Below are 1,141,086 nucleotides of genomic sequence, written 5' to 3' on the forward strand. Positions count from 1 at the left end.
CGCCGGCGAGAACGAATGCAAAAGGCATACAATATGAGTTGAGAAGCGAGAGCGTGCGAGTGCAGATGCCGAAGAGGAGAGTTGTAGAGTTGCTAGCGTTGCAGAGAGATCGAGTTGTTAGAGTTATAGAGTTGCGAGAGTGATTTGAGCAGAATAAGACTTTTGTGTTTTAGTTCAAGTTGAACATTTATCGTTCTCTGTCCAATTAATCTCTGTTATTTTCATTTCTCTTAATAAATAGTATTAGGAGAATTTTACAAATCTAAATTATCCTAATCCTATCCTTTTTCCGATACTACAATAGGGACTCTGAAGTTCGTTCTGATGTGATTACGGAGGAAAGCTCGGTATGGGTATGCCCTTTGAACGAAGAACGCGGATTCGTTGCTTACATTTTTAGTTAGGAAAGTGAGAGCAATGATCCGCGATGCCGATTGGTTATGACCAATGCTGGGAATGAAGATAGGAAGAAGAAGCCTCCTACCAATGTGGTTCATGAGCGACATTGTTTATGGGAAAACTCGGATTTTCCGTTAGGTAAATCTCCGCTTTTTGCGTTAGGTCACTACCCACTTTCTCTGTAATTCTTAAGAGCGCGTAATAAATCCAAGGAACTTTCTAAAAAGCAGCCGAAAACACTTCTAGGATTATAAAGTCTTTTCGGGCAAACAGATTGACTTAAACCATATGTGCGAACAATGCAATTAGGAGTTCATGTTTATGGTGAGTCCTTGGGCCTATTGAGGGTTCGAAGGAAGGCACGTAGATCGTTGGCTGTTAATTAAGCCGCGCGGGATGGAGTGCAGATATCTTGCGCGACGTAACACTTTATTATTCAAGAAACGCCTGAGATAAAACAATTCAGGCATTTTCTTCGTTATTTCAAATCTACTCTTTGACCAATGAATCATATATAATAGTTCATCAACTTGAACCTTAACGAGTCGTCAACATGTTTAACTTTTCAGTTATGTATTTATATCCGTCCGTATATTTTTAAAGAAAAATCTACCTCGGAAGAGCACACCAAGAGTACGATAATTTCATAATACTTATATTCTAATAACAACCACTTAATTGACTTCGTCGAAGAAGATATGAGTAATTCTAATCAATACAGAACGAGAATCTTGGCAAACATATACATTATGATATATTACCATACATTATGTACATGATAAAGCTACACGTAAGGTAATGACTACATTATAACATATGCCATTATATTACAATAAATAAATAATTTCACATGAATTAAATAATAGTACTAGAATTATAAATAAAGAATATATTAATCTTAGAATAAACTGGGGAAACAAGCTCTGAGAACAGGCTTAATTAGCAGTTATAATACGGTGCTCCGTAGGATAAGGTATTCTCACTTCTAAATGTGTTTAGTTGGTTAAAATTATGCGGAAGCTTTTCTATCGTTAATTTTCGCCATTGAAAACGCTTTCAGATTCAACTGCTTTCACGTTCTATAAAGTAATCAGAATATTTAGAGAATGAAAAATTATAAGAAATAAAAGACCTAACTATAGAGAATAGTTCATTCAAATACAGGAAGTATCATTTGTTTATACGCTTCTACATTTTCATAAGCTAACATTGACAAAGCTAAAGTCAAAATATTTTTTAAACTAATCGTCTTCAGACAACTAATCTTTTCTATATCCAAACATTTGCTTCCGCGGAATATTGCAAATAATTTTATAATATATTTTACAATTACATCGTTGCGAAATATAAAAAAGTAGGTTCCCTATATCATTTAGCTGCTCCCTATAACATTCTCATTTAATTTCAGTTAAACAAAAGATACGGTTTCTTTGAGTTGTAAAAATCATTTATTCTATAAAATCGATTTACCTCGAAACAATGGAAAAAGACGTGCTTACTCTGCTCCAACGAGTCAATTCAATTTTTTTTCTCGTGCGTAGCTTTTATAAATAATTTGATTGCATTGCGCGAACAACGTACACGCGAATAATGTACAGTCATTTCGACCAGAAAACATAAATCATAATTTTTCCCGAGTATGGCGTGGAGTTCGCTCGTTTGAATATCATTAGAACCCACGTTGGCTGCGGAGCAGCCGGAGTTGAATAGTTTCGGGCGTAGAATTTGATGATGATGCTAGCTAGCCATAGGAACTCAAGGTCAATGACTTTCTATGTATGGCACTATGTCGAAAGATTGTGTTAATATTACATAATCTCGATTATGTCCATCGTGTACTGAATTTCTATTTTTAGAGAGTAGCGTCCACCACCTGACGCATTGAATGTCATTAAGTGTCATGGGAATCACGATTGCCCCAGAATCTCATGCGTTCGCAGTCAGGCGAGACGAAGTTCGCATTGAGCGCTCTGAACTCTGAGCTTCAGAGGCATCAAAGGAAACCAGAACTGCTCGTCTCCATGAAAGAATTACAGACAATGAGCAGTTTGAAGTAGAAGAAGGTTTCTTGTATAGAGCAGGAATCGTCGATTAAAAATATGTAAATATGCTGTACCATTCTATGAGTAAAATTGCCAGAAACATGTCTTAAAACTTTAAACGCATTTTTCTCGAAACTACTTTTTTCGAATTGGCGTGCACGATATCTCGAGTTCTAATAAACCGATTTATTTGAACTTTGATGTAAATGTTCCTTATATATTCCTCTATCGCTTGAACCATGCTCAGATCAAAGTTCTTAATTTTACTATTTTTAAATAATTCGGAATTGCCAAAAAACATGCGAAAACGGAAACTTTTTCTTCAAACGCCAGCCGTTTTGTGAAAAAATATTATTTTGACTTTTCCAAGGTTCAGGCTATAGCCGCATCTATACTAATTAAGAACCAATACGACTTTTTTGCTTCAGATGACTAGAAGGGTTGAAATCATAAACTCCAGGACATCCTTTTTTTGGACGCCCCACTTTGTCAGCCCATAACTTTGCGAATTTTGAGTTTTTTCGGTTAATTTTTTATGTAATCATAAAATATCAATAAACAAATGATAAAAAATGGATAGTAAAAATATTTTTTGTTTCGTTTGTACAGAGCTTCAAAACCCGTCCGAAATTCATGCCTCTAGACTAGAATACCACCTTAAATGGTTGAAAACATACAGGTTTTTTGGTAAACCTTGATCTCTAGACACAGCTTATCCGAATTAAAGATTCCGTTGTTAATGATAGCAATGATGACATATAATATTTGATATCTTTATTCTTCTTATTTCACGCTTTTGATCATTCATTGGCGATAATGATCCGTTTCATTATTTTATCATTTGGATATAATCGTTTCGCAAATAATCGTTTCTATTAATTTTACGAATAGGATTCTCTTTCAAATTTTTAATCGCCGTTCGTTTTTACTTGTTATCAGTCCAATTCTTTCGCTTCCAATCCCTTCGCTCGTATTTGCTGTACAATTTGATAATTGTTTAATATGACAATTTATAATAACGATAGTAGGAATTGGTTTATTATTAGCTAGGCCGAAGAAGAATCGCCGAATTGATACTACCGTAAAAAGGGGAGGAAATCAGAAAAAGACGATGAAGATTCTGGGAGTGAAATTCGCTCCGTTAAACGTTCCATTAAATCGAAGATTAGAAAAGCTAAGTCTAGTAATTGTTAAAATCCTTTTCCTAACTTTTCCGCCCATAGTGTCTTGCAGGCGCCCATTACTCACCCTTTGCAACTACCACCGCCCAGTCGTTCGACCAACTGGATCAACGGATTATCGATCGATCGGATCGATCAGGACTAAACTGCATCAAACTAGTTGGCATCAATTTTCAACATCTCATTCCTACAGAGAAAAAAAGGCGGAGCCTTCTCCTTTCTCGTCATTGATTCACTCCTGTTCAAAAAATGCTGCTTAGCTACCGAGAAACACGTGATTGCGTTCGCGAACTTTTGCACACGCCGCTTAGAGAACACAGTTCCTGCTCAGTGTTCTTTATTTCAACTGTGTTCTCGGTGGAAGTCTGTCTCCAGTATCGGAACGTACCATAAGTGTGTCATAAACGGAAATCGCCGACCTCCCAAATAGACAGAAGCCATTTGGCCGTCACTGATAAATCCTGCTAGGAAACGACACTCAGGTACGTTCCTTCATAGTCTAGTTTTTAGATTCGGTGGAACGGAGAACCTTACGTCGTTTCATTGACTTTTTCAAATATATTCAGACAAAATGTGATTTGGGCAGACAAAGAGATTTTTTGATTTAAAGAAACTGTGAGTAACTTTGAACATTAACATAAAGGAATTCGGATACTTCTAAATACTAAAATACCTTGGTGACTTGTAAGCATTAAAATACATCGCTGTGGCTGTAGCTACTTTTCTTGAAAACAAAAAAAATAAAATAAAATCTTGCATCGTCCATCCTGTTCGCCGTACCGTGTGATTATTTTTTGGCGTTGCGACTTTACATAATAATGCAAGAGAAACATTAAGGAAATGTTATATTCAAGACATTTGGATGATTGACGATGGATCTTCAAAGACATTATATAAAAAGAGGTGCAAAGATTATCCGATGCCTTAATTAGCAATGCAATTCATTATGTCATCGCAGAAGAAACGTGATTCAAATAAAGTAAAAAATTTTCTTCAAAATAATGCCTCTGATCTATCGTTACAAAAGTTCGGAACTAAACATTCTGTTATTTGTGATAGCAATGATGAAAAATAGGATTTCATATCTTTATTCTGCTTATTTCAGGCTTTTGATCATTCGTTGGTGATAACGATCCGTTTCATTATTTTATCATTTGGATATACATACATGTAATCATTTCTATTAATTTTACGAATACGATTCTCTTTCAAATTTTTAATCGTCGTTCGTTTTTACTTCTTTTCATCTCCAATTCTTTCGTTTCCACTTGTTTCGTATTTGTTGTACAATTTGATAATAACTTGATATGACGATTTATAATAACAATATTACGAATTCGTTTATTATTAGCGGGCCCAAAGGAGAATCGACTAATTGATACCACCGTAAAAAAGAGGAGGAACTCAGAAAGAAACGATGGAGATTCTGGGAGTGAAATTCGCTCCGTTAAACGTTCCATTAAATCGACGATTAGAAACGCTCTCAGTCGCGCTTTGGATCCTACTTTTGGGATTTGGAAACTTCATAGGATATATTCTCGCCGCCTATTTTCTTTTCTTCACCCAAACTATGCGTTACTTCATATTACTTTACTTCGTCTGGATGTATTACGATTGGAATAAATTCGATCTAGGCAAAATACGGTAAGTTCAAAACATTTATTTATTTATTTATTTATTTTATTTACCAGGTTCAGCCCTATGTTACAAAATGAACAAACAGAACTACATTTTTAAGCGTAGAAGTAAAGGAATAAATACGGAAAATAATGTAATATAATAACTTGTTAAGAGTTACATTACTGCAAAACTTGTCGATGAACATGTAGAAAGAACTAAAGAAGAATTTGAGTTGGCTAGAGATACCATTACATGTATGCGGCATCTTTTAGAAATTCGAAGATTTATATTAAGATCTTACCATTTGATAAATGTGTTTAGGCAACAAATCGATAATATTCCTTCTCGTTACATAAACGTGTAAATAGGGATTGAAACGCGATTTGATACGCACGTTGAACCGGAATCATGGAAAAAATTAATTCAGTTCAGTTATATAAAATGATTTATATTTCATTTGTTTCATTTCATTACGAATACTGAGTAAATTTACAAAACAGTAGGTTAGTTAATAAATGACTAATATCCCTAACATATGCTGTTTCAAAAGAAACTACGTGAGGTTAATACTTACGTGAACATAATGACATTATGCAATGAGCTGATAAAAAATCATTGCAATCTATCCGTATATACTTTCGCTTTATTTTCATCGGCTAAGGTTCATAAGCTACGTCTGACTTGATATGTTGGATTTTTATGTTACAGGAAAATATTCGAGCCACGTTTCAGAAACTGTGCGTGGCACCGACACTTCTGTAACTACTTTCCTATAAAATTAGTGAAAACCACTGATTTGGATCCGAACAAATTGTATTTATTCTGTACTTTCCCGCATGGGATCTTATCGTTAGGAGTTTATGGTGCATTCGCAACAGACATCATCAGTTGTAGAGAACTTTTCCCGGGTGTCGAATTTAGAATCGCCGTACTGGCCCAACACTTTAAAACGCCGCTTTACCGCGAGTATTCTCGCATCACCTGTACGTATTATCTGTTACTTTTTATTTGACCACGCAGTGCATGTACGTTTACGCCATTATTCATATGTATTGAGACATTTTGTTTCATTAACAGTATTTGAATTTCACCATAGCATACATGTGATTATTTAATTAATAATTCAGCAAACAGTATTCATTATCTTTCATAGAATCAATAGATTACAAATTTTCATTAAATATTGAGAAACATAGCAACAATGTTTCTCACTATTTGTTACATAAGGTACACATTTGCTACATTTACATTTAAATATAAATACCTCTTTTTGGAATGAACAGATGAAAAATTTATTTTACTTAGTAATATACACATATATTTTCTATTTGTTCTATACATCTACGCCATACTGCATGGTTCTACTGTTTAAATATCGTTGCTTGGATTTCATTCACAACCTATCTATCAATTTAGAAGGAACTTCTTCCTCTGATTCACAATTCAGAAATTAAAGAATCCGGAAGGAAGAAGCTTGCCAAGTAACAATATGGCTTTTACATATTTTAATGATTTCTAACGTTAATTTTACTATTGTTGCATCTTCGAATCATAATATCATTTAATACGAAGGGTAAAATCATTGCAAATATTTTGCAAATACATCTCGTCTGAGACATGTAAATATCTGTTGTTTGTTAATGACGATCATTTCTGAACGCGATGTGTATTTTTTCGAATCTGTGCAAAAGAGTGATCTCCACCGGTATAAATTATCTCTAACGTAAGAAACATATTTAATAACCGAAATGCTTTGAACAGTTTGTACAATGTACCTACTATACATCTGTTAATGCGCATACTTTATTACTGCGTAATTTCTGTTAATGAAATGACAAAGCGATAAAACACGAAGTCCAAGTTCCTAACATTTCTTAAATCGTCATATCAACTTTTCAACGATTTCTTTTTGGTTGTTGACTCTTCTAATTTTACATCTGTGCTATTCTGCTATCAAATAACTATTATGATTCAACCATTTAATTATGACTCAATTGAAATGTAGGTGCTCTTGAAAGCAGTGCAGAGTGCGTGAAACAACAACTATCGACGAGACCGTCGCCACCGTACACCGGAAGGGCGATAGTTCTGATACCTGGTGGTGCAGCAGAAGCATTCGAATGTAAACCGGGCGTTTACCGCATCCTGATAAAAAGGAGAAAAGGCTTCGTAAAGCTCGCGCTGCAAAATGGGTCGGTATAATCTTTCTTTTCGTTCACTCGAATCTTAATCTCATGAGAACTTAAAACGGTAGAAACCTCGTCTCTTTGAACATCGTGCCGGTACATAAATCTGATTTAGCGTAAATGAAGTATAGTCACTTGTACATTATTGCAATTGTTACTTCCCTATAGAGTCACAAATATTAGCGGTTTAATCAAGAGCATCTGTTACTTAAAAATCGAAGTGACACTCGCGGAATTCGTTTGTTTCAGAAACCCTCTGGTTCCTGTCTGTTTATTCGGAGAAACGGATACTTACGATCAATTGACCTGGCCAGATGGTTCGTACATGAAGAGACTACAGGAGTACATTCGTAAGAAAATCGGTATAGCGCCGGTTGTACCGGTTGGTCGAGGATTCTTCCAATACACTTTCGGTTTTATCCCTCGACGGAAGCCAATTACTGTCGTTGGTAAGTACTCAAATTTATAATTTTAGGGAGGAGACTTTGGTGTTTGGAATACGTTTGAAAATTTTTATTTTCTCATAGAGGAAATTCCAAGCTTCTTTAATGTTAATTAATTATTTTTTCTCAGTCGGTAGTCCGATGGAGTTACCAAAGATAGAAGAACCAACGAGAGAACAAGTCGAGGAATATCACGAGAAATTCGTCAAGCACCTGGTGAAATTTTTCGAGAACGAGAAACACAAGTACATCGAGAACGCGGATTCGGTGCATCTTGAGTTCGTATAGTGATATCACGAAATAATGACCATTTATAACGGACCCGCGCAGTGATTGTTCGAAGGACCAAGAAACTGCTCAATTGATGTGTAAACGTGTATTGATGTTTCACTTTTCGGCTCACGAGATGGAGAATTTGCTGTTTCCGATGAAGACATGAAGGGAAAGTAGGGCAAGATATGGAGTACAATTATTTTATCTCCGAAGATATTTATACTATTTAATGGAAAAATTATATAATATTTTAAATATTTTGTGGTACTTTGAATGTGGTTGGAGCTTGGAGACACTGTTATGGGGATGTTTATTGGTTTAATAATATTATCTATTTAATATTTTGTAGAAATTTTAGTGAAGGATTGTATAAAGAATTTGATTAGAGAGTAGTGAATGTGTCATTTTTAGCTGATATATTTTATAATTAATATTTATTAATACAGAAAAAGATAGTAATAAGTGAAAATGTTAGACCAAATTTACAAATAAACATTTACAAATAAACCAAATATATAAATAATTAATTAATCCTCAGTAATAAAAAAGATAGCAGGAGAATTCAAATTTGTATGGAACTTAAACGTATAATTTATTTTCTAAGGACCCTTTTGAAAGGATCGCCATAATATTAAACGATAATATCTTATTGCAAAAGCAATGCACACACTTGTACATCCAGGTAATGGTACACTTTATATATTTGTATTCAATAGGAAATGCTTCTTCTTCCAAATGCGTCAACTACAGGAGCCGCCAGTATTCCAAAAATCAAGAACAGTGTACACCAACCAGCCCTGCGTACGATCTATAAAAATATAATTCTTTCTTCACATATATATTTTTAACAATATTTACAACTGTTATGTATATCCCTGATATTTTTATTAATATTTCACCTTGTCTTGCCATTCCTTGTTCGCGACGCAGTCGCGAAATTTCATCCTTGAAAAGTGAACCGTATTATAAAGTGGTATCCATGTATTTGGAATTTGTCTATAAAGGAACGTGTCTAATCTTTTTCGAAGAAGGAACGATTTCCTCGTTACCAGATCCCTCATCTGAAAATTGTACACCTGTACTTAATCTTTATAATATTTGATATTGTTGAAATCAACTTTAATTAATTAACAAATTTTCTTTCCTCCGTTAAATCCTTCAAATCTTGCTACTTCTACTATAAATATGACATTATTCAAAACTACAAAACAAATACACTTTGCATTATTAAAATTGACCTTAATCGATTAAAAAATTGTATTTCCTTCATTAAGTCTTCAAGCTTTACTGTATGAAATAAACATTCGTATGATAATTAAGAATTTCAGAAAAAAGAGAATCACTGTAGAAGATAAAAATTGTTTTTCACTTCGATAGCATTTCAATACGAGAAAAATACCTCGATATAATTGTATATGGCAAGATCGGAACTAGCATGTGCGTCCTCGCATCGAAGTTCCGTGAACTTTGGAAGAATCAAACTGAAATCTGAGTCGTAGCGTTCCATTAACTCATCCAGTAATAAAATGTCCTCGAAACCCTGGCAAAGTAAGATAATAATTTATGAAAAGACTCGTGAGACCATTAATAACGACGGTTATTTAAGTAACAGGCCCAATATTATGGAAGATATCTTTTATGAAGCTAAATAGACGTGAAATCAAATGAAACTAACCGTGTTCATTCCTTGGGCGTAGAAAGGCACCATGGCGTGAGCAGCATCCCCAACGAGAAGCGTTTTTCCAACGTGATATGGTTTGCACTACAGCGTGTTTACACAAAATAGAAAGATAAGATAAATTTAATTAAGACTAAATAGATGGTTATCATTCCAAGTACATATGTACTTGATTAATTATAATTCGACAACCGATACTCATGCGTATTTAACTTGGATAAACATATATCTTATCTTCAAAATGTGGTATTACATATTTTATCCGTTATAATTTTTATACCTTTACTTATCTTTATATAGCTTGTCATGTTTCTTACTTATTTATTAATTTCATACTTATTATAGATATAAATAAATAAACGTTTCCAGTCTAACAGCAACGATACTCGAATGGAATACTATTCCATACACACACTAGATGTTATTATTTAATCAATTCCATAAATTTATCTTATTTATTCCGGGTTTGTTTGAAATAGTCCAAATGACTAGTTCGAATCACAAAAAAGAAACTGGATAAATTATTGGAACTGGAGTATTAAAAATATATAATCTTGTGTAACTTTCCATTTCAGTATCTTAATATAACGAAACAATCCAAAGCTTTGAAACGTACCTTAATAAGATAAAAATCATCTCAACTAACGTCTCCTTTCCAATTAACAACAAATCCACTCAAACTCACCTTAATAGTAATCAATGTCTTTGGTTCCTTTTCGAAATAATCCTTAACTATCTTCTCCCTTCCAATTAATTCCAGTAGGTCCGGAAATTGCTCTTCGAAAAACTCCAAGAGATCCTGTGGCGTCTTCAACTTGTCCAACGTCGAGAAAGGGGCGAATATGTCACCAGTGAATGTATGGTCGTCATTAGGCAAGGCTATCATCATGAATTGTCCCCGTGGCCAAATATGAAAATGCTGACCACTCATCGCAAACTTGCAATCCAAGCGAGGTTTTCATATATTTTCGAGGTTTCGTGAACAATGTCAAATGACTCGTATCTATTTTATTTATTCGTTTCTTTTCTTTTTAAATTATTGTACATGGGATCGAAAATTAGAAATCAAATAATATGGAAATTTCCAAGCAATATTTTTCAATTCTCTTTAGGATTAAAAATCCGTTCTCTAATTTAAATTCAATTAAATTAAATCGCATATAGAAGAAATTAATTGAGATGTGTAAAAAAAATTGTGGAAAAGAAAAATTGCAGTTACCTCGTTATTTTTCCCAATGGGGACGAATAATTCGACGTAACCATGTTCGATGTATGTTTGACTAAAGTTGAACAGCGGCCTCTTCGCCATTACTCTTCTGATAGTCGAGTAAGCACCATCGGCGCCGATTATCAAATCCGCTTCTACCTCTTCTGTTGTTTGAGTCTTCGTGCTACAAAATTCAACGAGCTATACGTAACGCAAAATAATTTTCTAAATTATTTTATGAAGATATTCTTACTCTAGTATCTTCAGCTTCCCATTATCTAAATCCGCATCCACCACTTTCTTGTTGAAGAAAAGGTTCACTTCTGGGTATTTATCGGCAGCTATTCGATGAGGTAAAATTAAAAAAAAAAAAAAAAAAAAAAAAAAAAAAAAAACGGAGAAAGAATAAATAAAGGATAATTAAATATCGAGTTTTGAAATGTTTGATTTGTAGAAAATTTAACATCATTTTCTATTCTTTATCAAATCGAATAAAAAGAATCCCTATCATGTTTATTAAATTCAAAAAATTCGTAGCGATATATTCTACTATCTCTCCCTATTTGCAAAATAGTGCTAGATAAATACTACTTCTAAAAAAAGTTTTAGATTAGTGAATTGATGACCAGATTAGTAAATAGGAAAGGTGTCATTTTTCGATGAAAACATTAAATCTTAACATTTTAATGAAAATCCAGTAAACAATATATGAAGCCATAGCTCGAATGTCCGACTCAATTCGGCTCGTTCAGAAATTTGCTTTATCATTTCATTATAATTTCTTTTAATTTTTAGAGAACATTGTTTCCACCACAAAAAATTAAATAATTCAAAATCCTGCCTGTAAATATTAGTAGAAAATATTGTTTGAAAAAGGCATATCTTTCGGAAAAACAGTCACAAAGTTACCTAAATCTACAAGATCTTTGACAACAGATGGTAGAAAATTGAAAGGTACTTGTGCAAACCAAAATAAGATAAAAAACAAGGATACAAAAGTCTAATGCCTCGCCGATTAATTTAAAGCTGTACGGATTGAAGAATAGAATGTGTAGATATTATCTTGTACGGAAAGTTTCATACGTATTCATGTACATATCAGATTAAAATGGCACTGGGGCGTTTCACGTAGAAGATCGTAAGAGGCACGAGCTAGTAGTAGCAAGAAACTTGACACGCTCGAATTCTTGTGGCTTCACGCACCACCGCGTTATCGGATATCCAGTCATTTTTCTTTCAACATAAGAGCATCTAGTGTTCGTTCGCGATTCTTTTAAATCAAGATCCGATTTTTATCAAAATGATCGATCCTACAAAATCTTTTAGTTAAATTTAGATTAGAGTTTTGACTGATTTGCCGACTATCCGATTAATCGGTTCTCAAAAAATCTACACATCGGCTGATTAATAATCCGTGACGATCATTTTCAAACGCCGCTGCAAAACCATCTTTATGATTGTATAATATTGCGAAACGAAAGCGAGAACTTTTTCATATTTTTTGTTATACTTATCTTATTACGTCTTGTTTTTCGTTTTAAGCAGCTTTTTCTTATTATAAAATTGAGAAATAACGAACAAAGTTCCTAATTAATTGGTACTTATTTAGATTATTTCAATAAATGTTAGTTATTATCTTTATCTAATTATTTGAGAGAGAACAATGTACGTCAACGAATTTCTGAATATTTACTTACCATTTAATAGAACTATGTTTAAGCGTCGTCTGCTGACTGAGTAAATGCACTGCAATGAAGAGAGAAAGAGAGGATGCCAGAAACATTCAAAAGTGACTATTGCCTTTTAAATATTATACATAGAAACTTTCATAGAAGAGTAGAAGTTCTAAAAAAATACTCACATTTCCGTTTACAATATCGTAAGGTATGTCCTTCAAGGTACCATCCTTGTTATGGATCATTCTACCATGCATAGCAATGCCATGACCATCGATCACTGCCTCTTCAAGACCAACTGCCCTTAAAGCTTCCCGCCCTCTGACCGACACAGCCAAGTCAATGCTCTGACCTCGAGAATACTCCACTCTGATGTCTAAATGATGACAAGCGAATTTTAATCTTTACATCTCTATTATCTTTCTAAAAAACAAAAAAAAGGAAAAAAAAATGGCAAACACACGATATTTATTTATCGTAAAAGTGAATACGCGTATGGAAGAATATGAAGGGATTTTAGTGCTCCGAAGTCACTTCTATCACAGCAACTGAACATTGAATAACAAGAATACAAAAGCTATACAAATACAAAAAGCTTCTCTGAAGCATCGTAATTGTGGGAAATATATGTTTAGAATTCAAAGTTATTAAACAATCCTTGTGAAGTAAAAAAAAAAAACCGGAAATTATCTTAAATACATAAAAAAGCAAGTTATATGCTAATTTAAAATGAAAAAGAAGACACAACAGAATATATATATATATAAATAGTGAAAATTCTTAAGAAGTTACCTGCGCGATACTCGTAAATGTTCACAGAATGGCCTCTTTTTGCGAAATAGCAAGCTGCCAGAGAACCAACCTAAAAGATCGAAGACTCACTATATCAATTTTCCGCACGAGCTATGTTTGAAATTTCTAGTAAAAGTTTTTCGAAATATTATTTCTTTCGCAAAAAAATTATTTTCGAACGTCAAAACACGTACCAAACCACCCCCGACGATAGCGATTCGCGACTTTCGATTGGTGGCCGCCATGGTATACCGTTCTGCACCGAAGCCGCTGACCAACTACCTATCCTAGCAAGATCCTCGTCTTACCGTACACATTTACTAGCGTACATGGCGAGCTACTTAATACTAATCTCAGATATCGTTGTAATTTTTCGACAATTCCAAGAATTTTGGGAGAAACGCAACTTTTTTTTGGAGGTGTAGAAGATGCAAGAATCGATTAGATTTACCGTGGATCAGAGTAGATTTTTATCAGAGACAATTTTTAAGTTTCTGAATTTTGGGAAATATTTGAAAGTTTAAAATAACTCGTTAACGGAAAAATAGTATCTTGAAGTGTATCTTTGGAAGAGATAAGATAGAAGAAACTTTTGATCTTCGCCAGCGTATTTTGCGACGGTATGATTAAAAGCAGGTGTGTATATCTGAAGGTATCTTTACATCGATATTTATATCGTTCTAATATCTTTCTCTTGTAATATCTTTAAAATTTAAAGATCTCGTTGTCTTGCATTTCATAATTCTTGCATTTCATAATTCTTGCATTTCATAATTCTTGCATTTCATAATTCTTGCATTTCATACATTTATCGTATAAATTATTTTATAGATTGATATCTCCTCTTTCTCTTCGTTAAATGCATTGAGAGGTATTAACGGATTATCCGGAGATCATATTTTAATACGACTTGAATTCTGACACCGTTCTCAGTGGAAACTAGTTGGTTCAATCTGACCTTCGCGTATCTATTCAACGGAGATACTATGGTTTTATATACGTAGCGTAGTTAAATCACGAAACACAGAAATTCTCGAATGTTTTTATGAATCTTTCACAGAATCTCACAACGCAAGAGAAAATGGAAAAAATCAGAGACTTATTCGACGAAGAAGATAAGCGAGATCATCGTAGGAACTCCGAACGCAAAAGGAAAGAAGTATCATCATAGATCATTCAACTCAAGAAGACCAACAACCCACCCAATAATTTCCTATAAAACTGAAGAAAGAAAGATAAGAAATTATTCCAATAGGAGAAGAACGAAAAATTCTAAAAAATCATCCCAGAATAAAGAAACTTCTTAAGAATCGTAAGGAATTATCCCAATGCAAGGAAAAAAGAAAAATCCAAAGAAATTATCCGAAATCCAAGAAGGAAGAAAAGTCCTGCTATAGTACGCTACATTTTATATAGTATACGGTATAGCATAATGATAATAACGTAAGCTTTGACCGAGTGCGTGGTCCATGACGATTGATCGCAGGTCACAATTCCCTTGAACATACCCACTCGCTTATTGATGCGAGATTTTTATTTCTGCTTGCATTCCGACTTTACGTTGACTTCCATTTACACTATACGGTAGAATAATAACCATAGAACTTATACATAATCAAAAAATAACATACATGTTACACGAGAACAATAGACATAAACCTACTCATAAATTAAAACGCATACGTAATAATCGGTATAAGTAGAAGCGCAAATCCACTTTGACCAATCTTTTCCTTTACGATTACCCCTATTCCTTTTGTTTTCTGCTCTGACCAACCGCTCCTTTGCGTGGACAGCTAACCGGACGGAAAAGTTCCCTGCTTCGATGCGCTCCCTTGTGGACCAACTGGACAGAGACTCCGAGGATAGGCCAATGGTTAACCCGAGTTCCGTGCATAGTGTCACTCGGTCGACATCCGCCGGCCAAGTCTCGCATAATCTAACCTTGTATCGCTTGCACATAATTGTACATAAAACTACAAGAATAAAAGTTCTTGCCACAATACTAAATTACCTCAACGCAGAAGAAAAGAAAAATCCTTAAAAGACCATCTCAACGCGAAGAATAAAAAGGGAGAACCCTCACCCAGCGAAACGCAACAAGCCCAAAGCTCAAACAGAAATGTAAACCATAATAAAGGAATAGACGCGCGAAAAAGATTCTCGCTGGCTCATAGCAGAGATTCGAGGTGCTCCTGGCCGGTCGCGCCAGGGGGTAGCGCGATGAAGCTGAAAACGGCGACGAACGTGGCGTGCTCGTCGTCGTCGTCGTCGTCGTCGGTTTGCTCTGCGGCGCTGTCCGAAAAATCAAAAATAGCCGGTGTGCCAGTCAGTGCGGCGATGTCGACGGCGAACGACGTTTCGACGGTACGGTTCGGCCGGTGGTGGTGGTGCTGGCGGAGACGAAGGAGGAATACTACCTACGGGCCAACGACGATGCCGACGGGATACGCGAAGACGATCGTCCTTCTCGGTGTTTTCGCGGTGTTATGCGCCCTCCTAGGCACCGTGGACGCCGTCGCGAGGACGAAACCGGACGAGCCTCGGGCCAAGGGTGGCCACAAGGACGCCGAGCCTGTCATCGAGGAAGTTAATGCCAAACAGCTCGAGCGACTCCTCAACGAGAAGGACTTTGTTGCCGTGTATTGGTGTAAGTGTTCCTCTCATCCTGGGGCTGTGGATGTTTTCGTTTTGATTGGTATTCTTTTCTAATAAGAAATTTCGTGCCAATTTCATTCTAATTTGGTTCTAATTTAGTTTGAATTGCCCTTTTCCAACGGCAGAAGTTTCATGGAGCGACTTGGATTCTCTGCTTTGGCAAGAGGGTGGAGCAAGGCGATGACGATGGTTGCTGTCCCTCCTTCGTTCTAGCGCTATTTTCTTAGTTTCTGGATTCGTAAAATAGTTGATTCTGAGGATTTGTCTTGTAGATGCTTGTTGAGGTTTTGCGGAAGTTTTAATAGTTCTGACTTCGATAATTGGAGAGTGTTTGTTGGAGTTTTAAAAACACATAATTATGAATTCTAAATCGATGGTTAATATCTTGTATTTAGGTCCTGTTTTTTAGCTCCAGTATTTTAAGCTGATATTTAGGTACTATAGTTTCGGTTCTCTATTTGTGATTCATACATTTGTGGGTGTAAACATTTGCAGGAAGAAATATTTGTATAATTCTGACTTTCATAATATGACATTTTAGATTCTATATTTTACGATTATGTCGAATATTGCATTGTTAAAGAGATGTTTAAAGTATTTCAAACATAATATGGACTAGAATGTATTTCACTATAAACACGCGTTACCTCATACACACCATCAATAATTCATGAACAACCACAACAGAATTAATGAGAATAAAATACTACTTCAAACTTAACTTTGAAGTATTCACTCTTTATTACTTTAGTCACATGCTAAACTGATAAACTTCATCATTTAGTTCCTAAACTATAGTCATTTAATCTCTTTTAATTAAGATATAATATAGGTGAAATATCACCAGATTAATTAACATTGAAAAGATTTAAGCAATCCTATTGGCTATATAATCCTCGAAAATCATAGTTGTCAGTGAACAATATTTTCAACAATGTTCCATTCATTTTCAAAGACTATTTAAAGAAGAATGACGGATTACAGACTTTAAAAATTGGAAGATTTTGACGTTCCAGACTTTTGGAAAGGCATTAGGTCTGTCGATTGCGAAAGTGAATTCAGGAAGTGCAGAAGCAATGCGACGTCCGCCGACACGTGGCAGCTACTCAATCTTACATAACCCGTTTATAGCCTCAGCCCTTTTGCTTCTGGTACAGCCACCAAATTCTTCGGAGTACCTCGTGCTGTGTGCTCCATCCCTCTTTCTCTTGCCTTCGCTATTTCACTCTCCATTTTCACTCTTGCATTCCTCTCGGTTCAGCGACTCTAAGGCGAAGCTGGCTCTCGATCCTCCTCCATCGTCTTCCAACTTTTTCGCTCCTCTAAAAGAAATCTGGGTTAGAATCGAAATTCTTCGAGGAAAGATTATATTAAATTAAGAAACTACATGCTTAACGTAGATATTTTATTCTCAGAAATTGGGTTAGATATGTCCGAGGCATTTAACGTGACAGTGAAATCACGTGACACACAAATAATTGCTCTATATTGATAATAATATCTCGAAATTCAATGAACATAATTTGGAATCATCTTCTACGAATTTTCAACTGTCTTTGTTATCAATTAGACAGTACAGTCAATCGATAGAAATTTCCTTTACTTTTGTAAATTATTATTTGAAGACATCTGTAACATATCAAAATTCTAAACTGACTTCTTCTATCAATTATTACATTTAAATGCCAGATACTTGACCAACAGCGTATTTTTAAAGATTGATGGAATTTATCAGACCATCGCACGAATATTTGTAAAATTTTCTTGGCTGCAAGACGCCTGTTCCACCCTTCCACGTTCTTCGTCCTCTTCATCTTCTTCTTATTCTTGTTCTTCTTCTTCTTCTTCGAATTACATAATCCGTGGTGGTGCCGTAGTGGGTGTCGATGAAAGCCAGAACTGCAGCACGCGATTCGTCATTGAGATCGTTTTGCGTGCAAAAGACGACAAGTGAGACGTCAATACGTGCACGGTTTAATGTACCAAGGCGGGGACGCGCGTTCACGCGTTATAAATAAATCTCTCGGCAGGAGTTTGACGCCTCTGTTTCTCGTTGAAATCGTTGGTCTCGACCATCTTCTTTACCTTTTGTCCTCGACAAATCTCCAGAATGAACGATCATGCCATTCCTGACGATCCAACCCGTTGCTGACTCCATTTTGCTGACTCCATTGCAGCGACGTTAATAATCTGCAAATTGTTTCTTGCGTTATTTTTACCGATAAAAAGTAAAAAATCGAGGAACGTTATTGCACAAATAAATTTAAAAATATTTAGACTCTTGTTTGTTTCTTTCCGAATGAAAAGTCCTCGTTTCAAGTCTTCGACTTCATTGTGCAAGTGTGTTGGGGTTGTTGATAGATCATAGTATTCGACATAATCAAAATCAATGTTTAAAAAATCAATTTGTCGTAATAAGTAATTTGCAAAGTAATATTAACTTTTCGTTTAATATTATTTTTACGCAAAATTCTTCGCAAGGGGTTAACAATGGATGAAATAGATTTTCGAAGAAAACGATTGGATATAAATTCAGTAGTTTCTTTTCAAGGCAATTTTTCATAAGTTCGGTGATAGAGACATTTTCAAGGAAGTAATAGATAAATTCGATATTTTCTTTTGGTCTCGAATTTCAATTTGGGACAACGACGTTGATGGAGTGTACAATTATATATAGGAGGTAATATACGCGTTATTCACACGGATTGCATTCGTATGACAATTAACAAGTATTAAATTCTCTCCCTTTGCCAAGTGGGGTCGACTCAGTAGGACAAGCCGTCTCGAGGTAAACGCGAATCTTCGCAAGCGTCTGCGTCTACAATTGAAATAATGTGACTTTAATAATAATTCTCTATCAAACTGTACGTTATTGTTTTTCCATCATTCGCCGTTTCGTGATTACGTCATTCTCTGTTATTTTTAAGAAAACAAATGTCAAAACAACGGAAGAATTTTTGCTGTGAATCAGAAAATTATTCCCGCGGTCGAAATATACAGGTTGACGAAAATGTATGAGGCAATAAGACAGGAAAGAATTTTCTAATATTTTTCTATCTAGAAATATATATATTTTTTATTTGTAAATCGTCGAGGCTCTAAAAATAATAAAATCGTAAGAGAATCTTGAAGAATTACGACTTATAATAGTAGAAAAACAAATTATAACTCCTCACATGTTTTAACATCAGAAAGTTATCCTATGTATTTTCAAAAATCCTTATCATAGTAAAATGATTATTTAATAGGACGCAATTTTTATGTTGTAACTTTGACCTGTTCTTTTGCGAATCTTTTGCCAATTATTTTCTAACTCTGTGAAAATATGTAAAAGTGTAAATTTACAAACACTCTTACTATTTTGTTATCTCAGAATCTTAACTCTATATATATATATATTTCTAAATTTAAAGTATCGAAAAATTCTTCTCATCCTATGATTTCATAGATCTTCGTTACATCTTCTGCTATACAAATAATTTTGACTTCACACGCTGACTTATTTATCTCTGAGGATAAAATGTACCCAACAGGCGCCGAACGAATTGTTGATCCTACAAAATTTTTGGATACAGCATGTAAATATAGAAGCTGGGAACAGAAGCTGGCACAATAGAACGTTTATCAGAACATGAACAAACAAAATCGTTTGCACTTTCTATAGAACACGAAACGCAAGGTAAAACGTTTACATAAAATTTCCAATGCGGCATCCAGTGGATCTTTTCACGTGGATGAAACTGGTGTAACGATTAGACGATGAACGTATCGATTTTGACATTTGGTTCGAGGACAACCGCAGAATCTTTCATTGATACTCCGTCTGCAGTACGAGAACGTAAATTTAGACGCTCGCAAGGTGGCTCGGTGCAATGGAAGTTTAACGAATGCATTAATCACAGAATCATTTAAAATCGTAGTTAAACGCGTAAATATAGAAGCCAGGGTTACCTCGGTACAATACGTGAAGCCTGTATCGAAGCATTGAAACGTGGGATATAAACAGAGCATATGAAAATAGCTGGCACATTGCGTGGATGACCATAAAGTTTTATGACGTTTTAAAGAGAATACTATGTATAATGTGATAATTCTAAAAACAGAGAAATATTTGATAGAGTTGCTTTATGATGTTTTAAATAGAATACTACATTCATATAGGTATACACATGTTAGAATAATTTTGAAAACAGGAAGAACTTTATAGCAAATATGATAAGATACATGATGACATAATGTGTGATTAATTAACTGAAAAATGGAAAGATAGAAATAAGAATCTATTAACCATCGCTTGTTAGACAATTATGGCACGAAAGCGGAAGTGAATGGCAAATGGGTTAACCTTATACGAGAAATTGAGTGAAAGATAGTGTTACAGCTGAGGCGAAAGCCGATGGGAGTTTATGAAGTTGGTCTGGCTATGATTTTGTTGCTCCAATGCAAGAAATACACCGGCCACTGACTCACAGTGTCGTGACGCACACAAATGTGAACGGGTGGCGATCGTGACATATCAAGATGTGTTGCCAGCCGTTCGTTTAATTCAATCGATAGAACTCGCGTACATCGTGCTCATAATTCAACGACGAGACGACGAAAATCGTCGGGTCAAGGAGCTTTTTCACGTATGTAATTGCAAAACAATTCGTTGTAACATGGAGTATGACAATTTAATTAACATTGACAGACGAGATATTTCAAGAAGATGCGTAAACGTTGAGTTTAAGTTTAGAGAATTATTCATCTCTCTGAAGAAATCGAATAATTAGAAATGATTAATCAGTCAAATTATAAGTCAAAGCTCTCATTATAAATTCAGAACAAGTATTCTTTGCTCCATAAGCTTAATCTACCCGCTATAAACGGAACTTCGAGGAACAAATCGTAATTTCTTATAAAAAGAAAATTAAATTTTCTAAAATATTATATATTTCTTAAAAAATAAATCCAACAAATTAGGAACTAAAATGTAATTAATACACCGGTAACACGGGTTCTATGATGTGGTGTAACAGTTATACAAGATCGACGTTCTAAGGAAGCTCCCAGTTCTACGATTAATTTTAGTAATTTATCTCGAATCATCTTGCTTTATTTTTTATCGCTATTTTCACATTCAAGATCGAAAAGCTCAGACAAAGAACATTAGAAGGAAAGAAACGAAGATTTAAAGGCACTGGCTGGTAAAATGGCAAAGTGGAGCATGACGAAGTGGCACATGTAAAGATAAACTGTCACCTGGTCTAACAAGGGTTAAAGCCTTTCGAAGGCACGAGGTCACTGGTTATCCTCCTCTTCGCCTCTTGACAACCTGTTCTTAGTGTATACTCGTGTGTCGCGTCTCTCACGTATGTCGCGTTCTTCTCGAGACTCTCCCCTGAATCACGTTTTCATAATACCTCCTGACGTAATAGCTAACACGCTAAAAGACGAACAAAATAACCAACAGCAACGATTCACGTCGAAATATCTCGGACGATTGCTATCGCTCTTTGCCAACAGCGAATGATCATACGAAATCGGATAAAACAGCAGTTTTTAATTGTAGAACTGCGATAAAGTATACAACTTAACGGATAGGATTTATCAACTCTTTTGCTAGGAAAGATATATACAAAGTATCCCATGTAATTAGGACAAGCTATATCTGTAAAATATTCGAAATGACAGAAAATTTTGATAAGTGAAAAAGCATTTCATTTTGAAGAATATCATAACAATTTTATTAACCCCTTTGCTTTATCAAATTTCACCAAATCGCAACTATGAGAAACGTAGCAAGACGTACCCCAGCCAGAAAGCAAATTCCACTAATTAAGTAGAAAAAGAAGCACAATCGAAAGAATCCAAGCCTAAACCCGATTATTTCTTTTCCATCTGAAAAACGGGGCTTCTTTGGCTTTTTCCTCGACGATCTTCGACGTCGTTTCCGTGACGTAACGGAGTTACTCTGAAAATACACCGGCGCGAAGTCGAGGAGGAACGTTTCGTTGCGGTTCATCCTCGCCTCTGTTAGCCTCCTGTAAAAATAGTCTCTCGAACATCACAAAATCTCTCCCGCACTCTCCCTCTTCTTTTTTCTTTCTTTTTTCTTTATTTTTCTCGTGACGTGGACGCGTAATTATTTATTCGGTGAACTTTTATAGAAAACTCCATTGGCCGGGGTTCTGGTCGATCGGTAGGGAAGGAAGAACGACACCTCTCCCGAAGCTTACCGTAGCAAGGCCGGCGCTCCGGTAGCCGCCACTTTTAGCACACGTTCGAGTTATTTTAGCGCTTGCCGCCAAGCCTATCACTATCGTCTCGGCTGAAAACATACCGTCCTCGACCACCCTACAACCGAGATCGTCCTCGAGTTAACAGTGTTGAGATCGTGCAACTGGAACCACCTCCAGGTAGATGAAAATCTTAATTGGTTCGAGGGATAACATGGTTAAGATGGGGGATAAAGAGCGAGACTTTTTTAACAGAGTCGCCGTGAAGACCCGGACGACGAGCTCGAGATGCGGGCCTATTTCCAGCCGCCGTGTTCTCGCGGCTTCTTTGCCACGTGCACGCCGCTTTTTCTTCTGGTTATTTCATTAAGTTTGACAAGATAAAGGAGATAGGGAGAGCGAGAGATCGTATTCGGAGATTTTTCGATAGAAAACTGAATTTTCGAATTTTGTTTCTGTTTTTCGAGTTTTGCTTCGACAGAGTTGATTTGGGTTACAGGTTCACTGTGCATTTTTATACATTTTTAGGAGATTGAAATGTTGCGATGATGCAAAAATGTGTAAAAATACACAAAATATCTCAAATATTGTAGAATGCCCATTGTTGCATGTAACAGGTAAAACAAATCGCTGATTAGAATTTACTTCTCTAAAATAGAAGCACGTAAAAATATCGATTCGCATAAACATTCACAGTGTAATTATAGTTGTCTATTTATAGTTGTTTTTTTGCACAGTCTATTAAGTCGGTATTCTATTCGTTGCTCGTGTCAAACATAATTACATTCCATAAAATCATAAGGTTTACGTGCCACTCTTGCATACCAAACTTTCTTTCTACTTAGTTGCAAAACGATACTTCTGATTTATTCTTGTGCAAGGTATCATTATTTTCTATCCTTTCTGTGCAGATTTCATCCGGATCTTATATATTACGTTTACTTTTTGGTGTTTAATGTAGTAGAATTGTTTAGGTTCTTTGGTAGAGGTTGTTACGAGTTCTTTGATGAAGTACTCTATAATCGAGTGATGTTAACAAATAAGCGTCATATAATCTAATAATAATAATCTAATAAAGAAGTTATTTCGCGTAAGATGAAAATATTCTATTAAAAATACGCGATTTTTACCAATGGATGTATCTAATAAGCGAAAAGGGTTTCGAAGCGAGTAGAAACGATTATGAAAGATCAGACGCGTACCAGAAGACAAGGGCAGTGGAAGAGATATTTCCAGCCGCACTGGCTCGTTTTGAACTTCCTGAAAGACGAGCTCTTTCCGCCCCATCAATTAAGGAGAAGATTCCTTGTCCAGTCATGTCAATCGTTTCTGTCGCGTCATTAACATGGAACAATTACCCTTTGATCCTCCTCTTCGACAAGGTACCATTCTATAAATAAATGTTACAACCACGTAAATGGTGATTTATGTGCAAATGGTATGAAATCTCGCAATTCATCGATGATTTAGTAGGAATCCATCGAATGAAGAAGGAAAGGTCGGACTAGAAACAAGTAACATTGGCTTAGAAACACTGTTCGCTGAAGAATATGGCTTTGCTATAGCTTTCGTTCCACTAATAAACTGTTCTGTTTTCTCAGCCGCGTGCAACCGATTCGACTGTCGTCTCGAATTTCACTCTCATTAACCTCGAAATTGCACGAGGAATCTGAAAATTTTCGTTCCGTAGTAACATTCTGTTAGTTTAATGGATTTACGATTAAGAGAAACGTGAGAATTGTATCTCTGCGCGATTTACGGCCGCTGAGGCTAGGTCATCGTTTTCAAGGCCGAATATCGCGCAAAGATCGCTAGAAAGGAACGTGGAGCATCTTTCGAAGATTCGACTAGGATCTAAAATTGTTTCACATGACGGTGCTTCGATGATTTTCCTCTTCCGCGTCATTTGGCAGCGCGAGACAGTTGAAGTAATATTTTCACCTGTACGACTATCCTCTCTTTCATGAAAATAGGAAATAAAGTGGCAGGAATTTACTAGAATATTGTATTCAAGGAACATATTTATTCAAGATGTAGATATTATCGTGTAACATTTTTTTAATCCCGCGGTGGACGAAGAGAGAAGTAACCGGAAAATTGATCCTCTCGCGAAAGAGAAGAAAACAAAAATGTGTAAGTTAGTTAAAAATTCCGACACTTTTTATTTGGAGAAGCGATACAAAATATCATTGTGTAGCATTTTTATAATTCTTTGGTGAAAAAGAAATACAATAGCTGGCCTAATTGACAAATAATCTAAGCAATCTAGCTAAACGTCTAAAGTTGGAAAAGTGACAGATCTAAAGGTAAAAAATCAATCACCACCCAAAGGAAAGGACATTTAATCGACATACGTATAGATAAGATAGCCCATTGCTTGTTACCCCTAAGAAATAAATAAAACAGCAGGGAAGGGAATTATAAGTTAGATTTTGATCATCTGAAGGTATCGAATAGTTGGCCACCTGTTCTGCCGGTTAATTTAATTATCGGGCTGCCAGGAAAAAGTGAGAATGAGAAAATTGCTAATTCAATGATAAGCACCGCTGATCCTTTGCCAACTATTCGCGTTGCTTGGATATATATATATATATATACGTGCGATACTATAGGTTGTTTATTCAGGAGTATAGATAGTCGGTGGTGTGTTTGCTTGAGCATGTCGTCGCTACTTTAATCATAGACTTACCGCACAGTTACGTTTTCCCTGTAATAGCTTTATAGCCTACTCTTGAAGAACGACCGCGCTCTCCTCCGCGTTGTTGCCTTGAAACCTCATTTAAAAATAATTCCACTCAATCATTTTGTCCAAAACTATTCCTCTCGAATCATCGTCCCGATCTGTGAGAGGTTCGGCATGGTAAAAGTAGAATTAGAAAAAATGTACACCATAATCGAATATCTTAAAGGATACTTAAAAGGATGGGAAAATGAAAAGAAATGTGTAATTTAAATGATTCTTAAATTAAAGGAAGGGTAGAAAGGAAAACGTAACCTGGATACTTCAAGACATGCTTCGAGGCTTCGAAATGAAAAGGAAGAGAAAATATTTCGCTATATAGGAGAACTATGAAATTTATGGTCTTGATGAAAATGTTGCTTTGTAGCAGGTAATTCCATGTTTATCCGACTCATTTATGATTCTCCGAGATTATTTAATGTCTAGTACAAATCGGTAATAAAACGATCGCAGACATGCAAAAGATTCATTCGAAACCACATGCTATGAAGGAAAACAGACAGAAATTGATAAAAAAACAGAAATGTGCCAAACTTGACTATAAAATATGGCGCGATAGCCGTAAAAAGAATTGTTGGGTAACATTGTTCCTTTGCGCTGGTCAGAGACCATATTGCTTGTACAGGTCACTGCACCTGGTTATTATAGAACTTGACCACGAAATTTTCCATTGATTCATACTCCAGATTTTTACAATCTTTTTTTAATTGCAGTTCCACTAAAATCAAACAGCAATTAAAAAATCCAGAAAGATATTAAGAGCACACATTCATTTATAGAATTTAGTTTTTAAATACTAGTTACAAATAAATCTGTTTTCTTTCTTCTTATATATATATACATGTATTAAAGTCCTGATTTCGTAAAATTTCACAAAGAAAGTAAAAATGGTAGTTAGAGTTTTTTAAAACCCTCGTCTTATTCTACTTCAGAGTTTACAAAAAGGTCTGTTTCTATATAAATCAAAGTCCCTTAATTTAATAATAAAATTTTTTAGCGCACTTATGCTTCTTCGCTCTTTTACTTGTTCACTAAGTAAAATAAATAAAATATCAACTATAGAGGCATTTAGCCTAACTCTTTCAAAACATTCACAACTCGACCTTGCTCCAATTCAAATACAAATAAGACAGCTCCCCAATTAGAATCTCAATCCATTCTCGATTTTATCTCAGCGAGAAAAAAAAATTAAACGAATAATTTCACACGTGTGTACCACGGTATCAAAGGAAAATAATCGCGGCACGTGCTGGAAGAGCCCCAATGGTGGATACTCGTCCGACGATCGTGCATGGGTTTAACTGTTCTGTGGCGCAAACTCGAAGCACCCACGCAATGTCCCAAATCGTTGGTTCATCAAAAGCTCACCAATACCAACACAATCGCGACCCACGCGTCTACGCGAGACAAGAAATACGGCCGATTGAGTAACTATCTTTAGAAGCGGACTGGGACCCTGAAGATATGCTTCGAATGCTTCTTCCGGTATAAATAAAACCATCGACTGCACGCTTCTTTCCCCTTTGCTCGACTAAGATCATTATCGAAAGGATCTTTAAATTTTCTATATACGTTTCTCCCTATCAACTGTTCCCTTTAGTATTTTTACGTATTTCTTCTCTTAAAAAATGGTTATGTATGTAATTTATAATTTTATACAATAAAATATCATATAGGTACTTCCAATTCATTTCTACATTAGATTGAAAATTATTTAATTCTTCTGTAAATCACGTTACTCGCTTTTGAAAATTTCCCAAAGGCCTTTAGTTATTTATGATCTCTTAAATTTCAATATTCTGTAATTTTCGAGTTATCAGACTTCTATAATTTCATCTTCTATTATTTTCCAAAGTTTCATTTTTCTCCACTTTGAATTTTCTATTTATTTCTTACCCATTTTTTAAATTTTAATTCATTTAACGTCCTACGACTTTTCATCAATTTGGAATTTTCTGTTATTTTCAAGCTTGCAATTCGCACCATCTCGTCATTTTTAACGATCCATCTAACATGTTAATCCTTAACTTTTCCCACCATCCACCACGAAACTAAAAGGATCACCATCGCGGTTCATAAAGTATCTACTAAACTCCAGAAATAAAAGCCATGAAAACCTGCTTCGAAACAGTACAAAACACATGTTAACTTAAAATTAACCTAATCTCCAGTTTAAAGTCTCTCTCTTCCGCAACGAGGCACTCGTACGAATCGCAGCGGTTGTCCATCGTAATCAATTTCGCCTAATCGTTGAGAACAACACATCTGGCTGAAGCACGTCGATCTACATACAGTTGCTCGCTAAAAAGTTCAAACACCCGTAGAAATCTTTTATAAATATACATGTTTTAAATTTTATACAAAACATTGCGGAATCCTAATAACATTATGATAAAGTCCGATTATCACGATTATAGCGACAAAGCTTGAAACAAATGTAAAGACGTACATAAAGGCTACGAGATATTTAGTACAAATATAATCACAGAGTAGTACGTATATATCACAGAGATCAGAAAAGTAATTTAAACAGTCAATTATTCGTTGTACTGGTAAGCCATAATACTTAGCGAGCCACTCAAACTGTATATTAATTTTTTACTAAATATATGTCGTCAATAAATATCTTGTAGCTTCTATATACATCCTCAGACTGATTTCAAATGTTTTCAATATTATCATGACGATCGTATTTCATTACTGGACAGAGAGATATTTATGCAAAATCATATTTTTATGAATATATTTTTAAAAATTGAGCCTAAGCAGAGAATCATTTTACTCACTAAAAATTACAACCAGTACTATACTTTCGATGTTTCACATATTGTTTTATATTCTGTGCATTCTTGCACCATCAGATTTTTCATAAATGTATAAAAATCCATAGCCTATTCGTTACAGTGCAATGAAATTTCAAATTAGTTTATATATACAACACATATGATATATATAATTTTTCTATAACAAGTGTCCACGTACTTTCGTACTCGATCAAAGCTACATATCTGTACCCTAAAAATACTTGTACATATCAGCATTACAACACTTGATCTTTATTCGAATGGAAATTTCTCCGATATAATCGCGTCTGGTCCACGTGCCACGTTCTTCGACGTTTCAAGGTGGCGAAATCGCGGAGACACTTAAGAGAGCGCGCGCGTGCGATTCTTCGCACGCAAGAAAAGATAACCCCTGCTACAACGAGAAACAGAGACGACTAGATCGAACGGCGGCCAGTGCCTAGTTTACGAGCCACTAAAAATACAAGAACGAGCGGCCTCGCCGTCCATCGCGACGTTTTACTTTACATTTCGTCTGTGGACGTCTTTTCGCGAGCACTTCTCGCCTTGGGGTGTAAATGGGAAGAAAATTGATGGGTGAAACATGAGAAGGAAATCTGAAGTAAAAAACAGGATAAGTGTCGTACAGGGTCGACAGAAGTATAGTAGAAAATTCAGAGTCAGAAAATGGCAAGGAATTAATGGAAAATTGGGGCGAACAGAAATTGCATTCGCGGGAATAATAAAAACTTACATTATAGAAATCTGATAATTTAGAATTTCGAGAAACCACGAAAAATTGGAAGTTAAAGAATTACGAAGAATTAGAATTGGGAAGACAATAGACAACTGAGAATTAATCAGAAAACTTCCAAAAGTGCTGAATAATGCGATAAAAAAGAGATTAGATAATATTTAGTATATGGAATTTTATACGAGTGTTGTTGTAGAAAATCTAGGAGCATGCCCAATTACAAAATCTTTACGATTACGTCTTTCCAATTACAGCACATAATTGGGTTCAATAAGTTATTGAAATAATTGAATATTAATCTATGATTGTTTCTCTTTGTCGTAGAAGAAATTAGATAGAGGAAAATGTGCTAGAATTTCCAGGGCGATAGTACCGATGATTCATGATGAGCGAACCGCGATCATCGATACGGTGAGCGTGAAATCGAATTCTAGCATATCGCTTATTTTTCGTTCTCGATTCGACGATTCGTTTAGGAGTAGAACGAGTGGGTGGACACGATAGGAAATAAAAATAGAATTGTTTTGTGTCGCTCTATTTATATTTGTTTGCAAGTCTCTGCTTCACCGGGAAAATCAGTTCGAGATAGCTTTCGTATTCGACGAATCAGAGAGGATTATCGTAACTCTGCATTATAATTCAAACAAACGATTTATCCAAAGGCAAAGCTTAATTCACTATAACCATTATTGGCCTCTTCTTTCGTATTCACGATTATTTAATTAATTCGGAAATCAAATAAGAGTTTAATACGACGGATTAATCTTTAAAAGTTTCAGATTGCATGTAAAAGTTCTAAGCAATTCAATTTATTTCTATTCAACATTTATTTCAACAAATTTAATACGCTGACTAACCAGCAAGAAATTCTCTAATGTAACCATCGTCGTAACTATTACCGCACAATTTCTCCCAACTTTCCACCAATGTAGAGACGTAGCGAGTGGAATAGGTCCAATTTAATTGGCACATGTACCTCAACGTCTCGGCTGCTCTTTCTTTCTCGCTCTCTCTCTCTCTCTCTCTCTCTGTCTTTATTTCTCGCTCAGACTGCATTCTGCCAGGTTTGTACGCGGAGGTGTCTGCAACCAGCCTTTAAATCTGCTCATCTTAACGACATGGATCTAACGTCCCAACGAAAAGGAAACGTAAAAGGACAAAAGTAAATAAAACAAACGAAAATAAATAGAAGCAGACAAACGAGGGTGAATCGACCGAGAAAGACAAAGGTAACTTTGCTTCTGCCGTTGCTTTAGATAAGCCCTGCTAGCCACCGCAAAAATAGAATCGAACACGAGAACACAGTAGCGTATTCAAGCCGCGTGAGAAGAAGCAGCCAGAGCAAAGAAAGAGAAAGAATGAAGAAGAGAGTCGAATCCACCTCTCACAGTCTTTGTAGCTCTATTCTGAGGACGTGGTCGCCAAAAATGGCGACGTCCACCTGTTCGTTCGCTTCCTTCTTTCACATTTCTCGTGATCCTTTTTGTTTGGACGAGTTTAAATCGAGATCTTGATCTCCTTAAGCGTCAAGATCGGTGAGAATAGATGGAGAAACCATGCGATGGGATACCTTGGTGTCCATATCCAATGATTGTAACCCAACACTCGCGTAAGTTGGTCGCTGCGACGACGAACAGAACGAATCAGAGCCGGCCAAGAACGCTTGGAACTGGCGAGCCAACGCACGGCGATAAGCATAAAACTCGCGCGCGAAGGATTAATTTTCCTTCTTCTGTAACACAAGGCCACTACCCAAGGATTTGTACTGTCCGCAGGGAAATGATTTTTTGAATTTTTGGTGAAATGAATTTTTTGGTGAAATTATTTCGACTGTCGATGTTGCTTCGAGGAGAATAAAATGATACACGTTTTACCAGGCCAATTTCTTTGCAGGTGGTGAATCGGACGACTTCAATGCTATTTGAAATGTTTAAATGTATCTTACTATGAAAGAAGTTCATAAATATTCAATCTTTGCAAATTGGAAATCTAACCATTCGGGTGACCTCTTAACTTTCTAATAAAGGTTTCGATAACCCTTCGTTTATAGGAAGATACGATACAGGTGTTTTTAAATAAATATATGTATATGATAAGAAGTATATTGTTCAAGTTAAATATTGAACCTTCGGGCGATCTTCAAATTGCAAGTCTACTGTCTCAACTTTCCATTCAACGACCCATATCTTAATTGTTTATCTCTCGGAAAAAAGATTCTTCGTGTAAAAATAAATATTAAGTTTCACGATAAACGAAGGATCTTCGAGTGAAGCCTTCAAAATACCAATCGAATTAAGAATAAGTAGATACAATTGTCTTTCAGATGCGAGAAGTTGCTTAACATGCGACAAGGTGCTGGCCGAGCTGGAGAAGATTGACGACGACACCGACCACTTCGGAGTAGACTTCGTCAAGATCAACGATAAACGATTGGCCAAGCAATATGGCATCAAAAACTTCCCAGCCCTCACATATTTCCGCGAGAGAGAACCGATCATCTATGAAGGTTAGATCTTTAATCATACGTTTTCCACATAAAATATTAAATTATTTAAGAAAAACTAAAAGAAAATAAAAAACGGAAGCTCCTTTTACAAAATGTTCACGCGTACGACGAACAAAAGCGGATAGTAATGATTCCTAATGGCTGAAAGTTCGCCAAACTTTTATTGGAATCCGGCCGCGATCTCGGTAACCTTGCCAGGTATGAGAAACAAGGTTCGAGACTCGCCGCAGTATAGTACTTGACCCAGAATTCGCAGAACAATCGTCGGGGTTCTCGAATTTTCGCGATTTAAACATTCTGTCTGGTTCCAGTAGAACAAACCCGCTATAGTCAGGCGTTAACGTCCTATTTTACCGCCTACTCTTTCTTCGCTTTAAATTTAGATTTCTACTAATTCTAACCCATAATTCTTTATTGTTATTATAATAATATTCCAATAAGTAAAAAAAATTACTAATATAATGCTACTTCCAAAAGAATTCGTATGAAAAGTATTACAAAAATATAAAGAAAAGCAGAAAGAGTTCATTCTACTATTTTTATCCTCTTGCTGTTTTAATCTAAATTTCTACCAGTTCTAAACAACAATTCCTCATGCTACAATATTAAAATATACTAAATACTATAGTAACCTCTTAAGTGTAACATTTATAATACTGAAATACCATATATAATGCTATATATATATACAATTCTATGCGATCTATATTTCCACATTTTCACAATCACACCTCTGCAATAATATCAAAATTCTGTAACAATAAACTAGAAATAGGAACCAAGAAATAACGATCGCAGTTGCATTAAGTTCGCAATGAATCAGATTTTCGCGAAGTCGAGTAGTGAAACGTTGCACTGGTCAGACCACTTTCGTGATCTGGCACTAATCCCACGCGTTGGTATTTGGTGAGGTTAGTCTTTGTAGAACGGCGATGGCCGTATGCTCGACTTTTGTTCGACATAACCACCCCCTACACAATGCGAAAACCGCTAATGTCGATTCGCGGAGATCGCCGGCTGGGAACGCGATTCCGGTTGGCCGGTGACGCGAGAACAGCCAGCTAAGAGAAATTAATAGGATACAACAAGGAATGCGCGTGTTACGTAACCAACCCGATTACAACGTCGGCGCGTACTGTGACTCGCAGTTTCATTGAGCCGCTCGCTATCTCGAAATCGGTTCGAACGTCATTAAAAATTAGTCAATTGTGTCGAAATTTGTCGCAGGATATGATTCTCTTCTGGAGACATTGCTAAGGATTCGGATCGAATAGAAGCGAGAAATCAGTTCCAACAACACGACCATAATTGTGTCAGGAAATTTTGTCGCACAGGATGATTCTGAAAATATTATTAGGGGATGATACAAACGTTATATCTTTGATGTAAAATTGATTTTTCAAGGAGACGCGGCTTGTAGGGTCTTTTTTCTGTTAATTTTTCTGGTAATTAAGAAATTTAGTTACCAGGGATGATGTTGATGATTTTTATTAGAGACTTTCAACGAAATTTTCTAACACTTTTGTATATTTCTTGTGATGTCGTGCGTTATAAGTTACACATTGTGTAATGCATGTATTATACATTCAGTGAGTTGTTATTATAATTGCATATGTACGCTGTAATCTATAAGTCTTCAAGCACTCGGTACATTTAGGATGGAAATAACTAGCTGTTGTTCTACTATGTTATAGTAGATAAGCCGAACTGTAACTTTCTATAATTACTTGCATCGAGTTTATTACGAAAATGACGCGTTCAAGTTTAAAACATTTTATTTTGTGCAGCATAATATACTTTATTTTATGTAATTTTTTCTTCTATAGAATAATATTATGTTCTTCACTGGGTGATATTCTTTGTTCTATAACAACGTCGATACTCGTTGATACATTTGTATAATACGTTTGATTAGTCAACAAATTTTTCACACGCATCATCATACATTCTTACGAATCACTATGAACACAAATGTAAAAATGTAACAAAATTTCCATCGACTAAAAGTAATACAAATAAGTCTAGAAAAGACGATATTCATTCGAGGTCAGGAGGGAACTTAAAAATCGAACAACTATCTGCTTGAAACTCAATATTCTGCGACTACACGAGACATCCGATCGATGAAAAAGACCCAAACTAAATTATTTGACGAAGAACGATATTCGTCAGAAGTGAGAATGAAGCGGGTCACATTAATAAAATCGGAGGAAGAAGCTCGGAAATTGAACGCGGTTGGACAAGAAACGCGAAAGCGAACCAAAAGACAGGTGTGATCATCAATCGTGCTACATTGTGATCAACAAAACCCGCATTTGGCAACGCAACCTTGTAGATTTATTAAGTAGATGCGCGAGATATAACTCGGCCGTCCTCTTCGAAATAAAACAAGATTGGGGAAAAAAGAGGACCTCGATAGAATTAGCTTTCACCCGGAACCGTTTCGGCTTGATTTTACCTTCGATGATGTAACGACAAGTTGCATCTATTTCCATTGTGGCTAATGCAACAGATACTATTTTCGACGTTACCAGATGGTAAATAAAAGCGACAGGAAGTCACGATCGAAGATACATGTTATGAACCGATTTATTCTACGCGTAGAAGCCGCGTAGAATTGGTACAGTGTCAATTGATTTGTGCAACGGACGTCTTAAGTAACTCTTTTGTTTTGCGAATGAAATGTATAGCTGTGGAACTGATTTTGCAATAAATCAATCACGTTATTTAAACCTGCCCTTTTGAAATTATCGCGTAGAATTCTATTTACGATTCGAAACTATTCGAGATGGAAAAGTAATTTTCTAAATCTAATTGTAAGAGCTTTTTATTTAGAGTCTCTAAAGATGCGGAACTTCTACAGAGTTGAACTTTTTACACCAGAGACTCCTCCATTTAGAATTTTAATAATTGAAAGTGATAAAAGAGAATTTTTCTGTATTAGAGATTTCATTCTGCTATTTAAATTTTTGGCAAAAAAAGCAATTTGGAAACGACAAAAGAAATAATTCTTCTATATTAGAGATCTTAGTAAGTGAGGAGTACTAACAACTAAAAATGAATGGAATCAAAAATAAATTTTCTCTCTTAAAAGAAGGTATACATTCTATGTAGATCATTGACGATTGCAGAGAATACAAAATAAATTTTCTACATTATAAGTTTACACAAATTTCCTTCGTCATTCGTTTCACTTTTTCAGGTGACTTGATGGACGAAGAAAATGTGTTAGATTTCTTAACGAGCCTAGAAGCGATGGATCTACCCGATCGTATCGAGGAAGTGAACGCAATGATCTTAGAGAAGATCGTCGAGGAAACAGACTTCGTGGCAGTCCTGTTCTGTGAGTTCTCTTTCCCTCGTAACTCCAACATGATCTTCTGTCAAAAAAATCATCTCTCTCTCTCTCTCTCTTTCTGTCTCCCTTGAAAGCAAATTTACATATATTTCCCTTTCATCAGGAAGAATGTAGAGGAATCATAAAATCATCTCGAAGGTAAAACGAATCAAATATATTTTTTCAGTCTACATCAATACACTCTTCTGTACAAAAATAATAAAAATACCACCGGAAATATTTTGATTTCAGCCATGTAAATAATTCATTATCGAATTACGTGCTCAAATATATATGTAAATATGTGTATATCGATATAAACAACTCGTGTACATAATATGCAATATTTTTTCTTATTATTATTTTATTGTCTGACTAATACGTCTGCGCAGACGCTCTGTCAGTGTATGATTACGATTAACAGAGCTTTCATCAGTGTCCAAGCAGCTGAGAAGCTCGGTCGCATTAACATGTCACGTCTCAAGCCAATTTCTTTGGTTTTATTTTCACTGATATTAACGAGAAGCGAGATTTTTTTCCAATGCAATGACACCGTTTCGTGATATCGAAATATCATTACAGCGTTACTTTGTAGATACGTTTTTTACCTCATCACGATGTTACGGATCACCGTACATTTCCTTTCCCGCCTTAACGCTCTCTTTAGCTTTTAATACGAAGAAGAATTTTTTACACATCGTATAACAAATCTTTCCTCGAAATGTTGTAAAAAAACTATACAAATTCCTCTCTATATAAATATTTTTACGTTTTCTTGGAACGTTGTACAAATGCGCGATAAAAGTGTTTCTTCGCCCAAAAGAGCGCTATGAATGTTCTTCTTTTGTTTTTTCTTTTTTCTTTAACAAAGAAAAATATTTCACGTATCGCATAATCATTCCGTTCCCTCGAAACATTGTAGAAACGAGCGATCAAAATTGTTATTTGTCTAGAAGAACTTCGTAGCTGTTCTCTGTTTATTTCATTGAAAAATTTCCACGTACCGAGTAATCGGTTTGTTTTCTCAAAATTCTGCAGAACATCGCCATTAAAATTTTCCTTCAAGAGAGCATTGTGTGAGCGTTCCTTTTTTATTGCATTGCGAAGAAAAATATCTTACGTGTCGAATAACAATCTCTTTTTCCCTCGAAAGATCGAAAAAACGTACAATTATGATCTTTTATTCGTTCAAAGAAGCATTGTGAATACCTGTATATCGTGAACAAAATTTTTCTTCGTTGGAAAGAGCGCAGCAAAAGTTCTCCTTTTATACTACCGACTACCATCGATCCTTTGTCAGTATTCGTCTTTTTCCTATTCGTCTGTAAAACTTTGTCCGTTGTGGTATAATTAACGCATCGCAAAGATGGATGGATTAATTGAATTTCAAATGCAAGAAGCGTAGATGTGACGCAAAAGAAAACTAACTTTGTACTTTTATGCTTCGATGAGGGTTTCCGACAATTCGTTCCACTTTGCGATCCGATCACTTACAACATACTTGTAAATAATACATATATGTGAAACGTTCTTGTGTGTGTTGATATCGATAGGTCCGGATACGCAACGATGTGCTGGCGCCGGTTCTAGTAAGTACACATTTCAATGAAATCACTGCTATGAATGTCGCACAGCTTTCTTTTCGAATGCTTGTACACACACCGTGATGAATCAATTAAAACGTTTGAGAAGAAAAGAAATATCTTCTTTGATTCTTAATAATTGACGATTTAGCGTCAATTGATTTGAAATTAAGTTTCAAACATTTGTATAAATATTAATACTTTTCATCGATGGATGATGGTAGAATGATTTAATGCAATATAATGCAGAATATTGTGCTAAATTTATCTGAGATTATTCTTTTCACTGTAGGTAAGTGTGATATTCCCCACAGCGAAATTCTTTTTCCTTGGCTCTTAAGAGTCAAAATTTTTGTGTAATAAATATAATAATAAAGCGTATTCTGTATTATGAAGTAAACACTTTGTATTCTTCTTAAACGTATTGGTTCGTCACTAACGCTTGGCTATATGTTCCCATATACGTTTTTATTCCTCCAATATACATACTTAACCAACTTTCAAGTAACACCGAAGAACGACTGCATTACTTTCAGCGATTATTTGTCTATCTATTCACTTCAATAAGAAGAATTGAAAGCCTAGAGGAAAAATGGTGACAAAGAAGCACGAGTAAAGATGATAACGTGATGAATAATGTAGATATATTTCTTAAATTCGAAAAACTATACTTCCTAGATTAAAAATCAAATGAAATATATGTTCAGTTTACTAATTTGTGTACTTAAAAATGGTCACGATTTGGATGTTAGGATGTGTATCATTTTGTATCCCTCCTGCCCCCTTAGAATAGAAGGAATGCGTATGATGACTAAGAGAAATTTTGCATACTAATTGCCCCACAAAATCCTTGCGTTATGAAAAAGTACATGACATAGAATATTTTTTATTCTTAAGAATTACAAAATATTCCTATAAATTATCGTTTGACTTTTTTCAAGTTTCTATCAAATTCGAAACAAGGAAATGTAAGAGGAAACCTGATTTAACCCGATTTGACCCAGAAACTACCCGACTCTATCTTCCATATTTAATAGCCGGAAGAACCACGAATCCTGAATAACATTGTCCTTTATTTCAAATGGGACAGACAAACCTGACTGCAAAAAGTGTCTCAAGGCCCTTCAAGAGCTGGAGAATATCGACGACGAGGCCGATCAGTTGGGAATCGGTTTCGTGAAGATCGCGGACGAACAGCTCGCCGACGAGTATAATTTAGGTCCTCTTCCGGTTCTGGTCTACTACAGGCACCAGATTCCTATAATTTACGAGCGTAAGCATTGACGACTTTAAAACAAGCAAAAGTAAATTAAAAATATTTGTGAAACGTTTGAATTTCTAAACAATTGAAAAAACGTATTTTAGTAATTTTCTTACCTTGAACAACATTATACTGAAATTATTAAAATAATTTTCGTATCTGAATCTCTAGATAAAGTTAGATTCAAGTTGGAAAATTCTTTTTAATTACATTTTCTTGTATAATACAAAGAATATATTAATATAACTTTACTAATATTAGGACGATCGATGCTATTATATATGTAATTGAAAAAAATAAATCTCGATAATTTACTTGCCATGATATTAATCAAAAATTTGTACAGACGAACTTAGCAAAGAGGAAGACGTATTGGAGTGGTTGGTGGCGAACAAAAGCACAGGAGACGAAGAGGACGTAATCGAGGATGTAACTGCGAAGACTCTGCAAACCTTGATCGGAAATATCGATAACCTAGTCGTTTTATTCTGTATGTAACTTTTTATTCGTCTTTTATACTCCATGCTATAATAATCTATAGTAATATCAGTTCTAAACTACAACTACTTATGCAAATTCATATTATTGTAAACGCAACTAAAAAATTAAATTTCAGCAAAAATTTATTTCACCTATTAAATATTACAGACGCATATGTACTTTTAATTTAGATATAGATATTTTATATATTTTTACATGGTTACGCCTTTTATACATTTGTACAACCTTACACGTATGTTCATATGTTCATTCTGTGTATTATTGTATGCATTGTATCTTTGAATTTCTCACAAATGCGTAAAGATCTGCTATCCAGTAATCATTTCTTTTTATTACACCGATACTATCTGTTATCCTGTAAATCTTTTAGACGACCACGGTGACGAAGATTCGATGCAGGTGCTGAACGAGCTGGAGAAGATCGACGACGACTGCGATAAGCACGGGATCCAGTTCGTGAAAATTGACGACGACAAGGCTGCGAAAGATTTTGGCATCGATTCTCTCCCAGCAATCGTGTATTTCGAAAAGCAAATCCCGAATCTTTACGATGGTGGGTAGGTGGGTGGAGCAATTGGGCAAACCGACGAGGACAAAAGAAAAGAGAACTGGATATATGATTAGAAATTAAATGAAATGAAATTGGATGATCGTAGGGGATGTCGAGAATGAAGATGAAATTCTGGAGTGGTTGCTGTCGCAATTGGAGAAGGACGAGATCGAGGATGTCACCGACGAAATGTTGGATCGTCTGATCAAGGATGGAAAAACCCTTGCCGTGCTGTTCTGTAAGATTTTTCATTCGCACAGAATCCATTGATTAACTCTGCCACATGTCTCAAATTAATTTTCTTGTTCAATTGTATTTTTTTGTCATTTACGTTTTCAATCAAATTTTCAACTTTTCTACAGTTTAGATGTTTCATATTACAGTGCTTCTCAAAGCATTGCAGGTCTTTCTTTTTAATTAATTATTGACGATTGCATGGACCACTATAGTAAGTTATTACAGACTCGATTGAAATCATAAGTTTCATTTGTTAAAGCAAAAGTGAAATTGAGAAAACAAAAATTCTAGGACTATAGCAGAGTTAAATTGTAAAAAATGGTTTAAATATCTAGAATAAATTTTTAATTGATTGAAAATTTATTATTTCATAACAGAACTTAATAATGCTCTTACGTACCTTTTGTTTGAAGTAAAATAAGATTAACTAATTTATAAAATTAATTTTCTCTATAATAAATCGAACAACGACGTTTTACAAATTACTATTGCAAATGATCCTTAGACGACAACAACGACCGGAAATCCCAAAAGATTCTCAATGAACTGGAGAACATTGACGACGAGTGTGATCAGATTGGGGTGATCTTCGTGAAGATCGACAACCTAGAGGAAGCAAAGGAGTATGGTATCGAAAAAATTCCCAGTCTGCTGTACTTCGAAAAGGGAATACCAACGTTGTACGAAGGAAATCTAGAGGATGAAGAGAAGGTTCTAAAGTGGTTGGAGACTCAACAAAAAACCGATCAGATCGAAGACATCACAGATGAAGTGCTCGATATGATCATCGAGAAGATGCCTCACGTAGCCGTCCTCTTTTGTCAGTGATTAATTTCTTTTTTATTTGAAGATTTATTTAATTATCTCGCATTATATAAAATAGATATTTATACGAAATATCATCTTATGCATTGAATTTATTGCATTATTCCTTTAACAGATGACAAGGATCAGAAGAAGAGTCAGAAAATCCTTGGTGAATTGGAAAACATCGATGATGACTGTGATCAGCACAATATAGCGTTCGTGAAAATTTCCGATCTGGAGGAAGCTAAGGAATACGGCATCGAGTCTTTGCCTACACTGGTATTCTTTGAGAAAAGAATACCACACGTGTACGAAGGTACTTCGAAAATTTTTATACGTTTCCTAAAATTTTCCAAATTTTTTATGAGTTGAAGTAAAAGTTATCGCGTCCTTTGTAAAGATTCTCGCAGTTTTGTATAAATTTAAGTAAAAAATTCCTTATCATCTTTGAAAGATTCAAAAAAGCAAATAAGAAGAGAGATAGAAGTTTCGTGAAGTTTCAAAGAAGGGAATAAAAATAAACTTAAAAACCTAGCGCGTCTTTCGAATAAAAATTATATCCCTCGTAAAAAAGCACTGTATAATATATAACATGTCAGATGAAATAAAAATTACACATACGAAGCTTCTTAAAGCACTCTCATTTACAATCATAGGCATTCTCGTACTCTAGATTAGATAAAGACTAAAAAAATTGCAACAAATGGTATTTGAATTTTGCAGGCGATCTGATGAACGAGGATCAGCTGCTCGGATGGCTACTGCATCAAAAGAAGCACTCGGAGATACCGGAGGTGACCGACGAGATGATGGAGAAGCTGATTGAGACCTCGCCGTACTTGGCAGTCCTGTTTTGTAAGCGATCGATTCGTCTTTCTACCTCCTTTTAACATTCTTCCACTGTTACCGGTTAGGTAGGTGCTGTTGGTCGATCGCGAGCGAAAACGAGACACGAATTGATTCCTTTCCGTAGACGATAAAGACGACAAGCAGGACATGCGTATCCTGAACGAGTTGGAGAACATCGACGACGAGTTGGAGAAGGAAGGAATCGTGATCATTCGTATGGACAACGATGCTGAGGCGAAGGAGTATGGTATCGATCACCTTCCGACTCTGGTCTACTTCGAGAACAAGATCCCGGCTCTCTACGAAGGAGATTTATTGAACGAGGACGAAGTTCTTGAATGGCTGATCGAACAAAAGAACACTGCCACCATCGAGGAAGTCACTGATGAAATACTGGTCGATTTGATCGAAGAACACGAATACGTCGTCGCATTCTTTAGTAAGTATACTCCTTCACTTCGTTAGTTTATGTTAGTCACGAAAACACAGTTTAAGTTTTAAGCTTTTGAAGTATAAGTTGAATATAATTAGGTTAAATATATATAATTTTCATAATATAGATCTTATATATATGTCTTCGATTTCGTTACGAAAAATTATAAATGTATCTTTTCTCGAGTTTGTCTCGAATTGTCACGAATATTTTATCTTTGTTTCGAAAATTATCAAGTATCGTATAGAATTCCTTTTCATTATATTACAAATAGAATAAAAGAAAATGTGAAGTGAATAAAAAGAATGGTAAATTTGCATGTTATGAATTATTTTCAATATTTGTATCTTTATTTTTAAATCTTATTTTGGTACCTAAACTACCTGTGCAACGTCTAATAATAAAGATTCTTTCATTTATTAGGTGGGGATTGCGAGGATGGTGACGAGTGTGAAAAAATCCTCAAAGAGCTCGAAAATATCGACGATGAGCTGGACGAAACTGGAATCATCTTCGTCACTACAGAAGACACAGGATTCGCGAAGAAACAAGGAATCAAGAATTTCCCTACACTGGCTTTTTTCAGGAACAAGGAGCCTTTGATCTATAAGGGCGATATCGAGGATGAGGACGAGGTTCTTTCGTGGATCACCGATGAAGATACTCTTGAAATCCCAGGGAAGATTGAAGAAGTGAATGCCAAGATGTTGGAGAATATTCTTGAGGAGAACGATTATATCGTTGTTTTCTTTTGTTAGTATTATTACTTTTTGAGAATTAATAAATATAATATTTAATATTATATTTAGTAATCGGCAAACCAGAAGATTATTAAATAATTTCTCGGAATTCAAATTGAACAATTCCACTTTTTATGTCAAATTTATTACCTATGCATGTGATTATTAGTGTGATTAGAAATTAATTTTTATATGTTCATTGATCGTAATCAGATGGCACAAATAATCACGGAAATACTTAATAAATGATTCAAGACAAATGTTTAAAAATATTTAGATCATTTTTCTCCATTCTTTAATTTATGGAGTTGATCGATATAGCTTCTGAACGACCAAAATAAAAAATATCTTGTCTACACTAATGTTTTCCATTCCAGATAAGGAAGGAGACAAGAAGAGCCAGAAGATCCTCCAAGAGCTCGAGAATATCGACGACGAATGCGAAGAAAAGGATATCGACTTTGTAAAGATCTCAGATGATGGAATCGAAAAGGAATACGATCTTCCTGGTCTACCAGCATTGGCGTTCTACAGACACAAATTCCGTCAGGTTTATTCAGGTGATATGATGCACGAAGAAGCGATTTTAGAGTGGATATTGGAACTTCGAAGTCAGGCACCGGATGTGATCGAGAACGTCGATCGAAAGACGCTACAGGTGCTGATCAACGACGTTGAACATCTCGCTGTATTCTTTTGTAAGTCTGTTATAATGAATACTTTTATATTCTATACATCTTCAACAGATCTTTCTCTATAAATCTTTTAAATTCCAATTGATATCGTCAAGTTAGGAAACCGTACTTTCATTAGAATTATTTATTTTCATTCCATACTTTTTATTTACTAAAATAATTCGCATTTAGTTTTATTTAGTTTTCTATGTTTTATATTCAAATTTATTAATAACGTGAATAAGTTTTCGTATTTGTTAATAACAGCATTTATATCTATATATTATAAAATATAAAAGGCCAAATAAAGCTATAATTCATGACATTCTAAAATTAAGAATTACCATTCAAATTGTTGTGTTTGCTTATGACCCAACAATACTAGTTGATGGTTAATTAAATAAAATTAACAGATTGTAGATAACAGTAATCTAAGAAGTTACATTTCCTAAAGTAAAGTATCTTTTAGAAAATAAGATATTTTTTTTTTAAACAGACGATGATAAATGCGAAATGTGCCCGGAAATACTCGCAGAACTAGAGACCATCGATGATGACACTGACAAGCACGGTATACAATTTGTTAAGTCGAACGACGCGAAATTAGCTGCCGAAATTGGCGTCTTCTCGTTCCCGGCGCTCGTTTATTACGAAACTGGGGTGCCCATCATGTACGACGGTAAGTCTCGATTGCTTAATCCTTGGCTTGTTCAATCGCGATTAAGACCCGCACTCCCTTAGTTCGATCGTCTTTGTTTTTTTCTTTCCCTTTTTTTAGTGGTTATTTTTTATATTTCTTTTTGTTTGTTAATATCGTTGAAACAAAGACACGACGAAATTTCTGCTTTACATTCCTCGTAGACATTCCTTTTTGATCTGCATTGTTGTTCTTTCATTGAACTCTCAAGAAAATTTCGATCAATTGTAATTGGATCATATGATGAAAAGTCAGTTTCAGATTTTATTCGTAGCTAAGGTTGAGAAACTAGATCATGAAAACCCGGTAAATCAATTCTAAGGAAATTGATTCATCGCACAGTAAATATTGTTTTCATTTGAAACAAATTACCAAACACTTGAATATCAGAAAAAGATAGATAATATAATGATATTTTCTAAAATTTGTACATCTTTTGCCTCAAATAGCTATCCTTAATTATTAATTAAATTAGAATATTCGTTATCATCACTTAAAAATAAAATTAAAAATAGAAAAAATAATAAGGAATTTCATTTTGGTACTCAAGCAATTTTTAAAGTAATATTTGCAATGATACAAACACTTTCGATAAAGATCACGTTTAATTACAAAAAGTAAAAGGAAGAACAACTAACACTATCCATCCCACAAGGTACCCCGCGACCAAAAACCTGGCGACCCCTTCAAAACTATTTTAACCCCCTGCAACCGAACAAATGAAATCTCGGTACAGCAAGTGACTGAGTTGATCCTGATATGCGTGTGTGCCTTTTGTAGGTAATCTTAAGAACGAGGAGAGAGTTCTGGAATGGCTAATCGAACAGAAAAGTAAGGAGATTTCTAGGATGATGATTATTATTACTGGTGTACTGTTCTTTGTGACGTTAATCTCGGTCGTGACCATACCACCGGGCTACGAGTACAGTACTCGCGCCGTGGTGATCACCCCGATCACTCTGCCACAATCACAATCCCCATAACCGCGTTTTCATAAAGAACAACTATGATAATTTACGTTTGCAGTTTCTTTCTACGTGTAATAATAACGCTTAAAGTGCTTAAAGTGTATGGTTTTTTCGATTTTTTTCTTTTAAACCGATCGATATTATTTCGATCAGTGAAAATAGGAGTTATTTATTGATAAAAAATTAAAAATTATTAGTCGTTACATACGAACTAATAATTATTATATAAAGATATTTGAGGTTTAATTAAATTTAATTGATGAGTTGTTCTTTAAGCGATAAGGGCTTAAAAGATTGGAAGAGGATCGGCGGTGTATGGACAATGAAACAAAAATTGATTGCTCGGTTTTGAGAAGAACAAGAACGAAAAAAGAAAGATCTCACAAAGCTCGGTGAAAAAGATTTTTTGAAAATGTCGACTCATGATATAGCTTCTAACGCGCGCGCAAGATCGCTCTGACCAACTGACCCGTTCACAATGCATTTAAAAGCCACACCCGTACAATGCGAACTTCCACTTTTTCTCTTGCCTCCACTTTTTACTCTCTGTCTCTTTTTCTATCTTAATGATTATCTTAAGTATCTGTTTCTATGACTCGTTTATTTATTTATTTTATTCGTCACTATTCTCCATTACCACTCCCTCTATCATATAACCAGCATACAGCAATTTATACACATACGTTCCACAGCAATTTAGACATCTGTCTCGGCGAGAGCGCAACTTTTTCGATGAAAATATGGGAACAGAACGTATAGCTACTATTAATATGTAATATTCACTATTATAATATATAATATATGATATGTAATATTCAGAAGAAATGAGAATTGATCAAGCTCTCTTTTGTTTAAAAACTTACGAACACGCGATATCTAACCGTTTTGTGATGCAAGATCTTTCTTTCACCGCGTTTCCATTGAACTGTTTTGTCGTTAATCGATCAATAAATATCTAAGAAAATTTTGAAAGCTGAATAATAACATTCGCTTTACACTTTCATGGCTACGTAAATGTAAAGACACTTTCAAGAGAAAATCAATCTTTTATTTTATTTTCTTTTGATGATTGATGCGATATTAACCTCTAATTTAAAAAAAAGATCGTTAACGACGAAACAGTGTGAGAAAAAAAGAAAAGAAAAATCGAAGGAACTTCCATGAATGCACACAATGATACACGCGAACATGCAGATTGTTGCTTTCGTTCGCACGAAGTATATTACCACTAAATGTATGTTATGTCGCGATCATCCATGTCGGAAACGATATCGATAACAAATTCGTACGTGTTCGTTGTTATAATACACACGTAAATAACGTGATTCATTGTAAGTCGTTAAACGCATGCAATCCCTTGGACCGAGAGGCCGTATCGATCACAAACAACGTAGGTACACGCTCTCATTTCCGGCCGCGCAGAATATTATCGATGGCCCTGTTAATACGCAGGTGATGATGATGATAATGATGATGATGATGATGATAATGATGACGATAATGATGATGATAATGATGATGATAATGATGATGATAATGATGATGACGATGATGATGACGATGACGACGATGATGATGATGATGACGACGATGATGATGATGATGAAGACGAAGACGAAGACGACGACGACGACGATGACGATAACGACGATGATGAAGATGATGATAACGAAGATGAAGAGAAAAATAAGAAATTAAACAAAGCTCTGAAGAATATCTTGGACAAAGGTAAAGGTAGGACGACAACCAAGGAGGCCGAAGAGGATTTCACGTGAGAGATCAAAGTGTGACGGGCTTTGCGCTGCGCGATATAAAGAATCACAAAATAAAAAAACAAATAATGTACCATATACAATGATATCCCTGCAGAAAACAGAACGTAGAGATACATGTATATATTTACAATCTAGAGCGATTCGGGCTAGCCGTAACAAATAATCTAAAATGAAAGATTTAATTAATTGAAAACGTGGCCGTCTGCTCGCCGTTCGCGGTCGAGCCAGTGGCCGTAGGGCGTACCTGCATGGAAATTAAAATTCTTCTATTTCTTTATATATTTTTTTTAATTCTTTCATTCCCTTAACTATATCAGCCTGAATTCCTTCTCCCTCTTATTTTCTGCTTTCCACCGTCTAGAAGTCTTGAATTTCCCTCATTTGCATGCCACCCTTGTGACATTCCTTTTGTCAATGGAGCTACGTGACCAAACACAATGGCCATTTTGAAAATTCTTATCGTACGACTACTGTAACTCGCTGTTTCGTTCGTATATTCATTTGTAATTAGTAGATAGATTACATGCACTTATCGATACGGCTTTCTTCGTTGGTATCAAACTTATATTTTATTTATCTATGTTTCATTTTCTTCTTTTTTTTTTATAGAGGTAAGTAAAGTTGTTGTCGTTGATTGTTAGAATGATGGTACCGTAGCTCCAGAAGACCTCGATCGCACTTTTACAACCCAACAAATGAAATAACAACAAATTTCTCCAAAGCGAGCCGATGGTTCCTGTTGTAGTTGACAGCTGTCGTCTGCAGCGAGCACCGAGTCGAAGAGATTCGGACTGGCCTCCGCTTGAAAGAGCGGGGAAATAAAAAAAATAACGCGGAAGGGGTTCATTCGGAATATCTCACGACCGATAAATATCGGCGGTGAAGCATGCCAATAATTCCATTGCTCGCGGGATTTCAATAACTTCAAAAGCAGAAAACTCCGATTCACACGTGTAAATACTTAGGAATCGGATAAAAACATACATAGACTAGTTGGAAACGACATAGAAACTTTATATGAGTAATTTAAAATTTATTTAAAAAAAGTATTTGGCGATACGATTCAATAAACTCAATATGATTAACATTCGAATAATTTGAAAATCATACGAGAAACATGTCAAAGTATGTAAAAGTCATCTTTTCTTCCCATTTAGGATTTTATTCTTTTTTATAATTCGATAAAGATTTAAGTGGAGGCTGGTTCACGCTAAAATGGCTGCCATAAAAGAGTCGTCGACTCGCCGCGAGATATTTTCGTCTGTGAGAAATATGCACGTTTGGCTTTTGCTGCGCAATTGGGGTTGGAGTGACACGTTCTCTTTGCACTAGTCACTAATCTCTTTGTTTCTCTCTCTTTATTTTCTCTTCACATCTTCTTCTTTTTTTCTTTAATTTTTCAACCCACCCCATCCGTATTAACTCGTGAAGAGACGAATCAATCAGCCGTAGGCTAGCCAATTTTCTTACCAACTTTTGCTCTCTTTTTTTGCCACACATCTTTGTCTGGAATCAATCTCTCTGTATCTGACTCGTTGTATATTTGCTTACTGCAGGCGACGGCTGTTTCTACATCGGCATGGGAGGTAAAAGCGCGAAACCCAAGATTCCCTCCTATCAGCCCTACCAGTGCTGTCCTGCCAAGGTCGCCCACGGCACAAAAGTCGCCAAAGTCACAAAAGTCAGCCCGGTGACCAAGGACAAGGGCAAAGTGCATAAGAGGTCCGAAAAGCTGGGGCTGCCCGGCCTGAAGCCGATTAACAAGCTCACCGCAAAGGACAGCAGAAAAACTGCCACGGTGTCATCGGGGGTTAGCAAATCGAGCGACCACAAGGCTAAGAAGGGATTCTTCGGAAGCGGTAAATATCTCAACTGGCTGTGGTAATCGCGGAGTTAAATCATTGCCTATACACATCCAGAATCTGATTCAAAGTGACTCAAATTGAATCAACGTTCTTCACGGAAGATTAAATTTTGATTTAATAAAGATGATAATCCATGAGGAATTATTTTGAGAAAGAAAAGGAACACAGGGTGTTCCACGTAATTGGGCATAGCTAGTTTTCCAAGTAAGGTAGAAGATAAAGGTACATTTCATGATACAAGATGAAGTATGTCCAATCTGAATGTAGAACCGTTTCAAGAACTTCAAAGTTACCCCTATTTTTTTTTTTTAATTGAACTGCATGTTATTTTATATACCACGCGAATTTTTGTTCACTGTAAAAAATATTAAGTCACTTACTATTTTATATTTTCACTTTGTTAATAAAACAACTAAGGTTAATAATGAAGCAAATGAAGCTACGCAGAAAAATTTTACAAAAAATTGTATCTTATTAGACAAAAAATTACGAAATCGTAGAAGACAAGTTTATAATCCGCAACTGGTCAGTTTACTAACGTTATCAGCTAGTAAATTATTGTACCTACAAGTAGACGGTTCTGGTCATGCATCACCCTAAATTATTTAATTTTACCCCATGAACATTTTTCTACTTTCTATTCCTCAAAACTGCAAGATTGATCCAGTTGCATGGAACATCCTGTGTACGTAATTCGTATCATGAGTAAACTACGAAGCTAAAGGAAGTCAGTGTCCACATGGAGAGTGGGCAATGATTTAATTGGCAACGTAGGAAACACATAGTAGAGGGTATTAGATGATAGAAAAACGAAGTGACAGCCGATCTGTATGAAGACGGGGGCTGGAAAGAAACGTTGAGTGAGAAAAGGGCCGGCTGACGAAACGTCTTCGTATCTGGAATACAGGTGTGTCGCGCGGTCCATGAAGAGAATCACGAGCCGCAAGTTCTGGACAAGCAAGACGATCCAAGAAACGTGCCTAGGAAAGCCGGTGGGCTGGCTCCTCGGATTCCTCGAATCGTCGGGATAACAGTTTCGCGAGAGTCTCTAGCCTTCTAACACAAGTTCGATCGAACATCTTGTAAACGTTCTAGAGCGTCCGCGCACCGGATATAATATACGTAACTATTAAAACGATTCAACCGCGACGGAGCTATAATTTACAATCAATTTTTAGAGGATGATTCTAGAAGGATTTTCTAAAAGTTCATTCTATAACGTGTTCAATTTACAAATGGATCGTTGAGAAATATTTTTTGATTAAATTTGTTTGAGATGTTAGATACGTTTGAATTTTACCGAAGTGATTCGAGAATTACAATTATAGCTCCGTCTAAATATCTGCCAGATCCTTTCCTGCTTCCTACTACATTGTGTGTGTCTGTCCAAGAACCTTGTAATCGTTGATTGAATCCGTAATAATAGGAATAAATAAGGGTTGTTTACACGTCGCGTCTCGCCGAACTGTATATATACATATTCGGCTTTGAAGAAACAAAAATGAAAAGGAAAAGAAAAAGTAAATGTACCGCGGTAATGAAGAATGTAACTAAACTAGGTAATCTATAAACGAAATTGTACGGGAAAAATATGCCGCGATGAGAAAGGATCGTGAGGATACAGTTTTTCTACGTCTCACTGAGAGTTGGGTCGGGGGTTGTGGCCTGTTGCAGTTGTGGCCGGACTTCCGTACATCATGAAAGTCTAAAGAACGAGCAGAAGGAGGTGGAGATGAAGGACGAAATTGGATCAGAGAGTAAGAGACAGTAACCGATGAATCGAAGGGAAAAGGAAGATAAAAAGGGAGAAGAAGGGAAGAAGAGAAACTAGAAGAGAAGAAGAGACGAAGATACGGTTGAAGAAATATAGATTGTAAAAAAGAAACGAATGTTTCGTTCGTTGAACAAACTTGTTCCTGAAACATGTTTATCGTCATTTTGATTCGTCATCGATATATCGAAGTATCATCATCATCGACGTAACCATCTGTCTCCCTTATGCTCATCGTCACGAACAAACTATTTTAAAATCTCGTCGCGTACCTATAAACCGGCATCGATCATCGAAAAAATCATGCGCCTTTACCCTCATTTAACATATCTGTAACCCCCGAGACACCCTCCTATATTTTTCACAAAAAGATATACCCAAGTACTCACGTGTAAACTTTTCGTAACTAAACTTTTCGTAAAAAAGAAAGTAAAAAGAACTGCGAATACAAATCAGCGAACTCGAACAACATCATCGTCACGCTCAATTCTTGATAATAAGCGTTCTTAAATCATATAAAAAAACTTAACAACAAAGCGCACACGCTTCTCGAGAAACATAAGACTTGTTCAGTCTACGAGGCGATTTTTAGTAGTCGATTTTTAAAAAGAAAGAAGGAAGGATTTATGTGTATATATAATATACATATATAAATAAGAAATCTACATGCATTTCTCGCGCGAACAGAGAAAATCTCGATGCCCGCGTGCGCGTGAATCAAAGAATGCGTTCTAATCAAATAATGGCCGAAATCGGCCATACACTTCGATCGTCCTGCCATAAATTAGTCTTGCGTATCATTGTTCTATTGTTATATCGTCGCGACGACACGATACCGCCGTCCCATTGCATTTTTGATCGGTAACGCTCGCGGAAGAACGGGGTAGGACTTCTTTTTTCTTGGTCGCGAAACGATCGATCGAACGAACGATCGTCGACGATCGAATGGAAGATGTGGCTGTTCGCTCTTGCCGAACGTTTCGTAGTGTTCTACCTAGATCTCGCGGTATAGGTTGTAGCGACGAACACTTTCTCGTTTCGTTTATTATCTTCTCTCATTGGTTTTAATCCTGGAATCTAAAGCGATTATTGATTAATATTGTCGCTAATACAATTATCGTTCAGTTTTCATTTAATCCTTTCATGATTCACGTTGATGGATAAAGATTCATCGCATAATCTCTTTTGAAGGCGTCGTGGTTCGATTCCAGGATTAAAATAAATTATTCTTAACTATATAATTCCTTAATCAATCAGCAGATCTCTTAAGAGTATGTTTATGTCAAGTGCAACGCGAGCGATATAGGTTTGTAGCAACTTGATGATCATGACAATCGTATATTGATCTGGAATAAACGACTGCTTGATCCACCATTCGATTTTTTTTAGTCTCATTTCAGACTCGAGATTAAGCTTACTTCTTATCTCGTTTCAGATTCTCCGCCTACGCGAACCTACGCAATTAGAGTCTGCCAATCGAATTTACGTAATATTCGTGATATTTCTTTTTCTTTTTGGGGTCGCATCCCCTATTTTCCTTTCATTCTCGTTCCTTTTCTTTCTTATAATTTACACTCGCACATACACGCGCGATACAATATCTCGAGTTTGTACATACGTATCATAAATTTTATTATCATATCATAAAACATATGGAAATCATGCGGGAAAAACATGATAAGTTTATTTCTGGAGATTTTTTATTGACTGATAACATATTGAATTTTACGATCGTTCTTCGATAAAAGAAGGTTTAAGGGTTTAACTTGTCACGTTTTTCACCTGTGGCTTTCATATACCTAATAGTACATCGATACACGATGCTGTTCTTATCCTTAGTGCTACCATGATCGTGGCTGCGACATAAACATACCTTCTTTGAAATATTCCTCAACAGTAAAACGTCGAGGAACACGTGCGTTTCTTGTTACGCCAGCTATCACTAATCGCTTTAATCGCTTACTGGGCCGCACGAGCCAGCACTAAACAATATCAAAATCACAAAAAAAGGATATAAAATAAAATAAACGATAGTAGAAGAAAAATCGAAAAAAAGGAGTAAAAAAGAAACACATCGAGTATTCTTGTTCTTTTTCTCCCCTTTCGAACGGTTCACCGATGGTCCCGAACGAAAGTTAGGAAAAGGAAAAATCGAAAAAAAAACATGCTCACCTTATTTATTTATTTATTTATTTATACGAATGTCTTATTTGTTGAGTTCTGTATTCATTGTGGTTCTCGCCGAACGTCAAATCGAAAATGCCGATAATAATCTGTACAAAAGCTACGTTGATACAGAAGTAACATCGCGTGGACACTGTACTTTTATCGCGGTCACCGATCCTCAAGCGCGATAATTAATCAGTAAATGATAATTTACAAAGTGAATTTATGACCCGAAAATTAAGAACATAGATAAAAGTATGAGGAATAGAAACGAATAAAAAAATATATATAGGATATATAAATAAAAATTTGACAGAGATCAAATATATTAATCCATTTCACACGAGAAATTTAGTCAACAGAGAGGAATTATTTGATTATTTTAATTATCGCGCTGCGTCTGTGATCGTGATTATCAAGGCATGGAATTATTTTACTGCTCGTAAAACGTTTTTGCGCACTTTCTGCCGTACGGCATCCTCGTTAATCGCATAAGAGCAACATGTACAATAATAAAACTCGATAATAAATATGTTTCCTAGTACCAATTAGTATCCTTTTGTATTTGCTTTGCCCGTTACTACTGCTAATGATAGACGTAGAATTCCTCCCTTACCTGTAATTTCTCCAGAGATAGATTATTAAAAATCGAAAATCGTGTCTCGTGAACGTCCAACGAATAAATGAAACTACACTGTTTCATATGTGACACTTGTATAATAGTTTCTCACGTTGTCCCGTTTGTTTCTATTTAGAAGCTTGTCAGAATATATATGTATATGATGAACTAAAAGCTTGCACTCGACGAACACAATTCACGATACTCAAGCCACACGGTCATCAAATACTCATCGAAGATTTTCAACGTCATCCTTCACAAAAATAAGTGCCAGATAAAAATGTACTAAACACTTAAAATGTGTTTATCAAAATTGAAAAATTATCGTCAATAATGAAGGAAAGAATCATAGAGTCTTTATCATATCTGAATCGTAAAGCGAGCGATCTGAGATTTATCAGTAAACATTCTCTTTTAATTCCGACATCGATCGATGAACTATGTAACGACTTGTACACGAAGGGTAAGTTTCCTTGAACATCTAGAAATCTCCAGAATTTATTTAAAAACGAAGAGAATAGCCATTCCAGGTCTTGAATAAAATGAAATCTATAAAAATCTGAGAGTTGGTAGTTTCTTTGACTAATTTTTTAATTAATTACGTTTGATAATAATGAATAAAAGTTCGATAAAAGACGATAGTACATTCGAGCAACCTTATGATAACTTAGGTAATCTGCTAGACGAGAACGAAGTGCTTGATTGGATGGTGAAGCAGAAGACAGACGAGAGCATCGAAGAGATCGATCGTGACACCCTGAGCAAATATATCGAAACGAAAGAATTCTTGGCTGTCGTTTTCTGTAAGATATTTTTTCTATCAAAAAGATTGCGAAAATGTGCAAAGTCGTAGATTGTTCGCAGGAAGTTACATAATTCGTAAGGCGAATTGTTCGTTTCGAATTTAATCGTTGTATGGGGTAAGTAAGAATTGTCGTATAGTCGGTAAAATTAAATGGCCAATCGAACGATCTAAAATTGGTCCAACACCGTAAAGCACAAGAAAAATTTTTTTATATTCGTTTCTTAATTACACATCCCTCAAATTCTATTAAAATCATAACTTGACACGTTTCGAAAGTTAAACCCATCTTTTGAATGATCGAATAACAACTGCGCATCGTCTCTTCTCTTATCGACCACATAACATTTCAAATTTAAAGATCTTATGAGTACATTATGCGTGTTTATGCATCTAGATATAGGTAATTCAAATGTGCAAAAATATATAGAAATCGCGCGACATAAAAATATACAAAATATTCACAGTAAAGTAAATACACGTCATAGTATTTAAAGAATGAGACAAATCTTTACTGAAATTTCATTTCCTCATTTCTGTTCATAAAAATACGAATTTGAATAAACATGCATTTAGCGTACAATTTAAAAGTAAATATGAAAATTTACAAAATGCATGTAGTGATATTTAGCGTTTAAAACGAACTTCTATTTAAATTCCACTTCTTTAATTATATTCGCAAAGATAAATTTGCATAAACATGTCCAGTTTGCTCGTAAATTTCTCCCATAAGAATGTTAAGGGGTTGATATTACGTCGTCTCGAAACGAAAAAAGAAACATCTCGCTCCCGTAGACAAGGAGGAAGATCCAGAGAGTCCTAGGGTGCTCAGGCACGTCGAGTTGATCGACGACGAAGCTGCTGAGTACGGTATAAAGATCGTAAGGATGAAGGATCGATTGATGGCGAAGAAATATGGCTACCGGAATCCACCCGGTATCACGTACTTCCGCAAGGGCAAGAACATTAATTACGACGGGGACATCGACGACGAGGAGGAAATTCTCGATTGGCTAACCAATCCGGAGAACATGGAGCTCACCGATCATATCGAAAGAATCAATAAGAAGATGTTTCACAAGATACGACAGACCACTGATTATTTGGCTGTGTTTTTCTGTGAGTATCGAATTTAAGGAGAAAGTTCGATGAATATCTTTTAAATCATATATGATAATAATAAAATGTTAGAACAAGAATTATAAATCGGATCGAATGTATGTAAAATTGGGATTACAGTGTTTATTCGGTTAAGATGAAGACGAGAATATTTTAATCGATACTTCGATGATATTTAAATTTGATATCGTAAAAGAAATTTCAACCTATTTGGAAAGTTCCTATTTTATTTCTTTTTATTTCAATCCTCGTGTGAGCAACCAAAATGTTATCCAATAAATTGAGAAGCACGTTCGAAGCTTTAATATTTGAAACGTTTATATAAATTTCGGCATAAAGATATCCAAAGAAAAGGGGATGCAGAACGATTTTGTGATATTTTTACTGGAAAATAGAAAATTGTTAGAAGGTTGCCCACATTACGGGTTAGTACAGTGTGAGAATGGAGAAATTAAAAATCCGGCAAAATAGGTACGATTATTATTAAAAAAAACGAGACTTGCGAGCATATCGAACGCGATGGCGCGCGTATGTTTAGACAGCAACGACTGCAAACAGTGTGGCAGGGTATTGGTGGAAATCGAACACATCGATGACGAAGCAGACAACGCAGGAATAAAGTTCGTGAAGATCGACGACAAGCAACTGGCCAAGCAATATGGCGTCTTCGCATTACCCGCTATATTGTTCTTTAAAATGTCCTCGAAGGAACCAGTCATTTATGCAGGTATATTATAAATTAAATTAGTTCGCCAATAAAATGAATCCGAAGTCTATAATTAATTAAATTTTATCTTCGGCCAAAGGCGATCTGTACGACGAAAATCAGATACTGCAATGGTTATTAACACAGAAAGATCCATCCGGAGAGGTAATCGAGGATTTGGAGGGTGAAGAACTTCTGCATTTGATAAGAGAATCGGAATCGTTAGCAGTGTACTTCTGTAAGTCTGACAGTCCTTCAGCTACGGCCAACTGCCAAGCAGGAATGTATCTCTAGCCTGTTGCGTGGCTCTACTATATTTCTAATATTTTTATACTTTTATACTCTACCCCGCTCTTCTTCTATATTTGATTGTAAATATTGTAAATATTATCATTCAAATATTCAGATATTCGTATCCACATTTTGCTTCATCGATAATAATCGATAAAGTCGAGGATCATCTCAGTAGAATTCTTTAGTCTCTACAACTTGACCATTAACACTAGAACTACCAAACATGATTGATCCAATGATAATGAGTTCTAGATGTTCTATTTTCACAATTATTAAAAATATGCAAGTGCTCTTAACAGGATTGATGTTGATTTTTCTGTTTTTCTTCTTTGTTTTTCTTTTTAATGGACAGTAGTTTTAAAATTCAACACAATTAATGTCAATTTAATGGTAATGTTAATTAATTGTCAATTAACCTCATGCTGTCGAGATTGTGTTCTTATTTAATTCTACAGCTAAACATGTATTTTTTGCATCCTATTCATAACTCAAAAAAATTCGTTTGACGTATTATTAAAATATTATTTGTCTTAACATATATATATATATATATATATATATACACCTTTGGCTGGACCCAACAGGTTCTCCCCATCGTCAGCTACTTTATATTAAAATATTCCTTTTTAGCCACAATGTGATATTAAAATCAAAAAATCAACATAAACGCACTTATCGTGTTTTTCCTGTGATCTGTGATTATCTATGTGTGTTATATTTATTATAAAATATCGAAGGTAGTTCTAGTGTTAATACCACAACAAGTATACTACTACACATCGAGCGGATTTCCTGTTATCCCATTCTCCTTTTCTCTTCACACCACGCTATTGATCATATTTCTTCGCTAAAGAGAATAACAACTGACCGCAGCCAGCAACTTGTCTGCGTTATATTAATTCCTGCTCTGGTAGCAACAGCCCAGAATTTCAAAGCAACAAATTCTCGTTCAACTCAAATGAAACGCGACTCGAAACTATACTATGTACATATATACATACATACATTACCGCGAACTTTTGTTACTTTGTACTCGTCTACGGTTTACGTTTAACATGTCGCAACAATTAACCAGATTTCGTTTTTATTATTCTAAGTTGTCCGTCGTCCTTGTCTTTTGATCTTTCGTTTGATTATACGTTTCGTTACGACCATTGCTACTTGGCTTGTCTTTCTTTTTTTTTTATTCGTCTTCTTGTCCGTCCATACGCTGTACACGTTGTCTACTAATGCCGCAGGGAACAGAACGCTTTGTGACTTGTGTCAGGCAAAATATCAGCGGAAGCAGAGCCGCCACAAGGAGCGCAGGATCGTCGAACACGAAGCAGCCGAAGAACTCGATGGTACACACGTGAAGACAGACAAAGAGAACAATTGAGTTGCCGACCCGATTTCTTTTTTCTTTACCGTTCTACCAATTTAGAATATGTTGCAGATAGTTCATCCAAGATATTCATGTTCCGTGTGCACTACCCAGAACTCCAGCACCATTCACATACATTTTTGTCCATATTTTTGCAAATACAATTTTACCAGTGAAATACAACACCGTACATTTTTATCTAATTTCTTTTTTAAAGTGCATGATTTTTTCAGATGGCCACTGCGGTATTTTTTATTCGCAACAAAATTTTTATTCGTTTAATCGCCGAATAATCTAACCACTGCCTTTCGTTTTAAACGTACACGTGTATGTACGAACTTTTATCAACGTCACAATTTTACCAGGCCAATTTTTTCCCTACATTTTATTACACGTTCACAATATCACACAGGTGTACCTGCACGATTAGATAGCATGAGAACATTATAGAAACAGGAAGCAAAAACCACCATAGTTACCATTTAGAGACGACCAGCATGCTAACCATTTTGTTTGTCCGAGTTTTATTAGATTTAGTATATGATCGCAAGCTGAAACCATACGAATCTGTTCATCGTTGTTATTTTTTCGTTAGAGCTAGTTTCCCTCCCATAGATAAGGCCCGGAGAACGCTTTTTTAGATGATCCAATCAGTAAAATCGATCGATTCATCTTATCATCATAGATCGCAGTACTTCGAGTAGATATCTCTTCGATCTGTTCGTGAATTTTATAACGATATAGTCTCCCTTTAGATGCCGAAGACTGCGAGCAATGCATGGGGATTCTCGAAGAATTGGAGAACATTGACGATGATTGCGACAGACACGGTATCACGTTCGTGAAGACGCAAGTGAGTATAAAAATGTCTGAATAATTTATTTCTGGATAAATAAAATATTTCGTTAGTATAGAAAATATAGAAGAATTTATATTAGAAATACATATACATAAAATATATGAAATATTTTAGAAATTTGGGCCTCCAGTCGGGATATAAATGAGAAATTTTTATGACATTTTTGTAGGATTACAAGGTGGCAGAAGATTATGGTGTCACGGAATTCCCGGTATTGGTATATTTCGAAAATCAAATACCAAATGTGTTCGAAGGTTCGCTACTTTCTTGTTAATACAACACTACGTTTCTTTGTATTATATCATATTATTTGAGATATTTGTTTGTAAAGGTGATTTAAAAGTAGAAGAAGAGGTTCTGCAGTGGTTGATTACCCAGAAGACAGAGGATCGAATAGAATTAATTACCAGAGTAATGTTAGAGACGTCTGTTGAAGAGACTCAATATCTCGCGGTCTATTTCTGTAAGTTCTATAGTATTTTTTATAATCATTTAAATAATATACGATATAATACATAAAATTAATGTAATATTCATATAGAACGAAAACAAAATTACAATGTTACGTTGTAGATAAAGTAAACTGCCATATATGCGAGGAGATTTTGGAAGGATTAGAAAAGATCGACGACGAATGCGATGTATTTGGTATTCAGTTAGTAAAAATTCAGGATCCTCAGCTGGCCAAACGGTATTCCATCAAAACCTTCCCTGCCTTAGTTTACTTCAGAAATGGCAATCCTCTTTTGTTCGAAGGTCTCTAAAATTTTCCTTGCAACATTATCAGTTCAATTACACAAAATCGTTTGCATCTTTAAGAATTTACTATTGCATTTACCAGGTGATTTACAAAACGAGGAATCAGTTCTCGAATGGCTGATCGATGACGATAACCGAGAACTAGCGGACGAAATTGAATCTGTGAACGAGAGGATGCTGGAAAGACTTCTCGATGAATCACCATTCTTAGCTGTTTTCTTTTGTAAGTATCACAGAATTTGGTAAGTTTTGACGAAGCTAGTTTCACTTAAATCGGTTAATTTAATCAGACGACGAAGACTGCCCCGAGTGTGACGAAATTATGGAAGCTTTGGAGAAAATCGATGGTGAAGCGGACTTATTCGGTATTGATTTCGTGAAGGTTCTTAGTACGGAAGCCGCAGAGAAATTTGGAATTCTGAACGTTCCATCTCTGGTTTATTTCCGCAAAAAGACGCCCCTCATCTACGATGGCGATCTCACTCAAGAAGACAAGATTCTACAATGGCTAACTTCTCAGGATGTGTTCGAAATTAAAAATGAAATCGAAGAAGTTAACAAAAAGATGCTGGACAAACTGTTAGACGAAAACGAGTTCCTTACTGTCTTTTTCTGTAAGTAGAGAAGGAACATCCTTGTATTAGATCATGTTCTTAATATTCCCAATTTGACTTCTAGATAAAAAAAAATCATATTAATTATTCTAGATGAACACAATAGTAAAGAGAGCGAAGAAGTGAACGAGAAGTTGGAGAACATCGACGGAGAAACAGACAATTTGGACATTACATTCGTCAAAATGGCTGATCCAAGATACGCCAGGAAATGGGGCGTTACCAAGCTTCCTGCCATCGTTTATTTCCGCAAAAGATTCCCCAGTATCTATCGAGGTAAAACTCTTCTTTCTATATCAAGAAGAAACTATGAATATTTTCAATTTCTAATCGCAACTTTCCTAAACAATTTTCCTCTAACCAGGTGATCTACACAAAGAACAAGACGTGTTGGATTGGCTGCGCAAGAACAGGTACCGTCAACCGGAGCTGAACATCTACATGTATATGCTGATCGCGATCACAGTCCTGTTTGCCATGTACACCGGCTTCTTGTTGTCCTGTTTCCGGTCAGAACCAACAGCGCCCACGCCGCATCCGAAACAAGCGTGATAAAAGAAAAGAACGTGATAGGAAAAGAAAGAAAGGAACGAAAGAGTTGAGACTCATGAATTGTTGCTGCTGCGCGAATGTGCGTTGTTGTTGTTGTTGATCCGACTCGCTTTACGTAAGATTGATTAGCGGCCGTTCGTCCGGAACGAACGACTCGTACCAAAGCTCGACGATTCTACGGGGGATGACGATGAAACCTGTCTATGTACTTCTCTTTTTGCTTAGACGATGAACGAACGATTTAAAAGAAATAAATAAATAAAATAAATAACGTATACTTTGCACCGTAATGGGTTCAAGTTGTCCGTGAATTCCGTGAGCGCGTGGTATGCTTGCTCAACGTGGACCAAATCCATCGATTTTCTATAGGAGATTTTAGACCTCTGTCAAATTGAAAAAGGCGCGAACGTGTTGCGAGCGTACACGAGGCAACGTTTCGCGGGAGTTTACTCGACTATAATATTCCAAGCGAATTACCAATTATGTTAGCGTATAAGCTATATACAGTTATACATTATAAGTATACGTTTGCCATAATGTCTCTTAGTTCGCGTGCAAATTACCGTACGGCGACAACGTTGTTTGATATTCTTTTATTGTATTGCTTTGTAACGATAGAGATATTATATTGTATCGTATTCCATTTCACTTTGTATTAACTTTTGCTGACTCGATGATTTTTTGCTGCGTTTTTAGAGTGAATAAAACTGATCGACACATGTGTACATTGTTATTTTGCTGATGTTCATGGAATGTTGCTAGCCAATTCGATCGACAAGCAATCTATGGTTTCTTTTATTTCTTTCTTTTTCTTTTTTCGTACGTGTTCTTGTAACGTTAACTGTCACCGTCGATTAGTATTGACAGTGGTCTTGTTCTTTGTCTCGAGTGATCACCTTTGGTCCACGTGTAATTAATTGTTCGCGAAGATGATCATCGATAATCCGTACGTCCTTTTGACGATGGATCGCCGTCGATATCTTCTGAATAAAACAAAAGGATAAAGATGTACACGAGACGGGTGAATATTGCCTATCGATGCTCATATAGTCAAGGGAAGGCAAACGATGTTAACACGATCATCAGGAATAAAGAGCAAATCCTTGGACCAATTCCAAACTGCTTAAAGTGCTACTTCTGTCTGCCAATTGTACATAATATAATAGTGTGAACGATGCATTATATAAAAAAAGAATACGACGACTCTTTTCCTTTTACTTTATGTTTCATGTTCTTCTTCTTTTTTGTGCTCTTGTTCTTTTTTTCTGTTCATGAAAATCTGCATCTTATTAATCTTGAAACTTCTTGATCCTAAAATCATATATTTTTCTGTTTCCAACTTATGGATTTTGATCTAAGAAAGTTTTAAGATTAATTAATTTTCGGAAGTTAATTTTTTTTAATATATCTTTGAATTAGAAACTTCTGTAATTAAGGCATATATATATATATATCTTTGAGAAAAATTGAATTTTTTAAATACAACAGGGATCACATTAATTGTGTCACTGCGTACATTAATTGCCCTATAATTAGTTACGTCATTCATGTCAATTATTACAACATATTTACTGTTAACAGTACGAAAAGCAAAGTGCTTTCAAGGTAAATTCAAATTTCAAATTTCCCGCCTGTGCATTAAGTAGCAAGAATTGCGGTCAACTTCAAGCTTAACTTTTCGACAGTTGTGAAGTGATCAACGATCGAGAACTTCTTTACATTGTGGAAGGATGGCGGATACGTAAGTCCTGTTCTAAGTCATAATAAAATCTAAAAACATCAATAATTAATACCATCCTAACATTTACGAAATATATTATTAATCATTCTTTTGAAGTTCTTTGTTATATTTATATTATAATTTTTGTTTTTTTGTACAAGAATGAAGAATTATTACTCGAAGCTGACAAGTCATACTGTTGATCAATATAAAACAATTCATATTTCATCATACATATTAAAAGTTATATTAATTCTTTAATGAAACATGAATTGTTATCTTGCATCAAATTAAATATCTATTATAATTATAATAATACTATAATGATAGTTATATTCCTTAATAGCATAACCTATATTATAACTTAACCTAACTTATTATATCATAAGCTCTGTATACCATGCGACTTGTTGAGATTTATGTGAACAAAATATGTAATTTCTAACTTTGGTTAATAATTTTGTACATAGGAAGAAGGAAACCGAGCCCGCAGCAGCTAAAAAGCTGCCGGCAGTGCCGGAATCAGTCCTTAAAAGAAAGAAAACTCGTGAAGCAGTACGAGCTGCACGTCTTCAAATATCGATTAAGGTAGCTTTTGGAACTGTACTTTATATTTTTTTATTAAATGAATGCTTCAAATTAGTGGAAATGATTAAATAAATTTTTTAATTTTAGCAACGCGCGAGTCGATATCTGAAAAGAAAACTAATCTTTAAGAATGCCGAAAAATATGTGAAAGAATATAGAATGGAAGAAAGAGACCAAATCAGATTGGCAAGACAAGCTAAGACTCAAGGCAACTATTACATCTTTAACGAAGCACGTCTGGCATTTGTTATCCGTATTCGGGGGTAAATATAATTCCTAGCACACTGAAGTTATGATTAAAATTTATGTATAGTACAGTAATCATTTTATATTATTTTAGTGTGAACCAAGTTTCTCCTAAAGTACGTAAAGTACTTCAGTTGTTCCGCCTGAAACAGATCAATAATGGCGTATTTGTGAAACTGAACAAGGCAACAATTAACATGCTCCGCATCATTGAACCATATATCACATGGGGCTATCCAAATCTAAAATCAGTTAGAGAATTAATCTATAAAAGAGGATTTGCCAAAATAAATAGGCAGCGTATTCCTATTACAAGTAATTCAATCATTGAAAAGAAACTTGGTTAGTATTAGTCTAATTTATTGTTGTCATTAGAAAATTAGTTAAAATTAATTTATTACATTTGACAAGTCCATGGGAGTCGTATTTCTTACTCTATTGCTCCCTTCCATCTTGTCAAAAAGTAAGAGAATCTTTGAAAAACTTTTTCGTATACTTTACGTTTAGGTTTGCGACGATTCGCACATTTTATAATCACATTAAACAATTCTTTTTTTCAATATTTACTGCGATAGTAATATGGGAAATAAATTATTACAGGTCGCTCTGGTATTATTTGTATAGAAGATTTGATCCACGAAATATTCATGGTCGGACCAAAATTCAAGTTTGCAAGCAATTTCTTATGGCCATTTAAGGTATATACATTTTTGACTGCTCAAATGTCGACATAGGCATGGTTGTGGAAATATTCATTATTCTATTAACCTCCTACTATGTCGTAAAATAATACGAGTTTCTCTTTATGGAATACATGTAATTTTGCATTCCTTAGTCAAATTCAAACATTTCATTTAATAATCGTCTATGTTACATTATTAATCTGAACCTTCTTGCCTTTAGCTCAACACACCTAGTGGTGGATGGCGTAAAAAGACTAACCACTACGTTGAAGGTGGCGATTTTGGTAATCGTGAAGACAAAATCAATGAACTCCTCAGGAGAATGATTTAAATTTATAAAGATCTTGATAAATAAAAGTTTAAATAAAACCTGTTATATCGTGTCATATTTTACCTATTGTCCCCTTTTTGTAAACTTATTTGTGTAATGTACTAAATACAACTATAGTATATGTACTCCTTATCCGTTAATTATTTCTTATTTGACGATTTTTGAATATCAAATAACGCGTTAATACAAAGAATTCCATAATGCGTAAATATATAAATGTGATTGTTATTTATTGCTATAATCGGAAAGTTTTCTCTTTGAGAATGTTAAAACATAAACGCATGCGCTGAAATATATCGAATAATCTGTGATGCTCTATGAGAGATGGCTCCATGCTCATACTTACTACAATGTGAGAATGGTGTGTCAAGGCAAAGTGCACTGGTTCGAATCTTGTTCCAGAGATTTTGGATAAAATATTTTATTTTCCAACAGAATATCATTTTCAATGTAAAAGAAAAGTTTTTTAATAAATACTGGTAAGTCCGTTACAGAAAGATTGAAAAATCATTGAATGTTACAATTAAGTGACAAACTTTCTCGCATATAGTATTAAACGCCTAACCTTATCTTATCATTAATAAAAGGGTGTGATTAATAATAAAAGAATAAATTTTTATATCATTACAATCAATATTTCATACGAAATTAACAAGTCTGTCCCACGTGTGTGTCTCAAGAAAATGACAGTTTTTACGGCTTTTTGGACTAGATTATAAAAAGCGCATTTCACCGTCGCACATTCTATGTTCGAATCCTGCCCATATCAATTTTATGTTAATAAATCATAGACATTTTTTTCATATTGTAAAATGTTCTAAAATAATAACAAAAAAAATATGTAGTATTTTAAATATAGAGTTCTAGAAGAATATAGAAAAATTTATTGATCTAATACCCTCTTGGTCCTATACTGTATAATATTTAAGATTACATAATATTTTCAATATTTTCTATATTTTTAATATTCAGTTAGATCATAGTAATAATGAGCAAAAAGACTGTGGATTCTGACCCTTCATCTGATGGTATGAATTCAGCTATTACTAAATCTATTCATTCATTATCTGATAATACAAGGAAGTTAATGGTTTTTCCTAATATATTACAAAATATTTGTCTCAGTGATTCTATAGGAAAAAGTAAGTTAATCATTACCACAATTTAGAATAAAATAAGTATCTTTTTATTTATAATTTAATGTTCTGTTGCAGATGGAAACATAATGTCTGAATCAGAACTTATAAAGGAAGAACATAAAGATTTTGAGATTTCCACACCCAGTGGATATCCAAACTCAAACATTGTGATAAAACCAATCACTGTCATAAAAATTAATAAAAATAATCCAGCAAATAATGCAGATAACGAAAATTTAAAAAGTGCAACAGAAGTGCCTAAAATTAATACAAATGAAGAAAAATTAGAACTAAAATCAAATCACACAAAGAAAATGCAGAATCTTAATAATAGTAGAAGGAAAGAGAAGGGTAGCACAGAAGTAAGTAACTCCATAAATATTTCAAGAAATCAGAGAAAATCACAAGAACTAAAATGTACTGCTAAAACCTTAGAAAATAATCAAACTACCTCAACTGATGTACCAAAGTCTCAGAGAGATGATATAAGATCAGAACAAAGTACTAGTAAAAGATATTTAAGTGAAAGTTTAGAAGAGAATAAGGAGACAAAAGCAGAATATGAAATTGATGGAAATTTACTTAATAAACCTGAACATGTTTATAAACGAACTAAATGTGATGATTATATTACAGTATATAAAAAAGAAATTCCAGACAAAAGAAAAATGAGTTCTTGTAATACAGAATCAAAACAAGCAGTAATTTCTAATACTTTATCAAATAAAACTGAAACAACTGATGTTGTTCATTACATTAAATGTAAAAAACAAGAGCTTGAAAATGAAGCTGATGAAAGGAATATAATTACACTTGATTCACATAAATCTTCTACTTCTGTTACACCAGTTGTGACAAAATGTTCATTGCCTTTGAATTCCTCTAATACTTCTGAAAATTATTGTAATGTTATAAATAGTGAAGGAATAATGAAGGACGATTATAAAAATGAAATAAATAATAAAAATTTGGAATGTAAAAATTTAGAAAGTATAGGGTTGAATCATAAGAATGATAATGAAGTACAAATGAAATCAATGAGTACCTCTGTGCTTGAATTTGAAAATGAAGGATCTAGAAAGTTAGGAGATGAAAATCTAAATGTTAAAGATACAAGTGTTAATGAAGATAGAATCAATTCATCACTTATAACATCAAATACTTCATTAAATCAAGAAACTTTAAACACAGATTCAATATGTCAAAATAATAGCAATCAAACTTTGACGGTTAGACCAGTAGTAAGAAAAAGAGGAAGACCTAGAAAAATTCTGCTTACAGTGCAGAAAACTGCAGACATTTCAAATAAGGAATCACAAGAAAACTTAGGGGTTTTACAAAAAATGAATGATATCTCTATTGAAGAAACGCCTGTTCATAGTAACAGACATAATGAAGAATCATATAATTTTAGTAATAACGATGACATAGATGATAATAACAGCACTGAAGGTAACATTCTTAACTCAATTACTATTTAAAAAAGTGATAGATCATAAGATACATCTGCAGGTAATCCAGATACATCTACAAGTAGAGGAAGAGGAAGAGGAAGAGGAAGAGGAAGAGGAAGAGGTAGAGGTAGAGGTAGAGGTAGAGGTAGAGGCAGGGGTAGAGGCAGAGGCAGGGGTAGAGGTAGAGGGTCATCTTATTCTGCATTAGATACTGAGTATATAGAAAATTCGGAGGGACCAATTACTATAGAAGAAAACTCAAATGAAAGTAGTACTGTAACTCGTGCATCAGAAGTAAGTTTTATATAAAATATTGGAACTATATGTCATTCTCAAATTACATAAATATATGTTTTTCTATTTCAGGTAAATTTTGTGACTTGCGCCAAATGTGAAGAAGATATATTAAAAGTCAACTGGGATTCACACAATCTGCGCAAGCATAATTATATGAGTTGGAAAAAGGACGATGAACCTATTGTAAATATAAGATTAATATAAATAAATTTGTAAACTTATTATCCTATTTATTAAAGAATTTTGTTTTCAGGACTTCGAAAATAATATTAAACTATGGAGAAAAGTATTAATGACTGCTATTCAAAAAAGAAGGGGTCAATTGTGCTGCGAAAAATGCGGTGCTGTAAAGCGTAGTGCGAACGGTTTTATATCTCATATGCAATTTTGTGGAAAATCAGAAGAAGTATGCAATTTTTCAATTAGAATTTGAAACGTAATGCAATGTAACTATACATACAATAATCTTTTTACCAGGAAAGGCAAGCTTTGATGGTAAGTTGCCCTATCTGTGGTGCTGTTATGATGCCATCTTCTATGGAAATGCATGAAAGGGTACATAGGCAAACAGAACGAAATAAAATAAATGAATTGCAATTAAATACTGCTACTAATGAAAGAACAAAACGCAAAGCTGCAGAAAAGTAAGTTATATAAACTGGAAGTTTATTAAAATTTAAATTAAATAAAAATATTCATATAGCATTATAATTACAGAGCAATTTCAAAAATTTCTGAATTTACTGAGCTTGTCAAAGACAGCAATTTACCGCCTGAAAAGAAAATGAAGCCTGACTCTTCTTTGCTGGTATATTACTTTTTTAAAAATATCTTTACCTAAAAAAAAACCTAATTTACCAAATGAATAACTATATAAAACTAACATTACAGAAAAGTTTGATCAAAATGCCTGAACATAAAAGACCTATACCATCTGTGTGGAAAGGCATGTGGAAGAAAGTATTATCTTCAGGGGGAACAATAAATTGTCGTCAAGTAGGCTGTACTTATACATGTTCCTCTCTTGAAGATATGTGTGAACATGTTTCTAAGTGTAACTTCACTCCTGAGGAGGTATATATTACAATAATACTAATTTCATTTCTATGGCATATCTAAAATGTTAACTTTAGCACATATTTAATTTTATTGCAGAGTTATATATGTAAAAAATGTAAATTTTCAACTACCTCTGATGAAGATATAAAGAAGCACGTATTAGAAAAGCATTCAATAACAGATGAAGTTGATAAATATTCAGATTTTGAAGAGGAAGATTGTAGTTCGGATGAAAGTAAGGATAAATTTTATTATAAAATAAGAAGTTAAATTATTAAGTTTCACACACGATTTTTATTTCTAGAAACATCTACAATGAAATTTTTGTACAAGGAAAAATTTCGTAAAATCAAATGGAAAGAACCGTATCTGCTCGGTGTGCAATGGTCTATGGAATTGTAAATATCTATATCTTTTAGAGTTAAAATATATAATTCTTTAATATGTTTAAGTAACAGTCCATATTATTTTCTTTAACAGCGAACAAACAAATTACGAACTTTGTCTATTTAATGATTATTTTCCTAATCAGTTTACTTTATTAAACAATTCCGATATTCTTAAATATTTGCCAGAGCTAGAAATTTCCATGCGAACAAAAAAAGAAAGTGTGTCTAAAACACTGTGTAATACAGAAGATACATGGAAGCAATGGAAACGATTTGAAGGTGGTTTAGATGAAGGTAATTACTTAGCGATAAAAACAAGTAATTACTTATAATTAATTACTTATATTATATTACGTATTTCATAATGTTCAATATATTAAATTTAAAATAATTTTTCAGGCACTCCAATATTTTTTACTGGTGGACCAGTGTGGTCATTAGCTTGGTTACCTATTCCATCACCAATGTATTCTAAGGAACCTTGTCAATATATCGCGATTAGTACTCATCCAAAAATGACAAGTGAATATACTGTAGGAAAATCACACTCTGAGCCTAATATGATACAAATTTGGAATATCGGGTCTTTGGATTACGAGTTAGTAACAAAAAGTAGAATATGCTAGTATCAAATTTCTTCAAAGTAAATTTTTCTTTTCTTTTAGGATTGATAGTAAAGTAGAATCCCCTACTTTGTCATATGCTATTGTACACAACAGTGGTACCATATGGTGTTTAGAATGGTGTCCTTCCGGATGTTATCAAGATGAAAGCTTAAATAATTATAAGAATGAAAACAAAATACCCAGTAATCTTAAGCGAATGGGTATGCTTGCAGCAGCTTGCTCGAACGGAAATGTAAATGTTTATTCATTACCTTTTCCAGAAGAGCTTAAATTTAAGAAGACTACAGACAATGAGTAAATAACAAATTCATCCAAATGAATAAATTCCTGTACATGTGTTGCTATTATGAATATATGTTATTGTAGATGGCCTATATACTCCACTGATCCAGTAATAACATTAGTTGTAAATATTTCAATGTATGATAACAATGATCAAAATTGGCAATGTACCAAGTTATCATGGACAAAAGAACACGGTCATAAGTACAATTCTTTCACTATATTCTGATCCATTTCCTAATTTTATAATAACTGACTTGTACAATTTCTTTCGTTTTTGCAGTACAATCGCTGCAGGATTTTCAAATGGATATATAGCTTTATGGGATTTAACATATAAATCACCATTATCAATACAAAAAAGGAAGAACACATATTTCATAAATGCGTTTCAGCATTTTTATGCTCATGGTAATGCTGTGAGTAGTAAGTATATACATATATATATTTCTTTCTTTTTTGCAAAGTAATATAAAATAAAATAACAAGTTCAACAGGAGTACCATTTTTGTAGTGCTAGCGTTAATTCCGTATAATAAAGGAAGATTTCTAGCTTCTGGCAGTTTAGATAGATCATACAAATTTTGGAATTTAGAAGACATAAATAGTCCTCAAATTAGTATGCAAAAGTCTATTATAGTAAATGGTGAATGGATGACACACTGGCCATGTGCTATTGTTACTTTTGATGATGCACTAGGGTAAGGACCATAAAAGAATATTTTCAATTGATGAAATCTATTTTTTAATATTATATTATTCTATTATAGGTACAACCATACTTATACTTATTTGATTTCATTAAGAGAACACGAATACAAATACTACCCTATTTTACAAACAAATTCTACCACATATGTAAGTAATTTTAGAAAGTATATTTTAGATATTATTAAAAAGTAACCTTTTCTATTTAAAAATTTTATAGGCTGTAGCCACTTCTGACTATGCAAATAGCATTGCACATGGCACACTAGCAGGAGAAATACAAACAATTTTCGCACATGGACTTATATATAATAGAGATATTGATAAAGCTTTAACAAAGAAAAAAATGGTATTTCTTTCTGTGTTTAACGTGGTTAAATATTATTGATAATTTAAACCATTTCTTACAAAGTTAAATATAAATAATTCTCCTAGGTGAGTTCATTTGTTAAAATAGTGGACTTCTCAGAAAAAGAAGATAGTAAAGATAATAAAAAGCACAAAAAGAATTCGAAAGATTATTGTTATATGCCAGGAACTTATGATCAGTGCCAGGATCGATTTGGTATTGTTTTTTGTGATAAATTAAAAGTAAGTAGTCTCACTGCATAATGTATTTTATTTTTTATTATTTTCACATTACTATTTTATTCTATTATATTTAAAGAGCGTTGAACATCATGAGCAGAAACAACCGAATGAGGAGGAACTACCAGAAGTTCCGCTTGAAGAATATCCATTTATGTCTGTAAACAGAGTATGTATATCATAACTGTTTTCATTTAATTGATATTTTTATTCGATACTGAAATTAAATAATAAATTCTAGATGTCTTGGAATCCGAATGCATGGAGTTACTTCTGGATGGTAGTTGGTTACCAGAATGGTTTAGTAAGATTATTAAATTTCAGATATATGTCTGTGTCGCGCGAACTAAAAACATTATTGCCTCAATACGTAAAGTCTATGCTTCATAAAGCAAAAATTACAACAGAGAAACGTTGTTAACGCAAAGAAAAAGCAATCTTTTATAATGAAATCAAGTATTATGAAATTAATGGCGAATGCGCCTACTCGTTGTTAATGTGTAGCAAATTATTTTTTACAATTTTATAGGCCAATTTTATAAAGACTGGCATGCCAATGCTTCAACAAGATTCATTGTTATGTATATATTAAAAGAACTATGTAAAATTTATTGAATGTATTTATCATAGTCCATTTGAGAAGGTAACGCATTTTGTATAATATGTATATCTGCACGTTTTGTAATTTGTAATATTTAAAATGTGAAACTTCTGATTAAATTATGTTAATAAACAGGATTTTTTACAAGCTTGAATAGTTGTTAATACAAGCGACCTCAGTTTATGTTATTTTTTTTCGCTTACTCTAAAGTGTGTGATAGTTCTATATAATATTAATATATTACTCTTTTGGCATATTAGTAACGAAAAATATTTTAGTAACTAAAATAGTTTAGATGGTCTGTTACATGCCAAATAATTGTCGAAACTCGAGGAATAATCCTTTAAAATTGAAACATTTATCTGCATTCATCATTCCAAATTTTTGAAATTCGGCTATCGATATTTTTCAATCTAGCCACAGAAGTTTTAATACTTTTAAACGATATAGAAAGGTGGATAAAACATTGTAAAATATTATTACATACTTAAAATATTTGTTAAATGTTCTATCGAGTTTTAAAATATATTATGCTCCATTTCGCGCCATTAATCACATCATTTGGTACAGTTAGGTTTCGCATATACCTATATACCATTGTCGTATACATACACATGCACATTAGTTTGATAAAGAGGTGGGGCTACAGAACCACTAGAGAAGGTAGTAGGGATCACATGTATATACAATCAAACGACGGAAAACGTCGTGGCCAGAGCTAAAGTAGCGGAGGGAAATAGAATATTTCGTAGCGAATTGTGAAGCAGTAGCTACTTCAACATTCTTCCTTTGATATTTGAAACGAAGGCAGTATCATTACATATTTAGTTTATCTCACTGGCGGAAGTTCACAATATCAAATACATAGATACAAATTCAATTCGTATAGTAATAAAAAATATAATTCACTCGAAAACTGCTTTTGTTTCATTTTCAATAAAAAGGAAACCGTCTTTATTTCATTTTAAATATTTGGTGCAAGTAAGTGAAGAATACCTTCTTTTTCTAGTTTTTAAAAAAAGTTGTAATGCACAATATGAGACATTCTTTATTCGTTTCGGATGTTTATATTAACAGCACGGGTATGATAACTGTATGTGTCAGCAAGTATAGTTTTACTTCTATATTGTACGTAAAAAAATTTTTCATAGAATTATTATCATGTTACAAAATTATTCTTTTAGAAATGGGTATCAATCCAATGAAGTGGAAAACCAGAAATGTACTGTATACTATTTTAACACTTTTTATCTTTTATGTTCTCTTTGTATATAAGAAAAAACATCATGTACTGTTCGAAGGAATAATAAAAAATTCAAATCCTATACATGTATGGGAATTCGTAGCGGATTTTAGTAATATGAAAAAATTAAATCCAACAATGTATGTAAAACATTACACATCACAATCTTTTTCTTTCTCTTTTCTTTTTAACTTTAATTAATATTTACAGAGAAGAATTTAATATTATCGCAGAAAGTGGCAATTACGATCATTGGAAATATTCGGTCGAATATACTGAACATTTGAGTCATATACCAATTATACGAAACATAGCGCATGGACATTACGCCATACGTGAAGATAATAATGGTTACTTGATTACTTCGAAACATCAGACGTGTTTCTTTCCCAAATTTGGATGCTGTGAGTGATCGTTTCTATCGGAGGAAAAAAATAAGTTCCTTATGACATTAGAGACCAGTACCGACACCAAATGAGACTTTCAAATGATTTTAATCTTAAATTCTGATTTTCGTTTCAGTGGAGTCGATCTCGCAATTCAGATTCGATCGAGATGGTGCAACAGATACAAAGTGTATCGAAACCGTACAATATGAATGTCCAATTGCATTTTCACCGTTATGTTACAGAGAAGTTATGTATCAACGAGAAGAAATTATGAAAAGATTGAAATTAAAATTCTCAGAGGCTAAAAATTAAAAACAGTTAATATTGTCATAGATTTACTTTTTTGACCTTAAGAAAGTTAAAATATATAGTTTACGCTGTTTTTAGATTCACAATGTACTTGTAATATATTTTATACAAAAATAATAATTTTTATAACGATTTTTGTACAATATTTTATATATCGCGCTGTTAGTTTATATATATATTTAGTATGACCAACATCAAAATGTAAAATCTCCGATAACAAAGTGACAAAAAAGAAAATAGAGGGGGAGATCAACAATTTATCGAAAACATACACATGAGAGAACCTGTGAAAAGGAAACAGACATTGAAAAGTCTTTCTATTTTTATTTGTATTTATTGAAATATATATCATTCATAACCTTTAAACAATAGATTTATATTACAGCGTGAAACATGTCTAATAAATTTGAGGCGTAAGTGAAACTAGCGTTCTTATTCGTCGTGCCTTTTTGTTTAGGCTAGTTAGAGGTTAGATCTGTTTTAAATAGAAATCAAAATTCATTAATATACTGTCTTGTTTAACGCCCACAGCGTGCTTTTTTTTATACATTTGATGGGTTAATTGCTAACTTGCGCACAGTATTGTCTAACTAGTTCAAAATAACAAAACACGTGATATACCTTGACATTTGTCAGAACCTAAATACACCTACGTCTATTGAATTTTCGATTGTTATTTTTATTATTTGTTTTTGACATTTTGATCAATTACCAAATAATAATTAAATTCATTTTTCTGCATACGACTATATAGAATCAATAATCATATAATTTATAAGAAACAAATGTATAAAGTCTGTAGCATATTGTTTTGTGAATAAAAAATTACATAAAATATTATAAAGATGATTTAATAACAGTATTTGTGAAACTCATGTTGTAAATTATAGTAGTACTTGCAGGTTAAAAACTAACGAAGACAATGGGAATGATGAAACACAATCAAAAGATAATAAAAAAACTGAAAAAGATTTACTAGTAAGTAAATAGTATTGTACTTTTTTTTCATTCTATTGATATGCTCTAATTAAATAGCACATATTTATTATAGCCCTCTATAGAAATTAGTCCAAATGAGCATAAATTACAATATGCATATGCGTTATGGTATAGTCGACGCAGTCCTGGTAAACAATCAAGTATACAAAGTTACGACCAAAATTTAAAATTGGTTGGTAGGTTTGCAAGCGTGGAGCAGTTTTGGAGTCTTTACAGTCATTTAGTCCGGCCATCAGAGTTAACAACATCTACAGATTTTCATCTTTTCAAAGTTGGCATAAAACCAATGTGGGAAGTATGTGTTTAGTGCCTCTTGTACTGTATAAAAAATTTATTCTTATTGAGTAATTTCATTATAACAAATGATCTTTTCCCAGGATGAGGCAAATCAGAAAGGTGGTAAATGGATAGTACGGTTAAGAAAGGGTTTAGTTTCTAGATGTTGGGAAAATCTTGTATTAGCTATATTAGGAGAACAATTTATGGTTGGAGAAGAGATATGTGGAGCTGTTGTATCTATAAGGTTTCAGGTATGGTAATTTTTATTATTTGAAAATATTAATCTATATATATGTATATTACGAGTCATTAGGTATTCTTATTTTTAACAGGAAGACATAATATGTCTATGGAATAAGACTGCATCTGATTATGCGATAACAGCACGTATTAGAGATACATTAAGGAGGGTCTTACATCTTCCAACAAGTGCCTCAATGGAATACAAAACTCATACTGATAGTTTGAAGAATGTTCATCGGCTCTAAAATCTTGTGATGCTAACTCAGAGATTCAAGTTCTTTGTCGACTTTCAGGTAAATTATATTCTACTATTATAAAGAAAATCACAATGAAAAAATATGTGTTTATAAAACAGCACTCTTTGTGTATTTCTATATTTAGCTCATAGATACTTGTGAAAAGATGACATGTAGGTGGAAAATATTTTACAACTACAAAATTTAAATGACCATCTTATTTGATAACACATTTGATTCACAAGTATCCCATTGTAACTTATGTAAATAATAAATACATGTTGATAATAAAAAAATAATCTTATTTACAAAATGTATATGTGAAATTTTTATAATGATCGTTCTTACTATATATAGTTGGATTATGTTATAATTATGATGTTATAATTATAACAATAAACAATCATTCTATATGCCAAATACTTTTATTTAAGAGTACTTAAAATTTGGAGCCCATTTTACATAGGATATTTATACATTTTTACACGAGATCGTGATTCTTTAGAATATATGCATAATTATTAATGTATTTTGTACATAATGCTTTCATACACAAAGCATTTTAATCGAAATATAAATATTAATTCCGATATAAAAATTAATGTATTTTTATATTTTAACTTGAAATATATAAAAAGACTGTGATTTTGTTAAAATTTTAATATATATACAAATTTCTTTTATACGCTTGAGGCAATGAAGCACAAACTTGGACAAGGAGATTTACCACCACATACATTAAAAGAATAAAAGATTTTATATATGTAAATAAATATTTGCGTTAGCGACAGTGTATCGTCATGATTTGTTGTATTTAGACTAGAATCAGGTAGTATATTCAGTAAAAAAAATGAGGCCCAATGCCAAGAAAACCTAACATTAATTGTGCTTTTATTTCATGATTCTAATCATTATATAAAGCTTGTTTTGTATATATAAAGACAGAAATTACAACCTTAAAATAATAATTGTAACCATACCTGTAATAAATGAAAAAATACTGTTTATGTTTTCTTAACCAAAACATAAATAATGAATACTTACCCAATACAAATGAAAATATTAATTTAAAGTTTATGGAGAGATGAAGATAATCAGGCACTCTATTATTCTGCTCTCCTTCTGTAGGTAAGAGCAATCCAACTATGCAAATGATTCCAGCAATCAGTGCTACATAATTTGTCCCTCCTAAAAGTTATTAAAGTACTTATTAAAATACTTTATTTTTATTTAAAATATTTAATTTTTTATTTTAAGAGCATTTATTTTTGTACTTATAGCTTACTAGGGGTAGTATGCAAATTTGCATATAAAAGAATTTTTTAATTGAAATAGATATGCTAAAGAAATTTATTCTTATCACATATATTAAAATTGAATGGCATTAAAGATATGAAGTATTATATGACCTCAAACTAAGTAACTAAATATTAAGCTGGTATTAAATAAACTAGTATTAAATAGTATTTAAATCCAAAAACTAATTTTAAATACTAACTTATTAACCTTTATCCGTAACATAATTCATATCTGAAGATAAGTAAATTTCTGTGTTCTTATTTTGAATATTTCCACGAAATAAATCATGTTTTGATCTTGGTGGTTTCAGTGTGTATTCTGTAATTGTAAATAATAATTTTGCCATTCAAAAAAATGTATCATACTGCTCATAAAGAAATGATGTACATTATAATGTATAATAAGTAACAATTTATAGATATTTTTTACTTACTATCAATGGCTTTATTTTGAGCTATAAGAGCATATGATTGTTGCTGTCTGGTTTCATTTATGGGAAGCTGTTGAAACATTTCAGGATCTGGTGTAGATCTTCCAGCTGCTTCTGTTGTTCCAGGAAGTAATTTAGCTTCAACATCTCTTTGTCCTATGGCCTATTAATTTCCAAAAAGTATAAGATTATACTATTTTGTTAATGGAATTATATTTACTCTTATATTTAAACATAATCATTTTATTACATGTTTAATTACCTGTTTAGTTGGATGTTCTTGCATTTGTATTCTAAATTTATCAACAACATTACAATTACTAAACACAAGAGCTGTATGTCTGACAACAATATCAATACAATATCTCGCTTTTATTGTTCCTTCAGGCTCAACAACTTTATATTTATTTGGTGCAGTACATAATACTGTAATTATAACGGATTATGTTGAAACTTTTACTTAACTATTAGCTCGCATAATAACAATATATACCTTTAAATCTTATTGGAAAATCATATGGGTTATACAAAGTTAAGACTTGTTTGTGAGTAGACTGATCGTCTAAAAAAAAAGTGATACTTTGAGGAAATACAAACACTGGTAGTTTTCTTGGAGTTGTAACTAATTGGGGCTGCATTATATTTGTTTAATTTTGTGTCGTCCATGCACCTATAGAATTATGTTTGTCATTACACAGATATCTAAATTTATTGCTTAAGTTTATGTTATAATATATATACAAACTTAATTATTTTAAAACATTCTAAACATTTACTTTATATATTTTAATTCGATTTAATAGCACAAACTGCTTTTAATGTGTGCTTGATTTGTTATATTTTAATATTGGAAAATTTGTAATAGATAGATAATTATAGTTAAATGCTTAATATGACTTACCTAAAAAAAAATTAAGTACTTTGTGGATTATTGAAATTAAATTAAAACTTATGTATCGTCAAATTTTCGGAATTAATAATAACAATTGCTCAAAATGAATAAAAATAGAAATATATATTACAGCGTATTTAAACAAACTTTTAAAAACTGATAATTTCTATTATAATAACTACACTGATAACTATGTAAATGTCCAATGGTGCTTCGTTTAAAAAAGATGTTTAGTTATTCTGACAAATGACTTGAATGACTTAATGAGTTGCGTTAAACACTTAATTAGTTGTATAACAACTTCTGTAAAGTACAATATTTACAAGCTTGTTAGCATTATAGGTCCATTTGGTTGAATACTGCACTGTTGATCTTCCTAGTGAAACAATTATTCACAGTATTATGGTATTCGTCACTCGTTATACATCACTTTTCATTTTCATCACTAACACTTACTATTGTGCGTGTGAACAAGCTGGTTGTGTGATTTTCTCGTCTTTCCCTAGCTTATCATTACGAATCAGTTGATTAATTTCATCAGTCTTGTTAAAATTTAGATGGTATCAAAAATCACTTTATCATTCATACGTCATTTCTATTCAAATCAATCAATCGATTTAGCAATAAGAAAATGCAAATACATACTTAAAAATTTTAATACGTGAAATGGTTATAAATGTTTTGAATATCGTTTAGAAATTTAACTGATGAAAACTAATGATAATATTAAAAACAACCTATTATCGCCCAGTTTTCGTTTTATTTAAAATAAAGGATTTTATCTGAAGATAGATTTCATGACAGATTTCAGTAGATTTCCTAAAATTAAAATTTTTCTAATAACAACACATTGTCTATACAAAATTCGGCGATAAATCAATCGTGTGCTGATATAGGGAAAAAAATACTAGTATGTTTTGTTGGCAACCGTGAGTACGTAATATATTGACAATACTCCGACGATTTCAACAATATGGCATCGGGTCATCGGGTTTATAAGTAATTACGTCCGTGCTTACGTTGGTCGAATGTTGATATTATCGTATTACTATAATAACGTTGTGCTAACGTATAAAAAAATGATTGACATACTACGTAGATTTTAATAAATAGGTAGTGTACTAAGTATCAGAAGTAATTGCGCAAAGCGATTCTAACCTTTTTCCGGAACTTTCGGTTTCCGAATTTCATCAGTGTTTTTATTTTTCAATATCACGGTAACAATCTATTTTTCCCATAAATATATTTAAACATTATATTATTGCGAATCACTTTCAAATTTGATTAATACATTTCTAAAAAAACATTTGTAATCTTCTAATGAATTAATAACTTTTATTATGTTTTGGATAATATTTATAACAAGCATGGATTTTATTTTCTTTTACATTTTCAGAAGTATACAAAAGAAGAAACCATGGTTAATGTTAATCCCAGAGTGTTCTTTGATATAGAGGTGGGCGGTCTCCCAATGGGTCGAGTGGTATTTGAACTCTTTGCAGACATTTGTCCGATGACATGTGAAAATTTTCGTGCCCTATGTACTGGAGAGAAAGGACTTGGAAAAACAACTGGCAAACAATTGCATTATAAAGGAATTGTTTTTCATAGAGTAGTTAAAGATTTTATGATTCAAGGTGGTGATTTTTCAGTAGGTAATGGAACTGGAGGAGAATCAATTTATGGTGGAACTTTTGCAGGTATATTTATATAAACAGATATATTTTACCTATTATAATTAAAAATAAATATGATTTATTTATAATAATATTTTGCAGATGAAAATTTTGTTATAAGACATAATAAATCATTTTTATTATCTATGGCAAATCGTGGTAGAGACACAAATGGTTCACAATTTTTTATGTGAGTATTTATGAAAAAATAAGTATACAAACTTTAATAAAATAATATAAAAATGTATTTCTTAAATAGCATAAAATAATTGATTAGATTTATAGTAAAAGAAAAGTGCAGGATGGTGTAATATATGTCTTTAAAAGTTATAAGATATTAATGCATTATATTGTTTTACTAAACATTTATTTTGCATGTACTATTAACAAAAATGATCAGCTTAAAGGTTAATACTTATACTTGCAAAGAGAACTTTTGTTTGTGTATGAATTTTATTTTTTAATATTTCTACTGGCTTAAAATTATGTTTCTCTGCTGACAGATGTAAACTTTGTCAACCTCAAAGGTAAAGGTAATAGGAATTTAATATACATTTATTTTCATATCTCAACATTTTTCCATGCTAATATATTTTCAAATGTATCCCAACTAAATAACAGGTGATACAATTAAATAAAAGGATAATTGGGTTTGTTAATTTTAGCAAAGAATTTGATTATCTTCTATCACCTCTTGATGTTAATAATGTCATTGTAAAGTTGTTTGGTATTTAATAAATTATATGAAACACTTAATTTTTCCGGTGAATATTGAAAAGTATAGAAGTAAGAATATCTTTGAAGGAATGAATAACTTAGCTATATTTCTGTGTAGTCGTGAGGGAAGGGTCTGCACACCACTACTACAACACAATGACCAATGAAAGCTGGCTCTTTCTGTTCATCTCTCATCCCCTTAATCATATTTTGTTGTTGTAGTACAACACAACCAGCGCCTCACCTCGACAAGTAAGTAACAATAAATAATGTTTTGATTATTAAAAAGATTCTTAAACACTGCTTTCAATATTTAAACGTTAAATTTCTAGTGTCCATGTGGTTTTTGGAGAAGTAGTATCGGGCCAGGAAATTGTTACACATATTGAGGGACTTCCAGTAGACCGCATGTCTCGTCCGTTACAAGATGCGAAGGTTGTAAATTGTGGAGAACTTGTATTGAAAGTAAAAAATAAAAGTATGTTTTAGTTGCTATAAATTGTTATATTAATAGAATTAATGAGATAGTTAAAATTAACTATATATATGTTTACAGCAAAGAAACGTGAAACAAAGGATAGCAGTTCGTCTGATTCTAATTCTGATTCATATGCAGAGAAACCTAAGAAGAAGAAAAAGGCGAAGAAAAAGTAAAGTGCATTCAAGCTCTATAATTAAATTAATATTAAGAATATTGCATCTACTATAGAAATATCTGCATTACTTGTTTATGTTACAGTAAAAAAAGAGCAAAATCAGAGGATGGTGAAATTCATGATTCAAATGAAGATGACCTTGGACAACCTCATCCCCTTGTTTCGGTTACAAAAATCGATCCTGATGAAATTCCTGAAGTACCAGCAAATAAATTTTTATATAGAGCAGGACCTACCAATAATGCAAATCAGAAAGAATTTAGACAACACTACGGGAGAGACCGGGTACGATCACATAGAAAAACTGGTCGCATTTTTAAAGGAAGAGGAATATTTGTAAGTATTTTTATGCAAAATACAACATATGGTATGTATAAATTTTGTGAATGAATTTCATCATGATAAACCATTTCTTGCTTTTAAAGCTTTTTAAAGTTAAAGTAAAGTAAATGAATAAATAAATATATTTTTAGCGATATCATACGCCTTCACGTAGCCGTTCGAGAAGTGTCACACCACCTCATTGGAAACAAGCTCAAAATCGTACTATTAAGTTACATGAATTTCAGGTATGTGCAGTATATTTAATGAAATCATAATTATATTTTTGTATATTCTGATTTATATTACAGAAATTAGAGAAAGAACGCTTAAAGAAAGAGGAGGAATTAAAGAAACGCGAAGCCGATAGGATTAAAAAATTTACTGAAAATCCTGATGAAGATAACCAAGTAGTGGACAAATTTGATGTCGAAGCACATATATCTGAAGAATTAGAAAATAAAGAAAATGATCAGTCAGATGAAAAAAAGAGTGCCAGTAAAAACGCGGACCAGGATCAAGATAACTTAAATGCTAGTATAGATGTTAACGATGCTATCACAAAAGACAAAGTAGATGCGAAACATAAAAATGAAAAGATAATTAAACGCGACTTACATCGATCGTATGGCGATAGATCGTCACGGCGAGAATCGCGCGATAGAAGCAAAAGACGTGGAAGTGGTCGGTCCAGATCGCGAGATCGACGGAGATCTCGAGATAGAGATTATGACCGTAGAAATAGTCGTGACAGAAGAAATAGAAGAAACTATTATCCTCGAAGGCGAGATTCATATAGGATTAACAGGCCTGGCAGAGATAATTATAGATATTATGATAGACGCAATGATTATAGAAGAACAAACAATTCTAATCCTAACTACGATACGGATATGAATTCATCCCGTTATGATAAAAATCGAAGAAAAAGTGATAATACCTTAGACTCTAACAATCAACCAAAATTTAAACGCCGCTCACGTTCAACTAGTTCTAGTAGTCAGCACTCCAAAGACTAAATTCAATATTTTCTTATTACTTTGTCTGCATAATACAGAAAAAAATATAATTTATGAAACGAATTTCAATTATGTTTTCAAATTTTTTGTTAGAATTTGTTTCTTTATAGGATTTATGAATTTATGTATAGAAACACTGATTTAAATTTGTAATAATTAAATCATAATATTGGTTATGGTGTTTAAATGTAAATTCTAATTTTCTCATAATTAGAATAATTAATATAATTTTTGTACTTCTGCAAAGACGAATACAATGTATTGAAAGCTATAGTTGTTTGATTCTTTACTTCTATATATTTTTTAAACGAACATAAAGCTGAAATATTTAATATCAAGTACATCTTCTATTTATATAGCATTATATTGTAAATTAAAAGTACTTTTGTAGTTAGTGTTTAATATATACTTATAAGCTAAATTTGAGAATGTTTTTTACAAATGAATATCCTATGCATTTTCAATATTCTTTGTATGTAATCTTAGAAAATATCTAATCTTACAAATGGAAGTATATATATTTTACTTGGCATTTTTAGCAAGTTTTAGTTTAGTTTAGCAAGAGAAATTTAGATAAAATGATGAAAATATAAATAATTATTAAACAATTATTATTGCCACTTGCATATGATTTAAACGAATACACTAATATATTGTATAATTATTATTCAAAATAAAGAAGAGGTATTATATCCTATGTTTAAAAGATTATTCTTAATTTATCACTGTTATCACTAATTCAGTTGCCAATACAAATTATGTATATATGAAATAAAAGTCTCCAACGTAGTGTATAAAACATCCATACAAATTTCTAACTATACTTTTATATTGGTACTATTAATACTCTGAAGGTAGCTTTATATGTTGGTACGTTTTGATTGGCTTTCAAATCTTGTTTACGTTAAAATTTGTGAGTTCAAAAGTGATGTGATTGACAGCGAATAATTAGTACTCATCAGTGAACTTTTCATAAATTTATTAAGATGGTACGATATGCTGCACTTAAAGGCTTGTACGATTTGGAAAAGACCATCGGTAGCGGAGGTTTTGCTAAAGTTAAACTTGCCACGCATATTGCAACCGGCGAAAAAGTTGCTATCAAAATAATGGACAAAACATCATTGGGTGTAAGTGATTTTTAAAATAGTATACATTTATGAAAAGCGCAATAATAAAGTCTAATGAAGTTGCAATAAATCTTTTATATTCCTAGGACGACTTGCCAAGGGTTAAACTAGAAGTCCAGGCATTAAAAACTTTATTACATCAACACATTTGTCGATTGTATCAAGTTATAGAGACAGAAAGTCATTATTTTATGATAATAGAATACTGTTCAGGAGGAGAATTATTCGATCATATCGGTAATATTATATATTAATTTAACTTTTTACTTCTTTATCACTTTGTTATCTAAAATTAATAGTACCATAAAAAAATTATAATTTTGTTTTTATTTACAGTTGAAAAAAATAGGCTTTCTGAAACAGAATCGAGAAAATTTTTTCGTCAAATTGTATCTGCAGTAGCGTATTTGCATAGTTTAGGATATGCTCATCGTGACTTGAAACCAGTAGGTTTTACTCCTTTTTTTTTATTATTCAATTCAATATCTGTATAAATGGCAAACATTATTATGTATCTAGGAGAATGTCTTGTTAGATAGAGAAGAGAATTTAAAGCTCATAGATTTTGGATTATGTGCAAAACCAAAAAATGGGATAGATTCACATTTACAAACATCCTGTGGCTCTCCAACGTATGCAGCACCAGAACTTATATTAGGAAAGAAATATTTAGGTACCACTTTATTATTCAAGCTTTAATTTGACAATGTTATGTTGAAAATGAAGTTAATGTTTGCTTCATAGGTTCAGAAGTAGATATATGGAGTATGGGAGTCCTACTTTATGCACTACTTTGTGGCTTTTTGCCTTTTGATGATAACAGTATAGAGAATTTATACAGGAAGATCCTTGTAAGACTTTTCAGTTTTCATTAACATTGCAGAAAAAGTAATTGATAATAAATAATTTTAGAGTGGTAAATATGACGAACCATGCTGGTTATCAAACAGTAGTAGGAGGTTGATACGAGCAATGTTACAAACAGATCCAAAAAAAAGAATTACTATTCAAGAACTGTGCAATCACCCATGGGTTACAGCAGGATTTCTTAATCCTGTTTCATTTGTTCATAAAACTAATGTATATATTTTTACAGTAATGTACCTGTATGTAATATTAATTTTAATTTCAATAAGCAAATACATTTGTAGTTTGAAAAAGATGATGATGTACTAAGTACTATGTCTGCAATATGCGGTGAACATCCTTCAGATATATGGAGAAAACTTATGAAAAGTGATAGAACTGATTATAAAACTGCAACATATCTCTTACTTTTGGATAGGAAACTTCGTGGATTATCACTTCGAATATCATCTTCTGCAAAATCTCATCTTAAATCTGAGGTAATGTATTGTGGTTTAAATATATCTTTGAAAGTCAGCAAGAATTGTTTCATGTTTTTTTATTATTTATAGTGTGACGAAGAAGGTAATGGTATTATAACTAAACTTGATTGCTCTCCAAGAAGCAAATCTGTTAGATCACCAGTAACAGATACTATTTTCAAAAGTTTGCCAAAAACACCCGAAACTAGTAAGTTACATTCGTTTTCGTATGTTTCAGATTAATATATTATGTATGTGTTATTGTATTGTTTTTTATATAGCTAACGATTTCATGGAACCACATTTGCCTGGTAGAAAACGACTTCGAAGTAAGGAAGGAGATGATGTATATTCTCCTGGTATGTTTCATAAAATTACATTTATTTTTTCATTACCGATACGTTTTTTATTCTGAACTCTTATTTATTACGAAAAATTTGATTTATAATATCCATCTCTTCCCATTAATGAACTTTCAGAAGTTTTTGTGTTTTATTATAGCCATATTGCCTAGTTTTATATGTTTTCTAAGGTTTACTTCTAATTAGGTGATGCTAGCCACCTAATTAGAAACTTTAATTAAAGTTTCCAAGTGCCATAAATTGCTGTAGTTGTGTGAAAAGCAGATAATTAGAGGAGAGCAACGACTTGTGAACAAACACAATTTGGAGTTACAAATAGTTATGTGTAAGAACTCTTTATCCCATTCCTTTCTACAAGATATAATACCTTCTTTACTATTCCTTATCTCTTTTCTTTGGTTCCTCCCAATTTCTAGTTATTCATGCTTTTTATATGATTCCAATTTTTCGTGCAACTTATATAACGATTAATAAAAAATTGATTACAGTTCCAGCAAAGAGAATTGCAGAAAAAGATAGGCTTCTTTCTACTCCTACTAATACTCCAGTGTTGGACTCAAGGTATTTGTATCATAGTAATTATAACAGCAAAGTAATAGCTAAGGAAAATATTGAGAAAAAAATATTTAGGGGGTCACAGTCGTCTACACCGGGAAGTGCAAGAAAAGTAATAATGGGCTTGGAACGTGGTTTGAATCGTGTACGATGCGTCCTTACGCCAAAGAGACGCGTGAAGAACGAAAGTACTGATCCTGATCAACCTAATATACTTTCCGGAAAGGTACATACCTAATTCCTTATATAACTGATAATTCTGAATTAAATTTATTATGATGACTTTCTTTCATAAGGGTCTTTGTAATGTATCGTCAACGTCCAGTGATGACCCTAAATATGTTCTTTCACAATTACGTCGTGCTCTTCGTCGCAAAGGAATTATGTGTCATCAAAAAGGGTAATGTCCAGAAATGCTAATAACATTTAATATTTTTACTATAAAAATATTCCCATATAGGTTCATTCTACAAGGAGAAACGGAAGATTGTACAGAAGATTATAAAGACACGATGCGACCATTCTCATCGAGGAATGCTTGTTCTTTCGAATTAGAAGTTTGTTTATTGGAGGGTGTTTCAAATGAGAAATTAGTCGGTATTCGAAGAAAACGTTTAAAGGGTGATGCATGGGTTTATAAACGGGTGTGCGAAGAAGTTCTCGCTCTGGCAGCTGAAGATCTTTCTACGGAACCAGAAGGTTCGACAGAATCAAAATGTCCTATATAAAGTCTTCCTGATAATCATAACCTTCATAATATAAATATATATTTAAAATAATACATCACGAAAAGTCAATGAGACTATTCGTCTATACTCTGATCTCCACTAATTATATTAAATAGATCTAAAAAATAAGGGAGATGTAAAGAATATGAACGTTTGCATCTATAATTTCGGCAGATATTGTTTACGACATCTTTGGTAACTACAAGTATATCTGCATTGTATGTGTCTTAGAACGTAGTTTCTTCTGAGAAGAAACGGGAGAAATATTACGAAAAATATAAAATCTGTAGTAAATATTTCGCCGGTCTTCGAGCGATATAATGAGCTTAAAGTCTCAGTGATTATTACAATCATCAATTGTGTAATATTGTTTATACAGTATAAAAGAATTACAAAGAGATTATATTTTTTACAATCTTTCATTTAGAACAGTCCAATAGGAATAAAATAACGTTAAAAGTAACTTTTAAACATCAAGAGTATATCATGTATTATTAACTGTATAAAAATAATCAGACAATAAAAGTGAAAATATATATATATTTCTACAAATGAAAACTATTCATATTAATTTAATCAAAGCGGCTGTATAAAATACTAAGAATAAAACGCCATAGTTCTTACTAGACGCAAGTTAGTAACACGAACGGCGATTTCATCTTCGATCGTAGCACAAAGAAATGTCTTAAAAGAAAACTACGAACCTCGGCCACTTGCAGTGGAATATGTAAAGCTCCATTTTGAGTTCACGCCGCAGATATAAAGTATCGCGGCTCGTTTGAACCGCGGCATCCGCACGGGAACTGCTATGGACAGGCAAAGTTATAAAATCACCACAAATCGATCAGCATAAAGTGGAGCCGCGTACACTTTGCTTTATGGCAGTCAAACCGACCTTTTATCTTTGGCCGCTCAATAATCGTCGGTACTTGTTCGTAGGCAGTCTTGCCAAGCTCTATTCCGCCGAGGTTCGATTGGCACGCTCTTTTTTTCTCCCTTAAACATCGATCGAAACAAAGCGAGATCCGCAGAAAATCGAGCCGTTTTACCGAAAGAAAGACGTAAACGCGAAAATAAAGGCATTATGATCACGCTTTTGACACTAGAAATCGCTGGAACGACAGTACAAGCTTTGAAGGTAGTAAATTCGATATTTATATCGCAGACATTTTTACAGAATTCCATTCATATAATACATCTAAAATTAATTTTCAATTTTCCTAACTTTAGATTAGTCGGATTTAGATCTCATGAAATTCTAACAGAATATTTAGAAAACCTTCCTCGTAAGTCGCAATATGCTGCAGTTATTTTTTCGTTCAGAAAAGAGTAATATTTAAAATATCTACATTTTCTTCTCTACTTTCATTCACCTCACAGCATCGTAAACGCTCAACAAATGCAACAAATTGACCGCATTAGATTACAAGCATCTTATTGCGGAAATTTTTACGTTTAAATCTACCATTGGAATCGTCGAATTGCTACGAGATTATTTAACTAATTTTCAGCGGAATCGATCGATTTTCCACCACGAGAAAGTCACGAGTACGGTAGCAGACGTGTCCCTTCGCGTTGAATAATATCTCGGTGGGGTGCGTGTTTTATGAGTCGGCTGCCGATTAATTAAACGGTTTATTTCGCGAAATTAATCAGACGGTACGGAGACAAAAACCGTGGACGGTATAAATGAAGCAACCGCTCGAGACGCGGACCTAAGTCGTCTCTGGGCATAAATTACAATTAACCGTAGCATGCGTGCGCGTTCGCGTGAGCGCACGCACGTGCAACTTACGGTATTAAATTCATCCTGCATTTTATCGGGACGTGGCGAAGAGCATCGCGTTAGAGGAGAAACGCCATCGGTGGTTATACTCGATTCCTCCTGTAAGTTTTTTCGTCTGATCCAATCAAAGATGTTTCCAGGCTAATAATTAAGCTGTCTAACGATTATTACGACGGCATTTGCATATCATACGGTAGCCCTCGAGTAACGTATAATTTCTGAGAAAGGAAAATTTCGAAACGATCGATTTACGATATCGATATTTCGAGCGAATTAGACAAAAAATTAGAAACCAGTCTTTGACAACTGCTCGCGTTATTTCACAGAATATACATATATACGATCGTTATAAATGGATTCCATTCGTTTTGCCTTTTTTAATCCGGCGGTGAATTAATGACATTGATTGGATAATTGTAAAATAACGTTTCAGTAAGAAATCGTTCTTAGACGTACGAAGAATATTAACTTTTTGAAGGTGAAATTATGTTCGCAGTGTATTAGTTGAAAATTCTATTTTCGTGATGTCATGTAACTAGGCGAGTCTGATATATTTCATTTTCCGTCATGAATATAACGGTAAATGATTTCTCGGAAGAAGATCGTTCCTGATAAATAGAAATAATGAAGCAACAATGTGTGTTTTATCTTTTTCTAAAATTCAGTGATATCTTAAGGAATTAAACTTTTGAAATTTTTGAGATTTTGAAAATAACGTTTAATATTTACCATCCATTCAAACAGCCAATTATTTTTCATCGCTTTTATTTTCTAATTATTCAATCTTATTTCTAATGAATTCTATTGTCCAATTAATTCTCCAATGTATGGAACTGGTTTTACCATCTTCCAACAAGAAAATAAAAAATAGAAACTTAAATCTCCTAATCAGAATATCAATATTTCTTTGACGACGTCGTTGATACCGCGTCTACAGGCTATTACAAATTATAATATAAACTGGACGCACGCAAATAAATATCACCGTTTTCTTATCTGTCCGTCGAATTACCTCACGTTCGATCGTTACGGTTGTTCGCAGGGAAAAGAAGGACGCGAGTCAGGCAGTTTGTAGTTGATGGACGTGTGTTATTCACCACGTGCCCTTCGTTCTCGCCAATGGATCGGGTGTCGTACACCGGCTCGTACCAATTACCGTCTGGCCGCCGGTTAATTAAGGATTGGGGCAATGAGGCCCAGCGATGCAGTTTCCGTGATAATGATTATCTGCGACGGTAATTGAGCGAGCTGTTACGCCAGCAAACCGAGACACCATAGAACGTCGAGAATAAAGAAGCAGGAAACCTCTGATATCTTGTTTTTGGAAGATCCCGAAGAAGAAAACTTCGAAACTGAAGAAGAAGAAGAAACGATGAAATTAGTTTTCTTCTTTTTAGTTTGAATATAAGGACGGTCCAAAATAACTGAAAACGAAAATATAGAAATGTAAAAATGATTCTATATTTGTTACAAATAATTGATAAATATACTTTTATATTTGAGATATATAATCGTTTGATATTTTCTCTTTAAAATTGTTCATTTTGTAGTCCAAATTCATTTGACCCCCAAACATATGGAGAATATCCAGGCGAAGAAGGATAAAAAGGATTCTACGTTGATCTTTTGTTTTATATTACTGAACTCTGTAATACTTTGGTATTTTAGTACTTTCTTCGATGCTTCCAGTGATAATTCAAAGCTAACACTGTTATGCGTATTTCGATAAACATTTGTTTCACTTTAACAAGTCTTTGTCTAAAGATTCCCCTAAAGCATTTAAATTCCAAGTTACATTCTCTTTTAGCCTTTTGTTCTCTTCTACGTAGCAAGTACTAATTCCAAGTTGGTGTATCGTCAAATTAAATCCTCTTATTTATAATTCACCTTTGCAACAACCTGGACTAATCGTCTTTTCTTTATCTGAATACGTATGTTCCTGAAGCAGGAGAGTTAGGTGAGTAATTCTAGCAGGAAAGAGGGGAACCTCATGGATAGCCGCGAAGCGAGCCTGCAGGCAAAACGACTGGACGAGATCGGCGTGGATGTGTGCAGGCACGAACAGGTACGTTCATAGACGAAGAAAAGGTAAGGGTGGCACGCGCGGCCCGCTTCTATCGCTTCCGGGCATCAGCGTGCTCGCGAGCCGCGGCTAATTGCTCTTTAATGCAAGCGAGCGAGCGAGCGAGCGCGTTGCTTTTCTTAGACGCCGAGGGAAACTGACCGCCGTCCTAGACGGCTGTAAGAAGCAGAATATGCGAGATTTATGCCGGCCCCCGGACTTTTCGTTACGCTTTGTTTGGAACATGGTTCTAGTTTTGAGAAAACTCTCGGTGCCTCTCTTCCTTCTTTTTAATTGCGACGGATAACTGTGCCTCTGATATCGATCTACAGTTGAATACTTAGATTACAATATCGCTAATAACCGAGGAATACGCGTAGAGATTGAGAAATATCGTAGAAAGTTTCTTGTTTCAATTTAAATCCTATATTCGTCACGATGTTGAGTAATGGTTTCTTCAGAAATATTTCAATTTTGTTACATTGGTGATTTGCATAATTTTGTCAATTCCTATCCCCACTCAGTTTAGCACTTTGTAAATTCTTTTATATCTACGTACACGTTGACCATGTGCTCTAACCCTCCGATTCTCATAAGCACCAACAGGTGCTCCCTTTTATTCGTTCGACAGCATAAGCAAATTGTTGGTTTATGGGTTAATGACTTTATTTTAGTATCAATTTCAGTGTGTTAATTTATAGTAGCGTTGACACCGTCTTTGGTTTCGTCGTTATTCTTTATCACAATAACGAGATATGCTAAAAAATAATGTATTTCGAAACAACTTCTGTGCTCCGTTCCGTCTCAATTTTCTTTAAAATCATGTCAAAAACCACAAAATCTATTCATAAAAATAAAGATCGAGTGATTGGAAAAAATTAATCAAAGATAGCAGATTTCCTTCCGATCAATGATACAGAACAGAGTCCCATCCCTTTCTACGATATGTAAAGCGTAGGAGACTCTTGAATAAGTCTTAACAAAATCGTTAATGTTTATTTCCCATAAATAGCTAAAGGTACGTGTTTTTATATCTGTCGAAGAAAACGAAGAATTCTCGACGACAAAGAAATAATTATTCTCTGAATCGTATGTCGCGAATTCTTTGACACTTGATTACACCGTCAAAGGGTCAATGAATCTTTCTACTATGAAGCTGACTTGAAATCGTGTTCTCTTCGTGTTTCGCTTTACGTCGATTCTTACTGTGGAAAACGTGGTTGGTCGCAGGGACCACATCTGTTGAGGTGGGCTTGTTAACGTGCGCTCGGCTCGCGGTAGAGAATGGACGACAGAAAAGTACATAATACCTGGCCGGGATAGTAAATTTTATAAAATAATACCCTCTATGGGGCTGCATATTCATTTTTCCGGAGGGTCCTCCCCACGGTTCCCGGTGTCCGGCCTGAGTCGTCTACATATGCATGAGCTTCTGCTCGACTCCGTTGGTCACGCCTCGGCGAATCGAGCTTTCTGCCCTTCATTTTTCCTGCCAGCGTTATACCCCGTGTACGCGTCCCGCGACCGAACAAACAACCGAGGCTGACCCGAAAAAAGCCGGGTAAACCGGATGATTAGCACTTCTCGACTTCCTTCCTTCCGTGTGCAAGCTGCATAACGACGCTCGACTTTGGATGGTTTCGAGCGCTCGTAACTCCTTGCGAATGCACGCCGAAGCTGAAGAAAGCTTTCGGTGCACGTTGCTTCTCGTATTGTTTCACTTTCTTTTTTAGCAGGAATTTTTTATTGCCTCGTCATTGGACTACGGATTTTCTATCTTTGCGAAGAGAACGAAAGAGGTGAGATGTATATACAAAGCAATTACTATATAGTAATTTGCTTTGCTTAATAAAAGTAATAGAAATTACGACGAGTGTGCTTCGGACATTTTATATATTTTTCTACATCACACGCATCCCTTGGATTTTCACAATTTTATATTTATTGCAGACGCGAAAAAATCATCGATCGAAATTCTTATGATGTTATGCGATTAATATAGTATAATACTTGTTATGCCACGTTCATCGTCCGTCTCAATTAATATCAGATAAGAAAAAAAGAAAGAAACATTGGTCCACTCTAATACAGCAAGAAAGTAAAAATCTGCTCATTCACGATTGTGTCATATGGCAGGTGATATGTGCTTCGGACATTTTGTATCATATTTGTTTCTTAACAAAATTTCATTTTCCTAATTGTTCCAGACACGACGTTTTTTCGTAACACTTATATAATAATATAATTTTCCAGCTCCAACCCTGTACAATCTTTCACTTTGGTCTGTGTGAAACTTTTCCAATTAAATACACCATTTATGCTCATTTTCACACCATGACGTACTTAATACCTAACAATGCACACTTTTAATACCTTCGAAATCGTTTAAACTAACGTTCGATCGACCTCTCCGTATCCTGTCGTGGCGGGAACTTTGACGAGGGTCTAATTGCGGATCAGTTGGTACACTGGCGTCTTCCTTTCGTTTTCGTGGAGAGTTTGCGGCGGAGGGGAGGCCGCTTCTATAAAATTGTAGCCCCTTATCGTCGCAGAGGAAACGAAACATTAAATCGACTCCGACGGAGGGGGCGGGCTGTTTCGGTGGGTGCGTCCGAGATTTCCTGTGCGGACTCTGGATGCTAGGAAGGATGACTTCCTACCTAACGTACAGGGCGCGTCCATCGCTGCGCGCTGGCGTCATCGAGCTAGATTTATTCGATACAAGGAGGGAACGCGTAACAAGAATTCTCGCGCTGGCTCATCTTATTCTTGCAACGCACGCGATCCAGCGTTGCTTCTTTCCATTTCGATTTCAACTTCCTGCCATGATCCTTGATTGGACTATCTTTTGATATAGCACGAAGTACATTGCGCGTACGTTTGTTCGCACATGTGTTCGTTCGTAGGTTTTGCGAAGCTCGTAGATCTCGAACTTCGTAGATATCTATAGAGAAGGAGAGCGATGAAATTATTACAAATACTTTGAGATACCTGGTATTTTTGATAGAATGTTTTATGAATAATCAGAAATCTTCCGTTACTTATGATATTCCATGAATCGTTCTGTGATTCCAATTTCTGAATTTTATCTTGTACTTATTGTTAAATAGACATAGAAAAAGATACATTATTTTTAACCTTCGTATTACTCATTTTTATGAGGCAGAAAATGTTATACAACACGAGCTCTGTATAAATTATACAGAATGTCTGTATAAATTGGAAATCAAGGAACTGGAGATCTTCGAGTTTACTACTATTCTTTTATTGGTTTCATTTATCTGATGGTAACTTTACAGATAGTACAGATATACCTCATAAAGTATTCTGGAATGCTATCCAATATATTCAATCAGAATACAATCTCAATTTCTCCAATCATAAGTAACTTGAACGCTTGTATCAATCAAATCTGACCAAAATATAGAACATACATTGTACGAAGTAGATTAACCAGGAGATCAACATCCGCAATCCTCTCAACACATCTAACAGTAGAATCAGACGATCCGTTTCAGACCACGCTACTAATGCCTGTACGCACTCGTCGATGACACGTTCCACAACACGTGTTCCATATCATCGTAGGCATAACGCGTCCACTGCTCATGACGTCTTACACGCAATCTTTTCTTGCTTTTCTTTTTCTTATTATTATTTTTCCACATAAGCTTGCTCGCAATATCGCGATATCTAAACAAGTTTATCATTAATGCAGCAGTAGCGGCGCATTACTAGGAATTTGTATATAATGGTGCTATGTACATATGTAATGCGCCGGCCCACACATAATGGCGATATCATAAGATACGAACCAATAGCGGCAATTGTATGGAAATATGTATCTATGAATGAAGACACTTTCATTTATGAAACCAGATACTTATGTACCGGACACGGGCGTTGTAACATCCTGCTATTATGTGTCCTTACCTACTGCTCCTCCCTCCTCCACGTCTTTCCTCCTCCGCTTCCCTATCGTCTACCTCGCCTCCTCCCTTCGTCGAGCCACCTTCTGCTAGCGTCATACGCTTTTATAGATTGGCGTTCGTTCGATGCTCGAGTTTATGCGCATATCGATGAGCGTCGTTGCCTCTTTCCTGTATTAACTTGGATTCTCGCTGAAAAATCCGGATAAATTAGCTGTAACTGTTATCGCGAATCGTTATTTTTCAATTTACTTATCAGATATGTGGTCATTTGTTATATAAATTTCTGGAGGAGATGGTCAGAAGATTTAATATTACGAGGATTCGAAAGTAAGTTTGCGAAAAATATTTCGAGAGATTTGTAGGAGACGATAGCCAGGAAGTTTAACTTGAGGCTAACTTGAGATCAAAGTACGGAAAGAATCTTAGAAAAGAGAAAAAATTTGGGGAAGAATTCTTAAAATACTACATTTGGTACAGATTCGAAAAGAAGCAAGAAGAAGAAAGGTTTATATTGGAGGAATTCCTGGTAGAAGGAAATATAGGGAAAACTTAATTTGATAGAAATTGAGGAAGAGTCTTAGAAAGAAAGAAAATATAGAAATAAGCTTTGAAGAATTTCTAAAGGAAGAAGATTGCTGTATAGAAAATTTATGTTCGTAAGCATGGACTTGAATGGAAAGGAACTTTTTAGAACAGAATTTGAAGGAAACATTTTTGAGAGAAGAAGGTCGTTAGAAAATTTATTTTAATAAGATTTCGAAAAGAATCTCGTGGAAAGAATGTAGGAAGGACACTCGAAAAGAAATTGCTTCGAGTCTCAGTTCATTCATACATGATGTGGTCAGGAGGTACGAGGATTCCTCCGGTTTGTAGATCGTCAAGCAAGAAGGGACGAGCAAGCAACCCTTCATCGAAGGAGATGGCGGAGGAGGAAGAAGGCTGGCGAAAGAGGCGAAGCCAGTCAGGGAAGGGAAAGGAAAGAACGAGGCTGAATGCGGTGACTGTGACGCTTTCCGGTCAGGTGCCGCCCTGACGATCCTTCTCCTTCCAACTTCCATTTAGATCCACTCATTCACTTACTTTTACCCTCCTTCCTTTGCCTTCCCCTCGGTCTCTTCCTCCTGAATCGTCCTCCTCGTCGTAAGAAGGAAAATAGAGTGCACGCAGAAGAAAACAGGAAATTAATCCTTTCTAAATCGAGATCGCGAGACGAAAAAGAAAAAAAAAAGAGAAGAGAAAAAAACAGAAAAGACGATGTCTACAGAATCAAAGTAGAAATTCAAATTTTTCATCTGAATTCTATAAATTCGCAAATTGCTGCAGTTTTGGGTATTCTGATAACTTTTTGTTAAATATTTTCTCGTGTACCCGTCGTTTTGATTCCTTTTATCAACAGTGTGTACGTATTAGTGGTCAGCAATATTAGCTGAGCACACTTTAACATTCCTAATCACTCGAAAATCTTGCAACAATGAATTAAATAGCCTCTGTGTTAGATTCAGATTTTATTTCTGATTCTCAGTGTGTTGTGAATCGAGAATGATGGATAGCAGGAAACAAACGAATTTCGCTGGTCAGTAATATCCGACAGTTCGCATCAGAAAAGAAGATACCGAACGTTTCTTTCTATTTACCAGGTTATTACCGTCGTAATTATCGCGCTGCCTCGGGAGGCCATTGTCACAATGGGCGTCCGGAGTTTCCCTACGATTATCGTACCGAAAATCTCTCGCTGGCCAACCAACTCCTCGTCAGCTTCCTGCCTGCGACGGACAACGATTATTTGTCGCAACAGCACCGTAAATTCTGCCAGAGAGGAAGGAAAACGGAAAATTAGTGGAAGGAATGACAGCTTTCCATCCTGGTGATCGCCGTTTACTAGACGTGTTGAATGTTTAAATTGAAACGGTTTCTTTTTATAGAAGAACGAACAGGCAGATACAGTTTAACATTCGTCACTAGATAATGTTGAATTTTCGTTATTTTAGGTATCCTGAATTTCGAATACGATCGATTAATTCTATTAACTCCAATTATTACGTTTCATTTCTACTTCTTACCAATCCTCTTGCAATTTACATTTCAATTTCTGTGCCTAGCTATTTCCTTATTTTCTGTATATCTTATTATTTCAAACTTACCCCAACAGGTGCACGATTTACCTTTAATTAATTTTCAACAAACTTTATCCATCTAGATATTTCGATCTTATTTTTCTGTCATATATCTTACATATACCAGCGAGTTTACTATATCCAACCACTTTTCAATATTCTCTAAGTCCATCATATTTAGCTATCTTTTAAATATTCCACTCGAATTTTATATTCTGCGTTTAAAATACCCACGTCATTTATTTTTCTAATTAATCTGAACTCAGCGTAGCCTAAACTTAATCCACTCAACCCCCGAACAAACTTCATCCACCTAAATATTTCAACCTTTCCCTCGAACAGAGAGCCTGTAGAACAGCTATAAAACTTTGCACATTAACGTCCCTTTTCAACCCCATCTCTCGCAACACAAAACGCACCCTTAATTATAGGACCGTGCGTTGTTTTCGCAAAAGCGGGGCGACGATAATCTTGCACCTCGTTGTAGTTTCTCCATGATTATCCTACCGAAAAATCTCCTTCTCTCGTTTGTGTGCACCGTCGTCGGTCGGCGTCGACTTCCTGTACCTGCCGGGTGGACAATGACCAGCACTTGCCGCAATGGCAACGGGGCAGACGCGCTCCTAATATCTGCTCGGCCGATCTAGTTCGCGGAAGCCGGCGATACCTGTGCATAAACGTATGTAGGTACGTATGTTGGTACGTGCACGCGCTCAAACCTTCTCCACTACATACGCAATACGCGACCATAAGCACAGTGTACGTATGTGCATGCGCTCCACTATTCTTTCTTTCCTCTCCTTCCTGTCCCCTTCGATTCGCGTGCGTTCCACGGATACGTTGTTTTTTGCTCGCTCGAATTTCTATCGTCGTCTAGGAATTTCGATGTTTCTACTTTTATTTTTAATTATTATAGATGAAGTGTGTTACAAATATTATATAGAAAGTCCAATTTTATTAAAACGCAACCCTTAACACTCTCACTGGTCTACGAACTTCAACTTTCCATAGTTGAATATTTCACAGTTGATCACGGTAATTTGCTTGACTCCACTTTTAGTTTGCGTTTTATCTTATCATCGATGATTCATATCGCGTAAAATACGAAGTACGAAATAAAATAGAACATTCCTAACTCAAATAGCTAAAATATCGCAAAGTCCGATACGTAATTAATGATCCAACGATACCAATTATGGGTAAAAACAAATTCCAAAGGCTTCAAAAACTATGAAGGAACCTGTCCTAAAATTCTAGTTAGTTTCATTGGATTTGGTAAAAAAAAGTTCAGTATCTAATCCGAAATAACTTTCACGGTTACTAATAGTCCAACAATATTCAAAATCCAGCACCTAATCCAAACCTAATCAACTACTCTCACAATCGTCGATCCAGATCCAATGATACTCGTTAAGGATTAAGTAAATTTCAAAGCTACCAAAAGATCGGAAAAATCTCGACGAAACCTGTTCCAAAAATCACCTGTCTGGTTGGTCGGAGACTCGTCCCAGGTGGTCAGGTTTGCATGCGTCTCTTCCACTTCCTAGAGCGTGCATCCCCACGCGGCTACGGACACGCGTGACGCGTACACTCACCAGGAGGACTCGTGCTCTCTCGCGACGACCGGGGGGAGCACCGATTTCATCGTGGACGAGGGGTAGACGAGGAGGCGGAGGTGGAACACCTCCGGAGAGGGTTTCTGGAAGGAGGATATGATGGCTCGTGGCGTTATGCTCCGCGAACTGTTATGCTCCTCGGGCACCACCGGACCATAAGCTAGGCTACTTCGCTCCCGTACGCTCGGCGCAACAGCCGCCACGTTTCTTGTTATATTAGCGCATCGGCGTCGCCCGACTAAAGCCAACGAATCATCCTCGAATCATCTTCTTCCATCCAGTTCACCAAGTTCTTTCTCATTCTTCTTCTTCATAGTTTTTGAAATAGTTCTTGCTCCTCTCTTCTTTAATTTAGTTGTGATCGAAGATTTTTGATTTTCTGGGGATAGTTGGAAATGGTTGGATGTTTTCTACGAAGCTGTAAGTCTTTAATTAAGGTTTTGTGTTGATAGTAGCTGGGTAATATTTTATTATATATTTAGTCGTATACATGTTTGATATTCTTTAGGACGTCTTTATGATTCCGGCGCGATAATTTATAATATTTGTTCATACGTGATATTCTCTGCGAAATGGTATAACAATTAATAAGGTGTATATAGAACCGTTTAGAAACCAAACTAATCAACTCGATCAAATCTCGTTAACGTTAGATCGTAACCAGACATTTTATACGTTACAGTCTAATAGCGTCTAATTCTACAGAATTCTATTTAAAATATTCTACTTTATCTGGTAGAATAGTCTATTCTACTTACATTACCGAAACATTGACTTTGAAATATTTTCATGTAACTTAGTTGAGCTGTCGTACGGAAACATATTTACGTAAAAACGCCTAAACTTCAATGCTTCGATAATGGAATAATTTCAATAACAGTTCAAGTATCTTTACATAAAACTATTTTTATATAACAGCTTGAGTTAGTTATATAAAATCATTATTATTAAATATTTAAAAATGCCCAGAATCCAATGTTTCGTTAATATAAATGTAATAAGCTGTCTTTTCAAAGTAGAATATTCCAGTGAGCAGAATTCAGTAGAGTCAGACGCCAATGGATCTAGGCACGAGCCACGAGTCTGCGTCGAATATGCCTCGCAGTCTCTGACCCGCAGTTCCTCTTTGAGGTATAGTGTTCCGGGGAGGCGGAGGTGGACGAGCATCGTGATGAAGAGGTGGAGGAGAAGGACGACGGAGAAAGATGGCGCGGGAGGAGAAGCGGAGGAAGGAGCGTGTTCGTCGTTCAGCATGCGTAAGGAGCGCTGTGTGGCATTATGCACGGGCCCGTAAGGCTGGCCTGAAACGAGCGAATAAGAAAGTAGTTAAGGCCTCGACTGGCGGAGGTGGTTGCACGGATCGAGGCATTAGTTACCGGAGGAGGAGAGGGTCGACAGGGGGAGAGGCCTGCTGCCACGCGCTACCTGTCTCTCCTCTCTCTTCTGATGCGCTTCTCCGCTTCTCCTCCACCTCGTCACTTCCTCCTCCCTCCTCGATCCAAATTTTATACACTCGTTCTAATATACATTTATGTCTTTGGCTTTTTTATTTAAATCCTTTATCGTCGATAGAAAACTTTCTTCCACTTTTCGCTCCACTCTTTTCAATACATTTTTCCTCCTTTTTTACGTTTTTCGATTATTCATCGTTTATAGAAAACGTTGATCTTCCATTTTCTTTTTGCCCGCGTTAGACCGTCTTATTCTACTTCTTCAACGTCTTCACGACGTTTTCCTTTCTTGCGTTCTCCATATTTAAATGACTCGAAGAATCTACAGACACGACTTAGATAATTCAAATATAAAACACGGTACAATCTCTAATCAATAATGCAATGAAAACAGTGTTCGTCTTCCCAATAAAGAATGTATTAATAATAGCGGTAAATCGTAATTATACTTGAATTTTATATGAAGCAAGTTCCTTCAAATGAAGGATCGTATTATATATATGAGGATTAACAGTAGCGATGAATCTCTTCTTAGCTTCTATAACAGAAATGAAGTAAATTATCAAAGGTACGTTAGAATAGTTATAAGTAACATATAATATATATAACATAAGTAATACAATAGTTACAATAATTATAATAATTATATTGTAAATCAACTACAATTACCGATTGTAAAAATTTTCTACATAGAATCGTTCCAAATTTCTATCCAATTGATAGAAATACAGCATTTCGTCGTTCGCCACGAAGCTTCTACGCTGTCTTTTTCTCTCTTCTCGAAGTCCCCTACTCTTTATGATTCCCGCAACTCTTCCTCCCCGTTCTCCGTGCCATTCCTTCATCTAGCTCGAGCGATCATCCTCCGTGCCGTAATGTGTAACAACGACTCGTCACACTCTGCTTGCCGGCGCACACGATAATTGCCCTCATTATAGTTATTTAAAAAGCGCTGCCGCCTCCTCCGCGGCGATCGAGCCGCGATATAAGGACGCGAGTGCTCGCGCGCCAACGCGAGTTAATCGAGACGATAGTTAAAAGGAAGGGGTAGAGAAGAAGCGAAGATGGAAAGAAAAGAGGGAACGAGGCAGGGTAAAAAATAAAAGAAGAAAATTGGCCGCGTATGGTCGTGCGCCTTCGTTGTACGATCGTAAGTCTGTCGCGCTACCATAGGCAGTTTCAGCCAGTTTCTTTCCTTTTTGCTTTCCTCCGCCATCTTCCTTTGTCCATCCTCTATCCTCCTCGGTCGTTGCTTTTTTCCACTATCCATCCAGTCAGGCCATTGTTCCGGTTTGGAGGTTTTAAAACGAACACAGTCGGCTCTCTCGATTGTCGGTCGTTCGAGAATACCAGATAAGGACGTGACTTTTTGTATTAATTTGTTGCCTTTTTTATTCTCGCTTCTCTGTTTTCTTTCTATCGTCCGCTTGCTCGTCTAGCCTGTTGTATAACACGGGGATGATTCAACGGTAGCTCCGTAATAAGAGATTAATGGGGTTTAATTAGCAAGCGGGATCGCAATTATCATGTGCAATGAAAGTTTCCCGTAATTGGGGAATTAAATGCGCCGCGGTAGATAAATTGACGGAGATTGTGTACCGAGAGGGTTGCGGCCTTTTCGTCCGCGGACACGCGCGAGCCAGACCGCTCGTTAAATCGCGCGAGTCTCTTCTATGGCGACCGTCGATTTATTTATTTCTTTCTTTTTCGTCGTTAACAGTATTCATCGAATCGTCGTGCTACTTGAAACGTTTCTTAAACATCTTCGTTAGTACAATTGTTTGTTAGGTTTCTAATATTTCTGAATCTTCGTCTCGTTGCTAAGACAGAGCGAAGATAGAATTGAATGCCACGAAGAATATTGTAATACGACACAGTCGAAAAAACGAGTAACCTGATAGATTCGAAGGAATAACCATTTTGAAAAGAGATAATAAACTCGCAACGTTTTCTAGAAAACGTATAATGTTACTTCAGTTGTTGCATTATCTCAACTCGATCGGTATTAAGATGACAAAAAACGCTGTTAATATAAAATGAAACGAAAAGATAGTTTCCGACGTAGGATTGATCGGTAACGTATTACATTCTAAAATTGTTCTTTCACAGAAGACGAGAAACGTAACATATTCCATTGGTTCTCCGTCTGCGACTTCCATCTATTATATCCGTTTCACATTTGTTACAGTCGAAGAATATCATTTAACGCTATTTGACGACATTAATGCATTTCTATGCAACATTATAGAAACCAAGTCGGCCATATTTAATATCTATCCGTTCGCGTCAGAAAGAGGCAGAATTTACTCGACGGCCGGGATGTTCGTGATTTTATGGTCCGGTTGGAACGCGACGGTTGCCACAGCGTTACGAATGTTGCAGCTTTTAGACACTTCGCGCGTTATTAACGGTTTGCCGCGAATCACGAGCCGTGCTATATTTGTGTATACACGGAGCGCCGCCTCTAACGGTAAACGGTCGAGCAAATTCTAGGGTGGGTGATAATTAAACGCTGCACATCGTCTCGGGTCAACCACGTTTTCCTTCTTACGTTTTCCTCCACCTACCCGCGTTGGATTAGCAAGCAACGTCCACCACGACATCCTAACGACTTTGGTCATCTTTGAAATTCGTATCTCATCTAATCGAATTGGTCTCCGTGTCAATTTCTTTGTCAAACTTTCAGGAGATCCTTTTCTACGATTTAATTGCTCAATGGCGTCGAAACAATCAACGAATGTAAAAATTATAAGTTGCTGATTGTAAAAATTGGCTTCTGTATCAATTTCCTGGTCAAACTTCCAAGAGATCCTTTTCTACGATTTAATTGCTCAATGGCGTTGAAACAATCAACGAATGTAAAAATTGTAAGTTGTCGATTGTAAAAATTAGCCTCTGTATCAATTTCCTGGTCAAATTTCCAAGAGATCCTTTTCTACGATTTAATTGCTCAATGGCATCGAAACAATCAACGAATGTAAAAATTGTAAGTTGCTGATTGTAAAAATTAGCCTCTGTATCAATTTCCTGGTCAAACTTCCAAGAGATCCTTTTCTACGATTTAATTGCTCAATGGCGTCGAAAAAATCAACGAATGTAAAAATCGAATACGAATGGCGCGTATCAACTGGCTGTTAATAACTGGAAGTGGCCCCTTAAGAATCTTCGTAATCGATATCTTCAACGTTACTCGACACTCCATTGAATCTTCGCTGTTCGCTAACATACGCCTCGCATAAATTATTCACGCAGTTTGTGAAGCGAATCTTCCATTCGACTCTAATTTATAATATAACGGCCGGCCGTTTTACCGTTGCTTCATCCAGAATATTAGCCAGCTTTTCCCCGCCTTTGGCGAACGTTTCTTTCGACTCTCTCCTCGTCTCAACTTCGAAACGAGCTCTGGATTAATGGTCAGCAATAATGAAAATTTCTATTAGATCATTAATCATTCGTCTCGTTCGCAGTGCGACAAGTAGATCGTGGATGTTTATGCAAATTTGTATTTTTATAGACGTAATTGAAAGAATGGAATTTAAGTAGAAAATTGTTTTATCCATTAAGGATCGTCAAAAATATTATTCGAGTCAGTCAGAAAGCATTATATTAGAATTAATAAGATAAACGACGAAATATTTTTCCGAAATAAAATAATGTACACACGACGATTGAATCGTGATAATTAATTACAACTGAAGATATTAACATCGACCGAAGAAATTTACCTTTGGATAAGTACAAGCTCCTTCGAACTAAATCGCTTAAAAATTGTTCAGAACCGAATTTGGGAATTATCAGGAAAATTATTTACTCAAATAATCCTACCTCGCTGTATGGCGGCTTCTTTCGGAGTGATAACTTAAAATTTATCTGTAATATTAGTCTCAATTAAGATCGTTCAGGAGAAAGGTTTCCCACGAAGATAAGAGTAAACGAATATTCTGGATCCAGATCGTCGTACTATCAAAGGGAATATTTCCGCGTTCACGACTTCCGCGTTGCTATCTGCAAAAGGAAGGTCTTATCTGGTCGACATCGTCCTCACGATTCCGACGGACGCGACGCGTGCGATGCATTTTTACGGTTCAGTTTCTTTCCAAAGACTAGCGAAAAATTCCCATTACGAAGACGATTAAAATTACGATTACTCGAGAAAGAGAAATGGAAATGTTAATTTTTTTGGCGCGTCTTGTACTTCTTTGTTCGATCAATCGTACATTATCATCTTCGAGATAAAAACTATTTAAAAAAGTATAAGTCATTGTAAAATGAAAATATTTGATCAAACGACGGTGGTCGCCGGTGGCCCACGCTAATAAATTTTTTACACCGATCGGAGCAAGACAAATTTCATGGATCAAAAGAAGTTGGACGGTGTGAATAATTTAAATAATAATTTAGATATATCTTGTACATTTCAATCTATCGTGGCTTCCAGGTCAAAACGTATAAAACTCGCGTGGCAGTGAGAACATTGTATCGACATAACATCACATGTCCAGTTGAAGGATTACTCTATATCTAAATAAACATTAGGAGGCAAGAGGAGAGAATCGAACGTGAGGAGCAAAAAGGAGGCGAAACTGAGCCGGGGCACGGTGAAACTGCGTTTAGCCACGACACCGAAAGAAGCGGGAGCAGCAGCATTCCGCAGGGCATAACTTAAGCGAGCCCTGAGCTCACGAAGAGAAGAGACGGGTCACGACGCCATGTGTGCGGCCTACCAACCACACCCACCACCTATTTATTTATGTCTACCTCACGGCTTTTTGTTCGTACCATCGAGCTTTCATTGCGCCGTGAACAACGCGAACAATCGAGAAGAGCCGCTTGCCCTACTGGAAAAATCCCCTTCCCGAAGGAATCGTCCTTCGAGCCAGCCCGTTTCGAATTATTTGTAAAGCGGCGCACAGAACGCTCTTCTTCTTCTCTCTCCGAGAGAATGGTGCACGCGAACGTGCTTCGGATACAGAAGGAATAACACGATAAAATGCGTTTTGCTTCTGCCTTGAACTTTGTTTCACAGTTTGTCTTGGATATTATGCAATGATTATGAATTGAAATTATAGCGATATTGGGATTAATCTTTTCCATTTGCCTTCGTAAATCACTTTTTTCTTCCGTTGCAAATATTTTAAAAAAGATTCTCGATGTCCCCACATAAAACTGTTCCAATACATCACTTTACATCGTCCAATCTGCAATGCAAATCAACTCTCAATACAAATTACCTGTAAAAAATAACTTTCCAATTCGAATGCTTTTCAACTTCGAGAGTAATCCTTTCCATCGTTGTAAATCGCTCTTCTCTGTCACTAAAAATATCCTTAAAATTATATATTCGACTATTCTGTAACATCCAACCGTAATGAGACTATTAGCTTGTCCGAAAAGTGTCTTTCTTTTACAGACCCATCTTTTACAACGATGCATCTTTATACAAACATGAAACCTAATCTGTCGAACGTTGTGATATTTATTTTGATTGAACAAAATGGACCATACGTAATTCGATAAAGTAATATAAAACGAAAAATGTTGTGCATCCATTATTTCTTTATAAAACGAAAGAAACTTTTCGGACGACCTAATACCACCAAAAACTTTCCATTCGACTTTTTAGCCGAAAATAAGATAGGAGTACGATACTTGCAAACTCTTCCTATTCTGCTTGTCGTCATTTCGTCAAGAAGCACATTGAGAAGAAATCCTTCCTTTTTCTGTCGAGTGGTTCGGGGATTTCGCGCGAACATAAAGTCGATCTTCCGTTTCCGGCGAACATAGAGGCCATTGCCGTGATTTTTCCGTGAAGGAGCATGCTTGGCCGGGGTCAGGTCCCTGGTTCTATCGAAGATACGTGGCTTGGACGTTTCTAAGGCCGCGTGCAACGCCGTTCATGACTTAACACGGTGCTTGGGTTCGGCTGTGCTTTGGCGGTTCAGCCTGCCGGGACAATGCCGCATTGTTTCATCGTCGTAGCTATCTAGTCGGCACGGTAGCGGGCCCGAACGATGTTTATTATCCTCTTGCGCAACAAAACAAAATGCCCTCGGTGTTATATTATCCTCCGGTTCGTGGTCGAATCAGTTTCCCATATAAAATCCACCTGAGATGCCACGGACTCCGTCGTAACTTCAAACTGGCCACGACGAGAGTCTGCTCTGCTCCTTCAGGGTGTCCTTGGTGCTCGTTCAGCACCAAGTGGACTTCGTAGGATTACGTGGAAAATCCAGATACACCGTGGAGAGCCTTTGTTAGCCTGAGGATGTGCTTTGAAGATTGTTCAACAGTGTTTGGACTTCGTTTAATCTTCGTTTTATGTTTCGAAAGTGTTTATGATATCCTGGCGACGTTGTGCATGTTATTAAGACGTTTTACTTATGAATTTAATTATTTTAGCCGCTGGATTTTAAGAATTCAAGCTACGATGTTTTATCATAAAATATATAAATAGTTACAAGTAAAATATATCGTATGGTTGAAAGCTTGGAATCGTTATACGTTAGATTAGAAAAGTGTTTAGTTGAGGATTTATTGAGGAAAATTACCATTCGTCTCATTTGAAGAAGATAATGTTAGTTTATGTGATCGTTGCACGTTAATTAATTCATTCGGCAATGTACATTCGCAATAACGTTCATTGTATCTCTTGCGATCACAGTTGAATTAATGAAAAATTAAATATCAAAAAGATCAAGTATTTCTGTAAAGTATGTGCAGGCAAGACCAAACACCTTACGTGCAACTTTTCACAATCATTTCCTTACAATCAATCCATAAATATGCGATTTTTCACAACCGACACTGTCGCAATCGCGAAGATTGATTTTTTCAGACACGTAATTCTCGCAGAAGTTACAAAGATAGTAAGAAAACTACGTTGCAGGCAAAGATTTCCATCGTATCTATTTTAAAACTCGCAACAACGCGGGCCTCGTACAATCAACAATTACCATCGCTCATGATAAATAGTTAATAAATAATTTCTAATTAGCCGGTTTGCACGTTCGTGTTTTCGCGTTTAGCATGGCAACTAATTAATTAAGGAAACTCTCCTGTATCTCACGCATCCTAACCGGCCGCGAGTCCTCCGGAAGATAAAGAAACGAGGAAAGAAAAACAAAACGCCGAAGGAAAATAGAGACAGGCAAGAAAACAAAACGAATTAGAAAAGCTTTAGTGGCCATTGTCCGAGCTGGTGAAAGCGAACCGTTTCCAGATTTGATCTCCGATTAGCCTTGGCACGATTCGATGGATATCAACGCGCGTGTTCCCTCTCCTCTATGCCATTTTATCTCGTCACATCACGAGAAAAAAAAAAGAAAAAAGAGAAAAAAGAAGAAAAAAAATACAGCCAGGCAGCAGAAGAGTCAAGAGAATAGAAACGCAGGATAGGAGCGTCGGCCCCCGCGGTTTTCTTATTTCCATGAAAATCGCTCGCGCCGATCCCGACGACAATGCCATTCCGGTGTTTTAAATGCAAATCCGCGAAAGGAAAAACCGTAAGGGCATTATAATTTATATTACTACATGTGGCAGCGGCACTTCCGGCGAGAGAGCATAGGCGCAGTTCCGGTCAGCTCGGCCTGGAGATCCTACATCGCCAGATTATGAGCCCATGCCGCTTTTACAATGGATCGTCTGCCCTGACTCATACGTCAGCCAGAATAATTTCGTTGCCATACGCGTATACACACGTGTAACCCAGGCAGTGTCGTTGTCGACGGAGCTAAAAAAAAGCAGATATATATCGTACGATCTCTCCTACTCGAGTAAAAGTTCCTGGCACGTGTTCTCGATGCTCCCGATAGATTCACAGAGCGTCTTCGATGATTGATGTAAGAAAGAAGCTTTCTGTGGCTTCGTTGTGCGATCGAGGATAGATCGTTGGATTTTTGATAGACATTTTTCGATATTTTTACGAATTCAGGATTCACGGTTCTTTCATTAAATTCAATTATTAATTGTCTTGCGGTTAGACTTTCGAGTTTCTTCGTGGTTAACGATCGAGGAAGACGGTGTTTATATTTTGAACTTTTCGATGGGTTTTATGTGTTTCACTAGGTTCGTTGGAATTTTTATCCGCTTGATCGTTTAGATATTTTTATCAGCTGTTTTTTTTTTAATGATGTATCGAGAAACGAGCTACACGTGTCAAGGATTTTTTAGACGTTTCGAAACTTCGATTTGATTATTGGAAACTTCATTTATTTAATATCTGCAATGTATCCGTTTGTCGGATGGTCTAAAGATATTTTTGCAAATCGACGATTCTTCGGTGGTAAATCGTGTTAGGTTTAATTCTATTTAGAACCTCGAAATTATGTATATTTATTCAGACCAATTAAAATTCATCTGTGAATTATCCTTTCTACTTTCTCTCGTTTTTTAACATTTTTAAATCTCTTTTTGTTTAATTCTTCTTATTACTTCGTGGTTATTTCCTCGTCAGTTTTAATCAAGTTTATTTTACAACTTGCTCATACCAAGGAATAAATTCTTTTTATAAAAATAAACTCATACTTGACATTTTTAACAACCTTTATAATCCTAGGATGAAAAATTGTATCTAAACAATAAATTGACCATTTTTTATAAAGTCTACGATCTTCTGCACGGTGTTCTGGAACCTGGCGAAGTTTATTTTGGCTTCCTCCGAGGATTTCGATTTGTAAATGGCAGTGGTGTAGGCGGCTGTCAATTCGGTGACCAATCTTTGTGCTCTTTTGGCGGCGGCTTCGATCGAACCTGACGGCGTTTTGATGCTGTGCGCTGTCCTTACGATTTCCTCTTTGATGAGCTTCACTAGCTGCTCGTCGTCCTTCCTGCTCGACGTCTCCGTGGAAATAATATGAAAAATCTGTCTGATGGCCTCGTCCGCTATACCTGAAATAAAAGCTTCTTGAAACAACGAATGATTCGATTTCCCTTTGTATTGATTTCCCTCGTGCAGCTTTAAAATTCGCCGAAGTAACCTTTGATTCTCTCGCTTTATTCTTCTCAAGTTACTTTGATTTATTGTTTAGAAAATTTGGCAAGGAGGAACTTTTGCCAGTTTGATATTTTATCGTTTCTTGAAATACTTGGTATTCAACCTTGAATAAATTAATTCTAATGAGATTCAACCTACAAAATTAGTGAAAGCTACACTGTATACGCTACTGATGAAAGGATATTTGTACAAATCTGCTCAGTCTATTTTTGAATTATTACCTTCGCAGAATTTGACAATTTAGAAAACAAAATCACTTTACGGTTTTAATAAAAAATCTAGCAAAGTAAAAAACATATCTATTGATATATTTCACTAGAATCGAGGAAATTACAGCAGATTTTTTTTAGTCAATAATGTATATAAAATATTGATCGCACTTATTTTTCAAAAATACCGAAAAATTCATTGCAAAAATTCTCTGACAAAGAAATAGCTATTGCAACTTTTCTCTGATTCGAAACCATTTGAAACTCCTTCAGTAGAAATTTAATATTTCACGATTTTAACATCCAAGAATTTTAATCTTAATATCGTACAACTTGAATTTCTCTATCAATCTTAATACTATTCTATCAATATTAGTCTTAATTTTGAAAAACAATTCCACTCCTCTATTTCTAATTCTATATTTCTTATTTCTTTAGAAACACGTTAAGAAGACATCTCCAAGTAGTTAACCTTTCAAAAATTCCCAATATATTCCAAATATACACAATAAAAAAAGAATCGAAAGATCTTTACAAATCAGCGAAATTTCTCTTATCGTTAACTTTACGAAAGAATCTGATGGATTATCGAGGAAAGAATATTTCGTTCACCTGGTGTCGCTACCTTGCCCTCGATCGATCTACGTGGATCAATCCCGCTGGATCGCGGTACGCTGCAAGTTGCAAGAACGATCGTGATCGTTGCGAGCTTTGCCATCCTTGAACGTTCCATCGGTCGAAACTGCGGGTCGTACGACATTCGATTTTCTCTTTTTATACTTACAGCTAGCCACGTTGTGGTTCGTGTGCATCGTCGTATGATGTAAATTGTAATTTCTCGTTCGTTGTCGGAACCGATTATTACGAACGATCCCGATGAGTGTCATTAAAAGGAAAAGACAGAAGGGAAAGTGGAGCAACGTGACGTAGGAAAGTATATTGTTTCGCGGTTTACTTTGATTTTCATGGTGATCCATGGAGGGAGAAGAAGCTACTATACTGGGGAAAATTGCAGCCACGTGAAAGCGCCAAAGCGGTTTGTAACAATCTACGTCGAAATTGCTATACGTTTTGGATGCTACGAATTGGATTTTAATGAGAATTTAATTGAGACTGATATTTATAGATTTTAGCGAAAATAACGTTTTGCCTTTGAGTTAAAATTTTTTTTATATATGTGGCTAAGGATCTTAATTTAGGATTGTTAGTTTTGTTAAAGTATAATTTTTACTAATACTATAATTTTTTTACTAATTAAAATGAAGCGATCTTCGATACAATTTAGATAGAATATTATTTTAATAATGTAATTCTAAATAAAGATTAAAGATGCAGAAACAATCTTCGAACAAAAGAATTGCGAACAACTTTATAAAACAAAGAATAATCTTACTCTATTGTGTCATTTAAGTAAACCCAGCAAAATAACCTGAATCAGAATTTAATGCTACAATTACCAGACTCATCAAAACGATGGACTCCAGATTCGTCGATCTTCGAGCTGAAAATTAAGAGCGAAATGGTGGCTTCAAATTCTATCGCGTTTCTTACTGCAACCTCCTGTAATATCTAGTTTTAGTTTCTCTCTTTCAAATTAGGAAATAAAATTTGCACAAAATTCTTACGAAGTTTTTAAGATATTTCCAACGATTCATTTTAGATTTTTTCCTCCAAAAATTGTGACATGAAATTTGTGTCGAGTTATTTTTATATAATGTAATTGTGTGAAGATTCTACAATGTTTCGAACTTTCCTCGGTTAGGACAACGGGCTCAACAGGTCGTCGGTTCCCCCTCGAAAAACGCAGAACCAGTGCCGATGCTAGCCGGCGGTAAAAGTGCGTGAACATAGGGAGGGAGTGCATCCAGCCATGATTCCTCTTCACCGATTTTTACCCCCTTCCTGTCCCCTGTATACCATACTCCCCCATTGAAACGGCGGCTCGATGGCTCGCGATTAAAGTCTGCAGTGGTTTCCAGAATTTGTGTTTCGCAAAGGACGATCACTTTCACCAACGACGATACACTATGGACTATACCCGAAACCATTTTATATACTTTGATTTATCTGTTTTGTACTTACCACTGCACGGTTGAAAGTACGTGTTTCTACAAATTAGTTATAGAATATTTCAATTGTATATTTGAAATGTCGTTTGACAACGTTTGAGATGTTTGACAATTTTTTGGTGCAAGCTAGGAAATTTTCTGCTAGATTTTTATTGAACAATAATTTCACAGATCCTATGGCTATTTCTTTTTATGTAACGATTTCAATGAATATTGTGATTTTCATTTAACAGTAATTTAGACAGATCATGGTAGCTGTTCCTGCACAATGTACATCTATGTGATCTAATTATTTCTATAATATTAGGTTGTCCGAAAAGTTTCTTTCGTTTTATGAGGAAATAATAGACGCACAACGTTTTTTGTTTTATATTATTTTGTCGAATTACGTACGGTCATTTTGCTTCGTTGAGATAAATACCATGACATTTTACAGACTTGGTTTCATGTTTGTATGAAGATGCACCGTGGTAAAAAACACGTTTGAGAAAGAAAGACACTTTTCGGACAACCTAATACAAGACGTGTGATAGAAATTCCAAGCAACTTGGAGATGACTGCGGATATTTATATACTTGTGTCAGATTCAGAAAATTGAAATATACGGAAATATAGAAAATGCACGTGACATACAAAAGTATCGAAAATATCCGAAGTACACTACTATTTGATAATATCTAATGAAATAACGAATCGAATCTGTATTTGTTCTAACAAATCCATTTCACGTTTCCCTAGAAATTCTCATTGAACTTACGGCAGAGAAATTACAGCGAGTGCAGTAAAAATTTAATCTAAGAATGTAATTTAAACCGTTTGTACACAATTATCGATCAGTTTCGTAATAATATCGGCTACTATTCGAAGAATCAGTTGCATCCAAAAGATTTACCACACGAGCATAAAAAATACCGCCATAGAGGGAAAAAAGAGATTGCACGTGGAAGGCCGAGCGAAGAAACGCAATTTGCACGATCATTTTCCTCGATAAAGGCATCGAAACGTTGATTTCACCGCGTTTGCCTTGTAATTTCCAACTTTTCGACTCGGTTTGCGCAACGAGACTCGCCTCCTCGTACGAGACACAAGAGTGTCCACGGCTGGGAAAACGCGATACAGTGTCCGATTAGCGTTTGCTGTCGCAATGTCTCGGCTAGGAAAAGCTGCACGCGAAAGGAGACGCCGCAGGATGTCGGGATAATACACATTATAGGCCGGCCATTATTACGCAGGAGCTCCCTGGCTCTTTCTACATGCGCAACGCCGAGCCGGAAGGCCGACTCCCGCGTGTCTGCTTTTCCTGCATGAATGAAATGTAATTTAAGCTTACTCAAGTACCCGTATTTCCATTCATCCCACATTCGCGTGTTGAAGACTCCTACGTTTGATCGCCATGGGGGATGCACTCGCTCACTGAAATCTGTCGGAGTTTTCGTTTGAAAAACCTACGCTCCATCTTCGAGTTAGATTTTTAGCCGATTTTACGTTAGATTAGATTTCTATCAATTTTAAGACAGGAGGTTCGATATCTTTTTTTATATTTTGAGATGCCCCGTGTATTTTAGAATTTTTATAGGTCGAAGTACAATTTGGTTGTGAAAAGTTGAAGCTTTATAGAAGATAGGAAGCTTGGAAACATTTTTTATTTTCTACCACGCTTGACGTATTTTACAATATTTCTCCGACGAAACACGACTTAGTTTATGATTATTTGTCGAAGTTTCGCTCGATGTACACCGCGATTGATTTAGAATTTTAACGAGTTAAGAAAGTAGAATTTATTGGTTTTAGGTTGAAGTTTCGTGAGAAACAGGAAGCTTATTCTATTTTGTCCGATCTTCGCAGTATTTTTCAATTTCTGATAATAGAATACATCTCGGTTTATAAACATTTTCCACGTACAGTTCGTGGAAGTTACATGTTATTCTATATCGTACAATGAATTTGTTTCCAACAGAGTAATATTTACTTACATGAAGATATACATCTCCGTCTAAGAAGAATATCTCTCAAAGACGAATAAAATAAAAATACAAATCGTCTCGTCCATAAAGAAATACCGCGATCCTCGAGAAACTTTACTTCCGGGACCCGATCCACTTCGTGTCTCACGCACCGAACTCTCGTTTCTCGAGGAGCAGATCGAGGAAGAAAGGGGTCTAACAAAGAAAGAAAGAAAGCAACGAAGAAAAAGAAAAAGAAGTAGCGAAGGAAGGGGGAATGAGAAAATCGGCGCACGAGTACCTCGACAGACGGGGTCAAGCCGACTTCGGTGGAAAAGAATGGCAGCGTTTAAACGGGGCTTAAAGTCATCGCGGACGTAATCGGCCCTGTCGATCTTCGGTGGCCCTCTCCGGTGCCATAATCCCGCACCGAGAAGCGGCGTCCATTCAGCGGCTCTCCACACAGCCCGATTGGCATTGATCATTGTGTCTCACACGATCGGCTCATAATAGGCCACGTCGTTTCCATCGTTCCCCGTTGCTGATACGAGAATAAAGAGTCTCGATCTTTTCGGCCTCGTTTCTCCTTTACTCTCGTGCTTCTCCTCCTCCCCATTTTTGTATCTTTGTACGTGTGTACTCTTGCTAGTGTGATCGTGAGGACCTGGAACATCGACAGAGTATTCTCCAAAGAGCGTCATCCCGAGTCTTGCAACGGGGGTGTCGCTGATAAGATCGTGATCGATGGTACGAGAGATCGATATTTCGTTTGTTCGGTTTCGGCTGGAGAAATCGAGGATTTTTCTGATTCTGGCCTCGTCTGGCTTTTCTCGTATAATAATTTAACAGCTAGTAATATCGGTGAATCAACAAGTGACAAAGAATGCAGAGGAGGAATATGACAGATACATTTCTCCTTTCTTTATGGGGGAGAAATTATAAAACGTACAGTAGCAAGTAGTTCTGTGTTGTCAAAATTGTTCTTTCGGTTATTTTACCCATTTTGGTTTTGACACTTATTTATTAGATACGTGTGATTCCATTAAAATATTGTTTGTTCCAATAGTCACAGCTTTGATTGCTATTAAACTTTGTCGTCTATATAGTCGAATCCAACGGTTTCTTCTCGCTTATGGTCTTTCCTTTTTAGTCATAAAGTGACATGTAAATGGGAAGATTAACAGAAATGTACCGATCATGTTTTTCCCCTGTGATTTTCAAATATACAGTGCGTTATAGATTTCTGTTGCATAAACAGTTCCTTATAAATTTTACAGTTTCACGTGAAATAGAACGATCAATTTGTATAATTTGCAAAATTCGATCATAAATTGTTATTCCGTTACCAAACTTGTTACTGGAATAAGGAGGAATTTATTGACACTGGTAACTTGACTGACTCGTGCCTTGTAAAATATCGCTGATAATTAATTCAATCGTGAAAGATGATTTTGGTGTTGGAATTTTGGGAAAGTCGAAGTAGATTGTGCGGCGGAATTGCAGGATCTCGACCATTTCGTAAAAAGGATTTGTTCTCTATCTTCATTTTCTTTTCTGTGAGAGCCGATTTTTATTCCTTAGTAACTTTGGGTATCAGGTTTGTGGAATCTGAGAATGTTGGTTAAGTTTTTTTTCGAGTTAATTAATTGAGTCGCGTCTCTGATTTTGATCGATAATGATCAGCCGCCGGCAGTTCGATCCCGTTCTGTGAGAGAACAAAGATTTCTATATCTAGGTAATCCCAGCTGCTTTCGATTCACCGTGAAGCGAGCAAAAAGGCCAGTGACTCAGCTCTGTAAAGAGAAATCAGGCGACAAATCGATCGCCGGACTTAATCCTACGGTTTCGTCCACCTGCCTCTCAAATCTATTTTCTATGCTATCCTTACATTGGCCGAGAAATCCTTCTGACAATCTTTTACAATAGTTACGTCAATTACAAATCAATATTTAAATTGCACACAACAGCAGAAACTTTGTTAATGATTTCTTTTTACAAGTATATAAATAAATAAGGAATAATTGAGAAGAACAATAACAGAGAATAATTGTTAATTTTTTTTCCAAAGAAACAAAGCATCACTCTAGCATCTTTAATTACTGAGTACGTTCGAAATTTTTCTAAACAAGGTATTTATCATAATTTTTATATGCGTATCTGTAATTATGTAGCGGAAGATTTACGTGTAATTGCAGTAAATCATCAACTCGTGGACATCGACAGAGTATTCTCCAAAGAGCGTCATCCCGAGTCTTGCAACGAGGGTGTCGCTGATAAGATCGTGATCGGTGGTACGAGAGATCTATATTTTGTTTGTTCGGTTTCGGCTGGAGAAATCGAGGATTTTTCTGATTCTGGCCTCGTCTGGCTTTTCTCGTATAATAATTCAACAGCTAGCAATATCGGCGAATCAACAAGTGACAAACTAAGATCGTGATCAAAGTTTTTATAGAACCGGTTCAAATTCAAAAATAAATCTGAATGTAGATTTTTTACAAGGATCCTATCGTGTTGCGATTCTAGCTCCCAATTATAATACTATACGGAATGCATTGTAATTTAAAAGGTTTAGAAATCTGACAATATTCGTTCGATTGTGCAATTTCGTCAATTTCAAAATATTGAATGGAATAAGTGAGAGATCGATTACCTGATACGGAGATATCAGTTTCGTAGAAGTTTCAGAAATGTCGCTATTTAGTGAACAATAACTATACCACCATAGGTGGCCAGCAGTGAAATAATTTTACAAATTTCATGGCTCCTTTTTCTAGTGGGAGGTCTTGGTAGTTTTTTGTGACGATTAACCCAGTATCGTTGAAACCCATGCCGAATTTCGTCTTCCTGTCCCACTATTTCGAATTAACTCAGCAAAATCCCGTTTCTGTCAGCCCTGCAACGCAGTGCCGTTCTAATGCCTCCCTTTCACTTCTCTATTTTACTCTTTCTCTCTGTGCACGACTGTATATTGTTATGTAACATATATTGTATAACCAGTTATCCAACGTGCGCAAACTATGAATATTAATGGTGGACGGATCATTTGCGAAATTAAATTGCCCGCCAAAATGCTCATCCTATAATTAGCCGTGCAGCTCGAGCGGGCAAATTGCAGTTGGTTCGTAAGAAATATCGATCCTCTACCAAATTTTTGTCGAAGAATTTATCTCTTCCGAAGGTATTTTAGTACAGAATAAATCTCAAAATTTTAACTCTTTCTCTTGTCTTTAACGATTATTAATCATTTTAGCAAGTAAAGCCAAGGTTCATTTGAATTTCAATCGTAAATTCAACTGTTTAGAAACTATACTGATTATCAGGTTCGTAAAGAATAGGTTGATAAGCAGGAAAAGGTTTTTAAATATATCTTAGAATTCATTATTATTCAACTATTTGTAAAATTTTATTATTCAATTTTGCAACAAGTAAATTTATGGGAGTAAGTCATTTGTTTTTTGAGAATCGAATATTTATTTATTTAAATAATCGTGTATTTCTTGAGACATTGGCAACAAGTGGAGTTGATCAATTTAGTTTCTCGATTTGTAACAATACACGTATATAATACCAGAGAAGCAAGGATTATGGATTTTCAATTCCAGCGTTTGCTCGTCGACTACTTAAAATCATCCACTAAACAACGAGTTAAATTGGAATAATAAATTTTCTGAGAGATTAAAAACAAGAAGAATTGATTTCAATATCGCCATGCTCGTGGTGAAAGGCTACCCAAGGAACTGAATGTTCTTTAAAGAGGTTCGTTTGCTTATGAAACGAAATTAAATATCTGTTCACTATCGCCCAAGGGAGCATTCGTTAGCGTGGCTTAATGGCGTTGGGGCGGTTCGTTCTCGATGGATTATGGCGTTTGCATCTTCACCCGTCACGAACGAATTAATAAAGTCGCATGGACCTGCGAGTGTGGTCTCGTCTTTCTCGCGTACGTCGATGCACATCAATGAGCATTCGTTACGAGTATCGTCGTTCTCTATTTTCGTTAACTATGCTGATGAAATTCGGAAGTCATCAAATTAATGAATTTCAAGGATGAGAAGAGAACGAAGGGTAATGAGATGGTTGAACAATGAATTACGAAATAATTCTTAAATATTGTCGTAAGATCAGATGATCATTACTGATACTCTGGTACTGATGCCTACTACTGATAATCACAGTATTAATTGCTCTGTTGCTTTTATACAAAATTAAAACAAATTTGTTTTCAATTAAGTCGAATTAAAATACTCTTTTTTAATCCTCGAATGATATAAAAATAAGAAAACCGTTATATTTTTTCCGTATGAAAATTTAAACTCCATTACAGTAATTAAAATTTGTCTTTCAGAATTTCTGAAATTGAACTGGTTTTTTAATCAGTTTCCAAAGATCTTTACGATATAATAACGATCGAAAAGAAAGGAACGATTGGAAAGATATATTGGAATATATTCAAAAAAAAAAAAAAAAAAAAAAAAAAATGATTCTCCGATAGAGGGATTTATAAATGTAAGTTGATGAAGTACATGACGAACAAACGATGAAGTTACGTAAATTTGCTTAATACGACAGCTGCACCGTCCATGGCCATTCTTCATCTCGCGTACGGGCTGTTCTTCTAGAAGTCCAGTCAAACCAGTGTAACACGAAGAACGAAGGCAAAAAGTACAACCATTGTTACTAGTTCCTGTTACCGTCTCCCGTCCACAATACCACTGCACGCTTCCTTTGCAACCGTGAAAAATAATCCGGCTTTGTCTATGATGTGCGCCACAATGCGCCACTGGTGCAAGCTATCGTATAGTCGCGGTTGAAATGCCTTTTCAGGGTAAAGTCGCGTTTTTACGAACGTACCAGTCGACAAATCACACGTATATATGCATTACGTTGCACGTTGAATTGCGTACAAACGAATGATCTTTAATGACGCTGCTCTATTTCATTCTGATCGTGGTCCTTCTTTTAACAAGCATTGAATTGAGATTTTAGAGATCTTGGGTCTCTTTTAAAAGTATATCGATTACGAATTAAATAATTTAAAAAATTAAGACACTTTTTGTTTGGCAATTTATTTTAAATAAATATATAGAATAATTATACAGGCAAACTTTGTTTTCGATTTATGAAATATTATGATTTATTCGTCAATTTGCCAACTATTCCCTTAAAATTACGAAACACTTTACGAGGATAAACACTTTGGATTGCGCGTCAAACAATTCCAAAATAAAATAAGGAAGTTAAAAAGTATGGACTAAAATTGTATAATCTTCAAAGTATAAAAGATCAACCACTGAATGTCAATGACAGGAGCGTAACAAGACGCGGCCGATGTAGAATGTCTTAAACCTTCATCCACTTCCTTCTCACATTAAAACAAACCGCAACAACCATAGACAAAAAGAAGAGGGGAAAAACAGGAATAAAAAAGATTTCAGGGAAATCCAATGTGAAAAATACAACGACCGGTAAACCAGTCGATTCGAGGACGCTTATACATCGATTTATGTCAGGGCTAATAACGCGGAATCGGGGATAGATAAGACCAGAAGCCGTATTGAAAAGCTCTTATTTAATCCGGTCGGTTCGGGTCTCAGCGTATACGAGCCGATTCAGGGGCGAATTATGGGCGTGTGTGAGGGGATTAATCACTGGACTGCGAGATACACGCGACACAGACACGCTTCCCTGCACCTACACGCGCGATTTACACGCGTGGACACGGCCCAAGGAGGTAGACACGACCGTGCAATTTCGAGCCACCACGCACTTACGCAGCTCGTACATTGATCGACCCGATTCTACGATTTGTCACGCCTCTTGTTCCACACCTAGCTTTCACTGCTTTGCGGATCAGAGGGGGCGGACATCGAGTTATTAGCCTCTAACCGCGATCGACCTGAAAAGCGGGGAAAGAAACGATAGAGCGAACGATAGAGAGATGGGTTTGTGTCCTGTATGTTCGCTCGTCGATTTTGTGTACGCGTATTTTTCCGATTTCATAGTAATTTTATTATATGAGAGTTTCGTATAGTAAGAGATGCCTTTGTTCTTTCATTCTGTTAACGTTTCTCTGATTTCGCGTCTACGTACTCTGTTTTAGAGTTTCGTTTACCGAGAGATGTTCGTTCTTTGATTTTGTACGAATTTTATCGTACACTTTTGTTTGCTTTTACTTACTCTTACTTATACTTTTTTACTCACTGTATAGCTTTGTTCTTTGATTATACGATATATATGTTTCCTGATTTTCCGGTAATTTTATTTTATAGTCTTGTGTGATAACATGCGCGAATATATTGATGACAGTTTGTTAGGAAATAGCTATTTCGCGTTTATATAGTAGAATGTCTCAATGTTTTGGAAAAAGATTCGATACGACAATGTAACGAAGGGTGTTGCGAATTTTCAACTATATAGCGATCGGTCAGATTCAACCGGTCGGTTGATATCGCGAACCTTGAATGAGTTAACGCTCAAGGTGGAAGTAAATTAAATATATCTTTGGTACTTTATTTGCACTTTTAGCATACACGAAGAGTTTCATGTTCCAATCACGATAGTAGTACGATCTTGTTGACACTCTTCCCCGAAGCTTCGTCTCGTCCATATATACTAACTTTCCTCCTCCGGGTTTTCCATCGTTTATTGTTCCAAATTGTTTATTGTCAATTGTTTACCTTTACCCTGACCCATCGGGCACTTCAGGTGTTTTTTAGCCTCTTAATGAGGTCAGCATCGTAAAGTTTACAGCTTAGGGAGGTAGATAATTCAGACTTCCGCAAAAAAGGCAGAGGTGCTGTCCGAGTAATAAACAGACGGCCACTGCAAATCGCAAACAAGATGCTACCTGAAAATGCTACCATTCAATGCTACATTCTTTCTATTTTGTCTTTATTCTCGTGCATTTTACCAAACAATATCGTCAAAATGAACGCTTTTCAATATCTCTTATTTCGAATGACGACCACGTTTCACCATCCAAATGAAAAATATCCTACCTGTAAACCCTATAAAGCACTATGGACAAACAACTCAGCACGGAAATCCGAATAATCAAATCATTGGTCGTTCCCTGGCAATCCAACCGCGAAATCGCCACGTACCATGAAAGCAAAAGGGTAAAGGTATTGGAAAAGTCATCACGACAAATATTGGCCAGTAGCCTAAATTCACGGATGGCGAAATAAAGACGGACGAGAAGGTAGAAACAGAGAAGAGAAGAAGGAGAATCGAAACGAGATCCGTCCGTGAAAATCATCGAACCAACGTTCGACTATAACCTCTGTATTAATACGAATTGAAACGCGGGAATGGCTCTCGTGGCCTGGCAATTTGCGTTCAAGCTGGTCGATCGATATCCACCGGTCGTTTTTAACAATGGGCATTAATATCGATCAGTCGTAAAGACAGTGCGCGACCGTGTTCGGCCGCGCTTGATAAACCCGTTGAATTATCGCCTTTACGACACCTTAACGCTTGTCGCCGATACTTTACTGCAGCTGTTTCCCTTCTGTTATGCAGACACGTTCCTGTCATTATCGTGTGCGCAAAGAATGATCAGGATTATTACTCGTTCGTTTGATACTTCGCTCCTATTTGTTGTAGATTAATTTGTATTGTTTGTGACAGTCTGTTTCTGACTGCCTGTCGCTTACGTGTATTTTCGTGCCAACTATATTGTGAAAGGAACAAAGTATTCCGAGAATGAGATAACCAGACCGCGAATTTTTATTCAGAGTTACGTTTTTGACGATATAATCGGAAAGATAGAGCCTCGATAGAAATTTGCTCCTATTTAATGTTATAAAAAGCACTGTACTTTGGATATTTTGTACATTTTTCCATGCTACGTGCATTCAGTGTAATTTTGTATTTTTAAATGTGGTACAAGTTCATAAAAATCAGTGGTACAGAGATAACTCAAAGCTCGTTAAAATATTTCTGAAGTATTTTTAATTACTCTAAAGATTTAAGAAACCTATGAAATAGAGTGACTGCAAAGAACGTCTAAAATATTTATGAAACATTACCTAACTTCCTTTTACCCTTATATTGGTTATTTAATTTCTTTAACTATTTTTCAACACCTTCAATTTTAAAAACAAAAAATCCTACGATTTTTAACCCAAAGAATCAGTCAGAGAATTTAACAGCGAATGATCTGAAATTGAAACTTTCAGTGAGCACGTACACAGTAGAATTAGACTGTGGTTGAACGTCGCAGTGCGAAGCTAAAATAAAGTAAAGCATAGTTATACTATAGTAGAATACCCACACAGAAAGCCTAAGAAGCAGAGACAACTATTGCCATGCTACGCCACTATACTACTTCTCAATTTCATTGCCCCATAAACTCAATAGCAATTTTCCTTTCCTCTAGACATTCTACTTCCTTTCTTTATCGAACCAACTCTCATATTTTGAACTTTATTGTTCGCAAGAAACTTCACGTTGCCTTTGCCTCTTCTTCGTCTTGTGCCCGAACACTTTAAGTTCGAACGTGTGCCATAAAGAAAGCACAAATGACACGAACCTCGTCCAGGGCCAACAATCCGTGTCAACTCGAAGTTCTCGAGCATTGATACAGGCCGATAGTTCAGCTCTGATTCGCCGTGGTTTACGGTGCAGTGGGCCAGCGGGAGGCTGCGATACTTTCTCTTAATTTATGATACAAAGCGTGGTGATAAGGGCGCGACCATAGAAATGTCGCATTTCCAGTCGGCGACACGCGAAACGTGTCGAAAGTAAGAGTCGATCGACCGGCCATTGATACATATAGCCGCTGAGCCAATTTTCATTTCGGTGTTTCGCCTTTCGAGAAACTCGTGGTTCATTAAGAAACGAATTTCATTCTGTATATTTAGGATAATAAGTTTGGTTCGTGGATGTGATGACTTCTTGTGAGAAATTTGTAGGAAGCGAATTAGATTTTGTGCGATGGTGATTTCTTGTGAGAAATTTGTGGCAAACGAATTTTACTTTGTCGAATAGCGAATTTGGTTTGTAGCGTATGGTGACCTTTTTATGGGAAATTTATTGAAAACAAATCTCATTTTTGCGGGACAGTAAATTTAGTTTGTGGAATGTGGCAATTTCTCGTAGATTGTTTGTGGGCTGCGTTTTACGTTTTATGGGAGGAAATACTTCTTGCGGATATTCCAAGTTTCTTCTGGAAAGGTGGAATTATTGAACTAAAATGTGGAAAAGGGAATGCGATACACAGAAGAAAGGATGAGCGAATGCGAGGAATGAAGAAATGTATAGGTTGGAGAATATCAGAATTGGGAAATGAGAAAGGAATATGAAATATGAAACGTGAGAAATATAAGATGTCTCCGTAATCGTGATACGACCGGAACAGATGCGATTCCTCGTGCAAAAGTAACTTGTAAAAACACTGTTGATTTTTGCACCCTTAAACTTTCCATAAGCGTGTAACATCTCGAGTTCACTAATAAGGTCGTAAAGAGTGGCAAGTTTTTTAGCTGGTAGGTTGTAAATCATGGTGAATTCACGACGAGGAAGTTCTTTGCTAGACATCGATGATCTTGTTAATCAGATAAATATCGGTGTTTTGTCAATTAACGAAACGCTATATCGCATAGAAAACGCCATAGCAACGAATAATTACATACAGGAAATCAAGATATAAGCTCGAGTCGATGTAGATAAACTAACAGCCGGAAGTAACGCGAGACATTTCACGCGGATAAAGCTGAAATAAATATTGCTAAGGTATAAACCGATTATGAACATAGGTGGAAAGTTGAAATGAAAAAAAAAATTGTGTAATACTAGTTTCTGTCGGAAATAGAACATCGCGATGTTTGAGAAGGAAAGGAAGAATAAAAAAGAGGAACTGGATTGGATCCTGTTTTCTGTCCGATGTAACTATAACTTTGATGCGTAGGTTGATACATCCGGTTATTTTATCAACATATTCAAAGACTAAGTGCATACTTGATTTCAAATAGAATGAATAAAATTAAAGGGTGTAAAAAACGAATGAGAAACTATAACGGATAACGTACCTGATCTAAGTCTCATCCAACAAAAAGAAGATAGTTAAATAAAAATCCCAAAATATGAATATGATAGAAAAAGCGATAAGAAATCCTAATTACGAGAATCAAAGAATTAAGAATTATATGATTTTTGAGAAACACGAGAAGACATAGAACATTGCCTCTATGTACAAAAATTACGAAGATATTTCTTTTTCTCTTCATTCAGATGAAATATACAAACTCCATCAAGATCTCTATGTATCTGAATTTAATACCGGAAACGAATATTGAAATACCAAGCGTCGAACTATCGCGAAACGAGCCGAGAAGCGGACAGGAAGTGGCGCTGGTAAAAAAAGCTCGTAGCTTTTTCAATTCCGTCCCTGTTGTTTGCTCGCGACGCCCTCGAAACTTCCGCAAGAAGCTGTCCCGATAATTTCTTTGGAATCCGGTTAATTTTTCCGCCGCCGTAGAAACACCACGGCCGTACCAACATCCACGTAATCCCGTGGCCGAGGTTCTTCCTGTGGCCATCGGAATCAGGCGTCCTCGTCTTTCATCCCGCCACTTTCTTGCGTGCATTCCGCTCGGCGCGAGCACGCGGCGATCGTCGCTCTGATCGGTAAAACCGAGTCTAACAACCTGTCCACCGTCCTGTCAGTCTATGCCACTATTATGTCGAAAGAATTGTTGGATTTTCATTATTTCATCATTTACCTATCTACTTTGCCTTTGTGTTAATCTTAGCGTTCTTACTTTTGATCGAAGGACGGAAAGATCTTATTTCTTAATGTTTTCCGATGTTATATCTATATAGGTTCAGAGATCTTAAGATCCAAAATAATAAGAAAATAATCTTTAAAGTGATTTCGTGACCTATTCAATGTAAAGTCATCGAATTAATTTGTAAATCTAATATTTAGATATCTTATGATGTAGATTATCGATGTAGAGATCTGACACTTTAATTTTCCATTGCTTCGGAAGAACATTGCAAAGTCTATATAAATATACAAACTAAAATTTCTATTTCCAATATCAGTCAAAAATACGTTTTGGTTAATTTTCAATAGATATCTAAATTTGATACAAATTCCTCGTATAAGTATAACGTTTATATCGTTTGATTTTTCTTCGGAATTTTCAATATCTACACGTTTATTCCTTGCAATTGTCAAATATAATTCTATTTGCAACACGATGCCGATATTCCATTTACGTGCTAAATCTTTCTTTCGGGTAACATGACCTACGAAACGCTTCGAACAAATTTGATTGCAAAATACGGTTTACTTCCATGACGTTCTTAGAATTTAGAACTTATAATCGGCTATTTCATCTTCGCGAAACATCGTTAAATCAGAAGCCACGAGAAGAAGCTGCTATCGGTGTTGTGGCTGTTAGGATCCCTGGATCCTTTATACCATGTTTCCGGTCGCGCGGAGGCCGCACGTGACTTCGATACTCTTCGCTTCACCTCAGCTTGCTACCTGTCCCAATTTAATCTATCCGGGGTCCCGACCAGTGGCGATTACCACTGCTGCAGCTCACAACCGCAGCTCTGTTTCGTCTACACGTGTAAATAATACAGCAGAGGGAATGCTAATATCGATATTATAATACGACGGGTTCATAGTAGCGCCCCGAATTATGCTCCCGTTCGAAGATCGATCAAGATCTCACACCTGAAATCACTTTCGGTTACTCTCGTGTGATTCGTGATTCGATCAGCCTTCCCTTTTCGACCACCCGTTGCACCCTTTCGTCTTTTTCTTCCACAGTTCTGGTTATTTTTTGCGAAGAAACTGGTTTATCTGCTCGAATCTTCGATATCGAAGATTCCAGACTTATTCTTTTATTTTATTTTTAAATAAATGTCAACGTTGAATATCGTAACAATACGTTGCAGCAATAGCAAAGGAAATAGAAATTCGTGTAAACGAGGAAACGAATATCGTAACTTTTGCGAAGAAGCTTCGCATATTTTTTATCTTTGGTATTTTAGGCAGAGATAAGAATCGAGCGGAGATTTTCTATACGATCGAACGCAGCCCGTTAAAGATGATTATGCAATCTGAAGCGGGGCAATTTGCATCGGCAAGCTATTTAGCCGGTGGCAAGGTAACGAGAATAACGGGTTAGGGAGGACGCGCGATGTCGCCGTGGATCGTGACTATGCTAATGACGGATCACTGGGTTCATTCATAAGAGAAGAAACTCGCTGAATGGACGAAAGACCCTGGCTTGGCCTCGGTAGTACAATGTGTCTTGAAAACCGTGACATACAGTGGTGGACAGAATGGAAGTCTCAACGATGAAACGAAGAAGATACAAATTTTACAAAACTGAATTATTATTGTCAAAGCAACGAACGAGGCAATGGCACGTAGTAAATTGACATCCACGAGGAGTTACTCGGCTGAAGGTGTGGTAGCTGTAATTGATTGCGTCGTAACTGTAAAATTAATTGTTCGTTCAAGCGGAGCGTGTAGCAATAACGAATAAATAGTATAATATATTACGATGCTCGGCATGTGATCGTTTCCTTTTTTTGCCATTTGGTGCTTGTGCTACTTTGTATCCTTATCAAATCGTTACGTCGTCACTAAGAAACAGATAAAAATTAGAAAGGTATTGAATTGTGTTAAATAAATACGTATAACATACTTTTATCACTTTTGATTAATTTTTAAGAATAAGGTAATAAAATGTTAATTAACAAAAATCGAATTGTGTCAGACAATTATATATATATATATATATACACATATTTAATATAAACAAGGGTCTAAATATAGGGTATCAAAATATTAACCAACAAAGCAAAACACAACTTCCTAACCCTGAGTATGACTGTTTTACTTGCCGCACCAAATGTATCTGCGTGCAGCCGTGTCTTGTCGTTTCTCAAAAACTGTAACATTAAAGCATAAAGTGCACATGTATATTTATATTTGCAATGCATGGCGAATAAATCTCAGCAAAATTTGGAAGAAAACACGACTCGTATCTTCCACTAAAAAAATGAGCAAAACCCACGTAACGTTTCTAAGGTTCATAAAAATTCAGCATATAAACATCGAAGTAGGAAGATACACTCTGCAAACAGTACAAACTCTATTGAAACGTACGACAAACCATAGTAAGTCGAATGCGCGACGATTCTAGGAAATGTTCGTTTTGTACGTCTTATCCGATACACCGTCCTCTTTGTAGCGAGACGAGATCGACAATTTTATTGAATAGATCGTTTTAATAAGGGAGGGGAGGATCGTAGTCGGTTCAACAGGTGTTTCAAGCCCGGCAATCGATCGTAGCGTCGACGAAGCTTTCTGCTTCTGGCCGTGTCCGAGCGAGCCGACCTCGTAAAAGGTATAGTGAATCGGTGGTCGATAATTAAAGCGACGATCAAAGGAATCGCTTTCCCAGCCGTGACACACCGGTGATTGGCCAGCTGGTGATTAAACGATCTTGTGTCACAGCCACGATTCCTCGTGCTGTTCATGCTCAACCACGTTTCTTATCGGGGCGGACCGAATTGTCCGCGCGAAAAATTGCGCGCCGTGTCACGCTCCGTGAAGTCGCATCGCCATCGTGTTCAACGCTTGTTTTTGGACGAGGCCGGCGGTAGCCGACAATGGGAGTTTCTTCTTGAGTTCATCGAAGAATACACTACGAGTTCCAGTTATTCTTCGGGAAGGAACACTTTTCTCCGCTTCAGGTGCGTATTACTGTTAGAAAAATGGAAATCGAGGCGTTTCGATTCTTTAATTACCCCCGAGTGGTTTAAAATCGTTTTCTAGCTGAACAGACAGAAGGGCCGTGGGATTTTCAGATAATTTCACGGTAACATAGAGACTTTAATGAGTAATCGCCGAGAATAAAGCAAGGGCACCAAGATCGACGAAAGTCGATGCCGTTCCCTTTCGACTGCGTCCACAGATCAATTGCAGTAAAATTGGCCGACTGCAAGTTCTTGAATCTCTCAAAAACTCAAGTTGAGATTCGATAAAACACCTGAAATAGGTGCAACAATCCAAAATTAACATTTTTCCTATCAACGTAATATGCTTGGTAAATGTAATGCAAATTATTCTAATTATTTAACCTAGTATATATGTTAGTGAATGTATTACAAAAGGAATAATGATTAATTGTTACATAAACCATCAAATTTAAAACTTCTATAAAAAAGAAATATAGATCCAAAAATAAAATCCGCTAAGAACAAAATCCAGCTAGCATAAAATTTATTATCTATAAAGTCTAACAGAAGTAAACCTTGTTATTCCTATCAACGGTCATCAACGTTTTCAAAATTGCAACACTAAACACTCTGTCCGGCTGTCGAGCTAAACGATATCACAAACGTTCATTGTTCACCGGCTGTGGAGAAGCAAGAACGATCGAATCTATGCGATCAATCGCAGGGTGGAATCACGGGACGTCGACGACGTTACCTAGAAGCATGCAGAGAGCTGTTCGTTACGGTCCAGAGACCGCAACCCTCGGCTCTCGCGCCAGCAAACTGAACAGACTTTGTCGAACCGACGTGAGACAGGTGCGACTGAACACCCTCGTTTCAGCCTTTATCGCTGCTTCGTGCCACTGGAAACGATACTCTATCGTTGCCACCTGCGGACAATCACTGCCCTTTTCCATCGATTTCCTGTGGATCATGCTCGCCTCGTGATCTCAGACAACCTGTTGAGATGTCTTTTCTGGCGAACTCGTTGGAGAGAGTACTCCTTCTTTTTGCTTACGGCCTGGTGAATTGCAACTTTGTTGCAGAGGATGAGTCGAGAAGAACGAGTCGGATATGTTGGAGCAAAAATGTGTTTGTAGTTTGCGGCTGAAGATCGTTGACTGAGATGCTTCTTCACGTTCGGCTCTTCCTTTTTCAGTGTTTGTTGCCATGGGTTGATTCTTTTTTCGTGCAATTCTTAAGTGGTATCGTTGGTTAAGCCGGTTGTTTCGATTAGATTTAATTCCTCGTAGGCAAATATTTTTTTAAAATTATGATATATATTATAAATAAAATAAAATTTTGGTATATTTATGCATATGCTTTGCTACACTTTGTAATAATTCAGTTGTATGGTCCAGCTAGTGTCTAAAATTTTTTTAAGTAGCGATATCACACAGTATTAAACTCTTCGTTTTAGAACATCTTATAAAACATAATACTTATGTATGTATATTTTATAATTTAAGAGATGCTCTAATGAAGACAATATTAAAGTCATTGCACGATACTGGATTTCGCGTTCGAAAAAATTTATTAATAAAACAAAATCAAGGAATCTCGAGAAAAGCAAGAATAAAATAATCTTCGCCGATCTATGATACGATTCCACAAAATCTCCACACAATGGGCGCCACCGACGCAGCTAACCTTCGCTTCCGATCATCTAAATCATCGAATTCGGCGACGATATCTTACATCTCGCTAAACAAATACCTTCAACGTCCGGTAAATTTGCTTTCTCCTCGCACATCGTGGGTCGTGGATCGTGGACACGCGTCGCCGACGATCCTATCGATGGACAGGTGCGACCAGGTGCAAAGTTGTTTTCAGAAGCGTGCCGACTACGAGCTCCTAAACTTTATCAGGCTGTCCCGGGGCTGGTTGAAACGGGAGCGAATGCGATCAGACCGATTCCTATCTGAATTTGTTGCAATAACTTGTTCGTGTATCTGGTCGTGTCGCGATCCCTACAGATAGATGTCGCCTGCCGGAATTCACAACTCGTAAAGTAGATGACGAGGCGTTGGATTTATCGAGCCTGTTGTTAACGATCACACGATCTTTCAACGTGATCGTTTGCCTGGGTTTATTAGCTGCCAACTATTGGCCAACCGACACGCGTGTGATTTTTCGAATGATATTTTATTATGGATATTAATTTCATTAATTTTAAATTATTAAAAATTCTTTTTTCAAATTTACGAGATATTTATTCGTTAATTTGTTAGCAGTGCTTTTGATAGATTAGATAGTGTTTCGTATTACATTTATGAGATGTTTCTGAGAATTGGTATTCTTATGAATATAAAGATATGCTTCATGGTTTAGTTATTACGATAAGTATCTTATTCTCGACTTAAATATTTTTCCATTTTTCCATGGTTAAATGTCACATAAATGCGTAAACATTCGCAGTTTAGTGATTTCCTTAGGAGATCGATATTTGTTTAATACTTTGATATATTGAAAATAGGCCAGTATCGAATTTCTGTACCGAGGATTGATAAAATATGGTTTTTTAAATAAAATAATAAATAATTTAAAGAACGTGTAAGTGGATAAATAAATACCACGCACTATATTTGATTTAAAAAAACAGAGAACAAGTCAGTATAGTAAAGTATACTCATTTTACTATACAATAAAATATAGATATTAGTAATTATATAAATAGTACAATTACCATTCGCATTTACGAAAATAACGTCCGATCTTCTCTCTATAACTTTTTATTACATTTCACGATTATTACTTAGGAGAAGAAATCTTCTAAGAATTCTGATTTACTAATTAAAAAGAGTACGACCAAGGGACATTAAGTATCGACATTTCCTATTATCATCGTTCTGATTCTCACAAATTCCTTCGTGTAATAAGATGATCACGGTGGAGTCTTCGTTGGCAGTAAGTTTAAGCGTTAGGTAATTTTCTTTCGACACGGTAATAACGTCGATGACAACTGAGCGCTTCCCAGTACGACCGATGCTTCTCGGTTGGTTTTGCATCGTTGTTTGCCCGTTTGTCGTGGTCATCATCCGTTAGGAAGAATCACAATTCGCTAAGATCCTCGCCGTGGGAGAGTCGTTCGATCTGGATCACCACGAGAAGAATCGCTTCGGGTAAATCGATCCCGCGGCGCGTACCACCGGGTCTGCGAGGTGTGTCACGGTCACTTGGCCAAGAAAACGTTTAACGCTCGACGAAATCGATGAAAACAAAGTCCATCGTGTTCCAGACTCTCAGCAAATTTTTCATGTCTATCGACCGAGGTTAATTTAATTACGATTCTATTCGAAACTTATGACTTTCCTAAATTTGTTAATTCAATCATTATGTAATCAATCACTTTATTAATTACGAGATCAATCAATTAACAGTTATAAATTGATTTTAGTTTCACATCAGTCAGTTCCAACGTGAGAGTAACGTAAAGATAGTTACCTGGTCTTAACGTGAGAATAAGGTAACTTACTTTTTTACAGAAATGGAAGAATATACGCTAAAGCTAAAGGATATATTTTTGGATGAATAAATTATGTTCAGGGTGTTATAAAATTTAGATATCGTTGGCGAGAGTATAAATAGAAGAATTAAAAGCAGGAAAGGGACTTTGCTATGTTGGTTGTCGAATGTTCTCGTTGGCTCGTAGCATCCGCCTGAAACGAAAGTAGGATGATGCGTCTAACGCTGGGCTATCATTTATACAGAAAACGGAGGTGGTCGAGCACAATTTTCACTTCGTTACGGGAGTGAAATTTCTTTTGCATGCGCTGCGCTATTCCGCGCGGAATCGCGTGCAAACAGTCGCGATGCGACCCGATAAATTCGCTTCGGACGACTCGCGCATGTGCGCCGCAACACCAGCGCACGCGAGTCTTTTGACCGGACGTAATTTCACGTTAGAACGTCTTCAATCTTTCCCTTCCTCGTCGTACGTTCTCCGCAAATAAATCCGATAAATCGAATCCCTTGTGTTGACCATGTTTGCCAAGCATTGACGATATTTGAAAAATTGTGGCAATCGAAATTTTATATTTTGGGCAAGTTGGTTTTATACGATTTGCATGATAGAGCGTGCAAAGCATATGGATTCAGTCCAGAGAGTTAACTTTATAGTATCTTGAAGATAGGATGGTGTCATGAAGTAAGATTTAATGGTATAGTTCTCGAATGGGAAGCTTGATCCTTTCGACATGTTTGTAGACATTACGTTTAGGAAACTGTATTGCGACAAATGATGGAATATTCCAGTAGAAAAAAACGGATATTGTTCAAGGCACGACATCTATCATATTTTCCTCGATAGTCTTCTATATACATTAATTGATTCCTGGAATTATTAAGTTTGGGATTAGAAATGAAGAATCGATCAACGAAGTAGTTAAAATATTTTAGATTAGTTTAACATATCTATGACAGGCAAGATTTCTTTATTAATTCAAATAACTGAGGAAGTTACTTGGAACTGTCTTAAACATTATCCATTAAATTCAAACTGGAGGACGATTCGAAGAAGATGGAAGAAATTCCAAGTTGAAGTCTGCTTATCATTAAATTTTGATATTAAGACTAAAAATCCCAGTACCTAAAACGATCTATATAACAACTAAGTTGTGCTCGATCAACCAGGTAATTAGATACTACGATTACTTTCGTATCCAAGAAACGTTTCTTCAAATCAATCTAAAAACTCACTAAACTCAACAACAAGGAGACCGAAGAACAAGCAACGTTCGAACCGAGGGGTCCGCCTGAAAGCCCCATTTGCTCCCACCTAAAAGACCGTTCAACCCAGTAAATGGCAAAGGATACGGTGCCGAACAGGTGCACGAAAGATCCGCCTAAAAAAACCCGTTCAAATCAGTCCGAACAGATTTCGAGTGGTCACATCCTTTATCTCCTTAACCGCTCCCCTCGGCAACGTGTTCAAGCTCGAGGAGATTTATCCGAACTCCATCCCCGGATCTGCGTCGTTTCTGAAAGCGGAAGCGGCCATGGTGGCGGTGGTCAGGCCCGGTGACGAAAGGGAGCCAAGGTGAACGAAACGTAAAGAAAGCAGAATAAGCTGCGTCTCAGAGAAACAGAGAGAACGAAGATCGTCGCCGCCAGGCAACAAGGAGGACCAACTTACGAGGAAGGGTTCTCGGGGGCAGCGACTACGAGGACTACGAGGCAAAAAAAAAAAAAAGAAATGGGGGAACGCGATTCGAAAAAGCGAGACGGAGAATCGGGCCCCGGATGAGACGAAAGAGGAGAAGAAAAAGGGGGAAGGAGAGAAAGAGAGAGAGACGAGGAGAAGCCAGGTGTACGTTTCCTCGGCAGGGAGCCTGGCCAATCGGAGCACGGTGGGCGCCGCGGGTAGGAGGAGACAGTTCCGCGCCGACAGGCGACGTAATCACCCGCGGCCGTGTTCGCCGTTGCTCTCTGGCCCCTCCGGGCCCTCTTCCCTCTCCCTCCGCCCGTGGTTCGGGCCCCTTCAGCTCCCTCCACGAACACGACACGAGAGTGACCCCACCACGGACCCCGAGGAGCTTACGTAGCCACGACGGTCACCGACCAGGTCGCGAACTTTGATCGCGGCTTCTATTTTATCCTTCGATTAAAATGATGTTTCGGCAGGTTCTGATAGTGGTTCCTTCATTTATGGTTGTGAGTGGGGTCGTAAAATGTTTGTGGAACGTTTGCAATAGTTACATTGAGGATTTTCATAGGGTAGTTTTAGAGTTCGACAGCTTCTGATAATGGGTCCTTCATTTATAGTTGTCAATGGGATCGTAGATTGTCCGTGGAACCTTTGCAATGATTATATCCGGGATTTGCATAGGGTTGTTTTAGAGTTCGGCAGCTTCTGATAATGGGTCCTTCATTTATGGTTGTAAACGGGATCGTGGAATGTCCATGGAACGTTTGCAACGATTATACTGGGATTTGCATAGGATTGTTTTAGAGTGGATTTATGAAACAAGTGGAATTGAAAGGATATTGGTTTAAAGTATTTAGCTAGTTGTTTGACGTGGTCTTTAGATGTATGCGGAGGATCATAGTATTTTGGCAGGTTACGTAGGTAGGATTGTTTTACAGTGGTATTGCGAGATTGCAATTATTGGAATAACATTGGATATAAATTTTTAGCAGATAGTTGAGAAAGCCCTTGGTCGATGGTTGTATTTTGGAGAATCTGGCCGTGGAGAATTTGGCCGTGGTGGTTATTTTGGAGAATCGTATAAGACTGTTGCATAAGACTGTGTAAGATTGTTTTAAAGTTGTATTATGAGACAACAGGAATTGCGATGATATTGCTTAGAAGTTTGAAGTGGTTTTTAGATGATGATCGAGGGTTGGTGATTGGTGAAAACTAAGGGAACGTTTAATGATATAATTATTGACAATAATTGAAGTAAATCATAAATCTAGAGCTTAATGCGGTATCGTAAAGATTATAAAGAAGCGTAATAATATATATCAGGATGATACATTTAAAACGACTCTCGATAAAACCCTGTTAAATACTTATTCACTGTCGTTAGTCGCCGAGGATTTGATATATGCGTATCAAAAAACGATCACTGATATTACACATGAAGAGGCATACGCGTGCTCGTTTACGTCATGTCGTCTTGTGCAACACCTGAGATCAGTGTCCACTATAAATGTAGCCGCGAGCGAGAAACACTCAAGTGTTTGGTCGATTGATAGGAGAGACAGGTTGGTTAAGAGGTCGTTAGGAGACTAACAACGTCTTTACGTTTGACACTTTAACCAGAAGAAATGCACAAGCTGCTCGTTATTCAGGATTTATTCATTAGCGAAACGCTGTTCCTGTTCCTTCTTATTTACGACGGAGAAGAAATCCAGACGATTTATGAAACTCAATCTACGATTCGTAATGTAACTAGCTAAGCTAATTAATTTGTAATTTCATATTCACAATTTTCTTTTGTTTCGGTAACAATCAATTTTTATTGTAAAGTATCACGAAACTTCTTTAAATCTTGAAGCTTAATCACTTAAGAATCGAGATGATCTCGCGTGTACTGCATCATTCCACTTTATACATTCACGAGGCTGCCTCGTTTCTCAATTTCTTATCCGTTTGTTTATAAATATTTGAAATATTTGAAAAGAATCGAAGACTCATCTAAAGCTTAAATATTTTGTCTATTTAAATAATTTGCCTAGAATTATCTAACGAAAATTTAACCAATTAGTATCCACAAGCATCTGGGCCATTTCTATTCAATTTCTACTTTTCCATCCTTGTAGACGTTCTTAATTTTCGCCTAACATATAATTATGAAATGCAATGGGCTCTTAAAAAGAATATTTCCTGAAAGTTGGGCAGCCCGTTTACCGGTCGATCAATTAAAAATTCTGGAATTTCGAATAAATTTCACGCAGCTGCCAACGAACGCCGAGACCTTCCTCAACTTCCTGTTCGCCGCGCCATGCCGCTTGAAAATCCGGGGACCGAACGTGGCGGACCGGTTAGTGCCACGCTCGATCGGGGTGTGTAATTTCGAGTTATTTTCTCATTACACTGAAGCAACGACGAACATGGGATGTTGCCAGCGGCTGCGTAATCCGGTGCCAAAAGATACCGATGAAGGCGTTGAAACGATAAGTAGCGTACCGTCGGACCAAAACGTGAAATGGGACCATCGTATTCACACTTTCATCACAACGTGAACTCGTCCTTAGTCGGTGCTTTATTATTTCAGGATAAAAATGACGGGATTGTTTTAACACATTCGAGACCGATGTATTTTTTTCAAAAATTTCTATATTTAAAAAATAATTATGGAGTCGCGATCTTCACACCTTCATCACCTGAATTCGTATTTAGTGGATTCTTTATCACTTCGCGTTAGAAATTAAGAAATTGATGTAATACATTTGAGATCGATGTATTTTTATACGAATCTTTGTATCTTTTTATACAACTATGGAATTACGATTATTCACACTTTCATCGTCCGAGTTCGTCAGTAGATATTTTATTATTTTACGTTAAGAATTAAGAAATTGGTTTAATACATCGAAGATTGGCGTATTTTTATAGAAAATTTTATATTTTTCTCTATAATTATTGGATCACAATATTCACACCCTCAAATCGTGCGAACTCACCGTCGCTCGATCTCCTTTCAGCTCACAGTAAAAATTAAGAAATCGTATTGATACACTGAAGACCGATTCAAAATATTTTAACAAACATCTTTCTACGTTTCTGAACAATTATGACTAATAATTACGTATAAATAGAAAAATTTATGGGGATTACAGAGACCAGTTGTTTCTGAAATCTCCAGCCGTTTAAAAGATCATTAATTAATCTTTATTGTTCATATAACTCGGAGTACATGTATATATATATATATATCTTGTAAATAAAGAATAATAATTGATAATGAAAGCAAAATTTTCAATGGGTCGTTCAGTTTATACTTAATTTTTGTAAAAGTTTTTCAAAAATAAGATCTCATGTTTTAGATCTGTAAAGGTGACTGTTCACAATGTTATCTATAACAGATTCTAGTTGTCTCAACGATGTGCTCGACAGTGACGACACGGTTTTTCTACTACTTTCTCGGTCGAACCAGGTAAGCCACAAAAAGGAGATAATGGAATCTAATCGATTCAATTCCCGTTCGTAGGAAATTGTTTTCTCGTTGTCCCGATCATACTGCATCGCGTGGCTCAGTGATTTCGTAGCGAAACTGTTATTCTACGCTCTGAATTCACCGATCTTCTCTCCGGTACTTTCTCATCGAACCAACCACTCATTACGCTTACCTATCGGTGAATAGATGAATCAATTTTGTCAATAGACTAGTTTCAAAAAGTATTAATATTTTATCCAAATATTCTCAATGGTATATACGTCTTTAATATCAATTAATTTCTTTGATGCTTTATAGATCTCGTTAAAGATAATTCCAACATTTCTCAAAATCAATTACTTCAACTTTCTGATTCCAAAACTGTTCAATTTTTGGGTTCGAACATCGTGGGTTCAAAGCGTAATCATTAATTCGTTGCCTTTTTGCAATTCTTGCGTATAGTTTCCGTCAACTTTTATCACACATCTTGACCTGTTATTTTGCTCGGATACTTTTCTTGATAATTTAGATCGATTCTTGCTACCTCATACGAAAGTAGCAGGTGCCCTAATACCTTTGAACGACGATGTATGTGTACACTGCACCTTTAATTGTAACAGCAACTATGTATAATAATCTTCGCTATTAAAATATAATGATAGCTTACGTTTCTCGATTTTACTAAAGCAAATAAATATTGCAGACTTTTCGAGGTCCTAATTCGATATCTGTAGTCTATATATAAACGGCCACTCAATTAAGCTCTGTCCCATGAATTTACATTCCCCTATCAGTCACCAATTATCGGTAGCTAACTACATTACGCCGTGGAACAAGTATAATTAATAAACCGGGCTCGCAGATCCGGGGATAAGAATTCTCGCGAGCTGCTAGACGATAATGAATTCACGTACGAGCTAAGAAGAGTAAAAAAAAAAAGAAAAAATGGAGAAGGAGGAGGGAAGGGAGCGCGAAAGGAAGAAAGAACGAGTAAAAAAAGGGAACGTGGTTGGATACACGAGGCTGGCTTGAAAGACATTACCTACCCTACGTCCGGCAGGGCTGAAAGAAAGAAAGAGGGGAAAAAAACGAAAGAAAGAAAGAAAGAAAGATGCACCTGCTGGCGGTGCTACATTTGCTGACCTACGATTACATCGACATTTGCTCCAGGAATCGTTTTCCCGGTCAGATATCGATCTAAGCGGTTCACTCTGGCTCGCGACGATCCATTTTCTGCTAATCTGCCATCGAGAGTTTTCACGTAATTCGACACCGTTTCGTGCTGTTCTATCGTCGTGAGCAACGCGAATATCAGACATCTTGATGCTGTTTAAGTTATGCCGAGCAGAATGGCGGCTCGCTCGCGAGAGATCCTTCTTCGAGGGATTGATTTGGCTGTGTTGGATAAGGTTATAATGGTTGGTGGAGCCTAGAGGAATTTTGTTCGATGAAATAAAAGTTCTGGTGTATTGATAAGCAACTGTAATCAACTGGAGTGAGAATGTTAGCTGAAATTGTCAGTATTCAGAGTTGTGTTTGAAAAAAAAAAAAAAAAAACAATAATTTATATATCGGAAATTGATCACTGGTAAGAAGAGTGGTTGTAATTGGTGGTTTGCATTCGGAATTAGAGTTGGAGGTACGAAGAATGGACAAGGGTTTTTGAAAGGAAGGTTTAAAGAGGTCTGAAGTAACGTTGAAAATCGAATTTTCAAAGCTTAATTAACGTTTCAAATTTTGCGTCACAATCTATTAATTTTCACATTAATTTCTCGTTTATTTCAAACACCGTGGATTCTGTCCTTCCGACGATCCAACGATTCACATCGACGCATCAAAACTTCCATTCCACCGCAAACGAAACGGCCTGCTTTCACTCCAACAGGTACTTCCAATTTCTATTTTCTACTCCTCACTGACCACTACCGCTACGAACATAATCGGCGTCCACAGGGCACATCGTCCACCGGTTCACGCCCCTTCACAAACCCAGAAAACGCTTCTCTTATCTCTACTGACACGCCAGCAATCAGAATTGATACTTGTAGTCAGGATTTTTCATTCTCTGTTTTGCTGACCACTTCATTTACACTATCAACAGGGCAATTGGCACGTTCAGGGGCGAAACAACACGTTGCACACCCCTGCGAGCGTCATTTTCCCCTGTCTCATCGAACGTGATGCGTTTATCTCGTCCAGTTGCAGGACCCCTCATCCTCTCAGGTGGCAATTCACGCGTTCACATCTCGCCTCGAGCGTCTATTTCGATCCTCAGCCTATAAACGATCTCTATCCTCCTGCTCGAGCCAACGGAATTATCTCCTCCCTGCGAATTATCCCCGTGTTCCGATGCTTAATAGCCGCGTCCAACTGCCTAATTTGCTAGACGGCGTGGATTCGATCCATTACGGCCGTTCGAGAAGATTTACGGGTTGTCTGAAATCGAACACGCTATGATTGGAAAGATATCGAGGTATATTCTTGTGTATTAATTAATCGCGATGACACACATACGGAATTCTTTTTCCATTAAGTATTTTTCATAAAGTAGTTACACTGCATTTTGGATTAACAAAGAAAACTCGACGACAAGGTGTTCAAATTCATGATTTCTATTCTAATTGGATAAAAAGAACATAAACATAATATCGTTGATCTTGAACTTCGGCTGACGATCTTCCCAAATCAAATAAAAAATTCACATATTTGATGAAACATTTTCCAAGAGCATTTAAACGTATTACAGGCGTCTAAAAAGTGCAATTTCTATCGAATTCCAAAGAACTCGTTACCAGACTGCGGGTATCTATGCAATTTCATAATTTTATCAACATAATTAGACAGGTACTTAAATAAAAATTGGTTCCACTCTTCAAGTAATAACTAATTACTCACATTTTATATACTTTCACATATCATTTGTATTCTTACACATCTTTGCATCAAACTTTGCCCCAACTATTCGCAGTCTATTCAAATATCCCCTCGCTATTCACTCATCTAAAACCATCGATCCATTTCCTATTAGATTGTTCCTTCTTAGATCTTAGATACACTTATACAGAAATATTTATTAGATCTAGATAAATTTATTCCTAAAGACCTACTTAAACGCGTCCTTTCGCTCGCGAACGGTCGTTGTCCCTTTATCTTCTCCATATCTGGCTCAAGAAACAGAAAGAACCATCCGATGAGAAAGAGAAAGAACCATCGGACAAGAAAAGGCTGTGGCTACCGGTGTTGCGTGGAACGAGCTGGCGACGTGATCGTGACGAAAAGGGACGAAAAGGGCCCCGCCTCTGGCCTGGCCCAACTCGTTACAAGGCGTCAGGTGCCCGGGACCGTTGACGCGGCCGTTACTATCCATCCCCGTAATAACGCATGCCGTTAATAAGAGAACACACAGGGGAAGGAGGAACGTGCGTGTCTTCGAAGGAGCCCCTAGTCGTCGTACGAGCCATGTGCTCACCTTCGCGAACGGCGAAGGGCGTTTAACGGTCGAACATGTCTCGATAGTTCACGGCGAACACCAGCTGATCCACGTGTTCCTCCCTATGGTACTTTCGACCATGTGTTTCCCGCGCTTCCACCCCCGGAAACTTTACGATCGTCTCTAATGGATAATTCCTTCTTTTTTGTTCCTGTTTTCTTTCTAAAGAGTTTTAAGTCGATGGACAGAGGGTTTATTAGCGAGGGGTTAGAAGTTAAGTTAGGTTGTTCATGTTTTACAAGAGACTGCGGTGTTGGGGATACTTGTAACTTTATAGTGGAAGCGTTCTTCATGGATATTTTATACGTACGGGTTTGACCGCTCTTATTCATTTCGAGCGGGTAAGATTCCGTAGAAGACGAAAAAGATAAATGTTCTTAACGTGGCAGGGAAATTGGCGTAAAGCAGCCATGTTGCTAGAATTGATCGCTGCCAAGTATGAGTTATATCTAATAGGAATTACATCGCCAATGTTTCGTTAATATATCACAGGTAGCTTCTTCAGGAGTCAAAGAACGCGCTGATATTGTGGAATATGCTCAAAAACATTAAATTGGAACGATTCTATGAATCCAGGCTGAGGAAACCTGACTGACTATTATCTATCTATAGAATCTTTTGATGCGTGACCTATTTCTTATCGAAGACACAACGAAAGCAATATTCGAGGAATTCTCGAATCCCATGGCTAATGACGTTTGATAACTCGCGACAAAGAAACCTAGCGAGTAAAGAAGCGAAAATACATCTGCGAATGTATATCACTGAATTCTTACGCAGCGATCAATCAAGCCTAACCACATCTCATCTGAAATAGTCCAATGATCGTTCGAATCTAAGTTGAATTCTCCAAATATCTTCAATTTCTTCACACTATTCGACGAATGCGTCTGAAGCTAGTAAAAAGCTATTAGAGTCGGAGGAAAGGAAACGAGCAGAGGTTAGCATTAACGCGGGACCAATCGTCTATTCCGGATATTACAGGGTCGAACGAGTGGAAACGCGACGAGGGAACGTTGCACCTTACAACGCCGCCACCAGCCAGGAGGAACAGGTGCCACAGCTGTTTCAGCAAGTGCAACGAACAGCGGAAGATAGAACGCGGCGGCCGCTATTAGAACTGTTGCAGGCTGGCCGTCTCGACCAAAAGGGGTGCATAACTATCCGAGGTGTTGCGAGCATATACCTTTTTACACCGGCGACCGTTGAACCAGCCGGACAGGATGCGTGTGCTCGACTTTTCATCTGGTACGCACATCGTTAAATAGCCGGCCGAGACGTTTTAATATTCTACGAGGCCTGTCTGCCATCGAGTTTCGGGGGCAAAACGAGGCTAATGCTTCCTCGAATACGTTAAGAATTAATTACGGATATGTTATGTTCCAAGTAAGTCTCGTCTTTATAGATCGTAGCACATTATGGATGTTTATGGAATATTTAAGAATATTCATGGAATATTTTCTGTTCTGCGTATATTTATGGAATATTTTCTATGGAAAGTATTCTGGGCAAGATTTTTTTATATTTTCTGCAACGATTTAAGAGCGCAGCATTGTATGAATCAAGAGCTTTCTTTTGCTTGACGTTTGAGACGTATATTATCGTTCTCTTGCTTTTTCTTCTTTTAAGATAACTGAAAGATTTCATTATGCTCTTTCTTTAATGAATTTTTCTTTAATTTGATTTTATTAGAGAAGAATATAGATTTAAATATGTGGTTCGAAGAGTTTTCTTTCTGAAAATTAACATCTCTTTATAATATCGCGTCACAGTCTAGTTGTAATATGAATTATGATTTCTACTCAACAAAGACAGATTGTATATGTAATATACTTTAATTTGAAACCTGAAATTGAGAAATATGTATAGTATTTGACAAGGAGTTATTTTAAAAATCAGTTAATTACCGCTTAAATGACTACATACTATGTTGCGAAATTTTAAAAAGTTTATAAAACGAATGAAAAAAATACATGTTTACCTCAAAATTAAATAACAGAACAATTTCGATGACACAAAATTGGCGACATAACTTTTAATTACTCACAGCTCCTTATCGTTCGTATTTGTAAAATGTACGCATACAGAATAATTAATCGGAACCTAATTTCAGCGATAAATTCTGCACGCTGTTTTTAAATTAAAACATTCCATGGACATCACGAGTGGAGAACAGAAAAGATCGGCGGCAGGATATCGTCGGGATATCGCGTTTCCGCAATCGAACTGCCACCGGTCATATCCTGCGCGTCTCGACAGTTTGCCAGAGAAATTTATACAAAAATTCAATGGCCTTCCGTTCGATCCGTTTCACACGCCCACGCGCTTCGTTAGGCTCGATGGACGAGCGCGTTGATTTATAAGCAGCGACGCAGGAATATAAACGAGAAGCAGCGACTTTGGCCAAAGTCCAATTTAAACCGTGAAGGGAGGGAAGTTTTGTACTGTGCACCGAGCGTGGTTCCGCTCTGTTCCGCCCATAACGGTGACGGTGTGAACAACTCCGAGTGGACCTCCCGATCGACGTCCAATTTTGGACACACGAACGTCTTTGATACAAATTTCGAACGATCAAACATCTTTTTTTTAGTCTTATTCGTTCGATCTTCGGTAACTTTTCTATGTCTAACAATTATTTTTGAACAAATACTTTTCTATGACGAGGGGATGCAGAAGAATATATATTATACGACAGAGTTTACGACTAGCCTTAATGAATAATTTAATAGAGTGACGACAGTTGGTCCTTTGATGTTGTGCCTCGATAAAGAACATAAGATTCGATCTGTGGATCTGAGTCATTTTGTCACGCAGTTAACTGCATATCCACGGATCACAAATTCCTTGCAATAAAATATGTCTAATACTTTGTCCAATTCAATGAAATATCTATCTGCCTACCTATATCTATATGCCTACTATAATACCTAATAACCATGTGCCTACTAATGAGGCTCGTCACAATTCAATATCGAAATCTAGCGTCTTAGACAGCATCAAACGTTCCTAAAACATTTTCCAACCAATTCCTATCATGAGCGCTATTGAATGATCCTGAAGACAAAGCTGCACAACTGATCACTCCAATTCAGCAAACCAGTTCCAAAGTGTGGAAACCGCGGCGAGAGAAGAGCAGCAAGCGAAACCTACCAACTATCGTCCACAAAATTAAAAAGCGGGACAATCCTCCGTTTCGTTCTTCGATTATCCGTATACTTCGTTGTGGCGTCAGCAGACCAGCTCCAAAGTGTCCAAACCGCGTCGAGAATAGACCAAGCTCTCCACACCTCGCGCGGCGGCGTGTGGGGGCGTCGTGGTACGAGCGTCCACCAAAGGACTTCAAGAAAGTTGCAAGAGAGGGGTCGTTTTCATCATTACCTTCTCCCTCTGCCCCTCGACTATCCTATCTTTCTCTCTCCTTGTTGCTCTCTCCCCCGTTGCGGGCTCTCTTTCCCTGTCGGCCCACTGATATCGCAGAGAGGTCGCGGTAGAAGGGGAGACAGAGAGACAGGTAAGCCTCGGTGCTCCGTTCGAAGGCTTACGCGAACGAAGCCAGCCGGTCGCCAGGAGAAAGAGAGCAACAGAGAGAGATGAAGAGAGGCAGGAGAGCTCGCGTCCAAGTGGAGGGAGGTCGGTGAAGCGGAGGTGAAGCGCGACCGGCCCTCTCTACTCCAGGGGCCCAGGCTAGTCCAGTCCGGGACAGCACGCCTCCTGCTGCACGCTCCACGAGGTAGAACGGCGAACGTAGACACGAACACGTAGGACGTAAGCGCGGGACCAGGCGACCCGATCCTGTGCTACCACGCTGGCTGGTCTCCCTTCGCCAGGATAACCACGAACAGACATCCTCTGGGATCATTTGTCAACTGGGTCCTTCTTCATCGATCGTCGTCACCCATTCGATCCTTGGTGTCGTCGACTCTTATTAAGTCTCGACAAATCATTGAATAAATCTAGATAAGGGAAGTCTGGATAAAGGAGCAGGATCTCTCTGGTCTACGCCGATTATCACCTCGTGCAGTTGATTATTTCTTCGTGGCTCAACATGCTTCGTGAACTTGGTTCGGGTGTCGCGGGATTATTCCGAGTATGTTGATTTGTGGACTGTTCTTGTGAATTCCAGTTTCGAGTTTCGGCGTTGATATCGAGTTGTAAAAAGGGTCGTTCGAGTTCTTCGAATCAGTTTGGAGAACGATACGGTTTAGTTTTGGCGATAGAATTCTCACACTTGTCAGCTGTTCGCGCGTTTCTTGGTCGAAGAACCGTGATCGATCCTGTCAGTGGATTTTATCGCCATCCCCGACGGCGATCATCGCTGAACGCTTCCTCTTTCTAACCACCACCGCCCCCACCCCTGACATCACACGCGTCCAGCCACGCGATCACCGGGACCAGCGATCCGGAAGGTTTCGCGCAACGGTGACCAACGAGCCGGTCACTCTTAATGAACATCTGATCCACGGTGATTGAACATCTCTCTCGTTTGGATGTGTCTACGAAGCGTCACCGGTGTCGTCCTTCATCGACGTTCACCGACGGATGCGATGTATGGAATTTGTCCAATTTTTCCCGAGGAAATCCACTAAGCCGTGGTTCATCGATTAAAATAATTGGTGAACCAAAGAAGATTCCAGGATCTGCATAATTAACAGGGCAGTTGTACAAAGTTGGATAAGATCGTATCTTGCATTGTGGATAAGGTATAAAGAAATCGAGTTGAGTTTGTTAGATTTGTTTAATTGCGAAGAACGGTGCTTCTGCTGGTTAGAAACTTGAATGCGAATGATCAACGAAGAACTTGCTAGATAAAAATAGGTAAAATAAAAAGGCGAGATTTTGTTCTTGTGACCAGGAGAATCTGTGCGGGTATGACAGACGACTGTGAACGGTGCGACGGGCCGCGCGAACGGTGAAGTGTTGCCGCGGTGTTCAGTGAATATTCAGAGACTTCGACGCGCGGTCAGAAGGTAACCGAGGGATACAAGCAGACGGCGAACACGACCACGACGACGAAGCGGTTCGAATTCGGGTGAGTTTGTCATTTTCTCCCGCTCAAATTCCTCATTTTAGACACCTTATTAATTCCGTATTGATATTTCCAAGTTTTAAGGTAATTAATTAAATTAGAGAGACTCGATTCGACACGACGAATAATATTTTCTCTATAAGCATCTCTTCTGTTCTTTAACTCGATACGATGAATGTTCTGATAAGTTTAAGTCAAAGATTAGTTAGAATAAGACGATGTACGTATATTTTAAATGAGATTTGGCATGCTTGAAGTTAAAGTTTAACGTTAAAATCTCGGAAAATATTAAACATAGAAACGCAATATATCTGTATGTGTAAGAATACGCTGAATGGAACAACGATAGTTGCATGCACGCAATTCACACGCATAAACGGGCACACATAGGCTGGCACACTCTGTGTTTACATTCGCCGATTATAGGCAACTGCTCGCCTACGTAATAATGATAGATCTATGAACGCGGTTAATGACTGACAAGCTTTGACAAGTGGTAAGGATGATTTTCGAGAAACAGATGCTGAGATGAGACTCAAGTTATCATCAACGGTATTGAAAACGTTACTCGAAAGATATACGTATAATGATTTTCTCTCTTTGGAGGAAACTTTCCTTTATTAACAAAAATGCATCACGAAGCTTGAATATTAAATGAATACTAGAAAATTTGGGGTCGTAATAAGAAACGGAATTCCTTTATATCCGATGTACAGTTACCAACAGTAGCCATTTCCAACGCAATAACTGTTTTAAAGTGCAAAAACGCGAGGTTCGCGAATTCATGTTTGTTAAGACCTTTTTTTCGTAATCTGGATATGTGAAATGGGTTTATAAATTTTCAGGCGTCGTCACTGAATCACTTGGTGCGAGCTTCTCGTTTTAGTTTATCTCGACAGTAGCATATTCAGCGCGGTAATAAGTATCAAGAACAGCTTCGTTGACAACGTTTTTGAGCGCATTACGGCAGAAACTTCGAGATTCAGGCGTTATAATAAACGCCCAACGATCCTGTCCCGCGAGACACAGGCTATTCAAACGGTTTTACAACCTGCTGAATTAGCAAAACACACAGTCTATGGCTTCCGTTTCAATTTGTTGAACGTTTCATACTTTTGAGACGGAGCATTTTCAAAATGAAATTCCGTTACTGAGATTCGATTACTAAAACTGTCGAGGAGAATAAATTGATCAATAACGAACGTACGCTTTTATTCCAATGCGTTGGACGTTTCATCTTTCTAAGGCGAAAAACCTTCGAGATGAAATTTTTCAACTAAGATTCCATTATTGAAATTGCTAGAGGAAAACACACAGGTTGAATCTTCTTCGCAAAGGAATTTTCCACGAATGTCCACTTTGAAAAAAATATCTAACTCGTATATTTTTGGATTTCTTTATTTTCCAAATAATGTCATTTTTATCCTTTTAATGTCTTTTAATATCATTATTAATATCATTTTTATCTGAAACACAGATTGAATGTTTGTATCATCGATTATTATTAATCTATGATTCAAATAGAAAATTATACAATAGATACAAAAATTATTCCTCATTTACCCTGAAATTAACGCACACCAATGAGTAAAATTCGCCGATTATTCGCCGATGAAATTACACAAAACAAAATTAATTGCACTGCACATCGGTTGTGCGAGCTTTTCCGACGATAAGTATACCGGATTCAATCTATAGATACCGTGTACACTGGCCTCTAACGATCCTCTCCAATCGTCGATTTATCAAATGAATATTCATGTAACCGAGCGCGAGATACGTATACTCGCAAGAAACTGCTCTTACCAATGCTCACCGGCAACATCCTCGACTTCCTGCGTCCTCGCCGACTAGACTGTATCTCGGCGCGTCATCGAAAATTCGAACGCGATCAGACAAAACGGATAACGATCGCGAGGTGAGGTGGCCGGTTTCCTTCAACCGGTTCCCATTATTCTCGAGAAATTCGTTTCTAATCGCGCGCCACCCGGGGCATCTGTCCTTTTTCCACCCTTACCAGGCCCACGCTTTCCAAGGCAACTGCTATCTCCGAGTGAGGCAGTTGTTGCGTCAGGTGGTGGTCGTTAAAGACGGACGTTGATCGCGTTTAAGGGAACAAGGGTTGACAGACGATAGGGTTCTCAAGGGTTCCCGGAGTCTTCGGTGCCCTGGCTTCCGTTAGAATTGATAACAGACATTAGGGCGAGCGATTAAAGTGATTAGTCTACGAGGGGGATGATCGATGTACTATATTGTGTCGTGATGTTCTGTTATAACGACACTTGGAGGTTTTGTAAAGTTGGGATGTTGCATGCATCGGTAAGTCGTTTTGCTACATTTCTGATATTACGAAACTCGTGTTAGAAAATTTTTTTTTTGTTTTTAGAAAATTTAAGCGTAACGCAGTGATTTTGTTTCTTAAATTTTGCAGATGAGTGTAGGAGTTTTTGTAGGTTTTCATGTGTTCCTTCTAATAGATGTTACGATAATGTTATATTGGTATTAGGGGATTAGGTGTCACATTAGGTTATTAGATTGGATAATATGGATAATTTGTTAATCAATGGTATTGGAAAATTCCTATCGCTTTAGAAGAATATATTGTGAACCAAATGAGTTACTGAAATTCTTACAATTTTTTATTGTATCGCATAAAAGTGACTTTATTATTAGTTGTCATAGTTACTGCAATTCTTCGCTGTATTATTCAAAGGCGACTTTGCCATTTGATATCACGCGTAACTAAAATGTTGAATTGTCAAAGAATCGTTGCAATCGTTCACGGTATTATTCCGCTTGACTTTATGTGCACCTGATGGATTATTATAGGGTCGCTGCAATTTTTCACCACATTATTGAAGAACCACTTTGTTGACTCATTTGAGTTATTTCACTTTGTTCCTAGTCGTCGCAGGGTTGTTGCTTTATTGTATTCTTTACGAGTTACTTTGTTATATGACTTAACATGCAACTGAAATATCGGATTGCAATTTCTCATCGTATTACTCGATTCGACTCGATGTGCATTCGTTGTTATAATTTTTCATTATATCGAACAAGAAACGTCTGGATAACGTTTAGTTTTGCATACAAAATTCGGTTACAAAGATCCAATCGAATTTGCTGATCGTTCATGATCCTTTATTTATTCTATCTTATTCAGTTCCTCTCTCTGGGCTGTTAATGGTCTTATCGATCGCTGCTGCACCTTAGGATTAATAGGTTGCACCGATCGTACAGCGTCATCGTGCGTTACATCGCTTAACGATACTTATAATTCCACCGTTTGTATTTTTTAACGCGCCAACCATATCCATTTTGCTGTATACCTTTTCCTCGCAACCTGCGCCACATAATCTCGATTTTCCAATCGATGCCTACCTAACGCACCGTTCCGCGTTACTTTTCGTTTCTTCCCTTTTCCTCCAACGAAACTTTACTTTTCTCCAACGTAACGATATTCTTCTTCTATATAAATATTTTCGCAATGAAAAACAATACTGCAATATTTTGTATGTGGGAACACGAACAAAGAAGACAAAGAATTGCAAAATAAAATCGAAGAAAATGAAATATAAATTTCGAGCTATCTATATCCTTCTGTTTTAAAGGAAATTTTTAATTTCCGGAGTATGTATTTCAAACTATCGATCGTTCAATAAAAATCCACAGAAATGAAAAAAGAAGACGAAGAATTGTGTCACTTTTATTCATCTTCTGAGTAGATTTTTATAAAATTGAGAAAAAAAGAACAAAGAAATTTCAATGAAAATCAAGATATGTATAAGAAACAGAGCAGGTTCCTAAGAATTTTCTTTCCTTGGGGATTTATCCGATAAATCAGACAAATTTTCTAAGGAAACGGAGAAATTCCAACGAAAATGAACCGATAGCGCAAGTTTTTAGCAATTTTCTTCATCTCGTAAATGAAAAATTGAAACTCGAAGTCGTGGAATTTCGGATTACCGATTATTCCGTTTGTCTCGCTTCGTAAGCGTTCAACGCTCGTAATAAATAATGCCCGTCAGCACGGTGGTGCGCGGCAAGTCGCTGGAAACTTTAACCAATCACACGGCAAACGTTCGCCTGACTTGAAGACCATTATCTCAGCTGGACATCCGAGTAATTCTGTACTGTCATTTCGCATCGAACTATACAATTCCTCTCGTTGCGAGTCCGCGACACCGTGCAATCCGTCAAACCCGCTCGTAATCGATCGATCGAGGGTCGCACCTGTTTATCTTCCCGCGACCCGATCGTGTAATTAGATTTCACAATGATTTTTATTCCCGTGTGCTTCTCTATCCATTACCAATCTATCGCTGTGCTTACACACGTTACATGTACACGCATACATTTATACGTAACGTAAGAAAGATTAAGCCACAACCATGATAGATTCCAAAGATTCCACTTAAGAAGAGATACAAAATACGCGCAGTTCCTAACTTTCTATCTATTAATTTTAAATACACGGCTGACCGATAAGAACATTGCAAATTCTCTAAAAAACTGCTCGGTTATTAATGACAGGTATAGGTTGCGTGGACGAGTTTCTTTCCACTTGGACTTTTCTTTCTAATGGAATACCATCCTCGCTTAACTGTTCAGCAAAACGTGTGTTTCGCTATTCTCTAAATCTTCCTGTCTCTCATTTAATAACATTTGAGAAAGATATTATAATATTTTGTTCCGCTTCGCGTATCTACGCAAATTTTCCCAAGAAAGAATATCGTGAAAAATTGTTTGAAAGATTAGAACGATGGCGTAACGTGGCCCGATCAGTACGGATAATCGATGGTCGAGGCTAATCGCGCGATTTTTCGATAGACGCTGCCGATAGCGAAGGCCCATGCAACTTTAATGCGTCGTTTTCTCGAGCGACGCGATCGTTATTGGAAAATTTACGTGCGTCTAGCGGCTTAACGATTCTAGCGCGTCGAGCTCGGCTTCATGCGAGACCTTCTTCCTGAAAATCCTCTCTCGCCGCACGAGAAATTACACGGGATGGCGAACCGTGGTATTACGCACCTATTACGTGTCATGCACGGGAACCGGAATGCGGTCCCGCCGGTAAAACCGTCTCGAAAACTTCGACTGATCTAATCTGACGTCCATCAGACCGTTCCATAGACTCATTCATCGGCTACAAAGTGATATTAGCGGTATTCCTGGTATGCGGCTAAGGAAGCGATCACGTCGAACAACGACCGCCATTTCTCGAGATTTTGCCATCTTTCTGATATCGGTGAGACTGAAACGCGATCATCCGAGCATTCAGCTAGGATCACTAAGATTGCTGTTTTAATAGGGTTCAAGGTGATGAAGTTGCTCTTTAAGTTTATGGATACTCGGGAGATATCGGTGATTTTTTCTCACTAGCTATCGAGTTTGTAGATAATTTGAAAATGCTTTAGTTTATCTTGTTTGGTTTATAGAGATGTAAGTATTTCTAATCTTCGCGATGATATGATAGTAGGGTTGAACGAGACGATAGTAGGGATGCAAAGAATAGATACTTGAGATATTACGCTACCTTTATATTGTTTCTTTAATCTTTGCTTGTGAGACATTAATCTTGATCAATCTTAAATATGCACACTTATTTAAAATTACAAACTTGTTTCTTTCCATATTTTTTGTCCGATTGTAGATTTAATGACAGCGGTTATTCTCGTAATTAGCATTATTTCTATGGTAGATAGTCTAGCTCTTATCTAAACGTTATCCTAACATGTATTAAATTATAATTAACCAATAATAAAAATTCCAATGAAAAACTGGTAGAAACATTCCATAACTCTTTCGCTATAGTTGTTCCTTACTTCGTGCAAACCAACATCAACTTGTCTCAACATCTCACTTAAACTTTTTCTCAATTCTCAAACAAAGACCCTCCGAAGTACGTTCCAATTCTCCCAAATATTTCGAAATTTCTACCAAAATCCCATCCAATTCAACTCACTCGAACTTGAAGCAACCCTACAAGAAAAAGTTCTTCAAACCTCGCCCAATGTCCTTAAACGTTCCCAGACGCTTTCAAACTCGATCCATTCCATCTCAAAATCATTTTCTCGCAATAATGAAATCGGCAGCAGAGAAGCGTCAAATCGCAAACCGTCGGAGAGTGTTCATCGGTTGTCACCGTGGAGCAGGAATGCGGTCTAGGTGGTGGCCGATTCGATCGCGGCCATGTCAAGGATACGGCGCGGGTGCTTCTTCGCTCGTGCTTCTCTTATTTCGTTTATTAGCCGCTCGACCGGCCAGTTGTCCGCTGGTTAATTGCGGCGGCTCGCGCGGCGTCGTGCGGTTATACAGTTAACCGCGTGTGCTCGCCGCATGTGGCACGCTACATCGTCGCCCTGCCCGCGACTCTACCGGGCCGAGAGCGTCCACAGGTAGCTCGAGGCTATTTATAGTCGCCGCTGGTACATACACGCTCGTCGATCTTGCCGTTTTCAATCTTGACCGTTTGCGGATTTTTGTGATTTTTGGAATTTTAGTTGTTCGTGTATTTTTAAGGGACCCTTTTGTGGGTCCTCTGATCGTTTCATGGAATATTTTAGAGTGGTTTTGTCGTGGAGAACGTGAGATCGTAATTTTCAAATGACATTTTTGGACGGAAGTGATTAAAGGGTTGATGGTGTTTATTTGCGTGGACGATACATGTGGTAGGAAAATTTCGTTATTTAGAATCGATTTTAGATGAAGGTTTGCGGCTGATTTTGTCGAAATGGGGTGGTTAAGAGGGTTGATAGTTTTTGTGTTCGTCGTTGGCAATGATCAGAATGCAAAGAGAATATTATTATTTAGAATCGACTTTGTCATCGCTGTAGTTTCTCATTCGTTCTCTAATTATGTGTATTATTGTATTCTGATAAACATATTCGTATCATATCATTTATATCATTTTATGATAGAAGCAGTAGATATGATCGGCAATCACTTTGTTCATGGAAATGTTAGATTTGCTACCAGCATGTTATCGCTGGTAGGTGTTTAACTCGTAACACCTACTTCATTTTCTAATTAGAAGGTGTAAATGCTCCATTACAGTCACACATGAAAATGTAAATGCTACGCTGAAATATATCGATAAACATACTTATGATGCATAATACTCAAACTGGATATCACGAGTATCTACTTTATTTATGGAAACAGCATGCTATACAAAATCACCTTCGTCTGTTAAGAATTCTAACTAGCTATAGAACGTAAGTACTACGAAAATTCCAAGCTTCGTACATCAATATAGCTAGCCCTAATCTCATCTTCCGCTACATGAGCGCCGGCTGCTGCAAAAATCCTGCAAGAAGAAAGTAAATACCTTCCGATCGAACAGAACCAACAAACGCTCCGCTTTATCTTGGCTCTCCAGCTTCCAGCATCAGGCCGAGCCACACCTGGCCCCGATTGCGTCCCACCTATATATCTATTCCACTTGCAAACCTCCTCAACTATGCGCTCGTTCGGCCGGCCTGCTGCTGCTGGCTAGTATATCTGACCGCGTACTCGCCAGCTACTCGCGGTATCTAAGACGCGGCTAGACTCGCCAGATGGATTTACTACGGGCTACAATCGGTTTTACTGTTGCTCCATGACGCGGGATACCTTTAAATTACTCCCTCCTTTCGTTAACCTCTACTTGTCAGCGACAGTTCAATGATATCTAAAAATGGTATCTTAAACTGGTGAACATTGGTATGTTTTTTGTAATATGTCCACGTGTACGTATGCAGAAATTAATATCACGTGCAACTAGGGACGACCATTACATACAACTGGAAATATTATATTTGTTCATTTTGATGTAGTCTTGTATATTATTATATATATATAGTCTTTGCCACGTACTATAATCAATAGTAATAGTAACGTTATCGCGTTTAGAAAGATTCACAACGTTTTTACTATTTTTGTTCACCTCAATGTATTTTTAATACCCCGTCAATGTTAACCTGGTAGTTGAAGTTCCAAGTGATATTTAAACTTTATTTTTCCTTCTTATTTATTTCACTGATTACTTAATGTTTTTAGCCATTGCTTTATCGTTATTCATTGCTATAGCGATTGCTATGGGTTGAGCTTTTATTTCTTTATATTCTAATACAGACTGGAGACATTCCTAACAGATGTTTTTAGTTCTACGAGTGTCTGAAATCTAATAAAGACACATTACTGAATACAGTGCGATCAACAAGATTCTTTCCGTATCTGCACTTTCTTTCACGAAATTTCGAATTTATATACTCTCCGTCCCAAAACTGGCGATTCGGTCTTGTTTTCGCTTCGATCGTTTTAAACCGAAAGACGGCTTCTTACCGGGCGTTCCGGTCGTTTTGCTCGCGTCTAATTAGACGTTCGGCCGACTCGCGTTTCTTATGCATTCCTCTAGCTCTAGCTGTTTGCCCAGACGGCTTTTTCTGGCAGGGAACACGCGTTTTCAGCGGAATTACTGTTCTTACCGTTCCAAGAGCGAGATAAATGCCGCTTGATGGACGAATCATGAGGTTTTAATGGCGCCCCGCCGGTCATTCGGATCACCGCGTGGTTATTGCTCTCGCCTCCGACTGGCCGGGCCCGCCGTCGTTTCTAAGACTTCATCTCTCTGTAGAACAGACGTGTTCCGATGGCTTTCGAACCGGTGGCTATCGTCCCTTTGAGTGATCGCTCTTGTTTCGTCGTAGCACCGCGGGAAACGAATTGATGCACGGCGACCTGTTCATTCAGAAAAGCGAAGATTCTTCTTCTTGCCAGAAAATGTGGTCGAGTGGTTTTGCTTGATGGATGTCGTGCAGAGATATTTTTGTAGTCCATTGATGACCGAGCAGTGGAATAACGGACGAAAGTTGCGCGAATGCAGTATTATCAATCGTAGTTTACCGACATTTTTCCAAAGTTCTAACGAAATTTTCAATTTCCTCCTCACATTATGTATCACGAGCGTGCTAAATCCACAGATGCCAATTTTCTATCAAATTAATTTCATAAATAAATTAAATACCTATATACTTTATGGCTTCACCGAACTTCCAATTTTCTTGCTACATAAAATGTAGTTGAATATACTAAATGCCAATATACCAGATACCGATGTTCTATCAATTTAGATCCAAGGATTACCTACTTTTAATTCTACTTGGGTTTCGATTCAAAATCCGCAAAGTTAAACCTTGATAATATTGATAATACGAACAACGTAATACGTGAAATACAATTGTAATAGTGAAGAGTCGCAACAATGTAAGAAAACGCGGAAAGTCGTAGCATACGGATACTTCAGAGACAGTTTTATCGTAGAAGCGTAAGGCAGGAGGGGCGAGAGAGTCGGAACGACGGTATACTCGCAAACCATTCGGTCGCGAATTAGAAATTAGCTGTCGTGCATTTACATACTGCGCAGGTGGCCGCTTGCAACCAGACCGGTCACTGTTTTCAGGGTAAAACGAGTTCCGCCGCGGAAAAAGGCGGCTTCTCGGCCGGCACTCGAAACCGGTGCAATAAAGATTCATGATCTATAATGTAGCGATATTAGCCTGCGCAACGAAAAGCGTCGAGTGAAAAAATTCCATCTGTTTAAAAGCCACCTGTCGCGTTCTCCACCTCCACTACGATAGAAATGGTTTTCAGAAGCGATATATCGCGAAAGCTGATAAACAGTCGTTGCCTTTGCCGATGATACTAATCTGTTAAAGCCGATGATACTGATCTGTTAAAGCCGATGAATCGATAAACCCTGCACACCACGTAATTTCTGAGTAATTACGATTTATCAGTTGCTGCTTGGAAGCTATTACCAAGTATTACGAAGGTTTAACGTCGTAAGTTTGACAAACGGAGTTGTAACTTTTGAAATTAAACAGCTTTCCGAGAATTCATTAAAAATTCTTTTAATACGACGTTTACGTACAATAGATTCATACAACACGAAAGAATTGTCTTCGTACAACAAGACAAAATTGTCTTCAACCTGTTCGTGCAATTTTCTTCGTCCACTGAATATTCTAATAACGCAACGCATTATACAAAGCTCCAATCTCTTCAGCTTTGCACGACGACGGTACTCATCCATCACCCCCAAACACAAGCGGAATCCGAGGAACGTGAAGAACGAGGAAATTGTCAGAATACACCATTACAACGTTTCACGATCCCTATTAACGTCACATTGATCGACCTGTTCCCTACAAAATTAACTCTTCGACTCACTGTCAGGCTACTCCATAAACCACATTCATCCTCCCCTATACATATAATTCCCATAGAAAATCAATTCCACGTAGGGTCTCTGTCGACGCTATCGCGTTTCACGGTATCACGACACTGCCATACACGAAACGGAGGTGCGTTTTGCAACTGTTAGGAGAACGTGGAAACGTTCGAGGGCCCGTGACAGCCGTATGAGTAGCATTAATGGCGCGGAGGAGCCGTTTTTCCGCGGTGTTCAACAGGCATCCACGGGGATGCGCGAACCTGTTCTCGGGTGCCTCCTTCCGCGGGACCCACACATCAGTCGGATGTAGTCATCTGTATCAATCAGGGAGCCGGTACCAAGCCGCTATACACTTTCTTGCGCCGCGTGTTCCACGGGCACGCACACCGCGCGCAGTTAACTCCAATCAGGCTCGATTGCATCGGACAAGTGGAATAATTATTGCCCGGCGTCGCGTTATTGAATTATTAGCCACGAGCGCGGGTCCGCGATTCGCTTCGTAAATAAGCCGCGCCTCCACCACGACGTCGATACCCCCGATTTCTTTGCAGGATGGCGCTCGTAATTCCTTCGCGAGGGAAAAAGTGGCCGGGCAATAAATAAACTCGGGAAACGAGGCGACGATTCGCCCCGTTGCAGACTCTGGTTTATGTAGAGGTTCTTGGTGTTCTTGGTTGGGGTACAACGCTTTATTCTTTCAGTTTTTAATCTCAGTTAAATATAGTAGAGGTTCTTCGTTCGGATGCAGCGCTTTATTCTTCGAGCTTCTAATCTCGGTTACATGTTATTCACATCAGTGATGTTAGTTCGTTTGAATGGTAGCGACGGAGAGGCGAAGCATATCGTATGCATGTCGAAGCATGAGCAACGAATGAAAATAAAATTTTGGGAAATACAGGTAAGTTGAATCTGACTCGAATTGATAGCGTTAGTTATGACCGAGAGACTCTAGTTGAGAGATCCTGGTTAATAGATGCCAGAGATTAATAAATAAAAACGAAGTTTCGAGGGAGAATGATTTTTGGTAGTCAGGAGGAAGTCTGTTGGAATTGATATTGTTCTTCGGTTTTTGATTCTCGGTTGTCTGCAAAGATTCACTGGGTGCCCTTGAATTTTTACTCTTCTTATACAGTTATTATCCTACTCAATTACTAATTCGCCACTCTTTTCTCTAATTGCGATATTCTCTGCGTTAACTGTGAAAAACGAGGCTTCTCTAGCAAAAATAATACGTCTTTATCCGGCAATCGTTAGATCGTCTTTATGTCAACGATTGTATCGTCGAATCTAACGCTAGTAATTGAGTAATAAAATTACGAGTAATCACGGTACGCCAATATCACGCAACGATCAACGAGACCATAGATCGGTAAAACGAAACGACGATTGTAAATCTGCCACCAATTTCTTGCGGATTTAATTAGACACGGCTCATTGAGTGGTAACAAGAAGGGGGTTCTGGTTATCCATATAGGTATATCTGTAATAGATCTACGAACGAGCAATCGACGTGTGTTTTCCTGACATTTCAAAATCATTTAATCTGTCCTCTCACCTGGAAATTATAAGGAAAAATTAGCGGGAAAATTCTGGTCGTTGGTTTTGCGATTGCAAGTTTTAAGTGCACGTATTTGCGAAATTAAATGGAAGCACTGCGCGAAGTCAGTGCTGCCACTGTATGAGACGAGCGTAAATATTCGCTTTTAGACGTCGATTTTATTTGCGCGCTCACGCGGCCGCTAAGCGAGTACCACGGCCAATTGAATCTCGTAAATCACTCGGGCAGACGTTATGAAAGCGAGGATGACTTAATGTGCTGTTACGGTAATGAGAGGCGAGAGACGTGTTCTCGTGCCGCTAAGCAGCTCCCATGGTGTGCCTCTTTGTGCACGCTTTTGGGAAGAGGAATCGCCGTTTGATGATCTTGGATGTAGTTGTTGAAGATTATTCTGAATATCTTTTTGGATTGTAATGAGCAATAATTTTGAACAAATTTTGCTTGCAACATGAGATTGAATATTTTATGGTATAAAGTTGTGAATGTAGAATGTGCAATTGCATTCTGAATAGATTTTACAGGTAGAGTTGAATATTTTTTAAATATAATATTATCATTTATATTCAACATACAGCGAAGAAAAGGAAGTTTAACATGAGTGTTGTATAATAACATTTGCGATATAAATTTTTACGATCTTGGTAAGAATTATTTGTTCTGGAATATTTATTACATCTGTTCATTGTTCTTGTCGAATATAAATCTGTTCGTAAAACTTCTGACATTCTTTGTATCATATTTAATGTTTCTTTTGACCACTACATACGTACCTACGTAAATAAATTAAAAACAAACTTCGGTTCATTTACGTGGAAAATTGTTGAATCTAGAATTTGTACTCTTTCACGTTGTTCATTGATAGTCACTGTAAAATTTTCCGAATCTGTCCAATTTTCATCGCAAATATAATTTCTGAACAATGTCAAATTTCTAAAACTACATATCATTTTAACAATTTTTAAAATAAATATGTATCAATTTGTCTTCGATCTACTTTAACTTTGCAATCTTGTTTATCGTATCATATATATCAAACGCCCGTCAAGCACATTAAAATTTCCTTTGAAATCCAATGAAGCGTGTCAGAAATATCTGTCGTGCGCGCACGAGACACGAAAATCGCGTTAATTTCAGTGCGGTCGATTTTAATTAATGTCCTGTTTTAAAAAGCCGACCGATGGATCGCTGCATGCGATGCTTCACGCGGTGCGGCGTGTCGTGCGTGATATATTCTCGATGTTTCGATCTAAAACTGTTTACAGCGACGAGATAGCGTGGCCTCCTTCGTTGCGCGCCATGTCGTTGCACCGGCGTCGATCCGTCGATCCATTAAGGATCATAAAAGCGTGTCAATCACGCTGCGCGAGATAGAATCGACTTCCTATTGCGCGAATACGCCGTTCGAATCGCGCGCCGCGCCGCCCGATAATGAACACGTTAGTCTCTTATCCACGCGTTCAAGTCACCGAGATGCCGACTGTTTCAACTCTGATTCTCCACATTTTCGCTATTTATATTTCAAATCTTTTTTTCTCTAAGTCGTATATGTGAATATTTATGGTCTCAAAAGTTATGTAAATTCTACAATTGAACTTTCTGTTGAACGTTCGGAGATTAAGATAAGATACCATAATAGATATTACATTTTTCGATGGTTGTTTCAACGATCTTTAGGATATGGTAGTTCTTTGTTATTTGTACTTTTCTAATTTTAGCTTGTTCAGCAGATACAAACATTTCATCTAATCTCTTTAGTTACGTATATAATATAATAATGTTTCTTACGTGTTCCACCGAATAAAATCATTTTACCCTGACTGCAATAAAAAAATCAATCTGAGACTGCGTCTACGTAAATCAGTCTCCACTTTTACGTAAATTTCCTCGTTGTAATATTCTGGATATAAAAATATTTCCACTTCTTTCCTTTTCTTTAAACTTTGTAGGCAGTTCGTGCAGACACTTTGATGGCTTGTTAGAAGGAACTTTGAGAGAAGCGGCGCGTTTCGAGAAAGTGTTACGGCGCGCTGTGCGGCGCGACCTTGGCACGGCGCGGAGACGCGCGTCGGAACGTTTCGCAAATTGCCGGAAATTTCCGTGGGAAACTGCGCGTATTCTGCCTGAGAGTGTGGCGACGTGCGCGTAACAAGCAACCAGTATCGGGTGTGCACGCCGGCTAGGCGTATCCCCTGACATGGTCCTGCACTTAGTAAATGTTTCTTCGCTGATTTCTGTCTCGAAGAACAAGCATACTTCGTCTCAAATACTTATAATCGTACCGTGGTACTTTCTAAAAACATTCTCGTCCCATAGCTTCTCTCTCTCCATAGTCTCTGAGTAAATTCTTTTTTACAACTACTCCGAGACTTTTGTTCTTCATAAATAAGGATAAGAACATTTTACGGGCGTCTTCAAGATGTCTGAACATTCTATAAATGTTTCAAGATACCTTCTAAATATTCAGAGTAAGATTCTGTATTCGCAGTGTTCTTGTATTTCTGTCAAACTCGCTAAAATATTGATTTCTAATTGCCTCATTGGAAGAAGTAATTACACGTTAAAAAAGTCTAAGTTGAAACTTGTAATGTCCTTTGAAATCCTCGAATCGAACATGTTTGAGATATTCAGATTCGCTTGTAAAAAGTTCGGACTTAAAATAGCTGAAAAATGAACGTATTCGAAGCAACGTGCACTACGTTGGCATTAAAGATTACCGTGTTCCTGAATTCCATGTTATCATTAAAGTCTTGACTTTTACAAAATCGTAAATGAAACCCTATTCTTTCTGAACCTACAAAGGAGTTTAAACGCAGCAGATATAACTCGCAACTGAATCGTTAAGAGGAAGCGCCGAGTTCAAAAGGTAACAACCGTCGCTCGATTCAATTACCCTCGTCAGATTTCAGCCAACGAACCGTCCCTCATTGACACCAAAAAAAAAAAGAAAAAAAAAGAAGGAAAGAGGGGGAAACGAAGGGAAAGAAGGGAATGAGAAAAGGGAACGGCTCAAAAGGGGAAAGGACGTAATTATTCGTCGGGAGGAAGTGACAATTTACATTCCTGGTCGCGCGTCACCGTCTGAAACCCCTATTTGTTGGCTGGCAGCAGGTGTAGCGCTCACCCCCATAAATGACCGGATATTTTCCGTGTCGGTACGTGCGTCACCGTAGCGTATGAAATGGTCACAGTACGAATTAGTGCGATATAATGGCAGGTCGTGCAACAAGTGCGACTCATAGGTATCAGGTGCATGCACCATTGGACGAATATGGTACGTTGAACGCGGCCGTTAGAGGATCGGCTTAGCACGTGACTGAGACTCGATTCGAATATACCAGGGAGGATACCTCTTGCGTTTCGTTGCGGTTACGCAAATGAAACGGGAAACGAAAGGGGCGATTCGTATGAAATTATTTGAAATAAAGACGAAAGGTATTTGGTATTTTTTGTACTGGATATTCCTATAATTGGAAGTTTCGTATTTTTTATATTCTAATTGCAAGTTGAATTACTGAAGGTGAATTTTTTTAAGACTTTCAAATCTCAAAATTTCGAATTTTCAACGATCCTAGTACTTAATCTTTCAAAGCTTCGAATCATCGAACTCTCTGTTCTCTAAATTCCCTCATCTTCCTTCAATCTCCCGCGAATTCTCCCGAATTCTCAAGTACTCGAACATTTAAATCCTAAAGATCCCCAACTTTCGAATTTTCAATTCCATGTTACTAAACTTCCAACTTCCTCTAGTCCTGACTTCTCATTTTCCGTAATTCCAGTGCGTTGAAAATAAATCTAAAAATCTCCCGAAAAATAAAACTTCCCTCATATAACCTGGTGAACCTTATCACGTATAAATCACGGTGAAATCAAGGAAAACCAACGAGTATTTAGAAATATACCGTCCGATACCGTAAGATCGTAGAAGCGGCTGCAGGCTACTATCTTGCTCGTAATTATCAGCGTAACAGTATTAGCAGTTGGAAACGCAAGGGGGTCCCGATAAGGGCGAAGCGCGGAAACGATGATCGGGCGTTAAAGCAAAGCGAGCTGAAGGAGAGAACGAGCGAGAGAATGGTTCGATGCATCGACACTCTCGTGGCCGGTATCAGGTGCAGGGCGTAGGATAGGCGCACACGGTGAACGCAGCCGTTGCTCCGGCCGGGCACGTGAATGAGGTCTATTCTCTCGAACGTATACACGATCGGTCGAACGTCGATCGGGTATCGCGCGGCATGCAAGGAGGCGGGTCAAGATTTATCTAGCAAATAACCTCCTGTTGCTCGCACGTACCATATGTGGCAAAAGTTTCCAGCCGTTGCAACAGCTACCCTCCTTCTATTCGATATCGCGTGTTCCTTTTTCTTAAATTGCTGATTTTGGAGATCGGGCATTGAGCAATTGGTGAAGAGATTCTAGATTTCTATTAGCTATTCGAGATACGAATTTTTGAATACTGGATTGATCGAAGTAGAAATAATTTTTGTAAGTTTCCAACGTACCAATTTTGAAGAAGTTTTTAATTCTGATTTAGAAGTGTGCATTTTCGAATGCCGAATCGGCCGAATTAGAAATCGTTGCAGTTTTAGAAAATTCTACACTTCGGCTTGTTTTTTAAATGACTGTTGATTTTGCAGATCGAATAAAGTAGAATTTGATAAAATGCTCGTAGAGTATAGATTTTAAATTCCAGATTTGTTAGTTATTCGAGATGGTATTCCTAGATATTGGAGCCCGCGGATTAACAACTTCTGTAATTTTGAAAGTAATGCTTGAAATAGTCAACGTACGAGTTGTTACGAGTTAATCTACAGCTTTGAATTTCAATCTTTTATTTAAATCTTCCTATATATTTCTGTTAAATTATGTACCATTTTTACGATATAATTATTCCGCAGCGTGTAAGAAGAGCAAACAATCAATAAAACCGGCCTACTATTAGCAGGATTGTTCGAACCAACTCGCGTTCCAACGATTTTCTAGAACGGGCAATAACTCGAGCAATAACTCGCGTCCGCGCGAACACATTCTAGGATCGTCTCGAACGAAAGTGCAAGTAAGAACTGTGCAATTAAACGACCCCAGGATCCCGTCGCGAAGTCAGAAGCCCCGTGTGTACACGTGGGAACATTTTCTAACTAAAATAGCTCGCGACAGCCTGTTTAATTACCATCCTTGAAACGGTAACAATCTTTCTACACGCATTTCATTCTTCGTTGGTTCAATAAAGTCCTTTGGTAAAATTTTATGAATATTCAAACACATCCAGCACGATTAAGTGTAGCAGGTACAGTATATCTATTGTGAAAGCATTAATATTTATTAGAAACTTTAAAAGAATGTAAATTGATGTATTTAAAAATAGAAGTTAGAGGGGAAACATTTTCAGAGTATGTACTGAATTTTCGAAGTTCCGAAACTGCAATGCGTTGAATTTCTACAGTTTCGAGTTCTCCATGTATTGCGTTTTCACAGTTTCAAGCTCGACGAATCGAATTCCTAATGCATAGAATTTTCGAAGTTTCGAGTTCTCAACGCATCGAATTCCCAAAGCTCTGAATTCTTAACGCATTGTATTCCTAGAGCTCCGAATTCCTAATGCATAGAATTTTCGAAGCTTCGAGTTCTCAACGCATCGAATTCCCAAAGCTCTGAATTCTTAACGCATTGTATTCCTACAGCTGCGAATTCTCAGTGCATGGAATTTTCGAAGCTTCAAGTTCCCAACGCATCGAATTCCTAAAGCTCTGAATTCTTAACGCATTGTATTCCTACAGCTGCGAATTCTCAGTGCATGGAATTTCCGAAGCTTCAAGTTCCCAACGCATCGAATTCCTAAAGCTCTGAATTCTTAACGCATTGTATTCCTACAGCTGCGAATTCTCAGTGCATGGAATTTTCGAAGCTTCAAGTTCCCAACGCATCGAATTCTTAAAGCTCTGAATTCTTAACGCATTGTATTCCTACAGCTGCGAATTCTCAGTGCATGGAATTTTCGAAGCTTCAAGTTCCCAACGCATCGAATTTCCAAAGCTCTGAATTCTTAACGCCTTGGATTCCTAAAGCTCCGAATTTTCTATGCATTGAATTCCAAAAGCTTCGAATTATAAACGCGTCGAGTTCCGAAAACTTTGAATTTTCGACATTTCGAGTTCTCAACGCTTTGAATTCCTAAAGCTCGTATTCAATCTTTAAAATTCCGAATTCCCAACAAATTGAATTCCGAAAAATTTTGAATTCTCTAGTTTCCAAGTTTTTCACGTACTGAGTTCCTAAAGTTTCGAATTTACAAAGCTAGCTAGAGAATGAAAAAAGTATGAACGAAGTATCGTGACGAAACAGTGGTGATAGGTGATGAAAATTTCTCACGGCAGTTTAAGAGTGGCTAATTGGAAGTGCACGCCGCGACAATACGATCGATCGATAGAGGCACGGGCCTCGAATAAAGGTTCCAACAATGACTCACGGAACCTCGAGTTACAGAGACGCTCGATTCGATCTGTTACGACGTCTTTTACCAGATTGAGAACAGCCGTGGTTTGACAAGGGGCATTGAGTATGACCTTATCTTTCGTTACTATATTAATTAGGATCCTTTGTTCGTGCTCTGCGAGACTTTTTTTTAGCTTGGAAATATCGAGATTGATCGGTGAAGAGTGTTCTGAATTGAGGTTATGTGTGAGAGTGGTTTAAAGTAGAGAAGGTTAAAGTCACGATTTGACGAGAGTTGAGACACATTCGTCCAATAAATGCGATTTTGTACAGTTTTATACTTTCCATGTTGATTATTAACTATAACTGGTGCTTTAGAATTGTATCGTAGAATTTTATACTCATCGCAAGTTAAAATTCATATATTCATAGAATTTTGTAACTGAAATATTTGTAACATTTTATTCACACGACCTTCCAGAATAATACTCATTATTTGAAATTGGGGCATTCGCACAAATCTATACGTTTTACATTCATTATTCGATGTAATTCGTATAATTCTACAACGTTATATTTAATATATACAGTGTTAACTAAAATCAGTATACAGTATACATATTAAAATAAAGAATAAAAGACCTTTTAATTTACCAGAGACATATTCTTGAGAATTTATACCTCCGCTCTCGATATCACGCGAATATTCAACATCTCTCGGCAAGAAAGAAATTCCAAGTTCTTCTGGAATCACCAAGAACCGATTAAAACGAACACGTAGCAGCACGTTTCAAGCGTGGAAAACATACCATAAACTCAAGCTTCAGACACTTTAAACAACTCGCTTCTTAATTGAAGCTCTCTGAAAGAACCGAAACTATTATCGCAAACCACGTGACAAAGTTTGCTTCAACCATGCTTTGCACCATTCATCACGGTGTTATTAAGATTTCTATAATTCGTTGGACGCGTGGGTGATCTTTCTTTACCCCATAGCGGATTTTCTGAAGGGGCTCTAACGAGGCGCGGTCTTAACAAGGTTGAAAGGAAATTTAGTGCTCGCTGCACATACCGGTGCTCGTGCATGCAAACTATGGCCGTCTTGGCAATCCTCGCGAGATACAACCTCCGCCACGGTTGCCATCATTAGAAGGTAACTCGTTTTGCAACTCGTCGCGCTCATTTTCCTCTTTTTTTTTTCTTTCTTTCTTGCCTCGGTCGTTTCAGCATTTCCAGGTGTCTTTCGATCATAAGAAGTACACCGTGGCGCACGATCGAGTATTTCGTTATCAATGCAGGTCCCCTTGGCACATATAATGTAATTTCCAACGAGGAACTTCCTCTCGCGGCTTCTGCCAAGAAACCGGCGATCAGACTTCCGTTGTCCACTTCTTTCCTTTTTTTTTTTCTTTTCACCTCGGCAGCTACTCGTTTCTAACGGTTTGATGGAACGGGACCGTGGCTCTCGTCTTCCGTAAATAAACTCGATTTTATTATTAGAATTATTTCTGGTATTTTGCGGGATGTTACATAGGTTGAGGGTTAATTTGTTTGGATAAATATGTGTTTGTAATTTGTAACTTTCAGACGTCGATCAGTAACGTAGCAAGCGAAGCGGAAGATATCCGAATTTTACTTTCCTTCGACTTTCTCTCCAAAACTTTCTCGACCGTTATCAGTCCCATAAACGCGAGTTATTTTTTGTAGCAATAGAAGTTTTTAGCGTCATTTCCATCTTAAATCAACTTACACAAGTGTCTAATTACTATCTTGTTAATATATATAATGTTAGATTGAAACGATATAGCGTCATAAAATCAGCATCGCCTCGTCGTAAGCCTGCTGTCTTCGGGTCTACATAACCCGAAATGGATTACGTTATATTTCAACACACGTTATTAAAATATAGATAGTTTTCAAATATTTGTATTCACTAACCAACGTTATTCTTGTACCTATCGCGTATTTCACGCTTTGTACGGATAAAATAGTTCACAAGAAAGTGGATATCTGAAGAGATACAAACGCGAGAAAGAAGTGTGAACAGCGGGGTTAATTAAAAAAATGTTCAGTGTTTCAAGTTCAAACTTCGAATATATTGTTCGAATTAAACCATTGTTTAAATAAAAAAAAAGAAGAAAGAGCGAGAGGAACAAAGAAGAACGTACGGGGAAAGGAAGATATTTCCCTTGTTAGATTTCGCTATGGGAAGAAGTCTGTAGTGGGAGAGGGCAACTTACAGCCGCCACGGGGGTTGTATATCTCCACTTGGAAATTCTGTAGCGCTCTTAACGAGGTGCCGCGCTACGCGAGTTTAGCGCTCGTGGCACGCACCATTGCGCCAAACGGCCCCCTATATAACCAGCCGCTTGTTTAACAATCATTATTTGCGAGATACCCGTTACAATCCGACACACCGGTATCGGGGACAGATCAGATCGAATCTCTTTGCGGCTCGATTCGACCGTATTGTGTTCCTCCCCGCGATCGATTCTCATGGACGACAGCCACGGTTCTGAGAGATCGCCCCCACATAAACCACCCTACACCACGTTTTTCGGATGCGGTTCTCTGGTTTATAACGGTGCGATTTGGTTTGCTTGATGGTTTAGCGAAGACAATTTTTTATATCGAAGCAATTTTCGGGGAATTTAAATAAATTTTATGATAGCTGCGAGATTGTAGGATTGAAGGTATGAGATTTCTTATGGAAAACTGCAGTTCCGTATGAGGGATTTTCCGTAAGATTGTTGTCGAGATACAAATGACAACGAGTCCTTAGATTTTTGATATGGAAATGCGGCATAGGAAAAGTTAGTTGGTTAATTATTTATAAATAGGAGGATTTTACGAATGTTGAATTATTCTACTTGCGAGAGATTCTGTCTTTCTCTTAAATCCTCGAAATAAATATTTTATTCCTACGTAGATTTCAAGTACTAAATTTCAAATTCGTTTAGGAATGCGAGAGACTTTCTAATTTTTCAAATCTGGAAGATCCTCAACCTAAACCAAAGCCTCCACTGTCTCTGCAGAAATCTTCTCAGGCTTTGGATACTACTTTAAAATTCTTTGTACCACTTTTCTAAAAAATTTTCCAAAACACGCTGAAAGTCGCGAAAGTCCTCCACCGCGTTATGATCGGTGAGAACGTGTTTACGGTAGCGAGGTCTCGTTTATCCGACGACCTTCGTCCAGTATCGTCATTCTGACCGTCGTCGTCTGGACGACGATAATGGACGAAACAGACAGCGACGAACGAAACCGTCAAAGCGACCTGATTTTCACTGAATTACGCCGTGACGCCGACCGGATGTCGAATGAAAAAAAGAAGGAATTTGACGTCCGCTCGGTGCATCCGGCGCGGGGAACCCGTGACGCAATCGTACTCGAGAGCGAAAGGGAAAGGCCTGAGCGATGGACGATCGAATTTAACTATGAAATCGATTTATGTATTCCTTACGAACCGAATAAGCTTGGTTTAAGCTTTTGTATTTTCCTACGTTATAACTGACATAGTTATTAGCAACTAAGGTTTAGACATTTTTATCTCTGTGGTAATTTGGAAGTTATTCGCTGTATCCGTCATTCCCCGTAATTTTTTAAAAGAAACCATGATGATGGGTTTCGCTATACTATCTAGGAGATCTGAGTTAAAATTGATAGCAGTCAGGTACAAATACGAACACAAATAATGAGGATGGAATAATTTCAATGGATCAGAAGTTTGTAGGATTCAGTTGTGTAGGATTACACATAGTTTGTACTTGTATGGTGATGTATGGGAGGCATTCATATACTAGAAAGCATGCCCTTGATCGGACTGTCTAATTGCAACCTTCGTATCTCAATTATCCATTAGTTATTACCACGAACTATTATAATTTCTTGCTGTAATTATATCGAATCCACTTCATCACACGTAAATTTGAAAAATATTTCGCTAAATAATCTAGCAAATGTTTTACTTTCTGCTGAAAGCAACTAAATTTTAAATAAAATTTAACGATACTATATAACGATACTATATAAATTGAAACGTTGTTCATCAAGAATAATATTCTACTACTACAGAAAACTGACACGAATAGAAACACGTTAGGAAATTGAAAGATTCGAAATGTTTCTCAGCCAAATAATATAAAAATTTTGAAGGCCAAAATAAATCTAGGAGAATTCGTTCGCTGACTTAGCTATTTAGTCGAAGCATCAACGAGTACCGGACACGATAAAAACCTTGTCGACTTCCTGTGCCACCCGCCTTCAAGCAAGGTCGCCTTATTACGTGTCAGATACTCCTATCTTACGGGCTAATCAACCTGCCAAGGCCACCCAAAGGGAATCGTTTCTCTTCGATGTAAATTAAAGAACTTCTCATCGTCTAGATCCCATAGAATTCGACCGAACAAAATCACCTGTTGCAAGCAATGATTTTTAACTCGGTTTTCCAACAGTCTTACTTAATGTCGCTTAGACTCAAGTTCAGAAATTTCCAGTTTCAAATCTCGAAACTCTTGACCATCAAATTCTCTAAACTGTAAATTCTCGAATCTCCGAACGCGATAACCTCCCAATTCTAAAATTTTGCAAAATTTTACATTCCTAGATCATTCTGAACTCCGAACGCTCTAATTTCCTAAGTCTCCAAATTGTCAATGTTCTGAATCCCTGTAGCTTTAAATTCTCAAAATTCCAAATTCTTAAATCACTGCATTTTGAAATCTTTAATTTCCCAGAGTTCTGAATTTTCAAGACTTCACACTTTCAAATCTTCAAATTCCACTAAGCAAATTCTTCGATTTTCAAGCTGTCTGCATCTCCCTCCCCATCTAAATTCCATAGTATTCGATCGAGCGAAATCTTTTATTTCAAAAAACCATTCTTATTATTATCATTGAAATGATCGTCCCTATCTTATTATTATTATTATTATTATTACTATTATTATTATTATTATTATTATTAGTTAGACTCGAGTTGAGAGTAACTTTTCACCTGAAAATACTTGACTGTTGAGTCATGCCACTTACGTTGCATGGAGCTGTTCTTCTAGTAATTACAACGTCCTAAGGCAGTACTGTGGCAAGGAACTTACGGTAATAATTGATCATAAAGGTGTTACAGAGCAGCGTGATAATACGCTCGTCCAGCTGAAAGCAGAGTTTGTTTTCTCGAGGATAACTCTTCTGGAATTATAAGTCGAGATTGTGCAATGAAAAGTTGCACACATTAATAGTTTTAGCTCTTCTTTCCTTTGGCCAAGATTCTGGCATCCAGTTTAACGCAGAAGATATTTAATTAGAGAGCTCGGCAAATTCTAGTCGTCTATTACATTAAATTTACCACGACGGCTTTTAAGACTGTTGCCATTTCTTCTTTCTTCTTTTCTTTGGAAATTTATAAGCTAGAATTTTTACCTCTTCAGGATATGAACGTCTTTTATAATATAATTGATAATTCCTAATTCCTCGTATCTCCACTCAAGTGGCTATAATTTCACAAAAACGTTTCCTACTTCGAAACTATTTCCAATTATAAATATAAACTCTCAAACTATCGTTTCAAAAATTTAATTCCCCACTTTAATCTAATTCCCCACATGTTCCGTCCCCGTAATACAATTCCTCGTATTTTCACATAAATCGCCATAATTTTATAAAACTCCTTCTTCGAATTGAAACTATCTCGTTCAGAAATAAAAATTTTGAAGAAAACCTTTCACAAATTTCACCTTAGTCCAATTTTCTAAATTTCCACTACGACAGTCATCTAAACCTTGAGATGAACTGAATCCCTAACTTTTGTATTCTTAGATCTTTAGATCTCTGATCTGAAATTGCAAAATTATTGAAGTTTGAAGACTTTAATTTCCTACAGTTCTCATATTTCCTGAATCACTTTGTTTTTTGGGGGTCTCGTAATTTCTTAAACCCTCAAATTTTCAAAATTTTCAGTCCCTATAGCTTAAAATTCCCAAACCTCTGAGTTCCTAAATCACTCCGAAATTCTTAATTTCATAAACCGCTAAATTTTCAAAACTCCGAGTTCTTAAATTACATTCGCAAACCTCTCAATTCTTAGATCATCCAATTCTGAAAGCCTTAAATTTCCTAAATCTCCAAATTTTCGAAATTCCGAGTTCCCACACCTTTAAACTCTTAACGTTACGAATTTTTCTAAGTCACCGAACTCCGATGTCTGTTAATTTTTTAAGTCTCTAAATTGTACAATTTTCCAATTGACTTCTACGAACACAAACTCGTGAAAAATAGAAAAATAAAGAAAAGATCCACGTTAGAATCTGATCGCAGAGCACGTTGTCCCGTTGGGTCGCGACAACTGCACGCGACCGTGCGAGCGTAATGGAATAGTAATTGCCAGCGGGACGAACGGTAATCGCACGAAGTAACAGCCGGTCGTATTGTCAGGAAGACGAGACGAGATCTCCGGTATCGATGGCCAGAACTCTTCCTGGTATCGAGCGGCGACCGCCACAGGCGTACAGGCTACGAGAACGCGCGTTAACGCGTACGTACGCGGAGCGGATCGGTGGCGTGGCCGATCGTGGCACACGTGTGTTACCGATACCTTACGTGCATTCGTGTCCTTCCACGTGTGCATTAACCTGCTCGTGCGTGCGTGCTTGCGTCTATTTATACTATCGTATATGTTATAGTATACGTATAGCAGTTACACATGTATAGATCGTAATTGGTGAATTGATAAAGAGAGGAATTTCCTGAGTGACGGGTCGTCGTCGTCCTTTCTAGCTTCGAATATGTATAGATTGGTTGTTTCATGTGCTGCACGTGTTCATTCGATGGTTAAGCAGACACGAGATAAAATTAAATTTCAGTTACTAACAATTTTTTATTAATGTCTATTTCTCCAGACATTGGACATTTTTTAAAGCGCTACAAATTTTCGATCAGTTTCACACGTACGAGTATTTGCATTCGATCAAAAAGATTAATTTTAAGATAGAGAATTTATTGACTCGGAACCTACTTGTCATTAAAAAGTGTTACAAATATTTCGTAAAATGAAGACGATTTTATTGATTATTCAAAGAAAATATTTTAGTGGCTTGGAATGAACGATTCGTTTAATATAATATATAGACGAAAGATATGATTTATTTTGACACCATGTTATTCATTTAGAATTATTAAGTGTTGATTATTGTACGTGTTTGATTTGTATCTGCTTGATGGAAGGAACAGCATGAGTTGACACGTAGAGTAAACGTAGAGGTAAGGAAGCAAGAATGGGAATGTATGAAGAAGAAATGGTAACTGACTGAAAAACCAAGAGGAACTATACTTGTAATTCTGGTTCCTCTTTGCTTTCCATTTCGATCAAGTTGATCGAAAACTGATGTATCGTAGATACTTACTTTGATAGTTAATAGCCATTGCAAAATGTAATTCTGTTTCTAATCAATAAATTAGCCGATCAATGTATTCGAGGTTACAATATCGCGTAAACGTTGTGTAACGTTGTTCAATAATATTCACAACGCAACACACCAGTTTCTGCTTAATCATCCAAGTCGATGCACTTTGCACGCGGATATGTACTTGCTCAAGTAGCTCTACTTAACAACCGCTAGGCTTTCTTATATAATATATAATAACTCGAGCAATCAATACTGTAGTCGATATACATAAATAATAAAAATAATAAAATAGGTAATAAAAGTGATAAGTGTAACGATAAATAGATATGTAGAAAGAATACAAATTTCAAAATTTTATTTCTTCTCTAACGAGTTTCGACCATTTATAATTTTATCCCAAAACTATAGCAGAAGAATACGATAAATTAAATGTCTTATTTTTCACAGACAAGCAATGTTAAAATTCAGTACATCATCAATTAATCGCACGTTATCAAAATTGTCTCTTTATTTGGTTTTCGATCGAAATTTCAACTTTTCCATACTTTCCAAAATTATTAAGATATTTCTCGTAATATTAAGATATTGCTTGTCTTTTTAATTATATCTTTGATCTTCTAATTATCTTAAATCTCTTTCAACGTATTTCTAATCTTATTTCTAAATATCTGTCAACATTTTTAAAAAACCTTCTTCTTTTCAATTACGTCATAGCAGAATCGTCTTGTTTAACCATGAAATAACATTAAAATAAAAATATATATTTATCGCGTTCTTCTGCTGTGCTTTTCGTTTGTATAAGCGCAAATCAGGCTAAAGATATCGATCGGACGAGTCGAAGCTCGTAATCAACAAAGAAAATACTGCTCCATGTAGAATTAGCGTGCAGGATGAAGGAATTGAATCTCGTAATGGGCGAATCGATGAATCTCATCGGTCGGTAAACGACTGCTCGTCCGCGTGTCGTGGAATTAAGATATCGATCTATTGAACCGAGCCTCACGATTGGGGAATTGCCGAACGAAACTACCTGTTCGCAGAGTATAATATCGTCGTATAAAATCGATCCTTTTGCGTCTTTTTACCGCGTCGCACGTGTTCATTATGTGGTTGAATGATCATCAGCGAGGAAAAGTTACGACGATGCGTATGTTACTTCGTTTTAGTCGAACGATTAGGGGGAATGAGTGATAGGCGGTTCAGATATGAAGCAAGGAAGCTGACGTAAGGATATTTTACGCGGAAGATTGATGACGATCTCTCATCGAGTCTATATTTTTCCATTGTGTATAGTTAAAAAAAAGATGTAGGATCTATGGAAATTTCAAAAAATAAAAAAAAAAGTAGAAACTATGAAACTATTTAAAAGAAAACATAGTTTCAAAAAGATCCTCCTATCTCAATCACTGATTTTCCTATAAATAATCCCACAAGTAACTATAACTTCCGTAATTTTGGAAGTCGAACGTTGCGCATATATTTTCGAAAGTGTATTTTAAGAAGAAGAAGGAAAGGACGTTTTTAATAAAATACAGCAAATAGAAGGACTGTTGGATGCATGAAAAGGCTGTGATTCGATTAATTACAGCGGAAAAGGTGTGTAAAATCAAAGATTTCGTACATGGTCGCACAGACACGTCCCTGGATCGGAATCTCGCGCAAGACAAGACGCGGTCGATTGCGTTAAAGCGTAAAAATAATGGATGTTTTGTGATCCATCCGCCCGTCCGTTCACTCAACCCGAAGCCTAGTTCCAACCTGGTGCGCCGGACACACCACCTCCGCCTTCGTCCTCTTCCTCTTCTATCGTCTGCTTCATTCCATCGAGCTTCGTTTCTTCGTACTGTACCTGACAGCCTGGAGCCCGACTCGTAAGTAAAATAAGTGTTTCTATCCGTTGCGAGGGCGGCCACCGCCTGTCTGATGGTCCCGTTCAACGCGTACACGCAACGCGTGTTACTTTCGCAGAAGATACTTTTGATGAATTTGGAGAAAATTGGAATAATAAATTCTGGAAATTTATTGGCTTGCTGGTGATGAGGAAATTTGGATATTTGTCGTTTGAAAGAGAAGCTTTGAGGTTGCCGCTCTTTGTGTATTTTATTACTGTATTTTATGGGATTCTATATTTATTAAGTTATTTTATTCGTTTTGAAATATTTGTGTTACGAGCATGTTTCCTAAGAAGCCGAAAGGAATAAGCCGGAGGAAAGTTTTTAGAGGCGAAGCTTCTCATGAAACGAATGTTCTGAAAAATCGCCGGTAATAAAATTTAGCTGAGGATACGAAAAATATAGAAGATGGGTAGTCATAGTATAGCAAGATGTAGTCATATTTTAAATTATTGACGTTTCTCTGTATCTCTTTCTACCAGCTTTCTAGCCAATCTCATCCCTTTTGAAATGAAATTGATGGAAGCTGCGTGAAGTTTCTTCATTTTTAACCAGCTAGTACGTTCAGTGGTTTTCACCGACGATTTCGATTGGTTCTCTTTAAAAAGAGATATTTCTGAACATTACCGAAACACGTATAGATATATGCGCAAAATTCTCATTGGGAACGTTATACAGATTCTCCATAAAAAAAATAAAGAAGAAAAGAAAAAATATCGAAGGAGACCTAAAAAAGAATACTTTTCACCGTCGTATTCATTAAAAGCTCCTCTCTTCGATCATCATCATGATCGTTAGAACAGACTCGATGATCGATCGAAATTTATCATTACGCTGAGTTCGGTGGCGTTCAAAGTAGAAAGGAATTCGAGGCGAACAGTAGCTAAAGAATGAAAAGGAAGAAAAAGAAAAGAAGCTGTGGAAAGAAATCTCGATCAGATAGATAGATAGCCACGATCTATGCAACACCTATGCGGAACAATCGCGGCTCTGGTGGGGCAAAAATAGGCACAGTGACAGCTTTCTTCTCGCGTGATAAATTTACGAGAGACATATAATGCGTCGGAATGGCTGCCTAACTGCACGTATTTCTGCTGCGTCCAAGCTCCACGGCAGGCAGCTTGCTTGGAAACTCGACACCTTTGTTAGATTCGTCGTTGTCTTTATAAACTTCTCTTCAGAAGTCCAAAGGCCTGCGTGATTCGCGCGAGTTTCCAAGTCGCGATCATCAACGCTAGCGCGTCGTTGTTACATCATTCGCGGCCTGTTTTCTAATTTGTCGAGCACTGAATCAACGTAATCGCGGAACCGTTTCATGTCAGACGTTAAAATACCAGTGGAAGAATATTTTGTAGATTGCGGCATACAAATGATCTTTCTTCCTCCAATCTGCGATATTATATCCTTCTCGTCACTCGGTTCGAAATTCTGGCAAAGGATTCTAGAAATTCAATTCTATATTTCGTGTAATAGTTTCGATTATTAGTTTAGACTTTAGGCTATTTATTTAACTAATCGTATCAATCATTCAGAAAACCTCGAAACTTTTTTAACCTTCTAGAATTAAAAAAATCCTTATATTATATTTTATATATTTTCCTTATATTCTTCTCAAGATGTCTTCGTTGCATGAAACAATTTTTCGTTAAGCCAAATATTCGAAACCTCTTTCAATGGGCGATTTAAGTAACATTGTTGGGAGAAAGTGCGCAAATACAGTCCAATATTTCGCAAACATTAAATGTCACGGTGAAGTATATTTCAATCTATCGTGGCTACCAGGGTAGAATATGTAAAATTCGGATGGCAATCAACGTGTCGATTGATTCACCGATTACTTCACGTAGCAGCCATTCCGCCGCAATTCGATTAAGTAAGAACGGAGCCCGGGGACAGAGAGAAACGCACAGAGCGGCGTTCCCGTTCCCATGAGCGACACAGCATCCGGCGATCCAATAAATCCCAGAATAATAGAAACAGTCGATAGAGCGGAGTCGATATCCTTCCTGGTGCCGCAGGAAACGATCGCGGGCCGTCGGTCTGCTCTCGAAGTCGGTCATCATCGCCGGCGAATCCAGTTACTTCTCGCGCGCCAGCCACCAATCGATTCGTCTCCGTCGGGCATAACCGATCCGTCGATATATCGGTCTTTCCTGCGTTTAGACACATTCGTGAACGCTTCACCTGCGTGCACACCTGGTCGCCTCCGATACCTTTTTTTAGGTATCCCCTCTATGACTGTCGGTACCCTTTGATACTTAAATTTCAATTGTTTACAATTGTACTCGTTTCCTTTTATTTTCTTATTTTTATGTATTTTATTTTATCTTATTTAGATTAGGGCGGATCGTGAGAATTTTAGTTTGCGAAGATGTATGATATTTTTGGTTCATAAGATTTTTCTGTGTAATTTTACGTTGATTCTATGGACTACATAACGCAGAATGATATTCAACTTTTTAGATCATTTCGACAGAATCGTATGTTTCTGAGAAGATGTCTGAAATTCAGGGAAATTAATTAGTTCGATTATATAATATTTCTCGTTTTAATCGTATGCCGAGGATTTTCTTGAAAAAGTTAGAAGCTTTCTTTCCGATCAAAATTTCAAACTGCACCGAGATTAAACACGTATATCAAAGACCGAGGATCGCAAACGAGTTTAGTATACTCTTTGTTTCTCAGAAAATAGAAATTTTCTTGTGGCAAATTCGGTTCGCGAAGGCTCGTTTACGATGTGCAGGAATCGTCGAATGGAAAATGTTCTCACGGAAGTGAGATCTACGTTCCACTGATCTGTTATAATATAATCGATTTGAATGTAGCTTATTTGGAATTATCGCAGGCTAGGATTTTGTATCGGATCGCGTAGGTTTAGTCACGGTCTGACGTGATTTGCTTGTTAATCGTCACGCAGAGATGTGGTAATTTCATGGGAAAGAAGTTTTTAGGATTTATCTGTGGCTGGTACTGTTATTCCATATCGATTATTTCTCTGTGCAAGAAAAGAAATTCGCAACCTATTCCAGCTCGTTTCTAATCGTGTCTTACACGCTTGCCCAATTTGCTCCATTTTTAAATTTCTCTCGTCACGATTCGACACAGTTCGCTGTTTTTCTCGTCCCGAACTTCGATCCGTTTTGATGATAAAACCATCGAATAAATAAATAACGATAAATCTGAAAATAAACTCGAAAGATAATATTTATAACATCGTAGCATTTTTATATCCCTCAAGGCATGGGGCCGGATCAATATAATTTCTGAGTCATTACTTCGTTCCCTAATCGATCTCTTCCAAACGATTTCGCGTAAACGGAGCGGTACCTTGAATCGATCGATCGATATTAGCTTCCAATTCACAAGGCGGGGACGATCGTGAAGAAGGGACGAGAGGAGAGGAATGGAAGGTGAGAAAACCTTTGAATGGAGAGAAGAGGTGGACGAGCACAAAAAGTAGCAGAGGCCTGCGGTGGACGACTTTCCTATGAAGCTCAGGGTGGAGGACGCGGGGCAGGATGTGCCAGGACCAATCAATTGTACACGCCGGTCTCCTTCTTCTTTCCCCCTCCACCTCGATTTCCTAACTTTTTTTCATCTTTTTCTCGCGGCTCCTTCCATCGAAACGTCAAGCGAACGAAGCCTTTGTTTTTGATCGTTGTCGGTTATTGTCAGAGCTGGCGTAAGGAATTTTCGCGGATGCGAGAAGATTTTAGTACGAGTTTTGTACTTTAAGACACGATGTTGGTCGGTAGGAAGTAACTGTTTGTGAATTATATAGTGGCTTTCTGTTTCTGAGCTGGGTGCAATAGTGTTGGGCGTGGGTGGATGAAACGAGAGTCGCCGGTGGAAACGAAAGGATCTTGATGCGTAGGCACAGGTGTTTTAATGCTTTCAAAACGTGACCTTGCGGAGTAGAGATTTGCAAGGCAGAGGGAAATTCCTATAATGTATCCTTTGCTTCGAGATTTTCTTTTCCAACTGGGGATACTTTACAAAGTACACTATGGAAAAACGAACAGTTTTTTATCTGCCACGAACTTGTAACAAACTTGTACATTATATTCCGAAATTGTAATTTCAATTCTTGAAAAAGAAATAAAAAATGTTTCAACTAAACTACCGCTCTGACCAATCTCATCTCCAGAATCCTCTCAATTTTTACTTGAACTATTAATCATAACCTACGCTTTTCTTTCGCTAATATCTTTCGACTAAAATCGAAATCTACGCCAATTCTCTGTCACGTGCAAAAATAACGCAAACCCAAAACCAAAACTTATTTTCGCATGATCAACCAAATAGAACCTCTATAGACGTCTCGGCCTATGCCAACCGTAAAACTCCACTCCGTTCTCACCACCGTTCCAACCAAAGAAGAAATCCTCACTGAGAAATTCTCTGTGTGTGCTACTGCAAAAATAAGAAAGAACGACGCCCAATGCAATATTGCGTTCCCTTGCATCATCGACAGCACAGTCCATTTTTCTAATCATGGATTACGATCGCGATCCAGGAAGGTCAAGAGAAGCGTGCCAATCGAAAGTGTTTCGTATGCCAAGTCAGTATGCGGCCGAACCCGTCGTTTCCTAGCCTGGAAGATCGTGAAAGTGTAAGAAACTGCGTTGCAGATCCACCGCGTGCCGTTTATCGGCCAGGCATCGATAAAAATGCAAGGTGGCACGCGGCCTGGACCTTCACTGCCTGTGCAAGCGGCACGGTGGGCGGACTAGCAACGACCAAGGCGACTGAACTGAACTGGACTAGCGAGATACAACGGGTTCCGATTCCTTCAGGCGCCACGCAACCAACGGAGAAACTGTTTCCTGCGATCGATCGTTGCGCCAATTGTCACCTGATCGTAGCCCGGCGATCATATTCCGATTTTAACGATTGCGGTTTGCTGAAAATTTTCGAGCTTCGCGTTTCGAGGTTGATCTTGGAGTGTTGAAAGGATTTTGCAATTCATTCGGTTAAGGGTTGGTGATTTGATTTGGTGGAGTTTAAGTAAAAACTGTCGCATCTGCACTACTTTGTAGACTGGGAAAACTGAGTTTGAAATTGACGAAGTTCGATATTGCGCGGAGGAGTTAAAAGAATTGAATGTTTGTTGAAGAAATTTCTAAGCAGAATTACATTGTTACGCATTTGTATTCTTTATACTAATGAAATATATGTGGATTGATTAATTGCGTTTGTTTGAGAGACGAAGTTAGAACGGTTTAGAAGCAGCACGATTGGAAATATCTTGATGCTTACTAAACGATTAAGAAATTTTTAATTGTGACTTTACGAGTTCTGATGGAAGCTTGCGAATTTTAGCTCTAGAAAAAATTTCCATCTTCGGTAACGTGAACATTTAGAGGTTGCAATTTTATACTGATTTTACTCGAAGCTTCACGAGTTCTGAGAAAGGTGGACAAGGTTCTGTGAATCGACGGATATGAACAGTAAGAGAAATAGTGTGATGATCAGCAAAAATATATTATGGTAACTACCTTTTTTTACGAATAGGATATAGGAGGAATATATTAATAAGTGTATATTTAAGTGCCGTGGTGATTAATTATCAAGATAGTATATTAATCTTTTGCTCAAACTAAAGAGATAAAATCTACCGCCTGCTCTAAGCTAAAGACGAATGAATCGATGTACGGTGACTTAATTAGACAAAATTAAAAGCAGTCGATTCTCATTTAGAATCCTCTACCTAACCGAACGGAATGAGAATGTTGCATGCATCGAATGTCTTTTCGCTGGCGAGAAACTGGTATTCAAAGTGGACGGGATGGAAAATAGAGGAAGAAGAAACAGACGCAACCGGTCCTTTTTCTAGGCGGGAAAAACTCAGTAGGAAGTCCGCGATATTACAGTTAGCCACGTGTATAATCTACCGATTATCCACCTGATCCCAAGCGATCGGACCATTGTATTCTATCGGTCGAAATCTCTTCGACTACAATGAATTTCTGTTTCGTAGCCTTACCGTTAATGCACACGAATCGATAAAAAACAAACATGGCAAAAATCCATGTCACGATGTCTGCTTCACCGTGACCAGGAAACAGTAGCAGATATCCTACGTAAAATAATCTTTAATCCAAAATAAAAATCACTATTTCTTGTATAATAAAAATATTGTGTTTTCACTTTAAAAGATGTTGCCCCTGCGATTTTCACGAAGCAACGCAATAACGATGCTAAAGTTTAAAAATTTGTACATTTCTCATATTTTAAGGCGTTAAACCGATTGCCTTTTCTTAACAATTATCTATTTGCGTTAATTATGTAAGAGCGAGTTTCTTTCGTTATTATCGAAGATCTTTCAGATTCTTGACACAAGTCTATGGCGCTCTACTTGGGTATAATAATCATTGAAGATTCGAATAGATCGAAACATATAGAACGTTTCCTCGTCGTAGTAAAATTATTTTAGACTGTACATAGAAATAAAAAGACATACAGTGCTTCTAGATATTTCCGGTAAGATGTACAATTTTAATCCGGATATACTAATGACGAAATCGTTTCAATGGAAACAAAGTCGTCTGACACGATGTTTCCCGTAATCGTTAACAGGAACGCGACATGTATTACACATACATATGCAATTAAGGTTTCTTCTTCATTCTCGATGACGAGGGTAAACGAAAGCCTTTTTTGTTTTATAAACTGGTTAATCAGTGGACGATATAAAGACGCGCAATAATTGAATAACAACTATAACAGGAGAATAAAAAGAATCGAGCAGAGGATTTTTAATTTACGCCTTTGAATTCCTCGTTTGCTAGAATCGTGTGCAAAGAATATTCGATTGGATGCATGAAACAATTTAACGGGTAGAACGAAGATAATGCCAGGTTGTCGTTAGCCTGACTTTTTCATAGTTAATTTTACGTTGAGGTGCTTTTTACAGCACGTCAGCGATAGTTGTATCACGTTGAACGCGTGTACTCTGGTTTGTTTAAGGTTTACAGAAGATACAGAAAGATCGTATAATGGCATGAAATGACAGCGAGTAGGTTACAACGTGGAGTTACACGAGTTTGCCTTGGACGACCTTTCATTACTGATCGTTAAAATCGTCTAAACGATCACCGTGCGGCCGACGATGAAAAACTGTACCGTTCCATTAAAAGATATGGGGGTGGCCTTGAAATCTGGCGTACGCCTCCATTAGCATAGAAATCTGTATTGTTTCCTGTGTACCTGAGTGTTTCTGCAATTATCACGTACACAATATATCACAATATACAATGCGATCGTAAAACAGTGTCCTGCGTTCGTTATCATGAAAAATTTTTCCAAGCATGAAAACGTATCGTATGAAATTGTACGTTATACAGCTGAACCTCGTGTATTCGAACAGGTTTGGACAGAAGGCAGTTTCGATAACACAGATTTCCCGGATAACTATCCTCTCCAATTCTTTTTATTAGTTCAAATACGAGCGTTACAATTGCATTCTCCTTTCTCGACACATAAATTAATTTGTATAAAAACAAAAGATATATTAATATACTCGTTATAAGAATATGTGTTTGTGTTGTAGATTCGTATTGCGAAATTACGCTTGATCGTAGTTCGGATAATTTATTCGACATTAACTTGTCGGTATAAACTACCATAAATAAAGTTTTACCGTATATGAAATTAACAGGATGATAATTTTAAAGAGTTGAAACGTAGAGACGACAAGCTTGAAATGCTAAAAATCTTGACCTACGCCACTGTGATTTTCAGCTGAAGATTCGCGGAAGGGAAACTCACTCGTACGTGTACGAACTGTAGAGCGGAAAGCGCGATTTGGCGGCAGGTATCGAAACGAATCGCGTCGCCCCGGCTCTTTCATTTCTCTTCGTGGCAGATACGTGGCCCCGTCGCGTCGGTTCCACGAGACAAGCGCATAGATGCGACGATCGTGCTTGAAGATAGAAAAGTTGCATAGCTGGTCGAGGGGCTCGGGAAACGGGTCGCGATTCGTTGCGTGCAGAAACGGTCTGGCGCGGACCGCATTAGAATATGTATTCCAATCTGTATCGAACGTTCCGCGTTACTCATATCGCGCGGCTGTAAACGCGTGGGCTATGCCGTATGCTATTTAGTAATTTTCATAACGGCCACAGATATCGTTTCTTGGATGAAAAAAAAAAAAAAAAAAAAGAATGGAAAGTGTATCTACGTACCAGGTGTCGAGAAGTGATCACGCAGCGGAGGCTGTTTCTATGAATATCAATACGATTTTTCAACGATAAAACACACTATAGGAATTTTACGGTGGTATTGTGGAGGCTGACACGATTTTATTACACGACTGTATAGCAGATATTGTTTTTCAGATAAAAGATGTCGATACGTACGACTTATATTAAAAATGAAAGTTTTTAGCGCTGGCACTATCATATATCATACGTAGATAATAATGATTGAAGCAAGAAAAATGAATAGATAAATCATTTTTCTATCTTACAATTAGCAGAAGTTATGGTTCATCTTTCCAATAGCATTTCTTAGGAATCATGAAATCAAACGTCTGGTGGAATCCATCGTTTTAAATCGTCAAAGTATCGTGTAAGTTTATTGTTTGTAGCTCCTTACGAAGCTTCCTCGCTTTTTAAATGGCAATTTGATTTTATATTCGAGATTTTATTCACGTAAGGAAAAATGACCGAAATATTTTGTTACTTGAAAACACATCATCGTTATTCGACAGAAATAAAACGCAGTCGCTTTAAAAAGAATATTCAGTAGTAGGTGTCCTAATGTATTTATAGCCGATATATGGTAATATGGTTGCCATTTTATCTTTTTATACCAACGACACACTCATCTGTAATTAACCTAAGAAAATCGTTCCTAGTCATTTTTATTTTGTTTGTTATCCTCGATCTTAATTTTTTCTGCGCTCCTTTTATATACGCGTTTCGGTTCACCTTGAGCCCGTGAAAAGGTAGAAATTCGCGGCCGAAGCTTGTTCCGTGACGCCTCTCGCGGTTTCGAGAGACGTCTACTCTGGTTCAGTGAGCAAAAAGTCAATATTAATTTCCGGTAGCTCTGATGGATTTGTCATAGTTCCACCTCCGGTCACGAACGCCTCGTAAACGACTCGCCTCGTCCCTCCTCTGTTCGATAAATGGGTGACTGGACCGGCCATTACTGAACGAGATCGCTGGTTCGATCTACGATCGACTTTGTAATTATTTAGATCGCCTGATCGATTTACTATCCAGCCTTTGATACCGTTTTTCTTGTTTTACGAGGTTTGAACTAGTTCGAGATGGATATCCGTGGGATTTCTTGTTGGGGATTTGGTTTAAAAGATTGAGATCGCTGGACGTTAAGTGTTTGAGAGTACAGTATGGTTTGAAAGGAAATTGACTTCCAGATGGAAGTTTCTTGAGCAGAAATACCGTTATCGGTTAATTAATCCTTTTGTATCATAAACAGCATTTGATATTTTATCGCAAGAGTTTTCGTAAACGTTTTCGTAACCAATAATATATCTGTTGGAAGATGGAGATCGGCAAGTACAGTACGGCTTGAAAATAATTGTGACTTCGATTGAAAGTGGGAGGGTAAGGTATCGAGATCGAACGACTAATCGAGCGTATCAAGTTGCATTAGTTATTGTTCCATTAGACGGAACTCGTTCTCCAAGCAAGCGTTTGCTCTCCGAAACGATAAGTGACATGTCAGGAACGACGTTGGTTTTGCTAATTTGACTTTCGCTCGCACCCGTGTTACGTGCCTGTTTAACGGGTTATTAGTCCGCTGCGATTGCACCGGCGCGTTCGCGTTACCGCTGAATTCTAACATTCAGGGAAACAGATATTTAAGATAACTTTCGAATCTTTCCCCTACCGTTATCGTTATTTTAAAACGAAGTTACGAAAATCGTTGCATAGAGTGTTCTACCAAATAGTAAAGGAACAAAGACAAACAAGTTACTCTTTATAAAAGCAATTTAAGATTATTATTGTAAAAATTATACTATTATTTATCCATACACTAATGAAACAAGGAGGAAGCGAATTATTTCTCAATATAAGATCAGAATATTTCATGTAATTTATCAAATAATCAAGAAGAAAATACAAAAGAATCTCGAATATAAAAAATAATAGATTTTCTATACAATAAAATTACTAACAATAATTCACAATAATCGATTGAGTAACAAATTCGGAATCATTGCGTGTGTCACCGATGACAAACGACGGACGAAGTGTGATACCTACATTACCTGCATGAGAACATAAATCTTCTCATATTTTCACCAGGAAGAATGTTGTCTAGCACAACGTTTAAAATCCAAAAACGATGCGTACAATCTCAACGAGTTCGACCAGTCTCCACCCTTCCGTGTACTTAGAAAGCCATTACTCAAGAAATTCCAAGCCGTCCGGCAAATTCAACCGATCCAACGGTAGATCCCTATCCGTGATCCTCTAGCTACCGTGGATCTCCGCTTGCCTCTGTCCACTAAGAAAAAGATCAAGCACAGCCGAGTTCTCGATGAAGATAGAAACGTTCGGGGTCAAGGAATCGGCAGATGAACCAGCAGATAATCACGGAACCGGCGTTTATATAGAATGTAGATGTAATCACCGGGCTCGCAGCACTCGAAACAGAGGAGACTCTCGAACGCAACCCAGGTTCTGTATCTCTCTCTTTCTCTTCCTTTGGGGAACGAGAGGCCAGATGTTGATCCTTGCCAACGTTGGTGGGATGCAGCTTGGTACCTGTTACCTGCTACCTAGCGTTGCACGATGGGGGATGAGAACGAAACCACTCATGGGATTAGAGCGTGCCACGTGCCACTACTTCTACAGGTGGCTCTTTAAAACTCACTTATCCGCCTCCTTCTCCTAGTCACTCCCTCGCACGCGTCTCTATCCTTCGTGGCGCGCATTTTCAACGAGAAAAATTGACAGGCATCGGTCAGGAAGATTAATCCTTTGTCGTTAGACCGCCACGGAGGAGGCGCTTGAACTTTGTCTTCGATGTCGAATGACACAGCCAGTGTGACTGCGGTGAATATTTACATTCGCTTCGACCAGAGTTAGTAGTGGCAGTAGAGAAATATATCCACAAAGAGTTAAAGAATGGATGTTTCGATAATTTTTGGAAGTTTACATGTAGCAATATTGGGAAAAATTAGGAATCACGCCCTAGTGTTCTTGAGTTCTTCTGTTAGCAACGAAGAAATTGAGAGGAATTTCATTTGTCTGAACTTACTAGACGACGAACAGTTCCCGTAACGGGATATCGTCTACGTTTATTATATTTCCCCTCTGTGTAGAATGTTTCATTCGACTAATAAAAGTTGACGTTCGGATAAGTGGGGAAATCTATTTAATGGAACTCCAATGAAAATTTCGCTGCAATAAGCAAACTTCTACTTTGCAACGGTATTTATAAAATTGGCAATCAACGGAACGCTACTTGAACCGACAGTTTTCTGATTCATAAACGTGTGGGCCTCTGTAACGTAAAAAAGTAAATCGATCGGCTCAGAGATCTTATAAGTCGATCCGCTCAAACGAGCCAAAAAAGAGGGACCAATGGAAAAATCGTTTGATCCAATTTACCCTTTCTCGCAGAAAATTCATTGCTTCTTACTTCGAGGCGTGCAAACCATTAGAATTCCAGAAAAAACACCAAGAAATGGGCGTCGGTATAAACAGGTTCCCCGCAAGGTTCGCGTTTTTACGTAATCGAAAAATCGACGGGAAACCTAATTAAGCGGTATGCAATCGTGAGTTTGCGAGTCGGTCGACGAACCACGATCGCGTTCCGAGTCAAACGATCCACGAAATGATCGTTAATTCTCGTTGCACGTGCAAAGTACCTATCTTTTCAGATTGCTAATCAGATACTAAGGTGATAAGGTTGACGCTACTGTCGAGATTCACGCGATTAATCGTGCAGTGTTCATTACGATCCTTACGAACTTAATGTCGCCGATCCCTTGAAATGTGACTTTGTATACCGGCCAATGAAATCTCATACGTTGCGTGTAATAAGCGGTGTGCTGTTGGTTTATGGCACGCGTATATCAGTGAAAGAGATAGTGAATATCTGAAAGTGATATTTGTCATGGTCTTTCAGTAGCAGAAAACCGGAATCAGAGCACAGAGCAAAGGCTGAGAAGAGTTGACTGAGAAATTCTGAAGAATTGAACGAAAGTTACAGTTGCTTTATCGAGTAGAGATACGTACGATGGTGTGATTGAAAGTTCCGTATATCGTCTGATGCGATGTTCTTTTAGGTTGGTTGTATAATAGACTCGAAAGTTTATTATTTTGGCGGAGAAGCTTGTGACAGTAACATCGGTGTCTTTAAACAGTTTATAGTAGCTCTAATTTGATATTGCTTGGTTGTTAGAAATCTATGTCAGGAAGTTGTACGATATCTTTCGTTTGGTATTGAGTAGATAAAAATTGAATTGTGTGGCAGCAGATAACGTGGTCTTTCCTGATATAAGATACCGCGGGTGTTACAAAGACACACTTAAAAATGTAACTGTAAGGTTAATTTTTCCAAGAGTAGATATTACTTTAGAAGGGTTTCAATCAAGCTAAATAACAAATTAATTAAAGAATTCCATTATAAATTCTAGTTCGAAAGATTCTGTCTTATATCCTGCTCCAAGTGACACGATTTGTAAAATTATCGGTAGAAGAAATTATTCCATAACGAAGGTATTACATCAAATTCCAGTGAATTCTCCTTATCAAACTCAGAATATCCAGAATTATCATCGAAAAACTCAAACCATCTCCAAATTTCACCTCAGATTTAAAATAATCCGCAGCAATCGCCAAAAGAATAATTCAAGAAATCAACAAATTTCTACATCTTGAAACAACTTGACCCGTAAGCAATCTTCCCTTCCCTAAAATTCAAAACACCTTCGATATAACATTACAACGTGAAACAACGCCTCTACATCGCACGCTATCTGGCCGTTGTATCGGTAGAACGAGGCACGAGATTCTCGATGGAAGTCTCGGGGGACCCGATCGTGCAAGAACGGCCGTGAACGGCACGTGCCACAGCTGGCTCATCCGGAACCGGTGATTCGCGAAACCAGGCGCGTCTTTTCCCTTTTAGCTGGTCCACCGGCTGGACAGGAAGCTGTGAAACCGGAATCGAAGCTCGAACGGTGCCACGTCGCGACAGACGACGCGAACGCACTTACATACGGTACGTATCTGTCACGTGGGCTGCCGCCTCTCTCGCCATGCTCCAGTAGGCTCGTGGATTTTTGTTCATTAACAGGACACCACGCGCCACCGGATTGTCGACCAGGTCGAGCCAGCATCGACGTACAGCGCACGATAACAATTCCTGGGATTTATGAGCCGATTCCTGATAAACCGTGAAACTACTCGATTCGTCCACGATGTATCACTTCCACGATGGATCGATGATTTATGACGTTTCCTGGTGTTAGAGTTCGAAGGTGGAGCGTGCAGTTGCAGCAGCTGTTCCAGCTTCGATGGGATATCGTGCAGATTTGGAGGGATTGGCTTGCGAAGGTTAACCGATTTGGGGTGTTTAGATTTATGGGTTGTGAAGGAGGCAATATTCGTTAAATAACCAATTCGTGGTTCATCAATTTTGATAGATTTAGCTATTAGCATTTTAAACGTTGATAGCTTACGATATAGTTACTAATTTTCTTGCTGTGATTATTATAAGTTGTTCAAGGGTGGTAAGTATATCCAGCAACTTTAGCAGAATTTATATCTTATTCAAATGTAATGTTAGTTAAGTAGTTGCAATTATTCAAAGAAATTATTCGTCTTACACTTGTTTGGATTCTTAGAAGGAACACAGTCTTTACATGTTTTTGCATTTATTGCCTTTTTCCACGGTTGCGCATTGTAGGTTTTGCGCGATTAAGAGATTAGATTTAGTATGTGCGAAAACAATGGTAACAATTAATGGAAACTATTCTGTGATAGATATTTTATGCCAATGCAGTTACTATAATAGTAAACATTCTCGAACAACTACTGCAATTTTAACGAAGTATAAACAAAAATCCTACTTGCCAATGGTTTTTCAAAACCTACACATTTAATTTTAAAATTGTTACTAGACTAAAAAAGAAATATTGAACTTCTAACTAGTATGAAACACATTAGACCTATAAATAATTAATCATGATATTGAATTGATAATATTTATGTAAATTCACGTTTTATGAGCACACCCAAGAAAATAGAATCTAAATGAAGTACCTCGTTTCATCTATTCTGTTTTTACACATTATGCAGTCTCATAATAATCCAATCGCAATTCAAGACTGTAAAGCAAGTTCCCATAAACTCATGTAATTTAACAGTTACGTTATAACTACATAAATTCTCAAACTTTCGATCTCGAAGAACGATCGGCAGCTACAGATTCGTGTTCGGTTCACGTTGGTCACTGTACCTTGCTATTAATGTAGATATATGCGTTTGTGAATTGCTGGTGTACCTGCACCACGTGCGTCGTCGCTGTGGCCAAGTACGGGTAATGAGGCTAATGAGCAACCACAGTGATCTTTTTGTTTGATGAAAGCTCGACCGAACGCCGATGCTAATACCTCGCACGCTCGTAGATTACGTCGACGAGCAGGCTACGCCTCGACTGAATATTCATGCGGGCCATCGAGTGTCGCGCGATCATCGTCGCCTTGATATGCCCACGACCATCGTCTCAACTAGCGAACATTGATGATAAGGACGAACGAGTTCGTGAATTCTTCGATCTTTATGAATTATTCAATTCTTCGATCGTAATTCGCTACCCCATCGTTAGTGCAAATAATCGTGGTAGACCCGTTCATCCGTCGATTAAGGCTTCATAAAGCTGCAGTTGAGAAATTATGATGTTCCTTGTGTTTCATCCGAGTAATACGCGAGTTGAAGTTAAAATATCTTTTGATGTACTAATTAGTAAAATGTAAAGGTGAGATACGTAGAATAACGAGAGGATTCGATTTATGCAAAAGAATTATTTCTATCAACAAAAGGAAAAAATGTAGTTGTTGGAAGTACATGTAACATTATAGATATTAAAAAGTATCGTTCTATAAATGTGATACTTTTCAAGCTGTTCATCTTCTACCTTCGATAATTTTCTCTGACTGCACTGATAACGAAGTTATCATTCGAAACGGCTATGTGCATCACCCACATGATAAAGAGGAAGCTAATATTTTTTATTCGCCCAAAAATGTAACCTTCTAACTTTCAAAATCTCTCAATCGCTCCACCTTCATCCTTCCTAACGTCGAAAAGAGCCAGAGAGCGTAAAGGAAGTATCTCTCGAATTTCCAGGAGAACAGCGGCGATGATCGCGCGCTTACGTAAACAGTAAATAGTGGAAGGCGATGTTGGCAGCTTAACTAGTCAGCCACTGGATAGCCTTAGCCACCGGTAGTAGTCGTCTGAACGCTACCTTTCTTCCTGCTCATCTTTCTTCGCCGGCAGCTCGATCCTCCTTGACTGGCGGTAATGGCGGTGCTCTCGGCGCTTAACAACGCGTGACAATATGCATCAAGAAATTGCCCGAGTACCCTGAACGTTTCACAATGGATCCATACCTTGCCTGTTCGCGGTACACCAATGTAGAAGCACGTTTTGAACCGATTGCAAAGCAAAAGCTGAAGAGTCGAAAGGGAGAACTGTGGCGAGTCTCACGCGAAAACGCCTATACATTATGCAACCAGTGGAACCCATAAAAGAACGTTCGACGTTTGGGATCGAAAATGGGATTCTGGAAAGTATTCATCGCTTCTGGAACGTATCCCATGGGATTTCGAGGTTCGGTAGACTCTATATCGACGCCTGGATTATTTTTTTCCCTTATACTATGGTTCGTCGGTCATGTTTATTAATTTATTCGAATCGGCCAGTGGAATCTCTGGTATTCCAGCGATGATCTATATGGCGAAGCGTTCCACGAGGATTCTGTAACTTCCGTGTTGCATTCTTTCTCACGTTAGCCAGTTCGATCGTAAAGCCGGAAATCGGGCGTCGGTTAATACGGCCATCTTTTCCTCTACCGGTCCGGCCAGGTCGATCTGTTTTTAATATTGTTCATGGTGGAATATTAAGCGTTACAGGTTCTAGTTAGTTGTTCGTATAGGTTGAATAGGCCTGGTTGGTATGTGCTGCTTCTTGTTTCTTACCGTGGAATTCGAGGGTTTATTAAGTACGCTGAATGTCCGAGGCTCTATATGAGAAATTCTTTCGCTTTACGAGGCGCTGTGAGATGAAGCTGGTTTCTAATCGATACGATCAGGTGAAATTTGTAATACGATTAAGTGTTTCGATATCTGTAACTGCGTAAAATTTTAATTCATAATCACTAGACTATACCGGGAATTCAATGCAAACTATTCCTTTTTATAAATACATTTCTATGGTGGTTCTATATAATACAACTCTTAAAAGTATTTATTTAACCATTTCGCTTATACAAGTAAATTTTCCGATCGTGTCTAGTACCATAAATATCATTTAACTATTTCATTCATATAACATTCTTCGTTAAATATGAGTATGCTTGTTTAACTAACAATACATTTTTGATATCCATTCCAGCTATAAAACTCAGGAGTCCTTACTTAATTATTCCATTAACCCAAACTTATCCTGTAACCTAACAGTAACCAAGCACAGTTCCACGAGTAATCCTAACTTCTCATCATTCGTCACAAACCTTACTAGAAACGTGCAATTCTTCCTAGAAAATCGATTAACGTATCCAAACCTTTACTTGGACAAACCATCTGTGAAACCAAGCTTAGAAACCTCCTACAACTTCCTTGTAAATAACAACCATGCGCAACGCTTCCTTCCTTGCGTAGACGCGATTCTTTCTTTGTTTGTTGGTTGCGGTTCTATGTACGTTAGTATGCGACCAAATTCTTTCACAGAGTAACCCATCTGTGAAACCCAGTCAAGAAATGTCGTACAACCTTTTCCTAGATAGTGACCGCACGCAAAGCTTCTTGCTCTATGCAAACACGATCGGTTATTGGCATATAGCAATCTTGGTAATCTTAGCAGTCCTAGTGGAACGTAATATTTTCACGGAAGAACCCATCTACGAAACCCAGTGCAGAAATGTTTCACAACCTTGCCTTCGATAGTGACCACACGCGAAGCTTCTTTCTCTATGCAAACTCTCTGGCAGGATTCTCCTGTCGTTGGCTGGTTGCAGTCCTATTGTAGTACGCGACCAAATTCTTTTACGGAATAACCCATTTGCGAAACGCATCCTAGAAACCTTCCACAACCTCCTTCTAGATAGTGACCGCACGCGAGGCTTCTTTTCCTACGCAAACACGATTCTCTGGTTGTTGACTCGTAGCAGTCCCGGCGAGTTCCGACAGTTAGAGGCTCGCTGTCTAAAGAGAGGGGCTAGTTAGCGAGGTGCGCGGCCGTTCGGGGCTGCCATAAACAATGGTTTTAGCGAGTGCGTACACACAGCCGGACTCCCACGGTTCTCGCAACAGGGAAAACGGGAACGTCTCCTCCAACGAACGAGCCTGGTCTTTACGCGCACTTTGCCCGTCCGACGTTCACCCACTTTGGCTTTAGTTAAGGCCGTTTCTGACCGTGGAGACTTCCTCTCTCTCTTTCCCTCTCAACGATCGTCTGGGCTTTTACCCGACGTTTACTCGGCGTTCTAGCTACATTCCAACGTCCATTAGGCGACCAGCACGAGCCCCCCTTGTTCGAAACCACGCCGCGGACCAGAAGGTTATCCCGATTGCCTACCAGCTAAACAATCATCCTTCCCCTCTCACCCGTCCTCATTTCCGATAAGTTCCTGCCTTTTTTGCTTACCCCCGGTGCAAACGTTGCAGTTTCTTTGCCCAACGGCGGGAAGCCCTGTCGTTCCGACGTTAGCCGTCCGATAGTTTTTTCGGCGCGGAAACGACGAGATGATCGTCGGTTTTCTCAGGTTTAGACAGCTATAGAACTAGGCGAGTTTCTCTGGTTACCTGAGATTCGAATAGGTGTTGGGTGCGCGCTCTCTTGTCGCTATTTCGAGTGGGATCTGAATGGGATTGAATTTAATATGAAATTGTTCAGACATTGTTCATAATATCTATGTGATTCTATTTAGAGTATTTAAACTTAGGGCTTTTAAAGGGAATTCCAGGTTTCTCTTTACAAGGAATTCTGTATCAAACAGGACAAAGTTTTCGCAGATAATTTATTTATAGGATACTTTAAATATCACTTTAAACATCTCAAATATCAAGATGCAGATGTTGATCATTAAAAATAAAATATTACTCCAGATATTAATTAAAACTGTATCTGTCGTGGGATACGAAAAATTATTCCAAATTTTAACCAATCCTTCGCGATCCGAAAAGCTTTTTGAAACTAAAAATTCTGCTTCAAAAAAGAGGGGATTGTAAACATTTATGAACGTGCCTTCTCATTCTTATCACGTTCAGCGGTCTTTCTTTCTTTCTCCATTCTTTATCGTTGAAAACAAAATTCAATAAAAATGTCCACCTTACAAGTGTCCATAACAGTTCAATATTTGATTGTTCAATTACAAATAAAAAACAAACGACGAGAATTTGATACTTCAAATGATTCTCAGATCTTACTCCCACGCACAAAAAGATTCACAGATACCTTGCGAAAATTGCGGAACACGGGTGCTGTTTGGAATTTCACGGATGACCGGCGAACAACCAATGACAATTGGCTAGTCCAACGTAGCCAGCTCGGGAAGATTTTACGCGATTCTTCGGAGCAATTCTAACCGCGGGAACGAGAGATATTCTCGTCTTTATAGCTACTGATTCTACCGTACGTTTATTAATACGCCGCCAGAGTATCGCTGCCCCGAGAATCCTCGAGTTCTACGAATCAGTTCTAAAGCAAATACGGGAATTATTTTCTGTTATAAGCGGATACTTCTCTGTTTGCCACGTAACTTGACTCTGACGAAGTTTTAGAATAGTATTTGCAATGGCCTAGAAAAGTAGAGTAAATAAACGCCGCCTTTCACTGTTGTATCGTCGGAACACCAACGCGATTACGATAATCTAGCCGGACAATGAAAATGATCTAGAATACCATTGAAATGAAAAGTATATTCTAGTTGTTTTAACGTAATGACGACTTCTTTTTGATTGACTCGATCGCGTTCTTGGATGTCATTTGAGAAATTCAAAGGCAACATTCTACAAGAAACAAAGTTTTTAATTGAAGATACAATTTGTAAAACATGACAAATGTATAAAAATATAAATTTGCGCAAATATCCATAGTTTTGTGACTGTATGGAAAATATGGCGATTCCAAATTTTCCCTTGACAATATAGATATCTGTGATGATTAGTCGTCACGATAGAATACGAGCAGTGTCTATAACCCATCTCCCACAAACTTTCTTTTTCTTTGAACGCTAGAAACGTAGTTGCAATTAAAGAACGTCTAGAGGAATAAAAACGTTTATAGTGAATTCAACGATTGCAAACACGAACGAAACGAAACATTTGATCGATAGTGTAAAAACTAAAATTCCATAAAATTTCCATTCCCTGGAATATTAAAAACCTCATCAGGAGCAAGTTTAACGAAAAATCGGATTTCGTTGGCCAATCGAATGGCCACCAACGAACCAAAAATTCAATTTACACCCTGAAACAATCGAATCATTTCAACTTCCTCCGAGCACGGAGGTCGCAAGAAAAGCAATTCTACCACGGTGGAACCGAAATACGGAGCGGCTAAGCGTCCACTGCTTGGCATCTAGGTCGGCGATCCGGCCAGAGTATCGGCCGAAACGGACACCTCCATTCATCCTTTCATTCATCCGGGGAATCAGCGGTGGCTTAAGCCCTCGCAGGCGGCGGCCTTCTCGGGCCCGTAATAAGCAAAAAAGCAGAGGCCTGCCGGGCCATTACGCGGAGAAGAGCGAGGAAATCGTCGACCGCGGGCGTAAAAAGCGTGGCAAAGGCGATTCGAGCGCGGCTCGACCGCCGCCGCTTCATTTTTCTGCCACTCTCCTCTCCCTCTCTGCAACGCCCGCGACGATGCTAGACACGGCCCGCCATTGTCTACGGTATTCTTGCGCGGGAAAAGACGCGAGAACTACCTTCAGATCGAAACTGTGTTACCATTTTCTTGAAAGGGGGGTGACGGGGGGAGCTCCGTGCACCTGTGGCGCGACTAACCGACACGGCGGAAAGAAAACGCGGTAGGGAGTTGATTTTTCATGGGGGAGAAGCTTCTTGCGTTCGCGTTCGAGAAGTCTTTGTTCGTCAGGAATTTGTTTTGTTGCTCGTCATTTGAATGGCTGAACGGACGAAGCATGTTGGTTGAACAGCTAAAACGTGGATCGATGAAGATCCTATCGGAGGTTTCCAACGAGAGCTAACTTAAGGTTTCGAATTTTTAGAATAGCACGTTGTGTCTGTTTTGCTTTCTTTCCTTAGAATCGTTCATGTATTTGTTTACCTTCTGCTATTGCTCTACGTATATTGCATTTACACGAGGATTTTTGAAGTTACGTAATTTGTTAATTAGCTTATGGTTACTTCTGCGTATGGTTACTTCGAAATTTTGTAATGTATTCATGTAAGGGAAATTGTATTCAAGGATTATAAGGAAATATGACAAAGAGGAAACAATAAAACGATATCGTTGTAAATTATTTCGAGCACAATCCTGCCTCTGATTATGAAATTTATAACTGATTTATAGTATTAAAGGGAATATTCGTAGATTTCTTAATGATTATTGCACTGATAATTTGTAAATATCGAAAGTAAAGTTTAAAAATACGCAATGAAACGGTGACCACGCAGTATTATAAAAGGATCTAGTGACCATATGGAGTCACAGAGATGGCAAAAATCGCAAGAATAATAAATATTAATAGAAGAACTCACCAGTGTAGAAAACTACCCGTCATCGTGACGTTGGATGTTTCCGCCAAGGTCGTAGCGTCAGCATCCACTCCCATATCTTCTTTGGAACACATCACTGAAACAAAAATTACTTAATCAGAATCGCGCAGTTAACATTTACAGACACGAAGGTTCGTTTACGCGAGCTCGAGCGTGACTGCCCTTGTCGTTCGAAAATTTTTGGGGTGGGACAGGCATACTACGCAGAAGGATATCGAAGGTTGTGTTTACGTGTTTTAAAATTCAAAATACAAGTATATTATGTTTCGAATGTGTATGTTATTAATTCATAACTCTCCTTGCGTGGCAATTCAAAAGAAAAAAAGGCAAATTCGTTACTCTATTAAACGCAAATTATTTCCAAAATTATCGAGTTAAAAAATCTTTTACTACATAATATTCTTAATAAAAATTCATTTCGACCATGCAATTTATTAATTTGCTATTTTCGTCGTATACTAACTTAAAAAAACAATTCTTTATATAGTTAATAAACGCTATTTATTATTTACCTTACTTTGCGTGCTTAAAATTTTTAATTAAAAATGGATTAGATTATAAATTTTATTAAATATAATATTTTTGTAATTCCCCTTTCATTAATTAATTCTGTTTGATACAAATGGCAAGTTTAACGTAATTGGGTGTTGAATATGTTTTAGAAGGAGACGAGGGGTTGAACAGACGCCTCGTCCAAATCGACGGGGTGTTGTCCGAGGCGGAGGAGGGTGGCGGAAGACGAGGGTCGGAAGGAGGGTGGCGTGCTATGATCAGCATGGAGCTTCCGGCACATACGACGCAGCATGGTGCTCTTCACCTGGGGGTCGGGGTCGGGGTCAACCCAGGTGACCCAGCCGGAAGTGCTCTGACCGCCATTCATCCGCATCCTCAGGATCCCCTGGCCCTCCACCACCATAATCACGGAGCTGCAACACCCGGAGGTATGCACGAGGACTCCAAGAAAAAACGTATGTTTCTTCTTTCGAATCCATGTCCCCCATTTTTTATTTACTATAAGAATAACGTAGGAAAGTGTTCAACTTGATTTCAAACTCGAAAACATTATCTTAAAAATATTCAATTCTTTCTTCATAGAATGTTACTATTAGATGAAGACACTTTTCTGCGATTCTAGTTTTAATTAATTGTAAGTATATTCAATTATTTTCTGCGTCAAACATTTTTTTTTATTATAAAACATTTTTATTATATATATTATAATTTTTTTTATAGAATTCACGAAACGGAATTTCATAAGACGAAGACAGCTTCTTGCGATTTTACTTCTCATTAATTTTAAATATAATTTAATATACGTATGGCTCATGAATCTGTCACATTTTTTGGGACTCTGATAGAACTTGTACGAATAAATTTCTTCTTGTTGAGCATTAGTCCTTCAATAAAATCGATATAGATGAGTTCATGACAATTTCATTCGTCGATTAGCGGGACAAACGAGTTTGGGTACGACGTGCAAGTCGCCAGGTTAATGTTTCATCACGGTAATTGGTCTTCTTCTTGTCCGCGTTGTCGAGTCGACGTCCACCCTATAAAAACGAGCCACGGGTGATGCCGACACTTGTATACTGGTTCTTCGCCTGCCTCTGTGTATCAACACACTTCTGGACATTCCTCACATTCCTTTCCCTACAACTTGTTCTTTCTTCTACTACGTTGCAATCTAAATTTCTTCTGCTCTTTGCCACAACTTCCACTATTTTATCCAAGTATTTTTCCATACGCAGGTAAATTTATATTTAAGATCGACTTAAACGTTCGGTATACATGTACGTATATGCACTTTCCTCTAACTTGAATCTCATAAATATGAGGATAACTTTATCGTAGAAATTTGTGTTCTGATAATGAAGGCATGCAATTTCATTTTGTAATACGTTTTTCTTATTGCATTTTATCCTTCGATGTTCCAACGGTTTCACGTGAGAAGTCTATTTCTCGAACTTATCAACTTTCAAAATAGCTACCCCATTGAGAAACTTTCCAAATTTGAGAACGCATGGACGCTATAATTAAAAATCGTGCAAAAACCGTGTTTTATCGTTTGGAAGGAGTAAGATTATTCTTATTACAGCGAAAACTGGACTGAATATGAATACGTATGAATAAAAAGCAATCAGCAAAAAGCATCATTGGACATTGGAAATATAATAGGAAAATTTTATAGATAGATATTATTGCCCAATTAAAATTTCTTCAGAATATTGTACAACAAATAAAAAGTCACGATGAGATTTAAGATCTCTGTTCGGCAAAGCTCTGTAATCATCCCGGAGAACTCGTAATTTTGGCTAACAAATGTTTCTGACATTCACGTAAAAGACGATAAAGAGATAATAAAAACTTTATTCGATGCTGTGTGATCATGTACGATAAAAAGCAAACAGCAACATAGTATGTAAGAAACGTCATACAATAATTCGCGGGCACGGGTCAACAGCGCTATTCGATCGAATAGGCACTTTCAAGCTTTTTACTTTCGATCGCGACGTAGCGACAGCTAATAACGCGGTCATATTTTTCGCTTGATTCCAAGTCAATAGGAATGTTGTAGCAGGCAAAAAGCTGGGGGCACGTGCTTCGCGGAAAGCCACGATAAATCTTCGTCCACGTTGCTCTTCCAGCACGATCTTTCGCGATGACGGTGCACCGTGTTCGCTGAGTCAACTTGGAATTCAGGAATACGTTCGATCGTGTGCCGCGGGAATAACTCTTTCCCCGCAGAAAATCGACCTTGTTCCCAGTTTACGTGGACGAGTCTCTGTGCACGGCGCTCTCTGAGCGGTATAAGAGGAGGAGATTTTACGATCGACGTTATACGTCTTCGTGGAAGACGAATGGATCCACTTTCGGACGCGATTTATTTGTCAATTAGCCCGATACCAGAGATGATTTACGGCGCAATTGTCCTGCTCGATAGAGGCTGATCGTCTGTCGAGGAAAATTGCCGCGTTCAGGTTTATGGATTTATTAATTTCGCGACTGGCAAAGGGACGGTTTTGATGCGCGCTTTTTTTTTCATCCTGATGAGATTTAAGTTTTCTGTTCGGCGAAGCCCTGTAATCTTCCCGGTAGGACTCGTAATTTTCGGCTAACAAATGTTTCTGTTCTCATTCGTGCTAAATCTATGTAAAATTCACGCAGACTTTGCGCCTGTTTCTTTACGATTAGTCGCTAGGAACTTGTGTCGATGGATTATCTGAATCGATAAGTAGAGAAACGTGACAATTATTTATATAGGTACAATACTAACGTTCAATTCCTAAAACACAGAAAACTTGTTCTATAAGCGTATTTATTGTGAAGTCACGTCATATATAATAGCAAATTAATTTAGAGGTGGAAAGGATCGATATAATTTCTAAATGGTTCATGTACAATTACCAATTCGAAACTCTCTTTCATTCACTCTATAAATCACCAAATCCTAGAAACAGTCTCTCAATAATTACAAACAATATGTATAAACATATGTATATTAAATAAATTTCCTTCTTAAAAGACTCAATCTTCTGCAATAAAATCCAATTTTTCAACGTAATCCTAACCTATGTAGTCGTCGCTAATGGCTACATTTTTTTTTATTACTGTACGATAATCCCATGGCTGATAGAAAGGAAAAGTGGAAATTTTCCAGAAACTAAATTTGAAATAAATCTCCTCAAGATATCTAATCTCCTTTTCCTCATCCACCGTCATCTACAATTATAGCAAAAGATTTGTCGTTTTCTAGAGCAGAAACAGCGATTCCTCTAAAATCTCTTCATTAAACCGTAATGACACGCTGCTACGTAAAGGAGCCTGTTATCCGGGGTTGCTTATCCCCGCATCGATATCGACTTAATTGAATCTTATCCTCGCGGGACATCGAGCCCGGGCGATACGTGCCGATCCTTCATCAAAGACCGCCAGAACAAGAGCCGCGTGAAAGGCCTCCTTGTTCCGAACGGAACAATCGAGTTAGCTGAAGTTGCTCCGAGTTCCACGGCAACGATCTTTTCGAGCACACGTATACGTATACACGGTGTGCTTGTCGCGTCTGGTTCACCTACTTCGCCATGAAAAATTCGTTCGATAACGCGTGACTCATGGGAATAGTCATTGAGAAGCTGTCTCGCAGCTGTTGGTAATTCGGACGAGTAAAATGGGATCATTGATTCTTGTGAATGACTATATACATATCTTTCTTTGTTCTTTAACATTTAGTTTGTTTTTTGGATACGTTGCCAACACCTGAATTACCTTCACCTACATTTGCTATTTTATTATTGCTATTTTTTATTTTTATTAGTTTGTCCTGTTATGATTTCCCTTGTATTTCGTTTTCAAATGTTTTTAATTTATGAAATAGACTCTGTATGTTAAATATGACGCGACAAAGTATTACGTGCTGTTGGCTCTTCCACATTTTCTTCCCAGCCGAATCGACGTGTAACCATGAAATACCTCTAATTACCATACTATTATTCTTCTTCTATAATTGTCATCCTTCCAAGAATTCTCGACAAATTTTCAGGCGTAAAGAGTCTAGGCGAATCATTCTGATGATTAATGAATCAGTCAAAGTTATTATTTCCACTGACAAGTACTATTATCCTAAATTATTCACTTAAAAGGAAATATTGTTATTTCTACTTTGCTTAAAATAAATTACACACGCTTCTTTAAGAAATCAAATGGCTATTTCTAACACATAAAAAGAGAACTATCTATTATCAAGTAGAACATAAAACCTGTATCACAAACATCAAATCAAAAATTACACGAAAAGATACGCGATACGAACCTCCGGAAAATCGTATTATTATAAATCTATCAAATTACTACGAAAAATCACGAATACTTTCAACCACTTTGATAGTTCCAATTTCACCGAACATACCGAAAAAGAATATCGATCCGTGTTTGTTTCTATCGTTAACGACGAAATATCGACGAGCTAGAGGATCTCTTCGACGAAACCACCCTGTATAGACGCGCAAATGCGCTCACAAAGAGCACGGTGAAGCAGTAGTTCTCCGGAACCAGCCGTCGCTTGGTGGACTCTCGTCGTGGTCGAGTCGCGTACACGTATATAGTCGTTCCGGACGCTGAAGAGAGTGGCGCTGGTTAAGGAAGATGAAAGGCTGCCGCCGTGGCAGCAGCCGCTAACGCGGCATGGCCCGTGGTGAACGGCCCCGTACGGGGGAGGGAACGGAGGAAAAGAGGCATCCAGGAGGGGTCGTTAAATCTAATGATATCAAGTATTTGACAGAGAGGGCCGGGATCAGTTCGGAGACCACACGCGCGTGTGGCACTTGCGAGTCTACTCGCCATCAACTTTGTTCCTATTTCACAATCATCGTTTCCGTGTTCTTTTCTTGCGCGGATATAATTGTCGCGTTGATATGGCATTCGATTGCTTGGACTATTATTCTTCTTGTTGATCGTGAGAGAGCTTATTTAGGGCTTTATGAAAATGATTTCAGAGAGATTTCTATTTCAAGAGATTCGTCGAGATTCGTGATCCTATTAAGTATATTAATTTGGAGATGTTTTGGAACGACGATTTCATGTTATCTTTCTCTTTTAGAATTGTAATTGTCGCCTCGACATTCTTGTTGGTTACGAAGAAACATAACTTCGTTGCTATTCCACATTTTATGTATTCAAGCGTGAACAGCATGATTCATTAACGTAATTTTTTTACATACACCGCTTCTCATTTCATCGATTTAATAGTACAAGTCGCAATTATTTTGTTGAAATAGGAAAATTTACATAGTCGGTAGGAAATAAAATGGTTAAATGAATTTTAATAACGTCTAAGCTGTAACATCAGTTGCTCTGGACGTTGTAGCGGTGTGATCGATCGCTTATGTGTTTAAACGACAATAATCGCCGTTCGTGATCCGTTCTCATCAGCGAATCGATTTATCAGACAATCGTATCGCGGTTGATACTAATTGCATTCGCTGACGTTAACGTTAATCAAAGCACGAAAACATTGTTGATGCAATTCTAAATATTTGTCGTCTCACGCTGAGCGACGTCTCAGCTATTCGAATTAAATTGATCATGCGGGACCACCTCGGGCCATTGTACCTATATCTCGATCGTCGGAGATCGATATCGTTCGTCTTTGCGGCCAATGATGAGCGCCATGTTGGAAGATCGTCTCGATAGTGACGGACAAAGACCATAATTCAATGTCTCGATCGGGAATCCACCGATTTCCTTATTTTATCTATTCCTTCCCACAGTTTCTATGACCAAATTAATAATTCGATTACACGAAAGTTCACTTTGACTCGTTAGAGTCAGCAGGGTTAATGAAATGAAGTTTGGAAGACAATAAACGAACGTCATATTAACAATTAAAAATCAAAGAGAACTAATCTATTTATTTTTCATAGAGATTGTAGCGTCGTGAAGAATTCCTTCAAATTATCCTTTAAATTATTTAAACCAAGTGGTATCGTTCCTCTTAGTGAATTAGAAAATAACGTTCTTCTTCCACGAGAAGGAAAAAAGCTCGTAAAATTATCTAAACAAAGTATATCACTTGACTTATTGAATTAAGAAGTAATATTTTCATTAATAATAATATTATCACTCAATAAATTAATAAATTATAATTAAATAAATATAATGAAATAAAATTGTTATCGATAAATTAATATTAATATTTCTTCCACAAAAAGAGAAAGACGAAACTCTGAGCTATCAACCACAAGTATATCGCTCCACTTAGGCATCTACTCGATTAAAAGATGATATATATGTAATACTTTAGACTTGCTTAAAACGCCGGAATCGAAAGGTAAAAAGAATTGTGCAGGTAGAATTTTCCATCTGTGCATTTCCCCTGCAAGCAATTAGTATCGATAGGGGCAGCATACTCGAAGTACATCCTTAACGAGCGGACACCGCGCTTAATTAGCCGTGCGCGGAAAAATCGTGGCTCGCCGCGGAGCATAAATTGGGTTCCCGTGCCTCACCGTAAATTTTTCGTTCGTTTCACGATTCTCTCGCGTCGACCACCGCCGCGACAATGTTTTAATTGCGAATCGACCGGCCGCAGCACCGATCCGACTTCGATTATCTCTAATGGCTTTGCGGTTATCTAGTTGCATTAATTTGTAATTAATACCAGAGCGTAGGTACGCGGTGACCACCGCATGGAATTATATACTTTAAGGACGAGATCCTATCGTCTTGTCCGCGACTTTGTAATCTATCGATCGATCATGCGTTCGTGGTTGCAAAATTGTCATTACCTGGCCATTCGATTATGAATTCGAGAGAGAAAATTTTATGACGATTAATACGTGGTTAATATGTAATGGAGAAGAAATTGAAAAGTGACACTTCTGTGATTTTCTTTAAATTTTGGTCGTATGGAAGTTGTAATCGTTTGGTGATTTCGTTATGGATTTGTAGCGACACATGGATCAGAGGACGATGCGAATCGAAAGCGACTCATGTTGTTGTTTTACCTCGAAACATTTTCACCGCCTTGAAGCACAAAACGTAACGATAAATAAACTCCGGGCATAACAATGTCGCCGCTACGCGGCGAATTCCAATTTTCCGACTCTCCCCTGACCAGTATAAATAAGCGGACGCGATCGCGAGCGAATCAGTTATTAACAGTTTCACGAGTTATACGAGTTATCGAGTTATCCGCGAGCGATCATACACTGTCTTTGCCTTATTCTAAATATATTTGATGGGCAACAGCAATCTTTCGTTTTCATTTTATTAATCCTTTACATCACCCACCACAGATTGAAAAGAGGGATCTTTATGGTATATATTTAGGTAGTTAAAATACAGAGAAAGTGTAATGGTTGCTCTTTTATGGACTGTTTTCTTATGAAACAATAATAAAGATAGTGAAAAGATAGTTTTAACTAGTTGAGTCTAGAGGTGTTTCCATTTGCTAAGAAGTATTTGTAAGATAACGACGGGAAAATCGGAAAAAAATATTTTAGAAAATCCTATTCGATGAAAAATATTCGTGTGAAAAAAGGTAATAAGTACGTAATTAAAGGATAACAATCATAATATTAATGTTATCATAGAAGATACTTGAAACAGTTATTACGTAAGCGTAATTAATGCACGGCGATTAACAAAAATTCGATTTTTTTCAAGCAAGCTTAGTTTCTCTCTCCGCCGAAACTCGTTCTCTCGGGACTCGTTAGAAACAAGCTCTACCCGCTCTGCTCTTTAAAAACGCGAAACTCTCACTCACCTAAAGCTGCTCACCGTTATTCACATTCACCCTTACTTGCCACACGTTTCTTTATACATATAAACTTGCAAAGAAAACAGTTCATTTTCACGAATAAAATTCACGCCTGGCACAGAAAAATATCTCCGCTGCTGCATTATCTAGCGCTGGTTCGTTGAAATCGCGTTCGAAAGCAGCGTAACATGTCGCCAAGTGTGGAGACACCCGACGTCCGCCATGAGATATTAAATCCTACGTTCGAACATTAATTTCATATGCATCGAAACTGTCCGCCTCTTTGAAGGAATACGACGATGCACGCAACGTTGTAAAACCTGCCCCTGGTACTCAACGCCCCCTGAAATTAACAAGTTCATTTCATAACTCGCGCTTAAGGAAGCGTACATAGTTCATGGTGTTTTGTTGCTCGAAACGGGAAACCATCGACGAGTTATGAGGGACGTAACGCAATATGGAAGTATAGCTGCAAATTTTTCCCCATTTACGATCCACCTTATTTGTTCATTTGTTTGCTATAGAATGTTTCACTTGGAAAGTTAAATTGGCTCGTTTGGAATATTACTTCCATACTACTTTCTTTAGAAGGGGTAGATGTTAATGGTAAGGGATGAAAATTGTTCTTCTTAATAAATATCCTATTTATTCGTGACGACAAATAACGAGGTTTTGATACTGTTTGAACTCCTGAATACTGAATATACGTGAATCATCCGAAAATGTCTTCTTTAGGGTAGTTGATAATTGATCTAGACCTTTGTCTAATCTAGGTGATATTGAAATTTTGATATTTTTATTAGAAATCTTCCGGATATATTAAATATACGTAACCTGTGGAAAATTCCTGCTTCCTTAAAGTGGTCGATAATTGACGTAGAACTTCAATGAACGACATTGAAGTTTTGGTATTTTTATTAGAAATCTTCCGAGTATATTAAATATACTTAATCTGTGGAAAATTCCTGCTTCCTCAAAGTGGCTGATAATTGACGTAGAATCTTAATGGATGATATTGAAATTTCGATTCGTAATCAAAAAAATTTGAAATCTCCTTAACGTCGAGTGTATAGAGATGATACAGCAAATTTCATCTTCGTTAACGTGGTTGATAATTGCCAATAAAATAGAAATCTATCGAGCTATTCCGAGGAGACGACATCTTACGTGTATTAATCTAATAAACTCGTTCCAATTCAACACTTTCCACAACTCCAACCATAACTCCTAATCAAGATTTATCTCAGCGAGGATGTAATATCTATCTCTCTTTTAAACGCTTCAACTCATACGAAGAAGGAACGTCTCGAGTGATTTTATTGGAAGGGACGATGCTCTTCTAACACCGTGAATAAGAAAAAAGGAAAAAGAGAAGTATGGCGAGGAATTCTTTGGCTGGTGAGATGCCCTCGCGGGGATTCCCATTGTGGCAACCCCGTAACGGAGTGACTGGCAGCACGTAATATTTCGCCAGCCGCGTCTGTGTTCGTATTTAGCGGAGGAAACGTTCGGGGTTGAGATAGCGGCCGGTTATTTATGGGGTTAAATAAAGGAACACAGCGCGATGCCGCGATACCAGCCGCCAGTACAAATAGGTTGCAGCTCGACTCTGCAGTCTGCTATCGTTGCAAGTTCTCGTGATCTGCAACGTGCAACCTTAGAAGTATCTCTCTTTTTTCCTAGGTACTCTCGTCGAACTTCGAGACAACCTTGAATCGCTGTATCAACTAGGCGAATGCTTTAGATTCTCGACAGGGAGAATTGACTTTTTTGGAACACTCAACTGGTAGCTGAGATTTATAGTGTTAATTATGCGCTTGGTATACCGTCATGATTAAAATGTCCGTGTACTGTGTACACGTACACGAGCTATAAAATGTTTATACATTTAGAGTAATTGAAATATAAATTGTACAATGTATTTGCTATATTTTCACGATTAAACTGTAGAAGTTAATATACTTGCAGTAATTGAAATATTTCAACGTAGAGCGCTACACAGAATGTGAAAAGTATGAATTTGCATGGCGAAAGAATAAAGAGATATTCAATCGATCGCTGGTTGAAAGTAATTTTACGACTTTGTCTGCCTTTCTATGGTGCACGTTTTTAAGTAAAGACCCATGAGCGCAGAACTTGACAAGACCCATTGAAAAAGAACGAATTAAGACCCCCACTGGCACCTATTCTACATTCTAATGATGTAATTCTTTTGTTTTCTTTCTTTTTGAACAGATGACAGCGGTCACGGGATGAACCAGGACGGTGAGTCGAAATATAATATCTTCTTACTTCGTTTTAAATATACAAATTGTCAACAACGATAATAAGATCTAGTTGATAAATCTAATTACAGAGAACGACAATGAACTCGATTTTAAATACTGACACATAAATTAAAACACAATATCTTCGATCGTAAGCGCTCTCTAAATACGCTATCATGCAGCAACGCTGGATCATAAAGTCGGTATCTATACAACGTCTCGAATACGCAAATCGCTGAAAATTATGTAGAGAAGAATACTGCTGAAAAGTAATCTCTTCTATCTTAGACTCCTAAATCACGATGAACAATATAAAATCAACGCCCTGTCTACCCGATCAGCGCCTAAGTTCGGCGTTGACACGCCCGTACCGTTATCATCGGTCCCGTTATAATTAAATGCGCGGTGAATCGCTTATCGGACGCGTCTGCTACTCTATCGGGTTGGCGATCGATCTACAGAAATAAGCAATTATCTTCACACGCGTCCTTATCAACTGAAACGCGTAACTTCCGTGACCGCGATCTAATTGGCAAACAGCCTTAATTTCAGTATCGATAAATTACCGCTGCGACTCGTTTCGACGGGATGAACCGAGTTCGGTGACTGAGTTATTAATCGCGCGTCTTGAATTAATTATTTTTCCCCCGATTTTTACACATTCGTGCTCGTGCGCCTGTTACTGAATTGATATAACCTCATTTGTCACGAGCATATCATGCACAGAAATCAGTATACCGTTGCGTTTTCAAATTGAAACAACTATGGAATGGGATGGATACCGGACTGGATTATTATTGGAATAGATTAATGCAAGCTTGGTTTATTTTTAACGGACATGCAGATTAGAATTGAAATTGGAGATAGTCGATTATGTCGCATTCTCTCAGAAACATCCCAAGTGAATATAGAAACTGGAAGCGAAATTAGAAGAAACCGAAAGATATAAAATTCTACATACATAGGGTATCGTCTTAAAGGAGAAACATAAAACTGACGTATATCAAGAAACGAAGGTATTTCATCTACAAAGATGGAGTTTCGTTCGAATACTATTTCTACGCTTTCGTTAAAAGTAACCAAGCCTACAGTCAATTCGAGGAAACAAAATAATAGAAATTCGTTTATACACTCCTTTGGTGTACAATGCTTCTTCCCAAATCTAAGTTATCATTTAAAAATGTCTGAAAATTTCGCAATCAAAATTACAATTCCCACTCGAATACATACACCTCAACAGCAAAATTTCTTTGGCTAAAAGAGAGCCGAAATCAATCACTGGGAAAGCGCGGAAACTGCCAGCACGAAAACGTCAGAACCCACCGAGTGATCACGCAGCACGTAATTTCACGAAACGACCCGGAGCCCAACGCCGCCGGTCCCACCGTCGTCGTTTCTTTTCGAATAAGGGTTCTCGCTTGTTTATCGAGGCTCTCGATCGCGCCTGCGAATCGCGCGATGCGGACGGATAGGTTCGCGATCCACGTCGAGCACCGCGGATCCGGCGTGGCAGCACAATGTTCGCGTATAATTTATGCCGATGACGTGGAAACGATTCCATGTTCCTACGTACGTTGCACACACGTACGTCGCAGCAAGTAGTGTGCGAGCCGCGGTAGGTGGAAGATGGTGGAGGTAATCACAAGTTTAAAGGGTAAACGGACCGTAAGGTGTGAGGCCCCTCGAGCTCTCTCTCTTGGAGCCGGCGCGCTCAATATTCAACAGGTATTTACATTCGCAAATTGTTTACGTCAGCCCACGATGAAATCTGTCAGGATTTCGTTCCCTCGGCAGCTTAACAGCCTCCACCTTCTCCGCCCTCCTACCTCCTCCTTTTCTTCCTCGTCTTTCCTCTTTGGTCACCTTTGGTAGATCGTATCACTTTGTCTTCGTTGCACTGGAAGATATTCCTCTCTGTGTGTTAGGTCGTTCGGACGTCGTTGGCGTGAGCCTGCCCTTTTCTCTTTGGCTCGCGTGCACCCTTCCTCCCGGCCAGTAATTACATCTGGGTATTAATCAAGCGTACGTCGGGAACGAGAACCGCGAGATCTTGATTTTCGCCACTTGCTGGCGCGCGCGGCCAACTCGCGGAACCCTGACGTAACCCCGAGGTCCGCGCCAGGTTATTAATTTATTGGAGACGCCTGGTTAGGGCCTCTCGCATCGCTTTGATTTATGGCGTTACGATTGTATTGTAGCCGGTCTGCGTGTGTACGTACATCTTTTTCAATTGGTTCGCGGCTCGATTTGTGATATTTAGAGGGTAGACTGGAATGTTACGGCGCTATCGGTGGAATTAATGACAATTAACGAATAATTTTTGAGAAGTGGACATTTTTTAAAAATTGTTGGATAACTTACAAAATATCGATAGATACAGATTGGACAAATTCTACGAAGCATTCGCGATGATGAAACGGATAAAAGTTCGTTCACGCATATGTCGATCGTTTCGGATAAATTCCTCTAATAGAAGATACGATATTTTGAATAAGGTACATGTACCTGAAGTTCTACTTTAAAAAAGCGACATTTCATATACACCGATCTAGTAGTTGAGGGATGTGTCAGTTCATAAAGCAAACGTTAAACGCTTCCACTAAAATACAATATCTTAAATCGTAGGAAAAAATCTGTTGCACTATATCGCTATATGTACTCACCAAGACTCACCATACTGTCTACAACGTTTCGTCAAAGCAAAACCCTTTCACCGTCCCCGCCACTCTTTCTTTCTCTCTCTCTCTCTCTCTCTTTCTCTTTCTCTTTTTCTCTCCAGTCATCTATCGAACGTGGCTGGTTGGTTTTTGTTCGTACCTCGACGGCAGAGGACTCATCCCCCGTTAAGGTTTATCGTTGGCCGCTAGTACGGGCGCGGATTACACGGCGGGCGTATTTGCGCTGGACGGCGGCGGCTCGCGGTTATGCCAGGCCGGTCCTAATTATAGCGTAACACACAAGCGTACCGTATGCCGCGCTTACGTAATCCCGCGATAATGCGGCTCCAGGCTCCTGCATGCCTCGCCTGCCGATCCATGTATTCGCGCGGCCACGCCGCCATTATCTCTACTCCTAGGATAATGACATCGGATACGACGAGTCGGTCGGCGACGCAGCGAAAAATCCTCCAGACGATACCGCGAGATCCCGCGTTCGATTAAGTCGAACCGGCAATCGCGCTGTTCAGGTTCCCCCGAGGAAACAAGGATAAGGGGAATGGCGGATGTTTGCGTCGATTAATGACGCTTTGTGGAAGGAATTGTTGTAGCAAAAAGAAAGTGTGACAGGGTTTTTGAAACATAGAGATGTAGAACAGAGATGTAGCGTTGTTCTGTTTTTATGCGTATACCGCGTGAATTTACCAGATGAATTTACGCCACAAATAGCGAGGATGGTTCTGAAAGAATCGGGGTTACGTATTCAGCTTAACTTTGCGGAAAATTCTAATTTCATGAAATTAATGACTGTGACAAAAAAAGAGTGCGATTTATCAACCTGAACTTTTCAATTTATAAAACAAGCTTCGTCTCTCTTATCAGTTTGGAGATAACTTCACAACGCGTCCTCGTTTTATTCAACATTCCATCTTTTACATACATAAACATAGTACCATACGAGCAAAGGCAAGCATCCACGCGATTCGGCTAATAAATACAAATGAGCCGGTGCCAAGGAAATATCGTTCAGTGCGAGAAAGACGTTGAGCATGAAAGATCGACTCCACCGGACGTCGACGGTGATAGCGGTCCCGTGTAAATGATGACCGCGCGAAGAAACTAATGGCCGACGATTATTTCGAGCACATATTCCGGGTCAGCCGTCGAAAAGCCACGGTCCACCGTGGTATCTACATGCTTGATATCTCCATCGGTTCATGCTTGATTTCACCTTCGAATTAATCACCGGAGTGGAGACCGAAGTAAACTGGTCAAAGTCAGGAGGACCCGTATCAGCAAATTGAAATTTATCTAATTTCCGCTCGCAAATACTTTATTGATATATAGAGAATGAAAAATAGAGTAATAGATTTGGAAATTATAAATAAATATTTTTTAAATATTAATAAGCAATTTGTATTTAATGCGTATTTGGGTCAGCACAGATATTACGCAGTATTTATTTTTATTACAATTATCAAGCGTTGCGTGATATTTATTATCATTTCCAACGCGTATATAGCATCTAGAATACTTTCCAGGCTTTTTCTATTGCTATTTATGTCATTTTTTTCCTTATACTGTATGTGAAACATGTTTCTAAAAAGTTATTCTCTAATGGTCAAAGTCATAAGCAATCTAAATAATTTTCCTGCCAATTATTTTAAAACCATCTGAGTTTAAGATGATCTAGTCATATTGAATCGCGAGAGTTAACCATTTCACAACGAAGATATCGTAGATGCTCGTCTATCGTTGTCAGACGACGTCCTGCAACGATTCAGGAAGCTTCATCCGAAGAAGCAAAGTTTCTTCGTCTCATTCTACGGATGCCCTCGCGCTGATTAGTACGATGATAACATCGATCTGGCCGACGACCCTTGCGATAACGCAATATCCAGTGATCTCTCTGCTCGCAAGATGACTCATCGAACGAGTATTGCGAGTAGCTTGATGCTCCAACAGCGTTTCTATTGGAAGCTATCATCGTCATGCACGCGGAAATTCAGATGTTCGACAGCACGCCTGTTGGATGTTTCGATGTTCTTAGCTCATTACGCTTTTCCTATGAGAGTCAAAGGTTTTCGCGGTTTATTGGTTTCAAGGAAATGTTTCTACAATGTGATGAAAATGATTCGTTTTGGAGCGTTGATCGTGTAGCTTGGCTCAAGCGTGTTAGGAAGATTTGTAATTATTGAGAAATTAGTTCAACAGAAGGTTCTATACATCTCGTCGTGTCATCATAAAGTCTCCTTCGGATTAGTCGAGTTTCTCTGAAAAAATTTCTTCGAATTTAATAAAAGTTTAAGCTGTTGTCTATTTGGTTTGAATGGATCGAAAGACACGCACAACGGTGTACTTGTTGAGTAGATAACGAGGTCATATTTTAGAGCCTTTTCTAGATTCTAAAACTTCGTTGAAATTAACCAGGTGACATAGATTCAACTAACTTATATTCAATTTTACATGAAAGATATTATTTGAGTAATAAACTCATCACCAAAATCCGTCTCGGAATGAAATGTAAATTCCAAGAACCAAGAACTACCGTGAAAACTGCAAGAAAGTAACATTCATTCTAGCAATCGCATTGCACGATCACTCGGAATTGGCAACAAATTCCCACTTATACTTGAATCAGGTCCCCGTGTTCCGTGCAGGAGCAACGTTTGGACGTTCTCGACACGGAGCAAGGATATTTAAGCCCTGTGACCGCCATAAGTCTCTCGACGAAGCGTTTCTGCGATTCGACAAAGTACATAATACGGCCGGTTCAACGAGCTCGCTAATCAACGAAACTGTTTCTCCACTCGGCTATCTGATGCACACGTACTTACACGGGGCCACGTTCGCCGTGTACCTGCACGGCCGCGTGTGTTTCCTTCTTCGTCGGCGCGTAAGTGGTACGTACCACGCCCGCGCACGCGAAAACTCGCTTGTAACGCGAGTTGAACGAAGAAGAAACTACTATCAGATGGAAACGCGTAGAAGAAGGATAAAACGAAAGAGCGAAAGATAGAGCTCTCGCACGCGGAATGATTTGTATTGCTAAATAATCAGCGCCAGTTGTCTAGGATACTGGTTTAATGACACGCGTCGTGGAGGGAGCCGTTCGACGACACGCTCGCGTATACTCGTGTGTGCACGCGTTCAAGAGCCACGGACCGTAGTCGTGCCAATTTCGACGGGATAACCGCGTAATTTCTGTTCCGCCGTTCGATTTTCTCGAGCGTCACGAGCCCGTAAATTATTCCACGCCGGACAGCGGAGAAACGATCGAACGAATGCGGAATCTTTACCTCGTTCAACACATCCATCGCGCTCTGCGCCTCGAATAGTTTCGAATAATTTCCAATTTCTGCAACAATTTTCGAATAATTTCCAATTTTCCAACGATTTGTCATTTCTGTGCCCCTGTAATCGAACAGCCGTCGTTTATCCAAATATTCGTTCTAAGTAGACAACGGATTTCCATCCATTCTTTATATACTTTTACGAATATAATCAAAGAGATGAAATTTAAGTGGAAATTTGTTTCATCTACTAAATACTACGATAATTATCTCACTTTAGTTATTTTATATATTTTTCTACGTTACGTCGTGCGCATTTTTTGCACCTTCGTATGTTCCACAAATGCGTAAAAATCCGCGCTCTGATTATAAGAGCACGCGTTCGTGCCGTATAATTGTATTGTATAATTGAAATTACAAGCTTAGCTCGGATAACAGAGACCGGGTATCAACTTCTCGTTCGTATAAACCAGGTTCTACCATAGTTCGATTTTCCTTTGATTCGCGATTCAGAGGATTTCTCTGAAGGAACGTTAAGGGGGAGAAAGGAATGGTCGTGGAATTCGTATATCTGACGAACGGCGAATGGAGAACGGAGAACTTGAAGATCGATGCAGGAATCGGCGGTTTCGCCTCGAATTCCATCCAGTCTCTTCCCTTTTCCAGCGTGGATCTTGCTGCGTCCCGACGCCTAGATGCAATCGGTACAACTCGTGAAGCGGTGTACACATAGTCACGTGTATCTGCCGCTGACTTCCATCGCGTGTGCACAGTGCACACGGATACATGTGTGCACCGGGCAAGGGTGTGGCTCTTTGCTTCGCAACGGTATCATCGTTGGTGCATACCGGTCATCGAAAACGAACTTGCAAACGATTTTGATTGCTCGTTGGATTTTGGGACAGACGATGGACGATTTTGGATTTTATTTCGGTATCCGATGCTCTCTTCGAGACTTACGCGTTTCACGAGTGTATTGATTTAAAAACTTGACAAGTGCGTTGATTTACACATGTGATTAACGTGGAGTTTTAGGCTTTCGACGAACATATCGGGTCGAGGAGAAATTTAATCAAACTAGGAATTTAATCGAAGGAAAATCTGAAGTTTAATATCGTAGATTTTCTATTGTGACACTATGCAAATTCAGCCATCGTGAGAATATATTACCTGAATGATGTTTGCAGATTTCGTACAAGAATTTCATTCGTTGTCTGATTTGAGTAACGAAGGATATAGAATATCGATGTCGTTCAATCATCCAAAAAATTACACGTACCTTGATCTGTGCATTTAACTGGATGGACATTAATTAAAAACTAAAAGTTCCGAGTAATATTAAGAGATCACGTATTAAGATTTATAGTACTCGGAATCTTGTTATTCTATGGAAAAATTCATCGTTTATTCAGAAACTAATTTATAAAGCTAACGATATTGTAATACACAGAAACAGCGAGCTCCCGGTAATATCGCCAGGAAGATTTAAATCATACAGTTATGACAGAATCTTGACATTCCATCGAAGAAATTCTCGTTCACAGAATCCCGACTGACCACCGATTTATCAATCTAATCGTCTAATCCAACACTCCCCGCTTACATCAAGCGTACGTAGCACAATCTATTCAACGCGAAGCCGCCATTTAATTAACAACAAAAACTTCCTGAACCACGGCCGCTCTCGACTCATTTCTCAAAATGACCGAACAACCGCGGTGTACGACTCTCCCGAAAGCAATCAGGCAACAACCACCGCCACGCTAATTACCGTGCCATTAATTTCGCGGGGCAATCGACTGGTTTGCGCCGCGCTTTCCTCGACAAAGTTACTCGTCATAAATTTGCGCGGCCAGAGGCCACACTCTCGAAAAGTCACGATCGCCACCCACACGCGAGTCCTACTTAATTCAAAGTTCGAACGTCTCGTGGCCGTTTGTTTAGTCGCGAGAATAAGCGCGTTGTTACACTCGAGAAGATATCTGATTTTCTGCCGACGCCACGTGAACATCGCTGCGCAATGCTCAACTAGCTACGGTAGCTACGAGAAATACTGTGCATACCATTATCTTCCAATGAATAGTTTTTTAATTAGGTTGTACATTTCATTTCGATAAATTGAAATTTTTCCAATCATACGAAGGTACTACTAAACGATATTTATTGCAGTTGGATCTAATTGCTTGGTATAATATTCATGCGAGTAGAATAATATTCATGCAATGGTGTACAAATACCTTTCGTAGCCACTGTACAGGTATGTACCTTGCGTATCTGCACAAGCTGTGAAGCAAGTGCAATTGCCTGTTGTAATGCGAAGGAATGTGCGTTGTTTGGTATAACGAAGTAAAGCCTACTCTAAATGCACGGATAGATACATTCCTATTTATACGTATTATATTTGGACATCTACGTTAGTTTCATGCGAAACGTGACAATTAATTCATATTTCAAAGGGGATTTTTTTATATTCTACATGAAGATCATTATACGGAATATAATCCTTATTTTCGTTGAATTGTACACTGTGAACTTATTTACCCATCATTATTATTGAAACATTTCGGTGGACAAGAAAGTTATTTTGACGCTGTAAGTAGCTTCATGAATATTATGACAGCCAAGGTGTGTAGTAGATTCGAGAGAAACCTTCGTATCAAATCCTCACAAAGATCACCACACTAATAACAGTACAGATCTTACCGAGCTTCTGATCTCTGTTCCATCACTCTGATCTCTTTACACGGTTCGTATGGAAAAGTTTAGTGTTGAGATAAGGACCGAGGGCCTGTTACCTTAACTAATTAAATAAAACGGCGGACAGGTGAATTTTCAATGAAGGAAGCATCGTTCCGATAGATCTGGCTCGCCTTGAATGCATCGCGTCCCGTTAGTATAAATACGTATAACTGAATTCATAGTAGTATGAGTAATACATGAGAACTCGATGGAAATCGATGACATGCGACGTGTCGTCGGCCAGACTGACTGGCGTACGCATAATCGTGTTTTCTTCTTGTCTCCGTGTTAATTATACGATGCTCGTACACCCTTTTTTCCGCCGTTTTCGAAGTAGCTTATTATCATTAATAAATCCAGACGACGGAAGTCGAGTGCTAAGTTAGTGCTATTTTCTTGCGCACTTCGCCAGTCAGACAGTAATGCGAACTCACTGCTTAATTTACTATTAAATTGATCTTACTCGGATGATTCATTCGATTTTATGTAGCAATACAATTCCGAGATGGGACTTATAGAAGACCGATGTGAATAGTTAAGCCGCTTGAATGTTCGATGTAAAGTTGAAATATTCTTCTTTGCATCTTGACCAACATACGTTGCGTTGATTTTATTTAAAAGAAGTTCGTCCTCCTTTAAACGATGTAAAAAGCGAAATCAGTTACTTCTTGCTGCTCTGAGATGCATCCTTTTTCCACTGTATATAGAATTTTTATACAGATTTTCTAACTCCTATAACTTGTAATTTCAATTAAATTTTATATAATATGATTTAAATATAATTATATAATATAATTTAAATTAAAATTCTACGGATAAATACCAATTTTTAATATTGTATCGCGTATCTAAATTATTAACACCACTTCTACAAGTAAGTAATCAAGTATGAAAGAGTCAAGTAGCGTTCAAATTGCAGAAGATTAATAAAGCAGACTTTGTTTCACATATATAATTTTGATAATAATACGATAAGATTCGTTGAAGTAAATTTATAACCAAATCCTTAGTTGCTCTTATAGTACACGTTATTAATAACTGTCGACCTTATCTTCCAATTGCAATATTTAACACCTATCCTAGGTGTATTAAATGTCTGAAAGTTTATAAGCGACAGTATGTTAGATGTCATCTTCGACATAAAAGAAAAGCTGAAACTCCAGCGTCACTTTCACAGAGCAAATATAAAGTTCGACCCTTAATTGAAGCTTCCATATCTGACTTATGCGATCAACTTCGCGTCGATTCTTCCGTTCCTACGATGGAATCGCGATCGTTAACGGATAATATAACGTCTTAGCATAGACGAGCACCTTCTTTCAGACTCCTTGGCTACTTTCACCTACAGTTGGCTCGTAGATCTGTATTATTAGTCGGCCCGTAGTCCGTTATCGATCTCTCGCCCCTTCGTATCGTGCTTATTTAAATTCTTCTTCGCGATGCATCGTCGTCTCTCCTAGCGACCAGTCGCGTTCCAGTTTCACAGAGATAAACGCCGATTAATCGGCGAATCGTTTGGATTCCCGTCCCCTATAAATAACACGTAGCCATGGCGAAACGTGATGTAGCTAAAGGCGGAGAGTTGTATCATCCTTGGTGATTGTTTTTGCGAAACAATTAGAGAAAACTCGACGTCTTAATCTTCCAGCGACGATCAAGTAAATTCTCCTTACGGTGAGTGTGATCAAACGCTAACGCGTTTAAGGATTGTCCTTCGTTTGTTATTTATGACTCTGAGATGCAGTGTATTTACTGAGATTTATTCACTTCTTTGTTCAGACTAGTCAACTTCGGAAAAGATAGCACTGAATAATATCAGAGATAGTCGGAGATTTGATAAAATTTAATAAAGTAAAACGGTGAAAACTAAATAAAATTTATATGATAGGGAGGATAAATCACACTATTGGGAATTTTGGTAAAATTTGTACAGGCAAGGAATCAAATTACACAGAAGTATGATGCTTTTAGGTATCGTTGAATAATATGGGAAATTAACAGTTTAAAAGTACACAACGTTAATGTTAAGATCGTTGATAATCAATTTAAAAGTAAGAATGTAATTATAAGTTGAAATGCGCGTTGAAACATTGTTATTAAATTAAGTTATAACATAGAGGGGAATTGAATCGATAACTTCTCTTTCGATACTTTTTCATATTAAGTTAGGGTATAAATTTCTGTTAAAGAACAACGTTAAATTGCAACAATCGAAAGGATTTCATTGACTCGCCGGTTGTTGAGCCGACTGGTCCATGGAGCAGTCTGTAGGGCGTCAGAGCATGACGCCATTAACGTAACGAGGCCACACGTTGCACCCTCGCGAGCACTCGACTATATCAGCCCCGAGTGCTTAGGCTCGCAATGAACTCCTAGACCTAGACCTACGTCCAGTTAGCCGATATCTCGCAATTCTACCCCACCCCAAGGACACATTGCTCGAACCACTTTATGTTGTTACATGTTCTTACGTCTTTACCTCTCCTCTACATTGTCCAAAATTTAGATACAAACCCCATCGAGATATATTATTCACCAAAAATTCTACACAACTATACTAATACGCTAATGGTAGGTCAAAAGTTTGGAATTACTGTATAGTGTCTAACAATTCAATAGAAATTTAGCTTATAATTTTGTTACTTCAGCAAACCTTTTCATTAAAAATCGATTGTCATAAGAAGTCTAAAAATTTTGAAACAGAACGAAAAGTATATTTTCGTACATATATTGTACATAGGACGTACGTTACGAATCACGAGACACACGAAACTTGCGTTAAGATTTCTTAAAGTATCGTAAGTCGAAAGAAAGTTCAGGTCAGAAATTGTGACGCTGAAACCCGTAGATTGGAAGCTAAAGGAATTTAAAATCAAAGTTCCTCGAAACATTCAGTATTTACAGTTTACAACGGTCGAAAAAAAAAAAGAAAAAATGGAAGAGTTACTGGTAGAGCGAGAAAGATCGATGAGAACGTTAAATCCTGTGCAGCGCGATGCAATAAAGTTCCCGGGGCCATGTACTTCGATGCGACGCGTTTCGCGTTGGTTTTTTCCAGCCGGCATGTTTACGTTCGTGTGCACGCACGTGTACGCACCACGTGAAACAGCGCACGGCTCCCCCGCCCTAGTTTTCCGCTTCAACTGATTGCGAACTGGTTCTTGACCATCGAACCGTTCGATTAATGGCCGACGCGTTTCTTCCGCAGTTCGGTTGTTTCGTCCGCTCTCAGATTAACGCACTCGATCGACACGAACGGACGCGGTGTTGTGTCGGTCCGCGTCACGGTAACGGCAGTTCCCAATTTTCGTTCGAAATTTCCTCCGATTTTGCGTTGGCGAACACCAATCGCGCGATAGGACTTAATACGAGTGAAAGGAATAAAAAAAAAAGATTCGAGATGAACGAGAAAAACGAAGATTAATCGTTCGAGATATTATTATGCAAACAGAAGGATATGTTGTGTAGTGCAAGAAATGGAATTGCAAGTGTAATGAAGTTTCGAGTCTGATGGAATTCATGATATAATGTATGAATAATCTATGTGTGCGTTTGGCCTCAATATGTGGAAGACAGTGGTAGGTCTTCGATTTTCTTTCGAAGATATCGATGAAATTGTATGTCTGATTACGAACCATATCAATCTGCTTAGAGTTGTGTGAAAACGCGATTGTTAAATCGCTATATCTAAGAGAAACAAAAGGAGAAATACAGCGTAGAGAATGATACGTCTGAAGGAGATTAGGTCTGGCTATGAACGACATCGATCTACTTACGGCCAAGTTCGTACGCGGTATACTTACAAATCATCAAGCGGAAGTAAAAGATTGTATCGTATTGAAATATTACAAGTTCTTAAAAAATATTCAAAGTCTGAACGTTGTATCTCGATGTTACATTAGTAATAAAATCTCATTAAATTAAGAAAGGATATTAATACAACGAATAGTATTAAATAATATTCAAATATTCATCGAATATTCTATAAGCAGACGAAGATATTCACAAAACATATTTTATACAGTTTTAAAGCAACGATTTACGAGGAAAGAAATAAGAATAATTCCCAACACGTAGTTAAATCGTTAACGATCAGGACACCGACGAGGCGGCTGCAATTTCAACGACATTGTCGGTGCCGGAAGAGTGTTTGCACACGTATCAACGCGCAAATTGCGTTCAGGGGGAATCATTAGCGCAAGGAAACGACAGGGGATGCGAAGAAATGACGGGCGAATAATCTGATAACAGTGCCGAGGAACATCATAATTGGCCCGGTGCACGGATCGCATTGCGATTCGCCACGCGACCATCAGAATCGACGATCGATCGTATGCAAATCAATGGTGAGGCACGTGAAACGTGCTCGTGCATGGCGAAAATGCGACGGGATCGGGACGCGAGTGCGATTTACGATGTCGCGGCGAAACGATCGCCTTGATCTGCATCCTCTCGTGCTTTACGCGTATGCAATTTCACGTGTACACGTCGCGCGTGTTTCGAATGAATTTGTTCCTTAATTTTGGTACGATATCTGCTACTCGTTAAGAATCCCATTTGGTTTTATAGTTTCTATTGCTTGATATTTTAGGAACGTCGAGTCGTTACCAGATTTTGCTTAATGAACATTAAACGACATGTTATCGAACATCAAATGAATCTAATAAAAATGGAATAACGTAAAATACAGGATAAAATCTCGAATTTTCTTTTCTCTACAAAAATTCCAACAAACCACCCTCTCCGCTAAATTTTCTCTATCTTATACCGTGCGAATTCACAACTGCCTTTAAACTGCATCAGATAAAATATGTTCGGAAAAACTAACAACGCTAAATAACGAATCCCTAACGGTTAAACTACGATTAAAGTAAATCGCTAAATAATAAGCTATAAACAAATTATCGCATATAATGCACTAAAACACACAGTATTAAACGCCGAACGTCGAAGAGAAAAAGCGACTAATTGTAAGTTGGCGAGCAACACAGAAAGGCTCGGGGTCAGTCTTCGGATCTCAGAAGCGATCCCGAGGTTAAGAGAGCCGAGAGTGGCCTTTAAGGTTTTACGAGTAGACCTTTGCAACTTGTTCGGAGCGTGGAATTGTCGAGTTAAGCTAGCAAATAGTTCTGGCGAGGCGAGCGAAGCCAGGGTCAACAAACTGCGTGTACCTGTCAGCTATCATCCGCACGCAACGCGCCATAGCGATACGACGGACTCTTAATTCCAGGCTCGGGCATCGTTTAACCGCGCAATTGAATTCATTAATGCGATCGATTTCACGGATTCCATCCGTACCGGTTCCTTGGAAAAACTGCGTAGGCTGTGTGTGGAAATTTGCTACGATTCTAATACGTTTAAACATAGCGCGTGTTTCGCTTCCTTATCGTTAGAAAAGATTCTGTTTTCAATTTTATGGGTTAAAGGTGGAAAAAGTAGATGAGAAGAAGGAAATGGCTGGTTGGAGCATAGCGGTAGAAAGATTGAGAAAATTGGCAGTTTGGTTTCTTCAAGAGGTTTTTTATCGAATGTATGGCAAAAAGTTGTGAAAAGGGATCGACGTCCGATAAATAAAAGTATCTTCGTAGGAACGTAGATATAAGCTGCAATGTTTTATTCTATTTAATTTTAAAAGTTGACGGTGAATATTTGAAACTGCTAGTAAATACAATATAAAAATGTATAAATAATATACCGAGTTCTTTATTCAGTTTGCTTAGAAGTTGGTAGTTAATGTCAGATGGTTACTGCTAGTAAATCAAATGTGAAATCTGCGTAAGAAAATATTTCACCATAAAAACATTCTTCTCTATCTTATCCATTAGGAAATTGCTAATCAATACTGAATATCTTAAATTCTTAGTAAATAAAAAATATGAATCTCCTTAAAGAAACACGTGCTAATAAAAAGGCATTCTATTGCCATATCAGAACAAACATCGCAAAATACCAACCAAATATTTAATACAACATCGACAATTATTTCCTGCGAAAAGAAATACAAAAATACAAGCAATAATCATTCCCATTATCGCCGATTAATCACGAACATTCTCACAATGGACGAAACTCGTCTGAATCGATGTGAAACGTTCGTGAGACCGAATCTCTGGTCTCGATGAGATCGACTCGACCGGAAGCAGGAATCCCGCGCGGCTGTTCACGGGTCAGCCGGGTCATTCTACGTGCTCGTAACAAATCAGCGACAGAATCAAAAGTACGTTGGCTGTCTCGCGGTCGAATTACGGTAAATTAGCGGGAGTAAAGAGGCGAAGCGGTGAGCAGCAGGTACCTACATCGAAGAGAGAAGTCGGTACACCGCGCCGGTCTATACGGGCGGGGGCAAACATAAATTAAGATGGGGGACTGATTATGAGGCGAGGGCAGGCTATCATTACCCAAGCCATCGTGACCGGTCGACCCTGCAGCCGCGGCTGCTGAACACACCGCCTCGCTCTCCCGGCGCATCATGTTCGCAATCCGCCTGCCTCGTGCCCCGATAATGCCGGGGTGGGAACTGCAAATTATTAATCTCTGTTCCTGCATTACATAGTTCAGCGAATATGAAACGAGTATTGTCAGAGACGCGAAACCACCGATCCCGAAGGAGCTGGCAAGGTGAAACGGAGACCAGCATGATCTTAGGTTTCTATGGATCTTGCAAAAGGGTCCTTTTGTGTCTGTTCGTTGTTGCCTCTTCCTGGTCTGAATATCGATCTTGGTGTGGACCGATTGCGGTAATATTGGCATCGATCGTTTTCAGATGTTTGACCTGGAGGTAACCTGAGGAGGCAGATGTTGGGTGTTCCGAAAGGTTCTGATTCGAATCTAACGCAAAGTTGAGTGTAACTTGGTCTACAAACGTGTAAGCTGAAGCAGGAGGAGTTGAATGTTTCGATAGGTTTTCACTTGGACGTGAACAAAATTTCAGGAAACTTTGACCTCGAGATGTAAATTGAGGAGGAAGTTGGACATTTGCAAACCCTTTAACTCGAATCGAACGAAAACGAACGGAAAAACGTAGAATATTTTGGCGATTTCCGAATCCCTATACTTAAAGCTTCCTGACTCAAGTTCTGAAAAATTGATGAAACGTGGGGGAGAAGTAAATGTGGAAGAAAATATGAAATGTTTGTAAACGTCCTAATCTAAATCTAATCTAGATTAGAAACTTCGGATTACTAATGCAAACCGATCAATTCAGTGTTCTGATGACCAATATCTTGGGCGTCTATCTTGGACATAGTGGTTTGTCTGTGAACGATAATCCTGTTTCCAGTGCATCGTCTCACTTCTATTAAAAATAAATTACTTTCACATTTACGCGGTATGAAATCGATCTGCATTATTTTTATTAGTTTTTAACTTGCTGATTACAGAAGTTTCTAATTAGCAGTCAATCTGGTAGACTGGTTAAGATGAAACAAGCAACAGAAACTTGAACGAGTTGTGAATGTGAAATTCGACTTAAAGAAGATTAATACCATTCATAGTCAGATCTAGAATGCTATACTATGGTGCTATACTACCTATCCGATCTGATATCCTGACATTGTAAACCTCTTATTTATATTATTCTCTAAGTACATTCTTGCCATTCACACTCAAACTTAATTTTCCATAAATATTTCCAAAACCTTCAAATTATATTACCTGTTTATATATTAGCCCCTAAGTAGTTTAATGCCACTCACGTTCATACTTAAGATTCCAGAAACATTCTCAAAACTCTGAAACCTTAATCCGCTTTTATACAGGCGAGTCTCATTCATCGACTGCCATAAATTTCGCAATTTAAAACACCACATTAAATACCAAAAATCAACCGAAGAACCTTAATTCCTCGCGCAGTTTCACTCACGCCATCCTTTCGAAAGGCCGACTTCTGTGATCGCAAAAACACCTGTCTACAATCATCTACACATTCCCCTATCATCAACCGACCTACAAACCGGAAAACCGAGCGAGCAAGCTCGAAATTTCCGATCCGCCTGACTAACATAACGGTTCACCACGAGAAACTACTTGAAATCACGGAAGGCTCGTTGTTACGGAATCGATCCGCGAATTCTGACCAAAGGATCTATCGTCTTCGATCGGTGCAGCAGGTGGAAGCACGCCCACGGGACGAGGTCGCGACGAGGACGATCGTGAAAAGGATTCGTGGTATGTATCGTTTATTCCACGGTCGAACGTAAGCTCGCTCGAGGAGAAAGTCCAGGTCTTCTTTTTTAGTAGCGATCGCTAGCTTCCCCGAGCTTGTCCGACAGGCGATGAGGGACAAGATAAAGTCCATGTCTAGCCCACGCAATATCTACGGTGTTGCTTTTACAGTTTTTTTTTTTTTTTTTTTGGACGCCAGAGGCGGCTCCAAGTAGGCCGCTGCTTCCACCTCTGGTCACGGCGATCCTTGTAATTTCCGGTGAAATCCAATTACGATACTTTGCACCTGATCTCTGCCGCTCGACTCCTAGTCGATTCTATGGAGGAAAGACAAGAGGAAAAACTCGGGGACAAGTTCTCAACGATTTCTTCCGATGAGTCTGTGAATATACTATCATTAGAAGCATTTGAACTCTTCAAGATTATTATCGGATAAATAAAATAAACATTTTTTAAATAAAACTCTGCCTAATCCAATTTTCATTTGTGACTTTATCTCGGTAGATATTAATGAAAAATAGTTGATATTAACTAGTATAGATAAAGGAACGATAACTGAAATTGAATGAAAATTCGTCTTGCATGAACATGTGTGTTCAATGGCTTGTATTACTAATCAACTATACTATAAATTACATTATAAGTAGTTCAAGACTACATTTGTTCGATGTTGGGATCTTGAAACTATTGAAAGTATATTATTTTCAGTCGCTTTCTACAATTTTGGATATATCACAAAAATATAAATTTTTGCATGAAATTGCAAATACTTCTGAATGTATAGTGATATGACTCTATAAGTAGGACGAGGATGAAAGAGGAAGAAGAGGATAAGCAGATAATGAGAGAGGATTTATTTAGATTTATTTATTCGAGGCTGATTCTAAAGCAATGATACGATTATAATAGCGTCAATCTGTGACAAGACTCGGAATGGAAATCCTCATTGGGCGTGTGGTCCGTGCTTTATACACGTTCCATCGAGCGACTAACTGTATACATAGTTATCTCGCGGTCTTACGCGTTTTATCAGTCGCTCTAATGGACCTAGTAGTTAAAAAGATGGCTCGATAGCCAGATTTTTTGGTGGATCAGCTTCAGTTCTGCCTATAAATAGAATTTAATCGCGATCGGTAACTCCGTTACGCTCTTAGCCAGATTTTATGTCCGCGGGACAATGTAAATTTTCGTTTCCTTGTTCTATCGGCGATCGATCGATGACTTGGAAACCATGGACCTGACAAACCTGGTTCTGATAAAGTTTACTGTTTCATTCTAGTTCATAGGTTGAAGAACAAATCTCTTTCCTCTCTAGTTCTAACACGTATCAAATTATAGTAAAAATCCGCACAGAAGTCCTATCCTAAAGCCAATGACTCTAGTCATGCTACGAAAGCCACATTTCGAATAAATTACAAAATCAGCACAAATTTAACAAAGAAGAATCTTAAATTATTCTAAAAAAAAGTACCACGAATATCTTTTCTAAAGGTAATGGCTCTAGCCATCTTACAAAACCCACACCTCAAACGGATGAAAAAATTCCCACACTCGACAATTCCAGCAAAAACACGAAAGAATCTTAAATTAACCGAAAAAAGTTTCAGAGATATCTTTTCTCAAAGATAATGGCTCTAACCAGCCAAGAAGTGTGGTCGAATCAACTGGACAGGCGTTACCAGGCCGCGCCACTTTTACCAGCGTCAAGAAAGAACGTTTCAATCGAAGTCCAGCGATCGACAAAGCGATCGATCGATCGATCGTGGAGCTCGACAGACCGTGCGTGCCCGCAATTCGCCGTGCGCCGTCACACGATCGACCAACCGACACACGTTCTTACACTCTTACCAACGTGCACGTACCTACTAACTTTTGCATACGGAGCCGTCGAGCGTCGTAATCGTAGCCGATTATTGCGAAATGAAACTCGGTCCGACAGTCGTGGAGCACGGTGGTAGCTCCTTAGCTTCTATGGTGACCTTTCTCCATGGTGAGCGCCATGGGCCGGCTGTCGACTGGTAAAAGCGTGTCCGGACCCACCGTGTGGGTCTCCCTGATTTAGTTCACGATTTTTGCACGACCAGCGCGAACAATTAAAGATCGTATCGCGATTTCTTTCTTCTGCTTTGGTATACTTGTTTCGTTTCCTCCGGCTGGTTCGAGCGCCATACTGGTGTGGTTCGTTCGTTTGCTTAGGATTTAAGTAACCTGATGTTGGATAATGTACGATCGTCGATATTTTGAATTATAATTTTTTATTTGCTGTTTGTCTCGTTAGCTTGTGATCTAAATATGGAAAATAGTAAGTAAGTAAATAAATAGTAGTTGAGTAAGAATTTAGATTTAATTTTCAATTAATTCTTGTAGGTTCGAATTTACTTCTTTTCTTACATATAAATAAAGGGTAATTGATATTATAAGAATCGTTTAATTTGTGAAAAAAATTGTGCAGCGAGGGTTTAATCGTCTGGGATAATAGACATCACGTGATTGTTACGTGGATAGTGCTTAGTGGGAAGAAAAAAGCTTAAGCTTTCATTGGGCTTATTTAGAACGATAATAAGATTTATACACAATTCGTGTTGATTTCCTTCACGTTTTGCTAACTTTTCTACCGAGTACAGATAATGTCGTTGATCTTGCCCAATAGTTTGACTGCGGTGATGTTGTGATATTCAATAATGTAAGAACATAAGTCAGGAAATATAATGAAAATTCTCAACGAATGAATCTAAAACACGAAAAGGTAACCCAATCGATTTCTTCGACTTACTAACGGAACCGAGTATATCTAAATTATATGTAAATATATCTAAAGCAAGCCACGGTGTGACTGACGCAATCCCATGAAGATTTTATAGTACATTAAGTAAATCCAGTAAGCAAATAACTACAATCGCGGATGCAACGCGTATATAAATGTCATTGACCAGCTTGACAACTTAGACAGCCATTTCGTCATAAATCTGTCTTAATATAATCTCGATATAATCAACGCGTGATCACATCGTAAAAGTCTTGTCAAGTATTCGTAAGTTCCTATCAAAATCGATCAGAAGACTAACGACATTTCATATATCCTTGGACGTTTTTCGTCACAGCTCGATATATTTTATCACGAGAATATTTTCCCCTGGAATCGATAAAACGATAAAACAGGACGAAGGCGACAGTCGTAACCGACCAAAGGAAAACACGTCGAGACCATAATCTGAATATAAAATTCGAGCAGGATACCAAGTAGTATCAAGTCTGTCCGTTTCGTGGAATTTCGCAGTAATCGACTATACTTTAACGTGAATTTATTTTCTGGTCTTGGCGAGGGGCAATTAACGAAACGTTTTACTTCTTATCGTTCCACGTCGACTGCATTCGTTCGTATATTTCAAAATTTAGGAGCGTCTCGTGTGTAAATAATTCGAATACATTTTTTTCAAACGTATGGAAGGTTAGAAGAGACTAGAAAATTTCGCCACAGGGAACGAGTGGGATGACATCTATTAAGAAACTGGTACGCGAGATTTTCGCTCGAGATCGTCGCAGATTTCCGTCGATCCTCTTATCGATGCCGTCCATCGAGCTAGGCCTTGGTTCGCCGCGTTGATATATCGGTTGGAGGCGATTGGAGAAAAAATCGTTCGTCCACCCTGCGCACGGCCACCGGGAATTATCATAATCTCGTCGTGCTCGCGGATAATGCGGCTGATTTCCCTAGAAGCCGGGAGCAATCGAGCGATCCCGTGCTTCGGTGTATGTACTCTGTAGGCGTGCATCAGTGTGCCTTGGAAAAATCCGATCGATCCGTTAGCAACTTTCTATGGAAGCGTCAATGGCAAGTAACAATAATGCCATGGCAAACGAAAGTCGCCTTCGACCAGATACTTTTGAATTGGTCTTAGACAGAGTAGAGCGTAATATTGATATTTCTGTAGGCACGTGAATATTAAAAACTTTAACACTAGATATAATGGGTCACTCATATGAATTCTCTTCGAATACCCATAGAACACACATAGGAAACTGTTATGATCTCTACATGATACATTCGTTACATATCTCACATAGCTTCTATACCTGTCTTAAACTTGACCACTATGATCATGACAGTCATGTTTCGTTGTGGAGTTAATGAAATTTCGAAATATCTCGCGTAATCTTCGAAATTTGTCTGTAACTATAATATTGTTGCAATATTTTTGCAAATCGCTACATCTTCTAGCATTCATCGTAATGAAAGAAAAATAAAGTAGCAAACTCTCGTGTCGTATTTTCGAGATGAAAGCTCTTGGACGCACGATGATTTGCCACGATTTCCAAAAAGGCTCGATCCAAGAATGAACAAAACTTACTGATGTCGAATACTTAATCGAAATAAAGCTAGGAACAGCCACGAGCTCGTAGGATTGTGATATATTCCACGTACACGGTCCCGCGAGCGCGGAAGCCAAGGATTACAAGTGGTCGTCTTTATCGGGCCAACTTATCATAGACTTTTGTGAGTCGGGGCGGTTATGCAAATAGGCCTCTCTCTCCCTCTTTCTCTATCTTACTCTGTTACTCTTCTGCCCTCTTCGATCGCTGACCGGGTTCATTCTCTTTCTCCATCTTCCACCTGTATTCTTTTTATAGAGAAAACATTCATGGCGTGGCTGGACCTTACCGTAAGACCCTTCTGGCGAACGCCTCTGCCAACCAGTCCCGCTTTAAACATATGGCCGTGGTGCTCGTGCCTCGCGAAGTCGAATTAGAGGTAACGATTTTGTTCAGCCATTTGAATTCATCTTTTGTTACATATTTCAATATGTATACTTTGTGAAAGAAATTAGAAATTAGTGGCTGTGATATCGTAAGATCGATCGATGTGTTCATCTTGTGAAAGATTTATACAAATTTTTATTACGATGTTTCGAACAGATCGGTGATTTTTAGGGCGTCGACTTGAATCATTTACAAAATTCCATCTACGTTAAAATTACTTTTGTCTGAACTCGATAGGAAATATAGTTTATGCACAGAGAATGAATCTTCCTCGAGATTTGAAAGGTTCGATAAAAGGGAAAAAGAAATGGTGTTTGTACAATAAAAGTTCACCGGTTCTTCAATCAAGTGATAGAAGTTCAATATCGGATAAGTCAATTCATTCGCTGGCAGTTCGATTAAACAGAATATAGATAAATGAAAATTCATTGTGCATCGAGAATGCTGAGATCACACAAATCGAAAGATCAAGAACGGGAATTACAACTTATTACAGCTTATCAGAGCTATATGTATCCTACACATGTTTCATAAAATAACAGAAAAATCGCGACCATTTATAATTCACAAATATCCCTTTCCTTCGACCTTTAATATCCATTTAATTCCACTAAACTTTCAAATCTTACTTTTATACTATTTCAATAATTTCGGAGCAAAATTCCATTAATTGCTCTATGTATTCTCGCTATCTCACCGCGCAGAACACAAATCACACGCGGTAGATAACAAATTATAGACAAGCAATTGCCCTGCCAGATTAATTAAATTCATTCATAATTAGGGCAAACAGCTAAGCCAAGCTTATTAGTCCACTTTGATAATTCGCGGATTATATCGCCGTAATTTCACTGTACATAAACGTACGATGCGAGAAGTGTACGCTGTGAAACTGGTTCCAAATGGGGAGAGGAATCGATGGGAGGATCATCGAGTTACAGTTTCGTCGAAATGGGAAACTTTTAGCATCGTTGGTTTACGATTTCCCTTTGATGCAAACCGCGATGGTGTTAACGTGGGTTTTAAGTCGCCAACGTCGGCTCTGTTGTGTCGTATTAACAAACAATCTCGTAAACAATGACCACTGTGTTTCGCCTGGTAGGTGATAGGTGGACTAGGCGGCAAGTGGCAACCGACCGCGTATATGGAGAACGCACCAAGCGAGAATGCATCCGCTTAGCAAATGCATCCGCGAGCCAGCCTGTTACATATGTACCGGGTGACGGAATTGTGTGCACGGTTCGATCGTGTATCCATGAGAATCGGAATAATTCGCTGTGGGAAGGCGATGGAGTCTGGCTGATCTTTGGGTTTATCATAGTGTCCGATTCGCAGATGTTGAATGAGAAAATTGAATGGAATTGAATGGAGAAAAGTTCGAATAGGAAGATGTAGTGTCGCTTTTATTCAAGCGTATTCAGTTTAACTAACTTCAGTTTGACTTCGGGTTCATGTTTATTTGAGTCGCGTAATTAGAATATGAATCTTTGTTCGTACAAGACAAATTTGTGTTCTGTATGTTAAATCATATAACAGTGAACAAACTCGTCTGACTTTGAGTTTGCGTTCGTATAAATCAAATTACTTGATTTCGAGTATATTATATATTCATACATGTAAGTGAAAATTGTATTTACAGTGGTACGAACTGCATCTGTCTTTCTATATGACAGAACAAATTCACAGGAAGTGAATCGCATTGCATCGTGATATATCTCGATCGTGAAATCGCAAACTCCACTTTCGACAGGTCAACAGATAAGAATCGAGGTAAGATCCTGCGAAGGTCGACACCTGATGTAAGAACGAAACGTGGCGAGTACGAAGGCGCGTGCTCACGCTTGTGCAGGTGACAATCTTGTTTGTGTTCACATGATAAACGCCGCTTCGCCTGTGCCACGGACCTCTGACGTACGTATCTTATGACCGTTCACCAGAGATTGCTACTTGCAAGACTGAGATTTCGCGCCTTTTCTTCGCGTGCAATACAAGTTTCCTACAAGAATTTATATTATCCACAATGTTTTCTTGTATAATATGCCATTCACAGAAAGTAATTTCGCTTTTTTGCCGATGCTTTAGAACTACAAGAGGATTTCATTGAATTTTATGCGGATTATTGAAATATTTATTGGTATTGAAAAACAATGGATCAAGTTGTGATCTGATAATCTGATAAACACGATCTATTGACGAATGATGTCAGGAGGAAAGTAACGACCGACCAAGGTGCTGAACCAGGATTCCAATACGGATATTTTTATTACCGGACCTAAAGTCAAGCGATAAATAACTCTTTACAGGGATAAAAATATTTATGGAAGGAAAGATTGCGAAATATGGATACAACAAAGCACATTTCCCTCATTTTCAGTTAATCACGATGATATACATCTTCGATTTTAATTCTTCGACGATTTTGATCACACGAACGAATAATATTCTAAAATATTGCAAGAAAAATCACGAAATCGAAATATCAAAATGCAACAGACTGTCGAATCAAAATTAATTTCTCAAAACATAGATACAACCAATCAAACTCTAGGTTCTGCCTATCGGGCTCCATTGCACGTTCACACGCTATCACGAGCGATCCATACGAGCTGGCTACGATCTAGCCAAGCATCCGCGAGCACGCATACCAAAGGCTTGGTTCAGCTGGTTTGGCTAACGCCGTCGTCCCTTTTCATATCCGCGTTAACCTCGGCGCCGTTCAGTTAATTGATCCGGAATACCATTCGAGCCTCTTAACCCTTCCCTTTTCCCTTTTCCTCGTTCCCGATAACCTGATCTCTTCTATTCCGCTGAGGAAGAAGCTCCTGGAGAGTCGGTTCATCCTTTGACTGGGTAGACGAACGGAATTCGCAGAAACAGCCCGGGTGTTCGCCATCTTTCCCATACTGACTACTTCCATTTTACGATTTATCATCCTTCCTATCGAGGAAAAAGCTGGTTCAAAAGGCAAAATGTTGCAAAATTGTAGAGAATTTCTGTTGAGGGATGCTGAATCCTCGTGCAAGGGTTGATTATCAATAGACTACGGATCTTTATGTATATGTAAGGAATTTTTAAATGGAAAAATCAACAGAATGCGTATAATATGCAAAAGCATACGAAATATCCAAAGCGAAGTATTTGTTATGGTACTTGGTAGGTAAGTTTTTGCCCAGATTTTATTTCTTAAGAAGCATTCATAAAAGTATGAATTTTCCATAAATATGTTCGCACTCCATTTATTAAATATACGCGCGAGAGATATCTCTCGTGGATTATCAAAGTCGACTTACTTTTAGTTGATTTACTAGTAGAGTGTACTTTGATGATTTGCGTAAGTAACGTTAGTTCTTATATTTTTCTTCTTTTGGAAGTTTAATTTATAAATTCCAGTATCTAATATTCCAGTCGTCGCGATTAATTACTATAGAAAACAGTAAGAAACAGAAACGTTGCGATATACGATAGAATACAGTGGCTGCACTCGATTAATAACGCCGTCTTTAACAACGAGGCGAATATCTTATCAGATTTTTTATCAGCGATCCGCTCGGTAACCACCGTTATTTCCAGTTGACAACAGTACCCGAACGATCGCAAATTTATTAATGAACTGCTGGCGCTGGAACGTGAAGCAGATTCGAATCGATGGTAACGAATAACGCACGACATCCCGGAAAATGCCATTTGTCTCAACTCGACCGAGATCGGCTAAGCATTTAAAGACCATAAACAAGATGACCGAACTGTACGAAGGATTTGCAAATAACAGATCTTTTGCTTCTTGTTCGTTGACATCGATTTCTAGTCAATTTGCTGACGAATAGCGAACTGGACTGTAAATCTAACAAATCATCCGCCGTTTTATTGACCAATAAGCGAGTTAGTAATATTCTTATACTTATAGTTATATTAATAACTTAAAAGTTATTAATATTCTTATTTTAAATTTCAATTGGAGCTCACGTTGCACGACAAATTGTTCCTCTTCACGTTTGCTTCGTTTTTTCCTTTTCTTCTTAATGTCTTAACTCTAATGTCTTCTTTATTCGAGTTAAGGTGTTTCGAATGTTTTCATTAGACGCGCGATGACTTGGTTTCATGACCGTGCTCTTTTATGTAAGTGTCGAAGTTAGCTGATTAACGTGGAACAAGTGGACTTTTCACCGCGTGCTCCATTCACATGAATTTCCATATAGATTGGTGTTAATGGCCGCGCGAATAAATTGCAATTGCTGACGATGTAAACAGCGTGTAATTACGGACCGCCGCTGCTTGTGCACTCGACGATGCTTCTTTCATCGGAGAAACCTCTCCTAACGGGTATTTCAGCACTTGTGCTTCTTATGTGACCATAGAATTCGACATCGATACGGTTAGCTTTGATATCTTTCTCAGCTAATTTCTTCTTCGATATTCTTAACCCTCATCTGGTATTATTGCATTAGAAAATACAACGCACTTATTTTCGCATTATTTTATTTTGTTCGGTGTTGTTTTGTATTTTGACGTGATGAAAATGTCCAATGATAAAAATATATGTAAATTTCAGTTAACATTGAATTCTTGTGAAAAAACGATAAAGTAGTCTTACGATGGTAAAAAGTATACATCGAACGATAGAATATCATTCTACTATTTTGTTGCAGAAGTAGAAAGAAACGATCCTGTTAGATACAAATTATGTAACGTGAAATTCTTCTATTTGTCTGTCAGATATGAATGGAGATAAAGAACGTCATAAACAGCTACTGTAAGACACAAATGGGACAGGAGAAAACCATCTTACTGTTCCAAGATACACAAACCGAGTAAAAAGAGTACCCTTACTGTTTTCAGATACAGAGTACGCGAAAACAAGTTCTTGTCGCTTCCAATACTCACGAGGGAGCTAATGAAAGAAGGTTCGAAGAACAAACTGACGTACTTGTCACACACCAATGATCATGGATCACTGAGCAATCTACTTTAAACGCCAAAGAATTCTTTTAGCCAGAGATACACATCTTTTAATACGTTACAGGCAAAATGCAATACACAGCCAAATCACATTTTGTCTAGTGAAAATGCAAGACGATGTATCATAATAGAAACTTGATTATTCAAACTAATCGTGACGTACTCTGTGCGAATAATCGAATAACTTCGTTCACCCACGACAACAAATACTTATTTTGAAATACTTTATAAAAATGAATATTAAATAGAAACAAGGACTCTCGAGTAAAAATGTGACGATTCCTTTTAGTTTCTACTATTATTTTCTAGTCTCTCTAGCATCCTTTAAATTTTCCATTTATCCACGTTCCAATAATCGTTGTTCAACAATTGTTCCGTTAATTTGCCATCATTAAATATTTTGTACTCGTATTTTGGCCAAACGTTTCGCATTTGTTTGCCATTCTAAATCTGTCCAAATATTCAACTGTCATTTCTCCTTCGCGTTCTTTTCAAATTCGTTCTTTCGCCTCTACGCTCGTTTGTTCTTTTCATTTCACGACGACAAAAAGATTGTCACGATGCAATTTCGCGAGAATCCCCTCTGGGCCAGCATGTGCTGCTTATCATAAAACCTCGACTGGCATTAATTGTCCCTATAAATTCCATCGCGTCTCCGCAAGGGGATTAATAATTAGACGATTACGGTCGGCCGCGCTGCATGCCGGAAATCGATCGTCGTCCATCGCCGCCGATTTTTTTCTCCTTCGGCGCAGCTGTGATTGTGCGTTCGCTTCGACGACGTTAAATAATTCACGCAATTAGCCGTGTGTAAAGTGTAACGAACAGCTGGAAGGTGCTTCGTGCCTCAATCATATACACGCGATATTACGCAACGATTAATGAAGAGTAATAGATCATACATCGACATTATGGAAATACTGTACTATCGTCACCGCTTCTTTAACTGTTTCTTTCTTTCGCGATCCGAGATCTTGTTAACATTATGCAAATATAAACGTTAAGATTTGTAATTCCATCCTTTTTCAAATTTTTTTTTGCGTAGGACAAATGTCGATCTTATAAGAATTGAACGGATTAATTTCGAAGAGAATTTTCCGAGGCAGTTTCTCGAGATTTCTGCCAGAAATCCGAGACTAATTTTGAAAATATATTTTAAGAAATGTAATATTAATAATGAAAATTTATATTCTTATATGTAAATTGTACATCTGATAAAAGTTAACTGTTAAACGAAACTTTAATCACCTGAGCTTTCAATTTCATTAGAAATTTTACATTGATTTTGGAAAATTACTAGTGAGATTTTTTCTTTTTTTTTTTTTTTTTTTTGTATACGCTATGGTATATGAATAAAACAAAAGATGTAAAATCTTTCATTTATATGTGTAGAATTGATTTATACGATAAGGAAGAATAGCCGCGGCATGTTCAATCTTCGAGGGCGATCCAGAAGCAATTACGAAGGCGTCGAATTTAAATGTTCACGGTGTTCCGCGCCAATTGGACACGGGGTTGGTGATCGTAGTTTAGAAACACTTGACCGGACGTGGATAATGGCTGGCGTGGCCACAGAGCCGAGTCCACCGAACCCATCCGTACTGGTACGCGGGTGTACAATAACCGGGATTGCGGTTTCAGGATGATAGGCTGTCACGCCGCGTTGCAAATGATTTTCGGTGGAAGCTGTACCGTTTCTCCATCCTCCGAATTCGAAGGCAAACTAGTCGAAAATCTCGCGTTCGCATTTCTGTTGATTTCCTTACCACGTTAGATGGCAACAAAAATTCCATATTTAATATACAATTCGTTTCTTAATAAATAATATCTGAACTCTTAATGTGTCGAGCGTAAAATTGAAGAATAAACTATGTTTCTAGAAATGAACTTTTTTTATGTTGATAGATCGATGCGGTAATCTTAAATTTCGGTAATTTGTTATTTATCGTATTAAAATTGGAAATTTCTTCGAAAGAAATATTGAGTAGCGTTATCTATTGGACTGGCAACTAAGTGATTGCGAATTTTGTCAATACCACCTAATGACAACAATCATAACAATATATTGTTTCCTATATCCGTTTAAAAGGATGCACAATCAATACACTTAATACACTGAATACACTCAATTTCGATGTTTGCCAAACAACGAAAAAATTACATTTTCTTAAAAAATATTGCAAGAAGAGTTAAGAGTTAGATACTTCTCGAAATGAAACTTTCTAAACTAATAAATGGTCCCCCATTGTATAAGAATTCTTTTCCATGAAAAGTTGCTAAATGCTTCCAATGTTTAATGTTGGTAAAGGTTTCGCAATGCAATCTCGAAGCTACATCTTAAATAGCAGCCTAAAAATTCTAACTTGTTAGGTAATATTCTATATGTTTCGTTACATCCATTATATAAAAATTCGTTTCTAAGCAAGATATACTAATGAGCGATTCTTTTGCACAATCTGTCCACGAAACAAGGAGGAAAGAACAATGTATGCCGTTCGAGGTGGTGCTCACCGGGCGTGTATGAAACTTTCACGGGATATTTCTTCTGCTCGTTGCGGTCTCGAGTTTGTTTGCTTAGCGGGAAACGCGGACAAATAACAATTCGCGTTCTACGATGAATTTTTTTCTTCTTCGACAGCATCGACCTTCAAACTGTGTTTGATTGGACACGAGCTAACAATAAGTCGATGAGGCGGCGATACGTTAGTTAAAGAGGAAATACAGTCGAGTATCGGATGCTCGCCTACCGCCATGCTTTCTACTTTACGGATACCGCGTTTTCGAACAATTTGCGACAATCTCGACGCGCTCTGGTTCGTTTCTCGTCGAAAACGGAGTTGATTCTTTGTGGAACGACTCGATGCGGTCGTGACGACGATTTGGACGGAAATATATTGAGGTCTCCTTCTTTTTTAATTTGCGGCAATTAAAATTAGAAATCGGTAGAACGGACAAAAACTGTTATGTAGTCATATAATATTAGTTGAAATTTAGAACGTCTCTTGAAATACGAAATGAATAATCCATCTGTCCGGCAATTTTTACCCACCATTATACATTTATCAGATTACTTTAATTATAATTATATATTTGTTTATTGGAATACATGTATTACAACTCGGTAGTTCTACCGTAAATGGCTACGTCTCTTTAACAATATAACTCCAATATCACAGACAAAAAACACATTGAGAATGGACAATCATCATATGGCTCGTTATGTTTGCGTTGGACACGTGTTTCCAGACAATCATCCCATTATTATTCTACTCGAAATAATGATATCACGAGCTGTTGTTAACGCTTCTTTTTTTATCCAAAATGACGAACCTCTCTCAGCCTCGTAATTTAAATCTACAATGTGAAACTTTTTTCAATGCTGCAATTGAAATTACCCGATTTCATTTGGCTAAAAAATATCGAGCATGTAATGAATTTAGCGGTTCGTTAGGGCGCGCGCCAGCAGCAGTAGACGAATGGTTGGCGTTTCGAGGATGCCACTACTAACAATCCCGATTGTTAAGGTTGGCCAGAAGCGCGGAGCATGCGCTTCTCGCCATGGCTCGTTGAGTCCACGCGAACACAGCGCATTCACGGCTCCTTAACAGCCGCCAACAATGGTCCACCGATCGTCATTATGCCGCGCGTTATTATCTGCCGCTTTATGGCGCGCCAAGTGACACCTGCGCTCGTGGGTGGTAGTTTGGAGTCGAGTAACGAGGGTAAGATACTCTGTGCTGACACAGGATTCTTAAGAAATTCTTGAAGATGGAATCATAAGGAAAAACGAAATGCAAAGACGAACGAGAACTATAAAGGTACGATAGCGATTGTTGCTGATCCTTTGGTTTTTATGTCACTTGGTGGCTAGAGTATCTTTAATAAAATGTTTTGAATATGGCATTATTGGAAAAGAGAATAACCTAAGAAATTCGAAGATAAGATGTAGGATATATACAGGGTGTTCCGTAAGATCGAGGAACGTAGTTTCGAAAATGATGAAAAAAAGTTATATGCTTGCTATGTGGCTTTATTTTCGAGTTATAGTGACTTTCTTTCTAGACAAACTGTGTCTGCATACTCCCACAAAAGATGTTCAAAATGAACTAGCTGCTGAACTCGAAGTCTTACTCTCTCCACTTGTCAAGGTATTGCTCATTAAATATTAAATTCTGTTTCCAAATAGGCAGGTGAAATTAATTCAACTGCTTATTTATTCCGATATTTATTATCCCAATTTATTCATTTATGACGATTTATTCATTGAATTATTCCAATACGAAACTCGCTATAACTCGTAAACGAAGTCAAATATCTATAGAAACTTTGCCGCCATGTACGCTATTGTATAAGACTTTCGAATATAAAACAGATGATAAACTTACAAAATTTTTAAAATACGAATTATATTAATTTAATTATCGTGTTAGTTTCAACTTCGTGAATATTATTTCGCATAAGTAATATTATTAATATATCTGAAATGTTTAACGTTTAATTCCAAAATCCAATGGAAATATAGTTTCTATGTAGAATTGTTTGACTGTTGAATTGGATTTTACAATTACTCTCCTATTAACTGCTAGAAATCAAAAGCTCTATTTCCATAGATATTTCTAGCTATCTACGTTGATACTTTTTTCATACAAAATCTGAAAATTATAACTCGGAAATTTCAACTTTCGAATTTTAAAATATAATTAATTTCTAAGAATATTCTCAATAGAATCCATACGTTGCCCTGGCCCCTATTTCTTTGCTATAAAATGTACAAAGTTACAATCATAGCAACTGGGATATCACTAAACTGTAATATCATATCGTAGCATCGGTCATAGATTAAAAAGCCTTCATTAAGCTCTTGCACAAGGGAAAAATCGTGGTTGTCGAAGGCGTAGCGTAAAACAGCGGCCACGTAGGTTTTATAGCTCATTACGTGGTAAGCGCCTCTTGGTGGACCTAGCCAACCGATCAGCGTAAACTATATTTCACAAGGAATATACTTTGCCTATAATACGATAATAACTTCATGCCTGCCGGTTGAATGAGCGTTGAACGTTCGCGCGAAATCGAGAACTAAAATTAAATTGGTATACTCGGCTAAATTTCCTACCTTATCAATTTTTCTTGCATTATATTTAAATATCTAATAATTGAAATATATTACAAAACGTTCTATTAATTATTATACAATGAAAATGAACAAATGTTTATAGCTATCGATTTTTACTTTGAAAACTCGAGGTTATCACGCGATAGCACGTGTGTTGGTTAATAGCTAAGCAGGAGAACGTAGAACATTTAATGAAGACGTCAGTTATGATACAAGTTGTCGAATTTACGACACGCAAACGGTAGAACGTTATCGAAACCGCGTCATGACGTGCTTCGGAAGAGTTACGAGAACCTTAAGGCTAGATCTGTGGGCAGCCTCGTAAATCACGATACAGTCCGTGATCGCATCGAAAGATCCTTAACAAGCGAAAAATCAAACTTCTCTGCTTGCGCGATTGAAATAAGTGAATTAACTTAAGAATTTAATGCCTTCGCTCTTTATAACGACACGCGATCTGAAGCTTATTTTAATTCTCATTTTATTTGTTCGTCGTTGAGAAAGTAAGAAATAGGAAGCGATAATAGCCTGGAATTTCTTTCTTCAGAAGCAAAAATTTGGTTAATTGGGAAATTAAAGATATAATTTTATATGAAATCGAAAGTTGGACATCTTGAACAGTCGAATCGAATAAAATTTCGCATAAAATGGAAAGAATTTCTAAAAGATAACGCCAAATTAAATACCTATACGTTGATCTCTTCTCCCCGAGCATCCCTCGTTTCCTGTTCGTCCACCGGATCACCATGTTGCGTCACCGTCGTCGTAAATGTCGCATCTCTGGTAGAAAGTATACGAAAGGAAGGGTGGAGAAGCGAAGAAGAGAAGCCGGCCTAATAACGTCACACACCTTGACAGAGAGAAAAGGCCAGGATCGTAAAAGGCAGCGGGAACGGGGCGGACATAAAGAAAAAAGAAGCGGTGCAAATAAAAACCGGCTCGTAATTATGTTTACGAGCCGCGGCTGCGACAATAACTGCGAGAAAGAGGGCGACGTAGCCAAAGGATGGCGTTTGCCACCGCTATCTCCGTAATTCCAAGAGGAATCGCTTCGCAAAATGCTCTCTGCTCGGCGTTACGACGTAACACGTACACTCGACTAATAAAAATTGGAACAACATTGTGAAAATCGCGGGGACGATGATTTACGAGACACCGCGTACCCTTGAGAAACGAGATCATGCGAAGATCGTGGATTCAGGGCTGAAATTAATGGAGTTATACGAGAGGAACCTTTTGTCAAGGCAGGCTACGATTCGGCGAATGTTTAACCAGCAATTCGCTCGTTTTATTGCGCTCTTTATTATTGACTTCGTGCACAGGTTAACCATGAAAGTTCCACGCAGCGTTCGAAAATAAGGCGATCGCTACGCGATCGATTCCTTTTATTACGCGTTATTTTCGTATAATTTACTATGCACGTTCCGCTCACCGATGGAATCGATCAGAGATTACGGTCGAGTACCGCTAAGCTCCATAGAACTTTCTTTTTCGCAGTGGGAAAGTGGTGCTTAATACTTCTCCGTAGTCTGTGAACAATTTACAATAGAATGGGCTGATCTTTGAAAAAGATCGAAGAAAAAAGAGAACCGGAGGCTATCGTCTACTTTAGTCAATTATTAGTTTGTACTCTTCTGGCATATGGATATGGAAATTCCAAGATACTTTTATCTCAAATTGATCATTTCGTATGGACGAAAGTAGAAATTAGAAGGAACGTTTCAAGCCGAACAAATAATAGCGAAGCAACTAACAGAGTGTCGAGTTATTTGAATTAATCTGAACGAGGCTGAAAGAAGACGAGCTCGTGAATGATACGTGCTAGCACGATTTTCAACGTGTATGAATTTCACCATACAACCATAGATCGTACGATCGATCTTAACCGACGTTTAGGAGCGATCTACCTTATCTTCCCTTATCTTCGTACCTTGTCCTCTATGTTTTCTTCTTTTCTATGGGATAGTAGGAAGCCGTAGTGGTAGCCTAAGAAGCATCGACATCCCGTAGATCAGCGGCATCGACCGGATCTACGGTTAAATCCAAGCTTGTCGAGCGAAGCCTTTATCCGCCCACGATCTAGCACTCGCACGCTCCTACGATCTTTGCTGTCGCGAGAAGCAGCCGATGATGATAGCAGGCAAAGATGATGTGCGACGTGCCGGGAATTGCCGTTTTCTTCCATCAGATCGACGATTCTCTGGTCAATGAAGTGAAACGTCGACACCCGTTGGCAAATGAACGGTGGCACGATTTGATCGATTCGGATCCCTCGATCGAACGATTTTTGTGTCAACGAATTTACTTAACGATGCGTCGATGGACAGATCTATTTTTTGATAACTATTCCTCACTGTTGCGTTTTTCTGCGTTCTTTATTACGGTTTGCTTCTCGATTATTTAAATTTATGTTAGAATTTCTACCGATAGCGTTCTCATTATAGTCAGCCATAAGTCATCGTACAGATAATACTTTTATTACAATAGAATTCCATTTATCTGAACTTGTGGTCAAATAGCTTATATAAGTTCGTATAAAAGAAGTTTATAATATTCTTCACTACCTGGTATTCCATTCGTTCGCATAATACGTTTTTCAATAATCACGTTCGGATTACTGGATTGAATCGGCAAGGATTCTATTAATCAGGCGTTGATTAAAATTTCGAATAAATTAGTTCTACTGTATATTCGCATAATAACAGTTTACATACACGTGATTCTTTGAATATCTATTCGAAATCAAGTCAAATCAAACAGCTTAACTAGAATTCGTGTGACTTGACTGATTCGAAGGAAGCCTTAGTTTCTTCGAGCCAATGGAACGTCCAATGGAAAACGATGATTTTGCAACCACCTGTGCATTATACGTATATAATCAAACCGTGCGCGGGCATAAGTTCGTGAGCTAGGTAATAATAACGACGATAAACAAGCGTTCTAACGAGGCGTCGTAGGTACGGTAAGCGTGTAGGGAAATATCAATGTTATTTTATTGAACACGCAGGCGCACGACCGGCTTAGATCGTCGGTTTACCCTTCGATGGGGATACGGCCGAGTAAATACGCAATTTGCCGACCTTACGCCGATACTCCGTGTCGTAACAGGTGGAGAGTGGATTCTTTCAGGGTATCTAGCGGATGCTCTGCTGGAGAAGAAAACTCCTAGTTCGAGAAATTCTAAACGGTTTAGAGGTCTAACGCTGCCTAGTATTTTAGGTTCTGTGAGGTGTTTACGGTTTTATGATACGATTGTGCGTTTTATGGGTGATCGTATTCCTGGATGTTTTATTGAATCTAGCGATGAACTTGATACGCGGTGAATTGCGGTGAATTGGTGTTGTTTATAACTTTCGTATTTGATTGCAGTTTATACGTCGATTAGATCATCGATCATCATAGGAGTTCATTTATTAAATCGAAATTTTAGTTAGCGATTAATTAAATGAAATCTTGTCGATTGAATGCATTTGAATGCTACTAGATGTTTATGCGATAAATCATGGATATTGGGAAGAATCGGTGTATACGATTTGTCTTAAATCGATTGTATTTAGTTATACTACTTGTCTTCTCAGAAGTACAAATAAATAAAATTCTACTGTATTATTGATTGAAATTAATCCGTATAAATTTTGGAATTTCGCCATAAGTATGCAGTTCGTGAAAATTATTCAAATAATTCACCATTCGCTGATTTTAAATAGCATCGTTTAAATGATAGAAGTTGACTACGCCAATCGAACAGTTAACGCAAACACGTCGTTTCAATTCAAACGGAAATCAGACTTATCATCCCATCGATTTATCAAACCGGCGTTTCGCGCGTTGATCGAGCGAGCCGGGATAATCGGTGCGATCGAGCAGCATGATCGTTTTCGTGATTATCGCCGTACAAACAGCGCCGACGCTCGAGATCTCACGCTGTGAGAATCGATCCTAGGAAATCGAAGAATCAGTGAAAAGAGGAGGAGGGAGGCGAGCGAAGAAGAAAGAAGAAGGGAGAATTTTGCCCTCCAGGTCCTTCGTACTTCCTTTCCTTCTCTTTCATCTCAAGATGGACATTTTCTGCGGTCACAGTCGACGATTATTGGTTATTGTGCGGAACTGTTCTCCCCTGTTCCTCATGGGAACCAGCCAAAGCCGCTCGAATCATTTCCGTGTTTATTAGCCAGGCACTCGTCGTTCCTAATCCTCTTTTCAGGATTCTGATCCCTCCAGGCTGATACGAAGGATGTAGATCTAGAAGAAACTTCTCGGATCACTGAGTTCATTCGTCGACAAATTAACACAACGTTACGATGTTTTTCTTAGGTACGCCTTCGATAGAATTTCGTTTGACGACCTGATGCTGAAGGGAATTTTCTAGCTTTTTTAATTGAGTTGGTACTGCAAAGGACTGGAGGGTAAATGTGCGTTGATGTTTGGAGAGGATAGTAAAAGAGGATTTATGAGGAGATAATGAGGGATTAACTTTTTGCTGGTAAGCAAAGTGTATAAAATGTGGGTTCTTCTAGAGTTCTAGGAGAAGTATTCTCTTCTCTTAAAAAAAATTGAGATTTAATTGAAGAAATTTGACAGGCAAGTGAATCCTGTAAGAGAAGTCCTATTAAAGGGAATTGTGGTACTCCACGAGGTTTAATAGCAGAGATTTAAACTAGAAATGATAATAATTTTGCAAAGAAAACCTAAACGTCTTATGTCCAGATTTCTTTTTTCTTTCACTACCTTCAAGGATACATTATGCATTATCTTCTGTATGTTACTTTTATAAAAAATGTCTAAGAAATAACCCTCGTTTAAAAGAATTGTCTTATTGATGTAAATTTTCTTATTGACAAATCTCATCTACAATTCACTTCTGTTCTACATTTTTTCCATCAAAACTCAGAATTCTCCTGGATATATTATATATACCAAGACACAATGTGGAACGATACCATCAAAACGCTCGATTAATCTATTAAAGTTAGTTTATCATATCTAATGCACAAAGTAACCTATCACTGGAAGAGTATCGCGAGACTTACTCTCGCCGGATCTCCTTTAGATCGGAATCGAATAGCGGAGACGTCTAAATCGACACGCGGAAGAGACCAACGACCGACCGACTGGTCGAACCGCAGAGGAAGGATGCAACAGAAAAACGAAGAAAGAAATGGAGAATGGGATAAAAATAAAGAAGAACTTTGCAGCTCCTCGCGTGACTACGTTCGAACAGCCGACACGTAGGTACACGACGGGACCTGTCCGTGTTTATCAGCCATCACCGACGGCGAACCGCGTCGGAAACGTGGACGAACAGCGGCTCCTACGAGCAGATCGTTTCGAAAATACGACATGCGCCTCCGGGCCAGCTACCCTCCTGGATTACGCACCGCGATCCACTTAAACGATCGCCGGCCACAGCAAGACCAGATTCGAACATGAATGACCGAACCTTGTAGTGATTCGATTTTTGTACCGAAGGATATGGTTCTGTAGCTTCTGTTTCCCCTTTCTTCTTTTCCTTTTTTTGTTTTTTCTAAAGGGCTTGGGATTGAATTGAACGATACGAAGGACATGGAGAATTGATTTGTCGTTTCAAGGTCATTTCTATTATTGGATGTAGAGTAGTTAGAATTCACTTTTGGAACGTCATAATTGGCAAATCTGGGTGATACTCTGTGTATCTAATTTGGAAGACTACTTAATAGTTCCTACAATTATTAGTTTGTGTATCGTGATATAATTAATGATATCGAGAATCTGGAAATTATGAGGTAGAGAATTAATTTTGTGTTTTATGATTTCCTCCACATGTTGATCTTAGGTTTCACTTTTAAAGTATCATAACTGGTGTCTAAATGTTAGTGTAATATCGTTGATAGCTTCAAGAATTGAGGTTAATTACTGACATAGTATCGTGTATTCGCAAAAATGTGATTCGATAAGACTAAGTACTCACTTACCACGAAATTTTATATGATTTTTACAGCACGGTCCTGACGATACGTTACGTACCATTACTCAAGCACAATTGACTCCTTTACAAAAACTGGTATTAAATTCAATAAATTAACCACTTGTTCTTTCATGGATTTCACGGGCGCGATCGATCGATCAAGATGCTCTTTGCTGCGTACAATAATGCAAAAGCGAGTTGTTCGACTCGGTCATAGAATTTGTAAGCGTAACAGTATCGTAGCGTAGTGAGCGAGGATACAGCGTTGTTAAACATGAGATCGCATTGGATCTCGCATGTAGCCGCGACTACACAGCGCATCGCATTAAAACGAGTCCGGAGGCGGTGGTGGTCCTCCTCCTGCGCAACCTTAAAGTTCTCTGCACAATATCCTCGAACGTCCACACGCTCGCTTCCGCATATCATTTTCACGCTGTGGCGCGCGACCGCTCGTTCTTTCTGCGCCTACGTGCTTGCCTTTTAGCAGCTCTCAACGATTTAATAATCATCGCCGAACCACTTATCCGTTCCTCGTTTGCGCGTTACTTCCTCGATTCTAATGTAGTAATTACATGATTAAATGGAAGTCTAATTGGGGCCGTGTTACAGGCTGTCTCTAACAGGAAGAATTAGATATACTCGTTGGTAGTGACTGTTTTACGGTAGGGGAAAGAATTTCTTGTTACAAGGACGAAAAAGTGTGCCGTGAAGTTCAGATGTATCGTTGCAGTTGTTAGAAGTCACGCGAAAAATAATTCACGAATGATTCATGGGTACTGTTACAGTTTCTTTAAGATGACGCTATTTTATTCATACGTTAGCGTGTAAATTAATTTGGTACCTTTACAGCCACACGTTTTTGTATTTACCTTAATCTTCTCAATAAAAAGTTCAGATTTCTGGGTAGAAATTAAAATTACGACACAAGAACTGGTATTAGATATTTCGTGTAAGGAACGAATATAGCAACGTTCCCATATCAGGATTATTTGAGCGTAAAAATTTAAACGCCAATCGCATAACCGGATTTACGTAACCCAGACTAGTAGCAGCGACAACGGAACCGGTAGGTGGATTCCAAGCTGTCGCCACTTTCTCGGAATCTTAAAATGCTCCGCGGTCGCAATTGCCTCAGCTTCCTTACCTTCTGGAACCGTCGAATTTAATGGCAGTTACTCTTCGTCGTTCGGACACTCTCGCTGATTGTGAGATTTAACTTATATTGAAAGGAGAAATATTTACTAATAACTATTACAAAAATGTGATTATTTTCTGTCAATACAATTCCCTCGTAATATACAATTCTATACTAATCTAAATATGTTTATCGTTCTTTCAACGATTATAATCTTTCACGACGTTTCTCAGGTTCAATATTAATCCTTTCTTTCGATCGAAGGAATCTCAAAGAATTTTTTGGAATAATAAATGCATAATACGTATATATTAATTCAAAAATTTAATTAGATTCAAATTCCTAGCGCAGAAAAAAAAGTAACATCACTTTGGAAAACATAATAGAGAAGAGAATTGGTGAATATCTACGTAAGAATTCGCAAAAATAAAGAAAAGAATGTCAAATATTTGTATGCATCCACGATACTTGAAGCACAAAACGAAGACACCGAGCTAGTAGATACCAAGTTACCAACGTTCACGCGAAACTTAGCTGCAGAAGAACGATCAACAGAAGTCCCCCGGAGACCAAGGACTTCCTCGAAGCTGTCGATCCGCGTCGATGGGAATTTGTCCGAGGGAACGAGGCGAGAAAGCCAGGCGGGGAAGGGAGGAGCCCGCTGGCGGTGGACTAGTACGAGGACGAACAGTAACGAGAGATATGCTATTACCCAGGTTCCTGGTACTTCGATTAATTGGCCTGTACAGTTAAAGGAGAGTCGGGAGGGGGTCCTCATCGATCGGCCGCGGCCCTCTCACGGTTAATTTATTGCCAGGCTGGACTCGGTGTCGTGTTGTCTCGGCCGCGATCACGACACCGCAAATGAAGACTTTTATGCTAAACGACCGAGCCGAGCAGGTGGAGGAGAACGTGCCGCGTGGATCCATTAATTACCGCCGGTTGGTACACGGGATCGAGCGAAGCAAAGCCGATTTCGAAGAAGACGAGGCGCGAACGAGCTGATAACACCGACGATGTTTCACGTTATACACAGTGTTTTACATTATTTTTACAAGTTTACATCGGTTTACGTAGGTTAGCGGGTTGCAGTTAGGTTTTATAGGTCGTTTAGGTAGACTTCTCTTACATGAATTACAATTTTTAAGAGTTTACTACTGTAATATTGAGATTAGCAGATTGCAAATGCCAGCTCTGTTGGTAAATGTCAGTCAGTAAAAGTAAATTGTACGATTCATTTAACTTTGCTACATACTTCCAGTCATTTGCGGATCAATGGTATTTTTCTATCGTTCAGACGATTTATTTCGTTTGACGAGAATATGAAAGGATTGTTAATTATGCTGTATCATCATCGTCATTAAGGTTGATCGTTTACTTTCCGCAGATTTAAATCACGTATCGAACTGTGTGATTCTCGAAAGAGTTTAATCAGACACTTTGCTACTAGAATTAAGAAATTTTTTAAAATAAATTCAACGAACTTGGTTTCTCAGCGAACCAAGGATGAATATCTTCTTTTTGTTTGTTTGAAATATACAAATTCAAAGACTGTAACAATAATAAGTAGACTCCTCTTGGTTTTTCACTACGTTAGGATTGTAACATAATATCAAAATTAGTAGGTGTTGAATATGTTTCTCTGATAATTGTCATAGCGAACCACTCGCATCGGTCGATTTTTCAATTAGCACGTGTCCTTTCGGCTTCATTAGCGCGCTTTCACTTCCTGCTGCGGCTCGTAAAACTATCTCCGCGACTAATCGATTCGCGTTTTAGATTAATGCAACCTCGATAACAGTTTCTGCCTGCAGGCATCGCGACCAACGTATAAATCCAAATTCATCGACGTTAATATTATCGTGTACTATTATGTAATCGATAGTCTTATTCGGGAAGAAACGAAAAGGATTTTTAATTATAATAGCGAAAAACCAATGAAAAATCAAAAAATTTCAAGTCTTCTTCGGAGCAAGAAAGATTGCGAAAGATAAATAAAAGGTTATCGATCATAAATATGTTAATGACCAACGATTAATAATATATACGTAGATGTATAATGTATATTATGTTCGTCAGAACAATAAAGAATAATTATTTCTCCGACCTTGAAACTGCGAACCAGTGATTGATGTATCTTCTTTCCGAGGATTATCCGGCTTCCTAAAAAAAGAACATATAATATTTCTTTCAGACCATTGGAAAATAATAATCATTTTATAATTTTATTAATACATAGTAATAAGTATAATTTTATTAGTACATATTAATACATAGTACATTCGTCATTTTCTTAAAAACTATACAATTTTGTATCATTGGTCCAAAATTATTCAATTTTTCCTGTATCTAATATATCAAACCTTTCGACTCAAACGCAACATTTATCGATTGATGCAATCGAAGAAAGAAGATAGAAAAGAAGAAGAAGAGAAAGAGAGAGAGAGAGAGTTACGAAATTCAGCGAGCGTCAGTCACGTTCGACAAAAGGATGCAGCTGACTCGGTCGTTTATTCAAGCAGACGCGCGTAGATCTGTCGGAGCCAACGTTTATACGATGTCGTGACATAAGATTCAACCGTGAGTGACTTGGTGGAGGCGTGAACGGGGTGTTGATTGAGCGGTAAGATCAGTGGAGCGCGAATTCATCCAACCTCTTTCCCCAGAAGGCAACGGCCATCTAAAATAAACCGTTTATGCTAATACACGGACGGCGGATAAATCGTTTGCAACGCGGCCTCGTCGACTGCTTGAAATTGCAGATAATTTCGACGCGGCTACCGGCTGGCCAGTGCCATGATCGAGTGATCGAGCGCAACGATGCGTGCCACGGGTAAACCGTGAGCCGATATTCGCTCGCTCGTTTCGTTAATTGACGTTCACGGAGCCTTGGTTAGAGAGCAAGATCGGTTTCGCCGTTCAGGAATAACGACACTCTTATTCGTTGCTACTGGAATTGTTACGATTCATATTTTTGATCGTTTAAATCGTCGCTTCCTTTATTATCTTTTATTATCTAAGGATGCTGTTAGTGGTATCTAGTACTGAGAACGTTTTTACGATTTCAACGAGGAAACATCCGTACTACGTGTCTGAAATGTAAATCATCACTAAGTCATACCACGTGTTTGAGAGATCGAGGTGCTAATTTACGTCGAGTAATAAAATCGATTCGTATTGATTGCACTCGTAAAAGTTGAATTACAAGTGAAACAATCGGGATCTAGAATGGTTACGATATTTCCTTGACCTCACCCGATCGATCTCAGGCAGCCCATATCGGCCGGACACTCGGGAAATTACAAGTAACGCGATATATCCGCACTTCGAGAAGGCTGTTGGGAAATAAACCTTTTCCTCGTGGAACACACAGCATGATAAAATATCGTCGAAACTTTCTAAAATGTCGTTCTCGATTTTATTCACTGGATCGTGTATCTTATCTTTCCTAACTATCGAGAGATAAGGAAACTACGACAAACTGTTGCGAATTGATTAGCTTTATAAATGAAATCGATGCCTTTTCGTGCAAAATCTAACGTTTATTTATGCTTCATGGAATATTAATTTAATCGCTGAAATAATATTTTTTATTTTGTAGAATATTAGAAATTGTTATTACATAGGCAATTATTTGAGTTTAAAACGGTATATTAGCAACAAGTAAATGTAAAAGCAGCGAATTAATTTACACGCGTGATATTTGAGTTGAGAAAATTAGTACGCTCGTTTCTAGGAAAATTTCAAGGTACAATGGCAGATACGAAGTGGAATGGCGATGAAAGTTGCAACTTGTAGCTTGATCTATGTTTCATTGCAACCTATATTACGTTAACTTTCGAGCTTTTGTGCTAATATGTTGACTCACTGTAGGGTAAACCAGCGTGTGTTTCACCCGGAGCACCGTGCAACATTATGGAGAAGGTCACCAGAACGGTATACCATGCTCCTCCCGCGGTAATCCTATTATCCTCGACAATGGATTGCGCAATGCGAATAGAAACGTCGAGCCATTTCCATAACTCGGCGACCGAGCTCGGGCGGTCATATACACCTTTCTCCGCAAGGACAGTCGAAACCATATCTACACTTGTTCTAATAATATCTTGTCTTCACGTAAAATAAATACATCTTCATAACTCTACAAGTAGATCAAGAAAACAAGGAAACTGTAGCGGACTCCCTGGCTGACTGGAATCGTGAAATTGCCACTCTTACGTATTATTAAAAATGAAGAATGTTTACCGCATAGATAAACATAAGTACGATGATGAAAGAAATTATACGATACCGCTTACAGTGAAAATGATCATCTCGAAGCCCTGAATTGAAATACAATCACCGATATCGATGCACTTCTACATGCTGCAAGGTATAAAATATTAATAAAATAAAATTAATAAATATAAATTATTATATTATGTATGAGCATGTGTATTCGTGTGTAAAAATTCATAGAAGATTATATCTCAAAATTAAGTTCATTTATCCACACGTATTGTATTTATAATATGATATTCTACTCAGCATTGCTATCTTCTTACGCTTGCATGAAACAATTTATGAAAGTGTACTTATACTCAACGGATTAATACCGATCCACGCCCATCGTCTATAGCGGCAGAAGACTCACGTGCGAAGACAAAGTCCGAAGACGAGGTTCCATCACGCGAACCGTCTGACCCCGACGGGCCATTTCTACTGCAACGTATTTCCTCGTATAGCCGCTCTCGAGCAACGGGCCTCGCGGTATATACGAGGGGTCATATCGCGTTACTCGTAATTCCGCCGGCGTGTCCGTCGTCGAGTAGCTCAAGCTATACCAAAGGAAAGCGTGCTGTAGCTCTTACGATGTGAAGGTAGGGTGTGGGGTAAGGGGATCGCGTAGGTAGCATTAGTCGTTCGATCGAGTTGCTCTTGTTGCTGGTAATGCCGCTCGGATAGCGGAATGCGCGAATTCTTTGGAAAGCAACAGGCTGCCGTGGCGCTGGCTTCAGGTGCTACACAGCGAACAACACGATCGACCAGATGGCGAAGACGAAGGTGAGGGAACTGTAGGCGTCCTTGCCTCTGGGGACAGGAACGCGCAGACCCTCCGGAACTAGCGACTGACCTCTTAAACGCCACCTCGAGCACGCCTCTATAGCCCTGATCCTTCCGAGCAGATAGGAGAAATTTTATATCCATCGTTGCCTCCGGTCACCGAGCTTGCCAGGGATGCGCCGTCTCGTGGGTGGTCTCGCCACTTTCATTCCGATTTGAGGCAGCCTTTCGATAAATCTTTTGTAGTTTCTGATTGTTTTTTAATGGCTATGAATCGGTGTGGTTCAGGTTTATCGAAAACTACGTTTAGGGATGACGATGAAACTTTTTTAGTTCCCGTTTCTGGTCATCGTGTCAGTTTTGTAAAAATTGAAAATTTATGAATTTTCAAGATTAAAAGTACCATGAAGTTTTTACTAAAATACCAGCTACATCGAGTTAGCGCATATCAAGTTGTGGAAATTTCCTAATCTCAAAACTAACCCATTGACTTGATTTCGCATAAAAGGGATGAATCGACGAAATTTCTAATCCTCAAAACTTGATACAAATGGAACCATTTTACTGAAAGTAGTTGCCACAATTTCAATTTTACTGCAACACCGTAAAGTTCAAGAATTCGTGAAAATTCCCCAACCTTAGAAATAATCCACTATCTCCAAGCTTGGAAATCCGATTTAAACAATATCGTTGTAATTTTATCAAAATTATCTAATGCCAAATACAAATATTCTCGTGTAAAATCATTGAGCCTAGAACCTTTCTAATTACCCGGAAGCATCGAGGAATTTCAACGAAAGTGACGTACGAGGCTCATGTCCGACCAAAGAACGGGTCCAACGGGTCGCAGGTGCATCAACCGCTGAGAAGATCGAAAGGGAGAGTGCTGCCGGTGAGGCCAGGTCATGGTTGGGCCCGGGAGCTACAATTGAGCGTTTTAGTGGGCCTGGTCCGCTTCGAACCGGGTATAATTTGCCTGGCTATGAGGTTCCTCTTCTCCTCCTTCTTATCGATTCAACAACGGCTAGCCGCGAAAGACGCACGATGAAGAAAGCAGATAATTGCCAAGATCGGATCTAATTAGCATGGCAGGCGAGTCTCTGGCTTGTGATGACGATACAATTTCGAGCCGTGCTACGGGGGATTTGTTGAAATTACACGTGCGCACGACTAATAATGCCCCATGGCCTGCAGAGCGGGCATAACAATGCACGGAGGAGCGACTTAATAGCCGATGTTGCAAGCTCGATATTATTTCTTCTACCTTGTGCCAATGGAGGCCATGCTATACGTCTCGGAAGCGGCTTCTTTCTGAACTGATGGCTTCCCGATTTTCATCGAGGAAGTTTCACGGAAAGAAAACTGATCCTTTTTATCTCTTCTGTCTCTTGAGCCGAGATTGGATCGAATATGTCGAAGAATAAATTCGAATCTGACTAGAACATCTCGCGAATACTTCACTGTGATTACTATTGTAAACGGTATGTTGAATCGTTTTTAGCTTTTCTTTGTTTCAGTGGCATAGAAAAAGTATAGTGCGAATTTCAATATACAAAGGAAAATTTGATAGATTATTTGCGATGTTCGATCTCTCGCCTTATGATTCTTTCTATGGGTATTTACGTCAACCTTAACAATTCTATATTTCTTACCGTCTTAATATTATGTCTGAAGAAATTATACACAGTAATTCGCCACCGTATAATTCGAAATTAAAGACAGAGTCAAAAGTGATCGTCTGTGTTATAGTTGATTCTGGATAATACAGACCGTCACATTCAATGAGAAATTCAATGAAGAATCAAAAACTGACTGTTCTATCGTCTGATCTTTAAGTAGATTCAGTTCTAAGTAAGATAGATCTTTACAGTTATCTAAGAAAATGTGAATGACACTTTCGTGTATAGCTGAACCTCGATTTATACGCTGAAATTTCCTGCAAATACCTCAATCTTTCACAGCTATAATAAGAAACAAATATCGTAATGGCTACGCATTGAGCTTGATCCCACTACAACTAACGTATTAACTCCGTTTTTATAAAACTAAAGCATTGAAAACTGGCTTAAAAGGAACGCAATGTTAAAGACACGGTCGAAGAGGAAAACAAAGATCCCATCGATCTAACGACAGAGCCCGGTGGGTCCAATACAGTCATTAGCCCGAGGCGAACGGCCTAATGACGATGATGCGCGCAGCTGCACTCTGACTGGCCCCCACGTACAGATCGCGGGCACACGCTCGAGCCGCGAACACGCGCGAACACGCCGCTGCCATGATTTTATTATCGATGCTATTGAATACCGCCTCTCAACCGACCGTATATACATGCTCGAAGCTCCGACGAACCTTCTTCCGGGCTTTAAGGCCTGCTGCCGCGCCTTTATGTAGCGGATGCGGCTCGTTCCCGTTTCTCCCTGCTCAGAGAGAGTCCAGTTGCTGCTCCGTTGCCTGAGTGAACGTTGCCTCGTGTATATACCTACACTACCACTCATAAATATACATAAGTCATATAAGCGGACAGTTTGGTCTATTTGTATTAACAATACGTGAATGATATTGAAATGTATGAATTCATAGGAAACTAGCGATCAAAAGCAACGATTATTACCTTCTTGCAAAATCGATAGATGTATAATATGCGATATGAAAATTGTTTATTTAAAATTGTATCGATGATGCATTACAATTAAATACTTCGAAGCGTTAAACGAGATTAAATATCGTCGCCTTGGTTAATCGTATAAAATTAATCGTATAAACCACTTTACAACCACTGCAAAACATATGTATCCTTTCTTTTGATTTAATCCCAAATGACAATAAAACGTTTAACGCTTTATGAATTTTCACAATAAAAGACGGTAGCTTTTCAGTCGTTGAATAACAAGACTAATTCATAATACTTGACATATACGAATATCAGTATCTTTGTTGCGCGTAAACTTTAAAGAGTAAATTCTATCGTGTTACGACAGTTTTCATAAAGAATAAATTCATTCTGGTCGTCTCTCTACCCTCTGCAATTTTTTAGACTAAACATTTTATCAAATCTAAGCAAACATCCACACGTACTTACTTTCCAGCGGTAGCATATACTCTGAGAGCGGCTGGAGATATACAATCTGTGGCCCTTATCGCGCGACCGAACTGAAATTCCACCGACCGATCTCTGATCCTACCTACCTGTCGACGATCGGCCAGACGATCGAATCGTCTGCACGATAAACGCGCGATCCGCTTAGAAGATGTTCGATACTCCGCCCTCGGCACACGCACAGGCTAACGTATTCCATCGTGCCGCTTCCGAGCTTGTTATCTCGTGATCATTGCCTCGGACTCGCCTAACGCCTGATAAGCGGGGAGGTTGTTTCTAACGGGACTGTTAATTACTATTTGTCCGACGACGCTATGGTGAAAAGGGTTCTGACATTTGCAGAGACGGTGCCTTTGGTGCCGTTATGAGTGCAATCCAGTTTGGTTTTGTTGCTCGACAATGACATTCATTTGAGAAGAGGTTCCAGGATGATACATAGTATCTGGTGTCTTTGATACGAGTCTACATTTCGATTTTATTGTATGCGAGAGTTTGAGAAAATGCAAGATTTAAGAAACTTTCAGATTTAAGAAAGGCACGGAAGGAATTTTAAATACTCGACATTCTAAGAGTTGAATTTTTAATTTCTAGAAAGTTGGACGCTTCTAATTAGGAAAAATAACAATTTCTATTTTTTACCTTTCTATTTCTTTACTTTTCTCGGAATTGCTCAAATTTTGACTTTCCCTCTTTCCTAAATTCTTTTTCCTCATTTCCCCAGAAATTTTCCAAATTTCTATTTTCTTGCTTTCCAAGTTTCCTGCGCTTTCTCTCTTGTCACATTCCAGAACATTCTAGTGTCTCAATTTATAGCTTCCTATAAACATCCTCTTTGTTCTGTTTAATTAGCAATTAAACCCGCCAACTGATAACTAGTGTAGGACGTTAGAAACGAAGAGAAGTATACAGCACTGAGTGGAACGCGGTTAACGGCGAGCTTTCGAAGTCGCCACTGGCCCGATATATCATGTAAATAAGCTGTTCGAGCGGTTATTAGCGTCGTTCCGTGCGGACCGAGGAGAGAACTCCGGTTGGCAGTAATGAAATGCCGCGTCGGCAGTGAAAATCGAGAAAACGGCCAGGTAAGATTCGCCTAACGAGCTGACAATCCAGAATTTCTCGCGCGACCCATAATCCTGTTCAGCTATTTAAGGACATTGGCCGTTTACGGTGTTCCATGATTTTAATTCAACTCGGCCTGGATAGTTAAGGGACTCGTTTCGCGCGTTTTCGGTTTGATTCTGTGAGAAACTTGTCCGCAGTTTAAGTTTCCCACTCAATCGAACTCTGTTGCTAGTGGGATACTTTCTGCCTACGGGAGAGTCGTGTATTATATCCCAATATTTATCAAATTTCACATAACAATAGGGTTTCGAACGATTCCTATTTCTGATTTTCTATAATCTATAAGCAAAATGATTTCTTGAAGTTGGGACGAAGAAAAGAATTAAACTATTTGGTTATGTTTCTATGGATTATATTTTACTTGAAAGAAAGTGAGAATGTATCGTTTAACGAAATTTCAATGTGTCACAAGGAATCTTTCAATCCAAATCTCTACAAAGTGATATCAATCGAATCAAACCGATTTATCCTCTACGTTCGTCGAGGTTGCCATTTATACGAAGAAAATTCATTAAATGATAGCTTTTAGTAGATTCTTCCTTCACCACAATGTCTCTTCGTTCTTTAACATGTCTCGAACAAAAATTCCACCCAAGATTACCTCCACAGTGACGTAATAACCGAACTAAAGCAATCTATCGATTCTTTCTAGCCACCAAGTCCCTCTTAATAAAAGACTCTCTTCGTCCGCGGTATCTCCGTAGAAATCGCACGATATAACCGTCGGAGCAATCGAGTGCATCATTACTGGTCGGATGATGAAGCTAACAAAGTAGATGAATTTACGAGCGGGCAATTTCTCTCCGGATGGAACGGTACCAAGCTGCCTCGAGGACGTTTGAGTGTCTCTTGCATCCTTGGCGTCGTTTCCTATCGTGTTTTGAGGAAGTCGTGCAAGCGGCTCGCGAACACCGAGATAAGAAGAGGAAGGAGGCGAAGACCGGCCCAAGTTTTGCCATGGGTCTTAAGGACAACGGTTCCAAGAAGTGCAAGAGAACTGTAATCGTTTGCCCCGGCGGCCGTTGCAGCCAGTATACGAATCACTGTCGGCAGAAAAGTAGCAGCCCACGGGCTCGGCAATTTCCGTAAATACACAGTGAAAACAGCATCGTCCGAAAGGGGGAGAGGCCTCTCTCGCGGACAGGCGCAAGAAGACAAGAGAAGAAACAGCTTCAGGAAATGGTTCTAATAGTTTCTTTCCTCTCTCCTCATTCGCAAGGGCAAACGAAGTTGACCGAGTCTCGTGATCGAAAATCGACACTTGGATATCGGACGTTGATCGCGATTCCAAGGGTTTAAACGATCGTTCCGGTCTGCAACGCCGTGGGATAATCGTAATGTCGTCACTAGAACGATGTTGTTCGGTAATCGTTGACGGAACCAGGATTTAACCTTTTGCCACGACTCGTGATCGATCGTGTGTCAAGGATTAGGGAGAGTTTGATCGGTTCTTTATTTGGTTTTTAACTTGTTAAACCGGCACCTGGTCGGTTGATTCGTCGATCGAATTGTCGATCTCTTAAATATCGTAATGTCTTCGTTTCTTGTCGGTTTTGTTAATACTGAAAAGTTCACGTCAATAACGGAATAAAAGTAGTTTGTCATAGCGCCACAAATATCTTGATATAAATAAATTCTATAAATCTCATAAATTTCTATAAATTTCAGAAAACTGTACAATTTAAACGAATAAATACTGACGAGAAAGATAGTAAACGAATTCTTGGAATTCTCTTAGCTACGATGTTTAAAGAAAAACAGAATTGGGTAATGTGAGTTAAATGAAAAAGGAACTGTAACTAAAAAGACCGCGAAACAGACTATTAAATCGTTACGCAGATATTATATCCGAGGGACGTTTTTCGAGAGAGCTCGGTCACGTTCGTCACGGAAGTCAGCTTCCGTCTCATTGGGCGGGCCAGCTTGTTGCACTTCGCCGGCGACAAGTTCCCCGGTCGCGAGCGTGCACCGAGGACGGTCGACGTGTATACGTATCGATAATTTATTCGGAATGGGATGCAAGGCGAGCTGCGCAAAGTCGTGCAGCCTACCGATCGCCGACCGTATGACTTTTCTGGCCGCCGCAGCGCTCCGCGAACCGAGAAATCGTTTCTCGGATCAGCACCGCTATAAGAGGTGAGGCGACGAGTCACCTGGACGCGTGGACGCTTCTCCGCGATTCCAACTTGCGACTTCTCAATGAAAGAAGCTGCTCGATTCCGTGGAAACGAACGTTCGATCCCGTGCGCTACTTCGTGGAAACGCGAACGTCTCTATCTGAAATTGCCAGTCGCTGCGCGCACTTATGCGAACCGTGAGATTTACGAGCGACGATCACGGCAAATTGGATCCTACTCCCTGTTCGGTTGCTTCCCTGGATGGTGGAACGTTTGATACGACGCAATATATGCGCTGTCGTCAGTAATTCTAATCGCAGCTGTGACGATTGGACATGGGATGACATTTTGAGCGAAGTCGAGGGACAAAGTGTCGAGAGAGATTGGAATTTTTAGCGTGATATGGTAAAATTGATATCTTAATGAGCATTTTAATTAATTGAGAAATGTTGAATTTTAAGCGTCCAACCTTTTAATCGCCTCAGGCGAGTACTCGATAATTTGGAAGTAGAAAAATTGCGAATGCATTTGTATAATCATCATACCGATAGTGAGGCTAACAGTTGGAATTTCAAGAAAAACAGGATATATTTGTAAGGAAATTCGATTTGAACCCTAATTTCAAGCTGAATATTGAGCCACGTGGAAGTCAAGATAATTCATTTCATCGACGACAGCCATTTGCTTTCTATAACAACTTGAGCACTATATCTTAGTGGTAAAATTAAGAATGTAATTTAATGCAATTTTCAATTACGTACAACGTTTCAATATTATTTCACCGATACGATCTCGCAGCATCGAGCACAGCTAATGCTCATTTAAATAAAAATTATCTTCAAATGTATACGTGTAACTACAAAAACTCGTCTGAAAATGTAGAGCATAATTATTAAATTATTCGATCAGGCAGCCGGAAAATAAAGAATAAAGTCTAACGAAGGAATCGAAAGCTATCGATCATTCGATGAATACGAGCAACGAGACCACTGAAGGAAAAATTAATCGTCGCATTAAGGTTGCTTGGCTACCGACGGTGAACGCTTAATGGCAACACCTCTCGGGTATATCCATGAAATAGCGTGGTGCGCAGAGAGACGACCATTAGCCAGGATCGTTGTCGTTACGTTGTTACGCGCTGAATTCATCCGCTTTTTGCCCGCGATTGGGCGGGATCGCGAGGCGCGAGCGGCGATCCGTGCGAGCCTGAATCCGACTAGCTTGTCCAATCTAGCGGAGCAGGGAACGACTAATGATGAAGGATACCGCTTTCAGTTGCGTGGAAAAACGACCAATCGGATAGAAGAACCTGGCAAAAACCATCTGAAATTACTCCTCGAGAGACCCTTGTTCTCGTCGCAGCTGGTTCGGTGAAGTATATTCTCGATGCTTGATTGTGAAGCGAAATATTATATTTAATGACTAATCTTGAAGTCCGTTTCCTTTCTAAATTCACACTCGATTAAATATCGATAGGAAAGTTATTTATTAAATTACACCATAATGAAGATACGATGAAATAGTTTATTAAAGGAATGATAAAATTCCTTAATGCATCTGCGTGCATCTGCTGTGGAATGTCGCGAAAGGATATTCTTCAATTGATCGATAATTCCATTCGACAAACATGGATAAGATCTTTGTTGCTTCAATTTATTCGATATTTTAACGAGATCTATTCTGTATTCATTGTATCTTTTATCCGTTTTCGATATCTAATTTTTCTATATTTTCACTGTATTATTCTACAGTTACTTGTACTTGTAGTTAATTGTATAATTTGTGGTATGATCATTGTAACGACCTCTACCAATGTAACGTTAACCCATTAATTGTCAATTTTGTATCCAGATTGTTATATAGTTCCATAGATTATAATTGGGCTACAAATCATCACGATCGATGAATAATGAATTTCGAGATATTTCGCGTCTTGAAAAGGAAAATTCTCCTTCAGGGTTAAATTATGTAAGGAAATTTATTCTGATCCGCAAGTGTGGATCATAACAGGTGCAGATTGAAGTAGACGAAAATGAGCTATGCAACCGTCGATATTGAACGTCAAACAACACATGTAAAGTCTAACAGTTTTCTAAGCAATTTCCGTAGGCGCCGTAGTAGAGAAACCCAGTTGCACCAGACAGACAGACACGATAATGTACGAGGCATTTTTCGAATCGAATTTCACGCCATTTAATGCCACGAGCACATTAGCATAGCGGCAGCTCGTTGACTGCTTCTATTTTTATCCTTTTTTTTCTTTCTTCTTCTACTCTGAAACGCCCAGCGAGATCTCGTGCACCGGCTTCGAGACAACGATGGTGTCTTAGGCGTTGACTTCACACGATTAGCATTGTCATTAGCATAAATAGTTTATGGGATCAAAGTGTGAGCACAGTCGGAGAAAGGGCAGCCAGAATCGGCCCAGTTCATTCAAGGCTCGCCAAATCGAACTCGATACACGCTTCGATTCCGTACGTGTTACGATTCCTCTACTTTGCATTTAATCTACATTGGATTACTCGACGCGTGATATACGCATTCTGGCTGCTCGAAGGACGCAACGGATGTCTTTGTCGTTCAATTGCCAGTTTTCGCATAGTAACGTCGCCGTGTAGCCTTGTTACACAATTAAGATCGTTTTCAAACAATTATTTCTCGCATAGGAATGCTAGATACACAGCTTCTGTTGAAATGAATGCTAGGAATACGAATTGTTTAGGAATAAGACATTTAGGAATAGATTTTCCCTCTTCTTGTTTTCAAGTGGAAATAAATTCATTTCTAATGTATTCAAGTTAATACTTTGGTTTGTTACGGCACAATGATATTGTAGTGAATTATACTAAAATTATATTAAAAGAGGCAAATGCTATATACAGATATGTAACACTACTGCTCTGGAAGTGATAGAGATCGGAAAACGTGTTTTTCAAGTTGTCACAATAACAAAGTTCTTCAGGGTTTTCATACGATTATATGAAAATGATAATACTGTTGATTAAGAATACAGAGTCTAATTATGATGTTCCAATACAATTCATCGTATATATTTTAAAATATTAATCTTCTTTAGTTTCATTGCCTTTGAACGAGGGTGCAATATAATTATTATTAATTAAATATAAAAGAATTTCTACTAATCGTACATATTCTTATGAACAAAACTGAAGAATCGTGTACTTTGGTATTTTTAATTTCCCACAGGTGTGTTGTATATAGAATCGTAACTGATCGATGAATGGAAAAATGAAAAATACAGTGGCCCACGAAGAAAGTGTTAAAAGCAAAAGTCAAGAATTAAATAATTTAGGCGTGAATAATACCGCCAGACGTAGTCGAACGATTAAACAATTCTGAAGGAAAAATGAGGCACTTTCGATGATCGCACGACCCACTGCGAGCAAAACGAGCCGCCATTCGAGGGGAACAATGGGGGCCGCGGGAGCGAGCGCAAGGACGATCCCACGTCGTCGTCATCCCGTGTTTCCCCGACGTCACTATACGAGCAACGCGTGTTACGGCCACGTACCGATCTCATTATGCCATTTCTCCCCCGAACAGGGCTTATCTTTGAAGCTCAATCGCGCAAGAGGGAAAAGCATCGAATGCGCGGTTAACGCGTTCTGTTAAAATATATCCCTCGTCTATACCTTTCCTCTTTTTTTTCCTCAAAAAAATCTTTATTTTGGGTAGTAATTTAATACGAAAATTATCGTGGACTATTTTATCCCGCTCTGCCATAAATTGTCTACTGCTAGACCATATTTGGTCTATTCTTCTACTCTAAACCAATAAAAATCTAAACATTTGAGCCTTTAAATATTTGAAAAGTTGAATATTTGAAAATTTACATACAATGAATATCAAAGTTGAAGATATTTTGTGATCCGATATCTTGGTACGATGTAATAGAAGACAATGCTTTTTATTCGAATAGCAAAATACTAACGCGGTCGTACGTCTAAGAAGAATAGTTGGGCGAATTTAATTAGTTGTACAGGGGTTGTGCAACGTCGAGACCGGAGGTCTGTTGAAAGAAATGGAAACTCCGACGCGAAGAGGATATCCACCTGTTGCGTAAGCCAGATGGATTTATTGGTCAGGGCAGACGCAACGTCCAGTTCGATTTATCTTCTGCGGCTTGCTCAACGCCGGGACAATGGCCCTTGGAAATCAATGTCTATTTAACAATTGACGACGAATAGGTTCGTTAAAACTACTCGCTGTAGATAAATTTTGCTCCAAACACACACAGTAACTTTGATATAGTAATTTAACTCACTATACCAAATTTCGTGTGTGAAAACTCTGTATACATATTATTCCCGTCCGTTCCCTTTTAATGTTATACGTTTCTGTTTCGTTTCTTTTTCTCCTTGAACTTCAATTAGTCCTTAATTAGGTATCATTTATTCCTCAGAAAATGGCATTTCAAATGACACAGAAGCAAAAAGAGTAGCTACTTTGCTCACACATCGTCACGCGATGGTATATGATTCTATTTACCTATTTTTGCCTGTTTTTACAATTGCATTGTATCTATAAAACAGAATGTATACCTTAACTATGATTAAATTATTATGAAAATATTATACTATATCAACCTCGCTCGATCTTTTAATTTCCAATTAATCATAAAGATTGCCATACGCGATTTCAAAGTCATAAACTGCCTAAATGATCAAACTGAGAACTTACGTCTTCCAACAACATACACCTCGTGCTAACGTGAAATCGTAAGCAGGTTTATTTTAAGTGAGTAACCGTGGCGTGGATCATTAGCAAAGAATTCACGAGACGTGGCGCACACAAAAGGGATTCTCATAACGATTTTCCCTGGTGCGTGCGCGCATCTGAAACGAAAACCCGGTCACGAGTAATCGCCATTATAATCATCATATGCAGGTGTATCGCAGACGCTATCGCGCGACATCGATTTCGCAAGGCGTTCCCAAGGAGAGGCGCAATCGCGCGCCTACTTTTCGCAATTGTTTCGAGCGGATCGCTCGAAAAAGGAAGTGATGATTCAACAACGCCCGGCGAAACGTTAGGAAAAAAAACATAGGCTAGCGAAAATTAAAAGTGGACGATTAACGATGACTGACACAGTCGGGATCGTTAATGACCAATGATTACGGCGTATTCAGTCGTTCGTCTAAGTTGGGAAAGTAGCCGAGGTTGAAATTATTTGAACAGTCGAGAATGCCAAAAATGATGTTTAACGTGGGCGATCGTTTGCGTTAATTGTGTCATGGAAATTCTGTTGATGCAGGCAAAGGATTTATAAATTGATTTGAGTAATGTCTTATGTGGCAATTGACTCTCCTATGTAGTAGTATTTATTAGGAAAATTTATGAAACATCTAGTATGACGTTCGATATTTCTTCTATCAAATTGAATTACGTATCACGCGATTAATATCTGCAGTTGTTTATTATTTATTGCTAATTATTGTAGCAATACTATCAGTGTTGAAATTATTAGTACTTATCTGGTACCCTCCAATAATTCAGAGAAATCGAGCGATAATAAGTAAAAATTCGTTAAATCGTTCCTTTCATCCTCCTCATTTCATCATCTTTGGTGAAACAACATAATTCACAAGGCAACCTCTTCAAAATTTCTTTTGATCCTGACTCAGCTTCTAATTCAATTGTCAATCCTAAATCTTAATTCAAATTATTAACGCTAGCCGTACATTTCGCCTTTTAATTCCATAATTCCAAAATTCCTCAAAATTTAATTTTCATAAAAACCTTCCTTGATCCCAACCTTCGACCTACTTCCTAACCAACGAACCTACTTGAGAATTGCCTAGCTGCTCTCGCCATACATATAACAAGCAGAATTTCGACCGGAACACGTTCGGTCAAACAAGCCAGCGGCGTAAATGAGGTTCAATGCCGCGGCTTCCCCTTTCCATCTCGGGCGCTCCCCTAAGTGACGACCTCGAGGTTTCTCATGGGGGGACCAGTCAGAGCGAACTGTACGGCGATGGGAACCGCGAGATAGCCGTCCGCACATTGATTTTCAAGAACGCCAAATTGCAGGAAGCGAGAGGTCAGATCGGTTCGACGGCGCCGCTTCTCGGACCGTGGGGAACAAGTACGCTTGAACTGTACTACGTATGTATGTATACAATGAAACGAGCGCCAAACGCTCGACGGAGGATGCACCTGTGCACCTGCAACCGAGCGCCGCTTCGACTTCAGGGCCTGGCTCGACCTCGTGAGCTGACCGGGAGGAACGCGAGACTTCCGGGAGCAGTTCGTGAGCGAAGGATTTTTCTGGCGGGTCTCCGACCGGCCCCACCGCCCTTTATTCCATCCGACGTAAAATTGTGACAAACGACATCGTTCCAGCGACTTAACGAGCTACGACGTTGCACGCGCCTTCGCGGATCTTGTACGTTCTGGAATTGGCCAGCTTTATCCCGTTGCCGACATTCGGTTAGCTCTGGAAACGAGATTCGCGAAAGAATGAACTTTGGAAACAATGTAAGGTGTACAGTGTTGAATACTGTTGGAGCGATACTACTGTAGAGGGGAAAATTTTGATGAAGGTACTGGATACCAATGGTTGGGGTTAAAATATTGTTGGTTGGTTGTAGGTGATGGTTCGAGAGTAATTTTTGTTCCACGTTGATTCTTGGAAATTGTACATTAATCGTAGATTAACGAATGCCTTTGATGCTTGTTGTTTTAGTAGAGTATCTACGTGAATACTTACTAATTCCATGCACATGCATTCTGAAAATTCTGAATGGTTGAATAATTAATTAAAATTCTCCGAATCAGAGACATTTTAATAACTTTAAACAAAATGTTTCACACTATTAATTTCACGTCTTTACAAACATGTGTATTAAGGGCTATACGATATTGATTAAATATTTACACACACCAATGAAAAGAGGACCAAGCTCCGACAAACACACTATTTAAAAAAACGAAAAATTGTGTCTTATAGCTTCAGAAATCTGTCGTTGTTACTTGATTCCAAAGGGATTCGAAATTTCAAGCTACGTTTAAAATTGAATCTAGACAAATCGTATGTAAGGGAACGATCGTCGGTTTCATATTCGACAAACACGGTGCTCCCAGTGGAGCAATGCATCAGAATCGATACAAAGGCAAATCGAGAACACGATCGACTGGCCGTGGTTAGGAAGGAAGGGAAGAGGGGCACGAGGACGAGTGGGGGAGGTCAGATGAGGTTGCTGGCGCGGTGTAGCGAAAGTGTACATAACACGGCCGCCCTAACCGCGCCATGGATTACGGAGCGCGTGCTACCACCACCAGCTATCTAATTGCATTAGCCAGCGCGAATGGCAGCTACGGTTAGAATGACACCGATTTACCAGACTTCGATGACGATAGGATCTCGTCGATTTCGCAAACAGCGCACGGCTTCCGATTCAAATCCGAGTCATTTTCAGACATTGTCCAACCAAGATTTTCGATACCACGTATAGTCTAATAAAGGACAAACATGTTAGGTCAATGAAAGTAACAACTCGTTGACTGTCAAATTTCTGAATCCAATGTATAAAGTGCAGCCAGTGGATAACGATTGTTGTATCGAGTTGTTTGATTTTCGGACCTCTGAATATTTTACACTTTTTCTTAACACATCTATGAAAATCACTTATTACTCGAGTGGTACTCCTAATGATTTTCCTTCTGTTCCTGCTCCTCCAATATTTTCTTTCTTCCTATTCCATTCCTTTTCTCCTTTTGTCAATGCTTCCTACCCTTCGTTTCTTCATTTACGTTCTAAGAAAAAAATTCTTCGAAAAATTAATGTTATCTTGGCAAAGCGTATTTCTATCGAAAATCAAGATCTGCAGGTCCAAATAAAAGTTACACACGATCACTGTACAAGATCACAGAACCAAAACCATAGACATACTTTTAGAGCCGCCATTGCTCGAGTTCCAGTGTCCTAGAAAAAGGAAAATGCACCACGTGCGTAACGAACGAGGCACACTTACGAGACCTGGCATTCTAACCGTGGCGATTATTAAAACAATCCCCTGACTATGCCTCCACTTCGCTTTTCATTAGCCTAACGAACTAATTTACGTCTTTTTCCACGTTATGGCGCCCGGATTCCACGGGTGACTCTTACACGCACAGTCGCAGGTAGACAGGCGGGAAGAAAAGCGAAGAGAAAAGAGGAGGCGTTCAGACACACGCGTGTATACACATTGTGGTGTACAGCTCGCTTGGGAACCCGACACGGAGCACGTCCTTGACCGGGTCTATCGTGTGACCGATCTCTGCACATCACAATGCCCCTGCCCCTTTCCTCGTGCTCCTTCCCTCGTCGACCCTCCGTCAAGCACCAACCAAGCCACCTTATGTCTGTTTCTGAACGCAACCCTGCATAGAATGTCCTCATCTCGACACCAAATGATTTTCGAAACAAGTGGCTTTTGGTTTCCACTTCGAGTTAATATCGCATTTTTAATATTGAATTTTGTTTTCGAATGGCATATTTTCTTCGTTGTTTACCTTCTTCATACATAGTTAACGCAATAATTGACAAAAAAATAAATGTCAGTTAGAATATTGAGACCAATCTTTGCAACATTAATCAAGTAAGGTACATACAAAGAAAAAGTATCAGAATTTTTCTTCGATTAAACATCCCTGTACGTGTAATTTCTGCGGTTTCCTTTACTTTTCTTTGAACGCGAAATATGATAATAAGTAGGTAATAAGTAGTAGATAATAAGTAACTATGATCGTCATAGTTTGGATTCGCTTTCAGTTAGATTACTTAATTTTAATCCGTCCAAATGATAGATTCCATTGATGATCTTTATGCTGTAAAATATGGAATACTAATTAATGTGAGATATTCTAAAAATGATTACCTACGTCATCCGTGATCTAACGATGGCAATTGAGGATTAAGCTAGTAAACGGTTAGGTAGTACAGTTAATCTCTCGATCAATTAATTATAAGAATAGCCTGCAAATTAGATAAAGCTTCTGCAAGAAATTTGAAATATCGGTGAGCTAAACCAGCATGTGATAAGTCAGCAGTAATAGCAGTGGTGTAGAATAAAACCTCCATACTCCTCTTAATCCTCACGCGGACCCGAATCAGAATTCCTTATTAAACGGCCGCAAGCCTGACGACCAAACTACCACTTCATATCGTCGAACGTATCACCAAGAAGAACAATTTGCAGCGATTACTCATCAACGTGTATAACGCGAGCAGTTCGTTGAGAGTGGCAGATCGAACCGTCCTGTCGTGGATCACGGGCTTGAAACTCGTGTCTCTCCAATTAACAAACGGGCATGGGCATTATCTAGCGGGGAGCCGTTTGCTGCCGCGTCGTAAAGTGTTTCCTGGAACGTACTGCGTAGTAAATGAAGATAGGATCATCAGAGAAACGAGGTCGACGCGTGCAAAAAAAGGCGAGCTGTGTTCGAGGTTCGAGCAGAGAGAGCATATAACGCGCGTATCAGCCGAGAGAACGATCGTCCAGCCGGTTAACGCGCCGTGCAATTTGCCCGATATTCGTGTAATTAGAGTGCAAATGGACGACCAGGGTTACTACTCGCTCGTTTTTCTCCCGCCGTCCGTTTTCTCCCTTCGTCCTTTGCACCTTGGACGCGTTCTCGATGAATCAGTAAGAAGGATGAGAGCCTCTGTGAGGCTCATAGCTAAAATAGTGGGAGTAAACTGGGAGTAGTACAGTGTACAGTCCAGAGTGCAGAAGGGGCGGGGAGGGAACGACCGGCTGAGACAATGGAGCATTAAAGCCACGGCGTGGTTTTCTAGACAGGAAATTACAGGGATCACGCGGAGATTGACAGAAAAACGGCCCCGGAGTGCTCGTAGATAGCGAACGCGGCCGGCCCCGCACGATAAACCCCATTTCAGACCATCGCCATAGCACACGTGAGAACCAACCCCTTCAAGACTCCATTTTCTGCTTTTAGGGAGAACAGAGAGATGCGGTTCCCTTGAAGTTTTAACAGGTTTTCTTGTAGGATTTTGTAAGAATTTTTTAGGTTGGACTTGGACTTGGTGTGTACTTTTGGTGTGGGTGAAATTGACGATGGTACGTAGAGATATGTACCAAGCGTCGGACTCGGTAATTTGCATTGAATTTTTTGTATTCAGTGATCTTGCGAATTTCCAACTGAATTGGCGGTAATTTAATGGCGTGAGAACGTTTTGTCAATTGAGATGGTGTGCGATGATTGAATAGATTGCCTTTTAAGTCATTGTATTTTTGCACATACGGTGTGATTCAGATGTTTTTACGTTAGGAGATAAACGTCCAGATATGTATTTACGATGAGTGTTTTCATGTTACAAAATGATTCTCCAGTGCTGTAGTTACAATGTACAACAAATAATTTCGTGATTGGATAATTAGTTAAATGAAGAAAATAGAAAGAAAAGTTAACAAATCTGAGCCAGATTGGTGTTTGTAAGAAGACAAAGGGAGCTTTGCAAAAGATCTTCAAACTGGGATGATGTTAAATAATCCAGGAAAGAGGAAAACGATAGCAAAGATAAATCAAGAGTAGTTAAGTAATTTATAAGAATGCCTGGTTCGTCCGTTAGAAATTGCACGTTTGATGCAGTGTATGACTGTACCTATTCAACTCAGCTTACAACCAAACACCAAGAATCTCCTACATCAATGTGTCTTATACTTCATAATTTAATGACAAACTATATCATTCTCAGATTTAAATTCCCTTAGAAAAAAAATATATCCTCTGTATAAAAGGGAAAATTTTAGTTGGTCTAGTAAAGTCGTTCGTTAGTGTTACAACCACGAACAGCCTGCGAACGATCAATCAGCATCATTGACCGATCCACGAACAGGTGCACGGCTATTTCTAGACCAGGAACCGTGCAAGCATAGCGAGAGGAAGTTCGATAAGTAAATCCTCATGGTGGTTGTAGGGTCGTTCAAGGTCACAGGCAAACCGAACATGCCGACTGCCGATGTGCCGTGTAGAATTCGTGCCGAGACGTGGACAGTGATGTAGTTTCATCCTTCACGTGGATCGTGCTCGTCCACTTTAGGTGATCTCCATGCTTGATCCTCTAACCTAACCTAAACCGTTGACTGGCAAGCAACGCGATTCAACCCTCTCGCTCTCTTAAGAGTCCATCGTACGGACGTTGCATCCAACATTATCACCGTGTACGTCACACCTCCGAGATGAGACGTTGCGCGTTGCACTCTCTAAATCATCGCAGCGATTTAACGGTCACGCGTTAATCCGAGAGGAAGCTCAGTACGTTCGTCGAGATCGCGATAATTAATTTTTTCCGGGCCGAGGGACACTCCTCCGGCGAATACCGCCGAGTTCTATGGAATTCAAGCGGTAGTTATCCGTGGGAAAACGTTCCAGTGATTTTCGATGAATAAGCACTCGGATGATCGCTAATGGAGATCGTTCATGGAATATTACGTATAAGTCGATAGTAGATGGTTCTTTCGTGTAATAGGTTTCTGTTTCGTTCGTGTGAAAGTGACATAAATATTTGTAGAATTTTTAATACAATATATTCGATAAGGAATTTAATAAGTATTATTTATCGATGGAAATAATTGGTTAATTTTTCTTTGGAAATTTCAAATTTGATCTTTGTCAGAAATTTTCAAGGCTGTCAGTGTTTAGAATCATTATTAACACAAAAGCATCGTAGTATTTATTAAATAGAATTTCTACGATCGTAGGGTTATAAATTTTCTGGCATCACTGAAAGATATTGGAACGTAGAACCCCGTTAATTTAATTAATTTGTTTCAAATGTAAATGCAATATAGTTCGTCTTATTATATTATCGCACTCGTTATTAAAAGAAAGGTTCATCTCAAGAAAGTTACATTACGTCTTGATCTACTTGTTAAATAGACTACAAAACTTCATGATCTTCTAACAGAACATTACAATTAATGCAGAGATTTTAAAAAATTACAATTAATAAAAGTATAATCATACGTCGTTTATTAATGTATCTACCAAATGAATGCGCCAATATTTTTGCTTTTTAACAAATGATAATACACGAAAATTCCTACTAGTCTCCATAGAAGTTCTACTCTTTTCAAACCTGAATCTCATCAAACTAATTACGAACAATTATAATTCTCTTAATCGCTTATACATATAAAAGTAATTGCTAACCAATTTTGTAATACCATCGACTTTTTTTGTAGATCTTTAGGTTCTTTCGAATTATCAGCTTGTAACATGATCCCTGACCCATTAATCGCCAATTGTACATTCCATCTTACTATTTTCTTTTTCTTCTTTCTCATTTATCTATACCATTCGTTACGTAGTATTATCTATATCTTAATTCTTATCCTAACTCCATCTTCTGCAGTACTCTGTAACATGCAACAACATGTACCAAAGAGTCCTCTTTCTCGTTAATTACAAACAAATATTATTATTGTTATTAAAATTACGCGCACAGGTATGGTCAACAAAAGACCCGCATCTCCGATCGACCTCGATCCCAGAAATGGGAACCTGTCCGCGTAGCAGGATCTTGATCCTCGAGGAATCTTAGGCGCACAGCTCAACTATCTTACACGAGACGTCGATGACGTACGGCGTCGTGGCTATCCATTACCAGGGGGACGATAAATTCACCCTCGCCAGGGTTGACCGGGTGAACCTGAAGAGCAGCGTGTCGTACTCTTCTCGATTCCGCCGGGTGGTGGGTCTTCTCGGCTAATAAAGAAAGCGAAGTGCAAGCGAGAAAGAGAACGATAGCGAGGATGGAAGGGTGAAGGGTGCGGTGGAGGGAGGGGAGGGGATCAAGCGGGATATTGGCAACATTAAGTATAAATGCAACCTACCGAGATTTATGTCCGCCGAGGAGAGGAGAGTGAGCCGCGGCGAGAAGAGAAAGAAGAAGAAGAAGAAGGAGACTATGGAGAAGGAGGAGAAAGAGGATGGTCGTGGTGAGCAGAAGGGATGAGGTCGCCGCGAGGCGTAGCGGAGACCACACGGAGAGCCGGGCCTGCTCGTGGCTCGTGGGGGGCCCTTCCTTCCACTTTCCTCCGGCTCTCTCACCGAGACTTTACTCTCTCTTACCCCTTTTTTGACTTGGAACGAAGTTTTCTCCATAACGATACTATAGAACAGCGATAGCATAGATTCGCAGATGTTAAATATAGAGACAGAAAGCTTTATCGAACTGTCTTTATAGTCCTTTATCTTCTGGATCTTTCGTAGTTTAGAAGTTTCATTGAGAATCTAGAAATTTAGCGAGAATATAAGAACAGGGTGCTTGGATCACGGTGCTATTCGTTTTAACAGTGATCGAACGGACGAAAATAAGAGTTTTAGTACGAGTCTTCTTGCTATCGCGTCCGTGCGGGACAGGACTATTCTACTAGACAATTATTTGTATTACGCAGAACTGTAAAAGAGACTAGCGAGATGACACGGAGATGAAAGAATGTTAGCTCTACTTACAGTGGCTTCAAAAGGTACCTACACGCTACACTAGCATTTACATACTAATTGTATGTTAAATTTAAGTATGTTAAATTTTGTGTGATTTACCGGTAATACTTTCGTATAACTACAAAGATTTGATACTATGACGAAGAAATATTTCTAGCAGTTCTAACGAAGAATGTTTCGTTGGAGCTGCTCGATGCTCTTTTGTAGTTACTGTATTAACGCTTGTTAATTACTATAATTAATACTGTATAGTACTGGAAAGAAGCCTCTTAAGATAACATAGCATCAATGATAATACTTTTCTCTCTCACTCACTGTCGTGATCTTATTTGTAGGTATGAGATTGCAAGTCAATAAATCCGTATACTTCCATATACGTAATCGGTAATGTCATCATTGTATTAGATTTACCTATCAGAAATAATCAATCGAATCTACGTTCCTCCGAAAAATGTCTTTCTAGTTCTACACGATGCGTAAATCGCAGCGATCTCTGTTTAAACAGAGGATAAAGATTTCACGATTTCAAGGAGGTTTTCAAGAGTTTCTCGATAGCTCAATCTAGAAGGGTGAGGCCGATCACACGACGATGCTCTCACTGATGTAACACGAAGGCCACGCCAGATTCCTCTCCAAGGTATTGCTCGTCGTTCACCAGAGATGGTGGAAGGGATAATTACTCGGCTACGCCGGGTATAAACGTTACCTCGAAAATTTGTTGCAAGATATCGTGCTTCATCCCTTCTCTTATTTCGTTCGCTGTTAATGAAACCGTTTACGATATTTCCTCGAACCACGTCTTGTACTTCCGCCGGTGTACCCGACGAATAATTTCACCGGAAAGGACGATTCTCCTGGTTTAAGCTCGATCCAGGTCCTGATCCTTTCTCTGTTCCGTTCGATTTCGACAAACGAACGAAGCTCGCCGTAAAACAGCTCTATCGCGGTCGACATCGTGCAACGTGGCTGCAGGGCCAGGAAGATCATTAGCGACCGGCTATTCGATTCCCTCGATCTCTTCTCTTCGCTCGCCATTAGATCGGACCGTTCCATTCAATCCGCTGAGTACGTGCAGGTACGTCAAAGAAAACGACATACACCGACGCTTAAAAGTTTGTAGACGATTCCTATTTTATATTTCTATACTCTTTGTATCTTAATATTCCATTTTATTCCTATTTTTATCGCGTATCGTAGAAAAGAACCGACGACGGAATTAAAATAGCATAAAGTAGTGTTCTGCTCGCTCCTAAAACTGAAACACTTCCGTTTAGTAAATATTCTAACATGTTTGCACAGTACAGTATCATAACATTCAAGGCGTGAAATTTATAGCACTATATTCTCTCTTGTGCTATGCTATGAGAGACTTGAACAGAAATTATAGCTTCTAATCTAATATCGTGTAACGGTAGTTTAGTTCTTATATCTTTAATCGTACGAATATTTCTCATACGCACACTCGCGTATCGTAAACGGAGCGTTAATACGTATTACAATAAAAGAGTAGGATTAAGAATACCATTACACGTGCATCCAAGCTTTTGACAGTTAATGTGGCTGATATTTAGAATCGCTCAACGTAGAATCTGCAACATAATAAATTGTACGCGTGTTTAATACGACAAGAACGATCCAGAATGAAAGGCATTCCCGTTGCCTAACAAACGTAGTTCGAAGTCTCGGTACTCGTTCAAGACGCTTGCGAGATATTCTTCCGAAGATTTAAAAGCTACATTGGCAAATATAATATGTATAATGAAATTGGACAGACACGAGGTGGAGAAACGAGATCGAAACGGGACAGATGAAGAAATGCTGAAACTATATATGACCGCGAGCGCTGCACAGACATAAAGATAACCTGCCATTTGTGCATACGTAACGCGCGATGTTACGCAACAGTTACAGATATTGCGTCTGGTGGTGATACCTGGCTGAAGAGACGATATCAGCAGCGGGACAGAACGCGAATCGTTTTACAGGACGCGAACCGGTTCTCCGTGCCGATGCTATTCAATATTCCACGACTGGCGACTCCTCTCGAGGTTAATTTATCGTCAGCCGCGTTGAAAAACCTAAAGACAAATCCTCCGACCATTTCTCCTAGTTTGCCACAATTTCTCCAACGAGATAAACGTGCCAAAGAAACTAACCAAAATCGGTAAGGAAAAGGGAAAAAGAAATGAGAATACAAAACTAATTGGTGAAATTTCTTCGCGTTAAAATGTGCGATCCCGTTCTCTTCTATATGTTGCGAGCATGCGCGAGGCGCGATCCGTGATGAAGACATTTAATGGATCTATCAACGATCGAGATACCGACCAGGCACTCCCAGCGGAAGCACTTCAAAAACCGATCCACCCGTCTATGTCCACCATGAGAGAACGCACGTACAATCTCTCCCCGCGAGCGTCTTCGACCCGCGAGGAAAACATTCCTCATCCCGGCAGCGACGACCACGGGAGACGTTTCTTCTTCTTCTTCTTCTTCGCCTCCTTCTTCTTCTTCTTCTTCTTCGCCTCCTTCTTCTTCTTCTTCTTCTTCTTCTCCTTCGTTTTCTTCTTCTTCTATTTCTTGTTCTCGTTTCTCCTCCGTTCTAATGCGGCACAGCGAACCCGCCATCGTTTTCGACGTTAGGAGATGGAGTAATATGTATTTATGGAATTAGATAACTTTACTATCAGAGCTACTTGAAAATGCAAAAAATATTTGCCAGTTACGAATCTCTTAAGTAATTTAGTTTCTGCATATAAGAATATAAAAGAGTTTGTCAAAATGTTATTGGCGTTATGGAGTAAATGTATCTGCAGAATCCGTGAACTTCACTATCGGAGTTTCTTGAAAATACAGTGAATGTCTATCAGGTATAAATGTACATGATGTTTAGTTTTCTCATCCGGAGTGCTTAGAAAGCATGCGGATCGATTCCTGTCTCGAAAATGACAATCGTAAACATTATTTTTCCAAAATTCACTTTAAAATTCGCAATCGTCTACACTATCTCGTAGATAAATTCACGAAACTAAGTCGTTCGTTTTACAATATACTGAATATTAATCGCGTGCCTGACTAACTATATTCAAAACTTCATACGAGATAACCTCGATCAGTTTCGCTTCTCAGAGACTCGCATAATAATATAAACAAATTATTTCTCGACATCTTATTGGAAACATTCCTCATCCGAGGAGTTACAGCCACCACGGGAGACATTTCTTCTTCTTCTTCTTCTTCTTCTGCTTCTGCTTCTTGTTCTTCCTCGCTTCTAATGCGGTCCAACGATCCCACCTCGGCATCGTTTTTCCTTCAGCCACGGCACGGCAACCGGGCAGCCCTATCTACCCCGGCCTAGGCTACTTAACAACGACCGTTTTAGCGTGTAGCTACGCGAGCCTGCATACCGCCGGCCGTATCAATTAGATTAGAGGATTTATTCGCGGTTATACCGGGCACAAAGTTCTGTATTGGTATGCCTACTCCCAGCCGCGCTGCCTAGCCAGTTGCGATACTGTGTGATCGTGCACGTTCGCGTGTGCAACCGATGTGTAGACTACACGATGTGTGGAACCACCACGTGTGTAGAACATCATGTGTGTACGATCTGTGTAGGGTAGGATGTGTGTACCTGAAGCGGCGGTACGTGCCAGTATCTTATTAGGGAAAGGCCCCTACGAACTGTCTCTCCCTTGCTACCCCGTCCACCCTCCACACACGTTGTCCTTCTCCTTCACCCTACATGTATGCGTACGAAGCAGCGTAAGCAGAGTCGAGCTAAGGAAAACATGGAAGCAGAGTGTGTGGAAGGTATGCAATCATGTCATTACAGTATCGTCTCGGGGAGGGGAACTCTCGCTGTGCTAGACACCGATCCGCCGCTAGTTATTTATATGGGACACCGTGATGCTCCGACACCCGATGTCTCCGACCAGCGTGGATTCTCGTGGTCGAACGTTTCCTTGGAAGGAGGTCTCGCGAGAACGCGTAACGAGCATCGATATGGTTATTGTGATTCATTTTACGCATCCCTTGGTTGGCTTTATTTTTACTATGTACGTGAGATCTTCTGGGATTGGTAGCGAATTATTTGTACTCGACACGTTGATTTCTTCCGCTGCGATGGAATAGTGGTAGCAGTGAATTTCGTTTTAAATGATAGGCAACGATATATATTTATCTAGAGGATTTTGTCGTTAATATTTAGACTTCTGTGAATTCGAAACATTTGGATATTGGAAAGTATACAAATATCTCTATTAAGATTCAATGTTGCACAGGTTGCTGGAGTTGAAGATTTTGTTGCTTGTACCGCCTCTTTCTTCGAATTCCCCATTTACGAATGTAATTTGAGGACATTGTAACATTCTGTTATTCGTTCAGTGATTTCTACTTGATAGTAGGATATTGGTTTATTGTAGAAATTGTATTGAATTCGATCGATATTGAATTTAAATTCTTCCTGTTGCAATATTTTAAATTGTAGAGACGTTTCTGTGCAGATGAATTGACCCTCGATCGATATAACGGTCCGCATCTTAACGGTTACTATCTATTTGTTCTCCCCTTTTATCCGTTTGTCCACTGAATAATAACAGAGTCAGATTTTGACGAGCAAAGTCAAACAGACGACCGCGAGATTTTCCTAAGAACGTCATTACCACAGTAAAGAGTGGTTCTGGCTGGAAAAGTGGGATAACCATTTCCGTTGGGCGCGATCTGAAGAAGCTAAGGCGAGTGTTCCTACGCGGAGCCGATTAAGAGGCGTCCACCGCTCGTTCCCGCATTTATATACGACCAGCTAGGATTTCATAAATTCCATCGATTTCGTGATCAGCGTGCAAGGAATGAGAGCAAACGGAAGGAGGATCGTGCAACGGACTGTTAAAAAGACCGGAACATTTTATAACTTCATAAAGGGGAGCAATGAAGCGTGCTGCAGTCGCCTACCAGTCGAAACGATCGCTCTTTTACGCGTACCGTCGCGTCTAGAAACGATGGAATGCGAAATAGACGCGAGTCGAATCGATGAGAAAAATGAGAGACGAAACGTAGCGTGTCGGCTGTGGAAAACTGGCATTCCTCGAGGCCTCATGAACAAATAAACCGATAGCAACGACAGGTCTACGATCGCGTCCATGTAATTAATGTTTCGATCGGGAGAACGATCGCTCGCGGAGGAAACGATTCGTTATTGGGTCCCCGTTATCGCGCGCCGCCGCTTCCTCGATATAATTGAATCAATAGAATTGAGACACGACCGTGCTCGCGAGATATATCGGCGGCCCAGCGTGACCGTTCGTTCGGCCATCGCGTCCGCAGCGCGGAATCCGCCGCCGCGACCACGACAAATTAACGTCGACAGATCCAGCTTCCGATACGCTGGATGAAGAAGCGCGAACATTCGTTCCGACGCGAGGGAAATATTATAGTCAGCCTATGGGCCCTGTTCCATAGATCGCCGGCATCTATTAAACCGACTGCTGCCGCGTTTTATCCTCTGCCAGTGGCCATGGCTAATCTTCTCGTTGCTGTATCTATATTTTGCTTTTTTGTATCGTTGACGACCGTTGCTTCTGTAAAAGTACTTTGGATTGGCTGTATGATTTATTTTTTGCTATGAAACATTGCGATTGTAGGGGAACACAGACGCTGAGTGTAATGTATTTTGTGTTGAATTGGGCTTCGGTCGATGATTCCATGTGTTTCAGTTGGATGTAAAGTCACAGTAGAATTTATTTACGCGGCATACTTTATATAATAGTAAAATTCATTTACATAAATACTTTACACAAAATCTCCTTCTACCATGTATACTGCTAGAATATAGGAAAGCTTCTTTGGACAATTCGGATCATATATTTAAGCCATACAGTAGAATGACGATAGAACTAGTCAGACTATTGTTTCAGGCTAAAAGTTGGGACACACGAATCAACTCTGACAACAAATATTCAATCATCGTTGATACATATACAAGCGGACGATTAAATAAATGATAATTAATTCATATATTCATAAGGAAGTTTTCAATAAAATTATATTAGGTCGTCCGAAAAGTTTCTTTCGTTTTATAAGGAAATAATGGATGCACGACATTTTCCGTTTCATATTATTTTATCGAATTACGTATAATCCATTTTGTTCTATCAAAATAAAGATCACAACGTTTGACAGATTAGGTTTCATGTTTATATAAAGATGCGTTGATATAAAAGACGTGTCTGTAAAAGAAAGACACTTTTCGGACAATCTAATAATTCGAATTTATTCCGAATATATCCGTCCTCTTAATTCCATCGTCATCCAGGTTTCCGATTAATAAACGACAGAATCAACAGGTTAAGTTCTTTCTAATAAAAAATCGTCGCTTCAAAGAGTCGCAGGTGTCCGTGGCGCGTGGCCACGATTTTTTTGAATCGAAGAAAAGAGCGGGAAAGGCTTTGGCGCGAGAGCATTACTCGCGAGGCGTCGCGTGCACGCGTTCGACGCTAGACGACGCACGCACTCGAGCGTGAGATGCGTGGTTGTGCGCGGTTGTATGGACGCGGGAGCGCGGAACCACACGCGTGCAACGTGCCGCACGCACACGAGCGGCGCCGCGTAAACGCGAAGGCAGATAGATAGGGATACGGCAGGAAATGATTTGTGTTGTATCTCCTCGTCCGGCCGAACAATACCACCATGACTCATCCTCTGTGAGCCGATGCCACGAAATGGTCTCTAAAATAAATCCACGCCTCCGGTGCGTGCGTGATTTACAACGAGGGCGCCGCGGCTTTCGCGTAACATTCCTCCATCGAAAGGCTGCTGCTTTGATAAGAACGTATTACTCCGGAACCAGATTTTTCTATCAACATTTTAACGTTCCTATCGGTGGATGAAAATACGGTAGGGTTAAAGTAAAGTTACTGACGTTTGATAAAGTATAGTGTTCCATTGGATGATAATGCGCTTGTTCCACGAGGAATGTATTTTAACGATAGAGCAGAGGTTAAGTAAGATTCTGAAGTTTAATAAAGTATAGTGCTCTATTGGATGATAATGGGATTGTTCTTCGAGGAATGTGCTTTAACAATCGAGATGATTTGTGCTCGGTAGTATATTTTCATACTATTGTTTTAGCAAAAGATTGTATCCTGCTGAATGGGTTATTGTTTATTTAAATTTTCAATATACGCGGATCTATTTATAGATTATACGTAATAGGGATTATTCCATACGTGTAACAACTACTCGATAATTAACAGTAATGTATTTCTTCAATTTCTACGATCATCTTTCTATCAAAATTCCTGTTCCTTTTCTATAAATCTCTTATTATATATCGAGTATCGTTGTCTCAAGTTCAATTCTAACAAACAGTACATTCCGATTAACTCTCTCTTCCTCTTTGCTAAAAAGAAATCGAAAGAATCTCTCCAAAAGGAACGTCTTCCATCTTTAATGTCCCCTTTCATTTTCATGCACCCCCGTCCGAAAAAAAATCAAAAGAAGAACGATGAACTAAAAGAAAAATATAGTCTATGGGGGGGGGGGGAGACGTTCGTAGAAACGTCGGCGTTGCATCGGTACATAATACCAGCGGGGTAATTACGGCGGCTAATGGGGATTACGACCGGTCGTGGAGGAATCGGGCGAAAGAGAGAAGGGTAGCCGGATGATGATCGATACCATTGGTATCATCGCTGCGAGTAATTATGGGCGAGGCTGTTCGAGGAACGAAGAAAACATTGGAAAGGGGGAACAGAGACGGAGAATAAGCGGGAGGCTCGCGTAGCACGAGGGCCACAAGGAGTAAAGAGCAAAGTAAAGGGTTCCTGCGGTCGGAGGCGCGTTGTTGCGGTTAAAGCCATAACACGTCACGTCGAAGCTGCAGCCACTTCTTAACTACCCACCGCGGCTCACGATACGCCGGATACCTGCTTGGTAGCACCGCGCCACGCATTTATAATGTACGCGGCGTGGACGAACCGCCGTGCAGGGGTCAATTATCGTCGGACACGACCGCAGAAACTCCCGATACGCGACGCGACGCGATATCGGCCTGATTTCGAACGCGCGATCCAACGACTTTTCAACGTTCCGCAAAAACACACCGCACCAGGTTGAGGGAGAGTTGCACACCGGGGATTTGGTGAGAATGATTCGAGTCGTCGGGCCAAATCGACAAAAAATCTTTGATGCGCTTCGCGTGATTATAACGCACGTGCACGAACGAGCACGGTGAAAAACGGACCGCAGAACGATGTATCGATTTTTAGATACTTTGAAAAACAGGTCTTCTTGTTCTGGGTTGGTCCTGTGCAGGAATCGAGGGTGTCTTCGATTGATTCGGTTTGATTTGCTTTCGTTTGGTTTTAGTGTGATTAGAGTGGTTGGCAGCTTGAATCAGTGTGAAAGGAGTTAGGCTAATTAATTTTGTGATGAGAAATGTTTTGGAGATTTATTGAGAGTGTGAATGAATTTTGGATAAGTGGGTTGAAAGGTAATCGCTTTATATTCGTATGAAGATGACGAGTTAAGTCGAATTACGAAGGATCGATATTGCAAATAACTTATTCGTTCAATGAAACCTCGAATTCATCGGATTACGAAAGGCTCTTACATTCATTACTTGAGATATACACTCACATAAAGTAGATTATATCGATTATTGTTTGCAGGATCGACAAAAAGTCAAAGCAATCTGTGCACGCAATTATCGAGCTTCAAAGAATCGCTCTTGACAAACTTAATGGCTGAACGTGCTAAAATACGATGTTTCTATGACGCTATCGCGACCTTCGTAATCAACGAAACTCGACCTGGATTTTTCTTGTCTCCGACGTTATCCTTGGAGGAATTGAGAAAAAACGAACGATTTCTAGGTTCGTTCTTATGTCTACAATTTCAACTAAACAGTCAGTAATCAACGGATTTTACCATCGATGACAAATATGAGGACATTACTGTCTGAGAAATCTTTATAACAGCCAGCCATGTAAGTTATTTCAAATCGAAGAACAGATAATACACGCCCTAGATTCGCTGATCGACGCTTATATACTGAACTGATACCGTCTATTAAGATCACGAGTCAAGATAACTAATCTTTGGTATTAGTTCACCGCTTCTACGTTGTACTATCCATGTAGATGAACTAAAAAAACAAGGACAATCGAGTAACGTTCGAGCTACAGTAATTTTTCAAATCATAAATTTATCAAGAGTCTCGGGCAACCTTGTTCCTACGTTTATCATCGTGAAACAAAATACCGTAAATAAAGTAACGTTTAGCGTAGCATTCGTTCGATACCCATTTCCATGGGATCATCCAGCATCCCCTAAGTACGAAATTTACGTTCGTTCTATGTAAATAAAATTCTAACAGCTATTGAATACTAAATATCCGTAATATGCATTGCCCAAAAGTTAATGGAGAATTGCAAAACAACATCGAGGAATAATTGAGCTATTCTCTTAAGAAATAAAAATTGCACCCTTGATTGCACAGATCGAGAATTTCACCCATCTTCGCGTGAACCTTCTGCTGCCATCTGTGTCTCGATACTTTGGTACCTTTCGTCGCTGCAACCTCGGTGGGTAAGAACGAAACCGAGCATGTTCCGGAAGTCCATCCTCCACGCTGATCTTCCGACTCGATTCGAAATTCAAAATCCTCCATCATCTTAACAATTAATATTCATCGATAATCACGCAAGACGTCGTATCAAAAGGGAACAAAAATTGCACGATGAAAATAAAAGACGAATAAATTGGTATATAGGAATATTCATTAATAATTCGTCGATTATCGAGACATGGAAGATCTTTCTTCCGGGCAATATCGTTCGAATTATAATCGTAGCCGACCGATCAATCGCTATTTAACCTTCCACACAGTATGGTTTTTCAATGGTAAACGATCCTGTCCTTTCACTGATCGCTTAGAAAGTTATGCGTAAACTGGGAAAGAATGTGGTATTAGATGTATAGATATGCAACGCGGGTGCACTTGGATGTTGGATAAATATTGCCAATTAGAAATGGTAGGCAAGCAGCGGTATCTGGGTTATAAGCAATGGTAAAGTTAAAGGTGAAGCAGATTTAGATATGGCGTCAAATTGGAGATTTAGAGTCGGCCTGTTACGATATTTCGTTTATTTATAATACGATACTAATATCGATATATACGACATACGAGTCTGAACCGCGAATAGCTGGCACCGTGTATGATGTAAGGATTGTAAAATGTTTGTAGTGTTAAATCACATGGGAATAGCATAATTAGATACGTTGTAGGATACGAATCGGTTTGCGTCATACCTGGAGCTACATGTGTTTTAAAGGGCAGGAAATCGAACGGTTAAAGATCTTTCATTTATTACTTTGAATTGCGCTCTATTTCATTTCAGGAGCTCACTGTAGCAATTTAAATGGTCAAACCTTGGCAATTATATTTTCTGTTAGGATCTTATGCCTTGTTTTGTATTTGAGTTATAAAGTATTCGTGCAAGTAACGCTCGTTTATTGTTAACGTAAAAAATTCGTGGAAAAAAATGATGTCGATTATCCATATGGAAAGCACGCTTCTTACGATCCCCTAGAAGGATAGGATAAAAGTGTAATAGTGGAAAATATATGATAAGAATCTCTCAGATAACAACTCTCATTTAAGACTGGAATTGAAGTTCGTAATGACAGCCTTAGGTATATGTACTATACTTTCATATTTATTGCAGTGTGTTATTATTACATTTTATTAATGTTTTATTAATATTCATAAGTACAGTTGCGTATTTGTTATAAATTGTTTGTAATAGGTTAGTATAAAAGTTTGTAATAGGCCTCAAGTACTAACTTAAACAGAGAAGAAATTTTACTATATGATGAAACATCGTCAAACCAAATCATCATCACGTCTAAAAGCTTAGTATGTATACAGTCATTCGTGTTTCGCTAATAATAATTCAAAATAACGTATATACCAAGTCGCGGCAACTAGATAAACCATTAAACAAGGAACAAGTAACAAAATACACGTTCACGAAGCAACCCTTTCAGCAAACACAACTATACAATTCTTCCGTCTGATCGAAGTCCACGAAAGAGTCATTCCTAATCCACTCCATATCGCTAAATGACCTGGCAAGTGTCCGCACCATATACGACCCAACGAGAACAAAACGCGAGAGATTAAACGATCGAGAGATCTTTTACGTTCCGATGGTCCCGCGATCGTCGCGTTTTTTTCCAGGCGGATCGGTTGTACACCGTATGGTCGTGTTTGTGTCAACGTGGCGCACGTGGGCGGCGCGATATGAGAGATCGCCTCGTTACCTTCCACCGTATAACCCGCTTCCAGAACTGAGCCTGGAAACCGTACAGCGAAACAGGTTACGCAGATACGCTTATAAATGTTTCTGAGTGCGTTCTGAAATATTACGTTTCCTGGTCGACTAGTTGGGTGTCCGAGATATCGGGGCTCCGGAAAGTCGCCGACCGGCGAATTGGCCGCGTCCAGCCCGGTAATTAAAATTGCTTTTCCCGCGGGCGGTGTGTATTTCAAAGCCGATAACCGACCGACTATTTATAGCGTGCTCGAACATACGGTACACGCCGGTATCTACAGTCCCCGATCGCTTTCCGCGTCAAATCTCTTCGAGAGAAGAGATCGAATCTCTTGCAGAAGAAATACTCTATCATCCGGCGGAAAAATTCGAAAGATACCGCAGGTTATCTGTTCGCGTTGACATTATGCGCTTTGCTAAGGAGAAACGCACCGTAACGGGGTTTAACCCTTCCAGTATTTAGATTTTTAGATCGTACACCGTCGTTCATAGGTATCCGGGTACTTTATTCCATTCGTAGTAACAGTATCTTACTATACACATTTCATACTTATTGTATCATTCTTTTATTCCAACTTCATCTAACATAGTACTATAAATATGAATGAACGAGAATAAATAAACAAATTTTACAATGGTACAATCAACTACAACGATTCTTATTCTACCTGTAGCTGCTTATTACTAACGGACAACAGGACCAAAACCAAAAGAACATCCAAAGATGAATTTACACAGAAACGACGAGAAATCAGTGATCCAGACTAATCCTACGATATCCTTCGCCATAAAATAAAAAATTATCAAGTTAAAATTAGAAATGGATAGACGGTTCCCAGCATAAGGATTAATTACCGCAACACCACCCTCCAAAAAGATTTTCACGGTCTTTCTCCCCTCCATCCTCCAACCACCGCGTATTGGTTAACTGCATGAAGGAAAATTCCACGGTCGGCTCTAAGGACGCGATGCGACTGCGGACGCGAGTCGATTAATAACGTTTCTAATCCCAGCCCTTCGGTAGGTATGACGAATAGGCGCGTTATCCACGCGAGTCCGTGCCTGGCTTTTGGCTACGTCCAGACCAAGGGTTAACCCCGTCTCTGTTCGTTCCTTCTCCCTTTCGCTCGCATCCCTTGGTCTCACTCTTCGAAGAGCAGAGAACGGGCGGGATGAAGGGGGTGGCAGATTGATCCGTCACGGAGCGCGAGCACAATCACCCCCATTAGACATTATGTGCCTCCCAGCCACACGTACACGCACTTACGTAGCGCTCACGTAGGTGCCGCGGCGAGCGTGTGTGCGCGAGCTGAGCGTTACCATTGCCGGCCACCGAAATGCATCCACTCTCTCTGTACGTGGACCCTGAGCTATGATACCGGTGCTGATCTACGGCACTGACCACGACGCCGTTGCAACGAATCCAAATTTGCGCTGCCTCGCGTCCTTAACGGCGACCACGAGGTGGTTCGCTTCTTCGATTCGGCGGTGGAACGACTATGGTGTTGGTAGGACGTCGTTTTTGACAGATTGGAAATTAGTCGTCGGTGCTAAGGTAGATGATACTTGCGTTGTTTGCGAAGTTGATTTTTTGGTTTCCTTTGGAAACGGAAAGGTTCCCGACATATTTGATATATCCACGCTGTTTTATATTTAATATATTGTGTATTTATATTTATTGGTAGATTAAGTTGAACCCTTATGCCAAGTCTATCGGTTCCTAAACTTTTCAAGGACTGTTAGTAACCGTTGATGAAATGCATTGGTTTAGAAATTAAATTTATTAAATCAGTTTTTAACTGCAAGTTAATTTTGTAATTTCTTGTTGAATTTGTATTTAATTAACATTTTAGTAACCTCTCGTTATAACGAAGATAATAGTAGAAAGAGAAACCATCACTCGTGTACTAAACAAATTTTTAGCTTCGAATTCTCCTTGTTTGTTTAACTTCTTATCTCTTAGACAAGTTGAAGAAAGGCGGGAAACAGAGAAAGACATCACCGTCATGGTTCATACAGTAAATCAATTCCAGTTATCTATTTTTATTATCGTGTTTTGTTTTTGAAAACTATTTGTTTTATCAAGATACAACAACTATCTTTGAAATATTGTTAGCAAATCCCTATAAACCTCGTATAAAGAGTCGCTTCTAAAATACACCGACGCTAAGACGCAGTAGAGTAATCGTCCACTTAAATCTACGAATCGCTGCTTCAACTTCCATTTAATGACTCCGTGGTCACGAATTAACTCGGCCAGAAATACCTGTCCGAGACGATTCCAATCTACCCTAGCTATCTATCACTCATGTTCCTCTGCATAGGGAAAAAGAGATCTCAGATTAAACAAGGCAAAACGTTGTTCCTTCGACTTCCTCTCGATTCTCTCTCAAACGAGCCAAGCGTCGATTCAAAAAATCATTATCTCGCAAGCAAATCGAAATCGTTCGATTTCCTCTTTATCCAATAGGTCGATCGATAGTCTTGTTTCCTATCGAAACTCGTGCCTACAAATCGTCGAATCCGTTCGTTTTGAACAGTCTTTCTGGTTACGTACATCCTCATTCACGAGTATTAGGATATTTTTTAGTCTCATGCAAAATGCGATTGAGAAATAAATTGTCTTCTTTTCATTACATAAACGAATCAATGTTATAATATCTGTTCTATCATACTTATTAAGAATCTTTGTTTTTCACCTCTTTTTACCCCTGTAGAATTCTTCGATTTTTTTATTTTTGCGATTCAAGTGCAAAATGATTAAATAGTTCACAGCTCCAAATCGCATCTACGGACTACAATCAAATTTTATTGTACAAATATCGCGGATAGAAGACCGCATAGGAGACCTTTGATGTAACATGAAAAGCGCAACGCGATAATAGCATACCCCGAGGAAATTGACACGTTGACCGCCACGCGAATTTTACATATTTTTCTACATATTCTTAACGCGTTAACAGCGTAAATAGAACGCGATTTCGACGTCGCGTCGTCCACGGTTGGAAGGTTCGTAGTTTTCCAATAACTTGTCTGGTTCACCTTGTTTCTCCTAATACAGCGATAAATATGCTGATACTTATGAAGAGGAGCGTACACCGAGGAAGCATTCGCGATATAAATCAAAATAAATCGGGATTTCCAGGCTCGCATCCTCTTCGATCGCACGAAACGACTCGATGGAAGGTTGAACGAGGTTTCGCGGCTAGATTCTGAAAACCGAACGACACGAGAGCGCGCGCGGCGACACGGAGCGGTGCTCACCATTTGCCGCGCGAGGCGAAGCCACCCACGTAGCCCGCCGCTCGTTTGTCATCCGACAAATAGCCTTTCTGCCGGCCGCGTTACACGAGAAGAGTCAAGTACGTGTGTCGACAACGGGCCGCACGCGCGTATATACGCGTGTCTCAGGCGTCGTCTCGTGGCGGAAGGATTCGCGCTCGTAAGATTATTATTATCTTAACGGCCAGGGCCGCTCGCGGTCCGCTCCGACGATATTTCTCGCCCGGCACAGAAATACCTCTTCTTTCCTACCCATTAATTTCGACGCGTCTTGAAGCTTTGAATTGTCCGTCGAATTGTTGTTACTTGTTATTGAAGTCAGTGAGAGAAAAACAGAAGGTTTGTTTCGAGGAATTCAAACGAAATATCGAGTAGTATAAAGAATCCTCTTTCGAGCGGTAGTCTTGTACAAGTTTTATTTTGCAGTGTGTTAAAACTATCGATAGATTTCGGAGAGTTATAATACAATAAAAGGATATCGTAGGCCAATTAAGCTTAATAAAAAATTGGTGAGAATTTCCTACAATTCTATCACTCTTAATACTCGATCAGATTATCTGCTAATAAAATATCTGTGTGTAAACTTGAAAAACGCTTCTAATCTCTAATATTCATTCCAAGAAGACCTAGCACATCAAATGCTCAAGTATTACACCTTACTTCCTTTTCTTTTTAACACAAAGGGTTAAGAATCTTATAAGTCAATGATTTCCCAGTTTTCGGAAAATAGCGTTCTACGTTTACTGTCATATAAAAATTCATTGTCTTCTTTCAGATCGTAAAACTGTGTCATGATGGAGAATCGAGTCGTCGCTTATTAATTATAAAACTAATTCGATGATATGTTTGAAACAAACGATTAAATACAACTTTTTAAAATCTTAACTAGGACCACTGTGATTTTCAGTTCGTCATATCTTTATCGAATATCATCTTGCTCTAATTCTTGGCTAATTCAGAGGAACATTTAACGCTGACAATAAAAAAGGAGACAAAATATTCGCGAGAAATCGCATTAGAGGAGTTCTGGGAAGCATGACATTAGGATGGCGCGACATCGTCCAGGGTGAAAAGTAGGCTGTTCGGCTTTTCGCTGTTCGTTTTCGCCGTGAGATCCTTCGTCGACGTACTTATATACGCGGTAACATCTGGCGACGAAGTATCACTAGGACGTCGTTCGTCCAAAAAATAAAAAGCGGAAGAAACGACACTGGTAAGCGATACGTGAATTCGCTGATGGATTAGACGCTATTCGAGGAATGCCTGGGCTCGCTAGTCAGCCTCCGGCTGATCGATGATTTCTTCGTTCAAGCAGCTCCCTTGGCTGGTAATTATTCGTGCCAACAACGCGAGAATCGCCGTTGTTTGCATTCTCGCGAAATAACAAGCGTAATTTGCGAAACGTTGAAATATCGCGGCGGGGATTGCGGGAATTTCACGCAACACCGAATACAGAAGTTACTTAAGATCATCCTGAGAAAAAGAAAAAATTAGAATTGAAAGAAAGGACAATCTTCGCTCGTTCATTTGACAGGACTTGCACTTAATCATTTGCTACTAGCATTACGTGTACCATATGTATATCATAGAAGTATTCGTATTTTCCAAATTGCCAAATATTTACCAAACTTTAAAAGATTGATACCTGTGTATGATAAAAATGTGAAAATAAAAAGGATTAACTAAGCTTGAGAATGTATCAAATTAAACACTCTATGAGAATGTATTTGGAAACGAAGCTTCATTAATCCAGTGTACTAAATTCCAATTAAAAAAAATACAAATTTTGAAATAAATGCTTGTTCATTTATAGGAAATGTAAATGTGCAAATATTTGACGTACAAAATTCCCACCTATTAAAACACTTGGAGGGTGACACATTTCTATTTAGATTCCATTTCTTTGGTTATGCTCATAAGAACATCAATTTGTATAAACAACCGCGATCTATCGATCACGTCGGTGAAGGGTGGATCTATCAGAATCTCGTCGCACCTTCGAAGCTTCGCGTAATCGCGAGGATGGAAGAAACGGCAGTGTTCTAAGAGGGGGCTGGCGTGACAGAGCGAGCACGAGGTGAGATGAATAAATAAGAGGGTTTTGAAAGGCGGTCGCCGTGGCCCAAGAGGTTATTACGTGGCGTCACGCGATGATGTATCCGCGCTGGTTCAGATTGTCTCCGCGAGATGGGACCACCGACCGTGAAATATGCACCAACCCCCGGGTTAAACCCCCTGGAGGCACGCCGCCCGCCCTTATTCACCGCCGCATCACCACCTTCGGACGCAAAAAGAGATGCTTGCAGGGTCTTCTCTCCTGTCGGGGGATGCTGGTCCACAATCCTGTCCCCTTGACTCGATTCGAATATCAATCTTACGCGAGGGTGTCTTGATCGTAATTAATGTATTGGGTTTATTTGCCAATAATTCGTGAATATATTAAGATGCAATGGAATAATTCTCTTCGATCCTCTTTACGTTGTCTGTGGATTTTACTGACACTAAATTGTATGAACGTTTCACAAATAGCTAAGTAGGATTATGACGATATGATGAAAATAAATAGGCATGCGTAACCATGTTTCTGTCTCAATAAAATTTAAACGTTAATATCGTCAAAAACACCTGTACGGTTTCAGTAACTTCAGAAATAAGAAATCTGTAAACAGACATTTAGACTGATTCGGTAATTTTTATAATTTGGAAACAAATTCTTTCTCTTGGTTTATTGATAATAACATAATCAAAAAATATTAATCATTATATGCATTAAAACAAACTTTGCAAACCTATTGAGAAACGTGAGAGTCCACGAGATGCTCTGATTTAACTTTGTCCACCAGCTTGTCCACTGGCCCATAAAAACACTTTAATTCTTCAAGAAACGACTATCTACGGACGAATAGGGATCGATAGCTTTTAAAATGTTTTGGCAAATCGAGGTGGTCAACCCCGAATAGAGGAGTATCGCGATAGAACATTAGGAGGGATATATTTGGCCGATGTAGCAATAATTTCCATGCATATATACACGTAGGTGGTGCAGTGACGGCACATAGATCACAAGGGCTCGCCGACACGCGACAGCACGTGCTCCCAGCGACCGCTTTTCTCTCTCTCTCTCCCTCTCTCTCTCTCTCTTTCTCTCGGTCTCTGCCCCTCTGACCCCACCCCCTTTGGCCCACCACGTGCCTGTGCACTTAGGGTGAACTTCATGAGCTTTCCACCCACCACAAACGACAAACCACTCGAGTGGATCCCCCTTGGACGCGTATGTGGCATAACCCTTCTTCCAACCATTACCGTGACGCTATTCATGCTTAATACAACGGATCTCCGGGATTTATCCTTAAACAGAGAAAGTCGAGATGTTGCTGGGCACCAGAGAATATTTTCCAAAAATTGGACTTGAGCATAGGTTATCAAGAAATTCTTTGACACTAATAATACGAGAATGTTGTTGTAACAGTACCAGTGAAGGAAAGATTTCTTTGGTTATCCAATATTATAGTATTATTAGTATGATATATTATAGTATTGCGTTAATATATTTTTGCAACTTATCACGATTATCGATCGATGTATTAAAAAGAAATTCATCTCGGAATGTGGTTATAAAACTATGGCCAACGAAGTATTAATATCTTTCTTTTAACGAGCCTTTGTTTCATTTTCACTGAAATTGAGAATTTTTACTAAAAGTATTAGATTGTCCGAAAAGTGTCTTTCTTTTACATACACGTCTTTTACAACAACGCATCTTTATACAAACATGAAACTTAATCTTTCGAACGTTGTGATCTATTTTGTTCTATCAAAATAGATCATACATAATTTGATAAAACAATATAAAACGGAAAATGTTGTGCATCCATTATTTCCTTATAAAACGAAAGAAACTTTTCGGACGACCTAATACAATCCGATAAAAGTAAAAGTTGCACGAATTACAAATATACGTACAACTTTAATTCTAGAAGTATTGTAACTACCTTTACGTCCGTATTGATCAACACAACTACTACCAACATCAAACTCAAATCGTCGTAATTTCCATGTGTTCGTCGTAAGAATTTCAGTCGATCAAAAGGCACACGCGTAAATAATAAATATTATCATTAAGCATGTGGGATACGACGATCCAGTGAATAATCAGTTAGTATTCGCAAATTAGTCGACGTTCGAAGTAGACACGGACAATCATGTATTGTACTGTTTTAAAAAATAAAAAAAAAAAGAGAAAAAAATTAATTACTTGTATACAAACGATTAGTTTCTATCAGAAATTAACAAACTTATTGAATGAAAACTAACGATGCCTGAAGTGATAGATGTGATCGGAATATGGAATAATTATTGTGATATTCCACGAAAAGAGGAACAACAGAAAATTGAATGGCCAATTTTATGTTATAGTAAGTTTATTTTTTTCTTATTTATTTACGTAATATTAAATAAATAATGTAATATATAAATAATCGCCTCAATCGTCGGAAAAATCGGAGGAATTTATTATGCAAATTTTTCTTAGCCAGATAGACCAACACAGGATCGTTATGCTTCTTTCGATTATCGAGTAACCATAGTCTTTTCATTCGATATATTTAGTCCGGTCATCGATGATTTATATAAGGTTACTTTATTCATTTATTAATAAAATATTATTTTAAAATTAACTTCTTAATATCATCGTATACAAAATGTTTATTCAGTAAATCCAGTAAAATATGAACTCGTATGTTATAACTTAATGTACGTTTGTCGTGGTTAATTACTCGTTTAATTAAATTACGCCTGTGAAGCAACGCTTCCCGTCACAGAGACAAGGCCAAAGGAGATTCGAATAATTGTTTGTCGTCGGACCAGTCGTAAATCCGTACGCAGCGCGTAATAATCGCTTCTAAACAAGGGGATGACGGACAACGCGTAATCATATTATGATGTTGTGGCCTTTAGCTCTCCTGGGGACGGGGGAGAGTCGTGTGTTTGATATTTAGCATCTCCCAGGGGAAGCTCGAGACTACGTTTTTACCATCGAGAGATTCCATTGTCGTAACATTTACCAGATAACTTTTTCGCCATTTCTCGCAGAAATTTAAGCGATTTCATCTTTCGTTAAAATTTAAAATTGCGCTATCCTTTTAACGCGTACGCTACGATAATGTTCGAACACCTTGTAGTAACATTATTTGAAAACGTAAAAATTAACGACGAATTAGTAATTAGAAATTGCCATATGTATTTTTATGGAACGAAGATGTACTTCTGTAAACTGTAAAATGTAAACTGTAAATTTAAATGCTTTATCAAAAGACATGGTAGTGATATATTTTACGGTGTGCTGTTCGAACACTAACGTCAGAAGTCTCTATCAGTCTAGAAAAACCTTCTTAATTTAAACTTCAAATTAAAAAATTGAAAATTAAAGAATTTCGATATATAATAAAAATCTTGTCAACGAAGAAAACAATCCTATAATTACTTGTGAAACTTTTATAGTATAATGTCCTCGCTTTTTAACGCAAGACTTCGTTGCTTAAGAAAGACGATCGCGTAATAACTACAGAAAGAGATCACAGTGTACGGCCTGTGGCAAGACTTATCGTCGCGGATCGCAATTTATTTTTGTATCAGGCGGATGTGTCTAACTAGTTTGTCCGGGCGAAAGTAAGAGCCTCTCTTTTCAAGATTAACGATACTTTAGTACTGTTTTAAAGAGGCACCCACCACCCCCGGCAACCCCCGGGACTTTCTCCTACCTCTGGTACTTGCAACCCCCCGAAGAAAATACTTAGGATTAACCTGTTCCACCACCCTCCTAAACCCTCGTCTCCTCCTGAACTCACCACTTCGTTATTTCCTACCGCCGCACTACCCTCGAATGGGAGGTTCAGGGTGAAACAGACGGAGAAAGGGAAAAAGAGAAAGAGAAGGGAACAAAAAAGTAGCAATCGTCGGAACTTGAAAGCAGGGCATTTTATGATGACTACAAAAGTGGTTCGGCCACTGTTAGGGCGGCGAGAAAGAGGGTGGCACGAGCAAGGCGAGACTCAGTTGCTACCCCTACCAAGCTTTTTTTCCGCCCTTAGACGCAGAATCGGGGATAAAAGGAGAAAGAGGAAACGATAGAGAAGGAACGAAGCTGGATCACGATTCTCCCTTACCAGAGGAGAGAACGCTGCAGCCAGGGACTTGAATTGATTGCTTTCATTACGCAAAAAAGTCACTTCCTCCCTGTCTCCCTCTTTCTCTCCCTCCTGCCGTATATATCCTTCCTTTTCTTCGCCATCTACTTTTTCGCTCTCCATCTCTCGGCATCCCTCGCCTTGCCCCTCGTATTTTTAACTTGTGCCGCGCGACACTGGCGAATAAGTAAGTGTGCTATTTACATCAAATCTCGTAAGTTATCGCCCACCGCCACCGCTATATCTTTCTTTCCCTTTTCTTCTTACTATGTCACGGGTACGGTAATACGGTTAGGGGTTAATCTTTTACGGAATAGTCACCGAATTCCGTGGGATGCTCTCGCAACGAGCACTCCGGGTTTTTGCGGTTTCGAGAGCGGCGAGCCAACAGGGGGATAAATTCGTCCGGTGCTTTTTCCTCTGTTTTTCTGCTTCTTTCCTTTTTTCCTCTTTTTTTGATCGTTCGGACGGACCGTTTTTGCCGTGAACGAGATTCTCATCGGAGACCCATTATCCTCGGTCGCGCGACGGCAAACAGAAAAATAATTCTCGCGAAACCACTACGACGTTTCGAGGACTCTAATTGAAGCAGCTAATGAAATTCCAGCTACGGACAGAATTCTAACAACGATTTAGAGGGTTTCCCGAGATTTAGAGGGTTGTTCGTGATTGTACATACAGGAGATCGAAATTACTGATTGCTACGCGAGGAGATTATTAATTGTTATATGAGCGGAACTGTTATCTGAATTGTAGACAAGTTTCTTGTTTGATAATTCTTACGAAGAATTTTCTTCCAACATAGGTTTTGCATATTATTGATTAACCTTCTACATACTAAACCTTTCGTAGTTTCTTCGATACTGAATTGTTATTTACTTACATATTACTATACATATAGAAAAAAAAATACTTAACTCAGATATTAAAAACAAGTTTAACCGCTATATCTAATATCTAATTTATCAAATATCTCCAAAAATACATATTTTCTATCTAAAAAAATTTACACGTGTATCTTTACATTCTTCGAGCAATTTATACGACATTTTTCGAAATGCGTATTTGCGTACACTAATAAAAGGTGAACGAATCTGATATTCCATTTACAAAACAAAGATCATCGAAATCATAGATTTCGTATTAAGTTTCGCAGTTATCTGAAAGTGCCAATTTTTAGAATTCTTCTAATAAATCAGCAAAATGCTGCAATATTCTACCCACAGATAACAACGATCATGCATATCGCAGATCCTACGTAACTCCTACGTCTTGCCAATGATAAATCAGATTAATACAGCGGTTATCCGACGGATTAGGAAGGACAGTGAACCTCCAAGCTACAGATTAGCCATCCAAGAGCACGATGCAGTCACGTTACCCCAATGATCGATGCACCCGGAGCAACGAGCTCATCTGCATCTGCCCTGCGACAGCGCTGCATGACCACTGTATCGCTTGCACACTTCGAATACTACTATCCAGCCCCAAAGCTACGGGTTCCAAGTGCGTGTTTCCCCTAAATTCGACTGCGAATGTATCTCACGTCGAGTGCCGGTGCACTCATGTAGAGGACATATTGCCCGTCAACGCGAACCGAGCCGCTCGTTCGTTCAGGCAAATGATATGCCAAAGTGTAATCTCGAGAGATCCTCCAGAGATTAGGTCGGCCGACGCGATAATGACGAATGGATCCCCGTTGCCGCGGCCTGCTCTTTGTTCCCCAGGATCACGAGCCAGGTGAACCAAGAATTCTTTCGAGGGTTTGTTGTCAGGGGAAGAATCGACTGCGTGATATGGGGAAGCACACCAAGAACTGGTTTAGTTCTGGTTTCGAGGGATTTTCGGTGGGATTTAGCAGGGATTTTATTTGTAATTGGCGGTAAGGGGAGTAAGATTTTCGGTAGTGCTAATGATTTCCTGTTTATTTGAACGTTATGCTGACAGATTAACGCGAAGTATGTATTTTATTAAACAATTTTGGGGATCTGTTTTGAAAAGTCTTTCTCAGAAGGTTTGATATATTTTAACGTTTAGAGAGAATCTAGGAGAACAAAATACTCAGAAACAAAGTTTCGATCGAAATGTAATTATCTTCAGAATGCCTGTCGAAGTACTCTCATTAATAATCTCTTACAATATTAAAAACATTCCAGGTAGCCCGTAATCTCTATTCTTTGCCAGAAACCAGAAACTCCTCTCTACATTTCGATTAACAAACCCCACGTCAAATCTGGACAATTCAATCCTCGAGCAGAATAATTTACAACTTCCAGCCTGCCACTCCATCGAAATCACCCCTGAATCGAAACTCATACCCGACGCCCAACTACGACCCAGGAAACGCATCTTTCACACGCTAGAAACAGCTCGCCCGCGCATTTAAAGGACACGAGGAATCATCGATAGATCCTAATCTACGCCAACATCGCAACTGCGATTCAAGAAAGCGAACGCACACTCGCTCACACGTCCAAAAGACACTAAGATGAATCCAATCCTCCGCAGAGCGGCAATGTTGCGTTGTCGAAGGTTAAAAAGCAGCCGTGGTAACAGGATGCGGTGTCGGCGTGCAATCGATCCAAGCCTCGTCGGACAATCGAAAACGCAGAATCGGCCGGCTAGGAAATTACGGGATCCCCGCCGGCTACGTCGAGTGTCGGATACGCAAGCCGGTTACGCAACGAACATCGCGTTCGACAAGAGGCGCGTTTCCCGATCTCACGTATCTAATGTCAATGGAGGAGGCCTCTGTGCGTCTCTGTTTCTGAGAGCAAGACAGACGCGACGAGGTGGACGAAACGCGGAGGAGGAACGAACGAGGTGGCCCCCAGTCGGAACGTAGGAATGAAACGAAGAAAGGAGTCATGAAAGAACGCACTCGAATGTAAACCGGACCCTTGTGAGATTCGCGGCCCAGTGGCGGTCCCACCGACGCCGATGGCTGACCGCACCTTCCGGCTGATCCGAGTCGCTCCGAACACCAGACCTTCCCAGAGCGCTAACATTTTAGATAGGTGGGGGGCCCCCTCGCAGACTACCTCTTCTTCGATCCTCGATCGAACCCCGGAGCTTCTTTCCACGGATCTCGATACGCTTTTTTGTATCCGGTTGCAAATTGTGTCCGTTTCATGCACCATTTACGAAGACGATAGGCTTTTTTGGATTTTAATGCCACCTAAGGGCTCCTTATTTCAGTTGCCAGATTCCTGGAATATGAGTTCTTGGTTTTTTTTTTAACATGGTGTTGGATGGGAGAGACGCGATGTGTTAGATATATGCAATTTATACGCTTGGTAGTACTTTTGAGATTAGAAAGGGAGACTATATAGTTGAGGTTGAGATTAAACTTTGTTGCTAATGAAGAGTATAGCGTAAGAATATAGCGAATGAAATTACGCGCCTTTTTGCGGAAACAATTTTTATATCAAATGCAGGTTTTTCTCTTGGTTCTGCAATTAAATATGTATTTGTATTATTCTCCAGAATATTTCATAAATATCGATCGTCGTAATATTATTTGAACTCCTGTTCTGCGATAGAACTTCTTCAAACCACCGCTACGTTTCTGAAATACCGTATCTCTGGTCCCACAAAGCTGTCGTCACCTTTAACTTCAAATATGGTATCTCGTTCGGCAGGTAACAAGAATAAAAGGCTGACAAAGTAAAATTCCGTATTCTCTGCTGTAATCTTCAAATACGATATCAATTTGATACTTCGATATTTCGCAAAAAGGGTTAAGCGGAAAAAGATGTCTAAATCGCCTAAGTGTTTTCACTAAAACATAGAACGCTTCTCTTGTGAGCAACTTGCTCGTAACGACAGAGATTTTTTCGCTGGATCTGGATCGCGGTCAAACCCTTTCCATAAATCGTTGCTGAAAGTTTGGCCACGTACTCGCGACTCGCAATAACTCGGCGGCGGTGGATAAAAATCGGCCGGGGGCCAGGGATGAGTAATTCGGACCCGCTGAAGGGTAATTGGAATGCATCGTGCATTGCCTAACTTTCGAGTTATAGCCTGCATAAAAGTGATAAGTCTCTTCCGGCGAATAAGCATCTATAGATTACCGTAAATGTTATACCACACCGCACGGTATATACACAAAGTTCCCAAGTAAAAGTATCCTAGCGGTGAGCGCGCCGCAGTTTGTAAACCAGTATATCGTCCCCCACCTCCTGTTCCCCTCCCCACACACCCCACGTGACACGCGTAACTTGCGAAGTCCTAGCCCTTTCCTCCCTCATCCACCTTTTACCATCCTCCACGGACTACAGACAGTGTCCACCATATTTTGTCCCGCGATGTAATCAGTCTCGTAATTAGCCGCGTCAGAGTCTGATACGCCTCGTGCTCCCTGTATCGTGCACTGATCGAAATTGATTCATCTTTCGCGATTGTGAATCGTTTAACCCTCTGACTGTGTGATAATGTGACGAAGAGTACGGAATGAACGATATACAAATTTAGAAGGTTTTTTACTTTCCTAAAAAGGTAGAAAAAAGTACGGAAAAAGGTAGAAAAGGTACATTGTGAAACTTAAAACGAAAGAAAATATAAGGGTATAGATATAGAAAGAAAACTATAGAAAGAAAAGTGACATAATTACGATAGGATAATGTACCACCAGAAACGATGATCGAGAGACTAAGTGGAACTATCATGCAGATTGCCGGTGTTCGTGAAAACTGTATTGAAAGATATTCTAATCTATAAATAAACCTAAGAGTAATATTCTGTACTGTAGCGACACTCTTTGGTAATAATCGTTTCCAATAACGAGCGAACTAAGGTAATCGAAACATTCTTCGATCGTCGACCGGGGGTAAAAGAGCATCGAGACGAAGTGGTCGAGCAGTGAGGTTGGGGAGGAGGCGAGTGTTTCGGAAGAAGTGGAGCGACAAAGGGAAACTCTTAAATAAATAAAATCGATAAGGCGAGACATCGTATCCAAGGAGAGCAAGGTAGAACCTCCCGGAGAGGGACAAGCTCATGAATAAGCAGTGCTCACGGGGGTGTGCGCCGCGTGATTTCGCGTGGGACTGTTGGCGGTAGACCAGCCGGCGAACGTTTATTTCGCAACCTTTGCCTCTTCCATCCCGGATTCTGCCTCTTGCTCTCGCAGCCGGCCTCGCTCTCTCCGTCGCACCGCGGTGGATGCCAATAACGACGTTATCCCGCGCGACGCTCAAGCCGTTTCCGTAGAAACCCCGCGTCACAGAGCCGCCCCACCTCGGCTACACGTGATCACGATCCAGCCAATGGTGTGCGCGGAATCTCGTGGCTGGATGCTGATCGAGGGATGCAAAAGGCGGGGTTGCAGCCCGCGTGGGGATGAAAGCTCGACGATAGAGGCGGGGGTCGAAAAGCTTGGCAAAGTCACGTGTGCCCGTCGCCAGAAGCCTCGTTCGTGCTTTCACGTCGTTGTTACCCGCACGACCGTGCCGCTTTTTGGGGTCCAGCCACCGTGTCACCGCGGCTGATAACGATAACGAGAGTCGGACGTGACCGAGAACCTTTTTGCCTATTTTGGCCACGGGACCCAACGACACGAACTGACGAGTTACCAGGCACAGTCGCTTCAAAGTGTCCGAAGAGTATCCAGGATTGTTTTTCATCGGTTCTTTGCTCGTGAATACTTCTTCATGGTTGGATTGCTCTTCGCTCGGATTCCTTGGTGACAACTATGGACGGGACAGAGATGGTTCTTTTGGAGACGATTCGTGTGAACGAGATTCTTGGATTATTTTGAATTGTTTGTAACGATGGACTCTGTGTGTCTTTATATGGAGAAAGAAAGGGATGATCGAAGTATAGTTGATAAGTGAATACAAATGAAATCTCAAGTGATCCTTTGGATACGATGAAGTGAACTGTGTTATCGGCGAAGAACAGTGTGCAGTGACTAACAGCAAGCTAAATGTCGCGCAGATAATCGTCCAAAACTCGTCAATAATCTTCTAAAAGCAGTGTCCAAAATATTCGGAAGCTATTGGAATCTCAATTTTAAGATCCATCGTACATTTCGAAGTAATCGTAAGGCTAAGAACCGTTAAAATCCGAGTCATTAAAATTCCAACATCCAGAAACTAATTTGAGAAAACGTCTCATTTTACCAATCTAACGATGAAGAGAGTCAAAAACCCTTTCGTGAATTCGATCAGAGTATCATTGTGGACATCGTGCGAGAGTGGAGTTCAGTGATGCCGCGAGTGCTGTGAGAAGAGATTTGAGAAGCCGTAAGTGTCCCATAGATAAAGTTCTAGCAGACGAGGACGGATTCAGCTCTCGATTCATGAAGATGAAGCGACGGTCGACCGGGTGCTCGTCGAAGCCACCCGTCGTCCGGCACAAAGACGCTCCTGATGACGGTCATTGTACCGCCACGCCATAGACTAGTCTCGGAGGCTACGGTTAAAAAAGAGACGAGAACCATCACCTCTGGAAACTTGCGAGAAACGTCATCGTCGGTGGTCAATAGGACCGACCGTCCTTTGGACGCGTTTCACATATTATACGCGACATCAAGAGAGGAACCACCTGGATTCCCACAGCCGACGGCCGTCGGCTACTGAGGGGCCACGATGGACCTCAGCACCGCCTATCGTTACAATCAGAATATGATGGAATACTACACCTGTAAGCTGACAACATGCGCGGTCCTCCGGACATATTTTTCTATTTTTCTACCTGCTTGTGATTGTTTTCGTTTGTTAGAAATCCTTGGTTGCATATTTTTGCTTATCTTTGTTTAAATTGGGTTGCATCTTTCGTGATATCATGGGTAAAGAGCAGATGATTCCGATTTACTCGTATATTTATTCTGGTTGATTCATTCTCAACACTTTTCCAGCAAACAAGATTCGAATTTGTGTCTCGGCCTCGAATTATTTTTGCATAGTTGACAGGCGACAGTTGTTTGATTAATTTTTATTACGTTCGTCTTCATCGACGAAATTACTGCTTTTAACCTTGCTGCATTCTTTAGGTCTTTCTAACCAGAATTTTCTTCTATCGTTAACAAATTTTATTTCATTAAACGTAGCTAGTTAAGTAAACAAACGTTAAAAACTATACAGAGTTAGCCTATTGATAAAATTTTCCCTAGGAACTTTACACTATCAATTAACAATTAGTAAGAACAAATCAATTTCAGCTAGCGCAAAAATCGATCTCACTCACTTAAAACTTGGTACATGAGAAATAGCAAATTCCTAAATAGGCGAATTACTATATCCAAGAGAATCTGACAATCAGAGAAACGAATTAGGTCAATTAAAAAATATTTCAAACCCGTGATACGAAGAATATTTAAGATTTGCCTAGGTTATCGCTTGACCCGAACTAAGTTAGAAGATTCTCTTCTTGTCTTTTAATAACTGTGGAATAGGAAACGACATTCGAAGAAGCGGCAAAACACCGCTCGTTTTTGCACGGAATAACTTAAACACCGAAAAAGCAGAAAACAATCAACTCTCTTCCCTGGATCGTGAGAGCGAACTTGTTAGCGTAAAAATCGATTTCTCCCGGTATTTTCTGTCCGATCAAGCGGTCCGTGGAATAGAATGAGGAAAGTCGAGCGGACGATCCGTTCGGCGACAAATCCGTATCGTCGTCAAGCAAACGAGAATGCGAAAACGAGAAATTCAATGACCTTCGTCCAATCCGTTCGATTCGTAGCGGTACAGTGGTTGATGAAAAAGCAAAACCGCACGTCGTTGCAGTCTCTGATCCGCGTAGGAACCTTTCGCGGAACCATTCGGCTACCTCCTATCAAGTTGTTCCTCTTCGCTTCCCTAAATCGTCAGTGAAAGCTTCCGAATCAGTGTAGCAAACGCTCGAAACGAAAATCTCTTCTAGTTTGCGAAAGAAAGAAAAAACTCGGCCACAGAATCTTCTCGTACTTTCGTTTTCTCTCACTTTCTTTCCCCCGCCGAATAAAAAGTCAGTCTTGCTATATCTCGGAGAAATTCACATCGCTCTGAACCGATCCGGCAAATTCGAGGAGAAAAAGGGGGTTAAACCGGACCGAATCGTGGAACCGTGTTGCACACGCTTCCGCACTGTGCGCGGTAAGCAGCGATCGAAAGCGAGAACGCGACTTTGGAAGCGTGTCCGGCGTAATCGCGCGTGAACAGAGAAAAGTGTGAAGAAAACGGAGAAAAATGTGTTGACTCGGTGAACGCTTAACACGTTCATTGATGCCGATGCATAGAATTCGTCCTCTTAATTATTTGGAATTTAGTTTGCGCACTCTTATTGTAACAATCGGAGACGCAATCGTTGAGATTTTATTTCTATGTGTTTTAATAGAAATATTTTTAGAAAGACGAAACAACGTGGTTAACATGTTTATCGCAGATTCAGTATTCGCTGTCTACGATGATGCAAGCTAATAAATAAGTATCGTACGATATTTGTTTGTATATTGTAAAACTTTGCGTCATAATGGTCCAAGTCAGGATTTAAAGAATTTACATTGAGTTACGTATTTAAACTTTTAGAGGTATCGTCCCTTTAATTTCATAATTAAGTTGCTAATTGTATCTACGTTTACATGAGTCGAAAAGATATAATCAATTTTTTCTAATAATCAACTTGGGAAACTATTTTATGAAAACTAGCAGTGGACCGTGTTACATACTCTACTATGATTCTCAGATCTCCATATGTATTTGACATGAATTTTTGTGAAATATTTCTTCACAATTTTGTACTTTTCGATATATATTTAATTTTCTTCAAAATATATGTCTCCTCGAATCCAGCTCGTACGCAGTTGAACGTGCTAATAGAAATATTTTAAAATACAAATAAAATACTAAGTAATAAAGAGAGAGTTACAGCAAATATTATTAGAAAATTGTGAGATAAAAAGATATGCAGTTTTTGCGGAGGAATAATTACATTTTATTATGTCGTAAATGTGTTAAAATCATACGATACACTGATCATTGTGTGAAAGGAAAAAAAAGAAAAAAGGAAAAGTCTTTCGATCGCGATTTCGTCTAATTACAGGTGGAAACGTATTAATTAGGTGGCCATGGTCGTCGTTTCCAAGCGGCGTGGCCGCGACCGTCCGCCGGTTCCGTTCGAACTAATGGCATGATAATAATTATGAAACATTAACAAGAACGGCGCGGTCAACGCGAGTGCATCGCAGCTGAATCGTTCCGCGACCAGTCAGCCAATCCCTTTCATTGAACAGGCAAAATTATCCGTGTAATTGCAGCAGAATTTGCTGAACGTTTCAAGACCAGAAAAATTATCGTCGATATCTGCTACAGAGGCAGGTGAAACAAATCGACCATTCTATTTGTAACTTTGTATCGCTCTATACTCGAAACATTTTTACGATTTACGTAAAATTAGAAGAGTATAAACTTGACTTTCTCTAATATATCGAATAGACTTTCGATGATATCGATGTTATTGACACTGAAGTAATCGAGATTAAAGTATAAAATGACAAATGAAAAATATAAAGAGAATGTAAATAGATTGCAGATGTTCGTGCAGTTATGGAAAATTGAATCCTCCTGAGAAACATTTAGTGTCTCAATTCAACTATTATTCGTGTATTCGAAAAAGTATGTTTAAGATCTGCTCGTTACTGTGATCGATTTCCATATATTTATGAACAATAATATATCTCTAACTTGACGTATTTCTAATAAATTTATAAGACAAAAGAATACGTTTTACGTGTTCATACTGAGAATTACCGAAGAAAATCAAAGAGAAGAATTCACACGATGTACATGAACGTGCAGGATATTCAATACATGGTACTCTATACTAAAAGGAAATGCTAGAAGATGAAACAAATCTCCATTAAAATTCCATTGCTTCAAGAACATGTTTAAAAATCTGAATTCCCAGAAACATCCACAATCTACCTATAAAAAAAAACTCTCTAAAAAAACAGCGTCGTAAATCTCCAAAAATTTCTTCGAAAAAAAATTACGAATGCATCATTTTGTTCGCTCCGATATTTCCACTATTAAATTAGACATACGACCGATCGGGCCACGAATTTCTGAAAAATAAGACCAGCGGCCCGTACTTTTCCGTGTATTTTTCAAGCGAGCGAGTAATAAAGTGTAGCGTGTTTCCAACGCGCGCCCGGCAATACGTAACGCCAGACCGTAATGTAATACAGGAACAAAGCTGCTGGAGAAATATCGTGTGACCGAGTCGGGAATCTATATCGTGTAGAATTCTTCGTTGATGCTCGCTCGCGCACCTATCGTGCCGTGTCCATCGCTCTTTTCCTTCTTTTCGTCGTCGCAATACCTTTTTCCTCGCAAACCAGAGCCGACATCGTCGTCGAATTCGTTAGTTTCGCGCGTTCCGCTCCAATGACGCGATTAAAACCAATCGTCAAGGGTATCTAATTGTCGATACTTGATACGTAGAGTACGTCCGATATATTCACGAAAGTATTTGAACATTTGACATATAAGGCGTCTATAAATTTATTTCGAAATTTTATTATCGCTGTAACGAGATTGTCACGATTAGATTGGTAAAGTTCGAAAGCGATCCGAGAACGTACATAAAAGTTACGAGGCATTTACTGCAAACATATGTTTACGGAGAAGTTAGTATGCAATGAAAAGAACGATTTTAAGATGGGCTGATTATTGGACAATTTAGGCTAATTGACTGCTAAAAGTATTTTCATGATCCTTACACTAAACGTAGCTACAAAGCTTTTATACCGTCGATTAGGATAAACCGTGAAGATGTAACGATATGCTTCATGCTTGTTCCATGAAATCAGAATGGCGGACGTGTTAATAGATCGCGAATGAGAAGCGTGGCGGCCCGGAAGTGGTTCGTATCAGTTGGCCAGGCAGCCAGGTCAACTCATTTTGCATCGTCGTTCTTGCAGTCAGATAGAATCGCTATGGAATTAGGAAGCTGACCAGCTTTCTCTGGTACCGAGTCGAAATACCGATGAACATCCGATTAATTCGCCAACTGAGAAGCTTGTTGAAGAACCGTGTCGTTACTGTGGGAAAGTTTGACGGGTCTTTTGGATTGGATGAAACGATATTGCGATAGTATACCGTCATTAACTATAAAAAGTGCCGCTCGAAACCTGGTTAATTTCCTTTTAACGTTTCTTTGCGAATCGTTGATACGCGTGAATTTTTCTTCCGATCTTTCGTTAAATCCTTTCTCAAAATATTGTAAGACTTCTCGCTTGTTAAAACAGAAAGGTTAAATCATTATGCAAAAAGATCCTGCTCTCGGATTAACGAACAAAAAGCATTCCTAATGTCTTAAGAGTATTTCTAACATAAAATTGAAATGAAAAATCATACGTAACGCATCGCACTATCGCAGGACTGTTCAAACTGTGAAGACATTTTGCAACATTAGAAAAATATCATTGAGTCGAGAATGATCGAAAGAACACAAATTCTCATACAATTCTTTCGCTTAAACGTGCAAAAGAGAGAAGTACAAAGAAGAAATCCGAAGATAACAAGCATGCTAGTAGAGCTAACGAAACGAGACAGCACGGTAGCGCATAGACGGAGATTCAGGATAGGAACGCAGCTTGGGGACAATAATAAGCGTCGGTGACGCGGTTGCTGCGAGAGAGCAACGGCACGACAATTCGTAGCACTGGTAGCCCTGGATTTGACCTCCGGGGGTGGTCCACGGCTCTCGAATCCAGGGCCCTCGTATAGTTGTGGTCAGCAGGCGTGACGGCGTGTGTGCGCCGCGTAGGGTGGTCATGGTGCTTTTGCCCCGCGCCACCATCATTCCAAGCGCGACTATCCCCCTGACTACCGGCCACGCCGCGGGGATGCAACCATAAACGCGAGAGCGAATTGATTTGCGACCGGAAAGCGCGTATCGTTTCTAGTAATGATCGCGGATCCCTTCATTGTCTTGCTGCGTCGTGATCGTATCAGTTATGGGGGAATGGAGGAAAAAAGGAGAATCGGTGGTTCACGCGTCGCGGAGCGCCCCGTTTCGCCAACAATGATGCTTCTCATCGGAATGGCCGGATCATCGCGGTAATTAGCCGCGATTGTTTGGCTACGTGGAACGCGTGGTCCTTGGTATGAGGAAACAGAGACTTCGTTTTGCAGAGGTTTTAGTTTTGTCTTCTTTGTGAGGAATTTATAAACGAGAGTTTCGATGGAGTTTTAATTTGTATGAAAGTGAAAATGGTAATTTTGTTGGCTTTAACTAGCACGGCTGAGGATTGAGAAGTTGACGATTTAGGGTTCGATAGAGTTTCTGAAATTCATAGATCTCGAGGTTTCTGAAGCTATTAGCAATTTGACTGTCGATTGATTATAACATTTCAAGCAGTCAAGCAGTGACATTCGCACAATTTTAGATGATTTTGGCTATGTCGTAATAAAAGTGTGAAGTATAATACTAGACGTATTATAAAATGTATGTATATCTAGGGAATTTTGTTTTTTGATAAACTATATATTACATTTGCAAATAACAACGTGGTATGTTAAAATAAGCGATAGCACTTAGCCACTCTCGACAAAATGTACAAATCTAAACGGCAGTGCTAATGGTAGAGCTGACACTCCGTGTATCAAGCTAATTTATTACACGCAATGTAGCTAAAAATATGTGCCCCTTCATATTTTACAATTTCTTTAAATACTTCCGTAATTCATATTACTTTACGACACAACCTAAAAATTAACTTTCACGCGTGTAAAATACATAATAATGAAAAACCGAATTTAAATAATTAAAACGATTAAAAAGTTAATTTTCAAATAGGTACATAAAAATTCGAAAAACTTCAATCTTCCGTGTCTCGTGAAAGTTGGACGATCAGGCAAATCTAGAATTAATTTTCCAGTAGAATAGTCCAGTCGCGCACGGACACGACAACAAGAAGATTCGTATCAGACTTGTTATACTCTACTGCGTTACTGGAGCACGTTAAATCGAATGTCGGCCATTATCACGACTCTTTCTTTCCCCTGACAATTCAGTCTGATCTGCATCAACATGTTTGCCAGAGGAAGTCGATTGACCGGGCAAAAAGAAGCAGCATAAGCAAGGGGACGAATCGCGCGGTCCCGTCGCATACTATAACCGAACAGGCCTGGTTCGTCGATGTCAGGGGTTAGAAACAGCGCTGATCATCGAATCATCGGTGCGCTGGCACGTACACGGGGACATATGTCGCGGTCCAGGACCCTCCATTACGATATTAGATCGAAGTTAACGCGTTAGGAGACCGTAATGCGCGAAAATAAAGTCGTCTCGCGAAGAGAACGAACAGTAGCGTGTGGGATGGAAAATCGAATGTTCTGGCACACGTTGCTTCCATTATTAGCAAATGCACTCGTTCGAAGGGGAATTGGGGAACAGAAAATGTTTTCATACAAGAATGGGTCACTGAATTACGAGGTTTTAGTATATATTGTGTCTAGTGTTTGCCCCTATGTAGAATGATTCGATCAGAGGATCGAACAGAGTATATAAATGTACGTATAGCGTTTATTAAAAGTAGCGAGAAATATTTGATCGATACATGCGAGTCCGTTAATAAAGCACGATGTAAATAAATCCAAAGCAAAAACGGTTCGTTTCAGTATATTCAAAATCGATAAAACTAAATGGAGCCTATTAACAATATTCTATGAGATTCCATCGTTGTACACACACAGAAATCATATTTTAACGCTATCGCTACACTACAAATTCGACATTCATTAGGAGTTATTCTACTGATCCATGGAGTAACAAGTGATTATTTTTAGATCATAAAGCTACAAATATTTCGTTGCACGATGAATTTATACCATCTTCGATCTAACACTAAAAAAAATTTAAGAGCAGCTAAGAAAAAGCTGAAATCGTAAGAAGGAAACAGTTAGTAATCCAAAGTGTAAAAGTAAAATCGATCTGTAATGCTAAGATCGGTCGCGATCTTTCTCCAATCGCGGAAGTTCGACCTGGACGTTTCGTAAAACGGTATCCTCTCGAGCTAATGCATTATCGATTTCCATTTTCCAGGCCACGGCGGAGTTAACCAGCTCGGCGGCGTCTTCGTGAACGGAAGGCCCCTACCGGATGTAGTCAGGCAGAGGATCGTCGAGCTAGCGCACAGCGGCGTCCGACCGTGCGACATTTCCAGACAACTCAGGGTATCTCACGGCTGTGTATCCAAGATACTGTCGAGGTGAGTACCGACACCGTTCCGGCGCCATCCAGACCTCCGTCGTATCCGTTACAACCGCAACCCCCGTGGTGTCCCGACGGCAACAGACTTGCTTTTTGCTCTACCGTCGTTTGGCGCTTCGGCGATTTCCTCCATCGATTCGTCCATCCTTCTGTCACTGCATCGATGCATGATTCTTCTACGATCGACTGGTTGATGAATGAAGAACTACGTGTTGAAAGAACGAATGACAAGTTTGAACGGTAGTTGACGGAAGATTGGTTTCTTTGCAGCTTGTTCGACGAGTTAGATTCTGAATACGTATGTTGCAAATGGATTAGAATTTTTTGTTGTTGGAGGGAGATCTAATTTCGTAGAATTACAATAATTGAGTAGGAATTCATTTGCGTTTTGAGGATAATACACGTTTTTCTTCGATCTTGTTGGACGAATGTCTAGATTCTTTGAAATTTTTTGGGTTATGATATTGTTAGCCACAGATTTCATTTATATATCGTTGATTACTATTAATTCTTCGAAAGAAGTTTCTCTTCGGAGAAATGGAACTCACTACAGATCAAATAATCAAGTAGCGTCAATAGCTAGATTTTGATTAAAAATCATCATAAAAATTCTCTTGTGCAAAAAAGAAAAAGGAAACCGTACCAACTGGATGGATGTCTAATTCGCTAATTCGAGACGAAACACTGGAGACGCGATGGCGCAAATGATTTAGTGGAGGATCAAATTTTCCATGGCAGACGTAACGCTGTAGTTCCCATGCGTTCGAAGTGGCCAAGAATGCCCGAAACGAAGAAAAAGATGCGATGGTCGAGGGAAAGACAGAAAGGAGAGAATAGGGTGCACGAGGAGGCGAGGAAAAAAAGGTAGACCAATACTGGTTCGGGAGTGATTTAATTAAAGACGCTGTTAGGAGCATGAGGCGAACGAACCCAGGGACGAAAACTGCGACGCCGGAAGGAAGGAACCACCCCTGTTCCGGCCGCGGTGGGGGGTGCCAGCGGGTGCGACGATATGCGGTTTCCATGTTTTTTCCACCCTCCGCCCCGCGTTACATAACGGGTGGCCTCGTGCCGTTTTGATGGCCCGAATGTCATACGTCCCCGCCGGTAGAATATCATTGTCGTATATAGCCAGCTCTTTCACGTATATGCCCTGTATATGTGTAATAGGCCGGCTGGGATTATTTACTACTTTATTGCTTCTCAAGTTACCATCCCTTGGATTTTCCTATCTTTTTTCTTCGGATTTCATGCGAAGCGAATTTGAATAGTTTATTACCCTCGATGCGTTCGGAAATGTGAAATCACATGTGTTGATAGATATCTTTTAGGGCGAAAGGGATATTTGGAATAACGTCCGATGAATTTTAGAAGCGTTCTGAGTAAGCAATTTTTTAACGAGGAAATAATAAACAAGAATTTCGCAGTATGCAATTCTTAACCTGAGAAAATTGTGAGCAAACTTACACTTTCATAGAAAGATTTCTATGTTTTCGCTATAATTATCCGTAAAAGGTTAAACATTTATAACAAACTTGCGTTTGCCATCTTTTTTTGGAACAGATATATTCGTATGATATTTGCGTTGTAAATTTTTCAAATATTTTACACGTAAGAGTTCGTGATCATCAGTGAAGTTTGACGTCTGACCACTAGATACCCATTCTACTTAAGAGTCGATCGCGGTTCGCGCTTTTATATAAACCATAAGTAAACGTGAAAATGTTCGTTCCTGGAACACCGACAGGATCATTAGAGAAATTTTCCCATGTGGCCGAGTTCGACGCAGAAAATTAGCGAAATTCATTCAGACGAAATTGCCTGTGGGTCCGCGATTAATCGTAAATCCAGGACGATTTTAATCAAACGCGCGATGTCGAAACGATTTATTGCGCAACCGTATTAACAGCAATGTGTTATAAACAGAAATTAACAGCTATATTAACGTCGAATAGTGCACTTATTTTTCAATGGACTTACAGCCGATCAGATCGATAAGTCGCGGTGGCGAGCGACGTGTGAATCAAACTTGAAAAGAAAACGCGGTTCAACGGCCGTTGTTTCGCAATCGATTTCCTAATCGCTTATTCAAAAACACCAAGTAAGAATAAATTAAGTCAACCAGGATGGAGCAATTGCTACTTTTTCGCTGGCACTTCTCGCTTTTTCTGAATCTACGCCTGGTAAATTAAAATTTAGAAACCACAGCTGAAATTCCTATTTTTCTGACTGTGTTTCGTCAGGAATAAAGAAGTTACGATTAACGCTAAAGTTTCTAATCCACGCGAAAGGCATTGAAAATAATTGCCTAGAGAAAGTAAAAGAATAAAAATCATTTTAATATTTTTCTACTTTTCAACGATAGGATATTTATAAATTTGTGAAGTGTTACATTTAAATTCCTTATTTTAATTGATTCGATAATTCTAAATTACGTATTTCTAAATATTTCCTTTACATTTCCAAACACACGAACGTCACGTTTCAAACGACGTTTAACTTAGACTTCCTATTTCTACTATTCGTACGTTTGTAACTTTACAAGGTGCAAAGTTTATAGTCACTTTTTCTAGCGAAACTGCGGTGAAAACGGTCGTAGACCTCGGCGACGAGACGCTGTTAACACCGAAGCTTTACGCAGTCACGCGCCACTGATACGTCGCGACATCGTGTGCCCCGGATTTTCGCGGAATCGCGACAATTTCGACGCACATGTACAAACGAAACGGAAACGCCGGTTCCTGGCTAGGTGATGGTTCACGGAGACGGCGTTGAAAAGATCGTGCCAACTCTCGTTTGACGGAGAAACGTCTATCATAACGGATGCATAAAGTGGCTTCTTAAAACATTTTTGAGAAACGTTTCTTCAATAATGACTAACTTTTCTGCAGTTAATTTTATTCAGCCAATTTTAGCTGGTTATAAAAATACAAATCCCTTACAACATGTATAATTTATAATAATGTATTTTTTTAATTTTCTAAGCCACGGTTAATAGGAAATTAAACGTAGCCAAAATGCCATGTTCTCCCGAATATAGTTTAGTAACATAAAAAAATTAATTGACTTTAGTCTACATAAAGCTCGTAATACACGGAAATTTTAAAAATTTACGGGAGATTTAAGTTACCCAAACATCCCTGACACGATCTTCTCTCCAACAACCTGATAGAGTTACACGAAAGAGATGTAAAAAAAAGAAAAGAAAAATTGTCGATTGAACTATCAACGATTAAACTGAAAACCAAGATTAATGGGAATAGGGCGAATGGTCATAGTTTGGTCAATTTAAAAAATTGTAACTGCGCAACGTAATGGGCATTTGACGGTAGGGATGAGTGAGCATCGCCATGTGGACCTGGAATGGGGTTTTACGCCAGATATAATCGTAATAATTTCGAAACGGGGCGACATGGCCCCAATCGTTTAAAAGACCCCTCCGACGCTTTCGACTGTAACAGGTTCGCGATCATTTTTTGTTCGGGGTGAATATTGCCGAATGATACATTGTTGAACCATCGTGACACGATTTAACGTGCGATACAAGTGGTTACACCCTATCGAATACGATTGTAAGTTCGTTCGTCTCTTACCGTTATCTTACGAGAAATTGTTGAGGTTATTCGGTATATAAAGAGAGAAAAACGCGTGGATAAAGTGTAAGATACAAAATATATATGTTTGATTTAATAGTGAAATACAGAAATACAATTTGAGCTGGTCCAGATCCGCACGCTAGCAGTGTTACTTTATAACTGAAAACCCCGAAGCCAACGTCGCCTGTCTACTGTTTATGATCTGCCTCCCCGCTATTCTTTTGTCTATATGCTGTCAATGGCTTCAGCGCTTGAGAAAGCTAAAAAGACCAGATGTGGAGTTTTCCTAGAAGTGGTGACCACTTCAACAGAAATATTAAAGAAAACTTACTTGTGTTGATAGTAAATAAACATATGACAAGTGATATGTATAAATATTGCTTATAATTGTATTATTTAAATCTGTACACATTACGTATATAGAGGAACGTATAGATAGATAAATAAATAGTGTTGATACGTGAATATTGAGAGAACTGTATTCATTACAAATTTGTAGAATACGCGCTAGGAAGATAGTCAATCCATTTGCACGGGATGATACAACAAGACAATGTGTACATCGTTGATTAAACAGACCTTATACACATAACAAATTCCTTTCTCTTAAAGAGATGTGAACGATATTATTATACAAGCCGATACGTGCAAAATAATATACAGAATCTATCATTTCGTTATTTCCTCGTAACGAATCTCTATCGAAGCAACGATCCCTGATAATCTACCAACAGTGGCGGATCGGTTTCGAGCTTTCCCTCGACCGATTATGACCGCTTTCTCTTCGACTATCACATACTCCATAACTGACATCGCTACCAGACAACACCGGTTTCCCTGTGAATCGCTAATTCCTCGGTGGAATTGACAGCGACAGTCGTCGCGTCAATCGAGCCAGTTCGAATCAACTTCTCACGCTTTAACGAGCCGCGTGTACGTCAACCGACACCATACTCGAGCTCAAATGTATCACGCTGAAAAGAAACACATTGAAAATTGACAACGACACCGTTGAATTTCACCGGTCAATGTTTTTTTATTTTTTTATTTCTATTTTTTCTTTTCCTTCTTTTTTTTTGTTTTTAAAACGAGCGATGAAAGAGGAAAAAGGTAGAAAGAGACGAAGAGAGAATGAGAGAGGCACAAAATTGGCCGACAGTTTGAACGAGCATGAGTCGACGCCGGCGGCGGACCCACATCCATCAAGGCGGCCCACAAGCGGACCATTATTGCGGGCTTTCTCCCGTAATTGAATTTAAGCACCAGCGAAGATATTATTTAACTAATTAGGCACAAAGGGCGCGTTCACGGCGGGCCAATCGCGATTGGCCATCGCACGCGCATACACGCGCCGGGAGGGCTCAATGGAGGGAAAGAAGAGGGAGAAACACAGGGTGGAGGCAGAAGCCGTTTGTTTTAAAACAGCCGGTCGTTGACGCGCCGCTGGACGGCGATTCGTTATTCCGGCATTGGCCGCACGTCGCGGGAAAAACCAGTCGTTTCTCTCTTTCTCCATTCTCGCTCCCTTTGATTCCATTCGATCGGAAAAAATTGGGATGGGGTGCAGTCTCTTTTGATATCGTGGTTTGAAGATTACGTGGCAGTGAGAATTTGTGCGAATGACGAAGGATACGTACTGGGAATTTGGTAAATATTTGTGCTAATTCTGGAAAATTAGCGTACGAGTAAATTAGAACGTACGGTATCCTGTAAAAATGTAGCTGTATGTAGTAAAAATCTGTGTCATGCGTATGAAATCTTTAAACGAGTATGATCGAAAGGAATGAGAATTTTGTATTGAGTCATTGAAGAATTAATAGAATTGAAAAAAAAAAGAAAAGGTCAAGAGCGAGAGTTCAAAGATAACCAAGTAAAAATCATTCTTCATTGTTAGACCGTGAATGCTTACGCAATTATGGGAAATTTAAAATGCAGAAATGTACAGATTGTATGTAATATTTAATTCGTTGAAGTATTTGTTATAATATTTATAACAGAAATATTTGGTGACTAAAACAAGTTCCTATTTAAATTCCATTACTTTGGCTATGTTGAAAAAGATGTAAGATTGCATAAGAATCCGCAGTTTACTTATTACGTTACTTTTAAATATTCTTTTTATTTTCTGTTCTTAAAAAGCCTGCTCGCAACCTGACATTCTTACAATAGTTTTTGTAAGTGTAGCAGGATCGAATTTCTGGTTGGTTATGGAGATTTCTAAAGGTGATGGAAATAGTAGACGGTTAGCATTAACGATTTTGAAAAGTCACGTAGACGTAGGAATGTAATAGAATCGCGACATAGATCCATCAAGTTGGTTTCTTTTTTCTTTTTGTTCGCAGGTATTATGAAACCGGCAGCTTCAAGGCTGGTGTAATAGGCGGCTCGAAACCGAAGGTTGCAACTCCACCGGTGGTCGAAGCGATCGCTAACTACAAGAGGGACAATCCGACAATGTTCGCGTGGGAGATCAGGGATCGATTGCTTGCTGAAGGCATTTGCTCGCAAGACAACGTGCCATCCGTCTCCTCGATCAATCGGTGAGTCCAAATTTTCCTGTCAGATTAATCAAAACTGACCAATTAATACAAAATCCAGTAATCTGACCGAGATCTACAAAACTATAAAACTACAAACTTTCGGTTAATTATAAAACTATGAGATTGTTTAATAAAGACAAGGATGAAAAGTTGAAGAGTTCGATTTCAAATATGACTACGTTTTATGAATTCGTTCTAATTGAAATAGATATAAGAAATTTCCCTCTTCTCAAAGTTGTTAATAATTGACCTGCAGAAACTTACTTTATCAGTCATGGGGAAAGATAACAACTAGCATTAGATGTCGCTAATTATTTCAAAACAACGAACGAGCAAATAACTTCTTCGATCGTTTATTCGTTCATGGAGAACTCAACGATGTAAAGATCGAAAATGGAGTAGCTACTTCTTATAACATTTAATAACGGACGTTTTATAAATCTATAAATTCGCACAAAAATTCCACAATCTACGTAATATACTTACATATTAGTACGAGAATCGAGTCTTTGCAAAATTAAATTGATTCCTTCTACGATCCTCGCAAAAGTGTGGACAAAGATTCTTCTTTCATCGTTCACAAACAAAGTTCGACCGAAGCACTCTCCCAAATCAAAATCAAACCGATTCTTCGTCATCTCCAAGTCGATGAACGGATAGTCATCGAGACACGAAATTTATCGTGAAAAACGATTGAAGAAAGCGAGAAGGGCGTGTGAACAGAGCATATGCTTGATGCGAGCGGCAATGGGAGCGATTAGTTATCCTCGGAGACGAGGAAGAATCATCCCCACGTCCCGTGCATCGAGATAAGCGTGTGCAGAGAGCCGGTCCGCCACCCCGATCCTATTGACCTTTCGCAGGTTCCTTCGGGAATGGGGCCGATTAATTCAAGTGTTTTTACGTCGCCCAATAGATCGAGCAACCAGGGGGGTGGGGAGAGGTGGCGTGGCTAGGAACACGAGTATCCACGGGTAAAGGGATGCCCTATGGAACGGGGAGTGAGCTCCCATGAGACGACATTACAGCGTATCAGCACCGCGCAAACTGAACGAGTGGATCCCCTTTTCGAGCAACAGAAAAGCCAGCACGGTGAAGTACGGGGAAAAGAAAGAGAGAGAAAACGAACGAAGAGAGACCACTGGGGTACCATTGATCGGCACACATATGTCCCGAGATTTAATCAGTCGCTACTTAAGACCTTATCTCCCGCTTCATCCGACGCCCCCTGTACGCATCTACTACTTCATCGTTTCTTCACCCTGCACCACTTTCGAACACGCCGCCGGTCTGATAATGTAATCGAGCGTAATACGGATCGAATTGGTTGGCGCAAGTGAAATCCACTAACGCGATTTCCGGCAGCCACCAGCGTTAATGGAAACGCACGCAAATTAGTTGGCCCGCATTAGGCGAAAGTGGTACTCAAGGATATTTAGATGTCTGCTGACGACGGAGTTGAACTTACGAGACTTTGGTCAGGTTGGGGAATCTTGATCTTCAGTTTCAATTCCTCCAGAAGAGGAATTTTGATTTGATTCATCTTGTTCGAAGCGGTATTTCCTACCTATATCTAATATTCATCAGCATTTACACTTCTCTTAAGAGATACTGTACTCGCAAAAGTCTTCATCCAGTGTACTGTATATCTCGAATAGTATACACACATTATTTGGAGAGAACAATAGAGAACAATAGAGAACATAGCGACGCATAACATCATGTTCATTTTTTAACAGATAAGGAGATAATAAAGCAACCCATACGATTAATCGTCTTGGTAGAAAACAAGTTAATTTTGCAACGAAAATTCTGTACCATTTTATTTCAATAAAGATAGCTTCTTTGTAAACTGACGATTTTAGAAGACTTTTATGATTGACTGTATACTGTATATTTACAATTTTCGAAGATAAACTCTAGAAAATTCATTACCACGTACATACGAATGTTCTCGAATAATCAGTAGATTCGTCATATCTACGAATAATGTAAAAAACGAAGCGCACAAGCAGTTGTACGTACGATCGCAAAATCAAACGCCAAAGTTTCTAAAATACGATAATTTTCCGCCACATTTTTTCGACAGCCAATTTACAAGAATTTCGAACTATCATCTGCAGAGCGAAGTTTGGTCGCGCGCGCATATTTCCCATTCTTCCGACGAAGAGGACGTGGATGGTGTCGTGATAGCCACGATAGCGTGAAACGTGGGCGTATGTAGGTACAGGAATTGCTTTCTGGCCGAGGTTTTCGATGTGTCTAGGATTGCAGCGGAGGGTGCGGCGCGGTGGCTTGTTGCTCGAGTGACTCCTCCACCTTCTCCACTCCTCGTTCTATCTCTGTCTAACACTCCGTCTTCTCTCCATCGAAACTTCTCCTTTTCCTCCTTGTTCGTATCCCCGACCCAAGGCCCAGATGGCGGGTATTGATCTGAATCCGGAGAGCAGATCGCCTGGAAAAACTTACCCCGCGGATACTTACCTACCCACCTTTCGCTATCTATATGCACCTATCTAACCTACCTTCACCAACTCACGTACACCGAGCCCGCAACCTTCCGCCGGTGTCTACGTGTAGGTAAATGTATTTCCGCTCGCCGAGCAATGGATAGAAACGCGCCCGATGCTTCGCTACCTGAAATGCACAGAACGGAAAACGTGTTCCACGGATGCCTTTAAGTGATTGTTTACGCCGATTGATCGCGCACGACGATCGACCGAGAAATCGATTTTCATACGTAGAAACGAACGTTAATGACTTTTAAGCATTTTGCAAAATTATAGGAATTTGTACGAGAAGAAATGGTTTTCCTGTGAAAGGGTTTCTGTGATGAAATTCTGGGGAGCTATAAAAACTCCGGCTAATTCCAATGTCAAGAAATACTTGTTTACTTGATTCAGTAGCGTAGGAACGTTAGTTTCTTAAAATTAACTTTGGCTTTTTATGAATATCTCATTCAGAGACTGTCGGTATTATAGAAAAGTAGATGCCTAGGAATTGCAGTTTCTTTATAAGGTGAAAAAATTGAGCAGTTAACGCTGTAAATATGAAACTTGTACCAAAGTGATCAAAATGAAATGTACAACCCCAAAAATGCATCGCGCTAAATTTCCAAAATTTCCATAAGAGCGTGAAAGTTCTCTTTTTGACTATTCTGAATGTTTCGATATTATAGAGGAATGACCACAAAAATGATAAGACACATCGATGGAGGATGTTCCAGAAGAATTCGTTTAGAAAAAGTCAAAACGGATGAAACACACAAACGGTTCCAAAGCAGGATTTCTCTAGTCGAAGGCAGAAAACGGGGGAATATGAGGGTAGCGAGTAACGCTGGGATTTCTCCCATTATGACCGTGTCTCGGTTTTTCTAACTTCGAGCTAGCTTTCGTACGGAGAAATAATGATACGGCTAATATAATGTATTGTCCTGCTTTTGCTGGGGCACTTCGGAATGAGACCGGCCGCGAACGGGAGACACGGAGAAACGAAGAGAAAGGAACCGGGACGTTGGCCACCGCGGTAAAAAACCAACGGCCGAGGAGAGCGAAATAATGGAGTGGCTTTCGCGAAAAATAACAGATATATATCCTGAGTATCAACCCGGGATCGAGGGGCGCGGAAAAACAGGCGAAAAACGCGGCCAAGATTGGACGGTAACAGTTTGAGCCTTGTTTCTACTTTGCTGAATCGACCGAACAACCTTCCCTCTTTTCTTTTCATTCTTTCCTTTATTCACCATCCTGTTACTCTTTAATTTTCCAATTTCTACTAACGACACTGTCTTCCTCAAAGAGACATGCGTGAATTAAATCACTGATTTTATCGAAATTAATATATTGGATTTCTTCAATTTGTATTATGTTTGTATAAATGTATTAAGTAAATTAATATTATAAACGGTTCTATCGTATCATCTAATATCTTCATTCTAAGGCTAAAGACGCGAAGTTGTATAGGCTTCATTATGATAGAGGCATGTTTCAGACAGACTTTCTAAAAAAGATATATAGATACAAGGAATGAGTATAAAAATGAAAATGACAGTGGTTCTCTAATCGTTTCAAACCGCGTATCTTTTTTATTTGTAATGCGTTGTCAACGTTCAATCGTCCAATAACGCTGAATAAATCGGACAATTTTTCTTTTTCCTTTCTATTCATCCATTTTATTCTAGTACCATCCTTCACTTGTCGAATTTATATCGACTCTATTTTCTTTGACACTACACCCATCGATGCTTAAGTGTACCGAAATATTGCCTACGTAAATAATTACGATTAAAGCGGTGTGATAAAAATAAAAAATAATCATATTTCCACCTTCACAAGAAACAATATTAATTTTGCGAAAAGCACCTGCGTGATCTTAATAATTACGAACATAGAAACCCCACGACTAAGTAGTTCTAGTGTTAATGAAAGTTCTTACACGAATGAAACTTCTAGTAAATTGGTAGCAAAGAAACACGAAGAGCAATTCGTTTTGTAATAAACATTGTAAGAAGAAAAATATCACGAAGGGTTGGATTGAATGGGAAGTAAGAAAAGAGAAATTGCTACGATGGTACAACGGCGGATTTCGGGAGGAAATATTGATAGGCTCAGCTTCGGCTGCGGAGTCACGCTCGAGTAGCCGGCTCTCAGTTGAGGTCTATCTAACACACACGTACACGAAACCGAACGTGTAGAGGCTCGACTCTCTGCTTCTCTATCTCTCGCGTTTCTCTTTACGTTTCTCCCCGAACGCCTTCCTCCTTTCGGCCGCGGAGGAAGTCTCAGGGGCAGATCGATAAGGAGCGAGGTTCGCCCGAGAGCTTTACGCCGGCTTCACAGCCTCCTTCTTCTCGTTTCCTCGACGCAACCCCCGAGACGTCACGGTCTCGCGTGTGCCTCGCGCGTTCGCCCTTTCTTGCGGCTTCCACAGAGTCAATAGCATCGGCCTAAGGCAGGATGACTCCCTCGACTTTCTATTATTTCATTCGTGAACATTACTTTCATCGAACCTATCTCTTAACCTGTTAGCCAATGACGACTTCATTCGTCACGTTTCTACACGTGACTGTATATTTAGCTGGGATTCTACGTTTTTCAAATGCATTGGCGTATCTTAAACCTTCTGGTGCCAAATTGTCCGAGCTGCAGAACAAATATCTGTTGATATAATAATAGAATATATGGCTATAATAACAGAAACACGCGAAGGCTATATGTTGGAAAACAAAATAATTTCTGTCTTTTGTAAGAGAACAATTTTGAGACTGAACGTCTCGTCAATTAATTTCACATCAAAATTATTTTATTTTACTTAAACTTATTACTAAAGTCCAGATCTAAAATCGAATTTAATGGCTCCGCTATTAACACACGAGTTAACAGGTTGAAGAATAAATTTTGAAACGAAATCGGAATCGTTGATCGTCAGGGTCGATTCATCATTTCCCACCTCCGTAACTTTAATTCGACGTAATGACCAGCATAGGCAACAACAGTTGGTAGGAAATCTGTCGCTCGGAATCTCTCGATGGAATTGTATCAATCTGTCATCGCGAACGTGTAGCAAGCGCTCTCCTTTTTCTCCTATCGTGCCGGGTCAATCTCCCGTGGACGAGGCACCAGGCTCTGCGCCTTGCTCTCCATTACTTCCATATCATTTCGCACCCCCGGAAACCTCGCAGCTTGGCGCAGGAGCAGCCAACGCCGCGGAGCCATATGGCCGGTTATACTCCGCGACTCCAGAGACAAGGGTGGCCAATAGGATGGCTGCTACTTTCATGCCACTTTCGACTTTCCGCTCCGCGTCGCCGGTATCTCCCTTGTTCATCTTTCGCTTATTAAATTACATCGCCATAAATAACGCCTGCCCACCAACTGCCTTATTTACCATTCCATCGACTCCGCGGGAGGAATCGTCTTCCCTCTTTGTAGCTGACGAATCGCCACACACTATAGGATTTCAGTAAGGAAGCAAAGCATTTTTCCTTTGGACCCTCTTTTCGCGACACCGGGATATATAGGTTTTTCTATAAATTTTTTACTGTTCGGAAAAGTTAGATTTTTGATTGACTTTGAAGCACAGGCAAAGTTGATAAAATCAGGAGATCTTGCCCCCGAGATACATCCACTATCGCTGTCTGTGTCAATTCTTTACTTTTCGAAGAAGAGTGGAATTAAAATAATATTTGGTTGACTTTGATATAAAAGTAAAAATTAAGAGAAAAATTACAATTACTGGAAATTAAAATTGGCACCGAGTCAAAAGTGAAATCTCGTGTGATATGACGATTAAGCGCGGCACACGCGGTCGGAAGGAAACAATATGGTGCACCGTGGCGCGGTGAAGTTTCGTTGAAGCAGCCATATTTGCAGAACGAGCGACAGAGCGCGGATAGACCCCTCCTACGTAAAGCGGGAGCACCCTCGGGGTTGGTCGGAGGATCCGGGGATGATGCTCCACGTTGAGAGCTGCGGCGGTGGCGGCGGCGCGTATCCATAACCGTCCTTTGTCTGGATAACGCAATTATTACCGCGTTTCATCATAGCCCCCCTCGGTCGAAATTAGCCTCAAATGAAGTTACAATTACGGTATCCTTCGTGTCCCCGGCGTCGAACCAAGGGAAACGATGCTGCGTAGCATAGAGAAAGAGAAATAGAGAGAGAAAGACGAATTCAGGGGTTGAACGTCGACGACGGCGGCCACGACCACAACAACGAAGACAACGACGAAGAGGACCAGGCCGCCGGCCGAGATACGCAATCCAGGTTGCCGTGGAAACGTCAGAGGACAGACGGAACCGCAATGAAACCGGATGGCCGCCTACTCTGCCAGCCCATAATGCTTCGTCCCCTTTTGTTCTTGGCCGAGAGCTGGAATACTAAAGTTATTCGGCCACTGTACCGTCAAAATCCTCCTACCGGACGACTATCGTCATTGCCGTGGCGGCAATCGCCCACGCTTGCACGTGAATCGCCACGGATTGCGAGATTTTGCACGAAGAACATGTAGGATTTATCCAACAATTTTATTTTTTTCTTTACGAAAACATAATTGATATGGAATTTGTGATGAAATTGCAGTAGAAACCTGATTTGTAGCATTTATAATGACTTCTTTAAGAAATGGATCATGTCTCTGTTGTTTAATCCTCGAAGATCGGAAACGATCCAGTGTCGTGTTACAGTTTTGTTATGCGATAGAATTTCGTTTATACGAATTCATATACTTGAAGGAAATTGTAGTTAGTGTCTTATTAAATAAACTTCTGTCGATTGCATCTATTTATTTGAACGTGAACTTCCATTGTATGAACCAACATTTATAGATGTTAGGAACTTTAGTCGTATAAATCGTTCATCCCCCAACAAGTTCATATATGCAAAATTATATTATTTCAAACTTTACTTTTATATGATATACTATACAACACGATTGTTTTATTAGAACGATGAAAACAATAAAAACCAAGTATGGGATGCCACCAATTAATCATTACAATAGCATTAGATCAAAATGAACCAGGCTAATAGACAAACGATTAAATCGTACATTTTTACTTGAGGACTGATTGCTCTATGCCTTGAGTCTGCGTCGGAATGTTTCGAAATTCTATTTCGGTTGCTTAATTGACAGTTGCCTCTCTGTACGAACGATCGTATCTCGAATGGATAAAGGCGGACACGCGAAGGTGAAATGGAAAGCGGAATAGACGAAGTTAAAGAAACTTTTATGACGCGAGTAATTAAGGAAACCGTCAACGACGCTCGCAACTCCGATTTAATATCCCACGGTGAAAACATTCGGTTGGATTTCATTGCGATGGAACAATGCCATCATGACTAACACGAAAACTATTACAACGCTACGATATCGCTAACGAGGAAAGGACGGCATTTGCGCGTTGACCGACGATGACTCGCCGATACAGCCGTTTAATAACCCGATGACGCCCGATGATTGACAGTTAATGAACCGTCGAATATTCGAAGATTAATCGGCTATCTCCAATGAAGTAATCACGGAGAAGTTTAATCGAATATTATTGCGCGCGGCGTAATATACCTCATGGTCGAGCGTGGAACAAAATGGCAACTCACTCTACTACGATTCGCATGCTTCAACTCAGATTTTGCCATCTATGATCTCTTACAAACGAGATAGTCTACACCAAAGTATTTATATTGCTAGGAGTAGATACTTTTCTTCTTATTAAAAATTATTTATTTATTTATTAACGTAATATCAATCGTTTCGTAACGTAATCAAACGTTTCAATGCAGTTCAATAAGTCAATCTCTGAAGATATAAGACAATCTTTTATGTAATTTTTCAAGTAGCTTTTTTTATCTAGTTTTTCAATGCCTCGCTCGTTAAAATAATAGATGTTTCAATGATACATTGTACGCTTTATATTTCTTCTGTCTCCTACGTCTTATTGACATCTTCATACCTCTCACGTATGTTTCTTTTTATTCAATGGTTCATTCATTAAAATCAGTTCATACTAAATATTTAGCAATGCCGAAACACTGTAGCATTTTACATAAATGTAAAATTTAGATGTCCGATAAACCGAACGATACTTACAAACATAGACTAAGAATGCTCGTCTGTGGAAAAAAGAAAGCACCGAACGTATTATTCGCACGATAATAGGAATCGCATCGTTTCGTAACAGCAACCACGATCCAACCAACGCAAATTTCCATCAGAAAATGAATGTAAATGGGGTCTAATAACTAGAAAAATGGGCATTAAAGTGTCCCACTTGACATCATTGTTGACGAAAAGACTTAACCGACAACGACAAGCCATCCGGGGCTTTTCAGTGTCGTGAAGATCATCGTGGCGTAACGCGAACCTTAAAATTTGCATCGAAATGCAAATGACCGGGACCAAATACCGGAAGAATTTGAAGGATCGACGACTCTATAGGATTCGACGACTCTCGCATAAATCTAGATGCCCTCGAAACGCATAATGGCTTGTAGATAGAACTGTATCCTCTTCGCTGCGTGTCGAGGGGTGAGAGGTGTCGTTCCGAGACGATATATTATAAATCGTGTGTTACATTGTGCTTAGAGGATCCTCGTGACTGTTGACTCGCCGGTATCATTGTTGGAAGAGCGGCCTTTGTTGCTAGTACTCCAGCCATCGCAAACAAACACGCAAACACGCTTTTGGCTAGCTATGTGTATACGCGTTAACATGTACGCGGAGACACGTAGAATACAAGTGAGTAGTTTCACGGTGGTTGTAGGGTGTCACAGTTAATATAGTTGTGTGTACGAAACGGGCAGCTGCTGTTTGACAATGCCAACTACGTCCCCAGATATAATAATATACTCGTCCCTGGTACCGAGCAAGGGAACACTTCATCAAACTGACTACGATGCGGTACTAGGGTACCGTGCCACGGTGCTCTGCTTTAATCTAACCTATACCTGACTTCCTACCTTGGAGACATAGCTTTCGACACACCCTTACAGATCCAGGACGGCCTTACTATCATTCGTACGATTCTGAAGAAGCGACTCTGGGATATACGTAACAGATGAGAGTATTATTTCTTCATTTACATCGAGTTAACGCTGGAGGTCGAGATCCATTGGTTATTTCATCGATTATTCGTCGGAAAAGAAACATTTTGTTTCTTTCGTGAGGGTGGAACATAGATGCAGTTTTTCGTCCGCGTGAAATTCATCTTCGGGTTATCTCTTTTCTAAAAGAGAAGTACGTAATAATGTTTTCATTTACAATCATTCAGTTTCAATTATTCTTCAAACCCTTCTTCAGTTACGTTGTACTGTTCCTCGAATGTTGATTCTTCTTCCAATTATTCTTCAGAGAAGAAACGTTCCTTTCTTTCGACACGATGAATGATGAAACAGGAAATTACTCGTAGAAATCGAATATTCCTCCGATTATTCGTCATAGAAGGAAGCGTGTTTCTTGCGACACGGCGAAGCGCGAATTTACAACGAATTACTTCTAGACGTCGAACGTTCCTCTCGTTGTTATTCGTTCGAAAAACGATTCGTCTTCACCGATAAGATACAGAGGAGGAAGCGGAGGGAAAGAAAGAGCCAGAGAGGGAAAAATTTGACGAGGTAAATGACGAGGTAAACTGCGTCGATTGGTACGAGCGGGGGTCATGATCGCGGTAAGAAAGCAGAAAAAAATAATTAAGCCCGCCGTGAAAGATAACACTGGCAGGAGAAACGGTAAACCCCGCTTCCTCCTCCGTAGCTTTTGTTCAAGAATCACACCGTACTACACCGAGAAGCGGCAAGTACAGCACGGTCCCGGGGTATATTACAGCCTCTCGAGAGGTGGTGGAATATCAGGATACACCTTTTCCAGCCATTGTGCTCCTCTGAAGGGCGTACAATGGCCGTGGAGCGAGTCCCGTATTGTGTCTACAGCTCAACGAAATAGTTCCCTGCGATTCTCCCTCCCTTTTCAACATCCGCGTTCTCCGATCTTCTTTCTCTCTTTTCCATCTCTATCCTTACCCTGCCACACCGTTTCGCCATCCTCTCTCTCTTTCTCTCCTTGACTCCTCGGGTTAAAGAGAAAGAGGAGTTCCGTTCCGATGTTGCACGCTCGAAGCATCTGCCCCCGAAAGAGACTGGTAAATCCTCGAAAGCCACCCGAAATCCCCCGCAATCCTCGTGAAGATGTATATAATAGCACGTAATAACTTCTTAACCCTGCATTAGTGGCGTGAATTCGTTTCTATCGACGAACTATAATCGAGCAAGTGGTTCGGGCTATTGTGTCTTTACTAAGAATAAAACCATAGTCATGATATTTTCAATGATAATAAGTATATTCCGTTTAGTGACTTTCCTTCGCAACTAATGAGTATCAAAGGTTGAAAGTTCGCGTAGTGCATTGTATAGAAATGTTACGTGAGCTGACCATCGCTACCCCTATTATATTTCGAAATTGTCTCCATGGGATTCTAACGAAACGTATCTAACAAACTACCCGTTTCTATCCGTTTTATTCAAAAGCAGAATTCCTGATATATATTCTCTTCTACATTCTACTTGGATTCGATCTTGACCCACGTCCAACATGGAACCCGATGCTATAATTACACTCTTTCCTCGGTTCAATAATTCTTCCACAAACGGAGAATTTCCATTGGACTGACTTACAAAACAGTATCGATCTTCTTGTTCTTCGGTCCGTCACAAATTATGGATCATAAGGGATGATAATGAAGACATGAAGAAAAGCTCCATAGTAAAATCGAAGCGATAAGAGCTAGTATTTAATCCATAGAGATTAACTCCTGTTCGTCGGAGAAAATTTTAGCCCATCCAGCGACGAGCTTCGTCGTCGTCGACGACGACGAAGGGAGAGAACTGTCAGAGGGTGGCGGAGGAGTGGCGCTGGTACCGGTGAAATGCGATAAAGTTGGCGTAGAGGTAATTTGAGTATAAAGTTTTATTCGCAATAATTTAGCCGCGCGTGGAAACGGGGGTTGGTGGAATATAGAAGAGAGAGAGAGAGAGAGAGAGAGAGAGAGAGAGGGTTGGAAAGGGAAGGTAGTAGGAAGGTTGCAGAGGTGCTCGCCCCCCGGGAAGCGTGCAAGAGCTTGGGTCATATATTTGATGGGATACTTGGCATAAAGTCGCGCATAAAAGTAATGCCAACATTAAAGTTTGTGGTTCCAGAGCCGTGGCACGGCTGAACCTCATCCTCTGCCACCGAACTATGCTGCTACTACTCTCGGAACGTCTCTGCGATTTTACGTTGGTCCCGAGAAGGTAGGCGACCGGGGAACGTCTTAAAGTATCGACCTACGCTGCTACCAGCCGTTATGCATCATACGTCATGGCTCGCGTTCGTCTGTTATAGACTTCATCCCCTCTAGGATCCAAAGGATGGTCTGTTTTATGAGATTCTAACGTCAAAGTAAACAATCGTGGATATTACAGCGGCGAATTCATTTCTTGGAATGTATACAGAGTATCCTGAAATCGACGTGGTCAAGAATCACCAGAAAGAAGAAAATAGTTTTATATGAAGAGATAAATGGAAAATATAGGATGAAATTTCTTTATACGAGCAAATTAGCTTGATTTTGATGATTTCTTATCGTATCGAATATATTACGTATATATATGGAGTATAACTAATGGTACAAATAGGAAGCGGGTTCCCAATTAGGTAGAAGCATAATACAGAAATATTAGTTTCAAGAGAAATTAAGATTTAGCAGGTAAACATTTCAGAGGAATTTTCTACCACTAATTACACCTTGTATGCTCGTAATATTCAATACGATTATAAATAATTAATTTAAGCATTAATTGCAATTTCAATATCAGATGAATCACTTAAGTATCCGTTTATTTGTTTAAACGCAATTTAGGCGATATCCGAACGATATCCAGAAACTTGAAACGAAAACTATGAAAAGTTGAATTCGCAGAGGCGATTGGTGGCACTTCGGGGTAGATAGTCGAGCAGTTTAGTTCAGGAGTGGCCGTTGGGGAACGATCTGATGGCGCCAGGGGAGGCATAGCTTCTTCCCACGTGGCACCCTCGACACGCTCTACCCTCATAATTCTGCTCGGCCTTCCTCCAGGCGCCACCTCTGGCTTCTCCAAGGCGTCGTAGTCGTAAGAGCAACGAGGAACATCGTGGGGAAGCCAGAGGGACGGAGTGAATTCGCTCCTTGTTCACCACCGCGAAGGATTGGCAAGCTTCTATACCCATTCCCCCTCGTGAATGGAAACCGCCATGTGATTTTCCAGCAACGACAGTTTTACCCTCTTTCTTACATCCATGGTGGGGCTACAAAGTCACTTCGAAGAGAAGTTATTCATAAACCGAGAAAATATCTGATTGGATTAATCGACCTACATCTTATGTTGAGATACGCAAAGGGATTTCAAAGATATGCAAAATGTATCGGATAAAAAGTGTACTATTGAAAGGATAAAGGTTGATCGAAATTTTCTGGGACGAAGAATGAAAAAGGTTATTTGGAATTTGATAAAAGAATATCTGATTGGATCGACCTATATATTGCATCGAGGCAGAAAACGAATCAATTAGCACGTGTACGATTTTACGAAAATCTTCCTGACAGGGAAATCTTTTATCAAGATCTTACAGATCTTTCAACAATACTATCCAGTTAAATATCAATCGATCAAGAGCGTAAAACGAAATGAAAGACCACGTAAGACAGCAACGATTTTTGTTTCATAGAATAGGAAAGAAAGTTGAATGATTAAACGAACTACGAAAAATCCGGAAGAAGACTAAACCGAAGGACAAAGAGAGAAAAGACTAAAAAGGGAAAGACATTGTCCTAACGACAGAACGTTGGGGTTTCGTACGAACTTTATTCCCATCCGCTGCTCGATTTTCCCGTCGACATCCAACCATAAAGGACTGTCGGCTAGCTTCAACCATTCTCCCTGTTTCCCTATCGAATCAATACGCTCTTGCTCCTTTTAAACAATTTTCTCTTCCCTGCAGCTCACGAAGAATCGAGAAATAGAATTCTCGCTGAAAAATCGACGAAAAATCGTAATTTAAACGAAGAAAGAACGGTTAAACAGTCCGTGTGCTCGGAGTAAATTTCGAATAAATTTCGCGGAGTTATATAAATCATACAAGCTGCGTCTGTAGGGAATCGTTAACGGTCGTTGATACTTATAAATGCATCGATAGCGAACAAAACCGTAGCGAACGCGATGCTAATTAGAAGATAGGAAGCGGCTCGTGCACGCCTGTGAGTTTCAGCTCAAAAAGCTGCCGTTTATTTGGCTCTCGAAACGCAGCGTGTGGCAACGGTTCGCACCATCTGTACGCCGATAAAATCTGCACCTGTTGTACGGACGCTTCGGCGTCGTAGCACTTATTAGATCGTCGATCGCGCTCATTATACCACCGGCCCTCTCGTTGTGTTTTGCCGCGTTTCACGGAACACACACGATCCACGATTTCCATCGTTCCTTGCATCGGTCGTTTCGTTTCTGGCTAAATCAAAGCCCCTCGAAGCTCTGGTAATTAAAACACGAACCGACTATTAACGTTCTGTTGCAATGCGGCTATTGTTCCTTTTATAATACCGTGTTTGGTGGAAAAGAGCGGAAAGAGAAGAGAAAGAGCATAGTAAAAGTAGATGAAGATATCAAGGCTCTTTTACGCAATACTTTAGCAATTGTTAAATCGTTGGCTAGTATAAATTATATCCTAATAACTCGGGGCCAACTTGATTCTGGCAACTAGATTTTTCGTAACCGAACGCACGTTAGACGTTTTCAGATCCGAACAGCTGGCGATCAACTGAAGGGGAATAACCCAAATCTCTGATCATTGGGAAATTTTATAAAATATACACTTTCTATTTCCTTATCTTCTCCACCATAAGTACATCTTCGCAAACATATCCACGCGTCCGTCGGTCAGAACATATCCAATTAAAACAACATATGCCCATTTCCAGCAATTAATCAGACAAACATTACTGAAGCTCTGATCGTATCCATAAACTGGAGAAAATTGAACTTAGAGAAGATTGATTTGTTTCTGGCGATTTTAATTGTGACATTCTTCGAATCATTCGACGAATAAAGTAATCGTAAAACAATCTTAATTCCCCATAAATCTCGTACCGTAGTTCTTAAATAGGTACTTTTAATATTCAAATTTACTATACAAATATTGGTATGAGAAGATGAATCGTAATATAAACCGAAGCACTTGTACAAACTTGGTATAGAGATATCAACATTGGAAGGTTGAACGATTTAGGATCGTTGCTCCCAGCGTCACCCCAGAGTCTAGCCCTGATAAGGATCGTTGCTAATTGTTGCGAATTGGCGAAGGTAGCGAACGAACCAGGGAGATCGGGCAACAGGTGTCATCTGATTGATCGCCGTAGCTCGCACCCCCACGATTACCTAGCCCACAAACACATCCACGCCAGAAACGAACGACTTAATGTCGATCCATTACGCGCTCGCCCATTACCGCGCGAAACCGCTGACCTATTATGCGCGAAAACCTTTTGACTAATATCACTCCTACTCGACACCAGCACGATCATGAATCAATCGACATATGCTTGTCACACCTTCAAAGGTGATAACTATATGATATCTATATTTTTCAATTCTCCAATTCCGTTTATCAATCGATCAACTGTACTTATACAAAGATCACCGTAACTAGGCTTCCCACACTAGTCTCCTGACTTTAAAATCATCATCGACGTCTTTTGCAGTTTCCAAACCTAAATAAATCTATACAAATCCACACCAAATCAAAATGGTATTGCTTAAACAATTAAATCAATAAAACAACCACACTTTTTAACCGTTATCAAAAATCAATTAAAGCGAGCAAAAAGCTTATTAAAAAGCGCAATTAGCCGATCAACCTTCGCTGAACAGAACTTCCAAAGCTCGACCACCCTTACTTGATCATCATAGAGAAGCTTCTACCAACTTCCAAAACGGTTTAACTAGCGGTACCCGATCACTTCCGTTCGCCGTGAAGCCATGGTGAAGCCTGAGAGGGCGTAGTCGCTGAACGATCGACGCCTGTAGCCTCTTTGCGGCAGCTTCTTCCGTGAACCGGGCTACCTAGGTACAACCGGCACGCGGCGAGATTAACAACGTTACGCCGTGAATATTCGCCAGGATAATTGATACCGACGTCGTAGGACTGGCTGACCATTGAAACCGGACGCATAATATATCATGGATAATAAGCAGTCGGTGCACGGCCGGATGGTGGGTCGGAAGGGCGGGAAGAGGAGTTGGGGAGGAGGCACGGGACTTCGTTATAGCTCTGTCTGATGTCTACGGACTCCTTGATGCGATTATGATACGCGACCGTTCCGCAGAGTCACGTAGCTATTCTATATCGAAGGTGGAGGCGCTCTGACATGCCTGTCCGGAACAATGGCGAACGACACGCGTTACTTCCGTTGTTATGTGTTGGTTCACGAATACCAACGTAGAATGGTGGAATGACAGAGTCGTGTATCGTAGAAGCGAGTGCTGATGCGCGTTCGAGCGATCGCGGTAGGTAGAGAGAATGATCGTGCGCGAAGTGACCCGCGTAATCGTAATTAATCATCCGCAACTGTGAGCTAGGAAGACCGGTATCTGTTAGTTTCTAGTTATACGAGGGAAAATGTGCACACGAGAAAATGTGAGATGCACGCTATCGCACGAAATCTCGATTTATCATTTTCCTATTCTAATAGAACGGTACCTATATAACGTGTATCGGTAGCTTAATTCTTATATTCTTCTATTCAAATATTCGATACGTATTTTTTGGAAACATGTTACGAGTACTTGTATCGTAACGTGTACTCGATCGTGTTTTCATTATCTCTGTCATATGCTGACAAATAATTTTCATCAGAAACCAACCTCTATAAAGCGACCATGTTTATTTAAATGAAGCTTATATGCCTTAATCGCACATATATTTTTACTTTTTAAGATATTAAGATCTTTTCTTAAGACCTTCAGACTGCATTAACTTCACAATGAAATTTTTTACCATTTTATTTGATAAAAATAGCCGTATCGAAAACTCCATGAAGACTTCTTCTATAAGTAACTACAGATACAGAGTATCTGACAAATTAATTCCCAAACATTTAATAGAAAAATCCCAGAGAATATATAATACAAAAAGGTCTCACCCCTTTCAATGCAACCACTCTCTTACTCCAAAAGTTTCGGAGAATTCGATTCGTTGAATCTAAACCGACCAAGTCACGCCTAATACCCGTTTCCATTACTCGGTACAACGTAGTTAAAACCGCGAAGACCAAGCTGATCGCGGTTATTTTAATGAACAAGTGTAACTCTATACACTATGCTGGACTCCATTGTCCGCAGAATCGTGAGGAACAAAGCGGCGGAGAAGGCGAAGCACGCGCATCAACAACAGCAGGCGCAGCAGCAGCAAGGTCAGCAGCAAGGTCAGCCAGGATCAGGTGGTTCCGTGTCGGTGATAGCCCATGCACCTGCCACTGCAGCGGGTCACCCAGCAGCAACCGCTCCCAACGCTTACAGCATCAGTGGCATCCTGGGAATCCCGACGCACCATCAGGACCCCAATGGCAACAGCATCAAGAGAAAACGCACCGACGACGGTGAGTCATTGAATTCTTCGATGTCGATGATCCCTCGACCCGCGATTACTCTTACGATACCACCGCGATCACTCTCGCGATCCAAGCAATTCGAAAGCCAATCCCATTACGCCTCTGTTCATGAGTGTTTCAGCATTTAGGCAATAGTTAGGTAAAGGTAAAGTTAGGTAAAATGATTACCTACGTTTGTTTAGGTAATATTTAGATTCAGATAATCTATTAAATATACTATTTCTACTATAATTTATTACATACCACATAGTATTTCACACAAGGTGTAAATAATGTTTAGGTATTTAAATCATGCTAGATTATAAAACTTAAATCAGAGTGTCATCGGACATTCACCAAATAGCAGACGCGATGTCATTAAACCTATGACTCTTGCAAATAATATTTACAAATTTTTGTTCTTTATGTATCTATCTCGTACGAATACAAACTTCGATCCTGTTTTAATTGTCTCTCTAATAATCTGAGTTACGGTTGATGTATAAAAAATATAACAATTATTCGAATTATCACGTTCTGTGTAAGATCAACAGTCATCGTAGTATTTATAAACAGAAATGCACTTATCGTATGAATCAAACGTGGCATAGTATTCGAAAAACAGAAGAACAATCGTAGTGACGGTACCCGGGGAGAAAAAGAAACGGTGGACGAGCTTATGTAAACGTCAGATCGAATCGCAGAAGGCGTCGCGGCTACATTTCACTCGCGACTGTTGCCCAGGAGGTTATATAAGGCCGAGCAAGAAAGGAGATATCGCTTAGATCGACGTTACAGCCGAGTAAATCGGCACGAGTTTCGCCGGAGCCCCTCGGAACACCGAACAATGGAGAAGTCGGTGTGCTTCGCGAAGACGATGATACCGCAGTGACGTTACATCGCTTGTCCCGCTCAATTTGTAAGTTCCCATTGTCTGCACTCCCCGCAAAACTCGAATTTTCGTCACCTTATTTGGTATCATGCAAAAGGGTTTGTGGATCGTCGTCTTCTACAAGTTTGCAACGGAAACAGGGACGAATATAATGGAAACTTTTGAATTCTCTTCTCGAATCGCGTACAATTTATATTTTATTTCGGTAAATAGCCACAGATTTTATCATAGTCTTAAAATATCAAATCAATATGATCTAATATCCATCATCTGATATCATGATTATCTGATTCAATAACATAATTTCAAATGGCTTGTGCGTTATTGTTCACGATAAATTCAGGTTACAACATCCTTCTATTTTCATCTAAATTTTTTAAAGACACAAATATTCGACATTTATTTGATCCAAGTAAGAATCATTTTTCTATGAAAATGCTATTAATCCATTTCCTAATCTCGGTCCCAATCGAGGATCTGAATATTTCGTAAAACTTTCGCGTTCCGTTTTAAATTTAACTCGACAAACTAATAGTAGATCAAATTATTAATTTACTCTTTTGGATTTTATAAGAATCTCGATTTTAAAGACAAGAGAATCTGTATGATTGATTAAATACTTTCATATCGAACTAATAACAATCTACCTCCCAATTTAATCTTCGAATTTAAATCTTCGATCTCGGATCAAATTTCGACCACCAATTACAAACATATCCAAACATATTCCGACCTTAATCAAACTAGATACAGTTAACGATCGAACGATTTCGAGTGTTGCCGCGACCCGACCAAGATTAGCTACACAAACGCACACACATACTCACACATGGGGAGTATCAGTCAAACGTCGAGCAGCACGTGCTGCGATTCATTCTGCTGTCATTGCGTGAATAACGCGTCCCGAAATATTCCCGACACGTGCCACTCGACACGTGGCCGACGTGGCTTCAACCCGAAGACTAACTCCGAACCCGAGTTTTGTACGCGTACACTAATCCCGGTGCAATTCGCTGCTCGTTGCTCGGAGAGGTGCGAACAGAAATCGCCGCTAGCAGTCCACTTTTTTTCCGGTCCGAATCGAATCATCCCAACCCCTTTAAATCGTTCCACCCCTTCGTTGTTTCTCATGATCCTGCACTAATCATCGTTGCATCGTGTTCTTTACAAAATGTAGACTCTTATTTTGGAAGTGGAAGTCAGGTTTTAGGCGTTTTACAACTTTTGGGAAATTGTTGAGTACATTTGGAGGAAGTTATGGCTATACCGTGGACGTTTACGCGTTTGTGAAAGTTTCGAAGGTGCGACAATCCACAGAACATACACAATACACAGTGGAAATATAGTACTTTTTGTAATAATATTTAGCGAATGAAGCAAACCTCTAGCGAGGTCTTTTAACTGCGTGCGCGAGCTATTTCGTTTCAAGATTTTCAAGAAATCTAGGAAAATTATAGAACACTTATGGGAAACTTTGCTACGTTGTACAATTAGTTTCTGTGTCAAATGGCAACAATCTTTTGTCGGCATGGTAAAAGTTCGTGCACGAAATTTAGTCGAGGCCAAAAATGATTCAAATTGTCTATGGAGAGTTAAAATCAAAATTCCACGCATTAGGATCAAACCAACCTTCAACATGCACAAATATTTAGCTAATTTTTCCGAAAAGTAAGAGTGACAAAAACAAAAACAAAGAAGGCTACGAGAAAAGCATTGACGTTTCCTCGATGATAAATCCCATGGACGCGTTTCACACGGCGTATCGATTCGTACATCGCGAGGCTCGCGCAGGGATGCCGATGGTACGCGAGTAATTTGATATAATCGGATTATGAGAGTAGCGATATGCGGTCGCAAAAGTGGTCGCATCCGCGGTGAGAGCACTCAGTGTTTTGTGGCCGGCCGAGGGTACGCGTATTAGATTATAAACTTCACAGACCACAGCGGCTTCTATCCCTAGGCAACGACACATTAGTCTCCCTGTCCTCCGGGGAGATTATCGGCGTTATTCTCGCGAGCCTGCGCCTCTTAACCGGCTGGAATTTCAACGAGCACTGCCGCGATCTGCGGTGAATTCTCGTGCGCGATACGTTTTGTGTCTCAGCGTATAACAAAAAGGGCTATGTCGTTAGAACTAAGCTAAGGAATATCAGTCGCGACATGTGGAGTAAATCGGCGTTTAGGTTTTTTTCTTAGTAAAGGATCGGTAAACCACAAATTTGTATTCCTTTTTGCGTCAAGTAAATCGATGGTATCGGTAGGCTCAATTTGTGGACATTCTACGTTTATTTGTACAAGACGCGCGTGATACGTTGATACGAACGGTATGAAAGGAATCTTCGTGTTTCAGGCAAAGTGGAATTCTCTGATTCCAATTTAACCGTTTCGGTACACGTGTATTATACGTGGAATGCGGAGACTTCCGTCTTTTGACGGATACTTGTCAGATGCAGTGGAAGATCGAGGAGGGAAAATGAGTGTAATAAATGTGATAAAATCGTTGCGTCGTTCTTGCTGTTTTTCAAACTACTTACAAGTATTAACAATTCGTTACCTTCGACGAACAATTCTATGGTAAAATTTGTAATTGTTTTTCCGAAAGGAATAAAATTCTTTTTGCATGATCTGGAGATTCGATTTACTAAAAACTCTATTCGAATCTGTGACTAGAATGTTATTAACTTCTAATATACCATCGAGTGGGCACGAGAATACTCGCATATTTGTAGACACATTAATCTGCAATTATCTAATTATTGAAATATTTAAACCCACGTAATATGCAAATAGTGATATCAAAATTTATTCACTCCTGAAGATATCTCGTAGTTACGCTACGTTATACTATAAGATAGCCAGCCAACGATATGTTAATTTTGGACTATAATTCTAGACGTATTAGAGAAATGTTAGAAACCGAATTTCGAATCGAAGGTCCCGCGATCAGCTTGATCATGTATCGACAGCGTTATTTATGCGTTCGATAGAGTAGCTAAGACGTGTACTCGAATCGAAGAATCCCGGGGGCTTATTACGAATTTACGAAACAACCTCTCGAGGGAAGCATTGCAATCTATCGGGGCTGTTTGTTGTCGCGTTACATCTGCGCGCTTTTGCCCCATACAGAAATCCAAAAGGCCGTCGTTGTCCCACCCTATATTCGTGGCGTAGGGGACAGCACACCGGGACCAGATTCACCCCAGAGTCCATTATTACCCGTGTATTGTATTGCTTAACATTGACTCAATTGCTTTCGAATAACGCGGCCCTGGTCTCTCGCTCGCGCGTACGCTTTTGCCCTCCACGGGCATCAATCGAATTATTCGATTTACTGCTCTTTTCGGGGGGAGAAACGCTGACCTTCCTTCCGCCATAACTCAACCACTGTCAAATCTGTCAAGGACCAGTGACCGTAATTTTGCAGAAGTTACAAGAATTTGCATTAGACAGCATAACCGGCCGGCGGGCGTAGCTATCGATGAATTTATGGCATCAGCCCGATAGAACCTAAACCGCTCCAAGATTTGCCATTCTCTTCGTAAATATTTAGAAATTTAAGCACTCTGGATTCATCGAGCGTTAAATATTTATTAAAGACGCTCTGTCGACGGATTTGTTCGTTATTATCCTCTTTTCCCATTTCGTTCTTACGTTCCAGCGAATAACCGAGATCTATTTTAAAGGAATTCCCGAACACGTCTACCCTAAACTCTAATGAAATCCAGAAACGGCAACGTTACACGAAAACCAGGGTCCGCGGCGGGAGCATAGAACGTAGCGGTAGAAAGAGAGAGAAATGGCAGACGATTAACTCGGCCGATCGAATCGTAAAATTCAAGCAAGTTCATGGAAGCCCACGGTACCGGTGTGCCGTGTTTGAAACGGGGGTTTTATAGCGGTCCAGGAACAAACCCTGCCGGTCGAATGGTCGGGACCGTCGGCCGGCCGGACAATCACAACTTGACAGGGAGGTTTAACGAGCCCTATGCTACGTACTCCACCCATCTACCCTCGGATGGTCATTTAATTATTCGAGATACCCGAACGTTGGACCATCTACCCCCACCACGTATACCTCGTCTGTTTTCCCTCCCCTTCTACACAGGCTGAAATCGTTGGTTAGTTTCATCCTCCTTCCATGTCCGCCACCCCCGCGATCCAACACTAAAAGGGTATAACGGTATATGTCCGACCACCCCTTCGCCAATCCACCCACCGATGTACCGGCACTCGTCCCACGTGCTTGTTTCTATATTAAACCGACGGGATGGCCGGGAGATAATAAAGACATATAATGGAATCGAAATTGTTTCTCTATCTATCAATGCCATACACCGTCTCTATGCGCCACCGTTCAACCCGTCCGACAGATTCAATTTAGTTTCGCGTGGCCACGTTTAATTTGTGTCTTGATTCGTGGGTAATACGCGGACCACATATGCTCCCTGACGTAGATAGCCCAATGGGATGGCGTTGGTAGATGCAGAGGCTAATGTAGAGTATTCGTTCGCTGGCCCGATTATCGCGTCCCATTGCGAATACGACAACCACACGGCTAGCTTCTATGATTTCGTTATAGCGATAGTATCGCATGCTACGATACGTAGCATCCATGACGAGGATGGTTGAACACAGAGACCGCAATGCAGATGGTTTTCGGTTTTGATTGCAGACGACAACCGCGACCTGAGTGATCATCCCGAGGATGACCTGAAGAGACAGAGAACCAACTACAACGGCGACCAATTATACTCGAACGTACGTATCTTTAGTTCCATATATGCTATCCTTTCCTTCTTTCTTTCTCTGTGTCCATTAAACCAGCAAACTATCTAGAAGCATCGGGCAAGAAAGAATCAGGAAGGTAGCTTAACACCTAAGTCAATCCCTCGCGTTTCTTGCGAACAAGTAGTCCGTTCTCCTCGACACTCGAACTTTGCCTGGAGCATCCGGCTTCTGTTGCAGCTATGGTCGAGTAAATGGAGCATCAAGGACGAACACAAGCTCCTGAGTGAGCTTGGAGGCGGCGGAGGCGGCGGTGCGAGCGGCGGCGGCACGAACGGTACTGGAACCGGCGGAGGTGGCGGCGGCGGAGGTGGTAGCGGAGGTAGTAGCGGTGGAGGCGGAGGTGGCGGTGGTGGAGGTTACTACGAACACGGAGGATTCCCCGGGAACGCGATTGCCACCTCCGCCGAGCTGTACGACTCCCTGGGCACGATCAGCACGATGACGCAAGCGCAAACGCCCCATCTCTACACCCCGCCCATAGGGGGCACCATAGGTGAGCGACTCGTTCTTTCTCTGTTCAACATCCTGCACACCCTCCTTTCTTCTCTCACCCCTCTCTCCACCTTTTCGCACAAAATCCCGGACAGTGTGTGCACCACAACCTCTTGTATATAATACCCCCGTGTACCAAGCCCCTTTCCTAGTCGACCTAGCAAACCACCATCATCGTCCCTTCCTTCATCGTTCGCTAGCCTCTCATTCTCCTCTCTCTCTCTCTCTCTTTCTCTCTCTCTCTCTCTATCTCTCCTCCCTCCTCCTTCTTCGACGATATTCCTTCTCTCCATTTGCCCACCTCTTCCATACCTTCCTCATCCTCCAACCTCCCTTTACGTCCCTTCACATCCCTCTCTTCCCTTTACGCTTATTATTGCGGCTTACGTCTTGCTTTGCATACCCATATCGCCTAAATACATGGCTTTAATAATGCATGAGCTGTGCTGAGCAGCGGCTACGGTGCTAGAAGAGGTGGCAGAACGATCCATTCGGTGGTCTCTCTCTTTCTCTCCTTAATGTTATCTCGGCTTAAGGGTATATCTCTAGGTCTCTCTTACCACACTCACTATCCACCTAATCTCGTCTCTTTCGACTCTTTTCGAACCACTTTCGCTTGCGACACCTGCAACTACATCGCGTAGGCTGGTGACAGGGAATCCTGTTCGTACCTTCTCTTTTCTTCAGTTTCTTGTATTTTTTTCTTCTTTTGAATCTGTCGAAACTAGACGCCGCTGGTCTATCGAGTTCGAGACATTTGATCGTCGGACTCTTTAACCGTCCTTTCGTCTAGTCTCTCTCGCTCTGTGCTCCTTTTCTCTCGTTTCTGTCTTCCTTGCGCCGTTTAACGGCGGTCGATCAACGGCGGAGCGTACTGCTTCCAAATGCTATTGAAAAGCAACCATCGACGATGTTCTCTCTCTCTTTCTCTCTCTCTGTACGCACCAATATTAAACGAGTTGCAAACATACGTGTATAAACATACGGTAGAAACGAAACGAACTTTCTCCGGGTGGCACGTGTTGCGAGCAACTCGGTCACGCCGGCCGCGGAACTCTTTCGGTCGGTGCTTTTCGGAATGGACGAAGCGAGCCGTGTAACGGCCGCTTCATCTCATGAAATTCAATCGAGGATCTTCGCCACGGAGATCGAAGAATTTTTGAAGGACGACGCGACCGGGCCAAGTCGATTGCACGGCTTGCTGGCTCTCGCCGTTAATATGTACGAGCCGAACGTATCGATGGTAGCAGATCTCTTGATCTGCAGTTCGCGGAAACCGACTCTCGCCCCTCAACTCGACTGTTCGAAAGCGTGTTCGGAGGGCGTGACAACGACCATCTAAATCGTTTAGTGTCTCGTTACGATAATTTCACTGGAAACCTAAACGTTCATTCGTTGCACGTTGTATACACACCGATCAACTGTAAAATTTCGACGAAACTAAGTGCAGAACGAGATTGAGAATTTATATTAGAGGATGCTTTCACGAAAATCACGCGTGACATTCGTCGTTCCGCCTTGATCGCCAGCCAACGATACGAAAATCGCAAATAACGGAAAAATGGGGATCCCTTAATAGCAGGTGGTACTTTGACGCCGCTCGCGCCACTGACGATGCAAGAACTAAAATTGAGCCAAACATTGGACGGGGCTAACATGTCTCCTTACCACACTACCGGTGAGTTCGCCACCTCTTTAGTTTTCTTACGGTTCTAGCCCGGTGTCACACCTTGTGAGTCACTCAAAAAACGTACGATTTAAATCAATTTAAATCGCTCCGGAAATATTCGTGTCTCTTGACTAATAATATACTACATATGTCATTCTCTTTTTTGTTCTTTTTCCTATCTTTTTTTTCCTTTTTGAGTGTATATGAAATCGTGAACATTGATTCAACTAAAAAGATATTCGTCCTTAATTATCCTATCCTTTAGATCCTTTGGAGTTTTAAACAAAACTCCTACGCTAAATATCCAAAGAACATTCTTCGCGTTCCCCTTGCTCTCTGTAACCGGACGTTTCCTTACGTAGAAACGTTCCGAGAAAGTCGAGAAGATCCATAATGTACAGAACGTAATTGCACCCATTTTCCCTTGTCAAGAAATCGCATGTAGACAATTACGGCCTCGTCCGAGCCACCACTCTCTATAAGAAAGTGTTCGTGCTGTGTACGTTGGTCCGTTTTGCCGGAATAATTTCCATGTAACCACGGTTTACCATCGTGTCCCATGACCGCTCATCATCCCCACCTTCTCTAGACCTATTACTTACTACAGAGACAATTTAATTAAGCTTTAGACGTAAGGCGCTGATCGTTAGCTAGTGCTTGACTCGAATGTCGTGTTGTGTTGTGCATGGCCATAGCAGAGAGCAGTACCGTCGCAGTGTCGTATGTAGGGGTGGGGGCCGGCGGGGGCGAGCAGAGTCCTCCGATTTCGTTGCAGAACGAGACAAACGCCACCCCCGCGGCCCCCAACACCCCAGGAGGGGATCCCGGACTGACGGTCTTGCAGCCGCCAGTTTCTCAACCCCAGGTAGCATCTGCGATACCGCCCTACTCAACGATGCTTCCCAGTTTCGGACACTACGCCACCGGTGAGTACCGAACACAAACCACCTTCTCTCATCCTTTGCTCTCGTTTTCGTTATCGACAGTAAAAAAAGAAACAAAAATGTTCGTATCCATGAGGAAGGTAAGTTAGGGTTCGCCCTTATAGCGCCCTGACTTATCGACCCAGCAGTTAAAATTAGACAACTACGCGGATAAATGACCAATCATTGCCAACGCGTGTTAATTTACTCTTTGGATACTTTCCCCTTTACGAACTAAGCGAGGAAACGCAAATGGAATCGAGAATGTAAATCGCTTATCCTACGATTAGAGTTAAGAATAAAGAATTCTTTTTGTTTGCTCGATAGGGGTTTAAGTTACCTTCTAACGTGATTGCAATCGATATTTGTTTAGGTGGTGGTGACTATGCATACAGCGCAGCATACTCTCAATACTCGAGCGCACCATATAGCGGCTACGGTTATGGAGCAGCGACAAGCGGGTTGCTCAGTAAGTAAACAGTGAGTATGAGTACCGATTAGATTAGGGTCAACGAAATGTCAAAGTACTAACTCATTGACAGGCTATATCAGATTCGGTGTCGATGAAACGGACTATTCGAATAACTACGCGAATGCCTGTCGTACATATTTTGCGTGCATTATGGAGGAAAAACGGTCTGGCACAATCGGATCTAACTTTCTAAAACTGAAGAAACCCACCGTTATTTTATTACGTTCCAAGATATCGCGGATAAGATCAGGCTGCAAAAAGCTCGCGGAATCGTGGACAGGCCGGTTTCAAAGTAGCCACGACTCAATGCTCGCCTTTCATAACGGACGATTGCTGGCACTTCATAGATCGCGATATATAACTCTGAGTGAAATGCCTGACTATGCATATTCGGTACATAAGAATGGTTGGAATAATAAACAATTTTTTATCGGACATGCGATACGTTCCTAGTTCGTTTCTAGTACGTGATGTAACACGTGCGCCGTATTCGACACCGTAGAATCGAAGTTTCGCGTACCTCGACTTTTCCCCTTTCTAGAACGTTATTTCGCAATTTCGTCGCGCTCGTAACTAACCTAAAATGGTTATCCCGTGAAGAATGGAAATTCGCTCGCGCTTCGTGCGAGCTAACAACGTCCAGTTGTATTTTAGGTTCCTGTTCTTTGTCCAAAATGAATTAACTCGAAGTTGTTAAACGTAATCTCAACTATAATCTTTACCGAATAAGACTATGGATACAATTGGTGCGTCTTCTGACGAACAATCATTGTGACGAATATGTCAGAGCATTCAAACGTGTATACATATGTATACAGTTTCTACAGAAAGTATTTACATATTTCATTTTTATACAACCAAATTTTCGTAGTCATGTGAATGTGCTACCTAATCATACGAAATTGAACATACTTGTATCTAACTAGCGTGCAAATACTTTTCATAGCCATTGTAAATTCTTATCGGTATATGTATTTCTCTATATGTATGACTCTAACCACAGTTTCATTTATAATATTCATATTTGCAATTCGAAAAGTGACATGGAGGAAATTAATTTTGGCCAAAGAATAATACGCAAAGTATCATAGCATGCAAAAGTAAGAGCCCTAGTGGCAGATGGCTCGATGGTATTGGGAAATAAATAACATCTTACTTTGCAGACTCGACGTACTACTACTGTAACGGGGATACGCTGGCGTCTTCCCACACCAATTCGCAGCAGGGCGGCGGATGTAACAACGCAGGGCCAGAGAACAGCACGGATGTGGCTAGTCGCTCGCCTTTGGCGGCTACTAGAGCAAGCAGCGGTGCTAGTGCCGCTTCACCGACCGGAAGTGCATGCACCAAGCCGGATCACAATTCCACACCGACGGATCTTTATTTGGCCTGATTAAACGATGGTACAGAAGATCGACTTCGGGCAGAGTGTTTTCCTCGGGTGGGAGGAGCGACCAACGAGTCTAGACGCCATATCACGAGAAACCACGCTGAAATTAAGCAATGATCTCTTTAACTAACTGGTTCAAGAGTGAACAACTACGAACCATTATTGTCGAATAGAAACGTTAACACCCGATAACCATGGCGAATTCCCGTTAAGAACAGGAGGAAGTATGGAAAGATGGGCAAACTGTGACCAGATACGCGTTCACGTCAATGCAATATGACATTATTCACGATCGAGTCGCGTGTCACGCTTGAGGATCTCGTATCGATCAATACGAGCATCGCGAGAGAGATAGAGACTTTTTAAAATTCGCTACGGACATAATAGACGATAATCGAAAACATCAGAAACCATCTTGCGTATACAATAAGCTTACAACGTATGACAGCGCTCAATAGAACAAAACGATCAAACATCGAACGCTGTTACGATTCATCGAGTCGATGATAATAATTGTGGCTAAAAATCATTGTTAGCAAAACCTTCATCACGGAGTTAAAAACTGTAGCTTCGATGCCGATATCACTGATATTATTTACGATTCCCAATGGACAGTAACGACTCGACGAGTGTCTGGTCCAGCGACACTAAAAGACGATGCTGTCTAGTTACGCGGTCGGGATAACAGATTCGCCCGCATGCGTTACCGACAGTATCGGTACTCATGTAGAGTGCGCATAATCGTAGGTAGTTTAATTTAACGATCCTCAGTTAGTATAATTTCTACACAATGCCCGCGATCGGTCGTCCCTCCAAATGTGCCCGTGCATTGCCGACAAAGATATCGTACTCGTTGTTAACGATCATCGCATCACACGAATGTAGTTGGGCACATTTGTTACCGACGCCATTAGAATGTGTACATATATATAAAGTGAAGGAAAAAATTTATATATATATATATATAGATATATATATATATTAACCGTGTAAGACAGACAAAGTCACTGCCTAACACGGCACGTTCTTTCTTCTAATAAGCACGACGACCTTCCCCCACCCCCTATCAACAAACGATATAAGTAATATAGTAGATATAACGGATAAGTTTATTGAGATTTTTAAATCAGGAATCGACGTAACGATCATTACTGTTAAGGATATTATATATATTTTTTGTAGAAACCAAAGACCACAGACGGATTGCCGAAAAACGAGAAATGCGTGCGAATCGCGTAGCTAGTGGCTGAGGCAGAGTTTTATGGCGGTTCGAAAGCGACTTGTAAATTGTAAACGAATACGCGAGTTTGCGAGCGACGTACAGGGTCGACGTAAATGTACAAAACAATGAGGGGAATGCAAATCGTGAAATCGGGAAAGCGTGAAAGGCGAAACGAAGTCGTGCAACGTTCCTCGTCATCGCGGTTGATTTTCTCGCCACCACGAGAGTAACGCTTAATAAGAATACGATGCAAAAGAAAAGGTTACCTCTTGATTGAAACTGCCATCCTTTGTCGATTATAAATCGTCCATAGGCTTTCACGTGCGTGTAACGAATTTCTTTTCGCGGCACGAATCTTTTTCTTTCTAAACTAAACGACGGATACTTCCGTGACGGCCGGTTGATCACAATTATTCCCGCGTTCCGTCCAACGGCTTTACCATTCTCGCGCACCACTACGGAAATCAAGTTGCTTCCGGCATCGCTTCGAGCGGAACGTTTCGAAAAGAGAAGAAAAAGCACAATCACGGAACCGTAATTAATGTCTGACCATCGGACTTTAATGAGAAGTTACGTGCAATGCAATTTCATTATGATTAACGGGCAAAAATGTTAATTCGCAACCTTAATAAGAAAATTTACGCGCGCATTTCCAGCCCATTTCGATCCACGCATACGATATGGGCCGAGCATGCGCAATAAGTTTAGAAGCGCACACGTGATGCGCGCTATAATTCGAATGTTACTTATTTAATACTCTACATTCTCTTCGTTTTAATTCCGGGATTATACAAACAATTTTTATCCGTCTACGAAGATAATTATACGTTGTCCCTTCCATTTCATAGAAATTGGAAGTAGTGCAATCAACATGACAAAATATTTTAATTATTCGCATAAAAATGTTATCCGAATATATAGAGGTGATCGTTAATTAAAATGTAGCGTTTCGCTTGAGAAATCCACCATGAAATGGGTTTCATAGCACAATTCTGTTCGCCTCACAGTTATCTCATAATTGACGAATTAGAATTTCTCAAGTGTATTTCGCACGAACGATACGAATTCGATAAGTTCGGAATTTCTTGTTATATTTATTATTTTTTATCAACATTTTTTAAATTCCATTTTATTACGATATATTTATTAACGTTTAAAAAACGATTCGTAGGGTCTTTCACCTTTTCCATCGCTAGTTTTATGTTCGCGTGATGTCGTTATACGTATGCAGTTTATAAAATCGTAACGGAACGATCGAAATGGCAATGTCGATCCCAAGCGTGCTCGCAACCAATTGTCAGATCGTTCATCGATCCGAGCGTCGGACGAACAACTTATTCGATTTATCTCGTTCGACTTGGTCACTTTATTCTGTCGATTATCCAAACTAAAGGTAAAAAATAACAAATCCACAGTGATTTCAAAAATCGTTATTTCTTCTTTTCTTGCTACTTGCGTTTTTTAGGTGTACAGCACGCCTGTGAGTTTATGTTCCGCCGCGTTTGTCATAAGGACGAAGGATCTGTAAATACGATCTCTGATTGCTGAATAATTGCTATTTATAAATTGTCGTATCGTAGCGTTGCGTGTCCTAAAATCGTGTACAGGAAGAACGAAATCGGCAAGTCGAAGTGAAGGTGAAAGAGAAATAGAACGAGATGGAAGGAGAGAAGGAGAAAGAAATTGCGATACCGTTAGTGTTTCGAGGCTGCAACAAATTCGAATATTACATAGTTTCATAAATCGCGATATGCCTCCCAACAGAGGGAAACAAGCTTTCTTTCGTTTATCCTCGTTTCAAGTCTGGCGTTTTAAAGATACTTCCTGTACACAGCACACAATCGCAGGGTCGAAGATCGGCCAGGTGAATTTGATCTGACATTTATTGCGATTTTTATAATTTATCGGGATTATAATTGATTAATGCGGACTTGACATTGTTAATCTATTATTATTATTGTAACGATGAGATGATTATGAATTTTCTTTTTTATTATTATTATTTTTTATTCTATTTGCTATTATCGCTACTTTTTTCCCCCATTATTCTCATGATTTATTATTATTATTATTATTATTACTATTATTCTAATTATTATTATTATACTATTATCATCACTATTATTATACGATTATTTAATGCCTTTTACTATTTATTAATTAGTATCGACGACCTATGTGTAATAAGTTTTGCCAAAGAAATCCGTCGAATGAGAGAGAGAGAGAAAGAGGGATAGAGCAATATCGCGGTAACGTTTCAAAAGAGCAGTTTCCATCGAATGGAAGCGTTTTAGAAAAAAAAAAAAAAAAAAAAAAATGGAAGATGTAAAAAGAGGAAAGCACACGATATGTTAACGTCGAATCGTAAATAGAAGAGGAACAATAAAAAAAAAAAGAGAAAAGAAAACCGTTGCGTCACGAGAAGAATCATTTTCGCGCAGCGTTCAAACGAAGAGGATGTACCCTCAATAGGAAAATACTTGTGAAATCGAGATTTCGGTTTGGATGCTGCGTCCCGTGGACTTTTTATCCGAATAACAAGCAGTTTTATCTCTTTTCTTTATTATTTTATTTTTTTCCCCTTCATTTCGCTGTCATTTCGTCCCGTGTGATATTCTTGTTCTGTGCGCCGCTCTTGCCGAGTCTCGCTGTTGATACTTGCAAACAAAACTCTGTACATCCTTTTTAAATAAATATGAGGTTTATATGAAATTCGTCTCGTGTTGTCTTCTAGCCAATAAAGAAACTTTTATTAAACGACAATACGTATATAAAATTTTGTTTCAATTGTTTCTCTGCAATTAAAGGATATTTTTCCTACCTACAGTAATGGTTAAAAACAAAATTCTTCTACAAAATTTCGTTTTATATCATATTATGGTAACTAAGAAAGTTAGTGAATGAATGTTAGAATATTGAAAAATAATTCAGATGTTACAATGAATTAAGATAACCCGTTCAATTATGCAAAGCATGCACGAAGCACAAGCTGCCACCTACCTTTATTTGACTACTTTCTGAAAGCACCATTATGGGGTAGAAATGAGCTCTGCATGTCAGACCTGCCTAGCTGATCGTCGATATAATAGGTAACGGATCATCGAAAGATGATACAGATATCTTCCTTACCCATTATGAAAAACGTAGACACAAGTTTCATTACATTGGATTTTAAACTGGCATTGTTGAAAGTTTTATTCCACTTTATAACTACATATGTAGTAAACAGATATACATTATGTAATATACAACCTTATAAAAAATTAATTATCTTAAGTATACCATACTTAGCAACCACACATTTCGTAATCATTACGAAAATATTGTACATAATTCACGCTTAGGCAATCTAGATGTTCGTTATCCATTAAATATAATTACTACGGTACAGGTAACGCGATTAGATTAACATTATGTATTACATCGTCATGAAGCCCTCGGGTTTTTCACTTTTTGTAAATGTAACTCTCGGCGCCGCCTCGACCGAAACCTGCAATGCGCAAGAATAAATGTTTCAGCAGAGCTCATCGAGATTGCAACAAGTAAAAAAAAGGACCTAGAAAAATGCTTTAATTTCACTGAATTTTCCTAAACAGATTCACGTATAATTCTCTATGAGTACTAAGAAGTAGCATTTGAAATTAAGATCAGCATCATCCATCGAGTTCTAAATCATCGAAATGCAAATTGTACCAAGAGACGCGACGTTAAATAAATTGTGTTAACGTGATTCTAAGAAATCGATACAGAAAGTCAAGATATAAAAAAATAAAAGGAAATCTAAAAATTACTTTCTAATGGCCATTATGGAAGCCATGAGTTTTAGAACCACCGACGTTCACGTATAAATCGAATCTACCAAAACAGAATAGAATTTACAAGATCCAAAGCAGAATGAGTCCAACAAATAAATCGAATAAGACTTCCAGTAGTTCTGAGTAAACACGAATTCTTCCATCGAACGTTCACTCGTCACTCACCTCCAGGACCAAACAGAGCAGAATAACACGGATGATTACAGTAAGGTTTGCCTTCGTGTTCCGAATGGCTACCAGGTGTCAAAGTTTTATTACACTTCTCGCATCGTAAACAGGAACCATGCCAGTCCTTTCCCAACGAGGTTTTCCTTTCAGCTGTAACAAACAGAAAAATCGCGTTCGTATAAGCTTCGTTTAATTTGATATTCACGTTTCGTGCCGTATAAGTCGATTGTCCGCTTTCGATGTCACCGATCCACGAATGATTCACCGGGTGAAATGAAAACGGGGAAATTATTACGTTCGATCAGGTCTATTCGCTTGGCCTCAATCCACTTCGCTAAAGCCATGTACGGCTGCGTTCCCGATAAAGAAGCCTGAACGAAGTTTTATCAACCCCTGACTGACAATAAGTAAACCGGTGCAAACGGTGGTGATTGTCGGCAAACGCGTGGCATTGCATAATAATAAGCGGCGGAATTGGATAACGATTGTCGCACCACGTGTCGCGGAATTGCCGCTTACCACCGATCCATCGTTGCGTAATTCAAAACCTCAAACATTTACGATATTCATATTATACATAGAACGTTTGAAATTATTTTGTATTTAAATTATTTTGAATTCTTGTTTCTAAATTTAAAAGATTGGACATTGGAAAAATTCGTAAGATACGATAATTTCTCAGATAAGGTAGTTCCATAATTTGCGAAATTTCAAATTATCAAACAGGTACGTTGTGAAGTAATTTTAATGTTGTGAAACGACATGTTTAATGTTGTATACGAGTAGCAGTGTATCGAATGGCTTGTGGAAAAATTTCTAAGTTTCGAACGATTATCAAAGCAACCTGAAGGTTGCCACATAATTTTTAGCGTACAGTAAAGTTTCTGTTATCAAAGCACGTGTTCTTTAAACGTCCTATTATTATATCATTCTGGAATAGACTGAGAAACAAAAACATTCTAAACTTACGAACCAAACGAAACCGAGAGATATTCAAAATATTTATGAATGCGAAGGAAACCTTCGAGAAACCTCAAAATCCTGATCATCAACCATTCACTCAGAAGCGAAAGCGTCGAGTAACTTCACGAACGCGTCATCTAGAAGAGGTATGATCGATGCAAACGTACAATAAGCTGCACGTTTGGAATCCGCTAACGCGCTTTCCCTTGACGATCGGAACACAGAATGATCCCCAGGCGGGACCCGAGTCGTCGCGAGTTTCGCCGCCGACTGCTCCATTAGCAATTTCGTAATTATAAAATTGAATGGCTGATTCCCGGCGGAGACGTTCGGTGAACACGTTCCATTCAGCGAAGGCGCGAACTCGAGGCATCCTGTACGCCTTCGCCATGATAAAGCGCGACAGCCACGCCGCTTTACAAAATATCCGCGCTGCATTGTCGCGCGACGAATTCCCACGTGCGAGCGAGTACGCGCGAATTATACGCCTTTCCAGGATTTCTCTTGCAGCGCAAGGGGCGACGTCGCGCGACTAATAGCTAAAGGTGGTGTCGACGACGCAAATAAGGAGCCAGCGACACGGCCGAGCGCTTTTGTCGCGCGTCATTGCGCAGAAACGCGGCTGATTAATCGAAAAGAGCGTCGATCCCACGAGCCGAGAGAAAGAAAAGGAGGAAATACGTTTATTATCGGGGACCAACAGGATCGAGAAAGACTTCGAGTGGCGCGATTTTCCTTCCGAAATGTCACTGTGCAGCTTTCAACGATCGCGTCGATCATGCGTACGATTGCGTGGCGATCCAGTATCGAGACGAATACGAGCGAACGTAACAAGGATGAAGCTGACTGGTAGCATCAACAATACCTTGTAACGACGAAGTATCGCGTTAGCCGAACCTCTCGAAACACGGATAAAGAAAGCAGCGTGCATTTTCTATCCGGCTGGTGTGGTTCTTGCGTGTGTTTGACGCTCGTACGCGGTTCGGATCTCGGTTGACAAAAGGCCGCGAAATCAGAGGAGCGAGTGTAGCCTTTTTTTCCTTGGGTGCACCGCGCTGCGTCATACCATTACGACATATCAAACCTCGCGGGGAAGACAAAAAAGCCACGGACCGGTGGCGGCCCGGTGGTTGGCATTCAAACGTTCCTCCGCGTCTAAGGAGGAGCACAAAGGACGGTGGTGCCAGCGAGGGGAATTGGAAAATGACGAGGAGCGGAGAGACACGGGAACGGGTCTAAAGGGGTCGACGTCGGGAACCAACGTCGGCAAAGGGGGGGAGGGTTCGTAAAGAGGGTGCGAGGGGGGATAGAACAGGCCGTGATGTAGACGAGGAGAGAGAGAGAGAGAGAAAGAGAGAAAGAGAGAGAGGGCGGAAGAGGCGAAAGAGCGAGAGAAATGGGGGAAGGTTGCGTTGGAGGAGATGGACGAAGAGCGAATAGGAGCGAGGAGGAGCAAGAAAGACGGAGGAACGGGCAGCTTGCTCGCAGAATGGTACACGGATGAAGGAAAGAGAGGCTGTGGAGCAAGAAGGGTACGCATAAAGGGCCATTAGTTAATTAACTCCTAATTATCTGGCGGCGGAGAAGCGAGTGCATAATCGTCAAGCATTGCTGGTGTGCAGTGGCAGCGCGAAAAGGCAGACAGCGCTGTGCACGGATCGTTGCGCCCGGGCGCCAAACAATCGGCGGCTGCTGATTGCATAGGCATGGAACATCATCCCCCGCTGTCTTTCCCTGCTTCTCTCTTTTCTTCTTTCTCTTTATTTCCTCGGTAGACCATTCTCCACCTCTTGCACCCCACCCAGACCGCCCACCCACCCCACACCTATCCTCTTTCCCACTACCACGTTTCTTGCTGCGTCTTTCAAACTGCCGATCCGCCGCCTCCATCATCTCCGCCCTCGCCCAACTCTCCAGGAAAGGCCGTGAAAAACTTCTCGTCGTAGTAACTCTACCTCCCCCACCGTGACATCATAAACAGGAGGGTTAAAGGGAGGAGGGAAAAGGAAGCAGCTATTCCCTTCTTTTCGTTCTTTCTCTTCTTCCTTTCACCCGTATCCTCCCCTCTCCTCTTGGCGTCGTTCCTCACTACCACGATCCGGCTATTCTTCTCCAAACCTGTTTCCTCCTCTGTTCTTCTTATTATTACTCGATACTGCTTCCTGAAGCCTGTCCCGTTGTCGCTCTCCTCGCCGCTGGACACTTTATTGTCGTTGCTCTCGATGCAACGTGACTCGGTTTCCTCGTCCGCTTCTCCTATCCGCGGTTTTCAAGCTCGCTCGCCGCGAACGCGCGTTCACCCGGACCATGAAGTTTTTGTTCGGTTGCGTGGCTTGTTACCATCTACGAATCTCCCTTTAAGACATCCTTCCGTGTACGAAATGAATTAACGAAGAATTTTTGCGCGGAAGCCGTTCGTATCCATCGCTTTCTAAATCTAAAAGAACTGTTTTTTATCGTTCTTTGTGTATTTTTGCTTTTGACATAAAATTCAAAGCGTATGAAGGGACGAGTAATTAAAGAAAACTTTACAGGATTGTTATGACAGTTGGAACAAATCAAAAGCTAAAGACAGTGGAATTGTACTTCTCTGGGTATATTTTTAATTACATTCAAAGATTCGTACGTAGCGGAGCCTTATTCCTATTTTTATAGTCTTACTATTGTTACTATTGTATTTTGCGTATTTCTACATAGCGTGCGTGAGCCGTAGGCACGTTAAAATATCGAATAGAGATATCTCAGGGACAAGGAGGCTTTGAAACCCTAAAACATTCACAGTGACGGCATTCATTGCTGATTCATTAAGCATCAGTTACCAAAAAGGATGCTTATTGTATAACATTTCGTAGAATCTCGATGTCGAGCGTTTCTACTTTTCCTAATAACCAACGACTCATAAAATCCGGAGAAAATCCAGGAAATCTTTGTTCGTTGAATAGTGAGCAATTCCCTGAAAATCAGTCATGTGTCGACGTAAAAGAGTGAACCACGTTAAGAAGATTCATTAAATATTCGTAAAAAGAAAAACGACAGAGGATAACACGAGTCGTTTGTCAAATGCCACGAGATCGTTCGAATGTAGTTTTATTTGAAGGCGGATCTTGGTTTTTCAAAGGATCTCTGTTGCGACCGGGCTCGAAAAAAGCTTCTACCTTTTGCGGGTGCACGTTACCCGTAGAATGCTCGCTCGAAACAAAGAAAATACGAGTAGAAAGCTGCGAGTGGCTTCACCACGAGTTCGCTTTCTGCGCTTGCCGCCTACGCGAATCAAGAGGAAGAAGGCCGAAACTTCAAAAGTTACTTTGCTCGAGAATGTAACACGGTGCAGCGTGTCAGCGATTAATTGAATACAAAGATCAACGGTTCAAAGGTCCACATCCTTTTCCCATGGTTAATTGTAAGTTTAAAATAAAATGCGATTGAAAAGTGTAACACGTTTAAAGTACGAATACTCTTTGGCGAGCTCGTTATGTAAGGTTGAGGTTAAGAATTTAATCACTGATTTATTGAAAGTTGCTTGGTATTCGTAAAAACGTAGATGTACATATTCGTATTTAGCAATAATTTATGGAGCGGTCGAGGTCGACTCGTTGCGAAGATATCGCGGTGTATATCGAGCGGGAAACGTAAATCTTGCATTTCTCGGGTCAATAGCTAGCTAGTGATAGACGTTCTATTTGCTAAAATAATTAGCACGTTACCAATTGCTTGGGTAGATATGCAATCCTTTATAATATCTTTCTCACGAACCAACATCGATCCTCGTAACGCAAACGATCGTTTGCGAAACTTCTTAAAAATCTTTTCCTACGATTCAACATACCACGAAATCCATAAGATACTCGGAAAATTCTCATCCTCATCCTCCAAGACACAGCCATAATGTCTGAATTCGCTCTTTCAATGCCTCAACAGCGACACACTCGCATAAATTCACAGTTAATCAAGAGCCGAGCACCAAGAAGTTGTCAAAATTCCAAGCTGAGTGACTCGTTCGCTGAAGCAGCTACTAATTAAAGAGAAGCGTAATCTCTCGACGCGTCCACTAAACGGAGTTTCTCGCTCAAATCCTAACGGTCGGTCGTGGACCTGCGGTGACAAGCTAAAAACGCGTTCGCGAGTCTTCGATTTGGAGGCCAATGACCTTCTCTCTCTCTTTCTCTTTCTCTGAACCCCTTTGAAACTATCATCCTCTTCTTCCCGCGATACACGGAAAAAGAGTGTCGTCCCTCTAATTCGCCCGTTGCCACGGCATCCATTCCTCGCACGCCTACTTGGCCCGATCTGAAAGCCCATATACGTAGCCGTCGGCAGCGGCTCTCCTGTATTCAAAAAAATCCGCTTTCAGCGCTAATAGTGCTTTAACGGGGCCGTCTAAAAGGCCGCTCGAAAGAGGAAGCGTGCAATTAAAAGCCTACCTCCCTGAATACGATGGCTCTGGGCGAGCGCGCGAGCTGGCGCGAGCAACATCGGCCGCCCGAAGGGAACGAAAGCGAGCTATCGTTCTGCAGCCACCACGGTGCAACGTTTATCTAAGCGTCCAAGGGGAAGCGCGAGCCTGCTGATTGGACGACGATAAGGTTATCGCGACGAGGTTCGCTGAACGCGAGGACCCCTCGCGAAAAACGACCGCGATAAGCGGAATCGAGCGCCTCAAGGTCGAACTCCACTGTCGTCGTGGGTGTTCATTTGTCGTCGTATGTTTGAATTGGTTTGTTTTGAGTCCGACAATCGTGGAAATGTGGGTGAATTATCGTGGAAAATTTGAAGAAGATTCTACTGTGGTTTTAAGGCTAATCGCGTGGACTTTAGAACGTTAAACGTAGCGATGGTAATTTTGGTAACTGGAATTTGTTGACTAACGGGAACGTGTGTACAAATTGGTTCGAGAGATAGAATTTTGGAAATGTTCGATAATTGTGACGAATGGTTATCGAAGAACTATTGAACGCGTGGTATAAGTCGATGGTTAATAGAAAATTATAAGCTGATCTTAGAGTTGGAATTTTACGAATTTTAGGTAATGACAACGAATAGTTGTTAAGAAATTGCGAAGAGCGATGGTCGAAAGAATTGTCGAACATTCCAGAATAAAAATGAGCATTGTTTGTACGTATTATGCTACCTTGTACGTATAATACTATTGTATTATACTACCAAAGTGGATTCCAGCAAAACGTTTTGTGCGATATTCGCGACAGAATATTACCTCGACGATTAGTATCGTAATAATTCTGTAGATAATACTAATGAATGAGGCATTATCATATATATCGAGGACAACTCATAACTTCAGGTTCTTCCAATGGTAACCATCACGATGAAAATATATGTATGTTCTTGATAACCGATCATTATCATATTATCGTGGATCAAAGTACATATGTTCCAAATTATATAAATCAGCATTTACCAACGATCTCATATAGATCAATATACACCAACTTTCTCTCTCTCTCTCTCTCTCTCTATTAGTATTTTAAGACTCAAAATGGTTCAAAGGATCGTTTGAAAACCAACTTTGCACATCGACGACACGACTGACGACACGTAGGAGGACGCATGCTATTCGCATTTCATTACATAAAATTTCCTTCCTAATAACTCGTATTACTCGAAATTCCCATTGCGTATTTACTCGTACACAACGGAACGAGGTTGACATAATATTTGTCAAGGTGAATCGCGAGGACGTACAATGATATCATTCCTGTCGTCATTTCACGCACACTATTGCGTGAATAGCGTAGCACTCGTGACGCGAATTTCCTGCAGCAGGATGTACGCAATCGTACATAGGCGAGCAATTTCGTGGACACTGTGAGTGTAGAATGGGACGTTATAGCCGGATTATGCGTCAACGATTTGCGCGAGATTGGGCAACGTTTATAATTATCGATTAGACAATCTGTTTCTTACGAAGTTGTCGTTGTGACATCGTACGCGGAAAAAAAATGTAAATTATTTTGAATACTAAGTGGATTGCGAGTATAGTTATGAATATTGCGGTTTTACACACTGAAGCTTAGTTCTATTCGAAATCCGATACACAGACACTTCTAATCTTTTTTTAGTAATCGTGAGACTTTCTATATAGATAGCGATATGAATATTCAATTCAAGCAATAATCGCAACAAATTGAATAGTTTCTCCGTATATACGATGGTGAAAAAGAGATAACAAAGGATAAGCAGTACGAGAAACAACATAACGTGATCATTAAGTAAATATAATACAGTAAGTATACAAGGTGTCTTCTGTAGGAACTACTGATACTTAAACACGTAAATAACAATTTTAAACCTCTTTCTGCCTTTCGCTGTATAGAATACCGTGAAAGTTTGAGGTCTGATGAATCCACAATGTAAAAAGTGTCCACTACAAAAGTTAGCGTATAAAATTCTGTATCTTGGAATGTTTCGCAAAATTTACAATAGGATTACGTTCAACAAATCTATTCCAGAATCTGCTGAGAAATACTTTTTGATGAAAATTACGCTTGAAGAAGAAGCAAGCACTCACCGAAATAGACTGGCTTGTCGCACTTAGGACAGTTGGGCATGATGGAACGGTCTGGTTCTTGTTGGAACAACTACGGAAGCGTCGAACAGGCTCCACTCAGCAGCGTGGTCAAGCGCGTACTGGGCCCGCGCGTTCTGCAAGGTAACGCGATTCTCTCTAGTTGATTGAGCGTACGAACGTGTGTTAACGTCGGTCGTACATGTGTGTGCGCGTGTGAGAAACCCGTGTTAAGGTCGCCTCGGTTCGACTTCGAAACTGGTATCCCGTCTATGTACGTGTGTATGTATGTGTCCATGCACGCACACACGCACACATTCACACACACGCATGCATGTCTCTACATGAATGTACATCGAGTGTGCGTGCACCTGAACTTGCGGCGGCAGTAGAGTGTCATCGACGCGATTGTGTGCGTGTACCAGGTAAGTGCGCTCGTAACCGCTAACGGTCGCTTTACTCGAGAGGTTCGACTTCTTCGACCGATGAATCGCTCTTCTGACCGACCGATCCCGTTATCCATTGTTGACAGATTCGTTATCGAAAACGCATAGCCAAGTACAGGGCTGTTCATGAGTATTCAGAGATGGTCTGAGTCGATCGGTATACTAGCGTGTATACGTAAATAACGGGGCGGATAGAAACAATAGGAATGCAACCGAACGAGATTGTTGAGGATGGAGCGGATGTATGTACGTAGAGGCTCGAGAAGAGGAATTGGGCTAAGGCCGTGGACAGCGTGGTTGATGAAATAAGAAGAGAGAGGAATAAGTTGACGAAAGAGCGAGTTCGAGCTTGGTGAAAGATATTAACGTGCATTGAAACGGGTTTGAACGAAGTAAACAATCTTCACTCTTTTATAGCATCCAATCCTCGTAACGAGTCATTTCGTATTTATACCTTTTAGAGATTTTCTTTGTTAATCGATATTTGTCGATATCACGATCCTCTAATTTCAGTTACATTGTATTCGCAGAGAGATAGAATTATTTGAAATATTTCATTTTCAAAATTTAGCAACGTGACTCGCACTAAGCCAATATGTCGTCACTGATCGTTATAATATATAATAGAAATCATTATTTCGAACAATTTCGTAAAGAAGACATATAACGCTAAAATTTGATTGTACTTGTACATTCATCATTTCATTAATTAATAACTTACGTAGTTGATACTATAAGAATTAATTACATCGTCATTTGACACGTTCTTTATAGGTTTTATAAACAATAGAGCTTTACAGATTCTAAGAAACTATTCTGAATTCAAGCGTTTAAAATGAAGGTAGATACAAATACTGATTGTTTTACAGAAAAAATACTGATCGAACACATTTCTAGAGAAATTCGTATCGCTCGATTTTCGAAAAATCGTAGCAAAAAATAAGACACGATATATACATCTTGATACCTGCCAACATCCAAATAGTAGACACACGAGGAGATAGGTCTTGGCTGCTCATTTGCTAGAGCTAATATCTGCGGTGTGTCGAAAACGCAAATAAAACCTGGGCTACCTCTGAGTGGTTATTATCGTCAGTAAATAACGGGGCAACATATTTTTAAGCAGGCGATAAAAACATATGGGGCACGTAGATTTTATAACTGACCACATCCTCTGATTAATGCAATATATATCTGCACCACTCTTGATTCGACGTTAGTGAAAAGCAAACACGCGAAATTGAAACATAGGTCATAGAACAGGGTGTATAAAAGATTATCAACCGAAATGAATTCGTATGATGACGATCAATTAAAATTGATCACCTCTATCGAAAACGACGACGTGAGAACGGCGATAGAGATCTGCACCACGAGATTTGATAAAAAATTCTTACAGCCTGTTGGAGTACTGCGCGTGACTATCGTTCAGCTGGCTGCTTGGCAAGGGAATATTGAATTATTGCAATTGTTGTATGAAAATGGAGCTGATATCAATGCCACGGACAAAATTGGCAGATGTGCGCTTTTTCACGCGGCGCATCATGGAAACTGTGAAGTGGTGAATTGGTTGTTGGAACATGGAGCTTCCACGGAAAATAGAGTCGGGGTTGATTCTTGTTACAAGAATACTCGTTTACCTTCGAACCTGTGTTTTATTGGTCAAAACGTGAGTACCGTGAATTAAATAAAATTTCATTTCTGTGCCACTCATTAGCAATTTTAAAGCTTTTTTGGATACATTTTTATGAATACAATTTTTATGAAATATTTTAAGAGTTTAAAAAATGTACGGAGTACACATAATAAACAAAAATATTTAAATATCCAAGATATAATACTTGTAGTATAATATTATCTAATGAGTGAAGCAAACCTTCGCGTAGGTTCTGTTTCATTACTTGTGTTCGTGAAAATATAAATTTTTATAAATATTTCTAGCTTATTTATCATCTTCCAAATGAAAGTACTAATCGATTGGAATTTTAGTTACCTACGCCTGAGTGTTGGGGAAGGACACCCATGCACCAAGCTGTGAAGAACAATCACGCTGCGGTAGTCAAGATCCTGGTGGAAGCTGGTGCTGATGTGAACGTGGAAGACGAACGTGGAATCACACCATTGCTACTAGCAGGGACCGCAATCGCAAAAGAAGATTTCAACGAAATTTCCAAATTTAATGACATCGTAGACATCCTCGTAGCAGCAAAAGCTTCAACTAACGTCATCGATCCTAATACAGGTATTATATAGAGGTCGTCAATTATGAAAATTATTAAGCTGATTCAATTTCATTTATCGCGTACCGTGTACTGATCTCTTCTGTGTTGTGTTTGATCCTAATTAGTTCTTTTTATAAACTTACAGGTACTACCGTATTGCATACTGCGACCTCACTAGGAAGTTGTTCGGCGACGAAAAGGTTACTGAACGGTGGTGCGTGGCCTCTTTATCAATGCAAAAGCACAGGAAGTACTCCTCTTCATCTCGCTGCCAGCACGGGTAACCCAGAGACGCTTTCGATCCTTCTAGAGAGCATACCTTCTTGTGATATCGACATTCGAGATAACGTGAGTCTTTATTTAACCTTCTATGTATTTGTTAAATTTAACGTAATAATCACTTAATTGTCCCATTTCCTTTCTTTGATATCCAGATCAATCGAACGCCATTGCATAGAGCAGCTTACCAAGGTCACCACGAGTGCGTTCGAATACTAATCGATCACGGTGGCAATTTAGGCGCAGAAACGAACACGGGAATTACTGTCATCGATGCCATATTTGCTCACATACCAACACCAGTCTTATTTCTAAACGATGTTCTGTCTTCCCGCGTTAAAATGAGTTCCGTTGAAAGTTCCGTGGAAAATTCCCAGGTAATAGAAACAGCGTGATTTACTCGTTCTAAAGATGTCGTTCCTCCCTTTTACTCTTTTCTGTATTTTATTGTTTTCTGTTCAAGATCACCATTGACTTCAACGTGCTAGCGCCAAAAGGAGAGCTGCAAATGGGAGTAGTTACGTCCCTTATTGCAGCAGCCTCGAACGTGGAACAATTGACGATACTACAACATCCGCTGATGGAAACGTTCCTCTGGTTGAAGTGGTCCAAGTTGAGAGTATTCTTCTTTAGTCTCGTCTTCGTCCATGCCCTGCTGGTCTTTTCCCTGTCTGGTTATTCCATAACGATATTGCAATACGAGACTGATTGCAGCCTGTTGCGGAGAATTCTCTCTTCCTGTTCTTGCGTCCTCTTCCTTCACAATGTCGTCCAAGTGCTGATGGTACCTAGGTTCGTCTAGAATCAAAATAAAATTAAGTTTGTTCCTTCGTCATTTCTCTTAGAATTTTAACATGGGTAAATTTCCTATAAACATCAGATACGTACCTTCACCCTTGTTCGTAAGTATCGAGACACTCGCGAGAACCAACAACAGTTAATATGATCAGGAAATCGTCAAACCTGTAAAACTTATCATTTCATTTGAAACGTAGATTCACAAGGTACCCATACAATTTGATATAATAAAAATAATTTTCACCTTGTCCATCTTGTATACCTGTCGCGTCTTTTCATCAGTATCTTCACTTTATTTATTCTTACAATTACTCCGGAAACCTATATATTCTAGATATTATCTGAGACAGTACGAAACGTGGCTATCGTTCACCTGCGCGGCGATATCTCTGACGATTTCAGTGGGTAGCGCTTATAGAAGCGAGATTACGGCTTCATCAGGGGAAAAGGAATTACACGGTGCTCGACAGCCCCCTCAATGGATGTTGCATTCCATCAGCTTGGCAATCCTGCTTGCCTGGATGCAAATGATGCTGTTAATCGGCCGCCTTCCAATGTGCGGATATTACGCGCTCATGTTCTCCACGGTGCTGAAGAATATTCTGAAGGTCAGTAGTAGACGTAATCAACCGACGTGCGTTTGATTCCCGGTGCGCCGTGTAATAATCGCTTGTTCCTCGCCCTATTCGCTCGTCAGGATCGAACTTGGGGAAAGGAAAAAGTAACGAGGAATCCCCCGTTGAAGGAAGAACTCCCAATTTTCCTCGTTAAAGCGCGTCGAGTCGCGGTTAAACGGGTGCGAATAAAAAGCAGCTACGTCCGACACCGCAAGAACACCGTTTTTCACCGAAGAGAGTCGTTTCAACAGGAGCAACGTTAACCCTGATTTAATGTGCCGGGGGAGGCTTTTTTTTCTTGTATCTTTTTCCTTTGCTTCCTCTTTCTCCTTTTCTTTTTTTTTTTTTTTTTTAATTCCGTCTGTATGGCAAAAGATCCTGCATTTAGCCGAAACGAAAGGTACAAGAGAGAGACGAGCCTCTTCCCTTCGGCGAATATCGTTAGAAATGAAAAGCCAAAGGGGGAAGAAGGAAGAAGCAAGGTTCTAAATGTCTGGTCGGTGATATGGCTCCCATCAGGACCCACTTGCCTACCCCTACTTCGCGCAGCCCTACCACCCTCTCTACTTCGCGATTATAACAACGTGCATCTGGGGCTTTTTATTTCCTTTCAGGTTCTCCTAGCGTTCGTCTGCCTGATTGTCGGATTCGCGTTCAGCTTCGCCGTTTTGTTCCACGGGAACGACCAGTTTCGCAATTCCTGGAGGGCCGTCGTGAAGACCGTGGTAATGATGATGGGTGAGTACGAGTACGGGGCTCTGTTCTCGGACGAGAAGAATGGGAGTTCCTTCCTACCAGCCACGAGCAGGGTCGTGTTCCTCGCTTTCGTCATGCTCGCTAGTATCGTCCTGATGAACCTGATGATCGGCCTCGCGGTCAATGACATCCAAGGCCTCGAGAAGGAGGTACGGTCCGTCGATACTCTTACTCACCTACCTTCGATATTCATTACGTAAACGTTTCCTTGGTATTGCGGAATGCTGGATGAATAATTCCATAGTAATATCGGAAATAGCAACGAATCACTAGTACATTGACGATCGATGATTATATCTGAAAATCAAATGGGACAAATATAATAAGCTTACTTTCGTTGATTTTCTAATTTTTACGCTTCATGACAAACTAAAGAGAAGTACTTCGATATATCATAGTTGAAATAGAAAAATATATTCACTGAGTATATCTTAAATAGAATATATATAGTACCATCAATGTTATGAGAAAATTGCGGATGTTTATATAGTTACAAAAATACGTAGAAGATGCAATTTAAAGTATATGTTATAATATCTAGTAAATAAAATAAACTATTCAGCCTCGATTCCTTTAGTAATGCTCAAAGAAATATGAATTTACATAAACATCCTATATCTTTGAAGTATTTAGGAAAGTGATGGAATCGTACATTTAATTCCAAAGTCCATTAAAAAGATAGTTCTACTAATATATTAGTGGCAGACAGCGCATTAAATTTTAAACTATGCTACCAAGGGAGGAAAATATAGGTCATCATGATCTCTCCCTGTAGTCTTCGTTTCTAATTGAATATCCAATTTAATTAGAAGTTAATTAAATTAATTAAAGTGTGCGAGTGCCCGTATAAGAATGAATATTGCGTGAATTCAGGGACACATTCGCCAATTGCTAAAGCAGGCCGAGTTTGTGGCTCATTTAGAAAGACTAGTGCTGACATCACATCGAATCTTTCGCCGCAATTGGCTACATCCTCGGTTAGCCAGGCTGCTAGACTCGAGGCGAGGCATTCCCACAAAAATTACGTTCTGTTATCACGAACATTATTTCCATGAATCATCCCTCGGCGTGCCAGCGAGGCTGAAGGAGGCGTTGTTTCTGCTCGCCTTGGGAAACTCGCGCGACACCGAAAGGTGAGCAACTTGTCGTGCGACGAACGAGTAAAAGTTCGGTCGATCACCATCATTTTACGCTTTAATTAATAATTTCATCCATAACGACCCAAAGTTGCAGCCGGCTTAAAGAAAACGCTGTTTTCCCAGCAGGCGTGAAAATAACAACGGGGACGATAACGTGGAATTAAAAGCGCTGTTGGAGGAAGTGTTGCTGCAATTAAGGGTACCTTATTATCCGTCCGCCATGAGAAAGTTTTCAGTACCTTATAATGCACGAACTCAAACGGGGCAGAGGAAAATTACTAACCAGTGAAGAAATATATCTGTGTATCTTTTTCTTATGTTTTTATTAAAATATCGATGAACTCTATGATATATATTTATTTGTTTATTGCATATCCTATGGAAATATCTTTAATTTATGTTAATTTTGCTTAATTGCAAAAAAATATTTAGAAAATGAATATTACATGAAAACTTACCCAGATTTAATTAAATAATAGGTAGAAGTATGGTATATAACCTCTATTGGAACTTTGAAATCACTAGAAAAAAAGAGAGGTATTAATTACGTTTCTACTTATGTCTAAATATGTAACACTCAGTGAGAGGTTTTGTTATTTTTTATCTTTACCCGACTGTTATTCGCATACCTTTAATTATTGAAAATGATAGTAGCCGGATTAAGATATTACAAAAATCTGTGTGTGATAATTACAATAATTGTGCTCTGTTGAAAAATAACAAAAAAAATACCTCGTCGGTGGCTTGAGTTATATCAGTTTAGCTCTGAATTACAGATACGCATTGCTAAATGTCGGTATAGTAGAAGAATAATGTTATCGACGTAACCTAGCGAAGATTTCATTAGATATCGATCTGAGCATAGATGTCTCTGCGATACTATTTTAGATTTTCAAAGTTGTAACGTACGAAAGTGTCATAGCACATTGATCGTTTCTTAGCAGGATCATAGAATGTTGTAAGTTGTAAGTAAGCATGTTTATTAAATTTATACCTTAAAATATGTAACATATTTCAAATAGCACAGCCTTTTAATTATTGTATAATTCAGGATTTTTTGTTATCCATTCAATCTTTATCGTATTTGCTCAAATTTTCGTGCTATCCTCAATAATTCTCAAGTGACTATAGTCACGAATAATTTTGCGAACAACAAACGCAATTTATGCAATTACATTTTACAAATAATTACATTTATGATAGCATGCAGATTCCTCATTATATTTCAATTGAAGCGATAATTAAATAGGATTTTAATGAATGTATGTTTGATACCATACCTGTCACCCTCATCAGTAATCCAACGCATATGGTAATGCGATAAATTTATCGTCGTATATATTTTTCAAACACAATTCATTATTTCGACGAGAATATTGATAAATAGCTTTCAAAACGTTACAGATCACGCCGACAGATATGTAGTACGTACAACATTGTCAACCAACCAATCAAATACTTGTACGATCGCTGTGCTATTAAAATTGGCGGGAAATGCAGGAAACAATGGCTTTCAAAGAAAGGCTGTAATTTCTTCGCATCGAGGAATATTCTGGATATTCGAAGTTTAGTAAGTCTTCTTTCCTTCCCCTTTTCTTCAATGTCGCTTTTTTCCATTTTTCTGCCTTTTTTCTCTAAATTAGTTCATAACTTTCCAAGAATGTATGGCACGGAACGTGATTCATGCGATATACCTGAAAGTACTGAAGAGTTTCGTGCAGGCAAGATAATTGCAATTTATCGATAAGATTTATGTAGCTGGCAGAAAATTTACAAAAACGTTAATCCAGGCACACGTGAAGGCGAGTCGTGTTGGTTGTCCCAGGAATAATTAACGCGAAGGTTTCTTAACAAAGGTACGTGCAGTGATTCTGACATTTGAGGTTATTAATACGGGTATAATGTTTGCGTGCAAATAATGAAGTACGATCGAACGAACGCGTTATTTCAACGGAATATAATGTGTTGTATTGTTCGTCCAGGTGATTAAACCGAGGACACGTCATCCGATCTGTCTGAAATTTATCTCGCTTATTTCGATATAAGGCGAATGCCAGCGGATCGTACGCAAACGATCACACGCACTCACGCGATTCGTTCTCTTTGTCATTCCTAGAGATGACACGAAAGTCAGCTTTGTTAGCGGCTAATAAGGGGACCCGTGTATTCGTTCAGATTTTAATTAAATACGGAAATCGGATAGGACAGTGGCCAGCGCATACATTACCATAAATTGTCGTTCACCCGCGGCTGTAAAGAAATCAAACGTGCACCTGCTTTAACGGTTGTAACAGAACTGGACGTATTTCGCGACTGCTTTGACGCCACACTTTTATTTTCAAGAAAAATGACATTACACGTGGAATCGTTTCTTGAAATTCCACGCTCGCCTCTAAAGAGAAAGAAAGGAGAAAGAGGCGTCACCGAACAGAATAAAAAGGTTACTTTAACAGGACGCATAATTTATAGGGTTGACTTTGAAACGCGCAACCGGGATCGAAGAAAAATTCACAAACGAGTTTCCCCGTCCGGAGGAAAGATTCCTAGGTAGAACGAATAACATAGGAGAATTTGCACCTCGCGTAAAGTCATTCACCATCGACAGTATCGGAAACTCGCTTATGTACGTCTTCAATTATAATAAATTATGGTTTTCAAAGTTGGTAGTACTGGCTCATGCGGCATATCAATGTGCGTTTCTTTTTCTTCCAGATTAATTAAGCAACAAGAAATTCTTCGTAGATAAGATCGGAATTCGTGTCTACATAGTCGATAATAAAACTTTAATAATTAAATAAAAGAGGAAACCAACGGATTGTATGTCCACTAAAAAACAACCGCAAACTACCCGTCGGTGAAAAGAAATGGCATAGTACGAATAGGAGAAAAAAGCTCGACGACAAATCGGACGGCCTTAAGTGGAACTTAATAGAAGATAAACGTTTTGCTTATTGTTTGTTAGAATATAAGTCTTTGCGTGTGGTAGGTGGGGAGATAGGAGGATCGTAGCTGGTCCTCTCGCACGACGAAAACGGCACGCAGGAGTTACGGTAGCGGTGGTGGCGGTGGTGGCACTGGCGGTGGGAGCAGCAGCAGCAGCGGTGGTGGTGGCGGTGGCAGCAACAGCCGTGGCGGCGGTGGTGGCGGTGGCGGTGGCGGTGGCGGTGGCGGTGGCGGTGGCGGTGACGGTGGCGGTGGCTGTGGCGGTAGCAGCGACGATGGTGGCGGCGGCGACGACAGCGACGGCGACGACGACGACGATCACGAAGACGACGATCACGAAGACGACGACGACCACGACGAAGACGGTACTAGGAGTTCGGGTAAATTCGAGTGAGTTCGGGTGGAGTCGGTTCGCCGCCTTGCCTGCCATGACTGGCCGGTCGTGGCCTCGCGGGGGGTGAGGGTGGGGGTGAGGTGGCGCGTCGGTGAGGGAAGCCGCGGCGGTGAATCCGGCGTCGTGATTGGTCGTCGCGTGGGAGAGCCGCCCGCCCGAGCTCACTGTGACCGGCAGTCGGCACCGAGCATCCAGGCAGAGCACATCGAGCCATCGGAGTCGGGGCGAGATACGCAAACACGCACCTCGGGACCTAACCACGGGCACGATGGCCGTCCGGCGCGTGCACCGTCAACAACAACAGCAAGAACAGCAGCAACGTCGTCACCGTCGTCGTGGTGCCGTACTCGTCGTCGCGCGTGTTCTTCGTACTTACCTGCATACGGAATCGAAGCAAGAGCAGCAGCAGGATCGCGCGCTCGCTAAAGCATCGTGGCCACCATCGTGCGGATACGTGGCGCGCGGACTATGCGCCTGGTGCACGCAATAAACGAAAGAAAAAGAGAGGAAAAACCTACAACACGTATACGTACACGACGACAACGCACGGAAAGTTGCTGGCAGCGCGCGCGCTAAATACGACACACACCACGGGGTCCAGGGACCACTCTACACACGACTCAACCTACATCACACACGTTCCATCGTTACCTCTTCCTTGTCCCCTCGTTTCCACCGGCCGTGTGTATATCGCACCTCCTTCTCTCCTCCCTTGTGTGCGCCGGCCTTCCCACGCGGTCCTCGTATCTTCGCCGAGATTACGTTTCGGTTAATACGCGAGTAAACGCGCGTCGGCCGTTAAACCTTCGGCTCGTTGTCGGCCCGCGTTTGTCGTTCACGGTGATATACATCTCTTTCTCTCTCTTTTGCGTGTCTCGTCGATGATCATCGGTGATATTCGTTTCATCGAGATTACTACCCTATCCTCGCGTCTTTGTGTTTTGACTGGTGGTGCGTTTTTAGTCGTGTTCCGATCTCGTCTCACGGCGGCGTTCTTTTTTTTTATACTTACGGTGCTACGTTCTCGTTTTGTGCCCCTCACGTCGAAGGGGAAAAAAGGAAAGCAGAAATCAAGCAAAAGAAAAGAAAAGTGTGCGTTCAAATATATAGAAGCCTAACCTCCTCCGTCGACGACGGTGGCGACGGTGGTGGAGGCTAAGGTGACGGTGACGGTGAACCGTTCTCTGTGTGCTCTGTGCTGTCGTCCTTGCGTCATTCGCATCGTATTGTTCGTTGTTGTGCGGCACTAGTGACACAGAGAAGTACCGAAGGGAGGAAGTGTCTGTCGCGTCGGTGGCGTTCTTTCGTCGCGTAGTCTCGTGCGCGCGTGACAGAGGAGCACGCAGTCCGTGATAGAAAGAGAGGCAGCGCAGCCCCGTTCCGACGGATTGTAGCAGCCTTGTTGAGAAGAGAGAAGAATCTGCCTGTCGCTGTGCGTCGTCTTCTCCTCTCTCGGACCACCGTCTTCTCGTCGAGTTTTGTTTCCGCTTGTTGTTCGCTCGTCGCTTAGTGTGCTATTCTGAACGTCGTGTGTTGAACGATTCGCAGCCGGCACGTCGAGGACCGGCTTTCGAAACTCCCGCGTCGGCCGTATCGGCTGCCTAACCTCTCCTTGGTCCGCTACTCGAGGCGGACACACCTCTTGTGTTAAGTCGCCGAACGACGAAGACAGGAAAGACGGTGGCCGTCGCTCGGCCAGCAATAATGCCGCACGTGAGCAGCAGCGGCGGCGGCGACGATCTCGGCAGCGAAGACGAGGTCAAGGTCTTCAAGGATGAGGGCGAGGACGAGAAGAGGTCCTCCGAGAACCTCACGGAGGAGAAAAGTTCCCTCATCGACCTCACGGAGTCTGAGGTGCGTGTCGATGAGATTAAAAAATTCTCCCTCTTTTTTTCTTCTACTTTATCGTACAACAGATATCGTGTTGTCGTTACGATAGAGTTTTACCTGTGCATAACACAACGTGTCATTCTTCTCTCCCTCTCTTTCTCTCTCTCTCTCTCTCTCTTTCTGTTTGATCGTCGTGTGCAACGTATCTTCTTCTTTGATCCACCCACTCGATCGTGACAGCATAAGGACGTCGCCATTAAGTGCATGCGTGTGTTTACAGGAAAAGGGCTCGCTCGCCGGTGGAAGTTACGCGACGACGGGCAAGACGTCAGCGAGATCCGACCTCAGCCCCGTTTTCGGTGAGTCTTATTTATTGTATCTTTCTTTCTTGTTGTCTACGCTAAGGAACTATACCGATGATCTTCCCCTTCCGTTACAATTGTCTCGCGCTAGTATCAGATAAATATTTAGCGATACGAGATACCGGATCGTGATACAAGAACGCTATGATAACTTTTTAAATTGTATCGTGACTAAGCGTTTTCCGTGTATCTTTTAACGACCGAAGTTTAGGATAAACGCAGCTACTCGTTTTTAGAGAAGTAGGAGATTACAAAGCGCACATGCCATGGTGAGAGAAAAGTCTAGAGAATATGCGCACTGACTTTTAGTCGCGATTTGATCGAGTCGTCAATTTGGTTAAGAAAATTTAGTCAATGTGAAACAGAGACAGAAATATAGTTGGCAAATATAAAGTGACTATTATTTCTAATAAATCTATATATTCTGTTTCTACTAACAAACGTTTAAATCTCATTGTAAATGCTGTAATTTACTTTAAATTAGTATATGTATACGTTGGACTGTAAATGAATGAAATTTACTGGATTAATACATTCGCTATATTATATACGTACATATAACGCCGTACAATTTAACATGTAATTTAAGCTATCAAATCGTTGCGTACACATGTTGCATGTACAAAAATGGAGAATTGTCACGAAGTCACGAAGAACGAATTAGAAACAAAGGAAGATTGATCGACAATACGACACGGTCGAATGTCGTCGGACGTTATTCGTCCCGTCGGACGTTTATCGCGCCCAGTTTCACTCGCCTATGAAATCTGATAACGCGTTATGATATTTTATGCGTGTCGCAGGGGCAGGGCCCTGATTCATATAAATTAACGTCATTGTAGGTGGTTATCTTACGATCTGGTAACGTAATCTACTTGTGGCAAATCGCTTTTACGTCCTAATGATAATTTAGACGCCTTTAGTCTGGTCCCGCCGCCGTAATAGACGGCTGAAATTGTCGGAGGAGCATTCTTGCCGCGCCGTTTCTCTAAACTCTAGCTAGACGATTAACAATCTAGTCGTGTTCCGATCGTTGAACGAGATTAACGAGCCTGCTACGTATTATCGTTTATTGTGGCCGGTTGACTAAAAACGAAAACGCGCGCGTATTTCTCATTTCCGTTTTGGCGCGCTCCCAGCGGAAACAACGCGCACGCATGCATCATCTGCACGCGTTCGACGCGAGAAATTTCGTGACACCTAAACTCTAACGCGATTTTTCAATAAACAGCCAAGATCCGTACAAAGACATAAGCGTTGAGGTTTCATAAATTTTATTTCGATTATCGTTTATTGTCATGAATAGTAGAATAGTAGTAATAACAGAGAAATATATAAAAAATTAAATTCTACGAATACGGTTTTCACAGTCCGTGCAAATATAAAAAAATAGTAAACATTTTGGAACGAAGTGTTGGAGATATTAATAATACTTTGTCCATAATTTATACTCTTTCAAAGCGGCATTAATTTCTCGCGATACACGTACATGCGTCGCGTTATACTTCGACAGTAATCTGAAAATATTTGGTACATACATGAGGAACAGCGCAGCGTTAAGAAAAGAATTCAGCCGACAGATTAAATGGACGTGACTTTATCCATAAAGAGAATAAAATATGTAGTTTCTTGGATGGATGTTCCGAATTACATACATGACACGTGCGTAGAAACGCATGAATGAATCTTGCGAGTGGGTTTCTCAAGTTTCTTTATCTGTCGATGTATTCTAACCTTGCGCGTTGTCCTTTCATTCATAGTTTTTATGGCAGGGAGTTGCGTTGTTTTTTCGAACTTACTCTTGTACCTAGCGAATTACCCAAACGTAAAAATTTCGTGTGATAACGTGCGGTTTTTTTGTCGGAGGTCGATCGTTTCCAAGAAAGAGTAACTCGAGCCCGCGGTTCTGTTGCTGTTTTTACAAGGGCATACGATACTGTTTTCTTTCCGCTGCTTTCAAGTAAGATGACGTTCGGGTTCGCGGAAACGGCAATAAACATCGTGTGCTCTCGCTTCGTATCGCGCACTGAAAATTTCGAAGCCATTTATCGACCAATTTCAGACACAACGCTCTCTTTTGTTCCCCTTTGGTTTGAAACTCTCGGGAGAACGTTCCGACACGCTTGAAACTTTGTCGTCTCCCGATCCTCTTCTTCGTCATTTTCGCTCGTCCAGAATAATTATCGAAACTCTCGGTAGGTTTAGTTTTGATACACTGTCTATGATTTGTAGAAATTTGTTTCTCTAGAAATGCGGAATCGAAATTCTTATTTTATCTCTCGACTGTTACGATTCTTTGGCTGTGTATAATATTTTAAGGAAGAATAAATGAAGGAAATTTTCACAAGTTAGGAACAAAGGATGTTAGCCGCAATTTATGCGTATTTCAAGCTTTAAAGCTACTAGAATAGCAAATATTAATACGATTAAATTGAACTGCAAATAAATACTTCAGATCTTGAAACCTCGTGTAATTGTTGACATTTCCTATCGGTGGGTACTATCACGACGACTATAGCTACGATAAATAAATCGAAATGTACATAAAATTCTTCACATGCCGTCATAGTCAAACCTTTCATCGTCTACAATTCTATGTAACCACAATGTACACCCTTCCTTAGTCAAAATGACCTGTGTAATATCGTTTAATTTTTCACGGTATGTTGAAACATGTATAATTCAACGAGTAGAAGAAAAAGAGAAAAAGAAAAAAGATGGAAAAACATTTTCTTGAGTTTCAAAGCGATATGTAGAATCTTTTAATCATATAGAGTAGATAATTTTTTAGTATTTTACTTTTTGATGTTTCTTTTATTATCACGTACAATATTCTCCACTCTTTGTTGTTCGAATTTCGCGTTACATCACACGGCCAGAGGGAAGAGTAATCGCAAGAACAGAAAGTAATCGGCAGGCGAACACGAGGGGTAAAGGGTGGGGCCGGAGGATGAGCGAAATCGAATTGGCGTTGGTTAAAAGCGAAAAGGGTTTTCGGCGAGAAACCGCGGGCAAAGTTAATCCCAATTTGCCGGGGGAAATTGACCGAAGTTTACGGAACGCTATTATTCTCGCGACAGGTTTGAAACAAATTGTAACTCGTTAGCGCAACGGGTATATACAATGAAACGCGCCAGAATCTCCCTCTCTCTCTCTCTTCTCTCATAGACACGCATACATACTCTCTCTCTCTCTCTCTCTCTCTCTCGGTACTGTCCTCCTCCCGGCTGGACTTTGTCACTGACAAATCGATGTCGTGTGACGCCGTACACGCTGTCACCGTGTTGCCAAAACACTTTAACGAGTTACTGTGATTCCAACGACTTACCTCTAATATCCAAGCTGGACACCTAGAGTGTGCGATCAAAGGATTTAGAAGAAGCGCGTCGTTGAATATTTTAAATTTTTCTTTTTCTAATATTTCTGCTTTTGCAGAGAGCGTCGTGTTCTTTCGATAGTTACAATCAAATCGTTCGTACAAGGAAAAGATACAATTCTCATCTCGTTTAAAATTATGTCGAGTTTTTTCATTTGTTATTGCCATTTCATAGTTATTAAATGACGCCGCTAAAATTCAAGTCGTACGTACAAGTTAAATTTTCGTAAGTACGTTTTCAAGTACAATTTTCATTCTCTTATAAACTCGATTACTCGACAAATCAAGTTGATTACAAATGATTAGAAGAAATAGTTTTTCCTTTTCCCTCGATTGAATTTGCTCGGGGAGACGTTCGAGGTTTCAGATAATCTTGACGCGATAAGAGGTAATCGAAGGAGACTGCGATTATATTGATCGCTGCTTTATCGATGGTCACTTGTCACTTTAAGACGAGTTATCGTAGATCTTGTTAATCGTTTGTTTGTTATACGCCAGGCGAATGCAGTTGTACCGAAGAAAGATAATTTATTGTGGCGGCGGTTTGAACTGCCCCGATGTATCGACGTGGCGATAGTTTTCGCGAAAATTACTCGCTGTCAAATCGGATATTGCTTTGGAAAGAAAAAGAGAGATTGTGCCTCTTCTCGTAGAACGTAATAATATTTTAATCGCGTGCTGATTTACACGCCGCGGTTGCCCTACCGAGTAATAAAGTCTAATTACTTGGAACGGTGTATAAATTGTTGCAATAAAAGCACAGATTGAATTTATCGCTCGATGAAATACGTGATACATCAAACGTTAAGCAAATACGTCTTTTCCGATCGTTAAGTAGAGGTTACATGGGCTTTTCCTTCCTTAACGTTCGAACCTATATATTTCACATTCTTAAAAAGATAACCCTAATTGTTTTAAACCTCGTGTACTTGTTGTCGTCATAAAAACTATACCTGTTTATTTTCCCCTTAACAAAGTGGTCGAAGATCCATGCACGGACAAAGAGAGAAAATGAGAGTTGGTCGCGTACGAGTGTAAACGAATCCGTGGAGTGTTAAATTATTGTAATTTATCTTGTCTGAACGGTAGCGACGCGCGGCGAGCCTTGTGGCACGACACGAAAATCACTTTCTGTGACGTACAATTACGTGCAAATAACGCGGCCGGATCAGAATTCGTTGCACCCGCGATGGACGGACGTGGAACGTAGGGGGGAACGTGCAAAATATTACGTCGGGATCCGTCGTAATCGCTTAAGTGGTTAATTATGGTGCTTCGAGGAAGGCTAGAGGAGGCCGAGGTGGGATTAATCTTGGCATCAATTACTTCACTCTGGACCCCTTCCTTCTTTCGTGTTCTCCTTCCTTTTTACTCCTTTATTTTCCCTTTCTCCTTTTCATTTTTGCTTTCTTTTCTTACGCTCACTGAAACTAGTTTTCCTACAGGATGTTCACGCTACTGAATGGTGCGTGATGCGTCAGATATTTTTTCCCCATTCATTAAACGTCGTTGTACACTCGTACGATCTTTCCTCCGCCGAAGGTCTGCGAGTATTTTTGTACGCTCGTTAAGACGCGTTTTGCTCTACAAAGGATCGGCCGTTGAACTTGTCTTGGTTTATATCAAAGGATATTTCTCGAAATATGCGCCACTCGTGTCTCGTTTCTTCTATTGAATTTACTTAGGTTTGTGTAACAAGGACTACAACCTGTTTACAATTTTTTCCTCGTTATTTCATTCCTTTCTTTCGTTTTTCTCTTTTAACGAAGAACAATTGGAAGATCCACATTTTTGGCTATAATTTGGTAAGGTCGCGTGAGCCAGGCTTGAGGTACACTAACGATGTGTATCAGTATAATAGCAGTAAATGTAAAGAAGAATGTTGTGCTCTTTCTTCTCCCATCCTCTTTCGTTTCGCGCTATTCTTCGCCTTTCTCATTCTCGACGCGTCGCCGGTGCGTGCTACCGATCCTCCGCTAATTTCGAAATGCACGAACGCGTTTAAAATTGCGTCTTTCGACGGTGCGCGGATCGACGCGATAACTATGACTTGAAAATTATTATACACAAATAAAAATACCACAAAACGGGCACGATATACAGGTTACACGGAATTTTAATGCAAACATCTCAATATCAATACGAAGATTGGCTGCTTTTCGGTAGTAGGATTCTCCGAGGCTTTTTATTATTCTCTCTCCGCCTCTTCTTCTTTTTCGTCCTCCTTTGAAATTAAAATTACAAATCGACGTTTCTGCGCAACAGGCAATGTCTACTTTAATATATACACGGATATTTTATCAGCATTATTTCTGCCGAATTTTATGCCATTCTTTAATTACATTTCACACGACGGGTTTGTGTCGTGTAACAACGTGATCGAAACAGCGCGAAACGTTGCATTTTTAATTCATTTCTGCCAGCGGAATTTTTAAATGCTTTATTTTATTTCTTGCTCGCAGTTATTTCAATGTAAATGCTCGAAATTTCCTATGAAAAATTTCATTTCGCTTGCATTGTTTGCACATTATCGACCAAAAGTTTGCTATCGCTTTTAATTCCATCACTCATTCGAAATCAGCATTAAGAATATCAGAGTAAAAATTCTTCTATTATAATACATTCATACTAAACATTTTTCCAAGTTTTGCGGACTTGTTTTTATAAACTTCCAACTGACGGTGCAAATTACTAGAACTGTCAGAGTAGTAAAATAGTAGCAAATCAATCAATTCGTAATATGTAATAGTGATTTAGAAATCTAAACGTTGAAGTTTTTTTTTGAAATTAATACAAATTATATATAATTTTAAAGATTATAATAATTGTTTCGACCGATCGTTCCATATAAACGACTTTAATAGAGTCACGTGTACAAAACATAGGTATTGGGTTGGTAACTAAGTGATTGCAGATTTTGTCAATACCAGCTAATGACAAATTCCGCAATCACTTAGTTACCAACCCAATAGTATCGTGTTTGATGTTGAAACAATGTTCGATCAACGGCTTCCTCGTTCGAGATCTCTGCTTTGAGAATCATCCTGTATACGACTTTCATCAACTCGTTGCAGCTTTCTCAGATTCGCGTGACTGTTGCATGCGCGGGACATTGACTTGACAAATCTTCCGGGCGTTATCTCGACTAGCGATTACGCAGATTCGTCGGATTGCTTGGCTCGTTGCTCGTTCGGTGCAACAGCCTAACTACCGCTAATTATCAGGCACGGCTCGTTGGACATAACAATGACTAAGTATATTTATACGGTGTATTATCGCGCGACGTGACGCGCCGCGCCGCGCGGGCTGTCGTCGAAATCGGACGGTTATCGTGGGAGAAAATCGTCATCGGGCTTGTCCATGAGTTACGAAAGAGCGTCGAGCGAGAGGAAATTCCGCGAGTCGCGTTATCTGCGTCGACGTTGCGACTAAAGACAAATATTGAAGAGTTGCACGAACCGTTGTCAAATATCCGGTGCCTTACATTATTCCGATTCTGAATTTCTTAAATTTACATGTTCAGAAAATTCCTAGTACGTATATCGTGAAATAAAAGTTTGCATCGTAGTAAAGGAAACTGTTCAGTTCTAATCTTAGTAAAACGAGATTAGAAAATCGTGATTTAATCTGTTAAACAGCTTTGCATTCAATAATTCATGAGTTAAGAATATTAATGAACTGACGCTCTATGACTATAGATTTTATTAGACGTTTACGTAAATTCGTATGTTTATGAAGGTGATTAAATAAATGAAGCATAATATACATTCATATCGCAGTAACAAATGCACATTCTCGACAATTAGATTTTGCGTTACACAGTTCACACAGTCGACTACTTTCATGTAAGAATAATATTTACTTTAGCAAGATAGCGTAAAGCTTTATACGATGCGTGCGTAGAACATTATCTCTCGTTCTTCGCCGCCTTATTGCTGAACTCTGATAGAAGGCGTAGCCTGATTGTTCACGCTACGCTACATGCAGATAAATGGCAATGACTTTTAACCACGTTACTGCTTTCCTATACTCTAGTCTAACACACTGTATACTTCGCCCTATTAATGGAGCAATTTGCGCGTAATAATAACACACCCAATAATCTACGATCACAGAGAGAAAGAGAGAAAATAAAAGCGAGAAAACTGGAATAATCACGTCACAAGTGGTACGAAGCAGGTTCACGATTTCCTCGAGGTTGGGAGGATTTTCCGCCGGTTGGGAGACACAACCGTTCTCCGTGGTCGGAAAAGAGCGCTCGCGCGCCACCGCGATATACACTTTGTCGCTACTTGGAAACTGCCTCCGCCTCCGGATTGCACCTCGCTGCAAATATCGTATGCAAGCCGGTCGCGCGCGCGACAGAACGAGAGAAAGCGTGAACGAACGTGAGAAGGAGGGTGAGACAGAGCGCGAACGTGTGAACCAGAGGGAGGGAGAAAGGCGGCGGGAGCGAGAAGGACCGAGGGGAGAACCATAAACGATGTGTCTCGTTGTGCGAAGTAATTGACGAGTTCGCGTGTAGGCGGTTGGGCGCCTAGATCGCCTCGAGCGTACCGTAGGCTTATCCTCAGAGACGAAAAACGAAACGAAACGAGACGAAACGAGCAGCCCTGATACCGGCCGCGGAGCTGAGAGGCGGAAAGGGCAGAGGAGGAGGTGGGTTCGCGCGGGTCGCATACAGACACATGCTCTTTATACACGTGCGTACACATGCGCTTGTATACGGTTACACACGCGTGTACACGCGAGAAGAGAGGAAACGAGACGAGAGAGAAAGGGCTTGAGAGTACGAGAGAGAGGGCCAGAAATTGACAGAAGAGTCGGTTAGTCAGGAAGAGAAAGAGAGGAGGAGGACAGAAATTGAGAGTGGGTTAGAGTAACCGTGTACCAGAACGAGAGGCGAATATATGCGCGCGATAGAGAATTAGTGAGTGAACGAACGCGCGAGAAAAAGAGAGGAGGAGAATGGGAAGAAGGGAGAGAGGAAAGGAGCTGCATCACCCTGAACTTGCCCGAATACCTTCCCTCCGAACCTTACGACGCGACGGTGTGTATCCGCTCACCAATGCACATGGCACCCAAGCGAGTTCTCTCTCCTCTCTCTTTCTCTCCTACCATCCTCTTCACGCCTGCCTCTCTATCTCTGTTCGATTCTCCTCGCCTCCTCCACTATCCCGCTCGTTCGTTCGCTCGCACGAATCTCGCTCGCCCTTTCAGTCTGCTTCCTTTTCTCTTCTTACTTCGCCTCCTCTTGGAGTTAACCCACCCATTTCTTACGCTCTGCACCGTATACCGGGTGTCGGCGTAATATTCGAGGATATAGATAGCCTAAAAGGGCGACGCCAACTTCCGCTGTAATATAAGAGGAGACGCGGGATTATTGGCGGTCATCCTCTATCGGCCTGTTACCGAACGAAGGGAGAGGGAGCCTGGACGATCCATGATTTAACGTTCTTACCAGGAATCCGCTCGAAATAGACTCGCCATGGGTTTTCTAACACGCTCCAGGAAATTGCGAAATTCCTGTCTTATTCGACTCTATTACGTTCAAGAATATTAATTTCGATTTCAATAACCCTGGGCGTACAATGCAATTGAATTACTATAAAGTACGATATATTGGCATAATATGCCACGCGATACGACAGCGTAGAAAGCAATCGCGTATCCGTTATTCGACGGTATAAATATAAAAGCAACCCAAGACCAGAATATTCTACTCTCTCCGAATATTTCGATAAAACAAACAAATAAAGTAAACCGAGACCCAGTGCACCGATCTGTCTACACAAAACATATACTATTTCCAAGTCAAACATCAGCCTCACGGTTCTAAGCTCCCTTCTCGGATCAAGATGAGATTCCATTGTGACGGAAACTGACAGAACACCCGGTACATGAATACAGACACACCGACTACAGTCAGCATTATACACCTACCCTGACTCGCCTCTACCTACCTACCTGCTCGCTAACGAGCCTACCTGCCGGACTTCTTGCATTCGAAGAGGTTGCCCAAGAAGAGAGGGCCCCATCCCCATGGATTCGGCCAACTACACCCCGCGGTGGTGCTTGCACCTACGTCTTTTATAAACGGTTAAACAAATTTCCCTTAAAAACCAGGCTTTCCTAGAAAATCGGGGCCAGACAGGGGGAAAGAAACGGAGATAGGATCCGAGAGAAAATATGTTTGATCTTGCTTAACGTGACTATGGGATAGTGCGCGAGATGGCCGGGACTTTGAAAAATTTTATAGCGAAACATAAATTCGATGTATCGACGCCGAGCGTTCTCGATATTCTATCGTGTCCCCTTTTTCTTTTTCCTTTTTTTCGGTTACTCGTTGTATTTTTATTCGTTGACTACGATACGCTGTAGTTTTTGAACGGGTGCTATTGTTCATAGGTCAGATGCATTTAGTATATTCAGGATTTATTTATTCTTTTTTTTTATTTATATAATTGCAAATTCTTCTCAGTCGATTTATGTTACAGAGTTTTATTTTTTAACAGTAGTTAGGAAAGGAAATTCTAAGAATATGGTTAATATTGTCCCGTCGGTATATCTTCTCCTACCTGGATTACAGAAAATTGGAAAATTCTTAGCACTACGGTGAACTATTTCTTTAAATTACACAAGTATATATTTTTGTGTATATGTCGTTTCAGGTTACGAAAATTTCTTTTTATATCCTAACAAGACAGGTTGTCCAGCTTACTTTATTTACATCTTTATTACGTGAAGTAATAAGCGTAGAAGAATAATACGTGTCAAGTACATATGCAATTACATTTCGTATTATAAATTATAAAGTTAAGTTTCCGCGTTTCACGATAAACCGTCTTTTATCAAACACGGTTTAGGATTCCAAGTTGCCTGAGTTAGTTCAAACGAATGAGAACAAAGTTCCTGTTGATCGAGAAAAGAAAGGGGACTCTCGTAGTTTCTTGTCGATACGGTAGAATCTCGATCGTCGCGGTCGACTTCTCGTTAGGATCGATAAGCACGAGTTGCCTCGAACGGTTTCCGCTTTCGATGGAGGCCGAAAGATCCGGTCCCTGACCTGCGACACGTGCTGACCACGTGGGTCCTTTGATTCGCGTTGTCACACAATGTGTCACGCAACAGACACGTGATATTTGATCAATTTGGAATAAGTAATTTGCCATATCTAAATTGGCGGTGGAATGAAGTCCTTTTTCTACCAGTGAAAAATAACATCACCTGTTTTAACCCTTTTACAGGGTAGTGTCTGAAAGATTTGTACACGCATAACATGATTATTAACATCTATTTCCTACAAAAAGTTGAAAAGTCATATTTTTTTTCTAGATATCCGATACTAGAAAGATAGTTCATAAGCTCTCTGAAAAAAGATCTTAAAAAAATATTAATCAGAGTTGGATTGTTACGAAATTTGTCTTCATTTCGCAAGTAAAAAAGACAACGTCGTTTAAAAGCTATCATAATTATCAATGCAAACGTAGTTGATATTACAAAATTGGGATTAAAGCTTTCGACGCATTTTGCTCGATACGTATTCGATTTTGTCGTATGAACTGCTTTCCCAGAAAGCTCCTCGATTCTAATCTCTCAGTGGCAATATCAAGAAATATTTCACTCCTTCCTCCGATGTGTACTTACTACATATTTTACTGCAAAGAAAGAGTTCACGAACTCTCCAACAATTAGCCCTATACATGCGCAACGATAAACGAATTCACACATCGTTCTCACCTATATCGAGAGGCAGTCGGTCAACAGACTTATCATCGGGGCCAGAGTGCGTCGACAAACATGTTCAACATTCGCGTACCGCGATAAGCGCGTTGCGATATCGCGTGAACAAACATTTCCGCCGCCGCAGATCGAGCCATACATACACAGAGACGGTCCACGCGCCGTGGAATCCTTGCAATCGTCGCGGATCGTAGCGAAAATTCGAATGAGACGTCGCGAGTAACGCGAGCCGTGTTGCACAGCCGCTAATCCACGCGTAGACGCGAGCTAGCAGCGTAATCGCGTGATCCAATCAACGCTGATAACAAGATAAGCTCGGCTACGTTCGCACGACGCGCAACTCCTCGGTATATCGTCGGTCGATCTTCTCTCTAGGGATCGTATCTTTCCTCACTGAGGTCACATACGGACATGATATTCCCGATTGCTCCGGATTTATGGACGTTCAGGCCATCAACTCGATCATCCACCGATCTCAAGCGCCGATCTTTGGAATCTCGCAGCATCTTTTCCTGATTTTATCGCTTTTCACGAATAGAAATGTGTTTTATATGACAAGTGTCGCTTAAATTTCAATAAAGCGGCTTGGTATAAATTCAGAGAGTCCAGATTCGCCACTTTCCGTTTTTTCGAAATTTTGCATGTTCTTCGAGCAGGTGATTTGAACCTTCAAAATCGCGTTATCGTAGCAACAAAAATGGGTGTTATGGTTGACGACTCGCTGTACTTGCACGCGAAGTTTCATCAGTCTTTTTCAGTTCCCGGTTCTCTAATTTCTCTTCTCAGTATCTCGACTTCGATATACTCTAAATCAATGTTTCTCAACCTTTTCATAATAAGAGGATACGTGAGATATGACATTTATTCATATTAAAAAAAAGCAATTTTAATAAAATATGGCAATTTATTAATTTATTCAATGTGGCGTTTTAGTCGTATTATAATAAGCAAACATTAAACATTGGCGCAGTGAACCTCTCCAAAAAACACTTCGCGATGCATTTGTGCGGTTCTCAGAATTTATTCCGCAATAACTACGATGCGGACGATTAATTCATTGATCGATGCATATACATGAAGTGAATATGAAACTATTGTACATATGAAAAAACGGAGGGGGGGGGAGATGAGAAATGCAGAAGGATGCGTACGCAAGAAGTTGGTAGATGAGTTTCGCGCGAAGGAAACTGAAGATGGTCGTTTAACAGTGTCGCGTAGCAGGATCGCGACTATTATCGCACGACGACGCACGGCACGCGCGCTGTTTACACGAGAACGGTATTCCTCGACAAGATTAATAATAGCCGGAATTGAATAACTTATTACGAGCGTGCGCGACTGCGACGCGCGCCTAGTTGCATCATGGATAAACATTAACGCTATTTAAAGGAAGAGATTCATTCATTGTGTACACACCGTGGCTCCGCGACCGCGTTTCCTGGTTCGGTCGAGCACGTGTCTTCCAGCGTGAACTCGTATACGCTACGGGATGATGTTACACAGGTCGAGACGAATGTTATATTTGGCCGGAAAATTTGTTAGGTGGATGGAGCGACATTTAAGAAATTGACAATTAAAAATAATTTTAGAAACGAGTAGTATAATTTCGGAAATTCATATATAGAATACGTTACAGGTGTACCTAGCGAAAATAGCAGGTATATGTATATTTTTCTTCATGAAAATTTGTATTAAATGTTAACGAAGATTTTTATTTTAAATGTTGTTAAACTTTTTAGTTTTATATCATGCTGCGATTCTAGCTCCATCATAATATTATAGCCTGCGAATAAATGGGATTTTGTGGTACTACAATATTATCTTAATCTACTTATACTGTATCTATATCTTATCTCTTTGAATTTCATCGATTCTTTTTATTTAATCTGCCCTTTTATAAATGGGTAGCACGATAATTCGCAATCAGTGAAAGCTTAGATTTTTTACGAATATCTGGTTTACATTTATATTCTCAGATTGCCCGTTTTTTCTTTCTTTTTCATTCTTTCAATTATTTCTATGTTAGAGATAAGTAGGATCGTGGAAAATAGTTTCATTAGAGAAAATGTTACTAATGTACAGAAGTAACATCAATAGGAATAGAAACGAGAAACTTAAGTGATATATACCATCGAGCTCGTTTGTTATTTAATGATAGTTTCGAGTCCATGGCGAACATATCTGGTTAAGACGAAAATTAATTAACAAAACGGTGCTGACCACGTCCTATAAAACCTTATAGGAAATTAGTAGGCCCATTTAGCCGCGATATCACGAGTGCTTCAATCGCAATAAATTGGAATCGTTATAAGCAGGAAGAGGATTCTCCGACTATAAACTTCAGTTCATCGTAAAATTCCATTTGTAAAGGCGCGCGACGACACTCTTTACGCTTTTATAATATCGCGGATCGTCTAATTGCCGCCTATAGTACCCTAATAAACGCATTAACGTATTACGACGCGTGTTTTTATTCGACGTGCCGAGAATGAATAAGAATAAAGCAAAAAGGAAGAAAAGAAAAGAAACGAAGGAAAGAAAAGAACACGAAGGGAGAAAGAAAAAGAAGAAATCGCGCCACCGCGAAAGAATGAAAAAGCAAAAGGCGCGTATGATAATAAGGCATGCCCACCAAAAATACCGGTTTCCTTCTCGGGCCCGTGGTTACGATTCAGGTTTGTCCTGCCTGTTTCCGAGACTCTGTCGAAACGATTTTCGTCAAACAAAGTCGCTCGACCGTACGGCTCTCCAGTCAATTAACGCCAGAAGACCGTCGTCGAACTCTTGTCTCGGTGGAAAGAGAAAGAACCGAGTGTACAACTCCACGGAGCTTCTCCCGAGAAACAAGAAATTTCTAAGGACCGATCGAGCGGGGCAAAAAGCCCCGGTTACGGGAAGAGAAGGGAACGCCCGTGTTCCAATCAATCCTCGACCGCTAATTGCAGCATTTCCAACGGTTCACGAGTGCAATAACCATGGCAGAGACCACAGAACTTGACTGAAAATCTCTGGAGAAATTTGAGGACGATTTAACAGACTGTTAATAGATGAAGAACGTCAAAAATTTCACCTTAACTTTCATTCGATGGACGAAGAATCGAATCTGAAAGAGATTCACGAGTGTAATAACGATGTCAGCGATAACTAAATTCGACCGAGTACCCTTACAGAAATTCCAAGATAATTTATAGAGGACTAAAAGAGCATAATTTATAACCCGATTTAAAATTTCGTTCGGCGGACGAAAGAATGAAACGTCGAAAATGTTTCGGTACCAAAATGGTCGGCGCGAGGTCGAGGAACGGGAAGAACGACACGGAGATTGAAAAACGCAGAGCGTAAAAGGGGTGATGAAGGGAACGTGGTCGAAAACAAGAGGGACAGAGCTTTGGTGAACACGAGTCAGTGGAGAAGAAAGAGGAAAGGAGGTGGAGTTGTAATAAAGAGCGAGAGAAAGCTGGCGGATGATCGCATAGAACGAAGCGCGAACGAAGGAAGGAAAGGAACGAGGGAACCAAGAGCTGTGGAGATACATCGTGGTCCACGGGGAATGAGAAGGGAAGAGCAGGGAGTAACGAGAAAGGAATAAAGAAGGAGAACGGGGAACGAGGTACAGAGAGAAGGGAGAGCACAACCGCCCGTTGAACGAAGGTTAGCAATCTGCGTAGTGTTTTACGACAACTATAAATATGGCTGTAAAGCTCTTTGTTTAGAGCAGCTAGTCTCCGGCTTTCGAAACTCTGCCCTTCTGCTCTGTTAGAGATCGGCCATTTATCCATCGACAATAACGCCAGTGTAACCGATTCTTTCCGTCGAATTTTACTCCTGAATAACCTTTTAGACGAGTATCATATGGCGATACGTTTATCGCGATTTTTGTATTGGATACGTGTCCCGGAATAAAATATACATAGAAAGCTATTCACGTGATATTCACCTAATATTGCTCGTTGGGTGCCGATCATTCGTTCCTTACTTCATCGTTAAATAGAAATACCTATGTTTATTTTCCGATGAGATTTCGAGGTATCTCAATGAAAATTCGAATCTCGACTTGGCAAAGCTTATAATTACAAGTCTCAATCTAATTGAAGACTAGTGTTTACGATATTTCAAGTACTCCAGGGTCCCTAAAGTAATTAAGATAGCAATTAAGAACATGTTCTGGCGTGAAGTATCTTTGTAAAAATGAATGAGATCGAAACTTTGTCTTTTCAATAACTAGATAAAAAAGCTGTTGAAACAGGAACAAGAAAATTTCACGTTCGTTCCATTAACAGGATGTGCGCTTCTGTCGTATCTATCAAGAATCGTTATGTCAACGTTCCGCCTTGGCAATGCGTAACTTTCTGCTTTAACGTCCTATACGTAATTTCAATTCTAAAATGCAATTGCCTTAGATCCTAACACGAAGTCCAACCTCGTTTCTCGGTCGCGATAGAACGATATCCAGTTGGTAGATGGACGCGTGAGCGATCGGTTCGCGGAGAGACGCGAAGGGCGCGTTTACACGTGAAAATTATCGACGACTCCGCGCCGGTCCATTAAAAAGGAGGAAAAGAAACCGCTCCGTCCAGTGGCATCTGCTAACCATATGCTAAAATGACTGAGCCCGGATAACACCCTGTCACGCTAATGTCAGGTTAAGCGGCGAGAATGATTTACAAGCGGCGAGTTGGAGCGAACCGGCAACGTTACACCGTGTGGCTCTCTGGCGCGCGCGCGCGCGTGCAACTCGCTCGCTCGCTCGCGAGCGCGCTTTCGAACGCTCTCTCGCACACCGGTACCCAGTGTGCGCGATACTCGTTATAACAACGTTATTGCTCGGGCGCAATTAACGTCCGCTAGATACGCCGCGTCGATAGGTTAAACGCGCGAGACACGTCGCGTGGACGTTCTCTCTCCCTCTCGATCGCTCGGGCTCGCTCGCTCGTTCGCTCGCTCTTCCACCTCGACGCGTTAAAATAATTTATGCCTTACCGACACTGGCTTCCGGATGTATTCGTTACGGTCGAAACGCGAAGTCGGCTTGATTCGCGGGATCACTTGTCGATGCTGTTCAATTTGCTCGATTTCCGAGTGGCGCGATGTGTTTCATGGGTGGTATTCTTGGGGCGCTGTAGCCAATTGATTCCTCGATGTTTCGTTGATATCTCTGCCGTGTATGATAGGAACGATTGCGCTTGTTAGTTCGTGGCATGAATCATTTCGGTACGTTCTGACGATAAGAGGAATAGTGTGTATTTGGTGGCGATAAAGCTATGGATTCGTGGATCAGGCTGACGAATATTGTGGAACTACAATTGGACTTTATTATTTTTGAAGTCTTAACGTGATTGGCAGATGCGTGGTTTATTTAGTTGGTGAACTTGTCTTAAAACTTGAGATTTGTAGATAGCCTAGCTCTACCAATTCTAATAATATGTTTTACGTTCTTTAACGGTACTTTTATCATTCTCATTATGGAAATTCTACTCTGTTGTTGGAGTAAAAATCGAAGAAGTATACTCTTGTAAAATAAAATCTCTCTCTCTCTATCTCTCTCTTACTTTTCTATACTATTCTATTCCGAAGTCACATTGGTCAACTCCAAAAGTGGAATACGGAGAAAGCGATGACGTTACCCTATTTTTCAAAATGTGTCTTCGAATTTATTTACTACTTGTATACCATCTTTTTTGCGACAAATGAACTTATAAGAACGAGCGATTTACGTTCTGAGAATTGAACATTAATAAATGATCATACATACAGACGATGAATTTGTGGAACAGATAAAAAGCGAAGTTGATCATTTCGACTACCGAGAGGATCGTGTCGCTAGATACCGTAAAGAGACTCCTCAACTATGTATATCCACAAAAGCAGGAGTGGAATGGCAGGAAGTAGCGGAATGGTATAATAAATGGGATCGGTGGGGGATGGGCGCGCGAAAAAGGTGATACGGCGTGGAGACAAAGGCGGGGGCGAAGCGATGAAGAGGGAGAGGGGCTGATCAATCGGATCCTCTGCCATCCGGCGGTGAGTTAACTAGGACTAAATAAGGTAGCCTGGTCGGTCTCGGTAAATAATTGTATCTCGTAAAGCGACTAGGTAACCGAGGATTTATATGGGCGTAGCCGACGGGGCCGACACTTGCTACTTCGATACACGACGGCGCATAGCGGCCGCCACTCTTCCCTCTCGTTCCTCTCCTTTACCAACCACCACCATTCGCTACAACTACACCACCTCCTTCTCATCCTTTTCCTTTCCTTCCAGTAGAAACATAACCTGCGAGTATAGCCGCGGTTGTGCACACGTGGCACGAGGTGGTGGCCGTCGAAGGGTACGTTGTTAATGGTGGTCTGTCCCTCTGGTTGACGTTGTATCAAAGGATTAACTTCAGTCATGCAAATTAACCAACGATATCTGGACGAGCGGCTAATTATATTCGCTAGATTTTATCGCTTCGATGAGGGGACGCTGGCAGTCGCGGCTTCGTTTCGTTCTAACGTGCTTTTATCCAGCCGTGTTTGTTTTCCTACTCAGCCGAGCAGGCTGAGGTTGATGGAGGTTGGTTTTGGCGTTTCAATCGCTTCTCAGATGATTTTTTACGAATGTACGGACAGGGGCTTGCAGTGAATTTAATTGGACTAATATCTGTCGGGAAATTTTATACGTTACGTGTTACAGGTTAGCGGTGATAATAAATTCTGTTGCGCAAGAGTACCAAGTTTCGTAATAAAATAAGTAAAGTTGTTGAGAATTCTATGAATCACAAGCTACCTGACTGTCCTGTTCCACGGATAGTTGTAGAATATTATGTAGGCAACATTTGTAATTAATTCGCGAATATTGGACAGTAAATTATCTTTCAAGAGTATCGTCGAATCTTTTTAAAATAATACTTTTGTCCATGAAACATTGTAAATCGCATAAATAAAAGATAATTCAAATGAGTTATGTTCTCGGTCGTATGCTGAAATGCCATGTCGCTTCGTTACTACCTTTCGTTAAAGAAAGAAAAAATGGAAAGGACAGAAATTTCACAGAATCGTATTTTCCGGCAACACGAAATTCCTCGTGTGTCCAGCGTATTTTAATGGAATTAAAAAGTTTCCGCGCTGCGGATCGCTGCACCCTTTACTCCCACGCGGCCGATACAGCGATAGGCGAGTAAAAAAGAAAGATAGCTCACGCGGGAAAAAGGAAAGCCTTGCCCCCTCGATCGTTGATCAACGATCTGGGAAATTAATTATCGTGCACGAAGGAGCCTCCCGGAGATTATTAGTCACGGCTTGTCCGGCGAGTTCACGCCGCCTCGAAGGTCCTTTTGTACGGTCTCGTTCTTTTTCTCGCTCCTTCTCTCTCCCTCCCTCTTTATCCGATGAGTTCACACTCGTGGATTCGCTAATCTTATCGGAACCAAGATAGCGTTGTGCCGTTCGTAAACCGATAAAATCGCGGCTGGCGATCGTCCGCTCTTTAACAGCCTGTCCTCGTTTCAGCAGTAAAAACGTTGGTTCCGAGGGCGATCTCAATAGCTATATACGTTTAATTTATTCAATGGAAACCCTTTTCCGAGTAGATAGAGCGGCACACCGGAAGTCACGCGTCCGCGTGTCCCGTGCCACGCGTGACCATCCTCTTTTCTAGCTTCTATGCCTCCCAATTGCGACATTTCAACCTGTGACTACACATCCTCGATGGAATAGCGACTGTGTCATTTCAAAGCAGAACTCTTTGATATTAACCATTTCAACATGAATATAGTATCACGATTATTTTTAATATCTGTCATTTAGGTTTAATTAGAGCGCTGCATTTATGGTGTTCTAATATTTTAAGTCTAGTATGAGTAATAATTTCAATACTCTTTCTCTTCTAATGAAACAGTAGTTACGAAGCCGTTTCGAAGTACTACTCTTTCTACATTTGTATATTCTATGTTTTATGCGGAACTCTTAAATTATTAAAGTTTCCATCTTATTATATTCTTAGCATTTTCCCAATGGATTAGAAATTTTCTATCACATTGTTTCACTATCGATTGATATAAATATTATAGAAACGCTACTTTCCTGATTCTCGTGAGTTGCATCACTATCTCAACGACCCGATCCGATCCGATTGGAGTTGTTGGAGGTTTTTGCGAAAATTCCATCTTAGAGATCGCTTATTTACATGCACCGGGTAACGGAACACGCGTGCGCTCGGCCTCGACGAGACGGAATCAGTGCCCCGGGGAACTGCTCCTTGAAACTGGTTAAATTCTAATACGCCCATTCTCGAACGGTGCTCGAGCGAGACTCTCGAGGCGCGGATGCGATGGCACCAAAGGGGGCGAGAGGAGTTTCGCGGCGGCCGTATAGAAGAGCAGGCCCCTAATTTGGGACTTTATCGTCTTGTTATCCTTGCACCTTACGATGCTGACGACCGAGCTCTCGGTGTCCCGGTGTCACTGTGCTCGCCACCTTTTCGTCGATGGTCAAGAGAAGGCGAGCTCTCTGGTCCCGGAGAATGCATCGATATGGCGTACGATGCGTTGGACGCACGCGTATGACGGAGACGGGGAGAAATCGGTGGAAAGGGGAGAGACAAGAACAAGAAAAGGAAAGAGGGAATGAGAAAAAGAGAGAAATTGAAGAGGAAAGAGGATGCGACAAGGGAGAAAACGATGAAGTGAAGAGGGAGATGAGGGAAGTATATATATATATATATACACACATATATACATATATATACACACACACACATACATATATATTTATATATATATGCATGTATGTATGTATGTATATATAGGATGGTAGAGGAGTGGGTGCTCGTGTGTCTCCTTGCCCCCTCTCCGTGGACACTCGGACCCAGTGGGGCCCCTTCCCCTTCTCCTCTTCTTTCCTCGGGCAGCCCGAGGCCAAGAACGCAGGGCCGTAGGCCCCAACCTCGGTACCGTCGGCTACTCGTAGCCTTTGCGGTGTTGCCGAGTCCTCTTTCGATCACTCGTGCTCTCCTCGCACTCTCGTTTCGACGAGAGGGGGCCCCGGTTTCGCATAAATTACCGCTCTGCGTGCCCGTACGAGAGCCGTTTCGACGTGTCACGTATTATACACACACGCACGCGGCCCGTTTCGAGCGCGGGAGAATTGATTTTAAAGAACGAAGAGAGAGAGAGAGAGAGAGAGTGAGGGTGGGAGACAGAGGAGAGAAGGGATTCTCCTTGCACACGATTACAGTGGCTATTACAGTGGTCTGTTCTGGCTTGTCTTGTACACGCTCTCTGTCCATCTCGCTCCATGTCGAAGCGACACAACATCACACAGCACCCTTCTCTTCGTGCTCGCTTTTCTTGCCTCGATTCGACCAGTTTTCTCGGACGAGGGAGCACGCGCGTTGTAGCAACCATCGCGAAATTTATGGAGGACGACGGATCGTTGTCACGAGATCCGCTCCCTGGCACACAGCTGCGCGCGCCAGCAGGTGTATTTGTGTGCTCGTTAACTCGTAATGGAGATTGCCACCTTAGATTCTCCCGACCACCCGTGTTTCCGTTGAATTCTACGTGTTTGCCATGCCCTCTCGGACGTCAGTTTCTGCGTCAAAACGAGTCTGCTTCCGAATCTATTCGTGACCCGCCTAGAGAAAACATTATCGCGTTACAGCCTGTTTTGTCAATTTTGGGATCGAACGAGACCTCCGGACTCGGCGATCGACGCGTAGACCACAACCGCTGATTTCTCAGCATTTTCTTATTTCAATCTCTCGCCTGGTCACGAGCTTACCGGGAACCGGCTCGTAAATTCGTATACACGTTGAACGACCGAGCGTGTCGTGGTCCACGCGTCGAGAATCCGATTCCGCTGTCGCTGAGAGCAGCGGATGTTGGCAGGATCGCTCCTTTCCGGACGGAAGGTCGTCGGACCGAAAATATCACGCGTGTGCACGAGTCAAGGAATTCCTCCGGTTAGTTTATTTCTTTCTGGAAATTACCGCTGGTCGCATTTCTGTGTCGACTAAAATCGTTCGACTAAACAGAAGACGACCGTGCTCGCCACCCTTGCTCCTCTTTTTGTTTCTTCTCGTGGCCTTCCTTTTGTACTTCGCCATAGTACGCCCACAGGGAACACAGTTCGATTCAGTTTGGCGACAAACTGGGCGATCGGAACCGTAGAAATTGTCGCCCGACCCTGTTAAAATTTCGTGTTTGAAAACAACGTTGGGTTTTTGGTGCTGCTACCTGCTGTAAAAACCCACGAAGAAAGTGCTCCGTCAGATGGAGTTTATTGTGGCTCGAATGACACGGATCTCGCCGATAGCGAGTCTCGTCACACGCTCGTGATCGACGAGGCCTGGTTTTAAACGTCGTCACGAAGATCTCAGATTCGTGTAGCTCGCCATCGCTTTCAATGCCTGATGAATCTCGAACAAAACCTTTTCTATTTCTATCGACTCTGTTCCTCTTACTCCATCTATGCTTCACTCGCAGTGAAATTATTTATTTATTTATTTTCTACAACACGTAGCGGAAAAACATATTGTCACATATGAACAAGCGAAGAACAAACTGCTTACTATAGTATACGTTGCGACAAATGTTTCAAAGATAATAGCAATTGATCAAATAGATCGCTCTTCCGGTGGACAAAGTTGATATGATTAGTTTAGCATTCGATTTGTATAGATGTAGAGATGCTGTAAGCAACAAAGGACAGATTCTTAGATGCCTTCACGGTACATTTAGAGAAAATGTACTTACAGACACAATGTTTAACGTTATTCTTTTATCGCTTAATACCTGAAGATTCAGATTGTTAAATATCGTATCATCATCTAGGTCTACTGGCAAATAAGGAAGAAGAGAGAAGGATGGAAGATCGAATTAACCATTGAACTGTCGCGTATTCTAAGAGTTAAACGGAAGGATGACTGGAAAATAAGAAAAATAGCGAAGCTAAAGTTATTGACCTTCTCTTCTTCTTTGATCGGTCGACTGTCGAAAGAGATCGCGGTCGATTAAAAACTCATCGGCGAGCAATAACCGGCCGGTTACTTTCCTTTTTTAACCGTTATCGTAGACGCGTCACGCTCTCGCTTTCTTCTCAAGGCGTCCCCCGGTTATCTCGTTTTTATCTCGCCCCATTACCATCGTAAAACCCTCGGCCATGGACGCGAAAGCGAGCGCGCTACGTTTTCTCGTGTTATTACCGCGTTCCTCTCGTACTCTGCTTCTATCTTGATCTGCTTGCGCGGAATACTCGTAAACTATGCGAAACGAGAGCCGGTAAACGAGATTTGAATTCGCGCCGCGGACTTCGTCGGGTTTCAGGAGGAGAAACACCCTTTGGAGAACACGCGACTCCGTTTATAGTTTTCAGTTAGGTTTACGTTTGGTGTATCAGACAGGATGTTCGTCTCGGTGGACGAAATTTTGATATTTTTGAAGAATAGTTTCCGGAGAAGTGGAATTTTTGTGGTATTTATTCAAATTTATTCAAATAATCTGGAATAGTAAGTGTCTTAACTTCGTAGATTTTATGATATTTATCTTCGCACGAAGTGATCAATTCGTTTCTTAAGAATCGAACATTAATTGTGTACTTACGTACTGAAATCAAGAAATTAGTAGATAGCGGAGTTGATCGGTTTGGCTTTTAAGATATTCCCTTAATGTTATAAGACAAGTGGTTGATGGTAACCAACTTGGAAAATAAAGCAGTTCTCACAATCAACGAAACCCAGCAATGCGATCGACGATGATTGTAATTGGCAATTTTCCGGGCCACGAAAAATCCGTACAGTCCGCTCCGGTCGATCGATGGCGCGAGACGACGCGATAGGACCGGCATGCAGAAGAGGACGCTCTCACTCGGCGGGAATTCGGTGATTCCGGCAATCGTAAATGGTGTTTCGAAGCTGTGCGGACTGGCCAAAGCAGCCTTGGCCGAAGGCGCTGGCACGGCACCCATTGTCCGCGCCGTCTCTTGTTACGAGACGAGACGAGCCAGTCAGAGGGACAGAGAGGTACATCCACTGGAGGAGCCAAGAGCGAAAGACCTCTCCGAGTGTAAAGAAGACAGAAAGATGGCAGAGTCGAGAGAGCAGAGAGAGCCAGCCAGGCGGCGGTCAAACAGGCAGACCCAGGCTCTTTCCTCCTCGTTCTTTTCCTTCTGTTTCTCTCCGTTCGTCTCGTGGTGTGCTCGTCTTCTCTTTCTTTTGTTGCTTTCCTTCGCGCGGGTCTTGCCATGCCGGGGACCGTGCCGAGTCAAAACCACCTATGTGCTTGGCGAGGCCCCCGGCAGTAGGTCTGTTGCCTCGAGGCCTCTGCCCTCTTCTCTTCTCTTCAACGACGATCTTTCTCTCTTCTCTTTCTTCCTCTTTCTCCTTGCTCTTTATCCCGTCTCGTTTTCACCAACGTTGGTGCCCTCTTCGTCGTTGTAGATTGCAACGAGGCTCAGACTGGGCCCACATTGACCTCCGGTCAAGTCGGGTTTTCGTACGCGGTTCCCTCTCGCCCGAATCGATGACAGAACTGTTGAAAATTCTCGAGAACCTGCATCCTTCTCGGTCCCAGAAAATTCATGTTTGGAGAGAGAATCCAGTGGATGCACGGATATTTAGGTCCAAGAGTTCATCCAGGTTGAACCATGGAAATGGAGAATGTGCGTTGTTGTAATTTCTTGGGGATATCACGGATTCATGTTTCTTGATAGACTCTGATAGATAGACTCTGCGAGTACTATGTTAAAAACTACGTATTCCAACTTATCGAACTTCTTCTTGCTTTAAGGAATTTCGCCTGAATGTCTTTGAATTAGGGGGACACAGATCTTTGATTTTTTACCCGTTTTATTAGAACAGTATTATTATTTGTATTTTCTTACCTCGTTATAGAACTCGTGTATTTTAATGCATTCTTTTATTTCTACTAAAAGCAAGTTATATCACGTTTATATTTAGAAGAATTACTAACCTAACCCCACCTAGTTGAAATTGATTTATCTTTGTTATCTTACAGTTTCATGATTATTGAAGCTTCTGGTTAAGGGATGATCCGATGAACAAGTTAATTAAAGTCCTACAATACTATTAGTGACCACGACGAACTATTCGTAGCCTATGTGACATGTACACGATCAGACATACGAAGTAAGAAATTTCTAAAATTCGATGGACGTCTAAAATGGACGTACAGCAGCCTTTCCGATCGACTCGATCGGTCCGTTTGCTCGATGGCCTCGCAGTCGCTCTTGGATTCTAACCAGCCTAGCACGTCGCAGGCCCCGTGTACGTGACAGTGGGTCTGGCCTCGAGGCCTGTCAGGAATCTCCGGGTCCCATTACGAGGGTGCGCCTACTTGCTGATCTTTTACACGGCGAAAACCCGTTTCGTTGTCTTCGGATGATCCAACGTCTCCTCGCACGTGCGCTTTTCCGAGCGTCGTCTTTCATTGCAGCAGACACCATAGAACTAGTTTCGCCTTCTCTCCTGTCCGCCTTTATATTATGCAAATACCGCGGTGCACGATAATGAGATTCCGTCCTCGCTTCGGTGATAAATAATCGCGCAGCTTTCTCTAATGAAAATCAGGCCTATCCCGGCGAAAATCGTACCGCGGTCACGAACGATCTTCCATCGTTCGTTTTGCAACCTGTGAACATCCGAGAGTGTCGCAAAGAAAATTCTACGGATCGCCACGATTATTTCTAATTGAAAATTTTGAACAATTATGTTCTGACATACAATACCTGTTTTTAGTGTTTTTGCTTTATTTAAGATCGAATACGGGGATCTCAAGTTACTTGATTGTTAGGAAAGTTACAGACGTTGCGACTTGAAAGTAGTTGGAAAACGCAATTCTATTCAATCACGCGTCGCAGTTAGGTGTCTCATCGTCGGTTCGTGGTAAATACTATCGTATTTACACGCGATAGTAAGACCCCATGAAATGTCCGGTTCCGGTGATTCGGCTGACAAAGGGGGACACAGATTTCCAGGGAAATTCATCAGAGTCAAGAAGCACGCGTTGACTACGACACGGCACTTGTTGCACAAAAGCGTGTGTCTGGAGACGAAATTTCTCGGTGCCCTTTCAGTTAGTCTCTCTCCCCTCTCGTCCTTTTACTGTCTAATTCCTTGTACACGGACCTCCCGCATCGAGGGTCACCAGGTTACACGCTGTCATGCATTCCCATTTCGACGTTTTACCGAAAGCTCGGTCCTTTCCATGCTAGAAACCTGACTCCTGCTGGATTTCTTGGAGCCATTCACCGTCAGGCAAGGAGGTCCCTTCTGATCCACCAGATATCTTGGCAAAAATTCTTGCCACGATTCTTCGTAAACGTGCTTGATTCGTGAATACGTAAAACACATTCTGGACTTTCACTAGAACTTTTACTTGGTAATGAAATTAAAACCATCTCTTCCGTTTCTTTGGTAGTTGGACGCCATTTCTACAAGATCCCTGAGTAATTATTTTAGTACGTTCGTACGTTGTTATTCGAGACTTAGGATTGGTACACAGTTTGAACACAGTATGTATTGTTCGAGAACAATTCCAATAGAGGGTTGTAAGTTCTCATTGCGTTTTTTGAGAGATTATGCGGTTCCTTTCTTTCCTTTTTGGTTCTCACCTTTTTTAATAATAAATCGCCTTTAACGATTTACTTAACGAAATAATAAAGCCCATTTCGTTCAGTAAATCTCTTCTAGAAATTCTGATTGCCAGATCTACGATACAAACGATAATTTTTAAGAATAATTTATTCTTTACAAACGAATACACAAAACTCTCGCAACATTAATCCTGTAACATCTCATTCCGTATAACCAAAACCCCATATTTTTCCCTTGTAACTAAATATGTTATGGTCCTTCATCAAGGGCTCCGTGACTAATTGTAAGAGGCAGTGTTACAGGTTTCACGGAACAATTCTCGAAGAAAATTGCTTTACGAAAATATTCGGCATCTGTGGCTAGGACCAGGCACTTGTTGCATAAAGAGTATCGGGTGCCGAAAATTTTTGCCTCTAGCTTCTTGCTTCTTTTTCCCCTGCGATTTCCTTCTTCGTCTATCAAATTGAACAGGAGGCCCCCTGTGTCGAGAGGTCACGAAACGTTCGTGGACGAGAAGCACAAGTACGGATTTCTATTGACACAGGTCAATAGGGTCTGGCCTGCCGGCTCCATAGGAATTTGTACAGTCCTTTTTGGACGTCGCTTCCAAACTGGTGAAGGGGGCGTCGTAATCCTTGGCTCCTTTTTTTCTCCTCTCTCTATTACCATCGTATTTTCCCCTTTGGAAGACGGAAGAACCTGTGATAAATCTGCGAGAATTCTGCTCAGACGAAATTGTATTCCTGGCACGAATCGACTCACGGAATTAATTTCCCTACCGCGGAAAGTTTCTCCACGAACCTCGGAGTTGTTGGTATTGAGGGAAATGAAAATTCTGATTCGTAGATCGATATTGTTCGCGTCATGCGTAACGGATGTAATATTTTCGGATAATATTAACGGATCTAAAATGTTCCTGAGATGCTTCGTATTGTTAGTTACAATATCGTCTTCTTTATATTTCCTCGGATTTCTTGCTGATTTTCTGTTCTTTTGAGTGAAACTTCCTTTCCACTATCTTCGTATTGTTGCGACAAATAGATTATAGAAATTTGCGATTGAACGTAAATTAACCGAATTATCCATATATTGTACAGTTATTTTTAATCAAAGAAAAAAGCATTTAACTCAGATGTGTACGTTCGGACTTGTGATATAAGACGAAATATTGTCACGTTCTCGGAAGATGAATCGAATATTTCTAAAAGATATATAACGATAGAACAATTCTAGCGTTTGAATGTTTTTGGTCATGTTACGATACAAATTCTCGGTATCAGAGAGGTCTAAAAAAATGGGCAAGTTCGACTGGCCATGAATTTGAGAACCGCCGGGCCGTGGCGGTGCAGTGTCGGCAGGTCGGTAGGTAGGCATATAGCGTTGATGGACCAGAGCTAATCTAAAAATCGCCGGAACTTCACAATTATAGTAATTTACCAGCCGACAACAAGCTGTACACACAAGCTTGCCCTATAATGGCATTAACGGCACGCTCTTTCGCTCCCGTGTCCTTTTTAACCGGAATCCAGCCCCGATTCGAGTCTCGAATTCCAGCGAACGCTTTACGAGCTTTCACGCCATTTCCTTTTCTCCGTTAACGTGGGATTTCTTATTGGCGTTAAATGTAGATACGTGCCCCACGCTTACAATAGAATTCTACTTATCTGAATTAAATTTCGTACGAAATTTTGGTCGATGCCGATTAATTCTGCTGTTCTTCTCGCATCTTTGTATCTATCTATATCTCTTCAGGTATCTTCTTTTTAGTATATTTCATTCATAAAGATCGTCAAATTATATTGAATACTAGAATCAAGTATTTTAGAATTATCTATATTTTAATAACGTCTGTTGAAATATAACATTCTCATTTCATATAGACTCGAAAATATATAGTAGAGTTAATTGAACTTCTGTCTGTCGAATTCAGTTACACCAACGTAAATTTCTATTACGAACAGAGACTAACAGATAACGGGGAAAATTGGTAAAATCTATTTGCACGAGCTGTTTGTCTTCCGAGTGAGTTCTAATAAATTGCATATCCAGTGTACAAGAAATTCTATCTTCGAATCTCATGGATCTCTGTTCCATCTTCTCTACGTGGTTCCAAACGATTCATTTTCTCAAACTTCGCTATTCAGGCATTCCACGAGGAGCTGTAACTTGGAATATCTCGTGCGTGTCGTTCCGCTCGAATATTTTCGAGACACACGGGACATTCGTTCTTTTATCCGTCGAGTCATCGTCGGGTACAAACGAAGTCTATATCAGCCACCCGCGCCTCGTTACCGAACACCGTGATGATCATTGCAGCCCCTCTCGTCACGAAATTGTAGAGGTAGAAAAAAAAAGGAGAGAAAAAAAGAGAATGGTATGGAGGGGAAAAAGCGAGGGAACGGATAGATTTATCGTTTGTAATAGAGAGAACGGAGCGACACGGCTCGACCCATCGTTTTTCCCGTTTTCATCAAACGAAAATGATCCCTGGCGCAGACAATGCCCGCGAGAACACTCGGCTCGAAATCGAGGGCACTCAGAACATGCGAATCCATAATAATCTCTTCGCGGCTTCCGCTCTTTGCCTCCTCTCTGTTGCAATGGCGCCTTTCCAGGGATCGTTGATGCAGAACTCGCGGGTTACTCTGCGGGGAAACCCGTGGATATTGTTTAAGAACCCGTGCATCGCCCCTCTGTAGGGAATGCACCGCAATCTCTACGTCAGACCGCTACCGGTCCAACCGTATGGAAGCGCGTACTTTGAAAATTGTATCCCCGTGCATTTTCTAACTTTTATTTCGATTTAGAACATTATCCTTCCTACCTTTTATATTAATTTATTTTTTTCTTCTTCGCCTCTCATATTTTGTCGTTTCTTGTTTTCGTCCTTCTTCTAAAGAATGTCGTGCAATTTGTAAACTGTGTCAGTATTTTCACGAATATCCTAAGATCGATCGCTGTAGCTTCGTCTAAGTTTTCATACGCAAACTTGAGCGATTAAAGATGCAAGCGAAACTTTCTTCTTCAATTTCTTTCCTCCCAAATTTTTATTTTTGTGCGAAGAACCTTCCACTGTTTGGCTTACTAACTGCTTGTATAATGTAATAACAACGCTGGTATCAATCTCAGAATATTTTCAGATTTTTCGGAACGATAACACGCTATAAAAAATTAAACATCAAGCATAAAAGTATAATTCTCTGCACGCTGTAAAAAGTCTAATTTATTCTAGAATGGAATATCGATATCCTATTTTTCTTAGAAATCAATCAAACCACTCCTCTAGTGACCAAACAATTCTCCTTCCGCATCCATTCACACGTGTCCGCTGAAAATTTTCAATGCTCCATACTTTAATCGTTCGAAGAGGAACTTTGGTGGACGATGGGGTCGCGTAGCGCCGGTTCATCTATAATTACCGAGCCGAAGTATTATTCCAACAAGACTGCGAGGTAAACAAAGCCGCGGGAGAGGAACGAGGAGGCAGTAGGTTTAAAAGGGGCGAGAGCGAGAGAACATGATCACGAAGTGTTGGAGAGTCGGTGCAGCATGGAAGGCCGATGGAACGCAGTAGGACGAGCGTGGTGGAGGAGGCATCGCTGATCGTGATGGAAAGGATGTGGCGGGAACCAGGGGGGCCGTGGGGGACGGGCTGGCAATAAACTTTGGCGCGAGGAGTGTGGCGCACATGTGCACTCAGGATATGCATTCGGAAAGAGACGAGCGGAACTCGCAGTTGTGAACAGAGAAAACGAATCTATCTCTTTTCCTGCCGAGTACGAATTTGTCAACCCTCTCGATAATATAAAAATTTGAGAATGTGGATCTCGTTGATATTTTATAATTTCGAATTATTTTCCAGTTTAGCGAGTCTCTGACAGCTTCGAAAATCTACCTTTTTATCTATCCAGTGGTGAATTTTTCAAGCCTCGTAGTTAGAGAAAAATTCGAGCGTACGAATCTTGTTGATATTTTATAGTTTCGAATTATTTTCGCGTAGTTAACAAGCGGGAGGTATCCGTTTAATTTTTGCTGTAAAAACTCCGTAAAATAAAATCAATTTGGTATTAATACATGAGCGTACGCTTCACGCTGGATTTTCTCGCCAAGCCAGATATTTCCCGTAATAAATCTGGTATAGAATATTTCATAAATTCATGGAATCACGCGTTGATGCTTAGTTGTTAGCGATTTTTATTTTCTCGAAAATTTTGGCGATATATAACTTTTTGTTCGATAATGGTTTCTATGACCGTATACGTGTACGTACGATTCTTTACCGAAACAATGAACGTATTTGTAGCGGCACATGAACCGACGAAAGATTTGAATCGGAAGAGATTCGTATTATTGTGCCTTGGAATACCAACGTTGTTTTGGTTTGCTAGGTACAAAGGTAAACGAACTCCGGACAAAATATTATCGTCCTTATTTCTAATTATCAACTGGAGTTACATTTGAATCTTTTATAATAACACCGGTCGATACAAATAGCCTAACGTGCTCTCTGGGACAATTATTCTAGCGAGTCAGACAGTCGAATAGCGAGCGTAGAGTTGAACGGTAGCATTGAGCGAGCGACGATTACGAACGGTATACACTCTCTCTGTACTTGTACTTAAAGTGATTTTAAAGTAACTGACAATTACGAATTCCTCGCTCGTCTCTTTAACAAACCAACCAACACGTATAATAAACCACCTTACATTTTTTATTTCGTTATTGTGTAGTTAGAAATTGTACGTGTCTTAAACCGATGTCGTACGAATAATAATTAGTTCTAATAAATTTGTTTCTAAAAATGTAAATACCGTAAGAAATATCACTTCGATAAGGAACATGTTCATCCCTAAATACATTCACTTGCAACAGAATAGCCATTTTAACGCTGCCAACATCTCGTGTTTCAAGCGCAAAGTATTAACAGGATCACCAATGGTATATGATAATCGGGATATATTCTGAAATTTTTCCAAAGAATTCGAAGAATCGTCGCCACTCTCGTTCAACAGTTGTCCTCAGCTGTTCCGATTTATCAGCCTCCAAAATGGCGGCCGCGATTCACTCTGCGCAGGAAGCGTGTTCCAATAAAACGGAAGCTTTACGACGCACGAGTAAACCGGGACAAATTCGCGGAAGATTTAGCGACAATTTTATCGCGACGCTCGGAGCCACGGTTCGGATAAAACTTTCGTTAAAAGCGAAGTCTATTTGCTCCGTTGGCGATCAGCACGGAACGAAATACGATTTTCATCGCGCGGCGGTAAAACGAGGATCCTTCGACGCGATTCCTCGCGGCCGGTATGTCGCGTGCGTGAGCCAGTCGAGTGGCTGCGTGTCGCGTTATTTATAGAGCCGCGTAGCTGACAATTTAATCGTCCGCAGTCCGTGTGAATTGCGCCGATGCGGCACGGTCTTCGCGCCTGTTCGCGTCTTAATAAGTTCAGGCTGTGTCTTTTTCCTTTTCCTTCATCTTAACCGCTCGTGTACGCGGTTTGTTGTTTTGCTCTTCCGTATATTACACCGCGATTCGATGAAATTAAACGATACTTTATTATTATACGCAGAGATGTCATTTTTATAGCTGCAATACATTATATATGCACATATTAAGTATGCCAGATAAATGGAATAGTATTCTTGGTTTGTTCAAATTATTACTAGATACGTGGACGATCGTGTACTTACATACATATTGCAATTGTAATTTACTTAATTTGTTACTATACCATATCTTCTCGTATTCCCATGATTCAACTGTCAATTCGCTCAACAATTCACTCGAGCCAGGGAATGTAAATGCAGGAACATAGATATGATATATGGAGCGATTCATATAACGTCTTGAAGGTGATTAAATATTAATTTTTCACGTTTATTTTCAATCATTGCAAAACAAGGACGAAAGAATTCATTTCCGTAGAGAAATATAGCATCCACGGTCTGTGACTCTGTGAATCATCGTAGACTGTGCCTCTATTAACTAATACATAGTAGCCTTCACAAGGGCCATCAGTTCTAGGAAGATTAGCCATGAATCGGAAATTACAGCGCGAGTAGATGTTCCCTCGTAGTCGATTTCTCATCGACGCCCGTGAAAATGGGTCGTAACGGCGTCGCGACAATTCGCAACGAGAGCAATGCGACCGGATGGCTAGCGGTAAACGGCGATAAATCAGTCGCGCGGCCGAGAACCACGCGGTTAATTAATACTTCGGCAAGGAGCGGTTGCAGCAGCCGCGTGAAACACGCGCGGCGAGACTCGCGACGACCATGAAAGAGTTAATTCTTCGTTCGAGGCCCGCGGAGAGATGATCTCGATCGTCCCTCGAGCACGCGGGACCATTGACCTTTTCCAGAGAACACGAGACGAAGCATCGCGCCACGTACTGCCAGAACATATTAAATCGTTCGGTCGCCATGCCGGGCTAGACTCGAGCTCCGTGACTTGGGTCAAAATTCGCGACTATGAATCTCCGTCGTAAAACGAGCATCCGTATCTCGATGGTTTTGATATTGACATACAGGATGTCTCAAAGTTACCAAATGAGCGGCTTATCTATTAACCAAACTTTGTTTCTTCGCTTTATTTATAATAACAATATGGTTGGCGAATAAAATTACATTAGTTCTGGGTCGGTCGATTTTAATTTTTGCGATTATAAATATGACATAATTATTAATTTTAAAAAGTAGGTAGTTCATAAATAAGGAAATTTTAGTCATGGTCATTCTAGTTATATCTGATATTTGGTTAAATAAAGTCATTTGAACATGTATTGTTTGGATAAGAAATCATTGATAACGGGGAAAATCAATAAATCCCAACTATACGCGAACAGATCTACCATAACAAAGATAGCGTTGATCTGGAAAATTGTTCTTACATATTATCCAACTAATCGCATTAATATACTACATAAATACGTACACACATACTAATAAACGTATCAACATACAACTGATTTCATATCAATATCTTATTTCTCACCTTCCATTCAACCTTCGCAAGTTGTACGTTATGTTTCCTTACTCGATCGCGGATCGGGTGTCGCGGAAGGATAATACTCAGGCAGTTACGTCGATCACCGAGATCATTTGGCTGTTATCGTTGCCGATACTCGCACCGTACAGCATGTCCAGAGCTCGTTGTCAGGATTTTTCGGCCGCGAATCTTCCAACCGTTCTTTATGGCTCTGCTTGTTATATTACTCCATCGGCGGCGAGAGGTTTATGGCGGCGTTCGCGATCCATCGTGGCCGACTTAATAGCGGCCGCTACCGCGTAGCCCTAACCACCGACGGGTGATACTTTCTCTCCATAAAATAATGGCGTTGCCGATCACCTAAAGATACTCGTCGCTCGCCTCTGATAACGATCTTAGACCCGAGGGGATGCGATCCTGATTTCACCATCCAGCCCTCGTGCGCGACTACGAGCAACAGATCGAGAGAGCAGAAAAGAAGAGAAGAAAGGACGATAGTTATCAGTTCGAATCCTGAAAGCAGGTTTCTACCTCTCGAAACGATCGAGTTTCGCAGAACGGGGACCGTGTCTGTTGGCTTCTCGAGCGGGACAGGATACGCCTTCAACGAATCGGGAGAAGAGAGGCCCCGGGACCAAAGAGACGATCGGTATCACTTGGCAAGGAGAGTCCTCCGTCGCTCGCCGACGGATTCTTGTTGCTCGCCGCGATCCAGTTTCGCGGAACGGATAAACTCGAAAGGTTTCTCCGGTATCGTGATCCATTCTCGAACTATGCTTAAAGGGCCCAGACTACCGGTTGGTTTCTAGGGAAGAATTGTAAACTGCGCAAGGGACGGATGTCGCGATACGCATCGTTTCGGTATCCCTCGAACGACTTGTCGAGGTGGCATCTACTAGATGAGCGCGAATTAAGTCCATTAAATGGAACTGGTTTAATGTAGATGTACCAGCGGAAGATGGTTAGAGGAATGCCTGGAATCGTGCGTGTAAGTTGCGTGCGAGTAGCTGTGTTTAATTGGCAAGGAAAAATCAGAGGATGTAATTATTCGGAGACCATTTACGCCGGGTAAGCGTGAAAAGATAAACGTCGTTGGTTCGTTGGGTTTTTCACGCTTGTAGCGGAGTGTCTCGCCTTTTAACGCGTTTTTAATTTAACCGCAGCTACGACGTTCCGTTATCATATTACAGATAAAAATGAGGCGAAATATACAATCCGAGCAATTAACATTTTCTTTTATTTTTGTCGAAATTAAATCAAAAATAGCTGTTGCTTGCGTAGGCTGTTTAAAAATCAGGTCCTCGGATCTAAGGTTCGAACGAATGAATTCGCAAGATAAAAGAAAATGAAAAACGAACGAATATAGATGAACGAATATTTAAAAATCAAGCGCTCAAAATATTTTTTCTCCGAAACTAGTAGTTGGAAGGAAAAAGTCAGCCTTCGAAGGATTAAGAATAATTCTGGTCAACGAATGCACGTTCGAGATCTGTTTCTTGATAATTCTTAATAATATTCAAGCTGTCTTGCTCACCTGTTGTTTTTCTCTTGATTTGTGAAACAGGTAAGGTGGATCCGACGCCACATACCTCGTCGTTCAACATGGGCTACCTCGTCTCGCCGTACCCCTACCCCAATGGCGCCGGAGGACCCATTCCTGTGTCTATGGTGAGTGTTCATCATTTTATTGTTTCTCGTATCGTTTTACCTGTTGGAGAAAAGAGCTCAAGGACAAAGTGTCGGTTCGTACAAGACACGACCGCAATTTCGAAACATCTGACTTTCCCTATACGATACCTTCGGGAATTATTCGATAGTTTACATGTCCAATAATTTCGTCCGTGACGATTAAAATCGACGAATGTGAACGTTTCGATGAAACGAAACATAAATAGAAATAAGAAAGTTGCACAGCATCACCGTTAAGAAATTACAAAGATGTCGTATAGCGTTACTCTTGTATATCGGACTTAATGGCTTCGTGGATTATTTTCTTGGATCAGAAAACGGACGTTTTCAAGGCAATTAAAGGTTTTAATCGCGAAGAACTCGAACGCGTCGCCGGTCTCGGTTCGTCAGACAGTCGAAGTTCGAAGCGTTCTCCGTGCCCTTTGAGAATCATGATTCTCGTATTGATTTATGGCGGCCACAAATTGGATTCACGATTTATTTACGAGCGAACGTTCGCGCGTCTGCTCGGTCCCGATGATAAAGTACCGCCTGGAAACGGCGCTTAGGATTGTTTCTCTTTCCGCGACGTCTTTAAAACGATTAATCGTAACCAAACGGGAGAACATTCTGGTGACTTCTTTTTACGCTCCAGAGAAACTCGCGGCGCGGTTCAATGCGCGCGTTCTCCATTAGTTTATCTCTGCTCTCCGAGAGGAAAGAGCCGCGTTAGTGCCGCAAATATCTAAGGGAAAGTAAAAGGGTATCGCATCGTGTCAGCCGCGCGCAATTAGCTGCATTAGCGATTACGCGAATGGAATTCGTTCCGCGTTAAAATCGTGTGTGCGTCAACTGTGTTTTGCGTACAGTGGCGTCGAGAGCTATTCGCTCGGAAAGATTTTTCTTCCGTGAGCGGGGATTTCAGGAATTTTAACGAATATTGAATTATAAGCATCGCGATGGATTACCGAGAACCCACTTTGATTTTTACCAACTTGAGTGTATGCGCGTTATTTGGCGAATCTGAATGTTTTTGTTATGTCATACAGAAAGACTAGGATACATTTTACTTGATTAGAGTGATCTAGTTTGTATCGAGATGCAAGTTTACGAATGAAGATTTCAGAGTGAAAGCTGTTTATCGTCTATTTATTGAATCCTATTATTTACTGATTAAAAGAGAATATTTGAATACGATTGCGATTGAAAAGTGAGATTCTATTGGTTTTATGGGTATAACGCTTTTAGATAACAGACAATACGATAAACTATATAGGATGTAACTTCTAAAGTAAACGGCATTTTATAAAAGGTCAGCGTCGTAAAACGTCCTAAAGAAAGTGGTAGAATATATACTTACTCTCAAATTGAAATACAGATATAACTTTCAAGATGTAAGATTAGTTAATTAATCCATGTGACAAACGAAAATTTATTATGCGTTTCTTCTACAGTCTTTAAATTTAATACGATTCAGTAGTGTTTATGTATTGAAGGATAATCCAAATTATCGTCTCATTCAGTAACAGAAACTATCCAATAATAATATGATAATATCCAAATAGAAAATTTCTATGTAACGATAGAAGAAAAGTAAGGAAATCAACGAGAACGAAGATTTTTGCACGCCATTGTAGGAGCTTTCGTCACTTTGTACTTGGCTCGGTTTATCGGACACGGGAAATCGGTCGTGCTCGAGAGAACTTGTTTCGCGAATGATTTACATCGAAAGTACGTGACAATAGCGATTTAACGAGGATCGGCGTGAAATCGGAAAAGGGGGAAACGAGACACGCTATAGGTGTGCCACACGGATGTCGACGCTCGTTGTCGGGGACGGGTTAAAAAAGCCGGCTAAAATCGAGAGAGCCTGCCCTCTCCACCCCCTTGTCCTCTTCCCGTGAACCGTCGAGATGAATGAAATTTGCAGATTCACGTGTACACGCGAGCGAATAGCATTGTTGCGCCGAGTGGATTCGCGGGTCCGTTTGCGTTTATCTCTGCGTGTGTATGTATACGCGAGTGTATACGAGTGCAGCGGCGTGCTTGGACAGACGGCTAATTTGACTGCGGTGAAGCATGGCGTCGCTAAATAGTGGGCAAAATTGGGCCGATTCGGTGTTAAAGAGAGCGTGCCGCGTTCAGCATCGTTGATCCCATATTCCTCTGTGTCCCTCGATCCCTTTCTCTCTTTCTCGTTCCATATAACGTGGTTCTAAATTCATGATACAACCGAAACCAGGTACAATCACGACACGATGGATAAAAACGTTGAAGACTTTGTATTCGAGATAATCACTTTTCTGTACTTCTCAATTTACGGAGTCGATCGACATGACTACTGAAAGGCTCGTATAATTGTTATTTCGTTCTAAAATTTTTGCAAACAATTTTTATAATTTTGCATGTACTATGAGTTACTAATTTGTGTACGATATTTTAATCGATTGACTTTATTCGTTGATCCCAACAATTTGGATCTACTATGACCTAGGGCCTTTGCAAGGTCAGCAGGCATCTTAATACTTACGAACGAAGGACGATCCTATACCGAATCTTTCTATCTCACGTGCTTCGAGCTGTTGCGTTTGCTCGCGAAACCAGTAGTAGTACAGGGTCCTCCGCGAACCCGTTCTTCCTCCTCGTCGATTCTTCACGGTCGATGAAGCACCGCCGCCGCGAGACGGACATTAATTTTCCGCGATTCGCCTCGTATCGATCATGCTTAACGTCGACGGTCGTCGAGAACGGGTGACGAAGTGATGGTGGTAATGGTTCTTCTACGTTCAGACTCGGAATACGTCCTCTTTTTCTCTATTCTCCTTTTTCGGCGAAGTATGCTTGTTAATGCGTGACGTATGGATCCTAACAATGTGCGTTTTTTTTTTTTAATTTTATTTTTACACCACGGTTGTAACGCGGAGAGAAAGATAAGATAAGCTAATGAAATCTGGAAACCTACAGGCGTCAGACATCAGCCAACTAGACCAGTCATCGCCCGCCAGAGTACAGAGTACTTAAGTACTTAAGACGGTGCTGATATCGTTCCACATTTCTAGCGGAGTCTAGTTGCCCCGGATAATTACCACAGAAACTCGTTCGTGCATCGTATTCCGTAAACGTGGCGCTCAATGCACTTCCCGTGAATTTTCTAATGGAATCACGCCCGTCTACGGACCGGCGATCAACCGTAAATAAAATTAGACCGAGTCGATGCGATAAAGGGTTGCGTGACGTAGCCAAGAACTTCGGAGAGTGCCTATTGAGCTCTCTTCAACTGGTCGGGACTTGATGAACCACCGGCCTACCCAGCGATGGTCAGCAACGCTTCCGACTCGAAGTCGGTGCGCACACAACCCAACCGTCCATCTTTTTCTCTTATTACGTCTGTCCTTCTTCCTTACTGGATATCCCTACCAGAGCCAAGCACCCAGTCTGGTTTCTCTTTCCCTTTCACCGTCCTGCTCGCACCCTTGGCCCGTACCTTGTCTCGGATTTACCTACCTCGGGCACTCATCTTCTACCATGTCATTATGTCGTTATTTCCGACAACGAGCGTGTCTCGACGAACCCTCGTACGCTTACCTCCAACAAAAATGGGCGCGAAAGCAGTTTCGCCCGAAATCCGACTGCAAACACGCGGCTCGTGAATGAATCGCTGTCGCGGTCGATCTTTCGGAACAGGAGCCACGGGCCCGTGGACAATCTGTCAATGGACGCTCCCAGTCTGATTATTTCCTTCTGTTTTTCTTCCTTTTTTTTTTCTCTTCTCTCGGTTTTTTTTTTAAATGTATATGTATATGTACAGACCATAGACATATAGAGAACGTACGATGCTATGGACGAGACGGTCGGGTAGCTGCCTCTTGGCTCGCTGACTGGTTCTATTGTTCTACCACCACTTGGTCATTAGTTTCTTTAGCCGTAATCGTCGGAAGCGCAGCGATATGCTGTTTCGAATAATTGACCGGAAACCGGGCGCTAGCGATTTCTTTCAGCAAGTGGGTGGATATTTGTCTAAGTACTTAGCAATGTGATTTATTGAAAAATCGTAATTATTTGTCTGGAGTAATCGTGGTTTACGATCAGTGGCATATGCAGTATATGATATTTTGATTTTATATTATGGATAGAAGTATTTGTTATCGTTGCGTCGAATTTGTTGTTTTCCGATTACCTATGGACGGTTTAATCGATACAACGAGCATCCGCATTAACCTATTAAGGACCAAATTTTTGTTTAACTCACTGGTCAAACGAATTGATAGCTTTATCGGATCACAATCAAACTTTATATACATAGAAAATAAAAACGATACCAATTGGTTTTGAAGAAATTTATTCAGCTCTTTTCAGCTACGCTTTCAAATCTGACTCGTAACAAGTTCTCTCCCTTTTTTTTTTTCTATCAAATTATCTTGACAAACCAACTTACTTTATCGTAACGCTGGAAACTATAGCGATAACCAATAACATACATACTATTTCACAATTTGATCCTTGATTGGTTTATCCCTGGAACACCCTGTATATACGGTTGATCGAATCCAGAGAACGAACGAGTTACTCCGCTTCATTCCACGATTCTCATTCTATTTTCGTCCCGGTTGGTGCGACAGTTTTAAACCACCGGAGGCCGGAATGAGAAATTCTGGTCTCGTAAAAAACGTTCGGTTTCCCAAGGTGTTCGTGAGCCGATTAGAAAACGCGTTAACGACACGATGCCAACGATTTAGAACGCATTTCCAAAGGAATGTTGGGACATGCGCTATCTCGAAGCCCACGTGCGCCGCCAGCGTCACGAGATCAAACCGTTCCCGAGGGACTATCAAGTAGCTGGTTTGTGTTCGGGGTTTGCAGGTGCGATCTTCTGCTGATTAAGCACCGCGGTGGCGACAATTTGCTAAACAACGCGTGTTCCGTGAGCGGCGCTCTTTGCGGAATACAAAGTGCCTTGGCAACGCCTTTGAGAGGTGGCACCAACCGGGGCTTTCGTGGCCGGGGCTTTCACGATAAAAGGCCGCGCGTAAAATGGCAATTAGGTGACCAGGAATCCGCTGGCAGATTCTTAGGAAGTCGCGTGCAAATTGGACTGCATTCTTTTACCGTGAGCATTTTTTACGCTCTTGTTCTCCTTCTACTTCTCACGCCCTGAATAGTTTTATAATCCGCGCATTGGGTTATGTTCGCCCTTCCTCGAGTTGTTATCAGGGTCGTTTGCTTCCCTTTTCGATTGAAATTTTTCCTTAGTGATTTATAGGGAAAATTTGCCTTTATTGGGATTCAAAGTTAGGATTGTTGTTTCTTTTTATTGGACGTTTCGCTATTGTGTTTGTGTTTCGAATTTTGAATATTTTAAAAATATAGCGCTTCTAAAGTTATACCGTGATGATCGTTCGTAATGTTGATCGTGGAATTCTTCAATGAAACACCATGAGATTGACGAACCCTTTGATCATTTATTCCGTGTATTGTATACGAGTGTTCGCCTCACGTAGTAACAGCAAACCAATGACCATAAGAAATTCGTACCTCCTTTCGAAATTAACAAACTGTATTTATAAAGAACAGCCGTTTATTCAAAATATACTACAGGTACGCTCATGTTGTAAAGAGTTGTAGCCTACGTAGTTTGTATAAGATTCTAAATTGATAGAGCACTTCTTACAAAAGAATACTTTAACCGTCGCAACACATTAGTTCCAGTTTGCAATACGATCGTTATTCCAGGATGACGCGAGTTTCTGGGAAATGCATGGAAATATGCGAAATTCCTATCGTTCCCGGAAGGAAGGTAGGCGTTAGCGAGTGAAACGTTGTTCAGCGAGTTGTCGAGGCCTTTTTGCGGGGGATTCCTTTACGCGATGATCGCGGCCGGAATAAAAACACGGGCCTGAAACGATCGATAGACGGCGGCGGATGGACCGCGCGTCGTCGCGGGGGCCGCGTTCGCCATTAGCGCACTAACATTCCGAAACCTTGGCTGTCTGTTGCTACGAACTAGGCGACATCGACTAATGCTAGGGAAGTGTGGTCTGCCACCGTTTCGTCGTTCCTTTGTCGCGACGCCTAGAATTCGTGCAGCCGTCGAAAAACAACGGTCGTGAAAGAGAGAAAACGTGAAACTGTCGTGTGTTGGTAGAGAAAGAAACGTCGTGTGGTAGCAGAGGCACAGGGAGGAAACGAACGCGAAAGAGAGGTAAAAAAAAGACGGAACGAGAGAAAAAAAGAAATCAACGGCAGAGAAGGAAGGCTAAAATACGTAAGAGAAAAAGAGAAAGAATATACGTGTACGCGCACGGAAACGCGCAAACGTCCCACCAATTAAAAAGAACTCGATTCGACGGGGTTGCTGAAAATAACGGGCGTATCGGAGTGCAGTTTCGCGAGAGAAAGGGTGAGAGAGAGATACGAGGAGGAAGGGCGCGTGAGAAGGAAGGGCGGAAGGAAGGGAAACGTGCAGGGCAACGGGTGACAGAGATAGAGAACGAGAGAGGACACACAGAAGGGCTCTACGTTGCGTGGAGAACTACGGAACATGACGACCTGCTCTGTGGGGGGGTTGAAACTGGCGCGCGGGGGTCGCGAAGGGAGCGTAGGTTTGGGGTCGGTGGATGCACGTGAAATCCAAAACCCTTATATTAAAACACAGCCCAGCCAACCAGCCACGGCGCGCTTAATTCAAAACAATATAATGGACGCAGCAACATAGCTGTTGTTGCTTCCCTCTTGCTCTCTCTCCCTGTCTCTTTTTTTCCTTACCTCCATTTTTCACCGGTTTCTGGTATACATACGCGTGTAGTGTACTGTATTTAATGAAAGAAGAGGTTCCAGGTTTAATTCGAAGTTTGGGAATGTAACTGTAAAAGATTTTATAAGTCAGATTAGTTACGACAGATTTACGAGCTTTTTATGAGTTAAAAAAAGAATTCGTTGCTGTATAATATGATCAAGATTCTAAGTAGGGAGATGACAAGACGATGAGGGTAAAATTGGCCAGTTTTGTATAGAGACTTTTCCCGGTAGCAATAATTCCAACAAGTTTCACAAAATGAAACAATTGACAGAATTCTCGTTAAAATTGGAGGCAATACTCATGTTCTATTAGCAGCATGCACATAAAGCGTGTACAGACGTTGAAAATAGCGAAGCGACGCTGTTTCCATGCCTCAGTGTCTAGCTCCCTGGTAAGCTTTCTCTCTGGTCCCGTTGTCAAGCGTTGTTCTGGTTCCTTAACCAAGCCCGGAGACCGACGCGTCGCTACGACGTCCGACGACGAGGAAGCAGACGACTACGACGACGATGGTGACGATGGTGACGATGGTTTTGTCGTGGAACTGGGCTTTGTCTGTCCGCTCCGGCGGAAGACCAGCGGCATTGTTCTCATTGTTTCGAGACACGAGCGGCAGAGAGAAGGACGCGAAGGGGTGTGAGAGGGCTCGCTGGTACGCACTATGCACGAGCAAAGATGCCCGCGTGATACATGCCTATCCCGCGTTTAGTACTTCATCGTGCCCTTCTCGCACCGTGAGCACCGTCCTCCTTGCTAATTGTTTGCCAATCAGTCCGGCAAGTCTAGCTCGTGGGAAGAGAGTCCGCTGGCTTTTCTTCGCCATATTGGGCAGCATGTTTTCTGCTCCGGAATCGACTATGCCATTCTCGAGCCTAGAGAGGGAGAGAGGAACTTCCCTTCAAAGAGAAGAACCCATTGCATTATATCTGTGAGCTTCGTGGCTGCTCGAGATTTCCTCTGGAAATACGCGAACTCTCTATCCTAGTGGTGTACCGTCTTCCCCATTGGTCACGGTCCTGCGATTTAGATCCAGTCGAACGGTGCACGGTCTATATCTTGATCTGTGAAATTACGTTTCCCCTTTGTCCGGCTTTTTCCGCGTTTTTCTCCTCTATCCCTCCGTTCTTGGATCTCCAGCTTTTATTCGATAGGTAATAGGGTTGCCTGGAGTAGTACTTCCTAGCGGCATTCAATTCGTGGGAAGAGTTTTTCTCTTTTTCCATCTGTTTTTCTCCGCCGTTTCCTCCTCCTCCTCCTCTCTCTCTCGCTCTCTCTCTCTCACTCTTTCTCTCTATCCCCCCTCTCTCTTCGCCGATGGAATTTTCTTTTTTCATCTCTGACAGGATCTTTGTCAGATGAAATTCCTAGACAGCAAAAGAGACTAGCGAACAGACACCTCGTGAACCTAGCATTCACGTGTCGATTCATTTTTACACCGAGCTATATATTCTCTTTATGTTGAGAATGCGCGACCTTGACCAACAGCTTCCGACCAGAGACCCGTACGAGTCCCTCTTTCACTCGTCACAACCAGAAACGAGGCAATTCTCTTCCTTGATTAGACAGTGAATAGCGAGGATGACGAAGCTCGCGTGCTTCTAGAAACAGAAAATTCATCGCTCAGACATTCTTTATAGTATCTCGTCATGCTGGACGATTGGATTTTTGAGGGGCCATTAAATTCCACCGAGTACATCGGGCTGAGGAATTTCGAGTTCCGTTCGTGATCTCGTTATTTGTAAACTCGTCGTAAATAAAGGAGCAGAAGCAAGAAGAAAACAAAAAGAAAAAGAAGAATTGTGAAGAATTCTAGAGTCTGGCCGAAGGTCGTCATCTTTTGAATTGTGGTTCCATCGACGATGATGGAGCACGAGATAGAAAACAGGCCCTCCCCCGATATCCTACGACCGCAAATTTTACCTGGTGCGAAGGCGCCATTAGTTTCGGTGTTCGTGGTTAAGTACTTTTGTGTTTAAGTACCTGACCGACCTTCTCCGCTGTTCCTCTTCTGTTATACGGGGGCACAGAGAGAAACCCCCGGGGATTGTCCTTTTTCAAGGGATAATACCGCATGGGCTGTTAATGCCAAGATGGCTGTGCGATACGCGACTCCATTACGTACGCTCTCTGCCCCCCTTCTCTAGCCCCGAGACTCTGGAACCCTGCTAATTGTTGTCCTGTTCGTTCATTTAACGTGGGAACATTTGCAAGATGTGCGGTCACAGATACGAATCATCCGCCGAAAATCGGTCCCCCGGATGCCACACCTCGAGATCGCTAAATTCTTCGAAATAAACAAATCTTTAACGCTACCTCCTCGTTTATTCTTCACGTTTTATCTCTTCAGATATCGTCTTTTTCTTTGGAATACTTTACTCGTAAAAAGCGTGGTACACGCGAAGGACAATAGAATTCTATCGAATACTAAAACCAAACGTTTAAAAATTATTTATATGTTAATTAATAGTCATCGAAATGTAGCATCAATTTAGGTTCATGTAGATTCGAAGAGAATTGACCGCAGGGTGAGAATTCATTCCATTTTATTTAGTACTAGTTGCAGACCTGAGTATGATACAATTTATTTTTAATAAAAATAAAAGAGCACATACATAAGCAAGGAATTGCCAGTATGTCCGAGATACTGATAAGCTAGACTTAAGTCGTCTTCCCGGTTGACTATGCCGAGACAACTTGTTCTTGTTTAACATTCCTTACAAATCTCTTAATAACTGTTGTTTAATTTTATTTCGTTACCTCTAATCCTTCTTTATAACGTCGCTTATCTTCGTTTCGCACATTTATATATATATCTTTACCGAATATCTAATAAATCTAACAATAATAGTTTCTATTTAAAAAGGAAGTCTCATGCATCGAAAAAGGAACAAATACATAGAGAGTTTCTGTTTCTGTCGTTTTTTAAATACAATTTCGTGCTTACGACGAAGTTTTTGGCGAGCCAGGAGTTATTTTTGCCGAGGCGGGACTCGCCGCGTTTCGTACGAATCGCGCACAGCTCGACAAATCCTCTGCCGCTCATTACGGGCAGCAATTCGACGAGCATGCGTCACCGAGAATACTCAGCCGGCAGAATTTATTTCCTTCCCGCGTTCGCGTTGGACGATCGTCCACCCTTCGCGGCAAAGAGAGAAAACCATAGAGAATTCTCTCTCTCTCTCTCTCTCTCTCTTCGTCATTTGACATAATCGGTCGAGCTGGATTTCAGGAATCTCGTTTACCCGACGATATTACGCAAGTCTTACGTGCCTCGTCGCGATCCTTCCGTCTTGGTGGCTGATCGTTCATCTAGCTGAAACGACCTGGCTATTACTTTTGAACGAGTTTCTCGATCTCTCGAGCGACGCTCCTACCGGGCCATGTGCCATCGTTGCTCTTTGACGTGTTCTCCTTTTGACGGGCGGCAGTCGGGCGTTAGAACGCGAAGGGGATGGCACGATTTGAAAGAAGAAATAAAGAGAAGGAGGAACTCAAGGAAGAAAGAGAACGGAAAAAGAAAACGACGCGTCTCGTCTTGCAGAAGTTGTACGTTCCCTCTTACGATCGCCAGTATGCGAAATAACGTCCATACAGGATCGGTATCTCGAACGTGTTCGTGGAAACATAACGTCGGGCTGGTCGTTGACATATTAATGGATTTTGTAAATCGTTGTTAGGGGCTTTTTCCTAGAGGGATGACAGAACGAATGGTAATCTACCTCGAAAAGAATTTCCTTGATTTCCTTTAAAGCTTTCCTTTTCTTCCTCGACTCGTGTTGGAATTTCGTGGATGAACGAATTCCAGGCGTCTCGCGTTTAAGCCGGTCCACTACTCGTTTTTAGTTAACACCTGAGACCTTCTCGAAGGGACGATCCTTGGTGTACAAGAAAGAGAAAAAAAAGGTCTCCCTGCGGCTCGAGGTTGCCTCGAATGACGCGGCGGTTCCTGAGGGACAAATGAGCCAGAATAAATACCCGGGGTGGGCCCCGTGAATATAGGAGAATGTCCAGAGTTAACCACCCTGAAAACGGAAGCCGAAATGTTTGCGATGGCCAATGGGAAACACGGTGTCGCGCTTCTCCAACGGGACAAAACACGATCATTCCGGTGACTTCTTTGTAAATAGCCATTCGCTATCTCTGCAAACAGATCGTTCGCGTTTTCAGCTCGTCAGCTTCTTTTCAGATCCGTCCGAAGATTACGTCCCCTTCGGAACGAGCCTCTTCAAATGATTCGCGACAATTGCGGGGGAGATCAGATCACGCGTGGCAAATTCTTCCACGAGAATGTTTCGTAAGGAGCATCTATAGAAATGGCTTTAAACCACTCGCCGCTGGAGACCGATAGACGCGCGTGACGAGTGCAACCAAAGCGATTGAAAGTTACTTGCTGTTTTAAATACACCGGAAATATCAGGGTGATCGAAATGGTCAATTTGTATTTTTTATAGAAATTTTATGGGCTTATGTGTCCGTCCAGTGTATTTGGAGAAAGGCTTGTTTCCTTCGTCGCATTTCAGTTTCTTTGGTATCTCCGTACATGTAGTGCTAATATGGTTAAATATCATTGTAAAGTATGTATATAGTTTCGTTATCGTTCTCCATTTCAGTGTGTGCCCTTATACGTTAAGAACCACTTCTAAACAGCGAGATCAAGCGACGTGCTTGGACTTACGTTACGGTTACCTTTGAGACAATCGACGTGCATGACATGTCATTTCATCGCAAATCTCTCGTTCTTTTAGTATTCCTCTCTTTGTATCGTAAAAATAAACGCCACAAACTACTCTGTTATTACTTTGACCAAACCAGGCCAAAAACACAGTCATTTTTATTTGGAGATAAAAGCCTGTGCATAATAGCGCTGGTAACAATTCCTATCGGTTCCTTCGACCGCTATTAAAATCTTCCGAATCGCAAGATGACTCAATGTTAGGCAACATCTATCACCAATGTTCCTCGCTAGTTACGAGAGAAATCGTTAGGAGAAGAAGGGTCTACCTCGGTTTTCACCAGCCAACCAGACTTCGAAAGGGTTCCTCGAGGTAGCAGAGGCTTGAAAAAAAGAAAGAAAAAAAAAGGGAAAAAGAAGAAGTAGAAGAAGAAGAAGAAGAAGAAGTTGAAAGTCTGGCCCGATGACGCGGCAGTTTTCGATGGACAAATGAGCCAAAATAAATACCGAGGAGAATCATAAATATCGAGAAGGGTGAGAGGGCTGACCAGGATCGGGGTGAAAGGAACAGCGTTGAAGAAGATGGTGCCAGGCTTCTTCTATGTTCCTCTCTTTTTTTCTCTCCCTCTGTTTCTCCATGCCCTCGACGAATAATTAATTTATTGACCAGAGCCACGCTGTGCTTAGCCTACGATTTTCAAGCCCGCACCTCCTTGGCGCGCGCAACTGAACATTATAAAACTCGTTCCGCGGCTCCCCTCCCCTCCCCTCTCCGCCCCTTCGCCAGGCTACGAGTTCATTTACATTTAATTGGGAAATCAATCTAGCGCGAGGCATCGTTACACGGAATATTTATAAGGGAGGTGGCGGCGCGGGTAATACGGGTTTCAATTTCGCGCGCTCGCCTCGTTCTTCTTCGGCCGATCTTTCCGCGCGACTTCTTTAATCTCGCGGGGACACGTTCGCGCTCTTTTGCCGTTTTCTGATTAATAATTCAACGTACGATGAAAAATTACCATGGTACACCAGAGATAGCAACGGTATACGATGCAGTGGCACACACGTCTTTCCTTGTCTCTCTTATAACGCATGTGTGTACGATGGTCCTCTTCGTCGTCGTCATCGTCGTTCGTCGATCGTTGACGATGCAACGCATGCATATTAGTCGATCATGTAAAGTATCGCACATGCTACTCTCTCTCTTTCTCTCCCTCCCCCCCCTCTCTCTCTCTTCTTGTACAACCCACTATATTCGTGTGTACCGGCGTGCTTCAAAGTAACCTCGCCATTATTGCTCGACTGATACGCGCGTATTATACGCAACGTTGTCACCGGCGGCGGTGGTGCGTTTCGCGTTTCTAAATGGAAAACAATCGTAATTCAGCGGCGCGTTCACGCCTCGTTAACGGTGACTTACCGTAGGCCCGTGTGGCACGCGAAAAACCTCTCTATACCCGTTCCAGGTGAGCACCAACGTAAATAAATCGTATTGTTGCGAACTAGCGCGCGCGCACGCTGCTATAAGAGAAGGGAATCCGTGGCTCGGCCGTATGCCACCGTCTGAGAATCTGGGACAATGTCGACCGTAATTCTAGCGGCAGCTCCGACGCCGGGAATGCACTCTCGTGTGCCTTCGAGGCCTGTCCGCGCGATCCTCGCCCAACCGTATATTTATTAATCGATCGATCGATCGATCGATCGACAGATCGACGGCTACCGCTTGCCGGACACGGGTTACGGACAGGATCAAGTGGGTCACGTCCGTCGTGTGGGACGCCGGCTATGGGACTTTTTAACCACGTGACACCGACTAGCGGATCGCAGATAATCCGCGCTTGACAGCTGTGTACGTTCGTTGATGTCAGTCTGTAATAATAGTAATAGTAATGTGACTATCTTTATTATGTCATATGCGGACGCGACGTGAGTTGGCAGAAAAGTTCAGAAAAATTCCTGTTTTCTTTTCTTTTTTTCTTTTTCTTTTTTTTTTTTTTTTTGAGGTTTAATTTTGAGATTTAGGTGTTTTGAATGTGACGTGTTTTTGCAGTTTTGTCGTGATAATGGAGAGGAATTAGGCATGCTTAATTATAATTGACATATGACAAATGCATTTTGTGTATATAGAGATTAGGTGTAACAATTAGGAACAAAGGATACGAAGAAAAATCGTGTGATGACCCAATGATCTTATGTCGGTTATGTAACAGAAAAATAGAGAAACTGTACTATATACAATTACTCTTATCAAACCTTACTCGTGTAAATTAATGTCGAATCATCGAGGAAAGCTTCCTCAGCTAAGATACAGCAGAGTCGTTGGCCGATTGTCACGTGGGAGTAAATTGAAATTAATATCTACATAGATTCTCCTAGATGCTGTTAGGAGGTGCGTGATCATGGAAGATGCTGGCAGGTGGTGGACGGGCAGGTAAGAAAATTTACACCTTGCCGTCGACTTTTGTTTTAGCAGAAAATTCAATTTGCCTTGGCGTTACATCGAAGAAACGTTCGAAACGCTTGAAACTCACGGGGAGAGAGACAAACCTGTTTACAGAAGTTGGTACCACCCGCAGATCGAAACTGCCGTTCGTGATTTAAAGCCAATAACGAAGCGTGAACCGCGAACAAATTGAACTGCAGGCGTCTCTGTGGAATTTTTTCGGCTTTCGTAGCTCCTCGCTCCTCGTAGAGAGAGGCAAGGATCGTCGTGCCCGTGGTCGAGGTTGAACGAACCTGAATCACGGAATCCTCGTGTCGTGTCTTTGTTAACGATCAATCTGACTCGTCGAACGGGAACAAGTCTTGAAAAAAAGCAAGATAAATGAATCGTTTCGAAATAAGAATCGAAGAAAGCAGAAATGAAAGGAAAAACGATGATCCGGCGATTGGACACGGTTGCACGTAACCGAGCAACAACTTGACTCTGTTTCGCAGAGAATGGGAATCCTTTAATCGAAGTACAAGAACGATCTGCCTCGCCCTTTCTGCTTCTTATTTCTCCACGTGGTTATTTTAAGCTCCTTACCGCAGGAAGTTTATAGCGTAGCGCACGGTTTTGGGCACGAAGAGGCGGTTCCACTTCTCCCTTTGAAAAGACACGAACGGAGTGAGCGTTCTTCAAATAGAAGACACACGTCGTTCGCGAGAATCGTAATCGGTTCCGCTCGAACTTTTCTATTTTGGACCATTCACTGTTCGTTGGCTTCTACAATTTTGCAACTTTTGTCATCGTGACATTTCTAAATATAGTAGAATTCCATTTATCTGAACACGTTGGCCGAACAAACAGTTCACACAATTGGCATTCGTGTGATAGGAATTCATCGGTTTCTCTCACCTTACATTCACGCTATGCAATAAGCTCTAAAATACCCAACGATACCTGATATCTTCTTTTGCATATCCCCAAGAAACAGAAGGTTGCGCGAAATTCCCAAGAACCGTCCTTTTAATCAAAAAATAAACAGGATTCTTGAAACACGAAGGGGGGCACCTGTGTAGCCTGAAATTGTAGTCATCGAAAAGATCTTTCGAAGTACGCTTCATCGTCCCGTCTCATTGTCGGCCACAATATCGTTTCAACCTCCCAGTTTCGTTCTATCTCGTCACGGTTCGTCAAGATCCTTGTAAACCTCGGCATACTTCCATCTCAAGCTACCCATAGACTTCTTGCACGGTGCACAAAGGGAAAAGAAGAGACCGGTCAGTTTCGAGAAATCGTAAAGCACAGTTTTTACGACTGGAGGCAGATGAAAAGCAGCAAGGTGGTGGCAATGGGTGGTGGTGTTGTCGTTGGAATCAGGTCTGGACGAGACCTGATGGACCATTTCATCGGAACCATACGAAGAGAGGGTGGCAGTTGGAAGGGAGATTTGCGCGAGAGTTTGGCATTTTGCCTTCTTTAAATCGTCGGCCAACCGTCGATACCTTTCGTGGACACAAAACAAGCACATGCTGGCCGCTTTTTCATTCCTCCAGCGGACAAAAAACCGGAGCGGTCTTGCCGGTGGAAATGTTACTCGCCAAGTGCACACAAATACACCTAAACACAGTACAGATTGTGTAAGGAAGAGAAAGAGAGGGTAAAAGTGTGTGAGAGAGAGAAGGGGTTGGCTGTACCGGCCGTTTTCTCCTTCTTTTTCCCGGCGTTTTGCAATGGAAACGTTCTCGACGGGGCTCGGTTATTACAGCGCGAACTCCCGACAGCCCGTTTCGACTACGCGCCGCTTGCGCACAGAAGCGGTTCGTGCTCGCGCGCGGTTTAAGGGGCTGTCGCGACCTCAGGAATTTCGAGGCGATAGCGCAGCTGTCGGGGAGCATGATCGATCACTCTCTGTCCGCGAGAAAAGGGCTTCGGGAAAGCTACTCGTATATGTATACATATAGGGTGTTTCCATTCGAAGATCGATGATAAAATTATATTTTATCAAACATTCCAATTGTCACGATATTCGATGTATCTTTATCGTTTACGAAATTTCCTCATCTATTACCATCTATTCTTAGAAGGTTAATATCTTTGATCATAGGACGTTGTTTCCTTTCCAATTATCTTAGTCACTAATTATGAGCTAATAGGATAAAAAAGATCAAGAGAAACGCACTTGTCATCTTTTTCCCGTGTTCTTCATTTTTCAAAATATAGAAGCGTAATTTTCAGAAGAGAAGCATTATACGAAGCTTTGTTGTAAACGCTTTATTACAACTGTATTATAACTTGTAACTTTACAAGGAAATATCGAAAACCTGTAATGACAAATTCACTGCTATGCACATGTTTCATGCTAGGTTTAACAGTTTCTGATAGCTGTGTCAAAATAAAAACTTCCTGCAAATTTTTCCTCTGAATTCCATTCATACGTTACGCCCCTACACTTCAATCCAAAGAAATAGGAAACACCCTGTATATTCGAACGAGAGTTGGGTTCAGCATAGAAACGACGATGTATTGTGATTAGGCAAGGTCGAAAGGTCTGGAAGGGGTTGAACAGTAAATGGAAACTACGCGTTCCTCTTATCTTTAGGATGAAGATTAAGTCATTAGAAAGGTGAGCTAATGAGACGACGAGAGTCTTCCATGCGCTATGATGTATCTGTCACGAGTTTCTCGATGAATTTCATGAATTTTATCGCTGGGGTTATGGATGTATGTGATACATGGTACATGATATAGGCTGAATACAACACACAAGACAAATTAAAAGAGAGAAAGAAAGAGGAAGAGAGCATCAGTCGCTTCGACAAGCGATTAGGCAAAAATAGTATTTGTCGTTTGTTTATTGGGTTCACCAGGGAGAGAAGTGAACGGATGCAACGAGCTGCACACCGCTGAAAGAGACCGTCGACCGCATTGGCATTTGCATCATTCACCTTGAGAAGTGAATATAGTACGGCAGAGAGCCTTGTGTGTCGCGTACCGCGGATTACGTTTGAAGGAATTTATTGTGCGGTTGGAAACGCAGCCGCGTCCACGTTACTCGTCGTTTGGCTTGTTTTCTCTCCACGCTTATGGAATATACGTCGAATTTAACGGGTAATTGAAGATCAACAGCATTTACAAACGGACTCGTTGGAATGAACCCTAGATCCTCGTGTCGATGACCGTGAAGATCACAGAAATTTTCTCCTGCGGTTTTCATTTTTGTCTTTCGACTTTTTCTTCAAGATCCTCGTCTACGCAGGAGGAATTGGTTAGACACACTGTTGATTCTTTGATTTATATATTTTTTTGAGAGAAATTATAACTTTGTCTAGTCTATACATTAATCGATCAATCTATTGTACAAGTTAATCTGACTAAACATATGTTCAAGATTTTTCTTAAGAATTGTTTTTAGCTCGACTCTCGTTGAGAATTGTACATTTTCTCTAATTATCAGTTATAATGGACAAAATGTAGAAAGCGTATACTCTTTATATCAGTGTCTTTGTATCTGGACATTTCCTCATAAGCGTAGATTTACATATGGTGACAGAGTGATTTATTGGTCTACCGATAATAGTATACATATAATGTTTCGAAAAGTCTAATGTAGCGAAGCAGTAGAATATAACACATCACGCAATACTGGGTGTTTCTCAACCTGTGAAAGGTATCCGACTCAGAAATCGTATTCAGGATACGTGAACAATGAAAAACCGCGTACTGCACTTTGTCTTCGGGGTCATAGGCTTTCTGCGAGCAATTCGTTCCACGAATAGAAATAGCATACTCCCTACTCGCCGACTCGTTTATTCCTTTAACACCATGCTATTGCGTTTTTATTCGTCCCAATACCTTGTTCGTTGATTTCGTTCAGAACGTTGCATCAAAAATCACCGTGAGTCAGTACGCGATAAGCTCACCCCCCCTATGTAAACGTTCAAAGTTCACGTCGAAATAATTCTTATCCATCCTGACAAACATTAAACAATTTCACTAAAAGATTCTCTGAATCAGTTACGATTCATTGTTCACAATATCTCAGCAAATCCATACATATTTACTCGACATATTTATTCTCCAAATTGTCAAACAATCTTATCAAAACACCTCCTAAACCAATTACGATCATTCGTTCGCGATACACATTAAAATATCTCAAGTTGCACATCATTATGAAAAAGAAAAAGAAAGACAAACAGCGTCCTTACCTAAAGATTCCAGATTCACGGTGAGTCGCGTCCCTTCGATCCCGTCAGGGCAGAAATAATTTCGATCGTGGTAGCCCGTGTCAAAAGGCCGCGTTGCTTTGCGGCGATTTATTTTCCAAGGAATCCGTGCTCGTTTGCTCTCTTTGTAAGTCGAGATAAAGGCCGCGACGTTTGATACCGCTCGAGTAATTTCGTCGCCCCGAATGAAAAAAAGAAAAAAGAATAAAAGAGGAAACGAGCTTTCTCACACTATGAGCCCAGCATGCACGCAGGTTCGTAGCGTGAGATTATTGTTATCCGGAAAATAACAGCGTTTCGCGTATCCGCATGGTGGTTGGTGGCTGGCCGTCGCCATCGGTGGGTGCGCGAGGGTGCAAAAAAAAAAAAAAAAAAAAAAGGGCCGTGCACGCGGCGCTGTCCACTTTGTTTGTACGGATCGCAGATACCGAGACGCTGCGTGGAATTATGTAAGCGGCCGGTAACGCAATCGGGACGATCTTCCAATTAAAATATTCTGCCTGGTGGCTTTAAACTCCTTTTCTGGAAAGGGTCGCGACGCGACGGTGAAAACGCTGGTGCACAGCATTACCGCAGCCGTGTTTCGCTTCCACGCAACAGCAGATTCTTTTTGTTGCCACTAGAGAGAGAAGTGGAGAATATAGAAAGAGTAACGTAACAGGGGAAGGAGAGAAGTTTCGTAGCGGTGTAACGAAAAAAAGAATCGCGCGTTGCCTCGCGGTCTCTAACTACCGAACAAGTTTTCCCTCGCAGCGTGCTCCCGTCTTTCTCTGCGTTTCTCGTCTTTTTCCTCTAACCTAGGGGGGTTGTTGCTGTGCAACGTGTTTCAAGATCAGAGGAGGAAACGAAAAGAGGAAAAAGAAGGACATGGAACGACGTAAAAGGGGAGAGAGAAGAAACTAGATAAGAGAAGAGGGAGAAAATAGTGGAAGGAGTGAAAATACAGGCGGGTGGAAAGAAATTTCCCTAACTAGCGACCGGATTATCCGAGCAGTCGTTTAAAGTTTAAGTCATTAGTCACGTAACTACTTGCTTAATAACTGTGAAATTGCGCGCACGTTGATTTTCTCTCTTCCTCTCTTTTCTTTTCCATATTTTCCCCCTTTTTTCCTCTCTCTCTCTCTTTTTTTTTGTAGGTTTTCCCCGTTTCTTTCTCTGTTGTGGCGCTCGCTTTTTTTGGTTCCATTGAAAATTGCACGGTATCAGAGCGGGGCCGGGCAAAAAGCGACAAAAGCTACGCGCGATACTAGTAAAATTATATTCAGTGTCGCGGGGCGGACGAGCAATCGGCCGAGTGGCATCAATCCGGTTAAACGGCCCTCGATACGTGCGTTCTACCGGAGCTGTTTTTACACGCCGCTCGCGGAAAACTAAATCGCCCCGAATGAAACTATTCCGACACGCGCGCGATTCCGCGGCTGCGCCGAATTTCTCGAATTACATTTCGATCACTCGCGTTTAATTTCCACGGTTGAAGAACGCACAGACATGCGTGTATCATGTGATACTTTACAGAATCTCGCATTCTTGTTTCTTCGTCTTTGTCTGCCATTAGAATTTTATTTTCTTCCCTTTAGAAATATGTTTCGATCTAGCTTTCTTAACAATCATCCCATCGATCAAACAATTGTCAAAAATGTGCGAGTAATTATCATTATGATGTATCATTATTCTTCTAAGTGTTAACACACGATGGTAGTGAATATTCAATAGAACTAAAAATAGATTTGACCCAATCTATCGGATATAACGTATGCGTCGGTAGATCTAGACGGTTAAAGATTCATCGACGATACATAGTTAGATTTCCGTACTTAGGACCTATAAAGTGGCACGTAATTACTTCATACATGGTATTCTTACGCTTGATTGATCGTACACATCTACCGCAATACACGTTGGCTTTGACGTTCCACACTGTGGCTGTCAGATGGATAAGAAAATACAATCTATACAAATATAAATAATTTTATCAGTTAATTTTTATTGGCATGATATCATCGCGAGTATATCTCTCTACGTAATCCAATGGACTGCCAAAACGCTGGCGATAAAATGAAAAAACTCGTCCCGCATAGCCTAAGGCGCGAACGAAACCGATTCTTCCTCCTATTATCCATTTCACCAATTAGGAATCAGCGTGAAACAGCATTTACCGGCCGTCAAAAATGCCTTTCACGCCAATTAGGCCCGATAGCTTATCTTCCGCATCGACCAGACACGAGTTAATCGTTGTAATTCGTGTTCCCTCGTGAATTCGCGATCCAACTCTCCCTACGACGCCAATTGGCAGCGGAATTTTCGAGGAGTCAGATGTACCGAACCGATAAGAGGAAAGAACGGTCGCGATGATCGGTCTATATTCTATAATATTCTATATGGTCGTCGATGCACCAGGAAATTGTCCGGGAACATGCACCGTTAAGGAATAAATATTAAACAGCATGACGAAAGCTCACAGCCTCGGCGAGACAAAGCGGTATAATGAAGCGGCGGAAAATGCTAGGGACTCGCTAAAACGATGACAGGGCACGGGCTGAGGGGGCAGGAGGGGGGTAGAAAGACAGTGATCAATTGCGATGAAACAATAAGTAGTAGCGAATCGTAATGCGATTTCTTTCTCGTTTCCCTTCATCGCCGTTCTTTTTTCTTCTCTTTCCTCCTTTTTCCACATTTTTTTTTCTTTTGGTCAACCACAGGAGTGGCCTAGCATGACGTCACTTTTTTGCAGGCTGCTCATAATAGCACAGCTTACCAGCTATTACCGCGGCTGGCACGCCCCTCTCATCGTTCACCACCACGCTAATACATTTCTCTCTTCTCTCCCTCTCCATCCCTCCGGTCTTTTGCTCTCTTTCACCTCTTTAGCCCCGGCTAACACACGCGCCTTATACCCACACCTCGCCGGTGACACGACCTCGCGCACGATTATAGCTTTTCCCGCGGATTACACGAGCGTCGCAGACGCTTTCCCCGCAACGTCGTACGCTTAATGGCCCGATAAATACGTATCTCCCTACACCGTGCACGCAGACAAAACACGGACACGCGGTTTATGGATTTTTCAACGGGGAACACGAAAGGGACTAGCTAGGTTTAACGAAGAGAAAGAGGGTGAAGGTTTGGCTGATGGGTTAAAAGAGAAAGGGAACGAGGACCATCGTAAAGATTACGATATAAACGAAAGATGCGAGGGTAAACGATTGCGTAAAAATACGCTAGCAGTAACATTCGACTGTGATACGTTCTCTTGTTCCGTATTTTTAATTTAACGATCAAATTTTCTGAAAATGTTCTGGTATTGGAACATGTGGTAACGAGGATGCAGAAAGGAAACGATTGCGTTGAAAATATCGCAGCACGTGACGATATTGGGCTATAATACTTCGTCTGTCAAGCATTTCCAATTTAGATTGCGAATCTTTTTATGACTTATCGATTCTATTCTAATAAGAAAATTTTTTTAATCACCGATCGATTCCATGTTCTGACAGCTCCTCCATTTTTGTGTCGGAATAAACGATTAATCTCGCTGGAATTAATACGTCTACTTTCTGAGTGACTCACATGTTATACACATGTTCTCCGCTGGAAAGGACGTTCCTATTCCCATTTGCACGTCTAGCGCTTTAATTAATTATACGAGGTGCCTAAATGGTTACACATGTGCTTTTTTATGTTAATAAACATTGTCCCGATTTATAAAGAGAGTTTTTAACCGCATTGAAGCTGTGTTGACACGCACCGAGAATACCGCATGACAGTGCATTTATGGAAAACAGATGACAATAAGCTTCTGAATCCAAGATTCAAACATCTTAATCCGTACATCTCAGTGTTTCCTTCTCACAGAAATCCACGTGAGAATCAGAATTAAATTCTTAATACGAAGTGTCCCATAATGATGATAGAAACGTTTAATTTATATAATACCATAATATTGGTGATTTATTTAATTTGGCTATTACTATTATTATTGAATAAACGCTATAATATTTTATTCTAGGGCGCACGTATAAACTGTCTCGTCAACATTATTCGCACATATCAATTCCTCGTATATGTGAAAAAGTTTGAACGTTAAAAGGTTAAGCCATGCCTCTTAACCGTGTAAACCCATGTAGTATTCGATCAATCTCTTCAACGTCACTCGACGTTCATTCTCGTCAGCGTACCTCGTATCATTATACTTCCATCGTAATAATCACTAGGATAGTATATAGACTCTAACATTCTCCAATATATTACCACTCCACGTATAAAATTTTCTGGAATTCCAAGAAACCTCTAAAAACCTTGTTATGCGGCTCGTAAAAGTTTCTTTTTCTTTTTTTTTTCTTCCTTTTTTTTTGTGGAAGATCACGGGGACAGGACCACGCCTGGGTATCCTTTTAATTTACGTCGGATCCCCAGACGCGAGATCTCGCCCACGTGAGCTTTCTAAAACGTTGTAACCGAAGAGGGGCTAGAAATTAGCCGGTTTCTTCGAGGACCGTGGTGCGTTTCTCGGCTCTGTGTTCGCTGAAGAAAATCACGAGGAGAGGCCGAGCCGAGGAATTAATATTTATAGAGCACCTCGTCACGGCGATTCTGCGTCGCGTTCCTCGGGTCGTTCGCTCGCTCGCTCGCTCTTCAGCCGCTGTGCGCGTCGTGTCCCCCTTTCTTTCGAAAAACCTCGCGACAATATGTGCCACGCTATGAGAATATAAATCCTCTGTACGCTTCTTCTTTACACAGCGCGCGCGGGCAAGGGAAAAAGAAAACGCGGCCTGTGGCGGATCCATTAAAACTGAATGTGCGAAAAATCGATCAGCCTCTGTGCACGTCGACGCACGTGTCCTGTATGTATATAAGTTCTAGTTGGTGTACGTCCGCGTGCACGTAGATTGCGGAGCAGGGTAAAGAAGCATAAGCGCGCCGCCGTCGTGCGATGCGCCGTGAATCTTTAGGGGGTTTAACCCTTCAACGGAGCCGGATATTTTTACGCTTCGTGGAAAAGCGACCAGTAGTCGACGAAGTAATTTTATTTCGAACGTTATCGTTGCGTGAAGAAATTCCTCCGTCGAAGAAATTCTGTGTCACGTATAGCATCGTTACGACGACGTGCATCGAACTGGGCTACGATCTGGAAACACGTTTCCAACCAGGCTGTATTTATAGATTGATTATTGCACTTTATGTCGGACTTGTGACGGATCGATTACATTTGGTATTTCGGAGATTTCGATGCCCAGAAAGGGGGTAAATAGGTATACTGATCATAAGTATCGAGACACCTACTGATATTTCATACAAATTGGGTACGTTTCATTTATCTTATCTTCAATCTATTGTTTTGTTCGTTATGACGTGAAATACCAACTAAAGTAAAATGAAATTGAGAAATTGCCAGAAGTGGATTACTTCTTACGAACTTATTCATAGCACTATAATTCGTAGTTGATCCAGGATATATCCAGTATCCGATATACAATTTGGAAATCGATTGGAATTTTTTGATTTGTAGCTTGTATATATACATATATTATATATATATACACACACACGGAGTTGACCTTTAAATTCTTTTTCTAAAGGATATACAGGATGCTTGAATTCGTTGGAAGATTCTCTTAGCGTGGTTGCGCGGTATATCGCCGGTATTCCATTATACAGGTCGTTGACAAATGAAACGACCGGGAACGCGAAGGCGGGAAGATTTTCTTACGCGGCTATGCGTAAATACGTAAGTGGCGGTGTTAAACGCGGAGGGAGAAGGAAAAAGGAGAGAATGGACAGGTTGTAAATGATTTAAGAATGGAGGAAGAGATATAGGAAAGGAAATGAAAGGGTTGGATTTTACTCGCTGTTAAATGGAGAAGAAAATGAAGAGGAATTAAGTATTTGGTTTCATGGAAAAAAAAGAAGAGGAAAGGAAAAAAGGGTATTGAGAAAGAGTGGAATAAAGAAAAAATGGAGCATAGCTATGAAAAAAAAAGTCTAGGAAAAAGAGATGTCCGAGATAGAGGAAGATGAAAAAAAAAAGAAGAAAAACGATCGATATTGACTGAAAATAGCAAGAAAAACAATAGAGATGGGAAAGTTTTTATTTTCCGTGCGTTAAAGGGCTACGAATATGTTTTATGTGGTATAAATTTATATATGGAAAGAAAAACTTTATAAAAATTGTCTTGTAAAATAATATGAATATTATGATACCGACGTTTGTGTTTAAAAATAACAATGATTATTTAGATAATGAATATCAAGAATGGTGCATTCTTGACCTAATGGTAGATACAGAAATAAGAAAAATCACTGTAAAGAATTTGACTGAGAAAAAAAATTATGCAACGCGCATTCCTGAAAGGTGACCTGTAATCACCTTCTTAGCTGTTACGAAGGTAGGTGCGGTTCAATTCTACGACGACTAGGACAATAGAAATGAATTCCAATTGTCTTATACTACACCTAGATTTTCATAATTAAGGGACAGGAGAAGTTAAGCTTGGAGTCTATAGCCGTAAATGGTAGAATTGAATGTAGATTGTAAATTCTACTCCCACGAAGTAAGTATGTAAAACCTCATTAATAATGAATCAACATTTAAATTCTACCTGTATCGAATCTCAAGTGACGCTCGAAATGAATCCCATCGTCGTTAAGGTCAAATTAGATTTATAGTACTATCTTGCTCAATTAGAATTTAGATTCTAATACTACTAAGATTAGGTCAGCCTTGGATTCATTGCGTTGGTCAAATCAAATTTAGGCTCTACTAAGGAGAAAAAGTGTATTATCAAGATTAAATTGGATTTATATCTTGTCATTGGCAAGGTCAAAATGAATTTAGGCTCCAGTAAATTTGCATCCTACTATGACCATGATTAAGGTGGATTTAGGTTCTATTAAGAGAAGGTCAGAGAGAGAAAGAGATTAAAATTAGATTCTACCATCGTCAAGATGAGAGCGGAATTAGTTCTACTAGAAAAATAAAAATAAATTAGAAAAGTCAAGCTAAATTCGAATTCTACCGCTACAGTGATCAATCAAAACCTATATTCCATCACCAGCAGTACCAAATTTCTACTCTGTCATTACAAGGTCAAAGTCGATTTAAATTCTGCTTTCGCTGTGACCAAATATCGTAGAACTCGGATCCTTTCAACATCAAGTTTGCGAATAAATCTACCAGACTTCTGCAAGCTCTCTGCGAAAGTCTTTATACGAAAACTCCCTCCCTAAACTTGCGAGGAAATTCCTCGGCAGCTCGCAACTTCCCGATGGCATAAACCCGAAACCGTGATATATAGTTGTCCGCGACGTGACGCGAAGATGACAACTCGGCCGCCTTTAATTAATGACCGTCTTAACTCGGTGAAGCCCGGCCTCTATAAGGGGAAGGGGGGTACGTCTCGAGGGGTTGGTTTCGTGGTCGCGTGACTCGAACCTCTATTTCGCGGTAGCTCTCTCCAGCTGACTTGTTCTACCTGTTCTCTCGTGTCACGTGACAGCCACCCCCTTCGTGGAATTCGAACGAAATTCAACAAACAACTTGACTTCCTCGCTGATTCTACAAACCGGCCTTCCTATGCACTATTCTCTTCATCTAATAACTGGGATTAATTTTGAGGTGCCATATCAACTTGATATTGTACTTCGTTTACTTTCATTGTACTTCCCATTGCTTTCGTAAAAATAACTTTTCCCTCAAGTAATCGAAAACTCGAGTTAATCCTTGTATAGGTAATTAGTTGCAGATAATTCTGACAGCTTCCTCGCGTTCCTCTATCATTTTTAGTAGATCATGGGTGTGTATACTTCTATACGTCGCTGGAACAAAAACGAATATTTTTGTGGAGACTGACGCAGTTAGACGTTAAATATGAAGTTATATCGTAGTTGCAAGTAATTTCTTTACAGTAGAAGTAGTAAATTGTTAAAGATCGTCCTAGGTATGTTATAGAAAGAGAAATGAAAAGTTTCAACGATGTGTAATGCTATCATAAAATCATAGCTTTGTACATGCCATTCCGACTACCTGTGCAAGAGTTAAGTGAGATACATCAACATAGACGCGTTATTAGTTACGAAAATTTGTAACTACAGCCAAATCGCAAGCAGCTTTTGAATCCAAGCTATTCAATACCAGAACCAGTATCGATAAAACGCATCTCGAACCGCAAAGTGCTAAAATCCCTTTCGAGTTTCGCGAGTATATACAATCGAGCGGCAATTCGTACTTATTAGTATTCTTTGTCAGTCGGTTTAATCTGGGGAAAAGAACCCAACTCGTTATACACGACAGGATTTCACAGGCGTGTACATCGTATCCGCCGGTTAAAACAGTTACGAGACGAGCCCTCGTAACACGGCACGCGGTTCCATTATAAATTCACGTTTAATCGGGTTTTCGGTATTAATACCCGGTCGATCGTTATTATTCCCGACGGTTGTAATTATCGCCGCGGTAATATTCGTTTGCACGTCGTGGAGTCATTACGCGCCGCCGTCCATGTGATTACATTCCCATCGTTCACGGCTTAATTAAAAGGGAGTGACAATACGACCGTGTGGCGTCTTAATATACCCCCACCGTTACTCTCTCTCTCTCCCCCTCTATCCATTCTCTCTATGCGTTCCAGCTTGCTGGAATATTGAAATCGAACAGCCGTGTTTTCGAGCATCATCCACGTATTCAACGTTATACATATATATATACGTATATATATATGTGTGTGTATATATATATATAATAACGCGAGTTTAAACGCCTCTTGAGAAAAATCTGCCGAGGAACCCTTCATTTAAGATTGTTTATCGATGCTAAAGCCGTACCTCGAGGGATTCGATGGTTTTTTCGGAACCAATACATGGTCGAAAGGGAGAGATGATCGAGCTCTTCGGGGCAATGGTGGAGGTCGGAGGCGATAAGAGCTATTGCTGAAATTTAGCAATATTCTGCTGGGCTCTCTCCCTTTCTCTTTCTCTCTATCTCTCCCTCTCTTCCTCTGCCTTTCTGTGATGGTGCACACGAAGCGCAGAAAGGGTTTACTGGGTAGTACACGAGGCGCATCTCTCTGCCGAACAGGTCTTTCGAAGCTCTGTGTTCCGATGGGCAACCGATATGGTCGCTATTAGTCTCCGGTGCTCAGAAGCACTATACCTACGGCCCATCTCCGGTGTCCAAGTGAAACGGAGGATGAGGCGAGCTCGTAGCCCCGGAACGGGGGTTGGAGGAGAGCGTGTACGGCTTTTTGGGGCGTAGATAATAGTGAGAGAGTGGCCATTAAGGGGCGAATTGCGTAGCAGGAAGAAGGCCTCCGCGAAACTTCGCACCTGCCTTTCCACGCTTCGGATACATATTCATAAATGGACGCGTTCAAGAGAGAGAGGAGAGAGACCGTTTAAAAAGGCTCCGCTGCTCCTCTTTTTTTCTTTCGTTGCTTCTTCTTCCATCCTCCTCTACTCTCGATCTCCGCGTTTCTTTTTTCCTTTCTTTTCGCCGAAATTCGCGGTACAGCGACAACGAGAACCGGCCAGAACACGATAAACTACCCGGTGCTTGGTTCCGGTTTTTGCGCCCGGAGATCTTTGTTAGGTATGTTCTCTCGTTACGATACGCAGGCTGTAAATTCCTCGTTAATTCGGATGCTAATATTTTTTTCGTCCGTGAGTGGTATTCATGTTCTTCGCGAGACCACTCGTCTCTTATAATCTTTTTCTCTCTTTTGGTCGCGAGTGACCGAGAATAATGATATTATTGCGGAGCCGCTTACGGCTTACGGCAATTAAAACTTTGGTAATTGCCGTGGCGAATTATGTAATTACGTAATTACCACGTCGTACGCTGGTCAATTACACGGTGGAGTGGCAACCACGGTTTTTATATCTTACTTCGATGTTTTCCCACTTTTCGCCGACCCCATTTCTAATTGCCAAGAACGATCAACTGATGGCTCTAATTAAGAATCACCTACCGGACGACTTTATAGTTCCGCCAAGTTCCTATCGTTTCATTCGATCGAGCGTCTACCTACCACCTTCGTTATTACGCCTTTCAGCCCGTCTGTGCATGATTCTTTTTGCTCGCTTTGTTGCTTGCATGCGTTTCACTCGATCTTTACGAAAGATCTTTCTTGTATGTATTTTTTGTCTCGTGATTGGAGTCGATGGTCACGAGTGATTTTCAGTAACAATAGCTTTCACCAAAGAATACGAGTCAACGATAAATTAATGAATCCAATAAATTAAATCGGAACATTATTTGATACCTTTTTGTAGAGTCAGTGAACAATAAATCTTCGGATTCAATAATCGATTGAACATTTTACAAGTAGTATACTATGATTAATAAAGAAACTATACAGAATATCAACAATATACAAAGATACATAAAATATTCTTCAGAATAGTAATACCTGTTGTAATACTTAATGGCTGAAATACTAAATAAAATATACGATCATTTTACTCAAATAATATTATCTCTCATAAATAGGTATTATATAACGACGTGGCCTACTGTCTGTATTAAACCCATTTCGTTAAATTTATCATTCAATAAAACTTAATACGTTCTATATACGTTCCAAATACATAATATTAGTTTCGATATTAATTAAACAACTTTCACATTAGACGACTTTAATTGTTCTATAATTTACAAGTTACGGAATAACAGTGAGCAGACAGGGCTCTCACCCTCTCTCTCTCTATCTCTCTCTCTTTGTCAACGGTTGTTAACTATTCGTTCCGCTATCGTGGCTCGTTCAAGAGCCTATTCTCGTAGTGTAGTTTGCGAGTCGTTTCCTCTGTCGTTTTGTTGCAATTTCCATCTAAATCCGGTGATAAACGTGAACGGTGCAGGCTTTCTGGTAGTGTCAGGGCCAAGACAACGCTATCGTTGTTATCGGGCACGTAGGACGCGTGCCCTCTGGCCGTCGCACATGGAGCAGCGTTGAAACGCCCACAGCCTGGAATCGCCCCGACCAGAGAGACCGACGGAGCCCTTCATGGTTAACCATGGCTGGTGCTACACAGTCGCCTCTTTGTCGATTAGCCGTGCTAGTGAACTCGGGCCGGAATCGAGGCCGGATTTTTACCCGGTTCCGAATACTCGTTGCGTTCTTTTTCCTTTTTTGGAGCGATCTCCAGTTCTCTGCCAATTCCTGGAAAAATCTGTTAATTGCAAAAATATCTACTTATTCGAGAAAAGAGCACGGGTTTCGTAATAATTAAGTTTCCCGGAAGGGAATATCGTAAAGTCGAAGGTTTACGATAGGAAGCTTTTACTGGTCTCTGATCTTTCGTTTTGTTCTCTAAGAAACTTCTATTTATTTTTGAAAGCGTTCTTGTAAGAAAAGTCGGTAGTTTACCCTAATATTACCTGCTTCGTGTCAAAATTGTTGCTTCTTCACAAAAGTTTTATACGGAAAATGCAGCTATATTCGCGACAACTTAGAAACCCATAACCTTCTCGTAGTTACTCGTCTTATTATTAAAACGATGCACTTATTTTTCACTAATCTCTTGGATAAATTTTCGTTCCGACCGTGTTTCATCCTGGTGACACATCGTTCAAGCTGAACGCGATAATTAATTCAGCCATTATTTCACCGAAAGGTTTGAGATCAATGAAAGAATCCCTAGTTTCATTAATAGATCCCGCGTGTGCGTACGACTTTCAACGTTTGACGCCGGTGCGCGCGAACTCTGCCCACCTAGGCCAGGTAACAACCGTACAAAATTGTCAAGGGAGGCACGCACGCGTGTGCACGCGGTGGTCTGTTTATATCGGCGGCCGGCGAACTAGCCGCCAAGACTTTATCATTATCGGATGTGACTAATGTGGCATTTAACGCAACCTCTCAGGTTAGTTATTATTATAGCCCTTGGCAACCGGGGCCCTGGCTCGTCGCCCTTCCTCTTCCCTTTTCCGTCCCATCGGGTCGAAACGCCCTTTCGACCGAGTCCACATGGCCTCCAGGCCCCAACGCGTTCTATCCTCTCTTTTCTTCCATTCTTTCTTCCTTTTTCTCTCGTTCTCCAACACAGACCTCTCTCTCTCTCTCTCTCTCTCTTTCTCAGGACACATTGGTTTATTCATTCAGTGAACCGAGGACCGGTCGGCAGGTTTCGGTTATTGTTTCTCGGGTTCCACGAGGGAAAGAGAGCTTGAAAAAAAAAAGGAACATGTCCCAGACTAGGTTTGGATCGCGAACTCTGGGGGTCCTTGTTGGTTTTCGACGAAATCCACCGCCCCAACGATGGGACCCATTGTTTTATTAGCCACGAATCGGTGACTCTGTTGGTTCACTACGATAGGCTAGGATAGGATTGCATGAGTTAGCTATACTTCGATGACTTAAAATGCATCTTGAACTTTGCACAGGATACGATATAAGTACTGCGTGGTTGAACGTAATAACCAAAAAATTAGGGAAGTAAATATAAATATCAATAACGAGAAAATGATTCGATGGTAAATGAAAAAAATAATGGTGGAGCGAGAAAGTGTTATATAAGAATTAATAAGATAAGGAAGAAAGTGTCAGAAATTAGGTACCTCGTTAAAAAGAAAAAGAAAGGTACAGGAATATTAAGGCTATCCGTGACATTGCGAATTCCTCGCATAAGATAAGAAACATGTAATTAAACGATCGAATTTTACAGGAATAGAAACGCAAATCAATATCGTGTACCACAGTAGTATAATGGCAAGCCAGGTGTCAGGGGGTTCTAATTTGTTTGCTATGATCCAGGCGATAAATCTAACGATATCTCCGTGACAGAGGTGCAATTTAATTCGTTATTGGTTTTGTAATTAGCGATCTATTGCCAGCCTCAAAGTGTGTGTTCTAACTACGTTCTTCTAGATGTTATCGAGCTTAAACGTTTTATTACATGATTACCGGCTTTTGTGACAGACAGATCACAGAGGTTCGCGTTCGATTCCGATATTCGTCAAAACCGAAACAAGTAGCCATTTTATTCCCATTTTGCCTGACGCTAAACGCGTCGAAAGACACGAATTACTGTCAGCCGGTTGATATCATAATACGTGGCCTACACTCCCCGAAGCCGCCGCTTTCAATATCGTAATTGAATGTCGACGAAACACCTGGTGATTCGTCTGGTTTCACACTCGTCCCCTGTTCTTAGGCTGCGAACAGAAAGCACACGCAACGATGCAGCTTCGTTGCTTGTGTTCAGCTATATACTCACTAAGAAACGCGTTCGTGAACTGTGTCTCTTACTTGCAAAATGTTCACAAACGACTTATGGTAATTCTATTGTATAATTTCTTCGTGAATACCACTTGTGGCAAGCCTTGTGAATTCAAGAATAACTCCCGGAATACGACAAAAATATTCTGTGTACCAGTAGCGACCAAATCTTGTCATGGATATTATATCTCGTTGATTAACAATTCTTTTTATCAGGAAATATTTTATATCCTTATATACATATACATTATAGCTAAAGAACTACAGTAGTATAATATCCCATAGTAGGATACGTTAGGTTAAAAATACGTACACTTAGATACATGTAAAAAGTAGTAGAGGCTATGCAGAATGTATCCTTGTCATAAAATGTTCTAAATCAATCGTCATAAGAATGAATTTTTTTTTTTTTTAATGAAAATATATATCAATATTTTTCTTCTGTTATTTACCAAGTAGAAGATTTATAAGTTTGGATTAGGGAAACGCTGTGTGCCATAGTAACGAAGATGGACTAAAAGATGCATTCGAAAGTTCGAAGCTCGCCTATGTAACACTGGTGTATTTACGTAATATGTAAACTTACAAAACAGCTTTAGTGTAGACGCTTCACAAAACTATCTTTCACGAACATGTCATGCTCAATACCCACACAGACAACGACCTGTTTGCGATTACTAGTGAGAACCCATGTTTCTTGCTTGCTTATTCGTCAGTAGAGCTGTATACCTCGTCGTGACTATACGTCTGGTCGTTATCGAATACTAACGCTACTGTTTACGCATATCTTCCGCGTTATCGTGATGGTGCGGTGGTACGAAACTGTGACGGTCTTATCTCGTACTATACAGGAACGTTCGTAAGCAATCTCTTCTTTTCTTCTTCTATCATTGAGAAACGAAAGGACGAGCAGGATGGCCACGCGGTTCGTCGATTGTTTGCTCACGGACACCCGGTAGATGGTGGAACGAGTCGAGGTAGCGTGAAGAATCCTCACGCTACCGTGACTGCTAACACGGGTTAATCTTGCTTAATAACAGCCGGATCACAGTGTGTGTCTCGCCCTTTGCCATCGTTCATTATCGTTCGCGTATTTTTTTACGGTTTTGCGTGGAATAAACGATATTAATAATACCAGTAATTAGACCAAGATAATTACCGGGGAGTATTTGTTAATTATCGATTGGCATCGCGGTATATAATACGATAAGGTGGAAAGTAACGAAAGGGAGAGACAAGGTAAGATGCGATGCCATCACTTTTTACGGCCCAGTTAAATCTTACAAAGAAAGAGCGAGATAGAGAGTTCTACATTTCGCTCTTGACTTTACTCGTTAGATCACATCAATGTACTTTCATTATAAATGAATATTAATCATACGTAATTACCAACAGGGGAGAACTTTATCTTTTTCAATTAAACTCACTGGCTATTTACCATAATTTCTTGTACCATACTTCCCTTATGATTTTCAGACGGTCTACTCTCGAACTCGGACATTTAGGATTGACAACTCACGCACTATTTTTAAATCTATTTACTAGACAAACAACTCCTTTACTAAAAACTCCTAATGTTTTTCCTTTTCACGTATTGCTCTTATTAAATGATCCAGTATATGTTCGTGAATAGTGCTTGTCGTATATTTATCCATTCCACGTGACTAACACAAGCGAATTTTACGATATTCTTGAAAATCCAACGTCACGAAGCGAACCAACATATCACGCAAACTTATAATTTCTCTTACAATCCTTGGCCCGTGATTTTTTTTTTATTCCATTCTATCGACGAGGAACCTCAGCGTGTCGAACGACGCGTAGCTGGTCCGTTAGTTCTGCAGTCATTGAATTCGCGACGGTACCACGTCGATTTATTACCCATTCACGGGCCAACGTGCCTCCTACTGGATAAAGTCGGCTCGAACGAGTTCTTTTTCTATGTCTCGAACGTTCGAACGTCGTCGCCGAGCAATTTCTTCCTCGCACATGTTCGGCTGCTCGACTAGCTGATATCGAAGCGTTGTTTGCCTTTGCTTCCCGACAGAGATAATCGTTTACACGTTGCACGCGTGTTAATCCAGCGACGTCTGACAAACGAGAGAATCGTCCAGGTAGAGTCAGTTCGATAATAAGGTCCGACAGTGGCCGACAGTGAAGACGTCTATCCTGATGCCACGCTAATTAGTTTGAATTGCCGTTTTCGTTGGCTGACGTGGCTCGTACTTCCCTTAGTTACGACTGCTTCACGTGGGAGTTTCAGAAGGGCGTGAAAAAAGAGAACAGAATTACGAGCTGGGAAAAGGCAGCCGAGTGATGTGTTGATATCTTGTTTTCTTTAAGAAGGAATTAACATCTTTGTGATTTTAATGCGCGAGGTATGTGTAAAATACGAGATTTCAATCGGAAATGTGGAATTAATTGCGTGGGATAGAAAAAGAGTTAGTTTGACGGTACAAATAAAGGGCGTTGTGAAATTTTTCTCAATTAATTTACAGGGATAGGAAAATAATTTGATTAAATTGTAAATCTAGATTATGAATGTTTATAGTTTTATTGTGTAAAAGTGTTTTTATTACGCATTTTCTTATGTATATTTCCATGGAAAATATCTTATGCATTGTGTGTACATTAATTTGCTTTAAGCTCATAAGTACATAAATATTCAAAATCTACTTATAAGTGACTTTAAACCATAAACGTCTATCATACTTCATGTAATAACTGCAAGTTGTTATGTCTGTGGAAAACGGAATATTTATTTCTATTTCTAAGCTTGCCTCCCTAATCCGAAACATCCTGCAATTTTCCGCTGCGATTCTCCTATGCACCGCGAATACTACTCTCAGATCTCTCGTGCAGATACTTTCATTTGCACTTTAATAACGGCACCCTCTAAATCCACCATTACGAAAAAGGAAGAACGCGATGAACTTTCGAGGCACCGCCCGGAAGGAACAACCCTATCCCCGTGATGGTCCCGTAACGAATTGAAATACGAGACTTTAATGCGTCCGCGCGAACCTGTTAAGCGGCGAGCGTAATTAGGCCCGACTCTGTAGCCGCGAGTAATTGTAATTACGAAATGCCGCGGTCACCTGGACGCATTAATTTCCATCGTTGAGCGACGCGTAAACGCGCGATACCGGTACGAGTGGTGAAATAAATTGATCGGTCGACGCGTTGCCAGCAGGAAGTCGAAGAAAACTAGAGAGAGAAAGAGAGAGAGGGAGAGAACACTGTGGAGAGGAGAAAAGAGAAGAAAAGGAGAAAATAAGAAAAAGAAATAGGAAGGTAACCGTGAACCGTCGCCGTCGCCACATAAATCCTCCGAGCTTATTACAAATACGTAACGCGGCTTACGCGGTTTATCGATATTGATTTATTCATAACCAAACCACATATACGTACACACGCGCACGTTGCATGTGATGCGCGTGCATACAGACACGGTTCGTTTTAGCATCTCGTTAATCTTGGACGCGTTGATTACCGCCGTTAGGCTGCCCATTGCGTTGGTTGCCTGGCGTCTGACGCTGGTTCCTCTCGCGAAAAGCGTTCCTCGCCCTCCTACGCTAAGGTTTCGCCTTAAATCACCAGCGTCCGATAATTGAGGGGGTCCTTGCGCTGCAACGGCACCTCGTTTCGAGGCGCACCCCGCGAAATTGGGAGAACGACCGCTGGCCGCGCCCTTGTCCCGCCCTTCGTGCGTCGGCGCCAAGCTTCCGTGATCCGTGGCCGGACCCTCGCTTTGGAAACTATCGTCAGAATCGTTCCTCCGATGCCTCTGGTACCTTGGAACGATCTGGTTCGCTGCTCGACATTGTACGTGTATGTGAGATAATGCAAATTGGACGCATTTGTTGTTGTAGGTTTGGTCGTCATACCTGTTTCGCATGTTTCTTGTAGATCCGTTAGGTTTAAGGTTTTTGTTTGCTTTTAGATTTAGGTTTTAAAGCCTTTTAAATATTACCGGTAAATACAGCCACTCGTTACAAAGCGATTACGAATCGTAAAGCAATTAGCGTTTTTCTAAAACTGCATTTCATGAGTCAAATCGATTATATTTAAAGAAGATAAATGATTTATTTAGTTATTTGTCTATCACAAACAGATGGAACAAGTAATGACAAATTTCCAGATAAATGTTCAAAATAATGCCGCTGTAAATTATCATCTTTCTTCGCTTTCCAATTTGAGAATTGATCAATGTGGTATATATAACCACTGTACAATTAATAATCACGCGAATATATATATTACTTTTCTCATAATAATAAAATATAATCACCTACTTCTGGTCGTAATAAACTCGTTTCTGAAAAAGTTAATACCTGTTTTCATGAAATACCTATCTTAATAAACATCATCTTAAAGCAAATATCCATTGACTTACGATCGTCAGTTAATTTCCATGACTTCTTTGGTCGTAAATAAAAATCTATTTGATTGCTCGGCAATAAAAAGTTCAAATTAAATACTATCCCTGGCAACGTATACTTGACGTATCCGGCATTGCAGCAATCACGATCTCCGTCATATCGCTTCGAACCAACGAAAATTACGTTTCACTTTTCCTCCCTTTGTACGCACGCCGATAAACGAGCGCTGACTCGAACAGCCTGCGAAGTCGCGATAACGATCGCTACTTCTTCATCCCTCTGTAAGCGTTTCCCTAAACAGATGATACGATGGAAGATTACGTTACCGGGTGGATCCCGCGTGTCATTACTCGTGTTGTTGCCGGTGTATCGCGGGCAGGACAAGGCGGGAAACAAATTGTGAAAGGTGAGGAGGGTTCAAGCCAAGAGCACAGGGAACCACCCGTGTGCAGAGAGGCTAAAGGGAGAGGAGACGATCCGCTGCATTTTTGCCGCTTTCGCTCCTTTAATGGCATCGGTGCTTCTCGCAATTTGTTCGGTATCGCTGGTCCCTTGGTATTCCCCGGTGCGCTTCGCGCGTACTTTTCTCCGGTTTTTGCCGATTCCGCTCGGCACGTGGTTGCGCGCGGTCGAAACCGGCGCGTCACATCGCCAGACGGATGGCCACCGGACCCAGAAAAACCTTCGTTTTACACGGTGGACCCACGTTAAATGCTAATAAGCGCGGATTCTCTTCGGGGATACGTTGCAATTATCCTCGTGTGACAGGGTCATCGACTAGGACGTTGATTTTCTTATTCGTAGAAATATATGTGCGCTTTCAACGAAATTAATTCTAATGTTTGATCGTACGTATCTATGTATGCTCGTTTCAAATATCTGTATATGATGAGTTTAAATACACGTCGTTACCTAATTGGTAGTTGTAATAGCGTTAAATGTGAGAGATAGATGTAGAATAAGAGAGAAAAGATCAATTTTTATTAGAGTAAAGTTTCAATATCGTTCTCATCGCAGGAATCAACTCACATTACACTCCAATTACAGTCGAATTACACTTTTATCCCCATACAAAACAGTCTATCATCAGATCTTGAGATACTCGTTCTAACCTTTAATTTTCTCAACGGAAGACACATGTCTGTTCTTCATGTATCAGGGGTCATGAAATCTCAAGAGAGATCTACATAGATCCTCTGATTCCTGAAATTAGGAACAATTCGTCCCGATAAAATCAGGCTTGTACATACTAACGTACTCTGCGAGACTTTTGCCATTCGTGTAATAGGAGTTCACGTGCAAATAAGATTCAACTGGTAAGAATTCATTTAATCAGCCAGTAATTGTAAGTAAATAGAGTCCGTATAAATGGAGTTGAACCGCATTGTAATACAATGTTGCTATTATTATATGTATATCGTGAATGGGAGTTATATTTTTATATGTACATATGTAAGATCGCAGATACTACTTAGTGGCATCAATTGATACAATCAAATCGAGAACTGGACTAGGACTTGAAACGAAGTTAACCCTTGCATAGCGCAAAGTGCGTGCGTAATAAATTCCTGATATACATAATAAACATATAATAAATCTTCTTCCATACGTTTTTCAATTTTCTGACAGTATCAGGCCGCTAGATCTCGATATTAAAGCAATATATAGGTGGCTCTGGCGTCGTCGGTGAACCTTCAATGCGTTAATGACAGGAAACGGGTTGACTATGCGAACGAACTACGGCGTCCGTTTATGGAGGCGGCCGGCAAATTGTCTAAGGAGGGGCAGGAATCCTAAAGAGTCCACCGGCTACAAAGGAACTCGCCACTTCCAGCAGAACTTTTTGCGAACCGTAACGCATACAAATGCAGTCGGACGAGAGAAACGCCGGGACCACGCGGGGATCGTTGAAATCTATCCACGGAATCTTCGTCCTGCTCGGTTCCCGCATTTTTTCACGATGATATGCATGCGCAACGTTCACCGTGCTCTCTCGTCCGTTTAAACTTTTATTACGTCAGATTGTATCAAATACAGTTCCAGGGAGAAATATCGGCGTTTTATTCCGCGTTTCCGCTTCACTTCGTTCTATTTTTTTTTCTCTCGTCGGATCTTGATGCTTGCTCCGCGTGCTTGGAATAAGAATTGCTTCGTTTTTAAGTAATCTTTACTGATTCTTCGAATTTGGATTAAAGTTGCCTTTTAACCCCTTTCTGATCTAAAGATACTTTGTAGTACATGCAGATTATGAGTCTACAGTTCTAGTTTCTTTTTTTTTTTTTTTAGTAAAACTTTTGACATTCCGTCGTCGTATACTTTCTTGCTCGTTATTCTTCTGGATTTTTCTACCGGTTACTTTTCTCTATTTTCTCTATTCCTGAAGCAAATATAGTAATTGTCCGAAAACTTTCGAACAAGGATGTACATCCCGTCACCTAATTTTTCACACCACGAGACGTGCACCGACAATAAGATACTCGTGCAAGCAGTATCCGACTAATGGGAGGGTAGCTAGGTACCGAGCGTTTATTTCTTAGCTAAGAAACCGAGAAAGAGAGATTAAGACGAAAGAGGATGCAACAAACTTAACGACGCTGTATCTCTCGAGCGCGTGAAACGATCGATCGTTGTTTGTTTTGTCGCCTTCTCACGTTCGTTAAAAATCGCCAGCGGTGAAAGATAACGAAAATCCGTATCGCGATACTGTATCTCAATCTAAACGCTTCTATAGGCGATAATATACGATCGGTATCCATCATACGCGTATCGTGAGACTCGTATCATAGTGTAGGAGAGCTCTTAAGCATCGATAAATCGGCGGTAACACGCGTGAAAAGTCGCATGACGGGGAGGTCCGCTCTCTCGGTGGTTAGCCTCGGCGTTAGAAAAGCAACTAATTAATTAGTTTGCGTGGCGTGACGCTATCGCGCGCGGCGTGTATCGCGGCGGCGGCGGCGGCGGCTCGTCGCTGGGAGGCGGAGGAGGCGGAGGCGGCGGCGGAGAAGCTGGCTGCGGACTAGGAGGAGGAGACGGAGGCCCTCGGAGTGCGCAGCGTTGCCATACCTCGCGCACGCACCAAATATTTGACGCTAACCATCGGTGAAACACGCTCTCTCGCTGCTCTCGCTCCCCCTACCAACCTTACTAGCCGACTCGAAAACATCGCCGCCTCCTGTTATTTGCATTCCCCTATAGAGGCGGCCACCGCGCGCGGTATGCGTGTCATTGTCTCTCGGTCCCTCGATCTTCTCCCGGCCTCTCTGCACACCGTGTGTCTCGCTGCCGAGTTCCCCTCTCTGTTCGTTGCGGATCTTCGTCCCTCCGTCCTTAACTGGCCTCCTCTGCTCGTTCGAGCGCCCGTCGTCGAGCCTCTTCTCTCGGGCTTTGGAGCACTACTCGCGCTCCGATCGCCTCCACGCGATTCGGATGGCCACTGCTTCCTGGAAGCGGTTCCACGATCGACTTCTCGTTGGGATCTTGGTCGTTTCGTTTGTTTGGAAAAGTTTCTGGTTGTCGGACTGGGCGATTTTTATGGCTCTTTGAAGGATTTTATATCGTATGTTGGACTTCGCAGAGTGGAATGACGATCTTCGTAGCTGAAGATGAGTATCGCAGTATGATAGCTTGTTGGATATATATAAATTTGTTTGTTCATTGATATTTGTAACGACAAAATTTTGCATTTTTTAATATAGGACTTGCACCTTGCTACCTCTTCTAACAGGTACAGTTTAAATGTTACTGCTGTCTCGTTATTGCCGCAAGTCCATCGATTATCGAGTTTTTTGTTACGTGAGCCGAGGTAGTAAGGTTTTTAGGTATATCATTGTCTATAGTCTGACGACAATCAAGACTGCAATAGCAACGTTGATACAATCAAATCAAGAACTTCGGTAGAGTTTGAAACAAGGTTACCGCTTACATAGTATAGCCAGGTTAAATCGCTGACAGACACTTTCTCTATCTTTCTCCATATATTCTTCAATTTTTCTTGCAGAACGTTGCGCTTTTCACTAGTCGTCTTTCCTGCTCTTTCAATGCGTGTCTATCTAATTACCAGCCAAACTCCACATCGAGTAATTCTTTATTTATTCCTTGTTTATCGGCCATTTAATGTCTTCTCCGCAGATTTCCATCAATTCGTCCTTTCATCCACTGAAACACGAAAACTCCGATTCCTTATCGATATAACGACCTCGCTGCATCCTCCACCGGTTATTCCTGGAAAAGCTGTTACCGTTGCAAATCAGATATAAAATACAGGCAATATCGGTAACGAGCCGGTAGCAAAAGTCGGTAGGAATCTGTGGAGAGTTCGTTTTAAAGATCTCGACGAGCCCAGTCTGTAAAGTGCTATCGACGTCGAAGACGAGCACTACCGGCGTCTGATTCCAGGCCGCGGTCTAATCAGTGATATAAAGTACAGAGAGGGGGAGAGAGAGAGAGAGAGAGAGAAAGAGAGAGGAAGCACAACGTATAATGGAGTAGGTGGTGAATCAATAATCTTCAGCCGCGTTTTCCCTGTCGGTTCGCAAAGAGAGCGCGACCGATGCAGGTTTTTGATTTCCGTTCGATTGCATTCGGCCGTTTGATTCGACCCGTGTTATCGGGTCCTTGAATCGAGTGCTGCCTCAATTAAGTATATTCGCGTGGATATTCGCGGCCGGATAAGCGAATCGATCCTCCTCCCGCGCCCCCTCACACTCTATTTGCTCTGTCTTTGTCCCTCTATGGGGCGGCGGTATCGTTTCGCGTCAATTGCGCTTCCTGTGTTCGTCGAACGCCGCGCGCGCTGAAACATCCCAATTAGTCGTCGACGAACGTTGTTACGTCATTATCGCGAAAACGTCGAGTAGTCATTTACGACTGTTCGCCCGGTGTTTCGACGCTGTACTCCTATTCTCCCTTTTTCTCCTTCTCTCTCTGCACTTTTTTCTTTGCTTTTTTTTTCGAATACTGACAAAGTATACTGCGAACATCCTCTGGGTGCTCGCGAAACGCGTTCAAGAAATTGCTGTATCCCCCGTGCGACGGAGTAAAAAACTTATTGTAACTCATACGTGCTCGTTGTGCTTAAGTTTCAGAAGAAAGTACGAATAAGAGACTTGTTTTTTCCAGTTGAAATGTATTTCTGAATGTAGCTGTTGTAGCGTTGACATAATTTAGACTATCATTTTAGAATGAAATATGGAAACATAGTATCATCCTACGATTACCATTGTACGATTACCGTATCCTATAATGGGTTAATACACGCGTGTTCGATGAATTTTCAAATCCGATTTTCTCGATTTTGTGCCGCATTTTTCTCTTATTGTTTCAAACTCCAATTCCTCAGAAACCGGACGTCCGATGTAATTATTCTTCATTCCGCCCTTATTTATGTCGAGCCATAAAATAATTTTCCTCTTGTTTCAAGCTACAGCGTACGTTTAATCGCGTTAGAACCGTTCCTATCTAATGAAATTCACGAATTAACGATCCAGAAGAAATCGTCCGTAACGTTCGTTGCACAGGGACTCGGGAGGAATTCTTGAGCTGCGTTTTTCGGCGTACTTGCGCACGTACACGCGCGCGAGGCCGGCTACAGTAATTTACGAGCGATCGTTCGTCGAATTCCCCGATGATATTTTGCCTCGCGGGGCCACGGCCTTCTCTCGCGGAGCTGCAGCTGCAACACGGCGTCGTATATCGCACGTTCGCCGATTTCGACACCTTTCGGGGATCGTGGACGCGCCTTCCAAGTCCTCGTGCATCGTTTCGAGTCAGAGAAATGGGCCCACGATGCCAGACGAACCCATATCGTTGCATCTGAACTGAAGTTTACGACAGAAGCTAAAGAAGGGACGAAAATTCGAACCGAAGATGATGATGAAGGCCTCAACGCTTGACTCGCCCATGGCAGCAGATGTCAGTCAACTAATTTGTCCGTTCATCGACGTACCTAATTACCAGTCCTCCCGGGGGACAGCTTTCTTTCCCCTCTTATCTTGTTTCGATTGGTCAGCTCGAGGTGTACAATCACGCAGATTCTTCGATTTCTGTGCCAAGTGGGGACAGGTGTCGCCGAAGACAGCTGGCAGACGCGATCTTCCGCTTCGAGGGCGGATTTCGGAGCTGTCGATTGGACGATATGTTTCGCGAATGTTGTTGAAATTGATATAGACCGATCGATATGAGTTGATGAGTTAATTGAGATATGTAGAGGCTGGCCCGATTAATACGTCTCCTTCTGCTATCGCATATGGCGTGTCCAATTAATTATTTAAAAAATGTTTGATGGACTTTAAGCAAAAAGTAGCGACGTAAATTTTTGAGTTTTTTGTCTTACGTGTACGATAAAAAGATTCAGAGAGACAAATGAAAAACAGCACTGATTGAGAAAGAAGTCTAGGTTTTAAGAAAAAAGAAAACCATATCTTACTGTTAGTAACAATATCGATGATCATTTAGTCTCTAGAAAGTTAAGATCTATATCGATATTTTACGGTATTAAAATTGGAAAATTTAGAAGAAATAATGTTGTTCGCTTCGTTTCTGGATGATTAGTATTGCATTAATAACAGGATTTATAGAAAAATTAAACGAAATTGGTTGATGTGGTCAGATTTGAATAAAAAGAAAGAAGAAAAGGGGGGGGGGTTGATCGAAGAAGAATAATTGTGCAGAGATCGTGAAGAGGTAAAGTCTCGATGGTTACTAAACTCGCAGGAAGCTCGAGACGAATTGGTCCTCATTTCTAATTCTGGTTTCTCTTTGAAGCTCCTGTACACTTCGTCAGTCACACTTGTTTAGCGCCGATAATCAAGGTTAATCTAATCAAAGGAATCTTAATTAACCTCGTTAGTTAGGATTTCCTGTTACAGATTCGTTCATGGTTATACTGTATAACATTCGGTTCGCCTTCGAGGCGGGCGATTCGCACCATCTCTCTTACGAATACAATACACAGTTCGTACATCGTAGAATGAGCTGGTAAAACAATTCTTAAACTATCGTTGCTATGAAGATAGTCTTTATAACATATTTCTTACAAATGGTAATTTATATTTTACAATTCTCAATCGGAAACATCGAAATCGAAGTTACGATACAAGCTAAATGTCCTGACAAATACATAATCGATTCGAAAGGATTACTATCACGAGGAAGGATTATTATTCCAACTATTCCCTCGACAATTCTTAAAGCATCTATTTAAAGAAAAAAAGAAAATTCTTTAACATCTTCATAAAGGAGTCTTTTTCAACTTATCTGGTACATACTACCACATATTACCAGTCCTGACAACGAAGAAGAGGAAATTTTAACAGTACATTGTCCACAATAAAATCCTCCACCGTGCACACAGTAAACCCGCAGTGCAAAAGTTAAATTTTACCACACGCCTGATCAAAACTTTCAAACATCCGTGTACATCACCATGCTACATTCGCTCATAGTGCCGACGTTCCATATTCACGTCCTATTCGAAAACTCCGTATGAGTCTGATTGTTTCACGCGAGCCAGCATACGAGCAACAAACAAGGCTGACGAATACACCATAGCAGTAGGTTTCTGCCGAACAGGAGGACGACTCCCGAAGAGATTGTCCACTTGACGATGGTCGGACAGCACTCGGGACATGCGGTACTTAGAGAGCGGTGACGGTGTAAGAGGCGGAGGGTACGATGAAAAAAAAGGAGAAAATCTGGTAGCTTGTGTGACGTTGGCGAAGCGGACGAAGCGGAGGAGAGAGGGTGGTAGCACGAGAGCGCGAGCGTACCAGCTCTCGCAGAGTGTCGCGCATTTAGATAATGCGTGTGTCTCCTCTCTCTCTCTTTCTCTTTTTCTCTCCGGTTGTTCTTCTCGGGGCCCTTCGTCCCGTCTCTGTTCCGACTCTGCTTCGAGCATCGGCCGTCCATAAAAGCTCGAGGCGTGCATCCTTTTATCCTCTTGTAACTTCGGTGCCTTCGCACTTTTCGTTATGCGGCGGCGGCAGCAGCAGCAGCAGCCTCTCTCCTCTCTTCGGCGGACTTTCGCGGGGGGGAGAGAAGCCGTGTGACGCCATAACGCCGCGCCATTAACAGGCGTAATCGCGCCGAAACATCGCAGCGAAATGCAGCCAGCAGCTGTGTGTTGCTGCGCGCCACACGGCCTGGCAAGATGTCGTCGCGATATATCGCTGTTCCGCCGCTTTCCACGCGGCCAAAATAACCGTCCGAAGATCTCGGTAGCCGATTGTCGACGATGTTTGTTTTATCGACGGAATTTCGGCTAATTATTGGGTTCGAGTTCGTATTTTAGGGCACGGAGAGAGAGAGAGAGAGAGAGAGAGAGAGAGAGAGTGACGAAGAAGAATGTTATCGAGTGGAAAATGGCAGGTATAGGCTTCCTTTTTTTATTTAGCCTGTGTTCGTTGCGGCCGGTTTCTCTAAGGGAATTTTTAGTAAGTTCGATGAAATCGTGTGATGGTTATGGCACGAGAAACGTGGATTATTGCTACATCGATGGAGAGGTGGGAATCTGTATAAAAATATAAGAGCATCGAAAGCTGTGTGAAGAGCTCCAAACTTATTTACGCGCTTGTTGGATAACTCACATCGAGGAATTAATGCGCAATACGCAACTGATCTTCAAATTTTATCACACCATGATATAATTATTCGAAGCTCCTAACTGTTCGTAATTTATGAAATTGCCTATAAGTAGTTCGATATCGATATCGGACTGATGTAGACTAGCAATACTGGAAGATCCAAGAAGCCTACAAGAGGATCACGTTGCACATTAAAATCGCACAAATCACTTAATATCCGAGCCATAAATAATTCTCCTCTGAAAAAAGACCGCTCGTCTCTCTCTTCCTATCCGCCAATTAAAAATCAATTTCACGCCGTTGCATCGTCGTCGAACGCGTTATCCCGCGAATCGAATTACCGTCGTGATTTATCTCTGCTAGGTTCTCCAACAACTTGTCGCCGATCCACCAACGATTAAAGACTTTCTCGTTCTGCTGCAAAGCGCAAACCACGTCTTAACCCGAACCCTTTGAGAACGACTATCCTACCGAAGACTCGGAACTAAGATAAACTCACGAGGAGGATATATATCGAAAATTTATTCTCTTCCTGTATGTGTATACGGCTGGAAGCGGTTTCCCGTGGTCGCGCTTCTTATTTCAACGGGTGCTGCTGCCGCGGCGAGTTCTCGTCTTCAAAGTTGGCCGCCTTGTTACTCCAGGGAGCGACCTCGGTGAACGGCACGATTTACGATGGGTAATTACCAACAGGCCAGTAGTCCCTATGCTAGTGCCTAGCTTGTATATCAGCGGCGCAAAGACGCTGGAGGGACGCTTCGATAGTCGTGCTACGGCCATTGTTGCTGTTCGCTGCTAGTTTGCCAGAAACGATGCTGCTCTTACCCCGTTAACCTTGCCTTGCCTACTATCATTCATTTCGTCGTCAGACGGGAAAGTTTTCTGGGTTTAACCTATTAGGAACCAAGCGATAGTTTGTCAGAATTAGATTGCGAATTTGTAGACATTTACGGGGAATTCAAAGATGCAGATGTCTAAAAAGATATATATTAGGTTGTCCGAAAAGTTTCTTTCGTTTCATAAGGTGATAATAGACGAACAATATTTTCTGTTTTATATTATTTTATTGAGTTAGGTATGATCCATTTCGTTCTATTTCTATTATTACGTTCGTGCATAATTCAATAAACTGATATAAAACAAAAAACATCGTGCGTCTATTATTTCCTTATAAAACGAAAGAAACATTTCGGTCAACCTAATAGAATAATCAGAGCACTCGTTAAGCTCTATCTTTTTAGTTGTATTAAAAAATATATATATATATATAAATTTGTATAAAAATCTGTCTAATGTTATAAATACTTCATTTTCGCTTATGTTTGAATGTTTAGTATTTATTATCTGGAATGTACTATCTGAAATACTTCTCGATATCTCTCCGTTACATCATACAATTATTATGGAAAACTAGATTTCTCGTCGCGATTGTTGTTTATCGAATTTGGAATTTATTGATGTTGTTATTTAAAAGCGGACAAATTATAATCGATAAGTCGAAAAGGGCACTCGTTTCGCTATGTATAGGTAGATTACGTGGAGAGTAATTTGAGCGAGAAGTTTCACTTGTGTTATTAATAACTCAATTTGCTCGTGAAGAATTAACTTATAATAAGATATGGGGTAGCATAAGTATCGGTGAAAGTATTTGGGCATTTAAATATCCAGCGGTATTAATGATAATCTTTAATCCTTCAAAGCATAGATACATTCGCATACACTGCTTTGATCGTAGTCCAATAAGACAATCATAATATTGTCGATTTAATTTTAAAACGGGGAAATCTGATGCTCCATCTGGATTAATCATAACCCTAGATCATAAAGAATTTGTAATCTAGTTGTAAATGGAGCTTTCTGCGGTAGTTTGTACGGGTAAATCGATTATGGTATATGCAGAAGAGGTCTCGTTACTCTATTCAGTACCGTTAAATCGACGATTGAAACGGAGAAAATACGCAGATTCGCGGTGTCCGCTGCGATAAATCCCGCTTTAACGAAGTGGACTCCATATTTCTCTTTCTCTCTCTGGCTTTCCTCATTATCTTTGATCGAGTGCCGCCTTTCGATGCAGATCATGCCGGATGAAAAGCAGCGTGCGCGCGCGCGACTATCTCTAAACATGGAATAAAAACGAACTGCAACCGGCCGCGGGTACGTATCGATAATGGAGACAAGAAAAAGCGGCCGGATCTATCCCGCGGTAACAAAGAGACACTCTTTACGACCGGGATTCATTATATCACGTCTACTCGAGCGTCATTCCAGCTTCCGTCTCTGAAAATCGGCGGATCGTTAAGTTTCGAGTGGTCCACTTCCTATCCATCGACATTTTTATTTCCGTGATTTGCCTACGAGAAATTTCTTACGAATCCTGTCATCGTGAATAATGTAAACGTAGCAACATCATAGTAGTTTTTATCATGTTTCTTAGAAAATTCTACTTATACTTAAAGTTATTGTCGCTTTTCATGCCGCAGTCAGAAAAATTCTCTTTGCGTTATATTCGTTAACGATCGAATCAAACCTACCGCTCGAAAACGTCACTGTTCGTGACCTGCCTGAGGAAAAATTTCAGCCAACAGCGAGCGATTACGTGGAACATGCCACTCGAAAAATGGCTCGTTAATTATGGAAGCATTGTCATTCCGTCGTCGTTGATGGCTCCAAAGGAGCTTGTGTCTCGACACAGGGTACGGTCCACTGTCGTCGACGTCGTCGTTGGGTACGCTTTCGCGTAATTGCATTTCGCCGGCCACACCCCGCCCCTCCGGTTCCCGACCTCGACTCGCCTAATGGTAATATGTATGTAGGGCTCGGTCTCCGGCGCGATCAGTCTCGTGGATCGCAGCCGTTGCTCGCTACCAGCAAACTGGATCGTTCGTGACGCGGAATTGCGAAATCGGCTCGCGAACACCGAAACCAAGGCTAGCAACGAGCAAAACCGCGTGTATTCTGCGCCTCCGGAGTCAAGGTTGCGCTCTCGATCGATGCCAAGAATCGTGCGCTCCAAAAGAAAGCAGATTTCCAGAGACAGATAGAGCAGAGTTAGAAACCAACACAAGGAAATACTGGCAATTGTTAGCTTTTGTCCGTGTCGTACGACTTTATTGAGACACCTAACGGTATGGAGAATGAATTACGGACTGGGTCGAGTGTCTTTTGTAGACACGGGATTCTCTGTACTATACTGTAGTCTGGAAGATTTTTAAATTAATGTTCCATGTTGATAAGAGAAGCTTTTCTGTTTGGAGAAATTCTTTATTACAAGGGAGATTTTTTTGTGAAGAATTATTTGTTTGGAATTAAACCAGTTCACGAGAGAGTCTGGAAGAGTTTGAAGATTGTTGGAAGCTTGCTATAATTCCTTGCTTATTGGATACCATTATTGGAATATTATAATCGAACGTGAAATTATACTAAGCCAAACTTTGTTAAAAATTCAAACTTCTACCTCGAAACGAGACCCTAATTCGTTTTACGAATGTAACTCGATATTAGACCATAAGGCACTAAAATTATACCTTCTCATACTAATCCATGCATTTCCTTATATCTAACGTAATTCGATAGTGAACGTTTTACTCTTTGGGACGTAGAGAGTTAAAGAATACCCTTTTAAACATCTTGATATGCACGGTAGGATATGTTGCAACTCACCTTGAGAAATTAGAATAACTGGAAATACAGAGGTTCGTGTTGTGTCGCACTCAGTTTGTTTAGTTAGGAACATTCCCGGCAAATGTTAGATCAGCCGAGGAGGAAAAATATTGTTTTACGCTTCTCGGTACAAATGCGTAGTTTACCTAGACTCGTGTACTTTGCATTGTCGCATAATTCGTTCCTCTGTATGCTTAAAAATTTAGAAGCAAGTTTAGTTTAGGTATATACAATATTTTCATAGAAATGATGAAATTGCTGTTTCCTTAAATGCATATATCTACTGCTTCTGACATAAGTAATCCTATTTTTACATACTATAACAAAATAAAATTTATGCGCAACTGGAGACTTTTTCTGTTACAAAAATCTGCGCCTCAAAGAGTTAAGCCAATCCAATATCCACCATTCATATCGTAATCTTCTTTGGAATTACGTAAGTTCATGGCTGTAGTAGGTAGGTACCGTTCGAATTTTCGACGAACAGCCTCCCCTCGAGTTATTCCGACTGACGTCGACCTTGTCTAGAAGTGGCACCTGCCCCGCGCGATTTCACATTGCGTAACAGAGAAACTGGAGTAGTCGTCGACACGCGGCACGTCGGGGGCGGAAGTACAACGGGGGTTGGAAACAGGACCGAAAGACTTATAGAGAGGCTGTGCGGCGCGCGAGAGTCGAGGTGGAGAGAGTAGCGTAGGTGTCTCGTTTCCATGTGGGCCTCACCGGTCGAACACTATTATTTGGGCCGAGGGTCGAGGGATTCGCGTTATAAGCGAGAAAGAAGCGAGGAAGGGTCCCGTTAGCGAAGGGTCAAAACTCCTCCGCCCTCTTTTTTCGAGGATACCTTTCGTTCCTCCTACTTGGATCGTTGCCTCTCGTTCTATTGAACGGAACGCGGGGAGAGAGCAGACGATACTTTCTCATCTCGTTCTCGAAGGCAAAGCCCGAAGGCCCAAAGGCGCAGGTATAATATAACCTCCACCTTCGTCTCGTGCCTCCTTGTTGCTCGCAGTTGGTTCTTCCAGCGCGTTTCGGCTCTTCTTTCTCGTAACGCGAGGCTCCTCTCTTTCTTCGGTGGCGTCCGGCTCCTCTTCTCCTCTTCCTTTCTCGACTAGCCGAGAGGTTATTTATTACAGGTTTGGCGTTTATATTGGATTTACACAACTTAAACACCGAGGCCCGGCCGGCGCGCAGCATCAACATAAATATTGTATTTCCCTCGTCGTCGAGCCTTGCCATCCTCGGTTCTAAATCCTTCTACTCTAAATCCAGACCACGGTTCCCCTTAACTACTTCCGTTCTCGATCATCGCGCGGTAGATTTTTCTACCCGTTTCCTGATTTCCTGGAACAACATCCTCTCGTCCCACTTCGAGTTAGTAGTATCTATATTCGCGACTTCTTCTCGATCCGAAACTCTGGTCCATCCACGCGATTAATTGGAATTTACGACGTGTCGACCGTGTTCGACCCAATCTTAACCACAATGGCGCTCAATAACTCAGCGATACACACCTTTTCGAACCTTCCATCGGACGTCGTGTTCCCTCTATCTCCGGTGGTGCGTCTGATAAAGCGGCGACAGACGGCGCTGCGTTCGCCACTCGTCTCAGATCCAAGAAGAGGAACATCCCCGTGACCGGTTGGCGGGCTCCCTTAAACGGCCGCGCTAACATATTCCACGGGCCAACTCGCGTGGCTCGGCACACCGCGTCGGATCAGTTTTTGCGATAAGTGGTAACAACGACACCGGCTACCACCGCTGCGAGACATCGGTCGCATGCAGCCCACGAAGAATAATACACACGTACGTTTCCTTTCTTCTTCTTCCTCTTTCACTCTCTTGCCGTACGGATGGTTGCTAAGGCTGCTGCTGGCGCAGCTGCAACAACAACGCGTCCGCGAGTTCTTCGAGAGAGCAGCAATTCCCCAGGCGCGCGTTTAGAGCAAACCAGCCGCGTATAGCAATCATTCGTCTCCTTATCTAGAGACGGCGGCAAACGTGTAGGCATTCATCCATCATCCAGTAGCGTGGAAAGCACTCATTTAGCTGCTGCTCCGCTTTCAGTGCTCCGGCGAGTCCCGCGAGGGATATCCGGCACGAGGCGAACGCATTCAACGCGAGAGGAACGCGCCCCGGCGCTCTCTCCGCCCCGCCGGCGCTCAGAAGCGCCCACGTTCGCGTATCAACCGATTGCGAGAAGAATCGAGGCCGGGCGAACGGATAGCGGCTTGTTTTTCCTAACTCCAGTCACTTGTTAGAAACAGAAGTTTGGTTACGTTGCTCCCTTACCTATAGTTCTATGGCTTATTCTCTGATTGGAAGGAGATGGTTGTCATCTCGCGTAGGAGTCGAGATTTCGTGCACGGGATTTCGTGACGTGAGTCGATTATGTAATCGAGTTTGCTGCGATCGAGGTGATAGTGATCTGCCATTGAGATTAAATGCTTCTGGTGCTGTTCCGTTCATAAAGGTAGAGGGTTAGATTGTCGATTAAATTTGATGGATCGGAAATTTACGTCAGAGATTTGATTCGGGATTGGTACTGTCGTCTCTGTATAGAATCGGGTCGGAAATAGAAGATTACAATCTTCCTACATAAGATGTCAAACAGGTAGTTGCCTGTTATTTGTAAAACTGACTTCTAAAATTTCATTCAAACTTGTTATCGTTATACGATCATACCATTCTTTAGAAGATTAAATCTTTTGATTACAACGGATATAAGCCCTGAATATTATTTCTGACATATAAATAGGAATACGTCTTTCTAGAGGAATGACGTTACCTCTACTAACAAGCTTCGCACGCAGGCTCTAAAACTCAAAACCATGAAAATCGAGGGAACTCCATAAATAGACAGAACTCAGTCATTTACAATGCTCAGAAGCTGGTCTATCTCTCGAACCCTCGCACGGTAAAAAGCAGCATCCTCGAATAAATACTCGAAACTAAACAGGAACCCGTTCCAACCTCATGAAGCCCCCCGAAAAAGGAATTTAACGAGTGGACGAAGGTTCGCTTGATCCAATCAGTTCACCGACATCGCCGATGAATTATGGAGTTTCGTTCATTGCATCGGATCGTATATATCGGTTACCCGTCGTGTTCCTCGCGGATTCGTGCAGGCGTGGTCCATTGTTTCCGCAAGTACCGGCGCGTTCGTAACGATGCAAGGTGCACGTGCGCCCTCTTGGACGCATTTCGACCGTTTTATCGACAAGCCCGAATAAACCTCAGATTTATTTATCGAGTCGAGTAACGTGGTTTCGTGTTCCGATAAACTGTTACGAAGTGGCGACGCCCACGTCGAGCTCGTGCTTGCGCTGAGGATCGAACCGAAAGAGAAAGAGAAAAAGAACACGAAGAGATCCGTGAAGCGAACGAAACAGAGCTCAGTGCGCGTCTCTCCTCTCCTGTTTGGTTACCGGGAACTACCGTTCGGACGCGTTTCTTACTTAATCTTATTCGCTCGCGGCAACTTGCGCGGTGTGTCAAGAACAGCGGCCACATTGTCGCTGGAAAATGTAAATGAACTTTAACCGTTATCCGTTCGCCCACGAGTCCGCCGAGTTCCGCCTCGGAAACCGATCAAACGCTCGCGGTTTGTTGGTTGACGCTGAGCTGTACTTTGTCAGTTTGATGGTATTTAGGGGTTGGGTGATTGGTAAGTACGAGTATAATAGGCTTTTTCAGTTATTAAAGGTTAATTGGTGTTGTTGGTTCACGAATGATACAAAGGTTAGGGTTAATAATAGGGTTAGGTTAGGTTAGATTTGCGTTAATCAGATATATCACATTTACATAGATATCCTGTTTGTGCAGTTGATGAAAATACACAAAAGCTGTTGGTGTAATTATTACCGACATGTTGAGATACAAATATGCGTTTACTTTCATCGTCTAAAGTATGTTAGTACATATATTTTAGTACACGTTAATTTGAAATATTTCATTCTCATTTGTATCCACGCGTCGTGTAATTATGTCGAGTTTCCTACTTATGAACAACATATACGATTCTTCTAATAGCGCTCGTTAACCGGTTCAGTTTGCAATTACATCTTCTCATCTGATCTTCTCTATCTCACTGTGTAAAGCACGAGTCTAGTTTGTTCGTGGCTCCATTGGCAAGCCTCGAGCAAAGCACTCAGCTTCCTATTATTATAGCCTCCAACCGATATAGATCATCGATGACATTTGTCATGTAAGGTACGGAATACAAATGCGAACTAAATAGCCTAAAATTGAGTAACGTAACTCAAACCTTATCTCAAGTACTCTGATAATAATCATTAGTAACATTCATCACCTAAGACACAGAATTCAAACACAAATTAAATAACCTAATGGAAATCCAATCTCAACTATCGTGTTTGTCTATATCTCAATAATATCAATAGAAGATTAAGGTGAACAAATAAGAATGTCATGAAAGAATCGTTCAGTTTTAGTAAGATCTGCTCTCCGATAAATTTAGACAAATATACTTAAATCAACCGTTTATTCCTAGATAATCACATTTATAAGAATACTTGTCTATCGATAAAACCATAAGTCCTCCTCCTAAATGTTGCACGTGAGAGATGGTTACACGCGCGGTGATAGGCTCCACGAAGTGACGGGCCGGTCGAAGGCTCCAAGCGGCCTCGGGACGCTGCAGCGTCCGTCGAGCGGAGCAGAGCGATTCAATTAGCCGCGCGAGCGCAGGCGTTGCAAATCGCAAAGCACGCGACGAATCCGTGAAGTGGCTCTAACGGGCTGCGCGCGGGCTGCGTACGCCCCTGAGTTGGCCGCGGCGGTGCCGCGCACCAGACGCGGCAACATTGTAAACGAGCACACAGAGAGAGTATCGGCCGGTCTCTCGCGCGCGAGAGATAGGGCGACGACGGCATGGAGAGAGTATAGAGAGACCAGTAAACGAGAGAAGGAGAAAGAGACAGGCTTCCGGAGAAGACTTACACCAAACCAAAACTTTGCTACAACTTGTGCATATACATATAACGCAAACAACAGATAGTTAAGCAAATTTCGCGAACGGAACGAAACGAAGGAAACGAGAAACGAAACGAGATGGTGGCGAGATTTGTGCAAAAAAATACGGTCAGGTCTTGGATATACGTTCGATGGGCCAAGTTTGCAAAATAGAACGAATGGAGGAACGAGATAGAAGAGAATACCGAGAGAAGACACGCGGATGGACTCACGCGCGCGAATGTGTGCACACACGTAGTGGGTGTCGCCTCTGCTGCCGCCGACGTCGCTGCCGTTCCTCGTTACCGACGCAGTTGCTGGACGCCCTCCGCCAGCCCCCACGACATGATCTATCAGCCTTTTCTACAACTACTCGTCTCTCCCTCTTCGCTGCACACTCTTTGTCCTCTTCCTCGCGCACCCGTTCGCCGCTCCCGGCGGCGGCGGCGGCGGCGGCACCGTGCTGCTTCTCGCCATCCTCTTTTCTGCACTCTCTGAAGCCGCATCGCGCACATACGCACGCATACACTCTTACACGCCTCTTCTTGGCTTGAGAATAGGGAGAGAGAGAGCTTGATAAGCTCCCTCCGCTTCGAGATTTTTTCGGTTCCCGGCTAACCACGGAGCTCTCGCCCTGAAAAGTGGTAATTGGACTCGACGAGTGCCATTCTTCGGGGTTACCCGCGACTGCGAAGACTTGGCTTTGATTATTCGTTTGGGGCCCTGAGTAAGGATCAAACAAGGTTTCGATATGTTAGGAGAATTTGAGTTTCTCGTTTGGTGGTATCGTTACATGTATTCTATTCGGATTATTGGCTATTGTGAAGTATTATGAAGTCAAGAGGCTGATGATCCAATGTTGTGTTCCTGGTATCGGTTACCCTTCTCTGGGAGCTACGATGGATCCAGAGCACTGGGTCAATTGCAAACAGCGCGAAAAAGGCGGGCTCGCGTCCCGAAATAAAAACTGTCTCATCCTCCATGGCGTTTTCGCGAGAGCAACGGCGAACTTTCTGGACGAGAATCGTCGCTGGCTTCTCTCGTTGGCCTACGATAAACGTAGAATCCAATTTACTTCCAGGAACGGTCTTCTGTTTCAATTTCGCGCCGGCAGTGGAAAAAACCGTGTTCCTTATTATCTTATGCTTGGATGATGATTGTCAATCTTTTAAATTGTGGCGCGGGGATAAGTGCTAATTGCAAAGCGATTGTATGTTAAGAATGGGTTGAAGAAGTATGGATACCATGGAAAAGAGCAGCCGAGTCTTATTACAGCTTTTCTTTGATGAAGATGAATATTTAGTATTGCAATTAAATTTATTTAGTTCCTTACCTTATTCCATTATTATTCCATTATTATTATACCTTATTCCAGTTGTACTTGTGGATGGAGTATGACAAAGGAAAATTGTTTTTGCGAGATAGTCTGATTTTAGTCTTAATTCTTCAGACAGGGTATTATTAAATACGGATTACGCGTAATATTTCAATATTTTGCAATCTAACATGGTGTTATCTGATTTAAGTATGTACACTTACATGTATACTACTAGGAAGAGATTAATATTCTTCAGACTAATGCCTTCAAGTCTTTCCATTATTTGGTTACTCAGAATGAATTCTGTTTTAAAAAAGTACTGTTCCTTTAAGTTTCATGCAATGTGTTTCTAAATTTAAGTTTCCAAGAGGCTCATACATATTCCTTGTCTATAAAACTGATCTTAAATTTCAGTACATTACCACCTCTTCGCAAAAACGTCAGAAAATAACTAATAAAATAAAATTCTCTCTACAACGTAAAAAAGAATCCCTAAAAGGATTAAACAGAAGCAGCTACTTCCTTTCTATTTCCTAACATATTGGAAGGTAAATGTCTTCCAATATTGCATATCTATGCGGTTCCACGATTCTAATCTGTCTAGAGGAGGGCACGTAGGAATTGAAGCACGGCCCTGTGCTCTTCCTCTCGCGTTGCCCTTCCCCTTTAGCCTCCGTCCTTCGTCCCTCACGCTCGCCTCCCTTTTCCCGCCGTTCGATCCCTCTCTTCACCTCCACGGACGTCTCCTTCGTCCCTGCTTCGTCGAGTTGAGTCCCCACCGGACGTACCGTTCAGTGGTTCTCAATCGTGGCTCCTCGTCGCCCAGCTAAGGTTTCCTTTTCCCCACTGTGTATATGCAATCGTGTCGTGGAAGCACGAGGAGACGAGGAGGTGGAGGCCGCCTCACTCGGTGTCACGTGCCGGCGAACTCGTTAACTACCCTAACGACCAGGATTCCACGTGGCCGGCGTGGTCTCGTCGATAATTGGCGGCGGCCCGGCAAATTGCCGCTTTTTCGACATATTATATGGGCGCGGGCGTGCAAGCCGCCTCTCGCGACACGCGGATATCGAGCCGTGGTGACCGGCCGCATGGGAGGATGGCGACACGCGCGATAGTTTATGCTACAGATCTTCGGGGAGGTTCCGTGACACGCGACGAATAAATCGCATGACTGTGCGAGGTCTGCAGGAATTGCAGAGCCTAAGAGGTTTTTTTACGGAAGCCGTAAGAGGAAAGCTGGACGAGCGTGGCTTATTCTAAAGGCTGCGACATCTTTTGACAGATGTTGTAAGAGAAGATTCGTGGAACATCGTTTTGAAGATTTGTTAAGCAATTTGGATTAGTTTAGGTATACGAAAACCAAGTTGCAAATACGAATATCGTTTGTTTTAGAAATTTATTAACTATCGGTTGATGTTCTTTGAGTTATAAGTCATTACACGATAACTTGGATTTGAGTTACGCTTGGATTTAGTTTTCTAATCTGATCTATACATAATATTTCGAAAATCACCAGAAATGAAACAAAATTCACGGAAAAGACACTCTCGAAATCCCACTCGGAGTACAATTTCCTTCGGTACCTGCGCCACATTTATTTGTCCCGATGTCTCAACAGGCTGAACGGGAACCGATCGACGCGGCGTTTTCCATTTAGCGAGCGTCAACGATGCCGATAATATGTCTCCAGGCAACCAGCGTGTATCAGGGAGAGCGAGCTCGCGCGAGGTCGCGAATATTACATATGCGAGACGCATAAATCTTGCAGCGAGGTAATACCGGCGACGCGGTATGCGCGTGCAGAGTCGAAGCGTTCTCTGCACCGACAAGAGCAAAATCTATGGCGCAGCCCTGTTTAATTCTTAATGCTTAATCAGTGCACCTTATCGCGAACGCGAGACTCTCGCCCTCGCTGCCCCCTCTCTACTCTACAACTCTCTTTCTCTACTTCTCCTGGTCGTGTCTGTCTATTGCCTGGCGAGGCAGCCTTGTAAATAGAAGAAACGCGTTCGCCGCCTATCCAGCATCAAAGAGACCGACACAACGCGACGGTTTTATGTACTTAATTTATGAACAATATACAACCCATGTCGACCTACCTAGATTCTGGCACCTCTGGTTTGATTTTCGCCTCTAAACTATGTCTCGTTTTCCTTCTCTTACTTACTGGCACGTTAAACGCGGTTCGTAGCTCGTGGGACGTAGACAGTGGTTCTAACAAGGCTGGAGGAAAGTCTCGACCGCCGATAAGGAATTCTCTACACCCTTTTATCATTAATCGTGCCCAACGTGTTCGACGTGTTACCGTGGCATGCCACAGTTATCTGGCTTCGCGTTATCCGTCGCGCGTTGCTCTGCTCGAGCGTGGCCGATTCGATTGCCCCGTCGCGTCGCGTCGTTTGCTGGATGCTCCTTGCCGCTCTTGCCACGTCGTTATTGCGTTATTTCGCATTTCGAACGGTGGGGAAGATCTTTACTTTGGAAACGTCTAGTTTTTCCAATGACAGAATAGAATCTCGTTGATCGACTTTCGTCAACTCGAGTTGAGCTGACCATCTTTATCGCTACTAGTTTTTGGAAAATTAACTTCGTAGAATCTGTAATATTGTAAAATGAGGTCCACTGTACACGAAGCGTGGCTTCATAGACGCGTAATAGACCTATTAATGCTAACAGTGATTTATTGCAATAATTCCATGCAGCGGTCATTGTAAAGCGACGCGCACCTGTCCACGAAACAGCAGCAGACTGTTTTTGTCGCTACGTGTTTTCCTCATGACGACTGGCGTTAATATAGTCAGTAGCGAGGCGTACGTTGCAGCTATAAACGAGTGTAGTTGTGTAGGATGGTGTAGGTCTTCCTCGTTGCTCGATGTTTTAATAGTAAGACAAAATACATCTTACTGCACGCTTCGTAGACTGACCACCGGGGTAGACGTATCGCAATGTTTAATAGACGCTTCTATGAAACGACGCTCCGTGGACAGAGCGGGTTTTACACTTCATGCAAAAGAGAGGATTTTCTGAAACTATACTGCCGGCTGTTATAAGCTATAAGTAGACTGCGAATATTTATTTAGATCCTATCTCCTTCGTCGTTATATTCATAAAAATGTGAATTTGCATGGACATTCACACTCTAGCATAAATATTAGGACACGGCATAGAACAAAAGTTATGTAAAAAAGAAAAAAAAAAAAAAAAAGAGAAACGTCTATCATGAGACTAAGAAACTTCCTTTTACTTAGATTCTTACATTACAAATCAGGTTTACGGTAAAATAACCAGGTAACGAAAGCAGTGAAAAGCATGTAATTTGTACCATAGCAGGTGTCTTAATATTTGTGGCCAACAGTTTATACCTTCCTCCGTAACTGACCATATAATGCCATCAACCCAGTTTAACAACGGGACGGAACCTTAATTTCGTTCTTCGTTTCGACAGTTTCTTCGAAATCGGGTAAAAAACGCGGCTGTTCGCCATTTGCCGATTTCATATATGTCGACACTTGGGGCTCTTGGCGAGTTCCTCGATAGGCGATAATTGGGATTAATTGGAAGGAAAAAAGTTTTTTCGCGCTCAAAAGGACCGCCCTTTGGGGGCGGCCGCCATTTAAATCTGCGCCGCGGATAATTAATTAACCTCGTATCGTCGTCATTTCCATCGGGGTCCGGGCGCAGGCCAAAGGCACACGGACTCGCGCTCGCGCGACACTGCATTATTTTAAAATTCTGTTTGCATAATTTTTCAAACGTGAATAAACGAATTCCACGCTACGCTCGTTCCCCGGTTAAAAAGCACCCTGCTGCCTGTCAGTCTGTCTGTCTGTCTCTCTCCCTTTCTATCTCTCTCTCCTTCCTCTCCTATGCACGCGCGCGGGCAGATTTTCCTCCATCTCTCTCTCTCTCTCTCTTTTTCTCTCCGCGCCTACGCCACTGGCTTTTATCGAGAGCCGTCGACTAACTGGCTTTTTGGCGCATTTTATTATATCGTGTAATGAGTCCCAGCGCCTCGTCACGTTGGTGCCCTGCATCTCAAAGGGACGCCCCATTCAGACTTGAAAAGGGGGCCTGGTAATGACGGCGATAAAATATGACGTGCCTTGCACAGTTCCTCGGCCCTAGCCTCACCTGACGCGCCATAGCCTCCCTGGAGCTAACGAAAGTAGCAAAAGCGTCGAAAAGAGGGTCCGTGCAACCCGTGTGTCCCCCTCGTGTTGCTTCTCTCTTCTCTCTGTTTAGTCCATTGTTCGGTCCTATCCCATTGTTTCGTTGGAATTTTCGTCGTTTCTTGCTGTTTAACCGTTCTCATTCTTCTTTTTTTTCTCTTCTGTTCCAGGTAAGTGTTCGAGAGACAACGTTCTTCTTCTTTCCCCTTTGCTGGTCCACGCGCGACGACGATATCCGCCAGAAGGTTGTATGCATTTGCGTCGTCTGGAAGCGTAACGCTATCAGCTACGAACGCGTTTGACCACGATCAAGACTCGCGAAACTCATAATCGATCGTTGATCCGTGGATTCCGGTTGCAACTCGGATCGTGTTATGCTTCTGGATAGGCGAGATTGGAAGATGGTAGACGCGTTACGGGACAGCTTGTACTTGTAAGCGTTATGTAAAAGGTAATTTTGTTTGAGGCGGGTTTTGTTGAAAAGATGGATGAATCGTTGATTGGGGACCTTTTGTGGGATAGACACGCGAATGCGGATGCGTAAGATATAATTAAAGTGGATATTCAGTTGATAACCTGTTATTTACGAGTGGGAAATTATTATACCGACATGACAAGTTTGAATACTTGGATTTTTAGGGCTACATGCTTGTTAATATCTGTCTATTCGTATGTTTGGCATTCCAGAGTATCATGAAACGAGTGTCTTATCAGGAAATATTTTATATATAATTAGCGTAATGAAAAGCACTTTCTTTCGGCTGCAACACACGAACAAACAAGTACTTTCCATCACTTGTATATGTAATAATAATTACCTAATTAACTAATATAATTAACAGCAATTTTCGACAGCATAACGTGAACTGTTTTATACTTAACCTCGTAGACCTTTAATGGATTAATTTATTTGCTGAAAACGGAGCTTCAAAAAATGTTAAAAAATTCCCTCTAAAGATGTCAAGCTGAATTTGGACAGCTCAGAGGTCGTATCGATCAACTCCATAAATTAACCCCATAAATTAACTCCATAAAAAAGAAACAGAGCAACGATATACATAAAGTCCAGAAAAGTAATGATATTGCGAATACTATTTCTTAAATACTTGTTTTTTACAAATTGAATGTCAATCATGTATTATACCGACTTAGAAAATTAATAAAAGACGAGACTGATCGATTTAGCTGGTAAGATGCAATCTTTCCCAAAGAACAATCCTTCTTTGAATTTAAATTCTCAAGATAATTATTAGACGACAAAGTTTGCGATTCTTCGTGTTTCGTGTTTTCAATAGCGTGTTGTCCCTTATTTAAAAAATCATTCCGAAAATCTCGGTACCTCAAGAATCAGCCAATCTTACGAAATGAGAAAGATAGAGCTTATACTCTATAGTAGCCCATGTGGAGGATATTAACTATAACTGGAGCAGCAGGCCATCCCGGGTAATACGGCCGTGGGGGCTTTGTCGAAGAGTCGATGGACTCTTACTTAGTTGCGATATAGGTTCGTCAGAGCGTAATAGAACAGGAGAGAGAGAAACAGAGCGTAGGTCGGGAAGGGTGCATTAGCCTAATCCGACGATCCTCGTCGACTGTGAGAAGAGTATCGTATTCACCCTACCGAATCAATCAGCATCTATCCGTAACGTCTACCTTCGTGGGTGGTCAGCATGAACGGTAGTTTTCTGCGGCGCGCCTGTAACGGCCGTTAAGTGTAACGTGCCGCAGTTACGAGCTCCGTTTCGTTTCTCTCTTTCTTCGCTGTTTCTCTTCCCGTCTTCGACGATTTGCATAAACTCGGCCAGCGGTATGTTCTTGCTCAAGTACGCGCGAGACTCGCGAGAATTCACTTCCGGCACGCGGATCTCGGACATTAATCGGCCATTAACAGGGTCTGAGAGACGCTCCCATTTGGATCTTTTGGTTCTTCAGTTTTGAAGTATTTTTGCTATCTTATGTTCTGCAGAAGCTGGATTAGATACGGAATTTTTTTAAAGGGTATAATTCACGATCGATAAGGATGATAAATATCGTTTATTTTCTATTGATTAGTTTGAGGCAATAGTAAAACGCCAGTGGCAGCAATAGACAAGTTACTACGTGCTGCGGTAGTACAATTATATTACAAGTACATGAAACATACGATAATGATAAAATTTTAATTCGTGGTAATAGTAAAAGAGACGACAGGATCGTAGAACGATATCGTTATAATTCTCAGAAATTTTACACGACAATTTACTATACTCTACAATAATATGATTATGTACGATATAACAAAATATGCATACATTCCTACATCGCAGTTAGATTAACGACTTAATTAAAACTTATCTTCGCTGCTACAACCCCCAGTAACTTCATCCTGGAAACTACTAACATCCACGCAATCTGAAAACTACTTCATTGCACGTACGCAGTCTGGTATTCAAATACTAGTAGGAGTCTTTTATGCGTATATTATACGTACGTTACACGAAACATTTTAAGATACTTCCGTGATCCAGTAGATACCCCAGTCACAAGTAGATTGCGGATTCTTATGTAAATTCATATTTTTCAAAATATAATGAAAAAAAAACGGAACCTTCTTAGAGAAATGTTTCTCCTACGAAATATTATAGCAAACATTGTGCTTTAAATTATAGATACATTTTTACGTACCATGTGCATTCCACCGCAATATCACATCTTCAAATTCGCATCTCATAAATACAGAAAAATTGTCAGTCTAGTTATAAACAACTGGCACTTGTTCGCCACTATTTCGGCGTTAAACTAGAATCATTGGGTAGCCAAACTTCGATCCATCCCTATGTATAGGCAAAGAGAGAGAGAGGGAGAGAGAGAGAAGAGAGTGTGCCTCGTGCGGATAGTGGTTTATATTGCGGTGAGAGCGTAAAGGAGGGGGGTGATAGACAACCGCGTGCAATTGATGGGGTGCAAACGGGGTCGACCGCGCCCGACGGCCTCTTCTAACAGTCATATTACGCGGGTGTTATATTTATTTAATACGCGGCCAGCTCGAGGGGGTTCCGACCGGCCGCGACTATTACACGAGTTATTATTTCTGCTGGGCTGTTCATCGGGTACCCTCTTCTTCCCCAATGGAGGACGATACGGCCCCATTGTGGCCGGCCAAAGTGGGCCGTTTTCACGCCAGTTGGGGTGAACACGATACATACTTCTCACAGTCGGTCGAATAAACCCCGAAGGGGGCCACGAGGATGATTTGTACAGATTAGTACAAACTGCCTGGTGGACGACGATCGTGGAAACCGTGGGATGGAATCAATTGACGGATCAACCTTTTCCAGGACACTCGTCGGATTTCTTCGATTTAACGACCCCTACGTTCGGAGAAATAGGGGTTGGGGCTCTTTTCTATCCACTATCTTCAGAAATCTTTTCGAAGTCTCTAGAATTCTAGAAATCTGTAGAAATTGTTTCGAGGTTTGTCGATTCTCGAGGAACGTAGGAAGAGTCGAAGAGTCGTTTGACTTTAATCCTGCACAGACAAATTCGGCCATCGACGATCTAAAATTCCTTCCCTCTAAATTTGCTCTTCTACTGGAGAAAGTTTCTAACGTTCGACTTAATGAAACGTTGCATAATGCAGCAGATATGGAGATATGCAGTACGGCTAGAAAAATATTTGCATATACGTTTATATATAACGAAACGTTTTTTAAATGAGTTCGTAGATTGCATCGTCCATACTATCGTAGTACGTGTACATTTTTATAGTTCCCTAAAAATACTGACAAACGATACGTAATTTGATGAACGTAATTTAATGATACTAATTAATTAATATGCGAATGGTGTAATGAACACAACAATATTTTTTCTATTTACGGTAACCCATTCTGTTCATCGTCTTAACCAAATCTTCTTCTAAGAAAATTCATCAAGTCACAAACTCGTGCTATTCTGGTAATCGTGGCGTCAATCACAAAGCATATTGCAACCTATTGACGCTGTCAATTGCACGACAAAAGAGACAAGGAAACCAAACAACAAGCCATAAAATAAGACACTTGTAATTTTCCCCTCGATTCTTGCCTGTAAAGCTAATGGTCCGCCCTATCCGAGCGGAACACCCAAATCATCAGGGCGGAAATCGTCGTTGTGTGTCGTAGCTGGCCCATTCGACGGGCGTGACGATTATTCTCGGTGATTCGTGATCCATGATCCGTGAATGGGAGTCTCGGTAAATACGGTGTACCAGGGTGATCCACCGGCTTGCCACTCCGCGGGTTTTCCCCTCATATTCCCCTCTTTCGTCTCTCTATTGCCGAATATGAATATGATATCGCACCCCGCCACTTACGAAATGATTTATCAATTGAGCACCGGCAACCCCGGGGTACTGGTGTTGAAATATTATAACATCATTCCCCCACGGCACACCCTAATATTATCCCCCTTGGCCGTCCGCCATTAACATAACAATGGTCGACCTAATTGCGGTCTAATCGGCGCCAGGGGCTAAACTCTGATCCGCTAATTCCCCCTTCTACCTTCTTCCTCTCTCATTTTCTTTTCATCGAAGATTTTTCAATTGATTTTGGCGTTGTTCTTTCTTCAGAGAAATGCTGCGACATTTTTAATCATCATTTTCTCGGTTATTATAACGGAATGAAGTATTTCCGTATCTTTTCTTGTATTATCTTCTCTTATAAGATCATCGAAGTTATATTTCCTATTGTGTTTTTCAAAGAGAATCGATATGATATTTCTAATTTTCCGATTTTTCAGTTCCCAAATGATGGAATTTTCGTAGAATATCTTCAGCTCTGAAATACGTACATGTTTGCAGCGTAGTGTCGCATTTTTATTTCACCCATTTCTAAGATTTCTTCATTTAATGAAGACTTGCTGCACGTATTTTTACGATCCTCGAGAGTTGCTAACATTTAAAAACATCTTCACACAAAAGCACAACGATCCTCGCAAGAATAAAAACAGCAAGAATAGCGGCACGCACTAATACATTTCCATAAATATAGATCCGAAGCGCTGTTTCCATCTACAAAATTACATAGTTAGCAGCAAAACCCAGTGTACCATTTTCTCTACGATCACTTCTTAGTTTCTTGCGTTCGATGGCGTCACGTTGTCCACTGTTTCTTCACGATTCATCGATCTGCGATCGCTGCTGTCCGCTTTTGCCCAGGTTTCTCAAACCTGTGGGTCGGCGAAACGGTAACGAATGGAACGCAGCGACGATAGTCAGCGAAAGAGCATTGGCACGAGTTTGCGGTCGCGCGTACTCGCGAGGAATCAGCGTTGCGGCCAGCCCGGCTAAAGAATCTTTTGCGCCCTTCCTCGTGCCCGTTTTCTTTTCGTCGTTTATTCCTTCCCTCTATCTTTCGAGAAGACCACTTACCGCAATTCCAGTCTTACCATCGTAGCGATCCTTTTTTTGCCGCTCGACAATCATAACTCGGGATTTTTCTCGGTTTCGCCCGCCGCTGGATAGATATCCGGCCACGCAATAATATCACCCCTTCTGTCTTTTCACATTTTTTCTTTTCTTTTTTTTTTTTTTTACTGTAAGAGCGGCGAAGCTTAGTCTTTCTGATCTGACATTCTGCCAGAGAACAGGAATCTCGCGAGGAACACGAGTAAATGCGAAGGTTTCGTGTCTTGTTTCTGATTCTTCGAGCTATTACATGGTGTCGTGCGCAGGTACAACGTTCTTGGGTTCTTGTCCTGTTGTAATCGAGAGAGGAGAGGTATCATTTTGTAGGAACAGCTATTATCTATCCAGATCTTCTGAATTAACTCTTGATGCATGCCAGGGTAGGCCGATTGATGTTATTGCGAAAGAAGTCTTTAAGGGAGTTATTACATACTTTTTTTTTTAATCATTGTACTAACTTGTGTTGTCGTATTTTTAGTACAATAATATTTGCGTTGAATTGATAATCGTGAGTTTCATTAGCTATAAATGTTACTTGTTTAGCGTCTAAGTGTTATTATTATAGAAAGATAACCTTAATTAATAGTACCTTTGGAACTCCACAGAATGCAATTTACGCGTTAGAAATTTTTCTTCCTTCTTCGTACATTAACGTTTAATGTTTTCGAAATATCCGGAATTCTTTAAAAATTCCGACGAGAATTATGAAAATTGTCAAAGTGGGATATTTCGTTGCGTAGAAAGCACCGTCTATCTTTGACAAAATAGTCTGTAGCTTCTACCGGATAGAAATTCTACAGAATATTAATTTCCCTTATTGCGAACTTCTCCCCATTCGTATTTAATATTTATCGCTGACGAAATATCCCAGATGTCTCAACAGTTTCTACCGAAAATTCCAGCCGCTCTCTAAACATTGTAACGAACGCACCTAAAAATTCCCAAAGGGACATTATTTCAAAGAAAACGCGTACCTCTTTCGCCAGGATTTCAGGCCTCCACGTTCGAGCGTTTGGTCCTGTTTCCCGCGAGTTTGAAAAATCCAGTCGGCATGCAACGTCAAATTTCCCGGCAATTGTCTCGCGTTTGCTATCCTTCGATCGGAAAGCTCATTAACGAAGACAAAGCTTATTGGTACGGCATACTTCACGCTCGATAAATCCCTGTAAAATTCATACAAGCGGCAGGGGCGCGGGTGTCGGTGTTGGCCGGGGGTGTCAAGCGGGTGGCAGACGCGGTATATCCGGCGACGCGTTTATGTTGTAAACACTTGAATAATTCAGCCCAGAAAATTTCGGGCGTGTTGCAGCAAAGCAACGTCATTAAGTTAATTATCGTCCGGTAATCACCGGTGCGTTTCGCTTTCCACTGATTTTTTTTCCCTCTCCTCTCTGTACTTTTTTTTTCTTCCTTTTTGTCCATGTTGTGTTCGCTGACCGCCTCTCTTGCACAAAGAACGAAGCAAATAAAAACAGTCGCGTCCCCGTGTACCAGGTTGCAACGGCGAGGAAGGGGAGAGAGAGAGAGAGAGAGAGGAAGATGGAAGGATTGGTGGGGAAAAAGAGATAATAGGATGCAACGACAGAGATATGCGTACGGACAAATGAGCGGGATGGGAGCATGTAATCATTGTGGCTATTGTCAACGGTGTCCAATAAATAATCAATTTAACGTTAATCTACAAAGTAAAGCTCGCGTCAACCGTTCCTAACGACCCGGGACACAACGTGCTGTCGCTGATGATACGTTTCGACGTTGCTTCCATAGCGTAATGTTGCCTTTCTTTTTTCTTTCGCCGTTTTTTTGTTTGCGTGAAATTATAAATCAAGAAGAGTGGAGACAGTGATTTTTAATCGACCACTTTAAAGCCAGTACTTTCTACTTAATTTCTTTCTTCTTTTCAAGATTTTCGAAACGTGTGATCTTTTTGAAGCTACTTGAGATTTGGAAATCGTGTCTGCTATTAGTAGACTGTTGATAGTTTTATGCATAGGTCTTATGCATTTTTATGAACACGATTATAGAAGCATAAGGCTGAACAGTAATTTATCTCGCCTTGCTAATATTCTGCAGAATACTTTGCTTCGGGTATTAAATGTTCCATAAATTACAATACCGTTCTAAGTTTAAACTCGACGTCTCTTTCTTCTTTCGAGAAACACAATCTTAAAAACAGATATTTTTCCTGCAACATCGTGCACAGCAAGAGCTAATAAATCTTTCGCAGAAAGAATTTCTCTCTCAGGAATCTTCGATCAAAAATATTATGTTTTTCAGTGTTTTACTATCAATGATTCGACAAATATTATCCTATATAATCAGATAAATCTTTGGGAGAAAAAATTCTCTTTTAGAAAACCCACCACCATAAATATTACGTTTTTGAAAGTTTTATACAGTATCAATGGCTCGACATCAATTATCATCTTAGTGGAGGGAGTACGACTGTTTTAAATCAACTCGTAGACCTCGGCTTGGAAGCGAGGCTTGCTCGAATCAAGCTGCACCGACCTCGTGAAACGAGCACGCCTCTAAACTGGAACCAATTTACATCCTTCCGATTATTCCTTCTTTCATCTTCGACCGCGGCCCCCGTCCAATTACGAAATATATCCGCGTCGCGCTGCCGCGGAAGCTCGTTCTGCTATTTTTACTCGCAGCAGCAACGTCTTATCCGCCTCTGTGAACCTTCCAAGTAACTCTCAGTGTCTCGGTTCTTCTAGTCTCCTGATCGAGTTATTGTTTTCCGTTTGACAGCATTCGAGGTGCGCCGTGTCGGTGGTCGTGGCACTTGATGCTGCTCATTAGAAAGTCAATTTGTTGGGAGGAACACGTTGGCACGCTTTTGTCTCGCGACTGCTTCTCCGTTATTTTCTTTTGATTGGTTCTAATTGGCTTAAATATTGGTTGAGTTATCGGTAGAATGGCGAAGGATCTTTTCGAGAGGTTTTTTGATGTTCTAAGATTCGAAAGTTCAAAAGTTCGAAGTTTCGATGACTTTACAGTTTCGAAATTCAACAGTTTTGAAATTCCACCTTTCCAAAATTTATGAACCTTAAAATTGCACGGTCAGAGATTCGAAAATTTCGCTGATGGATTTCAACGCTTTGAGCTTCCAAGTTTCTACTGTTCCAAGATTCCTAGATATTCAAATTCCAAGACTCCAGGATATCAGAATCCCAAAATTCCAAATCCTCGGAATACCGATATCCTGTAAACTACATAGACGATCTCTCACTATGAATCACCTGTGTTCTCGGTTCTTCTAACGAGCGTATCGGGTTCCTCATTCTCTCGCGTCACACCCAGTTTCTCGATATCAATGTGTCTTACGTTCACATTTACTTCCTCAGCCATCTCTGCACGGTTATTTCCACCTGTGACGTGTTTAATCGACCCACCGATTTCAATATCTTCGCCGAATGGAAGCAGTACGATACTCGGTGTTCGCGCAACAATCAGGCTCGTTCGTTCGCTATAATTTATCGTTTGCACGCGGATGTGTCCAGAGGCTGTTGGTATCCGAGCTACCAGGGCCTCGGTTTATATCTTTGGCGACGTTTACGATGACCACTGGAGACACGGTCGATCCTAGAAAGTGGATGACTACGCTGGAGACAAAGACAGTCGGATACAGTCGAACCTCGATAACTCGAATCTCGAGGGAGGAGTTCAAATCTTCGAGTTACGAAAGTTTCGTCCGATCGAATTGTACATGCAACAGAGCTTTACCAAACAAGTATGACTTGATTCTCAAATAATATCGTTGAGTTACCGAGGACTATAATAACTTGTTAGATTATTAAAATTTATGGTATTTAATTATATTTTACGTTCTCCGTGGTAGAAACTCAATGAGGAATTTCAACTGTATTAAAAATTCGAAAATTGACTAGTCTAATTCTATATTGTGGTTCACAGTGGTTCAACAATAGCAATTAAGAGACATGGATTAGAGCGGATTATCTCGAGTTGTAGATTTAAACTTGGTGCTTCGTAAGCTGTGGAATTCTTATTTTCCTGTATATTTCGATATGTACAGAGTGGCGTGAAAGCGAAGAAAATTGTAGTCTCACAGGCAGTTTCAAGTTACAAAGGTTCGAGTTATCGAGATTCGACTGTACAAGGAGAAACAGAGATAGAAGGAGAAGGTTTAGGGTACGAGGAAGAACGAAGTCGCGGGCACGTTACGCTCGCATGATGTATCCCCGGTATATGTATGCAGATAATGGATGTGGGGGAATACAGTCGGACGTATAAAGACCCCACGCAGGAGATACGACGGAATGGAGGCCATCTCTTCACCCTCCATCTCCTCCTTGTCGCTTCTCTCTCCTCCTACACTCCTCGGGTACTCTATCTCTTTCTTTCTTGCGGCTGCACTCGTGTTTATATATAGGAAGCAGAAGATCAAAGAGCGAACCTTCGCTTAGCTTAGCATCAACGCCGCTTCGCTTGGGGAACCGGCCCATCGTCACCGAGATAGCTTGGGCGCAGCGGATGATGACGATGGGTGGTAGCAGCGCTGACGACAACGTCGGTGGCGGCGACGATGCCACTGCTCTCTCGACGACGACTTCTGCGGGGGGCGCTATGTTACCGATATGAATGTTATATGTCGTTTGGAGAATTAAAGAGGGACAGAGGAGCGGCTAAATGGACGATGCCATTGGCCTAACGACCGTGTCCAAGTATCCAGAGATCTATGGCGAATAAGAGATGCAGGGATGAAATTAGAGAATTGGTCGTTTAGGATGTTCGGTCGGCTTGTTCGTTTGCTCTCGTGGAATTTTATTAGGAAACGGTTGCACGCCTCATGGATGTTTTGTAGATTTTACGAGGATCTTCTGGAATTCTGTAGTATCAGTATTTGAATTGTTAAAGCTGCAAGTTTAAGATTCTCAGATGTTTGTGGTGTTTCATGTGTCTAGGATTTTTAAGGCTACAACGATCAAATTTAATGGAATCTATGGTTTTCGAATTCCGTGATTCTTGAACTTAAGATTGGGCGATTCTACGATTCTTAAATCCTACGGTTCTGATATTCAATAGATTTAAGTTATCAGGATTTGCAGTACGGTACCACTATGAGATTCTAAGAATTCTAAGAGGAATTGTATGGTTCCGAAATTCGATGCTACGAAATTTCTAAAGATTGTAAGGATGAGATGCTGTAGGTACACCGTACGCGTGCTTATTCTGCAACGAGCATTCGAACCAACATGGAACATTCCCAAACGACGCGTCAAAAACCGCGCATTTTTCACGACGACCGCGCACATCCATCGCGATTATTATACCACCGATACGATTAAACGGTGCGTGAATTTCAACGGGAATTAGCTCGGCATCGCTGTTGGATTAGCGGATAATAGGGTTGTAATGCACGTACTGCCACTGTTTACGCAGATTGCTTCCAACGTGTGCATACACGTAATCGGCGGTGGTGGTTGCGTAAGTTGGAAATTAACGCGAAATTATTCGGAATAATCGAGTAGAATGCGTCGAGATCGTCGCGTTTCGACGACAGCTTTCCAGTCATTTCGAACACACGTGTAAGAAAAGTGCGTCTCTCAGAGATCAAATTGATCAACTGCACCTGCTGTCAATTTTTCAATCTTATTACACAGGTATACGATTAATATTCGCTTCTCAAGGAACAAATTGCTTCTCTGAGTTCATTTATCACACAAAGATGGGATAAATAATATCAAATTGCAATATAAATGTAACAAACAGAGTTCGAAATATCAGGTCTGTCGTTTCTTTTTCTGCTTTGCAAGTCTCTTTTCGTTTAATTTCTTGATTTCAAGCAGCTTGTTAGTTTACTTTCGTTGAAAACAGGCGAACAATCGATAAAATTTTAAACAGTCTAGTAAAGTATCATCATCGGAATGTCCAATAATGTCACAACCAAATAAAGGGGCACTTTTGGTGATATGAAATTGATTAATCAATTTTAAAGCTGTACATCATGTGTTTTGCCTGTGGTTTTCGTACATGTACAGGCTCACGAAAGTAATGAAACGTGGAACGTTTCTATGATGTTGTGCGTTACGGTAAAATATTTTAGAATTTCATTAACGCTATAATGATACACGCCCGTTATCCATAAAAATTTCCACAAATGTTTCAATATTTTCGCAAGCCACCGTATAAACACGCGAAGCACATGGAAACGCGCGGGTAATAGCGCACGGGTTAGATAGAACATTGGCCGAACTTCGGCTTTTTCAACCTGTTCCGTGGACAAATCGGTAATTCGATTCGTCAATCCCGGAGAAAAATTCATTTACACCTGCGCCACAAAAATGATTAAACCGGCCGCGTGCGCGGTCGGGAAAACAAAAACTACAAAAACGTCCGACCGGCCATGAAATTGAAAATCAACGTTTTAAATCACTCTCCGCCCGCCGGCCGCGCTCGCTTTTTGTCTGTTAATCTTTGCGCGCCCGTTGACACCGTGTTTGTCCCTTCGATGCTGTCGACATTCAGAGTAAAGTGTTTTTTTTTTCAGCGCAGAAGAGGGGAGGAGGAGGAGGTGATCGATGCTTTTACGCGATCTTTGATCGCTGGCTCGTTTGAGGATTGAAATGCGATTATCATTAAATTTCTTGGAAAGATTAAAGGGTTCAAAATAATGGTAATATCAAGCAATCGAATTTCTTTATCGATCGTGTCTTTCAGTTACGATATCGCTTACGATATCTTTGAGATAGTCGTCTTGATCTTCATTCGATATTTAATCAACACGTTAGATATTGGTAAGAATCGACGCTCTTTGATCGTTTACCGAGAAAGTTCAGCTAAGTTACGAACGAAAATACGGATTTGTTCTATTAACGCGTTGACTGCCACGCTTGTTTTCACTGAAATCTCCGTCAGGCCACGCGTGCCGCAGTACCAAGCGTTCTCCACTAGGTATTGCCATCGATATTTTAGTAATGCGAGTAAATAATTTTGATAATAAACCATTTTCATATTACTTTTATAACGATTCAATAGTTTTATTATTTCCTCTAGAATATCTTTTCAAATACCTACGACGATCCTTCGCAAGTAATTAAATAAGCGCCACCTGAATACGGGTGACGCGGACCTACCGGTAACTTTGTTGTCACCCGAATACGGGTGTCGTGGCAGTCAACGTATTAATGCAATGCAATAATTATTGGGTTGGCAACTAAGTGATTGCAGATTTTATCATTAGGTGGTATTGACAAAATCACTTAGTTGCCAATCCAATAGATCCCTGGGCAGAATCAAACTCCTGAAATCGAATAATCTCTTCAGAGTACCAAAAATTCCACGCCAATTTCATTCTCCACGCAGTCACGCACCGATAAGATGAAAGACGCGAAGGAAAATCGCGACAGAGAAAAGCGGCGAATACCGTGCGGCGCGTGCAGCCCTGTAATCGCGTTAGAATCTCGAAAATACAAACACCTCTTGCCACCATTGGAACGGCGTTACAGCGATCGCGCCTGCGTCGCCGGTTAGTTAATGTAATCACGGTGAAAAACAACTCGATATCGAATTTGACGCAACACAAAGGGAAAAGGCTCGAATGAAAAGGATCGCGCGGGGATGGTGAAAGAGAGAGAGAGGCAGGGATGGAGGGTGGTTTCACCCATCGTGGGTGGAGCGTGAGCGATCTGCCACGAGATGCGAAAAGTTTGATCGCGTTGCACGCGTGGTGCACACCTGGTAATTCGATATCGTTAAACAACGACCATGGAACAGTTGAAACACGCCTCTGATACATGTCCCTTCGTATTTTTCTATCAATTTCTCCAGAAAACTAAACCTAACAACTCCGTATTCTCTCTATTTTGCCGCGGAAATCTCTGAAGGATGCGTTCGTTCGACGTAGCCGCTGAATTCTACGGGTTCATCGTTAATTAGAGATCGAGCTGCAGCAGGTTCCTGGAGGCATAAAATCGACGGCAGAATCCGTTGATGACGATGGTGGTGGTGGTGGTGGTCGGACGCAGAGCGTAATCGCTGGATTAATTTCGGGTGAAACTGCCGGCACTCGGGGAACTCGGTAGAATTCGCGGCGGCTGGAAAAGGGGGTGAAAATGAAGCGAACGAACTCGCTGCTGCTGCTGCGTGATGAGGGTGGCTGGGTGGAGATGAAGGGAGGAGGAGGAGGAGGAGGAGGAGAAAAGGGGCGGGAGTGGGTTGTAGAGTGGCGTGTACGTTGAAGAGGCTGAATTTTAAAGCTAAATGATTACGAAGGGATCCGTGAGCGAGAGGAGGTCGATGGAGGAAACAGGCGGAGAGAAGAAGAGAGATGGTTAGCTCGCGCGCGGCGTACCAGCACCAGGCATAGAATCGTTTTCCTACAAAATGGAGAATAAAATAGTTACGCGTTTGTATTTATTCATCCCGCGCGCGGCCCAGGCCGGATTCTATTCCCGTCGATTCTCTAGTTGATGTATTCACCGCGTTCCGCCGGCGGAATGAATGGGCGTACACATTCTGCCGCATGAATCGGCTCTTTTACTGGCTGAAAGTTTTCTCGCTTTCAGGGAGAGCGTGCGCTCGCGCGGCCAGGCGCGCGCGAACTACGTAACGGAGGGTGGTAGGGCTGCCGCGGGAGTACACTTTTTCGCACGCATCTATGACCGTGTACTCGCGCAACTCTCGCTGCTTCCTCTCTTTCCTTCTATTTCTCCTCGCAGCACGTCGTTAAAAATACCGTGTTTCAGCGAGCGGTATTCATTTAAAGACCGAGCCCTGCCAATTGTTCGATCCCGTCGTACGTTAATAATTCTTGACTAATGAGTACGAGAATGCCGCGCCCCCGCGCTAAACGGGGTCGCGCGATAACCGCGCTGAATGGATGGAAAAATCCCCGAGAAAAATCCCTGGTACACAGCGATGCCTCGATTCTCGTAGCCCTCTTTCCATCTGATACACGCGAATCCCTTCCTGTGGAACCTTCGCGTATTCCACGCGTGGCGTTGCGAATTAGTCGCGACGCGCCTCGTAATTCACCTTCATTCTTCGCACCCACGAAATCTCTTCCAATTGGAAGTCACTAGCAACCCCAGCCGTCAACCCTTCAATTCCTACGTCGATCCTGCGTCTTTTCCTTCTTCCAAGATAAAAACGCTAAAAATTCGCTGATATCTCGTTTCTACATGAATACTTGTTTAAGATAGGTTCGCGAGAACGTAGACCTCTCTATGCTTGTACTATATCGTATATAGGATGCAGCATCACGTATAGACAGTGGCTGGCGCGCCTGCATGCGCTCGTCTGGAGACGGGATCGCAACGACGTGCTAATTACACGATGTTCCGCGTAACGAGATGCGGGTCCCGAGGGGGTTGCCCTTTTCGAATTAGATGCCAGCCAGTCGAGAGACGGAAGGAGGAAGGCCAGTCAGCAGCCCTAACAGTTCCTGGTATCCTCTATCTCTCTCTTTCATTCTACTTCTCCTTCCCAACTACGACTTTAACTGCACCAGAAACGGGAGGACGACCTCCTACGTCTTTTTCTCCTCGACCACTTAAGCGATATCCTTGTTCCGTTGGCGCGTGTTTTTTTTTCTTGGCCGCCAAAAATTCGCATTTCGGCCTGGCTGAAATCACAGGCTGCGCGAGGAGACGCCATCGACCAGGTCAAGCCTGCCCACGAGATCCTCGTAGCCGTGTAATTTATAGCGGAAGAGGTCCCCTCCATCGAAGCAACCGTTCCTAAGCTCCTTAGGTTCCTCTTCCTTCTTCGAGATCGAGCTCGTGCCTCCATCTCTAAAACGCACAATTAATGCTGCCTGTCACGGCCGTTTTCGGGACCTGCCAGAACTGCGGTAGATCCACGTCGATTCGTCAGACCCGCGTGATCTTTCAAAAGTGTTCACCGTGCTTTGATATTCCGGTTGATATTCTTACGTTGGTTTACGTGCACTTTGGATGGATGGTTGTGGGTATGTGGAAACACCCGCATGGGTTTTGTCAGGTCCCGGAGATGGACGACGCGTTCCCTGATGCGTGACTGTAAATAGAATGTACATATTGTGATGTGACTCCGGGGATTCTTTGGTATTCTGGTCGGGGTGCTAGCTTCCTGTAGCTACTCTCGCGATTAATTCCTACAACCGTGCCTTTTGATACTCACTGAATTTACAATGGTAGTTTGTGGTTTTAGAGCGTAGAAGTAGAATGCCAGGTAGAAGAGGAAATTTGGTTTTTCTTTCATGATCCCTGTGAACGCACGAATTTTTATTACGATGTCGGACAACAAGGAGACGTGATGAATACGTGCCAATCACGCGCCAACCATTAATATAACATAAGAATTACAAAACAAAATCCATTGTAATACTATGACAGAGTACACTATGAAGAATACAAAAGACAAGACTTTGGGAGTATCGAAGATGGATGGAGGTATAGCGGAGTCCCACCAACTATTTCGTATCAACTTTCCAATTCTATACTGTATCTTTGGAAGCGATAGTACTCGATATTCCAACTTCCATTCTACGTTCCTCCTTGTAGAGAACCTCCCATTTCCATGGACTACAACATACTTATATAGAATACAAGTTGGAAGATCCAGTGCTATTTTATTCTTATAAAAGGAAGTACACTACTATCTTGCTAATTGGCTCAAATTCCACCTTATTAACTGGCCATAGTCTTCCCTACCATTCCTTCAATACCTCTATTTCTTTCTATTCTCTATTTCTTCTATTTCTTTCGTTTAACTCGTTGCGAGCAATACTGTTTCATCGTGCAAAAATACACGAATTCTATAATCTGCTCATAACACGTTCAACTAAAATATTCCATGCTACTTTGCCTCATAAATGTAATTAGCTAAGACCTTAGAAATCTTATAATTATCCAATCGACGATTGAACGTGTCTCATTTTGATCCTATCTCGTACTCGTAACTCTTAGATAACTCTTAGACAGCTAAATACAATGAAGAGCTGAGAGAATGATTAGGTCAAGGAATCTTTTGGATCCGATTGATTATTTCTGATAGACTCAACACAATCACAAAGATAAGCACTGTAAATAAGAAAACATAAAGAGATTATTTGCCCGTTGGCCCTGTCCCATTAATCGTCGTTCCAGTTCTGCCTGGTACCTGACTGTAGACCAGGGTGCGTGTAACACGGTGCACATCCCTGGCCGTCCTCTCGAAGCCGACAAACAACCTGCTACTACCGACACCGACGATGGAGGTCGCGTATTATCCTCTATTAATATCATAATATAAACATAACTCGCATGTGCGAGCCAGCGAGGCAACGTGCGAGCGAGCCGGATACCGGGTGGTGTACGATGAAGCGAGACGCAGTTACACCGCAGGGAGACGAGCGTGCAGCCGGGTTGATTTTCTGGGGTCGATCCCAGCCATCGAAGGGGAGAGTATAAACCAGAGAAAGAGACAGAGAGAGGGGAGCAAGTGGCGCGTGATGAGTAGGGTGTGTTACACGCACATTATACCAGGTCCTGGCTAAGTTAACCCCCTCCCGCTCCCTCTATTTTCCATGCCGCCCCTGGTGCCCTGATCCTGCGAACGCGCAACCCCCTCTGGCCTAGTGCTCCGCCGCTCGTTTTATATATCGATGAACCGTCGAGGGTTACAACTGTATCGGGTAATCGTTTCTGCGTAACCGGCTACCCTCGAGAAACGCGCAGGCCCTCGGCTTTCCGCTTCCGGGATGCTCGCAGCCGGGGCCCCAATTCACTTGTTGTGTTCTTTGCTTCATCCGCACTGTATGGTGATGGATTTATTGGATGATCGGTTGGGCGTATTTCAGGATTTTTTTACACGGATCGGGAGCTGAGGTTATTGGTCGAGGTTATTGTGGGGTTCGTGTCTTTAATATGCTTGTGTTTTCCTGGTTAGACTTGCAGTTATCTCTCGAGACAGCTGAATTTCTGTAGTTCGTATTGCGTACGATATTCGGATGACGTATCGCTCGTTCGACTTCATAAATCGAAAAGCATAGAGAAGCGATGTTACGAACGTTGTTCTTTAAATTTATCTTTAGGATCTACAGTTATTTATGTCGTCTTGTTGCGACAAATAAACCTACGAGAGCAGATCTTTTTCCTTCTCGAATATCAAGTATGTGCATACGTAACGAAACTAAGAAAATAATAGGCAATAGAGTTAGATCAGATCTAGAGATAGATCATCGGCATTATTTTAAGATATATTCCGAATCAATTTATGTTCTTGGAATAATGGAGACTTCAGATCCAATTACCATCTGAACAGAAGAAGCTGTAGCTTAATAAAATATTTAGACGTCTAGGTAGTAATTCTACGCTTGGGGGGTAGGGAGATTGAGAGAAAAGCTGGACGGCAGGCGCATATTTTCCACGGTTAACGGTAAAGCAACCAGCTATGGAAACTTACCAGTTGGTCAGGTAAAACTCTCACGACTGCAAACTGATGAACATAGCAGGATTAACTGGAAAGAAAAAACTGTTCGAGACAAGCGTGAGACAAATCGCTACAAAAATCTCTCCTCGAACTGCTTTAAAGCGAAGTGAAATAAGGAATTTCGCGCCGTTTAGTTTCTTTCGTTTTAAATCTTCAAAATCTGGTTTTTAGACAAATATTTTCTTCCTGAACGTGTACACACCGAATCAATCACTTTATTATGTTTTTAAACTTGAATATAGAATAGATCGGTGATTCGAAAAATTGTAATATTTCAATCTTAAATTGTAAAATACTCAGTACAGTAAAATTGTTACTGTTAACGTTAAAAATAACATGTAGTTAGATAATGTTTACAGGTTTTATTTAAACAATTTTTGAAAATTCAAATATCGTAAAGCCACAAAATCGTGAGGATTGAATTGAAATAATTTATCAAAATCTTCCAAAGAGGATTTCGAGAAACAGGGTATAAACTATAGATAGAATTGTGCGTGTAATTAAAATTTAGTTCTTAAGAAAATCGTCAAGATTGACTTAACGATTACGCCGGAAACACGCGCAGCGAGTGTAAGGGCTTCCGTTCAATTCTAGTAAATTATGCGAAGCGGACGCCACCCCCGAAGGTTTTCAATGACGACGTGTTCTCGACGCGGTCATTATTGTCGCGTTTCCGGTTTCCTCGAAGAAAAGCCGACCCCATGATTTAGCACGTGCGTGCAACAGTGCACACGTGCACGCACGCGCGCGCCAAGTCCCGATCGTTTTAATTGGCGCGATCCTGGGGCCATTTTGGATTTCTGTCGCTGCATAGGCCTCGACTTTCGCGAATCGTTGATGAATTAAATAATTCTAGTATTATCTAGAATTTTATATCTGGAAAATTTAATTCGTAAAATCTGCCAATAATTTTAGAAATAAATAATGTAACTTTTGAAAAATAGATGTACAAAATTTCTGTACGTATCAGAGGCGCGGTACGTTTTGAATTATCTTCTAAGATTTACTCTGGAGATAGAGAAACGTTGCGATAATTTTAGAAATTCAACCCCTTCGCGATTTAATTTCTGGTCGTTTGACATAATAAACGACAAAGTCTTTTATGCGCTAAGATAAACAGTCATTCAGCTGTACACTGGATCTATAAATGAGCCGCAAACTCGATTCGTATTTGTTCATTGTAGCTTGTAATACGTACTAGGAGTATGACACGTGTTTTTCACCTTTGATCTATAATCCGTAGGACGAGTCCCATAGAATATTAAAAGGCGAAAGAGCATCACATTCCACGCCGTATAGAAAGAAAGTTCGTTCCATGTAGTTTCTTTCAACTGTGAATAAAAAAGCATGAAATATTTATACGATCATGCGTCCATGATCTCTGTAATTATCGAAAGATCACAGATCTCGAGTTTAGTAGCCTCCAAACACATGCAAACCCTGTCAAATCACAAATATTCAATCTCAATGCTCAAAAACCTTTGCCAAATCCCCGCGACTTCAAAAAAAAAACAACCTCCAAAAGCATCTACTCTTTCCATCCGGTGGAAACTCGACAATCCGACACTGCGTTAATTGAACGTGACCAATCGTCACTGGTGCCGAGTGCGTACGAATCACGCGGGAAAAATCGCGCGCTCCCAGCTTCATAGTCGCGCATTTCAACGCGAGAGCGTGGATCCTCCATTTACCAATGGCAAATTAAACCGGGGGACGAGAAACGGAGGTGGACCACCCCCGTTCCCCTCTGCTGTGTATGCACTAACGGGGCGAGGGGGAAGGGTAACACAAGCCTCGTGTGACGAATCGACGGGACGAGAAGCATCATCGACTGTCGCGGTCGCAGTGGGCGCTGCACGCGCAACAAAAAATCTCGATGATCATCCGGCCGTCTAACGCGCGTTGTTTTAACGATCCTTTAGAGTCACCCGGTACATGAGCTCCGTGCAGTAGCGCACTTGACTGTAGCACGCACTCCATGCACGCAGGGGTTGAGGGTTGCATACGTTGCGGTATGGATTAGTTAGGCGGACACAATAATTTTACCAGCACCCACTAGCCAATCTCTATCTCCCTCTCTCTTTTTAGCGTTCCATGCTTTATGATCCGTCTCTATTCCATGGAAGAGAGTATGGAGAACCGGGCTACGTTTCCAAGGGTGTTCCGCGAATCCCTTTATTCCCAGTATTCGTTTCTATCGTGTGACACGCTCTCGACGCGCCAACTGGAACGCGATCTGTGCTACAATCTTGATAAATATAAACATTGATAACCATGATCGTTGAAAAGTTCAGTCGTTATCAAGAATTAACGGGTCTTCGTGGTTTCCACAGGGTTGTCGTTGGATTTTTGTTAGGCTAATTCTGTAGGCAAATAATACGTGTATGGGAGATACGATATCATCGTATTACTATATTATCGATATCGAGGGTACATGTAGCTGTTTTACTTGTGGGAGCAGTAAATATCAGCAAATGGCCTGATACGCAGAGGGAGTACAAATATGCATTAATACGTGTACACAGTTTAACAGATGATACGTATCGATTTTTTAAATTGAATTTCAACTGATACAAAGGTTTTCTTTTGTCGATCTGTGTATATACTTCTTGGCCTCTTCTTTATAGATACTTGTGGCCAGCAATGTATTTGCATGTGAAAGAGGTCTGGTGTTTAACATTCGTATCCGATAAAACGGAAGAAGATAGCTCGTTTTACCAAATTTCATCAACCACAACAGATCCTCGATCTTCGTTCGTGCAGAAAGAGAAAAATATTCGCTGTGCTCGTTCGCGAGGGGTGTGCAAGAGGAGCGCGTCCAAAAATAAATCGGAATGAACGTGCGGAGGAGGTGCGCGGCAGCTGCGGACATTTGGTCATATACGAGGCAAAACTTCCGCTTGATAATCTTCATCTGGCTTGGACGTGTTCGCGGGAGAAAGGGAAAAAGGAACAATGCATGGAAGAAAGAAAAAGAAGAAGACGACGACTACGAAGAGGATCGAGTTTGGTGAGGGCGACGGTAGTCCCTGGCGAGATACGAGTCCCGAAAGAAGAAGAAGGGAGTTAAGGACACGTCGGTGTGTAGAGACGGGGGTAGAGAGGCGAGAGAGAAGAAGAAGCGGGGGAGAACCCCTGGCCACCCTTATTAAGATTCCAGCTGTGGAATTCTACCTGCGCCGAGCTCGCTACTGGTCTTAAGTAAATAAAACACGACCGAGCCACGTCGCCTCCGCAACGGCTACGCTCTCTCGCTCGACCAGGTTCGCGTAACTTCTCTTCGTCGTCTCCCTGTTCCTTCGCGAGAGTTTCCCTCTCTTTCTTTCTCATTGATATACATCGCAACGTCCTTCTCCGTCTTCTTCTACTTCAAGCCTCTTCCTTCACCTTCTCTCACCCGTACGACGACTCGATTCTCTTCGTCTCGTTCTCTCTTCTCTCTGGTCCCGACTCTCGACTCGGTTCCATCGTGTTGCTCTTGCCCTGGCTCGCCTCGACTCGTCCACGTCTCGTTTTCTCGTCCATTATTACGGCTGCTTTGCCTACGTTTCGTTCCTTCCTTCTCTTCCTGCCGTTTCTCTCTTCTTCGCTTTCCATTCTCGTTTCTTCTTCTGCCCCTTCCTCTTCTGATTCTTCCCGTCTCTTCTGCCTGCTTTCGCTGGCTCGTATATAACGTGCCCCTGTGGTCCGCGAGCCCCGTAAACGCGAACCTTCGGTAGATTCGGTCTGATCGGCCTTCAAGGACATACCAGGATTCCACGAGATCCACCAGTTCCCCGCATACGAACGATCGGAAGCGTTTTCGGGGGCGAACCAGCCCTTTGAACCAGAGACGCGGTGGAATTCTCCCGGTGAATATTAGAACGCGCTGCCTCCGTGGCATCCCTTTCCCCCGATTCTGGACTCGATTCTCTGCGTGCCACCGGTTTTATCGATGCGTGCACGCTGTCAAGCGATCGGTTTTGTAGTTGCCAACGGAAATTTCGAGGATAGGATCGTGTGAAGTTAAAGGGTTCATGATCTGCAGAAGTTAGATTGTGTCGGGGTGCGTCGAGTTGGAATTTGCTTCGTAGATTTGGAATTTTCCAACAATTCGAAGTTTAGTTATTGACGCAAGTTCTAAGAATTCATGTGATCTTATAGAAAAGGTATAATAAGGTATATTTAGCCATCGAAACAGCATAGAGAGTATAGAGAGCTGGGTGTAACGTCGGAATATCGTCTGTGGTTTGTAACGAAGAAACTAATATTTCTTACAAAATGTATCTTTAGTTACTCTCTCACACTGTCTCATATCCTTGATACTCTATTTTATAACGATACCAAGTTAATTGCTCTAATTATACTTCTCCCCACTATGATATCTAAACTCTTTGATCTGTTTAAAATACCCGATACACCTCTGATCTCCGTTTGCTAATCCTAAACGAGACTCCAGACACGCGTCCTTCTAAATGAAATCCGGGATTCGAAGAAGAAAGAAGAGACCTCCGTCTCGGTGTTCGTCTCGCGTCTCCGCGGTTGAGTGGGACTACCATCGGCCGATGACGATGACACAGAACCTGGGGGCTTGTTATTCGTCATGCTTACGTGTTACGTGGCAGAGTCGGTGGCGGCGGATGCCAGCATCTCTTCTGGCTCCATACTTCTTCCAGGCCGACGCTGTCCCACGGAACGTTTTTAATATTCCCCTGGGCGATGTTTGCGCCGCTGTCATTCACAAGGATTCACCGGCGGAGCCACACCAGAACCATTGCTGCCAACATACAAACGGACACACACACACAGAGTGAAAGAAGCGAGACCATACATACGGAAAGTGTGGAAAACAGAGAACGAGGAACGAAAGAACGTACAGATAGAGTATAGAGCAGGAAGGGGAGAGGGGAAGGATAGGCGCGAGCCACGGCAACAGACACGTCGTCCTCGTACAATGCATCGGTCCATGACGGTGACGAGGCGGACGCTGACGACGGAGAAGGCTGTTGCTGATGCTGACGTCGGCCTTCCAGTGATGGCTGTGAGCTGATGTGCGTGAGGATCTCGGTGTGTCCCGGTTGCTCGCTCCAGGCTGCCGTGATAACCACCAGTGCTCTACGCGCGTGTCGTCCTCCTTACACGTGTTCCTCTTTCTCGCTTGTTCTCCATCTCACTTTTGCTATCTACACAGGCGTTTCCCGGCTACCGATGCGGCCGGGTATCCTCCTGCGGGTGTGTGCGTCGCGGAGAATCAGAGACACACCGAGGACACACGAATACAGGCCGGCCAGATAAAGAGAAGACTTCCGGGCATAATCCGGAACGTCGCGCGGCGAGGCGCTAGAACAAATCAAGCCGCTTCATTGTTCTCAGCCCCCGAGCCAGCTTTCCTTTTTTCTCTTTCTCTCTTCTCTTTTTTTTCGTTTCCTCTCTCGCCCTTTCTTTTTTTTTTCCTTTTTTTTTTTTTAACTATTCCGCGACGATTGGCGCGAACGGTGCGAGGGACGCTGTCAACCGAGCGGAGACGAGGAATTTCGCACAGCTCGCTTTCTTCGGGATGGGTTACAACGTTGTAGGGTTTGGGTTGCTCGAGGAGGCGTTTTGAAGCGATTGGTTTATGAAGTTTTGCGGATCATGTAGCTTTTTTTGTAGTAGAAGACAGCTTGCTTTGTGTGAAAAGCAATGGAGGTTTTGTATTCTTGATTATACTTGACGATCTTTGCACGTCGTTCTCTGAATCTTCGAACGAACTTCGAACTTCAATAGTCGAGGTATAAAAATTGACCAAAAGTACTCATCGCTATATCCATTATTGGAAATATAACCGGCACATCGACGAAATTGAACCTGGATCTGTTAATTTGTATGAGATAATACCTACTCGAATTCTCGAGGAAATCATCAGAATCATTCAGAAACTGTTATACGAATTTTTATTATCGAGGATCAAACCAGTTGCCACACATTCACCTACACATTTAACTGGCAAGGTACATTCAAAACTATCTCTGTTCCTATTCTACGAATGAAATTCCCAATGGAAACTATCAGAATCAACCAAAAATATATTCATAACAAATATGTATAATAATGTCCACAAGAAACTCCTATTATCTATTTTTACTAAGATCAAACGAATTGTCGTACGTTCAAAAACATATTCGTCCACGAAGCTCTCAGCTATAGTGATCCTTTTACAGACGTTCTGGCTGGTTCGTAGAACGAAGCATCACGAGCAGAGCTCATCAGGGACTGTTCGTCAGCGTCAATCGAACCTGTCAGTCTGCTCTCGCGTTGTCCACTGGTCAAGCTGACAGGGCAAAGCGACAGAACCGAGCGGAACTCGTAATGCGTGTCCTTTCCACGGCAGCTAATTGCCATTCTGTCTAGAATCCCACGACAACTCTCTGAAGATTTCTCTGTGCGGAAGAGGCGACCGTATAAGGCCAGCACTGTACCCGAGAACAACATTCTCCGCTGCTAATGCAAGCAAATGGACGCTGAAACGCGAGTCTTTCACCGATAACGCCACGCCTGCAACGTAACACGTGAAACCTATTTCGGGGTTGAAGCAAACGCATTTCGAAGTATACGTGTTAGAATGTTCATTGACTGCTTTTCAACACATTCAGCTAGTGGAAAGATATTCGCGGCGAATATTAATTTCGTTTTCTTCTCTTATTAGTTTCTGAATATATTTTCGAATATTTGGAATATTTAATAATAATAAAAAGGTATAGAGAACGAAAAGTAGAAATATGGAAGTTAGCTGTGGATGGATAAAACAATAGGAATATGAAAAGAGAAATTTAGGAATCGCTAGAATTTGGAATACTTTGCTGGATATTTGAATAATTCTTGATACGCGTAAAATATTGTTTTAAAAATTGAAAAAATTAAACGTAGAGAATATAGAGAACTAATCAAAAATACATGGAACAGGTACCTTTTTATCCGTCCTCGCATTTGTGAATCCACGAATTTCTCTCTCTTATAAAATCGAAAATTATTATTTTACATATTACAGAGAAAGAATAATTTATTTCCTATCGAACTCTAAAAACTATACGCGTCACGATACCGTAACAACCAGCAGTATTCCTTACAAAGTAACATATGCTGGAATAAGAGTCTTCTTGAACAATAAATCTGCAGAAATCTCAGACGATTTGAGCGATCCATCGAAACGTTAGGAAACTCGGGAAAAAACTTCGAGTACGTTCGATAACGTCGGATATTTCGACTGGTAGAAAGCCAGCTTTGCCAAACTGTCCCATAAAAAATGCGTAGGACGAAGGACTTTAGCAAACGGTGGGGGAGTGGCCACCGTGCTCGACGATGGGCCTATGGGGAGTGCAGGGTACCGGTATGCATTGTGTGTCCTGGCTGCGGAGGAACGGGAAGAACCCGAGAAGGTTCGGGACTTCTAGGAACTGCGAGGTTACATTCAGACTCGAAACGACGTCTTCGCTAAGGAGTCGTTTGCCGTTTTGTGCCAGGCTACCACATGCGGTTTTTTCAATGTATGCCAGAAAATATCTGGAGAGACTATCGAAATGAACCAGAGAAAACTTGACGTTAATCCTTACACAGGCAATCAAAATTCTACAGTTATTCGATGAGAGTACAAACAAACTGGAGATTTGAAGCATTTTTACGCAGACTCGCGAAACTATTCGAGTTTTACGGAACACTTTGAAATCTCATTAACACTGCTATGAAATTCGTCAAAGTTTAAAATAAATTAAAAAATATATGGATAAATTGCAAGATATATATATATATATTTAGTACAAGTGCGTTTCTCGCAGAGATTACAAAAGTGTTTAAAGAGTAGATAAATTGTCCAATATATTAATGATTTGCGTCACACACGAATCATTCCACCCCTCAAAGCGTTCAATGTTACACGGAATATATCTCTCGCTTATTCGCCGGTTATTATCCCATTAAAAGAAGCCCGGGAAATATGCGATGCAGATTAGAAAGATTTATTTAAAATTCGTCCCGTCCCCCCGCGCTACCCCTGGCGTTTTTTATTTTCTTGATTTTTTTCGTTTCCCTTTCACGTGGCGGATAATAGCCAGCCGGCGTCACGAGGCAGAGAGAAAGAGCCGGTCTACGAAGCAAAGAGATGAGAAATTTCCGGAGATTTATTATAGGGAGCAGAGCAGACGAGAGAAAGAGAGAGAGAGAGAGAGAGAGCGGATTGAAGCCACGCAAGGTGATGCCCAATCAGTCTCCTCGCTGCTCCATCACGATCGAGGGTGCACGGCTCACTCATACACGAACCTCGACAATAAAAGTCTTTCCACACACGGATGATACGCGTTGTACCAACGTGATATTGCCTGCTAGAACAGGATAGAGATATAAAAAAAAAAAAAGGAAAGGAAAGAAACGGGAACCCTTGCCAGGGAGAATTCTCGGGCTCCGCCTGCTTACTTTTCTCTGTTTGTCGCGATTCATCCTTAATTCATAATTGCACGGTCTACCGTCGTTGATTGAAGATTACAGCTGTCTCCTCCTTCGAGCCTCGTAGAAGAGACGAGGCCCTCTTATTAATCACAGAGCAACCTTCCTCGAGGACTTCACCAGGGGTGGAAAAGAAACACGATTTCTATTCGCTAAACGAGGTCAGAGGAACGGGTAACGGTGAAAAAAATGGGGGTTAGGTCTACCATGAAAATTCTTTGACCCTAGCATGACCAGTTGGACATCCGGTTTCGTGTTCTTTTGAATAATTTTGCTATTTTATATAATTTCACGCTGAAGTCAATCGTTTGTGTTATAAATGCGTTTTCCGACGAATGAAATGTTTGAAGACCGCAACGTTTATAAGAATATATATATATATTATATTCGATTACTTCGTTACAAGTTACAATAACCATAGCCTTACGCATATTGTATGGAATTTAGTCAATTTTTGTAAATCTGTGTGCGATCAGGCGGTTCTCAAGAATTCTCAATACATTCTCCGATCTATTCTACGCAACCTGAGTACTACACAGACACAGGCTCGTTCTTGAAAAATAATGCCCGGGTTGGCGCGCGACAACGTGCCCCGTCGCTTTTCCATCTCATTTACCTTTGATCGACGGGCATCGGGAGCGAGAACGAGCGAGATCTACGCTAAACAGAGCGAGTCGAAAGAATAAACGGAAGGTAGCGAAGAAAAAGGGGAAAATGCAAAAAATAAAAGAGGGAAAACAGTAGTAGGAGAGAACGGACCAGGTATAGAGCCGGTGCTCTGTACAGCGGGAGCCTGGTATTTTGGCAAACTACCGCCGACAGCGCTCCCAGTTTGAAAATCAATGCCACCCTCCGCCTCCGAACCGGCGATATGGTGTAACGAGCGCACACAGGCCCGTGAAATAACGTAGGAAAAGAAAGGTGGCACCGAGGGGTGGGCGCGCGAACAGCGAGAAAGAAAGGGGTGAGAGAGAAAGAGAGGAAGAAAGAAGAGGGTGGTTGTGTGTGGCACGCGCTGTATATATCGGAGACGGGGTACTCGAACGAGACGTGCACCAATGGCGGGAGGCTGGGTCAGGAGGGACGAGAGAGAAGAAGGAAAGGGTGGTAGGTCGTTGAACATAAAAGTGGGCACAGAGCGAGTCACGTGTAGCACAGCGAGCGCATTGAGACGGATCGACAGGAAAACCGTGGCCGGTGTTAGAGCTGGCAGTGGTGTAACAGAAGCGGAGTTGTTGGCTGCTGTTGGTGCACCAGCAGCCTCGAAGAGCATAGGTGGTGCACGAAGCCAGGCTAAGCCAGCAGCCGGTTGGCTGGCTGACTGGTTGGTTGACTGACTGGCTGGCTTACTTGCTTGCTTGCTTGCTTGCTTACTTGCTTACTTGCTTACTTGCTTGTGCTTGCCGTTAACTTCTCTCTTTCTCACATTCCCTCTTCTCTGTATACTATACATCCTCCTCTCCCTCCCCTCAATGGTAGATGCGTAGCTGCATTTCGCTCTCGCTCTTTCCCTAGCGATACTCACGAGTCCCCCTCCGGGTTGCGCCACCAGTAATTGCTTCCTTTGAGTAGCTCCGGAGGTGTAATTTAGTCCCCGACCAACAACCTTAACTAATTAACACACCGAGTAGCGAGCGAGTAAGTGAGCGAACGAGTGACGGAGAACGAGCCGCGACGGGTTGACTGACGGACTGGCTGGTTGACTGGCGGCCTGGCTGCCTGACTGATTCCTTCTTCTTCGTCTTCTTCTTCTTCTCCTTGTTCTTTCCTCAGTTTCTCTACCTTACTTACTACCTCTTCCTTTCTTCCTTTCTTTTTTTTTTATTCATCGACGGGTTCCCCCATCTTTTCTTCTCCTTCCATTCTTCCTTCGTCTTCTCTTTCGTACTCGTACACTTCTGGATACCAGAAGAGGAACACATGCTTTCCCGATGATCGAACTCAGACGAGAGAGGAGAACGCCGCGGGGCGTGTTCCTCCCGCTTCGCCTCGACAAGGGGCGCCTTCGACTTCTCGCTACTCACCACCTTTTCCATAAGTGCGGCTCGTGACCTCGCGTGTCGCGTAACCGCGCCACTCGAGGCTAATCAGTCGTTGGTTGGGCTCCGATCGAACCGGCCGCACCACCGACGCTGTGTTCGCGGCTCACGATAATTACGGGTGTTCTGCGTGTTGCTACACACCGTCGTCGTCGGCCTTTTCATCGCGACTCCTTTCAGAACAAGCCAGCTTCACGGGAAGGGGGCTTGTTTTTCTCTTCTCTTTCTTTCGTCCCTTCGTTTCGTTCTTCTCCTCGACTTCGACTTCGGAATCGCTTCACAGCCCACGGCGCATTTCACCGCCGGAGAATCCACTGAAATTTTACTTGTCCAGCTTGTTGGATATCTTGTTTGATCAATGAAGGATGAGGTTAGGGTGGCTGGGCAAGGGAAGATTTTAATACAATTGGGGCTAAGCAAGTTTATATTTAGCAGTCTGATCGGGAATTCTTCAGTTTATTAATTGTAAGAATATCGTAGGTACATTGCAAGTTACAGAAAATGTTTCCTAGAAAATGATCTCAACAATTTTAACTAAGGAACTACCACAAGTGGAGAAATTAAAACCGTTCCATGTACGTATGAATAATCATCATTAACGTCACGATCTTCGTAAGACTAACAAATATGAATTAGGTTGTCCGAAAAGTTTCTTTCGTTTTATAAAGAAATAATAGACGCACAATGTTTCTTGTTTTATATTAGTTTATTAAATTATGCACGAACATAATAAGGAACGAAATGGATCATACCTAATTCAATAAAATAATATAAAACAGAAATTGTTGTTCATCTATTATCACCTTATGAAACGAAAGAAACTTTTCGGACAACGTAATATGTCTTCTCTGTAATAAATTTCGTCCTTCATCTTCTCAAGCAATCCTATCATTATAATCATCGAAAGCTTCTCCGAAATGAAACCCCATCTACTTACCCCATCCGCCTAAAAATCCTTAGAACATCTCGAAACAAGCAATGCCATGAAGAAACGCATTCTAATCCGCCACTGTGTCTCATTTTCCTCCGCACCCCATCCGCCAATCCGGATCAATTCCCCGAATCCGTAACCCTTAACGATGTTCTGGGTGCACCTGTCGTCCAGTGTGGGCTCAGCCTAAGTATCCTCCTCCTCTCACCCTTACCCTTACCCAGCAGAGAGCACGCCAAATTCTCCAAGCCGACTGGCATCGTGTAAACCCCATCGCCCAGACTGCAGTCTCCGAACCAGTGAACCGCAACTTCATACAACGAACAGAGAAAAAGCCGAAGGAAAAGAGAGAGGAAGAAAGAAGTACGGAGACCTCTGAAACCGCAATGGTGGTGGGAACACTCGAGGTGTGCAACGATGCTCGTATTTAACACCTGATTAAAGTCGGAGAGAGGGGTAGCGTTGGCGTGACCAAAGCGATCGTTGTGAGATGAGCCTGCCCCCCTTCTCGTTCCGTCTTTGCTCGCTTCCCTCCTTTCACCTGCCCTCCACCAAACCACTTCACCGGTTCCTCTTCACGGTTTGAGGACATAAGGTGGTCCAGTCGGTTCATCGTCTACGTTCGTGTATATTCACCTCGTGCTCGTTTGTACGCGAATCTCTCTCAGGTTTGGAGACTGGGTGGTGGGGATGGCTGGGCCTTAGGGTGGGGATGGGGCCTCGAGCGACAGCGTAATCACCCAGACGAACTACCACCACGCCATAGCGGGCCATGGTGTGGCCTCGCTGCCAGTGGCGTAGCCGGAACGAAACGGGCGTGTGTGTCACCCGAAAATTGCGGCCCGCTACGTAGCCGGACGATTTACGACGGGGCCCTGGGTTTTTCGTGGAGATACACAGACGCAGGAGACGCGCGCGTGATTCAAATGTAAATCGCGCGTCGATTGGGACGCGGGATACTCGAGGCCTCTGTGCGACGTCGGCGCCACGTGGATCGTGTTTCGACCAACGCCTCCTGCAAGAGTTATCGTCCCCCGACAGTTTCTCGCATTCCTTTTATTTCCATCGTTTTTTCCACAGTGTGGGTGAAAGGTCTTTCGGTGGATAGTCGGTTTTGGTGGAAGGGATTGGATCGGCGAGTAGAATCCTGATTTTGATGAAAAGAAGTAGTGAGGCGGAATTTCAGTTTTGTTTAACTCGGTATTGGATTCGAATGAATATCTCGGCGATAATTTGCAAAATGAATGAGGGAAAGTGATACGAATTTTCTCGGTGTTATATTATATTAAACGTTCGTGGTATTGGTTTTTTCAAAATTGTGCTACGATTCAGAAATTTGTGGCTTTCGCGGTTGAAAATCGTTCTTAATTCTACTATGAGAATGTCAGTTTGATTTTTGCGTTATTCGATTACTCATTAAACGGATTATATTTTTTAACAATTTTCAAATTACGCATTCGTTAAGAAATTCGTAGCTATATACATGTTTATGTATGACGGAATTTCTAAATTAGGCTCTGCTGTACTCATCGTACGCCTACGATGATTTTCGATCATCGAACTCGAAAGATCGCGAACGCTTCTGTGAAGACGATGCGTCGTTAACGAAGGCGGTCTCGAGTCGCTGACGGGGGCGTGCTCGCGCGTGAAAAATTGCCGGCTGAAAGCAGAAACGGATTCCCGCGTTTGACGAGGCTCGGAAGGACACGTGTGTTCTTTACTTGCTCGCCACGCTTTCTCTCTCCCTCCCTCCCCCTCTCTTTCCATGTGTCCTTGTATTTCACGCGTTTTCCCCCACGACGCTTTTCTCGCGGCCCGGAAATTAACGAGGGAATATTTCATTTTCAAAGGATCAGCGCCTGAGGATCGCGTCTCGCTCCAGGAGGGCAAAAGAAACACGCTGACAGGGAGAAAGGGCTGTTGAGAAAAAGAGATTCGAGCGAACGAGCGGTTTGCCACTTTATTCGCGACAAGCTCCCTCTCCTCCTCCTCCTCTCTCTCTCTCTCCTCGCTATCTCATCTCATTTCGTCTCCGTTTTGTAATCATGAATTTTGTCGACGACGTCATTAACGTGGATTAACGGCCGCGTTAAGAGAAGACTCGCTCTGCCTTCCGTGGGGACGGCTCATCGTAATCGTCGTTTGCCAAGATGATCCACAAGGGTTGCTTCTCCAAGTGTTTCGAACCTCTTTCTTCGAACCTGATAATGGAACGAATGCTTAAATTTTATGGTGTTTTGAAATTCTTCGATGCAGAGAATCTAAGGATTTCAGGAATTGTTTCATACTAATGAAAATCGGGCTGATGATGAAGCTAGCTGTGATGTTGTCTTCAAAAGGCTATAATTTATATGCACAACGTGGGAGCTGCTACGTTATATTAAAAAGCAGCAACCGTATATTTATTGTGAACGTAAAGTTAGATGGATAAATGTGTTCTACATATATATACATTCGTGTCGTGATGCTGACTTTTTTCAAAATTCTGGCACGATTTAGAAATATGAGGATTTCATCGTCGAATATTAAAAATAAAGCCAATGAATTTTTTGATGGCATCGTATTAGTCTGTAATTAGCATGTCGACAATTTCGGACGTATTATGCGAGCAGTAAATAAAGAGGTCAAAGTACAAGAGCAATATACTTAAGATAAATAATAGAGAAAGAAAATGAAATTTCTAGCGTCGTTAGAAACTCAAACTCCGAAACATCAACCTCCATCTCTATGACTTCACGTGATCGCGATTAATCGCCGCAACCCCATAACTCTTCTGCAAACGAACCCGCCACCATCAGCGGGTATATCTTAGGGATCGGTGCACCGCGGGGCCGATGATTTACGATGCATATCGCGCGGCAACGAGGAAGCGGTTTAAACGGTCTCTCGTGGATCGCGGCGGCATTGTTTCCCGTGGCTGATCCACGATCGATTACGTTGGATGCACGAGGAGCTTCGGTGGCCTCTACGTTCTCGCGGTAGACCTTGTCCAGGGACAATAACACCGAGGTCGTCGACGAGTCGAGAAAAACGAGTATAGAGGGGAACGATCTACACATCGAGTTCCTCTTGATCTCCATTTCGAGGCGCGGCACCCAAAGATTCTCGGCGAACGCGTGACGTGTGGGCCACGATTTTCTTTCTCCTTTCTCTCTCTTTCTCTCTGTATACAGGGTGCTTCAGATAGCTGATGTCAAACTCGAAGAGTACGTAGTGCTCACGAAAACAAACGAAAATGTCTAAGCGAAGAATTATTAGGTAGATTACGATACTCATAGAAATATTTAAACAGATCAAAATATAATATTCTCCGCTTAGGTCTCGCAATCTTTACTCGCACTCGTAAAACCACGAATTTGTATAAATATTCGCAGTCTGTATGTGTAATATTTCTGATAATATCTCACTGATAAAAACGTCTTACGGCTTCAAAACTAGTGATTAGACTACGGAGTTTTATTCATTTTCACATTTTTATGGTAGTAGCTAATAAACTGGAATTTATATAGAATTTCCTTCCATTTACTGAATATCGCGCATTATACTGTCCGCCTTACTTTAGATATTTTATGTACTCTTGCGTATTATGCGCATTCTGTACGTTTTTACGCTTTTATATTCCCCACGAATGCACAAATATCCGCAGTCTACTAACGATATCTCGATCCATGTTTACTGAGAGCTTTCTGCGTGTTTCGTCGAATATTACATGCCCCTGAGGTTCGACACCAGCTTTCTGAAACATCTTGTATTTCACGGTCGGCTATTCTACACGCCAGGATCATCGTCCACGTCGAAACAATGCTTCGCGTGGGATCTCGTTGGCCGTAGATCATCACGACCGTGCCACTTAATACTTCTCATCTGTCTTCGCGCCGGACCAGCAACGATCCGCACGTTTCTTTTACGCAACGTCGCCTTCGCTCTTTGACCTTTCCTCGTAATTAAGGATCGGTCTCGCGCTCGTTAAAGATATGGACTCGGCCGGAACGAGATACAGTATCGGTAACCTAGTTCGCGATATTTCTGTAGTTTCAGGAGAAGCGTGTTTATCGAAGCGTTTCAAATTTGATCGCTCTTACGTGCTCATTCTGCGTGAAACTATTCAGATTGATGGTTTTTTCAAAAAGGTGCAATTGGTGCAAATGTCTTCTTCTATCATTGGAGAAATGAAATTTCAGGTATTTCACGGATTATTGTAGGATACTAATTTCATTTTAACTGATTTACTCGTTGCGATAGCGTTGAGGATCGGTCTCGTACGCGACCTTGTGTCGAAAGCTGACAAGATGGTCAGCAGTGGCGCTCGCAAACTGCGACAGATGTTGCTCGAAAAGATTGCGAGAGGGTAAGTAATGGGATCCATGCACCAGCTAGAAAGCGAACGCTCGTTTTCTGTCTGCTCCATGGATTCCGCTTTGTTCCTCGTGAATCGATAGATTTTGCTGAGATATTAACGAAGGGAGAACATGTTCCTTTGTTTTCTTCGAAACACGGCAGAAAAATCAAGTCGCAATATCGTTGAAACTTGTGTACAAATCGAGAAAGTATCAAATATCATCTACCGCAGTCCTATAATTTTTATATCCCAGTATCGCTTCTGTTTCAACAAACGAACGTTTTGACAAAAACTTTAGCATATTATTGAGATCCGCACATTGAGAAAGACTCCTCCATATTTTTCTAAAACTTAAGAAATTTTTTAAGAATGAGGAAACACGATCGATATGGTAATACCATAGACGTAGCAAGGCTCGATAAACATTTTCAATATGCACCGCAATATTTGAACATTTCTCGATCTTCTCAAACACCATATTCTCCTACTTCCAATCATCGACATTCGGCGATAAAGTTCATCCCTTGCCTCTCGATCTAGACAAGCAGTCCATCAGCGGGTTAAAAAGTCTCTCCATCGAGGTGTCAATCATCGATTATCAGGAATTACAGAGCCGGAGAGTGGTGGGCGTAATTAATATTTCTTTTTTTCTTTTTTTTTTTCGCCTGCTGTCGGCCGTCCGTCAAGGTCCCTCGACGCGTACGCCATTGAGACGGGCCCTGGTACACTCTTCCCCGGTCGCTTGTTCGCCGCATTAACAGGCATGACTTGAAAAATGTGGTTCCTAACACCGTCCCGTCCCGTCCGTCCGTCTCGGTGAAACGACCGACGAGATCGTATTATTAATGCGTCTTCTTGCCTCGTTTCGCTGATAGCCGAGTAAAGCAGAAAGAGAGACAGAAAAAGAGAAAAAGAGAGAGAGAGAGAGAGAAGAGAGCGGCTCTCGGGGGCGTCGCGGATGATAGGAACAAATTACGAAATCCAAAATTGGCGGGATTACGAGCGATCGTGCCGCGAGATAATCGCCCGAGACCCCCTCGTGGGCTACGATAATTGAATCGCGATTGAATTCATGGATTGAAAAAAAGGGGAGATGCTCGGTTCATCTTTTTTGTCAGATTCACTCGATGCGTGCGTATAGAGCGCAAAAAGTGGGATTTGAAAGAGGCGGGATTCAAATAGTAGAATTACCAGACTGACGAATAGAATGGTAACTTTTCATAAAACCTTTGTAGCTCTGTAATGTTGCATTTTTTAGTAGGAATTATTGTAAAATATACAGTGGTGGAAATTAAAAAAGAAAAAGAACGTAAAATAAAATGGTAAGCAGGAATTTGTTGTTTTAAATATTAGGTTGTCCGAAAAGTTTCTTTCGTTTCATAAGGTGATAATAGATGAACAACAATTTCTGTTTTATATTATTTTATTGAATTAGGTATGATCCATTTCGTTCTTTATTATGTTCGTGCATGATTCAATATGCTAATATAAAACAAAAAACATTGTGCGTCTATTATTTCCTTATAAAACGAAAGAAACTTTTCGGACGACCTAATACGTGGTCTTACGTTAATATCGTTATGCTTCGATTGAAATATTTGTGAAATTATTGGAACAATTCCATTCCAAGTTATACACCTTACATTTTCATATCTTCGGCACAAACTTCTGTCGCTTAGTTTTAGTGTTAATCATTTCGAAAGTATACTAGGGAAATGAGTGTTCCTGGTTTACTGGAGCTTTTTACAGAAGCCTGCCTGGTTGATGGAGCATCTAAGTTCAAACTTTGGCTTCTTTGACGCAAGTTTCCCTAGCCTTGAACTTGCGCGTTTAAACAGCGATCCTTAACTTCCGGGCGAAGTTCCGCCAGCCTTGAACTGCCGGTTTTAACTTGCCCTTCTCGCCTCTTTATCATCGCTATCTTCATATCTCTTGCTAAAACAAACTATACTCGATGAGCACGTTTCAAACATATATTTACATATATATCCGTATCTGCGTCTAAGAAAATATTTTTTGATCTAGCTCCTCGTAATTTTCGAGGGATCTTCGATAGTCCGCGTAGGCAGATGATCACGATATCTTTGTAATAATCACTAAATCGAGATGGCTATATCTTTAATAGGCATTATTGCCCAGTTCCACGTATCATTTCCAGTATAAATTATACACGCAAGGAAGGTTAATTAAATAGTAAATAATTAATTGTTTGTACATGTTCAATCTGCCGGTAAAAATTCCAGAAATTAATACTAGAACTTGACATTCTACATTATGGTCGTAGAATAGTCGTACATTATATTCAACTCTCTATCAAATTAATTCATAAATAATTCTTGTTAAATGTGGCTTGAATTCTAAAATTCTTTCAATTACGTAAACTCAAACTATTGATGGAAGTTTAAAATTGTCGATCTCCGCATGTTGCTACGTTAAAACATCACCAATTAGCCTTGGAAGATTTTCCTGGACAAGCAACACATAGACGCGTTCAGTAACCGCGTAAAAGGTCAAAAAGAACGGAGGAAGCTTCCTCGTGATAAAGAATAGTGCGTAATACCGTTAACCCTGGTTCTTCTGGTTGCAACCCCCATTGAGGTAGTCCCCGAGCGGGCGGCACACTTCGAAGAAGGCATTGTTCCCTGACCTGCCCTTGCCCTCGAGCCGGTGCGCGGCTTGTGTGCCTCGTGAATTTCTTATCGCGCCCCTATTGTCCCCGACTAAGAGCCTACTACCGCATAACAGGAAAAGGAACTGCAAGAGGAAGAAGAAGAAACTCGCATCGTCTGTCGAACCAAACATCGCGCGGTCTTGTGTGGCTCCACAATTTGCGTGGATGCAAAGAGGGTAGAATTGAAATAAAAATAAAAGGACAAGTCTGTCTTCTGCCATTTATTATGGAACGATCGTTCTCTGGAAGGAAACGCGACGATTTGACAAGGGGGCGGAAAAGCACATGACTTTTCAGCGGCGAGAAAAATTTCCCTTGATCGGTTCGCCTGAATAATGGATACCGAATCGAAGCAACTTGCATTCTCCGCCGCTGCGCCTTTAAACATTCAACCCCTCTTACGGCTTCGAACATTCATTGCCTTCTTTCCTAACGTTCTATCCATTATCGAGTACAGTTTCTCTTCTTTTCTTTCTGTTCTTTTCCTTCTCCGTGTTTTTAAATCTTAAAAATTCGAGATTGAGAGAATCATCCGATTCGTAGTGCGACTCTTCCTGTTTCTAGGCTTGGCAAATCGCTCGAAGCGGTCGCTTTAGACGGATTTCCAGCGGACCACAGCCGTGCACAACCTTCGCCCGTGAATTATTCAGCGGGCAATTTGGCTCACTGAAGGAGAACCCCTATCGCCACCCTGTACGACGTCAGCCGGTTCAACCCGGGCTCTCCGTGTTTTCGTTGGCACCCCTGCCGCTTCCGGCAAGCCTGCTGTAAATAAAGATAACAATTGACGCATAAAGGAAGCGGTCTTCACTAGCCTGGAGATCGTGCACGATGTGTGGACGGGCTCCAGGAAATTTGTTTATACGTTGAATATGAGAAGGGTGGAAGAGGGTGTGGTAGTTGGAGGGTCAGTGCGATATTTGGGTCTTTTCTAGTGAAGGAGAGCGTGGAAAATGTTGGGAATTCTAAAGCGTCGGTAGAATCATCGTCAGAATGTTTTGAAAATTTGAATTTTGCAAACGGGTCTTCAAAATACGTACGAATTTCTTCTTTCTCCGAGACACAACAATTACGTTTCTACATATTTCCTACGATTACTCGTCCACATATTCTCAGCAACTACTAGTCTACATTTACGCGCATAACCGCTTGTAAACTGCGCATGTTCATACACCCATGAAACATTTACATATGCAAAAATATTCAACGTACACGTTATACCAAGATAGTAGTAGCGAAAGTGCAAAGTATCCAAATCAAATCAAATGACCCATTCCAATAATCGAACAAGTCTCCGCGATCCCCCTAACTTCTACCATTTTACTTGTATTCGCGAAACTGCAAATTCGCTGAAAACTCTGCAATCCAGCTACGAGAAATCACAGGACTAATCCTCGGCAAATCCGAAGCCGTAAGAAACCTTCCAAGCCACCCCGAAAACGAAGTATCCCAGCTAACTCACTTTTCCGCCGTATGGAACATATTTTTCAGGGTACAGTTGTTCCTTCGACGCGCTGAAATCCCGGCGCAGCAACGATGATTGATTGTGGGTGGTGGATTATCCCGAGGGATTCCACGCCGCAGGTGGAGAGTAGGTTTCGTCGTCTTTTATTCCCGCACGTCTACGTTGCTCGATGTTTGCACGCGTATTTGTACGTGTTCATAGACTTGCGTGCGTGTATATTACGATGGCCGTGTTGGTTCCGTGGAGGTTAGTACGTGCGACACATCCTCGATGCGGCATGTAATCCGGGCCAGGAACATTAATGTTGCATCGCGCGCAGGGGACGACTTTGTGCGGTGGACAACGCGACAACTAAACAGGCATTATCCTTGGCCCGTGTGCATTTGGCTTGCCCGAATCTGCCTGCGCCTCCCTAAAAGCTGACCGCCACCCCTTGCAACTCCGTTGCCTTTCGTACGTCACGAGCCACCGTGATTTCTTTGATTTCTGATCTACCCTCTTGCTGCACGACGTTTGACGTCTTTCTTCGTGGGGTAGGTTTATTTTTGTAAGAGTGCAGATTCATGGTGTCGTTTTAGGTTTATGTATTATTTATTATTATCATCGGTTTTTAACACTATCAACAGTAGTCAATGTTTGTCAGTGGATTTCTTTTTATTGTTTAGTTGAACTTTCTTTTTTTTTTTATTTTAGAGCATTTCTTGTTTTATGGAAATTATGATTTTTTTTTTATTTTAGACAAGGGTTAAAATCTTACTTAGGTAAGTGAGGAATATTATGGATATTTATACCCATATACATATTTATACATATTAACATATATTTGATTCTATAGCAATTTCTGTTAATGATGGTTTCCATAAGGATAATTATGATCCTCTTTTTCTTTTGTTTTTCAGCTATACAAAAGTGCTGTTGTTTCTAGCGATTAAGGATTTTTAATAGCGATAGTAAGTTGCAATTAATTTGAAGGAAATTTGTAATTGTTTTATACCGTGGAAAGTGGTCAATGATATAATATTGCTGGTATACTTAATACTTACATTTAATAATATAATTCATTTATATTAAACTTAATTCCGTCAGAAAATAAGGATAACAAGTAATTTGAATAACATGTTATTATTAAAAGTGATTCATAACGAGCTCTACTCGTTCCTACTTCAATTTCTACATTCGCGCTCAAAATTTCACCGAAAATTATACTCCACGCACCAATCATGATAAATACAATCCCACTGCTTCTGCGTGCCTTTTTTTTCTTTTTTTTATCAAGCTTAACCGAGCAACCAGCGATCAGGTAGCAGCTTCTTCAATTACACGCTTCTGACGCGACGAGCAATTACCAGTTTTGCCGGAGCCGGCGGGCCTCGAACAGTTTAACATGAAAGATCAGTAAATTGCCGCTCTCCCGAGAATCTCGATGCTAATTAATCGAAATCCTTTCTGATTCTCACTCAATTATCACTATTTCACTTTTTTTCGTTTCTTTTTTTTTCATCGAAAAATATCAGCGTGCGTGTGTTACTGTCTAGACAAGTTAAGCAAGAACGAGCAGCTAATTCTCTATTAACGTAGATCCCAAATCTTTTTAGTTATTTTTAGTTAAAAGATGACTGGTCAGAAGATTTAAAAAAAATGATATCTAGATGGATTCTTGTATCGTTAGTCGACGTGTTCGTCGTCAAACGAGACACGACGTTAATCGTATCCTAACGCGAACCGCGGCTTGTTTCGTCCGTAATTAAACGACGCGCATGCTTTGACATTAATTATGTAACTTGGAAATTGAATCCGACCGCAAACCCGGCCGCGCGTTTTGTTAATGCCAGTTACAAAGTAACCGGCCGTAAAATTATTCTGCGACGCCAGTTGGTTGCGTGGTGCCGTTTGAAATTCGACCGCGAAATTAATCGTCGAAAGCGAGGATTTTTCAGTTGTCAGCGACGCGATCGTCGCGTTGCCTCTGTGAGGTATGTCGATACGGTTACCAGTTATTCCATGGAATTTTCGCTGGTTCTAACAAAACGATGCTCCTATCGAAGAAATGAAAATGTTATTGCTGTCAGCGACATTTTAATACCCAGTGTCGAGAAAGTGAGTTTACGGGGGTTTCATTATTGGAGACGATAAATATAATGGGAAAAGAAGAAGCTATTGAATATATAGGAATTTGCAATTAGGAAGGTATAGGGACGAGTTTCAAGTCAGAGACGAGTGAGGTGCGGCAAGAGAGGAAAGAGGAGAGAATAAGAAAGGCAAGAGTGAGAGTAGAGAAGACGAAAGAGAAAACAAAGGATTAAATAAGAGGAGCAAGAAAATTAAAAGAAAGGATAAAGAAGAAGGGGAAAAAGGAAGATTGCATAAAATATTAATCGTGTACCTATGTAATGAAATTAAAAAATTAATAAAAGCTAGATTTGATCAGCTTGACTTCTAAAAGGCTCCAGTTGGCGTAAAATCCACTTTGCATTTATCATCTATTTTCAAGCAGCTTGTATCTTAGAATCTATCGAATTGTTCGTTGAACTATTTTCAACTACTAAACCACTGAACTTCTATTCAATCACTAAATAACATCAAAACAAAAAGATCAACAAAAATGGACTTATCATATTCTTCCTGTGCGATCTTCAAATACAAAAACACCGATTCTGATCTGATATTAGGTTGTCCGAAAAGTTTCTTTCGTTTTATAAGGAAATAATTTTGTTTTATATTAGTTTATTGAATTATGCACGAACGCAATAATAGAAATATAACGAAATGGATCATATCTAATTCAATAAAATAATATAAAACAAATTGTTGCTCATCTATTTATTATCACCTTATGAAACGAAAGAAACTGTGGCGGCACACGAGCACGGAACTTTCCAACGGCTTGGCGACACAAAGCGCTATATCTTCAAAGCGTAAGGCCGACGCGCCTAATGTGCCATCGATATTCATATGGTTCTTCCACCGAATGTTTGGAAGAATGCACGCGCGGCAACCGCCGCGGTACATCTAATAAACGCGTGTGTAGTAGGGATATCGAAGGGCAACTAAGAAAAGAATCCGTTTGGTTTCGAACAAAGAGTCATTCTGCCTCAAGCCGCGAAATGCGAAAGGTTCAGTATCATAGCGAAGCAAACACGAGCCGAGATACGCGATTATAAACTCTCGATGGTTAATCATAAGTGTGAATCGTATGAATTGTTGACTCGTTGATTGTTAGAAGTAATAAACTTTTTGTTGAACATCGGAGTATTCCTTCTGCACCTATCACGACATACCACCTCAAAACTTTTCGGCCAAGCTAATAATAGTTCATATATGTATTTCGAACCAGCTTACACAACTTTGAAGTGTCGTCGTTTCTGCATCTCACACGGCCTCGTAAACGCGTACGTACCTATTCCACGGTGGGTGTGGACAACGTTTTATGGTAGTACGTCCTCCTCTCTTCACGCAGAGCGAGATAAGGGCGCAAGAGGGAAAATTACATATCGAGAACACCCTGGCTTCGTTCCCGCCCTCGACTTGCCTTTCCCACCCCTTTGCCACGCGTCCCCTGTCCACCACGTTGGCCCTGGCGTGTGTCCTCCAAACGGAATACTCGATCGCGATTAAACATACATAGGCACACCTTCGTCGTTCACCTTTAATTCCGCGCGCGACTCTGTCTTTTGCTCGGACCTGCCATCCACGATGAGGCATTTCTTTTCCCTCTCTGCTGTTCGACGACGAGACCGTTCTTCACGGTTCTTACCTTCGACGCGTTTCCATATGTCGTGCACGATTCCTGCCGTATAATCTCTTGTCGCGTTAGGAACCACCCTTTTTATTGCGCGACCCCTTGATCCACCTAGCGAACATTATTTGATCGGCGACGTTCCAAATCGATTTTTAATCCTAACACGAAGGTTCTTCGTCTCCAGGTCTCTGATTCAGTGACACCAGGTGAGGCGATTTCTTTCGGAGCGATCGGCGAGGCGGTTCGATCGATAGCGAAGGTCAAAAGTGACGGAGTTGTGTCTTTTCTTCTCTCTTTTTTTTTTTTTTTTTTTGCTTCTCTGAAATGGTATTATTCGTTTGGGAAGAGTAATGCTGTTTTTTTAGGTACTAGAGATATTTGAGATTTAGAGATATACGTAGTATTTAGGTAGAGACCCACAGTGGCTACGAAAAGTAATTGCAAACACGTTGATTGTACAAATAACCCTGAAAAACATGGAACGATATTAGATATTCTTTAAAATACTCTAAGAGTTTACGTATTCTTATGTCACGCATAATAAATGTCCGTTATATCGCAACAAAGATACTTCCGTTTCCTCTTAACAAAGGTCTTACTTGTATTCTATAAAGGTCTTTCGAAAAGTTTCTTTCCTTTTATAAGGAAGTAATGGATGCACATTTTTCGTTTTATATTATTTTATCGAATTACGTATGATCCATTTTGCTCTATTAAAATAAAGATCGCAACGTTTGACAGATTAGATTTCATGTTTGTATAAAGATGTGTTTGTAAAAAAAGACACTTTTTGGACAACCTAATATCATTAGCCGTTACACACATTTGGCCACGCGTCGGAGCTTGAAAATTCTTCTATAGTTTACATATAAAATTACACGCCAAGAGCTTGAAACTTCTCCGTATTACCATCTCCAATACTGAAACTTCAATAATCAACCCTAAACGAACTCCATGCTCCGCTCACCTTCTAAAGAACTCCAATATCTCAACAACAACATGCACATACCTCCCGGAAGAAGTCACTGAACACTCGAACGTGCAAGGGAAAATTGCACTGCGCTTTAAGGAAAATTGACTCGAACGTGTTCGAGCGGTGCACCATACGGAGGGGTTAGAATGCGACAAAGACAGAAATAGAAAGGACACGGGGAGAAGGTAAAACAGGGACCGAGGGATATTCCGGTGTAGAAGAGGGATGAAGCGGAGGAGCGTGCGTAGCAGCGCGCTAGTGCACAAACGGAATTTTTGATGGGGAACGATCCGTTATTCACGGATCTCTCCGAGGCCATTGTATACGATCGCCCCGGTGTCGGGGGTCTCTCTTGGCCGTCGAAGCAAACTGTCCTCTGGGGTTGATCGATGCTGCCTCCGGTGTGTCGAGCGTGAACAGAAAGAAAAAAGAGAAAGAAAGGAAAAAATCGCTCGAGGAGAACAGCAAGCTCGGTAGTAGACGAGGTAGGAGAGAGTTTGATAATAGCGCGAGATATCGAACATCGATCTCTCTCTCTGTCTCTCTCTCTCTCTCTCTCTCTTTCTCTCTGTTTTTCTGGGGGTGGGTTCGTTTAGGAATTCGGCCCTCGATGTTTCGCGTCCGCTTTGTGTCCGCCTTTTGCGCTGGCTCGTTACGTTACCGTAACCGGTCGACGTCATTCTTTTCTGACACCGTTGGAACTCGATCTTTCCACAGTTTAGTCTGTCAGAGGCGCGACAACGAGGCGTCGGGTTTGTCAGAGACTCCGGCCTCGTCCAAGTGAGTTTTGACGCTATCAACGTGTCAGCAGGATGGCTCGTGGGCTGCAGGTGGGTTGCATGGATATTGTTTGCGATTGTTTGCGGTGCAAGTTCTCCGACATTCTAATGATCTTTTCACGTTGCTGATCAATCGTTTGTTTACGCTTGATCGATATAACGAGGATTGCCAGATCGTTAGTATTAATAAAATACATGATAATGTTTCTCATAAGTTTCTTCGTCCTAGTACCACAAAGTGGAATTGGTGCTTAACTGTTTAGAAATTGAACGATGGTATCTTCATGGACCCAGTCAGCTGAACAAGTGGGTAAACATTCATAGCTTGAGCATGGCTATCTGTTTTCGAACGATTATTAGAATCTATAGATCCTATCATCGTTAAACCGAATTTATCATTATGAAAACGAAGCAAGTGTTAGAATCTTCGAAGTCTTCGAAATATGGAAATTTAATACTTTCCTTTTACGATTATGACAATAGCTATATTATTTGTTCTAATATTAGGTTAAAAGTCGCATAAAAACAGAGAAGACTAATACCAGCCTGCCCTACAATCAGCCAAACACTCTCAACTTTCCAACCCTATTTCCAACAACGTTCCTCCCTGCCTAGCACTTCGGCATGAAAACCTGCTCAAGCTAAATCCGACCAAGTCAAAGTCTCACGTAATCAATATTTTACGCCATGCATTATCAAACCATTTCGGCGAGCGTCGAAATCCTCGACGGCATGCAAACGACGAATTTTCGCTACCTACGCTCTTCCTAAAACAAAAACGGACAAAAGAAACAGTTACAAAGATCATGGTGATTTACGACACGGTTATCGACTTCCTCGATCGCCACTCGAACCACTGCAAACGTTTACCGACGAAGAGAAGCTTTGGAAAGAAACGAGAAAGAGAAAGCATCGGAGAAGAAGAAGAAGAAGAAGGGCTCGAGGTCGAGGCGAGAGGCAAGCTTTTCTGGAAATCCTCGAGGCGTTCTACGTGGAATTCGTATAAGGTCGTGAAAGAAGCAGAGCCAGGGAAATACAGTCGGTCTCCTCGCGCGCTGACACGCGGAGGAATGGCTGGGAGCGGCGTTCTTGGAATATTAATAACGATCGGCCGCGCGTGTCCACGCGTACTCGCGCGTACGCTCGAGGATCGTCCTCCATTCGGATCCAACGAATAGAGTTATTTCAGTCAGAAGGATATTTCAGCCGAGCTAGGTGATTTGTCTCGTAATTTGTAAATTTCCTTGATGAGCAATTTTTAAACGATCTACGTACGTCTGGAAACAGACGGTTTAACTGGTTATTAGTGGCGTGATAAATAGCGAAATATATCGTGCGCTTACATCGACCACTTGACGGCTGTAATTGTCTACTGGAAATTTATACCAATAGCGTCAATATTCTCGGTTGCAATTACGATAATTTAGTAGCGTGTATTATTCTATTTCTGGAAGTTATTTTATCCTGTATTTCATTAATTTTTGTATTGGGTTAGCAACTAAGTGATTGCCAATTTTGTCAATATCATCTAATGACAAAATCTGCAATCACCTAGTTGCCAACCCAATATATCTCCTCGCTCACTCAGGTAGTTCTCTCATATTCGACACATTTTCTTGTTTTTTATATTCTCTGTTGCTCGATCCAAAGTATGCGATATTTTCTCACTCTTTCGTTGATATTTCAAAGACCAACGATGTCTCATACTGCACGAGTTTGCTTACTGCATGAAATATTCGAGATTGTATTTAAAGAAGGAACTTGGCGATAACACAAATAGCCCTACGTATATACCTTAGCGCATCGTAATCGTGGCTGCATAATTATTTGCACGGATGCCGCTATTTTTGCGCCATTATAGAACGTAGGAAGAGGAAGGAGAGGGTATAAAACGAGGCAGAAAGGGGTGGCGCGTGTTGCGAAAACTTTTGTGCAACCCCTCTCTGTAGAGAGTAGAGGGAGAGAGAAAGGGATGACGAGTTGCGCTTGGTCAGTGCTCGGAGCGATATTTATATTCGCGGCTTTTCGAGTTTTTCGCCCGGTATCGGGTTTATTTTATGCCGGATTAATCCCAACCCGGCGACGATAATTCGCCACGGTGTTCCATAATGCAATTACGCTGTCCGTATAAATTCATTTAATTCTGTTGACCGATGTGCGTAACCGTATGCGACTGCCGATATTATGACTGGTTAATTTTCGATTCCTTTTTTCCCATAGGTTTCGTAATTTGCTTTTCGTATTTGAAAGTTTGAAGATGTTGTACTTTAGAAGCGGAACGAATTCCGTTTATAAAGTTGGCCGACTTTGGGATCGTAAATGCGAACAGCAAGTAGCATTTAAACAATTTATCAGCAATCGAATAAGCAATACAAACGATTATCCTATAACACATTGATCACGAATGATTACGGATTACTGTCGCGTCATGATTTGGTTGTTTCCAAAGGCAACCATCGCTACGCCGCCATCAACAAAACCTATCGTGTTAAGAGAAGAGAAAACACAGTCTCACGTAACCATCACAACACTTCGGCTCCAAAGTCAGCGTGTTAATCTCTCACGTTCAATGTTACTCGTAAGCAAATAATAGAGATTGTTCTTACGTTTGAGTGGATGATTTTATTCTTGACGAGATATCGGTAAAAGATCTATGTCTCTACTGCTAAAAATCGATGAAAGATAATTTTGCAAAGTCTAAAAGAATGATTCGAAGACTCGAAGCTGGTGAAAGGGTTAATCGAGGCTCGCGGGGGCGTGTTACGTGCGAGCGGTTAAAAATAGTCAGAGGCCGATTACGCGCCGTTCCTGCCGGTTATTTATCGACGGGCATCGTTAATGCATCGCGCGGAATGCCCAGCGAGACGCGCGATCATCGATCGCATTAGCATGCGGCTCTCGAGCGGCTCGCGCGCGTCGATCCAAGAAACCCGAGTCCCGGGAAAAAGTCGAGCTTCTCCCGAAGGTGTGCGCGCGGCTTCGCATTCTCACGGCGCGATCCGGGCGCAGGAAGCGCAGATAGAAAGAAACGAGCGGATTATACGGGACCAGAACACCGACTTACCGGTTTTACGCGTTAATCTAGCGGGAAGCTGATCGAGCCAAGCTGTTTCTTGATTTCCGCTTTCGACGCTGAGAAATCGAGTCGACGAATAGCGATAAGGAGTTGAAAATGAAGTCTTCTATAGAAAATCCACTGTTCGATTAAGTTCATTCCTAGAACTCGGGTTTTCCCTGTTTACTTTTTCTTCTTTCCTCGTTTGTCGAATATTCCTGTTTACTTTATAGAAAGATGTGGATCTCGTTCGAGCGACAATTAATAGCTTCGTAGAATTGTACAAGTTATTTTGCGCGAAATGGCGCGCCATTGGAAAAAGAGGAAGTTTAATTAAAGTTCAGGATTAATCGTGTACTCGTAATTCACTCGCAACTTGGATAGAACAACGTAGAAGATATTCGTAGTTTCCTCCTTTTATTTTGTCGTTCCTTAGTACGTCATGAAAGTTTCAAATCGATCTCTCAGTTTTCCATCATTGGTCGTTACAATGAAAAATAATTTCGAATGGAATTATGCTTTTGTTTTCTGTATAAAAAATTACCGCTCACTTCCTCCAACTTCGTTATCATCCGAAATCGCAAAATTGCAATTTCTCGAGCAGAAAATTCAACGAAAGGGTGCAGTTTTCGCTCGTTAGTCGCGCGTGTAAGTCGACACGGAGTGTACGGTCTCGTTGACCGTCGTCAGCGGACCGTGAGCTCTCGGAGGAGGATAAAAACGGATGACCACCGCCGCGCCGTAGGGAGCGTCTCGCAATTAGACAACTAGTTTTGCCGCTCAGGTATACATCGTCGGCAATAAGCAACCGATGTAAGCAGGTGGAAATGCGCGAATCTCCTTCTTCTTTCGTCCATCGTTCCATCCTCGTTCAGGTCACCTTTTTGCTGTACGATCGGTCGAACGGTGGAGAATGTTTTTGATGTAATGACAATTTGGAATGTACCAATTACCTTGCGGTAGATTGTGCTATTACGTTTGTGAACTTGTTGAATGGTACGAAATGGAAAGCTGCACTATATTAGAAAATAAAAATATTGTTATTTATGTACATCGTGTACAAGAACATTAATTATTTGATCAGTTTAGAATGTATTTTTAAGCAACGAGTATCTTTTTATTAACAATAATAATATTCTATTGCTAATGATCATGTTCCACTAGAGTTGAATAATTTGTTTTATGGAAATTGAAAAATGCAACGATGAGTTTCAACAAAGTTGATTGTGACTCTTATTCCGCATAGCCCGCATTTGCACATATCACAAATACATGGAGTTCTACCAATTTATCTACCAATTTATAGTTATACCAATTACTATTCTCTCACTAAAGGAAAATTTTTCTCCAACCACCCAACAAGAAATTTCACAACAAACTCTCTGCTCGGTGCCTTGCTTCAACGTGTCTCCTCTTACGAAGCTCGACACAGTGTGCTTCTCCATGAAGCGTTGCGAATTACTTTCGCGACGAATCCTCTTCAATTAGCGCTACGAAACGGCTGCACACGCGTGCCTACGCTATGCCATCCACACACACACACACACACACACACAAACGCGCGCGCGATGCACATGGCGGTTATACGTGGGTGCAAGGTTAGAGGTGACCGTGCGCTCCGCGACACGAGAAGCCTCATTATTTTCTAATGCACTTGTTAATTGACCAATCGCGGGAAGCTCGCCACCCACACCGAGCTATAGTCTCCTCTCTCTTTCTCTCTGATCGCCTCTTCCTAGTGTTAACCGGGGCCGGAACAATTTAATGATCGGCTCCCGTTTCGCCTCGATCCAGCGATTATTACGACGCCGTGCCTCGCGACGCCGCTTCTCAACCTACCTTCGACCTTCTTCCACATTTTTTCTGGACATCAACTTATTCGTGATACGTACAGTCCTGTGCATAAGTCACCGGACACTTGATCGTTGCTGGTTTCATGGGAAATTCGATGATCGATCTAATGTGCTTAGAAAATAATTCATCGGTCGGAATTTGTTGTTCGTACAAGACTATTAAGACTATTATTATTTATTATATATTATATATATTAATTAAGACTATTTGGAAAGACTACAATTGTAATATGATAATAATGCTTCACAGTCTCCTACTCTAAATTCTACGAAAAGGAATTTAGATGAATTACATAGGAAACCCGAAGAAGAAGTTGTCGCTGTTTTACTCCTATTTCTGTTCAGCGACAAAATTCTCTTAAAACTTTTATACGCGTTGAAACGCGGAAGATTATATTCTTTAAATAATTCTTAACCTGCGAAGCAAGAAGAAGCACGATATAGGCTATTTCATACTACAAACTCATCCGTATTTCAATTTAATCGAACGTCCATAGATAATAAAATCCAACTCAGACTATCCATTCTCGTGACTTATGGACGAGAGTGTACCGTAGAATAGGGGATGTTCACCTCTTTCGTCGCGTACACACGATCGAATGCACCGTATTCTGGTGAATCGAGAGTAGAAAAAGGAGAGACCCTCTTACCTGCGCATCATTTCGTTCGAATGGCCGGGAAGAGCAGACCGGAACGAAAGGTTCCACGTTTTTTCCCTCCACGATTCGAGGATAAATCACCGCGATTACTGGGGAAACTGGGATTTTTCGGGGACTGCATTCCGGAGTGGTTGCCCACTTTTTTTGCTCTGTTTTTTGTGATTGTTGTGGGAATGTGTGGATGTGTTTGCAGATATAGAAGGTTGTTTTCTAGTCAGGTGGTTCAGTTTGGAGTCTGTGAGGGCGGGATGGAAGATTTGGTTAATGGGAGGTAGGCCCTTGCTGGCTGGAAGAATGAAGCAGTTTGGGTGGCTTTAAAAGTGATCGATGAGCTTTGTAATGGGCGGAGATTGGCCTGTTTCGGGAACGATCTAGTCAAGTGGACGTTTAGGACGAAGTTCCCAAGTGTCTGATAATGTGACTGAAGATGTTTGTAAAGTGACTGAATCTTCGTTACAGAGGAAAAACTTTCACAAGTACGTTCATATTCTTCGCATGTGATCGCACGCAACACCTATCAACGAGCTTTATATTTTCATGTTTCTTGCAAAGTCGTTTTAACGTCTTCATATTCCTAATTAATTTATTAATCTTACGATAATACACCGTACAAAATCTACGACTGTACAAAATTTCTCCAACATTGTGTACTAGGAACCGAATACCCCAATTATGAAAACGTACGAGAGACAGATTCTAGACGAAGAAAATTCTAGATGAGTAAGCATCCTAGGATTAAAATCTATTGACTATCTCAACAGTATATAACCTTTAATCCTTTGCTTTGCGATAGTTCTAATAATTATTTAAACAATCCTTACTCCATCGCCGTTGCAACATCGTGACCAGGTTGAAGCCAAAGTTAGTATTTAAATTAGAGGTTGTTACAAATGCAATCGTGTGATGGTGGTCAAACTGGTTAAATGTTCGATCTTAATGATAATCCTTAACGCAATAGGTAAACGCAGAAAGATATAACAGTTAATACTGTAAGTACCGTGCTTGACAATCATAATTTCCCTACCAAGCAAACTCGCAAATTTGATCAAATTAAATGTAAAACTAACTCGTTCCCTCAACAAGTCACCATACCACCCCCACAAAGGTTCCAAATGACCTTGTCGATGATTTCACGACCTGTCTCGCGTTTGCGTTCCATCGGATCATCCATCGATTCATAGAAAAGGGAGAGCGTGTGCGGTTGCAACGAAGGCACGGCATCGTTGCGGATGGACTTAAGTTAGCAGCACGACAGACAACGGATGGAATAATGACCCGCGTCCCCCAAATGACGCGAGATGCATATTTAATAGCTCACCTACCTACTCCACTGTCTTATTACTGCGTGTTTGTGCACGTGGCCCTTGAGCGTGTGTGAGTGTGGCCGCGCGCGCACGGACTTAACGAAACGACGGAAGTAGAGGAAAGAAGACGAAGAGAAGACGGATAGAAAACCTTCCTCTCTCTCTCTCTTTCTCTCTCTCTCTGTTTCATCGTGGCTGGAGAGCACACCACGACCCAGAAGAGGAAATAAAGCGGCCAATGACGCCGCCTGTCCTGGTGGATGCTGCTCGACGCGTAACAGTAGAGAGCTTCGGTCGCCGATTAGAAATAGGGAAAAATAGTGGTTGCTGAATGGCCTTGCCGAGTGGGTTAATTAGAGTGACGATTATTGGGATTTTTAATCGTTGGGATATCGCGAGGATTTGTTGCATTTATAAATTTCTCGAAACGTGGAAATTTAACAGCGCAAAAATACACGGAATGCGCGTAATATGCAGAAGCATGCAGGTATATTGAATGTACAAAGTTTAGCATTTATTATAAATAAAAGAGACGTTTATTTTGTAAGTAAGGGAAATTTTCTGTTTAGGTCCTGTTCCTTTATTTACTTTTATAAAAGTATGAATTTACATAAATATCCACAGTCCAGTGATTATGTAACTTTCTGTAACTATTAGGTCGTCCGAAAAGTTTCTTTCGTTTTATATTATTTTATCGAATTACGTATGATCCATTTTATTCTATCAAAATAAAGATCACAACGTTCGACAGATTAGGTTTCATGTTTGTATAAAGATGCATCGTTGTAAAAGACGTGTCTGTAAAAGAAAGACACTTTTCGGACAACCTGATATAATTGATCTTTATTCTAAGAACATCGTGATTGAGTAGAACTTCAATTTTATTTTGATTCAACGATTGTTATATCTCTTGGATTATTTTTGATTGGATATTTCTTAAGTTTGGGGGAAGTAGGACAGAATTTTTACTGAACTCTGTTTAGTAGAAGAGGAAGATTCCGTTGGCTAATTGTACGATGTTCCAAGTAAAGTTTAATCTCGTTTGATTAGTCGACATTATCACCTGGAATTCCTTGAAATTGTAATGGATCTATGTTACAAAGCGCGGTTTCGTAATTTCTAGAAAGCGACGGGATTTGTGAAGGGTACCCATTACACGTGAAGGTACGAAGAAAGAAAGATTCTTTCGTGATAAGAATGGTATCGGTGTTAATCGCCGGCAATTATATGTTTACGTCATTGACAAAAAACGCGTATCTATCTCGACTGATAAAAGGAACGATCCGTAACAAATCTGAGAATTTAAAAGTACGATTTGATCGTTCTGATACATCTAATCTAATCTTTACGTTCATACAACGTTTTATATTTCCTTTTAGAAATGTTACGAAAATTTTGACAAATAATATTTTCTACTTCTCAAGTGCCTTTATCTTCCATTTATAGAATTTTCTTATAAAATCTATCAAGCAGATCGTACAAAAAGTTGCAAAGGGAACACTTCCATTATTATTTTAACAAAGCTTTATTCACATTTTTCAACAGAGAAGTATTGTTAAGCGAGTATTGTATTGAGCGAGAAGTATTGTTAAGAAGTATTGTTATTTCGAATAACAAATATTTTTTACGGTACCGATAGTGTCAGTAATTCTAACAATTCCAGTACTCTTTCGCAGTGGAGCTTCTTTGAAAAGCTGAAAAAGAAAAAGATTATAAATATCTGTGAACTTTTATTTACACGATTTACACGTTTACAAGCTTTGACATATATTTCTACCGTTTTCTCCTACTTTGTCTGTAAAATAGAAGTCAGACAGATGTTGCCACACGAAAACTCTAATCGACAGAGATTAAAAATTTGATCAGCTTGTTTGATTTACAAAAATTCTTTCACGATAATTTTTGAAACGTTATTTTTCGTGATCTCTTCAAGAATTCTTCCACAGTCTCCACTGTTTTTATCCCTTTCTCATTTTTCAAAATATTGGCTTGGCATCTAAGTGATTGCGGATTTTGTCATTAGGTGGTATTGACAATACAATACAATAGATGTTGCTCGTATCTTGCTTCTCTTTGGCTGTCGCAAAGATTCCCACTTACACACGATGCTTCGGTAAAGAGTATCAGCAAGTAGGTGTGCATCGTCACGCTTCATTCCTGCAACCTTCTTCTTTTCCCTTTCTTTCGAAGCTTGACTCCTGGGGGTCGGGGATATCGAGTGGCCTTAAGTGGTTTATCGCTCCCCGGGCCGTCTTGTTTTTATTGAATGACGAGTCGTGATGCGATTTCGCCTGAACGAATAACCAATCGATTTAGCCGAAGACATTAGGAGGGCGTCTTTCGGTAAACGTCTTTTAATTTCCTCGATCGTTCTCCGCCGGGAAAACCAGCCGAGAGACAACGTGAAATCAAAGCGAATTCAGTTTTGTTTTACTTTCGGGTAACTGCGCTCACTGGATTATTGGTCAACGGATTTAACTAGAAATTAATTTCTATGTTTCTAGCTTTAGAATTTCGCAAATTCCAACGCAGGAATTAACTTTAATATTTTAAATTTGAAATTGCTACGAATATCGCAAAAATTCTGGGATAGAAATCCATTTCTGCATTTTTATTTTCAAACCCCTAAATGTATGTATTACACGATTCATAAACTAATAGATTTTATAAAAAGTTGATATTCATAGAAAGTCAAATATTATCGTTTAAGAGAAGAAAGTAGAAACGAAGTAGAATTTTTGATCGGGAACTATTATAAAATTCGATAAGCGCGTACAGTTAAGATACAAAAAAAAAAAAATTCGTATCTTCTTACTCTGAATTATTAGGAAATTTGAATGCACGTATGTTCGAGATGTATTCTATTTCTATAATAAGCAGAGACAAGTAAATTCTAGTTGAAAGTGGAGGAGAAGAAATGTACGTTGCATGAAGAAAGGGAAGGCTCGTTGAAGCGTTGGAGGGAAGAAACGATAGACAGAATGAATTTGAGCGCCGAGGAAATCCTGGATAAAGATGGAAATATGAAAGCAATAAGCTGGTTGCAGAGAATAGGAAGGTAGAAAGAGGAGAACGAGAAAAGAATACAGAGAGGACTAGAGGCGGAACACATGGTTGAAGAAAAATGCAATTATTGAGAACTAAAGTACAAGTATAAATGGTATACAAGTAATGAACGGCGAACTGAATGAAATGTATTTGTGAGAATGTTTATATAAACATAAAGTATTTAGTATTAAGGAGATAAATGAGAAGAGGCATAACCAAAGAATACATATGATTTATGTTACCGTAGATAACCGCGAATTTAGTTTTAGTTTCAACCTCTTTTATCTTTATACATGCAAAATCAAGTTCAATTTTTGGGTCATCAGGTTGTAATAAATAAATAAATGCATGCACATTCTTATTAGGTTGTCCGAAAAGTTTCTTTCGTTCTATGAGGAAATAATAGACGCACAAGGTTTTTTGTTTTATATTATTTTGTTGAATTACCTACGATCCATTTTGTTCTGTTGAGATAAACACCGCGATATTTCACGGACTTGGTTTCACGTTTGTATGAAGGTGCACTGTAAAAAACATATTTGCGAAAGAAAGACACTTCCCGGACAACCTAATATTTATTATAGTAAGCGCTTCTTCGATGAAAAAAGGAAGAAAAAAATGTCTTAATCCGCAACACTCGAAGAAACACAGAGCGTAAACGGCACGCACGTTTAATCGTCGATGATCAATGGCGTGATCCACGGGAATTACAAGGGCGTTTTTTTGCGGGGAGAACGATAGTATTCGCAATACGATCTGCTTTCCGCCAGATCAGCGGAAATCGGTGAATTCACGGCGGGCCGAGCTTTGCTCCGAGGATGAGCTGGCTTTATTAATCTGACTGACAAAGAGCTTTCGCTTTTTCGTAAATACTCGCAATATCGGTGACTCTGTCGCGCGGCCACGGTGAAAGGGCCACCCCATACGCGCCCCATTGTTGGACGTCAATATTTCTGAAGATGCGTCGCTTCGTCACTCGAAGGGGTGGATAATACGAAGAATAGGAGCAGGTTTCAGAAGAAATTTGGAATTGCAATGGTGTGTCAGAAAGGGTGGTTTCTTCCGTCCAGATTCAGAAACAGCCGTTGGTAATAAATTTCCAAGGATGGAAAGATCGAAAGTCTCTAGTTTATTCTACTGAATTTAGTATAGGTATTGTCTTTGGAAAATAACAGAATTGGAAATTGAAATGATTAAGATCATTTAAGAAAAGTAGGAAAGTAGGAGGATGGTATATAGTATAAAAATTTATAATTTTTTATATCATCCTTTGGCTATATATAAATTCGTACGAATAAGTAGATTTGTTTCTTCAGAAATATAATATTACAATATCAATCACGTATACAGATAAAAGGTGCACCTAATCAGACAATCTTCTGAAAGTTGTGCAATATAGTGACTTGGATTTTTTCTTCTTTATTTTCTGAATTTTTGTTGAAATAATTTCTTCATTTTACCTATTTTACCCATAATATAGTATCGTGTCTTCACAATTTTACATAATCCTTTAAATAGAATAATTACAGGTTAACGTGTATTAATTCTTTTATTCCCTTTTATTTGTTTCAGGTAAGTGTGGCTGACTACAGCAAACCAAATCACAACATCTACAATTTTTCGTGAGTAGAAGACCAGAATATTCCGCCGATAATCTACCTCTTAAACTTCTTCAATCTGTCTAACTCTTAGTTGATTGTAAAAATTTGATCAAATAGCAAAAGACTAATTTTGATCATCTAACACACTGTTACGTGCTACGACCAAAACTATCTTCACTTATCTTCACGTTAAACGTTATCGCCATTCTTACACCATTTTCGCATCGATTATCATAGTCGCTACGTTTGAACCAATTTTCGGTACACAATAAATATCACGATGACGAATCATGATAGCGTGTTCTATAAAAAGAATAACAGAATCTTTGATATAATATAGAAATCCCCGGTATAAATCTAACTGAAACAGTTGTAATAGTATTACGACTCAATAATGTTTCTATAAAATCCAATAATATCAAGATTCAGTCAAATAACTCGCATTCCTAGATCTTTCAGATAATTCCCTGCGTCACGTTACGATAGTCTCCTCTAGCCATTAAACGACATGAAAACCAGAAACTCAACGAGTTTCAAACTGTATGAACAGAATTTAAAGAAAGACATCCCAAACAGAAATCCCTTTCGTTCGTTAGATATCTCTGTTATGTACATTCCGTGCATCTTAAACCTTCAAACGTTACAAACTCTTCGATTCTTATCACCTTCGAACGCTATTCTCACGCAGAAAACAGAAACTTCATCAAAGAAGTATCTTCACGCCTATAGATCGCACCTAAGCCAAAGAAAAGTGTTAGAATACCATCACGTATCTCCAATCGGAGCTGCATCGATCTCCAGTCAGGTACGAGAGATCCATCGATTACTGGTCCCATACCAGGCCCCATTAGGATCGTCGCCCGCGATTTCTTATCGTTGACCGTTTTCTTATTCCTCGCGAATGTTCGACGACGCCAGGGCCTCGTGCTTCCTGCTTGCGTGTCACCGCGAGAATCCCCGTTGACAACGAAACCCGTGTTCCCCGTCCCTATCGATGAATACTTGATAGGGCCGTGTCAGCGTGCCACGACGCGTATCCCACCTACAAGATTATGCGGCACCGACGTCTATTTCATGCGTGACGAGGCTGCAATTTGCGAAATGCCACGTATCAAGGGCGAATGACCGGCATTTGCACATTTCAACGAGAAATGATGTATAGGCGGGCCTTTGCGTGTCGTTCACGCTAGTACAGTATCTCGAATTTGTGTACGACTCTCGAAAAAATCGCTACAAAATATTTTCCTTTCCACGTAATTGCAGTGCATCGGTTGAACAACGCCAACGTGCTGTGATTGGGACGGTTTTGTTTTGCTTATATTTATCGTTACTTTCGTTTGGATTTTTGAAAAAATTGCGTGAACAAAAGTTCTCTAAAAAGTCTACGTTCTTATTACATTTATCGCATCCGATTGGTAAGTTGGATTGGGCTTGGATTGGCTTTAGATTAGATTTGCATCAAGCTACCGTTTTGGATCATGTTAACGGTGCAACTTGTTCATACCGTCAAGAAAATAACGAGTAAATGATGGAGGAACGAAAGAGAAAGAAGAGATTTGAGCTACGCTTCAATCGATTTCACCACGTTTAGCTTCTTCTTTCTATGTATCGTCCAGAACGTTGCGAGGATTGAACATTCTTTTCGATTTTCTTACGTTTAATTAGATCCAAATTTCTGATTAGATTCGAATTAGGTTTGGGCAAAATTTCTAGGTTTGGTTGCATCGTGTTTAATTTATAATTTACTTATCTATAAATTACTCGAAATATTGTGGTTATCTAATTTTGTATTGTACCTACTACGTTTAATTATAAGATAAAGGATCACTGATAAAATTAAGCAGATAATACGACGAATGCAATTTAAAGAGCAAAGTTTGCGATATTATTTATTAGGTTGAAAGCGATCGGTTCTTGGATTGATAATAATGGACTATTACGATTTAAGAGGGTTCAAAAGTGTCGTAAAAATCATGTACCACCTTTTGCGTGGTTGCGCGGGATTAAAAAATAATGTTTTATAACAGGTACTTTACAACCTATGCTTTATAACCTATTGTGCGAGTGCGTGACATCTTTGCCTCGAAAATAAGTTTCACAAATATAGTGCTACAAGCTTCGCGTATGTAAATTATGGGGAGTAAGAGTCATTAAAATTCTAGCGATCACGATTGAGATATCGATATATATACCTTTATACGACTATCAGAAAATCATTTTCAATTATTCAGTACATTAAACACCGGGGAAATTAATTTCCAAAGTTGTCAATATCCATTAATTCTTTACGATTCTACATTGAATTGGAGTCAATTTCAAATGGCATCATATTTCTTCGTTCTACTTCTTTTGTATTGGCATCATATTTACGTTGATTCTATGCTATCAAATTTCTGTCCATCTTTCCCAACTTATCAATGTCCATTAATTCTTCATTGAATTGGAGTCAACGTTAAATAACATTGTATTTCTTTTCTTTGCACTAGAATTCTATACATATTGCATTCTATCTTGACTAATCATATCAAGTTTTGTTCAATCCGATATACATATCTACGTAAATGTATTATTAATTGGGAAAGTGAAAAATTATTAAACAAGTCAAGACACCTATACACATATATAAATATGAATTTTCAACATTCGTTTAATTTGACGCAACACATTTGTATGATACATTATTGATGGCAAAAATAAGGAACCATAAACAAATTGTGAACACCGTTCGAAAGTAGCTTGACGAGCACAAGTTCATTCAATCAAAGTGTCAAGTAAAACTGCAAAGGGTTAAAATCCTATGCAATCACAAACGAGCGAACTTAACAAGTTCAAAATTTCCTCGTACAACCTGCAAGCCTTTACTTCCCTATTCGCAGTTCATTCACCTCAAAATAGGTGACTTTCGGTGACTTTAAATTTCCTAATACAACCTCAGACCTTCTTTCTATACCAACCAAACAAATCCAACCAAAATTGATCACCAACAATACAGACCAAATTTGTGCATTATACGTATGACCACATCGAGCAACCCACTTCAGTGACAAAAAAAAACCTTCACCCTAAATACACGACCGACGAGGCGAGCCACGGTTATTCCGGAATAATAAAGGCGACCCGTAAGGATCTTTTGACAAGACGGAGGGTTTCAACGGGGATATGGATTTCGAGCAAATATTTGGACATGCCCATCGCCTCGAGTATCGAAAAAAAGAAGGTTGCAGGTTGGAAACGTCGAAGAAAGAGAGAATGGGTTTGGAGGACAGTGTCCAGTCGCTTAGCGGACCGCGATAACAGAGTTAGCCCCGGTTTTCATTGTGTGCAGGACTCCTGCAATTTATAAACCGCACAGTCGTGTGAAAAAGACGAATTCTGCCCCGTTCGACATTTTCCCAACTACCGTGAAAGAACGAAGGAGAAGAGGAGCGTCATCACGGTATTGTATGGCTGCCATGAAGAAGCAACGATGCGTGGTCGGATCGAGAGATTTCTCGATTCAATGGCGCCATGGTCCTGAGGTCCTCGCGCGTTCGATCCTCTCCCGGGACTAATCAGCCGTGTCTCTTTCTAGGTTTTGCTCGGTGTGGTAGACTCTCGAGGAGGCCTGTGCTTTGACCGGTTTCTCGCGGGCAAATAACAAGTGCCACCTGTTCTAGAAGTCGAGGGTTTAGGCTGAATTCGAAATGTTCAGCCAAGTTTGATTGGTTTGATTTCAGTGGATTTTTCTTCTTCTCTCTTCTCATCGCATAATATATTGAATATTAACATGACTTTGTAAAAGTTGTCTTCTAATTTCTTGAGTCGAATTAAAAGAAGCAAGATCATGTTATATATAGTGGGAAGGAAACTCCAGACATGTTATGTAATTCTGTGTGCTATTGTAGTATCTTATCGATGCAAAAATTCTAATGCAAAATAGGACACGCTGTCATTTTGTCATTTTCAAATTATACATCTTCAAACATTTGTCCATGATTTTTCAAATATAGAAATGTTCTAATAATACCAATGTACAGTCGAATAGATGTTTCTCAGTTATCATATATTACACACACTCCGGTTCACCTGAATTCTCCTTGCGAAAACATTTTCGTTGCCCATGCGGGCTAGAACATAACGCCAGACAGGGAAAACTCTAGCGATCAAGAAGACACCGCGAAGATCCCAAGTCACCCCCGAACCTGTGGTTGCATGTGTGACTCCATGTTTGCTTTAACGTCGCGGCGGTTCCTTCGTTTCCTCCTCGACTTCTCTTTTCGCCTTTCCCCTACTGCCGTTCATCTAGTGTTTGCTAAGGGCACACAACTTGTGTTCCCGCGCGCGTTGCGACGCGCGGAATCTCCAGTTTTTAGCCCCGTGTTGTGCACCCCCTCGGTTTTCGAATCCCTCGACACTACCTCAGACCAGAATCAGAGAGAGGGAGAGAGAGAGAGACGTCGTCGAATAATGTCGTTGGGGTAGCGAACGCGCAGATCGACGGGAATTTATTTTTACGAAGTATGCAGCGAGGGATCGTGACGCCAACGCTGGCTCGTCTTTGATGTTCGAACCGACGCATAGGCATTAGCGTATAAATATTTAGACCTGCTGCTCGTTGCTGCACCCAGGCCGTCTCTCGATCGACTTTCACCCAACGCGCGATATCGTGCCTTTGTCGAACGCCTTTGCCTGATCGCCGTTTTCGAGGGGCCGCGTTTGACTTTCTTCTTGCCGGTTGGTAGCCCTGCTTGCGCCGGGTCAGCCTGTTTGACGCGACTCCCTGGCGCCGTCGGTCTGATATCATTTTCAAACGTGGATTCCATTGCTGCGATTTGGATTTCAGAGCTGAAGAGAGTTGAACTGTGGTACTTATGGTAATAATAATTTATGGGCTAAGAAATTTTTGTGCATTATATGCATTGATTAAATTTGTGAAAATGTAAGTTTTAAATTTTGTATTGTTAATTATAGCGTAGAGAAAAGATTACAAGTATTGTTTTGAGAATAATCATTGTTTATCGATCACTGGTTAACGGTGGATTGTTAAAAATTGGGAAACTTTGATCCATGAATTGATCATTTTGTCTTTTACGATAATTTCTGAATTTTACTTGAAAATTCAGAAATAGTCTTTATACAGCTGGCAATATCATACTCCTGACACACTAAACTCTGCCTACCGTAACCTCAAACCACAATTCCGCAAGTTCCTTTCGATCTTCAAACACCATCTGTAACCCATCAGAATCCAACCTCCCAAAAATCCACCTTCACTCGTCGTTGAGAAATAAGCTGGCTCCGTGCTGTCGGCGTTCCACTTTCTCGCGTCGTTCACTGGGGAGGTGAGAGAAAAGCAGTAAGCGGGGATTGGAAATGCCGGTTGCCACTGTGGTGCCAGAAAACGAACCAACACCGCTATAGATTCGAGGGTGGCTCGTAGAGAGACGTATGCAGGGTGAGGGGATGGTTAGAGAGTCCAGAGACGAGAGCAGTTCGACGACGACGATGACGACGACGTCGACGACGATGACGAAAAGAGGGGACCAGGCAAGGTTGAAGGTGGTAGCTGGCGACTGGAAGAGATGGAGGCGACAAGGGAGACTGGCTCGAGGTGGAAGAACGGGGCTGGGAGGGTAATTACGAAATATAAAGGGTGGGCTGGCCCGCGCCACCGAGCCAGGCAGGCAGACTGATGAATATTTCACCGCGCTGCATTAGCCAGCGAGAGGCGCTTGTGTGTGTCTCTTTCACTTTCCATACAGCGTCCTCCTGCCCCCTCTCTTCAGCCACCCCCGCTTTCCGCCCCCCTTTTTCGCTTCTTCCCTTTCCAACCCCTTGTATTCTTACAGAGAGTAGGATTCCCGCGTGTGCAACGTGTGAGCGGACCGCTCAAGAAGCGCGAATGGCGTAACCGACTTGGCCGCTGATGGATTCTTGACGGTGTTGGTTCTTTGGATAGTTGGTAGGGGTACGGATGGTTAAACAGTCTTTTGTAACTCTTTTTCTTTTCTTTTTTCTTACCATACTCAGTTTTTTGGAGGATTTTTAGGATAAGTGTTTGAGCATTTCTTGACGGAAGATTGGAATCTATCTACTATTCGCGTGCGAGAATTTTGAATTTGATCTAGAGCTTTTAGAACGATGATTAATCGTGGCGAATTTAATTCTTCATTTGGAAAGTTTCTTGTAAAGTAATTCGCATGTGATGGAATTAAAAGAATGAATTATAGTTATAATGGAGAAAGAGACGTCTAGCTGTATCCTCATAGAGGGCTGTTAAACACTATCATTTTCTATTTTATATCATCTTGCAGTCAGAGGACATCGGTTTGTACTTAAAATCGTGTCTTATAGTCAGAAACGATCAGACCTTTATTTAAAATCATACCTTACAGTCAAACACCTAATGGCGTTTTCCTTGGTAATCCCTGTACTCAAAATCTTGTCTTCCATTCAAGAAACGCCATCCTTTACTTACAATCACTCTCCATTGAAAATCACATCTTACAGACAAAAATTGTTACCCTCTACTTAAAATAATGCTTATAATTAAAAGTTACCACCTTCTACTTAAAAACGTGCCTAACCGCCACTATCACTTTCTACTATGCTTTATACGGACCACCGCTTTCTACTTGTCTATTGTCGTGTCTTGCGAAGACTACCACTTTCTACTTACAACTGTGCTTTGCAATAACCATCGTCGACTGCTTTCTACGTAAAATTCTATAGAATACCATAAAACTTTCTTATATCTTCTATCTACATAATTAAATACTATCACTTTCTATTTAAAATTACGTCTTACATCACTCTCGTATCACTCTCTAATTAAAACTAGTATTTCTCATCATTTGATTCTAATTCAACATATACCCAACAGCATCGCAAAACAACCCTTAATTAACACTTTCCTACCACCATCGATTTCATGTTATAAACGATTCAAAAATCCTTTCGATAAACCGCCTCTAAACCCTTTCGTCTTGTCGTTCATACAAGTATTCGGATTCGGGCAGAGATTGGAGATCGAATAACCCGAACAGTCACCCGAACCAGGGCGAACATTCCAATATTTCACGAGGGGGGTTGAAGAATCGTTGCTCTGCGTCGGCCAAGGAGCCCTGGAGTCGGCGACACACAGGGGTGGATCCGGTAGGGGCTGAGCAACCGGTTTTCGATGGTTCCTCGACGTACGGCAGCCACAGCCGTACCTGCCCCTCTTCACCTTCGAACTCGAGGGACGCACACGCGCACCCGAGCCACGGCCACGGGGGTAACGCGTGCACATCCACCCTTTTGGCAAAAACCCTGCCAGACCAACGGGCGAACCTATCGACGGCAAACGGACTACCACTTCACGTCTGGCGACCCTTTCGTCGTGCACATTCGAATTTATTGGCGCGTGTTCGAATATTCATAAAAAAAGGGACTCCGCCGTCGGAGCAACCGGGTTTTTCGTGCGTCCACCCCCTTTTTCTACGTTTCTCTCTGCCGCTTTCCTCTCGTTCGCGTGCTTCCACCACCCCCTTTCAGCCATTTCCACCACCCTCGTCCTCCTCCCATGACGGCCATGAATTATTATACGAATTTTTGTTCTGATTTTTATCTTTTTCTCGTGTTACTTATTTTGTGCTTTTTTCGTCGTTAACGATGAAACATGTTTTTTGGGGGGAGGCTGCCATTGGTATTCGTTGCGTGAATCGTGATCGAAGAAGAGATTGTTTCCGAGATTTTGACCGTTCGTGAATCTATAACAAATTTTAGGATGTCGAGATGTACGGAATGCACATAATGTTTGGTAATATGTAAAATATGCAAAGCGAAGTATTGGTTGCATGATTTAGTAAGCGAAACAAGGAACGAATATCTAGTTACGTAGTACGGACAAAAGGTTCAGTGATTTTGGTTCCATTGATCAGTCGAGGGTCGTGTGCTTGTAGATAGAATATGTGAATAGTTATGGTGATCTATGATTTTATTGACGCCCTATACTGTTTACAGTTGCCGTAGAACCTTTAAAACGATAGAACTCATACAAATGAATTTTTCATTTTATTTAAAGAGGAATATTTCATCACTACAATTACCGATAGAGGCACCATATTTGCGTTTCCAAAATAGTTAAAGAAATTAATGAAAAATAAAAATGAAGTAACCAACGCACGCACAGTCGTGAAACGAGTTAACTGGATTAATTCGACTTTTACGCGGGGGAAAAAGCACGCGGATCGTGGATAGGTACGGTGCAGAAACACGCGCTCGAAAACTCGTTTTTCGAAAATTGACCGCTCTTTTTTTTCACTAGACCAACCCTTCCATGTGTTTCACAGAAGTGTATATGTGTTGACGTTGTCCCTTATCCATCCCGACAGTCAATCTTCCATGGCATTTTTCCGGTTGAAAATAATTAACGCCATCGACCGGGCTGTAGTTATTAATCCATTATCAATCTTTTTTCCCCTCTTTTTTCCCTCCGTTTCTTCTTTTTTTTTTCTCTGCAACGTGAACGAGCATACGACTCTTCTCGCTTCCGCGATTCTTTGGCGGGAAAAAAAAGGGATCGAGAAGGGACACGGAAATTGGACGACCCGACATTGTCGAATTTATTTTGTCGAGGAATCACAACTTGTTTTTTCGCTTGGAGCTTGGCTGGCCGTGAAATCGCTAACTGGCTTTTTATTCGAGCCGCGTCCACGTCGCGGAGATTTATACGCGCGTACGTGTCCGTTTATTATGCACGTTCCGTGTGCGTGTCAAAGGGTTCGGTGACGCCGGTGGCTCGAGAACCTAGATTGAAAAATGACTCTCTCACCCCTGCCGCGTTTTGTGGATGATTTTCAATCGATGTATCGTGATAACGGCCGAGAGATCTTTGCTCTTTGTTCTTTTCTTTTTGTGAAATATGGTTGTTGTGTGCACGCGATTAATGCCTCTCAGATATCTGACGTTATCGTAGAAGAATGTGATGTATAGACCTCGTATCTTTATGCAAATTCATAGCTTTATGAACGCAAAGTGAAATCTAGTTTATTCGTTAAATATTGTAACAAAGTGTAACACTTTGAATATTCCATGTATTTTTTAGTGTTATACGTTTCGAGTGAATTCTTCTATCTTTATATATTTTTGTAAATGCATCGATATCTAGCAGCGATATATTGAGTATTGAGATTTTCAAAGCACAGCTTTTGAAATAAAGATTCAAAAAGGTTCAACGAATTGTTATGTAGAGGTTTAAAAAAAAAAAGTTTGTTATTTTGTTACCTGTTAAATACAAACTCAATCTCATAAGTGTGATCACCTTTTTGAACTCAATCAATGACCATTGAACAAAACGTGACAATTGTTCACCAAACAAGATCAGATTTCGAATCGTTCGACGAGTGCTGTCGATTTCCCCTCATTTTTCACGATTTACTGATAAATTTGCCTGGATAAACGCATCAAGCAAATAACACCAATTCTCTCGGTTTTCCAGATCCTAATCTCGACACGCTTCACGCGTGTCGTATCGATAACATCTGGAATAAAAGTGAAGGGCTGCTTTGCTTTGTTACTGATTTTAATGCCCCTGTATTCTTCATATTTCGAATAGGTGTACGTTTCTTTTTGATCATAATAATGATATACACGTAATAGAAGTAAAAAGCCATTGGAAGAGTTTTTTAATCGAATTCAGATCCAAATCACAATTCTTCTTCGATTTAGATTCATTTTATTTTATATATTACTTCGTACATAAAGCTTTCAATTAGATTTTGAATTAAAACGAGACATTAATTAAATTACATAAGAAAAGTTCATGAAACTTAGAAATCCACGTCTCTCCATTATACTGAAAAACATTACATTTACTATATTATAATTCTTCGATCTTAAAATTTATCTCAAATTTAACCCAATCTGTCTTCATTTGACCCTAAACCTTCATCAAGAAAAGTAATTCCTAGTTCCTCAGACCTTCCTTTTTTCATTTATTTCACATCACTTTCGTCGCCTGTAAAGTGTCGTAATTGTAGATCATCGTCCCTTTCGTTTCGTTTGTTTCTCCTGCGTGTGTTTATCATACCAATAACTGTACTATTTTTCCTTTTTTTTAAATTAATAAAATTAAACCAATGATGAAACGAGGTAGTCTTAATATTTGTAATCTGAAATCGGTTTTCCATTTCTTGCGTTAATTTACCGAGGAAATTGCTGTCTTGGTCAATTAAAACATGTCAACGCTCAAAATTCCAAACACTCTAATCAACACCAGCAATTCTCGTTCCCACTCAAACTCTCCCGCCTAGTTCAAAACGACACAGTCCAAATATTTTGTCGAACGAAAGAACGCGGCGGAAGCTCGCTATGCAAAGAACCGGTTGCAGAATCCCGAAGCGTTGCGTTCTCGGATCAACCACAGCTGCGTGGTCGCGTATTTAGATAACGGCAAGGGTGCGTGTAAGGGCTCGTCTCGGTGGTCGTCGTCGAGAGCACACGCCCCCCTTTCCTTTCTCCCCTTCTCTGTCTCTCTTTACTTGCATGTATGAGCGCGGTTGCGAGCAGTGACTCAGCTAGCGCCCGTATTTTGCCAGCGGAATTCAAAGGCGGGCAGGCTATTGTTTTTGGCAAAGATCAGTGTGATCGGTTCGCTGGTCTTCCGCATGGAAAGCCTCTCCCTGCTGCATTATTTGCTTCGCTAAACCTAAAGAGGTTCATCCTATCCAGGGTTTGTTCCTCCTGCCTCTCCCGTTACTTCTTGTCTCTCGTTGTCTCTCTGTCTCGGCTCCCGGTTTCCGTTCTGTCTCGCGTTCTTTGCTCGTTCGAACGCAGCCTCCTGTTTTTCCTCATCGCTCTCCTCTTTTTTCCTTCTTTTTTTTTCTTTCTTTACACGCCAGCGTTCCTCTCGTCTCGCCGATTAGCACGATCTGGCCAGAGAAATAATAGATAGGCGTAGCTACATCGACAACAGCATGTTGCTCTAGCATTTTTAGGAGTAATTAGCGTTTCTCGTATTTATCTGCTCTTTCCTTTCCTGGTTTTGTACAAAGGTTGTTTTGATAACGTGTAAGAGGCAAGCGGAGGATGGTGCATCCAACGAGGGTGATCTTCGCGTGAGATTCGAGTTATCCCGCAAGATGGGATTCTATGTTTGAAACTGCTATGTTTTTAATTTCTTTCCCTAGTCGATGTCGACCGAAACTTCCATCGTTGCCGCTACTATCCATCCAAGACCAATTGTAAACGATGAACCTTGCCTTTGGCCAAGGACGATGCTATTTTTCTCACGATGATTCTACGAAGGTGATGGAGTTTGGGAACCAGATGGCGAGGCGAGATTCGCTACGAATCACTAAAAATATCCTGCCGAGCTCTATCACCACCGATATAACCGTCATCGTGAAGACATTGGTCGAATCAATTATCCATCGATCAGTCTTGTCGTTCCACCTTTTCCACCCCCCATCCCATCCATCAACTAATAACGTCGCACAAGTTGTGTTTCGAAAAGAGGGGAAGTACAGGCGTAATTAACCGGCCGAAAAGATACTCGACGATGAAAGGAAGGTTGGCTGGCAGGCGCAAAAACTCTGCCGGAAGTGTATTCGGCCACGTAATCGGGGTACACTCGAACAAGAAGACGACGAAATCTCTGTGGAACGAACGCAGACGATGCCGATGGAAGGGCTGCTCTCTGAGCACAGCTAGATAGAGAGAGAAATGGCGTTAGTAGGGGAGGTTGGACCGGGCTGGATGGTCGACGATGATGGCGGTGGGATTCGCGAGAAGCGTGGAAACGCGCGCGGCCTCTTCGTGGCCGGCAGAATTCTGTAGCGTTAATATAGCGAACGCCGAGCCGAACTGGCGAGCTCTTTGCCACTCCACCGAGCAGAAATTGATAGGATAAATTCCGGGTCTGAATTGGCTCCGTCGAGCTGGAAACCCTGCCGCCCCTCCGCCCCCTTCCGCTTCGTCCTCCTACACTCGACGCTCTTCCTTCCCCTCGAGCCGCCATCCCCTTCTCGATGCCCTCAGAGTTTTGCTGAACGTCGATGGCTTTCTTTTGCATTTAAGGGGGTCGATTTGACGGGGTTTCGGATTTAATTGTCGTGCAATCTATGAAGTAAGCTGAGGTTAGGAATTTTCTCTTCAACGTTGGTTCAACCAAGTTGCGGCGAAAGAGAATTATAGATGATAATACGTATAATTTTTTATTTTAATATAGTGTGTGTTGGTGGCTATATATAGGGATAGACCAAAGGAAGTTTATAATTTGTGCTTGCTCGTGTGCATAGTAGGAAACGTATTAAATAGACATTTTTGATAGCGTACGTGTACGTTATTGTATTTAGAGAAATATCGTATCGTTATCTTTTTGTAGAAAGAAGGTTAGTAGAAACCAATAGCAATACCATTGTCAGTATTATAAATATACCATTTCAGAGCAATTCTAAGTTAAACAACCCTTTATTCATCTACAACAAAGTACTCTCCTCCTGTATCAAAATTTACAAACCAGATGCTCCAAATGGTTAACTAAAACGCGACTAAACTTCGTTCACACTGCTATGCTTCAGCCAAGCACGGAAGTTCATCAGGCATAACCCGTGACGCGTTATTTCGAAATACTCAAATTTCATAGTCGTAATGGAAGGTCTGCCTCCTTTTTGTCTACCATTGAGAATCATCGATTAGAAGGAATATTCATATTTGTACGAACACAACTATGGGAAATTTATTTCTTTTTCCAAATATTGTCGAGAGCAGTACCTCATATTACTAGATATTATTAACGGGTTTCATCAGCCTTTTACTAAATTTAGGTATTATAACGAATACTTCAGATATTTTGTATACTTTTTAGAAATTTAAATTTCTATATAATCAATACACAATACCTGTCAATACACGATCTTTCCATTAACCAGCTCAGTTGCGACAGGAACGTCAAGGATTCTTCGGCGTCAGAAACGCATTGGCCGACTCATTAAACGGTTCGATCTGCTTATTACAAGTTGCATGTGGATACCGCTGCGAATGAAGCGATCATCCGCGAGCTAAAGGTATATTTAATGAGCCAGCTCGGTGTTAAACTGGTTTCAGACAGCTAACCGCGCATACATTACAACTGCTTCCTCTTCGTTCTCGAAACGATCCCGTTGATGTCGCGTTCTTCGTCTCGGCCAGACGCGAATAAAGATCGATCGTAGATCCCGTGAACAGATAACGCCTGAGGAAAGTCGCGAGTTGCACTGACAACAGGCTGACGTCCTCTTGGTTGTTGGATACACATGGACAAGTTGTCGGTCGCTTGTCGCGAAGATAGCGACTCGTAACGCGCCGAGGAAAACTCGTCGCCCGATAACTGCCTCTGACGTGGACATATATGGACACGTGGATGTGCAAGATTCTGGTGTGCATGGTGTAGGTTAAACTGATGTAGGATGAGTGTTGAAAAGCGATAATTGGATGTGAGTGGGATGAGGAATTTTTGAAATATTTATCAGCTGTAAGATCTCTAAAGTTGGTAGAAGGTTAGGATTTTACGAGTAGAAAGAGGATAATAAGCAAATTATAGAAAATCAGAACACAGAACTAGAAAATCAATGGAAGATTAAAGTATAGACGTGGTATTAGAAAATGATAGAAAACTAGAGAAAAGCTAGGAGGCAGAGAATGATAATTGAAAGTTGAAATTTACAGAGAGCGAAGAAAAATTGTAAGCAAGAGATCGAGGTAGTTTAGATTTCGTAGTAAATTACCGTGAGAAACCTACAAGAAATAGAAAATGAAGATGGGAAGAAAATATTGGAGATCAAAATTGAAAGTTTCCTGCTACCGAGGATTGCTACTCAAAGTTCCTACGAACGAAAAACCGAAGATTCGTATTTTTTCATCAAAGCCATCCGCGATCTAAAATTTACTTCTCTACGTTAAAAATTTAATGCGAAATATTCCAAACTATATCCCTTGAAAGAAAATTATGACGTTACCGATAGCCAAGACTGAAAGAATTATCCTCAAAGTCAACTTAACCAAACTCACCTCCCGCTCGAAGCTCTTGGTCTTCCTCAAACATCCCAAACCAGGGGACATTCTGCATCCATTTTCAATACGCGTGCCCAACTGTCGCATCCATTATGCGCGCTTAATTAGAGAACGACGCGTACGAGGTATTAAGCAACCCTCTGCCTCTGTCCCAGAGACATTACGAAAAAAAAGAGACATCGACGAAGAGAGAGAGCCACCCTGTCAGTCAATAGTTCGAACAAGATACACCCTGTATAATCGTGTACACAGAGGAGAAGAGATAGGGTGAGAGAGCAAGGTGAGCCAGAGACACGAGGTCCTGGACACAGACGATGACACGGAGCTACCGGGAGAGAAAGGCTAGCCCTAGGGGGTAGACAAGATTATAATCGGTCCCATTATTGTGTCATCGACGTCCCGGGGGGGATTTTTCCGTCCGACAATGCAGTTACACTTTTGTGCATTTAACATCCGTGCACTGTCCCACATACAATCCTCCCCCAATAGTGCGTCCTCTTGTCTCTTCACGGTCAGGACCGAGCAATCCACCCCTTGATACGCGTGTTCGACAATCGTATGGATGGAGCACGGATCTGTGATAGAAAGAGAAAGATGGTAGATCGGAGAGACTGGCAGAAGTTCATCGGCCCGAATTGGGGTGGCTCATCATCCTGCTAAACCGAAAAAAAGGGATCGCCGGCTATAATCCTACCTGCATATGATGTTCTCAGCTTTGTTTGCCACGGTCACTGCGACATACGCGTTCATAGGGTGGTGCATTGGGGTTGGAGACGGGATTGCCCTATTAGGTTGACGAAATGTACTTAAACGGCGCTCAGGGCCAGCAGAGGGGTTGCAGCGATGTAGTTGACTGATGAAGGTGTATGGAAGATGACGACGATTTTACTAGGAAACCTTTCAATTTCATCGTTCTACGTAGAAATGAAAATCTTACGAGGCAATTTCTTAATTCCTTTAGTATTTTGTATCGAATGGTAACTTTCAGAGCTAGAAATGCTTTCGAGTAGAAGGATCGTATATTTGAAATTGGAAAGATAGGAAAAGTGAAGAGGAAGTGTACGATTGAATGGACATCGTTGAATATTCTAACTAAGAAGAGGGGGGAATATGCGAGCATTAAGATATAGACATAGTCGTTTAGTCTTGGCTTGTACTTTTCTAGTTTTCAATAAATATCGATACACGTCTATTCTGAAAATTTGTATTATCTGTTCCACGTTTTTGGAAATGTACGATAGAGAAAAGTTTCTTTATACCTGTTCTTTAAGTAAGATTTGATACACGAGTGGTTGTAAAGGTTATTTATAAGGAGAAGTTCGTTTCATTTAGAATGAAAGCGAAAGGATTACCAACGAGGCACGACAGGCGTCGCGCGAAAGGAGCGTGCCTCTAAGTGTGCATAATTGAGCAGCAAAGGAATTCGAGCTGAAGCAGTTACTTTGTTCCAAGTTCCAAATAAAATTTCAGTTCGCCCCGAGTGCGAATAGTTTGATAACAACGTCAGTCAGTCAACTTTCTCCGTATCTCTTTGCTACCGAGTTCTCTTTCTTCCGAGAAGCACAACGATCATCGAGCTTGAAATTAACGTTCAGTTAATATAATGTGTAGAGTTTCCAAGTTTTCCTTCGTATCGTTCCGGAAAACTCAAAACTGTGACGTTTATAGCGTTCGATGTTCTTCTGCGTCGAGTAAAAACAACAGATCTTTTGTATTTTACAAGATGATTCGATTCTTTAAGTGAGTTATCAGATCAATATTAATTTTTTTTCGAATGTATTTACGATTGACGCTGGTTCCTTTTGAAAATCACCAGTTGCTCGCGACCCACATACACAGTGGCCCAAACTTTCTCTGGTGCTGCTCTCAAAACCACTCTAAACTCGACCAATTTCCATATTCTTCGCAGTCAACGTAATGCTTCCAAAAATCTCTTTCAACGTCGTCTGGCTCGTTCTTCGTAGCAGCCAACTACCAAATCACTGTAATATCCAATTATCTATTTAAACATGACTAAACATCGGGGACACTAAAGTTGAACGCATTAAAATTCTTTTAAAGAATTCCTTTTGAAAATAGATCGTTTATTCTATTACTTATTTTACTAAGTTGCATATTGATCTTCACGACTGGTCAAGTGTTTCGTGACCGCTTGTCTAAGGATATTAGATTACAGATACGTTAGAGCCAGAGCTTACCAAAGGAAGACCTTTGGTCATAAGGATATAATTTACCTGTGTCATATCCGAGAATGTGAACTATAGTGTGAAATCTGTTATTAACAATCCTTTTATAACAATATACATCTGTAATTTTACGATCAAATTGATAACCATCGTTTATCGTATACATCCAACAAGAGTACTTGATAAAAGTCCAAATTCAGAAACAGATGTTAACAATCAGAATATGCGATATCGTATCCTACATGACACATAGAACATGTATGGTACGTTTCACATTTCCATTAAGTTTACAAAAATAAATAAATGAACTCGAAATCATTTGATACACATCCTACAATGATGATACAAATTTCACCCAGACATATCATAATAGATTTTACGTAAATTAATAAATTTAGAACTTTAAAATTTAATAACATTAGAAATCTGGGATTTAAATAAAGTCTAAAAAGCCCAATACAAAAACTACACAAAGTATAAAACGCTATATACAGTATAGTACCATATTGCTAATATTTATAATCCAAAATATCCAGTGTTCGCGAGATAATAAATCGTTATCACGTTATCTAAATCCAATCGATCTTCCATATCTTTATTCCATAGAAAAACACGTATTTTCCACATAGAAGAATCGTCAACCACGAAGGTATCTGTTCCAGACGCTCGATTCTATGGGTGACACCGGTAATACGTAGGACAAACCCCGTAACCGGGTCCGGCCATATCTAATAACCGTTATTGTGCGTGCGCGCGTATGTTGACAGTGGTAATGCGGCGTGTAATAGGGCCGACATGCGAGACGCGCGCGTGCCTCCCATATATCGTCGTAGACCGCGGGTTATCGAGCCGCTCGTCCACGGGGAAACGTCGATCGCACCGGTCGATCGCCTGCCGGACCATCGAGATGCTTCCGATTAGTTAATCGTGCGTCTCTCCGTCCCTGTATTTCCGTTTGACTCTGTTGATGCAAATATTGTGCGTCACGTTGGGTGTTTGTCGTTTCAAATCGAGATCCGATCGATATTTCCAGGTGTTTCTATCATAGTGAAAATGATAATTTGTATTTAGTATTGGAAGGGATGAAATTTACAAATGAGTAATTACTTTGTTCGTGTAAATTCAGAGATATAGATATTTTCTAAGTAAAATGTTTGGTTAAATGAACACAGGTGATTATTTATGATAGGTTTACGATTAGACGAGTTGAACGAATGAAAGTGAAGTCTAATTACACGGTTTACTTCGTTAAACCCTCGTGGTTCTTTCGTGGGGTACGTATACCAGATATGGTGCTATTGACAGACCTACTACCTTTAAATATGATGTACCATGACACTTCAATCTTGGGATACTTATAATAATCATGATATCGACAATGGCATTATCTATCTATGGATAAGAACAATTTGTCCAACTCGTAAAACAGCAATCTACGCTAAATATCTGTATCAAATAAAATATTTATAAAACCATGTAACAAATAAAATTCTATTTAACCACGTTTTCCTATAACCGTAATAGCCAAAATACGAGCAACTGAACAGCAAAGAAAGAACAAATTCTGAAACAGAACCCACACCCCTAAATTTCTACTTTAAACACTTATATAAAAACTTATCATACATCTCCCTATAACAAACGTTGCAACGTGACCTGAGTCCATAAACCGAGTTTCTTCAGGAGCCTATTTTTGCTCTAACAAATCTCACCCCTCTGCGTTCGCACCTTCTCTCCCTCTTTCACAAAAATACCCAGTCGCAGGCTATTTTCTGCAGGAATATTGGTCGATCGGTCGATTCGCCGGTAATAAGCCGGCCAATTAAACGTTTTACTCGGCGATTTTGTTTTCCACGCGTAGCACGGGGGCGTGCGACAGCTTCATGGATACACGCGGCTGCGCGTCGCCCCCGTAGCAGAGTGTAAACCGGCCCACGGTGGGCAAATATAAACGGTTCATCGTGCTTAGTCCGAGCGTAGAACGCTTGTCAACATGGGAACGGCAAACACGGATCGGGACGGATATAGATAGTATTGCAGCCGAGCAAATAATTGCAACTCACCCCCTCCCCCCTCACTATCTCCCTCCTCATCGTTCGGAACATCCCTCCCCCCTCTTGGATGCGTGAAACTCGAACGCGTGCATTATGTAAGGCTAAGCACGCGAGAGACATCGTGTACGATCGCTCCCCTTTGAGTATCTCTAGAGGAAGAGGGATAGAGAAGGAGAGTGAGAGAGTCAGGGTTACCTTCCTACCGTGTTCCAGTCATCCTCTTGTCTGCTGGTAGCAGGTCAGATGATGACGTAGACCAGCAGCGTTCTGTTTCTAGATATTGTAGGGTAATTATCGTAGGACGTTATTATTATCGGATTGGATACGTGTTTATCGTTATACGTTCTATTATATTAATGGTGTTTTTGTTTTCTTTCTCCTTATCGTTCATTAATTTTATAAGTTGGTCATGAGAGGAAGGGGTGAGAGTAGATGGGACTCTTGCTTGCTTTTTCCTCTAATGGATTCATCGTTAATTGAACTTTCGTTATTTACAGCGTTATATATTAATTCCTTTGGTTCCGTTTGAGAAGCAGTTCATAATTAAGCTATACATTTATTGATAAACATATTCCCTTCCGATAAAGCTTACTATAAGCACAATCCCTTAATTAATATATTTGCATTGATGTAGTATTGGTCTACTCTAAAAACTAATTAAACCAAGGGATGTAATTCACTGACAAAACAATAAGAGAAAAAAAGAGATGGCAAAAGATGCAAGACTTTCCTAGATTAAAACCAATTCTCTTGAATTTGCACTGAGACAACCACTATCTTGTCGCAACTTTTAATCGCTCCATTACACTCCCATTAAATTATTCGCCACCGTAAACGTTAAATTCCAACGATCTAATAAAAATACAACATACTATCCCTGCACACCTTATCAGATAAGCTCATGCACTCCATTCGTACCCCATATGATATTAATACCGGCGCATGTTTTAATACCTCTTCGCGTCTGCTTTCAGGTGAGTCAACGTGTTATCTTAACGAAGCCGAAGCATGTATAGCCATACGGTTCGCGTAAGTAATTATTCGAAAGCACACGCTATTCAGCGGCGTCCGGTCGACGAACTAGTTCTATTAGCGAGGACAGGAAGCCGTGAAACGCGCTATCAGCGGCTCTTCCGCGGATTGACTCGCGCCGTGAGCTCTCAAATCCGCCTCTGGCCAGGGAGTCGCGGCTGGTACGCACGATTTTCGAGCGGGTATACCGTTCGTTGAATGGTGGAATCGCGATTAACGTCGTCGAGGCCGCACTAGCTATCTAGATGCAGAACTATGCGGCGAGACTCAAAGCAACCGGATTAACACGTCGACTTTCATGCGGCATGTCTACTATTAAGCTAATTCAGCCGCAAGCCTAGTGATGTCGATCGAGTTTGGATTTTGCGGCAAAACCTCTAGCATTTCGAGCTGTTCGACAGAAAGCTAACGTTTCTGGAATAGTTAGGCTGAAATTTGAAGTAGATGCTACTGAAAACCACATATACGATTGGGTATTCGGTATTTAATTTGTTATTAGCGGATTGTGAATTTTTATGCAATTTTATATTTTTATTGTTTACTAAAAGTAATAACGAATACTCTATGGATATTTTATACAGTTTTGTGTATTTTGTAAAAGCGCGTAAGAACCCGGGATGTATCTCATCACATGGCAGCGAGGTAGCCAATTTCACTGTACAATTTCTCGAAAGCGTTCGATTTATTTGTATTCCAGATTCAAATAGAATTGTTAACTTGTAATGATATATTCCACGTTTTATAAATAATTCGAATTTTTGATAGAATACTTAAAAACGTGATTAATCTTGTTCAAGAGGAAACGTTGAATTGGAACGAGTCGAAGAAACGCGATGGATGCTATCACTCACGAGTGATTTCTGAAAGTAGAAACAAATTATGGTGGTAAATTCGTGAAGGGTCCCGTGGCAATTTGTACCCTATTAGAAAAAAAAGGAGAAAAAGGTCCGAACCGGGAAATACCAGTTTCTGAAACACTGACGAACACCTGATAATTCGGGGTTCATTCATAAGTCGTTTCACGAAAACAAGTCTTAGAAGAGGTTCGTTCGTAGGCGGTGATCGTAACTTTCATTATGTCGTATTTCCCAAAAAGGACTGGCAGAAAATTATATCCATCGAAACTAAAAATCATCAACTTCCCCTCGCTTTCTCGAACCTAATAATCTCGATTTCATTCAGAAGTAGGCCGTCTGAATTATGCCCGTAAGGATGGCCAATTCCTTGAAAAGAACATCAGTTCCTGGGATCTCTCAAATAAATCACTGTTCTAACAAAAGAACAAAAGTCTTTGTATATCTAAATGTGTAATCTAAGCAAACCGTAGCTTCAAGTTTTTAGCAACGTAAAATGATTCACACTATAAAGATCGTCAACCTCGACATTACTCTTAGAAGCGTACGTTGAATATTATTGATCCAGAAATAATTTTCTTACCACGTATCTCAGTAAATATCGCATTTTTCCTCAAAAAATTCAAATGCTAATATTTTTGCAGCTTTCAAACAATTTTTAAAATCATTCTTCAAAATAATAATAACAATAATAATAATATAGACTATAGTAAAAGATGGAGCGATTGACTGTAATTCAACGTAATAGAAAGCATCTTTTTCATCCTCCATCTTCGGTACTTGATAAATCCACCTCAAAACAAAATCTGTCGTCATCGTTTTTATCACGTAATCATACTCGTCCTGATTTCGGAACGACGGCACGGTTTTGTCAGGGTCGGTAGCGCGTCCACGTCCGGTGGATATTGCCGACAATCCACGTGGTGCTATTTCGTTCACGTACGCCGGCACGCAGTAACCGATACACCTATGCGACGCCTGCGTGAAACCACGGGGGCGGGGCAGGAGGAAGGCAGGACGTACGCGTGCAAAAGAGAGACAGTGAGAGTGGATGAGGCACTAGTAGCTGCTGGCAGCACGATAATGAGCTAATGAGCGGTGTCTGGCGCTCCGCGGCGCCGTAATTTTCAGCGTGCAAGGACGCCGCTAGAGACTGCTTTCAAGTTAACGTGACGACGTCCTTTTTTCTCATTATTCATAGTCGTCTTCGAGTCTATGATTATCTGGTTAATTATCCTTGCTCCGGTTTGTTTTCCAACACTTCGTCTTTCAGCCTTTTCATTTACGACGGAATTCGATCTTTTTTTTTTTCCTGATAACTGTGTGACATATATATAAAGAAAAATGAATAATATCGCAAGTGAGAGTTTCGTACGAGTAAGCTTTCATTAGAAGTTTAATTAGAGGATAAAAGATAGATCGACTTTGGAACTGTAATTACGTTTGAGCAAATATTTGGCAAAACGAAAGGAAACGGTTTGGAAGGAAAATAGCAAAGCTTATTAGAAGTGTGCATATTTGATATGAAAATAATTCTTCTTTTAGGAATGGTGGGCTATACTGTAATTTATCGTATATTCACATAATGTCCATTATAGATTGTGTTTTATTACCTATATTGTACATCCTTACGATATAATATCTAGCGATTCAGTGTACTTTTATTGTGAACTATGAATGCTTGACTATTGTTTTGCCGATTATATATTAATTTATCTCGTAGCTTAAAATTAAATCTAACAGAGGATGTATTGATTTGGAGAAAGTCAAGCAATGGAAAAGAATATGGAAAATACAAGGATAAAATTCTAAGAAAACAGGAAGAGAAATTATGGAGAAGGAATAGAAAGGATCGAGAAGAGATTAGGATCACACGATATTCTGTCGCTAACCATGTTCCGTTAGGACGTTTCAGCGGCAAGAAAAGTGTCCCGGATGCTCGATACTCGAGAATAAAAGTGGCTACATGAAAGAAGGAGGAGCGTTTTAATGGTGGCTAGAGAAAAAAAACGAGAGTTATGTTAGGTGATAGCAGTGCGCTAAAACCGTATGACGAGCTAAAGAGCAGAGACTGGCTGGCTCAGACTACACGCGTGCTTCCGGCAATTATCTTCGGGGCTTGCAAGGTCGCGGGTTACCGTCCGCTTTGCGCCATTTAACCGAGCTTAAAGAATTGCTAATTCGTGTTATCGTGCAGTTTCACGATTACTAGTAATGATAGTTTCCCGATACTTTGGAGTATCAACGTTCCTCTGGCGGTTGAAAAATTTCATAGATTCGCGGAATTAGAAAGTTTCCTGAAATATTAGAATATTTCGTTCTTTGTGACCATAGTTTTGTCGACTTTTAAGAAGCAAGCAATATGATGTATTAATTTGTCTAGAATTAAAATGATAATTATAGATCTTTTATATTAATTAAAAATTTGAGGAATAATAATTATGCAATGTATAATTAAAATTAAAATATGTAATTAAAATTATAATTATAGATCTTTTATTTCAATTACAAATTTGAGGAATAATAATTATATTATGAAAATATCTCTTTCACTTTGTCTTCAGAATATACTAACGGTATAATTATTATTAATAAATATACTGTGCATGTTCGTACGTTTAATGGAAATGTGTAAAGGATTAACAATATTGTTGCAAACATATGAAATATTCAAAGCGAAACAAATTTCTATTTGTAGTAAAATTGCATAGAACTCGACAATCTATTAACGAAATACTCTAAAACAACCAAATGAGAATTTAAAAGATACGAATATATAGATTCCAAGTCACGTAGCATGACACTGAATTAAGTTAGAATTATAATATGCATTTTCAGTTTTTGGAAACGAAGATAGAAACAATCTATTCCACGATATCTCTTGGCGCTCGTTCGAGGCGTGTAACGCGTGACATACCGTAGAAGTATACTCGTTTATCGGGTAAAAAGCGTTGTTCTACGGCCACGAACGTTTCCGTTCTTCGTGATCACCGGGAGGCAAGAAGCTCGCGCTCAAGTTGCGTGAGAACAAGCCTGGACGGGACGATGGAAAGAAATTTTATGGCTCCCTCGAGTCTACCGATTGGCATCGCTATAAAAAACCTACCCCTTTTCACCATCTTTCGCTGGCCAAGTTCGCCACACTCAGCCACGCTTAAATTGTAAGACTAAGCTAATGCCGGAAACGGGCACCTTTGCGTTCGCACTTCGTATCGAGCGATCAGTCCGACTCGTATCGTAGAAATCAGCTGAAAGTGGATTAACCGCTTCCCGCAGTCAGCGATTCGAATAGATTCGCGTTTGAGGAAAATCGTTCGAGTTTAAATGCGTGCTTCAATTACGATCTTCTTATTGCTATTTTTCTTTCATTAATTCGAAGGTTTTATATTTGGAGATTTTGAGAAATGAATTAATCGTGTAAAGGGTAGTTTAATTTCTGATCCAATTTCAGTCGATCTTTACATTTTACAGATTAATTTAAAGATTAAATATTTTCTTCTCGATTATAGTACTCTCATTCGTTAAATAATAACTGTTTCTATTCTTATGATTAATTCTATTAGTCTTATTCGTGTATATTATATACGATCCCACAAATCCAATTGAAAATTTGGTCAGATTCTCGTTATAATAAGTGCGCTAACACATTAAAACAAGAATATGCATACCATCGAACGAAGATACGAAGAGGGTAGGAAGTTCTTCGCGGCAAGAAGCCAGATTCGCCATACGCGTCACTCAGCGTGGTTTTTACTCACGGAGACCAGTCGTAGTCAGAGTCTTTGACCCAGATGTTCCCATCCAGGACGGAAGAACGCAGCGTGTCCAGTTCAGGCTTGCTTTTCACCTCGTCTCACGTGACGAGAGAGAAGCGGGCCGCCGCTCGTGGGTGGCCCCTGGTCCACGTCCGCTGCATGCTGCCCGTAATTATAGGTTCCTTATTTACCGCCTGTTACACACTTCGTTAGCACATCGCTTATAAAGTGGTCGTGCACCACTTAGTAAGATCGCCGACGTTGCTCTTTTTCGCTTTCCATTCAGTTCTCCTAGCTGTGAGATCGTGCAGGTTGTGGAATGGTTTAAAGTTTAAAGGATGTTGAAGATTATTTTTGGAAGTCCAATGGGGCTGAAAAAAGCTGCAATAGTTTTTAGTCTTTTTTGGTAGATTCAATGGAAATTAATTGCTGACAAATTTGTTGAAGGGAGTTTGGAGCTGTCGTTCGCGGAGTATTGGCAAGATCTTTGAATTTGGTTCTTCTTGGTGATGAAACTACTAAAGGAGGTTTGTTTCGGAGAAGTTTGGAACATATGATAGAGACAGAAGAGGTTTGAAAATAATTTGAAAACGTGTGACGAGCGAAGCTTTCAAGCTCCAAAGACCGGTTTCAAAATTGAATTAAAAATTGTATATTCATCGTTATTTCTTTCCTTCACTTTCGACAAGGTTAGTGTTAATTTAATATACGTTCCACAGTTGCGCGATCATTTGCCTAATCCAATCCTATCAATCTACTATCTACTTTTATCTACTTTTATCTTCCTTTCCAATTAGTTTTCTACCTTGTAGTCATTTGAGATTTTAGGAGTTTCAGAAGAAACGATCTTCGACGACCTGAGTAGCTTAATTGGGAAAGCACCCATAGACAAGCGGAAGATCCGGGTTCAAATCCAGGTCCAGGAACACACCCGATTGGCCGAATATTTTTCTCCCTATAATCTCTACACCTTCTAATACATAGCTCTCCAGCCATAAAGGTGTACCCGTGCAAACCTAACCTCTGATCGTTCCACGAATCTAATCGCGAACAAGCAGAGAGTGTCCCGGTTGACCGAACCCGATCACGGAGAGCGTTCGAGCTTCCTGGTTATCGAAGGCACGGCTCGATCGCCACGGAATGCGATCGAATGACGTTTTTAGAAAGCTGATTTGAATAGAATGGAATGTCTTGGGTGTCCCGAAGGGAATTCGATTACCTTGTCGCTCTATGGAACGGGTCATGCGTCACTTGAAAAGGTGTACAATCGTAAATATGGATGCTATCCTAGGATCTGTGATTTCAGAGGGTGTTTTATTTTTATGCTGAGATCTCTGATTGCTTTCTAAATATATCTTTAAATCTTAGTTTAATTAATTCGGTTAATTGAAATGATATCGAGTTTGATTAAATCGACTCAGTTAATTTAAATGTTCTTGAGCCTTCTTTCCATTGAGGAATTTCCATTGAGGCTTCGTTAATTCGGTTAATTCCAATGATTACTCCTACCAAGTATGTTGTCGAAATTATTAAGATTCTTTACGATTAAAAATTACTTGAATACTACGTGACACTACTACGATAAATTGTAGTAAAGAAATGAAAATTTTGATTCTCTCGGAAACCTGTGGTTTTCATACGATGTCAATCATCCGTGATCTTCTAATTTCTCCTTAAGTTCGCAAGAAGCGAGCAAGAATTAAATAAGACAAACCAAAATTCAACAAATTCGCTCACATCCTTACGAGGCTAAAAAATGTAATCTTTCGAAAACTAAGAATAATTTCAAACGTTCTAATAAATTTAACGAAGTCGACTATCCTGATATCTTATCGCATAAAATGCAAATCGTAGCAACGATAGAAGAATTATTTGAATATAATTCCAAGCGTAGATAACAGAAAGAACGACGAAACGTTGGCAGAAGATGGAGAAGAAGTACGGAGATGGAAAGGATAAGAGGAATGACGGAATCTTCGCCAAAGGCGTTAAGCAGGTCGTGATGGCTTGGCCGAGACCTTCGTGAAGGCTCGCTGGCGAGCAAGCACGTCACGGTTCGGTAATAATCACGACGGTGGCTGTATCGCGAGCGTTCGCGGAGTAATTGAGAAACGTTCTCGTGTTCGACCACGTCTTGGCTACCGTTCTCGCCGAGGCCCGCCGCTAATAGGCCAGTTGGCACGCACGCGATTCATTCATAAAATCCAGCCCGGATTACTGTAACTTGCCCCGGGATCTTCCAATACGTTAACGAATTCGGTTCTTTATTTAACATAATTCTTTTTCTATGAAAGCTTTATGTTTTCGTTACTTAAATTGGAATATGCCTTTCAATTTTGTTCTTCGTCTCTCTCTTTGACTTTCACAATAGTTACGTTGAATTAAGAAATATTACCGATCATAGTACAGACAGAAAGAGAAGAGATTCGAGTGAAAAGATACTTTTCAATACGATGAAACTATTTATAAAAATTCTGATTCGTTACATGCCGTTCATTAAATAAATATTCCTCCACTGTCAAATGTATTCGATAATTTCTAAAAAGAGCTGCATCATGGGTTATGAAAATGAACATTCCTTTAGTTAACGATGCGTACTTTTATATAATTTCTATTTTCAAACTCGTCACGCAAGAGATATTTATTGAAAGTTACATAATAAATGTGCTATAGAGATACTAACAAGTGTGGCCAATTAATCATAAACCACACAACGAGCAAATTTTCCTCGACTATTAGTAAAAATAATTCAATCTTTTGATAAAAGGCAACTAACAGTGGGAATATATTATCTTCGAAAATGGCAAAGTAATTAAAATACAGTTATTCTGCTATACGAGCTCTTTCGTTACATAACAATAACTAAAGATCATCGTTTATTAAATATACCGATCAACAATATCGAATTGACATCTTCGGCTTCGACTCCACTTTCTACCATATCCCCTTAATTCGTCCATCTCTTGCCAAACTGAAGAATCCAAACAAAAATAAAAGAGAACTGTCCGCAGAAAGCAGCGGCACTTGATCTTCATCGAGCGTAAAGGCGGAGCCAAGACTGCAGTCTTTTCAGGCTTCGCCAGAAGTCGACAGACACGAAATGGAGGAATAGTACTGGCTCGTGATCCGGGCCGTACAACTTCCTCCATACATCTCCCTCTTTTCTCTTCTTGGCCCTTCGTCGTGTTTTTTCCTTCGCGTCGGTAATGAGGTTTTAAAAAGAACTCCCCGAGAAGACCATGAAAACAAACAGTAAGAAGAGATGGATAGTGGCGACGTCCTACGAACGACGAACGTCAGATTAGACGACTCGCGACGTTTCTTCCTCGTCTCTGAATCCAGCTGAATCCAACGAACACCAGCCATCATCGTCGTCGTCGTCGTTGTCGTCGTTCCTCCATTTGTCGTTGTTGGAAGGATGATCAGCGACGCTACGTGTCGTCGGATTGTTAGTCCGCGGGCATTCAGGCAAAACTTTCTTGGGGGGATAATTGCGATTGTAATTAAAATTCTCGGGGTGAAAAGGAGCCTGCAGCCGGTCGGTATCCGCGCAGAAATGAGCAAGAGAGGAGGAAAGAAGAGCAACCGTGGGGTGGAAAGAATATGTATATATATATATAGATATACGTATATAGATATAGATGTATATATATATGTATAAGAGCGACGATGTCGAGGCTCTTCTCCTAAGGGGAATGAGAAAAGGAGAGAGAGAGGACGCAACCCGGTTGTTGGAGCGTCGACAAGCCGGAGTGCCATAATTGGAACGGTCGCGTGCGCCTGCCGCAGGACAATGGACTCGTCCGAGTGCAAATTATTAACGCGCCCCTCTCTCTCTCTCTCTCTTTCTCTCTCACTCGCTCTCCGCGTCTTCGTTTCTCCGTTCATCCTTTGCACCGAGTTTCCCGGTTCCTTCTAGCGCGCTCAGCCCTCTTCCGCAGGCTTCCTGTTCTACCACGAGGCTGCGCTGCATCGAGAAAATCTCGTTGGCCCACCTGCTCGCCCGCTGGAAAATGGAGACAAGTTCGAAGGTTCTGAATGACGAAGGGTTCTCCCGAGGGACGTTGTATAATTCCTTGGGTCTCCAGTTGGGCTCAGTTTCCTTGCAATGGATAGAATTCTTTCTTCCTTGGGCTGTATTTTTATTTTTTTATTTTTTTGTGTTAATTATGTATGGTTGAGAGTTGTAGAGGATTCGAGGTAGCCAAGATTTGGAAGTGACTTTGATTTCTTTAGAATTTGAGAGGTTTTTGGAAGTAGGTTAGACGGAGATTTAAGTTTTGGAATTAATCGCGGAAAATAGGGTTTGATAAAATGTGACTTGGTTGAACCATTAGTCTTTTTTTTTTATTACATGAACATAGAACTTTGAGGTACTTTACAGAAGTCGATATTTGAATTCATATAGAGAATCATTTTACAATTGTATATAGAATTAAATAATCTAAAAGGTAATATAACAAATATTCGGAAAGCATTCTTCTATTTACAAAGAAATATCACAAATCATAGACTCTTACACCTATCTGAAGGAAAGTCTCTAAACGCTTAACGAGTAATACGAGCTTGTCTCGCGTTTCAGTAGAGTAGGAGTCGACCCTAGTCAGACACGCCAGTATAAATTAAATTCTGACACCTACGCTACTTCTTCTCGATAATTTTTCCATCAGAAACTTCGATCTAACGATTCATCGCTCCTAGCATACTATTTCTAAAGAATTTTTGGAGAAAGATCTTCGATAAAAAATATCAAAAATTCCCCCTAAATTTACATCATCCGAAACAGTAATAAAAAAAGGGAGAAGAGAATGACCGACGATACGGAGGTACAAAATCGCGCTTTCGAGGGCAACGGTATCAATGCAAAGACTTGGAAGACCTGGAAAGTTTGGCTGGTTTGGTGCTGCAATCCGGCGGAAATCAGAACTGATCTTGAATGCACGCGAATTCGCTGAAAAGACGATCGCGTGGGCTGGTCGAATCGAGAGAACCGGTAAAATAAAAAAGAAAAGGAGACGAGAGAAAGAACGTGCAAAAAGGAGAGGAAAAAGAGAAAGAAGTAAACCGTGAGCTTTGGTGAGAATACCGAAGAGAGAGGAAGAGAGCTTGGTTCGTTCTCGATACTTGCCAGTCGAATGGTCTGTGCCCGCTTTGTTTATCCATGGATCAACGTCGAGAGAGAAACCAATGGATACGATGGAAAAAGAGAAAGTCCTAGCGGATAGAAAGGGACGGTAGAGGCGAAGAAGAAACAGAGGAAAAGAGGAGAGTATAAACGATGAAAGAGAGCAAAGATAGAAACGTTCGGGGTTGGTTCTCTTTCTCGCGGCACAAATCCAAGTGCAGAATCCTTCTGACCCCTTGTTCACCCCCTCCACCCTTGCACCCTCTCTACTCGTTGGTTACCCCGGACACCGACTCTTCCACGGAAACGAGTGAATGGCGTTGGGAAGACGAAGGAATGCGAAGTAGGAAAACTAGCCGGGGAAGCGGCTGCAGGCAGCTAGGCATAGGCGCCCGTTTCCACGCTGGTTTCGAGCTAATGGTGTGCCGGGCGTGTGCGATGCTTGTGTTGTGTTGGCAATGTGCTCGAGCGGCGGCGTCGGCGTCGGTGGTGGTGGTGCCGGCCAATCAGGGGTGAGTTCCATTTAAACCGCGCTCAGGGTGCTCAGCCGCGGCTGAAAGGCATTTAGCCAATCCAAAAGGCCTCCCCTTTCATTAGACATCTCACTTTGTCTCTTTCTCCCTGGCTTTCCGAAGGTTTATATTTTAAATGCTAATTGCAAGTTTTTAATGGGCCGTGCCGAGGCCTCTGGCTTCCCTCATTGTACCTGACCGCGCGCGAGCTACGCGCGTTCAAGGAACGCTCAGCAAGAGTGAGAGAGAAGGTTGTTCGATACATATACACGGAGAGAAACTCGGTTGGTGAAACACACGTATAAAGAAGAGGATAGAATACACACAGAGAAGAAAAGGTAGAGAAGGGGTTTACGATTGAAAGGTAAAAGCGAGGTAGAAAAGGGGGTTCTCTCTGCTTCGGGGGAGAAAGAAAACGGCAGGGAGAGGATGGGGAAAAAAAAGAAAAGGACAGGAAAACGCACACACTCGCATCATGGCCAGTTTATACGCGTAAATTCCGCTGCTGGGACGAGAGAGGAGCCTGACAAGAGAGAGGACGAGCTTCAAGCAGAAACCGCTACCGGGGCGCGCGGGTATTTGTTCCGCCGTCGGTTATAATGAAAAAATTACGGCTTTTGCAGCCATTACGTGTACGCGCGTACACGTACGCGCTGGCTGTGCACCGCGCTAAGTCTGCGAACGCTGAGAGAGCGGCTACGTGCGTGCAACCGCGTTCATAATTTCTTGCCCCTCGCGCCCTCCGGAACCAGACCAGCTCGAATTAAGCGCGGCGCGAGCACACGCGTGACGCCGCTCCTCCCGCTGACGCCAATTACCCAGACACCAGCGGGCCCCTCCTTGTTACCGCCTCACACCTCGATGAGTTGTCTTCTTGGCCTTCGTGAATTATGTTAATAAATCGGCCGAAAACGGTTCCCTGATGGAACGTTTTATATTTTGATCGTTCTTTTTTCCTTTTCTATATTCTTCAAAATTGGATTTCTCGTCTTCTTCGTCGTTTTACTACGTTACGAAGAGTTTAGGTCCACGATGTCGCGTATATTTATCTTCTAGCATTTTATATTTCATAAGTTCTTCTTTTCGCGAAACGTAACAGTTTTTTCATTTTTAACAATGGCATCTGACGAAAGAGAGAATTGCGAAGAATTTTAATTTCATCGGTTTTGAAAAAGTTCTCACTGAGATTGAATAAGGGGGAGGTTGAGCCAGCAGGAAGGTGCCTCCTCGGAATTCCTGGTTCTCATAGTACGCTCGTTAATTTCATTACACGTGCGTAATTACCCAGGTTGATTCGCATGGGATGCGACAAGTGCAGGAAAAACAAATCACGACTTAATACACGTTCACCTTCAGACTTTCGTTCTTTCTTACCATCCATATTTTCCAACGCGAGGGAGGTTTATCGACTCGTTCACCATTCATAAACTCCGTGGAACATCAAAAGGAGGTAGATGTCTTGTCATTTGTTCGGCTCTCCAACCGCAACTCTCCAGCTCTATAGAAAACACGTAAAAACGAAGAAACTCCGCAAGGTGCACATCCGTATTACTACGTACGTCTGCCAACTTCCACGCGTGTTCGTGTTCAAATTCGCACCGGTCTCCAACAACGATGCACGAAATAAGAACGTGGAACGACGCAGAAAATGGAAAGGAAGGATAGAAATAAGCATGTTAGAGAAATGGAAGAAGCCTGAATACGAGAAGGAAGTGAAACGAACGAGCGCAGGAAACGGACAGAAAGAAGAAAGAAAGAAAGAAAGAAAAAAAAAAGGCGCGCGAGGAGGAGGCGCGGTCGGGTGCTCGCATTATTAGCACGTCGAATGCTCGGAAACTTTAGTTAGAAAAGCACATTCATATTTCAGGTTGAATGGCATTATGAGAGCGAAGGGACAGGTCTCCGCGTGAGCGTACGATAACGAGGTTGCCACGACGCTCTCTCGCCCAAGGAGCTAGGAACTGACGACAGAAAGAGGAGCGCGTATGCAAGGGCCTCGAAAAATAAAAAAGAGAAAAGACGAGGAAGAAAAAGAAAGAGGGACAACGACATTGACAGGGAGCTACCACGTCGACGACGTCGATGGGAGCAGGAAAAGCGCTGGAATGAGAGGGAGGGAGGCGACTTCTTCAGGATCCTTCCTTCGAACTACCATCCCTCCCAGAAACCGGGACCCGCTGCTGAAAGGAACAACTCGCCGCGCGGAGGAAGAGGATTGAAAAGTGCCGCGACTGAAAGCCCGATTATTTTCCGCTCCTTGTCGTTCCCGCCTAATCAGCGAATTAAAGCAAGCCTGCAGGGGCCAGCATCTGTCTTCTCCAACTGACTGTGACTCTCTCTCTCTCTCTCTCATCTTCCTCTTTTTCCTATCCGTTCAATAGCCACGCCATGACGAGGAGACCAGGACGTCGTCGAGCAACTCGCACAAGTTCGCGTCTTTCCCTCTCCTTCTATATTTCTGTGTGCCCATCCTCTTCAACAGGAAGTCGATTGTGTCGGTTTCCACGGCCACGGACGACGAATCGACTGCAGAGGAAACTGAGTACCTCGCGGGATTCAACGAAAAGTCGCGCTGGATGACCATTGTCGAACGGGATCCTCGCATTTGAACTAATTTTCTTTGGGCTTTCGCTCTGTCGAATTCTGGCATGCGTCTGATGGCTACCTGCTGATGGAATGATTTTTCGGTTAGGCTAGTTGGAGAAGAGTTTTGGATCGTTATAAAACGATCAGTCGACTTTCTCATTATTCTGCCTGTTACTAACGTTCGAAGCTTTTTAATGCTGGAACAGAATATTCGGAAGCTTTCTAAATTTTTAATAGAGATTTTGCAGATTTACTACGGTACTTTTTTGGAAATTTAAACGAGTGTTCGTAAAACGTACGAACGAGGGCTTATGTTCTGTTACAATGAAAGGAAGATAATCGTGGAATTTGAAAATATAAGCAGAGCATATGAACGAAGGCTTGTTCTTCTCCATTGCGTTATACATTTTACTATACATCTGTCATTTTTACTTTATTAGTATAATACAAACTTTGCATTGCGAGCGTCGTTAAATTCCAATTTGTTTCTCTTGCACCTAGTTTGTAGTAAACACTCATCGCTTCAAGGAGCAAGAAATTGAAAGTGATTTAAACGACTGAAAGAAAATAGATGGACAAAAAGAAATGGTTGGTTTTGGACGCCTTGGCTCGAGTCTTGCATTGGCAACTGGCGCGCGCGTTTTAACGGTTCGTGGGAGTTTTCACGCGATAGTCGACCGGGGCTACTCGTGTTTAATGTAAATTCGCAAATTGGAGAGGGCCAGGGTAATCAACTAACCGCCAACGAGTAACTCCGGTAAACTCATTGAAATAGTTCATAACTTCGCCCGCTAGTTTGAGTTTCGGGGCTGCAACTTCCACGGAATTTCCCACATCATACCGACCGACCGACTGGCCCGGCATTGTTACGACGTTCCTCCCAGCAACTTCGCCGCAGTTCTCCACGATTCACCGGCGAAATTCGCGAAACGCTTCCATTCCCAGCGAACGATCAATCGAGACGCGTAGCCCAGAACCTGTTACGAATGACTGACAAACGTTTTCTCCTTGACGAGATTATTGGATTATCTTTGAGATTGAAGACAAGATTTGGGATACATTGTTCGAAGAATAAGTAAAAAAAGTACACGAACGTTGCTTAATTTAGGTTTTCATTCTTACGACGAAGAATGAAAAACAACGTTCTTCGTGGAAATAAAATTTGAAAATTTGGAATAAAATGTTGAACAGATGGTTTGGAAACAGGACGTGAGTAAACAGGAGTACGAAAAGATAGGGTGTTTTATAATTTATTAATGTTCTTAAAAAATATATTTATAAATGTTCGAGATTTGGAACACGATTTTGGATAAATAGTTCTGCAAATTGTGAATGAATACGATAAACAAGTGGTTTATAATTCAGAATTCGATATCTATTGGTGTCTTAGATTTAAATCAAGATCGTGAATGGGTATCTTTAAGGTAAAAGAATTAAGGCAGACGAATGAGGAAGAAAATAAGCGTCCTATAATCTACGGTTTAAACAAAAATGTACTTCAGATTTGTTTATTTATATTCGCAGATTATTTGTTTGCATCTCCCTTTGCTTATGGTGTTTACGTTTCTAATTTGTTCATTTACATTTCAATATATTCGTTTACGTTTTCAGTTTGTTTGTTTACGTTTCCCTTTACCATTATTTGCACTTCCGGCATTTTCTGTTTATAAGGGATATATAGGACGATTTCCATAAAAACATTCGCGCGTATTATCAAAGAATTATGAAGAATCTGAAATAATAAATTAAATATAGGCACGAGATATCAATAACACGTTAAGCAGAAAATTATATACAAAAATTTCGCAGAGAATCGCTTCACACGCAATTGTACCTCTCTCAAAGATATACATCAACTTTAGCAAACCTATTGCCAGAAGAATTGCGTTCATTTAACGGGATAAATATAAACACGTAGCTATTATCAAGATTGCCGTCAAAGAATCGGGAGTCACATTCGACTAGTATCGATCTCATAGTCATTTGTAACGTGGAAACATCGAAAGAGGCGCCTCTGAAACATCGATGAAAGACCAAACTGTCCAGAGGACAGCTGACCGAACTGTCTCGTGCCAATCGAATCGATTCGCGATTGTTGGCGCGATTCCAGTCACCCTGCTGCCTGCAAACGAATAAAACCGTCTGTTATAGTGAAAGAGAAACGAAAGAGCGTGAGAAGTTGAGTAGCATTGCGTGCAGCGAGGTGTGAAAACAAACAAATAAAATCGAGATGTTTGGGCGTGCAGTGCAAGCAATTTCTTATCATAAGTACTTTTAGGAACGTTATCACCCGTGAGAATCGAGTACTCGTTAATACCTGTGACTTCAAATGTGTTGACAAAGAATTTGATTTTCGAAATTTCTATTTGAAACAAATACGGTGCTAGTGATTTGAAAAAGGAAAGAGAATTTTAGAACAGTCTTTTATCGATAAAGTTCGATATTTTGTCCGATATACTTGAAAAAGTTCAAGTTCCTTTTTTCCTTGATACAGTTTTTAGTATGACATTCTACCGTACCTTTTCGAACGAATCGATTACCTTCGTATTCAGTTATTCGCGGCAGAACGATAAAACTAAAAAGCAAATAGCCTGGTTGTACACTTCGGCGACGAGTACAGAATCTAAAAAAAACGTTGTTCAGGTCCGAATAATCCGGTCCGCGCGAATGAAAAATTTGGAACGTGAAACGAGACACTCCAGAGAACAACTACTAGAAACAAATTATCCACCAAACGCAGTGTCTCTACTCTCCTTAATCCACCTACCACTCCTTGCTCTCCATTCCAATCTATTTTCCACGTTCCCTCGCCCCTCCTCTCCTGCTTCGCTATTTTTCATTATTTTTTTTTTCCTCCTCGCCCGCTTTAATTTCTCTGTTCTCCACTCTGCCTCCGCTTCCACGATTCTCTTCCTCTTTCTCCTCGCTTTCCTCTCCGCCCCTTTTTCTTCTCTCTTTTCTCTCCTTTCTACGTTCCACCCCCGCCAGGATCCTCGGCCACGTACACAAAGCCCAACGGGTCTCCTGCTTTTATTATACGAGATACGAGATAGCCCCAGACCATCCCCTTCTACCTCCTCGCTCTTCTGGTCCCGTGATCCTCAACCCCCGTTGATCGCCTCTATGTGCGCCGTAGAAACTCACGGCGATGTCCGTGCCATCGTGTGCGAGCTCTATTGGCAAACTTTGCGAATCTTGGATCACGCCGGATTAGGTATGCTCGCCAATATATCCCCTGATGCCCATGGAATTCTATGGGACGCGGCGCCGCCTCCAGAAGGGAGCGAATAACTCTTCTCGCCAAGAGTGTACCGCCTTGTCCTGTTGAAATTGTTCTCGTACGAACAGCTACTTTAATTTTGTTGCGAGTTGAAAGGGAAGGATACGACGGGTATGGGGTGGGATCGAGAGTTTGGCGAAAATTAGGTTGGGTAAAGCAGCATTTTTGAATTTTTATGATGATTGGTTTAAGCTCCTGGAAACTTTATATTTTCGTAGAAGACAGAAAACGCCGTATCGTTTTTTGGTTTTGGAATTTGAAATCTTCGGTGAAAGTTAGAATGCAGAGAGGGGAATTTTTTGGTTGCTTGTGATTATTCTTAGCTTGGAATTTGGAATGTTTCTGTAATGGAGGTAAACTGGAAATATTATTCGATGTACTTACGTACTGAAATTAAGAAAACAATGAAGAGCGAAGTTGATCAATTAGGTTTGTGAAAGGCTGATATATATATGCGTAGTCTACTTATATCGATAAGTAGTCTGCGAATGTAGGTACAGACATGCAGACATGAACCAGCAGTTGATCCTCCAAATATTGTGGCATATTTTCTTTCGATGCTTTACATCCGTTTACGACCATAATGAAAGTATCCTCTCCGCTAACAAACCCAAACCAGCAAGCGTAATACCAAACAATTAATTAATTCAGCCCATTAGCAATAAAATTGCATTATCGGAGGATTTCCCAGAGTAATAAATAAAATAACCGGAAAAGCGATACTTTATTCAAGAAACCGTGATATCATCTACAAAAGAGAACCAACAAAAAACAAGATACAAATTCCAAAGAAAGTCGAAGAAATTAAAAAATGACTAGGGAGAGATGTACACGCGGAGAGGTCCAGTGGAGGTACCAGTTTGGTGTCCTTTCTAGAGAAGGAGAACCGAGTCGTCCCTTCGAGATTAACAAGAAGAAGGAATCGAGATGTTACGAGAAGAAGAAGAAGGACACAACGAAGAGCGGAGACGACAGGGAACACGGTACGGACGCTGAAGAGAGGCTGGTTCCAATATACTAAGAGCGGATCCGCAAACCCACGGTCGACGGCCAGTACCCCGCTGTTCAACGTGGTTGTTGTTGCTCGCCGTCTGTCGCTGGTGCTGCCTCCAGCACCATTGTTGCTGCTGCCTTACTCTTGCTCCTCTCTTTCTTCCTTCTTCCTTTCTTTTCATTCTTTTTTTCCCCTTTCTTTCTCTCTGCGCTCGTAGAATGTCTGCTCATTGTGCACGGCGGAGCCCATTTATTTACGTTTCTGAAACTTTTTAATCTGATGAGATAGTCGGCTGCTCCTGGCTTCCTTAATTCTGTCAGGGACACTGGACCCTCCAGTTACCAATCCTAACGTTCCTGGACTCCTGCTCGGACGATTTCTTGGACTGTGTGAATTGAAGTCGTACATAGTTTGATGGGCTAGTGACGTCCAGCGTTCACTTTGAACTATAGCAATGGTACATGGTTGTGGTAATTGCGCAGTTAGGTTTGGTTTGTTTATTGAAACTTCTTAAAGCAGACGAATCCTGTTTATGTTATGTTATCCCCACGCAAATATCGGCAGATTCTTCACTGAGATATTATTCACGATTTTCAGGATGTAAAGTTACCTACGTACCAATCGTTTCGCGAAAGATCTGAAGTTTTGGAGTAACGCAGTAAAGAAAGATGGAACGAGACACTGGGTGCGTCAAGTGATTCGGATTTACATCTCCAAGTCAAATTGAAAATCTTCTCGTTCGGCGATAGTTTGCGGAGGAACTATCTGCATTTACATAACTCGACGCATAATTAAATAGTGAAGATTGCTTTGACGATTAAATTTCCATCGTACGATCCACGAATGAAATGAAAGATTCACACGTACATAGAATGTGAATGAAAATAACAACGTACGATAAAATACAAGGAATAATCATAGAGATTCGACGGAACACTTCCGTTTAAAAAGCTGACTATTAAATTTAATTCGACAAGCGCAGAATTTTCTTTGGTCCCGATTCGGCAGTTTTCCTCGATCCTTACGAAGGCCAAGGGGGCGGGCAACGGGGGGTACGAAACAGCGATACGGAATAACAGCGCGGGCGGCAAAGGCGGACTTAAATCGATTAGAGGATAGCCCGTGAGATGGAATCGGGTATGGGAAACTGATAGAGCAACGAGATTGGATAGAATGGGAAGCCCTGCAAAAGTAGATGAGAGAGGAGCAGCATGCTGTGTCTCCCTTCGCAACGTTCCAACGACCGTAGATCGTCTACGAGAAGTTGGCCAAGTAAATTACGCTTTCTTTTCCCGTGATCCGGTTGTACTCACCCTCGATTCGTTCGCGTGGATCTTTGGCAAAAATTCCCTCGTGAAATATGAAATGTGCGGCTTGATTTATCAAATTCTTCATTGTAATCTATATCTTCCAATGCTTTTTGATCGAGCAGATCGAAGTCGTTCTCTGGTAGATCTGTAACTTCTATCGTAGCAAAAGAATAATGAGAAAATTTGTTACGATTGTACACAGAGCAGAGTGTGATAAGAAAATATGAAATAAAATGCAAGACGTAAAATAAACGTAGAATACAGTTTGTTTAATACTTGTATTATATCAAAATCTTCCGATAGAATTGGAAACATGTTCAACAAGTTATTTAAGTAGTTTCGTAATATATTCTATTATTATGTCTATTACACACGGTTTTATAGCGAGATTCTGTACAAATTTTCGTTTGATTTTCACTCAGTCGTCGTTCATACGAACTTTTACTCTGTGCATTTATCCTAAATTTCTGTAGCCGCTGCATTATTTCTATCTTTTCGCATTTCAAAATTTATCCCTTGACGAGGGGAAGCTCAAAGATTCTGATATTATATATTTTATATTTCAACCTTAACGAGCCAAAGAGAGAAGAGAATTCCTATGCTTTGAGTTTACAAATTTCAAACTTTTCAATTAAAAAGCACGAGATCCTAAACCCCGAACCGATTTTCACGCAAACCTGCGCCGATTTCGGCAAAAGTACGTTGGCCGATACGCGCAGCGTTTTCGCAGCATCCAACTGTGAATAACGAAAGCCTTGCTCTCTTTATTTCCCTGCTCATCCTCTTTCGGTTCCTTTGCTCGAAAAACGCTAGGGGAACAAAAACGACGCTATGTAAAATTCGATATGCGGTTTTCAGAAGTTCGCCCTGCAATTTTCACGGGGCAAGGGACATAGGCGAGAACGCGACGACGAACAACGAACAGAGAAAGAACCGTGGACATGGATTTCACCGTATAGAGAAGGATAGATAGAACGATAGCTGGCCGGGTGAAAGAGAAAGAGAGAGATCGGTCAGGCTCGAAGCTGTCCGGGTGCGAAAGCCAAAACCGCAGAATGAAATTACTCCTGCTCAATCGTTTATAACGGCAGGATAAATGGATTAAACCGTCGGCGCACGGCTCGCAGTTTATTTGTCATCGTGCGCGCAGAGGTCCGCCTGCCGGCCACCTGGTCGTTTGTGTACCAAAAGTCGCGCGACCTTGACATCCAGCTACGCTTCGACGATTTTCGAGACTAGACCGCTCGCCGAGTCAGTTTCACGCTGGATCGCGTACCGTTCTCAATGATTCTCGAAGCTCGTACGAACACGTTAAGTAATTTAGTAGAGTAGCCACTCGCTATAAAATAATTTGCTGCAGCAGTTCTTAACCTGTGGTCCGTGAACCCACGCCAGGCTACGAAGTAGTCGTACACGCGAGTTGTGATCGTATTATTCGAATAAAAAGTACTCTCTAAATTTGAAGACAAACAGTCGATGGGTTTTTTAAATATACATGCGACGACAAGGAATTTTTTAAACGAGGTAAACGAAAGGTTAAAAATCGCTGGTTTAGTGGATAGACGGTGTCTGGAGTTAGCGTAGTTGAGTTACAAATTTGAAATTTTACAAAAATTTTAACGTTCACGCACAGTAAGTTACTAAATTACTGGCCACTCCGCTAAATCGCTGATTCTGTCTGCTCGAGAGACTTTCGATTTGCAGGTGAAGACGTTGTGCGAAGGGGAATATCTGTGAGATGTGAGAATATATGAGTGGAATTTTAGGAGTGGAAATGTGAAATGGCAGATTTTTTAGATAAGATAAGACTTTCTGTTAAATCGAGCAAGGCGAACGAGGACAATGGTGAAATTTGGGGACACGAGAGAAATTTTAGAGCTCGCAATTCCAGGAGGTATGAAAGTGATCTATGAAGTATGATGAAAACTGTAACTGTACTTAGTAATAGTTTGGGGATTTTGAAATTAAGCTTCTCCAAGTGTCTTGTCAACGACTTATGAAACTAACTGTAAGCAAAGTTGCACCAGCGAGTACATTTTCGGGTCGTGAGCCGACTTCGTGATATCGCTGAGTGAAGCAGGTGTTGCAACAAAGCTGGCACACTTCGTAGTATCGAGTCGGCTTTTCAAATAAACAATCACGTGAGTAACTTCGTGTTATTGCAATAGCCAATTGAACAAAACCCTTAACGGGGACTTTGTAAACTTTGTGAACACCCTAAAGCAATATTCAACAAATCGTTTCAAAATTACTTTAAAGTTGTACAAATTTTTTTAACATTTTACATTAACATTTATATAATGTTTTAGATTCATATCGCTTAAAAATTCACCCTCTTTCTTACTTTAAATTTTTCTACGATTATCATTGGCGATTTTCGTTGTCGCGCCTCTAAATGGACGCATCAAACGATCGCTAACTATAAGAATATTTATAGATTCAGAATCAACAAATTTCACAAATCCTCCTTCCTTTTTTCACTGTGCATTTTTTAAACATTACCAAGATATTCGTTTGTACTGGTATTGCTAAATGCAGACGTCTAACAAAAGTCAATCGTAAAAATATTTATAGGTTCGAAATTATTTCAAAATTTTACAATTTTTTCACATAACTTCACTGCCTCTTTTCTTCGCTATTTCCAAACGCTATCAAGACATTATTCCGTGTTCGCGTTTCGTCTTGAATTTCCTTAAACTGCCATCCATGCGTTGCAAGAAGCAAGGAGAAAAGAATCATTTAGCTGGCCGCGGGGAGAAGCATTGAAGGTATTACACGTGTACGTAACGAACGAACCGGTGAAGTGAAATATCACAAAAGCCAGCACACGAGGGCTTTTTCATCCAGAGGGGGAGACTTTCCGTTTGCGAGCCACTTAAATGGCCGAGGAGGCAGGGTATATGCATTACAACCCCCTATAAAAAGAATCCTGCGTACGATAACGAAACCGCAGCAAGCTGTAAATCCCCAAAGTAATCTCCGCAGAGTGTCGTGTTCCCATACTGTTTTCATCCGTCGAACCGCGACTTTCGATCCATATTCGAACCGTTCATTGCCACTTGACGTTGATCACAATGTATCGTTTAAAAAAAATTCGCCTTTCTATTCGGCGAAATAGTCTCCCTGGTATTGTTTAAATATCGTTTTGAATAGTCTGAAATACAATGTTATAACTATGATTCTAATATTTTAATATAACTTCAAATTTCGTGCTAAATTGCTGGCTACATCATGCGTTATAAGTCATACATTGCAAATATGTAAATGTTTTCCACGCTAATAAATGTAATATCTCTATTGAGATATGTATAATTTTATGTGCTAGACTAGATTGGCCGCGTAGTAGTGACACACATATATGAATATATTTGTGTGGAAGTATGTGTGTGCGCGACGTCTCGAAAAACAGACGAATGTCACTGTTGGCAGTCTGATATGAGAGATGCTGAGACGCGTGCAAATGTATATCTACGAAGATCCTGGAAATCGTTTATTAAAGAAATCTAAAACTATTTTGATATGAATCCTAAGTGTAACCTTAGTGTTCCTTTACTTTTATTTCGGCAATTAAGATCCACAATTCTCAACAATCTCCACAGCGAAGTTCTGCAACCTTTTTGAATGAAGGAATCATCTATCACCCCGACGTGGCAAAATTTCTACCTAAATAAAAAATCTATCTGTCGCAACATTGATCAAACACACCTGTGGAAAAATTCGTATCGCTGGATTTTCGAAAAATCATAGGAAAGAAGAAGGCAAGATATATCTGTCTTAATACCTGCCAATAGCCAAATACAAAGCACACGAAGGGGATAGGTCTCTTGGCTGCTCACGCTGCTCGAGCCAATATCCGCGGCGTGTCGAAAGAAAACTCTTGGCCCCTTCGGTCTCCGGCAGAACAACGGCCACGGCGGCAGAGATGCAGTAATGAAAAACGCCCGCGAAGGGATGGCTGGTTGATACGAAAAGGTAGATAGGCGGTGGCAGTGAACGAGCTCTCCGGCTACTATGGGGTGTAGCGGGAGGAAAGGTGGTGTAGGACGAAGAGGAGCAAGGGGTTTTGGCGGTGTGTTCATATCTGAGCGCGTGTGCGCGCGCGAGGGGCGGCGAACAAGGGCGCAAGAGTAGCCTGGGTATTGTTTGAAATGCGAACACTTAGTAAAGCGGCAAGTGAAAAGAGACCAGATGAGAGAAGGAAGGACACTTCGGTTTGCTGGGATATGGTGTGTACGCCTGAGGGAGAGAAACAGAGCCGTAGAATGGGAGAAAGAGAGAAGAAAGTGCGCGTATTCCACCACCCCCTCGGCCATCCCCCCAAACGAGTGATCCTGGCAAAGGCTTTTGCTTTACGCATTGCAATTTTCCTGTCGGAGCTTCCTACGCTTCTCTCGTCTCTCTCTATCTCCCTCCCTCCCTCTTTCTCTTCCATATATTTTTTATATTTTTTCCATTCTTTTTTTTCCCGTTTTGTGCCTCGTTGAAATGTTGATGGTAACGCGGACACGGCAGCGTTATCGCGAAATATCTGTAACTGCGGACGATATTTTTTTTTAAACGCGCTTGTAACGCTGCACGACGATTTTCTATAACCGTGAAACGCGCGCGCGCTTCATCGGTGTACTCGGAGTGTAATGGTGTTGACCGAATGGCTTGTAAAAAAGTATTCTGTCGGGCTGTGTTGTTTGTACGACGGTTTACGGATTGAAGTTATTCCTGGTTACCAGGGCGTTGATCGAATCGGTTGATCCGTTTTACGGGTTTGTTTCATTGAACGAGTGGATGGATTTTCGGGTCGATCACAGATATCCTTGTCGAAAAGGTGTAGCAGAGAATTTCTAATAGTCGTCTTTGAAATTCGACAAATTATTTATGCAATATACATCGTCATCTTTGATGCTTTATCTTTCGTTCCATACTTCCATACAATATCTGTTTTCATGCCAACAGCTTCAAAATAAATATATCGGTCGAAGCAATTGCAGGCTTGCTACTGTGAACAGTCCTATCGCATCGATCAAAGAAATAAAAACGAGAAAGTTGCTTAGAATCGATAGATCTAATAGAATGGATGGATGAAGTATGAAAAGATCTATCGTAAACCACTTCATGCACAGATTAATTAGAAAGAACGTTTTTCCACCATATCTTCGATAAAACGCGTAACCTGAAACGTATTAACACTTCATCGGTCTAATAACCTTCCAATACCTTAAAAAACGTAACACGCGATCTACCTCTCATCCACGAAATCACCAACTAAAAACCATCATCCCCTTAAAGAAAGGGGGCGAAAGAGGAGAAAGAAAAGAACGACAGTCGATTATATGCTCGAGGTTCGTCGAAGCGGGCAAAATCGAAGGGAGGATTGTCAACCGAAGCCCCAATGGGCAAACCAGCCGACGTAGCGGAAATCCACGGTTTATGGCTTTCATAAGCGGACGCGGGGACAGTCGGTCGCGGGAAGAGCGTCTTATGGATCTAAAATCCGCGACGTTTAAGTGCCGCATCCTCTTTTATATGTGTATGTGCCGCTTTACGTCACATCGAGAAAGAAGGACGTAGAACGACCACCACGAACAATGTTGAACGTCGTCCGCGTTTCAACAATGATGCGCGCGTTTCCCCGCGGTATATTAAGGCCTCTTTTTAATGCACGTTGTGCGCTGGCGAACGCGCGGCTGGAAAATGAGGAGAGCGAAATAAGGAGCGGGGGAGAATGAGATCGCACAATGGAAGACCGGGGAAATCGTTAGACGGCTTAACCGCTTTGATTCTCTCGTCCGCCCCGCTTACTGTAACGAACATCCTCGGGATAGACTAATTTCTGGCTGCGGTTATGCCGCTCCATCCGGTTATCGGCGAATCCAGCTACGTACAGACGTTTTCTTACGACCGTTTCGGTGTCCTCGTTGAGTCGGAGGAGAGATAATCGGGGAACATGGGCTTAGTTTGAACAATAATAATTGAGGACTGCAGGGAAAGAATCTGATAGGTCACGTTTCCTATCTTTTACAGAGAAAAAGTTTTAAAAGCCAGTATGTTGTTGATCAATAATGGAAATCTTACGAAAATTGAAAAATGAAAATAGAAAATACTGCAAGTGGCAAGAAACAAGCTTTTCAGGAGGAAAAGAAAATTTGTGCATTAACGTAGTCGAAATTTATGAAAAAGAAAAGTGTATCTATAGAAAATCTTGTACCACATCTTAATTCTGAAGAAAATTTAAATGTTTCATTCATTTAGGTACATGACATAGACAAAAGTGAGGAAACAATTAATTAATTATTTTATTGGCATTTATATTTTTCTCTATGGAAAAGATGTCGTGATACCGTCTCCTAGCATTATTAATAACTATTTAGAAAATTTTAAGAAATTCCACCTAAATTTCACACCACAATAAATACGTAGAATATTTTTCAATAAGAAAAATCAAAGTTTTTTAATTTTAGCACCTATAACATTTTCTACAAGTACTCGTCAATCGTATTCTTATTTGATCTTTTAGATACGTATGCATGTTGATTTTGGAATGATGGAAGAAAATTCGTGATAATTCATCAGACGAGGCTTGTTTATTTGATGGATATAGTGATACAGCGGATTTTCAGTAAACATATTACTCCAACGAATGTATCAGGATACGATGTGGTCGAATCTCGTGATCGTATTGCAAATGATGCTGTTTATAGTTCGTATTCAAGAGAATGTAGTTAGAGGCGCGCTTGGTCTATTTGCTATGATTGCTGGAATTGTCACATTGCGCAATTATATCAATGTGGAACATGGAATGAGTAAACTTGGCACAGGAGCAAAGGTTTACAGTGGTGAATAATTATGACGACCGATACGACAAGTTTGAAAGCAGCAAATTTTCATCGTAAATGTTCATGCATCGGGATTTTTCCTCGTTTTTATTATGAACGTATAGATATCCAAATTACAAAATTTTTAGTAACAAGTTGCTGCTATATGAGAATAAAAATAACATAGCGATGGATAAACCTCGGCAAAATGTAAACATTAATTATACGTCTAAATGAAAATCCGTAGATGAAAGGGTCGTAATAGGAAGAAGCGTCCCTTTCCTATATCTTTCCTCATTCATACGACGTTCGAACGAACTTACGGGGTGCTTCGAGAACACCTCCCCAACTTTGCTCAGGTTAAATTCACCGTGACACACGATTCGGTAGCACGCACGAGTCTCGTTCACGATATACGTTCCCTCCACTTTACTGTAAATCGTCGCAACCGTTCAAAAACGACGAGTAAAATCGCCGAAATCTAAATAAGATCAATTGGCATTAATTTAGGAGAAAAAGAAGAAAATATTGCTGATTAATGGTAATGTCAGAAGAACCGCCATTTTATTTTTCGGCGAACACGTACGTCTCGGCTTTTCTTTTTCCTCCCTCCTTCGACAAGCGCGTTAGGGGTTGATGCTTGCTCGCGCAGCCCCATACGCCCCCTCGTTCTGCGATTACTCTATCGAGTCCTTCGAACTCGCTACGTGGATAAATTCGAACATCAAAGTCTCCTCTTAGAGTCTCATCTCGAGAATAATGAAAATTATAAAGTATACATTAAGGAATCATAACAACTGGATTTTGCAATCATATTAATTCGTTATTTCAATATGCAAATAACTTTCAGCCTGTGAGAAAACTTTTCTATAAGATAAGTTGTATTTTGTTAGTCATTAAGAAAAGACACATTTTAAATAGTTTTGTAAAAAAAAACACACGCCTAGTGCGTTACAATTCGAGAAAACTTTCAAAAATAAATGTATTTGTTACTTAATTAATTAATGGATTGAATATCGAGCGTGATTAGAAATAGGTGACTCGGTAGTTGGTTTCTTAATTCGTTTCTTCTTCAAAGTATTACTAAGAATTTGTAAAATGTGAGACAAATCTCCACTTATATTCTATGTTTTAATTCCATTCATAAAAACCCGCAGTCTATTTTCACGGATAATTTTCTTCTTCCATAAGACGCTATCAATATCTAAGCGACAACCTATCTCTAATAATCTAGATTTCGAATTGCAAGTTACTATTCCACCTCGATTACAACGTGCGCTGGGAAACGGTCGCAGAATGCAAACACACAGCGTAGTCGTATCAATTATTCAGAAAAATCCCGGGGAAAAGAGCGGGCCGAGCGGATTTGCAGGACTTAACGAGAGGCGCGGTCGCGTAACGAGTAGTAGCATACGGCGACGTATCCTAATCCACAGCCGTACATACACATGCAGCTCAGCCTGCATGAAGAAAGAACTCGCAACGAGACCTGGACAAGCCGCGTGTACTTTGTTCAACTAACGAAAACGCATCATACCCGCAACAAGTAAAATTCAACAAGTGAAAAACGAACAAATAAAATCTTTGAGTATAATCGGACTGACGAGTATTCGAACGTTTCGTTCAGTGTCTAAAAGGCGTGTTCCAAGCTTTTTTCCCGTGAAACACGAGGCAACCTCTGGAACGTTGACCGGTTCTGTGTGCTCTACAGTTCTCTAGCCGCCTTAATCCCCAATCAACGTCGGCCTGAGCTGAACGTCGGTGCAGAAAGCGAGCGTTTGCCGAATTAGCGAAACCCGAATCCTCTGGCAAATGCAAATGGTCGACCAGGTGGTTTCATATTCCAAAGGTTGTGCTTGCTGCGGAGAGAGCGAGAGAGAGTTGGGTCGTGGGAGGCACGGTGGTTGAATTCAAGGGGGTGTCTGGAAGTCTCGCTCATTAGCGGCGACACAGCGACGCTGTGCCGCGCCCCCTTCCATCCCCTTCAACTGGCAACGTTACTAGCGATTCCCGTGACCAAGCTGATCCGGTATACACGGCCGATCCAAGCTTCCTCTTGCTGCCCGGACCCATTCCAAAATTCCTTCCTCCCGCGACGATTCGGTTTCGAAATGGAATCGGTTTCGTATGCACGAGATGGAAAATTGGGCTACGAAGTGTCGTTGATAACGTGTAACATCTGTAGTTTTATCTGTCGGACTTACAGATTTATCGAATGAATTGTTTGAACACGATCTACGCAACATACATTTATTATAAATTTATATTTATTTTGCTCAGATTTCTGATAATATTATAGTTAATGAAGATCCTTCGGTCGACTTTGTTACACATTTTGCGTGATAAATACGATCGATGAAGTTTGGCCGAATAAAAATTAGAATAGAAACTAAAATCAATGTTTTAACTGAAACTACCCTAATCTGGTATAATCGTCAAAGATATGCCAGTAATTGAATCTATTCCCATAACACGTCCTAAAAATTCATTCGCCGAGAAATCACGAATTAGCATAGACGTCAGATCTTACAATAGAGATCAGGCCGATCCAAAAGAAATCGACCGAAATCTTGTCGGGTTTGTATTTAAATACATAGAAAGGTAGGGTTAACGACCCAATCACTCTTCGAGGCAAGCAGCAAGGGTGGGGACAGAGGAGGAAGAGTCGTTTCATTACCGGCGGAATTAAATATGGCATCGATGATGCGTCCCATCGGTCGGCCCGGGCAAACATGCCTGGATTTCCTTTGAAGAATCGCGAAGCACTACTTCGCGAGGCCAGAGGGCGGGGAGAGGTAAAACGCGCCGCGAAATATGCATCGTTCGCGGCTAGTGGAACGTTTCGTTTGACGGAGGACGAATTCTGCATTAAGTAAGTCAATTACGGCTGGAATCGATAATTACCGAACTAATTGAACGAGCCCTTAGCGGGTCGCCGTGTTATTGATCGTTTCAACGGAAAACTCGAACGCCCCTGTTTTTCCATGCAAGTGCCCTCGTCCGTGAAAACGTTCCTTAATCTTCTCTCCCCCTTCCTTATTCTTCCTTCTTCCAACTCTTCTCCATCTTTATCTTCGTTTTCTTTTTTATTTTTCTCTTTCCTTCGTTCTTCCAGCGAGCTGAAAGTGGCGCGATGACAGTTGATGGCGGGCAGGAAATGCGGCAACTTAATTGCCAGGGCATATCAAACGTGCCAACGTCACAAACGAACGCGGCAGGCACGCCGTGGCCTTCGCATAAAAGCAGCACTTGCTCGAGGAGCGATTCAATAGGCAACGAGAAACGTCGTCGACCCGCGTTGACTCGTTATATTAAAAGATTTGTGAATAGCAAACGCGGAAAAGAGGAATACAGCGAGGGGTGGGAAGGTATAAAGCGGCCATTGTACCAGCAATTAAAGTAGCTGCACAACCGACTCGCAACACGTCAACGTCATTGACTGTTGCCCACTAATTTGTATTCGAACGAAACGCGCGAAATAACAACGCGACCATTACGTGCCATGTCGGCTACTGAAAAGAATGACGACTATATGGCCGATTTGTTCTCGCGCAACTGTACCCATTCTTCGTCGAAAGAAAGAAGCTGGTTCTAGCTTTTTGTTTCCTTAGGTGAAGATAGAAAGTTTGTATTGAAGAGAAAATAGAAGATAGAAAGTTCGTACATTGTACGTAGATAACTTGATCAATTTATTAGGTTTTAAAACTGTTGTAATAGTTATTTTAAAAATCGTTTTCTGTTTCCTGCTAACGCATATTATCATAGCTAAAACCCTTGTGTCTTCTATCCATTACATCGGAGAGTTTTCAAACGTTCAAAAATATCGAAATTCATTCACCTTCGTTACAGAGGAATTTAAAAAAAAAAAATTTCTGTATTTAAAATTTTTAAAAATCTGCCACGTTTCAAATCGAAACGATCGCGATTCCGGGTCGAGGATTCAGCAGCACGTTTAATTAAATTTTCGTTGCTTCGACGATCGGTGGTTACCTTTGAAGAGCAAGTCCTGTGTTTTCCGCGAGAAGGAGACGTCTTAAGGCTCGGAGGAAAGAGATCAAAACAAATCGGCTTTGGCCGGGTTTCCGGGAATCGAGGCCTAGGGGTGGACGTCGTCGAGGGGTTATTCTTAATATTTGTAAGGTTTTCATCTTGCCCTGGAAAGGAAGCAGCAACAGCAGCAGTCCTCTTCCAGAGGGTGAGAGACGAGTTGGAACCCTCGAGCATCCCTGAAAATACGCAAATCCCGGATTACAGGCGAAGGGCGAAAATATGGGATGATCTTCGTTTCTTCGTGCAAACGGTGTGGCAAAACGATTTGTTGTCGTTTGGCGAGAAATGTATTTCGAGTTCTAGGGGGTTAACGATGATAGAAATGAAGACGCGGGTATGATACGAGGAGGAATTAATTAACGAGCGTCACCGCGGCGCATGATCCGCGACACCAGCGAGGCTCGATGATTCTCGCATCTCGATGCAGGTCGTGCCACTTTGACAATCGAGTCGTTAAATTTATGGGGAATCGGATTGAATAATTAACGAGGGCTCGCTTGGGTCACATAAGCCCACCAACGAGTGCAATATTAGCTGAAAAAATTTGGCACGGAGACTCTGTACATGTTTTCTAATGCCTAGATTAACGTGCTAACGTATAATTGAGGATATCGTAAATTTACACAGATTACTATCTTTTCATGAGTGATAGATTTTCAAAGAAGAGACGACTATAACATTACTGACTCTATCTACTTCCACGCTACAATTCTTTTATTTGATCCTCGCTAGAACGTAAATTCTCCTATGCTCACTCGACACCTGTTTGGTTACATTACGAATGGTGGATAATAGAATGGAGAATTGATCTTGTTGGTAGAAAGTAGGAAAATTAAAAAAATTATCGCTTAAAAACCGAATTTACTACAACTATGAATCTCTTGAAATACTTCAAAACACCTCGAGGTTATTACCTAAAGTATGAAACATCTTAGATACTCTTGCCTGACAGTCTTCGACAACGATCAAGTGTCCTAAACCATCTTCGTCATATTCTTCCTTCGTCTGAAATACTTGTATTGATGTTTCCGTACTCAATCCATGAAACTGACCTATCCAATAACTTGTACTATCTTCCAATGACATCTTAAACGAACCAAAGCTTCGCTAAAACCACGTAAGGTAAAGCTTCAGAAGCGTTCACGGATTTCACGAAGCAGGAATATTCTGGATTAAATTGTCGTGATCTTCGAGCCAACTATAGAGAACAGCGGGGTTGGAGGTCGTTTCCCGGATTGGCGAGGGGTGTGTAATGGGTGGGCCAGTGGAAATTTCGTGGACGGGCAACGCTTTGTGGCGACCGAGTCCGCGGACGTGACAAATGGAAACCGGTGGCTGTTGGCAGCTCGTTCGTCGCTCGCTCTGGCTGGTCCGAGAATGACGCCGCTGGTTGTAGTTACCGTTGATGCTGCTTCTGCTGTTGTTGTTATTGTTGTTGTTGTTGTTGTTCCTACTGCTACATGGAGAGGTTTAGGCTGTCCTGGGCTTGTACCGCGGTACAAGGCTCACGGCTACGTAACTAATTACCTGATCCTACAACGGTGAACAACTGAGCGAGTTCATTGGCGAGGAAAGGGACGAAAGAGGAATGAGAAGGGGTCGAGGGGAGTGAGCACAAGGCGGGTGGTGTGCTGCTCTGTTGCTGACACCAAAGACTTCTCAACTTCCAACCGACGCTCGACTCTCTCTCGACTCTCTAGTGCCAGCCATAATACAACTTCACTGCGTTGTGCGAATACATTTCTCCGTAAACCACCCTGACCACTTCGAAACCCAGCCAAATCCCTCGATAACCGTATCAGAAAGTAGAAATTCACGTGTGGATAATGGCAATTCTTACGCGTAGGGAAGTGAACGTTCGCAAATATTGTACGTTTGGATTGGAATGGAAGGGACACTGTTTGTTAAATAAACTATTGAAGCTATAAATTTCTGCATCTATGAATAGTATATTGTGTTATTTTACGTAAATCCAACTGGTATCGCCTATGGTTTGTGATTTCGTCCATATAATAGAAACTTACAGTTGGATAAATAGATTCGACCGCGAAGAAGAAACTTATTTTATATTTCTAACAGAATTACACGCGTGATCTAAATCCTGATATGACGTAATTTCAATAATGAGAACTTACTACCATCGCCGATATCCGAAGTCAGCCTACGCATTTTTCTTACTTTCCGTGACTTCTTTCTAAAAAGAAAACCAATTCTTCTCGTCGTGCATCTTTCTACCCCATTTCGAGTTCCTCGAAGAGACAGCAGCCAGTTCTGTCGAATTGAAATCGCGCCACGTCGCTTCTCTCTTCCACTCTGTCGAATTACTACTGGGACACGTGGGGCGGGAGGGGTAGTTCGCGTGCGAACGGTAATTCGCGAAAGCTTTCATCCGTTAAAATCCGAAACTCTCCTAAGGCTCTTACATCGGCACCAATTTCTCCTCCACGGTCCTACTATTTCCCGTCTACACGTGTACGCAAAATACGTGTGTCTTTCTCTGCGACAGCAAGCAACGAAGTATCGTACGTCATGTAATCACATCATGCTCCTCGAACGAGCGGCCGCGAACCATCGAGAAAGAGAGAGAGAGAGAGAAAGAGAGAGGGAGAGAGAAAGCTCGAGGGTTGGTGGTGGTGCTTGCTGCTCGGCCCGTCCTTAAACCGGAACGCCGTTTGCCATGGATTGAAATCACCGCAAATGGATCCACCGGGCAAAGGGAGAGAACCGGTCGCCGGCTGTCAGAGAGCACGACGACACATCGTTGCTTGTGGAAGGGCGGAAAAAAGAGAAGCAGGAAATTCCTTTTCAATGACAAAACCATATATCGGTGGCCACGCGACATATAGCAAGTTCCTGGCCACATCAGACTGACGCGTTGTCATATCGACCTCACTCCAGAATGATAGCAAGGTATTTATACCGGTCACAGAGTAGAAGGGTATATCAGGAGCTCGAAGCTGGACGAAATACAATGGAAAACATGGTACGAGATTGGGAGAGGGAAACATGAGGATCGATCCGATTTTACAATCTCGCGGACCATCCCTTTTCTCTCCTTCTGGTGCTTTCTGTGTTGTTGTATGTATACGTGTGTTTGAACTACGGCGCAAGTCTGGTTACTTTACTTCGCGTGGCCCGTCCGTGGGCCACATCGCGTGTGTATACCTGTCCCAGGAATACGCTGCCTCCTTCTCCGAGCTGGCGAGGTTTGTACACACACGAATCACGGCGAGGTAAGCCGACGTGTCGCGACAACCTGCATGGTAAATGTTTAAAGTTGTCGCCTAACGATCCGGACCTGTGTGCTCTTAGCTCCGGGACACGGGCGTCTTAACGCGCTCCGGATCACGCGATGGTGTGAGGGTTGAAATCGAAGTGACAATTTTAAGGATATGCTGGGTGTGGAAATTTATTTTGGACAGTTAGATTTAACTGTTTCCGCGGTCTTGCGTTTTGAAGAGCGTTTTAAGAACCGGCCTCTATGTTTACGTAGTATCAAAAGAATTACAGATTATCTGTTGAATAATGGAGACAGTTTTAATAGGGAATTTAATATTTCATGATACGTCGATAAATTTATCAATTTGTTTAACTTGTTGACGCCGGTTATTGCGAGACGACCAGTTTACGATAAGAACAAACTATAGAGATAGTGATATTCTCAATTAATAGAAGACCGAAATTTTGAATTCTAAATCGATAAATAGGCTGCAGGTGTGATATTTGTGGCAATTTTAAGGTATTTTAATCAAGCGTCTTATTATACGTGAACCAGTGATATGTACGTACAACAATCCAAGTGTTAAAAAGGCACTTCGTTATTTTATACCTTCGATGTCTTCTTTACAACTTCTCCATATTATGTTATCCCTCTTCGAAGAGTTTCTTGAAAGACTTCGCATCAGCTACTTTTTTACTCGACAAAAGGAGTAAACTTAAATATACTTGTTCCTCCGCAACTAAAATACTCTCCCTTATCGATCAAGCATGACATCATCCTCGCAAGAACATCATAAAAGAACCTCCTATGAATACACTTTTCTTCCCTTCCACTTCCAAGTAACAACGCAATCAATCTCCGAGTAGCCGATCACCGATTCACCTTAAACGTCTAACCGCACGTAATTCTGCCTATCATTAGTACGCAACATATCATCGAGCCAGCGCCATTCTCTCTAGATCAGGGTTGGGCTGAGTTACGTAAATCGCCGGGAATCGCCATCGTCGAACCGTCAAGAACTCCTCTATCAAACCGGCGAAACGCAATAGAAGGTATCCGGGGATAAGAGCGAAAAGAAAAGGGAAGTCGCGGGGGCAGGAAGAGGGGAGGGGGTGAGTGGAGGAACGGTGGTGGATCGATCGTATTTTCCAATCTCGGCGGAAACCTATCTAGCCCGGAAAGCCCGGCAACAAGCAGCAAGCACACAGCCTCCCCCGCGCCTCACTACCCCAACGACTGTATTTGAATTCCAGCGCGTAGCTCGGACGCGCGCGGCGCATAGAGCATAGAAGCAGCAGCTGGTTAGCTCACGGCCCTGTGTACCGTTCTCTCATCCTAGGGGTGGCCGAAGAGGAGAGGATATATCGGTGGCCATGGTGTGTCAGACCTGGTTCCTCCGATAGCTTGTGCACCAACCCAACATTCTCTCTCTCTCTCTCTCTCTCTCTCTCTCTCTCTTATATATATATATATATATATACACACACACACAAAATATATACGATATATACATATATACGGTCTATCTCTCCAGTATCTTGAGCCCCGCGATACCGCCTCCTCTCTTCCTCTTTCTCACCCCCTCAACCCTCAGACCACCATTGCTCTCCAACTCTCCTCTTCTCTCCCCGTCGTGACCCTCTCTCTGCTTTATGTGGGTAGTTGCGGCCGGTGCTGCGATTGAATGCTAGGAATTTCATCATGAGTTGAGTCGTGGAGACGGCGGCGGCGGCGGGGTACGACGTCGGCGGAGCGAACCGACGACCAGAGAGAGGAATCGCGGGGGAGAGATACGCCGCCGTCGGCGGAGAACCGCCCCCGGGGTTCCTATAGCCCCGGCCGATCCCGAGGCCAGCGGACACCAGCGGCTCTCTCTGTACGAACTAACGGGACCAGAGCCGGCAGCAGCAGCAGCAGCCCCTTGCTTAGCAGCCGGCCGCTTCCAATCATGATTCCACGCTCCACCGTTTGAAGTCTCGATTGAAAAGGGGCGGAGGTTTGACTAAAGAACGAATGCTACACCGGGGCTAGAGCGTCCGTCGTCTCGTCTCTCTATTCTGGAACGCTCTCTGGCCCCAGAGCTAGCAACACGCAACCGGCCCACGGGACGTGGATAATACGACAGATATATGTATAGGATGACGGGGATCTTTGCAGCGAGAATGATCAACGAGGGGATAACGTCGTCGATAAAGGACTGTCGATGAATTTGATGTTTGTACAGGTTCACGATGGTTACTGAATTTCGGGAGGTTTTGCAAAGATACCTGGTTGTATAGCTGAAGGGAGTTAGGATTCTATGTTATATGAGGAATTAGAATCATCGATTTTCTGACTATGATAGTAGCTTATAAATGATACATCGTACTTGGCTATGTAAACTCAGCATAAACTCGTGTGCGGTTCAATTAACATCTTGACTTTTAATATCGTATTGTATGTAACATGGCACTTTACGTTCCACAAATGTAGATTGCATTCGTAACAGAGTTTAGTTTCAGTTCTAACTTTAACTGCAAATCTTTAGATTATGAGATAACGATTAAATAAATTTGCATCGGATACGGCTATCGAACAATGAATAATTAATGATCATTTAAGTAACTACTAAGTAGCAGGTAATTGTGGTGGAAGGATAAAGAGGCTTGTGCTTACAACCAGCTTGATAAGACATGGAGTTTCAGGAATTTCAATTAGCAGAATCAGATTTTGCGTATTCAAATAGCAGTTCGATAACTCCGACCGAAGGAGCGAGTAAAGTTTATAAATGGAGCTGCAGCGGTAACTTCAAGTTAAATCCGATCATTTCGATTTTGCGACAGCATTCGATAGAAACAACTCAGACGCTGTTAACCCTGTCCCAACATCGACGCGCAACTTTGTTTCTACCTTCGAATTATCATAAACCATCTCATCCAAACAATGTCGTACGATCACAACCAAAGTCACTGAACTTTCCTCCAAATCACCGAACGAATATCATCCTCCGCTGATAATGCTTGCCCCTGGAAAAAAGCTCTGCCACCCCATTACCGATCAAAGGTCAAACCAATCGCAATCACAAAAAACGCAGAGAAAGAAATGAACGCACGCAAAAGGAGAAAGAGCTAAAGGGAGGCTGGGGAAGAAATGAAAACTCATAACGCGAGCGCGTAGTCGAGCACTCTATTAATCAGCCGGTAGAGTCCCGGAAGCGAATCACTGCCACAGTTTCGATCATAATCCAACGATTCTTCCGCTTGACCCCGTGTCGATTCATAACGCGCGTAGATCGGGAAACGCCTTATTAGCGAAATGGGCTGGGGTGGCTCTCTCCAACCGGGGTCCTTGGAAATAAAAAAAAAAAGTACAGGGAGAGATCTCTCTTCTGGGGTATTGCGCTTGGTATACACGCAAGAGAAAGAAAGATACGAGTTCTCTCTGTATCATTGTGCTGGATCTCATCACAAAGAGTGGCGATAGCATCGGGCCTGCTGTCGATCTCGTTGCAACCCCTCCTGCGCAACCCCTGCTTCTGCGTTCCGTTTCTTCGTCCATTCATCCGTGTTTCGGTTCCCCTGTCGCTTTGCAGAGACCCAGCTCTATATACGTGCTGCGTTTTATACGTGTTTACGGAGGCTGGTGTGCTCGTGATGGAGGCGCGTCCGGCAGGGGTGGGTCGGCCCGGGTAATCCGTAGGAAATTACATATTATTATGACATGTTATTAAACGGGTAATAACGGGCCGATGGACGGTGCGCCAGGTGGCCCAGAAACGCCGCCGCTCTGATCGAGCTTGCGATAAAAATCCCCTGGTTGTTATATTGCCAGGCACAATTTAGAAGATTGTGAGCCACGCTGCTGGATGCTGTCACTGATTCAGCGTTCAATCAGTGATCGTTGATCGTTGATCGTGCGAGCTTAGCTGAGAATATGATTTCGTTCCCTTTTCTCTTTTTCCTTTAGATGCAAACGATTATTTAGGAGGATGGAACCTATTTAGGTTGACTCTAGAAGCCTTGATGTATAGCAGATTTCTTTTCTTATTTAAATTGAAATATTTTCAATATAATAGCATAGACTAGTAGAATGGTATTATATATTTCCTGGAACTTTTTATTTTAAACTTTTTATATCTTCATATGTTCTTTCTCCTCTGTAATTTTCCTATATCTTCATTATTTAGAAAATATTTAGAATATCGAAAAGATAAAGTCCGCGTTAGAAACAACGATCCATAAGAGAATCTTCCACCGATCACGCTTTCCGTTCTCCAGCTCTTCTTCCGTGTTTCACGGCCGCTTCTTTCGGTCGTCTGAAGAAGAAAATGAACACGAAAATAGGCTCTCTCCTTCTTGTTGCCTCGGCTGGATAAAGATCGCGGAGACGAGAGCAAAGAGAAAAGAGGCGCTCCGGCGTATCGGGGGCCGCACAAAGTGCCGGAGCTAGTTTGCGCTATAATCTACTATCTCGTCGTTTGCAATTAACTTCTCTTGATGATGTCACGTTTCGTTCGCGCCTCATTTCCAGCCGTGCCGTATAACAATCTGCCGCCACCCCTCCTTTCCAAGGGGTCGATCCTTTTAACGCTCGCTTCTAAATTTCGTAATCAAGTTTTTCCTCGTCGAGGAAATTTGCGAATCTCCCCGCCTTCTCTTTTCCGTTTCTCTCTCGTTTTCGCCTCGTTCTTACCACGGTTCCACCTTTCTGCGAGATCTCCCGTCTTCGTTTGTCTCACTCAACATTTCAACCACCCTCGTCTTCCACGATGGATACTACCCTCTTCCCTTGTACTTTGATGTCAAGCCGTGAACGTCACCAGCCGACCGTTTAATTTATCGGTCGATGTGTTTGAAAGCCTCCTGCCCCCGTCCCACCATCCCCTGCTTCACGCCCATCAGACACATCCGTTTTTGGATCGCTGTGTCGACCGTGCTCCACTTCCTTCTGCGCCCAGATTTTTCATCCCCTTTCTCCTTCTTATCTAGCGAATCTATCTTCCGCTCATTTTTCGTCCTAAATTAATCCCAATGACACACAAATACGATTCCTATGCGAGAGATTCGCTTCATAGATCGCTTTACAACGATGTTGTATAATATTCATCGTTTCGTGATGTAGAAAACTATATTTTTCAAAAAAAACATTCCTCAAACCAGCCCCCACTCACAAATCATTGTCTTTTCCCTTCTTCCCGAATGGAATCATTTACGTTCCGTGACACACCGTTCTGTTTTTGGTTCGCTCTATCATCCGTGCTTCGTTTCCTTTTATGTCCACAATTTTCAGTTGCTCCCTGAATCTTGTTCTTTCCGTCTATATTTCTCCAAAAATTACACTTCAACGTTTGCTACTTACAAGATGTGCCAAACTCCCCTCGAACAAATCTTCAGCGCTAAAAATTCTTTCCTCGAAGTCACATCTTATCGACGACGCAACGTCAACATTCCATAAGCCAAGAAATTGCCTGCCAAAAATTCCGATTCCCTCGATTCACCCACCGCAACAAAGTTCGCTCTATTCGTCCACTTTCACCTGGAACACTCATTCTTCGGCAACTAACAGGTAGCGTTAACAGACGGTGGACGAGACTGCTGAGTAACTTGTCCATTCATCGACGGAATCACTTGTACCGAGACGAACAGGTATATTAGCAGGTAGTAGCGGTTGCCTTGGCCCGTTGGCAGCCGCCGACAGCCCATAGGATGTATAACCCCCCGCGAAACTTTTCAATGTCGCCGGTTCTCCACGCCGTTCAACCGCGTCCGAGGAATCGATGATACCGAAGAGAGTCGACTGGTTTGTCGGCATCTCCCTCACCTGTCTGCCTTGCTTGCTCGCTCGCTTGCTCGCTTGCTTGCTCGTTCGTTCCAGCTCGTCGTACCGGCGTATAATTTACTCGGATAGGCGTGAGCTTGGATTTATGATTAACGAGCGACGCGCGACGACGCCCCGTGGAAATCAATTACGAGCAACCGCGTTCGACGTCGTCTACACGCGCGATTTCCTTCCTGCAACACTGATTCCGTCCGACTTGCTTGCTGCCCGCTTCTACTTCCTTTTCCAAGGGTTTCGAATCAATCACTCGAGTTAGGTTCAGTTCTTTTCTTGCTAATAAATTCAATACTACACTGATGCGAATAGTACGAGCTTGCAAAGGTAGAGAAAAAGTGGTAGTTTTAGTATAGTTTTTAAAATAGGATATATAATTCCGGATTGGAGAAATTCAGGAAATTATCCGATGATGGGTAATTCGTTTTAGCATTGTTTAAGTTGGAAATTAAGGAAATTTTTCTGTCCTTGTTTGTAAAACAGGAGTGTGGAATGTGATGTGAAATAAGATTTCATATGTAATTTTTATAAATGTTCAACAAAAGTGAAGAAATCTTCGAGTAATTAAATTCTCATTGAAACTATCCTAGTAATTTGTAAAATATATTTATGTGATTCTAGAAATTATTCCTTCAACGATCACCATTTTATTAATGATTATTTGTAAACCACGGAAGCTTGATTGTTAGCAAAATTTGCGAAAGTTTGTATTTGATTTCAGCTAAGACTATCCTACCAATTCCTATAATTGCGAATTTACGGTATTCTAATTATCCAGTTCGTTCTTTTTTCGCGCGATATAATCAACTGTACGAAAGAAGTAGCCAATTTTTACCAACACGCGCCTGTATCCTAAATCGTTCAGGCAAGCGTTTTTTCGTCGTGATTGGATGGAGCTTTTTAATTTCGTTTTCGACGGTTCGCCGGAAGTAGCGTCGCGTGTCAGGCAGCCGCTGGCCCGCTGGAAAATTGATTTTCCATTAAGAGGCGTATAATTTGTACGCCTATCGGTTCAATTTCGATTTCCGATAATTAATCTGTGTACGCCTCCAGCCTTCTCCGCTTCTCAACTTAATCGTCCTTTTCGAGCATCCGATCGCCACGAAATTAACGCCATATAGTCGAATCCAGCAACGAGATTCAATTTTTGAAGAAATTTAGAGGAAAGGGAGGATCGGGCCACCTATTGAGATCGAAATCGATCGATTTTCATCCCGGTGAACCGGGGATTAAAGCTCACCTGTGATTTCGATGAAATCGTTCCCTCTTCGCGCGAACCGCAGCGATTTTTCAACGACCGCCAGTCGCGCTTTCGAAAAAAACAATACAGCCGATATTCGTTCCCGCGCAAACAACACCGCTGCTATATAAAAGCCACGGAGAGTTTTGCGATAAATAAACTCTAGACCGACAACTTCTTTCCTGTCCGCACTGGAATTCATTAACCAATACGTTCACGATTTTTTCAATTTCGGAAAACGCGCGTGAGAGCTCCACGAGAGATTTTCATCGTCGACTCTAGAACATAAGGTCGCGCTTTTCAAATTCGATTTCCTCTGACATTAAACACTATGAGATTCTGAATTTCCGCGCTCATCATCCCCTGCATATAAATTTGAAAAACCTGCTAATTTTTCATCTCGATCGTCGTCGTCATCGCGTTCTCAAAATTTAAAATCCAACGATTAACTTGCGTTCCAGTTTAGATTTCTTTTGATATCAAAGTATTACAGGTTTCATAACAATCCTGCAACCAACCCCCTGCATAAAAATCCATTAACCAATCCACCCTCACAGGAAACTTTCCCTTTGACACCCTTTTCAAGATTCCTAATTTGAGACATCGTCCCTTTGCTAGGGAAACGGAAAATTGGGTAACCTTGACGCATCTCGATCCGCAAGTACACTCAACCGCCATCATCGCTTCCAGTCGCGATATTAACGCGGCGAAAGTTGCTACAAGTTTCGACAGACCAAGTGCGCCAAATCGAAACGCACCGGTCGAAGTGTGCCAAAGTCAAGGGTAAGACGAGAGAACAGCGTGGCGGAATCGGCGAGGAAAAGCGAAAATCGGATTCCTATTGGCGATAGAAACGTTCAGAATGTCCTGTGTAACATGTAGGAGTCGCTTGAGAAATGGATTTTACGCCTGAAAATAATAGAGAAGTTCGTGCAGACGCGTGTTCTGTTTGTCTTTATGAGTTACGATGAGATGCGTATCCGGTCATTTACTGTGAGTCATATTAAAAATTTAGACTCATACGATGACGATTAATATAGAAAAAATACCAAGAAATTAATATAAATATTGTCGAGAAGGTTAATATGATAATAATAATATCTACTTGTAATTGCCAGAAAAATCTTTCGTGTTACATATCTCTGGATATTTCAGAAGATGAAATCAGAGAAAAAGAAGAACAATACAAGACAACAAGTGGTATAGATAAATGAAAAAGAAGGGAAGGAAAATGATAAAATGGAATATGAAATTGGTAATTATTTACGGCGAACCGTGCTGTAAGCTGATAGTTTGTAAAAACCTAAAGATAACAAAAGACAACGACGATATTACAAAACTAATTAACAATTACATATAAGCGGATAAGACAATTGTATTTCTCATAATTAGTCCGATAGCATTCAAGTTTAACGAGAGTAGGAAATGAATATAAATAAAAGGAAACTTATTTTATTACACATAAATGGTAATACTTTTTATATATCGAATATGTAAATTCTTTGCTGTCTATAAGGTTTCAAACGGGATAACAATTCTTAAAAATTTTAATAAGTTCCCAATATTTCGTCAGCTTTATCTTGTCTTGCTGTATCCTAATATTTATGAACGAGGGTATACATATAATACATTCATATATACATAGATATAATATATACATTATATACATAATATAATATAATGTGTATATATACATATATATATATATATATATATATATGTATATATGTATATATTATGTGTGTGTATATATATATATACACACACACATATATATATGGGGGTGCAGAGCCATGGACCCAGAGGCATAGCAAGTGGAGCGAAAATCAGATTTGCTCGTTGTCGCCTCCACCCACGAGCATCGCCACCCACCTACCTCCGGTCTGCCGGCTCCATTCGAGCCACCCCCCACCTACCACCCTATCGTTCGCCCCTCTGGCCCCGTTACCGGTCCACCCTCGTCGCCACCCTCCCTCCCCGTGCCTCGAAAGCTCGAACGAGCACCGCCCTTTGATCCTGCCGACAGCCACCCTCCTCAACCCTCCGCCGCCGACCTAACTCCATCCCCCACGGTTCCCAAGCCCACCAACTAAACCACCCTTCTTCCCCTTGCCTCATCTCCCTCCATCTTTCTTTCGCAAACGTTTCGTTTCCTTCTTCGATAAATTTTCTCGCGGAACACCTTCTTCCATCCTCTTCTTCTTCTTCTGCTTCCTTCGTTGGCTTGATCTAGTTTTTCTTGGAATTGAGAACGTTTTGAGATACGGGGTGATTAAATAAGATAGACAAATCTTATGACAGATAATTATTAGGTTTGTGCGAGTGTTTTATGTTGTGAAAGCATCAACGAGGAAGATTAGTTTGTGGGAAGAATGTGAATTGGCAAGGTTACGTAGCGAAGGGTCGGGAAAATTGAATTTATTGGAGAATTGTAAATTGGTAAATTTATATTGCGCAAGAGTATTGGAAAGAGATAAAATGTTATAATTTATCGGGGATTTATAAATTGAGAAAATTGTATTACGCTGGAATGTACGAGAAATCCTAATTTATTGGGACAACTCATTAATAAAATTTGTCGGAAGAGCGTCTACGAGAAAATATTGTGTTCAAATTTTACGTAATTATTGAAACATGTAACCTAGCCACTGAAAGATCCTAGCCATTCAACTTTGCCGAATTAATTTTTTAATAATGAAATTAAAAATCGAAGTTTCCAACGTAACAGTGAAACAGTATTGATCCAGTTCCTTTAATATATGGCAAAAAAAAGTAGTATGGTAGTTAATTGTCTCCTCTATGGGGTTGAAAGACTTCCTCTTTACATCTTAACCGCTGTACGCAAACACAATATCAGAGAAAATTAAACGAAGAAAAAGCATTCACCATAATACATACAAAAACTTGGTAAAATTATAAATTACCATTAAAATATAGAGATAAATCCTACTCTTCCCTCAAATTAATAAATTCCAAAATAAAAACGTCATAAACCGAAGTCTCCAACTGCAAGCCATAAAAATCAAACACTGCTACACAATTTCCCAGATCAGTTCGCGTAATATTAAAAGTGACCGTGTAATTTCACGATTTACAAGTAGTAATTTCGCGATCGCGTTCCGCCATCGCGTCAGCATCCGCCGATTTGCCTGGCGTTCGCCGAAGGATTTTCACGAAAAATTGTTCGGTTCGGGCCGTTCGCGCAGTTTGCTGGTTCGGTTTGAAGAGGCGGCGAGCGCGGGAGGGAATATTAATTTGCCGCGCGTTGCATTAACTGGTTTTTAACGAGCAGGGAAATTGGCGGCGGCGGTGCGCGACGCGAGACGGTCGCGTTTAACAAATTAAGTTAATGCTGTTTTTGAATACATAAATAAAACGGCCTTTTAACCGGCCAATTTCACCCGCGCGCATTTCCCACCCCCGCGTGTCCCCGGGAAAGACCCGGGGAGCCGAGCCGAACAAACGGAACGGTGGAAAAAGAGTTGAAAGAAAACAAAAACCTTCCGGCTCACCCCGTAAACGCGCTCTAAAAACGACCAATTAATTGCACGGCGTAAATATCCTCTAAATATATGCCTTCTATAAATTGTTCCTTTAACTTTCATCCCACGTTCTTTTCATTCGACTACCCTTCCATGCCCCTTTCCCTTCATCGACCCCTCGTGACGTAATTCACGATGATAAAATCGGTTTTGTTTTTGTAGATAGAAGTTATAATCTGGGAGTATATGAACGATATTGGTGGGAGGTTGGACCTAATGCAATATTTAAAATTCAAATTAATATTCGAACATAAATCATTGAATATATTATTTAATGAAGTTTGCTAAAGTAGGAAATTATCTGAATATGATTTACTTTGATCTTAATATAATTACCTCTCGTTTGTTGTTCCTAAAATAAAAATAATAAAATACCTGAGATAATTCACTGTTTCGAATATTGCCACGTTTAATATTTATTTGAAAATAAAAATTTCACCAAGCTTCGTTCGATGCGAGTTATCTCATAATATGTTACAGAGTGTATTTTATTCTTTTTATTTTCAGATTGAAATGCTTCCCGCAACAACAGCTGAGAAGAATGCGATAATGTACTTTTGTTCGTTTCCTGGTTATCTGGATTAAAGTTATATTCGTATTTGTATTGGGTCGGCAACTAAGTGGTTACTGACTTTGTCAATACCAACTAATGACAAAATCCACAATCACTTAGTCGTCAACCCAATAAATACAAATAGAACAGAGATCTTTGACAACTGTGATTATAATTCTAATTGTAATTATTAAGTGAAACGTGGTATACGTTAGAAAGCTACCCCAACCTTCCAAAGCAATTCATCATTTTCACCGTTTAGTCTTATGGGCCCATTTTCCTAGATATTCCCATTATTTGTTTAATTCGCGTTTAAAAAAAAAAGTTCGAGAGAGAAGGAGGAAAATATGGGGTGGGAGGTTGCCGGAGGCAGGGTCGAGTACGAAAGAGTGACCGAATAATTTCATTCTTTTTTCGGCGGGAGAAGCTTTTAATACCCGATGGTGAACCGGTTTTTAAACGGTCCGGCCTGAGTCAACAATGACATTTGCCGGTGAAAATGCGCGCGAAAAAAAGAGGTGGCCAGTCCACGGGTATTTAAATGGCCATTGGCAGATTACCGATATCGGCGTACTGCTTAGTTAAACGAGTTACCGCGAAAACTCAATACCAGCGCGCTGCTCGTGCACAGAGAGTGGCAGAGAGTGAAAGAGATATGGCTGGTAGGTGGGGCAGGTTGAAGGGTTGGAAAAGAAAGACAGAGAAGATGCACAGAAGGGTGTAACCAGGACTAAGAGAATCGAGGAGGCGGTCTATGTACATGATGAAATCACATGGCATTCGTTACCAGATCCTCGAAAAATGGTATTATTTAGGGACGATTTACTCGTTAGCGCGTTGTGGAGATTTAAATGGATCATCTTCGGGATACTAGCGGATTATAATTGCACGATATACGCGAAAAATAAGAATTTATTTTGACGTGTGTTAATGATGAGAGAGATATTCATCTCTTTCAGGTCAAAGCCATTAAATCTACCTTTTATGAATTTTATGAATTTTTGATTTCATTGATATTTTAATCTAAAGGAAATTGATGCTTTAATCTAATGGTTTAATTCATACAAAATGTCCTCCTCTTTTTAAGTTCTGCTCTTGGCTACACTTTTGATACAGTTTTCCAACGAAGGCCAAATGTTCATATTTTCTAGCGTTTCTTCTGACTGTTCTTGACGCATTCTGTGAAATACCAATGTTCGTTTTGATATTGAATATGAGTACCGTGAGTGTAATTTATTATGACGAATAGAAGTAAGAATAAACATTGAAAATATTCTGAAGAGAACCACGATACTACGAAGGATGATTTTGACATGAATGTTGTTCATTTTACGGATATCATTGTGAGCGATGGGATGGCGAACGTATTGCGTATTAATTCAATTTGGCACGAATGAAAGTATTTGAAAAATCGACGTGGCACGCGAATTCCTGATAAGTCCCGGTATAAAATTCGAAGCGCGCGACATACGAATAATACAATTATGCGTAAGCAATATTTCACCTGGAAAAAGGGTTCGAAAAATATTGAAAAATAGTTGAAAATATCCTATGTTCGCTATTTTATACCTTTTCCCAAAGAGAAGAGAAAAGGACGCCGAATAGAAAGTTTTACATCCAGCCAAAAAAAAAAAAATAAAAAACTAAAAAATAAAATAAAAATGAAAAAAATATGACAAAAAATTTCAACGGTATACCATGAAGTTTAATTCTGTCAAAACAATCGCTGTAAAATAAAACCGAGAATTCTCCAACAATATACCATGCACTAAAAAAAAAAAAAAAGAGTGAGTTCTTCCGAAACAACACGATTCGACGAGCTGATTTGAAATCACGCCGATTTCTTTCTAGTTAACAGCCACGAAAAAATTCCCTGGCACTTACGTAATTAACACGATACGCTAGGAATTTGCATCGAGATCGCCGCTATCCCGAAAGAAAAGTTTAATACGTTTGTTGTGCTCGCGCGCGCGTACACCTTTACATTAGTTTGCACAAAGAACTAGCGCGGATCAAACGCGTGCGCCAGTTAATAGAGGTTCGTAGCAATTACGGGCCCCAGGCTCGCAGAGCTTTGCTACATTTTCGTTCACCGGAGATTTCCTTGACACCATGCCTGATAATCTTCTCTGTCTCTCTCTTTCTTCCCTAACGTTAGGAAACCGGCGCGTTTTTTCTAAAAATTTAACTATGCTTTCTCATTGCGGCTTTAAACAAGGAATGCCAAGGATTGGGTGGAAATTTTGTAATGGTTCGATTTGAGATTTTTTTATACGAAAGAATATACTTAAAGCTTGAATTGCATTTAGATAAATTTATATCAAGTTATATTGGGCTAATAAGTAAAGAAAATTGTTACAATATTTATATGGAATTTTATAGCGTGCCATAATAATAAAATATACGATTACTGGGTTTTCATAATCGAATTGCGGACGAAATAAAAATTCTGCCATATAGCCGACATAATGTCTCTCTCTTCCATATTATTCCCATAAAATTCCATATTGTAATCAGATTTTTCGTTTATTTATCTAACCGAAGCGTAACTCAAGTCCAATGCGAAGAAGTACAATACACAGTATCAAAAGTATTTTCGTCCATGTCTCGGTAACTATACCGTACTACTGCAAAATTAACGATATTTGCGGCCATATTTATTAAGAGCCTTTTGCTCGTTTTGATGAATACTACGCCCCTAAAGACTGGCACCAACTTTCTGAAACACCCCGATGTATCTACATGCACGTACGCGTACATACGTAAAAGGTTTCACGTTTCCCGGTAATTTTTCTTCCTCTATTTTCCTTTTTCAGCGAGAAAGCTCTCTGTCGGTTTCTCCCTCTTCCCTGGTCCCTTCGCCTCTCCGTGACCGGAGAAGGCTCGACAAAGAGGAGAAACGGAGAACGGCGCGAAAAAGCGAGCGTGGTACGTGTATCCGGTTGGCACACGGCCGTTACAGCACCGTAGGCGCGAGACGAGCTGAACCGCGGAGTCGAGGAAATCTCTGTAAACGAAAATGTATTAAGCGCGGCCACCTAAGCTCGTAATTGCCACGAGGCTCAATTAACTTGCGCGCGTTTGATCCGGGGCCCCGGTTGTACGCCGTCAGGCAGCCGCGATCGCGTTTTTCCTTTTGCCACCCCCTTTCCTCCAGCCGCTCCTCTTTCCTCTCTCTTCTTTTTCATTTTTATTCCACGATTTCTACCCTCCTTTCCGACGCTCAACCCTCGGAATTTTCCCCGGAATTTTTGTGGCCCCCGAAGTCTATTTCCTGCCGCGGATTTCCAATTCCGGTTCTTTCTGTATATTTCTTTTTTTTTCTATTTTTGGCAAGATTTCGTTTCCTTGCTTTTCGTACCTGACGAGGGCGAGTTGGTCGGTTTATGCGAAGGATTGTTCAGAAATATTATTTTGAGAGCGTCGATAGAATCGATTTGGTGGTTAGATCGAGATGAAAGAAGGGCTGAGGTTCTAATCCTTCGGTTGAGCTCCTGATTCTTTAAATTTGAAAGTAACGTAAATTTGAAATGCCTCAAATTTGTGAAGGTGCGAAGATCTGCAAAAGGCTTGATCAATATTTCATCTTGTTTTGTTAGCGCTTACTTAGGTTTTAAAAGCTAACTGTTGTGTGGTGCGTTGAAAAAACTTGGAATATTGTGTATTTTTTAGCGGTATTTGAACTCGGAGGATTAAAGAAAAATTGTATAGTTAGCTAGCCGAAAGATTTTCAAAGGAGGTATTTTATAAAAAACGTAATACCCAGCGAAATTTCAATGAAATTGCACAGCCTTTTTGATGAATACTTTACGCTCTTGAAATTTACCACCTATTTCCTAAAACACCCTGTATACACGCGACTAAAAGGCCAAAGCAAGGAAGGGAAGAATTCAGAGAAACGAGCATTAAGAGCCGTACTGCATGGACGGGCAAGTGAGAAAAAGCTGGTAAGATGATTAAAACGAAAAAACAGTATGAAGATAGGACGAGAGCCACGGTTAGAAAGAATGAACGTAGAGAGTTAGCTGGCACTAAACGCACGAGATTGGACAAAGAATAGGAAAAACCGCGGAGAAAGTGACGAAAAGTGAGAGAAACAGAAACGGAGAAAAAAAACTACGAGTCGAGTTTCGACGAAAGAAAAAGGAGTGGGTGTACGGCATGTATGTGTGGATGAAGAAGGAGAAATAAAGAGGTAACGGGAAATTGCGCGCGAGGGAAAACGGCGAGGAGAAAAAGGTGGAAGAGATCTAAAACCGACGCGACAGAAACCTCGTTTACGAGGAGCCACGATTTCGCAGATCAAACGCGGCAGCCCGTGGAGGTGGTTGATTGCTCGGCATCCGGGACACACCGTCGCCGTCGATCCTCTTGCTGCCGCTCTGCCTCCACGCTTCAACCGTCTTTCGACGCTCGCGCGCCCAGAACGTTCTCTTTTGCGCCGCCTGGCTTCCGGCGTCGCTGAAACGCACTTTCTCCCGCGTGCACGCGACGGCGAATACCAGCACACGCGATGTTTAGAAAACAAAAGGGAAGTAACGGCGCGCGTTTGCCGCCGCTCGGGGAAAACCGCTTTGCGCTACCCCTGCGATTATAATTCACGTATCGCTGCAATATGCAGACGGATAGCTTTAAAGTCGGCGTTTTCTTCGTGCTTCTATGGTGTATTTTAGGTGTATCTTTGGTGCGTAATTTCCTCTGTTATTTCAACCTTTCAGAAGCCAAACTGTTCGACTCCACTTTCGATCAATACGAATTTGCAATTTTCTCGTTTTCGTTGCACGATTAACGTTCGTATTCTCCGTAAATAAATGAAAAGACGATATAAAGCTTCAGGAAAATCTTCGTCTTTTCTGTTTATATCTTACGCTTTATTCTTCTTTTGTGTGTCAATAACTCAAACTTCATAATATCGTATTCGAGTCGTTCAACGAGAAAGACAACCTCTGTTGAAACGAGAACGAAGAAAGAAGGTTATGCTTCACGCGCGAGCACGCCGGTGGAAGAAGGAAATAAACGCGAAGAACCGCCGTTTTTCCAACTTGTCCTTGTTTTGCACTTTGCAATCTCTTCCGTTTCGTCGAAAAACTTCCGTTGAAAAACACTCGCTGCCGGGTACGTCGCGTTGCGAAAACATTTCTTTCCGCGTCGAAAAGGCGAAGAGTAGAATAGAAGTTATGGACGAGAAAAGGTAAGGGAAAATGGATGTGACTGGGGGTTGTGTGCGTGGTCTTTGATGCCATTCTTGCTCATCAACCCCCGCGTATCGCCTCCCTTATATTCCCCCAAATAGGTTTTTCAGATTAAATAAACTGTTTGCACCCTCGAAGGCAGCCGACTTTTTCCCGAACACTTAGCAAAGTGAGCGAACCACCACCACCCCCGCCCCCGAATCAAAAGCTTTTTCTGCGTTTGAAACCGCGGATTATACGGAAATGCCTCTTTTTCGCCTTCCTTCTCTCTCCCTCTCTCTCTCTCTCTCTCTCTCTCTCTCTCTCTCTCCTCCCTCGTTTATTTCTCTTCCTATTTTTCTATCGCACAATTAACGCGTACCTTTTCGTAACAGGCGGCGGAAAAGGGGTGGTCGAAGGAATGCAAATGACGTTTAAAATCGAACACACCGCGGTTACATTAACATCACAGATATTATCTAATCCACTGAAATATAGTCATTCATCATCGTAACGTTGCTATAGATTTGAAAACGAATTCCAGCGGATTAATTGACGCGCATCGGCGTTCTCTTTTCTTCTTTTTTCCACGAAGGCTATCTCGAATTCTAGCTCCATTTTCCCAGTAATTCGTAATATGAAGGGGCCACTCTATCGCGAATATCGTCGGTCTAATTAAAAGGTTTCCGGCCGATTCTCGCGGCAAATTGGCGAACAAGCTGCTGAGCCGAGACAAAATTTTAATTAGCATCTGGTCAGCCCCGAACCAGACATTTTTAACGAATTAATTACCGTCCACTTGTGTCACGGTGCACGCTCAATTTCCTCATGAATTAACCACTCTAACTACCTATATAGTCTCTTTGCAAAAAAAAAAAAAAAGGAAAGGAGAGGGGGAAATGGTAGAAATTACGAGAAATAAAAAATAAGATGATGGCAATAGAGGAAAAGAAGAGGAAGCACCGAGAAAAATCTCCGCTTTAAACAGAACGGAGGATACTTTATCCGCTCGAAGTGCATGCCGGGGCTAAACGCAAGGTAACTTTTCCTCAGGGTTACGACTGCTTTCGATGCACGCTCTGGGTCCCGTCATAAAATAAAGTACAAAGTTGCCAAGCAGCCACGGGGTTGGTTAGAACAGGAAGCGAAGTGAAAGTGGAGAGCATCCAGTTTTCTGAAACTTTCCGTTCGATGCACCGACAACATTATATTTCTCCAGGAAGTACCACTTTTTCTACTTTATCTATCGCGATTATTCTGAATTATTAAGGAATATTGAGATTTAAAACGTTAAATTTAAGCGGTTGTTTCATACTTTCGGAGATTTTATCGAGACTCGAGAAGGATAGAATTAGTTCTCTTATATTTCGCTGTATTTATTTCAATTATGACTTTTGTCATATCTGATGAGATAAATGTCATATTTTGACACGATTGGATCTTTGGATCTTCCGAGTTTTATAGTTGAATTAGATAGAAATTAAACATATACGTGCATGTCAGTATCCTTCAGGAGATTAATTCGTCTTGTTTTAATGAGAACTTGAGAACAGAATTTAATTGAACGAGAGTCAGTCTTCATATTCTTTGTTCATCATTAACAAATTAAACTTAAGCTGATTCATATTTACATATAAAGCCATAGAAAACTGCAAAATATCGGTGACTAAGAAATTATATTTTTAAATTTATTTTGCAATTTAGAATATTATTTATGTAATCTTTTTCGCGACAAATAGATTCGTCAAAATAAATTTCTGAGAGATTGAACGCTAATTATATATCTGGTAAAACGATGAAATATTAAGTAACGGGGAAAATAATGTTATGACATATAAAATAAAATATGAAAGTGCCGACTAGTTTAACATCCGTTAGATTTAAATTCTGTTTGTCAATATTCTGCCTCTAATTAAAAATTTAATCGAAGTTAACCGTTACAAAACATGTAGTGGAATTTTTTTCTACGCTTTCACTCAAACGCTGAATTATTTACAAAAATAAATGCCTTTAAATAAATAAATCATATCGCACGTTCGTGGTTTATATCGCACAGTGTGTGGTACGCAAATTCAGGAACATGTGACGGTTACTTGCAATCAAATGAACAAACCGGGAAACCCAGTGAAATCAGTTGCAGTGGCGAGGAAAATTAGAGCGATCTGTAGTGGCGAATTCTGCGGCTCGGTGAGAGTTGTATCAGCAGGTGAAATTAGGGCGATTCGCAATTCGAAGTGGCAGATTCCGCGGAACGCAAATAGTTCCTGACTTATGACCGAATGGACCGGAAGAATTACACAAACTTGACATCCGCTAACGCAATCGTAATTTCAATACAGCTTCAAATTAAGATGAATTTTATTCATGAAATTGTATTTACGATGTATAATTAACTTTGTTATAATCCTATTTTATTTATCGTACTTTTTTAAATACAGCATTTAATCAATTTCAAAATTCCAAATATAATACGTTCAATGAAAATTCGAGATATAATATTGCACAATACCTAAATTTCTTATTATAAAATTCTAATTTTCGTTCTATTCCACTCTAAAATTTTCACCTTGCGATATTTATCATTTTAATATTTATTATTCCATATTTATTTATTATTTCCATATCACGCTATATTCCAATGCGCTGAAAATAAACAATTATTCAATAAAAATCAATGACAGTCGGTAAAATTTCAATAATCCTATTTTATTCTCTTCCACTCTGAAATTTCAATTTCGCTATTTACCGTCTTAATAATTTACTGTTAATAATTCCCTGTTATATTTACCATTTTATTCGTATTCATTCCATGTATTTACCACGCTGTTGCGATATTATTGTACCATATTCAAACTAACAATTGCTCGATAAAAATCTCTGATAATTACCACTGGCATCTCGATGAAAGGAAACATTTACGAAAACGCGAGTCCTATTCGGGGCCCTGTTGCGATGTTAATTAACAGCAGGGAGCGTAACCATTAAAGAAGCGATGAAGGCCGCGGGAAAAGAGGAAAACGGAAAATTACAGGTTCCCGTGAGTCCCGTGGAAGCGAACGATTCCGGAACGAGGCGAGCACGGACCATTACTTTTGCCCTTGCATTTTCACGGAATATATAATTACGTAATGCCGGCCTGAGAAGATTTAGGGGAAAGAGCCCCTTCGTAAGAGGGTTGGCGGACACTCCCTCGTCAACGCACGCGCAGTCGATGCTCATTGTGCGGATCCTTTCTAGCCCTAAACGCGAAAATTATATAACGGTTATCCCGGCCTGAATTTTTATTCAAAGGAAAATATCTCTGGATCGTTCATAATATCGTATAGATGTCGTTTAAAACTTCGTACATCCTCTTTTGTTCACTTGGTGCATAAAAGGAACGAAGGAAACTCTTGTTGAATTCGAGCTTTGATTAAGTTCGATGACTTGAAAATATTATTAAACGTATGAATGTTATGAAAATGTTACGTATCGAAAACTTTCCTTGGATTAAAGTTTTTAACGAGTTGCAGATATTATCGAGTGTACATATTTTCCAAAAATTAGAGACACTGAAAAATCTCATCATGTTCAGAACTTTGTAATTATTCTATGTTTATACGTGAATTTTCTGGGAGTTACAGGCACTTAAGTTACAATATAGATTTCAGTTTATGTTGAAAGTTTGTTAGTTACGTTAGAAAGTTTTGTTTATCTAATCGTTGCAATATAAAAATTAGTCTAATATAGCTGTTGTATATAATCATATATGTTTATTTATCGCAAGTTTCAAAAATTCCCTACTATGTTATGCAATGAAATAAAGATTCAGATTCCTCTCAGAAATAGAATTTGTATCTAAGGATTAATGATCCTCTAATACTTAAAGTTTTAATCGAGATTATCAAGATCAAGAAGCGTAGAAGATATTTTCAATACGAAGTTGCCAAAAGGCAGAAGCAAACAGCTACTTAACACGATTGAAACCTTCCTGTTTGCGATCGGGCACGTCTCAGTCGCGGCGGCTGCAATTTAGGTACTCTTGTCCTCCCACTTCATCTCGTGAATAGCTTCTTTTGTACTTCGCCTGTCCGAAGTAGAGGCACGAAGCGCGGCAAAGGAAAGTGAAGAGAGCAGCGTACGAAGGCGAAGAGAGCAGCCGGCGAAGCAACAGCTAGCTGCTGCCGGCTTTTGGTTTTAAGTTTGTCACAGTTATAACTCGCGGCCACGGCTCCGCGAAAGTGGGTTAAACGAAGTTCCATCGTACTTCCTCGTAGCACGGTTCGTCGAACAGCCGCTGATGCAGTCGCCATGGAAAGGGGAGAGATCAGAGGGAAGAGCGTCTCTTCATCTCGCGGCCGGCGATCGTCGATTAAACTCCAACGTTCTAAATCGAGGAAGACGCAATCTTCTTCCTTTTTCTCTTTTTTCTGCCGAACGGAACCAAAGGAAAGAGGAAAGAGACAGAGAAAAAGAAGAAAAACATCGCTGGCAGGGAGGGGAGGAGCTAGAGGATAGGATAGCTGGATCGAAGCATAAAAGTCGGAGAATAAATCTGGAAAACATCAGAGAAAGGGGTGGTGGGTCGAACCGAGGCACGTCAAAGGGAGAAAGTTGCCGGATCCTAAGTGGCGTGCAAACAAGACCAAGACGATAACTTTATTTACGCAGCTTTATGCACCGGGTGTCCGGAAAAATGACTTTTAAACTCGCCGTTGCTTCTCGAATCGCTCTTTTTAGACCACCAGCCTCTTCAAACGCGCTGTTTCTCTAGCATGCTCCGCCTAAACTCGGGCTAGCTGACTCCTCAGGTACAAACGGTCGCAACGGAAAATGGGTTAAAGACGACGTAGTATACCCGTTCTAAAGAAGGAGGACTTTTCACAATGGTTGTTACTCTTCGGTGACGCAGAGAACAAAAATACTGCACGAGGGGGTGTGACAAAAGAAGAATATTGAAAGAGGAAGAACGATACGGAGGATCGGCATAAAGAAACAAAGATAAATCGTATTAACGCCTGTCTATCCTCTGGACCACGCGTACACGACCACTCACGACCACCCCTTGTTCACACACGCAATTTCGTGTACATAGAGGATACATAAGTGGCATGTATATATACAGATATACTCGGACAACAATCGAACCGTATGTATGTACACATGCGGTCATACATACATGTGGATTATTATTGATATATGTCTATATACAATATAGATATATGTTCATGTAGATACCTCTGTACAGACACGTATATATATATACAAACCTATTTCTCATATAAGACCCAAATGATGTATGTACATACGAACATGTATCACACTTCTATATATAAATATGTTTATATATATTAAATACATAGGTATATGGATTATTGCTCATATATGTGTACTTCCAAGTGTATGTGTGAATGTATGCAGGAGGTATTTGCACATTCCATAGGTTCACAGACACGCGGCCGATATATTTAAATACACGAGAGAGGGTGGTTGTGCGTGTGTAAGGGCGCCGCTCTACGTTTGTGAGGAACGTCTGGACGCAGGCGCCGGTAGCCATGGCGACGATTCCTTCGGATTGGCCGCAGCTTCCACTTGAATCCCCTACGTCGACCCCCGCAGCCGGCCTCCGGCTCTGACGTACTATCCGCCACCATCGATAACCCCTCTGGTTCGTAGCTTTCTATCTTACTCGCTCGTTCATGGTCCACCCCCGCCTCGTCTACGATCTCCCCTCTCGTTCTTCTCACGTCCGTTCCATCGTCGCGCTCCCTCTTCGTCGTCTTTCCCAGTTTCCTCCTACGTTTCGCTTTCGCTCACGTTTCTTTCCACGGTTTTCCACCTTCCTACGTGGGAACTCAACAGAGAACTTCTCTTTGGTTTGTTCGGCCTTCAGATCGTGGTTTCTGAGTTTCTAGATTGGACTCGATACTCGAAGTTTGGGAAACTTCCAAGGTTTTATTAAGATCGAGATTGTTTTATCTGTTTTGTTCGATAATTTTTTAAGAACGCAGGTGGGGAGGTTAATGGCAGCAGGTTGGATAAGATTTTGCAAATGGGATCGATTCGCATCGATTTCGAAGATTTTTGTGTTATATGGGATTGTATAGGTGTTAGAAATATGTAAGCCAAGTTCTTTCTCCGTGGCAGCGAACAACCGAAAAATAATAGAAATATAGACTAAGATTTTATTGAAATAAAAGATGTCCTGAGATTATTCAGGAAAAGTATATGATATCATGTCAATAATATTTCGACGCTAGGATAAGAAAAAAAAATTCGTAAAGGAGTCAGCGTGCTACTAAATAAATTCATTGATTACTGTGTTTGATAAAGAAAGTTTCGTTCAACAACGGTCGAAATGACGAAGAAAAACAGTCCCACACTGGCGATTAATTAACTCGCATTGCATTATTAACGTGCAGCGCTGGCAACACGGCCGGCGCAGATAAGGTCTGACCACTTCCGGGTGCGTGGCGACCGCACGCACGCGGAAACGCGACCAGGTGAAATGCCACTCAGACCAATTAGCATTCTGCTTAATACGAAGAAACGTGCGGCTTCTTGTTCGCACACGGCCCTTTCAACCCCCGTTTCTGGTCGCGATTGTACTTGCGCATCTCTCTATCTCGAACACGAGCTTCGCCTGTTGCTCGCAACCATAATTGCTTACGTTCAGCCTTGTTCATCAATATATTCATTGTAAAAATAATTCGGATATCGAAGAATTTTAATTCAATTTTTATTTCAGTAATATTGAAAATATTAGATTATTTATTAATCTATTGCGAGAAATAGGGAGGAGATCGAGCTGATCTTCCAAAAGTTTCCATTTTCGAGTCTCCTTTTCTTGCATTCGAAATTAGGAAATTCTTTTCAAAATTCTCCTCAAGTTTCATTGAATCGACGCTTGAGAAACTACTTGCAAGCGGACCTTATAGCCGTGTCTCGATCTTTTTCCAAATTACAGGATTTCTATTATTCAAAATCTCATTACAAAAGACACGTTTAATATAGGATAATAAATAATTGAAAGAAATTGAACACGACAGAATATTTGCTCCTTCGCTTACGTAGAACTATAAAGAGGATTTTAAGTCGACTCGCGATTTTCAGTCGCAACTCGAAACTTTATTTCAACAAATACGTACGTTATTTATTACAAGAATATGGAAAACTATATTCAAACTGTGAATAGCATTTGAAAGTAATTTATAGAATAAGAAACCGTGCAGATAAAATAGAAAGAGTTGGATTAAGACAGTTTTCACCTGCAATTAACAGGACTGCTGCGAACCTATGCAGTGAAAACCGGAATCGTGATCGCGAGGATCTATTTTTTTTTTTTTTTTTTTTTTAAGAGGAAAAATTGAAAACAAGATTACTCGTTGCAACTGCCGACATAATGATTAACGCGCCCCGCAAGCCCCGTCCGGTTTCACGATGGCTCGAATATGCTCCCGACGTGTACCACGGGCTAACGAATATCCTCGTCGTCCGTAATCACCGTATAGAACGAGGTTTTTTCGCGACGCGAGAAAAATGCGGTTAAATCGTCGGCCGCTCGTGACGGAAATAATGGTAAACGCGCGAACGCGGCGCGCTCGTTTAATTCGTGGCGAACGAAAACAGCCTTTTCGCTCGTCATTGTTATCGAAAAAAGCCATAACGTATCGTGGAAACACGCGAATTCTGTTTCCAATGGTGAGCATGGAATTTCGTGTATGTAAGGATACAGGTGCACACTATGTGATAATTATTATTATTATAAAAGAGAATTTGGCTTGGAATTTTATGTTAGGTGTTACTCGATTGTCGTTTGTATACATTTGTTAAATAAAACGATTCTAAATTTGTCGAACAAACTTTTCTTGAAATTATGAAGATTTGCTTCTCCGATGTTTTGTCGAATATTATATAATTTGTTTATTCGGGTAAAATTTTTAAAGATGCAATGTATTACCTGCGCGTGCCAGAAATTACTAATAGATTCCAATTCACAAATGATATAGTATCGTATATGAAATTAGTAAAGTGTGTAAGCTATCGTTAGGAAATCTTCAAATTATCAGAATATCAAAGAATCTTCTCATAACAAACTAAACTTTGGCAAAAGATCTAAAATGGTAGAATGTCAAACGATCTTCCCACGATGAAACAAACACAATGCAATTAACGAACAATAACTAACACAGTAACTCATCCATCGTCGGGAAATTTTCTCCTCTCTATCACAAGCTCGATTTTCGGCCGCGGCCGTGCTTTCAACCCATTTTCCTTGGTTCCTTTAAATTATCGGCTGGTATACGCGTTCATTAACGAGCTTCGTTCGTCGTCATCGAAACGTTTACCACCGCGACGACGCTCCATTTTACCTCGTTTCGTTGTTCCAGCTGCTTTCTGCCAAGAAAGTGCAAGAGTAACTGGTTGAATTGTAAATTGCTTCTACATTGTGCGTACTATATAGTACACGTATAAATAAATAAATTAATTAATTAATTAAAAAGAAATATATACTGGTTCACAGAAATATTAAACTATTATATACAAATATACAAAAATATATTAAATATATCGAATGTTTACCATCGAAAATTTGTTCGAGTATATTATTATGTGAGTTGTTAGCACTGCAATGAGAAAGAATCTGGAACTGTATGTAAAAGTTACAACAAATATTTGTTACAAAATTACAGTGCGTAAAAAATTAATATACAGCGTGAATAGTGGTCTTCAATAAACAATTAGTATTAAAAATGGTCTCAGTAAACATATTGGTTTTCTAATATAGCGAATAATTAATTTTATATGTTTTTTGAAAATCAAATTGAATTTGGTTAGACTTTAAGACACTTCGTGAACACATTTCCGAAATGTTAGACTATAAGAAAATGAAAGAAAAAATTGACTTTTTCAACCCGTCACAGTTGAATAGATCCGTTAAAACACCGAAATCATCCATTGATCTCGCGAAGAATGCTACGCGGAAGCGAACACGATAATTAATCCTTGGTTCGCTTTGCGTGCGTTTACGCGGAGGATGCGTGCAGATGCAACGACACGGGATGCGTTTTAGTTGGAAATATTGTTTTAGAAGATCAAACGGTTAATTACTCGAGAAACTTCGTTTCTTGCATCGATATATCTTATCGTCATATTTTATCTAGGTATTTTATCGTTGCTAACATCTGGCTACTTTCTCAGAAATATTATATCATTCTAAAACTAGCAAACTTGTCGAAGTGATGGATTTGAGATTTGTTGTTCCTCCAATTAGGTATAGGTGCTTTCAACTTTTGACCTTTTTGAGATTGGTAAATATCTTAGCTTTATTTTATCTAGGTAGTTTATTATTGCTAACGTCTGCGAGTTTCTCAGAAATTTTTATTTAAATTTAGAACCAGTCATCTTGTGAAAATATTGAGTGAGATTTGTTGTTGCAATTTGATTTGTTGTTTACAATTTGTTGCAATTAGAAATAGTAAGTGCTTTTGAGAAAATTAATTTTGGCTTTTACTCAGATTGGTGCGTGATTATGTGTACTTGTTTAGTTTCGTCGTATCGTTTCAATTATAATTATCTGTACGTTGTGAAATTTGATGTATGCACATTACACACATTGCACGTTCTACTGTTAACTCTGCTATGCAGTTTCAGGATTTTCGGTTCAATTTTGGTTTTAGTATAATTGAACATTTTCTAAGTTCCAGGAAAATAGGAAACATCGTTGATATGTGTAATTTTGACTTTATTTTAAAATTTTTATAAAACGTCGAAACATGTCGCGTTAGATCATGTTAAACGGACATTTAACAAAATTTGCTCAAACAAGAATCAACAACTGTATAGTAACGTTATAAATAATTTAATGATAAAATAACATCGAAATATTTATCCAGTATTCGCAAAATTATAGAACAAATTTATTTTACATCAAAGAAACTTTTACCTATATAGATTCTCCTGTCAGTTTTCAAACTCGAAACTAACTCCACTTCAACTTATAAATTCCACGAAATATCATTTCAAAACGATACAGTGCAGTATGATGTTCATCAAACTCGGAATAACCGCTTTCCAAATATCACATGCTATCAAGCTGATCTGCTAGACGAGGCTATCGATCATTATCATGCGCGAGGAGACCAGTGGCAGGTTGCAAACCTCTAGAATTACCGTAGCCGGAGAGTAACCGAATCCAAAGCGGGAACGAGGAAACGTGTTTGCAATCAAAATTCGAAAAGAATCTCGTCGGAGGATCGAATCGGTAATCGTGCAACGCGAGTACGCTGCTTCGAAATGCGAGAGAACATTCGATACCGGAAACGAAGATGCTCGAGATGGCTGCACTATCCGCCGTTCGATGTCTGATCATTATATTCGTTGAAGGAAAAAGCGTTAAATACATTTTACAAAAGATGTTAGCAATAATTGTATCGTATATTAGCGACGGAGAACGTTAGTGAAATAATTATGCAAGTTGAGATGGAGGTATCTGAAAAAATTAAACATAAAAGCAGGGAAAAGGAAGAAATTGAAGAAGAAACGACAATGTCTGGCTGGAAATATAAGGAGAAACCTGAGAAAAGACGAGTATTGTTTCGTTCGAGGGGTTAAAACAAAGGTTTAGGAAAACTGTATCCTGCGAGTGGAAAATGGGCCACGAGGACGTTTCATATAACGTTTGATATAATACGATAGAATAGACGATAGAATAAATAGATCGATTATTAGACTAAAAATGTTCGTGCATTTTCATAGTTTTATGGTACTTTTAATTTTGTACGACAATAAATTTTACTTTAGATTTTACATATATTTTTTTATACTTTTTTATATTACGAACAAAATATGAATTTTCAAATTAGCAACTATAAAACAGAAAAAATCTGCGAGGTAACCAAAAATGAAAATAACGTTAGTATAGAAAAATTACTTGATAATTGCAATTAGTTTCGAAAGAATCTAAAGAATATATTGATAAATTCAGAATTCATATGAGATTCAGGATTTATCTCTAAAAATTATTCGATTCGTCGTCTAGGAGGAAAGATGGCGTAAGAAGGGGCAGATAGTTGGATGCATATACAAGTAGGGAGGTGCGTGGGTGGGCGTACATGGATGGACCGTGTGCAGTCGAATACGTCGGTAAATATGTGGGCCGTAACTAGGAAGCTGAACACGCGAGAACCGTGTTCGGATAGTCGTCGACTCAAAAAAAAAAAAAAAAAAGAAAGGAAAAGAAGGAAGAGAGAAATAGAGGGAATGAGAAAAAAGAGTAAGAAAGAGGAAAAATGTGAAACACCGATGCAACGCCGGCCATATACGGTATGCTCGGTTTAAATGCGCACGCTCAATTATTTCCCAAGATATACAGTAGTCGAACGAAGAGGGAAAACATTCGTTGCGTTATTACTTCCCCAGACTTTAATATCACTCCAGTTTCTTTTTTCTTTTCTCCTTTTTTTCATTTTTCACAGGAAATGTAATCAGATTTTGCAATCGATATGCACCGCTACAATTCACGAGTAATTTAAATTGTAATTTTAAAGTACAGTCGAATTGCATTTCGATCACATTTGCCAAACTTTAAATCGTATTAAATTATGATTTCTCATTTATAAGTAGGAAGATTTCGAGAGGAAGTAGAACTATAAGAAAGGGATTTACATATTTCTGAACTTTATACATTATTACGCTAGCAAACGCGCATTATTATACATAAATACGTTTTATTGTTAATTCGTATAAATGTAGAGATTCATAATTTGTGAACGTACATGTGTTTATAATATTGCATGTAATTTTCTATATTTATGTCATTTATGTGAAAAAAGTACACAAAAATCCAGATATCCACGCAACGAATCAAAACTTAGAAACTCGCATCGATTTATCTACAGCAATTCATGATATCCACACAGAGGGAGGAACGAATTGTCACACAAGCACAAATATGATACGCGATGAACGCACAGCGGCCACAGGTGGACGTACGATTAATCCTTTCTGGGTAACTGGTTCCACGGTGAAACCAGAAATTTGTATCCCCTTTCCAATATTTTTTTTTCTTTTCTCTCTCCCTTCTTTTTTTTTGTTATTCTTCTCCCTTTATTTTTCGGTGGCAACGGTTCAATCGATATTCGAAGGGAAAATCACAGCGGGGAAACGGCGAGGGCGGTACACACGCGCGCCCGTCTGTGTTGTTTTTGCAAAATCCTCCGGAACGAGAAGCTCTACGTTCCAGAGCCTGCGAATCGTGACAGAGGGAGAGGGGTTGGTGACATCGAGACACGGAATCGGACGATGGAACGCGTCGGGGGATGGAACAGAATTTCGAAGCGCGTCGGGTAATGATTTATTTTTATCGAATTTACAGAGCGGACTGCATTTTTCGCGAATTTATTAAAGGGTCCGACGCGGACGTTTAATTGAAAAAGCCCCGCGCGCGAATTTACCGTTAAATAATTGTTGTGTTTTTCGACGCGCCGACCGGAACGGCGGCGTAATTTCGCGGGCACGAAAAAACGCAATCTCGCCCAATATTTGCCAGTGGCCCGGTTTTTCCGACGATAATTCCATCGTTTCGACGTTTAACTCTCATCAACGAACGTATCAGCCGTCCTTTCTTCTCTCGTTTAAAATCATCTTTTAAGGGACGACCTATCATCGTGAGATTCCATAAAAAACGAAAATGGTGTATACGCAACATGACGCAAGGACAAAGAGGAAATTACAAGACCGATTGTTTTAACTCTAAACACCAACGCCGAGAAAGAGCAAGAGCGAAAGGGAAGTTTCATGACAGAACAGTGGCGAGATCGATCTTCGCGGTTGGGTTTGAACAAGGAATCGCAAGGCACGCCGTTCATGCAAATAACCATCGAGAGATAAATACTCGAAAGCATATAGGGGTAAAAGACACACACGCGACTAGTAACTCTTGTAACAAACAAGAAAGAGGATCATATAACCAAATGGAAGAAGACAAGATAATGCACGGTTTAAAGTATAACTACAGCAAGAGTACGACGTCCGCCGGTCGTATTACCCGTGATCGTGGTGGTTGTCCGCCGCGGAACGGTCCTTCCACCCCGCTCTCGATGATTCCTCTTCCTCCCCCACCACAGATTTTATCTCTTTCTCCTTCCCTTTCTCTCTTCTCGAGCATATAACCACCCCCGCGACGAACACGGTCTCGCTGCTCGGCAGAGAAACCCACTCCTCTGCAACCCTCGTGGCATGGCCCTGGTCGACCGAACGAACGAGGGAGAGAACCCTTCCTCCCTGCCCCCAGAGCGCCTACGCCTCCCGCGTTGCCCCGGCAACCCCAGCTTGGGGTTGGCCTCCGCCTCCTCCGTGCTCCGCGGCTCCATTCACGGCAACCCCCTCTTCCTCGTCCCTTCTGTCGTTTCTGCAGAGCAGCTTCTCCTCGTGCCACCACGGCTACCAACGATAGATAAAGAGATATATACGGAGCGAGAAAGAGAAGTAATCTCTTCCACCATCCTCCTACGGTCGCGCTTCCTCGCTTCGCTACCCTCCTCGGCCACCCTGCTCGTTGAAGCAGGCTTCCACTATGCTTGGTCCAACCCCCCTTGCACGCCTCGCTCTTCTTCGCCCTTCTACTAGCCTCGTTTCGCGCGGGGAAGAAGCGAGGAGAGGAGAAGAACGTCGTCGTCGTCGTCGTCGTCGTCGTCATAGTCGACGACACGGCGACACGACTTCGCCACGATCGTGTGTGCAACAGCGTAGGGAAATAGGAGAGAGGAAAAGGAAAGTCGAGGGAGGATGTCGGCTCCTCTGGAAGCCAACCGGATTACCGTATCTCGAATAATTCATGCATACTCGCCGTACGAGAACCGGCCACCACCTTCCACGGGCCAATTTCAGCTTCCAACCCCGTGTCCCGACTTGTGTCCGGTTAAACGAAAGAGGTAGAGGCAGGGTTAGACGAGAAGCGAGTAGAAGAGGAAATAACGGAGAGAGTGCAAGCGGACGCGACGTTCTTCGCTTGGTATAATATTATCGTCCTTGTCCGTGGTGACGTGTTCGCGCTGTATTGAGAAAATATTATCGATCGAGTGGGAGTGAGATAGAGCAGACGCGCGCGCGCGCGCGACCGCCCCTGCGGGGGCGGTTGTGCCGCCCGCGGAGGGTGAACGTGAGAATTTCAACGTGGTCGATCTCGCTTCCCTCGATGGGACGACGATGCGCAGTTCGGGGACGTAAGCGAACGCCGAGCCGACCGGAAGCGGGGCGCGCAGGTAATCGGGGAAAGGAAAGTCGGAAGGGCAAATTGGGATTGTTAACTCGTGCGACGAATGCAGAGCGAGACGCGGCGAACTCGTCCGATATTTCGCGAATCGTCGTCTCTCGTAATTTTTAGGGGATGCTGTAGAATTTTTAGATACATCGTGTATATTTAGGTATAATACGGCTTTTATGATCACATCATTTATGACATATTTCTGGCTTTGTTGGATAATAAGAGAAATTGTCGATGTGCAGGTGGAGAGAATTCTTATGTAGTTATGATAAACTTGTTATTGAAATTAAATGGCTATATGTATTTTTTTAAATATGTTAAGGTGGGATTGAAAATTGTTGGGGATTTTAAACTGAGAAATATGGACCCGTATATTGAAGTGTCTTTTACCCTGTTCAATGCAAATAGTAGATTATGGATGTTTATGAAAATTCATATTTTTATAGCGGTTCGTTTTAATCTCTTCATTCCATATACTTATACATATTATGTAGTCTGTACGTGTTGCACAAATTTTTTACAGATTTATAAACGTCCGCAGTCCAAAAATCAGTAGAATGAATTGCATATAGACAGACAAGATTAGTCTTGTACTGTAAATTGAAATACTGCGGACGATCAAATGAGATCTTACTTTTAATACAATATAATAACTTCAAAGATACGAATTCAGTGAAAATTACTCGTAAACAAAAATCGGGAAACTTATTACAAGAAATTAAACATTACGCCAATCCTAATATCCAATTTTTATTTATTCCCTGAAATCCTTAGTTAATCGTTTAATGTCGAAAGGTCTTTACGCCATGAAAAACGAGAGCCCGGCTGCACGTGTAGAAGGTTCCTTTCCTCGCACAATTCCTTCACGATAATCTAACGAAAATGATCAAGCGTTAAGGGTTAATAATTACCAGCCCTTAACCGAGCGCAAATAAATCCTGCAGCACACCCTTTCATCGGACCATAAATTTCCCCCAAGCAAAAAAGCTGAGAAACGTTGTTGCGTGCGCGTGTTCGTAATTTCTCCGACGTGTCGCGTGTTGCACCTACGCGGCTGCTCTGGTGCAGCCGAGCGAATCGAATTTCCACGTGCGTGTCAACTGCGGAAGAAACACGTGAAGGGAGGGGGAAAAAGAAAAAGAAGAAGGGAGAAGGGAAAAGAGCGTGCGTGAGTTTCTCTCCGCGTCAGGCTGTAGCTCCCAAAAGCGACAACCCTCTTAACGTCGCCGAAGCAGTTTCTTACGATGTTACGTGGATAGAAGGGAGGGTGGAGAACACGGCTGCTCCTCCGACGCTTTTTCTATCTGAAATAGGGTGAATCGAATTGACGCCGCGTAAGAGGCTGAACGACGCTCGTATTCGATCTTCCGGATGGAGGAGTCGCGAGTATCTCGCGATTTCTTTCCACGAAAGGGAAACACCGCTTCCGAGGGGGTTAAATCGGTGGTAAACTCTTATTCGGTTCGCGACGACTACGACGCGGAAAAGGAAGAGAAACGAGATGGAATCTTTATTGCTGGGATACCTGTGTTTTCCTCTTAGAATTACTTTTGCCTGCTTGAGATATTTCGTTCCATCTCTTTATGAAATTTAGTTAGGACTAATAAGATCGATTAGTCAGATTGGGTTAATTTCGAATTATTTTGAAATTTTCTCGATGAGATGTTTAATTCGATCTTTTAATTGCTGATGGTCGGTAAATTGTAAGCGGATATTGATTAGATTAAGAGATAGTTAGGACTAACAAGACTGATTAGTTAAGTTATCTATGGTTTATTCTTGTTTCGATAAGCAAGGAAACTCTTCATATTTGAAAAAAAGAAGATCGAGCAAGAAATTAAACAACGATTCTTTCTTACATTCCTCGATCTGAAAAACTACTGATAAAGAAACACAGAATAGTATTAAGAAATGACTCATAGAGCGTAACAGGCTAAAAACAGGCTGTCGCTGAAAGAGAGGCAAGCAATATCACGCGACAATTTTCCATTATTCTTTCACAAACGTTCCTCCGTACGTTTCACTCTGCGATATACATATTTCTTTTGCCAGCGGAACGTTATCGCTATTGCGAAAGACCGTGTCATTAATTTCTCTCTATCGATACACACGCGCGGTGTCACAATGGAGGGAGTGGAAAAAGGGCGTGTAGATACGCGATTATCGTCTTTAAAACGCGGTTCCGCTCGGGTCACTGGCGGTACATGGAAAAGCTCTCTATATCAGGCCTATAACCGCGCGGATTGACGGCGTTCCGGCACAGATAACCCAATTAAAAGTTACGCGGCGCCTGTGCATCGAAGTTTCTGTGTAAAGAAAACGCGTCGCCACTCGCCGACGAACACAACTCGCGTGTTGTATCATTCGGTGATTTGGTACACTTTCCCCGCTTGACTTAAAATCGTGGCAAGAGAAACGGGTACGGCCAGTTTCCTTCCTGGGGTGTGGACACTTGTACACCACGGGGGCACTCTCGTATTTTTGCCCTTTTTTCACTCTCTCTCTCTCTCTCTCTCTCTCTCTCTCTCTCTCTCTCTCTTTTCATCGTTGCTATTTTTTTGCTCTCGACGGTGAAACGCGCGACTTCTCGCTCACGTGATATCGGTGTACACCGGTCGTGGATCGTGACTAATGGTTCCAATAGCATTCTTGCAGGATTTTTTTAAAGAATTTTTTTTTCTTTTTTCTTTTTTGTGATAGTTAAGCGATAGTTGGTATTTGGATTTGAGAATGCAAATTTCTTAGTAGGAAATCGAATTTGTGCTTTGAAGAATTTTTAGGAGAATCTTTTACATATGTTCCTTATTGATAACGTCACTTTCTTTAGCGTATCAGCAAAAATAATTCAGCATGAAATCCATTCTTTTCTTATAATATCCATATCTTTGTACGAAGAAGGGTTTTTTCCTTTCATTTCATATATTTTCAATATAATCAATATTTTGCCTAATCTTTTTATCTCATAACAATTAGTTGATTGGAATTTAAATTTGAAGATATCACGTAGATACATATGTAAGAGAAGAATATGGAAAGAACATGTATTGTATTGTGTAATGTAATGTATATCGATAGAAAGTGTTCTTTGAAAAAGTTCTTTTATTTGATCTGAGACTTTCGTTCGGTAACGAAATCTTAAACTGGAAAAATTGGAAACTGAAGGATTTTGAAACATTGGACTAGCGCACAATACCAGCTGTTAATGACTCAAATGCGCAGCGTTCAATCGAACGAATGAAAAGCGTCGAACGATTTCCGTGGGAGAGCCGCGCCGACTAATGCCGTACCACGCACGGTCCGGATCTACTGTGTCGAACAAAGCGGTTTTTAGCCGCACTGTCTAAGCTTTAAGGGCCATCCACACACCACTTCTCGTCTTCGAGATTTATGCAAGCTCTGTTTTGCATGAGTCATCGTTCTTCCGATCCTTTTTATTCTAGTTTTCGTCATAAACTCAGAGAAGAAAGAACGAAAAATTCCGATCTACGGCGAACTGCTCGTTTCGAACATAACAAAATTCTTTTGGCCAATTTGGTAATTTTGAGAAAATTGTTTTTTTTTTAAATAGTACACTACAGACGTATTTATAAAAAAGATCACAAAATATCAAGATACTTCACAAATTACTTTATCGAAGTACGTTATAATTAAGCTGTGTTACACCTTGTCGAAACTTCACGATACTACAACTTGTGCGCCTAAGATCTAACAATATTTCATATTTTTATTATAATTTATTTATATTTGTTTCTTAGTATAGATCATAATAACGTGTCTAAAGGAGTAACTAAAAATCTAGACTCGACGAAATTATTCTGAAACCCAGCAGATTATTACGATCAATAGCGCTTCTGAAAGGCTGTAATTTCCTACTTTATAAAAATCCCATTGATCTTCGGAAATAACAAATACCAGAAAATCATACTTACCGAGGGTTACCTCTAGGAAATTGCCAGAAATTTGTACAAATCACTTTTACGAGATCTTCCAACTTTAACATCCTGCGTCTCCGAACCTCGATCTTCGTAAGTTTTCCACAAATTCGACGAGATGAAAATCCTATGAAAATTTTAACAAGTTCTCCAATCTTTTCCACCCGCACGGTAAACATATCTTTCCCTTCAGCGATTCGAGTCCATATCGTTTGCAACGCTATGGGAATCTCGATTTTCCGTGGATGAATGGGGCCGCCAGGTGTCGTATGGACGGGGCTTTAGATCGGATCGCGGCGGCATGCGAGACTCGAATTCCGGACGTGGAGGAGACAACGCGTACCGGAAAGTAATCACGCATATACCAGCAGACCGGGCTACAGAGAGGAAGGCCGATCGATTAGCCTGTATCCGCGATACGTACGCCGCCGCCGCGCACCGCAACTACGTGACAAATATTATCGCGATCGACCGACCAGCTGCGTTTGATGTGGACGCGTTTATGAAATGCCGACACGCCGATAATCATGCGCGACCAGCGCCCAAGGCTAAATCCGATTTGCAATATTAAGCCGCTGCCGTGTTCCCCGCACGCGGAGGACAACGAGGAAGCGAGTGTACATGCGACGACAGTTTTTCGGCCTTCGGCTAATTAGCGTGGCCGATAGGGGGCTGTGCTACCACGCCGATCGCACGAACGACACGTGGTCGAGATCGTTGATAAAGAGAATCTCCTATGCTCTCCGGAATATTGGTTGATGATATTGAGGCGAGGACGTAGGGGATAGTGATGTTGAAATTGGAAGATTTCGTAATTAGCAGTTATGACGCGAGGGGAACATCTATCGACAAGTCGGATGGAAATTTGGGAATTTTTTGTGATTACGATTTGAAGAACCGAGTTGCGAGAAAATATTTGTGGGAAAAATGTATGAAAGTCGTGAATTGAAATTGGAAGATTTTGCGATTAACAGCTACGACGCAAGGGGCAGATTTTTCGTATTGGTAGAAGGAAAATTGTAGATATTTGAGACTTTCACTTAGAGAACTGATTACTTTAGGAAGGAATTGATGAGAGTGGTGGGTTGAAATTTGAAAATTTTGTGATTTGGAATTAAATAGAATTAGGAAGATTGGGAATTAAATGAGAATAGTTGGAAAACGTTGTGTTTTTATGGTTTGAAGGAATTGGTGACTAAGAAACATGTAAAAATTGTATGGAAATTTCACGTTGGAGATGTTGGATGTTGAAATTGGAAGATTTTGCGAATTGGTATAATAATGCGGAAAAAATTCACGGAATATTTGACGAAATTGATGACGATTGGAAATTGGATGTAAAAACTGAAAACTTTTTTGTAATTACCATCTGAGGGAGGAATTTGTGAAAAATTTGATAGACATAGATAAAAAAGGTGATTGGACAATGTGGAATATCACAGTGCCCGATTATAAGCCAGAAAAAAGGTGACCTATCCACCCGCTTCGCTATCTATTCACTTTGGTGAAACGATTAATTGAAATCGACGCCGATAACGACGCGTCGAGTGTTGGCTCGAAGCTCGATGGCGTCCTGAAGCTCCATTAGCTTCGAGTGTCTACGTTCGAATTCAATTTTTACCGACCAACACGGTTTGAAATTTTAGTAAAGCTGTTCCTCAACCGTAGCGTACATTTTTAGAAGAAGATAAAAAAATCCCTCTTCGATATATTTGCGGCAATATTTATTAAAATCGTCCAATATAGGAATTGATACTCTTAACTTTTCCGTCGAGGCACCCTCGAAATTAAAAGCGCTCGCGGTATTATAAAAATGATAGGTAGTAAAAAAGACGTACTACATATATATTTCCAAAAAATTGTGCAATTGCTCGGATTTTCTAATACAAAAATTGTATCCACGTTTTAAATAGAAATTGCACGTCTATTAAGTAAAAACATTTTTTTTAAATTTCTAAGATCGTTCTCTCATCATCATCTGACAAATGCATATATATACAACTGCATGAAAATAATATCTTTAAATATCATTAATAAACTATGGATCTTTGTGAAATTATTATTAGAAATCTAATATGCAAAAATGTGTAAAATCCGCGAAATAAGCTTCTCATTATAGTAATATATAAAAATTAAAACTGTGTACATAGTTGTAATCGTGTGAATAGAAATTTGGATGAAAATTCACACTCTAATTATCAAGGTTCTAATATCTTAATAAAAATAAGCGTAACATATGTAAAAAGTAATTAACCCGTTAATAATAAGGGATTCAACCTATACAAAGTCAAACACCAAGTACTAAAAATCTTCAAAAAAGATAAGAATGAAGCTAGAATTTAATAAAAACGAAGTTCCATATAGAGAGTTCCTAAAGCGAATGTCTGACCGGTCGCGTCTTGTTCCCCTGAAAACGAAGCATCGGACAATATGCGGCCTCGAATAGCTCGGTGCGATGATCTTTCGCTCCAGTTACGAAAAAAAAGCCTCGCGAGAGTCTACCTCTCTGCCGTGCAAATTGGAGCACCGATAAACGTGGCTCGCTCGATCAACCCCCTTTCCAAGGGGAACGTCTATTCCGGTAACTACGTTCTGCGACACGCAGACGGGTACACTCACCCCTTGTGCACGCTCTGCGATCGTCGAGAGCATTTATACAGGCTTAACCGTGCACTTTTCTCGATAACAGATAGTGTTTATTGGTTTGTTGCAATTTATTATCTCTCCACGAATTTTCTTCTTTATTTAAGGTTTTCGATACGAGTGCTTGTTGACAATATGGAACGTTTTAACGAAACGATTACCGATAGAATTTAACATGTATATATTATGAAGTACGTAGGATTTGTATTATAGTTTGAAGATATAACGAGATTTTATTGTCAAATTGTACTCGAAAGATGTTCGTGTGAATCTAAAAAGTCAGTTGGTAAATATCAAATTGAAAGGTTGTTCTAAGATTAGAAGGTTTAAGTATAATTTTTATTGGCGTATATAATATCACCGTTGAATACTTGTTAGTCGTGAACCTACTAGTACGACCATTTTCCGAGTCAAGTATCACTCAAAAAGATAGGTTAGGATCTTCGCGTTTTCTTCCATCTTTGTCGAGTCTTCATTATCGCTAGAAGGTAATTCGAGACCTCTTTATAAGCAGCGAATTCTCACGAGTATGTCATTGTACGATGATGAACGAAATCGGAAAAGTAGATTATTACGATTAATTCTCTAGATACTGTTGAGGTTTTATCTCGAAATAGAGAGAGAGAGGAAATGCGTGGATGAATGTATTATAGGATTTCTTTATTCAGAAATATTGGAAATTAGGATTTCTAGTGATCTCTATCCTAATATGATAGTTTATCGATAAATGGATTTATTACAGTGGATGAAACGGAAAACGATGATTATTTAACGTGAACTTAATGCGGTAATGTGATATCACTACGATAACTCTCGACTGTCGATTAACGACTCTTAACACTTGACTCTCCGGTGGCTAACTGACGACCAACGACTGCGGTGCCAAAAATATATCGATGGTCGTTAGGCCTATTGAAGTCTTCCGGCCCTTTCGGCTTGTCGACACTTGCGCTTTATCGTCGACATTGTGTGTATGTCGACGATCTTCCGCGGTACTACAATAGAGACTAAAGAAGCCGCTGGAAAGAGAACCGTTGTGCCAGGGCCAACGAACGCGACGCGTTCGTCGCTAGTTGTAGTTTTCGTAGGACTAAGAAAAACTAAACACTGAAGAAGATATAGAGTTTTCCTAGAAGTGGGGCCCATTTCAATAGATACGAAGATGAATTTCTCCAAATTCTGTAGAGTCCTCATCGAGACGTACTCTTCAAATTAAAATTCAATTGCGAGTTTCTCTGTCGAACTCCTATGATAACGTCAATTGCTTTAAACATCTTTTGAACATGCTTTCTACGATTTCATAAATACGTTCTACCAATCTATCAAACTCGGAAGCAGATGGAACACCACTGACAACAGAATTTTGCCTAAGAAGATTCTAAAATAGGTCATCGATTACTATTCACGTTCATCCACCAAATTCTCAAACTAACCTCACCTAACTTACCATCCTCGCGTCGTTAAACACGTATGTACCTCTCTCGTTTATCATGGAAATCTGTTTCATGTGCACCTTGTCAAAAATACGTGCTTACGATGAAATAACGACAGCGTGAAATAAAAATCACAATCTAAAAACTAACCTGGAATCGCAAAATTACAAACACCAATCTATATATAATTCCAAACTGCAATCTATGAAATTTGAGAGAAAGATAAGGAAGTAATATGATGTAATGTATAAATGATATCACCATGAGATCAATGAGCACCACGACTCGATACGCTAATTCCGCTGGCTGTTTTATCTTTATCACCAGAGAGAGAGAGAGAGAGAGAGAGAGAGAGAGAGTGAGAGAGGAGAGAGAGATACTAAACCTTCTCCGAAGCACTTGGTGACTGTACATCCGGCGGTGTATTCCGTCTCTGTCTCGCAACTGCTTGCGAGTATTCCCTCCTTCATCCTCCTCCTGCCGCCCAGTTCCTCCTGTCGGCACTGCTGTACCTCTCTCTCCTGCCCTCGCACCGATTTTCTCTTTCCGACTCTCTCTCTGGCTGGGTACCCGTGGCGCGCGCTCGCCCGTGTTCCCGTTCTCTCGCTCTATCCGCCCCCGCCCCCGTGGCATGCCAACCAACGAGCCGGGGCCGCTTTCGCTTTGTGCGCGCCGGGGCGGCGGTACATCAAAGCCTTCTAGTTCCCGCTCCGGCCTTTGACGGCTGCGTCGCGGCCGCTCGCTCAGTCATCGCTTGGTAGGCGAAGCCGGCACGCCGTGGATGAACGGTCGCGCGCGCGCCAACGCTCACCGAATCCGTGGGATTCGCAGGCCACCGCTGGCCAGGAGATTCCTCCGCCGCGGGAACGCTTCCGCCGTGGACGATGTCGCCCCGTGGCAGCAAGTGCACGCGCCTCAACGCCAGGGCGACCTCCAAATCGAGGTCTGTCGCTATACGTGGCGCTAATAGTCATCAGCCAAACCATCATCATCATGACCAGCAACGTCGACAAGCCGAGGAAGAAACAGGACAGGCAACGGACGTGGCTGACGAAGAAGAGAAAACCGTTAAAAGTGGCCAGTCTCAGAATGAAGGTACCACGACGACAACAACGACGACAACGACGACGACAACGACGACCAGAACGAATAAGTCTGCGGTGGCAGCGTGCGAGGGTCGATCGTCGTGGGCGGCGCGCATGCGCCAGCCCCTGGAGAGTGGCCTCGAGCCCCGTGAAAACGGCACCCTGGTGCAACGATGGCCGACCAGCAGACAACGCCGCCGCGAGCGGATCGCTACTACCGAGGATGATCCCAATCAAGGCGATGGTACGGTATCTTCGTCTACGTCTCTGTCTTCACCAGCTGCGTCCTCCTTCACGGACGCGTCGTCTAGAAGGTCTATCTCGCCTCCGTCGAGCATCTCGTCGCCGGCACACTCCACCTCGTCTACGTCTACCGGAGCTATCTCCCGAGAGAACAATTCAAGCAAAGATAATGATCGAGGAAATGATCGAACGAACGAAGAAGCAAATACGGTGGATTCTGGAAGGTACGGTAACGAGTCACATCAAGATAGAATCAGAAAAAGGAAACAGGAGAGACAGTGTTTCGTCAGGTCACGAAGTGTTAGAGAGGTGATAACGGAGAAATCTGCGGTTGCTACGCCATCAACGTTGTCTACTTGTGTTCCTACTTCTTCGGCGGTCTCCTCTTCCTCGCCATTCTCCTCTTCTGTCTCCACGACTTCCGACAAGGTCACGGAGCAGTTCACGCAAGCTAATATAAGAGGCTGCCCTCCGGTCACTCATTCGTCCGTTATAGAGAGCCTGAGGAACGCTCTGGAAAGCTACGACCGTAGTAGAATCTACCTCGCACATGTGTCCTTCCTGGATTGGCGGGACCTGCCCGGACGACGTCGCGCCACCTCCACAGCTGGCGATTCCGAGAGGGTGTGGGTAGTGGGGGCGGCGGATCACGAGGGCCACCACAGGACGCGACTGCTGGTAACCGGTCGCCATTGGCGGCCACGTTGCCTCAGACGAGTCAACATGCTGAGCCAGCCTGTGATCTACGCTGGTGGTGGCAGGGGTTCTCTCACGGTGGATCTGTTCCTCTGGTGGTTTCATCGAGAGTTTGCCGTGACGGCGATGGCCATGCATCCCGACGGGGCTGTGTTGGTCGCTGAGACCGCGGATTATTTGCCACCAGAGGCTGACTGCGTGGCTGCGGATGGATTAGTCAGGTTGTTTGTGGTACCGAAAGATTGCCTCGAAATGAGGATCGTAATTAGAGAGTTAAGAGTCAGATTGGCGACGGGTGTTCTTTCTAGAGCCTGCTACGGAGTCCATCGGAAAATCTCCAATCCTAATAAAGAAACAGATACTTTAACCACGTATTTAAAGAGATTCACGTTGAAGGAGGCTTTCGCCGATCTGCACAGAGCATGGCTAAGCGTCAGGTCAGAAACCTTTGCAAGAAGTTGGATCCTGCCGCGAGATCGCGATGACCCCTCGATCGGTTGTTCGAACAATATCATCGGCCTCACTTTATCATCTCGGATACACGCGTCCGATCAAGAGGAAGACAGGATGCTTCTAATCGAACTGCAGAACGTCGCTCGGGAAATGGGTCTGGAGGTCAGCGACGACGAACTGAGCAAATGGATCCTCGACGACGAGAGCGGCGAAGCTTGGTGCGTCAGGAAGAAGGAGTTGGAGGAGGATCATTGCCGCGGGGTGAAGATCGAGGCGGAAGAGAAGTGGGCCGATTACGAGGGCGGGAAGCAACAAGGGACAGACGACGAGGAGGACGAGGAAGAGGAGGAGGATGAAGACGAGCCGACCGCGGAAGAGACCGTCGGTCTACTGTCGAGGGTGCTGACTTGGATGGAGCGGGAGCCTCTCGATCCAGGACTATTACTCGCTGTCAGATCGATGCGCGATACCGCCGCACTTATGGTAAGCACCGACTGATAAGAGACAACCACTCGACGAGGTATCGATCGCCGCCGCGAGAGTTGAAACTTCGGTGGGGTTGAGGCTATGCGACCTTGCGAGCCTCGCGCCGTGCCTAGATTGAACTAATTCTCTTCTCTGCTCAACTGTTAGGAAGAGGAAAAGAGAGAAGGGAGAAGGGACAAGAAGGGATGAGACTCGTCGCGCGAGAGTACGTTGAAGGGCCACTCGAATTCGGCGATACGTCGTCGAGCCGGCGAATGGAAAGCCGAACGAGAGAACGAACCCTCGAACGTTCGAGGAGCGCGCGCCGTTGCCGCCGTCTTTGCAAATTAATGCTCGAGCTCGTCCTCTCGATAAGCGCGCTTTTCCCCCTTCGAGAGTTTATTGAATTGTATATTATATTTCCTCCTCGATGAGAGAACGAGGGCTTTTTAGTCCTCCGTGTCGTCCTCCTCGCCGATGGGACGACTCGTCCAATGCCGTCAAGGACAACGATGCTAATGTCTATGTTAAATAGGGAAGAACGGAAATGGTACTCAACAGGGCCGATCAAAGAATCGGATACTACCTTTGTTCGATCGTTAAGCCAACCTGTTCATGATAGGAAGGTTGTGGTAAATGGGATGGTTTTGATGGTAACTGGCTGATCGTTGTTTGATCAAGGGTAACTTTATAGTCACCACTTGATCAATTGCAGATTCTTCGTTTTTAGGGATCTTTTATGATATTATTCTTCTTATTTTTTAACCTCTACGATCCGTTTTAATTATACATGTTTCACGTTCTTAATATTTCAATATTAAAACGGTATCGATATTTTTTAATGTTCCAATGTTTGAATATTTTAAATTTATATTTCTTAATGACATGTGAACGGAGAAATAATCCATAAATTAAGACCCGATTAATCTTCTTCTACATAACGCGTCGATATCTTGAAATTTCAAAGTTCAATTAGCAAAACAGGCGGCGCATCATCGATCAAACGATAGGGGGGAGGTGATGGAGAAAAGAAATCAATTTATATCGTCTCACGCAAACACCTGTCGATGCTTCCGGAGTATCAATTAATTAATTGATATCCCCTGGCGGATTGCTAATTACCTGGCTGCATTAACGAAGCATTAATCAACACCGTATTAATTAATTACTCGATAACGATAATGCAACGTCGACACGCGAGGCTTGTACGCTATACCGTGTCGAAAACGACGCCGGATATATACTTGTTTTCGATTTCACAACGCCCGTTCATGCTAACCGTTTCCCCTTTCTCTGTTTGATTTATAGGCGAGCAAGATGGGCCTGGCGGGGACGCATCCGAGCGGTTTGCCCTTCTTCTGCCCCAATGGGGACCACCTGACTCAGCCACCGCCTGCTCATATGGGAATTCCACCGTACGGGACGCTCGATGCGGGTAAAGCAGCCGCAGCGGCAGGTGAGTACTGAATATCGCCTTTAAATTGTACCTTCGAACAGGTTCAACGATGGTTATATCGTTTTTTTCTTTAGTTCTTTCTTGCAGCGGTATGTTGGAAATTTTTGGAGGGAGAATATTGAACTCAGTGGTCGAATTAATGGTTCAAGTAGGATTGAAATTTACACGAGTACTTTTAAATTTAAGACTGGAAATTTCAAAATTATAGAAGCTGGGGTTTCTGAAAAATGAAATATTTATTCAAAAAGGGCTTGATTTACACGAAGAGATTTTTTTTACTTTAATTTTACTAATTTCTAAGTTCTAAATTCTTGATTTCGAAGAAGTGTTTCGGTGGTCTTCAGTTTTTGATAACCACGCGATAAAAGGGCGTAGAAGTTTCGAATCTACGAGATTCCGAGAGTACAAATTTAAACATAGAAATTTAAATTTCAAAAATTCAAATTGAAACTTCGAAACTTCGAATTTACATTTCAAAAATTCGAATTTTAATCTCAAAGATTCTAATCTACACTTCAGCAATTCACATTTACATTTCAAAACTTCAAATTTAAATTTCAGAAACTCGAATTCAAATGTCAAAAATTCAGATGTAAATTTCAAAAACTTGTGAAGATTCGCATGTCGGGTTCAAAAACGTGTGTTGCATCTACGTGCATTCAATTTTTAGATCTCTGAAATTTCAAATTTTAAAGTAACAAAACTACCGATAAGTGTTTACAATTAGGAAAAAGTAAGAATTAGATCGTGTTAATTTTATGAATACAATGTGGCCATGAAGCTATCGTGTAGTTGTTAAACTCCAAGTGAGGCATTGGCATCCAACAGCACCCATCCCTTTGCCTCTTGATTCTGGAAGTTAACCTTAAACCATCATCAACTTTCCGCAAAACATACACAGAGAGGTTCCACCCCGTGCTATCGGTTGAATCAATAATTCTTTTACGAAGTTAAACCACTAGTGTCGGCGCAAATATTGACAACTCTCTCAAATTGTAATTGATGGAATACTTCTCTCGTTCCCTGTAATAGAGCAACACGGTCTGGCTAGCGGTAAACTCTTCGCGTATCATTTCACTGTATCGATCCGCGCAAATATTAAACATCGTCCCTGTCCTAGATGAACAATACAAACAGGTTTTGTCTGCGGCTTGTCTCGATCAACAATAAGCAACGAAACGATTCAAATTATAACATGTTTCATCCATGCTTTTACCTAAAACCGCGCTCAAATGAGCAACTTTAATTCGAAGTTTCGTTTCATGAAATTTCTTTACTTAACACTCGAAATTTTGCAAGCGAAAGTGAAATCACTAAAATCAGAAACTTTAATCCGGTTGCTTGCTTTAAAAAAAGTATCTAGCTATAAAACGAACTTTTCTAAAAATTAGTTTTTTAAAAAAGTATAGTAATATGGGAATTTTTATCTTTAAAATATCGATACCGAAATTTCCAATCACGTACCAGAACGCTAAAAAGATGCATTCCGTTCTTACCCACATAATTCCACTTCAAATCAAGCAAATATACAACCAAGAATTCTCTTCGAAAACAAACCAACAATCTCTACAGCCTTCGCCGTATGATAAAACGATCCAGCATTTCCAGAAGCCTCCAAAGAAGAGAATCTTCTCTCAAGAGTCGGCTACGTACATAGGCCGGGTTAGCGAGCTAGCTGCACAGTGTCTTTTGCTCTCGAGGCAAATTAAAACACGTCTGTGTCTCTACGTGGTCTCGTTTGGTGGTGGTCGTGCAAACATTGGTATTCCTGCGGGGTTCTAATTGAAGGAATATTTCTTATCGAGTGAAGGGTCCGCTGTCGATGCCACGGCTCGAACTCGGAGGGAGAGATATGGAGAAGTAGGAAGAGACCGGGCGTCCCTAGAGAGGTTAACAAAGAAGGTTAGAGGGAGATGAGAACGGAAGCGGTGGTGGGATAAGAGAGAGAAGAGAGGCTCGCGAACTGGCGTCAAGTAGGAGAATAAGAGGAGGACTCACCATTAGGCTAATCAGCCAGGCATGCAGCCTCCCTCTGGCGCCGGGTCAAGGGGGTTTCAACCCGCCTCTCTATTTCTACAGCTTCTCTTCTTCCTACTCTCGTTGCACCCGCCCCCGAGACCGCCTCCCCTGCCTCTTTTGGGAACCCTTCGCTATCAACTCGCCAGCCAATGTGGATTAACAGTCGATGACCGGTGTATTTTCTTCGCGTACCAACGGTCTTCACAGATAATGATAGTTACAGTGGTTACATATGGTACTGGTACACCATTGTATTTACCGTGTTTATGGGAGATTTACAGATGCAAATGTGAAAAATGTACAAAGTACAGTACCCGTTACAGTATTTAATAGGCGAAATAAATGTCTATGTAAGACCAATGAATGAATAATAATAATAATGAAATGTAGAACCTGATCAAAAAAATACTTCAAATAGATAGCCGACGATACTTTTTGTAGCCACTGTATTTTAATGCCAAATATGGGTAAAAGGAAGCTTGGGAAAGTAGTAAACAGTGGTAGATTTTGATGGTGACACAGAATTTTTCAGGCCTTTTTTCTGACTCTTCATTTTTAGGAAGAGCGCGAGGTCGAGAGAGATGAGAATCGGTTTTGTAGCATCGCGTGATCTCGCATTAATTTGCGGGCAAGTTGTTAATTAACTTTCAAAATTGGTATTTCTTAATTAGGATCATCTTGCACAGCTGAATTAAAATTAGTAGTAAAAGCAATAGTATGAGTAGTACTATTTTCAAATTAGCGTCTTCTTTAACCTCGTAACTACCACAAACTTCGAAATCTTCCGTATCCTTTGACTTCACCGAAACCACCCCATTCACCAATTTCTATTACGCTCCATTATCCTTACAATACGTTTCTCTCCCTACAAAACTAAAATCGCCGAAGGAGAACGATTCGAATTCAGTTCGTCTCCACCTAAAGCGATCATTTCAACTTACAACAGCGAAAGGAGGGAAAAAAATCGGTAGAAACGAAGACAGAAAGCCAACCCGGAGATTCTGGACGTGTCTGTGCGCGTGCGCGCTATCTTTCTCTTCTCTCCTTCTGCCTCGGGCCTAGTTCTCGTGTCACCCTCTGCTCGCCCACGTCCCCTAGGTCCCTGGAATATGTAGATGGGGTTGATAGCGTTTATGCACGACTACGAGTTCGTACGGCGGCTCAGGTTCTTTGTCTTGCAAACGAGCGAGCATTTTGTCCCCACCCTCTTCTCCTCCTACACTTCCTCCAGCTCCTTCCTTCCCTCTAAGCTCGAGTTCACCCTCGTTCTCCTCTTACCCTCTCCTACAACCACCGAGAGAATCTTCTTCCTCTTCGTTCCTCTTCTAGGAAGTTCTCGGCTCTGTTCAGCCACCACCCACTCACTCACCCGTTCACTCGTGCTACGTAGCACCCGACCAAGAGCACTGCCACCACCTCTCTCGTTCAGACCTTCCCCTAACCTCTCTCTACTCCTCTTCTGCCTCCTCCCACGTCACGTCATCTCTTCGTCCCTGTCTTCCTTCCCTCTCCGTTCCTTTACTATGTCTGTATGCGTGTTACTCACTATGCCTATCTTTGTCTAACGCACTAGCTCTCTGGTTTTCTCACTTTATTCCACCATTGCTTGTTCATGTGTCCTCTCTAAGGTTGGTATTGTATGTACGTGTTGTACAACTATGTCTGTCTTCGTCTAACGCATTAGTTTCCAGATTTTCTCTCGCTTTGGTCCATGTTCTCTCTCTCTCTCTCTCTCTCTCTCTCTCTCTCTCTCTGTTTGTCTCTCCAGCGTTCGAAACCAACCGGTCGGCGTCTATGGAGACACCCCCAGCTCTTTCTCTCGCTCGATGTTCTCGCTTTCAGGAATATATTTCTAATTAGCTGCACTTTTATATCTTCGCCACGTGTTTATTCCAGGATTCCATGAAACAGAAAAGAGTTGAGTGATGACAGTAAAGGTGGGGTTTAGGGTACCGGAGAGTCGAGAGCGTCAAGCCCCTGCTCCACCATTGATCCGCTTAATTTTCCTCTTCTCACACCACCCCCTCCCCAACGTTGGCGAGCTTTCTCTTTTAAGTTTTCTCGCTTTTTCGTAGTACTTCTGTCGATTCGAGCTTCCGTCGCGATTATCAACCGCTTCTTCGGACTGTTCCTCCTGTTGCCTTTTTTGCTCTGATAGTTTTGTATATTTGGTTGGCACGATTTGGTGTGGGCAATTTCTGGTGTAGGTAGAGTTTCAGAGGTTTAACAATTGACTGACTTGTTAGGTTTGAATTTATGCTAATTTATATGCAAAAATAATCGTGCAGTTGTGTTACAAATTATACAGGCAAATTAACCTACTCAATTATTATCTAAACCATTTTAATCAATGGCACTCAAAGAAGTGCAATATTGTTCAACCCTTAAATTCCTCCGAATAATTGTTATTGCTGCAAAGTAAGTAATAATTGTTATTACTTCAAGTAAGTAAATCTTACATGAATTCGTCGTTTTAACAAAACTGATAATACGAATATTAGTATCAGTAATCGTATTCCCCTTTTACCTAAACCAACCCGGAATCCCTCCTATACAATAAACATCATAAACAACTGCGATAATAGCACGTAGCAGTTACGATTGTTCAAACGTACTACTGGCAACTCACAAAAGGCACCCCAAATAATTTGCACCCTATTCCGTTACACGAGAATGAGCCACACTAACTTCACGAATCTTCTCTCGAAAGCAAATCAACCCAGTCGATTAATGGACATAATAGAACGTCAAACAAGACCAGGAGGAGTATCATAGCCACCCCTGTGGCACCCCTGCGCGCGCGTGTTACAAGCAGAAAGCCACTCGGCCTCTTTCACCGGTGGCTGCGATTCTTCGAGCACCGTAATCCTTCACGAGTAGGTTCTCCAGTTTTCTCGCCGCTTCGAGCGGTCACTTTGACATCTTTGTCGGGCTTTCCACGCGTATGTCGCGGCCTCGCGCCGCCGTAAATACACTTTTCCTCTCGTTCGAGTGTTAAAATACCACTTGAACGTATCCTCATCGCAAGCAGACGTCGAGTACCTCGGCTCGAGTGCGCGAGTCAGCCCGAGAACGAGGTCCTTCTTTCGCGAAAGTTATTCTTTCGGCAGCCCTACACCTTCGAGGGGAGAACCAAGTACGCGCCCTTGAGATTTTCGCGGATTCCTACTAACGATCCTCTCGTTGGTTTCAAGATTAGAATATTAGGATCGTTGAAACCGCCTTTTTTACGAACTACATCTTACGCAATATTATTAGCCAAGTTTTGCGAGTTGTAAGTTACGAGTTACCAAAGTTAATAAGTATCCTTACACGATACGATTTTCATTACACGACAGTGTAACAAGTTTACTAATGAAACGAATGAAATTTTACACGTAAATTTGAAGAATTCAAAGTTACTTGATTATCCTATCGATTATCCTGGAATTTGTAACTTGTCATTTCGTTAATAACAGTAGGTGGTATATATCGTTATGCAAAATTTTTCGTATCAAATTTTCACATAAAGAAATTTCTAGGTAATAGTTATCTTAACGTTCAACGATTCAATTATACACACGTATATACGCTTTCACAATAATCTCCATTTCATACTAGTCTTTGATATCGAGACACGATTAAACCAGCAGAATCTGCAGCGGTACCTATGCTAACCCTCCGTCTCAAAAACCATCCCTTTGTCGATTTCGCCCCGGGAAACGTGTTTCCTCCCCTGCGGAGACAGGCACAAACCCCATAGTTCTCCACCGGTAACTATAACCGATTAAATGTTAACGATATCCTGTAATAGTCGCAACTGAATCAGTGAAAAGCAAACCACAGAATTGTCCGCTCTCTTCTATGAAATAAAATAGGAAGAAAAGAAAAAATAGTCGAAAAGCATCGAAGTCGTCGACCGGAGGGAGAAGGCAAGGAATAGAAGCGGGACGAGGGACGGAAAGACAGAGAATATCGCAGTATACGGAACACCGGGAGCTCGAGTTGTTCGAGAATAAAAGAGTAATTTTCCGGGTGGTGAGACCCCGATAATGGGGTTGCAGACTGCCGAGTCGACTGGAAAGTGATTAAGCACACATGACGGAGCCCGCGGACTCGCCAGGATATTACGAGCCACCCCTTTCAACCCACCCGACCTGACCCCCACCCCCACAACCCTCCGTAGGTTCCCTTATATCATCCAGTTCTTCTTCTGCTCTGCACTCAGCCGCGGTTCGTACTTCTAATTCTCGTCCCTTACCTTGTTCGTACACGGTATCGGACAGATAACGACCCCTTCCTGCGTTTCCACGAGCTGACTGAATCAACCAACCCCCTCAGACCATTTTTCTCTTTTTAGTCTGCGAATCGAGTCTCTCGGTCTCGATATCGACTCGTCTGTCTTCGGTTTTACGGCATCGATTCTTCCGGGTCCAAGGAGATCGGCTAGCAACCCTTTACTCCGAATGCTAATGAATCATCTTCAATTGTAGGTAGTAATCTTACAGGTTTCATTTTAGGAATAAAAGATGGAAGTTAACAGAGAGATTAAGATGATTCTTAAGGCTGCGTAGTTAATTCGATATAGTTTTTATTAAGAATGTAAGCCTGGGTTTGAATTGGTTCGTTGAGGGGGGGGGGGGGTATTGTTAATCTACCAAGATTAGTCTATAAGTTGTTGATAATGGAAGTAATTAGAAAAATAGTAGAATGGAAGCGCAGAGTAGAACATATAGGTTTAAATAGATCGTTCTGTAATGGACAGACAAATAGTAAGACGAAGAAGGAGATATAGGGAAACTGTTATTAAAGGATTGAGAAATATCAAATGGACTAATTCGTCTATCCTTCTTCATCCTCCAATTATAACAAACGCAAAATAGGATATAACAAACAAGATGCAAGAAAACATATAAAAAATAATATACCAACATACCAAACATAACATAAAGTATTACTTCATTCCTCGTTGAAAAAGACTAAATGTGTATTAAAAATATCAATGACCAATTATTCATCTAACTTCATCAAGAGATATCGAATCAAAAGAACAGAAGAACATAACAAAGAAGACACAAAAATGTCATGATATGTATAACGGACTATAGCAAACATACTACACCTGCGATACAAACCACGCTAACTTTCCAAAGTTCCATCAAACTGTACCATGAGTCTGCCAAAATAACACCCTATCACCGAACAATCTGCCTCGCCTCAATCCCAAAACCATACAACGCTTACAACGTCCCAAAACGCTCAATTAGCCGGAACTTCCTCCAGCAACGTGTTCTCTTAAGCTTCGATTTTCATCGCGCGTCTCTATTCTCGAAACGTTGCAAGCAACCCTGTCCACTAATCGAGAGCCACAGCATCTCTGCCTCTCTATCTCGTCTAACGATAGACACGGTCGTTATCCGGACACTGCAGGGCTTGGAGTGGCCCTATCGTAGAAAACCACGCGTTGACCGATTTCGTGCGCCACCGGAGAGTCGCGCTTGTGGGACGGTAGCCTTCGGGACATATTCGAAATGCAAAAAGGAAGAACACGAAGGCGGGGTGAACCGGGTGGAAGGTGGAAAGAGAGTCCATCCACAGTATACGAACGTTATAGAGGGGCAACGACGACGGAAGGGGAGGAAAGAGAGAAGTATTGGCCTCGTCAAGCGGTTTCAGGGCTTGCCGATATTCCGGCCGCTTCTCGTCGACCCTTATGAAGCCAATTACACTTCGCCTCGCCAAAGGCACCCCACTTATAGGCGGCAGTCGACGTTTCTGGGGCTCTTCGGGGGCCGCGACCGGTTCTGCAGCACGTATACCGGTTATGTATTAGATACCGCCACTGTGAAAGCTACGCTCACCCCTTTTCCTTCTACCTACGTCATCAGCTTCGTGTAACGACGATCCGGGGTGACAGTGTGGATACACGGGGTTTCCAGTAATTATCGATAGGGTGGAGTCTGGTTTCCAACAGCAGATATTCAGTTTTTTTTTTTTTTTTTTATTTCTTCTTTGCTGGATGAGGCTTTTGTTGGTTGGGCTACTGGTTGGAATTTTAAAATGTAATTATCGGGATTTTTGAGGCTATTATTGCTACATTATCGACGTATAAGAAACATCTTGAAGGCTTTTAATACGTTTTGAATCGTAGAGAGTACCAGTGATTTTCATCGTCTGGTTAACTCGCGTAATATTTCGATTATACGACGGTCCAAGGTGATAGTGCGGGTACAGAAGATTTTCCATAACAATCAACAGGGTGGAAGAGGTTGAGCGACGGATAGCGATCTTTCTATTTCTTTCGTGATGGGTTAGGAAGATCTTTCTGCTTCGAGAAACTAGTTTTAGATTTGGAGGAACTGATTGTACGTGAGAGAATTTTGTTAGAGGTTTTTAATACGCTTCGCGTCAATTCTAAACTTGGAGTAAATTGAGCATATAATTTCGAGAACTTTTAGAGATACTTTAATTAATAATTCACGGTATTTTACTTACATTTAGATAAAATCTTTTCCTTACTATAAAGGCAAATATTTCTTATAGAACATGTAGAAAAGATTTCTTCTCTTCAGATAAACGTTCCTAACATTCTCTAATGTATATTCTACGAAATACAATTGAGAATCATTTACGAAGATGATATAGGATGCAAATTGTTATCAAACAGACTTTTTTTAGACGGATGATAGTGTCGAACGTCGAGGGGACTGTGGCCAGCGATCAATGTCCGCTCGCCGGGTCATCCGATTTGCGTTTGTAGTGCAAAACGGCTCGATATTAAATACATAGTCCTTCTTTTCTCCAATCGGACCGTTTTACTTTGATCTCGTCCGTAATAATGTTTATCCTGCATCCGTTGATGCGAGGCCAGGAGACGCAACGCCGTCGGCACACCGATCAACCCCATAAAAATATATCCTCGGTAAATTGGCGTTCTCTTTCTAGTGGAAAGTCGTCCACAATGATGACAATTAAACAATTAAATAATATCACTTAAAATATATCACTAAATGAGATTCTTTAACTACAAAAAGTTGTGTTTTTTGAATTTATAGAGGAAAATTCTTGGATTTGTAGTATTTCAGTAATTTATAAAATTTTGTTATTATTATTTTTAGATAGGCAATGGACTTTGATACAGCTATATCGCGTTTCTGATTTACTATTCAATCGTGTATTCAAGTATTTGCAAATTAGAAATGCAAGAACTACTCTTCGACGATAGCAAGTGTACCAATATTATTTAATTATTGAAATTTCGATATTACTATTTAGAAATCACTTCAGTATCAACGATGGACAATCTTATCTTTATCCAGTACAATTATTACTTCATATACAATTTCTAGGTCCGTAACAAAATTCAAGACGTAGAAATCGTTCGATAGAATTGATCGTCCGTGGTAGGCAAGGCAGAATACAATTTTTTCTTAGAAAAGAAAAAAGCAAACTAAAAGTAAATACCAAAAAATATATTGTATGCTTGTGTTAGGCAAAGATCAGACATTATGAAGCGATATGTGTAGAAGTTCGAAAACGATCAATTTAACCGGCGCTGATAGGTTTAGTGTTAAATCACGTATAATTTCCATTAATATTTTTCAATGTCCCCGTTGTACATTTTATGATATCGCTTGTCATATTTAGTTACTTAACATTCGTGACAAGATAAAGGAACTTTTGAAGAGAACGGCATCACTGATTTTTGTTGCAGGTCTGACGAGAGCACCCATGTATCCCTTCTCCACGGGTCAATATCCGTACCCCATGCTTAGTCCGGAAATGACGCAAGTCGCCGCTTCCTGGTAAGTCAATATACCACGATATAAAACGTCACTGGCAAAAAGCTGCTTAAACGAATCTCATTACGTATCTCTCGTTATGAAATAACAGAGATAATTAATCTTCTTGTCGACTTTAGGTACCAGAATTGGAATATTACAATTTCCCGATAATTTCACGTCCCCGTCACGATTAAACGAAGAGCCGTTTATCATATTTTCGTATTGTGGGAAACGTGGATAAAAGAAACGGATCGAATACCCACGATACGAGATACGCTTAAAACGAAATAAAAGTTCCAAGGATTCGAGTTCGATGACAAGTGGACCGATTTACATGAGAAACGTCCAATTTCTCGAACAATATTATAATTCTACCTTTCGCGTACTAACGATTCAACCCTCAAACGCGCCACTCGACCAGGATAAACGTGATTTTTATTTAACCTCGCAGATATTCCCCTTTTCAACCCTTCCTCCTTTTATTCTTTCTCATCTTCCGATTGTGCGTTCGTACTCCGTCGTTGAAAAGATTATTTGAGTCAGCTGTGCTCCATTATTTTAAAATTCAATCTTGAACTTCGCACAGAATTATGGAATTTGCAAATATATTATGAGACGCTCAAGACCTTTCAGAGAAAGGCTATAGGCGAAGAACAGAATAAATTCCACTTTTTACAAGGGAGCAGTTTCATCTCGTGTTATAAAGGTTGTTTTTTCATTTGTGCCTGAAGGACGCACATTTTTCATATATTCTTCAATGTTTTTTTAAACATCGCTCGTCGTAATATTCAAATATCGAAGATGTTAAAATATCTCTTGCTTTAGTAATTATACTTAATAATTATATTTCGTTTCCGCGAAACTGTATCAACTTAGCAGCTATTTTTAAAATACTTACACCTTGTTTTCGTTTTCAATTATGTCATATTCTTCTGCTTAGTCAGACAGTAACGTTAAGATCAGAAAACCAAAAATATGTTTGCGATCTTCAAATGCAAATCGCTCGAAAATCGTTCATAGCCAAATTTGGCCAACTACAACACATTGAATTACCTGACTTGATCCAGGTATCTTATTGACTCAAATAATTCTACCTTATCTTAAGAGAAGAAGTTACGAATCAAAGCGATGGAGGCAAGAAAAATCAGAATTTCGAGAAGAATAGGCCAACAAATTTCTCGATTCAGTTCTCGTTTTTCCGGCCGAATCACGGCTTCGTTTCCTTGGTCATCCTCTCAATTCCGGTCTATTAGACCGCTGGTGAACGACGTAGTCGCCATCGTCGCCGATCCACCTATAACGCTGACCGCATGAACCAACCCTCTTCTAGAGGTTGCCTCCCTCCTTGTTATTTGCTTTCTGCTCGAATCGTCCTAAATTGAGATTTTCCACGGGTGATTAGGCTCGTTCTTCTCAATTAGGAGGGCGGAACCGCGCTTTTCCCCGGCGATCTCGAGCCATTCGTCGCGTTCGAGGAAGTAGCACGCCGCGAACAGCTTCCACAAGGATTTCTGGTCGAGTGGAGAGGAAATTGTGGTGGAATTTTTGTTTAAAGGGCTAGAAATTTAGGTTTAATCGTGTAAATTGAAGTTTGCAAGATTCGTATCTTTTTGGGGAATATTATCGTGGAAAGAAGAAATGGAGAAATGGAGGAAATTTCAGTTTGAAGGAGTAAAAGTCGTGTTCAATTTTGTAAATTGGAGTTTGAAAGATTTGTCAGCCTTTTTTCAAGAGATTGTTGTAAATTGAAGAAGAAACGAAATACGATGGTGGGAATTTTGAATTTAAGGGTGAAGATTTTAATTTCGTTGAAATTTATAAGGAAATCGAATTTCCAAGATTGCTTTCTTTTAGATGGATTATTGCAAGGTGAAGAAGAAATTCAAAGCATAATTTTGTGGAGCAAAATTTAGAAGATTAAATATCTTCCTCAATGATTTTTGTGATAACTGAAATATAATCGTAATAGAATGAATTTTTACTTCATAGATTACAGGTTTAGACGTAATTCTATGATGCTGATACTTGCAATGGAAGATTAGCATCGTGTCGGAACAGTTCAATAAAAGTAACGAAGACACATGCGCCAAGGAAATTTGATTAGAAAGATTGAAACTTAAATACTATTTTGGTAACAGAATTTAAAAAAAAATTCCATATATTCTGTCGTCTAAAAAATTCAACTTCTTGATCTGCCGCTTTTCCGAAGAATAAGCGTTTCAGTTATTTTTCCAAAACTTTCTGTATATTCAGTTTCGTGAAATTCATTCGTTATCTGTTCTCCTTTCTAAATAGAATTACATGGTAATCGAGAAGGGAACGCTTGAGAAATCATGAAAACCGCTCTAACAACAGAGACTGTACTGTACGAAGACAATTGCTTTCAGACTAATGCTTTTGTTTGACAAGCAACGATTTCGTTTCAGGCACACACCGAGCATGTACCCTATTTCCCCGGCAAGCACTGGTTTCCGAAGTCCATATCCCACGAGTTTGCCCATCACAAGTTCTAGTTTACCAAGGTTAGTAGGTGATCGAAATCGGATTTCTCAAGTTCATACAAACACTCTAATTTCTGTTACACATTACTTCACTCCGCGTCTCTCTACGTCTACACAACTAATTTTATCGATGAACGTTTCAACTTGTATCCTGCAATAAACTTTCGGTATTGCAAATTCAACTACCTGCGCCAACCATCTACGTGATTAATTACGAATTATTTAATAATATTTGTAATATCTGTTTATTTTGAAGAATCTCATATTGTTAAATTATTATTATTCCTTAAACGATGTTGACACGTTCAATTAACAATAACACTCGTAACTTTCTTACATTTTTAACCTCATCAGGGATGAATCTATTAGAACTAGAAATCGTTCGATTGTTTTATATCTTCTGTAATAACTCTAGAATTAAGCGAAAATTATCTAATATCCCTCAAGAGGTGAAAAACACTGAAACCGTCGACCGAACGTCGTTTATAAAATAATTGGTACTACGAATGTTTACGCATTTATGTAAAGCTTTAAAGATATTGGGCTGTTCCAAAAGTTTCTTTCGTTTTTTAAGGAAGTAATGGATGCAGAATATTTTTTGTTTCATATTATTTTATTGAATTATGTATGATCCAATGGAACAAAATGGATGAAAATTTTCAAGGTTCAAAAGTTCCTTTCGTTTTACAAGGAAATAATAGATTCACGACATTAGGTTGTCCCAAAAGTTTCTTCCGCTTTATGATTCTATTGGATCATACATGATTCAATAAAATAATATAAAACAAAAAATGTCGTGCATCTATTATTTCCTTATGAAACGAAAGAAACTTTTTCGACGACCTAATAGAAAAATATCGAGAATATACACATAGAAAACTGTACAAGATATCCAAAGAATGAATAAAATATTCGAAAATTTAAGTTTCGTTAAGTTCAAAAAAGTTCAGTTAGTTGTGCTCGTGGGAGTGTAAATTCGTATGCGCATTCGTAGTTTAATTATTATTGCGACATCGTAATAATCATTCGATAATTCTTCAGCGTCGTAAAAATAACGAAATTTTCTGCAACTTTTTTCAGTGATCTCTACCGGTTTTCGCCGACGGGTCTGATGCCCCCGCACCCTGGACTTAGTCCGCACGCACACGCGTTGGCGTCCCACGCACTGGTATCCTCGGCGCCGAAAACGGATCATTCCACCCTGGATCACAATCACAGGTTCGTTCCTATCGATATTTCAGCGACACCTACGTCCATTCCGCCGAATCAAACGATATTATCTCCTTCAATAACCTTTTCCCTATTCCTTTTCCCCATTCATAACGTATAACAGAACATAAATATCGATCCTTCCCTACAATTGACACAGCCAAACAGTTCGCCCTTACCGTCTACTGATCGGAAAGATATTCCATCGGATTAAACCTTGGAGTAATTCTAATCGATACTAACAATTAAACTGCGAATATTTATGCGATTTCATATTTTTGAGAGTATAATGAAAAGGAAAGAAAAAGAAAAAAATAGAACCTCGGTAGAAAATTGTTTTACCTACCAAGTATTATAGAAAGCACCGTACGTTGCACGTTTTCTATACCTTTTTCGTATCGTACGTAATCTGTGTAATTTTCCATCCCAATAATTTCAATAATTGAAAACAAATCAGAGTATACTTATAACGTATCAAGTATCGTAATTCGAGTGGAGTAACCATTCGGTTGATTGGAAGGATCGGAGTTGATATGAAATTTACGAGAGAAAGTTTCGAGGGGAAAAAACGAGAAGAAACGTAGATACATCAATATATTGCGAAGAGCAGCTTGTCAAAGGTATAACACGGCTTTCTACAAACCTGATGCTTTGATCGCATTCGCTGGTAAATATCGCAGTCGGGGGAAGCATTACCGAGGCCAGTCGATAATTTACTGGATGCACGATGGATACGCCAGAAGGGTGAAACTAAACCAGGGGACTATCTCTCTTTTTCGTTCTACTGAACCAAAAACCAATATCTCTGGACGATATCTTCTGTGTACGATGATAAAACGAACGAAACATTTACCTACAATGATCTTTCATTGTTCTTCGATGGTGATAGATAGCGAAAATGAACATGAACGTAAAATAGACGTAAAATATTGGTAGAGGAAATCGCTTAATCGATAATCGAATCAACGTTCAAACGTAAATATGTGATGTGGTTCCTCTTCATCGGTTGCTAACTATTTAATCTCCTTCCATTGATAAAGAAAAGCGTTTTATCGGTGGATAAAAATAAAAGGTACGCTACAAAGGAACATCGATGAAGAAACATAAATACACGATGGTTCCCTTTCATCAGCTACTATTTCATATCCTTTTATCAATAAAGAAGACACTTCGTAAATAGACGAAGAGAAACACTATATTCGAACATAAACGTAAAAACGTAAAGATATAATGTTTCCCTTTTATCAGCAACCATATCATATCCTTTTATCGATAAAGAAAGTCACTTTCACCGATACGCACCGGATAAATCAAACTGCACGTAAACTTACAAACGCGAATATAATCGATGGTTCCTTTCCATCGGATATTACTTTATATCCTTCTATCGATAAAGGAAGACACTTGGCTGATTTACGTCAGATAGATGTCTATCTGGACATAAACTGAAAAACGTGGATATATATATGGTTGCTCTTCATCAGGTACGATTTGATATCCTGCCATCGATAAAGGAAAACGCTTAGTTCGGCCCGTCCGTTGATAAAGAAGCGTCGACTGGCAGTGTATCACGGGTTGACGGATAGTTTCACTGACGACCATAGGGGGTAGCACGTCACGGGGTGTTCAACCCCTCGTGCAGTCGTTCCCCCTTCACCGTCGAGCGACGTATAACACTTATTGAATGACTCTCTTCGCACAGCGTCTGCGCCTGCTAGCGCCGCCAGCACCGCCGCCGCCGCCGCCGCCGCCGCCGCCGGTTATGTATTGATCATTACCCTCTTAAACAGATTTCTAATTTGCATTAGTACCCGGCCGATCGCCTGGCCCGAGCATCGTATACAAAGCCGCATGGTCGCGCTTCCTACATTCGAGGCACGCGTGTACAAGGCCGTACACGAGACACGCCGTGTGATCAGCTGGCAGCTGCTGCTGGACGACGAAGGCCGTTCTTGAAGAGGGGAGCGTCGCGTGCCGCCGAAGCGTCGGGACGCCCCGACGGACTTTTACGAGTCGCCTCGTGAACCTCGCGTGCTCTCTTGTCTTCCATTTTGACCTTCGATCCAGCCACGTGTCACGTGATTGAAAATCAACTGTTCATTTGATAGCACTAAATTTCTAACGTCTGTAGATAATCGTGATCTGGAAGGAAGAGACCTGCGAAAGAAATACACTGGTAATACACGTGCTCCGTTTAAACTGGATGCTTCACGTTGGAATATCTACGCGGGAGTGAGACGAGGTCACGGATCGATCAGACTCACGTGTCAGGATCGCAAGAGCAGATGTCGAAGGTTTCCTCTTGGCGCTTGCATTTTCTTTTCGAATAAAAAAGGGAATATATATATATATACATATATAAAGAAAAAAAGAGACAGATCAATATCGAAGATATATAATAAAAGCAGCTGATCCGTGGAGACTAAAGAGAAACTACGCTCTGTCCCTGTGCAGGTGGCATATATCGTTCCGTGTGGTGGTGGTGGTGGTGGTCCCAGGCAGAGAGAGTCGCGGCGGGGGTGTGAGGGTGCCGATGGTAGCGCCACGCAGCCCGCCAAAAAAAGGCATCACGCAGGGAAAGCGGAGAGAATGCAATCTTCACCCCCCACGCGCGAATTATACATCGGCGGATGGTAGGGTGTCGTTGCTGCGGAGCCATGAATCGCGATGATGGCCCCACGGTGCAGCCCTCCACCCCGCCGCCCCTTCCGCACTCGCGGATAATCAATCGTCGTAACACCGCTCGGTGATTCCACCGACGCCAGGAACGACGCATTTTCGCTGGATGCGGGATAACACAGGGTGGTGGAAAAGAGGCACGACGCGGAAACAGACGGTAGTACCAACCAACAGCATACCAAACATACAGAAAGACGAGACAGATTCTCTTCTTATTTTTCTTCTACCATATTTTTGTATCACTGCCGTGTGCTCGTTCCGTGTGGAATATAAAATCGTGCCAGTAAAAGGGAGAGACGATATAACCGCGCGCGTGTGTCCGGAAGGAGGAGGCAAGCCGAAGGAAGGAAAATATTGTGTCCAGGGAGTAAGGTCTTTTTGGACAGAGAGAAACGAAAAGAATCGTCGAGAAGAGGCTTTGTTCTCTTCTCTGCCTCTTCTTTTTCGGAGCTAGTGAGAACCGAGAGGACCAAAGAGCAAGAGAGCAAGGATATATACCGACGGCGGAGGGCCCGTGCACGAGATGCCGCCCCTGGAGACATTTTACCCTGCGATTCGACGCTCATGAATGTTTGAATGCCATCCGCACGACGATATGGAGCGATTCAGATGGACGATACGCGACGCGCAGACGACGATGAATAAGACGTGGCGTGAACAGTGCTTATTCGACTGCTTCCGGGTTGACGCGGTCACTACCGGTGTCGTCGTCTCGAACCGGGCGCCGTTCATGTCGGTGTAGACGTTTTGGGGGTAAATGTTGTGCGTGTATGTGTGCTGTTTACAACAAGGACTGTTCCGTCGAGATTATTCGCCGACGTGCGATACGATGATAGAACACGAAGACGCGAAGACTAGGAGCGTGGTGGAGTGTAAAGCAACGAGGGGCTGTGTGAATACCGATGTTCTCGAGTTTCTCGATCCTGTTAGGATACGCGAGGCAACGTGCTCCTACGACGATGCTTGCAACACTGACGATTCGGCCAGCGGAAGGATGATGAGACGTTGCTCGAACCGCAGTGTCGATCACTGCGTGATGAACGTTCACGTGTACGGGATACTTGGCACGCGATTAAATAGATTAGAATAGAATAACACGAAAAACGAAAGACTAGAACGTAAAACGGGAAAAAATAGAAAGAGCAGAATAAAACAGAGTAGAGGTTGTCACACGCGGTGTATCGCGGTTCGATGGATCAGTTTCGAGCGTGCCGGTGGGTATAAACGGGGACCCACGAGTGCGATGGAGCCCGAGTGTCTGGAGCCATTGAACCTGGTGATAAAGAAGGACGACAACACTGAGAGCGGGCCAGCGACCAACGTGACGATCGAGGAAGGTAGCAGCGAGGCATCGATCAACAGGATCGACGAGGAGAAATGTAACAATCCTGATCCAAGCAAAACGATCGAGGAAAACATGACGATACTCCAGGACGCGATGAAGGCTGGCGAGGCTGGCTTACCCACGGCCGATCACAAAATCCTTACGGCACTCTACATGAGCAGCCTGATGCAGATGTCGAACATGAGTCTGCCAAGGAGCGTGACACCGCCTCCATACGGTGCCCAGCACAACTTCATGCAGCTGCTGGCAATGGTCGAGGCCAGGCATCGTATGTGGCAACAGATGAACTGGCCACTGCCGCAGAACTTCCCCAGGAACCCGTTGACCTTGCCCGCCCAGCCGTATTTTGATGGGCCTACGACGAATCTCACGGAGCAACTGTGCAATTCCCAGAACTCCACGCCGACCTTTCCCCTATCCTGCACGAAACCCGACCAACAACCCCTGAACCGCGAGTCGAAGCAGCCTTACTTCAAACGGTAACGATGGGGATGTTTGATGAAATATAAATTGCTTGTAGATTGATATCCAAATTGGGCAGAGAGAAACGAGGAATTTAGTTTGTTTACTGGATGGAAAGGGATTTTGAACGATGATAATGATCTTGGAACGATGGAAATTTCTAACATTTCCTCGTTCAACCCCCCGTTAGCATAATAAGATAAATAAAAATTCAAGATGAACGGTTCAGAAAATAAAAGAAAAGAAATTGCATAAATTTGAATATGTTTACGAATTTGAAATTTTAATTTATGAATTTTAATAGATTTGTATATCTATAATACTATAAATGTAACGCAATGATGGCGTAAAAAATTAAAAATGCATGTATCTAATGTATCAACGATACAAGAAATCTTCATCGTCGAATCATGTCGATACAAATCGATAGTAACGTAATTTTCTGGTATTCTGTTGATAGGTCTACGGTAGAACAGAAGAATTCCACGTCGTTGCCGGCGGATAACGCGAAAGCACAGGACACAGGGCAACAGAACAATCAAGGTAAGGGCTCGTTTAACGGATCTGGGCTTCTGTGATCAGTTTACCGTTGATTTTCACACTGTAGAGGCCACCTCTCATACCCGTCGATGATGTTTGACAGATAAAAAGAAACCCCATATAAAAAAGCCTTTGAACGCGTTCATGCTGTACATGAAGGAGATGAGGGCGAAGGTCGTGGCGGAGTGTACCTTAAAAGAGAGCGCCGCGATCAACCAAATATTGGGAAGACGAGTGAGTAGTATGGAACTATACTTTCGTTGATAAGTGTTTGTATAGTATTGAAGAAACTGTTGCATCAGGGTTTGTACGATTTTCGAGTTCACTAAGAAATTTTTATGAAATTTATGTCTGTTTGATATTCCTTTTCTTTCAGTTCTAGTTAGAATTACGGTTGTTCCTGTATAGGATGGACCATGATTCGTGACACGAGAGTAAAATAAATTGAAATGGTAAAATAGCTTTTTGAAGCTTTGTCTTGTAGGAAACTGACAGTGGAGAGCGATAAGCGATAAATGATACAGTTACTAATGCTATTAAATATAGTAATAATAATGCGATAATTGTAATTGGAATACTATTAGCAGTAATTTGTTAATAGATCACTTTGCGATATTCTGCCTATTTAGCCTTTTAAATATTAAAACGTAATCAGTCGAAACTGATAATTGACTCTTTCGTATAAAGATTTCAAACGATCCATTATTTGTGGATTAATTTGTGGATTATATTGCTTGTGTAATAAATTTCGAGGGTGTAAAAATATTTAATCTGTCAGAGCAAATATTTGACACAAAAGAGTATCATTAATTACTCAAGTTACTCAAAGTATCATCCATGAGCACGTACTTCCAAGTGACAAAAAGCTATTCGATCATTTTGATTTATTTTACATTACAGAAACTCGATTATACCACGAATTACGTCACATTTTGTGTAAGTTCTATTTAAATTGCTGTTAACTATAATGAAATGTTTCCTTCTTTTTTTTTTCATTTCAAGACTACGAAAAAACGATCTACATGTAAGAAAACTTTCAGAATAGTTAGTTGCTGAAACGTTTTCCTGTATCGTTAGTAGCAATGGAAAACATTCAGAAATATGTATTCGAACGAGCCCTGATGTAAAGCAGAAGCGCATCAAAGTCAAGATTTTCTTCCATGTTTCTACCAAACGATTGTTATCCATGGATTATAGATTAAAAGGATTTAATAGAGAACAAATGTCACAAAGCAAAAATGAAAAAAGTCACGTTGAGTATTATCAAGAAAGGATTGAAGTTTACGTGTAAATTGGAGCAACGAAATCGGTAATATTGGTCTGGAAGTAAAATCTTGACTCGATGGAGCACGAGACGATCAGAATCCACAGAGCACCCGAAACCACAGAAGGTGTCTCGAAGGACGATCGAAAAGCACAAACAAAAAAAAGGAAAGAAAATAAAAAGTTGCATGCGTTTTGTTAACTCTTTCGTTGGATCCGCGAGATTGATAAAAAAAAAAGTATCAAAGCACTAACCGTATCTGCTAGTAATCTCAGTACGACTAGATAGCTAGATTAGAATATAGAATAGAGAAAAAGAGCATCGTAGGTGGGATCTAAGGAAGTGTCTCGTCGATGTAAAAAGGGGGTAGTTTCTTAGGGGATGGGTTCCAAATGAAATTGGGTCGGCACCATAACGAATAAAGAAAAAAGTAAATATGTACACTTCTCTCTTGGTGTGTGTATCCACTCTGTGAGGGTAAAAACGAGTCGCTAAAGAGTAATAATAACAAAAGAAAAATACAGTAATACGATAATAAATTTCCTTTAAAAAAAAACTTATCGTAAAAAATATACACGTGGAAAAAAAGGGACGTGAATAATGAAAAAAAAAAAAAAAAAAAATAAAAGGGACACACGGTGCACGGATAGATACTGTGAGACTGTGAATCTGTGAATCTGAATTTTGGGGGTATGACACGCAGTGGCACTCGCTAAGCCGGGAGGAGCAGGCGCGGTATTATGAGGCGGCCAGGCAGGAGCGCCATCTCCATCAGCAACGATACCCCGGCTGGAGTGCCAGGGATAACTACGGATACGGCAGCAAGAAGAAGAAGAGGAAGAAAGAACGGTCCGCAGATCCCACCGGAGGTACCACTTTCCAGTGCTAGAACAGCAGGCCCTTAATAATTCATTATAATAATAATAATAATAATCATAATATAATAATAATAATAATAATAATAATGATATAATAATAATAATAATTCATATAGATTATCTATTACTGGTTGATATTGAAACGATCAAAGTCTCTTGTGCAAAGTTTCATTCTGGTTATTATCTTCTTTTTTTTTTTAATATTTTTTTATTCTAACGAACATATATTCTACATTATTTTTCGAATTTTTTCCGGTCTATCGTTCTTGTTCTTTAAGTGTCCATTTTTTTTTGTATTTGTTTCGTTTATGTTCCTCTTGTTTGTTCTCTTTGTTATATACATATATATATTTTTTTTTACTTTTTTTTCAATTCTCCGATTTTTCGTTCATTCATTTTTATTTTTTATATTCCGTCTTAACATTTTTCACTCTTCGACTCGTGCGGACTTTTTTGTTTTTCTCATTGTGTTCAAATGGAATACCGAGCGGAGCCCTGTCGAACAAACACACGGCGCCACGTATACGCGTGCACGCACTCATATGGATCCGCGCGCCGGAATCCGCGTGCACGCGCCTACGTACACGTGTTATCCGTTCTTTTTTTTCGACTCGATTATTGCATATTATTGGGTTCACATTGGATTGTCTGTTGGGGGGCGGAATTTTTCTTGGCGGATTCATATGCGGCCGAATCAATTGTATGCGCGGCGGCGCAGCAAACAGGGAAAGAACGGAGTCTCGCGGCATGCGACCGATCATTAACGCAGATTCTTTTTTTTTGTGTATCTGGCCAAACTCCCTAAAGCGGTATCCGTTCACGGAGAGACAAAAGAAAAAAAGAATGTGAGAAAAAAATGGAAAAAATATAGATGGAAGAAATGTTACGTTGAACGAACGAACATAGATCGACTGTGATTAATTCGAACGAGAGCGATGACGTACGATGATGATGCGAGGAGCCTTAGGTATGGGATGTCTGGTAGAGCCCCGGGGAAGAATCCGTTTCCCGATCGATTTTCTCTTCACGATCATTTCGAACGGGACCGCAGTGTTTTCCTTCTTGGCCCATCGAGACGTGTTACGATAAGAGTGAATTTTTGGTCCAGCGAGAACTCTATGCTGATCCTCGACGTCCTTTCAACTATTTATCTCTCTACTATTCTTTCGAACGATTTGAAATTTTTTTTTTTCTACGATCGTGAACGGTAAGTGAACACGTTTTGTGATCGTAATATCCTTTCTATCGACTCCTCTGAAGGACGTTGAGTGGAGGATATGAATACACTGGAAAAAGGGAAAGAAGTGAGCTTGAAATACCTAGTTCTAAAGGAATGGTTTCGCTTTGAAAGCGGGAAGGAAATTACAATTTCTTTTTAAGATAAGAATTGTTTCGTGTGTTTATTGCTTTGAGTAGTTATGCTCGTGTAGTGTAACGTGTGATTATATATATAGTACTATACTATAATACTATAGATTATATATATAGTATTATATATATAGACACTTTTTCAGTGTATAGACCAGCTAAGAATCCTCAGTTTCGCTGGACCCGCGTGTACTCGCGAACAAATCCACCGTATTCGCCGTATCGGCGATTCTCTCTATCAGACACCCTGTATCGACAAAGTTCTTCACGCTAAAAGTAACGATACGATGAGTAGCGATACAAGCGAGGGGGAGGGGAGAATCTAGGCTGTTCTTCTAGCACTTTAAACGGAAAGTAGGGACCCCAGTGTTACTGAATCTATGCTCGAGCAAAATAATGGCGACGATGCGTCGAACGAGCATACGTAATATACTATATACAAAGCGCATACGAACGAGATAAACGAGATTTTTTATTATTTAACTAAAAGAAAAGATGCAAAAGACATATAAGCGAACAGTTTAAACAAAAAAGGAAAAAAAATACAAACGAAAGATGCAAATTAGGGTGGCGGTAGTAGCATTAGTGAATCTCTTTTTTTTTTCTTCTTGATTAAAAATAATTGTTTAGCCCACGGTTCATGCACAATTACAAATAGTGTTTGGTTCTCTCTCGGTAGTGGCACGCGCTAGGGCGAGAGGAACAGGCCAAGTATTATGAGTTGGCGCGACGGGAGAGACAGTTGCACATGCAGCTGTACCCTGACTGGTCTTCCCGCGCAAATACCAACCGAACTAAGAAGAGGAAGCGCAAACAAGACACAAACAGTGATCCTGGAGGTACCCACATGCCTCACTCCACACATTCTTACAAGCTCCCCCCGCCCCACGAACAGCAACAACAACTACAACTACTACTACTTACTACTATTACTACTATTACTTACTACTTACTACATACTACCAACACAGCTACAGAAATTTATTGAAATATATTCCCCCTCCCCTTTTTCAACAGCCCCCGACCCCCTCATTATTACATTATACTATTATATAATTATTATATACATTCTTATTGCTACACTACATTATGTTGCATGTTTTCCCCCCGTCTTGGGGTTTTGGGTCGATATATATATATATATTATATATAATGCATATTCTACATATATGTATATATATATATACGATTATATATTAATTATAATTATTACTATATTATATACATGCACACGCATATATACCTTCATATATACATATATATGTATATGTAACTTATATCTATTATTGTATATGGTCTTTCGTAATATATTTTTTAGTTCCTTTTTGTCTTAAATAACGAACGAAACATATAGAGAAAAAAAATTATATATACATACAAAAATAGATGGAAGAGAATTAAAAAAAAAGATGCAAAAAGAAAGAGAATAATAAGAGAAAATATATAATGTTCGAGAAAAATAGAAAAAAAAAGAATATATAGTAATGAATGATCAACACTCGCGCGAGCAGGCGTGCACGTACGCATGCGCACGTGCGTGCCAACATGGTGTTCGACAGATTTCCATTATATATATTGCTCTGTCAAGTATATAACGGGAACGAAAAAGTAAATGGGACACGAGCGCATTCAGTACACACGTACACGCACATGACACAGCATTTATTAATTATTAATTACGTATACAACTTTGGGGACGCTGGCCATCTTGCATTTTTACAGGGACCTATACTCCGCAATCAGACAATCCTAAGCGTTTTTAATTTTCACTCAGTCTCTCTGTGTTTACCTATCTTTTTTCTTTCTTCTTTTTCTTATTTTTCTTCCACTTCTTTCTCCTTCTTTTTCTTCCGCCTCTACCCTTTTTCTTGCGCTCTTGTCTTTTTCCTGTATATCTTCTTTTTCTTCTTCTTTTTCTTCCACAGTTCTCACTTTTCTTCTTCTTCTTCTTCTTCTTCCTTCTCCTCTCCGTTACTTTTTCATCTCTGATACGCTAGTTTCGATTCACACCTTTTTACCCCTTCTTCATTTTTTTCGCTCGCCATCACCTTTGATCGTTTCAACATTGCCTGTCGACCCCTGTTAATTTTTTCTCTAATTTTAATCTCTTTTTTCTTTTTTTTTTTTTTGTATTAAGATTGTATTTCGTTGACCCATTGCCCGCCTTTTTTTTCTTCGTTTTGATTCTTTCTATGGTCACCTCTAAGCAATCACTCAATTATTCTCGACCCTTACATGCGAGTTGTTTCGTTCACGACGTTTAAGCGCTCGAACGTTTTTTCTTTATCTTTTTTTTCATATATTTTCTAATTTTTTTCTTAAACTTCGTTTTTTACATTCATCTTTAATATTTATTGTCTAGAGCTTGCGTTTTAATACAGATCACGACATTAATTGAGTAGATATGATCTTTGATCGTGTTTTTTACGCCGTTTTTAACGTTTTTACGCTGCATGCTATTTTTACTCAGCTTGACAAAATATCTCTTTTATTTTTTTTCAATATTTTTTTTTTTTTTTTATCGATTCGCAGAGTCCTTCTTCGAAGACTACAATGTTCGAAGTTGAAGTAATTCAAGATTTCTCGTGTAGATCGAGAATTCACGCATATGAGTCACCGGAGATTTGTTTATTCTTAAGATCTTAGAAACATAGTAGATCTTTTATTGTAATAATTGATAGACTGAGAATCATAATGACGCAAGACGGAATCTGAAGAATTTGAATTACTCCAAAAGCATCGTCCGTTTAATTTTATAATTAACAAAGAATTAAAATATTTCATTAGGATTTCCAATATCTAGACACGTCTTCAGAATTTCAAAGAGTGCGTTCAACATTTTATAACGATAAATACAAAATACTGTGTTACGAAAAATAGTAACGAACCACTGTAACGAATCACTGTGATTCTCAGTCCATTCAAAATTCACCTCTCATTCTAGTAATTTATTAATCAGCCTATCAAGTGTCTGGTGACTTATGAATCGCAGTATCAACAATAATATCAAAAAATATTGACGTCTTCCGGGAAGGTCCTGCCTCACTAGTATATTGTCAAATTTCTAGACCATTTGAGCTTGAACTCGCAATTTCAAATCACCTTCCGATTTTAAGTAACCTCGACTTTCTCTCGATTCTGTAGAAAATCACGAAACTGTCAACGAGTAAAGCTCAATTGGTCGCGATCGTTCTGTTGCACGCATGACTAGTTGACAAACGTTGAATTCGTTCCGTATTCTCAACAAGTTTACATCGTTGCATCGGTAACGAGTCATTTTGCACTTTGCAAAAATAATATTACGTACAATATTCGTAGAATTACGAGAACGACCGTTGCTAATTTTCCAATTTTTTCCAATCAAGCAAATTCTTTGCTCTTGAAAATTGTCTTACAATTAATGCGCAAAACGATGGTAGACGATCGTTCTGTCAATTATCGTCATCCGTTCGATAAAACGAGGGAAATTCGATGATCCATCTCTCTCTCTCTCTCTTTATATATATATATTTATATGTATATATATATATATATGTGTGTGTATATATATATATATATATATATGTATATGTTATACGTGACATAGAAAAGAAAAGAAAACAAGAAAGAAAAGAAAAATAAGGAATAAACGCCACCCCAGCCCTTGTTCACAGCCGAAGATGCTGTACAGTCAGCTAATCGGTGCACGTTTCGCATTTTCTAGGTAACAACATGAAGAAGTGTCGCGCCAGGTACGGATTAGACCAGCAAAGCCAGTGGTGCAAGCCGTGCAGGTACGTGTGCATCGTGTAGAGGGTTTTGAACTCGTTGCTTCTTGAGAAGAGAATTTATATAACGTCATGTCGACAAGCTGCGCACGCTGTTCCGGTCGTGTGTACATACGTATTCGATCTTGAGAAGTGTTGAGAAGGAACTAGAAGTCTCACGTCTCGGTTTCATAGTAGTGTGAACACTAGAGGAAGTTACTTTTCTTTCTATGTGGTGAATGATGGTGAACGATACGAAATACTTGGCTACCGTGCACGAGTATCTTCCGTGGATGTTTTTAGAAATTTTCGATACATCTTCTTTCAAGTCGTTTTCGAAAATTATTAAAATATTCGTGACACCGTTGTATGACATTTTTACAACAGCGTAAAATGAAGCTTATTTAAGAACGAAGAGATGATTTTTGTATTAGATGTGTAAATGAATTTCAATACCTTTGAATTTATAATATATATTTTAAGGGAGTATATTAAATTGAAATATTTTTAATCCAAAAATGTTTGGTATATGAAGTTCTATGAAAATTCCAATTCCAATGACATATTAAATTTGCAATTAAATTTTGCCTGTATATTCTGTAGATTGAGATTTATTTTGAAAGGCATCAGATTAATTCGTATAAATTAATAATTGGAGAAATTAGATGAGACGTTGAGAAAATAGAAGATACTCGTGCAGGTAGCACGTAGTAGCCGGGAAAAGATGTAAAATACAAGTTGACAAATCGCGGGCCATCACGTTCGCCGTTCGAGACTTGCAACCCGGGCACGAAAACTAGTATCTCTCGATTATCACCACTTCTTACTGTTATCGTCTTCTACTCCGTTCCGTCATCCACATGTTATCGTGGAACTTGAAAAAAGAAAAGATGAAAATAATCTGAATAAAGAAAGTCCAAGTTTCGCCGCGAGTATAAAATTGCAAAAAAGAAAACGAAAGTGATGCGACTCTGATCACTCGAGGTACGAATCAGATGAAAAATGAGTATTCGAGTCCTCGCGATGAAAATCTAGCTTGTCCGTCATTTTCTCGGTGAGATAAAAGGAAAGAATGCAAAGAGAAAAAGAGAAGAACGAACTAAAAGCGACCGTCAGAAAATGTGTCTTCCAAAAAGAAAGAGAAATTTATAATGATGATAGAATATAGAGAAGAATCGAAGAAATTGAAAAGGCGTATAAAGATGAAAAAAAAAGAGAGAAAAAGAAAGAAATTTTTTCTCGCACGCTACTGGATCGATTCGAAAATCGACGTCGTCCACTTGTACTTTGCTTGTAAATATCTCTACTAGATACCACACTGTAGTTTATTGCGGCATCACGAGCCACCCGTTTTAGCGCCACTATAACTTCCGTTCTCACTGTACGTAATCGCACAGTGCGCCCAAACGCCCCAACTGCCGGCTGGGTTTGTGAATCTCATGGACCTCATTAAAGGGGCGATGACGAATCCCAACCACTGTTTTTTTACGATTGCAGTTGCAATTTTTCTTCGTGCTGATCAAATCGTGTTCAATCAAAAATGATATAAACGTCAAAAGGGAAAACATGACACGTCAGATATTTTTCTGGTTTTGTAAGAGTAACTTTTTGTGTAAATGTAATTTTTAGTTTGTAATTCTTACGTATATTTTAAACACATGGATAGTTATAACTAGACTGTAAATTCATATTTTTACGGGTATAATTAAAGAAACAGAAAGATTTTCTCTACCAGATATCGTAACGGATACTAGATAGTTTAGATATTTTATACGATTTTGTATACCATGTGCTTTCTACGCATTTTTCCACCTCCAAATTTCCTATAAATGCAAAAAACTCCAATCTGGCTATAACATCAATTATATCGTTGGTTTTATATAAAACTTGGTAAAAAAATATAGAATCGAGCAAATTAGACTTGTCATGTTTTTCCTGTATGATCTTCATATTATAACAGACGTATAGAAATGAAATAAAAATTGTAGTTTTGTCAAACAGCACTTGGCTCTCGGGCATTCCATTCGATCATGGTATTGTTCGTCTCCACTGTAGCTATCAAACCATAAAATACTTTTAACACACATACCTATATAGTACATCGTCGAGAGCATCTTCGACACAGTGGCGGCCTAGTGGAAGCTTCATAAGCATGGACCAACTTGGGAGACATATTTTCTGATCAGATAGACCAGAATCGCTAACACGTTCGCCTCGTTTCGCGTCAGACGAATATTCCATTCTTTACGGATGATTATTCCTCGAGGTGCCAAAGTAATCCAACTTTATACGAATTTATCAATAATTTATCGCTTTAAATTTACCAAATTCACCAAATAAACAAATAATAATATATATAAATTCAAATAAACAAATACCAAAGTAAATCAAAAAGTTAGAAAAATTCTGGTACCTCGAACAGGAAACAATCGTCCAATCATCCATTGTGTTATTCGCGGTCCAATAGTTTAATAATTAATCGTACAAGCGTGTAAAACGGAAAAGCGTGTAAATCGCGAGGAAAAACAGGGTTAAAAGAACGGAAAAAAAGAAAAAAAAGAGAAAAGAACAGAAAAAGAAAAAGAAAAAAGAGCGAGTAAGCCGCGAGTCCGCTCGCGCAGACAGGTTTCTCGCGTGTCGACGGACTCGGGCCGATGCGTGTGGGTGACGACGATACGGTGTGGGATTAAGGTGGGATTAAAGTGATAACGTCGATGCGACGAGCGCCCCTTTAATGGCTGGTGGTTGGTTTTGGCAGCCCAGTGGAGCATGGAGCGGGGATGGGCATCCACGCGAGCATAATCCATCACGGTGTGGGAAGTAGCGCGGGGGCAGGGGTCGGGGCTGGAGGCGGTGGAGGGACAGTAGGGGCAGCGTCTGCCCCTCCAAACACCAACACTGCCTCCAATGCCTCCTCGCCTCAGCAAGAACCCACTTATGTTAATCTCTAGTCAAGCCTATCGCCTCCCTTCTACTGCAACACTTCTTCTTAAACAGTGGTCAGTCCCGACTTAAACCTATGGGCGTAGCTGGCCCTCGCTATGCTCAGCCAACTCTCCTCGTTGCCCGAAAAAATTGTGTGAAATAATCCAAAAATGTGGAAACACAAAATTATAAAAAGAAAAAGAAAAAGAAATAAAAAAAAGTAGAAAAGAGAATAAAAACTATAGTATCGTAGTTTGCAGATATTTTCTACAGAGTGTACTGTCGTTATTCAATGTACTACTATTTTTTACGTATTTCTTTTTATTTTTTTATCTCCCAATTTGTACTCGGGTAATTCATCTTTTTTGTGTACTCTAGTAATTTGAACATATTATAATTTTTGGATTCATTGGGTAGAGAGAAAAGAAAGGGTGACAAGTGTTGAACACGAGCTGGCTGGCTGGCATAGTGAGCGGCGCAGCTAAGCTCTAATGCTCGCATTGTTTCTCATTGTTGTGGCTCTTTACAGCTTATTATTGTTACATTTGATTTACCCTCGTTTAGTTGGACTTTACTCAGTGTTGCCCTTAGCATGGCTGGTCTGTAATACATATAATACATCTATATGTATATATTATATATATACCGTCTGTGTTTATATATATAAATATATACGTTGTTACGTACGTCCACTACGTGTAACCAAGATATATATTATTATTATTCTCTGTTTACAACAAACATTCTGTTCGTTTAATTGTTATGTTGTTCGGTTCGGAACGTTTGGCTATAGAGAAGTATACAATATACATACATATAATATACATACATATATATATTACTTATATATATTATATATATTATATATATATATTACTTATATTTATTATAAATCTGATTTTAATGGCATGACAGTTCGTGTACGGTAATTATTACGTCAATTAATGTGTTGGTAACGGATGTGTTGAATCTTCTTCGTTTTTTAATTTATTTTTTTTTTTTTTTTGTTGTCATTTTCGTTTACTAGTACGTATACACATGGTTTCGTCTTATTCCAATTTTTATCTCCTGTTTTCTCGATTTTTTGTAATATTTGTTTCTTTACCTTTGACGTTTTTTGTTCTCTCTGTTTTATTTTAGTTTTCATCTGCTGTTTCTTTTATGTAATGTCGTAAGATATTATAATTGTTGCATTTTAAATAATCGTGTCACAGCCGCGTCGTTATCCGACACGAGGCGGCCGCCGTCTGTCCCCTTCAGTAGAATGGGACGCTCGGTGATCAGACCAAGTCTCGAGGAAGCTCGTACTATGATCTCGAATTTACGGCGCGATCTCTTTCGCTTCGTAGAAACTTGGATTGGAGTTCGAACGTGTTTTACTCTTGGTACGTGCTTCTACATCCAGCTGTTATCTCTGTGAATTAGAAAAACAACATTTTTATTCAATTCAATAATAAATTCGGTGTATTGACGCATTTAAGCCGGAAGAATGTTTGGAATTAAGAAGAATTTAAGCGGATTAGAAAAGCGAATAAAATAAGAAAATTGAGATCTGTGTCCATTTAACGTTAGAATTATCAAGGACATTTTAGAGTTTTTATTTCCGCTCCTATCCTTTTGCTGAAGTTAGAATTAATATACCGATGTATCGAACTTTATTAAAATTATATTTTTCTGCTTTGTTCATCTGAAAATTGATTACATAGCTGACATAATAAAAATATTAAATGTGACGATAAAAAACTAAATACTTTAAAAACTTTAACGCATATACATAGCATGAAAAGTCTTAAAGTTTCAGATCTTCTTTTTTAGAACACACTACATTCTTCCTATTGTTCCTCAAAATTAATTGGCCGCTCAAGACCACTTGCCACGTGCTTCAACTTTCTTTCAAATGGTCTTTGAAACAATACATAGGCTGAAGCCAGCACGAAGCGAAGATACAAGAAACATAGAGACAGAATAGCTAAAGTCGTATAAGCGGAAGGCTTATTCTTTAGTGAACGATCGAGATAACAAATTTTACTTGAAATTCCTTATCCAGAAAACTGAACTACTTATTTAATTAAGCAGCTGGATGATAGTACGGGTGAATAACGATCGAAATATAGAGAGGTTCGATCTCTAACGCTTTTTGAATTCAGTCGTGCCTGCGTACAGTTGACGTCCTGCCCCAACAACCGTGGTTATCGTTTACATAATGAACACACGAAAGAAAAAAAGAATTAACTGGCTAAGAGATGAATAATGAGAGCCAATGGCAGAGCGATAAATGTCTCGACTGCGATGCAGTTAGCACACGAGGTCGGTCGGGCTCACTTTTCGGGAACTTTGCAGTAGCAAAATAGATAAAGATACATAATATGTCCTTTTCGTTTCGTACTTATAAATCGCGATTAATGATTCAAATAATATAAAAATCAATGTGTGAAAAAAAAGAAAGAAAAGATTTCTCGCGATCGAAATAATACTTAGAACCGGTTATCGTCTCTCTTTTTTCTTTCTGTTCGTTTCCATTTTCATTTCCGTTGATTTTCTTCGATATGAAACGGAATAAAGAAAAAAGAAGGCCAAAAGAAAAAGATTTTACTATGATCGATCGAGAAAGAGAGGAAGAGAGCGTGCCATTTCGTTGATGAAAGTTCCAAGTTCCACGTAACATTGATCACATCGATTCACGCGGGCACTTTCGCGAATTCTTCTTCGGGCAAAGTGTGGAAAAAGTACAAGAGAAAGAGAGTAGATCATCCCGTGAGCTATCTTTTTTTCTTTTCTTTTGCAAGCTTGATTCCGTGATCGATTTCTAGACGACACCATAGAAAACAGCGTTACAACGCTGCTCGGGACACGTAGTTCTCGCCTGCGGATTAAAACTGCGTTCTCATCCCCCTTCCCGACAACCCCAACTTGCCCTACCCTTATGCCCATTTGGCAATTGAATTCTTTTTGTTGAGACTTTCGTTTTTCACGTATACATTTATTACACCACAGTTATTTGCTTGTTACGTGTCTGAACTTTTTGAGCATGGCATTTACAGCGAGTGATTCCGTGTCGAACAATCAATTACCAATGCTGGCAGCGCAGAGATCTCGGTCAACGTGTTGTTTAAAATAGTATTATTTATGGAATAACTAGCTAGTCAGTTGTCTACAAAGCAATGCTTTTAATTTCGAATACGCTTTTTGCCGAGCATATTCATTTTTCTGTAGCTTGAGAAATTCGTGACGCATTTTCATGACACATCATCGAAGACTCAGCAACGAACGCGTTAAAGATTGGAAGCTTTCCAAGGTATTAAGATCCGAATCACAAAATTTAAACTTCTATAAAAATCCAAGCGAAAGGAAGAGATAAAGAGATATCTCATCGAATACCAGTAATCGAGATGCCTGCGCGGTTAGTCCTGCTACGACCACGAGTGACGCATGTTCTTTTAGTTGGTATAATAATATTGGATGTAACCTTCCATGGTAAGCTTCGAACGTCGCTGCAACGACAAAGAAAGAAACCTATTCATCTACCCAGACAAATCGGAGAAATTTAAAGACCAATAACTAACCTAACACAAAACTCGAGCAACCTTCGAAGCTACCTTTATTTTACGTATAACCACACCACCACCCACCCCAGAAAAGCTTACAGAACACGTAAAACTAATCTCCGACTGCTTGTTCGCAGACGTAAGAAGAAATGTATCAGATACATGGGGGAGGGAGGAGACGGCGACGGCGAAGCGGACGGCGAAGGCGAGGACGATCATTCGGAGGACAACCTTGGCAGCGTGGGGGAGGCAGGCACTCCCGAAGATGACGAGTCTCTGAGCAGTCCCGGGGGTTTGTCTGCGTTGTCTAGTCTGGCTAGCCCGTCACTGGTGTTACCGTCGCCCTCGAGCCTGGCCAGCCCGTGTCCCTGCCCCTTGACGCCCCCGGTGCCGCCACCGCCTCTGTCCAACCATAGCAGCCAGCCGCACAATCAGCCGGCGCAACCGCCGCCGCCGCACCGTAACCCGGTCGGTACCAATCCCCACGATATCAACAATCCCCTTAGCGTGAACCAACTGACCGGACAGTGTATAAAGAGTGAAGTGGTGTCGGCGCCGTCGGGCACGTCCAACCCGGCGATCAGTGTTACGTAGCCCCGGCCGGAACCACGTGACAAGTCTGTTGCTGGCACCGTCATTGCGTGTGTCCTCGACAACAGGGTCCGTGTACGTGTTGAACAAACGAGGTGCTGGACGATGTGGACGATTATTACTGTCGCGATCTGGGCGAGCACGAGCACGGAGAAAGCGGCGGGGTGCTGCCTCTTATCGAGATCACCTCTGATGGTTTTCTTCGTTGGGATCCTCGGCAAACAAGAATCCAGGTTACGAAGGATGTTGGAGGTGTTTAGAGAAGATGCGCTTTGTACTTGGCCTGATCGGATAGGAGGTTGCAAGTTGAAGCGGAGGAGTGTCAGGTTGGAAGAGGATCATCTTCGATGATGGAGAAAGGATGGTTTGATCGACGACAGGGGGGAACCTGGAGCTTTTTCTGGAGAATAGCGTCCAGCCTCGAGATGTTCGTTCGCCCGGGGCTTCACCCAGTTCCATGGAAACTGGGCAATGTGAGACGTTTATATGTGTAACGATGATGGTGTGAACGAACTGACGGACAATGCGAACAAGCGATTGAGAATTTTGAGGAAAATACGATGCAGAAATACTCAGGACCAAGTGTCTGGCTGTAGTCACCCACTCGAGAGAGAGAGAGAGAGAGAGAGAGAGAGAGCAAGATTGCTAGCGTGTTTCCAAGAGTGAGAAGTAGAATGGATCAGAGGATTGGTATGTATGAACGAGTGCGAGAGAAAAAAGGAGTGAGATATGCGTGAAAGGAGAATACAGAGTGGCGATAAAAGTGCGCGTGACACAGCTTGTAGTCCTTGTTACGTTGTGATGCCAATGACTGAGAGGTCATGTTCCTGTGCCAGGTACTATATTCTATAAAATAATTATACCGCAGACGTATAACTAAAAGTTAAACGAGCGAGCAAGAAAGAACGAAAGGGAAGTTTGAAGATATGTATGTATCGCGTATGCAAGGTAGAATGAAAGTACGACGAAAGGATGACGAAAAGCAGTAAGAGAAGAGAACAAGAGGAATAAATGATGATGATGAGTCAAGAGAGCGGGACAGTTTTCTCATCATTGATTTTATTCAACCTCACGGTATCAAAATACCTATTCTTCTGTATGTAATTTGTTATTTTTTTAAAAGTCTATACACACACACACTGTGCGATTGATTAGCGTGTAAGATCTCTTTTCTTTTCTTATTTTTAACCGGGAAATCGTTCATCTTTTAAGTTCCCCCTTTTTTCTTTTTTTTTTTTTTTTTTATATATAAATCTATGAATACTTTACTCCATTCTTTTCCGGTCCAACCATCCCTTTTTATAGTTTCTTGTGGATTGGCAGGTGGAAAATTGAATTCGTCTACGTATGATTCTCTAGTTTCCTTTTCTCGGTCGATCTCCATTACATAATGATGATAATCAATTATTTAGAGAACTTTAAAAGGTCTCAGGAATCTTAACTCAACTTGACAATTAAACGAAGATTCTCCTTCGTGAACGATCTGTTTCATTTTTCGATAACAATATCAATCTTCTATATTTATGTTCCTGTTAGGATAATATTAAATTCAAGGAACTAAATTATACGGAAAGATAAAAGTATATAAAAAAATGAAAGATTAAGAGCGAACAAACCTGAGCACAAGCCAACGCGTGCTTTAGAGCTGTTAATCGACCAAGACAATAACTATGAGACTGTTCTGGCGTCGAACGCGTGAACCAGAGCTTCCATTAAAACGTGTCCGAGGGTAGCCTTGTGCTCGTCTCCGTTCCTCTTTGATCGTTCACGATCGAGCCAGAAGGGGACAAACATACACGCAGACGCGTTGCATTATTCGTCGTCCTGATCGAGCGAAGATCGTTTCTTCGCGCGTTCGCTTCTTCCCCTGTCCAATCCATTCCTCTTACTCTTCGCTTATATTCGTTTTTTCCTTTTATTTTATCTTTCTTTTCTTGATTTTTGTCTTATGATCTTCCGCGCCAGGAGTCGCGTCGCCTCCATAGAAAATTACGGAATTAATCAAACTTGATTCTTTGCGACGTACCTCATTGGAACGAAGAAAATTTTCTGTAAAAAGCGAATTATAATTTTATTTCTTTTCTTTATTTTCGTTTATTTCTTTTCTTGTCTCCCACTTTTTAATTTTTAAATGGGCAGAGATCGAAGATCTTTTTCCTATCTATTCTTGCATAGAAGAGGAAGCGTTCTATTAAAGAAAAATTTGTTTAGAAATTTTCTGAATACATGGACAGTGGAAATTACGAAAATTCATCGATATTATTTAATGATTGTGATTATGGTATGATTAAATGTTTGTTCATCCGGATGGTTGGAACGATGAGTTTCCGCTATGCTTTCTTTTGTCTCATTATTTTAATGACGTGTTGTTTTTATGTGTAATTAAGCGGCGATGTCCATTGTTGTTGTATAGCGGAACGATTAAAAGAGAAAGAAAAATATTTTAGCCGATCGAGCGACCGTTTTTCTTTTTTTCATGTTTTTAAAACATTTTTTCTGTATTATTCCTTTTTTTTTCCTTTCTTTTAATCGGGCTTTTGCGTTTCTCTTTGAATCCTTGTTACTGTGAAATAATGGCGCGAACCGATTCGTGAATTTTGTATACGTCTCTGCACACATCGCGACATGTTTGTATTTCTCGTTTTATATCGTCATTTTGTTTCTGTACTTTTTCGTATCGTAATCGAGATTCACCGACGATCATCGTTATTCGTGTGCAAGAGAAAGAGGCTGACCGTTGCACAATGTTACGTTTGCGTTTTCATAGGTCTTTTTTTTTTATTTTTATCTTTTCGATAAAGCTGGTTGTGATTTGGTTTTATTTACAATGATCATGAATTAAAGATCCCTTTTCTGTTCGTTCAACTTTACAATCAACATTTTAAATGTTATTTTAATTTGAACAACCTTGGTTCAGTTTCAATAAATTAATCAACGATTCTGCGAAATTGTTAATCTCCGGAAGCTTTCCCAAGATATTTCCATTGATTACTTTATCGTATACCATGTAGCCTGGAAATATCGAATCCTCGGTGTAATCTCTTTCATATTTCTTATAAAAAGAGTTTAGATAAAAATGTAAGAGGAAAATCAGATGTGACGAAATAAAAACGAAAAGGATGAAACGAAGAAATGAAGCATGCGTCGAATAAGAGAGAAATTGCACTCCCGGAAAACTATCGAACATTTGTTTCTTTTTCCCCTTTTTTTCTCTCGTGCGTTTTCATTAGCGGTGCAGCTCTTATGTACATAAGATATAGATACGTTTGTTTAAAGGTGCATTTGTTACGTCTAATGGGAATGTGCAATGGAGGACTGTAACGATGAAGAAGACGAAGAAGAAGAAGAAGAAGAGAAAGAAGACGAAGCAGAAAAGGAAGACGTAGACGAGGAAGAAAAAAAAAGAGACGCGTTATGTCGAAGTCTCGCGAGCGTATGTTTTAAAAGGAAAATAAGAAAAAGTGCGCGCGAGAGAGAGAGAATGAAAGTGTATGTGTGTGTACGTATGCGCAAAACGAAAAGCAACGTTAAAAGGAACATTTTTCCTTTCTTTCATTTCCTTTCTTCACTGTACCTCATTTTGTTTCTTCTTTTTTTTTTTTTTTATACATGTATATGTTCTTCTCTATTTCCACGTTTTTCTTCTCGATAAAAATCTTGACTGAAGCGACCACAATTAATGCCTGTATAGCGAGAACGTAAGATAAAAAGCTTGTAATACGCGTCGATCGAACATTTAAACTTGAAACGTGCCATAACGACATCATGCCAATATTATAACGATAATACAATACTTTTTTACGATTTACGATCCGTTTTCGAACCTCTAGAAGTCTCTGTCAGTCGTGTACGAAACGGTTGTTTCTGCGTTCACCACGGGTCTGCGCCTCTTGGTTCTTTTGCCGTGTTTTTACCTCGGCCACCGATTTCTTCTCTCCCTTCATTGCCTCGTTCCCACTCGATCGCGAACGCCTCTGCACGCGATCCTTACATTCTAGCGTCACGAATCATGAAGGCTCTTCGAGATCCAGCCACGATCCTCGGCTACCGTGCTCTGTAAATTGATAAATGCTGTCTAATAATCCTAGAGGCTGATCCAAGGTTTTGCATAGTTCGACGAACTATCGTGAGATTTTGAACACGAATCTCTGTTGATGATATTTAAATCTCATGATATTAAATCTCTATATAGCTGGTTCGTGTTGAAATCGAAGAGTGAAGATCGATTGCCGTTTCCCATTTTAAGCTGGAAATTAAAAAGTAATGGTTGTGATATATTTATCGCGTTTGTACATGACGACACGTAAATGAAATAAGTTTTGAAAAATATAGACGTACGTTCGCGCAATTTCTCTTCTCACTGAATAGTTTTCAAATTCTCAAATAAATTCTCAAATTTGGACAAAAGCTTACCATATTATGTACGAATAACCAAGACGGTCAAAAGCGTACTTTCCTATAAATATCACAAATTTCGATTGCAAAGAGTTGTACTATGTTCAAAACATAGAGACCTTGTATTAAATTTTCAGAAACAGAGATATTTTGTAATTTATATTCTTTGAGTATTAAGTTACAATATTTCAATCCTATGGAATGAAAGGAATGATCTTCCGAGTTTCAATTTTCTCAACAAAAAAAAAAGAATTTAATATTTATCTCGAACATACTTGGAGACTAAGAGAACAATGGAATCGACAGCTAGAAAACGGTTTGAATCGCGGATCGAGATACGATCGAGCGGACGAGGCTTCAAACGAACAAGTACGGGCAAGGACGACCAGCGGTTCACGGAACGATCGCGAGAAAGAAAGAAAGAGAGAAAGCTATCGAGCGAGCAAGAAAAGGACTACCGATTGTACTGACAGACGTTAGCCACAAAGAAAAAGACTCGTTAATCCGTGTGATGTATTATTCCGTGTGTATATCGCGTGTATGTATGCGTGCGTGTGTGCATGAGACGATGACTGGTGTGCGCGAAAAACCGAGTTACGGGGGCAGAGATCATCCATGAACGTGTAGACGCTCGTTTTCAACAGCAGATAGAAAAGCATTTACACGCATTTCCTCGTTCATCGACGAGAGAATTACTCTTGTAACCGCGACACATTGTCCATAATATCGTCCTGATTCGCATTCGTTCGAAGATTCGTTTATTCGTTCTTTTTATGGTGATACCATAAATAATCTATCGAAAAAGATCTACCATGAATACATTGTGCGCAATTTCAAGTCAGTTTTTACTCGTGGTAAACAGGCGAATCGATGGGAAAAACGCGTGGACAGTCAGGACGATTATTTTTACCGAATCAAAACCCGCGAGTCTGTCGTTCATTCGAATTCTGCCCGCGAAACTCGGCGTTAATTCACTTTGCGAGGAACGAGACGACGTCACGAGGGTCCGTCATGGCCCCCACGAGTGGTCAGGGACGAGGAAGCTATTCCTCATCGGTAACATTTTAAGAAAAAAAGAAGGAGCAGATGGGAGGAAAACGTGTTCATGAACCGAAAGAATGGTAGATAAGAGCTTCATAAATGTGGAATAGCTTCCGAGATCCGCTTGTAAACACGGCCTACAGACCACGTGAGAAAAGTCATACGAAAAGTCACTCGGGAACGCCCTAACTGTTACCGATTATGAATCGTGTTTCTTCTTTTTCATGGCGAGGAAAAGGAAGAAGGTTCGGGCGCGGTTAGGCTCGTCTCGCTTCAAGGAGTGCTTGTAACATATTGTAAAGTATCACCGACAGTTCTCAGCTGCGTTGTACAGTGTTTTCTAAGTATCTAGTTTATATAGCGTGTAATTGAAGAGGATACATTGTATTTACACTAAATAAGTGATCTGTATCAAATTCATTCTCGTATAGCCTGTACTCCTACTCATTGTAGATGCTAAAAGTGATTTGTGTCATAAAGAAACCTATAAATAAAATTAGCAATTTGAGAATGTTGTCGACCGCGTCGATTTATTGTCTGTTTTCACCTTTGCTTGCCCGTTCTTCGCGTCCAAGTCAATGTGGTTGCTAAAGACGCAAGTGTCTTACTTGGGAAAATGTTTCCAAGTATGTAATTACATACTAATCATGTTTCTGATCGAGAGTGGTTTTGAAATGACATTGCATGGCTTGATTGATTGTTTGGACAAAGAACGGTTTAACACGTAACGGGATACAATTTTGATATGATTCTAGAGAAATTACCGGTTCTATCTTGGAGTTTCAAGGATAAGTAAGGCGTATCGGTTTCTCTAGACCGATGCTCGCATTGAACTGCGATAAAACTTCGTTTTCTATTATATTATTGGACAGTTGGTGGAAAACCATGAAAGAAGAAGGAAAGAATGGAATGAAAATTAAATAAAAAGTACTAGTCTTCCGAAAATTCTTGTTTTTCTTCAAAGAATACCTTATCATTGTTAGCTACGATAACACGATATTCTTTTTTTTTTGACCATAAATATGAATTTTATAAATGTGTTCAATTTATAAAATTATCGAATTAATAAATAAAGGAGAACTTAGTAAAATATTTCACGAATATAAAGGATTAATAATCAATCCAATTTATTCAAAACATATTGCAAACATGAATGTGAAGAACAGACTGAACTTTTATTACGATATAGCTAAACGAATTTACCATTTAAAACCAAAAACAGGACAAAAATAGGTAATTCTTATCATTGAATACACTTGGGCGGACATTGAGTCTTTGCGTCTGAGAAAAAGTACAAGCTCAGCACATTCACAGCATTCAAAGTATACACGTTCGGTGTCTTCAAGTTGCAATTAGTTACAAACACCTTGGCCATGTTCATAATATTTTCACACTTCATCACACAGGCCGCACCATCGAAACTGGGCCTTCCCTGATCATCTCTGGCGCAAGGATCAAATAGATAAAACTTGCCATAATGCTGCATCACTGCGACCGCCATATTATTTGTATGAAGAATCCCAGCACAATTCGATCGGAAGAACATGGCCAAAGACTCAGACAAATCAAAGGTATGGAGCAATCCAGCTGTAGTATGATTATGGATATGTATCGTAGCTCTAAAATCCCCAACAATGAAGACAGTCAACAATTCACTGGGAGATAAGTTCCTGTTCCCTGAAAGTGTGGCTCGTACACTGTCCGAATGTAATAAATCTCCGTATCTCAAAATAGCGTCGATTAATTCAGGTGTCCACGTAGACGGCACGTGAAGCAGACCAACCACAATAGCCACGGCAGCGATTGCTGTACTTTGGAAGCCTCTTGTATCCGTACTCCAAATTCTATGATGCATGTGCAACGTACCACGAAGAACGCTAAGCTCCTCATCTACGATATTATATTCTGTAACTGTCTCCACATCCAATGTAGTATTCTTCTTCGCTCCCACCATTGGAATTACTGGAATTGGCGGGCCTGTGCAGTCGAAATATGGTCTAAAACCAGCTGGACATGGTAAAGGTTCGATCATGGCGGTCTTGATAATAACTCTACAAATCTCGTAATGACCATACTTTTCTTGTTCGTCGATGTTAGCGAATAAAACCTCGTAAAGTGGTTCTAAGCAAGCGAACCACATGACGCACGAGGTACCATAGAAATCTTGGAGACCCTGATCGCTTCGTGCACGAGGATCATACATAAAGTAGACGCCCATATCTTTCCAAATAGCCACTGCTCCACGATCAGTCACCACGATTCCAGCACGATTTTTCTCAAAGAACAGAGGTACACCCTGTTCGAGAAGTATCGGTGGTGGAGGTGGAGCTCGAACCCTTTGAGGTCTTCTACTCCTGGTTTTTCTAGTTCTAGCTCGCCTCGTTCGCTTTCCCTTCTTCTTCTTGTCCTCAGGATCCGGCGGAGGAATTGCGACTATTCCAGCCACTGTTCCTGACTCTATATCGGCTGTCAAAATATTAACTCCTACGTAGAACACTCTGATAATGTCTTTCGGTTTCACACGAATTATCGTTGGCTTTGCTTTTTTCGTTTCTCTGTGAACGTTGATGCCCATGGCTAAAATTTCATCCATAGTCTTCTTCGTCCAAGTGACTGGGTTCTTCACTACAGACATCCCTAGAGCAACGACGCAATTCGCGGCTTCCTGTTTGTTTCTTAATTGTTCAGGGAAGATCTCGTCACCCTGATGATAACTTCCTCTTAAAATTGCTCGAGCTTCGCCACGAACTCTTCTGTAAGCGTTCAAAGGTGGCAGATTCGAAGGACGAACAGCAGAACTAGGGTCGAACTTCCATGGTGGAAGCTTGTTCCAATTGACCACGTCGATAGCAATCATTTCATAATCGCCTTCGCTTCCTAAGAAGTTCTGAAGATACTCTATAAGAGTGGCAATGTTAGTAAAACGTAACACTTTGGGTCTCACTAGTGCTGTCTCGCCTGAAGTGGTCGTCCAATCTGGTATCAAAGCATAGTAGTCGTTGTTGAATTTCCAAAGAGCAATATTTCTATTTGGACTGATAGTTAGCGCGCCTGACTTGTACTTAGAGAAGAAGTTAGTTATCCCAGTCTTTAAATCTTGAACTTTAGGTGGCTTGGCTGTCAGACTCCCAGCTTCGACACAGTCTTTGATGCTTAAATTTATTCGACGAGACGAAAGGAAGAACTCTGTCATAATATCGTTGATCCTTGGAATAGTACCCTCTCCAAGTCTATCTACACATTTTGAGTGTAGTTTATCTCCAGTCACTATAACCTCATCGAGCACAGCTTGCGTCCAGTATCTCGGTTCATATACTTTCGCAAACACAATGGCCATCACAGCAATGGCAGCAGTTTGGTTATTTCGATTGACTCTCTCGAACTTCATATCGTCCATACCAATTGTGCCGTCGATGGTCCATACGCCTTCTGTCATTTTGGGGAAATGATACCACGGATTGTCTCCTGAAGTCGGCTTCGCTGGACGTTCTTCTTCAGCTACGCGTGTCTCGTATGCATTATCCAGGCTGACCACGTCCAAAGTGAAATCTTCACCGGTAGCAACCGCTGTAATTGCGTTAGCGAGTGACTCTATGTCAGTGAACCACATTACAGCAGCAGTGCCGTCTCTTTCTCGAGGCTCTCCTCGAGTATCTCTTCCTTTAGGATCCATCGTGAAGAATACTTCGCCTTCTCTCCAAATAGGCATTATTACGTGATCTTGCCTAAATATTCCCATAGCGTTCGTTTCAAAGAAAGTCTCCAATTGCGACTGTAAATCAGTTACCTTGCCAGTAACGGTGTCTTCTTCGAGGCTAACGTATATTCTATTCACTCCAACAGCGAAATCTTCGCTAATTTCGCTAGGGATAAGATAAGTTCTTGGAGTCTCTTCCTCCTCTGCTCCTTCTGGAAGATTCTCTAAATTGTCTGTAGTAATCTTATCACCTATTTTAAGAATATCATCCACCACTTCTCTGTACCATAAATGAGGATTATATAGTTTGGTCATTCCTAATGTTGCCAAGGCACTTCCAGCTTGCTGTTTGTCTCTAGTTTGTCTTTTAAACATTACTTCGTTAGCTTGATTAAAACTCCCTAGTAAAATAGCTCCGTTGTCACCCATGTTGAAATAATTGTTCAAATCAGGCTTCACTGGAATCTGTTTGTCGGCTTCAACTTCTTCTTCGGTCATTTCTTGACCTATAGAGATGACTTTCATATTATGAATGCCGAATTCGTTGTTTGTTTCTGAATCCTGGCCGGCATTCGTTTCGATTATACTCGCCAGAACAGATAGATCCAAAGTTCGAATTACACAGGCTGCGTTCTCTTCATCTTCCATTTCATCGATTAACCATAAACCCTGCTTGTTTCGAGGATTAGGATCGAAACAGTAATAAACGTTCTGTGGGACCATTTCGTCCTTTTCTTTTACTTCTTCTTCAACTTTCCACACGGCCACGCTCATATTCTTCACGTCAATGATTCCGTACTGGTACTCTTCGAAAAATTGATTTAAAGCTGAGACCAAATTTGGAACATCAGAATCGGCTGGTGAAGTCAAGTCTCCAACAACAGTTCCTTCTTCCACATCAATTTTTACCTTTCTATTTTTAAAGTACAGATTCTTCTTCAAATTTGGCACGAAGAAATATCGTTCAACATCTTCACCAACTTCCATAAGCGGATTACACCAATTGTAATAAGCGTCTCCTTCTCTAACTACGGTGTCAACGATCTCGTTAGTCCATTTCGCGGGCGGTGTTTCCCTAGCAGCAACTAAAGCTATCACTGGCATAGCCAGTCCCTGAATTCCTCTACTTTCATCCTCAAATTCTTCGTTGTCGTTTGATATAGTTCCCTGAAGAACCCACGTTTCTCCTGGCGTTCCCGGCTGGAAATCGTGCCACGGTCTGGTTCCAGGAACGTCATCTGGAATTGTAATATGTCTGATGGTAAAACGATCGTTTTTTTTCGCCTGTTCCAAATTTTTCAAGAATAGAGCAGCCAACGCATCGGTAGTAGGGAATCTTATCACACAACAGTTTCCTTTTTTCCTTTGAGAATTCTCAGCCTTGGCGCCTTTTCCACCCTTTTCCTCTCGAATCCTAACTCCAACCACATCACATTGGCGAGGATCAAACATATAGAAACAATCATCTTGACTCCAAATCGCCACGGACATGGAAGAAGATTCAATTACTCCTTCTGTATTAACCAGAAAGAATTCTTCCAAAGCTTGTTTCAGATTCAACACAGTTGGTATCTTGGAAGAGATCGTTCCAGTGACCGTAATCAAATCTACGTCTATAACCAACTTTCTCCCTTCTAATTCGATTTTGATATCGTTCAAATCAGGAGCAGTCATGTTTTTCATCATTGGCTTGGCAGACTTCACCTCAGCGTATAAAATATCGCCCAAAGCCAATATTTCGTCTAACTTTGGCCTTAACCACGTTTTTACCGGGTGAACCTTCTTCATGGCGATAGCCAGAACACAGTTTGCTACATTCTGAGCTCCTTTGCCTTTGTACATCTCACTGTGCTCGTGAGTCAGCCCGTGGAGAATCGCCATAGAACCCGGAAGCTCCCTAAACGTCGATGGTACGTTCACGTGCATGTCCTCGTAACTATAACCAGTATCAAATTTATTTTGATCTACGAGAGGATCTGTTGCAAAACGCTTATCAATACTGTAGTTCGAAATGGTAATTTGTAAAGGTTCTCTATGAATCTTAGCTGCTACAACGACTTGCTTCTTCTGTCCCTTTGGTACCGGTTTGGTGCAGTCCATTTTATTCTCATCGATGTCGACAGGATTGATAGTTCTTAAAACGCTTCTATCAACATACAAACTGCTTGGTAAACGATCAATATATCCACGACCTACTTCGGTGACCTTTAACACAGTCACCTTGTCGATGCAATATCTGGAATCGTATCTCTGGTCCATACTCTTGAGAAAATGATCGCGAATATCGTTCAGACATTTGAATCTCATGACACAGGCTACACCATCTGGATGGTGAACACCTTCCTCGTCACAGGGTGCTGGATCAAAGAATAGAAAACCGATTTCAGGATGACGCCACATGGCCATAGATGTTCCTTGAGCTGTGATTACTCCCGCGTCATTATTCTGAAAGAACTTTTGCAATCCATCCGCAAAGTCTGGACAACCGACAGTTTCACTCAATAGGTTTCCATAAATTCCTGTCTCTTCTACGCAGACTAAGACTTTGTAATTGGAAATGTAGAATTCTGGATGGACAAGACTGGCTTTCATATATTCGTTATCTTTTACGTGATTTCTCATTACGCTGGTACGGAACACTTTGTCTCCGTATTCCAACACTTGGTCTACGTATTCTTTCACCCATTCTTTCGGCTCGAATAAACGGCCATAGACGATAGCTACGATCGATGCTGGAGCAGCTTGACGACCACGACTTCTGTATTTGAAGTGGCGATCGTTCATCGCGTAAGAACCACGAAGGATCGCAGAGTTCGGCGTCAAAACACGGAATTTATGCCATCGTCTGCCAAAATCGAAGCGTGCTGCCTTTTTCTTTTTTGGAAGAGCGTCGCCCTCGCCGGATGTCCCCGGTCCACCCTTCATCCCTGCCTTCTTCTCGGCTGCCGCGTCCGTCATGTTGTTTCTGAGTTTATTTTATCGGAATACTTATTAAAATAATTCTCTTTCTATTATTAAAAAGATATTCGTAATTCGTTAAAATTTCTACGATAATTTTCCTAACCAATACATAATTAAGACATGAAAATTGAGAATGACGAGTAACTTGCCTGATACTACTTTATATAAGACCAATTTTAGTATAAATTTCGAAGAATATTCATCTTTAACAAATCAGAATGAGTCGACGAACGTGGAAGGTTTTTTGTAAATTTTTACTTGAAAATTTTCCTTATACATGACTAAAAAAGATTGCTGTCACGAAGAACGTGAATGAAGAAAGGGATGAAAATCGGAATTGATATCGATAGTCAATCGAGGAATAGGAGGCGACAAAAAGAAGGATCTATTGTCTTAGAAAATTTATTATAAGCCTTCTTAGTCGGTTCACAATCTTTTGCTCACAGGATACTTTATTCGTTACGAAATAGTATATATGTATATATATATATATATATATATATATATATATATATATATATATATATATATACATCTTGTGGTATAAAATTATTTGTGTTCGACTTACCTGATAAGCATCTTACTGCTTCTTTCTAAGAACAGGTGCACAATACACACAATATAGAGAAATATTTTAACGTATAATACAAATAAAAAAGGGAGAAAATGTATGAAATCCAAAAATTTCCAAATATAAAATTTGCTAGTCTTTGAAGCTTTCGCATACTATAAAAAACGTACAAAATTATTTGCTTGCGTTTATAAATTGGAACGAAATAGCGAATTGGAGTATATCAATGAATTATTTTTTCATTTCTTTTTTTCTTTACTATAGGTCATTGATGCAGAAAAGCGACCGTTGCAAAGTATATACCTGAAATTTATTATATCAACATATGAAAAAACGTAATAAATATTATAAATATAGAATATAAAGTATAAAGTAAAATCGATCAACTTGCTTTCGTATTTATTGTTACACGCTGCATGGATTCATGCAATGACGTAGTGTCCACGGTTCTCCTTCACAATTGAACAATCTTGAAGACATAATAGTAATGATAATAAAATTAATAATAATAATAGTAATAATGATAATAATAATCATTATACTTATGATAATAATAATATTTATATATATATATATATATTCTTTTTTTTCGTTATGTACATACGACCTATAGATCATCGACAACGGAAATCAAGGTTGTACATATTTGTCAGCCATAATCATCAATCGTTGATTAATCACGAATAGAATAGGATTTGTATTGATATTTTGTATACAGGCACAGAGAGAGACAGAGAAAGAAACACGAATAAATTCGCGAGTCATTGAATAAGCCTATAATTTAATCATCATCAGAAATGTTTCTCTTAGATCGATGAACAAAATTGTTATTTTGATTCGTTTTAATCCCGATCGAAATATTCGGATCGCGATTCATGGGCAGAAGCTTTCTTTTCAACTATAATTTTTTTTATATTTACAACATATATATATATATATGTATATATATATATATAATATGTATACGCTTAACTGATCTAATAGGATTATTGTAACAAGTTACCAAAAAATATCTACACAGTAAAAATATAGATATATATATATATATATATATGTATATACATATATAAACGCACATACACAGTATGTCGCTCGCTCGCGCTCGCGCACGCGTACGTGCATATTCGTATCTGCTTCTTTCTTCCTCCCTTTCTTTAAGTCTTTTTTCCTTTCTTTCTATCTTCTCCTTCTCTCCCATCATTCTTTGATACAACGATTTAGACTTTCTCTATAATTATCCTGACTCCTTTCCATTCACTCAAGAAGCGTATATATACATATATACCATCTTTTGTCTTTTTCTTTTTACATTTACCTATTTATCATGTGTGCGTGTAACATCATGTATCTCCTCACCCGAGTTTGCGTACGGATAGACGCATCTACGAACACGTGCATCATGGAGCACATTATAACGCGAGTAAATACGTGATACACTCGATGAATCGTTTACTTTTTTCTGTTTGGCTGATTCGATTGCGCTTATTAATATCTTTCTGGCAGATCGTGACGCGGTTACTCTACTGCTCTAACTTGGACTGACATCGCTTTCTCCTCATAATATTAGAGACTCGTGATATCTTTAGTCTATACAAGTTTCGTTCATGTATTATCAGTATTTATCTATACATGTATTAGTTTCCAAGCATGTCCGCCCAAAAAAGAACAACGACGAGATATTTTGCAAACGTATTTAGATATAATAGGCATAGTTCACACGTACGATAATCAGCGTTTAAGATTTCTCTTGACAATTACACGCTACGTGGTCTCTATGTAATAAATCGTTTCGATGGCCCGTGTATACCTATGCACACGTCCAAAAATATATATGTATGCCCGAACGATTCGTTTTGTCTTTTTTTTTTTGTTTTTTTTTTTCTTGTCGTTTTTTAAGTTTAATAACATCGTCGAGAATATTGCGTCACTTAAGAGTATCGCTACGAACCACATTTAATCTTATTAAAATATATATGTATATTCGATACTCGCATCTATACGAGTGTTTTAATCCCCTACGGTCCATTACATGTCATTACTATCAATTACTCAATCGTAATTTTAGAAACATCAGATTCGTTAAAACGACTTAGAGAACCGGAAGATTTTATAAAATTCATTTAAATAAAGCAGACCATAGAGGGTTAAGGAGAAATATCAATGGCTGTAATGGGCACGTTATGCGAATCGTTTCACGAATGTGTCTCGTTCCACGATCGAAAACTAGCACAACGACAACTCATGTCTTTTCTTTTTTTTCGTTTATCATCACAGACGGAAAGAGACTTAATTATATAAGGGCCAATAGATTCTATTCAATTCATCCCACTCTGACTATTCTTTTTTCGCAAAATGTCTTTTTTCTCTCTTTTGTTCTTCTTCTTTTTGTCGGTCGACCGTCAAATTCGTTCGACCGCGCGCGCATCGAAACGGAAAACAAGTTATGAAACGAGAAACAGGATCATCGGCCATACGTGTGGTTGTTCGCATCCACTTCGAAAGATGTTACGCACTTTGAACGTGCGTTACTGGAACGCTGACAATTCAGGCAACGGATAACGAGATCTTTGCACGAGCATTAACAATAAATCGCGTGTGCAGAAGACAACAAATCATTGACAATATCACTTAAACTATTCACAGACTTCACAAGTTTGACGCTTTTAATCACGACGAAGAATAATTTCCTATCATTCTTCCATCGTGCAATTATTTTCTCTCCCTTTATACAGATAATTGAGATTCGTTAAAACATTCTTCGTTTACGTCTACACATGGCTCAGTAGAAATTTCAAAGCGTTTTTGTGTTATCTATATCTCGGAGGAAAACAACGATAAAGCCGAAGAATCCTCCAACGAATAGAGGGGAGCGAGAATCGCGAGGAATTATTGTTGCGAGTTTACGAGATGCCAGAAAAACAGGAACAGAATGAAATCATACAAAGAACGAATTATTTAAAAAACACCTTTGTTAGACTTCATTTTGTTACAATTATTATTATTCAGAGATTCATTAGTGACAACACAAACTTTCTTCGCACGATTCGACATCTCCACATTTTCACGTATACGTGACAACATCTGGTGTATGTAAACTGTAAAGACGACCTTATTCCGAGAAATCACGAATTTTATTGACACACAGTATAACACTTGGCTTCTAATCATATTGACCGTAGGCAAGAAATTTCACGGATCTCGAACGGGAACACATTGCGACGCCAACGCGTCGATCAAGACGCTAAAAATCATAGCTTAAAAAATAGAGCAAAAACGTTCGAAAACTATTCTAAATACTGCTCCGGTTATGCGCGTATTCTATTGTCATCACAAAAGAAATTATATTCTCTGCCGCTACCTCGAAAAGTATTATTTTTTCCAATTGTTCTCTCTGTACTTGGTCCCACGAAATTGCACGATCATTGATTGAATTTTAAAACTATGCCAATCATCCACTAATTGTTTCTACGATAAAAATGCTCGTTTAAAAAGGGATTTCAATTTCGAGGGAAAGTCCTACAACACGAAAAACTAGAATATAGAAAACGAACGGCAATTGACCGATTAACAAGTTCGAAAATTGCAATTTATCCAGTTGACTTTCATCGGAATAAGGCATGCCGCTATGCATGTAAGCATAAAGAAAATGGTTGTTTCTGAAGTCGAAAGATTAGAATGCATTTCGAATAGATTAGCCAGAGGAAGGTCTCGCGGGAAACAAAACTTTCATATATTTTTCTCTTGTACCTTCTTCTATTTTTTTTCTTTTTTTTTTGTTATTTTATTGAAGTGACGCTTTTTTTCTCTTTTGTCAATTTTTCCAATGCGAGTCGTTGTTCAAAGGAGTAAGAGCTTATAAAAGAAATCGCCTGTTGCTTGTTAATGCTACGTTCAACAAGACAGTTTCGCATTTACCGCGCTCGACCGTATTACTGTAGCGTAACTTCTTTCCTTCTTTTTTCTTTTTACATCTAAGTATTTCACATTCGGAGTATCTGAAAATAGAGATATCTAGCATTTTATTTTATACACTAATTTGTTGGTAACTCTCGAATACCTCCCTCTACGTGAATTCATCATGAGACTAAATATCTCGATCTATCGTTTATCTAGCCTCTTACAGTGTATGTATAAGTCGTATCAAAATCAAGAAACAAAAATAGGTTTCGCGATTGGACGACAACGAACATGACGGTACAAGCATCTGTTTTCACTATCGTTCATGTTTTACAGTTTTTCGTTTTTTTTGTTGCTGTCAGTTTTGTTTTGTTTTTTTTTTTTTAAGGAAATGAACACCGCAAGTTTTCGTCAAGTCTCAAAAAGAGCAAACATACTCGTCTACAATGACAAGAACTTGCACACACATCTCTCGCACCACTCTCTAGTAAAGCTTTATCTTCACATTTTTGTAAGCCTAGATACGTATACATATATGTTTATATATATACAAATTACAACAAAGTAACTCCGTTGTTTGACAGCCTCTATCGCGAAATCAAATACAGACATTAACTGTCCCGATTAGGGTGCTTGGCAAGGAATCGTCGAGGCCAGGGTAAAGGCCAGTCGTATTGTCGTGGCACCGTGCCGCCCACGTTTTTCTCGAAATATTTAAAAATAGGGAACCACCAGAGTCGGGCCAAAAAGTTGTTTGGTTCATATTGCTGTAAATACATTTCAATATGTTCTTCAGTTTTCAGAATACATTATCTTTGTCTCTTTCTTTTCTTTACTTTTTTTTTCTAACATAAAAGTAGAGAGAATTCAACAAAACAATACAACTTACCTTAAGATGCGAATTATTAGCTAACGTATGATAGATATACCATAAGCGTGTAGTTACGTAGTATGCTATGAGGACGTCCACGGTATAATGTCCGTGAGCCACCAAGACCATAATTACCCCAACAAAAACAGTAATGCCCGCAAGCCAATGAATTGGTTGACACCTTCTTGGAGAATCTGCATTTTTAAACATTCTTCTAGATTCTAGATAATACTTCTTCATACTTCTTCATTTTCTAGATAAATACCTAGCACATTTTAACAAAATATAAATGTCTCCATAACATAGAGGAAATACTTACACTCCTTTATAATCAGGTAACTAAGTACAAGCACGACTGTATGACCGCTGTAAATGTAGTCCCCGCAGTAAGTGTGCTTGCCATTTATAGACAAGCCGAAGCCAGAAATGAGCTGCAAAACCCTTTTTATAACGATGATCGGACTCGTATTGTTTGCTTTAGGACTGCAAAAATACGTTTTGCTGGCGACAGGCAGTACCGTCACGTACATTGTGATACTCCTCATCATGTACAACAGTCCCATCAAGAGAAATATTCGCCTAACAACGATAAACCTAGAAGAATCAACATAAAATTTTGTAAAATAAAAATAATTTTAAATATCGCCTACAATAACATCCAAAAATTCGAAAATTTAATGGTATCTTTTTAGCTTAATTTAAGATAAAATGGAATTTAAAAAATGAAATAGATCTTAGACATTTGAGATAAAGCTAAAAGGATAACCATCTAAAAACTGTTGCAATATATTAATACTAAAATTACTTGTGTCCTATTTCTGACCCAAGCCTGTCGAGCAAAAACTTTAATTTACACGTATCGGTTTCATTGATATTCGTGTACAATACATACCTATGTTTATGAAAAATAATAAAAACCATCGCTGAGTTGGACATTATCATAATTAAAACTTCCGACACGTTAAGGGCCCAATCCTGAGCGGCGACATTGTCCAACACTATATCCGGGAGCGACCCATATGTATTTCGATCAGGGACTCGTTCGTGCACCATCGCAAGGGACGCAGTAGTCAATATGAAGTTCACGACCATGAACAGAAATCCTGCAACACCAATTACACTTTCATTAGAACAAAAAATTGCAAATTTCTAAATAAACAAACGAATTGAAAAAGAAACCTTATCAGCGATAACGAGATCAATTGAAATGTGAATTATTCATTCTAAAAATTTATAGTAACTTTGAAAGCACAATAAAATAACTTTGAACGTTCTTAAGCTATAATTCATCAGACTTACTTTAAAAACAAATATTATATCTCAGAAATAGAAAAATATAAGGATTGTATTTAAAACTAAGCAAATACTCTAATTTTACCACGTGATCATGAATCATAAAAACAATTTTATAATTTGCTTATATCATAATACTTATCATATCAATATGTACATAGTTTTTAATAGCATATGTATATTTTTTCAAATTATTTTCCAGATAATCCAATCATCGATCGACGACATGTGCCTTTAATCATTGACGTAACTAATACATAACAACACTCCAGAGAACTATACAATAGTGCATCGTTTAGCTTCCAAACAATAGTAGCCAACATGTATATCAGTCGGTTGAAAATAAACCGGTGATTCAAGCATGCGGGTCACCGCAGTTAGTCGTATCGTGCGCGCACGATACAGCACGGAGGTAACAGTCATCGTGGCGCAATTTATCCTTCTTTTTGTCGGTGAACGTACAGCTACTCCACTTTACGCGCCTATGCTTCTCTTATTCCGAAATTTCTAACCGACAACTCTCTCTCTGCCTCCCGCTTTTCTGGAGAATACACTTTTCTACTCTGATACAACGAATAACAATATACTCCAAAAATAAAACGCGGGCCCATGCTTACCATATGCTAGGTACCATATACTAGGTGTATTAAGAATTTATAAAAATTTGTACACTTTTTTTAAGTTAATTTCAAAGTTAATTTCAAGATCAATTTGTTTGATCAATTTTTTCAAAATAAAAGATTCAACAACCTCGTATGAAGTGACATTATAATAATTTATAATTGAACTGTTATAAAAGATGGTTCATTATTAAAGTTTTCCGCCCTTATTATGGAAGGTCTCTGAGAATGGAATTAAATATTCTATAGATTATTAAAATGACTCTTTGCATTAAATTATCTAGCTCGCCGTCTTATTTCACGACGAAGGAAGCAGGCAAACATGCATTTTGTTAAGAAAACGAGACAAATCTTCTATCATCGTAAGAAACTATTAATTATAACGTTATTTCGAAGACCACTTATCTTGGTGCACTGGGTATATTAATCAAAAGCTGCGTCGTGAAACCTGGTACAACAATAACACACATTCAGAGGAAGTGGCACGGTGCCAAAATTCAGCTGGTGCTCTGGCTTCCTACCAACAAGGGAAAAGCTTTTCGAAAGTCCACCCTCAAACTCGTTTCCTACATCCGCAAACATTCATGGAACAGTTTACAATTTAGTCTCCCAATAAGTTACAAAGGACAACGAAGAAATGGATCTGCGTCATTCATTAACATACCGGGTGATGTATTAAGACATGAATTCTAATGACCATTTCTCAAATTGAATCAAAACTTTCTCTACATCCATAACATGTATCTTCATATGTAGAAATTACTATAAGTTAAACTTAGAAAAGTTTGCTTGGTCCTACATATAAACTTGAAACATTCTATGAGATAAATCATATATTTATCCTTAACCCCTTAAAAGCAAAGATAAATTATTAATAAAATTATTAATAATAATAAGTGAAACAAAACACGTTTACGAACAATGCTTTCACCAATCGTCACATCGATAACAAGAAACGTGTGCATGATAATATGGTTGAAGAATCTTGTCACGCAACGATCTAGTTCAGAAACAGAACGAACCTAACGGACACCGAAGGTAGTTCGTTTTAATGACTCCATCGTTTTGGATTCATCGTTCAAGAACACATGATCGGGCATGACTCTGCATTAGAGCAGCGTTCGAGCAGATCTGCATCGAAATACCAGGCCACGTAGCGACCTCGATCTCGATCTCCACGGACACCCCGTCGTGTGAATGAAGCGTACATAGAGGAGAGGAGACCCAGCCCTAAAGAGAGTTCATTGCCGACGAAATTACAGGAGAAGTTTTCCTCAACTGTTCTCTTTACATAACTCGTTGTAGCACAGTATTCTGTTTGAAATTGCTTATCATCCCCACAGTATCTAATCAAAATTTTGTCACGTGACAGATATCGCTAGATTGAACGTTGGTCTGCAGTATAACGACGGCGTTTTCCTCGCACAAGAAACTCTTGCAATTTCATAGTGGACGTAAAATCGTATCTTCATGGCTATAGAGGCCTTAAAATCCCATCTTCCAAGTTAACAAGTGTTCTTCACGACAACTCTTCTTGATCGTTATGAAGAATCTCTACACGCCTGATGCTATTGTGAACGATACTCCTAGAAGAACAGTGACCTTCTTTCTCAAAAGGATTAATATTGTGCCTCAAGACATATGTTCGACACGTGTACCAGACTGTGTAAATGGGAAGTATAGGAAAGGTTCTGAGTTTATCCTTACCAAGAAACGTTTTCCATTTCTCTTTAGGAAAACGGGGCTCTTCCCGAAGAGGCGCAGGTATGTCGAGCTTAACGACACCATTTCCAGAGCCATTTGGTATGCCAGGATGCCGGCTAAGACTGTCGATCTTCTCGTCCTCGTCATCCACGTAATAGTCGGAACCGGATGCCACCCCGGACCACTTGTCCTTGCCCTTGGTCGGTGCACCAGGTAATAATGGCTGCCGTTGATAAATGTCACTCGATTGTGCCATTCCGTTGCTACTTCCATCAACCGTCGCCTCGACGTCCCTCTCGTGGCCCTCTCCGGCGCCCAATGGTCGATCGAAGCTTCCGTAATCACTGTGCAGACTCGTGACCTTGGGGTCCAATACCATCCTGCGAACAAAAACGGCAAGTATCATTGCAATTGCTTGTCGTTCCACGTGCTGATTTACTGAAAGCTCTTTCATGAGGAGTCGAAGGATTCCACGAACGATTCCATCATTTTTTTTTTTTTTTTTTTTTTTTCGAAAGGAAACCAGCAAATCTTGGCAGAGATACAAAGGTTTTCCTCTTTCTGGTTTAGTTTCTTCCTATGTCAGTCTCTAAGATGAAAGATAAGGTTGCAGCAAACGATAGTGTGGAATTTTTCGATCGACAATTATATTACGTAACGTCATAAACGATTAACTACCATTAAATTGGTGACTCCTTGAGATCGTGAAGTTCTTCGAGATTGTTTATGATAAGTCGAAACTGTTTTCTTTCAATTTTCAGCTTTTTTGACCATGAAATATTTTTTAAATAACGCGCTGTCTCTTCTTTCTGTTATTCTATACGCTAGAAATAGCATAAACATAGTACACAATAAAGATTTATTTTTAGATTGCGATACTATACCATTTCGTCAGAAAATCTTATTGCCTTTGTTCGACAAAATTGCATTGTTTTAAACAGCACTTATCTACAGAAACCCGGTGTATTTATCGGTTATGCGTTATTAATATATTCTTTATCTTTCAGAGAACCGAAATGAAACTTCGGCTCGAGATTTTCTAATCGAAGGCAGACGTGTACTCGCCTGTTGGGCTTCGTGAAAACCGCTGAACAACTGAACAATTTAATGGCGCCACGGAGAACGATCGGTATCAATCTAAATGCAGATGAACCACGATTATTTATAGACAGCTTGTACGCTGAATTCCAAACCATCCGGCTATATAGGAAACTTTTTCTTTGCCAACTATTCGATCAGGCTAGACATCTCTATCACAGCTTCCTACCTACTTTTTAACAATCTTTTCACCTACCAAGGAAATTCGTAGCTTGCTCTTTATAAGCAAAAAATCAGGGTAAACTGTTTTGTCTGCGTCGCTCGATAAAACGTTCGAGAAGTCCGCGTTTAACCGGATCATTTGACGCTGTACGATGCAGCCGGTATAACGTTCTACTTTTAGTTATCATCACGCTGCTGGAGTAAAAGGTTATCGTGTTAAGGATACGTGTCGACGTGGCTTGCTTTAAAAGCAACCGAGCCAACCAGGCTTTGAAATCCTGGGATGGGCGAGGCCAACCAGATATCCGGACAGGAAGTTTGCGGGAAGTGCAAAGACGTTCCGCTGGTAGTACTTAGCGTCCGTGATGATGGACGGAAATGTTAACCGTTACTAACATAACATAGCAATTTGTTAAAGGAATGCAGTGGCTCATGAAGGTATATATGTACTTGCATACTCGTAGAAATCTTTGCGAATATATTATGTGCGTTGTATAAGAAAAATTATTTGATATATGACGCAATATCACGTTTCTATCGAAGTATTTGAAGTGTCAATACGGTTATCATTTTTATATTGTTAAAATTTAGCACAATTTGATTTTGTATAGCGTATGATATGATAAGAATATCATGATCATAATGATAAAGAACCAAACAAAAATGTTGAGTTTGAAGATTGAAAAGTCAAGAAACTGTTCCATGAAAATGTATAAAAGTTATAAGATATTTGTTAGAAACATAGTACGTACAACATTGATGAGCCTCAATATTTAATACGACCATTGTTTTATGGATTTATATTCATTTTTTAACAAGTGTATATTAGCAGTAAATGTCTCCTAAGTTTCATATACGCTTCCAGGTTGATTTCAAATTCTGTCAGTATAATCATGATAGTACTAATGAAATGTCGACATGTTTTGTATAATACACATAATGCATCGTTCAAATATTTCGTGAGTCACTGTGTGCAGAAGAATAACATATCGTAACACGAAATAAGAAAAGAGAAAGAAGTACAAAATGAAAGAATGAGACAGGAGGTATATCCAAATTTCTCTGGCAATTTAAATTTCTTCGTTTATCGATTTTAACGTTACGCTGATTTGTAATTTTCAACGTTAATCGTTCGACTCGGTAGTAAATTCTTCCAAAAATTATTTCAAGACGGATCTATTATCTGATAATTCGAGTTTAATTAACTCCAAGCCAGGAGATTCCGCTCGTCAACAAGCAATGTGAATCATAGTTAATTACTGATTTATCTTTCGAAAAGGCGAGAACTCGTTCGAAAATGCTATCCCTCCCGATGACTCACTTTTTCTCATCTTTTTTTACGTCCGAAAGATCCTTTGCTGTTCGTGACGAGGCGTAAAACGATGCAAACGAAGAAAAGCTGATCCGTGGGTGGCACCCACCGATAAGGTGATTTCTTGTAGGCGGATCTCGCGTTCTGCGCGCTGAATAAAGCGATAAATCCTGCGCAGATAATTCGATGGCTGTTCGAACGACATGAAAGCCAGCGGTACTTTATACCGTTTGATAAGACGAGAAATTACGCATCAATGCCAAAATAGCACAGTAAGCTGAATTATCGTGGAATATTATTTTCAGTGTGCACATCCATAAGAAGTAATACCAACTAACAACCAACGTTTATGTAACTTCCTGCGGATTTGTGAGAATCTCTAGAGTCTCGATAAACGTTCAAATGGTACATTATTTTTGTATCTTAATGATTCGTCAAATTACTCTTAGTGATTGCTCGTTTGTAACATAGATAAACCCTTTTTTTACTACGCTTGTGAAATTAACGGCAATTAGGATTGTAGGCGGGAATTTATTAACAACGTCCTCTAGAGGCACGAAGAAGGAGAAATTCCAGAAACAATATCCCGACTTTTATGTGACCGTTCGCAGAGGAACTCAGGACTTAACCTCCGTAACCCGATAAGCGCCCAAATGAGACCTTTACGACGTGACGTCGTTCCAAACCAACGACCCTTTGACCCAACTGGAGCTACTCTATCGACGAGTTGCTTCACCACGTGGCAACCAAACCTCTCGTAACATTCGCCACGACTATCTCATGCTACTCGCGATAATCTCCACTTTATCTTCGTATTCCCTATCGGAAGATCTGGCATGAGATAAAGAGGAATCTAGAAAATTATTGGACCTAGATTCGAATCTCCATCCATCCCATTTATCATTTCTTGAATAGCCACTCCAACCTAGGTAGATGTTGAAACCTTTCCACTTTATCTTTGAAACTTTCGATCGCATAAATTTTCCTAGATAGCGTTAGATACAAAAAAAGAAAAACAACGTGAAATGACTCGCGCGTTCACTTAAAATTTAGAATATTTTTTTACGACAGCGACAAAAACTGGCAAGTTCAAAATGTCGAAAACGCGATGGTCGAAATCAATTTAAGTGAAAGAGTAATATACAAGTGAATGTTTAACTACAGAAACAATCACTGGAAAATAGTATAAAATAAGATTCTTCGTAGGTAACTTTGAATAGTTGCGAATATCCGGAATTTCTGTAAATAGTAAACGTAGTACGCTGCGAAAGTTCAATTTATAACAATTTGGATATTGATCGCATAACAAGTGCTTTCTTTCTCCATAGTTTTACGACAAAAATGCTTTCAGGATTCCACAAATCCAAGTCTCAATCAACTTAACTTGTATATGAGTCACGTCCAAAAAAATCTCAATGATCTACAAGACATCCATGTTGAGATCGAATGAAATAACGAACAGGTCTACCTCGACATCGAATCTTGTTGAATTAATCTCGATATCCTTGCTCGTTCCTATCGCGTTCTCTTTCACGAATGGCTCCTTGCTTTTCGCGAAGGCCGCTCCGAATAACTGGTTACTAAGCGTGGATAGAAATATTCTTGATCGAGCAACACGCGAAAAAGCATGCGTCAATTCATTTCTGCTTCGCGATCGTGGGCGTTGCGTTCCGATTCAAAGCGTTTCCGACTTTTTTTTCTTCTTCTTCCTTTTTAGTTTCTCGCTCGAACTGCTCTTAGCGATCGAAAGACTAAAAACACCGACAAGGATGCTCGACCGGGATCTCCTCGATTGCTTCCTGCTCGAATGCCTGTATCGAAGCTCGTCGGAAACTGGGTCATTTTTTACCTCCGTTGTCGACCGTTCGCATAAATTACACCAACTCGGAGTAGTGAAAAATATGTCACGTTACGCCGAGGAACCGATTGCCGTCTTAATATACGAGATGAGCGATAATTCGTAGCTCAAATACAATGGAACTCCTTTTGTAAGAACGAAATTTTAGTTAGCGCCCGATCAATCGATTCTCTGCACTTTCTGCGCTTTCTTCTTTCCCAATAGTTTAAGAATACAAGCAAAATGAATTTTGAAGAATACATAGTTCAAAAAGAAATTGATAATACACGTGCACTTGATTCATATCACTGATATCACGCAGTGTACTATTTCTGTCGCTGTTTATATACATGTTTCTTTTTATATAGATAAAATGGTTTATAGAATGTTAGAGCTTATTTGTCATCGATTGTTCGAAATGTTGACTATTGATATTAGAATAGATGGTTCGTTATCATCACCTATTCTTATTATATTCACAAACCGAAAAAGTAATTACTAGATAAATATTGATAGCAAATAAGAATTATATTTAAAGTCGCAATCTATAATCAAATTCCAAACGCCAATTATCGATGAGGTGTACACGTGTATTCAATTGACTTTCAAATGTATTTTTCTCCGAAAGAACCTTCAATGCAATTCTGTTATTCTCTGCTTTTGCCTTATTTTCAGCCATAGAATCTCCCTCACTCCACTTATACCACGATTTATGGACGACGATATATAAACCGGTGCGCAGTGCAGTTCCGGTTACAACGGAGAAATCTTGGATGTCTAAAAAAGAAAAAAAGAAGAAGGGATTCGCCTCACGTCGAGTGAAATATAACAAAGTATTCCGAATAAGTTGACTCCGTTGACTTCCGGTGCTTCAAGTCCCGTACACACAAAGCATACTTCAAAATTATGTAGATTATAAATGACCCAATTCCCATCTCGCAGACTGTACTCGCAACTGTTGCCGTCCTTCGACGATTAATCTACTTCTGCCATGCAAGTGTAACTCGCGGAAAATGCTATTTTCCGTTTGTCGAATAAACAAGCAAATAAAATGATAAATGCGTCAGAGATTCTAAATTATGCAGAGAAATACGAATCTTCATACAATCTTCTGTATCGTTTCAAGAATGTGAGAATTTATTTTTTGTAGGCCGCACAGCGTTAGGTCTATTGTGCTTTCATGCACGTTCTTTCGATTTTCCGACCGCGTGCGTAAGTATTTAAATTTAGTTCCCGCTACTATACGGCGAGTCATTGTTTATCAGCTGACGAAAATGTAAGAAGATTAGTCAAGTTTAGCCGAGACACCATGTATATATTTCCTGTTGTCACCGTCACGTTGGTTCATTCAGAGTCGTATTGCTCAAAAACGATAACGCGAAAAAGATGGTCGCGGTGTTTTAAAATATTATGTAAAAGATTACCGTCATAACTGCTTTTAAACATGCGAACTATCGGTTATGAGTGTTTCTTCCGAGAAAGATAATACATATATAACATTCTAGCGTTTCATTAATTTTGTTTAGCTTACAAACTTTTATCGACGATTTAGATGATTAATATCTTAGTGAACAATTAAAGAAGATACCGAAATTTTGATGAATTTCTCAGATGGCTTTGAATGTTAATAATGACCAGCGTAATCCTCGTAACCTTCAGAAGATTTCACGCGCCAGGTACACAACAATGACATAATCTTTATGGCCCTCATGGTCTTCGAGCGACTTTCAATCATCTCGACGACCTCGTAAAGCTGCGTCCGAAAATTTTACAAAACAAAAAGGATACCTTTATTCTAACGGAAAACATATGGAAACAAAAATCACCGGAAATATATCGTCTTGTTTCCATGACGGTTTCTTATAATCTAAATTATTGCCAAAACACACCGCAACAAACAAAATTATATCGCTTTTTTTCCTTTGGCAAAGAACCCTGCGATATAATAATATCAGCTTTAATAAGCTTTAAAAAAATATAGGTTAATCAATAATTTAGAAAATAGGATATGCAGTTCCATTTACGTACAATATTCTATGTGCCGGTAGATTTGAATGGTGCCAGAAGAATTAACGCAATCCAACGATTTTCCTAAGTTGTCTTGGTACATATCGTACTACTAATCTCCAAAGGATTAAAATGAATAAAGGAATAAGAACGAATCACACGAACAACTAATTTCCCTGTAATAATTAAATTAATCACCTTGTAACGAGAGCAATAGCTCGATCGGTAGATGCCGCGAATAACACGATGACGCATGGTTATAATTAACGATGAGCGCGGGAACGACAAAGAAATTATTGTCCGCCGATAGGAGGCTTCCCAAGTTTGCAGTTCGTATTAGGGTTAAACCTGTCAGCCGATGAATTCGTATGATTGCATTTAGCAAATCGCAGGAGCAAAATAGATCGAAGTAAACCAGCCGGCCGGCCGGTCGGCCGGACAACATGGATCCCTTGATTCAGCACAGACCGAGTAAACACAAATTTATTAATCCATTTACACACGGTGATGCTTTAAACAGTCCTACCACAGCTTTTAAGATGATATTTTAGTAGTCGATGCAAGTGCTTCTAAAATTACGCGTAGCAAGACTCGATGCTTTTCCGAATTAGTTTGTTTATCTAATAGACTGTGAACTCAATTGAAAAAATAGGACTAAGAAGAGAAGAGTAGAACAGGGATTCGTTTCATCCGTTAAAGGTCAGAATTAGTACTTTACTATATAGCACTATACTTTAGATGTTATATATATTTATGTATCTTTAAATTTCCTGTAGATGCATGAACATCCGCAATATACTTACGAGAAAGCTCGTAAGCTTGCCACTCGTTAATATCGAATTCATCGAAACGTTTCTCCAAGAAATATCGATAGAATAGAAAATGAAGTCACAAGTAACAGGATTTGGCTCAGTTTCAATCACCTAACTCGCTATTGTGGAAAATTCAGGGTGGAAAAATACCACACTATATGGATAGATAATATTTCAAATACATTTAGCTATGTATGAAGGTATTTACGAAATATCGAACCAAGTATATTTATATTTGCTCAAGCTTGAACATCACCTTGATCCAAAGAACCAAAATACATCTAAGACTAGTCAACACTTGATCCTATCTATTTACTTCTGATCAAAGATAATTCTATGCTCTGTAGAAATAGCAATTTATCATGTTAGATTAAAAGACCGATTCTATTAAAAAATCCACGTACATGACAAACCAGGCGATGCTTCCGGGAGAGAATTCACGTTTCCGACGAAGGGTCACGTAATTCTTCGTGGTAAGCCAAATAAAATAGCTTGAGCCGATTGTTCCCAAGGTTTTCCATTCTATCCTTTTTCCACGTCGTTGGTCGATTTCGAATCGATATGAACATTCTCGAAATTGAAACCGTACCGTATCGAGCAACTTTTACCGTCAACATGCCGGGGAAACCTGCATTCTTAGCGCATGACTGTCTTTTATCGGATATTGAAGCCCGAGGAGTCAAGCCGCTATTATTTTTTCACACAAATCTTTTCGAAATATTTATCATCGAATTCGTAAAATGCAACGACAACGAGTGATGTAACCAGTTATTTCCTATCGATTCGATGCTATATACAAACGAAGTGTATAGAACTATCGCTATTAAAGAGACTTTAGCAACAGGTTAATAAACCATGGAACTATACAATCGTATTTATTCCGAAACTAATAATAAGGAACAAATAAACATAATAAACGTAATAAACATAAGGAACTGTCGTAAAACTAAGCAATTCGATTTGACCACTAAGACCATTAAGTGGGATAAAATACCTTCGAGTCAAAATGTTCCTTATGATTATTGCTCCATCAGGTAAAATGTGGGGAAACGTAGATTTTCCCATGTTTCCCGAGATTTTTACCTGCAAGCAACCGGTGGTGGAACGACCAACACCCAGCAAGAGTTTTCCTCTGCGACAACATCGTTATCGAACTTTACTGGATCTACGACTACAGATCAGTCAACATCTCCGCACTGGGTTCACTACTTTAACTCAGTCAACATATATCTAATTAATATGTAATATTAATACGTAATCATCTTGTCTACAATTGTTGTTGGAATAAAGAATACATTATAACCTGTTACCTCAGCGTTATAATTAATTCAACTACCTCTATTATCTTAAACGAAATAAGGGATCGGTCAGTTTCGTGGCGTCGATTGTAAAATCGTAACGTTGACGCGTTTCCTTGAGATTGCGTCTCCTCGCGAATGTTCGACAAAAACTCGCGGAGGAGTAAAAGTCGTGAAACTTTCGCGTGAAAGACAAACAGCCTAACTAGCCGATAAAAAGAGTACTCGCTAAAATAACCGGACACGATGGAAAACGAAGAAAAAATGTTGTCAAGATATCTATTCTACCAGCGCGACTGAGAAAATTATAAAATAGAAAAATATTTCCATGTATTACGTAGATTCTATATTAACGTGTATTTCAATTACCTTCTAACGTCGAGCACTATGCCAAATGGAACATCATTTGCGCATCTTATCGAATAACTTTTAGATTGCACCGCCTCATTTTCCCGACGAACCAGTAATTCTTTACTTCTACCCGTAACTGCTTTCTCATGAACGTCCATGAGGCGAAACAAACTAATCTGATTCGTTCCATCAAATGTCGTTCCATCATCATGTTCATCATCCTTCGAAGCAATTGCAGCACATGGACTGCTCGTTGAACAATTCGATCGAGCCCAATCGAGCAAGCTGAAGCGATTCAACATCGTTCAACGTTCGACTCACACGTTATTTAATCACCAGAGCTAAGAACTTTAAACCCGTAGCAAGTAATATTTTCGTAGGCCATAGAAATACTGACGGTTTAATCATTTATAATCCGCAACATCGTCGTGATGCAGACGGTGACACAGAAGATACAAACGAACCATTCGCCTGTATAGGTAGGTATCGGGCTTATCAACTCGAATATATCGCAAAATGCACAACGATAAAACATAACGTAAATAACAGCAAACGATTACTTCGATCAAACTTTCGTATCGAATACCGTGAAATCGAGCAAGAAAAATTAAAATGACCAACCAATCCAAAATTTTATATATATATATATATATATACTTGTGTCGTTTGTACAGATAAATTAGAATTTTAAGAGAAGACAGAAGAGAAAACGAATTAAACGGTGTTGATCGAATTGGAAAAATAATTCAGGGAATGAACCGCTTCGAGAATGGTAACAATGAAAGACGGAATAAATATTTATCGTGATCTCTTTCGCGAACGATCGTTGCGCTTTCCAACGCACAGCAGAATGCATTGAGGGTAACTGGCTTCTTCCACGAGCAATTAATTTTCTTATCGTTGCCAGGCAAAGTTTTCTCGATACAATGAGCCGATTAAAAAACCGATAGTCTAGCTAAACGATTGTATAGTCAATGTGTGTTCCTTCACCACTGGTCGGAGATATTCCTTTTCTTTCTAGTTCTAACAAGTGTTTTGGTTTTGGAATTGTATATTCGAAGAAAATTCGATATCTTTTGCTATTCTATCAATTTTTTATTAAAACTGAACAGTATTGTATACAGTAGGTCAGATAGCTTTCACTTGGCACGATGATGACAGATTAAGAATCACCTGTCGTAAAACAATTAGCTTATGCTTTCGATAAATTGTGGAAATGCAATTTTATATAACTTCTTCCGATAAAAATATATTGCAGAGTAATATTGAAAATGGGATGACTGACACATATATAATTTCCTAGCGTCATTCGATAAATGTAAAGAGACAAGATGGAGAAAAACTATCAATTTATAAGCAAGAACTTCCCCTCGATATATAAATCCTCATTTAACTCTAAAAAAAGAAAAAGAATATTTATATTATAGGTAACTAGGCAAATCCTAAATATATATAACCGATAAATTGTCAACTTAAATATATCTTTCACAGTTTCTTATATGATTACTAAGTACAAAAAAGATTTAATTGAAATAGTAGCCAACAACAAAGTAAAAGCGAACAATAGAAAAACAGATCGTAGCAGACATTGATTTAATGTTAAAGTTACATAAATCACCTCTATACGGATCGATAAACAGTATCTGTTATCTAAATGATCGGTTACATCGCTGATCGTTTATGTCCGATTTAAACTTTCAATTGTAATTATTATCTGGATTTCGGTAATTGTCACATACCTAAGCAACATTGGCGTAACGTCGCGTGAAATCAAGAAAGATGCAGCCAACGAGGTAAGCAACAATCGATAAGGCACAACGCAGATACTATAAGAGGTATTGATCCAGCTGCATATTTCCAGATCACCGCAATTCTAGAACGACACAGACGTAGCTGGCTTGGACAAGAAAAATCTAGAAGTTTATACAATTACGCAACAATTCGCCATATTAAACTGCAACATGTGCACAATTACAAAACATCCGTGTCGACGTTTGGCGCCGTCGTAATTGTCCAAATAGCTAGTCGCGCACAGGAACCATCGTAAAATAATATACATATTCCGAGTACATTCGAAGAATTCTAAAATTCCAAACAAATTACTAATCAATCGATATTAAATAAAATGAAGAGTGTATGTATATCATATATATTATATATATCATAGTTATAGTTTATATATAGACCGGCCGTTTCGAAACGATAAGATCATCAACGGTTCAGAAGATATTAAAGGCAATTAAAACCAGATTACGAACTGTTTTAACTGAATCTTTTAGCGATAATAATGATTCATGTCTGATAATGATCAAACAAAATTGGTATGCACGTTAATCTCGCCGCTAATGTTAAACAATCGTTCCTTAAAAGTATAAAAATTTCGAAACATTAATAGAAAATTTTCTGAAACGTTAATGAATTTCTTAATGAGTTCAATGTCTTATAGGTCCAATACATCTACTTCTCAGTGCATTAATCATAAGAAAATAGTTCAGCAGACGCGAGACCGCAGTATGACGAATGTAAAATGCATCCAACAATAACGTCATCGCGACAATGATTCCGGTACGGCGCGGAAACTCGGAGTTCATTGTAAAAGACGTATTTACGTCACACCCGATCTGTGACTCATTTCCTCTTTCCCAGTAATTGATTCACAGTTCCACCTACAATAATTGACATTCGAATTTTCTATTACAGGCTCAAACAGATCGATGAATCGACAGGTGCACAATTTAAAACAAAATTTAAAAAAGAAGAGATCGAAGTCTATTTTTTCCAACAAAATATTTTTCTTTTTATCAAGTTTTATATTTTATTTTCAGTGTATTAATGATATGAAATTCAATGTACTTTAACCTAAACAATTGTTATGTAAATGCTATAATAAATATAATGATATGCAAATACCTTTTCTAGTCACTATTTATGTACAAGTTCCCGTGAACCTGTGGCTCCTAATATTTCCTATATTTAAAAATAGCTTTAATCTGTTTCGAAGTATTAGATATTGCGTGGTCTCTTATCGAGACAAGTAATCACGATCACGTGACCGAACAGTCTACGTTCAGAGAATCTGATATAACTTTAATCACGCTATCGCTATCACATTGTATTTGACCTCACCATTTATCATCGGTTCAACGATTCCTAACTCAGTGCTCAATAATGCACGCCGTAAATTCAGATCGCACCGTACACGCGAATTGCTTCCTTAAGACTAGTTAAACTATCCTGATACTTGTTTTCCAGTGTCATACACACATCTACAATCTAAACGATTAATGATTTTACACATATATAGGCTACTGCGGCATACATAAAGTGGCTCACGAAAGTATTTAACTTACTGTAGAAAACTTTTATGTGCATATTATGTGCATCGTATAAAACATTTTGAAACTTCATTAACACTATATATAATGAGACGCGACTGCCATGATTATATTAGTTAAATTTAAAACTAATCTGAAAATGTATATAAAAATTACAAAGTATTTACAGCATTTACTAAATATATAATATACGGCATGAATAGCCACCTTAAACATATAATAAGTGCTACAAATGACCTACCTAAATATCGAGGCTTATTAATATAATGGGTAATTGATTGCATAAATATCTATGATCTCTGAGAAATATTATATATACTTTATCTACTATTATATATGTTGTAACTTTCATGTACATTATCAAACTTATTTCAAACTTCACCGATATTAACATGACAATTCTCACTATAATGTTAATAAAATTCGAAAATGTTTTATGTTACATATATAATGTATTCATAAAATATGTCGTGAGTCACTATATACATGGTACTGTACTAACGACGGTCCCAACTTTTCCTCAATTTCTCGCATAATATAGGTATGTATCGATTTCATTCTATAGACACGGTTTCAAGTATGAAGCACTGTTTCTGACAAATGCAAAAATCGTGTAGGATGAGCACCAATTGTTAGACGAACGAATAAATCAATGCCAATAATTCACAGCCAAGCGCATCGTATCAACTAGTATAGCAAATTTACGATCGGTTATATACGTTTCTAAGTTATCTAAACAGTACTATAACATTTTTAAAAAGTAAACGATAGTTCTTTTCGGACAAACTCAACTTTGCTTCACCTTGACGCTCTCTAAACTTCAAAACACGCAGAAACAAGTTATGGCACAACAGTCAACAAAAAGCGATATTTTCAATTCTTTCTCTATATGTAATAAAGATATAATATTACAAACTTACATTTTGTGGTGATACAAAAATACGTCGTATTTCGATATGAATATTTTTTTCCAATTTGCATTACACAATTGAATTATATTAAATATATTTCTAATCGTTAATGACATTGTTTTGGCTTGAACTTCGATATGCCAACTAGAATATTTGTCACACCTTGCCAATAAGTTACACTAACGCATTGTGTTGCCTCTATCGATCATTCCTCATTTTTTCAAACACACGTTTTCGTAACACATACAAATCTAACTATAAACAAAAGATAATTACTTTCTTACGTAAGTTACCGATGAATAAACGTCCTTCGCTGGTATGCAAAGACATCCATAAAAAAAAACGTTACTTTCAGGGAAGACTGTCGACGAATAGTCACTGATAATACGCATAAGTAATAAATGTTGTTGATAATACGCATCAAAATTTATTGGACGTACATATTGCAAGTGCATCAGTATCGATGCAAGAAAGAAAAAGAAGCGAAACGAAATCTGTTTAGCAGCAATTCTATCTACTTACATGTCCAGCAAAATAACAGTTTGCACCGGTCTCATGTTCGTGTGCTACGTAAATAATACTACTAACCGACAGAGCTTGATAATTAAGCTAGAAAAAAGAGGAAAGACATAAACAGAGACCGAAATAGGCACAATATCCACAAGAGAGGGAAATACACTAGATACGTTATGGTACGTGACTATGGTAGACTAGCGACCGCATTATTAAATATAATACTATAACATCCTTATGTGCAGCTCAATATGGACACGATTAGTTTCCTTAATAAATCAAAATACTTGGGAATCGAACAAACTATTGTTTCGTATACGATCTGGAATTTCATTGACGCGTAAACATTGAGGGAGTGCCAGTAAATAGGTTGGCATTCGTCGAATGCATTAATCGTGAAATTGACGAAAAAAGAAAATATGTGTACGAAAGGCAAAGATCGTGAAAATATATATATAATTACATTTACACCGTTTCAGAAAGATGAAAGAAGTAAATTTTGACACATGTTACTAACGATACTTTACGTACTTGATGTCTCGAAACTTTTCGACGAAACTTAATGGTAATCGTTCACATAAATCCACACCATTAACAGTACTTGATTTGTCACTTGCACAAGTAAGAAGGAGATCACCTTAAGACTGTCATGATTTCCGTGACGAATGTCCAGCAACACAGCTTTAAACGAAGGAGTCCGAATCGACTGTACCAAGGTCTCGTGAAAGGTGCGACACCAAAAACTACCCGAATCACGTAACTGCGACTACATTACTCGGCCAGGTTTGGAGGTCCCTGCGCGATTCACGTTACCGACAGTACTTCAAATAACTTTATTTTCGAAGAAATATATAAACAAGAACGTTCTGGGAAATCTACACTGTTTAAGCACACAAATATCGTCAATAACAGTAACTGTAACTAAATTCATATCGAAGAATCAAGATTCAAACGTCGAATACTTCTCACGGTACAATTTTTGATTTACATTAATCAAGTGAGAATCACAGTTGGCCGTACAAGGTTTCATGAGAAGCACGGACGCCAAAAATACACTGCGAGAAGTAGCAACGTAGGTAAGCAACTGAGAGTCAAATGATTCGTACTGTTCTCTGGTCAAGCCGTTAGGTGCACGTGTACCCAGAGAAGCAAACACGCACGCGCGCATTCGAACATACACAGGTGGTTCAGAGGGATCTTGCCTTTACCTCGTCGCCCTTCGACAGAGGACTAAGACCGATCGATCACTTGCTTCGAAGAACGTACCACGCACAATACGCCAATTCTAACAAAAATTGCCATTCTGCTTGTTTAACACATTTTGTTTTTAACACTTCACTCCCAGCTTTTCGTTGCACTTCCGAAAATTTTGTAAGAAACTGTACAAACAAACTAGGAAGCAATTATTAACCTTATTACCGGCTCTTCAACTACCAAACTGTTATATTGGGTATAGTTCTCATGGTATGTATGGTACAAGATCCTCTTAAAAATGTAAAGCTGAATAATTATAATTCTTTGTCACTAAAACTATTGTAGAATTATATCTTTCGTAGAACTACTCTAACTACCAATCGACTTACATGAAACACGGTAATTACGAACCGCGGTTAAGGCGATTTCCCGGAACATAGGAGACACCGTGCTTAATGTTTCACCAGCGAAGACCACAGAGAAACTACTCGAAAGGTTCGAGTTTGACATATCACAAGAAACGAGGACTTGGATGGTAGGAGAGTTAGATGGAGGCGGGTAAAGCCCTGCAGCGTGCATTAGGTTTTATGACTGCCAAGGTCAGCTGCTTTCCATAAGAATGGCGCCGTGAACATCTCAACAACTGCAGCTCAATTAGTAGAGGAACAAGCACCAGCTTAATCCAGATATTATTAGCATTCTTCCATAAGAAAGATTTTGCAAGACAAGTATATATATTCATGTTTTGCGATTTTCCAATGGTTACGCAGCTCAACGTTCTTCTGGAAAGATGGAACATTATCTGACACTAATACAAAAATTAAATTAATATATTCGATTTAGAATCTAAATAGAAGAAAAATTTCTTAAGAAATACCACAAGAGATATTTGAACATATGAACTGAATTGTAGTGATATTGGAATTAACGTCTCCTCACGTGCGCCCTATGTATATGGAGCTCTCGAATTTGCTCTCAACATAGAAACTTTGTAAATTACAGTTTTATAAATCCAGTTATAAAACAAATAAATTTTATGGTTCACTTCAATTAAAGTTCCTGAGTTAACCGTTACAACTCTAAATAACAAATTCCTAAACGATTTTCATAATAGAAAATTTTAATGTATCAACTGTTACTTCTTATGACAGAAGTAACAGCACATCACGATTGCTTGAAATTAATATTATGACGGTTATCGACCAGTTTTCGAACGAAACATCTGTCTAGGGGGAAAACATAATCAAATCACGTGTTCGACCACACGTGCTGCCACGTCTTACAATTAGTAATAATAGATACGCGTAAATTTCTTTCTTATCTTCATCAAAAACAGTGTATATAAGCCTGATTGGCTTTTTATACATTATTTTTTAATAACATCTAATAATTGTATATTGGAGCAGTTGATAATGAATCCAATCGATAAAGTAGTAAGTTTGTTTATAAAAAATCATTATGCTTGAAGTGACAATATGATGATATATAAAAAAAATAGTTGGATTATGAGTGAAAATGGCATAGCTGTCTTTTAATGAGTTAACATAGATGAGTTAAATGCATTAAATCCTTCAATTCACTGAACTGTGATACTACAATAATGCATCCTATCCTATACTGTATACGCATACGTAACGGTTTCATGCTTACTCCGACGAAAGCAACAAGAAAAGCATGCACGATACAATTCTGAATTTGCATGACTTGCATATTTATCGCTACAAACATGAACAAACATTATTATGAATATTTCGAAACATTAATAAACTTAACTAACACTGTATCGATACTAATATGTTTGAAAAATATTACATTCTACACTGTTACAACTTTATATAACGACAATGCTATATTTACATGTAAAGTGAACAATTACTCTAACTACTTTGAAGTGTTGGAAAAGACATAAGTAGGATAGTACATACTGCGAACTCGAAACAAAATTGTGTCGTACGTTACAATATTAGAATAAAGATCATTAATTTTAATGTGTTCATCATCGCAACATGATTGTTTACAATCTGAAAACGTATAATTTCGAGACACACTCATTTTATCTATTTAACGACATACGTAAATATCTCATTTACGACATACGTAAACGTTGAGAAAAACAGTATCGATACCTGTAGATCAAATATCTGCATACCTTGTTAAAGCACTGGGCAATTCAACCTTGACAGGCAATCTTAACTTGTGCATTTTATTTCTACGTATGCACACACTACTTTACGATTTCAGTTTTATCTTTTTTTTCTTTCACTACGAGCAACGTGCTACAGAAGCGTGCGATTTACGGCAAACAATTGTAAGAAAAAACATAACCAACAAACGTGGGTCTCGACTTTCCTCGAATTGGACAATGTGTTCGCGCGTGAGTGCAACAGAAAGGCAAAAAAACACATGTATCAAATAACACGTAAACTAACCAACAATACTTGAAAGGGGAAGAATTCAAGTGAATAACTTTTACATGGGCACTTGGATGGCTAACGACTCCTTTCTGGTTCACAATCTTTCAGGGATGGTTGAAGACTAGATCTACGACGCAAACTCATATCGCGATCACTTTATCATTTCAATTTAGATGACCGGCCGTACGATGTTTGTTCATTACACTCACTGCCCACACTCAACGTTTTTATGGGATCCACTGTGTACCATGCAGTTCCAGAAAATTGACACTTAAACAAAAAAAAAAATTGAAGATGGCGTCAACCAAAGGGCTGTGAAAATGTAAAACGAGAAGAACTGGTTGAGAAAGCCAAAGCGTTCTGAATCATTGTTGCATTTTCCTTCTGGTACAAGCCATCACATTCTTTAAAGCGACACGCGCATAGCGGCGATTCCTGTAGTCGATTGGAGTTTACTACCAACAGTTGTTAATCGTTGACTTTATCGACTTGTGTATTAGCGGTATATTCAAATGTATTTTGAAAATTTTCTTATTGGTGTATTCATTTTCTACATCATCGCAAAATTAATTGTCAAATAATTGTTTTAAAGCTATAATATCTATATTTAAAAGCATAATAATAAATACTTTTGTATAAAAGTCTATAAAAATATAAAATGAATATGTATCTTAAATTTACACTTTTAATAAATGAACAAAAAATTGAATCTTTTTTTTAAAAGATATTAATTAGAAAATACTTACAATTAAATGATTTCCAATCAAATTTAACCTTATAATTATTATATTTAGAAATTAATGATAGTTGATATCTGTTCCTAACAAAATTAACGTTAATATTGCTATATAATAATTGGTCATATCTTTTGTCATTCATTAGACTTAACTTTAAATGTTTGAACACAAATCTCTTATCATGACGGATATAATATAACACAATACAATTATCTAACACGATAAGAAGACATTGATGTTTAAACATTATATAGTTAAATAATCTTAACATTAGTGACAAGCACTAAAAGCATAAGCAGCTTATTCGGAAATCCGCGTTCACTTACTTACCTAAGCAACGCTTTCCTCCAGCAGTTATCCGTTTCGATTACAAGCAGCTGAAATTTCATCATATACGTCGACGTCGCTCAAGACATATAATATCGTCGAACACGTCGATTGATGCTCGTTTTCGAACACCAAATTTAGAATATTTTTTCAACTTTCTGTTCACAAATTGTATGCGTATGTTTCTGTTCAGGGCGCGACTCGTGGACGACCTAATTCACGGCTTATCGATCAATCAAAAACAAAGTGCTCGTAGAGATAGACGAATAACTAACGACAAAGAAAACACATCGCGGACCTCTGTAAATTCCCTTTCAGTCCCCGAATATCGTTGCACGTTGTTCCGAAATTTCGATCACGATATATACATATATATCGAGCACCAGGACATACCGCGGCAGAGCTCTTCTTCGTTTTTTCTCTCTGTATCTTCTTGTTAAATGTCCTTACGATCTCGTAGGCGTTTAACTTTCTTGAAGAAATACTCCGCGGATGGATACCACGGTCGCATTTCGTCTCGTTACAGTGAAACTCGAGTTGTGAACGAAAAGACAGTGGAGCTTTCGTCGAGTCTCCACTGGAAAGCCTATAAGCGGCGCCGCGCACCAGGTCATTTTGAAAAGCGCAAGCGCTCTTTCATAGATCGCGCTTTTCTTATAGGCGACTCGATGGACTGATGGCAACCACTGACGTCATTGCAAAAAGGAAATTCATTCAGGAATGTTCGACGCCTCCGCGTCTGTAATGCCAAGGACCTTTCCTTAAACTTTCCTTAAAAACTAGCCATCTATAATCAAGCCTCTTGAAAAATACTTTCATATAAGTTGTAGATCGTGATTTTATTCGTTATGATATTTTAGGACTATTTTAAATTATTTCACAATATTAAGTATATAATAGTACTTCATTAACTTGTTATGGATTAGAATCTTTCTTAGCTAATTGTTGAGAGAGGCATATATCTAAGAAATTTTGAACATCTCTCTTTTCTATTGTGTGTAGGTAAGATATGGATATGCCCATACCCAAACACATTTGTTGTATATTGTAATACTACATCTATTATAAGGCCGACTGCACGAAGTTAGTTCCAAGAACTACTAAGGTTTAGGGATAGCAGTGTTTTATTAAGAAAGTATTAGGTCATCCCATAAGTTCGTGCCGACTTTTGTGTATACATTTCATGTGTCGATTTGTAGTTGTACAACGAGAGGGGGATTACATTTTTTCATGAAATTGAAAGGTATGTAAACTATCTTAACATATATAACCGCTCGAAAAACGGAACGAACTTATGGGATGACCTATAATACAAATACATGACCTGTAAATACAAATTTATTTCTTAGATTTATTTTATGTGAATTATACTTATTACAGTTATATATTTGTCCTAACCTTAATATTGATGAAATATGTGAATGTTATGAAATAAAATAAATTTCTTTTATGACAATTATGAAAATTAATGTTTATAAAGAGGTTGTGATATTCTTTTAATATTATCTTAGTTGTAAGATTGTACATAGTATCTGTTGACATAGTAAAATTATAATTGTGTATTTATAAATATATCTTCGTGAATTATTGAATATATCTTTGAATTAAAGATAAATTTGACTTGTTCATTACCTTAAATATATATATAATAATTTAACTATATTACTATATATTCTTGTATTTTATTTATCAGTTTGATATATCAATGCATGAGTAGATATTCAAAAATATTATCTCTGATTTAGAAATTCGTAATTATAGGATAAATATAAAACCAATTTATGATTGGTTAAAGAAACAAATAACGTACCAAACGGAGTTTGGATTTAGAAAGAAGAACCAATCAAATAACGTGTTTTATATGATCATGTTGTCCGTGAATGTCTACCTTATTTTAACTTTCTGCCTCTAACCTGAGGGACTGCAAGTAAACAATAATCAACAAAGCAGTATTGTAAAAAATCTATATATTAATTCTCCTTGTCAGTCTAAATATATAGTTAAATTCACAATGGTATATTTTTATCAATATTCAATTATTTTTTATAGTGTTTCTATGATTTATCTCAAAGTAAGATAACCTCAAATATAATCGAGATTTTCTTCTTAGGATGTGTTTCTAATGATTCGGCGAAAAAATATGACCATATTTACCGATGCCAAGGATAATACCACAGTTCTTGAACTTAAAAAAATTATAGAAGGTGAGGAATTCATAATTTACATATATTTAACTTCAGACAATAACATAATGACATTTCACAAGAGAAGGTTTAGTTACTCTTCTTTCTTCCTTTATCCAAATTTTTATGAAATGTATGAACACCTGTCGATTTTGAATTAAAATAATTTAGGATCAAATAAAACTGCCTCATAGGTATATTAAAAATACCACCTGTGAATCAACAGCTGTTCAATAAGGACAATGTTCCAATGTCAGATGGTAAATTTTTATCTGATTATGGACTAACATCAGCAACTGCAAAACCACAATGTCCTGCATTAGTAGGATTAGCTGTACGCCAAGAAAATGGTCAATTTGAAGCTTTAGAGATGACACCATTTTCATTACCACCTGATTTACCAGATGTTATGAAATCTCAAGAAGCCAATGGACAAGAACAGTCACCTTGAAACATTGTGAAACAATTGATGATAAAGTGTTGAATTCAATACAATTTTATAATTGTCAAATATCTCCAAAAAGGCTAACAGCTTAAGCTAACATAATGTGAATATTAGGTACATACAACTTTATACGAATATTAAAAGTGTCCTGAGGCTTTTTAACTTTATTAAGTGAGATTACTATTAATTTTTTAGACTATTGTTAACTTTTTCGTTTTTGTTGTTTTCTTGTGAGCGATAATCAAGTATCTTATACTTGATTATTTGTCTGAAAAAGATAATAAAAAGTAAAATTTATAATCCAGTACTTCATTCAAGTTTATTACAATCTTTTATAGGTACGAAAATATTTCAACACTTTGTTATTATTGCCAAGATAGACCAAATACCTCAGTCACATGTAATTTATGATTGTAGATTGTATTTTATCTTACAGCGTTTTATAATATTTCCAGTCAAATCTACTCTTATTTCAATACATATTCTAGCTTATAAACTTCCATGAATTTTTTTATTAAGCTTGAAATATAAATGCCTCAAATTTTGTAAAATATATATAGCAATATTACTTATTACTTAAAGTGCAAAATTAAAAAATATTGATTGTAAAAACTTCGAACATTAGGTTTCACAGTTACAGAATAGAAATTTAAAAATGTGATAAATTATAAATAGTGTACGTAATTTTAACAAATTAATTACATTTGATACATTACATCAAGTAAATAATCATTTTGGTATAAAATACAATACTTCTATCGATTATATTTTACTATACCATGATACCTTGTTAATTTTACTTACATATATTCGTTAATTTATTTATTTGAAGAATTGCATGTATATTTATTATATAGAATTATAAACTTAAAAAATTATATGCAGTTTATATGTAATGTATGAATACATTCAATGTATTCATAATATGAATGTTATATTATAACATTTAACATATAAAATGCTCCTAAATATACTGGAGTATCATTATTAAAAAATTATAATTTAATGCATTAAGTAGCTCTAAATTGCTTAAACTAAACTAACAATATTTTTAAAAAATTAAGATGTCACTATAGTGCAATAAGTTAATTTAATTACTGATTTATATACATACAAGCAGGATGTTATTAAACAATGTTTAATACTGTAGGCAGTTTTAAGAGAATTTGAATAACAAGATGTTAACATTTATAAATATACCCTACTACAATGGTAGACCATATAAATCTACATATCTTGGAATTAAAGATAATAAGTAATCAAGCATATAAACCAAGGCAGTTGATATCTACTTAAAAATTTAACTTGCTATACATAAAACATAAACATAACATAACATAAACATGAAATCATAAAGTTTGTATGAAAGTATGCATGAATAGTTAAGCTAAGCAATTAACACATTCTACTTTAATAAACTGAATAAGGCACTATTTAATACATTTTTAATACACATATAATTTAAGTTTCCAAATACTGAACGTTTAAAATTTGTAGTGCCTTTTATAAAACAATTAAACAATTTTTAACCATATAGGGATTAATGTAAAACAAAAAACAACTATGTATTTCTTCATAAAATCATCTTGATTTGTTATCTTCTTGCTCTCTTATTTCAATTGTCATATACAAGTTTAAATATAAAATGTTAACAAATCTCATCTCTAGTGCATAAAATGTACAATGTACAATGTTTACTTATAATTAATTTGAATAAATTTACTAATATCGCTCAATAGTACTTATACTTTAGAATAGACTTTCATTATTGTATAAACTATACTCTTTTTTTTTATATATTCACGTAATGTAGAATATGTAAAAATTACTAATTATTTTTGTTTTTGTTTAAGAACATTCCCATAATAAATTCTTTATAATATTCTTTTTTACTTGGTATATAATGACCACCTTCATGTGTTATATTTGTCTTATTTATAAACATTTCACTAACCTCCTCTGCCATTTCTATAAAAAAAGAGGATATGAAACAGTTGTTAATTTTATTAATCTACTAAAAAATATTTTTTACCTGTTGGTATAACTTGATCAGTCTTTCCATAAATATGTAAAGAAGGTATGCTTATTTTTCCATCATAATATATTCCATGAGGTGTACATAATGATTTGAATCCAGATATAATAATTGCAAACTCAAACTTGATCTGCAACACTACAAAGTAATTAATAACATTTAATTTATATTCCATTGAATTAATTATATTTAATTTAATCCTATTTTATAATTACTATATTTGTTTTAAATGTATATTTAGACTTACACTTCTTTTGTTGCATAAAACAGAGTAGAGTAGCAAATGCTGCACCTTGTGAAAAGCCTAAAATGCCATCAAAAGGACCAAATTTTTTAAATGTCTCTTCTATTAGAACTATACTTTCTTCAAAACCTACAGCTAAATTGCTTGGAACAACTGCTTTAAATATGTGATCTTTCGTATTGAACCACCATCCATATGCTATAATATTGAAAATATTTAATTTCTAATTATAAATACATTAATTATAAACACATCACTTTCAATATTTAATTTAATTCGTAAAATTCATAAAAAAACAATACCATCTTCTTCTGTATCGATATTAAAGTTACTTCTCATTGGAACTTTATGTGGGGCTCTTAAAAATGTAAAATCAATCTCTTTTTTAAATCCTTTTCTTAAAGAGCCCAATTTTGTTTTAAAAATAACATCTGATTGAGCATATCCATGAATTGCAAGTATCTAAAATATATATACATACATATATATAGATATATTATATAGAATATTTTTATCTATATACATACACATATACATACTAATATTAATGATACTAATTTCTTACTCGCAACTTAGTTGTTGAATTATCCATAATGACATTAATAAATCGTTTAATTAATATCAAATATGGGATATATATTTAATTATATACAGTTTCTATATATTTCTTATTAAGTGAAAAAGGTTATAAAACACGACTTTTTAAATGTTAATCGAAGTGGTTAGAAACAATATTATTTCATTCGTAATAAAATAATTACAAATTAAAAAGCTTTCCAAATAAATTTATTTGGTTGACGACTATAGGTGACTATTGACTCTGGAAAATTATAGAAAAGAATATAATATATAACGAAGTTAGACAACATTCAAACGTCAAAAAACTAGATTAAGTTCAATTTGAACTATACGATCTAGTTAACTGACCGATTACTGGCTTACTGACTGGTTCTGGTTTACTGACCACTAGCGGTTCAACAGCAAATGCACGTCCGACGTTTCAGGCGCAAATTCTCCGTGGCGCCGGCTCTGTTTCGATTTACACTGTCGGGCGGGAGTATCTGTGCTTTTCGTATGCTCAGATAAAATTGATCCCTTTCTGTTACTATAGGATAATTAAATTGAATAAGATCTTTTGTTTTCATAATATTAATACTAAATTATATTTATTTTATCTATTACAACGGTTTTTAATTCAAATGTAAAATAGTTTAATATTTTTTTAAAGTATGATATCGTTCGAAACAGTCGCCTTTATGGAGTGGAACATTGCAAAATTTACAAACAAAACATGTTCTGCTTCTTTTTTTTTGAACTGCACAAACTCTGCATTGTCTTTGGGGTTTTAAACTTCGACCGCTGGTTACTATATTTATAAGTTTATGTTTTCCATAATTCGACAGTCTTCCGGGATGGTCTAATCTGGGTGCTCTCCTTGTGGGTTCAGAATTAGGTAGATTGTCATCTTGCTCTGTACAATTAGTTTCACCATCTTCTATCCATGAAACTGCGACTTTGTGCAAGAAATTTTTGTACGTAATATTTTTTCCGTTTAGGATTGTGTATACTCTAAATGAATTAAAAAGTGCGCAGTTGATAAAAAACATTACAACCCGTTTAGTCCATTTTTTTGTTTTTCTAAAAATGGAATAATATGCTAGATATTGGTCCGCGCGATCTACGCCCTTCATATATTTATTATAATCTATGATTGAATTAGGCTTTTGTATTGGGACGTCTGATCTTTTACTTTTGCTTCTGGATTCCGTTAACTGTGCAGAATGTATAGTTGAGATCATATTGACGTTTCTTCTGCCATTATTCCATACTTCTAACAAAATTTGATGATTCCTACGAAATTCGTACTGACCTCTTGAAAGTTGTATTGTTTTGAGTGATCGAGGAAGACCTCTATTTTTTCGAATGGTTCCGCACACTCGCACTTTATTTTTCAAGAGAATTCTAGCCATTTTTACACTGTTATAGTAGTTATCTTGATAAATCTGGTGCCATATGTTCTTATACGGTTCAATAACCGCGGTATCTTCTAATTTTTTGCCATCAGCAGCATACACATCAAAGTTACATACGTATCCTGTGACAGCTTCAGACAGCATTCTCACAAGTATTCCGTATTTTGTAATTTTTGCGGGATTATACGTTTTAATGGATAACCTACCTCTCCACGGAATTATAGACTCATCCAAAGATAATTGTTGACAGGGTTTATATACATCGTTAAATTTTCGCCTAAAATAATCAATAACAGGCTGGATTTTAGCAAGCCTATGTGATTCATGAGGAATGTTGTCATTGTTGCAAAAATGCCAGCTCTGCATTATTTGCACAAATCTGTTCCTACTCATTACTTGTGAGAAGAATGGAGTTTCTATACTTGGGTCAGTGGACCAATAATCGTAAAGAACGTCCTTTTTTATTTGTCCCATTAGAACTATTAGTCCTAAAAACTTCTTCATTTCCGGTACCGTTATATCTGTCCATTTTTTCGCTTTTGATGGAATTTTATATTTTTCCATAACCTGATAATGATATCTGTTGGATTCCCTCACCAAGTGCTCGAAAAAGTCATTTCCAAAAAATAAATTGACATTGTCCGTCACACTTTCTGGGGAACTTGGCATAATTTTTATGCCGGGGCTACCTTCGAAAGGTTCCAAAATTATTGCTTCGTCGTTCGTCGACCATATATCATCGTTATTTTCAACGTTATTTGCATTGTCTTCGACATTACTTATCTCATCATCTTCTGAATCACTATATCTTGGTGGCAATACAGAACCTCGTTTCCGAATAATTGTATCACTGCCATCACTTTCGTCACCACTATTATTTCTTGAATAATTGTCAGGACAATCTGACAGATCATCTAAATAAAACTCTCCAATACCATTCTTTTCGTTCATCGCGAACGGTAAGTTTTTCGAATTGATATAAAACTGTGGGAGCTTACAAAGCAACGCAACTGACGCAACTGAGCAAGGTACCTTAGTACTAAATAACAAATTACTGCTCATATAATGAGAAAGATTGTTTATCACCATAACAACCGATTAACTATAGGTAGGCTATAGGTTGGTAAGCGTCGGCGACAAAAAACCGATTAATAGGTTATCGGTCAGTAAGCGTCGGCGGCAAAAAACCGATTAATCGGCTATCGGTCGGTAAAGTGTTAAAAAATAAGAATAAATATATAAGGAAATAATATCAATTTTATCAAAAATGTAATTTATTAACATTTAATTAATTTATGAAATTGTTTCAAATTTCATGTTAAGGTTGCCTTAAACTAAATTAAAATACGGAGTAAATTAAAAATGATTTATTGATATTAAAGAAATCATAAATAAAACACGAGAAGTAATAAAGGTGCCATATTTCTTTTAAATATGAATTTTAATAATAAACTTTTTTAAATAGTCTTTTACTATGAAAATAAAATGGATACTAAGTATTCATTTTCTTGAAAAATGATTCCATTCATGTTAAAGAAACAATATTTTGTTATATCTTTAAATAAAAGTATTATCTTTAAAAATAAGATAGGTACATAATTTACAATGATGTCCTTAATGAATTATTTAGATGTGAATGTTTAAAGATCACTAAGATCTACAGCTTCAACTTGTGCACTAATATTTTCGTCATTTTGGCTATCTTCTTCAGTTTCTTCTTCAGTTGCTCTAGGAAAATCCAGCTTTGCCCATGACCCAGGTTCTGCTTTCTTTAATTTAATCTCTACTTTAGTAGGAAGCATATTGACACTGCTTTGTGTAATATCAATAATCTATAAGAATGAAATTGTACAGAAGTTAATATTTCGGAATTGTTTAAAAATATTATATAAAGATTTTAAATACATACTCCTCTTAATTCTAAATCAAGATTATATCTAGAGTTTTCTTCTACGAAGAACAAATCCACAGTTAATCGTATAGGATTTAATTTAATAGATGATTGATCTGGTTGATATTTCTTAGCATAAACTGAAATTACAACAAATGTCCCTGTTTGATGCCAATCCATTCTGCATTTAGCTCTCTTACCAGTATTCTGAAAAATAATAAATTATTTTTTACATAGCAAAGTTATCACAATATTTAGATATAGTACTAGAATCTATACCATTGAAAGACATAAATAAAAAATTTTCAAGATAAGAAGAAACATACTTTAGAAATCCATGTGTGCTTTCCTTGTGCACATCCTGGTTGTTCTAAAAATGTAGAGAAGTCTGTGGTTTTCTTTTGGCAACAAGACCAATATTTCATTCCTTCGTGGAAGATAGGAACACCAGGATGATGATTACATACTTCATCATCAGAGGCAGGGCCATTGTATGTAGCCTTACATGAATTATTCTTGCAACTTTGTCCAATTTGAACTTTATTTTCACATATGTTTTGTGATATATTAGAAGTTAATCCTTTAATTTGTTCTAATAAAGCAGGTGACACATCTGGCGTTAAACTGACTTGTGGAGTTTCAAAAGGAGGTCTTTCTAAAGCAGATCCATTGCTAAGAGGTTGAGCAATTACTTCGATTATTTCATTCCATTTTGATTTATCAACAACAGGCTTTTCTGGCTCTGCTGGTTTAATATTTGAATGATATGATTTCACACATCCCTTGATATTTAAAAATTCTGTAAAGTCTGTACACTTCTTATTACAACAAGACCAACCTTTATAGGCATCATGAAATACTGGATAGCCAGAGTGGTAAATACAATCTCCTGAAAAGATGACAATAACAATAGTTGTAAAGCAATTTGCATAATATTTCTAACCTAACTATTAATAAGGAAAACAATTAACCTCTGAAACTATATTATATTTCCAAATTTTCTAATATAGCTTAATATATCTTTAGTATAACATACCTTCCTTATTATCGTTCGGATCAAATTTTTTGCCACAGCCACGATTATAACAAGGCAATAAATTTTCTTCCTGCGACATTTTTAACTTTATCTTATTTTAACTTAGTTACACACGTTGTATAGGATCACAAATACGAGTACGTCAAGCGTATAAGTTACACCGAGTACAACGAGTAACTAGTACACACTGTAAACCTTTCTGTTTTTACAATTTCGAAAAACTTCTAGCATGTTCTAGAGAATCCCAACTTGTTTTTAAATAAAGCGTTTGTAGAAAAAATTCGAATCAATTGCAATCACACTATACAATAGACATATTGCCATGAAAAATATAATAATAAGACAGATAGACTAACATTTATAACAATTATTATGCAGCTTTAGCAAGTTAAAGAATAATTTTTATCAAAAAATTACTTACATTATTCAATATAAATCTCAATTTGTAGACAGTATTTCATCAATAAAGAATGTAATAAACATTCGAAATGTAATAAAATTAATTAATTAAATCTAAACATTGATTTTATCTTCTTCATGTGCATTGTATTACAGTCATTATTTATTTTTATATATGAAAGACAATAAATTGACATTCAGCTTACACTACTTTATTGATAAATTCTCTTTATATAAAAAAGTGATATCTGTCTTATATTTGAAACTTTACATAGTTACAATTGATCACTACTGAGTGAATACATTTCGAAATCAAGCAACAATTCTATGTATTCTATATTTTAAGAAAAACTGTTTGGAGTGTGTATCGAGGTTTGAGAACGTAACATAAATAATGCGACCGATGCAGTCTAATGTATAACGATAAAAAAATGCCTTTACTATGAATCATAATCTTTAAAGTATTATTTTAAGTAACTATTATAATAAATAGAATTCAATAATATGTGACATTTTTAACAAATATGGAACTTCAAAATATATTTCTAATATATTACGTTTTATTTACTATACAAAACACATGTAAGTTTTTTTATCACATATCAAACATTATATATTTAATTTTATAATACATTAAATTATTATGCATCTTATTTTCAACTTATACAATTTAATATAATATCCAAATAGTAAAATATGCTTTTCAGATGGTCTTCATAGAAATTTAAAGTATTATGAAACTCTTCATCTATCCCAATTGCAACATAACATTGTAAAACGGGGTATTCAGCATAGTTACCATCCTTATAATAAAATAAATGAATTAGAGTTTTACTCCCATGGACGATACTTTCGATTAATTTTAACACCAAGAAGAGAAGTTATTCATTCCAAATTCAAAGCATATGAAGTAAATGGTAATGGAGAAGAAAAGACTATACATTTAGGTAAAATAGTATCAATATTTATAAATATATTTCTTAAATTTCTAGAATAAGTTTCATAAATGATTAATGACTTTTTTTTAAGATCACGAAAGCTTTTATCATGGACGAGTATTTGGTGAAATTGATTCTCATGCACAAATGCATATTGACAATGGTGTTCTTACAGGCAGCATTACAATTTCCGATGAAACATTTCACATTGAGGCATGTAGTTAATTCTTTAAGTGGTATATTTCAACATAGCTAATAGAATTTAAATTACAGTTTATTTTTGTTATCTATTGCAGCCATCTTGGAGACATCTTCCTCATTTAGGAAATGAAACAATGATTATTTATAAATCATCAGATGTTAAATTAAGTTGGGAACATTTTGAACATGGAGAAGGGCATACACATGGTGCTCCCAAAACTTGTGGATACGTAAAAGAGGAATTAGGTCAATTTACTGTCTTAAATGAGAAATTATATTAGAGAGTATTATATATTTATACAAAATTTATATTGCAGACATTCCGGTAAATAACGAGGAAGAGAAAGAAGTAGAAGAAAAGTCTGATCCTAAATCACATGAACATTCCAGGGCAAAGAGACAGACGGAAACTTATGAATATACTCCAACAAAAACAAGATGTCCATTATTATTAGTTGCTGACTATCGTTTTTACCAAGAAATGGGTGCTAGCAGTACAAAAACTACAATTAATTATCTAGTAAATAGTTGCATTACTTAATACAAATATCAAATAATTTGTTTTAGATAATAATTTGTTTTTATATATGTTTTTAGATAAGTTTAATTGATAGAGTACATAAAATTTATAATGATACTTTATGGCAAGAAAGACAAGAACAAGATGGATTTAAAGGAATGGGCTTTGTCATTAAAAAGATTGTAGTTCATAGCGAACCAACTCGTGTAAGAGGTGGTGAGACACATTATAATATGGTTAGAGAAAAATGGGATGTTCGCACATTGCTTGAGGTAAAGCAATTCTTTATTTAAAATGCCTTAATTTTAATTAATAATTGATTGGCTTATATAAATTGTACCTAGGTTTTTAGTCGAGAATATAGTCACAAAGATTTTTGTTTAGCTCATTTATTTACTGATCTTAAATTCGAAGGTGGTATATTAGGATTGGCATATGTTGGGTCACCTCGTAGAAACTCAGTAGGTGGAATTTGTACACCAGGTATATTAATGAATATTTTTTATCTATTTATAGACATATCAATATAAACTTTAATGTTTCATTTTAAATGTTCCAGAATATTTCAAAAATGGCTACACATTATATCTCAATTCAGGTTTAAGTTCTAGTAGGAATCACTATGGACAAAGAGTTATCACAAGAGAAGCAGACTTAGTTACTGCACATGAATTTGGTCACAATTGGGGCTCTGAACATGATCCAGATATAACAGTAACTTTTTTAACTTACTTGTGATTTATCGAACAGTTTTAAAATAATTAGTCTAACAAAAATAGATTAATAGATAATTAGATTAATAGATTAATTAAAAAATAGATAATATAAAATGATATTTTTAAATAGGAATGCAGTCCAAGTGCTAGTCAAGGAGGTTCATACTTAATGTATACGTATAGTGTTAGTGGATATGATGTGAATAACAAGGTACATCTAATTAATATAAAACAAGAATAATATGATGCTAAAAAAATATTTATCATTAATTATTTACGGGTTAGCGTTTTTCACCATGTAGTTTAAGATCTATTAGAAAAGTATTACAAGCAAAGTCAGGTCGCTGCTTTTCCGAACCAGAAGAATCATTCTGTGGTAATTTACGGGTTGAAGGAGATGAAGAATGCGATGCAGGATTGCTTGGTACAGAAGACAATGATGCTTGTTGTGATAAAAATTGTAAACTTCGTAGAAGTCAAGGAGCAGTTTGTAGGTAATTACCCATTGTTATACAAATTTCTCTCTAATCTATTTTTTGTAGATTAAATATCTTTGCTAAATATTTAATATTACATATCTTTCCAGTGATAAAAATTCACCTTGTTGTCAAAGTTGTGCATTCATGCCATTAGGTGTAAAATGTCGCGATGCACAATATGCTACATGCGAACAAGAATCACGCTGTACAGGAGCATCTAGTGAATGTCCTAGATCTCCACCAATGAAGGATGGTACAGGTTGCCTTGAAAGAGGTCAATGCAGACTTGGAAAATGTGTACCATATTGTGAGACACAGGGTTTGCAGAGTTGCATGTGTGATACAAGTATGGTTTTTATATACTGCTACAAATAATAATCAAAGATATTATATCTCTATATCACATATTTATTTGTAGTTGGAGATGCATGTAAAAGATGCTGTCGAATGAGTTTAAATGAAACATGTTTCCCCATAGATCCACAAGATATTTTACCTGATGGAACACCATGTATTCAAGGCTTCTGTAATAAGGTAGGATTGAAAAAATTTTAATAATTTAAAAGGATCTTACTACACTTTGTACACGTAATTATAGAACCTATAAAATATTCCTAGGGTATTTGTGAAAAAACAATTCAAGATGTAGTAGAGCGATTTTGGGATATTATTGAGGACATAAACATTAACAAAGTTATGCGATTTTTAAAAGATAATATAGTAGGTGCTGTTATAATTATTACTGCCATTGTATGGATTCCCACTAGCTGCGTTATTAGTTACATCGACCACAGACGAATTAAAGAAAGTGAAAAAAAGTGGCGTTGGAAGCACACAGATGAACTTATTCACCCAGATGAGCAAAGACAAATTATCCGTATTGGTGGACAACGACAAAAGATACCCCACGTTACGCAACAATCGTAAATGTCTTAGCCACGATTATTTCATCACGAACGCAAAAGTGTGGCGGTTCATAAAATTCTAGTCATAAATATCTTCAATTTTTATATTACAGATAGTTTTCATTCATTATGTAAATAAAGAATGTTTTTAACGTAAATGATGTCAAAAATAAATTTAATAATATTAATAATTAAGCGAAAATTTTATCTGCTTAATAGTAATATATGTATACTTATATAATTTTTTATTTATATATGTATATGTAAAATTTCCATTAGATTTTATTTATATATTGTAAAACATACCAAAATAAATACCAAAATTTTTAGCCAAATTGAATTTCGAAAACATAAAAGAATATAATTTTTATTCGGATTGTCAATTTGAATGTAATGTTCATCTTTTCAAAAGCACGTGCTACAAATCGTAGCGCTAACCTCTAAAATTTTGTTACGTGTAATTTTGGTAACGTATTTCCTCTGATACATGATACCCTGAACCTCATAATTGCATCAACGTACCAGCCGGTACCAAATAATTTGTGAAGTAGTTGTTAAAATTTTCAGAAAAATGATAGAAAAACTTCCGGAGACGATTAATTTTCCAAAAGAAGAAGAGATCATTTTAGAATTGTGGAAAACATGTGATACTTTTCAAAACTCTTTAAGGTTGTCGAAAGGAAGACCAAAATATTCGTTTTACGATGGTCCACCGTTTGCTACGGGATTACCTCACTACGGGCACATACTTGCAGGAACAATAAAAGATATTGTAACAAGGTATGCTTATCAATCTGGTTATCACGTGGAAAGAAGATTTGGCTGGGATACTCATGGTCTGCCTGTCGAATTTGAAATAGATAAAACATTAAATATAAAAGGTCCTGGTGATGTTGCTAAAATGGGTATAGCAAACTATAATAAAGAATGTCGAAGCATTGTAATGAAATATGCAACCGAATGGGAAACGATTGTAGGTAGAATTGGCAGATGGATAGATTTCAAAAATGATTATAAAACATTATATCCTTGGTATATGGAATCCATTTGGTGGATTTTTAAAGAATTATACAATAAAAATCTTGTATACCAAGGTGTTAAAGTAATGCCTTTTTCTACGGGTTGTAACACTCCTTTATCTAATTTTGAATCAGGGCAGAATTATAAAGATGTTGTTGATCCTTCTATAGTTGTATCATTTCCTATAGTGGATGAACCAGGTGTTTCTCTCCTTGCCTGGACTACTACTCCTTGGACTCTACCCAGCAACCTAGCACTTTGCTGTAATCCTACTTTTGAATATGTAGAAGTTAAAGATCATTCATCTGATAATGTTTATATTATATTAGAGTCAAGTTTAGAACTTGTTTATAAATCTAAAGATTCTTATACTGTACAAGGTAAAAGGAAAGGATGTGATTTGAAAGGAAAGGTATATAATCCTCCTTTCCCATATTTTCAAAATCTAAGAGAGAAAGGTGCTTTTGTAGTATTAAATGATACCTATGTCACAGCAGAGACTGGAACAGGTATTGTTCATCAAGCACCCTATTTTGGAGAAGATGATTACCGGTGTTGTTTGGAAGCTGGTGTCATAACAAAAGATCAGGAAATCGTATGCCCAATTGATAGTTGTGGATGTTTTGTAGAACCAGTACATGATTTTGTTGGAAAATATGTAAAAGATGCTGACAAGGATATCATTAAATATCTCCAGATAAATAAAAAATTAATTCATAGTAGTACTACTAAACACAGTTATCCATATTGTTGGAGATCTGATACACCACTAATATATAAAGCTGTACCCTCATGGTTTATCAGAGTAGAAGCCATAAAAGATAGACTTATTACAGCAAATAGTAATACTTATTGGGTACCAGATTATGTCAAAGATAAACGATTTGGTAATTGGTTAAGAGATGCTCGTGATTGGGCTATTAGTAGAAACCGATATTGGGGCAACCCAATTCCTTTATGGATTTCAGAAGATGGGCAAGAAATTGTATGTGTAGGAAGTATAGCAGAATTGGAAGAATTGACTAATACAAAAGTAACAGATATTCATAGAGAAAGTATAGATCATTTAACTATACCATCAAACCGACCAGGATGTCCACCTTTACGACGAGTACCTGAAGTATTTGACTGTTGGTTTGAATCTGGGTCAATGCCATATGCACAAATGCATTATCCTTTTGAAAATCGGAAAGAATTTGAAGAGAATTTTCCAGCTGATTTTATTGGAGAAGGTATTGATCAAACTCGTGGATGGTTTTACACTTTATTAGTTATATCAACAGCTCTTTTTGGGAAAGCTCCATTTAAAAATCTAGTAGCTAATGGTTTGATACTTGCATCTGATGGACAAAAGATGTCTAAACGTAAAAAGAATTATCCAGATCCTGTGGGAATTGTTAATAAGTATGGAGCAGATGCTCTTCGTTTATACTTAATTAATTCTCCTGTTGTAAGAGCAGAAAATTTGCGTTTTAAGGAAGAAGGAGTTAGGGATATTATAAAAGATGTGTTCTTGCCTTGGTACAATGCGTTTAGATTCTTAATGCAAAATATCGAAAGATTTGAAAGAGAAGAAAAAATTAATTTCATATATGATGAATCTAAAAAAATATGTTCAAATAATATAATGGATAGATGGATTTTATCTTTTACACAAACATTATTACAATTTTTTAAACAAGAAATGCATGCTTATAAGTTATATACTGTAGTACCTCACTTGATAAAATATATAGATAATCTTACCAACTGGTATGTAAGAATGAATAGGAAACGTATAAAGGGAGATGGTGGTGCAGCTGATTGCCAACAAGCTTTGTCAACTTTGTTTTCTGTTCTTTATATAATGGTTCGCGTAAATGCGCCATTTACACCATTTTTAACAGAATTCATGTTCCAACGATTAGTTAAATTACTTTCAGTATCTAAAACTAACATGGATAGTGTTCATTATCAAATGATACCAGAATCTAATTTACAATTAATAGATGAAAAGATTGAAAAGGCTATATCTTATATGCAAACTATAATTGAACTAGGACGTGTTATCAGGGATAGGAAAACAATTCCTGTTAAATACCCATTACCAGGAATTGTAGTAATTCATCAAGATGCTAAAGTATTAAAAGAAATAGAATCTCTGAAATCATATATTCTAGAAGAACTTAATGTAAAAGAATTAACTGTTACTACAGATAAGGAGAAGTATGGTGTTAAATTGAGAGCAGAACCAGATCATAAAATACTTGGAGCCCGCCTTAAAGGAGATTTTAAATCTGTTACTCAAGCTATTAAAGAGCTTTCTGATGAAGAATTACAAGTGTTTGTTGCGAAGAAAGAAATTAGTGTCCAAGGTCATAAATTGGAAGAACAAGATTTACGACTGATGTTTAGTTTCACAGGACCAGCAGCTGAACAATTGTGTAAACAATATGAGGCTCATAGCGAAGGAAATATTTTAATATTACTAGATATTACTCCTGATGAAAGCATGCACAATGAGGGAGTGGCAAGAGAAGTAATCAATAGGATTCAAAAACTGAGAAAAAAAGCTCAATTAGTTCCATCAGATGAAGCCATTGCATATTACGAAATACAAGATCAAGATAGTAATTTGGCAAAAGTAATTATCAGTCACAAAGATTTTATCGAAAATGCAACTAAAACTCCACAAGAGAATATATCAAAAATGCCAAATAATGCGAATGTAATTATAGAAGAAATGCAAAAGATTAAAGGCATTGACATGAAACTTGTCTTAGTAAAAACTAAAATAGATAAAATTGAAAATAACAAAATAAATGTGGAACCTTTTTTAAAATATGTAAACATTGAACTTATAGGTATAAAGCCAAGATTTGGAGCAACTAGTTGTGTAGGAACTGTATTGTTAGAAACTCCTAATTCATTAGTTCCTATTTCTTACAAACAATTAAAACACGAAATTGAGTTAATATTCGGTATTTATGATTGCGCTTATAATTTGCACATCGACAATAAACCAGTATCAGAGGAAACAAATATTTTATCATTACATAAACAAATAATAAAAGTAATGAAAATAGGTTTTGCTGAAACTGAAACATCTACAGTATTAAAACAACCAGTTTGTAATTTTATTAATATCAATAGCACATTAGGGAAAGGTACTATTCTTCTGGAAAATCCAAAAGGAAATTTTTGTTTGAATAATACAATGTTAAAAGAAGAATTAAATATCTTCTTTAATAAATTAAATGTTTCTGAACCTATACCTAAAGTGCTAAATGATTTATGTGGGAAGACACTACAATTAAGTTAACTTCTATTTAAAAGCGATTTTTCATTAATTATTTATCTTTTATTTACGTACCTCATTTTGAAAATGGTTTTCAAGGTTTAATAATTCCATTCAAATTTAAATTAAGGCTGGTACTAAATACATTATAAATCATACATTGCATATTTAAATATTAATTCTGGATTGGTGGTAACTTTATTCATGTATTATATTTATTTATTTTATATAAGACTTTATAACTTGTTCAGTTTTTGTAAAGAACAGTATGTAATTGCAACAATTTTATAATTAAGAAATAAACGATTATTATATTATAAACCATACAATATACAAATATACCTTTTTCTATTTAATTCATTTTTTAATATTATTAAATTCAAATGAAAAATAAATTTTTATTTACATAAAATCAATCAATAAACTATAAAATATACTCATGTGAGAAAACATCAAATAAATAACTATTTATTTCGCATTTAATAAAAATTGTGATAGTACCACATAATTTGATTTTTCTATAAACTACTATAGTACAGTGTATTGCAAAAGTAACGATAAATCACTGTCTTCAATGACATCGTTTGTTCAAAAAAGTAACGAATTTTCTTTTCTGGAAGTAATATGAAGTGTATCTTCTAATAAATTACAATTATGATTGCTTAATACATTATGAGTTATGTATATACACACTGTTAATGACTTTTATTTTTTTTAACAATTCACGTAATGGTACTTAAAAAATGTTATCATTACAGATAATTTTCATTCTAATGTTAAAATTTTTGGAAGATTATAAAAGTACAATGATTTTGTTCTAATAACTGTAATTTATAATAGTTACACAGCATATTCAAGTTTAAGTCACATATAGGTAATGTAAATTTTAAATTCATTAAAAAATATAACGAATGTAGAAGTATATAATAAATTTTGCGTTCAAAATGATATAGTGCCATTGCAATTATCGTTTATAATATTTATTATGACTAATTTAACAGTTCAATAAAATTTATCGAAAATTAATTTCACAAATATGCCTATTTAAACGAACAGTTAGTAAAATAGTAGTTAGTAAAATACTAATCGTCCAAATTTATTTAATGTTATATATGTTTCCATGTATGATTGTGATATTTTATATAAACCCAAAGAAATTTTCTTATTAAATTAAATATATAAATAAAAACATTGAGCTTAATGCACATAAATTGATTTCAAATTTGAAATGCAACCATACTATCTAAGTATACTTCACCTCTTATTCATGTGAATTCTTTTATACATTGTTAAAAGTCACAGTAACTCTTCATGTTCTTCTTGATGTCCGGAACCAATGTGTTCAAATGATGTTACACTAAAAAACACATATCGACGTTTACAAAATCATGTTCCAAAGTAATATCTTGATCAGTTTCTTTCTTATAAATTATAAATTTACGCAATATTTCTCTTGTCTTGATTGAGAAAGATATTACTAATTAATGACATAATATTAAAGCTACTGACATTGCGAAAATTGCAGTGAGGGCGTACAATGCGAGCGTAGTACTCGCAGTAAAAAATTGAGCATAGTGGTATCGGGAATACCAAGCAAAACTTAACATGACAGTCAAAATGATCACTAATGGTCTACTCAAATCCCATTCGTTATGTACTGAACTAATTCCTGTACCAACAGGGATTTCAGGAAATGATTGAGGATTAAAATATATTGACGACGAATTATCTAATGTTGATGCTTGAGATGGTACAGGATTTGGTCGTGGTTGGTGAACCAAACAATGAACTACACAATTGTTATACAAGCCACATTTTTCCAATGTTTGACTATCAGGTTGCAATACTCTGCCATTAAAAACTAGACGCACTAATTTTTGTGCATCAAGCTCTGTTTGAAAATGTCTCCTGAAAAATGTAAAAATTCATTATATATATATTTATTTATTTATATATATATATTTCACTTGTAAATATTTTTTAACATGAAAAATCTATTTAGAAAAAGAAATAATAGAAACCTCTTAAAATCTCCAAGTAATTCTTTCAGGCTACCAGTAACCATTTTTTGATCATCGTTTATAAACTTTAGTTTTATGCTAATTTCATTAGTGTCTGAAAGATTTTCACATTCATGTTCTATTGGTTCATTACACGTTGATGTTGATATACTAGTCTCTTTCGGAGGGTTTATTTTGGTTTGTTTTTGCAACTTTGTTGCACTATCATTAAATGAATCCATAGCTTCAATAAGTACTTCCTCTGTAGCTGTTGCTTCAGACATTCTATGTGTGTCAGGAGAAATTTCTCCATTTGTGTCTATTGTGACAGACAATAAATAGTTCTAATGTTTCTATTATGTTTTTAGAAGTATTTTTAAATATGACATATCACCTGCAATAGATGTTTCAGGACAATTTTGTGAAGTGCTATTACTATCATCTGTAATTGGTTCTATAGTTTCTTCTTCGGTTACCTCCAAATTTGGAGGTCGTGTAAATGAGCTTGCATTTTGATGAGTAGCTCTAAGTTCAGCAAGACGTGTGCGTGTTCGATGTATTACAAGTACTGTGCGTATTAATGGTTGATCTGTAATACTTGTGGAATACCAGGCAAGCCATCCTACTAAGAGCACAACCACAACAATACAAAAATCTGTTACTTCATCTCCTACGCCTTCGATTAGAGTCATTTCTATGATCTAAAATTAACCTGTATAAATAAATATAAATATATAATAACAAAAATATTAATACCATTACAGAAAGTGAGAAGATTAAATAATCATGAATGATTTATAGTGATTCATAATTCATCAAATATGTTTATATTTGTTATATATATTATGTCTGTTACATGTCAATTGCAATTATAAAATATTACACATCAAAAATACTTAGAATTATATTATTCAACTTTCATACCACATAACAATAATGCTACTTCCTTAAAAATCTTTTCATGCATATATTGGTAATGAACAAAAAAAAAATAACCCTGATTTCTCAGTTCAATGTCTTTAAGGTGAAATCGATATTATTTTTTCTACATAAGTTAATATATGGGAATAAAATTCCACAATAAAACGAGTAACACCTTGAGCAATTATAATAAATTTGCATTACTTTTTCAATATTTTCTAGAGTAGTAAGCGAATGTTATTATACATTTTAAGGAAGTTTGAACATAGACAGTAATTTAGTAACTTCATACGGTTTACTTTATATCGTAAAGTAAAATTTCCGTTACCCTATATAATTCTTTGCCGCCTTTGCAAATCACTTATTCTTACCTCAATTTATACAAATTAGACAAAACAGAACAAAATTAAAGCTTCACCAAAACCACTTATAAAAATCTCATCTACAAACATCTGGAGATGACGTAGATAATTTATGACAACCAGCGACATATAAGAAGGCGCGAATTCTTTTAATTATTTCAAAATAATATATAATATATAAGGGTATAATTCGGAATTACTTTTTATATTCGTATAGAAATCAAAATGATATAATAATATGTAACGAGTTACATCATGTTAGTACTATATGAACCTTATATATGTAGATACATGTATTTATAAACTTGCTTGAAAAATTAAAAAATAACGTAAATCTACCTATTCCATGCGACGTTCTTATCATAAATCAAAATTATATTACTTCATATTTAGTAAAAATAAAAAAATGTTTAAATGTAAAATTTTAAAATGTAGTATAAAATAAATGTCATAATATTGAATACGTGTAAGATATGTATGTTTACCATATACCTCAGATATAAGTATGATGTATGTGTCAAGATATACTATTTTGTTCGATCTCAATCACATGACCTACACGTCAAAATGGCTGAGCTAATTGCGGTACCGTTGAAGAAACCGTCTGATGTTGATGTAATTAAACCACTTACAAATATTATTAAATCAACGTATAATAACGCAAACGATCAAAAAGATTATACGGAAGCAATCGCAGATTTTAGTAAATTAAGGAATAATGCTTTGTGGCGAGCTTTCGAGAAATATGAAAGTTCTTTGGAGGTTATATACAGGTATGACTCATCTTTAATTATTATCTTAATTTTAATTATGACAGTACACTAAAAAATGTGACTACTTTATTATAATCTGCTTCGTGAAATTTGCATTTCATGTGAAATATTCCAATGAAGAAATTTTTAAAAACAACCGAAGATTAGCGATTCGTGGTGTTTTATTACGTTTGTACTTTTGATGTAATTTTGATAAATTAATGTTGAAATATATGCAATTATTATAATATAATAAAATAATATCATTAATAATTAATAAAAATTTATTTCTAAGTAGTGACATCTTTTTAAATCAAATTTATGTTTTCTTCTTTTTTCTAGTTACTATGATCAGTTGTGTGCATTGGAAGGCAAGATACCTGCTCATGAATTACAAATTCCATTTAAATGGAAAGATGCATTTGATCGTACCATATTTGGTGGAAAACTCAGTTTGAGTAAGCTATTTTAAATATGCTTTTTCATAGATTCTTAACTGATTAATGAATGAAGATAAGATAAACCCATTACTGATTACATCAATATTTTGAATTATATTTCAAATAATATTGGTTTTGTGATATTTAAAATAATATATGATATTTGATTTTTCAGCAATTAGTACATTAGCATATGAAAAAGTTTGTGTATTATTTAATATTGCTGCTTTGCAAAGTTCAGTTGCAGCAGCACAGTCTTTAGAAAGTGATGAAGGATTGAAACTGGCTGCAAAGTTATTTCAAGTAAATATTTTAATTCCATTAATTAAATATAATATAATTGGAAAATGATATAAATATTCAATTTGCTTTGGTATAAAAAATGATTCATCTAAATATTGTATGAATTTTAGCAATCTGCTGGTATCTTTAATTATCTTAAAGCAAATGTTATGATGGCTATTCAACAAGAACCAACACCAGATATCAGTCCAGAAACATTAGGAGCATTATCTGCATTAATGCTTGCTCAGGCTCAAGAAATATTTGTACATAAAGCAATCCATGATGCTATGAAAAATGGGATTATTGCTAAACTAGCTGCACAGGCAGAAGAATTGTATGCGGATACATTAAAATTATTTCAAAAGGAGATTTTTAGGGCATTTTGGGATAAAGAATGGGTTCCTTTAGTATGGATTTATAATTTTATTTATATGGAATTTACACAAAATATATAAAATAATTGTTCATAATGTAATAATAATAGATTGCAGGAAAACAAGCTGGATATCGGGCAATGACCGAATTTTACCAATCATTGGTATGCAAGAATAACAAGTCAATTGGAGAAGAAATTGCCAGATTAGAGGTAAATCTTAAAAGCTGGAAATATATTACATATGTAAACATGAAAATAAGTCAAAATTAATTAAAATGCACATTTTTAGCATGCTGTGGAATTGTTTAAAGCTGCGCAACAACGTTCAAACAAATCTCACTTATTCCAAGACTATGCTAACAAAGCACAGAGGAATCTAACAGAAGTAAAAAAGGATAATGATTTCATTTATCATGAAAGAATACCAGATATAAAGTCTTTGGAACCAGTTGGAAAAGCTAATGTTGCAAAACTGTTATCAATGCCTGAAATTCTTAGCTCCAACTTTAAAGGTTTGTTGTATATAATAACAAATTCAAAGAATTTTTTTTAGTATAATTTCTTTTATATATACATTATATAATTTTAGATCTTTTTGCTGATTTATTACCTGTTAGCGTACATCAAGCATTATCATCTTATGAAGTTCGTCGAAATGAATTGGTTAATTCAGAAATATCTAAATTACGCGAAATGACACAAATTTTAAACGGGTATGATGATTATGTAAATATATTTAAATGCTGAATTTTTATTTGATGTCTAATAATAATGTTTTTAGTGTGTTAGCAAGTTTAAATTTACCAGCTGCTATTGAAGATACAAGTGGAACTGAGTTACCTCAATCCGTATTAGAGAAGGCTCAATATGTAAAAGATGCAGGCGGAATTCAAGCTTTGGAAAATTCTATGAAAGAATTGCCTGATCTATTACAAAGAAATAAAGAACTTTTGGACGAGGTAAAGAAATCCATGGATTATATACTTTTTTTTCAATATAACTGTTCAATCATTACTGTTTTTATAGTGTGAACGAATGTTACAAGAGGAACGTGAGTCTGATGATCAATTAAGAGAGCAATTTAAAGAACGTTGGACAAGAATACCTAGCAGTCGTTTAACAGAGCAATTTACTATTACTCTACGGAAATATCGCGAAATTATCAATAATGCTGTATCCGCTGATAAGGTAAACGTGTATTAATATATGCATGGAAGATGATTTGTAAAATAATTATTTACATCAAACCTTTAAGATAATTATTATATCTTATAGGTTGTTCGCGAGAAATATGAAAATCACAAGGAAAGTATGGAAACTTTAAGTTTGCATGCAAATGATTTGATTAATGCTGTGCCAACTGGATCAGCAGTTCAAGAAACCAATACTGTTGTTCAACTTAGGAAATTAATGGAAGATGTAGGTATCTTATGCAAAGTTATATTTTTTGTATTATTTTTTTTAGATTACTTATGCTATTAATTTCTTTTAAGATTGAAACACTAAAAACAGAACGCGATGTTATAGAAAGTGAACTGAAATCTGCTATTACCGATATGAAAGCAACGTTCTTGTCAGCGCTTGCAAAAGATGGCGGAATTGATGAACCAAATTTATCAGTTGAAAGCATAGGAAAAACTTATGGACCTTTACAAAAACAAGTGAGAGATAGCGTTGCTCGCCAAGAACAATTAATTGCTGAGATTCAGGTATGTATAAAGGATTACAAAATTATATTGTAATAAATATTTTGCATATTTACAATAATTAAAATGATACATACTAATTTTGAAAACAATTTTAGATGTGTCATACACAATTTACAGCCGAACAATCTGGTAGAGGTAGTTCAAGAGAAGCAATGTTATGTAAATTAGCAGCTGCTTATGATGCATTTAAGGAATTGAAAGGCAACCTAAACGAAGGTGCTAAATTTTATAATGATTTAACACAGGTAAATAGCTGATCATAATCCTTTCATGTTATATTAGAATTAAAATTTATAATTTCTTATATTTGTATAGTTGCTAGTAGTCTTCCAAAATAAAATATCGGACTTCTGCTTTGCTCGGAAAACCGAGAAAGAAGAACTACTGAAGGATTTAACAACAAATTTGAGTCATACTGGGCCAACTCCAACTCCTAACATTCCATCTCATCACGGAGGTATAGATTAGATTTTTATAAATAATATTGCATATATCCTCTACACAGTTCATTAAAAAAAAATGTTAATATTTAGCAACATCCGGACAAAGCCAATCAGGAACAGAACAAAGTGGATCATCGCAATTACCGTATCCTACGCATTTCCAAGGTGGAATGCCTGTACCATATGGAGCTGGTCCTACTACACCATATCCCACATATATCTCCCCTCCTATGCCTACAACGTATAATCCATATGCAACAATGCCTTACCCCGCGCAAGGTGATATAAAAAATGCAGAATCATTCATATTGTTGCATGACATTTCGGAATATACTTTATATTTGGAATTTTACTTTTAGGAGGTTATAATCCGTACCAAAATATGCCTCCGGCTCCTTATGGTGGATACGCAACTCTGCCACGTTATGGCGGTAATCAACATCCTCGCCAAGGACATCCGTTTTGAAGAATGAATAATATTTTATATACGTATACTGTGATTGCATAATATAGCATGCGGAATTTATAAGAATGAAAAAAAATGTATATGATATAACGTTATGGAAGTTAATGCGAAATACGTTTCAATCTGTCCAGTAACGAGCAGTAAAGAAATTATATGTTGAAAATCAATTTTGAAGAAATTATATTCCTTGATTGTTATTGTATTTTATATAATTGAATATTGATATAGAATGTATTACTACGTGATATGTGGTAAGCCTTAAACGTTGCTTCAGAAAAAAGATTTAAATACGATAATGCTCGTGCAATTTATAAATATATTTTGTAACATAATATATTGTAGTCAATAATTATAACGCCTACAAATCGTAATTATTTCATTGTTGCTAATATTTTAACCTTTCTTGTATTTATAAACATACAATCCTATGCATTAGCAGTATTTCAATGCATAAAAATTTGATGTTTTTATTCTTAAATTGTATACGATAATTCTCTGTAATAAATTGAAACAAATGTAAAATTTTTAAATGTAATTACTAAGGAATTCACTACATTTACTTTTGATTTTAATAAATATTTATGATACGGCATAATATTTATACATATATTTTTTTCTCTCTCAATTAAAAAAATAAACTGAAAAGATTCTGCAATAGAGTATTTTCCTAATACATATGTACGTATTTCTGCAAAAGCCTATCAAATGAATCTGTATATGTCAGAAGATGATTATCTGCATATGTCAGCAAATGATCACATACCTAATTTTGTATTCTATACGGAAGTAGACGAAGTTGTTGAAAGTGGAAAATTATGGCATTTTTAAGCAGAACCTTTTTATCAATAAGTTTATGTGTTCTGTTATTTCATATAACTGCTGCATTTAGTAAATATTCTGTAGAAGCAAATAAACCGAAATATGAAGATCCTTTACAATTCCCAACCTCTCTTCGTGAATTGGACAAACCATTTCGTATGGCAAAATTAAATGTACTATGGGTAAAAGCGAAAAATGTAAGAATTAATATATTACAAAGATATATTTCTAATATATGTAAAAATGTATATATATATATATATATATATATATATATATATATATATGTAAAGATATATTACTAATATATGTAAAAATATATACATGCAGATTAATCTTTTTTGTAGCGTTTGACAGATACAAAACTGCAGTCAATATTCAGTGATCTGAAAATCCACGATAAAGAAGAAATTGCGTATAAACATTTTAAGTCTGAAGGGAAAGATCCAAATGGCGAAGAAGAAGCGCGTTTAAGGAAAAAATTAATCGGTAATCTGAAACAAAAGATGACTTTAGTATATTTATAATATGTATTTTGTATTGAATTTTTGTTTTTTAAAGGAATTATGAGCACTTATGGATTATTGGAGTACTTTGAAGATACAGAGAACCCAGAATTATTAAAGAGACATAAAGCTTTAAATGATGGTAATAATTATATTTCGAGAGATGTTTTTAAAGATAGCAGATTGAACAAACTGTGGGCTAAAGCTGAATTGGCAGGTTTTACACGTAAGTGCCATGTAAGAGAACTATTTACATTTTTAATCTCAACATTGTTTAATTGTACTTAATAAATATAATAAAAATATAGATGAAGAACTACAAACTCTAAAGGAAGAGTTTCAGCATCATCAAGATAAAGTGGATGAATACATGAATCTTTTGAAAGATGTAGAAGCTGGTGATCCAGAAACATATAAAAGTTAGTAATTTCATTATATGTATATTATAAAATACAATAACTTAAAGTAAATAAAATAAATTTCATATTTGTCATTTCATATATACAGACAGTCTACATCATAAACCAGAGAGTTGGAACGAAATAGATCACAAGGAAGAAATTTCTAACAAGATTCCTGAAAAACAGTTAGATTATTTAGAAAAAGCATCTTTACTTAGGTATAAATATTCCACATATATAATTAGTATTACAAAAATATAGTGGATATTTCACTACTTTTAAACATATAATTTAACTTTTAAATGTGTAATTGAATTGAATAAATGTATAATTTCAGAGGAAAACATTTGGAAATTAGAAATGGATTTGATCGTTTGGATAGATTAACTGCAAAAGGACCAAATCATAAAGAATTTATAGAACCAAAAGTTCAAGACTTATGGCGTATTGTATTAAAATCTCAATTCTCTCCAGAAGAACGTGCTTCGTTAAAGGTATTTATATACACGTATAACTATTGGAATTTTATTTCTATACTTGATATATTATTGATATTGTATTTTATTATTAGGAGGAACTGTTACACTATGAAGGAAGATTGTTGAAATTGCGTCATTTACACACGGAAGCTGCTTTAGAAGCCGCACGTCAAGGAAAACCGTATGATATAGAAAATTCTACTATGGAACATCATATTAAAAAACACTCGAGAACTGTTCAAAAGCTTCATGCAGATCTTGAAACAAGGATTTTGCAAAGACATTCTGAACTATAATATACATATCAACAAATTTACATAAATGTTATTACTTTTATAATAGTTTAATTGTAACTAAAAGTTATTTTAATAGTTTTAATAGAGATATTAAAAAGTTTTGATACGAATTTGAGATTTACAAATATCTAGTTTGAAAATTGTATTATTTTATATTGCATGTACATGATATATTTTTAAAAATAATTACATACATAAGAGAATATTATATAAATAATTTATATGATTTTATCATGTTTACAATAATAAAAGTTGTATTATCTAATTAATACATTAAGCTCTTCCCTAATCTCTTGTATTAACTATATTTTACTTAGTAACATATGTTACATCAATATTGCTATGACAATTGTTCATAGATTCAAACTCGCTTTATAGTGCAAATAAACAATTAAATATTTATAGATGCCTGTAAACGATTTCTTTCTGTGGAATATATTGATTATTAACGAATAAAGCCCGGATAAATCAGTAATATAATGGCAACGGCAATAAAAGATCGCACTATTCCTAATATGGATACTTTGGTTAAATACGATAATCCAGTCTTAGTTACAGTCCGTCCAGAAAAGGTATAATGTTCACTAATAAAGCAAATACCATTTTTCTTACTACTATCAAACTAGTTATATCTATAATTTATTACAAATCATCCAACATTTCTTATTACAATAGGCACTTAAAGAACAAGCACCCAAAATCGGAGTAACAGTCTGTAAAGTTGAAACCACTATTCCTACGCTTGATACAAGACATGAAACTTCTGAAATTCTCAATAGAATTTTGCCACCTAAACAATGGGAAGAGGATGGTCAAATTTGGACTCAAAAAGTGTGGTATTTTTATGTTTTGATAAATAATGTACTACAATTTCTAATATGTTATTTCATATCAGATATCAAGTATACCAGCAACAAGACTAGATGTTATTAATTTACAAGAACATCTAGACATGAAATTGCAACAAAGACAAGCAAGAGAAACTGGCATTTGTCCAGTACGTAGAGAACTTTATACGCAATGTTTTGGTAAAAGTCTTTAATTGGACGTTAATTTTAAGTATCATATTATCGAAATTATAATTGTTTAATAATACTGTTTAATAGATGAAATAATACGCCAGGTAACAATAAACTGTGCAGAACGTGGATTACTTTTACTTAGAATTCGAGACGAACTTAAGATGACATTAGCTGCATACCAAACTTTGTATCAAAGCAGTATTGCTTTCGGTATGCGTAAAGCTTTACAAGTATGTACTGTTTTTTTCTTAATACACAAGATGATATGCATTAAGAAATGTTATAACTTCGACATGATTTTTAAAGGCTGAACAAGGAAAAGAAGATTTAATTGCTGCTGCAGATGAGCTACAATTACAGAAGGCTGAATTAGAAAAAACAGTTATTGAATTAAAACAGAAATCTGAACAGGCTGAAAGGAGAGCAGCTGAACTACGGGAAGCTGAAGAAAAAAAGCACATGGAAGAAATACAATTTTTGAAAAAGACAAATCAGCAACTGAAAGTAATATTTATATACAATTTTTATATGAATCCTAGACAACTGTAAAAATTTCATTACTTAGCATTATTTTTATTTCAGGCACAGTTAGAGGGAATTATTGCGCCAAAGAGATAAAATAAGCATAAATGATAATGCACGATAAAAGAAGATACATTATTTTTTATGAATACTTTCAATTCCATTTATTTTAATTTCGTAATAAGACCAATATAAAAACGTTAAGATACTTTATTTATTTTCTTATTTCTTGAATTAATTTGCACTTACATATATCTTTCGTTTACAAATTTGTTGAACATTGTAAGATGTATAAATGTTGTTCAATAGAAAACATAGATAAATAAATACATTTTTAATTTGTCAACATATAGTAATACCACAAATATTATGGTAATAGTTGCATGAAACGTTTTTTATCATATTGTATAAAATACATTTTTTAAACTTTATTATTTATATAAATTAGCAGCTTCAGTTTATTATTCAATATAACCAGATATACTGTATTATCAAAATATAAAATATACGTGGCAGAATGTAATATTCCTTTTTATAATTAATTATTAAAGTAAAGACAAATACAAAGATTCCAAAAGTACATAAAAATTATGCCTATTGTTGGATTTAACGTCGATGTAAAGTACTTCTAAAATAGGAGTTTCCAACTGTAAGTTTATCATTTATAATTAAGAATAATACAATTTCATAACATGATATGATTTGTCAACATGTTATAGTGTTAAAGAATGGTGGGATTTTTAAAAAATTCACATTCTAATTAATTTAGTTATGAATTTAATTTCAGAGAACTGTTTTAATAAAATTTTATAATTTGTTAAAAGTAATTATTATGCCAAAATATTTTATACGATATTTAACACTATAATTATTACAGTGTTTTCTATATATTATGCTACTCCTAATATTATAAAAAGGTTCCAAATCCTATTTGAAAAGTGTTTACATTTTAAACCGCTATAAAGATATAGTTAATATTGGCACATTATAATTTTCATACAATTCCAGAAGATTATGCCAAGACCAATTATAATGCTGACAATAGGCATTAAACTACATATAACAGTTATATGGAAAAAAGATGTTTTGCATATATTTTTTCTTTTACAATCTTATGAATAATTTAATAAATTGGTCCCGCTCCTTTAATCGCACTTTACACCGCAGTTAATAGTATACTTGTCTCAATTAATGTTTACTTATGCTACATATTTAATTTTATATGTATAATTTGTAAAGATCTTAATACTAATAATATGGTCTGTTTCACTGAAGAATGTATATGATCTATATAAAATGATATTTTTATATTTAAGGTGAATCATCTTACTATTGCAAACATATGAAGAATACAAAAAGTTATATCTAAAACACAAATAGTAAAACTATTATGATTTTCAATTTTTTTTACCTGTGTATGTTGCAATTTCAACATAGGTAAGTATTTTGAACTACACGAGATTACAAATATTATTGGTTTATATTACCAGATAATATACTTACGAAGTATTTAACATTATTATAGAAGTTTTTATATAGAAATTATATTTTTTGTAATCTCACACATACATGTTTATTAGAAGGTACTGTTATAGTCAGCGATAAAGAAACAGCGTATATTTTATATATTCCGCTTCTTCAATTGTAGTCGACATTTTATTCTTTTAATAAAGTAAAGATTTTAATCTTGCTTCAAATCTCCGCCATTTTTACATCTATTTGTTACATATTGGCTAACTCTTTTTGTGTACTTTTAAATATGCGAGAACATTGTTTAATCATGAAATTATTGAATATATTGTGAAATAAAAAATGTCAACGATAAAATATAGTTATCGTTAGTATAAATAAATTAAAACAACAAAATTTTTAAAAGAACGAAATCATGAATATGTATAGTAATAATATATTTTAAACAATTAAAAAATTTAATACTTGGTATTTATTACATTTTAGTGGCAACTTTGACATTAGGATGGATAATAAACTTTAAATAAATTTCTTCCTAATGATGAATGATCAAAAACTATGTCGATATTTAACAATGAGATTAAATATATGTGCTTTTTAAAATGAATCTTAAAGTATATTAAAACAATTTTACAGAACATATATATTAATATACTTATCACTAAAGAAAAATAAATAAAATACTTTACAAACCACAACAAATAGCTGTAGTTTACGTTATTTTTCATTTTTAAGCTAACTAATAACATATTTTACATATGTCTGGAAACCAATTATTTATTACGATTTGATTAAAATCTTTTCATTTGTATATTGTTCGTTTCAGTGACCAAAAATACTGCTCCTGTGTTCCTATTTAAATTGAGGAATTGATTATAGTAAAATATATTATTTAAACTACGAAACAAAATAAAAATTGCAAAAAGGAATGTGTATCATTTTATATAGAACAACGAATATTGAATCACATGAATTTTTTGTATAAACTGATCTCAATAAATATATTTCATAGGATATATGATCATAGTACTGACTATAAAAATACTACTTTGATATTATATTCTAATTTTTTCACCATTGAAATATTTTTTATCGGTATTACGCAGGAGACAAATCTTATGAAACAAGTATAAAATACAAATTCTATGATGTATAAAGAAATAAGGAAATCGATTGCGCTAATTACAATTACTATGTTGCACCAATCCAGATAAAAATATGATGCGATAATACTAATCACACATGCATTATGTCACTATGTTAATATCAGAAACATAGCACGATCTATGAAAGAAATAAACATAATTCTGAATATATCTAATCAGTTACGTTAAATAGTGAATATGAAATTATATTTTACGTATTATGTATACATATGTGTGCTTCAAAAAAAAGCAGCGCGCAATGAGGAATCTTTTAAATATTATATGCACCAATATAGTAAGGATTTGAATTCTGAAATGCATGAAGTAGATTGATGTAATGCAAAGTATGCATTATTAGAACACACTTTCACAATGATATAATAAAAAAAAGAAAATATTTCACAATCGTTCTTCCATATGTCTTTCTCCATTTTGCACCAACATTTCTATCTGAGGTCAATGACGACCTTTTTTCGAACGTTTTCGTTTCTTTTTCTTTGAAACTAGAATAGTATTTGCACTTATTTTAGGAGCGGCATCTTCAGTGGCACTTGTAGGTATAATTGTTTCAGTTTTCTCTTGCATGGTATTCACATTAGAAGGTTGTCCAGTAATCTCTTCACTTTCGCTTTCAGCGTCGCTGGCTCCTGTTCCGATAATACTTTCTAATTCATCTTCTGCATTACTTAGTTCCAATGATATAATTTTTTCTCGTAGAGTTTCAACCTAATTACATAAATATATACATTGCAAATGCTGAAGTAGACCAGAGAAATTTCTGCATTGATACGTGTAATTATTAATTTCATTACGATAAACGTACAACAAAAAAAAAAATATATTTTAGAATTGGATGAAACTTATAACATTTTTACAGTAGTAGTACTTGATATATAGCAATACCACCAAAATAATTATAGTAAAATATTATTTGAAAAGAAAATACCTTTATACATGCTTAAGTAAGTAGTGGATAAGAAAGATCAATAGTAGCATTACCAATAGTACGAGAAGAATTTGTTAGTGATCAGTAGAAATGAAATCAATTGCTCAAGGTGGTGCAGGTTGCACTTCCATGGTCAGTGCTGGATTCTTGGAACAATAAATACAACCATTGAACTAGTTTTTCCATTATTCTTGTGCATTAAAGCAAAATATTTTTAAAGCAGCATGCATATACACACACATAATTATTCTAAAACTATAAATATATGAGCGCACATACACAAATAAGACACAGTACACAAGCAACACATATTCTCTCTTTCTCTCTAAAAAAAATACTACTTTATTTCCCTTTTCCCTTCAAACTTTTGTGAATATCACCTTTTCCTAATTATGTTAATTGGAGCATTAACATAGATTTTGCCATATCTTAATTTGATTCTTTTTATTATGATTGAACTTCTTTTTATTATGTCATTGCTTGTACTAAAACTTCGAATTGTAATTATATTACACACCATAGTAATTTTCCAATAATTTTAACTAGTTACAGTATAAACTTCCATAACAATATTATATTGGTACTTTTTCATTCATCAATTAAATGCCAATGCCATATTGAAGTTCCAGTACAACAGTTAAAAAACTTCACTTAAAACACGTCCCGAATCGATGATGTGAACAGATAATATTCGGTGCTTAAATTTTGTGCAAACTCTAGAATTTATAATACCTGTCGCTCAATGAGCTTCTCGACGTATTCAACTGTACGGACACGCCGTTCACCCGTCACCTCATCCACGTATTCCTCGGTACGTCGAGTGACCTTCTCGTCCACTACTTTCTCGGATTCGCGTATCTCTTTAGGGGGACCCACCTTGCTGCGTACAGCAAGTTTGGGAAAATCTGCACTAGACGGCCGTAACGTAGTGAACTATGATAGTAAGACAGACAAAGGGAGTACCACTGTAGTTAACATAACATTGTAAATGTACGAACACTAAGTTAGAACTACTGGCGAGCAAAGAAGTAATTAGTAGTACAATAAAAAAATGCTGGTTAATCTGTTTTAAACACATCGTTAGATTATGTTTATTGTTTTAGTTTGCTGGTGGTATGACTAGAGCAAAGGTACATTACAAATGCTTACATCGGCTGTCTTTTCTATTTCAGAAACAGCAGTAACAGCATCTGTAGAATCCTGCATAGGATCTGCCTTATTTGTAGTATCCATCATTTCACTCATTTTCTTAATTACCATCTGTGCTTGAATAGCATCCTGAATATAACCATTTAACATGGGAATAAATGTAAATACTATTTAATATATGAATTTTTCAGATGTGAAAAAGAGCATTATAAGAAAATTACCTGTTCCAGAGATTTTAAACGTGCTTGTCTCCATGCTGCACGCTTCTCTGCTCTTAGTGCTCTTTGTTCAGCAGGACTCAAATGACTTTCTTCATCTTCATCAGAAATTATACCCTATGCAATAAAAAATTGAATAAGAAACACAAATATTATATCCGTATTAAGTCATTTTAAACATTAGTGTCTCAACAGAATTATTTAAAATACAGAACAATTTGGAATATTTAATTGTGATAAATGAGAAATTTGAATGGTTAAAAATATATTAAAAAAGTAATACCTCCTGTATCAGTCTCTCTTTCAAGCGACGTTCTGCTTTTGCTGTCCTTACACTGCTTGGAAGATTCTGCAGAAGGGGGATCGAACTTCGCGAACTCAGTCGGCTACTGCAAGGTAACGAGCATGCACACTGACAAATCATATACATGTGCCACAGTTTTAATGTTTATTCATTAAAAGAAGAAGTACAAAAGCAACGTTCAATACAAAGGCTAAAAAAATATTGTACGACTTATATACAAACGAGATAACAATACAAAAAAATTAGACTACACCACACATCAACTATAAATCTATGAATAATGTGATTGGATCGGTGCTAAGAGATTCCAAAGAAGAATTACTTTTATATTATGGATTTAAGAGGTAATAAGACATTCACATAAATGAAAATGGAAGCAAGTATTAACATTAGATAAATAATAATTATTCTTTGGAATCTTTGAAGTGCGCTTGCAATGCGTGTGAAGAAAATGTATTAAAGCGTGAAGTTTTTGTGAAAATTATATTCCGATATACATAATTTTTATAAACTTATGATTTGGTCTTATTGAAGAATGGAATATGTAATTATAATGTGCAGTAAATGCCTGTGTAAGCACAACCACAACCTGAACTGCAATGTACAATGTGAATGTGAATTTCATAAGCCTATGTACAAATACACGTTATTTTATAAAAAAAAGCAGTCGCTAATTCCTAGCAAAGTCATTTATACGATAATTATAATGAGCATGCACGCTTTATGATGAAGTAACAACTACAACAAAAAGCACTGATATAAATTATATATACATATAATATTTATCGCAGGTATAAAAATACTGATATATACACGATGTCCAGTCATTTCGTATGAAACGTCGGAGTACTTTTTAAACTACAATTTTACTATAAAAATACAATTTTACTAAATATATAAAGAATATCTATTTAAACTAACAATTAATACTTGTAAAACATTTGGTAATTATATAAACACAATCATTTTTCAATCGAAAGATAATTGCCTGTCTTGTACAATACACGTATAATAGATAGATATGTTTAGCATCTTACAACTGAAAGATAATTACATTATTTCATAGTTTCATATACAGAACACGTACTACAATGGAAAAAATGCTATAATACTCATTTATGTAAAGCAAATTAATTCTGTTTTCTTGTTCTTTTTAATACATTACTACAATATTTTGTATGGGCATTGTTTAAGAAGTTATATTGTTGCAAAAAAATTCTATGGCCGAGCAAAATTTGTTGAAATGAGATTGTATTATTATATTATTAGATTATTAGATATTATTTTTTAGAGCTGTAAAAATTTCAAAACATCAATTTTATAGCCATCATATTTTTTAGCATTGATGCATCAAGTATGCAATTTTTTATTAAGCAGTATATTCTCTTTTATTTTTCTTGTTGTAATATGCAGACACAAAGAAGTGGAAACAAGAAAGAAATAATAAGGTAAAAAAGTTTTAATAATCACACGTTCAAATGCGTAGAATGAGTACAACTTAGCTTACTTAGGTCGCCGGTTATCCTGATCTTCTAATGTTTCTTCTAAATCTTCCAAGCCTTCGTTTTCATCGAGTTGAGCCCATGATTTTAATTCATCCCGCGTTAGAGTAGCTATCTTTTTTTCTGAAAATGCACAATAATATTTGTTAATTGTACGAATTAAGAATTTAATAATATAATTAACGAATACTATACCTTCTTCTTGTTTCATTTTTTCAACTTCATCTTGACTTAGAAAACTGAATACTTTTTCTAGAAAAATGATAATGAACACAAAAATAATATATCGTATTTAAAATTTGTTTATATAAATATATAAAATAATATCTACCTGGCTTAGGGGAAGGTTTCAAATGTTCCTCCATGGCACTTTCAAACAATTTCTTTTTATCGCTAACTGACATCTTCACTAAAGGTGGTGTTGGTGATGGTGTTGGTGAAAGCTGTATTTTAAAATAACACATTAATATTTGATAAAAATAATTCTTATAAAAATATAAATTTTAATCTATCTTTTTTATAACAATTCCACTTTCAATATGCACATTTGAACCTACTACATGCATTTGATTTGTATTTAAATAATACCAAATAATTTTGTTAACACGGGTGTTATAATTCTTATGCAGTAAAATTCTGCGATTTAAACGCTTCAACATTCTTGGTAAAGAACAAAGAAAGATAGTGCATTAGTGCTAGATTTTTTAAACATGCTTCTTAAAACCCACCTCAACCTGATTACTCCCACCAACAGAGCGTGCGTTCTGTCGTTTATCAAAAGTGACTGAAGTGCCATAATCTCCCATGTATGGAGGAGCAGTCAAAGGTGTAGGAGGAAGTTTGGAACGAGATGAGTACTGAGTAGTTTGGATAGGATTTTGATAGACTTTCTTATAAGAAGTAATTTGAGGATCAGAAATATATCTATTATCATGCAAAGATGAAGGATATTCATTTGTTGAAGTTGGATAATTAATTGGTTCTTTTCTAGAACTGGGAGGAAGATCAGCAAATGTAATACTACGTTTCGGTATGGAATTTTTTTTCTTTGGAGAGGGCAAGCTTTGGACAGCAGTAGTGTGATCAAAATTCATTGATGAAGTAAGAGTAGAGACCGGAGATTGGGGCGATGGACTGTCCACTGAAGTTCCATCTCTCTCTTTGCTCAGTGACTGAGTAAATAACATGAAGATTTGTATTAGTAAAGTTAAAATAATTTTCTACTGGAATATAGAATGCAGTAAAAATGCGAAATTATTAGTTAGGCACTATGTAAATATACAACTATATACAACAGATTAACAAAATAATTTCTGACAACTAATTGATTAACAAGAAATAAAAATGTGTAATATTTATATCATAATATAAGAAATCATCAAATAAGAAAACATTTCTCATTTCTGCATCCTTTGAGTTTAATAAACTTACTTTTTATAAAATTTGTAACTATACTTCAAAAAACAGATTTATTTCCAATACTACATTTCATACAAAATCTATATTAGAATTAAAAAGGAATCAGTTTTGAACTTATTCATTCAATATTTTTCTTCTTTTACCATCTATACATTCAATATTATATCAATTGTACTATTATTGCAACAATTAATGCAGCTTTGCGCATAATTTTTATTTGTATACCCTTCCAATGATTTTAAGTATATTAAAATCGACTTTATAAAGTTACCTCATATTTGTACCCTCTATCCATCACCTTTTCATATATATCAATGCACCATAAGATATTCTGAAATGTCATAACTAGGTAACTTTTATCCCAAATTATAATTCAATAACAGGAACTGTGATCTTTGCGTTACTAAATATGAACATGAAAAATGTATTCTCTTGTAGTTAATAGCGCTAATGGGATAAAATGCAATTCACTTTCAGAAGAACCTGTCGCATTGATACATTTGAATAAAGCACTGCATGTATTTCATCTTTATGTCGGTCAACTGGAACTTCAACATTAACATATATATATAATTCTTTTTTTATAATTAGATAAATACTATCTTATCTTTATACTTTGTAATAATATATAAACATCTGGTCCATTAGATTTATATCAACATATAACATTTATAGAACATTCGTAGAATACAGTACATTGATTTATATTTTAATAATGATATGAGTTTACTGTAGAGGTAACCATCCAAGAGTACTGGCATTTATAACTTACAAAAAGATGTTAGATGCACAAATACCTTATCAAATAATATTTTATGTCTCAATAGACGTTGCATTTCACTTTTGCTTTGTTTACTTTAACTGTACATTATATAGTAATATAAATAATTAAAACTTGACATTTTTTGGGTACACTCCCTATTTAGTGATACACGCATTGATTATTATCTTTGTTTTCAATGATATACAGCTTTAAATGAATGAAACATGATATGAATTGTGAATTACAACATAAAAGATATCCTTTATGATACAATAATGCTTATATTTGTGGTAGTAGTAAAATATTCTAGCTTAAAATAAAAAAGACAGTTCTAGTATATTTTCTATATAGTATACCAAAATATTTGTAAAAATATCAGTAAAATTAACTACTGATTTTTTCTTAACACTATATAAATAGAGAATACTAAACAAATAAGATCATTAAAAATAATATATCAAAGGTACCCTAAATATAATAATTTGGAAGTTATTATTTTTTTAGATAAGAATATAGACTCTTACTTCTCCAGTCATCAAGTCGTGTATCACAAAGGAAAAGATCAATAATGCCTGTCTTCAGTGTGATGTAAGTTTCAAGTATATTATTATAAAAATTTATAGAAACATAATACACTTGTTACTTGCCACTCATATTGGAACAGGAATCATTTGCTGTCTTATATCTTTTCTTACTTTCAGTAATTTTTGATCCAGTACCCAGAAGTTGATCTAATTTCTTTAAGCTTAATGAATTGTAGTAGTCGTCCAACATACGTTTCCAATCTTTCAAAATAGATTGTAAAATAAGTTTAAGAATCAATGTACAAATATCGCTAAAAAATATTCGGTAAATACGTGGGAAGTTCTTGTCGTCTATGACATCTGTCTACCTATCACAGAAGTATCTTTTCATGTTCATCTTTCAACCGATATTCATGAACGAAGGAGTGATGAATATGTACACAAGAGTCTGTAGTTAAAGACGATATCACATTTTCGTGATGATTAAAATCTTGACCCCATTCTTGGACCAAAACAAGAAACCAATCACAGAGAATCAACCTAGCCAGTCAGCATATTCGCAATAATTACACTTAATATTATAATGGCAGTATCAGTAACAAACGGAGTAACGATAGTTAAATTGTACAATAGTGATACTCATGAAACGCATTAAACACCATGATTATGCGAGTTAACGACATGAATTCCTTAGAATAATTTTATTATGGCACAGTCCCGCGAATTCAGAGGTATGGACGTAGACACAGGGAAAATGAGTAGAGGGTCGAACGACTCACTCCTGTTAGAGGGCAGCCAAAGTAGCGCTATCACCTTCCACTGTCTGCAAACATGTGAAACATCTCTTGTTTTGCCGCTCAGGAGAGCATGCGACGCTAAGAACACTGACAAATGTACATTTCATGCGTCATATATTAAAAATAAGTAATAAGACTTATGATGAGTGTATGAGTACTGACAAATAATAAAACTATTTGATATCAAATTGAGAAATTCATATAAACTTATGTAAAATGTACAATCATTCGAAGGGCAATAAAAATTAAAAAGTTAATATTGTTTCCTCTTTATAGATAAATAAAAATTAGTAATTTGTTATTAGATTATGGCTTCTTATTTTTTTCACAAGGTGTGCAGAAATAAACATATAGGTCTATAGTATTTAATAAGAAGAAATAAAGTATGTTTATGTAAAAACGAATGTCCATGCTTATGCTACCATATAAGAATGTACACAAGGGGAAGAGCAACGTTTTTTCTTTAACACCACATTGTACCATAATAATATTTCTTGATCAAAAGTTATTTATTTTTTCAACTTCTCTCTATATATATTAATTTGTAAATTGAAATTTTCAAACGTCTCTCCTTTTGTTCCAGTGCCATTAATAAAATGTAGAATATTTTTGTTAATAAATTATATATATAATATATGCACCCGTGAACATATGTACGTATACGTACATATAATATGAGCAAATAAATAAATAGTGCTCAATAAAAATATGAGTTATTAAAGTCATGCATCTTGTGTAAACGAAACATAAAATCAAAAGTAGCAATTTTTTAATTATTTGTAAAAGAAGAATATAAATAAATGAAGAGGTAATAGCTATATAAAGTTAAGCATCCATTTATACAAAAACCACCATTATTTATAAATATACATTGAATATTTAAAATGATTGTAAGGTTGCATAAAAAAAATTAAACAATATAATTCCACAAAGGAATTCTTAAATATTCAAATACTATAGCTATTATTATTGTTATATACCAATAAAAGCAAACTACTGCTTGCAAGTTAATTTATATTTATAGAAACATGCAGATATAGTAATATTTCAATTTAAAATTTTTATTATTTTAATATCATAAAAGATACTTACATTTGTATTTTGAGGTGCTAAAGTGTGTTTGCTCATCACAATAGTGGTTGTTTTGAGATCTTTTGTACCACCTGGTGACTTTGGTGGTACAACCATGTCAACCGGACTACTTGATTTGCTTACTAATGATTCAGCTGCTCTTACTACATCTAATACCTGTTCAATTTGAAAGTATTTAACTTTAAAGTTAACATTGATTAATAAGAATTGCTTATATTGTTTAATTTCTTTAATACTGGGTCTTACTTTTTCAGGGGTAGATTTTTCTCTATGTTCAAGCAAAGCACGTTCTCTTTCTTCTTGCTCCCATGCTACAAGCTCAGCTTTCATTTCCTGCTCTTGTCTGAGAGTTGCTGCTTCTTCATCATCGCGATCCAAACTAGATATACTTTGCGATAATGATTTAGTACCCTCTGTTGCAGGATCCTTCAATTCCTTGGATGTCCTAGATTCTTTAGAATCTCTACCATCGGATAATGGCAATACTGGTTCAATTTCACTTTTATCATATCCTTTACAAACTACTAACGTAATTGTGTTTCCTGAACACCGTAATATATTTACTGCTTCTTGATGAGTCGCACCTAACAGCGACGTCCCATTGACTTCTAGTAGTCTCATTCCAACCTAATATCAAAAATATAGTATAAAAAATTATTACATAAAACTCTTATTGTTATAATGAGAATTAAATTTTACCTTCAGTCTTCCATCTCTTTTAGCTGCACCACCTGAATTGATTTTGGATATAAACACCCCTTCATCTGTATGATCAAGAGGATTTCCTTTTTGTCCTCGAAGTCCTCCTTTAATGTGCATGCCCAATTTTTCGCCTGGTTCTTTTGTAATAACTAATTCCTAAAATATCACATTATTTTTAAATATACTTTTACCATCTTTTACATATTGCTTTGCTTACTTTTTACAAAATATTTCCTAGTTTTATTTTGAATGTAATATACTTATATAAAAATTATGATTACATGATATATGATTGTTGTATATAATTGTATATAATTGTATATAATATTGTACATAATTCTTTTAATTTACCATAAAGCATATAAAGCAAGTAAAAAAAGTTTTAAATTCTATATAATCTCAGCCTAGGCAGAAAAGCTATTGCTCGTGATTCAGTGCTGAGCTTACTTGCAGCCTTAACAGAGGGCGAAGCGTGGTATCAAAAAATAAAAAAATAACAGGTCAAATTAATTGAGTACTTACTGTCACAGGGATGTACTCTATTTCGACCAGCTTGTAGGACAAATTATAAATAATAGCATTAGGAAATGCCATAACAAAACAGTTATAAGTGAAGCACTTGAGTGCCATTGTTTGCAAATGATAAACATTTCACTGGTGAACATAATGCATTAAGTATCAATGAATGAACTGATTCTATTCTATTATTTATTTAACTGGCGATACTATTTTATGTATATATTTAAGTATTCTAAATGTATGCGCGTTTACGAATTTTGACTAATGTTGATCTCAAACTTCAATATTAAAATATTGTAAGTTCTGAGAATTAAGCGTGATAACATTAATTGTGAATTTGTGATTTATAGTTACGTTTTCATAAGCGTGTTTTATTGAAACAGCTATTTTGTAATTAAGAAGCAAACCCTCTATATATGTGCAATAACTAACAAGCAGATAGTAATTAAATTATAAATAGCTTACCTGATAATTTTCTGGTAGTGGATCATGTTGGACAGTAAGCACTATTTGATCGCCTGGTCGCAAAAGTTCCATCACAGCCTCTTGATGAGTGGCTTTTGTTACATCAGTACCATTTACCTTTAGTATCCTATCACCCATTCTCAATTTACCAGATTTTGCAGCTATACCACCAGGCACAACCTAATATTAACACAACAAATGTATATTATACAAATTCTGGATATTAACAAAGATATCAGAAAACTTACGTGAGATATAAAAATTCCAGGCTCTTTTGCACCAAATGGAGTACACGAATGATCTGTACCGCCAATAATACTGAATCCTAGGGATCCTTCTTTTACAAGAATTACGTCCTAAAAATTAATATTTAATCATTAAAACATCGAATATATAGAATCTTTATTTCGTTTAAATTACACGTGTTAATTATTTTAAAAATATAATGCCCTGGATATTAAAGAATGAAAGATGGAATTTCATAATAGTGGAGGATGCATATAATGTGGTATTTGATGAAAGAATATATATTTAGCTTATACTACTTACCTATTTCCATGCCAGAGAATAAGCACCCGAGGTATAAAATAATATAACATTTCATACAACCAATTCCTACCAAATACTTTAATGTATGGTTTGATAATGCACACACAGAGAAATTATATTTACTGAATCAAACCAATAACGATCAATTTCAAATACATAGACATGCAATGAAATATAACTTGTCATAGAAATAAAACGTACATATGCATAAATAACGTCCATAACAATGTTTAAATTGCCCTTTTTTAAATAACGAATGATGTTATAATTTATTTCTTAATTAAACATGCATGAGAGGAAGAAAACCACTTGACCACCATTTTTCAAATTGTAATTATTCCGAAGTTAATTAATTGATTGCATTGGAATATGTTTACATTTAGTAGGACTGCGATTATCATCCTAGCATGGAAATAAGTTAATACATTACAAATACTAAATACTTAATTTTTACCTAAAATATTTAAAAAGTGCAAACTATTCCGGTACCGAAGAAAAAATAATTATAATTGTAATATTTAAAAATTATAAAATAAATCTTCTAAACTTCCTTTTCGTCATGGTTTTTGTTAATTGAAAAGATAAACAATATATTTTCAGCAATTTTATAACTTTTCTCGAAATGTATGTGCAACATAATCCATGCATCTAGCTACCAAGCACATACCTCAATAATTACTGGTGGTACCAATTGATTTTCAGTCACCCTAGTTACGACGGTCTCGGTGAGAGTGCTCTTTGTGATGGTCTCAGTAACTTTACCAAGTGTGGTAGGAGCCGGAGGAAAATTGACGTCTCCAGGTAGATTATCAGGCTGCTTTATTGTCACTGTCACGATAGGGCCTTGATGGGAATCTGGTGATGGTGAGGAAGTAGGGGGACGAAGGAAATGAGCAGGTATCATGGCCTGAAATTCTTCGTTGGTGATAGGCTTCGGTACCTGTATGTCTTCCTGGGGTGAGGTTGACCTAGGTTCTGTAGAAGATGTGGGCGTTGAGCTTGTAGTTGTTGTGGGTGTAATTGTAGGTTGCGAAATGCTATGCCTGGGGGCAGGTTGTGGATGTGGTTGGCTATTTGTCGGACTTGGTGATATCGAAGAAACGTTCTTAATATTTCCTGATTCTGTAACACCATTCATTTTCGGTAGCTCAGTAGTTTCAATTTTCATAGGCGGAGGCGTTTTCGAAGTAGGACTTGGCGATAGAGTCCTATCAGCATCGATAGAACGTCGATATCCGGTGTAACCCGGTCTATTTGCTATATAACTATTGGCGTTATATAATCCTGTATATGGTCTAGGTGCACCGATCACTCGTGGTGATTTTTCTGAAGGTGTTACAACTGTGGCTACATTTGCTTGCGAAAGTGGAATTTCACGTTCGACCACTAATCGAACGAATCTTTCCAAACCTGTTAATAAAGCAACTGCTTGCTCATGTTTGGCTCCTCTCATTTCAACTCCATTAATCTATAAAATAATTCCATTATGTGAAAGATAAACAATTATAATTGTATTAAATAATATTTTGTGTAATAATATTACACTTACAGATATTACTTTGTCTCCAACTAATAATTTACCATCTTTTTGTGCCACACCACCATCGGTTATTCTTGAAATATATATCGCCTAAACATTATATATTTGAAAAAAGTTGCTAAGCATAATTAACGAAAGAAATAAACATAAAATATTTTCATAAATTAAAACTCTTACATCGCTATTGTCTTTGAATGGTGGAGAACCCTCCCCACCGGCAATACTAAATCCAAGTCCATTTTGGTCCCGTATTAATGTCGTGTGAACAAGAACAGATACCATTGGTTCATTGCCCGCCTTTGTTGATGATATAGGTTCAGGAATTTTCTTAGACTTATTAAAATAGAAATTTGTTGATCTTTAAATTTTGCACTTTAGTTCAAATTGTATATGTTGCATCTATTAAATCTAAAAAATATATACCTTAATAGCATCATGAGGTAAAGCATCACCATTTTCTAAATTATGCGGTAAACCTGTAGATGAAACATGAGACGTCGCACTTGGAGCTCTACTGGTACTTAAACTAGAGCACGCTGAGTCTTTTCTCGACGATACCTGTTAAATATAATGTTAATAACAGCATAAATGATTTGCGTTTCATAAAATAGTACCTGTTCATATGGTGGCACTATCCTCGTAACTTCTCTTTGAACCACTAACACAAGGACACGTCCACAAGCTTTCAAAACTTCTACAGCATCATAATGACCTACGTTTACTACTGAAACACCATTTACAGACAATACTTTATCTTCCACTTTTAAACCTGCTAAGTCTGCAGGTCCACCTATAAAGGAAAATATAATGATCAGATCATGAAACTTCATAATTGACATATTCTACAACTGAAAACAAATAGGTTTTTTATCTCAATTTTTACCTTCCGTGACTCTGGAAATAAAAATGCCTTCATCGTCACCCTTAAAAGGGGTTGAACCAATTCCACCAGCTATTGATAAACCAAGACCACCTGTTGTTCTTTCGATATGAATTTCGTATTGTTCCTCTCGTACTTCTATCGTCGGCTCAGCATCAGAAATCGCACCTACACAATAAATTTGATTGGCGTTACTACTTAATTATGTAATTAGATCACGTTTTACTAACTTTTACCCTTTCTTTTTTTTCTTACAAAACATCTATATTTTTTTGGCATTTTTAACTATATTTTTTATTCACAATATAGAATGTTGATGAAATTTTTAATTGAATATTTTCACTTCGCAATTTTTTCTACGCGTGTACGCTTGCTACATCGAGTTTGATAAATAACTAGAGTTTGATAACGGATAAGTGATAAGATAGCAGAAGTAGAAAGGAATATCTTATCATGGACTATTTAATGCCAGTGATTACGAAGCAATGATGCTAGGAAGTTTAGGAAGATTCGTTATTTAATTCAGTTTACGCGGAAAAGATATATGTTACCTTTTGAAGTATTTTATCTTATACGTGGTATATGAATTATAATTTAATTTAAATTTGATAAATTTAAAGGTGATATAAAGAAATGCAACAGGTAAAAGGTGATATACTAATCGTAATTGTTTTACCTTGACTTTGAGCGTCAAAATTTTCTGTGGGTTCTGCAGGTGCTGACGTGGATGTGGAGATTTCGTCATTTTTCTTCGTAAGTGCCTACCACATATTAAAAACTGTATAAAATTCATCGTAATTATTTAAGTAGCTTTAAACATGTTTTTTTTTAGGTAGATAATAATTACCTGTGCAATAATGGAAGCTACCTTTTCTTTATCTATTGCTGTGTGGATTCGTTTATTTTTCAAGTGATGTGGAGTATCTCTACGATGGAGTCTATTTGGTCTATTTGAATCACCACTACCATCATAATCAGTACCGTCTACGATAGAAAATTCGACATGTCTTTGTGTTTCTTCATTTTCAGATTCTTCCTCATCTTTGTCATTTATATCCTTTGATTCAGATATTGAACCTTCAGTCCTCACATCCTAAAAAAATAATTTTTATAATTTACAAATCAGTAACAAATAAGTAAATAAATAAACTAGCATTAACATAAATACTTACAGCATTAGATTCTGTAATATATTGATTAGAAACTATTTCTGGTTCATTGCTGGACTGAAAATCTGCATTATCAGCCACTATACCAGGTATGGTTTCTTTTTGTGCATTTTCTATAGATTCAGGTTGTAACGATTCTTGCTCTATAGTCTCGGTAGTCAAATCATTGGACTTTGTTGAAATATCAGTCTCAGTTTTATCCAAACCAAATGTTTGAGAAACATCCTGAAAGATATTATTAACAACTCTTACAAAAAGATTGTATGATATCTTGAAAAATGAAATTAATAATTACCTGCTCATCTGTAGATGCTGATCGGCTGTCATTTTTTCCTTTACTAAATAATTTATGAGCTTTTGCTTTTAATTCTTTTGGATGAGGGGTATTTTGTCGTACGAATGGTGTCTGAAATAAGCGCAAACGTTGTATTTACGTAATTAAAAAAAAAGGTGAATGGTTAGAAAAAAATAGGCTTTTGTTTCATTTTTTGTTATAATTTTAATACAATGAGTCGTAAGAATAATAACGTTTCCAACACATTAAATATCTCGAAAATACTCTGAACTTAGATATAGCAAACCTAAAAAGTCTAGAAGATTTCCTCATATGTAATGTGCTCACCTCCTTATCAGTTTCCGGAGGTTCATCCGTAAATTTCACGGAATGCGTTCGCGACGCTTCTTTTTCTTGCCAGCCTTCATCATCGCTACTACCAAGTTCACGTATTTCGCCATCTTGAACAACATTTCTCATACCACCAAGCATACCAATTCTTCCTGAATCTAAATCACAAATCATGTAACATATAATCCATAAAGTATAACTAAATGTACCAAAATATACTTTCATGAAATAGATCTACTAACCATCTGGATGGATTTCCAATTGTGGCAAAAGAAAACAAATTAATACTTCTTGCCCTGTTTCCTCATCAACGTCTGTCTGAAAAGTAAGCATTGGTTGTGCTTGATTCTTACTTAACCATACTGCCTTTAAGTTCAAATTGATCAAGGAATATGGCAAGTACTGTAATCTGAAAAAACGAATATCATTACTAAATATCGTTAACAAAATATGAAGAAATTTCGATATTTAAGATTATATTATATACCTATTGCCTGAGACATCCAACACATGAAGAGCTGTACATTGTCCAACTTCGATAGGAAGATACTGCAGTTTGTTATCTCTTAAAGATAGTACACCCAATTGTTTTAAATTTCCTATAGAAAAACAATAACATTCGATAAAAAATTATTTTTAATGCCATAAAGTAATATAAATAAATATTAACGTAAATTGAAATTCTAAACGACATTTTTCTTACCGATTTCCGTAGGAAGCGACTGCAAACTGTTTCTATCTACATTTAAATTGTTTAGATTATGAAGTTTTCCTATAGTTACAGGCAGTTCGAGGAGAAAATTTTCCGTAAGAATTAATTCTTGTAAGTTCTCACACCTACGAGTAAACATCAGTTTTTGTTATCAAGTTCTACGGTATCAAGATCCTTATAGGAGAAAAAATTAATCTCACCTGCCTATATTTGAATTTAGAGTAGAAAGCCTATTTTGATCGACTTTGAGTATAGTAAGTTTCTGTAATTCTCCAAGACCATCTGGCAATTTTTCAATAACATTTTGCGATAAATGCAAATCTGTTAAAGATTCTAACCCTCCTATTTCTTCCGGAAGATCTTCCAGACGGTTTTCAGATACATCCAGGCATGCTAACGTTTTCAATTCTCCGATTTCCGGTGGTAAATGTTGCAATTGATTATGATCTAGCCATAATTCTTGTAATGCTGGTAATTTTCCTATATGTGCTGGCTAAAATAAAAGTCCCAAATTTATAATAGATATTATGTTAATAGACAACAAATATTCTATTTTGTCCATAATTTTCTTTACAATGATTAATTCAATATCTATCTTACTAAAACTTCAATGTCATTGTCACCAAGATCCAGCCGCTCCAATTTATAAAGTTGGGAAAGCGATTCCGGCAAGGATTTGAGCAAATTTTCCCTCAACTCCAATGACTGCAACGCCTCCAAGCTGAGAACAATCGGTGCACAAACTTGTTAGTACTAGGCATGATGTAATTCAATTAAATCATTCTAAGTTTGAATGCAATTAAAGCGAGTTCTTGTTGCTATTACCTTCCGAAATCAGGCGGTAGATTCGTAAGGGACATATCATTGAGTCCCAAAACAGTTAAGTTTCTTAATTGCACGAACCCTGCTGGAAGTCTGCAATGACAAATTTGATCCTTTTTGAATTTTGAAAATAAATGTTTTCAACAACTTTTAAAATGGAATATAAATAGTTGTGTTTCACACGAAAAGAGATAAATGTTAGACAAATGTATTAACCTTGGAATTGGATTACTGCTGAAATCCGCCACCTGAAGTGCCCGTAAATTCTTGATGTTCTCAGGAATGTCTGGTATATCTAGAATAAGAAAGAACACTAAGTAATACTTATGTTTTACATCCGATTTGAAAAAAATTATTAAAAATCTGTATATCTAGAACACATTATTATAAGAATTCCTTTTTTTTCTTTGTTGCATGAATAGAAAATACCAAGATGGCCTAAATATAAATTACATAAAAAGAAAACATCAAGGAAAGTAGATATTTATTGAATTCATAACTTTTCTCCTATTTAAAAAAATTTCCATGGCCACATGTAATTCGAAGAATTTTCTTTACGAAGAAAACAGTTTCGATTCACTCGAGCTTTATTTTTTCGACTCGTTATATATGTTGTATTGCAAAGCATATACGTACAAATGTAAAGCTTTGTTGATAATTTCATGTTTCTTTAATATTCAACCCTTCATTGGAATTATTCAATGAAAAAAAAGTTTAAAAGAAATCTCAACATATGCTGCAACATATTACATAATTGCATCGTTTAATGATACCGGCTAATTAATTAGCAGAAAACCGATTATCAGTCAATAACAAATTCGTTCATTAAAAAATAAACGCGACTCGTTGTACTAAACACTGCTATTGCATAAGAATGCAGGATGCTGCATCGTGGATGAAATAATACCGTACACGCATTCCTCCTGTTGTTTTCCCTGCAAGGTCGAAGAATTTCACGAATTAAAGTGAATGGCAAACCGAACGATTTTAAACGTAGAAACTCCTCGTTATAACGTACGGAGTTTGGCTTGAATACAAAATAATATTTTAAAATTTTAACGTGTATTATCTGTGTCTTAATAATATAATGTATATACGAAATAAAATATAAAGAATAAATCTCAAGCTTCTCATATACATACGATTCGATTAACCAGAATATGCATATTTTATAGCGAAATATAGTAAGGTTTTCATAAAAAAAACATAAGTTTCTTGAAAAATTTATTGTGCAATTAATTATTCATTATTTCATTATAACTGTTAACACACGTCATAATAATATCAAATTATAACGAAAACACGTGCGTTTTTAAACGTATTATGAATCATACCGCGATTATGCATTCTCGAGTCAAGAGATGAAACACGGAGGAAAAGGAGGAGAGGAATGGAGAACCGTGTATCGCATAGCAAACGAGCCGATAGGCTTTACGAGCAAATCGAACCTTGGAAAACCGCTAGTTACTTTTAACACAGTGGTTCGCAACTACAGAATGTTATCATAGCTGTTTTAGACATATTATCGATAAGTATGTAATTCCTAAACTGTTTTTTTTATTCCTAGTTTAACTACTATTTCTATGTTATATTTCCTCGACTTTGTGAGCTCTAAAATCAAGTGTTAAATATAAGAAAGGAAAACCTTTGAGTTAATAACGTCAAAGGCGTAATAACGCGCGTGTTTGCGTGTAGAAATGATCATCTGCATTTTCATTTTTTCCATACCGTGAAGATTCAAGTTACTTTGAACATGGTTCGATATATGAAACTCAAAGTTTTTGACAAACGTTGAATATTGGTCTTCAAAAAATTGATAAATGTTGGAGTCATAGTAGATTTCAAAGTTTAAGGAAGTTTAGTAGATATTAAACATCTTATATGCTATACATAATCTTAATACTACGTACATATGTATTTAAGTATATATCTTATGTACTATAAGATATGTACTATATTGAGTACCCACTGAACTTTTAGAACCTTGAATCCTATCAAGACTTCCAATACTTCCAAGACTTATCAAACTTTTAATCTTTTTATAGCTAATGAGAATTGTTTTCCACAAATGTACATACCGTAGGAAACAAAAAATTGAATTTTATTGAATATTAATTTCATAAAATCTGTCTAATGTGGAACCACAGCACTCACCTATCTCTATTTGCAAAAGGACTTACTAAAGCTCTATGTCTGTGGTTAAAGATTCAAGACCTATCAAGATTCAAAATTGATCGAGATTTTCCAAGGTTTTAACTTTTTAACCATCGAGTTATATTCAAAGAGATGCGAATTTTTCTGCATAGACATATATTCTAACCGATTCAAAATATTTCAGGCTGCATCATTACATACACGTACACACACTGCCTGTCACGAATGCACGCACGGTGTGCGCGCGGGTTGAACGTAACGACAACGACGTGGAACAATTACAAACTAACCGTGATTCCGCCAGACGGAAGAGACAGACCCCTTCGTTCATCGGATCTCTTTGTTCCCAAAAGGATGTTAATGATCGGTGAACAAAGGTATATGTCTGAGGACTTTTATAGCGAGGAATGGATGCACAAAAGAGACAGCCTCGTAATATGGTTGGCTAGAGTTTGAACGATATCGAATATGTGGCGACCCGTTATCGATCGATAACTTTCTGTCTGGCTACACACCGTACGGCCAAGGAAACGATACGCCATCTCATGGGTTTTGTGGTTAAAATATCTCTGATCGAGCGATACGATTACCGTTCTATATATGTATCACTATTAACGCACGTGTGTACGCCCGTGCGTGAATATTTTTAATGCGTCGTATACCGCTCCGCGAACGATTTCGAACATTTCCGCGGCGAACGATGACGACGACAATCATGCGCAATATCGCCCGTCCAACGATGGCAATTTTTTAAGAGCGTTTACATGCACGTAATATACGATGATTGATTCAAAGTACGTATATCGAGGTCAGATTATAAAAGATGCTGTCGATGAGAAAATATGTTACCAACATTCGTTACCAACATACATAACCAACATTCTGACAAATACGTCAGAAAAATCGAACAGCTATCGTCGTTCTTCAGATGTTTCATTCGTCAAAACGAAAGTTCGCAACGTGCATTCATTTTGAGCATAAACTGTGTACCCACTGAGGCAACAGTCAGAAAACTGCTGTTAGTGTTTCGAGAAAATGCTGCATGTTTCTTCGTATTTTTGTTGCCAGTAACAAAAGTCGCTGCTTGCTACCTATTTCCGGTTGAAACGATAGGGTCAGAGAAAAATTAGAAACAGGTAGCAACAAATTGCGACTGAAACAAATGTTTCTTATACTTGTTGGCTAGAAGCAAATGCATTGAAATCGAAACAAAACCCAAATATTCCTTTAATTACGTTGTTCTAACGTGGATGAAATCTTTCTGCAGCTTGATATTTGTTTAATACTATTTAAAACATGCAGCAACGGGCAACAAAAAGTTCCTCGTTGCTACCTCAGCGATGATTCAGCTTTTTGCTGTCACGGTTTTTTCATCGAATAAAACGCGGCGCGGATTTAATGGGATCCCAGAACTACTGATACGTAATGCGTGCTCGATAATTGCCGCAGCGCTCTTTTTAAACGACCAAGTAAAATAGTACAACGCGATTAACCGATACCGATACCGACAATGGCGCTTCCTCTTGTCGAAAGAATGAAAATGTTTGCGGAAAAATTACTCACGTTTATTACAAAATCGTTTCCTACCGCGCCCTATGGCGATAATTCGCTGCCACGACCGTAGTTACATCCTTTTCTTTTTCCACCGGACCGTTCGATTTTTCAGTACTTGCGGAATCGCGCTCGATTACCACGCCTATGGGCGACTGCGGTAACTTGTAATTAAGCAACCAGTAAATAACACAAAATAGCTTCTCTCTCCTCTGAACGTGTCGGTCACTGTAAACATTATAAATAGCGCGAAACATCCACCCTCGGCCTTTGCAATTTACCTTGGAAGAAGAGGAGGCCGCGGAGGCCGTGTAAAATGTACCAGGGTGGGGAAGACTAGTCGTTACATGTGAACACGCACTAAGTTTGAATAAATAGAATTTATTGTGGTGAACATGAGGACACAAATCTGTCTTCTTACTGAATCTATAATACTATATATTTTCTCTTTATTATACGTATATAGTAATTTCTAACTTGAAAGATATAATAATAATAAAAAAAAGGGTAGAAAGAATAAAAAAAAGAGAAAGATGCAAAAATAAATCTATACTGAAAGTTAATTATAGTCTATGAAACACAAATTTCTTTCCATCCATCGCATAAACAAATTTCATTCTATAATTCTTTCATCTATTTTTAGATCTATCTTCCGGCTTGCATCGCTTCATTATCAGAAGCTAACCCCGTGTATAGTCAGGACTATATCCGACACAATGCTGTTTACGCTCATCAAGAGACTACTCGTTCGGTCTCGCCGGGAAGGAAAAAAAATGCAATCGGGTAAACAGCCTTTAAAGCCGAAGCTTTCGTGACGTGTAATTTTATGCCGTATAAATCGCAAGAGATATTCACTTCTGTGGTTTTCTGGCGCGGATACGCAACAGGGAACAGGGGTAATACCGCGGTAAGGGTAAGAGATTACACAGTGCACGTAGCCTTTTTTCCCCCTTACGTAATATCCACGGCACACGTGAAGGAATTGATGGAGCGATCGTAACGAGGAAAAAGATCTCATCGACTCGTTCAATCAGTGATCCTTCGCGGGTTCATCGAGATTCAACATTTATTAATATTAAATCTCTCGCAATGTTTACCTCGTTTCTTTTTTTAATCCTTTTTTCCCATCTCAGATAAGTTTCCATGCTACACGTTTATCGAATAATAATCGCAAGTGATTGGAAACCATTATAAATCGTCTCGAATGGGAAAAAAGAGAAAGCGGGAAGAAAGAGAGGAATAAAAGGATGAGGCAAGGGTAACGAGGGTGACATGTCGCTTTGCGTTGAGCCTGTGTGCGCGATCTACGTTCTTATGTAATAACGTGCAACACGTGAACGCGCGATGAACTCGTTGGAAAGTTCGCGAGCTACAATTTCTCCTACGCCAGAAATGATTCGTCCCACATTTCTTTTTTCTTTTTCGAAGGTGAAAGACATCTTCTTAGCAGAGAAGTGATGGAGGATGTTATCGTTTAATAAGCCCGAGAATCTAAATGAGGTCGTCCATAAGAAACGTAGAGGTACATTTACTGTTAGCTCGTAGAAAACGGTACTTCCCAAAAAGATAGGAAGGAAATACAGTTTTATCGTGACTACATTCCAGTCACGGCCGATTGATCGTAACTCTACTACGTGCATTTCATAATACGATTTTATTTCGCGGTAACATCTGTAAATCTAGAGATCAAATGACAAACGAACCATTTCCATCAGAAGAGGATAAGGAAGTGTTTGGAAGCCTGCAAAGTCGAAGGTAATATCGAGCTATCGCAATTATCGATCATTCGTCGCAGGGTACATCAATTTTCCCCTGTCTGTATGTATTTCTATTCTGACCGTTTAGATTTCGTTCCAGCGTAAAAATAATCATCGTCCCGTTGGAAGAAAAATCATACACGACAAGATGGAGAAAAAAAAAAGAGGAAAAGAATTCGCTGACTGGCTGCATTCCAATCAGTCGTATCTTCTCCGTGCGTTGCACCTACACGCGAGTGCAACGCCTTTCATTAATGGGGTGAGTTTTCTGAACCTGTTGCTATAAACTTATATTTCTTGCACGCAACGAGTTTTCACTGTCAACCAGTCTTGACTATTCCAGATCCTGTATCTGAATCTGGAAACCGTACTCTAGTATACGTGTAACGCGTTCTACCTACGGAGATCAATGCGAGAAAAATACGTTTCACACCGCGTTTTCCTCGTGATTTATTTACGAATATTTCTCTTATCCTGTAACGAAATTTTGCTATTTGTCATTTTTATTGTCTTGAATAATCGTTCAGGGGACTTCTTAATATTCTTCCGATAACTTTTTTGGGAGATTTTTGATAATATTTTAAAGCGTCTTGTATAATTTTTAAATAGCGTTCTCTAACATTATTTGAAATATTTTTTAAAGAAATTTTTGTGTATTTTTCATATTTTAGATTCTTTATTAACAGTGCCTAATTTAAGGACTGGCTTCTGCGGCTTGATATTTAATTTTCCGGCAAGGAAAAGCGCAGTGGAAATCAAAGAAATTACGCGATTAAAATCGAGTTCAGAGAAACAATTCGCGAACAATAAAAGCGATGCAACGTAACACTCAACTTTCTCGTTACAAAGCGAACAATGCATTACAGGAAGAGTCCGTAACTAATTCGAATTTCGCAGCGGCGGTTGTTTCTAAGAAAATAAGTAAAAATGCATTTAAATCAGAGCCAACGACGTAGAAAAACGCACGATGTAATTTTGCAACGGAATCAAAGCGACTCTGCACGCAACTTTGATCATCAATAATTAAGAACAATCGCCGCCGCTCGTTACAGATAAATCGTCGACGGTATTTTACACGAACTTCATTGTTTATCATTAAATACATTTGCTACCGTGATGCTACGTATTTGTACGAATAACAAATTTAAAGTTATGAAATCTAAGCAGAAGAAAAAATATGTAGTAGAATAAATATCAAACAAATTCTTGGAAGTTTTTTCACAATTACGATATCAAGAAATTAAATAATGTAATAATGTAAATAGGTTTAAAAAAAGATTGTAAATGAAATACATTAACGTTAGAAAATGGAAATAAAAATAATTCTACGTTCCCTTCACAGAACGTATGTAATGCGTAGTCATTTTTTATTAAATACCTGTTATCATAATCTATATTTATTGCAAAAGCAGTTACTTCATAATTATGAATATGTATGTTTGTAGTGTACATATATTAGCCTTACTCGCATGGTCTTACACGCAACTAGATCTTAAGCAAACAGATTTTAAATTAACATGCAAATAAGTATGTGTAATGAGAGGATTAATAGATTTACAAGATAAGAGAAAACAGACGAAAGGGCAGGAAAATTGATCGTTAGGAGGATGCCAGTAGAAATTGGACCATTCGACAACCTGTACGCATGGAAATGCGCCTGTTCACACGCACATGCGTGGGTGGCTTAATCAAGGGGCAAGTTTCCTGAACCCGAACCTGTTGCGGTCGCGGTTTATCTCTTCTATGATCACGCAACGAGTTTTCACAAGATCGTGACACGACTTGTGTGTGTTACGCTTTTTTTTTTACATACAGGTTTCCTTTATGAGAGCCATAGAAAAGAGAATTCGCCGATTAAGAACGAAAAAGAAGAAAAATGTTGCTTTTCTAACGTCGTGGTTCGTAACGATGCTCGCTCACTGAATTTTGCACGAGCCGGAAAACGAAGATAAATAATAAATGCGAATGCTGCATTGAGGCGAAGTATAAACGGAATTTCCCCGGGGCTGGAGAACGATTTTCATTAAAATGAAACGCGTGCAATGAAAGTTGTTAATCAAAGAAAAGATGTTCGTTTAGTTTTGTTTTAACGTTGGTTTTGGCATAAAATCCTTTGCACAGTAGCAGTTCTTTTCCGAAACCTGATGCTGTGGTGTATTCTATGGCAACATGTTAGAATAAACTTCGTGGAAGTTATATATTGTTACATAGATGTTTGTTAAAAGCTGATTATACGTATTGCTTTTCTACGTATATTTCACTGAATTTTATTATTTTGACTATATGTATATTTAATAATTTATATTTGTCAGTTTCTTTCCTTTCTTTCTTTTTCCTTTTTCGTACATAAAGGTTTCCATTTCCCTGGCAACGATATCTCACACACCGAGATTCAGCTTCGGTTCAATCATACACATAGAATGTCAATGTGTATGTACTATGTTTATTATATGTTACTATATTAAAGAGAGAGTAGTATTATAAAAAAAGAATTTAAGATTTTGTGAATTAGATAAAAGGATCCAATTAACATTTTATCTTTCCTAATTGCGAGTGTTTCGTGCGAAAAATAACAGAGGTAATAGCAGCTTTTTAAAAACACAAATTAAAATAAAAATTAGGTATTCGAGAGAAAGAGAGTACGCTGGTTTCTCCCACAAAATGTTACCATGCTTACGTTGATTTATCGTTACATGCGCGTAACCGAATCGCATCGTCGATTTTCTGAATCGAAAATTCTGAATTCGAATTACAAGCGGCGTAACATTAACCGGAACGCATCTAATCTCGCGTAATTTAATTGTTACTTTCCCTTGTTTTTTTCGTGACGGTCAATGAACCGTCTCACCCGAGCGTATCGCATTAATTGAAGCAAGTGAAAACTTCGTGTGAGGCTTACACGAGACTCGTCTCGCTTTAACATCGAATAAATGCGCGATAATATCAACGTAAATACAGTGATGCAATCATTAATCAATGACACCGCTTTCACAAAATAAATGTGTAATTTTCATTCGAACGATTTTACGTTCCTGAACTTATCAAACTTCCTTGACCTTCCTGTCCAGATTTTGTTAAATTTTGTTAAATCACTTATGATCGTAGGATATGCAAAATCTTCATTCCGACGTTCTATTTTAAGATAAATCCGAAGGCGAATGGCGTAGTTTGTGAACAACGATTTCATTTTATTCGATGCGCACAACGTAAGGTTTGGCAAAACTCCGAATTTAAATAAAATTGTTTGTTACTAGAAACTCACAGGGGAGAACTGGCCACAATTCATGCTTCAAACGATTCAATTCTGACCCAATAGTTGTAGGAGATAAATACCCGAATTATGCAAGCTGATGTTATCGTAATAAGCTTTCCAAGATTGCTCGTAGTTGTATGAGCATATTATGAGATTATTTCCCCGTTCACGAGCTTCAGATAATCAGGAGAATATAATAGATTAAGACACTTTAAAATTGTAATTCTATAAAAATCTACGTTATTTCTTGAAACGTGAAATATGTACATGAAATTCATTGAGGAAAATTTAAATAGATATTGAAGATAAAATTTGATTCTTCCAGTTCAGTATCTTTAGAATTGAAGGCACCTTTTGTTAGAAAAAGAATATACGCGGGAATAATAAAGTATTGTGTACACTTAATTGTAGAATAATACGCATAAATAGAAATAATGCAAATAATTCTATATTACAAAAAACGTATATTTACGTTCTTTAGCAAATGATTCATACCGACAAAATTGTAAAGAAATTCTTTTTGTTGACTAAAAAAATAACAACGAAAGTGACCAAACTCACAATGTTACATACTGTAAACCAAGCGAACGACGCACGTTTTATTTACATATTCAACATGGATAATGGATTGAATCTCGTTGCATATGTATGCTACTATTCCAGCAACTACGAGGGTTGTTCCTGGTCGATGATTAATTTTCAAACATACACACAACCTCTTAAAACTCAACATAACGCTTTCAATGCAACCAGGCCCTTTTTACGTACTGCGAATTTTTATTTTTTCTTCGTTCATTTAAGCAATTTTCCTTCGTGAAACACGTCGCGAAAATTGCTCGTATACATGGACGTTTTAATTAAACTGCACGGTTTCACGAACACCTAAATTTAGAGCGGTATACTGGGAACAGCCTCGACGCGGGACGCGTCTCCAGTTGTCAGTTTCCACTCGATTGTTCCTCAAACTCGTCCTCGCGGGCAACTTGTTAGCCATTAATGAGGTCAACCACGAAGTGTGCGCCAAGTGTGAGCGAGAAAGTTGCCCGCACAATTTATAACAAGTTTCGCAAATGTTCTAGAACCGATGCGGAAAGTTCGCTTGTTCCCCTAATCGTTCCGGTCGTCTCGTAACATGATAAAGTTAATTAGTTTATCGAATTATGTAATCTCTTCGTTTAAGTACGTAAGCTGATGGTTTTTCATTAAGAAGCAAAAAAAAAATAAATAAATAAATAAATGTTGTATGTAGGTACTATAGCATACATGTATACCATATTATTGTATGTATCTACTACTCATCACAGGATTGCCGTTTATGTGCATGAAGACGCTATAAATAATACCAATTACGTTAACTACCCTTTCTCGTCTCGTGTACCTACAGCTCGAATGACTAAAATTATATTTATTCGGGATATCATACATATCCTGGCATTATTTATATTTATCTCTTAATTAAGTCCGTCTAATATCGCACACCCCGTGGACCACGAGGAACGTCAATTTCAACTACCTGTACACATTGTACAATCTCAATTTCACGGTCTCGTTAGGTGTCCACGGACGTGTAAGGTGCGATCATCCACTATTTTCTCGTTTATTTTCACCTTTCCACGTCCGTACATACATACATGGCCGTTTCGATGGATCCTTAGAGCTGAACAAAGCGGTTCGATCGAAGGTACGAACACTCTAGGGTGCCTCGAAAAGTGGGGCACTTTTGTCGTCTCTCCTCCTCTCTTTGTCTTTCATTCTGCCTCTCAAAAGCGACGCAGAAATATCAATCACTAGCCCAGATATTGCGAATCGTTTTATTCAATGCACAGAAATCTTGTCCGCGCATATGCACGCGCGTGCAAATATCGTTGACCATTCTTTCCTTCCCTTCTATACTCGTATCACGCTCGAAACAAAACACGCGAACCGCGACTAGATCACGTCTGAATTTTGCCAGGGGAGAAAAGAGGGAATATACACTCTTCTATTGGAAAAGCTTTCACGTAACTGCACAAGGATTTTCGAAAGCTCGTGGAATCGCTGAGCGTTCTCTTCGTTTTCATTTGTAACTCGATCGATGGATTGGTTTTTTCAAGAAATACATGCGTGTAATCTTTTGCTAATTCGTTAACATTCAATGGGAGAATATCGTACATTATACGTACAGTATAGCATAGGTGTGCGTAGAGAAAATTTCATACTAGAATGATTTTCTACTTAATATATAATATTTAATATAATTCTATTTAATATATAATAAATTTAATAACATACTAATAATTAAATCTACAATTAATTGATATCAGAAATATTTATATTCAAAACTATAAAACATTGGATGAGATAATAAACTTTAGGATATCAGTTAGAACAGAGCGACACGAGTAATGAAAAGTTTCGGCCAGTATCGATCCAGTCTGAAAACTGTTGTCGTTCTCGACGTTTCGCAAGAGACACTTGCGATGATCGGTGAACACAGTGGAAGAAGCAAGGTTGCAAGTTTAGAAAACGTGCTCGAAAAAAAAGACTTGCAACGCTTTTATACACCGCGCGAGGTTGAAGACAGAATGAAGCGGTGTGTCGTCGCCAAGAGTCCCGGCACGTTTTGTATAACTGAAAACGTCCGGGAAGCCAGCGTGTGTACGCGTTTCGCGTAACCTGATTGTAGCGTCTTATTGAGTTTCCACTAGCAACTTGGTATGCACAGCAAATGTCTTCAAGTTGATACGTTGACCATCACGAAACAACCCTATGCAAACTCATTTTCCACACTGTACAAGCCGTTTGATACTATTTCTCCTGAAATGCAACTGTGTCTTAAAACCACATGAAGACGAAGAAGGTAGAGAATAATAGTAGCATAGTAAATGTAGTATCTGTATGCTTTGCTCTATGATTATGTATTACTGACCCATTAAATGTTTCCAACATTCTATGCGTTTAAAATTTCAAATTTCAAATTTAAATAAATAAATAAATACATGCATAAATACATGCATGCGATCTTTAAAATTTTAAATTTTCAAATTTCTGAGCTCTTAAATTTCCAAATTTTCCGATTTTTTAATTTTCAAATTTCAAATTTCAGAAGTTTCAAATTTGTGAATTTTCCAAATTTTAGATTGTCGAATTTTCAAATTTTTAAACTTTCAAACTTTTAAAATTTTAATCTTTCAGGTTTAGAAGTTCTTTAATTCATTAATGTGTAATAGTGTTTACGTATATTCAAATTGTTTATTTAAATAAATTCTAAGGAAATAACTTAAAATTGAAAGAAAAATAACTACATAATCTTCTACACCTGAGAATTCTAAACTGTTGCATATTTCTTTCTTCAATTCCATTTGAATCTCTAATAACAGTAAGTACTAAGATCATCATTAGTCTTTTCAATAATAATTTTATAATATTCGAATAATTTTTAGCGCTAATGTATATACAATCTGGAACTTGAAGGTCCCTTCACTATACCTGTGGGAATAATCATGTAATATAGATGAATTTAATGGGAAGCTATAATGTTTTTACGTAAGAGAATTCTTTTTACGTAGAGGGCGAAGATTGCTCTTTAATCACGCAAGCGCATATATGAAATGTATACATATGCATAAATACGTTTTTTTCCGTGAGCAAACTTCACAATAACTGTTTAGAAGAATCTTTTGCGCTATAACTTTTCCCTCATGCGTAAAAAGTTATACTTCGTTTATCGTTGCATTTACGAGGAGTGGAAAGACTGGCAGGTATATAATCTTTGATAACGTAGTATATCTCGAATTTTTATGTGCAAGTACATTTATAACACACATTCTGAGATATCATTTTATTAAAATGTTCCCTTTTTATTCCTTTTTAAATACTTAATTCTATTATCATACAAAAATTTAAGCGATTCTATTCACTTTTTTATCCTGTCTGAAATTATTAATTACCCGAATTAGGAAATGATCAGCAAATACTTGGGGCATTTTGACTCAATCCTAATAGGATTACATGACGTTATGTAACTGGAAGTTTTGAGTATTCGGGTTTTAACTTCGATTAGGAGAGAGTTAATAAGTGATCGAAATCACGACTCGATTCTAATTGAGTTTAAAATGTTTGGTACGCAAAGTGGAATTCGACCTAAGAAATTCTTATAAGAGCCTTTACATTATAGAAATCTTTAATCACCAATAAAATTTTAAAGTAAAATATACAATTGTTCGTACTTGATTCAAATAAAAAATAAATTCAAATAGAAAAGATCCTCTAAGAATACTTTGCCACAGCCTTTGGGTTATTTTCGGCTCGATCGTACTTTTCTACAGGAAAATTGGGAAATTAAAAAATTTTATAAAAGAGTTAGAGAATTTGTTAAATTTGAGAAAAATATGGAAAACTTGTTATCGATTGATACTAACTGTTTCTTAAAATATTAAATGTCCTTTTTTTGGTTGAAAACTAAAACAAGATGAAAAGATCGAGACTAGGAGACATTACATATGTATATACAAAATTTGAGAGCCGTAACAGGGTTATATAATAAAAAATTTTCTGCATACTTTCATCGATCGAAATATACCCGGTAAGAGAAATTACTAGAACTGGAATCTGTACGCGGATCGAAGTCGATGATACCACATGTGAAATATAAACGTTCAAACATTCTTCGTGTGACTCATTTAACTGACTAGCGCTTTCCTCGTTTTTTCCTTTCCACGTGTGCGTAATCTTTTTACTGTTCTTGTCACACCGTTGATAAAGTGCCACGCCATTATAGTATGTGCGTAGTTTCTTCAAACAGTTCAACGCAATCTTCACGTAACTGATTTATGTAATAATTATATCGTTCGTAATGTCTGTAATAATTTCTGACAGATTAAACGTTCGCAGTAGACAAAAAATAGGAATACATACTCCCATCCGTAAGTCACAGGACACTTGCAAATTTTAAACATAAAATTTAATAAAACAGGTCTGTAATAAAATCAATCATTTTCTAATTATATCGTCAAAATATATATTGGAATTTTAAAGCTGTAATATTTTTCGTGCTCAGATTTTAATACATATTTTTCACTGGTTATTTCGTTTTATTTTCAACCAGTACGCTATTATTTTGATCTAAAATATTTATTAAAAGCGGATTTTAAATTATTTCTTTTTTATTCTTCAAATAGTTTTTTAGCAGACTCTATAAACGTAAAACATTTAATTATTTCTCAAGCAACTTGAAAAGTTATTAACGATGCTCATCAAACTAAGTAAAAAGAAAATAAAACTTCCTGTTTGAAACCAATCTTTGCTTCTCTTTAACACAGAAACGAGGCTGAAGTTTCGCAAATATAATAAAAACCGAAGTGAAGTCGATCTTGTTAACCAAACTTCGCTAGTGAAGCTAACAGACCAATAAACCAAGCCAATTAGATCGAAACTACTTTGTGGTCGAGCGAATAAAAAGTATCTTTCGTTCTATTTCTACTTTCTCATGTTACATGCATTGGTTAACCATAAATTGGGCTACCGGACACACGAAATTAACTGCAATTTTATCTGAAAAATCTATAACTAAGTTTTATAAAATAGCATCTTCTTCGAACTGGTAAGCTCCATCGAACATCGTTTCTATCGGCATTGGAAAGTGATTATCTCTTGAAATGGTATCACGAGACAAAATGATTTCGATATAGGTGCATCGTACAAAACTGATGGAATATGAAATAATGCGAGGCCACGTATACGGGAAGAACACGTCCGGACAGACGAAAATTTATGATATTGATTATCATAGGAATGCAATTTATTACACAAATTGAATTCGATGTACAACAGCGACGAGGGAAATGTCGGGATAAAACGGGGTTTATACTGCACACTGTTGTACAGGGTGTCATCGAATCGATGCAAGTGACTTTAAACGAGAAAGTAAGTAGCAAATACGAAGAGTAACTATGTATTCTCTGGAAAGTTTGTTCACTGAGTAGACGTAATAAGCTTATGACGAGCTATTTGGGTAAATGAGTTTCATATAGTAAGCTTCTTCACGAAGTAAGTTTCGAATAAGCTTCAAACTAGTAGATGTTATTATAAATTATATGTACGAATATCAGAAAGCTCGAGATCACATGCTGCTTTGAATGTATAATTAATTAATTATAGTTGTTGAATAAAATTGTCTCTCAGAGAACAGAGAGTAGGAAATTAGCCCAAGTAGAATAAGGAAAATTATAGGTATGTGTACAGATATAATCATTAGATTAAATAAATTAACATTGCAAAAACACTGTGAACGAAGTCTTAATTATAGAATATAATTATAGACTAATTATAGAATATAAATTATAGCACAATTATGTAATATACACCCAGTATATTCTATAAATCCGTCCTTACGAAACGCGACACACTCTTGTACACAAAAAGGAAATAATTCGATCGGCGGTTCGCGAGCCGAACATTAATCTTGCAGCGTATTGCCGCCTCTCCTACCTCTTCCTCCGCTTTCATTATCTTTGATCCCTTTACCTTGAATTTTACTTGAAAAATTGCCGTCGCTTAGCACGAAGGAAAAACGATGAAAAGAGAAGCAGATCTCCATTGATCGATAACGGCACGAAAAGAGCCAGAAAACAGAAAATGGTAATTATCGAGACTTCGGAGGGTCGAATGGAAGATGGTATATGTAGAGGGTACGGCTAAAACTATTTTACATGCTAACAGTAGTTAGTTCTCTATGGGAAAATATTGAGATAAACTAAAAGCGTGGATAATTTTTTTCATTTAAAGCTTAAGTTTTGAGAAAATTAATTTTGAAAATTCGCTGTGTATATACGCACATATGTATGCACTTTCATAGTTAAATACGTTATGTTAGAGAAGTGCACAGATGTGTACACAATGAATTTTCAAACTCAAGTTTCTCGAAAACCAAACTTCAGATAAAAGAATTTTTTTCTCCACTCTTGAACTACTTTTGCATACAAAATTTTCTCTTATTTGTTTTTATAATATGGTCTTTCGACCATATCCCATAGAAAATACAGCAACGAAAACGATGCATATTGAACAAAAAATCCTAAATAGACGTGGAACTTTCAAACATGTTCGTACGTAATTAAAGCCACAAACTACGCGGTATTAATTAGCAGAGTGAAGTAATTATTGCAAAATTCCCGACACGATTAAATGACGGGGATAGAGTTTAGCGAGTGGGACGAGGATGTCATTATTATTCCCATCCAATGTGTTTCCTGATAACAAACTACAGGGGTTGACCTTTCGAAATTGTTTCGAAACTTTTATTAACCATTTCTACGAATTGCTTTTCATCCCATATATCAACATTGATTATTTAAAGTAGTAGACCATGTTCCAGTCCTAAATACATTTTTCGTTTCTTGATAAAGAATCTGAACAAATACATACTACGATAACTACATATAACTATATATTAATAATAACTTATTATCACGTAAATTACAGGAAGAAAAACTAATTTTCTCAAGAGAAAATACTCTACACAAATGTAATAACAGGGTATGTACATGTATACAAAGTGTTTACGCTATTAGTTCGTAGTGTTTCTTTCATAAGTGTTAGGTTTGTGAGAAAATTAGAAATGATCAAAGTTTTATTATTTTCTACACGTGATACGATAACCTAAATAGATATTCTCTTAAACTTATGTTGAATTAAATTGATCGATATAATTGTTCTACATCGAAATTGGTATTGAAATTTGTTACATCATGTACCTCAAGATGAATTCGAGGCAATGTATTATATTTTCCAATTGGAAAGAAGATTCAGTTACGTACATTTTTGCTAATAATAGAATGATTACAGACTTCATTAAACGCATAAATCTTCGTACGTTACAGTAATGCGATTTTTTAACTGCGCGACCATAGATCAAGAGAATTGAATTTTCCTTGACGCGTATATAGTGAGCCACAAAAGTATTCACATTCTCGCAATTATTTAAATCGGAAATTAATATTAAAACCAGATGCTATTTTTTACTAAACTAGATATACGAAACAAAAGCTTAATTACTAAACCTTGCTAATTTAAAAAAAGACTGCGCTGAATTTTCATTCATGACAGACTTCAAAAAACTTAACTGTAGCTTTTACCATGCAAAGTGGCAAGTTATTCGATGATTCGAATATTCGAACAACATTTTTTATTAATTTGTCATAGCGTGTCTATGCGAGGGAATGTAGGATTACTCAACGTAGAGACCGTGACACTTGCTTACACATCGAACTCCGCGTCACCGCCAGACGAATGTGTGTGTGTGTGTGTGTAAATACGTGTGGATTAACGTCGTGTTTCACGTGTACCGTCCGTAAAATTATTTACTACAAGATCTCGTAACGTTGTCACAGCCTTAAGACGACGTCGTCCCGTTCGTACGCAAAATCGCATGCCGATTATCCACGTCCTATAGTACCGTCTAGCATCCCTCGAAGACTCTTTACATGTACTTGGAATTTCAAACGACCCAGCTTATTGCAAATTTCAACGGTATGTGGAGATTGTGCATTTACAGAGTCGCCAAGTGGAAACTATTAATGATTCATCGTTCAAGTTACGTGAATGAATTTCACGATCGTTTCATCCTTGATTTTTATTGCCGCTTGAATCGAAATAGACTTCGTGGAAGCTGGGTGATAAAAAGATTATGGCAAGGATAGATAGGCGCGTGATTTTAAGGCCCTTTCAACAGATGGAGGCGAGAAGAAAAACTTTTAGTGTGCACTGACCTTTCGCAAGGTGGCGATAAATTTCAATAAAAATCACACCCCCGCTATTAATACCAATTGAAAGGGAATAAAAATTCCATTCGGCACATTACGAGAAGCCTTTCGTCCCTTACTGATCCCAAGCAACATTACACGAATGGGAAAGGGAACTTTTAGTGAAAAATTTGTTTCCTTCCGAAAGAAATCTTCGTTACGCAAGACGCGTTCGTGTAGCGTTGATTTCTTCTTAAGGCGTAAAAAATGTAATATATACGTGAAAAGCTTCTACGTGAGTATGTACCGGCTGAGGATTACGTACGATATATGACGTTTTCCATAAGATTCTATCTAATAGATATAAAATAATTCGTAATGTTCTATCTTCGCATAATTTTTGCAAAAGCTGCATTACCACTTTTCGTAAAATGGTACTTCGTGTTTATTCTAGAAATAATTTCTTCTGAGAGAACTGAAAAGAAATATATTTGTTGAACTCGTGGTAGAAAATGAAATTATAATTTAATTGATTATAGAATTGAACGAATGGTCCTGTTAGAAATTAAAAATTGTAATAACACAAATTCTAAAAAATGTTCATTTATATCAGAAAAATTCTTATTTCACCTTAATATACTTCGTAATGAAATCGTTCCAAAGAATCTCACGGAGGGAGATCCAAGAATATATTAAGGGATGGTTCGTCCGTAACGAGAAGAAAGAAAAGGTCAGTTACTAAGAATTCCATTTTCCTGCCGCGGTAGATCCATAGTCGCGATCAAATGCAACGCTACAACGAAGCTTATTTGATTCGACGATGAAATTCAACGCGATTCGTGTCTCTCTGACACTTTTTTAAACGGGGTGAATCAAGTTTGAATCATCGCGTACACTGGGAAATTGGGACCTCTGTGACTAAAAATGGCGCAAAAGGAAGATAAAGAAGGTACAATGGAGAACTGTTATTAGCACAATTATTTCGATGACTCGCTGGACACAGTATCGACTTTTCAGCTCGTCAATGCCTCCAGTGGAATTCTTCCACGGATAAAACGCGACAGATATTTCTGTACACTCGTGAATGTACTTCTTTATTGCACGCTTCGATAATAATAGTCAACTAAAAGCAGTTTCATGCAATGAATTAGGTATTAACGATGGATAATACTTTATTAACATTTCTGGACTGTTCATCGTCAGCATGATGTTTTTCAAGTTTTTCTACCGCCATATGGTGATGCAAACACAGGGTGTTTCCAAATGTAGCGTGAAATATCTAACTTTCGTTACGCAGTGAAACGCCAGAACATGTGTCATTCTTCATTTTCTTCGTACCTTCCCTTTTTACGTCTTTCTTTTCTCTTTTTACTTTTACCTTCCTCCTTAACTAAAATAAATTGTAAAATCCATAAGAAGGGCAAATATCGTGGTTCACTAATTATTTCTGTCAGGGTTATACCATTTTAGTCTTCAAGAACAGCATTTTTCTTTTTTGAATTCAGCGATGTACAATAATATGACCTTGAAATTGAAACTGAATTTTTTAAATTCATACTCCGTGCATTATTCTAGTAAGAAATGAAATAAATAAAAATCTTCCATTTAGAGAGATAAACGAATAGACGGCAAACTACTATAAATTTCTCGCTCGATTTTAATCTGTTGATTGAGAAGGTCAAGTTGTTAGTCAGGACATAAGAATTTCTTTATTCGATGACTCCTATCTATTTCTCATTTCATTTCTCTTAAAAATAGATTATATCGTATTTACATTCGTAGAAACTGATTTGTCTGTATTAACATTTGATCCCGTAATTACAGAGGTTTTCCATGAAAGGATAATGCGGTTAATAAGTTAAAGACTTCGCTGAGAAGTATCTTTCGAAAAGCTAAAAAAAATTCAGTAATCCGAATTTATATGAAATTCTCTTATTATCACTTTCAATCACGTTTTATTTTCAAATCTTCTCCATCTCGAATTAATCCCTATAATCTCCTCTTGTTTCAAAGAACGCGATCTCGCCCTGAGATCGTCAGGTCGAAGGTTAACCAGCAAAGTTGCCAGCAGTGGAAGGGTCACATATTAAATTTCGACAGCGATTACATCATATAAATTGCTCGTGACAGGCTGTCACGACTCACTATACAGGAACCAACATATCTCAATTCCTCCTGGAGTAACGCTAATGTATACTCTCTTCATCGATACTAGAACATGCCATCATGTAATTTGAAGTAGATCAAAATCAGAAGAAATGTCACGACTTATTGATGACTACACAACTAATCATGCGTGCCTTATTAAAAATGGCCTTCGTTTATCAAGGATCAGCGTCTAATTAGCAACGGTAAGCATCAATACGTTACGAGGCTCCATGAAAGGAGCCTCTGCTTCGTTGTTAAAAAAATATCAACCGATAAGCTCGACCTCTCGTGAAAAATGCTAATAATGCATTTAAAGCGTGCACAGGATGTTTGAAAATGCGTGATTTTTGTGGTAAAAAATTAGGAATATTAGTTACGAGCTACGATGTTCTTCTGGTTCTTTGAGTCTCTAGTTTTTGAGACGCATTGGTCAGCGACAGAAGACAATTAAATAACCGAAGAAGTATTTACGAGACAATAAATCGGCACAAATAAAATCGTCAAAGCACTGATCTCAAAGGAAATGAAACCCATTAAAACCTGCTTAAAAATAAAAAGTCACTCATGTCGTAATCAAAATTCAGTGAAAATTTAATAAGAGTTCTTCAAACTACTTTCGATTCATTGAAAATTACAAAAGAAACCATTCATATTTCAACAAAAACGCAACAAAAAACTTCATTAAGATTTTAAAATATATCATCGATAGTATAAAACTTTTCACCCACACAGCTGATCCATTTATAATCAAATAAAATAAGAATAAAATTCCATCATTTCACACTTACTTTTCTATTACCTCCTCTCCCATCTTCCCAACCTCTGCAGCTAGGGATATCAATCTCATAAATCCGAAAAATCCTCTTCAATGTCCAACAATCCTCCACAAATTCCACAACCTGGCGAGTTTCATCAGCCACTTCCACGGCCGGCAAACTTTTCGCCATTAAATTTCTTGCACGTTCAACGTTCCGTTCAAGCCGGGTTGCGTCCGAAAAGCCGCAATTATGAAACCCCTTCGACGTTGATCTATGTAGCGGTATTGTTAGCGTAGAGAAGCGATCGTGAAAAGAGGAAGAGCTCAAATTATTCCGCCCTGGCATGCGCAACATTTCAAATTGGCACGATGTTTAGGCGTATCCTACGTAATTACCGTTCAACGTATACTTTCGCGTAAGATATTTGTCAGTGGGATTCACAAAGTTCTTCGATCTTGACATTTCGATGGCGTATATTCTCGATCGTATTTTCAACGCGTTCAAGAAACAAGGGGCGAGGATACATGAAATTGTGTAAGAAGAAGAGAGAAAGGATAGATTATTTACTTTTCGTGCAACTAGTGTAACTGTTATGCTATCGATGTATGCACGTGTCGAGTACAGCGCAACAATTTTCAGGAATACAACAGTATCTCTTTCTTTATGCGCGTCACGAATAGTTAAGAATATTTGGGTAAATATGTATGTATGCATGTGTGTACATATATTCGTAGGCTAAATACAGGTTTAAGTATTGATCGGCTTTGAAATTTCGTTCAATACGGTATTTGGAGTTAACGAAACATTTATTGATTACGTCTTCGAATTCGACAAAATTTATATTGATCACGGTTTTTGAATTTGTTAAAAATATTAATCATTCTGCTTAGGTTCCATTTCTTGAGTTCTATTCATAGAAATGTTAATCGGTATAAATCTTAGCAGTCTATTTACGAGTGCCGTGTTTTAAATTGATCATTCTGGATTAAATATCACGTTTAGTTATACGATTCATTCATGCTAATAAAAACTGTCTCGTCTCTGCTTCTGGTTCCAGAATTATCTCAGTGAAACTTTAAAATAGAAATCTTCATGAACTCCATTCCTTTCCCCCCCATAAAACTCGTTCCCTTAAACGAATTCGAGTCTCAAACGCAAAACGCTTGAATAGAGCACGCGTTCCTTGCGTGTCGTATATTTTTACATCGTAACAACAACCATCATAACTAACCTAAGGTAAACAGCAATTCGTCCAATCTACCAAAAACCAGCTAACCTATTATGTAAAAAAAGAGCTTGAAAGTTTCATTTCTGTTCCCTTTGAAGATCATTTCCCTTTCGAATCTCCAATAGACCGCTAATTACACGATGAATCCTTATGCAAACGATTTTTAGCGTTATCGTACGTTTAATTGAAGAAGTCTGGGGGCTATTTGTTAAGCTGTGCCAGTTTCAAGCCACTCGGTTACTTCCACGTTTGCCCGTCCATGGAGAAACAGAAGGAAAGAAAGAGAGAGAAGAGAAGCACGGATCCAGCAAGAATGCTAAGAGCATTCGAGGGTTCGTGACATTTCAATCCCTCGTTTTTTTTTTTTTTTTTCAAAGCTTCCAACGGAATCGTTCGTCCGCTCGTCTCTTCCGGGTGCTTAATTCCATGGTATAGACTGACTATAACGGCAACCCACGCGATTTTCGCGATTAAATAACGAATGAAGATCGGGTAACAGAATTGCTGGATCACGATTCTTCGCTTAAGACGATACACCCTACTGCCTGCGGAGAATACAGGTTCAAAAAATGAAGAATTATCATCGTCGTACATTCATAACATAAGAAATTAATTTTGGGACATACAACAGACTTCTGTTTCTAGATGGATTAGGAACATTTTGTTTTCATAACTTTTACGAAATATATAGCACCTTTTAAACTAATATTACGTTGTGAAATGAAATATTCATAGAAGTGAATATAATGTGGATTTTTATGTATTTATGGGAAATTTGAAGATACAAAAATGCACAGAATACACATAATATTCAAAAATATATAAAATGTACGAAATATATGTACTCGTTACGATATCTAATAGGTAAACAATTTTCTATCTAATATCTACAAAAAAATAATTTAAATAATAATGTCTGTATGTATGTGGCGGTGTCTTTAGCTTAAGTGGAGTAGCCAATCTTCTTTCTTCTCTTTTAGTTCTTTTCGAAGAATGGGTTACCAGATCAATTTATAAAAAAGAATAAAAGTAGACATTCTTCTCGGAACTTCTTAGATCTTATTTTTAGATCTTATTCAATCACACTAATACTTAAGATTCCTTCTATCCTTATTTTTATAGTCAAACTAAGCAATTAGTTTTGCAAACCAATCTTCTCCTCTGATATAAATTAATCAAACGATCACTCTTAATTAAGTACCTACTTTGAACATCGAAAATTACTTTGATTAAGAAGAAAATCTCCTTTCTTCAGTGAAATCTTAATCGTTATTTCGCTACAGAGAAACCTTTGCAGCAGTTGATAGAAATCAGTCTCGAAGTTTGATCTAAAGCTATGGAAACATCCTGTGCATAATGTAAACACGTTGAAACCAGTGAATTTTAGAAAAATAATTAACAAATTCCCCGGAGGAGGAAATACGAACCAGGGAAAATATTTTCTTTATTGGCGAAAACGTGCGAGATATATACGTGGCAATTAATAGTTTTATCTTTTTGTTCAATTCGTGAACACGATGGTATGCGTTCATCAATGTCATCACGCGCGAAGGAAATTTATTGTTCATCCATGTCGTCACGTGGTGATCCGCACGTGCTACTACTTAGACAAACAGGAATTTTTAATTAACCTGCGCCATGTAAAATTATCAGACTCGCTCTATTTGCCATTAAATTCGCGAAAAATTAATTCAATAATTAAACTACCCATGTTTATATAAATTTATATTCTTATGAACAGAACGAAGAAAACGGAATAATAACGAATAATTATGCTTTAGATATCTTTTATATCTTTTGCAAATTATGTGCATTCTGTGCATATTTGCACCCTTAAATTTCTCATAAACATTCGCTGTCTACCAATAATAATTCCTTAAAAATTTTCTACATATTTCCGCATAACTTTATTCGAATTAATTTTATTTGCGATTTCGTTGAAGTTATATTAAAGAAGCCTTCTTTTAGTTGGTTTTATATCGATAAACACACTGTCGATGCAACGCTCACAAACTACCTACAGCATCAGCTAAGTGGCTCAAACCTGAAATTCCATTTCGTGGTAATTGCATCAACGAGGGGCAATCAATCCATTTAAATAGCGTTTTCAGACAAATTTACATACCGTCGTCTCCTATAATTTCATACTTTCGTAAACTGACGAGTTTTGCAACTTTGATGCAAGAAACATGTTTGAATGTCAACTATCAATAAGCGCTTAATCGTCTGTAATCTGGAAGTTTTATTTATTACTACAAGAACGTAATTATTAATATAACTACTATTATTATATTTTAAAAATTTTATTTATCTATCTACTACTACACTTGTTGTAATTATTAATATATCATTATAACCAGTAACGAACGATTTACTTATCGAATTTTTAATCAAGGTAAAATTAGAAATACTGCGATTAACGACATGCTACAATTTTTTTCTCTTACAAGTCAACAAAATTCGGATTATAGAGACAAGTTATAGAACATGACGATAACTAGTGGAATTATTCGATAACTAAGGCTTTGTCTTAGACAGGCGCTTTTAATAAGCATATTGCGGTATATTGTCATTGTGAGTGTTATTAGAGCTGTCATAGTACCGGTACAATAAACTAACTGGAACCAGGAAATAACCGATGCCGTGATGAGTCGTCGCACGTCCATGATTCTCTCGTGGTTACGTTCCCTCGAGAAGATAGACGAAACAGGAAATAATTTTTCGAAGAATCCAGCGTGCTTCGTCACGAAAAAGCCAGTCTGACCAGCCTTTACACGTGGGAGTACTCCAATGAACTCGATAACCAGCGGTATTTACATGTGTATGAGATATAAAAGACTTTAAGGAAAATGATTATCATCTTACATCACTAACGGAAGACTAATACCACAGAAATTGGAACGGTTAACATCTTCAGTGTCTTCCTTTATGCTTATTCTTTTTAATTCTTTGAGAAGGAAGCAAGTTTCTTTACTTTTTTTAACATTACTTGAGATAAAGAGACTGGAATATTTTCAGTTTTATATAAATTTCATCCATCGTAACCCAATTTCCTTCTTTCTTTCTTTTTTCTTTTTATATCTTTTCCTTCTTATTGAACTATTCTTCTTGGTCCAATTAATTTTTATGGAGCGATGAAAACAACAAATAAGTTTAACGAGCTCTGTTTATAAAATAAATCTATGAAATAATATTCTCCAAACGAATCATCGACATTTATATATTCGTATACGCGTAAGGTCTTATCTTCTTTCAGTTCCAAAAAACATATTATATAACCAAGAAGTGATTTCACTCCACAGAAACGATTTACCATTTTCGAATTTCGACGATCTATACATTATCCATGAATTATCGACGAACATTCTGGTATTTCGTTATTTGTTGAAAAATATCACGGTTTTAGAAGAATGCTTATATTCGCCGGCACGATATTGAAATAAAATAAAGGGGGCCGAACGGCCAGGCTACAGCGAATTGTGTACAATCGATAGCTCTATACGTAGCTCAAAATAACTGGAGGATCAGCTACTCAAACAGCTTTATCGCTCATTCAGGTGTCCAATATTTCAGAAGCCCCAATACGCCGTGGAACTTGAACATTCTATAAAACAAGCACACGCGGTGTTTCTTTAAATTCCTCGCGTATTTCAATGAAGCACAAATACTTTAAAAAATAACTCGACAAATGAAAATCGTCAAGCTCCAGGTGGAATTTAAGACCGGAGGATTTTATCACTCTAAGACAGCCGGATCTCATCATCCACCCCTATTCTTTCAGGTACCATTCCGCCTCCTCTTTCCGCGAAGAATGTGATCAACAAAATGGAATGCAAGAGAAGTAGATTTTAGAAGGGGAACTTTAAAATTCCAGTTCCTTTTAACACATTCACAGCCGGTGACGTAAAATTGCTTATAGTTATTTGTATATCGCAGGGTATTTCTAAAATTAAGTTCACGGCTAGAGCCGTTAACACGTCTTTTGCTTACAAATTTTGCTATTTAGAGATAAATGCCGGAGCACATCTTTGGTAACATGATTTAAAATCGTCGTATTTTGTTTGGCGATCGACATATTATTTAATTGTTTTTATTCTTCAATCGTGTTTATTTCCCAGAATCTGTTTGAATTAATCAGAAACTATGTGCTCTTATGTACATACATAATATGTAGTAATATCTCTCAAAAGATTAAGAAAATTGAATATATAACGTTTTATAATTCCTCTGTCAAACACATCTAATAGACGTTATCAAAAAAATGTTTACAGTAAAATATTAATTTCTAATATATTTTATATTATAGCTATATTATAGTGTATTGTACATAATAATTTGTATTATAACATAAATAGTAAAATAAAACTAATAGAAAAAATGATTGTGATGAAATTACTTTCTATTTCTATCAATATAATCTTGAGATAAGTTTTATTAAAAATTCTAGTTGAAATTCGAATACTCTAATTTCAAATAAACTAGAATTTAGGTAAGGAAGTATGATTTCTCTTTCAGCTCGACTGCCATCATCTGTTCTTTCCCCGGTGTTAAAATCATACTAAATCAAGCCTCTTTTCTTCCCCAGGGAACAAGACCGGTGTTCCTCGTGTTAATTCTCACACGGTGCAATCCTGGAAACACTTAATCCCATAGAAGATCAACCCACTTAGTCCAACAGTACACGAAACATCGTTCCCGAGGTAGAGAGTTCCAGTTTATCATACTCGTGGAAATTAACGTGCTCTAATATCGAATTACTATACCACATCCAAGGCGCGACAACTTCGAACGTCCTATATTTGGTGAACGCTAGTTCCGGTCTCGTAGGGAATGCCATCGTGTGTCATTGACCGACGACACAGATCTCCCGTATGTGCGCGTCATGGCTGGCTATAAAATGACGTCCTTGAGAAGACAGAAGTAATATTCGTTCGATAAAAATCACGAGAAGAACGGGAAAAATGAAGAGAACAACGAAATGTTCCTTGGTACAGGACTTGGTTTTTTCATCGTTCTTCATCCTCGTAGAACTGAAGAGAAAACATCGATCGATGATCGAATAAAAATCGATAAATGGATTCCTCTCTGACGATGGAAAAATGTCATCTTCATTGACGAGTGGTCTCTCCACTATTTTGATAGTGATTTAATCCTTTGTTGGGCAAATAGGGGAAAGAAAATGTAAGAAGCCATGATATTTTTCGAGAGCAATCGTGTTTACATTTTGCACTTGCACTTGCACTTGCACTTTGCATTTACACTTTTCATTTGCACGTTGCATTTGCGCTTTCCACTTGCACTTTGCGCCAACGTTTCGTAGATATATGAAACTGCTTCAAGTCTGTCCCGAAGAAGTGGATTGTAATGTCTACGAAACGTTGGCGCAAAGTGCAAGTGCAAAATGAAGATGCAAAGTGCAAACACGATTACTCCCGAAAATCTAATATCCTGGTATTTCACCATCGAGAAAGTTTGAAATGTAAATTAAATGAAATGAAAGTTAAAAACGTAAGAAATTGGTTACGATCGATATGGTTAAGGTTTTGTAAAATTAAAGTTTTAGGTTTGCAAATAGTCGCAGTTTCTACCCAATCTATTCTAATTTTAATTTGTCCAATTCCCAAATTAAGTTGACAAGAAATTGTAAAAAATAATTAATATACTGTTGTATACATTGAAATAAACCTTGGTATTTTTTGGTTTTATTACAGTAAAGCCATAAAGTGACCCGATGGAAGCTTTTCAAGCGGCTAGAAACACTTTGAGAGTCTCCGAGCACTGTGAAGTTCAGGTTGTTGGCGAAGAGAAATTTTTCGAGTGGTTTCTTTAATGTTTCGAGTTTCAAAGTCGAAAGATGATGTCTAAGTTAAGAACTACTCAAAGATCCGTAATTTTAGAACAGATCAGTTTTCTTATTCCAGGAAACTGTTCTTAGGTCAGTATATAATCTTTCTTATTCTTGTTCGAGGAAATTCTTCTTCATTTAATGTATGATCTTTCTTTCCCCGAGGATCTTGTACTTACTTCAATATAGAATCTTTCTTATTCGAGGAAATTGCTCTTAGTTCGATACATAATCAATCAGAAGTGGAGATTGCATAAAGGCTACTGTTAAAGCGACTGTTTGATTGAGCTGATGGACAACGATGAAGAGATCTTATCGATGAAATCGTGACCCGTTATCGATGTATCACGATGGTGGTCACTCGAAAACAATCGAGTGACACGAACCAATGACCACATGTCCATCGAAATTTGGGTAATCGATTTCCCCTTATCTAGTTTGCGTTACCTATCTTCTCTGTATTCAAAGGTAACTACATACATTCAATCTTCGGTGGTCGTACAATTGTATCTTTAAAATGATTACATTTGTACGAACATGAAATAGCAAATTATCGATAAATAATAATATAAGAATTCTAGGAATTTTAGCAGTTATTGCGAAAGAGAACAGTCGATGACCTACGGAAAGCCTTTTTATCTGGTTTGAGAACCATGTATATATGCAATAATCTTTTTTAAGAAAGTCAATAAAAATTCGATAAAACTAAGAAAATCGATAAAAACTTGTAGGTGCAAATTTTTAGAATGTTTATCCTGTAAATTGCAAATTTTTTAATATAAGCCACTAGCAACGATCCAACAATCAATATGTAAAAAAGAATGAGAAATTGATTTATGAATTTTACATAAAATGGACTCGAAATGGACTCTTTTGATCCATCTACGCTTACATTTATCACGATATAGCACAATTAGGATAGAACAAAGGATCTGTTACTGCGAAGTACGGAGAATTTCACAGCTGACCATACTGAATAAAAATTGGAACGTTTTCGATTTATTGTATGAATGAAGGCGAAAGGACAAGGTATAGGCGAGTGAGCAACGAAGTTGCATGCGATTTCATTTTCGAAAATCGCTAGGTCGACGTGGTGTAAAACCGGCAGAACGTTTTACTTCGCTGGAACTCCAGCTCTCGACTTTCATTGCGAACAAAAGAATTCATTTTTCAGCATGTACAATGCCGCCGCTTATTATACACTTTGGTATTGTTCGAAATTTTTTTTCTATTTTTTCTTCTTCTTTCCTTCCTTTTCATTTTTTCCTTTTTTTTTTCATTTATTATTCGACCGTTTCGACTAAAAATGGAGGCTGTTAGCTCGATTTAGACAATTAAACGTTGCCACCATTTCGCGCCAACTTATTATACGAAGTGATTAACGAACACAAACTAATGAAATAAGATATGTTGAATGTTCGAACTAATACTAAAGAGTACGTACATATTTGAAATATTTACAGATTACGTACTATCGTTTAGGTAACGGTGAATCGCTTAATTGAAGATATTGAAAGAATGAGTCAGGTAACCAAGAAAATGAAGCCAATTTCGATTAAACTTTAAGCAATTATCTAGATAATTTTGCTGCTGAATTAAAATTTTAATTAATTACATAAGCGATTTCAGTAATGAGCTCGTTAGTGAAAGCTCTTGGAAGAAATCGTCCAACAATTCACGAACGCATTAGCAGAGTTATTTTATTTTAACGAAACAAATTATCCCATTAACCATTAAGCTATTCTACCAAAGGTTTTCATAGAAGATATGAATCTATCTTATGACATTCTCATATATATCAGTTATTTTATATTTTTATAAAACTTGTAAGGCAATGCTAATAGTAAAGGATAATCTATAACATATCTCTATGAACAATTATTTAAATATAAATAAAATATATGGACTATGGATTTTTGAAAGAAAAGTTTATATCAAAACGCTTATTTTTCACTTAGTATATCAAAGATAATATCAACAAAAATAAAATCATGTTATTGGGCAGTAGAAGATGGAATCACGAATTACAAAACGCTAATGGCAGTCGAACTCTGTTATTCCGGCATGATGAATGAAAAATTTCAGTTTACGCGACGAATAAACAAGCATGAGTCCACAGGGATCGTGGTTCGAAACTAATTACTCGGTCGGAGATGTGTCACGCGCGCATGTATGTACGAAAGAATGCAAAAGCGGCACGTCTATTGATAACGAGACCGACCGTGCATCAGGAAGTAGTAATTACGCGAGAGAATTTATCTATAGCGCGTATTTTCATTGTACCTTTAGCGATACAGTCAAGAAAACAACACGATGTCGTTTGATATTTAAACTCCTTTAAATGAGTCAAATTGATCAACTTTACTTTTTATACATTTATTAATTTCATTATTCGGGTACATAGCTAATATTTAAATAATATAAAAAGACAAATGAGCTACACAATGATGAGTTTATTTACAGCAAGATGAGATGCGTAATTGTAAATTGCAAGATAAATTTGAAAAAATTACGTTTGCAACATCACCACTTTTCTCGGTTTTCTTAGTGTATGAGAAGTTGATCAGAATTTTGAGTGGCTCATTTGTTGTCCATTGTTCATTCACGTGGTATTTATGACACATTGTATACGTAATCATAATTAACATATTGTCAACTGGATAGCTTATATGCATTTGAATGGATATTATTTAAAAGCTTCCTAGATAGGCCGTGAAAAAATCTCATAATATCGTAAAACGAAATATAAGATACGAAAATAGATTAATGTTTCCTGTGAATAATATTGTAATGGAATTGATAATATGTTAAATATATTATACTTATAGAATGTGATAAGCAGAGGTAGAGAAAATATAGTATGAAAGGATAAATGGCTTTAAGAACTCAATTTTTTTTACTCGATTTGTAAAATGGGATCCTTTTTTCAACAGAAGTACTATTTCTTTTACGATACAATGCCACGTGACAACGTACGAACGTGCGAATATTGCCTGCGAACGTGGCCTGCGAACGTGGTCTACGAATGTAGGAACCTGTTCTACAAACCGTACGTATTTGATTTGCAAACGTGGCCTGCGAACGTGCGAACATTGCCTGTGAACGTGCAAACGTGACCAGTGAATTTTGATTTTTGTCCTGAATCCTCATACAAATGCCGCACTGTGCGCCATTTCAAAAATTTAAAAATGACGCCACTATGTACTCAACACCTGGAAGACATGAACAAATAAATTATTGGAAATAGGTAAGATATATCTTTAAATATCTATATACAGACCAAAATTCCAGCTATAAATATTTAAAATATCAAGAATTAAATATAAAACTTCAAATCAATATTGTTCTTACATACTTCCGCTACTTTTTTAAACTGGAGTCCTTAGGAACGCAAGGGAATAGTCGCGAAACGTTGACAAGAGCATCGTATCACATTCAAGAGAAAGATGTCCAGTGAAGCGCAAACTAAGGTACGAATGTTACTGAGCATTTAGCGGCAGGAAACATTCCAGGGAAATAGTAGTAGAAGAAGAAGGGACCAGTGAAAAAGAAGGGAAAAAGATAGTCTGATGGTAAAACGAGGCACCCGCGACTGTATAACAGCAATTTTCAACTGTTTTTATCTTATGGTACACATAAACTACAGTGACTACAAGAAGTATTTGTGTCCCATTGTACTTATCTATTATGATTTATATACTAGTTAATTAGATCCAACTAAAATAAATTGCATATCGTTCAAGAGCAAATACTTTCATATGATTAAAACAATTTGATACTACCATAATGAAATGTAGAATCTAGTAAAAGATCGCTTCATTGAAAAATGAGGATATGTACAAATATTTTTTGTAGTCGCTGTAATTACTAAAATTCTACAGCACGCCCGAAAATATATTACATTTGGATCAAGACGGAACACTGACACCGGGGTGCTAGTTTCTTTTGCCCTTTATTCTTTCCTTTATATATATATATTTTTTTTTTATTTGACAATCTACGGGAAAAGAAATCAGTAACCAAATAACTAGGTATTACGTGCTTTTAAAAATTCTCGTGGCGCACCTGTGGACCTCTCGCGGCACACTGGTTGAAAATCGCTGCTCTACACGGTGCATTCCTTCTTTGGCCGTCACGTCGTGCTGCATGTGAAGTAACGAAGTTTCCGTGTGTAGTGTGTATATACGCGGGTGGCGAGGGACGAGCATAAGGTAAACATAAAAACGCCGAAGTGGAACGGTAAGTAAATCCAGCGAACAGCGAGAAAGGAAAGGCTTCCCTCTTGGGAAACAACTTCGAGGCGGGACTAAAAAACGCGTTTCAACGTGCCTTTCGAGCTACGAGCCGCTGCATCGTCGTTAGAAAGTAAACGAGGCGCCGTTTACTATAAGAATGTGTGTCTTCATCTTCCTGAATCGATCCTTGAATCGAAACGTTCGATCGATCGATAGTTAACCCTAAAATGACAGTGTGACCGACCTCATGAAATTTTAGACATGTTACGGAAGTATAAACGAACTTTAGAATATTTAATTTTTGTTTACCTTCCCCAATTTATACATTTATAAGTTTATAAAACAGTAGAAAGAAAGAATTCTTTTAGTATAATTTTATGTGAAGTTACTAGACAACTCATAGTATCTCTATTTATTTACTAGAAAAATAAAGCAGAAAATTGTGTATATCAATGATTTTATTTTACTCAAATTGACTAATATTTAGATTTATTAATTAAACCCTCGAAAAAAATGCAATAATCGCCATTCCCGATGAATCAATCGATCGACATATCAAAAGTATGATCGAGAAACTTCTGATATCGACTATAGAATCGATATTCTTTATCGAAATCTTACTTTTTACGATATATATTTTAATTGTTAATGAATTGTATTAGAATAAAATACAAATTATAGTAACTTTGCACTATATACGGTTATAACCATAACGTTCAAAATTTATTTTTTTGTATCGCAGAAAGTAACAGTCAATCTGTTAGATCATCATAGTCGATGTATTGCTTACGCCACTCTAACCGGCAGTATAATGTAAAAAAATACAATGATAGCGGTAACTTGCCCATAAAGTATTAGTACTAGCTACGATTGAATAAACCAAACAAAAGTATGCACTTTTAGTATTCCACGCAGTGCAGTGTAATGTTTCAGAAAGGAAAGATGTGTTAACAATAAGATTTAATAAATTATATAAATTTTTATAGCGTCTATACAATACTGTAATACTTATACTTATTCGTAATTTTTTAATTTTCAAAGTTAGCAATAAAGATGCAATATTGGCGATAAATATATACATTTTTTAAATAAAATTTATAACCACAATTTCTTACTTCCTATTTATATGTAATAATAAAATTATATTAAGAAATTGAATTTTAGACACAAGTCAGAAATGACTCACACATGGTCTCGTCCATAGTATGCTATTCGAGGGTTAATATTTGACACTGGGGCACTGTTTCGCAGTTTATCCACCTCGAACATGAAGTTCCATTAATGGTCTGTCTCGTTTAACTCTACTTTTCTTCATTCGACGCCTTTGTACGCACGTTATTACACTCAACTTTTTCATTGACAGTCGTGTCTAAACCATGTACACGTGCTTCGTTAGAAGCCATGTACAAGCAGTGCTTTGCTCACCGACCGTGTACGAAAAGAAAAATAACCGGAAAGACGAAGATAAAAACAGTCCAGAAAAATGTTTCATTCCTAACGAAACATTGAAGCCGGGGATCGACCCTTTCCTATCGTCGTGGACGCCACACCGCCACAAAACCGCAAATGACTAAACTCAAAGAAGAAAAAAAAAAGAAGTGCACTCACCGTTCCTGGATACATCCAACTCCACGAGATTTTCGAAGTTCTGGATATCTGGTGGTAAGCGGTGAATTTCATTGTCACTCAAGCCTAGCTTTCGTAGCTTCTGCAGCCGAAAAAAATTCTGGAACGAGGAAAGACACGATAATAAGCGTATTTAATAAGAAAATAACAACAATGACAGTAAAAGCTACCCTTTACGCCATACGTAGTACTTTAGACAGCACCCAACCCAGTAAATTAACTCAAAGAATTGTATTCTGGTTGCTAATATAATAAAATAAAAAAAATATCAGCTATGCCGTACACATTCTTCGCCGTTACATTACAGCCGATGGTATGATACGTCATGGGCACAATAGCAAGAGGAAAAGAGATACAATGAGAAAAAGATAGAGCGAGAGAAGTAAGAGAGGGGAGAAACGCATAGAAAGAAAAAGAGATACGGGTTATAAGACAGAAAAGTTGGCATGTAGCGGTATTTGTCTACCTTAGGTAGATCACGAATGTGATTCGCGTCCAGCAGGAGCTCTTCCAAGCTTCTCGAATATCGTAAAATATCATCGGGGACGCACGGCAGAGAGCAATGACGCTTGTCAATGTATTCCACCTGCCTGTTACACCCTTTAAAAATCGGTATGCAGCGGAACATGGTATTCCTTTTTTTCACTATTAATCACGTTAAAAGAACACCGAACATAATTGTCCCACGTTGATTCACGGCGGCACACGATGCTATTTGCACATTATTCGTCGAACGGGGATTAGATTAAAAGAAACTAGAAGGAAAACGAGCGGCACCGACACACACTTTCACGCCCTACTCGGCTTTAAACGCGCTCTCGGCTTGTGCCTCGAAGTCTGACGTCATCACGTCTCCAAACCACTGATCACGTTGCTCTAAAGCGACACACAACAATGAGCGAATACGACGCTTTGAGAAGACAGTTCCCCCACTACACCCTGTTCGCCATAAACTTACTGCACATATAGATGGGGAATCTTAAATAGGATGTTCAGTTATAACTATATGCTTTGATCACGGAATCCAGTCAGGAAGGTAAATAAAACCACGTAAATAAAACGAAGGTAAATAAAAATCTAGGGAAGATTGTTGAGAATTCGTGATTCTAATTTTGATAGAATTATTAATATAGGAAGCTCCTTTTTTGAACATTAACTCTTTAAGTAATAAGACTGAATGTATCTAGAACTAAATTAAACAATTATTTTTGTTATTGTTTAATTAAATGCGTCAAATTTAAAAAGTCAATTTAAATTATAATTCACCAGTAATTAATGATTAGTAGAACAATGGAGAATCACGTGACCAGGTATATTTATCTCTCTTAACTTGACTTAAACGGAGTATAGATATGAAATATGTACTTATAATCGAGAAGGTACTTTAACTAAGTTTTAGCTATGATACTTAGACGATAAACTAAAAATATTTGTATGTTGAAAATTACGGAATATTTTTTATTCTAATAGGGACTAGTTGTTATGAAAAATGTCGTTATGCGGCCTTTACAAGTTATGTTTAACTTGGATAATACAATCTGATATAACATAATGCATTTTATTTATGTTGCTAATTAATTTTGTACTGGAAATCCATTTCGATAAGTATTCAGCAAAATATAATTTATTAAAAATGATTAAGCTGAAATCATTACTGAAACCGAAGAATTTTGTTATTTATTTGTATAAGACTAATTTTTTATAAATAACCGAAATCGTGTTCTCTTGAAAGAATAATTATACCACGAATATTATTTAATAATTCTATATATGTCAATTTCTTAATATTTACAAATATTTTGATTTTTACCAATAGATGACACGGTTTCTTTTTTACCGACTACCTTTTCATTCCAATTTTTGTGACACAACCGCAAGAGTGCATTGTCAAGTAAGAAGGGATGAAAAGTTGCACTTCAAACTTGTTTATATTAAAATTGTTTTTAATTACAAATTTCATAACAAAATAAAATGTAAATGCACATAAATAATTCGCAAATCTTGTATGAAATGTATGAAAAAACTAATTCTTTCTACAGCTTAACTCACTTCGCATACTCCGTCATGTGACATATGTTATTTATTGATAATAAGTAGGACATATATGTATAGGCTGGTAAAGCTAAGAACTTATTTGCATTACATATTCGGTGAGTTGCCATTTTTTACACTTGATCTTACAAATTATACATATTACTATTGCTTCAACTGTATAATAATCAGATCCATAAAAAGTTATTATTTTTAATAAAATTATTATATTATCTCACTTTTTTTTTTTTATTACAGTGTCAGATCTATATTTTCAAACATATTAATTCCAATATGACTATTGCATTAATATCAGAATATTTGGAAACACATCAAGGTAGAGATAAATTTTTGAGAACATTGTCTTATATGGCAAAATTTGCTACGTTGGGCACATCCTCAAATGAAACAGAAAAGAAATTAAAAATATTTAGCAGTCAAATGAGTGAATGCAGAATGATTTTAAGATTATTAGATGACATACCAACCATTCATTATGCAATGACATATGGATGGGGAAAAGAGGTATATATATTAATGAAATAAAATATACTTACAATATAAAAGAAAATAATTTCTGCAAATAATTTCTGTGTTTCATTTTCTATATATTAATGTAATATACAAATGTATACTATTTTTCTACAGGCATATAAATTTCATATGTCATCTAATAGGAGCCAGATCGGTTGATCAGATGTGTGGAATTAATGCAGATTTTGGTGGATATTATGTTTGGCCCAGTAGAACACACTTTTTGGGCTGGCAAACATAAATTGATTGAAATTGATACTGAAGCATGGAATAATGCTTCAACATGGTTCTGGATAATTTCTCTGCAACTGTCATTGTTAAAGTATGTTATACAGAAGATATAATTAAATATTGTACTTAAACGCTTTGATTATATGTATATTTTTTATAGATCTCTGCGAAAATTAAAGCAGTTTAACAATTATAAGATGCATCTTAGTAAAACTAACTGCAATACAAGGTAAATTTAGGAACAATATATAAATATTTTTATACTCATTTGATTAATATGACTTTATAATATCAATTATTTATTTTTATTTTATATATATAATATTTATTTTTGAACAGAATTGCCTTGAAGACAGTAAGCAGACAGAGGTGGAATGAATTACTAACTTGCATAAGATTAGTCTTAGATATAAGTTATGCAGTTAGTTATCTGCCATCTGGCACATTCTGGGGAGGACAGTTAAAAACTTGGCAAGTTGGGGCGCTTGGAACATTGTCTTCCTTGATTGGTTTGTATCAAGCTTTAAATAAACGAGCCAAACACAAAAGTTCATAATATCTACAGTTAAGAATAAGGTGGCAAGAATTGTTACAATTATCAGTATAAATATATTTTTTTATTTCTGTTAATCAATTTATATAAGAAATGTTGTGTAATAAATGTCAAATGAATCATAATTAAAAGAAAATCTTAATTGTTTAATCTTTTTATGTAATTTAAAGCATAATTTTATATATCATGAAACAATACAATATTGTTAACATAATAAAGAACAATTTATTGTTTTTAATATATCAATTTTGTGTTACAAGGTATGTTTTAACAAGGATATATGCAGTAGGAAAAAAAGCTAAAGCAATATAAATTATTGATATTTCGGATAAAGCTTACTTGATTTTAAGCTAATTAGTATTTATATATGTTTACTATTGATCGAATCGTTTTTACATGTTATTCGAATGTCAGTATTTGTAAATTATAGATATAGGTTCTATTATCAATAAAAGTGAAAGAATAGGAGGCACTTTCTGTATGAACATAAATAAAAAATATTTTGCTACCTAGAGCACGATGTAATCATTGCCTCGCGAGTGGTTAAATCTCTTAAAAGTGTTAAGAAAACTTGACATTATGCGTACCAGTAGCAGTCTTGTTTCTTTAATAATAGATCACCCTGTATCGCGTGGTTATCAATGATTTAAAAATAATTTGTGTTTTCCACGTTAGAATAAAATCTATGGAGATTATATTAAAAGGCACGACTTATTAAAAGTTTGTAAATAAGATAATATTTCCGATAAAAGAGCATCTTTAAAATTTCTGACGGCTCATTATTCATTATCTTTTCGCCGTTAATTCGTTAGTTTTTAGTCTAAGAGTTTTTGTCGTTCATTAGTTTAGAACCATTCTTAGGCATTAGCAAAAACTGATCTTTTGTTTACTAAAAACTTTATGATTACATTCGAAGCTTTTGTAGAATATATGTATATATATACATATATTATTTTGTATGTTGTATTAAAGCACTTCATAGGAGTATTTTCTTATGTATATAATAACCATATTGTTTGATAATTGTATTTGATGTAACACGATATATTTTTTTATGTATTTGTTCCACTTCCTTAAACCAGGCGAAATTTTAATGACTCAGAAATATGATAAATTCACCTTCCCTTTAATATGTGTTAAGTAATTCAGTACTATAGCAGTGTAACTTGCAGTTGATTATATGAATTTTAAATTATTTAAATCTTAAATTTATACTTTTATCTTGGATCATCATTAATGTATGATCATCATTAATGTGTAATCTATAATTATTTAAAATAAAGAATATAATATATAAATCATAATCACTATTATCATAAATATCGAATATGAAATACTTGAATAACATCGTTTTATACTGTATCTGTTTCAGTAATTTTCTAAAAATTGATAATCATAACTTGAATTTTCTTCCAGTATAATTTCAAATTTCAAAATTTTAAGTTCCAAATTTTAGACTTTAATTCACCTTATTTTTGCCGGTATTTATTCCCTACAATTATTCCGAACTTCTTATAATTTTTTTTTTTTTTAATAACGAGGATATTTGTAATTATTTGCGACAAAAACCTTCAATTTGAACGAAGTACTGTAATTTGGATTAATTTAAATATATCAAAATTGAACAAATTAAATACAAATTAATATGATTAATATAATTTGTGTTGTTAACTGATATTTACTTGATGATTTTGTTCATACTAACTATCAAATTCTCATATAATAACATTTAGTATCTAGCAGTTTGCATAAGCAGATATTTTTAAGGCCAGGAGTTTAAAAAGGGCAGAAGGTTCATTTGGAGGAATTATTTTCTCGAACGATAAAAAGAAAAGGAACAAAATGATGAAACAAAAAAGGAGGAACGACAAATGGAAGTCTATCTGCAAAAATATGATTTTTAATTCACTCAACAAAATGATATCAAAACATCAGAAACGCGATTAGAAGCAATATTGCAAAATCTTCTTGAAAGAAAATACATAACATAATATCGTAACAAAAAATAAAAACAGAATCAAATTACTACAATCCGCTCCAGAATCGTAGACCATGTACTTCTCCATTTCGTCAACAGTTAAACAGTCCCTGTAAACGAAGCTCATAAAGGCTTATCGCCTTGGCTAAGAGTATAAATTATGATTACAATTGCCATTTTGGTAATAACCCTTACACTGTACAATGTAACGTAAAACTACAACGACGGGCGATATCATCGACAAATGTCGGTATATAGCCTGGGTTCTAATTGGTACTCAAATTAAATGCGTTCTTCGCAAAAAATAACAATAATTAAATGAACAACTCCTCCTGCCGCTAGAATTCCACAATAATCTAATCTCATCGAACAGTGTACGATTAAGCGTAATATTTCGCCGATAGATTATTATAGCGGCGTGTTGTATTTTTGTGGATTTTTTTAAACATTGTGAACTCATTCCTTCTCTTGTTTCGCTTCTTTTTTGACGATCGAGTGGCTTCCCATTTTATCGTATAAAAATTATTGTCACTATAAAAGCCACAATTGGACCCACACGGATTCAATGTAAATGCACACTCGTAACGCATAATTATCATATAATGTGATGTGTTACTCAATGGCACAATTATTGCAATAAAACGATCAACAAGAGAACCAGTCCCTAAATAAACGTACTAAATAAAAATACTGTTTGTTGAGAACGCGACTGTGGCCGCGTTCGAAATAGGAACTTTATGAGAAACACGATTTTTATCCATTAGTCTCTATACCGCGGACGTATGTGATAGTAACGATAATAAACAAATCGTTGCATTTGCCGATCAGCTGGTATGTCCGGTATTTCAATGTATATCGTCAAACCAGCTGCCCGCAGCTTTGCGATAAAAAACTAAGTTTGCACCCTGTCAGTAAGTCAGCTAGCGCAACGTCCTTGCAAAAACAAATAGTCAAAAAAAAATTTGTATGTGACCATGGAAGAGAAGCTCAATAATTGTACTTAAATAGTGGGATTATTCGTTCCACGGGACCAGGAATTTACGTTTGGCGATAATCCGACCACTTGATTTGTCTTTGAATTGCGCATTAAAGGTTTATGATGCCACATTGATTCCATTGAGTGTTGCCATTGCCAGCAACTGCGACAAAAGTATCGGAAGCACACCTACAAATACGATAGAATATAATAAAATATCTTTTATCTAAAAAGGAAAAAAAAAAATTTTTTTCATACCACTTCACGACAAAAATAGGGTCCCTGTTGTACAGAGCACCCTGAACACATGGAATCTTCTAAATATGGATCAACTTGCACCTATTAAAGACAATAGATTGTATTATAATTTTGTTCTGTTAATATATCATAAACATTTCATAAAATTATGCGAACCTTTTTTGTAAATTTGGCAGTTTTTATTTCTATGAAAGCAGCTGAAATTGCTTTCATGTATGAATGTTTTGTACTAAATGTAACACGACCAGATCCAATTGGATATTTGTGTTTGTCAGTATCAATCCCTGAAATTAAATTTTAATCTTACTAATATGCATCTAATAATCGAGGTATGTCGATTTTTACCTGCATAAATAACCCCACGAAACAGATCATCCATAATTTTTGCTAAACCAGCGGCAGTTAGCATACCATGAAGAGCACCAACAAATACTGTTTTATGAGGATCAAGTTTTTGCGATGAGGATTTTACATAATTACTGTCTTCAAGAATCCAAGGTATTACTTGTACCTATGTCAAAATTGTTACATGAATATTATAACTCTTACAAGGAATGCAATAGAATTTTACTAAAAAAGAAGTAATATGCACCTCTTTTGCTTTCATACGTTTAGATGATATTTTGTAATACCAACTGCCACCATTGGTAAAATCATGTGTACAACATGTCAATAAAGTTCTCACCTTAAACAATACATATTTGTTCTAGCTCGTTAAAAACAAATAAATTAGAAAAAAGGTAAAGTGCTAAAAATATTTAACTACCTGTTTCTCTGACTCAAATATAATATATACATATCCCTTTGGCTGCGTGGCAGACTGATCTTTTCCCGGCCATTCCACTCGTATTGGACCGAACTGCTTGAAAGTGGCGATTAAAAGAGATTCGGTGATATCCCAAGGTACACCACCAAGAAATACTTTAGATGAGTAACCTGATGGTTTTTGAGTGCGTTGCGGCAATATGCCACTCCAAGTACAAGTTGGGTCACAAAGTGCTAAAATAATAATTTTTTAATGTTGCTAACACATCCTCTCTACTGTTTCTTATATTTTAATAAATGAATTATTACCAGCGGCACTTCGATGAAAACGCGCTACACGTTCAAGCGAGAGCTGTGGATCTAAAATATTTATCGGAGGTGAATTCAGGGCCATCATATGATTTCCAGTGGAACAACAGCTTTTTTCGTGCGACATAAAAGAATTCAGGAAACCGCCGTTTTGATTCGATCCGTAGTGATGACCTCGATTGTGTCCATGTGAATGATGATGATGTGTCGACGAGTTTTGATGGGATGAAGATAGATATTTTTTCACTGCCATTCGTTGGAACGCGGCTACTCTATTATTTGTGCATAAGTCCACTTCCGGCGACATCAATGAACCCAGAGACTGAGGGTAACATTCGTGTGACGATGAATTTAACGATAAACAATTCTAAAATGAAACAATTTCTTTTTTCCTAACCTTGATGAACTTAGATAATTATTGTCTATAACTTTAAAAAAAATACCATTATATCGGATAGAGACCCATCCACACTACCTATACCACTCGTGTCTGAGTCCGCTGGTGAGTTCGATCTTGATCCATTGCACCCCATCACATGTGGATACTCGAAAGTAGGACTACTGCAGTCGCTGTTAAAATAAAAATTATCAGTTAGTAATTGTTTTTATTATAATTATATATGATAATAAAAAATTAATTAAAAAATACCTATAAGGTGGTGACCCACGAATGGGTCTTCCGTAATAAGGAGAATGAATGGGCGATGAGGGTGATCCCACATTCTGCATAGATCCTCGACTTTTCGGTGATGATGTCGTCTGGTTACTACTGTTCGTAGATGAGTACGAATAAGGATTCGAATACAGACTTCCAGGTGTGCTAGGGCTACCAGGTGTAGTAATAGAACTTGGGGAACTTGGAATTTCAAGTATCGATGAGTTTGAGCAAATTCCGTTCCTATCATTGCCCTATATTCAAAAATATATAACAAAACCAATTAAAAATTTTTTAAATATATATTTCAATCCAAAAAATCATCTTTTAATTATAAAAATATCTCGATAACATTCAATTTATTACTTGTAAGCAATAAGAAAATATTTGCGTCTTCTTTGCCAAAGAGAAGCCTGCTACACCATTATTGGACCGCGTCCAAAATAATGTTGCAACGTAAAAAATAGGAACAACAGGGCATGCAATTACAAGTTCACAGAAAAGCTGAGGTCAAAGAGAAGCGAAGATAGAAGAAGAGTGAGCTGTGATAGAGCCGTTTGGCTCAAGCTTGTAAATTCTTGGCTACCCTGGAATTCGGGTCGCACTAACGCGCGCGGCTATGCGTAATTTATTTTGCCCAACGTATTATATGTCGGCTCTAATACGCGCATTTCGATGTCCTGTCGGTCCTTTATGTACAGATGCATCCAGCAAATGGTGAAGGTAATAACGTTAAAGGCGACGAGAAGAGCCTGATAAAATGTCCATTAAAGTGTCTGGTCGATAAGGCACGACTTTCACATGGATCTCTCTTGCTTTTACCCCTTTCGACCGCGTATAGTACTATTTAACTATCGTTGCAATTTAAATTGCAATAATTGTCTATTATTATTTATGTTATTTTACAAAGAAAATAACTTTTAACCTATTGATAACATGACTGATGATATTTATCACTGTGAGAAAAGAAATCCATTAAAATATTGCTGTACGTTACAACATGTACTTAGTTTTGTATTTCTCCGGTTGGCTTTAAAATTTTACAAAATATTATTTTTATCGTCGCAGACTTTATTATCTCCATCCGTTATCGTTATTTGCGCTATCCTAAATGGATGTTAGGAGGTATTGGTCGCAACAAAATATATTGAAAATCGATACATCAGGTATCCAGGAGGTCCCTATTGTGCAAAAAAATTAGCCGCGCGACGGGCGGAAAAGGAAGTTCGAGGAGCAGTTGGAGTCACTCCAATGAGGATAATCATTGTTCCGGTTATTGCATTGCCAGCCGGCAAACGTTTCAGAATACTGCCTACTTCATTTCTATTCGAGATTTTCACTATCATATCCAACACGTGACGTTCATAAATTGAAAGAAAAACATTTTAAGGATCTTCGAGTTCCTCGTACATTTCGAGTAATTAAAACGTATTCACAGAAATCGTTAAATTATCGCTCATGTATAATGGTCCTTCTAGAACCTTTGGATTCAAAGCAAATTTTATTAATATATAGGAACCTTTCCAACCATAGAATGAAGACCATAGTTGGGTCTTCATAGAATTTAATTAAACTTAATAATTACTTAATAATTATTTTATTACACTATAGATTATTTAATTTTTATTTTATGATTTGTCGAAAATAAAAAAAACATTATTATTTATGAGGTATTATTACAAATTACTGGAAGGGTAATTATCTCTGATAAGTATGACGTAAATAGCGAAATTACTTGACCTACATGAGACTGAAATATCTCAGGCAGTTGGGAGAATTTTAGGCATAATATAAAAAATAAAAGGAAATGTCACCTGATAATGCTGAGAAGATCCTTGATTGCGACCCTGATACTGATAATTACGGCAACCGGGAGACGCAGCTGTTGACTGGCTGCCTAACAATGATCCCCGAGGTAAACCCAGTCCAAATAAATCCGAAATTGACATGTCTCCTAACGTGAGAGAAAAAATACAAAATACGTTGCCGTTTTAAATAAAATCACAAGAAAATACGACACAGCGCAACGAGGACTATCGATTGACAAACGACGAACGTACGCGCTCGTTAGTTTTGAAACAACTAAGCAGGCGATTAGAACAAATTTTCTTATATCTTGAATCTTTAAAAAAAAGAAAAAGAGGTAACAATGTAACTCGTTAAGCAGATATTGGAACCAATAATTAAATTTATACGAAGATTAGTCATAAAACTGATGGTAGTTATAAAACAAAAACAAAGGTCTTTGATTATTTTGTTAATAATCGTAAAACAGATTATTAATTATAGTGAAAAGAGATCACAGGAGCAGATTCTCGCTGATTTTATCCTTATCTAATGAATCTAAAAGTACACGATTTACTCATATAAGATAAAAAATACATTTAAAATACCTTCTCTATCTTTGTATCGGGTAAAAATAAATAACCTTATATTCACATAACAAATCAAATAATATCTCCTATCTCTGTATATTATTTGATCACATTCGATCGTCAACCGTATCCATCATAACAGAAGGGCTAACAGCCAATCTGTGAATTTATCCAAAAATCAAAACAAGACGGTCACATACGATTATATAAAAATAGGACAAAGGAAACGGAACTTTTACCATCGATATTGTTGTTCTTATTGGGTTGCGTGCAAGATGCATCGTGTGAGTATCCTTGGAAGTTAGTCGCCGGCGGAGAGTCTAACAGCAAGTTACCGATGTACTGTAGCTGATGTAGATGTTCTCGGTCACTGTCGCGATCTCGTTGTTGTTGTAATTTGTCGCGATGCAACTGTTCACGTTGTTGCAGCTGTATGTGGTCCTGGTCGCGTGACGCTTGCATTTGCTGGCCATGCGATATATCATTGTTCCAATCAGGTGTGTCGGATATTTTCACTCCATCGGCATCACACGATAAATCTAGCTGCAAAAGAGAAAAGAAAAGAATCAGTCGTTAGAATATTTCAAATTGAATGTTTGAAATAGAGACAAAGTTTGTCTCTGGTTAAATGATCACGTTTGGTATGTTTGGTATTGCGATAACAAGGTATAATGTTATAAAGAGATAATAGAGGAACACTGTCACCATTTTTCCTTCCATAGTGGCACCGATTGAATTATTATTCGTTTTATTTTTCCTTTACGAACAAGCAGTTGAAAATAAATAATATACCACTAATTTTTACGATTGATAATTAACTGTAACGCGTATGTGAGTAGACGCTACAGGAAGTATGGACGCTACACGGAATGTTTAGAATTGCGGGGTTCACTACGTAAATTATACACATATTTGTATTTCAATGTTAAGAAAACATTGTAGAAATTGATGCTACTATTTTTATCTAATTTGTAAAGTCTTTTTAGTAGCATGCTTTTGATTAACGGCTATTCGAATCGATCGCGTCGCTCGTTACGTCAACCGATTTTCCTTGCGTAATTTCCGGTAAAAGTGATGAAATTTCAGAACTTGCACGATTCCTCGGAAGATACACTACACGGAGAATTAGAAAATGATTTCGAACGCTAAAAAACGTTTCGTTCACGTTTGAAGATCGTGAAATTTAATGCGTATCACCTACCACTGAATTCCTCGAAGTCATCGCTACGAACGATATCAGCAAACTATGCTTCGAGCTTTCGGTACAGAATAACGAAAACAGGAGCCTGAAGGACGCCACTCCCAGTTTGCGTTCGAGGAATTCGGAAAAAAAATTTTGCAGGGCAGGGGAATACATCGAGGCATTCTAGAGGTTCAACGAGAATTCCAAACTTCGTAGAATTCAACTTTGTCAAGTTCAAAGGCGTACTAGACATAAGGACGCTTATAATCGATTCGAATACGTAATTATCATTTCGTATTACATCAGTTAACATTGTAACATTTACTACGCCCTTAAAATTGTATAACATTCTGACACGTTGAATCATACAAGGGTTGCATTGTTGATATCGATAATTTTTACAAAAGTCATATATCTCTATAGACATTATATGTATATATATATATGTATATATGTATATGTATATATGTATATATATGTATATACATGTACAAGGTAGCAAATATAGGAGAAACCTAGATTTCTGAAGAGAAATTTAATTACATCACGAAGTGAAAGATGAAATTAGAATATTGTAAGAATGTTACATAAGAACAGGAATATATATACATATAGTGTAACAAAAATTTATATATGTATCATATATGCTAATACTTATTTATGGTTTCATATAAAAATTACATTCTTACTTAATTTAATAATTTTTTGGTTTACTAATCCAACTATTTGCAATGATATAAATTTTGTCTTAATACATAGTCCCGTACTATGTTTGCGAAAGGTATCGTACATCTTCGTAGAACTTGAAGACAGACAGTTTTTAGGAGAAATTAAATTGCAACAAATTCTTTATTACTTCTGTTCAATACCTTCAAAATGACTGACGAAGGGTTAAGGACAATATCAGAAGGCGCGACACGCATATGGAGAGAAAGGGGAAGAATATCAGCGTACGAAACGCAACGTGTTTTGCACGTGGACGCGTTGCGGCTCAACGTACGATTCGCGTGTTTGTTTACAAGTGAGGACGCAGGACATTCCTCGTATTCGGTTTTATATTCTATGTAGGTTCTACGTTATAATTATCACCGTGTACCAGCACATGATTTACATGACAAATTTTCCTTTCGAAGCGACACCATAGTACTAACGAAATTGTAAAGTAGGTTACCAATCGACCGCATGAGAAGTCAAAGAACGAGGTCCATAGAAAAATAAGGCGTAATTAAAACAATAATACATAGACGTGAAAAAATAAATATGAAACAATTAGAAAAAAGGGATATAGAATTTTTATAAAGGAATATAACGACTTACCAATTGCATTAACGTAAGCATGTCGATCTTTGATTGAGCCTTGACGAATTTTTCAATTGTTCTGTGATCGCTGTTCTCCACTGAATTCAAAGTGGTAACTCGTAACGTACTTCAATGAATTATATAAACTTGATATTGCATATAAATTTAATACGATTTTTTTTTATTTAATTTAGTAGCGAAGAATCAAATACACGAGTTTTAGTAAATTGTTTAATTAACAATTATCGTGTTACATTAAAAGATTTTTGGGATACTTTAATCCCACCGGGTTTGTTTAATTACTTGCCGGGGGATAATATTTTAATTATTTCAACTCCCAAAATCGCCCATTTATAATTAATTTGTTGGTTCTTTGAAAGTAAAATTTATTTTCTTGGGTTCAATTTAGTGTCGATACAGAAACGATGGAGACGGAACGCCCATTCTTCTCCACATTGCTCCACTCTGTGAACTGAATTGAAGATCTCTATTCCTCCCTTTCCCCCTTTCACCCGCAGGTTCCATCTTTGGAAACCACCGGCGCAGTTCGCGAATGCGCGCGATTGTGGAATTTTATATGTGCAATAAGATACAAAATTGTATCACTTAATATGTAATATTTCAAATTCAGATTTTATATATTGGTGAATAATATGTTAAATAAACAAAAATTTTTGAAAGTACAAATTTGGTTTAAGATATTAAATATTCGTAATAAATAATTATAATTACAAATTTTTAAAGTTATTATTATATGTAATATGATTTTTACTTAAAGCAATATAATAGGTTATGTAGGTAATAAGGGTGTGCGGATACCCGAAATTGCAGAGTTACGTCGGAAATCTTTTTCGGGTTCGAATCAGAATCTCGGAAGTTTGTCGATACATAAACGTATTCGGGTATCCGTTAATCTCGAGACCTGATTTGCGATTCGGAATTCAATGCTTAATTCAGAACATAATCTTTCTATCATCTTGTACTTAAACCAAGTTTAAGGCAAACTTGTACTTTAGGTTTAAGCATGTACCGTTAAACTATGTTTAAATACAAAATGACAGAAAAATTATGTTCTGAATTGAACATCGAATTCCCAAACGTAAACCAATCCCCGTAATGACGGGTACCCAAATGTGTTTATCTATCGACGAACTTTCGGGATCTTGATCCAACCCGAATCAAAGCTCAAATACCCGCACATCTCTAGTGGGTAAATATTAATTATTTAAGCATGCGTGTATCAAATTTATATACAAAATGAGTAGAATATATAATAAAGGATAACTCTCTGAACAAAAAAGGAATGTTTTTAGCAAACCAATTGCTTTATTACATACACAAATCTATTTATCATATAAAAAAATTTGCGCATTTTTACTATTCTATATGAGCAGTCGACGAATCTAACATTTCAACTTCGGAACTTATGTCAGTGGAATAATTCACAACTACGTCACGCGGATTGCGTTCCACTTTATCAGAAGTATCTTCAGTTTTACTGGAATCTTCTCCCCATCCGGAAAATAAATTTACTCTTAATTTATCAATATCTTGACTTCCTGACCCAGCTACATTATTTGCATTTTCTAAAGGTTCTGCATTATCTGTTTCTTGATGTTCAGTCGCAGGGTACTCATATTTTGGAATATCAACTGGTGCACCTAAAAAAGAATTCATTTATAGTCAGATAGAATGTACATTTAATAAAAATACATTGAAAATTGAACATTTTTTGTATATACCAGGATAAGGGGGCGATTCTTCTATAAGTTGTTCCATAACATAAGTTAACATAGTTGTTGTGAAAGTATCATCCCTCCTAAGTCCAAGAGCTCTATGAAAAGCATCAACAGCTTCTTGTGTATTTCCCATTAATGCATGAATGAAACCCACTGCTGAATAAGTTGATGCATTTAATGGATTTAACATTAATGCCTGCAATCATTATTAGGAAATTTATCTGATAGCTCGTAATTTAAATTGACATTTTAAGGAAACAGCATGTTTCTATGTCAATTAAAATTTTTTAACCTGTTGATGATATTCTAACGCCTCTCCGTATTTCTTCATTTTTCTACAAGTATGACCCAAGTTATTTAAAAGTGCCTCCCATTTACTAGGTAGAATAACATCCTTTAGACCACCTTGAATTCTTTTCATGGCTTCCTTAAACTGCCGTTCAGCAGTTTTGTAACTGTATTCGATGAAACGACAACTCTTGATAAATTAGACAGATTTCCAAAAACCGGGGAAGGGTGGAAGTACACTAATCAGGTTGCAGAGTGAATTTTGAACCTCTTTTTTGCATATTTGAATAACTCAATCTCAGGGATAATACTACAATAGACATCATAATACTTACTCTAAATTGTAAAAAGATATAACTCCCATCTCGTGTATAACAAATGGATCGTTTGGAGCTATTCCTTGAGCCTGTTGGAAAAACTTGTCAGCCAATTTAAGATTATTTGTTAATCCGCATTCAAGTCCAATATATAAAAGTGGCAGATGACAACCTTTCATTAACTGAGAAGCCTTAAAATAAGCAGCCATTGCCTGATCATGTTCATTTTCTACTGCAAAGGAATGACCATAAGCTAACCAAGCAGGACCGAATAATCTGTCCAGTGCTGTGGCTTTTGCTAAATATCTTCGTGCTGGATCACTTTTTCCTATTATCAAAACAATGGAATATCTTATAAAGTAAGAATACAAAATAATTTTAGAATTATCAAATAGAAGTCATAATTACCTAGACTATAATAATAACATCCAACAGCAAACCATGCTAAGGCCATGTCTGGATATAAGTCAACTAATTTATGTGCTAAATAGAATAAAGCTGAAAAATGATTATATAATGTACAAAATTTCTTTCTAATTGCACATTCTTTTTCTATATAGAAGTGCAATATAATTACCATTAGTTTTTTTTAGTTCTACTAAACAGGCAATATGTACTGGTAAGCATGAATTATGATATGGATCTTTTTTTAATATTCTAAAATATATGATAGAGATTATAAGATTATATAAATTCATATACATACATAAGAGGATATTATATTACCTTTCTGTGAGAGAGAAACATTTGTGATAATCACAATTATAATACAATCTCTCTGCTTCTGTAACTTCCATATCCAAATTACCTAATAATCTATCTGTGACAAGAACTCCCATAACACTACATGTTGCAAGTGGTTGCTTTGTATTTGGTTCTTGATATTTTTTCAATTTACTTTCATATAATAATCGTAAGAGCTCTCCTTCAGCTTCTGTGCATTGTTCAGCAAAGGGAAGAGATTCCAGAAGTTCCTTTTCTATTCAAATTATATGTATCATAAAATTACTTGTATCTATTATTATATGAAATTTATACATATACACTTTAATACCTTCAGCAGCTGAAAGCATTTGATTTTGAACTAATGCTTCAAATGCTTGATATGAATATACATCACAATGTAGAGCTTGTTTGTAACAGTCAGTTGCTACTGCCCTATTATCTAAAGCTTCATATATTCTTCCTTTCACATACAATATTGAACTGTGTACCTATCACAAAATACAAACTAATCTATAAAGTTCATCACATTACAAAAATAATATTTGAAAGAAATTATGAAGAACATTATTTATACTTAATCACATTTTTTGGTGCATCTTCTAATATATCTGCACGATCTCCAAAACCTGACTGTGTTATGTTTGTACATACTTCTGATTCTTTAATAACCTGTAATGCTTCATTGTATTCTTTTGCTTCTAACAGACTTCTTACTGTTAGATAATGACACATTACATCTGTCTATAAAGTAATATTAATGTAATAAAAAAAAATGTATATAACAATGTTATGACATTATTAAAAGTTTCAAAGTTATAGTTTACCTTTTCCAATCCACGATTTCTAATAAGATGAGCAGCTCTATGATATTGTTTCATTAGATACATACAATGCGCCAAGGTGCATATATCTTTAGGATCTTCGTTACTTAATGAAACAACTTTGTCTGCCCAAAATAAAGCAGCACTATAAAGATGCTGTAAACAAACCAGTAGTCAGTTTTTTTTAGTAGCGTACAATAAATCAACATCTTTTAAAAAGCTTGATAAATTTTGATACTTTACCAAATCAATGTACGATTTAATTAATTTTCTACAATTATCTAAGTCAATATTCTTATTGTCTAATAAATTATGCATTTTCTCACAATCTGCATCAACACTCTGTCGCGCCATATTTAATTTAAATTTTGAAGGTTAGGTATTCCTTCCTTAACGAATCAACGTTATATATACCAAGATACTTGTAATTGAATACAGTACTACAAGGTATTCCTTTCATATATAAAAATACTTGTTATTAAATTGTTACAATCAAATTCACATTTCATAGAACATATTAGATAATCGCATAAAGTCGCTTTTGCATAGACTAAACAGTTTACATTTTTAAACTATACGACGATACAACAACAACAACACGCATGTTGTCATCATCGATCATTTCTACGTAAACGTTTGTGATAATGTTATTGGTCAAAATATGGGGAAATTGGGCAAAGTATAATATGCGGCGCTGCGTAATAAAATATCATTCTGCTTCAAAAATTTCTCGCATCGGCGCTGTGGGTCGCAATCTAGAATTTTGTACATCTTTTCCTCACTGGAATAATTATAAACAAGGGTAGTAGCGAATTAGAAGATGGCAAGAAACGAATGAATCGCGTGCTAATGCAAACGAAGCTAATCGAGCATAATTCGCGACGACCGTGTAACTCTCGGTATTGTCGACGTCCTCGAGTTTTCGGTGACGATATATTGTCAATCTTAACGATAATGTGAGAAGCTAGAGCGAAGCTGAAAGGGGGGTAAGAGTTCGGCGAACGGAACGGCCAAAAACTCTTGCAGGCGATGTCAAACATGCGGCGACGAATTTCGCAGAAAAGTCTACCAAACCGACGGCGTATTTCGGCCAAGATTTGTCAGTGAAACTAGTGCCAATGAGTGTGAATATATGGCGGCGCGAGTACTTTTACTGAGCATCTTGTTTACAGAAGTGCTAAAGCCCGCTTATGCCGCAGGTGCGTCTCCCTTCTCTCCGTCAATCTAATCTGTTTATATTCGCCAAACTGATACACGCTGGACCACGCGCCTAACGTTCGTTCTTTTGTACTCTTATAGATGGTTACAATCCTGATACTCTTTCTTTTTTTACGAACTGTGCATTATCTGATTAAAATAAGAGTTAAAATTCGAATATTTTCGATTATATAGCCTTTTGAGAAAAATAATTATATTTCCTAAATATTTTGTTTATATTACTGTGACATGTATGAAAAGAAATTGTTGTAAAACAAATAGTTTAAAATATTTAGATATTTCATTGGTAAAAGATTATTTGAATTATGATATGGTAGATTTACTCTAATGATTTAAAATTTGGATTAGTATAATTTTACATGAATATATGTATACATTTGAATTCAGTGATCACATATCATCCTTTTTATACCAAAATTATGTGAAAATTATCATATTTTTTTTAGTAAACAAATGGGATATATGTCCTTTTTTTCTGTTCCTAAATATATAAATTAAAACATAAATGTGACATAATATACTATATATAATATAACAATGATTTTATAATCATTATAGTCTAGATGTATTCCATAAATTAGTTATGCTGTAAGTTTGATTTTCCATTTGCAGAATCATCTGATAATTTTATGTTTTATTTACTTTACATTCTATTATATAATATATTAAATCTCATCTTCATAATATTGATAGAGGGGGGGGGGTGATGTAATGCCATCTTGAATGTGACAGTTTATAATATTCAAAATATTTTTTAACACATCATTATAAAAATTGTAAGCTAGTACATTTTTAGATAGTGCTTTATGTTTTATACTTTAGGTGTCAAAGAAATTGGAACTGGTCTATATAACAAAAACGTGTCAAAATCAGAAAGTTTCAACATTAGTCCAATCAAAAGTTCTGGCATAACATTAGAAATTCAACCTAGTGGTCATGTGATATTAGGAAAAAAAGGAGTTACACTTACTTGTATAACTGGACCAAATCAAAATATTTCTTGGTTACACAATGGAATACCTGCACCACCATGTGGTATTGCACGTTGTACTATTCTCAAGAATGGTTCTCTTCACTTACATAAGGTACAGATTGAAAAATTTTATTTGTTATTTATCTTAAAATTAAATCAACTAAGTATTTTATTTTATTGTTATAATAGATGGTGCAAAAGTTTAAAGAAAAAAACTCTACTACAGTTAACTTTAAAGATTATTACAAAGATGAATATCGTTGTGTAACACGTACTAATTTAGGGCTTCTAAGATCATCTCCTACATTTATTCACATAGCAGGTAAGTTTTCTGTTTAACATATTGTTATTAAGCTTCCTGATTTTATAGATGATGTTAAAACATATAATTATATTTGTTTAGAACTTGCCCATGTATTTAAAAAGTCACCAGAAAATATAACTGTACAAGAAGGTGAAATTGCAAGATTATCTTGTTTAATAGATAGTGTTCCTTTTCCTCCTAATATCACATGGCAGCATAATGAAAAAATATTGTTGCCCAATCAGAGTAATTTAAAGTAAGTAATTTTTGTCAAGAATTAACAATGAAATTATTTTTTATATTAATTGAGATTATTTAATTTGCAGTAGTAAGTATATAATGGTACCACCAGGTGTTCTGTATATAAAAGCAACGAAGTTATCAGATGCTGGTTCATATAGGTTTGTATCCGTACTAGTATCATACAATTGTAAAACAATTCGTGAAATTAAATTAGTAAAGAGAAAACTATATAATATATTATCTATATTCACAGATGCATAGTAAATAATGAATTCCTAAAGAAAACCAAAAAAAGTAAGGAAGCAAAATTAACTGTTATTTCACGACCAGAGGGTAATGGATCACATATACCACCATTGTTATTTCCACAAATTTCATACAATCATTGGTTGTTAAATGGATCGAATCTTAGTTTAGTATGTGCTGCATCTGGATATCCACCACCACTTATGATGTGGTCATTTATTCCTCGCTATACTGGTATTTGATATACATATATTAACCATTTGAGACCCAGGGGTCATTGAAAAAACAGGGTCGAAAAATCCCGAGCAGCGCGATAGCGCTTGTCTTAATCGATTGCGGCACAATAGCTTTTGTCATATTTGTTACTTTATGAAATACATCTATATTATTATATATGCGTACAATTAGTTTATAAATATTTCAAGTTTTGATCAATAAAAATTATTGCGTTTAAATGTACTGGGACTTTTTGACAAAATCTAAATAGCGCGATCATGCTGCTTGGGATTCAAACATTATTTATATATAGATTATATTTATAATATACAAATGTAGTGATTTATTCATTTTTAGGTAATCATAATGTTGCACAACCTCGCATTTTGCTTAATTCTAGTATTGGTATTAATATATTGTCACTAGTAAATGTGAGTACATCTGATGCAGGAGTTTATGTATGTTCTGTAAAGAACTTTGTTACAAATAATGTGAAGATTCAAGTAAGTTATTAAAAATTATTATTAAGTATGAACATAGTTGTTCATAATTTTAATAACATGCTGCAAAAAACATTTCAGAATGTAACAGTGGATATATTAATACCACCATCATTTGTGAAGATACCTACAAATCAAGTATGTCCAAATGGGAGAACCGCAAGATTTGAATGTCAAGCACAAGGGTTACCTGTGCCTAAAATATATTGGTTAAAAGATTCATTGAATATAACAATTAATGGTAAAGTTATTCATTACAATATTTATTTATATTCATATTATAATACGTATAATTTATGTATAAACTGTTTTTGCAGGACGTAGGACTATATATACAAAAGAATTTAATAAGATGGAACTTGCAATATCAGCAACAGTTCCATCTGATTCTGGTATTTATCAATGTGTTGCTGTAAATTCTGTGGGAGAAATTTGGGCCGCAGGTCGGCTTCAAGTAAACACATCTCGTAATAGTCCTGCTGCACCTACCTCTTTGAAATGTCGTGCTCTGTCACCCGTTAAAATTTTTATTTCCTGGGAACCACCAAAGTCTCTATCACATAGCAGTATTACAGCTTATACCGTCCATTATAGTCCCGTAGGTAAGTTTAAACGATTTAATATACATAGAAATATTTATATAGTTAGTTAAATATTTTATATAGTGGTTAGTTAAATATTTTATAATGTTTTTCAACATCTTATGTTGTGTTCATCAAGAAGGAGGCAAAGAAGAAGTTTCTCCACCTGAACCGGGTAATTCTACGTCAGTAGAAGTGACGAAGCTTCTTGAACCATATACTAATTATTCCTTCTACATACGAGTGTGGAACAATTATGGTCCTAGCGATCAATCAGCCACCATTTTGTGTTCTACAGACCCAAGTGGTGCGTTATTTTTTAATGTAAATTTTATCATAAACGTAACAAAAAGCCAAAAGTATAGTTTATTTTCTTTATTCAGTTCCTAAAGGTGCACCAAAAGTAAACGCGAATATACTTAGTAGTACAAAGTTAAATGTATCATGGGAGCCATTACCTAAAAAGGAGTCTCGTGGTGTTGTGGTACAATATAAATTACAGTTGAGACTGCATGAACATCCATCTTCTCGGGTTCTTCACTTACCCGCTGACGTGGATTCTTATGTATTTTCTGGTATGTATGTAATTCTTTTTGTACAGTCTTTTGTACACTCTTTTGTATTAATTTTATTTGAAGATTACTAATCATATTCTTGAAGATTTAATACCTGGAGCACAATACGACCTACGAGTACTAGCCAGAACAAAACAAGGTTGGCCTAACGTGAGCGAATCGCAATTAGAATGGATTACTGTAACTATGCCACCAGCTGAATCTAATCAATTTATTATCAAAAATGTTGTGGATGTACAAGTATTAATAATAAATGCTTCAATTGTAAAGGTTAGTATACAAATTTTGTTAATCAAATCTTTTTAATATTATTGTATTATTGTATATAATATAATATTTATTATATATATGATATATATATATATATATATATATATATATATATATATATATATATATATATATATGAATAATATATAATATTATTATATATTATATTGTATTTCTATAATATTGAAATAAATTTTGTCATGTTAGATGAAATGGAAAATAAATGTTAGGGAAAATAACATAATTGAAACGGAATTTGATCTTTGGCAAATTTATTGTGAGAATCAAAGTGGACATAAATTAGCAACTATTTTTTTACCACAAAATGTTACAGAATATGTATTTACTAATCTTGGTAGGTATTGGTCAGAATCATTTCCAAAAAATTATGTATATGTTGTGTTCTTCTTTAATTATGTATTTATTTTTTGTTCATAATTAGATGTAAATGTTTCTTATACAATGGGCTTATGTATGATAAGTTCTGGTGAAACAACAGGCTGTTTAACAAAACAAATACATACTATTCAACTTGATACAAGTAAGTATATTATAAATATAAATTTTATTATAACATAAACGAGTTAATTAGATATATCATTTTTTCTTTTATTAATCAGATAATGTACCAATGGCCTTGGAAGCAATTCCTGTTTCACCTACTTCCATAAATGTTACATGGTCCTTAAATGGTGTGCATGAAGTGAACTCTTTTGAATTATGTTATCATGCAATTCATGTCGCAAATTCAGACGGTCCTAAATGTTTTATATTGTACGTAATATAAATTATGTATAATCTTTTTTCATTATAATTTCAATCAACATCTTTGCACTAAATATTTTTAACATCCTCTTGATAGGAATGATACAAAAGCAAATATTGACAAACTCAGACCATTTACGTTATATCAGTTTAAAGTAAGGGCCATTCAAAATAATACAAACCAAAGCAATTTTTATAGCGAATCTGTAGAATGTTATACGAATGAAGATAGTAAGTGTAGAAATAAATTATATTTATTTGTACGTTCGTATTACAGAAATGGTAATTTAACAATTTATTTCAGTCCCTGGCAAAGTAGAAGAAGTACAATGGTTTTTAGTAAATAATACAAAAGTCCGAATTGCATGGAAGGAACCGAGTAATATAAATGGTATAATACAGAACTATTTCGTTATATATACAATGGACTTAACGGATTCAGCCACAGCATGGAGAAATGTAACAGTACTTGGTAATAAAACATCGACAACTTTACCTGGTCTAACTCCAGGAAAACGGTATTTTGTCATGGTTCAAGCTATGACAAAGGCCGGTTATGGTAAACCGTCAGATCCTATAATCATTATTACTGGCGGTTCATCAAAGGTACCAAGTCCTCCAGATGAACAAAAACCACCACAAAATACAGAACTCGATCAGAGTCTTGGTAAACAAACTTATTTGCTTCAATTGTACAAGAAGTTAATTAAAATAATAAAATTTAATCTTATAATTATTTCATATTTACTTATTTTAGGTGTAATTCTTGGTGTAAGCATAAGTATTGGATTTATTACAATTTGCCTGTGCAGTATATATTGTCGAAAAAAATGTGAGAATGCTCGTATTTTGAGAGAAAGTGCGCAATCTACAAAAGGTCGTGCTTCGGTACGAAATGGAAATAGATGTTGCGCGGATCAGTCTTCTACATCAGTGAGTCAACAGATGAATACCAGAATAACACCTAATGAAATTGAACTTGCTGTTCTTTGTCCCACATCTCCAATCACAACTAACCCACATTTAGACACGAAAGTATGTAAATGTTTTTTTGTAATGTATATAAACATAAGCTTATATTTGAATAAACAGTTCTATGAAAATATATCATTGCAGGGTGGCAAATCTAATGGAATTCTTGAATCTTGTGTAAAAGAGCCTTTATTACCATCATGGGAAATAAATGGTGAACCGAAAGATATTCATATAACAAAAAATTCTCAGGTGCGAAAAATTTTCATTTTGAATAATACAAAATGATTAAATAATTTTATATATGAAACTAATATATGTCTTGAAATATAGTACAAAACAATGGACAGTGTTGTCTTAAGTACACAAAAACAAGAACAAGAGCCAGAACAAGATTTAGATGGCACACAGCTTACGGTGGTCAATTGTACTTTAGGCAGTAGCAATAGCAGTTTAAATAATAATTCTGGTTGTCCAGATGGAGATACGTCCTTACCAAAACCTATATGTATATCTGTTCCGGCGCTTGGACCAAATGGATGAAACCATTAGGCAATATATTTGCGTGTTCACATTTTCTTCCTATGCTTCCATGCAACAGGTAGGATGTAAAACTTTTCGTGCAACTTGAATCATTTGATTGCAAGATGAATATACACACAAAAGTACATACATACGTATGTATGAATTACAAGAACAGAATTCTCAAGGAAGTTAGAAGCAATGCAAGTTACTATATTTTACAAGTTTAACATGACATAACTTGTGAATAAAAATACTAACGCATACATGATTAATGTAAATAATAATGTTTTGAAAGTGCGTTGAATCTGGACACTTCAACTATTATCTTGTATATAATGTTTGAAAGCAAGTTATTATTGATAACACAGTATTTCTGCATTAGCAGTTCGGCAAGGAATCTAGTAATTTTTAGATTTCATTTTGTATGAAATAATACCGTGGCACAGATATATCATGCAAATGATACTTAATAATATTCATTAGGTAACTTGCTCATATGTATATTGACATCTATTAAAAAAAGAAAAGTATGAAAATGAAAAATAAGCAAGTGGGATGATATGAAAATTCTTGATGTGCACCTGGGTGTTTGTTAATTATGAGTATGTTCATAAAATATCATATTTCGAATAATAGTGAAAAAGTAAATAATGCATTCCTTCACACTAGAAGACAAAATTGTTAAATATCCAAATTACGGGTATGGCCTAATTTATTTCATGATATATATTGCTTTTATAGAGAGCAATAGTACTGATCATTCCAAAATCTTATGTTTTCCATTAACTAAATCTAAATTAGCAAGAGATGATTCTTAGGTTCTAAGAAATTAAAAAGAAGTACTATATAATCAGATTTTATGTATTAAAAGTATAGTCTAGGTTTTTCTTTTATTACAAATACTGTAAGTATACATATAGCATCGCAAATCTTGGCAAATATTTATTTTATTGAAAAATAAGACGTTGACAAACATTTTTAAAAAATGTATCTGAAATGTCCATATTATATAATTTAGCAGAATCTTTTTTATACTGCAAGTTTGATAACTGTATTATACACTATTGAGACATTTGAGAACAGGAAAAAATAATAATGAAATTTGTAAAAATAGCATTAAAATTTTGTAATATAAAAAAAATCTACAAAAAGAATCGAAACAATTTTAAATCATAATATTAATTTAATCACTAGAAATGTATAATATAATATATGTATTTTTTCCTGTTCATATGATAAAAATAAACCTTATGTTGTACAAGATATTTAAAGTTAACTACATCATACAAAAGCAAAAAGTGAAAAATGCGAAAGAAAATTATAAACATATTCCAGACTGGTGCATGTTACCATGACAGAAAAACCCAACACAGTACCTGATAGAATAAGCTATATCTTTTAGAGTGAGACGTAGATATGTCATGTTATTATTGTACCTCCATTAATTGTTATTTATTACATTTTACATTCAGTACTATTTTAAATGATCACATTACACTGAATTTATGCAATAATATAGTCACTACAAGCACAGTATGAAATCATGTAAAAATAGAATTAATTCAATCTGCACATGCTAGAGATTTTACCATATATTTATTACACAGAGTTTTACATCTTTGTACGAGATAATTTGTTAAACATATAATTTAAAGTCATTTTTGAAAAAATTATTCTGCCTTGTGTTGAAATGATGTTGCTATTAATAGAGATTTTTTATATTGTATATTCTATAACTAAACATTTTTGAATATAACTCATGATTTACCTATTTTTATGAAAACTCAGTACTAGTGGATTACTGAAAAATTTCACAAGATCTGATTGCAGTTTTATGAAAATAAGTAACTTCATTTAAACACTATTTATGAAATTCGTTACATATTCTACGATCACGATTATTAGAATCTCAATTAAAGATAAACTATCATAGCTATTTACTGACTTGACAGTTCTACAACAAATTATGTTTGTTATGAAACATAAACATTTCACAGATAGAATGCCTGTTTTGTGATTTTTATTTAAATGATTTGTTTTCCATTTGTTATCATATTTAACACGACCTGTTACATTTTATGTTACTGACATATAGTGGTATACTTTTATATTTGTTGAAGGTATTTGTTACTCTTCTTAGAGTTAAATAAGAAACAAGAATTGATATATAATAGTAGGCAACTAGTAACTGATCGCTCATGAATTCATTTTTCTTTTTGCATTAAAATTCTTAAAATATTTTTAAATATTTTTTGCACTGTATGTATATGTTAATTATTAAGCTTGTACAATTTTCTAACATTAATGGAATTTAAAAAAAAGAACAAAAAAATAGTTGTAAAGAAAAAGGTATTATTTTTAAGGGAAGAAAAGATAGATCAAAAGCATTAATAAAGAAAAAGAGATATAATAATTAATATGGCGACAAAATATTCCGTGGCAAATATTACGCATTTGTCATTTTAAAAAATGTTTTGATTTTATTGTATACAAATCTTAACTAATGTTTGTAGAATTAAATTGTATTTTGATCATTTTACTTTTTAGCAGCATAATGTACTGTATTTGTTAAGCGCGATATTGTTTTGTCTGCTATGAACGTAATTTTAATATAAAAAATCATTTATTTGCGTTAATTTGTACCTTATATAAAAAGTTTTCAATTTATAAGACAACATTCGTAAATTTGAAATGGATTGAAACGTATGGAGTTGAATTGGTATCATAATATCTTTGATTAATTGAGTGAATGTGATAAGTTTCAAGCTTTGTAAAAAAAAAAAAAAAAAAGAGAAAGCAAAAAATAGAGTCGCCGTGCTGTTATCTGAGCGTTTTATTTGCTTCAAAAGATTGATTACACAGTATTGAAATACAAAGCAATAAACATTGTTATCTTTAGGCTACAAATAGGAAACAGCAAGTATTGTAAATGTTATATTTAGAGTATAACGATTTATATGAAAGAAAAATATTAGAATTGAGGCTATTTTGATTACAATGTAAAAAAAAAGTATTTGTTTATCTTATAAATTATTATATACATTGATTTAGAAATATCATAATCTATTACTTTACTGCATTACGCTAAGCAATGTTTCGGATATGCATAAGGTATTATTCATACTACTTTTGTCATTTATGCATCAAATTTAATTTTCTATTATATCATTCGAACTTGTACCTTTACTAAATGATAAGGAGCATAGTACATATTATTTCATTTCACTTGCAATAGTTCTTTCACAAAGTAACAATCCAATAGTATTGGCCATACACAGACAAAGTATTAATTATGTTGTACGGCGACTCTAGTCAAGTAAATATACCTCCATAATTGCCACCCTATACAAGGGGTAGGTATGTTATATTACTTAATTTTAACTTAATCTCAGTACCTATTACACAGCACTATAATTTAGATTTACACGATTTACCTCAAAAAATTTATTACAGTGAGTAGATATAGCCAAGACATTATATTTTATTTTATATAAGATATATATGAAAAAGCAAACCCGGTAAAAGAAATTTGATGTTTGTATCATTGCCGTTAATTATAGCACTTATTCTATATCGAGAAAACTTTATTAATTTATTTTTTCATAAATCCTTATCATTTTTTTACTGGAACATACACGATTAATGTATTGCTATAATTATGCTGTTTTTTAGGGTGCAGTTACTTTGTAAATATTTTTATCTACGATTGTATATATATTAAAAAATATTAAAAGTATATATTTTAATATATTATGTATAATGAACTACATCAAATTATAATCTTATTGTTTAAAGTATTAAAACGATACACTAAATATTTAATGATATTGTTGACCCTTCTGATGCAGTATCTTGTTGTAACCAATGATTGAAATAAAATTAAAACAGTGTATCGATGTTGGTTGTGTTAAAATATATGTAAAAAATAATACCTAGCCCTAGAAAAACATTCAGTTATGAAGAACTGCAAAGGTACAGGTAAAACAAGTAAATAAATGCGTAAATGAGTAACTTTATTATGAAATTAATAACAATTGCTTCAGAATAGTAATGCTATTAATTTTACTTGGCAGTTATTGCCATTTTATTATATATTATTTTGTGTAAAAATTATGTTTACCTTTATATAATAAACTTATTAATTTTTTTGTTTGGCGTTTGGAAATATTTTCTAACTTAATGTTATTTGTACTTGATTTAATACATTATATAATTTAAATATATCTAATTTATTAAATTTATATAACCATAAGATATCATTTACTTGGAATAAAAAGATTTCTAAGTTATGAGTCACAGCTTTTGGAAGATACATATTAAGTGGAATGCAATGGATATAAAAACACAAAATCCTTCTACTTCTATAGATCTTATTAATTGTTTAACAGTTTTTATTTATACTTCCAGTCTTGAAAAATTCAGTATAAAAAGCATTTTGGCGATGTACATAATTCTCTAAAATATTTATCCAAATAACATTACATGTTATAATATATCGTGTTTAGGCATGTAAATAGTCTAGTTTTATTCTTCAATATTTTTCAACTTAGTTATTCCTATAATGTCGAAACTGACTAGCAACCCTAAGGTGCAAAAATTTTATACCTCAAACTATAGTAAAATTAAGTACATTAATTCCTACTTTATCACATTTGCAATAGGCTTATACATGAAATCTTCATATTCCATCTGTACTTTTTTATAAACTCGACTAACAATATTTGTTAGAAGGTAAAATACGAGTAAGGTGTGTAACATACAATAGAGTATGTAACTTGCATAGATTACTAGGCACAAGGTGAAACGCTCCAAATGTTATTTCATACAAATTATTGTAAGCTTTTTCAATATTTGATCTTGGCAGTCTATATTGCTAAAATTCATAGAACCAAGGAATGTGGAAATATCTTCATGTTTACATAATCATCAAGAACCTATAAATAAATAATTGACATAATACCTTCCTCATTAGAATTTATGTTCTCTTAGCCACATAAATAATTATTTACCTCTTTCAAAGCATCTTTTGTGAGTTTTGGATAAAGATATGTAAACCCAACACTCGATAATTTTCCTGTCTGTAGATATAAATGCTTATTGTAAAGAAGTTCTTGATCTATGTATGGAGATAGAGGACTATTTTCCACACCATCTTTATTGCAAGCTTCTGCCCAAGGTCCCATATGTTTGTCATTGACTTCTTCAACAACAGAACTCATATCTGTCTAAAATAAATAAACAAAATAACCCACATCAGAATTAAAACCTGCATTATAATTCAAAGAAATTATATCTGAATTTCTTAGTAGTAAGAGAAAGAAATAGTGTAACAAATTTTCTTCCATACTTTGGCTAGTGTAGATAGTGCAGTACCCCAATAATCATGATTGATATTAAATAATTCTGAAACTATAGCACTGATTGATCCTTGAGTTGAATCACCTTCGTCAACAACGTTATATGTTTGACCTACAGTTTCTGGCCTATTTACTACATGCCAAATAGCCCTGGCTATATCCCTCACATGAACTGTGTTCATGTGAAGATCTGGTCCCCAAAGTAACTTCATCATTTCTCCCAAATGTTTATAAACAGCTCCTACCACTAAACGTGGTGCTACACAGGGGAAATTAATTTGCATATATAAAATATTTGAACAAATTATTTGTTCATTTTCTATTAGGCAATAAATTATTATTACCTAATCCATTTCTATCACCACAGCCATATACTATGGCTGGTCTAAGGATTGTAAAGTTTAAATTTGGTATGATTTTTAAATCATTCTCTACTTGTAACTTATACTTTGCAACAAATGTCCATGGTTCTCCAGCATCTTCTTCTTTGAGAGAATTCTATGGAAATATTACAGATTACTAATCTTTGCAATAGATTGTTTAATGCAAAAATATCAAAGTTCACATACTTTGTCAGAGGTACTAAAATTACCAGAAGATATTTCTACATAACGATCAACTTGTAATTTTGCAGCTTGTTGAGCACAATTCATACTCAACTTATAAATTCCTTCTTTATATACAGGATCTGTTTGACTGCTCTTTGTTTCTCCAGCACAATTGATTACAAAATTAATCGGATTGTCAGATAAAAATGCATTTTGACAAGATACTATAAATAAATATTCAAAGGCTAATTATGAAGTACATGTTCAACAAAACAATTATTATCGTAATTGTTTCGCTGAAAATAGATAGGCGCTTATCAAACTTTAAATTACCAGTGTTGATTAAATTTGCGCTCTTAAATTCGAGCAAAGGATGCTCGAATAATTGCTGATGTTTAGTATTCAGCCAAGCAGTTTGCGGCGGCACTTTATCCACGACACGTATAAAGGACACAAGATCGTTATCCAGTAGATATTCCACGAGATTACGTCCTATGAAACCGCATCCTGTTTCAACGATAAAACTTCTTTTTAGTTGTTTTGTTTGTCACTTCCGCTGTATGCTATCATATGAAGTGGAATATGCTCACCTCCTAAAATTATTACTCTTGGCTTTTTATTAGAACCAGACGTTGCCATAATTATTTGTCATTTAAATCCGTTATTCCTTTGTTAAGTTTCGTCCACTTTTGTCAAAGTAAGAAGAACGTTATGCGTTATGACACTTCATAAAAAGACTTCAGTTAGAGATATGGTTATCAAATCACTGTGCGACCAGCCTTCACCTAACCTCAAAAATATGCCGCAAATAAATGTGTTACCACTACCACCGTTCTATACCGATGCCTTTCGTCAGAATCATCGATGCTGAATGTAGTTTTTGATTGCCTTAAGTTAGAAGAAGACAGAATCATGAGGTACCGTTCACTGACGATTCTCGGTTGCAGTTTAAAAATGCCTTCTCCTAAGTCGCGCATCAATCACTAACAAACAAAATATGAAGAATACCTACCGAAAAACGAGATTATGAATGATCAATATGCTACTGGCCGAGTTTCAAAACTGATGCGAACGCGGTCGATAGAGATACTTTTCTACCTTATCGATAGAGTGATGATGTATAAATTATTATAAGATTCATCTAATAATTTTTATAAATTTAAAAACATACTTTTCTTATAAACTTATAACATAATGATATATATGTATACATATTATAATTATTGTTTTCATATAACACAATATACACATTTTTGAAATGGACTGTGATTTTTGTTTTTCCCTCTTAACTTATATTAGATAACATATTGAATAGTTCATATCTTTATTTTGTACGTCTCCTACGTTTTATAAGAGATAATAAAATTCAAACTGTAAAAACACCAAGCGCACCAACTTTTTATCAGCGTGGTAGTTCTATTGCGATCCATTAGTTTATGATTAATCTGCGGTGCATCTGGCATGTAGCTTTGCAACTCCTTAATCTTAGTTGACTTTACCAATTTTTGCGAACAATATTGCATTCAAGGTGTATTCAAAACTAAAAAATTTGCTTGCTCATTCTTGAAGCTAAATGTAATAACTCGAAAGTGACTAAAATCGAAATGTTCTAGTGGTCAAAATATGACATAAATCCATGGTGTGTGCGTTCCGACATAAACGTGGGAGAGGAGAGGAAGAGAGATGTGTTGGTGGATGAATTACTATAATTTGCTTAATAGCTAATAGACTCAATTTCTTTATTTTTCTTTTTTTAATTTGTTACGGTTTCGACGTACTCATACGGGAAAGATGGTGCCGTAGAAAGTCATATTTGAGAAAGAGACATGCACGATGGTGTGGATTACGTAGAAATAACCCAGATGTGACGGCTAAGCGCGAATCCCGGACCTTGCGCACCAAAGTCCGGCGCTTTAGCCACGGTCGTGAACACCGTGCGTCTAGACTTTAAAAATTTCTGGTATGCTTTTTACGATCTGTTCACGATGTCCTTATATGCGACGATACTGCCATATCTCATCCTAGGATTGTTAGGTAATTGTTTGTTCCCATTTCTTTCGTTTGACAGTTGCATCCGCGAGTTAAAATATCAACTGATGTGAGATTTTCCAGGGTTCATAATATCATTTCCTTTCACCGAATGCATTTCGAACTGTTACTAAATTTTATGCGCTTTTATGGACCGATATTATACATATGTTTTATGTTTATGAACGTAGTTTATTATCATATATGCATTTAATCGAATGACAAGTATCCAGTTCGAACTTTTCATTTCCTTTTGTTTCTTAGTACAACCTCTAACAGGAGACTTTGATCGAATGTAATAATATGAAATCAACTAGACATTTATTTATTATATATTCTTGAAACAAACAAAAGAGTAAAGCTGTATTTAGGTATAAGAAAATAACATAAACTTTTTGCAATTACAAGTAATGTTCCTTTTCTTTGATTAAATTTTATTAATGTTTCTGCAACTGTCAATTTTTGACACCATTATACAAATTATTAGTTTTCTTTCAATGTTAAAAATGTATGAAAAAATTTTTAATTTTTAGGATTTACATTAGGACATGATGTCAAGGGTTCATCAGTTTGTGAATTTTATAACGAAACAATGTGTGCAGAATCCCAGCAGGAATGCTCGGGAAGAGAAGAATGTGGGCCACATGATCCTGGCAAAAGAAATCACTGTTATGTGCTATGGAAAATTGACAATGTTACTAAGAAATCTATAATTAAATTAAAGGTAAACATAAGACATATATGTATAGTTATATTTTTTAATAGCTTTTTTGCAATTGTTTGTTTTATCCTTAACTGAATTTTCAGGGATGTTTTTTGGATAGTAATGATTGCTATGATAGGCCACATTGTATTGAAAACAGTGCAGAAAGAAAAAAGGAATTATTTTTCTGTTGTTGTGATGGTAACATGTGCAATCAGAATTTCACATGGGATCCACATCCAACTTCTTCTTCTAAACCTATTCAACCATCTGTTTTTCATGGTAAATACACACTTTAAATAATATATCATATTAATTGAAACATTATATGATTATATATATATACATAATTATGTTCCAGAATCAGAACCTGTTCCAAACACAGAGCAACAAATAATAATACTTGTTTTGTCAATATCGATACCTATGCTACTACTTGCTATTATATTGCCATTATTATATTGGTGTTACCGACGTCGGAAGTCGGGATATTTCAACGAGGTTTGGAAGGCATATGTACAGATCTCTTAATTACTTAATGTTATAAATCTTTTGTTTACGTACTAAATTATAAACTATCCTTATTGTATGAGTATCACATAAAATGATTTTTGTAGGTACCAACACTAGAGCCTCTGCCACTGCCGCAACCGTCTCCTAATTTGGGATTGCGGCCGATACAATTGCTTGAAATAAAAGCTCGTGGTCGTTTTGGAGCTGTATGGAAAGCACAATTGAAAAATGAGATTGTTGCTGTTAAAGTATTTCCAATACAAGATAAGCAATCGTGGCAAACTGAACAAGAAATTTTCAAACTTGCCCATATGGATCATGAAGATATATTACGTTTCATAGGCGTTGAAAAAAGAGGTGATAATTTACAAGCTGAATTCTGGTTAATCACTGCATACCATGAAAAAGGTTCACTATGTGATTATTTAAAGGCAAATGTTGTTACATGGCCTGAGATGTGTAGAATAGCAGAATCTATGGCAAGGTAATGTTTTAGTATGAATTTAAGCAATATTTCAAATAATCTTCTTTTGTAATGAAAATTTTAATTTATTAGGGGTTTGATGCACTTGCATGAAGAAATTCCAGCCAATAAAGCAGATGGATACAAACCTGCTGTGGCTCATAGAGATTTTAAGTCAAAAAATGTTTTGCTTAAAGCTGATATGAGTGCTTGTATAGCAGATTTTGGTTTAGCATTGATATTTCATCCTGGGAAACCTTGTGGAGATACTCATGGACAGGTATGTATATTTCATATGCATACATTTATTATAACATGTAAAGTTCAACATATTTTTTGTCATTTGAAGGTTGGAACAAGAAGATATATGGCTCCAGAAGTTTTGGAAGGAGCAATTAATTTTACAAGAGATTCATTTTTACGAATCGATATGTATGCCTGTGGTCTGGTGCTCTGGGAGTTAGCTTCGCGATGCACTGTACAAGATGTAAATTCTTATTTACATATATATTGATTCATTAATTATTGTATTATTGATTACTAAGTTGTGTTATGTCTATTTGTTTCAGGGACCAATTGGGGAGTATAGATTACCATTTGAGGATGAAGTAGGTCTTCATCCCACTTTGGAAGATATGCAAGAAAGTGTTGTGCATAAAAAAGAAAGGCCAATCATTTTAGAAACATGGCGTAAACATCCTGTAAGTAAGTTTTAGTACATAATGTTGTAAGCAACTGATTTTTACTAAATTTTTCATTCCTTTTTAAGGGGCTGCAATCAATTTGTGATACAATGGAAGAGTGCTGGGATCATGATGCCGAAGCACGTCTTTCAGCTTCTTGTGTAATGGAAAGGGTTGCTACATTGAGTAGGACGCTTGTTTTAAATTCGTCAACGTTGATACGAGTTGATAATACCAACGAGACTATTACCACTAAGGAATCTAGTATGTAGTTAATCTACATGTATTATAGTTTTAGTTAAATTGCACAACCATTTTCTGTATCATAATTTTATGCATACATCAATGAGGAATGTTAAAATATTGCATGCTATTTTGTAATGATTATTTTTTATCTTTTTATTGGCTTTTTCTTTTGTTTTAAATTAAAATAAGTCTTAACCCATTTGCATCCAAGATTAATCCGCGCGCTGCGACTGTCTTCTATCACCAAGCGCGGATTATTACGCAATCGGACGACTGTCTCCTATCATCAAGCGCGGATTATTACGCGCGCTACGACTCCTTTTTTTATTTTCATTTTAATCTAAATAATTTTTACTTTTTTCCTCTGTTATAAAGAATGTAAGATGCGATGTTTGCGAAGTAACATTGTCTACCAATCGTTTTGAACAGTAAATTTTCGATAAACTCCATGAAGAATTCTGATGTCATTTAATGCATCTACGTCCGACCGCACGCGTTGATAGGGATCAATCCTCTTAAGTATGCCATGATGCAAATGGGTTAATGTTTTAAAGTAACGTAAATCATCGCGAACAAAATTGTTTTCGTTAATTAGATACTACAGTATCAAGTAGAAATATTTTTACGAAGATAACTTTTTTAAATAATCGTTATTTATTAAATGTAATTATTGTCTTAATGTAGTACTCATCTCTGGATTACTTGTATATAAATCATTCACGTGATATATATATATATATCACTAAAATTTTATAATTAATATAGTTTATTAAATATTAGTAACTATTTTATATAAAAATTTGGAATCAATTGAATCAATTCTTCATTCGTATTGTATACATAAAATTAGGGATCTACAATGAGAAACAAAAACTTCATTGCTAAATTTACATTTCACTTATAAATCTCATTTAAGTAAAAATTCAAATGCAATTAGAAATACTTCTTTATATGTACAGTATTAATGATAAACATAAATGTTGAGATTCTTATCCTTTAGTTTTTGCCGAAATGAGTTCCAAGTTATTGTATCAAATGATAAAATACATACTATTAATATCTTTTTGTTTGTTTACGCAGTTGTATTCCTCATTGATATTAGCAATCGCGCAGTAATAGGTCAGAGATAACAAAATGAATTAAACACTAGCCAAGATGATATTCAATGCATAATTTTTATCTGTAAAGTCTTATCATATGTGAATTGTTACAAAGATAACTCAACAATTTTATACAAAGTACCTGGTAGAAACAGTCAACTTAACTGATTGGAAGCCATGAGGAATTTATTAGAACTTCTGCACGAAGTAGATGACTATTTTAATTATTTTGCATTTTAAAGAGTATAATATTTAAGGTGACTAATTTATTTCGCAAAATAAGATTTTTTCCATGATCTCTTTTAATTTTAAATAATATATTATATAATGTAAGAAGCGAAGAAAAATTTATTAAAAGCACATTGCGTAAATACATAATGATATATATTTTATTTATTAAATTTAATAATTTTCTTATTAATTCGAAGTATATAAAATGTATATTATAAAACTATATTAAACAATCAAAATTAATACTGCATACTCATAGCTCATGGATTAAATTTTATTAAGCCTAGTAAAAGTCTTCCTTATGTATTTTACTTTTAAGTATAATGATTTCATTATAGCAGCACACAGTTTTCTTGAGGAAAGTGATTTCTAGTTATTATATATATGATCTAGCTTTGAAATAAATCTTGCATCCAGTGTGTTCACAGTGGTTATGTAAGAGAAGTCTTGAATACATAATTTTATATATATGTATGTGTTATTTATATGTTGAAATTATTAAATGAAACGGAGCATTTTGTATGAACCAATTTTCTACGATATGTACAATTTTTCTATGACATATATTGTCTAACTAAAAAATATTTTCACTAAATTCAGTTTCCACACACACATACACACAATGTTGTTTTTCATATTATAAGTTTTATATTATAATTTCTTCCAATTTTATTGAAGACTGTATAACGAGACTGGATAATCTTTAAAACGGTCGTAAAAATATTTAATTTATTTGTTCACTAATAATTCCGTAATAGTGGTCTAAGAGTGACAATATAGAATTGTTTTTAAGAAAACGATGGTTATTCAAGATGCACGTTTCGGACGATACTGTTTTATTTAAATAGTGATTTGAATGTATCAATTCTAAACAAATGATTTCTTTTACTTGCTCTGATTTATTTTAGTTAAAAAAGTTAGTTAAAGAAAGCAAAGTTCCATTACAAATCAAATTTATGTTATAATAGTCTTTTATTTTGTGAATAGCCAAATTCTTGAACTTAAAGTTGAAAGTTGAAAGTTGATATGATCAAGATTGGATAGTTGCATTACACAAGCTGTGATAATCAGTATAAAATTTAAGTATTGTAATAATAAATAAGGCCTAACTGAATTTTAGATATTTTCCATAATTCACAATTATAATTTCTCAGAGCAAGTAGAGAATCGGTAGGTTGTTTTATCTCTGATGTTGGACTTTAGCAGTGCCAAAAGGGTAATATATGCACACACTATAGCTTCATCTTTGTATATTAATTTGTAGCTAAGTAAGATACTGAAATCGGTAACATGTACCTATTAATCTTTAACATGTTATAAATGAGAAATTAACCTGTAATTGATTATATATTATTTTATTAAATTTTATTTTATTTTTTTATTATTTTCCAAAAAAGCAAGAACTTTATGTATAATATCCATCTTTACAATGCAATATAATTATAATAATGTTGATTTATCAAATGAATCATAGTTTATTTAGCAGTTAGTACACAATTATGTATCACACAATTTCATATCAATTATGGAAATCAATTATGGGTTAATTACAACACTATCTAGAATTTAACAAATTTTTGGACTTTTACATATCGAAAAGCAGGTGACTGCATTTATGAAGAAATTTTTTATTTCATATATGCTGTATATGCTGCGAATTTTATTTGTAAAAATTGTGTAATAGGAATGTTATAATCTCATCATTGCTAATTGTTATGTAATTACATAATTCAACAATATCTTCGTGTAAAAAGTTAGGAAACAGTGCATTTGACAGAGAAATCGGTCTATTCTCATAAGACTGAATTATGAATAAAACAGTTATCTACAATAAAGAGAAAGAGAAGAATGTTTGCAATTTTATGCTGTTCAGCATATATTCATTTTAAGAGAGTGCAATGGTGAGGTAATATTTTGAAACACATTGTATATAAATAGATACACAAATCATAGACATGCATACAACGTATCACGTTACATTGCTTATCTTTTATTGAATCATATCCCATGAATATATAAAGAATTTAGGTTTTAATATTGACAGTACCGCAATGGCATTCCAGTCACATATAATATATTGTATATTAATGTAAATCAATATTATAATTTCTGACTTCTAAGGCTATAGTAATTCTTATTGATGTCGCCAATATAAATTAAGAGATTTATTCTTAATATTTTGCCATTTAAATTACTTTTTTGCTATTTGGTTACATCATATTTTTGAATTTTTTTATCCAATCCCATATAAAACTACTAAAAAATGTCATGAAACATAACTGAAAAAATATACTCCAGAAAGGAAATTCTTATTTAGAAGATATTAATTTTACCATTTAGTTATATACTCACACATTAGTTCAATGCAAAGTTTCTTTGTCTCGTGAGATATAAAATATCTGATAAAATCATATTTGTAAATATGATGAACGTTTTTTGTAATATTTAGTATCAAAATATCAAAATACTTCCGATACCATAATTTGTTTCATATCATACATGATATATGTATATGTGTAATTTAATCATATTGTCTACTTTTGGCATTGTTGTTACTACTGATATACAATTTTGAGTAATTCATTGTGTAATACATTTTTGGTAAACTTTGTTTGATTATATATCTTTTGTTTGAATTGCATTGTATTATAAATAGCCTAATCAGACATATTTTATATCTGCATTCAGTCTAAGATAGGAGATCTGTAAATAGGATTTAGTGAAATGTAATTTTTAGAAATAAGACCATTAAAGAAAAAGGTAATTTCTTACTTATAATTTAAGTATAATGTGACTCATAGCAATAGAATGTTCCTATGCACATTGGATGTAACTGTTTTCAAAATTATATTATGTAGTAACAGATTTTTGTAACATTGGCCTGACAAATTTTTTATACAATAAGAATATACAAGAAAATGTTATTTCAAACGAACGAAGTAACAGATGAAATGTATCAATTCTAGCAGAAATAATCATTTCCATGAAATTGTATGTAAAGGAGTGTTGGTTGCAGATAAAGTTCCTCATTTGAAACGATCATGGTATCGATCGTAGATATTAACATTATAGAAGAGGGAATAAAAAAAGCGGTGCTTGGAAAGATAATATAAAATATAAAATTTTTTAATATCTAAATATGTAGATAACATCGCTTTTGTTTGTAATAAAATAGCGTTATTAATGTGTTAGGACCGAAAACGAATTATCATTTATCATACCATTACAACTAATTATTTTGTCGATAATGTAACATATAATATAATTGCATAGTTAAAAGCACGCAAAATAAACATTTTAATAAGTGAGATAATTAAAATTGGTTTACCAAAGTTCGCAAAAAGCAGGAACACATTTAAAAAGCATATCTAATAAATATGAAAAGTTTATTTATAAACATATATTTAGTAACACGTTTTTTTTGTTTGCCGCTTATTTTGAGCCATAATTTTCTTTTTCTCAGATACCTTTAATTGCACCAAATCTGTTTAATTTGCATAAATAGGTAACATAATTTAAGGTAATTCAGAAGGTATTTAAGAATTTTAAAGAATTTATATTTTTAGACAATGCGGAACAATATTTCTTTTAATTTATACACTATATTTATTACTTATATTTATTCGTTTATTTACACTACCTTCATATTCTAAATAAATAAGATGCCTTACAGGGAATATACTGATGTATGGAGGAAATATACAGGGATACAATTACAATTTTAGATTTTATTTGATTACATTGTATGCTTCAGCATACTAAAGAATACATGAAGCAAGTAAAAAAATGTGATTGTTGCGAACCACAAGCACGCGATGTAATAATTTATACACCAGATAAAACTAAACGAGATATCTGTTAATCGTGCGATGTACGGAATAGATAAGACTAAAATATAAGTTAGAAGATTAAAAATAAAATTCAACGTTATCGCACAGTCGCATTAATAAACTTACCTATACACTATGATCACAGTTACATTCATAATTATTGTAAGTTATTACATGTCATTATCGTCTTTATCATCATTATTATCATATTTTACTGTATATATGTACATTTTGGTTATAAATAGGTGTATGTTCAATTAAATATAATCTGGTTTGAAAGCCTATGACTAGTGATACCTATTTTCTCATCAATGATAGTATGACTGAGATAATACTATCGCAATCCGATATAAATGAAGCTTCAAACAATTATGGGTAATAACAATTACTATATCATAATTTAAAAACAATTCTATGCCTCTCCTTTAATACACTGTACACATTTCTTCTTTATATCATCGAATATCTTCATAACATTAAAGTCTTATATCTTTGTTCCACTTAAATTATTTCTCTGTTTGCTGATATTTATTGGGGCTAAGTCTGAATGTTATACACACACATCCGCGGAACTAGACCTTTTCGATCACCTCTGGCACATAACAACCACTTACTATCTACCTCTAGAATTACTTTCAGTTTCTCTCCTTCCGCAAATGCAAGATGCCCATTATCTGATGGCATTCTATGCGTGAGTGTGCGAACCTCTCTGGAATTGAGATGCGCGATCTGTTATTTTACTAATCTATAAAAAGGAAACAGAAAGGACAACCAAAGATTAAGCACTAAACTTGAAATAAAATAACGAGTATAATGAAACAATATAGTAAAGATTATAAATAATATGATAAAATTGTACAAGAATTAATAAAATGCAAAATAATAAAAACAAAAAATATTATAACTTTTAATAATTAAAAGTTCAATGGATTTGATACACTTAACAATGCATTGAGTGTATCCACTTTTTCTTTACTTACTTAAGTGGCTTTTTTGTAGGATGGTTTCTTGTGGTACTAGTAGTAGTTGGTCGTGGTAAAGACGTAGACGCTGCTCGCCTTTGAGGAGATACTAAATGTTTATCCTTAGACATTACCCCGTAAGACTTGTACGGTAGCGAACTAGGTCGTGTTAAATGAGTTCTTGTTGCTCCTACAATTTCCTGATCCACTCTACTAGTACGCTTTGTTGTATCTTTGTTCCTTACTTCTACTGGCTTTTTTGGAGTAGTTTTCGTCGTTGATAACATGACCGGTTTTTTCAATGATGGAATTCCCGAAATGGGAGATTTTGTGCTTTTAACAGGTCCTGTTGTTGTATTCGATTGTTTTACCGGAGAAGTAAGAAGCCTAGGTATTTTAGATTTTCCTACACTGGTAGGCGTTCTTGTGGGTGACAAGGGTGATGATATCGGTGGTTGAATCTTTGCATCTTCTTTTCCGACCATTAATTCCCATTTTTCTTGGAGTTTCCTAAATTTCTCTTCTCCGGATATATTGTCTTCATCATCTATTTTATTTTCTGGACTATGAGATTTTCTCGATATAGGTTGTCTATTTGATGCTCTATTCAATGGTGAATGTTCTAAACTATCAGTATAATCTTCGGAATCTTCGGAAGCCAGTTTATCGAGAGCACGAAATATTTTCGAACCTATAGGATTACTTAAGCGTTTTTTAACAGTTTCCATATCTGACTTATGTATACCACCAGGTTTATCGTCGTAGTTTGTATAAGCGACGCACGATCGTGGACGTACTTTTCTGGGACTAGAAACCATTGCACATGTATCCGTTTTATCAAAATGATGTTCGTTTGCAGCAAGGTCGACATTTCTAAAGTTTACAGCCTGTGAAATATTATTGTAATATAGCTTTAATACTATTCTTGGTGATAAAAATTTTAACAAAACAAATATTGGAAATTATTCGATAATACTAACGTTTATTGTATGATTATTTAAACTGCCGAAACTATTATGAAGTTGACGATATTGATATAAAAGGTCAAGCTGAAATGGGCAAAACGCAAGAGGATTTAAAATATGTAAAAGAGCATCCACAACTTCTCGTACATTTGCATTGGCCAAAGCTGCTACAAATAAGCTGTTATTATTATAATGTTTCCTTAAGATGGATTCCCTTGTACATAAATATGCAAACCATGCGTCCAAAGCTCTTAAACTGTAAAGTTTATAATTCGATTATAATATAATCATAATACATGTATATGAAATAATGTGACTTTTTTATATTGCAATATTAACTTACTTTAATAAACCAAATACAAATGCATGAAACTTTAGCATTCCCTCAGTAATAACATCTTCACCATTAATTTTTTGCACTAATTCATTCAATGTTTTAGTAACTGGACCTTGTTGAGAAGATGCTTCAACCACTTGCCAAACACTATTTGTTATTGGTCCAAATGTTGAATTTAAATGTGATTTCAATCCATCTGACATGATGGCATACAAAGCTGGACATAAGTTGCTAACACAGATTTGAGCACATTCATTTTTGTCATTGTAATTTTGTCTACTATGGATTGATTCAGTGTTCCAATATTTCAGTAACAAATCTACTGCCTTATTTACGGATAATATCATTTCTGGAAATTTACATGTATTCATAATTTATTATATTGTATCGTAAAAATTAAAATTATGTTAAAATTATTAGTAATATATTTACTTCTCTTTTCATCTAAATCCAATTTATTATCTGGACTCATTGCTCTTCTTTCATCTGGGAATACGATATCTTTACTTTGTTCATTTGTAGTAACGTTTAAGTTACCCTAAAATATTTTTCAAAAGTTAAGCACGTACGAAATTTAACACAAATAATAATAATAATAATAATAATACAAAAGTCGAATAAAATCACCTTATTGTCTAAATACTTTTTCCTTTGGTTTACGGCAAAACTGACAGTCTTTTTCTGTGATTCTATCATATCAGTAGCTTTGGTAACATCTTTATTCATCCTGAGAGCTAAAAACTTTCTTACATACGATCTTAATTTAACATCGGGATCTTCAGTATCTCCATCACTACTCTGTGACGAGAAACCGCTGCGCTTCAGAAATTCTTCCAGTTGTTTTACGTCATCTTCGCTATTTTCAGAATTTTCAGTCTCTAAGTCTCCGGTATTAGCTATTTCATTTACTCTTTCTGTATGATATCTTTCTTCCGTCTCATCGACATCTTTTTCTGGATCAGCGACTCGACCACGACATGCTAATTGTAAATCATTATTCATATAATATGGTTCTTGTAAAGACATTCTTTTATTTGTTTCAGGTGATTGATCCTCTATTTCTTCTACATCTCCCATTTCGAACATGCTATATCTCTTACTTGCAGGAACCTTACTTTTCCTTAAAATACTTCTGGGTAAAGGTGGCCTTGGTGGCACTTTACCGCTAGAAAATTCGGATTCACGATCTCCATGTGGTAAAGAAATCGATCGTTTTGGAAAAGATGGACAGGCTGTTTTTGTCTTACTAATTTGCCTATGAATCTTTTTATCATTACTTACTAAACTGGCCTCAGAACTAATACTATCATAACGGTAAAGATACAATGGATTGGTTGCATTATTTAACGTTTGTTGATTTGTTGAAGAATCAGTTAATATTGTAGAAGATCCTCGATATCCGGAGGATGGTTGTGTCGCGGTACTACTAGTAGAGGATGAATTATTTGGTATGATTTCGCTTATAGTACGAGTTTTATGACGCATTGGAGGAGATAAACAAAATAGAGGCTTCTTCGTTTCTTCGTGAATATTGATATGCCTCGAAACTTCTGGTACATCGTGCAAAATTTTCTTGTACTCAGTAGGCAAAAGGAATGTTAACGACTCCCAGTCTTTAACATGTGAAAATCCACGTTGACGTAACGTGTCTATATCATTACATGAGAATGGTCTACCAGATCTACCAGTATGTTTCCAGCTAACTCTATTTTTTCCAAAACATTGCGGCTTTAAAGTTACACAATCCAACTTTGTATCTTTAATATTGAGAAATGATAAGTCCGGTAAAACGTAGTTCGGATATACAACATAAACTGGCTTTTTATTAACAATCGTTTCTCGTAAAGATGGATTTTCTTTTTCTTTTACAGGTGGTATATATACTAGTGATGTTTGGACTGAATTATCCTCTGTCTCAGCTATTGCTTGAATACCTGTCGTTTTGCAAATTGGATATTTCTTTTCTAATGATTTGACCCATGCAGTTTTTCGCTGATGTTCGAAAACGTTAGGAATAATATCAATGTCATTTTGGTCGGCATCATTATCGTGTGTTAGATCTGATTTAGATATATTCTCTGATAGCTCTTCTAAAGATGCGGATGATATTATTTCATCCTTTTGTTCACTTATCGTTGATGTATATTTTGGAATGTCGTTAAAGCTGTCTTTCTGATTTTCCGTATCTTGATTGTTATGTTGATCACTTTTAACCCAATTAATAGAAAAATCACTTTCTGGAACTTGACGTTTAGGGATATTATTTATATTTTGCCGTTGTATTTGCGTATTTGTATTAGTACCACTATCACTAGCACTATTGTTTGTAGGCCATCCATTATCACTAGCAGAGTCTGATTGATCCAATGTAAGACTCATTCCTTCAGCACTCATACTTTTTTGTTTCATAAATAATTTTACAAGACTTAAATTTTGTAATTTCTTTCCTGTTGAATTATGTTCCCCATTATCAGAACTTTCTTCGTTTATAGACCGACTCATTACAGATCCTGAACTATGTAATTGTTGTACGTGATTATTTGATTCTGCAGAATCAACCTGTTTCAAAAATATTCAAAAAAGTTATATTATGAAATATTTTTCCTTAGAATTTGAATATAATATGTATTTAAAACTTACAGAAAAATTGAGAGGCATATTGAGATGGAATTGTGTAGCCTGAGTAAGATCTGGCAAACTTTGACTTCTCTTGTTTGTTACAGATATGATATTTTCCACACCATGTGAAAATTCCGGTATTGTATTATTATTGCCTGACGGATGACGGGTTATAATTTTATTCATAGAAGAATGTTTCAAATTGCTCCATGTTGTATATATCTTAGAATCAGAACATGCCATTGATAAGTCTAATACATTTTTCAAATCCGCATTTCTATTATAATATGGTTCTACAGTTTCATAAGCTTTTTGCTGTTTTTCTATAAAAAGAAAGTTAACAGAATTAATTTATACATTACTTATACATATTTTAAAGCATTTACTTTTATACCTTGATTATCAAAATCTTGTGAACCATCTGAATACATTGTAATACTACCCTCAAAAGCAATAGTATAGTTCTCTTTATTATTTGTCTGGCATGTTAGTAGCATATCCTCACAGTCCAGAGAGTCGACGCTATAACTACCCCCTGGTGGTAGTATGGGTGTCTCTTTCAGAGGAGAGAAGAGTAATGATGATTTGCATATGGAAATTGTATCTGTTGTTGAACAGGCGGAATCTTCTCCCTTTAATACAAAGAGTGATTTTAGAGTAGATTCAACACATTCCTAAATAATTTCATGCATTTTGCAAAACTAGCACAGCTCATTTTCGTGCACTGTTTAAATTCGAGAATTGGATTTATTAATTTTAATATTTTTAATCTTTTATAGTTGTTACATAATCAAATCAGTTTATAATTATTTCTTCTATTAATCATGCAGAGGAATTGCAAGCAAATCAAGTTTTATTTTCATGTTAAGCAAAATTCATGTCAATATAGATGTTTTTATATTATCTTCGGTATTAAAGAAACATCAGTAAAAGGAATTCAACATTTTCAGCCATTATCATACCTGGCTGCTGGTATGAGGGCTGATTGATGAACCGATGTCAAGTTTTTCCATAACAGATCCAGATATACTGGCATATCGTTCCCTTTGATAGTTAAACTGCCATGATAATGAAGATATAGAATACTTTTAGAATATTATTTACAGCAACAATGAAGAAACAGGAAATATCTTAAAATGTTATAACCAAAAACCACTATTAAAAACCATTTATAAATTAAAAAAATAACATTTACCGAAAGATACCTCAGTTTATCAATGTTAATAAGACTAAATTAATTAGTTAGACTAAATTAATTAAATTAGTTCTTATAATATCAAAAAAGATTTATATAATATATTTGCTTGCAAACTATCCACAATGAAAATAATTGTTTCTGATAATTAGATTATATAACTTATATTACAATATAAATAAAAGATTGTATAAAATGAATAACATACATAATAATGAATTTTGTTTACCTCTGAATGCTGAACTGGATCTGTGCACATGACAGGCAATGCTGTAAGCAGAGTATGGATATCTGCTGTACGAAAGCTTTCCATATCAATTTCTGCCAAATTAGCATCGAGATTACGGGCAAGGTCATCATAATAGCCCAGATCTTCTCGAGAATATGAAGCAGAGAGTGAGGATAATACGCTTGGATGAACATGAAGCCCTCCATCTCTGTAGCTAGCATTTTATATAAATATAAATATATATATGTCTACAATATATAAATGTATTTTATAACTGTTACTAAAATCTTACCCATAATCAATGAACCATTGATACTCCACATTGTCCTGCACAAATTCAGAGCTAATTAAATCATGTTGAATAGAATCTGTTGCAGGATTGGAGTTACAATCAGATCCTGGTGTTTGTGGATCTTCCATCATTGCAGCCCCTTTGCCTGCACCTAAAATACATTATGCATCATCAATAAGTAATCATTAAATTATACAATAGTTAAAAAACCATGAAAAACAGACCATATCTTGCATAGACAAAGTGTTTTTGTGGTTTGTTAAACATGTTTCTTTTTTTCACCAATATAACATTGGAAATCACGCATAACGCAACGATTTCTGCTACTAAAAGTTACGTGGGTTGACCAAAATTAATGTATTTACATTGTTTATACTCTGATTACAGCTCATGACAGGCTCCCAAGTCTGTCAAACCTTTATAACGTTGTATTCCGCGTGTCACACAAATCATGTAGGAAAATAAGGATTGAGCGTATGAAACTGAACGTGGCTTCGGTGTTATTACATTATTACAAGAAAAATAATGGTACATGATAACCATTCTTTATTAATGTAACGCTCACGTAGTCGTAGTATCACGGTAATGGTAACGAATTACATTTCTGGAGCACCACGGTAGATCACTTACTCCGACATTATTGATAAAGTTATCAACGATGCACTGATAAACATGTCAGGAGTTTCTCTTCGTGCACCGTGGAATGTTCACGATAGATAAAGAAGTGTCAGCCAATGACGTCAGGCTAAGGTTATGGCGGACGCATTTAAGTAAATGCGCTCGTGTCCCGTATCGGAGATGATCAAGGCTGCGCGTCATCGAGACAGTTAAGAGGGCGTGCTTTAAGGTTAGTTGTCTCGTAATAAATAATTAATTAATCGACCGCAATGTATTAATTTTAGTTTGGGAAATCGATGATGCTGTGAGAGATACATGCACGACGTAGATAGCGATGTGCTTCGAAATGATTTGAATCGCTTTGAATATACACATATGACAAAAAATTAGAATCTCTTCGAATATAATTCGATATTTTTGAAAAACTTGACGATTGAATCTTAAATCTTGATATATAGATATTGAATTTCTTAAATTTGGAGGCATTTAATATCTCATATGCATGATCTTTTATAGTATATTCGATCTTCAATATTTTATATAAGATACATAACATATAAAATATAAGATAGACTTTTTTGAAGATTATGAAACCCATCAAGGCTTTCAAGAATTTTGAATATCGAATCATGTTCACAGTACATAGTAGAAATGTTCGAATCATTTCGAAATTCAAATGTAAATGTTTATTACTAGGTATTAAGCACATAACAAATAACTTGTTTAGGAATTACCGAAACATCAAAATCAATAATTGGATAATATTCTATAGAGATGCTTATTATTTGTTAAATATGATTAAAAAGCATGAATTTCGTACATAAATTGATTGTTAACATAATATTTCATACCACACCATGCATATGATGAAAGTAATTAAAAACATTAAGTAAAAGTATAAATATCCTACGTGACTTAACTTTATTATATGTATGTACATGTTAGATTTACTTCTATATTTAGTATCAGATACATATGTAGGCGACACAACAATAGACAAAGTTATAAACATCGTAAACTAGATATAGTAAGATAGTTCATAGTTCACTGTCATTCATAGTTAACGACTATAGTTAACAACTCAATGAATAGCCATACACGTTTTCAAGAATCTTCAATTCATCTTCATAGACAGACTAAAATAATGCATTGATATAGTATAATGAGAAGAAAAAGAAAAAGATTGTTTTGAATACGAGTTCCAAATCGTACCTCGAATAATTCTTTTCCATTGCATCGCCACGGTCGCTTGGTTTTTTTGTTCTACAGAAAATATTTACATTTGATAAATGTTATCCGAAAACACTCATGCTCACGACCATATGGCGACAATCCGCCCGTCACTCATAGGACTTAGGAATTCATTTCAACTGCGCCTATGGACTATGGAGTACGATTGCTCATGCGGCGCATGAGCATTACCAATCCAGCGTAAAGGGTGGGCAAAAGGAAATCGGATACAACACGTCTGAATTAAGGCTACGATACGATACGCTAGATTTCTTTTGTCGCTTATCGGAAACATTCACATTTGAGTAAAAGATTGTTTCTACATTCTTCCCCATTGCTTAAAATTCTACTTTAATTCACTCGGATATGCTAATAAAATCTTTGTGTTGATATTTCAATTCATATTCCTTATTATATTATAATCCTTTTTAGTCAATTTACATTATTGAATTCCACGTTTCTTCATTGAAAGTTGGGTTTTGCTAATTTATTTAGCTTTTATAATTGTACGAAGTTTAGTGAAATTGAATTATTTATAGAATTATTATAAATTACGTCAAACTGACACCTGTTCTAGAAACTATAGATGAAAAAAATTTTCAGCTTAAGAAATATTTTTATGCAACTTCTTTGGTAAACAAAGAAAACCTGTATGCAAGAAAATATCCTCGACATATCGGTCTAAGTTACAAAAATATTATTATTTCTTGCTTAATTTTTATGTTTCTTTCTTCTTTCATGTATTAAAGTCGCATTATTTTACTGCTTGTCTCTTACTAGGTTAATACCACGAAAAGTAACCTACTAAGATGTTTCAGCAATACAGAAACTTGACATTGCTAAGTAATTTGTTTTTCGCATTTTTGCGAAGCTTTAGCTAATTTTATTTCAAGATGCAACTTAAATATTATTAAATTGAGTAAACGTGATTGATATGGTATTAGATAGTTGAACCTGTCGAAGGTTGTACATATGTATCTGAAGTCTTAATATCAAGTGTTAGTCGCGGTTTTACCCGTCTGAGGAAAAATCTTTCATGGTACTTCGTTCGCCAGTGTCGAAGGTACTGGATAATTTTAGCAAATCGCAGAAGAAGCGAGGGAAGAAATTCAAGAGTCAAACTTCGCGACTCGACGAAAATTTTATGCGTGAACTGATGAAACTTAACCCCGCGATCTTTTTGCCAAAGAAACTGAATTCATTTGGCTTGGTTTCCATTTGCAATTTTTTCATGACCAAATAAATCCAACAAATCTATTCTAGTTTAACAAAATTCTTCTTCTGTACTTGATTCGACATTTTTTCATATTCATTATTTCTTACTATTTGGTTTTGTTTTGAAAAAATAAAAAGAGATTTTTAATGATCTTAAATCAAATGAAATTGTGATGCGCATATATTATGAATCACCATACGATCATGTTGCGCGTACATATATACTTAAACGTTTCGGATGTCGTACAATTATTTTTGCCTGTGCACACATGTAAAATACTCCCACACCGAATACGCTATCCGAAATAGTGGAACAAGGCGTCATTTCTTACATATGTAGCCGTGGGAGAATTTTAAATTAGAAGATATTTCTTAAACTTTTCCAGAGAACTTAATAGTAGCATATATGTTTCAATTACATATCTTGTATGGAAATGCAATTCTTCAAACTGTGTGTCTGAATTGATGTTATTATTCTATCATATTGAACAATAGCTATTTACTAGTGACTGTTAATACGCGCAGCCTTGGATAATAAAATAATTTCAACATGAGTTTACTACTTTTTGTATATTCCATGCTTTTTGTAAATGAAGTATTTCAAAAAAAGGAAGATATCTGAAGAGATGCAAACGTGATGAAGAAGCGAGGAAAACAGCAAGGTTAATGATAATTAAGCTGACCAAACATGAAACAGAAGCAAGAAGATCAAAATCATATATGGATTTTATACGAAGAAAAAATTTGGGACTCGAACCTAAATTTTTCCATTACATACATATTAGATTACTACTTTATCAAATGAGCTGTTCAACTCATTAACAAAATTCGTATTTATAAGTTGTTGACAGTATATTCAGATACTAACACCTAAACATGAACTAAAAATATGTTACATATAAAGCATAATTGATTTTCTATATTCTTACGATTATAAAATAGGCAATTGCATTTTTCATTAAGTCGTCGGTAATACTTTCGTTCCTTCCTCGGTTTGCCATAGTAGAGATGTGGCGGTCGTGCAGGCGCTTGGAATGGTGGACTCATACGACCCACAGAGAACTCTGCTATTTTCATGATGACGCACAACAAAAGCACTATCATCATTTGTCAATATTCAGCGTTTTTACTGTTCTATCACGTTACAACATAGTAGTAACGCTTTCTCACTGGGTAACCAGTTAAAAGTATTTCACGAAGATTCTCGAGAGAAACTCGATCCAAGACACACGCGTTTTAATAATCTAACAAATGAATAATATTTACACAAAGGTTTATTAATCGTTCAGATGCGAGTATATTGAAGCTTTTTTGTTAATCTTTTTAAAATGTTCACTTTTCATTATTTCACCATAGACGGTACGCATATGTACATTTATCACTTCAAAGTTACATCACGAATGGGAACAACTCCCGCGACACTCCACGGTCTTCCGCCGCTTTCCTATATGAAAGATATTTGCACTTTGAAGAACAAAATATGCACGCGTAAAACACAGTCGATTACACGTCTCTGTTCGAGCCGATGACACCTTTCAAAGATGCCTTTGTTTATAGCACACCACTTCGTTTCTACGTTTACATCGCGAACAATGAACAGGCATATCGTCGTAGTTGAACCCACGTTTCCGGTTTTACTGCCAGATAAACGCGATGTCCATGCGCGAAAAGTGTGCAACCGCACGAATCTTGAAGAATTCAAGTATCAAACACTTTACACTGATTTCTACTGCGAAAAAGAGATACATATTACAATTTTTAAGTCTTATGTATTTTGAATTACTTGTCAAACGAAATCTTTGTTTACATTTTAAGATTAAACAAAACGAGACAGACTTGATTTCTAATTCTTACTAAACACGCGAAACAAAATGGCGTTTCAAATATTGTAAGTAGATTAATCTTGTAATGGCACACCGATGTCTTTCGTGGACCAGAAAAATTCTTTATATTGATAAATAACTAATAGGTAAAAACTAACTAGAATCACAATTCCATAACCTTATTCTTAAAAGTTTTAAATAAGATATTATTATTTGTTATAAGATATATATGATTGTTTAAAATTTTATATTTTATGCATTGCTGTACGTGAAGTGAAATGTAGATTTTAGGAGGAACCAAAGAATTAAAGAATGTAATATAATGCAAAACCGGAAGTTGGTTCAAATCCGAAAGGACTAGGTAAAAGAATTATAATAAATAAATAACTAGTGATTTATTTTATCTCTAGTGGATAAAAAAGTATAAGTCAGAATTATTAGTTTTACATAGTAGCATTTACAATATTACAAGGTATAATATTTAAAATACAATGTAAGATCAAGTATTAGATTTCGAATATACGTACATACTATTAGAATCTCAGATACAAGAGGGGGAAAGAAATGAAATTGACTTGTATTATTAAAATCATAAGCAAAAGACAGCAATGTAGAATATATCAGAATATCCTGTTTTGACCAAAATTTGGCTTATATTCTTTTGCCCGTTTAATAGAGTTATATTATCATATTTCTTACAGAATTTTCGTACTGATAGTTATAATTTAGGAATATTAAAAAGTTATGAATTGCATTCTAAACAGTAAAAAGTTCAGAATTTGTTTAGTATTTGCAGTCATTAAAGTAACATATCAAAGAGGCGTGCCTATCAAGATGACTCATGGAATTTAACAAAAACCACATCTAGGTATCAAACTAAGAGATATGTTAGATATAAAAATAGAGAAATATAAAGTTTAAACAAAGGTACGGAAGATTAAGAATATTTGCGAAACATATGTAGTTCTGGCATCGGTCTAATATTCTAGAAGACAATAGTAATAATAGTTGTTACGTCAGTAGACGCATTCAACTGCCTAAATTGCAACAAGTGGTGAAGCAATTGTTCCGAGTTAATCGAACGTTAAGATAACGAGGGTTCGTCGGACCGATTAAAGCTTTGAAATACGAGCAAAAGATAAAAATTGTTGAAATGTTGAGTCACACTGATCGTCTGAAGATTATTGGAGTAACTGACTCAGCGAAATTGCTTATTGTAATGCATAAATGCATAGATTTTTCAAGATGCTGAAAAAAATCTATTGATAATACATTATCCTAAATTTTCTTCAGTCTAATATGAACTTCAAATTCGAAGTAGTAAATTTAAAAAAGTAGCAATTATTTATCAATTGTATTTGATGAGATGTGTATGTATTCAATAAGAGTAAAGAGTATACAATTTGTTTATACGCTGATAGTTTATCGATAATGTAGAACGATTAACCTTGTCGGTGTCATAGTAAACGAATGCAGACTAAATGTAGATAAATAAACGTTCATTATAGTAAGTATGCGCTCGACGAACCTATATTGCATTACATACACTGTATAAATTTTTACGATAAAGTATATAGGAATGACGACCTAGTAAATCAAAATTAACAACAATCGTGTATACTTATTGTATGTTTTATCATATGGTATGTTGAAGTCTCTTCAGTTCGATGTGACATTGGCTAGCTTAAACTACATAAAAAAATCTCACAAAATTTATTGCGATACTTTCAAATATTTAGTTGAAATTGTATTCTATGTATTTGTCCATTGTCAAATTCAAATTGCATAAAATATTTGAATCAAATGCGACATCGCTAAACATAGAACTAATGTATATGCCTGCTGCGGAAATAGTTTCCTCACATCTTTTGTCATGTCAAATAAACTTCTCATTTTAGAAACTGGAGTCATACTGGAATCTTTCGTGCCTTGTCTTAAACTTTTTACTGTTCAAAATATAGCCTATATTTTTTGCCATATTTATCTAACTTATATGTAAGTACGAGCATTTTATTGAGAGTAGAGATGGTCACATAAAATAAATCACTATTTATATTTATTAATATAGAAAATTCCCTAGAATCATGAAGGACTACGGATGCTACTATTAGGTTAAGTATCCCTCTCTAAATGAACCTAAATGATCTTCATGAACTTAAACACTAATTGTATGGGACATTCAAAAACGGAAAGACTATCTTCCGCAAGTCATACGTTCCGTGCAATACTCTAGCAAAAGAGGGCGAACCTGTACTTCCTCGTAAAAGAGTTCTCATGAACGTATTACACAAGAAACACACAAGTACAAAAATGACATCCTCATACCGGATGCTCACATGATTCTCACGAATTCATCCTTTTCATAATAGTTTATTCGCTAATCACCAAATACACCATCACATGTATAAATTTTTGTAAAACTGCTGTTTATAAAACGGCACTGGACACAAACACACGTTTGCTTGTTTTCAGATAACAGATAGGTTTGATTCGATCTGAAACGACGGACACAGATTGTGATCGATGGGCAACACAATTTTTCCACGTTTATTTTGGCGGAATCAGTTTCTGGACCGCTGTCTGAGTCAGACTGCTCTAACAGCGTGTGTCCTGCGCGGGAGAGCGTTTGCACACGGCACGACACGACGCGGAGTTTAATCTCTATTAATAAATACCCGCTTTGCCTCGGCCAGAATAGAGAGCAGCTCTCCACTGCCGGCTCATTGAATGCATACGAGGTGTTTCATATCGGAGTTCGTAGCAAACGCGAGTTGATTTCGTCTTCAATTAATTTTTATCGATAGGTTCACGGCGAGAGGTTAGATTACGGTAACAAGGAAACAATGTACGATCAAATTAGAACTTGACATAATTTACGGCTTTTTCATATTCTGAGTTTAAATCTTGTTAATTATTAAAATTTTTCAAAATTTATTTTTTTGTGTCTTTATAGAATAAAAAAATTTGATGTATATCGGTTGATCACCAGTTCAAATTTGAGTCAGCGCTTGAACTGCTGTTACGAAAAATCGACTTGCAGAATAAACGTTAAAAATAGCTTAAAGAAGCTTTTCAATTAGATAGAACGCGACATTTTTTGGATTGAATATGGTTTTATTTATGAAAAAATACAAATTTCTATGCAGCATTTATTTTTATTTTATTTCTGTTATAGGTAAATATAAATGATATTTTCAAAAAGAATTATTAATTCATATACATAAGTACCGTAATGTTAGCTTTGAAATTTAGGTGCTAAGATATCTAAATATAAACAATTTAACAAATTGATAAACTCATGAATATAATACATTTTCCGATGAAACAAAATGCAAGGAAATTACGTATTCAATATCTGTATTAATATATGCATAAAATTGAGAGAGTTCAATAGAATTTAAAGATCGTGAATACAGAATTGACTAATTTTTAAGTTATTGATTATTCTGTATAAGTTATCACACAATCACCTTTAGAGTTTTAATAATAGTAAAGCAATTAATTCCAGTTCGCGAAATACAATAGAAGATCAATAGAAAATTGATCAAGATAAAAAAAATTAAAGAAATGGGTAGAAAGAAACAGGAGGACGAAAATAATCACGTTTGTGACAATTGCATTACAAGCTTTTCTTTGTATGTAGTACTGTAGATCAATACACCATAATGCAATCACTTCTAGATACTTATGAGAACAATAAGGCATTGAAAAAGAAACTACCACCCTTTATATATCAATGACAAAGAAATATTCATGTTTTGCTATCCTTAATGCGTATGCGCAATGAACATGTTCAATAAAATACATAAGTGAATTAAAACGGAGTAAATATCAACTTAGATATGCCCGAATTCTCACGAAAATCACAAGATAGAATTATTTTCCAATCACCTTTTTGGAAAGATAATAGGTATATCTGAGTTTAAAAATAATTAGTAAACTGCGGAAAATGCATAGATATACAGAATGCATATAATCGCAAAATATATAGAATATACAAATTTTGTCGGGAGTAAAACAGTTTTCTATCTAGATTCTATCTTTTTAATTATAATTACAATTATAATTCATAAATTTGCATAAATATCCACCGTCCAATAATTAAACGTCAATTATCATGAGAATACAATGTATTTGATTTTCATAGATTGATCTACATTTGATATGGATTGACAGAAGCATAAATTACGAAAATGTATAATATAAACTGAACTCACCAACGCGTTCTCCGTTGCCGCAGACAATACCCGTCGCCAAGGCCTGAAAAATATGGTCACATTGTTAATCCTATTTGCCGGCGTATTGCCAATATATGTAATGTTAAAAAAATGAAGGCCAACTGTTCTTCTTTGTTGTATCGTGTTACCATGTTAGAAACTTTTTCAGATTGAAATATAATGACATTTAGGGTTGACTGAGTTTTCGTCAAATTCAATATTACCTCTGATATTTAAAATATAGTGACATATTATTGACGGAAGTAAGCACAGCATGGTTTTATTGAGTTCTTAAGTTCTTTAAGTTCTTTAAGTTCTCAATAGTTAAATAATCTTTCACTTTTCCAACACCATTGAATTTGAACTGAAGGGCTGAGACAAGAAACCTGCATTCTTAAGTTATTTCATAAGTAGCAAGTTATAAAATATGATACTATTTTTGAACCTTCACAAATGCAGCGAAGCAGTACCTTGGAAAGATTGCAATGCATTCTCCTTTTCTTAACTTGAGAACTAAGATAAATATTGTTAAGAGGAGAATACTTCTCGTTTTCCGTTTTATAATCATTATGTATTATGGGTACGATCTATCTTAATTGTTATCAAATTACATATTATGAACTTGTCTTTGTAAGCTAACAACAGTTGCATCATTTAAGCAAATATTTATACTTATATTATAATTCTTTTTCAACTAGCAATTTGTTTAAATTTATTATTACTATTTTTTCATTATTGTTTCAGTGATAGAAAAGGAATATTATATTGATAACAAAATTCGTATATTTCAATCAGAGATTAGACAAAAAACATAGATGATAAAATTATCAGATATGTGGGCATTCTTTTGCAATTCCGAAACACGTTTTTCTTTCTACAGCCCACATGGCTTTGTTCTACTCTTTCCTTTTCTCTAGAGAATACATGGTATATCCATATAAATCTCAACGAGTGAATAAAGGTGGCAGATTGTAATTAGCAAGAAGAACACGATAGGCTGCGAGCATTTTTCCGACGCAAGCAAACAAAAAAGGCCGAGTACTCCGGGGAACAAGGTCACTGGATCCTAATAAGAGTTCGTGCCTAAATGAGAAACGGATGAATCACTCCTGTTACAATTATCTTCAGCTACTTGAGCTTCGTAAATTGATCATTATCGCCCGTATCTTTAATTTCATATAAACAAAGTCGTGCCAACAAATGGTAAAAATGATAACTGCAATCTATTATACATATCGTACTTTGCAAAATTATCATTGCTTTAACTTTTACAAAAGTGAATTTATTAATGCTAGAAGAAGATAATTTCTGAGAAGATCTTTAATTGTATTTGTTTAAAGAAAATTTATAAATACTAAGCAAGTTTTAGTAAATATTTCGAAATGTTGGAATAATCGAATATAACAAACTAAAGATTTGTGGAGTACGTATCAATAATTGGGTATATTTTTCAGATACAGCGTATTGATCGGTATATTTGCACAAAACGCAGTGCAAGACGAAAAGCTTCTTGATTACAGTAACCTTCACATCGATTTTATATGTAACAGAGGTCAATGACGTATTAGGTTCAACTATGTCTTACAATTAGGAATTTACTAAGATAAGGAGACAACTAACAAGAATTTCTCGATCCTATTTCATTTACTAGATAAACGTCACTGCATTCCTACTTCTGATTATGTTAATACACACACAAGGTGTATATTAACCGGAGAATAGAGAAACACACGCCCACATTCTTCGGTGCTAGAAAACGAGTCGATATTAGAGGCGGCCTAAAGTACTCACGTTCATGGTGAAGGGACAGCTGACAGTCGATCCACGTAACACTTAACACTGCCACGAATTATGACATCGTGTAGAATTCCAAGAGAATATCACTGTACGATTATATAGTAGTCATATATGCATGTCACTTCTTAAAAATCACTCGAAGATGTACTTTTCGGAATGCATATTCTGAGTCATTCTGGTGAAGAGAGCCCCTCCCTGACTACAACAACCCCTGTCTAATGTCGAACGCGCATGCTCCCGAATTTACGGTCGTTTACGAAGAAAGGGGATGATTCTGTTTCACACTTACGTTCTCTTCGCGTGCGAATTTTAACCACTAATGTCTGGAGCACTGTTGTCCGGCTTGATGCGAAGGGCGCAATGATAATGAACCGTCGATGGTACGGCCATCCCTTAATGTTTTCGAGCTATACTGCGCATGTCCTAAACACCCTCTCCAGTCGTTGATGATCGAACAACTGATTCATAGCTTCCTACTTATCTTCAACAAATGTTTTTCTGAATACTTTTGGAAATTGGTTAATCCATGTATTGAGATTGCTTACGCATAAGTAATCGTTAAGAAATAGTAAATGCTACTGATTAGCAGTACTGATTTTACGATACTATTTTCTGAGCAAGAATATGTAATCGTACCACGATTGCGAACCGACTTCGCCTCTCATATTGATTTTCTGCGCTTTGATATCCGTGTCCGAAAAGGCTGTTACTTCTTTGCACAACCTGCATCTTATGCTTGGGGTATAGGTGTAGAGAAGAGCGATTGTAACGAACATGATACTAAAAACATTTACTTATATGACTAATGTCTTGTATACAGCGAGATATCTATAAAAAACTTGTTCAACGATGGAATAAATACGCGCTAATACATTGTTGAATATCAAAAGATCTATTGTATTCAGCTAATCTTACTGTTTTCATTGTTATTATTGTCAAGAAAAGAATTTAATGATTGTATTATATTTTATTCATGATATTAGAAAATTTTATAGGAAGTCATTAGTATAGACATTAGCATTATTAGCTTGTTGGTAGATATTAGCATTAAAGAAAAAATTGCTTTATTACTACTTCATTTTTATTGCACTTGGACGTTAATGAATTTTTCAGAATTTATCAATTAGATTTATAAATTAGAGAGAAATTTTTATTTAAAACTAGAATTAGTTTGTTGGTTTGACTTTTCTAAATAGGTACGACTTGTAGATGTAGTTTAGTTAAGCAAATGCTATAAATGCACGCATATCCTTTCATTCATATCTATGATTTGATAAAATGATCAATGGTTCTCAATAGCGTGGGCAACATAAATTAATTTTTTTAATATTTAAAAATTGATGCATATTAATTTTGTACCAGAAGAATACTTTATTAAATACCTTTATACGGTACAAAATAAATACTTTTATAAAAAATATAAATTCTCAATACAGAGAGTACATCGTATACAAATTACATATACTTATATAAGTATCATACATGGTAGTATTATGTAAGAAAAATATATATGACATTGGTTTTGTGACATCCTTGACGTTGCGATAGTTACACATTTGTATAATTACCCATTCATCTTACAATTTTGTATAAGTGATTATGTACAAGCCTTAGTTTGAAAAATATGGTAGATATAGTATAGACTAATAAAGGTACCATTGAAGTACATGTCCTATAAATTTTAAAAAAAGGGAGATATTTCCCGCTTTGTGCGTTTATTAAAACCTTTTTGTTTTTTATAGTTTGGCATAGTGGTAGAGGAACTATTGTACTTGGTATGTATGTTACGACATTCCTTTCTTATTTTTAAGACTAATATTACTCTACAAAAATGATACATATTAAGTTTGTATACATATGTACATAATGCAATGAAAATTAAATAAATCCGATTTAGAAGATATAATTGAATATAATATATCCACGCGTTAATACTTTTCATTTTGTTAATCAAGCTCTAATTTTCTTCTTACGACACTCTCTTATGTATACTGCTCAACTGTATCGAGAGACTAGTATTCACACTATATTTCCGAAAGTAGCCTCTGTTTTTTTTCTTTTCTTTTCTTTTACAATGAACAGTAAGGAATGTACAATATTAGATATTGTGAATTAATAAATGTCTTTCTACACGAAACGGTCCATAACAATAACTTACACAGGCAAATATTACAAACTAAATGCAAGAATAAATATACGTAATATGTAGATATTTTTAGCGTAGAGAGATACCATTAAACGTATCGTCTATTTTTTGGTACTTTGCGACATCTTTGTCTCCCGAAGATCGCAATTATACAAATAACTATTATTCCTATCAGCACTGCGCCCACGGCCCACGCTGCCTTACTAGTATTCGTCTTTGGTTTATTGTCATTTCCTATGCCTTGGGTGTCAAGTGATGGATCAAAAGGAGCCTCAGTTGTCACTGGTTGTAGTGGATTACGATTTTCTGGTTTTTCGACTTGTTCATATATAGGCGATTTAAACTTTAAATCTTTGCTCGAATTAGTCACAATATTTATATCGCTCTTTTTATCATCCTGTCTACTTGGAGACTTTCTATTTATTATTTCTGTTTTTTTCTTTATAGTTTGTTTCGAAGTGGCAATTGTAGTGGTTGGCGGAGCATCAGTAGTCGTGGCATTTATTTCCATAATTAGTTTCTTTTCTAGTTCATCTAATTCTGACTCTTTGGCTGTAACTGCCTTGTATTGGAGATCCTCATACTGCTCGTCAATGAAATCTTCCAGCGGCGAGAAAAATGAAAGTAACGAATCCAGTGAAATTTCATCTATTTCTAAATATTTATTGACTACTTTCATCCAATCATCGGCACCTTGCTGAATCATTTTTCTGTTAAAAAAATGTTCTTAATTTCTTTCTTACAAAATTGTTGTAAAATTTTTGTTTATAAGTAGTACTCACAAAAAATTAATATTTATCTGTTTTCTTACGATCGAATCATATCTAATTTCTGTGGATTCCATCAGATATTCATACAACTGAAATGCCAACATTGTACCAACTAGTTTTCTGTAAGAGAGTAATATGCAATAATTTATCGATACATCAACGTAAATATGTTATTGTCTCGACATTGTTATTATTACTTACGGCAAATATGGCTTATTGTTCGTGATATGATCATCATTTAAAAATGTGGGCAAATTAGATCCATTAGATTTGATTCCTTCATATTTTTCCCTAGAATGAAAATTTTAATAAAGTTTATTAGTATTAAAAAGCTCTCAAAATATATTGAATATAATCTTAATATTCCAAGCAATTAGTACCTATATTGCCACCAAGATGATATTAAATCTTCAGGATTTGTTAAGTTTTTTTCAATAGCATTAATTCTCCACATATCTACAGATATATAATAAGCAATCCGCGGTAGCGTATTCAGTGCAGTAATCATAAGAGATATAATTAAATTTTGATCATTATTGCTAGAGTCATCGATAATACGTGTGTAATTTAACCAAGCAGGACTTGCCGCTAAAATACCGAAGAGTTCCGACACACCTTCTTCTAGCGCTGCAAATAAAATGTTAATACTATTTGTAATGAGTCAAATATGTATTTGTTGTTAATATTTTACCTGAATATCGATTAGCCGTATTAAGTATTGGAGTATCCTCGACAGATAATTGATTGAACACAATCTTTCCTACGTTTTTGTGAGTAGAGAGATAGTTACTTATAGTAGGTTCAAAGCAAGTAGATACCCTGTAATGTAAAGATTTAAATTAACTGTTACGTCGCATGGAATCCGTGCGCCGTTCTTCATTGCCTAGCTGTCAAGGATCAGCGTGCCGTTATATGGACCCTCATTATAGAACAGTCCTTGGGTTTATTGCACGTTCTTACAAATTACGGAGAAAGCGGATATTTGTCTAACGATAAAGTAGGTTTTTCCTATAAACAATATTACCCATGAGTCACGTAGGTAGGAAGGTTCTTCCGCCTATGAATCATTCCTAACGTTGACCATAACCAATGGCTCATTCGTTTTGTTACCCTCAGGTACCTTTCGGTTCGTAGAGGGTAACGGTTCGTTACTCACTTTCCTAACGAAAAGTGTGAGCAATGAATCCGCTTTCTTCATACAACAAAGACATCCACTCCGAGCTTTCCTTCGTAATCACACAAGAACGAACTTCGCTTGTTCTCACAACTACAGAGCAGTCACTTGATCTTTAGACTTATTCCACAGTAACATTCTAGTAACATTCAAAGCTCATCAGTAACGGTTAAAACCAACTAGAGTTAAAACACAGTTCGTGGAACAGAAGGAGTCAGAAGTCAAGTCAGCAGAATCGCCAAGTCGAAGACAGTCAATTGACAGAAGATACATCATTACTCAGTCATTGTTGTTGTACTCATTCATAGTTTGTCATTCCATATATGCAACATTATATCACATTGAAGTTATTGGATTATTGAAAATATATATTGACCTGTTAATATCAGCGTTATATTCATTCAACCACCCTAATTGTCTTAACCGAAATAAGGGATCGAACGATTCGTGGCGTCGATTATTCAAATCATAACAGGAATTTACGACTCCCGTTGAACGGTCGAAAATACATTAACTTAAGTAATAAAAAATGACAATTTTTAAAACATTTACTTATAAAGTACCTCAAAACAGCATCTTTGCAGAAATTAACTAATTTTGAAGGACACTGTCCATAGAAATAGCTATTTTTCCAAAAATCTGCTTGTGGCGCTTGACTTAGTATTTGTGTACTCATAGCAGAAGCAATTTTGTACAGTGTTCTTGCATGAAGTTTCTAAAAAGAAATTTAGTTACACTTTCTGTACAGTTCATGTATCATTAAGGCAACAAATGTAACTATTACCTTCTTCCAAAGATTTTTTTTAATATTATACATAAGATCTGGATAAGGTGTTACATCAACTGATATAGGAATCCAGTCGTTTCCTTGCAAGGTTCCTTTTGGAATAAATGCAACTTATTTAATATATTCGTATTATTCATTTAAGAGTATAATTGAACGGTGTTATAGTTTACCAAGTAAGTATGCTGGTATTGTATCATTCATAGCAATATCATACTTCTGAGATAAGCTACTTATTACAAATTTCAATATTTTTTTATGAAGATCGACAATCCCATTCCATATATATTCAACTTTATTATAACCATCACCATATCCACTTAAAAGTTCCCAATATTCTTTAACATCCTTGACACCTAAAATTGAATAACATTTTTACATTTAATTAAAAATTGTCAACTTTAAAGTGTACAAAATACAATTTATTTTCCGAAAATATTTACCATTTGCTTTGGCAGCTTTATCAACAAGTGGTAGGATAACAGAGAAATTTTTAACTAATGAAGCTAGTTCTTGATGCCATGCTATCCAAACAGTGTTTTTATTTCTAATATCATTACTACGAGGCAGTATACGTTCCACATCTAAAGTTCTCAATATATATGTAATTAATTACCATGTAATTATGCATCTGTTTATGATGGGTTGAAATTTCTGTTACCTTTTCTTGTGTGATTATTTAAAATTCCTTTATGAACTGTAGATAATCTCAGCAACTCTATGGTCCCAGAAAAATGAACAAGCTACAAGTAAGATTCTATTAAGTTTATTTAAATAATTGTTTTTGCTCAAGTAAAATGAAATCTCACGCTTTTAAAATCTTCGGTATCCAATAAAGCATCGCCTATTTTTTCAGCAACATCATACTTGTATTGTAAAGATTCATCTCTGATATCAGCTTTTGAAATGTTACCAACTTCGTCTTTTTGTAAGTTCTTAAAGGAGGCATAAGAAATTAATTCGTCTTCCTATAAAAAAATTATTGTATTAATAATTTTGCATATTTGTCGAATTATTTGCATATTTATGCATTATTTGCATATTTGTTGAATTATGTATTCTGTGCTTATAATTTGAAAAACATACCCATTTTGATAATGTTTCATTCGATGGTGAATTGATGAATTCCCATTCCGCTTCAGCTGTACTCATACAAGTATCCTCGTAAGCGAATTCGGTTAATTTTATGAAAGCTCTAGTCTTTTCATCTTCTACTGACGCAACCACATACACTATCAGATTAAAGATTATGCAAACCCATTTTGATGGCATCCCTTTACGCTAAAGAAAGAAGATATTATTATTTATAAAAATAAGAAATATTTACTAAGTCGTAAAAGAAAATATATTAAAAAATATAAATAGAAAATTGTCAATTCATTCAATTTCTAATTTTAATAAGATACTTGATTATTTTATTATAAAAAAGTGGATAGAAGTAAATAATTAAAATATGTCTTACACAACGCGGGAAATTTTTAAATGTTAGGCATACGCGTATATCTGTTAATAATATTTGCGCCCGTTGAGGTATGTTTTTGTTATAAAACATTGATTTTTATGATAAAAACTGTACATTGAAACGTATTTGAACATACTTTGTCAAAGCAATTACTTGTTCTTAAGCGACTCATTTCATTATGGTCATCCTTCTCTGTGAAAATTATATATGTATCTTTCGTAATCATGAGTCAATTAAAGTCTAAAATACTTTCCCTTCTATTTTTTTTTTTTTTTTATTTTCACGAGTTCAACGAGTGAGGTATTCCACAATTTATTGTGGATAGTATACTTGATCTTTATTTATAGTTCAAAAAAGACATCGCGAACTAATACATTAATTTTTGACTATATCGATTGATGCATCCAGATCCGTATGTATTTTATGGAAGTATGGTGTATTTTATACTCTGTACAATTTTCTAAATTATACAAAAGATGAAGCAGTTCTATTTTGACGCTGTATGATCCTGAATAAGATCTCGAATTCCCTATTTTCTCTTATACGTTTAAAATTATTATTTTGGTTTTTGAAATATAGAAACTTTAATACAGACTTAATGTATTTTAACTATATATATATATATATATATTCCTTCGATACTATATATATGCATGAGCTATTGCTACGTTTTCTTGGAAGATCAAACGCGATTTTATTATTCATAGAAGTCGGCATAATAATCATGAATCGACCAACTGTACGTAGTCACACCATATTCGCATATTTAATTGCTTTCAATTTGATACCATGCTCAAGCAAATAATTCTGTTCATAAATGTCGTTATGGGAACTTATTGACATCTTGAACTGAACGACCATCGGTCTATATGTATATTTTAATACGTGAGTAATATTATTTACACGTCGTGAATGGGAAAATCGAGAGAATGCAGTGAGAACTGATGCACTTTCTATTAATTAACAGATAAACGAAAATGAGCTTCATTGCTCACTGCTATATAGCTTGGTGGCTTACTGTCTTTATTTTTTGTTATTTGAATCTTATTATTTTCAATTATCTTGCAGATATAGTAATAACATGAAAATTATTATAACAGAATTAATAACGGAAAAATTTCTTGTTGTATCTAATTATTAGAAAAATTCATCTAATGTTGTTTTTTATTAAATACGTAATTGCGTAAATATGTTGTGTAATTAAGATACGTATAAAAAAACGTTGATCTGAAAGACAATGGAAAGCGTCACGATGATAAATAATACATTTTGAACCCATGTACATCAGGGTCATCAGACTATAAATGAAATTTCCCTATTAATCATCTTTTGTTTATGATTAGAATCATTACAACAAAGTCCAATGAAGATCTCTTTTTAATTAATTAAAATGTTGTGTGATATGTATTATATGTTAACTATTTAAATGCATATGAAATGTACGTTAGAATTTAGGCAACGTGACAATATATGTAAATAGATACATACATATGTCATTTAAATGAGAACTATCGTAGAAAATAATGAAAGGAAGAGATTTCTTTTGTTTAAACTGATTCAACCGGTACTGGGTTTCATCATTGTGAATTCCTTTAAAGTGTATATTTTTTCATATAAATGGACTCGAGTCATGTAAAAGCTTGGAATACATGACTATCCTTAAAAATCGGGAGTCCCTATAAATACAATAAACTTTTGCTACACGAAAAGGAAAGATTTCAAGGAAATGAATTTTAAAGAAATCAATGGATATTATTCCGAATGACATTGGTGGCGAACTGGGACAAAATTTTGTGGGTATCGCTAGATGAGATAATAGGCCTGAAATATAAAATCTTGGTATTGGGAAATCATGCGTTCCGAAGATACAGGTGCTTAAAGATATATATAATAAATCCTTGCTGTTATTAGGTTGGCGACAGTGTTTCTGGCAAGATTTACCTAGCCCAAACCAACACCAATACCCCTGTTTAAGAGGAAGTGATTATTTTTTTTACTCATTGAACATTTTTAAGCTTAATATATACATACATATATTTATCCCTCAGCTATATACATTATCTATCTTCACATTATTATACTAATTGCCGAACATGGCATCTAATAGTAATAAAAATCTATTATATAAGGATCTATACTTTCTGCATGCACGATTTCTTAACACTACGATCTTATATCTCAGATCTACTATCTCATCCCATGATATCCATCAAATTTCATCTTCATCGGCGACCGGTATCTTTCAAAAGTACAGCCAGATTAATGTTAACGAAATAATGACGCATTTTTATTATAGATATATAACGTAAATGCTTTTTAATGAAATATTTCAGACTCATAAACAAGTATTCGCGCATCAAAATTAAGAGGGATTTGCAAGTTGCCATGTGTGTGCAAAAATAGCTGTGTATAACAACAATAAACCTTCAGCCAGTATTGACTAAATGTTAAACGCATTAAAGACAGAGCTAATTTTGTTTTATTTTCCACTTAGATTTAGGCGACGAGTAAATACAGAAAATGCGTCTATATATAAACAAAAGAGAAAAGTTTAATATTGATTCCCAGAAACCGACATAGCATTTAATTACGAATTTAGGATATTTACAATTGATTACCAAAGATTACATAAAGTCTACATACTACTTAAATTGGAAATATCGTAATAAAGAAATTACTCTAGTAATTCTTATTAGTATTTAATTTTTTATTAATTATTATTAGTATCCTAGTATGAAAATAAATTAACTTGTAATTTTTCATAGAAATTATATATAATCTGCTACTCTATAACTGAATATTCTATGGTTATACTAATAATTGCTGTTTGGTCAAATTGTTCACGTAACTAATTGTATGTTACTAGACGCTTAGAATTTTAAGCACAAATATCTAAAAATAAATCATTTCAAAATTGCTTAAAGTTTTGTAACATTCGATGTGTACAACAAATTATATCCAGCATCGTTCCAAAGGTGATTTGCATATTCGTGTCTGCACCTTGGGAATAAGTCCAAAATAATACTGTGTTAACATATAACTGCAACGATTTTCCAACAATGAAATACGTCTTTAATTTTCTTTTCATAAATCAAAGACACAGAATTCAAAAGATGCATATATACTTTCATAACTTATTGTTTGTATTAACACTAATGTTACATGATTTTAATAGTAATATTTTGATAAACAACCAAACTCCCATAGTAAATGGAGTCCAAATATAAATAGCGCGAAATTCAAATTATTTTTAAGAAATTGTTTTTAAAGTTGTTTAGTAATCTCGGGGTATATTATAGATTTTATCTTGGAAAGATATATATATTACTTCGTTTTCTTCGATATCGCAATCATCGATTCAATAACATTGACTAGAGAAGTAGAGAGCAACGAATTTTCGTTTCGCTTTCGTCTATGAAACTCGATCGATCCATCTTCGAAATCAAACAAGTTCAATGAAAATTGTAATTGATATGTTAACGACTACTGAAGTTGTTTTTTTATGATTAAGATAAGTTCATGTGCATCAATTATGAGTGACTTTGAATAACGGAAAATTTCTTGCATTTAGTTCAATTCATACATAGTAAGTGATGCAACGCACGATATTTGACGCATTGTTATTTTTGGCCCAATTACAAATTTTTAAGCTTTTATATTTTTAACCTTTACAATTTACATTATAACAGTATTTTAAAGCACTATTTACATTTATTATTTGCATTGATGCGTTAATAATTGTAAAAAATACTTATATTTGACATATACATATGTTTCTAGAACTACCTTAAAATCTTTAGAATACGAATGGTACTAAAATATATAAATTCAGAAATAATAAATTATTATGAAATTTAGAATTGAAATAAAAATTAAAAATCTTTGTCTCATTCATGGTGTTCTTGAATAAAGTGTTCAGAATGAACGATAAAATTTATTTAATTCAAGGCACAAAGAATAATCAATTGTGACTTGGACCATTGTCAAAAGACTAGATCTAGTTTAAGTTTCCTGATCTTGCTCACCTTAGCTAGCCGAGCGTCGTTTCGCTCGACGTTCACGTTTTCGATTTTGTTTCCGATAAGTGGCTTCGATTTGTGTGACGAACAAGGATCAACTGCACGTCAGAATGCGTTCGAACACGCAGAGGAAAAGAGTAAACGTACGCACACAAACGTGAAGAAGTTACTCGCGTCTCTCTCGTTGGAATGTTTTCTATTTCTCGAAAAACCAGAAGTACGACCAAAGATTGTCGTAAAAAACGTAGAATGATTAAAATCGAACAAAAACTACTGCGGATATGCACAGTAGTTGATTGATTATCTCACTTTTATCTTATTGCAAATAATATACAATTCATCACGTGTATACTATATGACTATGATCAATATGACTATTTGTTCAAAGTTCGCACGATCCAAATTCCTTTACATCATGCTAGTCGCCTCGACAGCATACTCAGCGTACTGTACTGTAGGTAGTGTAGCGTGTGACGTGTGACGTATACACAGTCATCGAGAATATAGTTATATAGAGCATATCATTCAATGATTTTGTGATTTCTCAAGTTAGAGTAGAAGTAGTGCAGACGAGGTACATATAAACCAAGCTAGACTTGATAGATAACTTTTTTATATCTTATGTTTTGGTCATATAACTTCTTTATCATTTTCGTGTCACATGTGACATTACCGATTAAGTATAGTAGTGACTATAGAGATGTAAAAACAGAGTGCGTTAGCCAGCTGAAAAAGCGATATAGTAAATGTGTAAGTATAACATCACCAACGAACTAGCATCAGTGTGCATGTCTGACTAGACAAGACAGAAGACACCTCTATGTAGCTTTCTTTTTCTATTCTCCTATCGCATCCACTTACAGATTAACATATGATTCATGTGCTCTATCTTTATATCTCTATAGTAGTAAAATCATAGACGAGGTATAAGCATAGACATAAGGTACAGGAATAGTGGATCCCCACTAGAACAGGATTACGAAGAACTTGTCCTAATAGAACTAGTGAGGTCCACTTCCTATAGGGGGAACTACTGACCAATGTTACGAAGAACATCAAATTATAGCTTCTAATCCGACCCGAAGTACCAATCGGGCAGACTTTTTAGACTCTGCAAGCGTCATCGACGCGATAATAACTTTTGCGACTGGACATGAACAGCGAGTAGTTCTCGACCAGTAGTACCAAGACAAAGGTGTCCTTGAAACGACTTACGAATACAAGGAATTATCAAGTACACGTTGACTCACGCGCGTCCGGGATACGCAATTATGCAAAGGAATTGAGCAATCGCGAACCGATAAACCGCGAGAACAATTTGTTCTATGTAAGCGAGAGGGCCAAAAGAGAAGAAATTTTTAGTTTCCGTTTCACGCATTCCAAAGGGAAAAGAATTTATATAATACTTCAGTTTGTAATAATTATAGTTTTCGAAATTCTTCTACAAGATTTTTTATTTTTATAACCCATTGTAGTATTTTATAACAATTTATAAATTTTCTTAACTTAATTCTAAGTATATACCGTTGTCCAGCAATTAATCATTAAATATATAAATTTAATATTTTCACGCATACCATTCTGTTTTACTTTTTAATATAAGATTATGTTAAAGTATTGTTTTCGTTCAATTATTAATTTGATTACTTATATTATTTTATTTAATAACGTCTGTAATTTGTATTTAATATATAATAGAATTCAGTTTATTTAAATCTGTCATACGACGAATACTTATATCCTTACTATTTACGATTTCTCGTTTATGTAATAGTTCAGATAAATGAATCTAATGACCAGAAGTTTATTTATTTATGAATTTTAAGGTGTTCCCATTCAGTATAAAGTCGGAGAAGTTTCTTTAATCGATCACTGATTAAAGTTTTGTTTGAATAAACGGACTGATTACAATCGTCGCGATGCAACACGACGTTATAAATTGTAGAGGGCGTGAGAAACACTATTTTCGAGGTCGGTATTTCAGAACGTTAGATACGAAGCTTCATTTAATGTCACATCTATCCTGTTCTTTGTCAATGGTGGAACATTTGCAGTGGTAAAAATTGGAACTAAGTTTTAATATGAAATTATTTTGAATTGAATTTTATTATATAAATTAATAATAGAAATAACTCTTTCTTTTTTAAATATAAGATTTCATTCAAGTGTCCTTTTTAATTTGAAGTTTACGCTAGACTTCTTTATTCGTCATAATTAGCAGTAATAATCAAAACAGCATGTGGTCTTTTTCTGTAAACTTCATTTTTATTTCCTAAATATAAAACTATCGTACTATATCACATAATAAACTATAATACACGTATGTACGTGAATGATGCAGTACCTTAACATAAATACTATTTTGATAAAAACGTACAACAGATCGATTTTGTTCACGTGACGTACTTTCTCGTAAAATGCATGATCTACAGAAAAATAAAAGAAACGATACACATATATGATATCTTGTTGGTTTCTCTTCGCGAGTATGAGACTTACATCGATTTAAGAATATCGAACACAAGATGAAACTCATGTCTCGGTTTGTTCAAGAGTTACATTACATTTTGTAAGTATAACCTCTTGTCTTTTTTAAATTTCTCTATCGTATTCGTATTTTCATTCAATATTGATAGTTTGGAAATAGTACACACAAGTAGCATTTGTAATACTGATATACATGAACAGACACATGTCTGTTCTACATTGTCTATTGTTAACCATTTATTTATTAAGTACCGGAGACTGTTTGTACTAGGGTTTGAAATAAAGGATAACAGTTTCGAATTATCGATCAGCAAGATCGACTGAAAAGATCATGAATACCAACATTTATATTCTCTATTTCCATTTTGTCTTTCTGATTGAATAAATAAAGTTATCCTTTATTTAAAACGCGTTTTCCATGTCGAGTAAGTGGATAACTTCGTTTGTTATTAAGATTTTGGTTTCTCTTTCTCATCTTTTCCGTCTTGTCTTTATTTCAGATTTACCGCGTAAACGCGATAATATGATTATATTCCGGATCTTTTCTCATACCTTAATAGCATTTTGTACGTTAAATGAAAAATTTCTTTCGGTGTAAGTTAGTTGTATGTAGAAGTTATTTCAGTATAACTGAAAAATTTGTTTTCTTAACGATGTACGAAATATACATGTTATGTATATTCAATGGGATATTTTCCATAGTAAGTTCTGTGTTATAAATGGTCAGATTCGAAAGCTGTATTTGCGACACCGTTCATCGTAGGAACTTCTGGCTTCTTCTCGCCAACGACTTGCCATTTCATAGTTTTCGAGTCGTTCTCTTCTGGTCCTTCCTTGCTCTTCGCTTTCTTCTCTTGCTCCAGCAATTTACGATCCTTCCTGTGCTCTGTGTATAGCCAGCTGTCCATACAAAAATTCATGTTAGCTCTCTAACTTACTGTCTTATCAAAGACGACAAAGTAGTCAATCTATTTTTAAAACGTGTAATTAAAGTAATTGGTAATTGTACATTATATTAGTGAGCAAATCTAGAAAAAATGTTCGTAATATTTCCTCCTCTTTTATTATCTTTTATTATTTTTCTCTTCCTTTACTAACTGATACTTCTATAAAATTATTTATTTAGTGACCATGAGGATGTCTCGAATGGAGTACTTTCGAAAATGGTAATTTTTCATGACACACTCAAAGATTACACGAGATATAATTGCCGTCGAGAGATGATCTACGAGCTGAAAGAAACTAGACGGAAGTAACAATACTAATGTGGTATTTAACTGAATCGATTTTGAATCGTTTATCTGATGATTTTCTATGAGTGAAGCTCTCCTAATGAACGTGTAAATTACTCTCATGTTTTAATATATAATGTTAACGCGACCCATTCAAAATTAGCTCACGATTCACATTCTGAATATCTATGATATGGAGGACTTGCAACCGGTAGAACTTACAAGAACGCGACGACGGCTGGCATGGTCATGCAGGCGCCGACAATGAAGAACGTCCCCGGAAACGTTTTCATGGTTGCAGCGTAAATAGAACTGTACATAGGCCCATAGATGAGAGGCATCAGAGATTCGCAGACACCAAGCAACGAATTCACCTTGCCTGCAAATCAACGAAAATTCAGGTACACTTCGTTATTTAATAAATATACACAGTTTTCTTCGCTTCTATGCATAATCTTGTGTACTCCAAACACTCTTCTGTAGCGGGGCTCTTTGAAATTTTTATTTATACTTCTTTGTTAATATTCTTCTTCTCAAACCAAATAACGAAGAAAATCAATTTGCATATTACGAATATCGCAAAAATGGCACCAATGGAATATAAAGGGTAAAATCTTTAATAGTATGGTAGGATCATAGTATTGTGATTATATTACTTTAAGTTAATATAATCTAACATTATTAGATCATACTAAAATAGACTAAAACAAAATGAATATAAAGTCAGATAAAGTACGCTAAAATTGAGTAATTTAACTGAAATTCTTATGTTTGTCATATATGATTCATGGTACTGGTTAAGTCTTAATATAAATGATTAAGATAACATCTTAGTATATGAGATAAAATACCGGTATTAGAAAAAACAGGAAGAAAGATGATCTCGAGAATAGTTGGATTGTTAGCTAGACAGGAAAACGTTGTTAGACGTTATTCCAGCTGAAAGGAAAACCCGTGGAAAATTGCTTAAAAACGGTGTCGATTTGACACGAAGATACGATGAAACAAAATTATCCTATTTACGCGGTTCTAAGAAAATGTACGAAGGTAAAAAGGCGTCTCAAAATGATCCGATTAGGACGAAGGCCGCTATATCATGCTGGACCAGTTTATATAGTTTCTAATTCATGGTGTCATGTTTCGAGCATTTAAGTGCAAATAGATACGTTTCATTACATATACAATGTATTTCATGCAATGAGATCAAGTCATAGCTTTAGAACGGTGGAGATCCCACTCAACAAACGAATGTCTCATTTTTTAAAAGAAAATGGAGAGATAATTTGGAATTATTCAGATTATAAGTGATTTATAATTTTTGTAATTTAAGGTGATTTAAAATTCTTGGAATTAAAAGCGAGATCTTTGAAATTAGAAGACATTAGAGCGTACGCTATGTTATATACTATTTAAAACTTTTATATTTGTGATTTAAAAATGACATTTCTTTTTCTATTGTCTATCATATCATAACTAAATGTTTGTCCTCAGTTGTATGAAATATTTTGGTATAGGATACTCTGATCGAGTTCCTAAAGAATATGATCTATTCTTTAGGATTATCTATTAGGAATATCTATTATTCCATTGTCGTTCCTTCTAAATTTATATCAATAACAAAATAGTTTCTTGTATTTTTTTGCATGTTTTATCAAACTTGTATAATACCAAGTTCGTGATACATGTATTTCTGTCATACCTGCGTAATATGCTTCCGTGCCTAATTTATTCCAACTTTACAAAGGCCTTTGAGCATAGATGTTTTACAAATTATATAAAGGAATATTTTTAACACTTGTATCATAACGTTCACGTAACGGTACCTGTTACATGTTTTTCCTATCTTACAAAAAAAAGACGCATTTGTTTCAATGTCAGTCTGCTATGCCAAGGTAATAAATCTGTATTCACTTACCGAGTTCACTTGTAGATACGAGTTTAGATGCTATCGATCGCATCGCTATGAAAGATGTACCATTCACGATCTCGACGATAGCCGCTGAAACAACGATGTACGAAAAAGACATTTTACCTTATTGATTCCCTTTCTTGGAATTTAACGCATTATCAATTTGTGTGGGTAAATGTGCCATCTTTCACTTTAAAATTTATAATGAATATACGATATGACTACATTTGAAAAATTATAATTCATTGAAAGTAAAAAGATTGGTGGAATAATATTTTTATATACTATTATTAATATTACTTATATATTATTATACTATATATACAGATATATACAAGTACTATTAATTTCGTAATATTGTTTTATGTATGTATTATGTATTTTTTTTCGTATAATAATATTTTCGCACCGTTTCAAAGAGAGAAATGTTACTCTTTAATATTATTCCATTTGTATTCAATTTTCACGTTAATAATTTTCGCAGATTCTTATTAGAAATATGCATTTTCAAAAGAGTCTAGTAAAATATACTTCATGCTATTGGTAATGCGTTAATGTTCGAGATGTTCATTTGATTTAACATTTATGTGAACATTTACCTAAATAAATCATCCAGTCCGTGATTGCAAATGCATAGACGAAACCAGCTAAGATCTTGCTCATAGAGCTCATAATCCCGACTATAGCATCGTCGATTTTTAAAATGTGACTGAACACACCGACAGATACCGCGGTTCCTATAAACAAAAATAATTTCACTCTTGAAAAGTGATTTACATGATAAGTACTGTGAAGAATTTAAAATTACTCCTTTCACCATCATCCAAGTCTCTAGCAGAATGGTTGAGAATGCTTAGTTGATTGATAACAATTTTACTTGACACAAGTATAATTTTTGCATCTTTTGGTTTCTGTCAACGAAAACATTGCAAGGTTCAACGATCGTACGAGCTGTTCAGTTATGAAAGAAGCAAATGACTGCAAAAATATGTAAAACTAGTTTCTTTTTATTTTTAAATAATTATAAGTTTAATACAAAAAGGCAATAAAATACAAAAGGCAACTCCGTTCATTAATTCACGTTTCAGCCTCATAGCTATGGGTTTCGAGGTTTCCGTGATTTACTTGAAAACGATGGCCAACGATTTCGTTTCGTAACAGTGCAACCTATTATATAATCGATTTCCGTTGCTTTCATGGATAGAATAGGCCAAAAAGAGTGAGTACGAGTTTAACGTGAATTCGTCAAGGTCTTAAAAAAAAAAAAAAGAAAAAAAGAGGGAGAAAACGTCTAGAAAGGTGCAGTAAAAAAGTATAAAAGTACCATAATTGAATAGTGAACGAATTTTAATCTACCAAAAATTATGAAATTATTTAAATAGAGAAAAGAAAATTCAAGGCAGTAGAGATTATATTAGAAAAGTATTTCCTTGTAAAATCGATCTTATTGGAAAAATTTTCCACTACAAGATATCTTTTAGGAATATGTGTCCTTAGAAACAATTTTTTTCGCAAAAGATACTTCTATTTGAGAGGCAGTTATCGCCGACAAAGATTCTATTTTTGTAAGAAATATAATTACACTCGTAACGACATGTTTTCTGTGTAGGATTGAATTTTATTAAAATGCAGCTTCGAGCGTGTAAGATATTCCAGACGATCGTTAGTTCCTTGAGTTTTATTCATTCACGTGTTTCCTCCAATTCTAAACGGCATTTTTTGCTTCTTTCATTAATAATCACGTGTAACTACGATAATAATAGGGTATTAAATGTTATTCTGGAAATTGTCGGAGGAATTGTTATCTTCCTCACATTGTCTTCATATTCGACCTTAATATATTCGATTCTCAGATATCAATCTTTTTATCAATTATTATCAACTCTAGTGAACAAAAAATTCTCCTTTACTTGAAGTAATTGATAATTGACATAGACATTTACTCATAAATGTGCGATAATGTATTGATATACTATCGATGAATCATCATGAGTTATGGCGATTCGTGTTTCATTCGCTTAAAGAGATTGTAGCTTTTTATTTTATAATCTGACCAGTCTGAGACGATCTGTAGATTATATTATTTCTCAAATATTTACTCACCGATTAAATTCGTCACCATGGCGAACGTGGTGAACATGCTGAACATAACTTCGTTCCAGTGGTACCTGTATCTCATATAAAGATACATCACTGCCATTTCACCTATAACAACAATTATCTGCTTTAGATCTTCGATTTTCACTTATTTCATACCTTTTAGCGAATTAAAAATTTAAAAGAATAGAGTAAATTGAATAATAGTGTCCATAGCTCTACCGCAGTCTTATTGTTATATCTCAATTTTATTCTTTCTCTAATTTTGTTTGAATCTGTTAGAATTTAAGGTGAACAGCAAGGAATTTTGTTAATAATAAAAGAATACTATTGTAGGGTTAACCCTGCAAAGTTTAAGATAAAATTTTTCTTAGTCTATGAATTATTAGTATTCATCATGAACTTTACCAAACTCAGTCAAATGACTGGTTTCAAAATTTATTTTAAAATTCTACATTCATTGTTATTTCTTTTATTCGTCTAACTTTATGTAAATTGTTATATTAATGATAATTGAGAAATTGATTGATCAGATAATATAATATAAGAATTTACATAAAGTTTGATGAACAAAAGCAATAACGACGAATGTACAATTTTAAATTAAATTTTGAAGCCGATCATTTGACCGGGTCTGGTAAGATTAATGTTAATACTTAATTATTAATAATAGAGGGCATATTTTCAAACGGTTCTATAAAGAAGACGTTGTATTGAAATTTGAGACCTATTTTACCTAAAACAAAACGTTTATCGTTTATTTAATTAAGAATTTACGAAGGTACAATATATTCTGTGTACGAGCGTGCGAAAGGGTTAAATAAGTTTGAATTCCAAATAACAAGAACGATAATTTAATTTACTCTAAACTACAATCATCCCATACGTGTTGTAATTTCGCGAACCACGGGTTACAATGTTCTAAATTCAATGTAGGTGGAACGATTCCGCTTGCACAGCATGAAAGATCATGGTCAAAACGTTTTTCAGAATTGGCAGCTCGCGTTCGCTGCTATCTCTGCAATGTTGCTTCATCGTTCCACTGTACGTAATGGGCCTCGAAGTTGAAAATGACACGCGGAAGGCCGCTTAAGGTTAGGCGTTGAAACAAGCAAAAAGTTATGCCCGTTATGCCTGTCACTTTTTACAGTCGAATAAATTATTGCTTTCGAGAATTGATTCACGAAAGAATCAAACACCATTGACACCTGTTCTTTGATAGAATATTGCGATACGTATACAATAGCGTGCGAAGGTTTCCAATCAGATAGATTTCTCACTTTATACTCTAAAAAATGATATTTTACCAAGTTCTATCTAACATTCTGTAACTTGTATAACGACGTCTATTCGTTGTATTATCTTCTTTCGCTTATTATGTTCTTAAACTCAACATTACTTGAAATTCTGTTTGATATCAATTCTGGAACAAGATGCGAGAAATCTTTCTCATCCAACACTTTTGCATATCAACGTAATTGTATAGTTAACTTGTCTCGAGTTATAACTTACTAACTTAGATAACATTAATGAATTGATAAGTTGACGAGTTGTTGGGTTGTTGGTCTTTATTACCTGAATAATTTCTACGATCTTACGATTTTACGTCGGATAGGATATTAGCTGTCTTTTTATTCAGATATTTTGAATAAATAAGGGTCATGACTCAAAAAAGGTTGTGAGACTCTGGCATAATATTGGGTTAGCAACTAAGGCATTACCGCCTAATGACAAAATCCGCAATCACTTAATTGTCAACCCAATACATGTAAAATTCAGTCAGATCACGTCGACAATAATAATGAAATATTCAATATCATACCATGATTGAGCGAAGAACTGAAAACACAATTATGCGTGTTTCGTCCATTGTCTCTGACATTTTGAAAAATATTGCCTACTGGAAGAAGCACTTAAAAATGCTGACTTTATCCTTTCCATCTTCAATGGCCATTACGAAATTTACTTTTTCCTATCTACTTATTTATTCTCCGGACTTCCTTTCCTCATAATCCCATTGTATATGAATGCATGCAAATCTCTATCGACGGGAAGCGTTTAAAAACGAAATTACGAACGATTAATGATCGATAAAAATTGCAGAATTTTATGCGATGAACGATACGAGTATTGGAAGAAAAAGAGTTATGTTCTTTAAGTAGAAAAACAGGTAAATTCCAGCCTGCAAATGTTGGAATAATTTCTTCGAATTTTTAGCTGCAACAATCTATTTATTTATTTTAACTTTTTTTGATTTTGAAAATCTCCATTCCTGGAATTTACATCATTTACTATTCCGGATCGTCGATCTTTCACAGAGGTAACTGGAATAACTTAATCGTGGTTGAACCTTCGGGTGGCTTGAGAAGCTATAAACACAATCAAAAGTTATTCCGAATGATTTCGACGCGTTATTAAGCTGTATTACATAAGGATATACACGGCGTTACACAACAAGTTCGTTCATCAGGTTGTCGAGTTAATCGTTTCCGTCGAGTTTAGGCTATTATCACATCATTGCTTTGCTTTTCTCACGAACATTCCTTCAGAATGTCAGAGACAATTCCACGATTGTATTTTTATCGATCGATTCATCTCTCAAATTTTATGTTACTGGATAAATGCTGGTTTTTCTTGAATTCTTCATCCTTTGGAAATTCATTTCACACAGTATAATTAGACTTAGATATGAGTTCGGTGTAATTGTTTTAATCATAGCATAAGCGCTTAAAACAATAATGTTGGGTATTCAACAGCTCGTCATGCTGGTTATTTTTCATTGAAGCAGTTTTTTTAAATATAGTTCCTCGTCGTTTGAAACAAAAATTCTAATGGAACTAGAAAAAGAAGAAAGGAGAGAAGATCGGCATGCCTATCTGGTTTTTGAAAAAATTAATCGAGCGAAATGATGAAGGATATAAATACCAGAAATGAACATTTCCTGTACAGAGAAGAATTCCGTTACCTCTAAAAATTGCAACACTAATTTCTCAATACAATTTAGGAATAATTGGCACGAAAAAGAAAAAGTCGACGAAAAGATATTGTTACAAAATTGGTCACGTTCCTTTCCACGAAACTCGTCAATTATCTTATTGTCGTCGATCTAATTTGCATGCAGACTACAGCGCGATTTGTGTACCGACTTGTGTAATTTCATTTAATTCGAGGATCACATTTGAAGACCGTAAGGAATGTTGAAAATTGCTTGGAAATTATCATAAACGGCAAAGAAATTAAATCCAAGTTCTAATGCTAAAATAATTATTAAAAGGGAAATGTATGTAGGAATTTACTTTGTGTTTTGATATAATGAAGATCAGAGAGTTAAGATTGCTTCATACTATATTTCGTTTCTAATTTAATTAATTTACTCGTTAATGAATCAAGCAATTACGATCAATAGTGATTAAATAAGGATGCGAAAAGAAATTTTAGCAATAAAAAAGGGTAATAAGGCGATAACCTTAGAAGATAGAGGATATGATAGACAAAGCAATGCAAGGCATAAAAAAAAAGAAAAGAAATGTATCGTTGAAAAGAAAATATATTGCAAAGAGATATGGGAAAGAAAATTTATATAATAAAAAATTAGATTTTTCTATCAAGAAGACTCCTAAGATTTCTATCAATTTTCTTCTTCTCTTTATAATATATAAACTTTGACACATGACCGATTTTCCTATCTCGTTATATCATAAAAGTTACTATAACCCTTCAAACCATCAAGATTAGACCGATTTCCGACGGTCAAAGATCTGAAATTACATCAAGCTACTTAGGCCATCAGACCGCATTAGCATCGTGCGTATAGAATCTAGTTCTAATAGGTATGTTGACTTCGCAGACGCACTACCGGTCATAAATTTCAGGCCACTGTCTTTATTGTCTCGCTTTCTATATCTACAGTCTTGTATCTTCCTTCCTTTTTCTTTCCTCCTCCTCTTTAACAATATATTTCTCCGTTTTATTATCACGTGTTAATTAAATATTTAAATGTTTCATTGTAAAAATTGAAGAAATAGATTCTCCTCTCTTCTTCTTTGTAAGTGTAATATTTCTTTGTGCCGTAGAGATTTCAATACGTTAATTAAAATAATTTATTTCTTCGGTATTTTTAATGAAAGATTCAAACGTTTCATTAGTTTATTAAAAATTTCTTAAAAGACGAAGAAATATATTTATAGAGAAGTATTAGAAGGTCGTGTAATTTCAGTAGGGGTTTCTTTGAAACAAACGTGGATTTATGTTACAGCAACAAATTACAAAAATATCTAAGTATCGGTTATCGTTTCCATTCTCTCGTCCTTCGGTAGCCGTTCCTGTCGATAGGTAATTGTAATTAATAACGTGATGAAGGTTTGTTAATGATTTTCTTTGATCGATAACGCGTTCATGTGCGAACCAATGTCGAAAGGGAGTACACTTGAACTCGATCGAATTAAACAGTGATGATTAATGAATTAGCGTACGTCAATTGCACGGTCCAATTATACAATGTTTCAGATAATTGATATTAATGTACCTTCTGTAATTGACGTGTCAATAGATCACTTGTCGTACCAATTCTTTAATCTCATATTTCTAGAGCGTGAGTCATTGTTTATTACTATTTTTTTTATTATTGTTTATTATTTCTATAAGTTGAAATAATATATAATAGACGGATCGCGGATTTTTACGAATTTACGCAAAATCTAAAAATGCACAGAATGCATAAAGATACGTAAATCCCTGCTTAAGTTCCCTCTCTTTAATCGTTTTCATAAAAATATAAATTTGTATAAAAATCTACGATGTAAGAATAAATATTGTATTTCTGAACTTTGCAAGCCAGTTTATTATATTTCAAACATGTGAGACACATCAAGACACAAATTCGAAATTCCACCAAGATCTTCTGACAACTGAACAAGATTTCTTATCGATAAAATCTTTATCTGCGACTCCTTTTTGTCATTTTAGAAACATAAATTTGTTAATCTTCCTTTTGTAATGTCAAACCGAGGACAATATTACAAGGAAGACAAACAGAAACCATAGGAATATGCACGGACGTCTAATTGTTGGCCTTTCAAAATCAGGAAGAAGGCCATTACACGAAATTGTTATAAGCAGCATGATTACTCAGTGCTCTTAGTAAGACGAATAAAGACGCAACGAAACATTATAATGTCCGGCGTATTAGCGGTCTAATTAAATTATGACAAGGACGCTCGCCTTGAATTCCCTGTTGCAATACGAATTCGTGATGCGCTAATAATCCGTAATTGACGGATGGAACCGTATTGTCGTTCGAGATTAGCATCGTAACCATTCGGAGAAAATGGGGACACTAAGTTCACTCATTGTTCCGATCAGAAAAATAATTGATAAAAGAGATAATCACGGTAAATTTAATATTGGTTAAATTAAGCTACATTTTTATTGGATTAATGAGATAATTATCATCTAGATACGCCAAAGATGTATATTAACATTCGTTCGAGATATTTGTATTTAAAATATGGAGAAAAGATAAGTTCAATGGGGAAATATATATACATGGACGATATATAAAAACAAATTTAACATAGATATTACAAGATTGCAGTTGAGAACTAGATACGCGTATGCTGTTCGAGATATTTTTATTTAAAAGCAGGAGAAAGATGAAGATGGTCAATTTTACAGAATAAGAAGAATTCACAGAAGAATTTCCTTATCGAAAGATCTATCGAAGAGTAAAAGTCGAACGAACATCCTATAAAAAAGCAATAATTACAACGTTACAAGGACATTTGTTAGGATCGTGAAAGAACAGGACAATTAATCACACTTTCACTAGCGCCCCTGCGCGAGCTATCGCAATTTTCATGTTACGTGCGTATCTCCGCTCATCGTATGGAATATATGCAGAAACTATTGGAAACGCATAGCACGGACTACATCCATCTACTTGTTGTCGATAATTACAGCTCATTACATCTATCTCTATCTCGTTCTACCTCGAAAACCCCGATTTTATCATTTTTATACCGTACCTAGCAGTTTCCGCTCTTTTCAGTGGCCTAAATGTTGCAATTACCTTTGGAAACTTCTGTTGGTTACCGCAATAATACTAGCGAGATTAACGAGAGTTATGCGAAACTTTTCCTACTTTCACTCGCCCGATACAGGCTTCGATACAAGAGTTGATGAACAGGAGATCTCTGAATGTTTGATTGGACGTGTGAAACTTCTTCGATATGGAAATCGTGAAAGTTGCTGGAAAGAGACGTTTAGCGAAGGACAAGTATTTGTTTGATGACGCGCGAATTTATCAGGTTTGTAAACAATCTTCGAATAAAATTATAAATATTGTAGTAGTAGCCAATATTCGGATCGTGAATCTTTGTAAATTTAATTTGGATTTGTAGGTAAATTCTCAGTGGTTTATTTCAATGTCTTTCTCTCGATAATCATTCGATCAAAAAACACGATAGACTCAAGGAGATCTACGCATTAGATTAAAATATTTACAACATTATTTGGAGATTTTCAGGAATTGATTAAAACGAGACTTTTCGATTCAATATATAATTGTATTAGATAAGAACGATCTACCTCTGAGTATTATGATGCAAAGGGTAAACGTAGAGTAGATAAAGATACATAACAGAGAGATCGCTACACATACACACAGGCCACAGACCATAAGAGAGAAAGGAAAGTGTAATTACGAACGTGTCAGATGCAAGGATTAAAATATGTTTTTGTTAATGAAATTTACAAAACTAGCTGAACTAGTTCACGCTCCGTCGTTTTGGATTAATTCGATCAAATTTTTGCGTAACTTTCGAGATAACGAGTTAAGAAATTCTTATAGATTTCGAAATTTCTGGCTTTCATCCCTTGTCAAACTTACGATACGAACTAGCAACCTTCCTATTACATCGAACAATTAATTGTTACGTCAAACGTCTAATACTTTCTTCAAAATAGAAATTCTTATCGTGCAGATTTAAGGAAGAAATTTTGCTTCCGCAAAAGTAAAAGTCTAATAATTAGATTTATAGATTTCATGCATTTGTAGGAATTCTTTCAAAGTGCAAAAATTCACACAAAATGCGTAAGTATTCAATTATTCTTTGGAAATACCCAAAGTAAAGGGCTAAGTACCCATGGGAATTTAAAATAGATACAAATTCCTATTTTAGTTCCACTCCTATGATCTATTAGTAATAAGAAGAAAATAAATAAAAATCTTACCATAAAGTGGACCAATCACAACCATAACGATGACCATAAGCACCAATACCCTTTTCTGCCGATTATTTCTACCCTGTTTAAAAGCAACACGAAAGGTCTCTTCAATATGCTTAAACGCGAAGAAGTCCAAGATCGATGCGCACACGGTCATCTTCTTCGTCTCCGTTTTCTCCGCCCTTTGCAATAAATGGGGTTTAGGTGGCTCCTTAATCACCACTAACCCATAAATGAAGCTCAACACGTAACACACGGTCGAAATACCGAATACACCATAAAATCCAATTTTCAGATACAGTATTCCGGACAACGCCATTCCGATCGGTACACCAAGCGACAAGAAAACATTTGCAGCACCAATTCGAAGCGTCCTGGACTCTACCGACGTGATATCCGCGATATAACTGAAAACACCCATGAACATGGTGAACCAGCCTCCCGTTAACGCTGGCCAAAGTGCTTCGAAGATACCTGTGGCTTCCATAGGAACCTCGTGAAAGAAGTAGGTGCACAACAACATACTAACGCTGCTTAAAAATTCACCAATGATAGGTAGAAGCATACACGGCTTCCTCAATCCTGTACGATCGCTCCAGGCACCCATGAAGAGGATCAAGATGGTAGGTAAACCGCTAGACAAAGCTGTTTTCCATGTCTGCATGCCAGCAACCAATTGTTGAACAGCAGTTTCTTCCATCTCATAACCAGTCGTGTTCCTTCTAGCCAATGCTGTGCAGACTTCATCAGGATAAGCCAGGTTTACTCTACACGCTTTTTCCAAGCTGAGATTCTGTGTGGCCAGAGAAGCTAGCATACAGGGTATCACGTAGCAGGCGATCATAGGCTCCACGGTGATATTACTGGTGAAGTAAGACCATTTCTGGCGCAATGTCATGGACTTCCAGACCAATGCTTTGTCAGATACTACCTGGTTTCCAGTGGTGTCACCACGTTTCTTCTCCATCGTCGATGAATTATTCGTGTCAGCCATTTCCTTAATAAATAAGGGCAGACTGAGCTATGTCAATGGTACTGAAGTATTCTTCGTGGTGTGCTACGTTTCTTGTAGAGTTTGCGTCATATAACTCGCTTTGCTCCAAATTTTTGATAACTGTTTTCCTTTGAAGATCCTTGGTGTTGAGTGAAACTTCCAAGAATTTTTGAAGATAATTAAAATCATGCGGATGGATGCGAAGATACAGTCTTAACTGGTACCAAATATTCAACCGTTCTCCAGGGATTTTAATATGGTAGATTTTTTCAATTATTCACATCGTCTGATAATTAGTTTAATTGGACGATTCTTCCTTTTTCGATACTTCTTCGTTGACTAATTACCTCTGGACCGACTTTAGATGTACGTATTCTTTGAAATTGTATTTATTCGTTGATATACCGGTTGGTTGAATTTCAACCGGTCCGCGGGAGAGACCGTCTAACTGTCTACTCCTGGCTAATGCACCATTGTGCATTACGATACGCATGTTACCTCTTTTCCCTTCTTCTTCCTCTCGGCCACCTCCTGCTCCGTGCTGTTCCTCCACCACCTCGTGTTCCCTCCATATTGTCCCCTCTGAAACTCTTCGACGATCCTACTCCACGTGCGGGGAGAGTACATCCGAGGGTACATCCACCTAGCTGAATATAACACTCGTAACACGATGAAACGTCGTCGGTGCCAATCGTTTCTGCGACGATCGACAACCACGCGCTAACGTCCACGCTTCCGGTTCCGCTCTTGGACGCTTTTCGGGTCAAGGTTAACTTTTAGAGTCGATGCACGAGGGTTCCTTTCAGTTTTACAATCGCAACGGAGGGTCTTTGAGATTTTATAAGAGATTGTAGGCAACAGAAATTTCTGTTGAAATTACAAACAATATTTTAATTAGCTAGGAAAATACAAATTCCATTGGGATTTTATAGGGTTTAGGAAATTTCTAATTTAGACTTTGTTTCGTCAGAAAGATTTAAGAAATCATCGTTTAATCATACTGTAATGTATTAAAGGGAATTGTAATTTGTCTATAGATATGAGATTTGATTCTTCAAAATTTTATAGAGATTTCATTTTCTTTTTTATATCTTACATTAGCACGAATTGTAATTTATGTATAGAGGTAAGGTTTTTAATTCATCGATTTGTTTCTGTTTGTTTTCATATGTCCCGAACGTTTTACTAGAGTCAGACGAATGTGGGTCAAGCGCGAAACTCATGTTTGTCTCGTCGAATATCACGTTCTTTTTTCGTCTTTATTAAGATTATGTCGATGTGTTAGAAGTATGAGGACAACTAGTCCTGATGTGGTAGCGTTTTTAGAATCGGTATGTTGTAAGAAATCGTTCCACAATGTTCTTACCTTGCCTTGATATTGCCTTGGGCAGGCAATCCTTTGTAAATCTCCCGACAAATATCGAATGATGACGCAACAATTAAAAAACTACTAATTAATCAAACGATAAATGTATTATATTTATTTTCGATAAAACTGACCTCAAATTTTGATGTGTTATTGATCTTCTTTAAAAAACCATCCGCCAAGATGTGTTTCTCTTATCAATAATTAATAAAAAACAATTTTTTCCACAGATTAAAAAAGAATTCAATCTTGAAAGAGTTAATTTTATCAACGATGAACAATTCAACGAATCAAAGATTCCTCTATCTCATAAAAATCCAAAGCAACTCGTCGCCTTTCGTCTATTTATCCTACTAACTGCTAGAAAGGATGTAAAGACACCTTGTTATTCTGATCGTGGTTGAAGATACGCGTAAACATAGCGAGTACCGTTGAGTGCGACTTCTCTCGATAGGGCAGTACCGAAGAGCCGTTTAAATGTAGCAATTTGTTGATAAAATAATCATATCTGGCCGTCTTGTCTTCTACGACTAGATCCTATTTCAGGCAGGGCCGTGTCCCAACCCTTCTGAGGCCATATAGAACGATAAATCAAAGATTGTATTAAGTAGGTATATACTCAACGACGACGATATGCGCGCCGGACCTTTCTGGTCCCGTAATCACGTTTTGTTGGGCGACCAATTGCGACGAATTGGCAATTACGTTCCTTCGTTCCCGCGTTGCCCGATGGCCTCAAGATTTTTCTAGACCATCGAGCTTTCGTTGAAATTTGGTCATTGTCGTGATACCTCTATTCGCTAATGAATAAGTAGTTCACAAATATAAGTGACGATATCTCTTTTGGGTAGGAAAACTGAATATACATGAATTCTAATAGAGACACATCTATGCTTCTAAATATTAAAATACATTATTACATGTGCTCATGGAAATCTGGAAATTTATCCAGCTTTCTGGACAAAAAATGCAATTATAACATTTTTCACTCAGCTTCATAGATATTCATCGAGTTTCACTATCAACACAATGATTTAGTATTCGCTATGATCTATTCCTTTCTTAATGGAGCATATATATCCAATGAGTGTTTCTGATCTCTTTACTTTTAATTAATCTAATATACGTTATAATGCAGTCCGGCAGTTCTAATGCTCTAATATGTTCACAATATTTTTATTCATCCTACCGTTAATATGCCTCAACATGTTTTTATTTCTACCTACAATTGGAGATTCCTTTATGAATTGCTAAGTTACTTTAGAAATTTGTTTGGAGAGACAATGGTAGTTTGACAAAGGATTTTCTTTTATTTCAGCGTAACCTAGTCAATGTCTATAAACTTATTCAAGCTATCGAGTCTTACATGTCCGCATTTTGAAACTATCAGACTAATTATTATCAATTTCTGCAAGGAAGAAAAATAGAAAAAGTTTAGGTCGAAGGAGTTAAAATATGATATTCAAGGGATGTTTTATAGGAAATGTAGGGTTGAAAAACATAAAAATAGCTCGTGGCAGGATTAAAGGTGTAAGTTACGGCCCTGGCTCTTAAGTCGATCGTCATAACGCCGTCAAGTGAGTAATGCTCGTAATTCAAGCAATGCTATAAAATATTCGATTCAGAGTCGTAACAGACCCGTTGTTTTCGTGTTTCTCCGGCACGTCCGCTGACATCGCGCGCTTCATCTCGGAACAGACCGGCTCGATGGTCGAGCGACAGCCGAAATCCGGTCATCTCGTTCTTTCCTTTCATCCTGCACGTTTAAGTCGGTTAACAAGACTGTCGGTTATTTAACGTAGATTAGTCTTTCTTGCAAAATTCTGTGTAAATTTGTAAAAAAATATAATTCTTCACTTAATTTTTTGGTGAAATGTAATTTCTAAATCAAAAGTTTAAATATATCATTAAAATTTATACAAAAATTGACTGAAATGTATCTACATATAGTCTGTGTTAATATTATTATTCATCATTGCAACCAAATATTCTTGAACGCATAAAATCGTTCCATTAACAACGCCAAGAGCTACATTTCCTAAATTCATTCCTAAAGATGATTAATATCTTACGATAAATCAGGATGAATTACTTCATATTTAAATACGATATTTAACAAATAATTAGTATCACTATTCTTATCTTATCGACTACGTTTCAGTTTTATATTATTTTTAAATTCGTGTGGTTTGGATAAGAGAGATTTTACAGCAAGTCAAAGATTGAAAAAGAGAACAGGTAATAATTTATTTATTTTGAGAGATGATTAGTGTATACAATTTCAATAAAAATGGCATATTATGTGTCATATCATGTAAAGAATGCTATTCCCATTAATAATAACTGGCAACCTTAGTTTTATTATACTCAATGAATTACGAGCACTTCGTAGTCTTTGAAAGACAATTCTTCACCGTCGAAGGGGATGTATAAGCATCCATGGCTAGGTTGAACCTGTAGGAAACAATATTTTCATTAATAATCTCATTTTTAAACGTTCTTTCAAATTCAAGGTATTTTGTTCTATTAGATCTAGCGTCATGTTTTTTCTTGTACTTTTTTTCTGTGACACTGATCAATCTTGATTAAGATCAATGTTACATTAGGAATATAAATTTTCTGTACGGTTATAGGAACAGTAAACTCCGACCTTGCCAACTGTTTGGGATCCATTATGGAGAACACGGCCAACATACAGAGGTTCTCCATCGGAGGTCTGTCCTGCGATCACCGCGTCGCCTGGGATTGCTCCGTTGGAGGAAAACTCCCATTCGAATTCTCCTTTGCACAAAACCTGCAGAAAATAAAAATAAATCGGTAATTAATTTTATTAAAATCTTATCTGAACAATCTTCTTTCATAAGTCACTAAATACAATTGTTAAATTTAAATATCACATTGGAAACACAATAATTGAGTGGTGTAAAAGTTCAGCTGATCGACTCTATTTTCCGAAAGTTTCTTAGTTATAAAATATCAGAATATACATAATTAATGTACATAATAATGTAATTTTTCAGTAACGAACGATTAACTTCGATGGAGTTACAGTTTGACTTTTATGCGACTCGATTATCTGAATACTTTGACAGTATTTTATATTTCTCCATGGATTGGATGATAACAAGTTTCTTAGGCGATTATTCAAAATATCTTCTTATCTGGAATGCAAAATATTTGATGAAGAGTTTGAATGATCTCTTATGATTCATGAGCTGTTTTGCCTTACGCGGACAGACGAGCGAAAACGTAGGGTAGTAAGCCATTTAAATGAAAGAAAGATGATTACATGAGAAATGCAAGTAACGAATCGTTAGTTTTAGCTTTTCAAAATCCAAGGCAACCGCGTAATTCGTAATCGCACAAACTAGCTAAAGGATGATGCAGATCGTATAAACCGTATTCCAATCCCGTGCCGCAAAACGACTTCGCCTTGACACAAAATCTCGATTCCGTGTTTGTGTGTGTAAAGAGGTTGATTATATGGTTACACCGGATGATTAGGTTCGTCATTGGAAAAATGTATTATTTATTAAAATCACTCGATCGAATTTCAGTTTCCCGCTGTTTTTAATTTCCTCCAATCGCTCACTCTCGGAATAAAAAGTTAAGATAGTTGAAGATAGCGGAAGATATAGGAGAATGTAAAAGAAATAATTGTTAATATGCCATATTAATATATTTCTCAAATGAATTTCACATAAAGGATTATTTTAAAATATTAAGAATGTCTTTAATTTCATTAAAAAGTTTGGAGACTATAGCAAGTTTCCTTGTTAACTTCAACTCATTTTGTTAATGTTTTTCAAAGATGATCACTCGAGATAAATTTATTCTCCGGAATTAATTTTAGTTTTCAGTCTTCTAAATTATTAGTGATTAATGAATGGTCGTCTATAAAAGACTGAAAACGATTTGAATGTAATGATGCGTAGCGTTTTGCGTTTGACTTACTTCGAAATCATGTTTCTGGTGTTCTTCGCCATTGTGACAGACATAGGCGATATTTTTGTCGGGGATTACTTTCGCTGGAATCATGTCACCGTCGTGGAAAGCTCTGCCGACGTAGATGGTTGACCCATCTATGTCACGACCTCCGGTGACCGCGGTTTCCGGCAAATTTTGTCCTGCGCTTCGATTAATCCATCTATAGGCTTAGATGAAAAAAATTTTTTTAATTTACCAATAATTTTTCTTTATCAAATTTATATTCTTATCTATAATTATATTTTCTTTTGGCTTGGATCGGTTGCGTAATAAAAAATTGATGTTTGCTTATCGTAACTATAAAGTTATTTTTTTCATAAGTACTTAAATATAATGTAGATAAATTTAGCATGAAAAGTTATATTATAAAATAGAAGCGTATAAATAGTATGACTGTAACCGTAATATGATTCATATACGATATTGCAAGCAATCGTCGATAAGACTTTGCGTCGATTGCATGTATTTCTCGATAAGACTTTTCTAGAATTCAATTTCCCGAGTGATAAGAGAAGAACAAATAAAAGGTGTCTGGCGCCCATACGTATAAATGAAAATAAAAATCTAAATATGAAAAAAAGAAAAGATAAATATCAGCATTTATAATGGAATTATTTCATTCTTCGTTATTTAATGTTCGAAATTTCTGAGTGATTATTTTTATTATATATAGACAATGAATGTAGAATTAGAATTTGGATATCTTTCAATTTATTGGCGATAAGTATAGGATTAGTAGGAGAGTTTACATTTTTAATTTCCCAAATAGAGAATATGCTGTTGAAGATATACAAGATATTTTATTTTTATCCCGCCAAACGGTGTCAGCATATTCTACGATTAAAAACAAGAACAAAATTTTATGTAAACATGGGTAATAAGTGCTTTGCTATTTGTATTTACAAGGGTTGACGACTATTTGAACAAGAACTTCAGTAAACATAACTAATCGATCGAATGCGAATCCATTCACTTGTAATTTTAATATTTTTGTTATAATTTCGTAATAAATTATTCACAAACCTATGTTTATATAACATTTTTTTATGTTTAATTATATTAAATATAATAAATATGAGATAAACATTTAATACTCTATATTGAGATACAATTATTGGCTATTAATGAAACAAGTTGATATAATGACATGATTTGTATAAAGTTATAGTACAGCTTACCTGGCATCTTTGAACCTGATGATACTACTGAATTTTCCAAAAGAGTGATGCTTATCTCTTACCTACACCTGATTAAAAGCAGTTGTAATCTTATCACATTCTGTATTATTTGCATTCTCTTTAAACCGTATGAAACAGTTCTTTGCGGAAAATACCATAGATTGATCAATCATATCTTAGGTAGAAATTTCTTATCGATATTAAATAATTTTCGATGAAATATTAAACATTTCATGTACACATTTTTATAATTTTAAATGACGTTCAATTGATTAATGAAACACATTAAAAAGTATAGGCAGCTTGATTTAATCGGAATCAACTTTTTGAATCATTTGCTGTAAATTTAAGCTTATCGGTTTTGTACATAATTTACATTGGGCAGAAAATTTATACATTGTTATACAATTGATTGACAATAGATCTCTTTCATTAATTTTATTATGTACAGACATTAACTTATTTACTTACACAGGAGTACAAATTATTTTTTATAAATGATATAATAGATTAAAATATATTCCTACAAATCGGACATGTGGGCTTCTGACTTGTACTAAACCATTTATACTGAAAAGCAAAGTGAATATTTCGACATTAATCGTACGAAATTTTATTAAATATTAAGGATACTAAAAACTTACCAGGCATGCAGTATGAAATTTCTTGCGACATGTATGACAAGATAATTTTGGTATTTGATATGTGTTTATATGAAAAATACTGAAACATATGCAACATTCTTCTACGCCAGCAAACTTCTTGTCTAAGTTTCTTTTCCATAATGTGAGTCCATCCCATACGGATCCATTCTATAAAAAGGACATAAAATACAAATTTCCTTAATTGTTTTATGCTTATAAACATTAATTAATTAATTTAATTGATTAATGTTGATAAATTATTACTTGATGTGTAAGAAATATGGACAATTGCATGTGACAATTCCTCCAATTCACTGTACCACCGGCATGTTGTCCAGGTTCAACAGTAACTGGTCCCAATGGATGATTAGGTGACAATACAATATTAAGTTCCAATTTTGTATCATCCATTTGATACAAAGCTACCACTTCGCGGAAAGTTGGATGTACCTTCACTTGCATGTTTTCGATGCTTTGTAATTTATTGTTGAGAAGTTCCTCTTGACAAAGCATAGGACTAACATAATGAGTTGTAATCTTATCCACGGCGGCACTGACTCTACTGTCAGCAGTACTCCACCATTGTCTCACTAACACTGGTAAATGTCTTAAACTATTCGTGTATAACCAACATACGATATGGTCAAGTCTCCATTCTGTCCAACTTTCTATGAGATATAAATGAAAAATATTAAAACAAAAATTATATGTAACAAAAGCAAAAGGCAATTTAAATATTAGTACCGAAAAAATCTAGAGATGGTTCAGTAGAAAAAATTTCCATTAATTTAGCACCCTTGTTCTTATTGTCTTGAAGCACTTCCACTGGCATTAATCGAAATATGTTATTTAATAAATTAGGAAAAAAATTATCCCTAAAACACATATATATATAAGTATTGAAACCTTAATATTAATTAGAATTAATAAAATCTCTGAAAGTGAATCTTCAACTGAAAATAAGTAACATATGTACTTAAGTATCTCTGCATATTGATATAGTAAATCTCCATGAGCATTTGCACACATTTCTAGGATGATAGCCCACGATAATAAATATCCGACAGTATAAGTATAAGAATCTGTGTATGGTTGAATAGTACAACTCACAGTATCACATAATCTAAAAAAATATCATAAATTAGAAGTTTATTTTCAGTGAATAAAAAAATAACTGAAAACTTACTTGAAATCCATTAGAATGATATTTACGATATTTTGCGTATTCTGAAGTACTTGTTCCATTTTTTTAATGTTCAGACTATTTACATCGAAATTTTCTAATTCAGCAGTATCTTTGTCTTGTTGCACAAGCTCTGGTACTGCGTGCTTTAATATATGATATGCTCCTAATTGTATACTAGCTATGGGAGACTGAAGTAATTTCAATGCCAGCTCGATAGTTGTTGTGAGAGGTATGTAACTTTTGAAAATTACATTTCCATCCACCATTTTTATAGCTTTTCCTAAGTGATCCAACAATAGGACAGGTTTCAAAGCTGTTGTTTTTTCATTATACGAATCTGAAACACAAAATATAGTTATAAATTACAAATAAAAAGTCAATGAATTAAAATTTAAATCATAAATATACCTGCATAAAGCATCCAACATTGAACAATTCCACTTTGTGCATCACTGACGAAAGCATTTCTCCATTCATCTAATATCTTTGGTGACATGACATTTATTTTTTCCTGTTCATGCTTGTTAATTAAATCTTGCACTGCGTGATAAAGTTGACAAATGGCTACTATCATTGTAGATACCTGTAGATACCAATATAAATAAAAATAAGCCAAATTTATAATATACATTATTTTCAGACAATATAGATAATTAGATGCGCACCTTAAAATTATTAATATTTTGTTTTGAATTAGTAACAGAAAGCGGCCACAGGACTATAGATATTAATATAAAATTCCAATGTTTATATGTTAATTTGGATGGAATTTTCTTTACGAGTTCTGTTGACAATCTTATAAGTTCCAAAGGTATATTTAATTTATCCCAGGAAATTTCAGAAATTTCACTGTAAAAGAAACGTAAAAGTGTTATATATTTTTGATTTTTAGAAATTTGATATTTATGATATAAAACACATGTTACCAATCATCTGGTAATGAAGGATTGTTTTCCACAATTCTACAGTACTTCGAAATATCTTCTTTTTTAATCAACATGGTTCTTGTCAGTATTAATTCAGAAACATTATCATCTGTTTTCCATGTATATAAGATATTATCCAAATTTTCAAATTTGGATAGAATCTAAGATAAAATTTTCTGTTATTCTATGGAATTAAAAATTAGTTTTAAAATTAATAGTGCAATACCTGTAGCCTTTGAAGCATTATTTCTCCATTTAGAGAAAATATGTCATTACTTTTGTAACATTCAAATAATTCTTTAGGTTCTTTGGTAGGACATAATTCTGTACAACAAAAGTATATTATATATGATAACATACTTCCGTATTTCGAAAAATTCCTGCAAATATGATCAAAGTGAGTAATATTTTATAAAATAATTCTCTTATTAAAAAGACATATTCAAAATACATACATTGTTATATAATCACGAATTTCATTAAATGTATCTTCATTAATATATATCTGTAACTGTTTAAAACTATCTTGTACAGTCATTAAAGTTTTATTTACATTATCATAGCATTTGGTCTGAAAATAATTGTTCAGTGAAATATTAATTCCTTTCTTATTGAAATTAAGTGTTCCTATATTACAAGTTATGACTATACTTACAGATTTATAATGTTTGGAGTAAATTTCGCCCAAAATAATCGAATATATAACATTAATTAATAAATTTGTAGTGCCAGGTAAATTCAAATTGTGTATCAATAATTCTTCAGTACTGGATTCTTCTGATTTACATTTACTAATTGATCTCAAACATAGATTATTTAATAAATTTATATTAAACAATGCCCATTTTAAGCAACTCTCAGTATTATCCGTTATTGTATTACTGGTTAAATCAATAGACATACATTTCTGGTGAATTTGTATATTTTGATCAAGAGATGACACATGCAGTTCACCAGTTATTACTTCACCATATATGATTATCCCAGTTGTTTCAGCTATCCATGTTGTGATATCAGAATCTGTTAAAAATGTTAAAATAATTTCTTCTGCATAGAAGATTCCACTATGAAGTATAGTTTCAAGAAAATCAACGGCTATGTGAACCAATATTTCTTTATCATATTCTTCATTTCTGGAACATAATGAAAATATTATAAAAAGTGTATTAAAATACTTTATAAATAATGAACATATTTTCTTACCGATTATATATCTTTTTCCACATAGAAGTCGCAAACATTTTAGTCAAATTAATAAATTCAGATTGTGAAAGTTTTCGAATTGTTTTCAAAAGTTCTTTCGTCCATACATCTCGCATTGTATCTATCAAATAGTAGTCAGAATTATTACTGAAATAATTATGTGAACGCAATTCGAAAAGGGTTCCTAATATTTGTATTGCTCCTGCTGTTGTTCCCTTATGAGAGCATGCTAATGGAACAATACAGCAAATTAAATGCGTGAAATCTAACAGACACATCTCATCTATTTCATAGAAAGAATTGCAAAGTATAGATATAATTTCATTGACCGTTTCTTCTTTTATTAGCAAACCTAAAAAAGATATATATATGTAATATTTATCTGTATTGTACAAAATGCAATCAAATTAAATAAATATCAAGAACTTACTACCATCCTCTAGAGGTTCAAAAGATAACAATATAAGATTCTGATTTTTACTTGAATAATTGTTTGAAGCAATTTCCTTTGCTACTTCTATCAATATACTACTAATCTTAGATTGTGAACACCATTTCTGTACTATAACATCATTTCTATGTTTCTTAGATAAAGCGCACTGTATGACACTTTTTGTAGTTATAATATCATCAAACTGAAAGCAAATAAAATATACAGTGATATATATCCTTTTAATAACACATAAAACAATGTTTATCTTTTACCTCTATTAATGATTTTAAAATTTCGTTTTTCTCAGAATGATCCATGTACTTCATAAGATTGAATATTAGTTCTATTATATGTTCAGTTTCTTTTGATCGTTCCAATAACCAATTTTGTAAAATTTCATTACAGAAATTAAGTAAATTATTTTGAGTTTTAAGAAAATCGGATAGATTTTTAAAAAGTTCATCGCTTTCAAAACAAGTTATAAGCTTGTTTAGGTACGTGACATATTGTTTTTCACGTTTCCCAATAATATGGTTAAAGTATTTTATGCAAAGGGAACTGACAAACTTATTAAGCTCAGCAACAAATTCAGTATCGGTATCATTTTCCACATTTTGTATTTGAGACTGAGTCGTTACATTCTCCTCCGGGTCACAAAATTTCACTTGTAAATTTTTCCGACCTTGCTCAGGGGCTGTCTTTAATATGTTTAAAAATTCTATTTGAGAATTATTTGTATCTGGAGTATCAAATGTTTCAGATCTTTCAGTGACATTTAAAAGCGAAGTGAACAATATATCAAGATTTCGCCAAAATTCTTGTATCAAACAAGAATAAAGTTTATAATCATCATTGTGCCGATTTTTACTCCAATATCGTATTAAATGAGTAATTTCACAAAAAAATATTTGTTTCATTGGACTATTTTCTTTCAAACACACTTCTAATGATGGTATGAGCTGAAATAATTAATCAATTAGTTATAAATATTCCTTTTGTAGAAATCATCACGGTAGTACATAAGTGTATAAAATAAAAACCTGTTCTATGAGCAGAGCATTACATAAGTTTCTATTATTAACATTTGAAAATACTGTATAACGCAAACATTCGGCGAACGATGTCGTCACCGCAAGCATCTCAGAACGGCTCATTTGTACATTTTTAACGGAAAATCTGGAAAAAATTAATGAATACTGCGTAATTTAATATAATTAAGACATTAACTCAATTAATTAATTAAATACCCTTGTCGCATATGGTTGAAGAAAGATATATACAAGTAATGAGGATCAACATTTAGTTTTGGAAATTGACTAATAAAGGGTAATAAATTCGGGTAAACAATACTAGCACAACATTGTCCACTTCGTAAAACACGCCATAATGCCGGTAATACTAGTTTCTCAATATTTACTACAGTGTACCAGTCCTGAAAAGATAATGTCATTTAATATTGTAAACTCATGATGTCAGAGAGTATAGATAATAATCATTTACCTCTATTTTATTTATAGTACTAAGCATAGATTCCCATACAGCCGTCAACAATGCAGGTTCTGTTTCATCAAGATTATTCATGATAGTTGTTACAGTTCTTTTTTTTTCATTTTGCAGTAATAGATTAGCATTCTCAATCATTGATGTTAGTACACTAAAGAAAGCTGTTTTGACTGGGACAGAATCATTTTTAGCTAGTTTCCAAAATTTGTTGCTGTTTATAATTTTATTATGAATATCAATCATATCCTCAATTTTTTGGATAGGAACTTTCTTGAAATAAACACTGTATCCATATAAACTAGATATTAGCACACTCTGATATTTTAAATCCATTTCCTCTGTAGTAAGGTTCCTAATAATAAATTGTAACATAATAAGTCTCAAATTTACATCTCTTACATTTTTAAAAAAAAATATATTTGCATAAGAAACATACTTTTGTATAGATAAAGTCTGGGCACTATGAACAGTAATATTATCACAGATATAAGTCAAGATTTCATGTTGACAATGCACAATGGCATCAATAACTTTTTTTGGTGGAAACGTATCCTGTATGTAAAAAATATTCACATTAAAGTAGGTATTAATTTTGATAGTTTCAAGTTTTTATTATTAATAAATTATAGTCACTTACATTAAATGAATTACTAGCAGCAGATGCAGCTGGAGGATATGTATCATATTGAGAAGTGAACCAAGCTCCAGCTAGCTGTTTTAAATACATTGCTATACCTCTGCCTACACGTTTTACAACAGCTGCATGTGCTAACTGTACAGTTTCTCTTACTCTGTGTTCTATATCAATTGCTAAGGCACAATACAATCGTGGCCAGAATGGTAACATTCCTTCCACAGCTGACATTTCTGAATCTCTACACATAATAGCAAATTCTTTTAATGCCTGAAAAATATCAAAAACAAAAATTTTTAATCTCAATATTATTTTTGTAAATAATAGAGATAATTGTTTGTCACCTTGCATTTTGTTGTTGAATCTTTCTTATTCATTTTTTTTAGTACTATTTGAAAATTACTATCAACATTGTTCATTTCAACCTCATTTGTATTGCAAAGTGCTAAACCTGGTAATATAGGTACATATCCTCCATCTTTTACAGCTGAGAAACCAACAAAATTTGGCATCGAAGTGCCCAGAAGTTCTGCACTTCTGCTGCTATTTGATGGCTATAAATGATAAATAACAATAATATTGAAATATTTGTAATAATGATTTAAAATTTTCATTGACAGATTGCATCAAAGAATATAAAAAATTTTGATACAATAATTAAAATTAAATAACTATTTTAAAAAGATATGATTTTATATAATTGTTATTACTATATAATTTTTTTATGGAGATATAATAATTTTGGATTAAGAAAAATTGTTATGATAATAAAACTTAACCTAATAATAAAACTTAACCTATAAAGTTTTTGTACAAATTAATCTTTTCAATTAATATAAATTTTCCCTTACTTTTACATTATTTTTGGTTCGTTGTGCTTGTTTGTTCTTTCCCATGATAATTACAAAAACAACAAGAAACAAGAAATATTGTGACTACACATAAATTTTGAGCATTGACTTTCTTACTAGTATAACGTTTGGAACAGCTGATCTATTAATGCTTGTGTACATGTGAATATATTTTTTTTTATTGTGATATACTTTTTCCCATTCCATTAAAAGCTGAAATTGTGCGTAATTTTTATTTATTTGTACGTCTTAATACTACTATTTTATTAAAAGATAATATGTATGAAAATCTCGTTAGATTTTTTAAAAGATTTAAAAAGATCTAACAAAATATAATGATATATTTATATCTAGTATATTATTATATATCTTATATATAGTATAACTAGCATTGTATCGAATATTAAATTAGGAAGAATTATTTAGTATTGTATCAAGTAAATAGTAATTACTAAATATACTTAAAATGTTTTGAAAATTTTGTTAGTATGAATATATTTCAATTTTCTATTACAGGTTAGGAAAATAAGGGAGATGAGTGTTGGAAACAAATTGAGTCAAAGGTTGCTATTGTCATATTGTTCATTTACTTGCATTTACTTCCCTGGCATTCTGATATTACTTAAGTTAAATGATAATTTGTATAATGTGGGAAAGTATAAATTCATTCCAGTACTATTGATTCTGCTTTTTGCAGAAGTAATCAAATTGATGTTTCCTATGTTTCACTCTGAAACTACGCTTATAACAAAAACTGAATTAAGGACATCTTCAAGAGCTAAAAGAACTTGGTCTAGATATCTAAAAGAAATTTTCAAATTTCTGTTAGCAGGTTTCCTTTTATCCATTGTATATTACATTGTAATTGTATTGTTTGGTGCACCAGTATTCATGCATTATGAAGAAACTACTATGCTCACTGTCACACTGACTACACTTACATTTGTTCCTGCAAGTTTGCATTTAGGAGTGGATGGTGCACTAGAAATAATAACAGGAGCACAATCACAAAAAGGCAATGTTTTAGTAGATGCTATAAAGACAAACATTCAAGCTACTCTTTTAGGCACATGGTTGGGTGCTATTGTGATTCCACTAGACTGGGATCGACCATGGCAAACTTGGCCAATTCCATGTGTTTTAGGTGCTCTCCTTGGCTATACAGTTGCACATTTTATTACACTTGTAAAAACATTACCTATGTTGGCATTAGATAAGAAAGTTTACAGATAAATATTAGTGATTGTGCAAATAAATAAAATTGAAAGTGATAAATTCCAATTGATAGATGTAACATTTTGTACATGGAATAATTTATTTCAACATTGAGACGTGTTTATAATTAATTGATCTCTTCTGTATTATCATAGTTTTGAAGCAACTTGAAACTACTGAAGAGTGATTGTGCATTTTGAATGATATGCAATGAAAAATTGTTTAATGTCTTTATTAATGTCACCAAAATTGTTTGCTACTTTGAACAATGCAATATGAAAGATAAACATGTTAAGAGGATGATTTATAAATCTATGTACAAGTTGTAGAAACAGCTAAACAGAATAAAAATTGTACCATACAAAGTGGGCTTTATCTCCGATAGAAGTCATATTAGGTCAAATTATATAATGTTTCTGATGTAATAATTTGATAATGTTTGAGATTAAAATGTTCCCAGAATAAAACTTTGTTAATAAAAATTGTTATATACTTTTTATTAAAATATTGTGTTCAATAAATTACATAAATACAAATTTTGCTAATTACTATTTTTGAAATATGCTAATCTTCTCTCCAATAACAAACTTTATTTTTTCATTTAAGAATTCATACGAATTCGTACGATTATTTTTATATAATAGGATGTTGATATATTGGATAATACAAAATTATTACAGCTAGATTGTGAATAAATTTATTTGAATTATATTAAACGATTATTATTTATTAAAATTTTGTATAGATCTTTGTGTTGATTTTAGAGTACAGATTTTCAAGCACTAGATGTCAGTAGTATTAAAACAACGACCTTCAATTTTTTTCATTTCTTGTTGAATATATAGTGACCGGTGTGATTAATATTCATCGTAGTACCATTTGTTCAACTTTTACTTCTTTTTACACCGTTTATTAACTATTGCATTTTATAATAATGTCAAACACAACTGGAAAGGTATTTATTTCTTTCTGACAAATTGTTTTGTTCCATTGTTACGATTAAATTGAATCTAAGTAACTCATTTGTTACAATAAGCCGTTGAAATTACTTTGAAATGATTTTCGGTTAATTAAAAAACAGTTATTTTAAGAATTATACATACCTTTCCATATTCTTCGATAGCTATTTATTCAAGTTAAAGATAGCGATCAATAATTTGTGATCAAATAAATAACGAATTAAAATATTTTTGTATGTTAGGTAATTAAATGTAAAGCTGCTGTAGCGTGGAAGGAGAAACAGCCTCTCTCGTTAGAAGAAGTTGAAGTTGCACCACCAAAAGCTCATGAAGTAAGAATTAAAGTTGTAGCTGTAGCTTTGTGCCATACTGATGCCTATACTTTAGATGGGTTAGATCCAGAAGGAATTTTTCCTTGTGTTCTTGGTCATGAAGGCAGTGGTATTGTTGAAAGTGTTGGGGAAGATGTTACCGAATTTAAACCTGGTATTGTACTACTGTTATATTGTTTATTATATTATATATTATTACATGTTTACTAACTACTAAGAGATATCATATATAAATTACAGGTGATCATGTGATTCCATTATATATTCCCCAATGTAAAGAGTGCAAATTCTGTATGCATCCAAGCACAAACTTATGTAGCAAAATTCGTGTTACACAAGGCAAAGGTTTAATGCCTGATGGTACTTCTAGATTTACTTGCAAGGGACAAACCCTTGCCCATTTCATGGGTTGCTCTACTTTTTCTGAATATACTGTAGTGGCAGACATTTCTCTTGCTAAGGTATTTCTATTTTACATAGATATTTCAAAATTGCTTGAAATAATTTAAAGACATTATATAATTCAGATTGATCCTGTTGCACCACTTGATAAAGTATGTTTGTTGGGATGTGGAGTACCTACTGGATATGGTGCTGCTGTAAACACTGCTAAGGTAACACCTGGAAGTTCATGTGCTATATGGGGATTAGGTGCAGTGGGATTGGCAGTTGCATTTGGTTGTAAGCAAGCTGGTGCCAAGCGTATTATTGGAGTAGATCTGAATACAAGTAAATTTGAGTTGGGTAAGAAAAAAGAACTTATTTTAGTTTTGCATGAAAAATGTTGAGAAGTAATACAAAAAATTTATTCTTTCCAGCTAAAAAGTTTGGATGTACTGAATTTCTTAACCCTAAAGATTATAACAAACCAATCCAGGAAGTGTTAGTAGAATTAACTGATGGTGGACTAGATTTTACTTTTGAATGTGTTGGTAATGTGAACACTATGGTAAGTTTTAAACATTGAATCAAAATCTTTAATAAATTGCTGGCTGGCTTACCACCCAGGTCTTGGTATATTTTTTATGTTTAGAGAGCTGCATTGGAATCTTGTCATAAGGGTTGGGGCACATCCGTTATAGTGGGTGTAGCTGCAGCTGGTCAAGAAATTAGCACTCGTCCATTCCAATTGGTAACGGGACGCGTGTGGAAAGGGACTGCGTTTGGTGGATGGAAGTCCAAAGATAGTGTTCCCAACTTGGTGCAAGATTACATGGCAAAAAAATTAATTCTTGATGAATTTATTACACATAATCTTCCGTTCAATAAGGTTAATGAGGGATTCGATTTGTTACATTCAGGCAACTGGTAAGTTTCAATAATCTGCGTTTAACAAGTTCTAATAAATATTGATGTTATTCTTTGATAATAAATGTGAATTTTTTTTAATTGCAGCTTAAGAGTAGTGCTCAAATATTAAAAAAGAGCGCATTAAATCTTTACTAGGTTTTGTATCATTTGTATTTCAATTATGGCTTAAAATATTTGATATTTTGTAACATATACTTTTTGTGAATAAAGATAATATATTCCTTCATAAATACATTTTTTTACTTTTGTGTAGTTATTTCGGTTGAAAGTAATCGAAACCTCCAGTTTTCTACAACAATCTTTATTCATAAAGAATTCTTACAGCCACATATACAATACCAATTTGATGAAATATTAATAGTAGCTCTGGAATGAAGTAAAAATTCTTTACGCTTTGATCAGGTGCATACCTTACAGAATCATCACGGTACGAAGATCATAGAAGATGATTTTCCATTGTATATAATTATGTATATACAATATGCAAGACTTTCGGTAAAACTATGTATGTTTGCTTGAAGTTAATATGCTTGTTAATCTAGGTCGACGGTATAATAATAATTCAGGCAGAATATAAATTGCGTTCAACATAGCAAAGAGTATACACGTTAATTAATTAATTCATCGCGGACGAGGTTCCCGTACACCAAATGTTTAATGACACGGAGAGTTTCTACGAATTCTTATTTTATGTTACTTTAAATGTTTCAAAGTGATGCGATACCTATTACGTTATTCGTTAAAATGCAAAAACTTTACTCTCACAGTTTACGCAGAATAATAAAACGTACAGTTTAGTTTCGGTGTGAATACTTCATAATGATGTTGTCTATCTCATATACCATCGATCAAATGTTTGAAAAAAGAATAGAGATTTGATTAGAATATAAGTACTGAAATTCAGAGTAGATGTATCTCTAATCAATAATACATTAGAGCGCTAAATGGCTCGAATTTGATCGAATACAACGAAACAATGTGTACCCTAAACTTGAAAACTCAATCTCCATGTTTGTTCTAGATGAGAGATACGTATAATTTGCACTGGCTATCCCTACGTAAATTGCCATCTAATACTAGGGCATATTCACATAATCACACTGATCAATTTTCTACGGGTTATATGTTATTATACTCTAGTACCTACGGTGTACCACACACTCGTTAAGTAAAAGTCGTTAAGTAAAAATGCTTATAATTACAGTAAACGCAGCTAAATCACGACGTGTTCGTTAAACATTATAAGAATGTTTGTTCTTCAGGTATTCTCGATTGTTACAATATAAATTATGTAAAATTATTGCAATAAAAAAAGAAATATTTTTTCAACAGTAGAAACCAAGTCTATCGATCCAAGAAAAAGTCAGACGTTAATTATATCCATGAAAATAGTGCTTAAAAAATGATTTGCTCGTCATGATTGAACTACAGTTTAGTAGTTAGCGAGTATGAAATAGGTCATCCTTTTTTATGCAATATATCTTACACTAAACCTCGCAACGCAAGATGGCTACGAGAGAAAAGACAATTAAAAAAGGAAAGGACAGAATTGGTGGAGAAAGATTAATCGTTTAGCGTGAAGAAAATAAATAAGCGTGGCGACGGAAATCTATATTAGTTGTTGGCGTACGTTTTTTCCTGTGTTAAGAACCAGCGAAGGTGCTTTATTACGAGAGAGCTCAATTAAACCTATAAACTCGTGATTCGGACTATGCAAATACTTTTTCCGTTTAATATTCTATATCTTCAAGCGCGTGCATCTCTCTAAGAGTGTGTTAGACGAGTCCTTCGCGTCCGCTGACGATCAGCCAGGTTTTCTCTCTCAGCCAGCTTGTCTTCGTCCGCTGTATTATCGTAAGTCATAGACAGTATTATATATATATATTTATATGTATATTTATATATATATATTATGCTTAGACATTATAATTCGAGATATCGTTAATCTAGAAATCATAATTACACAGAGCATTCTTTTTCATTTCTTTTTCTTTTTTTGTATCTTTTCTTGTTAAAGGTATTATAATCTCTATATGTCGTGGAGTGGACATGTGAATTTTATCCGATGGAGAATGAGCTTCTTTTCCTTCTTTTCCTCTTACTTCCTCATCTGTCTTTTCTCTTTCTTTCCTTTCTCGTGAAACCTCTAGTTTGTATATGCATAAATAGTATATAATTATATTATTTATAGACGAGTTGTGCATGGAGGTACCTCGACGGGCATACAGGGTACAACGTGTCTCATCAAGGATCATCGATACTATTCCTTTATCGCGTCGAACATCGACATCTCTTACCGTGGTCTTTGATCAAAATAGAGCATCACACAAGATTGCCATTGCACGATGTTGCCCCTTGTTTATTGCACTGTACAAGTTTCATACGATTCTCTGATTCAGCAGCTTCTTAACCCGTTTGGCACTTGTGTTTTCGAACAGATTAATTTATATTAACCGTAAACGTAAAATGACGAGAAAAATATCAGAAAAATAAGACCTTTATACACAGTATTCTTATTTCAATTCAATCTATAAATAATCAATCAACAAATCGCTACGGGAAATTAATTGTTTTAAAAATGATCATTCCCGGGTTGGGGATCATGATCAATCGCTAAAGAGGACGCAATTGAATTCGTGCAATCACGATGCCAGAGGGTGTATCCGCTGCTCGTGTCACATCTCGTCAATCCTCGTATTTGTTCGTTGCTTTTCTGACGTTTTCTTTTTTTTAGGCTCACGCGTGGGTCGCAGCCTTCGCCGACCTGTTTCACTTGAAGACACCTCCAATCACAACGGCGATACTCGAAATCAGCGGACGACCAGGACGAGCATTCCCCGTTCCCCTTTACAAGGGGAAACAATGTCGTCCGGCTGTTCGACATTACGTTAAGGTGCTGCTCCCGTTGCTGTTGTTACTGGTTGATTCTAAGGAGTCTAGAAGTCCAATGGCTGATCGGCGGAACCCTCGAGATCCTGAGCAGAATCTATACCACCATCTTCGTCGTCATCCAAGTCCACGCTGTTTGTCTTTAATCCTCCGTTGCTGATCTTGTTCACGATCGTGTCTGAAATATCGGCAGGTTAAGTATAATCGAATAATCGTTGGAAAAAGTATTTTTCTTGGCAATCGAGGAACACTCACCGCAGTCTGGCTTGCTGCCACGTGTTCTAGTTCCAGCGAATTCCACACCGTGAGGATCCACGCACCAGCAGAGTCCTAGACCACGGTGACATTGGGTGCTTCGGTAATACCCTCGGGAATCGCAAGCAGGTGCAACGTCGGGGGATGATCGCTTGCGTACAGCGGCGCAGGGACGTTCAGCCTTTGAGAAACATCCGCACCATTCGGGACCATTCACGAAAATGTCTCTGAAAATTGTCGAACGTGATAGATATTTGGTACTTTACTTTATTATTGTACAGCGATGTATTGGTTTCTCAGAAAGGGATTCCTGTCAACTTTAACTCTCAGGCTGCGGTGGCTAAATCATTTAAAATTTACATATTACTTTTGGACCGTACAATAGCTCAAATATAACGAGTCACATACCATGAATTTTTAATTAAATACAAAATTTCATCGCGTTAAATGGGAACGGAGAAACAAGATAAATGTTTATTGCAAATTTATGGAAGCTAAGAAACTATGCAAATTTTTATTAGAGTATCAAAGTATATTACTTTCTTATGTAGGTATTCTGTCATCTTATCAGGATTTTAAATCACCTAATCATAGCCAGTTAGTTAGTCAACTAATCAAGCCACCAAATTTAATCTTCATTTCAGCTAATATCCTTCATCTCGTGGTAGTTGGATCTCCAATGCCTTTGATCTATTACATTTGGTCCTCGTCATAGATATGAAAGTTACATGTATGCCGTATATGTATTATATATCTCATTAATAGTCTTACACCAAGAAGCTACTATGAATTAATTATTTAAGACGATCCATAGACTGGGTAACAGAGTTCACCGTCCCGGAATGGCGAGGAAACCTTTCATGGAGACTACATAACACCCCTTAACATTTCAACTTAATCTCTATATATACTCTGGAACAGAGAACGGAAATTCCGCTTCTTGAGAGTAACAAACGCAACGTGGCATCGTTTCTTATTTCCCGGTTTGCATGCGAGTAAAAAGCAATCGACTCGGAATGAAAGTTTCACACACGGTCCATGTGTCTGCCTCTTAACGACCAACCACTCCGCTCCGTAGGCACGTACGCTCGAGACCTATTACGCTCGAGCGTCAAGCCCCTCGAAGGTATTAAAAACTGAAAGGGTTTCTCTATCTTCTTCCCTTTCCTTCAACTCGCCCTGTTTCTCTTCGTTCCCTTTTCAGGTCACGTATCCGTGGAGTTTAATGATTTACAAGCAACGGACGACGGGATTACGTAAAAAGGAAAAAAAATAACAAAGAAAGAAGAAAAATTCGCCGCGATGTGACAAACGGATTACAACGTGGCGGAAAGGTACGTGGATGGAATAATCGCATGGGCGGAAGTCATCTTCTTACCCGTCGGTGTCGCAGCCGTCGAGGAACGGTTTCAGACATGGCTCGTTCTGATCGTGTTCCAGGCCGTACAACTCGGAAAGAGAGAGCCTGCCGTCGTTGTCACTGTCCAAGTGTCCGAACATCCACCTGACCTCGCTCTGGCAACCGATGGGGAAGTGACCTGGAAATGGTGCGGGAATGAAATATGAATTCCGATGGCCGCGCGCCTCTGCAGACAGACGCCACCAATGCAATATAAATATCGATGCATCTACAGGTACATTTTGTTCATTTGTACTTTATAGTAAATGAAAGTAACTCGATCGAATGCAGTTACGCTATCTCACGCAAATGTTTGAACGTTTATCATAGAGAATTCTTAAGAGGACGTATTCTATATATGTGTCGTATGAAATATATCGAAATTTCATTAGCGCTGTAGCGAGCCATGACTGGTGTAGCATGATCACATTGGTCAAATTTGAAAGCAATCTGAAAATGTATACGGAAGTTACGAGCTATTTATCGCGAACGTGTATCTAGTAAAAGATTAGGATACGATATGAATAACTATGTGAAACGTATAATAAATGTCAAATATGAACCTACTGAATAACGAGGTTTATTACTATAACGAACACTTTTATCAATTTTTCGAAGTTTTCAAATGAATTAGTTAAAGATCTCTATTTTCATATTTAAATACCATTCAAGAATGTTTAGTTGGAAATGAAAGCAAGTAAAACTCTACGATACACGAAGTTGATGGAAGATCCTAATAAATAAATGGTCTTTGATTTCAGTGATAAGATCAAATGGAGATGTTACAAACTGGAAACAGTATCGACGGAGATAGAGCCGAGTAATCGGTAGATCTCAAGTGGAAGCGATTCCTTTGAACGGGACAATTCCGTGCTGGTACGAAAGCGATTGTACCGAAGTCGAATAGCGTGCAGTGATGTGAGGCAGTTCCCGCAGTTCCAAACTACGCCGGATCGTGAACGTTGTAATGTCCAGAGGCCACCCTTTTCGTGCTGAGCAATTAGTCTCTTGTATATTCAACTCGATTGTCGAGTTTCTATAACGAGAGACTTGGTCATTCTCGACGGGTCTATTGCCAACCATGTTTTTCCAAATAATGTTAAACGTATCGCCAGTCAACAAGATTAAGAGAATCCTATCAGTTTCTCGAACAGCGACAAGATTTTGTAAAAATTTGTTGTCTTCTTAGGACCGTTCATCAATTTTCTGTATTGTGGGATTTAAGTATCTTATAGTTGTAATTAGAGCACTTTTAGCGATAAAAATGTGAAACGAGGAATTTAGAGGAAGGGTGGTGTACAGTGATAAAATCTAAAATTAATTATTAAGCATTTTTTAAATCTTCGAAATTTTAATTCAAGAAAATTCCACTTTTTCGGACATTTGCCCATAAATATCAAAGCACATCGTTACAGATATTACAACAAAATTTGAATCAATTTTTCTCATTACGTTTTTCAAATATGTCAAGTTCTTGTTGATCGCGATAAGTGTAGTATGGGTTCAGAAGTTGGGATACACATGATGTCATGTGCATACTCGTGACTGAAATTATTATTAAATGAAAACGTTCTACTCGTTGACGAATTATATATATATTTTGAATAAAAAAAAACTTTGTTCCATAATACCGACACAGTTAGCGTTTACTGACAGAAAAATCAATAGTAATAAACCATGACACTATATCTACAATATCGAGACAGATGGTAATTGCATCATGAATTATTTTTTATAAATTTCATCAATTTTATTAATTTTACAAAATAGCGAAATTATCGTAGTGCCTGTTCTAGTTACATTGATGACTTTGGCTTGTTACAAGAGTCTCGCTATCGGTTCTAGGGTCATCGCGACTGGATTACTCGGTTTGATGATCGTTCTAATCGGGACCAGTGATTTAGGAACTGTTTTAACGAGCTTTCACGAATCACCAGCTATCCGATTCGGGCTTGACAACTTGGGAATCATCTCCATAGGATTTAATGGTCTAGAGATTATCTTAACCCTGTAAGTCCCCTATTATATCACTGTAATTCCTTCAAAAGGAAAGTTTTATTCACTTGACAATTGTTCAAATAACTTAAATTACATAACAATGGAATATAAAAGTATAGGGTTTCAGAAAATATAAAATTTAAATAATTCACATTATCTTTCCTTCTGTTGTTTCTATAAAATATATCGAAAAATTGCTATCACGTGGAAATTAACGATAAGATTATTCTCCTTATTATTACGCGATAAAAACCATAGCAAATTTCAAGAATCTATTCGTAGTAAAATTTTGTTCCTCTCTCTGTTTCTTGAAACAGCAGAATTTTACTTCTTTAAAAAAATATCTTTCTTCGTTTCTATATTTCTCACAAATTTGCGAAGACAATCGCCGAAAACTAAGGAAGCTTTTCATTCGATTATTGTCGATCGGGATTTATTTAGAAGCAAACTCACGATTTGCAAACTAGTTTGCCATCGTTGTACATCGTTCACGATAACACGAATGACTATAAGAATTTCGATGGCCGTTACCCCTGTTACTAATTTGCTGCGCCACGTCATCGCATGTGCAGTTCACTGATAATTAGAGCAACTTTTAGCACGTCACCACCGTTTCCGTTTCTACCAGCTGTTAAGCAGAACACGCGGAGCAATTATCGTTACAGTGGTCACGCGATTTTTAAGCCCGTCTATTGTTTACGCGGCTGAAATTAACTGAAATTATCGCTCGGTAGGAATATTTTACTCATTACTCGAGAAACAGATCGGCTATCTACTTCCAAAGTGTAATTAACGGCCACTGGAGTCTTTTTAATCCTTTTTAATTCTCCCTCTCTTTCTATTTAATGTTTCTCACGTTATTTATTTATATTATATAGACCACTCAACTTACGTACACATTTTTTTAATCTATTGCTAACAGTAGATGATTAAATTTCTCTATTAAATGAAATGAAAAATAAGATGAAATTTAGAATAACGAAAATAAATTGACGAAAGTTATAGGCCGTTGCATATCGTTTGTGCGCAACATCGAAGAGTTAATTAATATTCCTCGTAATCCGATGAATATATTTTTCGCAGTCAATAAAAAATGTTATTAAAAATATTAATTAGGATAGCCAAATGGAAGCAAATCGTAAGTTCTTCTTGAATTACGTACGAAAATCGAAAAATGTTAAGAAAGATTTCAAAATTCGTTCAATAAATATTGGACATTGATAAAATTATTGTCTTATAATATATTGTTCATATTTCTATTACTTTTCTAATTATTTATCATACGTGTACAGCGTTATTTAAATAAGGTAACCAATCAACGAAACAGAATGACATAGAGAATCTACGGGTCTTACTATTCACCGTAGTAATTATCGAAATTCAATTGAAACGTCATATTGCGAAGTATAAACTCAAGATTGACCTAGTTCTACCGTCTGTATATTCGTACCTTTTGGTTTAGGATGTGGTCGACGGTGCTTAGAGTCAGCCATCACGACGGAGAACCAATCCAACAAACGATTTGCCATTGCGGGTTTGGATGACGGCGGGCAATCAGAGTTACGCGATGATTGGGAGTTGTACGTTGATTTCAAAGGAGATGGTGTCTTCTCCATCACCTCGTTGCTCATCAGATGCTTGTCGTCATATTTACTTCCAGCAAGTGCCTGAAACATGAAAATGTAAGTAAACAATCGCGTTGAATTTGTATTTCTATTTAATTCTGTTCTTCTTAATTATAATTCATTACAGTAACTGATTAAAATTCTTCTTGAAATGATAACCAGTGGAAAAGATGTTGTAAATTTGCAAATCAATTGCCTCAGTTGTGAAAGGTGAACGCTAGGAAAAATGATAATTCTAATTCCGTTTTTTCAGATAGATACTGAACAAGTTTCAGTGTATCAATGATTTTTTTATGTTTTTCTCAGATTCGTGAAATTTTTTAACGATAGGAAAACTCGACGACGAAAAATTTAAATAATTCATAAGATTATTTTTATATTGTAAAAGAGATACGAAATAATTTTAACGATTTATAACGCTTTGGTACGATTTTTAACGATTTTACTGTTCACCGGATAGAAATGGAATTAAGTACATAAAATATGAATATGCAAGGAACAGAAAGTAACGTTTTTGGGTTTCTTTTCTGCTACGTATAAGGCTTATTTATTATTTACGCTATATTAGTAGATATAATCTTCTCATTGTTGCATTTTTTAAAATATCGTTTGAACATCTGCGTTACGTCACGAGTTGTGTCGTTTTGAATAATTAAATGTCTCGTTACTATCGTCCTAGCGAAAATTTCCACCTCTGAGCGGTGCACTTTTTTCAGAAAAAGTTACACATTTTTTGCAACCATCGAGAAACAAAGGAAGCATCGCTGATTCCGCGAAGAAATAAAGCTGCGTCCGTGTTTCGTTTGCGATTAATCATCAGCGGGCTCGAATTCATAGGAACCAGTAATAATAATAACTTTCTACCCTAATACAATCGTTGTCCGTTAATCAACAATCTTTTCATACGAATTTACATACATGCTTTTAATGCGTTGTTCAATGATCCTTTGATTGTAATTTCGAGCCTGATTATGTACGTTTAAAGCAACTCGTTGAGATTAATAGGACTAGCAATGGTCAATTAGTAATACGAGACGTAGCATTTATTGAAAAATGGTTTACATTACGCATTAATAACGCTGTGTTTTCAGACGTTTATTGCGCACGCGTTGTGAATTAAAAGTTACGAGGTGGCTTTCGCAAGCTCTTTTATGACAATTCATAAATAAAGTAAACGTGTACGTGCAGAGTCCGGCCGAGTAACACGTAAAAGATGATATGTAAAAGCGGGAACGATGTGATTCTTTGCCGTAAAATAAGAAAAATATATAGAATCAAATTTTTTCATTCTCGGCTTGGTTTTTGAAGAAAATCGAGTTTGAAAATTTATCAAGTATACTTGGACGTGGCTAATTTCGGTCTAGACCGGACTAAATAATCGACGGGAGATCATTCTACGTGCGAGAATAAGTGGAAAATGTAGAATACGATTTTTACGCCAGACGCTTTGGCTCCGAGAACAAAAATTTACAAATTTATCATATACATGTACTAGACTGATGGAATATTAAATCAACGATTGCAATGTAAAATTTGATATAAGAAAAGCTAGCAATCGATAAACTATTACCAAGGAACGTTCCAATTTTTATTGTTTCCTATAGAGTAATTTGTGATTTGTATCACGGCGAGGGAAAACGATGTAAAGGTTGACAAGGGCGATCATTAACTATACATGTAATTTCGGTGTAATGTAAATATAGCTACGCGTCTGATGCACGGGACCAGGATAAAAGGTCCTGAAGCATCGAGGCTTTCGTGCACGAGGAGTCTCTCGTTTTTCACTTCTCTTCTCAGCTCTTTGCGCCATGAACGTCGAGCTTGTACCGCGTTAATTTTCTCCCCTCGGAGAGTTGCTAACAATAAGTAGAAACGACGTATCTCGCCTCCGGCCCATTCTAAATTCCTATCTCACAAATCTTGCCGACCTCGCCACTTTAGACACGCTGCCCTCCCCTCGTAAAAACAATCGAGCTTCGTCTTCATTTTCCGTCTCTTCCTCCTCTTTTCTTTTACCATAGCTCGCCATCCCTTCGTTCAACCCTCGAGGGCATGCTTTCGATGCTTCCAACATGCGTTTATGGTTTTCCATTCTTCTCATTCAATTTTCTTCTCCGAAAATTACGTCTCTAGTTGATTTCTGGTGTTCGAAAGAGCCTACTCGCTATTTTGGATTTTTATGATTCTCGATATACAAAGATTAAATCGTATCATAATTCATATAAATTATATTATAGTCAATGTTCTTCCAAATTAACGTTACGATAATAATAATAACTATTTGATCTCGATCTGGTGACTAAGAAATTCCACTTGGTTACAATTTTTCCAACCACACGCTCCCTCGTCTGGTCTTCTCACTCATCCTTCCATACTTTAATTGTACGTTATTCTTCACCTAGCGATTACACATCAAGAGTTTACGTTTGAAGTTCTTCCTATTCTAAAACTATTAGGTTGTCCGAAAAGTGTCTTTCTTTTACAGACCTGTCTTTTACAATGATGCATCTTTATACAAACATGAAACCTGTCGAATGTTATGATCTTTATTTTAATAGAACAAAATGGATCATACGTAATTCGATAAAATAATATAAAACGGAAAATGTTGTGCATCCATTGTTTCCTTATAAAACGAAAGAAACTTTTCGGACGACCTGATATTATTTCACCGCCGCCTGTTCGCTTATTGCACCTTCTAATCTTTGGCAAATCAATGTTGTATCTCTTATATTCTATGCTGTATTTACGTTGAACACTGTTGCGGATCGTTGGAATTCTCCATGCAATTTTTCCACCAATGCGTTACTATCATAGTGGAAGAAATAATTATTCTGAGTCATCGGTACTCTAATATACAACACGATATAATGTATTGCACTGCTAGCTAATAATATTTATCGAGAATCAAAAGATCCTACTTGTATACATGTCGTAATTTTCTCTCAATTCTCAATGCAAACGTCTGTAAAGCCGAAAACATCTCGTAAGATCTATATAAACGATAACTTCTATGAAACGATTCTAAAACGATGAGAATCACCGAGGATTAAAATCGTTGGACGGATCTGCTTTACTCGTGGCATGCACGTCGTCGAGTCTTACGGGGTTGCAACCGTCCGTAACGATATTACGGCTCCTCGTCGTCTGGCGACGCTTTCCGTCGGATCGATGGGAAAGACGCCTCGTCTAGGCTGCTCGAAAATACGAGCCATCGACTCGTGGCGGCTTACGGTCGACCAATGGCAGCTTCACCGCCATTGAAGGATGCTCAACCTTCTCGTAAAATAAAGAATAGAGGCTCGATTTTCGCTAGACATCTATGGAATCGTATCCTTATTTTCACTATCTTGACCATCCTCCACATTTGCCTTAACTATTTCCTATCAGAACGTGCGCGAGATATAGAAAATCGAAGCTTATGTATTTCCTTTTTTTTCTTTTCCCTTTTTTCTTTTAAATCGACGATTTGTTACGACAGCTGTTCATTCATATTTCCATTTAGATATATAACATTTAATTTTATTATTCCTAACTAATGTTTCTTGAATATAGAAAACGTTTTAAGAGACACGAAGAAATACAAATTTCAATGTTTCTTAAACGCAAAATGATCGATTTTCCGTTGGGGAACAGGCAAGAAATTGAGGAAATCGATTTTAATTTCTGAATTAGAGGGAGCAGGGACCTGGCCAGCGAAGAAAACTGGGCGAATGATAAAAGAAAAGTAATCAAGAGGGAGGATTCTTGGGTGGATTAAAGACGAGCGACGTTTCAATTTGAAGAAACACAACGGCGTTTCGTTGATCCTTTAATTAGCTGAGGAAAACTCATATTTATCTCGCTGATGGTGTATTACGGATGGTCTAAACCTCGAAACGGCGGAGGGGGACAGAATCTAGAATTTCCTTTCGAGGGATGATAACCCTACGTTACCGTGGAAACACTGAATCAATAGCGGGACTAGTTTATTAACACGCTGAAGGCTAAAATAACAGATCTAACGGATCCCCTTAATAGACCGAAGCTTTAATCAGAGCCGGTAGCTCTGTAATCTCATGGAAAACACGAGCTTACGAATTTAGAAATTTTCCAAGTGTTCCCAAATTTTATATTTAAGAACGGTAGGTAGCAATCACGAAACGTTTAACGTAAAATTTTCTAAACGTCTGTCGTATTTTACGACTGAAAATCGTCAATCTTCTAGTAAATGATGAGAATTATTTTACACATTAATCGAAGTCGCACGTACATGTCCGACGTTATATAAAAATACATTCTCATTTCTCGAGTCATACGTGGAGTTTTTTATCGAATACGTTGATTTAATAAAACGTGCCCGATATGAACAGAGAAAAACGTAAATATTCACGGATCCTCCGCCATGTGTGCAAGAGGTGATATAAAAAAAAGATAAAATGATTTTATAAAGCAAACACGTAGTTTATTTAACTTTTGTATTGAAAATTTTGCTCGCGAGCTACCAAATATTTTTAATGCTTTCATGTTTAGAATTTTATATCGAAATGGTTGACAGGATGAAAATGAACCAATTCTTCGCTGTTCGCGAAATTAATTTTATAATACGATAGCTAATTATACGTCATATTTTTCTTCATAACAAGCTATTATCGGAAAGTTATTGCATCGAAAAGTTGTTTTAATTATCGCAAGAGAATCGCGTCTTTCGAACGATATTTCAATCTCGTCAGGTTGGCACGCGTGATTAAGCAAAATTATACAGGGATATCCGCGTTTAATAATCCGGTATCGTCCGTTATGTAAAATTAGTTCGATAATTGGTAACAACCTCGACGATGGACCGTGATCGTTCGATAATTTCCCTCGATCTTCCTCGTACACGTCCAACGAATCCGGCTTATGAAAGATAATCGATGCGCCGTATGATCCTTTTCGTTACGTATTCGACAATCCCCGGCTAATTTTCCCCTGTACTTCCAGATTCGGGAAAATTCAATGCCACTCCGCCGAACGATTAATTAATCGTTCGGTTTTGTTGTTGATGAGCGTTCATTAGCGTCACGCGGTAGGTAATTTCCCCCGCCCTCTTTTTTTTCCCCGAGAATAATTCTCGTGGAAACGTTGATGCGATGTAATTAGTGTTACACGAATATTTCACTGTTTGAGGAAATAATCATTTATTCGTCGGTTTATTTAATTATTCGAGAAAATATATATCAAGATATACGCGTCTCGTATGGAATGAATTTTATCATAAAATAATCGAGTAAGATATGATTAACGAAATAACGACGCGTTAATCGATCAGGATTTTGCATGGATAAGGATCGTAAATACACAGCGTTGTAAAGTTGTAGAGATCACGCGCAAGGATCCGAACGAAAAGGAGTTCGTACGGTTCAAGGAAGTCTTAAAGCGAAGAGATTTAAATTCGATGGTAATTTCATAGTTGTAAAGAATCTCTTTTTCTAAGGATCATGTGGGGTTGAAGGTGCGAAAAAGAATTTCCCAAAGTTCATCGAATGATAACAGTGATTTGATACGATCGAAGGAAGAATGTCAAGTAACTCAACCAATCGTACTTATCAGAAACTAGTCTAATTTCAAGGGGAAGTCAATAGTGAATTATCCCATTTCTTTTACCCTCCTTCTTTTTTTCTACAGGGAAGGGAGACAGTCCGACGTGATAAAGAAACGGAGATAAGTATTAATTACCGGCGTGGTGAGGAATAATTTAAGAAGGCTTCCAGGATTAATTTTGCTCCCGTACAGCTTCCCGAATTAAACTCTTCTTATCTCTCTCTTTCTCTCTCTCTCTCTCTGTTTCTTTTCTTTTCTTTTATTTTCTTTCTTTCTTTATTTCAAGGTCCCTTTATTCACCAGCGTCCCTCTATACATTTTCCTTCAGTTGTTTATCTTCAATCTTGCCGCGCGACTTATTGTTTTTCTTCGTTTTCCTCCGCTGTTTCTCCCGTAGAAGAAAGAAATAGCACGGACCAATAGGAGAATCCTGGCGGAATGGAGCTTGAATCTTTTATCGTTTCTGTTTTGCAGCACAGAAAACGGGCAAGAGGTGTTTTTATACACAGAGAACTCGGCCAGAGACACGTCTGAATAGTTTCATCCAAATGTCCCTGTCACTTTTCAAGATACGTGTACACTCTCCAAGTATTGGGTCGTGGAGAGATGAAAAATAAGAAGAGCACAGAGAGGATTAAAGTATAGGCACCTTACGTGAGAAATCGTTTCTTACTGGCGCAGAAAATTAAAGATATTGATTCAATGCGAGGAAATGAATTTTAAAACAGAGTTATAGTCGAATGGGATTAATAGACGGCATTGAGTTCGAAGAACATGGATATTTCGTTAGAAAAGGAAGAGAAGAAAAAGCGATCGAAAAGGATTAAAGAGCGCAGCACCGCGTTAGAAAAATTGTCTTTCGCTGAAGGAGGATTGAAGATACAAGAAAATAATCGGTAAAATTGAAAGATCAAAGATTAAATCTCTTTCTTTCTTTCTAAATTTCATCCAGAATTATCGAATACCTTTTTCCTATAATTAGTATCAACTCGCAAAAATTTAATTAAAATTCGATTAAAAGCGAGCAAAAATCATCCAACCGATATTGGATTTCTATTTTAAAATGGAAATTTATCGATCTCGCTGAATTTCTGGAAATTTCACCGTCGATCGAAACCGAAAACAGCGGTTAAATTCGAAATGATATTTACTGACTACGCAGTGATGCAATCTTCGAGGCTGCGAAGTGTCGAGATCAGCACGTTGTCGAGGAAAATGCGAAACTACGGGTTCAAGAGCTGGTGGAGATTAATTAAGATCCTCGAAAGGAAATCCGCGGACGATGGATTTCCAGATTTCAGGCGAACGTTGATTACCGAATCGCAGGTTGAACTTCGATCGCTTTTAGCCAGCCCTTGCTGCTCCTAATCCTTTCTCCTTTTTCTCTCCATCAGACTTTCACAGAACTTGGATCTATAAATCCTATAAATTCTCGTTCGAATAATTAGCGACCGACTAGAATTTCCTCCGATTTTAACGAATTTGCTATTCAATGATAAAATAAACTAAAAAACACTCTTAACAAAGAAACATGCATTAAGGATAAGTTCTAGTTTGAAAAGTTAACAAACAATTCAGATTTCTACTATTGTAATAGATTGGATACTATTCAAAGATAAAATAGAAAAAGGAGACTTGTGCAATAATGAAAACCATCTATCGGATTTATTGGCAGAATCTGGAAGATCTCATAGTCTTGACATAAAGAATCTCCAGGTAATCTTGACATCATAGGATAGCGTAATTTACTCAAAAGATTGGAAACTCTATCATAAAGTCTAAATTCTTCGATATGAGAAGAATTCCTCGTGAATTTTCACGAACGTTCGTAATTCGATCGTTACGTTTTACGTGATAACAAAGGAAGTCACAGTACCGTCAAATATTCTTCGTTCGAAATTTGAGAAAATAATTTCCTAGAAAAATTTGTCACGCAAACCTCTGTGATCGCCACTTCGTTCGATTACATTCACGTTCAATTAGACAAAGTAGCTGTCGTCGTTGATAGAGAAAGAAAGTTACAAAGTGAACAGGTCATCATCCAAAGAAAAGGAAATGAAGAAAGGAAAAAAGAGACACAGCGGGAACGACTACTAAGGAGATGAAAACTGGCCATATTAGAAAGGGACAATACGACAGATTTTCAATTTAAAAAGGTTTTTTTTTCGAGCAACGCGACGGAAAGCTTTTGTCCAATAATACCACCGGTCTTCCTTTTCCATTCTAGTCTCCGCTTCACGGGCTCTTGTCATTTGAATAGATTAGTCGATTCAATGAACATTTCACCGCGCGTGTTGCCTCCAACCGGTCTGTGTCTTCCATTCTCGATTTTCAATGCATTCCCGCCTTTGTCTTAGTTACCAGATTCCTCGGTTCTTTTATCCAAACCTCCGGCGTTTCACGGTGGCTGTATTGTCTTTTTAAAAATACCGCTGGCCGAACTTCATTTCGCGCTCGTTGGTAAAACGTCGACTGCGAGTAAAAAGGTTTGTCTCGTTAAAAGTTCTGTTTCGCCCTCACAATAAGCCCGGATTTTCGTGGGCGCGCGCTCCCCCCCCCCCCCAACGTTAAACTTTCTTCTATTTTTTCTCGCTTCCTCTTTTTTTTCACTGTTCTCGAGATACTTTCGCCTCGAAATTTAATTTTACTCGATCGATCCTGTCTCCGTTGGAAGAGGCGAAGGGGCAAGGGAATACAGGGTTCGAAACTTTCCACTTGCCTCTGCCGAACACACGGCGAACAAATTTCAATCGCGCGCCCTGGGTGACGTTGCACAAACAACCACCTTGCTTCTCCGTAGGCTCATTATATTAATTGCCGTGTCAACGATTTTCGCGTCGCGAGGAATTAGAAGATGTAATTTCTCAGATTCTTAGATTTTGTTTTGCAAACATGCCTTTCGAAGTATTCGGTGAAGACAAGTTAGTCCACGTTAAATGGTGGAGAAGTAAGTAGTCTGGTTAGTAATGAATCTCTGAATTTTTGAACCTTTAAGTTCTTGAATCTTTGAGTCATTGAACGGCTAAATCGTTGACTCTTTGAATCTTCGAGTCTTCGAATCCTCGAATCCTTGAATCTTTGAATCTTTGAATCCTTGAATCTTCGAGCCTTCGAGTCTTTGAGTCTTCAAATCCGCGAATCCTCGAATCTTTGAATCTTTGGATCTTTGAATCTTCGAGTTTTCGAATCCTCGAATCCTCGAATCCTAGAATCTTTGAATCTTTGAATCTTCGAGCTTTCGAGTCTTTGAGTCTTCAAATCTTCGAATCCTCGAATCTTTGAATCTTTGAATCTTTGAATCTTTGAATCTTCGAGTCTTCGAGTCTTTGAATCTTTGAATCTTCGAGCCTTCGAGTCTTTGAGTCTTCAAATCCGCGAATCCTCGAATCTTTGAATCTTTGGATCTTTGAATCTTCGAGTTTTCGAATCCTCGAATCCTTGAATCTTTGAATCTTCGAGTCTTCGAGTCTTTGAATCTTTGAATCTTCGAGTCTTCGAGTCTTCGAGTCTTTGAATCTTTGAATCTTCGAGTCTTCGAGTCTTCGAGTCTTTGAATCTTTGAATCTTCGAGTCTTCGAGTCTTTGAATGCTTGAATTTCTGAACCTTTGAATGCTTGAATTTCTGAATCTTTGAATGCTTGAATTTCTGAATCTTTGAATGCTTGAATTTCTGAATTTTTGAATGCTTGAATTTTTGAATCTTTGAATCTTCGAATCTCCGACTCTTCGAGTCTTCGAATCCTCGAATTTTTGAATCCTTGAATTTCTGGATCTTCCAATCTTTGAATCTTTGAATCTGTGACAAGAAAAAACTGAATAATCTAGAAGTTTGTACGAAGAAGTGAGTTATCCAGATTGCGTGATTATCGTTTTCTGTCGAGGTAGAAGCGCGGCGCGACGTTTGAACAAATGTTCCACATGAAAGCCCGCGTCTGGAATGAAAATCATAAAAGTGAAGTGTCCCCAGTGACGAAGGGCTCCGTTATCCTAAGGTTTCCTCAAGAATGTTCCACGAAGAGGAAAACAATGGTAGAAAGAACGAAAGAAAGAGTAGGGGGAAGAAAAGTGAGAAAGGGCGAATGGAAATAACCTTCGAGAAGATAGGAATAAAGTGTCGCGGAGAATACGAGAATGTTTGTCGGCTCTGTTAAAGCGTTGATTTAATTAAGTCGACGTTACGACTACAGGACGTTACATTTATCGAGGTGGAGACACTTGGAACATCTTGGACCGCGAACACTTTGCGGTTTACTTTGCCTCTGGCTACTTTTTACCGCTTCATTTCCTTCTGCTCTAAGTGGAAAAAGACTATAATATAGGGTCTAGATGGAAAATCGAGCGAATAACAAGTTCTTCTGTTTTAATTCGTTATCTCTCAATCTTTCGTTTCTGCTTTTTCTTCATTTATTCGAATAAAGAGAATATCAAAAGAATTGTGGAACACGTACATACTATTTTTGGATTTTTATTTTATTTAACAGTTAAATATTTTAACATGATATAATGAAAGAAATAATATATGTATATTAGGTTGAAAAATATATAGACGTGGCTTGTTTTAATAATTTTAAGTCACCATTAAATGCTTTATAACATGTTTCGCTAGCAGGAGATTTCAGTTTATGAATATATAAAAAAAGCGCTGTACACATTTCACCATCTCGCTGTACACATTTGCAGGGGAATATATTAAATCCGCGCACGTCGATTTTAATGAAATTTGCACTAGAGGATAGCTCTTGGTAAAATAAATCTATTTTTCCAACGTTTGTCGACGATCCATATTAAAGGGATGAGAAATTTGTTCAAAAACAAGCTTTCAAAGAAGATTATATTTTTAATACCGTTTATTTTCCATTGAAGTCGTATTTTCTAAAATATCTTTTAGATTGGAATATAATTGCAATAGACATATTTATCTAGCCTTCGCGATAGAAATAGAAAAACTGTTTCAAAATCAGATGGCAGGAATATCGCGATAAAAGTTATAATTCACGATGGAAAATCTGACCTTGACTAGCCACGATACCTCCATTAATTACAGAATTTATCTCTCGTTTCGAAACGCATAGAAACAATTAATTTAACCATAAATTTTACCATACCTATTCATTAATTTTCTCCTTTCACGAATACAAATCTGTGATCAGTTAATCATCTGCTTGATTTAACGATCGAATTATGACGTCTCATACGAAGCCAAAAGGAGTCCTAATATTTATGAACTCCACTTTTAACGACAAAGAAGAAATAATTTGAAATATTCAATTTCCTACACCACTGCCTCTTCACAAAAAAAGGGCGACGAAAAATAATTGGTGCTCTCGCGTTGTATAAATTCGACGTTTATCGAACTCCGGTATTCGCATTGGAAACGTCGTTGGCCGGCTGCGAGGCGTAAACTATTTCCCAAAGAAAGTTATGATTTACCGGCACAACACGCTAATTTCCGATTCCGGGCGTGGGGCTGTAGTTTCCGCGCTAGGGAATTTCAGACGGGTCGCCGCATACGCAAACAACCCCCTCGCCGGTTTAGACGCTTCTCGCTCGGCTCCTAACTTTTATTTATTGATATCCTGCTCGTCTTTTTTGCTTTCCCTTCTTTCCACTACGTTATTTATTTCGAGCAGCTCCGCGACGTCCGCCTACACTCCACTTTTCTTTCTGTTTCCGGTATTATATACGTCTTGAGAAAGAAGCAACTGAAAGTGAATATGTTAAGGGACTTCAGAGGGATTCTCATACGAGCGGAAAAATCGAACGATGTGCAGATAGACGTATCGATCTTTGTGCTGTAAGTTGTCGCGTTAAAAAATTGGGCTCTGATAGCTGTAGTATTCAGACTGAAAAATGTTCCATCAGAATGACGCTTTTTAGGGGATTTTGAGGTCGCTGAAGCCGAAACTGATAATCGTTGCTTGCGGTCACAGGGCGTAAGACATTTTGTTGATGTACAATATCCTCGTGGATTTTGAAGATACACTTCTTTTTTTAAATTTCTCTGTATCGTCACGGTCTTAGGCGGATTTCTCCAGTTAACGCCTTTATGGTGTCAAATGTTCATAAAGTCTAATTTTCGAAACCATTCATTTCCGTTAAAAACGATCCTCATTTTCGTCATTCGCGATTTAAGATATCGTCGAAAACATACGTTGAGATAACAAATTTTACAGTCCCGATACACTATACTTTATCAAAAAATTGTAATTATCTTTGCATTAAAAAGATCATCGTTGTGTCATAAATTTGTAACGATTAGGCTGTGACTTTCCATATTTTCATTAACATAACTTTAGAAGTGGAATTTAAATAAAAATTTGTTTCATCTATCAAATATTATAATAAATACTTTATCTTGGATATATTATATATCTTTGCTTGTTACACGCATTGTGTGTTTAGCAACGAAGATGGGTTAGTATAACCGTTGATTTTTTATTTTTACTTTAAAGTTGCATCGTTAAAACTTCGTTAAATGTCACGAACGAGGGCGACACTTCTCTCTTAGCCCGTGACTGAACCTACGGTCCCTCGTAACTGATTTTATTCGTCGCACAGCACGCGCGCAACCCGAAGAAGGCGGCGATTTATCGGTGATATTCCTGCATTGAATTGCGAATGACGACGATAGAGGGTGGTTTCCTTGTTAACGGGATTCGAAGGGTGAACCTCCATTCTACAGGCTCCTGCAAAATTCATAATCACGCATAAAATCAACATTCTTCCCTACGTGATGTTCCAACGAAACCATCGACAACACTCATCTGCAAACTTATTGAATCATTCTGTTGATAACATTCTTTCTCCAATTACTAAATTGAAATTGTTTTTAATAATATTCTTCTATCCTTCTTCAGAGCGTTTCAACGAAATCATCACAAACTCTAAATTTATATCGAACTATTCTCTCAATAATATTCTTTCTGCAATTACTAACTTGAAATTGTTTCTCTAATATCCTTACATATCCACGCAGTCCGTTTCCTAATCCTTAAATTTCTTCAATTAACATCTTAACATCTTTTTTCGATGTTCTTTTCGTCAAAGGAAAAACCTAACAGTTTTATCGGTAGTCGTCGTTAAAAATCTAATTTAATTATAGTAGCGAAGATGTCGAATGGTATTATATTATCAAAACTACCGCCTCCTCGATTTTCCACGACGCTAGATCAACTTCGAAATAATGTGAAACGAAATCTACCAATTTACGAAGTGTCGAATCACTTTCTTCGAAAACGATTAAAATAAATCCACGGATATCGACGGAGAACGATCTCTGACGCAGCGATAACGTTTTCAGGAAATTACGAGTCGTTCCACGTGACATGCAGATCCTCGATCCAACGGTGAAAGACACCATAACGTTGCCTCTTCTCTTGGTGGCTCGAGCTCCGTCTATTTATACGGACGGAAAGGGCGGAAATGGGGTAAATACGAGAGGCGGGATCACGGAGGGCTGTTGGATATGTTCAGTTTGTTTTTGCCCCGGTAACAAAGGTTCCGCGTATTAAGTTGACGGGACGGGAAAAGGGGAAATGCAGTTATTGTGCTACCCCTGGATCGAAATCGCCTTCTCTCCAGAACAGCGTGACGAACGTTTGAACGGAGGGTTGAAAAAGAGAATAGCAGACACGACGACATGAACGAGAATCGTTAGAATTGCGGAAAGAAGTTTCAAGTTTCAAGCAACTAGAGTATTCTGATTTGTTAAGGGTTTAGAGTTTGATGAAGATTGCAGCAGAAGCTTAAGGAATTATATTACAGTATGATAGAACAAGCAAGATACGAAATAGCGTACAGTGCAAATCCGCTTGTACGTATTCGCACTTATAGGGACAAAATTTTAATAGCGTCTGATAAACTGAACTTTAGCTCAGCTCTTATTATTTGAACTATCGCCGAGTGTCAATCCACTTATATGAACGTGTAACAACAAGACATAAAGAGTGAGGGCACGAGTTATGTAACACGTTCATGTGCTTTGCAGTCGATAGAAGTTTGCAACATTATTTCCTGTTAAACGAGATATTTCCTGTTAAATATATATCTCGTGGAATTCTCTGATACGAACACGAACTCCTATTAACTGAACGAAAAATTATAGATGGTGGGGAGAAAAACTTGTTTCCTGATAGGTTGATATAAACGGAGTTCTACTGTGCATGAAGATATACTTATCAACTTTGAATTTATGGCTAAATGGTCTTTATGGACTAATTTATGGGTAACAGATTTACGGTTTTTATAGACTATAACTTTATATATAATAGTCTTCCTACAAGAGTTTTTTTAGTATGAAATAAATGTTGCAGCTTCAAGAATTTTAATGTGTAAGAATATATCTTTTATAATTGAGCTTCTTATGATACAAATATTAAGAAGAAAATTACTATATGAGTGTACTACGAATGAGGTCTCCGAAAATGGTCCAAGCCTGGTATACCAAGGATTAAAACATTGAATTACGGCAAATTGCAATATATTTACATATTGCACAATAACAGACAGGAGTTATATTAAATAAAAAGTAAGAAACGACGACGATGTTTATTTAATCCGCATCTGATTTACCAAAATTCTCCAGCGATGAACAACGAATCTAACCAAAGAGCAAGTATCCTGCTCTCAAGACGAGATATTAATATTCAAGGATAACTTGAGCAGTAGCTGAAATCATAGAAAACATTGGGAACAAGAACGAGAGACGAGAAAAGAAGTTTCGGATAAATGGATCCGTCTGATTTAGATTTGCGACATCCATTGAACCCGCGTGACAATGAAAATCGTAAAGATAATCGATACATAAATTTTCCCGAGTCGAGAGAATGGGTGGAGAGACGTAAAAAGGAAAAGGACCCGCGTAAGACACAAGAGGGGAAGAGAAAGGGGGGAAAAAGAAGTAAGCAGAATCGACTGGGTCGCGTAAATCAAGGGGTGGCCAGGTCGATTCCACTGCAACCCCTACGTTCGTGAGACTTCTATCACTGCTGGTGTTTTATCGAGCGGTTCCCGTGCCACAGCCTACCTTCAACCTTAAATTACAAGGTCGCCGCTATAGAAAGCCCGCAAAGCACAGGTATTCCCTAGCGTGTAAGTCGTCGTGTCAGGGACGAAGACTCGAACGTTGTTAACGAAACGCTATCGTGTTTGATTCGAACGACGCACAGGGTAACTTGTACAGAGTACTTCAAGGTTGAGCACTTTTCGAAGTAGACGATGAATTTTTATTCGATAGATAGGAATATTTTCATCGAAAGAATTCGGTGTTTCTAATTTAAAAAATTGGTGAATTTTCATTCGAGAATGTTTTGACGAAAAACGTATTGCTTGTTATCCATAGCTGGAAGATTAGATTATACGATATCGAGGATTAAAAAATTGGGATATGTTGGAATACGATCGTTGGAATCTTCAGTCTGCAATTTCGTCGAACTAACTGCTAATTTGTCAGATTTTTAACTGTAGGGATTGTGGATGCTTTTAACGACTGCAGATTTGGAATTAGAGATCTCGAAATGGTGGGATTTTTAAATTGAGAATTTTATGGTTAAGAATAGTAAGATTTTATTGGTTGGAATATTGACATTTTTATTCTGATTGTAAGATAAAAAAAGAAAAAACTGTGGAATTTAAACTGGTAGATTTTGGGCTCTAGAGAATCGTATCTCTAAAATGTAGATCCTTAGAATTTAGGTTCCTGGGATTTAGGATTATATATCTTGGGAGCTTGAAATTTAGCGTTCTAAGGATTAGCACCATGGAATTTACGACACTAGAATCTAAAAGGATTAAAGACTCTATAACAGGAAATTTAGCTGCTCGGTATTATTTTAACCTAGATTCATCATCGTTATCCAACTGGAGGCTAACAAGGTGTGTCAAAACATGTCCATCCTCTCGTCAACAAATATTTTTCTCAATTTTAACTTCTCAGTCTGAAAGGACGAATCAAGCTATTCTTTTGGCTTGTCTGTGTTGTTGACTTAGTCATGTATTTCATCAATAATTCTTAAAAGAATTTCTAAATAAGAGACGACCTGGACAAGTAGGTCAGGTAAAAATATGTGCTACTTATTCCAGACATATCTGCTGAAATATTTACGGAAATTGATTTATTGAATTGATTAGAAACATATCACATATTTATAAATATATAAATATATGTATTTATAGACACATATCTATACATTTTTATAAATACATAAATTAGTTTTGACAAATTTTAATGCAAAATTACAAATAAAAATTGTAATAAATCTCTTTATAAGTCTACTTCTGCGAGAAATTTCACCTTCGAATATCTTGCAAATACATAGAATGTACATAATATGAAAAAAAAAGAAAAAATAAAACAGTGAAACAGATCTTTGCATAGTTGTATTCATGAAAATAATATAAATTCGCATAAACTCCACTAATATAACAAATTATAAAGATGTCCAGTACCTTTTAACTTTCTAAATAGGAAGTAAGCTACTTCCCACGCATCAGTTCTACCTGAATTCCCACACTTTCAGCCGTTATACATCACGATTTATCAAAAGCGGATCATCCACGTTGATAAGCTATAGAAAATTGTCGTGAGATTCTATGACGCGTATAGTTTCACCATTTCGTCGGATGAAATAGGATAACGAGTATGATTCAAGAGGGAAAGCGGAGGAGAATGTTGAGGAGTAAAGGGGTGGTTTCGCGAATGGTTAAATGGAAAGCGATTTAAACCCCTCGGACCAGATTTATTTTGCAATTTAGCCTGACAGTATGCTGTTCATCTCGCGAATCTGTGATTTCCAACTTAAATAATTCATAGCCCCTAATACGAATAGTAATGACGGCCGTTTAAAATCCCTGTCTCGTTGAAATATTCAGGTCGCAAGAATTTTCCTCCATCGCCTCCGTCGACGAAATAAACGAAACCATAACTGTTTACGTGACGATTGAATTAACGATTGTAAATCAAAACAACGCCAGGAATATTTCAACGAGAGAAAGACAGGGTGAACCATTAATTTGAATCCCGTTGCTGACCAACGGGGGTAGGTGGAAGCGTGGAAACAGGCGATCATTGTTAGAGCGAGTGGTGATGTTGGAATCAGAGAAATCGAAAGAAGAATTTGGTCATTTTTGTTGCATCTTTTTTATCTTTCTTTTTTTTGAAGGAATCCGTACGTCTGACATTTCGTTCGATATTTAGTTTAGTAATGCGGCAAAAGTTACACTTTTAATTTGAGATTTGAGAATTTAATGGTAGAATCATTGATCTTTAATATGTATCAATATATTATACGTACGATTTAAATATAATTGGATATGTGTAGTCAAGATTAATTTTGAAATATTTAAAAAAAGAAGATAAAAGAATTTTAATTACCTTCTATTTTCTAATCAAAAGATAAGAAACTTTCCACCTTTGAGTCTTAGTTTCTTAACCATAAACTAAGAAATTTTCCGTTCATCCCCTTCGCTAACAAATACATTAAAAAGTAACCATATTATTTTTAATGCTCTCCCTTCTTCACCTACTAACACTTCCTTCATCTTTTAGCACCTTGCAAGAAGAAAAAAGATTGCCGTTTCTTCTTGCAGCCTAATAAAATTCCCATTTCCAGTGTGTTCTTTTAAAACCCGGATTCCCAACCTATATAAATATTTTTATGCCTATTTAAATATTTAATAAGAATTGCGTTCTGGAATACCAATTTTCAATATACTTTTACCTGATTAAAAATGCTCTTTTCTATATACACAATCTTGCTCGAATTGCGACTGAACAAAGCTACTCTCTAGATCGTAAGATTTTGGGAATAAAAATTAATTGTTAACTTTCCAAACATTAAAGAGCCGGTGTTTTTTTTTCGAAGAGAAACTCCGGAAGAATATCGTCACGAATATCGCATAAGGAAGGAACAGAAGTAGGAAGGAACGCGATGTCTCGAAATGGAAGATGTTTCGCGAACTAGCTCTGAAAATTGCGATCGTGGCGATGATTCGCGCGTAGCACAGCGTTGGATGCGACACGATTCAGCAGAATCCGAAATTGCTGACTACCACGCGCTTCTGTTTCCCGTTCTCGCGGTTTTATCCGGTGCCATCCCCGGTGGCTTCCGTGTTTATGCCACGCGAACCACCAGTTTTGCCGTATCCTCCTTTCGACCGGTTCTCTCATCCCTACCAGAGACGATTATACGTCATAATTTCCGTTTAATTGACTAATATCCTCGCCACGGCGGCCAACAACCGGCCGAAAACGATAGTCGGAACACGGTTCTCTGTATATTAGGTTACGTTATAAGCGCGAGGCATTATCGCGTTATTACAACGGGGTGAAAACGCCAGTTGATCTCCTACGTATACACCGTAAATGTTGTAATTAAAATTTGTTGCTCCTACCGTGTTCGGAAACTTTGATTATAAAGGTTGATTACTGGTTGCATAGATGGTAAGAGATGTTACGTTAGGTTATTGTAAACTATGATGGAAGTTTCGGTTGATCTGTTTAATGGATAGTACACGTTACATCATGGGGTTATTACGGGTATTACGATATCAGTTCAGCGGCTACTGGCATCGGATAACCCCACTTTTGATCTCGCTGCGGATACATTTTGGCGGAGATTGTATTAGATGTTATAGGAGCTTGAGGAAAGTTTAGAAGTTAAACTACTTTGGTAACCTGTTTTTCGAGCAGTTAACTTATTTGGAATCGTTTTAGCCAATTGACGAAAGTTCTATTAAGATATAACTTCGTATTTGGTTTAGTAACATTTATATTTAGTACGTTCCGAAAGAAACGAAATACCTCAGAAGTAGTTAGTCTTTTTAGCTGATATTAGATTTTAATAGTTACCATATGTATCATAAATTTAAATCATCATTATTGAAACAATACGAATTGCAATAAATATCGTAAATTTATTTCTAATGACGACTCTAGACAGTCAATCGATCTAAAGTCTTCTTTAAAAGGACAACAGTTAACGAAGACGTGGGAAACCTTATATTAGAAATAAATGCAAGTTGTCAAACAGGTCTTTTAATAAAACCGAACTTACCTTAGCACGTTTGGTGTACTTCAGGTATTGATAATGATGATTGTCATAGTTGAAGACATGAGGAGTCAAAGTGATGTCACGGTTCCGCGACATCTTGCCAGAGAGTGATTTCTGTCTTTGCAGCTGCATCTTCTTGTTGTGTGTACGCAGGTCGGCCACTGGAAAATTCAATTCGTAACGTAGATTTTCATAAACGAAATGCACGATGAAGCAAAAATCATGGGAAAGTTCACCGCTGGAAATTCGGAATGGCGAAACGAAGACTCATTAAACGCGTGTAAATAAATGAGCATTTGCATTCGACACACGCGGCGACAAGCTTTCCCATGATTTTTAAACAAACGCGACGACATTGTCGGCCACAATGCGATAAAACTCGGTTGTCGACGTTTACACGGCCGTTTCCGAATATTTTATGCCTTGTCCGCCGTAGCTTTATTAGCCGACCTGGGTTCGTTCGCATCGCGTTTAACTGCCAATGCTGTTTTCCGCCCGTGTCTATAATTAAACATAAAAACGGAGGTGAAATGAAAAGTATTTAAAATAACATTCGACAACGTCGAGTTAATCTCTGAAGATATCTCGAAACGTTCGTGGATGTGGATGTTTTCCAATAATTTCATTCGATCGATGTCTTGAACATACATACGTGTATTGCCACTTACGCAGTTAGATTGACGTTGATAGATATTTTAACTTCCGTTCCTCGAATATAACCGAACCATCAATTCGGATTTTCTCAAACAATACCACGATAATCTATTGTTTCAGAGAAATATATGAACCCCTTCTATTATCTTCAAACTGTACTCTTACTTATGTAAACTAGATTGATGTTGATGGACTTTATGGATCTCGATTTCTAGAATAACATAATTGAAAATTCAACGTATGAAACTTTAATGGACAGCCTTAACAGGAAATATCGTAAGAAAACACTGTACGATATACGCTTGTCATTTCATTTACGATATTCCATCTGATTAATTAAGCGATGCGTCAAGTTCATCTATGTATATCGAGAAAGAAAAGAAAACGATGGAAATGTTTCTGAACTTCAAAGCGTAATACGTTTCCTTAGACTCGGACTCGTTCCCTCACTTCGAGAACACGCGGCCTCGTACGCTTTAACAGTGACATTATTGTTCTAACAGGCAATTATGAATATTCATAGTAGATGTGTTTGTCCGTGGAAGCAGGCGGAGAGACGCAAATACGAGCTCCACTGCTAAACCGACAATGCGCGGTTGCCTATGAATAAACTAACGAATTAATTCCAGCTGTAAAATCAGAAAACGTTCGCGCGAATTCGAGATTACGAACGGTTCGTTAAGGTAATTAAACGTCTCCCCCATCCCTATATGCGTCCTATTTTCAAAATATATAATAAGAAAAAAGAACATTGCAATTCATTCATTACAAAAATAAAGGAAGAAATAAAAAAGGTTGTTCTACAAAGAGATAAGAAAAAATGTTTCCATTTATAAACGCGTGAAAATTCGTTTTGGGAAATTGATCGGGGACGTTCTCCGGTTTGATACCGCTATCGATATCGATTCTGAATTTTCGATACGCCACAAAGGAGTATCCTGGAACCATTAATTCGCCTCTCAAAAGCTGTCTGCGATAAATCAAACCGGCTTTCTGGATAATAAATCGAGTTTGCATGGCCTATATTCGCCTTTCCCTATCTTTCGTGTATCCTTCATTCCTGTATCCCTTTTTACGTACCATCGCGAAAGCTGCGTTTTGTTATGTTAATTCAATTTCCAACTTTATTGCAATCCATGAATTTTGTACGTGCCGATCGGAAAGAAGATTTTTAACGTATTAGTCCTAAGACGCTTCAAGTTTTAGAGGTCTCGAATGAAACGTGAATATTTTCTTTTAATATTTTGCGTCTTACGGTTGAGAAAAGCATGATCCGATCGGAAATGAACGCAGAGAGAAAATGAGCCGAAGCGATCAAATGCAACGTAATCGGTTAATGCAAGCAGAGAAATATCAAAGTTTTTCGGTATCTCGAGTATTTTAAGCAGATTCTACACGAAGTTGACCTGAATACTTGGCTGCACGCGAAGAGAGGATGTCGCGGATAAATTGCCCCACGCGAGTTTCTTCAAGGCTGAAAGAACTGTAAAATTCTTCTACTTTAGACTTTCACGGAAATCTAATTTTCAACTCTTGGTACTTTATCTTGGCGGAAACTACTGTATAAACTTCTACATCTCCTCCAAAATTTTATATCAAGTTAGATATATGTAGTTTTTATTCTGGATGCTTTAAAAGGGTGCGCTATGCAAATCACGACACGCGAGTTTTTGTGAACCCTGAAATAACTGTAATATCGTTTTACGTTAAGTTTCGTTGGCGTGTTTGGCGTGTGATTAAATTCAAATAGAATTCATGTAGAAATGATTAAATTTATTATATAATACTACATAATAATATTTAACTACAGAGTACCATCTATTTTCGTGCGAGTTTCTACGCAAACTGTGGTAAAAGGAAATTTATGTTATTTCAAAATTAAAACGTTCTTTCTGAAATAGATAGAATTTCATACTAAATGACGTTGTACTAATAATTAAATTATATTCTGGCGTGAGAAACGTACATGTGATACGCCACGCTCAAATGTCATTTGACGCCAAGGGGTTGATTTCTATTCCGATCCCATATAGATGATCCCTATTTTTAGAGTAACTTTTTTTAATATTAAACTTTATGAGAATCAGGTCATTTGTTATTCGTTTATCCACATATGTATTTTAGAATATAAAAGCTACATCTCTATTGATTTTTTGATTTTCATGTCGCTTGAAGGATAAAGAGAAGCATTTGTATCTGTCGCAGCTAACAAGAGGAGTACAGCTAACACGAGTCTTTAAAGAACAATGTATAATAATCCACCGATTCGTTTGTAATAATATACAAAATACAAAAGACATAGGTAAAGACATAAATAACGTACTTCGACTCGAAATCAAACTAAAAAAGTGGAAGTTTAAAAAATATAAAATCGATTGCCAATATATTGAATCCTAAAATTGGTCTTTTCATATACAACTGAATTTTTACCAAGAATCTCGTATACAAATCCTTCGTCTCAATAGATTAGATTCGTTTTCAAAGTTGATGGAATTTTACCAAAATAATAACGGAACTAAACGAAACAATACTCGATCTCTAATTTCTCTAATATTCTATTATTCCAAATTTTCCTTCCGTTCAAATTCATTGACCAAATAGCAACATCTGTTCTATCCGTATCGCCTGTTTTACCTTTTAATTTGCAACAAGGCTTGTTCCATAAGCAGTTTGATACGCAAGAACGATGTTCACGCGAGCTCGAACCCACTGACACCGATTTCCAGCGTTTAGAAAACGTTTCCGCGACGAGATACACGCGATCCTCACCTTTGCAGGGGCAGAATCCTTTGCAGGCGATGCGAACTGACGTGTGGTGGATGCAATTGTGGTATTCCAGTCGGCATGGCGAACTGTATGTGCGATTATCGCTTCCGCAAAGGAACGTCGGCTTCACCACAGGACATTCTTGACATCTGGAACAAAAGGGGGAAGCACGCGCGCGCGCGTCGTTAAATGAAACTGTTCTCCGCGCAACGCTTTAATTGCTCGAGTGCATTTCCCTTCTATTTTCCCTTCATTCTCTATTTCCATAACTTTGTTTCCACCGCACAAAGTGGGCGATATTAAAATACCGCGAACCTACGCTCCCTACGAGCAGATTCTCACATTTTTAGATCTTTCTGTTTCCCCTCTTTTAACGATCTTCCCTCGTTTTGATAAACTTTCGCTTGGTAGTAGACATTCAAACGCGGTATTTTCCTGCTTTGCATTTGTCGTCGTTGATACGACTGCAATTAGCAACTCGTTGTTAATATTTCATTTCTGATAATAATAGCAACAACTTAGCTTTGATATCACAAAATCTGTGTTGTCTCATTATGCATTTTTCCATGTCTCGATTAAAGTATTAGTCTGTCACTTATAAGATAGAAGACGTGTTATTTTCGTGCAATGGATTCGAATATCAGTTTATAATCAGCGGTGTCCACTATCAAATTTCCAATTTACCAAAGAGAGAAATCGTCGAGTAACGAGATAATTCTACGACAAACATATAAATTTCATTAGATTTAATTACGAATAGTTAATTACGAATTTCTAGCAAGTAGTTGAAGAATGACTTTAATTTTTGGATTTATTCTTTCATTCGCTCAAACTGTGTCGATTATACCGTACAAAGATAATAACCAAGGCAAAAGTGATCATGCCCTATTCGTTAAATAGAGGAATTTTCTTCCAAACAAATCTACAATGTTTCCAAAACAAGTCGAAATAGCTGGCTTTTAACGTAATACGATAAAAGGCGATTCAGAGGATGCTTTTCATTAGCGTAGCATAGCTTGATTAAAAAAGTAAATTACTCTATTATTCCTTTTCGTATCTGTTTCTTTTTTCTTTTACTAGAACAAAGGGTAATTAAATGGATTTTGCATATAGCGAGGAGCGTTCCTCAACGTAATAAAGGAACTGTATTAAAAACTAAATTTCGCTTTTCAGCCCGTGTCGTGTATCGTAATTATATAACATAATAACGTCGATAAAGTACTGGGAGCAGGGATGGTTGAGTTCTTTGTCAAAATTCGCTTGCCATTCCCTCCCTCGTGTAGGGCGGAAAAAATTCCGGAATTTCCGTAACGCTAGACGAGAGAGAAAGAGAGAGAGAGAGAGAGAGAGAGAGAGAGCTTCATAATCGTTAAGCACTGCATCGTCGTAACACGAAATTACCAGGCTGTAAGGGTTGGGCGCCCGTCTGCGCGCACCAACAATGTTGCACGTCTCATGAACAGGGATGTCTCGTAAACTGAAATACTATTATAATGCGTTTAGCGTGCTCACACGAGCGGCTATGTTAATTATAATTTTATAATATTACTTCCTGCATATATTATGCCATTAAATTTTCTTTGCTTAGAATTCCCTTAACGGGACAGTGAAAAATGTTCCCGACACCGGAAACCACTGGGAAACGCGATGGCGCATGGCAGAGAGCCAGATAAATATCGCTGCGAATCGTGTAACCTGTGAACATCAGTGTATTCTTCCTGTGTTTCGATAATGAAAGCATCCTCGTATTTGGAATTTATTCGTTAGACGATAGGCACCGTGTGAATTAAGTGATTTATGACCGTGTTGATGATGTTTCCGTTATTCGGGATTTTGGAATTCTCTTGATAGAATGGTTTTTGAGATTGTATCGACTGATCAATGAACAACTGATTTAGTTAGCCTTCTTAACTAGATCATCAAAATTATCATGTGATTATCGTAGATTTAAACAAGTCGTTGTCTACAATCAAATCACGTTGAATCTTCCTAATGGAACGATACAAATTGCCATAAATATATTGCAATAAGTTTCTTCGGGTGTGTAACTGATTTGTGAGAACACTGATTCTATCGTTACACTCGTTTCACTCTCTCACGCTTCGCATCAATTTTCTTTGTAATTAAACAATAAAAAAAGACAATGATCCTCTTTCTTTTCAATCATAAAATTATAACAATTGCTCTAATTGCAACAATTTTTCTCAACTCTTTAACTAACGAAGATATATGCGCGATATTTACAAAAACCGATTCCACTCTTCGCTCGTTTCATTCTCTTAGGCATCACATCGATTTTCTTCGCAATTAACCAGTCAAAAAGGGCAATGATCTTCCTACTTTTCAACCATAAACTTATAATGCTTGTCCCCGATTACAACGATTTTCCTGCAATAGCAGGAGCTAATGAAAATGTACATGCGATATTACAAAAACTTCTTAATTACATCCATTCGATCGAGCCACAAAAATTTCAACCATAAATTACAATCTCTTTTCCGTTCTACAGAGAATCCACTAGGCGCTTAATCATTCCTCCGCTTCATCCTCCATCTTTAATCCTCGAAACGAAAATAAAAAGAAGAAATTACGCTCCTTCAGGTTGCGTCAGCTGAAATTCTCGAGCCGGTTTCTCGATTAGCAAGCTCGAATCAACAGTTGTAGCTACGAAGAGCACGGTATAAATGGTACCGCGTAGAATTACGAGCGGTTATGGCGGCATAATAAAGAAGGGTCGCTCTGCGGATTCGGCCACAATGCCGACCCGCTAGGTTGCGCCTCGAGAATTTGTGGTTGTCGGCAAACGCGTAATTAGTTTAAACCGAGTAACGCGGTAATTAAGCCGGTTTAACTCCTTTATCAAGACGGGGCCTGCGGCTTCTCGGCCACCTCTTCTCGTCGTCCACGAGAATTCGCTTTCTGACTCGAGCTAGGTGACTTGCAACGTTCGTGGACATATTTCTAAAGGATGAAAAACAACGAAGCTTTGATATCAGGAAGATTCGATATTAATATTTCAGGAACAAATTCCTGATTCAGGAACAAATTTCGATTCCAGTTGTCTCTGTTTTATTAAAAAAAAAAAGAATCTTGTAGAATGGTTGTGAATTTCATAGGTTTGTATAAATAAATTTTCAAGAATTTATCATTCTTATGTCCAAATATTTGACGAAGATATTTAATACCGATTAATACCGATGGATTGTTCCTTGGCGATAGGAAATTTGTTTGGCTAACAGACTGTTTAACGCATTTATGGGAAGTTTGATGGTGCAAGAAGGTGCATAATACGCGTGATATGCGAAAATATATGAGATATGATGTTCGTTGGATTAACAAAATTTCTGCTCAAGTTCCATTTCTTTCGTTGTGTCGATAAAAATAAGAAATTGCACAAACGTTCGCAGTCTAGTTGTTAACAACAGAAAGGTTCAAAATCAACTCTATCCAAAGCAAATACATTGATCCTTTACTTACTCGATAACTTCTGAAACCACAATGTTGACTGTAAATAATGTGTACTAACATCTCTGCAGTCTGTTAAATGGAAAGTTTTTGTCGAAACCGCGAGACTAAAATTGTTACTTATCAATTATTCGATCGGTTCGATAACGTCAGAGTCGATTGGCCACGTAATCTCGATACCTGCTTCCGGGAACGAATTAATTCGCGCGTGCGTTCGATTGCATTCGTGCAATTTCGTTCGCTCGATGAAACGAAACCGCTGGTCGTAATTAATCGAGCATCGTTACAGATTGTTAATCGACGATTTAATCCCTGGCTTGTTTTGATGGGAAACGGATGGTTCTTTATCCGTTCTTTAAATATCTTGAAATTTGTCCTCGATATGAAATATAAATTACTATTGTTTCATATTTGTTTTCATCGCATAATTTTAGACTAATTTTTTGATCTTATTTTGTTCATATTGTTTCCAATATGTTTCCCATTTATGTCATGTACAGTAAAATGTTAAACATTAGACATTTGTTAATTGAAATTGAATCTGTAGCGGCACATGAGTTAGAGGACAATTCAAATCATGCTGTTGTTTTGCCTCGGGACATTGACACAGCCTTGACGCATGAAACGTAATGATAAATAAACTCCGGGCAAAACAATGTCGCCGCTACATGTAACTGTCGAATAAAGACGAATTTGAATTTTTCGACTTTCCCCCGACCAGTATAAATAAACGGACGCGTTCGCGAACGGGTAGTTATTATCTGAGTTATTATTCGAGTTATTATTAGAGTTAGTATCTATCACTATCTACAAGTATCTTTCTGTATCGACTATCTACCGAGTTATCGAGCGAGCATTTGCTGAGTATTAATTAGCAATTTTACTTTGCGATTTATACTCTTATACTCTATACTGTATACTAATTCAGTATTTTAAATATATTCGACGGTTACGACAACGAGCAATAACATCTAGTAAATCTCACCGATCAAACTTCCTCTACACAAGTCCTCTACAAATCTTTTATCCACTTTTTGTCTACTTAAATCCATCACCATATTTCGCTGGTTAATTTTTTTAATATATTAAATTACATTTTATTAGGTAATCGAATTAGACCTGGATCAATTACCAGAAGTAGATGAGGTTCTTGGTACTTTACGTCAAGGACATGCACAACTTAATGTTTGGGTCAGTTTGGCCGTAGGTATCTCGAATTATAATAGATATAATAGAAAAGCTACAAGACATTAAACGTATTGTATTTCATTATAGCTTGACTATTACAAACAACACAGAATCGAAGATTTCATTAAAGTACTTCAATCTTCTCGGGACAATGCTAGTGTTGATTACCGTGGCAATGAACAAGATCAAATACGTGTGCTCGATATGTTGGCTGCATGTTATATGCAGGAAGCCAACAGAGAAAAGAATAAAGTAAAAAAGAGACATCTATTTACAAAAGCTGCCCAATTACATACAAATGCAGATGAGATTGTTATGTATGACCAGGTATATATCATTTCTAGTATTTTATTTGATGCTTGAAAATATTTATGTATTATTTATATAACACTTTCTTGTGCTACAGAATCATATACTTAGCAGAGCTTATTTATGCCTTCTGGAAAGGGATAAGATGAATCAGGCTGATAACCAATTTAATTTTATATTAAATCTGTCTCCAAACAATATTCCTTGCCTATTAGGAAAAGCATGCGTAGCGTTTAACAGAAAAAATTACAGAGGTGCTCTTGCCTTTTATAAAAAGGCATTGAGAATAAATCCAAATTGTCCAGCTGCTGTGAGGTTGGGGATGGGGCATTGTTTTATGAAATTAAATAATCAGGAAAAAGCTCGTTTAGCATTTGAAAGAGCTTTACAGTTAGATGGCCAATGTGTTGGAGCATTAGTTGGACTTTCAATTATGCAACTGAATGAACAACAGCCTGATAGTATCAGAACTGGTATTCAAATGTTATCGAAAGCTTATATCATTGATCCGACTAATTCCACGGTGTTGAATCATTTGGCAAATCATTTTTTCTTTAAAAAGAACTATAACAAAGTACACAACTTAGCCCTCCATGCATTTCACAATACTGAAAACGATGTTATACGTGCAGAAAGTTGCTATCAATTAGCCAGAGTATTTCATATCGAAGTAAGTATACGATATAAGTAAGATTACATACATACATACTTAAAATTTTGAAAAATAATTTAACTATTTCAGGGTAAGTATAACCAAGCGTTTCAATATTACTATCAGGCCATACAATTTGCGTCTCCAACTTTTGTATTACCACACTTTGGCTTAGGTCAAATGTATATTTATCGTGATGATGTAGAAAAAGTAAGCATTACGTGTTATATATATTATTATGTACTATATATGATAGGGTAAAACTAATAAATTTTACATACACTGTTTTTAAATCACAGGCAGAACAATGTTTCGAAAAAGTGTTGGAAGTTCATCCAGATAATTGTGAAACAATGAAAATTCTTGGATCTCTTTACGCAAATTCAGGTTCTCAATCCAAACGCGATATTGCTAAAAACTACCTTCGGAAAGTAACTGAACAATTTCCGGATGATATTGAAGCATGGATTGAATTGGCTCAAATATTGGAGGAAAGTGACCATAAAGCCGCCTTAAATGTATATGGTACGGTAATTAGGATTTTAAAAGAACAAAACCAGACAGATATACCATCAGAAATTCTAAACAATGTTGGTGCTCTACATTATAGGTATGTTTCATATTTCCTTATTTTAATCTATTTTATCCGCTATTAAGGCTAAAATTTATTACTTTATCATAGACTTGGAAACTTAGAAGAAGCTAAGAAAAATTTGGAGGTATCTTTAATGCGTTCTGAAGCTGATGCCTTACACGATCCTGTATACTATAACTCAATTACAGTTACGACAAAATATAATTTGGCTCGTTTAAACGAAGCTTTATGCATATTTGATGAAGCAGAAAAATTATACAGAGCCATTTTAAAGAAACATCCAAACTATATAGATTGTTATTTACGACTTGGCTGTATGGCTCGAGATAAAGGAGAAATTTATGAAGCGTTTGATTGGTTTAAGGATGCTTTAAGCATAAATAGCAGGCACCCAGATGCATGGATTCTTATGGGTAACTTACATTTGTCTAAAATGCAATGGGGTCTTGCCCAGAAGAAATTCGAAAGAATTATAAACGAACCAGAAACAAGTACCGATGCCTATTCTTTGATTGCTTTGGGTAACATTTGGTTGGAAACGTTGTATCAAGATAAAAAAGGTAAAAATCGAGACAAGAAATATCAAAAAAGAGCATTGGCTATGTATAAAAAGGTATGATACTAAAAAAAAATAAATCTTCCTATTTGTATATACATATATAGATATTGAAATTCATAGGTTTTGCGAAACAATCCTAAAAATATTTGGGCTGCAAATGGAATAGGAGCTGTACTGGCGCATAAAGGTTATGTAAATGAAGCTAGAGATATTTTTGCTCAAGTTCGAGATGCAACAGCAAAATTTCCCGATGTATGGTTGAATATTGCGCACATTTATGTAGAGCAACAACAATTCTTTAACGCTATCCAAATGGTAACTTTCCGTTTTGTATGTAATACGATATGATAATGTTTCGGCAACTATTTTATAAAATATATTTTTTTACAGTATATAAACTGCCTTCGGAAGTTCTATAAATACCATGATGTCGAAGTTTTGCAATATCTTGGAAGAGCTTACTTTAAAGCTGGTAAATTAAAAGAAGCAAAATTGACATTATTAAAGGTGAGCGAAAAACATTGTGTCATGCTCTGATATCGTTAATATTGATTAAGAAAGAATAACTAATCAATTTCATTATATCAATTTAGGGAATAAGAGTAGCTCCACAGGACACTGTTTTGTTATACAATATTGCATTTGTCCTTCAATGTCTAGCGATACAAACTTTGAAGGATGCGAGATCCACATTAACAACTGTGCTCGAGGCAGTTCGCGAATTGGCACTCTCACATAAATACTTCCAATATCTATCAAGGCATGGTGATAAAATACGGCAACTTGCGAACGCAGAAGCAGGGAGCTGTCAAGATCTTTTATCGCAAGCGCAATATCATGTTGCCAGAGCTAGACGATTGGACGAGGAAGAAAAAATACTTAAGAGAAAACAAGAAGAAGAAAGGTAATTATATGAACATAATTAGCATATGGAATACATCAAACACCATAATAATGATCTTGTATTAATGTATAGACAAGTATTTAAAATTCGACAAACGGAAGAAAAACGGAAATCTGAAGAAATGCGACGACAAAAAGAAGAGGAAATGATACAGAAACGTCAAGAGTACGTTGAAAAGACAAAGAACGTTTTGGTAATCGCTGCAATGCCTCCAAAAAGACCTAGAGGGAAAGGAAGAAAAGCACGCACTGATCAATACGTTAGTGACAATGGTGGTTCTGAAAGTGAGGAAGGTTGCGAGAAAACTCGTAGAAAAAAGAAACGCAAAAGAAAAGCAAGTGGCGAACATAAAGAAAAAAGGGGCAAGGATAAAGGAATGCGCGAGAAAAAAATGGGGAATGGAGAAAATGGTAAGATAGTATTTCATGATCTTCGATTATACGCGTCATTAATCTGCGTTTTTCAAAAAATATATATTTTATTTCGCAATATTGAGGTCCAGAAAGTGATCGATCCAAGCCGAAACGTGGGAGAAAAGGGATTATTAAGAAAGACAGAGCATTTCAGAAAAGTACAGCTAAGATTGCAACAGGAAAGATGCCTTTATCGAAGGAAATTATATCAATGAACAAATCTGATAGCAATTCAGGAGGTACTAAAATTGCCAGCAGGTAAGGATCATTCATTTTATGAGAATGAGGTGGTTTATTATATGTGTTGGTTGGTTTATTAAAGAGACGAGTGATAAAATTGTAATAGTTAGTGTATATTAAAATCACTTTAAGTACAAGTACAGAGATAGTGTATGCCGGTCGTTATCGTCGCTCACTCAGTGCTACTGTTCAACTCTACGCTTGTTATTCGACTGTATGATTCGCTATAATGACTCGCTAGAATGATTCGCTATACTGATTCGCTATACTTATTCGCTATACTGGTTCGTTATACTAATCATCCTAGAGAGCATGTTCGTCTATTTGTATCGACCGGTAGTATTACAAAAAGTTTAAATGCAAATCCGGTTGATGATTACAAATAACGGTGATAATAATTTGTCCGGAGTTCGTTTACCTTTGAACCTAGCCAATCAACACCACGTTGACTCATGTACCGCTACATGAATATAATATACTGAGGTGTGTAATAAATAAATTAATGGAGTTGTTAATTTGTTTTTTAGAGGTGAAAGCCGTAACGAAGGTCGCGTACGCATAAATAGACGAATTATGTATGACTCACAAGAATCCAGTACACCAACATCCAGGTCTAGTTCCAGATCGAAATTTAGAAGCCGTTCTAGAAGTAGCTCACGATTGCGATCAGAACTTCAACCTCGATCCGTATTTCGTTCACCATTTAGATCTCGTTCAGGTTCCAAGTCGAGAAGTCAATCGCGGTCGAAAAGTCCGCCGAGATCAAGATCCGTTTCAGCGAAAAGTGGTTCACGCTCAAAATCAGGATCGTGGAAGAGTAAATTGCGATCAAAATCAAGTAGTGGTTCGGAAAAAAGTGGATCGCAGCCAAGATCAAGGTCGGGATTTACAGCTAGTGCACGATCAAGATCGAGTTCTGCAGATAATATACGACCGAGAGCAGGCTCTGCAAGTAGTCCACGTTCGAGATCAGGATCTGCAGTTAGCGCACGACCAAACTCGGGTCCTATAGCTAGCGCACGATCGAGATCAGGCTCTGCACGTAGTGTACGTTCGAGATCGGAATCTGCAGCTAATGCACGGTCAAGCTCAGGTTCTGCAGCTGGCGCGCGATCGAGATCGGGTATTGTAGCTAGCGCACGATCGAGATCAGGCTCTGCACGTAGTGCACGTTGGAGATCAGGTTCTGCAGCTGGCGCGCGATCAAGCTCGGGTTCTGTAGCTGGCGCGCGATCGAGATTAGGCACTGCAAGTAGTGCACGTTTGAGATCAGGATCTGCAGTTAGCGCACGATCAGTCTCGGGTTCTGTAGCTAGCGCACGATCGAGATCAGGCTCTGCACGTAGTGTACGTTCGAGATCGGGATCTGTAGCTAATGCACGGTCAAGCTCAGGTTCTGTAGCTGGCGCGCGATCGAGATCGGGTTCTGTAGCTAGCGCACGATCGAGATCAGGCTCTGCACGTAGTGCACGCTCGAGATCAGATTCTGCAGCTGGCGCGCGATCGAGATCGGGTTCTGTAGCTGGCGCGCGATCGAGATCAGGATCTGCACGTAGTGCACGCTCGAGATCAGATTCTGCAGCTGGCGCGCGATCGAGATCGGGTTCTGTAGCTAGCGAACGATCGAGATCAGGCTCTGCACGTAGTGCACGTTCGAGATCAGGTTCTGCAGCTAACGCACGGTCAAGCTCAGGTTCTGCAGCTGGCGCGCGATCGAGATCGGGTTCTGTAGCTAGCGCACGATCGAGATCACGCTCTGCACGTAGTGCACGCTCGAGATCAGATTCTGCAGCTGGCGCGCGATCGAGATCGGGTTCTGTAGCTAGCGCACGATCGAGATCAGGCTCTGCACGTAGTGCACGTTCGAGATCAGGTTCTGCAGCTAATGCACGGTCAAGCTCAGGTTCTGCAGCTGGCGCGCGATCGAGATCAGGCTCTGCACGTAGTGCACGTTCGAGATCAGGTTCTGCAACTAATGCACGGTCAAGCTCAGGTTCTGCAGCTGGCGCGCGATCGAGATCGGGTTCTGTAGCTAGCGCACGATCGAGATCAGGCTCTGCACGTAGTGCACGCTCGAGATCAGATTCTGCAGCTGGCGCGCGATCGAGATCGGGTTCTGTAGCTAGCGCACGATCAAGATCAGGCTCTGCACGTAGTGCACATTCGAGATCGGGATCTGCAGCTAATGCACGGTCAAGCTCAGGTTCTGCAGCTGGCGTGCGATGGAGATCGGGTTCTGTAGCTAGCGCACGATTGAGATCAGGCTCTGCACGCAGTGCACGTTCGAGATCAGGTTCTGCAGTTAATGCACGTTCGAGATCAGGTTCTGCAGCTGGCGTGCGATCGAGATCGGGTTCTGTAGCTAGCGCACGATTGAGATCAGGCTCTGCACGCAGTGCACGTTCGAGATCGGGATCTGCAGCTAATGCACGGTCAAGCTCAGGTTCTGCAGCTGGCGTGCGATGGAGATCGGGTTCTGTAGCTAGCGCACGATTGAGATCAGGCTCTGCACGTATTGCACGTTCGAGATCAGGTTCTGCAGCTGGCGTGCGATCGAGATCGGGTTCTGTAGCTAGCGCACGATTGAGATCAGGCTCTGCACGCAGTGCACATTCGAGATCGGGATTTGTAGCTAGTGCACGATCAAACTCGAGTTCTGTAGCTGGCGCGCGATCGAGATTAGGCACTGCAAGTAGTGCACGTTCGAGATCAGGTTCTGCAGCTGGCGCGCGATCAAGCTCGGGTTCTGTAGCTGGCGCGCGATCGAGATTAGGCACTGCAAGTAGTGCACGTTTGAGAACAGGATCTGCAGTTAGCGCACGATCAACCTCGGGTTCCGTAGCTGGTGCGCGATCGAGATTAGACTCTGCACGTAGTGCACTTTTGAGACGGGGACCTGCAGCCCGTGCACGATCGAGATTAGGCTCTGCACGTAGTGCACGTTCGAGACCAGGATCTGCAGTTAGCGCACGATCAGTCTCGGGTTCTGTAGCTAGCGCACGATCAAGATCAGGCTCTGCACGTAGTGTACGTTCGAGATCGGGATCTGCAGCTAATGCACGGTCAAGCTCAGGTTCTGCAGCTGGCGTGCGATGGAGATCGGGTTCTGTAGCTAGCGCACGATTGAGATCAGGCTCTGCACGTAGTGCACGTTCGAGATCAGGTTCTGCAGCTGGCGTGCGATCGAGATCGGGTTCTGTAGCTAGCGCACGATTGAGATCAGGCTCTGCACGCAGTGCACATTCGAGATCGGGATTTGTAGCTAGTGCACGATCAAACTCGAGTTCTGTAGCTGGCGCGCGATCGAGATTAGGCACTGCAAGTAGTGCACGTTTGAGATCAGGATCTGCAGTTAGCGCACGATCAACCTCGGGTTCCGTAGCTGGTGCGCGATCGAGATTAGACTCTGCACGTAGTGCACTTTTGAGACGGGGACCTGTAGCTAGTGCACGATCAAACTCGGGTTCTGTAGCTGGCGTACGATCGAAATCAGGCTCTGCACGCAGCGCACGTTCGAGATTAGGATCTGCAGTTAGCGCACGATTAAACTCGGGTTCTGTAGCTGGCGTACGATTGAGATCAGGCCCTGCACGTAGTGTACGTTCGAGATTGGGATCTGTAGCTCGTGTACAATCGAGATCAGGCTCTGTACGTAGTGTACGTTCGAGATCGGGATCTGTAGCTCGTGCACGATCGAGATCAGGTTCTGCACCTAATGTACGTTCGAGATCGGGATCTGTAGCTCGTGCACGATCGAGATCACGCTCTGCACCTAGTGTACGTTCGAGATCGAGATCTGTAGCTAATGCACGGTCAGGCTCAGGTTCTGCACGTAGTGCTCTTTGCGGATGGGAATCTGCAGTTAGTGTATTATCGAGACAGAGATCTATAAGTAGTATACTATCAAGTTTGGGATCTATAGTTAGTATGCTATCAAGTTGTGGATCTCTACCTAGTGCACGAACAAGCCCGGGTTTTGCAGCTGGCGCACAATCAAGATCGGGTTCTGCAGATAGTGTACGACCGAGTGTAGGCTCTGCACGTAGCGCACGTTCGAGATCAGGATCTGTAGTTAGCGCACGATCAGTCTCGGGTTCTGTAGCTAGCGCACGATCGAGATCAGGCTCTACACGTAGTGCTCTTTGCGGACGGGAATCTGCGGGTAGTGTATCATCGAGACAGAGATCTATAGGTAGTATACTATCAAGTTGGGGATCTGTAGTTAGTATGCTATCAAGTTGGGGATCTCCATCTAGTGCACGATCAAACTCGGGTTCTGTAGCTAGCGCACGATCGAGATCGGGTTCTGCAGCTAACGCACGATCGAGATTAGACTCTGCAGTTAGTGCACGATCGAGATCATGGTCTCCTAGTGGTTCCAGAAATGTAGCTTCGCGATCAAGGTTAAGATCAAGATCTGGATCAAGGAGTGGTTCACAGTCGGAGGGATGTATATCAAGAAGCAGAAGCCGATCAAAATTTAAATTTGTGTCAAGATTTAGATCGCGTTCCGGCTCACGGTCAAAGGAAATGGTTCTCGAAATCGCAGCCCAAGTGAATCGGAAAAGTAAATGAAAAGAATCTTGGATTACGTACTTTTTGTAAGAACTAAATTTATATAAATGAAATATATATATATAACTTTCGCGATATATTTGTTAACACAAGTTTGAAAGAACCGTTCGAATTGAAACAGGACTGTTGGCGTCAAGATGGGGCGCGGCAATTGGCAATCGTTCGAACTTATGAGTAATTGCGAATTATCGTTTATCGAAGCGCAGTTTAAACGATCTCTAGATGGAGCGACTTCAGTGTTTCGGACGTAATATCTCCGACAATTGAATATTTGGTTTATGTTCGGGGGGTATAAAAACACCTCGTAGTTTTAGTCGAAACCGTGTGTTTATGTTCTTCACATTGTATTTAAAACGAAGTATTACTTTACGATGTAAGGTAATTTTATGTAAAATTATTACGATTTCATATTTTATCTAGTTCATTGTATAAACCGTTTTAATTTTGACTAGTTATCTGTTGATATTTTGTATGATAAGCAAATAGTTTTAATTGTTATTATACACTTACATTGTTTAACATAAAAGAAATGTTAAGGTTGTGTTAACAACCAACGTATTGTTTTATATAAAAAATGATAAATAAAAGATTATAAAAACTGACGGTTTCATTATGTCTCTCTGAAATGTATTACACAATTAAAATATTTTATATATGCACGATTAAAGTTTTTTCATGTATTAATAAAGACAGTTACATGAAACAAATAATCAAAGTTTTGTAGAGGTTAATAACATTGGTGCCACTTCATATGTCATTACGTTGTCATTAATAATTATGTTCAACAGTCAATCAACTTAACAACATATTTATAATGCTTTTTAATTCAATTTTTTCTACTAGACATTCATCTAGATCGTCTGATAGAGCATTATATGTTCTAACGGTACTCCTTTCGGGATATTTTCAATCCGGTGCACTCTTTGCATAATATCCATGCGTTTATCGCTACCAAATCCAAAATATTGAAAAAATACTTGAATGGAGCATCGGAAACTTCCTGCTTTCACACTATGTTTGCATGCAGTTTGGTCAACGACGTCCACACCAAACTTTGTTTTATTATAAAAAGCAATGGTTTCTGGAACATGTTTATAATTGTCTTCTACTTGTATACCTCTATGTTTGGTGCTTAGAAGGAGGACTTTTACGTTAGGTTTACTTTTATACACAGTAAGCGTGCAGTTTTCTGATTTATATAAATTTGAGGAAAACGAAGGGATCTTTCCCCATATAAGGGAAACCATTCAAAATATGTTTTGTTTGGACGTCAACTGCAAGCCAACACTTAATGCTAAATTTATGAGGCTTATTCGGCATATATTGCGTAAACTTGCATTGGACTTTCGTTGGAAATAATTGTTCATCTATTGAGATATTTTCATATTGCTTGTAACAAGCCTGGCTATTACTTATAAATCTGTTCCACATTTCGGATATCAGCGCAAATTTATCTGTTTATAATCTTTCGGAGACTTTCAATGATCTCATTTCATATCCTAGAAAACTCGTAACTCAGCAATTGTGATTGTTCGTCTTTTCTCAAAACTCGATGCGCCTCGGTTTCAGTGTTCTTTTATGTGTTCCATTATGTGTCTGTCAATTATCAATTCGAAAGCACTAGTTACACAACCCGACATAATATTTCTCTTAGCATAGCCAGCAGGCTCTGTGATATCCTTAAATATGATACGAACGGGCGTCCTACCTCTAGATCCGCCTGCTATCAATTTTATCCACTGTGTCCCGTCAATTGCAATTTCAATTTTACCCGTTACATTTTGGGATGTGCTTGGAATGCTCGTCGTTTCATCTTCGGAGTCAGAACTAGAAAAAATACGCATCCTTTTCTTGTTACGACGCACTTTCAAAAAGTTTTCCTCTTCACTATCCGAAGATCCTTCTATCTCTCCACTTTCAGTGTATTCAGAACTTTCGCTGTCAGCTTCGCTTTGGCCTAATTCATATTGATCTTCTTCGGAGATCTCTTCAGAACAATCTTCATTGATGTTGACAATTTTGTTCAATATCTTATATCTTCTGGATTTACTCACGATTGCTAGAAAAGGCGGATTGATCAAAAAAAGAAAATACTGTGCCCAAATTCAATTATCCTATTGTAAATACTTACAATAAGCGGAGACAATAATAGGGAATGTCTACAATAACTGAAACTTTTGCACACTGTCTTTGAAAAATAGTTTGCTTATGAAATCAGCTATCCCGTCAATTTGACAGGTTTTCGTAGAGATAGGTATACTAGATACAGATTTCAAAAATTAAAAAGCCTAGGAAAAAGATAATTTTGTTCATAAATTCTTTAGATGAAATGATTAATTTACGATGCAAAATGATTAAAATCAATGCTATGGTTTTTGGGATATTTCATTTCGAAGTTTGAACTTCATCAAATTGACGAGTCCCGTAAACCTAGTGTTAAACATCTTTCTTTCCTCAGGGAGGAAGATTAAGATATTAAAATAAAATGAAAAAAAGAAAAAAATTGCTGCTTTTATGCTGAGAGAGAAATTACTCGAAATATTCTCGCTGAATTTTTCAAGCACTGTGCTTTGCAATAATTTTACGGTAGAAGAAATACGCTCGTGACCCTTCTTTGCACGGAGAACACAATTTTCCCTGGAGATGGTTTTCGGGAACAGAGAAATTCGAATCGAATTTCGTTGCGCACTGGCTAGAATGTTCATATTTATGTAAACTACTAGTCGCCCTCCTTTTCTCTATACTTTTCTCTGCGGACGCTCGCAAACTTACGTCTGAAATGTTTAAATTTTGAACAAGAATTCGCCACCAAATATTCCTTTTCTTTCCCTATAAATTTTCCAAGACTGTTGATACACACGTGTAACATATATGCGTAACAAATAGCATTCCAATATTTTATATATTTATTGCATCTAGGTAGAACACGTAGCACGAATTTTACATTTAACATCGCATTTTTTATATCATGTCCAAACTAATTTCCTAATAGTTTACCCTGCTACTTAATAAATTTAATAAATTCCTATCACAACGTATATGTTAGATTGCCTGGAAAGTGTCCTTCTTTCGCAAACGTGTTTTTTACAATGCACCTTCATACAAACGTGAAACAAAGTCTGTGAAATGTCGCGGTGTTTATCTCAACAGAACAAAATGGATCGTATGTAATTCGACAAAATAATATAAAATAAAAAAAGGTTATGCGTCTATTATTTCCTCATAAAACGAAAGAAACTTTTCAGACAACCTAATACTTTCATATGGAATAAAATCAGCGAAAATATACTTCACAGAACAAAATACTAAGCATGTAGCTTCAATATTCCAACAACTCTAATAACTCGCTGTCTATCACATTTAATATTCGCAAACTATAAACGCATCCCAAACAGCCACGATCAAACCGTAATTAGCCTACCCTAACTTCAAACAGATTCACGTCACGGATTAACCTCTGCACCCTTGCTAAACCTTGCTTTTAAGAGACGTCGAACGAGAAAGGAGCAGAAGATAAAATTGCGAGAAACCAGGCTGCGGTAGAATAAAACAAGAAGTCTCTTTTAGCTTCTTGGGGGAAAATGCTCTTTCGAGAAGATCCGGGGACCGAGAGAAAAAGCACTCGTCTTTCCACATTATGCCGGATGGATTTTCGTCTGTCCGACCACAGTTTCAACGAGTTCTTATCGCGGCCACCATCGCCGCCACGCCGACGTGTACCATGGGTTTTCACGAGGACGTTTCGAGTGCCTTTCGCCAGTTTTGAGGTCTCGTTTGAGGCTGACGATAGAATGCGCGAAACGAGAGAAACCGGCCACGTTACGAGCCTTAGCCAAGTGAATTTACGCGCCACTGTTACGTGCCTTCGCGTTTCCCAAAGTTTATCCCTGACGAAATTGCTCGACTAAAACGTGCCGATAAGGTTTTAAAAGCCTGATAAGCCCCGTAAACGCTGGCCGGAGCCGCAGCGAATCATAGAAGCGTTTAATTCTTCGCTTTTAATTTCGCCGTTCGACGAAATGTTTATTCTTCTGCTTTATGGTGGATGCACCGCATTAAAAAGTTAAAATCCATTAGGGCGGTTTAGGAAGTTTGATATCGTTTAATTAGTACTTTGCCTTCATCGTTTCTCATTCATGTATATTAACGTAAGGGCATTATGTTTCATGCATAATATTACGGTATGTAATATAATAATATAAATATGTATAATTAATACAATTAATGGTTTAATAAAAAAAAAAATTTCGGGATTCTGGTCGAATATATCGACATATTTAAATATTTTTCATAATTATGTTTCAAAGTTTCTTGCTGTCAAAGAAGGAAAAATTCTTTTAAATAGATGTCAGGTGACAAGAAATAATTGAATTCGAAGTTATCGAATCCAAAGACAATTTTTCGTTAGAAATGTTAGAAGGCAAAAAAAAAAAAAGAAGAAAAGGATGGAGGAATGTAATCCAAAGTGCCGTGGAATTTTTTTAGTCGACTATTTACCAAAGAAGATTAAAATAAATGTTTCCTGATACAATATGTTTCACTTCCATGGAAATGGAATTTTCTCCCCCCGAGATCGAATTTTTTCGTAGAAAATGTTTCCTCCGACACTTTCTTCTCACTTTGAAGCAAACAGCTCGACATTTGTTTACCATTCCTTTTATAAATCTAATTGAAATAAACATACAAAATTATCTTATTTACATTCTGTTTGCACATAAACGAACGTGTACGATTAAAAAATAGCATCAAATATTTTTCTCTTTGCAAAGTACGAAGAATTCTGATACACGTTCAATCGTTACACAGTGACCTGTGATAGTCTTCGTACATCAGAAAATGTTATAAAATTTCATAGCTTTGCACAGGTACTAATTTGCAGAGTTACTACATATATATACATATATATCGTATAGCCATATAAAAATAGTTTTATTTCAATAAAAATAGTTGCTCAAAAGACACTCCCGAAGATGATCTTTTCATAAAGTGTACAAAGACTTTCGTGGATAATTATTACTGAAAGAATATAAGATTTCCAATTTAGCTGTTGAATTCATATCTTCCTAAATTCTTCGATCGACAGGGAATAGGGAGAAAGAAAAGCGGAAGCTTCGCTGATAATGAACGTGCCAATCCGTCTTTAATCCAAGGCTTCTATATCGATCCGGCCCGTGAGAAGCACGAAACTTCGATCAGGTGCTATCATTGGGGAAAAAAACTTTTGGTCCAAGCCCGGCGGTCTTTCGAACTCTTCTCTCTCTCTCTCTTTTTCTTTCTATGAAATTTTCGTATTTGAAGCGAAGGTTGTTTAACTTCGAACGTTTGTCGCGAGGGTACGAGAATTTATTTCGCTAGTTTTAAAAGAAAAGCTACAATTTTCGTTCAAATCACGCGTAACGACAAAAAATTATCTGCAGCAATTTCTTTGGGGATCAACTTAACGTTCTTTACGCTTTTCTCAGTAAACTTCCATTACAAAATTCTTCGTTCTGTTTATCATAGATTTCTTTTTCTCTGCTAAAGGTAAATGTAGCTTCTGTCGTAACAATATTTAACAGCAAAAAATCAAAAGTTAGCTAACACGAACTTTCCTCGCTTCATCAAATTCGCAATATCGTTTACGCTAAAACCGATCCATCATTTCTCACCCTCGAAACAAAAAAAAAAAAAAAAAAAAAGAAAAACGTAAAAGGGGGAAAAGAGAGTTTATCAACACACCCTGAATCCCATTCCATTCCCCGTGTCCTCGCCTCAATTTGTATTCAAATTCCCGAATTTCATTCGCTGCCACTTCCGTAACTACACGAAGGCCCGTTTACCATACTGTATACCCGAAGGAGTTTCCTCGAACCAAACAGAACTCGTACACAGCTCGCCTACAACGTTTGTAGCGCGTTTTGCACCCCCTTACAAAGTGCGTTTCGCTTAAAAACCTGTCACCAGCTAGAATATTTATTCTCCAAAGTCGAAGCTCGCTTTCTCTATTGTGTAGTAATGCTCGCTTAAATTTCATTGAACAAGTATCGATTCCGTGCTATGAATACCGTGCAACCGCCTCTCGACAACGAAAGAGAATGCATCTGACGAGAACAAACGAGGAAGACGTAATACCTTTTTGCTTACTATCCCTTGCAATAAGATTTCCATTGAATGGAATACACAGCACTAAGCCGATTAGAAGTGCTAAAGTTTTCCTGGAAAATGTAGAACGTTATGATATTGTATAAAACAAACGGCAAGATCACATTATGCCGATGTGAAATAAATGGCAGAAATAATATAAATTTTTATGAGGGGATGACAAATTACTCTAGTTTCTGGATTTTGAATGTTCCCAGCAACATTTTGTCTGTTCGTTATTCTCTGCTACATAACAAACGAAAACTTTGATTTCTATTTTCCATTTATCTATCTATTATTATTAGAATTTAATTTTACTAGGTAGTGTCTTATTACAAAAATTTTAATATACAGTAGAGCTTCGGTTATCCGAACTAAATGGTAGACAAAAGGGTTTGCAGATAAAGGAATTTCAATGCTAATACAGTACTTACTTTCCCGATGTTCATCTTCATGTATATATTTAAAACAGAACATAAATGTTAATAATAGCAATGCAAATAACGAAACGGAGTATAATTCGATTCAAGATTTATGCTATGTAAAGTTACCTTCCTTTCCCATCACCTATCATCTTAACTCTATTTTTAAAGTCTCAGATACGTCAAAACCTTGAGGAATATCATCATCGCCATCCTATTCATGTTTCAATTCATTAATCGAGCCGTAATACAACGATGGTATTATGGTCAATTGAAGAAGATTCATCAGATTGAAACCATTCTATCACGTCGTTATCACAATCGCCTAATTGTGGTATTATATTCAACGCAGAAGGAATTTTTTCCGCATCTATCATAATATTATCTTCCATTTTTTCCTACAGGGTGTCTCCAACGTAGTTCGCTAGATTTTCCATGCTCTTCTTAGCGCCACACATTTGACGTCCACCCAAGCGTATGCCAGCATATAACAGCAATTGCTTGTATCATCTTTTCGCCAATAGTATCGTTGATTGTCGATAGAAATTTTTCTAGGAGATTGAGCCTTTCACGCGCGAGACGTGTTCGAATAATGGAACATTCGCATAATGAGAATTCGGATAATCGAGATTCTACGTATTATAGTTCGTTAGCCAAGCTTTTGTTAGATTTACAGGGGTAGTATTGGGTTGGCAACCAAGTGATTGCTGATTTTCTCATTAGGTGGTATTGACAAAATCCGCAATCACTTAGTTGCCAACCCAACACTTACCGCCTTCGTTATTAGGTTCGAATTGCACCAACTCAGAGATAGTTGAAGTTGGATCATCGAAATCAAGACACCGAGCATCGCCTAAGTCAGATCATTTGAACATAAGCGAAAGAATTACGGTTGATTTCGGACGAACGCTACTACGTTGCTGTACTTCTCATCGTTTTCCGTACACGGTCGATTTTTATTTCTCGTGACGTCGCAACGCCGGAGCGCATTACGATCGAACAACGGTTTGTTCGGTCGAACACGCATTTTCGAACACGTTCCCGTACCCTTACACGGAACTTTTGATTTACGCGAGCACCATGGAATTCCATGAATGCGAAATGTAATCCTCTGGCCGTTCCTCTTTCGGCCCCTTCCTACACCGCTTCCATGATTCTGTCCCATCGCGTTCCTACGTCGCTATATTTCTGGCAGTCGACCGGCCCGCGGAAACTTTGCCTTTCAATCGGCCCAACTGGATAACAAACGACGTCAAGCCGTCTTCGCGACGAAATACGACGTTTACCAATGGTTCCCCTGTCTGTTCGCTCTCTTTCGCCGAACATATCGGTTCGTTGATAAAGTTTCGGAGGAACTTGCTTGCTAATGTCTTTATAAGGCTGCTTGTTTACGATGTGAGGCGGGAAATGAGGTGTGGTTAGATCTAGCGGGATTGGATTATTTGTGTTGAGTAGTTTTGGCAATAAGAAGCATAGGGTGTGTTCACTGTATAGGAAATATCTACCGCGTGATAGGAAATTTTATTCAGGGAGAGAGAAGATTTCGAATTAAGAAAGTAAAGAATTATTCGAGAGGTTTCGTTTTGAAAAGTATCGTGTACAGAATGTATGATAGTTTTAATAAAAATTCTTTTTAACAATTTGAGATGTATAAGAAACAAATCAAACTGGAAAGACGAAATGTTATCTACGAAGTGGTAGAAAAATTCCTTTACAAAAATTCTATGCCTAAATGCGTGGAATTTATGACCTCCGATTAACTATCCTTTGCGAACGATATTTTCGCACGCGGAAATTATTCTGTGAAAATTAAACCAAACATAAACCCTTTAATCATCCGTCAATTAGGAAATCCTGCACGACAGAAATCATTGTGAGAAGAACGAAGAAAAACCGGTGGGATCTGAGAGGGACAGAAAAGAATTAGCCGAAAAACAATTCCACGCAAATTAGTTTAACGAACCGAATTCAGCGAATAATTAAAATTCCCGCAGAAAGAATTCGTCCATTGGCATAATACGTCTCTGTGGGCGATTCTCGCAGTTTTTTCTTCGCCAGCAGAAAAAACACCCACAGAAAACTGTAAAGTTCGGTTAATGGACATCGAGAGTCCGCATTTAGGATGCATCTAATTGTCTGTCCCGTTTCCCTGTCGTTCTCCGTGGCTCTCAAAGTGTGATCGTCGCCAAAGGCATGTTCTAAAGCGAAGAAAAAAAGATAAAAGACAGGATGACAGCTTTGTGTAAGATATAGGTGGATCGTGGGAAGCGAAGCTGCTGCTTGGTAAAAAGTGATATCATGGTTTTACGAGTTTGCTGGTAATCAAAGTGGTCTGCCGAGTATGCTTCGTTCGAGAAAATGCAATATAACGTGTATGTATTAGGCGTCGAGACTGATATTCGTATAATTTTCTATAATATAATGCAACTTGAGGTGCGCTGGAAATTATTATTTTTATTCCGTGCATCTAATTTTCATCCACATCTGGCGAAGACTTTATTTGATAACGTAATACTTGCGTTCAAAGTTATTATTCTCATTAAGCGTTGGTCATTTAGTTCAGCTTTTGGCCATACCGTTTAACAACATAATTCTTGTACTTAACGTTATTCCCCTTACTGCCTGTTAATAATTTTAATTCAGCTTCCGAAGAATTTATTCGATAACTTAGTTCCTTGTATTCAAAAGCATTCTCTTAATTACACGTTCGTAACTTTATTTCCGCTTTTAGTAACCTCCGTGTTACAATATAATTGTTACGCCTGAAATTACTCTCACTACATGGTCATAATTTTACTTCATTTTCTACTGACTCTGTTTGGTAACGTAACTTGAATTCTCACGTATATCCTGCACTCCGATCGAGTTTCCATAGATTATATTTAAGTGCAGCAAATTACTCTCGAACGTTTTAACCAATTAATAAACTGCCACGGATCATTAACAGAAGATCGCATATTATATAAACAGCTTGCAATCATATCGTTTTAATCGTAGCGTTCGTTTCCTGCGAACTTATTTAAACGATGAAAGCATTTTCCGATTCATTGTTAGGCAATTAAATGGCCGACAAAATGGAAGCAGAAACTTTCACTGCCGTTTTACATACGAGTGTTTTCTTTTCTTTTTCCTCCTCTTCTTTTTATTTTTATGATCGTGCAGTAACAGCACAACAGTTCGACGTAAATGTTAACCGCGGCACGAAGGGGAATAGCAAAGCCTTACAGCCCAGCGTGTTTAAGTCGACCAAGTGGAATACAAATGGAAGTAAAATGTCCGCGTAGCTCTATTATTGGCCGGGCCATTGAAATTTTATACCGGTTCGATGCATATTAAAAGGCGGAATTATCCCTGGCTCGTAACTTGGCGAAATAATAGGGCTCGAGTGTTCGACGTCGAGTACCTGTACGCGTAACTTTCAATCACGATTCACGTTTTAATGCGTATCGAACGCAACAATCGTTCCACGTTCTTTTTGCGATACCTGTACGAGGTGATTTTATTTTATTGTATTTTCCGTTCCGTTTTGTTTCGTTGATAGTTTCTAAACGCGGTTCGCTACCAACGAAACACATAGTCGCGAAAATGGTCACGCATGGAAATATCTAAAAATCGGAAAATAATCTATTTCCACGGTGCAATTTCGATGAAACAATATCAGGGGAAAAGTGGAAAACAATCGAAACGTGCTTTAGCGTAATTGCAGTATTAACGAATAAAGATATTCGTTATATCTGTTGGCCGTGATACAATCATTTTCGAATCAACGTGTGTTTTTTCCTATCGTTGAAAGATTTCCTATGTGTAGAAAAGATACGACTATTTTTATAACAATTTCTAATCAAAACGTTAATGAAAAATTTGTCGCTTTATATGCACAATCTTTCAACGTACGACAAATGTATTTTTAGATCCTATTCGTCAAAGAACAAATACTTCTCGCGAACAACGCACAGACAATATTCTTTTCACAGAAAATTTACACAGAAGAACTTGCCACGCTACGTTTATAGTTTAATTTATAAGCAAACGTTGCTGCGTTTACACGCATGGTATCGTATCTGAAAAGGATCAGCGAATAACAAAATCTCTGGGATCATCGCGATACTTTTAAACATTTCAGCGTTCTTTTCAATGACGATCTCTTTTCGTGGAATACTTTACGTTTCACGGCGGTAAGATTCGAGAGTTTCTTCGTAGAATCGTCGCCTATTCTTCTGCTAATTCCGAGGAAAAGAAAGGTGAAGCGTCGTTCCAGTAGAAAGTATAAAACGCTACTTTGTTCTTGTAATAATTACCGCGAAAGGAGGAAGGTAGCTCGTGCAGGCTGAATTCAAGTGGTTAATGGCAAGCTCGTGTAAAGTTTAAACGTTGTTAACCCGATTTCAATGTGGCGATCGTTATCACACGGTGAATGGATTTCGAAGTGACGTCTCTAACCCATGGTGAGTGATTCTAAAAATATCTAAAAAATCTAATCGTTTAATTCTTTCAATACTTTTTTAATTCTCAAGAAGCGCACGTGTTTTCGTTTTTAATTTGTATTACGTATAAAAAGTATAATTTTCCTCATCTCTTCCTTTATATATCTTTTCTTTCGTTTCTTTAATCTTTTTTTTTTAGCGAGGATATTATGGTGGATAGGTAGAGTTTACCGGAGAACAAATTTGGTCGTTCATCGTAGCATGAATTTTCGATTTTTCGTAAAACTGGCGGGTAACAGAGACGGAGGCCATTATTTCCGGGAAAATTAAAAGTCTGGTTCAATTTGTTTCTTGTTCATCGCCCGGAATATTCCATTCTGCGGTCGCAACAACCGCTGTGCACAAGAAAATGCTATAATTACTGTTTCGTAGATATCCTCGATTTCCAGGAATATTCGATTGTTTTGATAATTGCAATTAGAAAATTCCATCCACGAAGACACCGCTCCTGTCATTCAATTTATTACGTAAAATCTTCCATTTATAAAATATCGGTATAAAGGTCTCTTATTAGAAGAACACATATTCGCATACTGGCGATTGTTGTCTAACTGCAATTATTAAATTGAAATAATATTATCGCACACGATCTATTGATATCTACTCGAGTGAGAACGTTCTTAAGTAGAAGAAACCCATCGATGATCAGACGCTACTAACGCAAACCTATTGGCATCATCCATCGTCACTATCTCTGTTGCTCTTGAAAACCAATGATACAACAAATCTCAGGCGAAGTTTAGAGAGGATCACAATTTATTCATCGTTCGTATCGCTCGATGAAAACGATTTGAACTTTCTCACAGTTTCCTCGTAATTTCAACGAAACAATGAACCGAATGAAACGCAGCAGAAATTATGTAGTTTCAAATTTTTCAAAATTTAGTACAAGCGCAATTTCTCGATCATTCGCAACGATCGATTAACATTCAACTTTCTCGCAACTTTAACCAGCCGTTTCAGCGAAACGAGGAACATAACAATAGGAACACCGAAATAAAGCATACAGTGGCGATTTATCGGTCGTTCGTAGGGATCGATTAACGAATAACAACCGAAACCGAATCCAACAGCGCACAGTGTACCGGGCGACAGTGCATTAACTAGGTCCCGCGAGCGCGTGGCAGCCATGGCCGCAAAATACGCTTGGAGACCGCAGTCTATTGCAGTCGGAATTGCATGTAGCGGCATTCATTTCGGCGTCCGGTTAGGGACACGCATACACGACGATGCAAAGCCTAATTCGTGCGAGTGTCATTGGCCGAGACGCGTGCACAGAGAGACGGCAAAGGGCAGCAAGGAATCCAATCGGCTAGACTAATTCGCACGGTGGCTCGTCGATACGTTTCCGCGCGCAAACACGCGGTTTCCGCTCGAAATGAGCCCGCTGTTAATCCTGCACCCCTATATACAGGTAATTCGGTGTTGGTCGATAAATTCCACCCATCTGTTTCTCTGTTTTTTCCTCTTATTTCAATTCGTCTACCGAATTGCGTTATACGTTGATCAGAAGTTCCTTTGGTTACAAAATAAAAGATTATATATATGTGTGTGAATGTGCATTTTGTTAGTCGATGAAGAACAAGGGATATTGATTTTTTAATTCGATATCTGGGGATCAGTATTTGTTATCGATGAAATTGGTCCCATCATGGAATCAAATATTAATTTTAATCCTGTGTCAGTGTAGCATGAGAGTAAAGTAAACTCGGACAAGTCAGATACGGCGCATTATGAATCGTGTATTGTACATATCATTATGTAGAATGAGCAACAAGAGTGTTAAAATTTATCGCTTGTGAGAGACCGACAAGATATTGTACGTTTGATGGAAAGTGGGAGAAATTTTGTCGAGTAAATAATTATTTTCTCAGCTGTTCGTCTGGTGTACTTCTTCGTTTCGTTATGCCGTGAAAAGGCTAATTAGGATCGTTCTTGCTCCTGTAAGTTACAAACGAATGTAACAAATGTTCCCATACGTTAAAATTTAATAATGCTATTTTTTAAATAATTCAGTATCGTAGACTCGTTAAGATAATAGAATATGGGAAAAATATGAAACGACAGCGAATACGACATATCGCATATTTTTTAACGAGATAATAGGCGTTCTCAAGTAGAACAGTCTTATAATTAACGCGACGTCGACCACAGAGTAGAATAGGTCAACGAGTAATCAGACACTAGCGAGGGAAATTTAATTTTTACTTTCCTACTAAGCTGTAAATTCTGATCGAGATTTTGAGAAGAAAACGAATAGAAGATCTACTTTAAACGCTTTAAAAACTGTTTCTTCGCTACTTTTAACAAGAGAGGGACGTTCCAACGCGTTGCACTTTCAAAGAAATTTCTGTTTACGACGTCTAGGACGAGTTAAATTTTTCCGCGGCGGTCAGGGGACAGGTAGAAATTAATCTTCCGCGGTGCCACGAAATTTACGACGCTTGTAATGTCGTCCTCAACCGCGCTCGTACAAGTGTCTCCTGTAATTTTTCAGCACGTCACGATATTCCTCTTGATGCGACCCAAAGAAATCAAAGGAATTCGATTCATCCGTTGAAAACGTTATCTCAAGATTTTCTTCTTTTTTCTTTTTCTTACGTAGAGATGAATATTGAATTCTATCTTTGTCTCGTGCAAATAGAGGAAATATATATCGTATAATTCAGATTATACTAGTCGTTCGAACGTTTATACGTCATTAAGTATCTATCGATCTTCGTCATTTGTTATATTCAGTTTATAGAAATGAAAATATTTTACTCTGTTCGAACGTTCTTCGTTTCAGTGTTCGAACCTAACACGTTCAATGCGGAAGACGTGAACGTACGCGTCATCGGGATTTCCTATTTTCCTTGCGGATGACGCCTGGATAAATGGAAACACGATATAGAAAAATCGATTTCCGCCACCAGAGACTCTTTTCGATTTTGTGTGCCGCATTGAACGTGTTGAAAGCGGGAATCGAACGAAACTGTTAACATTTATAAATAAAATTTATTTACCGTGTCGTAAAAGTTCGGTTACAATTGTTACTTTGCATTGCGTTAACAGAAGTCCTAAAGGATCGTATAGCTTTTTAACAGATATTTTAAGGTAAAAATATGAGAGTTAGAATTAGTTTTTAATTAGCGTTATTTAAGCAGTTGGAAGCAGCACAAGTACAGAAGAGAAAGCAACTTCTGATTTTTATGGATATATATAACTGTTTTATTTTACTAAGAACAAGGGGACAACTGAAGAGAGGAAAAAGCAGAGTAATATATCGTATCTTCCAAATTACTTTCATTGGATAATGTTCGTCCTAAGATCACCAAGAACACTCGGCTTTAACTTTTTCAAAGCAAAATAAATGTTCTTGTTATCTGGAATTTCTTTCTTCCTCTACGAGAATAAAACTTTTCAATTTATGCTAAAATGTATGGAATAAAAGTTTTAGTGGATACTAGTGGATTTTAGTGGATAATAGTCAAAAATTTTCATAGCAAATTAGAAATTCCAACACCTTCGTTCTCTTCCCGATGATAAAACAATTATTATTTCTTCTACTCTTTTGACTTATACTCACACAGATACGAATATGTAAATAAACACCCTGTGCTCTATCCATTAAAAAAAGCTACCCAGTTGACAGCCCAAAATATCAAAGAATCAACCGAGATAAAGAACCACCACTTCATCTCGTCGCGTAAATGCAAGAAGCTAAGAAGACCATTGAATAACCCTGACATCCAGTCCATTTCCAATTATTCACGCCACGGGCGAACAGTAGAAGAACAGGATTGATTTTCCTTTTGTCTCGAAAACGTGACAAGGTTTCCACGAGGCAAGAAGAGGCTTTTTAAATCGATAAATAGTCCAGTGACCGCGAGCTCGGCACTGCCGAGTGCAATTTTACATGCCGTTTGTTTCGACGAGCTGCCAATTCAGCCGCGATGAAGAGGAACGAGAGTCGAAGAGAGAGAAAGAGAGAGAGAGAACGAAGAATGACGAAGAAACGAGGGCTCACCTTGGGCACGAGCGAAGCTTACTCGGCAATAAAGACGAGACGAAGCCCTCTCGTCGCGGAAGGGCTCGAGAAACGGTGACAAAATGTGCGCCACGGATCCCTGATGCTCGTCCATCATCGCATTACCTGGCTGCTTATCGACTGAAGATACTCTTTCCGCCATTTGTCCTTGCTACCACGTCGTTCCACTTTCCAGAAACGACCAGCGGAACCGTACTCCGTTGGCAGCCGCTGTCGAAACGACGTTTTGTCGGAATTTTTCTTCATTACGTTGTACTTTTCAGTGTATTAACCGGGCCGCTTCCGAGAATATAATTCTAGGTCACAAGGAAGGTATCGAAATCTCATTAATTTTCCCTGACCGACAGTTTCTTAATTTAATTAGGTTTCCACTCCACTATTTCTGGCCTGAGCTGGAATATTTTTAGTCGTTTTATGAGGGATTCTCGTGTACAGGCAATAAAATCAAGCGATTTCCATGAATATTTTCTTAGAATAACTACCGACCATGTGAGGCTGGATGTTTTTTCAATGTAAATAGTCTTCAAGTGTAAATTCTATTTTTCTGTTACAGTTACTCTCCTCGTTCGCTGTGGGTATATTATACGAGTCTTTTGATCGTCTTCGATGATGCATCCATCGTTGGCGCGTAGCGTAGAATCTGTCACTGTCGTGAGAACACAAAAGTGAGGAATTTTTCTTAAGGCCAGGTGGTTCACACTGTGATTGAACTTATTTTTGAAAGAGAAATATGAAAAATTGGAATGTTGCAGCGTTTAGAAGAAAAATTTACTTCTTTCGCCGGATAAATTGAGCTTGTATCGTTTAAGAAAATGTGAGTGAATAATTAAATAGGAATTTGAGGTTCAATCTCTGGGGAAATTTCTAACGAAGCGAATAAGCTTCGTCCGAAAATCGACTAGTCAGCGTGCGTGCCAGTTAGTAAACGATAAGAAGAATTGAAATAGGAAAAGACTACTTTTGTGCTTCAAGACTACATTTACATCCCAAAAAAATCCAATGTCTCATATAACTGATAATTAGCCGCCTCCACAAAAAAGACAATTCATAAAAATCACTCGCTTTTATCATTGTTACATGAGAATCCTCCCTTAAGAATTTTTCTTTCCACCTTAGTCTGTCGTCCACCTGTCCACCTATAGTCTGCCGTCTTAATACAAAAAGACGTATCTAGTCAGAAAGTGATTTTTGAGAAAAATGACTTTTACTATTCAACAACCAGACATCGATTTCGTGTACATAAACTGTTATATCTTCAAGTTTCAATGCAGATACGGCTTTCTTATTTAACATACGTATAGATAAAACAGTGCTATCTGGTAGTCATGGTTTTTGGCTTTACAGAACAGCATTATACTGGCTAATCCCAATCGTAAGAATACAGTTCGAAATAGTATTGAAATTTCTTCGCTCTTCTTTAATTAAAAGTTGCATAATTTAGGTCTTATTCTACCACTTTTGATCTGCAAGTAATATTTCTAATTATATTTAAGAAGTAGCATTTTCTATTTTCAACGTAGTATACCGCCTGAAAGTATTACGATATTTTCAATTTTGCCTGATCGAAAGTTTCATAATTCAGATTTTCTTCCGTTATTTGTGGAAGTAACAGAAGATGTAACATGTCCTATTTTCTATTTTCAGTTTATTCTACTGGGCTGTTCTATGGATATAATTCTAGGTTCCATGAAAGTATTGAAATCTCTTCCATTCTCTCTGATTGAAAGTTTCTTAATTCGGCTTTTACTCTCCTACTTTTAGTCTGAAAGTAATAAACGAAGTAATATTTTACTGTTCAAAGTAGTTAGAGGGTGGCCGTTATAAATGGTCCTATCGTGCAAACCAAACGAAAGAGTTACCGTGCTTCAAGAGACATAGCATAAAACGCAGGAAAAGTCATTAAATCTTTGTTTCAATAATCTCTTTTATATCAACGAGACATACAAAAGATCTACAAGTATATACTGTACATTTTGAAATTCCCGGCTTTCTCCACGATCACATTCGAAACTTTTGAATAATTCCCTCGAAAGTTTCCGCACATGACGATTTCCCAGAATAATTCAAGGTTCTCGATGGATAGCCGTCGCATTGAATATCGCGCAGTTATCCCAAAGCTTCGCCAAGGCTCGCGAGTTGGGATCATAAAAATTCCATTATCGCCGCGATTTTCGTTGCGCTGAACGATACGCGTGGCTGCATGAGTTCCGATTGTAATGAATTTCCACGGGGCTGTAATAATGGAATTTTTACGGTGTTCGATCGTCGAAACAAATCGACCAAACAGTCTATTCTTGATGGGAATAATGGAAATCGTATTGAAGGTGAAAAAAAAGTAGTTTCCGCTCTTTGCGAGTGATTATTTTTATTTCCTCCGGACGCGCACGTGCAGTTCAAGCTTCTTTGTGCGAATCTATTTTGTTATTCTACCGAACGGTAGATACACGATATTTATAAACTTTCTGATTTATTTGCAAAATGGAAAATAACGATACTTTTTGTCAGCAAAGGGATCCATCTTTAAAACGTAGGAAAATATTACACGTACGATACATGTTGTATACGGATTATACAACATGTTAAAAAATAAAATGAAAATGCCATGAAATGAATGTCGCGCAGTGTCATGAAAACGTTTGATGAAAATGATCGATCAATATGGAATTTAAAATTATGCTTTCTTCATGTAAAATGTAATCCTTCATTTGTGAGAAACTTGACACATTTGTTATGGAAATATCACATCTTGCGAATTGCACATTCTATCTAAAAGTTTTCTTTCGAATTTTTCTGCTTCTTTTATCTCTCGAATTTGGCGATACTCGCGTTGCAATATTAGTAACATTATCTACTAATAATTGACAAAAAAGAAAAAAAAAAAGACAGAACAAGATATCAAATACTTTCTATTCCCCTAACGGGATGCCTAAAACCTTCAAATCTTTACAATCCTCCGTATCACCAGTTTCTACGTAAATCCAATCAACTAATTTACCAAAAACCAACAAAGTAAAATAAAATAAAAATTCAACACGCGGGGGAAACGGAGAAAACATAGAAAAACACCAAAAAAAAAAGAAAAAGAATAATGAAAAAGAATCGTCAGGAAGATCGTGAAACATTGCACGCTGCATTTAAAATCGTAAACGTCTCGAGTTTACCATATCGATGCATCTATTAGGCAATTCCAACGACCAAAGAGCGCACAGAAGCATCGTACGAGCGCGACCAACCGCTGTTACATCGCGATGTTTATAAAATTTCATTTTCTGTTCGCACTATCGTTTCAACGTATCGAGAATTGTTTCACTTGGCAAGGAAGGAGAAGTGGAAACGGCATCGATAGCCGGATGTTCGTTCCCGTACGGGGAATCGTAAATACACGTTTCGCCGGGCCGAAAGCCTTTTCCCCTTTCTCGTTCCCGGAAGGAATCGAGCCAGGAGAAGCAAAATAGGGAAGAGGAAAGGAAACTATCCTTTACGGTGGGTCCGGGAATAACTTCGGGCATTAAAGGAACTCCGCGACGTCTTTCGAGTGTTCGCCGCGTTTCCGGCGGTCTCCAGGAATGGACGCGTTATTTTCTCTGTTCACGGTGCTTTTAAGGACTTCTACTGAACTGTAAATTGTGAGCGGGAAACGTGGTTCGCTGGAATCCTTTGATAAACGATTCGGCGAATTAAATGTAATTGACCGGTGGAGGGGACAATCAAGAATGATAATAGTCGTTGTAAATGTGATTAGTCGAAGTTGGAAAACTTGTTACGGTGGAAAAGTTTGGCACGTTGCGATTTCAAAGGCAGCAATGGCTTTCTTAAGTAAGCAAATGTTTCGTTATTATATTTAATCGTGTTCATTTGCGTTGTATTATTTTTTATTTTTACGCTACATTACGCCGATTCTGTTTGATTATATTTAGCAACGAAAGTTATGATTGTAACTGGTATTCTTGTCTTTTTTTTTTCTTTTTTAGAGTACGTAGGGAAATGAAGGGAATGTTTGAAATTTTTGAATAAGGGAGAAATTGAAAAATGTTTCCTTCTTTTAAATAAATGATACGATGGAGTAATATAATTTTTTATAATATTGATTGTAAATAGAAATTTCGAAATAAATGTTAGATCTCGCGATTGGTGAAATTTATGGAATTGTCTTGCGTATCTGACGTATTTCGTGTGGTAAAGAGAGAGAAATATAGCGGACACTATTTGGCAAGAATAATAAAATGATTTATTAGCAATAACGCGTCTCACGCTCAAACTCGAAGATCCGTCTGCGAAAATAAGAAATCACGATCTATTTTATATCCGTGTTTACGCGCGATCATTTACGATCGCCGATTTATGGCCACCGCTAAAGTTTCCTGCGATTTCTATTCGGAAATTAAACGATTTATATTTATTAGCTGCAATCAACTCGCCAGTAAAAAACATTCTGCTGATACGTCAACGGAATTCCGATTATCCCTCCCGTTAATATTTCCACCGATCGATATTCCATCCAATTTTTACAAATATTTTCATCTCTTATCGTTTCTTTTCCTTAGATTTATATACCGATTTTATTTAAGAATTCTAAAGCATTTTCGTTCAATATTCCATTCGTCGATATTTTCACCAATCCATATTTCAATTTGCATTATTAATTTTTGAAAATATTTCCGAGTATTCTATTCCTTTGCTATTTCTCAATCATCAAAGCTTTGTACATTTATTCATTTCGAAACTATCGCCTAATCAAATAAGATTGGGTTTGGATTATTTTTAAGGAGAATAACGCGTGATCGTGAAAGAGCAATATTTCACGGTCGGGCGAAACTTTCGTTTTCGAAAGGCCTGCATTCCGTTAATTATAACAAAGAGACGCGTAAAAGGAGAATGGTAGAACACAGCTCGTCTGAAAATGGGGCAGCCAAGATCGTTTCTGTGAACCGGAAAGCGAAGCTCGCTAAAATCCGCTTTTAGACTAGCGGAGAATATCCTTTAGTCGTCGGGCAGAATCGAGCCTGTTTCGTTCACACTGTTTCTCGATCGTTTCAAAAACAATTCCTCTTTCGTTTCCTATGCTCTGCGTCAGTCATTTGTTTTTTCCTCTCTATTCTTCTTCATACATTCACCGATCAACTTTCAAATAAAATTCTAAATGAAATTGCTCTTTAATTTCATCGTTAATTAAATTACTGCTAACTAATACATACAACTTTCTACGACTATTTTCAAGATTATATATATGTATATTCGTATATAATAATTATTCCTTCTGGGTTGCAATATATGTTTTAATCATTTGTTCTATCACTTTCTATTTTACTTACTATGGAATTTACTATTATGGAATTAAATAAAGCAATTGCGACGCCAATAGGGGTGAGATACGACCATAACGTCTCGGTAATAATTGTCCTTCGCGTTGAAGATTCTCGTGAGCTTCAAAAGAGAGACCGCCTCTTTGTTTCTAAATTAAATTAAATGTAAAAATGAAAAACTCTTAATCTCTATTCTCTTCTAATGAAAACTGTTGACGTTTAGTATCATCCGCTCTTAATAAAGTGGACTATATTTAGGTAATTTCAATAGCCCCCATCTTAATTGTATTGCTCGGAGATATTCTACTTGAGGATCGCGGTAAAAGTATTCGCGCATATTTAATAAACTTCTCGACAAAATATTTTACCAACTGGTGGATAATTCCGGGTACAATTCAAAAATAATTTGCATACGACAGAAGCTTGAAATTTTTCAGGCTGCTATTATAATTTTTCCTCGTATATCGTACGGAACGAAGAGGAATCCGGGCAATGCCGCGGAATTCGCCGGAAAAGTCGCGTGCCAGTGGACAAAGGCACATTAGGGGCGCGGATAAGCGGCCACTCCTCGTTAACGATCCTTGGTACAGTTTTCTGGCGACGTTAAAGCTTGTACGTGCTCGCCAGTCTTCCACGTGACCTACACCGACCCTTTTGTCGTCGATTTCCATTAGAAGATTCTTTTTTGGTAACAAAGGAGACACTGACGTTCGTTGCAACGACGTTTTAAAACGGATACGTGAAATGTGAAACATATACACGAGTACGCGAATTTGTCGAAGTTAGCAATTTTTGCGAAAATGACGCAATTTACAGTAAACTTTCTCCAGTCGCTTTTAACAAGCTTTACTTTATTACCAAATTAAGACATTAATGGGTACAGCTTGAGAAACTAATGTATTAGGTTGTCCGAAAAATTTCTTTCTTTTTATAAGAAAATAATAGACGCACGATGTTTTTTTGTTTTATATTAGTTTATTGAATTATACACGAACGTAATAATAGAAATATGACGAAATGGATCATACCTAATTCAATAAAATAATATAAAACAGAAATTGTTATTCATCTATTATCACCTTACGAAACGAAAGAAACTTTTCGGACAACCTAATAGCTTTTATTGTTTCATTGATTGAACGTCAAATTTAAAAAATTTCTTCGTGAAAAAGAAAAGAAAGGAAACGGAAGACTAGAATCAAATATTAAAAATTGGGACGAGTCAGTGAACTGTATAATTACCAAACTTTCCAATATTGTTTGCGTGATTCTTACTGAATTACAATTTCAGTTCTTTGGTCCATATTTGGCCAATTTTTTAATTACGTCCAATGTTAATTTAGTTAGAATTGGTTTCTTTTATCGCATTAGAAATATCGAAACATCGCATTTTCTAGCCTAACGGCTGGACAAAAAAAACGGATTTCAATATTCAGTTCGGACATTCTATCTTCCCCTGCGCGAGGATCGTCCATAAAAACACGTCACAGCTTTCCAGTTTAAGCCCTTAAACGGAACAAAAGCTTGACGCGGTACACCGGCCGACAAGTAGAACAAACCATTAAACACCTTCGAGCACAATGAAATCGCACGTTCGACTGCGCGTGACAAGTAGAACAGGTCAGCGGATCTCCGGGCGAATACAATAAAACAGTGCCGTTCGGACACTACCACGCAACGCTGATCCAAAAATTAACCAGACGTTTACGTCCGATGGTGATGTAACAGATTACCGTGTTTTATAACATATACGGAGACCACTGGTTATTTCTGAACAAAATTGATTATTCGGCTATTTGTGGGTTCTAGAGAATTTGAAAATTGCTATTGAAAATAACTATCAAAATTAATTTTGCCTTTGGTAATGGCAAAAATAGGAAACCTGAGATTCCGTTATTTCAAGTAGTTTGTTCTAATGTTAAAAACAGACAAGTCTGTTGGATAATATAAGGTACAAGCTGTGCTTATGGCAATGAGACGGCGTTCGCGTGAAACATCACCGTTCGCCACATTACCGTGCAATTAGGCTCGTTTTTCGCTCATCTTTCACGACGTTCCAGGTGGGATTTCCGAAGGATACGCTCGGAATGAAACAGGAGTAGCGAAAAAGGGGGTGAAGAATGAAAACGGGCGAGGAATACAGGATAAAAATATTGAAAAAAAAGAAGAGAGAGGAACAAAGTGGGAGACTGTGGATGGAAAACCCTCTTTGCTTTGCTCGCTCGTGCAAATTTAAGTAGGAAGAAATGTTTCGCTAGCAACGCTGGCTTTTTCTACCTGCCCTTTCTCCGTTCGTTCATCTTCCGTCTGAGCTGTTTTTCCCATGGAATTTTTCTTTCTCCCGCGACCAAGCTCCCTTTCGGAACCTTCTCTCTCTCTCTCTTCCCACCCTCTTACCCTCACTTTTCCTATATCCTCGTCAGAAAACGTCGGGGTAACTCCTGTTTGACGTGGCTTCGCGCTAAAGTAAACGCATCCGGTTTCACGTGTTCCTCCAACAACGCTCACCTCTATTTCCGTGTTATTCTTCTTCCGGCCCTCAACGGTGTCGTTCGAAATTCATTTTTTATTCTTTCGCAAAGTTGTACCGTGTATTCGTACGTGTACGCGGATACGGGATTGTCTGAATTTCAAGGGAATCTGACTCGTTTCGAGACAATATCGAATTCGGCCACGGCTTTCTCTTAGTCGACGCGAAATTGTTACGTCCCTCGTCTTGCATATTTCATCATTCGTGATGTAGCTACGTGTTTTGGGAGTTTAAGTCGTGAACGTTATCGTTCTATGTGTTGCTTTTTGCAAGCAACTCGTTGGATTAATACGATCGCTAACAGTGTCGTACGTATCTGATGGTTTAGGATTCATTCAGGTATGGCCTTAAAATAGGAAATTAGCAAAGAAATGAAACGTATCAGACGGTTTATGGTAGCAGTGCGTTGAATTATTAAACATATTGTATATAGGAAAAATTGCTGGACGGTTCGTTGTCATTCATTATATAGTAGAAATATGTCGAGGTAGTTTCAGTAGTAGAGGAACGTGTACGGTCAGACATTGGAGCTGCGGCACTGTACGAAAGTCTTGGAAATTTACATCGATTTTTTGGATCGTCATTACCTTGTTTCTTACGTCGGAAGCTTTCTTTTGCACAAAATGAAAATAAGAAAGACGATGGGTCGATCGAAATTTTCGATAATTTAGAAAAATACGTAGAACGATAAGAATCCTTAGACGATTGTCTATAAAGGAATGCATTTGTCAAGAATATTCTATGTTTCATTTTTTTAATTTCATTTCTATAAAACGAGCTTCGTCTGTGTAAAATAGCTTCATCTCATATAAAAATGGAAATATAACAAAATTGAAAGTTGTACGCTCTACAACTACAAATTATTAATTAGTAAAATGTATCCAAAGATGTCCGAGTCATCTCATCCCCAAAAAAAAAGAAAAAAAAGAATTCTTCCACAAATGACTAATTAAAAAGTTTTCACGAACTCGTCTCTCTGTGTCGAAAAAATTCTCGGAACTCGTTTCCACACGCTATGAAAACCATCAAACAGAGCACTCGAGGTGGAAACTAAGGCACGGCACTTTTTTTCAGGTGCGGATGATCGCATTGAAACTTAAGAGGCACGCATCCGTGAAAACGTGACCCATAAAGCTAACCTTTTATTCCATCGTGCCCCATGGGGTAGTAGGTTTGCGTTCGACACGCAAAGAGAACCAGCGAAACCAATAATTTCAGCTTAATGTCTCGTGAAAAACGAAACAGAGGCCGCGTCTGCTACTCGTCCATTTCACGTTTCTCTTCTTTCCTACCATTTCGCATTTTATTTCTCCCTTTACACGCGTGTTTGTTCTCTTTTTGTTTTGCATTCTTCTTCTATTTGTTTAATGTTCTTTCCTCGTTTTAGCAAAACACGATACGACTTACGCGACATGGAACAGAGAAACCAATTAAACCGAATTATTCGACTATTCGTTACACAGAATTTCTCTATTTTTTACCACAAAATCGCTCAGTCTACGCACACGCGGTCACATACACGAGTGTTCTTTTCTATTCTTTTTTTATTTGTCATCGCATAACTCGTGACGAAATCGAAATAAATTCTACCGATAAACGTTTGTTTTTTCTTTTTTTTTTTTAATTCCTTTTGTGTTTTATAAGAAAATAAAGGTAGAAAATTCGTATTGTTCGAAGACTAAAACTTTCGATATCGCGATCCAGGTGTTTTATTCTCGACGTTGAAAGTTTGTTGCTTTCGTGAAAGATACTTTACGCGCCCAGGGAAAAACAACGGCGGAAGTAGATTTTTCACTTCCCACCTTGAAATTGAAGTCTTCTTCTCTTTTAATAACCAGGCCAGGTGCAAACTTTTCGGACTGGTTGGTGTTACGAAAAGAAATTTCTTCAACTTTTGGAAACTAACGAAAATAGTCCGTCGTCGTTCCAATTTTTCACCGGATTCTCTATCTTTGCCTCGGGTCGCTCGAATGTGTTATTTCTTCTCGTCAGTGACTCGTCTGTCATTCGGCTGATTTTCATCTTGCACAAGTGTTTCATTCGAGATATAAATTAATTAAAATTCATGTTTCTTTTTTCTGGTAATTTAGCCGAGCGTAACGAAATTCTTTCAGCTCTCGGCGAGAAAACGGGAAAATAGAATTTTAAATTAATGTAGGGCTCGGAGTAAAAATGGTGAAAATTTTGGGAACGAGGGGAAACGCGGTTTCATATTTGTATCTATCATTTAATTATATATCTATGTATCTAATAAATCTTCGATGCTTTGGAAACATTGCAAACTGGAATTTTAACAAGATTTTGACTTGTTAAAAGTTTCGTCCGTTAACTTGTTAAAAAATATTAAATCAATGGTGAAATTAATAAGCGACAACTGAAATACGTTAACGCTTTATCGACGGACCGGTTAACGTGTTAATTGAAAAATAATCACATTGGTCGTCTGATTAAAAAAGAAAAACGGTGAACATGGAATATAAAATACATCTACAGAATCGATAACATGTAACTGTATAACGAATGTGTAATAAATACGATTCAATAAAATCTCATATTGTAATATAAAAACGAGATGTGTAATTGTTTCAAGCAATATTTCATCTGAATAATATTGAACAAATAACGTAGAGATAATAACAATCCTCTCTCTCTTTGATACAACCTTTCAATTTCATATTAATTTCACATTAATTTCATATTAATTTCATTTGATATTAATATCGCGCCTCGTCGATAACGCGATAATAAAAGATAATTAATACCTAGAAGCGATATTTTAATAACGATATCGAGTTTTGAATATTCGTAATAATTCACTAACTACACTAATCTGGATAATAATTTAACGACTAGAGTAGATACTATTTTAAATCGACGTGTTAAATACTTACTTGGATTCATCCTGATCTTCGTCATCGTCCTCAGAGTCAAAGAAGGCATCGTCGTCCTCTGCGTCAACCGAAGTTTCCGTTCTCATTCGTCGGTTCTGTTGAATCGCCCGGGTTTTCGGGATTACGATGTCTCTGAAAAAAGAAGAACCAGCAAGTAGAAACGGTCTGTGTTTGATCTAGCTTTTGAACCACGTTATCCTTCTGCAATTGCTTTTGCCAAGCCAATGCGGTTTTTCCGCTAAATTTTACCACTGAAAGCTACGCTTTTATTTTGCCGCTATTTGACGTTCTTAAAATCTTCAAATCCACACGCGTAGCAGCTACAGAAACAGGGTATTTGTACGCAAATTACAACCTTACTTTGCAATGAAGCTGTTTGTTAGTTTCTCTTACCTACGTTTCATTTCCAATTTTTATATTTCATTCTCATCGTCAACTTTTTATGGTCATACGAAGGTACCACTAAATGGAACGAAATTTAATTAATTAACACGAACCTAATTAATTAGCACATTAAATTCTATGATAAATACGACGGCGTAGAAATATCTTTCGTAGCCACTGTACATAATCCCGAAAAATATTAATAAAAATGAATAAGACAAGATTTCTGTTTCTACGAAAAAGATATCGAATTAATTCCTGCGCCTGACTCTCACGCAAGAAATACCGAAAATCCCGAGATGTTATTTGAAATCGCTTCAATTAATTAATCTAAGTAAAAATAAGTGAAAATAGTTAAAAGCAGATTTAATATTAGGCAGATCGGGTGGCGCTAAAAGTAACGCAGCCGGTTTCCTCGATTCGTGTTCTCGGGGCGAAAGAGGTCTGGCGAATTTAAAAAATTTAAGCGGATCCACTGTGTCAAGATACCGGGGTCGCACTCTGGGAATGGAATAAGTTAAAAGCGATTTCTCTGGCTACGGAAAATGGAACGCTTTCGAATATAATTTCTCGCCGGGGTAGAATGGAGTGCGAAACGAAGAGGAAGAGGAGGTGGCGGAGGAGAGTGGTAAAGAGAGACAGAAAGAGAGAAATTTTCCTAGGAGGCCGCGTGAAAAATTTCTATCGTCGATAACGACGTTCAGTTTGCACGGTCCAATGGAAGATTTTTACTCATAACATGTTTCATACTGCGAGACTCGCGTTTACGCGAGAACTCGTCGATCTGTACCATTCTCTGCTCCTTAGCGCGTAATATCTCCAGCAGAATATAAAATTTTACGCGATAAAAGAAGACAGGAAGAAAATTAGAAAAGAATTTTAGATGCATTTTGCGAAGATGAAATAACCGTTTCGCGAAATCCACAGTTCTAGTGTCATCGAACGACGTTCAACGATATTTAAACGATGTTGTAGAGTAAAATAACGATAGATGAAAATTATTATCTTTGATGTATTTTTCTAGCGTTAGGACGACATTGACGAGAGTTTCGAACAATATTTCAAGCAGCCACGGGCTGCTTTTCATCGCTACAACAGAACGTTGAAAATTGTTTGGGAAACATTTTGCAATGTTTCGACTAAATTTCGAGCCTCTGTGCGGTGTTTAAAATCGCCCTAGGCTGCCTTTTAAAAACTGAAATAATTCTACACGACCACCATCAACGTGTCAGAAGGATCTCTTTTATAATTCCACAATTTCATACGAAAGAGGATAAGCAACTAACCTTTTATCATACTACAATAGTAGGTGATAAAATTTCATTAATGACATCTCGGTGCAAGAAAAATTCTCGACCTAAGAAATTCAACATATTTCACGCCACGATTCACAAGCTCTAATAAACTTCCTTGATCACTACATATTTTATTAGCAAACCTGCTACTGTTAATTAAGAGAATTTATGAATGTGCAAAGAGAATACAATAATATCGATAACCAGCGATTCGTAATTTATCAAATTCCGCTAACAATACCTATCAATTCAGGAACACTCTAATTACAACAAATTCGCCAACTGATCAAACATCGCGACAGATTCCGCCACCAAATGCCAATCAAAAGTTACAAATTTCTTCGCTGGTTTCATCAAGAGAATACATCAACGCGCAAAGAGAACACAATAACATTAACAATTAACAATTCGTAATTTACTCCTCTGTAATCATATCAATACGGCAACGCGTTAGTCCTAACAAATTTACAAACGTATCAAACTCGGTAATCGATCCGGGACACGTTTCACGCTGCGATTCGCACTTCGCCGAATCCCAATCAACGCATCCGAGAAACGTGATATTCCCCGGTTATAATACGCCAATTATAAACGATCGAATTCGCTCGCGATTGTTCATCCTGTATCTCCCATAGGTATACGAAGAGAAGAGCATCGGGTACGCGGATCGTTCTACGCGTTAATTGGCCATGAAAGGCCGTTTAATGTCTCGCGCGGACCGTTCAAGATAAATTCCAGGGGCCGTCTGAATGCCTCCATATCCACGTGGAAACCTGCAATCACCGTTAACTGGCAATAAGCACGCTCGGAAATCAATGATCAACGTCCCCGCACCCTCCTCTCCACCCACAACAGCCGAGGATCTGCACGGTTTAATGCCGTGTTCGATGGATAATATCGCCGCGATTAATCATCCGTCGTGACCGCGTCAACGAATTCGCCGATTCCACGAGACTGATCCTCAAACAGAACCGTTTATTTCCTGTTTATTTCTTCTCGGCGAAACGATGTTCCGGATTCGAGTGGCACTTCGCCTCGATCGCGCCATACTCCTCGGCTTTTGCCGCGTTAGAAGGCAGAAAGTCGAAAACTTTCGACGCGATTAAATGGGATTGAATGGGATCTACGGGGCTGGCAGCTGTTTGGCTATTGGGGCGGAGAATATTTTGCAGCGTAAGTTTTGCAAGTTTTAAGAGGTTTCGGCTTGTAATAGGTGTTCTGGGGGAATTTGATGGCACGTTGAGGAAGGGAAAAGGAATTTCGCAGATTTTATAGATAGGCTTCGAGGTCGGTGTAGCATTGGTTAATTCGTAGAGTGGATCGTGGAAGGTATTCGGTTATAGGAGTTTTCGTGTTCTTTTTATGGATAAATCGAGATTGTAGGGAAGACACGTGAACTTTTCTTTGGATTTCGTATTCCAAATACGATTTTAACTATCCAAGCGATTAGTTGGCGAAGCAGCTGGCAATCGCTATGTATAGGTTTAAATTTTCGCGTTCTCGTGGTTTGTGTTACGTCAATCGCTGTTCAGAGAGGCATCCAAGTTTCACGCTAGTTAGCTTCTAATTAGAATTTCGAATTCCAAAACGAGGATATGCAGGATCAGGCGAGACAGTTATCGGAGATAAACGTGGCAACTATTTTTAATGAAATTTATGAGAGTTCGAGTCTGTTTTGCGTAAAAATTGCTTTATATCCTGTTGCTTGACAGAATGTTTTCCGATTTTGCATCTATCAGATTTATGCGTTTCAACGTATGAATGCTTACCCTGATTTCTCAAGTTCCTTCTTGGAGACGCACACAGCGGTGAACGTATCCTTGAGAAGACACAAGTCCTTCTTCTTGCAGTTCAGTGGGCGACAAAGTTCACCTGAAATCAGCAAAAATCCATATTAAGCGAAAGATTCCAATTATCTAATACGATTTTCAAATTATTCGTCGTGTGATTATTCGTCGCTGTAATACGGAAAAATGTACAGCAATAGTAATATCCGGAGTAGTGATTTAAATAATTTATATAATGGCAATTAAATATTAACTGTAATGTTTGGAAGATACAAAAGGTAATTGTTTGTTTATTAATTGCATTTCCCACAGCGAATTCTCTTCGTTACATCAATTTATAACTACAAACCGGAACTGATTACATAAATCGATCTTTTATTACAGCCTCTTAAGTACAACAAACTAATTTAATTCCCAAGACTTTCGAGTCTCTGCCATTTTTAACAACACTCCCTGCGTCCAATCGATTTCAATTTCTTGAGAGTTGCATCGCAACGCCGCGATCGTTTCGTTTTATAGAATACCGAGAGATAAAAAGGGAAGAGAAAAACAAAAAAAGAAAAAAAGAGGAAAGAAAAGGAAGATCCAGGGAGCATCGAAGGACGGTATTGACGATTGTGAACGCGGCTCGATATTAAAAAGGCGGAAAAATTTCTCGTTCGGCGACGCTTGTAAACGACGTCGAAGACGCGGATTCACGTTCGTCAGAATTAAACTATAGCATTCGTAGTCACGATCGACGACGTGGAAAAATTCTGCCGTTCTCTCTTTTTCCTTCGTACGTCGATATTACGCCTCGGCCTCGTAATCCGCCAGCGTATTGACGCCTTGGAACGCGCGCAGTTTCGCCTTATTAAATTTTAAGACCGCTTCCGGCCGAGGAATATCTACCTGATTTCCTCGCGTTTTACGATATTGTTCGCCACGAATGTTCGTTTCTTCCTCGTAGAAAAAAGTTGGAGAGGATTTTTCTACAGAGAAGAATCGACGAGAATGACGACGATAATGCGACGATAATGCGACGATAATGGTGGTTGTTGATAATGTAATTCGAAGTTGGAATTCTATTTCGTGAAAAGGGTGGCGATAGAAAGAATTGAATATCAATCTCATAACGAATCAATAATTCTTCTGCAATTTAGAAAAGTCGCGCAAATATTTCCAAATAATATTTACAAATGTTTCTTATTCATGCAAAATATCCACGATCGTTCTCTTTTTCACCGTTCATTCCAACTTTCCAAAAAATATCTAAAAAAGCTTGAACAAGACTTGCACGCGGAACAACCATCGTTAAACAACGAACCTAGAATTTTCTACCTCAATTATCCATTCTTCCACGCTGTAGTATGAAATTCACCTTTCAAATTCTATCTTTTGAAATTTCCAAACTATGTAGATGTCTGGCAAACAAAAATTCTATGCCAGCAACTATCGTCAACGAGGAGTCGCAAATCCCCAAGCAATTCCAATGGATCAATCGGCATCGACTCCGCCCAAAAATCAATTTCTCAAAGGCGACCGGTGAAAAGCCTTTTTTCCCCTCTGAAAGGTCGAAAATGGATTTCGAAGTCGCGAAAGGGTTACGGTTGATCGGGTTTGTTGGAGTAACCAGACTCGAAGGCTAGAGGCAGAGGGAGGGAGGGAGAGAGAGAGAGAGAGAGAGGGTGAAACTAATTCTGTCGTTGAACGCAAGGAAGCAATTCGGGATTTTCACCGGGCGAAATGATTCGTTTCTTTGATGTAGCGTGCCGTGGCCGAACGTTCAATGGCCAGGCGCAATTGCATTCGCGTGGAAATAGTCGACAAGCGATATTGGTCGTTTCAGAGAGCATACCGCATCGGATCGAATTTCTCTCTTCTCCATTAACCCCGAGCCCGTGAACATGGCTCAGCCATCGCGCATCTGCACTCGCGAATCGCGATTACCTTTTCACCTGTAAAACCGATAAGGATTTGTCTTGACGTACTATCGTGATTCTCTGATCGTTGGCTATTCGTGTCCGATCGTTCGACCGGATCGGCATGTCCAACGACCACGTGAGGATTTTTTTCGGCAAAATCGTAACTCGATTGCAGTGGCAACCACGCATGCTTTTCCTTTTTTCCAGCGATGATCTTCGAAATTTTGATTGATCGTCACACATGGAATGTTTGCATTTGAGGTTTTTTAAATTGACGATTTAAGTGGTGCATGGGTTCGGAGGTTTTTCAGGTGGCAATTGATCGATGAGATTTGTATCGTTCTTTCTTTTACCATTTTTTTTTTCTTTTTATTGATGGTTTCAGAAATTTTGATCGACGGTCCTGCGTGGGATTTTTGGATGTAGATTTCATTTTTAATTGGTGAGCCAAGTACCTTTACTTTGCATCGTTCTCGGTCGATAGTTGATGTATTCGATGCGTAACATGTATTCTCAGATTAACGACATTTTACGGTTGAATTTCTATTTCTGATATCTCGATTGATAGAAAGATATTCCTACCTGTTAATTTAATACATTTATACTAATTATTTAACTGTGTACAAATTTATTTCTATCCATTCTATTATTTCATCTTTATTTCTATCTGTTCTATTATCCTACGGCTAACTCCTCTGCTAGTTCTTTACTTATATATGAATTTGTACTACTTACGTGTCTACCAATCATTTTTACATTTATTATGTTTACTGTAATAGATTTATTCGTGATTTTTACTTTGAATTACTTTTACTTACTTTTTACTTTACTTTGAATTCCATTCATTTAAACGTATTCTAAAACTTATTTGAAGATAGATAAGGAAAATTGCTTTATACGTTCCTCTGCTTAAATTTCATTTGTCTGATCTATATACTGTCCAATTTCACTGATTCAACTACAAATTGTCATGTTCTACTTGTCCAAACAAGAACAGTTTCATTTCATTTGACTGTAGAAGGTGTAGTTCTAGATATGCGATCCATTCTACGTGTCTGACTATATACAGGTCTATTTTACTTCGCCAGAACAGTCTCCACGTTGCTTTTACGCGACTACTGTACTTAATGTAACCTCAATGAATTCACGGATATTCGCATTCTAAACAGCGACTGTGAGGATCTCCTTGATTTGAGTGCATTTTACTTCCATCGAGAAATTACGTCACCGTATTTTAAAACAGTACATCAACCTGTTTTACAAAAGCTTTTCCCAACCATTTAACCAAGAGTACTTTAACCTACATACACATATGTATACGTCACATATATTTATATATAGTTCTACTTTTTAATCGTATAAATCCTTGACATCATGTTTTTTACTAAAATATTTTTTTAACATTACGAGCTCGTTCTTTTAATCACAGCCGCGTTAATCTCTGTTTTTATTAATATTTTATTTCACGCGGATTTTTACGTAAACTTAATTTGAACAAAAGTTCGTTTCACCTGCTAAAAATTGCAAGGTATATTCTACCTCCGATATCTTACGTATCTTTATATATTGTAATAACAAAATTATGTCGTTCCTCGATTATGATCATAAATGTTCAAGTATCATTTCACTCAAAATTTGAACGACTATCACAGATCCCTGTTTTCTTTAGAAGATTATGCACAGACTAACCAACAACTTCACCGTCTTATCACTTGTCAATTTGAAGACACCAGCTCGTCCATTTAAATGGTTTTCCAATGGTCTTTACGCTCGTTTTGATTCAATGTTTGTCCTTCCATTCTGCCCAACATATCCTTGCTAACTCGTATAACAAGAAAAATTGACCTTTCTCCGGGAAATATAAATAAAAAATCTTAAAATAAAAATCTTCGCTATACAATGTACTACTCGATAACGAGGCCGAGTTTCTCCATGTTAAATCGACTTATCTTATTGTTTACGTTTACTTAATTGCTCATTCTTCTTCCACTGTGTTTCTTTCCTCTGTACCGTTATTTGCTCATTTGCTATTTCTTTTTCTTTTTGTCTTTTCACTTCTCTTCTTTATACGACTGTATATTGTCTTTGTACTAAAAAGAATATTTAACCCGTTTAAGAATAAATTAAACTAAATCAAATTAAATTAGATTAAATTAAATAATAAATATCAATAAGAATTCTTCCCAAATATTTCTCTAATTCACATTCTCTGTCTCTCTAGACGAACATCCTCAATACAGTGACTCGAAAACATCTATCGCAAATAAGCAATGGATTGGCGTGAGATCGCGATTCATTACGCGTCTAATTAAAGGTTTGTCTCGCGATGTTCGAGTTTTCGTCGCGTAATATCCGCTGGAAAGGAGGCAGGCAGAATTAAAGTGGAGCTTGGGCACGAATTAAGGAGGCCTCTCGGTCCGATTTCTCTGACTTAGGAGGCCATTTGCATGGGTACACGATTTGAAAAGAAAAGAAAAAGAGGAGAAAAAAAGAAAGGAAAAAAACCTGATCGTTCAAAGGGCTCGGTATCGAAGTCTTCTTCTCGGTGCTGCGAACGAACCTTTTCGCAAATGGAACGCCGCTAAAAAGCAGGTACCTCGAAGAACGGTGTAATTGCGGCAAATGGGGATTGGAATACCGAGATCGATGGCATTTTGTTGGATTTGCGAGATAAAGGCGTTTGATAGATAAAGGTGTGCTGTGCTCTCGCGTACAGCGGACGCAGGAACTTTTGTTCCGCGCGATAATGGGAATTTCGGTGCAAATTGGGAGGTGAATTGAACTTTTGAATTGTTTTAGTAGACGAGTTAAATTGACGTTAAAACGAGTTAAGTTAATAGTCGTTGTAAAACTGCGCTGACATTAAAGACATTAAACTGTTTTACAGTTTAGAGGGTTGAAACGAGCATTTTGAAACGTTTTGAATGACATAAGGAGCTTTACTGTAACCAGAGAAGATTTTAGGTGAGCGTAAATGAATATCTAGGAATGTCAATTTTACGTATTAGGTCATCCCATAAGTTCGTGCCGGCTTTTGTGCATAGATTTCATATTTTAAAGAAAAACAAGAGAACTTTTATCGAGACGGAATAATGGCCATACCAGAAAAATGGAAAGAAGTTGTACAACGAGAGGGGGATTACATTTTTTCATGAAATTGAAAGGTAAGTAAATAATCTTAACATACATAACCGCTCGAAAAATGGCACGAACTTATGGGATGACCGTTTAGTTTATCTGAAATTGTGTGTGATATATAAAACTGAGAAGGAAAGAATGTGATATTGATACGATGTACATATATGTAGTATCGTGGACAAAAGGCCTAAGATATCTGCCGAACCATAAACAATGTCGCGAGAGCCGCGGCATCGTCGGGTACATCAATGTGTCGTCGGTCCTTTTTAAGTGGATAGTTTCGTGGAAAGGGCCCGCGTGACCCTGGCCACGGGCGTTTCGGGACACGTGTCTCGAACGGCGGGAAAAGACAAAGAGACGTTAAAGGTAGTATTAGTTGAGAAACCGGAGAGGACGGATGCAAAAGGTGTGCGGAGTGTGAATTGAGAAGCGAGAGCGAGCGAGTGTAGAAGCCGAAGAGTGTGAATCGGGAAGTCGGAAGCCGTCTATGAGAATAAGACGTACGACAGCATTGTAATCATTTCGTTGCTTCGAACATTATTTATTAAATCAAAACATCATTACTTGTCCTTTCCTCTAAGACCCATTAAGATACTACATATATATATCGTGGCAATAAATAATGACAGTTTTGTATTTTTGAATCGTTTTCTATCGTTAAATTGAATTTAATATGTTCATTTACATTTAATTAAGAATTTAATATAATTTATATTTTATTTGAAATATCGCATAGAACTGTTCAAAAATGCCATTTTTATATGGTACCAGAGACAGCGAATAAAAAAAAGTTCCGATATATTTTATACAAGGATCGGTTTTATTTTTATTATTTTGTTCGAGCGTAGGTTTAAAATACTATCACTGTTTTTATACTGTTAAATCTGTCTGCCCCGTGTTTTTTTGAATTTCATGCTAGGTAATTTTATTTTCCTCTCTCAACTACTGCGTTATTGTTCTTTCAATTCTGTCCCATTCAATCAACTGTTCAACCTAATCTTTCAGGCGCAAAGAACCCAATTATACGTTCGAAGATTAACAATTTTCAATTTATAATGAAAAAAAGAAAAAACAAGGAAGAAGTTCTTCGATGTTTGTAAAATATTTATAAAGATATATTCGCGTTAGAATCATCGAAATTTTCAATGAGTTGCTCGAAACATTGGCGGATATAAAAATTCGAAAATTAATACAATAGAGTTAAAAGTTCGATGTTTTTTTTTTTATAAAAGGTACAAGAAGCGAATCTTCGATATTTGTAAAACATTTGCAATGACGAAGATTTACGTCAGATTCGTAGAAATTCTAAACGAATCGACAAGAAGGTAATCCGTTCGCCGGAACTTTGCGTGCCACTTCAAAGAAGGCGAAAGACAATGATGCGAGCCGACAGTTTCCACGTGGGGCTTCGCGCCGAGTGAATTGGATCCAACGTCTCTTCGACGATTTCTACGGACGTTTGCTTTCTGACAGACGTCACGAACCATCTTTCCAAGGTAGATTTATCGTGCTTGGTCAGTGAAACAGCTCGAGCAACATGGAAATTTAATAGGGTTTCGTGCCATCTTCTTGTTCGAACCTATTCTATCTTCGACTAATTCGTGCGTATACATGTCACAATATAAATTGCAGCGAAATTTCAGTTGTTCTAAATTGTTTTCAGTGTCTACATTTGAATATATTAATTGATGCGGTTAACGTCGATCAAATAAAATTACTCCTGTGAAAAACCATAAATTGGCTATGCTTTTCATCTGTATAGCTCAAATATAATAATCAAATCATATTTATTCGGTGATTCGTCAAATTCTGTTTTACGATAATTTCTGTGTAACATTTTGCTTATTTAAATACCGCTTTTTCGATATTATTCGTTCGATTATTTTGCATTTACCCATTTTATTCGCAAGATCGGTTCGTATGAAATCTGAACGAGACAGCGGATAAACAACTTCCTGTCCACGGAAGTAATTACATCTATGCTTGTAATATGCTAATCGAGGCAAGTTATCGCGGACCATGTTCGAAGTTCCTTAAGTCGGTCGACAATGGACCGTGGCGTGGATTCCGCGAGGGAACTTTCGAAACAAAAATCGGCTCGGTGGAATCGTTCCAAGCGAATTAGCGTGCTCACCGGATACGACGTTCCTTTGCAATTATAATACGCTCAATTCCTCTGCCACCTGACGTCGTTCCAACCCCCTTTCCCCACGTTTGCTATGCAGAAATTTTACTTGTTCTTTGTCCATTCACGTGTTCGTGTTTCAATTTCGCGATTTTTATCGTCTATTGATAATATCATTGAAACAGAATCGATCGTTTGTAACATCGAGATAGATGAATCCTGACAAATAATGTCTTTTTTTTTATACAGGAAGAAGTGTTTTATTTGTTGCAGCGTTCATCATTTTATGGACACGATATTCGATATTTTATGGGATATTTGATACTTGATCCGAAATTGTTCCATTGCTGGTTTTTATTTGTGAGAATGTTTGTGTGCTGGATATTGCGATATTTGGATGTAACGACGACAAATAACTTCCTTATTTATATTTCGTATAACCGAGAAAATTATTCTAATTCAAAATACGTAAATAATATCTAATAATCAAAAGTAAAAAATCTCGTAAAAGATCGGTTTTATTTCAATATGATTATACACTGAAGATTATTTGAATTATATGTAACTTCACATATACATGATACTTTCATAGTATCGCGTCATTATCGCAGGCATCGGTTTATGTTTCACAATTTCCGAAGCATAAATTACCATTTTCAAAACGAACCAAATTTTCTCAAGCCGCGATGAAAAATTTAAACGTGAAGTACTTATCACGAAACTCATTCCTCAGAAGATGGTAACCGCTTTCAGAACAATCTAACTAAACGCTGAGCCTCATTAACGTCAAGGTCAGTCACGTTAAAAAATTAACGAGCGTGGTGAACTCGCGTCCACTCAACCCCGCGGTGTAATAGCTTCAAGAACCCATTAACCCCATAAATTATCCGTCTATCTTACTGTCGAATGTACGATGACCCACCCTCTTCCTCTCCCTCTCCCTTTCTCTCTCTCTCTCTCTCTCTCTCCCAATATCAGCCCTTGTCCCTTCGAAACCGCATTACGATATCGATTATAGCATATATTACGCTACTGACAATTACGGCGCACAATGCGGCCCAAAATGGTCAGACTTCTGCGTGAATTAGACGTTGCAAAACGGAGATAATGTGCCGATCGATCGTGCATTTTGCCTGACGAATAATCGACGATGCTAATGGCCAAGATGGTGAGATAAGTCATCGACGATAATGTCAGGTCTTGTTTCAGGTCGAAGGAGTCATCCGAGTGAATCGATGCTCCATTATTTGAAGAACGAAGGCCAAAGTTCAGGATGACACGCGTAAATTGTTTCGAGTAAATTGTTTGGTAGATGAGTTGGAAAAATTTGGCGTTATCGGGTTAATCTCGACTAATTCATCGCGATCACGCAATCATCCAACGAATCAAGCGAACTAAGGATCCAAGATTTACGGTCCACCAGTAAATGCTCTCTTCCTCCAAGATCAATCAAATTATAAAACAGTCAAGCGAACTACTTTTACAATTTGTACGACGAAAAATAACGTAGTGTAATTCAAATTGAAACTAGACGATTCATACACGTCTTAGAAATAAATTGCACGATCTTCTAATAAATCTCCAAAAAGTCTACCTTTCCTTTCAGAAGCCGACGAAAATCAAATAAGTCGTTAAACGAACAAAATACCTGAAAATTGTTATCAAAGTAACCGAAGTAACTCTAAATGTCGGAACGAAATAACAACAAACGCGACTAACTCTGATATAATAAAATCCCTCCGATAGTCTGATACGAACGATCACATTCCACGATATCCAATCACGTATTTACATGTAACATATGTTGATATCCTCGATTTTCAGACAGGAACACGTTCGTCATAGCGAACGGCGATCGAGATAAAAGCAAGATAATCACGCATCTAATTTCATACGTGCCTATTACCACGTAATATATAATTAGCTGTCCGTAAGGTCGGCGTCTGTGGTCCTGCGATAAGATCGTATTATTATCTCGTAGTCACGTTTAATCATATCTGTAGTAGAAGTGGATTCGCTATATTCCACGTGGCCCAGGCTGTCCTATACCGCTAAGAAAAATATTATGACCGGTGAGTAATAGCGATTAAGTATCCACTGATAAAGACATAAATAATAAACAGTATCGTGTTGCGCGATAAAGTTAATCACGATTCACGATGGAACAATGTAACGAAGGTAATAGCAATTTATAACGGTTGGTTCGCCACGGCTCCTTGGTAATTCTCGGAATGCGTGATGATTTAGAGGCCAGATTTATGGCCAGTTGCGCGAACGCTGCTATACGAATATTGCGAGGGATACCGTTTTAATCAGTCGAACGAGGGAAATCAATGGATAAGGAAGTTGCTGGCTATATTTAGATGTTTCTTGAATTTATGGAAATTTTATGCTGAATCGTGAACGTAACAATAGGCGTCTCGGTTGCTCTTTGAACAATTCTTCCAACATTAGATTCATTTCATTTGGAAATATCGCAATATCTCTTGAATTTATGTAAGTTTCCTGTTAAACGTATGTATCCAATGGTGTTTTGATTTGTGTGTAGAGGATTCTTCAATTTAGCTGGTAAATTTATAGATAATTAAAAAGAAGAAAAATTGTCTGCTGTTGCTCTTAACTCGTTAAAGGGAGGAAATCGATGGATCGAGATTAGAGTGATAGATATAGTGAAATATTTTGTTTGATTTGTGAAACTTTTATGTCAAACAGCGGATCCGGAAAACATCGCAAGGCACAGTGTTTTACTTTACATTTGGGATATTTCTGAGAAGCTTGTAGTTAGGTAAGAAGAGAAAATCTGGTTGCTAGAAAAGTCGTAAGAAAATTATAATGTTTTTCTGGACATTATAAAAGCTTTATGCTGAATGGTGGATGTATTATTATATCACAGTGTCATAAGTTTAGGTAATAAAATAGTTAAGAGAAGTGTAGGTATTTGATAATTAGATAGGTCAGACAGGAAATTGCAACGTTGAACGATGTATGTGATAAAGTTATATAATAATAAAAATTTCCACGTAAATTATAGGTAGCCAAGAAGAAAGAAGTTTCCTGTTCAGGTAAATTGTATAGGAAATTACAGTATTTGTGAAATTTATGGAAATCTAGCCTTCAGGCCGGATATAATGAAGTATTGCGAGAGACAGTACTTGTCTTTGTATTTAGAAAATTACTGTCACGTTTACGAATGCTTCAAAGGAGAGAAAAATGATAGCTATACAAGTTAATTGTAATAACTTTTGGAAATCACGTAACTTTGATGGCTGATGGCTGAACGTAGTAAATTATATTGCCAAGGGCTGTTCTAGTTTCAATTTAAAGGATTTTTGTTCATATCGGCTAATTTAAAACGCAGAAATTTGTTTATAGATACAGAAAATTATATCTTTTATGACGAACGATAAAACTTGTAGAGTTATACCATTTCACTTCGCATCTAAATAATTTCTATGAAACTTTTAAATGCCTCAAAGGAAAGAAGCCGATAAGAAAATAGCAAATTTTCCGAATTTATGGTAGCTTCGCGTTCGATGAAAGGCACGCTGAAGAATGCTTTATTTTAGACAGCTCATTTACAATATTCGCGAATTCCAATGAAAAACAGAAAAATCGATATCTACGATAGAAAAGTTCCAGAGAAGATTACAATAGTCGCGTGATTTATAGAACTATCGCAATCCACGATAACTATAGTAATAATTCTCCCTTCAAGAAACTTTCCCTTCTAAAGAACCTACCTCCGACTACTAGAAAAGATCCGAAAGAAGCAGAAAGAAAAAAAAAAGATCCAAAAGAAAATAGATATCGCTGACTGAATAACTCAGGAAGAATGTACGAAGGCAAGAAACACGTCGCACCCGCTTGCGATATTTCGCGAAGACACACCCCCTGGTCCGCGAGAATTTCTCAAGGAAGAAAATTCCTCGGTCACTGCTTAAATTAAGCGAGGAAATCTGTCCTCGTGGCTGTATATCAGCGGAGAGTCACGACGTGCCGCTGCATCCGAATTAGGGATGCGCCCACACATACTTAGATTCGTACCTAACGGTCGCACAAAGAACGATGGCTCGTGTGTGTATCGCCTGAGGCAACGAAAGATAAACGGGAAAGATAAGGTTGGTGGAATGGTGAGCGTGGACGCGTTCGCGGGAAGGATCACGCGGTTATTCCGGTTTCGATACACGATTAAATTATATAGATATCGCGTAATTGCTCGTATCGTTACGCCGATAAAATTTACGAGCGGCTGGCACGGCTGTTATTGGAATCAAAGTAACAAGTTGTACGCGCGGATCGGGAGCGGCCACGCTTTTTCGACAGCGATTTATACCGCCATTAAAATCAGACAACTAGTGTCACGCGAGACGAGATTTACAGGTTGAACAACGTCTTTGCCGTTTCTTCGATCGTACGGACTGTTCGGCATTAGACGGTAGATTCTGCACGTAGAAATAATAAAAAATGTCCGTACAAACGTATATTCTGTTTCATGTCGTTTCCGAGTTACAACGAGTTTTATCGTTGGAGTAATTTCATTGAAAGACGAATGTAGTTGAACTAATTTCGTCTATCTGGCCACAAACAGAGCTCGATATTTAACGTCGAAGCTTGTGTTCTAGTCTTGTAAAAGCTTCCAATCGATGATAAATCGTCTCCACGTTCTGTGCTCGTACACATGCAGGTCATCTTGAACGCAGCTTGCGAAGATACGCGAACATTCTTTTTATCGTTTTCGTGTGTAAAACCACTGCCGAAGTGTGGTGCTTACGAGCCATCCTGTATTATACGGAGAAGTAGCTACGGAGAAACCATAGTTTCCGTGTAATATTTGCTAGAGAATTAATTAGTGGCAAGTTGACATAAACTTCGACAGCTTCAGTTACTAATATTTTAAACGATAGTACTTTGTAATATAGTTATCGATTTTCCTGTTTTTGTGGACAATAAGTATATTATTGATGTTTCTTTAGCAGAATATTGGATTTTACTGCAATTTTGCGTTAAATCAAGACACAAGGTGTTCACAACTATTCCGAGTTGCAAAGAAATTCGTTTTTATGTTTTTATAGTTACTGTACTTTCTCCTGTAGTCGAGCAGCTCTTCCTATTGTTAGTTAGCGCGTATCTTTGTTTCAGCATTTAACGTATGAGCGACAGAAGGAGGAATTCTCTCAGCTAATTTCTTTTTCTCTCGTTTTGCGTTAATTCTTTAGATGAATTTGTGATTATCATTGAACAATGTGGTCCGGTCACTTCATGTTTGAAGAAGAATTGGAAGAGTAGAAAAGTTGGAAAAAAATTTATGACGTTGGATCATGTATTTTAACATGTATATTTCATATGTATATTACATTTTATAATTAAAAGTATATTCATAAAACACATCACTATAATTACATTTTTTGATATACGTATCGTACCTTATCCTCGTAATTTGAAATTATTTGTTTCATTATGTTGATATCACGTTCATGTTAATATAGTCATTAATTTTCTGAAATTAGAATTTTCCATTCTTTTTAATAAGAAATTTTTATTTATTTACCATTCTGCTTCTCTTGTTTTAAAATTAATTATTCGATGAATTTATGAAAGAGAAAAAAGATAGATATTTTTTAATTCAGAAAATTTAGTCTGTTATCATTCATTGTTAAAAGGAATCACGAAATTTTTGATGCTACAAATTCTTTCTATTTCACTTTCAAAATCAAATTTACGAATAACAACTTTCTGCTCGTTCAGCATTAATTCATAGGCAGTTCATGTCACAACATAAATGATTCTACTAGACACTTTTAATCTAACACTACCACTCCTCTTCTTGTATCTTTCCATTTTACTTTCAAACTTCTTCTTCAATTTTCTCCCAATCTCTTCTCTCAATCTACTCTGCAATTCCGAAACAGGTCACGAAGTCTTGATTACGTTGCAAATAAAAAATAGTCTATTTTCCAGAAGAAATGTATTTTTATAACGATATTTCCCCAATCGCGATCCGCACGAAAGAGTTCGATCGAGAGGTGGGCGTTTTAAGATCTTTATAAAGTTTCTTTAAAGTTCATGCAACTTCTTATTTCATTGATCTATTCTCGTAGCGGATGGGTCAAAGATTAAAGATTATATGCTGCTTCTCAACCATCGCTAGAAATATTTAATTCTAAATATTTTCAGAATCCATTGCGAAAACCATTTGCTCTAAACTACTATCAATTCGTCTTCGAGAATGCAGAAGACAAACACCAGCAGAAATTGAAACCGAACATTAAATAACTAATCACCAGTAGAAAAAATTCCAAAAGTTCCAAATGCTACCAAAAACCATTTGCCTCGAACTATTAATCATTGACCCTGGAGGAAACAGGAAAAACTAACACTAGCACAAATCGAAGCCGAGTATTAATTATCCAACCATCCCTAGAAATATTTAATTCTAAATGCTTTCAGAATCCATTGCGAAAACCATTTGCCCTAAACTACTAGCCACTCGTCTTCGAGAAAGCAGAAGACAAACACCAGCACAAATTGAAACCGGACATCAACTAACCAACCACCGTTAGAAAAAATTCAGTTGCAATTGTTACCAAAAACCATTTGCCTCAAACTATTAACCATTGACCCTGGAAAAAGCAGAAAAAAAAACCACTTGCACAAATCGAACCCTTCCAACAACCCCATCGATTATTCCCTCTGATTCGCAGTAATCACGCCGGACTATTCAACCCCTTCCCACCGACGAACACGTGACATTCGTTTCAACCCCCTAAACGCAACCCTGCCACGCTTACATTCGGCCGTAGCAAGAAGAACGTAACGCGGCATGCACAAAGGGCTAACCGACGCGACGGGGCTATTATTATGACCAGCCTGGAATCAGCGGCCGGATCCGCGGTTATTTCCGGCGAAAGGGGACAAAGTAATTGCGGCGGGTATACCGGCGATTGGACGCGCGCGCGGCTCTCTCGCCTCGCGATTCAATTTAACGAACGAACCAGTGGAAAAACGTCGCCTCCAGGAAGGGGACAAATCTGATTTATCGATTCCTCTACCTTTGTTCTCTGACTGCTGCTCGGCGAAATTTTCCAGCGACTCATGTGCAACGCGTTCATGCTTTCAACTTTTGACACACGGCTTTGAGTAAAAGTTCGCATTATAATATTATCATCGTACCGTTTGTAATTAGCAGACTGTAAATTTTTGCGCGCTTATGAGAAATTTAAGGATGCGAAAGTGCATGACGCGCAAAAATGTACAAAATGTGCGGTACTTATTACGATATTTAGTGGTTGAAACGAATTTCTGCCTGGGTTCCGTTTCTCTGATCGCGTTTATGGAAAGCTGAATCGAATACGAATATACATAGTGTGATAATTTACTGGCAGTGATTTATACGTTTGGAACGTATCAATCCTGATCGGAAGATAATCTTAGTATACAGAACGTTTGCGAAATGATGATAACAGCGGAAAAGATGTGATTTCTGTCGTAGAAGCGAGTCGAAGATGTAGAATAAAGTTCTGTTATATCTTTCAAAGTCCTTTTTCTAAGAAATATTTGTTCATTTACGAAACCCGTACAGAGACAGTCTAACAATTTGAAAACGAAATGGAATGCATAGTGAAAACAAGTAAATATGCTTCATCCATCGAGTGTACAATACTCAAACCCGCAAAGAGTGTATAGAAACGCGCGAATACAAATAAGGTGAAAATTAAAATAATTTCATTAAAAAATAATGCATAGATTTTTCCTGTCTAATATCGATACCATGAGATTAAATGTAAACTCATTTTTCTTCGTTACACGCAGCTCAGGAACAAAACGACGAATGATCAAAAACTACCTACGAACAGTCAAACGGATTTCAATAAACTTGTTCGAACAAAAAGTATGATACCGTTTGCACATGTTGGTAAATGAAAGAAATAAAAATAGCAGAGGGAAAAGGAAGAAAGGAAAACAAACATATGGAAGTAAAAGCAGTGAAAGGGCGTAACGTGATGGACGGTACGATAAAAGATAAAACGACAGAACTGTAATCGTGGCAATAACAGAACGAGTGCGCACGATTACATTCATTCTTTGTTTGTCGTTCGCCAAGCTGATCTAACCGCGCAATTTACAAAAGAATTGTATTTGTTTCGTCCGTACAATCGCATAGCTCCTTTACTAACGATTCAAAACGGAATCCCCTTTCTTTTTGAGGATGCAGCACCGATTCCGCCTCGTATAGTTTCAAAGACGCGCTCTCCACGGTGAAACAAATTCACTGAAAACGAAAAAATAAAAAAGAAAAAAGAAGAGGGGAAAAAAATAACACGGGCATGGAATCGGACGCACTCTGTGTATAATTAAAACGAAAGGAAAATATGCGAGAGATGAATGAATTCTCGTTGGTCAAAGTAATTGGTTCTATTATTGGCAAGGAGAAAAAATTACTTTGCGTACCTTTTGAAATGTTATATCAAGGCGGAAATTGGCTCAGGAGAATCATTTTTTATTATGAACATTCTGATTACGACTAGGAAAATATTTTTAGAAGAGTTTTTAATGAAACGTGTGAACATGTGATAAAGGATCTAGGAATTAAAAGCAGATGAAAATTATGAAATTTGGAGCAGAAGCAGAGATACTTTGGAAACGCGTAACAAAGAGAAAAGGAGATAAATGGAGGAACATAACTGAAATATACGCAAAAGGAAAGAAAGGTATGAAAGCATCGAAAGTGTTTCGCATTTTTATCGCAAAATCACTATGGATTTTTTAGATTACAAGGGTAGAGGAGCGCGATATTTATTGCTGGTAGATGAAAGAAAATAATAACAGCAACGAACGATAGAAAGAAATGATTAATTAACCGGATAGATCGAGAAAACCGCGGCAAACGAATTTATTTGCGGATTATATTGGTGCCTAGCAAATGTTGAATATTTATGGAATCTGTGCGGCAACATTGTGCGCATTAAACGAGCACAGCCCTGAAAACATATTGGCCGGCCTAGAGACGAGAAAACACGATAAATATACTTTTCATAGGATTTTTCTGCGCAAATGACAGAACGCGTTGATATTACGTTTTCCGCCGGATTTATGCTTTCTTTTTCCACCGATAAATTCGCCACTAGCTTGGTCGCAAAACCATCAACGATACGATGGTTTTAAATAGTGACAAACGTAGAATACGTAGGCTTTGTCTCGAATTTGAAACAATTGAACAGCAATGTGTAATCAATTTCTGGTTGACTGTCTCTGCGAGGTTTTATGGAGTTTAAGAAACTTGAGAGATAACAGGGGAATCTAATGAAGTTCGGAAATTTTGAACGATCCACCCTTCCATAAATGGTTTCCTCAAATATGATAAAATATTTTAACAATAACTCGAGCACAGAGTATAGTATCTGTTTTTTGTTTATTTTTTTAAACCACATCTCTCGATACGGCATTAGCAACTACGACTTACACGTATTCTATAAATACGTAAATATGTCAATAATGTTTGCACATTTAATATGACGCAGTTGCTTTAGTATATTATTTTGTTATTTATTTAACCTAGACTTCCTCTGTCGAGTTTGTATAAAGAATTTCCGGATTTACCTTATATTACATTCTTTAATACATCGATTCTCTTTAAAATGCACATTACGCTTCATACATACCAATTCATAAAATATGAAATTTCAAACAACCATATATATTTTGTAACAAATAAACTTTACTTTAGTCGATTAATTAGCGAATTTAATTGGTAAATAATTTTGTATCTTAGTTATTAGTTAATTAGGGAATACTTCTATAGCCAAAGCGAACAATCTATTTCTTTTAAGAAACTTAGAGCTTGGAAAGTAGAACAGTTTCATCGTAGGGTGCGTATAGAAAAGTTAATCAGAAGCAAATTTCGTAACAGTATTTGCAACCGCGGCACAAAGTAGCTGGAAGGAAAAGAAAAAAGTTACGTATCCCTCGGACCGATTAACATAATTTCCCTACCAAAGGTTCGCCGAACTTCTTGGCGAACTTTAACACACCCACCCCCTCTCTCTATCTTTTTTCCTTTCTTTCTTCCTTCGTTTTTTCTTTCTTTTAGTAAGAGAATTTGCACTTCAAGAAGTGGGTTAGACCCAAAGTTCGAAGTAATTGGCTATTTAGCCTGGGAATAAAAAAGAACACATCGATGGAGCAGGTAGAATAGAAGCGACTAACTTTCCAATCACACGAGTAACAATAATTTTAATCGGTTTTCGATGATAAATTTCTGATCGCGCCAGAATCGTCAATTAACAGATATTGCGATTATTAAATTACAACGTACGGTCTGTTTTCCAGGATATGAAAAAACGGGCAATTTGGTGGCACGTTAAAATCTGATTAATTGTTACAGCTTTAATATGTGAATAATAGCGTGATCCGACATTTAGCCGGTGATCATTACTGACTGTTTTATGTAACGTTAAAATATACAGTGAATTGTAAAATATTTGCACAGTCACCTCTTTATTTTCATATTTATATCTTAATTGATAAATATGAATGTAATAAATTTTACACCATCTAGCCATACTTTATTCTGATCGTAAGAAATTGGATCCTGAAGTTAATCCGATTATTTGATAGATAAATTTCACTGAAATTCGATTCGTTCAATTGTATCAATAAATTTATTCTTCTATATATTTATATAGGATAATCATTTCAAAGAACAAGATTAACCAAATTCTGATTATAGAGCAGTTAATTAACGTTAATATCTCGAATCTGAATATTATTAGAGTATTTGTAAAATTCTTTCAAATTTGCTTCCAGCAATTCTATGATTTATAAAATATTCAATCTCTCTTTCTCTCTCTTTCTATGTCATTACACTGATTTTAAAATATAGATCTGATTAAAATTAATTAAATTAGAAGTTATCGGGGAAAATCTTAAATTTAGGATTAAAAATATTTTTTAATCAATGCAACTACATCACGCTCGTCTCGTTGTATACGAAGCTTTATTTTCATATCTAATTGAATATTCGATACTTACTATTTGGGTCGTGTATCCATTTTTTCTTATCGCCCACTTTCATTATACGCGTATCATCCTGTAACAAAAGAATATTTCCAATTAAAATCGTACACCTGCGATATCCTTCTCCGCTCTATTTCGCTAATTTATTTATTTAAAACATCTCTGAAGGTATTTTTTCAATAATCCGCCGCGAGCACACGATTTTACATGAAATCCAATAATGAAATTCTCTTCATTGTTACGTAACAACGAGTAATCCGTGCTTTGCGTAATCCGAGGTTACAAACACGAAAATGATAACAAAGCTGGTCTGTAGTAAAGGGAAGGAAATGGAAGCAAACGGAACGATCGTTGCTTCCTTCGAGACAATTAAAGCAAAACCCATTTCCCGTTTCTCGAATTTTCATAAATCCTCCATGATCTTTTCTCGATGCAAAGTATGCGTCGTAAAAGCAGCGTACGCTGGCTCGCGAAAATATTCAAACACTTGTACAAACGTTCCATGAATATTTTACGTGTATTATACGGAACATTTTCAAAAACTCATTAGCACTGTCATGACATTCGACTATGATTATATCCGTAATATTAATAAGTCTCGCTATTCAGTAGGATCATCTTTTAATACTGATTATTAAATACTTAGAATGGATATTCACTTTGTAAATTCATAGTAAACATCTCGTAACTTCAGTAAACAGTTTCAGATTCGTTTCAAATTTTGCTAATATAATAACGATAATCGTGTCTCGTTACAACGCTAATGAAATTTTGATACGTTTTATAAAATATACACGATATTCACGTAAAAGTTTTCTATGGTAAGCGTTCAAATAATTTCGTAGTTATATCTTGTTTAAAGTGGCATTCTAATGAAAAATATATAGCACATTGGAAGATCTTCAAGACGTATTGAGATCAATGATCAGAACAAACTTGTTGTCTTACATTTATTATTAGATCGGTTTCAGAGAATTTACCAACGTAATCGTAACGCTTGTGCCTCGCCACAGTGACGATGAATCTATACGCATAATATGTGGATTTTTCTATAAAAAAAAATTTTGTATAAATGTTGAAATACTTTCGCGAGCTAAAATACTGCAGCTCGCATTTTTAGCACGGCCGGTATCGAAGGTCGTGGCTCGTGTCACGAGATTCATGGTTCAGCCTTGTCCTGCGCCAACAGTCTTTCGTCGAGTACCGCAACAACCTTGGTTGCGGTTGTGGGCGAAATGACCAACAACGATCGCTCATCACGTGCATAAAATTCAGGGTTGCGCGGTTAAAAACGAGTCGTTTCAAAGTTTAGGCCGAGGTCGTCCCGTGCTAGCGAATACCAAGAGTGAAACGAAGGGATATCGCGAAATGCTCGCGTGATAGTTCACGTGCCAGTTTGTAACAATTCCAGGATAATATCTGAAATACCGAAGGAGAAACTGGCTTCATCATCTAGGCTATATTATTGCTGACCAACAGTTTCCAACGAAACTGAGTGGAGTTCGAGATCTTTCGACCGTGTTTTCCGAGAGGTTGCAGAAATTGGAGAGGTTGCGGACAAAATTCTGAGAGAGTGCTTGGTGAATTCAGAATTACCTTCTATAACTCGCGTTCTTTCTAGACATCGTTTGTTGTTTTATTTCTCTCCTTTTCGATTTTCTATCTTTTCGTCCCTTTTACGGTATTGCTCTTTCCTTTGTTTCCCTGTTTTCTTTTTCGTTTGACGTTTTTTTCTTCAATGAATCTTATTGCTACGTAAGAGAAGAGAATTCCTTTCATATTTTTCCCTTTTCGAGAACTGTTTGCTTCTCGAGAATTTCTTACGGGATGTTCGGAAGATCAATATTATGATCAATAGTATTAGTAAATATTTAAGGTTCTCAGCATTATCGTATGTACGAAATCTTCTAGACGATTAATGTAAATATATCGTCAATACAACGTAGAGGATCTCAAATATTGACAATAATATTGAACGTGTGAACGTTGCTTTAACGATTCTTATACTCGTTGCATTTTTATTTTACATTGTTTGCAATTAGTTTTCTAACTTCGCGGTACTACAACAAGAGCTGATCAATTTTTCTCACTCAACTACCTCACTCTCACACTATCTTAATGATATTCCGCTGTGCACAAGGAAAAATAAAACGTAACATTTTTAGACACCGATTTACAATATCCATTTACCGAGTGATATTTTAATTTTCATGCAAATTGCGCCCACGCTATGTACGTGGCATTTCGGTGAAGAACGTTCGTGTACTCGCGTCCGAATCATCAATTTACCAGGCTTCCGTTAAAAGTCGATTTTTCTGCCACTTTCTGTTAAACATTCTCACTGCTGTGTAACGTAACATAACAAGCATTAACGCGTGGACTGCTGATGACTCAACGTTGACGTCATGACCTGGAAGGTGGGTGACGGCATGTTAGCGTCACGTGCAAATAGCTTTGAAATGTCGTAGGAAAGATCGACGAGTTTCAAAAGACAAATATTTTAGCGCCGATGGAAGGCCACGCGAATTTCACATATTTTGTTCTGGCAGTCGCAATAAATTCAAATACACTGGCCGCAAAAAGTATTTGTACATACCATTAATTTCCGACGAAACATTTTTTATCAAGTTTCACATTTCATTTTCATAGCATTAAATTTTTGAAGGTACTATCAGATAGTACGAAATGTAATATACCGGGTCTTAATTAATTACAAACTTTTGTACAAATACTTTTTGTAGCCACTGCAAATATACACCGTAGACACTTCATTTCCACGAAATATTATATTATATTTGCGCACTTATTTTCAAGAGGATGTGCATTTAAGGGGATGTCCTGAATTAGAATGTTCTAAAACAGCGTCTTTTTCTGATTTTTGTTTTAGAAGGGAAAGAAAGAAATGAAGTTATTGAATTTTGAGGTATGGTTTTTTATATATTTAACGAATACAACAAAATTCTTTTTAAAGTAAAAAAAGAAATTATAACAGATTTCTAAGGCTGCAGTTTTCAAGTTCATTGAGAAGAAAAGTATATAATAATTTAATCCTTTTTTGGTTTTTTGTTTCGATCAAGAATTACGAGGTGGATCTTTTCCGCCGATTGAAAACTACAGCCCATGAAATAGGCTTAGAAATCTGTTATAATTTCTTTTTCTACTTTAAAAAAAATTTTTTTGTATTCGTTAAATATATATAAAACCATACCATAAAATTCAATAACTTCATTTCTTTTTTTCCTTCTAAAAAAAAAATCACAAAAATACGCTGTTTTAGAACATTCTAATTCAGGACACTCCCTTAAATCATTTGCATTGTTGAACATTGCTTGGTTCACGAAACTTATCTCGATAATTCTAAAGAATTTAGCGAAGGAACGTGAATTACCGATGACCATCGTCAACGTGTTAAACAAGAGAGCCTCGCTCTCGTCGCGTTTCACACGAGTATGCAATTAGAACGGAATGATATTTTACAATTAGCAGGATAACGGTAGTTTCTCGAGCGAAATTCGAAGACACGAGGGGTGCCGCTTCAACTATTTCGCCGCGTTTCGGACTTTCAAATTGCCCTGCTGCGAATCGCTGCAAACGACGAGACTCGACACTCTGTAATTATCATCGGATGGAATAAGGAATAGCTTAGCTTGTGAAACGCGGCGCAACGTCGAATTTACTGCAGCCAAACCATCGTCCTCACCTAGAAACGAATTCCTTGTCTCTGCGAGTAATTACAGTGATCGGGAACGTTGCTAATGCCGGCCCTCTCGAAATTTATTAGACACCCTTCGTGTATTTTAACAGGGGGCGTGAAGAACAAGACGCTTCCTCCTGTCATGATTTCCCTGACTCTTTGCCTTTGAAATCAGAATACATCTGAATGACTTTGCTATGAAAACTCTGGTCACGTTTAACGGACATTATTGATCATTGACATGTCCAATCTATCACCTATATTTCAAAAATTATTAAAATAATTTCTTTAATCTTCGTATAATAATTTCAATTAATATTAGTATCACGCTTCGCAGAAAATGTGTCCAAATTTTCACTTTAAATATTCTAACAACTAAAAACCATAAATATCTCAAATTGGTCCAAAGTGGACATATTAGTTTGGCAACTAAGTGATTACAGATTTTGTCATTAGGTGATAATGGTTTCGAAATTATGCTCCTCGTGTGTTAAACTGTACGTATTAACTGCCGTGTATTGACTTTTGTGTCTTCTTGAAGATTAATATTATTTATAACCAGAGTCGTAGAATATTTTTAAAACGTGATAACGCGTGTGAGGTGTAAACGTGCAGTGAGCCACTGTATAGAAAAAGACATCGACATTTTGATGAAACTATATCAGGTGACGCATTATTTATGAACGATAGTGTAGAACAGATTTTCTTGTGCCTTTGAGCGTCGATAAATATGGAGCGGACGACAAGTTTCCCCAAACGACGAGCGGAACACTCGGCATTCCGATTATGGAAATGTCCGTTTTCCCGTTGATCAATAATTAATCAGCGACGTAATCAGCTTTCGCGGAATCATCTCTTCTACAATGCATGGAATTATGTCGCTGTCAATCCGAAAATATGCAGCCGAATAATTCGGCCGCCTGCTGATCGAGAATTAATCATTTTATATGGGCTACGCCATTGTCATGATTCCCGAGCTGGTTTCGAGCATTCGAGGTATTAATTTCTCAAGAAATTACGTCAGTCAGCGGCCCATGTTGTATGCATAGTGAATTGCTCGGGTTCATGGCATAATTTTATTATTGATTTGAACTGAAATAGCTTTTCCAAAGAAACTGGAATCGGACAACTTTTTGGAAGAATTGCAATTAAAATTGAAATTTGTGGTTCAAGGGGAAAATTTCTGAGAAGAATTTAATAATTCGCTGCGGATCAAATGTTCATTATCTATTTTATGGGAGAAGAAATGATGTTTGTATAACGTCGAAGGATTTTTCATGAATCATTATACGAATTTTCTTGATTCTCCATTTTCGTTCAGCATACTAAGATCAAAAGAATCAAAGAATCAAATTCTTCCTTTTATACATACAATATATATTTTTGATCTAATTATTAGAATATATAAATGGTTCTTTTAATCCGGTTCATGAAACAAGATATACGATGAGGAAGGTTAAAGATATTTTCGTTTAAATAAGACTACGATAATGAAGATAGTTGCATTAGATGCTCAACAATGTTGGTTAAACAATGTGCCTTAGGTGCAACACACAATTGCGTTACATTAACAGCAACAACTTGTACCACGGACTTCCTCTCAAGCCTCTAAGAGCTAATTACCCTACAAATATTAATACATAATTATGCCTCATAGAAAGCTACCTAAGCTACCTTTTCGAGATTGAAGGTATTAAAATTACAAAGCAACTTACAAAATTACCATTGAATAATAAAAACGACAGAAACAAAGAGGGTAGAAAATGAAAGAGGATAGAAACTAAAAACTTGTCAAGAAATTCTACACATTCGATCCTTTCCTGCAGCAAAGGTTTAATTTCTAAAATTAATACACATCATAGTGTTTAGATTCAGAAATTCAAAGTTGCAGAATTATACACTGAAATGTAATGTGAATAACAAATATAAATTCTTTAATTCCTCGTCGATAAATACCACACACGTTTAACTCTCTCCTGGTTTAATTTCTAAAATTATCAATATGAAAGAATCCAGATTCACGAATTCAAACCTCTATTCACCACGTACACCGAAACGTAAAATTTATATTCCCACTAAAAATTCTTCAATAAAGTAGTTTATGAAATTGTTCAATTAATTTCCGAAATTATTAACATCAAAGAATCCAGATTCGCGATATCAAAGGTCTATTCACGTATACCGAAACGTGAAATTTTTATTGCCAATAAAAATTCTTCAATTCCTCATCGACAAATTCTACACGCGTTTCGTTCTCTCTGCCAGAGCAAAAGTTTAATTACGAAAATTATTAATACTATAGAATCTGAATTCACAAATTTAAAACTTTAGAATCATCGCGTATCTATCTATCCATCTATCTATCTAGAATCATAGCGAGACGTGAAAAATTTTTATTTCTAATAAAAATTTCTCCAATCATCTCGATTTCAAGATTTTCCAATTGCTCATCAATAAACTTGACACGTTCGACTTTTTACTCTATCGTCGAATGAAATTTTCGTGCTACTTAACTCTCGAGGCTCGTACGAGATCGCGTATCGATCCACATGAATTTAACAAGGTCGTTCGCCGGATACACGAGGATCTCTTCCGAGGGGGTAGATGTGCGTCGTTTCAACTAGGTGCATAACCTCCTATCGCATCGTTATTCCGTTACTCCCGGTCGAGATAACCTGCCACTTTTCGCCCGACGCGAACCGACTGAATTATTCGTCGAGCCGAAAATGGCCTTTCAAGTCTATGAAGAACTGCTTTTAGGAGCAGGTCTCACTCGTCTACGGTGTATGCATTCCCGGGCACATGCTGCCGCGTTAAACAGTACCGGATAACGTTTCTCGAGAGACGCGCCACTATTCTCCCGGTTTCATTCATCCCGTTACGCTTTTGCTAACTTTCTCGACTTTTTAAAGTGCTTGCATGATTTTTGGATATACGACGATTGCGCGTATGTAGAATGATTTCTCTCTGTTGGCTAAAGTTAGAACATTAGATTCGCCTTCTTATTTTGCTTTTTGTCGCTCGGAGAAATATTCAATTTTAATATAATGTCGTGAAAATGAGAAATACTAGGAATCCGGAATGAAGAAATATCGTGGAATTTTCTGAAATTTAAAAACCAACGGAAAATGACTGAAAGAGACCGACAGATCTTAGTTCTTTGTAGCATCGAAGAACAGCATCTATCAGATGAGAACGATGTAAATATATTTTCCAACGGTGAATATTTTCTTATGTAAATAATGAATTAAATGCAGCAAGTATACCAAGGCACGTAACAAAGAAAGAAGAGAAAGAAGCAACAAGAAGGAAACAAGCCTGTCGGTACAAATTATAGCGCAGTGGAATAAGTAGAAACGGATTGCGTGTAGTCAGACGGTGTTCTCAACGAAGAAACTCGAGAAATAACGGAGATGCAATTAGAAAACTCTTCAAATAACAAAATCTAACATCATAATTGCAATATTTCATGAATTTCTCGTTCTAAAAGTCATTCGTTTAATTTCCTGTTAATTAATTTCGAATATTTCCTAGCAGATTCTGTCTTCAATCTTGTTTCCTCGTTTCATCTCGTGGCCATCGCGTCTCATTACATTCACCACTCACTTCGTTATCATCTTGCAGAACAGGATATTAGTCTGACGTCAAGTAACTCGAGACGATCATCATCAATTAACATGCTTACTTGAAGCTTGTTCTTCTATCAACAACGAATTTTTTTCCGCAAATCCAAATTCGAGACGTGAGCAAGATTTGTAAGAAAGAAAAAGCGAAGGGGAGAATCTACGGAGAAACTGGGCCACGGAAGTTGGCCAATTAAGTGCCTTTCCACAGCTCTAGCTACTTGGTCTGAACTTGTTTCGAACCGCAAACGCGTGTCTGGTTTCCTTCCTAGGTAAACGACTCGTCGGCGAAACAAAACATTCCCGACGAATCCCTTGTTTGTTTTAGTCTTTGTTTGTCCGCAGCTAAAATATCTCGTGATGCAGTTTCGTTTGTGAAATTTTCTTTCCACTCGTTTGATAAACATTCTTTAAAGTACGTATAACGATAAATAAGACAAAAAATCTGATGTGGATTTAGCAAAATTATTTCCCATCATCCGAGGACCCCTATAATACAGAGACTAATAATTTTCCACAAGCAATAACGCTTATTTTTATATGTCGGACGTAAATTGAGTATTACGAAATCTGTGAGAATATTTCCCTAATACTTTAAGAGATGATATCCAGGTAGAAATTTGTTTCAGTAAATATGTTACAACACGCGTACAGTTCTGTGCATCTCTGCACTGTTCAATTTTCAATAAATCATAAACATTCACACAATTACCATTAACTTCTTCACATCCAGTGAAGAGATGATTTTTGCGGATAAAGATCAATCATGTTATCTCACCTTATCCTATCAACGATTTCACTAAATTGATTAATTTCGTTAGCAAGATTTTTCTCTTATTAACTGTTTTTTACTCCCAAGATTTTCATATCAATGGAATATATATGTTTTCTACCATCCTTAAAGTATAGCAATGATACAACAATGCGAATAATAATAACGGCATTAATATTCGTATTAATAGCAATGATAGCCAGCGTTACGCGGAAAATAAATGACATCGTATTACGGAATATCCAAACATGCGAAACATTGCACGACGTCACGTCGCGAGATATTTCGTCCACGGACGCGAAGCGCTCAAACACGATCCAAGAATATTGCGAAACGTCCCCTCCGATCTAGAGATCTTCTCTTCTGGTGGCTGGCAAATATCTCTTTTCGTCGTCTGGACGTCTAGAGAAATGATACGTGGAGGGGAGAGGGTTAAGAGAGGTTGGAGAGGCGCCAACTGGAAGCGTCCTGTAAAAATGGCTCTGCACGCGGAGAACGGCATCGACATTTTTATAAGTCGATTCCACGTACCACGTCGACCATGTCTACGGTTTTCCGCAGAAGAGTTCACCGAAGAGGAAGGTGGAAACGTGTGTCTGGAAATTGTGCACGAGCTAATTGGGTCGGGAACTTTTCTAGTTTGGCGTTTTCGCGTTTCCACCCTATGATGTCTCGTGTCTCGCAATTGCTGGCTCCCCGTTTTTTGGCTGCATTTCGAGCAGATAATCTACGATAGTTTAGAGATTGGATAAGCGTCTAATAGTTTGTGGAATTGTTCGGAATTGCCGAGGAATTTGGAAGCGTTTCTACTGTTAATTTCTCATTTGGTAAAGTGGTGATCTGTTAAAGCCAGCAAGACGTTCCAAGTTTTAGAATTGTCTCGATTCAAAGATGCTCTTCGGTTCATTTATCGTCATTGCTTGTTTCTGCACATAAAGTCCATGTAAAAACAAATACGCAGACGAGATGTACTATAAACCGACATATCACGGTGAAAATGTAAAGCTTAACAAATGCAGACATTGACAATGAGCGATCAATTTACGTCGGATTTTAGCAGAGATATCGATTAACGATAAATATAGCAATGTCTACTATTTCTAATAAAAGCGTTCATTTACCGGTCACATATTTATTACGCGATATTATCACGCGAGATAGCGATGTTTATTAGGCAATCTAAAATTTTAAGCGAAAATTGTACGATAAAAATGTGGAGAAACGTTGTTATAACTAGGAAGCTGTTCAATGCCAATGTAAAATATATCGCGATATAATAATACGCTAAAATATGACACAAAGGTATATTTTCCGCGAACGATGGTCGACTGATATGACACGAAAAAGACATTTACGTGACGCTGATACACGAGTCGCTCGAAAGCCATGTTCTGATTAACTCTAAAAATCTAAATGCATAGACAAGCGACAACAACGAACGATATTCTTTCAAATTAACTCTACCACTGTAATCTTCGCGTGCTATCTCATTATGATAAATAAATTAATGAAAATAAAATATCATTTTCCAGACGTTGAATATTAATCATGCGTCGTCTGGATAACGCAAGATTAATAATTACACGAAAGTTACGCATAACAATGAAAGAATTCTCGTCTGAACGAAAGTATCGGCACAAATATCGTCGGCTCGTCGTATTCTGAGCAGTTCCTCTTTAAACATTCAATCTGCAAAGCGACCCAACGGAACGATCAACTTTTTCCCCGCTATTAATACCTGCCCTTTTGCCTGCCACTATATTAAAAGTGAGTGGAACAGTGTCCGGAACGAGGCGGTCACCGTAAACGCGAAACTTTACCAATTAAGCAGACTGTCGCGCGCCTTTTCACTGTTATTCTAGGCTCGAGGGTCGAGCCTCGATCACTGCCTCGAAAATTCTGTGCCCCGTGATTATCCGCGGTCGTCATCGGTCATCGTTTCCCTCAAATTCACCCAGGATCGCCTACAACCCGCCCCCCTCCCCTATTTCAAACTATTTTGAAAATCCGGCGTTCGATATCGCAAGTGGTAGCAAAGTCGGGTTAGCGAAACGATGTATCAAAAATTTAATTATCGTGACACGATGATCGATTGTTCCTAACTTTCAATCATTTCCCCGTTGTAGTTTAATCTGTAAAATATAGTTTGTTCGTGACTTGTCTATCTTAATAGTTTTATCTATGATGGTAGTTTTCTGTCATAGTTTACGACGCGTCAAAAATTAAATGACCGATTAGTTTCAAATTCCAGTGATGTTCCTCTTGGTATATAACGTTGTAAAATATAATTCGTTTATAGTTTGTTCATATCAGTGTTTTTGTTCTACCGGTTTATTTAATTATAATTTCTTTTCTGAAGGATACCGCGATTATCGAGTAAAATAGATCGTACGCGAAACAAGCGTCCATCGTTGTCAACCTAGCGTAGTATAATCCATCAATGAAATTGATATAAACGTCTATGAAGAAATTTTATCATATCTTCCTCCTCGAAGATGCTTAAAAAATCTTGTTAAATATTATTCTTACGAATCTTCCTTAAACTTTGTCCTTGCAAGTTGTTAAAAGTGTTGCGAATTTTGGATCTTAATAGCCGAAATAATGGTATAGGAACACTAAATTTACACTTAGAATTTATATTAGAATAGTTGTATGTTTATTTGATAAACGATTTCAAAGATACTCATCGATACACACTTGCACGCGTCTCAGCACTTTCTTCCATACCAGACTATTAACCGACTGAACAGTTTACATTCCTTTGTCTTCGAGACGCCGCGCACACATATACTTCCACACACTCATATTCACATACAAGTATCACGACTACGCAGCTAACGTAGTCTAGTACATAAAATTATACATATCTCAATAAAAAGATTTTATCAAATCAGTTTAGAAACAAATTTAACTAGTATCGCGGTAACCTATTCTCATTTTTTGTGATCCGATCTTCCGCAAAATTTGCTAAGAATAGAAACTAGTCGTTTGTCGACGATTTTTCGGTAAAATAATGGCGGTTGTCGGTGGATCTGCGCAAAATGTCGAGAAGACGTTAAACCGGCGTTGCCGATAATCGAATGGAACTGTTCGGTGGCCACGTCCATCAGGACTCCGACCGATCGGAGGTGACTTAAGGCTTTGGCCACGTTTCAAAACCATTTCGTTGCCTTCACGAGATAGAGTCGAAGAGATTTCTCCCGTTGGATCCTCTGCAATTAACCGAAATCCTTCGACCCCTTGCTCGGATTTATGATAGAACTTGGTGGATCCGATCGACGATCTAATTGTGGGGTAGGTCAATGATAGAGATCAATTCTGTACGTGTACATTATCGTTCTATTTAGATGTTAGCTGATCTGTGGTAGAATTACGTTTGTCTGAGACACTGTAGAGAAAAGAATATATCCAATAGCTTTATTTTCTCTTATTGTACGTATTTGATATTGAAACACGCGGGGAATAAAAGAACACAAGGGGCTTGAAAATGCATGAAATTATAAAAGTTCACGAGTTTAATTTATCGAACGGACTATTTCTTAGTTGGAAATAATTTTGATCGATAAATATTATAATATAATGATGTCTTGTGAATAGAAATATGATATAGTACATTCTACACGCGGCAATTATTTCTGAAAGATGAAGAAAAGAAATTATTTCTGAATAGATGAATTATCACAGCCAAAATATTAGAACTCTAGTTAAAAAATTTTAATCTCAGGTAAAAAACATCTTGTTAGAACATTAACACGAAAGCAAGATCTAAACTGTATCGTACAAAATTTTGTTCGATACACAAACGAAGAGAATATTTTTTCGTTAGAAAAATCACGGTTTCATCGTTTCCACATACTATCTTCGATTAGTTAATTTTTCCGCCCTGTGAATTTACTGATTCACGCTCCAATTACAGCCGACACCGAATTTTCATTTGTCCCGATTTAATCGATCGAGTCACGGACGTGTAAAGGGCTATTTTCAGACACGGCGTACAAAATAGTTGAAGATCTCTGAACGATGAAACCAAGCCGAACGTGTATTCGAGAGTATTCAAGGTTTCGATCGATGAAACCGATGCAACCCCGTACCGATAGTTCGATGAATATCCGTGTCGAATTCATCCTCATTTCCCCTTTTCGACTCTCGATCTATTCGCCAGTAGATTTGCTTTTACCCTAAAGAATATTTTGTTTCTGTTTGTTTCACCCTCTGTGTTCCACTACCATCGAGCGGTTCTCGATGTGCGATTTTCGAAAATCGCATTGGATTTTCCACGGACCAGACCTAAACGGATTATTCTCGAGGATTTGCGCTCGTCCTTCTGCACTGTATCGAATCTGTGTCTTTTTGGATTATACGTATAGAAAGGAGATATAGATTTTAGAGTTCATTTTTTCTTTTTTAAAGAGAAGAAAAATATTTTTTCGGGGGACAGAACGATCATGAATTTTAAAGTAATTTCAAGTAACAGACAAACGAGCTTCTAACGTTATCGAATGAATACACAGACTGGTGCAAGTAGCTTTGGTAATTAACACAAGATAAACAAAATTATACGTCACGTGAAAAGCAATTTAACTCGGATTAGCCCTTCACAAAACATCTTACTTTAAATCCCACAATTACCTAAGTGATTTATGGACGAGCTTTTCCATATACGTTTTCGACCGAACTAGATTAGTCTTCGATAATTAACTGGAGATAAAGAAAATCACGCACCACGTGGAAACTAATTTAATTTAGGTAAACTCTTGGCGAAACATGTTTCTTTAAATCGCACAATTACTTAAACGATCGATCGACAAGCTTCTACATATACGCTTTCGAATAAATTAGACTAATACATTAACTTTGATAATTCACTGAAGATAAAGAAAATTATACTTACATACGCGAACACCGATGTAACTGGAATTATCGTTTCGCAAAGTACATTACTTTAAATCCAACAATTACTTCAGTGATAAATGAACAGGTTTTTTCAAATAAATTGGATTAAACTTCACGATTAACCGGAGATAAAGAAAACTACAAATTGCACGAAAACCAATCTAATTTAGACGAGCCCTTCAGAAAACAGCTTGCTGTGAATCCTACAATTAGGCGATCGATAAACGACCTTTTGCATATACGTTCTCGCACAATTTGATAATTGACTCGAGATAAAGAAAATTACACGTTACGCGAAAACCAATCTAATTTAGACGAACCCTTCGTAAAACAGTTTGCTCTGAATGCCACAATTAGGCGACAGATAAACCACCACATACATATACACTCTCAAACAATTTGTTAATTGACTCAAGAAGATCATCACGTCCTACTATCCTTCAACAAAATTGCAAGATAAAGAAGATTATACGTTACGATACTTTCCACCAAAATTATCCCGACCTTTCGCAAACATCACCACCGACCCAATATTCTCCCAAATATCGAACGAAAATTGTAAGAACTCCAGTCTCTGATCCAATATGTAACCAATCGCACGAACGTCAAGTTACAAAAGTCAAAAATCATCCTGACCAACCGTTCTTGTTCCTCGGTCGAGTTAAGACAAACGAAGGACGAGCGGGGAAGGACAATGTAAGTTAATTTGTCAGAGAGCAGCTTTTACGCGGAGAAAGGGGATTCCGTTGCCGTGGAACATACAGCTGGACACGGGAGCATCCCGGAGGTAATGCATTTTGTAGCGGAACCGCGCGACATTCCTCCGCAATTCGGTCCACGGAGATCGACCACGATGACCTCTGGCCTCGTGCTCGATCAACCGAGGTTGCCCGCCTCTTCTCTTCTCTACGCCGGCCACCCTTTCGTCCTTCCAAACGAATCGATTTACTCCTTCGTTGCATTATCCTAGCGCATCGACCGCTTTAGCAGAAACTTCGATTTCCGCTCGAATTCCGAACATAAAAGCATCCGAACGAGGTTAAGCCGAGATACTCGGTTAAACTTGAACAAGTTGCGAAATGATTTATTGAGATTTATTTGAGAAATCTGGTTTGTTAAGGTTGGATCGAGGTTTTCGGTTTGGATACGTGCTTCCAGGGTAATTGGTTTGGACGCGAGGATAGTTCGATTATCGGAGGGAGTTTGTTCCTGTTTTGACTTCCACGCTCGGCTTCTTGTGTATGGTCAAGGTTTTAGTTTGTCATGGAGTAAGCAGAAGCAGTACTGGTGTTTTGTTGATGGGTTAATTCGTAAGTCTGCTCGCGTGGTTGTTAAAGAAGTACATGACGTGTAAAGATTACTTTGTGAAGTTTCTAGGCTTTGAAAATTTCTAAAAAAATTCTTGCATCGCAAAGGAATGAATTCTGTTGTTCAAAATGATTTTCTAGAGATCGTTCGAAATTCTAAAGGGGAAAAATTTTGCTGCCTTTGGTAGAAACACGTGACTGGTGAAAACCATTGTATGGAGAAATGAAAGAGTTGGCGTTAAATTTCTTATCACCTTCTAATAGATTCCGTTTGTTCTATGTGACGGGTGGGTCACGTAAATTGTTACACCTGGATATCTTATTTTTCATTCTATGTTTTCATTTTCAATTTTCTGCCTGTACGTGGAGAAACGTAATTCGATATTTTGAAACATCATAGCGCGTACATCGACGGAAAATAAAATTCTCAGGAAATACGAGGTTAACAAGAAAAAAAAAAACAGCCGAGTAATAATCTAATTACACGTCGTGCGAGTAATCGATATATGCTGCGCCGTACACAAAGGCCGAAGAAATTATATTCTGCGCTTCATCCTCTAAAAACTTAATGGATAGCATCGCCCTGTCGCGTTTCGTATGCCACCCAGCCTAATACATACTATGCAAAAAACGTGAATCAACGCGGCTCGTACTAGATAGATGCAAATATCTAAATCTACATGGCTTGTCTTTCAAGTGTTAAAATTGATCTAATCACGGTAGGCTGACAAATTAATTTGATTATTATTTCTACATTAGCAACGGACAGTTAAACAATTACATAATACGAACAAAACAGATTCGTAACGTTTCAAGAAAATGTTTACCATAAAGTTGAAACCAGTTTAAAGTAACCAACACATACGAATAACAATATTCTCATATTTTGTTCCAGCTTCAGATAGTTTCTCACATTAGTAAGAACACGCAGCAGCACAGTTAAATATCGTTACACAGACACAAACATACTCAAGTACCGATACAATAATTACTCAAACACGTATCCCTTGTACTAGGTTGTCCGAAAAGTTCCTTTCGTTTTATAAGGAGATAATAGACGCGCAATGTTTTTTGTTTTAGATTAGTTTATTGAATTATGCACGAACATAATAATAAAAATATAACGAAATAGATCATACGTAATTAAATAAAATAATATAAAACAGAAATTGTTCTTCATTATCATCTTATGAAACGAAAGAAACTTCTCGGACAACCTAATGTCTTGCGACGCTGTTAAAATCCAAACTCGAAAGCAAACGAGAGCCTGCAACCTTGATGACCAAAAATAGAGCAGATTAACCGTGTAACCTTCGAAGTTGGATGTGATTGTACCGACCACTTTGCATGATTAATACCCCGCGTGCCCCGCCAGGGTCGAATAAAACCGTCTATTCGCGACTGAATCTCGTTCCACTTTCCTTCGTGCGTCCGTTCAAACGACTTTCGCGGCCCCTCGCGAAACGATAAGCACGCTTTAATCCAGTCGCACCGGAAGAACGTGCGACGACGCCACGCTGCAGTTAATTAGAGGGATTTAACCCTCGCGAGCCTTGACGTACGCTCGACGGCCAAGCTTTATTTATAAACGCGTACGAATAGGGTGGCTCGCTAAAAAATGCTGGCCCTATGTTGGGATCGATAGGGATGTGACCGTGTTTCGGTCACTCGCCACTAGAGGGACTTTTGAAAGGGGAATCCTAGGGGTTGAGAGGGTTTCAACGAGGTTGGATCATCGATTTTTACGCGTGGTTCGAACGATCTCGAATTTTACAATATTTAGATAAGTTTGAGATGGAAGAAAGGAAGACTGGTTTATGCGAAATGTTTGGTTTGTAAGTGGACGAGTTATGTAGAATGTTTTGTAGAATAAATCGAATTTTGGTAGATATTGATTTGTCGATTCCTTCCTCCCGTATCTCGTGTCAATTTTTCACGCAAAGGGTGACGTTATACTGCCATTTGTAGAAAACTGGACCTATCACTACGTGACTTTTATTTTATTAACGTGAAATATAATATAATACGTACAGGGTGCGGTCGAATAACGCGTACAAGTATTAGACACGAGGTGGTTCCTTATGAATGAATAAGAACAAAATATGGAATATAATTTTTTCATTTAACGTTTAGTTTTCATGTGATCAAGTATACTTGGAAATTGTTAGGAACATGATACATTTACACTGTACGTGTGAATGTGTGTGTAAGCGTCAGGGGACGTCCAGGCCTTAATTGGGACAAAAGACAAGAGTCAGTCGTTAGAAGTATCTGGAAGAATCGGTTGACAACAAGCGTGCGTGCGAGTAGGATTTCGAGGTCTTTAGAGTATAAGATATATGTATAACTGTTGTGTGCTAAATAAAGGGAATTATTTGTATTTCCGAATTCATTCTATAACTTTACAGAAATATATATATTTCGTTTTGATGAATGGAAAAACACGCGATAAAAAGGTGTGACGATATTTGTTATAAGAAAGACCCTGTATTTCATTTCACTGCTTCATTGTACAAGTTCCTTCAACATGTAGCCAGACGTGTACGGCTTTGAATATCGAAATTTGGTGTGAACACGATGAAGAAGAGGCTTGTGGCTTCTCCTCGTTTTTCTCTTTGTCGCGAGACAAAGTTAAGAACGGCAAGATCGAAGCAGCACGAAGTGGAGCACGTGCGAATGAAATTCGATTAAGCAGAATTCGTGCGGATGCATGTGAACGACGAGGGACAAAATTAATTATTCGTGTTCGTTGCACTCGTGTCTTATCGTTATGTCGATTTCATACAGAGATATATCAAGTTGGTGAAAATAAGGGACGCGTTAAAATAAGGGTTGAAATATTTAAGTAATTTTGTTTGAAACACTCGCACTGTAAATTAAATAGAAATATTATTTTATACAATTGGATATCTCTGTGTGCGATATCAATTTCCTTCATTTCCGCCAAAAGGATCCAAAGCTTTCGTACAGATTACATCAGCAAGTTTGATGCCAAAAATATCATCAACGATTCTAATGGCTAAGAATCTGATATTTAGATACCGATAAGAAATAAAACTTTTTAGAGCATCCGATACTTCAGTATACTGGAAGTTAGAACGACAATTAATCCCATTCGAAACTATCATTATCGATATTAATAGGCAGACTTTTCGATCCACAGGGAGCACCATCTTTATAGGGGTGGAATCGAGCGTGCACTATTCCATAAGTGTAATGGGGTTGTCGTACACATCGCGAAGGGTGCCATGGGGCTAATGCTTTTACGCTTAATCCAGATTTATTTAAGTTGGATACGCTTGTAATCCGGGAACCCGGTCACCGGCCATCCGTCTTTCTAATCTCAGTTATCAGGCAACTGCATTTCGTTGCCGTTAATCCGGAATATACATCGGGCACCCTTGTATTTTTCATTCTCGACCCTTGCTCTACCGATAAAACAGCGTCTTTCCCATTTTTCCTTGCACGTTGGAAAGGAATTCCGTTCCCAACGTTACCGCGTATATCTTAATTTCGATCAATGGCACGTGATTATTATCAATATCTACCGAGTGTGACATTTTAAAGCGATTGTCTTTCGAGCGTTCATCGTATCCTCGGCAAAGTAAACGAAAACGATGGACAAAAACACTCTGTAGGAAGAAATGACCAATTTGCCAAGGTGCAATAGAAACGATAAAGGAAATAAATAAAAGTCTATCGCGGCAAGGAATGCTTAATTTATCGGGACTCTTATCGCATGGTTTTTGTAACTGATAAAGGAACGAGTGGATGAAATTTTAATAGAAAAATATATTGAAATAAGTACAGGTACAGCGCATGCTGATCCAGATCCTCACTCTTTCAGTGTTACAATACAATAGTATATAATATGGAGCACGTTCATACATTTATAGCAAAGGACATTACCAAAAAAGTTAACCTTGGTGTGTAGCATTAGCTGAAGGCTACAAGAAACAGCAATATAAATCTACTTATAGTTCTTTTGTTTCTAGACCTTGCAACCCAAAACAACATTTATATTCAAGGGCACAATAATATAGACCTCTTCTTCTTTTGAAATTTTTTGTTTGTTTCGCTAAATTCTATTCTCTTTGTAACAGCGATCTCCAGGTCACGGGTGTACAAAAGAAAAATATGTAGAAGTTTTCTTCAAGTAATTACTTTAACAGTTCTGTTACAGTAAACATCTCGAAATACCAGCATCGCGAGGCATCTTCGAGAAATGGAATTCTCTAGCAAAAAGGATTCTTCGTCTCTAAAAGATTGTCTTTAGCTCTGTGGCTGCGATAACGTCGGTCAGAAGTTGATAACGTGAGAAAATATTATGCAATGTTCGAATGTTAAATATAATTTGTAAGTTATAGTTTGAATTAAAAATGGGAAACTCAGAAGAGGAGAAGAAAAGGATTGTATGTAGATTTTAATTTGATTTTATTAGATATCTATTGCAGGTAAACTGGGAAAACCGGAAATGACGTGTATTTTGGTCGCATTGTGTACAGGAGAAAGCCACGTAACGCGGTAGTGCGTTCGCGGCGATATTATTTTCGCTGGAATAGAAATTGGGCCAGCCTCGCGACGAAGAACGAAGAAACGCAGCGTGAAATTAGTACGAACGAAGAAATAACGTGTACTGTTCGTGCCGCTTGGAAGAACTGTGGATTAGAAGAACGAATTACTCAGACGAGATTTCTACGCTTTATTCGCCAACGGCGAATATTACTATTAAATGTAACGAATTTCCTCGTAAATTGTAATTACAGTTGCAAAAGAAGATAGATACGAAAATTAATTCAACTTGAGTTTAATAATGTAACTGGTTTTTACTCTTCTTTAATCCTTCGACTATCGTTTTTCTGCCCCTTGTCATTCAACTTTTATAATTTAAAATTACTATTGAAAGAACGCTGCATAATATACTGTTGCAAAAATATAACTGTTAAATGCTGCAGAGATACGACTGTAGAGATGTGTAACGCACGAATCGACGCAAGACGCATCAGTCGCAACGAATTAGGTTAATTAAGCTTTGAACCTTTGTACTTCGATCTTCTGATTCTTTAACCTTTAATCTTAAAATATAGTGAACAGATGTCTAATCTTATCAGTAAATGAATTTCCTTTGGACAGTCCTTATGGGCCTGTGAGTAACAAGATGATTCGAAGGGTAACGAGTTAGGAGCATAGGTCAATGGAGAGTCAGACGTAAAGGGGAGTAGTCCCGTGTTCAGTGATCACCGATGGCGTGTTTCTGTTTTATGACATATCTGTTATCATTTACAGTAATGGAGATACACGAAAAAATCTGTCCAGAATACAAGATACAAATAGAAACAGCCGAATATGAAAAATTGCATTTATAAAATAGTTTCTGGTCTTTGATTTTTGAATTTACTTAAACAAATTTATTAATCTAATGAAATAATAATAATAAGGAATGAAAGACTTTCCTTCTTTTTTTACATTAACATGTACTAAACGTTCGCGTCATAAACCTCGAGTATTCTTTTGCTGCTGAATTTTCAGTACACGCTACGCCATTTGCATATTACTCATAAAGAGAATCTAATACCAAGATTTATAATATTTTAACTCTGGCGATAGAAACTAGAGTCTCGTGAAATTTAATGAAAATTTTAACCAAATATATGATAATAATACGAAATTCATGGCAGCGACAATCAGTCAAAGGAAAGTACAGGAAATTTGAAGGATCGTTAAAGAAGAGAAGAAACGTGTTTCCGTGGCGAAAGATCGAACAGATATATGAAAGGAAAATGGAAGACGCGTGACAGGTAAAGGCATAGGAATACAAAGAAATTGGGCGGTGCCGGAGAAGGAAGGGAACAGTAAATGGCGAAATGCGGGCAACTCGACGAGTTAATTGCGTCGGAGTGAGCTAATGTAGTGGATGTACATTATCCATAATTTACGCCTACCTCGTACCACCGCCAGCTTAACTGATGTAAAATGCTCGGTTATAATTTTCGCCTCGCCACGCCTCGAAAGATCACGCTTATTTGTGGCTTTCCCCTTCGAGAAGTAGGAATCGTGACTGTGAATACATCACGATCGTCCTCGTTTTCATATTACTGGTTTAAATCGGTGTCGAAGTAGGTTTTCACGTCGCCAAAATTTAGGAAGATGAGAAAATACCATAAAACACTGGAAATAGATTTGTCACTTACGTTTGTCATTTTTCAAGAAATAATTTTTCTCTATTGATTCTATGATTCTTGACAGATCGTCTTGCTTGGACAGATGAAGTATAATAAACGAGTGACAATATAAGAATTTTAATTGCGCTTTCACTTTGAATCTTAAATAGAATAAATCGATTAATTAATAATGGAAATACGTATAGTAAGACTATTATGGAACTGTGTGAAGAATATGCGAGAAAAATATTGGGTTGGCAACTAAGTGATTGCGGATTTTGTCATTACCACTTAATGACAAAATCCGCAATCACTTAGTTGCCAACCCAATATGATTAAAGGTGGAGAAATGGATCAAGCGAAAGTCGACAATCAAACGTAACAATAATCGATAATCGGTCAATTCTAGTCCTAACGACCACCTGTGATAATCATCTCTTCTCGTTTTCTTCCTTTGCATTTGTATTGGAAATCGAGGCTAGCATAGATCCTTCGGTCGATCGAATCGATAAAGCTCGTTGCCGTTCGAACCGGTCACAAAGCTTCGAAACTTTCTACGACCATCCATCACGGACCGACTGCGGCTGAAACGACCGGTTTTTCGTCCATTTCGAATCCTATCCGCCTAGACAAATCGCGGCCATCTGCTTCTTCGACGTGCATCCGACAGGTGCGAGCGTTCAGTTTCTCTCTTTCAGTCGACTTTTTCAATTTTCCATTTTCACTTTTCCTATTCGCAGGAATTTTCAAGGTGTTATAATACATCGGTATACAAGATCTACGGATTACAGTAAGTTGAATACACTATGATAAATAGTTTATTAGATAATCGTTTATCAAGTGTCTACTGATGCCGAATTAATTTATAAACCGATATACACTGGTGAATAAAATAACTGCTAATAAAGAAGCTTCATAAAACAAGAAGATACCATAGTCTTATAAAATGGATTCATATTTAACAAGGACCATGAATAAATATAATATATACCACAGAATGTTCATAAAAATTCATAGCGTCGAATTACAAATAACACGTGATTGAAGATACAGTTGTTCAACCAGTGACGGTTTTGCGAGCATACTTTCTGACGATTTTACAAGGAATCTGTATAAAAAGATTTTGTTTATCAACACTAGAACTGCCGATAGTTAACACAAAGCTATTTCTACTAAAACCAGTCAAAATGACTGGACTTTAAAAAATATGTAATAATAGAATATTTTATATATTTATTGATTTATTACTTTCTTACGGGAGAAATTCCATGTTATATAGTACATTTTTGGTATTATTAATCCATCTGGGACCATGACCTCTAAACGAGGGTTAACACATTTATAAAATTGTAGAATCAGTCATTTTGACTGGTGTGATATTTCTAGCGATCTAGCGATCGATCCGGGATTTTAGTGATAACCGATATCATCATATCGAATGATACGCAGTAAAAATTGTAAAAACGTGTGGGAAGTTGTACAAAACGAGGAAACTGGTTAATTGGGGTTCGATAAACAAATTGCAGCAATCGTTTACACTTCGACAATCATTTTCACTGATATTGGTATAAGTAGCCTTGATACAAAATTATTTTCAGTTTAAATACATAAAAAACAAAATAAAATTCATCGTATTATTCTTTTAATTATCGTTGCGAAAGTGATTACATCATTGCGGGAAAAAATATAACATGAATTTTTAGGAATTTAAAAATAAAATTGTAAAACCAGTCGACTGATGTGGTAGCTCTAGTGTTAAGAACGTCTTCTATGTGTACGAATGCAGCCGCAGAATGGTCACTGGCTTACGCTTCTACGTCCTGGATCACGTATCATTCGTCATCCGGTCGCTCGCATCATCTATCCTAACGTAAACACAGGCGCGCGTATACACACAGATGCGCAATGGTCTCACGTAATGTGCTTGGAAAGCATGTCTTTCTGATAAGAAGACCGCAGTTGCAAACGGGATTTATCGATAAGCGGAGGATCAGAGTGTTTTAGATGGAGAAGCACGATAGCTGGAATTCCACGATTGTTGAGTTCGATACGAAGCATTCTGCGCCCGCAAGGCTCGGCAAGCGAGATATCAGAGTCGCGGCAGTCTCGATAGAAAGAAAAGTAGGACGAAGAATTCGATAGCAAGGACACTGAGGATCGTCGAGTCCGATACCAGGCACATCAAGATTATGAGACTCGGTACGGGAAACACCAACCTTGTAGAATCCAATATCGCGGAAACTAGAGGTTATGAAGGTCTAAAGGAAAGACACTTGGTGTAACGAGATGTAACACAAGGGAGAAAAATCAAGATTACGAGAGTCAATATTGAAATTACAGCCTTCCTTACCCGAACTAATGAGAAGACACGACAGGATTGTTCGGACAATGGAATTTTCAGATGGTAGGACGAATAAATGAAATATTTACGGATCCTGTATTTTTATTTGGCTGCTAAATCATATAATTCTTCTTTCAACATAGGCAACCGCGAAGAGTTATATTCCTTTTATGCTTCGAACCAGCGAGGACCTTTTTCGAATGCTACGAAAGTTTCGGCATGAGGAGGAATTCTTCTCATTACCATTTTCGTTCTCTGTTTCCATTTGTATAAAATCGTCGTTACTATTGTCTTTATCGCAGTGGAACCATTTCATTACATCAGTATATTCAATGTTGTTCTACCGTTGCCAGCATCAGACGAACGTTTGCATGCAATTTCCAATATCATGTTCTTGTTTCTTAATGTCCGTGATCATGGCTCTTCCAACATCGTGTATTTTTGCTAATTCTCTTCCAATCACGCCGCTTTCCAGTTTTTCGATTATTCTCGTGTTTTGCTTGGACAGTTAGAACGTGATTAATTTCATACTAAGTTCTTGTATTCATCATTCACTGAATCGGATAAAGGAAAGAATATATCGTATATGAACGCTAATAAAATATGTGCATATTTGAAATGGCATACGTTATCGGGAAATATTATGTTTGGATAAAGGGGACTCTACTGTATTTGAAACTGGAGTTCCGATACATTATGTAGCGAGATGTTACCGTTTTTTGGTATTCAATAATCTAATTTGACGTAATACAGTGAAAAAAATTATTTTTCGAAAAATTAAGATGGAAAATATACAACGAGATACACAATTGAAGAGAAAAACGATGATTCATCGATACGCGTAGTTGATGAAAAATTATTCAAATCTGCCAAAAACATCGTAGGTAAATGTATAACATTTGTACGAAAAATGACGAGTTATTCATGTTGATCATTATGCAGTTAACGTGTCACATAATCCTAACGTTAAGTATTTTATGCATGAAATCCGACGACCTCAGGAATTCTTCATATGCATTCTTCCACGATTCTGATATTTCTCACGAAGGAATGTTAGAATTTACGTGGAGCGAATCGGAGGTGTTCGGTCTAGTTATACAGAGTGATAAATGTGTAAAACGAATGACGAGAGAAGAATATCTGCACCGAATACTCGAGATGTCAATGCGTATCAAAGGTCTGAAAAAATGTAAATGCCTTTTGAAAAATATCGTATACAACGAAACGTGGAAATAAATAAACGGAGAATGTGCAGGCACGAGCATAAACGGCCAGAGAAAATGGATGCAAGCGTCAGTTGAGTAGGAGTCAGAGTTGAGATCAGTTAGTTGGAGTTGAGAGTTCAGAGCGAGTGTCAGAATTTTTGACAGAGCAGGAGAAAGTTTCACTATGATATTTAGTATCTAGTTGCTGTCATATTAGTTACGTGTTAGTAACATTTTCACGTTTGATGTATCTAACCACTTGTATTATACAAGTCGAAATTTGTTCCTGGTAAAATTGCTCCCAATATTAGAAACAAAATTATTAGACAAAAGTTAATATTCGATAGAAAAAGAATTTCCTCTCGCACGTTAAAAAGCCATTTGATTCGAATGAAATTAAATGTACAATTAATATAATTTCATTTTTCAATTTTTCTATATTCCAATATCTTTATCACGTTCCTTGATCCATATTTTCTATCAAACTTCGTCACCTATCATACCGTATATCGAGTTGTACTATCTTTTCCGTTGAATCTGAATTTCCTAATTCCACAGACATTGGAAAATTCATGGCTCAACATATTTCTTCTATCATAATCGTCTACGATTCTGCAAATTCTCATATTTTTTATTTTATCGTCAACAGCAACTTACCCATTCTTCTATCCTAAATTCTATAGCTTTAAACAACCTGAGTCCTCAACTTTAGCCGTCGCGTCGTAGAATCCGATGCCGTGACTCTAAAACCTCCACCTTCCACTTCCATGATCCTAAGATCCTCGCTATATAGTCTATTCCACAGGCTGTCGGTCCTCAGCATCCAACTTTCGAACTGGAGCGCGCCATGCCTGCATGCCATTTCTCCGATTCGAGGCTCCCATATCAAACCGCGTCACTATAGAAATATCCCAGACCACACAATCTCGGTCTACCGTTAACTATGTTCAACTACACGGCTGAGCTGGACGGTTGAACGTCATGAAACCGTAAACCAGGTGCAACTATTTCTAAAGCACTGAATCATGTGCAGCAATAAATCATTAGGAATTCGAAATAATTACCCTTTCGATAAACGAGTCGAGATTCGAAATAATTAGTTCTTGATTACTCAGACAAAATGTCAAATTATTAGCTTTTTAATAAGTTAGTGAAAATTCGAAATAATCATTTTATTAATAAGTTAATCAGAATTCTGAATACATGAATTGGCAAGTTTTGTGTTTATGAATTTTGTACTTCGATAATGCGGCAATTTGATAATTTGAAATGTTCAAATTAATTTCGAACATCGAGCCTATTATTTTACAGGATACAACATACTTTTTGGCGGTTTATGCCATTCGATGCGATACTTCTTTACGATATCTTGAAATTATTCGTGGAAATAGTCGGAACGTTCGGAATATCTCGGGATGCATGCGCATGAATTTCGAGCAGGCGATCGTACCAACGAGCCAGCATTAAATTCGTTGAAATGAACGTTCCACACGAGCTGTAAAGACGTAGGCAGCTATAAAATGTGCGTGCCGCGGCTGCAATTGCTGCATCAAATGTGAGCATTAATTTAACATACAACATCCACTTTCTAACTTGCAGTTTCTCATTCTAGCCTGCAATTTGAGCAACAAAATGCCCATAGGTAGCACCTAACGTGACGTTATAGCTATAAAAAAAGAAGAGAACATAAATGAAAGAATCCCGCTAGTATCAACCAAATTTTCCACCAGAATAATACACTGATAACACATAGAATTAGAAGTCAAACCGATTAACTTAACACTTTTGAATAATTTCTCGATTTTTGTATTCGCAAGCTTAAGATACCTGCAGTTAAAGAACAAATATCCAAATTCAGTAATAGATATAACATAAGAATTAACAACTAAAACCCACTAGTTACTTAATTACTTGACACGACGGATCAGATCCGCAGGCTAAAAAGACATTATCCTTTAGATTTAAACATTAGACTCAGCTAGAACCAAACATACGATAATCATTTATTATTCACGTCATAGTACCACGGCAAAATAATTTACTTATAATTCTCAATGAGAATTGATTGTAAACTACTTCCAAATAAAAAAAAAATTTTTTTGGATTAAACAGTCTTTAATCTATTATATATGTCGGATTGAAGTCAGGTTTATGGAGATGGGCGTTTAATGAATTTTCATTAGAATTAGCCATTGTCGTGATACAACGGAGAGTTTATTAGCACGGGCTTATTAACAAGATTAAGCACTCGTAGCACTAGTGATAATGACCTTAGGTTCGAAACGAATCCGCGGTCACGGGATGGTAAACGTATGTTCTCGCACAGTTCAAGTCTAACTCTTTGTTAACTAGATGTGAGGTATGCATTGGTTGTAAGGTGGCATTATCATTCGTCGATGAGATCGTACGAAAGAATGACTCTCCGTCTCGACGATGTCGTCGAGGAAAACTATATTGGTCTAAGGATATGAGATCCTCGGATTCGTCAAAGAAAGCTTTCGTTCCAAAGGAGAGGGAAATTAGCGCTGTTGCTAATTGGTCGATCTCCATATCGGCGTTTTGAAAGAGATGCTGGCCGCCCTTGAGGGGAGGTTGTTGACGGGGGGCATCGTTCGTGGAAGATAGGTTTCTCCTATCTTCCCGTAGTTGCAACAAAGACTACTTGACGGACTTCGCTTGACTAAATCTTAAGATCTATAGCGGGTCCTCACGTTAGCTAAACATACGCCACAAAGGCATGCCGACACCCGGCGATCATCTTACCCGGAGGACAAAATCTGCGTGTGGCGGGCCGCGGGATAGAAACTATTGAAGTATTTACTGCCACGTATCGCTACGACTATTTCTTTTAAGGAGAGGTATAGAGTTACTCTGTGCCTTTGTTAGATAAAACGTTCATCCCTTTGACCGCGGCTACGTTCGGCGACTGATTGTCGCCTCGAGCCCAAGCTCATGATCATAAATCTCGAATAATCGGAACGGCATTTGTTTAATCTAAGTTACAGAGTTGCGGTATTCCCGCGAATCCAAGGAGGAGTTCCGGTGTTCTTTCATCTCCGACATATAAAATAGCAATATTGAATGCTATCTGACCAACAATTTCAATAATTATTTCAATTATCGCAAAATGAATAAATAAATTATTACAAGCTATCTACAAGAATTCTAGAATTCACGAAGACAGATACCAGCACACACCATCCTCTGCTTTGGTCATTAAATTACAGAATATTCCAAGTATCGTTTCCAATCTGCTTAAAACAGACATCAGCGCCGTATTCTAAATTAGTTTCTAAAAATGTGTGAAAGTTTCTAAAATTCATAAAAGTATCCGATATTTCTCAACTCCGATTATTAAGACACTAAGATTCGAGTTTTATAATTTAAGAAAGATTCACACGCAGGTTGCGTTTCCTAGAAATCGTTAAAAGGCAACGTACACGGAGATTCGGTTCTAACTCGCGGAAACGGCTCTTCCATAGGGAAGACGGGACAAATGGACCAGAAATTGGCGCGTTTTCCCGCGGGCTTGCGGTTCGGATCGTCGCGATATTTCAAATCCTCGTGCCACACGCTCGTGCACGCTCCATGGCGAGCCGTAAAACATAGCCAGCGTTCCTCGCGCGGATCGCGTTGTCGGGAAATGCGCGGTTACATGCTACGAATGAGTTACACAAGGCAGACACACAGCTGTTCCAACTGTTTCTTCCACGATCAGACGCTTCCAAATAGTCCGACGTGGCTGATTTTATTAGCAACCTTTGTGCCGCTTGTTCTTCCTCGAGCAAACGTTGTTCTCTTTGTCTTATCGAAACTATAAATAAACAACGTACTTCGGTAACTCGATTCGAAAGGGAAGAGTTTAAACTTTCGAGTTGTGAAGGTTTCCATTTATCGAAGTTCTCGAGTAAATAGGCAATTTTTACAAACGAAAGTTCAACTTACAGAAGTTTTGTTACGCACGAGTTAAGTTTCGGTTTATAGATATCCAAGGACGCAGAGAAAAGGAACAAATTAAAATTAAAGGTAGAAATTGTGCATATGCACTTTTTACTTTAGTGACGAAAAACAATCTGGAAGAAAAGGGATCATAGTACGCGGTAACTTATAGATGCAAACCTCGATGTACACAGCTTTTCTGTTATTTCAGTTATCTAGTCTCAATTAGTCTGTGATTTAAGTTACACGGGTAAAGTAACGCAGCTAAACGAGGAAAAAATAATCCCAGGTAGAGGAAGTTAATATTTCGACTTACAGAGATCTTCTTACAGCAGAGAAGAAGAGAACGAGTAAAATTCTAGTCTTATGGAATTTTGTCGGATTATAAAGGTTCGTAGCTACGAGGTTCTATCGTAACAATGAAAATATCATTCCTCTCGAAAGCACCGCCAAACGCACGTTACCCTCGATAACCTACTGTTGATTAATAATTTTTTCATTCTAAATGATTAATATTATGAACGAATAACAAAAAGAAGCTCGAATAATAAGTTGAAAAGAGGAATACGAATATACGTTCCTGTCTTTGCTCATTAACATCCCTCTATTATACTTCGAGAAAGTAACTTCTACCAACGTCAGCGAACGAGCAAACGTTTCCTGATGTTTGGCTTTGTCCGCGAATCTTCGTATAACGTTCACACATCGGAATCTTATTGCGATTCTCTCGAAAATTGTCCTACTAATTCGTAAGAAAAAGGAAAAACATGGATCGATCGCTTTCTCTCTCTCGCTCTTTCTCTTGTATGGCTTTGCGTGTGTACCAAAAGCGTACATTGGCGCGCGCGAAAACCTCGCAACGAGCAAAACTCCCGTCATCACAGATTTTCCATATCGTGGCCCGCTGACGGACGTAAGCGAATATTTTTGCGCGTACGCGCCAACAGCACGGCCGGATGTACATTTTGACGGACGTACGTTTTCGCCGGAAAATGAATCGGCCTTGTCGACTGTTTCCTCCGCGAGCTTTCGATCCGCTCTACCGTGTTGGTAAACGGCTCGCGAATCGCGCGAATAATTTCTCCTCTCTGGTTATAAACAGCCAAGAGAATGGATGATTGACAAGGGAAATTTCGTTTCGTACCGCTGTTCCGCTTGAGAATGGGTCTGTTTGGTGGATGAAAGTTTCTTTCCTGTAACGGAAGGTTTTGTATCGTTTGGTTGCTGAATGAGGCTGATCTTTTTTTCAGTAGCGAGGAAATGTATTGAAAGTTGGAAAGTCGATGGAATTTGTAGGGATTATTCTTCTTTCGTTTTAGTTTTTTATTACAATGTCGCATCAAATTTTAAAGCTACTAGCGATCACTATTATTGGGTTGGCAACTAAGTGATTGCGGATTTTGTCATTAGGTGGTATTGACAAAATCCGCAATCACTTAGTTGCCAACCCAATATATCGCATTACTACTATATATTATTGTACGACGTCGTAAAATATTTCTTTCTTTTATTTCTACTTAATATTGCATACCTTAGGTCCTAATATTTATTAGAACTAATTATTATTGTATAATATTTAATTATTATATACTATTATATATAGTATATGTATTATTATATAATAACTAATTATTATTACTATATGTAATTATTAGAATTTATCTGACTAATATATTTTTATATATTTTGGTTTTTTTAATTATTTATTATTAAGTTTATTTATTATTAAGTTGTCCTACAAAGAATATATTTTTTTTTGTTTGGACATTCTTTGATGGTGGAAGGACATTTATCTTCTAGTATATGTTTGTATTATTATATAATATTATATATATTATTATATAATAACTAATTATAATTACTATATATAATTATTAGAATTTATCTAACTAATATATTTTTATATATTTTGGTTTCTTATTGCTTTATTATTTTAAGTTGTTCTACAAAGGATATATATATTTTTTGTTAGATATTCTTTGATTGTAGAAGGGCGTTTATCTGCTAGCATATGTTTTATAGACAGTTTAATATTAGGATTATCTCAGAGTGGCTATTATGTTGAGGATTATTTTTTAAAGAATCGATGAAGGTAGAAGAACCATTGAAACACACGAACTATGTAATATTTGATGCGATAATCAGATCTTGGCAAAATTTTTCTATAACTTTAACAGGCACGAAACAGTTACAAACACTAATCTGGCTACCGGTATCTGTTAATATCGATATACTAAACCCCTCAATTATCCGAATTTTCAACTCACCAGACTTTGCACGCACATTGTCTGGACATTGATATTATCCGAATATACTATAAAACTCTTCTATAAATTATATTAACTTATCTAACACATTCCACCTAGTATCTCGCTTACCTTTATCTTCATCCTCGTTTGTCGAGTCTACAAATGCGTATTATTATCAACCCACTGGACCGAATATTGCATCAATAACATATCTGAACTTTCCGCCAATAATACCGCGTGAACGTTTCCATTTAGCTTTAATAAAGACTCAAGCAGTCCATCTGAAAATTGCGAGAGCCAATAATGACGAGAACCAACCGATGTAATATACCTAACAGCTCAACAATTTCAACGTTCTCTTCCAAATTTTGTGAAATTTCTTCCAAAACCAAAAACGACGTTCTAAAAACAAAGAAGAAAAAGAGAAACAAGAATGTAAATTATTCATAAATCTACGTTTCTCTTCCCTGCGTTTCATCAATAGAAACAAAGCTATGTAAGAATTTGCAACAATCGTGAAAACAATGAAGTCGGTGGACTACAAAGGATTAACGAGTAGCCTTTCGCCATAGCTTGGTAGCGTTATCACGTGCACACATAATCGTGTGTACGTGTGACGTGCTGGAAAGAGCGGAAGCGTCCAAGAAGGACACTGGAAACTCCCTTTTCGACGATACGATGTAATGCAAAAGTTTGACAGCAGGCGAGAACTCGTCTTGCTATGCCTCCCAACTATCCCTCTAATCCGATTAATCTAGAGAAACAGAGGAACACGCGCGTGCGAGCGAGCTGCACGCTTTGCATACGTCTGCCCGAATCGATATGCATAATGCATGCATCGTAAAAGGTAGAGAGAGAGAGAGAGAGAGAGAGAGAGAGAGAGAGAGAGAGAGAGAGAGAGAGAAGATAGAGAAAGAGGAATGGAAGGCGACGTCGATTCATCGTTGAGCAAGCAACTGTTCGGATTTCATTTTCGCGCCTATCCTATCCTATGTCATATATATTGGCACGTGTGGCCAATAAAAATTGCCAGCGGAATTTTTCTTCGTTCGTAATGCAGCTCCGGAGAAAGGCAACTGGAAGGTGTATCGTTCGAGCGTGACTCGAAATTGTAATATCGAAATCGTTAAACTGGCTAATTATCTTCGTTAATTATTTCATCTATTGTTATTTTATTCTTAATCCTTGTCTTGCGGCTTAAGATCGTTTCTCATTTACGTTCCATTTGCATACAGTATGTGCTTAAAGCATAATTATATCACTACCTACAATTACTTTGGTATGGTACAATTTCTTATGGTACGAAGAAGAAAATGAGTTAGGATAATGCATAACAGATATACAACTAAGAAAAGGAAAGAAATATATAAATATATAAGGAATTAAGTGGACGAGAAACGTTAAGTTATAATAGCACGCTACGAGTTAAATAATCGCAACGCTGATCGCTTTGACTTATGGCAAGGTCCAAAGATGAGATCGATTCGTTCGGAGATGCTATTTGCACAGTTGCGTAATCTGGTGACGTGATCGCCAAATCTGAAATCAGTTAAGATGTGAACCAGGAATACCAAAGTATTGCCTTTAAAGAACGTGAGCAAGCATTGAAATTAATCAGGTTGAAGCAACAGAGCACTGTCGATCCGATCGTTGATGATTTCAAATGAAACAGAAATGTCAGCAAGCTTCTCTTAGTGTCCTCCAGTGTCGGCTGATTCAATACGCGGAATACGAGGATATCGATTGTTTATGTATATTCATAATTTTATTATCTACATACAGTCTAATTATAACATTAGAAGTAGTAAACAAATGAAAATGATTGATTTCTGATATTTCGTGTTTATAATTACCAAAAGCCATGAAATATCAAAAATATCAAATAGTATTTTGGTACAATTAAATTGCTAATTCGCTCTTACGAAACGTTTATTTCTTTTCGTCGCATTGCTTCAATTCTATTTGAACTACGTACGACATATTTAAGTATATACTTAAAGATATATTAAAAATAATTCTGGTGTTAAGAGAATACACAATTCACATACTCATCCTCGTGTATGTAGATTTTAGGTGCTACGAGTGATCAATAATTTTCAAGATATTCTATACTCGAATCTTGTACGTCCGAAATAGTTGAAGCTGTCTGCGGTATTGTTGACCTACATCGCTGAAGCGTCGGTAGATGGAATGGTTGAGTATTATCACTGATTTTCAGAGCGTCGAGAGTTACACTCGTACATCGTGCATTTGTGCATAATAACTAGTCTGTAACATTTCCCTCTCTTTGTATTTTTTTTTCTTTTCAATAAATAGCTGGTATATGTCACATTTTTATATTCGCGATTTACTACTGTTATTTTTAAAACGTTGGATATATTGTCTTTCGACTGCTAGAATATACTAAGATCAATTTGTATTCTTCTTTTGCGTTCTTGGTTAACAGAGTATATAAACTGTATAATAATAGAATGTTCATTTTTTCGCAAATTTTGTAGATGTCACGTTATTTGATCTTTCGAATATTAAGAAAATAATAATATTCGCGATATAAACAAAACAGGAAAGGGTTAAATATTCGGTGAAAAAAAATAGAAATATAAAGTTAGATTGCACCGATCAATAATAAAGTTTAGTCGTTAGAACAACTAGATGGGAGAATTTATTCGAATTCTTTCTCATTCTCTTAAATTCTACGCGATCACGAGAACAATGGTACGAAAAAATCTGTTAAAAAACGGTGTGGCGGATGCGACGAACACCGGCTTGTTTCTGCTGTAAAATAATTCAACGGGAATTCAATTCCTTTCGCCGTCCTGTGTTCTCGCATCTTTTGCTCCCTGTCGTTCTCAAATTACATCGCATTGACGCGGAATTACAACACGTGTAAAAAGCAACGGAAGGTAAAGGAAAAAAGACGCCGAGCAAACAATCAAGTTGAGCTTTCCACGGGAAAGTCACCGGGCTTTTCAACGCGAAACGTTTATCTTCGACACGGTTAACGAGCCACACTTTTCCTCGTATTAATCCATCGTAAACATCATTCTTCTCGAACCGGTCGTTTTTTCCTGCGATAAATTTCGCTAAATTCTTTTTCCTTTTTATCCGCAATTAAATTCATCGAGGAGCAAATTGTTATTAAATTACGTCTTGCAATAAATAGATCATGTGCGACTAATTTATTGAATTCTACTAAACATTTTGTATAAGAGTATAGTAATAACTTTACGAACAGTTTTTCCAAACGGGAAATTTCAAATGAAGGATAATAAACTATATTTAGTAACGATAAAAATAATAATAATATTTATAAAAACAATAACTTATGGTAATTTAATTAACGAGTATCAAATATATTGCATTTTCTCTAAATTTCGTTAAATTTACCACCCTTAATTTACTTAAAAACTACCCCTGTTAACTTTCTACTTTCAACTTTGAACTGTAACAGCTTGATCCATACAAACTATAAACCTTTTTTTTTAATTTATTTATTTCTTTACATTCTCAATTTGTCCACTTGGACATTAGGATGAATTTTTTAGCGGTATTATTATCATGTGGGTGACTACCCCCAGCGGAGTACCATCCTCGCGTTTGCTAGGTTATATCCTTTGTGAGGTCTGCTGGGTGTTTCCTTTTCAGCCTTCCTTCCATATTTAAAGTGTTGATCATTTCCGCTGTTTGGGTGTGTTCCTATTCTTGCCTTGTATCTTTCAGCGTAGCTGCTGATTGCTTCCTTGACCGTTGGGATTCCCAGGTTCCTCCGTATGTCCTCATTTCTAACGTACCACGGTACGTTTACTTTCGTTCTAAGAATTTTAGCTTGCATTGTCTCTATTTTGTTTATGTGGCTCATTGCTGCTGTCCCCCATAGTGGTATTCCGTACATCCTGATTGGTTTTATGATCGTTTTATATATTTTTCATTTATTTTCTATGCTTAATTTGGATTTTCGACTTGTTAGCCAATGCATTTGTCTCCTTGTTGTCTGTATTTTGTCTATTATTGATTTAGTATGCTGTTTCCATGTGAGTTGTGTATCTAAGTGGAAACTATAAACTGAATTCTATTCTTAACTAATACACTCGCTCATATTCCCCAACCATTTATCGTCGTACACGTACTCTACCTCTTTCATTCGATACTGTCATTTCTAGAAGACATTCAAACACGTTCGCACCGGGGTAGTTCACCCTTCGACCGTACTGCGGTCTCAAGCGCTCACTCACTGCAAACGTTCTTCCTTCGCAGCTTCGATACTCTGGGGAATTTCGCGCGTGACATTGTAGCGATAGAGAGGAAATTTTATAAAAATATATTCCAGCAATTCCTTGACAGACACTCTTTTATAAACTAAATATATATGTTTGTGAGTATATTTCGAATGTCATATTCTTGCAATAGCCGCATCAAAATTACGATGGGATATACAATACACAGGAAATTGATGAAACGAGTGAACAAGCAGACGATGGAGATAAATTCGCGACGAAAATTTGACGCCGAGCATTTGCTCGCGTTATTTAGAAAATAACGTGCCACGGCTAGCGAATCGGTGAAAGGTTTTCGTTATCGAGGCTGAAATGTGCGTCGCTGAAAGCGCTCTATAAATAAATATTTATCGTGAGATACGTAACGAAACGTTCACGAGGCCGGATATAAATTCGACGGGAAACTCACAGTCCGGCGGAAAACTTCGATAAGCTTATCGCTATATTTACTAGCGTTGCAATAATTCTGGAAAATATGCGCCAGGTTAGAAAGGAGGAACGAAGAGAGAAGAAAGAAGGGGTGGGAAAACAACGAAGAACTAGCTGGGGGTAAATTAACCCCGATACACGGCCAACACTTTTCGGCTCTGTTCATTTTCGACGACGTCTATATAGCGATCGTGATAAACTTTTCTCCTTTTTCCTCGATTTTATACTTATATGCAACTTACGTTTAGCATGTAATTTCGCGACGATGGTAACGAGTAGACTGTGAGTATTTGCGCATAAAGATATGTATAATTTTCTGTGCTAGACTAGATTAGCCGCGTAGTAGTGACACACGTATATGTGAATATGAGTGTATGGAAGTAAGGTGGATATAGATCGTGATAGTATTACTTGCTGGTGTATATGATTTTTGTCTTCGTTCGGGTTGGGGATTTTCTTCCAACCATCCGGTCCGCTGACTTCTTCTCATTTAGGAATCGTGAAAAACAGGACTATGAGTGCCGGGGTTCGAACCTGGGTCTTGAACGTTCGTAACCAATTACGCTAGCCACTGCGCTGCCATCGTCCAGCTAAGGATAGGGTCTTCATGTAGCAAGCCACGGAACAGAAACCGTTGGAAAGTTTTGCTGTCGAGTGCCGCTACAGAAGTATGTGTGTGCACAGCGTCTCGAAAAATAGATGAATGTAACTGTTCCCTTGGCAGCGTGGTATAGAAAATGGTGAGACAAAGAAAGTGCTGAGACGCGTGCAAATGTATATCGACGAAGATCCTGGAAATCGTTTATTAAATAAATCTAAAACTATTTTAATATGAATTCTAAGTGCAACCTTAGCGTTCCTTTACTTTTATTTCGGCAATTATGATCCATACTTCTCAACAGTGGAAATTCATATATTTGTGAATATTGTCAAATTTTGAATATAGTTTAGAAAATCGAAACCTAGATAGGCAATTGTTTTATTTATGAAATATTATAAAAAGACTGCTATATTTTTTCGAATATCTTACGTGTATCTGTGTATCGTGCAGTTCTGACATTTTAAATTCATGAGAATTCAAAGTTAACTACGTAGCGTGCAGATTTTCTCTGAGATTCGAAAATTATTCTCGAATATCACAGTAGACAGAAGACTATAAGTATCTTAAATATTCTAATTTTGGAATATGAGAAAAGTTCATTCTAATTGCGATATAGTTTGGATTAATCTAGATTCGTCTGACCTAGAGAAATCTCCTGCACTTTACTCAGGCATAATTTAAGTTTGATTTAGTCCGGTCTAGTTTTAACCGAAATTTACTTTTGCCTGATCTACTTTAGCCTAAGCTTAGTTCAATTTAGTGTAGTCTAGCCTAATCCACTCGCTCGTCCTAAGCCATGACTATTATCATAACACGAACTCGCATTAAGACAACATTATATATCTGTCTTAAATAAACTCGCAATCGCTTTTCCACATGAGTGTTGCATGCATAAAATGACTTCTGAACTATGTCAGTTTGTAAGATTCTCATTGGAAACTAGAAATTTCTTCTCGAATAAAAAGTTGTTTTATATACGTGCAAATCAAATTCCAAGCAAATAAGGAATTCAAAACCCACGACATTGTCCGATTCTATCTTCGTTCGACGAATTAAGAAAAATTCGTTGAACTTCTGCAAATACAAATGTCTGTATTATACGATGCGAACGAAACTCGTAAGTAAATGAAGATTCCACAACGAAGAAGCTTTCCATACATCTAGAAATGAAATTTTCGGCAAATAGAAAATTGTATAAGCTCACGACGTAAATAAATTACAGTTTCATCCAATAAATTAGCCAAAATTCTATGGACCACTCGGAATACAGAATTCCACGATACACAGGAAGCTCCGAGCGAATATAAATTTTGCAATTTATATCACGAACAGGAAATTTAATCAAACTATTACTCGAACAGTCTCCTTAAACGAAGCAATCTGCTGTGAAATAGAAAAATCCTCTGCTACAAACAAAACTCTTATCAAGCAGAAACTTCACGACCCTCGTACCGAAAATTTTTCCCAACGAATCACTCGAAACAAAAGGGCGAAAGGAAGAGTTCTCCGAAAGACGAACTTTCCACACACGCGAACCAAGCTCCAACTAAATTAAAACCTCACGATTCGTTCGATAAGCGAATTGAACTTTAACCAAACGAAACAATCGAAATCCATCAACCTGTCTCCCATGCCGCACACACCCAAAACACACCATTTCATGCACACACATGCAAAAAAAAAAAAAAGGAAAACTCTTGAATTCCAGGAGCAAACAGACGAGGCGTGTGATACGATAGCCACGTGTCGATTTCGACTCGGGATTGGTTGACGATTGGTTGCCAACAACCCGTATTTTCCCCAGACAAATCAATTCTCTGTTATACAGTGACTCATTAATATTCGAACACTATGGTATTGACGTTAAGCGAATAAAATTTATATTCCTATTAACCGGAACAAGTATTGCAATTTGTTATATTAAACTGCAATTAATTCATTGATATTATTACGAACGAATATATACGGTGGCTGTAAATTCGTCGTACAATTAAAACCGGGCAGATAGTAGGGCGCAAAATAAGATAAAAATCAAGACATAAAATTGCTTGGGAAGCTTCATTTTCGAGAGAAGCAAGTTTGAAAACTTGTCGAGTACATGTAAATTGCTTAATTCCAATTAGACAAGAATAGACAATTGCCAGGAAATTATTCTATCGGCGAAAGTAAGTGGAAAATGTGGAATAAAGTTTCCTTGTTTTAAAGAAAATAGAGTTTGAACATGTACTTTGCCAAACAATTACACGCGTACTTGGCAAATTTTCAAACCCGATTTTCTCGAACACGCTGTCTCGCAATTTTATTGCTCTCGACTTTCGTCTTACTTTACTTTGTCGTTTATCGTTTACGGAGATAACCCGTTAGGCTACACGGAGTTAATATACATATTTGCATACGAAAAGATAAAGCGACTGCGGCTACAATTAAAATTAGAAAAATTCAATTTCGTGCTGCTAAAAATTCGACTTTTTCACAGTAAAAGTAGATTCGAAGAATATATCAATTACGTAAAGCAGAATATCAATATTAACGGCCGTGTGATTTACGTCAATGCGGTGAGCAAACTCAGTTTTACGAGGTTGAACGTAGAAAATTTCACGATGCCGCAGATTTCTCATAGGAACATTAATTTTGGAACTCTCCACTCTCCTCCACCACCTTTCTCTCTTTCTGGGACAGTCTACGAGTTCATTAAACATTTTACGTGCAAATAAAATATCGCGAAACTTTCCTCCACTTTGCACGATCAGGCAACAGCATCGATCGATAGCCGTGGCAGGCGATAGAGATATTCATAGAATTTCTATTCTTCGTATCACGTGAATTTATGACCACCGTGTATATACAGAAAAACGCACGAGCATGAAAAAAGAGAAAATCTTGCGTAACAGGAGCAAACAGACGGGACGCGTGACAGGGTGGCCACGTGTCGATCTCGATGCGGTGAATCGCGACGGTGGTCGCCAACAATTCGCGTGTTTTCCCGGGACAAATCAATTCTCGATAGCCGCCGCCGTCGCTGCGTCAGGCTAAACTCATCCGGAAATGGAGAAGCCTCGGCGAGCCGCTTTTCCGTGTCGATTGCACTCCGCCAAATGGAAATACCTGCTCCTTCCACCAATTCTCTGTTTCTGCCCTCTGCCTTCCTCTCTTACTCTTATCGTAGGTCACCGACACGACGACAACCACGAAATTGTGTTGCCGCGCTGCGGAATCGATTTATCTACATGCTATCGAAAACACTGGCAAACGTGGCCCACTGATTCTCCTCTTCCACGCTTTTCTCTGCTTCGGTTTCTCTGATCGAAAACCTCGTTCAACGATTTCTTATCGCGGACAGAAAAGGTGAGATTGTACGCTGGAGACAGGCGCGTTTACGGTTGGTTTTTGGAAATTGGATTTCAAGTTTGAGATTGTTGTATCGGCAGATTGGTAAAGCAAAGGTGCAGGATTTTCGAGGGGACAAGAGTCTCGCTGGTGATGGATTTGGAGAAGCGTGAAAGGGCGGCGAGGAAAATTCGATTGCTATTCGCTTGTGTTTGAGAAAAAGGAATCTCGAATGGAATGATTTGGAGGTGTTCTCCTCCCGCGAACCAGATGCTTACGCGAAAGAAGCTTTTCAATTCGACGCTTTTTGTCCGTTGCTTCTACTTACATCAAATGGTTGCGCGTTCGAGGATTGCCTTTTCTTGTAATAAATTGCTTCCCGGACATTGGTTTTAGAGAATGCAGGATGAAAGAACGAGCAGAGTATTCTTTCGCGCAGAAATTACTAAGATTCGATCGATATCTGTTTGTGTTTAAGAACTAGCACTTTCCATTTTTGATGGAAAAATTTGAACGTGTTCTTGCAGCAAGCAGAGGTTCACGCGAAAGAAGTTTTTCTATTGTTGCTGTTTTTCTATTTGTATAAAATAGCACCACGTTCGAGGATTGCGTTCTCTTCCAATAAATTGTTTCTTGGACTGTTTTAGAAAACGTTGGATGGAAGAGTCTTTGCGATGGAATCACCGAGATTCGATTGCTGTTTGCTCGTGTTGGAGGAAGAAAAATCTTGGATGGAAAATTTTAAAAGTATTTTTCTATGCAAGATTGTAGAAACAGTGCGTTTTGTTGATTTTAGATTCGAAGAAACTCTTTATGGAAGAATCGGTGGAATTCGATCGTGTTTCGAGGAGCTGGGACGCCGATGCCAGTCCTGAACCGAAAAATTTCAAGCTACTTGACCGCGTGAAAAAATATTCTCCTATTTGTATAAGGTGCCAGTTTGAAATTCCAGGATTACGTTTCCTAGAAAACAGACATTGGAAAACAGAGTTGCGTTGACGTTAGTTTCGGAGAACGTAAAGCGACTGAGTGAAGAATCTCTTTGTATCTCTTTGTGGAGAAATCGGTGAAATTCGAATTGGCGTTTGATCGTGTCTCGTAAAGGTGGAATGTCAACAAATTTGAAACAAAAAGAGCCGCGAAAGCATCCATTTTCCGCGTGAAAAGCATCCGTGATTTAAATGAAAAAATAATGAAAAAATCCTGAAGACGTAACAATTAAATTCTCTCGTTAAACGATTATAGATTCTCATAAGTAATATTCAAAAATGCATACGTAATTGGAAACAATCGTAAACCGTTTTTAAAAGTGGAAAATATGAAATGGCTGCTTTGGATAACAGTAATCTAACATCGAATAAACCAAAAATCGCGTATTAAATAAAACTCCACTGTTCATAAACCATATCCGCGTGAACTTTTCTCGTTAAAGTTTTCGAAGCGATATTAACCTAAGCTCTTCTATAGCCAGTCCATGGAAACTCGCGTATCTGGCTTCCAAATGCGCTTATTTCGACGATTCGCGATCAAAGAACCACGCGTTCGAATTTTCCCTCCGGAAAAAAGGGAATTTTTTCCCAAGCAGAAAAGAGGGGGATGTTAAAAACCGGTGACACAGATTTTTCATAAAGTCCATCGGATCGAATATCAATCGGAGCCGGTGAAAAGGGATTGAGATTTTTCGAAGGGCAAAAAGGGAAAACACGCGAGAGGAGAGGGAGAGAGAAGTTCGGTATGGAGAAGCATTCGGGTCGGATATGAAAGTGGCGATAAATCGAGCATGAAGAATTCAAGGCGGCGTAATAAACGCGATAGGATTGTCGCGGAAAACGGGGTAAGAGCCGCAGTTTTGCTGAAACTACGCTGGCCTGGCGAGAATTTGAAAGGCTGTAGGCGACTTCCAAGCTCGTAAGAGCACAAAGGAGAGATACACACGGTTTATTGGATCCCAGGGCTCATCTTATCCGTAGAATGAGAAAGTAGCGACATGACGGGTCCGTGAAACGATGCCATCTCGCGACTTAATCCTTCGAATTCTGTCGTAAAATTGTTAGCCATCCAGCTATTGCGCCGTAAAAATTAAAGCTAAGTAAGAAATCGCAGGGAGCGTTTTCTCTTTATATAACATCGTGGAGAAGAGTTTCGCGACCAAGTTTCTCTTTCAAGTAAACCTTCCGTGCGATCGATCGGGAAAAGCACGTTTCATCGATCATCGCGAAGATTGCAAATGCGAAATTCTTCGAATTTTTCATTACGTTTCACATTACGCTATATCTCTGCGATTTCCTTTTCGACGCGTACCTAATAAACGTACCGGCCATCTTTTATATTTTACGACATACCCTACCGAACGAATCTGCGAGAGAAACAACGTCGAACGAGAAAGAAAGACGGTTCTTCGGGACGAAGGTGTTTCGTGAAATTCAAAAGAGCACTCCGCTGTTAAAATTTTGTTTCGTACCGCGCTATATCTCTGGAAATTTCTTCTGAAACGCGCACCTAACGATCCTTCTCGGTTCACGTTCCATCTATCTTCGGCGTTTTACAATACGGTTTGCTACCAAACGACTCTCGAAGAAAAACAATCTCGGAAGGTAAAGAGATGGGATCTTCGAGAGAAAATATATTTGAGAAAATTCGCGATTAAACCACGGGTGCATCGAACTCGAAGAATCTCTTGGCGACGTTCGCCGCGGGAGACAGAAGGAAATTCTCTGGCGAAGAATATTCGACGTCAGGACAACCGGGAGGATTATAATGTCGTGGCAAAGGGAGCACGGTCGATCGTTGGGAACGCAGCAATTTGTAGTTTGCGTCCGGGACCGTGAAAGCGGATTTACCTTTATTAGGGGAAACGTCGTGGTATGGCCATGATCTTCCACGTCTTTGTTCTTCCCGCGTTTCTGCGCTGTCCATCGACTGAGATTCCGTACGCAAAACGTCACTGCAAAAACCTTGTTTCCTCGTGAAGCAAGCGGAGACAAGAAACGACTGTTACCATGTTTTACGAACAATTCAGCGCAGCTCGTTACTACAAGATATTATTCTTGTTTTATCAGAGGTTTATTCGTTGTATTAGAATTTGATTAAGGTAGTCAAGATAGAAAGCTTGGTAACTATTAGAACGATTAAAATAAGAAATTTACGATTTTTCATTGAAATTTTGTGTAATAGATTTCTATGTTTTTGGAGATTTCACATGATAACGAATAAATACTTTCTCATCTTTCCTTTATCTTTGTTCGTAAGATAATCTCGTTATGATTCGAGAAAACAGAAGAAATCGCTTTTACGTACGCAATAGCAGGAGAACGATGGTTGTTCACGATGGAAACTTGGAAAAGTACTCACCTGAAACAGAGGACGAAAAGAAAGTTATTATTAGTCGAAACGCGATTTTAATATTTTCTACAATTTCTACTATACATTTATTCCAATTTCGTCTTAAATTGACGTTTCTACCTATTTCATTAGTCTTTTCACTCTTGTATTTCTTTCTATTATAAATATATAAATATAGAGACAAAATTTTCTAACGAACAATCTCTATCTGCTTGTATTATTCGACAAATCCTCTCTACCTCTAAAATACAAAAGGAAGAAGAAAAAACCTTATTTGACAAAAACATAAAGCTTTTTCGTTGAGATAACTATAAACGATCCATTCAACCTGCGACCCTTATTCGAACCCAAAATTTCCGACAAGCTTTGATCCTGGCCATCTTGCAACGTCTCGTCAGTCCTTCGAAAGCTTCCAAGCTCGTTACAAGCCTCCTTTGATCAGTCCTGAAACCCTTTTTCCTCTGTCTCTTTGAACCCAGTCAGATCATTCGGCAGTAAACCGGTGTCGCTGACAAACCCAAGCTAAAACCTGCAATGCCGGGTCTCCTGTTTCGTCCTTTGCTTCTATGAAATTTCGCGGACGAAGGCCATTTACGCTTGTCCCTATTCTGTTCTGTAGGGCTTAGATCGTAGTTCGTGATACCGAAGGCAGAATTCTGACGCAGTTAACCTTCGGGACGTCTCCAAGTAGAGAGCACAACGTCCTCGTTTTATTGGACACAGTCACCACTGTAGGGTGAATCGACTTTCGACCGAAAGGACCCTCTCGGTCTATCGAAACATCCAATTCGCGACAGTTACTGTGCCGTAATAAGATTGTCCGCCTCGATTTCGTCGAGTCGACTTCGCAAACTCGAGATGACACGGCGAAATTGCTCCTACGTTGTTTCGTTCCCGCGTTTCCACTTAGCTCTCGCCGTTTTGTTTTTCTTATAGGGAAAGTTTTTAGCCCATACTTGGTCGTTTCCATTCAGTCGATATGAGGTAGTTATAACGTGTAGACGTATTTAATAAAGTAATGGGTAGATGAATTTGCAATAGTCAGATGTATTAAAATAAGTATAGAGATAGTTACGTCCGGTGACTCTTTACGTTCGAGGTGGCCACCAGCTGTGCACATGGAATTAGGCGGATCGCAATAATCCTAAGGAACTGTCATAGATCGAGGCTTTTTGATTTACCGTCAATTGGCATAAAACACTTTCGAGTCAATAGGTTCCTTATGGTTATTGTTACGCCACGAGGCTTACCATAGGCCGTATTCCTAACCGTCGCTCGTGGCACTACAGACAGTCTTGTCTGACCGACGAAAAATATACAATGTAGCGGCAAGCGCATAGTTCATCAAGCAGCGAGTTCTAGAAACGTCGATTCGTTTAACGTGACCGTTATTTTATCGACACGAAGAAGGTGGCATACGTGATTGTCACGTAAACTTGAGGGTTGGATGATAAAATAAAATAGCTGAGTCGTAACACGACTATCAATTTTGCTTTTATTAAACTTTATTATGAATTCAGCAATCACAATGGAATACACACTGAATTAACACACGTAAATCACAATTCACTCCAACAACTTTATGTAAAAGCTAGTTACACTGATACGTTAAGTACGCGACTAAGGGTAGAAACTCTACCCTTCTCTTCTCTACTCTTCTCTCTGTATCTTCTAAGGATACAGAATAAGTGAAGTTTTACTAACGATACTGTGTCTGAGGAAAGCTAGGAGTGTGTCTAAGAACACGGAACCATCGGATTTGTTGATGACAATTTTGGTTAGGAAAGTGAGGACAGTAGACACCGCCTCCGATTGGATAATAAGAAGGTTGGTGGACCAGGAAGGGTTTTAGACGCCCTCGAGAGAAAGCTGCTAACGGAAGATACCGAACTCGAGGAAAACCAACTTTCCCGTGTTAACCCGTAGTAAACAATAAATATAAAAGGGGCACTTAAGATAAAAGATACTTGTTTGGTCTAAAGGACCTTAACTATGAAAAATGCCAAGACCCATGGTGGGTCCTTAAGCCTATTGAGAATACGCGCCAAGGATGTGTAGACATCTGGCTATCATCTTGCCCGCGGTGTGTGGCCTGGTCTCTGATGTGGATTGACGTTACATGATCATAGGCGCGAACAGTGGGGTGACCCGAGCGTAGTGGGTTTAGTCTCCCAGAGAAGACAAAGAAAAGATCGAAGGGTAATCAGTACCATTTGAGGATTCAAACGTTATGCATCGAGAGGTTCTGACGAATAACATTAAAGTCGCTTAGTCTACCGAATACATCAAGAAATATTATAAAGTCGGGTCAAATTCCTGTATCAAACTAATTGTATAATCGTTAAATAATTTGTGGCGTGTTCATTATATTATTTTAAATATTGTCAAATATACAAGTTTATGTTAACCCTGTTAATTCGGTGTTAAACTCATTGAACCACCTCTGTTATCTTAATCGAAACAGGGGAACAACTAATTCGCAGCGTTGATTATCCGAATCGTAGCGAGAATTTACGCCTCTCGCTGACGCGCTTTCCTCCCGATCACGTCTCTCCGCAACAGTTGTAACAGTGATTGTTCCATCAACCAAAAATTGGGGAAACGAAGGTTTTCCCATGTTTCCCGGGATTCCACTCGCAAGCGACCAGTGGTGGAGCGATCACCATCGAGTAAGAGTTTTCCTTTGCAACAGTATCGTCACCGGACTTCTCTGGTTCATCGACTTTAGAACAGTCAACATCTTTTTACCGGGTTTCCAACCTTCAATCATTCATCTACTCAACTTATATCTTACGCATCAGCGTAACTATCTTTTCTACAAAGTTGTTGGAAATACATACTATCTTTGAACCGTTAATCAACCATTATACTCATTAAAGTACCTCTATTATCCTAATCGAAATAGGGGACCGAACAAATTGTGGCGTCGATTGTCTAATCGTAACGAGAATTTACGACTCCCGCTGACGCGCTTCCTTGCGATCGCGTCTCCCCGCAACTGGTAGAAAAAACAGTGTATGCGGGTTTTAATCGTCGCTCGCTCAGTGCTACTATACCAGTCAAAGAAATGATAATAATAAAATAGAGAGCACGTTCCTACATTTATATCAATGGAAGAAACAGCAATAACAAGCTATTCAAAGTTCTTTAGCTTGTAGAACCTAAAACACAGTTAGTGTTCCGAGGCACAGTATTATGGATCTGTTAGTTTTGAATTTTTCGTTTCAACTTGAAACTTTTTCTACGGCCATGGGCCGTTACAGATGTTTAACATTATTGTTTATATGCGGGTTTGTACAAGCCGAAATGAAAATTGTATTTCAACGGGTGTTACCGAAATAAAGTAACTTAAATGGTCGTTGAAATGAAATAACGTAAATAATCGTTAAAATAAAATAGCGCAAGTACAGTTGGAATATTTGATGTTGGTACGCGATTTTATGATGTATTATACTCTTATACGTACTTTTATACTTAGATGAATTCAATTTATTTGGCCAAAGTTGCTGTATGATTGAACCAACTCCGAATCAACTTCTGCCGGTTGAATACATTTAGACGAACCTGAGAATCGCTCTGTAAGAGAGTTTTCTTTTATCCGTCGGTATATATTTTCGTTATATTTTCCTCTCTATGCTCTTTCTTAAATATTTTTGTAGTTTATAACTAGCATTCGCCAAGACTGGGAACTAATAATAAATATCGCTTAAAGAATGAATCGTTGGCCGTAAATTTTCGTTAGCCAAACAATTAAAAGGGAAAAACGGGATGATTTAAACGGCGTTTAAGTGGTAGCCAGCGCCTTCGCCAATGTTGTCGGAGCGTTTCGATGTTTTCAGAGAATTTCCCTCGAGAAATTCGCAAAAGAACGCAGCTACTACGCAGCAGCTTCTGGTAATCCAAGTGCGAAAGCTGCAAACTATATTTCTCCTCCCCCCCCTCCCCCCATACAACTGTAACGAAACTCTTTACGAATTTCCTTCACTTGGAATAACTTTCATGAAAAAGTATGTTGTGTCTTGCTACGCGAAACGATCAAATTTTCACTGCGCGAAACGAGGAACGCGAAACTTCAAATTTTCGAATGGTCGAATTAAAAATGGTAATCTCCAAACGGTAAATGCAATAAATTGGAATTATTAGAAGAAAATAATTCTATAAACAGTCGAGCGGTTTTAAAAGATTGTTCATTTTTTCAATTTGAACTTTGTTTTCGTTATTGTAACTTTAACTATAGCAAAGTCGACGAAACACACAGCGCTGCTCTCATATCGCTATAAAAATTTCCTTCGAGTAAAGATCTTCTCTGTTTCTTTTTCGAAACTTTTTCTATCCAGATTTCTTTAGACATCTTCAATTCCTTCGTTTTTCCATTAGGTTATCCCATAAGTACTGCCAGTTGAGTTTCAAACAACGAAACTCGTTACGGTCCAACTTTTGCAGAAGAGACATAGGAAACTTCATCGAAAGACTGGAAACAATTGTTGAAAATTGGAGAAGATACGTCACCGGCTAATCGTTGATATACAATCGTTTACTTCGAGAGAAAACACATGGCGAACACAATGCTGCAAGTCTCGGCGTACAAACGTAAGAATTACAATTTCAATCTGTAATTCGCGAAACTTTCGACAGTTCACCTTGAGACTTGTTGAGAAATGCTAAAATTACTAAAAATCCGGAAAATTACGAGTACAACGATGGGAAATTAAGAAGCGTATTATCAGAGCAGAATTAAAAACAACTTTAACACCATCTATATAACTATTATTCGGTTCATGGGAGCACCCGTGAACGACGCAGAGTCTTTCCCTACCCAGCTGTTAATTTATTCGTTCGCGTGGAAAAGCGATATACGGCGGCACGATACAGATCGTTGACTTCTTTCTCTTTTTTTATCCTCTCTCTTCCTCTGCCTTTTTCCTCGCTAGCAATCGCTGCGACCAAACGCGGAGCGCGGCTTATTCGTGCGCGAGACACAATATGAAATATGAATGAAATACGCCGGCGCTGATAAGACTGGCTAAGTGCAGTCTGAGATTTAAAGTGTAGCAATTCTGGGCGAGCAGCGATCTCGCGTCTCGATAAAACGAAGCCCTGGCTCTGATAACGCGAAGGAAGTGCGCTACGCGACGAGACACCGGCAACCAAAGAGACCAAAAGATACGATAAAACGAAAGGAATAATCGCGAATGAAATTTCCTGACTGTGCTTGGCAATTCTTGTTTCTGTTTTTGATCGCGCGATAGAATTTTGATTCATTGTACGCGAAGATCGTTGATAAAAATATGCAGCGAGGATTTTGTTTCTATGGGTTTTATTTTGACGTTACTTTCTGATTAAATAAGAGAATCGCAGCTAGTTAACTGTTTTTGACGAGTACACCCGTTATGCAGAAATGACGATATTTCGTGTTACGACGAGCCCAGTCGGTGATAAAATTAAAAAAATAAGATAGTAATTACGTTACGACTTAATTCTACATCATAGCAGCCACGTGTTTGACGAGTATACGCGACATCGTTTACGTTTTGCGACACACTTTAGGTGCACACTTTTTAAGGAGATCGCTGCAGCTAACTTAAGGTTAATATGGTATAATCGAAAGAGAAAATAATTTGATAGGCTCTAGAAGATAAATATTTAAAAAATGACGTTGATACGTTGACGAAGATTTCTGAAAGGCGAGATATAATTTGTTGATATTTTAATATTACGACATGTAGTACTTTGAAAATATTGTTGCAGTGGATGTAAAAGTACATGTTCAACTTAAAAATCAAATAAAATGACAGCATGAAATTGGACATTTCATATGCTACAACTTAATATTCATTTAAGTTCTAAAAGAATTTGTTATAAATTTTCAAGTTTTTACGCGCACGTGCATCAACGTGAAAATTAATGCGTTTAGTCGGAATATTTTAAGGTTTCCGTCTACATTGCGTCGCTTTGCAAAAATCGTTGTAATTTTTCAAATATGATATATCTTTCCATGAAATTTGAAGACAAGATTTTTCGATAGTAACTTTATCTTACAATTAATTTACAAGATACGTTGCTCCATTCAAAATAAGTTTCACTTAAATTCAATTAAATAAACGTTACGATTGAATTTTTTATTTTAAATAAAGCGTGTGTATTCTACGATATTACAATGCTCGTAATTTTTTATTGTGCGATATTTTTCGAAGCGTGTACATCTGTGAAAAGCTACATTGCAATGTTTGCAGATGTAAATCGTTGTGCCGCGTTTATTATATTTACTGCACGCGCGGCACCGTTTCTATGGGTGGCGTATTTTTCCACTACTTTTCATTCTTCCTACTATATGTTTTTTCGTGTCTTGCATAAAACTACTTGTCGAGTATAATTACAGATTCAGTTTAACTGCGCTTTAAACTATCATTTCTTTAATCTAATCGATAAGAGATACCACATATTAGATTTATAAACTGGCGGCATTTAACGCACAATAGGTAAAACCCTATTTATGTCTCTGGCATTTCGCGAGCAGTCGACAAAAATCATGCTTTTACGAACTTTCGTTTTAGACCACATTTTTCCGGGCATTGACGTGTTAATATCTAAAAGCATACAGATTCTTCTATTCAAATTAATTTTACTCTCAGTTTCTACGAACGTTCTTTCGATTCATTTCGTCAACAGCTTTCCCTCAACCTATTAAATCGCTATCGGATCGGCAACTAAGTGATTGCGGATTTTGTCATTAGGTGGTATTGACAAAATCCGCAATCACTTAGTTGCCAAGCCAATATTTTCCTAGTAAAAACGCACAGTTTCCCGACGATAGTTCTGTCAAATATCCTTTTGGAAAGGAAGCGAGCCAATTTCCTATTCTTCCAAAAGTACATCAGTACTAAACAGAAGAGAAGAAACATGAAAATAAAAGACAAAACACAAGATTAGATCGAAGAAGCTAAGAAGGAAAATGTAGAGAAGCATATCGCGTTTTCGCTTTGACGCGCTTGTTGCAATCTCCTTACAAATGGAATCCCGTGATTCGCGTAACATCAGAACGTACCGCGTATAATGAATTAAAAATAGAGCAGAGAGCGAGGCAGATAGAAAACCGGAATCCACGGAATCCCAGGAGTAATCAAAGGGACTCGATCCTGTCTTGCGACTGTACAAACGAACGACGTGGATGAAATTTAAACGACCTGCACAGACTGCAGATTCCGCGTGTCTGCACCCAAGCATCGTCGTATTCGTCGTCTTCGTGCCCGGTGCACCCAACGGTGCACCCTGCTTACAATTAAACAAAAACTACCTCTGGTGCAACTTGACGCGTGCTAAACGAGTTTTTCTTCACCCTTCTCTACAAAAAAAAAAAAAAAAAAAAAAAACGAGAAGGGAAGACACGCTTACGTACGCGTTGCAAGCATCGACAGGAAGAATCTTTCGCAGAATATTACTGACGAGAATAGTTTGGCAATTTGACAGTCCAAAAAAAAAGAAGAAAATTGTGATTTAGTACAGGATCCGGATTGCAAAATTTTTAATTTGGACGTGTTCTTTCGGAGTTATTTTGGATGACAAAATGCTAAAGCTAAAAATGAAGATCGTTTTTCAACGGATTCACAATTGGAAAACTGGTCTATTTGGCCGACAAGGTCTTAACTTTGGAAATTTGCGTAAGAGCGTGAACATACAGAAGGTAGTAAGTGGCAATATTGCTCTCTGTATGATTATGGGATAACCGGATGCCTCAGCGGCAGCGTCCGGATAATAAAAAATGGTGCAAAGCTAAGGCGATACTTATGCGATTGAAACGCATACAGAGTAAGCCGTACGTATGGTAGGCCAAAAACCGGAAATTCTAAAAAAGAAACTGTCAAAATCCACGAGGACATAACGCATCAACAGGTTGACTAGGATTTTTTTACGTCTTATTCCCGGGAAAAACGACTCTCATTTTCGGCTTCGGCGATCTCAAAAATCCCTAAAGAGCGGCATTCTAGCCGAATATTTTGCGGTCTGGACGTTATGCTAAGGGCAAAATCTGAAACGTTGCAGAAATGAAGATACGAATAAAAAAAAGTAGAAACTCGGTAAAAAATTTCTTCGCCTACCAAATACTATAGAAATACTTCCTATGTATTATAATTTAATTAACATTTTTTATGTTACGTGCATTCTCGGTATTTTTGCGCTTTTAAATCTTTTCAGAAATGCATAAAAATCAGTAGTTCGCTAATACCAATTTTTATTTCGGCCAACCTGTTCCTAGAAATAATTTCCCCGCTGTGACAAACAATAGTTTCGTTATTAATGTATTACTGCAGAAAATTAAAAGATCATTAATTTTTGCATGAGAAACTGCGAGTCTGGATCGCTGTGACTTTGTGAAAAAATGTCGCACAATGATGATGACAGATTACATCAGATGAGTCAAATTTTTATTAATATTAATAATTCGTTGCCATCCTGCCAATCGAAGCATTTATGTAATATTTCTGTCGGTTTGTCTCTCGAATAAAAATCATAAAATATCTATACCAACATTATCAAGCCGGATGAAATCAACACGCGTGCCAATAATAATTGTTTATTTCGAACAATCCTCTCCCGTGCTAGTATTCCTGCACACAGCAGGTTAGCCGAAACGTGGAGACTATTGACCAGTAGCCTTGAACTCTAATTAACGCTATTTAGTTCAACGATAAAATATCTAATTGAAACAGTTCTCAGACTATTTCTGGTGGCAGCAACTACTGTATTGGTTGAAATTTTCCATTATAGATCTCAAAAGGTATCGTTCAAGTAAAACAAATAGTTTTAAATTTCAAATTTAAATAGTAAAACGTAACAAGAATAATAGAATAATAATAAAATTTTGATCCTGGGCCCCCTTTAAAAAATAGAGTTCACGTTCCTGAACTGAATTTTTTTAAACAATCTTTTATATTCTAAAACGGCATGGAGAACCGAAGTTGCCCTTTTCTTTCTCAAATTTTACAAATTCGGACGCGATTAGGTGGAACTGTAGAATATTTAGCAATTCCACTAGAACAGCAAGGAAACACATATTAATCGTGTAAGGATTCGCGATGAACCAAGAGTGTCTGGAATTTATTGCTCCTTTATTCTTCCGGGAACAGCGAGATGAATATTGATATAGAGTGGGAATGGCGGGGAATTAAATTTTAAGCTTCTTCCGAGCGAGGTTGAGCGAACGGTTTAAATGGATTTGTAATTGGGGCGTTAGGAAGACAGAGTTGTGGTGAATGGTGAGACTCGCCAGGGATTTTGCCAGATATTCAAACAGTATCACAGGAAAATTGAGTTTCTTAAGCAAAAAATCTACAGAGATATGATAACGCGTTTATATTCCATTCGGAATCTTCTGAAGTTCGAAGATAGCATAAAAATATCGTTATCGATATACGATATATACACCTACGCATATGCTATGAATTGGAGGGAAAAATTTGAAGACAAGTAACACGGCTACTTCTGTTCAATCTTTCTGAACACATAATTCGTTCTTCCATTAATCCAACAAAATTTTAATACAAACCGTGTGGAGGATGGTTATGCGGTTTGTTGTTCGAATAACGAGATAACTCGTTGTTGAAACCGTCAAGTGTATTTAAAATAGTAAATAAATAAATACAAATAATATTCACAAAGACGCTCGTACTACTAATAAATTCGTTAAAGACAGTGTATGGGTCGCTAACAACATCGCTGATAACTGGTATTGATTCGCACGACTGACTGACTTCTGGAGAACATGGTCGTCTATTTATACTGGTCTGGTTTGATGGTTGCACGTAGCGGCGAAATTGTTTTACACGGAGTTTATTTATTATTATATTATGTATGTCCTAACGATATCGATACTTCGAGGCAAAACGACGACATGATTTGAATTGTCCTCTATCTGATGTGCCGCTACAATCATAAAGAACAGAAAAAAAGCAGATTCAATTATTTTCCTAACAAGTAAAATTAAAACGTATCCGCCATACCTGACACACGTTAACCATTTAAAACGTACGAAAAATTCTCTTCAACCAGCAAACAGGAATCAAAATTCTTCCATTATGAAATCCACGTACCCTTACCCGTCTTGTAAATCCTATTTCCTCCGGAGGATCGCGGAAAATCCGAGCCGAAATTCTCGGAGAAATCTAATCAGCCGCCAAAGCAGCCTTCGCGCGACCCAAAGGTAATCGACCAACGACCATGTAATAACCTACTTTCCTGGTTCTCCTTCCACGGAATGCCAAGTTGCTTCGTCTTTTACGATGGTTCGTCGTCTCGTTCGTCTCGAGTCCCGTCGTTGGATTCACGGCGCGGAAAACGCGTAACGCGAAATTAACAATAAACCGGCGTTAAAGCGTAGTCGTAGACAGATCGTGGAGGGATGGCCAGGCATCGCGACGCCCGCTTCGGTAACGAATGGCGGCGTCGCGACGTTTTATCGCTGCATTTATATCGACGACCATTGTGGCGCAAAAAAACAGCCGCAACAACTACACAAGACGCGAGACTTGTTTCGGGATAAGGATTATCTCAAGGAATGCCAAGAGGGTGAGAGAGATGAGTAAGGCTGAGAAGGGTTGAAGAGGGTTGGAAACGTCGATGAAGAATGGAAGTACACAAGTTCGTGGATTTCGTAGACGTGAAGGTTCGTCGAGGATGGCTGAAGAAGGGGTGTTGGTTGAATCGTTGAGTTGTTTGTTGCTGTAAGGCGTATCCAGCTCTTCTTTTCTTTCTTTCTTTCCTTTTCTTAATTTATTTATTTGGAGTCTCATTCACCTTTGAGTGTTATTAGCAATTACAGTTGTCCATTGTTGGATTTCATAGGTTTATGCGATATTCTATCAGACTAGTATGTTGTTGTTTGGTCAGAAATGTGTATAATATTTCTAACATAAATTGATACTAGCTAATCGCTAATATAGGTACGTAATATTTACATTGTATTAATGGCACGCTGATGTACCTATAACATTTGTCAGTTGTAACGAATGTCGTTACTTCTCAGCGGCTAAATTATTGGAAAAGAGTGGATTGGGAAAGATACGTGTCATTTGGAAACTGTAGAAGAAGCTTTGTTTCTTCCTTCTTATTTAGCATCTTCTTCAGGTTGCTTGGAACGTTGCGTTGTTACTATACGTTTTGGAATTTTGGGCACTCAATCGGCTGGTGTTTTACAGTGATTTTTGTGTCGCGAATGTTACGCTTCTTCGGTTCTCCGCGTGTGGAACTGTCAGTGTGATAAGCAGGTAATTGCAATTACTTAAAGTACAAGATGCAAGCAAACGAATAGAAAGAGCACGTAAATACACAAATTGAAAATTCAAATAGGGTAGAAGGTCGTTTATCCGAACACGTCGGTGAACAAAACAGCCGAGAAGCTGTTATAACAGACATTCACGAGTATATTCATTATGCGAATAAGTATTTTACGAAATTACGCTCGATCGTAGTTTGAATAAAAGAAGCTTAGCATTAATTTGTTCGGATAAACGAGGCGCGGATAAACGAAGTTCCACCGTAACGTTCCTAGCGAGAAAAAAAGGTTGAGAGGAAAAGTAAAAGTACGAGTTTGTAGATGTCGAAGTATGTTGGGGAAGATTGAAGGAAAAGAGATTTTTTTGAAAAAGAGATAAGCCTAAGATGCAAGCAGGCTACAACGAACGTAAACAAACCAAACTGGATGCAAAGAAACAACTAGAAATAAAAACAGAAAAATAAGTGTGCGAGTAAATTAGCACAATGATTTGTAAATTTGTTGTAATTAGCGCAATGAGAATTTCGTCGCGTATCTACCAAAACTTGGAAGAAAAGTTTACTTGGTCGAAGAACCGCGTGTTATACGACGTTCACCGCGATCGTCGCGTTGCCCGAACACAAAGTCGCGTTAATTAATATCAGAGGAACAAGGAACGCTCAAGACCGGAGATTCGCCACCAGAGGATTTTCAACGATCCCTGTCAGCTTCTCAATGCTAAATTAATCCCTTCGCTGGCGTCGATCACCCTCGGGACGCTTCGCTAAATCGCCAAACAATTAACGCTTCTCGAGAAACACTTTACACGCCCAAAGCAATTCCACTAATCGACACGCTAAAAACAATCGCAACTCTCGAATACAGTAACTAGAGTACTACAGCAGCTCCTCCAATTCGTTTCGTTTCAGCTGTTTCTAAGAAACCGAACAGCACTTCGTAAATAGTTAAGTATCAGGCCGGAACTTGTTCGAAGTAGCTGCCATGTTAATAATAAAAAGACAGACAGGATATCTGTTTCTAATGAACGTACTCTCCGATGTGGATTAAAATTCTCCGAACGAAACAACGGGGAACACCTATTTTTAACGTACTTGCTCGCTAAAGTAACGAACGATACTCGCCAAACGTCGCTGAAAGTATTCTCGAGTTCCGCAAACACGCGAATTCGGAAGATTAAAAATTCCCAAGCTGCGCGGTACGAAAATTAAAAGATTCATAAGTTGCAGGACACAAAAGTGGAAAAATGAAAAAGCTCGCCAACGACGTCTCTAATCTCGTTGCCACATTTAAAAGTAAAAATAAAAAGGGTTAGGAGTTCTAACAGCAGCCACGGAATTACAGAGAAGAAGGTTTTGCCTTGCGAAACGGGTCGCGTGTAAAAACAGAGAGTAGAGCGCAGACAGAGCCAGGCAAGTGGAACACGGCAAGTAGTATTCCTAGAGCTAGCAGGTCGGGCTACCTATTACTAGAACAAACGGGGAAGAAGACCAGCTTCCAACGGGCCAGATAAGAAGCATCCCGACGACGAGAATGAGGATGATAACGAGTTCCATCCGCGTTACCGAAGACTTCCATCCCGACTGTCGACGTTCCACTTCCCATCTGCCTTTCTCCTGCTTCTTTCTCTCTCTCTCTGTCTCTGTCTCTGTCTTCGTCCGTCTTTTCGTGGGTCCGGGGAACACGCGTCTTTGCTATTAGGCGAACAATCGGACTGTGAAACGCATCCGACTTGAATTTTACTCCGCCTTTTTTCAACGATTGGACCTTGTTAAGGAATACGGTTATTGTTGGCGGAACGGTCGAGAGGATCTTTGTATCCATTTTTCTATTGTACGGCGCGGTCGCTACAATGGATTTCGGGATTCCTTGGTCGGTTATGTTGAACGAGGAATACGAAGGTTTGTTATTTTCCCGAATGACGGAGTTTCGAGTACGAATAACTGGCGGAGGAAACGTGAAACGTTAAACAAGTGGTAAATTGTTGGAGGGTTAGAGGTTATTAGGATAGTAAAATGTTGTTTAGAATGTTGGAAATTACTAAAGTAACGGAGTGATAGTAGAATGTTGTTGGAATTACTGAAATAATAGAATGTTAGTAGGGGATTGTTAGAATTGTTGGAATAGCAGAACATTAGGAGAATATTAGTGAGATTAATATAATAGCAGAATATTACTGGAATAGAATGTTAGAATTATTAGAGTAGTTAAAACGTTGAGAATAAAAATCTGCCAGTGATCGGGTTTCTGTTGAAAACGCACTTGGATGATTTTAGAAGGATGAATCTATAGTATCCATATTGGCATTAATCTCAACTTGATCGATATCTTTCTTTTTGAAATAAGTTTCTCGTCGCTCTTTTCCTATTACCTTTCTATGCATATCGTTTCAATTTGACTTATCGTAATCGCTCGTTACAAAGCGTTCCTTGCAATATTTAAAAAATGAAATAATCTTCTATTCTAAAGATATGAATTCGCTTAAAAATCCATGATCTTTCTACCATCAACACTGACTAACAACTCCAGCGGAGCCAAAAACTTCTCCAAAAAAACCATTGTTGGAAAAATTCAATCATCCTGGGCAAACAACGTCCGAGCAACCCTCTCGTCGAGCCGAACGTCACTCCGTCGCTCTATCGAGAGACAACAAACTGCCCCTATCATTTTTCATCGTTCGAGAGGCGACAGAGTGTTCGAGATGTAGGACACGCCATTAGACGAGCAAACGAAGGCATCGAGTTCCGTAGCGTGGAAGATAGAAAGCGCTAAAGGGATATACTTTGCGGTGGATATTCTTTACATTAGAACTATCGCGATTAAAGAACATACAGAGCGCTCTACTATTTTTTTTTTTTTTACTAAAATTTGTTTTGCAACATTTAATTGAAATTTACGGCAGAAAATTAAAGTAAAACAATGATTAGAAGATAAAATTAAATGATAAAAATATTGATCGATAATAAAGCGAAGGATATCGTTAAAAAGGATCATATGAGAAAATTAATTCTTTTTCATATATTTTACAAGAAATTAAATTCAGAAATTCTACGAACTACGCCATCGTAAATCTTGTTTCGTTGCATTCAATTTTTGATTCTTTCAATTCAAATACAAAAACGATCTTACGACCCGGCAACGAACCTACGTCTCGAGTGCTTCCCGCGACGAAAATCCCCCGTGGCATCCACTTCGCTAACTACCGAGTGAGTAATTCGACGGTTAGCCACGAATTGAGCGGAACGTGAAGCTATTTGCAGGAAAAATCGACGATTTCCTCGCGGATTCGGTTCGGTTCCGCTTGGACGGTGAAGCAATTTGGCGAACAAGAGCCGGTCGAACGCGAGAGAAATACAAGACCAAGTGTCGAGAAGTGGAAGTTTAAACAATCGGAAAAGAGAAGGATAACGGAAGGGCCGTGAAAGGAAAGAATTCAAAGACAGAGGAAAAGGCTCTTGAGAGGTGAGTCGTCTGAATCGTCCTGATATGATTAATAGAATTTTATGAAATGGCTGAAGATAATGTATCAGGGATTAAGACAAACAAACTTAAAATGTACAGCACGAAGTTTGTTTTTTATAATCGTGTAATTGTTGAGAAATAGGTTGAAACATAAGAGAAACGGGATTTTTCGAACAAATTCTGGATTCTAAAAACGTCAAACGAATTTGATGAGCGCTGCGACAGTGAATGTTATCGTTGATATTTAAGGTCCTTCATGTTATCACACGTAAGGGACCCTCTAGACGATCAATATACGCGAATTTGTCAATACAATGTTGAGAAGCTTAACACGTTGAAACTGGTGTGGCCCACCGATGGACCACAGATCTGCGCTTCTATCTGACAGATCACCGGTGAGTCGTGGCTTTTTTTTTATCATCGATCGGCCTGATCCACCGGCGATTCACGCCATCTACATTCCCAATTTTAATTTACAAAAATGTAATTTAACGAAAACTGGAATAAAATGCAAATGCTATTGGAGAAGGAACGTGTGAAAAATCGCGCCTGCTGGGACGTGTTAAATATTGACAACAATATTGATCGTCTGAACGCTCTTTAAAAATAAATAAATCTGTGCACTCTATCGCTCAATAATATTCTAAAATAATCGTTCACGAAGGTAACCGGCGCAGTTTATAAAGAAAACTAGAGCAGACGTCTCAGGGAGCGAAATTTTCCTGTAAATCTCTGAATCCTAAAAATGTCGGACGAATATTTAAAAATCTACGTGCCCTTGCCGCTCAATATTGGCATTTTTAAATGTTTAAGTATTTCTGAAAATAAGAACGCAGTTGATAAAGAAAGAGTGGAACAGAAACGTAAAAACGGAATGCCACTCGAACCGATAATTCATTCGGCGCCCTCGGTCCTTTATGTTAATTATTTCTTTCGCGATGGATAAATTGGAAAACGCTTCACGGCCCGATTAATGCGTTGTTTATTGAAGAGCACGTTAACGACGCGAAACTATCATTTTCCGAGGGACGCGCGTGCAACCGAAGCGTCCACGGATAAATTGGAAACCGCGATCGAAAAGTCATCGGGCCAATCCAGGCCCCGAGGTTAATTAGCGAACAATCAGAATTCCTCGGTACTTACGAGCCACGCACGCTTTTCCATCCTCTATGCAAGCACTGGAAAATCGATATCTCGATGCCACGCCGTGAACATCGTTCGACAACGAAATTTACCAAAGATGATAACGATTGCTTATCGTCCTGATGGATCAGCCTGGATTTACTGCTCGAATTACTAGAATAGATAAACACTTTATGTTCTACCGTTCTCCTATAAATCGATGAACGACGGGCCGAAGATCACACTTCGAATTTAGTCACGTATTTGAACTTTCAGAAATATCATCCCTTTAGTATCATAATTACGTCACAAGTTTACTAGAGGGAGGGTATTTTTACAATGTCATAACTCGAAGAACGACAGCGAAAATAAACTTGTATCGTAACGCGGTAATCAGCCCTGCAAATATGAAATTTCCTGGAATCGATGATTTTTATATTTATGCGTAAACACATTGTTTGTGCATTCCCGTATGTATCGAAGTGTGTCTCTCTTCGTTGAACGAAACAGAAAGCTGTAATTTTGTATGGGAATATGGTTAAAAATAACGTATAATAAAAAAAAATTCTTCGCGATATGTATTCTTCTTTTCTATTCATTTTCTCTGTTAATTATTCTTCGCGCCAAAGATCCCAGCGAAATTATTCCCCGTAATCGATAAAAATCCCTTCCCATTAAGCTTCCAATTAATGCAAGAATCACTCGAACGCGACAGAAACGAAAACCAACAACAACCGGGCTACTCGAAATCCTCTGTAGTTCCGCCCTACCCCCTATAATCACCACGGGAATCCTCGACGTCTCAGCGCGCATCATTACCATCCATCAGCCAAATTAATACAAATTAATCAAACGCGGTATAACCAACAATTAGAGCATGCTACATCGAAAATATCATCTCGTAGCACCTGAAACCAGTCATTTTATTATTTATCGAACACGCGTTCCCGACACGAATCAGCCATCGGATATGAAATTGGACGTCGACGAGGTCGGCAAGAAGGGCTGGAGGGGTTGGACGAAGGGGTTAACCAGGGGCGTACATTGTATATGCATCCGGCATAACGAGGGTTCGCTCGATGGAGCGATTGAAATGGCCGGGAATTAACGAAACGACCGCCGAACTGCACGGACCTGCATTAACGAGATTAAAGCCACAAGTACCAGGAAGCTAGCCTGATGCGTTTGCCTGTGGAGTGGCGCAAGGAACCAGCCGGAGAACCAACGAAAAAGGAGAAAAAGAGAAATGCAAAGAGAGAAGGGCTTTTGGGAAGGTTGGGCGAAGGTAAAGAGAGAAATAAAAGGAGAGAAATGGACATGGAGGAATGGAACACGGTTGCCATGATGGTGGCTAGCGGTGGAACGATATTTGCAATTAGCCGACAGTTGGGTTTGATGATAGTTTCTAAACTTATTTCGTGTAACTGATATCTGCGTGGAATCTGGTTGTAACAAAGGATATTCAGACGGCGGTATGTTGTTAATATTGTTAAATGAGAACGTTTAAGCTTGATTAATTTCTGCTGATTTTAGCTGGTGCGAGTAGCGAGCGAGTAGGATCTCCGAGCTGATGAGAAAGTAAACGGTGTAATAAAGAAGGATATTCATTGCGTTTTAAATATGCGAGGGAGATGAGTTGAACCGAGCTACAAAGAGAAATGGACGTAATGTGGTATTTAGTCGATGGTCAAATTGGAAGAACAAGAGTTACTAAATTGATATATTAGTATATTAAAATACTAAATAAATATAATGTAACTATGAACCTGGCCAGGACTTACGATTCTAAAATTTATCCCACTTTATATTTAAATACACAAAACGGAGGTTTCAACATGTACGTATCATGTACTATTTAGTAGTTAATCTAGTAAGATCACTATCGATGTCATTACTTTATATCGTTACCACAAATCTACGTATCTAGAACGATATATCACGTCTATACAAAAAGCCAGTAATGTCTGGTTAAGCGAAGTAAGCATCTACTTAAGCAACGGCTCGTAACATCTGCAGTAGAACAGATTAATGTACTACTAACTGTACTTGATCTTAGCCATCAAACCGAGAATAGAAAGATAAATATAGCAACAAGGAGAAATATTCGTCATAATACTTCAAACACTCGGGGGGAAAAAGTGAAAAGAGAGGAAATACAGGAAACATGGAACGAAATTAAACGGAGAAGAAAAGAGACGAACACGAGGCGCGATGCTAGCCAGCGTTATAGCGATAATTTATCTTTGGCCAACGTTGAAAGGAATTCTCAAAAATTCCACCGTGACTCAACGTAGAGCTTTCAAATTTTTCGAACCTTTCCATTCTCTCTGTCTGCGTGGAAACTTTCACGTAGAATTTGCAAATGCGGCGACGCACGCGCCAATTTTATCTTCCTCTCTCCTGTTCGTTGGTGTCACTTACCTGTCTGTCTCTTTACACGGCGGGCTTTCCAACCGACTCATTAAATATTCTATCGGCTGAATCGTTTATGGAACGCTCTAATAATGATTGGCGTCTGTTTATACAGAGACGACGCCGTCTGGCGTGGTCACGCTAAAAGGGAAACGATGTAAATCATTTCGATCGCGTTCCTCACTAATTCGCCGCTTTTAAATAGAAAACGCCCGGCCAATACGTTGGGTCCTGTGTCGATTGCTGACTGGATTTTTCCGCCTCTCTTCCCCGCCGGCCTATCTTTTTTCCGATGTAACGGTAACGTGGAAATTGTAGCGCTGATTGAAAACGATGGCTCGTTCCGATCTGCGTTTCGAATTGAACGTGATTGCAATTTAAAGTTTCCTTTTTCGAGCGGTAACTTAATGGAATATTTGCTCGATAGGCGTGTCTCATGTTAGGTATTCATATGTTTAACTAATACACGCTGCTTGAAACTGTCGCACGATTGCTGTTACGAACGATTTTATTGTATCAACTAAGAAAATGACGGTAAAATTGAACAGCGTAGACAGATTGACACATTCTTCGATGCTGTATATAAAAATTGACTTCGGAAATAAGGAACGTACAGACATAAAGAGTAATCAGACAAGTCAAACTGATACTAGAAAATGATTATTCTAATCGTTTCTATAGCGTATAATTGTATTACTGGTACATGAATCGCTTAATGCAAAAGTGCTGTAAGTCGAAAAACTTGATCATCGAATAATGAGGGATGAAGCAAAACTTTTGTAAGGGGTCGAGTGGGCGATTCTTACACATTCCCTTATCCACCGAGAAACTAACGAAGATATATTTGCGCGATTTCTGCACAAAACAGAACGAAGCTCCCGAGGATGCTCTGTTAAAGCAAATAGGCAAAAAATTGAATTACGCCATTTCTACATTAAACGACTGATGCGGCGAATTAATCGTGTAATCATAAATGATCGTAGCAATGGAGAACGTCGTAAACGATACCATGTTGTATTCAAACTAAGAACATTTAAACTGTTACTTTAAACTGGTGACAAATAACGGAGTCTGCTTAAGAGAACATTGGATAATGGAGCGAGTTCATCAAGACATAACTGGAACTCCAATAATACGTACGGTATTCTAACTGTCCGTCTACATAATTCCTTTTCTACTTCGAATATATATGACTCGAAGTAGTATGCATTCAACTAAGTATCTTAACTTTAAGTATATAGGATACCTGAAATAGCATCGAACAGCTTGCTGCGATGTATATACAAAAACTATGAAAGAATTGTTGAAAATTTTGAAAAACGATACTTTCGAAAGATATAGGTAATTTGTGTAAGAAAATTGATTAGGAAAATCAGACATTTACGTAATTGAGGTTCATTAAAAAATCTAGTTACGAAGGGTAAAGAAGAATATAAAAATCAACTCCAAGTATCTGTGCAACAATGTAACAATATAAAAAACATAACAGAACATATGGACATATTTTTATATAAAATATAAAGACATCAACGACACTGAACAATTACTCGAATTACTTTAATAACATGGCTAATCTAATCAAAGCTTCAAACAAATTTCGCTCCCTAACGATTCATCCGCGTGAAACTCAATCACGCCTAAAATATTATTTTTTCATCCTTTTCCTGGAACAAATCGAATAGACAGGAAAAGCCTGGAGATTTCACATTCTATTTTCAAATGACACGACAGACTCGTTCTCTCTCCGTGTTATTCTATAATTATCCTGGCGGGAGGATCAAGGGCGAACCGTGACGATCCTTTGAATAAACCAACCAGCAAAAATAATAATAACCCTCTCATATGCGACGGAAAAGTAGAATGTCGGTGATAGTTTTGAAGAGTGGAAGATGTCGACCATTCGTTCGCCATCCTCCCTCTTTTTTGCCCTCAAAGGGTTCCGGATAAATGGTGAGAGATCCGTCGAATGAATATATTCCAGGTACTTACGGCGAGTAGGGTGCGCGCGCGCAATGCAACGAGACCTTCCAATATTCATTAAGCCGACTTTCCAACGTGCGTAAGAATTTCACGAGACCGACGTTTGTGTTCCGCCTTGCGATCGAGTCTCCCGGGAACCGTCGTTCGTAGAAATTTGCGTGGTTACCAGAAGCTGTCGAAAGGCTACCTTAAGCCGTGTTTCCATGATACGTTTTCGTTTTATCGAGTTTAGATAAATTTGCGCATCTTCGTGAACAAACACGGAAAACATCGTTCGTGAAAAATGGAAAGTTTAATTATCAGTCTATCGAAACCTTAATCGCGTTTCCATGAAATGTTCCTTAAATTCGTTTTATTGGGTTCATAGAAATCTGCCGCTTTTCAGTGGATAAGTATGAAAATAAGGTTCTTTGTAACGAAAGAATTGTTTAATTGTGGGTTTAATTTTGAGCCTAACGAACCTTGGGTCACATTTCCATGTAACTTTCTACCTATACTTTATTCGGCTTTGATGAAATTCGAAGATCCTCGTGGACAAGCATAGAGAAAAAGCAATTCTACGAAAGGAATAGGAAGAATTAGGTAATCAATTTTGAGTTTAATTCTAAATCTACTGGAGCTTGAACCGCGTTTTCACGAACGCTTTGTTGCCGTGTTATCGGAGTTCAGCGAATCAATAGAACTTGTAGACGAATAAGCAAACAAATATTCTCGACAAAAAGTTAAAGAAGTTATTGAATTATTGGCTTGGCTTAAGAGACCTTAAGCCCCATTTACATGAATGACCATGTTCACATTCGGTTGAGCGTGATTAAATTCGTATATAATTCGGCTGGATGAACCTAGCGGTATTGCGAAGATTAACAGTATTGTGGAAATTTGTAGAATTATTGAATCGCTGGTTCAGAAGAACTTAAGCCGCGTTCACATAGCGTTCAATTTGATTCGAATTTGCGAGTCTGTTTGATGAACACGAAGATCAACGTTATCCTAGAAATTGGTAGAATTACCGAGTTATCGGTTTCGAAGGTCTTAAGCCGCATTCGCATGAATCATTCTGTTTAGGTACCAGCTATCATTATCCCTATTTAGTTGGGAATATTCTGTCGAATATTCCGTCGAATAGAACTATCGAGGAGAATGTTAAAGCTTCGTTCTCATGAATAACTTCAAACTTCAAACGTTGTTAGCTTCAATACATTTCACTGAATCTTCGTTCTCATCTTTTGAATTAACTATATCTTCAAATTGTATCGTGTTCAGTTTCATTTTCATACATTTTTTAAATCCCAATTACTCAATCATTCAACTGAAACGATCTAATAAAATAAAACCACTCGTTCCAAGTATAACGTTCCAAGTATAACGCGGCATAAATCGAACATACATTCGCTATTATTCTGGATTAAATATCCGCTAAAATATGTAACACGCTTTACGGCGTCTATTCCAAGAAAAGCGGATCATCTTTTCATTCGGAACAGATCTGGTCCAAATAAACCCGAGAATAGATGTTCTCCGTCGCATCGTGCAAACATATAGATATTTCTTTCCCTCCTTCGTTTGAGAACAGCCTTAAGCTTCTGTCGGTAGGACATGGAACCGTCCTTTAATTAATTCCTTCGTCTAAAGAGAAGAGTCTTAATTCATCGACGATTATCTTCAAGATTAACTTTATGAGTTCGTCGTTAAAAACGTGCCAAATGAAATTGCCGTCTCCGTCTTGTATACACGTAATCATACTGCATCTCTTAATTGCAAAACTACCTTAAAATTGTCAATCCTTACGCAGTTACGGCGTGAAATTTAACGGTACAAATGTGTACGGAATACAATAAGTTACATTTGAAATAAAAATTGCTATTTACTAAAAATTGATTAATCCCAAAGTTATGTCAATTTAAAAGAATTTTTAAATTCTCAATACAATACTGTAAAATATATAAGATATTTAATCTATAGTACTCGTTGGAACGTTTAACACGTGAGAAATGTTAGCTTCCATCTATTTAATTTAATCCATAAAAATAGGACTTTCTTTAACATCCGCAGTCGACTTATTAAATGTAGTATATGGGGCAAAATACAAAAATTGAATTTTTTTGAGTGGCTTAATAGTTACCAGATTAACTAGGCGAAATTATAAGTAGTTCAACGTAGGCTGCAACGAAACAAGATCATAAATTTTCCAAGGCACGCTCCTCGAAAAATGACATTTATTTCTATCAAGGAGGAAGGGGCTTTAAAATAAAATACGAACGTGAACCTTGTTAATCTCGTAAAACACATCTCGCATAAAAATATGTGGGAGCTAATCTGACTCGTAAATCCACCTGGACACCGGGGCAATTCCAATTTTTGCACTCGCGTGTGCGCGTGTCGTGTCGTCTCGCTTTATCATCCGGAATGTTCCAGCTATTCTCGTAATCACGCAGAAATGTGTTGCACCGGAAGCTGCATGATTTTTTGAGCGAACGTTCGCTCTGTGAGAAACCACCGTGATGGTCGGCCATTTATTCTTCTTCCTTTCGTTTTGCTGGAAGGAACGTTAAGCTACACGCTGCCCGTGAGATAATTTCCTTTGTTCGAGAGATATCGCGTTAGAGTTTTTAGAGGTAACAATTCTTTTGGAACTAACAACTTTTTAATTCGCACCCATTTTAGAATTAGTCAATTTTCTTTTGTTCTTTTTTCTTTTTAATCAGTAATAAACTTCTTGGATTAAATTATGCATTAAATTATCAATTACGTACACGTGTAACGAGCGAGTTGTAGGATTCGTACCTTCTATTAAATAACCAAATTGCGTAACTTGCACAAAGTGATGCTAATTATTTTAATTTCACAGAACCTGAATCATCATTCCGAACATTCAGAAGTATAATTAATCAAATGCCTGGATTATCAAATTTTTTGTACAAATATAATTTGAACATTCATTAGTTCCAAAAACCATCATGCGGAAAACTAATCGGTCGATACACTTAGATCACGGTTCAAATTGAAAATCACTTTTCTAGGAAAAACATATTTTAAAGATAAATTCGCTGCGTGGAAAATTTACATATAAAATTCCAGTTATATCTTTCGCAAAGATAGAATATAACTCTGAGGGGCACTCAAGAAAGTTCTCCTTACTTTAACGTGACTTTACGAGCAAGCTGCAGCCAGGACACCCGTATATAAGGGTTAGACGAGTGAAAATATCGCGGACCGCAAATCTAATGGCTAATAATATTTCTTCTACGTCGTAGGTTGCAGGTCAACCGTCGTACCATGGTCGTGGCAATAAATTGCTAATCGACCTGACGTTCTTTCAGCAATTTCCGGCCGATCGCCATTTTCTCCTCCCGTGACCGCGTTCACCGACGTTTTACTCTATCGCGCTGGACATTTCTATATAAACGCTTTTCCGATACTGTCGATGCACGCTTCGTTATGAGCGTTACACTTCCATTCTGCCTCGTCTACGACGGATCACCCTTTCCACGAATTCCTTTCGTGCACGATGGATCGTGCCAACTATTCTCTCGATCGTGAAAAAGCAACTAGAACAGAGCAACTGTTCGGTTGAAACGTTTCGTCACTATCAAACGAAAGGTACTTGTTGAAGCTGCTCGTTTAATTTTACAAGACACTAAGATGTAGTAGTTCTATTTTTTTCCCCATAATACCATATTTTACCATAATTTACCATATTTTAATTTGAAGAACCACGGATGCGAAGAAGATACTTGGCATCTTTTTAAATCTGTCGCTCTTTAATTAATCAACAGTTATAAACATTTATATCTTTACTATTCTTCTATCTATTACAGCGACGAACGAGCTTCTCACGAGACTATCTTCTATTAAATGTAAAATTTACTTAAAGTTTACTAAAAAGAAATGTCCAGCAAAATCTAAGCACACGCGAAACAAACAGAACACCGTCATCATCCATCGTTGTTACCACTCCGATAAAGATCTCCCAGCAACGTATCAAGTGCCAATACGCTATCCACCTGCTATTCGTCTCCTGAAAAAAGTAACTATGGAGCCATTTACGTTGGAGGTTGAAAGCAGGTCAGTTGACGGGTAATATCTGTTGGAAAAATAGGAGAAGACACCGTTCGACTTTTAGCCCTGGAGCGCACAAAGGTGAACGGGCGCCTCTTTCTCCGCTATAAAGCTGATTTCAACGCCGAAATCGAATCCCTGTTGGGCAGAGCGGAGAGGGCCGATGGAATTCGCCCTGGTTCTGGGCCACTTCCGTCGCCAAAGCTGCAACCCTATTCCCCGTGGCCCGGAAAAAGGGGTTTTATCGCGGCGTTTCACGAGGCCGCGTCCGAAAGGAGAGTTTCCCGATAATGGATCGGCCGGGCCACTGCATCGAAACTTATTCAGCCGGTTCGACGCGCCAAAGTAAAGGGCAACTTGTTCGAGGACCGGCAGAAATAATCTACGACCAGGCTGCTGCTGTTGGTGGCCGTTATCGAAACGAATTTTCCAGGAACAGAGGACTCTGGCTTTTGAATTCCTCCAAGCAGTGGCAGTATGGTAGCTTTTAGAAGGTCTCTTGGTTGGCTTTATGGGAGAGCCATGGGGGCTTGTGCAAGAGGTATCGAATTATATTGAGCGAGACGAGAGACGAAAAATCGGGGAAGAGAAAACGCAGATATTTTGATTCCTTTTGGAGACGAGGATATGTGGGACATCGTGCGGTGTTTTTTTTTAAATTTGACTGACAAGGCTATAATTAGCTTTTAGGCAGATTCTTGGCTTAATTTATGGTGCGAGTAATTTGAAGGTACCAGCGTGAGAAGGATCGAATATTGCGTAGCGAAATGAGGAACAGAGAAAGATATTTTGATCGCGTTTGAAAATTCCGTCTTTAAAAATCTCTGTGACAGGGACATAATTTTAATTGGATTTAGGAAGATGTTTGAGTATAAGTGTTAAGTGCGAGCATCGGATTGTAACAAAACGAAATGATAAAAAGTATGGAGCCGACTATTTCTATTTTTCTTGAAGATAAGAAAGTGTTCAAGATTGTAGGCTGCGACAACGATGTATAGTTTACGATCTAAGCATCTTCAGTTTGAAGATTTGATAACTAAATTTACGGTAAAATTAATTTACCATTTTCTACCAATCAAGTATCTAGAAACTTATGGTGCAGGATGTACGTAGTTCCTCGTGCCCTCGTGAATCAGTAGAAGATATCGACAGGGATGGTAAGGTGGTCTCTTACCCTTTCTGACAGGGTCACTTCTTCTCTATCGGTTGGGCGAGAACGCGAGGAAGTTGGGCCTGGCAGGAACGCAATCCATCAGGATCCTGATTTCCGTGCTATTGGCAGGGCTCGATCGAAATTCTCGTGTCAGGGATTTTGATGTTTTCTCCTATTTCTTTTTTATTTCTTCTTCGTCTTCCTCCGTCTTTTTTTTTATATCGGCTTTCTCTTATTCACCATTTTATCGGAAAGCTTCCCTTTTTACTCTCGGCGACGCTCTCCTGTCTTTCGTTTAACTTTCCAATCTTCTCGGCAAAGCAGGCTCGCGGCGAAATTGACGTGATTCCTTCGATACTTTGTTTAATTGGTTTTCCATCGTTTCGCGGGAACTTCGCAGTATTCCTCTTCTTTCTTGATTTTTTCCTTCTTGTACGAAGGATACTCAGAGTATAGAGGAAATATCTCTTTGGTATTTATTTTCCTATTTAGATTTTTTAATGGCAGCTCCAGTCGAATATGTTTGTATGTCATGTCGATTGAACCGATTCATAGATGCATTTTAGTTAATAAATAACTATCTTATCCTAGTTACTTAATCGATTAATTATTTAGCGGGAGTGATCGATAGCGCAGGTAACTGTAAGTTCCCGAGCTAACTTTCCGCGGAAACTGTAAGTCTCTGTTGAATAAGTTATAGGATAAGATATAATAACGAGTACAGCGCAGGTTCCTCACGTAATAACACAAATTCATTTGTTCATTTTGAAACTATTTTAGTAATGTATACATAATACCTATTTTATTAGCCTTTTGGTAAACATTAAAATCCTAGCAAGAACCTAACTATATAGAATTTTAAGTATGCGTGTACAACAATTAACTTCCAAACTTTATTGCCCTGAAAGTAAATCTTTATTCAATCTCTTGGAAACCAAACTATTTAACTATACCTTTCATTTTTACCATCTTCAACATCTTCATTCGTTCTTATCTTTGAAATATTATATTTGATTTTGCTGTAATATTTCCATGTATCTCTGAAAATTTTCTTATTTATTTTAACTCTTTTCTCCATTCGTTTCTATATTGATCAATTTTATATTCATAATTTTAATTTAATTCAACCTAATTTATTTTATCCATTCGTATCTCTTAATATTTACTGGCTGCTGAAATATTAATTTCCATCCTGAAAAACTTTCTGTCTATTGCTACCCCTTATTTCAATTATTAATTATATTATTAATTAGTAATTACTTCCATCCCTAGAAATCTTATTTGTTTCTACGCTTTTCTTTTATCCGTACATTTTGTATCCTTTATTTCTACCCATAAAAATGTACCTATTTAATAAATTACGAAAATTCCTATTTACGAGGATTAAAGAATTTAAGTGTATTTTTCAAAGTTTTCTAAAGAAATTCAAAGAATAACCAAATTTTCTATTTGTTTCTGCTCCATTACCGAATCTTTTCCTAACTTCATCGAGAGTTTCGACTTACCCCGTACGCAGCTTCGTGCACGCGTGTTCCAATAACATTATGCATTCTCTTTACACTCTCTTTCACCCTGGCTGATCGTGGTAGACTTGCATTTTACACAGTGGGCACCTACCGTTCTGCCTGGTATTTACGCGGCCGCATTAGCCGCGAAACAAGCAAGGAATCTCGGCAACGTCCGCGCAATTACGTTTTCTCGCGACAAGTAAAGTAAAGAGGGTAAGGGTGGAGATTTAATGACGCTTTGTCAGTTTTACCGAGTCGCTTCGTGGAAACTCGAAGAATTTAATGGTCTGCGAGCTTCGAGGTCGGCTCGTTAACGGAACATCGTCGCACATGCCTGTTCGACACTTTCTTCGTAGCAAGTTAGGATGAAAAAATTGCATACACGGCGCGGTTGATATCTTTTTGTTCTCGAGTATCTTACTTTTGATTTCACGAGATCCACGCGTCCCTTCATTTTTATTCGTGCGTTATAAGGGCAGAGGTTTCAACGATAATTGTCAGCATCGCTTACATTCCGCTGTCGAAGTTGTACAACGTAGATTCTTAAGGGTAGCAGCGACATATGAGTACGGGTTGATCCATGTTTTTTAATCGTAAAAAATTGCACGTTTACTCTTTCTAATTTAAATATATTAACGTTTGAGCAGAGACGCGCCATGTACGACATCTTGTTCGTTCGCAATGTGTGTTAAGTGGTGCCATAAATTGTGCGGCAATTGTCGAATTCTTTAAAATCTACGCTCCTCGGGGAGCTTGCAGATTCCCATTTACGCTTTTTGTACAACAACGCTGTACCTCTTGCGGTAAATTTAGTCCTATTAACCGAACGTGTATCTTGGTTAACAAGCTTGACAACAAAAGTGATATTTTTCATGATTCTGTAACAGCCTCGAAGCGAGCCATCGCCAACAGCTGTTACTTGTAATCAACTATTCTCAATTGTTATTTCCTTCATCCTACTTATTGTCCTCGTTTTCCATCCATTGTGCTCGTCCCATATTCTTACGTATGGTATTTAATACTTTACCGACCGATAGCCTATTAATCGTCTTTTTGTTGTCGACGCTTACCAATCGATAGCCTATTAATCGGTGTTTTGTCGCCGACAATCTTTCTCATTATTTGAGCAGTAATTTGTTATTTAGTACTAAGATACCTTGCTCAGTTGCGTTGCTTTCTAAGCTCTCACAGTTTCATACCAATTTGAAAAACTTAACGCTCGCGATGAACGAAAAGAATGTTATTGGAGAGCCTAAGTCGAAACAGAGCCGGCGCCAGGGAAAATTTGCGTCTAAGCTGCCGGTCGGACGTATGCTGTTGAACCGCTAGTAAAATGTTAACGTTCTAAAGAGTGTTTGCCGTTAATAAATATTTACAATAATTTTACAATGACGAGTAACATGTTAGATTGATTTAGCCTTTTCATATCGTAGGTATATATCAAATATCTGTATAATATAAAAATCAAAATTTGTATTCACGTATGTATTATTTTGTCCGAAAAGTTTCTTTCGTTTTATAAGGAAATAACAGACGCACAATGTTCTTTGTTTTATATTGGTTTATTGAATTATGCACGAACGTAATAATAGAAATCTAACGAAATGGATCATACCTGATTCAATAAAATAATATAAAACAGAAATTGTTCATCTATTATCACCTTATGAGACGAAAGAAACTTTTCTGATACTTTCTGTAAAAGGTTCTGTACCGTCCCGAATTTGGCACGAATATTCTTCGACATCTTGGAAAAAATATCGTAGGGGTTGCCAACCCCCAATCAACCCTAAGGCCTCAATAATTTTCAATAGTTTTAAGGGGGAATATTCGAAGGATCAATTTTCCTCGCACGATGGTACGGACCCTGTCTGGATGATGTTAACATTTATTGTCAAAACAGTAGTTTAAAAAAAAAACGGGAAGTGAATGTGTAAAGTAAAATTTGGAGGAAGATGGGAGTATTTTAAAAAGAAATTTCCTGAAGATTTAGCCGCTGAAGAAAAGACTCTTTATAGAATGCTGAATAAGAGGTACACGCATAAACTTCACATCTTAAATATGATTGTGTGGAAATTCGAAAGAACAAATTATTGGTGTGTGATAGCATAAATGCGAAAGATATCGACGACAAAGGAGTATTTTATTTTTCGTTCGATTTGAATTTAAAACGCGCAAATAACTGTACAATTTATATTTTAAAATGTATACCAGATATATAAATTCTTTTGCGAACATTTAAGCAACAGAAACTTCTATGAATCCCATCGTAACTGTATTATCTAAGGTATATAAATATGCAAATTCATTTTGGAATATTCTAAGAAACTCGATGATCGAGAACAAAAGAACGTGTCACAGATTAAAATTTCCCACAAAAACATCTGTCGTACAACGATACGATAATCTCCTTCCTTAACCAAATCTTTCGCAATAGTTGGAGTATTTGGTGAATCCCTGGAAATCCGCGACTAATTCCAACATGTCGATGCCGCTGATTGATTAGCCAGCCAGCCGCTAGCGAGATTCCGTCAATACTGTCCGTCAAACCTCGGCAATATTTCTGTCGAGGGGCCGTGGCAAATTAAAAGGCGAACCGGCGTTAATTAATGCCGCTACGGAGCGCAGGGGCCACACGAGGGATAAACGGGCGTCACGTGGAAAAAGAGAGAACGTCAAATATTTGGCCGATTTAGGGCGAGGAAGGAAAGTCGAAAACTAGCCAGGAAACAAGCAAACTCTGCCAATCTGTCCGATATTAATCGAATTCCCTCAAATATTGACCGTGCCGATTTACTTTTACCATTGCACTGTACTGTCTTTTGGCCACAAATTAGGGGATGGACAAGCGAAATGCTGATTTTCAATTCGCGCGTGTCCTCGTATCGATAAAGTTTGTGCGTTCGGAAGTATTTTCTGCTAAAAATCTCTTCGTAATTACAGAAATTCTGCTATATTAACATCTGATATTTTAATTAGAAAATTAATGTTTGAAGGCGTAATCGGGATATGTTTGAACGGTGTTAGATTCTAAAGAACCGAAGAATTTTGTTTTATCAATTTCTTAAACTTTCTCTTCTCAACAAAGATTCGTTGATCTCGTTGATCTCTTTCTGTGGATCATAGGCTTCTAACGTACAGTACTAAATAAAATAGAATTTGTTAGAATCGTTCAATGACCAATAGATGTTCCGATGCTTATGATAAATTGCTTCTAAAAATATAAAGAAGAATAACGTGTATATAATTTGCCTCCTAATGTACAATATACGATCTACCTCGAACGATTTCTTTGAACAGAGTCCAATTTAGAGATTACATATTCTTATCGGACGAGTTATTGGATTGTAATGTTCAAACTTCAGCCCAATAGTTTGCCAAGGTAAGTCGCTTCATAAATTCCCAGCCCAAGACATTTGCGGGGAACGGTGTAGCTTTCTCGTTTTGATGGCGGATCTCGATTTATGCGGGTCCTTGAAAAACGTGTAAAACCGGGAGATCTCTATATTTTAAAAGGAGCAGCGTCGTTTCTCAAAAATGTAGGTCATCTCGATTTATCTCGCGGCGCGGAACTTCTTAGACAGTCTACGTAACGGACGCGAGAGATAAAAATTAGGACAGGATGGTGGCAAAGTTTCCCAAGAAATTACCAACTTTAAAAAATCTCCGAAACAGATGGGTAAGTTTCCTGTCGAAGCTGCCAACGTAGGATTACGACCACGGGAAAGAGTAATTGCACCGTTCCAAATATACTTCCACCTGAATGATCATAAATCGAGAGAGTTCGGATTACTTAAAGTATCGGATATATACTCGAAAAACATCGTGCAGCTATGTTATACTACACTATACTATGCTATATTATGTATGTACCGTATAATAGTTATCCTCCTTTTTCGAATAACAGGAATTTTTATTTTTTCAATAAATGTCTAAAATTCCTGAACGTGGCTGTAAATTCTTGATACTTTATCGATGAATCCTTCGTTATCTGGGAATGTTTTAAATTATTTTTTAAATCATTCGAATTTCTAATTTTCTCTTACTTCGAATTGCTATAATTTCTATTCTATAATAATTCTTCTTTTCTATTCTTAAAGTTATCCGTTGTCGATTGAAAAGTCTTTGTAAATAAACATACCGGTTTGGAAATTGCTTTTAAAATATTTCTTAATTAATACTAATTATGTAACAATTCCTCCTTTGAGTTTAATTTCTATAACATTTTCTAGTATTTCGATCTCACGAACTTTGTTAATGTTTAATAAAAAAAAAAAAAAAAAAAAAAAAGGAAAAGAAAGAAACTATCCTCCAAATTGTAGACAAATTCAATGAAATTTATAGAATGACAAGAAAAGAATTTATTGTTGTTACATTTACAGATTGTCACTGTTGGAACTTAGATGTCGGCAATTCAGACGATCCAAAAGTTGTCGATTCGCTAGAAAGTCGCACGTGTTGCTCCAAGGACTGCTCTTTCCGGCAGTCGAGCACAATTGCCATTTCAAATGAACGACACGGTGCCACTTTTAATCGGAACGCTCGCTCGCTGGTTCTCTCGATCCGGTAAACAAAGTTAAACTCGTTTAGCCGGCGCGCCCACGACGAGAATTGCGTCACGATGGAACGGACCAACGATCGTTGGAAAATATCGAGAAGGTTGCTCGACAAAAAGCATCCATCTCAATGACAAAGTATATGTCGCTGTTTAAATTCTTACTTTTAATATCTCGCCTTATTTGTCTTGCACAGATTCATAATTTCCACGTCATTAATTTTGATAAACGTATTTTAAACGTTATCTGAATCTGAATCGATTTTGCCTGTCTGTAAATTACAATTACGAATATCTCGCTGTCTATTAACAATTTTATAATTTTATAATTCAATTTCATATTTTCGAATAACGAAACAGCCATCCAGAATCTAACTATCTTTCTACAACGTCCAATTAGGAATATAATTTTCTACCAATAACACTTTATAAAGAGCAGAATAATTACTCGATATTATCTAAACCATAATTTTATTACGATAATAATAATTTGATTACAATAGAAATGTTATTATACGACTATATCAATGAACAGAATAGCAAATTCTTTTATCGATAACTTTGTATTTAAATTACACTCTGTCGGATATAAACAGAAACAATGATCAAACAAAATTATCTTACAGCCATTCTTCCAAAAGCGTACGAGAGTCGCAATTAGATACGTTAATTAAATTTTTATGTTACGCGCGCTATTATCTAGTTCTTTTTGGTGGTCTGAAACCTCAAATAAAATGAATGTTACGGCCGTTCCTCTGGAAAAATATCAGCCGTATCTGGGTTATCAGGAGGTTCGTTAACGAACGAATAAATGCGTGACCGAGTCAAAAGCTGGCTAATCGAACATGTAGCAAAAATTCACGATGATACGCGCTCCCATTACGACGTTATCGTTGGCAATTGCGCGATGGCTGCTCAGCTCTTCGGCTTTTGAATGGAACATTCGCCGAATTACCGCCATTCTCGCGATATGCAATATTTCTCTATTTAGCTCTCGTAATAATCGAGGCTCGCAGAGCCGAGGAAAATTAAAATACACAAATGCGCGACAGAGATCTATTCGTTTCACCTCTGTCTGCGCACTGAATGCCAGGTTAATCGCCGCCGATTTCAATGGGGATTTAAACGCCCGTGATTTCCTCAGCAATTCCCATCGCGTTCAATTTATTCCGATGTTGTGGTTAATTTCAAACGTTTGCCGTTCGATCAAAGAACCGGTGAAAGTGATTGTTGCGAACGGATATCTTGTTGGAGGTTGTTACAATGTAATGTGATTTATTTCAGTGTAGATTTATGGCTGATATTACGTTCGTTTAACCGATTACATAAGGATCGACGTATCGAACGTGCAAACGCTTTATTCCCGCAATATCTTTTTTTTTCTCTCTCTCTTTTCTTTTTTTTTTCCTTTTTGTTGATTTATATCGTGAAACCGTGGTCTCTCTGATATTATGGCGTTCATAAAAAGAAGCCTAAGAATATGGTGTATATTCTTTTCATTGTCGTTAGTAATTATTGTTTCAGTATTATTTAGTAGTTATTAATAAATTAATAGTTGCTAATAATTCTTCTTCTTTTTCTTTTCTTACTATCATTCTTCTATGTGGATTGTGTGATTTTATAAATTTCGAGTAAATTGGAGGATTAATTATATTTCATGATATAAACTATATCTTTCAGAAATCATAAGCGTTTCCTTGTTTCTGGTTTGAATGCCAGACTTTTGAAAAGTCTCTATTATTCTAATATGTCCTTCGTAACTCTTTATATAGCTTTTATGTAACTGTTGGGTATTATTCCATTGTTTCCTCGCTAATGGATTGAAGTTACGTCTTTACCGTGCATGGTTTCGTAAGCGATGGCTTTTTTTCTGGTTCCGTTGATACGTAACGAGAACGAAATCGGAATGAAAAATACCATTCCAATTAACCGTATATCAGAAACTTTATTACTAGTATTCTTTATCGTTATTTCGACTATGAGATGTTAAACGATCTCGTTAGTTTCATGTAGCGTTATTCTACGTTGAGAAAAATGGACAGAAAAAAATGGACAGATCGTTTGTCCGAAGTATCGAATCAGCCGGGCTTAAACACCGATATCATCCACGTCCTAAATAGCGTTATGAAAATCAAAATGATCAAATTCGAATGCTTACTAAACTGAATCCATTCTCCACTAGTCCGGTGCTTAATTTTCATTTATTTATTCCGTAGAATCGAGTTTCCAACGGTCCATTGGACAATCATTAGATAATAGTTTGATTGGCCGTTGAAAACGCGCATGCAGTTCTTCATGTTCGATCACGTTCGATCACGTTCGATCACGTCGATTATTCTAGACGATGATCGTCCGTGACGTGAAACCAATGCTCGTGCGTAATGTCCGCTTTGAAACACGCGACGTGCATACCAAACGCGTTTACATTGCCCCGGCTAAATTATAATCTTCGTTCACGGGCCACGAATTTCTACTAACAATTTGTCCGCCCGTGATTATCCGCCGCGTTAATATGCTGATTAACCGTCTCGTTATTGGCCTGGACAGAAACATCGTGACAAAACACAGTTACACTGGCTTGTAATTTACCACTAGTACGTACCAAGACTTCCTAATACATCTAAAATACTGATTCTAAATTCGTGACGCGAAGGAAATCCGGGAGATTCACGAAGTACTCTTATACGTCGGCTCAAAATGAAACGAAAATCAAGGAAAATAAACGATAATTAAATTACGCCGGATGGTGCCATTTCCGGGACAATGAGATCTGAAAACTTGTCGAGTATTTATAAATTCGATGAAATTTGTAGCTGGGCAGCAGAAGGTAATCGGCACCAGATCATTCCGTTGTGTTTACCGTTAATAAATATTTTTTTTATTTGGATGAATTTTACAATCAATTCTTATTGAGAATTGAGAATTATAAGTAAATAAATGTTAATTAATATTTACAATAATTTTATAACGACGAGCAACGTGTTGGATTGATTTAGCTTCTTCATATCGCAGGCATTTGAACAAATCGACAAATATCTGTATAATATAAAAGTCAACATTTGTATACATGTGTGTACATTCTGCAAAATGTTGTGTACCGTTCAACGCACCAAATTTGCCACGAACATTTTTTGACACCGTAGAAAAAATACTGTGTGAAATACTGTGAAATACTTCAATAATTTTAAGGGGAAATACTCGAAGGATCGATTTTCCTCGCACGATGGTGTGGACGTTGTCTGGGTGATATTAACATTTATTGTCGAAATAGTAGTTTAAAAAAAAAAAAAAAAAAAAACGGGAAGTGAGCGTGTAAAGTGAAATTTGAACAAATGAGGATTCGAAGATGATTCTACGTGTGAAAATAATTTTCTTCGTTGTTAGAATTCTTCTGCTTTTATTCGTACAAGCTTGTTTGTGTTTCTTACGCGGTTCTATTATCGCGATTCTTTCTCGCGGTGAATTTGCGCTGCTTTTTTTTACCGCTGCAGCTCTTTCTTTGGTATCTTTGCGCTATTCTTTCTATATTTTCTTTCTTTGCGCGTTTCTGTAACTCCTGTTCTAGTAGCTTTACGCCGCTGTTTCTATCGCACTTCAGAGTCTTCTTTTGCTGCCATTATACCGAACCTGTTTTACTATTCGTTCCTGCCTTTTTCTGGCAATCAGTTACAACTGCTTTTCTTGTTAATAGGTGAACAGCTTTCTTTCTTTCTTACCCACCAATTGTGTCCCCTTTTATTACTTCTGTTCTTTTTTTTTATTATTATTATTCCATTTCTTTTGCCGTCGTTATGACTGAAATTTCTCAGTCCCGGTGTACTTATACCGCTTTTTAAACCTTTCTCGTTTTACTTTGTCCTTCCCTAGAAACATAAGACGTTCTCTTTGCTAAAGTTCTCTGTAGAACCCGCCACCATGACAGAATCGTTTTCTGAAATGTACAATTTTTTCCCAAGTTCCACCCTCATTAGGCTACGACATGCCTCAGAATAACATTATCGAAGAGTAAGAGACTAATAAATTTAGCAGACTAATGAATTAACTCCCACCACTGAACCCGATGTATATTATTCGTGAAAATACCTGGAACCAGAAGAGAATCCCTAAATTAATCAATAATCCCTATAGTAATCAAATAATTGTCAAGAATGATTTCAAAGAGAATAGTCATTAGAGGCTATCACTGGATGGGCATGAGAAAGACGCTGATCCACGTGAAGTATTCGAGCAAGAGGATAATTAATAGCTTAGAGCGTTCGGTATCAAAAGAAAGATTTAGTTCAGTTCAATTTAATTCGATTCGCTCTTGAAGGATCCGCGATCATTCATTTGTAGATGAGTTTCGACGAGGAATTACTAGTCCAAGATAGCATCTGGTGATTATACTTTGTGCTATTTTCACATTTGACTGTTCTTATAAGATACACGAGCATCCAGGAGATTACTAATTATTCCAAATATTAATCATTCGATTTTGCCAATATTAAGCGAATAAATGAAAAAGAGTTGAACGAATCTGGCGATAATCGATCGGAATAAAACCTAGATGCCCAAGTGCGTCGCAGAACGAATTAACGGGAAGCAGAAAATATAAGCATCGAAAACGTGAATTAGGGTCGCTTTCAGTATTCGCTAGCCTTCGTTTAATCTCTGTCGAAGTAGGTGAAATATCGCAGGCGATGCCAAGTATCGCTATATATTCACTTTAATTCACAATCTCATTGACTTTCAACCGTATTACGAAAGCCGTTCTAACCAGAGGCGTTGCGCTTGAAAAAGGAGAAAATTCTTTGACTATAACACAAATAGTAGAATTAATTGAGCGTACAATCGCGTCATATTGTTTCGAAGTTTCTGTTTTAGGCAACGTACTGAAGTACGCTACACGATGTTACTTACGGTCGCGAGCGCGCTATTCCCTGCAGACACAAACGTTAAAAATTAATAATACAAGTTCCGATAGGAAGTAGAAGTTCTCGCGTCAACGTCACGTTTGTGACCTAGTTGTTCTCAAAAGCTCGTTCCTCTCCAATGTTTCGAGCGTAATCCAATTTTAATACGCAATTACAAAGGTATAATTGGTACGAATTTGATAATGCATAACAACGAAGGGTCTAGGTACTAACTCGAAATTAACGAATATACGATCATTCCGACGTTTTAGTCACGTGCATTTCGTTATAATGGCCGTAAACATTTCCGCCACGATTGCTCGCTAATTATACGTTATTATTAAATGGCATGTACGACACGCGCGACAATTGACCCGCACGAACCTAACTCGAACCTCGCTCGTTATAATGTAATATATGTAATACGCCACGTAATATATTTATTTTTCAGGATACACATGAGCGTGGATAATAAATATATACTTGCAATGTGTTAAAACCTGTTATAACGTAACACCATTTATTTCAACAAAATTTTATAGTTAGAGCCTCGCTAGATTAACTGCGATTCAAGTTTCACTGTTATCCGAACGTGGGTTATTGCTGTGTTAACGAAGAACTATAGCTAACGGGGAAAATTCGTGAACATCGGTTATACGAATAACTTTGGTAAAATGCCTTATGAATACGAGCAATAGAAGATGCTTTGTGAGTACAAATAATTTCTTGTATCATTGCTTCAGTCAATAATTTATACACTTTCAATGTTCATATATAAAACTCTATTTCTTCTATCTTTTATTATTGTTCTAACATTTTAGAAAAATATATTCCTGTTTGTTCTTATAGGTCATAGAACATAGGGAAAAGGTTCGACTGGAATAAATGAAATATTCCGCATAGGTATCTATCGAATGATTCTCTCGGATGGATTATTTATTGGTAAATGATTTCAAAGAACTGATACGATACGAGCTACGAGAACAAACGTGATACCTATAATACACGTAAATAGCGGCTCGAACGTCATCAATTCGTATCGACGCTAAAAATATTTCCCCTTTTCTATTTTCAGTTGAGCAATGCTCGATGTACTTATCGACGATCTGTCGACGCACAAAGAGACTCGACGAAAAATGGTTGTTTAACAGCGCGAAAATTCATGATATTCCGACAACAGCGACGCGCATTTCCGATCACTATTTCCACCACTTTGGCAATCTCGTAGTCCCCTTAACAGAGGAAAATTCCCAACTACTTGAGGAATTCTGCAGTCGATGGGGATTCGCAATAAAGGTATACTTTGGATCGAATTAACAAAATTTTTCAAAATTTCACAAGCTTCTATCTTTCCAAGCTTCGCGATTTTTGAAAATTTCTTACAACTTCCAACGCTTGAGAATCGTCGTAGTCTTTCTATGGGCCTCAGAATTTTTCGTTCGATATTCTATTTAGTTGCCTCGAGTTTTGCTGTTTCCCCAAATTTCTCATTCTCCGAGCTTCTCCTATTTTATGAATTTTCCAATTATCGACGAACTATCATCATCGGGGCGAAGCAAAGGGAAGAAAGAGACGAAGTGGAATCGTCGAGAATAATGCCGCGAATAATATCTCGGAGGTTCGATCATTAATTACCGCGGACGTCAGGAAAACAGAGAATTCTTGGCAGACAGCTGACTGGTTTTTCATTAACAGGTGAATATTCAAAGAGGAAGAGAAGAAGACGTGGACGATCTCTTTCAGAGAAGTTGACCGCGCTCTTTCGTACGTGGAACAAAAGACTCGGTGAAAGGTTTGATCGTCTCGCCATAGAACGAGGATAAAAGAAATCGTCGAAAAAGCTCTCACAATGAAGACGATAATCTCGAAAGCACGTCAAGCAGGAACTTTCGTATAATTTCATTAAATTATCAGTTTCATTAAATAATCAATTTCGTTCAACTATATGCTGTTAATAAAAAAGCATAGATAATTTGGTGATTAGCAACAAATCCAATCTACTGCTAGCACTGAAATATGAAGAAAAAGGAAAAATAATTGTAATTGACTCGATAAAATGATAAGAGAACAAAGTAATATTACAACTTAACACTTTGACTGCCACGGTGGTTATTGATGACCGGAGCGCTTGAACTTCTTACAATTGTAAAAATTGTATAAAAATTAACAGTTAGGGCATTTTGAATATAACCGATAAATAGACGATACTTTGAAATAAAAAGTGCCCCATTGAACAATTGAACATTTTTATTAGAACATCAATAAAAAAGGAAATGAGAACAAATCTTGCATCTAACGGTGCACTGTGTTTGCATCCATATCTTTGAGGAGTAATCTACGAATATTATTATAAACACACCCTATAAAATAATCGTAAATGCTGCTTTATAATCATATAATTGAAGTTCGAAGTACGCACATACCTTACTATTATACAGACTGGTGGTACAAGCGGAAAGGGAGTGATTCTACGCGAAAAAAGAAGTCGAAAATATAGAATAAAAATTTTTCGTTTGAGGCTTTGTTTTCAAGAAAATCGACTTTGAATTTTCGCTCGGTACGCGTGCACTTTGGTGCACTTTATGGTCGCATAATCAACAATTATATACACATAATTCATTTATTTAACGAAGGAATAAAGGATATCCGGGAGAAAAAATTTGTGAGAATTCATTTGTCGCGAGGAATATTTTCATTCGCGCGTAGGAGAGTGTCAATAATGGAGTGAACAAAATCACGAAACGTGAAGCACCTTGTTTTTAGCGGCTGAAATTTATGAGATTTCCCGTGCTTCATCGTCCTTTTCTCTCTCTCTTTGTTTGCAGAAGAATTTTACGTCTGCATTGAAACGTAAAGCCCAGTGGCCGAACAAGTCGTATACCAAACGCCGTGCTCGTGAAATACACACGATTTTAATAAACGACGATCTCACGTTCGAATCTTTTATATGCGTATACCATGGAAATTCGCGACGCGATTCATCGCCCCGCAAAATTCTCCGATCGATGAATTAATAAAACTAATTGAATTCCAGGGAGACGTTACGCGTCGATAGAAATTACCACGTAATGTCGTCGAAGGGTGATTAATTTTCTGATGAATATCGTGCAACGATAGCTGCCTGTTATTGTTACAAGCGTTGCAAAAGATCGCGCAATGTCTTCTGTCTGTACGAAGAAATTGAAATTATGCCGATTCGACGTGTCGATATAATAACCTTTTTTCGAGTATTGTGCAATAATTTCAATTATTTCTTGGAATTTTCAAACGTCGCGAAAATCTCATTTGCGTTACATTTCGATAAATTCCATCAATTTTGGACTCAATTTGCAATAGAATCAGGTACCGAGTAGACTTTTTCTTTCATTCGCTACAGTCGTGCTATCAGATAATTCCGTGGGCTGGTTGATTAAATACCAGCGCGAGTAAACAAAGAAACGCGATTCTCCCGGGTAATTTTCATTATCCGCGACTTAAATCATACTGAACTCGACTCGTGTATCAGCGTGATCTCGAAACGTTGATTAAATATTTCAACGCGTAATTCTCCGTATAAACGGGATATTGTTATACCGCGATGCAATTTAAGCAGCTGTAAAACAGTTTGTTCTATCATCCGCAACCATCTAGGATCTGCTGTAAAATCCACTAAAGCATCGCGTGTCGTTCACCACCCTCGCTATTATACGAGAAAGAATAATTAAATATGGTAATAATACATGTGCTTCTATATGTACTGAACGAATTAATGTCTTAGTTTCTATCCGGCTCTCGTGTTTATCTAAGAAATTGAAGCATATTATACACTTTGTATATGTTAAATATGCAGATTAAGCATTGATCATTGACACTTCATTGAAATTTATAGAACCGTTAGTGGTATCAATTACGAGAAGAAAACCACAATCTTAAATTTACATCTTTATATATTTTTAAAATAAATCATTTTTATCCCCTTCTGTTGAATGAACAAGACAAAATTCATAACGATAACGAAATTAGAAAGAAGAAGTTGCGAAGCGAGTATCCTGGCTGAATTAAGCGACTAACTATACCAATTGAGAATTAAACGATCCTAACTCTGAGCTACGTCTCTGTAAATTCTAATAACCGAAGAACTTTTATTGTCGTGTATCGGATAGCCGAGAAGAAGCGAATAAAATTCGAGAAGAAGAAGTTCCAAAGGAAACGTCTTGGGAGAATTAAGTGCGTCAGTGTAATGGATCGCCTGGCAACGCAACGGCACGCGTCGCCATGCAATCATGAAGCAACGTTACAACGTAATATCCGCGTCGAGAGGGTAAAAAACAGGAGAAGAGAGCAGGCTGCGGGGTGAAATGAATTTTCTCTGCAACGCTCGCTTGTATGCGACGCACGTCGCCGCAACCCCGTGCTTGCACGTCGTTACCTTGCTACGTGTCAGAAAAGTGGCCGCGAGATCGACGATCCACGACTCTCCTCGAAACCAACGTCGACATCCAACTGAAGATTCTACGAGAAACGATGTATCCTCGCAAGTGGAGAACTCTTGACAGAGAAAGAAAAAAAAAAAAGAAAACAAAAAAGGAGAAAGAAAAAGGAAAACGTCAAAGCGTGCAAACGGTGTAATTCCATCCCCTGATGACTTGGTAACAATTTAAAAATCGCTTATGCATGCGGCAAGCTACTTCCTCGCGAGATCTGCATTTCATTAACTCGTTCTTTGTTCACTAGTCAAATGTCGGTGGCAAGAATTTTTGGTTTCTTTGCGAATTAACAGCATTCAGATGAAAATTAACTGTCACAAGTTTCTTATACGAAGGCACTGTGGGAGGAAAAAAGGGAGAATGTCAAGTTTTAATAGCATTGCTCCGGAAACGGAAATTTATTCTTCGATATATAATATCACGGGTTCATATTTTCTCGTAAATTAAAATGGAACATCGTTTCATTCTTTATTTTATCCCGCGCTATTTCCAACTTTTGCGAACCCCGAAATATTTCGTCTACTTGCTTTTCTTTCACGTTCCCCATTTTTCCCCCACCGTTGTACACCTCAATTTTGTATAATTACCGTAAAACTCGGAGAATTTTAATTCGAAATCGTGACACAGCCAGCGACAAAGAGCGCACATAGCAGCTTACGAAACAATGTTAAACTCAAAATTCGTTAAAATTGACGTTCCACATTTTTTCGCTCGTTGTTTTTGTGCGCGCAAACTGCGAATTTTTGAATTGCGTAAATTAATATCTTCGAGGATATAATTAAAAAATTAGAATCTCGGTGGAAAATTGTCTTACCTATCAAGTATTATACGAATCACTATGCTTTGGATATTTTATACGTTTTTTCCTATTACCTGCATTTTGTGCAATTTTACATTTTTAAATTTCCTGCAAAAGGACAAAAATTCTCAGTCCACTTGTATACAATTATCAATGAAATTGTACAAATTACAGATTGTAAGTTTCCAGCATCGACGAATATTTTCGCACGAATTTTACAGAATTTTAGAAATAATCTACGTGACTCTTGGTGTCTTTTTAAAAATCGCTTACGTCTTCGGGGAACTACCTCTCGCGTCAGTGACGCGCATTAATGCTGGCCTCATTACATAAAATATTATTGTAGACCCGGATGTCAATAGGGCAGTAAAGTTCTACGCTCGAGACGATCCTTCGGTCGAGATTAATGCACTATCCTCGAAGAAACGTGAAACGTACGGCGTGTACTTAAAACGATACGCGCTAAACATCGCGATTCACGCTTCGATAGCTTTCAAAAGACGCGAGCGAGTGCGGTAAATCTTCAAGAAAACTCGAACCTCTGAGGATAATTGAGAGGCTCGAAGGTAAAATGATACGAGTGACAAGATGATCAATTTTATTTCTGATAATGGAAAGAAAATTTCTGTATTAGAATTTAATCTTAAGCGGATTAAAATTCAAGAAGCTAGAAAATTTATTATCGAAAGCATCGAACAGGCTATAGAAAATAAACCGGTGGAATCTATGTATTTCTAGGATTATTTACACGATTCATGCGCGTATAATCCTTCGATAATTGCTTGTTCGTACTTCTTTAAGTATCAACGTTCACGCTTTTCGTCGCTATGCTCATCATTTGCATTAGAGATAAAAATAAAAACAGTCAAAAACGAGAGATTGTACGCTCTTAAGGCGTCGTGACTATAACTTTTCCATAATTGATGAATAAATCCATCGACCGATTCCATGTTAAATTCCCAATCCATCGATCCGCAAAATTACTCGAAAACATCTACGCTTTCTCTGCTGGAATACCACGAACAAGCTTCCATGCTCAAGCTTCGATTAGCATTCCAGCAGTGGCAGCGAAAGAGCAGGCAAGAGAAAAAAAGAGGAAGAATAAGTAGAAGATTCTTTGCCGATATTTCTCGTAACGAAGGATCGCCGAGTACGAGGAATTTCTAGACAGATTTTTGCCGCTTCGTTGCACAAGAGAGACACAGAGGATGAAAAGGGGGCGGTAGAGAAATGATGGAGGAGGTTTTCCGCGAATCGATAACGAGAGAGGGCCTCTCTGCCTTGCTTGCCTCTGGTACCACTCTGAAGAGAGAGAGGGAGTGAGAGAGAGAGAGAGAGGGAGAGAGGGTCGAGAAGAGAAAGCAGCCAGGAAAGGTTGATAGGTGGGAAAGGTTGAGACAGGACGAACCAGGAAAGAACCTTGTAGAGAGGGAAGAGGACACGAAGATGAAGAAGATGATGATGAACACAAGTGGAAGAAACGGAAAGGTAAAGGAAGGTAAGAGAGGTAAGAAAGAGCGAGGAAAGGAAGAATGCAAAAAGTGGAAAAAAGCGGAGCCAGCACGTTCGTACGGTTCTATACGCGGCGGTGAATCGGTATGCAGATGTGTGTATTGTGAGCGCTTGTAGGGTTGCTTTCCAAGGAGGTCGCCCGGGATAGAAACAGCTATAAAGAAGACAGGAAACTCAGCCTGGTAGAGAGACTGGCGCGTTCCAAGGTCGAAGCATCAAAGATGCTAGCGTTAAAAGGGTTCCTTTCAATTTTTAGAAAGCTCTCGCGCCTTGTTGTGCCCCTAACATCTCGCTGATGCATACGTAATACGTTTCCGTGTAGTTTGCCTTTCTGTCGTTTCTCCTGTTCTCTACTTTCTTTTCCTTCGTCTTCCTCTTTATCATCTTTGCGCGTTAAAAGTGAAAGATAGCGGTTGCGTATACGCGAAATATGGAACGACTTCGTGCGCGATCAACTTGTTCCTGGTAAGCGCGTATGTACGTACGAATAACGTGAATCACGCGTAGTAGAAATTAGAATCGGGATACAAATATTTCTATATTTCAGAATGGTAAAACGTACGTTATAGCTTGTTTGCAATAAATCCATCTCATAGAACCTACCAAACGACGGTCGTTCGTTAATCATCGCAACACCCACGCGTGTCGTCCACGTCTTTCAAACGTTGACACGAAACGAGACAGCGAATAATTCAACCGTGTTCGCCCATTAAGAATCCAGAAATTAGGATCATAAAGCAAGTGTTTCTCTATTTGAAACTAAGAAACTAATATACAACTCGTGTGGAATTAATCTACCTCGAGGTATCTTCCCCCACTTGGAAGCTCATCTAGAATAATCAAGTATTTTTCATCAATCATCGTGTCGCTCACGTGGCATCCACGTCTTGCAAGTGTACGCGAAACGAGATAGCAAATAATTCAATTGGACGCCTTCGTTCGCGATTACGGTTCTAGAAATTAGGATTACAACGTAAGTGTTTGCATGCTTCAAACTAAGAACGCGCGATTTACAGCTCAGCCTGGAATTAATCTACCTCAAGGTATCTCTCTCTTTCTCGACTCTACTCACACTGCAGATCAACCATTTTTCACTAATCATCGCGATCATCAATCATTATTCACGTCGTCTGCATGAAACTAGACGTCGAATAATTCGATTAGAAGGTATTACAAATTACACGTGCTGTGTTCTCTCTCTCTGTCTCTCTATGCGACACAAACGAATCCATAGAGTCAACCTTATTGGTTACATCAGCGAAGGTAAGTAAATACCTGTCGGGGCTTCTCCTTGCTCCACTGGCAAGGGATTATCTTCAACAGGACGTTGTACGAGAGAAAGAGGGATAGGCAGATCGCGTATGGCTGCCACTATCGTCAGCTTTAATCGAATTCAGCTGGCATTCTGTGTCAAACGTATCGGCAATATCGCGTTTCCCTCGGGGTGCGAACTGACCAATCTTAATAACGACATATCCACTATTATAAGGTGTGCGTATCACGTTTCCCCACGCATTGCGACGCTTCATTAGTCCACGTTTCATCAACTCGAAGCTGACTAGTCGAAGCCTGGGACTCGCGATTAAAACTTGTACCTGCAGATGTGTATTTACGGAAGCCAGTCGGTAGATCGATGTGACTGGAAGCTTGCACAGCGTGAAAACTGGCAACTTGAGTAACTGGATTGCTTTGGATCCAATCGTTATATAGTTGCAAGTTTCCACAGTTATTTACAGACAGACGACGATTTTGTAGGAAGTTCGGTGCAAAGCAGAAATTGCTCCAGCGAATAAGTAGAAGTGGTTCGAGCGATGAGTCCTTAAATTGGGCAGACTGTGGCTACAGTTATAGGAAGAGATACAACTATAGGAGTCAAATTTGTGTATAGAAATACAATAGAAAAGAAGTTCAGGAATATTCGGATGTCGTTATGACGATAAAAAGATTATTGCGTAGACTGCAATAAAAAGAAATTTACAAAACCTATAAATTGTATCACTGTACACATCCCAACTATACAAACAAAGATATTTGCACCGCTTTTATAGGTATCGTATATGTTGTGTCGCTTGTTGTTCTCATTTTCGCAAAGAAAACTACACAGAACATGTGTATTAAAATATGCGTATTAAATATACGAAAAGCTTCAAACCAGTTTCGACCAATATTAGGACGAATTTAGAAAAATTGAGCGACAGTGGGAGTCCATCCTAACGATAAAACGACTTTAAAAAAAGATTGAACGATGGCGAAGAAAAACGGGTATCTGGTTGACGTAGATTTATGAACCCCAGGGGGAGGATAAAATATGATATTTCATTATTTTTTAAACATTACTTTATCCAACTTGTAACCTATGAAAAATTGCAAGCATCGGAAGATGACTCGCAAGACTATTTCGTCTTAAAGATTCGTGTGCGTCATTTCGAGTGAAATAGTAACAGAGGTTCGTGTTTTTGCTAAATTTAATAAATTTAAGGGCAGAATTCCATGGAACTAGCGGAAGATACTCGCGCGGTGCTTCTTTAAGGGTTATAACGTTTCATAACTTAATGCGAGGACAATAAAACCGAGATGACTTCTGCAGCAATTCAGACATGAACGTCATCCGGGTCCTGGAAGAGAAACGCGCGCCCCATTCAGGAAACGCCGGCAAAACGAACGAGCTTCTGACAGAATTTCTTTATGACTCGAGCGTTTTCTTGCCGTCGAACAACTACCGCCGAAGAAAACAAGGTAGTTCGATGAAACTTCGAATGTTCCCGATCCTCCAGCCAACCAAACTTTGACGTTCTCAATAGGACGAGTAGCGATAAGCGGGTAAACAGACGTTGAAAGACTTCCTGAAGATTGTATCCGACAATAGTAAACTCCAACACCGAGATACTATTGTTAATGAAATTTAAAAATTTCTTGATCAACTCGTTAAGGATTCGACGATGAACTACCGAATATACAGTGCAAGTTGGGTAGATGCAACATTATGGAAGGATCAACAATAAAACTTGGAAGATTCGATGGGTTGAACATTAAAATATTTACAATCTTGATGATGAAGAATTTCAGAAGCTCAGGTATTTGAAACTTTTGATGTTTGAATATTTGAGAATTTGGATACTTGGAATTTTCGATACTTGAAGATTGAAATATGCGAAATGTTGAACGCGTAAGAACTTGAATAATCGAAAGTCCCAACGTGAGGAAATTTATTTCGGCCTGTAATTCGGTTAGAGTTGGAAAGCCGGAAGTTGAGGAAAATACGCGGGAATTTGTTCGAAGGGGAGCGTGTTTAATTGATTCAACCGCAGGAATTGCTGCATCCACGACCGAAAGACATCATCCTAAATTGCATAATCTTCGGGCTGTCGAGCGTGTTCTGGAGACAAACCAAAGCCCTACGGCTCACGTACACCGGTTTATGGTATTGCGTGCGGATGCTCATTAGTGTTTCTACAATAATTCTAATATCGCTTCGGTCGTTCTCGCTAAATTCATCGTTGAGGCTGCGTTAACAACCTAACCTGGTATTTTCAACGTAGATCCGCGACTGTACGGGATCGTCTCTATGAGTTTCTAATTGTCAGCAACTTCCAACATGCTGAATTCGCGTTTGAAATAATTGTATCCACGTTATTATCGTCTTAGCTTTTTAATGCAATCGTTGCTTCCTACTACTTGATTTTCCCTCCTAGTTCTTTAACAAACGAAACATCGCGCATACGTACATATCGCATCTTCAAACGTAGCGGCTCCTGCACCTGAAAACTCATTTAGCTGATATAACGATATAACGGGCGACCAATTTTCCGGGTTTATATTATTCTGACGTGGCGGAATACGGGAAATGCTACTACATTTACCAAGTTTCTGGTCATGTCTCGTAAATATTTATCCTTGCTATAAATATTCATGGTGAAAGATGATGAAATAAGATAAATCCTTTCTGACCAAAGAACAAGATTAAAACGAATCGGCGCGAACAAGCTCTCTTTAGTAAACTGAAAATCAGGTTAAGTAAGTGACTTTATCGCTTCGCTAACTGCTATTCGCTAAGAGAAAGTTCGTGTAACGAGCGTAAAATCGTGGAAACGACGTGAAAGGATTGAATAGAATACGAATGAAACAAATACCTCGTGATCGAGATCGAAAATTTGTAATCCACTTCGCAATTATTCCCGTGACAAAAGATGAACGCTTGTCAAAGGAAAAACGCAACAAGGAAGCAAAGAGCAGAGAGATACATCGGCTCCGTGGGATCAAAAAATCGAACGCCAGCCTTTGTCCCCGTTGACAGGGAAAGAACAACAAAAAATGACGTTGTTCCGGAGTAAAGACCGCTCGTTAACCCTCCATTGTTTTCCTGTCCCGTTTTATTAGGCCACGGCCGGGATCTACGTTCGAGTTTCGCGCCAGTCCCTCCACATCTCTCCTATTCTTCGGTTACCATCGCGCTACGTAATTCGAGTAAAACTTTGATCCCGTCGACGAATCATTATGACAAATAAATGGAATTTTCGTGATTCGCGTTCGAGTTTCGCGCCAATTCCTTCAGTTGCTCGATCTCTTCCACTTTCACCGTGCTAAGCAATTTGATCTCGTCGAAGAATCATTAATTCGCGGTAATATTACACGTCGTTACGTCAGTTATTTTTAACGAATCGAACGACAAATGACTGATATTTCCGAGATCGACTTTCGAATTTCGCGCCAATTCCTCCAGTTCCTCGTCTTCTTCGATTTCCGCCGTGTTAGGTAATTCGGGTCAAACTTCGATCTCGTGTACGATTCGTTGCGACATAATTCGCGGTGATACGTCGTTATATAAGATTTTTTTTTCTTTTTTCGTTTTTACGAAACTAACAACCAACGAATCGGATTTTCGTTACGTCACCGGCGAAATTACTGTAAAACGGCTCGATATAAAAGGCAATTACGCAAACGAGGCGTTGCGAACGAACGAGACGAGAAAAATCTTTATTTATTACATGATCAACTTTCTCATAGCTCGAGATGATGCGTTCTCCGGTTGTTTTTCTATCCAATTTCCTTTCTTCATTCCCGCCCCCCTTCTTCTTTCTCTGTGTGCTTGGTGAAGGGGATGATGAATGAACGAACACTTTGTTGCATGCTTACGTAACGTTATCGATCATCCCTGGTAGCTTCTTTGTACGAAAGAACGAACTTCTTCCCGCGTAAACAGTCGCCGTAATTTAGAGTTTCTCCGACGATAGTTTTTGCTATTTGGAAAATTGGAAGGGGAAGACGCGGAGAAGATAAATCATAGACAAATGCTGCGTAATATCCACGCGATCTATTTCTTTCTGCGTGATTATTTCGAAATTTTAATATATAAATGAAAATAGAGAATCACTCGTTCGATAGTTTCATTCGATTTCGGTATTTAACACTTGAAAAAGTTAGCGCTACAAATGGTTGCAAGATACTCGTATTGATGTATGACGTATTGAAATAGAAATATCGATAAGGAATAGCGAAAAAGGTGGTGTATTTCCTACAACGAATGGGAAAGTTGCGAATCACATGAAGCTACGTATGTTTAAATACGAGTTGATCTTCCAGTGAAGTAATTCGAAGGTAAAATACATTCCAAATCGAATCTCAAAGAAACACTTCCACTTTGTAGCTCATTTATCGACAACTTTACGTTTTAAAAAAACGTTTACAACGTTTTAAAAAAATCTAATTCAATTTCCCACCTACCAATTTAATCGCCAATAAATAATAATAATTAATAAAGGCTCAATTTTTTCCTTATAACATCGCACGTTTGTCTTATTCCGAAGAATGTATATATATTCGGCCTTTAATCTACTTGTACGAACGGTATAATCTGGACCTGATGTTTGAAAGCTTCCCTCGGGAAGAGGGAAAGAGAGGCTTGTTTGCCCAAGAAAATCCAGAAAATCAACAGGAGATAATTAATTAGCTCGAACACGAACTATCCGGCGCGCCTACGTCTGCGACAGAATTGGAGCACGAATAAATTCATTATCCTTCCGGTGTAGTCGATGTCGCGCATACGAAAAATATTTTCCTAACGGAGATACGTTCCACTGCTACCGTGGTAATTTTATTTACTTCGTCCGGAGAGAGTGTTAATATGAAACGACAGTGAAATGTCTTCAAAATAACTGAGAAAATGGCGAAATTAGTTATTTTCACTCTGGAAAATATTTATTTAGACCAATATTATTATATAAATTCCCCCTGCGTCAACTGCGTGAATTTTACAGATATTTCTTTGGTACGAAATGTCGATTAGAGAATTACAAATTTCTTGAAATGAAATTCTTTTGAATAATTTGCGCATTAGAAATTTACCAAATGCATGTTTCTAACAATTTTTATGATACTCTTTTCATATTTAAATAATACACAATTCTTGACAATTGACGATAGTATAGAATCTCACGTCGAACTATGTTTCAATTACGTTCAATCAATTATATTTCAAAAAATTTTCTGAGTCGATAAATTATTTATTTTTCACTGAAAGAAGGAGAATTAGTTGATCTATACGAAATATGTAATTACCGTTGCAATACTGTCATAATAGCGTTACGATGATGTTAATTATTATGAAGTACTTTTATTAATGGTAATAAAGGAATCAATCTAGTTAAATCAGTGCAACACGAATGTATCAAGGGAAATATCTACAGTGGAAATTGTGTAAATAAACTTGGAAACACTAATATCGAAATCGCGGGCAAATTTCTGAGAAATCTAACACAAACCTCGACTACCGATGCTGAACACCGAAGACCTAATTACCTCCTATCACTATCCCTATGCCAAAGCACTTCTTATCTATCCCTCTTAACTGAATACCATTATCAACTTAACACAACATTATACTAATTGTCGCTACCCTTGATTACCAGAATTTCATTTCAATTTGATCGTCTAATAAATTACGCGACCAACGAAAATTAATTTTCATTAGACGAAGACAAATATCTTGCGATACAATGTTTGAACAAATTAAACGCCAGAGACTCGCGTTTCAATGATCGGAAAGAAATATGAAAGAAATCGACAGTAGAGAATCGTTACCTTTCTATAAATTATGCTCGGTTTCTCTAACGAAACGAAGGCTGTTTTTCTCCGAATAATATTTTTACTCGAATTTTAACGTTTCTCGACTTGCTTTCTTTTCGACTATAGAAACGTGTTCGGTAATATAGAGAGATGAGCGTGTTTAGAATAATTTCTGAAATTAACCGAACATGTTGTAAAAGAGGATAAATCTGCGCGAATTATACAAATTCCAGCAAAACGTTGAGAGGTACGACACGATTTGGCGAAACGAGTTTTGGTGTAATTGAAAAGTTCAGATTACACGGAACGATTAACGTGGCTGTTAACAAAATCGAGTCCTGCTGACACATTATGTTAATTAATATTCCGATAAGCAGTTCGTTCACTGTGAATTCGCACAATTTGCAATATCCCGTAATGAACTTCCAAAGTGTAATTCATAGAACACGTGCGCGTGAATATCGCGAATATTTATCCAGTATTAATATATTTTGTTGAAATACGAAGCTCATCGTTTCATGTAATAAACGTCGAGAATTTTACTACTGTTATCGATAATATTATATACGAATAATCGATCGTTCATGCCATTGTAATAAAATATCCATTACGCAGTTCACAATTTCCCCTAGTTACGAGCAATAACGTAATTGTCCGGTTCGTGATGAAAGTAAGGATACAGTCATCGATCGTTGATGGTAAATAATCGATCAATTTATAGTAACAGTATTCCTATTGTCAACATAATATAAATAATCATATCATATCTATCGGATTCTCGCTACTTCGTTATCTTCTGAAACATAAAAATTCTAAAATTGTAAAAATACTCTCTGCAGCTATAAAAACTTCCGATTAAGAGACAACCTTATCGAAAGATAAAACTATCATCGTTTTGTTGTCCACGATTCAATACAAAATTCAGAAAATATCAAGAAATAGGGAACCATCCAATTTGACAATAACTTGGAAAAAGAAAGTCAAAATCCTTCTACATAAAAAAAGAAAAGAAGGTTGCACAAACGAGCTAAAGGAACGCGCGCGCGCTGAAACACGGTGAAATTCCCGAGCGTTTCTCGCTACGGGCAAGAATCACGAAGGCCGATACACGTTTCAAATATTTTTCGAGCGAAGAATAAGCAAGGGAAACGCGCATTTCGAGAGCGAGTGGTTCAGGGAGCAGCGAGAACTCGCGCGGGTATCGCGTTTCCATTTTCACGCCAACGTTACGCCTACGGCGGTTCCGCGACCCCGTGAAATTCCGCGGTGAAAAATTTCACCCGAGACTAGTCTCCCTCTTCCACAGAGTCAGTCATATCCGGCACGGTGCAAATTTCCTTACAGAACCGCCGGCGGATTACACATCGCGGCCTGCTTCACGCCGAGAAACAATTCGCGACGCGCCTATGTCACCACCGCCGCGAAACGTGTCAACGCGAATCGAACGTATTTTTCGATCTATTACGAAACGACAGGGTTGGGATAGGAATAGTAGAGTCGATTGAAAAGTCGTGGAGATTGACGGGGTTGAAAATACCTTTTCGCTCGATTCTTGATTCGTCGAGAGGGAATTCTTTGTTCAAAGTGAAAATATTTTTCTTCTTTAGGGATCTTCTCCAATTAATTGGCTATAGGAATAAATTTTGTCAAGCGTAGCGTCGTTTTTGGTATATTGACAGGAGCGGCGAGTGGTAGAAAATTTGGACCAAAAATCGACTAGAAGATTACAGGGGTTGAACGCTATTTGTGTCGGCGTTGATTAAATGTAGAGCACTTTGTAAGTTAAAGAAGTGTCTTAACCATTCGTTGTCTCTTTTTCATCATTTGATTGAATACTTCGCCGTTCTGCTTTGCTTTTCCTTCTTGCGATAAAAACAATCTTCTAAAACGGCTATTTCATTATAAAGTAAACGCGATCGGTAATCAAATTTATATCGAAGCTTAGCTGCACATCCAATTCTTCCTCGAAATATCTTCCTTCAAACGACAATTATACTCGTCTCGAATTGGAAGTGAGTGGAAGAAACGAAATTTAATGAAAGAATTCGCGATGGATGGATTTTTGTCGAAGCGCGGAGTTAAAATAATTGACCGAAAGGGGTCGGTATTTTTGCGCGGGAAAGCTCGCAAATAACGCGGGGAAACGATGTCCCGGGCGTGTGCATATTTTTCCCTCCGCGACCGAGTTTCTTACAACTGTGATACACACGAGGCCGCGTTGCGTTTCGTGTGTGTACCTATGCAACCGAGCGGGAACGTCGGTACTTCCAGAGTTCGTCTCGTTAAAATACTGCCGTGTTTCGGACGTAAAAACGTCACCGAAGCCAACTCCTGTCCGCGTTAGAATATAAAAACCGGTTGTGCGACGCGCATAGAGAAGCACATTGGACACGATAGACCGTGGAAACTGCTATTTTCTCGCTCGTGAATCAAACAAGGGATGGAAAAGGGGAAATACACTTACTGGCCGTTGTAACAAGGGAGCCAGAGAAAATTTACCCGGCGTTACGCGCGCAGCTAAAGTTTTCAGATGGCGTGAAAGGGGAAGAGAAAGTCTACAGTCGTTACGCACGCTGATTTTTACGCCATTAATGGTATTAAAATAAATCTAGGAAAATTGAATGCTAAGGAAAAATATACGTTGTACCGATGCATATAAATTTCTTAAATATACATAATTCAACGCTTATTTTCCAAGTATTTTATTATTTTGCTACCTATTTAATTTTCACTTCTTTCATTCGATCGTATCTACTTATTTTCTTACGTTTCATTGATAAATGATTCGCTTGTGCTAAAGCACAGTTCTTTTGCACCGTGGTAGACTTTCGGAAAATTTATAAAAATTCTGGCGACCTTGTTGGTTTGTTTAACGTACAATTATTTGTTAAGTCGATTTTTTAATAAAAATAAAATTTCCTGTAAATGCTCAAGAGGGTGAAAATGTTGTACCTAAGACTATTCGATTTAATTTTATCGTCTAACTGCTTCACTCTTTACATACAAATTCAATGAACGAACAGCCTGCGAACAACATTTTTCTTATTTGAAATGCGAATATATCGATTTAAGAAAAATTAATGGAGCATCGCTGTTCAGTCGGCAGAGGCAAGTTTGCAACTTTCAAGAGGAAAATTATGACCGAAATAAAATACTGGGAACCAATAGATTCGCGATAGGTCGTGCAATTTGCAATGGATGAAAGTCACGACCGTCTCCATATTTCCCCACAAAATGTTTTCCACGTGTTTGAGCCTCAACTTTCCTCCCTTCTATCCACGGTCCTCTCGATAAAACTTTTAATAAGTTCTCGGCGAGATATATATACATCGGTAATTCCCTACGGGAGACCAGCGTTGTTTCCTCCATTACTCTATTTATACATTCTTGGTTATTCGCGTTGAAATTTATACGATATCTTCGCTCCTTCCCTTTTTTCAAAAATCAAAACAAAATATTTTTCTTCGAAGAATGTAGATATCCAAGTTTCGTGAGTCAAACAAATATTTGTACAACAGTTAGTATAGAAAAAACTTTGATCGTATAAAATATTTTGTATTAGCACTGTAACACGAGACACGACTATCACGATCAAAATAGTCAAATTTAAAAACGACCTGAAATATGTACGTGAAAGTTGCAGGATTTAGTAAAAGAAATTGTATTTAATATTTAAATAAATTGTATTTAATAGAAAATTAAAATATGACATGGATATCTATCTTAATGGCGATAATATAAAATAACGAGGCTCGTTAATTAATATAGTAGATGATTGATTGGTTAAATAATTTTATGATCTCTGAGAAATACGTAGATATATGTCGTTGTATGATATTTCATTCGATTTGTAACGTTTCCAAATCGAAAATAGTTCTGGGTATTTCTGCTATCAATTTAAAGCATAAAAGACAGATATTGATTACATGTCACGAAAGCCAGATAGCAAAGTTCAAAGTATTACCTCAAAAACAGACTGTAGAGTTGTTTCAGACTTTCCCCGATATATTATTTTTACACCAAATATCTCGTAGCTTCTGTACGTTTCAAACGTATGTACGTTTTCAAATTTGTTCCAAACTTTACCAATACCGACAAAATAGTCGAGTTTCGTTACAGTGCTAACGAAATTTTAAAACGTTTCGTACAACACACACGATATATTTATAAAAAGTATTTACGAGTTCGCGAATATTTCCGTGAAAAGTCATCATCGAGGATCGTATCGAATTTTCTTTCATTTTCTTTTCCTTTTTTTTTTTTTTTTTTTTTTTCTTATTGGCAAGATATCCTCGTTACAAGAACATGATTCAAAAAAACTTACAGTGACGTAGATAATAGCTGAAGAACGGACGGTTGTTCACAGTGGAAACTTCAAAAGATACTCACCTGAAACAGAGAATTAAAAGGAAGTCATTGTTAGTACAGAATCCTTTCTGTCTATTCGGTACGATCGCCGGCAACTTATTAAAGAAACTTAAGACGCTTCGTTAACTGGGAAAATCCCAACGTGCTAATTACGTACGGTGGTCCTTTTAATGATAGTTCGCCAAACTAATTACATTTGAACTGCTTTTAAGAAGATAATGAATTCCCAAAACGTGCGAAAAGTTCCGAAGGATAAATTTCATTGCAATTTACACGAAGGGTCTTTTGAACGTCGGTTGATACGATCGTTACTCCGGCTGTTCCTCGTTTCTTCTCTCGAACGCTTTCTGAATTTTCTATCGAATGATCTCTCATTAGCACTTTACCTGGCTACCTTTGCATGCAACTTTTTAATTGGCTATCTTCTTTTTTCAAGTTCTTGCCGCTTCCACATATTTTTCATATTCGCGTTTAAATTAACAGAACGAAATTCAGTGGAAATACCTCAACGTAAATATCATTAGTTAACCATTAAACGCAGTAATCAAAATGGAAGGTTTAAATATTGCCAATAAAAATGTATCACGGCAACAGTCAATCGAATAGTCCATGAAAACTATCGTTGCAAATGATCCAATATAAAAATTAATCTGTCTAAAAATCATACAATTATAACGAGAATCGATTGAATAGATTATGAAAACGTTTCGTGTCTCGTTACACGTCCCATCGTCCCATCATAATGCCACACAAACTCGTGTAGACACGTGTCTACCTCAACATTCCATTCTCTCGCCTCTGACGAGAATTCAATCGTATCGCCGACAATAGTCACGATACCTCTCGTCGTCACCTCGAAACAACCAAAGAATTTCGAACAAACGATCGAAAAACTACGCTGGTAATTCACGTACTATTGGCTTGGCAACTAAGTGATTGCGGGTTTTATCAACACCACCTAATGACAAAATCCGCAATCACTTAGTTGCCAAGCCAATAATATATAATACCAGAATATGTGGCCATAAGAAGTATTATCACATCATTATATTTATCCTAGTATTTACATACTATTAATTAGAACCAAGTATGTTAAATTTCGCATCATTCGCCAGCACTTTCGTATTATAATTATCGTTGCAGTACGAGAGATCGTTCGCGTGAACTATCGCTCGACTACTTTGAAGTTCAACTGGACGCGATCGAGTTTCTCTGAAGCGTAAGGATGGAAAAAATTTATAATAGATGCATAGACTTGTAGAAGAAATGCGCGTTCACTTGTCGAGGCTCCATTACACAGCGATGATAGAAAAAATAGTTAATGTTAGGCTGCGAGTGGACCTGGAATTACCTGATTTGGCATTTTCTTCCGAAAACAGGACAGGATGGCGAGAATAAGCAATTGGCGATTACACGTTTCGAAGAAGGAGAAAATCCAACCCCTACGCACCAGTCACATTAGGTAGCGACGAGTTCTGAAGTGATCAGACTTCAAGCAAAGGAGGAAAAATATGCTAATTCCAAAAAATTCCGCGTCCTTGATCTTTCCTTGGTTATAAACCTTGGATTTGACGGGTTCATGATCGTATCGTTGCGCTGCGACAACTATACAAATTTGACCAAATGTACAGTCAGAATCTGATTAAAGGACGCTTCGGTAGAAAATAAAGGTACGCGTCGGTGGTTTTCGTAATTTCTTACGCGATAATTCAGCGCCGTTGAATGCAGAAAGTGATCCGTATTGCGCGGGTGCAGCACGTGCCAGGAATCGCGATTTCACGACCGCCGTCACGAGTACAAACAGGCTCGGGGAATTCGTTGTATTAAGGACGCGTAGTCGTTGCCTCTGGGGCTAATGTGTTTACAGATCCGCCAATTGTAAACTACACCGCAACCAGACGGGGTGAATCAGTGTTGCGCAGCTGTACCTGCAGGTCGCTACGATCAAGAGGAACAGGGGAAGAGGCCCAACGAAATTCCCCTGTTGCGCGTTACTAACGATATGGTCCGGCTCGATTCGCCATAGTTAAGCGCTTATTCGACATTCTTCATCGAACAAAGTGGATTTATCCTTTGAAAGATTAACCGCAAAATGTTCGAATCTGCGTTCGAACTGGATATGTACAACTTTCAAACTTCTCTCTCTCTCTCTCTCTCTCTCTCTCTCCCCCTCGTTTGTTTGCATCGTTTGGTCCGCACGCGCCATCGTAAATCTCCGTTTTACTGCGTAACTTAACAAATGGCGGTAGTCGCGATTGATGTACACGAACACGAGACCTGACTTCTTCGGGACGTTAGTTATCCCTCCGGGAATTTTCAAAGGGATTTTAGTCTGTCACGGATTTTTGCGTTTGATTGATTTGGTATAGTCTGATCGAGCTAAACGATCTTTCAGGATGGGTTTTCCGCTTTGGAATTTTGTCGATGGATACGCGAGGAATGGTAACATGATTTTCGAGTATGTATTAGGTTGTCCGAAAAGTTTCTTTCGTTTTATAAGGAAATAATAGACGCACAATATTGTTTTTATATTAGTTTATTCAACTATGCACAAACGTAATAATAGAAATATAACGAAATGGATCATATTCAATAAAATAATATAAAAGGGAAATTGTTGTTCATCTATTATCACCTTATGGAACGAAAGAAACTTTTCGGACAATCTAATAGCTTACGTATGAATAATATGAACAATATACGTATATAGGTGCATTTAAAAGAATTACATTTGTACTGATATGCAGTGTATCAGATTTGTAACGTAACGTGTATTAGAATCGTATTAGAATGGAACAGAGTGATTGAGGCGTCGAAATAATTCAATACCTTGTATGCTCTGGCTATATACGGCAAGTTGAGTCGCATTAATTTGCGATGGGGATAACATAACGTCGTTGTAGCCTAGCGGACCCACGGTATCGTGCCAAGTGTTGGCGCAACTTCGACATCTATGGACGCAGCTGCAGCCTAGCGTTGTAGCGAAACACGAGCGATTAAGACAGTATTCTGTCCAGGTTAAGCTGCTCAGATTAGGAAGCCTAGACTCTGTTAGTTGTGTGTAAGAACGTCGGCTGACATCGCGTTATACGTCCATCGATTTCTCTGTCGACGGCGTACCAACGCCACAAAAATACCGCAGAATACCAACTTCCCTTCTCTCGTGTTCTTACGTGGAAAGTAAAGAAACTTTCGTATCGCCTGAACTTTCCTAGAACTTTCAATATTGGTATAGGAAGTATATTGATTTATAAATTATTTGTTTCGAGAATTTTATATTGTGTACACATATTGAGGTTCGTGTTTTAAAGTTGTGATTTTTTTTCAGGACCAACGATTAGAATATATCCGTGTCATTCACCGATGGTCTTTAAAATATTTGTACTTTTTTTTCTCATTAAGCGTTTCAAACTTTAACGAAAGTTTATTTCAATTGGAAAAATGGAGTATCTGCGAAAATACGTGAAACGAGTTCCTGTGTACTTTTTAATATCCGTAGACATTTTACCTGGTTCACTGGAAAAATATAATAAAATATAATATTTTGTTACCGCACCTGGTATTGATACGTATTTACTGTCTAGTAAATTTCTCGAACACTGAAGAAACACTTTATTTTCTAGAAGAATTTTCTAAATATTTTAATATACATATATATAATTTTATATACCTCCTACAAACATCTGCAGCCAACTAACGATCAGCCAACACGCCCAAAACCCAGTTTTCCCTTAGAAGAAAATTCTTTTGTTCGAATGCCTTCGAATAAAAATTTGGAAGCTTTCAACCCTTGCACAATCAAGCCTTTTACCACAAATTCTGTCCGAAACTCGTATCAAATCGGTGAAATAATCAAACGAACGTGAGATCAGAGGAGGCACCGTTGTAAGAGCGAAGATTTCTGTCAGTTTGCTACAAACGTAACGATATAGAAGCAAAGTCCTGGGTGTCGCATAATATGCAAAATCCTGGAGCATGCAAACTAGGGCAGATCTGTCTGCTCCTTTTTCTCCGTGGCGTGAAACGCGCTAAATCCGTGTCCATGTTCACGACGCAACAATGGAGATGCAGCACGTCCACAAAAGTGCATCGCACCTGTACGTACAATGCGGTCCCTTCCTTTCTCTCTGTACGTGACACGCGAAGGTCTATCCAGCGGCGTACTCTCCAGTCTACAAGGTGATTCGAGTAGAGGATATAACGTACGGGGATAATTTGGTTCTAATAATTCTTTAAATGAAAATTGATATCATTGATTGAGATTCAGAAAATCGATAGAACAAGAAGGTTTCAAGACGCAGCGACGATTCGTTCGGTCGAATTGATTTGTATCAGCTTCTAAGACACCGAACTGTATCAGTTAAGTATTAAACTTTCAATGTTTATTTCGTTTATGTTATTTTACCGAGTATGTTTTTTTTTTTAGAAAAAAAATCTCTTAGGCAAAAATAAAAGATAGAAGAATGTGATAGCGTTGCACCACGTTGAAACGTTGTTTTATCTTTTTTGTAGAATGCGAAACACCCTATAAACGTGCTATTTTTGTTATCAAGTTGATCATTGAATCAGTCGGGGATGACATTCATGATTCGTGAATAGAATTAAGAATTGCTCGACAGCGTTGCTTAAAACAAGGGTTAGGCACGTCGGTTAATTGCGTGGAGTTAAATCCGCGTAGGTGCGGAACCTCTTTCTCTCCCGCAAAAATTGAAATATTCACGTACGTACGCATGTTCATATATTTCCAGCACATACGCATAATATGTACTATTTAAAATGTATATTATATCTTAAAATTTACGTCTGTTAAATTCACTCGTTGTAGTCTTCGCTACGAAAGCATTAGACGCAACTGTCTTTCCGAAATCATCGCCGTATGTATCGAGCAACAAAATCGAATTCGAACATTTGACAAACTATTTGAAGGAAGAAAAGGATAAGAATTCATTTATTTTTCGCGTACGCACAGCGAAACTGTAGCTATGCAGCTGACAGAGACGCACTAGTCGTTAAATGAATTAATTTGTGATTAATGTAAATAGAAAATGAAATTTGTCAAAAATAAAAAGAAATAATGGAAACCGCGTTGCTCGAGGCAGTATTATATAGATCCAATTTTATTAAACGTACATCCTATTTTATTTGAAACGTTTCATACATTAAAAATCTACAATTCATATAACCCATTTTTGTACTTAACAAATTGACAACGATTGAAGTTCGATATTACGAAAAATTTGAAAATTGAAATACAAAATTATGTTACTTGACATTTAGTTTAAATCAACCGACAAATTTTCCCATAACGATTCCCGCGATACATTTTTAATTAACGAACGTGTCAACTTTCATACGTATTATTCTTCTTCTTTCTTTCTTTTTCCTCTCTTTTTTCATTACAAAGTTTGGTTTCCTATTAGTATTTGTGTATTTTAATTAAAATCCGTAAACATTTTTTTCAGAATAACTTTCTTTTTCCCCTCTTAATGCGAGAAACGGAGAAACGTAATTCGAACGCGGGTCACGAAACTTAGTTGCAACGAAACAATTGAAATTACTAGGCGCGACCGTAGATTGTTAGCGGAAACACCCTGTATATTCTTCGCGTATTTTAGATGCAGTGCATGTGGCGTTTCGGTTTTCGGAGGGTTTTACGCGGACGTTGTTCTAGCCGCTCTAAAGTCATTTTCTTTTTCTTCCTATTCTTTTAACTTGCCTCGCTATAGCTTGCAATTTCACGTGAATTTTTGTAAGCCAAAGTGCAGCAACGTGCGACCTTAACATTAACATGCTCCTATTCCAACGTCTCTGCTATATAAAACCTTTAAATAAAATACTCAGCGATCCTTAAGAGATACAAAGTTATATCTCATTGATCAATTTACTTTGCATACATTTTATATCGTATTTTATAGTTGATGAACGAGTAGCAGATTTAAAAGATCTTCAACGTTGAAATGTCTGTAAAAATGACATTTAAGACTGAGATATTCATTAACCGTAAGATTATTAACGACCAGACAAATTACTGTGTTTGAATATCACGAATACTTTATCGTCATTTATTAAAATAATGAAAATTCGGCGAAAGAAACTTGTAATTTGTGATAACTATAAGAGAAGAGAAGTATTTTATGTATCTCGGGTCGGAATAAACTCTTGACACCTATCAGTTTCACACGGTAAAGATAAATCTTAACAAAAGAGCGCGGAATTTCATTCGGAACGCTACATCACGATCTGAGCTATAAGAATTGAATTTATCGTAGTTAGATTGTTGGTTCGAAGAAAAAACTAGGAAAACGTCGTGCGATGTTTTAATTTTCAAAAAATATTACTTCTCGGCCCCTTGCCTGTGTTACAAAATCCCAAGCAAAATCTGCAGATTTATATGAACATCGCCGACAAATGTTTATACCGAGGCACTTTTTATTATCAGCATTTTTCCCAGGGGATATTACACGGGCCACAGATTATACCTTTAATTTATGTCACGCCGCAATTATTCGCGCGATTACGAGTGTCGCGCATTATTTCTCGCGTCTCTGAACGAGATCCGATCCAACGTATGGTGGACGAGTTTAGTCGACATAAAAAAAAAAAAAAAAAAAAAAAAATATGAGACCGGTTGAAAAAAAGAAGCTAATTCGCCAGACTCTGTACTGCATCGAAATAAGCTTCTTCCGGACGTATATCTTTTTTATACGCGTTGGAAACAGCGAAACGTTCGTACGTTGTAAACGCGAGCATTTTATGCCGTGCATAAAATGTTCATATCCTTTCGGATATAATTTTTCGTCCGATCTGTTTGTCCAAGGGAAACGACAAACGGTTTGATCGTTCGTAAAATTTCGAAATTGTTATGCACAAGTTAAAAAAAAGCATCGATAACTGATATTCGCTCGAACCACCCCCAAACACGCGACTGAATTTTCAATTAAAACGGCCGACGGATCGATATTGTTTAAAATAAATGGCTTCGCCGAGTTGTAATCCCCGGAACGTTCCTAAAATTTCTGCTGAAATGTTCTTTTTTTTCCTCTCTCGTTCCCTTCGGTATCAGCTACACGCTAGGTAAAAATGTCGACATTGTTATTCACTAAATAACTCGAATTTCACAGTGTTCCTTGTAAAAGTTAATAGCTCTGTTGCGAAGCAAAGCTTTCCATGACGAATACGAAAATTGGTAGAATCAAGGCGAATGAAGAGAGTCAGGGGTGAGAGAATTTTTCGTGAATCGCCACGTAGGCCAATCTTTAAATCGCTTAATAGATTGACGTTTAGTTGAGAAAGACACTTTTCTATTGCGAAAATGAAAATTAACAAAGAATGATCGAATCGAATAGGAAGGTTTGTAGTTGACAAAATTCAGAAAGAATTGTCATACCTTCAAATTTCATACTATTCTTTACAATAAGTTGCACTTTCCGTGAAAAATATCCGTCCCGTGATGAACCTAAAAATTCACGAAAATAGTTCGCTGTAATTAATAAAATTAAAGGAATTTTCAGCAAACGAAAAACTTTCTCCGTACGAAAACTTCGCCGAATACATCAATTGCCATACGTAATTCTCATAAATTCGGAGTTTCCGATATTCTTACAAATACGTAAGAAATCAATACGTCTAAATTACAGTACAATAATTTCCAGAACTGTCTCTTGAACGAAAGGAATCACGGATGACACAAGTTTTCAGCCGGACCATTCTTCCAAACGAAATTCCTCTGGATCTATAAATCCAGGAGATTTAGACATTCGGTATAGTTATTGTACAACCGCGACAACGCGTACGTCTCTCTTATGAAAGGAAAGAGAAAAAAAGAAGGAGGTCGGTAAATATGCGGCGCGTGTTGCAACGATTTAATGGGAGAACTCGTGGCGAGCCTGGACCCGGCACAGGAAGAACCGCGCGGGAACAACTTTTCACTGAAATTTCATTTCGCGCCGGGAAAGAACATCCGCTCGATATCCGCGCGGCTACGAATTATCGCCAACTTCTCGCGTTGGATGTTTCGCACAATAAACCCCGGGAGTACGTATTCTCCGTGGCAGCGGACGTTAACCAGATACGCGCGAACAATGGACCTGCAGCGAAAAGTATTTTTTTCAAAACGAAGTCGCGTAGCACGCTGAAAGAGCGGCCGTGTCTCTTTTCAATCGATTTTCGTGGATTTTTCACGATGTTCGATTGAAGATTTATGCGTGATTGGAAGCGTTCGTTAAGTTCGTTACTGTCTGGTGCGTGTGGTTGATAGATAGGAGAGGATTTTCGTGCATTGAGAGACGCAGCGTGCAATTGGGAATTCATTCTTCTTTATAGAAAAGAAACGGCACGAGAATGATTCAAACTGTCGGCTTTGTTTTAAGTTTCTACCACTGGCGCGACGTCATAGTCAGACAGCTCGATAAATTGAACTTTTTTAAATGAACTTTCCGCCGATATTTTCGGTGATGTTTGAGAATTTATTTTGCCGATATTGTATCGCCAGCAGTTTTATTAATTCTAATATATATGTTCATGAATTTCTTTGAAATATATCGTGTATTTCATTATGTCGACTACTTACTACTATAATAAATTATATTTTCGCGTATTCTTCGCCTCTATGAAATGTTTAGTCCCTCGAGTAGCGAATTTATTTGTGAATCCTACTCGTCAAACCCTATCACAAAGTATAAAAATGGATGAACCCCTAAACCAAGTTTAATTAAGAATTTATTCTATCAGTAGCTTGTACGAATTGTTTACTCCTTTCTATTTGATATTCTACAAAATTCTTCTAATATCATCGCTATCGCTTTTGCTACTTATCGTAACAATTTGAGTTTTCTACAGATTCGTTTGAAAAAATCAATTTCGCAATTCGAAGCATCAGTTGCCTCTCCTCGAACATTTTTTCAAAAAAGCAATTCCATTCAACAATCGCCAATCAATTTCTTTCGTCGAAGTGTTCGACCGACGTTCTGAACCGTCTGAACAGCCTATTTCCTGAGTCAATTAAGGTCACCGAGAGAATTCGCAATGATCTTGGCAGCCGCAAAAATTCGCCGCGTTTTGTCAGCATTTAGCAAGTTCTTAGCGATCGACCGGTATAACTTTCGCCGTCGTTCGAACAAGAACGAAGGAACTTGGAATTTTCATTGAGTCTAGTCGCGCATTATAACATCGTCAACGACGAAGTTTCCCTTAATGTTGGCCAAGGGAAAAACCGTGACGCGAAACTTTCCGCATACATTTTCGGTTGGCGACGCGTGCATTGGAAAGGTTCACCCAATTTTTAGGCAATTACGTGACGAGGGGCAGAACACGGGCATAATTGCCCCGCAGGGATCGTTAAAACTCAGAATACTAACCGTGAGATACACTGATAATCGCGAAAGTATTGAAACGCTTACCGTAGAACATTTTTTCTGAACGCTTCGTGTGTTTCGTACGAAAAATTTCTGAAATTTCATCGGTGGTATAGCGGAACAGAACTGTCGAGATTACAGCGATCGCGAGTTACGAGGAATTCGTTACAAACACGTGGCTGATTAATAAAAAGCTGATATAGATACGGTACGAACAGTTGCCTTGAACTTAATGCGAATGAGGCGCTAGGAAACTACATTGACCGATTTCGTGAATTGAAGAGGCGATAGTGTTACAAAACGCTGTGTTTCTTAAACTTTCCTTGGGATTTACGATTATTTGTGTGATGTTCTTGCGATGAACGAATTATAAAAATAAGTCATTCCATGGATCGATCGTGCTTTAATAATCGTGAACCGAGCCGTAGCTGAACTCTCGTGAAACGAGGAGGAGACAGGCCTGTAGTCATCGACATCTGGCTGAGCAACGCTCTTTCTGTTGCAGATTATTAATCGAGAGATAAGAAAATAGACGAGACCGGAGACGCCGGTTGTCGACGATTAATCACCCCGTTAGAGCGCTGGGTGTCTTTAGGTGCTGGTTATCTACGACTGGCGCGGATAGACCGAACCTTTAACGGAACGATGCTTTGGCATGATGAATAGCTTTGAAACTGGAGGTGCAGTTCTGTGCCGGGTAATCGATTTCGATACAATTTTTGAGGCACAATTTGAATCGTTTAAATATCGAAGAAACTATGAGAGAAAGAAACTATGTACTTTCAATTAAAATAAGTTACTTCCTTGTTCCGTGTCTTAATGTACTGCATCTTCTAAAAACAGAAGCTTGGAAAATTTTATATTTCTATCTATTCTCTGTTGTATTTTGCACCGTAATACTTGACAAAAATGGAAGAATTAAAAATTATATTACGTTTGTATACACAATTGTATAGCAATTGGAAAAATAGAAACCTTAAAAATATTTTAAAACTAAAGCAAAGTAAAGTAAACAACCGTTATCGTATTTTATATATTGGGTTGGCAACTATATTATTACCACCTAATGACAAAATCCACAATCACATAGTTGCCAATCCAATATTTTGAAACAATATCATGGAATTTCAATTATTCATCTGATCAGATTCGAAAACTTGTCAAAGTACTGTAGAGGTTTATGTGTAGAGGATAGTTGGTACTCGAGGTTTAAAGGACGAGATTGTTCGTTGTTGGAACCGTCGATTATATTTAAAATAATAGATTAATGTACAGCCTATATACGTGAGTCGTTAGTACAAAGTATAAATCATAAAATAAAATCGCGGATAAATACTGGTTAACGTTCGTCGCGTAACTCGGTAGATACTAGTGATATTCGGAGATACTGTAGATACTGTTTGATACTCGGTATGAACTCTCTTGCTCGTGATCGCATCCGTTTATTTAAACTGGTCGGAAGGAAATTGGAAAATTTGAATTTGTCTTCATTCGACGGTTGCATGTAGCGACGATATTGTTTTGCCCGGAGTCTATTTGCTCTTACATTACTTGTATCCTAACGATTTTGATACTTTGAGGCAAGACAACATGATTTGAATTGTCCTCTGACTCATGTGCTGCTACAGTACTAAAGGACTTTTATAATAACAAATTTAATGATCGGGTATTTTGCTGTATTATTTTCGTACAACGTCGATTTACTGCAAAAATATTATATCAGATATTAAAGGTAAAAAGTAATTTTTATGTTTATAATTTATATAAATTTATCTTGTTGTTATTTTTACATTCAGAGGTAGGATCAGCATAGTTATATAGTCACCATAGTCACCATAGATCACCATTGTTAGATAAATCTATCACACCGTTCTGAGCCGAAAAAAATCCTTATTGTACGCGCTTACGTAGACTAGGAAAAAAAACAAAGGAGCATCTAAAAATATCGATCGAGTCTATCGATAACATCTAGAACAATCTTCTAGTTACTGCTTTTTGGAACTAGTGCATCCGCATGTGGAGGATGAGCACGAACTCACGTTGTTATTTTCAACATCTCCTCTCAACGGAATTCGAATGCTCGTCAAACCAATGGTTTCTAGGTGAGCATTGTGACTTGGCTTGCCCAAGCTTTTTGTTAGTAAATCAGCTGGCATCTCATTTGTAGGCATATAGAAAATTCCAATGATTCCCTTTTGGAAAATCTCACAAACATAATGATAGCAGATGTCTATATGCTTCCTTTAACCGTGGAACACTGGATTTTTTACCAATTTAGCTGCACTCTGGTTGTTGCAATATATTTTGGTTGCTCTTTCTTCAGCCATCACATCAAACCTGCTTAGAAATCATCTAGTGGATTCTGTTAGTGCCATGTATTTGGCTTCAGTGTTGGAAGTAGCCACACTTTCTTGCTTTCTGGATTCCCAAGATATAACACCATTCGATAGTTTGAATACAAAGCCAGTTCTGGATTTCCTATCGTCAATATCACCTCTCCAGTCGGAGTTGACATATCCTGTTAGATCTCCACTAATATTTCTGAAACATGGACCAATGTTAGACATTCCCATTAACAATAACATAAGACCAATTTGGCAGATAACCAATGACTCTTCTTTGGGTTGTTATTAAAACAACTTAATGTGCTCATGGCATACATTACATCGGACCTGGTAGCTATGGCGGAAATACATTAATCATCTTATCAGAGACTGATGGATGTTTAAATCAATTTCAGGAGATTCATAATATTTGCTTGAATTTATTTTTCATCACTCTTTTCAAAAATTGTAGCCATTTCGTTTGTAAATACGATCCTTTTTCCAGACACTGCAACTTTTGATACCGAAATCAAATTTGCTTTTAATACTGGTACATGCAATGTGGTTTCCAATCAAAACTTCCACAGCTTGTTTTTTATACACTTAAATAATACTGCAGTACCTTTGATTTCAGCTGGCTTGCCATTCGCTGATTTTAGCTGGCTTGCCATTCGCTGATTTCACGTTTTGATTTTTGATTGGCTGTATGGATTCAAAACGGCTTACGTCATAGCATATATGTGATGTAGCATCACTGCCAATGCACCATTCCAGTGGTTCCCTGTTTATATTCAATGAAACATGATAATAAACAGTGATAATACTATCCTGATTATCTTCATACTGAATATTGGAAGCACATAAGCATTGTTCAGTTTTGGATATTCCAGGAACCTGTGCTAGTTCAGCTTTATGATTATCCCTTTTCTTCTTCAAGCTTTGATGTGCCCTATATATCCATGATTGTGGCAGTAAAAACATTCAATGTGTTTTACTTGATTAGTTTTAATAAACCCATTTTTATCTGAAGATTTTCTATTTTTATCATACCTCGTGTGTTTATTTGGATCTTCCTGTTGTTATTTTTACATTCAGAGATAGGATCACAATAGTTATTAGAATATTGCACGGATAAATCTATCACACCGTTCTGAGCCGAAAAAAACCTTTATTGTACGCGCTTACGTAGACTAGGAAAAAAAACAAAGGAGCATCTAAAAATATCGATAGAGTCTATCGATAGCATCTAGAACAATCTTCTAGTTACTGCTTTTTGGAACTAGTGCATCCGCATGTGGAGGATGAGCACGAACTCACGTTGTTATTTTCAACATCTCCTCTCAACGGAATTCGAATGCTCGTCAAACCAATGGTTTCTAGGTGAGCATTGTGACTTGGCTTGCCCAAGCTTATTGTTAGTAAATCAGCTGGCATCTCATTTGTAGGCATATAGAAAATTCCAATGATTCCTTTTGGAAAATCTCACAAACATAATGATAGCAGATGTCTATATGCTTCCTTTAACCGTGGAACGCTGGATTTTTTACCAATTTAGCTGCACTCTGGTTGTTGCAATATATTTTGGTTGCTCTTTCTTCAGCCATCACATCAAACCTGCTTAGAAATCATCTAGTGGATTCTGTTAGTGCCATGTATTTGGCTTCAGTGTTGGAAGTAGCCACACTTTCTTGCTTTCTGGATTCCCAAGATATAACACCAATCGATAGTTTGAATACAAAGCCAGTTCTGGATTTCCTATCGTCAATATCACCTCTCCAGTCGGAGTTGACATATCCTGTTAGATCTTCACTAATATTTCTGAATCATGGACCAATGTTAGACATTCCCATTAACAATAACATAAGACCAAATTGGCAGATAACCAATGAATCTTCTTTGGGTTGTTATTAAAACAACTTAATGGCGGAAATACATTAATGATCTTATCAGAGACTGATGGATGTTTAAATCAATTTCAGGAGAGTCATAATATTTGCTTGAATTTATTTTTCATCGTTCTTTTCAAATATTGTAGCCATTTGGTTTGTAAATACGAACCTTTTTCCACTCACTGCAACTTTTGATACCGAAATCAAATTTGCTTTTAATACTGGTACATGCAATGTGTTTTCCAATCAAAACTTCCACAGCTTGTTTTTTATACACTTAAATAATACTGCAGTACCTTTGATTTCAGCTGGCTTGCCATTGGCTGATTTTAGCTGGCTTGTCATTCGTTGATTTCACGTTTCGATTTTTGATTGGCTGTATGGATTCAAAACGGCTTATGTCACAGCATATATGTGATGTAGCATCATTGCCAATGCACCATTCCATTAGTAGGTCCCTGTTTATATTCAATGAATCATGATAATAAACAGTGATAATACTATCCTGATTATCTTCATACTGAATATTGGAAACATGTAAGCATTGTTCAGTTTTGGATCTTCCAGTAACCTGTGCTAGTTCAGCTTTATGATTATCCCTTTTCTTCTTCAAGCTTTGATGTGCCCTATATCCATGATTGTGGCAGTAAAAACATTCAATGTGTTTTACTTCATTAGTTTTAATAAACCAATTTTTATCTGAAGATTTTCTATTTTTATCATACCTCGTGTGTTTATTTGGATCTTCCTGTTGTTATTTTTACATTCAGAGATAGGATCACGATAGTTATTAGAATATTGCACGGATAAATCTATCACACCGTTCTGAGCCGAAAAAAACCTTTTCTATTTTTATCATACCTCGTGTGTTTATTTGGATCTTCCTGTTGTTATTTTTACATTCAGAGATAGGATCACAATAGTTATTAGAATATTGCACGGATAAATCCATCACACCGTTCTGAGCCGAAAAAAACCTTTATTGTACGCGCTTACGTAGACTAGGAAAAAAAACAAAGGAGCATCTAAAAATATCGATCGAGTCTATCGATAGCATCTAGAACAATCTTCTAGTTACTGCTTTTTGGAAATAGCGCATCCACATGTGTAGGATGAGCACGATTTCACGTTGTTATTTTCAACATCTCCTCTCAACGGAATTCGAATGCTCATCAAACCAATGGTTTCTAGGTGAGCATTGTGACTTGGCTTGCCCAAGCTTTTTGTTAGTAAATCAGCTGGCATCTCATTTGTGGGCATATAGAAAATTCCAATGATTCTCTTTTGAAAAATCTCACGAACATAATGATAGCGGATGTCTATATGCTTCCTTTGATCGTAGAACACTGGATTTTTTACCAATTTAGCTGCACTCTGGTTGCTATTTAATTTGCAATATATTTTGGTTGCTCTTTCTTCAGCCATCACATCAAACCTGCTTAGAAATCACCTAGTGGATTCTGTTAGTGCCATGTATTTGGCTTCAGTGTTGGAAGTAGCCACACTTTCTTGCTTTCTGGATTCCCAAGATATAACACCATTCGATAGTTTGAATACAAAGCCAGTTCTGGATTTCCTATCGTCAATATCACCTCTCCAGTCGGAGTTGACATATCCTGTTAGATCTTCACTAATATTTCTGAATCATGGACCAATGTTAGACATTCCCATTAACAATAACATAAGACCAATTTGGCAGATAACCAATGAATCTTCTTTGGGTTGTTATTAAAACAACTTAATGGCAGAAATACATTAATGATCCTATCAGAGACTGATGGATGTTCAAATCAATTTCAGGAGAGTCATAATATTTGCTTGAATTTATTTTTCATCACTCTTTTCAAAAATTGTAGCCATTTCGTTTGTAAATACGAACCTTTTTCCAGTCACTGCAACTTTTGATACCGAAATCAAATTTGCTTGTAATACTGGTACCTGCAATGTGGTTTCCAATCAAAACTTCCACAGCTTGTTTTTTATACAGTTAAATAATACTGCATTGCCATTGATTTCAGCTGGCTTGCCATTGGCTGATTTTAGCTGGCTTGCCATTCGCTGATTTCACGTTTTGATTTTTGATTGGCAGTATGGATTCAAAACGGCTTATGTCACAGCATATATGTGATGTAGCATCACTGCCAATGCACCATTCCAATAGTGGTTCCCTGTTTATATTCAATGAAACATGATAATAAACAGTGATAATACTATCCTGATTATCTTCATACTGAATATTGGAAACACGTAATCATTGTTCAGTTTTGGACATTCCAGTAACCTGTGCTAGTTCAGCTTTATGATTATCCCTTTTCTTCTTCAAGCATTGATGTGCCCTATATCCATGATTGTGGCAATAAAAACATTCAATGTGTTTTACTTCATTAGTTTTAATAAACCCATTTTTATCTGAAGATTTTCTATTTTTGTCATACCTCGTGTGTTTATTTGGATCTTCCTGTTGTTATTTTTACATTCAGAGATAGGATCACAATAGTTATTAGAATATTGCACGGATAAATCCATCACACCGTTCTGAGCCGAAAAAAACCTTTATTGTACGCGCTTACGTAGACTAGGAAAAAAAACAAAGGAGCATCTAAAAATATCGATCGAGTCTATCGATAGCATCTAGAACAATCTTCTAGTTACTGCTTTTTGGAAATAGCGCATCCACATGTGTAGGATGAGCACGATTTCACGTTGTTATTTTCAACATCTCCTCTCAACGGAATTCGAATGCTCGTCAAACCAATGGTTTCTAGGTGAGCATTGTGACTTGGCTTGCCCAAGCTTTTTGTTAGTAAATCAGCTGGCATCTCATTTGTGGGCATATAGAAAATTCCAATGATTCCCTTTTGAAAAATCTCACGAACATAATGATAGCGGATGTCTATATGCTTCCTTTGATCGTGGAACACTGGATTTTTTACCAATTTAGCTGCACTCTGGTTGCTATTTAATTTGCAATATATTTTGGTTGCTCTTTCTTCAGCGATCACATCAAACCTGCTTAGAAATCACCTAGTGGATTCTGTTAGTGCCATGTATTTGGCTTCAGTGTTGGAAGTAGCCACACTTTCTTGCTTTCTGGATGCCCAAGATATAACACCATTCGATAGTTTGAATACAAAGCCAGTTCTGGATTTCCTATCGTCAATATCACCTCTCCAGTCGGAGTTGACATATCCTGTTAGATCTTCACTAATATTTCTGAATCATGGACCAATGTTAGACATTCCCATTAACAATAACATAAGACCAATTTGACAGATAACCAATGAATCTTCTTTGGGTTGTTATTAAAACAAATTAATGGCAGAAATACATTAATGATCCTATCAGAGACTGATGGATGTTCAAATCAATTTCAGGTGAGTTGTAATATTTGCTTGAATATATTTTTCATCGCTCTTTTCAAATATTGTAGCCATTTGGTTTGTAAATACGAACCTTTTTCCACTCACTGCAACTTTTGATACCGAAATCAAATTTGCTTTTAATACTGGTACATGCAATGTGTTTTCCAATCAAAACTTCCACAGCTTGTTTTTTATACACTTAAATAATACTGCAGTACCTTTGATTTCAGCTGGCTTGCCATTGGCTGATTTTAGCTGGCTTGTCATTCGTTGATTTCACGTTTTGATTTTTGATTGGCTGTATGGATTCAAAACGGCTTATGTCACAGCATATATGTGATGTAGCATCACTGCCAATGCACCATTCCATTAGTAGGTCCCTGTTTATATTCAATGAAACATGATAATAAACAGTGATAATACTATCCTGATTATCTTCATACTGAATATTGGAAACACGTAAGCATTGTTCAGTTTTGGATATTCCAGGAACCTTTGCTAGTTCAGCTTTATGATTATCCCTTTTCTTCTTCAAGCTTTGATGTGGCCTATATATCCATGATTGTGGCAGTAAAAACATTCAATGTGTTTTACTTGATTAGTTTTAATAAACCCATTTTTATCTGAAGATTTTCTATTTTTATCATACCTCGTGTGTTTATTTGGATCTTCCTGTTGTTATTTTTACATTCAGAGATAGGATCACGATAGTTATTAGAATATTGCACGGATAAATCTATCACACCGTTCTGAGCCGAAAAAACCTTTTCTATTTTTATCATACCTCGTGTGTTTATTTCGATCTTCCTGTTGTTATTTTTACATACAGAGATAGGATCACAATAGTTATTAGAATATTGCACGGATAAATCTATCACACCGTTCTGAGCCGAAAAAAACCTTTATTGTACGCGCTTACGTAGACTAGGAAAAAAAACAAAGGAGCATCTAAAAATATCGATCGAGTCTATCGATAGCATCTAGAACAATCTTCTAGTTACTGCTTTTTGGAACTAGCGCATCCGCATGTGGAGGATGAGCACGAACTCACGTTGTTATTTTCAACATCTCCTCTCAACGGAATTCGAATGCTCATCAAACCAATGGTTTCTAGGTGAGCATTGTGACTTGGCTTGCCCAAGCTTTTTGTTAGTAAATCAGCTGGCATCTCATTTGTGGGCATATAGAAAATTCCAATGATTCTCTTTTGAAAAATCTCACGAACATAATGATAGCGGATGTCTATATGCTTCCTTTGATCGTAGAACACTGGATTTTTTACCAATTTAGCTGCACTCTGGTTGCTATTTAATTTGCAATATATTTTGGTTGCTCTTTCTTCAGCCATCACATCAAACCTGCTTAGAAATCACCTAGTGAATTCTGTTAGTGCCATGTATTTGGCTTCAGTGTTGGAAGTAGCCACACTTTCTTGCTTTCTGGATTCCCAAGATATAACACCATTCGATAGTTTGAATAGAAAGCCAGTTCTGGATTTCCTATCGTCAATATCACCTCTCCAGTCGGAGTTGACATATCCTGTTAGATCTCCACTAATATTTCTGAAACATGGACCAATGTTAGACATTCCCATTAACAATAACATAAGACCAATTTGGCAGATAACCAATGACTCTTCTTTGGGTTGTTATTAAAACAACTTAATGTGCTCATGGCATACATTACATCGGACCTGGTAGCTATGGCGGAAATACATTAATGATCTTATCAGAGACTGATGGATGTTTAAATCAATTTCAGGAGAGTCATAATATTTGCTTGAATTTATTTTTCATCACTCTTTTCAAAAATTGTAGCCATTTCGTATGTAAATACGAACCTTTTTCCAGTCACTGCAACTTTTGATACCGAAATCAAATTTGCTTGGAATACTGGTACCTGCAATGTGGTTTCCAATCAAAACTTCCACAGCTTGTTTTTTATACAGTTAAATAATACTGCAGTGCCTTTGATTTCAGCTGGCTTGCCATTGGCTGATTTTAGCTGGCTTGTCATTCGTTGATTTCACGTTTTGATTTTTGATTGGCAGTATGGATTCAAAACGGCTTATGTCACAGCATATATGTGATGTAGCATCACTGCCAATGCACCATTCCAATAGTGGTTCCCTGTTTATATTCAATGAAACATGATAATAAACAGTGATATTACTATCCTGATTATCTTCATACTGAATATTGGAAACACGTAAGCATTGTTCAGTTTTGGACATTCCAGTAACCTGTGCTAGTTCAGTTTTATGATTATCCCTTTTCTTCTTCAAGCATTGATGTGCCCTATATCCATGATTATGGCAGTAAAAACATTCAATGTGCTTTACTTCATTAGTTTTAATAAACCCATTTTTATCTGAAGATTTTCTATTTTTATCATACCTCGTGTGTTTATTTGGATCTCCTGTTGTTATTTTTACATTCAGAGATAGGATCACAAAAGTTATTAGAATATTGCACGGATAAATCCATCACACCGTTCTGAGCCGAAAAAAACCTTTATTGTACGCGCTTACGTAGACTAGGAAAAAAAACAAAGGAGCATCTAAAAATATCGATCGAGTCTATCGAGAGCATCTAGAACAATCTTCTAGTTACTGCTTTTTGGAACTAGCGCATCCGCATGTGGAGGATGAGCACGAACTCACGTTGTTATTTTCAACATCTCCTCTCAACGGAATTCGAATGCTCCTCAAACCAATGGTTTCTAGGTGAGCATTGTGACTTGGCTTGCCCAAGCTTTTTGTTAGTAAATCAGCTGGCATCTCATTTGTGGGCATATAGAAAATTCCAATGATTCCCTTTTGAAAAATCTCACGAACATAATGATAGCGGATGTCTATATGCTTCCTTTGATCGTGGAACACTGGATTTTTTACCAATTTAGCTGCACTCTGGTTGCTCTTTAATTTGCAATATATTTTGGTTGCTCTTTCTACAGCCATCACATCAAACCTGCTTAGAAATCATCTAGTGGATTCTGTTAGTGCCATGTATTTGGCTTCAGTGTTGGAAGTAGCCACACTTTCTTGCTTTCTGGATTCCCAAGATATAACACCATTCGATAGTTTGAATACAAAGCCAGTTCTGTATTTCCTATCGTCAATATCACCTCTCCAGTCGGAGTTGACATATCCTGTTAGATCTTCACTAATATTTCTGAAACATTGACCAATGTTAGACATTCCCATTAACAATAACATAAGACCAATTTGGCAGATAACCAATGACTCTTCTTTGGGTTGTTATTAAAACAACTTAATGGCAGAAATACATTAATGATCCTATCAGAGACTGATGGATGTTCAAATCAATTTTAGGTGAGTTGTAATATTTGCTTGAATATATTTTTCATCGTTCTTTTCAAATATTGTAGCCATTTGGTTTGTAAATACGAACCTTTTTCCAGTCACTGCAACTTTTGATACCGAAATCAAATTTGCTTTTAATACTGGTACATGCAATGTGTTTTCCAATCAAAACTTCCACAGATTGTTTTTTATACAGTTAAATAATACTGCAGTACCTTTGATTTTAGCTGGCTTGCCATTGGCTGATTTTAGCTGGCTTGTCATTCGTTGATTTCACGTTTTGATTTTTGATTGGCTGTATGGATTCAAAACGGCTTATGTCATAGCATATATGTGATGTAGCATCATTGCCAATGCACCATTCCAATAGTGGTTCCCTGTTTATATTCAATGAAACATGATAATAAACAGTGATAATACTATCCTGATTATCTTCATACTGAATATTGGAAACACGTAAGCATTGTTCAGTTTTGGATATTCCAGTAACCTGTGCTAGTTCAGCTTTATGATTATCCCTTTTCTTCTTCAAGCTTTGATGTGCCCTATATCCATGATTGTGGCAGTAAAAACATTCAATGTGTTTTACTTCATTAGTTTTAATAAACCCATTTTTATCTGAAGATTTTCTATTTTTGTCATACCTCGTGTGTTTATTTGGATCTTCCTGTTGTTATTTTTACATTCAGAGATAGGATCACAATAGTTATTAGAATATTTCACGGATAAATCTATCACACCGTTCTGAGCCGAACAAAACCTTTTCTATTTTTATCATACCTCGTGTGTTTATTTGGATCTTCGTGTTGTTATTTTTACATTCAGAGATAGGATCACAATAGTTATTAGAATATTGCACGGATAAATCTATCACACCGTTCTGAGCCGAAAAAAACCTTTATTGTACGCGCTTACGTAGACTAGGAAAAAAAACAAAGGAGCATCTAAAAATATCGATCGAGTCTATCGATAGCATCTAGAACAATCTTCTAGTTACTGCTTTTTGGAACTAGCGCATCCGCATGTGTAAGATGAGCACGAACTCACGTTGTTATTTTCAAGATCTCCTCTCAACGGAATTCGAATGCTCATCAAACCAATGGTTTCTAGGTGAGCATTGTGACTTGGCTTGCCCAAGCTTTTTGTTAGTAAATCAGCTGGCATCTCATTTGTGGGCATATAGAAAATTCCAATGATTCCCTTTTGAAAAATCTCACGAACATAATGATAGCGGATGTCTATATGCTTCCTTTGATCGTGGAACACTGGATTTTTTACCAATTTAGCTGCACTCTGGTTGCTCTTTAATTTGCAATATATTTTGGTTGCTCTTTCTACAGCCATCACATCAAACCTGCTTAGAAATCATCTAGTGGATTCTGTTAGTTGCCATGTATTTGGCTTCAGTGTTGGAAGTAGCCACACTTTCTTGCTTTCTGGATTCCCAAGATATAACACCATTCGATAGTTTGAATACCAAGCCAGTTCTGGAATTCCTATCGTCAATATCACCTCTCCAGTCGGAGTTGACATATCCTGTTAGATCTTCACTAATATTACTGAATCATGGACCAATGTTAGACATTCCCATTAACAATAACATAAGACCAATTTGGCAGATAACCAATGAATCTTCTTTGGGTTGTTATTAAAACAACTTAATGGCGGAAATACATTAATGATCTTATCAGAGACTGATGGATGTTTAAATCAATTTCAGGAGAGTCATAATATTTGCTTGAATTTATTTTTCATCACTCTTTTCAAAAATTGTAGCCATTTCGTATGTAAATACGAACCTTTTTCCAGTCACTGCAACTTTTGATACCGAAATCAAATTTGCTTGGAATACTGGTACCTGCAATGTGGTTTCCAATCAAAACTTCCACAGCTTGTTTTTTATACAGTTAAATAATACTGCAGTGCCTTTGATTTCAGCTGGCTTGCCATTGGCTGATTTTAGCTGGCTTGTCATTCGTTGATTTCACGTTTTGATTTTTGATTGGCAGTATGGATTCAAAACGGCTTATGTCACAGCATATATGTGATGTAGCATCACTGCCAATGCACCATTCCAATAGTGGTTCCCTGTTTATATTCAATGAAACATGATAATAAACAGTGATAATACTATCCTGATTATCTTCATACTGAATATTGGAAACACGTAAGCATTGTGCAGTTTTGGACATTCCAGTAACCTGTGCTAGTTCAGTTTTATGATTATCCCTTTTCTTCTTCAAGCATTGATGTGCCCTATATCCATGATTGTGGCAGTAAAAACATTCAATGTGCTTTACTTCATTAGTTTTAATAAACCCATTTTTATCTGAAGATTTTCTATTTTTATCATACCTCGTGTGTTTATTTGGATCTCCTGTTGTTATTTTTACATTCAGAGATAGGATCACAATAGTTATTAGAATATTGCACGGATAAATCTATCACACCGTTCTGAGCCGAAAAAAACCTTTATTGTACGCGCTTACGTAGACTAGGAAAAAAAACAAAGGAGCATCTAAAAATATCGATCGAGTCTATCGAGAGCATCTAGAACAATCTTCTAGTTACTGCTTTTTGGAACTAGCGCATCCGCATGTGGAGGATGAGCACGAACTCACGTTGTTATTTTCAACATCTCCTCTCAACGGAATTCGAATGCTCATCAAACCAATGGTTTCTAGGTGAGCATTGTGACTTGGCTTGCCCAAGCTTTTTGTTAGTAAATCAGCTGGCATCTCATTTGTGGGCATATAGAAAATTCCAATGATTCCCTTTTGAAAAATCTCACGAACATAATGATAGCGGATGTCTATATGCTTCCTTTCACCATGGAACACTGGATTTTTTACCAATTTAGCTGCACTCTGGTTGCTCTTTATTTTGCAATATATTTTGGTTGCTCTTTCTTCAGCCATCACATCAAACCTGCTTAGAAATCACCTAGTGGATTCTGTTAGTGCCATGTATTTGGCTTCAGTGTTGGAAGTAGCCACACTTTCTTGCTTTCTGGATTCCCAAGATATAACACCATTCGATAGTTTGAATACAAAGCCAGTTCTGGATTTCCTATCGTCAATATCACCTCTCCAGTCGGAGTTGACATATCCTGTTAGATCTTCACTAATATTTCTGAATCATGGACCAATGTTAGACATTCCCATTAACAATAACATAAGACCAATTTGGCAGATAACCAATGAATCTTCTTTGGGTTGTTATTAAAACAAATTAATGGCAGAAATACATTAATGATCCTTTCAGAGACTGATGGATGTTCAAATCAATTTCAGGTGAGTTGTAATATTTGCTTGAATATATTTTTCATCGCTCTTTTCAAATATTGTAGCCATTTGGTTTGTAAATACGAACCTTTTTCCACTCACTGCAACTTTTGATACCGAAATCAAATTTGCTTTTAATACTGGTACATGCAATGTGTTTTCCAATCAAAACTTCCACAGCTTGTTTTTTATACACTTAAATAATACTGCAGTACCTTTGATTTCAGCTGGCTTGCCATTGGCTGATTTTAGCTGGCTTGTCATTCGTTGATTTCACGTTTTGATTTTTGATTGGCTGTATGGATTCAAAACGGCTTATGTCACAGCATATATGTGATGTAGCATCATTGCCAATGCACCATTCCATTAGTAGGTCCCTGTTTATATTCAATGAAACATGATAATAAACAGTGATAATACTATCCTGATTATCTTCATACTGAATATTGGAAACACGTAATCATTGTTCAGTTTTGGATCTTCCAGTAACCTGTGCTAGTTCAGCATTATGATTATCCCTTTTCTTCTTCAAGCTTTGATGTGCCCTATATCCATGATTGTGGCAGTAAAAACATTCAATGTGTTTTACTTCATTAGTTTTAATAAACCCATTTTTATCTGAAGATTTTCTATTTTTATCATACCTCGTGTGTTTATTTGGATCTTCCCGTTGTTATTTTTACATTCAGAGATAGGATCACGATAGTTATTAGAATATTGCACGGATAAATCTATCACACCGTTCTGAGCCGAAAAAAACCTTTTCTATTTTTATCATACCTCGTGTGTTTATTTGGATCTTCCTGTTGTTATTTTTACATTCAGAGATAGGATCACAATAGTTATTAGAATATTGCACGGATAAATCTATCACACCGTTCTGAGCCGAAAAAAACCTTTATTGTACGCGCTTACGTAGACTAGGAAAAAAAACAAAGGAGCATCTAAAAATATCGATCGAGTCTATCGATAGCATCTAGAACAATCTTCTAGTTACTGCTTTTTGGAACTAGCGCATCCGCATGTGGAGGATGAGCACGAACTCACGTTGTTATTTTCAACATCTCCTCTCAACGGAATTCGAATGCTCATCAAACCAATGGTTTCTAGGTGAGCATTGTGACTTGGCTTGCCCAAGCTTTTTGTTAGTAAATCAGCTGGCATCTCATTTGTGGGCATATAGAAAATTCCAATGATTCCCTTTTGAAAAATCTCACGAACATAATGATAGCGGATGTCTATATGCTTCCTTTCACCATGGAACACTGGATTTTTTACCAATTTAGCTGCACTCTGGTTGCTCTTTATTTTGCAATATATTTTGGTTGCTCTTTCTTCAGCCATCACATCAAACCTGCTTAGAAATCATCTAGTGGATTCTGTTAGTGCCATGTATTTGGCTTCAGTGTTGGAAGTAGCCACACTTTCTTGCTTTCTGGATTCCCAAGATATAACACCATTCGATAGTTTGAATACAAAGCCAGTTCTGGATTTCCTATCGTTAATATCACCTCTCCAGTCGGAGTTGACATATCCTGTTAGATCTTCACTAATATTTCTGAAACATGGACCAATGTTAGACATTCCCATTAACAATAACATAAGGCCAATTTGGCAGATAACCAATGAATCTTCTTTGGGTTGTTATTAAAACAACTTAATGGCAGAAATACATTAATGATCTTATCAAAGACTGATGGATGTTCAAATCAATTTCAGGTGAGTTGTAATATTTGCTTGAATATATTTTTCATCGTTCTTTTCAAATATTGTAGCCATTTGGTTTGTAAATACGAACCTTTTTTCAGTCGGTGCAACTTTTGTTACCAAAATCAAATTTGCTTTTGATACTGGTACATGCAATGTGTTTTCCAATTGAAATTTCCACAGCTTGTTTTTTATACAGTTAAATAATACTGCGGTACCTTTGATTTCAGCTGGCTTTTGCCATTCGTTGATTTCACGTTTTGATTTTTGATTTTTGATTGGCTGTATGGTTTCAAAACGGCTTATGTCACAGCATATATGTGATGTAGCATCACTGTCAATGCACCATTTCATTAGTGGTTCCCTGTTTATATTCAATGAAACATGATAATAAACAGTGATAATACTATCCTGATTATCTTCATAATGAATATTGGAAGCACGTAAGCATTGTTCAGTTTTGGATATTCCAGGAACCTGTGCTAGTTCAGCTTTATGATTATTCCTTTTCTTCTTCAAGCATTGATGTGCCCTATATCGACGTTTGTGGCAGTAAAAACATTCAATGTGTTTTACTTGATTAGTTTTAATAAACCCATTTTTATCTGAAGATTTTCTATTTTTATCATACCTCGTGTGTTTATTTAGATCTTCCACTTGTAGAGCTTCCTGGTGATCATACACAGCATTTGAATTATGACGAGAATTAGCTTCTTCTAGTAATTTTATCTTAAGCGCATCTGGGGTAGGTAATTGATCCCGTAATTCGATCGCACATTTAAAATTTTCGTATGTATTCGGGATGCCATGTAATAATAGGACTGACAATAAATCATCAGCGACTACAATATCCATTTCTTTTAATTTATCCGCGTGACTGAAAAAATTATTTAAGTGATCGGACATATCTTCACTACCGGACATTTTCGTGAATAATAATTGCTTCAGGAGCGTAGCCTTTCTTGCGGGTCCCTTGGATTCGTAAACCTCCTTCAATTTATTCCATACTTCATGTGAAGTTTTGCAATGCTTCACATGACATAGCTCACTCGAACTCATGGTAAGAATAATATCGGCCCTAGCTTTACCATCCTTTTTATCCCATAAAGAGGCTTCATTCGCTGTTTCAGGTCAGATTATTGAACTGTTTACATATTCTCACAATTCATCTTTGATGAGTATTGCTTCCATTTGCAATTTCCACGTGTCGTAATTTTCTTTGTTTAGTTTTTCGATACTTGAACTCACTCCACTCGACATTTTTATGTTCTTTTGATAACTGTGTTATCACGTAAGCAATTATTATATATTTGATAAAGCGCCCTTACGATATTCAACACTGAACCATCGATCACGCACCCCCCTTTTTTTTTGTTTGTTTTTAGGTTATCTCCCGTGCTCCTCAATATTATTACTATTAATAATATTTTCAACAAAAATAATAACTAATTGTTGAACTTGAGCTCATAACCTGTTGTTATTTTTACATTCAGAGATAGGATCACAATAGTTATTACAATATTGCATAAATAATCACACCGTTCTGAGCCGAAAAAAACCTTTATTGCACGCGCTTGCGTAGACTAGGGAAAAAAACAAAGGAGCATCTAAAAAAATATCGATCTGGTCTATCGATAGCATCTGGGACAATTTTCTAGTTACTGCTTTTTGTAACTAGTGCATCTGCATGCGAAGGGCGAGCACGAACTCACGTTATCATATCTTCATCATATCATCAACATATCTTTTTCTCATTTTTTTGTAATTTGTGTTATTTTAGAGTATTATCCATGCATGATGAGGAATATAAATTCTTGCATCCAAAGTTTGTGATAGGTGTGTCCAGCAATCCTTTTGGAAATTCCAAAGAATTGCTATGTGTATCAGAACGAAATAAGGAGATTTTGCTCAGCTACAATATGTTATAATAATAGAATCTATTATTGGGTAAACTAAGTGATTGCCTATTGACAAAATCCAATAGGTGGTGTTGGCAAAATCCACAATCACTTAGTTGCCAAGCCAATATTAGTGTACAACGATTCAACGAAAAAACAATAGCTGTAAAAATTCTGCGTTTCTGTTTTATTTTGTATATTTAAAAAACAGGTTGCCGGAACTCAGGGAAAAAACACAAGCTTTGGAAATCCTACGTTTCGGTTTATCCAACCATCGCTTTAATAACAACCCGATAAACCGCGTTTGATTAGCCTGAAGAAAGATCGATCGTCGAGACGCGACACCTTAAACAGGTCGCCAGGATAGACAGGGTAAACAAAGAATTCCAGGATCAAAGAAAGTGTCGCGCACGCCGACGGTTTCCGGCGCGAGGAAATTGGAATCCATATAAAGTTCTTAAATTAGAGTCCCGGACGAGGATGTAAGTTGTAACGTTGCAGCACTCGAACAGGTCCAAGTTTCAATTTCAGAGGTTCCTGCAAGTCAACCTCGCGTCGTCGCCTCGTTACGAGCACAGTTCCCAACTCATCCACTCTCGGCACGCTTGTGTACCGAACGCGATTGCCAAAGGTTTTCACTTGAAAAGTCGAGACTCGACGATGCGGATTACTAACCGAGAACAAATAAAACGGCAAAACTAGACGTATCAACTTTGTGGGACCGGCGATTCGATTAAAACTAGCAAGACGATGCCCGAGTTTCTTTCATCGTTCGGCTTTGACTTATCGATTGAATATCTTCGCTTTGGAGTCGATAGTGTCGATAGATCACATACTATTTTCATATTTTTAACCAGTCATTTGTTTTTAACGAGTATACTCGTGAAAATATGTCACGCTCTTCATGAAGAAATGGCAACATTTTGTATTATAACAAGCTCTGTTAGCAATAAAATTAAGAAATAAAACAGTCGTTTCATTACTACTTACCACAAACGTAATGTACTGTGCGTTTGACGAATATATCTTTTGCGACACATGTTAGGTATTTTCAAAAAGCTAACTGGTTGATGAAACCGATTCTTGGACTATTAGGCGAAGAGAAAATGAAACGTCCAACTTTTATTTTTATAACAGCATTGTTAATTAAAATTAAAGTTAATGGAGCATTTCTTTTGTAAATGTTAGAGGTAATCACGCGGGAATAACAAACTATTCAAACAATTTGTATAACTGAAACGAGTTTCATACGATTTCACAGAGTTATGAGTTACTGCTCCGGAAGAATCGACAGAAGCTTAATTGGGACGGGACTACGGCATAGTTTTAATTAACTGTTCTGGTAATTTGTAATATCAATTTGGAGATCGACGCGGTCGGGATCGCATCGAAAAACCTAATTCCCTTAAAACTCGGTACGGACAAACCATCCGACGCTTTTGCACGGCCCGTAATCTGTTTGGTTACGTCTGACCAATTTAAATGCGCTTCAAACACGGTCGAGCCTGAAAATCCATTTGAAAATAAGAGAGCTAACAAACGGAATTTCCAACTTTCGCCTCTGATTTCGTTGGATAGTGATTTCAGTGTCTTGATCGAATTACCTTGTAAAAATATTTCAGCATCCATTAATTATTATTTAAAACGCAAAGGGTATTTTGATTTTCGGTTGAAGCTCAAAGTTTAATTATGCGAATAAAATTAGGTTTTTTAGATTGAGATATATCGGGTTGCAACCTAACAAAATCAATCTCCCAATAAATTTCTCTGCATAATTTTATGATATGATCTCCGATCTAGTCACGACGCCTTCAATCACAAGTAACCAAAAATTACATCCATAAAAATGCAAAGTTTATTTCCTAACAAATTCCCCTATACAATTATACAACCATCGATCCAAATTCGTCCACGTAGAATGAACTTCTTCTTTTTCAAACACACCCGAACACAGTCAATCAAACCTATTCGCTGATAAATTCCTGCAATCGTGAAACCTTGAATCCAATCAGAACATTTTCAATTGCGAATAACGGGATAACCAAAACCACAATCGTACGAAGACAAAATTTCTATCCTAACAAATCCCCTATAGATGTAATCACACAACTTTCAATCCAATCGCATCTTCCACCGCGAACGATAAATCAACTTCTTCAAATCCATTGAAACTGATAAATCCCGCGGATCACGAAACCTTAAACCCAATCACATATACAATTGCGAATAAGTAAAACCACAGTGATATGCAGACAAAATTTATATCCTAACAGATTTCCTACAGACGTAATTATACAGCTTGAAATCCAATCAAATCTTCCACCACGAAAATGAACCAACTTTTTCAAATCTATTTGCCTAATAAATTTCCCCAATTTATCAAACCTTCGATTCGAATAACGCTGTGAATAGCGAAACGAATAACTGTAACCTACTTCGGTACAAACACACGTGCATCACACGTGGAAACGCAACGTGAAAACAAGGTAGCGTTCGAATCTGAGACGATGTATAAGCTGTAACTCGCGAACGATACCGGCGGTGTTTTCCGTTTACGGTGGTTCGGGAGGTGAGCGCGGAAAATCGATACGCTCACGCCACTCCCTAGCAAAATAACCAAGTTGGAATTTCTGACCGAGCCTCGGCAACGACATCGTGTTTATGCAGATGCAGCCACCCGGAAGCGTAGCACACGGAGCAATAACGTATAATCGACCACTTGCCATGCCTCTCCACCTTCTTACCATCCACAAGACCGAGCTTCGACGTATCGACCCCATTCAAACACCCTTACACATGACTTTCTTCGCCTTCGTGCCTCGATACCTAACGCTGTATCGTTCAATTACGCGGTGTATCGAGGAAGGACAAGGTTGGAGGAAGTTGGCGATTGTTTGAATAAAAGTTGGTTGGAGGAAGGCAAGGTAAAGTGGAAGTAAGCCTATTTGCTTTTAATCAGAAAATGGGAAATGAGTTCGTGAGACGGTTATTGCGGAGAATTTTAAGGTAAAAGCGCTGTAGTGGTATTCTATGTGGAGTAAAGTAATTGTGGAACGCCGTCTGAATTTGGTAAAGTGGAATCGAAGTTTGTTGGCTATCCTTGCGCAACATTGTTAGTGAGATTCTCCAAGCTGTGAGTTACAACTTATCGGTGTTAATAAATTTTCCTATATAACGGACATTTATGTCTAAGTTTCGTTGAATATTTTTCCATTACACGACGCGATAGTTGTAAACAATTATTCAAAGATATTCTACAATAATTTACTAATACATTTAATCATATTTCATCGTACAAACCTTCACCATCGCAAACAAATAATTGCTACATGTAACAAATAAAGGTTCAGTCTTTTTCAGAGGAAGATACATAATTTGCAGTCAGAATCCTTGAATATAAACGATAGTATTTAATACAAACTTCTCTATGTTTTTCTACGATATTTTACAAAATTAACATCTGATAACAAGTAATTTCGATCCATTGACAAACTAACCGAACAAGATCCTATCAACCTTCTTCCAAAAAGGTTTAACGAAATAAATAAAAGGTAGAGTTTGCAACTGAGTTCTTCAGATCTAAGAGATGTTCTATTGAAATGAAACCTTATCTATTTGCCGGATTATCAAAGCACAGTATCGAAAGAGGAAACGAACCGACTGAAAGTGAAACGGAATAGAAAATTCTCGGTTCGGGATGATCGTGTGCTTTCTGGCGGTACGGTGCGGTGCCATAATAGCACCAATTACGAGCAATTTCGAGAATTTCGAGGCGCGTAACCGGGGAACTGATTAATGGGTACCGACGGTGCTGTGGTGTATCGATAACTTTACGCTGGATTTGTCGATGCGACGAGTATCGATGTAAAAGCCCGGCCTTTCCCAGGCTGAAAACACGGTTTCGAATTACGGGTCAGGCTCGTTGCATCAACGGAGCGTAAAAATTACACGCGTAGAATGAAAAGCGCTCTAATAAACGCGATTTCATGATAGGGGGAAGCAAATACGAAAACCAGCCGGCTGAATGGAAATCACGAGACTCGTCCAGCCATTTTTTTCACCTACCATCCTCTTTTCTGTGCATTTCTTCTTTCTTCCTTCTCTTTTTCCTTTTCTTTTTTTCCCCATTTTTCGCGAACAGATCGACACGGATGGTTAGCTGAAAGGTACGCGCGAATAACGCGATGATGAATATCGAAATACCTGTCCAATAAACTTTATTGTTACGATTAACAAGCTGTATTTTATTAACGATGTATTTTCATTGTAAATTATTGAGCGTTGTTTAAGTAATTAATTTTGCAATGCTATACACAAATTTGTCTATTTTCTTATTTATAAGAGTTGATCGACGATCACGGATATTTATACAAATTCATGTTTCTATGAAGTTAATTAAAAAATGATGGACTTCGGAAAATTGTTCTGTAATTTTGTCTATGTAAACTATATTTTGTAACAAATACACTGTGCTTCTGATAATTTATACGTCTCTGCATATTATGTACGTTCTCTGCATTTTCCCAGAAATCCATAAAAATCCGCAGTCTATCGACCAACGCGACAAAATTAGAAATATTTGTATTTCTCTGAAAAAAATCCAAGCTGAATTCTAAGAAAACGAACATTTGTAATAGAATTATTTCCTTCGCTTTTTTGATTTACAAAATTGATCAGCGTGGAATATTTTTAACTGGCGTAATTCAGATCGCTTACGATACTTTTATGAAAGCGTGTGAATCGAGGGTCAGTCGCCTTCCAGACAAAAATCTTTACGCGATCAACTATGATATATATTGGGTATATTCTACTGGGTTGGCAATTAAGTGATTGCGGATTTTGTCATTAGGTGATAATCACAAAATCCGCAATCACTTAGTTGCCAACGTTTTACTGTTAAGACAGGCATAAATTATGCAAACGATGTTGTACGCGATGAAAGCACACTGGCGAGCTTCGGCGGAAGACGCAACTAATTTTATTCATTAATCTAATGGGACAAAGCTGGCCTAACGTAAGAGTGTGACTCACGTGTAACGCAAAGCTAACTTCAATTTAACTCATTAGCTAGCAACTAGAAGAGTGTACAGTGTACAATTACACAGGGGCGTGGGTTGTGACGTGCGCGTACGTTCCTATGTCAAAGAAACGTTGATGCTTCGAATATATCAAGGTAAAACAGCGTTTGCATGAAATTTTTTAAACGAGGATGCTTCATTACGTACCATTTAAATACCATACTGAATGCCATTGCATGAAAAACTATTTGTTTTCCAATTCGTTGGATTCGTCTACGAGTTACGAGGTTACGTACCATGTAATTGATAATAATCGTGGTCATATTAAGTGCGTGTGTATTTGCAGTAAATATCTTGCAATTTCTACTTACGTGCATTCCCACATTAGTTCCGAATCCTACCAATATAATTACGTGTCTCGCTACGCTGCTACTGAAATTTCAAAATGTCTCGCGTAACGCACGTCGTATATGGAAAAAATTTACCACGATAATTATTGAAATACTGCCGCGAGTCACTGCAAGTATATTTGATTCATGATATCATTCTAACGAAAGTATACGGCGCTCTAAAAGTATTCTCAGGGCATAAAAGGTTAATGACCCGAACAATTCCTTCATTTCGGAAACTGGCTATTTTCTAGCGCGCTCCTTTCGCAAGATAGAAACTTGTCGGTCTCAATGAAAATACCGGTATCCCTTGGTGAGAACTAATAAAATCGTAATAGTAATAAAAAAGAGACAATTACGGGTCGAGATAAATTCACGGATTGCCGGGACCGTGAAGCACGAGGAACTTTTATTGGCCATAAATGGCACCGAAGAGCAACGGGGTTCTTTATAATTCTCTCGCCGCTTCAGAACCGAGTAATAATCGAGATTTAGAAGGTAAATGAATACGACACGGCACAATACGATCATTTACGTCGGTGTGACGCGAAAGAGACGAAGTTAATGGCGTTCATGGACCACGGAATTGGCCGAGGAAGCGGAAGAACCTGCCATTAATTATATACGGAACACTGGTATGAAATATCACCTCGGCCCACCACTTGCAAACCTCTCCCCACGTCTCCATCCCAAATCTACGTTGCACTTTGAATTGGCGAATTTTGCAAAAATTACGCTTTCCATCCTCAACTCGCGTCCTGGCTGAAAAATACGCGCGGAGATATTGAAATTTGCAAACTTGGAATTCGATCAAAAAGTACGAAAATTAGGAGAAAATGACGATTTCGTATCAATTGGAATCCCTATTGGGATTCTCCTCTTTTTTTTCAACTCAACCTCGCTTCGATCGAGGGAAAGAATTTCTTTTTCTTTTTTTTTTAATTGAGGTAATTGGAATCTCTGTGCGGGGATTATTTTGCAGCGTTACGCGCAGTAACGTTATACGTTGTCAATCGAAATACAATTACAATGGGAATGTTAAACGTATGAGAAAAATTAAATGTATTTTAATAGTAGGTTTGCGTAATAAGATACTAAATGACGATGAAAATGAAAAACCCGGTTTCTGAATTGTTTAATTAATTTATGTGCCTATCCTGCTCCATTTTTTAACTAAGCCTTTGGAACTTCATGAGAATTATATACAAGTATTTACAAAATTTATATAGACAACGAGACTTTAATGTTCGAAGAAAATGTTTGGCAGAGACTTAGAAGGAGCAAGTCAGATAGCGAGTTTCCTCAAACTTGGATGACTCAATGACACAAAGAACACAGAAAGATCAAATGTATAATGTTGAAATTATTAGAGAAATCAATGTGAATGTAACAAAATGGCCAATGAAAAGTCAATAGGATCGTAAAAGTCAACGTAAGTTTCCTTTCATTCGATTAGCTTTTAAATATTATTTTGTAATAGATGGAAGGAGAAGAGCAGGTCGTCGGAAAGACGAGACTCAGACGCCATTATGACGAGAGTCCGTAAAAGTGATCCCGTAAGAGGGGATTATTATTCGCTGTGTCACGAGGCGAAAAGGATATTCGATCAAAGCGGATCAAGAGCCAGACGCAGATATGTCCTTGTGCTGTCTGCAGAAGGGCGAATCTCGATAGACGTGGAGAAAAAATTAACAGATGTTCGTGTGTCTGTCGCTAGATTAGGGCGAATGACATTGTGGAAAAAGAAGAAGAAAAGGATAAAATTGAGTCTCGGAAATATAGTCTTTTATCGGAGGGTTGCTAATTGCAATTTCATAATCTCGAATATTCAGGAGATCCTTTAACACGTAAACTACTATTTTTATATATTTTTCCCTGTAACCCCCGATAGATCGAAATTATGCTACGTCGTAACGTTTAATTTTTACAAAATGTTACATCCCACGGTTTCCCTTTGGCAATATTATTTCTGTTATCTAAGGTTATCTGAACGTTTCTGTACCCCCTCGACCAGTATAGACGACCTCTAGACATAGTCAGTCGCACGAATTAATATCAGTACCGAGTCAATCAGTCAGTCGAGCGAATAGGTATAACGAATCTGTGTAGCGAATCAGCATGACAATTAGTATCAGTACCGCAGTATCGCGCAATCTCACAACGAATATCATTGTATTCTGCATTTCAAAATATTTGTAAATATAGTTAATTAAATTAACTCGTCTTGTTATTATCTTAACCAATAACACGTCACACTGTCCACCACAGTTTCTAATAACAAAAAGATCGTCCTAAAGTCGCGTTATTCAATGCGCATACGTCCATATTAACCATAGAGATATAGCATGGGCATGTTGAAAACCAGATATAGCAATGGAAAGAGAACTCCGCATAGAGATCCCTTGTGTCCTTGTCTAATAATGCACGCGTATTGATACAGTAAATATGTAAACGTAACAGCGAGCAACGAGCGACCTCAATGTGCATGCCTGATTAGACCTGCATATAAGGGGCTTATATGCAGCGTTCTCTTTCTATCCCTGCATCTGAACCACTTACACGGTAACAGATAACTCGTGCACTCGTTTCTTATATCTCCACGATGGGAAATAAACGAATGACCTTTTCGTGAACGACGAAATGGTTGCGCGACAAATTGTCGTCGCTAGTATCCGCATAGCCTGACATTGTTGACGATCTTCTAGTCCATAAAATTTATCCCGCTCTAACCTATTAACTGCAGGATTTAGTTTCAGAAATCCCTTACGGGATGCGCAGGTAAAATCAAGCAACGATGAACGTACACTGGTCGAAAGCAGAGCAAATGATCGTACCATAAATTTGACGAAAAGAGTAAAGCAAAACGAGGAAGGAACATTTTTATTCGATAAAAAGTTGGCTATTCGTCGTTGGAAAAGGTATATTGTTATTGGAAACTTAAAAATTACCAAAAAATAATAAGATTGGTAAAGAAGAAAAATTGAAGAAGAACAATTTTGAGAAATTCGTTTGATTTTTCAGTGTGATATTTTTCAAAGCAAGGTGGTAGCACACCTAGTGGTACTTCGCAGGTCGAGCACCAATAACGTAGCTGCTTACGGATTCTATTTTTTGATCAGACGGTATATCTTCGAAGTGGATTCGCTTTTGATGCTGTAGCTGGTATAAAGCCGGTATAAAACACAAAACAATTTGGAGAATAACCAATATACGTATCAAAGAGAACAATCAAATAATCAAATTTTTTTTCATAAAATACATAATAGGTTTACTGGAAGCATAAAGGAAACACACCACTAAATGTCATTTATATTACTTTTTTACTAAAATTTTCAATTTTTATAGTAAATGGTAATTTTTTATTGTACACCATGAATATACACGTCAACCGCACCGAAATAAAACTTTACATTGACGTGTATACACGTCGAACCCAGTTAATTGGTTAATAACTCCAGTTAAAAAGTGTAGTAACGTGGTTTACCGACGACCAGCTACCACCGTGCCAGTCGACCCATGAACTTCATTCTCCGCTCTTTCTGCCCCGTAACAACGTCTTTCGATAGGGTTGAAAATCGACTGGAACACACGATATTAGAGGGCAACGTGGAGTGCATTAGTGGATTCAGCCGCAATTCGGAATTGTCGCGACCATTAGGCGGTCAGTCGAGTGGCGGCAACTTCGCGGGACAGCCAGTCTGGTTGCATCACAAGGCGTAAAAGGGCCGCGGTTCCACGGGATGTTCGCACGTATTACGAGTTTCGTAATAATGGCACGCGCGCGTGCAAATTGCGCCAACACCGATGTTTCTCTTTCTCTTTTTCTTGTTCCCTTCTTTCTTCCTTTTTTTCTTCCTCCCCTGCTGGAATGGGACTGCGGGAAATTAAACAAGCCTCGTTTACCACGAAACGACCAGCCGAGAAAGAAACTGGGACACGTAGCTTTGTGTCGCGACGATATTCTTTACCTGGCTGCCTATTCGACGATGGTAAGACAAAAAATCGTTTGTTCCCACGTTCTGACGAAGACTAATTGTCTTTAACGTGTAGGATGATTTACGATTGAAGATATTTTCTTCGTCATTGCCACTTTTCGTCCAGTTTCTGTCTGAGTGGAATTGGGATTAATATTTATAATGGCGGGAATTGATACATTATGAATTTCTCTTATCGAGTATATTTATATATCGAGACATTTTGAACTATTGCCGAGGTGTGCCGAGGTAAATCTTGCGTTGCTAGAGACGAATAATATTTTCAAGAGAAATATCGATAGAAATTATTAACCAAACGAGCCATTGTATCGGGTGAAGTTCATTATTTTTTCTCGTAATTTTTCCTATTTTTATAATCTCTGAACGACGCTTAAAACGGTTCACATTCGAGTAACATATTAATTTGAGTCGTTGCCATAAAAAGATGCAAAGTTTATCCAGGAAGTAGTTGAAGCCCGTGTACGATCTAAATTTTAGCTTCCATTTTTCTTTACCGAACGTGGATTCGCGCTAGAATAGCGGCCGCAATGTTTGCACTGTTAAATAACATTTCAGTCGGTCGAATTGGCTGTATACACAAGCTACGCCAAACTCGAGATACAAATGTATCACGTACGAAGCGTGTTTCCTCTCAACTTTTATTTTACCCCGCACGATGTAACTTTAACTTGCTCAAAGGTACTTCCAGGGAATTTGCAGCACGTGCTGCGTTTTCATGCTTCCGGCAAGAAAATTAATATCCTACTAAAAATTAATTTCCCTGAACATCCGGAAGAGTAATCAAAAATTATGAGGCACAGAACGAAAACAACTCTCATCAAATTTCCTCATCTTTTAGATAATAATTATCAAATTTGTCTACTTTTTGGATAGCAACGCGCGTATACAAAAAATAAACATTTTTATAAAATAATCTTCGTTTTTCTAGAAAAAAATGCAGAACAAGGATTATCCTTGCACGAGCCTTTAACCAGTTTTGTTAATAATTTCAGGAAGAGAAATTATCTGAGGACTTGTAACGTTTGAAAATATAAAAAAGTACCTTAGATAGTAGGTCTAGTTAACCAAAGCAATGGATAAAGATCGGAAGAAACGATTCTCTGTATCCAGAGAAAATGGGGCGCGAAGATTGCACAATTCAAATCGGTTGTCTACGTAAACAACCGACACGAAAACCGCTCCAGTAGACAGAAGGTGGAGTAACAATGGCGAATATGCAACTGTCGCGACTGTTTCATCTTACTTTCGGTCCTCGAGAGTCAATGCGAAAGAGATCGGATGAGACGCTTTGTGGAACGCTGGAATAATGAAGCGGAACTTCTTCCGCGGAGGGAAAGCTACGACTTTTCGCACTGTTTTTTTCCGATTTTTCGTTCCGTTCCTTGACGTAATGAAAGGAAACGAAGAGAATGTACAGTCGGTGAAAGTTGGACGCAAGTTGGTCTTCGAGAATTAGTGAAACACGATTCAAAAGCAAATAAAGACAGCGATTCCAAGCACATAGAACTTAGGTAAAAATTCAAATTTCATTTATAAGATTCAGTCGTAGGTTATCGATTCAAAAATCTTTTTTAATATTGTTCTTTAGAAAGTATTTTAGAAAATTGTGTACGATATACGATTTGGTAAACAGGTTTTATAAATACGTAATTTCCTACTTTTGCTTAATGCACGCATATCACAAAGAACTTTCAACTTTGTATACTGGGAAAATTTGTATAATACAATCGATCAACTTCAAGCTTTTCGAACAAAACATGTTGTTTCAGAAAGGAAACTTATATAATAGTAATCCGCAATTTTCGCTTGTTATCCGTTAAAATGACGTAAAAACTGATTTTCATATTAACAATATTGCATTAGCACTGTCACGGTAAGTAAATGATTTTTGGAACCTGATATTCGCATCGCTCCTACGAGACATCCTAAATACACATCATTCGCTGTTATTTGATGTTTCAATTTACAATCTCGCTACATCAGTTCTGTCAACTATAGCTCTATCAAGTTTGACATTTCATAATAATATTGCGCCGTGTTTTTCTTTGGAATATACGATCGACAAGAATAAAGGAAGAGTAGATACAAATTTGTCAGCGAATAAATTACGATCCGCGTGAATAGAATGTTCGACGAGATAGAAAAAATAAAATTCATCAGGATATAGCGAAATTGAACGGCGTTGAATGAAATTTTCACTCGACTGCCGTGGCGAACGCAATTTCATCAGGTGCCGCCTCAAAGGCTTTCGAAAAATATTAAAATTTATACGGCGATAAGTTTAAAATTTACATACTATTTTGTAACTTCTGCCACGGCCACGGGCACCCCTTATAACTTCGTTTAGCGCCGGAGATGAAACAAGTAATAGACTTGGTGTAGAGGTAATAAAAGTGTACCGCGGAATAAAAATTTCAAAATTTTATCTATCTCTTCCCGGGGACAATATCATACTATTATACCGCCATCTAATCTACATGCTTTAACACTGTGATAAGGAACAGGCAATTCATCAGGCGAACGCATAGAGATCAATTCGTTGCCTTAAAATCGTAAGTCAGGAAACATTCAGGATTCAGTAGAAAAGAAAAGAAAATGTTGTTTGTATATCAAGATGTATGTATATCAAGAATTACAAACGAGAAATCGTGAGATGGAATAATAAAAATTAATTCAGAAGAAAGTAGGAAGAGAGGAGAACAGGAGAAGAAGGACCAAAGAAGAATAAAGAATAGCTGCATACTTATATTATATTATTATATATTATATTTTTGTATTTTTAGATTTTACGTTGTTGGAGATCCATATTTTATGTTTCTGTTGGCATTTGTATGTTATTGAGGTTTAGACACTGCGAGAATATACATACATAAGTATGTAAAGGTGTAGAGAATATAAGAAATATATACATACCGAGGTTGAATTTAAGTTGCAGATTTTAAGTCTAAATGCTAAGAAATGTTAAGAAGAAATGTTCAGAGAAGCTTGCTAGTTGAAAAGGTAAACCATAAGCGTAAATCAAAGAGAAATGTAACTGGAACTCTAACAAGAAGAGGGGAATGGTCTATGAAAAATAAACGAAAGAATAAAATAAGTAAATTGGACAAATAAATTCGTAACCTTAAAACCGTGAAAGTGGGAACATTCGACAAGAAATATAATTTACGTATTGAAACTCGAGTTATAATTTATAAAGGAAAATATATTTAATTCACGATCGTATAAGAAGGTTTGTTCGTAAAAAATACTCTTCAATTTTTCTATCACGTTTGAATCTATATGCTTTCGCATCAAACTTTTTACTCCAACTTTCTACTAAAATCAGATTCGTAAACTTTATTTACTTGCATACCTGAAGATCTCGGAATACATGAATAAAACCGTTCGCGAAAATTCTCAAAAAGAATACCCACGATCAATGTAAATTCTCCAAAACACAAGGAAAGAGATTTACTAGAATGGACGAATAGGGAAACCGAGAAGTCCGCAGAGTCCATTCGAAATTCCACGGGCGAACAGATCGAACGAGCGATCTGCGAAGCCATCGACCGAAGGATCGCTCCATAACCCGACCTCTAACCTCCGTGTCTGCATTTATATTTTCGCTGCACTTTCCGCGAGCACGGAACCATCCCTTTGTACCGCAACGTCATTCGATTGCAGCAGACGTACGAAAAGAAAGACAGTCGAGAAAACAGAGGAACGATGGAAAAAGTGAATGACCTGGTAGATTCAAAGATTACAATGAAAGGCTTTTAAAAATAAGACTTCAAAAAACAAGGGGTAATCCCACGATATTTATAACAAGCTAATAATATTTGTTTAGTTAGTTCAATTTGATTAACGATAATCTACACGGCTGACGTTATCAATAATCTTTAAATATACGAGTCACTGACAGAAACATATATTTAATCTCACAATCAAATGAAAAGATAGTTCTGATATGGAATTATTTGATGTCCAAGTTGCGGATTTCTACGCACGATAATTATACGTTATATAATATACAACAATATGTAAATTACCCAGAGTGGAATATTTATTATAACATCTATTGTTCTATTTCTATTTCTATTTCTATTACATCTATCTATCCTATTTCTTTAACTACGTTCGTAAAAATATAAAAATAACATATTGAATTTTAAAATTCGTTTTTCTATAAAGAAACGAAGAATACCACTTATGTTTTCAGCTTGTGATCTTCGTAATTAGATAGAGCATAATTTAATGTGATATCAAACTGTCAGGTACAAACTGTCGAAGCTACATTTCGCATGCGCCAACGTTAATGCAACACCTAACAAGCGAAGATACGAGGGCAAGAAAGATACGAAAGTTTCTGAACCACGCAGCGTCGCCATGCAGACGACTAGAGGAAGAGACAGAGAGTCATAGAGGGGATGTTGAGACCGGAAAAGGGGTGAATGCGCGGACGGAGGGGTCAGTGGCTGGAAAAAGAGGGCGAGAACCGAACATTCTCGACGTCGTCGTCGTCGTCGTCCGATGAAAAAGTCGTTGGTGGCGCCCGCCGGTCTGGCCAATATTTTACTATCCAACACCAGCCACCCCTGACTACCCCTTCTGCATCCACCCCTCGCGCCACCATTATCCGTGCCGTTTCTTTCTCGTGGTGTGGCCAATGGCGGCGAAAAAGAGGAAACGAGTCGAATCCGACCGAATGGGATAGAGAATACCGGAAAGTGTGGTTAGGGGTGGAAAAAGGAGAAAATTCGAGGGAAGGTTGCGCGGAGCGCTCGATGAAAACGCCCCCAGATCTTTCGGTTTCTTCTCTCATCGCCGATGATGCAGGATGCACCAGAATGAACTTTTCGTTCGCCACTTCCCTGTCCAATACGAGCAAGTAACACGCGATCTGGTTTTTTGAACAAAAACTAATACTTGTTGGAGATGATAACACTTATTTTTGTGAATTTATCTGTTAGAGGCAGATAGTATAGATAATTGCGAATGTCCAGATAAATTTAAAAGAATAGAGTGTTTAGAATCGTCGTTGTTCTTTGTATTTTAATTTGTAGATTCGATCGGCATGGCTTCTGAATAATTGAAACGATAATCCGAATGTCACGAAATGAAACTTTTATGTACCGGTATCGACTTAAATTTATAACAACGTTCAACTTAATTTCATCACTATCAAGGGTATTTTCTTCTATAGAAAATTTAATTTGAAACGAACCGATAAGGTGAGGCAAATTCAGGGTTGCAACCCTTCGATTAAGTGCTCGAACCTTTGCTTCTCTCCTATTCTCCATAGTGCCATCAAAGTACATTTTGTTCATCCATCTGGCATTCTCTTCAGACGGGCGGTGCCTGAGTTTCTTAATTCGAATTATTTCCCTGGTGCACCCAAGTGCGCCCATCGCTCGATTATCCGTACGGTCTTCGACAAAACCTGGTCGTTCGCGACTAATCACCCGATCCATCTTCCTTGGCATCTGCGCTCCGAAATAATTTTCCCTGGCTCACGAATATCTCGAAATACTACTGGATATCATCGATGCGATTTTCATTGTAGACGAATACTATAGAGCTTCGCCAGACTGAAACAATAGCAGAAAGCGTTTGCTTTCAATTAACCCGCATAGCCAGTACACTCCGAGCGCTTCTCTCGTAACGCGTACGCTGGGCTAGTTCGATGGTAATATAAATTAAAACGCCGTTAATCCGTCGATACGACTCCCTCTGGGCTCTTCGTCATGGTTCACGAGCTAAGGATTCAGATCAACTTTTTATGATCGGTGAAGGGCTCTTATATTCTGGTCTGTAACGCTGCTTACGATAAAAAATTAACAGAAAAAAGAAACATTTTTGTACGAATAAAATACACGGTGTGGAACAGGAACTACTTCGACAAATTAATGACTCTAGTAAAAAGTTTGGGTAAATAAATATGGTTTAAAGAAGGTACACTGTATATGTACTGAATAATTAATTTGTATTCGCCTGTATTTTTAGACATTTTTAAGGCATCTTCGATCTTTCTCAAAACGAAAATCAACTTCTTACACAATGACGTAGATACAGCGAGGAAAAGATCGCGTTTCGGAGATCCGAAAATTTAGAAGATCGAAAACGTGAAAGTTGGAGGATTTGAAATTGCGAAGCTTTGGAAGTTGGCAAACATTTTAAAAACTTGGATACTTGGAAATGTGGATATTTGAAAATGTATATATGTGAAAGTTTGGACACTTAAGAATGCAGAAACATGGCATTAATGGAACGTTAGCTCTCAATGTATTAAGCAAAGTTTATGAAGTGCATCTTTGCGGCTCGGAGAAATTCACAACCGACTGGCCAACTTGATATTTCGTGTTTCAACTGCCCTTCCGTGGGACCCGCGGAAAATTCGACATGACCGGTCTTTTCACGATGGTTCCTCCGGCAGTTTTCCAAAATTAATCAATCGCGATCGATCGCGACCGCCCACAACGAATTTCCGATACTGCCCGGTGAACGTGACCCAAATTCCTGATAATTCAATATACCCGCGTACATCCTCAATATATGTCCGTGCATCGGCCCGGACACGCTGCACCGTGTACACCGTTCACGTACTCCCTTCCTTATCGATTGCCTGTTTCGAGAATTCGCCCGATTGCACGCCAAGATTATTGCCTGGAGTTTTCATCGCAAACAGTCAGCGACTGTGTATATGGTGAGTGGAAGTGGAAGTTACGCGAATTCTAAGATTTCGTAACAAATTTATGGGAGGGATTAGAACGAATAACATATAAAAAATATATATATATAATCCGAGAAGAAAAAATAGTTGTTACATATTTCATAACATATTGTATAAAAACACTGGATAAAGTATAAAAATTACTATATAATAATAATAAAATTCTGTAAAATATGTTATAAAAAATCATACAAATTCCTATATTCTACGATTCCTACTATATCTATGGACAATTATCCATCAACTATTTATTTTCGAAATTTTTACTTATTTCTTATTTTCTACCCATAAAATTATAAGATCCTAAGATTTTCTAGAAAACTGTTAATATATCATTCTTAAACGAGCCTCGACTCTGAAATCTGATACTTTCTCTAATTATGGATTCTCTAGCGTGAGAATTCGCCAGCCTGCATGCTAATTATCAACCACATTTTTCCGTTGTAAACTAGAAACTTTCTTAAATCCTCCTTTTGCTTCAACTTTCTGGCTAGAGCCGTCCATGTAATTAAGAACCACCACAAGTCACAATATTTTAACTCAAACGTTTTCAAGTTTCTAATTCTTCAGAATATTAAAGAAATATCAAACAAACAACATCAACCATCAACCAGAATTAATTAAGAAACACTTAATTTCTTCGTATAAAATTATTTAAATATTACATAAGTAAGCAAACCTACATTCTCCGGAATCAAAGCAACATCCAAGGCCATCGATTATCTAACGTTTCGATCGTTACATACAAGGCTCAACCAAGGATAACACGAAAGGTATCACGATTCTAGGAGATTCTTTGGTTTAGCGTGGGTGTCGAAGATATTTACAGGTGCGTGTCCACCTGCGTGTTCACGGAGGTAGTCACGCTATCCTGGTAACACAGCGGCACAAGGAAGGGGAGTACTTATCACGTTCTGGGCTGGTTCGTTGGTTACCATCAACGTGTCGACCATGTTACAATTTTATCGCGGATTATATTCTCTAATGAGGAAGGCGGTCCTTTTATGCCCCTCTTTTACGCACCGTTCTGTCACGCGACAACCCCTGCAAACCAACCCCGGCTGCTTTTTTAAAAACCGGCTCGTTATTTTCTTGCGGAAATTTAACAACGTCCTCTAACCACTGCTGGGACTTCGCCGTGTATTTCACAAGTTTCGTACACGCTTCGCTATTAAGCGATTCTGAGACAGTTCTAGTACCGGTGATATTAATTTCTTTTTCTTTTCTATCGGGTTAAGCGATTAAGAGTGAAGCAGTGAAATAATGCGTGAAAGTTGTGGTCACGCTATGTTATAGAACGAATTATGTGTAATGGAAATTTTATATGTATATAATTAGCGAGTATTTGGAAATTTGAAAGTTTAGAAATTTGGAAATTAGAAAATTCGTAAGATAAAAGTATTTAGGTAGTTCGATTCTTAAAAATTCTGAAATTTCAATATTGAAGAATTTAAATCTCTGGTTGTTCGAATATTTAAAAATTTGAACATTCGAAAATTCAGAAACATGGCATTAATGGAGCGTTAACTCTTAATGTATTATAAACAAAGATTTATGACTTTAATTTACGTATTTGCCAGATGCAACTCCGCCATCTTATTGTATATGGTATTTATGAAAGTTCATGCACGTGTTACGAAACTACAAGCTGCAGAAGTTACACCATTTGTCTGATAAGCTGCACTAAATTGAATAAACAAGAGAAACTTATCTGTACAGATACAGACACGATTGTATTCGATACGAAAGAGATAGGTGGCAACGAAATAAAATCATAAGCTGCGGAAATATACAGTTCAGATTTTTATATAACGATGTAATCGATTTCACGTGATCTCGTGATACTTGAGATCGATCTGCAACAAGTTCCTGTCTATACTTTCAGTGGTTTGTCGACGACATCGGAAAGGATGGCAAAGATTTACCAAAGCTCAACGTGAAAGTGCCTACAAGCGTTACAACGTCTATCGAAGTTCCCGTCCTAACAAATTCCAAGCCTGGAGTTCGCTTCTTCGTTAGAACTTCCTTTTACTCTTCAACAAGTGCAAGCAGTTTCACGAGTTCTAGCAGCCAGTCAACAATATTTTCAAACTTTTTCCTTCCTAACTCCAGTAAATTAATCCACGATTATTCCCCTCAATTTCATTTTGTACCACTAACCATTCCCATGACATTCTCTAAGACTAAGTTCGACAACTTAACCGAACTCGGTTTATTCGCTTATTGTCAAAGAATAAGAAATACAACGATCAAGGTAACGTCGTTCCGAGTTTCAACTTCTAATCGAGAAAACCCGAGAATATTAGAAATAATAATTATCGGATTTCGATCATTTTCCTATACCTCTGAGGATACGTTAACTGCAAATCGTTTCATTTTGCACGCTGTTTTCCACGATATCGTCGCGACGAAAGCATACCGACAAGATTCCGCGAAAAATTCTCTCTACGATGATCCTGCGTGGCAACATTTTTCGCAATAATCTTCGTTTCCAGAACGTTCGAGTTATGTGCTCCGTGTTTTTCATGCCTTCGTTTCATCCCCTTTCTTCAAGAAACGATCGCGCCTTCTTAGGCAAATACGAATACGCGTATTATAATACCGTAGACTATATTATAACATGCATACCATAATATATCTTTGATACGAAAAATTCAATCAGCTTTTCTTTGATCTTCTACAGTGCTGGCTCGAACAACACGGAGGGGTTAGGGACGCCGACTGTCCGCATAGATGGAAATCCGTGTAGTTGAGAACATCCTCCCTCATCCGTCACAGAAGACTGAAGTACATATCTACATATACGTATATATTCTTCCATTGCTTGAGCATATATTTATACACACATATATATACATACATACGTACATACCAATACGTACACATACCTTACATATTTTTTTTATTGTCGATATAGAGAAGAAAAAAATGGAATTCTACTGTTCGAAGGTTTAGAGATATCAAATCTCGTACGTAGCATATTAAATAGTCAGTCTATCACGTTGAAATATTTCAGAGACAAGAAAAATATTACGACACTTATCTTTAGACGTAAATTGTGAATTGCGACTAGATGTGAACATTTTGCTTTTTTAAATGATATATCGGTCTCTTGAACTATTGGAATGATTATTATACACTCCTACAAAGTATCTTAATAATTGATCAATTTTACTATAAAAAATAATTTGACTCCGGGGTTGCAAACAGCTTTCTTTTTCTTCCAAAACGTTCAAAAACCGTGTTAGCTGATTGGATATTTAACGATTGGTTAGATACTTCCTTTTTCATGATCCCGGATATTTTCTTGCCAAGTTTATTGGTTTCTCCTTAGCGAACAAAATACACCGGCTTATTGCGAATAAGAAGCGTCCCGAGATCCTATCGAGCACTGATTCCGCGGCATTCGAGATTACATACTATGAATAGAACGTTTCAGGTAAGACGGCTCCCCTGCACTTTCACGATATTGGAAAGCTGATCCCGCAAGACGATATCACTGAACGTTTAAAATTCACAATCAGACGCTGGCGATCTTTTTGTCAAGCCTTGTGTTAAAGCCACCGGTAACGCAAATCAAATTCCTCTTTTCTGATAAAAATCCATATCTCTCGAAATATTCCTGATATTTAATCCCTCAGCGTATATCAATGTAGGTAAAGGTTATTCGATTCAGCTACACTTCGACGTCTTAAAATCCAATCTTCAACTCTGCATAGGATAATCGAACTTTCATAATCATTTCTATCGTTTATCGTTTTTATCGCGTCGAACGTAAAGCGCTAAAGGAAGATAGTTAAAAGATAAGCGCATTAATTCAGCGCGATTGATGGTTAAAATCACCGAAAATCCAAGATGGAATGTTCGATATTAAATCGAAGATCATACCTTTGCACGGTATAGACTTCGATTGATGAAGGTTTTCACAGAACAATGGTTCATAAAAGCTTGCACAATGGAATATACAAATTGACGTTGATTTCCATGACAAAAGGAATTCTCACTTTTGTTCCCTTATACGATAGAAGTTTCTGTAATATCGGGCTATCACGTTCGTATTAAATTCCTGGATGTATTAAATTTTTCCATCTCGTCTTCAATTTAGTCTTCAATTTATAAATTATTGGGTTGCGTCATTGGGTGGTATTGACAAAATCCGCAATCACTTAGTTGCCAACCCAATAAAAGCGATGTAATCGCGTTAATAATAATGTTTTCGTAATTATTGTCATGATAAAGAGTGTGAAGATTGTTTGCGCCGAGTGATAAAGAAATATATAGGCATTTAATTTTAAGTTTAAAATTACAAAAATGTACAATACAAAATATCCAAAGCATAATACCTGTCACAATATTAAGATTCCATTTGTTCAATCAAGTTGAATACGTCTGATACCTAAAAACCACAGAAATCGGTGTTTTCGTCGAACAAATCTTTGGAAAATTAGAAAAGCATCGGTCTAGCGACGATACGGATCGCGAAGACAAAGAAACCGGGTGAAACTTCAACATCGGAAGTACCAGCGGCAATTTAAGGGTTGTCGGCTCGTTGAAGAGCCACGCGGCGAATAAAAGCAACCACGTGCGCCTGACACCTTCGAGATTCCCTCGACTTACCGTACCACCGCGAACTCCTCTCTCTGTCTTTCTCTTGAGGTTTCAAGGATTTACCTAGTACGGAGATGGTTTACGGATTTCGCCAAGCTACCTAAGGATCCGATAATCTCCGGCGATCTCGAGTGAATGGGAATTTAGCGAGATGTTGGATCGCTGCTTCATTTTACAGAACAATGGCGCTTAGATCTTTTTTTATTCTGGAAATTCGGACGAGAGTTAGGTTGCATTAGGTTAATCCTCAACTATAGACATCTGGATTTTTAGCATATTTTATTTATATTACCTTTGTGTACTGTAACGATACGATATTTTTACAATACGATTTTTATCAACAACTTGTAATCTCCCAAGTTATTACGTATCGAGTCATTTTATTTCTCAAGTCGCTATATTATAAATATTAAATGTTGGAATATTGCGGCTAATTTTAAACAGTATATACTTATGAAACTTTCTAAAACCATAGAACATCATGTAGCTCGAAAGTTACGTACTTTTGTACGTATACCTGTATTTCTTGACTCTCGTTTTATTTAGCTGATGTTATACGTTATATTATACAGAGAAAAATTTTCTAGTCGCTTTTATATTTAGTGGTTGCATGCCTGCTCGCCCATTTATTCCTGAATAGTTTTTGCGGATACTCGGTTCTTTTAAAGTCTGTGCGAAAAACAAATTTGCAATATCACCGGTACATGGAGCAAGAAGTGACCTATGAATATGTCTATTTGGCCCGTTCGCGGTTACACGAGGCCATAAAGTAGACGTTGAATACGATGTCGAGTAAAAATTCCTCCAATAAAATAACCAAAAAAAGCGGCTTTTCTGACTAAAATACTCGAACAGGCATAAAGAACTCCCAAGTGCATAAATTCCATGCATGTGAAACGAGAGGACGTTATGCACTTTTCAAAGAAACTAGCACTGTGTGTACGTGTATGCGTACATCTCTGTGTGTGCAGATATTCTTTGGGCTTCCTAAAAAAATGCCAAGGTAAAATGCATCAATCTTTCAAATCAATGATCATCAGTAAATACAGATTTTTATTGATACTGATTTAATAGAAATTTAATTTATACCTAATCATGTACATTTTTTTTTTTTTTTTTTACATTGACAATTAAATTTTGGGTAGCAAAATCAATTTATTCTAATAGGACAATTTTTTCGAATTTCTTCGTTGGTCGATGCTCTTTAATAATTTCTTCAAACGTTACGACGTTGCAATTTTGCTAGTACTTTTCTAAAAATCGTTTCCATTTTTGTTTCTGGCCAGGAAAAAGTAGTCGTGGGAAACCTTGCGTTCGAAAACTAGTTCCACATTTTTGGTTCTTCATGGGCTCGTCCACAAATAAAGAAACGTTCTACAACTCCTAATCCTCTTTCTACTTCTCGTAATCTCCCGATCGGAAAGAATCTCTTTCCAATGGAAACATTCCCAGGAAACAGACCGATCCTAACTTCCACTCTCTCGAAACTACAAATTCGATAAAAAAAAAAAAAAGAAAAAGAAAAGACGAGCTTCGTTGGAAACGGCATGAAAATTACGCGAAGATCCAGCGAAATTTTGTAATATTTATTTCGTTAAATGCTGAATAAGCTTCATATGCAAGGAAACACGTACCACGGAAACATTGGTGCGAGTTCAACGAGCGTGATTGAATTAAAAAGACGTCAAAGACAAGGATCTCGTTTTGAAAACGCTAAAGTCGCTGCTCTTGCGCTCTCGAATAACTCTACAAACCATCGCATTTTCTCAAAACGAGGGAAACCTCGAGAAATAGTAAAACGTTCAAAGTAATGCCAGTATAAAGTACAAGATCGCTCTTTGCTTCTTCTAAATATCTCGAGTAATTTAAGTAGATACCATCAAGGTAGCTTAGGGAAAATACAGAAAATTAATGAGAAGCTAATATACAAATGAGAAGGTCTTTCTTTAGCAACGTGACATGACATCATACCTTCCTTGACAAATGTTTGAAAAGGGCTCCTTATCAACGATCTTATCGTAACGCGATACAAATAATAATAATAAATATCTAAACTAGAAAATTCAAAAGAAGAATCGGTACGTAAATGAAAATATCTTTTTCCCTGAGAATTTAAAAAAAAAACAGATAACGATAAACGGAAACACCCATTCCTAACATCCTTAATGTACCGATAATAAGTCAAATCGAAACTTAAGACAAAATTACTCCAAACGATAAACACTACTCCCTGAGAATTTTTAAAGTAAAGGCGAAGGACAATCGGTTGATAAGATGCACCTAACATGCTAATAATCAGAAATAAATTAAAGAGAAAATCTTTTCTCTGAAAATTACCAAAAAAAAGAGAGAGAATAATCGATAAAAGGATCCTTTTCTTAACAAAAATTACAACGCGTTATAATGCTAAACATAGTAAAAAATTAAAGCGAAGATATACTAAGTAAGTAAACCTTCTGTTCGCGACACAGCAAAATTTTTATCCTGAGAGATTTTAAAAGCGGAAAGCAATCGACAGAGGGGCCCCCATTTCAGAGAAAATTATTCATAACCTCGGTAATAACAAGTTAAGCGACTGGAGTTGTGGTTAAGCGAAGATCTTGAAATATGCAGGGCGTGGACATGGCCTAGCAAATGCGCGAACCGTAGCGGCAAACAAAAGCGATAATTGAAAACGCGTGGACACGGGGGATAATTAAAGGATGACAGACGGCTGAGTCATTTGATGATACCCACGCGGGCTAGAAGAACGCGCGTGAGAACGAATCGCGGATTACGACACTCGGCCGAGGCTTTAACGGCTATTAAAAACGAACTTCGGAGAAAGGATTATGGGCTGGATTACCAGCATCTCTCTAGTATAAATACTGACCTAGATACAGTGTACTGTTCGCTTGATATTTTTCGAAAAATCGCGAGCTAACGAGATCAATTAGAAACAATGGGATTTTTCATGTCGCTAGCGACGTTCGGTTATGAAATGTAAGGTTTATTCGCGTTTAAACTGCTGATAGATTTAAGGAGAATATTCGCGTTGTGATTTCTTATGTCTCTGGCTCATCTTCGCATTTCTGAAAAAATTTTCTAGTTTTATTAATAATTGATAAAACGTCTTAAGTTGTTTCTTGAAGTTTTTTCGCTTTTTATGGATTCTCAATGGTCGTGTCGCGAGTTTTAATGAAAACATATCTGATAAATGCAGAGAAACCTTCGAAGATCTTAAGAAGGCGAAGCTGCATTTAAAACTGACTACTAAGGATTCCAACTGCGTCTCGTAAGTAGAATCTACATTAATAAACAACGTTGCCTGTTTAAAAATCTTCTGCAATCCTACGGTCGTTTCAAGTACATGCAATACTAAAGTTTCTCAATTTTTTAACAAAATACTATCGTAAAAGATGTTGCACATAAAAAATAGAAATGTAACGCTTTAACTTTTTTTATTCTTAAGTGAAAGTACTTCTCGTTAAAGCACACTGTTATCAAAGAAAAGTTTCAGCAATTGAAAATAACATTTTAATGATATTCATTAAAAACTACACAAACGAGAGTGAAACAAGGTCATGGCGATCTAGATCTCACGAATACTAAACGTCGACGGGAGTAATCTGATTAACACGTATGAAACACCTATATACGTACACAAGGAATAGGCGGCGTTTTAGTTTCTCGTCGTTGTGTCAGGGAATTTAAATAGAACCGATAACTGACCCGATGTTAGGGCACGAAGAACATCCGAGATAAAATGGCCAGTGGCTAATTAATTTAAGAAAAATGGCTACGAAAAGTCGGCGACAAATAAAGCAATACAAATGCAAATCATCTAGAAAGAGGGTGAGAGAGAGAGGCGTGATAGCACGTCCAGATTGCTCGAAATATTTTTCACAGATTGAACCTGTACTCGTTGTTTTCTATGCACTTTTTCTGTTTCATTTTTTTGTTTCTTCTCTTTTGTTTTTTTTTTTGTATTCTTTTTTTTTTTTTTTTTTTTAATTTCCACGGCCGAAAACCTCTTTTTCCGCCGCACGAACGCCCCGAGACGAAATAAATCCGACGACCTACATAAAACAAAATCTCGTTCGGCCCGGTAGTGACTCATTGCAACTTCGCGTGGAAAGAAAATAAAAAAGAAATTAGAGAAAAGAGGAATAAATAAATAAATGAATAAATAAATAAGATTAATGAAACGAGTGTATCGAATCACAGATACAACGCCTGTCCCCTGGACAGAAAGAATCAGCAGCCCTGCCTGGCGATCGCATTCCATTAATTCATTTGTCATTTTCCACATACCGAGAGATACGCATAGAAAATCTTAATTTTTGGCTAAGCCTTCTTCGCGCAAGTCAACTTTATTAATATTTTGTTAATTTTCTGACTTTTGCCACTTGCTCGTAAAAAGGAATATTTGATATATTGAGACTCTTAGATTAGTTTAACTTAATTAATATTACTCTGCGTGACCCTCTTTAATTGGAATTTATATTACTTAAATATTAAGAAGGTGATAAAATCAAGTAAAAAGTTCCAACAAATAGAATTGGTTGGCCGTGTAATGAACTCTACAATTGCTCTTCTACAAAACACAGAAAATCTAACTTATCGTGTTTTTCACTTGTGATCTACGTATAACACAAATCACTGTTCTACGTTGAATAATAAATTTAGAAAAAAAAAGAATAAAAGCTTAGTAAAAGCGTGTTACAAAAAGTTCATATTTAGAAGCATTTAAATACGTAGCTTCACTGGGAAACTCGGATTTTATGTAGCCGGAGTTAGTTTATAGTTGGAATAAAGTATGAGAAGTACACAGCGTTCAACACAATATCCCTGCAGGCTTCTAAAACCGTGCACCTTACACATTTCGCACATAACCACATAGCCTACTCCCTACTCATATGCAAATCAATAATCCTGTCAACTCACACGCGCAAAAAGTAACTGCAAACCCTATCAATCCACCTTTCATCCACTCCGTACAATCTCCTCTATCATACGCCATACACTCTATCCCATTCCAAACCGATGACACAATAAGTAAGTAGGTACATCATATATTGTCTAATGCAAACGATGACGCATACGTGCCTTAGGAATAAATCGACATTAATGTCCGAGGAACTATCCAGGAGATGACATTATAAATACAAACAAGAGGTAATAGAGAAATGTTTGTAAAACTGAAAATAATTGATTTAATGTTAACTCATTCGAAGATCTAATACGAGTTAATTAAAGCAATATTTTTATGAATGACACGTGACGTTTATGAATAGAAAGACTTGTTGTCAATAAAAAAGTGGAGTATTTCTCAGCAACTATGTACTTTGCCCGTAATATTCAAATTCTACATATTATCACGTGAGACGTTTCAACTTTACGATCATACGGAAAATATTCAAATTTCCCAAAAATCGTAATTAAAAAAGAAAAAATACCTAATCTGCCCTATCTAACGACGAATAAGAAATGGAAAATTCTGTCAAAAGAGGCGCGGTACGATAATAACTTTGCTGCTCAGATATCCAAATCCTCCGAGCATCAATAACGCCGTAAGTAGGAAAAGAAAAAGAGCAGCAAATTTTCTTTAAACTGTCATTGCTGTCGCGTAAATCTCTATCATAGATCGTCCTGGCTAACCTACTTGGCCAGCGTGGAATTGAAAAACACTCCAGAATGAACAACAAATATAGTTGAAATTGTCCCGAAAGATGGGCCGATTTTTCTAGTAAGAGCTTGATCTCGAACGAGCTGATCTTCCTAGCCGATCGTCAAAATGGAATTAAAGAACGAAGCAAGAAGCAGACAAACAAGCCTTTAAAAAACGAGATCAGGGAGAATGCGCGCAAACCAAGAAGGATCGTGTTCGCCACGCCTTCCCCGGAGCAGTTTCGCGCAGCCATAAACAATAAGCTCGCGAAGCGATCGGCAAAGCCAGATTGCAAGGTGAATGGATGTGACACCGGAGGAGGAGAGTTGGCAAATGCTGCCAAAGGTGTCGGTCGGCATTCCTCGCGTTCCTGCCACCTGCAACGTTCGAGCCGATTTGCTCCACCTGTCTTTGCTGCATTGCACCAGAACGCAATGCACACAAAGCCCTGGCTTTCATAGTCGATGATCGTCCAACGGGTTTACGATTTCTCCTGACGCATACGAGACCCGCTTTACTCGCGGAAAAGCCAAGTGCTGAGCACCCGCGAGTTGAAATTTTTTAATCCCATGGTCGTCGATGGAAATACGTGGAACCGAGCGTGTAACCGACGAGATATTTTTTGCAAGAGGCGAGAAATTTGGAGCGAATGTACGGGCTTATAGGATTAGGGTAATTTTGAAGGTTTAACTTCTGAAGAGATGGTTTTCGGCTATTTAATACTCTGAAGGGTGGATTTTGCGGTGCTTGATATACCAAAGATCTTCAGATTTACAGATAACAGATTTCCGATCTTTGGAAATTTCCTATTCTAAGGAGTTTTGGTTGTCCGTAAACAAAAAAGTAGGTTCTCCGATATTTCAAGAAAAATGTAAATTTCTAAATAATTGTATTTTCTATGCCGAGCACTGTGAAAGATAAGCGTCTGGGAGTTTACGAGTAACAGCACATAGAAAATATGTAAACGAAGAAACGAAAAAGGTTAGGGGTTAGAAAGTGCGCGTAAACGATATTAACAAAAGGTTTGAGAATAAAATTTGAATGGGGAACGATTCTCGAATCGATCGCTATTGTGTCGACGATAAAACATTTCGTGTCAACTTGTTCGGTGCAACATTTTAAACGCTTCGAGTACTGTCAGATTTCATTTTACAGGACACGAATTGTAAAATGGCCAACAGAATCCTCCATCTGAAATCAATCAACGATATCGTTCTTTTTTATTATCCTTCATGTGTACACCTCTGCTTAAATCAATCGTTCAATCCACTGTGTTAACTAATTTTAAAAAGAACTAAATTCACGCACAGCTCGTTACCATAATAGAATCGAGTCATATTTGAATCACGAATTACGTGGAAAACACAACATAGTCGCAAAATACAAACTCCATGCGAACATTTCATTACCAAGGTAGCAAGCAATTAACTCTAATACGCAGACACGCGTAGAAGATCATAAAGCCAAGGAGTAAAACCTCAGCCTCAAACAAAATTCTAAATCCTTTCAACCCTCCGTAACAACAAACAAAATTATCTGAATTAACATTCAAGAAGCAAGAACCGTGAGAGAATAAAGCACGCAAACGCATAAACCACCGAAGACTGCGCTATACTCCTTTGCAGCCCCCGAGAGACAAACTACAGGTAGCAAAACTTAAGTCACAAGCGTGGTTTACTTGCGACTTCCGGTGGATGCCGCGGCCAATTACCGTGCACCGGTGGCAAGAAAATTGTATAGAAACGAAATTCTCCGAGATATTTCGTAGCATTCGGCGCCACTGTATCCGTCGCTAAGAGGTTTATAAAAGCTTTCATGGTAGCTACATCTCGCGCAAGTTTAGTACTCGCGACCTTTAACTCTTTCACTATGGATACATCCTCATAGATCGTTCCTTCCAAACGCCAAAACAACAACTAGGATTCTTACACGCTTATGGAACAATTTGAAGATGCTAGAATATACACAACGCATATAATATGCACAATTACCTGTATAAAACATACGAAATATTTCATCCTTCGCGATTGTTGCGAATTATCGACTAAAGAGCAACCGGTCAGGTCAAACCGATCGGTCGATACCGCGTACCTCGAATGACTTAACGCTCAAGGTGGAGGAGGTTTAATAGATCGAGTGTTGGAGTAATACAGCACTGTATCTGCACTTGCTGTATAACGTAAAGTGTGATGTTATGCACGGCGGTAGTAAGATCTTGTTGGGAGTGAAGTATTTCACCCGTACGGTACGATGTCTGATGATGAATTGTCCTCCTGCGTTGCTGATTCTCTCTACCAACCGTTGGGTTTCGTCTGTCTTTCCCGGGGTTTTTACCTGACCTCGGAGTCATTAGGTCTACAGCTCGGGGAGGGCATGTAATTCGGAAATTTTCTTAACGAAGGGAATGGGCCTGTTCGTGCCATAAACGGTCGGCCACTCAAAATTCCGAACAGCGATATTTAATAAACGAAAGAATTCTCTATTTAAATTCCGTTAATTATATTTATAAAGATACAAATTTCCATCACATTTATAGATGAAAAATTCAATATTTTAGAAACAACAGTTCGCTATACGGACAATACACTATGTATTATTACGCCATGTAATGTATATTAATGTATCAATTTAATGTAATCAATTTAAAGATAACAATGTTCGTTATACGCCAAGAATTAATAGTCAGTATATACCTCCAAAACGTTTAATTCTGAAACACGTTTTAGAACGGCGTTCATTTGAAAGATGCGTATAGAAAATCAAAAACTCGAAGATAGAAACCACATAAATATGATAAACTAATGGCTTAGAACTAACTATCGCTAACGCTTCAGCAGAGCCGAAAACGAAGATCTCGCGCTTCTCTAGCCGCTTGATTCCCTTCGTGAATAAATTCGACTTTATGAACACCTTGGTACGCGTAACGGAGCGACCTATAAAGGGCGTATTCACGTTTTCAAAGAGCGTGTGTGTTCGTCATAAATACCCAGCAGAACCGGTATTCGAATTACGCGGATGCGAGGATGCGGCCGCGATGCTTCGAAATTTATGAAAAGCGTATTGAGTTTTTAAAGGGTTCTTAATGACCCTTTTACCCCTGTAAAACTGTCGGACTATCCTCTACCACCGTTCTAATTTTTCCTCTTCGTTTCTTTTTCTTTCATTTTATTTTTTTTCCTTACTTTGACTCTCTTTTTTTTGTCCCTTGTCTTCGTTAGAGTACGCTTTGCTCTTATCTGGAGTAAAGCAAATGAAACAACGAAGCGTCTGGATGCTGACTCTCGAAATAATACGTCAAGCAGAGATTAGCGACTAGTCAATGGGAAAAGGGAAAAGGGCGTTTTCTAGGTTCGAGATGGTCGTGAAAAATGGTCGGACATTTGGAGAGCTGAAAGAGATTTGTCAAAGATGGTTGTTCGAATATACGAATAATCTAATCTACACCTTACTTAATATTTTTGGTGGCTGTTAAACGACGATACCGTCGGAAGTTAAAATAACGCAATTAAAATTCTAATTTACACTTCAATAAAATTTTATCTCGCATAATGATCTTCAATCCTCTCGAGATATATACATATATAACTATCATTTCAAAAATGTTAATCCGGCATGGAAAAATAAAAATTTGAACTAAAATCGAATTCCACCGCAGAAACACAGTTTTCCTTTGTCACGTCCAACGATAATCACAATGAAATATTATATAACTAGATAAAATGATCGATCTTTGAATTTTATTTTGATTACCTAACATTTAACTGTTACTATTTAATTAAAGGAATAAATCCGTGAAGATAAAACATAACGTTTAACTAGATTAGTCAATTACGAAGATACATAAATCCATAAAAACTACCTTGCTTCTCTAATTCGTGACTACGTGAAACAAGAATAAATAGGAAACTATAGGGTCCTCGAATCGCGAGATGATAACCTAACGCATAGTATAGCCATTCAGATTTCAAATAGCAGACAACCGAGAGGGGTTGTAAAGGAAAAGGGGCTTGGAACACGAAACACACTCGGTCGAGTAGCTTCCACGACAAAGGAGATAATCGAGTGATCTCGAGTGGGTCCGTGACTATACAGGGAGAGACAGAAGCGCGGAAAACATGCGAGAAATGTATGCGTTGCAACGAGAACTCGCGTGACAAAGTCGAACACCGGGGGTTGCTGCGCAGGGTAGAAATATCCACGGACAGGAACGTTTCAATCTCTCCAACGTTGTTCGGCCGTGAAAGTTCAAGGTTCGCGGCTGAATAAACGTGCAAATAACAGTAATTATGGAAATCGTGCCCGGGGAAGATTATACGATGGAATTATCTTCTTCTTTCATCTGGATGGGACGCGCTATCAATTTTAGTAGTCGCAGAGATGTTGAACTTTCGGTGGATATTTTGAGTGTCGAGGAAATTACACAACGAAGGAAAACATAGAACGTTTCGTCATTTCAGGACAAAGGAAGCTTCAAATCTCTTCGATCCATTAAACAATGAAATAATACGTATAGAAAGAAATTATTGAACAATTGTAAATGGATTAAATTGCTTTTTCAAAGTACGTGAAACATATTCGAATGATAGATACCTACCATCGCTGAAAAGAGAAATTCTATGATTCCAAAAAAAAGAAAAAAAAAAATATAAATATTTTGTCATAAACCACCAAACGCAAAACACTGTTATACACAACATCCTATGCAAAGCAGAATTGCAAGTATAAAAATAAGCTGGAAAAATTATAGGATGGTAACGATGTAAAGTTGCAATTGCCTCGATCAAATATGCATCATTCGATATCTATTATTATTATTATTACGTTCTCGTGACGGTAGCGTTGTTCGTGTCATAAAGTATGAACGAAGGGAACAAGAGACATTACTACTGCGACCAGGGAGGGGGTGGCTGGGGTAAGTAGTAATTTATGAGGAACAATAGGTCGTGAAAAAGAGCGGGTGCAACCGGTATGCTCGTTTACCTTCGCGCCACTAGGTCACACGGTATTCTCTCTCCTCATGACGATCGATACGAGGAATTCTTTTCCATTACGCCACAGGATAATCGATTTTCTCCCCGATACGATGAAAAGCGTCTGATATATACGTGTGTGTGCCTATAAACCGCATCCCACCAAGAAACAGAGAGAAAGCAGAAAGCAAAGAGAAGATGAAGAGAGAGAGAGAGAGAGATTGTGGTTCGCGACAAGGCTGCGGCTCGATTATTGAAATTACAAAACGGGAGTAGCACGATCCGCAATAACGTGGCTTTAATGAACGTCGTTTCGTAGCATGCTCGGTGAAGGCAGACTTCTGCCGCCCGTCTTTCGTATAATGGAACACCTGTTCACGTGGATCGTGCATGATTCCAATCGTCTATCTTTAACCTACAATTCCCATAAGCACCTACTGTAAAATAAGGAAATTGATAGTTTATAGGTCCTAATTTACGCTAATTCCTGGTTTGCTATATATTTCTGTACGTTTGTAATCGGTTGATAGGGTGCTTCATTTTGTTTATTCTCGATGGTATAATTTTGAAGATACTATACAAATTGTTTTGAAAGATATCCATGGCACAATGTGTTAGGGTATGTTAAAATTATGTCAACAGTTAAGTGGAAGATATTTACCGAAAATTAATAAATATTTGTCATACGTGGAATATTTTATTTTTAGCTGAATATTCAACTTGTCGTTCATCGTCATACGCAATGGGAAAATATGAACATTTAATATAATTGGAAATATCTTGTTTGATTTTGTTTAAACGATAAACCTTCTAGTTATATGAGTATTTTCCTAAATTGCGAAGAAATGTCCACACAGGATATTTCAAATTTCTGAGAAATGCTGAATCATGCAGTCCATTACGAATGGCGAAAACTTAATTAAGAACTATCGCATATACACAGTGTGTCGCTCTCAGTAAATATTAATTTTATATTAATAATTCCTAATTCTTGATTTACAATTCCCGTGTCAATCCTGATATCCTGAAAAAATCCCGAAAAAGAAAATTAAGACACTGAAATTTTAATACAAGTACCTACCATTTTCCTTTCCACTCAACATTTTTCCAAAACGCTTGCTTCTCCATACAGAACGTGTTAATGTCACGATAATGATAAGAGCATCTTGAAATTTTCACTCGACTTTTAATCTCCACTTTCAGTCGAGTGTTAAACTTCCGAGCTTTTGTTTCCAGCGCCAAGAAAATGTAAGTGCCGCAAAAAGAGGCGAATAAAAATTGAATTGCGATTCCGCCCGGATGTTCGATTCTACTTCCATTTTCAAGCGAGTCCGACAAGTTGCGAGTGCAAGAACAAAGGAGAAGTAAGTTTCCGCTTGAGTACGTCGGAATATCGAGGCAATCGTTATCGAATCAAGCCTGATCGATTGGTTTCGGTCACGGTAAATAAATGATAATCGTAATTCGCATCGAGAAGTTCCTTCGAAGCAGCAGGGGGAACGGAGAGCAAAGTTACCATTTCTGATATGCGATCGATTCTGCTGCGCATCATGTCGTAGCCAACGATAAAATTGAAGGAAAGGCGATAAAAACAACTCTTGTTCATATTTGTCTCTTTCCAGACGATATTCGTCCTTAATATTTCTGTTTGATAAATCTTAATTTTCTTTAGCAAAATATTCATCGTTTAAATATTCATTGCGCAATTGCTGTGAGTGTATCTGTAATTATATCATAGAAGAACTACGTTTGATTGAATCATCAAGTTGCGGAACCTTGACGAAGGTTGCAGAAACTTGCAGGAATCTTTTGTGAATATATTATGCGCTGTACGAAGCATTTTGAAATTTCATTACCACTGTAATGAAACTCGACTGTCGTGGTTACATGTTAATAAAATTTGGAACAAATCTGAAAATATAAAATAGAAACTATACGACATTTGGTGCAAATATATTTCGCAAAAATCAAAAAGTGTTCAAACAAGTAATTATCCATTATAATCATATTCAACATTCATCGTATTCTTCAGATGAGTATTCGTATTGTATGCTAATTTTTTGGTAAACATATGTGTGCAATAAATATCTTGCCATACCTATATACAATTTCAAATTGGTTTCAAAAAATTTAACCAATGTAATCATGACAATGGTGTCTTACTACAATCCTAATGAAATTTGTAAATGTCTTATATGTAACACATATAAAATGGACGTAAGTGTTTTCTATGACAAGTGCTCGAATAAGTTCGTGAGTATATTTCTAATAGTCTGGTAATCGATGACCGTGTGAAAAAAAAACGCGATTCGTATGTTCACCACTTTCGAAACGAGACTGCAAACAAACGATCGTGCGGAGAAATTACGATCATGGATTGATCGTGTAAAAACGTCGACGAAAACGAGGGTTAATTTATACAAATTGGCTGAGCAAAAAAAGGACGGGGGAAAAATCGCTCGAATAAACTTGCTAGTGAATCGACAAACACGATGAAATACAGACTTCTTCTAATTAGAGACCAGAGCCGTTCCAACCAGTTACGCTTTAGCCAGTGTATTGTCTGAATAAACAGAAACGAAATTTGTATCAGCATAATTAGCTGGATCATAGATATCTGTATCTATCTGTGTGTTGGTACAATCGTTAAAGAATTGTTGCGATTCAGCCAAACATCTAATTTGGCAAAGAGTGTTCTGCTGTGTAAGTAGTGGATGGGTCTAGTTTTACGTATTCTCTTTTCAAGAATTTTTATATTTATTTCATATTTTTATATTTATATATTAATTTTTTATTTTTATATTTATTGCAATTTAATTTTAACTTTACATGCAATTACATGGAAATTTAATCCCCCAAAATTTTAATGAAAGTAATTAAATTCGTTTGTAACAAAATACAAGTGACAATACATCTTCTATAAGAAATAAGTCGAGGTATTTTAGTAGTATAATATATGGAAGCTCGAGTTCATAAAAATTAGTTAATATAATCAGCTATGCATAACAAATAAGTATTCTAAAAGATATTCATTACATGACCTGCCAAGTATGATAATCGATACCTTCAAAACATTTAGAAACATATTTAGAAACGAAATTCGTATCTCTCAAAATTACCCAAAATCCACCTTAACCTTAAACAATCAACCTTAATTATCCTAAATCATTAGATAATTAATTTTATCTTCCAATAAATACCTAATGCTCAAGGTAAACTTAACTATTCAAAAGTCATATCGATCGACTCTATAAATTGCAGACTGTATTGCAAGAGAAGCTTAATGCACTTTTCAAACGTTAGGATAAACAAATTTACAGAAATAAATCAGTTGTTTCTGAAGAAGTCTTATACCAATTACGTACTTAGATAAAGTAATTGTGAAATTCACAAGAAATAAGTCGCAAGTTGATCGATGTGACTTCTGAGAGGTTCGAACAATCAAAAGATACCTAACTCTAATAACCGACTGCTTTATATAGCATTCTGCAGCATTCCCACGAACGGAAATGCAGTATTTGCCCGCCTAACGTGGAAAATGCGAGTTGCTCGCGAGGTAACGAGGGGGAAGCAACGGGGGGGAAAAAAACGCAATTATCGTGAAAGCGAGGCGTTATTGGTAAGTGGTTCAACAGTTTCTCACGGAGGGCAGGCGATGCGTGACGCGTGTTCGCGCGCGCGTTGCTCGCGAGTCGAAAAATGGCGATGCGGATTGTAAAGAAGAAAAGATAAGAGGGTCAAGTGTCGGTGGGTGGTGCATACAGCCAGCACCGGGTACAGGGAGTTATAACGTTATAGCAATGGGAAAAATTGGGGCAGAGCCACGCCGTTGAAAACGCCGCTTCAGAAATTTAAAGTGCGCGCGATATTAAGCTCCCGCGCGCAATGAAACGAACCTTTTTCGGATCCGAGACTCAACAACAATAACACTAACTGGCCTAGTCCCGCGGAAAGATAAATGCACACGTGCAGTCTCTGTTCCTGACCTTGTTTTCCAATTCCTTCGAGTTGTGGATATTAAACGATGGCCGCGCAACACGAAACGATCCTGCGAATGTGTCGATGTTTCTTGGAGTGTTTACACTTTGAAACCAAGGCCAGAAGCGTATGCTTGAAACGCAGCGTAATATGATACGAGTAAATGACAAAAAAAGTTTTCCTATTTGTTGACGTTCGAAGTACCTCGCCGAATGCGCAGTTTAATACTATTATATTATTTCCTCCAATGATCAACAGAAATGGCGTATTTATGCTTCTATCGTGTGGAAATATTGAAAGAAAGAAGTTTCAATTGAATATATATGATTCGTTCATAGGATTCGTTGTTTGAACGTGTAGAAAATTAAATATGGCGTTTTAAGTTCATCCCTAACGTAGACTTCGTCGATAAAGATACATCCTGCATGGAATGTTCCGTAGACGGTACTCAAATGTGAAAAATAGTTGACCTTATACGGTATAAATAATTCTGTAGTTGCAATACGAACTTTCTGCCACATTGATAACGTCAATTTGCTATAGAAGAGCGATATGATACAACGTAAAAAAAGTGAACTTCTCCAGACATTGATTTGCAATAGAAAATTGAAAATAGAGAATTATTGGTTATTCAATTATTTAGCGCTGGAAATGTTTTCTATCTTTTACGATTTAATTAATTGGCTTTGGATTTCACAATCCAGAAATATGTTAAAGCAATCTTACATTAAATTATGACAATTATGACAAACGGTATAATTCTATTATCGAATAATTATAACATTATCATCCTCATAAGTAGCTCGCTTCCAGTGTTAATTTATACAAACATCTGACAATTGACGATTTGTAAAACGTGTAACTCGCTTAGCGAACCAGCGATACAATCGTTCGTAAAATAAAAAAGACGTAGCAAGGGCTAACTTACACGGTGTTTCTTTCTTTGCTTTGTTACTCGACTCACTGCATTGCAGTCGAAAGCACACTTCGAGCTAGTACTCTAAAAGATTTACATGTAATCAATGGCATATGGTGCACGCACCATGGAAACATTATGCGTAATGAAAGATGTACGTGCTTATGCACACGCGTATATTATACGTGCATAATTATTTGCGATCATGATGTTTATCTAACCGAGATCGGACGTATAGAAAACGACCACGCCGCGGTTCAAGAAAAAAAAAAATAAACAATTGGACCTATAACTCGCATTAGACCATTGATCCAGTTACGTGAAAGTAAAAGTGGCTGCATTGCGTGCTCTCTAGCCACCTAATGAACTGCGGTTATAAATGTGTATTTTACGGACGCTGTTAAAGAAGGTTGCCGCCAATTATATTTCGTTACGAATATGTGAAAACCATGCACGAAGAAAATAAAGAGAAGTATTTCGATATGAAACGAAATGAAATGAAAGATATAAATTTTTGAAAATAAATGATAAATTCACAACATTTTGTAAGAAACGTATAATACTACTATAATTCTTATGTTAGTTTAGCTATATCAATATTAATCCGCACAAGCAATGTTATTAATATTTCTGAAATGTTCAAAAAGCTAAAAAAAAACACAATCCCAGAATAGAATGAAAAGATGAGATTGATTAACGACATATTGAATTTTAAAATTGCTCCCCCCCAAAAGGCGATCATATTTTATACCTGTGGTCTTTATATACATATAAACGAAAAATAACAAACAATTTACTGTTCATTGAATCCTCGATACCTTGTTATAAATTTGCTCGGTTTAAGAATCGAAAGATTGTATTCACATTCGATGGATAATGAGTTGAAAAACAAATCATAAGACTTACCTGAACCGCTAGATGGAAACAAAAACAACGTATTATTTCATTCAGCAACAGCTTTACGATATGTTCAACCTTCGACAGCCATTTTACATGAATCGTATCCTTGGCAACACTAACTAACAAATTTGATCGAACTTTTCAAACTGTTCCGTTACATCTTATGACTAACTTCGCGAAAAACATAACCACTTGACTAGAGAATCGCGAGTTCGATCTTCGTCCTACCGATAAACGGACGACAGCCAACCGACGCATTCCAATAAGAATCGTTTTACCGCGTCTTCTGTTCCACTAATAAAACAAAGGATATCGCGTAAACAACACGCAACACGGATTCAAACAACAGAGACCCAATCGATTCACGATTATGCTTTTCTGTTTCGAATCATTACACGGAAACAAAAACCAGCACTGGTTGCTTTTCAACCCAGCGCGCCTTTTCCATTGAGTGGTTAAAAAATGAATTTAAACTATTACTGAATAAAATTATTTTTATATCGAATATTATACTTTTCACAAGTATAAACATCACTTTCTATGTTCTTCGTAATAGACTGTGGATGTTTATTCAATTTTATATTTGTATGAGCATAACTAAAAGAATAGGATGTAAATAAAACTTTGTTTTGTCCATTGACAATGTCATATGCATTCTGTAAATTTTTGCACCCGTATATTCTCCGAAAACGCATAAAGATCCGATGGCCAGTTACAAATAAGAAGCACAGGAATACGCCCCTAATCGATTTTATTATTTATTTACAAGAACTGCTATATGGTCCACTATGCAGTGTATTAATGCGCTTGTCGGATTTCCAAAATGCGACGTGACATGTCAGCTAGTCGGTGGCGGTCGTTGCGTGACAAAGGCAACCAAGAAACGTCGTACAATCGTAAATAACTATGATTGAACTTACCTCTTCGGCGAACTCAAAATCTCCGTCGAATTTCCGTTTGCATCTCGCCTCGCTGACTAGAACCAGTAGCACCGTGGCCACGAACATCCAGGAAAATCGCATGGCTCTTGATCCCGCGGGAGAGCACCGTCCACCGTGAACCAATGAAACGAGGAGACGCCGCGCAAATTCCCGCAAAACACGTGCACCGTCAAACGATTCGACAACTAAGAACAATGGAATCTGTCCGCGAAACGATGACAGGAAAACGATGTTGAAAAGGCGCGCACGTAAACTCCAACACGTTCTGTGCTACCCGTGTATCCCGCTAAGCGGAAGCGTACAGTTCGACGGTCGAACGAGTTGTGACTGCGCGAGCTGAGTCGAGACGACGCCGCACTACCACAGACGCGTGGTCGCCTATTGGTCGGATTCCGGCGAATGCCGGAGAGGGACGCTGGGGGCTACGGGCGGTTACCTATATAAGCGGGACTACCCCTCTCACTCTGTTCCTTTTCCACGAGCTACGGTACAGCTACGTCTACCTCAGCGAGTCTCCGGTAGCAAGATTCGCGCGAGCGCGTGGTACACTGCGCCAGTCAATACCTCCACTTGCTCTCTCGGTTCACCTAGCCGGTATCGCCAGTGAGTTGACAAGAGAAAAAAAGGGCGCGGGGAATTCGGCAGGAGGGCACCAAGAAAGAATCCAGTCCCCATCCAGCATCGGATACTCGTCCAAACTGACCTGGCAAGATTCTCCTTTCTTTTTTTTCTTTCCTCTTATGTACTTTCTTCTCGAACCAGCATCAGATTAGGGACTCTTTGATGAGTGATTCTAAACTAGAATTTCCTTAACTCGACACCTCGTTGCTCGAGGTTTCATTACGTTCGATGACGTATCGTGTTTTGGTAGGAGTTGAACCGATATTCGCTAAAAACCTTAGGGGTTTTGTTGTATTATTTGGAAATGGAGATGTAATAGAGCAAGAAAAGAATATGTACGTATTATCTGAAAATGATCTGAAGATGGAAACACCTTTTTTGTTTTCAAAATTGTGGAATTAAAAGTTCCGTAATAAATGATCCGGCTATAAATGAATCTAGTTACTTCCATTACTTTCTAGATTAATGCTTAAAATTAGATGTTATAAACAATTTGTGGAAGAAATTGGATTTGACGATGATTGACATCGATTGTTACATCTGTCGTTCGAACTGATGCAAAAAATGGCGGGAAGGAATCAGAAGGGTGGGGATGAAAAGTCGAGATGGACAACCTATCAGAGAACAACAGTTAAATTATTTGTCAATTGAATGAAATCGCGCGACGAATTTCTGAAACGATTCAAAATCGACGCCGTAAAATTAAATCGTTACCGTTATTGAGCTTTTAAAGGAAAGTTAATGTTATCGCAGCGAGCTCAACGAGATCCTCGAATAATAGTAGAATGGTGTGTATCTACGTTATGGTGCCTGTACTTTCTGGAGTTACGTTCAAGATTTTAGTAACGCAGGATACAAGTGACAGGTACTTTCTACCATTTCGTTAAGTTTTATCCTTTCTTTGAAGGTACTTAGAGACATAAAAGCAGGCCTGTATTTCGAGTGAAAAGTTGTCGTGGCAATTTGTCTTACTATTTTCTTACCGTACAACCTGGACTATATCTTAACCCCCACCCACTTCCCTGGCTGCTGAGCTATTTTCCTCGGGTGGAAGTGCACGGACACTTCCCGTGAGAGTAGAAGCCAGGAAGACAACATCGCGCAGACATCTCTATAAAATAGATCGCATTACCGGGAAATACAAAAGGGGAGATGTTACTAAACCAACTCGAAGGGGTCGCTACTTTATACATATTTGTTAAATATTGCTTTCTTTGCGGTTGTCTTGTTACGTTGACCGCTATTTGCTACAGGGAAATCTCGGAATTACGATATTACTTGATTAATATTTCTTTTTGATATTTATTTAACTTTGTCCTCGCGATGAAGAAATAAGGCTTGGTTTATAATAACCATAGTACAATATATACTCGCTTATTTACCCATCTCATCTTTCATACTCTTTACATTTACACCAACACTTACGAATAAACTGAATAGAGATTGAAGTTATAACAAAGAATTATAATATTGTACAATTCTATAACTATTCATTTTTCTCTATGAAATGTTAATGAAATTTTTTGTCTTTTTTTTTTATCTTTGGAAAAGTTTAAAGAGATTTAGATATTATCATTATAGCAAAAATGTTTGTGAAATTCTGTATGTATTATTGATAGACGAGATAACTTAGTTTAAAATTACTTTTAATATTTGAGATGGTTCGATTCCTCACTTCGTTGTTAGATCTCGCTTCTCTTAGGAATTTATTGTACCAAAGGGCCAATTCGTCTCCCGGGTTCGGAGATGTGTGTCCTGCAGGACGATGTATATTCCTCGCGGCTCATATGTTTAGTATACTACGAAACAGACTCAAATGTCTCCTCAGAGACTACTTCATTGCGGAATGTTGTAACTAAACACGCATCTTCGACACGATCACACAGTATAAGTAAGGTTTTCTTTATAATTAACACAGCATTTGTGCTTTTATTAGATATATCAGTAATTTAATTTCAACTTAGTTGATTAGTCATCGATTTTTTAAATCTATTAATCTAAGTATAGATTTCAAGGTAATTATGTAAATTTTCACAATATAGTCTCTTCGTTCATTTCTTTTCCTTTTTTTATATATATATATTTTCGGAAGTAGGAAATAGGTATACAGGGTTTAAGATCTTTCATGAAAAATGTGAAATTTAAGTCGCAAACTAATTTATTGTATTACATTGGATCTGTAATATAACAAATTGTGAGTGAAAAATATGTTTATTGGTTCAGAATACCTTATTATTTTCCTTGTTCCTGAATATCTATCGAAAGCTGTGTCACAACCTTTAACAAGAGTATATTTAATTCCTACTGCCCATTACATCTGTGTGTACGTACAGTACAGTAACAAGAATATTTCAATGCGTGGTCAAAAACTACTAAAGGAACCTTGTACACATATTTTCAAATTTGATAATTACAAACGTATTAAAATAAATAATAAGATACATGTACGGTTGACTGCGCGTATAAGTTACTTGTTTCGGTACTGCAAGCACATGCAATAGCATTTAAATACTATCTATAACTATCGAATGTATTAAAACTTATGGTGTGGGAACAATACGCGGTATTCCATTATGTGCCATAAAAACAAGCAAGTGTACGTAAGCATCAACAGATGTATTGATGTGAGAATACCCCTTTACTCTCATTTCAGATGCACGTAATGCCATTTATCGACTGAAATCAAATAGCAAAATATTTTAATAGCAATTATTTAATATCAACGTATACAATACATATAACAATCAACAACACATATAGAGAATAAGTAAATAACGAAACTTTTTTAGAATTAATATCTTGATTGTGTTTATAATTTATGTTGTAATAGTTCAATGAAGTAAAATTTATTAACTGTAAATAAATCAAAACTGCGTGTTATTTGAAGTTAATTAAATAATTGACACAAACAAATGAATATTTGTATCTTACCAATAGGATCTATTGCTTGAGCCTCCAATGTTCCTGGAGCTTTCTCCAGTATTTCTTCACCAGCCTCTGGAGTTATTTTGAAGGGACTGCCTATCACGGTTGTATTAGTGCTGTGCAAATTGTTTTTATTTGTGTAATTTAGTGTCTGAAATGAATATTTTTGTTCGAATAAAATATTTGGGGAATTTACAAACCATGCAATTCCTCCTGCAGGAGCTTCTCGTTTAATGAGATTCTGCCAATGTTGATTTACTTCCTCTACTATATGCAAAGCAAAATCTCTTGGTTTTGCCTCCCCATTAAATGCAAATTGATTCTCTGGTTTACCATCTGGTATCTTATAAATCTTGAACCATTCAATTGTAGCTTTCATTAGACCAGGATAAAGCTTTTCAATATCAGATACATCTGTAAAAAAATACCATAAATTGGTAAATAAATCAGAGTATGATTAATCTAATCATTAGCTGTAGAATATTAGTCTTACCATTCATTTGATCTGCCAAGGGGTCATTGACATCGATAACAATAATTTTCCAATCAGTTTCACCTAAAATTAGCAAAAATAAGATAACATATCTGAAAAAATAATTCTTAATTATTTATTAAATATTACACACCTTCATCAATGAGTGCAACACAACCCAAAATTTTTACCTTCAAGATCTCTCCTCTTTTGGCAATCTAATGACAAGAGGCATTTTATTAAGTGCAAAGTAAAATTTCTCATTAATTGACTTTTGAGAAAAATTCCTTACCCTATATCCTATTTCAAGGACATCAATGGGATCATTATCTCCTTTACACCCAGTAGCTTCATCCAAGACTTCGGGATTTTCCCATGTCTGTTTAAAAAGCAGTATTTCTTATGACTACTTTATATTGCAAAATGCCTTACAAATTTATTTATCAAAATATTTAAGTAAAAAAGAAAAAGTTAATAGAGAGTATATATAAAACTAAATAGAGAAAAATTGAGCATTGTACAATAACTACTACAGATAATATGGTCTTGAACCCAGACTAAGAGTGTACATAAGCTATGATAAGACATTGTTCACACACTTGAGTGAATGTGCATGGATAGAAAAATGTATATATGTCTATACCACGCAATCATCATTCATTTTGCTTCAGATTACAGCCAATAAAATTGATGATATCATTTTATAACCATTAGAGAATGTCACAGAAGAGGAAATGCATCATCTTTATCATATTGTAATTACAAATCTCTTTGTACTCTAATTCCTCATATTGATAACATAATGCCTTGATAATAGTTTCATCAGAGGATTAAACTACCTGTGGTAAAGCCCCATAGTTCCATATATATCCATGATGAGGAAAACAGTTGGCAACATATCTCAATTTGCCCTTTTTAACATCTTGCTTGATAGGATTTAATGTTTCTTTAAGATTGATCTCCATCTTTGCATTTGTCCATCTTGGTATCTCAACAACCATATTCACTATTTTATTAGCTTCATCAGCATAAAGTGGAATGTCATGCATGGGTGAAATTGGGCCAGTATCATTTCCTATAATACATATAGCACATAACTTGTATATAGAAATATATTTCTTCATAAACCTGATTTTCTTTTTACAAGAAGAGCAAGTATTCAAAAAAATACTCTAAAAAAAATTGAGGTTTAGATACAAAAATCTGATATATATATATATATATATATATATATATATATAAAAATAAAATGCACTAAAAAGTATTGGGGGAATTTAAACTGATATTAAAAGATGATAGATTTGATCTTGCAATTTTAACAGAGAAATTACGTCATACGTAATACGTAATAAATAAAGATCATGGACAAGCGTGCAATTTTTTGCGCAACACGTATTAAAAAAATGAAGACGAACGCGCAAACCTCAAACTTGAGGTACCTTCAAATGGATCATCTTCAATAATTAAAATATCAAATAGAATTGAAATAACACTAGTAAAAATAGGAATGAACTATAAACATATGCGACAAATAGGAAACCGAATATTTTTCTCTCACTGAAAGCATCCGATCCTTTCACCAAAGCTAGATATCACGTACATATTACGCGGAACTCGTTTCTATTGAAATGACGAAACTCCTACTCTAAGAATGTAAATACGTTCAGAAAAACATTGGTTTTTTCATACATTAAGATGCAAAAAATGCATACGAAAAACTAACATGTTATGTATACACGTTCGAAGAAACGTGTTCCATATTCAGTGTGTTAAAATATGTAATTTCAATATTTAAGTTGAAAATGATACAAAATATAAGAGTCATGTTATGAAGAACACGAGGTCGTACGATGATATGCTCAAAAATTTTAGTGAAGTAACCGGTGACGACATATTAACGGTCGTTGAGAAAGTCGAAAGACGAAACGGTTTAGCTTTAAGGTTATGTTATTCCATACTTACTGAAATATATTCTGTAATCAATGCTGTTTGGTGCACCCCTTTCGATCGTCGTGTATGACATTTTCCTCACGTATTTTTCAAACAGAGAACACGGTCGTGACTTACTAACAGTACCGGTCGCTGCTAATCTGAGCGGAGTAGCAAGTTTATTTAAACTGCGGCAACGTAACACGTGCGACGTTATCAACGACATCCTGACATCTAACGTCTATATTACGTAGCAGGATTTCCTTTGTAATAAAGTTCTGCTAATCTATTATCACTACAATATCTTTTTTACCTCGAAGGCAATGGAATAGCAACGATCACTTTCAATAAAAGTCTTACAATACCGCGGTATTTTTTTACTTATATACCACTCTAAATTGATACTAATATCGACTACAATGGATATGGAATTCCAATCTGTAATCTTTTAAACGATGAATCAGGTATAATGATAATCGATAGTGAATAGTATTTATGAATTCTTCGTGGTCATAGTCCATAGATAATCTCTAATGCATTAAACGTAAAATACTTATTGTTATAGATAGCTGTACAAACGCACCTAGTCCAATGATATTTTAATTATCCCGCCCCTTAATTATCTACTCAAATGTAGTTTTAATTCCTACTACTACCATCAGTGTCAGAATCTTATTCTACGCTCAGTCGGTAACATTGAAAATGACAAGAAAAAAAATCGGTTGCAGGTGATCGTAATACAGAAAAATATGTTACCGCAGCCTCGTCTGTGCATTTTTGTATCTATGAATATATGTATACATATACATACTGTCTCGAACATCATATATATATTGTCTACATTCTCTATTATTGCGAAAGGTACTTAGTGATTTATCAACTATGATAGTGTTTTCCTATGAACATTGAAACGTTCAAGGTGATACAAAAATAATGTACGTCACGTACACATGTATCTACATGCAATAACATACGAACAGATTTAACAGTATAAACTTTTTTATTTTTGTCATCAGTGTCTTGTAAGTATGTGTAATGTGTAATCTCTAACTATACCTTTACCTGAATGAAAAGTTCTCTTACATATAACTAAAAATGCAGAAAGAGAATATTTAACTGCAAACTAATAAAAACTTCGAGGATGCACGTGATTGCATGAATATACAGGGAGATTTTAACGAATAAAAAATAGTTTTGGAAGACGCGAGATTTATCTTGTATTTTATGCACTCTCTGTGTCCGAACTTCCAGAAGCTTCCTATCTTATGAAGTGTTTTAGATTAGTCCGAAATTTGGTATGTACATACAAGAAGTATACATTCTACGTGGAATATTTAATCAGGCTCTTGATACATCAGAAAGAAAATTTATAGAAGCTTTGCGAAAGTTGATTTATTATTATCAAAATTAATAGAAATTTAATTAATGTTCATTTATCATCTTTACATATCTAAGTCGTGCAGATTCGGCGTACGTAAGAAGTTAGTGTCGTTTCAAAGCTACATTACGTGCATTTTAAGGCTATAATTCTTAACGTACAAAGCAATACAAATTTGAGCTATCTCTTATTTCCACAATAAGAAAATTTAACTTTATTTTTCGTATACGAAAAATGATATTTATATAACATTAATAATCGTATTATTGCATCGCTGGGAGAATGAAGTCGTCGAGGTACGACGTGACCCTAGTGTAAACGCCGGGATATCCAGCTGCGGCGCACTTATGACCATAAGACACAACACCTATTTGATAGAAGGTGAATTTCTTTGGTAGCATCAGTGGTCCTCCGCTGTCACCCTGAAACGATCATTAAATTTTTAATCAAGGTTACTGAAATATTTCAATCGAATTATATTGAAATTATACTTATATACAGTAATAATTTATTATTAATTTATGTATTGAAATATTCCAATTTATAATGTATATGTTATATGTATTTTGAAAAAAACTAAGATTAGAAAGAAATTAGATTAAATATCATAATGATATGTGAGAAATGGGCAAAACTATTAAATTGTGTTTATCTATTATTTTTAATGTTTAAGACGTCGATTTGATGTTGATTAATGTCGAATTGACGTGTCTTCAGACACGGTATAATTTATGACAAATCTGTTATTTAATTACTTGACAAGCATCCTTTCCGCCCTGAGTGTATCCGGCGCATAATACAGTATCGGTAACATGTGCAGCAGCAAATCTGGCATAAGAGTTCTTGCATTCGGTGTTGCTAATCACTGGCACTTGTACTTCCATTAAATCGTCACTACCTGGTCCATCTATAAAGAAAATGAGAAAGATATTTAAGACAGGAACTATTTCATTTTATTGGAGAATTGATATCACTTACGATGTGCTAGTGATCCCCATCCAGCAACGAAGGGGTAATAGCGCTCGAAATTGTTATTTCGAAGGTTATCCTCTACGGGAAGACAAATGGGATATACGTACTCTGAAAAATAAGGCAATAAGTAATAGTGAGCGAAACGAATGAGGAAAAGTATGAGAAAAAATTCAACATATTTTGTGATACAATATATGAAACAGAAATTTGAAGAAATGATACTAATCTTCAATAGTATAAATATAGGCAACTCAACAATATTTGAAGACTTACCCGAAAATGGCACCTCCTCCACCAATTTAAGAATGGCGATATCATGTTTGGTTACTCCGGAAATATAATCAGGATGTATTATTTTAGATTCGATTTCTATTTGAACAGGATGCGCTCCGTCGTCATTTCGTACTAGATTTAAGTCACCGATACGAACCACGTACAATTCATTGATTTCTGCACAATGTGCTGCAGTTAAAACATGCCTAGACGATATCAGAGAACCTCCGCACTTCCATAGTGGTTCAAGAGCTGGGTTTCGGGGATAACGAAAACCTAATGCAGCAATCCATGGCCAAGCACCTAAAATGCAATAGCCATAGTTGTGAATATACGTAACTTTTTCTCGCGTAATAAGTTGAAAACTATTATTATCCATCCGGTATTCGATGATGCAGAAGACGATAAGTACATACATACAAATATTCCCAAATAGAGACTTGATTAAGAGAGAAATTGAATTTTCACTTTAATGGAATAAAAATTATCAGATAATTGTATATAATTTCTACTTGAACTACAGTGAACTCTAAAGTTCAAACATGTAATTTCTCCTCTAACAGTTTTTCATCTCTATTCATATTATTATTCCTATATCGATTTTTAATTTCAAGTAAAAGGTTACTGTTCCTAACATGAACTAAAAGAAGTCACTACCGATGAAATCGTATTATTATTTAGTCTAATTGAAACGTACATTGATGTGCTGTTTAGTACCTTTAAAGTTCATTCTTCGCAGTAAATCACTTATTATCAATCGAAAAGAAAAATGTAAAACGTACCAAGTACAGCTGGGTTACCACCGACCACCCTGGTGTGAGAGACGTTGCTAAAACCACAGTGTGGTGGACGCAAAGGCTCATACTCTACCAAAATTCCTCTGTCCTCCCTGCTTTCTTCGTTCGGACAACAAACGATCGGATTATTATTCTCGTATTTACACACTGATTGCCTCAGGAAATCGGCAGCTGCATGGCCCTGAGTCTGCAGCATTTCCAGCAGCGGTTTACATCCTCTGATGCCGAGACACTTGCCTGCTTTATTGTCCGGTGTGGTACATTCTGGATCAAACGATTTTAAAATAATACATTTATAAAAAAAGAAATTATTATAACTAAGAAATTGACAATAGAGTGACGAATTAATTCGTCTTCTCTGATTAACTTGTTAAATAAAATTTGTAATAATAATGTATATATATGTATATATATATTTTTCATGTAATATTAACCGTTATTGCTGATACTTCGTTCACGTTGTATACGATTGGATTACGTGTTTCTCCTAGAATTAACAACATAGTTACATTGCGGATACTTCATTCGTCTTTATAAGTTTAGCACGATATAATTATTAGCATGATGACAATACAAAAATAGAAAATATGAAATCATCATATAGCATCTAGCAAATCAGCATATAAGCATGTAGCATATCTTTGGAATATCCTTTAATTAGAATTAACTTCATTAGGCATTAAATAAAAAGCTTTGGAGATTATACAAATGTGGATTTCTGGATAACGTTCTCTTGTGTCGTTACATTTAGATGCATGATAAATCCTGAAATCTCGGAATAACGTAGTCATAAACATTCTTGCTACGATCAAAACGCTTATGTTAATTCTCATCAAGTAATGTTATCATTGGCTGGTTTCTCAGAACCTACAGCGAAGGATACGTATTTGCCTTTGTGTAAACTTCGTTGCGCAATTTCCTGTGCAAGATACAGGCTACATTCCCGAACGAATTCGAAATTAGCAATATTGAAGCGCGGTACTCGGAGAGACGAATGTACATAGATAATTGTATGTACGTAGTTCGTGCACTAATCAACGATACAATTATAATCGCATCCTTGATAGAAAAATATCGTCATAAATTAATATGATTTCATGAAAACGTGTCTAACTTGATATCTCGAAAGTGTCTTAAGTAAACTAATTAACGTGTCTGTTATGTCTTATAAAATGTAAATTAGTATGTAACAGAGAAACCCTTATCAATTTGATTCGCTTCAAACTGCTCAAATAAGTAATATAAATAATATTTGTGGTAGGTTTGGAATCAATTCCACGTTTTCTTTAATATTTATCTTTAAAAAGTCTAATTCGTTTCACGATTATACAAGTTACTAAAAGAATATCTATATTAGTAATTTATTTATTTTGCATTAATCGTGACATGTTAGTTGCATTATGTTATATGTAGACTACCACAGAGGAAAAATGATAATCTTTCTGTTATTAGTTTTCTGATTTTAATGTCATTTTATAAGTACTGTAACATGACATACTTGTAAATGAAAACAACCAATTAGGTACAAAAACATAAGCCTGTTACCAAGACTCTTATTAAATTGAACAAGCTTTTCAAAAATCAAACGTGTATATTAACACGAACTTATTATTTGACTGATTTGACTGATATCCGAAATTGGTGAGATCATATGAAACTTTGCTTTTCGCGGTTCGGTGCATAAGAATGCGTCACCGATTGCTCAATTTTCGATATAAAAAGCGGATCAAGTTTACCGGATTGCCCTACAGACACGCATTAATTCGTAAGGTAGTTATCATCTGGATAATAATTATCTGAAGAAACTTTTAACGTGAAAATACAAAATTTTAATTGATTACATATTGCGTTCGCCATATTTGAAAAAAAAATAAACCTTCAATCTCATCTTTCTAATACACATTTTCTTTACCTCGCGATAAATAAATTCGTAGAAATTTAGGAAAATTTCTAGCAATCATTTTGAGGAACTAGACAAATTTTCAACGAGACTATATGACACCGTTAGGTAAAAGTGATACAAATGTAGTAGTGACATTAAACTAGAAATCTATAAAGGTGTCATTAGAAATTCTAAGAATGTCTTTGCATCTTTATCTTAGGTATTACGCCAATAGTTTTCATTACTATGATGTAATATTTATCACGCTTATTTTGTGCGTAAAACGAATCATTGGAATATTCCCGAAGCTAACGAAGCATTCCCCAAAAGTTAAACCAAAGAAATTAACGTGAATAGTTAAGTAGTTTTTTTCCACTAACTTCCTGACCAATCGGGAAATAAAAAATCATAAAAATTTTGTCAATGTCTTAAGGTCACACATAAATACTTTTTTCATTGACGATTACCAAATAGGTAAAATTTCGAAATTATGCGAAGGCTACGTGACCAGATCGTATTGGAATTTAAAGTGCATGGATAAAGACAACTCGAAGTACAAACCTTGAGCTGACGCCACGTGAACTAATGGATGCAGGAAAGCAATTAACGCCAAACATGCGAACAGCATCTTGGAGCCCGTCATTGTTCTGAAATAAAAAGAGCGACAAATTAAAAAGCCCCAGGACTGATATTGATCAATGAATCTAATAAAAGAAACTTGGATCACATTATGATCCAATGTTCTGAGATAAAGAGCGGAAAAATGTGACGAATTACAAAGACGCGGAACTGATAATAATAAAGGAAACTTAGTTCGTATTATAAATTGAATTTGCATCAGAAAAGAAGCACGATCACGCGAAATAGAACGTAGAAATGATAAATATCATCGACATACGTTTCTGTGTAATTCCACTTTTGAAAATTATTTAGTTTAATACTAGAACGATCAAATTCATCGCTCTGAAACTTTCAAAGTTACTATTGCATTACTAAAAAGCAGCATAGTATTTTTAGTAAAATTAACGTTGATTTTTGTTGAGTTAGTAAGGTGACTACAAGGAACTTAGAGGGGAAGTACAAATAGGAAAATCAATAATTTCTGATGACTTTTAATAGAAAAATCTGGATACTTGTAAATATCAAAACACGTTTCTATACGTACATAGGAAGATTCAGAGATTTATATCAAAATTCACTACATAACTTCGAATCTTATTGTGTTTCGATTCTTACTTACCAGACCAGTCTTGGAAAAAAAAAGATACGACCAACTTTCCTCTAAGTACCTATTTATACCATCACCTTGTCCCTTCACTTACAATTGTATATTATACAGTATATTTAGTTGCACACTATAAGCCGATAAAAAGCCAGTACTAAAATTTATAAAATAAAACTAACGTGCTAACGGAAATAAAAATTTTTGTACATAACACATCACATAAAAGTTACTTGCACGATAAGAACTGCTTGCTCGTGTGGCACGTGCAACTTTAATTGAACTTAAAAGTAATTGATCTATAGGCACGAAATTATCAGAAACCAATCACGGTAAATCTTACGTACCTTCTACTTACACACTTGACGACTAACTGAGAGATACCAGTCAACGATGCTCACTTTTACGAATATTTTGTAATGCTTCGACAGTGGTGCTTCAGGCTGGCGTGACAATTATCATATGTTAATAGTATGCGGTACCTCTCTGTATATAGTATTTCCGCACTAGAGAGAGCGAGAGAGATTGTCATTTCGTTATCCCTTCTTCAGCATTCAACCTCTTCTTTATTATATCCCTACCATGGATGCTCTATATTTTCTTACGAATACTTCAATGGAATTTCCTTTGTTGCCACATTCGGGGAATCTAGGATATCTTCAAATAGGGGATATCTTACGATGCCATTAATCAAAACATCTTTAGTTATGGTTTACGATAATTAGGTTATTTACATCATAAATTGAAGAGCCTGTATCTCATAACACGTTATTTCAGACGCATTTACATAGCTAGTTTTCAGAAAGCTGGGTATATATGAATTATTAAAAACATAAACGAATATTTCGTTGCTATTCTGGAAATTTTTATATTCTATACAAACGTAATAAATTTTTAATATATATTGTGATGTACATTCTGTACATCATCAATATAATTTTTAATCATGCTGTTTGAAATTAAATCTTCTTACTTTTCTATTTTTGTACTGCTTCTTTTCAATTTCTCTATTTTTCTGTATTTTTGGAAAAATTATTTGAAATATTAAGAATTGCTTGCTTTATTTTATTTTCGATTAGTTAGGATTTGATTATTCCAGGTAAGGTTTATTATTTATAACAGGTTTTATTACTTATTTATTATTTAAGAGTTTGTTATTTTAGAATTAGTTCCTTTTAGGATTTCTTATCCTTCGAGTTTCTGTTTCAGATATATAGGTTTCAGATATAGGTCTATTTCAAGATGTTTTATTACATTAGGATTATTTATTCGATTAAGATGATTTAAAAGTTTCACAATGTACAAAGAAATAATCGCGTGAAATTTATGCTTTACACGTATTAAACACGCGATAATTTCAATGTCTATAGCCTCGAACGTATTCTGATTAGTTGTGTTATTGTCTGTGACATTGAAATCACAAAAATCCATTGCAAGTGTGATGTCATGCATTGTGGATGTAATTGGGTTTTTGGGTATTTCCTGTATCATTTGATTTGTACAGTACTATGTTAACGCAAGGACGGAAAAGTTATTATATATTTCCCATTATTTGAATCGTTGTGAAGTGTAACGAATTATATTCGATTCGAGGAAATGTTAACGGATTACCTATTTCACATGTAATTACATGGATATAAAAATCATTGCAAAAATAATTGATCTAATGACAATGGAATTTCCAATATTTTTTGTTTCGTCATGTCTTTTTCATAATATATCTTTTATAGGTACGTGATTTATTAATCGTTCGAATGGTAATAATTATTCGTATATTATTCAAATAATGATTCTAGTCATAAAATAAATTAAAACGATACCTGTAATGCAATCTGCGTATGACCTCAACCTTGATCTATGCTTATACAAGAAATTTTATTTATCAATGACTAGATATACAGCAATCAAATATTATAAAACTTCCTGAAAAATGGACAATAAGGTGTTAATATCTTTAATATTTGCAAGTTATTGTTTAGCGCTAATTAGTTAGAATGTAACAAGTGGTGTACCGGAATTGAGATAATTAAGCCATACAAACAATCTTATTTTGATCTTTTTAATTTTTTAATTCTCTTTTGTTCTAATTCTTCGTAAAATTAAACTTCATTAGCTACTACACTTCATAGAATTAGAAGAGATAATTTTTCTTATATAACGTTTCCCAAATTTATCAGTAAAGTATATCTTCATAAAAATATCATTCCATATTAATGGTATATTTGGTGTCATACGAGATAACAGTTACCAGTGATGGCATATGTAACTTTATAAAGATATCTCGTTTTATTATATATGAAAAGAATGAGTACTTGTTGCTATATTTCAGATGAAAGAAAGGAGGCAATGATTTTACAGTAAATTCGTTCGTTTACAACTGATTCATTTACATTTCATAATAATACTGTGCATTCTGAATATGATGTTATGATTTGGTTTAAAATAATAAATAGTCCATTCCTGCATATTATTGTTCCAGCTTTACTTGTATTTTCGGTATTGGTATAAATAAAAAGACAATTAATGTCGTTCGAGTCAATTTTCGGATCATTTATATTACGTTTAATCCAAAATTTGGAAGAATAAAACGTTCGTACAGGAAGTACATTTTATGAGAACTCCAATAAATCTGTGCGTACCCTTAAAATACAAACTGATAGTGATTGTTCATAAGTTTATATACATTATCTAATGTCAATCGAAGGTATCAATTCTTCTTCTCCACAAGAGTACTTTTTCATTTATATGTGTTTAAAAATACGTTCAACCGTGAAGCATATGTCACCTACAACGTAAAAGAGTTTTCCTATACTTAATATTTCCTTTATATATGTATGAGTCTATTCTTCGCGTAGTATAAAATTACGAACAAATCTGGAATATTGTTTAATCTGAAAAGAAAAATAACTTATTAACATCATTCATTGATACGAGATTCAGAATGTTTGTTTTGTCTTGCAGAAAAAGAAGGCAGCCCTTTCTTTTAATGTGAAATAGAAAGCGAAAATTTGAAAACAGATTTTTTGGAAATTTACTTGCAAATATCGTTTTCAATATCGTGATTTTCTTCGCAATGGTACTGTGCTTTCAAATCTTCCAGTATCCCTCTAAAAACAAAAAATCGAACCTCGTTATTATTAACATAGGCATTACAAGGAAGAGAAGTATTAGAAAGCAACTCCTTTTCATTATGGATTTCTTTATAAACATGTAAATAAGAAATTCAGCTTTCGTTTTTTCCTAAAGAATTTAATTCTTGTGTTTTGATTGATAATTATTACACTACAGCTTTTCGCGTACTGTTCGCATCTAACAATTTCCTAATAATAACTAGTTCAAAATTACATATGTTCTTGCATGAATTCAAAAGCACGTATGATACAATTACAATTGATTCTAAAATAATAATTGTTTAAAGATATTAAGATACTAATTAAACGTTCCACTATATTTCAAAATCTGAAACAATGAAACTTTATTTATAAAAAATGAAATTGTGTTTATATATTCTTTGTCATGATGCTATTTCTTATTACTATGTCGACATTTTTTAAAATTCATTTTGTTATCTCTATGCAATATGAAAATTCATATACTGCTTGATATTTTTTTACATATTATCCACCCACCGGATGATGTCTCCTGAAAAATCAAAATATCAATGTTATATTATTACAATGCTTCTTAAATTTCAATTTTTGACAAATTTGAAATCCAATATATTTTGCACAGTTATTATTTATCAAAAAATTCTAAGTTAATAACTTAACTTTCTTTTCAAATGGTAAATAACATATACTTTGACTTACCTGTAAGTTTTTGTTCCTAATCATCATTTCCTCTTGTAGAACATCATTATTATTCCTATAATTACTACCAGTGTCATAGATAGTGAAGTGGCTACAACTAAATTAGTAGAAAATGATAAATAACTGTGTATAGCGATATAACAATGACACATAACTTTTACTTACATATCAGTCGATACGTGATTACTGTGATATCATGTTGATGTTTCTTAAGGCACTTGGTTAGGTGTGATACAGTATCATTCCTTATGGGATACTGTAGATCAAGTATTTTATACGTAATAACAAGAATAAACAAGAATAAATCTAAATTATTCAGAAGTTCCAGTTTTGGCTTGGACATAAATGCAGGCCATTTGCAAAGAAGAAAGGACACGTTTCTATAGTCTCATTATAGTAACCACGAATACCAATTTCTGAATTACTGGTTACTAAACATAAATATCCCATAAAATTTATTATATTCCTTTAATTTTTAATACATACTTGAGTTAGTAGTTCTAAGTTATAAATCGTTCTACCTGTGATATTGAACTTTTTCTTATAATATGATCACTCAAGTGAACAACATTAAGATCATGTAAACCATGCCATCCTATCTTAATGTGACGATACTTAGTTATATTATCTAACATTATAAAAATATCATCAAATTCAGGTCCTTTTATTCACATCACATGGCCATGATAATCTGGTTCTTCATTATATAATATTCCAAAATTTATTGTATATATAGGATGTACAAACCATGATATCAAGATATCAGTTCTTCCTTCCCAAGGTACAGTTTCATTAAAATTCTGATAGAATTAAAAATTAATTATTAATGTTCTAACAATCATATATTTTAAATACATTATAGTCAAAGATATATACCTGAGCGAATATAGGGGTGATTCTTTGATATTTATAAATGTCACCAGACCACATCATTGTGCCACTTCTTCTTTGTACACCAGCCTCTAGATTAACAGTCTAAATGAACATACAACGTTTTACAGAAGCTGTACAAAATATAGTATATATGCGCAATATTGAAGCGTTCAAGGGGATATAAAGGTAATGTACATCACATACACATGTACTCTCATGCAACAAAATATAATCAGATTCAACAGTATAGGCTTTTTTATCCATCATGGTAGATTGGAAATTTAAGTGTCTTACAAGGGTGAGTAAAAAGTTACCTGCTCTGTCGGTGTAGAAGTTATTTTAAGCAATTGTCAAAAAAGAGGTACATCATTTTTTGACATAATCGCCCAGTTTCTGTATACGCTTTGTCCATTTGCTGAAGGATCTTCATATTTCCCCATTAAAAAATGTTTTGGGCTGAGCTGCGAACCACGAATGCATCGTCGTCTTCACTTCTTCATCAACTTTTTCGGCACCCATCTCGCACAAACTTTTTGAAACCCAAATCTGTCGTTGACTATCGTATAAGCAGAACCATGGTTGATTTGCAAATGATTTGCCACATTATCCAGTGTCATTCGACTATACCACAAAATATGTTCATGAGCACGTTCAATGTTGTCATCGTGGATGTGGCCGGGTGTCCAGCTGTTTTTTCATGACACTTTTGCGATCTTTGAACTTCTGTGTCCATTCAAACACACTTCGTGATAAAACACTTTCTCCATAATGTGCATAAAGTCTTTGATAAATATAAGCATTAGACATAGCCTCCGACCGCAAGAAACGAATCTGCACTGTTTTCCTGCAAATCACAGCTGGGGCAGCCATTGTTACTCGCGCAGCGGTACAAATGAATTGACGTAACACAATGAAACCTACACAGTAGTCACTGAGCAGATACTGACGTCATCTGAAGAGTGTAGATGGGACAATACGGCCGACAGAAATTTTAAATATCTGGAGTGCGGATAAATTTTTACTGATCCCCGTATAGGAATCTGTAATCTGTAAGTATACTTTTGGCTGAATGGAAATTTCTCTTACATATAGTCGAAAATGCAAAAACAATGTATTGAAAGTGATAAAAAAATAAGTAAATAAGTAATAAAAAAATAAGTAAAGTTTTGAGGTTGCACATGATTGCATGAGTACACAGGACGTTTTTAGCGCATAAAAGATTGTTTTGGAAGACACGAGACTTATCTTGTATTTTACGCACTCTCTGTCCGAACTTCCAGAAACTCTCTATCCTATGAAGTGTTTTAGATTAGTCCGAAATTTGGTATGTACATACAAGAAGTATACATTCTACGTGGAATATTTAATCAGGCTCTTGATACATCAAAAAGAAAATTTATAGAAGCTTTGCGAAAGTTGATTCATTATTATCAAAATTAATAGAAATTTAATTAATATTCATTTATCATCTTTACATATCTAAGTCGTGCAGATTTGGCGTGCGTAAGAAGTTAGTGTCGTTTCAAAGCTACATTACGTGCATTTTAAGGCTATAATTCTTAACGTACAAAGCAATACAAATTTGAGCTGTCTCTTACTTCCACAATAAGAAAATCTAACTTTACTTTTCGTATACGAAAAATGATATTTATATAACATTAATGTAGTATCATGGACAAAAGACCTAAGATATCGGTCGAACCATAAACAATGTCGCGAGAACCGAGGCGTCGTCAGGTCCATCAATGTGCCGTCGGTCCTTCAAGTGAATAGTTTCGTAGAAAAGGCTTACGTGACCCTGGCCACGGGCCTTTGCAGAACACATGCGTGGTGGGGCTAAGAAAAGCAAAGGGATGCTAGCCCAGGGGGTATGAGTTAGTTGGGAAATCGGACAGTTAAGAGGTTAGAAAGAGTGAGTGCGGAAGCTGGAGAGCGTGAGTGGAGGAGCCGGAGAGTATGAATCGGGAAGTTTAGAGCCGAGTATGATAATAAGACGTACGACAATATTGTAATCAGTTCGATGTTTTGAATATTATTTGTTAAACCAAAACATCATTACTTGGTCTTGCTCTAAAGACCCATTTAAGTTACCACTTTAATCCTTAGAGTGCTATGGGCGCATATACGCGTCTGGCGAAAGCTATCGGTGTGGACTAAGGACACATATATACGTTTTCTGTAAGTGCCCGGCGTGGACTGAGGATGCATGTATGCGTTTGTCAATTTTTCCAAACACCTACGCAGAAGTAATACTATTACGTTTATGCGAGATAAATATAAATGCATTCCTTAGTAACGGCAACGAACAAATGCCAATAATGCCTCGTTATAACAGTTGTCTATCTGTTTCGCGGACAGTCGCATCTAATTATCAAGAAGAAAATGTGTTGTTTGTGTGAAAAATAAGGGAATGCAGAAAGTGCGATGTCGGATTATGTATCGATAATTGTTTTGAAATTTTGCACACGCAACTGAATTATTAACTTGTGTTATATTTACTAAATTCAGTTTTCTATTACCCAAATTCTAGTTAACTGTAAATTTCAATGTTTATAATAAATAATTAATACTAAAAAATAACGTTCTTGAATCATTTAATCTTGTGCAAAAGAATTACTATAACTTATTACGATTTGCGCGTTGAATAGTCAATCAATAAAGTTCAGTCTAACGAAAAAGTATTCCGTCCACAGCGATCGTCAGCGCTAGCTGCGCGCCGTCCGTACGGACCGCATAGGCTGCGAGTATTCAGCACTCTAAGGGTTAATAATCGTATTATTGCATCGCTTGGACAATGAAGTCAAGGTACGATGTGACCCTAGTGTAAACGCCGGGATATCCAGCTGCGGCGCACTTATGACCATAAGACAAAACCCTATTTGATAGAAGGTGAATTTCTTTAATAGCATCATTTTCATACAATAAACGTGTATTTTCTATACAAAAATTCCGGTTTCATATTTACATACCTGGTATATGTATACCTGAACAAATGTAGGATTATTCCTTGATATTCACAAACGACACCAGACTACATCATTGTGCCACCATTCTTTATGCACCAGCATTTTGATTAATAATCTGAAGAATCATTCAAAGTACTTTTACAAAATCTGTATAAAATACAGTAAATACGCGCAATATTGAAGCATTCAACGGGGTAATGTACGTTCAAAGGTGATGTACGTCATGTATATCTATACTTACATGCAATAAAATACGAATAGATTTAACGTTATAAACTTTTCTATGCATCATAATAGATTGGGAATTAAAATGTCTTGTAAATATTTGTAGTGTGTAAGTATACCTCTGGCTGAATAGAAATTTCTGTTACATACAGCTAAACATGCAGAAATAGTGTATTTAATTGGGAAGTGATAAAAGAATAAGTAAAATTTCGAGGATCTACGTGATTTCAGGAATAGACAGGAAGTTTTCAACGAAAAACAATAGTTTTGTAAGACGTGAGGTTTATCTTGTATTTTATGCACTCTCCGTGTCCGAACTTCTGGAAGCTCTCTAACTTATGAAGAGTAGTCCAAAATTTTGCATATACGTACAAGGAGTATACGTTCTAAGTGGAATATGGTCTTGATACATCAGAAACAAGATTTATAAAAGCTTTGCGAAAGTTGATTTATTATTACCATCAAAAAAAAAGAAGCGGAAAAAGTAATTTAATTAATGTTCGTTTATCATTTTTATATCTCTAAGTCGTGCAGTTTTAGCGTGTCTAAAAAATTAGTGTTGCTTTGAAGTGACATTTCATGCATGATAAGACTATAATCCGTGCCACACAAAACAATAAGTCTGAGCTGACTCTTATCTCCACAATTATAAATTTCAGTTTTACTTTTCGTACACGAAAAATGATATTTAGGAGACACTAATAATTTTGCAACACTGGCAGAATGAAGTCGTCAAAGTACGACGTGACCCTAGTGTAAACGGCGGGAAATCTAACAGTGCCACAGTTGTGACCACTGGACAAAACACCTATTTGATAGTAGGTGAATTGCTGTGGTATCATCAGTGGTCCTCCGCTGTCAGCCTGAAATGATCGTTAAATTTTTAATCATAGTTACTGAAATATTTCAATCGAATTGTATTGAAATTATACTTATATACAGTAATAATCTATTATTAATTTATGTATTGAAATATTCCAATTTATAATGTATATGTTATATGTATTTTGAGAAAAACTAAGATTGGAAGGAAATTAGATTAAATAAAATAATGATGTGTGAGAAATGGACAAAGGTCTTAAGTTAACTTTAATAATATTTAAGAACTCGATTTGACGTTGATTCGAATTGACTTATCATCAGACACTGTATAATTTATGGTAAATCTGTTATTTAATTACTTCACAAGCATCCTTTCCTTTCTCACCGGCGCATATTACTTTTGTAGTGATACGCTGCTTATCAATTGGCCAATAACGTTTCTTGCATTCGGTGTTGCCAATCACTGGCACTTGTACTTCCAGTAATTCGTCACTCAAATCTCCACCTACGAAGAAAATGAGAGGGACATTTAGAACTGGAACAAATTTCATTTTATTATGAAATTGGTATTACTTACCAAATTTTACCGTTCCCCATCCAGCAACGAAAGGATGGTAGCCCTCGAAGTTATTATTTCGTAAGGGCTGGTCTATAGGGAGACAAATAGGACGTATGTATTCTGAAAAGTAAGGAAATAAATCATAGTGAAGAAAACGAGGGACGAAATGTATAAGGAAGAATTCTACACGTTTTATAATACAATATAATATATATACAGTAAAAAATTTAGCGAAATGATACTTCAGTAATACCCAGTAGCATAAATATTAGAAACTCAATAATATTTGAAGACTTACCCGAAAATGGAACATTTTTCTTCAGTTTAAGAATAGCAATATCATCATTGTGTGTACCGTTAGTATAATCAGGATGTTCTAGTATATATTCGATTTCTATTTGAACAGGATGCGCTCCATCATCATCTCGTCCTAGATCTAAGTCCCCGATACGAACCACGTACAATCCAAAAATTTCTACGCAATGTCCTGCGGTCAAAACATGCCTAGCCGATATCAGGGAACCTCCGCAGGCCCAATAAGGTTCCCCATCTGGTTCATTGCAATTAATATAACCTAATGCAGCCATCCATGGCCAAGCACCTGAAATGCAATAGTATAGTTGTGAACATACATAATTTCTTCTCACGTAATGAGTTAAACGCTATTATTATGCATTCGATATTCGATCATGCAAAGGACGATAAGTACATACGTACAAATACTCAAATAGAGATTTGATTAAAAGAGAAATTGAATTTTGACTTCAATGTAATAGCAATTATTAGATAATTCCATATAATTTCTACTTGAATTATACAAAACTCTAAAAATCAAACATATAATTTCTCCCTTAACTTCTCCCCTTTCTTTTGATCTCTGTCTATATTGTACTTTGATATGCTGGTTAGTGCCTTTCAAGTTCATGCTCCATAGTAAATCGCTTCTAATTAAACGGGAAGATTAATCGAAAAGAAAGACGTAAAACGTACCAAGTTTAGCTGGTTTACCACCAACAATCCTATTGTGCGTAACGTTGCTGAAACCACAATGTGGCGGACGCAAGGGCACACCCGAGGTTGCTATAAAACATTTATAGAGAAAGAAGTTATTATATTTAGAGTATTGACAATAGAGTGATGAATTAATTCGTCTTCGCTGGATGTTTCACGTTTATCCTGGTTATCACGTTTGCTTCGTACGTGAAGCGAGTCGTTGGAATATTCGCGAAGTTAACAAAACATTTTTCGGAAATAAAACCGGTGAAGAGGTGAATACTTTAATGGTACTTTCCCATTAACTTCGTGACCATTAGCTTCGTGACCATTTCGAAAATAAAAAATCAAACGTGTACCTTTCAATTTTATGTGTTCACGCGTGACTTCGCTTTCTTCACTGATAATTACCAAACGCGTAAAATTTCGAAACTGCATGATGCAATTGAACTGCAATCTGTAGTATGGAAAAAGACAACGTAAAGTGCAAACCTTTAGTGCGCCCCGCTTCAACTGATGGATGCAGGAGGACAATTAAAGCTAAACACGCGAACAGTATCTTGAAGCCAGTCATTGTCCTGAAATAAAAAAGTGACAAATTGAATAGACGCAAGACTGATAACGGTCAATAAATCAAATAACAGAAATTTGGATCACACTACGATATAATGTTTTGGAAAAAAGAGTGAAATACTGTGGTGAATAAGAAAGACGCTGAAGTAATAAAAATAAAAGAGACTTAGTTCGTACGATAAATTGAATTTACGTTAGAAAAGAGGCACGATCACGCGAAATAGATCATAGGAATGACAAATATCATCGACATACGTTTCTGTATAATTTCATCTTTGAAAATTGTTTAGTTTAACACTAAAACGATCAAACTCGTCGCAATGACAAGCTTCAAAATTTTCATTTTTGCAAATCACTCAAAAGCACCACAGTACTTTTTATAAAATTAACGTTGATTTTTGCGGAGTTAGTAAGATGTCTACAAGGAACTTACAAGAAAGGTACAAATAGGAAAAATCATCAATTTCAGATAACTTTAATGGAAAAATCTGGATACTTGTAAATATTAAAACACGTTTCTATACGTACATAAGAAGATTTATAACAAAATGCTCTATATAAATTCAATTCGTATTGTACATTTCGTTCCTACTTACCTCATCACTCCTGAGAAACGTAGATACACTTGTACCAACTTTCGTCGAAGTACCTATTTATACCATCACCTTGTCATTTCACTTACAATTATCTATTATATTGCATGTTTTATTGCACATTACCGATAGTTGTGCTACTAAAATTTACAAAACAGCAATAGCGTGGTAACAGAAATAAGTACTTTTTGCGCGTAAATTACATAAAAGTTACCTTTACGGTGAAAACTGTTTGCTCGTGTTTGCATGTGCAACTTTAATTCATCCTAAAAGTCATTGATTTGTACGCACCGAATTATCAGAAATCAATCACGTAAATCTTTAGAACCTTCTACTTGTACGCTTGATGGCTAACTGAGAAATGCCACTCAACGATGCTCACTTTTACGAATATTTTGCAATGCTCCAACAGAGATACTTCACACTCGCGTTATCATACGTTCATAGTATGTGGTACCTCTCTGTATATAATATTTACGCACTCGAGAGGGAGATTGACACATCGTTATTCTTTCTTCAGGAATCAACCTCTTCTTTACCATATCCTTGCCACGGATGCTCCGTATTTTCCTACGATTGGAATTCCCATCGTTGCCACATTCCCAGAATCGAGCAAACATTTTACGATGTTACTAATGAAAATATTCTAAGTTATGATTTACGATTATCAGATTTTTTACGTCAGAGAAAAAGCCTGTGTCGCTGTATGACTTAACACTTACCATTCCATAATCAGTCAAACGATCAATGTTAAGAACGTATAAACCATGGTATTCTATGTTACTGTGAAGATACTTAGTTATATTATCTAACTGGATAAGAATATCACGAAATTCAGGTCCTTTTATTCCAATCACATGACCATGATAATGTGACATCAATCGCATCTCAACCTACATCAGAGATAAAACATCGATCCCCGAGCTTCGAACTCCTTTGGATACATCACCACCTTATCATCACAGCCTACACAGAAGCTACGACACAACTTAGTTTACATCGTACATAAGACATCGATCCCCCGACCTTCGGATACTTTTCCACGTCATAACCTACTCCGAGCTCCTCAACATCCTCAAACCAAAACGCATATAAGCCGAGACTTCAGCCAGCTCCGGCCGTTCTTTTTCTAGTTCCTGTTCTTGTGTACCCCCTTTCTTCGGTTCAGTGTCATTCTATTTTTATAAGTGCTAAATTTATAATAAAGTTCGATAAAAGAAAATTAACAGTTGGGTTACAACTCAGCCTTCTATTCTCTTACAATCCAAGTGTCAATTTTACGTAACAATAATCTAGCTCTTCAATATATAATATTCCAAAATTTATTGGATGTATAGGATGTACAAATCATGATATTCTAACGCGAGCAATTGAACGCGCAAATAGAGGTCCTCTAGCATCCAGCACGTAATTTCTGTTATTTGTCACCAAGATTCAACAATTCGATGTATCACGATGCTGCGTATGTGAACAATATGGAAAAAGAAAGAAAACATCAGGCCAGAAACATTACCGTGCGCATTTCTTTCTTTTGTTTTTTCCTTTGAAACATATCGAGTTAACGATATGTAAACAGGAATTCACTAACGTCCGACATTCTGTTTCATACTTTTCTGATTTTGCTTATATTAGATTCTCTATTATGATTAGACCGCGGATGTTTATATAAATTCGTAGCTTTATTTAACGCTATTATATAAATACAATTATGGAAATTAAACTTAAATAGAAATTTCTTTCATTAAATACAATTAAGTATCATAACTCATTTATTATCCTTAATCCTTAAGAATTCTTAAGAATATAATCCTTAAGAATCCTTAAGATTAATCCTTAATCCTTAAGAATATAACAAAAACTTTACTTTTAATATTTTCGATATCTTTACACATTATTCTATGCAATTTGTGTATTTCTACACTTTTAAATTTACCATAAATGTATAGTCTCATTATAACATTATAACTCATCACAATGGCTTTGTCTAAATTACGTTTGTAGAATATGTCTTACATTTGTCAACAGAGGGCCATCGATATCAACATAGGGCTCCCGAAGTTAATTGCTTTCTCACTAGTGGTCACATTAACTGTTTGTTTCAATAAATATAACTTCTAACACAAGTTTTCCTATTCCAGTGTCTAAGGTATATAGGTCTGCTAGGTAAGCCTTACTGAAGAGTCCAACTAGCAGATCTCGGACGAAACACTGCTGCTCCTCTCTACTCCTTTTCCTTTATTTATCCATAGTAAATCAAGGCCGGAGTATTTTCGCGATGGAGGATTAATTGAAGAATGAATGTTGTAAAGAACTGGTGTTGGGATTGTAAATTTATCTCTTATGTTCTTACAGCATTTCTTCTTCTCTTTACATTCTCAAGACCCATAGGAGGTTTAGGAGAGGGCAAAAGACTATGAATGTGCCAAAGTAATACTCAGAGGGCTCTTCAAGTCCTAAGCTCATTAGGTTAACACCAGTAATATTACCAGTATAATACTCATATTAATATCTCTGGACCAGTATTAACCTAATTATCCCCCTCCTGATACGGAGTGGGATGCCACTCCAGTGGGAAACTTCGCAGAGAGGATGTAGGAGAACCGCCCGGGCCTTGGATACAGCGGCGCAAGAGGGAGGAGCCTTCGATTACCAATGTTCCTACCATATATATACAATTCCTCCCTCTTCCTGTCTTCCATTGTGTCTAAGGCATGAGCCTGCTAGGTAAACCTTACTGATGAGTCCACTAGCAGGCTCTGGACGAAACACACTTTTTTTTTCTTTTTCTCCATCTTCTTTCATATATTCGTGATAATTGTAGCTGCTGCATGTAGATGTCGTCGTGCTTCTTGCTGGGGTATTGCTGTATTTTCTTCTTATTTAGATGTCATGGAAGAAAAGTCGGACGTCGGAAAAATACGGGCGCCGGGGATTTGAACCCGGGTCCCAAACGTTTGTACCCCATGGCGCTAACCACTGCTTTTTTTTTTAACTTTGTTTATTAATTCCATGTTTCTTACATATTTCTTTTTTACATGATTTTTTTTTCCAGAATAAACGCCGAATTCTAATTGTAGGATGGTACAGGCAAAAGTACCGATAAGCGACGGTACGACGTAGCCATGCATTATTACATTTTTTTTTTTTAAGATTATTATTGTGCCTTAAATTTAAGCCGCTGTTGCGCTGTGCTTATGTACGATATTTTAATTTATGTCCTGAAAGCCTGGACGCAAAAACAGGACAGTTCGCTAGCCTATTGGGGAGGAGGGGAGGGGTGTTCTGTGGGATTAGTATAATATTTGTTTATCTATTTACATATTTACATATTTACACTTTATTCGGTGAGCGTTGCCGTTCTGTGGTTCTTTATCTTGTTGTTTTTTGTTATGGGTTCCGTATCCACCAATATTTTTTTGTGTTTTTTCTATGTTTATCTTCTGTATCCTTTTGGGGGAAGGCCATGTTATATCTCCACCTAGTGTCTGCAGTACGGCCATCTAGGTTTTCCTCGTATTGTATAGATTTTATTCCTATTTTCCTTTGCATATGGTAAATTATGGGTACGTTGTTTTGGTCTTGGAGATAGTTTCTTTCGTCTAGGTATAGGAAGGCTTCGGGGGGGATCTAGCCTGTTAACAGAGTGTTTTTGAAGTATGCGTCGTTTGGGAATAAGCAGCCGAAGATTAGGCTGTTTTCTTTGATCTTCGCGGCTTGCGCGAAGTGGTTTCTTGTTAGTTTTAAGATGTGACAGTCGATGCGGTGGATGTTGGCTAAGTCGTATATTTTTTTGTTTTTTACGTATTTTCTGTATCCGCTGTGTTCTGATCTGTAAATGCTCAGGCAAGCTTTGATGCATTTTCTTTCAAATATGCGAATTTTTTCCATTACTGACGCTGGTATGTTGTACCATATTGGACAGCCGTAGGTTATAATGGGTCTTATTAGCGTTTGGTAGCACATGATTTTTACTTTGCTATCGAGATGTCTGGAATAAAACAGCCTTTTTGTATTCCAAAAAGCTTTGCTGGCTTTGGAGAGTTGGATTTTGATGTGTTGCTTGTATTTTAGTTTTTCATCTATATTTACTCCTAGGTATTTTACGCGATTTTTTGTGTGGTATGAGGTTCTCTTCGTTTGCTTTTTCTTTTAGGTAGAATTTCCTGACGTGTTTCCTTTCTGCTGGGCCGATTTTGCTTGTCATGGGTCTGAATAGAATGGTTTCGCATTTGCTTGCGTTAATTTTTAGTTTCCATGTATGATAGTAATCGCTGATTTTGTTAAAGAGTTCTTGCAGTTCTGTTCTTATCGTTTTGGTTTTGCGGCCTGTTACCGGCTATTGTGTAGTAGTTTTCCTGTTTGTCGAGCTGTAAAAGTTGGAAGAGATTGTCGAATTCGTCGTTAAATTGTTTCTGGTTTCCGTAGGCTGCGTAGGCTGCGGTGATAAATAAGTTTTCCTTATTGTTTATTTTTATTTTTATGATCGTCGTCTCTAGGATTTTGAAGTTTGTTATTTTGTCGTTTTGGATTATTTTGAACTTCAGGGGGTTTTTTATGAGGATTGCCGTTCCTCCTCCTTGGGTAGCGTTTGGTCTGTCGTGTCTTATTATAGAGTAGTTTTTGTAGTACACTTTGTGTCTATAGTTCAGTTTTGTTTCTGAGATAAGTACTATGTCGGGGGTTTCTTTCTTAATTAGGGTTAGCATGCTGTATCTTTTTTGGTTTGGGATTAGGGAGTTGGCGTTTATTGAGATGATTTTCAGATGTTTAACTTTTATCTGATTTGTTTTTTGCTGTAATTGGTGGACGAGTGGGTTTTGGCTAATCTTCGTCTATATTTTCGATGATGTTGAAGATGGAGTCGATTCTTTCTTCATGCGTATTTAATGCTTTTTTTATTTCATTTAGTTGTGTTTGTTGGTCGCTTAGTGCTTTTAGAATGCTTTTTTTGAAGTCTTCAATGACATTTATTATGCTTAGTTGGGGTGTGTCTATCTGTATTTTCGAGCTATCGCGGGGAGACGCGGTCGTTAGAATACGCGTCAACGGGAGTCGTAAATTCCCGTTACGATTAGAATAATCGACACCACGAATAGTTCGATCCCCGTATTTCGGTTAGGATAATCGGGGTGGTTAATGCGGTATAACACTGGGAGTCAGAGTTATAATAATGTATATTTCCAACACTTTATACAATCACACAAAGTAGTAACGCCGTTGATTAAGATACAGATAACGAGAGAAGAGTTAGTCTTGGATGAGAGAAGGAGAGCTTTAGGCGCTCTAGGCCCTTGAGAGTTATGGGAACTGTCGGAGTTCTGGATAAGTGAGAGCCGTAGAAGACTCTAGGCCGTGTAGGCACCTTGATGAATGATGAAGGAACTCAGAAAGATACAGGAACGGTGAGAGTTGTAGGAAATGCAGGAACTCTAGGCACCGTGAGAGACGATCAAGCTCAAAAGCTTATTCTAATGTGAATACGGAGGAAAGCTTGGTATGGGTGTGCCCTTTGAACGAAGAACGCGGATTCGTTGCTTACATTTTTAGTTAGTAAAGTGAGGGCAATAATCCGCGATGTCGATTGGTTGGGACCAATGTTAGGAAGGAAGAGAGGGGGAAGAAACCTCCTACCAACTTGGGTCCTAGGCGACATTATTTACAGGGAAACTCAGATTTTTCGTTAGGTATATCTCCGCTTTCTTCGTAATTCTTAAGAGCACATAATAAACCCAAGGACCCTTCTAAAAAACCAGCTGATAACACTTCTGGAATTAGAAAGTCCTTTCTGGCAAACAGATTGACGTAAACCATGTGTGCGAACAATGCAGTTAGAATTTCGATTTTATGGTGGGTCCTTAGGCCTGTGGAGGGTTCGAAGGACGGCACGTAGACCGTTGGCTGTCACGCCGCGCGGGATGGAATGCAGATGTGTTGCGCGGCGTAACACTATCGTTGGTTTGGGGTTTTGTTTGACTCGTGCCGCTATATTTGTTACTTGTGGGCTTGTCTCGCTTATACTTGTTCCTTGTTTTACTATGTCCGCGAACTTTAGCTCGGGGACGTACTTACGGCTTATTTTGGCGATTCTTTCGGTTTTTGTTGTTTTTGCTTTGGTGATTTTTTCATTAATCTTTTTACGTAATTCGGCGAGTTTTGGGCATCCTTTGTATGATGCAGGATGCCCGAAGTTTTTGCAGTTTACGCAGTGGATTTTTTCTTTGCTTACTGCGACTTCTTTTTTTAACTTGCACTCGCCTGGTCCGTGCGGTTCGGTGCATTTTACACAGCGGTAGTTTAGGTTGCAGTTTTGTACTGTGTGGCCTATTCACTGGCATTTGTAGCACTGCGTGATGTCGTTTTTTTTTATTTTTTCCCATGCTAATTTCAGGTAGTTCAGTCTGTTTATTTTTAGTAGATTCCCAATGTTGCTATCGGGGGAGACTTGAATTATATAGATTGGGAGCAATATATTGTTCTCCCTTGATTTTCTTGTTGAGAATCGAGACACTTTGGTGAAGTTAACTTCTTCTATTTTTAGGGCTTTTAGGTCTTCTAGTATTTCCGCTTCTGTGTAGCTGTTTCCTAGCCCTTTTAGTAGGTACGTGTGGGGTTTTTGAGATTTTGGGGTATATGTGAAATAGGCCGTGTTGGCTGCGGTCAGTATTTTTTTTTGCATTCGCGTAGTCATTTAGGTTTTGAAGATAAAGCACGTGCTTACCTGAATGGATTCTTTTGATATGAAAATTCTTGATTTTGAGGGAATTTTCCATGAGTACTATCGTGTCTTTCGGGTCTTGTAGTGTTATGTTGATAGGGGGCGGCCTGGCCCCTTTTGCCGGTGCGGGGGAGTCTGCCTGGTCTTCAGTGGGGTGGCTGGGGGGCAGGCCCTTATGCGTCTGGCTTTTCAGTGGGGTTGTAAGTTGTGGTGTTGTTTTCTTCGACGGAGCGGCGGGGGAGGTACTTGTCCGGGCGACGTTGTTTTTGTTCGTGGTTATCGGTGATGTGACCAGGGGTGTGGGCTGTCTGGTTGCTTTTTTCCTTAGTAAGTCGTTTTCTTTTTTAATGTTTCGATGATAGTTTCCTGCGGTTGCGATGCGCAGGGATCTTGAGCTTGGAGGGCTTCGAATCTGTTTTTTATTGGGATTGCCATTGGTTGGGGGCTTCTTTTTTGTTTCATGTTTTCGTTTTTTTCGTAACGCTCTTCTTGAGAATCGCTTTCTTCTTCTTTTAAATTTTCTTGTCTGATTTCTTTTTTGTTCCTGCTTACCAGGTTTGGAGGCGGATTGAGTTTCCGCGTCTTTTGTGCAGCAGGTCTTATGCTGCTATCTTTAATTATCTGTTGCTTTTCTATCTTCCTTTTGACCCCTTTTTTTGTCGGGCTTATGGCGGATTCCGCCTCCTTGGTTTCAATTTCATTCCTTTCCTCTTCTATTTTTATATTGTTTGTAGTGTGGGTGATGTTATCACTATTTTTTCACTGTTTAGCACTCTTTTTGTTTTTTTTTTCTCCGCTCTCTCACTGTATATTGTACACTGTATAGCTTGCCGCGCTCACAGTTAGGGCCTACGCATGGTAATCCCTTAGGGCCGAGAGGTCCGGCCTGCTCGGAAGATCACGGTCAACTGGCGCTAACCACTGCGCTGCCTTCGTCCGACACTAGTTCGCGTCGAGTGGTGGATTTTGTGGTGTCTAGTGCCGCCACAGAAATGACTACAATGTTTGATGTATAATATAATGAATTCAAATTGTCTAAAAAAGTTTACAAGTTTATAAAGATTTTTCTATAAAATGTTTTAAAAAGAAGCTGATGCTATTATATAGCATTTTCAAGCATTTGCGAACATTAATGTAATTATTAGGTCTTAGTTAAAGCCAAAGGACGGAACATAGAAGTATTTAACACTTAAGCTTTCGAACTAAATTGAAGTTCCAAGTCTTTTTAATTTTCATGCAGAAATTTATTCTTTTTCTGAATTAAAATTCTAACTGAAATACTAAATAAATGTTAAAAATTTTGATTTTAATAAAAATATCACAATTCAATCAAATAAACTTTCAATCACAACATAAAATGTATAAAATTTAAATTAAATTGTAATGTCATACTGGTAACTTCATACTGGTAAAAGGATATACATGTCGGGTTGGCGTTAAGTTTACGGTTAGGATTAGGGGCGTGAAACGAATCCTCATTTGAATTAGACGTTGTTGTTATGCAATAGAGAAGATATTTACTAGATCAAATATAATTATTAGCACAAGTGTGGATATTGCAGAATTGACAAGTAACCGCGGTGATTAGACACTACTGATAATGGTCGTAGGTT

The 1,141,086-nt window shown here is 37.9% G+C and overlaps 45 protein-coding genes and 10 long non-coding RNA genes across 132 annotated transcripts; 29 read left to right on the forward strand and 26 right to left on the reverse strand.

Annotated features, from left to right (window-relative positions):
* The first annotated feature begins 3,938 nt into the window (after window positions 1-3,938).
* LOC100648473 (2-acylglycerol O-acyltransferase 1) lies at window positions 3,939-8,651 on the forward strand. Of its 2 annotated transcripts, none has more exons than XM_048405331.1 (6): window positions 3,939-4,104; window positions 4,974-5,266; window positions 5,951-6,225; window positions 7,248-7,434; window positions 7,678-7,877; window positions 8,002-8,651. In XM_048405331.1, exons 2-6 carry the CDS (start codon window positions 5,040-5,042, stop codon window positions 8,157-8,159), a joined length of 1,047 nt encoding a protein of 348 aa, XP_048261288.1. In that variant the 5' UTR covers window positions 3,939-4,104; window positions 4,974-5,039; the 3' UTR covers window positions 8,160-8,651. The 2 variants fall into 2 exon arrangements, with proteins under 2 accessions (XP_048261288.1, XP_048261289.1); XM_048405332.1 differs by lacking the exon at window positions 3,939-4,104 and adding an exon at window positions 4,681-4,792.
* A 72-nt stretch (window positions 8,652-8,723) lies between these two features.
* On the reverse strand, window positions 8,724-14,164 carry LOC100648242 (kynurenine 3-monooxygenase). Its single transcript, XM_003395083.4, has 11 exons — window positions 13,692-14,164; window positions 13,498-13,567; window positions 12,891-13,081; window positions 12,727-12,775; window positions 11,283-11,370; window positions 11,042-11,213; window positions 10,508-10,759; window positions 9,820-9,906; window positions 9,544-9,684; window positions 9,044-9,205; window positions 8,724-8,952 (listed from the first exon to the last, which is right to left on the reverse strand). Exons 1-11 carry the CDS (start codon window positions 13,740-13,742, stop codon window positions 8,854-8,856), a joined length of 1,362 nt encoding a protein of 453 aa, XP_003395131.1. The 5' UTR covers window positions 13,743-14,164; the 3' UTR covers window positions 8,724-8,853.
* Window positions 14,165-15,430: 1,266 nt separating this feature from the next.
* Window positions 15,431-60,260, forward strand: LOC100648128. Of its 5 annotated transcripts, XM_020862912.2 has the most exons (28): window positions 15,431-16,147; window positions 30,974-31,156; window positions 34,359-34,499; window positions 36,047-36,082; window positions 37,167-37,349; window positions 37,684-37,827; window positions 38,209-38,391; window positions 38,495-38,626; window positions 39,131-39,445; window positions 39,566-39,748; window positions 40,156-40,287; window positions 40,406-40,720; window positions 41,138-41,467; window positions 41,832-42,152; window positions 42,625-42,807; window positions 52,661-52,792; window positions 53,587-53,910; window positions 54,449-54,637; window positions 54,717-54,854; window positions 56,149-56,253; window positions 57,029-57,126; window positions 57,302-57,386; window positions 57,464-57,595; window positions 57,706-57,888; window positions 57,974-58,114; window positions 58,182-58,505; window positions 58,599-58,781; window positions 58,870-60,260. In XM_020862912.2, the coding sequence occupies exons 1-28, from the start codon at window positions 15,721-15,723 to the stop codon at window positions 59,055-59,057; spliced, it is 5,430 nt and encodes a 1,809-aa protein (XP_020718571.2). In that variant the 5' UTR covers window positions 15,431-15,720; the 3' UTR covers window positions 59,058-60,260. The 5 variants fall into 5 exon arrangements, with proteins under 5 accessions (XP_020718571.2, XP_048261281.1, XP_048261282.1 ...); XM_048405324.1 differs by lacking the exon at window positions 56,149-56,253 and having other exon boundaries at window positions 54,717-54,896; XM_048405325.1 differs by lacking the exon at window positions 56,149-56,253.
* LOC125384986 lies at window positions 16,873-52,170 on the reverse strand. The gene is made up of 2 exons (XR_007223891.1): window positions 51,987-52,170; window positions 16,873-18,345 (listed from the first exon to the last, which is right to left on the reverse strand). It is a non-coding gene; the product is annotated as an uncharacterized LOC125384986 (long non-coding RNA).
* A 427-nt stretch (window positions 60,261-60,687) lies between the features above and the next one.
* Window positions 60,688-62,670, forward strand: LOC100647894 (60S ribosomal protein L7). The gene is made up of 6 exons (XM_003395081.4): window positions 60,688-60,798; window positions 61,248-61,365; window positions 61,453-61,628; window positions 61,706-61,953; window positions 62,212-62,309; window positions 62,515-62,670. The coding sequence occupies exons 1-6, from the start codon at window positions 60,788-60,790 to the stop codon at window positions 62,623-62,625; spliced, it is 762 nt and encodes a 253-aa protein (XP_003395129.1). The 5' UTR covers window positions 60,688-60,787; the 3' UTR covers window positions 62,626-62,670.
* Window positions 62,671-62,942: 272 nt separating this feature from the next.
* LOC100647140 lies at window positions 62,943-69,922 on the forward strand. 4 transcript variants are annotated; one of them, XM_003395074.4, is made up of 22 exons: window positions 62,947-63,104; window positions 63,598-63,767; window positions 63,840-65,216; window positions 65,277-65,512; window positions 65,585-65,698; window positions 65,769-65,921; window positions 65,993-66,159; window positions 66,233-66,323; window positions 66,407-66,589; window positions 66,671-66,809; window positions 66,879-66,972; window positions 67,055-67,257; window positions 67,363-67,561; window positions 67,629-67,883; window positions 67,956-68,075; window positions 68,155-68,297; window positions 68,386-68,572; window positions 68,642-68,729; window positions 68,800-68,928; window positions 69,015-69,170; window positions 69,247-69,336; window positions 69,409-69,922. In XM_003395074.4, the coding sequence occupies exons 2-22, from the start codon at window positions 63,614-63,616 to the stop codon at window positions 69,586-69,588; spliced, it is 4,458 nt and encodes a 1,485-aa protein (XP_003395122.1). In that variant the 5' UTR covers window positions 62,947-63,104; window positions 63,598-63,613; the 3' UTR covers window positions 69,589-69,922. The 4 variants fall into 4 exon arrangements, with proteins under 4 accessions (XP_048261286.1, XP_003395122.1, XP_048261284.1 ...); XM_048405327.1 differs by lacking the exon at window positions 63,598-63,767; XM_048405328.1 differs by lacking the exons at window positions 62,947-63,104; window positions 63,598-63,767 and having other exon boundaries at window positions 64,036-64,126; window positions 64,200-65,216.
* Window positions 69,923-70,407: 485 nt separating this feature from the next.
* On the forward strand, window positions 70,408-72,124 carry LOC100648015. Of its 2 annotated transcripts, none has more exons than XM_003395082.3 (4): window positions 70,408-70,749; window positions 70,953-71,151; window positions 71,222-71,415; window positions 71,534-72,124. In XM_003395082.3, the coding sequence occupies exons 2-4, from the start codon at window positions 70,955-70,957 to the stop codon at window positions 71,710-71,712; spliced, it is 570 nt and encodes a 189-aa protein (XP_003395130.1). In that variant the 5' UTR covers window positions 70,408-70,749; window positions 70,953-70,954; the 3' UTR covers window positions 71,713-72,124. The 2 variants fall into 2 exon arrangements, with proteins under 2 accessions (XP_003395130.1, XP_012163575.1); XM_012308185.3 differs by having other exon boundaries at window positions 70,421-70,861.
* Window positions 71,963-73,783, forward strand: LOC100647769 (eukaryotic translation initiation factor 4E type 2). 3 transcript variants are annotated; one of them, XM_003395080.4, is made up of 6 exons: window positions 71,963-72,122; window positions 72,600-72,687; window positions 72,761-73,003; window positions 73,086-73,238; window positions 73,320-73,523; window positions 73,612-73,783. In XM_003395080.4, the coding sequence occupies exons 1-5, from the start codon at window positions 72,103-72,105 to the stop codon at window positions 73,473-73,475; spliced, it is 660 nt and encodes a 219-aa protein (XP_003395128.1). In that variant the 5' UTR covers window positions 71,963-72,102; the 3' UTR covers window positions 73,476-73,523; window positions 73,612-73,783. The 3 variants fall into 3 exon arrangements, with proteins under 3 accessions (XP_003395128.1, XP_012163578.1, XP_012163579.1); XM_012308188.3 differs by having other exon boundaries at window positions 72,603-72,687; XM_012308189.3 differs by having other exon boundaries at window positions 72,612-72,687.
* Window positions 73,784-74,340: 557 nt separating this feature from the next.
* On the reverse strand, window positions 74,341-76,534 carry LOC100647571 (motile sperm domain-containing protein 1). Of its 2 annotated transcripts, XM_048405333.1 has the most exons (7): window positions 76,097-76,534; window positions 75,689-75,865; window positions 75,458-75,621; window positions 75,199-75,358; window positions 74,973-75,083; window positions 74,511-74,654; window positions 74,341-74,446 (listed from the first exon to the last, which is right to left on the reverse strand). In XM_048405333.1, the coding sequence occupies exons 2-7, from the start codon at window positions 75,831-75,833 to the stop codon at window positions 74,415-74,417; spliced, it is 756 nt and encodes a 251-aa protein (XP_048261290.1). In that variant the 5' UTR covers window positions 75,834-75,865; window positions 76,097-76,534; the 3' UTR covers window positions 74,341-74,414. The 2 variants fall into 2 exon arrangements, with proteins under 2 accessions (XP_048261290.1, XP_048261291.1); XM_048405334.1 differs by lacking the exon at window positions 74,973-75,083.
* Window positions 76,531-80,747, forward strand: LOC100647376 (peptidyl-prolyl cis-trans isomerase cyp11). 4 transcript variants are annotated; one of them, XM_012308183.3, is made up of 9 exons: window positions 76,531-76,647; window positions 77,484-77,787; window positions 77,866-77,953; window positions 78,703-78,732; window positions 78,813-78,958; window positions 79,037-79,130; window positions 79,220-79,472; window positions 79,610-79,705; window positions 79,769-80,747. In XM_012308183.3, exons 1-9 carry the CDS (start codon window positions 76,645-76,647, stop codon window positions 80,474-80,476), a joined length of 1,722 nt encoding a protein of 573 aa, XP_012163573.1. In that variant the 5' UTR covers window positions 76,531-76,644; the 3' UTR covers window positions 80,477-80,747. The 4 variants fall into 4 exon arrangements, with proteins under 4 accessions (XP_012163573.1, XP_003395125.1, XP_003395124.1 ...); XM_003395077.4 differs by having other exon boundaries at window positions 76,537-77,304; XM_003395076.4 differs by having other exon boundaries at window positions 76,537-77,200.
* Window positions 80,748-81,339: 592 nt separating this feature from the next.
* On the forward strand, window positions 81,340-85,140 carry LOC100647257 (maternal embryonic leucine zipper kinase). Its single transcript, XM_003395075.4, has 13 exons — window positions 81,340-81,606; window positions 81,693-81,843; window positions 81,943-82,052; window positions 82,126-82,279; window positions 82,351-82,457; window positions 82,519-82,686; window positions 82,758-82,952; window positions 83,025-83,142; window positions 83,216-83,293; window positions 83,785-83,857; window positions 83,927-84,077; window positions 84,148-84,251; window positions 84,312-85,140. The coding sequence occupies exons 1-13, from the start codon at window positions 81,463-81,465 to the stop codon at window positions 84,577-84,579; spliced, it is 1,821 nt and encodes a 606-aa protein (XP_003395123.1). The 5' UTR covers window positions 81,340-81,462; the 3' UTR covers window positions 84,580-85,140.
* A 21,164-nt stretch (window positions 85,141-106,304) lies between these two features.
* LOC105665711 lies at window positions 106,305-241,518 on the reverse strand. Its single transcript, XR_007223605.1, has 3 exons — window positions 241,458-241,518; window positions 190,054-190,147; window positions 106,305-106,426 (listed from the first exon to the last, which is right to left on the reverse strand). It is a non-coding gene; the product is annotated as an uncharacterized LOC105665711 (long non-coding RNA).
* Window positions 190,798-337,046, forward strand: LOC100647018 (paired box protein Pax-5). 5 transcript variants are annotated; one of them, XM_048404776.1, is made up of 11 exons: window positions 190,798-191,039; window positions 200,561-200,590; window positions 299,037-299,202; window positions 305,143-305,340; window positions 322,239-322,495; window positions 328,051-328,136; window positions 328,344-328,659; window positions 330,238-330,336; window positions 331,023-331,253; window positions 331,624-331,730; window positions 332,886-332,995. In XM_048404776.1, exons 1-10 carry the CDS (start codon window positions 190,838-190,840, stop codon window positions 331,725-331,727), a joined length of 1,689 nt encoding a protein of 562 aa, XP_048260733.1. In that variant the 5' UTR covers window positions 190,798-190,837; the 3' UTR covers window positions 331,728-331,730; window positions 332,886-332,995. The 5 variants fall into 5 exon arrangements, with proteins under 5 accessions (XP_048260733.1, XP_048260730.1, XP_048260731.1 ...); XM_048404773.1 differs by having other exon boundaries at window positions 190,799-191,039; window positions 331,624-331,719; window positions 332,886-337,046; XM_048404774.1 differs by having other exon boundaries at window positions 190,799-191,039; window positions 331,026-331,253; window positions 331,624-331,719; window positions 332,886-337,046.
* Window positions 337,047-337,498: 452 nt separating this feature from the next.
* On the reverse strand, window positions 337,499-345,941 carry LOC100646899 (cysteine-rich protein 1). Its single transcript, XM_003395072.4, has 3 exons — window positions 345,807-345,941; window positions 338,315-338,467; window positions 337,499-337,824 (listed from the first exon to the last, which is right to left on the reverse strand). Exons 1-3 carry the CDS (start codon window positions 345,844-345,846, stop codon window positions 337,781-337,783), a joined length of 237 nt encoding a protein of 78 aa, XP_003395120.1. The 5' UTR covers window positions 345,847-345,941; the 3' UTR covers window positions 337,499-337,780.
* Window positions 345,806-352,406, forward strand: LOC100646777 (transient receptor potential channel pyrexia). 3 transcript variants are annotated; one of them, XM_048404772.1, is made up of 12 exons: window positions 346,098-346,228; window positions 346,336-346,641; window positions 347,024-347,090; window positions 347,147-347,918; window positions 348,239-348,491; window positions 348,617-348,819; window positions 348,906-349,127; window positions 349,214-349,542; window positions 349,883-350,156; window positions 350,780-351,070; window positions 351,795-352,054; window positions 352,184-352,406. In XM_048404772.1, exons 4-12 carry the CDS (start codon window positions 347,538-347,540, stop codon window positions 352,347-352,349), a joined length of 2,379 nt encoding a protein of 792 aa, XP_048260729.1. In that variant the 5' UTR covers window positions 346,098-346,228; window positions 346,336-346,641; window positions 347,024-347,090; window positions 347,147-347,537; the 3' UTR covers window positions 352,350-352,406. The 3 variants fall into 3 exon arrangements, with proteins under 3 accessions (XP_020718368.1, XP_048260729.1, XP_020718369.1); XM_020862709.2 differs by lacking the exon at window positions 346,098-346,228 and adding an exon at window positions 345,806-345,947 and having other exon boundaries at window positions 347,024-347,918; XM_020862710.2 differs by lacking the exons at window positions 346,098-346,228; window positions 346,336-346,641 and having other exon boundaries at window positions 347,024-347,918; window positions 352,187-352,406.
* A 2,925-nt stretch (window positions 352,407-355,331) lies between these two features.
* On the forward strand, window positions 355,332-637,336 carry LOC100643645 (protein pangolin, isoforms A/H/I/S). 5 transcript variants are annotated; one of them, XM_020862693.2, is made up of 12 exons: window positions 355,332-357,251; window positions 357,508-357,586; window positions 391,850-391,953; window positions 599,721-599,868; window positions 609,581-609,671; window positions 612,077-612,172; window positions 613,232-613,369; window positions 618,307-618,389; window positions 618,490-618,620; window positions 620,354-620,519; window positions 625,600-625,669; window positions 632,250-637,336. In XM_020862693.2, the coding sequence occupies exons 1-12, from the start codon at window positions 357,102-357,104 to the stop codon at window positions 632,704-632,706; spliced, it is 1,713 nt and encodes a 570-aa protein (XP_020718352.1). In that variant the 5' UTR covers window positions 355,332-357,101; the 3' UTR covers window positions 632,707-637,336. The 5 variants fall into 5 exon arrangements, with proteins under 5 accessions (XP_020718352.1, XP_048261102.1, XP_048261103.1 ...); XM_048405145.1 differs by lacking the exons at window positions 355,332-357,251; window positions 357,508-357,586; window positions 391,850-391,953 and adding exons at window positions 596,091-598,430; window positions 628,401-628,641 and having other exon boundaries at window positions 632,250-632,386; XM_048405146.1 differs by lacking the exons at window positions 355,332-357,251; window positions 357,508-357,586; window positions 391,850-391,953; window positions 620,354-620,519 and adding exons at window positions 596,150-598,430; window positions 622,576-622,735; window positions 628,401-628,641 and having other exon boundaries at window positions 632,250-632,386.
* A 1,314-nt stretch (window positions 637,337-638,650) lies between these two features.
* Window positions 638,651-645,274, reverse strand: LOC105665708. Its single transcript, XM_012308336.3, has one exon. The coding sequence runs from the start codon at window positions 644,792-644,794 to the stop codon at window positions 639,383-639,385; it is 5,412 nt and encodes a 1,803-aa protein (XP_012163726.3). The 5' UTR covers window positions 644,795-645,274; the 3' UTR covers window positions 638,651-639,382.
* A 476-nt stretch (window positions 645,275-645,750) lies between these two features.
* LOC100646584 (phosphatidylcholine:ceramide cholinephosphotransferase 2) lies at window positions 645,751-672,664 on the reverse strand. 9 transcript variants are annotated; one of them, XM_003395069.4, is made up of 6 exons: window positions 672,065-672,664; window positions 653,757-654,133; window positions 651,029-651,239; window positions 650,456-650,730; window positions 650,155-650,330; window positions 645,751-650,032 (listed from the first exon to the last, which is right to left on the reverse strand). In XM_003395069.4, exons 1-6 carry the CDS (start codon window positions 672,124-672,126, stop codon window positions 649,877-649,879), a joined length of 1,257 nt encoding a protein of 418 aa, XP_003395117.1. In that variant the 5' UTR covers window positions 672,127-672,664; the 3' UTR covers window positions 645,751-649,876. The 9 variants fall into 9 exon arrangements, with proteins under 9 accessions (XP_003395117.1, XP_012163552.1, XP_012163550.1 ...); XM_012308162.3 differs by lacking the exon at window positions 672,065-672,664 and adding an exon at window positions 671,057-671,389; XM_012308160.3 differs by lacking the exon at window positions 672,065-672,664 and adding an exon at window positions 670,733-670,978.
* LOC125384946 lies at window positions 667,427-669,633 on the forward strand. Its single transcript, XR_007223805.1, has 3 exons — window positions 667,427-667,568; window positions 667,635-668,853; window positions 668,946-669,633. It is a non-coding gene; the product is annotated as an uncharacterized LOC125384946 (long non-coding RNA).
* A 1,246-nt stretch (window positions 672,665-673,910) lies between the features above and the next one.
* On the forward strand, window positions 673,911-675,189 carry LOC100646464 (elongin-B). Its single transcript, XM_003395068.4, has 3 exons — window positions 673,911-674,075; window positions 674,172-674,265; window positions 674,439-675,189. Exons 1-3 carry the CDS (start codon window positions 674,073-674,075, stop codon window positions 674,693-674,695), a joined length of 354 nt encoding a protein of 117 aa, XP_003395116.1. The 5' UTR covers window positions 673,911-674,072; the 3' UTR covers window positions 674,696-675,189.
* Window positions 675,190-676,255: 1,066 nt separating this feature from the next.
* LOC100646222 (esterase OVCA2) lies at window positions 676,256-677,903 on the reverse strand. The gene is made up of 5 exons (XM_003395067.4): window positions 677,534-677,903; window positions 677,271-677,430; window positions 676,972-677,166; window positions 676,722-676,862; window positions 676,256-676,657 (listed from the first exon to the last, which is right to left on the reverse strand). Exons 1-5 carry the CDS (start codon window positions 677,558-677,560, stop codon window positions 676,518-676,520), a joined length of 663 nt encoding a protein of 220 aa, XP_003395115.1. The 5' UTR covers window positions 677,561-677,903; the 3' UTR covers window positions 676,256-676,517.
* Window positions 677,780-680,470, reverse strand: LOC125385037 (piggyBac transposable element-derived protein 4-like). The gene is made up of 3 exons (XM_048405560.1): window positions 680,435-680,470; window positions 678,294-679,880; window positions 677,780-677,788 (listed from the first exon to the last, which is right to left on the reverse strand). The coding sequence occupies exons 1-3, from the start codon at window positions 680,468-680,470 to the stop codon at window positions 677,780-677,782; spliced, it is 1,632 nt and encodes a 543-aa protein (XP_048261517.1).
* Window positions 680,294-682,464, reverse strand: LOC100646105 (cysteine and histidine-rich domain-containing protein morgana). Of its 2 annotated transcripts, XM_048405156.1 has the most exons (5): window positions 682,290-682,464; window positions 681,869-682,169; window positions 681,159-681,721; window positions 680,851-681,039; window positions 680,294-680,773 (listed from the first exon to the last, which is right to left on the reverse strand). In XM_048405156.1, the coding sequence occupies exons 2-5, from the start codon at window positions 681,945-681,947 to the stop codon at window positions 680,582-680,584; spliced, it is 1,023 nt and encodes a 340-aa protein (XP_048261113.1). In that variant the 5' UTR covers window positions 681,948-682,169; window positions 682,290-682,464; the 3' UTR covers window positions 680,294-680,581. The 2 variants fall into 2 exon arrangements, with proteins under 2 accessions (XP_048261113.1, XP_003395114.1); XM_003395066.4 differs by lacking the exon at window positions 682,290-682,464 and having other exon boundaries at window positions 681,869-682,203.
* Window positions 682,465-682,595: 131 nt separating this feature from the next.
* Window positions 682,596-686,221, forward strand: LOC100645870 (ADAM 17-like protease). Its single transcript, XM_003395065.4, has 13 exons — window positions 682,596-682,849; window positions 682,975-683,214; window positions 683,297-683,418; window positions 683,502-683,652; window positions 683,724-683,926; window positions 684,004-684,198; window positions 684,271-684,409; window positions 684,486-684,640; window positions 684,773-684,853; window positions 684,928-685,136; window positions 685,229-685,467; window positions 685,540-685,655; window positions 685,740-686,221. Exons 1-13 carry the CDS (start codon window positions 682,792-682,794, stop codon window positions 686,046-686,048), a joined length of 2,217 nt encoding a protein of 738 aa, XP_003395113.1. The 5' UTR covers window positions 682,596-682,791; the 3' UTR covers window positions 686,049-686,221.
* A 224-nt stretch (window positions 686,222-686,445) lies between these two features.
* Window positions 686,446-690,647, forward strand: LOC100645986 (isoleucine--tRNA ligase, cytoplasmic). The gene has a single exon (XM_012308157.3). It carries the CDS (start codon window positions 686,598-686,600, stop codon window positions 690,345-690,347), a length of 3,750 nt encoding a protein of 1,249 aa, XP_012163547.1. The 5' UTR covers window positions 686,446-686,597; the 3' UTR covers window positions 690,348-690,647.
* A 128-nt stretch (window positions 690,648-690,775) lies between these two features.
* Window positions 690,776-693,735, reverse strand: LOC105665683 (transmembrane and ubiquitin-like domain-containing protein 1). Of its 2 annotated transcripts, none has more exons than XM_012308155.3 (5): window positions 693,616-693,735; window positions 692,718-693,035; window positions 692,345-692,642; window positions 691,833-692,231; window positions 690,776-691,680 (listed from the first exon to the last, which is right to left on the reverse strand). In XM_012308155.3, the coding sequence occupies exons 2-5, from the start codon at window positions 693,013-693,015 to the stop codon at window positions 691,620-691,622; spliced, it is 1,056 nt and encodes a 351-aa protein (XP_012163545.1). In that variant the 5' UTR covers window positions 693,016-693,035; window positions 693,616-693,735; the 3' UTR covers window positions 690,776-691,619. The 2 variants fall into 2 exon arrangements, with proteins under 2 accessions (XP_012163545.1, XP_020718282.1); XM_020862623.2 differs by lacking the exon at window positions 693,616-693,735 and adding an exon at window positions 693,248-693,272.
* A 415-nt stretch (window positions 693,736-694,150) lies between these two features.
* Window positions 694,151-698,448, forward strand: LOC100645628 (programmed cell death 6-interacting protein). The gene is made up of 15 exons (XM_003395063.4): window positions 694,151-694,379; window positions 694,701-694,816; window positions 694,974-695,101; window positions 695,212-695,490; window positions 695,568-695,669; window positions 695,749-695,971; window positions 696,049-696,172; window positions 696,241-696,418; window positions 696,486-696,647; window positions 696,735-696,878; window positions 696,953-697,168; window positions 697,264-697,413; window positions 697,484-697,625; window positions 697,702-697,890; window positions 697,971-698,448. The coding sequence occupies exons 1-15, from the start codon at window positions 694,174-694,176 to the stop codon at window positions 698,075-698,077; spliced, it is 2,466 nt and encodes an 821-aa protein (XP_003395111.1). The 5' UTR covers window positions 694,151-694,173; the 3' UTR covers window positions 698,078-698,448.
* Window positions 698,449-698,807: 359 nt separating this feature from the next.
* LOC100645239 (alpha-2-macroglobulin receptor-associated protein) lies at window positions 698,808-700,849 on the forward strand. Its single transcript, XM_012308154.3, has 7 exons — window positions 698,808-699,093; window positions 699,244-699,385; window positions 699,458-699,628; window positions 699,711-699,821; window positions 699,910-700,021; window positions 700,141-700,297; window positions 700,375-700,849. The coding sequence occupies exons 1-7, from the start codon at window positions 698,893-698,895 to the stop codon at window positions 700,576-700,578; spliced, it is 1,098 nt and encodes a 365-aa protein (XP_012163544.1). The 5' UTR covers window positions 698,808-698,892; the 3' UTR covers window positions 700,579-700,849.
* Window positions 700,850-700,968: 119 nt separating this feature from the next.
* Window positions 700,969-702,323, forward strand: LOC100645367 (axonemal dynein light intermediate polypeptide 1). The gene is made up of 6 exons (XM_003395062.4): window positions 700,969-701,150; window positions 701,254-701,409; window positions 701,474-701,606; window positions 701,685-701,830; window positions 701,907-702,104; window positions 702,183-702,323. Exons 1-6 carry the CDS (start codon window positions 701,058-701,060, stop codon window positions 702,216-702,218), a joined length of 762 nt encoding a protein of 253 aa, XP_003395110.3. The 5' UTR covers window positions 700,969-701,057; the 3' UTR covers window positions 702,219-702,323.
* Window positions 702,319-755,617, reverse strand: LOC100644881 (protein lap4). Of its 15 annotated transcripts, none has more exons than XR_007223797.1 (36): window positions 755,176-755,617; window positions 754,692-754,809; window positions 721,651-721,729; window positions 721,438-721,527; window positions 721,213-721,333; window positions 720,813-721,105; window positions 720,604-720,737; window positions 720,388-720,499; window positions 720,143-720,309; window positions 719,898-720,058; window positions 719,571-719,681; window positions 719,279-719,500; window positions 718,954-719,199; window positions 718,783-718,867; window positions 718,110-718,274; window positions 717,841-718,016; window positions 717,650-717,784; window positions 717,404-717,559; window positions 717,236-717,316; window positions 716,354-717,154; window positions 715,386-715,493; window positions 715,138-715,317; window positions 714,676-714,705; window positions 714,151-714,309; window positions 713,698-714,078; window positions 713,452-713,607; window positions 709,585-710,028; window positions 709,188-709,299; window positions 709,052-709,108; window positions 708,862-708,979; window positions 707,334-707,439; window positions 707,054-707,167; window positions 706,833-706,961; window positions 706,416-706,616; window positions 705,737-705,829; window positions 705,242-705,463 (listed from the first exon to the last, which is right to left on the reverse strand). XR_007223797.1 is itself a non-coding variant. In XM_048405127.1 (35 exons), exons 1-35 carry the CDS (start codon window positions 755,335-755,337, stop codon window positions 705,194-705,196), a joined length of 5,907 nt encoding a protein of 1,968 aa, XP_048261084.1. In that variant the 5' UTR covers window positions 755,338-755,617; the 3' UTR covers window positions 702,319-705,193. The 15 variants fall into 15 exon arrangements, 11 of the variants coding, with proteins under 11 accessions (XP_048261084.1, XP_048261081.1, XP_048261082.1 ...); XR_007223798.1 differs by having other exon boundaries at window positions 705,684-705,829; XM_048405127.1 differs by lacking the exon at window positions 705,737-705,829 and having other exon boundaries at window positions 702,319-705,463; window positions 716,627-717,154.
* On the forward strand, window positions 718,511-720,687 carry LOC105665681. Its single transcript, XR_007223804.1, has 3 exons — window positions 718,511-718,748; window positions 718,822-718,859; window positions 718,939-720,687. It is a non-coding gene; the product is annotated as an uncharacterized LOC105665681 (long non-coding RNA).
* Window positions 722,674-728,216, forward strand: LOC125384948. Its single transcript, XR_007223808.1, has 5 exons — window positions 722,674-723,683; window positions 723,773-723,965; window positions 725,783-726,894; window positions 726,985-727,155; window positions 727,568-728,216. It is a non-coding gene; the product is annotated as an uncharacterized LOC125384948 (long non-coding RNA).
* LOC105665682 lies at window positions 734,846-736,412 on the forward strand. Of its 2 annotated transcripts, none has more exons than XR_001098674.3 (3): window positions 734,846-735,103; window positions 735,450-735,730; window positions 735,819-736,412. It is a non-coding gene; the product is annotated as an uncharacterized LOC105665682 (long non-coding RNA). The 2 variants fall into 2 exon arrangements; XR_001098672.3 differs by having other exon boundaries at window positions 734,848-735,053.
* Window positions 751,209-752,905, reverse strand: LOC125384951. Its single transcript, XR_007223811.1, has 2 exons — window positions 752,204-752,905; window positions 751,209-752,060 (listed from the first exon to the last, which is right to left on the reverse strand). It is a non-coding gene; the product is annotated as an uncharacterized LOC125384951 (long non-coding RNA).
* Window positions 753,862-754,791, forward strand: LOC125384950. Its single transcript, XR_007223810.1, has 2 exons — window positions 753,862-754,367; window positions 754,447-754,791. It is a non-coding gene; the product is annotated as an uncharacterized LOC125384950 (long non-coding RNA).
* Window positions 755,618-756,577: 960 nt separating the features above from the next.
* On the forward strand, window positions 756,578-758,572 carry LOC100644754 (peroxisomal membrane protein 11C). Its single transcript, XM_003395056.4, has 5 exons — window positions 756,578-756,859; window positions 756,999-757,265; window positions 757,418-757,596; window positions 757,666-757,734; window positions 757,845-758,572. Exons 2-5 carry the CDS (start codon window positions 757,035-757,037, stop codon window positions 758,059-758,061), a joined length of 696 nt encoding a protein of 231 aa, XP_003395104.1. The 5' UTR covers window positions 756,578-756,859; window positions 756,999-757,034; the 3' UTR covers window positions 758,062-758,572.
* Window positions 758,573-759,936: 1,364 nt separating this feature from the next.
* LOC100644634 (cytoplasmic polyadenylation element-binding protein 1) lies at window positions 759,937-768,331 on the reverse strand. 3 transcript variants are annotated; one of them, XM_003395055.4, is made up of 12 exons: window positions 767,875-768,331; window positions 765,614-765,917; window positions 764,814-764,953; window positions 762,994-763,253; window positions 762,788-762,914; window positions 762,345-762,711; window positions 762,037-762,269; window positions 761,863-761,955; window positions 761,616-761,781; window positions 761,427-761,554; window positions 761,271-761,351; window positions 759,937-761,201 (listed from the first exon to the last, which is right to left on the reverse strand). In XM_003395055.4, exons 1-12 carry the CDS (start codon window positions 767,893-767,895, stop codon window positions 761,037-761,039), a joined length of 2,085 nt encoding a protein of 694 aa, XP_003395103.1. In that variant the 5' UTR covers window positions 767,896-768,331; the 3' UTR covers window positions 759,937-761,036. The 3 variants fall into 3 exon arrangements, with proteins under 3 accessions (XP_003395103.1, XP_020718351.1, XP_012163534.1); XM_020862692.2 differs by lacking the exon at window positions 767,875-768,331 and adding an exon at window positions 766,576-766,698; XM_012308144.3 differs by lacking the exon at window positions 767,875-768,331 and adding an exon at window positions 766,080-766,229.
* Window positions 768,332-769,160: 829 nt separating this feature from the next.
* LOC100644516 (cell division cycle protein 16 homolog) lies at window positions 769,161-772,411 on the reverse strand. The gene is made up of 11 exons (XM_003395054.4): window positions 771,991-772,411; window positions 771,751-771,903; window positions 771,509-771,667; window positions 771,255-771,414; window positions 770,927-771,179; window positions 770,778-770,857; window positions 770,609-770,698; window positions 770,219-770,528; window positions 769,888-770,050; window positions 769,599-769,791; window positions 769,161-769,517 (listed from the first exon to the last, which is right to left on the reverse strand). Exons 1-11 carry the CDS (start codon window positions 772,099-772,101, stop codon window positions 769,234-769,236), a joined length of 1,956 nt encoding a protein of 651 aa, XP_003395102.1. The 5' UTR covers window positions 772,102-772,411; the 3' UTR covers window positions 769,161-769,233.
* A 125-nt stretch (window positions 772,412-772,536) lies between these two features.
* On the forward strand, window positions 772,537-783,031 carry LOC100644286 (protogenin). Of its 2 annotated transcripts, none has more exons than XM_003395052.4 (20): window positions 772,537-772,946; window positions 773,788-774,050; window positions 774,128-774,260; window positions 774,342-774,498; window positions 774,569-774,643; window positions 774,739-774,965; window positions 775,305-775,450; window positions 775,529-775,688; window positions 775,765-776,049; window positions 776,168-776,335; window positions 776,412-776,603; window positions 776,689-776,873; window positions 777,081-777,228; window positions 777,316-777,414; window positions 777,494-777,647; window positions 777,736-777,869; window positions 777,943-778,305; window positions 778,396-778,673; window positions 778,755-778,862; window positions 778,944-783,031. In XM_003395052.4, the coding sequence occupies exons 1-20, from the start codon at window positions 772,880-772,882 to the stop codon at window positions 779,151-779,153; spliced, it is 3,552 nt and encodes a 1,183-aa protein (XP_003395100.1). In that variant the 5' UTR covers window positions 772,537-772,879; the 3' UTR covers window positions 779,154-783,031. The 2 variants fall into 2 exon arrangements, with proteins under 2 accessions (XP_003395100.1, XP_012163532.1); XM_012308142.3 differs by having other exon boundaries at window positions 776,171-776,335.
* A 457-nt stretch (window positions 783,032-783,488) lies between these two features.
* LOC100644395 lies at window positions 783,489-786,039 on the reverse strand. The gene is made up of 7 exons (XM_003395053.4): window positions 785,631-786,039; window positions 785,374-785,547; window positions 785,062-785,264; window positions 784,837-784,990; window positions 784,483-784,751; window positions 784,145-784,360; window positions 783,489-784,069 (listed from the first exon to the last, which is right to left on the reverse strand). Exons 1-7 carry the CDS (start codon window positions 785,677-785,679, stop codon window positions 784,016-784,018), a joined length of 1,119 nt encoding a protein of 372 aa, XP_003395101.1. The 5' UTR covers window positions 785,680-786,039; the 3' UTR covers window positions 783,489-784,015.
* A 430-nt stretch (window positions 786,040-786,469) lies between these two features.
* On the forward strand, window positions 786,470-795,121 carry LOC100644052 (activin receptor type-2B). 2 transcript variants are annotated; one of them, XM_012308141.3, is made up of 9 exons: window positions 786,470-787,074; window positions 787,602-787,792; window positions 787,876-788,053; window positions 788,133-788,287; window positions 788,389-788,768; window positions 788,841-789,027; window positions 789,097-789,234; window positions 789,317-789,448; window positions 789,517-795,121. In XM_012308141.3, exons 1-9 carry the CDS (start codon window positions 787,026-787,028, stop codon window positions 789,700-789,702), a joined length of 1,596 nt encoding a protein of 531 aa, XP_012163531.1. In that variant the 5' UTR covers window positions 786,470-787,025; the 3' UTR covers window positions 789,703-795,121. The 2 variants fall into 2 exon arrangements, with proteins under 2 accessions (XP_012163531.1, XP_003395098.1); XM_003395050.4 differs by having other exon boundaries at window positions 788,133-788,272.
* LOC100643926 lies at window positions 794,716-812,747 on the reverse strand. 11 transcript variants are annotated; one of them, XM_048405136.1, is made up of 13 exons: window positions 812,626-812,747; window positions 810,540-810,582; window positions 801,437-801,587; window positions 801,145-801,358; window positions 800,683-800,778; window positions 800,115-800,352; window positions 799,742-800,043; window positions 797,729-799,660; window positions 797,534-797,639; window positions 797,108-797,450; window positions 796,780-797,020; window positions 795,818-796,686; window positions 794,716-795,546 (listed from the first exon to the last, which is right to left on the reverse strand). In XM_048405136.1, exons 3-13 carry the CDS (start codon window positions 801,565-801,567, stop codon window positions 795,375-795,377), a joined length of 4,644 nt encoding a protein of 1,547 aa, XP_048261093.1. In that variant the 5' UTR covers window positions 801,568-801,587; window positions 810,540-810,582; window positions 812,626-812,747; the 3' UTR covers window positions 794,716-795,374. The 11 variants fall into 11 exon arrangements, with proteins under 11 accessions (XP_048261093.1, XP_012163527.2, XP_012163530.2 ...); XM_012308137.3 differs by having other exon boundaries at window positions 812,331-812,739; XM_012308140.3 differs by lacking the exons at window positions 810,540-810,582; window positions 812,626-812,747 and adding exons at window positions 805,429-806,228; window positions 808,571-808,962 and having other exon boundaries at window positions 794,716-795,582.
* A 936-nt stretch (window positions 812,748-813,683) lies between these two features.
* On the reverse strand, window positions 813,684-823,146 carry LOC100643799 (angiotensin-converting enzyme). The gene is made up of 13 exons (XM_003395048.4): window positions 822,698-823,146; window positions 818,297-818,484; window positions 818,020-818,178; window positions 817,872-817,953; window positions 817,654-817,794; window positions 817,384-817,566; window positions 817,211-817,305; window positions 816,990-817,141; window positions 815,944-816,071; window positions 815,633-815,879; window positions 815,454-815,543; window positions 815,265-815,372; window positions 813,684-815,192 (listed from the first exon to the last, which is right to left on the reverse strand). The coding sequence occupies exons 2-13, from the start codon at window positions 818,480-818,482 to the stop codon at window positions 814,571-814,573; spliced, it is 2,193 nt and encodes a 730-aa protein (XP_003395096.2). The 5' UTR covers window positions 818,483-818,484; window positions 822,698-823,146; the 3' UTR covers window positions 813,684-814,570.
* Window positions 823,147-824,934: 1,788 nt separating this feature from the next.
* On the reverse strand, window positions 824,935-839,192 carry LOC100643687 (solute carrier family 46 member 3). The gene is made up of 6 exons (XM_003395047.4): window positions 837,647-839,192; window positions 830,423-830,524; window positions 828,919-829,056; window positions 828,326-828,409; window positions 826,633-826,789; window positions 824,935-826,078 (listed from the first exon to the last, which is right to left on the reverse strand). Exons 1-6 carry the CDS (start codon window positions 838,632-838,634, stop codon window positions 825,892-825,894), a joined length of 1,656 nt encoding a protein of 551 aa, XP_003395095.1. The 5' UTR covers window positions 838,635-839,192; the 3' UTR covers window positions 824,935-825,891.
* A 3,030-nt stretch (window positions 839,193-842,222) lies between these two features.
* On the reverse strand, window positions 842,223-845,285 carry LOC100643481. The gene is made up of 4 exons (XM_003395046.4): window positions 845,166-845,285; window positions 843,955-844,154; window positions 842,651-842,794; window positions 842,223-842,454 (listed from the first exon to the last, which is right to left on the reverse strand). Exons 1-4 carry the CDS (start codon window positions 845,170-845,172, stop codon window positions 842,368-842,370), a joined length of 438 nt encoding a protein of 145 aa, XP_003395094.1. The 5' UTR covers window positions 845,173-845,285; the 3' UTR covers window positions 842,223-842,367.
* On the forward strand, window positions 842,692-854,296 carry LOC100643279 (phosphatidylinositol-glycan biosynthesis class F protein). 4 transcript variants are annotated; one of them, XM_048405167.1, is made up of 2 exons: window positions 842,692-842,817; window positions 853,062-854,296. In XM_048405167.1, the coding sequence occupies exon 2, from the start codon at window positions 853,080-853,082 to the stop codon at window positions 853,776-853,778; it is 699 nt and encodes a 232-aa protein (XP_048261124.1). In that variant the 5' UTR covers window positions 842,692-842,817; window positions 853,062-853,079; the 3' UTR covers window positions 853,779-854,296. The 4 variants fall into 4 exon arrangements, with proteins under 4 accessions (XP_048261124.1, XP_048261123.1, XP_003395092.1 ...); XM_048405166.1 differs by lacking the exon at window positions 842,692-842,817 and adding an exon at window positions 852,654-852,787; XM_003395044.4 differs by lacking the exon at window positions 842,692-842,817 and adding an exon at window positions 852,662-852,766.
* Window positions 845,589-854,981, reverse strand: LOC100643036 (E3 ubiquitin-protein ligase listerin). 2 transcript variants are annotated; one of them, XM_012308129.2, is made up of 22 exons: window positions 854,864-854,981; window positions 852,039-852,248; window positions 851,698-851,964; window positions 851,497-851,612; window positions 851,058-851,412; window positions 850,805-850,989; window positions 850,598-850,733; window positions 849,830-850,516; window positions 849,555-849,759; window positions 849,125-849,476; window positions 848,577-849,054; window positions 848,377-848,492; window positions 848,148-848,301; window positions 847,922-848,082; window positions 847,661-847,844; window positions 847,404-847,578; window positions 846,996-847,332; window positions 846,786-846,932; window positions 846,554-846,684; window positions 846,074-846,477; window positions 845,810-845,977; window positions 845,589-845,735 (listed from the first exon to the last, which is right to left on the reverse strand). In XM_012308129.2, exons 2-22 carry the CDS (start codon window positions 852,204-852,206, stop codon window positions 845,676-845,678), a joined length of 4,986 nt encoding a protein of 1,661 aa, XP_012163519.2. In that variant the 5' UTR covers window positions 852,207-852,248; window positions 854,864-854,981; the 3' UTR covers window positions 845,589-845,675. The 2 variants fall into 2 exon arrangements, with proteins under 2 accessions (XP_012163519.2, XP_012163518.2); XM_012308128.2 differs by lacking the exon at window positions 854,864-854,981 and adding an exon at window positions 852,546-852,687.
* LOC100643155 (alcohol dehydrogenase class-3) lies at window positions 854,560-856,592 on the forward strand. The gene is made up of 7 exons (XM_003395043.4): window positions 854,560-854,715; window positions 854,962-855,205; window positions 855,292-855,512; window positions 855,579-855,795; window positions 855,870-856,000; window positions 856,085-856,359; window positions 856,447-856,592. Exons 1-7 carry the CDS (start codon window positions 854,695-854,697, stop codon window positions 856,469-856,471), a joined length of 1,134 nt encoding a protein of 377 aa, XP_003395091.1. The 5' UTR covers window positions 854,560-854,694; the 3' UTR covers window positions 856,472-856,592.
* Window positions 856,593-859,487: 2,895 nt separating this feature from the next.
* On the forward strand, window positions 859,488-860,770 carry LOC125384947. Of its 2 annotated transcripts, XR_007223806.1 has the most exons (3): window positions 859,488-859,763; window positions 860,151-860,632; window positions 860,711-860,770. It is a non-coding gene; the product is annotated as an uncharacterized LOC125384947 (long non-coding RNA). The 2 variants fall into 2 exon arrangements; XR_007223807.1 differs by lacking the exon at window positions 859,488-859,763 and having other exon boundaries at window positions 860,122-860,632.
* A 28,886-nt stretch (window positions 860,771-889,656) lies between these two features.
* Window positions 889,657-900,068, forward strand: LOC100643523 (serine/arginine repetitive matrix protein 2). The gene is made up of 15 exons (XM_048405569.1): window positions 889,657-889,675; window positions 890,791-890,813; window positions 891,129-891,227; window positions 891,300-891,539; window positions 891,619-892,191; window positions 892,264-892,383; window positions 892,473-892,783; window positions 892,856-893,381; window positions 893,448-893,642; window positions 893,718-893,834; window positions 893,921-894,231; window positions 894,304-894,641; window positions 894,734-894,902; window positions 895,412-899,485; window positions 899,581-900,068. The coding sequence occupies exons 1-14, from the start codon at window positions 889,657-889,659 to the stop codon at window positions 899,457-899,459; spliced, it is 7,089 nt and encodes a 2,362-aa protein (XP_048261526.1). The 3' UTR covers window positions 899,460-899,485; window positions 899,581-900,068.
* A 154,172-nt stretch (window positions 900,069-1,054,240) lies between these two features.
* LOC125384945 lies at window positions 1,054,241-1,063,030 on the reverse strand. 3 transcript variants are annotated; one of them, XR_007223803.1, is made up of 3 exons: window positions 1,060,678-1,063,030; window positions 1,057,394-1,060,437; window positions 1,054,241-1,057,153 (listed from the first exon to the last, which is right to left on the reverse strand). It is a non-coding gene; the product is annotated as an uncharacterized LOC125384945 (long non-coding RNA). The 3 variants fall into 3 exon arrangements; XR_007223802.1 differs by having other exon boundaries at window positions 1,057,394-1,057,949; window positions 1,058,086-1,063,030; XR_007223801.1 differs by having other exon boundaries at window positions 1,057,394-1,063,030.
* A 1,944-nt stretch (window positions 1,063,031-1,064,974) lies between these two features.
* Window positions 1,064,975-1,069,938, reverse strand: LOC110119240. 2 transcript variants are annotated; one of them, XM_048405155.1, is made up of 4 exons: window positions 1,069,534-1,069,938; window positions 1,068,994-1,069,434; window positions 1,067,976-1,068,753; window positions 1,064,975-1,067,839 (listed from the first exon to the last, which is right to left on the reverse strand). In XM_048405155.1, the coding sequence occupies exons 1-3, from the start codon at window positions 1,069,824-1,069,826 to the stop codon at window positions 1,068,561-1,068,563; spliced, it is 927 nt and encodes a 308-aa protein (XP_048261112.1). In that variant the 5' UTR covers window positions 1,069,827-1,069,938; the 3' UTR covers window positions 1,064,975-1,067,839; window positions 1,067,976-1,068,560. The 2 variants fall into 2 exon arrangements, with proteins under 2 accessions (XP_048261112.1, XP_048261111.1); XM_048405154.1 differs by having other exon boundaries at window positions 1,068,994-1,069,938.
* Window positions 1,069,939-1,111,635: 41,697 nt separating this feature from the next.
* On the reverse strand, window positions 1,111,636-1,115,062 carry LOC100642602 (inorganic pyrophosphatase). Of its 2 annotated transcripts, none has more exons than XM_003395039.4 (8): window positions 1,114,855-1,115,062; window positions 1,113,732-1,113,967; window positions 1,113,185-1,113,271; window positions 1,113,047-1,113,110; window positions 1,112,914-1,112,976; window positions 1,112,621-1,112,834; window positions 1,112,427-1,112,536; window positions 1,111,636-1,112,171 (listed from the first exon to the last, which is right to left on the reverse strand). In XM_003395039.4, exons 1-8 carry the CDS (start codon window positions 1,115,045-1,115,047, stop codon window positions 1,112,140-1,112,142), a joined length of 999 nt encoding a protein of 332 aa, XP_003395087.1. In that variant the 5' UTR covers window positions 1,115,048-1,115,062; the 3' UTR covers window positions 1,111,636-1,112,139. The 2 variants fall into 2 exon arrangements, with proteins under 2 accessions (XP_003395087.1, XP_048261114.1); XM_048405157.1 differs by lacking the exon at window positions 1,111,636-1,112,171 and adding an exon at window positions 1,112,191-1,112,348.
* A 1,136-nt stretch (window positions 1,115,063-1,116,198) lies between these two features.
* Window positions 1,116,199-1,121,704, reverse strand: VSP (venom serine protease). Of its 2 annotated transcripts, none has more exon segments than NM_001280894.1 (7): window positions 1,116,199-1,116,621; window positions 1,116,955-1,117,106; window positions 1,117,178-1,117,279; window positions 1,117,445-1,117,747; window positions 1,118,227-1,118,505; window positions 1,120,685-1,120,770; window positions 1,121,693-1,121,704. In NM_001280894.1, coding segments are annotated over 6 exon segments (1,077 nt in total). In that variant the 5' UTR covers window positions 1,120,767-1,120,770; window positions 1,121,693-1,121,704; the 3' UTR covers window positions 1,116,199-1,116,462.
* Window positions 1,121,705-1,129,477: 7,773 nt separating this feature from the next.
* On the reverse strand, window positions 1,129,478-1,134,007 carry LOC100642484 (venom protease). Of its 4 annotated transcripts, XM_012308126.3 has the most exons (9): window positions 1,133,481-1,133,984; window positions 1,132,973-1,133,390; window positions 1,132,762-1,132,898; window positions 1,132,085-1,132,170; window positions 1,131,590-1,131,679; window positions 1,130,898-1,131,200; window positions 1,130,618-1,130,719; window positions 1,130,400-1,130,545; window positions 1,129,478-1,130,081 (listed from the first exon to the last, which is right to left on the reverse strand). In XM_012308126.3, exons 3-9 carry the CDS (start codon window positions 1,132,764-1,132,766, stop codon window positions 1,129,917-1,129,919), a joined length of 897 nt encoding a protein of 298 aa, XP_012163516.1. In that variant the 5' UTR covers window positions 1,132,767-1,132,898; window positions 1,132,973-1,133,390; window positions 1,133,481-1,133,984; the 3' UTR covers window positions 1,129,478-1,129,916. The 4 variants fall into 4 exon arrangements, with proteins under 4 accessions (XP_012163516.1, XP_048261118.1, XP_048261119.1 ...); XM_048405161.1 differs by having other exon boundaries at window positions 1,132,762-1,133,390; XM_048405162.1 differs by lacking the exon at window positions 1,132,762-1,132,898 and having other exon boundaries at window positions 1,129,479-1,130,081; window positions 1,133,241-1,133,390; window positions 1,133,481-1,133,983.
* Window positions 1,134,008-1,141,086: the final 7,079 nt, after the last annotated feature.

The sequence above is a fragment of the Bombus terrestris genome, chromosome 4, assembly GCF_910591885.1.
Source record: "Bombus terrestris chromosome 4, iyBomTerr1.2, whole genome shotgun sequence".
NCBI classification, from domain to species: domain Eukaryota; kingdom Metazoa; phylum Arthropoda; class Insecta; order Hymenoptera; family Apidae; genus Bombus; species Bombus terrestris.

Bases quoted from the DNA above. Each gene is read 5' to 3' on its own strand.
- LOC100647769 (XM_003395080.4), top strand. From the start codon at position 72,103: ATGTCTAATAAATTTGAGGC. The intron at 72,688-72,760 runs GTAAGTAAATAG...TATTTATTATAG, and splicing joins AAACTGAAAAAGATTTACTA to CCCTCTATAGAAATTAGTCC. The intron at 73,004-73,085 runs GTATGTGTTTAG...ATCTTTTCCCAG, and splicing joins GCATAAAACCAATGTGGGAA to GATGAGGCAAATCAGAAAGG.
- LOC100645239 (XM_012308154.3), top strand. From the start codon at position 698,893: ATGGCATTTTTAAGCAGAACCTTTTTATCAATAAGTTTATGTGTTCTG. The intron at 699,822-699,909 runs GTTAGTAATTTC...TCATATATACAG, and splicing joins TGATCCAGAAACATATAAAA to ACAGTCTACATCATAAACCA. The intron at 700,022-700,140 runs GTATAAATATTC...GTATAATTTCAG, and splicing joins GAAAAAGCATCTTTACTTAG to AGGAAAACATTTGGAAATTA.
- LOC100643523 (XM_048405569.1), top strand. The intron at 892,784-892,855 runs GTATGTTTCATA...ACTTTATCATAG, and splicing joins GTTGGTGCTCTACATTATAG to ACTTGGAAACTTAGAAGAAG. The intron at 893,835-893,920 runs GTGAGCGAAAAA...ATATCAATTTAG, and splicing joins CAAAATTGACATTATTAAAG to GGAATAAGAGTAGCTCCACA.
- LOC100647018 (XM_048404773.1), top strand. From the start codon at position 190,838: ATGATCAGCATGGAGCTTCCGGCACATACGACGCAGCATGGTGCTCTT. The intron at 200,591-299,036 runs GTGAGTCGAAAT...TCCATTTTCCAG, and splicing joins TCACGGGATGAACCAGGACG to GCCACGGCGGAGTTAACCAG. The intron at 299,203-305,142 runs GTGAGTACCGAC...TTTTGTTCGCAG, and splicing joins GTATCCAAGATACTGTCGAG to GTATTATGAAACCGGCAGCT.
- LOC100643279 (XM_048405167.1), top strand. From the start codon at position 853,080: ATGAGTGTTGGAAACAAATTGAGTCAAAGGTTGCTATTGTCATATTGT.
- LOC100644516 (XM_003395054.4), bottom strand. From the start codon at position 772,101: ATGGCGCGACAGAGTGTTGATGCAGATTGTGAGAAAATGCATAATTTA. The intron at 770,858-770,926 runs GTAATATAATAT...CATATATTTTAG, and splicing joins TGTTTCTCTCTCACAGAAAG to AATATTAAAAAAAGATCCAT. The intron at 770,051-770,218 runs GTAAGTATTATG...CATCGAATACAG, and splicing joins ATATCTTTTTACAATTTAGA to TTACAAAACTGCTGAACGGC.
- LOC100647376 (XM_012308183.3), top strand. The intron at 77,954-78,702 runs GTGAGTATTTAT...TTGTTGTTGTAG, and splicing joins AATGGTTCACAATTTTTTAT to TACAACACAACCAGCGCCTC. The intron at 78,733-78,812 runs GTAAGTAACAAT...TTAAATTTCTAG, and splicing joins CCAGCGCCTCACCTCGACAA to TGTCCATGTGGTTTTTGGAG.
- VSP (XM_012307778.3), bottom strand. From the start codon at position 1,120,766: ATGACGGGCTCCAAGATGCTGTTCGCATGTTTGGCGTTAATTGCTTTC. The intron at 1,118,506-1,120,684 runs GTTTGTACTTCG...CGTTTGATCCAG, and splicing joins TCACGTGGCGTCAGCTCAAG to AATGTACCACACCGGACAAT. The intron at 1,117,280-1,117,444 runs GTAAGTCTTCAA...CTTATTTTTCAG, and splicing joins GGAGGAGGTGCCATTTTCGG to AGTACGTATATCCCATTTGT.
- LOC100643036 (XM_012308128.2), bottom strand. From the start codon at position 852,590: ATGGGAAAGAACAAACAAGCACAACGAACCAAAAATAATGTAAAA. The intron at 849,055-849,124 runs GTAAGAAAATAT...ATTATGTTCCAG, and splicing joins TGGAAAAAGATATATAATCG to AAATGAAGAATATGATAAAG. The intron at 846,685-846,785 runs GTACATATGTTA...TATGTGTTTTAG, and splicing joins CAATATGCAGAGATACTTAA to GGATAATTTTTTTCCTAATT.
- LOC100647571 (XM_048405333.1), bottom strand. From the start codon at position 75,833: ATGCAGCCCCAATTAGTTACAACTCCAAGAAAACTACCAGTGTTTGTA. The intron at 74,655-74,972 runs GTTAATAAGTTA...AATAACTTTTAG, and splicing joins GAATTATGTTACGGATAAAG to GAGGGACAAATTATGTAGCA. The intron at 74,447-74,510 runs GTAAGTATTCAT...CATTTATTACAG, and splicing joins AATATTTTCATTTGTATTGG to GTATGGTTACAATTATTATT.
- LOC100646899 (XM_003395072.4), bottom strand. From the start codon at position 345,846: ATGCCCAACTGTCCTAAGTGCGACAAGCCAGTCTATTTCG. The intron at 338,468-345,806 runs GTGAGTGCTTGC...TGTTTGTTACAG, and splicing joins CGACAAGCCAGTCTATTTCG to CTGAAAGGAAAACCTCGTTG. The intron at 337,825-338,314 runs GTGAGTGACGAG...TGCGCATTGCAG, and splicing joins TGCTCTGTTTGGTCCTGGAG to GTTTCGGTCGAGGCGGCGCC.
- LOC100647894 (XM_003395081.4), top strand. The intron at 61,366-61,452 runs GTAGCTTTTGGA...TTTTAATTTTAG, and splicing joins GTCTTCAAATATCGATTAAG to CAACGCGCGAGTCGATATCT. The intron at 61,629-61,705 runs GTAAATATAATT...ATATTATTTTAG, and splicing joins TTTGTTATCCGTATTCGGGG to TGTGAACCAAGTTTCTCCTA.
- LOC100644286 (XM_003395052.4), top strand. From the start codon at position 772,880: ATGGCGGCGCGAGTACTTTTACTGAGCATCTTGTTTACAGAAGTGCTA. The intron at 772,947-773,787 runs GTGCGTCTCCCT...TTTATACTTTAG, and splicing joins AAAGCCCGCTTATGCCGCAG to GTGTCAAAGAAATTGGAACT. The intron at 774,499-774,568 runs GTAAGTAATTTT...TTTAATTTGCAG, and splicing joins CCCAATCAGAGTAATTTAAA to TAGTAAGTATATAATGGTAC.
- LOC100644881 (XM_048405124.1), bottom strand. From the start codon at position 755,337: ATGTTCCGCTGCATACCGATTTTTAAAGGGTGTAACAGGCAGGTGGAA. The intron at 720,738-720,812 runs GTGAGATTAATT...GTTTACTCGTAG, and splicing joins CTAAATTCAAATATAGGCAG to GTGTGAGAACTTACAAGAAT. The intron at 719,682-719,897 runs GTGAGCACATTA...CGCTTATTTCAG, and splicing joins CTCCGGAAACTGATAAGGAG to ACACCATTCGTACGACAAAA.
- LOC100643645 (XM_012308169.3), top strand. From the start codon at position 596,355: ATGTCGCCCCGTGGCAGCAAGTGCACGCGCCTCAACGCCAGGGCGACC. The intron at 613,370-618,306 runs GTTCGTTCCTAT...TTCTGTTGATAG, and splicing joins ACCCTGGATCACAATCACAG to GTCTACGGTAGAACAGAAGA. The intron at 625,670-632,249 runs GTACGTGTGCAT...GCTTGTTCGCAG, and splicing joins CAGTGGTGCAAGCCGTGCAG to ACGTAAGAAGAAATGTATCA.
- LOC100647257 (XM_003395075.4), top strand. From the start codon at position 81,463: ATGGTACGATATGCTGCACTTAAAGGCTTGTACGATTTGGAAAAGACC. The intron at 82,053-82,125 runs GTAGGTTTTACT...TTATGTATCTAG, and splicing joins CTCATCGTGACTTGAAACCA to GAGAATGTCTTGTTAGATAG. The intron at 83,294-83,784 runs GTATGTTTCATA...AATTGATTACAG, and splicing joins AGATGATGTATATTCTCCTG to TTCCAGCAAAGAGAATTGCA.
- LOC100645870 (XM_003395065.4), top strand. From the start codon at position 682,792: ATGGAACTTCAAAATATATTTCTAATATATTACGTTTTATTTACTATA. The intron at 684,199-684,270 runs GTAAAGCAATTC...AATTGTACCTAG, and splicing joins ATGTTCGCACATTGCTTGAG to GTTTTTAGTCGAGAATATAG. The intron at 684,854-684,927 runs GTACATCTAATT...TTTACGGGTTAG, and splicing joins GATATGATGTGAATAACAAG to CGTTTTTCACCATGTAGTTT.
- LOC110119240 (XM_048405154.1), bottom strand. From the start codon at position 1,069,826: ATGTCCGGTAGTGAAGATATGTCCGATCACTTAAATAATTTTTTCAGT. The intron at 1,068,754-1,068,993 runs GTTCGTATTTAC...TCCATGTTTCAG, and splicing joins GTTGCACCGACTGAAAAAAG to AAATATTAGTGAAGATCTAA.
- LOC100642484 (XM_012308126.3), bottom strand. The intron at 1,130,720-1,130,897 runs GTAAGTCTTCAA...CTTACTTTTCAG, and splicing joins GAAAAATGTTCCATTTTCGG to AATACATACGTCCTATTTGT. The intron at 1,130,082-1,130,399 runs GTAATTAAATAA...CGATCATTTCAG, and splicing joins AAGGAAAGGATGCTTGTGAA to GCTGACAGCGGAGGACCACT.
- LOC105665683 (XM_012308155.3), bottom strand. From the start codon at position 693,015: ATGACTCTAATCGAAGGCGTAGGAGATGAAGTAACAGATTTTTGTATT. The intron at 692,643-692,717 runs GTGATATGTCAT...CTGTCACAATAG, and splicing joins TCCTGAAACATCTATTGCAG to ACACAAATGGAGAAATTTCT. The intron at 692,232-692,344 runs GTTTCTATTATT...TACATTTTTCAG, and splicing joins TTACTTGGAGATTTTAAGAG to GAGACATTTTCAAACAGAGC.
- LOC100643481 (XM_003395046.4), bottom strand. The intron at 842,795-843,954 runs GTAAGTCAAACG...TATTTTCTGCAG, and splicing joins ACCAGAAACATGATTTCGAA to GTTTTGTGCAAAGGAGAATT. The intron at 842,455-842,650 runs GTCGGAGTTTAC...TGTTTCCTACAG, and splicing joins GATCCCAAACAGTTGGCAAG to GTTCAACCTAGCCATGGATG.
- LOC125385037 (XM_048405560.1), bottom strand. From the start codon at position 680,470: ATGAATGGAATCATTTTTCAAGAAAATGAATACTTA. The intron at 679,881-680,434 runs GTATCCATTTTA...ATGAACGAAAAG, and splicing joins TTCAAGAAAATGAATACTTA to AATGGTATTGGAGAGTTTTA.
- LOC100645367 (XM_003395062.4), top strand. From the start codon at position 701,058: ATGGCAACGGCAATAAAAGATCGCACTATTCCTAATATGGATACTTTG. The intron at 701,607-701,684 runs GTAAAAGTCTTT...ACTGTTTAATAG, and splicing joins ACTTTATACGCAATGTTTTG to ATGAAATAATACGCCAGGTA. The intron at 701,831-701,906 runs GTATGTACTGTT...TGATTTTTAAAG, and splicing joins GTATGCGTAAAGCTTTACAA to GCTGAACAAGGAAAAGAAGA.
- LOC100643799 (XM_003395048.4), bottom strand. From the start codon at position 818,482: ATGCCATCAAAATGGGTTTGCATAATCTTTAATCTGATAGTGTATGTG. The intron at 818,179-818,296 runs GTATGTTTTTCA...ATTTTTTTATAG, and splicing joins ATGAAACATTATCAAAATGG to GAAGACGAATTAATTTCTTA. The intron at 815,373-815,453 runs GTAAGTAATAAT...ACTCTCTTACAG, and splicing joins AACAATAAGCCATATTTGCC to AAAACTAGTTGGTACAATGT.
- LOC100648242 (XM_003395083.4), bottom strand. From the start codon at position 13,742: ATGGCGGCCACCAATCGAAAGTCGCGAATCGCTATCGTCGGGGGTGGT. The intron at 11,214-11,282 runs GTAAGAATATCT...TGAATTTTGTAG, and splicing joins GGGAAGCTGAAGATACTAGA to CACGAAGACTCAAACAACAG. The intron at 9,685-9,819 runs GTTAGTTTCATT...TTACTTTGCCAG, and splicing joins ACGCCCAAGGAATGAACACG to GGTTTCGAGGACATTTTATT.
- LOC100648128 (XM_020862912.2), top strand. From the start codon at position 15,721: ATGAAGCTGAAAACGGCGACGAACGTGGCGTGCTCGTCGTCGTCGTCG. The intron at 40,288-40,405 runs GTAAGCGATCGA...TCCTTTCCGTAG, and splicing joins GTACTTGGCAGTCCTGTTTT to ACGATAAAGACGACAAGCAG. The intron at 57,127-57,301 runs GTGAGTATAAAA...ACATTTTTGTAG, and splicing joins TCACGTTCGTGAAGACGCAA to GATTACAAGGTGGCAGAAGA.
- LOC100646222 (XM_003395067.4), bottom strand. From the start codon at position 677,560: ATGGATAATTCAACAACTAAGTTGCGA. The intron at 677,431-677,533 runs GTAAGAAATTAG...TATATATTTTAG, and splicing joins ATTCAACAACTAAGTTGCGA to ATACTTGCAATTCATGGATA. The intron at 676,863-676,971 runs GTAAGTCTAAAT...ATTACTTTGTAG, and splicing joins TTTTATGCAACAAAAGAAGT to TGTTGCAGATCAAGTTTGAG.
- LOC100645986 (XM_012308157.3), top strand. From the start codon at position 686,598: ATGATAGAAAAACTTCCGGAGACGATTAATTTTCCAAAAGAAGAAGAG.
- LOC100643926 (XM_012308135.3), bottom strand. From the start codon at position 805,606: ATGATGATAGTGCTTTTGTTGTGCGTCATCATGAAAATAGCAGAGTTC. The intron at 800,044-800,114 runs GTATAAAAGTAA...TTCTTTTTATAG, and splicing joins ACAAGATTTTGATAATCAAG to AAAAACAGCAAAAAGCTTAT. The intron at 796,687-796,779 runs GTTAGTATTATC...AATATTTCACAG, and splicing joins TAAATAATCATACAATAAAC to GCTGTAAACTTTAGAAATGT.
- LOC100644395 (XM_003395053.4), bottom strand. From the start codon at position 785,679: ATGGCAACGTCTGGTTCTAATAAAAAGCCAAGAGTAATAATTTTAGGA. The intron at 784,361-784,482 runs GTATGGAAGAAA...TATTTATTTTAG, and splicing joins CACTATCTACACTAGCCAAA to ACAGATATGAGTTCTGTTGT. The intron at 784,070-784,144 runs GTAAATAATTAT...ATTTATTTATAG, and splicing joins CAAAAGATGCTTTGAAAGAG to GTTCTTGATGATTATGTAAA.
- LOC105665708 (XM_012308336.3), bottom strand. From the start codon at position 644,794: ATGACGGACGCGGCAGCCGAGAAGAAGGCAGGGATGAAGGGTGGACCG.
- LOC100643687 (XM_003395047.4), bottom strand. From the start codon at position 838,634: ATGGCTGACACGAATAATTCATCGACGATGGAGAAGAAACGTGGTGAC. The intron at 830,525-837,646 runs GTAAGATTTTTA...TTGTTGTTATAG, and splicing joins TGTGATTGGTCCACTTTATG to GTGAAATGGCAGTGATGTAT. The intron at 826,079-826,632 runs GTAAGTTCTACC...TTGTATGGACAG, and splicing joins CCAGCCGTCGTCGCGTTCTT to CTGGCTATACACAGAGCACA.
- LOC100646584 (XM_012308159.3), bottom strand. From the start codon at position 662,932: ATGTTGAATCGCTTCAGCTTGCTCGATTGGGCTCGATCGAATTGTTCA. The intron at 651,240-653,756 runs GTAAGGATAAAC...TTGGTGTTGCAG, and splicing joins GAAATGGAAAACGTTTCTTG to GATTTCTGTTCATGGTCGTG. The intron at 650,731-651,028 runs GTATGTATTGTA...TGATTCTTCTAG, and splicing joins ATTATTTTTCATAAACATAG to GTTTATCGTTGTTAGGCGAA.
- LOC100642602 (XM_048405157.1), bottom strand. From the start codon at position 1,115,047: ATGTCGTTGATAACGTCGCACGTGTTACGTTGCCGCAGTTTAAATAAA. The intron at 1,113,272-1,113,731 runs GTAGTTTAATCC...CTTTTTAAACAG, and splicing joins ACTATGGGGCTTTACCACAG to ACATGGGAAAATCCCGAAGT. The intron at 1,112,537-1,112,620 runs GTTTGTAAATTC...CAATTTGCACAG, and splicing joins CCTGCAGGAGGAATTGCATG to CACTAATACAACCGTGATAG.
- LOC100648015 (XM_003395082.3), top strand. From the start codon at position 70,955: ATGGGTATCAATCCAATGAAGTGGAAAACCAGAAATGTACTGTATACT. The intron at 71,152-71,221 runs GTATGTAAAACA...TAATATTTACAG, and splicing joins AAAAAATTAAATCCAACAAT to AGAAGAATTTAATATTATCG. The intron at 71,416-71,533 runs GTGAGTGATCGT...TTTTCGTTTCAG, and splicing joins CTTTCCCAAATTTGGATGCT to TGGAGTCGATCTCGCAATTC.
- LOC100643155 (XM_003395043.4), top strand. From the start codon at position 854,695: ATGTCAAACACAACTGGAAAG. The intron at 854,716-854,961 runs GTATTTATTTCT...TTTGTATGTTAG, and splicing joins TGTCAAACACAACTGGAAAG to GTAATTAAATGTAAAGCTGC. The intron at 856,001-856,084 runs GTAAGTTTTAAA...TTTTATGTTTAG, and splicing joins TTGGTAATGTGAACACTATG to AGAGCTGCATTGGAATCTTG.
- LOC100644754 (XM_003395056.4), top strand. From the start codon at position 757,035: ATGACTATTGCATTAATATCAGAATATTTGGAAACACATCAAGGTAGA. The intron at 757,266-757,417 runs GTATATATATTA...GTCATCTAATAG, and splicing joins CATATGGATGGGGAAAAGAG to GAGCCAGATCGGTTGATCAG. The intron at 757,597-757,665 runs GTATGTTATACA...TATTTTTTATAG, and splicing joins CTGCAACTGTCATTGTTAAA to ATCTCTGCGAAAATTAAAGC.
- LOC100645628 (XM_003395063.4), top strand. From the start codon at position 694,174: ATGGCTGAGCTAATTGCGGTACCGTTGAAGAAACCGTCTGATGTTGAT. The intron at 695,102-695,211 runs GTAAATATTTTA...TATGAATTTTAG, and splicing joins TGGCTGCAAAGTTATTTCAA to CAATCTGCTGGTATCTTTAA. The intron at 697,414-697,483 runs GTAAATAGCTGA...ATATTTGTATAG, and splicing joins TTTATAATGATTTAACACAG to TTGCTAGTAGTCTTCCAAAA.
- LOC100646105 (XM_048405156.1), bottom strand. From the start codon at position 681,947: ATGTCGCAGGAAGAAAATTTATTGCCTTGTTATAATCGTGGCTGTGGC. The intron at 681,040-681,158 runs GTATGTTTCTTC...ATTATTTTTCAG, and splicing joins AGCACACATGGATTTCTAAA to AATACTGGTAAGAGAGCTAA. The intron at 680,774-680,850 runs GTATGTATTTAA...TCATTCTTATAG, and splicing joins TTGATTTAGAATTAAGAGGA to ATTATTGATATTACACAAAG.
- LOC100646464 (XM_003395068.4), top strand. The intron at 674,266-674,438 runs GTGAGGAATTCA...ACTGCCTCATAG, and splicing joins ACTTAAAAAAATTATAGAAG to GTATATTAAAAATACCACCT.
- LOC100646777 (XM_020862709.2), top strand. From the start codon at position 347,538: ATGAATTCGTATGATGACGATCAATTAAAATTGATCACCTCTATCGAA. The intron at 348,492-348,616 runs GTATTATATAGA...ATAAACTTACAG, and splicing joins CGTCATCGATCCTAATACAG to GTACTACCGTATTGCATACT. The intron at 352,055-352,183 runs GTGAGCAACTTG...CTGTTTTCCCAG, and splicing joins AACTCGCGCGACACCGAAAG to CAGGCGTGAAAATAACAACG.
- LOC100644634 (XM_003395055.4), bottom strand. From the start codon at position 767,895: ATGCTTACGTTAATGCAATTG. The intron at 765,918-767,874 runs GTAAGTCGTTAT...TCTCTTTTGCAG, and splicing joins TGCTTACGTTAATGCAATTG to CTAGATTTATCGTGTGATGC. The intron at 762,270-762,344 runs GTAATAATTCAT...TTATTATTTTAG, and splicing joins TTTTCATCGAAGTGCCGCTG to CACTTTGTGACCCAACTTGT.
- LOC100647140 (XM_003395074.4), top strand. From the start codon at position 63,614: ATGAGCAAAAAGACTGTGGATTCTGACCCTTCATCTGATGGTATGAAT. The intron at 65,922-65,992 runs GTATGCAATTTT...TCTTTTTACCAG, and splicing joins TTTGTGGAAAATCAGAAGAA to GAAAGGCAAGCTTTGATGGT. The intron at 67,562-67,628 runs GTTAGTAACAAA...CTTTTCTTTTAG, and splicing joins ATCGGGTCTTTGGATTACGA to GATTGATAGTAAAGTAGAAT.
- LOC100644052 (XM_012308141.3), top strand. From the start codon at position 787,026: ATGTCCTTATATGCGACGATACTGCCATATCTCATCCTAGGATTGTTA. The intron at 787,075-787,601 runs GTAATTGTTTGT...TTTAATTTTTAG, and splicing joins TCTCATCCTAGGATTGTTAG to GATTTACATTAGGACATGAT. The intron at 788,054-788,132 runs GTAAATACACAC...ATTATGTTCCAG, and splicing joins TCAACCATCTGTTTTTCATG to AATCAGAACCTGTTCCAAAC.
- LOC100648473 (XM_048405331.1), top strand. From the start codon at position 5,040: ATGGAGATTCTGGGAGTGAAATTCGCTCCGTTAAACGTTCCATTAAAT. The intron at 5,267-5,950 runs GTAAGTTCAAAA...TTTATGTTACAG, and splicing joins TTCGATCTAGGCAAAATACG to GAAAATATTCGAGCCACGTT. The intron at 6,226-7,247 runs GTACGTATTATC...ATTGAAATGTAG, and splicing joins CGAGTATTCTCGCATCACCT to GTGCTCTTGAAAGCAGTGCA.